Below are 1,153,433 nucleotides of genomic sequence, written 5' to 3'. Positions count from 1 at the left end.
CGTAATTTAAATTTTAACTGCATTTGTCTCATGTCATTGTTATTTTTACATAAAAAAATGAAACGTTCACTATTTTGTTGTTTCTATAATTACACACTAATGTTGTCTAATTTTCTCGTATTTGTATGGAATAAAGTGGATCAACCGTTTATTAAAATATCTTCTGATTAAATGACTCATATATATATTAAATATATCTAAAGAATACAACAAACAACATATGAGCTGATTAATTAAATATTAATACAATTCGCATTGTAGATGATTATGCAGGGATATATTACCGGTTACAAAATATTGGTCCAGCAAATTAGTTCATTGACACAGCAACATAGATTACATGTACTTTTAATCTAGGAAATAAAGTAAAAGTACTTACGATTTCAAATTTGGAACGTTGATTTATCTAAATATCGTTATTTGCAGTACTATCTTGAGAAAAAAAAGTAAAACATTTATGTGTTAGTGTCAAATTCATTGTAAATTAATGACACACAAAACTAATATTCCATAGTAACTTAATAATAACTTTGTATCACTGTTTCCAAAACAACAGCTTCGAAGTTAAAATAAGGTGGGATTACTACTTCTACAGAATTTGGTTATGCATCAGGGGTTCGTGATATCGCTTTGAAATATAGAAATATAAATATGAGATATGATTAATAAAGGAAACTGCCAAACTATCTAAAAAGGTGGCGCTACAATAATGACTAAAGGTCTACTTGACCAACATATACAAATATAACGACCTTTGGCCAAAACATCTTTTATTATATGCGTAAGTACAATTTAAGTTTTAAACTTTAACTACAACTAATCTATTTAAATACATTATTTCTGAAAACAATTATTTCCACACACCCGCATGTAACATAAAAATACTTTTCAACGTTGATGAATATTAGGCTTGAAAAGTGAAAGCAGTTCGTTCGATGTAGGTTACAAATTAGACTTTTGTACAGTGCGAACAAAAGCTTGAAAATGCAAGTAAATACCTTCCAAGTTTTATAACACAACAACAAAAAAAAAACATTTCTCTGTAAGTGTCATTTATATAATTAGAATTGATCACATTGTATTTTGCACAAAGACGAAAAGTGTATGCAGGTTTATATTCAAGTAGTATTTGTTTATTTAATACTTTAACTTGAATGGCTATAAATTAGCAGAGTATATAAGGAGTTAAATTCGAAATCTATGATTATCTTCCTATAATTAATACTACTTTTGGTTTAATCAATTGATATTCTCTTTATTATGTGAGATGGTGGAATACATTTTGTGAACTCAACACGTTAGTAAGAAAAACAAAATATATTTTGAGTCTGATCACGCTTAAGATACTTTAACTACTTCATGGAATAACAATTGACTCCTGTTTCCGATGACCAAATTATTGCTTCAGTCTTAAACCTGTACAATGGGCATCGATTACATCAGAATTTACTAAATAACAACTTGAATTTCCCATTCTTTCTTTCTTAATATAAGCCTGGGTTACCAAAGTTTTAAGTCAAGTTCAACTTTGCACTCCTTCTTCAATGTGCTACGTAAATTTAGTTTCAGTGTGCATGAAATGGTTTTAGTATGCACATTAAATATATATATATATATATATATATATATATATATATATATATATATATATATATATATATATATATATATATATATATATATATATATATATATATATATATATATATATATATATATATATATATATATATATATATTGGTTTGGAAACCATGGCTATGTCAATACTGAGTTATATTTCCGAGATAAAAATATGTACGTTATTCACTTATAAAACAACTAAGCACAGCCTAGTAATGGTATATTCTATTAGAAGAATCCCAAAATTATATTTTGATTAATGGATATATGAACAGAACAAATACAATGGTTAGAATATATCTATTTACAAGATAAAGAGCCCATCCTTCGAAACGTTATAAAAAATAATGATAATAATTAAAGTAGTATGCAGTTTAAAATAAGAAGAATAAATACATGAAAATGTATATACCTATTCCTCCAGCTGTTGCGTCATGAATAAATCAATTCCACACGCAGAGCGGCTTAAATCAGTTTACATCACCAGTAGTGACATTATAAACAATCGTCCGATTGGATATAACTTCTTCTTATCAGATTGATTACGTTGCCTTCGAATTCAAATGTTCCTTTCATATATCAAATGGGTTTCTATCAGAGAGAAAATATAATCTAATATATCATTCGATAGTGTCATTAGGATGTAATTGCATTTTCATCTTTGACAAAACTAAAATTTCGCATATGCAGTATCAGATCTTACAAGTGATTTCAAAGGACTAACTGTATCCTCATAAATTAATGATGCCTGTAAACTGGAAAACACATAAGGTTCAATGATATTACTAAATTACATTTATTCGACATGAGTCATTATTAAATATAAACTGTATGCAACACAGAACATGAGCTGTTACTTGTAGTGTAAAGGAAAATCTTAACAATTGTAAACTAATGATGTATGTCGTCTAGGAAATTCATGAATATGTACAGATTTACAGAGCAAAAAATATATGCCTAATACTTTATGTGTGAATATTACAGCAGAATGCATTAAAAACAATATATGCTGCACAGAACATGAATTGTTCGTTTTATTAAATACCTTATGGCAAAACAATATAGTTCATAAATATTTAATATTTGTTTCATTCTTTTTAGGTAGTAAGTCTTATACATGATCAAATAAAATTGATACATATCAAACGTCAAAGTGGAATTGTTGTAACTTCATAATATCATAGCTGTCAAATAGATTTGTGTTCGATTAAGTGAGTGTGTGTGACTTTAAACGTAGCTTTAAATTTGTTTTAGTTATATCTATGTAGCAACATGTGCCACCGAGTCAAATTATCCTGAATCAAGGTCAACCTGTACTGACACTACCCTTTCAATGATGATCTCCTAGCGAGGCAGCTGTTAGAACCATTTTTATAAGTCTGTGGTATGACTTGGGCTTGGTTCGAATCTGCTACCTTCCACAGAGGTCAACGCACCGGATCAATCTTTATGTTAATGTCGAAAAAGGTTGCTCAAGCTAAAATAATGCTGAACCTAGGCCAACCCGAAAATATTGCAACTCAGAAAAAATCAGCTTGTAAGGTAAACCTCTTAATTAATATATAAATGCCTGAGTTAAGAAACATAATGATTAAATGTTCCTTGCTTAGTCCTGACTTGGGTTGTATTCGGATGTTGTATCATCGATGAAAACAACTGGCTTTGTTTAAATTAAAATGTGTACGTTATTTTAACCTGGCATGTGGTCTCCATGCGGATTTTGTTTTGCGGACGAAGACAAACAAAACATTATTTACAAGAAACTCGTGTTGCTCATCTTGGTTTTTATATAATTCTTTAAAAGCGAGCATGCTTCTTAAATGCTTGTAAAAGTGTACAAGCAGAGACGTCTTTTCATAGTAACATTATATCTCTTACTCTCCTGTCACGTAATCGCATTCCTTATTTATGATACACACGCATGCAAGCACACATTATCTCACAACGTCTCACAAGTCAAGGGAAATACAGAAAGCATTATTTAGTTGTAAAACGTTTGCTGTTCTTTGATCTTACTATTTAGAGCTGATGCGCTTTGAACATAAACTTCTATATAAAGTGATGCATCATCCCTAGTCATCGATACCCACAATAAAGCAAACATGAGCAAATATTTAACTCTTAAGATGTATTGATACCATTACAGTTGTATAACAAATGTTTCAATAATATCATCACCTGTAAAAACTGGATAATTTTTATATTATAAATGCAGAATATATGAACAATGTAAATGATGTAATTAAAACTGAATTGATCTTAACATAAGTTGAGGAAATTCTAGAATCGAATCATTTTAACACCATTAGACTGAACGAATTTTCATTCTCCTATATTATATAGACTGAAGTGCTTTGTCAGGAATTTGGTTGTTTTCTATTGTGATCGGGATTTTGTTGTTACAAATTGTTTTATTTTCTGGCAATTTATTTGCAAAAGTGGCGTGATCTTCACAGTACAAATTTCAGCTACAGATTCTTAATTTTTAAAAATTGACTAATCAACATCTTTGTGCTAGTCTACCATATAATACTAAATTTACTGACCAAATATTAAAATTAATTTCCAATCTCGATTCAGCAAATCCACAACGTGAAGCAAAATCTTGATTTAGCATAACATGTTGAGAATCAGCCGAATTACAGGAAATATTGTTATAATATGGACGTTGTGTAACAGTCATGGAGTTTTGTTTCCGTCCGTTAATATGAGACCAAGACCATGTGTTTGTAGCTTTAAAACTGCTCATTTAGATATATCTAGCCAGGTATAAGGCGTTTTACCAATATTATATAAATGCTCAGCGCATATCAGAACCACATTATAGGATCAAACGATTGCATGATAAAATTATAAATTAATACCGAAATGTTCATAATATTTTTCATGTTATTAATGTACTTACTAAAGCCCTCATCTTCATTTCTTTAACCCTAACCACGCCGAAAATTCCTTTTACAGACAAGAATCTGATCTTTCAAGTCTGTCTGTGGGAATCAAATGTCCGCTATCAATAGCTCTAAGTAGGAAAGAAAGCGCATGAAACATATGAGATCATTGGCAATTTAATTCCAATTTAAAAACTAATAAGTAAAAACAAACGCGCGTTGTTTAATTATGAGACCAAAAACGTTTTTACTGATTTACTTGGCATCAGATAATTCCCAAATGTATAAAAGTGTTTTCGAGTAGGTTGTATGTTTATGTTCTATTAAGATGGAACCATGTCTAAAATGCTGTCGATAATTATTATGAAGAAAACATGCTACAGATAATTTTGTATTAAAGTACGATTGCTTTTATCATTCCTTTTTCTAGTAGGAATGTGTTTTAAAAATGTTTTGTCTGAACAGATATTCAAACACATATATGGAGTTTAGAAACGATGACACAGCCGATATTTAATAAGATTAATATTGTTTACTTGACAATAGTAGTAACCTGGGTGTTTGTCATGCTGAAACAGCAATGATTTATTAAGTAGATATATATTACCTTTTCTAGAAATAAAAACAGGACAAGAACGAATGACACAATTTCGATCAGACGTAGTACCCTCGATGAAATATAACGCGATGCTCGAGCTTACATGAGTAACGTCCAACGAGAACACGCCCTGCTGTTTTCCTAAATAATCGGATAAATCCTCAGTAATTATACTGTAGCAGACACTTGCATTCTAATTTATTTAACTTGTGCCGCCAAGTGCATGTCGCAAAAAATCATGATGTTATGGCGGCGTATCCATTGCAATGGCTTATTCTTAACCGATCAACTCGTTTTTTAAAGCACGAACATATTAGGGAACTTTCCATTACTGAATTTGTAAGAAAAACTACATAAAGGCATCAAGCTACCTCTGTTACATTGTTTCAATTTCCCTCGCGTACGTAAGCATTTTACTGAGTTAGCAACTATTAGTATGTTCCCTACTGCACTGTCTGACTTCACCTAGCAGCTGGATCTGTAACCTTCTTCAATTTACTACAGTAATCCACCTGCCAATATGAGCAAGCACCGGTTTCACCACATCAAATATTGCTCTGAGAGTGTTTGCTAGCATTATTGTGATGTTACATATATTTGATCTAATTATATCTTGGTGTAATATATATTCATTTCAATTTAATTGTTTGTTTGACAGTTTTAAATATTTGTTTTTCGTTACATGCTGTTGTAATGTCAATTTATTGACTGAAGATGATACCTTTCCAGAAAATAGTTTGACCTTGACCTGGATCTTAACCTTCATTCAAAATATAGTAAACAAGGCACGTAAACAAGCTCGTTTTGATTTATTTTATTGTATGTCTCATAAGAGTTGGATCGAGGCTGTATTGAATACCTGACCGTAGACTAGTAAATAGTATGTAGTGAAGTAAACAACTTTTTGTTCAAGGAGTCAACTGATTGCATCTTATCAAGGACATATGGGGGCTACTTAATTATTTAATATGTAAACATGACCACGTGTCCCTTATCCAGGTTGTAAAAATTAAAGTTTAAATCATCGTATTAGAGAAGTAAACACAGTTAGGCTTTTGTACTTTACACTGGAAAAAAATTGTGTCGTTTGGAGTTATTTCATATTACCTGGATTCAAAAGGATTATTTCGTTTTCACTGGAACATACGTGTGCTCAGATAAGATTCTTCAACAAGGACAGCTCTTGTAAAAGATTTATTCGGATTTCCTAAAACGTAGTGATCTTTCTTGTTTCTAGGAGGAACTGTAGACTTCAGCACTACAGGCTGCAACATACGTCATCGTCGTCCATCTCTGAGACTTCGTCGGGACTCGAACTTGAAATCATTAGAGCATTTAATTTTTAGGGTTTCTAAAATATTATCGTGGATTATTCTTGGATTTTTTATTTGGATTTCATTCTTAAAAACGTAAGTTAAAGTTTTATCATTTTTAAAGAATGTTTACAGGGAAATACATTAGTATATTTTTCAAAGCTTGTTGTTTGCACTCTTTCTTGTCTTACTGTTTATTTGAGCCTAAACACGTAAATATAAGAGTGAAAACAAGTTTGTGTTAGGACCATTTGCTTCTTAAGGATACTGTTACTTTCTTGCCCCTGAGAGAATCTACTCCCGACGACTGAGGAATATATGCAATGCACTTTTTGTTATTACACGAAATAATTTTTCTTTCTAAGGTGTCAGACATTTTACCTTTGAGATAGACGAATAAGTATATTTGTCACAGAGTTTTGTTAAGATGAAAAGAAAGAGAAAAACAGCTCGACATTTTAGTCATTTCATTCTGGCAATCACAATACATAATTCGATTCTTGCCCGTAGCGAAATGGCCAAGTATTTGGCAGGTTTGTATCACACAACAATTAGAGGTATGTTTTAACAAAGACCAATTAAAGGAGCAATCTTTTAATCAGTAGAACATTTGTCATGTATATGATAAGTTTTGAAACGTGGACCCAAGCTAGAAATTCGTCTATATTTTTACTTGGTTAGGTTAGTTATAAAGATTAACTGAAACGTCATTTTCACCAATTTATCTGTGGTGGTTAGCATGTTGCGACCATGTATATCCACCACAGATGAAGAACAAAATAATTTCAGGAGCTGTATGTTTCTCGGAGTCGGGTATTACTGGATAAAGCAAATGTCTTAGAAGTACTGCTTAAAACTGAGGACATATGCGGGTACATGTGTCATCCACATGGCTGACGTTATCAACTGACTCGATGTTTTTCTTATTAGTACTCTATTGGCTATCTATATTAGTTGATGCTTAAAAATGGTTATTTAATTTTCTGATGTGTGTCGACATTCTCATGAAACCGAGTAGAGTTAACTTTTGTTCCTTATAAAACAAAATTTAATCGAATGAGGTGAGTGTTACAGCTTTCGACAACACCTCCCTATCTCCAACCTGTATCAGTTGACTAATATTCACAATTTAATTTTAACTAGTGTTTGTCGGTTAAATTGACCATATGCAGAAAGACATATCGTTTTCTTCCCATCGCCCCTTTGGCAATCTATTGAAAAGATGTTCGCAAGTTGTTGGTTATAATACTAAACTATAAGTTCTCGAAAGCGCGGTATGGGGTATTTTGCAACCAATCAGTTATGGATAAACTCTATGAATGACATAATTTTGATCAATCAAATTCACTTAAAGAGACGTGCTGACGTGTTACTGTGTCAAACATATTACACGCACACGTTGTTTGTAAAGTGGGCCTACCAGATATGTTATAAATACATATCTCAATCTCGAGGCGATGATAGTTGGTGAGAATACTATATTCTGTCAACTGTAGTGACCAAAGTCCCTACTTTGTACCCATATTTTGGTCACGTGGCTACATTGTGAAATGTGGATATCCTATTAGGTATAATCTACTAATGCGGTATCACATTATTGATTGATAAATGCATAAGCATAATAACCGATCCCTTTTTAGGTATTGGTTTTCACCATGACAACTGCTGTTAAAGGAATAACATTTCATCAAAAGACGTGTGTAGTAGAGACAAGAAGAACGAGCCTGTAAAGAAATATTGGTGCAGTTGGTAAATATGTATTCGTTGTGTATCTGTTTTTCTTCTTCTTGTTTTGTCTTTTTCTTGTGTTTGTTTGGAAATATTAGCCGCATGACATATTCGTTCATACGTAAAACGAAGGATGTATCATTAGGGTCAGTCCAATACTATTCTTAACCAACCTTGTCTTTTTAACACATATGTACGAATTACTAGTGTAAATCTTATTAATTTTTCATAACTGTATCAACATGTTTACATCGTTCCAGTTAGGTCAAAAAGGAATCATATTGTGCAAAACATGGTACTATTAATATGTATCTGCTTTTCCTCTTAAGATAACTCTTCGCAGTAGTCTTGAAACATGAATATATCATGTATAAATATGGTTACTGCTATAACATACCAAATTCTGGCCAGACCATTGCTTTTGGATTGCATATAATTTAACTGATATAATTTTCGAAGACAAACATTGCATATGATTAGCTGTAATACTTTCTCTGTACAAGAAGATGAAAACAATTCATGACGCTGAAATAGATCTTTATCATTCACATGTGAACCAGACATGAGGAAGTGTAAATATAAATAACAAATTATAACATTGCCATCCAAACTTTATTACTTTGAATATAGCTGCATTAAAATAACTACATCCATATAAATGACGACTACATTAAACTTTCGCTTCAAAACTTATGCTAAATAAAATATCTCTGCTAGTTTTCAAAGTTTTCAGATGAGTGGACTTACGTGACTTAAGTTCGATTTATATCGAATAATCTTTGTGCTAAATTTAGCCGTGTTTTTTAAAGTCTTTGAATTCCTGTACAGGTGTTTAGACGCTGTAATCTTTTTCGAGTTGTTAATATGTCTATCATAAGACGAAAACGTAAAGTCAAGCACAAATGGTAGAAGTCTATATGGAATAGGTACTTTGGATAACGCTGTATATGCCAAATCTCAAATATTTCTTCTGTAGTGATACTGATGAACACACACACACACACACACATACACACGCATGTGTGTGTGGTGGGTTGGCGTGTTTGCGAACGTACAATCTCGTCCCTGGACCGTCACTGTTTCCATATATCGATGAGTCTTTGTATATGGATACACTGCGTCGCATCCCATTGATCTTTATGTTATTGAGAAAGATATACCTTTGGCCATATTTTCCTTTTCTCTAACTGGATTATATTCAACGTGTTAAAGCACTATTCAAAATATATAGAACTAATTAGCACGTCAAGTATTAGTGTAAAGTATTCACTCGAACTTCCGCTGATACATATTTGCATCAATATATTTTTCCTAATAAAGATTAGCTTGGCATTAATATCATTTTTTTTAAAGAGTTATTAGAAAACGACTAACATTGGCAATATATAACACTCGAAAAAAAAATCAAATATGGCCAAAAACTAGAAACCATGAATAACTTAATTTACAACAAATAAAATGAATATTGTATCTGAAATCAAACATTCTTGTAGCCCGCGAATTGTATCCGAATCATAATTTAGCGAACAACAAATAGGAATACAAATCTTGTCTGACTTTCATTCTGCCTAGCAGCTCCTAATTCCTGGGCCAAAAAAGTGCACCCATTTCTCAGCAATAGAAGCTGTAATTTAAAACACAAAAACTAAATTTAATATTTCCATTATCTGTATATATTTCACGAACTCCACAAATGGTCCTAGTACGTTATGCAACATACGAAACATCATTTAAATCCATTCATAAGAAGCCATGTTGTAATGTAAGAATTGTGCATGTGTGTCTGCCTAACTGTTTGTAAGAGATTTGTAACGTAGCTTGATCACTTATTAACTCGTATGGTCATGTCTGCATTGTGGCAGTATATAGTGATGTCCAACACTACTACATCATGCCGCAGACACCACCTGAAATCAGGCCGACCTATCCTAAAAGTAACCTATTTTTACTGCACGCCTATTCCGACAGCTCCTAGTGACATTTTTTTACGTCTTTGAAATGACTCGGATGGAGTTCGAACCCGAAATCACTTGATACCGGTGCAGATGCCCTAACTACTTAGGCCACCGAAGAGGTCGACACTACCATCCATCCATCCATACATGCGTATACACACACACACACACACACACGCGCGCGCGCGCGCGCGCATGCATGCATACATACATACATACATACATACATACATACATACATACACTTGGATCCATAATTATAATTCAAACCCAAACATTCTCAAGACATATAGGAGTCGTGTTCGATTGGCAATTGCAGATCGAATCATAATTTAGATTGCACTGTGAAGGAAACATTCTGTAGCGAAACCATCAAATCAAATCAATAACCTTTGTATTGCTAAATGTTCAAGTAAAACTGACATCTATCAATATATACAAAAATAACAAAATGTGTAAACATATTTTCACATAAACAAATAATTAAAACTTTCACCAAGATCATTTAAGAACTCGTGAGAGATCTTATTATTTAAAGCAGTAAAGAAACATAATTCTTTCGAAGTTCAACATAAATAAATGTTGATTTTCTGACGGTTGTGACATTTAAAGTTTTGGAAGATTAAGCAACATACGCAAAGTTATTTTGATATTTTTAACAGCATCATAATTTAAAAGTGAGCTAATTTATATAAATTGTAAAATTAATGCTTTCAAGAATATTCTCTGACATGACATAATCAAATATCACTAGATATTTTTGAAATATTTTGTTCTCAACGAAAGAACAAGAAGTTTGAAACAGTTATTGTTCTTATCTCCAGAAAGAACAAATGTCTTTTTCTGGACACAAAATGTCAAACTTTCATTTTATCAAGAATACGACCTACATACAATCATTTTCAGTTATAGATGTTTGACTGGAGAAACGATTTTGAAATAACAGAACATGAACTCGCCACATACTCTGTCAAATGACTTTAATTTAATTTTCTAACCTGTCTTGTCAAGAAATAATGATACGTTTGATGTGACTTGTCTTCCGTGAAATAGATGTTTACAGCTCAAAACTACAAAACATTTTGACTTGTTTAATCAGATTTTACTTTTCCTTAGTGCTAACATTGTATTCTTGGTTTTCCAGTTGCACTTTCAAAACTGTAGTGCAACATTAATATAAATAAATGTGCTAACATATTCTTCAGAATATGGATTATGTTTTATCGTTAGATGCAGTTAAGATGCATCAGATCACAAACGGGTTCGCCTCTCTAATGAAAATAGCTTATACAAAATGCACTAACTCCGTATATAACATTTACATTTTACCTCCCTACAAACACAAAATCATACGAAGAGGGGAAATCTCGGTCGACATTTATCGGAAATAATATTGCATTAATTGTAAATAGATTCAAATCCGACTGTTTACTCTTTTAAATATAACTTAGGATATTTTTAGATATCAGGTTAATTTATCACCTTGCAATTTCGAAACCTGAAGTAGAAAGTCAATATTTCCAAGGATAATATTTGAGTCATCTTGTTTACATGTTCAACGCAAATATTGTCAAAGGAGTGCGGCACACATTGTATTGGGACCATAAATAAAAACTAAAATATTGACAGGAAAAGTGCTAATTTTGAACACTTATTCTTTGGAACCCTACTATTGTTGGATTCAAGTTTGTCCTAATGAAATAAACATGTCCAAAACTACACTAGATATCAAGGTCTACATTACACATAGTGGTAGGGGTGGGAACAAACTAAACATCTGACTTGTAAACTATAACGTTGCTCCGTTTAGTTTTGCATATTTCGCTTTAAATGATTTACCGCAAACGTTGGCAGTCTTAAATAATGCATTAAATCAGACGTACGATATTCACATGCCACTAGATACTTGTAAATTCTTAATCTTATTTTAAAAACAAAATACAGCCAAATTTGGAATATTTCCTTGGTCAGCTCTCTTGATATCTATATCTATTTGAAAGCAAATTTGTAATTATAATTTGGTAGAAAAGGAGCCAACATGCATTCATTTTCATTTACAAATATGTTTAGTGGATAATTATATTTAATTTAGATTATTATGCTAAACATAGCAGAAAAAGCAAAGAACGTATGATGATCTGTTAAGATGATCAAAATAGATTTCATTGCTTTAATACGTTTCCTCACAAAACTCATGGAAGGGATTTAGGTTTGAGACCACTTGTATCTCTTGATTATGATATCTTAATCTTTAAACATTGAACTCATTTCGACTCATTCGAATCAAGCACCACTGCTGTTTGGGTGTTATATACATTGTTTATTTCACAGTGTTTTCAAAAATACAGTGTCACCTTAATATGTATAAATGAAAATGTATGTGGGTCATGATTTTGCCCATACAGCAATTATGAAGCATCACATGTATATGCTTCTCTTGAACTATGAATAGCAATTGTTCAGTAAGAATGTATTCATTTGAATATACGTCATACATTTCAGATATATTTTCCGCCAAAACAGAAATTAAAGATAATCACGGGTAATAATAAAGATTGCATTATTGCTTCAAATACTAGTATAAGTAATTATTAAACTATAAACATCTGCCATCTTCCACTTGTGTATCAGATATTCGGAGATGTGATAGTAATGTATCGCCATGCCAGAAATACATGAAGAATAAAATAAACGTTACTATTATATGGTACATTTCATAACATCATGTTAAGATTATTTAAAAAACTACATACACATATATTGTTTGCTTTATTAGGAACATATGTACAGATAATATATAACTTAAAACACGTGCGCTGGAAGGAAATATATATAAAAGGCAGACTTATTGCATCAGCATGCAATTATTTAATCAAGTTTTCTAACTTTAAATGTCGGTGAAAAACAATGTCAAAATAGTTATACGCGTCACATTTGTATACTGACATGAAGAGGCCAGGGACCAATATAATTATAACACTGGTAACATTTATTCAGTTTTCCAATAATGCAGAATGCCAAAACAAATTAAAGAAAATATGCAAAAGTAACATCAGTATAACTACAAACATAAATATAGATCAAAATCAGGAAGACACCATCACATACACAATTGTGCCAGCTCCATTCAAAATTGTTAATAACATCTAATAGTGTTGCCCTCTAAAAGTAATCTGACATATCATCGTTCCATCCCTATAATATTCATGAGTCTGATCATATCGCAGAAACGTTTACTCGTGTATATATAGTTTAAGTGTCTCTTTTAACGCAGTGTATTAGTAATTTATTAACTGACATAAACAATGCTAGCAACGCAACTATAACATTATAAAATGGCGACAGTTTGAAGAATTATTTTCAATGTGACTAAATGCTACCTTATGCGTATAACCAGTAAATTTAAAAAAATCATCTCACTCCTACACCTTAAATAGCCATATACTACAAGTCTATGACTATGATTGTCTGAAGACTTCAAGTGGTAATCGCACATTATCCTGCAGAGTAAAAGACAAATACTACATTAGCATTTCTAAAACGAAACTTAGGGCACTGTCCACGGACATGTAGACGAACTGTATATCAAGCACTAGTCAGATCCGTGTTAGAGTATAGTTATTTGGTCTTCAGTCCGAACTACACTAAAGAAGTTGATATAGTCTAAACAGTCCAGCAACAGTCAACAAGATTATTAGGTGGTGGCCACAAAACAAGTGAAGCAGGATGTATCACCAAACTATTAACTGAACTTAGTCTATCAATACTCCAAGAACGGCGACGTTTGATCCAACTTACATAAAGTAGTCAATGCGTTACTGTCGGCTCTCTCACCAAATGTACTTTTAAAACTATTACGACAAAAACGCCTAATGAAACACAGTTTCATTCCTAATTTGGAAACTATAAATATTGTAGAAAACAAGTAACAAATAACAGTACATGTTCCATAGCTTATCGAAGTAAAACAGAACAATTTAGAAATTCTTTTTTCGTAAAAACAATACTGGACTCCAGTCACTGGACTCCAATCAACCTAGTGAAAGTGTTGTGTTCCAGCACATAGTGGAGAGCTTCAAAAGAACTCTTAAACAAATATACTAGTGGCTCTTTCTTCAGGTGCAATTTTATACCGTAACTGGCCCTACACTATACACATTCAGATTCAGATTCAATTTCCGAATGTTTCGAGTAAAACAAGGTCACCGTTAGAGAAAGGACGAAAACAATGCACATTGCCAAGAACAATTTTTTCTCTCTAATTATGTTTCACATGGCGGAGAAATATTAAGCAAATGAATCAACTAGAAGAAAGAAGGGTAACAAGAAGACTATGCCATCTTTATAAAGGTAATCTACATTTACAAGGTATGCTGGGATCAGCACAGGTAAATTGTATAACAAAGTTTAAGAAACTAGTATCGTGCGACTTATCCAATTACCATAGATTATGTTCTTGATATATGAGAATTTGTATACATTATGCTGAGGCTATAAGCAAGGAAAATAATTCCTAACAGCAATATTGCACTTCAAATACAAGAGCAGGTGACTCTTTAGCTCCTTGTATCATGACATAATTTGCACTCTGTATAACCTATAAACTTATTATATGTACTTAATATTTGTCTTGATAGTGTGATTGGTCTAGTGATAAATGGATCAAATGAAATGATATGTAGTGCTCTCATTTGGTACTAACAATCCCAGATTTTCAAAAATAGATGATAGTATTAACAGTAATAATAAAATTAACCGTAATGGAAATCGCTACCCATACACAATCCTGAAAATTAATTATCCTCTTGGAAAACAGAAATTTATCTGAGCGTTTATCCCTTATGCATATTAGATTTCATCACATAGTATAGTACCAACAGCCTTTGCCACCAGAGTTTACGGTATTCTTACAATTTGCGCTTAATAAGTATTAACAGTCTTGAAAGTATTGCAGCATTGATACTAATGCTCATAAATTGAGATCGGCCCACTGGATATACAGGTTTCGCATTACACTATTTCGCAATTATGGTTTCGACAGGCCAAGATGACCCTATTCATACGTGGTAACAGAAGTAATTTAACTGACATGTCGCACTGAGACTTAAACTTTGAAGAACACATCATTTGTATAGTTATGAGTGCTCCAGCTAACTTCAATCAAGACCTACTTTGTTTCGCAATGGATGCTCAATCTCGCACAATATTTATATGTTTCATATTCAATCGTAGCATCGATGACTGAAATAAATAAATCAGCGGTGTAGATCCATGCAAGCGAATGCTTAGTTTTGTAATCATCTGATTTGTGAGTAAGGTTAAGCCTGGTTCATCGGTTTGTCTGTAGTGTGTAAGGTGGACATAATATGTTTCGATCTGATTACCACTATGTATTTTTGTCTGTGTGTGAAAGAGATATATTTATTAACATATGAAATTTAAATTCAAGGAAATGAAACGTTTATGCTTTCGTAATATGTACGGCGAGTTGATTATAAAGTATATAACAATCTCAGTATCATATGTATAGGGAGGTGCACCATATTGATTGAAATATGCAACAAATTCAAAAGAGTTTAATTCATCCGTCGATAGAATTTAGTATATGATACCGCAAAGGTGATCTAGAAATTTTAGATAAAGCTACAGTTTTAAAAATACGACTTAGGCAAACGCATGGTGACTCCAACGACAAAAACGTGTCAAAGTCTGCTGTTGTTTTGGCAATATAAATTCACAACAGATGTGTATTTTCTTGTTATGTATCTGCACAAGAATACATTCCGGTCCATTGGGGAAACAAAGCGTTTGATGTGGAGAAATGACTATATGAATGATGTCCGTCCAGGACGTTCATTCTCAATATTGAATCAATTCGTTATCCTAACTGGGAACAAAACACGAATGTGGTTTTGTCTTTATTTCAAAGTTCCTTTCTTAACATTCTCTTTTCTGTTTTGTTTTCTCGTTTATGGGTTGTTATTTTCATTTTACTAACTGTAGCGAACCCGAACCCTAAAAATATAATTCGATCCATCTACAAGATTGTGTCTGCTGTTGATAGCACTTAAGTAGTTCAAGATTTAGCATAATGTACATCCGAAAAACGATGTATTATGTCAACAGCCATATAAAAGATATAAGATTATTGGATGGTGTTAGAACAAAGAAACAAATAATCATTAACGTGTTCTTAACAAATGTAGCCATTACAAAATTAAATGACTCTTATCATCTGTATGTGCATGATTACCCTATTATATAAGTAACAATAGCAAAATAATTCAATCCAGTTCAGAAGAAAGGTTTTGAAAATAGACGATGCAATATTCTCAGCGAAATTTAAGAATGAAGATGTTTCCTATAGTCATGGATAAATCACGTCTTCTTTTTATTATAATAGGGAATCAAGTGTTTGTATAAAACTATAGTCATGCCTGAAGATATTCATTGATTAAAAAGAATAATGAGCACTGAACTATATGACCCAGTTTGTTAAATTGTTCATACATTTAGTATTTACTTGTTTATTACAGTTTTAACCCATTAATCAATTAGATAGTATATGTCTATTGAATACTTATATTTATTTTTGAACTGACTAAAAAAATAATAACGCGTTTGGTTATCAAGTTTCAATACTCCACAAAGAATAACCTATGTTGTGATTGCAAGCAAACAACAATTGGATCACGTCACCCTAATCGTATATCAAAGTCATTGACACACAAACGAGTCCTCTATAGATAAAATGCCTAATCTAGACCAGAGTATGTTTAATTTATAGAGATAGAAAACCAAATGTGTGTGGTGTGTGTGGTGTGTGTTATGTGTTTGGTGTGCATGTGTGTGAAACTTCTCTTCCACATATATTATGAAACGTATATTAAGTGACAAAGAATCTTACAGTATAGTTTTAAATCGCTTTAATAATTGCATATGCGAAATTGTTAAGACGTTTATGCATCATTTACTACACACTCAGTGAAAGCTTAAAAAAAAACAGCTTTCCAGTGGTTCAATAGGTACCCAAATGGTGTGCTTATAAGCACAATATCTTTTCTTTTTTAGTCATATTGTCTAATCCAGCAGACGGTGAGGATTATTATTGTTGTTGTAATTAACAAACGCATCGAATTATTAAAAACCATTGCGCAGTATTATCTAGTGAAAAATTAAACTTGTAAAGATAAGCTTGAAAAAAAATTGTTTAATGTATAAGCACATCTTCCTAGCGGCGGCAATTCAGCACTTGAAGTGGCATCTTATAGATGTAAAACTAAAGTGCCCATCGTTTCATGGAATATTTATGTTACTTTCCTCGTCATTTTTGTAAGAACTAAATAAGTTAAAACAAATAGACGAAATTTCTTTTGGACCAGTTTCATCAATTTGAGATAAATGAATCAAGGTCAGAGTGAATATAATATAATTTACAAAAGCTTAAGTGCGTGTCCCTCATTTGACAGTTCTAATTGGATCGCCGTTAAAGAATCTTTGCATATGACGTGTAAGTTTTAGTTAACACTGATCATCTAAGCTTCAGATTTGTAATATTTATTTTGTAGCAAGATGCACGCACGTAACGAAAGAGACAGAGAGACATATGTTTCTACAATGAATGTTTAGTATATCTGGCACAGATGAATGACGCACAGTTATTCTCCCTATGGCAAAAGCAACACAAATAAAAACTGATTTATTAATTACCCTGCAATCAGTGTACTATGCATTTGCATTCAAAGTAAACTTTTAAATATACATAGGACCAATATTTGCGTTCCGATATCTTGGAAAAGTAAAATCATTGTCAATCTCAGCCACCAAGTTTTATGTCAAGACCGGGCTTGCTAATTTACTTCAGAATTGGTGATGAACAAGATTGTTTATACACTTGAGATAATCATTTTATTATTGGACGCACTCTCTTTTATCGCTCTATGCAATACAGTTTGCGTCAATTAGAATTTTAATTTGCGCTTATTGCCGCGTTCTTGTGTAGTTAGGTAGAATCGCATCAATTGTAAACGTGGCATCCTATATCACAGCAGACCATTTGTATTGTAAATTCTCTATTTCCAAGTACATGTGTTTACTTTCGTTTCAATGTATTTTTGTACACAAGTTTACAGCCAATATGCATTGTTTTGCAAAAACGTATTTGTAGCGAAATCCGACAGTTGGTAAACAATTTAATACTATATTAACTGTAAATTGTCTAGATGTTACATGGCGAACGAACTCATTTTGATAGCATAGGTCGCAAGTCATTATGTCTGGCTTCAAATACACTTTTAAACGTTATTGCAAAGCAATAAAAGTGTCGTGGATATATTAATTAAGCCGTCGTTATATTTTTTCTGTTGAACTGAACATTCCTAGCATTGTTAGAAGAGTGGAATCAATGCAATGCATGAGGAAGGACTGTTGAATTTAATCATATAATGTTGCAATTAATATTATTACTTCTGTAGACTCAAAATAGTAGGAAATTTATACTTTTAAATCGTAAGCGACTATATTCCAAATTGGATAACAAGACCTTAATATATCCAGGTACTAATCTATTCCATGAAAGGAAGTTTTTATCCCAACATGATGATTGTTTGATTTATGACTCAAAACTAAATATAATTTCATGGATCACAATTGTAGCTCGAGTATGGTATTTATCAAACCGTCTTAAATCCGTGTAGTATCATTGTTCGGATATCTGGACAATGCATTCTCTTTGACACATTTAAATGAAACGGAAATTGCCATACTTTGACACCGAACCTTAATGATCCGTATGTGTCCCGTTACCTTAAATAAAGGAACCATATTTTGTAGATTTTGTATTATTTCAGTATTAAAACATTTAATTCCCTACATTAAATGATTAATATTATTCTTAAGCCAGATAGTATTAGCCCAGTCAATTGTATCACTCTTCTGGCTTTGGGTAAGTTTAAATTTAAAACGAAAGCTCATGCAATTGCTACGACTCAATAAAGCAAAGTAAATAGTTGGATTGGATAATATTAAATTTTGTCAATGTAATATTTCATTCTCAGATAATAAAAAATGCACATTATGTGACACACGTAGTATGGGCATATTACTGCAGTGCAGACGGAACCCAATCGCAAACATTGGTACATATAATTAGGCTCAAATGAGGTTGTGCCAGTTTAGACCCTTGTCCCCGAATACATGTACTTCATACACACATTAAATATATCGAGGACAATATATTTTTATGGAATGTATAACAACCTTTGTTCAACTTTTTGTCATCTATTATATTTTGCTATGGCACAAATTAAGCATTATGCCTATCTGAAAGAACCAACATGATATGTAATGATAAGCAGGTTGGGAGAAGACTTGGCGAACACTGTTCAGACGAAATTTTAATTGCATTCTATTCACAAGGAATCATCAGACCTTCCAAACAGCATGGAATAAAGTAGTTAAATGACTTTATTCTGCATTGGCCTTAGGTACCTAAGGTTAATCTTCACAGTTTTCAAACACTATACCATTCTGAACGTGTATAGTCTTAGTTTGAGCCTTGAGGTGAAAACCTGCCAACGTCTGAGGTTTTGTCTTCTCATTCGGTTCAAAATAAAATTGTTTTCAGTGAAGTTGGCGATGGTATCGTATATTTAGGTCAGTCATAGTCTGCTCACGTTCGAATGCACTTGCAAAGATACTTGTAAATGTGTCGAACTAGGCGTAATTTATTCTTCCTGTTAATCGGATATAGAATGAATTACCTGGCGAGCTACACATTCTTAATTCCGCCTCAAACATTCGCAACACATTCATGATTCTGACAACATGTGATAATCACACGGAACTAGTTGTATGTAGTTTCTACTATTCAGATATTAGGAGAAAATAAACAGCATACTTTAGTTTTTCTTGAAAAGCTATACCAATTTATGTCGTAGATAGCTATTTAATATCTTTATCATAGTACTGCGTGGAATTGTTTACTCATAATGTATTAGAAGTATTTTGCTTCTGGGATCTGGGATTTGGAGCCGGATGGAGAAGATGGACGTTTACGTCAATTTTTCAGTTAAAAGCACATATAAATCTTAATGAGTTTGCTTTGCTTACAAAAGAAGAATTTTTAAAGGTATTCCAATGCTACATTCAAATTATGTTTAAGTCACAGTACTTGAAGATAGTTCGTACAATAAAGATAAATACATTTCGTCACATTAAAGATCATCACTATTGGCATATGTTCATTCGCATGAAATGCAACAATTCGTCTAGTTTCATATTCAAATACAATTTTCTTACAAAGTAAATTTGAATAGTTCATTAACGACAGCAACGAAATGAATCTAACTCAATTTGACATATATCTCCATATAATATATTGTTCTAGAAAAGTGTACATTAGGCACATGTCTTAAATACCGATGGTCTCAACGAAATTTATAATATTGCCATGTCATAATGATTTAATAGATTTTATTGAAATGTCATTATGTTTTATGCGTCTACAGATTGCGTAAGGTTCGCAATTGCCATTTTTAGTACAGGAAAGGACTATTTGAAATTAAAATTTAACTACTTCTAGAGCCTGAATGAAGCGTCATGAACTGCTTGTATATTAAGCCTTTCCGTTATATTTAGTAAAGGTGGGTTATCCTAATGAATAATAAGACCGAAAAAGTCTTAATAAAAATAATATATAGCGTTGTAGGAGAATTGTATGATATCTTTATTTGCACTTGTCATCAAGCTTCATCAAAGATTATTTCATGATCTTGTCATTCGCTCCTTCAAAGTACACAAGGACAATTTACTTATTAAAACCGACTAAATTACAAATAAATTAAAGCTGTATTTGTCAGAAAACCACATGTACAAGGAAATAATTGCTCTCAAAAATATCTTTCTACATGTTCATTTTTTTATCTTTAAAATGAAGAAAAATCAATCCTCTAAACGATTGACCACTTCTTTCTTTTCCCAGAAGGTATTATTTATCTCGCATTAAGTGCAATACAAAGGGAAAGAATGGCGAAGGTCGCAATCACATTAGATGAAATGACGCCTGTCTCATTTTTGTCACCTCCTACAGTTGTGTTAGTTGACACCGATGCCGTTGTTGAAGTATTTGTTGCGTCCAAGCCTGAAGAAAAATGTTACCAGTATTATAGTATATTGCTATAATGTTTGATATATTGCAAACTTTTAGGCTAAATAACTATAATAGAATTAAGAGATCTTACAAACAAGGCTTTAGGGACGCTACACATTTTATCAGATGTATAATTTCTGATGAACTGTTTGTTAACCGGACATTACAAGATCAAAAGCGTCAAATTATGATCAGTTAATTGAACCCAAATCATAATGGGAATACATACATACATACATACATACATACATACAAACATACATACATATATACATACATGCATGCATGCATGCATGAATACATACATACATACATACATACGCGTGTTTAGTATATCTTCGTTTAAATGTGTAGATGTAGAAATGAGAGCTGATGAAATATCAAGATATTTATCTCTTAAAAGAAAGCATTTTTTCCATTCATTTGGGATCTGTTTATTTAGATTGTAATACCGGCCTGGCAAATATTTCAGTCAAAATGTTATAGTAAGGTGCATGCCCAAAAGAAACAGCACTGTTTTGTCTATTCAATTTGATGAATCGGGATTTGCCGCTATCCTTTTTTGTAGTGAAATGGAACTGCTGACACAGTCTGTTTTATAGATTACATAACTAATGAGGCATTATATTTATCCAGACAAGCAGCTTCAATTATAGTTATATTAAGCTTGTACTATATTTAATTAGTGCTGCTTCAATTGTAAATAAGAGCAGACAGTTTTATTCACCTACCTGTGCCGCACAGTAATACCACAATGCTCAACAGCATTAAAAAAATAGCAAACCGTGTCATCTGCAACATAATACATATGAACATTTCTTAAGTTCTCTCTGACTGCTAAAGCTAATTATAAAGAAAATTAGTACGTTCGTTTTATTTGATCATTTTGCCTTTACAAGTCAGATTATTTTAAACTAAAATTAGAATTCTCTACAATTACTAGACATCCTCGATATTGTATTTGCGATAAGAAATTTAAATATATAATGAAAACAAAGAAAACAATACATCACCTAAGATGTAAACTACTTTATGTCATTTTATATTCAATACACGAAATAACTTGCCGTGCTACATAACAAATAGTGGCTGCGATTCAAGGCATACAAAAATGAAAGGCAACATGCCTATGTATCATTCCAACATTATTTCAATTTAAAAAAAAAAAAACCAATTACATTTAATATTATAAAAGATACAGAAAGACATAGTAGGAGTGCATGGTTTTAATATAATTATATTTCATAAACGCTATGAAGTATGTATTCTTTGTTTTCATATGAAATATCCCATATTAATATCACGGTATATACCTAATGTGTAAGAGAAAGTGTAGTAAATATATTTAAATAAATAGCTATGGCCAAAGTTTGTTTTGACACAGCTGTATCTAACAGAAACAGCATGTACTTCCAAGTGAATGAAGTGTATATTTACAAATGAACTCTACACACCGAGACGATTTATTGCAAACGCCGATAAGTATTATTAACGTTATGTTCATAACTAAAACACATTCGATACGGACAATAATCATCTTCATCCTGTGCGATTTGCTTTATTTTAATTGATCGTGTTAGGAATTGCGCAAGAGGAAAGATTGCAAGTAGATTCTTATTTGATCAGCGTTTCTATTGAATACGCTGAAAACAAAATATATAAATACAGATACAATTGTATCCCTAGAGTACATTGAAATAAATTTAATACGGCAATTTAGTATGTAAGAGAGAAATATGCAATATATTTGGTTTTCAGTAATTGATCAACTTATGCTTATAGGCTTATAAATAATGGCACTGAACACCTTTAAATAGCGTGTTTGACGGTGTTTTCTTTTCTTGTCGTAGTTTTCTCTCTAATCTGATATAGTTAAGATGATCATCGTGTGTTTTCAATATAAACGCTTAATTACATCACCTTGTTCGACCTTTTGCCAACATTTTATTGTTAAGTAGAAGTTTAAAAAATAGATAAACAGATATGATAGTTTTCATAGGTTTACCCCTTTATCACAAGGAAATAATTATGCAGCGTCATGTTACATTTTCTAGACATTAATTGCACTATAATATATATCTGATTACTAGATGATAACCCGAATCAGCATTCCTTCTTTACTGACATATGATCGCAAAGTATAATTTGAAACGATTATGTTTAATTTTGTCGAATACTAAACTAACATAATATATCAGCTTTACATCAGCTGATGTTGTCACATTTTAAAATTAATCCTTAAGCAAATTTTTAATCATAATCACGATCAAACATTTTTCTGAAAATTCAATCTGCACATTTTCATTATGAGTATCATATTACAAAATTAATAAAATATTTTAATTATTGCAACTTTATTGCTGAAAAAGTTAAAATAAATCGTGATAATTGTTCTTGCTTCACACTAAGAGTTACTATTATAGCCTAAGGTTATTATGAAGATCGAATAACTTAAACAATGAAATTAAAAGATAAGTACCTTTTCTTTAGCAGGTTGCGACAGTCCCAGCTTAATTCTACCTACAGCGCGTCTTAAATAAATTAACGTCGTCCATGGTACCGTTATAAACAATGAAATGATTGGAGCAAGCGTGTTTTTGTGATTTATTGTGTTCAGTTCGTCTCAAATGTCCCCTGGATAATAAACATGAAGAAAACAAAAAATGCATACTAATATCGATACTATTAAACAGGGCTATTTTGGCACAATTCACCAGTTACTTTTTTAAATGCAATGCATATGTACTATTTGCTATCCAGGTGAACTTTTCCTAATATGAACATCCACAGCAACGATTCAAAATTAGAGATAAAAAAACGATTTAGAATTAGACTGTAAGCCATTAACTAATCAATTATTAGTTAATCGGAAGCCAAAGGCTTTGTTTACTGAAACGGTTAGTCATCCCAATGGGAAACTGTGTCCTGTATAACCGATTGAAAACTGTATGTTATATATTGTTATATATATAATAGCCAGTTCCTTGTATCATATGCTTAATCTGTGACTGGAGAAGCAAACTGTGGCTTTATTACTGTGTTTGCCTGGCCAAAATCTATACAATACGTAACGACTTTCCAGTTAGTAATGATGTCCACTAATACCCGGGACGAAGTACAATCAAGTCTTCATATAAGCAGTATGGTTGTAACTATATTCTAGCAAGATGGAGCGATACATACAAACAGTCATGCATACATACATACATACATACATACATGCATACATTGTCCACATTTCCCCAGTATATAAATGTCAGGGTTGAATATTCAGGAGCACTCTTTATGAGCCAGGCAGGAATTGAAGAACATAACAAAAACACACGCACATTATATATCTATATCATGACGATTGCTTTCTCTTGTGACTCAGCGTCACGTCTCCCGGAAATGGATTTATCAAAACATGAAATAATTTAACATATTATTCTTACATTGTCGTCAGTATTCCTTTATAGCTTCTTCATTGTTTCCTTTGTATAAGTAGTTGTTCCTACTCTCCAGATAAAACTGATATAATTGATACACTGATATAACTTTCGTACCAGGCAGAGATGCATTGAATTCTAAGCTGCAGTGGACTCTTTTGGGATCATCTACGCATCTTATTTCATGAGTTTTCTTTTAAATTCAGACGCTTGTAAATATGTTAAATAATATTAATATTTCGCTGTGAGTGTCATAACAAACACTACCTATCATTGTCATATCTCCATTAACGAATAATATAAGGCTTATGGGAGGTGCATAACAAGTAAATCCGTGTGAAAAGATGTTTTAGTCGAAACAGACCATAAAATGCCATAATAATCTGTATAAATCTTTGATCGTTGAAAATGCCATCATATTTTCACAGTGATATCACTGCATTGTACATCACAAAGCCTCACATCAACAATTGGGTAACTGTGGTGGAGCTGTACTACCTGTTTTGAAACACAGGGTAGGTAACGTCTGTTGCGTTTCCTGCTATTATAGTCACAAACACCATATGTTGATCAAAGGTCACCCTAAAGATCATCATGCACCAATTAATTCGTTAAATTTATTACACTTTACAGATTGTGATCTTGATGTGCACAAGATGCTTGAAATATTATTCAAAAGACAAATGTATCTGGACATATTGTGCATACCGTGGTTGGGGCTGACAGTTTTATTTATCTTGTCAGATCAAAAAGCGAGCTAGCGCATAGGTCTATTGTTAAAAGTGTTCGAGACAATTGTACATGATCAATAATATATTACATCGACTGTCTCTCTCGCCTAGTATCTTTATGTTTAATATATTATTTTTATCGCGTTATAATGTTTCCTTCATAGAAATTCCATCGTACGTTGTTATGATTTGTTTTTGTGCTATTCCAAATTTAATTAAGTTTCTGAATCGTAAACAAACATAACATTGAAACTAGTCTAAAGTTTTTAGTTAATGACAAATATTCAGCTTGTCACGGACGAAGGTATATCACAAGTTTTCAAATCTTTTGGAATAAACTTTGCATGTTCATTGGTAACATTATTCTGAATACTTTAGTTGCTCGTGTAATTGTAACATTGGGTGCAAAATTTATGACTAAGATTTAATTTTGTTCATTGAGACATTTTCAAACACTGGTATAAAAGAAGCATTATCAAGAAGAACCTCTTATGTGGCGAAAATTTATATATTGATAAGTGATCTGTTTATCTGCTTGAGGATCCTGGATAGGACTGAGCGGAGGAGAGAATACCAATAAGGCGACAAGATAGATAAAGGGGTGGGATATAAAGTTGTGAATGGACCTTTAACATGGGAGGTGGAAATCTTCAGGCCTTCTCTGTCATAAATCGGAAAAGGAGAATCATACAGAATAGTAAAAACTAGATTAGAAGGATATTAAAGTTTCCGCGCTATTCACCATAAAGACCAACAAATGCACTCTTTGACATTTAATTATTGTACAGAAGACAAATTATATTATATATTATGCATGTTGAATACGCTTAGGTAAATATATATTGAATGGTCTGAGTATCATGGAAACTAATTAAATTAGCAGAATCAATGGACTATATTCCACACTATATTAATTTGCATTTCATAGTATATACATATGACTTTAAAATGATTGTTTCGCTTTTTGAGCTGCTCCGTTTCAAATTCAGCTTCCTAAATTTAAATTTTACATAGTGTGATATTGAAACTATCAGCATCACTTTTCTTCTAAGTATTATCCCAAGGGCTTCAGCGTGAAAATTTCCTGTTTGTTTTCCACATAGACCAATACACTTTGAGATCCTAATAATACTATTGCGACAAAAACTCTTCTTGCAAACACAAAAATATGTAAATTGTGTGAAGCTATTGGGCAGCAAGTTCACATCCCAGTTGAGTCTCTCTCTCTCTCTCTCTCTCTCTCTCTCTCTCACACACACAAACTCATACAGACCTTGTTTCATGTATGTTTGTTTGATATGGTTTTTCTGTATATGTTATATTATACCACAAGGTGTATCTTTTATGTTTTAGTTTTCAGTTAGGGACATAACATAATATAAATATATTTTGTCCAATCTTATTGCATTTCATTCTTGGCTTACAAAATAAACGCTTAACACGTATAAACTTTCACCTGCATCTGACGTGATGATATTATATGAACGAGACTCACATAACTCCAACAAAAAGTACCAATGGTCAAAGTAATCAATACTATAACCTGAAAAGCTTTATAATATCGTTGGTTAATTTTGGTTTCTTGATGTTGGATTTACGTTTTCAATCATTGTTCCGTTGTTTCCATATATATATATATATATATATATATATATATATATATATATATATATATATATATATATATATATATACGCTTAAGATTCGTATCTTTCTCTTTATTTTCTCACTGAATATAGCACTTACTCGTCCATTTGCAGGAACTTCTCAATGGTGAAAAAGTTCACTACTTCTACATTTATTTCATAAGGTTCTGGTACAAAGCAAAGAGCGATGTATATTTAGTCGGTGCCTTCCTACTTACTATAGATCTGGTACCTTAGCAGTCAAGATGGTTGGAGAATTCCGGACACATTTGAAATGTTCCCCGACCTTTGTATTGCTTCAGAAACTCACGAAGTACCTAATTATTAATTCGAATGCTAGGACACTTAAAACAAACTATAATGGAGTTGGAATGGTCCCTCAAAATTTAGTGTATCGTCTACGTTATTTATGACTTCCTATTACATATATGTTATAAAAGCCCCTAAAATTAAGAAATATATATAATATTTTAAAACCTTTACGTCCTCATCATAAATATTTGTACTGCAGTCATGAACAAAACTAGGGTGTATTATGCCAATGAAAACTTTTATGCCGTTTGATCAATATTATACTGAATTTGCAATTCATAACTATGCTAAAGAAAGTTTAAAATTAATAGTAAATGTTATTTTCCTTATTTTCTATGAATAAACAATGACTGGTGTACATATGTAACCAAAACTTATAAAATTATGTAGTTTATGCACGCATTGCCATAGCACATGCAATAATGAAAGTTTCATCCTGGCTTGTACTGCATTAGAACATAATTATTTGACTGACATATAAGTAACACTTTATATGCCACTGTCTTCGTTACAAAGGGGACACTTAACAATCTATGCAGTTTTGTAAATTTTGATGGCTACAATTTTATTATCAACATAGCTGATGCCATTTCAAAACAGTCAGCTTTGGAAAATCTAATCAACCTTGCGCACTGTCTTTCTGATTTTTTTCACCTCGAGGGAAACTATACGTGACCTGAGAGTAGGTCTCAAATCCTTTCTATGTAACAATTTTGTTAACGTATCAACCAACGTTTGATCCTTGTTTCCTTGCCTCTTGCACAACTGCATAACTTAATGCTCTGTGCATTATTAAGACATGAATAGGCTGACGCTGTCTGTTTTTTAAGCAACAAGCAGACAATTTATACCAACCAGAAACGGTCAATTTAAAACAAAGAAACTAAAATTTTGCTCTATAAAAGTCACAAAATTAACTGAATTATTATTCCATTTTGAATAAAAGATAAGAATATATTAGGAAATATTCCCCTGAAGATGTGGTAAAGGGATTAAAGGGGACATGCGCAAACAATTTAAATAGAACGTATTTCACCCTTAAAAAATAATATAATCTCAGTCGTTGTTCTGAACCATATTGATGGTTTATTCACTTGTTGAGATAAAAATGTTGTTCATCAAAGTCAATTGTCTTCGGACAAAATTGTCTCTTTCTATTCACCGGTCACATTGTAAATGCCTAGCTTTGAAACTGATGCTTACTAAATAACTCAAGATCTCAACCTAAAAAGCTTCAAACATATGTCAACGATATAATATTTTAAACTATGTAACAGTAAAAGCGAAAAACAACAAGTTTCGTAAATTCAATGAATAATATGTTGCCCTAGAATACAATGGTAATTTTTAAAGAACTTACAATATTGTGAATTAAATTGCAAACTGAATTCTATTGCAAGTTCAAATGTATAATTTTCCAATTGAATTCCAGTGGTGTTGCAAGCACCTTTAAATACTGAATGTGTTTATGTACCCGCAGTATAGAATGTGCTAATGTGTCCCGTGTCACGGGAAGTGGTGATGTGTTAACAGTCTTTTGATGTATCAAAATAATATAACCCAAACTGTTTTTGTCTTAATTCGAATATATTTTCAAATTAATGTTTTATTCCAAGAAAATTATTACCGCTTTGTAATACCAGGAATCAATAATTTGAATAAATAAATCCACCCATATTAAAAACTGAAAATAAAACTAAAAATGATTTTGCTTCGGAAGTTAAGTGAAGAATGAGTAAATCTTCAAGCAAACAACACTTTGTAAAAAACTAAGACACAATAATACAGCCGGGATGTAGGTTAGTGACTTCTTTAAAATATTCAAAGATGTCAATACTTTTAGGAATTTACAAATGCAAACTTTATGTCGTAGACTGAGATGCAAGCAAACATGTCTATCATTTTTATGATATTATATGCCTATTGAAAACAAAATGATGAGGATAGGCTTGCTAGACAGGCTCCCAGACACTCTTCTGATGTAATCGTAGTTTAGATGGGCCGACAACGTAACCAGGATGTCAAATAGTGACTACCTAAGGAGATCTTCTACAGACAGCTGAAAGAGGAAACGAGGTCTCACGGCGGTCAGAAGAAACTTCTCAAATATTTCTTCATTTCAGCAATGACACATCAACATTGACTCAAAGTCTTGGGACGATCACACACAGGATCACTCCACCAGCTGGCCAAGTCCCATACTGGAGCTACAGACTTTGAACAGAAGAGAATTCCAGAGTAAGAATTGCAGCACGTCCTCTGTTGAATAAGAAACCCAAACAACATCTCCTGTCAGAACAAATTTGCATGATTAGCCATTCACTTACGCACAGAAACCAAACAAGTAAGCAAAAACATGATCTCTCAAGTTCACAGATTTCTTCTTTGTCGTTACATAAGTGTTCTTGAAATGCTAAATATACATTGGAAAGCCTCCCATTAATTCCAGGGTTCTTTTTGCGGTTTGTTTAATATCCTGTGTGCTTTTAGCCTTCGTTTGAACAGGCGCTTTCTTCTGAACCTGTACTATAACACTTGTTAAGCGGTTGCTCTTGTGTTCTTTTTAATGTTCTTGTCCGTTCAAAGCCCACTGTAAAATTTTGTGCAGTCTGTTTTGACTGTAATGTATATTAGACACTTTCCGGACGGGATCTAACATTACGAATCAGTTTCTGGTATTAGCGAGAGTTTTACGGCGTCGCTTTCAATACACTCAATACACTCACACGAAATCACTGGCATAAAGTGGAGCTTTTTCATTTGATAGTATTTCGAGGCTCATCTTTAATATCAATAGTGAGAAAGCTACTTTCTCTTATGTTTGTTCTCAATGTGCAAACATAAGAGAAAGTACAAAAGAGGCATTTTCTCTACGCGATAACACTAACTGCATATCAACTGATGTGATTTATTTAATAACCTGTAAAAAATGTAGCATGCAATATGTTGGACAAACACTACAACAAGTTTCTAAGAGAATGAATAATCATCGCTTTCATATAAAAAATTATAGAGATCCTCAGTTTTCCTCTAATGTTTCAAGACACTTTAACACCAATAATCACTCTCTACTTGATTTTTCTTTCATGCCAATAGATATTGTGCATGGTGACATGAATAGACTCATAAAAGAAACTCATTGGATTCATAAGTTAGATATTCTGTATCCTAATGGACTTAATGCTTAATGCACTATATAAAATTGTATTGTAAAATTGTTATTATCAAAAGCTGAACAGTGTGTATGGCAATGTTAATTTGATAGAGACTTTGTTAGTTATCTTCTACAGTGCTCGCCAGAGACAGGACGAAGATAGTTTTACATAGAGTCGCAAAAAAAGGCTTAGTGAAGACCAGTGAGACAAATGATATGCTTTGGGTTCTGCTGTGGACAGGACTTAATAATGAATTGAGAGTAGCTCTTCGTCATATTGAATCTCAACACAGGCAACGGGAAGATGAGTCAAAAATCACCAAGAGAACTACCCATCTTAATATGGCATCAACTTCAACCACATCACAAAACAAGGAGCTTAGTGAATTGGGAGACTTTGTTCTGTAGCTGTCACATAAAGTAAAGATGTTTAATGAGCATTCAGCATCCCACGCATCCAACAACCAGCAACACTATAGGAATCGATTTAGGACAGATAATACTGATGAGACGAGAGACCGAATATGCTGGCGCTGCGGAAAAATCGGACATATTCTTGTCGTGTACGACTAGACCATTCGAAACGGTATTTCAGCTTCACGAGGCCTATGGCTGGTAGCAAGCAGTATGCTTTCCATGGGGTTGCTCCAAGAAACATAAAGGAACTAACACTACAGAGCTAGTAGGACAAAGCTAATGATGGTTCTGTTGTCATCAATGGTATTAGTGTAAATTCACTGACTGATACCTAATCGACCGTATCAAAAGTTAGCCAGACATTTATAGAAAGAATCTGAAGACTACTCTAACTGAGCCCATTACAGACCGATTAAGTGTTGAATGTGCGAATGGAGAGAAGTTACCATATAATGGCTACATAGGGGTTGAAATAGAAAGTAACATTCTGCCAAATATGGCAAGACAACGTTGTCTAATGCCAGTCGTGCCAGACAGCAACTACAGTAGACGCGTTCCTGTGATGCTAGGGACAAACTACCTAATGCATGCTCTAGAGGAATGCAAAAGTGAACATGGAGCGAGATTTCTACAGGCAGCTCGATTGCCACCTCCGTTGTATTTGACATTCAGATGTTTGATGTTTGACCTTGCGAGAAAAAGAGCTAGCGAAGAGAAACTTTTGTCTAGGTGTTTTGTAGAGCACAGAGTCGCATGATATTGTGGAAAGCTATGTGAAATTGCGAACCTTCGTTGATAAAGGGGTACCTTATCATTCTACATGTGCTTTACTACAGAATTCGGTCATGTCCGCATTAAATGAAGACTTAGATATTTCACCTGGTCTGGTGCCGTGAAACTACGCGAGAAATGGTCTGATAGAAGTTGATGTGTCAAGCGGGACTGCTGGGACAATTAGTATTCCGCCTATATCTATTTTGTGTGATATGCAACCAGTGTATGTGGCTAATATCCAAGCAGATGTGGTAGGAAGGGGGCGAGTAAATGACCTTCTCAGTCAGATGGACATCATCTCGGATAAAAATTCCAAAGATGATCTACAAAAAAAGAATAAATCTTATCAAGAAATTCGAAGATATGTTTTCCAGACGTTACACTGATTTGCGGTTTACGGCAGCTGTAAAGCATCGCATGAATCTGATCGACGAAACACCTTTTAAACAAAGATACCGTCGGATACCCCCTTTCATGTACAGTGAGGTGAAAGATCACCTTCACAAGTACTCATATAGTCCTTGGGCCAGCAATGTTGATTTAGTGAGGAAAAAGGATGGAAAACGTCGCCTGTGCATTGATTTTCGGCAGTTGAATAAAATGACAACCAAGGATTCCTATGCCTTGCCCATGACTGAAGATATTTCGGACTGTTTTGCTGGATCTAAATATTTTATAGTGCTGGATATGAAGTCCTGGTATCATCAAATTAAATTAGATGAATCTCCGAAGTAGAGGACAGCCTTTACAGTAGGTCAACTAGGTTTCTACGAGTTTGAGAGTGTCACAGGATGAAGCCGGGTTGGGACTGGATTAAGGAAGACACCAAAAGCAACTGCGTTTACAAGATGTTTATTTATAAACACAGTTTAAATATTAACAAATCTGACACCATTATAAACAAAAAGATAAGGAAAATTATAAGTTTCTAACATGGAACTATCAACAACAATTAACTCAACGAGGAGAAAAAAACATGAATTTAACAAATGGAATTTCAAACCAAACGTGAACTCCTATCACCGATCAACAAAATAAAAGTGATCTACACCCCAATATAAAGAAAGTCTTTAATGTATCGTTCATACAACGATATTGAAATCCATGTGAATTTGAATGTATCGTTCAAATAACGATTTAGAAAAGAATGTAAATTTGAATGTATCGTTCATAAAACGATATTGAAAAGCAGGTAAATTTGTATCGTTCAAACAACGATTTAGCAAAGAATGTAAATTTGGATGTATCGTTCATAAAACGATATTGAAAACCAGGTAAATTACGAACCTGTCGATCGTTCACATAACGATAGGAATGAATGAAATCATGAACCGATCGATCGTTCACATAACGATATTGCAATAGGAATGAATGAAATTACGAACCTATCGATCGTTCACATAACGATATAGCCATAGGAATGAATGAAATTATGAAATGACGACAAAGATGTTAACTCCAGTTCCACGCTCTCTAGTCAATGGCCAGAGAAGCACACACGCATGGTCAGCTCCTCTCAGTCTGTTGAAGGATCCCTCGAGAGCCCTCACATCACAGACCCGATGGTCCCTCGCATCGAGAAAAACCAGTCCACTCTTCCGATCCAACGTCACCAAAACACAGCGTATACGTCACACGAAACCCCACAGATTTCGGTGACTCCACATCAAACGATGTATAAGGCATGGCAGGCATGTATAAAGCAGCTCTACAGCTGGTGACTCCACATCAAACCATATACAAGGCATGGCATAAGGCAGCTAAAATTATAACAACTAAACCGTGTAGTACATATGACACGGTTAAGTACTTCTGCATAGATATGTTGCGCCTGCGCACACATGAATTCGTTACCCATTACATTAATTGTTCAATGCATGCAGCGTATAATTAAATATCAATTTGTCTGTTCAGTTACAGCAAATAGCTAACTCGAACCAGACTAAAGTATTTCTAATATGGCGTTGTATAACCTAGGTATTAACTCTGTGTAGAATTTAGAATAAATATATGTTTCCTGCTCGTTAGCTACTGCATTTAATGAATATGTTTGCAGGTACAAGTCTTTTTGAAACATTAATTAAGGTTCTAAAACATCTAAAGTAAGAAAACAATTCTGTCATATAAACGAATAGTAATAAAGAAAATTTCATTACCTCTACAGCTGGAGATTTGCTTCCGTAAAGGGGTAAGCTTCCTGACAAGACTCTGCGTAATGTGATTTGGTTATAGAGAATTTGCTTTATATGTACACTAGCTGTGACAGATATGCACAGCTAGGTACTTAGGTTTCCCGCTGCAGGCAATTTGCACGTACAAGGGTCTGAGTTTCGCTCAGGATTTCGAAATAACTAGAGCCGAAAAAATCTACCAACTTCGGGTAACGCTGTACGCGGCAACGAAACCCGAGTACATTTTTGACAACATATACATATTGATATAACTCATACACAATACCGTGACAGAGAGACTACCCATGGGGCTTTGTAATGCACCAGCTACACACCAGATATTGATAGACGACTGCCTCGTAGATATGCATCTGATCATCTGTTTGATCAATCTAGAAGACATCATCATTTTTGTTAAAACCTATGAAGAACATTAAAAAATTTGGAAAAGTTCCTAACAAGGCTTAGGGAGAGTGATTGGAAGTTGTCCCCAAACAAGTGCCAATTCTTCAAGGAAAGGGTCATATATGTCGGCCATATTGAATCAGAGGCAGGTGTTGAAGCAAATCGAGCCAAGATTGACACAATCATAAACTGGCCAGCTCCACACAGCCATAAGGAAGTCAGACAATTCCTTCAATTTGCTGGCTATAAACGCAAGTTTGTGAAGAACTTCTCGAAGATAGCTAGACCATTGTCAGAATTAATGCCAAGCACTCCGAATAAAGGTGGTAAGCGTCGGACGAAGATGCAACACATGCCATGGAAGTGGGGACCGGAACAGGAGAAAGCCTTTCAACAGCTAAAGGATGCTCTCTCTTCACCACCTAATTTAGGCTACGTCGACATTGGGCAACCATTCCAGCTGCACACAGATGTCAGTCAACATGGCCTTGGTGCGGTTTTGTATCATATTCAAGATGGCATCAAACGAGTAATCAGCTATGCCAGCAGAGGGTTAAGAAAAAGTTTGCAAAATTATTCAGCGCATCTACTTGAATTCCTAGCATTAAAATGGGGAATCACTGAGAAATTCAATGATTACCTTTATGAACAGTACTTTACTGTGTACACTGACAACAATTCGCTCACGTATATTCTTACATCAGTCAAACATGATGCCACTGGGCATCGGTGGTTAGCTGCTCTAGCTGCTTATAACTTTGACATCATTTAAAGAGCCGGATCGAGGAATTCGGACGCGGACGGTCTATCTCGTTTGCCATGCATAGAGAGCAGGATCAACATAAAAAATATGAAGACTATTACCTTACAAGCCCTCTGTAATTTAGCTAGTGCCCAACCATTTGTTGAAAGTGTTTGTCTGTCTGCAGATATAGCTGATGACATTGACTATGGCTCTGGAATTCCCACAATGACAGAAATTGGAGAGTTTCTCAATCCAAGGATCCTGATATAAGGGAATGGGTAAAGCATGTACGAGACAAAGGAAAGCCTAATCGACAGTCCCTACCTACTGGAATAAATCATTTAGAATTATTTCGGACCTTTGGCAATGTATGCCTGCCATGGGGTGTGCTATACAGGATGATAAGTATGATGATCATGATCAATTTCAGCTGATACTTCCCAAGTCTCACCGTAAGGAGGCTATGCACTACTTACGTGATGGTTTCGGTCATTTAGTCGGAGACATGACACTTTCTCTCATGACGGATAGATTATATTAACAGCGCATGGCAAACGATGTAGAAATATGGATCCAAAAAATGTCGTCGTTGCATGCTTGGCAAATCATCATCGGATGTTCGAGCACCACTCGTCAACATTGTACCGATTATCTGACCTTTGATATTTCCAAAGGAGACGAAAAGAATACACTGGTTATTACATATCATTTTACAAGGTTTGCACAGGGCATTCGGACAAGAAACCAGACAGCCATGACTACAGCTGAGGCTCTTTTTTAATATTTTTCTAGTGCAATATGTTATGCTCCAGCGTTTACATTCACATCAAGGCGCAAGCCCTGAAAGTAAGGTTACTAAGGAATTATGTTAAATTACTGGAATAAAAATGTCTCGCACGACACCCTATCATAAAATGGGCAAATGATATACGTAAGCGATGGGATAGGACACTGCTAGATATGTTGGGAACCTTCAACCCAGATCAGAAAAGGAATGGGAAAAGCTATTTAGGATATTTGGTTCATGCATATAATTGCACGCAAATGGTTCTACAAGCCAGACACCATTCTTTCTGAAGTTTGGAAGAGAGCCACGTCTAACTATTCACCTCGCATTTGGATTAGACAAGAATAGTGGACAGGGAAGTTTGTGCATTTGTATTAAATCTCCTCCGTACCGATTGGAAGAATCGTACAAACTAGCCACATGTCTTCTTGAAAAAGCGATATTAAAAAAAAAAACAGAAGAGGGCATATGACAAGAAAGCAATAGCTGTAACTCTTCAGCCTGGGGATATGGTTCTTATGAAGATTGTGGCATTTGATGGAAAACAATATTGGTAATTGCTGGGATACTAATGTTTACATCGTGAAATCCCAACTAAACATGGATATCCCAGTATACGTTGTACGATTGGAAGATGGCGAAGGGCTCAAACCCACTCTTCCGATAAATGTGCTGCATCCTATTGGCGCCTTGCCAATTCAGCGGGAGTATATTAATCGTAAGCAAGAGAAACAATCTTTGAAGTATGCGACATGCTAGACTAGAAGTTCACCCAAAAATAGTTTCAAGGAAACAGATTCCGGCCAGGATGAAAAGAAACCTATATCGCTTTATCTTGCAAGTGATAATGCAATCATTGGTGTATCTGGTGGTACTGAAACGGCAGATATGGGAGATATGTCTGTCAGGTAGAGTGTTGAAGATGATTTAGCCGGCGAAAATTCAATTACAGGCTCTTCCAGTAAGAGTCTTAGAGTGGATGATGAAACCTCTTCAAACCAATTTGACGGTGATCATAGTGTAGGAGGAGAGATGGTTTCAGCTAGTGCAGTTGATAATGAGCAAAGCGGTCATACTGCCGAACAGTCTGGATATATGAATCCAGAATACACTGTGATCAACATCGATAATGACTCTGCAGTACCGTGTCACACCAGGGTTGAAAGCCCCAGTAGTTACTGATCAGTTAAGAACAGAGAAGAGTTCCGTGTCTGTTCCAGCACCACGAAGTTCTAGTCGAGTGACGAAAGCACCTTCATTGATGACATTTGGAGATTATGTGATGTCCTAATCCGATCATGTGCCAGACTGCCTGTGAAAAGTCCGTATCCTCCAGTCATTACACACAAACGGAGTTTTTGACAGTATGCTTGAAACCATTTCCAGTGCTAATTTCCATGATGGTTGATAATCCTAAATATTAAGGATATCGTTTAAATGTGTGGATAGGAAGTGTGTAACATGGTCATATATATTATAATTTTATATATTCGTGTTTTAATTATTCAGAAGTATTTTATTATTTTATGTAATTAATATTTATTGATGAGAGAAATAAAGTTATCAGTTGCAATTATTGTGCTATTCACATTGTACACATATTAAGCTATTTATACATTGTCTATTCTGTGAGTAGAAGGCAAGTGCTGTATCACAAACAACCAACAACAAAGAATAAAACAATTCATATAATAACAAAGAACACATTTTTGACAAGGTTATCAACGTTGTGAAGTCAAGCTAGACTTCCACTGAGAGAGGACGTTTGGCCATTGATTTACAATACGTTTCCGAGACGAAGACAAGACATAGCCATAATGGTCACGAAACCATCGATGTACTGTTTCAGAACAGTGACGATCAAAAAAAGTCACTAAATGTTCTAAGGAACATCCAAGACTGCGTTGATGAAGGAAATACGCACAATATTGTCCACACACCATGGTATCTGTGCCTTGTATTTTCACGTTATTGAAGCGATTCGTCTGGGCATTTCTTCTCCTAAAGACGATAATGTGGTCTTCAAAAGGCGGTAATCCATACGAATCAAAATACTCCACACAATAATCGTGAGAAAACTAGACGGATACCGATTGAGTTCCGTGTTGATGGCATAACCTTGATGGTCTTTAGGTTTGGTATGAGATATGTCTTCTTTAGCGCACCCGACAGGATTCCAAAAAGCGGTGTAAGAACTGCTGTTCAAACGGTATTAAAGTCCTCATTTATTCATTTTGTTCTTGAATTTTCACAAGTAATGATAAGTCATCAATTCAATCCTGACTGTCTGCCTGAACATATCTGACAAGTAATGGTCCCTGAGTCAACATAGATTGCATGCGATGGATCTCTTGAGCAGACAGTGAAGGGGAGGAATGATCACGCAAGTCTTTATACCACTGATGTAACAATGCTTCTACTGAGATGAGACCCCATACGTCCTCCAGATACTCGGCCAAATTTCATTCTTGACTCATCATCAGGCATTTATCGTGTTGATTTTAAATGGAGTGATCAATTTGACATAAATAGCAATGTTTCTTTGTTGACGCTGTCATGTTATCCACCAGATGTGTGGCAAAAGAGGAGATTAAATATTTTTCTTGCTCTAGCCATCTGGACCTGACCACCACATCCTCATTGTCATTGACTTTGGGTTCTGCTTCCACCATATCATCCAATTCCATTTCCAAACAGTCTCTACTCTTCCAATAGACGTGTATTCCATAACTTCTAACAGTCTAGAATGACATCTCTCAAACTGTTGATTTATATCGTATTGTCGAATTAGGCATACAGGATGACTTTCGTCGTCTCCTTGAGCCATTCTGTAAACTGAAGTTCTACATGCAGTTGGCCAGATTGTATAGGGTGGAAATGTTCCTCGTCGCTGCCTTGGTCTGGAGCGAAATCAGGAGAGTAGTCTCATGCATAACACTGGACAACAAATTTTTACAAAAGTCATGTTACTGAAATAAAATTAGTCAATTCTTATCAATTTTTATGTGCTGAACACGAATATGACAGTCAAATTGCAAAATTGGCTCTAGTTTTTTTGTAATCTGCAAGAAATTAATGTTTACATAACGAAATGCATTCCAATAGTAAAAGGTCAACTGTAATAGCCTACCTATAAAAAATCAAGTCATTGACTACATCTTAGATTTCTTCGCCTGTCTCTCGTACAGCTGTTCGGGAGCATCTCTGAGGAGTGTCCAGCAGTAGTCAGCCAGCATTGTAGTGGACCATTTTCCCTGGTATCTTTGTTCCATTGTTGCGATATCTTGATGAAAACGTTCGCCGTGTTCATCACTAACAATACCACAGTTGCTAGGAAAGAAATACAAATGGGAATGAAGGAAGTGAATCTTTAGAGACATATTGCAGCCAAGTTTCTTATACTTCATCAACATGTCTTCTACTAGTTCCTTATAGTTTTCTGCCCTAACATTTCCGAGGAAGTTTGTAGAAACTAGGCGAAAAGCATTCCATGCTTGTTTCGCGTCACCTTCCAGCAAGTTGTTGAACCGGTCATCTTTGAAAAGCTCTCGAATCTGAGGACCCACAAAAACTCCCTCTTTAATCTTTGCTTCGCTGAGTCTAGGGAATTTTTCATATCGGAATGCTGGCAAAGTCCGGTCAATGGCTTTCACGAAGTTCTTCATCAAACCTAGTTTGATGTGAAGGGGTGGTAGCAAGATTTTCTGAGCCTCAACCAGAGCTGGGTGTTGGATATTCTTCTCTCCAATGGCTACATTCTGCCTGTGAGTCCATTCCTTCCTCATGTAGTGCATTTCCCTTGCTCGGCTATCCCACTCGCATAAGAAACACATGTATTTTGTATATCCTTGCTGCAGTCCCATTAAAAGGGCAACTACCTTCAAATCACCACAGAGGTGCCAGCTGTACTTGTTATACTCAATGGAATTCAGTAGCTGCCTTAAGTTATCGTATGTCTCTTTCATGTGGACAGCATACGCTACTGGAATTGATGGAAGAATGTTTCCATTGTGCAAAAGCACAGCCTTGAGACTCACTTTCGAAGAGTCCACAAATAGTCTCCATTCTTGTGGGTCATGAGTGATTTTTAAAGCATTCATGAGGCCCTCAATATCGGAACAGAATATCAGATTACTTTCCTTTCTGAAGAAAGGCTCCAATTGCTGGTGGCGCTTTCGATATGCAGTAATTGTGACATCTTCTTCTAGAAGATTCCATTGTTGGAGTCTTGATCCTAGCAATTCTGCCTTGTTCTTTGATAAGTCCAAATCACGAATCAGGTCATTTAGTTCTTCCTGTGTTATTCTGTGTGGGGTTGATGATGCACCACAGTGAAAATCTGGATCACTGCATGCTGATGGACCAGGAGAAGAACAGGTCGACTCACCTTTGTCTTCGTCAGATGAATCAAGAGAATATTCTGCTGGAGGTTCTGGAATAGGAAGTCCCTCACCATGTGGAACTGGTCTCAATGCAGACGGAATGTTTGGGTAGACTATTCTCGACTTCTTTCGCTTCGTTATTCCGCCGGAAAGAGGAGGAACCAAGCAGAAGTAACAGTCATTTAGGTGGTTGCTTGGCTCTCTCCACACCATTGGGACTGCAAACGGCATTGATGACCTTTTGCAATTCAACCACTGTGAAAGCTGTGTTGTACATGTAGCACAGCATATATGCGGAGCCCAAGGCTTGTCTTGGTCACCAACCTTGCATCCGAAGTAAAGATGATATGCCTTCTTCACTTGAGAATTGATACTTTTCTTCTGGTTGGCAAATGTCACTTCCCCACAAATATAGCAAAAATTGTCCGCGGTATTAACACACTTTCGAGGCATTACTGTTCTTTATTGTACGTAAATGGATAAAATAATAAGTTTTATGTAACAGTAGCTTGAACTGTCTCGCACAACGTCTAAAATATTTTAAATGCTGAACCTATCTGATTGGGCTTTATATAGTACACTGCTTACGTCAGCTTCAGCAGCCGCCTGGCATTAGTATAATAGGCCTACACATGTATAGTACACTGCTGACGTCAACTTACTTCAGCAGCCGCATGGCATTAGTATTGCATTGCATCAGAAGATGATGCAATCAACTGTGGATGATGTGAGCATGATGGTATTATGCAATGTTACATCATTATTCCGGATGTTGCTGCAGTCCTACTGGAGAAATTTACACAGTGAAACATAGAAAATGAGGTATATGAATATCTTCAAAACGAGAGCCAATACAAATTTTTCACGGTTATATTCGTGTTCGGCACACCAAAATACTACAGATTAGGGCCTTTTCAAGTCAGTAATGATTTCACTGTTGACCAGTGTAATCGCCCGAAATGCCGTGGCAGGTGTTGGTCATTAACTATCCAGTGGCGTCGTTCAGGGTACGATATCAAGTTATTTTTTGGGCGAAGTTCGAAGGGTCTGGTACACAATGTTTTGCCAACGCCACTGACTTCGATCTGTAGTGCTTAAGCTCGAAAGTCTTGGTAGTGACGAATCCGTTGAGGGCTTCCTTGCTGACGATGTCAACGATTACAAATTTGGGTTACTGTCCATGGAACAGATGATCTTCGATCTTGGATCGGAGTTCAGCGGCAATGGTGAAAAATTTCACTTCCACTCCTATCGGATAGTTGGCGGTCGTTCTGCTCAAAGTGTGACTGATATCGTTCCCTATTTTAGGTAACACTTCGACGTGTTGCACGTAGAGTCTGGCTTTCTTGGCTGATGGTTTTGTACTCGTTGAGATGAGCCATAATCTGGAAAACGGTACTGATACGATTCAGTCTGCGGTGGATATCCACCGAGTTCAGCAAATACTTTTCTTGCAACCACGTGTCCAAATACAAACGATCCATTATTTCTTATCTACGTCCTTGCAAGAATTTTTTCGACGAAGGTTAACGCCCACGTTTTGAAGATCGTCATCTGCTGTCAGGGCTGTGTCGTTTAGCTTGTTATCGCCTGCTGTGTCAGGTTTCAATGCCACGCAACGATCCAGATTAGTGTTCTTTGCCTCTTTTCCGTAGGTCAAGAGATTTTTCAGGTACGCTGGGTAACAGTAAGTATCCATGCTACTGCTGACTAGTTTGTAATTCAAGTTCAAATCTACTCCGCTGAACAAGGACTGCATGAAATGTTTGACGGGAGCTGCTCTTGCATCGGCTCCAGGAGCGGTGTAATCCGTTTTGATCACTTTGACTTTCAAGTACAAGTAACAGCTTTCCAGATAGATGTAATCTTAGGGCTGTCCTTTGATTTCCAATTCGATGGGGGCTGAGGTTGTCAAAGAGGCATTGGGATGAAATTCTATCCATTGAGATTATCGCATCGTCATCATAGTGGAAGGCATGGCTAACAGATCCAGTTCGGACTTGGAACATTCGCAAAACTCTTGTTGCATCAGTTTTTCTCTCTGTAATTTAATAATCAAAAACGTCTAATTCTGTAACGTGTCTTCTTTTCATGGTATTTCTAGCTCTGGGACTGTAAAGTCCTCTGTAGGGCTGTCTTCGTCGTCTCTTTCTGCTTTGTCCTTGCTGTGGTGTCGGAGAAGCAGGAATGTCTGACTCGGTAACGTACAAGGCATTCATAGGTTTTTCTCGTCGGCCCAAAATGCCTTTGTCCATTTGAAGCAAAGACATTTTAGCTTTCTCTAAAGAAGCTTCTTTTGGGTTTTGTTTGTCGATGGTTACATCTTGGAGGAATTCTTTGCCTTGCATCAAAGCAGCAATGTTCAAGGAGTGCAATCCTCGTGTCACCATTAGTTTCAAAAGGGGGGCCACCGAAAGAAACGCAAACACATCTCCTAAACCTCGTACTCGAGGTCAAGCAATTCCTCGGTACACAGGATACATGACTTACGAGTCGTTAGAGAATCTTTTTCTTTAAATGAAGTTTGACCGTTACGTTTTCTTTGGTGAATGGAATAGTTTGTCCAAGCTCTCTTTTTATAGCAATGTCGACAGTGTCAAAATATGACTTACTGGCGGCAAATAGTGAGGATGTACAAATTCGCGGTTAATGTGATAGGCGTTTCCAACTTCCCGGTCATTGGTCGTGGCAGAATCCACTTTGAAAGGAATAACTCGCATTAACGTACGGAGGTGTGTCCTACCACGTTGTACTTAACCACATCAAAGTACACGAAGATCAATTTCAGTCCTTGGTTCAGTTCTACCGATAATGTAAAGATTTTCGCAATCTTTAAGTTGTCGGCTGTGAGTGGCATGTGATTACCTTTGATGACCTTGAGGTCCAAACCCGAAATTTCAAACATTTCGGGAGAAAAGTGAATGGTCAAGGTTCTGGCATTTGAAATTTGCATCAGTAGGCGACAAGCATTTGTATGGTAGTCGATCGTGACACTTCGTTTGGTTTTGTCCAAGGTTTCGACAAACAGCGCATTGAACATGGCAGCAATCGCGTCCACCAGATAATAGCCTGCAGTAATTTTCAACATATACATGTACCGTGGAGTATCTGGAGAGACTTGTCGTTTCACAGAGGCATCTACAGTTTCGTTTTCTTTCAAGGGTTGTTGCATTTGGTTGTTCAGAACTTCGACCGTAAAATTGTGTTGATCTTCAGTGATGTTTCTTTTTTTATGCAGGGTGAATCATTTCCACCAAAGCCACTTCCGAATGGGCTTCGTAATTCAGTTGGATGGCCTGAGTTACTTTGGACGTGAAACAGCACAAAGTATTGTGGGGAAACACATCAATGGAACTGTCACTTGGTAACGTTAAGTAAAATTGATTGTTCATAATTCCAGAGTTCTACTGTCTGAGGGGTCGAAGACAGATGAGTGTCTAAACGAGAGTTATTGTGTATTTTGTTGTTTAGGTGGTGAATGTTGGGAGAATGACTGACGTTGGCCGCATGACTCCCGTTTTTACCTTTCTGAGTATTTAAGGAAGGATTGGGGAGAGGAGTGCCGAAGTAACTGATGAGCGCAATGGTCCACACTCGTTTGACTCCTTGTTCCAAACTCAAATTGGCAATAGCAGCACCGATGACACAATACACCAACAAGATTTGCGTTTTAGGCACACGTTCTACACACCACACCTACAAGGGTTGCTTTTGTTGATTTTGCACAGTGGTGGTCGATGCTGTGTTAAAGATGGTCACTTCTTTTTATAGTCGATGACTTGCTAAACTTCGATCCAAGAGTCAAAACTCGGCGGATATCCTTTCCAAAGTACTTTGACTTCTTTGACTCGACGTTTTGCCACTTTATGGATTCTTTCATCGATAATGATTTCGATGTCGTTCACTTCCTCTTCTTTTCTGGTCACGCGTTGTAAATCTGGCAGGTAAAACGTTCCTTTTAACACTTCCCAGTTCATGTTTTCAAACTTTTAGATTGAAGGATGATGACCACGCATTCGTACAGTAACAAGAAACAATTCGGTGGTGCATTTGGGTAAATATCTTTTGTCAAAAATGCGTTTGGTTTGCCAATGCGCACCCAATCTCTCGTCCTCAACGCTCCACCATTCTTGGGGACAGTCACAGTCGGGGACGTACCAAACAGGCTATCAAAGACGGTCACTTTGTTATCGAGAGTCACCTCTTGGGGACCACAACCCATGATCCGATGGCAAGATTGATTGTACGCTTGGATCAGGTGCGGTAAGACGTCGATGTACTTGAGAGTGTGTTGATGCGTAAAATATTTCCACATGCTTTCTTTCGAAGTGCATTGAAAACGTTCCACGATGCTGGCTTTGGTTTCGGTATTCTCGTTGGTGAAAAAATGTATTCTCGTTTCTTTAATTCTTTTTGGAAACCTTGTTTCAGAAATGCGGTGCATTTGTCGGTTTGCCATCGAAGAGGGTAACGACCACTTTGTTCTAACACCAGTTTGAGGGCTCGCACTAACTCAGTGCTCGATTTGGAAGTCAATGGTACGACCCAGGAACATTTGGAAAAGATGTCGATGACACAAAACAAATATTTGTAGCCACGATTGTAGGTGGCTAAATGAGAGACATCGGCTAAATCGGCCTGACACTGATGATCGATGACCCAATCCCTTGTCGCTATGTTCAATTCCACTTGTCGCTATACAGTCACAATCCATTTTCGCGATGTTCCATTTTCCATTGTCTCTATACAGTCCCAATCACTCGAAACTAAACAGTCCCACCCATGTTAAAATTCCCCATGTTAAATTCCCCTTGTGGCCAAAGTGCCGGGGCACTTTTCAACATATAAATCGCCTTGACGATAAGTCCCCCAATCCCTTGTCACTATGTTCAATTTCCGATTTACTCCATGTTAAATTTCCCCATGTCAAATTCCCCTTGACGCCAACGTTTTCCACCAACTGTTTAACTGGGATTTCCATTTTCGCTAAAGTGACCCACATTACTACTCATCCACGTTTGAATACGTTTTTTTTTCGTGATATGCTGCATCTCATAATTTTATTGAGAAAAAACTTCAAGGCATCAGAAAGGCTGATATTGATGATCTTTCAATCAAAACCTCAAAAGTAGAAACGTCTAGTTCCTTCTCAAACTGAATTGGTCTGCCATCTAGAAGTGCCTAAATTGATTAATCAACGTCACAATAAACACTAGGTCTGATCAAGTCACACCATATTGCTGTTATTTTTTATTCAATACCTATTAGAACTGACCTTTCGTAAGTCGAATTCAATTTGTGATAATTTCTACATTTACGTTTAGGGCCTCCGGCTCAAGTATGAAAGTTCCCTTTCGCATTGGTAAGCCAGAATAGGGACTTTGCAGAGGATGCGTTTAAACGTTTTAAATGTATTTTGACTCACACTCATGTTATCAACGTATGGTTTTGTTACAAGTGTTAGGAATCTTTTTTAGTCTTTCGCATCTGAAGATATTTTCCAATCAAATACTGTCTTAATAACGTTAACATGTCCAAGGCACAATAACCGACCTTTAAAGAAGTCAAACTTAGGAAGATTACGTTGAGAAAAACGTTATGTAGGTACGAAAAGGTTGATATAACTACTTGAATTATCCATCCAAATTTGTAATATGAACGTGATTTCCATTTTAATCGCAAAATATCAACCACACACTTTTCTGAAAAATACCGGTGACATAAAATCCGATAGGTATATTTCTGCACTGATATAGACCATGAATCGGAGACTTTTTATCAGTAAGGAGTTAGGCTATCGAACATTTACCAAACTCCATGTTAATTATGTCAAATGCGTATACATTCTTCTTGAATACATTCGTCTGGATCTGTCTGGAAATACCTTCCCAGCATTTGGATTCAACTCTCGTCTATGCTATGGTATCTCCTGCTTTTATCCGCAAGCTTCCTACCTGATACCAGAATATCTTATATATTGTCACAAGCCAGCGTTTGTTTAAGGATTCTAAGAAGAAGGAGAATCCTTAATCCTGGCAACTATATTCCATCTGTCAAAATGAGAGGAGGTGGCCTGGAAAAGACATTTTTTGTTGGTATTTTACGCCATATAAACGGGGGACAGATCTCCGATCTAGCGTCAAAAAAGGGATATGTAATAATGGCATGTAATACATTAAAATATACGTCTATGGTTCTAAGTTCTGCGTTGGCTAAAGAATCCTCTTCTACTAGTCTTAATATAATTGGACGATATTCAGATATTATGATCACTTTATAAATATTTACAAATATTAATTCGTACCTTTTACTAGAAAGCGTTGGCTAAGCTTTTGCTGAATAGTGCATCTCACCTAAGTTTACTATAAGCTCAAAAAACAAACACTAACTTTTTTAAAGCCGTAGTTTAGCTGTTCTTTATTACATCGGAGTAATTTTAAGTACTGTCTCACTCCAAATATTAGAAATGACGTCGATGTGCAAACATATTTAGTTTCTTGTGACAGATTTGCATGATAACAGCTATAGCGTAATTCGAATAGCTGTGGAAATATTTAACACATTTTGTAACTATCCAAGATTCATACAGACGAGCCGCAGGCAATGTAACTTATTTGTGTTAATATAATAATGTGTTTTGGCCATACTTTTGACGCAACAGCTCTCACGAAGGTGCAACCTAGAAATAAGCTGTGTGATAATTATGTGTAAACTTTACAGACAGAAACACATTTAGGTAATTGATTGCAAATATCATATCCACATTCAATAGAATTTTAAAAGAAATCAGTAATGAATAATTTTGCTTGACGTCAAAAGGAAAATAAACATTTATTGGAAGAAAAAAATTTTATTATTATTATTATTATTATTATTATTATTATTATATCAAAATAATATTAGCATTTTTCTTCTACAGACTTATGTCAACGCATGCATTATATCTGCGTTGAAATCAAAGTGAATTTTCGCTCATTAATGTGACAGTCGATGGATATAAATGTTTAGATTCGAACTTAAAGATTACATAAATACCGTTGAGACGTATATAATAAGCATTTTCTTTTTTAAATTAAAGTATGCCGTGTAACGTCGTCAAATGTTATTTAAACCATTTGGAGACGGGACATTAATTTATTACACACCACACGAGGATACTTGAATGTGTTTTATAACGCGCGAGGCACAAAGTAAAATTCACAAGTGGTAACTATCCGGACACCCTGTGTAAGTGTCAAGGTGTTTACGAATATGAAGAGGTCTTGGTTACATAGCAAATAGTAAAGGTTTAGTGGAAAAACGTTTAGAATGTTTCAGGCAAATAAGATTGTAAATATTAAAAGAAATGGCATGGATCTGGATGTTCTTGGGATTTGACGATTAGGTCAAGGAGATAAGCACATGTCTGAAGGACAATCGTCAATGCAAACTTAAATAAATACCACTGTATTCGGCATGCTTTTGCAGGGAATATCTTTTACAAATAACATGTTCTGTAATGATAATATATTGTTTGTAACGTATTGCAACTTATGCTTAAAAGTTCATTTTGATAAATAAAAGATACATATATATAATATATTTCCTAATTCAGATGGAAGTCTCAGTGTTAGACAGACAGACAAATAGACAGATAGATAGATAGATACACGAATCCATGCATGCATGCACACATATATACATACATGCAATTCAGTCATTTAGACAGTCAGTCATAGATAAATGCATTCACGCACGCATACGCGCAAACAAGTATATATATACATAAATACATGGGTCATAAGAAAGAACTACATATAGAATTACACTGTTATAAGTTTTCCATTTATTTTTCTTTGCTATCTCGAACTTAATGTTAAGCACATAAGAATATAGATGTATTAACTTTTCAAAATATTATCATCATCAAGCAACTGTTAAAAGATCAGTGCCATGCTCAGCCAAAAGTTTGCAGATTTGCATAATTGCAGGTATTGAGATATTTCGTTTTGTCAATACGGTAGCTGACATTATGAATATATGTATGTATGTATCTATGTATCTATGTATGTATGCATCTATCTATCTATCCACACATACATATACAAATGTAATAATACGTAGATTTATTATATTCAATGAAGCGGTTATGTGTATTTTATTCAGTAACTTATGTAATATTTAACAGATGATCTTAACTCTTTAAAGATCCAATAAATGTTATATTTAGTGAATTGAGTGAGCATGTGGCGAATGACACTTTCTTTTCTGTCACGTTTAGTATATTATTAACAGTAGAATAACATTATCGGAGCATTCGCTTCCATCAAAACAATGTGTACATCTGATCATTGTAGTCCACAAACAAACACTTTTGTTTTTTGTATTACTATTTATATCAATGCCCCAAGATTTAATAGAAGTGACCATTAAGACGGGTTTGACCTTATAATAAATAAAATGAACAAAGATGCTGCATTTCATCCAAAACTGTCATTTGTATACGCTTAACGAACCCGCAGTCCTTTCAACTTGAAATCTATTTCAAGACCAACCTTGAATCTTTTTTTCCAGCATGTACGTGCCAACATAACATTTCTTTTTTCTGCGACCACCTTTTCTCTAATAAATGGTGTAACAATTTATTTAATATGGATAATGAATAAGAAAATCAATAACTCTAATGAACTGTTCCATTTTAACAAATATGTATTCATGTATTTTGCATTGTACCTTAAATAAAGCAAATGCAATTAACGCATTCCGCTTTAAAAGTGGCACATACTTGTTTTATTTAACGGCTTCTATAGTTTAGATATTCAGCATTCCTCTGGACTATAGACCACATGCAGAACAGGCTCTGATTTATTACATGTGGTTGCTAATCTGGTTATGAGATGGTCTATCTGTTGCCTTTTATAACGAAGCTGTATAACATGTTCAAAGTATCACTAATATTGTTACTGTCAACTATTTTACACGAAATTCCCATTGTGAACTAAATATAGATTTGTAATAGAGTGGGTAAATAAAACAAATCTTTCATATTTGACATATTTGTTTGGTACTACGTATAAAAGAGTTAGCTTTCATTAGATTATATATTGATATGATTAATACACCAGTGTCATGATAGCCACGCAGATAGAGATATCGATATACTTAGTACAATTTAAACCGCGTATAAATTACTATATATATATATATATATATATATATATATATATATATATATATATATATATATATATATATATATACAGAGGCAGATAGACAGACATACAGACAGACAGAGACAGAGACATATACAAACAGGGAGAGAGACAGAGAGTGCGAGGAGGACAGAGAGTATATGCTGATACATATCAGCTACTTCATGTGGTCAATGATACTAAATATTATAACAGTTTTATAGATACAGACCTGATCGTTACCTACCTATCAGTGAAATCACTAGCAATGCCATTAGGCAAATATTTAAATCTCGATAATCACTGTATGTCAGCAGTTCAATTATCGATTAGATATCGTTTAATATAACCATATACATTCCTGCCAGAGCTGGGGTAAATAGTTTGAGGTTCCAATGACTTTGAACTGAATAAAAAATCTGAAATGATTCCAAAACTTGTAATACAATACTTATACTTTTACATAAGCCGCCATTATTCTATAAAATCGGTAAATCGGATAAGTAGTGTCATGTAATATACTTTTTGTAAACGCTCCAGTGAGAAGAAACGCTATCTTATATATTATATCGCATAGTCACGTAATTTGATTAGTGCACATGTTTTATGTATTTCTTACATTATTTAAATGTTGAAATAAGTAAGGTTCTGCGTTTTCAGTAACTCTTTCTCAAAGTTTTGTTATTCAGATTCATATCAAAAAGTACAAATTTAAGAGCTTCTCTCTGGTTCGGAATAAAATCCACGTTTTAATACTACTACTACTACTATTACTACTACATGTACCATTGCTACTACTACCAATAATAATAATAATACTATTACTACTGGGGCCCCGAGTGGCCGAGTGGTCTAAAGCGCTCTTCGTTACGGATCACTGCCATCTCACCTCTGTCTGCGGCGGTTCGGGTCTAAGATTCAGCCAATGTGGGCATGTGAGAAAGCCTGCCAGTAGCTTCTCGTGGGTCGGTGGTTCTTTCCGGGGTTTTCCGGGTTCTTCCTCCACCATTAATACTGGCCGCTATGTATAGCCTATCGTGCTGAAAAATGGCGTTAAACCCCACAACATCAACAACTATTACTACTACTACAATTGCCAACAATAAAACACAATAAATGGGTTACGTGAAATTTTTATATTCCCTATGTGTTTGTTCAATCAGTTTTACTTTGTCATACGAAAATGTGTCTTGAAGACTGTGTACAGAGTATTGCACTAAGTAGTTATCTATTCATGTTTGCAAACTGACATGAGATTGATCTGGTTTTAGATCCTTGTGTCATGTTTGCAAACTGACATGACATTGATCTGGTTTTAGATCCTTGTGTCATGTTTGCAAACTGACATGAGACTGATCTGGTTTCAGATCCTTGTGTCATGATCTGGCTGGCAGTTGGAGTTATGGGATAGAGTAGAAGTGTCAGATGCCAGGACGTTAGTCATTAAGATGTCATCTTGACATGTAACTTTTCCAGCTAACGACTATGTTCACTCTGGTTTACTGTTTAAAATATGGGTTGATAAAAGGTCGTGATGATGCCCTACGATGATTTCTTAATTTATTCAAAGTAAACATTGTCTTTATGTTCGTCAAGTTTCTAATAGAAATAGAGAATAGTTGTTACAGTGTAATAAATCAGTTAATCTTGTACTAGGTTTTAGCTCCAGAGATTTTGTTCTCTCTATAAAGGGTTGGCTGCTTGGCTGCATATTTTCAAACACAATAATGTACAATATTATTGTGTTTGAAAACATGCAGCCAAGCAACCAACCCTTTTTATACCTCCTGCTAACAGAACCTGGGACAGGAATGGTATCATAGATTAAGCTCGTGCGACAGACTTGTATTTTCATAAATACCAAAAACCACTGATTCGCTCTTGTATTATGGTTATAAAATTAAACTTGTAAAATAATGACTTTACCTGGTTAGCATTTTAAGAGAAATCTTCATGTAAATTGTCATATACTTTTATTAGATACACATTTAATCGTACACGACTGCTCTAGAGTTCGATATTGATGTTTAATCCGTGCTTCCACATTGCACAAAAATATATATGTGTAACTGGAATTATTCAATAATAGTCAACATATATAATATGGACTTATGAATTGCTTTCATTTTAAACATCACACGTTTTTATGTGACGAAATGCTATCATACTGAGTAAACATGGCCGAATTCGCCGCTGTGGCTAATATTAGATAACTCTACATAGCGACGATGAGTTTATCGGCATTTCACAATAACTAACGCAGCGAAATCTAATTTGACTGAGGTAAAACCTCCTACATTTGACAGAATGCTTGACGAAGAGTTCTCAAATGTGACACCAAACATGACAGAGGGGGAGAAAACTAGTACTTTGCCTTTGAAATGCTATAATTGATATTGTTCCAAATTCAGACACAGTAAGGAAGAAATGGGTAGTCATGTCAAGGTTCAAGTCATAGTACCCGTTGTTTGCGACACCTTTAGCTCTGTTTAATTGGACAATAAACTTGGTGCATACCGGGTTACTTTAATGAAACCGGATGGTTTGTGGCTCAACCCAAATATTCTTAACAGTAATAACAACGCTATAGATAGATAATTAAGAGCACTGATTATTGATACATTATTTGAACTCAAATTGCTAGATTTTCGACGCAAAGACCTTCAGCAAAAAGATGTAAGAAATCGATGAAAAACGTCGTCTGAACCGAGCACATGATCTTCCCAGCTACAACAGTGATGACAAAGAGAAGAGTCGTTCAACAGTGTAAATCAAAGCCAACACCAGCAAAGATCCATGTCAGAATCAGACTGTCAAAATAAGGAACGTTTTCATTTTTATCTAGAACAAAACGTAAATGGAGAAGTTTTCACTTCATCTATTGATATTGATGAGGTTTCGGTGTATTCAGTAAATCTGAAGACATAATTTTGAACGTTTTACTAAATAAAGGTAGATGTGTTGCAAAGAGCAGTGGCTTTGTTGCCCTCGACTGAATATAGAAGAATAGCCTCATGATAAAATCTTGCTGAGCATTTTTTATCACTGGGACATACGCAGAAAAGTATATGTTTGTTTACAATTTAAAGTCGTGTGACTTTTCAAGTAGAAAAGATAGAGAAGAAAACAGAATAATACAGCTAAAAATCTTGTTAAAAAGATAGAAATGCTATGTTTTGGCTTAGCATTGGCTACCGTTATGTTTTGTATATAGCATTTGCCACCTTCATTTTCTAAGATTCTGGTCAGCGAATACCGTTTCTCTACTTAAAATGGAAGTCTAGTAGACATTTGCCGATAAAATTTAGGTGTTTCCTATCAATGCTCATCTAAACAACACATGAAATTTAGAATTAGTATGAATTATAAGACATGCATACACTAATACTATCAATAGATAAATAATTTAATTGATGTGCTTCTCCTGAAACATTCATGCGCCAGTTAGAGCCCTATTCAATATTGTAAACAAATATGCTCTCGGGAGTTATTCCCCTTACTTGATCTAATGGCTTTATGGATCGTCACTTATACAGACAGACATCAAAAGGATTTACATCGCTTGAAATTGTTCATTTACAATTGCTTTCCTTTTTATATTGTTGTACATCTGTGCATGACATTTACTTTGTGACCTGCTACAACATTATTTTGTTTTTATGCCTGCATACGGCATAGGCCGCTTTTCTTTAATAACAAGCTGAATAATGTTTGGTTGTTGCTTGGCGTGTGGCTTTTCTATTTCATGTTCCTTTTTAAGTTCTACATATCTACATAATCTAATTTACGCACACACGCAAATTATATATATATATATATATATATATATATATATATATATATATATATATATATATATATATATATATATATATATATATATATATATATAATTATACGCCTATTAATTACATTGGTTTCTTGGAGAAATAGCTCTTTAAAGTTTAAGGCATTCATCATAGCACACTAAAATAATTTGAAGCTTAGTATTTGTTTTCATTGCCGTGGTACTGTTTTCATAATTGTACGATGTTTTGAGAATTATAAATATAAATTAGTGACTCCGTAAAGATCACATTGTATTAAATTATCAATTAGAAGTTTCATAGCTTTAAAGATCATATATCAGATTTTCTCGTAAGTAGGTACTGTGAGTTAGCGCTCATATTTCATCAGTCCGTGTTTTTCCTTTTTATACTCTCGTTATGTGGAATCATTACATTTAATTGGTGTGTTGCGTAGCATGATTCAGTCCTCCGTTATTTCGGCTAATTCTCGCATTTCCTGATCGGCAGCTTTGCTTTAATAACAGACTAAAATGGTAATTGCTATTGCGGTGCTGTGTGTGTGTGTGTGTGTGTGTGTGTGTGGTTCTGATTTATATAGTGGCAATGCTTTTCGGAATTTCGGTGGGGTTGGCATGAAGTTGGCAGATTAGTAAAAGTTTCAATACTCTTGGATATCATAACCCAAATGTACTTGTATGTTATTTCAGTATGAAGTTATCTCTCTTACTCTGTACGATATTAGTTCACCATATTGTGCATACACATTTAATTCGTGTATTATTTCAACATGATTTATTATGATTTTACCACTGCTTATGCAAACGTTTTAGCACATGCGACTTTGCTTAAATAACAATATAAAGCATTTTGTTTTTGTAGGTCTATTTATACCACCACATAATGTACATCGAAATTTACTCAGTATGTGTCCCCTTATTCAGTAGTTTTACCTTCGCTATGAATATAAGTTGTAATAGATACTTGAACTGCATATTATAATTCCGTGAGCAAAGGTAGCACAGCATTTTAGTCCAAGGGTTGGTGCGTTGAGAAGACAAAGGTTCAGATGTGAAGGGTGAGAAAGGCTGACAACTATTAAGTAATTTTATCTTACACTCCTTCTTGAGAAGTACAGTCTGTTGAGAAGTATCGTCTGAAAATGGCAAGGACAAAGCAGACAGATTAGTGGTTTCGCTGCCTCCACATAACTACCTTTACTGTCCATTACATACTGCCAGCAAAGAAAAGAGGGAATATAAAATCCACATAATTATCTACAAAGAAAACGGTATTTACATACGATGGAAAATCAAGAAATTGAAAGTCAACTAAGTGAAAATAAAGCACGAGGAAACATGGCGACCAGGAGAAAAATGAATCAACTGAGTAAATTTTTCAAGCTAAGATAAATTGACATGCACGACGGGAGTTACATATAATGCGAATACAGAGAAGGGACAAAATAACTAGACATGACAAACATTCCAAGAGAGAAAATACCAACCATAACAAGTGTAATGATCGCAATGAAGATATCAAAGTGCATAATCAGAGTATACTCCATTAACCCCAACGGATATAAAGTTTACATCATACGACCGAAAGTAAAAACACTGATTTTACCATACGGAGAAATGTACGTTGGAAAAGAGAAAGTCATAGTAAAGAAACCAACACCTTTCCTACAGGGAAAAAAACACACAGGAGACCTGCATGTGACGGACATCCCTTTAGAAATTCCTATAGAGGAAATAGTTAAAAAATTTGAAAAAAGATTTCAAATTCCAGTGATATCATCGCGAATGGGAATGATTGAGTCAACAACAATACTTAGCGGGACAAGAATACTAGAGTTTGTAAAAGAGAAATTAAAAGGTATCAAGAGAGCCTTCTACATATTTGGATTTGTTGCCAAAACTTGGTATAAAGGATGCATTTTTATAGAAAATGCAATAGATGTGGAAATAAGGAACACACAGCTTTTAAGTGTCCACAAAATCAAGCAACAGTAACTGAAGATAGAAGAAACCGGCAACAACAACAACAATCATCAGCCACAGAACAACTACAGAAAACAACAACAACAACAACAACAACATCAAAAGTCACAAGTCCAGACTGAAGTAAATAAGCAACAACAACAACAGCAATCGCAAGACAAAAAGCCGCAGATAAACTTAGGAAGCATGGAAGCAGAGAATATACAACAAGAACATAAGCAACAACAACCACAGAACCAACAAAAAAAACAAATCCCACAAGGACAACAAGGACAAATACAACAACAACAGCAACACAAAATTACAAATTCAAAGCAACTAGGAAATTCAGCAACAACGACAAGTCCTAAAGCAACAACATCCGCACCAGATGCAAGTACAGATCCCACTAGAAATCAAACAAGTACAGACCCAAAACGATAACAACATGAACCACCAGGACAACAAAAACAACAACAACAACAACAGCGACAATCACAAGTCCAGACCTAATTAGAAAACAGTAAGATACAACAACAACAACCACAAGATGCACAGAATCGACAAAAACAAAATCCAAAAAGACAAATACAACTACACCAGCAATAAGAAATCGCAAATCCTGAACGACAACAGAAAACTCTACAACAACGACAAGATCCAAAACAATAACAACCACAACAAATGCAAGTACAGATTCCAGTAAGACAATAAATACAGACACAAATAATGAACCAAAAGCAAAAACAACAACAGCCACTAGGGATTAGACAACAGCAACAAGAAGAACCTATACAACTACAACAACAACAGGGCACCAAGCCAATACAGCAATAAAGTACAGATCCAAAATTAAAACAGCAAGACTAATAAGAACCGTCACCGAAACCAGGCGAGATACACCCATATTTGAGGAGAATACGACAAGAAGAGGAAAAATAAAAAATGAGACTGCAACAACAACCAAAACAACAACAACAAAAAAATAGAGAAAAAAGAAGCGCCATCAAATGCGGAGAAAAGTCAAATAAAAACAACAAGCCCAACACGTAAAGCACTCAAAGAAATAGACAATGAAAGAAGGAAGGGAAAAAGAAGAAGTGTAAAAGATAATGAAGAACGAAGGATGGAAGTAGAAAACTGGTTTAACAAACATGAATACTTAGAATGAAAACAAAATAAAATTAAACAAATTTACCCAAAAAAGCACAAATAAAAACAAACAAAAAATAAAGGAAAAAATATTAATTTAAACAATAAAACTATTATTCATGAAAACATTAAAACGATAGCAAAACATACAAAATACAATCCAAAACATGCAGGGCAGGAGGGCCTCCCTAACTAATCTGGAAAGATCAAACAGGAGAGGGACCCACCCACACAGACAAAGCATAGTATAATTTTGCTACAAAATTAACCTGGTTGCTTGAAAAGGTAATTCAATGCAATTTATAACATTCATCATAAGATACTACAATAGCCTGAAACACATGTCGAATATGTTTGTTTGGAACGCATTTAATTTGTCTGTAATTGTAGGAGGTTTGCAAGTAATTAACGTATATAAATGTATTCCTTAAAGAATATACTTTATTTAAGGATCAGTGTAAAGATTTAATACTGTTAAGTATAATACAGGGGAATACACTTGTACACGAGTATTATTGTCAGTTACGTCCTTTACTCCATATGGGTTCTCACTAAGTTGTTACATGGATGGCGGATTAGGAAGACATTAATAGTAGACGACTAGAGATGGTCAGGTACATATTATTAAAAATATTTTTAAGTAGCAAATGTTAGATATTTAGACCTGTAAAATAACTAAATAACATGTCAGGGACTAAATAACGAGAGAATACGTTAACACACTTTTTAAAGCAAACAACTGTTCAATACAGAGGTAAAATATGTACATGTTGCTACGAATTTTGGAATTAAGGATTAAGTTCACATGGTTTTTTGAATGTTTCCTGTTTCACATGTAATAATATTTCAGGTGTTGACGTGGTATTTCAGACAATGCGATATTCAGGACTGATATATATATATATATATATATATATATATATATATATATATATATATATATATATGTGTGTGTGTGTGTGTGTGTGTGTGTGTGTGTGTGTGTGTGTGTGTGCGTGCGTGTGTGTATGTGTTATTCATGTATAATTATTTTAATAACAAGAATCCCAAGGTAAGAAAAGGCCATCGATCTGTGTTATGAATTTTGTATAACATATACATGGAGAGAATTAAACATGGATGTTCACATAAAAATGTTAGAAAAACAAATCGTTTAAACCGAGCCAAATTATATTTTTTATTTTGTACCAGAACATAACTTTTGAAATCATACACAATTGAGGAAAAAAAGGTTCCTTGAAGCTGAATAATTTTTTCTTTAAAGATCGTGAATATGTTGAACTAGTTAAACATACTGTCCATGATGTGATATAATAATAAAATTCACCAAGGATTCCACGTGAACAAAATCGAATACCTTTTTTGATGAATGGCCAGGAATTCTGACATATTGTTACAAGAATTAAGAGTTAAAAATATTAAATTTGCCAAGTTAAAGAAGAAAGAGAACTTTACAAAAATGCACAGTAAGTATATGTAACTACGGAATTAGAGAAAAGTGTGTCAAACATTAGAACAGGCACTAGAACTGAGCAGGAAAATGAAAGATATATTTACAGAAAATGAAAAATGTTACATGTTCTCGAACAAATTTACTTGTCGAAGGCGAACATGTCACAAAGTATTTCTGCACCCGTGAACAAAGATATCATGTTAGTAAAATAAAAAAGATGCGTTTGCCAATAAGCAATCTCATATTATGGTTTGGATGAAAAATGTGCAAGAGACTTTGAAGGATTTTAATTAGTACATGAAAGTATATTCCATCCGTTTAAAGAAACCTTTGAATGATACTAATTTGGCGGATCCAGTACGAAACAACTTGCATACACTAGAAGATCTCTTATCTTAAGAAGAATCATTAAAATGTTTAAAACAGACAATAGACAATAGACATCCAGGTTCAGATGGTCTCACTACTGAGATTTATATATTTATATTAAATAGCATCTTTTTGTATAGGTCATATAACGCATCTTATAAACGATGATCAGAGTGGACTTTAGAATGGTAGACATATTGCAGAAAACTGTCGAACCTACTATAATCTAATGTAAACAACGAAGCAGATAAAATCCGCGTGTGTAGTATTAGTTCTGCTGATTGGAACTATATTAAGAACATGGCAACGTAATGTTTTTCTTTTCTTTTTTTAATTTTCTAAATTATATTATAAACTGGATTATACCAATATGTATTCGTTAGCTATGGTAAATATCTACATCTTTTCTGGCTGAGTTTTAATGCAAAGTGGACGTAGACAATTAGGCCACTTATTTCTGAATATATGTATCCCTTGTGTCGAGATACTGACACGTGTAGTAAGAGGCAGTCGTAATATTAAAAGAATACAAATTAATGCCAGAGAAGATTTGATAACTCAAAATGCAAATGTTATTGTTTTTACTCTGGTTGGGAACATATACCCCATTGATGTTTGTCCTTGATCCTTTTTACCATTCCAACTCTTCTAGACCTTGCCTCAGTATTGAAAATAAACACGAAGGTTATCTTGTTTGGAACTAAACTTGGAAGAGATTATATATTTTGTCGGATTGTCAAAAATGTGGAGAGACAGTGAGATAACATTTTATTGACATTTGGCATGACAGATTGTAATATGTGCTTTTAAGAGCAGTTTCCTGAATTCATCGTCTTCATTCAGTATTATAAATAAGAACTTGTGCGCAGGCTTTGTCACGGATTACTAATAAACGATAGCTTAATACAGCTTAATATAGAGGTAATGGACAAATATAATGGATGGTTGATGTGACATCGAAGAAGAAAATAACGAACACTTTATCTCTACCTTCCCTCCGTCTTAATTTCATCAGCTAAATCTTTGCAAATTGAATTTGGTATGATTATACATGTATTTACATATTGAATCACACAATAATATTTATCTCTTGGTTATTAATATGCACAATGATATTTTACTTTTGTCCACGTAATGTTCATAGGTAATACAGATATCGAAACTCGGTGTATATACACGTGTCCCGAACATTTTTAATGATAATTCCAAAATGTATTCATGCAGTAACAAAACTGTATTTCTAACGGTAATAATAGAGACCGTACCTTCTTGTGTTTTCATCACCGGCATCTCGAACTGGGCGCAGTTTTCTTCTCATGCATTATGTGCCTCCACACAGTCCTCATTGTAATTAGCATATATTAGTTATTAATCACTTTTCATATTATTGTTCTAACCTATAATGAAGGACATGTTCACGTTGAATGTTTTCCGCGACGAATACATTTTTTTCCATCGCAAATTTAAAACACGTCAATAAAGACAGCCACGAAAAAACACCCGACTAATTTTCGAATTTCTATTCAGCAAAGACAAATTTGCATGGAAATGCATTGTGAAGCATGTGGTATGCATATACCTTAAAATATCAGTGTTAGCGTCAAGGGAAGTTATAATGTTCTTTAATCTCTAATACAATTATAAACACAAAATAATTTTATTAAAATCAATTGTTGATGTTGCCGCATTTTAGCATAAGAAATGAGCATTTTCACAGAAAAGTCCTCCCTCGAATTTACTAGAAATGAAATAGCATTAATCATACAGCATTAATGAGGCATCCTTAACTGCATATATATTTTGTTCCATAATGTTATTTAGTAAAGGAAGGTATGACAAAATAACATAAAGAATACGCATAAAGTATGCTTGCCTATCGCAATCAAAAGACAAAATGGAGCATGAAAATATAGCAGCGAATCTATTAATAAAAATATGAAGACAAAGACTGATTGTGGCAGACTTTTATTTGCACTTGTCATCAAGCTTCATCAAAGACGGTTTCGTAATCTTGTCATACGCTCCTTCAAAGTGCAGAAAGAAACTATAATAATAAAAAAGTGATTAAATTAATTTAAAATAAAAGTTGGGTATTACTTAAAGCAAACCAATTCTACGTAGGAACATACATGATGTTTAAACCTCTTTGTAAAAGTTTAAACTAATTTAAAAATAATTTCGTATGAAGACAATTCAAATACCTAAAAGTATTGTTTCTGTTCTTTTACCAGAAGATATTCTTTATATCAGATTAAGTGCAATATGAATGGTAACAGTCATTATCACATTAGTTAAAATAATTCTAACAGCGCCATTGTTGCCTCCTACAGGAGCATCAGATCGATCTCCTACTGTTGTACTGGACTGGTCATCTCCTACAGTCGTATCAGATTGGTCACCTGTATCAGGCTTCGTAACACCTTTAGTTGTATCACTTTGGTCATCTCCAGTATTTTGTATCTCTGTGGTTACTGATGTATCTTCTGCCTGAGTAGCTGAAGAAACATGTATTAGCATTATAGTAAATTAAATTACTGTTTTATGTTTTCCAGTTTATTGATACTATCTAATCCTAACAGATCTTACAAGCGTAACGAACTGGATGCTCCATTATCATATGCATACATTCTTATCTACATTTTGTCCATCTGACTTCATCAAGACGAAAACCCTTAAGCAATGATAGTTCATGAAATACAAGAATTTTAACTTTTAAAAAGACAACAAAATATTTTGTATTGATTTAAATCTCGTAAAACAATATGTGTCGGTTCTTTTAGTTTGTTTTATTGGACTCAGAAATATTTTAGTTTATACACATTCAGAATTTGCCTTGTTCGGGTTGTTTGCTGCATTATCAGATTGGGTTGGTAATGGCAGAAAAATTAAATATCCGATTGGTGTATAACGTTCAAAGTTGTATGGATGCATTTTTGCATTATAACTATATAAAGAACTACAACCGAGTGGTTTGTTGTTAAAACTATAATAACGGATAAAATAATCACGTTTCTGTCAAATAAAACAGTAAAATGAGACGTAGATAACCAGAAAGAGAAACATCTATACCAAAATCAATAATGACAATGTTAGTCTTACAGTGAGAATGTTTGCTGGATGCAAAAACATTTTAAAAGCATTCCTTTTTATTCAACAGGAGAGAATAAATCTTAATATTAGCTTGTTCCACAATGACGAACGACACCATATGTAAGCTCAAAACTCTCGTAAAGCAAATTAAACTAAAAGTGAAGTATTACAACCTTAAAATTGGAAAAGTATTTACATACTGAACGATGTTTTAATTTTGGGGATTGTACGTATTTTTGCAATATATATATATATATATATATATATATATATATATATATATATATATATATCTGATACATTCTGATTACATTCTTTTTTTAATCGGTGTTGGAACGATGCATAATTACATTCTTTTCTAAATCGTTATTTGAACGATACATTATTACATTCTTTTGTAAATCGTTATTTGAACGATACCTTCAAGAATTTCTATATTGAGGTGTAGGTCACTTTAATTTTGTTGATCGGTGACAGGAATTCACGTTTTGTTTTGAAATTCCATTCGTTAAATTAATGTGGAGTTTTGTTTCCTTCGTTGAGTTAATTGTTGATAGTTCCATGTTAGGAACTTTATAAGTTTCCTTATCTTTTGATTATAATGGTCAGATTTATTATATTTAAATTGTGTTTATAAATAAACATCTTGTAAACCATTTGCTTTTGGTGTCTTCCCTAATCCAGTCCCAACCCGGCTTCATCCTGTAACAAATAGTGTCAGAAGTGGGATCATTGGATTAGGAGCAACATTGGATTAGGAGCATTATTGGATGAGTAGGGACGTTGGTTTGCATAGGTCTTGACTCCGGTAAGATTTGTTTCAGTTATGTTTCAGATTGTGACCTTCCTGACAAGAGAGAATACAGGCGGAAGAATGGATACCGCACTCGTATTCCGTTTTTTTTTTTTTTTTTTTTTTTTTTTTTTTTTTTTTTTTTTGCATTTGTTTCTTACATATACATGTATACATATTGCATATATATGAAGGAATATACGGTCGGTTCGTGTAATCATAAAATTGTAGGTGTTAGTATAGTGCACTTAGGATTGGTGTTCTTATCAACAGTATTTATTATGTCGTCACTCAATAGATCTGGTGGAGTTGAGAAATATTTGGATATGAGGGCGAGATCCTTAGATTATTCGTTAAGGAGTAGCAGTCGCTGCTGTCTGTCTTTGTGTCTGTACTTTTAACGTCTGTGATGTGATATGATGGAACTGATAAGAAAGCCAGTGACTGTACGAGTTTGTTGGGCCACTGTAGAGCTGATGGTGTTTGTGTTGTCAGATGTGAAACTTGTGTTAGAGGGGAGGTTTTAGCCATGGTGCTGGTTCGGGTGTCGAGTGGTGCTTCTTTGTGACTTGATATGTACCTAGTGGGCTGCTGTCAGTGGTGACGTTAGGTTCATAGGGAGTTTGGGGTTATCTCGTGTAGAGTAACCAGGGCTCCGGAACCAACGGGCTTGCAAGGTCCAAGGGATGTATAGGTAGGCTGGGATGAGCGGGCCATGCGTGGTGGCTCCTTCACCATTCGACAGTGGTGGGACTGAAGGTACCCTGTGAGTGTCATTTTGGACACCAGTGTATCTCCCACCGTTTGGGTTACATATCATGATCACTACTCGAGCATAAAAACTTACCATCATTGCTATGAAACCAGAAATACAATCATTATAGCTTACAGCTAAGCTCACGTCATTATCGTTATTTGAGCGAACGTTTTTTCTTTATTGTTAAACCTTACTGTCGCTATTTGAGCGAACGTTTTTTCTTTGTTATTGTTAACGTCATTATCGACGTTTTGAGCGAAAGTCTGTTACCTGTGTACGAAAATTGTTGAACGGCATGAATAACGTAAATAGTTTCGTCGACAATACTTTTGTATACACGCATACCTGTGAAGAGCATGTTAGTTTATTAGTCGATCTGTTCGACAATCCACAAGGCAAATCTCATAGCGAGACCCTCCAAGTATGGTTCAGCATATTCTAACTTTGAGTGCTTGGGCCATGTAGCAAGTGGGTCAGGGCAAGTAAAACCACACACTGGCAAAATTGAAGCGATGAAAGACGCTCCTAGGCCAGAAACCAAGAAGCAGATACGATCGTTTCTTGGGTTGATGTTTATATTTTTATAGGAAGTTCGTTCCAAATTTCGCCGCTATAGCTAATCCATTGACGGATTTAACTAGGAAGGGGCAGCCCGATAAAGTTTCTTGTGGTTCCTATCAGGAAAGAGCTTTTAACGCTCTCAAGGGAATATTGATTAGTGCACCGATCCTAAAGTTGCCAAAATTAAATAAATAGTTCATATTGAGAACTGATGCTTCTGATACGGGATTAGGAGCCATTTTGCTACAAGAGCAAGAAGGGGTAACATTACCCATTTCTTATGCTGGTAGGAAATTGCTGCATAAGGTGCAAAATTACTCGGTGATCGAAAAGTGTTTGGCACCGGTGTGGGGTATAGGAAAATTCCACACGTACCTTTTCGAAAGGGAATTTGTCCTTGAAACGGGCCATCAAGCCTCTCGTATATTTGATCAGGGCAAAAGTTGCCAGCGCAAGATTGATGCGTTGGGCATTGACTCTGCAGCCATATCGTTTCCGGACTGAAGCAATCAGAAGGTCGGAAAACGTAGAGACCGATTACTTAAGTAGAGTCAGATTTTGCATTTTTTTTTCTACTTTCAAATCTTAAGTAATGTTTAAAAGTTTTATATTTGACAATTCCGTGGGTTTTTTTAAAAGTGTTTACACTTTTTTTAAGGTGGGAGGTATTGTCACGGAATTGGGTAGGAGTTATATCAATATGTATATGTTATCAAAAATGTACTCTGGTTTCGTTGCCGCGTACAGCGTCACCCGAGGGTGGTATAATTTTTCGGCTTAGTTATTTCGAAATCTTGAGCGAAACTCAGACCATGCTGCACGAACAAATTGTTTGCAGCGGGGAAACTAAGTACCTAGCTGCGCATCTGTCACAGCTAGTGTACTTGTAGGGCAAATTCTCGAAAAACATCATATTACGTCAAGTCTTGTCAGGACGCTCACCCCTTTACAGGAGCAAATCTCCAGCTGTAGAGGTAATGAAATTCTTTATTATTATTCGTCTATATGACATAATTGTTTTTATACTTTAGATGTTTTAGAACCTTAATGTTTCAAAAAGACTTCTATCTGCAAACATATTCATTGAATGCTGTAGCTAATAAGCAGGAAACATATATTTATTCTAAATTCTACGGAGAGTCAATACCTAGGTTATACAACGCTATATTATAACTACTATGGTCTGGTTCGAGTTAGCTATTTGTTGCAACCGAACAGACAACTTGTATTTAATTATACAATGTTTGCATTAAACAATTAATGTATTGGGTAATGAATTCATGTGTGCGCATGCGCTATATATATATGACTGAAGAAGTACTTAACCGTGTCATGTGTACTAAACGGTTTAGATATCATTTTAGCTGCCTAAATACCATGCCGTGTACATCGTTTGATGTGGAGTCACCAGCTGTAGAGCTGCTTTATACATGCCTGCCATGCCTTGTACATCGTTTAATGTGGAGTCACAGAACTCTGTGGGGGTTAATGTGACGTATACGCTGTGTTTGGTGACGTTTGATCGTAAGAGGGGACTAGTTTTCTCGGTGCGAGGGACCAGGTCATAGCGACCAACGGGTCTGTAGTGTCAGGGATCCTTCAGCAGACCGAGAGGAGCGGACCATGCGTAGGTGCTTCTCTGGCCATTTACTAGAGAGCGTGGAACCAGAGTTAATATCTTCGTCGTCAAATGGGCGCCACGATAGTTGTAGTGTTCCATGTTATTTCCACAATTGCATTCATGTCATTCATTCCTATTGTTATATCGTTATATGAACGATCGATAGGTTCATAATGTCATTCATCCCTATTGCGATGTCGTTATATGAACGATCGATAGGTTCATCATTCCATTCATTACTATCGTTATATGAACGATCGATAAGTTCATGTCATTAATCCCTATTAAATTGTTATATGAAAGATCGATACGTTCATAATTACACATATTGTTATATCGTTATATGAACGATCGATAGGCTAATAATTACATGTATTGCTATATCGTTATGTGAACGATCGATAGGCAAATAATTTCATTCATTCATATCGTTACATGAGCAATCGATATTTTTATATTCATTCCTATTGCAATGCCGTTGTGTGAACGATCGAGAGGTTTGTTGTTCATTCCTATTGCAATGCCATTGTGTGAACGATCGATAGGTTTATAATGTTATTCATTCATATTGCAATGCCGTTATGTGAACGATTGATAGGTTCATCATTTCATTCATTCCTATTTCAATATCTGGGTACGATCGATAGGTTCGTAATTTGCACTGCTTTTCAATATCGTTTTATGAACGATAGGTTAGTAATTTACACTGCTTTTCTAAATCGTTATTTGAACGATACATAATTACATTCTTTTGTAAATAGTTATTTGAACGATACCTTCAAGACTTTCTATACTGAGGTGTAGGTCACTTTTATTTTGTTGATCGGTGATAGGAATTCACGTTTTGTTTTGAAATTCCATTCGTTAAATTAATGTGAAGTTTTGTTTTCTTCGTTGAGTTAATTTGTGTTAAGTGTTGATAGTTCCATGTTAGGAACTTTATAATTTTCTTTATCTTTTGATTATAATGGTGTCAGATTTGTTATATTTAAATTGTGTTTATAAATAAACATCTTGTAAACGCAGTTGCTTTTGGTGTCTTCCCTAATCCAGTCCCAACCCGGCTTCATCCTGTGACAAATGATACTTCTCCTTTTTATTATAATTTGTATAGTTATTTATAATAGTTCATCACGTTCACCATTTTATGTTACTCTATAATTTAGAACATTATAAAGTTTTAAGTTTCATAAAACTTGCATAATAGTTTTGATTCATACGTGTTTGTTAATCCTGCTAAAAAAAATCAAACCTTTTCTTAATTTTTAACAATATCCTTGCTATAGTTGACTGGTTTATATTCTGCCTATCTGACTGTCTGTCTCTTTCAGAGCTTACAAGAATGTCTTGAGTGAGGTATGATGTAAACATAGTAATGTTATCACTTAGTCATGCCGAAATTTTCGAACAAGTATTTCTCTCATATGGTATCAACTTGTTGTGTTCTCTACAACTAGAATCTTTTAATCGTTTCTTTTTGCTACTTTGATAAAAACAAATTAAAAATTGACTGTAACTATATTAGAGTGAATACGCGATGTGAAGGACGAGAACAATTCAATATGTGAAAAACAGGATATGTGTCTACTACAATTAAATGCCTCAAAGATGTGCTACATAAAGAAAACACAAGGATGGCATGACCTGTGCACCTACCTGTGTGACACAGTAACACCAGAATACTCCAAAGCGTGAGCAGAAGAGCTGCGCCTTTCATCTGCAACATAATACATATGTGATCATCATAGGTTCAACCCATTCCGACCGCTAAATCTAATTGTACAGAACATTAATGTTATCATTTCATGACAATTATCAGTTTTCAAAATGCGAGAAACATGTCTCGCGCCGGAGGAAAGGAATTTATACTATAAATGTATCTGCAAACCATATTTCTTTAACGATCAACGCGGAAATGTATTACTGGACAAGGTTTAGGTTGTCGTTACCCTTAGCACAGACTTATCGTGGTTGCATTAAATAAAGTTATTATTTTTACTAAATTCAGGAGAGACTTATATGTTAAAAGGTGTTGGCTATATCTCAAAAGCACGACATTACTTTGAAAAATGTACTCCAAAACTTTTGAAATGCATCAAGATGAATTATACAATCAGCTAAATATATATAACACAAGTTGCTGTGATACAAGTTTTCGTACGCAAATGTAATATGAATTTGTAAAAAGTGAAACGTTTTGAAAATTTGCGAATAATCTAGTTTGACATCCATATAAATTAATTAACAGTCGTTTACATATATTGATAAAACGAAATGCTGATTACTTCGTTTATGAACCTAAAGATTAAACATTAAGACTTTCCCCTTCTAAACGGTATGAAATTTATATTGCTTATAAAAGTTGTAAAGATGCTTTTTATATCTTTCTTACCTGTACGCGCTACTCGCAAGAATTGAAGTCAATGAATATGAAGATCAAGGATAAAAAAATAAACAAATGCTACTAATACCTTTTCCTCAGCAGATTGTGCAAGGCACCGAATAATTCCACCTGCGGGCACGTCTTAAATAAAGTAACATCACCAAGGCCACCGTTATCAACTTTGAAACGATTGGATCAAACGTCTAAGATTATATTTATTATGCTTTGTTAAAACAAATGCCCTTTTGATACATCAATTGATTTTCTTTAAAGAGGAAGAACTATTCATGATATCATTGGTAGGAATTTATATGTTCGCCAGTGTGATCTTGTGATCTTTTCTGAACTGATATAAAGACATGTGTCATCAAGGAGGAATTGGACAGTATGGAAGATATATGAAGTTTTAAATTTAATTGGCATGCATCGATTAATCATCTGTAAAGCAATTATGAGTTAAATACAGTATGGAAGATATATGAAGTTTTAAATTTAATTGGCATGCATCGATTAATTATCTGTAAAACAATTATGAGCTAAATACAGTATGGAAGATATATGAAGTTTTAAATTTAATTGGCATGCATCGATTAATCATCTGTAAAGCAATTATGAGTTAAATACAGTATGGAAGATATATGAAGTTTAAAATATAATTGACATGCATCGATTAATCATCTGTAAAGCAATTATGAGTTAAATACAGTATGGAAGATATATGAAGTTTTAAATTTAATTGGCATGCATCGATTAATCATCTGTAAAGCAGTTATGAGTTAAATACAGTATGGAAGATATATGAAGTTTAAAATATAATTGACATGCATCGATTAATCATCTGTAAAGCAATTATGAGTTAAATACAGTATGGAAGATATATGAAGTTTTAAATTTAATTGGCATGCATCGATTAATCATCTGTAAAGCAATTATGTGTTAAATACAGTATGGAAGATATATGAAGTTTTAAATTTAATTGACATGCATCGATTAATCATCTGTAAAGCAATTATGAGTTAAATACAGTATGGAAGATATATGAAGTTTTAAATTTAATTGACATGCATCGATTAATCATCTGTAAAGCAATTATGAGTTAAATACAGTATGGAAGATATATGAAGTTTTAAATTTAATTGACATGCATCGATTAATCATCTATAAAGCAATTATGAGTTAAATACAGTATGGAAGATATATGAAGTTTTAAATTTAATTGGCATGCATCGATTAATTATCTGTAAAGCAATTATGAGTTAAATACAGTATGGAAGATATATGAAGTTTAAAATATAATTGACATGCATCGATTAATCATCTGTAAAGCAATTATGAGTTAAATCGCCTACAAATCGCATGAGAACTCAAAAGTGTCCAAACGGAGCGATTTAGTGTATAAAATGTTCATAACTTAAGTTTTATATAGCTCAGACTCCAATCTATGCGCTGGAAAGGCTCTGTATCATACTTTGAATATGGACCTGTTGAAGCGAGTTTTAAGTGGAACGCATAGGAAATTCAGTTGCGTAATTGTTGCACCTGTATTTTTATGGCCCATACATATATTATCAACTTACCTGGCTGTAATTTATCGTTGTGATGCTGGAAGAAATACAGTTGTCTGCGGTCCAAACAGGATGAGTCTTACTCTCTTTCAGTAAAATCAATGACCTCAAACTAATTTATGTTTTAAATACGTGATGATAATCCGAAACAAAACCATCCCTTAATCAATTCGTTTATACCTTACTCCATCCATCTAATTTTGTATGCATTCAAAAGGTACAGGACTTAAATGATTATCCCCATAGCACACTGGAACATCACGTAAAGGGAGATGCCATATGAAATCAACAACAAATACTTTTTGTTATTCACTGTTCCATTCATCTTTAAGAATTAAACTTGACACAGCAATTCTTTCCATCCGATTTCCATTAAGAATCTCCTTGCGAATTGTTTCCTTTCTTATAAGCAACATCTTACATGACCAATATTTGTATATGATTTAAGATTATATATTAAGATCGTTATTGATTTTAGATAAACGTGTTTACAGAGGTTGAGTTCAAATTCTAACATTGTGACAAATTAGGAATATTCGAGAAGCAGGTTGTTTATGAATTTGATGGGGAAAAACCACCCTCATCTCTGCTCTTTTACTGTGTCCTATGCTTTCATATAGGCCTGAAATTGTAAACAAAATCTTAATTTTTAATCTTAGAATCAATCATTAGAATAGTCAAATTACTGTTGTTTTCGGTTAAGAAGATTCATTTATTTCCTTAAGTTGTTCATTGAAACTTAAATGTGATCTTTGAGTCTGAGATTATCTTGGATTAATCTTGGATTAATTGTGAATTATTTTAAGAATATATTTGATACAGCAATAATGTTTGCACATTAGCACATTCTAGGTTAATAATATAGGTATTCATTCAGATATTTGTTATACTATTTGGGATTTAACACACATTTCTCAAATTTATCTTCATATTTTCATTTGTCTTATAGAGAAATAAATTAATTTTTGAATTTTACAAACTTTGTGGTATTTTTCTCTTTCGTCTTATTTCGTTTAAGACTATATACTTGTAATAGAAAATTGGGGCTACTCCCCCAGGATACGAATTTCTCCCCCAAAAATGTAATGAAATTAATATTGCGTTTCAAATTTAAATTACTTATGTTTCGGAATTTTCTTAGTCCTTGATTTCACAAATTTGATAAATCTTTAGTGAAACGAACAAGCTTTCACAATGTCATCTAAAGTGGAGCATTTTATACGAAAATAAGGCTAGAGTCTTTGAACAATAATGATTCCCTTGAGCTTGCAATATATTGGCTTTTATGAAGCAATTACGTTTCAACAAAGCATGAAATAAAATAATATCTATGTGCAATGTTTGTTTGGAAATAATTTTTAGAATAACATTTATTTTAGTTTGATTAGTATATATAGTAGCAAGGCAAATACAATGCAAATACAAATGAAAAAAGTTATGTAAATGCAGCTGAAGACAAAATAAAAGAGGAAAAGGAAATGCAGCTTAGATTAAAAGAATTAGAAATGGCATTCAAAAAAAATCTTATTTGTATAAAAGAGTTCATGTTATGTTTTGATGTTGCTAGAAACATGAGGTTAGTGCCAAAGTTTAAAGAAAACAAAGTAGATCGATGTCTCCCGCAGGTCGATAGAAATTCCTGAAGCTTGTGTAGACTACAGTTCACTATCCGTACAAAACAAAGTTGCTAAGTGTGATTAAAAAGTATCTTGGAAACGAATCCATCGCTATTACAAGAATTTATAAATGCACTGACAAAATTAGAAATCACCACGTTTGACCTTTCAAAAAGATTCTGTTAAAACCCATTCACAGAAAGAGCAAATGAAATTGTATGACTCTAGATTGACTTCGTAAGTATAAAGTGGTGTCATTAGTATGAAAGGTTTTTCGTCCAGCTCCCATCGTATGCTAAATATTCTATTATCTGCATAAACTACTGTGCTGTTTACTTCTATAACGTCATCATCTACAACGACCGCTTGAAAGATTACTTGGAAACCATTCAGAAATTATTTGATAGTCTCAGTCATGCAAGTTTGATAATTAAAGTAACAGTGACTTTTGCCGTGCTTGAGCTCCTACATTGTAAGACATGTTGTAGGACATGATCAAGTTAAACCTATGGAAGTGAAGGTAAAAACCTATCTCTAAATTATAAGTGCCTATCAGTGAAAAGCAACTGATGCAATTTTGGGGTATGACAGGATATTATCGGAAATTTGGCTTCAGCGTTTCCAAACTTGCTGAATCCTTGAAAGATATAGTGAGTATTAAAACCAAATCGTATTGGTCCAATAAATATCAATAGCATTTTGATACATTAAAGTTCATATTTAAAAGTGCATCAGTTCCTTCAGCTCCATAGTTCAGTCAAGCAGACAAAGTAACTGTTGTGATAGATTAGATGGAGTATTGCCTTGAGAGGACACAAATCGTTTGATTGATCCACTGGTCAGTTTTTGAAATAAAAATTAAGCAAACACCATAGAAAGTATTCGGCGAACGAGATGAATGTTTTGATATTGGCTTTGCTGCACTTTGAAGTGTATAGTATTAGTTCAGGTCCTTCTCCCTTTAATTTATTCAGTGATCACCAGGTCATTACTTTCATTAACAATATTTCTTTTTTTAAATCAGAGATTAATTGGGTGTAGTTTTCATCAGGCACATGAAGGGAGAAGATAATCCTGAAGGTGCACCGTCAAGTGCATAGAAATAGTATATTTTATTTACTTTGCGTATATCATGTGATATTCATAACAATTTGTTCTATACAATTATTAGTACAATAATATCATTAGACTAAGTTTATTTAACTAATACGTAAAAGACACATTTAGTGTAATAATCTTTCTTGTTTATCAGGGGAGGAGCTAAGCCTATTTGATCTGTATTTCCTTTTGTTTCTCCATAACTATGTTATCTAATCTATATTGTGTGACTGACCTTGTGTAGTAATTCATTATAGGGCTTACCCGACTACTCATATGTGTTTGTTTTCTTTTCTTGAAGAGAACATTTTTATAGCTAATAATTCTATGTGATTTAAGATCACTATCAGTTGGAAGTAAACATATTTTCAGATACGAAGTTCAAGGTCAAGATTCTTAAATTGGGATTGATCAAAATGCAAGTTGTTTAAGACATTGACGGGAAAATGATTTTCAGCCTAGCTCTATTATATGTCTTCGATTTGCATATCAGCTTGAAGACGTAAAACAGCTTCATTCCTAATCATAATATTAGTCTTTAGATAACTCAGTTGCAGTCTTGTTCAGTTTAGAGGGTTTAATTAATTGATTCGTATTATTTATTGGAATTACAAAGTGCTCATTGAGTCTTGGACTAAACCACTATCTTTGAATATTTGTAAATTCATTCAAGGATAGTATTGATTGTATCATTGTGAAACATTATGACTGTTGGCATATTACCACATTCCAGGATATTGACATGTCAGCACATTCAATACCGGACTTCATTCTGAACACAACAGGAATTCAGTAAGAATGCCCTACATTTTTGGAGTTCTAAAGAAACCTTTGGACTAGATGGGATTTAAATCACGATACTGAAAGATCTATTTATTTTTTTAAAATGTTCACTTTTTATTATCAAAAAGTAAGTTGTTTGCTGATTTTTATAAAACATGTTGGTTTTCGTTCCTTACTCCAATTTATTTTAAGGCCATAAAGTCGTATGCGTGTTTTACATTCTTAATGTCGCTTGAACACTTTTAAACATATCGCAGCGTGACCCTTTAAAGTGATGTGTTGCACTGGAGCATCATGCCGCATACATGTAGCATCATATCCCACCTAGTCACTATGTTAGGCCGACCAGTCTTATCACTAATATCTAATGCTGAGCGACAAGAGAGGCAGCTATTCGTATATATTACGACTCTATATTGTACATACATACATACATACATACATACATACATGCATACTTACATACATATATGCATACATACCTGAATCGATTCACGGGAAAACCGACTTTATCACATAATTTGTTGCTATTTATCTTCTGCAATTTCTAATATAATGATGTTCAGACAATACAATGATGAATTTTAGCATCACAGTATGTCAATTGTATTTATTCACGTGATTGGGGTGTAATCTATATTGCATTCACAACCCAACATGGTCACGTAATTGTACCGTTACACAAGCTGTAATATAATAGTTATAATGGTTACATAAAAAGAGGCGTTTGTAATTTCTCATTTAAAATTTATTTCATAGCGAGTACTAGTGTATATTTAGTTATTACTAAAACATTCAGTTTAAGTAGGTTCAATATTCATGAAGGATCTTTCATTATCGGCACGTATATCTTTTCACTGTGTTAAGTTTGGTAATATATATGATATTGAAATTGTTATGTATTCAAACGTTAATTTCATTTTTGTTATTCAATTAGCATAATCAAAAGACAACTCAGTCAATTATATATATATATATATATATATATATATATATATATATATATATATATATATATATATATATATGCCAAAACTATATTTCATTATTGTAACATATTCTCACAACAACTAAATCAGTATGCTACAAGAACAGTACAGTTCTTGACTCCACGTATCTTTTTAGACATGTGAAATACGATTGAACCGAGGCAATTGTCATAAAGATGACATAGCCTTTGATAAAGAGAATAGAGTAAACATCGCAAACACTGTCAAGATTTCCTTTACCTCCATGCCATATAATATCATTATCATCTTGGTGATAAAGTACTGTTAAGTTTCATCATTTAGCATTTCTCTAATGTTTAACATATTTTCTAGGCAATTGCAACCCTTTCATATACAATCACCCATTGACATCAGTTATATTCATATTTCAATGAGTACGTTGCAAGATTGATTGGCAAGGACTTCCTCCTCACTTATGGATTCAGTGCACTCGAGGATCACATTATCAAGAATTCATCTTGCTCTTTCATATGGGTTTCATGTTGTGTGGGACAGTTCGTACAGTTATTGTAAGGGAGAATGGATTATCGATTTGTGAGCCATATCAATACATCATCCAATTCATATTTAAGAAGCAATTGCAATTCAAACCTAATATACTAATGATTTAAATAAATAATTAATGCGTAATTTGTTCATTGAAACATAATTTTTAGGGTGATGTTAATGATTTATTTCGCTTCTTGTGAGTTTGTGGACGTGCATATTTTCCCGAAAGTCTCGATGACAATTGGTAATTATGAAAGCGAGATAGTTTCGGCTGCTTATTATTAGTTTAAAAAGGATAATATCGATAAAGATACTATAATGTAGCTCAATTCGCCATCTAATAAAGCCTACTAAAATAAAGTTTTACTAATTTATACACTTTGGTCATAAAATGATATGCACTATCTTTCACAGTTGCTTCGGTTTTCTGAAGCAGTTAATATTCATTTCAAATAACATCTTTATGTTTCTCCAAAACTTAAAACTAAACATATGTGTTTACGTGTGTGTTATTTGAGTTTGTAACGTAGCTTTAACAATTTTTCAATTATCACTACGATGTCTGCAGTGTGACAGTTTTATTGTGGTCTAGCACTGGGGCATCATGCCGCAGACATGTAGCATGATGTCCCACCCAGTCACATTATCCTGACACCGGGTCGGCCTGTCCTAGCACTTACATTTTAATGCTGAGTGTCAATCTTTGGTTTGACTCGACGGTGTTCAAACCCGCGACCACCATCACCTGAGGCGGACGCTGTAACCACTAGGCCAACGAAGCGGTCATAACTAAACTGAAGTATTGTCATAAATAAATGGAATTTAGCAAACTTTCATTGCATACAGTCTTGATTGTAATCGCGATGGTAAACATGTTCATTTAACTATCTTCTATTGTTTGAAAGTATAATGTTCATAAATATAAAATTGGTTAAAGGAGCAAGGAAATATAGTAGAGAAAACGCAACAATGGCATTTAAACGGATTTGATATTATGGTGATGTGATACTACAAAACCAGTTCCAGAATTTGAGCCATGGAATTTATACTGTTCCAATTAATCTGTTTTGTCCTCCATAAGCCTTCTACCAACTTCAACCAACAGTACGCTGTTTTGCGGAAATAAACCTTTAGTTTTCTTGTTAATTTTTTTATTTTACTATATGTTTATCGCTGTTTTGATCTCCAAAGGTCACAGAAGGTATTCGAAATAAAAATGTATTAAATAATTATTATAATTATTATCTTTCATATCTTTAATTTACATTGTGAGGTTGACTTTTGTCTGTGCTTAAAGAGATTTCGCCTACCTAACGTTTTCGTAGTAACAAAGATGTCCACCCAAAATTTCAGATCGAGTGTTAGTTGAATTTTCGACCGGAAATTTTGGTTTCCCAGAAGAATCTGATGCGTCATACTTCAAGTGGAGATGTGTCTATATAAACGTTAGGTCAATAATAATTGGGAATCCAATATCAGATATCTCAATTAAGTTCAGATATAATTTGGGAAGAATTAGTTAATTAAATTACTCATTGAAATTACAAAGTGATCATTGTCACTTTGGACATAATAACTACTTTCGTATTATTGAGAACTCATTTAAAGAGGACCAATCTGGTACACCAGGACATTCAAGACTATTGGATGCCATTCGGAACATAATATTTTTTAAAACTTCTGACAGGATATATGTTATTATTCTGGATTTAGTTCTCAATTCTGGAAGTATTTCATAAAGTTTGACTTTGTAACTGTCGTATTTTTTTTCTCTGACTACCTTCGTTAGTTTCGCGTCTTTATATATATATATATGTGTGTGTGTGTGTGTGTGTGTGTGTGTGTGTGTGTGTCCCCTTAACTGGATTTATGTGACAGGAGAAAAACAAAACGTTAAATAAATATTTTACTTACATACTCCTTATTGCTCTTTCTTTAGTGCTGTGTTAAATATCCTTTAACGTAACTACATTTACGTAGTTTCCCGGGGGTACACAGTTAGAAAGTTCCTCTGTAGCTCCTATCTAGCAAACAGATATTGATTAATAAGTTACAGTGTGAACTTTTACGTCTTTTATCGCGCCAGTATTTAGTTAAACTTCATCATATATTAGATATGTTCAATACTATTAATATATGGCCTATATAAAGGCCATAGCAAGCAGTAAATGTCATCGTTGTTATATTTTGATGACTCTTCAAAGACTGATGGGATGAGCATATGTCATCCTGAATCCGATAACTCCGATTGGTAAAGTGTTTTGTGAGAACTTGGCGCAAAGGCCTATCCAAAAGCTGAATAAACTTATGATATGAGCAAATTGCCATCAGCTGTTAGCAAGGAACATGTTACATAGTACATCCAATAACCCAACACCAACACATATTTCTCCTTGTGGTGAAAAGCATGGTCAGGGTCACGGATGCGTCACATTTGTTGCATTATTAACATCAGTCTCCTCGTGCCAATAAATACTTTAACCAATCCATTTGACAAAGATCATCCAATGGGTCCCTATTTTGCCCAAATATTCACAAAGTTTCACAAAGACAGTTGATCTGATTATACCTTTGCAATATTTAACAACATTTATTTGATATAACATCATATGAGCGTGTTTTTGTCATATTTAGAAGCAAAAGAGCTTTTGTGTTAGAAACGGAGCAATTTTAAAAATTAAGCTAGTCCACATGCGGCAATCAATTTCATATTTTTACAGAATATAAAGGTTTGCGTGAATGGACGTCGCATTTGGACCATAAGAAAAACGAGAAAATTTAAGTCCGTCAGCGTTAATTGATACATTGGATCTCTTTAAAGGTCGTGTATTAACTACACTTAAACTGACATTGCTGGTATTGGCCGCCTAAATATGATTTCGACATATATCACAATGACTGTATGTTCACTGTAACATCCATGTGAGTAGTATAGTAAAATACTGAAACAATACTTCATTTTATTCCTAAGTTAATGGTCTTATGTTCATGGCATTTCTGCTTCTTTCAACACCTCAAAACATACAAGTGCAATTGAGGATCCGTTTTATTTTTCCTGTTATACGCCTTTAAAACACAAGTTAATTAAATTCAAATGTCAAGTGTTATCCTTAAGGTAACGTACAAAGGAGACAAGTCATTTTCTTAACTCGCCCATTATGTCCGTTACAACAAGGGCCAAACAATCATAATTAAAAGAAACACAAAATTGCCTTTTTCTACTCTTTCCTTTAGAACGATACCTAACATTCATGTTTCGCCTGTCATTTTGGCACTTTTTGTCTTTTATTCTTATCCTTTTTGGGACAATTTTATGTTTACGATGAGGATTATTAATATAGAATAGGCGCATAATTGACTTTGACCCAGAACAACAACAACAACACCAAAAAGAAGTCAGCTATAGTATGTTACTAACTGGGTCTAAACTGATACAAAAAATAATCACAGAATATCGTTTCTTTTCCGTGATCATTTTAAGTAGGAATGACTGTTTTACTTTTTTGCAGACTATATTCTACACTTGTATGAATAACTCGATCAAAGACGTATTTATTGAACAAAAGAATTGCATTCTAGTCTAATAAATTGTATTCTAATCGTAGTGCAACGAAAGATATCAATACAAGACTTTTTCATTTCTCTTTTTTTTTACACTTAGAGCTTTGGGTACATGCTGTCGAAATATAATAGTTTGCCTGAGATGATTAAAATGAATCCATGTGGTGCAACATAAATTGCATATATGTTGCTTAGGATTATTAAATATAAACAGCTAGGGCCACATACTGCGCGAATGTTCGTATATATATATATATATATATATATATATATATATATATATATATATATATATATCTGTTTATTTTAATGCATTGAACGGAATGTGTTTATTAGTCCATCCTCTCCTATCCAGCTTCTGGCGATTAAAGTTTTGAGTTTCTCAGCACAGTTGTACATATTGCATATTATTCAAACGAAATATGTGTCATATTTTAATATGCATTATATAAGCATAACTTATTGAACTGAACTGAGAAGTGTGAAACAGATATCCGTAGAAGTAATAAAACCATTATATATGTAGAATAAATGCCTCACACACTGTATAGTTGAAAGTTATTTATCTCTCTCTCTCTCTCTCTCTCATAACATTGACATAACTTTATCAAATATTAGGTTTAATCATCATCATAAATAGTACTGTCTTCGGAATTAATTATGCATGAAGAAAACAGAATTCATCGTTGACGTTTCGAAAATTATTAACTCGTCTCTATACACGCATTCACTATTAGCTTATTATTAATCTACAAAGGCTACCCACCCCTTGGACGAAGAGAAACACACCTAAAATATCTTTAAAAATACAGACTGGTTGGAGTTTCATTTAGCATAGTGGTATTGGCACTGACAGTGTTAAGTCACTTTTGTAATTTACCAGATTCTGTATATATTTTCTATTTTATTTTCACGAACCTGTCGAGCTGAGTTTTTTTTTATCAATTAGACAACTAGTGCATTCCTGGTTATGGTAGAGCGTAAGGATTGTTTCGTCAACTGCCATCCATCATTACGTTATTTCCATTATAAGATATTGCTTTGCCCGCTATCTTTTCAAACAAAGCTATTGACGCTTAACTGAAATTCGTACCGTCGGGATGCATTAACAAATTTACAATGTTATATCATCTGTTTTGAATTTCCCAATTGACCTCCAAACAAAACATTGTACTAACGTTATCTGGATCATTGAGACTTTAAAGGAGAGATGGTCAAAGCCTTAAGGAACGAAATAACAAAAGAGGGTTCTTCTAACGGTTGTATGTTTTCATACGTGATTGTGTGAAAAATTTAGCAATATGGCTGGGAGCCTACAAGAACAGCTCTCTCTCTCTCTCTCTCTTTAAATATGGTCATATAGTAAACGTGGCTTAAAGATCCAATGTTAAGATCACTACAGAGTTCAGGTTGATGAGATCAAAATTATAACAAGACACCACAAAACATTTGGTGAAAATTACCTATTAATTTGCATGATGTGTTTCTAGTTTATTGTAATATTGGATGCAAGATTATACCTATGCTCTAATTTTATTCATGAAGTAATTTCCAGAGGTAAAGCTGAAAGAAGATCCGAATGACTGAAATATTTAATGGAGGAACATGGTAGATTTATGTGTGTCCCGTTGAACTGATTTTGAAGAATGGGTAATATAAATTGTATCGTGATGGAAAGGAGCCAAAATAAATAGATGGATGCCTACCAAGATTACAAGTGATACTTTATATCACAAGTGGAAACCCTCCAGGGCTTCCCTGTCATAAGTCACAAAAGGAACAACGGTCTGAAGACGAAGATAAGAGGCAATTATACATTTCTAGACCCTTGCCCATAAGTTGCAGGAATGCATTCTTGCGGTATGAAATATGTACATGTTTTGGAATTTTTCTTTATTAATGTTATGACAAAAGAACGCTTATTGCGGCTACAGTTATTATATCAACCATTGCAAAGCATTCACTTATTGCACAAAACATCTTTGATTATATGTTCTGTATATCACTTCGTCTAACAAATGCACGCAATATATTGTGCTAACAAAAAGAATACTTAATTGATATATAAATATAATTATAGTCCATTTGTATACACAGTAAATCTAATAGTATAAACATATGATTTTATACTTTTCTTGTACTTTTCGAGCATATACGCATCACCTTGAACTTCCATGAGTTGAAATTAGAACCTCAAATGTGATATGCAAAATATCCAAAGTTATTTTCGGTCTAATCATTCGTCACAGAGGCAACTATATTTTACTTCCAGTTACTACTGTGGAATACATTTTGTGAGATATTAATTATACAGCAGAGACGAAGAATGTTTTACGTACTCGGAAATTTATAAAAGGTTGAAAACAACAATATAATTCATCAGTTTATCTCTTTTTTAAATTCTCTCTCTCTCTCTCTCTCTCTCTCTCTCTCTGGGCCCCGAGTGGCCGAATGGTCTCAAGCGCACTCCGTTACGGATGACTGCCATCTCACCTCTGTCTGCGTGGTTTCGAGTCTCGGATTCAGCCAATGTGGGTATGTGAGAAAGCTTGCCAGCAGCTTCTCGTGGGTCGGTGGTTCTTTCCCGGGTTTTCCCGGGTTCTTCCTCCACCATAAATACTGGCCGCAATGTATTGCATATCGTGTGCTGAAAAGTAGCGTAAAACCCTCAACAAAAGCTCTCTCTCTCTCTCTCTGTTACACACGCTAACAAATAAACCGTTTTACCGTTATAATTTCTTATATTTACCGTGTGTGACTTATAACATCATAATTTTGATTTATGATATATGTTTTCTGTTAAAGGTTGTAAATTGTTTCGTTTATTTCCCAATATTATTGTGCATTATTTTTTGGCATTAGGATGAATAACAATATAAACTGCAGGATTTGAGGACAATCTATAATCGATATAAAGTCAATTCCAACATAATATATATTATAAAGGTCCCCTATCATACAGTCTGCAACGTTTTTCAGCACTTTTGCTTTTTTTATTTAAGTTTGCCACTCAGAAATTATATAGTTTAATACCTCTTCAAATTGTTATGACAGGAATATACTCGAGATCTCAAATGCTCTGATATAAGAGATAAGCTTGACACCACAATTTCAATTGACTTGTCGTCATCATACCGTTGGGATACAGACTTTGAGCGGCAACCATTAGCAGCGTTTGAACCTATTTCTATGGATTTCGTTCGTACAGTCCTGAAGAAAAGTGCACCAATGTCATGTGAACTTGATCCAATTACATCATCACTGCTGCTGGAGTGCTTAGATCCAGTATTGCCTTCACTAACTGATGTTATTAATACCTCTGTCTCATCAGGGAAATTCCTATCATTTTTCAGAACTGCCATTGTAAAGCCTCTGCTGAAGAAACCAACAATAGACCATAACGATTTAAAGAACTACCGCCCAGTTTCTAATCTCCCATTCATATAAAACAATCTTAGAAAAGGTTGTTCTATCCCAGCTTGTATCTCATCTAAAATCAAATAGTCTTTTAAGCAATGTACAATCTGCATATCGCCCTTGCCACAGTACTGAAACTACTCTTCTAAAGGTAGTTAATGACATTCTTTCTGCGTTGGATAGAGTATTGCCTTTCACTGGCAGATATTATTAACACATCTCTCTCTCTCATTCGGGGAATCCCCATCATTTTTCAAAATCTGCCATTGTAAGGCCTCTGCTGAAGAAAGCAACACTAGACCATACATATTTAAAGAACTACCGCCCAGTTTCTAACCTCCCATTCATATAAAATGCTTAGAAAAGGTTGTTCTATCCCAGCTTGTATTTCATCTAAATTTAAACAGTCTTTTTAGCAATGTACAATCTGCATATTGCCCTTGCCACAGTACTGAAACTACTCTTCTAAAAGTAGTAAATGACATTCTCTCTGTTTGGATAGAGGAAAGATTATAGTCCTCACCCTCCTTGATTTGTCTGCAGTATTTGACACAATAGACCATGATATATTACTTCACCGTCTCCAGCATGTATTTGGCATTCATGATACCGCCTTACTGTGGTTCAAGTCATACTTGGTCAACAGGACAACACTTGTGTCTGCAAATGGAATACTCTCCAGCCCAGTTGATCTATGTTGTGGTTTTCCATAGGGGTCTGTTCTTGGACCTGTTCCCTTCATTTTATACACTCAGCCGCTCTCAAGTGTCATAGATCATCATTAACTGTCTCACCAATTGTACGCTGATGACACCCAAATATACAAATGTAGCAACCCATCTGAAGTTGATGCTACCATCCAAGGTGTAGAGAGGTGCATTTCTGATGTGAAATCATAGGCGACATGTAACACGCTGCAGATAAATGATGATAAAACTGAGGCCATTTTGATCACAGTATAAAGACTTTCTCATTCACGTCCTTTATCTCAAACAATAAATATCAGCAACACCAACATTAAATTCACACAATCAGTAAGAAACCTAGGTGTTACTCTGGGCAGTACTCTCACATTGCACCAACATACCATGAACATATGCAAGGCTGCATATCTTGAGCTGAGACGCATCATGTTCATTAGTAATTTCGCGACTGGAATATTGTAACTCACTTCTGACTATTTCATCTCAATAACTACTCCAGAAACTTTAAAAAGTTCAAAACACAGCTGCTCGGATCATACTTAGAGTACTACGATCAGAGCACACCTCTCAGCTACTCCGTACCCTACACTGGATATCCATTCGATCCAGAATCAAACACAAAATTTGTTCTATGTGCTACGTTTCACTGACTCCAGTCCAACATACCTATCTGACCTCACTCATGTGTACAAACCAGCAAGATACTTACGCTCCTCTTCTGAATATTGTGTACTTATTATTCCCACTATGAAATCCAAGTAATATGGACAGCGTTCTTTTGCATACCAGGGCCCAGCAACATGGAATGAATTGCCCACTGAACTTAGACACTAAGACACAGTGTCTAAGTGTGCGTTAAGTGTGCTGTTAAACTCACTTATTTCGACTGCAAGAACAATCATACAGACATAATAATGTTCCTACCTTAAATATTTTCAGCTTGTTTTTCATGTTTTCTAATTTCATGGTGTTTGTTTTTGTAGTCATATCCTTATATATGTTTTCATATTATAGTTTTGTCAAATATTTTAAAGCGCTTAGACCTTCTAAAGATTAGGCGCTACACAAAGTCTTCATTATTATTATTATTATTCTTAACCTCTTTTCGGCATTTCCGTCACTTTCTCAGCTAATGAGGGTTTTGGTTCAATATCGAACACTTAGGTGAGCTTTGAACATTTTCTTTAGTTTTGCTTTTTTAAATGTGCCACTCAAAAGATCACACCTTTCGATACCTTGTTTATAATGAGAGAGCAATGACTGAAAAGTGATGATACACAACATTAAACCGACAATCTAAAATGATCACATGAATTTATTATACTTATAATTTCCTCACAGTACAACGCAATTTAGCTGGAAAGAAATTTTCAAGACAGACATTTACGTTTCGTTGAATCATCTGTTACTAGAAAAACTATTTAGAGGCATATTTAAACTTACATTGAAAATAGCAGTGTATATGTGTATGGCTGTTTTTTTGTCACTAAAACCAACTGAACAAAGCAAAGACAATCAGCAAGCTATTATTAGCAAAAAGGCTAATTGGTCACAATTTATTCGTTTTTATTAATTAACCCATACGTATAATAACATCATGATTAGCCTATTAATATATAAATTGACTGACGTCTTGCCTTTATAAATCGACTTTAAAATCTCAACAAGTTATCAGTTAATGCAGCTTTGCGAAACGTTTCTATGTTACTAGTGTTATGCCAGTCATAAATCGTAACCACTATATATTGCTTTCTTCAAATGATATGACTTGATTCCAAAATTATGACAATTGATATTATTATGAACTAAGAAGAAATTTGATTGCTCTCCTCTCTATCTGATATTATAGTACTTGTGAAAAGGATGACAGTCAGTCCTGAATATTATGAAAACAATGAGTGAAAGATGGGAATTGTTTTATTATGCTGTTAGAAAACAAAAACCAGCTTGCACGTGTTCAAGCAGAGTGTGATCTTTATTCGGATTCTGAACAAATCGTCTACAAAATAGGTGACGCAGAGATTGCATATTGATGCTAAGGGGTCGATATAAAAAGAAAATCAGTAAATCAAACGTAGCTTAAATTGTGGGATCATAATGGATATACTGTAATTTAGTATCAGGCAAATGACAATGTTTTAAAGCCGCTTCATACAATCAAAAATCATAATGGCAAAATTAACCGTAAGAGGATATAATATGATACAAAGAATATTTCTTGTTTAATGACTATAAGAATTTGAAATTGGCCATGCGCAGAACTAGAGGGAACAAACAATAATACGCGCACCAAACTACCCCGTTTTAAACGCAACTTTGATATATCGTTCTGTAATAATAATTTGGATTGAAATGAATTTATAAAGAGTTTAAATAATCATAATGATGCGCTAACTTAAAACGGGCACCAATTACCAGTAATCCTTCAGATGCAGAACATTTTGTGTTGTATGCAAAATTGCACAAATGACCTTTTGTTTATTTTGTGTTATAAACATATTGGGAAATTGTAACTTTTTGCAACCGTCTGTCAGTCAACACACTTGATCTTAAATTACTGGTTAGAAACCCACGAAGGTTTCTAGCTTTGTTGACCTATCAATGGTCAATTCAAAAAATCCTCAGAATTGAAATATACAAATATCTAAATTGCAATAACATGTTTTAAATATTTCCCTACATATATGCAAATGGAAGATAAAATAATAATAGTTTGTTACGAAAGTAATCCCTTTATTGTATTGGCAGTGGGAATAAGTAATTTGATCAGGGTGGCTGAATACTTTGCATTATGTAGTGAAAGGCTTGGTTATATACAACTGAGAACAAGTTTTTGAAGTTTCTTTTATAAACTGAATACAGCTTGTCCGTTAAGAAATTTATATTTATTCAAACAATGTTTATGCATATGTCAATTTATATAATTGAAAAATTGTGATGTAATAGTTAACACTTTCAGAGTATATATTATATTAATCAATTCGTATATTATGTATATAGCTTCTTGCTTTCTCGAGTAGTATATAAATAATAGAGTTAAAAGTTTATTACGGTTCGTGCCGCTCATTTATGTTTCTTCTGAAAATCAAAAGAATAGCATATATACTGAAGTGACTGTGGCACCAGTGATGCAGAAGAGTTACTTAAACAGCAGCGTTAGCGGTAGTCATTCAGCAGACATGTAATAGCAGTAGTAGCAGTATAATATATTGCAATAAAAGAACCTAGCATTTATATCAGCAGCATTTTAGCCTGTATAAAATGGACATACATGTAATGTATAATTTACAAGCACTTAATGCATATTATCCCTTATGTTAGAGCAACGTTGTATCTAACTTGATACTTTGATCCCTAAGTTTATTTTGATAGTAGATCGCAACAAACTCCAGACAGGTATACTACCGGTGGTATTTTACAACTATTTGTTCCCATCCTCCAAGAAGGTATCTATGTTTGATTTTTACAACTCCAGATATATTACTTAAGACGAAATATACACAGATACTTTGTAACTGATTACTAAGGTTGAGTAGATCAACATAGATCAAACAGTTGTCCTTGTTCCTGACAATTATCTTAACATTGTTTATGGTCATTTCATGACCTTGTTGGTATGTAACTAATATAATTTTATTTTTATTATACCAACTATCTAAACTGTACAACTCAAATAATATAACGCAGTATCATATGGTGTGATAAGACATGTAGCTACTTAAATAGGTTACAAAGATAATCTTCCTTCTAGGACTGAATAATTTTGCTTTGATAAGAGAAAACGTGTTGAACTGGCATTGCTCATTATGTTAAATTTACACAAATCGAACCCTTGTCGGGAATATTGGGATGACTCTGGTCTTTTCTAAGGCTACTCTATCTTTCTAAGTCGGTCTATATCTGACTGTATGTTTGTCTTTAATTTTGATTTTAATAGGACATGGATCTCTATATCACGTACGGTATAGTTCATAGTATTGTACTTTTTAGCATTCTTTCCCTTAGACAGATATTACAAGATGTAGATATGTAAATTACGAGCACATTATTTAGGGTTGATATTGACACTATGAAACGTATCAGTGCCAATAATTTATAAATATCGATTCCGTTCAGCTTCAGATACATAGAGCTATCTTCATTTGTAACTCGGATTTCGAGCAACTCAGAGTAGAGAAAAGCAAGGTAGTAGAAGTACTCACTGAAGCAGGAAGCAAATCTATTTCCGCAAAAATCGATGCAAGTACTAGCATGGCACCAATCACACGCCGTGTTCGAAAAAAAGCCAAGCGTATTTTTAATCTGTATCGTGATGAAACGTTACTAAAGGATGGAAAAAGGAACGAAGTTTGCATTATCACTTTGATTTTATTTCACCATAAGTGTTTTCAATTTCATCCAATATTATACGAGTATGATATTTTTGAATTTCTTTGAGGATATATGATGAGACTCGTACGAATAAAAATGTTCGGTCCTAATGTGTCAAAATTTTGTCTAACCAGGCTCCTATAGTGTTTCTGTGAAACGTTTGGCTTGGAGGGTTTGGCGAAATGTCTATGCAAACAGTTGCAACACTGAACATTAAATTGATACAATGAGTGGTAAAGTCGCCGACTGGTTGGAGTTTTAATTAATAACATTATAGAATAAGAGCAACATTTTCTTATGCTGTGTTAATATATTTGGACTATAATGATATAGTGCATATTGATCTTTTGGTTTTGATGTTTAATCTTGGTTTCTTTACGTTTTACATATCTCTGTAATTTGTTTGCAGAAATCATGTTTTCTGTGTGTAGTCAAAATGTAATCTTTATGTGCATATTTGTGTTATATGTGTGTAATCACAAAACTATCTGTATGTGAGAATATGTGTTCTGTATATGTATTGACGAGGTCACCTGTAAATGTACATGAGTATTCTGTTCGTGTAAAGCACGAGCCTATCTTCGTGCGCGGATCTATATTCAGTGTTTGTAATTACAATGCTAACTTCATTTGTGGATGTGCATTTTTATGTCCTGAAGTTAAGATGAGCTATATCACTAGGAAATTGTTATCTCTATCCCAACAATATCATCAAAAAACAGGATTTCAACTTTTGTTTAACTTACGACACAAGACGTAAACGATGTCATCTAGTCGTCTATGGTTAACGTTTTGTTTTCTCAAATGCAAAAATAGTGACCATTAAACTATTTAAAATCTACTTTTATTTCAAACGTATCAGCACATATTTGTAAAGAAAATGTTTACAAATTACACTTGTATTGTTGTATTGATTTTATTGTCGGCATACAAGTATTTGCTCTGGGGACGTAAAATTAATTTTTATTTTTCAACGAACATGCTTACTACCTTGCCTGCCTATACTCTAAGCAGCTCAAAATCCAAGGTACCACTAAACAGAGTTCGAGGAATCTGAAGTTGAACTTGAAAGGAATTTATGTTTCAAGGTTATTTTCACTGGTAGCTTTCATAACGTTGATGTAGTTTGAATCTTTACATCACCAATCATCTAAATTTATTTAACATTCGGGTATATTTAAACCCACGTTTTGCGTTTCATCTATGCTTATAAACGCTGTAAGAAAATCACCAAAATTCATCCAAAATGCAGACATATATCAGTTCAGAAACATGTCTGTCTGGACGTAAAAAATATTTTGATTTCAGTAAATATAAGCAGATGAATTTGTTAATCGTTTTATTTTCAGATTTCGTGACATGACCAGTGAATACAAATATTGTCAATATTTATATATCAAATTTGAATTGATTCAAACAACTTGGCACAATGACATCGTGCAGTAACATTGTGTTTCATTACCAATAAAAGAACTCGTTAATGGTTCGATATTTCACTGATTCGATGCATCTTGAAAAGAACAATGTTTATAATATATCTGTAAGCATGATATATATAACTGAGTAGTTGCTAGGATCCGAATAATTTGTACCGACGCTTTCTGTATTTCCATGAAAGTATGCTAATCGTCACGCCTGGTCAGAGTTCTGCTACTGTGTTATCATTTTATTGATATGTTGTGTCTTTTGCGGATTTCAAAGTCATTGCTTTGAGAAGAAGCGTGCTTAGAGACTGGAATTTATTTCCCAACTTCGACAAAGTACTTTATTTCAATACGTTTCACACTCAGAGATGAAACTATCTAACATGTTATAAATGGCGGCTGTCTGAGGCCAAAAGAGATACATTTTCGGGTAGCGGTTGCTGATATTTCGGTTTCTAATGTTAAAAGCAACCAGGGGGTAACCAAAAAAGATGCACCTACAGAATATACCATGTGGCACTTTATTTTAACCATTTGTGTGCCTCAAAATGCTCAAGTATTCGAATTTCCATGAACAATGTAAATGGCTACCAGTGTAATTTCCATAAATTGGTCTGACTTCCATACCAAATTTGTTTCATGCCTGCTAATTAACGCTTTGCTTGAGGAGCAAATTAGAGGAGAACACTCTTTTCTTATTTTTCGTCCAGTCGCATTTAATAGGACTAAATTGTTATACTGTCCGTCTGTCTGTCCGTTTATGTTTTGCCACAACACCCCATCAACTGTCACGGTAACATTTACAAAAAGGCCTTACTATATTGCTTATGTATCAATTATCTACATCAGTAGGGGTTAAAAGTGAAATGAACAGACATTTCAATTCCGATGATGTCTGATACATTTCAACAAGTGACATCGATTTACCCATCATGATCTTCACTTGGCGAAGGTCATGGATTATCTTTGTTAGTACATCGGCTGTGTGTAACTAAGTATATCAATGACACTTGGCTCGTAAACATACATACATACATACATACATACATACATACGTACGTACGTACGTACGTACGTACATACATACATACATACATGCATGCATCCATCCATACATACATACATACGTTCTTCATTAACATGATCATACGCATTTAGCCGTCTGCTAATGTTAGCCGGATTACTGAGACGGACGTTTCCAAATTGTTCTCGATTGCCCCGGATAATGTTTGCACATGACAAAATATTAATTTGTTTTACCCTCCCATACATAATTGCAAAATGGATACGTGATTTACAAATTTCCTACGAGAAAGAGTTTTGGAGAAATGAAACTTACTGTAAAAATGCTGATGTTTGAATTGTGTTAAAACAGATAGAGTCACACCAATATTGTCAACAGTAAGCATATAACAGTAATCAGTCAAATGAGGTTTATAGATCAACGGTGTCTAAAAGTAATAAATAACTTCAAAAATCCCCAATAGATTAGTAGTGTCCTAAGCCCCATTAGAAGGTTGTACTGTTCCACTGGTTTGCGTCTACTTCATTATTCAATACATGTCATTGAACTCCTGTCAGATCAAAGACAAGAATATTTTTTACAACTCTTTCTAGGGTTTATTACTGATAGGTTCTCAGTTACAGCTATGTACATTTATGAATTGGAATTACTTGTTTCCGGTTTCGATCTGTTATTATTATTTCTATATTGTGTCAAAGACCAGATCAGCTTCTGACCTTTGAAAAAACCCTTTCTGGGTATCTTATCTTGACTTCAAACTTTTTGAATATTCAATAATGGTTGATATAAATTACTGAATAAATATAGTGCCTTGTGTTAATTTATTATAAATTCCACTTGTGCATTAATAGATGTTTAAACAAGTGCTGGGAAATATTTTGTATGCTGCGCCATATCTCTACTCGTCTAAGTTAGCTTGATTTTATGTATTTACACCTCCTTAATTACATCCCAGCATACATAGATTGGCACTTGAGAGGTATCCCCTAGTAAGTTTCATAATACCCGAAGGTTTAGTGATTTAAGTTAATTGTTATCAAGGTTTTTCTGAATTTCCTAAACTACGTGTTTCCGGTTCCGTACTCGTCTCCGTTTAGGCATTTTGCATGTTGACTGGTTTTCCGTTCCCTTCCACCCGTCTTAAGTTACATAATTTTGTTTCCCTTGTCATAGGTCATTTTGGTGTTCTTATCAGTTAATTGTAACACTGTTTTATCTAGTGATGTTTCACATATTACTCTTAATATTACTGTTTGGTTATAAAGTATCTAATAGTTCAGCCGTGTTTTAGATATGTTTAGGCTATATCTGTATGGTTAATTTGCATATATATATCTCTCCTCTCTTTTGATGGTTCCCCTATCTGGCTCCAGGTGTGGTCTATTGATGCTAGAGCACACAAAAGGGGCTCTCATCAAAATATTTTTGTTTTTGCGTTAGGTATAATTTTCCCATTTTTTTGTTTTTAATTTTTATTTGGTTTTTATTTTATACGGTATTCAGGTGCATATGTATTTTCCCTTCTCACTTCTTTCCCGTCAACGACCTTATAAAGGTATTCTTATGCAGTTCTATTTTCCTTCTGACTCTCATTTTCTTCTGTTTCTGTGATACATGGGTCGCTTCACTGGTACTGCCTGTTGCATTTCCTAGAAATAATATTTTTCTCTTTTCTTCTGCCATTTGTATATTGTCTAACTGGTCGGTTATTTCCCACGCGTATTAATATATCGTTGCACTTTTCCAGTTTGTCACTCCTTTTAGTTCTACTGCACCTTGATGTGGCAGTCCATCACTATTTCGGGGCAACGGTGTTAGTGGTGTGTCATTAGTTACCGCCTCGTGTAGATTTCAGAATATTTCTATCTATATCTGCTCTTATTCAATTATGTTTCTGTGGTATATTGGTGCGTTGTCATGGGGTCATGCAAGTTTATCCTTTGTTACTCATTTTCGTTCCGCCGCATATTGGGGTGGTATTTCTATTCTATTACGGGTTGCGGTTTTTATCGTATCTCACCGGTTAGGTATATATCAATGGCTAGTACATTAGCCAACAAAGATCTTTCCTTTTCTTCTTGTATATTCGTAAACTCTAAAACTTGGACTCATTTTGTTACATTTTCCTACGAAATACTTCTTCTAATCTCTTTTCTTCACTACATATGTATCAAATTACTTTCCCAGTTCTCTCCCCGACATTTTTGTATCATATGTCATTGTCTAAGTAGTGAGCTAAAACTTACTGTTTACATTCCTTGATGGTTTTGCCATAATACATGTAATGTTGTTGTTGTTGGGTTTAACGCCATTCTTTACACAAGATAGGCCAGTACTAATGGTGGAGGAAGAACAAGGAAAAAAAAAACAAAGTAACCACCAACCCAAAAAGCTACTGGCAAGCTTTTACACATATCCACATAGACAAAACCCAAGACTCGGACACACGCAGACAGAGGTGAGATGGTAGTGATCCGTAACGATGAGCCACTCGGGGCTCCCAATACATATAATGTGAAAAGTGCAACGAATACAAACTGACATCTTGCGGTTACGTGCGTTATGTTAAACTAATAAAATACAGTCATTTTTATAAGTCATATTTTACACGCACACCCATTTTGATTTCCGGATCAGGAACACGGATTTCTGTATTAACAGAGCAAATTAATGATTAGAATAGAAATTCCTTCCCCGTTTAAATGATCTGGATAGCCAAATAAACGGAATACGGACTAAGAAGGCTCGTCTGTAAGTATATATATACATATATATATATATATATATATATATATATATATATATATATATATATATATATATATATATATATATATATATATATATATACCTGTGTGTGTGTACGATTTTGCGTTGATATTCTGTTAAATAATCACTTATAATTGATGTTGTTGATGTCTTTGTTACGATAATGATGATGATGATAATGATGATAAAATATAACCATCACTATGGTAAGCTTATTTAGATGATGCAAATGTGAGTTCCAGGAGAAATACCAGGCAGTACTACTTGCCGCCATATTGGGTTTTGAGCCAGACACATTACTGGCGACTTCCAGACAGCTAGTTGAAAGCAATATGTGCTGCTTACGTCTCTAACTTTCTATGAATAACGAACTAAAAGGCTGCATGGAGCTGCGTAGTTAACATTTTAACAAATACAGTCTAAATGGCAATTGTTGAGGTCTGTATACGTGGCAGAGAGCTGTACCATGTGCAACGTTCAGTCGGTAACAATAAATTATAGACATACTTTGTTACAAATTCTGATTGGCTCCGTCTAAACACACGCACACGAACACACTTTATGTAACACCAATTCTTATATTAAAGGAAAGTCTTTTCGTTTTCCGTTTTCACATTGAAATAGTTTTAGAGCGAACCTCTGACTTACAAAATCAGTATCTCCAGTATGGAAGAATGTGCAAGTATTAACAATTTAAGAATCTAGCTAGGTGTCATATTAATACCTTTCAAGCATATAGACAATTAAATATTAGTCAAAGGTGTACGTCAAATAATTAGATACTCGATGTAACAAATAAATAGCGAAACACACCAAATGAGAAACGAATAGAGGAGAACATTGAAAGTTTACTTTTCTTTATTTTGTCGGCATATTCGCGTAGTTGCAATGCAGAGTTACTTTGATGAGTTATACTTTCAAACTGAAGGTATCTTTTGGATTACCTTGTTTGACTAATATTAATTAGCGCATTTAATAATGGTAAATCAAAATATATCCCATATAGCGATGCTCCGAATATGTAACACCGACATGTTTACGTCATCCGATCTGAAAGTATTTTGCACATTGCATGTCCAAAACAAATGACAGTATGTCTGGTCCAGGCCGCCTAACACGATTCGTGCCAAATATTTATTAATTCAGTTTTCTTAACCAATTTTTTCCGTTGCGTTCCGATTGTATAAGTAAACATTGCGACCATGGGATAGTTAATAAATTGTCAATATATCTACATACGGGTTACACACTGTGCAAGTTTACTTTTTTGCACAAATAGTAATCGACAATGACTTTCATAATGAAAATTATGATTAATATCGTACTTGTCACCAAATACAATATATTTCCCTACCGCTATCGGAATGTATTAGCGTCAGAATATGTCCTCTCATTGAGGGAAAAGACACAAAAAGCCAGATACGAAGCTACACTTTGATCTATGCAACATGTGAATATTTGCTTACGATTGAAATAGCTGCGTTACTAGGCCGGGGCGTGGTCATCTTTCGATGGGTGAATTCCCTCAGTCAATTAATACATAACAGAAACTCAAAGGAAATGTTTACCTATTGACGAATCTCCAAAATCAACCACCCTAATATTAACTTTCAGTCATGATATGTTTACTCTGCATTCCAATGGATCGTAACCCACTTAAACCGAGCTGATTTATTACATCTTGGTCCCAATCTTGGGGGACTAGGATGCGACCTGGCTGAGTTATGGTCTATCACCTGGATGGCTCAACAGTAAAATATGATCCAATCCACACAGGTATATTGCCACTGTTTTCAAGCAATGGTCCCGCAAATATTCATTGTAAAAACTACTTTGTAATAAAGTTGTCAGCACCTGCAAAGCTTACTTGGTAATTTTTCTTAAAGAGAACATTAATTACGACATCAATGGATCGTGTCAGCATTACTTCTTACTGTATTTTCTTTGTGGACTTTTTGCATTGAGAAGTGGTGCGTGTTTATTGAAACGGGGAATCATCCCAAATGTCCGTAAACAACAAAAGTATGGAAATTAATTCGCGCAAATATACACATACGTTTTTCTATTTAGTTCTTAAGATACTTAAGTTAGTTCTTCAGGCACAAAACACGTAATGTGCCTCATCATTAATATCCGTATGACAGAGATTAAAACACAATCGATAAAATTGTCAGCAATCGGAGATTAGACATATACTGCAAAATCACTAACCGATTAAGACATTTGTTCGCATTTTCAAGGAACACAATTTTAATTTCATCAAAGTCGATATGATGATACTATATATATAGCATATTCTTTAACAAGAGACAAGCACGAAATGAAATTACATGTGTTCCACACACACAAATATTAGAGAAAGAGAGACAGACAGAGACAGAGACAGAGAGACACAGAGAGAGAGATAGATGGGGGGGGGGGAGTGTATGAGCTAAGAGTATATATCTTTTTGAGTACACGATTAAGCTCAAAAAAAGATTTCTGATTTTTTGGTGACATCGATTAATGATGTGAAACAAACTAAAGAGTCCAGTAGTAAAGGAGTTTCATGCTAGGTGTTATATGACTTGTACTTTAACTCTTGCTTAGGCGTTATTTGTTTATTGGAGTTACGTCCCTTGTATCATATCTAATAGGTTTCATGACGACGTCAGACACTCAGACCGATAGATAGATAGATAGATAGATAGTGAGATAGAGAGATAGATAGACGTCATAGCCAAGTGTTTTGGTTGTTGATAACCGTAGCCTTGGTGATGTAAACTTAGATTAGTGGCGCTGCATGTGGAATTAATTATTGACTGATGTAACCTACCGAAGTATAGGTCTTTACGTACTCGTCTACTTGATTTTTCTTTCTTTTCTCTGCATACCACTTAAGATTCACTCTTGTGGGAAGCTCTGCGATTAAAACTAGGTTTGCAAAAATGTTTGTATAACTTACAACAGCATATAAGCCTCTCACGTTCTTAAAATGGAAAAGTCAACACATTCCGAACATAATGTTTTCATGTTCCTATAATTTGATAAGCCTGTATAGTGTTTATGTAGGTTGTCAAGCAAGGGGGAAATGCACACAATTTTATTTCAGAAATACGATTGATCATTGGTACATTTCAAAATTTCCATGTATATATTTTATACAGACTCATAGTAATTACATTTCCTTTTCCACAACATAATACATATTCCGTGAACTACTCATTGATTAGTGCAGGGCCCATAAGTAAAACGCAGTGATATATTAAAAAATCCGGCAACTCATGGTGATATACAGTTGTTGCAAATAAAAGTCTTTAGACATTACCAAAACATTTGTACATGTTACTCTCACTTGAATTTGATATTTAATCTGTTGATTTTGTATTTTATAACAAAACATACTTGGTTTGAGTTAGCGTAGAATATTGTTTGGCTTGTGTAATTACCAGTTAGGGGATATAAATAGTCGAAAATATTTAGGAAAATCGATATACCAAATTGGAATCGTAAGTTTCAAATCTATCATTTGTAGTCTGTATTAAGAATATGATATAACTAGGTTTGGATGAACGATTCTATAACCAGCTTTTTATCGATACATACACATTCACTATTTTAATTAAATTAACACATGCAATTATTTATGTCAAGCATTGCCTATATTAGTTATATAAAATGGGATAGATAGATAGATAGATAGATAGATAGATAGATAGATAGATAGATATGTAGGTAGGTAGAGAGATAGACAGACAGACAGGTAGATACATAGATAGACAGATATATATATATATATATATATATATATATATATATATATATATATATATATATAGAGAGAGAGAGAGAGAGAGAGAGAGAGAGAGAGAGAGAGAGAGAGATACTGTGACAAGGATAATTAGCTCGATTCTTCAATAAATGCTTCAGCACTTTCAAAGCAAGACGTCGAATGCCCATGATACGAATTTATTACATGTATCTTTATTTGTTTTGATGTACCATATCGTAATATTTATAAATAATGATTTGTTTTCAGTTCATTCTCACTGCATACCTGAAAATATTTGCAAAACGTAAAATGAGAGGGTATGTAGAAAACATATTTCGTCCTTGTTATCAGGCTGTGACACGAATTATTCCGGCATCGCAAATCAAGTCTGGTGACGAAACTTTGAGGACGTAGGTGAAACCACAATCAACAACAACCAAGGACGGAAATCACCGCAGTCTACTGTACAGAGCTTGCCGACGAATTTTCATAATGCTAAGTGCTTTTGCTTTTGAAAATCCCTTTCGATTACAACTCTTTAAAAATACAAATTTGCCATTTTGCCCCACCTGCCAAAACCACAAAACTACATCTGCAGCACGAGTTTGGAAAGCAAGTAAAGGTAACTGAATTTATGAAGGTAAGTTATACTCAAGGATTTGTTTATATACTTTGGAAATATTAAGTATGTTATTTATACTAACTTCCGAACTTGAATGAAATAAATTACGTTTTAACAGGAGAGATTGTGTAAATTAAATTATGAGGCTAATACAACTTTGGCCATTACGAACAGTACAGGTAGACAATTGGACACAATTTGACCTAAAACTACATAATTTGCGTTTCAGTCTATTATTCATCTGCCTCTCCGGACATATTGTTTGTTTACTTGGCTCGTGGACATGTAATGTTTGCTTATGAATGTAAAATTGTAGATTTAGAATGTAACTTCTAGCCATGAAGATAGTACGTAGTTAATTATGTACACTCGTAGTTTCTATTCTATCATATTTAGACTGCCTGTAGATTGCGATCAACATATCAATGCTGATATTGAATTACTTACAGTAAACAATAAATTCAAAGCAGCATCCAACTCTCGCGATAAAAAAGAAATAACTTACCTGTTCATGACTGTAGGCTTCTGTACACCTTATCAAAAATCAAGTACACAAAGAGAAAAGAAAAGAAGAAAAATACATAAAAATCATAAATGAATACAATCAACATATATGCCAAAGGATGATATCCACAAGATAGTACACCTTGTAAGTATCTAACTTGTTTACGTATTCAGTTAATATACCTTCTTGTGATGTATTCCTATGGTGCCCGATATTTGTACACCTTGGTTATATTAGTGAATATGATTTAGGAGTAGTTCATTTTATTTCATGTTTCTCTTTTGACCTTTGTGGCCGCAAGCAAATACGAAAATACTTCCACAGTACAAACACACGATATATGATAGCAATTAACAAACACTTTGCAATACGAATATGCCTTCACATATAAGGATTAAAAGAGCACCATAATAATTTGATATTTCATCCCGGAGTAAATAATAAGCATTTAAAGTTATGTTAAAGTGACAAATGCATCAGCAACAATGCAACCAGTACAACATTATTTTAGGCATTTGTCAGCACTTTATATGTCAGGCTTATTTTTGTCGGTCGTTTTAAATTAATTTATTTGAATGTAATCAAACTTGTACTCAACGCCCATAGAAGTCTTCTCAGTGTAAATGTCAAGAAAAACAGCGCAGTACTAGTTACGTTTGAAGTCATGCAACCATTCTCCAGCCCATGTTGCGAACATTTCCAGTGTTCAGTTGGAAGAAACATCTTACCATTAATGTTAAATAATTAACTAAAACATCTGGGAATAATCTGGAGATTTTAGAACATCGACCATTGACAAATATTATGGAGATCTTCTTAGTTTCGTTCTTGTCCATTTTATCACAGTATTTAACTTTACCCGTCACCTCTTTTATTTTCCATTTTATAGAATCTTCAATCCCTACACGTGCCCTCCGGCTTCTGCAAAAATGTATTATTTTTATTTTTCCTTGATAATTTTGCTATCGGATTATTTTTTCATTCCTAGGATGATAGTAGAGAAATTGAAATGTAAAATATGGACACTAATTATAAGAATATGATGATATACATTAAAAACACAAGATGAAATACAATTGTACATTTTTGCTAGAGTTTAGACATTCTAATACGGGATTAATGGGTATAAAGTTTAATGAAGAAAATGAGTAATTGAAGAATCTAATCAGACCATTTGATTATAAAATGAGCTCTGAGAGTTTAAATAAATATTTTAGACTTAAGTATAAAGATAAAAATGGTGATAGAAACCTTCTGCATCATGTCAAATGGCACACCCTAAATAACCTATGAAAACATTATGTTGTTCAAAGATATAAAATACATTCCTTGACGAGATGCATGCTCGAGCGATGCACCATACATAGATGCATGAAGAAAAATAAAAAATTAGACTTTAATTTTCATTATAAGAGAACATAGATTGGAGAGCTTTGCATGGATTCTTTGCATAAGAAATGAGAAGAGAGCAGAGAGAAGAGATTGACATTGAGCTATGATTAAACTTCGACCTATTACAAACGGCGCCATATTTTGAGCGGTAATTACGCAATCTCTGATAGTAGAAACTTGATCTAAAAGTGTGGTTCAGACCTTATTTTGGAATGTTTGAAAAATAGATTTCGTACTTTAAAAATGATTTCATGACGTCTTGCAATACAAAATATTCAGATAATAAGCAGTATCGCAAGAACAGTTTCAAAATGTTGAAAGTAAATAAGCGCAGCTAGTTTGACATTATTGAAAACATTTAAAGAAACTACTGAATTTGAAAAGATATGGTAAAATTCGACATTTTGTAGAAATACGGATGGGTTGGTGGTATTCGCTGACATTGGGCAGTTTTTACATATTTGATTGCAGATCGATATTTTATTGCACTATATTATGCACCACTTTTATCAATTAATGAGATGTGTAATGTACCGAAAGTTAATTATTTATGTAAATAATACATGGACATGTTGAGAATATGAAGGGATGGTTAGATGTTCGGTTTGTGTAACAGATTATTGATTGGTGCTTTGTTTTTACGTGCTGATATTTGCTAAAGAATACGTCAAATATTTGTTGCGTATTTTAGACAAGATGTTCTTTTTAAATGTTTGTAGCATCTATCTAAATATTATTTTGTTGTCAAAAATCAATCTTATAAAGAAACAGGATTGTTTTTATCTGACACAAAGGGTATCACTTTAACTATCACTTTAACTATTACTCATAACTTCATACACATTCATATATCAGTGAAAATGATGTTTTTGTGTCCAGGAAATGTACTACTAATACAGAGTTCTATATATCAGGTCATTAATTTGAATTGGTCAATATTGCAAACAGAAACGCGAAAAGATAAAAAACAAATTGCAGTTTTTGAAAATCATATTTAAATTTCAACCACAAAGACACACATCAGTGCTTATTTACAAAATATTCAAGTGTGACACTATATTCTTTTCTGTGAAAACGCTGTTAACAGTCTCTGTTAGTTGATGCAAATGAGACAGTAAGGTTCACCCACCACCGATGCCGTTTCTTCATCCCGCCATCATTCAAGAAAGTCCAATTTAAATGTCTATCTTAAAATTCTGAAAACATAACAATGATACTGACATTGGTTCACCTTAATGTGTCTGCCCTTAATGCAAAGAGATCCTTCTCAATTCAGTGAGCATGTTGTGTTTTCCTCCTCATGCATTTTAAAGAATGCAAATTACATCAATTTTTCACATTCCTGTGGCATAAGTAGTTTTACTATTGCTAGGCACTATGCAGTTTATATAATCCACCACAGACGTATCGAATCATGCGAATAGGTCATCCATGTTTGTAGCTAATGTTAATAAAATGTTAGTTAATGAGATGTTTAAATCTGATATCCTATCGTCGGAGTTTGCACTTTGAAGATCAGTCACGTATCAAGCACGTTTATTCATTCATGAAGTTATAGTTCATATAAACATCCGACAAGAGCATACGTTATGTGAGAGGCCATGCTAACCTTATTCAGTTTCGGTCGGTATTAAAACTGCTGATCTGGTTACTGTTAGGGTGATTTCAAAATACCAGAAAGATTCATTCAAGTCTCGTAATGCTTTATATCTAACGTGTATTGCTAACCTATATAATACAATTATTACTTAGAACTGAGTATTCTTAGTAGTATTACAAGCCATGGAAGAGTTATATTGAGAGGATTGACTCCTATATTTAATTTAATCATTCTTTGGAATTACAGTGTTCTAAAATTCATTTATAGACTATTTGGATGTGTAATAGTTGTCATGGGATTACTGTGATTTCATTTTATTTAAGAGGAACTTATTGTATTGTGAAGTAAATCTAAAATAATCCTAAACAATTACATCACCAATGCAAACGAACAGGATATCCTGAATGAGATCCATGGCCTCGATGATGTACCAATATCCTTAAATATGCTGAAGTGCCAACAGTCTTGACGTTTGACAATAACAGTGTCCAAACCCCTTTTCAGCGAATTCACAATAATCCCAGAATAATATTTAAGTCCAATGTCAATGAAATATTTGTGACTCCAATGAATAATCCAAACACATTAGTCTGTTTAAATCGTATACATAAACAATATTAAATCCATATGCAGATTGATTTTAAAAAGTAACATAAGAAATATGTAAAATGTAATTGGCAATATATCTGTCCTTGTATAAACACTATGTTTCGCTGTCCTTGTATAAACACTATGTTTCGCTGTCCTTGTATAAACACTATGTTTCCACGTTGCAATATTTTGGTACTCAATCGTTGTCACACTAACTCCCACGAGACATATTTCACAATACTTCTCCATGTCGACAAAACCAATATAATTGACTCACCCATCAAAATGGAAACTACCCCAAACTTGTCAACACCTTCATTAATAAGGTAGATTTTTTTAGATCTTTTAAACAAATATTTACAATTCAGTCTACATCCATGACCCGACGACACAGTGCAGATACGCCTAATAGTATCACTATAAGTTCAAACATACATCGAATCCGACGGGATAAGTCCATATACCAATATAGAAGTAAATCTACCCCTATCTCCACCACCAGATTTTCTGCGTTTCAAACTGTTAAATGTGTTGTGATAAGAAGAAATGGACGGGGAGAAATAAACAGCTAGCCGTCACTATTCACGTGTTTTCTAAGACTATTTTGTTCCTTTCCATTGCAGGTACAACTGAGGCCTAAGTTAATTTGATCGTCAGTCGAACGCACTTTCTTCTTTGGTTAGGGTCCAAATGAAAATAACTCTAGCAAATGTTTATGACATTTTTGACGATGATGATGATTCCTGGATGTTACTTCGACCACCAATTGCTTTTATAAGTACCTCGAAGCAATGTCGATACAATCGTGCGACTATTGGACGCATTCTCACTATTGCTCAGTATTTAGTGTGTCAACTCGTAACCGAATATGGGTGTTTTCGAAAACCTACCAATTGATAAACCCAGTCGGTAACTATATGTATCCATGTGTAAGGCATTACGATCGAATTGCCCCTATGTTTATTGACCCATTTGTGTTGCTGTGCTGTAGAATACCAACCCATGTTATCTCTAACAACTGCTGTAAATATAAAATTTTAAAATTCCCCCTCGCGGTCGTATAGGCATAACCTAACCATATGTATGAGAGACAGATAGAGAAATAGAGACATATAGAGAGAGAGAGAGCGAGTGGTTGGATATGATAGAAAAGCATTCAATAAATCCCCCAGTTAACGAAAGAAACGTTTAAATTGGATTAATGTTCTATTCTTACTAAGGTGAATATAATAAATACTGTAAACGTAAAGAACACATTTGCAATATAGTGTAAATATAAAAAGTAAATTCCATTAAACTGAAAACATTAGGTAATAACACTATCACATTATCAGTCACTGTAAATTTTATCAAAGTCGGCCACAAACGAATCATTCTCCTGTAACTGCTAAAAACTAATAACCAACAGTTGTGTTTCGATGGGCGTATTATATTTTGGTAGATGGCATAGGTCATCCCATTCTATACTCATGACTGTACTCTCAAATCGCAAGCGAGTGTATCATTCGAACAGGTGTATACAGAACCCGTGGTGAGCATTTTCCCTTTGAGCGCGTTAAGTTGCTGTACTATGTGCCACAGTCAGGCCTATAGTATTGGTTATAGCTATCCTAGTACTGGAAAAAGATTATTTTTCTTAACTACACTGTGCAAAATATGCCGATATTTTTTCCCGGTGGCAAAGTTAGCTCGAGAGTATTTTGCACTGGAAGAATTAGTATGGGGATGTGTGGGGAGGAGCCTATTTACCGGCAGCATGGACAAAGAAACTTTGATGCATATATTCAAAGAAGACATATCATCCCAGATACTGTACAAAAAAGAATCTAGATAATTTCCAACAAAGAAAAAGAAGCGTTGAACTTGAATGATACTTGAATGTTTCTCTTTAATATTTAGTAATACATACGTTGACATAGATTAAGTATTTATGTCATCAAAACTTTTATGATCATAATAGCGCAGTGCTAATTAGCTCATTTGGATACTGTAAATATCACAATTGTATAACTTGCCTAAAGTCATATCCTGGTAAGTGCCGTTGTGATTGAATAATACATCTAAGTCTATAGTCCACGTTTGTTTTTAATAATGATCGTTTCATTTCTCGTCACAATTCAATTCATGTTTAATTGTCTTACCTGAACGAAGTTCGGATCTGATTGCGCAATACTCACTCACCTATTGCATAACAAAGAAACCAATCAACCGTTTAGCAAGTTTCAAATTCCGAAACTTAAGATGCATATTGTTAGTTATTAATCAAAACTTGTTACTTGAGGAGGCCTTAGCGTCCTCTTCTTTATATAACTTTTGTTATATTTTTTTCTTTTTATTACATACGTGTATGCTGGTCTGTTTTCATTCCTTAAGGTACGAGTGCTACCATATTTAACTGTGTTTTCTCACTTCAACAAAAAATGTTATATCATAATACTATAGGGGTGTATCAGGAATGTAAGATGTAAATAGGATGGTGTGCCCAAGAATACTGTAATGTTTGTTGCGATTTTATGCACTGCAAAGTAAAGGCATATAGCCGAAAAGGGTAAATGTCTCTCCAAAATCCATTTACATCAGGCACATTTAATTTCATCAATGATATGATGTTTTCATGTCGCTTCCTGTACTTGCAGAATATTAGAAAGTGGTTTGGCGGAAACGTAGAAAGAAACAAATTCAATGCAAAATGCATGCCCTAAATACAAACCAACAACATTTGCGTTCAAGCTGAATGGTATTATGAGCTACATTTTATGGATTGTCAATGTCAAAAGGCATACAATTGCTTTGAACAAAGGGCACGTTTAGACTTTCATAATTATTTCCGCTTATAAAAATAAAATATGACTCCGAGTAATATGGTCACACGAATGTTCAGTGATCAGTGAGTATGGGAATAGAACCTAAGCCTCGACATGATTTTACATTAATTTCTGTAGTTTTAGGAATAAATCACTTTTGATCCCACAATTTTGAAGCTATAGAAAAAGTAGGTTATTTTTTTGTAATTTGCTACTGAGTAAACGTCCATGCTCTATCTCTCTCGTATTGTATGCTGATATATACATTGATTATGGATCACTTATGTGAACACCAATAAAACGGATGTTGTAATGACATACGTGTTTTTGCTTCACTGGCTATGCCATGTTTTTGAAAATGTATACTATATAGACAAAGTGGGCAGCAAGACATTAGTAAACAAAGATTCAAGTTGGTTTGTTCTCAGCACAGACCTTCCAGTTTGTATCCAATTATAAGCGAGAAAGAAAACAAGATATTTCATTTGGTTTGAATATGTTTCATGAAGTATTTCACTCGTGTCCACGTTTGTACTTTTCTTAATTACCAATGCTATTTTTATTCAGGAATCCTACATCTGTCACTTTCAAGTCGGGCTCTACTTCACTGGTTACGTGTGGGTTGATAGTTTAGCAGAATACAGAGCGGCCTTGCTGTGTAATGGTCTGTCACCTTGGCCAGTTTTCCATATGAATGACACGTTAAAGTTCAAACTATTTTATATTTACTGCTTTTCAACGGATTTCTATGATATGTTTTACTTCAAACTAAATCGATTGCGAGAGATTTTAATTTTTTTAAAAACTGAAATGAAAGTGAACAAGTGGGTTATGAAAGAGATTAATCAGAACATCGCTACGGTTAGCCATATTTATGTTGTATAACACATTAGTCCGAAAAGGTACGAGCTTGATCGAAACTGAGAAACAACTACGATAGCCATACAAATATTATTGTATTTAAATTGCACAATTTGTTGATTTTTTTATTTATATATTTTTTGTTGAAACCCTAAGGTCATGTTTTTAGTAACGTTTGTGTATAAAGATAGTATCTACTGTATTGCATAATATCAACACGATATTAAATTTCTTACTGGGCTAAAGAGCGAGAGAGAGAGAGAGAGAGAGAGAGAGAGAGAGATATGACAGAGCCTCTGTTTAAGGCTTTTCTGGTGCAAAATAATATATGCTCGTTCAAATTTACGAAAGTACTTAAATAAGGTTTACTGACGGGGTAAATGTGAACGAAGTTGCAAAATGAAACATTTTGGGATGTTGATAAAATTGGAGTAAACTGTCGTGCCCAGAGACACACTGTGCTGATCTGGTAATACGATGCCAATCCGAACCCTTACAGTCGCGAGGCATCAACAGCGCCAGACGACGAACAGATACTCAGCAAAATAGATCGATTTACGAAAGAGACACAGAGAGATATACAACGGAACAAGTTTAAATCTGAACTGATACAATATGACCGAGAATGTGAGACGTTGCTATCCCAGCTTTCACCGTCGTTTTTATTTAGAATTCATAGGTTCGAAAGTCAATGATATAGATTTATTATATGCCCTTTCAATCGTACAGGCACCAAAATAAACTTCAAAATAAATATCCGTCTGCTTTGACCTCGATTTCGCATTGTATAGCTATAAATACTTACAAAGTGTAACGAGAGGACATAAAACAAATTCGAACCGCCATTTATCATTTGCTCCGAGTTTGTTTTAAAAACACATTCGCTGTACGATTTTGTATCCAACTCGAAAAAAATACATACGTACTATTGCACATTTATTACAAACCGTTTATTTCTATGTTGCTCAAACGGCGTTTGATAGAGACATCAAATCGGTAATATTTATAGCACACTCAGACTGGAACTCTTCAGGTGTTACCGCGGACCTTCGATCAACAAAATATTGTGAATCACTTAATCAAATCTTCCTACTTCAAAATTTGCTAAGACGTTTAATAACCAGCTGTCTGGTTACAATAAACTATATGTGACGAAAGAACACTTGTTAGCCTTCTATAGTCTTAAAATTGTATTCATTTAACATATCAAAATTGATGTTGTATCTTCATGCAGAGCAAAGACATTGAATTATTTTTTTAATTTTATTTTTCAACAGGAGGATATGAATTAATAGTCACTGCCCTTTCTCAAATCGGAAATAGTTTACAGATGAAAGGTAACTGGATGTTTTTCAACATCTCTATTCTTTTTGCCTCCTATGATATCAATAAGTTCAATTCAGAAACGAATTAGTTAAAACTGCACTGCAGAAAAATTACTGCTGATTTTTCTTTAATTCTATTACGTAACAGAAAATGTCCTTAAATATCCTGATGGTAACATTGTTGAAAACCAATATCGTATATCATGCATGATTTTAGTGCATTGTCTTCAACATTGGTTTAAATTCAAAATTCGTGTCATTCGTACATGAGAGCAATCAATGTAAATCAGGAGGAAAGATGGTTATCATAAATGTTCTGTCTGACTAATTAAACATCTAGACGAAGAGTTACGTTTATAAATAGTACAAGTTGTTACTGTCTAATATGCCGTTATTATACACTACATAAAAGGACTCTGGACAAGGTAGATAATAAATATATGCAGAGAAGAATTGTTTTCGTGGGAAGCGTTCTTCACTTTTTTAATGCAGCACTACTTTGTGAATCAAAGATAAGTAGCAATACAAGTCTCAAAATTAGGACTTGATTTTCTTATTTATTGAACCATGTTTATGCAGCTCTCTTTATTACTAATATGGCTTTCCACAGACCAAATATGTTGCTTACAACATGATCAGATGCCTTTCAAAATCACTCAGTAAGAAGGAAAATAGACAAACATTATAAACTGTTTTCAGCTTTGGACGTAACAATGTGCTCGAAAAAGATTTCGACCATTCGATGCAAGAAATAATTTGATTTCAATCCAGCAATAAGTTGCTCAAATTCCCCAATACATTTTATAGTATTCATTCCAAATATATATACATTGTACTATAATTCGAAAATAACAATAAAAGCAAAGTAGTGAATTTTATATATATATATATATATATATATATATATATATATATATATATATATATATATATATATATATATATATATATATAATGTGGTGGAGATTCTACTGGAAACTTCAAAGGCGTTTTGATTTGGGTGAAATTCTAAAAGACAATAATATTTAAAGCAAATACTATAGATTAAATATATTACATTTTTTCCCGCATATCACCAAGCTTTATTAATAGGTTATTTTATACTCTTATCATACTCTCCTTCAATATACATAGCATTGCTTGCTTTTATTTAACGCTTATAAAGTGCATATAAATTCTAAGAGTAATCACTTATCTACATCGAAATCAAGTGCACATGGATGAATACTTTGTCTAAAAGATAATTCAATCATGACAAGGTTCGACTGTTTCTTTTGCAGAACGATACATCTTATCTCTTATGTAATAGATTATAAACTGAAATAAAAGCAAAACTAATAATCATATTAGCTGAACTAAGTCGAACACCGCTTTTGTCGCTTGGATCCTTATGGTCACCATTCACAGTTCCATTCGTCTGGTCAGAACCTTCAGTTGGATCAGGTTGGTTTCCTTCTGCACTTGCTTCCATGTGATTTTCATTTTGTCTGATGAATAGTTTTGTCAGAAACGTATTGTTTCATTGACTGTTTATACTGTGCATGTGCAGATGTGCTAAAGTTGAAGGGTTTTATCGTCTCTTTCATTTTAGCTTATTGGGCCAATTGTGTGCGTGTCCTAGCCACTGAGACCCAGAGATCTTAAATTCAGACACAAAATTCGATTCCGCCAACTGACGATTTTTTCCTTACAAAATCGGGTTTTCAAATTATACGTTTTTCCTCTGTATGCGAGGAGAAAGTTAAAATTGTTTGGTATCACAGTACATTATATATCTTTCTACTTTCCTAAATTGTGACCTACTTTGGTGTATCTTAAATGATCTGGACGCTACATATTTCGAAAATAGAATACTAGATCCCGAGGCTTGTACTAGATGACAGGAGTTAATGAGTTAAGTATATCTTACGTTTAGCATGAGACATATTGTAGAATCCAATGCAGTATTGCACAAGCAGTTTATGTATGCAAGCAAGTAGCAGCGTGCTAAATTGCAACATTCTGGTAGCATGCCATGATTAGTTATACAGTAATAGAAGACAAGAACAGAACTATCCATTCACCTACATCTGTCACAGAGTAACGCTACAATGCTCATGTGAAAAGTAACACATATGTCAACATGGCTCATGTTCCTTTTAACCTCAACATCTAATACAAATGAACGTTAATATGTTATGTGTATGGCACTTATCACGTTTTGAATGGTGAGAATGATTTATCTTGTGGTCGCAATGGTCATTATGCTGGACATTGTCAAATGGGATCTTATTTGTTTAAATCCCAGAGAGGAAATATTTGCGATTGCTATGCATTTCTAATATTGTGTGTATTATTAGTAACTTAAACATAATGATAACAAAGAATATAAAACATGTATTTAGAAGTTAACCTTTCTGTGTCACTGAACAAGCGATACACAAACTGGAACCTATTGTGCTACATGACAGATGCAGAATGTGCTCTTCAGTTCAAACATACATGAGATGTGAACTGTTTATTTCCATTATAATATTATTTCGATACGAAACAAACTATAATCCTTTGTGGTCATATAAGACAATACGGTAGAATTGCATAGTTGTATTGCATTTGCAGTGACTAATGTGCATGTAACGTGTATTTCATCATTTCCTATGAAGAGACATATACAGAGGTCACAGTATATATCTAAAGTTAAAGAAATATTTAAATGATTACCATATGTAAAATCAATTAAAGTAAAGGATTACTATGTATTGATATTTTGATTTTGATACACATTTAGTTCAACAGCTGCAGCCAATTGTACATAAAGTTCATCGATCAAAATGGTTAATAACAGTCGTAATATAGCATATAACATAGACAATTATAAGTAGTTAATGTTTCGAATTTTCAATATTGGTTAAAAATAATATGCAGATCCAATTAAATGTCAAAAGTACGACACGCGGCAACAATATTGTCTTGAAAATGAGTGATCTTTTTAGGTTTAAAAAACAAATGGATGACATTTTGTAATTAAACATTGTAAACTGCGTTGCCTTCCTTGCAATTACAGGCCGTCCAGTTCACTTGGCGGCAAACAATTTGTAGGTAGTCGTAGAATAATTGCTATATTTAAATGGTAAGGTTCCCCATTTTTCTTAATCTGTTTCCTGATATTAAGTTATTCAAGATTATCTAATGTTGTTTCTAAATGACAACTATATTTTTTTTAATTAGATTTTTTTTACCGAGGTTGCATGCAACAGGGATTTACATATGTGCCCTGTCGTTGTGGTGTGGATCATGTACGTATATAATTACAACAAAAACGAGACGAAAGACAAACCATTCAACTGTGTCCCACTCCGTTTAACTTATTTCAGTTGCACCATAAAAAACTAAAGTTACAAACTGCAGATCAATACAGTGTGTTTTACCCAGTTGATCATGTTCTATGTCCTTTCACGTCAGTCTGGGTTACCACATTTCTTAAATAGTCTCTAGTTCATGTATCTCATTAGTGTGTGTTATAACAAGCAATATGAATTTTCACAAAAGATGCATTTTTTGTTTCAACTTCCAATTACATTCAGTTTGTATAATATAGTTAGAAATATATCCGGTATTTGACATCGACAATTTAACACGGTCATTGACTAATCATGCTTTCTAACGGCAATTGACTCCACACACAGCGTGCCTTAAATACATTACATGATCTTTATGAACAATATTCTAACTGGGTCACATATATCCGCAAATGATATTATACGAGGAACAAATACATAATTGATAAATACATAATTTTCCTTAAGTAAGAAATTATATTCATGGTATTGCTGCTACCATCGAATAGGTTCGTGCTAAAAAAAATTTGCACTGTCTTCAGCTTGGCTTTTTTCAGATGAATGTTTTGCTCGATACACAAGTATTAGTGGGTGTCTCGCTAGCTTGAAACTTTGTTGATATTAATATCATGATGACCTTTACATTGTTGCAGGCCTCCGAGAATAAAAATGTTTGTTTCATGGTATGATCTTTGAATAATATAACTTAAAATGAAGATTTTTATTTTACCAAACACTGGCCTCATCTTATTTTTCTTTCTTCATATGAATTTTTGATTGCCAAATATTTCCACAAGCTTACATACTTATTATGCATGTGTTATACTTTAACCAGTGGAGATTTGCATTACATATGCATCCCGTTGATCTAATGCATAATTACGTTCAGTGTGTATGAATGTTTTTGGAACAGTATGATATAATAGTATAACATATTGAACTAAAACAGTGGTCACAAGTATTGCTGAAATACAAATCTGCACATTTTCGACATCCACGTTAACGTAGTTCAAAACAATAACAGCTTATCACAAAGGTTTTCTAACATTATATTCTAATGAATGCATTTATGAACATACGAAATAAACGACAAGAAGATTAATTGATTAGGCAAGTTAGAAATAATATTTTATAAATATTTATTAAACCTAAGCGCTACTCACAGGAATTTATTTTAAGGTTAAATATATATAAAAAATTCGAATGCAAAATAAATACCTTTTTTCTAACTTCTCCTAGGCTACCGAAATCAATAATATAAATATTGGATCATACTTGTTTTTGTGTTATATTTAATATGTTGATTATTTTAAATGTCCTTCTAATAACTGCATTGATTTTCTAGAACGAAGCATGATATTCATGACGTCAGTGACTTGATTGGGCTGGATTGAATTTTGTGATATTTGGAAGTCACCGTTAACTTCATTTGAAGACAAAACATGTGTAATATTTATCATCAAGATGTGCAAGACCTGATAATATGAAATGTTAAGTGCACCATGTGTGCAAAGAGTACGTCGTTCTACAAAGCTACTTTGAATTAATATTTAAATCCATAAAAAACTGTTCAAAAGCGAACAAGTGTCCAAACAACTACGCTTACAGCAATGATCACTTGTATCAAATATATGTTTGCTGTATATGTATTGCCCGCGGTAGAAGTCATATATCGGCTGAAATATTCCTCAAAATATCTATGTTACATATTGTAGTTAGGAAGAAGACAATTCATCATATTTCGAATATGGACATTTTTAAGTGAACGGTGAGAGAATCGTTTGGAATGCGTCTGAAATTGAAATTTTTAATAATTGTATCTGTGTTTTCATGTCCCATGCAAATGTTTAGCTAAGTGCCTCTGTGCAGTGAATTTTATTTTTAAAAAGAGTAAAGAAATAAAACCGTTTCTCATTAGAATGGGTTGAACTTCTTTAAGTAAGACAAATGATCTCAGATTAGCTTTTGTGTTAAATATCTGATCACAAACCGAAAATGCAGTCATTCTTGCATCCATACTTCCATCGGCCCATCGGGTACGCCATCGATCAATCAAGTTACAGGTATATAAGTACATATTACTTTCCTTTATAGTAATTCTATTATATTTAGTGCATATTGGTTTATTTCCAATATTATATTCATCTATACGAATCTAAACTTAACAGAACAAAGCCGCTCTAAAATTTCCATGAAGAGCCCCTTATGAAGAACTTGCATTTCTGTTTCTGCTAATTTTGCATAAACAATATGAAGAATTACTAGCGGCTCTATAGGAATCCCAGTAACCTCGTTGATTTAGTATGCTGAATTTTCACGTACCAGGAAAAAAGAATCGCATGCACGAAGATGTAGAGGATAATACAAGTTGTCATGGGGATTATGTTAAAAAAATTCACAAGTGCCAGCAAACTGCGGTAATGCATAATTTCAGACATGATTGAATTAACAAACATAATTGGTATACTACATATAACATGCATTAATTTTGCTACATACATCCTTAAGAAAAACATAAATTCCAATTTCTTTATTTTATAGCTGCTGTTTTACTCTCTTCTTTCTAAATCTCGTTTTGTCCCAGTACAGAAGTGCCACGGTTGCGGCCCCAAGGTCGCTCTTCTCCAAAACAAACTATGTTCTTGCTCTGGGGGCAGAATTAACATAATGAACTAACACTTACCTAAATAACCATACACAACGTGATATTCTCCTGAAAAGGTTTTGTGTAAATTTATGTAAACGTTAAATTAAATGAAGGATATTGCTTACTTGCTCCCTAATATTTCGCAGTATATTAAATATTCATTAGGATAAGTAACTTTACGTATTCTCCTTGGAATACACTCTTAAAATGTTTGCGACAGAGAGGCATTGACTAACAAGTTACTGTGAGAGTTATTATGTAGTCATCAGCGGATCTTATCTCATAAACATTCCTTTGGATTTCAGATTCATCTAGATATGTTCACTAATATGAATATATGAGCTAAATGTGGGCCATATCAAACAATATATGAGCTGAATGTGGGCCATATCAAACAGTAAACGAGCTAAATGTGGGCCATATCAAACAGTAAATGAGCTGAATGTGGGCCATATCAAACAGTAAATGAGCAAAATGTGGGTCATATCAAACAGTAAATGAGCTAAATGTGGGCCATATCAAACAGTAAATGAGCTAAATGTGGGCCATATCAAACAGTAAATGAGCTAAATGTGGGCCATATCAAACAGTAAATGAGCTGAATGTGGGCCATATCAAACAGTAAATGAGCTGAATGTGGGCCATATCAAACAGTAAATGAGCTAAATGTGGGCCATATCAAACAGTAAATGAGCTGAATGTGGGCCATATTAAACAGTAAATTAACTAAATGTTGGCCATATCAAACAGTAAATGAGCTAATTGTGGGCCATATCAAACAGTAAATGAGCTGAATGTGGGCCATATTAAACAGTAAATTAACTAAATGTTGGCCATATCAAACAGTAAATGAGCTAATTGTGGGCCATATCAAACAGTAAATGAGCTGAATGTGGGCCATATCAAACACTAAATGAGCTGAATGTGGGCCATATCAAACAGTAAATGAGATAAATGTGGGTCACATCAGACAGTAAATGAGCTAAATGTGGTCATATCAAACATTAAATGAGCTGAATGTGGGCCATATCAAACAGTATATGAGCTAAATGTGGGCCATATTAAACAGTAAATGAGCTAAATGTGGGCCATATCAAACAGTAAATGAGCTGAATGTGGGCCATATCAAACAATAAATGAGCTGAATGTGGGCCATATCAAAACAATAAATGAGCTAAATGTGGGCCATATTAAACAGTAAATTAACTAAATGTGGGCTACATCAAACAGTAAATGAACTAAATGTGGGCCATATCAAACAATAAATGAGCTGAATGTGGGCCATATCAAACAGTAAATGAGCTAAATGTGGGCCATATCAAACAGTAAATGAGCTAAATGTGGGCCATATCAAACAGTAAATGAGCTGAATGTGGGCCATATTAAACAGTAAATGAGCTAAATGTGGGCCATATCAAACAATAAATGAGCTAAATGTGGGCCATATTAAACAGTAAATTAACTAAATGTTGGCCATATCAAACAGTAAATGAGCTCATTGTGGGCCATATCAAACAGTAAATGAGCTGAATGTGGGCCATATCAAACACTAAATGAGCTGAATGTGGGCCATATCAAACAGTAAATGAGATAAATGTGGGTCACATCAAACAGTAAATGAGCTAAATGTGGTCATATCAAACATTAAATGAGCTGAATGTGGGCCATATCAAACAGTATATGAGCTAAATGTGGGCCATATTAAACAGTAAATGAGCTAAATGTGGGCCATATCAAACAGTAAATGAGCTGAATGTGGGCCATATCAAACACTAAATTAGCTGAATGTGGGCCATATCAAACAGTAAATGAGCAAAATGTGGGTCATATCAAACAGTAAATGAGTTAAATGTGGGTCATATCAAACAGTAAATGAGCTGAATGTGGGCCATATCAAACAGTAAATGAGCTAAATGTGGGTCATATCAAACAATACATATATATCATTCTATGTCATCAACTATCCAAATTCCATTCTAAATTTCCCTATGCACTAATAAATAAACACAAAATAGACACTCAAAATACAAACGCACGTGGACGGTCTTTGTGCATACTGGCATTGTCACTGACAGAATGTTGCATTGATGTTTTTCACAATTTCAGACCATTGTGCCTTGTTGTTATATAGCAGTATGAGAATCGTATACTTAGATGGCAATTCTTAGTATATTTGTATTAATTCCTTTGTACGATATTGGTTTACTTCCTATATTATCCACCAAAAACAATTTTTGGGATGTTAATATGCACAAGTACATTTACAATAGAATACCATCAGTTATTAATTTCACAATAATTAAGACTGATCTCAAACAAATATGCACAAACATTATTTACAGAATTACAATTGTAGAGAGAGAGAGAGAGAGAGAGAGAGAGAGAGAGAGAGAGAATAAAAAAGGAATGGATTGGAAACGAGGGCCAGCCTCCGGATATTTTTTCTTATAATTTCACATTATACAATATTACAGTCTTAGATAATCTACTGTTAACTGTGTCTCTCACACATTATCTCTGTATTCGTGATATGTTTAGTTCTCCATCATTTGACCTAAGGTACCTATTTGTATTTTGCTTTCAATTAGGGATATTACATTGTATGTTGGTAAAAGTGATTGTGTGCAATCCAATATTTCATCTAAAACTAAATAACCTTCACATATATAGCGTGAATTAACACTAGCCTGTAATAAAATCAAAGTTAACAACAATAAACATCTCAACTAGGTGAGGTCGTATTTAATAACACAATAATTCGAAACATTTGGAATAAAATTCACATATTTATTGTTCTATTTCTATTTTTTTTTTCTTCTTCTATTTTTTTTTTGTTCGTGTATTTACAATACTGGCAGCTCTATATATATGATTAAAACCAAATATTGCACAATCAAGATTTTCCAATAGAAGGGATGAAAGAAGATTCATATTGACTAAACATTTTACTGTAGAAAGATTATATATTGATGCGTGACACACTAAACTGAGCTATAGCTTGGATAGCGTAAATTATATATGTGTGTCAATGAGCGTACACCAATAATGGTGCCAAAAGTAAAGGCTTCTATACCAAAAATCAGAAAAGGAGTAACAAACTGAAGAGCAAAGCCGCGATTGGAAGTAAAATTAACTTTCGTTACCCTGAAAGATAACTTGAATGAGTGCACTCAATGCTAGGAAAATGTGTCTACGCATTTGCGACTTTTTTTCTATCGGAGTCTCGTGACAATGAACGCTTATGGTGGCTAATATTATTAAATCACACTTGATACGTTCGTCTTGAGATATACAAACATTGTAATTATTGTCTCATCATCTTTGATTCTGTATTACGCTTGACACGTAAACCTCAACAAATACATGTCGAGTGTAGTTTATTACTTAAATGCTTTTAAATGATTGTAGTGCATTTCGAGGTCATTTGGATCAAATTCAGCTTACAACGTCTCCTTTATGCATATAGTTAGGAACTGAAAATGCTCAACGTTTTATTTTGTTTCAGCTCATAGGCAAGAGAATGAATCAACATTGTCCTTCCAGCTACTACCGTCAGATATATAGTGTGACATATAAATATTACAACCAAGAACATCTTGTATAAGCAGAAATTTTATAAAAGATACAATAATGTGCAACACCTGTTCTCTCTCTCTCTCTCTCTCTCTCTCTCTCATACACACACACACACAAACACACACACACACACACACAACACTTTTATATCTTTCTGTTTTTAAATATCTTTACAATATCCGCTCTTTGATGTCATAAAGTTACTTGCTGCTACTTTATATCAAGTTATGGTATAACATTATTCATATTTTTTTACTAAGTTGCTCTATCTCATATCACTTTATTATTATGAATGGGATAAAGTAACAAATAAACTTTCACTAAGATTGCATGCTTTGAGGGTAGACAATAATCGAGACAGTCAAATCCATCAGACAGTACAAGACTTGCATATTAGCTATTATAGGTCATGGACTGCCCAACTAATAGTAAAACATGACGTGGTTTTACCACTGTGTGTGATTTAGATTTTTAACATAGCTTTAACAATTTTCCAGTCATATCGCTACGATGTCTGCCGTAAGGCAGTATATGTGATGTCGATCACTGGGGAATTATTCAGCAGGCATGTAGCATGACGTCCCACCCAGTCACATTATCCTGACACTAGGCCGAACAGTCCTAACACTAACCTCTTAATGCTGAGCGCCTAGCGAGGCAGCTGTCAGTACCATTTTTGTAAGCCTTTTGTATGACTCGTCAGGCGGTTTGAACCCACGACCTACCGCAATTTGGGCAGACACTCTAACCACTAGGCCAACGGAGCGGTCTCTTTAGGTTCTAAAAATTGTGTACAGAGAATGTAAGCCCAAAACGAAAAGATGAGATATTATACCGAAGAAAATAATAGCGAATTTTTAAAAAAGGATATACCGACATTTCTGGCCCATAGCTATCACATAGACATTTTAAATTATGGCTACAATCTAGATTACCATTTAGCACTTGTGACATAAGGTATAATGCAAATACAGGAAATTGTATGACACCTGGATAAAAGATCAAGCTTTGTCTCAGCAACGCATATGCCATCTTCGTTTATTTGCCTCTTAAAAGATCGGGATAGTGTAATACTTCGGTTAATTGTAGCTGTCAGTTTGATGTTTTAAGCAGCCTGACTAAAAACTGCTGATTTCGAAATGAATATTTGACGCAAAAGTTGTGGATTGAAATGTGTATTCCTGCATCAGAACACAATAAACGAATGTCATATAAACCCCTTCCGTAGTATGATGCATGGTAAATAAACGGTGACAAATTAAAATAATTTAAGTCTGACGCCTAGCCCTTATCTAAAATAAAATATCCGTCACTTTTCTGAACAATAGTGGTGGTTTCTTCATTTGATATATATTTTTTAAAATTATTTTCATGTCTCCGTGCTATGCTGTATTCAGTCTGAGGTTTCTCAGTGAGTGATTTCGAAACTTCGTATTTTTCCCCACTCTCAGCGCAAATGGCTTTTAACAATGTGAGCAGTAATTTTTCATTCCGCATTGCATTGAGCTCTTGTGTATAACTATCCCTATATCCTTGGCATGTACCTCGGTGTGTGTGTGTGTGTGTGTGTGTGTGTGTGATTTGGATTTTCAACGTAGCTTTAACATTTGTTTCAGTTATATCGCTGCAATGTGGTAGTTTATGGTGACGTCTAGCACTGAAGCAACATGCCGCAGACATGTAGCATGATGTCCCACCCAGTCACATTATCCTGACACCAGGCCGACCAGTCTTAACACTAACCTCATAATGCTGAGCGCCTAGCGAGGCAGTTGTTAGTACCATTTGTATAAGTCTTTGGTATGACTCGGCCGGGAATCGAACCCGTGACCTCCAGCACTCAAGGCAGACGTTATATCCACTAGGCCCTCGGAGCGATCGCCTCGGATTGTTGTCTTGGAAATATTTCATAAACGTTTTGCACAGCATCATTTTCTGCAATTTTTTGTTTCCGTCCTTGACCTCTTAGTATATCGTTTTCATATACAGCATTGCCCAATTCGGTATTCACCATGCTGCATCTGAATTAAGTATTACTATCTCTGCAACACGTTTATACTGTTTACATTGAAGTGCAATTATGCTTTAAATTACACCTCATTAAAGAATCATCAAACAAGAAGCATGGATACATCGTATAGATGGTTATTTTATTCATACAGTTCACGTGTACTTATAAAACAAATCTACCCAACAAACCGTGGTTGCAGGTGGTTTATACATCATACAGTATCAGAAAGCAAGGTTTACCCATATGTCGGTAATATCCCTTTGTGTTATCAATAAATTCTAGCTTTTAGATTTCGATAAAATATTTCCACCAAAAAGCACCTCATAGTCCAATATATTACTCCCAGATACTAGATTGTTTTCATTAAAAGCAAAATGGTATATATTAGTTACTTATGTTGTGTGCCCATGTGGTCATTTCTTGCAATGTCTTTATGTTACCAAACGTTCTGGTTTTGCTGTTCATAGTTTAACAACCATTTGTGTTGCACGTATACAATAAGAAATCCTAATAGACATGGTATCTAAATATAACTGGTAAAAGTTAAACAAATGCAACTGAAATCAGCAGAGAGATATATTAATATGTCAGTAATAGATTTAAAACAACAAAGAAACAATTAATTTTAGAAACATAACGAACGTAATAAAACAAACAAGAGATAAAGGTGATAGCTATACCATCAAACATACAACAGTGTAATCAGATATAGTATTGTTACATGAATATATACCATCGCACATACAACAGTGTAATCAGATATAGTATTGTTACATGAATATATACCATCAAACATACAACAGTGTAATCAGATATAGTATTGTTACATGAATATATACCATCACACATACAACAGTGTAATCAGATATAGTATTGTTACATGAATCTATACCATCAAACATACAACAGTGTAATCAGATATAGTATTGTTACATGAATATATACCATCGCACATACAACAGTGTAATCAGATATAGTATTGTTACATGAATCTATACCATCAAACATACAACAGTGTAATCAGATATATTATTGTTAAATGACTGAGAATCGAAACAAAACATTGCAAGTATACTTGTTTCTAAGGACATACTTTAACAACAGTCCGTGTATTAGATGCAACTTCTAACTAATATGTACCGTTTGAAAGAGTTTATCACAAGATTATGAAACGATCTTTGATAACATTTTATCATACGCGTTAACTAAATAAACCGTTTATTTCCATTAATTATTTTGTTTCTTTCCTACCACCATCGACCTTCAATTTCGATTTACAAGTTCATTTACATTTTGAAGACATTCTCAGTAGCAAACGTTTCACGTTTTCACGTTATAAAATCGATTCCTGTATGTGTAATTATATCTTATAAAATTTAAATGAGATAAGAAGGTAAATCAAATGTTTCATACTGAGTCAAATAAGGCTGAATCTCGTTTTCAAAGATATCAGTTCACATTCGTAATCTTCTTGACCATGCAACTGTATACAAGATTAATGAGCCATTTCTTTCGATAACAATATAATATTTAGTAGCATATAGCGTACTTACCAAGTCAACTATAGTGTAATATTTACAGGAGAATTATTAAATTCTAAAACTTGTACCTATAGCAATATCAAAGGTAAACAGACAGCATTCACGCTGCAAACGATCATGTGAGTTAATTAATGGTAATATATATTTTATGTCGATTTGTCAGAGAATATGTAGTCAACAACATAGTTTATCTCCCTGTTATTGGTGCAATTACAAAATTACATATTATGAACATGCATTTTGTAACATTATGCTTTTAACAGATGCCCGTGTATATTTATGACTTAGCTTATCAAGTGATTTAATGAGTGTTACATGTCTGCGTTTTCCTTCAATAACATATGTAACATCTAGTACATCATTTCGTACATTTCTATAATTAGTACGCATGACATGCTATAACTGGCATCCACATTTAGCGAATGACTATTTTCCGCAACGTTTTCTAATTTAATAATATTTAAAGTACAAGAACAGCTTAGGCTGAGTTGTAGTGGACCTATAACGTCGTGCAGTTTAAGTAACTCCGTCACCCGAGGCCCCTCGTTTTTAGAACACGCATTCATAATATTACTTGTTCACATATTTAACTGTTAGGATTATAACTTAGTTGATCAAGATAATTAACAGCGCATTTATATATTCGTTTGTACTGCGCTATATTGTGATCAATAGGAACTTCAATGCGTCACTTTTATAGTGTACTACGTACATTAAAATTAATTATTAGGTGTATGTGTCTGTAAAGCTGTATCACGTATTCATACATAAAACCGTAGCTTGTTATTCAATGAATTAGGTGATCGTGGATCAAGTAATGGTAACGCAATATATATTCTCTCTGTTTCCTTGGCATATGGATGATCGTTCCTAAATCACTCTATCTCAACACACACATAGACACACATGCGCACATTCACAGATATATATATATATATATATATATATATATATATATATATATATATATATATATATATATATATATATATATATATAACAGTAATATATACAAGTATATATTTATACAAGATATACAAATTATTATTTCTTTTATTGTATAAAATTTTAATTATTGCCTCTGTATTAAGACAATCTGGTTATATCAAGTATCTAACCTATGAATCAAGTCACTTTCTAAAAGCAGTTTATACTTATCTCCCTGCACAATATCGATTGGCATGAAAGACAAATCAGGTAAAGAGTGATTATGTGTATTAACATGATTGAAATATTAAGGGAGAACTGATGTTCCATGCAATAGTTTATGAGACCGATGATTATTCATTGTCTTAGAAACTTGTTGAAGTGTTTGTCCAGTATATTGCATGGTAATTGTTTTACAGCTAATCAAATAAATCAAATCAGTTGATACACAGTTAGTGTAATAACGTCGAGAAAATATTTATTTTGTATTCGAGTACTTTCTCTTATATTTCTACATCAAAAGCATTGTTACCTGTAGATATGCAAAACATCATACTTTATTTTCTGTCGGTTTTAGTTCTAATCAAAGAATTTTGCAAATTATTGGGTCTTTTGTAAGCAAACGTTTTTTAAAAAAAATATTTGTACGCTGTTTGTATTTGATAAATTAAGGAGACCAATATTATTTACAAGGCCTATATTAGGCAATAAAGGATTATATAGTATTTTGAAAGAAATTATATTTTCTCTATCGTGTATTTTGCCTTATTTAAAGCCCTATTTCAGTAAGATTAACCCAGAATCAATTATATATATATATATATATATATATATATATATATATATATATATATATATATATATATATATATATATATATATAATTTGTAATCGTCAATCATCTCAAATAATGCGTCGGTATTTTTTAGACTGTCTATATGTCCTTCTCCACAATAATACGGCACGTTTGGGCCAGGAAGGAAATAAGGCCACAGTCTAACTATTCCTTGAATATTTTTCTTCTTCACCCTCAAATACCTGTAATATTTAGATTTCAATGACTGTCGAACAAGTGTGCAGGTGCCAATCACTCTGTAACAATTGTAAACTAGGCTCGAGCCTAAATCAGTTTTATTAATGTCCAATTAATCTTCATTATTTTCAATACATTCGATAATATTAATATTGATTTGTCATCAGAAATAATCTTACAATATAACTTTCGTAAATGCGCATGAATGTCGTTCTCGTATCCCCAATGTATAACATACACACGTGTCTTTAAAGTAATCTAGTTGGACATGACAGTCAACTTTATGTCAAGATTCTTTGCAGAGGAAAACACATCAATTTAGTTACCTATCGTTGATCTGTTGGCACGTGAAAAATATTTTACAAACTTTAAAGAGGGAAATGCCTAGTTCTAATTGAGTATTCTTCGTGGATTTGAATTCCAGTCACATAGATGTTGTCTTTAATTGTATATGGGTTGTATTCCAGTTAGCTAGCTGCATTAGGAAAAGGATAAAAATATCAACTCCTGTCATTGCACTCGGGAAAGGTTTCACATCCTCAAAAATAGTTTATATCAAGATGAATATTGTGTTATAATATGGTCATTTTTGTAACGTATTTCTGAAATACATCTCATCCCACAAGAAGCTTTCTACAAGAAGAGCAAGATATACATGGCAGGTGAAACGTTGTTCCTCGAGTATAAACGCAAAAATCAGTGATCCCTTCATTGCGTGAATTTTCAATAAATCTTTCTTGATCCTGACTTCCTAAGTCTTGGGCTAGAGACGTAGCCCCTGACGTTGTATGATCCGGATTTAGTTTATATCTTATAACATTAAAAATTCCACATTTCAGCTTTAGTTCTGACAGTATTGAGAACATGCCTGATAGTGTCTATCTTATCTTCTTTTGAACGTGCACAACTACGTGGTTGACATCCCGCCGTTTCATATCGACTTTAAAATCTCAACTAGTTTCCGGTTATAGCGTTTTGTTGAATCGTTCTATACGCAAGATGAATGTGCCAGTCATACATCTTGACATCTCTGTTATTTTCAAATATGAACTGTTTCAAGAGATGTGGCAATAAATAATATTAGGAAAAGTGAAGACAGGGGTATGCTATTTTGTCCGCATTATATTATTGTAATTGTCGTCAATTCTTTTCCTGGTATAAAAACAAAACCACATACACGGATAATTTCTTCTTTATCGGAATTCCTGTTAAAGGTCCCACCAGATGGATCAGGCATGATTGAACTAAACTCTATGCGTCAAGCTAGATATGTTTATACTTGCCTCTAGCAACCATATTTTTCGTTGAATTTCTTATGTTATAATTACCATACATTTCACAGAGGGACTCAAACTGATATTGACATATTATCAATTACAATTGAAAACATACACCGAATTTGGGCTGTTTTCTTGCGTGTATCTTAATGTATGTGCAACATGTTACGTTAAAAGTCTGGGACACCTCTAATACAACCTAGTGCACGTGCTTTTCGTGGAGACTTGCCATGCACTTGCTCCATCATGTATCAAAGACATTCTCGTGTCCCTCAATATTAATTGATGACAAATTGAACTGGTCAGCGGTTGCTATGACAGTGCCTATATAAAGAATCTCGACTCAAAAGTGACGCCAACAACTCATGACAATTGTCTGCTGGACACATTACCTACCTTTTTGATTGGCCCCATGATATTATTAATTAGCCGTTCCGTTGCAATTATACACGCTTCCTTTTCTTATTTGTATGAGGTTATGATAAATTTCAGATATAATCATATCAAAACGGAATAGAGGCCTTTGTACATAAATGACCGGTAATCATGTGTCATCTGTTTTTCTTTAAATTGTTAGATTTTGAAGAAGATATTCACTTGTATGTTTCATGGTGAACATTAGCGCTTGAATTAAGCAAATCTGATGGCGTGACAACTTCTCATTTTGGAAATACACTCATAAAGAACAACGTGTTGCCAATATTGAAATAAAATAATATGTTCTGAACGTGCGTGTATCATTTATTGAAAGACAAAATGATGGCATTTGATTCCAATTGCAACTCAATATGATAGGAGACACTTTCTAAAAGTTGGTTGATACGTTGTTTGTTTCTTGTTTTCTTTTATGTTTTGAAAAGTTTGAAATAATACATCCACCAGACGAATGACGAACGCCAGGTGTAACCCGATTTCTATTGGCGGCACCGCACCATACCTGGACAAAGAGCAAGCGAGAGAGAGGGGGTGGGTAGCATTTCACATTGCTTGTGGCATACCTTTTTCGTTAAACGACACAATTGCTTATATGTCTACTGAAATTGCCAGGGTCCTGTTTTTTCTTTCCTCGGATACTGAACAAAAAGTATTTAGAAATAGGTGAGGCAGAGCATAAATGTGGAGAATGAAAAATAAATACAAACGACGTTTTCGAAAACAAGTGCAGGGGGAAAATGAGGTTTCATAAGCCCACTGTACCTTTGTATCACGGAACCATTTTATTTTTTGCAAACGTCACTCCTTCCAAACAATCATCAATTGCAATGACAAGATTAAAAATATGAAATTAAGGATATGATCCAAGCACAAATTGCTGCTTAAAGGCTATTGACCATAGTAATTTGGCAAGGCAGAAGATTCGAGCAAAATAAAAGCCACACTTGAGCCCCCATACATTGGGACTCAATTTATACGTTTGAAATACAATTATTACATTTACAAATGTTTAAATTCCAATGACATTTCTGAATGTATTCCTTCCGTGCTTTATATATTTAAGCACAACTGGAAGCGAAAGACGCATCATCTAATTGTATGTGTCAGTCTTTACATAATATCCCTTATTCCGTGTTGGCATTGGGCATGCGTTCTTGGGTCGGGGTAGATGATGACTTTGCATTTGGTACTGAAAGGCTTGGTATCTTTACAATTGTTAAATTTAATACAAATAGTCCGAGAAAGAAAGCTGTTTATCCTAAAGTCTAATTATTATTAAAATATTTTGATGCAATGATGTTTATTTTAGGAGTTATAATATATTAATTCATTCTTAAATTAGGTGGTATTCTTAAAAGGAAAGAAAGACGATACCTTTCGTGAATTTCACTCTGGTGTAAATTATGAGCACGTTGTGTCATATCTGGTTCAACGTCATGAAAGATATTAGTGAAAATGACATAAAAATATCAAAAAATATCAAGTCATTTCAAGTTCATATTCACATGCAGCGAGCTGAGTTCAACGTTACCTTTGATTTCAAGTTGTTTAATATTCACTGAAACAAATAGTAATTGTATTTCTGAAACAAATCGGTACGTAAATAATACAAGTCGATCGTCTTGTCCAAACAAAAAGTGTACTTCTCTATCCTGATGACAAGTTCCGAAGAGATATAAAATTGTTTCTTATTGTAATATGGGTAATTATTCAAACCTTATACATTCATGGATAATGTGTCCTAGTGGGACAGACTAGTTTGCTGTTAGGGTTAGAGGTCGGAGGCACAGAACGGACAAAGCGCCGGTTTTTTAGGAACATTTCACTGGCAGGGACATATATTTTGATGTACAACACACATAATTAGGAAGTTTTAAAAACGAATTGATATATCTAATGACATTTCAAATTGTACAAAACCTAAAATTGTGAAAAGTATCTATTTGTTCCGAAAACTAATTATATATATATATATATATATATATATATATATATATATATATATATATATATATATATATATATATATATAACCTCTATTGCGAAAAAGATAAATACTTTGAGTGAGATATTGGAGCGGGGTATATCGAGTGAAGTATCGTGCCAGTGTAAATAACAGTCTTACGAATGAAACTCCGACCCTTCTGGCCACGAGTCCAACGCCTGTCGCAGTGTCAATGCATATGTCAAGGTTTAATAGTGTTCTGTTCAAAAACAAATTGACATACCCATTGTCTGATGTACAATTCCTTCACGAGCATTAATCTTTGTTAAAATGTTAATACTTTATCTAATTTATTCCAGGATACTAATCTTTACTGATATATTGTTCAGCATATCTTCCACTTTGCTAACTTCTGAAATAAACATATCCAACTTTGCTGGACTAATTATCAAAGGAATATTCTTATCCCATAGCAGGATCTGAAGTAGTGATCAATGCATTTGAGCCTCTATATATGATGAATAAGTATTCCATAGCCGATGTAGAACCCATATTTAGGAAACTGACTGATATATATATATATATATATATATATATATATATATATATATATATATATATATATATATATATATATATATATAATGGAATAATGACCACAGTAGGCCTTTTATAACTATCTAGCAAAAAATGCAGGGTTACCCTGACAAGTTTTAAGTTTTAGTATGTGTTATTGTGCTGCTATGGCACCATCACATCTAGCAATCTAGGAAGCCTGGTGTCATTGAAACATCGTTCTGAATTCAGATGGGGAGAAATGCATGTAGGTAATATGTTGTGAAATAGTTGATGGTTTGTCCCGTGGTAACGGACGTTTTACTTGAGAAGCGAGTGAGGGGTGAACATTCTTTGTTCCATTTGTTTTTCTTTTAGCCGCAACGTTACTGGTACTATACTGAGATAATATCTTTCTATTTCTTGCCGCAACTCCCCATAAACTGCATGGTAAATTGGTTTTACCGTATTGCCCATGATCCAATAATCAGCAAATGGCGTCTCATCCTTGACTCCTGCCTGTCAACTTCTTCGGAGCGAGGGTGGAGTAATGGTCAAATGTACAACAATTTAAATTACAAGACATTTGAAACACACATACCTGTGGGATCACTTTTACCAGACACTATCTTCGCTGGGCGGGGGTCATAAACATACTTTGTTATTTGTTCATTGCCAGTATGGAACTATGTATATCAACGATAATTGCTTATGTAAATAGTCTAGCTTGCATATAATCTTAACACAGCAAATTGATAATGATCACATTGTTCATCATTGTGTAAATATACTTTTCGCAATTAGCTTTCACTATTTGCTTTCTATCCATACGACCTTTAGAAAAAATCTTATATATTTTAGTCATTTAAGCATGGGCAAGTATAATCAGTTAGATTTTGCAAACAGTATCGATGCACAATTGCAGTAATATATGAACGTAGACGTTCTGTGAAGCATCCAATATGCTTTGCTTGGATACATAGGTGACTTTTTGTAATAAGAATGAATGTGCGTTGAGAATTTAATCTTCTTATCGGGGGTTGCAAATCTTAATATGATATAAGAGTTGTTACTGGAAGGGGAAGGGGTTCTTGTTTAAAAGAGCTGATACAGATAAAGCTTTGAACGTTAGCCCCCCCCCCCCCCCCCCGAATTAAACAGTTTGCAATAAATCCAATTCACCTTCACTTGGCTGTTTCAGCCTGTCGCAATGCAAACAATGCAGTAAATCTATAACAAATAACGTTTTTGTAGAGCTAAAGGATGAATGACCGCGGTAAACAAATGAAGTCAGAAACAAAAAAGTTGTTGAAAAGATAGCTAAAATACAAAATATAAGCTGGGAATAAACTGATTAAATATCTTTTTTCCGAACATAAGCTTAAACGAATTCACTTTTATTCCAATAAGTTCAATATACAATTTGTATTTCCTCTTGTCATATTATAAATACCGTTGTATAGTTTACGAACATTATCCTTGCTTAACTGAATCTGTCAAAGTAGACAAAACTGGTATATGCAACACACTTTAGTTCACTTACAAAATTTAATATGCTTTAAAGAAGAAGAGGATGATGAAGAGGAATGTCGTAAGGAGTTTTCTTATTAGTGTTGTTATACTTTTAAAATCCATGATATAGAATTAATAATAGTAATAATAATAATAATAATAATAATAATAATAATAAGCATAAGTATAACAGTGATGATAATAACAACGACAAAATCAGGCAATTGTAATAGTATTAGTAACTTTTTATTGCTAACCAGAATATTATTATTATTTTCAATATTATTATTATTAGCATCAGCAGCAGCAACAGCTACACCAGCGTCCAAATATATTTCCTATAACTCAGTTAGTTCACGTAGTAAATTCAAAAACTGCTTTCCAAGAAATTTAAACAGTGCTATATGTATGATCATGGATGTATCGATTTGTATTACAAGAATAACAACCATGAAGAATTGCATATCGCACTCTAAATGTGTAGTTTTTTTAGTCTTGTTGTAATCTTTATCTTTAATTTCAGCGATATCTGCTACTAATTATAATTTGTGAATTGCTGATTTTGTTGATTTGTAAGGGGCTTTGTGTTAAAATGAATAAGTAATGCACTATCAGTTTTGAGTATCTATATATATATATGTATGCATGTGTGTGTGTATGTATGTATGTATGTATGTATGTATGTATGTATGTATGTATGTATGTATGTATGCATGTGTGTGTGTATGTATGTATGTATGTATGTATGTATGTATATGTATGCATGTGTGTGTGTATGTATGTATGTATGTATGTATGTATGTATGTATGTATGTATGTATGTATGTATGCATGTATGTATGTATGTATGTATGTATGTATGCATGTATGTATGTATGCATGTATGTATGTATGTATGCATGTATGTATGTATGCATGTATGTATGTATGTATGTATGTATGTATGTATGCATGCATGTATGTATGTATGCATGCATGTATGTGTGTGTGTGTGCGTGCGTGCGTGCGTGCGAACGTACGTACGTACGTATGTACGTATGCATGTATGTATGTATGTACGTTTTTATGTATGTATGTATGTATGTATGTATGTATGTATGTATGTATGTATGTATGTATGTACGTACGTATGAATGTACGTACGTATGTATGTACGTATGAATGTATGTATGTATGTACGTACGTATGAATGTACGTACGTATGTATGTACGTATGAATGTATGTATGTATGTATGCATGTATGTATAAATGAATGTATGTATGTATGCATGCATGCATGCATGCATGTATGTATGTATGTATGTATGTATGTATGTATGTATGTATGTATGCATGTATGTATAAATGTATGTATGTATGTATGTCTGTATGTCTGTCTGTCTGTGTGTATATGTGTATGTATATATGAATGTATGTATGTATGTGTGTGTATGTATGTATGTATGTATGTAGGTAGGTAGGTAGGTAGGTACATAGGTAGGTAGATAGGTAGGTAGGTATGTATCTATGTGTGTGTGTATGATTGACTGACTGGCTGACTTTCTTTATTTCCTCTTCAAAAGAGATTTCATTTAGTTATTTTTCATTATTACACAATAGAGATAGGAACATAAGTTGGCATCAAATTGATTTACAGCACACTAAACATGTACTATGTAAAAAAAGAGTCATACATTGAACCAAATAGTAACTTTATGATAAATGTAGTCTAAAATATGGCTATGTTTCAGGTCCATAAACGTTTCAGAGAAATGCATCATGTGCAAAGATCCATCAGTAGCAATCAACGTTAGACACAATTTGCTTTGCACGTTCTGCGTGGCAATGTCTGTACATTTGTTGTTTAGTTTAATTATAGTGGCGTGCGCACAATTGTGCCTGGACATAACCCCATCGAACACAATGTAATACTGACACTTGGTATGTCTAAAATTAATATTCTGAGAGCCACGTTAACAAAAAAGAGAAGTGCTTTTTCGGATATAACCCAACGATGCATTATTAAATACATTTAATGTCGTTTACGCATTGATTGGCAAGTACAACGCTATTAGCTTTTGCTAAAGTCGCCAATTTGTGTTTTTTCTTAACCATTTATTTTATAAGACATCTCATGGAGTACACGGTACGTGCAGGCTGAGGATTGTTAATAAATTGCCAAACTTTCACAATAATGATTATGAATTGAGTTTACCTTTATTGCACAAAACTCAAATCATGACCTATAGTGTCTTTTTATTTACGTTTTACTGACCAATCAGTTGTAATACCTCTACCTACCACATTCTGAAAGTACTAGCGTCGGGAGTATCGTAGCATTAAATTGCAAAATTAAAAAATGACAGATCTATGGCCACACTGCTCTATACCACAGCTGAATGTCTGCATGTTGGGGTTCAGACAAAATAGGGTTTGATTATCTCCTGTTTGTCGAAGGGTGAATTCCGTCCAGCACTTATTGCATAATAGAGATTCAAATCAAACTCTTTTCCATTGAAGAATCTCCAAATTCTTCCAACCTAACATTAAATGTCAGTCAGGAGTTGTTTATTCAGCATTTCAGTGGACTATAGCTCACTATTAAACCGCGCTCTGATTAACTACATTTGAGGGCGAATCTTTACAGATTATGAAACAACCTCGATATGTGATGGTCTGTCACCTGGCGAGTTCAACTATGCGACATATTCAAATTCATACGGATATATATTTACTGTCTTTCAAGCTATAATCGCGACATTTTCACTGTGTATGTCAACAGCACTTTGTTTTAAAGTGGTTAAAGGTTTCCAAAAACATACTTGATAATTTGACCAACAGAGGACAATAATAACGACATCAACGAATCGTGGACAGAACTACGTTTAATGAGAAAAGGTGTGAGTTTATAGAAATAGGGAATCATCCCCAATGTCCATGTATCACAAATTATGTGAATTTATTGGACAGCTCACATACATGCATCATTTCTATTTATTTCTTACTTTACTTATTAGTTCAAGCACAGTACGCGTATGTTGTCAGCAACGTTTGTCTTTAAAAGCTGCATAATTCCCATCCATATGACAAAGAGAAATAAATCGATAAAATTGTGAACAATCTGAGATTAAGAATATATTGCAAACAATCTAACCTATTGATGAAAGATGTTGTATATTTTGGTTTTACATGAGAGCAACATGACATAATGCCTACACTGTCACAGAGAGAGAGAGAGAGAGAGAGAGAGAGAGAGAGAGAGGCAGGTAATGACATACAAAATGAGGCAGTTATAAAGATGTTGGGCGTTCTAAGATATGTTCCTTAACTCTTGCTCCAGAGTTCTTTGCTTATTTTGTTTTGGGAGTTATCTCCCCTATATGATTACTACTTATCCTAATGAAAAGAGACGGACATTCAGATCAACGGAAAGATAGATAGATAGATAGATAGATAGATAGATAGATAGATAGATAGATAGATAGATAGATAGATAGATAGATAAACAGCATCCACTTTTACAATCCAATACACGGCGCGTACGTTTGAGGTCATATTGTCTGTGGTATGTAAGCTACAGTGTCTAAGAATGAATAGGCTCAAGCGGTTTTATGGCCTCGAACGGGAATGCTAATTCTATTACTTTTTATCTACAAACCAAAGTACACCACATATACTATCCAGCTTCCGTTTTTCATTGCAGGCGAGGATGTGTGTGTGTGTGTGTGTGTGTGTGTGTGTGTGTGTGATTAGGATTTTAACGTTGCTTTAACAAATTTTCAATCATATCGCTACGATGTCTGCAGTGTGGCAGTTTATAGTGAAGCCTAGCACTGAGGCATCATGCCGCAGACATGTAGCATGATGTCCCACCCAGGCACATTATCCTGAAACCATGCCGACCACTCCTAACACTAACCTCTTAATGCTGAGCGCCTAGCGAGGCAGATGTTAGAACCATTTCTGTAAGTCTTTGGTATGACTCAGCCAGGGTTGGAACCCACGACCTCCCGCTTCCGAGGCGGACGCTCTAACCACTAGACCACCGGAGCGGTGGCAGGCGAGGAAAGCAAGTGTAACACACATGCATATAACGTGTAAGTATTGCAATAAAATAATCTAAGAAGGAAACGATAAATAAACAAATGAATCAAATCAATCAATCGATCAACAATGAGGCATACATACATACATACATACATGCATACATACATACAAGCATACATGCATACATATACATACATACATACATACATACGTGCGTACGTACGTACGTATGTACGTACGTACGTACATACATACATACATACATACATACATACATACATACATACATACATACATATAAAGATATTATCCAACCAAACGGATAGCTGATCACTATTAAAGAGACAAATAATTTTGATTGGTGACCTTTAGTGGTTATTATTGCCTTGATTCCAGCAACACCAATTATTGTTGCCGCAACAATCTATCCAGTATCATCTACAATCATACACACCTATATATATTTTATGGTAAACATGGCTTTATTGGTGATTTCATTTTGCATTTTCGTTCAGTTTCAATAATTTTTTCACGTCGATAACATTGATGATCTATAAACATTCTTATATTAATAACATGATCCTGTAGTTCAACTAAACGATAGGTAGACCTTTTCCGGACGCATCACATCCAGTTGTATTACGAACACCCACTTCTAACAAATTACCATTTTTTTACTGGCACATCTGTCATACAATCATAAAGCATCTCTCCCTGAAGGATATAATTTTCGAGAAATCTGCACTCTTGTGGTAGAGCATCACATTCATTCTTACATATACTGATTAAGGCCGTGCCTGATGAATTAAACGGTGATTTTTGTTGTTACCCAATAACTGTTACACGGATAAGCATATCCTTGTTATATAACAGATGAGGTCTTTCTTTTCTCAGCTGAGTCAATCTTGATTTTGCATATTAGCTGGAAAACGTAACTTGGGAGGGTTCACTGGTGAATTCCAATTCGCCGTTGTAGAAACAAGTGGTTTCGCATTTGGCGGTGAAGTAAAAGAGAATACCAGTGCAATGTTTCCAAGCTGGCTTCGAGTTGGGTTTTATTTTTATTTGGGATGTTTGTTTGTCTTGTTCCCACTACTTTGTTATTTAAAAATTACCAAAGTATATAATGTTTGAATCAATCACAATATCCTTAGACGTCTTCATGTACCAACATGATTAATTAAGAATGTCTTTGAACGAGTTATCAATAATCTGAAAGTAGTGATTTTGTCGAATAATTAAATGAGCACTTTGAAATCATAATGCGTGATTTAAACAAATAATTCCTATAAATCTATAACTGAACACAACTACAAAAGGCTGACATTAAAACAGGAGTGAAAACTTTGTTCACAAAACCTATATTTATAAATCGTGTCACCTGACCTGGGATGCAACAGAATGTTCTGGACAACTAATCATTTCCAATTAAAACATTCACAAACTCATGAGAAAGGACAGGACATGTCAAAAAGAAGGTAGGCGCAACCCGCATTTATGAGAAAACTCAGATAAACAATGTAAGTTAAATATATATAATACATTCTCTCATAAAGACAAAGAAATATTTATAAAATAAAGCCTGTTGAACCACCTTTTAATTGTGTAAATGATGCATGATGCCGACATGACTTTGTTTATAAGATATCACACGATGTCAGAGTACGTTAACAAGCCCATATAGATCTAATTCAGGTTTTCAATGAGATTACTCTGACACTAGGAGAACGAATTCCTAGATGGATGGCCATTGAAGGTAAAATATTTGGTTTAACAAATATGATTCTGAAGTGAATCTTCCTCCAAAATATGCTAAAGTCCTTGCGCTCATTCGAGAAGTTAAGTGACCTTTGAAAACGGTAACAAACACAGCGAAATTCGCACATGGTGCTGCTCTAAAATCGTTCGCATACAAGCATAGTGGTAACGTTACGTGCCTGCACCAAGAAGCAATAACCTCTTAATGCAGAGTGCAATTTTTATAAGTGTTTGGTATGCCTTAGCTGGGGTTCCATCACGCGACCTCCCGAATCATAGGCCGTCACTCTAACCACTTAGCGGTCATCTGAGCAAATAATTTAGCTATGAACTTAAATATAAAACATTTGAATGACATCGTACACGTGATGAAACAATTTATCCACATTATCAGGAATGAAATAAGCGTTTAAATCTTGTTTTGATTAATGTGTTAGGGACAAAATGCAAACGATTTAAACAAGGCTGACTGATATTAGTGATATTTTACTTTATTCCCGAAAACGTGTGCATGCATTGAGACGACCGTAACTTAAAACGCAGAAAAACGTCTTTTTTTTTCAATTGGAAGAGTGCAAGTTACGGAAAAGGAAAACCATGGTGATTTTCTCATATGCGCTATATAATTAACAAAAGTCAACATGAATATTACTGACATTATAAATATAACCAAATTTCAGAGACGAGTAGAACCTATCAATGACACATACATACATACATACATACATACATACATACACACACACACACACGCATGCATGCATGCAAACGTACGTACGTACGTACGTTCGTACATACATACATACATACAGACAGACAGACAGGCAGACAGACAGACAGAAAGACATATATACAGATATACATACATACATACATACACACACACACGCATGCATGCATGCATACGTACGTACGTACGTTCGTACATACATACATACATACATACAGACAGACAGAAAGACATATAGACATACATACATACATACATACATACATAGATACATACATACATACGTACATACATACATACATACATACATACATACATACATACATACATACATACATACATAGATACAATCAATTGTTTCATATATAAATTCAAGTACCTTTGTTGGGGTTCTTTTGGAATCAATGGCACTTATATACATTATTGGCTAACATGCCGACGAAATAGGAGCTAATTGCCTTTCCAAAGGACACACCAAAGCAGCTGGCGTGTTAGGGTACCGACCCCCACTACTCTTGGATTAAGAGTCCGACGATCAGCCAAGTGATCCATCGTAGATTTCTGCCGTTTCCGTCTCTTAAATCCTCAATTGATATTTTTGTGTAGTGATGAAAAAATGTTAATATGCAATAGCAATAAATCTGTAAAGTTGGCATTACTGAATTATTGTAGTATTAAGTATGAAAGTCAAATTATCTGCAGGGATAAAATGTGGCAGTTAGGTTGATACCGTCATAGCCTTTGTCTACATTCGTACTACGCATGTTTCACGCTACAATACTATTTATTCGTAAGATGGCTCTGATCGACTTTCTAGATCCTCATTCCGGGCATGTGTCTTATAAAATTATACCCTAGCATAGTATGCGTAGCTATGATCTGCGTTTGTGATTGTAATGCTATTTTTCAACACATTTTAGGCTATACGTGGCGGCCAGTATAGTGTGTGAAAGAAGGAACCCAAGAAAATCCCTAAAAGAACCATTGACATGTGGAAAGCTACTGGCAAGCTTTCCCACATAACCACGCTGGTCGAGCCGAGGCTAGAACCTACCTGGACAGCGGTGAGATGTGACATCGGTCTGTAAAGTTGAGCGGCTTAGTACACTCGGCCACCGGAATCCCATTGAACCTAGAAATGTTGGTCAATGCTGGCATTTCACCTGGTGCCTTGGGTTATATATATATATATATATATATATATATATATATATATATATATATATATATATATATATATATATATATATATATATATATATATATATATATATATATATCAAGGAAATAAACAAAACGATTAAATGGCTGTGCTCCTTTCTCCAAAAGCAAGAATTATAGAATTATTAAAGCTTGCATTCCAAAAGAAACCTTAAATAGCATGTTATCTACATGATAACTTATATCAGTCTTTATTCAAAGGTTATGGATGTTATCTACATGAATAACAAACGTTATGTGTTTTTGTTTCATGTCTACCATATTTCATGTGCTCTTTATGCATAACAAATGCAATGTGTCTCTACATGTGCATCGCATGTATTGTGTCTACACATATATATAGAATCTATGTTCGGGTTTGGGCCGAGACAAGGAAATCCCAGTCAAGGGTTTATATTATTTGTCTCCCCACGAGGCTTGCCCGAGTAGGGAGACATATAATATAAACCCGCGACTGGGATTTCCTTGTCTCGGTCCAAGCCCCAACGTAGATTATTTTTCTCATCCCACATTTTCCTTTAAAGTAAAAAGAATTTTGCACTAGTGTTCACGTCCAATGTTTACATGCGGCGCATTAATATAAATATGTTAATGAGGGCTGTGGTGTGACCGTTGAGTCCGAAGTACACAGTTTATACGCATAAGCAAAGAAAAATAACAACATAAAACGTCGCATAATAATGAGGTAGTATCACATTTAATATATGGATGTTATATGAAAATGACAATAAATAATTAACATTTATTGCAAGAAACTGTTTTATTTTCATCAGTTCCAATTTTGAAAAGTTATATTGTAAATAAAAAAACAATATTGGCTACTCAGCTCTACTGTAGTTATACTTAGTATAAGCTGTAACAAAGAGTAACATCTTTCTTTAGATTATTCATGGGTAATTAGAGATCTGTGTCACTATCGTATATAACTATTCTTTTCTTTGGAGGAGGTGAAACGAAACTGTGTTTGACATACTTGTGTTGTCCTTAATATTGATTGTAAAATTACCCCCGTGTATAATAGACCCTCCAAAATCGGACTCTAGCGGATAACCATGTGCTAAACTTTCAAGTTCACGGATTCTTTGAACATTTATTTTTCTGTCCTGGAAATATGGCAAGTGCTACAGCGAAATTTACTTATGGATTAATGTGCTGACGGATAAATTATTCCTTCTGGCTGGTAAGTGTATTATTTGTCATTAAATATTGTAGGTATATTTTTTATTCAACCGGGGCACAGTGGAGATGCTTAACAAAATTAGAAAAAAAGCATGTTTTATATAACACTTTTCTGGCAGTTACTAAGTTTTCCGTAGTTGTTAAGAGAGTAGGTAGGCTATGAAGTGTATAGGTCTATAGTATATATGCATGGATAAGTGTTTACTGTTATATTGTTCATTTCACACAGCATTGAGAATTTTATCCTATCTGTAGCACAGTCATTTTCAGGTCAGCGTCATTAAATGTAGCTAACAGTATATAATTTGTTTCACACGAAGTATTTAAAACTAGTTAGGTAGTTTTAGCTACATTTAATGACGCTGATTTGCAAATGTATTGAGCTAGGCCTGTATATAGCATAAAATTGACCATACTGTGTAGAACGAACAAGCATAATACCAAAAATCTAAACATCATATGCGTTTGTCTTTGTCTCTCTCGAATTGTTTTTGTATGGTGTGTTCTCAAAGATGGATTTAACTTAAGTTACTATGTTTTTGTTATGTATTTTGTTGCTTTTGTTGTTGTTTGGTTTTAGTACAACTACGTCAGGCACATACATACATACATACATACATACATACTCCTCCTCCCCCATAAAATTCTAGTTGATCCCTCTCTTTCTGCCCTCTCCATCAGACTCTTCTCTGATCACTAAACTCCTTCAAAAATCTATGTAATGTTCTATTTATTTAACTTATAATTGTATTTGCTTGATGCAAGATAGACTTATATCTTTGCTGTTTTGTCTTTTCCGACACGCAAGCGAATTAACTTAAGTTTGTGCAACATACGATAGGTATATGGCTCGCGACCTGAAAGAAGTTGCACATGTCTGCATTAAATTCTAAATTTCGTTATTGACATCATTTTTGTTCTGCAAAAGAACGCCTTTGCTACAAACAGTGTCCATTCATAACAGACACACACGCGCACACGAAGCCGAGCTACTTGGTATTATGCTAGAAACTAACAGAAAATACTCTTCCAAGCTCACAGGCATGAACATCACTGCCTACAAAAATACAAACTCTTTCGAGATCTGCTGGCAACAACAAGAATTATATTATATCAGACCTGCTTTCTTCAAACTTTGTAAAACACCCCAAATCCGCCCCAGTTGAATTAAACAGAATAATACAATTGCAAATAAAAACTCATATACTTTCCATTCAGAGTTGTGCATATGTTGGTGCTTGTACCAAGACAAGGAAATCTAAGCTGCGGGGTCACAATAATTTTATCCCCACGAGGCTTATACCAAGTGGCAAGACAAATAAAGTAACCACATGGCTCGGATTTCCTTGTCTCTGTGCAAGCCCCGCCATAGATTGTATGAACTGCCTCCAACACCGCACACTGTGCCATCCAACAGCATGAATTTGCAATCCAATCATGCAGTGTGTAGTGACCAAACCCCGCACCTAATAAGGTAGACTATAAAGGACACATACACATACTATCTCACGTAAAATGGCATTAGTACTAATGCACACATAGTCTACCTACAGAAACAAATCGAGATGTACTTACATCAACACAAACTTACACGTCAAGAGGTAGTAGTGTTTATACACACAATATACCAACACGCTTACTTTTATAAACGAGTGAAATTAATAATATTACATTTTAGTTGGTTGTGAACTTTGACATAAACAAACATAAGAAGACACATAGTGGGGATTAGCTGAGTAGTATCACTCTTTTCGAATAAATTTGGTTGGCCCTGAGAAAGGTTTTTGGGTGTTTTCCTGGATCTTTGATATTTATCTACATACAGGACAACCGCATCTCACATCTGATCAAACGTTCCGTGGTTCGTCTGGAGGAGAGAATCATTGTAAAGTCAGGCTTATTTGCAACTATCTTCCAGTCTCTCCCTAGTCATGAATCAGGGTTTTTGGTGCACTGCTCTTTTTCTGTTGAATGTCTTTCGCACCCTCAACAAAGTCTGGTTGATGCTCGAAAAGTCTCTGTCCCTCTTATACCACTTCCGTTCTTCTTTTCAAAATCTTCATCTAAATCTTCTTCGATGAAGTTGTTCGCACCTTTTGCAGTCTTAGTGATACTTTTTGATATGTCAATGCACCTCTTTATACGTTAAAAGCACAGACAGGAAGACAACGATCCATCTGATTAGGGGAGTGGACTTGAACGTAATACTTGTTGAACGTAATACTTGCTTCGTCCTTCAACCTAAGAAGCGATGGCAAAACACGCTTAGAAAGGATAAACATTCAGCAGTGGAGCAGCCGTGTTTCTTAAGGTGTTTCACTAGACGACATCAGCGTACACATATACCAAAGTTTGTCTGTCCTTCACTTCGATCCGACAGTGAAAATACTTGAATTATATATATATATATATATATATATATATATATATATATATATATATATATATATATATATATATATATATATATATATATATATATATATATATATATATATATATATATTTCGTTGATGTTTTGACAGTGGTACTGTAATATTGATTTCCCCTAGAGTAGCCAACGACCTGGAAAAGTGATGGACAGCGTTTTGAATGTCTACAGGATGTTATTCAATGCTCAACATATCGTCAATGACAAATTTCGCAAAAGGATAACGAAGATTAGTCGAAGTACAAAAATCAACTCTTTTGGCTGCCTTTAGTCTTTTTAATGCTAGATTTTGTGACAGTGAAACTACCTCGTTACGAAGAGGTTACATATTCAATTTAAATTTGTACATTCTCGTTATCGTCCTATCAGTAAATCGTATATTTGAAATTATTAGCATTAAAATGAGATATTGGACAAACTATTCAATTCTCCAAAGGAAAGGCCACTGTGAAACCACATTTTTGAAAACGATTCTGCAGCAAACTATAGCAGGTGTATCATATGTACCAAGAAGATGCTCGATAACGAGGCCATAGTTTGAGAGCTATGCTATACGCAGTACACATGTATAGTACCCATCACGAAAATTAAATCGACTTAAAACCGCAAATGATGTCTCTCAAGATTCTCGTGAATGTCCTAAGTCAGAACTCGAAATTATGTCATGCCATCGATGATTATGACGATGTCAATACGATTATCCTAATCTGGCAATGCGTTCAAAGCCAAATCCAATATTCTCTGGGAAAAGACCCTGCTTTCATCGTCAGCGTTGACACACCGTTGTGTTGTTTCGGGGTCAGCCATTTTAGTAATAGCATTTCTTGCAACCCTGACGGCTTCGGCAAGGTTAAAAGATGCACCGACATCGTGCACCAAGAAATTAGCGTGGAAAAAAACATCAGCCTATTATCGTCTATATATGGAAAGATGAAGGTGCATTGACTGAATGCTGATATAGCACAAAAGTTAGCCCTTTACTATACCTGTCAGTGATCATGGAATGAGAGGTTAATGTTATTTTGCCATCATTCATGAAGCTAAGTAATTTCGTCTCAGCTTCCAGAGACGGTGTTAAAACCCAGCATCTATAGGGCAAAGACTGAAAGTGCAAACTAGTCGGGACCGGGCCATTATCACACCAACTGGTGTTTTTGCCTTTTTGCTCGATGGTGTGACTGGCACTAAAGATATTCTTATCCATAGAGGTGTAGCGCAAGCAAAGTTGCTTTTGCGTATACTATCTCCTTTAGCATCGTGAAGTCAAAATGTATCTCGTGAAACTGCATGAGTATAAACGTTTACATGTTCGGTTTTGTCATTATCAACTGTCTGGCGCATTGGGTGTAGTCGTCGGATTAGTGGGCCAGACCAAGGATGTTTGTGACTATGTCAGTGTCGTTCATAGAGGTTTTAATTTCATTACCATGGATGGGCTGTCAAATAGTGCTCTATTATTTCATTGATGACAAGTGCTAACTTGGCGCCAATTGTGTAAGCATTTCAACCACTTTTCAACACCCTCAGTGAAGGCTGCAGCGTTCAGATAGCGTAAAATGCCCTACAGCTGAAGCTCCTCGCAGCCCTTTTGATCGGGTCGCAGGGGCGTTATAGTGTAAGTTGCTGATGCTAAAGTCACATATCACAGAGGCCCCGATATCGAAGATGTGATCTTGTGATTCCTGAAAAGTGTCCCTATTTATTACAGGTTATTTTCCTTGAACCTTTTATCCAATTCTGCGCGTTGCAAAGGAATGCAGACGAGATGCAGGCAGATACACGATGACGTAGGCAATAGGACACAACGTAGTACTGGAGCAAATACTAGTAGTGAGACATCGCATGCCCTAAGTGAGCAAAAATATTCCCATACCGTGTCCACTTCTATCTAGCTATCCGGCTACAGTAATAACTTCTGATCCAGCCATGTCTCCACACAATTTGCCGGAAGATGAAGGAAACCATACGCAGCCAAAGACATGGCAAAGTTTGCAACCAGAGAATCGATAGCTTTGCGTAACTTTTAAGTTTCATTCCCTCACTCACTTTTTCGTCTCGACCTGCACCTGTGATATAACTCGTAAGTGATATCTTCCCGTACATGCTGGTGTGCATCCAGCGCGAATCGAATTTCGTTGCGCGTAGTAGTTATTGATATTTTATTCTTTTGCACTTGCTATGTTTACAATTGTCATGTCTTCAAAGCCTTCGTATTATTCGGAAGGCTTTAATTGATCCACATTTTATCAAGTCTTCCTCGAACCTTTATAGATTAGTTTTGGTATGTAGCTTAAATGTCGCCAATGTGAAGAAACGACGAAATTCATTTCAACTTATAGCGCTGCTCACCATGTGATGTGCAAGTTTTGCAAGCTGTGAACATCAGTCCAAAAAATAGAACGACTATGTTGGCCTTTGAGCAGATCACCATTTTTATGAGGTTGCATGTTTAGGCGAAGTTTAAGATGTCCACGCGTTAGATTAGTTTGCCCTTTAATATCACGTAATCATACTCCATAACTCTGTCTTTGTCTCTGCCCAGGTAGCCAGGGCCTGATGCATTGGGCCTCGTCAAGGTCACGAAATAAACACTTCGGAGTCATCAATGGTATCGTGCGCCTCATCGTTATTGGCTGCAACCGCTAGCTCGACCATAATGTAATGCTCAGTTTCAGCAGGACGTTGTAGTATTGCTTAATGTCGGAGTTTAGAGCAATCACACAGCGGCTGTTTGGTCATAATCAGCGCGTCAGGAGGTTTAAAAGCAGCTTAGTCTTCGACAGCCTGATGGTACCAATAGGAGAGTATGCATGCGGTATATTAAAGCATCAGTGTACTAAGACTCACGCTTGTTAACGGCTGAAAAGTCAATGATTCCGTGCTAAAGGTTATTTATGTTATTCTTTAAATCGTTAATGGACGTACCAATATAATTAATTCGCTTCAGACAGAAGACAGCGACATGCGCTGTAGGTCTACATATTGAAAGTACGTATAATGCAACCATGCTGTCAAGAAAATATGCACGTTCCTTTTCTTTTCCAAACGATCTTCAATCCACACGCGCAAGACCTGCAGTGACATTGCTACTGGTCTTGCAAAGTTGTCTGAGCTACCCTAAACATAACCATCTGCCGACCGCAACAAGTGTGGTGTTTGTCCGGACGCGGCCGGCCTGTACAAGTTCAATAATAGCCTGACAAACTGTGTAGATGATGAGTCTAGGCGGCGCGACAATGTATACTAGGGCATTCAAGATATTGAACTATTGAACTAAACAGCACCAGAATTTCCCAGTTTGATGAACGCAGTGGTCGCTGCCTCGTTATGGGTAGGCAATATACCAGCAGCAGTAGATTTAATAATGTTCACTAGACTACTGATTGACATAGCAGCGATCACAAAAGCTTTCATTTGCCGCCAAAATAGTACAAGATAGCGCCTGAAAATATATGATTTGCCCAAATGCTGACCCAAATTCTCCGACCAATGTCTGGTGTTCCAGGTTCTAACAAGTTCCACATTGCTGACGTGTTATTTACACCACTGTGCAAATATTCATTGGCCGTGGTTGATGTAGCCAGTGGTTGCACCGAAGCTTCAGACGCATTGGAGGTTTGGGCTAATAAACAATGTTGGAGATTGATATCATTTGCGGTTTTGTGGTTCTGTGTCTAATCGTTTCAAGAACATCGTGTATGTAAGGGAACGCGAGGCCAGCGTATAGGGCATTGTGAAGAGATTCAACAATACTCTAGTTGAAAGCTTGTTTGCATATCAGTATGCCCAAGTAATGTTGTTTTCATCCGAAATAGCTAAAAATGTGTAAGGCGCACAAGGTGAGTGCGTATTATACCTGACGTTGAGCCAGTCCTAATCAATACGATAACACAACTCATAGGCACGATTAATAGAAATGAGATGCTGGCCAGCATTACGAAAGCCACCTCTGCAGTGTTGCGTCCAGTACGCCTGGAAGAAAACTGCTTCCCAAAACATACCTTAGTACGGTACCTTTGTGCACCAGGAGAGCTGAAAGTATGTTAGGTTCGTGTTTACGACCCTATATGGTCCTTACAGGTCTATATACTAGAGTGTCCAGCTCGACATACGTTATTATATAATTAAAGACAACGATACAGGGCTTAAGCGGGCATAAAGTACATGTGATTATGTCAGATAAACAATTACGCTAAGCTCAGGACTTCCTTTTCAACTTTTTAATTAATGCTACACTCCTGAAAGGAAAAGCCCAAATTATTTTTCGTGCTCCCTAATGATTGTAGAGTCTGTCTACAGTAAACTGTTCCACGTTTTAGGGTTATAGATGCAGAACGTTTTGACGTTAAACAGAACGTTCATTTCGTTGGTTTTATGGCGGAGAACGTCGCCTCCATTCATGGTGAGGTACATTAATGTCTCTAGCCTCAACCGTCTGCATATATTTAATGAGTTTTCGTTCTTTGGGTGGGGTGCCCTGATCGCAGGTATGTGAGACAGAACGGTAAATGAGGGCGGGATAACTTGCTATATCTGCGATAAATCCAAAACGCGAAATTGGATAATTCAGGCGGATGTCTATGATTCATGCTTGCGTGATCTTCCGACTGTCATTTCCTGAGATCTCTGCATGGTCATGGTTTACCCAAGGCACCAGCATACGTGCTGAAGGCTGCAAACATTGCCTTGACGTTGTCATTCCATCCACACAAGCCTTTGTTTTTCGTCAGTGGCAGCAATTTAGAACTTTACCTACTGACGCATGTGAGTTAAATAAGAGAGGTACAGACGTCTCTGGACATTTTCTTTTGTGATTTTCAAACAAAATATATCGGGTACAATCCGAACCAGTAATGAAAGAAACTAGTCCAGTATACGGCAAATAAAGAGGATATTGTGCATCTCTTAGACCTGAACCCAGATTTAAGGCGTATTTTCATTTTAAGTCTTTTGGTAATCATGTCCTTGGCCCGATAGTTTACTTTCACCTCTTCATAAATGTAAAAAAGCCTTTTTATCCACTCGTGCGGTGCAGTGGGGCTGTCACAGAGCCTTAACACCTTGCAGATCCATCCATTCAAAAATGACTTGGATGCTATAGCGGTGTATGTGAATATCGTATCCGTGATGATGACTCGCATAATAAATTTTGTCCCATGCACTCTGACGACCACTATTGCTCGCTTGTGATAGATTTGTGCGCAAAGTTCGTGACTAATATTTTTGCGAGACGGTTGTTTATGGTGAGAACTAGCAAACTCTGCGCGCCTCAAAAGATGGCTATTGCGCGTGTGATTTTTTCAGAGCCTCCACTGCTGCGGCAATAGGAAACACAGCGGTTTGCTAGGTTGCCACGGGTGACCTTTGAGTCCAAAGCTTCACTGTATTACGCCCAGTATTCGAACCTGGACACGTAAGTGCCAGAGATTTTATTCCAGGGTTGCTACACCGTGTTGTTGGGATTTGGTTCTAGTATTTCGTGGAGACCGTATATAATTGCTGCCTCGGGTTGGGCGTTTCCGTAGTAAGACGCGTCGATGGCCGAAAGACGCCCATGCATTTATCTAAGTGTATTTGTGACCTGTCTACTACAATATTGGTGTATATTATAGGCTACAGAAGCTTCTTTGTTTATTCAGAAAGGGTATCCAGTTACATATGCAAAGCATTCGCGCAGAAAACAATTAGCAAAACTAAAACCTAAAATACCGCGAATTAATGTTGTTCTGTTCTGTTTGAATCCTATTATTTTGTTGCATTAGTGTGGGCTTCATGTTATCATATAGTAGTTAATTTTTATATTTCTGCTCAGCTTTTATAATTTGCGTATAAATAGAAATAGATTTGCTTTTAGACTAAATGAATAAGATATTTCAAACATCTGCATCGCATATGAAGTATTTTATTAGAGTAGTGACAATTTGTTTCGTTTTTTGTGTAGTGCAGTGATGTGCACCGTATTATGTTTTATAATCTTCATATTGCATCTTTAAATGTTCGCGTCTTGCTTCTGTTATTTCCTGTCAACGTTGATCAAGATGCGGCCAAGTTTAAATCTGTTTAGATCTGTTCGCTATTATGCAGTCTCCTGTTCGGGTTTTTCACTAGTCATGTGAATATGTACCATTTTAACATGGTTCCATTTATTTACAAGCAACGTAACTCGTTATGCATCAACTTAGGAACAATATGTTAAGGCATGTACTATCTCACTGCTGATATTTTATTGCTTACACAAAACAATAGAAAAGTAAAAGAAAAAACTGATTTTAACACTTGTCAAAATGATGAACAAACGTATAGACACAGACACGAAGAGAAGAAACCAGAAAAATTTAAAGGAGAGAACCTCAAAATATTGCGCCGAGAAAACGATGGAAATTTATTCGGCATCCAGTGACAACACCGAATCAAATATACGCGTGAATGTCAGTATTTCATCTTTTTACTTCTATGAAAGGAGTCTAGTGGTTCTGATAAGGTGATGGTGTAAGTGTATATGATGCTTTTTTGTTTGATTTTAAAGTTGATTTATTTACCTAAAATACACCTTTAGCTCAAGTGACTTGTATAACGAAAACGCAAAATGAGTATCTTTTTTTGACACAAAGGTAAGCTTTAATTATTACATAAACTCCGGTTCACGATATTGATGTGTTTTGGAGATTTGCAATCAACAGGTCCGTTCAACTAATTAGGATATGAAATGGAATTAGTAAACAATGCAGACACTTTGCATTAGAAGGACGAAAGCTATAATAAATAGGTAATATCACATCGAGGCTATATTTCTGATTCCATAGCAACGATGCATATCATTACTTCTTTTCAATTCATGTACATTACGCAGTGTAATCATTATTTTCCTGTACAAAAAATGTTTTAGTATTTTCGTGCAGAAGTTGCAATTAAGTCAGGAAACTCTCCCAGTCCTCTCTTTTCACCAGTCGTCATAACAATGTTGTTTTTACTCTTTCTAAACTTACAGACAACAGTGATGTGCTTCGATATTACTTAAAACCATCTAGTTTCTAAAATGAAAACAGCACGAATCGTCCTTTTATCTGCTGATCTTAATATTTCTGCTCTTAACTGCACAAAGTTCACCAACAATTCGGGCTGCAAGAGCAGACCTTGCTTGTGATTGCTGCTTACGAAAAATTTCATTTTCGCATTCTCCTAATGGGTTCCTTTGACTCCACATATTCCACCAGGAAAATGGCAAGTATTGCATCGAACAAATGGGACTGCCATATTAACAGTCGTTGTTGTTAAACTGCCGCCTCGCATTAAAATTCGTTATTTTTCCAATAGTATTATCTCTTTTACTGCAATATTGGAAATAATGTTGCGAGTTTGAATTATAATTTTGTATGTAAATTTCGCATTTTCAAATAGTGTGTGCTATTAAAATGCGGCGCAAGACGGCCTGTTCTCATACACGGTTATAAATAAGCATAGTTAACATTATGCTGCTGAAAGCTATTGGTTTTCGATTGGCGAGAACAGTAGACTTATATTCAGTTAAATTGGATACATTATGATATGATTCCATAACCTAGTGTTGATCGCAATATCTCTTGAGACTGCATGGAACAACAAGGAGCTTTATCTCGATCTGTCTTATTTTAAAGCGAATACTTGTAAGTGCGTGTGGCAAAGTTATGTAAAATCTCTCTCTTAATAATCAATGGTACGTTTTATGACGTGAATAAAATAGAATATTTAGTGTCAAGATATCTAGAAAATACGTTTAATGCAATAACGTATACTGAAATTATTCAGGCTGAAGGGCTCATCCTAAACCTTTCTAAGATCAAAAGAGGCAATTGTACCAACCGTTGTGAATATATAGAAGCAATCATATAACATAATAATGCTTGTGAAGCTACACTTCTCCAAACCTGTTTGATCTCTTTGCGGTTCAGTTAAAGAAATGGATGACATAAGACAAGTAACTTAGGATACCTCTTATAAGAATATTGAAAAGGATAACGCATGATCAAATAGTTCTTAAGCTAACAAGCACAGTTAGAGACCATGCTAATTTTATTTTCATTAAGATTTAACATTTTTCCGAAATGTCTAGGTCAAAGATTTCTACAACCTTTTCATATTAGAAAGGACACACTTGTACGTATGTAATTATATAAACCCTTAAAAGTTCATACTGTGGAACATGTAGAAACTCTATGCAATTACTTTTCTCGTGTATTCATTTAAAGAGGGGTTGCAAGAAAATATAAATCAAGTTTGTGAATGAATTTAGCTATTTTCATATTCCTCAAAAGAAATTATTACTAACTGGGAATTCAATATTTTCGTTTTAGAATTAGTCATTTTGGTTCATTCAGTGTGCTTGTTCCCGTGTACGAACATTCATTCACTATATGAAAGCTGTCATGATTAAAACTATCACAAGGACCACGCTGGTTGCAAGTCTCATCCCACCATTTTTACTGTCATTCCCGGTGTTGCCTGCGTCCACACTACTATTACCTACACCACTGCTGAAGCCTTCATTTGTTGTACCACTACTGCTGTCATTTCCACGTGTGGAACCACTAACATTGCTAGTAACATTATTTCCACCTGTGCTACTAACGCTGCTGTTTTTATAAGCGGTAGTACTTTTGTCTATACCACTGTTAGTCCTACTTGCAGGACTGTTGCTACTAAATCTATCATTGGTAGTAACGCTGTATGCACCACTGGTAGTCTTACTACTGCTGGTTCCACTAGTAGTAGTACCGCTACTGCTCCCTCCACCATGAGTAGTTATCATACCACTGCTTGTTTCGCTAGTAGTTCGACTACTACTGCTAAATCCACCACTGGTAGTAACGCTGTATGTACCACTGGTAGTCCTACCACTGCTGGTTCCACTAGTAGAAGTACCACTACTGCTGCCTTCACTATGAGTACCGCTGATACTACCATTGCTGAAAGGTACTCCACTGGTCGTACTGCCACCGGCAAGAACACCAATACTTGTTGCTTGTGTGTTCCCATGTTCTTTAGTTGTTTGGAGGGAAATGATAAACACACGTATAAGTATTTATATCAATCTATATAAAATCAGCACCAAATTTGGTTTTGAATAGTTTATCAGCTGTAACTCATTGCTTCTGCCAAAAAGTCAATGTCAATTTACAATCTTTATTTACTACGAGCATAAAACGACTGGGGAAAAAAACAACAGGCAGATCAGAGTTTAATATTTATAGCAAATGAAAATGTGTTTAGACTGTGGTTTATATAAAATATAGTTCACCGTCTAAAAAAATGTTATTATATCCCGTTCTTAATAGATAGAGAAGTAATGGCTGAAATTAGGTCAAACATTTGTACAGGCACATTGTACTCACCGAAGGCAATGAATACAAATACTGCAAAGCAAAGAAGGAATCCTAGCTTCATCTGAAAGAAAGTGAATAGTCCAGAACATCGAAATTGTGTACGTTATATTTTGATTTTATATACAATGAAATCATCAATATGTAAACGTAACAAGTGTATATACTGAATATGTGACAAGATGAGTATCCAACATTTACTAACGATCCTGGTGACACATTAAGAAATAAAATAATCTTTGCCTATGCAGAGACGCGATGTGCGAGAAAGTTCTTTACTTCAAGTTGCACTGAAATACAATGCCATCACATGATTCACAAAAGTATGAAATATGCTGCGTGAAACACAGGACACGTTCATAATATCAGTTAGAAAACTTTAAATGCACTTTGAAGGTTTTACAACGCTTTGGGTCAAATATAGCTAAAGAAAGCGTTATGCTCAAGTGATCTAATCTAATAAACAATTTACTTTATATCTGAAATTACTAAACATTCTATTACTTTTGTTTCACATTAATAAAATTGTGTCAAGAAATGCAGATCAATACGGAATAGATCTTTGTGAAAGGTGACATTAACATCTATTATTTTCTAGCACCGGGTTTGTGGATGTAGATTATGCTCTATGCGCTATTCAGTAGGTCATACGAACCGACCGATGGAGGCAGGAGCTGCTATGTCTTAGTGATTGGTGTGCTGGATTCTTGACGTAAAGGATCATGGCTTAAATCCTACCATCGTATTAGCCTGTCTTCAACCATCGCGTATCCAAAGGATACACTTTCCTCCTATTGCCTAATACTAATCTAAACCAAACTTTATTTTTTCATGATAAAAAATAATACTATTAAATTCTAATTTTACATTCATTTTATGCGTAATGGTAAATGTTACTCAATGTCTTGGTATAAAATTAAAATTCTCTTCTTTACATTTATATCTTACCTTCAATTTTTCCTAGACAGCTCCTGTGTATTTTGTAACTTCTGACAGCTCATACGTGTTTCGTGACTCCTGACAGCTCTTGTGTGTTTCGTGACTCCTGACAGCTCCTGAGTGTTTCGTGACTCCTTATATTACGAAATGACTAATACGACAGTTAGAAAAACAACAATCTTTACTACCCGATATAAATAATCAAATATAAAAAAATGCAGAAAGGAAAATAGAAAACTATTTGATCCAAATTAAGCGATCTTTAGACAAAAAGTGTCAAAACCAGAACAATGCATTATACACGAAACAATGTAAATATAGTAATAGCTATTGCAATAACATGAACGGCGTTTGGGGGTGGCAAGTTTGGCGAGCGCTCTTGAGGGGACCCCGCGCTTCAAGCCTAAGGTCGTCCTTATGAGTTTGTCAAGCTATATTATCGCCAAATCGCGAAAGTTGATCTAGTCTAGACATAAGCAGTGTTTGCAGTAGCATACCAGTCGAGAAACCAATACTCTGGCCCCACGCGGTCATGGTCGGCCCTAGGCCCCGCGTACTCCTAACACCGCCTCTGTATACTAAAATCATAATCAATTAATGTAATTAAAATATATAATATAAATAAATAGCTAATAAAACTGCCCATTACCCCAGTTTTGTTTGAGTCTACCTCGTGATAAGGAAATCAGAATGAGATTAAACAAGAACATATATAATTAAGCTGAAAGATTATGAAAAATACGTTTTCTTGCATAGGTACTTTAAGACCAAAAAAATCATATTAACAGTTACTCGCAGCAACTACATGTCTACAAGTCAAAGTACGGATGGTTGGTGATATTTTATTTAATTATACAGAGTTAAACATAAAGAAACACAACATAAATAGTTATAATTTTCCTTTATTGTTTTATAAAAAGGTGTTTGCTGTCCACCTTGTATTATAATTTATGTGTATCCCATATCATTAGTTTCCGGCAGTAGAGTAATACAGAAAAAGGACATACAGCCTTCGCTCTTTTTAAGGTCCTTCATTATAACACGGATGGATCAAATTTCATAATCGGGAATAAAATTATAAATATTGTACACTTCATTAAAAAGCTTTATGCTCTCTAATTTCCATTGACATCGTTTTAATGAGTGCTTCGTTTGGCGTTTTTCTTCACTGAAACACAAGTAATTTATTTTGTATCCAGCCAATTGCATTAGAGTGCCTTGACCAAGGACATGCCATCGTAGCAGACATGAGATGATCCTGCTGTCCTGCTGTAAGATTCGAACTCACATGATTTCGTTCGTGAGTTTGACATGTTACCTTTGGGACTACCTAGGTTATTCTTTATAATGAGGGAGTAATGTACAAAGATTGATAATATACGTTCGATGTGATCTTGACCGGGAATCGTCTGCTAGCCAACTTTTGGTCTTTTCTTGAATTCTATTTCAGTGAATTATGTATCAATGCAATTGCCTAATCTAAAAATGGAATCTACAGCGTAGATGCGCCCGATTTCTTTTTAAATCTTATACATTATTCAACGTGTGCGAATAATCCATGCGCGTTCAATTTGTGATAAATCTTGAAGAAATTGCAACTAATAAAAACCAATAAATAATATATAAAAGTCTGTGAAATCGTTTAGCAAATATCCTTTCATTTCTTAATGTAGCTATAAGAAACAAGAAATGATTTCAAAAATTAAGTTACAAAAGAAAAATCTTACATATATATTTCAATTCAAGAGCCACCAACTGGAGGAACATCGGATATTGTAATTCTATTCATCCTATGAACAAGTTTAAATATAGCCTTTGTGTTTTTCATATTGTACTTCTAAAAATGATATTTCAAAATTCTACTGCTAAACAAAATAAATATTAAACACATTGCTAAAATGTCACGACAACAAACCATAACATTGCTTGAGATGAATTGTTTTGTTAAAATGTTGATCTTACAGTGTCTGGATTAGGAACGTTCTCTTGAGTAATTTTCGTTATAATTATAAATGACAGAATTTGTTCAACAATACTGTTAACACATATAAGTTTTCCTTAGTTATTTAAAGCAACAAATCTAGCAGGGCTCTGCTGGTGATATGATGGAAATGATATATTTATATTCCTAATATAAACTGTTGCAACTTTCAATCCGGACCGATCTTATCTATCTAATTTATTGTGTTGATATATAACCTTTATTACCTGGTGTTAAGTATGTTTATTTGGACAATGAATCCATTTTGTCCTTGTTTATATTGTACCTTTTATCGCACTTGGTCGAATGATGGGAAGGTTGAATATTATTATCGTTTGTGCGGACGAACATTGCAATTAATAGTGAGTTCTTTTTTGCACAACTCTTTCCTTGTCTTGCACATGCAAACTTTAATCAGCTTTCACCTGTACATTCAATCGGTGTCTCATGTTGGACTTCATTAAATCTGAGTATACTCACCTAGGCTCCATACCATGATGCAACTTGAATTAAAAACATAGTTATGAGTCTTTACCTTATTAACTGTGGACACATTTTGCACATTTTCAAACAAGGTTGTAGCGTATCGATTTCTAACATAAGTGGGGTTTGTTTAGATTTCTATGCAAGATGTTTATTTGTTAACATTGTCTTTTTTTCGAAACCCAGTGCAATAATCATCATTGGTGTAATATCACACAATTATCAAAGATTATTGTTGAAGCAGAGATTACTTTAATCTGACAAAAACGAAACAACATCGCGTAATCAAATACACGGAATAAGCAAAGTGCAAAACATAGCTTCAAGTCACGAAACACAAAATGAATGTTAGCATGGTGATCACATTTTTGCAATTTACACTGTCGTGGTCAAGAAACTAACTCATTCGTTGACGTTCTGGTGTTGTTCCTACAGGCTATGAATTAGATCTTTATGCAATTTATTTATGGCAATGCGTGCTCACTATTGTGGAACGAGGTATAAAACTGATAGTGTCCATAGATGAATATCCGATTTCACGTGACATTGATGTCTCAGTACGATTTTATACTTATCCTTTTGTCGGGCCTTGCCCGAAACCGATGACTCGGCACGTTCCCGTAGCCTGTGTAGTAGTGTCTGTATTTACGCGAAAACATGAAACCTTGTCGTATTGAAGGGAGCAATTGTCTGAATAGAGTTGACATAAACAATCTCTTGCTCTAATACTTAGTATGTATACAAAAGCGATTGAAATAGCAACGAACGCACTTGAGATTTTTAACTCGTCCCGATCCTTGTGTATTTCCATTTGTGTATAAATTTAAATATGGTTCAGAAAGTGAGTGATGACAAGTAATTGCCTGCCAAAAAGACACTGTATACGAGGATACAGTATTTACGTTATTTCTCAAAATAATATGCTATTTTGAACGTTCCCTAAAGTGGTCATATCCCTATAGATCGGGGGTGCACAACCCACGTGTTCTACTCGGCCCTTAGGACAAATTAAAACAACACAGAAATCTGGCCTGTGAACAGTAATTGTATGAAAGACATTAGTGTTTGCAGCCCTCGAGTGGTCTTAGAAAATGCAATTTGGCCCTTGGCCGGAAAAGGTTGTGCACCCCTGCTTAGATCTTGATAGTCTAGGTGCTCGTTCGCTTTGTATCAGCCGTTCGGGATCGAGTGTTTTTCATTAAAAGAAATGAAAGATTAATAAAAGTCAAAGTACACGGCACGCGCTCTTCACTATACAAACTTTAAATTGCATCCAAATTTTTTTTTTAAAGTCTTCTTTTAAATAAAGGTTGTACGTAAGAATAGTAATCATATACGTTTTTATTCTTCTGGTACCAACATTTTATGAATCGTCAGGTGTTAGGAAACCCTCGCCCGTCGGGCTCGGGATTCAGCGAATGTTCATTCCGAGTAAAAACATGTATGATTCCTACAATAATATAATAATATGCAAATATGATATATCTGCTGTGTCACAAAAGATATTATAATCAAATAAGCTACAGCGGCAAACATTGTAGAGGGCAAGTTGATAGCCAAGAGATATCATAATTGATCCACATACATTTTTAATATGCACTTTCTCGAGAATGCTTATGTTATTAAAGTACCTCAGCTGCAACACATGTTTATAGGAAACTTCGTTCCGTCACATGGTTATTGTACACTGCAAAATTCACAGACTTGGTGACATTAAAATATAATTGGCGTAAAATTTGTGTACCAAAATGAACACCTTTTCAGTTGCTTTTTTATCAAAAGAAAACAGATTGGTCATCCTAACATTTACAATTTATCCTTGTGCAGTTTGGTAATGAAATTCGAATTTGCATTATCCATCCGTCTTCCGATTTCAGAACGTATTAATGAACTTAAAAAAATCGATGATTACTAATTGTGATAAATAAAATAGAAACAAAATAAATGTTGCTCTTTCTGCATTCCATTACGTCTCTTCATTCCAAATTTCCCAGCAAATATTTCATATTCACTAGCTGCGTTGTATATCTTTTAGAGTACCTCGCAAATATGTATCAAAATACAATATGAGCATAAAACGGATAAATACCTTCTCACTCGGCAGTTCTGGCCAGCCAGCGAGATTTTCTATCTCTTGACGCCGCTTAAATAAATTTGTGTCACCACAGCCACCGGTGTCAACAAAGAAGCAAAACGATTAAAATAATTTTTGCACAATTAATCATTCGGTTACTCGTGAAAGAAAATCCCCTAGTGACACAAATTTATAATCTCAATGGATTACCCATATTGATTAATGTCTGTGGCATTATACTATAGATACTGTATATTGCGATTCGCTTTATGTAGTGTGGCTGGGGTAGTGTGACTGAAAAAGTATAACTCCAATTACCATAAATTCGATTGGGCCGCCATATCTTCTTTCTATTCTTTTATAGTTAATTAACTAAACCGTACAGGTTTTAACATTAGCTACAGCGAATATATTTGTTCCCAGTCGCTTAGCTTGCGACGTGGTGTTGTGACTTTGCTTCAAAGCGAAACAATATAAGTTTACCTCAATATAAAAATAAAAAAATAAAGAAAAATAAAAACAGTAATTAATTACAATTTACCCATTTAGCTTCAGCTAATGGAGGAAAAACCAGGGATTGGTACGTTAGAAACATTGGGAGAGAAATGCAGCTACTTAGTGGTATCCAATACAACAATTCAATGCTTTATAACTGTGAGATATGAACAAACACAAGGACTACGACTCTGTTTTTGATCAAAATGCGGTATTTTGTAGCAGATGTTTATGTTGACATGTCAAGTTGGGGTTATCTGTCAACAAATAAATCCGGTTCTTTATTACGTTTGCTGCATAATAATTTCAGACAGAGCCATAATCTTTATCGATAACAAATTATGTTTTCAGTGTTGGTGAGGGTTTATACACCTTACATTTAACACACCTGCTTTAGATACAGGTAAAAATGAAATTTAAGAGAGTGTTCACACACTTTGAACTTTATCAGTTATTAATGAAAAATAATTATTTAAAAAAAAACACATTAATCTGAAATCAGTTCTTATCTTTATCAGGTTTATGAGATTTTTAAAGTTACGTTACAGAACGATTTTATATATTCAAATGTATATTTACACAAGAAAACGTTTGTATGTAAATATATATTAAGAAAATACATTTTTGTCACATCTGCGAAAAAATCAGTAGGTAGTAAAATCTTCAAACCAAACCATCCAGATCCCCCAAAATTTGGCTTTGAAAGGATTTCTTTTCATGTTACTGAGGTTTTATATATACATATACATATATATATATATATATATATATATATATATATATATATATATATATATATATATATATATGAGTGTGTGTGTGATGTGTTTTTGTTATAGGTTTCTAAAGCTTTAATTTATAAACTGAGATGGTAGTTTTATATGATAGAAATTCTAAATATGTAAGGCTCAGAATAGCAATGCAGCTCTAATGTAATGTGTATACGTAAGACAACATCATTATTTCGAATAATGATATACATTTATACTAGCTAACACGGCACACACTTACGCAGAGGTAACGAATATTTCCCTATAACAATGTTAAAACAATCTAAAGTCAACAGAATATTTCTAAAGTAGTCCATGAATGCAGCCGAACTAAAATCAGTATGATAATGACGTTGGCTGCTACTCGACCAAATTTGAATCTTCCTGCTGATCCATCTCCACTCCTTGTTTCTGTTCCAGACCCTGTCTCTATTCCAAACCTTATGTTTGTGCCAGTTTCTGGTTCTGCTCCAGACTCTGTCCACGTTCCAGTCCATGTGTCTCTAACATTACCCTGGCCATGTTCCAGGCGCTGTCCCAGTTTCAGCTCCTGTGTCTGTTCCATCCACTGACCCGGTTCCAGTCCAGTGTTTGTTCTAGTCAGAACCCTGTGTCTGTTATAGTAGCTGTGTCAGTTCCATTCCCTGTATCTGTTCCTTGTGTCTGTTCCAGTCACAGACCATGTTTCACATGATTGCTCAAGAGTACGAGGCTGTTATAGACTTTCTCCCGTACCAGAATATGTGTCTTGTCCAGTCCCTAACCCTGTTTCAGGTCCGAGCTCTGTAACAATTCCTGGACCTGCCCAGGTCCCGTTCCAGGGCATGTCCAAGTTCCGTTCGTTCTTAATGTACCGTATGGTGGACTTTGAGCGTTTTCCTGTTTTAAGCAATATTTATACATTTGTCTCCTTTACAAGGATCCAAGCAAATTTTATGATCGATTTTAATTTGTCCAAATAAGCTTCTTGGAAATTTTCCCATACATATTCCTGAAAAGCTGTCAAAAGTAGTAAAACAGTAAAACATCGTCGAAACCATAATTAATTTTTCCGTCAGTTTTCTTTTAACAACACATTCCAAACCTTAACGTCCGTTACACGTTGTATGATGTACAAAACAAAGCAAGGCCTGCTTCAGTGAAGTTCAAATATTGTTCAAAATGTTTTCTTGACCGTTTGTGTCTAGTTTCTTCTACCTTGAGATTAGAATTCTTTTCTGATGTGAATTTACATTGAATTTGAATTTGATTATAACTTGGAATCGTTAATAAAAATTTTATATCATTCGACAATTGGGGTTCTTAGAACAAATTGTATAATGATAAAATAGTTCATAGACAAAACTGTACAATTCCTTCAATAATATTCTGCCTGAAGTTTGCTTCCTTTATCTCTTTTAATTTGTAAAATGTTAAGGCAAGAGCCACATCACATACTTCATATTTTAATTTCTTTACCCTTATCTCAATTTGTAATTGTACACAAAACTAGCATTTCGATGAAACTTAATATACTATCATTGCACTGTTAGTACTACAGTCAAATACGACTTGATCAAAGTCTAAAAGGAAAGGTATTGAACATAAACGTGCAAGGAGCAGAATACAATAGATTTTCTACATATGCATGGATGGTTGAAAAACAAGCAAACCTTTTTAAACCAAAAAAAAAAAAAATAACCAGTGAAATAAAGTTATGTCATCCAGCGGATGACATTGTTCCACTGTGTCGTTAAATCTTCACTGAGACTGACTTTTTCTTTAAACAATGTGGCATGCATTAAACAAAGCGCAAACTGACATACAGAAGGATAGATAAATGCATGTGTACAGACACATGTACGTGTATGTATGTACATGTTTGCATGCTTGCTGACAAAGATGCCTATAGACATGTGCGTGTCCTATTGTACAGGCGTTACTGCCTACACAATTTATCAATGCTGGCTGCTCTATTAAATACGTACTTTTGGCATCATATTTGCATGCTTTTCCCGGACAGTATATGTATGAATCATACAGAAAATATAATGAAAAGTACGCACTATTTTATTGAAATAGAATTAAATTCATACCTTTGAATTAGGTGAGACTTTCACTACACGTGTTGCAACTGAAAAAAAAAACATAGAAAAAAAAAAAAAAAAAAAAAAAACCAGAGGTATTGGTCAAAGCAATACAAGTAATAACTTCATTCCTCCCTTCCTGATTTTCACCCTGTACTTCATTCCTGCTCAATTTAGTTCTCATACCTTTAACTTGTTCAATTGTTTCCTAAATGTCTGTGTAAAATCTTCAGCAGTTGCATTACATTAACTGTTTTTCAGAACCAGCAATATAGTATTCATTCGAGGGTTGTCTTTTTTATCAGACTGAACATTTATTACAAGATAGCACTGGACAACAAATTTTTACAAAAGTCATGTTACTGAAATAAAATTAGTCAATTCTTATCAATTTGTATGTGCTGAACACGAATATGACAGTCAAATTGCAAAATTGGCTCTAGTTTTTTTGTAATCTGCAAGAAATGAATGTTTACATAACGAAATGCATTCCAATAGTAAAAGGTCAACTGTAATAGCCTACCTATAAAAAATCAAGTCATTGACTACATCTTAGATTTCTTCGCCTGTCTCTTGTACAGCTGTTCGGGAGCATCTCTGAGGAGTGTCCAGCAGTAGTCAGCCAGCATTGTAGTGGACCATTTTCCCTGGTATCTTTGTTCCATTGTTGCGATATCTTGATGAAAACGTTCGCCGTGTTCATCACTAACAATACCACAGTTGCTAGGAAAGAAATCCAAATGGGAATGAAGGAAGTGAATCTTTAGAGACATATTGCAGCCAAGTTTCTTATACTTCATCAACATGTCTTCTACTAGTTCCTTATTGTTTTCTGCCCTAACATTTCCGAGGAAGTTTGTAGAAACTAGGCGAAAAGCATTCCATGCTTGTTTCGCGTCACCTTCCAGCAAGTTGTTGAACCGGTCATCTTTGAAAAGCTCTCGAATCTGAGGACCCACAAAAACTCCCTCTTTAATCTTTGCTTCGCTGAGTCGAGGGAATTTTTCATGCAGGTATCGGAATGCTGGCAAAGTCCGGTCAATGGCTTTCACGAAGTTCTTCATCAAACCTAGTTTGATGTGAAGGGGTGGTAGCAAGATTTTCTGAGCCTCAACCAGAGCTGGGTGTTGGATATTCTTCTCTCCAATGGCTACATTCTGCCTGTGAGTCCATTCCTTCCTCATGTAGTGCATTTCCCTTGCTCGGCTATCCCACTCGCATAAGAAACACATGTATTTTGTATATCCTTGCTGCAGTCCCATTAAAAGGGCAACTAACTTCAAATCACCACAGAGGTGCCAGCTGTACTTGTTATACTCAATGGAATTCAGTAGCTGCCTTAAGTTATCGTATGTCTCTTTCATGTGGACAGCATACGCTACTGGAATAGATGGAAGAATGTTTCCATTGTGCAAAAGCACAGCCTTGAGACTCAGTTTCGAAGAGTCCACAAATAGTCTCCATTCTTGTGGGTCATGAGTGATTTTTAAAGCATTCATGAGGCCCTCAATATCGGAACAGAATATCAGATTACTTTCCTTTCTGAAGAAAGGCTCCAATTGCTGGTGGCGCTTTCGATATGCAGTAATTGTGACATCTTCTTCTAGAAGATTCCATTGTTGGAGTCTTGATCCTAGCAATTCTGCCTTGTTCTTTGATAAGTCCAAATCACGAATCAGGTCATTTAGTTCTTCCTGTGTTATTCTGTGTGGGGTTGATGATGCACCACAGTGAAAATCTGGATCACTGCATGCTGATGGACCAGGAGAAGAACAGGTCGACTCACCTTTGTCTTCGTCAGATGAATCAAGAGAATATTCTGCTGGAGGTTCTGGAATAGGAAGTCCCTCACCATGTGGAACTGGTCTCAATGCAGACGGAATGTTTGGGTAGACTATTCTCGACTTCTTTCGCTTCGTTATTCCGCCGGAAAGAGGAGGAACCAAGCAGAAGTAACAGTCATTTAGGTGGTTGCTTGGCTCTCTCCACACCATTGGGACTGCAAACGGCATTGATGACCTTTTGCAATTCAAGCACTGTGAAAGCTGTGTTGTACATGTAGCACAGCATATATGCGGAGCCCAAGGCTTGTCTTGGTCACCAACCTTGCATCCGAAGTAAAGATGATATGCCTTCTTCACTTGAGAATTGATACTTTTCTTCTGGTTGGCAAATGTCACTTCCCCACAAATATAGCAAAAATTGTCCGCGGTATTAACACACTTTCGAGGTATTACTGTTCTTTATTGTACGTAAATGGATAAAATAATAAGTTTTATGTAACAGTAGCTTGAACTGTCTCGCACAACGTCTAAAATATTTTAAATGCTGAACCTATCTGATTGGGCTTTATATAGTACACTGCTTACGTCAGCTTCAGCAGCCGCCTGGCATTAGTATAATAGGCCCACACATGTATAGTACACTGCTGACGTCAACTTACTTCAGCAGCCGCATGGCATTAGTATTGCATTGCATCAGAAAATGATGCAATCAACTGTGGATGATGTGAGCATGATGGTATTATGCAATGTTACATCATTATTCCGGATGTTGCTGCAGTCCTACTGGAGAAATTTACACAGTGAAACATAGAAAATGAGGTATATGAATATCTTCAAAACGAGAGCCAATACAAATTTTTCACGGTTATATTCGTGTTCGGCACACCAAAATACTACAGATTAGGGCCTTTTCAAGTCAGTAATGATTTCACTGTTGACCAGTGTAGTTATTAGTTATAAAATGAGCGACGTCGCGATAATGAATAAAACAGAACGCGTAGAACTGATGGATTTCTCTGTCACGTGCCGTTACAATCACATAATCAATAGTAACTTTAGCACGATGAAGTTTCCAAAAAGGAATCAAATTTTTTGTTGTAATAGATTTATTTGCTGATTGCCAAGAATTTTAACTGCCTTATAATTAGTGTGTATTAATTCTTTACAAAATCACTGCATTTTCTCCCACCAACTGGTAACTAAACTTAATTTTGCACTGAGAGATCACGCTTGAGAGACAACAAGCTGTTTTATTCCTTTTTCCGTTATCTAATGTGTCCATTAACTCTTTCGACCCTCCACATACGAAATAGACTTGACACATAGACGTGGGGTTAAAGGAGCATGAATAAAGGTTGTTCCAAATGGACATGATAGGAACATTTTCGTTTAAAATATATACACATTGGCAGAAAGTTTGAGAAAAACTGATTAATAAAAATGTCTAGTCTATAGTTAGAACAAGACTTTTAATAATAACAATTTACTTTGTACGTTTATTGAACATGTAATAAATTAGTTTGATTGATGTTGACTGAGTCATCGACAGACAGACCGGCAAGAAATATAGAAATGTTGAATTATGTTGGATGAGTGTGAGCTAAACAAGGAACAGGTGTTTAAAAGACCAGAAAGCAAATTACTGAATTTTATTTGAGCAATTAATTTACGATCTACCTTGATCAAGCAATCAATTTACAATCTACAATCAATGATTACAACAATCTTTCATACTCAATTTCGATTAAGGAAAGAGGAGACCATAATTTGAAGAAGAATAAAATTCTTGTGAAGCATGTCTATTTATAACAGATCTTAAACTAGTGTTCATTTGATATATATCATCTTTGACCGCTATTACCCCACTAGTATTGACCCAGTGTCACTTCATCTCTTTTTGATTGGTCCATTTATATGAACATCACTCCTAGACGTTGCTACAGTTATCAGTTCCTGAACAATTCTAATCTGTTTCCCTACTTGTTATCTGCTCCACTGCTTGATTCATTGTTGCCTGCTCCTCTTCGTGAAACGGTCTTATCTGCTTCATATCAATGACCATTGTTATCTGCTCTGTTTCCAAATCTGTTGTTATCCGCTCCATTTCATAAAGAGTTGTCTGTTCCACTTGTGTGATTTTGAATTTAACTAGTAGTTAGGATATCTTATGTTCGAGTTCTACTGTGCCAGATGCCACACAATGTCGTAAACACGACGCCAGACATCGACGTAGCTACGAGATCATAGAGTGCCGTAACTTCAAAGCCAGTCAGTGTCGTAACTACCATGATGGACACTGTCGTAAACTCGATGCCAGATCATGTCGTGCGTACGATCTCAGATCTGTTCTATTTAATACAGTGAATGATATTAGTAGATAAATAGTGTAAATGATAAGTTGAAATTATTAACGATACTTGGTCCAAACTTATCAAACAAGTTTTATCTACAAGGTAAAATTACAGTCCAAATTACTGTTAGCTAACAAATAAACAAATAAATCTGTCATCACATGGTATGTTCATTTCATCAATTTCTCATATATATATATATATATATATATATATATATATATATATATATATATATATATATATATATATATATATATATATATGTATGTATCAACAAATATTTCGGGCAAAACTTATTACTGAGTGTACGATTCATCAGAATGTTGTCCATATTTTCTCATTGAATATTTTTTGGTTTCACGACTCAGTATTGTTTCAATTTATATGTCGTACGATGACTATATGAAGATGCCGTCTTTTCTTAATTGTCATGTTATTTGCTATAGGAAAAAGAATAAATGATTAATGGTGTTAGTATAAACAAAGCATTGACTTATTTAACAAAACAAACACCGCATGGGACATGATAATCAGAAATGTAATGTGACATTGTCGCGTAACTATTTGTGAAGATGAAGTTGGAAAAATAAGCACTTACATCGGCTTTTCATGCCAAGGTGTGTAACGCTGTACGGAAGAGCTGTATTTAATGCTCATCATCGTAAATTCCAATTACCACTAGTATCATTCCACGAGTCGAATTCATTGAGACCTTTTTATGCTATTAAACACTCAAATTTCGTCACATTTAACCAGGTATGTAAAATGTAACTACATGCAGTTATGCATGAAAATGAATTATTATACAATGACGTAGTTGACATCTTTCCCTCATTTTTTAAATATGGAAAAGCATTGTTGTACGCTATGTATTGCGCTATGTGTGGGGATGAGAGAAAGAGATAGCGAGAGAGAGAGAGAGAGAGATAAAAATGGGTGCTGTTTGCATATTTCCACCAGTCTTTAAATATCACAGTAACGTTGTGTTATTATTTGTTGTGCCTTGCGTGGTCATGCATCTTCTGTTGGAGTCAAGATATGAGAGAGAGAGAGAGAGAGAGAGAGAGAGAGAGAATAAGAAGGAGAATGAAAGAGAGAGATTCCTAGTATTGAACTAAAAATCGAGCACAAGAGGAGTAATTCACGACGTTCCCTCAACCTTTATAATCTTTAAATATATAATATATTCGATAAAACGAGAGAGAGAGAGAGAGAGAGAGAGAAGATTAAGACGAACAAGAAATGATCGAATTTCAATAATGGCAATATACTCTTCCTACGTTTTGACACTCGAACCCATAAACTTTGATGAATTTAAGACATTTGGAGGTTCAAAAGTTTGTAAGGGGCTACATCACAGCTAGTATTTGTAGATCTTTTGTTTTTCAAACTTTACATTTGCAATATATTTTTCTGACAAGTTAAACAAAATACAAATATCATAGCGTGCCTTGGATTACAGTTCCTTTTCACTTCTTGTCTTTCATGCTATGTGCTACAATTGACAGAGAGTATCTTATCATATTTTGGAATACAGGGTACATTTTGGCTTGTTTTTCAGATTGAATTTGGAAGTCGCAATAAGTGTTCGGAGGTTTTCATCGTGAAGACTGGGATTTCTTTTCCAACATTACAGAGTTTGTGAGACCATATGCAGAAGCAATTAGAGGAATGTGTTTTACCCAATGGACGATATATATATATATATATATATATATATATATATATATATATATATATATATATATATATATATATATATATATATATATATATATATATATATATATATATATGTATGCATACATATATAGATGCATGCATACATACATACATACATACATAATTATAAATACATACAGACGTTCGTACGTACATGCACGCACGCACGCACACACACACACACACACACACATACATACATACGTACGTACGTACGTACAGGCAAACACGCACGCACGCACGCACGCACACACACACACACGCATACATACATACATACATATGTACGTAAGCCTTATTATATTAAGCGGGCACATAGTATCAGCCGTAATTTGCCTCTCTATTCGATTCTTGTTGGGTTATAATTTTGCAGATTCTTGTTTGGTTGAAATTTTCCAGCTAGAGCCAAGACGCCTGAAAATATATCTTATTTGGGGTGAACATCCGTTTCATCTAAACATTTTTACGACTAAGATTATGCAGTTTCTATATCAAAGTAACTTGTTATGGTACATTAATGAAATCAGTTGACATTTTCGAAAATTCTATACACGCTATCTCTCTCTCTCTCTCTCTCTCTCTCTCTCTCTCTCTCTCAATATTTACATCATACCCCAAATTCTTGGAGAGTGCGAAATAAAAAATAATTAAAAATTATTTTGTCATTCTGATATACATTTTGTCGCTGGATGCTTACCAACGTTCACGTGTCTCTACAATCATGTAAGAATTCAAAGGTATATAGAGGTTTAATTTCTTGCTCTCGTGTCAAACCCTTTGAGTTTCGGTTCTTATTTCGTAAACAGTTATGTGATGTGACTAGGAGAAGCCTATATAGAGTTTACCTGAATTATAATTTGTATAATTATTGAATGCAAATAAGTATCAATCCATTGGTACAAACGCTACTCTAGCATAAATTACGGGAATTTATACACTTTTTTATGATGGATACATGTTTTTATAAGGGATAGAATTACAGGCAATACTGCAGATCAGTGAAATTAAAATAATGTGGTTTGTAACACTAAGCGTTTGAAGGCCAAAAAAGTCAAATACACAAAGTAAAAATGAAAATATTCTTTGCCATCTTGATCTGTTACAGATATGGGTCAGGATCCATGGAGATATTACCTCTTCCTTTTATTGTAGTCAAATTTGCCTGTCTGTAAAACATCAGTGATAAATCATGGCTTACGCTGAGTCGAAGTCATAAATGCCATATCAATGGTACTAGCCTTATTTGACTTCTTTAATGCTAATCCGTTTATGCAAGTTTTATACGAATATAATATCTTATTTAATGTTTAACTCCCCATTTCCAGTCGAAATAAAATTATTCTGGATACCACGATAACCATACCTGTTAAAATTTGGTTGATTTATCACCAAACCTCAATTCATATGGAATGAATTTCGCAGAATTCAACTGAATCACATGTCTCAAAATATTCTACTCACGTTCTAAATTTGTTGATTTTAAAACAAATTCCAAGAATTTTGCAAAAAGGAAGTGTATTACTCAACAATATTCTTTCAAACAAGCTTATTCGTGATTGCGACACCCCTCTCATGTGTGAAAGCTATTTAACCACAAACCATTTTTATTTGGATAGCGGCATAAATCACGCTTCCAGCACGCTCTGTGTCCATTTTCTTTTTACGTATTCTTCTGTCATCCTTATTTTCCGGTTTCCTTTCCTTCTCCACTCTTTACTTCGTCTTTTTCATATATAACTGCAAGACAACCATATATTATATTCTAAATACAGCCTGGTATAACGAACAGAAGAAAAAGATTTTTTCCGCGCTTTAAGGGACGTTTAGATGCGTTGAATAAATGTATTGCAAACTATATATGTGCATTTATCATGCGCTTGAAACTGGGAAACAACTTTTCTCAGCACTATAAGTGGTTTATTATTGATTTAACGTTTATTTCAGACGAAATGCTCATCAAAGAATGGAAACTTACACAACAAAGGCAAACCGTTGTGCCGTTAGTAAAACAAATTAACATGATAATTATTTTGGAAGCCTTATTTATACACCGTCGTGCCTTTAGTAAAACAAATTAACATGATAATTATTTTGGAAGCCTTGTTTATACACATTAATTCCATGCAAATCATACACTTTAACTCAGAAGAAGCACATCGTTATTGAAATCCCAACTCATTTACCTCCCGGAAACTGAATACGTTTTCTCATTTATTAATAATCCTGAAAAGTTTGCCTGACACGAAGATTAGGTGCCCTATGTCTTGGTGGGGTCTCTGCATAACATTCGGGCTATAGGTGATAGGGATAATATTGGGATCACATATTACATCCGTTGCATTTTAGGTATTTTCTTCTGACCTAGATATTTTAAAAGATGTGTAAAATATAACAAACATGTACCATGGGTGCATATCTTTAACTACAAATAGCGAAAACAGACATATTATTTCTTATTGAAATTGCTATAAAAAAAGTAACAAATGTATTTGACGAACATACTCTAAATATATATTTGGAACATGTATGTCAAACCAACGTTATGCTCGTCCTTAGAAACTGAATTTATTTCACTTGAGATTGTAATGTTTGGATTAATCTAGTAGATTAGGATGTAGTAGGCTATGCTTGGACTGTCGAGGTAGCGTGGAATAACAACGTTTAGAATGTCGAGGTAACGTGGAATAACTACGTTTAGAATGTTGAGGTGACGTGGAAGAACTACGTTTAGAATGTTGAGGTGATGTGGAAGAACTACGAGTAGTGAATAGGGATACCCTAGGGACAATGGGACTTACCATTAAAAACACCCTTGGGTCACTCTGGGGACAATGTAAATTTAACATGGGAAAAAATGATGGGTCAATCTGGGGACAATGTAGATTTAACATGGAAAAAATTGCTGGGTCACTCTAGGGACAAGGGGAATTGAACATGGAACTATAGTTTGGGTCTGTCTAGGGACAAGGGGAATTTAACATGGGATTTTTAAAAAAAAAAAAAAAAAAAAAACAAAAAAAAAAAATGGGGCTAAGCAATTGAAAGTCTATCTCTTTTCGAGAGATTGGAGTGGCCCTGAAAAGGGCCTTTGGGTTTTATGTTAATATTAAGATATATTAACATAAAGGGCACCGCATTGGTCTTCTTCTTGTCCTTAGGCTGCGCCTGACTGCAGGACCGTAAATCAGAACTCTTTTGAGGCATCCTTGACGCTCCACATATACTCTTCGCATCCACAGACTGGTGTCTGTTTTGTGGACAACTTGGATCGGACATACATCGGTATGTCCGTCCTGAACATCATCGAAGATACAAGGGTTGAAGATTGAACGTCGGTCCACATGTTGAGGCCCTGAGAACAGGTGAATCAATGCAGTGAACTGAGCTTATTTATAGGTAGAGGAAGGATTGAAACGGATTGAGTTCTTTGACCAATCCAAACACGCGTTACAAAATTCAGTCAGCCCGCATCCAATCCGAAGAGAGCAGTCTGTGACGTCACGTTGTCTATATAGATTGGCTAGCGCCTGTGCGCAGTCAATTCATGCGAAAGTTTTTTTTCAACATGACGGAAACTCAGAAAACGATCAATTGGGGTGCACCAGCAGTGGATATCACCCAAGGGAACCCGGACTTACTTTCAGAAGAGGTAAATTGGGATTTTGTGGATTTTCTTACCTCGCAAGAATTTGTTCCGGAACCTTCGTCACCTTCTTCATTACCGCACGTGGAGAATTTTAGACAGAGACAGAAAGAAGAATTGGAGAAATTTATACAACAGCAAAAGGAAGCGGAACAAGCTTTTCTCCTACAGCAACAACAGCAAGAAGAAGAGGTAAGAAAAAAATAGCAACAAGAAGCAGCAAAGAAACAAGAGGGTGAAAATCAAACGGTCACGGTACTGTTAGACATTTTAGCGGAGTTAAGAAGTCTGAAACAAATGTATCAGACTTCTTTATTACGACCGAAGAGAATACGACCTTCCCGAGCTAAACACTCCAACCCTGTGACTAAGCCTACCGTGCCACCCTTAGTGATTTCAACCAAATCATCATCATCAACAGTACGCAGTCCAGAAGTAGGCCTTGGCCGTGGCAAAGGCTTAAGGCAGTTAAAGTTGATTGCTTAAACTCACCCCTACACCAAGAAAAAGGCCCTTTTCAGGGCCACCCACGTCTCTTGAAAAGAGATAGACTTTCAATTGCCAATAACTCAAAAAAAAACATTTTACCCCAATAGTACGTGTATGAGTGTGTGAGTGTACGTTCTTATTTTAAAATCAAAACCCAAAGACACTTACCTTTCTATACCTAATTTATTCTTTTATATTTACAATCCAATTCACAATTCACAATTCTCAACAGAACACTTTAAAAAGTTCATACACTTTTTCTGTCTCATTGTTCACTCTCTCTGTTTTTTGAATTTCTTCACAGTCACAGTCTTTACCTCCTCTTCCTCCTCACTTTCTTCCTTCTTCTTTTCTTTTCCTGTTTCTTTTTCTTCACCTGTTTGTTTTCTTCCTCTTCTTCCTCTGAAGAATCCCTCTCTTCTTCTGACTCTCCTTGTTTCTTTCTTGGGCATTCTGGAGACCAATGTCCTTTTTCTTGACAATAATAACAGGTATCTTGACTTTTTTCTTTTCTATCCCCTTTTTTTCTTTTCTGACGGTCTGGACACTCTGAAGACCAATGTCAATTCTTCTGACAGATATAGCAAGTATCTTGACTTTTATCTCGAAAGGAAGGAGAGTAGTCCGTCGGCTGGTCTGAAGAGAATTTTCGAATGACCCCTCGCAAAGCTCTGATGAAACGTTCGATCTGTCTAGTCTCTTCCACCCTTGTGCTCGGTTTGAGACTGAAATAAATAGTGAAAGGACAAGACACACCCCCTTTTATATACGTTGGTCTGCTATGACTATAAATTAGTCCATGGTGTTTAAACTTTAGTCATTTGACGTTTTTGCTATCAAGATGAAACGATCCAATTCATTTGAGAAGAAAGAAGAAGAAAGTAAGAGGCAGAAACGTGATCTATCGTCTCGTAGCAGGGCTGAAGTCTTGGCACAAATTCATGCCAGTGATTTTGAAGAGGACATGAGTGAACCAGAATCCAAACCCTCTAAACAAAGTTCACCACCCTTAGTCAACCCTGAAAAGTACTACGACATTCGAGAGACGGAAAAGCGTCCCTCTAGAAAATTTAGAACTACGGCTTAAAAATATACGGTGAAGTTTAAAGATTTCAAGTCCGAAGTACCGTTAGAGAAAGCAGAAGGGTTCATCACCGACATGTGGGATTCTTTGCTCACCACACTCAAGCGAAAATGTCAACCCAAAGAAGACGATCGTTTGAGACTTTCCATACAACACGACGGTTTGAAATCCCCTGTTTGGATCGAGTTTAGCAGCCCTGCAGAATTGACCGCTTCCAAAGTCATGTACAAAATTCAACACGTACAACAATCCAATGACCAGTTTGACATCACCGATGGAAAAGCCACACTGGACATGACCCACGTCTCTCCTCCTCAAGGGACTGGACGCAAAAAGATGTTATTGGTGGACGAGCTTCGCAGCACCAAAACAAGTCTCGTCCGAATTCACAACCCTCAAGACCAGATGTGATTAGCCAGGGCTATTGTGGTGGGACGAACCTATGCCAACAAAAACGACACGGTAGAATGGAAAAGAGCCTGGGAGAATATTCGAAAATCGGACCGAGCCAAACAACGAAGTGAAGCAGAACTCCTGTTGCAACAAGCCGACTTGCCCAAAGACATTCCTGAAATGCAAAAATTGCAAGATGTCCTAGCTCCACGCTACACCTTGAAAGTGCACCCTCAAGAAATGCGTGGGCCTCTGTTGTTTCGAGGGAAGACTTTAAGGATGGAAAATACATTCACGTCTATCATCACGATGACCATTTTGATACCATTACCAGTATCACCGGATTCCTGGGATACGGTTATTTTTGTGAGAAATGTGACTATGGCTATAACAATCGAGAGCAACACAAGTATTGTGGATCGAAATGCTCAGGATGTTTGGCCTCTCCACCCTGTCTGAGCGAAGGACAAGAACCAGTGCATTGTTTCACTTGTCTGCGCACGTTTGTCAGCCCTGCCTGTTACCAACAGCATTTGAAGACGCAAGGTTCACAGAAGAAATGCGCTTGTCAACTGCTGAGATTGTGCAATTCGTGTGGACAAGGCATACGCACCAATAATGCCAAGACACACGTATGTTCAGGAAAGAAAAAATGTCACATTTGTCATCACATCGCGGACTTGGAACACCATTGCTACGTGCAAAAATACCAACCCCAACCAGAGAAAGAGGATGGACACAAGAAGAAAGGTAATTTCATCTTTTTCGATTTCGAATGCATGCAAGAGACTGGCATTCACATTCCTAATTTCTGCGTGGCTCATCGAGTGTGCGAAAAGTGCATTCAAGAACCTATCGTGAGTCATTGCCCTTACTGCAGTAAGATTCCTGGAGGGCGTGAAAAATTCTTTCGGGGACCGAACACGCTAGCCGATTTTGCTCGATGGGTCTTAGACCCCATCGACAAGACGTGGAGCCAAGAGGACATCGAACGTTACGGAGATTGTCATCGCCATGCCACGGTGATGGCTCACATTTTCTCCGTATACGATGCACAGTTTCTTCTCAGATACTATACGGAACATGGCACAGAACTTTCTAAAGTCACTTTGAACGGAGCCAAAATCATTTTCATGCAAGTGGGACAAGTACAGTTTAAAGATTCGATGAGTTACTTGGCCATGCCTTTGAGTCGAATGCCTAAAACGTTTGGAATGACAGAAATGGCTAAAAGGTACTTTCCACTTTTTTTCAATACGCAAGACAATCAACACGCCGTTCTACCCCATTTACCTGAGGCTCACTATTACGACCCCGACAACATGCGTACCGAACAACGAGAAGCTTTCTACGCTTGGTACCAGGCTCACGCCTCCGACCCTTTTGACTTTCAGGAAGAAATGCTAAAGTATTGTCGTTCTGACGTGGACATTTTACGACGTTGCTGTGGAAAATTTCGAGAACTGTTCATGGAACACGGAGGGGTCGATCCTTTGAAAAAAGCTTGCACCATTGCCAAAGCGTGTTCCTTAGTGTACCGCCAACGATTCATGCCTGAAAACACCGTGACTATCATCAGTCCTCAAACGACCAACTATGTCAAACGTCAATACTCGGTCATAGCCCTACGCTGGTTACATTACTTGTGTGACAAGGAAGACAAGTGGATTCAGCATGCCCGCAACGGAGGAGGAGAAAAGACCATCGGAACGCATTCGGTCGATGGCTGGGACTTAGAAAACCCCAAGATCGTGTACGAGTTTAACGGTTGCTTATTTCACGGATGTCCCGTCTGTTACCCTGACCGTGGCACTAAAAATCAGTTTTTACAACGAACCATGGAAGACTTGTTCCAGGACACTTGTCAGCGACGCCTAAAGTTAGAACAGCAAGGATACCAAGTGGTGGAAATGTGGGAACACGAATACGATCACCGTTTGAAAACCGATCCCGAGTTTAAACGCCTCGTGGAAAGTTACCAGTTCATGGACCCCCTGAACCCGAGGGATAGTTTGTACGGAGGAAGGACCAATGCCACCTGTTTGCTGTACCAAGCCGACGAAGAGAAAGGAGAAGAAATCAAATACTTGGACGTGTGTTCGCTGTATCCCTAAGGATGTCATCCAGCCCTGAGCAAACTCCTGTCCATGTCACCCAACCCTCATCGAAACGAACCTGTGAAAGACGAATATTCGTTCCCTGTGCGTTTGTCTGAATACTGCGACTTTGAAAATCGTCTTCAATCGTTCAAAGGAAAATGGCCTAAGTATCTGGGAGGACCGACCTCCGAAGAATTAGCCAGAGCCAGATTGTTCTACTTGGGCGAAGGGGATAAAGTCAAGTGCTTCAGTTGCCGTGTGTCACTTCACCACTGGGAACCACAAGATTCGGCCTACCTAGAACATGCTCGTTGGTCACCGAATTGTCATTACTTACCTTTAGTGGGACCGAGGCATTTAAGTAACTTACCATGTCGTTGAAGAAGAAGAAACCAGATTGGTTAGGAGTCAAATGTTGGACATCACCGAGACCAGTATTTAAACTCCATTTCAATCATTACCTAAAGAACTGCAAGAGAAGATTTACAAGGAAGTTTGGCAGGGGTTTGCCAGAGTGAAATCTCAATCGGTGACTGTAGAACTTTTGTGCCGAGAAATTCGCAAGAGGAAAGTGAAAAAAGTCAATCAATGTGTTAGATTTCTCTGGGTCAAGGGTGCATTCATCCTATTATATTACTCTAAACCGTTTACATCAAAAGAGTTCAGTGAGATTCTTGGACGTTGCCCTTAGTGGCAATGTCAGAAATTACTCACTATGTGGATTACTTTTGCTCGAGGAGAAGATTGTGAATTGTACGGACTGACCTATTCATGGATACTTTACAAGAGAACATTCGTGCTTTGCCTGTGGAGTTGGGAGAACGCATTTACCAAGAGTTGGTCAAAATACAAGTGAAACGTAAAGAACAGTTGCATCCGTTACGTCACCGGTGTTTGAACCACTGGTACCTGAATGCTATACAAGGACTGATTGAGTTGAAAGTGTTCCATTGGACAGACATTGATCAACGACCCCTGGTTTTAAAAAGGATTGGTTTGCTATTGATGATTCTATCTACTACATTGTAAACTTACTGCATCGAATTCCAGAGGAAGAGTTAAAGACTTGCCAACATCTTTTACGCAATGTCAACTTAGTGAAAGAGGAAACTTCTGAACGAATTGTAATGTGTAAATTAGTGATTAAACGATTTAAATTCGACACTGAAGTAAAACCATGTCTGTGCAAACGGTACATTTCTTGTGTCAGAAAGAGGATTTAGTATGACCTATTCATGGATACTTTACAAGAGAACATTAGTGCTTTGCCTGTGAAGTTGAGAGAACGCATTTACCGAGAGCTGGTCAAAATGCAAGTCAAACGTAAAGAACAGTTGCATCCGTTACGTCACCAGATCTTTAACCACTGGTACCTGAATGGTATAAGAGAACTGATTCGTCAGAAATTGTTTCAGTGGTCAGACCTTGTTCAATACTTCCAGGCCCCCGATGATCCACGTGTTCATCATTTTGGATACTTCGAGATCCACCTAGTGCAACGCATTGAGGAAGACAAGTTAAAGGATTACCAACATATTTTACGTGGAATCTACTTAGAGGAAGAGGAAACTTCTAATCGAACTTTGAAGTTTAGGTTACAGTTTGGAGCATTTAGATTCCCCACTGGAGAACGAAGATCTCTGGCTAGAAAGTACGTGTATTGTTTCCGAAACAAAGAGAGTATAAAAACAGGCTGCCATGCCACGACTTTTATCACATGTAATTGAACAAATTCCGTGACAGGAACTCAATGACCATATTCAAACTGTGGATCATTGCCATCAATTATTACAAGAACTGTATCCAATCAATTTGGGACGACGCATAGTGTGTGTCTTAGTGACTTGTTTTCTGGGATTTCGTTTACCAGCCGATTCCTTGTGGACTCTTTACGAACAGTACCTACCACCCCATTCAACATGAAAGTGGTGCCTTTAAATGTTCACGAAAGACTCCTTTTGCTCAAAGCCTTGCGTTTTCATCTGGATACTTCTCGACCTCTACGGGAAAAAAAAATTCGTCAACTTTTAGCTACCGAAGACGTGTATGACGATGTGTGTGTAGCTTGTGACTTACACCCCCATTGGACAGATGTCCGTGACTGGAAAAATGGGGGTTTTGAGGCTTGGACCCAAGAAGTGGCCCAGTATGCACGAGAGTTGTGATCCTTCCTTTCAACGTCCAAAGAAAAAAGTTACTTTTCAACCTGTGTTAGTGACCGTGCCAGAAGAACCCGTCACCCAGGAAAGGACTGTCGTGGACATGCCTGAAAGACCCTTTCGGGAGGACACTTGTGTGACCTTACCCCCTATAGAACTGGTCAGAACATTACCCAAAACATGTTGTACAGACACTTGTTTTTATTCCACGTTGATGGTTTTTATGTGCCTTTTATCGTTGTACTTAAGCCTTTGGCTTTTATGCATTTTTGTCTTTCGTGTTCATGTTTAAAACATTCAATAAACGTGTCCTGGATAAAGTATATAAACTCTTGTCTTGTCTGTTTTCGTATCACAAGTGACATTCCTAACACTATGGCTACTTCTGCTGTCTCTGCTCCCTCTTCCTCCACTGTCAAAGTCATCGACGAACACTTAGATCGTGCCAGTTGGGAGGCTTTGTATCTTCGCCATCCCTTTAACATGCTCATTGCTGGACCTAACGGTTCAGGCAAAACCGAATTCGTCAAACGTTTGATCGAACATAAACATCATTTGATCGATCGTCCACCTCAACGCATCGTGTGGTGTTACAAAGAGTGGCAATTGGCGTACAGCCTCTTGCGAGAAAGTCAAGGCGATTCCATCGTGTCTGTGGAAGGCATTCCTAAAGAAGACGACGGCATCGTCTCTGACTCCCGTCAAACCCATTTGGTCATTTTTGACGACATGTTAGGAGAAGACGAAGAAATTAAACTGTAGTTCACGTGCAAAGAGCATCATCGTAATGCCAGTGTCGTTTACATCACCCAAAATTTGTTTCAACAAAGTAAAGCCCATCGCACCATCAGTCTCAATGCACATTACGTGGTCTTGTTTAAAAGCCCTCGAGATAAATCGCAAGTGCAAGTCTTAGCCAAACAGTTAGGGACGCCTTGGCTGACGCAGGCGTACGACGATGCGACTCAAACTCCACGCGCCTATTTACTCGTCGATTTGAAACCTACGACCCCCGATGATTTGCGATTTCGTACCCAATTGTTTCACCACTGGGGCTAAGACGGAGGGCCTGTCCTGTACACGTCTCCGTCCTCGACTTAACTTCACTCAACAAAAAAAATCTATAAAAACCTCAGACACTTTTCGTCTGTCTCACACAGCGTCAACATGACGTCCCTTCAATCACATCTCCCCGTCAAATTGATTCGTGCCTTGTATGGCATCAGTCGTGAAAAAAAAACACAAATACGGGCTCGTGTCTTAGAAGCTAGTCTCAAAGAAGTCTTACGATGGTTCACGGTGACAGCACGTCAATTACTGCAAGGGATCATTCAGATTCCTCATCAAACCAAACGCTTTTTTGATCGAAACAAAGTCGCTTTGACCCAACTGGCCTATACCCGCATCGACACTCAAACCAAAAAACAAATCATTTTGAAACCTGGAGGGACCGGCACTTTAGGAGTGGTCATCATTCGCTCTCTCTTAAGATGGGATCCTAATGCCCCCAAAGTTCTCACCAAGAAAAAAGTCAAACGAAGCTCCAAGAAGAAGAAAAAGACCAGGTCCCCAAGGACATCCGTGTCTGCAAGAACTTCTCCAGTGGCGGGACCCTCCTCTTACCAGACACCACCCCGGAAAAAGAAAAGAAGCCCCCAGAAAAAGAAGCAGAGAAAAAGTCCACAGGAAAAGAAAAGTCCACAAAAAACTAGTCGTAAGAAAGGCACTTCGGCCAGGACGTAACCTTACACTCGCAAACCACGACCTGCAACGGCGGTGACCGCGTCTCCGGTAGCCTCAGGTTCATTCACTTCCCCGTTGATGTCACCAAGAACTGAAGAGTACTTGGAGACGTTGATCACACCAAGAACTTCTCCGTTGATAACCCCAAGAACTTCCCCAGTGGCAGGACCCTCCAATTTAGTGGCAGTGGCCGCTGCTCACAAAGTACCTGCTCCCAAAATCAAAGTTCAAGAAAGATCGGGCATGTTACAAAGTTTACTGGATTTGTCCAAGCAAGAACTGGCTCGACATAGTCCGTTACGTGTCATGCCTGTCATGAAGTTAATACGACGCAAAGACAATCAGTGGCGACGCGTTCCAGTATAAAAAAGCTCTGTGACCAAGTAGGGGTATCAATGTTTTGGTGCTCCTGAACATGTCACCCTCCAGAAAACATCCCTCTTCTAAACAGCCCCAAGGAAAGAAAAGGAAAGGACTACCTCCTGGTTTAGTCAAACATGGGGACATGTTATCTGTCCTGTCCAAAGCTTCTCCACCCCTACGAAAAAAACTCATTCAATCAGCTTCCAAAGAGGTCATCGATACCGTGTGCGAATGTTGTTTGAACGTGCTGAAAGGCACGATCATTTTGTCCAAACACCAGAAATAATGCTTAGGCAAACATCGTCACGTTCTTCGCCAAATGGTTCAAAGAAAATCCCCATTCGTCAAAAGAAGAAGATGTTGGTCCAACGTGGAGGAATTTTACCCCTCTTGTTAGGCAAATTGTTGAAAGGAGTCTTGGGAACCATGTTGAGAGTACTGGTGGGAGCAAGATAAAGAGGACCTCTGAAGTCCCAAGATCTCAGAATCGACCCTTAACAGCCCATGGAAGGACGAAAATTAGCTTTAGTGCCTTACAAACGATGGATGGAATACCATCGTTGGCAAGAACAACGCACCCCGCATTTACCTCCCAATCCCAATTTGAGCGAGATGTCCCAGTTACAACACGAATTGCAGTCCTTGATGGATCGCCAAGATTCGTCCGAAACAGAAAAATCGCAAAAGTACGGTCAACTCTTGCAACGACTGCAACTCTTTCACCAGAATGCCTCAGACGAAACAGCTCTTCCCACTTTGAAAGATTTTAAGACCTTGAAGAAAAGTCCAGCACCTTCACTAGTACCACCACCACTACTACCAGTGACCAAGACAGAAAAAGGAGAAGAAGAAGGGTTTCAAACTCCTCCAGAAAAAGTACACAAGTTAACAACACCACCAACCTCCAGAATTGGATGGATTAAAAAGATGATGACCACCCCTTCTTCATCAGAAAAGAAAAAGAAGGTGAAGACAGAAATGAAACATGAACCGATATCCCCTGTTCAGACATCCTCCTCCTTGACACCTATTGCCGGTCGCACACGCAAAGCATTGCAATCCAAGAAAATACCCCAAGAGAAAAAGCCTAGCATCCTCCAAGAGTGGGTGTCTTATTAACAAACAAACAAACAAACAAAAAGAATGGAAAAAGTGTTAGCCAGCATTTACTACGATCCCTCCCATCCTGCAGGTTACGCAGGAGTTCAAAAATTGTATCGTGCTGCCAAAACGCGACTGAAAAGTCTCCGTTTACCTCAAGTGCAATGATGGCTACAAGAACAAGCTACCTACACTTTACACAAACCCATTCGACGCAAGTTTTCCAGAAGTCGCACCCGAGTGGAAGGCTTCGATCATCAATGGCAAGCCGATTTAGCCGATGTCTCTCATTTGGCCAGCTACAATCGTGGCTACAAATATTTGTTTTGTGTCATCGACGTCTTTTCCAAATTTGCCTGGGTCGTACCCTTGACTTCCAAATCGAGCAGTGAGTTAGTGCGAGCCCTGCAACGAGTGTTGAAACAAAGCGGTCGTCACCCTCTTCGATGGCAAACGGACAAAGGCACCGAATTTCTGAACCAAGCGTTCCAAAAAGAATTAAAGAAACGTGACATTCATTTTTTAACCACCGAGAATCCCGAAACAAAAGATAGCATCGTGGAGCGTTTTCAACGCACTTTGAAAGAACGCATGTGGAAATATTTTACGCATCACCACACTCTGAAATACATCGACATCTTACCGCACCTGGTGCAAGCGTACAACCAATCTTACCATCGATGCATTGGACGTGCCCCGCAAAAGGTGACTCCCGACAACGAAGTGCTGGTGTTTGAGCGCCTGTTTGGTACGTCCCCGAAGAGGGCTGCCCCCAAGAAAAGTGGAATGTTGGCCGTAGGAGATTGGGTACGCATTGGCAAAACCAAACGCACTTTCGACAAAGGTTACTTACCTAACTGGACGACCGAATTGTTTCGTGTCACTGGACGAGTGCATGGCCGTGATCCTGCCGTCTATAAATTGGAAGACATGAACGGAGAAGTGCTCAAAGGAACGTTTTATTTTCCCGAGTTACAACGTATCACCAAAAATGAAGACGACGTGTTCGACATCGAAAGCATTCTCGAACGCAGAACCCGTAAAGTGGGCAAAGAAGTCAAAGTGCGTTGGAAAGGATATCAACCCAGTTTTGATTCTTGGATCGACGCTTCGCAAGTCATCGACTATAAAAAGAAGTGACCATCATGCTCTTTCACATAGACGCAGCTACTGCGACCACTCCTTCACCCAGTTCTTCTCTGCAAGATTTACAAAAACAACCTTTGTGGGTGTGGTGTGGAGAACGCGTGCCTAAAACGCAAATCGTCTTTATCTGAAAAATCTTCGTGGCGTATTGTGTCATAGGGGCAGCCATTGTCAATTTGAGTTTTCAACAAGGAGACAAACAATTGTGGACCATTTTATTGAGCAGTTGCATCGGTTACCTGCTTCCTAATCCCTCCCTGAAATTCTCCTCGAACGGGAACAACAGGAACCTTGTGTCCAGTGCCAGTGTCAGTCACCACTCCAACAACAACAATCCTATTTTGGGCGGAGACACGCCTCTGACGTCCAGTAACCCCTCGGACAGTCACAGAACTCTGGAATTATGAGTCACCAAAACCAATTTTACTTAACCCTACCCAATGACAGTTCCATGGAGGTGTTTCCCAACAACACGTTGTGCTGTTACACGGCCGAATTACCTCAGACCATCCAATTAGATCACGAAGCCCATTGGGAAGTGTCTGTAGTAGAAATCATTCACCCGACCCAAGTCCCCAATGTCCTTCCCAATCAAAACTTTTTTGATGTGGAAGTTCATGACCAGCAAATGCAACAGTACTTGGATACCCATGGCAAATATAACATGAAAACCCCTGGCACACAAAATCAAAAGTACACCACCTATCACTTGTTCATTCCCCCAGGCTATTATTTTAGTGGTCAATATTTGGTGAGCACCATAGCCTCCAGGTTTAATGTCGTGTTTCTTAAAGCTTTGGAAAGTGTCAAAAAAAGTGTCACCATGGAATACCACAAAGCAGCTCATCGCTTCTTGATGAAATTTGACGGGAGTAAAATCATTTCTTTTTTATTTTGTCCTGAATTGTTTGACATGTTGGGCGGAGACATGGACATGAGAATGGCCATGATCAAGAAAAACGAATTACCATTCATTTACGACAACGAGTCTTTTAGCAAGTTATTTCGTGCCTCGGTAGAACTGAACCAAGGACTGAATTTGATCTTTGTGTACTCCGATGTGGTGGAGTACAACGTGGTGGGACACACCTCTGTGCCGTTACTGCGTGTCATTCCTTTCAAAGTGGATTCTGCCACGAACGTTGACGAGGAAGGTGGAAACACTTACCACGTTCACCGTGAATTTGTACATCCTCACTATTTGCCTGTCAGTAAGTCTTATTTGGACACGGTCAACATTGCTATAAAAGGAGATCTGGGACAAAATATTCCATTCACCAACGGAAAAGTCACGGTGAAAATCCATTTTCGAAAACGGTTCTCTCACGACTCGTAAGTCATGTATCCAGTGTACCGATGGGTTGCTGGACAGCGAGGACACGGTTTAGGAGATATGCTGAAATCGGCCTTTCGTTCGGTGGCCCCGGTGTTCAAACCGATTGTGACACGAGGATTGCACGCCTTGAAAGATGCGGCATTGACCCAAGGCAAAGAATTTCTCCAAAATGTCATCATCGACAAACAGAACCCTAAAGAAGCCTTCATGAGGGCAGGCAAAAATGTCTTGCTGAAAACAGGCAAAGACCTTTTGGGCCGACGAGAAACACCTATAAATGCCCTGCACGCTACCGAGTCAGGCATTCAGCAAGGACAAGGCAGAAAGAGACGACGAAGAAAACACCCTTTCACCAGACTTCACACGTCTAAAGCTAGAAAGACAAAGAAAAGAAGAACCGTTCGAGACTTAGACGTTTTCGATTATTGAAAAACAGAAAAAAATGATGCACAGAGAGTCTTGCGCCTGTTCCAAGTCGGAAATGGATCTGTTTGCCATGCCCCCCACCATGATGACGATGCAAGAATCCCAGTGGGTGGAATTTCATCCCGTCTCCTCTTTGACGGATTCCGCTCCCATCGTGTTTGAAATTAAAGGACAGCCCGAAGATTACATCGATCTGAATAGGAGTTATCTATACTTGAAAATGAAAGTGATCAAAACGGGCAACACCAATCCAGGAGGCGATGCTAGAGTAGCACCTGTCAACAATTTCATGCATTCCTTGTTCAGCGAAGTGGACTTGTACTTGAATAACAAACTGGTCAGCAGCAGCATGGATACTTACCCATATCGTGCCTACCTGGAAAATCTATTGACGTACGGAAAAGAAGCCAGGACTACTCATCTGGATGCTTGCGTGGTATGGAAACCTGACACGGCAGGTGTAGCCACGTTTAGCGACACAGTCCTGACAGAAAATGACAATCCTCACAATGTGGGGTTTAACGACCGTCGTAAGAAAATTATGCATGGGCGAAGTTTAGAACTGATGGATCGTTTGCATTTGGACATGTGGTTACAAGAAAAGTATTTGCTGAACGGGGTGGATATCCGTCTGACACTGAATCGTAGCAGTGCCGCTTTCCATTTGATGGCCCATGCCAATGAATACAAAACTATCATTCAAGAAGCCCGACTTTACGTGCGTCGTGTGGAAGTGTTACCGAAAGTGGGAAACGACGTCAGTCAGACGTTGAGCAGAACGACCGCCAAGTATCCGATACGACGCGTAGAAGTGAAAACGTTCACCATTTCCGCTGCACAGCGATCTATGATCGAAGATCATCTGTTCCAAGGACAGTTACCCAAGCTTTTGATTGTTGGTATCGTCAGGAATTCAGCCTTCAACGGAACCCACGATCAAAATCCTTTTGAGTTTCAACATTACAATGTGTCCAAGATCGAAGTCAGTCGCTACGGCAAGACCTTGTGTACCCGACCCTTTGAGCCTAACTTTGGTGTCGCGAAGAATTATTTGAGATCGTACTTGTCCCTGTACGAAGCCACGGGACAGTTAGGAACCAACATCAGTCACGGTATTTCGTACGACGATTATGCAGGAAGCTATACTTTGTGGGGTTTTGATTTCACTCCAGACCAAGGCAGCGACGAGGGACATTTCCACCCGATAAAATCATTCTAGACTATTAGAAGCCATGGAAGACTATTATCCCTCTTTACCAAGTGGAGAAACTTTGAAGATGGAATGTGAGGAGACTGTGGAAGAAGAAGTTATCATGATGAAGTCAAGATGGCCAGAACAAGAAGCCCATTTAGTCTCCTGTTTTGCTACAATCCTGGCAGATATAATGAAAGAATTGATCAAGGAAGAGTGCTATGGATGTCACAACGATCATCCCAGTCAAATTCAACACGACAAATGCCTGATGTTAAGTCAAGACGAAAAGTTGGACGAATATCTGGACAAAGCTTGGGGTCACATCGAAATAGAATTCGTGTTGAACGAGTGGTATAAAGACTTGGATAAACATTCTTGTCCTCCATTAACGTCTCTGGAGTGCCGTCGCATCGAATCTCTCTTTGACCAGAGTAAGAAGTCGGATCTAAACGCCTTTTACTTGTCAGACATTTTCAAGCAAAAAGTCAGGATCGAATTGATCACTTATTATTACCTGTGAAGAAGAAGAAAAAAAAACACACAAATCAATGGATGCATGGGAACTTTATTACCTTTTGAACCACAGTTCGTACACTACTTCTTGGAATCCTGTCGTCTGTGCTAAAGATGAACTCCCTCATCGCAAACCTCAAGACCATCAAGCTTATGTGATCAACACGGACGACAGTCATCTCACAGGAACCCACTGGGTAGCCGTTTACTTTCCTCAAGAAGGATGTGTGGAATATTTCGATTCGTACGGATTGCCCCCTTTGCAAGACGATATCATCGACTTTATGAGAAGAAATGCTCAGACCACCCGATTCAATAATGTGAAATTACAAGGTACAGATTCCTTGGTGTGTGGACAATATTGTGTGTATTTTCTGCATCATCGCAGCCTGGAGTATTCCTTAGAACATTTAGTGACTCACTTTGATCCTCGTTCTTCTTCTAGAAACGATGAGAAAGTAGATCGATGGTTTTGTCACCAGTATACTTATCTTTTGTCTCAGCTAGGAAACGTAGTGTCCATCAATGGCCTAATGACTTCCAACAGTGGAAATCACAATTTCATTCACAACGTTGTCAGCCCTGTTTAAAGTAGAGTGTTAATTGAAAAAAATGTTTGTCATTGAAAAAAAATGTTTGATGTTATATTGTTGGATTATTGTTAAAAATGTTAGAGTTGTTTGTTAGTGTTAAGTGATTTTTAATAAACAAATGTTGTGTTTTGAAAAGAAATGCCTTCGTGATTTGTTTGGCTATAGAATCTTGATTCATGCTCTTTGACTTCTTACTATCCCTCTCATGACACTCATTGAACATTCCGGCTCGAAAACCGTATAGGGATGTTTTCCCTCACGTCCGCGCTTTGACTTTAAAAACCGGGGTAGTTTCCAGTCTAACCATCCATTGCCGACTCATCCTCCTACGCAGATGTGCTCCAAACTAGCTAAGCTAAACGAAGCCTACGTGAATTTGCATAGGGTCAGGCACAGTCTGATACCGAAGCCTGAAGAGACAGAGAATGTGAGAATGTCAAAAGTCACTGAAGACCTGATAGAACAGCTCTTCAGAGAAGAAGTGAACAGGGAGAAAGAAGAATGGACAGAGAAGTACAGACTTCAGAAACAGCAGAGAGAGCAGCAACAACAGCAGCAACAGAAACCTGAACCTGACAGAGGCTTTGTCGACTGTCGTATCGACACCAAAGAGTTCTTCTCTTTCCGAAGAAGCAGACCTATCGTCAGAAAGTCTATCGTCAGAGGACGTCGGATTCTTAGAAACTCAAAGATCGCCCTAGCTTCAACTTCGCACACAAAAAACAGCCCTTTTCAGGGCTACCCAATACTCTAGAAAAGAAACAACAATAGATCTGCCAATGTTGAGTAGTGTGAATATAAACACTGACTCTTTTCTGGTGTGATTGTATGTGTTTGTGTTTGTAAGCACTCAAGTACGTTTGTGTGGATAGTAGATAATGATAATGTTTTTTTTTGTTTTGTTTTATTGTTTGAAGTGTGGGAATAGTAAATTTGGATTTCATTTAACTGATTTAAGTATGTGGATAGTATATTATTTGTTTAATAAAATTTTTTAGAATAGTGATGGGTAGTATAAAAAAGTGAGTGAGTGTTTCTTTTAGGTCCGCGCGTTGTTTGGTTATGATCTAGGTAAGATCAATTTTGTTTTAGGGGATGTTTTCCTTCACGTCCGCGCTTTTAGTATAAATTGAAAATCGCTTGGCAGTCTAGCTACCCTGTTCATTCGTTAACAAGACAATGAATACCAGAATAAGCAAACTTCTTGAACTCCAGATGCACCTGGAATATGCCAGGCGCATACTAAATGAACTGGCCGCGGAGACCATAGTAGAAGAGGGAAGGATGAAAGAGGAGGAAAGAAGAAACAAAGAAGAGGAGGAAAAGAAAAGAGGAAATTTCAGAATCCCAGAGACAGAAGATTGGGATTCTGAAGCCACTTATCCCGCCTCTGCACTCCCAACAAAAAAAGTAAAAAGAGACTGGAGTAGAAGATGTGTGTGTGGTGCCAGGCCTGGAAGGTGCCATCATTAACCAGGTGTCCTCGAGTTCAAAACAAACAGCCCTTTTCAGGGCTACCCAAACCTTTAGAAAAGATATAGTAATCTATTTGCCAATGTGTGCATGTAGAGTAGTGTGAATATAAACACTGATTCTTTTTTCCTAGTGTGATTGTATGAGTTTATGTATATGATTGTGTGTTTATAAGCGCTAGCGTAGGTTAGTGTGGATAGTAGATTATTGGGATTTGATTTTAATGCTTTGCGCGTGTGGATGGTAGATTTTGGGTTAGTTTATTGCTGGTTAGCGTATGTGGATAGTAGATAATATGAAATGAGAAAAGTAGGGGATGTTTTCCTTCACGTTCGCGCGTTTTAAGTGATAATCTCGGTAATATAATTTTTGAGCTTTAGGGGAATGTTTTCCATCACGTCCGCGTTTTAACTATAAAGCTAACAGTGTTAGCCATTGGAACCCATTCCACGGAATAAAGACAAAGAAAATGGTGGTAGCAACAGCGTTACTGAATGATTTGATAGGTATTTATTATTGGATAGTAGCTGTTACGTTTGTCATGGAAAAGATAGAGAAAGAATTCAAGTTAGAAAAGTGTCTTGACTGTTTTAATACTCTGAAGGAAGCAAAGGAGATAGTAAAAGGAATGATGGAAGAAGAGGAAAAGAGATTGAGAGGATTGATTGACCCGTCTTATGTAAGAGTGGGAAGTTTAAAGGAAGCACTTGAAAATGTCATCGAAGTCAGGTGTTTCTTAGAAAAGATATTGAATTGAACGGAGTGGCGATACGTAAAATGGGGGTTGGACCAGCTGACAAAAACGGAAGAAGTAATGAGGAAAGTGATGACGGAAGAGGTAAAGAACATCAAAGAAAAGTGGACTAAGGAAAGAAAAGAAGAAGAAAATAGAAAGAGAAAAGAAAGCTTTGAGAAACTCAACAATAACTGGATACGAATACAGAAGAAATTCCGAGCGATAGGTCATTCTGACTGGATGCCTGAATCAGAAATAAAGAAGAAGAAGACAGGAATAATGGCAAAAGTTGGAAGATGGCTACAGAAGTGGAGGAAATAAAAGAAGAAGATGATGATGAAACCAAAAGCCCTTTTCAGGGCCACTCATAGGTCTCGAAAAGACCTTGACTTTCAATTTCCTAGCCCCATTGTTTTATTTTTTTATTACGTTTAGATTGTCAGGGTAAAATGGGATGGATTACGTTTGGAGTATCGAGGTAGCATGGGATGGGCTATGTTTGGATTGTCGAGGTAACATGGGATGGGTTATGTTTGGATTGTCGAGGTAACATTGCATTTAATGTGTAGGTATAAAGCGAATTGATATACCAATACAACTGGTGTATCAAAATGTGATCCACCCATGGCGCAATAACACGAATTTATAAACATTCTTTCAACTGCAGGCCTATACATCAATGATGAGTTTTCACCCATTAATCAGTAATGACGTATGAAAATAACGATAAAAAGTATTAATAGTCCTCCTTTTCTAAATGAATTTAACATAGTACACAATTTCTTCGCAATTCTTTCTTTAATCCGTTCATTTCTCCCGTATCATGCATAAGGGGCAACATACGCATAATTATGGAGTGAGAGAAAAACAATTTGGTTTAGATGAAAACCTAAAACCAAAGTTTGCACCAAGTAATCCACAAGAATATGGTTCATAAGAACTGTTTGTTTACACCTTGCTTGGGATCTATATACAGTGTTCATAGTATCAATGACACATGGTTGCAATAGCATGTCGACAATATGTAAAATTTGTCGGTTACGAGGCACAAATACTGTAACGTATTTAATGCTTTATTATTGTTTTTGAGAGAGAGAGAGAGAGAGAGAGAGAGAGAGAGAGAGAGCTTTATGGTCAGGACTAACTTTAATTAATGCAGAATAATGGCTTAGATTGACTGTAAATAATAAACAAAATAACAAATAAAATAAATAATAAATAATAAAATATTTAAATATATTCATTAGCTTTTTTTATTCGTCATTTGGCTTAGTTTCAATTCCACGATACTTTCTATCCGCTAGTATGTGAATGACTAAGCGTTCGGTGTGTACATGAAGCTAATGTGTTTGTAGTTTTCTGCTTTCTTCACAGAAACAATCTTTCATGTTTAATCAAAAGTGTGTCTTTAATCGATTTGAATAAAAATAGAAACTTAAAAACAAAACAATCAACTTTTCAATTTGCAAATATAATTGTGAACAACAAGAAAAGGTATAGAACTACATTTTTAGAAGACACACTCTTAGGGATATGAGGAGTTCATTCCCTCGGTCAATATACAGTTGCCTGGAGTACATCTTAACTCCATTCAAAGGGCAAACATATGTTTTTGTACGTGATATAAATGAAATATATGTATAGTGTGTACGCTGTATCAGTTATATACGTTTCGTTGTATAACGTTTTCATTAAAAAGAAACAACTCGGCATGCCTTGTTTCCTATTAATATCAACTTTTTTCATATCGGGGTATATCACTGATGCATATATATAGGTACACTGACAACGTGTTGGATATATATTGCCATAGTAACTGACAAACGTTGCTTTCTTACGAGTCTTCTGTGAGTGTCAGAAATAAGAAATAATATCTGTGTTATGCCTCCAGAACTCCAGAGGGTATTGGGAGCCAAAGGGGATAATATGCAGAAGGCGATATGGTGTCATACGGGTGTCGTATGTTAAAAGTGTCCATATATTTAACATGAGGTTGATATTGTATGGTCAATGATGTTATGGAGTGAAAGGTGTTTAAAGGATCAAAAGTGTTTATTTTGTCAAACCGGAATGGTAATGTAAACGGGTTATCTACAATCCATCTACAATCCTGCAACTGCTATTTTGATTCTAATCAAGTACACACCCTTACAATTCAGAAACGGTTTTTAGATTGCTTTGCGAAGACAAACTATCCAACAAAAGCCATATGATCATTTATATACACCCTCTTACACATACCATCACAAGAGAAGGGGTGAATAGTTTTAAGGTTTAGTTTTTAACAACAAAATACATATGCAAACACATAGACAAGACACAAACGTTTTGACTAATATGATTAGTAGCTCCATATTTTAGAGATTCTTTACTTTGTTTCAGAAACGTAATTTCCCTCTTCATGTGTCTGGTGTTGGGGTAGACCTCCAGTTCTTTCAACCGACACAGAAAGTGCAGCACGTTTTCCATCAATCTCAAGTCCTTCATTTGCTTCCCGAACTCCAACGCTCTGACATTCTTTTTACACAGTGCTGATAACGAATGGCAAGACTACTTAACTACTTATATATTATTTCATGTATAAGAGGCAACTGAATACCCATGTATCAATAATAGTTATAACCAATAAAAGAAAATATAAAATAATTTAAAACTAATTATTTCATTTTCCCTTAGTTCAGAATTGCATCACAACAACGCAGAAACGTTTATGATAAAGTCGTTACCACTGGTTAAACAGATGTCAGTGAAAACATATATTCCGAAGTTCTATATCTTTTCTGAGTAGTGTATGATTCAAACTGGCATCCATCATCTTCCAGGATTGAGGCGGCTCTTCTGGATTTGAGTTCATCCTCTCATGTCATATATATATTTGTTGAGTGTGTTCATCTGCATTGGTGGTTTTGTCATGCATTGGCTATTCTGTTGGAGTGTGTTTCTTCATTTGCTTGTATTTTTTCGGGCAGAAGGAGAGAGCTGTCTTATGCTTTTCTCGGTCGGGTTTCCTCAGTTGTACTATAGCCATCTTTTGTTTTGAATATGACATCATCAAATTATACTCACGAGTAGACCCGTTTATGACAAGTCCTTGGCATTCGTAACTACATTGTGAACTAGCCTTAGCAACCCGGCACTACATTCATCTTTACGTAAATCTTAATGTCAGGCGATGAGCCAAAATGTGTGACCTAATACCCTAGTCTATGAAGTCCTTCATACGCCACACTCGCGGAGGTGAAATTGCTGTCATCGCAAAACGAACGCCTTAAATAACCTTCTTAACTACACGTTTACGACTTTCAATTTCGAACACACATCGTCTGAACTGGTCCAAAGTTCATTCACAATGCAAATAAGGTTAGTCCATATTTCGGCCTCTAGATCCCGCCTTGGTAGTCGAAGATAAAAACAAAGTGACTGGATCACTTTTTGGAGCAGTTTCTTAACATCCTTGAGCACGAAATGGAAAAATTCCATAGGAAGTAACCTAATTATTATTGGATATTTCAAATTTCACTTTGACTGTCCTGAAAATAACACACATCAAACTTCTAGATTCTATTTCGTTTGAACCTCAAATAGTCAGTCAACCAACTCACCAATAATTATGGTAGCATTATAGACTGGATTCTTCATAGATCTGATGATAATATACTACAGGCCTTATTTATCCTGCAACACTATTAATATTTGAGACGTAAACGGTAAAGTTCATATTTTTCCAACATTTCTGTGAGTTCTTTATATTTTATATTGTAATATAATGGAATGTTTAATTGTATTTGTGATATATATTATTGTAAAGGAGAAATTCACCACCACCTCCATATTTAGATTTAATTTGGAAATAAAAGAGTATTTATGTAATAATGAGTAACGTTTAGTAACCTATTCCAAATTAGTATTCTATTTTAAATTTAGCAAAATACATTTCTTCAAAATTATTGTTACATTTAAAGCAACTGTTGAATTTTATACACATTGGACATAATGAAGTAATCGAGATTTAATCTATCTGTATTGTATTCTAAAAAGCAGAAATTATAGAATGAAGTTGGTAAGGTCGATAGGAAAGTGTAATTTTATATGTATTTTAAATATAAATGCTTTATACATAAATATTTAGAATGTAACATTATATATATCAATCAAAAGTTCGTTCCTCGAGTTAGAACAGATCTGTTTTTTCCTTACATCGATTCCGTACATCATTCCCAAAGATGTAGCTATGTCAACACGGTTATTGGTGACACTCTTGTTATAGAGCATGAAATCCTTTTCATCTCTCTCTCTCTGTCTCTCTCTCTCTCTGTCTCTGTCTCTGTCTCTCTCTCTCTCCCCCCATGGGCAAAGACATTTCTTAACTTATGAGTAATCCCTTCTCATAGCAAGAGATGAGAAGAAGGGTATGATAAAAATCCGTACCATAGCAATTTTAAACATGTAAAACTTATCAGTTTTCATGGCATGGCTATAAATTTAGTAATTTAGACCGTATACATTTCATTATAATGTAATGGCGTGTTGCATTTCGCATTGATACAAGGTAAATAATGACAAATTTGACAAAATTATAAAGCGTATGAAACAATATTTAACTGATTTCAAGCAAGAGCTAATAACATAACAAAAACATTAAAAACTGAAGCGATTATGCTCTCGCATTCATTGGTCGAATGGTTAAATTAAACACGAGCTTAACAAAAAATAGAGACCAGTCAAAACTGAATTGAAATCGAAAATATGTGAGAACAAATTATGTTGCATCATACAATCAGAACACTGGAAAAGAAAATCGATGATAGCATAAATGAATTTGAGGAGAAAGCCAAATATATTCATGAATGTATGCTGCCATTTTTCCATTATTCTTGAGAATTTTAAACTGATTTGAACATTGGATAACAGGTTGGCATTAATTATGTTGCATACTCATTGGACCTTAATAAAGAATCCGAAACTTTAAGATTTTAAATAAGTTTCCACAAGATCGTTTATTTGAAAAACGTTAGCAGGTTGCACCGAAGTATATCCTCTTTAACTAAACTCGTTCACAAAATCAACAATTGTATCATAATCTTCAATAGTTTTACAGTATTCAAAATTGTTCACACACAGCCGATATCATATTATTTATTTTAATCAACAACTCGTGTTTGGAGTAAAACACAATCAATCAGTAATTAATTACTAGAACTCAAGAATCATTTCTCTTATCGGTTTTAGCGCGGAGGAAAAATATCTTGGCAGACGACACAATATTTAGCTGTATTTTGCCCTAAACATTTTCAATTTCATTTCCAAAATACTCCTAATTAGCAATGCTCCAGTGTCTTTCTTTTCAGTTTTTATTTTTAACGTTCTCTTATTCAGAGTACGAGGAAATTAACTTAATCGTCCCCATAATGGTTACTTAGTAATTGCTACATTGTTTATAGGTTTCTCACAGACTTCAGTTTTCGTTTCGAGCGATGAGTGACGAACGCTATGAGACTTCAAATTGTCCGTAGAATTGCCGTAGAATTGAACTAAATTGTATTTTATTGATTTATCACAACATCTCTTTTATATATTTATTTATTTAATTATCTTCCTCGTTTGTCCATCGTGTCCGATTATGTCCGATGACGACAATAATTGTGCCTCCCATGGAAGCTACTCATGTGGCTTCTGGAACCGAAACTAGATGCACATGCTTTAGAATTAGCATGGGGGTCTTTAGACGTGATGGTTTTGGTTCGCCGTTTTTCTCTCTTAGTTGTCAGGCGTTGGCGGCGGTCATCATGTATTAGTTTGAGATAACTTGTGATGAGACTTTGCCAGATAAACCAGTCCATGGCGGCGACTTGAAGCTTAGTTGATTGGATTACTGAGGCGACATCGTTTCTGCTTTCTCTTCTTGATCTCAATATAAATGAGCTGTCTCAAATTTCTGGTCTCCTGCATCTGAATGACATGGTCCAGACCATCCGAGCTGGGCTTTAATCAGCAGTGCCTCAATGCCAGGAACACCGTCCCTGTGGATGACTTCATAGTTGGACAGTTTGTCTTGTCATCGCATATGCATGATTAACCGAAGGTGGTTCGGACGACAGCTTTGTCGACCTTGAATACTGTGAGCATCCAAATTTCTTCTTGTTGCAGGACTCTAATACCAAGTCTTCCTATTACTTGGCTTGCTTTCCGGATCCAGACTCTGATTTTATTGTCCAGAGACCCATTTGAAGACCTTTTGCTTTGCTTTCCAAGTATGTAAAGATCTCCACTTTCTTACCTGTTTTCCATCAGTTTTGACGGTAGGTTGTGGTGGGTTTGTATAGTGCTGAGTGAAGTAATATCTCTGTTTTATCAATGCTTATTGTCAGATTATACAGCCTATATGCCCCAGAGAACGTATTCATAATAATCTGCATGTGGGTTTCCTTGTCTGCTATAAGGTGACAGTCATCTGGAAATATTGCTTCGAGATGTAGTCTTTCCTGTGTCTTTGTGCTTGCAGAGATCCGACTCAAGTCAAACAAGGATCAACCAATGCGATATGTGATGTAGACTCCAGTGTTCAGGTCCTCCACTGCATGGACTAGGATTTGGGTGAAGAAGAGGTTGAACAGCACAGCTGCAAGCACACAGCCTTGCTTCACTCCCGTCGAGATGCCATAGTGCTCTGAGTACTCTTCATTGGTCAGGAATTCAACTGTCATGTCGTCATGGAACAAGTGGATAAGAGGTGGAGTTTCTGTGGCGGCCAAGTTGTCCAAGGACAAACTACATGGCCTCCCCATTTTCAGAATAGAAATCCTTGGTAAGGTTGATGAACACTGTGCAGAGATCCATATACTGCTTCATACATTTCTCGTGTACTTGCTTTACCGTGAAGACCGTTTCTACTCTGTTGCGGCCTGGATAGAATCCACACTGTGATTCAGGTAGCATTTCTCCTGAGATGATTGTGACCAGTCTCTTTAGGATAGTGCGGTAAGGAATGGTCTCTTCAATGAAGAGAAGATAAATTCCTTTATAAGCGTTGCAGTCAGCTCTAGCGCCTTTTTGTGTACAGTGAGATCATGGTGGGATTTCGTAGATATGCAAGCATCTCCTCCTCGTACCAGATGATGATGAGGATATCATGTGGAAAGCTGCAAATGCTTCTGTGCCAAGAACATTGAAACCCTCTGCGGAGATTCCACCTGTACCTGGTGCTGTGTCACAGCTCATATTGTCAATTGCATACCGCACCTCTTCATCATATGGTGCAAGTCCAACAGTAGATGGGCGATTGATGAGCTGGCTAAAGTGTTATTTCCATCTTATTGCTATCTCTTCTATGTCTCTGATGGTTGTGGTGCCGTCTTATGATATTATTGCAGTGTATCCGGGTCTGGCTAGGCCTAAAACAGTTTTAATATACAACTGAACATTTTGGAGTTTGCCATAGCAGCCATATCAGCAAAGCGCTGTATGTTCTCAGCCTTGTTTTCCCACATCTATCTTGCATTTTGCGGAGTTCCCGTTCACCAATTTTATTAGATTCATTTGCCAATTATGTTTGATCCAAGATCTTTTTAATATATTTTAAAACAATATTGCTGCAAGTAGGTATATTCTGCAAGTCATAACATGTGCATTGATTAGATTACATGAATATACATTATGTTTCGTGTGGTATGCAAAAATAGACAGCAAGTTCATTCTTCGTTTAGATCAAACTTCCTTTTCCAGTTTGTTTTAAACGTGTACACATGATTCAAAGTACTTAAGTTGGTATTTTACATCTGAAACATTGCGTCAACCAATGCCTCGTAAATTATGACACCAATGTCCTTGAACGCATTGTTACGCAAAAGATACAAAAATCTCTTCCTAAGGAATGTACCCCTTGCTGAAAGTGTTCTGATTTATAGCGACAAGGCAAATATCTAGTCCACCCCATCGCGGGAAAGTTATTGTTATCTCAGTAAATCAACTCTCTCTCTCTCTCTCTGACTTTTTCGTAAATATATGTATATGTATATCTTATTCTATTTGAACAATTGTTGCAAGCTATTGATTGATTTTAATGCTTTTCAATTCAACAATAGTGATCTCTTATTTTATTTTTTGAAATGTTACTAAGATGGATTCAGTCGTCGCACGTCCGGTCTCATCTATGTCAGTATTGACAATAAAATATTTGTAAGATAATATATTACTATGGTTTTCAATTTTTTATCAGATGGTGTGTAATAACCAGACTTAACATGACATTTGCTGCAAAATATAACTTTACAATAAATATACAGCTTGATAAATATAAAACGGGTTTGATATTTCTATCAGTGCTGAAATAATCAGTGTCACGTTAGACATTAATAATCACAGTATGATAAATATGTCCATATGCAGCAAATAAATATTAATTCTGCCTGATGTGATAAAGAATTACGCCCGTCTTAATGAATAACACACACACACACACACACACACACACACACACATATATATATATATATATATATATATATATATATATATATATATATATATATATATATATATATATATATATATATATATATATATATATATATATATATATATATATATATATATTGTGTGTGTGTGAATGTACGAACAAACAGACAGACAGACAGACAGATAGATAGATAGATAGATAGATAGATAGATAGATAGATAGATAGATAAACTGAATGTTAGCATAGTACTTGATGTATTGTTACCACTATATGTAAAGTTATGAATAAATATAAAAAATTACAAAAGCTTTTTGAAGATTAAACCCTTCCAAATAAATTTCAATTTATTAGGATAGTGGGAAAAATTTTAAAAGGAGAACATTGCAATTTGCAAATTTATATTTTTGGACAACTGTTCTTAATTTGGTTAATACCATTTAGTTTGTTCTGGCACCAACTGAATGATCACTTTGTGTGAGTAATTGAGGTGAACATATGCGAGTAGTGATTCCTGGATTTTCATTGATATTTTTAAGCTTCATAGCTAATGAGATTGCCCTGGATGTTTCGTTGGAACTGAGAAAAAGTACCAGAACTGAATGAGAAATTAGTGGAATGCATAATACATATGATCATAAAAATACTGAATCTTGGAAATTATATTTTCTTATTTTTACAAACGTAACCTCGCTTTTATTGTTAATCATCAGTTTAATCTTGGACACTCTAAATAATCTGAACTCATTCCCTGAAATTGCTTCGATCTGTCTATATCATATTAAGTTACTGTGTACGTCAACCAGAATTTGGCGGGGAGGGTGTTTGACGTAATTTCTTATCAGCCCTTTTATATTTTCTGTTTCATATTGCTGTTCTTGGTCTTGCTTCCCTTACTTTTTCAGCAGAGCTGTGTTCCCTGACTTGATTCTGAATTGTTGACAATATAACTGCGCATTAGCACGCCATTGGGCTACAAAAAACAAGCTTCAGTGTAACTCTGAGCAGACGACGAAGTGGATATAAATTTTAGTATCATAAATCTGAATGATATCGTAGACACTGGGGTAAAAGTTTGCCAAAATTATCCTGAATGAAAAATAGTCTTGTTTTTTAAGGATGTCCTGAAATGAAGATAGCAAGTAAACGATTTTAAAAAAGAAAGGCCGACATTATTGGTAGTTTTTGTTCCCTTAAGCACGTACACAAATAAAGTGACATTTGCAATTTAAAACGCATAGAAAACGTCTTTGTTAAGTGAAAAAAATGAAACACCAAGGTGATTGTCTATAATGCCATACATACATACATAGAGACAGACAGAAAGGCATGCATATATATGTAGATGGACGCTTATAAACTTAATTATGAAAGTATTTCTCTCATATGTATAAACAGGCACATTTGTTTATGGTTTCTGTTTGTGCTAAAGGCACTTAAAAACGAAACGTTATTGACTATATCATGCCGACGAAATGGGAGCTATGTGCCTTCCTCAAGCACACGCGAAGGCAACTGGTCAGAGTGGGTATCGAACTCGCTACCCGTGGATTATTAGTTTTTGATGCTCTATTAAAACAGTTTCCGCGGATTTATAAAACTAGGTAAATAGACAGAGAGAGGGATAGGCGATTTAAATAGTAAAAGTTACTAGATAAATATTTCGGAAAGGAGCGATATCGAACTAGTTAAAAACGTACATTTAGCATGATGGTATTACAAGCCTGAAAAAGAGATCAATATTTAACATCATTTTGTAAATTTTCGCAATGAAATGAGGAATGTATATATTTCATCACAGCTACGGAATGTTCAATGATATACTATTTTTCTCTACATTAATGGATTATGCGAATTCTACACAAACATCAAATTAAAAGGAGGCTGTACTTGTCTGCTCATTCGGTTGCTTGCGATCAATGGAAGGAAGGGACTAGACCCCTGTAAGTCACTGTAACTGGGAAAAACTACTGTACGTCACATGGACGCAAAAGTCTGTCATCCGACTTTAGACCCATTTCTGGCATGTGACAATATTCTCTTTCCTTAGGTTGTTCGTTGTCACTTAAATACCTAAGTGTTTATTTAGTACAACATTGAGAAAATGTTAAATGTGGTAGCAATAAATCAACGAAGTTAGCAGTACATACTTAATTTAGCTATGAAGTACTATGTTGTCAAAATTCAGTTTACAATCATACTACACATGCGTCAAGATACAACACTGTTTATTCACAAGATGTTTCTGTCTTTTTGTTGAATATCTAGATCCTTTCTTGGGCATGCGTCTTACGGAACAATTATGATTCAATAGCAATGTCATTTCAAAATTTATAAAGCCAATTCTAAATTATGATTCAATAGCAATTTCATTTCAAAATTTATAAAGCCAATTCTAAATTATGTTTCAATAACAATGTCATTTCAAAATTTAAAAAGCCAATTCTAAATTATGATTTCAATAGCAATGTCATTTCCAAATTTATAAAGCCAATTATAAATTATGATTCAATAGTAATGGCATTTCAAAATGTATGAAGCCAATTGTAAATTATGATTCAATAGCAATGTCATTTCCAAATTTATAAAGCCAATTCTAAATTATGATTCAATAGCAATAGCATTTCAGAATTTATAAAGCGAATTCTAAACTATGATTTAATAGCAATGCCATTTCAAAAATTTAAAAAGCCAATTCTAAGTTATGATTCAATAGCAATGTCATTTCAAAATGTATAAAGCCAATTGTAAATTATGATTCAATAGCAATGTCATTTCCAAATTTAAAAAGCCAATTCTAAATTATGATTCAATAGCAATAGCATTTCAGAATTTATAAAGCCAATTCTAAATTATGATTCAATAGCAATGTCATTTCCAAATTTAAAAAGCCAATTCTAAATTATGATTCAATAGCAATGTCATTTCCAAATTTAAAAAGCCAATTCTAAATTATGGTTCAATAGCAATGTCATTTCCAAATTTAAAAAGCCAATTCTAAATTATGATTCAATAGCAATGTCATTTCCAAATTTAAAAAGCCAATTCTAAATTATGATTCAATAGTAATGTCATTTCCAAATTTAAAAAGCCAATTCTAAATTATGATTTAATAGCAATGCCATTTCAAAATTTAAAAAGCCAATTCTAAATTATGATTCAATAGCAATGTCTTTTTACCCAGTTATTATACAATTAACGCAGATTGGATTTCAACCTAATCCTTAATTTTAGTCATGGTTTAATCAAAGGTTATAGATATCAACTGAGGTATATAAATACAAAAATTCAAAGCATAGAAATGAAGATAGTTTTCTAGAGATATAATCTGCAGAAATTTTAAGTGATATCACTTGCATGCAATGTTAATCATTATTATGGACTAATAACGGCAGAAATCATTCATGTGATGCCGAAATGTTAGAAAACTTTGCATGCTTTGGAATAAGTATTTTGCAAAATGTAACCGCCTCCATCGCAAAAGTATCATTATTTTAACTGAATGTTTGAATTTTAGTTTGCTTTATAAATCTGAAAGCACATTTTTGTAGCACTGGCCTAAAAGTTGGTTTGCAACCTTCAGGTATATTTACAGATGTTAAAGTGACATTAATATGCCTTCACAGGTTACATATACCCTGGGTTTTTTTAAAATTAGAATCCCTCAGTCTGGAATATAATGCTTAAATAGTCAAATGCAAAGTGTTCATTCACCTTACTGTGGTTACTTATAAAAATGTTTACACTAGGTGTATCTGTCTGTGAAAACATTAATGATAGCTTATCACGATATGTTTGTTACACATCTAATCCAGATCACTGGATAAATAATTGCTTACTTCTAAAATGGCAAAGTTTGAGTGTCTTTAAAAGCATCAGTGATAACTTAGTTTTTCTTGCTGGTTTTTTATATTTTCGACCGATACAACATGATTCAGGATATGTTCTACAATTATTACACAGGTAGGAAATACTATAAATTAACAAAACGTTCGTGGTATTTCGTTTAACCCCTGTCTACGGTTATTTCATTGGGAATACATTTTGTTGAATTGTTAAAAGGAACGTAATATATGTCTCGAAACAATACCGTGATTTCAAGCAACATTTAGTTTGGTGTATTTATAAAACACAGCGCAATATATTAACGACTTTGTCTTTTTTCATTGTATGCTTTGAAAGCGAAAATATGTTATTGACTCCCATACCCTCTCAAAGTTATGGAAATTCAAAGGGTTCGTATTGGATAGATACCTTATCTAGAGCCGAGCCTGTATAATTTATCTTTGATTTGGTGCGCTTCATAAGATTATAATATGCCTCAGTGTTGAAAATATTATCTAGGAGTACGTTTGAAAAATAACTCCTATCGTAAATTCCGATATGAAGAAGTAAAACAATCATTTGAGGTGTGGCTTTGTTCAAATGAAAACTAACTAAAGAAAGAGTAAGTCTTTTTTAAGAAACCCCTTTTACTGCAATAAAATAATAAAAGCCTTCCCAATATAGGCAATCTTACGGTTTTTGAATTGATAATAGCAGACGATAAGGACACTTTACCCGTCAGAGGCAAAAGCCAGCCTCTGGTATCTATCCAAGCAATCAACGACTTGTGATATTACAGTTCCAGCTTTTCTCACATCCCTGATTGGGAGGAATGCCTCTATAAATATTCCTAGACCAATAATGAAATTATCTTGTTCAAATTTGTAACTTGTTTCATAGATTGAACCACTGAAACCTGTCCGTCTTAATTGTCTTATGTCCTATTTTAGTTCAATCAATAAAATATTACACTGCCTGTTTAAAAAATAAACGCAAACAACAGCAACAACCTTTTGCACAAAATTAAAGGAAATAGAAAACTCCAGCGGTTAATATTGCAATTTAGGCTTTTCTTATGAGGTAACTATGGTATCAGAACAATCACAATAATGGAAACAAGTTAATAACAGTATACAAGTTCCGTTAGCGTGTGGGACGGAACAGAATTTAACTTCGACTAAGTAGATGGAATGAGCGCCTTATTTTCTTAGTTATACTTTTTGCAAATAGACTAATGTCCGTGCGCACAGGATTATGCAAGGAATTGTGTCACCTAAAAGTAATTAGAACTTTATTGAATAATTATTATCATATCACCTTATTCAAGATAATCTGTACTGTCCTGAACATAGATGAATCGAGAATAAATGATGATATTTGAGTGAATAACTAAGGTTGCCTAAATGGTCTTGCCAGATACATTGGTCAAGGTATTGGATGTGGACAAATAGTTGACTGATACGAATGCTGAAAGCATACAAAATAAACCTGATAAACATATTGACAAACTTTTCTGATACATTCACTGATAAGGCGTTCGCTCTCTTTACTGACTGAATGTATTATTAATAAATATAGGTGATATATTTACTTACGACTGTGCTCTCAGAGTAAGGTATACTGTTGCAGATTCATATGCCAAATATACAAGTTTGCATGTGAAAAGGTTTGTAATGTTGGATGGTTTATCTTGAGAAATAAAATCTAACCTGTGCGAGAATGTGTCTTCTGTTGGAGAAATAAAAATAGGAGATGCATATATGTGTGAGTGTGAGAGAGAGATACAGAGAAAGGGTGGCGGATTAAATCAAAATGAGTGTAGTTTACACATTTCTCTCAGTGTTTTAAAGTCGAAACCACATTATATATACAAAAATTTTACCTATGAGGGCGGGACTATTACATTTTCTTTTAGAGCCAAGATTTGTGCGCCCGTGTGGAATGTGTGTGTGAGAGAGGTGGTAGTGATCAAAATGGGTGTAGTTAATAGCTTTATCTCCGTCTTCTAACATCAAAACAACATTGTTTATACTATGTTGAGCCTTTTGTCAGTCAAAGTGTGCGTGTGCGTTTGAGTGCGCGAGTGTGTGTGTGAGCAAGCGAGAGAGAGAGAGAGAGAGAGAGAGAGATAAAGAGGAGGGGGTCAGAATGACTGTCGTTTACATTTTTTGCTCAGTGTCTACATATCTGGACAAAATTGTTTATGATAAGTTGAGCCTTGTGAGTGGTTACATCTTCCATCAGAGTCAAATTGTGTGTGTGTGAGAGAGAGAGAGAGAGAGAGAGAGGATGAGGGAGGTCAAGATGGGTGTACTTTACATTTTTTGCTCAGTGTTTAGATATATAGACAACATTGTTTATAATAAGTTGAACATTGTGCGTTTATTCACTTTCTATCGAAGTCAAACTGAGACTGAGAGGGAGAGAAAGAGACTGAGAGGAAAAGAGAAATTCATAACACTAAACCAGCCATTGGGCTAAAAAGTGTAGTTTGTGCGGTCAGTGTTTGGATCTTGCTTTACTCTATGTTGTGTTTTGCATGATTCATTGGGAAATGTCTGGACAAAAGTATTTTAAAACGCGCATTTAAATGTCAACAGTAATCTTGCTGCAATTTGCATTGTCAGAAGGGTGAAACGACTAATTGGACGGGAAGGGCTGATATATTCCAATTAGTGTAAGATCTAACAAAGTATCTTAGCGAATTTCGTTCATAACAATGTGCCTTCCTCTCTGTTTGCACTAAAACCGTGGACGTTTGACAAATGAATTAACCAATAATTGAGCTTCAAGTGTTTGTAAATCGTTACAAACATTTATCTTGCTATATGTACGGAGATTCGAGCCCAGGTCCGCGGTAACGGTAGAGTACCCAGGTTCGAATCTCCGTAGAGTACGAATAAAAAATTCTCTAACCTGTATGATAGTATTATTTGTATTAAAATATTAATTCTGCCCACTATTATCAAGCAATCATGTATAGGAATCCAGGGATAGAACTTTCCATTCTGTCTTATATATATATATATATATATATATATATATATATATATATATATATATATATATATATATATATATATATATATATATATAACTAATTAGATATACCTTGATTTCTGTCATAGGAATCCAGAGTGACTGTGCATACATGATGATAGTTACTAGGTCGTCATGCGATTGTGTCTGCTACACGCGAGTGCATAAAACACCGAGTGACATCATTTTTGGGTGATGTTTGCTTAGTCGTGATGGAATAAGGACTCATGCGTTCAGGCAAGGCGATGGGTGTTGTTTACCCGAGGACCGATGAGTATGAATTAAAAATTATCTATCCCGTATGATATCTATACTTGTTTAGATAGATAGATAGATAGATAGATAGATAGATAGATAGATAGATAGATAGATAGATAGATGTGTGTGTCTATGTTACCTGGCCTTAACCAGGTTGGATATTAAAACGGTCTATACTTACTGGTATCAAGTCCGAAATGCTACGAATTGTACCAAGTCAACTTCTCGGGTAAAAATGTCATGAATGAAACTTGCGTTATTGCTGACTAACAACCAGAGACGTGACTATGCATACTTTTGAAACATGTTTAAATGAATCTATTGGTGTAGAATATCATGTTGGGATAATCAGCACTCTATTGGAGATTATTTACATAAAGAGAACAAAGTAATGACAAAATATAATATATATGTATTATAACTTTTATTTAAGTAAAGAAGTAGTGACTTATATTTACATAAGACAAATTCAGATAAATATAAATCTACCATCCTTCGAAAATCTACAAAGATAATGTGGCTGATTAATTGGCGACATATATCAAGTTAGTCAACTAATCAAGTTTCAAATATTTATTTGTTTAGTCTCATTGCTGTCATATAATTGCTTTAGACCTTTAGCCTCGCTCTCGAAAAACTACCAGTACTGGATACAAACCAAGCAATAGACTAAGTAAAGGACCTGTTGAAGAGTGCCTTGTTATGCACAAGAAATATATAGTTAGATTAACCTCTTAACCAATATATTCATAACTAAGATGTTTTTAAGGCCTCGTATATTAGTTGTATGTCAAGCCTTGCTAGAGGACTGCCCTGTTCAAATAATGTTGCTTTTATATAAAACATGTCAGATCGAACGAGAAGACAAAATTTAAGAGATCTTTGGACAGTTTAATTTGTAACAAAATAACTGAAGTTGCCAGTTTCGTGGTAATAGGTTAATGATCTTTACATCTCATTTAAGGGTTGAACTAAAACAATTCCCTGATTTCACTGAACCCTTTTTTGGAATTATGTAAAAAGAACATGTTTCGTTTGGACGCATCAGGAGGTAAATGTCAAAGTGTTGCATACTTCACCCAGGAGCTTATACAAACAGTGATGAAAACTATCTCACCTCTCGGGTCATTTCTCTCGGGAACTTACCTAGGCAAACGCGCTATAGGACCTCTTGCGTGCGAATAAATATGCCTGCAGCTGAACTTGAAATTCAATGACATATATTTTACGATTACTACAATCTGCCAGCTTTCAACTAATGACAAATATTGTACTTCTATTTACGGTATTTCAGTTATGTATTATAATATGCAATACTAAATATACCTTAAGTAGAGAACGTTATCATCTTTAACTGAATACCACCATTCAAGTCAAAAATGGATTTTAATTACAATCAAATCAACCATGCCATAAATATCAGTTACGAAGAATCTATAGAGATTATCAATGTAGAATTTTTTAACAAGGAAAGAAAACATATGCTGATTTAAAAATTAGTTAATTCGTCCTTAAACATCAGCATACGTTTTTGGCGCTTTCTGTCCACTGCTTGATGATATAATGTTACGACTTATGGTTTTATACTAAATAACAGAAAAAGCAAAATTCAACAATAAATTAATTTCGTGGTATATCAAGTGAAAACAGAAATCGAACTTACTATATTATGAATTAAATTCCAAATAAGCTTAAAGATTATATTACAAGTCCAAACGTACTATCTTCCGAACGAATTCCAGTATCGAATGTGCTTATATGCCAACATTCTTCTTGTATCACAATATAGTATTCAAGAATATCCTTTAATGAATTGGCCATAACGTCAAACAGTGACTGCGTCTTAAATGTCAATGAGTAATATGTGATTCCAGTGACGATTTCCTCTCCAATTAACTCTGGATACAAATGAGCCTGAAGGAGGTGTGATGAAAACAACCTTATATCAAAACCTAAGACACAAAATGATAATTAGGATGTGTGTCATTTTGCCCCATCAAATTCATAAGTATGTTTGTATTTAGAGCGTTCTAATTTTATATTTAAAATACTAGACCTTGAACTAAAGCATCAGTAGACAACATAGTTATAACTTGCAAACAAGACGAAAAGCACGTGCAGCTACTATAACCTTCTATGGTAAAACTGCCATGTAAACATCTTTAAATTACCTTCAAATACAAGCTGCTTTGCAGACATGGACAAATGTTAATAATGTAATACGTTGTTTACAAATGAAAATTGCAATCCACAATCATGGACAATCGTTAAACAAACACTATAGATATACAAACCACCTACCTAAGTAAAGAATAGAAAGATGGTTAAAATACAATTTCTTTATCATATTAGTCAAACCTGCATATGATACTATTATTAAAATGGCATACGAAAATGTCATATGATTAAGACAAAATAAGCCCAAAATAAAACATCAGTTGAGTACTTCGATGCACGTAAAAGTACATATGCATTGAGATATATTTTCCCTTGATATGCCTAATATCAATATATCCTGCTCAATCAAAGCTTCACATCAATAGCCTTCGATTTCTCTTTTTCATTTTCTGATAAAGAGCTGAACTAATATACACTTCAAATGTTGCAAAACCCCTATCAAAAACAATGTTTGCCGTCTTGAATTAACTATCCACCAACCTTTTTTTGTTATTGGCCTGACTTCGCTTGCGAAGATTAGGAAGGGGTATGTCCATGTCTATTGCACGCGCGCTGGTATCTGACGAGCCCTATACATGACAGGCACGTCCGTCCACAGGGGCTGCAGGGGAATGTCTGGGTTGTGGTGGGTGCTGCCGACGGTTCCCAGTTTTGTCTTCACCATCGTTTTTCCTCCAAGATGGCCCGTCTGTTTTGTTCAAAAGTGTCAGCGGCCTCGTGAACTGTACGTCGCCAGCTTTCACGGTTATCAGCTTGTGATGCCCATTGGCGGTGATCGATGTCACAGGTGGTGAGGGTCTTTTTCAAGGTGTCTGTCTATTTCTTTCGAAGTGCCCCTCTATCACGGTGGCCAGTTGACAGGTCACCATACAGTGCGATCTTTGGCAGCTGATGATCATCCATCCTGGACACGTGCCCTGCCCAGCGAAGCTGTATCTCCATGAGCGTGGCCTCAACGCTGGTGATCCTTGCTTGTTTGAGGACTTCAGTGTTGGTGATGAAGTCACTCCAGTGGATGTTGAGGATGGTGCAGAGGCAGCGCTGATGGAAGCGTTCAAGGAGGCGGAGGTGGCGGCTGTATGTGACCCATGATTCGGCGCCATATAGGAGGGTGGTCAGTACGACAGCTCTGTAGACGCTGATCTTTGTACACATGTACATCACTTGCATCAGCAGACAGTTTCAATAACTGAATTAAATATGGAGCAGAAAGTATTGGTGGACTCTTGACTAACAAATTGGTCAGGGCTTCAGCAATTACGGAAAACACGGAGCTTGATTTCCGATAATATCCAGCCATACTCAAACATCTCATCAGATACGTTTTAATAACAGGCACTGGCAATTCAAAGATAGTCTTGACATAAACTTTCCAGGTTTAACTTGACTATGCCCTACAATATGTCCTACAAATATAACACGATCACGGCAAAGCTCACTTTTCATTAAATTAATTGTCACATTAACATCAATGAGTCGATCGAAGAATTTCCAAGTGGTCTTTCCTGGGGTCGTTGTAGATCATGAAGTCTTTGATGTATGCACTTAGTGATCGAAGAGCGCCACAAGAACATGTCCTGGGCAGTCGTCTCCCACGTGTCATAGCTAATGCCAAAGTTTTTCAATGACGTCTTTAGGGTGTCCTTGAATCTTTTTCTCTGGCCTCCTTGGTTGCGCTTATCTTGTTCAAGCTTGCTATAAAATAGTTGTTTTGGAAGCCACTGATATGGCATGGGAGCTACTTGGCCTGCCTATCGTAACTGTGATTGCATCATGATGATGTAGATTCTGTGAAGGCTTGCTTGGGCAAAGACCTCAGTATCCAGAATCTTATGTTGCCACTTGATGTATAAGAGTCAAAGTGTGATGTGAGATTGTTGAAGAGAATCCTGGCGGGTATCTTGGAAAGCAAAGTGATATCTCGGTAGCTATTACAAGATTGAAGATTTTCTTTGCGCTTATGCAGGTGTATAATAGTAGCATCCTTGGGAATTCATGTGGGATCGTCTCTTCTTGCCACATGAGATGAAACAACTGATGGAACGTTTCAGGCAGGGCTGCACCGCCTTCCTTGTATATCTCTGCTGAGATTGAGTCTGAGCCAGGATCCTTGTCACCAGACAGCAGACTCTAACATACCTGGTGGGTTATCCAGTGTTTCACTGACTGTCACGTGGGGCAACCGATCAATGACTTCATCATTGATAGATGTTGGGACACAGTTGATGTACTGGCACTGTTCATGTGCTCAACCGACTTTTCGAGGATATTCTCTTTGTCTGTGATCAGCGTGTTCCCGTCCGCGCTGAGGAGAGGGTATGACCCTGATGATGATGATCCATATATTTTATTATGCGCATCATAAAACGTTTCATATCATGTTGGGTAGCGTGAGATTGGATTTCGGCAGCTTTGTTACTCAACCAGGAGTCCTGCATCTGCCGAAGTTTCTGTTGAACAGTCCTACGGATGTTATTGAAGGCATTGTTCTTCGAAGTGGACTTTGGATCATTTAGGCATACTTTGGAGAGCCGATGTTTTCATCCAACAGCTGCCTGATCTGTTTGCAATTCTCATAAAACCAGTACTTGTGCTTTCTAAGGGAACAGCTTTGTCTCTAGAATTCACTGAAAATCATTCTCCGGCCAATATTGAATTTCTTTATTCATACATTTCATCTTAGGAGGATACAAACTGTGAGGATTTTGTCTAATATGTTGGAGCAAAATTTCAACGTCAAGGTAGATTTTATTTGTTCGTGTTTGAGCATGTGCTCGTATTACATAATAGCTGTTTCGGTTCACTCATTACCCGTGGCTGTCGAAATGAAAGTGTCTGGTCCAGATTGTTTGATATTTCTGAATTTCGAAGATTGATTAAACTAAAATGGTTAGTCAGACTGCGTGCCATCGTATAAGCCACCCTTATGTAGGACAGGCACAACTAGTTGGTTGAATGAGCTACAATTTTGCCTCTATTGACATATTCCTTTAACGTATTTATATGACACAGTTGTTTCTGTTTCTTCGTCATAGGAGTGTTAGTGATATAATTTAAGTCTCTTAATTTCTTTTCAGTTGTGTAAGAACCATGATATGTATCATCAAGAGGATTTCAAAGAATGGACAAGAGAGTCAGACCTTTATCACCAGGCTGAAAACTCCTTAAACTGTTTTAAACAAAGTATCGTCAGCACCAATAACATAATTGAATTTGAGTTTCGTTCTCCTTGTGGATTATGAAAATCTTTTCATCTCTTTTTTTACCTTCCTTTCAACGTCATTACTGTTATAGGCGTATGACACTAATACAGTGGACGGTTGTTATCTGTCTGTGCATTTAATATGCAGTTTGAATTTGTTCTTATAGCTTCATTCAATATAGTTTTTCCTCTACTCGTATTCCTTTGCAATATTGCATCAAATGTTAGTTCAGGCATTGCTTTTGTTTTCGTGTTATTGCTTTATGATTTGAAACCATTCTCTTCATATTACGGTACTTTTCATTCAGACAGCAACTTTCACACCTGAAAATAAACATTCAGCTTTAACAAGCTCTGGATTATATTTTGTCCATTAAATGCCAATTGAAATCACACAGCTGTTGCCATCAGTTCAGTTTTAATTCATTCTGACCACAAAACTCCCTCATATCACATTTCGATATTTTATTCGGTCTTCATTATCACGTTTTGGACTGTAGGTATCAGATTTGTTTCATATCGTGTATGTTACACACTGTGTTTTGTATGGTAAGCTATTATCTTGATAAATATGTCTGCAATATTAGGCTAACGATTGGCTGTTATGCGAGGTGACATGCAAGAGGATGTTGCAATACTGCTTCCTTTTTTAATCAGAAATGATTATACAGAAACCAACATCAGCTCGTGTGGCTTTTACACAGCTAAAAATATGAAATTCTTTTCTTTTATAAATCTAGTGTGACTATGTTTCCTGTTTGGCAATTCTTTGGTTATAATCTCTCTCCATTTTTTTTATTTCCTCTGGTGTAATACCACTTGAATGTCCGTTCTTTCACGCAATCTTGTTTTCACTTGTTGATAATGTACATTTTCTCCATGGGTCGTAATCTACTGAACCTTCTTTTTAACGGTAATTGTTGTTTCAGTTTTATTAAATATTAGCCCTCTCTTTATAATTCGTTTGGTTTTCATAATGTTTTCAGGTGGTTCCTAACTGTTGAATGAATTATCATGCTATTTGTATTTCTGAGTACATACATACATACATACATACATACATACATACAGATTGTTTCAATTCTATATGTGTTGTCATGGTTGTTGTATATAAATGAACTGATTTCGAAAAATATGTCATTTAAATATTCTTCAAATTCTTCATCCCTTTTAAAATGACTTGTACAGGTAAATTTACTTGCGGCTTTCAAAATTTCTACCATGAAGTTAGGAAGGCACATATTTTTTCTTCCAATCAATATTTTATATGTACAAATTGAAACGTTTCACCCATTGTAAAAGTGTGTTCCGAATGTATCTGTTTTCAAATAGTAGAATAAATTATTACATTATTTATATTTGATTTTATACCTGCTTACTTCAACTGAAGTCGCATATATTTATCTGTGATGAATGTCACTGAATCCGGCAACAATAATACACGTTAAAACTTCAACTTATAGTCTGGTTTGTTTACGAGGAAAGTTATTTCGCTTTGTACTGTTTAAACATTTTATTACACATTCCAAAATTGATGTATTTATTATCCTAGTGAGTTGAACAATAACAAGTACTTTGCTCTTTAAACTAAACATAAATCTTCATGCTGTATAGTTATTTGCCCTCATCTGAAGTATATTCTGAGGTTTTATCACTTTAATGATTTCTGTAAAGGTAGTATGCATATCAGCTCCCATTTTTCTTTCACATGTTAGTGGATAAGTATTTTGCACGAAAACATCCAACGCCGTCCAAATGTATTTTGATTAAGAACTCTATGTTTAATTGCTTGCATGTTAATACTCACAGGTCATTCACGTTACTAACATAAAATGCCTTGTGACGAAATTTTTGTTCTCAACTTTTGTGATGTGCATTAAGGCTCTTCGGTTAGCCACTGCTTTTCTATCCGGCGGTGTTGTTGTTTTTTTGGGATTAAGACCATTTTCAGGCTATAAATTTCGGCCGGTATATTTGGTGCAGAAGCGTTCTAACATACCTACGCTGGCTGAGCATGAGACTCGAACCCACGCGGATATAAGTGAACTGTCAAGTAATTTGTAAAGGCGAGCTCTCTATACAACTCCGCCACCCGGGTATCCTCAAATCGGCGTAATTTATGGATGTGCTGTTTAACTTGTTCCTGTGATTGATTGATATATAAGCAAGCTACTAGCATTTATTCACCACAGATACGTTACTTATTGCTTCCACATATCTCAGTGTTCCACCATCTTTCTATGAGTGTTATTGTTGAGTATATCTATATTGCCTTCAATAAATATAACATGTATTTCAGCATCATTATTTAGTCATTTTAATGCCTGAAACAAAACGATAAGATTCACGTTTACAATACTTTCACGTCAAACCGTACATTTCACCGAATAGAATTTATTTAATAGCATTTATTCGCGTCAAACAATTTACCTATTATTTCCTCGTGCCTCATTGTTTAGCCATCATTCTATCTGTGTTGTTGCTGTTTATCTCGCAGTTGTCTTCATTACATAAAAGGCAATTATGAGTCAGTGGAGTATATCGATTTGTATGCCTGAAATATAAGCAACAAATATGAACATGGATTTCTTGTATGCCATTTTGAAACACACCTTGCTTTGGTCATAATCCTTACCAATATAGCTGCGATGTAAATTAATGAATTATTTCAGTCAACCTATGAAAAGTGTTGAATTAAACACAATGTTGCTCGGTCGCCATTTTCACAAATTTTCATTGGTGTTGAACCTTTTGCAATGTCTTCTTGTTATGAGCTCTCTCGTAGTATTTAATGGTTCCAAATTTTCAAAATACCCTCGAAGTCTTTCCAAGCCAGTGATCTTAAATTTTGATATTGATTTTAAACGTTTTAATGAAAAGGTACGATAACTTTAAACACATAGAATTATTAGAATAGTACATGCTTTATCGTCAATGACAATGAACCATTTATATAAAATATGAATAAGACACACGTGAACGAAACATCTTGCAAATGTGCTACAAGACATGATTTTAGGGCATAGAGTATTTTAATAGAATGAGATATGTGTGTAATTCTAGTCTAACTAATTAAATAACTATTGTATACAATGTATGGTGGTTTTTTTGGAAAGGATTGAAATAAAGGTTTACGATACTGGACACATTTGGGTCTTGATAAAATCATCGTAACAATTGTGCCAGTATAGGAACAATCTCATGTTGTAAAACTGTATTTTGCTCTGCAATTAATTGAGCTTCAACGATGTTTGCTTTAATACCCCACCTTTCCAGAATTGAAGTCCCCTAGTCACTTACATTATATCAAATATTGACACACCATCGAAATTATCTTAATAAATATCATCCTGCGTTTAGACAGGATCAGGCAACATGTACAAATAAGGCATTGTATTAAACTGTTATATCAATATTGTGTTTACTTTAAATAACATATATTACATATGATCCAAAGATGCTTGGAGGTGTGATTTGTATTGAATTGATAAATGCACTGATGATGATGATTTTGACGTTTAGTATATATATATATATATATATATATATATATATATATATATATATATATATATATATATATATATATACTGAACGTCAAAAACTATTTAAGTAAAAAACAAATCATCATACCAAAATTTAATGATTGACTTACATTTGGCACCATGTCAGTGATGGCACTGTGCTTGCAAGTGTTGCAGTGTTACTGCATAATTTAATTGCAATGTTTATTACAAGTGATATATTTGTGTTGGGATTGCACTATGGCTGTGCAGAGTTGAAAATAGCAACAAATCTTAAATAGTTCCTATGACCCTGAGCTATTGTTCACTCCGTCAACCCTTGCGAGGCTCTTGTCCATTTTTAGAATTGTTAGTGCGCACTTTCAATTGCAAACGCTCACAGAGAAACATCTCGAATCGTATACTCATAATAATAAATCGACAAGAGACACTGTTGCATAAATCAAAGTAACTCTATTTTTATATCTTCAACCCATGTTATAATTTGTAGCATTTCTGAACGTATATCAAGCTTTATCATAGGATGGCAAGCGCTTATGGCTCAAGCTTGTTTTCAAGAAAAAAAGTGCATCCAATATGTCATTCCATTTATATGTTTTATCAGAATATTAAACCAAAATTTCCTTCAAATACCACAGTGGGCCTGAACTAATTAGTTTTATGTGAATGCGTTTGAAGTCCGTCCATTGTTTCAGTACGTAACGTGTTTCGTTCGTGGTATCATGAGTGTGGGCGCGACTCACACGAATGGATCAGACCGGAGTGTATGATGTATCAATCTTTAACGTTCTTTCGTTTCTCATACGATTGGGTACCATATCACCTTCATAAGTGTTAATGTGCATAGAACGTGAAAGAGGATAATAGAAAAGAAGTAAAATCATATTTACTTCAGCGAGTCCTTATTGGCAGCTATAATCTAACAAAGATAGTTTTGGCACATATGGTATAAAAATAAATGTGACTCAGTTTCCTTGTGTTTTTGTGAAATAATATTTTAAACTGTACAATGGTAGTGCATGCCATTTGGTGTGATGATATATTGTATATTTTAACACTTTTAACTACTGTGCATTTACCTTCCAAAATGCCCACCCCGTGTTATGTTCGGTATGAACTCGTAATTGTGTATAATGTGGGCCTTAATATAATTGCTATAATATAAACACGTTTTAATTTACTGGACACCCTAACCTGTCTTCATGGTAACGTAAGCACAGAAAATATGTATACATTAATACTCAAAAAAAATAAAGCTACGATTACAAATTATAAATGCTTATATATTTATGTTTAAACATATTTGTATAATAAATTGCACAAATATAATGCAAAATTAAGATGCGTACCCTATATCACTTCTTTTACTATCGTCAACTTCAAATGATGTCTTCCAAATTAAGAGAAAGACAATGCTTTCTCGCGTATCTGAACATAATTCGATGTTAAGCAAATTAAAACAATGAAATGTTTTGAACAGCATTTTATTTTGTTACATAATTGATGTCATTTAAACCCACTTTATTATACTTCCATTGAGGTGTTCTCCATCACCTCTTTATGTTAAATTACCTGCGTCCTTAGAGTTAAACCAAATAGCTCATTGGAAATTGCTTTTGTGATACTCTAATGGCTTGCTATCAGGACCTTTATTAACGGAGTCATATGATGCATCGAAGATTTCAATTGTTTTCAACGTTGTGTATGGATACTAAATATGTTTACAGATAAAATCGTATGCGACGTTTTTGGCACGGCGTGAAAATGGTGCATGTTTCAATGATACGAAACTGAGGATTAAGCGAATAGTAGCTTCGATTTCAATTTCTTTTTTAATTTAATTTTTTGCTATTGATACTCCTGGACAACTAAAAAGGTCATAATATGTATGTGCGTCTTATTATTAACAACCTACCATTTAATCAGTTGTTATTGTAGGGTTTAACGCCATTTTTCAGCACGCGATAGGCTATACATAGCGGCCAGTATTTTATCCTGAAGTTATTTGAAACCTTCAAAGTGAAAATTATTTATAAAATCTAGATACGTCTTTTGTATATGATGTTTAAAGTTTGCGTAAAGTGTATAAGAGCGCGGAAGGATTCAGTTTGTATCATTACGTTAGGTCCAATTTAACAAGACGATGACGACATAAAATAATTGAACATGTACATATATCTCTGAGACCAAAATATGGAAGCAAAACTGCACTTATTTCGTAGGCATAACGAAATGCAGTATTCCACGTAGTTTACTTTCCAGTGGTGAGAAAGCATTGTAAAATCATGAGCATCTGAGAGTCATATACAACGTGACATAGTGTCCCTCATATTTTGCCTGCTGTAAATTTCACATTGCCCATCAATATAGGATAATAAAACGTTCTCATATTATAAACGACTATCGTATTCAGTGTAGAGTGACCAATATCATCTTGTGTCAACACTACAACACATAACATAATATATAAATGGTGATCCTCCATATTGTAGATACCTAGGTGTAAACTGCAACATTTCTGAAAATGATTTGATTTATGGAGGAGATATTGGTGTCTAAGGTAAATAATTGCCTTGAACAAATCTAACATTTATTTTGTTTGTTGATACTGGTAGTAATAGCGATTAGAAGTGATATAAACCGCAACAGACGGAGACGTTTATGGGGAAAAGGTCAAACATTCCACCTGTCTTACAATAGTTTTTTTTTCTTTTGCTGCTGATTTAAAGTTGAAGAGAAATTGTAAAGGTATGTAAGTTTGAAAACACATTAATATGTATACACTACACTAAACCAGCCGATTAAGAAGATGTTTAGATAATAAAAAAATCATTAAAATCTTTATATCTTTCTGAAAATAAGTCTATCTGCTGACTTCGTGTTTTTGTTCTGGCTTGTTTCAGTGGAAACTTATCATGTCGCTTTTCATGCATTTATGTATTGTACGTTCCACAAAGTCTCTGAAAATTAACATATTAAAAACGTTCATATTATGTAGAAGATGAACTGTGTTCATTCAAATGTAAAACACAAAAATAAATAGAAGAAAAACATTGTATTGTTTAATAAAACGAACGATTTCAAAGATTAGTTTAGTCTTCACGAGTACATTTAATGTTAGGCGACTTCTATCAAGACTATTAAAAACATAAAGAATCTGTTTGTAATACACTTGCCAAAAATCACTATGCCATGAAGGCAGGTCGCTCTTAAAAGTTACGTATTTCTTTGAAGCAAGATTTCTTTGTTATCAGAGAGATTTTATTTTGAAAAGAAAGTTAGAATATGTCTAAAACATAACACAATAAGCGATGACAATTAGTAGATTGTGTCATTTTAAACTACATTAATAAATAAATAAATTTAAGTTTATCGTTCGAAATATTTGAGGAGGATGCAAGATCATACGATAGTAACGTGTCATTATTCAAATTATAGAACTGTTGTTTCACACTTGATAAGAAAAGAAACTTATAAAAAAATATATAATTAAAACTACTTTAGATAGATACAAGCAAATAGGATGAGACTTACATGAGTGTAACATATTATTATATTATGCACTTTGACATTCTTTTCCCTCCAGCTAATGACCAACGCATTTAAATGTAACAGTCACATTTATACCCTACCTCCCATGTTCACAGATATAAACAAAGATACAACGAAATGTAAACTTAAAGATTATACAAGAAATAAATGTACTAGTTTGTACTTCAAAAAGGTGCAGGATGTTCAAAAGAGAAAACATTTTATGTTAGGATTATGTCTGAGGCAGGTAAATTACAATATTATCAATTTTACCTCCAAAAAAGTAGACGGGAAATTATGAAAACTGCACACAACAGGAATCTGCAAAACGAAAATCCCCGGAAATATGTTGTCACTACTTGTGAACACACTTAAGTAAAATCTACTATTCACTTAACCAACACTTATTCAAAGTTTGTAACTGATTCACTACTCCAAATCCTCTCATGACCGTGCACCAAAGTGCAATTCAATGCTTCCATTTTTAATATTTATGTTGCAGACGCCGTTCAGACTTTATCGAAACATTCAGGAGATGAACTCTAGACAGCATGTTTGCGTCCATACGCGTGGATGGGCTTAGAATACATTATTATGCTGATACACGATTTAAGTGTCCCATAATCAAAATATTGGATCAATGAGTTTATTGTTAACTGCATTATTCCATCTGTGTTTACACTTGTGTAGATGATGAAAGTTAAAGACGTGTTTGTTTCTATATTTTCCTATTTCTACTTATCGTATATTTAATCAAATTAAGAACTAAATATGTTTAAACTAAACTACAATAGTGAATTATTACTGATACGTTGAGGTCATAATGCGAGCTTTTCAAAGTAGGTGAATTTAACCAGAAAATTATTTCAACAGTATTCAAATCGACGTGAGTGTCCCCAGTGATCATTTCATTATATTAGAGAGTATTACATTTATTTAAGATGATTTCAACCGAATTAAAATTAATGTGATCTGTATGTCCTTCGTTCGACTTGAAATGTGTTTAAATTGCTAGATTTGTATTGCCTAATGACCTTTTCGGCATTCATGCTTTAGAATTGATTGTATTTTATCAGAGATGTCGCTACAGTTTATAAAATTAATTATATTTTGATTTCAAATAAACCTTAATCACAGACTGTATAATGACAATATTATTACATTAATGTTCCAGACCAGTAGGCCCAAATGCAAATCTTAAGACATGTAGAAGAATCTATAAGTATCATCACGCCTATTTGAACGCATAGGCCGTATTGAAATACAATGTGTCTACCCGTCATTGCACCCGTCTCTCTTTATATCGTGCATCCGCGACATCACCTACTCCTGACAGGGTGGATTTCAGAAACAAAACATGTGTTGCTATATTGCCGCTGCGAGACGAATGTCACCTTGATTTCGGACTCGAAGTACCCTGGGAGGGGTTCAAAACTAAAACGTGCGAAAATTATAATTACCTGTATATTTTAAACTATGATATGGAAAACGTTTATGTATACAGTCGTCGCCCATGACAGTGTGAAACGAACGAATATTACTGATAAGTTGAGGTCATAGCCTGAGGTTTTGAGAGTAGGTGAATTTAACCAGAAAATTGCTTCAACATGATTCAAATCGACTTTATAATGACAATGCTATTACACTGATGTTCCTGACCAGTAGGCCCAAATGCAGATCTTAAGACTTCTAGAATAATCTCTAATTATCATCACGCATATTTGAACGCATCGGACGTATTGAAATACAATGTGTCTATCCGTCATTGCACCCGTCTCTCTTTCTATCGTGCATCCACGATATATCACCTACTCATGGCAGGGTGGATTTCATAAATAATAATATGTTGTTATATTGCCCCTCTGGTAATCCACTGCGAGAGGAATGTCACATTGACTGTGGACTCGAAGTACCCTGGGAGGAGTTCAAAATCAAAACGTGCACAAATCATAATCACTTTTATATTTTAAACTATCTTATGACCAACTTGTATGTATACAGTCATCGCCCATGAAAGTCTGAAATGAAAGAATATTGCTGGTATGGATGTACTGAAAAGAGTTAAATGTAGTTTCTGATGACTGTATTTCATTTTCTCAAGACAAAAGTATTTGATTTATGGAGGAGATATTAGTATCGAAGTAAATACTTGTCTTGACCAATCTCCTTATAGTTGATTGTTGATACTGGTAGCAATAGTGATTGAAAGTTATATAAGCCGCATTTCAAGATAAATTCAGAACAGACAGCGACGCTTATCAGACATAAGGTAACTACATGCTCCTGTCTTACTACACTTTCTCTTCTTTTGCTGCTGATTTAAAGTTTAAATAGAGATAGTAAAAGTATTTAAGTGTGAAAAGACAGTAACATCTATACATTACACTAAATACATACACTTGAGAGATGATTATTCTAAACAAAAGAATCTTTGTATAATTTTGTCAGTCAATCAATAAGTATACAGCATGCTTGTTGCGGCTTCCTTGAGCTGAAAACTTATTATGTTTTCTCATGTATTTATATATTATATATTCTATGAAGTCTCTTTTACGTTACCTATTCCGTAGGCGATGATTATTCAAATGTAACTAAATATTTATAAATGGATGAAATATTCAAATTGTTGAACGAAATAATAGATTTCAAATTTAGTTTACTATTTTGCACGTCAAGTAAATATAAATTTCTTGAAATACTGTTCCCGTTAGCTGCCGACTTCTGTCCCGACTAATACAATATAAAAGAAGAATGTGGTTTTAATATACTTACCAAAGATCCCTATGCTCAGTCGGTAAGTCACTCTTTAGTCAAATGATTATTGGAAGAAATATTTGTTTGTTAGCAAAGATATTTGATTTTGAGAAGACATATATCTTGTTGAACACGTCTATAAACATAACACACCATGCGACGTCGTTTAGTGAAATGTTACATTTTATTCGAAATGTAAATACAGATTATGTAATCTATGAAGAAATAATCATTAATTAGGATATCAATAAGATTAAATTCAAACAGAATTATCAGCAGCAGCAGCGTCGTCATCCCTCATCATCATAATCGTCTTCATTGGAGCCAGTAGTGGTATGATTTGGGGTGAACTCCAGGTTTCATGCTAATCTGACGGTTGTTGTGTTGGTTGCATGATCTCCACAGATAAAATGCTGTTCTAGATTAAAACTTTCAAACTGTGTTCCATATCCAGTTCATTAATCGGTTTTCGGATTGATCGATATGAAACTTAATTTTCTTTAATCTTGATAAAATTAAATCAGTCCCGAGTCTAGGTATCCTCTGTAATTCTCTCTTTTTTACCGATCTAGTACTTGTCGGATTTTGGTTTCTGCTTAGTATGCACGGAAGCCCCACGTATTTAATTTTACGTCCGGACTTCATCATTTGGTAATATGTAGTGATAGTTCACAAATATAACCAGACACGCCCGAATATTATTTTGCCAAGATCCAACCCATATTAGTTACAATTGTATCACTACGAGGGAGATCCACAACCGGTTCGCTTGCGAGTTTCAATATCAATTCATTTGCGATATTCATTCCGTTCTCTTAATTTACTCTCCCGTCTCTACTGATTAGTTCAAATTGTCAGTCCCTTGCTTTGGTTCTGGTACCGCATATATTTTAAGCTTTGTGTTACAGTTGCTTTGCTGCCTTCATGATATCGATCTTCACATAAAAAATCCCTTTTATCTGTCAACAGCGACCATCTAACTGATTTGACTATAGGAAGGTCTATTATTGTTTCAATAGAACCTCATAAACGTTTAGAATAAATTCGTCCATGATGGAATCACCTGCATCCATATTTCCTCTAATTGTTAATGATCAAACTAATGCAACTGGGAAAGTACGGTTTGATTGATCGAAAGCTAAAGAAAACTTGCGTCGGAGCTTGCTTATTTTGTCTTACTCGTCGTCCAAGCTGTCCTTCATTTATCATGTTACCTATCCACTGAAATCATCAACCTTTTGGAACTCAATGTTTGTGACGTTCACACTTTGAGGTAGATGTATTTATATCTATTTGTTTGTAGAAGAATGTAAAGATTTTATGAATGCATCATATTCTGATTGCACAAACAGCCTAAACACGCACACATTTTCATGACATTTACTTTGTTTTTGTCTTAGACCAGAAGACCATAACGCAGATCTTGAGGATTGTATTAAACAATCAAGGGTATGTAGCAGAATATGTCTAATTATTACCACATCTATTGAAATGCACACGTATGCTTGTATGTCTTTAGTATGTTTGTAACAACATAGCCCCAGGACTGGGTGGAATTGCAATAAATTGTATTGTTTTATTACTGCTGTGGTAACCATCTGCAAGAGAAATGCCATACTTGTCTTCTGTTTCGATTTTGAACAGTTTTATTAACAACTAAATTGTGTACTAAGATAAATTGTCATTGAGTTGGTGCGAGTACATTTGTAGCGTCTGAATTTTGGAATATACAGTTAAAAGCAGTAACCACCAACCCACGAGACGCTGCTGGCAAGCTTTCTCACATACCCACATTGGCCGAATCCAAGACTCGAACCCACGCAGACAAAGTTGAGATAGCAGTGATTCGTAACGGAGAGCGATTTAGACAACTCGGCCACTTGGGGCCCACATACATACATACATACATACATGCATGCATGCATGCATGTATGCATGCATATATATATATATATATATATATATATATATATATATATATATATATATATATATATATATATATATATATATATGTGTGTGTGTGTGTGTGTGTGTGTTTGTGTGTATGTATGAATGTGTGTGTGAGTGTGTTCTGCATCAAAGGAGCTTTTATAACTTAATGTAAAGAGTTTTTGGAGTGAGTGGTATATAAAAACATAACACGAACCAACGTCGTTCACGAAGGACATAAAGAATTCTATTCTAAAATCATTGAACCTTGGACTTTTCTTATTGTCATATATTTTTGTTGCTGATATTTCATCAGATGAGGTAATTACACTGTTCATCGATTTTGTTAGGAATAACCTGATAGTTGAGAAGAGACTCAAGATAAACCGATCTATTTCACGAAAGAGTTAACGGTTCCTTTGCAATTTTATTACTTTTAAAATTTTCCCTCTTTCTTGGTATTAGTTCCATTGCATTTTGTCTTAAAACAGACATTTCTTCATCTAAAAACTGTAGCTTAGTGGAATCCAATCAAGATGGATAAGTTTTTGAATGGCTGACTGGATCCATAATATGAAAAATTGTAATGAGCAGGTTTGGGATTTAAACACAAATTTCATTAATTAAAGATTTATCACCGAAAGTCATATTTTGTCCAATGTAAGGTAGAAACTAATTCAGTGTTGTAAGATATTGAAAATATGTGTCATTAATACAGTCCCGGTGGCTAAGTGTTTAGCTTGTCGAACGCACAACCGTTTCGAATTCTACCATACGGCGAGCAGTTGTCATCTTCCGTGATGTGTCCTGGGGCAAGGCACCTTGCTCAAATTTCCTCGGCACTGAATACGCTACTACGTGTCTTGATGTGCGGTAAAGTAACGAACCAAACATAAAACAGGACTATGAAATGAGGAAAGTTACAAACCATTGAACATACAAAGAGCTATAAACAGAATATAAATTAGAGAGGGAACAAATGGTTTCGATTATTTACATAACAAAATTATTCCAGCAACCATCACGTCATTCTTGAAATTTTAATAACCAAGTCTCTGATAACAGAATATTCAGGCAATGACTCAGTTGTACAATGGTAGTGCAATTACGAGTTGAGCATCAAACGTTGAACATATCTCATCCAGAGGTGTATCAAGCTAGTTTATGTTCAAGCATGCATATAACTTCACCTATACACCGAATCGTATAAATTCTAAATTTGTGAAGTAGTTTAGGGTTTAATTCACACGCTGTCCAGTACAAATATTCTAATTGTCATTATAATTAAAATCAAAAACATATCCGAGCATTTTGTATTTAAAATATTATAAATGTACTGGACAACACATTTACAAAAGTCTTACGCATTCAAATTATTGTGGTCATGAATATAACGGACGAGTAACATCATCACGGACTAATTCAAAAATGCTTTATGAATCTACCATAATATATATTTCTGGTTTGATTACATGAATTTATATATGCAAAACGCGGGAACGTAAACCTTACGATCGACCAAAGGTTTCAGATTGAGCTATTATACATGCATCTTTCAAGAGGGGTCATGTGCTTTTTCATTGTTAGGATGATATGTTAGGACAAAAATATCGTAAAAACCGAACTAGTCTAATTTCGCTGCCATGGTGTAAGCGTGAGCTAAGTGATTTCCCTTGGCACGATATAGCCTTGAAGTATTTCTGTGTCAAAAGACATACAAATCAAACGAAAACAAGCTGAAGCCAGGCAATTTTTTTTATGATACCCTGTCTTCTCCATAAACGACTTCTGCTATCACATAGATCTGGGTAATATAATTCTTGCGATCTTGAATTACAATAATAAATACAACTTGTAGTCGTCTCATCTTACGACGTTTTCTGCTGTGGATTTGCGATACTCTGCACGGATATCTGTGCAGTACATATTTACTATTATTTTTAACGATACAATTTGATAATTATACTGACTTTCATTGCTTTTCAGTGCTTAACAATTGTTTTAGTCTTTGACCAACAAATAACTTTATTATATTATTACGTGTGCCATTTTTTCATTCATATATTTTTACATGTGAAAAATATATACTAGCTGCAATTGTTTGTGTATGCCAACAATAGTTGTACCTGCAACAACATAAAAGTGTCCTGTGAACAATAACAAATAAATAGAAACTGCCTTACATTTCAGACATAAAACATTAGCGTTGATAAAGAATATTAACCCGACATTTCTCTGAAGCTATTTCCGCTTACTTCCGTTACAACATCAACAAAAACATGTTGTGGTGCGTTGCCTGATTGGACTTACATTGTTTTCAGATAGGGTCAAATAGTTTACAAAATGGCAAAAATGTAATTTACTGTGACAGATTAGGTCAACTCAGTCTTTCCGCTTAATTCCTTACCTGTGTGTGCATGATCAGGCTATGAAAGGGAAGTGGATTTAAAGGGTGAGGGTGAACGTGCTGTGGAGAAAAGCGGACTTCTTCTTCTAAACTTCGATTCTGGGTCAAGTTTTTTTTTAACATAATAATCATAAAAGTTTCTTTTCCTACCTTTATGCTGGCTATATTTCATCATGTGGACCAAAAACTATAAATACGCCACTTTTAAAAATATCATGTTTTTGGTACAGAAGAACGAAAAATATCCGATACTAACGTAGTAAATGAAAATATCCTCTATTTACAAGAAAATGAAAATAATATATAGCTCAACAGATTGTAAATCAGTCATTTATTGAACGGGTAACACATCACATTTCTTTGTTTCTTTTCGTAAATAAATATGATCACAATATAAGAAACTCTTAGTGTTTATGTCACAGTTTTGTATGGTAGGTATGGTATGGAAGGTATGATAATATACACTTATATGTCCTAAATGAAATGCCCGTGTACGTGGCTAGAAAAATTTAGCGGCAGGTATATTTAGATATGATATGACTATAAAGAAGCGTTATTGGAAATTAGTTTGCAAAGACTACGTGAACAAATTGTTTACAAGATATTGAAAGCTACACGTGTTAGGTAAATTTGGTTTCATGTAACAAAAAGTCTTTAGGACACACGGTACTAATGATATGGAAAAATGGGAACAAAGCTATAAATGGTTGAACATAAAATAGAGTATACATGGGTTTGGCTTATCAGGATTGGTTAATAATGTAAGTTATGTTTTAGGAAAAAGAAACTTTTGAGAGCTTATCCTAGTTGTCAGTGAAAAAAAATAGGAACATTGTTTTATTTATGTAATTTCAGTCCTTTACCAGTCTTGAGTTTGGAACACTCATTACTAAAATTAGCACCTGACTCTTTGGTGCGGAATTGAAAGCACATGTTACAAACACATGCAGATCCAGAAAATGCCGAGACCCATCTCCTTTCCTCTACACTGAAGCTGACAACCAGGTTTCATTTACTCCGATAAATATAGGTTTGATCATGGGCACTAAAAAAAATTAAGCTATTGATTTTTTAATATTCAGGTGTTTGCATAGGTTTACTACGGTAACTGAATAAGTACCGCGAGTTCTATAGAGAGCCACAGCAATACAGTGACTCCACATATGCAAGTGCAATTACCTTTACTATAAATGCAATCATGTGGTTTTATTTGTGGAAACCAAGCAAAATATATACCTTTTGTAAACTATAGAGTGACTTTCAGTGCGATATTAAACACATATTCAGATATATCAACTGTTGCCGTGAAGGGGAGAGGGAGAACAGTGTGTAGATTTGACTATGTTAGATGGAATGTTTTGCACTTTGATTTATATCTAAGTAATACATATATACAACGTATACAATTTTCAAAATATAGAGTAATTACAGTAAGCAATATGATATTTTCTAGTTGTGTTTTGAAACATAATGCTTCAGATATGATCACTTAGGTCTTTTCCACCATTCTTAATAGTGATGACCTCTCGTGACTTTGCATCCCGCTAATTTCTTTCAGTCAATGATTTGAAAGTTTATATTTTGCATATTAATGGACTTGTGTCTACCTTTAGTTTTAAATTATACGTCATATTTTTGAGGTTTTTTAGGTAATTTGTGTCATTTAAATCTCTTTTTTCTGTAATAATACCTGTACATATAGAAGGTAACCTTGGCCCTTTACTCACTAATTACATAATATGACAAGGCTGGAATTATCTTTCAACATTAAATTGAAGAGCGACAAATGGTGAATTTAAAAAAGATGATTCTTATTAGATGGCTTTATTTTAATACTTTTTTCTGATTTTCTTAAATAAAGCTCAAATATTTAAATGTTGCCTGAAATGCACCATTGCTTTTTAGGTGAACATGAATTTGCAATAAAATTTAATATTCACTAATGTAATTTTTTACAAGCAGAACTATGCACTTTGCTTCCTTATGTATTGAACTATTCCTAGCACTGTAAAACAATCAAGGGTGTATATAGGGCAAACAGTACTAATGAAATTAGTACCGTTAGTCGTATAGTTGACCATCTAAATGGATGTCTATTTTGTCCATTGGAATCTATGTCTTAATAACAAAGAGAACATATGGAACATATCGTCTCTGTACGATATATTCTCAAAAAACACTAACAATATGCGCTTCAGGTATCTCACATTTAACCCAATAATACTGGTCCTAACTTATCTCCATCGCCATTAATAACGACATAAAAAGTCTTTGCATTTAAATCACTATGGAATGTTAATATCTTACAAGAACTCTTTCAAGTTCCTTCTTGAAGAATGCAGCCAGTATCATAACTCAAAACGAAATTAAATTATTGTTTTAAAGTTAATATAATTATGTCTAAAACGATGTAGGTTTTCCATTCTTAAATTAAAAGAAAACATTAACACCTATATAATAATATAACGTATCTAAATGAAATAACTGGAGACATGCCAATGTAAACAAAGCATTATTCATTGTTCAATTTGTGTTTTAGATGACACAAGAAAAATGGATTCGCTTGGTCTTAACCATTGTGGTGCTGACTTTGGAGAAAGGTACGCAAACTCAGTTTAGATCGAACATTGATATCACAGAATACCAGCATATTTGGTTTTTCAGTACTATCACTTGTATACATTTTATTTAGTGCCTAAAATATAATTACATCCTTCAAACGTATCAGAACAAAATATAAACTACCGTTGAAAGATAAGTCTTCATAATTCCTGTTCATTTTCTTCAATTATTTTCTCTAGCAAAAGTTATGAAACGTCAAGATAAGTGTGATAAAATCCCAAACTACAGTAATTACTCATTCTACATTTACATCTAAGATACATAGTCTACAAAGATGACTGATAAACGAAATACGATCCTAACATACAAACTTAACAAATATTTGCGAAACCATATCATCTACAGAGTATCTTTGTTAAGATGTTGTAAGAACATGTATTTAATGTCAAATTATTATTTCTCTCTAGCAGTATTAACACACACACACACACACACACACACATATATATATATATATATATATATATATATATATATATATATATATATATATATATATATATATATATATATATATATATATATATATATAATACATCGTGAGGGTCTTTGGGTTTATTTTTTATCTCATTAATGTTCTTTGTTAATTATGATTGTGCTCTAGAAAAATCATTCTGATAGGTTCCCCAAAACATGATTCGTATTGTACAATGAGATATAATTAACGATATAATTCAAGACGAAATTACAATCGGTCCTTCTTCATGTCTTCAACATTTCCGTCTAATCCAAGGTTAAATCGAATATGCCAAAAGATTAAAATTAACGTGGTTAGTAACTTTCTTTCTTCCAGATTCTAATACTATTATCACACTCATATTTGTAGCCAAAGCAACAACTGTTTCCGTCGTTGCTACATCCGCTGACTCAAGTTTTGCGTCTGCTACTACAGAGACTGCTACGAGTAGCATCGTCGCTTCCTCTACAGTTTCGGCATTTGCAAGCATTGTCTCTTCATCTGCAGTTCCAGGAAATCCAAATATTGTCTCTTCATCTACAATTCCAGTAGTTTCAAGCATTGTCTCTTCCTCTAGAGTTACAGTCCTTCCAAGTTCGATTAATCCAACTCCAGCACAATCGTCCGAGACCATACAATTATCATCGTCAGTGGCGACAACTACTGATCCACAACAAGGGTCGGATAACAGTACCATGACAAGCAAAAATGGTGGCGTCAATCCTATTTCAGCGAATATACCGATGGTAATTGCATTGTTATCATTATCACTGTATTTCAGAATATAGATAGACAATTTGTTTTTGGTGAGACAAATACTTATTACTACAATTTTGTAATCAAATTATTTTAATATATTTGTTAGCTTTATCATGCGTTGAAGAATATTTATTATTTGGAAAAGGGCCACATTTCAATGACAACAGAAATAACAGACTAGAACAAACATTTTGGAAATATGTTATTTAATGTTTACTTACGTCTCGAATGAAAACAATGTTGTACATGTTACAATAGTTTCAAATGTTCGTTTTAATGGAAATTGGACGTAGAGTTGTTGTCAGTGCGATACTCTAAGAAAATAAGTATTTTTTCTACTTAGATTGTAAAAGATTTCCACTTTGAAAGGCTTTATGACAAGACTTTTAAAGGATCTTTGATGTAGCTTTATGACAAGTGGGAATAAATTAATACATCGTTTTCCTTTGTCACTGTCTTTACTTTCTCAACAAAAATCCACTCTTTAGTATAAAACGTAATTAGCCCAATCGTATCGAACATTTAGCCTTTCATAACTTTGCTCATGGATTAATATTTTAATAAAATTGAGAACTAGTAACCGCAGTTCATAAATCAATCATATTAGTGTAGCAATATCCATTTTAAGAAATTGTTCCTCATAGCATCTTTAGGTGATGGAGTGGGCACATAAGGGACTACTTATTACCTCAATATCAGACATTAACGGGTTGTATCCAGTCTCTAATAAGGACCCCATTGTACATTTTAACAAAATAACGAACTGGTATTTGTTTGTCTTTCATTTTCGCTAATAGCTCCCTATAAGAAACAGATTTGGAGCTTTAGCTCATGTTCGACAATTAGTATTTGTAGTTTGTAGCCCTGATTAAAATAAAGATAATGAGTATTTAAAAGAGACATTGTAATCAACATCGTTTGATGGATCAAGACCAGGAACAAAGGTAACCTCATCAAAAGACTGTTCAATAAAATTGTCATTTAAAGTAATAATTTCCTGATCAACATAGTTCTCAAGAGCTTTTTTTACCATAGCTCCAGTAACAGTAACTGCAGAAGCATATATATACACCAGGCATCTTTTCTCGATTGGATACGTTTTTTGAGCGAAACAAGGGCTCTCAGTTACAAGTTGATTAATCACAAACTTATCTCCAATTAAATCATTGCTTAGTAATAAATGAATTCCCTCAATGGATAAAGAAATCACTGATCTCATTGTCACGAGTCCTGAAACTAAGTATAATAACAACACCATGGAGAGAGACAATTAACAAATCGCACTCTAATCCCAGAATAAGAAGAGTCTCACTTGAAGACAAATTCTCAAAGAAAGGGAAACTATCCGATAAAATATTACCCCGTGACATTCACATGTCCTTTACAATTGTGAAAAGAATAGGCTTAGCAGAATCAGCAGCAAGTGAAACTGAACCTTTCGGCATGAATGGTTCATAATTGTCCATAATAAAATTAGACTTTTCTTCAATGACCAAATGTATCATTTCCAATATATGACCGTGACATTAACCTCGTAGAACTAAGAGCATTTGAAACGGCTCTATCTATATTTTGTTGCTTTTTTATTTTAATTTATATCAATAAGAAAAGACTTGCCGTATTTTCTTGCAATATGTGTAATTATGTAGAGAAAATGATTTCTGATCAGTCTTATTAGACGCTGGATTCCTATGATATGCGGCAGATTTACATTTGAAGTACTCATATAGGACTAAGATGAGTTGTAAAAAAATAACTACTAAGAGAGAAACTCATTCACAATCGAACATTGGCGAGTCAAGGAATAATCATGAGCTGTGCGAGCAGCATCAATATGTGTCAAATTTACTTTGGATATAACTCATTTGCTCCAAAAGTTGTCTAAGGTTATCATAATATTTAACAAACTAATTGGCTGAGCGTAATTCTCTCAAACATTGGTTCTTTTTCACATGTGAGACCAACATGAGTCTGACAAGTTTGTTTTTCAACCATACCTAAGCCTTTGTCGACATGCCTCAGGTATCAACTCATATCCTTTCTAGATACATTCCTGAACCACATCACAATTATCACTTTTTGTAGTAATAGTGAAATGTATGTATCACGAGTTATGTCAATAAGTACATTTTACAATAACAAAGTCAAGTTCTCTCTTGGCCATTCCTATTTTCAGTAATTTTTCAAAGTGAGGAAAAGAAGTATCAGCTTTATTTTTCGAAAAGGGCATATTAACATGATATTTATTATAATATCGAAACATTTATGGAAAAGAGAAAAGCGCTTTCTGCTTGCCAGTTCTAATTACCTTAATTTTAATTCCATTTCTCTAACTTCTTCTTTCTTCGCATTTATCTTTCTTCTTGCTGCATTAACGTTTTTATCCTCTCTCTCTCTCTCTCTCTCTCTCTCTGTCTGCCTTTATATTTCTCTCTTCCCTCTATATCTCTGTATTTGCAATTTTCTATCTGGAACTTGAGTCTTATTAAGTCTAATTCCCTCTTTTTACTGTAATTCCTTTTTCAAAGATTCAAACCCTTCCTGGTTCGGAAGAAATTCCTCGACTTTGTTGTGAAATCTTGTTGGTTTCGATAATGTTTTCTCAATACGTGAAAATCAAATTATCAGGGACTAAGAAACTTGCGAAATTTTAATTTCTAAACCAAGTTTAATTTCTCTAAATATTTTTTACAAATTCGTATCCCAGAAGACCCCTCGATTTCCGGTACGATTGTAAGGTGTTGTTGTATAACAGAGCTAAACCAAGACATTCTTGGAAACTATAGCATTGTTCAGAACTCGTTTGAATAAATTTACATTTATTCCTAAATAATTATTTTAGTCCAAAGCCATTGGGTATTTTGTAACTCCAATACGTAATCCAAGCCAATGATTCCTCTCAAATTACATATAACCACAGCTTTAAATACATCTTCAGACTGATTAAAAAAGATCAAAGAAATTAGGAGTTGGTATTCAGGAATTGTGAATAAATTAATTGTCCATTTCTCCGTGTTGACATACACCCTACGGCTCCACTGTATGTCACAGTACTCATCAATCCAGTCAGAATGTTTTATCAGCTGTAAACATATTTTAGCAGCTTTTAAGGTCATAAAAGACTGAAACCCTTTTATAAGAAAAACTATTGAAAGCTCAACTTAAAAGAGACAATATAGACATATATAAGAACACCCTATTGCCACTGCAACTTCATTAATGTCCAACCTAAGAAAGAAATGTGGTTGGCCTAATGGAAAACCAAAACAGTCACCTGAACCTAGTGTTTCTTTAAATCCTGTGAAATCGAATATCCTTTGCAATCGTTCCATCTCTCTTTTAATAATTTAAATCAATAATAATTTAGTCTAAACACTGATTATATCCAAAATCTAAAGCTCCTAAATTGGACCGGTCAATCTGGGAGGATCTAGGTTTCTAGTTCTGATTATTACTTACTTATTAGCCAAAATTATGCATCATTTTTAAATTGGAACACAATATAAAATGTCTCTCTATCCCAAATATTTAGAATTTGTGACGTTAAATAAGTTAAATACTTCCTAAAACTCAATATAAACATTACCAATCATTTATTAAACAGCACCTTTATCGTTTTATGTATACATATAAATATTATTGAAAACTTGAAAACATCTTGCACCTTAAAAACAATTGTTGGCATCCGTTAGTCTCGAGAGACGATGGAACTGCGCCCATGAAAGATGTCCCGGTTGGTGGTTGTGCAGCGTCTGCTGTGGCTAAGTAGTCCAATGCGGGAGTGGCAGTCCCTGCTACACTTGCTGCACTTGAAGGTTGTGTCAGGTGTTGGCTGAAGCTGCTTCTTCTTCCTCTGCGATCGTCTTTCGTCAGCTAGCAAGCGTTTCTTGTCCTCTCCGGCTTTCAGACCAGTGATCAGAGCATATCGCCAGCCTGATCTGTCTAGAGCGAGCTCTTCCCAGGTGTTGACATCAATATCAAGGGCTTTCATGTCATGCTTACAGACATCCTTGAAGCGGAGATGTGGCCGTCCGATCGACCTTCTGCCAGAGGCGAGTTCCGAATAAAGAATGTCTTTGGGGATCCGTCCGTCAACCATCCGACGTACATGGCCCAGTCATCTAATGCGGCGTTGGCGGAGGAGTGTGATCATGCGGGGAATCTTGGCACGCTCGAGCACCTCGTTGTTTGTTACTCGATCGCTCCAAGTGATCCCGAGTATGCATCGGAGGCATCGCATGTGAAAGGCGCTCAGTTTTTTCTCTTGTGAGGTGTACAGAGTCCAGGTTTCACTGGCATACATGAGAGTGCTTAGCATGCATGCACGGCACACGGTGATCTTAGTGTTCATGGTCAGCATGCTGTTGTTCCACACTCTCTGTGACAACCTGGAGAGAGTTGCTGATGCCTTTCCGATCCGCTTGTTGAGCTCAGCATCGAGCGAGAGGTTGTTGGTAATGGTAGAGCCAAGATACATGAACTGACTCACCACCTCAAGTTCGTAGTTGTTGATGATGATGCCTGGGGGGTCCGCGTCCTGAACAACTATATAGCTCTTTTCTAAATACCTAATTCACAATATATTCTTAAAAATTGCATTACATACAAAATCAAATTGAGACAGCAGTAGTAGTTATATGGAAGAACCGAGAGGGGAACCAAACGGGAAATCCGATGCTAAATGGCCCAATATGTGTATATGTTTGTTTATGTGGAGTATTGGATGGTATTTCGATTTGATGACAACCCTTTATTGTTCGATAGTTGGTGTGGGGACAGTACATAAAGCGTTTGGGGTAGTGCGAATGGGGTGATGGATAGTACAGGTGGTGTGTTAGTATGTGCGATTTCATCTGTTTCCTGTGAACCCTATTCAATTTCGTATGATAATAGGTGTAGGAACTTTGGACCCTACATATGGCATTTGTAATAGTGTGTATGGGGTATTGGATAGTAGAGGTGATGTGTGGGTTTGTATATTGTGCTGGATAGTAAGTTTGTGAGATAACATATCTTTCTATAAAACTCTACAACAAGGCGTTTTGGATAGTGTGTATGGGATGTTGGATGATAGAAGCGATGTGCTGGATAATAAGTTTGGGTGAGATTTCATCGTTTTAACCTTTCCGTTTAGTCTGATGGTGTAGGAACACTACACAAAACGTTGGTTTGGGATGGTATGTACGATGTATTTGATCGCAACGGAAAGGATGTGCAGGATATTATATGTGTGGTTGAATGTATCTAACAATTATCGTTACACCTTCCCTACGGCCTAAAACAGTTACCAAGTCATCATTTCATTTTCTCTTGTCTCTATAAACACGTTTGACCCAATAAATACTTTTGACCCGGCAAACGTTTAGACAATATAAACACTTTTGAGCCAATAAACGCTTTGAGGCTATAAATCCATTCCTATATTAAACTTATGGATGCCCTTTCACACAGGATTTTCCATACGTACATAACGTGGAGTCTATTGAGGTTAATTCGAACACTGTTGCAATGTCACTCAACCACTTGTAACACTGTTACCGTTTTGGGCCATAGAGCCCACCACACGTTAAACCTATCGTTTTAACATAGGATTTCCAGTTTGGGTCCCAAGTGCCCTATTTGTGTCTATAATACCATTCCCCATATTAAACCTATGTACCCAAATATAGAGCCGTTAACATATGATTTCTAGTTTGCATCTGAAGTTCCCCATTAGCATAGCAGTTCCCCAACATAATTACTCTGTAACAGAATGAGGCAAAAATAATTTGGTTTCGCCTTAAAACGATACCTAGGGTGCATAAATTATTTTCTATTTAAGGAACTGAACTAGCGTGTATCTTCTCGTAGATCGCTTGCTGCGAGAGACACTAAAAGCACGGTATGCGCGGCTATCTTAATCTTACTAAAACCCAATCTCCTGTAGATTTAAGACAATTTTTTTCTAACCGACACACTGGTCTTTGGATCTTGTCAAGAAGTGAACGTTCTCCATTTTTGGTCTACAGATATAGGGGTAAAAGTTATATTTGTATTTTATTTGATATGTGAAGCATATTCAGTTTTTAATGTCGTAGCCTGAAATGATGCATAAAACACTATGCGTATTTGAAACGTTGTGAACTTTTGAATCGTTACAAGTTGCTATTAAAAGATTAATTTAGTATTATGTATCTATAGATTTTAATACCGTACCTGTTATTATGAGCAGTTTGGTTATAGTATAGTTGTCTGTACATATGTGTGTGCGGGTATATCAGGCTGTCGGTCTAGCCGTCTGTATGTCTGTATGGGGATGGAAGCTGGTGTGACCATCAAAGCCATACAAGGACGGAACCGCTGATTTGTAAACTTGTGCATATGGTGGATCCATGAACGGTTAGTGTGGCCAATGCAAGTGTGTGCCCACCCAAGAATTCAGTAGAACTGTGTGGTTTGACAAATGGCACGTTTTGGAAGTTTTTATAAGTATTATGAGTCATACGACTGTAAAAATGACTGAGTCATGATTCATATGTTTGTTTCAGTTCATTATGTGGTTTCAATTGTGTACAACTGAGTCATTTACATCATATGAGATTATTTAAATCGTACTTTCATTACATGAGATTATTTGAATCTTACTTTCACTATTTGAATCTTACTTTCATTACGTGAGATTGCTTGAATCTTACCTTTATCACATGAGATTATATGAATCTTTCTTTCATTACGTAAGATTATTTGAATGTTACTTCCATAGCATGAGATGATTTGAACCTTACTTTCATTACATGAGATTATTTGAATCTTACTTTCATTACGTAACATTATTTGAATCTTGTGTTTATTACATGAGATTGCATGAGTTTATTTGAATCTTAGTTACATTACGTGAGATTATATGAATTTTACCTTCATGCATGAGAATATATGAATCACATTTTCCCATTTACGAATGTTTGTGTAAAGCAACTGTGTTTCGAGATTGAAAGAATCATTGTATTTGTAGAGCATATACATATTTTTTATTAATCCATTTCATAAACTTCCATCTTTCATTACATTGTGCTGTGTTGTCATTTAATCCAAGCATCCATTCATGTCAAACCTTGTTACATACTCATAGTGTAATGTGTAATTGTTTATGTATGCCTCAAATTCGTTTATTTAAATCTCTAAATTATACAATGAACATATAAGAGCAACTTAATAAATTATGAATTAAATCCAAAATAGTGCTAAGCAGTTCTACACACGTCCAAATAATAATGCTCCAAATCTATTCCAGATATTAAAATTTGCTGATGTACCAAGAGCTTTGCTGTATTACAATGGCATTCTCAATAACTGCTTTGAATAAAATTATGATATTCCCAGAGTAATATTTTTCAGAGTCAAACAGCACTTTATAATTCCAAAATTAAATTCAAGCAAATGGATTCCTCTCAAATTGCATCTAAGGAAACATTAAGCACATATGCAGACAGACATTAAAACAAGTACATAAGGAATAAGAATATAGGAATAAGGACTTGATCCCCACGTCTCTACTAAGAGGCTAATACGTAACTCAAACCTACCCTACTACCCTACTGGTCACAATATCCCGCGTCGCAATAGAATTCACCTGACTGAATCATCCATTGCGATATCACTCTAAGCTTGCACACATGTCCGTTATGACGATCACATTAAAACTTGCCAACATCTATATATAGTTCATATTCGATTTGCAGAGACGTGACAAACATTTAAATACTTTATATACGTAACATATTTGTAAAAAATAACAGGGTTAGGGTCAGATTTAAAACGAAACACTAATGATGGTTGATACAAATAAAATGTTCATTGATGAATGACTCGAATGAAAAAAATATGATTAATACACGCGTGTATAAGATCCACGTATTATACTAATTGACACAATACTCAAGAACCTAATAATGTATCAAAAATGAGAATACAAGTAAATGACCTTACATAGTACAAGGACAATGGTTAATGACTAACAGTAATCTCACACGACAAAAAGAATGATATGGTTTACTCAAATAGAAAAATGATGTATTCTACTCATGAAGTAAAAATGTGGTATTCAATCAATTAGCGAAAAATTATGTAATTTACTCAAATAGTAAAATGTTGTTAAATGGGACAGATATCATACAATATATGTTTACAGTCCCAAAACACTGGGCATAACAAACCCAAAAATTAGCCCACGGCTAAAAGAATACAGAAGACTCTGTCACTAGAATACTTGGTTACCAGTCACACTGGTCAATCAAGCAGTCAGCTTTACAGGTAATCACCGACCATCATTCAATCACTAGGTCAATCGGTTAATCAGCGCACGCAAAACGGTCAACAACATCCGATCACCTACTACTTAACCAGGAAAACACTGTTCATCAGCTATACGGCTGTTAACGTCAGCTTTCTGTTCAGCTCTACAGCTGCTACCCCGTCAACTCGGATCGCTATGGTCAGCCCTACAGCTGCTAGGGTCAGCTTTATGATAAGCTGAAAATAAAACTAACACAGTGTGCTAAGAAATACACAGGCAAATTCGATATCACGTAATGACGTTATATATGGTAAGCTATACAAACTACATTATCGGCAAAACATTACAAAGCACTGAAAAGGTTCAGAAGTGAACCTATCTGTATCATATAAGAATCCTATGGTACTAAATGTTTCTTCATAAAATAAAATGCAACTTTGTTGCTAATAAAGATCTACTTTTAAGTCACATACAAAAATAGAAGATATTCACTTTATACAACGCATGCTGAAGCTACACATAAAATATACAAAAAATAAACGTGGTAGTACAATAGTTTTAACCTATAATATACATACGAAATTAATGAATAACTCACATGCCTCTGCAGCTAGAGATCTGCAAGTCCTTAAGTAGACTGCTCACAAACAGTAAATTTCCGTATTAGAATGTTATTGTCCTACAATGAGATATGTATACTTAGACAATGTAGCCTTACATCATCTGTGTGCTTGATGAATATCGGTTATTACCATTGAAAGCACTTCGCACGTGTGGCATAGGGTGAACCAAACTCACTATTTCAAAATATTGTACAATATACATGAATCGCTCGCGGGCATAGTTGTACATAAAAAATGAGACCCGAGTACATTTATTTAACAAACAGCAAAGGGATTTATACAATTCCGTGACAAATATGTTCTCGTGTATATGCATTCAATTCTTCCTGCATCGCTGAAGGAAAATTGAAGGTACACAGTTGTGCTCTCTTTTTTAACATTTTGAACATTTGCATCTGTACAGTTTTAATTACGATATTTGTAGACCGACAACATCAGCAATAGGAACATAGCCGATTGTGTTGCATCAAGTGGACTACGAAATACTTTTTATTTTCAGAATATCACATTTCATTTTTATCATCTGTTATAATACAAAATCATGGTTTTAAAGAAGCACGTGTTGCTAATTAGATTATATGAACGATGGCTATGATAAGCAGGTCATTCCTCAGATCTGAAACTATTTGTCTATTTGAAACTATTTTGGATTATATTTTTCTCGCAACAAAATGAAAAGTGCAGCATCAGAGTCAAGATGAACGAAATTATTTATTCTTTTTTCTCTATAAATGCTTTCCATGAAAATAACTATTTGATGCATAATCTCAAATCGGTAATGATTTAATATTAAATTGATGAATCTCTTGGAATAATTCCATCTTTTGCTCGTCTAGGCTCACAAAAGCTGGACGTTACTTCAACTCATTTCTTAAATAAAAAATTTCTAGTTTTGTGAACTTGTTGCGATAAGAACTGAAATAAATCTTCAGCCAGCTATTTGATCCCTATCTGTGCCACCTTTCGTTCTTCTATCATTACATTGTGCACGTAGAATAATTTACAATTTGGTATGGTACAAAGTATTGCCATCGGGCTCGTAAAAAAGACTTGTTAGTAACGATGCGTATTGGCCCTTAAAACGAGGTAAATAATTATGCATAATGACATGAGTTGATGGTGATCCTAAATATAAAATGAAGTTTCCTCAGTTTTTTTCACAATGTTTTAAGCATTAAAGTCCTATGTTGTTCTTAATTTTCACACTAAACGAAAGCAGAAAAGAAAATAACAAAGAAAGGCACAAACTACTAATGTGTACGAACAATCTGACTCGCCGAAAGACAGCCTGATAATCTATTATATTCTTATTGCCCTACGGAACACAAACTGTGTATTCTTAAACTTCGGTTATCAGTACACATCGATGTCTCTGAGATTTTTTAACTTTAATCACTAGTAGTATCAAACTATTTCAGCGTATTCAAAGATTACATCAGAATTAGAAATCTCAATAGAAACAAACATACTTGTAACAAAAAATATTTAGTTCAAAACATGTACGTTAAGTATTTTATTTTTTAGAAAATATTCAAAACCAGAATGAACATAAAATTGATCAAAAATTACAAATGAAACCCTTTAAGGAGGACCGTCATTTAAATGACTAAGAAACTCAATTTATATTAATAATCTATGAGTAAATCAACTCCTTTTGGCCATATCCGTCTTTGTGGGTGGAGATGGGGGTGCGCAACATTCATTTTCAAACAGATGTACCAAAGAATGATGTGCTATAAGATTTATAATGCAAATATACACAACAACATAGGTGAATATGATATGTGTACATTATATTGATTTCTTCAGAGTCTTTATTTTTACTGATTGACATTATTTATTATTAATATTTTTGTGTTATTATTTGTTTTGTATAAGGATCTTTCTTAATGTCTTCATTTGTTGCCGTCGGCTACTTGCATGTTGGTTCTAAGCAACCAAAGACACTTCTATACAAAAATAATACCGAAACACCTTAAATAACATAAGTATGACTAAAACGAAAATCGAAATATATGGAGCAGATGACCTTTGTAAAACATTGATCACGTTTACACACAAACGTAAAATAATGCTAACTATTTTTAGAAACAAGGTAAACCGTTTAAATCTTGTCATAAAAGATATAATAGGATCATAATTAAATATTTTTGTTTGCCCGGAAAGGTAAACTATTGACAGTGATTATCTATTTCTGACCCGTAATTGTAGAAACACCCTTGGGGACGACCACTTAAAATTAAATTTTTGTGCAAGACAAATCTTCCTAACTTTTCTTGGCATGTAGTCGAGAGGAGAAACCAAAACGAACCATAGAGTTAATGACGTAACCATACCATGGTGAAATACATTGGATCCATGCGTTGAACGAAAATCCTTGCTCCAAAAGGTGATACTTTTCCGACGAAACTAAATGATTTTGTATCAGTAATAGCAACATATAATCGGACCTCTTTCGTTCTTATTGAACATGCTGCATTATTGCCTTCATTTAAGTAGATGACTTATTCACGAAGATATACAAGTTGTTGTTGTTGTTGTTGTTGTTGCTTTTCAGCACAAGATAAACTATACGTGGCGGCCATTATTAATGGTGGAGGAAGAACCCAGGAAATCCCTGAAAAGAACCACAGACCCATGAGAAGCTACTGGCAAGCTTGCAGTGATTCGTAACAGTGAGCGCTCGGCCACTCGAGGCCCCCAAGATGTGCAAGTAAAAACTTACCAAAATTTTATTTCAAGTCCTCATTCGTTAGACATATTCTGTGACACCCAAACCAATTATCGAAAGGCATCATGCATTGCATAACTTATTTCAACGATGAAGCTTCCTTCAGTCTGGCTCTTACATTACGTATATGTGGACACATCGTATATATGTATAGGAACAAAATTTCGATATGTCATTCACCACTCTTCATCAGTGAGTACCTTAGGTAGTCTCCAATATCTCGTATCGAAACTATTTTTAACAAAATAACAACTTGAGACTTTAGTGGCTTCGTTTTTTCTATTAACTGTCTGAAATAAATTAAGATCTCAGGACCTTGTTTCTGTTCGAGAGCGAGTGATTGCCGCTTCGGGTTAAAACCAGATGTCCGCTGACTCACCTGAAGATCTGACAGCGACAGCATTGAGGTCATGTTCTGGTGACTTTTGAGTTAGACAATGGAAACGCAGCTATTAAAACTCGGAAAGTGAATCAAATTGCTCGGCACATGCTGACTCTCCTCGTCGACACTGCTCAGATACCAACAAATATTTCTGGTGTCATGAACACTTGAACTTGTGTGTAAATTGGGAGAAGTGTTTCGTCTACCAGTTGTAATGAATTTAATGTCAATTTCATGTCCCATGCTTCTTTTTTCAGCAATTTCTCTCTCTCTCTCTCTCTCTCTCTTAATGCTTATATTTCTCTATCTCACTTTCCTTCTCTCTGAGTTTATATTTCTCTATACCTCCATTGCCTCTCTTACTTCGTTAAAGAATCATTCTCTTCATAAAGATCTCAATGCATTACAAGCTCAGGGAATTTTAGGGTACAGGACGGAGAAAACAATTAGTAGCCAGTCCGTCTTGTCAGCTGGATTTTGAAGCACACCGGCAAATTAAATAATTAAATATTTTATTTTTATGATATTAAAATAAATATTAAAAAGCAAAGTGAATAAGAAGAAAACAGTGTACTGTTTCAGATAAGAAAATGTGAGTCTGGGTGAGATAATACGATAAATAATCTCGTTTTTAATCCTCATTCACTAAATGCTTGTAACTCCGGAAACTCTTCTGCGTCTCTGAGATGTCTGAAAACACATGATGCTTCCAATCTCCATCGTCAACATGTAGACGTATGTTAGCCCTCGATTTATTTAAGATTTTATGTTTGAAACAGGAATAAGCAGTTATAGGAGCCTCACGTACCACAGATAAACAAATATGGTTTACATATTAGACAAATTACATCGCAACCCAATAAGTAAAATATTAACTTAGATTAAAGAAAACTAGATGATGCAGATAGTGTTTTATATAGATAAATTTATTTGCATTTCAAGACACTGAACTAAATGAACTATGACTATTCAGCTACATCCTGATGATGTGGATGCAATTGACCTAATTTTCGTAACGACCTATAACACAGCCACATCCTTGGAAGGTTGGTCTAGTTTTCATACTGTGGTTCATGACATCTCAGTGGTTGCGGATCTTGATTCTTCTTTCAGACTATAATTTAGGCTGGTCTTTCGTGGTACGATTATGTTACCCAGCATCCAGATGAGTTATGTATGAGGCTGGATCAGCTGGATAGTAACAGCATGTTCTTGCTAATTTAATATTATTATGATGAATTAGACTTTTATATAATTAAATATATTATGCTGAATTTTATATAATTTAGTAAAGTGTTCATATACATATAAACATATTAACTTGTGTTTCTCTTTATATTCATCATAAATTACATAAATAAAACACTATAACTACTGATCAATATTAAATATAGGACCAGTTGGTTACGGATAAGACCAGTAAAATTTTCAGGTTACAGGTCCTGTGGGCTTACATGATTTTTGTCATGTTTAACGCACTGCAGGCAACTCGTCCTTTTTCAAGAACTATAACCTTTCCTGAATAGAATTTAAAACAAAGTTTTCTACTTTAGATGAAATTTTGAACGTTTATTAGTTTCGCCAAAGATTTCTCAGATATGAGAAATTAAAAATCCAGGTACTTATGAAATTCCGAAACAATGTGAATTTCAATTTTAAAAGCAGTTTTCTTTTCTCCGAAATATATTACAAAAATGTGTTTCCCATTTTCTGTTACAACTCTACGGTCTTAAACTAAGTAACAGAAAAGCAAAACCGAGAAGGTTAGTAAAATTCAACAAATAAATTATTCCTTTCCTCTCTAATACAAAATAAAAATATAAAAGGAACGTATTGTGTATTTTTTTATTAAATCCCAAAATAACCAAATATTGATATCACAAGTCCAGACGTAAAGAACGTTCCAAATAAATCTGAGTAATGATGTGTCAACAGTTTTGATCTATCACAGTGATATAATCCATAACTTCTTTCAGTGAATTCACAATTCTCCACAAAATAGTGATTTAGTCCTAAATTTAATTTAACACATTGTAATTTCAATGAATAATTTAAATAAAAAATTGCTGTAAAAAAATGACCACAACTGTATTTAAAGATAGGTATAATAAATTTTGATGAAAATAACATTTTATGAAAAAAACAAAACAAGACACAATAAGATAACCAGGATGTTGGTCATTTTTCCATCAAATTCGTTAAGTAGTTTCGCTCCTATAGCATTCTAATTTTTATATAAGAAAACTAGACCTTGAACTCGGACATCAGTAAACAACCTAGTATAACTTATACACAGGTACACCTTCTAGAAGAGTCTAAGATCAAAATTCCACGTCAACATGTTTACATTATTTCAAAGTACAGTCTACTATACAATCCCGAGCAAACTATGTTATTTACAAATGGCTCTTACAATCTACAATTATGCACAAATGTTAAACAGATACTATCGGTACACATAACAATAAGCATGCATTAACTCGTTTGGTGATTGCAATATCGTTTGGTGGTTTTAATTGCCTGTGTGTACAAGCCCCTCTCCCGTATTAACTTGAACAACATTTCATATATATTCACACTTCAAAATTTAGAGTCATATATATTTCTGTTTCTTGCGTAAACTTGTTCTTGCAACTACTTTGATTTGATTAACTGCAATTGCGCACTGCTTATTAGAATCTCTTAACTGCATAGAAGAAACAATGTATTATCGATGTATACAAGACTCTACCCGCTTGTAACTAATAAGATTTCTGGATTTATTAACAAGTCCTATAGGAGGTCTGTCACAAAGATTCACTTCCTCGTTTCTCCGGGGGGGGGGGGGGGGGGGGGGGGCTAGCCATAATATTTTATATAGGGATGTGATATTGATCACGCATTATTTGAGTGCAAAGATTGGAGCTTTCAACCCAGATATAGAAAAAATACAGGATCTTTGTTAAAAACCTGTACCTCGATTGCACAGAAAAGCTTCTAATTGCAGTTTTAGTCCAGCTTGAAAGAATACCTTTAAACATGCTGTCAATTAAAACTTTTTTATAGACTTTTTTAAATTATTGCAAAGTGACAGCTCTGTGTTTTACCAATATTAATTTGACACTGATGTCAAAATCTAAGCATCGTTCGTCTTCTGCAAATTGAATTTGTTCACTTTATATGGGTTATATTTTAATTAATCAGCTAGCTTAAAACGAAACGACATTTCTGTATTCCGCCAAACGAAATACCACTGAGGACTAAAATCAGGATCTTAATTCTGAGTTTTAATCTTCTTTGAAACGTGTTTTATTTAAGCAGATAATAGCTGTTAATGAGACCAGGGACATACATATTAAGAATATCTATTACGAAATGGAGTAATTTTAGAAGAGAAAAACTCGATTGTATGTAAATAATATATCTCTGTACAAATTTACCATCCTCGCAGCCTCTATAGAACTCCGAATCCATTCGCAAGTTAAAGGAACGTGTAAAATATTCCATACTTGAAATTCATATTTTCTGAGTTCGTTTCATTCTCTTGTGTAATCAGTACCACAAGTTGAGAAGGCTTACATTAAGTGATATTACTAAAAAATCCTACTGATATTCAAAATCTGTACAAACGTTTAGAATCATTTAGCATAATTCATGACTGCCCTTCATCGTTCTTATATTGTTCCATTCAAGATCAGTCACGGAAACAGTAATAATTATTTTCTTAAACTTTATTTTTCTTTCTTACTTGTTAATTGTAATACTGTTTACTTTGCAAATGATCAAAAAAAGAATGAAAATACACATATAAATATGCATTCATATACCTCCTCATATACCATTAGAAACCGAGATACCAATATTCCTAACTTACTATTAGCGTATAGTAGGAAATGGCTTGAACAATGTGTGTGTGTGTGTGTGTGTGTGTGTGTGTGTCTGTGTGTACAATTCCATTAAGATCTGTACAGTTACAATTGTGTCTTCAGAGTTTACTTGGAACAAAATGTAAAAATGTGCAGTAATAGTCTTGTCATCAGAGTGTAACTGGACTAAAATACCAACAAAAGTTCAAGTTTTGTCCTCGGGATCTAATTGCAATTGTAAGATCATGGTGTTCTAATGCTATATACAGCAATACTGTGTCCTTCATTTTCGATTGTAGACAAGGGTAATGCCTACCTGATTTTTATCCTGATTCTAAGAAGTAAAGAAGAGTTTACATGGATTTGAGTTCAAGACCTATTTTTGTCACAAGAATATTCATTTGTGTCTTAGGTCGAGTGAAACTGGTATGTGTATGATTTGGTAAACAATTATTCATTCCTGCTTCATTTCAGTTTTATATGAATATATGGTCAATGTTTCTAGTTGTGCTTAGATATAATTTGAGAGGAATTATTTATATAAGTCATCCAGTGGAATCGCAAAGCGACCATTTACATTTTGGAATCCACCTATACATTGGATTATTGAGAAATCTTTCATAAACATTCTGAATTAAATCTGTTTGGTATATCATTATATTTAAATTTACTGATATTATTTGGTAACATTCAATAATCTTGTGATAGGGCATTTAGGATTATTTGAGATTTGATTCACAATGCAGTAAATGTCTATTGAATGTTCACTTTATTACAAACAGTTTGTTGCATTTTACTAGATCGTATGGGTTCGTATATTTTTGTCACAATTTTTAAGACGGTAGAGCAATAACATTAAACTTACTCTCAGTGTTTAATCGTAGTTCAATAGCCAGATGTACAATATTCTAATCTTGCGTCCATGAAAGATGTATCGCAACAATATACTCAGATGCGAAATTTTTCAAATTATGCCCTCAGAGTGTAGTTTGAATCGCGTTTTATTCTTCAACAATGTCTGAAAATTCTAAAAGATTATAGCAATGTTGAGCAAAGAAAAAATAATTGTTTTAAATCTAGTAAATAAATGATCACACTTTTACACAGAGTTCACGTTTTCATGTACACTGGTAAATAATTGTTGTAACCATTAGCAAAGTCAGCGAATCTATCATGATCAGCACGCAGTAATGACATTTTCTTTTAATAGTACCACTAGGGCGCGCTTTACACAACCGAGCTACAATCATTTTGCACCGAATGCACAAGTTATTTTAGGAATGGCCCTTTTATTGGGTAGATACTGCATCATGACGTAAGTAAACGACAAAGATATAGCTCACATTTTCATTTTCTGTCGATCAACTCTTCATTGCCTAGACGTCTCTGAGTTATGTCCCTTGTATTATACGCTCGGTTGTAAGCTCAGATGAAAGACATGCCACAGAGCTGGCCAATTTGTGAATACATTTAATAATTAAGGATTAAATGTATTGTTCTGACTATGAAAATGTAATTCACGCTGAAAAGAAGAACCGATAATGAAACGGCAATTGATCGGAAGCAAAGTTTAACATTTCGCCAATGATTTGTGTTCAGATCTTAGAAATCTACATTTATTTTCATTTTGTTAGAGCGATTTCATTTGTCACGCACAAATACTTTATGGACGTGATATGGTGTCAAGATTGTATACACTGGCAACCTGGAGATCAATCTTGAGGATCGTACATCAAATGTATGCCGATAGCTGTAATTCGGGTCCATTTCGAGTGGTTACTTAACAAGGATTAACCGAGATGTTGCCAATTTACCAAACTGTTTTTTAATTGTAACATTTTGGTCAGACATAAAGTAGATCCCATGATGGAAATAGATGAGATGGTCCAAATAAATTCAGATTTTTTTTATGGCTTAGAAATTTCCGACGAACGAAATGCATGATCTTTTATGTAAATTACGGCACCGACATAAGTATGAGACATAAGCGTGTATCCCAGAAATAGTCGATGTGGTCAAAATGTGTAGCATATGATATTTCGCTGGTGGTTAGGATTTGGGCATTGGTCCTTAATTATCCGTTGGAGATGGGCGTGGTCGGAGAAACTTACAAATTTGGAATTTTCTCGCGTATAAATTCCTAATGATTTCAAATATTTTATATGAAGCATGGCCCCCTTGGAAACCTTAAATATCCCTTTTCTGGAAGAGTTAAAGTGGCTTTAATCGCAAGGTCAGTATAATTATGCAAAGCATGCATTTCTGGGGTACAAAGTGAACCTAATATTTAAACATACAAAAGCTATTATATAAATCAGTCATTTTATAAATGGTTTTCTTTCACTTTCACATTCAACTTCAACTTAACCATTACTACGGTTAAGCTATACAATATACACGATTAAAGGTTGTACACGATTTGACGCTCTTCAGAGTCAAATATACATGATATAAATTTGTACACGATCTAACGTTCTTCACAATGTAAGGTTATACAAAATGTGAAGTTATACAATGCATGTTTTAAGACGCTTTTTTACTTTTTCTTACATGTTGAAATGGTCGTACTGTAATCCACACGGCTCGACTGCTCAAAATTAATAAATAGACGTGTATTTATCCAAAATAAAATAAAAAGTCAGTTTGGAGCAATCTTTTTGAAGCGAACATTCTACATTTTGTTTCAAATTTAACTATATTGACTCATGTTAATGTATAGTTTGTATTTTGCTATCTCATACATTCCCAATTCATAAGGTGTATTTAATGAAAACTGATCCAGCTCGTACAATTTCTAGGTGGAAAGGTCGAGAGTAATATCCATTAAGCACTACAGAATGTAAGCAGAAGTCAGGAAATTCAAATGGCAACACTAAGAACCGATTAACATTTCCAGCTAAAATATAAACCAATCAAAAGGAGTCTTGCGCGATGCTTGCTGATCTTGAAAAGCATTTTCTCTGACCTCCTGCTGTCTTTAGGCACTGTAAAGTTTATCTATCTTGTAGCAATATTAAATGGATCTGTTAGTTTTTACCACCCTTAAAGTATATCGTTTATACTTTTCTTTTCTGGAGTAAGCAAGGGAGATAACCCCAAGAAACGAGAGATCGAGAGAAAATTTGGGATGAAAGATAAATGTACAATGAACATTTTCGATAGTATACAGTTATAAATCATGATCCTCAAGCCCGATATCCTGAATTAATTTAATACAAGTACGAAAGAAAGCCTAACTGACCTCAATAGCTTCGTAGATCAGCACACACTTTGCATCTGAGTGGTATTAGGTTCGATTTTTGTTGTGCAAATCATGCATCTGTCATTTATCTGGCAGTTCTAGCCAAACAATATTAAGATTTTGTATAGAATTGCAAAAACATATTCTACTTTAGGGTTAAAGAAAACCCATTGGAAAGAGCTTATTTGCGATACGTGGATTTTATTTTGATTTACAGGTATCAAGTCTCCAATGTAGCATGACACATCATTAACGCACACCTTGTGGTGGATCTCTATGATGATGCAGTCTCTAATTATTATTTTTCCTTTCTGGAAAATGTGCACTTTGCGAGAATCTCACTGAGTTCCATTCCTACACTAAGGTCCAAGCATTCTATATTTTAAAAATACTTTCTGGGTCACCCATGTTTATTTGTATATATCATTCATTCATAAATACCTAACCGTCATCATCCGAATCAGATTAAAGGAGTCAATCTTCATTAGTATGCCCCTCTTGTTCGTGTATATCAACCTGTATTGACACTTTTTTAAACTTCTCTTTTCTTTAAGTTCCCATTCCATCGTCATCTATAAGTTTCCTCCCCTGACGCAGATAAATTTCTCTTTGATTCCATTTTCTTTCATGGTTCCACATTTTGCTTGTTCAAATTTCCAACTAAAGAAAATTCATCTCGGGTCCATAATATATTTTGTTCTGTGTCAATAACAGACTCCATACTTTTGTCTTTTGTTTACCTCTAATATGATAAATATCCTCCAAATAGGATGGGAATTACCCGTTGTTCTTTTACAGCATCCTGTGTTTAGCCTTCTGGGTATTAGGACTGAGTGTACTCGCCATCAGCATAGTTCGAGGACAGGATGATTATCGTCCTCCGGTTGTTATTTCCAGAGTTTTTGGCATTGTTGACAAATGCTGAAGTATTATTTGTATTATTATTATTATTATTAGTAGTAGTAGTAGTAGTAGTAGTAGTAGTAGATTTGATAATAAAAAGAATAATCAACATAGTCATCTTCAAAATTATCCAATTCTACCTTAGCCTAATTATCTTAGTATGAATTTAAAATTTGTTTTTGTATGTTTAAACAAAGCGGAACCACTTGTCCTGAGAAGCGTTATAACTCAGCAATACATACAACCTTGGCAGGTACATATGATCTGCCTTATAGGATTTATTCCCAGGGTATCCAAGTGAAATAATAGTTTAAAGAAGTTACAATGTATTTCTTCGGCGGAAACAAATGACGCACTTAATAACGTAACTGCTAACAATAGTTACGTATTAGACTTGGTTCAATAACTACACAAGATAACACATTACATGCTATAGGTCTCGAACTAGTGGGTGTACAACAAATGTATCTGCTTTCAAATTAAAGACAACAGATTGGTGATGCTCACGAAATATGCATTTGTTTTGTGTCTGATGGTCAGACAAATATTAGAAACAAATAACCTAATAATGTTTTGGTCGTCAATACCTGTTTTTGAAAGAACTTAATAATAAATGGAAATGACTAAATGTGTAAATATTATGCTCGCACTAAATCAGCAAAACCTTTCTTTTCCGTTATGCTGAAATCATCTGTACAACTTCTGCATCCACAAGACATTTCGATTGGAAGAGATTACTAAACGATAACAAAGCAATCACGATAGGTGCTGCCCGTAAAGTGTATAGGTGGTAAGCTTTATTGATTGATGTGTACCAATTAACCACTACATTATTTCAAACAAATGTGACATAGCTATGGACAACAGCATACCTTACTGCAATATATTTTTAAATGATAGAATGGGCGAAAGTGCAAAAGTGCTATACTCTATTACTTTTTGCTTATTTTCTGTAACAAGGACAAACACAAGAAGAGAAATCGTGAAACGTAAAATGCGGAAATGACTATAGTAATGGGTGTTCAATTGTGAAATTTGTTTGATAATTTTGTCAAAATAATGTATGTGTGTGAGTGTGATTTGGATTGTTAACGTAGCTTTAACAAATGTTCAGTTATGTCGCTACGACGTCTGCAGTGTGACAGTATACAGCGATGTCTAGTACTGAAGCACCATGCCGAAGACATGTAGCATGATGTCCCTCCCAGTCACATTATCGTGACACCTGGCCGACCAGTCTTAACACTATGCTCTTAATGCTGAGCGACAAGCAAGGAAACTATTTGTACCATTTTTGTAACTCTTTGGTATTAATCTAGCTGGCGATCGCGCCCACGAACTCCCGCAACCGAGGCGGACGCTCTAACCACCAAGCCACCGGAGTGGTTAATGTAATTTAGCTTTCTTTGATCTATTTATAATTTTCCAAAAGAAAATAAGTGACTTTTGTGCTCTGTATATTTAAGAAAACGCAATGTGGTCCAGAAACTTACCTGTATTTTTGTCATGAAATTATGAGTTATCAATATCTCAAATGATAGCATGCCCTAGAAAGTGTGGTGTAATTTATTTTAAATACTGTTCTAAACATATATACGCATAAGGATACGACCCATTAGAAATTTGATTTTAAAAGTGTTTAAATGGTCAAGAACTTTTCTTGTATAGAGATATAAGGCTTTGCATATCAATGTAACTTTGAACTTATGCAGATGGCGCTGACTTACATGTGCACCTAATTCAGTGAAACAATTGCTTACATTTAGATGCTATCTCTAAGAGGTAATCAGGGGAGAAAAAAAATCTTTTTCTCTAACGTTTAGTACGTTGAGTGCACCGACGTCTGTTGCATTCAGAAGAAAACAAAAATCTTGTTAATTCCGATGCCATCTATTAGCAAGAATGTTTTTGGTTTTCTTTTCTTTTCTTTTTTTTCTTCTTTTTTTTTTTATATTTTATTTGATAAGTTGTGGTGAATTCTATAGTTATTAATTATAAGATCTATATCTGGTGATGAATGATAATATGGCATTATTAAAAGAAGTATTTGGTTCTCCTTCGTATATTCTGTTGTGTTTTTTCATTTTTTTACGAAATGGGGCTTTATTAAAAACACAGTCTATTGTATGCATATGATGGGGCTTTATTAAAAAGACAGTCTATTATTTATTATATAGGGCTTTATTAAAAACACAGTCTATTGTTTTTATAGGATAGGGCTTTATTAAAAACACAGTCTATTGTATTTATAGGATAGGGCTTTATTAAAAACACAGTCTATTGTATTTATAGGATAGGGCTTTATTAAAAACACAGTCTATTGTATTTATAGGATAGGGCTTTATTAAAAACACAGTCTATTGTATTTATAGGATGGGGCTTTATTAAAGACACAGTCTATTGTATTTATAGGATGGGGCTTTATTAAAAACACAGTCTATTGTATTTATAGGATGGGGCTTTATTAAAAACACAGTCTATTGTAATTACAGGATGGAGCTTTATTAAAAACACAGTCTATTGTATTTATAGGATAGGGCTTTATTAAAAACACAGTCTATTGTATTTATAGGATAGGGCTTTATTAAAAACACAGTCTATTGTATTTATAGGATAGGGCTTTATTAAAAACACAGTCTATTGTATTTATAGGATGGGGCTTTATTAAAGACACAGTCTATTGTATTTATAGGATAGGGCTTTATTAAAAACACAGTCTATTGTATTTATAGGATGGGGCTTTATTAAAGACACAGTCTATTGTATTTATAGGATGGGACTTTATTAAAAACACAGTCTATTGTATTTATAGGATGGAGCTTTATTAAAAACAGTCTATTGTATTTATAGGATAGGGCTTTATTAAAAACACAGTCTATTGTATTTATAGGATAATTTATGTTTATGCAATAAGCTTATGATTCATTCAAACAATTTGTAATTGAAAATCGTCCGAAACGATAGAACGGTATCTTTTCACCTAGATATATGGTATGCTGGTTTTACATGCCTGAGATGCCACGACGAATATTCTACATACCGGTGGATATTCGTTACTCATGCATTAACATTTGTAGATATATTTTATATATGGGGGGCATGGGCAAGAATAACACTGAAGGAATGATAATAACAGTTATCCATGCTGCGGATCGCGATAGAAGCGTGCCTTTTCCCATCGAATGACTCATCCGGTTTTAAGTTGAATTCGACAGTTTCCAATAAATCAGGTTCGTGTAATAAATGTTCTATTGTATTAGTTACATACCAAAGCGTACATAAACTGATCGCAAACTAAGATTGAAAGTAACAGCTTTGCAAAGTTGTCGCGTATAAGAAAAAAAAGTCAGTTGATCTATGATGATCGAAATGCGCTTAGTAGGATACTGTACAAGAATTTTACGTCTATCAGGCTCAGGTCGTATTTTTCCTCAGATTTTAAGAACATAAAACACACGGAAACTGCAGGACACAACTGGTCGTTCAGTAAGAAGGTCAGTACGTTTGTTTGTGATATAAGACAGATGTTCATCGGTTTCTGGTAACTGCTTCTGAATATTCAATTTTACAACTGTATTTTACAAATACAGATTTTAGTCAAGTCAGGAATATTTATTTTAAAAAACATTTATTGATCCTGCTTATTTTTTATCATTTATATGACCACCAATACTACTAATATTACTACTACTACTACTGCTGCTGCTACTGAAAAATGTTACTGCTGGTGCTCCTTCATCTCTTGTCTGTCGCATTTTCTCCTCCTCTAATGCTACCATTTCATTTACAAGGATGTAGAGATATTTAGTATATTTGCGTACATACGTGTACTCAGATGTGTGAAACTGACTTTTCTGTTGCAATATGATTTTAAAACTGAGTGTTCCCGTAATCGTAATATTTGATGTAATATTATTCCCTTTTACCTCAACGTTTGTCTCACGAACTAAAATGAGGAAACTTAATTAAGCGCAATATTAGGTAATGGAGTTGGGGAAAGGGAGGTGAAAGAAATTTCACCACCTTGTTAAATTCTGTCTCTTTTGTAAACCAAATATTGGGAATGTGAATAGGAATGGTAGCGTAGACCATTATTCGTGCGCACACCTGATTCATTTAAAAACAGAGATACGCAGTTCTTCTGGCCTTATATGGAGGTGGGCGTTGAGACAGTTTAATAGATGTAAATTTCAAGGGGCAAAATGTCTTAAACTGTTCCAGATTGTATGCATTTTCAACCAAGTTCTGCATATAATGCTTTGCTCAGGCTCAACTGAAGATGACACAGCGAAAGGTTTTAGACTTTCACTTTGGAGAATCAACAAATAATTGTTATTTCATCTTTAGAACTGCTTTCAAGCTTTCGGCATCTTATTGGTTTTAAAAATATTTCACACTAAATGTCAGGAGCCCTTGATAGATGCAATGCCCGTGGCGACTCACTATAATTACCGCGATGAAATTCCGGCTATTAAAGCAAAGCGATGCCTAGATGGTTGTCGCTGGAAGGGTTTATTCCTTTCCTCTTGTGGACGATGGATGCATCCACGTTGAATCCAAGATTTTAGTCACTCTCTGAACCACGTGAGAGCCTCGGACTTTGTATACATCTTTTGGTATAGCATCTATTCCAGGCGGTTTGACATTTGACAACATTCCAATTGGGTTATCAGTTTTAGTCATAGCTGAAAGATCAGTAATTGATATATTGATTTGCACTTGGAGTAGTAGCTCAATTGACTCCACGGTAATATATGATCGATGATTGAGGATGTTGTTGAGCAGTATGATTCCCTCAGCACACGATGTTCCTGGTGACTGACCGGCAGATTGTCTTCAAAGCATCATAAACGTTATTCGTATCATGTCTGCATAGACCTGAGTCTTATCCGCATTGTTTGCTCCGCTGGGTTTGCATTATCCGGTCATCCTGGTGATGTTCAAGGCTGCCTTCTTAGATGATGACGTGTGTTCTTCTAAGCAGGCGTTTTGGAGCCGACGCATCATTATCATCAAACCAATCTTGGCGGGAATGAGGGAATTTGAAGTAGCCCAGTACTCAGATTCGACGAAGGATGCCCAGTTTTCCACAATGTTCACGGAGCTCTCACGAATTGTTACTTATTGGATGCTGATTTCGTCAACACGCCTGTTTCACATTTTCCCTTTTCAGTTTGGAGCAGACATAAAAGCTCAGTGTTTCTATCTAACTGATATATTCAAACGTAATGAACACACACACATATATATATATGTGTGTGTGTGTGCGTGTGTGTGTGTTTATTTATATAAAAAACACTTTAAAAAAGTGTTGATAGGTTTATATATAAATATGTGTGCATATATATATGTATGAATACATATGTATATATATATATATATATATATATATATATATATATATATATATATATATATATATATATATATATATATATATATATAGATAGATAGATAGATAGATAGATAGATAGATAGATAGATAGATAAACTGAATGTCAGCATAATACTTGATTTATTGTTACCACTAAATATAAAGTTCTGAATAAATGGAAAAAAATGCAAAAGCTTATGAAGATTAAACCCTTCCAAATAAATTTAAATTTATTAGGATAAAGAGGAAATATTTTAAAAGGTGAAAATTGCAGTTTGCAAATTTAATTTTTTGGACAACTGTTCTTAATTTGGTTAATGCCATTTAATTTGTTATGGTATCAAGTGAATGATCACTTTTGTGTGAGTAATTGAGGTGAACATATGCGAGTAGTGATTCCTGAATTTTCATTGGTATTTCTAAGCTTCATAGCGAATGAGGTTGCCCTGGACTTTTCACTGGAAGTGAGAAAAAGTACCAGAACTGAATGAGATATTAGTGGATTGCATAAAACATATGATCAAGACAGAATCTTGGAAATCACATTTTCTTATTTTTACAAATCACGGTGAAATGTAACCTCACTTTTATTGCTAATCATCATTTTAATAGTGGACACTCTAACTAATCCGAACCCTTTTCATTCCCTGAAACTGTTTCGATCGGTGTATCATATTAAGTTACTATGTACGTCAACCACAAGCTGATGGGGATGGTGTTTGACGTAATTTCTGCTCAGTCCTTTGACATTTTCTGTTTCATATTGCTTTTCTTGGTCTTGCTTCCTTTACTTTTTCCAGCAGACATGTGTTCCCCGACTGGATTCAGAACTGTTGATAATTTAAGTGCGCATTATCACGTCATTGGGCTAAAAGCAAGCTTCAGTGTAACTGTATGCAGCATTAACTCTAAGCAGACAACGAAGCGGATATAAATATTAGTATCCTACATTTTAATGATACCGTAGACATGGGGCTAGCCATTTGCCAAAATTATTCTGAATGAAAAAAGTCTTGTTTTTTAAGGATGTGCTGAAATGAAGATAACAAGTAAACGATTTTAAAAAAGAACGGGCGATATTATCGATATTTTTTATTCCCCTAAGCACGTATATAAATAAAGTTACATTTGCAATTTAAAACGCATAGAAAACGTCTTTTTTATGTGAAAAAAGGAACACCAAGGTGGTTTTCTATAATGCCATATATAAATAACAAAATGACCATAACCATTAAAAACATTACAATTGTAACCAAATTTTAGAGACACATAGACCATTGGAATGACAGACTTGTACATACATTCATACATGCATGCATGCATGCATGCATACATACATACATACATACATACAGACAGACAGACAGACAGACAGACGGACAGACATAAGGTCATGCATACATATATAGATGGACGCATATAAACTTAAATATCAAAGCATTTGCCTCATATGTATAAACAGGCACTTTTGCTTGTGGTTTCTGTTTGTGTTAAAGGCACTTAAAACGGAAACGTTATTGGCTATATCATGCCGACGAAATGGGAACTATGTGCCTTCCTCAAGCACACGCGAAGGCAACTGGTCACAGTAGGTATCGAACTCGCTACCCGTGGATTATTAGTTTTGGTGCTCTATTAAAAGTTTCCGCGGATTTCGAAAACAAGGTAAATAGACAGAGAGAGATAGGCTATTGAAAGAGTAACAGGAAGAAGTTATATGTTTCGGAAAGGAGAGATAAGGAACCATTTTAAATACGTACATTTATCATGACGGTATAAGAAGTCTGAAAATGAGATCAAATTTATAACAACATTTTGTAAATTCTCGCAATGAATGTCCAATGATATAATAATTTTATTTTGCTACATTAATGGATAATGCGAGTTCTCCACAAGCATCAAATTAAAGGGAGGTTGTATTTGTCTGCTTATTCGATCGCTTGCGATTAATGGAAGGAAGAGACTAAACCTTTGTAAGGCAAACTTGAGTACATCGCATGGACACATAAGTCCGTCATCCGACTTTTGACCCGTTTCTGGCATGTGACAATATTCGCTTTACTTAGGTTGTTCATTGCATCTTAAATACCTAAGTGTTTATTTAGTAAAAAAAAATGTTAAATGTGATAGCAATAAATCAATGAAGTTAGCAGTGCATACTTAATTTAGCTATTAAGTAGTATGTTGTCATAGTTCAGTTTATAATCGTACCACACATGCGTCAAGATACAACACTGTTTATTCACAAGATGTTTCTGGCTCATTGTCGAATCTCTAGATCTTTTGTTCGGACATGCTTCTTAACAATAACAATAAACTAGCATATTTGATGTAAAAATGCGAATCGCTGCATTTCATTTGGCATCTTCTTTGTTTGGAATAAATTATGCGACTAGCAATGTCATTTCAAAATTTATAAAGCCAATTGTAAATTATGATTCAACAGCAAATATCATTTTAACGCAGTTATTATACTAGTGATGCAGCTTGTATTTCAAACTAAGCCTTAATTTTAGTCACTCTTTAATCAAAGGCTAAAGATATTAACTGAGGTACAAAATACAAAAATTCAAAGCATAAAAATGAAAATAGTTTTCTAGAGATATAATCTGCAGAAACTTTAAGTGATATCGCTTGCATGCAATGTTAATCATCATTATTGATTAATAACGATATAAATCATTCATGTGATGCCGAAGTGTCAGAAAAGTTTACATGCTTGGGAATATGTCTTATGCAAATTGTAACTGTCTCCATCACAAAAAGTATCATTATTTTAACTGAATGTCTGAATTTTAGTTTGCTTTATAAACATGAAAGCATATTTCTGTAGTACTGGCCTAAAAGTTGGCTTGCAACCTTCCGGTATATTTACAGACGTTAAGGTGACATTAATATGCCTTCACACATTACATATATACCCTTGGGTTTTTTTTAATTAGAATCCCTCAGTACAGTCTGTCTGGAATATAATGCTTAAATAGTCAAATGCAAAGTGTTCATACACCTTACTGTGGTTACTTATAAAAATGTTTACATGGTTACTTATAAAAATGTTTACACTAGGTGTATCTGTCTGTGAAAACATTAATGATAACTTATCACGATATGTTTGTTACACATCTAATCCAGATCATTGGATAAATAATTGCTTACTTCTAAAATGGCAATGTTTGAGTGTCTTTAAAAGCATCAGTGATAACTTAGTTTTTGTTGCTGTTATGTTTTATATTTTTGATCGATACAACATGATTCAGGATATGTTCTACAATTATTACACAGGTAGGAAATAAGATAAATTAACAAAACGTTCGTGGTATTTCGTTTAACCCCTGTCAACGCTTATTTCATAGGGAATACATTTTGTTGAATTGTTAAAAGGAACATAATATATGTCTCGAAACAATACCGTGATTTCAAGCAACATTTAATTTGGTGCATTTATAAAACACAGCGCAATATATTAACGACATTGTCTTTTTCCATTGAATGCTTTCAAAGCGAAAATATGTTATTAACTCCCATACCCCTCCCATAGTTATGGAAATTAAAACCGGTCGTATTTGGATAGATACCTTATCTAGAGCCAAGCCTGTATAATTTATCTTTGATTTGGTGCGCTTCATACGATTATAATATGCCTCTGTGTTGAAACTATTAGCTAGGAGTACGTATGAAAAATACCTCCTATCGTAAATTCCAATATGAAGAAGTAAACCAATCATTTTTCCCGTCAGAGGCAAAAAACCAGCCTCCGGTGTCTATCCAAGCAATCAACGATTTGTGATTTTACAGTTCCAGCTTTTCTTACATCCCTGATTGGGAGGAATGGTTCTATAACTATTCCTAGAGGAATAATGAAACTATCTTGTTCAAATTTGTAACTTGTTTCATAGATTTAACCACACTGAAACCTGTCCGTCTTAGTTGTCTTATCTCCTATTTTAGTTCAATCATTAAAACATTACACTGCCTGTTTAAGAAATAAACGCAAACAACAGCAACAACCTTTTGCACAAAATTAAAGGAAATAGAAAACTTCAGCGGTTCCTATTGCAATTTAGGCTTTTCAATAATGGAAACAAGTTAACAACAGTACACAAGTTCCGTCAGCGTGTGCGACGGAATAGAATTAAACTTCCACTAAGTAGATGGAATGAGGGCCCAATTTTCGTAGTTATACTTTTGCAAATAGACTAATGTAAATGCACACAGGAATATGCAGGTAATTATGTCACCTAAAAGTAATCAGACATGCCTTGGAGAACTTTATTAAATAATTAATATCATATCACCTTATTCAAGATAATCAGTACTGGCCTGAACACAGATGAATGGAGAATAAATGATGGTCTCTAAAGAGTGAATGACTAAGGTTGCCTATGTGGTCTTGTCAGATACATTGGTCAAGGTATTGGATGTGGACAAATAGTTGACTGATGCGACTGTTGAAAGCATACAACATATTTAACCCTGATACACGTATTGATAAAGTTTTCTGATACATGCACTGATAAAGCGTTCGCTCTCTTCACTGACTGAAGGTATTACTAATAAATGCAGATGATATAGTTACGACTGTACTCTCTGAGTTAGGTATACTGTTGAAGATTCATATGCCACATATACAACTGTGCATGTAGATAGGTTTGTAATGTTTAATGTTTTATCACATTACATCGATATGGGTTTATCTTGAGAAATAAAATCTAACCTGTGCGAGAATGCATCTTCTATTAGAGTCAAGATGCATATGTGTGTGTGAGAGAGAGATACAGAGAAAGGGTGAACTGACCAAATCAAAATGAGTGTAGTTTACACCTTTCTCTCAGTATTTTAAAGTCTAAACCACATTATGCATACACATTGTACCTTATGTGGGCGGGGTTCTTACATTTTCTTTTAGAGCCAAGATTTGCGCGCCCGTGTTGAATGTGATTGTATGTGAGAGAGAGGTGGTAGTGATCAAAATGGGTGTAGTTAACATCTTTCTCTCCGTCTTCTAATATCAGAACAACATTGTTTATACTATTGTTGAGCCTTGTGTGAGTCAAAGTGTGCGTGTGCGTTTGAGTGTGCGTGTGTGTGTGTGTGTGTGTGTGTGAGCGAGCGAGAGAGAGAGAAAGAAGAGTGGGTCAGAATATCTGTCGTTTATATTTTTTGCTCAGTGTTTACATATCTGGACAAAATTCTTAATACTAAGTTGAGCCTTGTGCCCGTTAGAGTCAAAGTGAGTGTGTGAGAGAGAGAGAGATAGAGAGAAAGAGAGAGAGGTCAAGATGGGTGTAGTTTACATTTTTTGCTCACTGCTTAGATATATAGACAACATTTTTTATATTAAGTTGAACATTGTGCGTTTATTCACTTTCTAACGAAGTCAAACTGCGAGAGAGAGGGAGAGAAAGAGAAACAGAGGCTGAGAGGAAAAGAGAAATTCATAACACTAAACCAGCCTTGTGGCTAAAAAGTGTAGCTTCCGCCGTCAGTGTTTCGAATTTGCTTAACGCTATGTTGCGTTTTCTGTGATTCATTGGGAAATGTCTGGACAAAAGTATTTTAAAACGCACATTGAAATGTCAATAGTGTGTGTCTCTGTTACCTGGCCTTATCCAGGTTGTATTTTAAACCGGACTGGTATCGAGTCCGAAATGCTAAGAATTGTACCAAGTCAACTTCTCGGGTAAAAATGTCATGAACAAAACTTGCATAACGCACTTTTGACTAACTACCTGAGATCGGGACTATGCATAATTTTGAAAAATGTTTAAATGAATCAATTGGTGTAAAATATCATGTTCGGGTAATCAGTACTCTATTTCAGATTATTTACATAAAAGGAACAAAGTTATGACAAAATATAATTTATCTTTATTATAACTTTTATTTAAGTAAAGAAGTAGTGACTTAAATTTACATAAGACAAATTCAAATAAATATAAATCTACCATCCTTCGAAAATCTACAAAGATAATGTGGCTGATTAATTGGCGACATATATCAAGTTAGTCAACTAATCAAGTTTCAAATATTTATTTGTTTAGTCTCATTGCTATCATATAATTGCTTTATACCTTTAGCCTCGCTCTCGAAAAACTACCAGGACTGGATACAAACCAAGTAATAGACTAAGTAAAGGACCTGTTGAAGAGTGCCTTGTTATGCACAAGAAATATATAGTTATTTTAACCTCTTAACCAATATATTCATAACTAAGATGTTTTTAAGGCCTCGTATATTAGTTGTATGTCAAGCCTTACTAGAGGACTGTCCTGTTTAAATAGTGTTGCTTTTATATAAAACATGACAGATCAAAGAAGAAGACACAATTTAAGAGTTCTTTGGACAGTTTAATTTGTAACAAAATAATTGAAGTTGCCAGTTTCGTGGTAATAGTGTATTGATCCTTACATCTCATTCATGGGTTGAAATAAATCAAAATTCCCGATTTCACTCAACCCATTTTTGGAATTATGTCAAAAGATCATGTTTAGTTTGGGCTCATCAGGAGGTAACTGTCCATTGTTGCATACTTTATCCAGGAGCTTATACAAACAGTGATGAAAACTCTCTCACCTCTCGTGTCATATATCTCGGGAACTTACCTAGGCAAACGCGCTATAGGACCTCTTGCATGCGATAGGTTATCTATACCGTCAAATATGCCTGCAGCTGAACTTTAAAATTCAATGACATATATTTTACGATTACTACAATTTGCCAGCTTTCAACTAATGACAAATACCGTACTTCTAGTTACGCTATATCTGTTATGTATTATAATATGCAATACTAAATATACCTTTAGTCGAGAACGTTATCATCTTTAACTGAATACGACCGTTCAAGTCAAAAATGGCTTTTAATTACAATCAAATCAACCATACTATAAATATCAGTTACGAAGAATCTATAGAGATTATCAATGTAGAATTTTCAAACAAGGAACAAAAGCATATGCTGATTTAAAAATTATTACATTCGTCCTTAAACATCAGCATAAGCTCTTGGCGCTTTCAGTCCACTGCTTTGCTTGAACTCATGCTAAATTTCGGGAGATGATATATTGTTACGACTTATGGTTTTAAACTAAATAACAGAACAAGCAAAGCCAACAGGTTTAGTAAAATTCAACAAATAATTTATTTTCATGGAATATCAAGTGAAAACAGATATCGAACTTACTATATTATGAATTAAATTCCAAATAAGCCTAAAGATTATATCACAAATCCAAACGTACTGCCTTCCGAACAAATTCCAGTATCGGATGTGCTCATGTGCCAACAGTCTTCATGTATCATTATAGAATAATCCAGAATATCCTTTAATGGATTGGCCATAACATCAAACAGTGACTGCATCTTAAATGTCAATGAGAAATATGTGATTTCAGTTACGATTTCCTCTCCAATTAACTCTGGATACAAATGAGCCTGAAGATAGCAGGTGTGATGAAAACAACCTGATATGAAAACCTAAGACACAAAATGGTAATTAGGATGTTGGTCATTTTACCCATCAAATTCATAAGCACGTTTGTATTAAGAGCGTTCTAATTTTATATTTAAAATACTAGACCTTGAACTAAAGCATCAGTAGACAACATATTTATAACTTGTAAACAAGACTTAAAGCATGTGCACCTACTATAACCTTCTATGGTAAAACTGCCATGTAAACATCTTTAAATTACCTTCAAGTACAAGCCGCTTTACAGTCATGGACAAATGTTAGTTATGTAATACGTTATTTGCAAATAACAATTGCAATCTACAATCATGGACAATCGTTAAACAAACACTATAGATATACAAACCACCTCCCGTCATAAAGAATTGAAAGATTGTTAAAATACAATTTATTTATCATATTATTCAAACCTGCATATGATACTATAATAACTAAAATGACATATGAAAATGTCATATGATTAAGACAAAATAAGCCCAAAATAAAACAGCAATTTAGTACTTATATACACGTAAAAGTACATACGCATTGAGATATAGTTTCGTTTGATATGCATAATATCAATATATCCTGTACAATCAAGCTTCACATCAATAGCCTTCAATTTCTCTTTTTCATTTTTTGATCAAGAGCTGAACTCATATACACTTCAAATGTTGAAAAATCCCTATCAAAAACTATGTTTGCAGTCTTGAATTAACTTTCCACCATCCTTGTTTTTGTTATTGGCTTTATTTCGCTTGCGAAAATTAGGAAAGGGGTATGTCCATGTATATTGCACGCGCGCTTCTAGCTGACGAGCCCTATACGTGACAGGCACTTCCTTCCACAGGGGCTGCAGGGGCATGTCTGGGTTGTATTGGGTGCTACCGATGGTTCCCGGTTTTGTCTTCACCATCGTCTTTCTTCCAAGATGGCCCCTCTGTTTTGTTCCAAAGTGTCAGCGGCCTGGTGAACTGTACGTCGCCAGCTTTCACGGTTATCAGCTTGTGATGCCCATTGGCGGTAATCGATGTCACAGGTGGTGAGGGTCTTTTTCAAGGTTTTTGTCTATCTCTTTCGATGTGCCCCTCTATCACGGTGGCCAGTTGACAGGTGCGATCTATGGCAGGCGATAATCATCCATCCTGGACACGTGCCCTGCCCAGCGAAGCTGTATCGTCATGGGCGTGGCCTCAACGCTGGTGATCCTTGCTTGCTTGATGACTTCAGTGCTGGTGACGAAGTCACTCCAGTCTATGTTGAGGATGGTGTGGAGGCAGCACTGATTGAAGCGTTCAAGGAGGCGGAGGTAGCGGCTGTAGGTGGAACAGGATTCTGCGCCATGTATGAGGGTGGTCAGTACGACATCTCTGTAGACGCTGATCTTTGTATACATCTAAATCACTTGCATCAGCAGACATTTTCAATAATTGAATTCAATATGGTGCAGAAAGTATTGGATTACTCTTCATTATATTATTTAATATATTAAAAGCCTCCGGACATTTGTCATACTAATGAAACTTGTTTTTGTTACTCAGCAAACTAGTCAGGGCTTCAGCAATTACGTCAAACAAAGAGCTCAATTCCCGATATCAAGCCATACCCAAACATCACATCAGATGCGTCTTAATAGCAGGCGTTGGCGATTCAAAGATAGTCTTGTCATAAACTTTCCAGGTTTAAATTGACCATGCCCTACAATATGTTCTAAAAATGTAACGCAATCACGGCAAAGCTCACTTTTCACTAAGTTAATTGTCACATTAGCATCAATTAGTCGATCGAAGAATTTCCAAGTAATCTTTCCAGGTGTCGTTGTAGATCATGATGTCCTTGATGTATGAACTTAGTAATCGAAGAGCGCCACCCGAACATGTCCTGGGCAGTCGTTTCCCATGTGTCATAGCTAATGCCAAAGTCTTTCTATGACGTCTTCAGGGTGTCCTTGAATCGTTTTCTCTGGCCTCCTTAGTTGCACTTACCTTGCTCAAGCTCGCCATAAAATAGTTGTTTTGGAAGACGCTGATATGTTATGTGAGCTGCATGGCCTGTATATCGCAACTGTGATTGCATCATGATGATGTAGATGATGTGAAGACCTCAGTATCCACAATCTTTTGTTGCCACTTGATGTATAAGAGTCTTCTGAGGCAGGTATTGTGGAAGTGGTTCAACCGTCCAGGTTTCGCAGGAATATTATAGGACAGTTAGTAATATCGCATTGCACACCTTTGTCTGTAGACTAATGACTCTTCTGGTCCAGACAACATGTCAATGATTTCACGCTCATTTCGGAATCCACACAGGCTTTCTGGCTACAGTCCATGGTCAAAGTGTTATGTGAGATTGTTGAAGAGAATCCTAGCTGGTATCTCGGAGCGCAAAGTGATATCCCGGTAGTAATTACAATTTTGAAGATTTCCTTTGCGCTTATGCATCCTTGGGAATTCCTGTGGGATCGTCTCATCTTACCACATGAGATGAAACAACTGATGGAACGTTTCAGGCAGTTCTGCACCGCCTTCCTTGTATATCTCTGCTAAGATTGAGGCTGAGCCAGGAGCCTTGTCACCAAACAGCAGACTATAACATTGTTGGTAGGTCATCCAGTGTTACGCTGACTGTCACGTGGGGCAGCCGATCAATGACTTCACCATTGATGGATGTTGGGACGCAGTTGATGTACGGGCACAGCTGATGTGCTCAACCGAAATTTCGAGGATTTTCTCTTTGTGATCAGCGAGTTATCGTCCGCTCTGAGGAGAAGGAATGACCTTGATGACGATGATCCATATATTTTATTCTGCGCATCATAACACCTTTCATATCATGTTGGGTAGTGTGAGATTGGATCTCGGCAGCTTTGTTACTTAACGGGAGCCCTGCATCTGCCGAAGTTTCTGTTGAACAGTCCTACGGATGTTATTGAAGGCATTGTTCTTCGAAGTGGTCTTTGGATCATTTAGGCATACTTTGTAGAGGGGATGCTTGCATCCAACATCTGCTTGATCGGTTTGCAATTCTCATAAAACCAGTACTTGTGCTTTCTGGGGGAACAGCTTCGTCTCTAGAATTCATTGAAAATCATTCTCCGGCCAATATTGTATTTCTTTGTTCATACATTTAATCTTAGGAGGATACAAACTGTCAAGATTTTGTCTAATATGTTGAAGCCAAATTTCAACGTCATGGTAGATTTTATTTGATCGTGTTTGAGCATCTGGAAGCATGTGCTCGTATTACATAATAGCTGTTTCAGTTCACTCATTTTCCATGGCTATCGAAATGAAAGTGTCTGGTCCATAATGTTTAATATTTCTGAATTTCGAAGATTGATTAGACTAAAATCGCTAGTTAGACTGCGTGGCATTGTATAAGCCACCCTTATTTGGGGCAGGTACAAATAGTAGGTTCAATGAGCTACAATTTTGCCTCTATCGACATATTCCTTTAACGTATTTAAATGACAAAGTTGTTTCTGTTTCTTCCTCCCAGAAGTCTTAGTGGTATAATTTAAGTCTCTTAATTTCTTTTCAGTTCTGTAAGAACCATGTTATTTATCATCAAGATGATTTCGAAGAATGGACAAGAGAGTCAGAACTTTATCACCAGGCTGAAAACTCCTTAAACTGTTTTAATCAAAGTATCGTCAGCACCAATAACATAATCGAATTTGAGTTTCGTTCTTCTCGTATATTGTGAAAACCTTTTCATCTCTTTTTTGATACATTCCTTTCAACCTCATAGCTTCTTATAGCTTCATTCAATATAGTTTTTTCTCTACTCGTATTCCCTTGCAATATTGCATCAAATGTTAGTTCAGACATTGCTTTTGTCTTTGTGTTATTGCTTTATGATTTGAAACCATTCTCTTCATATTACGGTACTTTTCATTCAGACAGCAACTTTCACACCTGAAAATAAACATTCAGCTTACACACAGATTTAACAAGCTCTGGCTTATATTTTGTCCATTAAATGTCAATCGAAATCCCACAGCTGTTGCCATCATTTCAGTTTTAATTCATTCTGACAACAACACTACCTCATATCACATTTCGATATTTATGTTTTTATTCGGTCCTCATTATCAACTTTTGGAATGTAGGTATCAGATTTGTTTCATATCGTGTATGCTACACACTGTGTTTTCTATGGTAAGCTATTATCTTGATAAATATGTCTGCAATATCACGCTTACGATTGGCTGTCATCCGAGGTGTCATGCAAGAGGATATTGCAATACTGCTCCTTTTTCTGAAATCAGAAGTGATTCTACAAAAACCAAAATAAATTCGTGTGGCTTTTACACATCTAAACACTTGAACATGAAATTCTTTTCTTTTATAAATCTGTCTGGCACTATTAAGTGTAATTCCTTTTTTATAATCTCTCTCCATTATTTTTATTTCCTCTGGTGTAATACAACTTAAATTTCCTTTCTGTCATGCAATCTTGTTTTCACTGGTTGTTTAAGTACAATTTCCCCATGGACCTTAATCTACAAAACCTTTTTTAACGGTAATTGTTGTTTCACTTTTATTAAATATTAGCCATCTCTTTATAATTCGTTTTGTTTTCATGATGTTTTCAGCTAGTTCCTAACTGTTGAATGAATTATCATGCAATTTCTATTTCTGAGTACATACATACATACAGATTGTTTCAGTTTTGTATGTGTTGTCATGATTGTTGTATATCAATGTACTGATTTTTAAAAAAAACGCCAACTTATATCCTGGTTTGTTTACGAGGAAAGTTATTTCACATAGTCTGTTTAAACGTTTCATTACACATTCCAAAATTGATTTATTTATTATCCTAGTGAGTGAACAATAATTAATGCTCTTTAAAGTAAACATAAATCTTCATGCTGTATATTTATTTGCCCTCATCTGAAATAAATTCTGAGGTTTTATCACTTTAATGATTTCTGTAAAGGTATTATGCATATCATCTTCCATTTTCCTTTCCCGTGTTAGTGGATACGTATTTTGCACGAAAACATCTAAAGCCATCCAAATGTATTTTCATTAACCACTCTATGTTTAATTGCTCGCATGTCACAGGTCATTCACATTACTAACATAAAATACCTTATGATGAAATATTTGCTTCAACATTTGTGGTGTGTATTTAGGCTCTTCGGTTAACCACTCTTTTCTATCCTGAGGTTTAGTTGTTGTTTTGGGGATTAAGACCATTGTCAGGCTATACATTTCGGCCAGTGTATTTGGTGGAGAAGCTTTCTAACATACCTAAACAGGATGACCCTGAGACTCGAATCCACACGGATATAAGTGAACTGGCAGTGATTTGTAAAGGCGAGCTCTCTATACAACTCCGCCACATGGGGCTCCTCAAATCGGCGTAATTTATGGATGTGTTGCTTAACTTGTTCCCGTGATTGATTGATATCTACGCAATCTACTTGACTTTTTGGATAATAGTAAAGGCATCTTAAAGCTGTTCTTTTTTAGTAGTGTCTGACGTAGAACTATTCAGTACTTTATACTTGATTAAATATGTTATGGTGTTATCAACAAGAGAAATCTCAATATCAATCTACACATTTTCGAGATTTCATATACATCCTTTCCTAATTTATACCTGAATTATTATTTATGTCACAAACTGTCATTTTTGTTATGGCACTTAAACTAGATCTACTTTATCAGGAATCGCCATTGTCTATGTCATATCTTTGCTACCCGTAGTTATGTGTTTTTTTTAAATAGGTATAGACTGACATGATGACCTTTGCAACAACTTCAAATTGTATTGCATATTTCACCAAACTGAAATTGGAGTATTAGCATGTATTTACCTCAGATACGTTACTTATTACTTCCACATACCTCATTGTTTCACCATCATTATATGAATGTTATTGATGCGTCTACCTCTATTGCCTTCAATAAATATAACATGGATTTCAGCATCATTATTTTGTCATTTTAATGCCTGAAACAAAAAATGTATGATTCACATTTACAATAATGTCATGTTGAACCGTATATTTCACCTGATAGAAATTGATTTAATAGCATTTATTTGTGTCATACACGTTACCTATTATTTCCTCATGTCTCATTGTTCAGCCATCATTATATCTGTGTTGCTGCTATTTATGTCGCAGTTGTATTCATTAATAAAAAGAAATATAGTACATATGATCCAAAGATGCTTGAAGTTGTGATTTGTACAAGACGTTAATGATAGATTTACATTTTGCACCATGTCAGTCATGGCACTGTGCTTGCAAGTGTTGAAGTGTTACTGCGTAGTTTAATAGCAATGTTTATTACAAGTGATATATTTGTGTTGGGATTGCACTATGGCTGTGCAGAGTTGAAAATAGCAACAAATATTAAATAGTTCTCTATGACCATGAGATATTGTTCACTACTTCAACCCATGCGAGGCTCTCGTCCATTTTTAGCATTGTTAGTACGCACTTTCAATTGCAAACTCTGACAGAGCAACATCTATAGCCTTGTCCTCATAATAATAAATCGGTAAGAGACATTCTTGCATAAATCAAAGTAACTCTATTTGTATATCTTCCATCGAGGTTATAAATTGTTGCATTTCTGAACGTATGAGTATATCAAATTTTCTCGTAGGATGGCCCGAGCTTATGGCTCAAGTTTGGCTCAGGAAAAATAAGTTTCTCCATCATGTCATTCCATTTCTAGATTTTATCAGAATATTAAACCAAATTTTCTTTCAAATACCACAGTGGTCCTGCACTAGTTAGTTTTGTGTGAATGTGTTTGAAGTCCGACCATTGTTTCGGTAATTAACCTGTTTCGTTCGTAGTATTATGGGTGTGGGCGCGACTCCCACCAATGGATCAGGCCGAATCCACAGCCGGAGGGTATGATGTGTCCATGTAACACGTTCTTTCTTTTCTGATACGACCTGGCACCATATCACCTTCGTAAATGTTAATGTGCATATAACGTGAAAGAGGATAATGGACAAGAAGAGAAACTATATTTACATCAGCGAGTCCTTATTAGCACCCATAATCTAACAAAGATATGGTTGGCACATATGGTATAAAATTAAATGTAACTCAGTTTACGTGAAATCAAAGATGACAAAAACGGGTATGTTTTTTTTAAATAATATTTTAAACAGTGTAAAATGGTAATGAATGACATTTGGTATGCTGATATCTTGTATATTTTAACACTTTGAACCATTGTGCATTTACCTTCAAAAATGCCCACCCGCTGTCATGTTTGGTATGAACTCGTAATTTTGTATAAATGTGGGCCTTAATATAATTGTCATAATGGAAACACGTTTTAAATTACTGGACACCCTAACCTGTCTTCATGGTAACGTAAGCACAGAAAATATGCATACATTAATATTCCAAAACAAATAAAGCTAAGATTACAAATGTAAACATGCTTATATATTTATGTTTATACCTATTTGTATAATGAATTGCACATCTATAATGTAAAATTAAGATGCATACCCTTAGTCACTTCTTTATCTATCGTCAACTTCAAATGATGTCTTCCAAATCGAGAAAAAGACTTGCTTTCTCGCGTATCTAAACATAACTCGGTGTTAAGTAAATTAAAACAATGAAATGTTTTGAACAGCATTTTATTTTGTTACATACTTGATGTCATCTAAAACCACTTGATTATGCTTCCATTGAGGTGTTCTCCATCAAGGCTTTATGTTAAATTACCCGTGTCCTTACAGTTAAACCAAACAGCTCATTGGAAATTGCTTTTGTGATACTCTAATGGCTTGCTATCAGGACCTGTATTAACGGAGTCATGTGATGCATCGATGATTTCAATTGTTTTCAACGTTGTTAATGGAGACTAAATATATTTACAGATAAAATCGTATGCGAAGTTTTTGACAGCGTGAAAATGGTGCATATTTCAATTAAATGAAACTGGAGATTAAGCGAATATTAGCTTCGATTTTCTAATTCTTATTTTCAAGTTTACGTTTTCGCTATTGATACTCCTGAACTACAAAAGGTCACAATATGTATGCATGTCTGATTATTGTGGAATCTCGTTTTTGTACGGTGGGGTATCAGTCGTTAACCTTTAAAAAAGTAAGTTCTGCGTTACTCATCATGTAAACATTTATTCAGAATCTGGGGAAACAAATAGGCGGACGATACTTTGAGTATACGTACTGACTGTTTCATTTGTGACTTGTGATGAGTAAAGTATTCAAGTAAAATTTTACATCATATGCCTAAAATCAGTCGTTGTTACGAAATATCTGATATGAGTTGCTTAGACAACCATAAATTCCAGTATTGTATGTGCTTTGCGCCATAGTATCTTGTAAATATACTTTTTCTTTGCATCGCAGCACGTGCGTAATAAATGTTAACGCGCGCGACTATTTATGTTGCTTAGGGATCTTGACTGACACAGCCATTAGAGGGAAGCTCTTTATGTGTTTAGCTGTCGGGGCGAGATCGTCATTATGTATTACTTAGTTTGAGCCAACGAGTTGGGTGAGTTAGACTATTTTTAATCAACTCTTTATAATTAATGTTCAGTTTCGCAAAACACGTTCAATGTTGTATTATACGTTTGCGTTGTTTTATCGTACTTGTAGTATAATTCATCATAATTTGGTAGCAAGAGATTGTACGATTCGGATTATTAACAGGAATATGAACACATATGCAATAATCCTGTTGGTAGGTTGTCTTGTTGCTAGTATAACTAATATTGAAGACGTATTATGTATGTATTAGAGTTTTAGTATATCATATTTCTATTTTTTGGTATGCCATTCGTACGTCATAGTCGTACATAAGGAATATTTCAAGTGTGTTAGTATTAATCCATTTGAAATGCTCAGATATTTTAATCTAGATACACAGAAAGCAGACTATTTGGAAAGTTGTTTCTTTTCATATTCAGCTAACTAGGTGCTGACAACTAGGCGTGTTAACTAGGCGTGGATGACTAGTTGTGGATAACTAGGTATGAGTGTCTAGGTTTGGATTACTGTGTGCCGATTGACTAAGTGTAGCCAGAGGCCGCAGCGATAGTGATGAAAGACCGCCAGGAAAGTGCCAACGTATATGTGCATGAAAAGTCTGGATGGTTGCAGTGACCGAGCCAGAAACGGGTCAAAAGGCATATGGAATGTCAAGTAAACATTGGACATGCATATAAGAGAGATGTCATTATAGTATTTGACTATAAGAATTTCATTATAGTGTTTGACTATAAGAATTTCATTATAGTGTTTGACTATAAGAATTTCATTATAGTGTTTGACTAAGAGAAATGTCATTATAGTGTTTGACTATTAGAAGGTCATGGTGTTTGACTAAGAGAATTTCATTATAGTGTTTGTCTAAGAGAATTTCGTTATAGTGTTTGACTATAAGAATGCCATTTGTGTTTGACTATATAGGGAAAGGTTAGCATATTGGCTGATCATAGAGATAAAAAAGCATAGTAGTGTTTAATTATCTGAGACAACTTTATAATCATTGAACATTTCAGATATCTGTTCATCATGGTTTTCCATTCGGATCCATATTATGTACCTCTGTATTTATTTTGATGTCATGTTATTTCATCATTAGTGTGAGACAATAATACATCTTTTTATTGTCACTCGCGTATGTGTTTGTTATTTCTTAAATACCAATTCAGACTCAAAAAGTGATACCTCGATATTCAGTTATAATACCATTGACAAAATATAAACCCACATATAGTGACTCAATATTAATTGAATGGTCACCGTCAACTGTCTGTCAGAGATATTCCAGTGTTTCAACCTTATCCAGACAACGCTTCAACAAACTCAATGTTTTGCGTATTTCTGTTTTCGAGGGATTTAATTGTTTGTGCGATCAGAATCAATGTGCTTTCATTGTCTGATTTAATGCCTATAATGTACCCTAATGCTTTAAAAGTGTTTTTCTATTCGACAAAATAATAAGTATGCACCCGGGCCTAATCGCACTTAAGTTAGGTTGATATGGTTCGTAAGGAAATGATAATTGCATACATTATAACTGATAATTATACCATAGATAACAAACCAAAATCCCATTAATCTGTAGATGATACATCGATATGAAACAATTCAATTACTGAGTAGAAAAAAGAACCAACTTATTTCCAGTACTTGTTGTGGACCATTCTATGATGATTCTTTAGTTTAAATAAGAAATCGTAGCAAATTTGCTTTCGATGTAACATCATATAATTCACTTGTTAGATGTCCTAACAAGTCTTATCAAATCTTATAGTTCGTACGCCAAAACATTTAAGACTTCTTAAAATCGAAATGAAGTTAATCGCGTACCAACGTAGCTGACACCTTTAATGACTTTGGTGCCTCGATCGAGGAATAATATACTTTAAACCTTCATTCATAACATTGAGTATGAATAGTATTATTGTATTATTGGCTCTTTTACTATCATCTTTTCGTACAATGATGACAAATGAAATACAAAGGATTGTCAACCAGTTGATGCAGGAAAAATTACTCGGCAAGAGGACGGAGCGTGGGTCAATGAATGTTGACAAAAGTAGGCTTTTAATAGTCATTGAATACAGCTTGATAAAGTACATAGGATTGGCTTGATTATGTGTTTTACGGCACAGCAAAACAAGTAATATAGTAAATGTCCAAGCAATTTGACTACAGAGCTTTGCTCAAGGACGGTAGGCTACCCAGGCTGACTCGATGTTAGGTTTCAATCTTCGGTCGCGGGTCTTGTTCAATAATCACTGAATCAATGGGGTCACCTGCTATGACAAGCCTGCTATGACATGCCTGAAATAAAACAATGAACATTGAGAAACGTAGTTGCTCTTTAAGCCAATACATTCAACTTATTTAAAATTGTTCAATAGGCCTGATACGCCATACAAAATGTCTAAATGGTGACTAATAATAAGAAAGGCTGCCGTGGCTGAGTGTTTGTCAAACGGGAGTAGTGACCGAAAGGCTGCGCATTTACAACCTACCTTTTAATGAGTCAGAGACGGCTAAAATACTGCGTGAAAGTACAAGAAGTTTACTTCATTTGTATTAAAATCATCTTACTTTTTAAGATATAGAATATATTACTAAACTGGCCCTCTATTCACATCTGTACAAAAATATGCTAATATGAAAAATCAAAGAAAGATATATCTCTAAGGTTCGTAATATTTTATATTGAAGTTATCTGAAACCTTCCAAGCGAAAATTATTTATAAAATCGAGATACGTATTTTGTGTATGATGTTTGACGTTTGCGTCAAGTATATAAGAGTGCAGAAGGATTCAGTTTATATCATTCCAGTAGGTCCGATTTAATGTTATTTAGCATTAAACGGCACGTATAACTAACAGGACGATGACGACATAAAATAATTGTGCATGTAAATATTTCTCTGGGATCAAAATATGGAAGCAAAACTGCATATATTGCGTAGGCGTAACGAAATGCAATATTCAACTTAGTTATCGTTACAGTGGTGATATGTAAGAGAGCATCGTAAAATAATGAGCATCTGAGTGTCAAATATAGCGTGACATGTTGTCCCTCATATGTTACCTGCTGTAAACTTCACATTGCCCATCAATATAGGACAACCACACGTTATCCTAGTATAAACGGTTATTGAATTCATTGTAGAGCGACCAATATCAGCTTGTTTCAATACTACAACACATAACATAATCAATAAATGGTGATCCTCCAGATGTTAGGTACCTACGTGTAAACTGCAATATTTCTGAAAATGATTTGATTTATGGAGGATATATTGGTGTCTAAGGTAAATAATGGTCTTGAACAAATCAAACATTTCGGTGTTTCTTGATACTGGTAGCAATAGCGATTAGAAGTGATATGAGCCGCAACAGAGGGGGATGATTATGGGGAAAAAAGTCAAACATTCCACCTGTCTTACAATTGTTTTCTTCTTGTGTTGCTGATTTAAAGTTTCAGAGAGATTGTAAAGGTATGTAATTTTGAAAACGCATTAATATGTATACACCACACTAAACCAGCCAATTATAAAAATGTTTAATTAATTTAAAAAAATCATTAAAATCTTAAATATATCTTAAAATCAGTCTGGCTGCTGACTTCATGTTATTTTATGGTTTGTTTCAGTGCAAACTAATCATGTCGCTTTTCATGCATTTATGTATTGTACGTTCCACAAAGTCTCTGAACCTTAACATATTAACAACGTTCATATTATGTAGAAGATGAACTGTGTTCATTCAAATGTAAAACACAAAAATAAATAGAAGCAAAACATTGCATTGTATTTTTTAATTAAACGAATGATTTCAAAGATTAGTTTACTCTTGACGAGTCAAGTACTTTTAATGTTAGGCGGCTTCTATCAAGCCTATTAAAAACATAAAGAAGAATGTGTTTGTAATACACTTACCAAAAATAATTTTGTCAGGAAGGCATGTCGCTCTTAAAAGTTACGTATTTCTTTGAATCAAGATTTCTCTGTTATAAAAGAGATTTTATTTCGGAAAGAAAGTTATCGTGTTGAATATGTCTAAAACATAACACAATAAGCGATGACAATTGGCAGATTGTGTCCTTTTAAACTACATTAATAAATAAATAAAATTCAAGTTTATCTTTCGAAATAATTTAGGCGGATTGCAAGATCAGACGAAAGTAACGTGTCTTTGACATTATTCAAAATTATAGCACAATGTTGTTTTACACTTGATAAGAAAAGAAGCATGTAAAAATATATAATTAAAACAACTTTAGATAGACACAAGCAAATGGAATGAGACTTACGTGCATGTATCATATTATTATATTATGCATTTTGATATTCTTTTTCCTCCACCTAAAAACCAACGCATTTTAATCTAACAGTCACATTTATACCCATCATCCCATGTTCACAGATACAAGCAAAGATATAACGAAATGTAACCTTAAAGATTATACGAGAAATAAATGTACTAGCTTGTACTTCAAAAAGGTGCAGGATGTTCAAAAGAGAAAGCATTTTGTTAGGATTATGTTTGAGGCAGGTAAATTACAATGTCATTAATTTTACCCGCAAACATGTAGACGGAAATTTATGAAAACTGCACGAAACAGGAATCTGCAAAACGAAAATCCCCCGGAAATATGTTGTCACTACTTGTCAATACACTTAAGTAAAATCTACTATTCACTTACCAACACTTATTCCTAAAAGTTTGTAACTGATTCAAAATCCTAGCATCACAGTGCAGCAAAGTGCAATTCAATACTTTCATTTATATTGGGATGTGTCGCTATCATGTGGCTTTTAATATTAATATTGCAGACGCCGTTCGAAACGTTCAGGAGATGAACTCTAGAACAGCATGTTTGCGTCCATGCGCGTTGATGGGCTTAGAATACATTACTCTGCTGATACACGATTTAAGTATCCCATAATCAAAATATTGGATCAATGAGTTTATTGTTAACTGCGGTATTCCATCCGTGTTTACAATTGTGTAGATGATGAAAGTTAAAACCTGTCTGTTTCCATTTTCTCCTATTTTCTACTTATCGTATATTTATCAAATTAAGAAATAAATATGTTTAAACTAAACTTCACTAGTGAATTATTACTGATACGTTGAGGTCATAATGCGAGCTTTTCAAAGTAGGTGAATTTAACCAGAAAATTATGTCAACAGTATTCAAATCGACGTGAGTGTCCCCAGTGATCATTTCATTATATTAGAGAGTATTACATTTATTCAAGAAGACTTCAACCGAATTAAAATTAATGTGATCTGTATGTCCTTCGTTCGACTTGAAATGTGTTTAAATTGCTAGATTTGTATTGCCTAATGACCTTTTCGGCATTCATGCTTTAGAACTGATTGTATTTTATCAGAGATGTCGCTACAGTTTATAAAATTAATTATATTTTGATTTCAAATAAACAGACTGTATAATGACAATATTATTACATTGATGTTCCAGACCAGTAGGCCCAAATGCAGATCTTAAGACATGCAGAAGAATCTATAAGTATCATCACGCCTATTTGAACGCATAGGCCATATTGAAATACAATGAGTCTATCCGTCATTGCACCCGTCTCTCTTTATATCGTGCATCCGCGACATCACCTACTCCTGGCAGGGTGGATTTCACAAACAAAACATGTGTTGCTATATTGTCCCTGCGAGACGAATGTCACCTTGACTTCGGACTCGAAGTACCCTGGGAGGGGTTCAAAACTAAAACGTGCGAAAATTATAATTACCTGTATATTTTAAACTATGCTATGGAAAACGTTTATGTATACAGTCGTCGCCCATGACAGTGTGAAACGAACGAATATTGCTGGTATGGATGTACTGAAAAGAGTTCAAAATAGTTTCTGATGATTGTATTTCATTTTCTCAAGACAAAATTATTTGATTTATGGAGGAGATAATAGCATCGAAGTAAATATTTGTCGACCAATCTCCTTACAGTTCATTGTTGATACTGGTAGCAATAGTGATTGGAAGTTACATAAGCCACATTTCAAGATAAATTCAGAACAGAGAGCGACGCTTATCCGACACAAGGTAACTACATGCTCCTGTCTTACTACATTTGTTCTTCTTTTTCTGTTGATTTTAAGTTCAAATAGAGATTGTAAAAGTATTTTAGTGTGGAAAAAATAGTAACATATATACATTACACTAAATACATACACTTGAGAGGTGATTATTTTAATTAAAGGAAATCTTTCTTTCATTTTGTCAGTCAATCAATAAGTTTACAGCATGCTTGTTGCGGCTTCCTTGAACTGACAACCTTTCATGTTTTCTCATGCATTTATATATTATATATTCCATGAAGTCTCTTCTACTTTACATATTGACGACGTCACTATTACGTAGGCGATGATTATTCAAATGTAACTAAAAAATTATAAATGGATAAAATATTCAAATTGCTGAGCGAAATAAAAGATTTCAAATTTAGTTTACTTTTTACACGTCAAATAAATATAATTTTCTAGAAATACTCTTCCCGTTGGCTGCCGACTTCTGTTTTGACTAATACAAATATAAAAGAAGAATGTGATTTTAATATATTTACCAAAGGTCACTATGCTCAGTCGATAAGACACTCTTTAGTCAAACGATTCTTGAAAGCAATATTTGTTTGTTAGCAAAGATATTTGATTTTGAGAAGACATATATCTTGTTGAACACGTTTATAAACATAACACACCATGCGACCTCGTTTAGTGAAATGTTATATTTTATTCGAAATGTAACTACAGATTATATCCATTGTAAAATTAACAACAAAATCAAGCTTAAGTTTAACTATTCAATTATGTCAGGACAATTGCGAGAACAGACGAAAGGAAATTGTCTTTGACTTCACAAAAATTATAGTGCAGTATTGTCTCACACTTTCTAAGAAAAATATATGTAAAATTGAAACCACCTACCAGTGATTACGTGTATAGGCAGAAGTAAATATAATGCGTCGTTTCATTAATATGAATATAGATAAATAATATCCCTTTTGTTAGTTTTATTTTCAACGCAATGAAATATAAGTTTAAAAGTAACTGTGACGTATATAAAGCACCGTCTATGTCTACAGAAAGAAACTAAGATACAGACACAGTTTACATAATCAGTGAGTTTATAAAACATTAATATAGTCTCAGGTAATGCTGATGCATAATTTGAGTCTCTCCTATTACATATAAATTAAAGCACAAACAGCCAAAATATAAAAGTAGATAGATTATGTGCAATACAAATATGTACATACAAGATTTTAGTATATATAATAGTAAGAAAAGACGAATAAAGCAGTTGGTGTGATCAGTGTATTTATCTGAAATGTTTTAATATTGCTATTAATGTAAATGAACACTTAAAACTCTGTGGAGAGTTGATTCATCATTCCACCTACTAGCTAGGGTTACAAGAGCTACGCCTGTTTCCGTCTGAAGTGTACACGTATATGACCTCTCTTAATAATGCATGTACCATTTTGTTGACCATGCAGCTCCAAGAAATAAAAACTCACAACGGCAGATATGAAGATATAAATTCTGATGAACTTGTTATAAGTTAAAAGAAAAGAAACATGGCATTCTGCGTTCACTGCATAAAAGATCTATACTTATTTCATATCTGTTAGAAACAACCTAGACCTATGAGAGATAGAATGCTTATTGCTAGATTCTAATAAATCTTTTTATAAGCACGTGCATTAATGTACATATAACTTGTTCAGAGTAATATGTAATATATGAATAGAAAATAATTAATTAGGATATCAATAAGTTTACAATCAAGCAGAATTATCAGCAGCAGCAGTGGCGTCATCACTCATTATCATAATCGTCTTCAGTGGAGCCAGTAGTGGTAGGAGTTGGGTTGAACTCCAGGTTTCATGCTAATCTGACGGGCTTTTGTGTTCGTTGCATGACCTCCACAGATAAAATGGTGTGCTAGATAACAACTTTCAAGCTGTGTCCCATATCCAGTTCATTAATCAGATTCCGGATTGATCCATATTAAACTGACTTAGATCCGTCCCGCGTACAGGTATCATCTGTAATTCTCTCTTTCTTGTCAGATTTGGATTGCATTCTTAGTATGCACGGAAGCCCCACATATTTAACTTTACGTTCCAATATCAATTCATTTGTGATATTCATTCCGTTATATTGATTTACTCTCCCGTCTTTACGGATTAATTCAAATTGTCAGTCCTTTACTTTGGTTCTAGTACCGCATATATTCTTTTATAAATATAAATATTCTTCAATGTTGTACAGTAGAATCTCAAGGAGATGAATGTTCTTATCCTTTTTATTTAAGCTTCGTGTTACAGTTTCTTTGCTGCATTCATGATACTGATCTTCACAGGAAAAATCCTCTTTGTCTGTGTCAACAGCGACCACCTAACTGATTTGACTAGGGGCAGGAATATTATCGTTTCAATAGAACCACATAAAAGTTTAAAACAAATTAGTCCATGATGGAATCACCTACATCCATATTGCCGCTAACTGCCAATGATCAAAGTAATGCAACTGGGAACGTACGGTTTGATTCATCAAAAGCTAGAGAACACTCGACTCGGAGTTTGCTTATTTTGTCTTTCTCATCATCTGAGCTGTGCTTCATATAGCTTGTTACCTAACCACTGAAAGCATGAATTTTTTGGAACTCAATATTTGTGATGGTCACACTTTGAGGTAGATATATTTATAACCTGTTTCTTTACTTTAGAAGAATGTAACAATTTTACGAATGCATCAAATTTGGATGGCACGAACAGCTTAAACACGCATACATTATCATGACATTGGCTTTGTTTGTATGTTTTAGATCAGAAGACCCTAAAGCAGATCTTGAGGATTGTATCACACAATCAAGGGTATATTGCAGAATATCTCTAATTATGACCACGAATATTTAAATGCATAAGTCTGTTTGTCTGTGTGCAGTATGTATGTGCTAACCGTCTGCAAGAGAAATGTCTTACTTCTCTTCTGTTTCGATCTTGAAAACCTTTATTAACAAATGTTTTGTTTTTACTAAATTGAGTCCTAAGGTAAATTGTCAATGAGTTTGTGCGTATACATTTGTTCTGTCTGAATTTTGGGAAAATACAATTCAAATGCCCGAAGATTTTCAATTTCGCACTATTGTAAACGCACACACACATACACACACTCACACACAAAACACATAAATACAGACACACAGACACAGACACAGACACACACACACACACACACACACATATATATATATATATATATATATATATATATATATATATATATATATATATATATATATATATATATATATATGAATGTATGTGTGTGTTTTGCATCATAGGAGCTTTTGTAACGTAATATAAAGAGTTTCTGGATTGACTGGCCTAATAAAACATAACACGAACGAACATCGTACCCGAAGGACATAAAGGATTCTACTCTAATCAAATGAATGTTTGGCTTTTCATGTCGGCATATATTTATGTTGCAGAAATTACATCAGCTGAGCTGATTGCACTGTTCATCGATTGTTTAAGAATATCATGATACTCAAGAAGAGACTCACGATCATTGATCTATTTCAGGAAAGAGTTAAAGGTACCTTTGGGATCTTTGTTCTTGTCAAATTTACCATTTGTTTGGTATAAATTCCATTTCATTTTGTCTTAAAACAGACATGTCGTCATCTAAAGACTGTGGTTTTGTGGAATCCAATTAAGATTTATACGTGTTTGAATGGCTGACTCGATCCATAAAAGTATAAATTGTCATGATCAGGAAATGGGATTTAAATATAAATTTCATTCATCAAAGATTTATCATTGAAATTCATATTATGTCCAGCGTAGGGCAGAAAATCATTCAGTAATGTTGTAATATATTGAAAATATGTGTAATTAAATCAGGATGGGAGGCACGGTGGCTAAGTGCTTAGCTTACCGAATGCACAATAGTTTCGAATTCTACCATAAGACAATCTCGTGTCATCTACCGTGATGTGTCCTTAAGCAAGGCGCCTTACTCAAATTTCATCTGCACTAAATACGCTACTTGTCTTGAACGATGAAAAGTTGCGAACCATTGAACATACAAAGAGGTATGCACAGAACATAAATTACAAAGCTAACAAATGTTTACGATTATTTACACGTACATAACAAAATTATTCCAGCAACCATCACACCATCCTTGAAACCTTAATAACCAAGTCATTGGTAACCGAATATTCAGATAATGACTCAATGGTAGTGCCCTTACCAGTTGCGCATGAAACGTTGAACATATCTCAACCAGAGGTGTATCCAACTAGTTTAAGTTCAAGCATGCAAAGAACTTCACCCATACAACGAATCATATAAATTCTAAATTTGTGAAGTAGTTTAGGCTTTATGTCACATACTGGCCAGTAAATACTTTTTAACTTTTATCACAATTAAAATCAATAGAATGTCAGAGCAATTTTGTAAGAAATTATAAATGTACAGGAAAACACATTTACGAAAGTCTTACGCGTTCAACGTTTTGTGATTATATATATATTACGGCCGAGTAACATCATCACGGACTAATTCAAAAATGCGTTTGAATCTATCGCAATATATATGTATGGTTTGATTACATGATGTTATATATCCAAAACACGGGAACATAAACCTTACGATAAATCAAAGGATGCAGATTGAGCCATTATACATGCATCTTTCAAGATGGGTCACATGCTTTTTCATTGTTAGGATGATATAACAGAGCCGGAAAGATCGTAAATATCGAATTTATCTGATTATGCTGCCGTGGTGTAAGCGTGAGCTGTGTAATTTACTGTGATTTATCTTTGCACGATATAGCCTTGAAGTATTTCTTTGTCAAAACACATAAACATCAAACGAAAACAAGCTGAAGCCAAGCAATATTATTTATGAGACCCAGTCTTCTACACAAACACATTTTGCTATGAAATAGATCTGGGTAATATAATTCTTGCGATCTAGAATCACGACAATAAATACAACTTGCAGCCGTCTCATCTTAACGACGTTTTCTACCGTGGATTTATTATTATCGTAACGGACATATATGCAGTATATATTTACTGTTATATTAAACGATACCATTTGATAATAGAGAGTAACTAAAATCCGCTATCTCATCACACTGACATTTTTATTGTCAGGGCTTAACAATTGTTTTAATCTTACGACCAACAAATAACTTTATTATATTATTAAGGGTGCCACTTTCTCATTCATATATTTTTACTTGTTTGTGCATGCCTACAAAAGGTGTACCTGCAACAACATAACAAATAGAAACTGCCTTACACAAATTCAAACATAGAAAATAAGCTTTGATAAAACTAATTTGACCAGACTTTTCTCTGAAGCTATTTCCGCTTACTTCCGTTACAACATCAACAAAACCATGTTATGATACTTTGCCTAATCGGACTTCCATTGTTTTCCGATAAGGTCAAATAGTTTACAAAAGGAAAAAAAAAGTACCTTACTGTGGCAGATTAGGTCAACTCAATCCTAATGCTTAATTCCTTTACCTGTATTATTCCGTTGCCTTTATTTGTAAGATCAGGCTATGAAAGGGAGGTGAATTTAAGAGGTGAGTGTGAGCGTGCTGTGCCGAAAAGAAGGTTGCATCTTCTAAACATCTATTCTGGAACAAATTATTTTAAGTAATAAAAATAAAATATCCTTTTCCAACCTTACTACCGGATATATTTTATCACGTGACCAAAAACTATATATACACCACTTTTTAAAATATCATGTTTTTGGTACAGCACGAAGAAATATATCCGCTGTTAACGTAAGAAAATAATATAATCTGAGTTTACAAGAAAATGGAAATAGTATATAGCTCAAGAGATTGTAATTCAGTCATTTATTGGAGTGGTAAAATTTGATCAAAAGTTTATTAGGGGTCACATTTCTCTGTTTCTTTTCTTAAATAAATGTGATCACAAGAAAAGAAACTCTTGGTTGATATGGTATGGCAGGTATGGTATGGTATGGTAGGTATGGTATTGTTGGTATGGTAGGTATGGTAGGTATGGTATGCTTGGAATGGTAGGTATGGTATGGTAGCTATGGTATGGTAGGTATGGTATCGTTGGCATGGTATGGTAGGTATGGTATGGTATGGTACGTATGGTATGTTAGGTATGGTATGGCAGGTATGGCATGGTAGGTATGGTATGGTTCATGTGGTAGGTATGGTATGGTAGGTATGGTATGTTAGGTGTGGTATAGTTGGTATGGTAGGCATGGTTTGGTAGGTATGGTATGGTATGTATGGTATGGTAGGTATGGTATGGTTGGCATGGTATGGTAGGTATGGTATGGTATGGTAGTTATGGCATGGTTGGTATGGTATGGCAGTTATGGTATGGTAGGTATGGTATAGTTGGTATGGTATGGTAGGTATGGAATGGTATGGTATGGTATGGTAGGTATGGTATGGTTGGTATGGTATGGTATGGTATGTTATGGTATGGTAGGTATGGTATGGTATGGTATGGTATGGTAGGTATGGTATGGTAGGTATGGTATGGTATGGTTGGTATGGTATGGTTGGTATGGTATGGTAGGTATGGTATGGTAGGTATGGCATGGTAGATATGGTATGGTTGGTATGGCATGGTAGGTATGGTATGGTAGGTATGGTATAGTAGGTATGATATGGTAGGCATGGCATGGTATGGTTGGTATGGTATGGTAGGTATGGTATGGTAGGTATGGTATGGTATGGTATGGTATGGTATAATATGGCATGGTATGGTATGGTATGGTATGGTATGGTTGGTATGGTATTGTAGGTATGGTATGGTTGGTATGGTAGGTATGGTATGGGAGGTATGGTATTGTTGGTATGGTATGTATGGTATGGTAGGCATGGTATGGTAGGTATGTTGGTATGGTATGGTAGGTATGGTATGGTAGGTATGTAGGTATGGTATGGTAGGTATGGTATGGTATGGTAGGTATGGTATGGCAGGTATGCTATGGTAGGTATGGTAGGTATGGTATGGTAGGTATGGTAGGTATGGTATGGTAGGTATGGTATGGTATGTTATGGTATGGTAGGTATGGTATGGTATGGTATGGTATGGTAGGTATGGTATGGTAGGTATGGTATGGTATGGTTGGTATGGTATGGTTGGTATGGTATGGTAGGTATGGTATGGTAGGTATGGCATGGTAGATATGGTATGGTTGGTATGGCATGGTAGGTATGCTATGGTAGGTATGGTATAGTAGGTATGGTATGGTAGGCATGGTATGGTATGGTTGGTATGGTATGGTAGGTATGGTATGGTAGGTATGGTATGGTATGGTATGGTATGGTATGGTATGGTTGGTATGGTAGGTATGGTATGGTAGGTATGGTATGGTAGGCATGGTATGGTTCGTATGGTATGGTTGGTATGGTATGGTAGGTATGGTATGGTAGGTATGGCATGGTAGATATGGTATGGTTGGTATGGCATGGTAGGTATGCTATGGTAGGTATGGTATAGTAGGTATGATATGGTAGGCATGGCATGGTATGGTTGGTATGGTATGGTAGGTATGGTATGGTAGGTATGGTATGGTATGGTATGGTATGGTATAATATGGCATGGTATGGTATAGTATGGTATGGTATGGTATGGTATGGTATGGTATGGTATGGTTGGTATGGTATTGTAGGTATGGTATGGTTGGTATGGTAGGTATGGTATGGGAGGTATGGTATTGTTGGTATGGTATGTATGGTATGGTAGGTATGGTATGGTAGGTATGTTGGTATGGTATGGTAGGTATGGAATGGTAGGTATGTAGGTATGGTATGGTAGGTATGGTATGGTATGGTAGGTATGGTATGGCAGGTATGCTATGGTAGGTATGGTAGGTATAGTATGGTAGGTATGGTAGGTATGGTATGGTAGGTATGGTATGGTATGTTATGGTATGGTAGGTATGGTATGGTATGGTATGGTATGGTAGGTATGGTATGGTAGGTATGGTATGGTATGGTTGGTATGGTATGGTTGGTATGGTATGGTAGGTATGGTATGGTAGGTATGGCATGGTAGATATGGTATGGTTGGTATGGCATGGTAGGTATGCTATGGTAGGCAATGTATAGTAGGTATGGTATGGTAGGCATGGTATGGTATGGTTGGTATGGTATGGTAGGTATGGTATGGTAGGCATGGTATGGTTGGTATGGTATTGTAGGTATGGTATGGTTGGTATGGTAGGTATGGTATGGGAGGTATGGTATTGTTGGTATGGTATGTATGGTATGGTTGGTATGGTAATGTAGGTATGTAGGTATGGTATGGTAGGTATGGCATGGTATAGTAGGTATGGTATGGCAGGTATGGTATGGTAGGTATGGTAGGTATGGTATGGTAGGTATAGTGTGGTATGGTATGGTATGGTAGGTATGGTATGATATGGTAGGTATGGTATGGTAGGTATGGTATGGTTGGTATGTATGGTAGGTATGGTATGGTCGGTATGGTATAGTTGGTATGGTAGGTATGGTAGGTATGGAATGCTTGGTATGGTAGGTATGGTATGGTAGGTGTGGTATGGTAGGTATGGTATGGTTGGTATGGTATGGTTGGTATGATATGGTATGGTAGGTATGGTATGGTAGGTATGGTATGGTTGGTATGGTAGGTATGGTATGGTAGGTATGGTATGGGAGGTATGTTATGGGTGGTATGGTATGACAGGTATGGTATGGTAGGTATGGTATGGTAGGTATGGTATGGTATGGTAGGTATGGTATGGTATGGTTGGTATGGTAAGGTAGGTATGGTATGGTAGATATGTTATGGTTGGTATGGTATGGTATGGTAGGTATGGTATGGTTGGTATGGTATGGTTGGTATGGTAGGTATGGTAGGTATCGTATGGTAGGTATCGTATGGTATGTATGGTACGGTTGGTATGGTAGGTATGGTATGGTAGGCATGGTATGGTAGGTATGGTATGGTTGATATGGTATGGTAGGTATGGTATGTTATGGTAGGTATGGTATTGTATGGTACTGTATGGTTGGTATGGTATGGTAGGTATCGTATGGTTGGTATGGTATGGCAGGTATGGTATGGTAGGTATGGTATGGTTGGTATGGTATGTATGGTATGGGAGGTATGGTATTGTTGGTATGGTATGTATGGTATGGTAGGTATGGTATGGTAGGTATGGTATGCTTGGGTATGGTATGGTAGGTATGGTATGGTTGGTATGGTATGGTAGGTATGGTATGGTAGGTTTGGTATGGTAGGTATGGTTTGTATGGTAGGTATGGTTGGTATGGTAGGTATGGTATGGTAGGTACGGCATGGTAGGTACGGTATAGTTGGTATGGTAGGTATGGTATGGTAGGTATGGTATGGCATGGTAGGTATATTATGGATGGTATGGTAGGTATGGTATGGTAGGTATGGTGTGGTAGGTATGGTATGGTAGGTATGATTGGTATGGTATGGTAGGTATGGTATGGTAGGTATGATAATACGCACTTATATGACCCATAGGAAATGCCCGTGTACGTGGCTAGCAAAATGTAGCAGCATGTATATTTAGATGTGATATGACTCAAATGAAGCGTTATTCACGTTTAGATTGCAAAGACTATATAAACAATTTGTATACAAGAAAGCTACGCGTGTTAGGTAAATTTGTGGATATATACTCATATAACAAAAAGGCTTTAATTGAGCGTCAAAATGGATATTTATTTTGTCTATTGGAATCTATGTTTTCATAACAACGAGAAAATATGCAACATATCGCCTATGTGCTATAAATGTTCACAAAAAACACACTAACAATATGCCCTTCAGGTATCTCACATTCAACTCTGTAATACTCTCCATCGCCATTAATAGCGACATACTGGTAATAAACATTGCATTTAAATCATTATGGAATGTTCTTAACTTACACGACCTCTTAAAAGTTTCTTCTTGACTAAAACAGCCACAATCATAACTCAAAACGAACTTAAATTATTGTTTTAAAGTTAAAATAATTATGTCTAGAAATCTGGTTTTCCATTCTTAAATTAAAGGAAAACCACAACAGATATATGATACTATAATGCATCTGAATGTAGGAACTGCAGACATGAAAATGTAAAAAAAGGCATTTTTCATTATCCAATTTGTGTTTCAGATGACGCAAGTAATATGGATTCCCTTGGTCTTAGCCATTGTGGTGCTGACTTTGGAGAACGGTACGCAAACTAAATTTAAATCGAAAATTGATATCACAGAATAGCAGCATATTTCGTTCTTCCGTATTATCGCTTGTATACATTTTCATTAGTGTCTAAAATATTATCACACCCTTCAAACATATCGGAACAAAATATTAACTGCCATTGAAAGATAAGTCATCATATTTCATCTTCATTTTTGTAATTATTTCTCTAGCAAAAAATGTCAGGATACATGAGATGAAATCCCAAACTATAGTAGTTACTCATTCTACACTTACTAATAACATGCATAGTCTACAATGATGACTGATAAACGAAACACTATCCTTATATACAAACTAATAAATATTTCCGAACCTACATCATCTAGAGAGCAACTATGTTAAGAGGTTGTAGGAACATATATGTGTGTGTGTGTGCGAGAGAGAGAGAGAGAGAGAGAGTGTGTGTGTGTGTGTGTGAATGATGTTGAGAGTCTTTGGGTTAAGAGTATTATCTCATTGATGTTCTTTTTCAGTTACAATTGTGCTGTGAAAAAATTACTCTGATAGGTTCCCCAAAACATGATTATTATTTTACAGTGAGATAAATAATTAACGATATAAATCAAAACGAAATTAAAACCAGTCCTTCTTCATGTCATCAACCTTTCCTTCTAATATAAAATTATATCGAATTTGCTAAACGATTAAAATTAACGTGGCGAGTAGCTTTCTTTTATCCAGATTCTAATACTCTTATCTCACTCATATATTTGCAGCAGTTTCAGGAGCTTCAACCATTGGCTCTTCATCTACAGTTTCAGGAGTTTCAAGCATTGTCTCTTCATCTACTGTTCCAGGAGTTTCAACCATTGGCTCTTCATCTACAGTTTCAGAAGTTTCAACCATTGGCTCTTCATCTACAGTTTCAGGTGTTTCAAGCATTGTCTCTTCATCTACTGTTCCAGGAGTTTCAACCATTGGCTCTTCATCTACAGTTCCAGGAGTTTCAAGCATTGTCCCTTCATCTACAGTTCCAGTAGTTTCAACCATTGGCTCTTCGTCTACAGTTTCAGGAGTTTCAACCGTTGGCTCTTCGTCTACAGTTTCAGGAGTTTCAAGCATTGTCTCTTCATCTGGAGCTCCAGTCCTTCCAAGTTCGATTAATCCAACTCCACCACAATCGTCCGGGACGCAACAATATTCATCGTCAGTGGCGACAACTACTGATCAACAACAAGGATTAGATAACAGTACCATGACAAGCAAGAAAGGTGGCGTCAATCCTATTTCAGCGAATATACCGATTTTTATTGCATTGTTGTCGCTCTATCTCGTAATATAGATACACCATTTGGTTCTAGTGAGAAGAATATTTATTACTACATTTTTGCATGAAATTATTTTAAATACATTTGTTAGTTTTATCATGACTTGAAGAACACATTTATTAGTTGGAAAAGGGCCACATTTCAACGACAACATAAATAACAGACTAGAAAAGACCCACGGAAATATGATTTTAATGTTTACTTACGTCTCGTATGAAAACTAAGTCATACATGTTACAATGGTTTCTGATGTTTGTGTGAATGGAAATTGGACGTATAGTTATTGTCAATGCGACACTAAGGCACAAAATATTTTTTCTACTTACATTTCAAAAGGTTTCCACTTTGAAAGGCTTTATGGCAAGATTTTAAAGGATCTTTGATGTAGCTTGATGACAAGTGAGAATAAAATAATGCATCGTTTTCCTTTATCAATATCTTTCCTTTTTCCACAAACGTCAACCTTTTAGAATCAAATGTCATTAGCCCAATCGTCTCGAACGTTTTACCTTTTATAATTTTGCTCGTTGATTAATATTTCAATAAAATCGAGACATAGTAACGGCAGTTTATAAATCAATCATATTAATGTACCAATATACATTTTAAGAAATTGTTCCTCATAGCATTCTTAGGTGATGGAGAGGACACATAAGGATTTACTTATTACCTTAATATACACACACACACACACACACACATATATATATATATATATATATATATATATATATATATATATATATATATATATATATATATATATATATATATATATAGTTACGTGTAAACACTTTTCAAAAACAGACAGATAAATGGGGTTTTAAGTGTTCGTAATCAACAAAATTCTTAATTTGAGCAAAGAAGGGAGGACATATGTGTATGACTCTCATGAGAAAAACGAATGATATGCGTCTTGAATAAGAGCCAGGAAAAGATGAGTAATCAATGTTCACTACATGTCTCTGGAAGAGATGATAGCATGAGATTTAGGTATTTCGAATACATAACAGTTGGAAACAAAACAAAATCTTTGTATAAAACTGAACAAAATAATTTTTGTAAATGTAGAAGTTCTTTATCAAAGCTTTTACTCTGGGTTTTATTTGAATATTTCTCAACGATTTGCCTTAGCAATTTTGTGGACGCACATATTATAGTCAGCAAGTATTGGTAGCCTGGCTTAGTATTAGGTAAAGGGCCTACGCAGTCTACAATTATTCTGTAAAATCGTTTTTCAAAGGCAAGAATAGGTTGGAGATATGTCTTAGGTATCTTCTGATTTAGTGTTACTACCATTCGACACGCGTAACAAGATCTAAAGAATATTAAAACATTATTTTTAACTATCCGCAAATAAAAATGATCTAAAATCATGTAATAATTCCTATTATTGTCATACATAACCCGCCAAGGTAATTCTATGGACTAAACTAATTACTTCCTGTCAATACGACTTAGAAATAATAATCAGATAGATCACTGACCATTCGTTACCTACTGGTTCCTCCGGTAGTCTCCATTCTCTCATAACGACCCACTATTTTTACAAAATAATGAACAGGTACTTGTGTGTCTTTAATTTTCATTAATAGCTCTCTGTAAGAAACTGGAGATTATGGGGCCATAGCTCATGTTCGACAATTGCTAATTGTATTTTGTGTCCCTGATTAGAATAAAAAGACTGTGTATTACAGCTAAATGCTGTGACCAACACATTTTGATTGATTAAGACCAGGAGCAAATGTAACCTCATCAAAAGACTGACATTTAAAATGCATAATTTCCTGATCCACGTCATTTTCAAGTGCTTTCCTTGACATAGCTCCAGTAACAGTAACTGCACAAGCCGGTTATACATCGGTAATCTTATTTTTAAGTGGATTTTCTTTTTGAGTGAAACACGGGTTATCAGTTACAAGTATATTAACCACAAACTTATCTCAAATTATATATCATTGCCTAGTAATAAACGAATTACCTAATTGGCTAAAAAAGACGTCACTGCTTCGAAAGACACGAGTCCTGAAACTAAGTATAATGACAAATTTAAACAATGAAGATAGACAAGTAACAAATCCGCTCTCTACTCCCACCATAAGAAGAGTCTTGCTTGAAGGCAATTTTTCATAGAAAGAGAAGCTATCCGATAAAAAATGGTTCATAATTCTCCATAATACAATTAGATTGGGTGTTTCTTTGACATATGTATTGTTTCCAACATATGACCGTGACAATAATCCCGTAGAAATAAGGGCATCTGAAATGGCTCTATCTATATTATTTTGCTTATTTACTTTAATGTTTATCAATAAGAAAAGACGTGCAGTATTTTCTTGCAATATGCGTTCTTATGGAGATATGACTATTTCTGATCAGTCTTATCAGATTTTCGATTCCTATCATTTATGTCAGCTTGACATTTGAAGTACTCATATGGTTCTAATATAAATATTTTACACAAATACCTAGTAAGAGTAAAACGTATTCACAAACGAAAATTGTGAATCGAGGAATAATCAGCAGCTGTGCGAGTAATATCTCCTAACCTTTGAACCTTTATCAAAATAGGTATTGAATTTATTATGGATATAATATTTGGACTCTTTTACTTATAAAAGTTGTCTACGGTTATCATAATCTTAATCTTCTATCAAACATTGGTTCTATTTCACATGTGAGACCAACATGAGTCTGACAAGTTTGTTTTATACCTAAACCTTTGTCTACATGCCTCAGGTATCAACTCGTATCCCCTCTAGATACATTCCTTAACCACATCACAATTATCATTTTTTGTAAATGATAGTAAAATGTATATATCGCGAGTTCTTTGAATATGTACATTTTGTACCAACAAGGTTAAGTGCTCTCTTGGTTATTCCTACTTGTCAGGAATTTTTCAGAGTGAGGAAAAGACGTATCAACTTATATTTCTGAAACGGATATAATAACATGATATTACTATAACATCAAAACCTTTTGGGAAAAGAGAAAATCGCTTTCCACTTACCAATTCTAATTACCTTAATTTCAATTATATTTCTCTAACATCTGTTTTCCTTACATTTAAATTTCTTCTTGCTGCATTTACAATTCGCTCTGTCTGTCTGTGTGTGTGTGTGTCTCTTTCTCTCTCTCTCTCTCTGCCTTTGTATTTCTCTCTTTTGTTTCTCTCTATATCTCTGCTTTTCAATTTTCTATCTGAAACTTAAGTCTTATTACCTCTAATTCCATCTTTTGATGTAATCCTTTTACAAAGATTCAAACCCTTCTTGCTTATGATTAGGACCTAATTTCTTCGCTTTATTGTGAAAGCTTGTTGATTTTTATAATGATTTCTCAATATGTGAAACGACATTGGCAGGGACAAAGAAAATGTCAACATTTAAATTGCACTAAGTATATTTTACAAATCATTATCCCGGATAAGCCCTCAATTTCTGTTATGATTCTAAGCACCTACTATAAGTAACAGAAAGAAGCTAAGCCAAGAAGTTCTTTAAACCTGAACAATTAAACGTTTATATTTATCCAACTTTTAAAGGACAAAACAAATGTTTCGAATGAAATCCAAGTCTTGAAGTTGGTCAAGTGCCATTATTATAGATGTATCACTATAGCTTAGACCAGAACTCATTTGAATACATTCACATTAATTCCTAAATAATTATTTTAGTCCAAAGCCAATGAGTACATTGTTATTTCAATAGATAATCCAAGCGGATATTCAACTCAAATTATATCTAACCACAGCTTTAAATACATCTTCAGACTGATTTAAAAAGATCATAGAAATTAGTAGTTGGTAATCAGAAATTGTGAATAAATCATTTGTTCACTTCTTTGTTCTTATACACTCTACGGTTCCATTGTATGTCACGGTATTCGTGTATCCAATCAGAATGTTACCTCAACTGTAAGCATATTTTAGAAGCTTTTAAGGTTACAATTAGACTGAAACCCGGGTAATACATCATTGCAATGTTGCAGTCATGGAGCAAGACTTAAAAGACACAATATAAATATACATCGGAACAACCTACTGTCACTGCAACATTGTTCATACCCAATCTAAAACTGGTTCTATCAAGAAAGAAATGTGGTTGGCCTAATGGGACCCTAGTGTTTCTTTAAATTCTGGTGAAATCGAATCTCCTTTTTGATGGTTCCACCTCACCTTTAATAATTTTAATTATGAATAGTTAGTCTTAACACTGGTTATATCCAAAACCTATAAAACCCACATTGTAATGGACAATCTGGGAGGATCTAGGTTTCAAGTTAGGATTATTACTTACTTATTATCCATACAATATGCACTATTTTTAAATTGGAATACAATATTAAATGTATCTCTGTCCCGTCTATTTAGATTGTATGACGTTGAAAAAGTTAAATGCTTCCTAAATGACTATATAAGTATGGCCACTCATTCATTAAATGAAATTTTATCTTTTTATGCATACATATAAATACTATCGAAATCTTGAAAGCATCTTACACCTTAAAAGCAATTGTATACTTTATCTTAACTACCTAATGCACAATATATTGTTAAACATTACATTACACATTAAAAAAATTGAGACAGCAGTAGTAGTTATACAAGGGAAAGGAGAGGGGAACCAAACGGGAAATCCTATGATAAGTATCCCAATAGGTGTATATGTTTGTTTATATGGGATATTGGATGGTAGAGTTCGTGTGGTGGATAGCATGTTTGTGCGATTTCATCTCTTTCATTTAAACCCAGCTCAGTTTCTTCAGATAATAGGTGTGGAAAGTTTACACATATGCATGGCATTTTTAATAATGTTTATTTGGTATTGGATAGTATAGGTGGTGTGTAGGTTTGTATATTGTGCTAGACAGTATGTGAGATAACATATATTTCTTTAAAACTCTACGATACAAAAAGACGTTTTGTATAGTGTATATGGGATGTTGGATGGCATGTATGATGTATTGGATCGTAAAAGAAAGGATGTGAAGGATATGATATGTGTGGTTGGATTGTAAATAAAATTATTAACGTTACACTTTCAGTACGGCCTATAACAATTACAAAGTCAGCATTTTATTTTCCCTTGTACCATTCCCATATTAAACATATCGAACCATTTAACATTGGATATCTTGTTTGGGTCTCAAGTGCCCCAATCGCGTTTCAGTTCACCCACATAACTACTCTGTCACGCAAAAAAGCAAGAAATAATCTGAGTTCGCCTTATAAAGATTTGATCACTTTTTGTCGTACATGCGTACAAGGTTACCAGGGGTGGATAATTGTTTTTTCTAGTTAGCAACTAAATAAGCATATATCTCGTCTTCGATTCTTACAGAGAAAGCCAATAAAATCGCAATATGCACGGGTGTTTTACCCTTAATAAAAATACTCATAATCCTGTAGATTTAAGGAAATTCTTTTTTATAACTGACACACTTGTCTTTTGCATCATCTAAATGAGTTAAGTTCTCCATTTTTGTTCTACAGCAATAGGGGTAAGTGTTTTATTTTCTTTGATAAGTAAAGGAAATTCAGTGACGCCTTTACTACTACGTGTATTTGAAACGTTGTGAACGCTTGATTTAATACAAGTTGCTATTAGAGTTTAATTTAGTAGCATTGAAATATATATTTGAATTCCGTACCTGTTATTATGACAAGTTTGGTGTTATCGTAGCTATCTGTACGTATGTGTGTGCGGTTAAATCAGGCTGTCAGTATGCCTGTATGGGGATTGAAGCTAGTGTGGCCATCAAGGCTTTACAAGGACGTAACCGCTGATTCGTACACTTGTGCGAACCCATTAATTCAAGAGAATTGTGTGGTTTGACAATGGACACGTTTGCAAGTTTCTACAAGTATTTATGAGTCATACGGCTTTACAAATGAATGAGTCATGAGGCATATGGTTGATTCAATTGATTATGTTGTTTCAGTCGAATACAATTGAGCCATTTTCATTGAATGAGATTATTTGAATCTTACTTTCATTACAGGAGATTGTTTCAATCTTACTTTCATCACATGAGATTGTTTGAATCTGTATTTCTTTACGTGAGATTATTTCAATATTACATTGATTACGTGAGATTATATAAATATTACTTTATTCATGTGAGATTATTTGAATCTTACTTTCATTACGTGAGATTATTTGACTCTTACTTTCAGTACATGAGATTATTTGAGTCTTACTTTCATTACATGAGATTATTTGAGTCTTAATTTCAGTACACGAGATTATTTTAATCTTACTTTCATTACGTGAGATTATACATGAAGATACGTGAATCACATTTTTGTCCCATTTGTGAATGCGTAAAGCAATTGAATGAGTCGTCTGTTTAGAACTTATAAGAATCACTGTATTTGTAGAGTATATACATACTTTTATTATTTCATTTCATAAATTCCCATCTTTCATCACATTGTGTTGTGTTGTCATTTAATCCAAGCATCAATTCATGTCAAATCATATTACATACTCACAGTTTAATATGTGTAAATGTTTATGTATGCCACAATAAGTTTATTTAAATCTCTAAGTTATAAAATAGTATTCCGAATGTATTCTAAGTCCTAGAATTTGCTGATATGCTTTATCACAATGGCATTCTCTGAAACTCCTTTGAATATAAATACAACAATCCCAGAATAATATTTGTGCAGAGTCAAAGAGCACTTTGCAATTCCAAAGATAAATCCAAACAAATGGATTCCTCTCAAATATTATCTAAAGGCAACATTAAACATTTATGCAGGCAGACATTAAAACAAGAACATTAGGAATACAAACATAGGAATAAGGACATTATATATATATATATATATATATATATATATATATATATATATATATATATATATATATATGCATCCATATTACACAGAACACTCCGTCACTAGAATACATGGCTACCTGTCACACTGGTCAATCAGTCAGCTTTACAGGTAATCACCAACCACCATTCCATCACTTGGTCAATCAGGCAATCGGCACCCACCAATCGGTCTGCACCAACCTATCAGCTGCTACTCAACCAGCAAAATATTGCTCGATCAGTTCTACACCAGCTAAGGTCAGCTTTATGGTCAGCTCTACAGCTGATATCCCGTCAACTCTGATCATTATTCTCAGCTCTACAGCTGATATGGTCAGCTTTATGGTCAGCTGAAAATAAATCAAACATGTAATGACGTTTGGTACGGTAAGCTATACCAATTACACTACCGGTACAACAGTTTAAAAAATGAACCAGCCTATGTTTGTTAAAAATGCTATGGTTCTATACGTTTCTTAATGAAATGCAACTGTATTGCTAATATAGATCTCCTGTTAGAGAATATTCGCTTTATACTACGTAGGCCAGAGCTACATGGAAGATATACAAAAATAAATGTGGTAGTACAACAGTTATAACCAATAATATACATACGAAATTAATAACTAACTCCAATACCTCTACAGCTGGAGATCTGCAAGTCCTTAAGTAGACTGCGTATTGACAAGACGTTTCCATATTGTAATGTCTTCGTCCTACGATGAGGTATTTATACACATAAAATATAGCCCTACATCATCTGTGTGCATACATCGAAAAGACTTCGCACGTGCGGATTAGGATGAACCAAACGCGTTATTTCAAAATATTGTACAATATACATACATTATCCTCGGGCATAGCTGTACACAATAAACGAAACCCGAGGTCATGTATTTAATGAATAACAAAGGGATCTATACAATTCCTTGACAATAATGTTCTAATTTATATGCATTCGATTCCTCCGTCAATAAAAATGCATCGCTGAAAGATAAATGAAGGTGCACAGTTGCGTTCTCTTTTTTAATTTAACAGTTGCATCTGTAAGTTTTAATTAAGATATTTGTAGACCGACAGCATGAGCAATAGGAACATCGCCGATTATACTGCATCAAGGGGACATCGAAATACTTCGAATTTTAGAATATCACATTTAATTTTTCTCATAATAAATAATCATGGTTTGAAAGAAGCACGTGTTGGAAATTAGATTATATGGACGATGCCAATGCATAAGCAAGCCATCCCTCAAATCAGACACTATTTCTATGTATAATAGACAATTCTTGACAAATACGTCCCTCTGCTGACAATTAAAAAATAAATAAGTTACATTGTTTTGTATCTAGTAAAAGTCCTCTTATGTCCCGAAATAATCAATAGAACATGACTCCACAGATTGAGAAGTAAAATGAAATTGGATCATTGCAGCCTCGTTTCCTGTAAATGAAAAATGTATACATCCGGTGGTATATTAATGATACAGTGTGCACACTGTGCTATATTCTTTGTTGCTGACACAACTGTAATCGCACAGGTTAGAGTTGTTATTTTTTTCAAACAGAAGCAGAACCCACGTCGCGTGTGTCGGCTGTCATTGCCTATCTGCTTTGCACCATAACGTGCTGGGTTACCTCCTCTGCCAACATCATGTTTTATTTTCTAATATAAGAGTCATAACTCGAAAAGCAGTTTTGTTTATCAAAGCCAAATTTCCAGACAACAGTCTCAGATTTTAAGTTTTAATACAAACGCAATCAATAGGCCATTTCAATAGATGACCTGCACCACCATTACTCTGTCTGAGTTATCTGCAGCTTTTAAATGTAATAAGATGTATTACCATTATAAACAAGTTTTATACCAGTATCATTTGTTGTATACATTATATACACGTGCTTAAATACATTGTGAAACTATTTTAATTTATATGGTACAATGACATAGATGATTTGTGGCTTACGCTTTCCATTAGCCCTAAACCGTAATAACCTTAAACACCTCAACTAGTTATTGCATCGAAGTATTAAAATAAATTCTGAGGAAGGGGTAGGATGTTATCCTAACCAAATCCCCATTGAAAACTGATACTAGGAAAAGCACGTGTCTTAGAAAAGATCAATTTCTTTGGTTGTAAGAAATATAATTTTTCTAATAGTACAAAAAATGAAATGAGGAACTTTTAGAGTTATTTAACAAGGTTAATTTTGTGAAATAAAACATCCTACCAAATTTATAGAACGCAAAAAGTAACACATCCATAGTAGGTTAAGAAAAGCATTTGGAACAATATAAACAGAGATTATTAATTTTTCCAGACCAATGACAAACGGATTGCAAGGAATTTAACAAGAGACTAAAAACGTCCAATTAAATTCCAATTTGAAAAGATCCTATAATTTGAATTTTATTTTCATCAAAATTAACATCAACTGGAGAGTAAAGAGAGATAGAGAGAAAGAGAGAGAGAAAGAGAGAGATTGAGAGAGAGAGAAGGGATAGATGAAATTCCTAAATAAATTTGCACCTAGTCATCTTCCATTTGCATGAATATCCAACAACTTGATTACTAACTACTGAATCGACACACTTTAGGGGTGGCAAATTGGTTAACTAACCTAACCCATTGGATATTCTTGTTGAAAAAGATGATTTATACATCAAATGTTCTAAATATTCAGACAGATAATTTTATATATTACAGTTTGTAATTAGTTATTGATTGGACTAGCTTTTTGGACTATATTTTACTCGGAACACAATGATCAGTGCAGCATCAGAGTCAAGACGAAAGAAATTATTTATTCTTTTTTCTCTCTAAATGCTTCCCATGACAATAACAATTATTTGATAAATAATCGGAAATAGGTAATCATTTAATATTAAATTGATGAATCTCTTAGAATAATGTCTATATTGTGCTCGTCTAGGCTCGCAAAAGCTGGTCATTAATTCAATTCATTTATTTTTTAGATAATATTCAGAAAAAGAATGAACATAAAATTGATCAAAAATTATTTTGGTTTGTCATGAAACCTTTCAAGGAGGACCATCATTTAAATGACTAAGAAACTCATTTTCGAAAATAATTAATGAGTATGTCATCTCATGTTGGCCATATCGATCTTTGAGGATTGAGACGGGGCTGCTTACATTCACTTTCAAATAGATGTACCAAAGAATGATGAACTATAAGATTTATAATAATACAACAAATGCAGATATACACAACAACATAGGTGAATATGATATGTGTACATTATATTGATTTCTTCACAGTCTTTATTTTTACTGATTGACGTTATTTGTTTTTAATATTGTTGTGTTATTATTTGTTTTGTATAAGGATCTTTATGAATGCCTTCATTTGTTGCCGTCTGCTACTTGCATGTTGGTTCTAAGCAACCAAGGATACTTCTATACAAAACTAACTTCGAAACACCTTAAATAGCATAAGTATGACCGTTGTAATAAAACAAAAAGAAAATCGAAATATATGGAGCAGATGACCTTTGTAAAATATTGATCACATTTACACACAAAGGTAAAAAATAATGCTAGCTATTCTTAGGAGCAACGTAAACCGTCTGAATCTTGTCATAAAAGATATAATAGGATCATAGTTAAATAATTTTGCCCGGAAAGGTAAACTATTGACAGTGATTATCTACTTTTGACCCGTAATTGTAAAAACACCCATCGTGACGACCACTTAAAATTAAATTGCGCAAGACAAATCTTCCTAACTTTTCTTGACATGTAGTTGAGACGAGAAACCAAAACGGAACATAGAGTTAATGAAGTAATCATACCATGGTGAAATGCATTGGATCCATGCGTTCAATGAAACTGCTTATTCCAAAAGGTGATACTTTTCCGATGAAACTAAATGATTTTGTATCAGTAATAGCAACATATAATCTGACCGCTTTCAATTTTATTGAACGTGCTGCAATATTGCTTTCATATAAGTAGATGACTCATTCACGAAGATTTGCAAATTGTTGTTGTTGTTGTTATTGTTTTTCAGAACAAGATAATCTATACGTGGCGGCCAGTATTAATGGTGGAGGAAGAACTCTGGAAAACCCCGGAAACTAACACAGACCCATGAGAAGCTACTGGCAAGCTTGCAGTGATCCGTAACGGTGAGCGCTCAGCCACTCGAGACACAGAAGTTATGTAGGTAATAATTTTTTAAAAATTATTTAAATTTTATTTCAAGTTCTCATTTGTCAGACATGTTCTGTGACACGAAAACCAGTTATCGAAAGGCATCAAGTATTGCATAACTTATCTCAACTATAAAACGTCCTTCAGTCTGGATCTTACATTACGTATATGTAGGACACACCCTATAAATGTATAGAAACAACATTTTGATATGTCACTGACCACTCATCATCAGTTAGTACCTTAGGGTAGTCTCCATTTTCTCGTAACTAACGTATTTTTTAACAAAATAACAACTTGAGACTTTTGTGGCTTCCGTTTCACTAATAACCGTCTGAAACTAACATGAGATCTCAGGACTTTGTCCTATTCGACAGCGAGTGATTGACCAGTTGGATTAATATCAAATCTCCGCTGACTCACCTGAACATCTGACAGCGACCACACTGGGGTCATGTTCAGGTCACCCTTGAGTTAGACAATGGAAACGCAGCTTTCAAAACTCGGAAAGTGAATCAAATCGTATGGCACATGCCGACTCTCCTCGTCGACACTGCTCAGATACCAGCCAAATAGTTATGGTGACATGAAAACTTGAACTTGTGTGTAAATTGGTGGAGGTGTTTCGTCTGCCAACTATAATGAATCTAATGTAAATTTCATGTACCATGCTTCTCTTTTCAGCATCTTCTCTCTCTCTCTCTCTCACTCTCTCTCTCTCTCTCTCTCTCTCTCTCTCTCTTAATGCTTATTGTTCTATATCTGTCTTTCCTTCTCTCTGAGTTTATATTTCTCTATATCTCCCTTGCCTCTCTTGCTTCGTTAAAGTACATTCGCTTCAGAAAGATCACAATGCAAGCTCAGGGAATTTTAGCGTACAGGACGTGGAAAAACAATTAGTAGCCAGTCCGTCTAGTCAGCTCTATTTTGAAGCATGCCGTGCAAATTAAATCATTAAATATTTTATTTTGTATGATGTTAAAATAAATATTAAAAAGCAAATTAATAAAAAAACGGTGCAATGTTTTGGATAACAACGTGTAATTATGGATGAGATGATACGATTTTTAAAAAATCTCGCTTTTAATAATCATTCACTAGATGCTTGTAATTCCGAAGATTGTTCTGCGTATTTCAGATATATGATGGCACATGCTACTGCAACATGTGGAGGTATGTTAGCCCTCGACTTATTTAAAATGTTATGTTAGAAACAGGATTAAGCAGTTATAGGAGCCTCACGTACAATAAATAAACAAATATGGTTTAAGTCTTAGACAAATTACATCGCAAAGCTAGATGAAGTTTTATTTACGTAAATTTATATGCATTTCAAGACACTGAACTGAGCAAACTATCACTATTCAGCTACATCCTGATGATGTGGATGCAATTGACCTAATTTTCATAAATACCTATAACACAGCCACATTTTTGGAAGGTTAGTCTAGTTTTGGTACTGTGGTTTATGACATCTCAGTGGATGCGGGTGTTGATTCTTCTTTCAGACTATAATTTAGACTGGTCTTCCGTGGTACGATTATGTTACTCAGAATCCAGATGAGTTCTGTATATGTCTGTATGGGTTTGTACGGGTCTGGATCAGCTGGATAGTAAACAGCATTTTCCGGATAATTAAATAGTGGCCATATTATGCGGAATTTAATATAATTTTGTAAAATGTTCACATACATATAAACATGTTAGCTTGTGTTTTGTCTTTATAGGCCATCTTAAATAATATAAATAACACGCTATTACTACTGATCTATATGAAATATATGACCAATTGGTTAGGGATAATAGCAGTAGAATTTTCAGGTTACAGGACCTGTGGGCTTATATGAATTTTTAGCATGTTTAACTCACTGCAGGCAACTCGTCCTTTTTCAAGAACTATAATCTTTCCTGAATAGAATTTAAAACAAAGTTCGCCACTTTAAATGACATTTTGAACGTTTATTAGTTTCGCCAAAGATTTCTCAGATATGTGAAAATAAAATACCAGGTACTAATGAAATTCCGAAACAATGCGAATTTCAATTTTAAAAGCAGTTTATTTTCTCCGAAATATATTTAAGAAATTATTTTCCCATTTTCTGTTACAACTCTACGGTCTTAAACTAAGTAACAGAAAAGCAAAACCGAAAAGGTTAGTAAAATTCAACAAATAAATTATTCCTTTTCCCTCCAATACAAAATAAAAATATAAAATGAAAGTATTGTGTAATTTGTATTAAATCCCAAAATAACCAAATATTGATATCACAAGTCCAGACGTACAGAATCTGAGTAATGATGTGTCAACAGTCTTGATATATCACAGTGATATAATCCACAATGTCTTTTAGTGAATTCACAATCCTGCACAAAATAGTGATTTAGTCCGAAATTTAATTTAATACATTGTAATTTCAATGAATAATTTAAATAATAGATTACAGTAAAAAAAAAATGAACACAACTGTATTTAAAGATAGGCGTAATAACTTTTGATGAAAATAACATTTTATGAAAAAATAACAAAACACAATAAGATAACCAGGATGTTGGTCATTTTTCCATCAAATTCGTAAGCAGTTTCGCTCCTATAACATTCTAACTTTTATATAAGAAAACTAGACCTTGAACTCGGACATCTGTAAACAACCTAGTATAAAACTTATACACAGGTACACCTTCTAGAACAGTCTAAGATCAAAATTCCACGTCAACATGTTTACATTATTTCAAAGTACAGTCTACTATACAATCCCGAGCAAACTATGTTATTTACAAATGGCTCTTACAATCTACAATCATGCATAAACGTTAAACAGATACTATCGGTACACATAACAATAAGCATGCATTAACTCGTTGGGTGATTGCAATATCGTTTGGTGGTTTTAATTGCCTGTGTGTACAAGCCCCTCTCACGCATTAACTTGAACAACATTTAATCTATATTCACACTTCAAAAATTAGAGTCATATATATTTCTGTTTCTTGCGTAAACTTGTTCTTGCAACTACTTTGATTTGATTAACTGCAATTTCGCACTGCTTATTAGAATCTCTTAACAGTTTTATGTATGTATTGCTGCGAAATATAACATGCTTCATTGTTTCCTTAACCTATAAGTAGTGTTTTCTAGATAAGTGATGCACCTGATGCTTCACTCAAAATTTTGATTTGTGTTTGTTCATCTATTTATAATTTCGTTCCTTTTTTTCTTTCCTCCATGTACTACTAAAAATAATGCATAGTTTTTGATGTGCTGAGTAGAAGTCCGATGGTGTAATATTCTCAAAGAGCACACAAACCTTAAAGTGTGAAAACTCGCACAACAAACACTACATGTCCTGCAATTGTAAAAGAGATTGACACATTTAATGCTCAGAAAGCCACGTTTAATTATATTAACTTAATATAAATTATATTTATCAACTGCATAGAAGAAACACTGTATTATCGATGTATACAAGACTCTACCCGCTTGTAACTAATAAGATTTCTGGATTTATTAACAAGTCCTATAGGCGGTCTGTCACAAAGATTCACTTCCTCGTTTCTCCAGAAGCGGGGTGGGGGCTAGCCATAATATTTTAAATAGGGGTGTGATATAGATCACGCATTATTTGAGTGTAAAGATTGGAGCTTTCAACCCAGATATTGATAAGCTACATGATCTTTGTTAAAAACCTGTACCTCGATTGCATAGAAAAGCTTCTAATTGCACGTTTTACTCCAGCATGACAGAATACCTTTAAATATGCTTTCAGTTAAAAAAAAAATTAAAGACGTGTTTAAATTATTGCAGAGTGACAGCTCTGTGTTTTACCAATATTAATTTGACATTGGTGTCAAAATCTAAGCATCGTTCGTCTTCTGCAAATTGAATTTGTTTACTTTATATAGGTTAAAGTTTAATTAATCAGCTCGCTTAAAACGAAACGACATTTCTGTATTCCGCCAAACGAAATACTCATTGAGGACTACAATCAGGATCTTAATTCTGAATTTAAATCTTCACTGAAACGTGTTTTATTTAAGCAGATAATAGCTGTTAATGAGACCAGGGACATGCATATTAAGAATAGCTATTACGAAATGGAGCAATTGTTTGAAGAGAAAAACTCGATTGCATGTAAATAATATATCTCTGTACAAATTTACCATCCTCGCAGCCTGTATAGAACTCCGAATCCATTCGCAAGTTTAAGGAACGTGTAAAATATTCCATACTTGTAATCCATATTTTCCTGAGTTTTTTTCATTCTCTTGTGTAATCAATACCACAAGCTGAGAAGGCTTACATTAAGTGATATTACTACAATCCTACTGATATTCAAAAACTGTACAAACGTTTGGAATCACTTTGCATAATTCATGACTGCCCTTCATCGTTCTTATATTGTTCCGTTCACAGAGGCGTGATCAATGTCAGTCACGGAAACACTAATAATTATTTTCTTAAACTTTATTTTCTTTCTTACTTGTGAATTGTACCACTTTTTACTTTGCAAATGGTCAAAAAAAAAGAATGAAAATACACACATAAATAAACATTAATATACATCCTCATATATCATTCGAAACCGAGATACCAATATTCATAACTTACTATTAGCGTATAGTAGTAAATGGTTTGAACAATGTGTGTGTGTGTGTGTGTGTGTGTGTGTGTGTGTGTGTGTGTGTACAATTCCATTAAGATGTATACAGTTATAATTGTGTCTTCATAGTTTACTTGGAGCAAAATGTCCAATGTGCAGTAATAGTCTTGTCATCAGAGTGTAACTGGAATAAAATACCAACAAAAGTTCAAAATTTTGTCCTCGGGATCTAATTGCAATTGTAATATCTCGACGTTCTAATGCTATATACAGCAATATTGTGTCCTTCATTTTCGATTGTAGATAAGGGTAATGCCTACCTGATTTTTGTCCTGATTCTAAGAAGTAAAGAAGAGTTTACATGGATTTGAGTTCAAGACCTATTTTTTTCACAAGAATATTCCATTGTGTCTTAGGTCGAGTGAAATTGGTATATGTATGATTTGGTAAACAATTATTCATTCCTGCTTCATATCAGTTTTATATCAATATATTGTCAATGTTTGTAACTGTGCTTAGATATAATTTGAGAGGAATTATTTATATCACTCATCCAGTAGAATTGCAAAGCAACCATTTACATTTTGGAATATCCACTACATTGGATTATTGAGAAATCATTCAGAAACATTCTGAATTAAATCTGTTTGGTATATCATTACATTTAAGTCTACTGATATTATTTGGTAACATTCAATAGTCTTGTACTTGTGATAGGACATTTGGGATTATTTGGGATTTGATTCACAATACAGTAAATGTCTATTGAATGTTCACTTTATTACAAACTATTTGTTGAATTTTACTAGATCTTATGGGTTCGTATAGTTATGTTACAAATTTTAAGACGGTAGAGTAATAACATTAAACTTACTCTCAGTGTTTAATTGTAATATAATACCCAGATGTACAATATTCTAATCTTGCGTCCATGAAAGATTTATTTCAACAATATACTCAGATGTGAAATTTTTCAAGTTATGCCTTCAGAGTGTAGTTTGAATCGCGTTTTATTCTTCAAAAATGTCTGAAAATTCTAAAAGATTATAGCAATGTTGAGTAAAAAGAAAATAATTGTTTTAAATCTAGTAAATAAATGGTCACACTTTTACACAGAGTTCACGTTTTCATGTACACTGGTAAATATTTGTTGTAACCATTAGCAAAGTCAGCGAATCTGTCATGATCAGCACGCAGTAATGACATTTTCTTTTAATAGTGCCACTAGGGCGCGCTGTACACAACCGAGCTACAATCATTTTGCACCGAATGCACAAGTTATTTTAGGAATGGGCCTTTTATTGGGTAGATACTGCATCATGACGTAAGTAAGAGAGAAAGATATAGCTCACAATTTCATTTTCTGTCGATCAACTCTTCATTGCCTAGACGTCTATGAGTTATGTCCCCTGTATGATACGCTCGGTTGTAAGCGCAGATGAAATACATGCCACAGAGCTGACCAATTTGTTAATACCTTTAGTATTAAGAATTAAATGTATTGTTCTGACTATGAAAATGTAATTTACGCTGAAAAGACAAACCGATAATGAAACGGCAATTGATCGGAAGCAAAGTTTAAAATTTCGCCGATGATTTGTGTTCAGATCTTAGAAATCTACATTTCTTTTTATTTTGTTCGAACGATTTCATTCTTCACGCACAGATACTTTATGGACGTGATATGGTGTCAAGATTGTATACACTGGCAACCTGGAGATCAATCTTGAGGATCGTACATCAAATGTATGCCGATAGCTGTAATTCGGGACCATTTCGAGTGGTTACTTAACAAGGATTAACCGAGATGTTGCCAATTTACCAAACTGTTTTTTAATTGTAACATTTTGGTCAGTCATAAAGTAGGTCCCATGATGGAAATAGATGAGATGGTCCAAATGAATTCGGATTTCTTTTATGGTTTAGAAATTTCCGACGAACGAAATGCATGATCTTTTATGTAAATTACGGCACCGACATACATATGAGACATAAGTGTGTATCCCAGAAATAGTCGATGTGGTCAAACTGGTAGCATATGATATTTCGCTGGTGGTTGGGATTTGGGCATTGGTCCTTAATTATCCGTTGGAGATGGGCGTGGTCGGAGAAACGAACAAGTTTGGAATTTTCTCGCGCGTAAATTCCTAATGATTTCAAATATTTATATATGAAGCATGGCCCCCTTGGAAACCTTTAATATCCCTTTTCTGGAAGAGTTAAAGTGGCTTTAATCGCAAGGTTAGTATAATTATGCAAAGCATGCATTTCTGGAGTACAAAGTGAACCTAATATTTAAAAATACAAAAGCTATTATATAAATCAGTCATTTTATAAATGGTTTTCTTTCACTTTCACATTCAACTTCAACTTCAACTTAACCCTTACTACGGTTAAGCTATACAATATACACGATTAAAGGTTGTACACGATTGGACGCTCTTCAGAGTCAAATATACATGATATAAGGTTGTACACGATCTAACGTTCTTCACAATGTAAGGTTATACAAAATGTGAAGTTATACAATGCATGTTTTAAGACGCTTTTTTACTTTTTCTTACATGTTGATATGGTCATACTGTAATCCACACGGCTCGACTGCTCAAAATTCATAAATAGACGTGTATTTATCCAAAATAAAATAAAAAAGTCAGTTTGGAGCAATCTTTTTTAATCGAAAATTCTACGTTTTCTTTCAAATTTAGCTGTATTGACTCATGTTAATGTATAGTTTGTATTTTGCTATCTCATAAATTCGCAGTTCGTAAGGTGCATTTAATGAAAACTGATCCAGCTCGTACAGTTTCTAGGTGGAAAGGTCGAGAGTAATATCCATTAAATACTACAGAATGTTAGCAGGAAATTCAAATAGCAACACTAAGAACCGATTAACATTTCCAGCTAAAATATAAACCAATCCAACGGAGTCTTGACCGATGCTTGCAGATCTTGAAAAGCATTTTCTCTGACCTCCTGCTGTCTTTAGGCACTGTAAAGTTTATCTATCTTGTAGCAATATTAAATGAATCTGTTAGTTTTTACCACCCTTAAAGTATATCGTTTATACTTTTCTTTTCTGGAGTAAGCAAGGGAGATAACCCCAAGAAACGAGAGATCGGGAGAACATTTGGGATGAAAGATAAATGTACAATGAATATTTTCCATAGTATACAGTTAGAAATCATGATCCTCAAGCCCGATATCCTGAATTAATTTAATACAAGTACGAAAGAAAGCCTAACTGACCTCAATAGCTTCGTAGATCAGCACATACTTTGCATCTGAGTGGTATTAGGTTCGACTTTTGTTGTGCAGATCATGCATCTGTCATTTATCTGGTAGTTCTAGCCAAACAATATTAAGATGAACAGTTTAGAAATATTTTGTATAGAAGTGCAAGAACGTATTCTACTGTAGCGTTAAAGGAAACCCATTGGAAAGAGTGTACTTGCGATACGTGGATTTTATTTTGATTTACACGTATCAAGTCTCCAATGTAGCATGACACATCATTAACGCACACCTTAAGGTGGATCTCTATGATGATGCAGTCTCTAATTATTAATTTCTTATCTAGAAAATGTGCACTTTGCGAGAATCTCATTGAGTTCCATTCCTACACTAAGGTATAAGTATTCTATATTTTAAAAATACGTTTTGGGTCACCCATGTTTATTTGTATATATCATTCATTCGTGAATACCTAACCGTCATCATCCGAATCAGATTAAAGGAGTCAATCTTCATTAGTATGCCCCTCTTGTTCCTGTATATCAACCTGTATTGACACTTTTTGAAACTTCTCTTTTCTTTAAGTTCCCATTCCATCGTCATCTATAAGTTTCCTCCCTTGATGAAGATAAATTTCTCTTTGATTCCATTTTCTTTCATGGTTCCACGTTTTGCTTGTTCAAATTTCCAACTAAAGAAAATTCATCTCGGGTCCATAATATATTTTGTTCTGTGTCAATAACAGACTCCATATTTTTGTCTTTTGTTTACCTTTAGTATGATAAATATCCTCCAAATAGGATGGGAATTACCCGTTGTTCTTTTACAGCATCCTGTGTTTAGCCTTCGTGGTATTAGGACTGAGTGTACTCGCGATCAGCATAGTTCCAGGACAGGATGATTATCGTCCTCCGGTTGTTATTTCCAGAGTTTTTGACATTGTTGACAAATGATGAAGTATAATTTGTATTATTATTATTAGTAGTAGTAGTAGTAGTAGTAGTAGTAGTAGATTTGATAATAAAAAGAATAATCAACATAGTCAGCTTCAAAATTATCCACTCGGGGCCCCTGGATGCGGGAGGTCGTGGGCGCAATACCAAAGAGTTACAAAAATGGTACAAACAGTTGCCTTGCTTGTCGCTCAGCATTAAGAGCATAGTGTTAAGACTGGTCGGCCAGGTGTCAGGATAATGTGACTGGGTGGGACATCATGCTACATGCCTTCGGCATGATGCTCCAGTACTAGATATCGCTATAAACTGTCAGACTGCAGACATCGTAGCGACATAACTGAACATTTGTTAAAGCTACGTTAACAATCCAAATCACACTCACACACATACATTATTTTGACAAAATTATCAAACAAAATTTCACAATTGAACACCTATTACTATAGTGGCCGAGTGGTCTAAAGCGCTCTTCGTTACGGATCACTGCCATCTCACCTCTGCGACGGTTCGAGTCTAGGATTCAGCCAATGTGGGTATGTGAGAAAGCTTGCCAGTAGCTTCTCGTGGGTCGGTGGTTCTTTCCGGTGTTTTCCCGGGTTCTTCCTCCACCATTAATACTGGCCGCCATGTATAGCCTATCGTGCGCTGAAAAAAGGAAAACCAAAAACATTCTTGCTAATAGATGACATCGGAATTAACAAGATTTTTGTTTTCTTCTGAAAGCAACAGACGTCGGTGCTCTCAATGTACAAAACGTTAGAGAAAAAGATCCCCCCCCCCATTACCTCGTAGAGATAGCATCTAAATGTAAGCAAAAAGGATAATATGGCTTTATTAAAAGAAGTATTCGGTTCTCTTTCGTATATTATGTTGTGTTTAAAGCATCATTTTTGTGCGAAATGGGGCTTTATTAAAAAGGCAGTCTATTGTATTTATAGGATGGGGCTTTATTGAAAACACAGTATATTGTATTTATAGGATGGAGCTTTATTAAAAACACAGTCTATTGTATTTATAGGAGGGGGCTTTATTAAAAACGCAGTCTATTGTATTCATGGGATAATTTCTGTCTATGAAACATGCTTATGATTCATTCAAGCAATTTTTAACTGAAAATCGTCCGAAACGATAGAACGGTATCTTTTCACCTAGATATATGGTATGCTGGTTTTACATGCCTGAGATGCCACGACGAATATTATACATACCGGTGGATATTCGTTTCTCTTACATTAACATTTGTAGACATATTTTATATATGGGGGCGGGGGGAGGGGGGGGCATGCGCAAGAATAACACTGAAGGAATGATAATAACAGTTATCCATGATGCCGATCGCGATAGAAGCGTACCTTTTTCCATTGAATGACTCATCCGGTTTTAAGTTGAATTTGACAGGTTCCAATAAATCAGGTTTGTGTAATAAATGTTCTATTAGATTAGTTACATACCAAAGCGTACATAAACTGACCGCAAACTAAGACTGGAACTAATATCTTTGCAAAGTTGTCGCGTATAAGAAAAGAAAGTCAGTTGATCTATGATGATCGAAATGCACTTAGTAAGATACTGTACAAGAATTGTACGTCTATTAGGCTCAGGTCGTATTTTTCCTCAGATTTTAAGAACATAAAACACACGGAAACTGCAGGATACAGTTAACTGGTCGTTCAATAAGAACGTCAGTATATTTGTTTGGGATATAAGACATAAGCAAACAAAGAAATAACATTAAATGGTTGAAAAATGTCATCGCGTAATGTTGTATATTAGATGTGATGTTCATCGATTGCTGGTAATTGCTTCTGAATATTCAATTTTACAACTGTATTTTACAACTACAGATTTTAATCAAGTCAGGAATATTTATTTAAAAAAACATGTATTGATCCTGCTTATTTTTTATCATTTATATGACCACCAATACTACTACTACTACTACTACTACTACTGCTGCTGCTGCTGCTACTGAAAAATGTTACTGCTGGTGCTGCTTCATCTCTTGTCTGTCGCATTTTCTCCTCCTCTAATGCTACCATTTCATTTGCATACGTGTACTCAGATGTGTGTAAACTGACTTTTCTGTTGCAATATGATTTTAAAACTGAGTGTTCCCGTAATCGTAATATTTGATGTAGTATTAGTCCCCTTTACCTCAACGTTTGTCTCACGAACTAAAATGAGGAAACTTAATTAAGCTCAATATTAGGTAATGGATGTGGGAAAAGGGAGGTGAAAGAAATTTCACCACTTTGTTAAATTCTGTTGTTTTTTTTTTTCATAAATGAATTATTGGGAATGTGAATATGAATGGTAGTGTAGACCATTATTCGTGCGTAGGCCTGATTCATTGTTTTCAGAATTATCAATTTCTACTTCATTCATTAATTCATTCAGTTATTAATATGTGTACGCATTCATGTATATCTGTATGCAAGCATTTATTTTGTTAGTATGTTTGCTATATAGGTGTTTCTTTGTGTGTCTGATTCCTTAGTTAAGTTGAATGTTTAGTGTCAGCCTTTTGTACATACTTATTATCAGCTATTTTCTCACCTGTTATTCGTTATCTGTCTATCGATATATAAATGCATGTGTGTCTGTCTTTATATATGTGTGTGTGTGTGTGTGCGTGTTTTATAAGTCAAATTGTAGCTTGCTTTATTTGTATTCCTTGTGTTCTTATTATAAAAGACAATTGGGGATGTGCAAAATTATGCTGCATAGAAATTCAACCACGCCTCCAACATCTGAACTTTACAGAGAGCGATTCTAAGCTTAACTGTAACTTAAAATAGATATGGATCAGGAAAGTTTAACCTGCAACCCTTAACTAAAATAACTGACAAGACAGAAAGGTGAATGAATGAACAAAGACTGGAGGTAGAGATAAATCAGTAAAATGAAATGACAGCAGTAGATAGACAGATATGATATTGTAGTGAACACAATACAAAAGGATTCAGTATTCTGAAAGAAAAGCCCCGACAAGAATCGTGATGAATCTCCACCACACCTTATCACACCTTCACCGTTTGCCATATTTCTCAGTTAAAAATTATAACACGATTTAACGATATGTCAAGAAAAGAAAAAGAAAAAGACGACGCGAAGCCGTTAATTTCGATGATGGCATGTATCAATCAATTATCTAGTGATTCCAACCAGATCATGATAAGATCAACATCGTTAGAGATCTTGAAACAGTAGGCTGCAAGAACCTTGATCTATCCAGATGAACGGAAGAAGAAAAAAACAACGTTAGTAAAGAGTGTACATAAATAATTTTATGAATTTATATGGATTTACAAGTATGCACTATCTGATGCATTGTGACCAATCAAACGTCCGCACCTTCCAGGAGATCTATATATTGCCGAAGTCTCTGGTTATCAACGTTTGATTTGAAAAGTGTCCCGTTTGCGAGATTTTCGTTTACTTCCTTTCCTACTCTCTGATCGAAATCATCTATATTCAATACACATGTTTCCTGGTCAATCATATTTACTTCCATATTATCTTGACCAGTTTCATCCTGTATCCTAAATTCTTGAAACTCATTATCCAAGTTAGTTTCCTCGAATAAATCTTCATCCTTATGCATCTCGCGTTCTCGTCTGGCCATCTCTATTAGTTCTTTTTCTAATATCACCTTTTCAGTTAAATCCATTTCAATCGGTTCTATCCTTTCATTTGCTTTCTTGTCATTTTCTTTATCATGTTTAACATCTTCACCTGTCACGTTTTCCTTCTCTTTCTTTTTTAATTTGAGAGCAAAGAAACTTCTCTTAATATTCGTTTTCTTCTTTGGTTTTTCATTTTGTTGCTCCATATTTCCAACTGTCGAGTCTTTCTTTTTCGGTAAAGAAAGTTCCACTCTTTTCCAAAATTTGTCTGCTTTCTTTGCATTCTCTTCTCCAGGCCATTCGATATAGGTTACTGTGTCAATAATAGACTCAAGACTTTTGTCCATTTTGCCCTTAATATGAGAGATGTCGTCCAATAGCACGGGAATTATCCTGTGTTTCTTTTTCAGCATCTCATGTTGCGCCTTTTGGTATTCGAACTGAGTGAACTCGCTTTCCACGTAGCGCGGGGATAGGACGATTATCGTCCTTCGGCTATTCTCTACTGCGTTGATGATATTGTTCACAATGGCTGGAAAATAATAATAATAATAATAATAAAAATAAAAATAATAATAAAGTTTCGACGGCGTATCACGATAATCATCATCACGATAAAAAGTATAATTATTAGTGTCATTATCATCGTCGGCATTATCATCGTCCTGACGACCGTCGTTACATTACCTGCTGTTTTAATTACAATTTAAACATATTCCAAGTTCTAAGCGTAAATTTACAATCGTGAAGAATACTGCGTTGAACATAAACAAAAATAAACCATAGTAAAAGAGTAGGATATCAACCGCTACCTGGCAACATGGACTTAAATAGTACTATGCCACCAAAATAATACTTCCTACTAGCAATGGCTTAAAATAGGAACTCAATTTTTGTCATTTTTATTAATTACGACTACAGCAACAAATTCAGTTAAAAGCTACACAACTTGAAAACATGCACACTCTTACTAATTCTGTTTATTGATTACTCACATTCTCCCGGAATAAAATCACGAAAATGCAGACATAGTTTGAAACCCAGCTCCTTCTCCAGTTTGGGATAAAGGGTCCTCACTACGAAAGCTTCGTCAATCTCGTGAGACTTATAAGAGATGAAAGCGTCCCATCTTTTGTTATCTGAAAAAATTAACCCGTAATAGTATTTGTAGTAGTAGCATTAGTAGTAGTTGTTGTCGTTACAGTAGTAATTAGTAGTAATAGCTTTATTAGTAATAGGTGTGGTAGTAGTAGAAGTAGTTGTTGTGTATGAGAAATAGTAGTAGTAGTAGTAATAGTAATATGAGTAGTAGTAGTAGTAATAGTAGTAGTAGTAGTAGTACTAGTGGTAATAGTAGTAGTAGTAGTGGTAATAGTAGTAGTAGTAGTAATATGAATAGTAGTAGTAGTAGTAGTGGTAATAATACTAGTAGTAGTAGTAGTGGTAATATGAGTAGTAGTAGTAGTAGTAATAGTAATCTATTTCATCCAGATACTGACACTGTTGAAACTCATGAAAGATGTAAAATAGTTATTTACACATTCAAGAGTTGTTTGTAAATGCTTAACGATTTTAAGTCGAAAAAGTTCTTGCCAATATATAGCCAGTATAAATGAACTATATATAACTAATATTAAGCGAGTAAATAAATGGCGTCTTACTAATTACTCAAAAAATTAGTTTCATACACCAGGAGCGAACAAAATATTTTCTTACTTATCACGCTTATTGTGACTCTTTACTCAAGTATAAAATAACGCTTAGTGATGATTTAATGTTGACCAGTTGACCACAAATTACTGACGTGGACATAGATATCGAAACAGAATTGTAGATATAGCTTTTACAGCTTCCAGGACAAGAATCACTTAAACGTGTTATATGTTATATACTGCATTGTAATATGCACGGCTCAAAAGTTTTGTAAATGAACCAAGTTTAATATAAAATTAATTTATCTTAAGTCAGAAACAAATTAAAGACTGTATTCAATTATGAAATGAACTCTTGTTAAAGCGTGCAATTCGCAAAAGGTAGGTAACACTTTTCAATGAAGATGACAATTATGAGCATCACAAGGGCCCATGATCAGTAGCGCTAGCAATGCCTCTCGTGCAAAGAGCGAAGTTATGCAGAGAACCCTGTGATTGGGATCTGCCATGTTGTGAATGAACGAGATCGTAAATGCTAAAGACAGAAAGGATAATATAATTCAAACTAACGTTGCTTTCGTTCAGTATTAAATTTCAAGCGCATAATAACGTAATTCAACCCGTTAATTACTTTTATGTCGTTGCTTTTGAAAATCGTACACACATATCGAGATTTTGCGCTGCTATATCTTGTAAAACAAAGTAATATGATATAACACCGATATCATAATTCACTTTCAATCATTAGATTTATTCTTTCTTCTCATGGTGTAGCAGCATAACTTCTTCTCAAATAGAGATGGCTTAGGAGTAGGGATTGGGTGGCAATATCAAACAAAAATAATTAATTGATAGGTCGTATGACATTCATAGATTTTAAAACAACATGAAAAAGGTAAGAAGGTATTTTTGGATTGGACAGAATACTATGATGTTTGCATTTGTAATCTCTTTGATACAAAACGCGGCATGCCCCATGCATACGATTAAGCACTGCCTCGCGCTTTGCGCGAGATATTAGTGTGTGTTAGTCATAGAAGAGCAAACAATATATTTTGCATTTGGCGTAAGAAGAGTCCAGGCGAGTTTAATAACTGACTGTTTAAACTGGTTCAGATTACAGCAATAAAATCCCTTAACTATAACTGTCGTAAATGTAATACATCCTTAATGTAACAAACAAGCAAACATAGACGTAGCAGCATCGTTAGTAAATGTAATAATTCAAGTCCACCATCAATGTAATTCTTCCTGAAACCGCAAATCTATTAACAATTAACAGTAAAGCTAATAACAACTGTAAAGGTAATAAAAACTACCTGTAAAGCTAATAACAACTAACCGTATAACTACCAATAACTAATTGTAAAGCTAATAAAAACTACATGTAAAGCTAATAACAGCTAACCGTAAAACTACCAATAACTAACTGTAACGCTAATAAGAATTAACTGTAAATGTAATAACATCAAAAAACCGCAATAATAATAATCAAAGTAAATGTAATAACAACTATAAATGTAAGAACGATTAACCGTAAATAATATAATTACAGATAGTATTCACTATAATCAAATTTCAAATTTCAACCTGAAATATTTAATTTAAGTTGTCCCGTAAATCGTAAAACTCAAAACTTTCTTAACGTCTGCGCATAACATGTTCAAAATTAATTGGAATAAAAGAACTTTAGTATGGAGATGAATTTGACCAAGACATTTGGATTTAGGGTAAAAGCATTATGTGGGCTGGGGGGGCGGGGGCTGGAATTGTTTACATACGGGTGACACGTTTTAGATTGACGGTTGATTACGTTTAGTACATTTACTAGTGATGTCATTTAAATATGCGGCAATATACGACACATACTTTTGAAGACCGTAACACATTGCAGAAGTTTATTACACCCGTTTGTTTAATACTAAATGAAACCAAACGTTGCGTAGTAAGAGATAGGTCAAGTTTGAGTTTGATCTTTGGTAGTAGAAATTATACGGAATTACGCTGCCAGTTTTGTTTATAAATTGACCCTTGGTATCAAGAATTTCCTTTGCGGTCAATGATCTTTGAAAATACTTGAAAACTGCTTGGGATTAGCTCAAAGGACTTAGCTCACTTTTGATATTAAACTTATCGTTTCTTGTCAACGTTTCATAGCGTTATGACCTAGCTTGCTTAAAACCTTCCCCCTATATTTTGAACTTAGTTTTATTTTATCTTTTCTTATTGGCGGAGTGAACCCGTCGTCAAGACGCTTTTTATGTCAAGCATTACAGGGTATATACTGAGGATATTCCGTTTGAGAAGCAGCCAAAGAAACCGAATATTATTACATAATTGTACACCATCGAAATGTGTTTAAATTTTACAAAACATTTTCCTTACCATCATCCTCGTAAGGTTGGAAGTAGTGCACAACCTTCATTATCAGTATAACACGGTGACGCCACATCAAGTACGGAATGGCAACTAATAACAGTAGCATGATAAACAACGCCCCTGCGCATGCACCAACGACCCACAAGTACCACGTGGCTTCCTTGAATTGAACACCTGGAAAAAAATAAAAATGAGTATCCACGTTAACTTCTAAATACAAATAATCATTTGAACAGATGTGTATTTTGTGATAATCGTTTCATCTTTACCAATGTAGGACCTATTTGAAACTTTTGAGAAGTTAACAGGCATATCCTTCTTACATACCATATCATACATACATCACTATTTAATTTTTTATCGGAACTTTTCATTATTTTGGACTTTAATGTAACTTATTCAGGATTGTTTTGGATTTGCTTCATAATACTGCAGGATCCTCTAACATTTTCATTTGTAACTTTGATAATTAAATTATTTGTTAGATTTTACAAAACTTGTTTTGTTTTCCTTCTTTTTCTTACTTAGTGTATGAAGAGATTAGTAACACACCAAAATATGCTAAATATTTGTGTCGGGGGGTTCTTGATGTATCCGTATTTGCACGAAATATACGCTCAGCGTCAAAACAAAGTAGTTTTATATCTTACCATGATCGTAATTTGCTCATTAATTTTCAAATGGTAGTTAAGTTTCGTGTTTTTTATTGTTTTTTTTGACAGTCTCTCGCCTTTGTTGATAATCGCAATTTAATTAGCTTATGCTCATGATCCAGGTTCCTGTCTAATTACATTTCTTCATGATCCAGTTAATCACAAAACCGTACGAATTAATCAGGAACCAGTAATCGTCCGGTCTTGTCTAAAACCATCTTGAGACAAATCACGCGACTAGAGTTATCCAACCCTTAAGAAGACCTTTACCCCCTTCAATGATTTTGACATTTATGTTTGTTTATATATATATATATATATATATATATATATATATATATATATATATATATATATATATATATATAATGACATTTTCTTTTGGTTCAAAGCATTGTTTGGCAAATCGAAACGGAAGAAAATGAATAATTTGGGATATATCATGAAAGTTCACTTATCGACACCCCTAAGAATTTGAAAGCGAAGTTCAGTGTACCTTACCCAACACGGAAATAAAGTCCTTCTGGTTTGAAAGAAGTCAGTCTGAGGATGATTATTTTTTCTCTGTTCGAGACGAATAAGTCACTTCAGATAATAAATTCAATCATACTCTCTCTCTCTCTCTCTCTCTCTCTCTCTCTCTCTCTCTCTCATATCATTGTATTTTGGCAGCATACCTAAACGTAAGAGAGGTTTATTTATATTTAATGTCTATCATGTATCTGAAATATAAAGTCTGAACAGCTACGAATGTATGCCGTTTACATGTATGCATTCCGACTGTATTACTCAGACAGGCATTGATTTTTCGTACTATTTCGATGTTATGATATAGTCAAGCATTGGTTGTTTGTACCATTTAGATGTTCTGACTCAGTCAGGCATTGACTGTTTGCATCATTTCGATGTTATGACTCAGTCAGGTTTTTATTGTTCCCACCGTTTTGGCGTTGGCTATAAAACAGCAATTCACGCTCCGCTGTCATGTTCTCGATAAAGGATAAAAATAACTCCAAATTTGGCAAAGTAGACACAGCTACATCATATTACATAATGTTGGTATGCATCCATGTCCCAGATATTATAATCAAATTATGTTTGTTCATGAAATATTGCAACAATGTAAGCCAAATTCAGCTAGAAATCCAATGATACATTAATTCCAAGACAGCGAAAAAGTTTCTACAATGGCACACTAAGGAGCGGGGGGGGGGGGGCAGTTTCTTTTTAGACGCGTGTAAGATCATTATGGTTAGAAGACTTTCGGTCATAATTGCATTCTTCAAAATGTTTGTGAATAAACAAAGTTATGAGCATAGCAAACTGCAACTTAAAACAGCTAACTCTAATCAACCCGATTACCAGCGAGTCCTGAAAATATTGTCAAGTTTAACACATCATAACGAGGTCTTCATTCTCTAATAATACCCATGCCACCGGGTCTTAGAGTGGGTACCTTTCAGAGATAACTAATATCGACAGGGAAATGAAAACAGAGAGAGAGAAAAGAAATGCACGTGTACTGTACGAATAATTATTTTATTGTTTCATCGCAAGTTTGATTGACAAACGTTGAACAGGGAATGGCTTTAAAAGGAGGAAATTAATTTCTGTATCATTGTATGACAGGTATAATTTTCATCTACATCGTGGATTCGACGTAATCAAGAACGATAAAGATGACAGTTCATAACAAACATGTCAGAACCATAGCAGGCTGCATAATATATGAATCACCTATTGTGTGTTATCTCTTTAAAAATAGAATTCATGTCCTACATTATAGACTTATCCCTGGTGCGTAATGACTTTGTTCTGTATAAACCTGCTCTGAGAAGAAAATGAATACCGTAAACATACAATTTTTCAGAGCATATAGTTTTTGTGTGGATGTAGCGCTGAAACAGAGTTTGCAAAAATAATATTTTTAACTCTTAATATTATTTTTAAAAAAGATAGTAAAAACTTTAATGGATAATGCGAAAATGGTCTGCCGCAATCAAACCGTATCTATTAACTTTGAGAAAAAATATTAGCGAAATTATTGTAATGTACGGTACTTCAAAATCGGGTAGGACATTATCTGTCTCCTGTTATTTGAATAATGTATTGTCGATATACTTTAATCGTACATTTTCTGTAAAAAAATTATCAGAATAATTTTCTGACAACTATTTTTGTAATATGGCAGTTTCCGCAACCTCTTTCTTAAATAGAGTTTTTGTATGCGACCTGCTGTTCAAGTGGGCACTTTCTGCAGCCTGTTATTAGAATAAAATAATTTCTGCAAGCTGTTATTTCAATAGGGGACTTTCTGTAACCTATTGCTTACACAGAGAACTTTTTGCAAGCGGTTATTTGAATAGTGTGTGTGTAATTTGGATTTTTAACGTAGCTTTAACAATTTTCCAGTCATATCGCTACGATGTCTGCAGTGTGGCAGTTTAAAGTGATGTCGAGCACTGGGGCAAACATGTAGCATGATGTCCCACCCAGTCACATTATTCTGACACCAGGCCGACCAGTCCTAACACTAACTAATAATGCTGAGCGCCTAGCGAGGTAGCTGTTAGTACCATTCTTGTAAGTCTTTGGTATGACTCGGCCGGGGTTCGAACCCACGACCTCCCGCATCCGGGGCGGACGCTCTAACAACTAGGCCACCGGAGCGGTCTTATTTGGATAGGGTACTTTCTGTTACCTATTGCTTACACAGAACTTTCTGCAAGCTGTTATTTGAATAGGGTACTTTCTGTAGCATATTGCTTACACAGTAGCATATTGCTTACACAGAGAACTTTCTGCAAGCTGTAATTTGAATAGGGTACTTTCTGTAACCTATTGCATACACAGAACTTTCTGCAAGCTGTTATTTGAATAGGGTACTTTCTGTAACTTATTGCATACACAGAACTTTCTGCAAGCTGTTATTTGAATAGGGTACTTTCTGTAACCTATTGCATACACAGAACTTTCTGCAAGCTGTTATTTATTTGAATAGGGTACTTTCTGTAGCCTGTTGCTTACACGGCAAACTTTCTGCAAGCTGTTATTTGAATAGGGTACTTTCTGTAACCTATTGCATACACAGAACTTTCTGCAAGCTGTTATTTGAATAGAGTACTTTCTGTAACTTATTGCATACACAGAACTTTCTGCAAGCTGTTATTTGAATAGGGTACTTTCTGTAACTTATTGCATACACAGAACTTTCTGCAAGCTGTTATTTGAATAGAGTACTTTCTGTAACTTATTGCATACACAGAACTTTCTGCAAGCTGTTATTTGAATAGGGTACTTTCTGTAGCCTGTTGCTTACACGGCAAACTTTCTGCAAGCTGTTATTTGAATAGAGTACTTTCTGTAACTTATTGCATACACAGAACTTTCTGCAAGCTGTTATTTGAATAGGGTACTTTCTGTAACTTATTGCATACACAGAACTTTCTGCAAACTGTTATTTGAATAGGGTACTTTCTGTAGCCTGTTGCTTACACGGCAAACTTTCTGCAAGCTGTTATTTGAATAGGGTACTTTCTGTAACCTATTGCATACACAGAACTTTCTGCAAGCTGTTATTTGAATAGAGTACTTTCTGTAACCTATTGCATACACAGAACTTTCTGCAAGCTGTTATTTGAATAGAGTACTTTCTGTAACTTATTGCATACACAGAACTTTCTGCAAGCTGTTATTTGAATAGGGTACTTTCTGTAACCTATTGCATACACAGAACTTTCTGCAAGCTGTTATTTATTTGAATAGGGTACTTTCTGTAACTTATTGCATACACAGAACTTTCTGCAAGCTGTTATTTATTTGAATAGGGTACTTTCTGTAACCTATTGCATACACAGAACTTTCTGCAAGCTGTTATTTATTTGAATAGGGTACTTTCTGTAACTTATTGCATACACAGAACTTTCTGCAAGCTGTTATTTGAATAGGGTACTTTCTGTAGCCTGTTGCTTACACGGCAAACTTTCTGCTAGCTGTTATTTGAATAATCTTGTCTCTTCAATCTGTTATACTCACTTTATGCAAGACGTTATTTCAATCGGAAATTACACGTATCCTATTCTCTAAATAACTCTTTGTTCAAATGATCATTAAACTTTCATCTGAAAAGGAAAACCTTATTTTACTGTCCGAATACTGATCATCTCAGTACGTGTAAAATAAGACGTTTCCTCACAAAGAATGTGTAAAATAAGATGTTTCATGGCAAAGAATGTGTAAAATAAGATATTTCCTGGCATAGACTGTGTAAAATAATACTTTTCTTGACACATAATGTGTAAAGTAATGTGCGTCCTGGTAAAGAATGTGTAAAATAAGATATATCATGGCAAAATATATGTAAAATAAGGTATTTCCTAGCAAAGAATATATAAAATAAGATGTTTCCAGACAAAGAATGTATGAAATAAGGGGTTTCCTGACAAGCACGTGTTTAACCTGACTCGATCCCAACATTTTGTTCTAAGATGGAGACATCTACATTTTCAATGATATTGTAATCGGTTTTAATTTAGTCTATGTAGTTTATATTAAGATTGAATGGTATGTCAGACAGGAGTTGAATTATAGTAGTTTTTTCTAATACATATGTTTGACGTCTGGCCTTTGATCTTATTCTAATAAATTCGCATTCCTAATATTCACGTGACAATATGTATACTTCTGATCGGTATATAATATTGTGGTGGATGCGTTGGTAGAACACGTGGCTGGTCTCATTTTAAAATGTTAGTACGTCACAAATATCAATTAACAAATATTTTTATTTGTTATGCAGATTTGGTTCAGACCTCGATGACTTGTTCATTGTTTCTTTTTTAGTTGTGATGGCTTATTTTCGGCGTGTAGCATCGATTGTGTTTGGTATGGTCTAGCATATCAACAAATGAAACTTTGTTGCAAACTACATATGATATGCTTACGCAAGGATGTTTATTGGGGAGTTCTTAAATGTCCCAGATCCCGGACCCAAGTATCAGCTGCCATGTTAAACATACATCAAAAGGCCTTAATGGTTTCACAAGATTCATCAAACCATGAGCAGCTATTCAATTGGAGAAATACATATGAATGTTTACAAGAGTCTGTATATCGCTGATTTCCAATTGTTCAAACTCAGTTCGATCCGTATATGTTTTAATGCATCTAAGCTTAAGATTAATTTTAGTATTGAATCAGTACTGGATGCCCCGAGACTAAAAAACACCCCAAAATCTGTACACACACATGTACAGTCACTTGTCAGTTGAAATTTCACCATCGTTTTCTTATTGCGCACGTGTATTGGTATTACGCACACTCTGAGTAAACAGACACGTAGACTTTTGTTTTGAAGCCCACTTGAGGAATGTCGGACCTTTTTTAAATTTAGGACCAAAACCCCCACATCCAACACTTGACCTGCTCTAGCAATGTGAATAGTTCAAGTGACTTTTGGTAGGATATATCAGTTAAGTACATCCTGCTATAGTGTAATTGGATTTATTCTTAATTATATTTTTGGTTTACGAACATCATATCTTGCAGTCCTTTTTGTATCTATATAAACCTGGAACCAGATAATTGACTTTGCAGGACAATATTTTCATGCAACGTCTCTCACTGTTTTCTGTACTCATGCACCAAAGTATAATTTTATGATTTAAACCTAATCACCATTTATCTATGAGTTAGGATTTGGTCTACCAAGTACGAACATGTATATTGTTCATGTAGAATTTACACCAGTTTCAACTTTGATGGCAGACTATTCTGCGCAGTCCTATAGTGGCCATTTATCTCTTTTTATTGAGGTAACGGTCATCTATGTTGAGGGTTCCGCACAGCTAAACAGTGAACTTGTCTCATTCCTTGAGGTAACGATTCTATGCTATGTTGCGTTAGAGGCTTCCGCACCAATCTGCAATGACCCCGACCAGGGTATTCATTCTGTTTTCATTATAGACAGGTTTCAGTTGCAATAGGTATCATAATACATTGTAATATTTCATAAATAATATCTTAAAAATAGCAGTACTGTTAGTAGTGTCACTTAATAATAAAGTGATAACATTGTTAAAATTTGTCCTCAGGACAACCTAATTATCAACCAGCTCCAATCATTTCAGCCCTGGACTGTCTCTACAAACTTGGAGGTGTATTTATCAGTTTGCCAGTTGAATACGTTGATCTATTCATTCCAGTTTTGCACTTCTGGTTTACATGACTATTATTGTATATTTAGTTGTCTGTTATAAAAAAAAAAATTCCTTCTTATAACGATTATATAATATGTAAATGTACTATAATAGTTTAATATCAGTAGTTAATTTCCTACAAAATGCTATCAGATAGTATTCTACCAATGTCAATTTGTATGCAGCTTCCCACCCCTTTAAAGGCTTCCTTCGGTGTAGAGAACACTAAAAAAAGAAACCAAGGCGACGAGTACTCCATGCCCGCCAAGATCCTGCTTCGACTATACCCAATCCGGAGACTTGAACTTCATTTATACAGGTGTACCCAGCCATTCAACGACCTATTACAGCGGTCACAAAGTCCGTAACACAATCCATGAAATAAGAACTCAACAGACAGATACGGTTAATGTCAAAACCAATATGCAGACAACCAGCAGCTCTCAGCAGCAACATCGAATCCTTCCAAGTTACTTTTGATGCTAACTACGGCAAACATTGTAGCTCCTTCGCATATAGATATTTTCTTCCAGACAAAGTGAATATTTGCTCTATTTCTTTCTGTCTGAATAAGTAAGTGCCCACTTGCAATAACATCTACAATTTAAGACAAACTGAAAGTCCAGATATGGTGTTGCTAATATAATGACCTCACGACGACTTTGTATCCGTCTCATGACTCAGTTTACAGGCTTTATATTGAAGTAGGCTCCTTGAACAAAATAAAGTTTTGTTCCAAAATTCTCAAAATTAAATATTCCATAAACCAATGAATTACTTGTTTGGAGTCGGTCAGTGTTCAACGCTAGAAGGAAACAAATAAGAACTAAACTACTCTTCATAATTACATGAAGATTGCAATCAAACTATGACAAGAATTCAAACTGGAATCGTTATGACGATCAGTTCTGCCACCTTGGTGACCGTATCATTTTCTTGGAGCTGAGTATGAATGCTATGTTTGACAGCCGTGGTAGAAGGTCATTTAGGAAATCGGAATCTGCGTCTAATGCTAGATCACCAAATGGCATTTGTTACCTAAAACAAAGGAATTAATATGACCAAGATGATTCGGCCTTCAATCTCCACCAAATTAGCCTGAATTGTATGTGGCTCCATTCCTTCAGACAAGTGTAAGCAATATTTCAGTTTGGGGTTTAAGGTTTTTCTAAGGAACACGAAGACTAAAGCACATGGAACACATCCTTTATCTGCACATTAAAGCTAAATAACTATTCAGGAAGAACAGTTTTACACAACTTCCGAAATGAAACCAACTCTAGTTCATGTTAACAGGTTTGTTCCCAACCTTAACAGTCAATACTACATTGTTTGAGTCACGGTTTAAAAGGGGGATACGTACGTCTCGACTAATCAGAAAAAATCTGAGATCAGAAAACTAACTTACAAAAGCAACGTAAATAACGGTGGCCGGACAAAATGGTAGCGGACAAAATGGTATGGACAAAATGTTAAGTGGACATAATGGTACTGGACAAATTGATATGGATAAAATGGTGCCGACAAAATGGTACGGACAAAATGGTTTGGGACAAAATGGTACTAGGATTAAATTGTACAGACAAAATGGTACGACTACAATTTTATTAATACGAAATGTAAAAAACAGACAAGTTTTTACTAAATAACATTAATAGGCTGATATTGTGAACTGACCATGGATGATTTATAATAATCACCTGTACAAAAAAATTTTAAAATGAAAAAGCAATTCAAGAAAATTAAAGCGCAAACTACAAAGCTACATGACAAAAGACAAGTACAAAACCTCTGACTACTATACAATATAATTTAGAAATAGAACAAAATAACTAAAATATGTCACACTTCCAAGGCATACACTGCAGGAAAAACTTCTCCATTGAAAAAGCCATGTATCGTGTAGAGTTGATCGTATCCACTCGGGCTGACTCGAAATGTGCCATCGGCAAACCAATTTTGGCATCTCGAAAGGAAATCCAGATCATCGTCGGCTGCAAAAATGATCATGTTACCTAGGCTGACACGGATGAATGGGTGGTTGCTCTGTGTCTGAGAAAACCATAATGTCTTATTGAGCATTCGGTCCAGCCATTTGACGATGCCTTCGTACATCTCGTGACAAGGCTGCTCGTTTTGGAAGTAGATGAGCGGCTGCAACTGCAACACTCAGCAATTCATTGTGACAATAAAGTCCTCTTAAAATGATATGCAACTGTTTTCAGCTTAAGATTCAAACTACAAAAATTAAGGCACCCCAGACGTTAGCGCGCAGTTCACTTTGATACTTTGATCGATAAACTCTATATGCCGTACAATACTGTCTGACACCAGATTGGCGATATTTCAGGTTCAACTCGCGCAGTTCGGAAAATGTAACTCGTACGAGTTGTGAAAGTTTTGCACGGCAGACCGTCACCAAATATACGCAATATACACAGGTCTCGTAAGTCTTACCAGGCTTTCTAGTGTGTCACTTTTCCGCTAATCGCAAATGTCACAATTGCTGCAATATATTGTCGGCGCGTTTTTGACATGCGCGCAAACGACGGGACACCAAAAATTAAGGGTAGGTAAAAGAAAAACAGTCATTAAAATTGCATTGAAATACTATTTGGTATCGTTGCATTTTGAAAGATTCGACATAAGTTATTTGCAGTTTCACTTTATTTTTTTAAAATAAAATACAATTAACGTTTCCGAAGTTACACGAATTTAATAAAAAAAATCATTTGTATTGGTATCTTTTTCAGTTAGTTTATGGATGCGTGAATATTCTAATATGTGTAAAAAAAATTAAATTTTATTATGATTTTAGGTAATTATTATTTTCATTAGCATATGTACCATTTTATCCTGTTTTGTCCCATACCATTTTGTCTGCAACATTTTAACCATACCATTTTGTATATACCAATTAATCCTAGTACCATTTTGTCCCATACCATTTTATCCGTACCATTTTGTCCGCACCATTTTATCCATACCAATTTGTCCAATACCATTATGTCCACTTAACATTTTGTCCATTCCATTTTGTCCCTACCATTTTGTCCTAGTACCTAAATAACCATTTGCTGCATGTCAAATAGCTGGTTTTTCGACAATCAAACTTTCCCAATGTTTCAATTTTCCCCATTAGGTCTGTTAGACAATAGTTTTTATTTTTCTAAACAAATCTGGCTTTTCCGTATCATTTATTATCTACCTTACCCACCTAGAACTTCATGTAATGATGAACTTCCTTAACAAGCATATTCCTTTTGGTATCACACGACAGCTACTTTATTGATATAATCAAAAGACTAGGCAGATGATGTTGTTTGCAAAAAGAGGCTTTGCTGGTGTACTATGTACCACGTTATTATCGCCATCGCCGCACCATCTTTATGATCTTAAATAAGAGTGTATATTGTACTATATACGTACCTACAGTCTGATATATCAGCCTGCAAACAGAGAAATGGTTACATTTTGCTACACCAATCATTATCATCGGTGACAGTGCAAGTATTCCATTTAGCCTTAAAAAAAGCAATTACTTCTTGTGACCATCTGGTGCCAGGCGTTTGGGCGCGCCCAAGACTTCTGCCGCATGGGTAACCACCATGTGTATTCCCCTCCCCCCCCCCCCCGCCCCTCCACCACCACCGCTACTGCCACCGTTAGTACGCACCTGTGCGAAACACTAGAGCCAAATCTTAGATGTGGCTAGATCCTTGTGATGTGGCAATTCAGCGAAATTTGGTATTGTAAGTGTATTAGTTAACAGCTGGAAGCATGCTATAAAATGACTCTTAAATTGTGACTCATTGTTTATTCCATATAAACATTTTTATTGGCAGATTTCATCTTGGTTATTTCACGAAATCAGAACAAGAGATATGGATAACTGAGCAGCAAGCTTAAGATCGTTGTTCTTTTTTTCGTTGTCCTCATTAACCGTAATCCACACTTTAATACTGTGACTGACGTAACCAAGCAAAATAGTGTGTGTGTGTGTGTGTGTGTGTGTGTGTGTGTGTGTGATTTTGATTTTTAACGTAGCTGTAACAATATTTCAGTCAAATCGCTACGATGTCTGCAGTGTGGCAGTTCATAGTGATGTCTAGCACTGGGGCATCATGCCGCAGACATGTAGCATGATGTCCCACCCAGTCACATTATCCTGACAGCAGGCCTAACACTAACCTCTTAATGCTGAGCACCAAGCGAGGCAGCTGTTAGTACCATTTTTATAAGTCTTTAGTATGATTCGGCCCGGGTTCGAACCCACGACCTCCCGCATCTGAGGCGGAAGCTCCAACCACTTGGTCATTGTAGGGGTAACAGCAAAATAGACAGAGAATTGTAAACATTGATCGAAACTAATGAGATATTCAATGGTAATTATATATGTAGCATGGTTATTAAAAAGCATTGATACATAAATTTATTCAAAGTATACGAAAATCATTGATAGCATGAACATATTGCCATATACTGAAAACATTTATTGCAGATAGATATTGCCGTATACGAAAAGCATTGATAGCATAAACATATTGCCATATACCAAAAGCATTAATAGCACAAACATATCACCGGATACGACAATCATTGATAACATGAACATATTGCGTATAGTAAAAGCATGGGTGGCATGAACATATTGCCGTATACTAAGAGCATTAGTATCATCAAAATATTGCCATATACGATAATCATTAATAACATAAGCATATTGCCGTAGACATGTAACATCATGTCCCACCCAGTCACATTACCCTTACACCAGACCGACAGTCCAAACGCTAACCTCTTAATGCTGAGCGCCAAGTGAGGCAGCTGCCAGTACAATTTTTATAAGTCTTTTTATGACTCGGTCGTGATTCGAACCCGCAACCTCTAGCATTCGATACAGACACTTTAACCACTTAGGACACCAACATGGATAGGTAGAAGATTAATAAATGAAGGTTAACTGGACAATCGTCTGAACGGTCGGACAGTGATAACAATGTATGACATGACAATGTCGTATTGTGAACAAAACAGTGTAAATAGCTTTTTCTTTTGGTTTTGGGCTAATTGAATACGGTGGGAGAAAGGGTACAGATGACAATCACTCATTTCGTTCCTGTCACAGATACATGATCTCATCTACAACCGCAAATCAGTGGCTACATTAATGATACAGAGTAAAAGTAACTGTATGATTTTATTTTGTGTTCATTAGTCGTTCATCGGCATAAGTCTTCAGCATATCAAATGTTGAGATACCAATGATAAATCGGCATAAGTCTTTTACCTATCAAATGTTGAGATACCAAAAATGTCCTTGACCATATCGAATCTGATAAATTTCCACTTCTGCACATTTCGTAACCCTAAAAGGAGAAGTTTACCTGTCGACAACTGAGAAACTAAAGACTTAAATTGCGTAACCAAAGTCTCCACCTCTCCCTACTCAGCAACACTGTCTTTGTGGAGGGGGACGGGCACCGTAAGGTGTGGTTTGTTATGAGACTGCAACTATAATCAACACTTAGAAAGAAAGATGAAAAGTAATAGTAAAAGAATGAAAACATAATAAAATGGACGATTTAAATTTATCATTGATACAACATTTAATTTCTAGTTTGTACTTGACTTTATACAAAGTTAATATCTGATACATCCTCACGGGTATTTCGTGACTGTATCCAGATCATTTCGACTATCACTTATGAAGCTGTCTGTGTGGGGTTTGGTTTAATTTTGTATTTATAAAGAACCCTTAATAAATATCTAACATCTATTCCAAGTTCCAGTGATCTTAATACAAGCATAAACATCGATGCACTGAATTAGAGAATCGCGTCATTCTTTGAAGGGGGAGGGGCACCTATTACATTTGTTGCGGTAAATATTGTAGACAATAGTGTATTGTTTATTATAATACCTGATAGTTAAAAACGAGCTGTCTGAGATAGAAGTTCCCTAACAACATAAAACAATCCAGTATGTATATGGTGTGGGCAGATTTATTACACAGGATCATGAACAGCTTTTATTCAAGTGCAATCTATTTATCGCGCGTTTTCACTAAAATCTATAGCAAAGTAAGGTAAATTGTTATTCTAAAAGAGGCTTTTACTTACTTGGAGAAACTTTTACACACTTTTGTGAAATTAAATAAAGGCTAAAATATACTTTGTAATGCACTGTCGCATCTGAATGTTTAACTCTCTTTTTAAAATCTTTAAAAAATATCTACATCCTGTAACATTTTTAAATTTTCATTTAAGTCTCTTGGCATCCGCCTTTCTACGGGAGACGATGGTGTAGCTTCAGAGTACGTTGTTGTTTCTCCTTCTTCCTGACTATCTTGTCAGCGTGTTTTATGTTCCTGTCTTCCTCAGCTTTTTGAACACCCGGTCTGACAGCTAGGTGCCAGGTGGAGCGGTCGTTAGCAAAGCTCTTCCAGTCGTTGACGTTGATGTTGGCCATCTTCATGTCCTTTTTGCAGAAATCTTTGTAACGCAGACGTGGCCGTCCAGTCGGTCGTGCCCCTTCTGCTAGCTCCCCGTGTAGCAGGTCCATGGGAATGCCGCCTGGGTCCATTCTCTTGACGTGGCCGAGCCAGCGAAGGCGCCTTCCGCTGAGAATGGAGAACATGTTGTTCGTGGTGATGCATTCCATAACTTCTGTGTTAGATACTTTGTCCTGCCAATGGATGTGCAGAATGCGCCGCAGGCACCTCACGTAGAAGGTGATGAGTTTACTCTCGTGTCTCGCATAGATGGTCCTATGTCTCGCTGCTCTAGAGGAGTGTGCTGGGCACGCAGGCCTGATAGATGTGCATTTTTCTTATTCTCAGTGCGGTTGTGGTTGTTCCAGACCCTCTAGTTTAGTCTGGCCATCACTGCTGTTGCATTGGCAATCCTGCCGTTCACCTCAGAATCAATGGAGAGCGAGCTGGAGACGGTTGACCCAAGGTATGTGAAGTTCTCAATAACTTCCAACTTGTACCCATCGATGGTGACGGAGGGAGGGGAGTCTGCGTTCTGTGCCATGACGTTCGTTTTCTTCAAACTGAGGGTTAGTCCAAACTCCTTACAGGCGTGAGAGAGGTGGCATAGCAGCTGCTGCAGTCCATCGTCCGTGTGTGATGTCAAGGCTGCATCGTCGGCGAAGAGCAGTTAACGGATGAGGACCTCTGTGACCGTAGTTTCAGCACGGAGACTGCTGATGTTGAACAGCTTGCTGTCAGCCCTGGTATGGATGTACACTCCCTTGCTACAGTCCTTGAAGGCATACTACAGAGGCATGGAGAAGATGATGGCAAAGAGCGTCGGCTCAAGGACGCAACTTTACTTCACTCCGCTGAATACTGGGAAGGCCTCCAATGTTGTGGCATTTAATCACACTTTGCTGTGCATGTTCTCTAAATCATATGGTAACAACTACTATGAGGCTCGTCATACAGCAATAATTATCGACATTGCCCCCGAGTCGTGTCATATATTAATTGTCACCACCACTGACCACTGACCCATTGTACAGTAATGCAGTTGTCAGCATAAAGCATGCTATATATAACGAGGTCACTGTAGCGTACTAACTGGGGGTGGGTGGGCGGGGCGGACGGAGCGGTTGCCCCGGGCGACAGTCTTGAGGTGCGGAAACTTTTTTCGGCCATCATCTTCGCCCCGGGCGTCATTTACCCTTAGTATGTCACTGCGAGGCCAAGATACATTCTATACTCTTTACACACCGGTCTGAAATATATATCCAGTAGAGGAATTGACCTATCGTCAATCATGTTGATCAATTAATCAATCAGCGAGCGTAAATTAGACACACCTCCAGGCATTGCTTACGATAAGCAACAAACTCTCACGTGGTCATATGATATCTACGCCTAACGAGAGTAAAAAAAAGTCCTTATGATTGATTACTAGGCACAGGTTCTGCTGCTTTCGTTTTCTTTCTTTCTTTCATTTCCGTAAATAAAATTCACCATGTACTGTCAATATGCCTCTTCTATGCACAAGTGATAAATGCAAATATGTAAATTATTTCCCCAAGGCGTGTTGGAAATTATTGGCCAGTACGTACCATTTCATAATTTCAGTGAGTGAATGCCACAGCGAATTCACTATGTAACTCTCTCTCTCTCTCTCTCTCTCTCTCTCTCTCTCTATACATATATATATATATATATATATATATATATATATATATATATATATATATATATATATATATATATATATATATATATATATGTGTATATATATATATATATATATATATATATATATATATATATATATATATATATATATATATATATGCCAAATAATTATCCACTTTGACCGCTCCTTATGGTTTAGTGGTTAGAGGGTCCGCCTAGGGTTCAAACCCCGGCCGAGTCATACCAAAGACTTATAAAAAATGGTACTAACAACTGCCTCGCCTGGTGCACATCATTAAGAAGTTAGTATTAGGACTGGTCGGCCGGGTGTGAAAATAATGGGTCTGGGTGGGACATTAAGCTTACATGTCTGCGGCATGACGCTCTAGTGATAGGCATAACTGTAATCTGCCACACTGCATATATCGTAGCGATATGACTGGAAAATTGTTAAAGCTACGTAAAAAATCCAAATCACATACTAATTACCTACTTTAACAGTCTCGATAATCTTCATTTTTAAATTTTACAGTCAGCTGTATATATATTTGGTACAAGAAAAAGGTTTTGAAAAATTAGCCAAGGACTAAATGTTTCAGTGAAAAGACATCCATACTTTGTCTGCATATTTCTCACTCATTGTTTGCAATGGCGCCAAGGACTCGTGTTTTTGTATACTATGTACAGACATATGATCATATTGGAGAGAAAAAAATTGTATGGGTAAGCTGGGTTCGGGATTAGGTTTACAAGGCCTATCATGCGCATTGACTGCCGTGTATCCAAGTTTTGTCTCTTCGTATTTAACGAATTGTTCATAGTAAGTTTTTGGGGGTGAATAGGTTCCATTCTTGATCTTATTTTCTTCGTTGTGGTAATATATAGGACACAATTGTTACCATTTTATATCTAAATAATATTAGTATATATTATGTATATGTTTGAAAATCGCGACGTTAAATGATTTTAGTGCCTTGCGCTGCGTTTTTTTTTTATGAATCTAGATAACTGTTTTTACTGATTTGGTTTCTAAATTCCCATAGTTTCTTGGAACGAATAAATGCCTATCGTTATGTGGTTTTATTTTGAAAACTGGTGACATCAAAGGTGATAGAGTACATTCTCCACAGCGGTTGAATGAGAACAGCCGGGGGGAAATCATTTACCTTTGCTGTGTTCTTTTTTTTTTCCTATTTTATATATCCAAATTCAACAAATGCTGAATAATTAAAAATAGAGCTTGAGTTCTAACCTTGTCATGTTTCTTTTCATACCTCTCTTCTTGAGCAAACCAACTTTACTGATTTAGCTTTCTCTTTGAAAATATCAAAATGGAACTATAACGACAACATGTTAGAAAATCAGATTTTTAACTGGAAAAAAAAAACAACAACATAACAGCATCTGATTAGTTATAATAATGATGATGTTGGTATACAATTATGGACAAACCAACTGAAACATATATCTGTATTGTCTTCAACTCATTTATATTTATGCACATTTATGGTTCAAAGTACTTAATGTTCATACTGATATTTACGCCTGACATGTTTGTTGACAACTATTGCGCGAAAGAAAGGATATACGCCCATCCATCCATAACATGTGTTAATACGAGTCATGGTAATTATTTTACTAATAGACATATCAATCAAATTGATCATATTGATTTATGACGCTTGTTACTTCTGTTTACTTCTTTTATTAATGTTGGAAATACTCTGTGAGATAAAAGAAATATAAAAAATGATATTTAGGAACAGAAAGTATTTAGATAGGTTTGTGTTTTTATGACAGAAACAAGAATTATCTTAAGATAATAACAAAATAGATGATGAAAAGGGAATATACTAAAATAGCTGATGAATAGGGAATATACCAAAAAGTTGATGAATAGAGAATATACAAAAATAGTTGATGAATAGGGAGTATATCAAAATAGTTGATAAATAGGGAATATACCATAATAGTTATGAATAGGTAATATACCAAAATAACTGATGAATAGGGAATATATAAAATTAGTTTATGAATAGGGAATATACCAAAATAATTGATGAATAGGGAATATACAAAATTAGTTTATGAATAGGGAATATACCAAAATATTTGATGTACAGGGAATATACCAAATTAGTTTATGAATAGGGAATATACCAAAATAATTGATGAATTATATACTAATTGATGAACTATATACCGAAATAGTTGATGAATTGGGAATCAATCTTGATATATAGATACTATGCAAAAAATATAGGGAATATAACAAAATAGAATATACATATGGACTACAGCAAACAAAGTTACCACATATAGAAGGGTCAACAAACATTGCAAAGAGAAGAGGAAGAGGGAGAGGGAGACAAATATATCGCTGTTTGACGGAACATCAGCATAAAAGATTATTTGTTGCTACGGCATTGGGAGACAAACCATATCACCCTACAAAGGCTGTCCATGAAAGATTCAAACCCGCAACTATTGGCTGTGGGCCTCGAGCACTAACCAACATACCACCAATAATTCCAATAACGACTAACAGTTTGGGGGGGGGGAGGAGAGAGATGATGTTATTCGTACTTCAAAATAATAATTCGGTATGGTAACGAACTATTCAAAATACTTATGAAAAATGTACACATAATACGAAACGCTAAATTTCGTGAATGATTGGAAAAAGATACGGACAAACGGATTATGAATACATACAATTAAAACTGAAAAATGGGTGAAGAAGATAGTCGAATGAAAGATAAGAGTGAATGAATATAAGCAGAAAGAGCAACAGGCCTACTAGGAATCATGACGTACAAAATAGGATGGATAAACGGAAACTTGTGGCTCAACCACAACTGAAATCGATGATGTAAATTAAAAGTAAAATGATTTTATGGGAGTGCGAGATTTAAATTTCTGGCGTATTGTTCAACTGCATACTTAGAACTCATCTTTGACTGACGCAAGACACACTAGGAAGAAAAGGAAATAAAACTTGTTCTCATTTGCAAGAAGAACGATTTACAAAATTGAACCTGCCTCAGTCTAAGCGACCTGAAGCACTCCCTCCACAACATAATTAATAGTTCGTTCTTTGTGGTAAAACAAATGACATTTGACCAACAACATATTTTCATAAGTCTTCCAAACATTTGGCAGCAGTAGGAAATATGAGGGAACAGGCACAGCTATATTTTCGTGTAAGCTTAAACTAATAATATCCCCACCCCACCCCACCCTATTAGTATTGTATATTATTTATTAACACTAACTCACTGACATTAATAAGCGAAAACACTAAAGAAACATTTGGTAAATTCGCAACCCAATTTCTCTTTTCTTTCTGAGTGAAATGCTTCCGTACATTAGTAATTAAACTTGTGTTATGCCCTTTTGCGACAGGTGTTTCTTTCTTTGGGGGGTATTGGGTCTTTGATTAAAATGTCAAGTATTCTGTTTTTCATTATCAAATAAATCCTTAATTTTAACAGAATTCCTTTCTTTCGTCACACTCTAATTTTTAGATGTTATGTATGTTTATTTTGCATTGTTTATTATGTATTTTTAACTGATTATATGTTATGAATATTTGTATTTTGTACGTGTCATTGTCCAAAATCAAGTTTAGTTTCTACCTGACCTGAATCATTAATTTTGGTCTTGTAAGTAACATGTTTTTCTTACAGTCCAGAACATTGGAAATTCCCCATGAAATACCGGGTCGACCTGTCGTTTGCTTCATTTTATGCTGTAATTCTAGTAGCAGACCTTTTAACTATAACTAAGATTTTATCTTGTATACATTTGAAACATTCCAGAATGACATTTTCTAGAACATATTCAGACATGCTGTAAGATCTGAGCAGTATCAGTTGTATTATTGTTGTGTCCAGTATTTCATTTGAGCTGGATTGTAAATTATTCAAAGTACTTAATTCAAGTTACTTGTCTGTGGAAATAAAAAGTGCACAAGAATAACATTCTTGGAAATAGAGACTTGGATTTATAGTGAAAAACAAATAAGGCTTTATTATTTGACTCAACAAAAGACTGTCGACGAATTTGTTGAGTTAACAGATTTATATTGATTCAAGCAACCTGAATGTCAAATTCGTCGCAGACATGTTTGATGATCGCACGCGCGCGCGCGCGCGTGTGTGTGTGTGTGTGTGTGTGTGTGAAATTGGCTAGTATAGTAATATTTAGTTTAGCGGACATATTTGGAGTAGTGGAATTAAAGTATGTGATGTATTCGTTAATTTCCATTTGTTTAATAATATTGAGAAATGTGTTTACTCTGCAATGAAAACTGAGTTATCATTGATGTACGTGACATGCACCTACTTGGATTAATATTTATTTGTAATTATTTTAAAATCACTTCTAGAAAATTCATGTGCTTCCAGAAGCCACAGTTAATTAAGGTAGTATCATCTGCGTGCAGGGAAAATTTATTTGAAATATCAGAATGTATGTTAATTATGTATCCGTGAAATATAAAAACGAATTGTACATCTCTATTTTGTCAACGAACACTTACTAAACATTTAATATTTTTATTTTTGTAAAATAAAATGTCTTAAGTTCGTTTTCAAATAAGTTATATCTGAAGTTCAGAAAGTTAAAATAGTCATACAAAGCTAGAATCTTCTATACGATACACACTAAAGTGTAATCCCCAACATTTACCCCCAGATCGATATCAATTCCCATCATCCTGAAAGGAAAGTTAAGAAATTTATAGGTCTTTTAAATTTACCATATGAGAAAATATGGAGAAAAAGTTTTATAAATCAACACCTTGTGTGAAAAAATGCGAAACTCCAGATCGAAACTTTACACAAAATGAAAAACATATAATACTCTTGTCTTGTCTTGAATAATTTCGCGAGCCATTATATTTGGTGTTACCAAAAACTGTAAAGAAAACTCGTGTCCACGTTTTGAATGATTAAAGTCTACGTGCAAAACAGGGTGAAGAAATTTTATAGTTGACTTCAACAGGGTACAGATAAAACTAAATACATGTTAATTTATGTGGTCTCCCGACTATGATCTACTCCTTGCAGCAATGATCCCAGTTATATTCCTGTTACTGTATATCCTTATATATATATATATATATATATATATATATATATATATATATATATATATATATATATATATATATATATATATATATATATATATGAATTATGTGGTAGCTAATATGGCAGGTAGGTGGGTAAATATATAATTAGTATATAGGGTGCAAATTACTATTCTCTAAAAGCAGACACTAGCAAGACGATTAACTAACAACAAAATAAACTTACCATCTGTGTTACGCCCCACATAAATGAATATAATAAGTGCTCGGTGTATATATTTGTACTTTGTCCTGATAATTCATATCATAATATTTATATCTATTAAGCACTTATATATTGGCCTTGTATACAAAACTTGCTATACAACGATAGTTGTAGTTGTAATAAAGATACAATATGTGTATGTAAAAAGGTAGAAGCTGTGTACAAAAGTATGAGACAGCGATATTTGTAACAAAGATATCAGCTGTGTATACAAAATATTTGATGGAGCGAAATTTTTGAATAAAGATATCCCGTTATATCTACACAGAACTTGTTTAACAGCTAATAGCACTTGTATCGAGTGGATCAAAGAGATATTTCATCGATCTGGTGACAAACTCAAATATTCTCATTCAGACATATAAGCGATCAGACAAAAACTGTGAGTGAAAGGAATGAAAGAATAAATACATATATATACTTACTGATAGGTTCTGGAACGTACACATCGCACTTTTCCCCAGTATAACGACCGTGACAGTCACAATACTGGGTGTAGTTACCCTCGGCATTTGCATCATTCAAACACTCTCCGTGATCACCACAATGTTGGCAACATTTGTACTCGCACAGCAATCCTCGAGCTCCAATATCGCATACACAGTCATATATCAAAGCATTTTTTATTGGAGTTGTCTTGCACATTCCATATTTGCATATCATATTATCAGCACATCGCCTTTCTGAAAGAGTCCTTAGCAACGGATGTTCCGTGCAGACGTTATAACGAGGGTCGGGCGTCGTGGATACCATGTCCAGACTGTAATCGTCGGTGGTATGGGTATTGTTTATATTAGTCTCGCAAAAAATTCCAGTCCACCCTTGGTAGCAATTGCACTGATATTTTCCCTTCAACAGAAGAGATCTGTCACAAATCCCATGTTGGCATATGAAGTTCTGGACACAAGGAGATCCAGAGTCAATAGTGTTGTTCGAGCCGCCTGTCGCGGATATTTCAATTTCACAGCGTTTTCCTTCATAATTCGGTTTACAAATACAGTAATTAATGCATGTATTTTTGTCTTGCATGCATTGTCCATCATTTAAACAATATTTGTTCACAAAGGATTTGCATATATTAAAGGTACAGTTCACGGAACCGTTATTGTTGTTGTTATTATTCATGAACGAGCCGTAAATTGCTTGGATATTAACCATAAAAAGAAACAAATAAGACTTTAAAGAAACTTTGTAAAGCATTTTCTGACTTTAGAACAAGATGACCTGTTTAAAAAAAGATATGACTCCACTTCTCTTTGTCTTTTTGTTGTAGTACATAAAGTGTTTCACTATACATTGTTCTTCATACGCTGTATACAGCCATTAACTTCATGCAACACTGATGTCTGTTCATTTCTCCTCTGAAACAATTTACCGTTTAATGCTAAAGAATATGAACTGTCTTGAATGGAGTTGTGGAAAAGAGGCTTTTGATAAGTAGCTTATATCGTTGAGTGTCATACCTCTTATTGATCTTATGAATCTGAAATATATAAAATATAATATATTACACTGTGTGATGGATTTATATGGTTTGTTACATTTATGGAAGGTATTATCATATGTGATTGATTTGTGTGGTTTGAAAAATGTATTTCTCACCCATGCGACAGAGAAATCTAGCTGTTTCGCTAACATTACTGTTCTTATCTCAGTCTAGTCATCCCAGACCAGTCGTCTCAGTCAAGGTGTCCACGCGCTACGGACTACTTTATCAATCAACGCAACCATTGTTGTCATATGCTTGGCCTGATGGAGTTATTTTCCCATCAAACAAACGCTAACACAGTTTGGGATATTTAACAAATTAATTCGTTGGAGGAGAGAAAAAGTAACTTACAAAAAGAAGATTTAGAAGAAGAAAAAAACGATAAAGATAAGACTAAAATAAAATGGACTACAAGCTAGGAAACATCTTGACTCTTAAAGGTTGGAGAGCAAAAATCGTAAATGTTTACCACTCACTGAGTACCTATTCCATGTATACAGTACGCTTTTTGGACGATGGAAGTTTCACAAATTATGGTAAACATGAACTAGTAATTTCAGAAAATTCCCCAAAGCATGAGTCAGATGATCTTTCTTTTCTGTTTGATGACTGGGAAACAAATGAAATAAATGTGTCTCTGAAAGTTAAACCGAACCAACTTTAGTCAGAGAAAATAACAAAATCAGGAGTGGAAATAAAAAGCACTGGAACGGACAGAGAGAGAGAGTATATTTACAGAAGTGGACGAACAATTTGTCACAATTTTGTTTTAGAGAATGAACATGTGAATACCAAACGCAAGACGTTGGAACACATACAACACATAAAACTACTAGAAGAATATCTTGAGAAAAACAATGAGACACGCCCTTTACATGAAGTGTCGGCACATGCCCTGAACAGCGTTGTCTCAAGATATTTCCTTTCAGTTTGTCAGAATGATGGAAGTGAATACGAGCCGACAACACTGAGGTACAAAAGGGTCTACATATTGATTTATAAAACATAATAGAATTTAAAAAATATATGAGCAAATAAAATGATGCATAGCGCAACTGATATACTTTCAATTTGTTAAAACATAAATTATTTTTTGAATGAATTCAAGAATGATTAATTAATTACCCAAATTGTTATGTAATGAACAATAATTTCATTCAAAGTATTTAAAAGGTAAATTACTTTATGAATTAAAGAACTTGACTGATAAAGAAATTTAGGCCCTCCCCAACATGGATGATTGTTGATAAAAAAACAGAGGGAGAGAGAGATTTATTACCCTAGTTATAAGGCTTTTCATAATCAATTATTATGTATTATAGGCATGAGACGAATCAGATACAATTGCAGCTTGGTTTATGGCCCTGAATTTTATCAAGCAAGAGAGGCCCTAAAAAGTAAATAGAAAGATCTGAAGAAGAGAGGAAAAGGAAACAAACCCAAAGCTGATGATGCCGTAACTTATGATGACATACAAAAATTGCATGAATATTCGCTTTTGGGCCATATCACTCCGTCAAGTTTACTGAACACTTAATGGTTTAATAATAATTTGCACTTTGGGATACGGGGAGGGTTTGAAGAAAACAGAAACATAAAGTGCGGAGACATATCATTAAAACAGGATTGCGAACTTAACCTAGAATATTTAGAGCTTAACGAGAGAGAGATATGAAGACGAGAAATGAAAAAAACCAAGGATGTACGCTAACCCCCTATCTACAAATGTTTTATGAGCAAACATCAAAGTGATTTTTGTAACCCTGACCTTCTATTTTACCTTGCCCCTGTAACCTACGTGCATGTACCAGGGCAAAATGAACAATGGTTTCTACGTGCACCAGTTTGTGACTGAAAGTGTAACTCGTTAATGAAAAAAAAAATGTTTATGAAAGTAAACTTGTCCGATTTGGCTTCTAAACGCATTTCAAACTCTAGTGTGAGAAAATATCTATGTCAGAAATTAATAGAAAATGTTTCAGACACACAGACCATACAGATCACTGGCCACAAAAACCCCAACTCTCTTAACAACTACAGAAATCTTAGTAACAGCCAGAAATGTGTTATGTCCAGCATCCGTTCTTCTAATTTTGTTAAACATATCCATCGTACCCTAGTTGAATCAAGCATGTGCATGCAATCTTTGATGACAAATGATGCACTTACCAGCCAGAGGGAATCATTTAAACGTCCACACGTTATTCCACAGGCAAATTTCCCTGTAGCAGATCTTCCACTACTAACAGCAACTCTTGCCATATTTCCAAGACAGAAAATATAAATTTTCCAAAACATCGTGAATTTGAAACTTCATCACATGGTTATCAGCTAGGGTCTGTATTAGGAGGGTCTTTCATAAAGGGTGGTAATTTTACAATCAACATTAATTACAACACAAATATGTCACAAACAGTTGCACCACCTTCAAAGAGAAGGAGTTATATACGATAGTGACACGCATCTATAATTAAATATTAATAACCCAAACATGGACACTCATGCTACATGCAACTTTTCGTTATAATAATAGCATATAAACTACAATAGAATTGTGGGCCCAGTATTGTTTCATTCTTTACTATATAAATTTCTAAATTGGAACCGATGAAAACTAAACATTTTCTTGCAATAAATATTAACCATTTATTGTTAATTTCATATAATATCCATATGTTAAATCTGGTAATACCTCATTACTATGCAACGTTTTATGTTGTTATTTTTTGGCTTACGCCACAGTCCTCATTAACATATTGTATTAATGCAACGCATGTAAACGTGTGCGCGTGAACTATATTGCACAAGTGAGAAGATTTTTCTTTTCTTAGGTTAAAAGAAATTATTTGGTGAGAAAAAGAATCTACGTTGTGGTTTGTACCGAGACAAGGAAATCCCAGTCGCGGGGTTACAATATATGTCTCACTCCTCAGCAAGCCTCGAGAGGGGACAAATACTGTAACCCCTTGAAGGGGCCCCGATTGGACAAGTGGTCTAAAGCGCTCTCCGTCAGAATCACTGCCATCTCACCTATATCTGCTTGGGTTCGAGTCTCGGGCTCGTTCAATGTGGATACGTGAGAAAGCTTGCCGGTAGCTTCTTCTGGGACGGTGGTTCTTTCCGGGGTTTTCCCGGGTTCTTCCTCCACCATTAATACTGTCCACCATGTATAGCCTATCTTGTCTTGAAAAATGGCGTTAAACCCTATAACAACAACAACAACAACAACAATAACCCCATGATTGGGATTTCTTTGTCTCGGTGCAAACCCCAACATAGATTCTATTAATAACAATTTGGTTCTGATCGGCGCACCGAGCAAAGCGGGACAAATGTAATTAATTCATTTATAAAACAAATAAATTTGAATATCAAGCTCACTGAAGATAGAAACAAGGTTATGACTGAGATCAAGTTGCAGTTCTGTAAGGGATTATTCACCCGCTGCTTCCATGGGTCTCAACAATGTTTCTTTGCTGAATTGTTCATTCAGCATTTAAAAAAAGCTAATCTTACAAGTTCCATAATTTATATCATGGACTGCAAAACATGAACACGTTTAAATGATTTTCCTAACTATAATTTTAGATGAGGACTAATGTAGGTTTAATTACCACGTAACGAAAACAATTACCTTTAATGAATAAAAGCGCAAATAAAGAATATGGTACGGTAAGGTGATTGGACATTGCCCCTCTGGTCTCAGTTATGTCAATTTGACGTCATTTTTCAGTAAGACATGTGTTCGGCAGCACCTCGTCCAATTTAGCTTTTTAACACAACTCCAAAAACAAAAATCCAAAATGTACATATCACTGCATAATATTCGATTAAATATATACATACCTTTAATTGTTATAATGCATGCTGCATATTTCCAAACATCATTTATTATCCATAATCTGCCAAAGCAGAAGCGAATTTGTCACTGCTATTTATAATTAAGTATTTTTTATATGCATATACAAGCTCTTGTAGCATAGTTGTAAAACAATAAAATATGTCAGAAGTTGGATGAAAATTTAGATGAGATGTAAGTACAGCCAAGAAAATTGATACCACTCAAAATTAAAACAAACTGAAAGTTTCTAACCTGAAGATCATCAAGCTGATCAGAATGAGTGTATTTTATTGTTGTTTGTGTTGTCATATTATTATTATTATTATTAGTAGTAGTAGTAGTAGTAGTGGTAGTAGTAGTAGTAGTATCAGCTGTATTAGTATCAGCAGTATTAGTATTAGTATTTGGAATTAGTTCATGTTCTTGCTTTTGTTGCTGCATGGTGGTGTTATTTGTTGTTTCTGCTCTTGTCGCCGTTAGATATCATACTGCTAATACCAAGACGCTAATTACCTCCCTTTTTATCACCTCTCCTGTACTAAGAACATTTAACGATATTTAATGATTAAGGCATATTCATTATGGCATAACGGTTCAAGTTGCCAGAATTGTTATCATTAGTTGGATCAAAGACAAAGGATGAATGAAAAATCTTACCTAATTCCTAAGTATTCTGTATTATTTGTATTTTCATTGTAAAGACATTTATAGATGTTATTCGTTATAGTTGATAGATTTCAGTTGTTTTTGAGTCAAACTTTAAAAAATTATAAAGAGCAATTATAATTTCGCCATCTTTCATATCATATATGTATTTTCCTGCGGGGTGGGTGATATTTACAATAAATAAATAAATATGAAAATCTATTTCCTAAAGAGATTTACAGAACCGAGCTGGCAAAAAGTATTGGTATAGGAAACGCGACAATAGCTATCTCCCGACCATACCATATGGATCTTCAATATTCAATATAGATGCAGTTAAAATAGCAACTTTACCGAGGTATTGAGGAAAGAAGTTCATCCCTTTCCAGCGTGTCCGCAACAAACATATCTCTGAAGGGATTGTAGCTATTCGCAATCCTTTTGAAAAGTGTTAATTTGCTTCCTTTTTTAGCTTCTATTTTCATTCAGATTGATTACATAAGTACAAGAGTCGCTGCATGATATAAATGTGGAAGTTAATTTAATTCCAGAAAGTAGAGCAACACAAACATTGCATGACTAGCGTCCCGAACAGTGAATGTGCGGCCATTCGATCACCGGCGAGTTCATTGAAACGAGTTGGGGAATAATCTAAGCAAGGTGAGGAAACAACAAGAAATGTAAGCATTTAACGTTTCCTTTAATCAAAGGTATATGTATGCTTTCATTAAGATTTTCACCTGACCTTAACACAGTTTTAATTCCACCTCTCATTCTCAGCTGGTTGGATTGGCTCTCAGTTTTACTCTCATGTTGACTGGTCAAACAACAGAGAAAAGAGGCTTACTAAAACAATGCTTTATCATCCATCTCCCTGTCTCGCTGTTGGTCGATTGGTCTGTCAATTGTACCATCATAGATCTTTAGAGAGAGAAAGAGAGAGAGAGAGACAGAGAGAGAGAGAGACAGAGATCAATATCAACTGAGGTAAAATCGATATACAAACAGAGACCGATAGAGAACTAGAGGAAATAGAGGATGGGGGAAACCTCCATACATTTTAATATTTAAAAATGATTGGCTTTAGAACATCACTACTGTTTACAAACACAAAATGCAACACGGAAACCATACCGTATATTACGGCATCTGTATGTCAACGACATTTCCATTCAGCCGGCCTCGTTTCGACTGGATATTGCAACATCATCTGCATCATTAATATCGTGTAACACTGTAGAAAATTCCTATGGTAAGTGTACATTATGAGAGAGAGAGAGAGAGAGAGAGAGAGGGAGGGAGAGAGAGAAGAGGGAGGTGTGATTTTGATAACCATTTGTAACATGTTTAGTTAGTTTCAAAACAGGGACATCTTTTACTTTTATCGTTATTTTCCTTATTTTAATGATCAATAAGTGGAAATTCATCGCTAAGCTGAATATTGTAAAACGTAATAGTCTACTGTTGACAACATACTTAATGTGTATTTATACGTCATAGGCGTTTCACATTTTGATATACCAACAGTATTGGTATACCAAACTTCTTTATACCAACACTTTCGAGCCATGTTATTTTTAAGGTATACATGGCAATGACGTGAAAGTGCTTGAAGGAATAAAGAATGACATATAACAGCTTTCTAGATGAATTAACAAAATTGATATTCATATTTCACTGTGCATTTGTGTTAGCACACTCGTACCAGCACAGCAATAACACAAAACAAAGAAATTCAGCGGATAAATCTATTTGTGGTAAAACGTTAGCCATACGAATTTCAAAATATGATTTTTATCTCGACCTCCTCCTTTTCGTGTACATGGCGATAGGTAGTTTCCAATATGTATAGACCCTATTCAACCTATACATTCGTTGAGAAGAGAAAAGAGTTGGACTTTATATAAATAATCACAGTTTGCCACAATTTATACGTAATTTCTCTCATCAGAACATCTATATATCACAGTGAAAATATTTTCATCGAAAATAGTGAAGCTCGCATCTTTTCCTTCTATCAGTAAGTCGCGGTAGTAACGTAATATACGCGGGTAGATTCTTGCCCATGATCTTGGCTCCTTCGCAAGATATAGCCAGTAAAACGAGATGGGTAGAAGTTATTATATTTTTAGATTATTCCATGTTACTTGCTTACGCTCATTGCACAACATTTGTTATTTACTATAGTTATTTTATTTTATTTTTCTTTACTTGAGAGGGGGTAGGGGTGTAAAACTAACGCTGATCTTTGCCGAAAATCTTAAGGCTTTGAATTTGAACATATTTTGTTGTCAAATATTTGACAATTTGGGATTGGATACAAGTGATTCCAAACCAGGTATATTCATTCCCTATTAGTACAAAACACTCTTATAATAACAAAATGGACAAACTAAAATTACACTGTAACACGAAGAACAACCAGAAAAGATAATAAGCAAATTAAGAAAAGCAAGCAATAAAGATCGAGCGAAAGGAAAGAGAGACAGATAAAATAAGAAATAAACTGTTATTTGTTTCAATACAGTTTACATCATTGTAAATGTAGTACCGTTTTATTAAAGCAGAAAAAAGCAACAATGTTTAAATACACAAGATTCAATTGATCACTTGACTCGATTCACAGTAAACCAGAAATTAGATTATAGATATATAAGCAATAACAAGGAAATAAAATTAAAAAATATATATAATTCTTTAAGTACACTACACAATTCCAGCCATTCAGCTGCATTGTAGTACGAAAATCATGAATGGTTTGCTCCATTTCTTTGATTGGAGAGGTGCTAAGCAATGGAGAATGTTACTTGCATTCATTGGCAAGCAGCATTGAAGCCTAAACAGAAAATGCAATTGTTATTGAGCTCATTTTTCTGGGCACAATGAGGGATTGAGTTAACAGTAACCATATAAAAGTTCACTAAACTGTACATGCATGCCTTAATTTGGTGTGAATATTTGATGTTTCCCGATTCCAAAAGTAAATGCAACGTAATCAACCGTTTGGAAGAATGAAAATAAACAATTTTTTAGTTTTGAATATTGGAACGGATTTATATTTCTTTGGGAAGATTGTTCCATAATCTAATTTGATGTTAATCTGTGTTTGACAACTATTCTTATTATAACAAGATTTATTTATTACGTGTTTTATATATATATATATATATATATATATATATATATATATATATATATATATATATATATATCGTTTTATCCCTTACAATTACTTTCTGTTACTGTGCTATTTAATGTCGCATGTTAAGTGCAGTCAATAATGGAAACACTGTCTACTCTAAAAGCAGCCATCAATATCTTGAAACCTTAACCAGTAAGAAAAGTTATTCGCGCATATGCTGCATATCAGTTATTAATTGCACTACAAGTGTCTGTAATTTTGGGCATCGCACTATACCTTTGCAGTACTGGGATCAATACCCTGTTCAGAGGTAAAGACTCTGTTTCCTTTGGTATTTCCATTCTAAGATACTTCGAAAGACATCCGTCAGATAGCATCTGAGCTATCAAGTTTGTTCTTAAGAATATTCCCAAATTAAATATAATCTAAATCAGATACTAGCACACATTTGAAAACAAAGTTGTATCCCTATCACTAGCACACATTTGAAAACAAAGTTGTATCCCTATCACTAGCACACATTTGAAAACAAAGTTGTATCCCTATCACTAGCACACATTTGAAAACAAAGTTGTATCCCTATCACTAGCACACATTTGAAAACAAAGTTGTATCCCTATCACTAGCACACATTTGAAAACAAAGTTGTATCCCTATCATAAGCACAAAGAACGAATCATATATTGTTCTCATCTGTTCTATAAAAATGCAGCAATATTGTTAAGTTTAGTTCCGATAAACACTACGGCAATATTGTTCTCTTCCTTCCCGATAAACACTGCATTAATATTGTTCTATTCCTTTCTGATAAACACTACATTAATATTATTCTATTCCTTTCTGATAAACACTACATTAATATTGTTCTATTCCTTTATGATAAACACTACAGTAATATTGTTTTATTCATTCCTGATAAACACTACAGTAATATTGTTCTATTCCTTTCTGATAAACACTGCATTAATATTGTTCTATCCCTTTCTGATAAACACTACAGTACTATTGTTCTATTCCTTTCTGATAAACACTGCAGTAATAGTATTATCTTCCTTTCTGATAAACACTACAGTAATATTGTTATATTCCTTTCTGATAAACACTACATTAATATTGTTATATCACTTTCTGATAAACACTAATAGTGTTATCTTACTTTCTGATAAACACTACAGTAGAACCAAAAAAAGGGTTAGCTAAAGCAATCTTTTCTTTGCAAGGAAAATGAGTATGCGTGTACTGTATTGCGTGCTCATGTACTAATGCGTGCGTGCTTATGAAGAAGAAACAGAGTGACATAAGCGTTTTAATTGTAAATCAAGACGAGTAAAAGAGTCCACCTGAAGTTTCAGGCAACAAGTCCTAGTGACGAAACAATTTCTATAGAAGAAAGGCTATCTTACATACCTACACGGTAAGATGGTCCTCTGCATCTATTCGATGCTACTGCAGAATACTCATCCTAGATGTCCAGATATATTCTTTAAATCCAGAAAGCGAATCGGTTATACCTTAATGCCACCGTAAGTCAAATAATGCATAGAAAATGTGAACGAATTTTTGCTAAGTTTTAGAGCTCAATGAGCGAAGTACGAGACATTGTTTTCTGTAACAAGTCTAACATGACAGTCGTATGTAAGTGTTTTATATTGTGGTGTTTCAGTGCATAGATTTCCCCTCAGGGCGTGACGCATTGGTTCTCATCTACCTGCTATGATATGTTTATAACAATGCTTGCTGTCAGTGTATCGAAGTTAATAGTATGTTTGAGCTCGGGGGCCATTGGATTATTACAGTAATAAATTACATGATATACAGCGGTAGGTAATTACAACCACAACTGTACATTCCTTTCCTGTTATAGTCGCTAACCTTTATCGACTAATTGTATAAAAAGAACACACATATCTGCGCAAAATAAAAGTCAAACATCCAAATATACAAATAAATAAAGTTATATTAAATTGATTCTCTGCGGACCACTTACGAAAACGACATGTGTGTAATTTGTGATATTTAGGCAATGGCACTATAAACGTAAAAAATGTCCAGGTATATTTGAAAGAACATCAACTTTGGACTGCACAGAAAAACTTAAAACCCGATTTGGTCGTATAGATAGTGCTTTAGAATATACCAAAGGCATGTGTTACATCAGTAATGGCCTTGATAAACTTATATCTGAGAGTTTTTCATTGAAAATTGTCTTCTGCATTGTTTCTTTCTATTGGGTGAATGACAGCAATGGATTTTGCACTGAATATTTTTAGCAGGTACCAAAATATTTAGAAAGAATCGAAACATTTTGAATTACATGAAAAGACTATTATCCCTAACGAAACTAAGATTATTCTCTAAAACATAAAGAAATCATCGTGTCTTTCATAATAAAAAAGTATTCCTTGATGTACATTTCAAAACATATTAATCTAGTGTCCGTTCTTATTATCACCATGAGAAAGACCCGTTTAAGAGTTTGTATAAGCAAAACCATGCCAACTCGCAGTCTGAGTAACAATTTTGAAAAAATGAGTTCAATATTCCGTCAGAAATTTAATCCAGTCGGGTCCACCTGAAATTTAGTCAAGTCTCGTCCAGGTGAAATTTAGTCAAGTCGGGTCAAGATAAAATGTAGTTGAGTTGGCCCGAGGTAAAATACAGTGAAACCGGACCAAGAAGGGAGTTAGTGAAACCCATTCTAGGAGAGATCCCTGAAGACGGGTCAAAGAGAGCTTTAGTGAAGCTGGATTCATGATATATTTAGTGATGTTTGGACAGGGAGAGATTGAGAAAAAGCTGGGCAAAGGAGAGATTTAGCGAAGCTGGGTCAAGAAGAGATTGAGTAAAGCTGGGTCAAGGAGAAATTTAGCAAAGCCGGGTCAATAAAATCCAGGACAGATTTAGTGAAGATGGATCAAGGCGATATATCAAATACATAGTAAAGTAAAATATGTTTTTGTGTATATTCCTCGCTTACCTGTTGATAAGCACCTAATAGCCACAAATTCCGAATCAATATAGACGATCTATTTCTGTGCCATTTTCTTTTTGGCCTAATTCTGTTGAATAATTTTTTAAAAGCAGTTAAACAATTTTCCAATTTTAGAAGCGGAATTTATATTTAATGACAGATCGGCATCATATGTACAGACCTAAAAGGCCTCGACTCAGCTTTTTTTCTTCAAAATTTGGTAAGCTATTTTGAGCAGTTTTTTTTTTTAGAAGTCGTTTAAGATGTGTTCTATTTATAGTAGTTATGGCCATATTTGACAGTAGATCGGCAACATTTAAAGGAACTTGAAAGACATTCATGGCGGTATGCTTTCCGTCAGATTCGTTTGTTATTAATTAAATTTTAAAAAATCAAAAATCTTCCATCACAAGTCCAAACGATTACAACGTTCCTAATGAATTCCAATAATGTTGAATATGTTTCTCTGATGTACCAATAGTCGTGAATGAGCTGATACACCAATAGTCTTGATCTTGATGTACCTCATGATATAATCCAGAATGTCTCTGAATCAACATTAACATTAAATCAGAGCCTCAGCACTTTGTAATTCCAATGAATAATTTAAATAAATGATTCCCCTCTTGTTCTATTTGAACACAACAGTAAATGATTACACAGACAACAGGAATGAATAATACTTGTCATCTCTTCCTTATATACTAATGTTACTCGATCTAAGACAAAATAAGTTCACATTGATGTGAGTCGGATACTCGTTTCCAGTACATTCTCATTTTGTAAATAAGTTATGCCTTGAACTCAAATTTAAGTAACATATTTACATATAAACGACAAAAGTAATGTAGGCCATAACTAATCTACCCTCAATCAAATAAAGGCCAAGCACACAATATCACAGTTTATTACAGAAATAAAAACAAATCACAGATGGAATTAACAAACTATCTGGTTCCGAATGAAATAATGGGAACTGCATATTTATATAGAGGAAAAGGAAAAGCAAACGCAGAGAGAGAGAGAGATAGAGGGAGGGTGGAGGAATGCAGTGAAGAGGAGAGAGCGAGGAAGAGAGAGAGCGAGAGAGAGAGAGAGAGAGAAACAAAGAGAATTGCGAAATAGATTTGAAGAATTACACAAAAACTAAGGTTTTGATGTTACTACAAATATAAGGTTAGTACCCCCGTTTAAAGACAGAAGTAGATAAATACTTGGCTCACTTTGAGAAAATTGTTGAAAACTTTAAATGGCCAAGACAGCATTGGACTTTTTATTATTAATCCACCGCTCCGGTGGCTTAGTGGTTAAAGCGTCCGCCTAGGATGCGGGAGGTCGCGGGTTCGAACCCCGGCCGAGTCATACCAAATACAAAAATGGTACTAACAGCTGCCTCGCTTGGCACTCAGCATTAACAGGTTAGTGTTAGGACTGGTCGACCTGGTGTCAGGATAATGTGACTGGGTGGGATATCATGCTACATGTCTGCGGCACGATGCCCCAGTGCTAGACATCACGATAAACTGTCACACTGCAGACATCGTAGCGATAAAAATCTAAACCACACATACATTATTATTATTCTTATTCTTATTATTATTATTATTATTGGCAAAGCTCGTGAAGTCTACAATTCACAGTCGATAAAACAAAGTACAGAGTATAACGTGTGGTATAAATATGCATCTTGGCGCGTTATAAGTTCGTACCTTAGGCTTTTTGACAAGGGTTTGGAAATTGTAGAAAAGAAACTTGTTAGACCCATGTCGAATTTTCAGGGGAAAAGAACAATTATTTGATAGTTGATTTCCGGCCAAGAAGGTTGATCAAGATTACGATCACCTTAGACAGCTCATATTGGTTGAAGAATTCAAGAACTGCATTCGTAGTTATGTCAAGCCCTATCTTTATTAGGAAAAGGTGAAACATTTGGAAAATGTTGCTTGCACAGTTGATGATGATTCCTTGACTTACAAACGATACGAGTACTTCCAAATCTCAGTCTGGCATAATGGTTAGAAATCATACATCTGAAGAAACTAATCAGAAATACGTTTCTTTTCCAACGTGCACTTACTATAAGAGGAAAATGCACACCACTTCTACTTTCTACAGGTTGAAAAAAAGCAATACAATAAGAACAGAGTTATTCGAAATGATCTTATTTCAATGAGATCAAGGTCACGGTCCTGTACTGAATGCAATGGGTCAAATAAACCCCAGTCTGATTCTATTTTGGAGAAGTATGAAACATTCATATCATAAGGTCCTGTATCACTTATTGGTGATTCTGCAAAGCTGTTATAAGTATGATGTCATGCTCAATACCTGTATCAGATTATAGCAGATTCTAATTGTTAGTAGTGACAGTTGGCCAGGTCATTAATCCCAGCATTCTTGATATTTGTCACCAGAGACTGTCAACAGGTCTGGTTATGTTGTTCACATGGTTAATTGAGCAAGGACTAGCCATTCTTTTGGATAAGGCACAAATGTTAAAGTAATTAAGATCCAGAATCTCTAACCCTTACTAAAACAAGAGTGGTAGAGCAGGCGGTTATGGACTTGGTACTGTAAGCAGCACTGGTTTTCTAGTTTTTGTGAAGATTTTAGCTTTATTTTACATAAAGTTGTAGGACCCTTACTTGGTGTTTGTGTCCTTCGAATGTAACATTTTGGTGGCAGCGGTACTGATTCCAATAACTCTGTGTGAATTAGTTGGAATTGTTCAATACATTGGAATTGTGTTTGACGATTCTGAAAGCTGTGAATTCGGCGAATCTGAGTGTGATATTAGCAGTGACAGATTGTACTCTATGTATAATGTACAGTTCTTGATTGTTAAGTGCAAAATGTGTATCACTGAAACGAATCTGCACGAATATGCACATAAATTCATAGAAAAGAAATGCTAGTAAAGTGGCTGTGAATACAGTGAAAGAATTTCATAGAGAAGAAAAGCCAGTCTGTGAATACAGCAATAGAACTTAAAGTACGTACATATAGTTTGTCAGTATGTCGGTTGCTGATGACATCGAAGTTGAGGGATCAACGGTTGTTTCAGGACGACCATGAATAAAAGTGACAGCACAGAATTAAATGGAATTTACAGACACAGATTCCGGAATATGAAGAAGAACTTAACCTTGAGCACATGCAACCACGTAAGGAAACAAAGATAAAACCTAGTGAAAAGAAACATGAAAGAGAATTAGAGGTAAGACATGAGTTTGGTAAATGGAACGAGAAATTAAGATTAGAAATGAAGCGTCTGAAAAATGAGTTAGAACAAGTAAAACATCACGAAAACGCGACGGAAAAATAAAACATCTTCAATGCCATTTAAAGTAAATATACAGGCATATGACCATGAACGAGATCTTGTGACTTTCCCAGCAAAGTCTGAATCAATTGCAAAGCATACTAAGTGGTCTGACGAGTTGAACGTATTACAGCTAAGAACTGAGAACTCTTTTGACAGGTGAGGCTAGATATGTTGCAATTCATGCTTGTGACGATTACCTGGAAATCAGGAAAGGACTGATTGATCACTTTGGAAAGAGACCGCGTGAACATTTCACTGCGTTTGTGAGCATGAAGAAGGAAAGCACCGAAACGCATCGTGGTCTGATGGCCATGATTGATCAGCACATAAAGCGTTTCTTGGCTGATCGTGATCGAATTATTTGTCTTCGCGGGGAATTTTTCTTGAAAGCCTTGACACAAGATCTAGCACAGTGGATTAGGAGGAACAAGGGCTCTAGTCCAGTTGTAGAGGATGTAGAAGATCATATTTCCACCAATGTACAACAGCAAGTGCAGAATAATACGTTTCGTCAAAATATAAATGTAAATAGTAACAAGAAGAATGTTCAGAACTTACAGCAGCTAACGAAACTAACATCGATGATTGACCAGTCCAAACATAAGGATAGGCAGTGTTATTGATGCAAGAAATGGGGACATACTGCAAGGTATTGTCCAACAGACAGGAAACATAGTGGCAACCCAGCAACTTCTTTTGTTAAGAAAACAATTGGTGAAAGGCTGATTTAGCAAATAGGGTGTGTAAATGAGCGCGAGATCATATTTGTGAAGGACACTGGCTCTGATATGACCTTGATAAGAAAAGATCCCGTTGATGAGAGTTGCAAGCTGGAAGGGCACAAAGTTACGTTATACACACCAGTTGGTCAGCCATTTACCGCACAGTTGACTGTGGTAAATATCGATATTCCGTATTATAAGGGACCAGCGCAGGTGAGGCTTGTTTCAAACTTAGCCTCTGAAGCCCTGTTGGGATGGATATACATAGCAAGAAAGGGTCTTTTGTTGTTACTAGGTCGATGGTATAAGAACTCGACGATGAGAGGACTGTGAATAATACTGACCAAGGTGAGGATGAGGATAATAATGAAGTTGTCAACAACAGCATCGAAACAGAAGTTACTGATCAGCGTGATGACACTGAAGTTAACAAACTTTCAGCAATGAATGCGGACATGCTGTCGAAACTACAGATTGCGAATATTTCACTGCAAACTATTAGAGAGAAGTCCTTTGCTACTCGTGAAGAGTCTGAGGAGTAGCCAATAACATTCTTCTGGGACATGATATTCTGCGGCGAAAATGGCAATCTGTTGATGGTTCTAGTGGAGGGGAGCAAATTGTTGTACCAGCAAGATTACGAAAACTGGTAATGGAACTGGCACACGACCGATCCCTTGCAGGTCACTTAGGTTTGGAGAAAACAAAAGAGAGGATTCTTAAATCGTTCTTTTGGCCTGGAATGTTTCTCGCTGCTAAAAGTTATTGTACATCGTGTCATGAATGTCAGATGACAGTAAAACGGACTGCAGGTGAGAAAGCACCAATGGTTTGCTCACCGGTGATAACAGAACCATTCTCAAAAATTGCAATGGATATTGTAGAACCGTTATCTAGTACGAAGTCTGGACACAAATACATTCTGGTTGATGATGCAACAAAACACTAATCAACAAGTGTGATGTCATACCAGGAATTGCTGACCATGAAGCAGTTTACATAGAGTCCAGCCTACGACAATGAAAGTGAAGAAAGCAGCTCGTAAAGTCTTCCAATACAGGAATGCAGACTATGGCCAGTTACGTGAAGAATTTAAGTCATTACAAGAATCATTCATACGTGAAACAGATAACCTTTCTGCAAATGACACATGGAAAATATTTGAGGAGAACATCCAACGGTTAATGGATAAATTTATACCATCTAAGACCTTATCTGGAAACAAAACAAACAAACCTTGGATAGACAAATCCATTACAGCCCAACACAGAAGACGGAACAAATTGTTTGCAAAACAGAAAACAACAGGAAAAACAAGAGATCGGAAACTATACAAAGAAGCAAAAGCAAGATCACAACGCTTAGAACGGCAGGCTTACTGGAGATATATTGAAAACTTGATAGAAGTAGGTAACCCACATCAAGAACAACAACCAAACAAGCAGAAGAGATTTTGGAACTACATTAAGTCCTTACGTAGAGACAGCTGTGGTGTGGCACCACTCAAGGAACACGGGAAACTACATTCAGAGGCATCCGACAAGGCTAACATACTGAATCGTCAATACCAGTCAGTCTTCACACAAGAGGATAAGAGTGATCTACCAAGCCTACATGGAGATCGTTACCCACTAATGCCTGACATCCAAGTTGCTGTAGAAGGTGTATACAACTTGTTGCGGAAAATTAACCCACAGAAAGCTACAGGACCAGACATGATTCCAGCAAGGATCCTGAAAGATCTAGCAGAAGAGTGTGCGCCATACTCGAGTTATATTTACCAGAAATGCCTCCCAACAGGTTATGTCCCTGATGTCTGGAAAACAGCAAACGTAACAGCTATCTTCAAAAATGGAGAAAGATTCAAGGCCAGCAATTTTAGACCGGTCTCCCTTACATGTATCTGCTGCAAAATGCTTGAACATATCATAGTCAGCAACATGATGCAACATCTAGATCGCTACAACATTCTAACAGACTGCCAGCATGGTTTCCGTGCCAGACGAAGCTGTGAAACACAGCCCATAACCCTAGTGGATGAGATCGCCAAATCCTTAGACAGAGGGAAGCAGTATGACCAAGCAATCCTTGACTTCAGTAAGGCTTTCAATCGTGTCCCCCATGAAAGACTCCTCAGTAAGTTGGACCACTATGGCATCAGAGGCAACACACAGAAATGGATCAGAGATTTCCTATCAGACAGATCGCAGAGAGTTATAGTACATGGAGCAACATCAGACCCAGCACCAGTTGTTAGTGGGGTACCTCAGGGGAGTGTTTTGGGTCCCATACTCTTCCTGGTGTTCATCAACGATCTACCTGCAAGCGTCAAATCCAACACAAGACTTTTTGCAGATGACTGTATAGTCTACCGGGAAATAAATGTCTCCAAGGACTGTGAGATCCTTCAAGAAGACCTGAACCAACTGGCCCTCTGGGAAAGAACTTGGGGTATGTCGTTCCATCCAGAAAAATGCAGCATCCTAAGAGTTTACAGGAAAAATCACCAATCTTGTCCGAATATATTCTTAAGGGGCAGAAGTTAGCCAATGAGCAGGCAACAAAATATCTCGGGGTGGAATTGTCTAGAGACCTCTCTTGGAAAAGGCACATATACAAGATAGTGAAAAAAGGGAACAGTAACCTTGGTTTCCTGCGCCGCAACCTCCAAATCAACAACGAAGAAGTAAAAAGTGCGGCATATTTCACTCTGGTTCGACCAGGTCTTGAGTATTGCTCGACTGTGTGGAACCCACATAGTAAAGATCTAACAAATAAGATAGAGATGGTTCAGAGGAGAGCGGCTAGGTTTACCACAAATAAATATCGTAACATTAGCAGTGTCAGTGCAGTGCTCAACCATCTCCAGTGGGAATCACTCGAATCCAGGCGAACCAAGGCCCAGCTAACCATGATGTACAAGATTGCGAACAACCTAGTGGACATACCAGCGGACAAATACCTGACCCTGGCATATAGCCAAACTAGGGCAAACCACATGAAAAAGTTCCAATTAAAGTCAGCATTGACAAATTGTTTCAAGTTCAGCTTCTTCCCACACAACAATAGGGACTTGGAACAAATTACCATCAATAATTGCAGAAGCTCCTGACTTGGTATCTCACAAGCAGGAGCTTTCCAAAATCACATTCTAATGAACTAGTCAGCTACAAGTAAGACCTAGTGATTCTCAGGGCTATGCCGGTTGAGGTTCCATATCTCATTGCCGCTACGGTAGGCGTATTGGTCCGAGTATGAAGGGACGAAAACCGACACTGACACACTTTTACTATTTCTGCCTTTCCTATCATTACTCTTCTGACTGTCCTATCACTTCCATCTTTACTTTATCTTTGACCACATACCACCCGCTGCTTAATTGTCAAGTGTGACTGCGTCAACGTATTTATAGATAGATAGATAAATAGGTATCACGAAGCTTTTCCTTTGAAGGATAAGGAGACAATGAGTGTAGCTAGAGCACTGATTGAGCTGTTTGGCCGCGTTTGTTTCCCAAGGGTCATATTAACAGACAAAGGAACCAACTTCTCTAGCACCTTACTGAAACAGTTGTATGAGCTAGTGGGTATCTGTGGAGTTACAACAATGCCTTAGCACCCACAAGAGAATGGAACGGTAGAACTTTTGATAGGGACGTTGAAGTAAATATTGCGGAAGTTCTGTACAGACAACAAGAATGAATGGGACGAGGTGTTACCATTTTTGTAGTTTGCATACCGCGAAGTCCCACATGAGGAAACTAGTCTCGCACCCTTTAAGATGTTGCATGGTTGGCCAGTTGTGGGGCCAATTCAGATTTTATAAGGCTTGTTTATGGGAGAAAATGATGTCAGCAAGAAGTCAGCTGTGGAACATATTTGAATCGCCAAAGGAAAATCAGGGCATTGTAAGATCATCACACGAAAACAAGAGAATTTAGTCCAGGGGATGAAGTCCTTATTCTCTTTCCATCAAGTTCGTCCAAGATGAAGGCACAATGGCAGGGACCTTATCGTGTGGTCCGAAAGGTAACCGATGTTAACTACCAGGTATATGTACTTGGCAGGCACGGTACAGTAACCTATCTTGTAAACTTACTACGTGGAAACAAGTGTGTTGTGCTGCTAACATTGCAGGCAGACGAGAACGATGGTGTGGATATTGATTTTTCTCCAAGAGCAGGTGAAGGCGATGCTGGTGTTAAGCTAGGTGGGTGTCAACTTGTCGAAAGAGCAACGAAAGGATATTATAAATCTTTGCAACGAATTTCAGGATGTTCTAACATCAAGGCCTGGTCGAACAAACATCTTAACTTACAGTATCATGACAACTTCGGAGACACTAATTAAACAACGGCCATATAGAATACCTTACGTGCAAAGGAAAGCAGTGAAAGCAACATTGCATGAAATTCTGCAGCAAGGCCTCATTTGGCCCTCAATCAGTCCATTGAGTTCGTCTTGCAGTTGACAAGAAATATGGAACTCTTCGGCTATGTGTAGATTACAGCAATCTTAATATCACCTTATTTGACGCATTTCCAATCCAACGAATGGACAATCTATTTGAGAAGATTGGTTATGGAAGTTACTTGAGTTAGATCTAACTAAGGGTTACTGGCTGAAGAATCGAGCAAAAGTCTGCATTTGTGACTCCATTTGGGCTCTATGAATTTAACGTTATGCCCATCGGTATGAAAACGGCACCCGCCAGTTTTGCCCGACTCATCAACTGAATGGTGTCTGGACTACATAATGTCACAACATATTTTGACACAATCATTGTGTCAAGCAAAACGTGGTCAGAACATATAGAAAATATGCGTGCCTTGCTGTAATGTATACGGGGAGATGGCCCTACAATAAAACCGTCAAAGTGCGAGTTTGGAGCAGCTGAGATTGAATGCCTCGGGAATATCATTGGAGGAGGAAAAAGTAAGACAGACAACAATAAAATTAAGGCAATGCATGTGTTTCCATTACCCACAACGAAAAAGAGAATACGCTCATTTCTTGGAGTGGTTGGATACTACAGAAAATTCATTACGAACTTTGCCGAAGTAGCAGTACTATTAACCTCCATGACACAGAAAGGAAAACCTAATACACTTGTATGGACTGAAGACGCCGTCCGATCCTTACAATTTTGAAGGATATTATATGCATATGAGCATTTGTTTCCAGATATTAAAACACAAACATAAAATCTACCATGATGCTGAAATTCTAGATTCTACACCAGTCCTATGAAACAGCATCCTTAGTGGTAGATTCCCTCAAGAAAAAAATGTCTGAACAAAGGAGGTTCATTATTTGCTGTAGGATGATTTTAGAGATCAAGGTAAAAGTAACTGCAGTTTACCATGTATTATTGCAATTAAACCAGATAATATATTCCTTATGTGTACTGACTATAGAAAAATCAACACTGTTACGAATGATGATGGAATTTATTTTTAATGGAAAAAATACTGTATTGTATTTTTAATGCAACAGGTTTTATCTATATTCTCCGTTTTGTTTGAGGAGTTGCAACGCACCAGTTTCTGAACATCAATATGGATAAAAGCACTGATAACAACAACAAAAAACAGCCATGTAAAGGATCAAACATATGATGGAATACAATGAGGCATAATTTCCGGTTAAAAACAAATGCTTATCATTAAACATTTAATCCGCATTACCAATTATCCTGATCACCTTCACCAAACCTGCACATGATCATTTTAAAGGCAAAATGAACAAATGCAACATTCACAACATGTAGCAGACTGTATCAAAAGAGAAGGAAAACAGTTTCATTACAATTTTTATAAGTGGATGGAATCCATGAACATTATCTTTTTTTCCAAAGGAGCATTTATTGACATTAATTGCTATATACACTGCATTTCAAACAAGTAAAATGTATAACTGATAATTTGCATAACTATCTTAGAAGCATAATTAGGTTAATGAGTTTTTTCATTATCTGTTGTGAAGCTGAACTCATGAGAGTATACTTAAAATTCATAACATAAATTTAATGGAAACTTGGAGTAACATACACACAGCATCACCTCAGTGACAATTACACAATTATCAACTACTAATAATAGAGCTGTGCTGTATAAACAGTATACTGGTATGTTCAAGTGGTATGAGCCACAGTAATTTTTCACCGCACCATTACTTCAACATTTTCCACCAACAAGGAATGTATGTACATTCCAAAGCAATCTTGTTATAAAGTTATATAATATGTATGGTACATTTTCAGGTTTTATGACATTATTTTTCAAAAATTAATTTTAAATATTACAAATATAATCATATTTATGATTTTTTATTTACATATTTGACATCTGTCACTTATGCCAACATAGTGACCAAATGGGATGTTGTGACAGATATGCCAGTCAATTCCAACTTTTGGAATATTTTTGATTAAAACAAACAAAACAAAAAACACATCTTTAGTTAATTACTATCATATATTAATGTGTTAAATCCATGTATTCTTTTGTAAGTTTGTGAATCACCATTTGATTTTCACAAGAGCAGTTGTTTTCTGTTTTAATGTTTCATAATTTGTCATGTCTACACGTATCTTTTGTTAAATACATATTATTCATGTTAAATGGCCCTCTCTGATAAATATCTTGCCTGTGTGTTGGCATCCCACTCAATGTTTCCATGCCTATTAAATAATTTTCCTGCATATTACATAGAATATCTACCAGCAATAGTGAATGCATAGTCATCCCACTTTAGATACAAATTTTCGCTTACAATTTATATAATAATTAAATACACAATACAAATCCATTTCATTTGGGGGATCTGCAATTTTATTTTAATTTGAGATATTTTATCTGAAGATAAATTGTTTTCTTTCAAATAATATAATGGATATAATATGCTCTTGTTTTGCTATAAATCAAATCAAGATATTTTCCAACTATTGACTCTAAAGTCCAAAATTTACAAAAGAGAAAGTGTCAGAAACTTGCCCTGGAAAATTTAATTCCTGATCCCAAATATAATGGTGGTATGCCATGGTATTATCGCAGCATATTCAGAAACACCATGTATGCAATTCCCAAATATGGAGCCAGCTATAGGTTAAGTTTGCAATCAGGGACAGAAAAATAGTTATAATATCTCTAACAAAGTCAGCTGAAACATGTGAAGTAACAAAATGTCTACATATTTGTTATAATTTATGGAAGCAAAAGTTTATAATACATCTACCTTACAGAATGACAAGACTCTGGCCCAAACAAGTGTCATGTATATTTAATTTGTACTGTTTGTTAGTTTTCTTATTTATTACATGCTATGGATAATTGTATTTTGGACTTGTCCAAAATCATTTTCTACCTGACCGGAATCATTGATTTTGGTCTTATAAGCAACATGTTTTTCTCAATCTGAGTCCAGAACACTGGAAATTCCCCATGATATACTGGGTCTACATGTTTACCACATTTAATAGTATAATTTTAATAACAGACCTTCTAATTACATGCATAACAAAGATTTTATCTTATAGACATTTTGAACCTTCCAGAATGAATTTTTCCATTAGGTAATAGTGTTTTTTAGAAAATGATAATTGTGACCTGAGGTCAAGTAGAGAACTATATAATCATTTTTATCTAGATATTATTCATTCATGCTGTAAGATCTGAGCAGAATCAGTTACATTATTGTTGTGTCCAGTATCTCATCTGGGCTGCAATTTTATTTATTCAAATTATTTAATTCAGGTAATTCTGGAAATATAAAGTGCTCAAACATAACATTCTTGGAAATAGAGACAAGGATTAATAGTGAAATTCAATTAAAACTATATTTGTGGATTGTCTCACTGTGATTCATAAAAAGGCTGTTGGCACATCATTATGACACTGGCCGCTTCAGGCACATCAACTCCTTTAACATTGGAAATTATTTGGAATTCCATTAAAGAACTTTTTATTTAGAACTTAAATCATTATGACTAATGTTAAAAATTCTAGGATTATTTCGGATTTGACTCAAATTACCATAGGTTCTTTTTATATTTTCACTTTGTATTCTAGGGAAATAAATTAATTGTTGAATTTTACAAAATATGTTTCCTATCTCTCTTTTCCATTACTTATTTTAAGTCCATAGAGTCATGATGCAAGGCATACCATCACTTGCCTATCTCGTAAGGCACTGTCTGCAGCTATTGACTAATAATGTTCACTTCCAATTTCAACAAGTTGAATGAAGACTCTTTTCCACAGAAAAGTAGACTTGTAGCAAGTTTATATCAACAATGCTAGGATAATGCATAGGTAAGTACATACATGGCAATAATCTCTATGATAATATGATCTTGCTTCCATGTGCACAGCTTACTGTGCTGATGATTAATTCATAGTACAACAAAGACTGACAACTAGGATGAATTCAGTGCATGCTCAGTCAAAGCTGACAAGAACCAGTTTTCAGTCAAATGCAATATCACATCATCAAGCAAATATGACATATCAGTTATCATCTCAGGACAAATTGTAAATTGGTATTAATGTCAAGTATCTGTGGAAATGAAGAGGCCGGGTATTCTTCCATCACCAATGAGTATCAACCTTACAATTAAATTTTCTACACAATGCCAAAACATAAAGTAAATCAATGTTTCCTTCTTCAAGAAAAAAACTGTGCATCATCAAAGATTTTTTTTTTAATGAGAAGTAAAATTGAACCAATAAAGAACACAAAATGAAAAATGTATTGTTTTCACATTAAAAAGCATATTCATTCCATATGGAGATAATAAATTCACAAACTGCATTTTTCATATTCTTAACTTAAACTAAACAACTAAATAACAATATTCACAAAAAAAAACTTCTATCAGCTTTCCATAGTATTTCATGAATACTGACTGGACTGATGATTTTCTTGCTGATTAATGCAAAATCTTTCATGTGCATATTTCACTCTATAATTAATCTTAAGCTGTCTCAAATCAACATGAATTATATGTCTTTATGATTTATCATTTTAAATGTCAGCTTAAATAAATTATTTCTGTAAACTTCAAACTTCAAAGTATCAAAGAGATATATTACAAATATTTTGCAACACACATTACAAAATTTGAATGTGAATATTTGCCATTTGACTTCAATACAAGCTTAATGTGCAATATTAATTATAATACAATTTATGTTCACTTGCAGACATTATCTCTTAATCAAGTAACAGCAAATCTAACATAATATTTTACATTTACATGTGCTCTAACAAAACTGTAACAGTTTTAGTAAATATCTGACATGCTGGCAGGAAATTGTGAAAGAAAGTCTTTGCTCGAATGTTTATAGTCATGGCAACTAGGTATTTAAAACAAGGTCTAACATTGTCCTCCTAAAAGTACACAAAATATTTTGACCTCATTCTCAGTATAACTATATCATGGAGGGCAAAAGAGACCCATTAAGTATGTCCATATACTTGTCTTATTATTGAGGATGTATGTATTACAGAGTTAAAAATATGCTGCAGATTATTCAATAACACCAATTACACTGTTCCGGTGGCCTAGTGGTTAGAGCTTCCGCCTCGGATGCGGGAGATCGTGGGTATGATCCCCAGCTGAGTCATATCAAAGACTTACAAAAATGGTACTAACAGCTGCCTCGCTTGACGCTCAGCATTAAGAGGTTAGTGTTAGGACTGGTTGGTATGGTGTCAGGATAATGTGACTGGGTGGGACATCATGCTACATGTTTGCGGCATGATGCCCCAGTGCTAGACATCACCATAAGCTGTCACACTACAGACATCGTAGCAATATGACTGAAAAATTCTTAAAGCTACATTAAAAATCCAAATCACTCACACACACACACACACACACACACACACAAATTACAGCATAAAGAAACAATTCCTCAAGTTATTTCAAATCATCTACAATGATCATATAGGCCTGCAAAGATATATTTTCAATTATTTTCAGAATTGTTTAAAACAATTTATAATATATAATTACTGTATTGCAATCCTTTCAGTGTAAGTGATTTAAATTTCTTATGGTACAAAAACAAAACACATAGGGTTGTGTTCCCTTTACATGAAGCTAAAAGAAATGTACATAGGGTTGATCAATGCTAATATAAAACCATAAAAAGCATCATGGAGTTACAGTCAAAACATAATTAATTAATCCTGTCATAATGTAAATAATGTATAATTTTTTTCAAATTAAGGACAGCATGCATATGCATGCAAGCAAAAATGCATGGCAAATATTTTATACCAGTGCTTCAATCAATATACAAATTTCAATTCTGTTAGGGCTGTTCAATTAAAACATACATGGGACCCAAGGAAGGCACCTTTAAAGTGGGGTAATCACCCATAGAAGCAATTTAAAATTGTCTTATAATTTTAATGTGAGCTCTGTGAAATCAAATTACATCAACATATATTTTTGTAAAAACTGCCTTCCCTAGGTACCATGTATGTTTAAATGGAACAGCCCTTACAAAGAACACGTACATCTATCATCAATAACTGATGTGCCAGCCAATGCTATTACAATATGCCAGTTAACGCTATTACAATGTGCCAGTCAATGCTATTACAATGTGCCAGTCAATGTTATTGTATTGTGCCAGTCAATGATATTACAATGTGCCAGTCAATGCTATTACAAAGGACTAGTAACATCTGCCACAAATAACTGCTATCGCAGTCAGTACTATTACAAAGGACTAGTAACATCTGCCACAAATAACTGCTGTGGCAGTCAGTACTATTACAAAGGACTAGTAACATCTGTCACAAATAACTGCTGTGGCAGTCAGTACTATTACAAAGGACTAGTAGCATCTGCCACAAATAACTGCCGTGGTAGTCAATACTATTACAATGGACTAGTAACATTTACTTAGCTACAAATAACTGCTGTGGCAGTCAGTACTATTACAAAGGACTAGTAACATCTGCCACAAATAACTGCTGTGGCAGTCAGTACTATTACAAAGGACTAGTAACATCTGCCACAAATAACTGCTGTGGCAGTCAGTACTATTACAAAAGACTAGTAACATCTACCACAAATAACTGCTGTGGCAGTCAGTACTATTACAAAGGACTAGTAACATCTGCCACAAATAACTGCTGTGGCAGTCAGTACTATTACAAAGGACTAGTAACATCTGCCACAAATAACTGCTGTGGCAGTCAGTACTATTACAAAGAACTAGTAACATCTGTCACAAATAACTGCCGTGGTAGTCAGTATTATTACAATGGACTAGTAACATTAGCTACAAATAACTGCTGTGGCAGTCAGTACTATTACAAAGGACTAGTAACATCTGCCACAAATAACTGCTGTGGCAGTCAGTACTATTACAAAGGACTAGTAACATCTGCCACAAATAACTGCTGTGGCAGTCAGTACTATTACAAAGGACTAGTAACATCTGCCACAAATAACTGCTGTGGCAGCCAGTACTATTATAAATGACAAATAAAGATGTTCATCCTTTGAATAAAATTTGAAGCCTATTCACAATTTTCATTTTCTCATGGCCAAGTTGATGTGCCTGGTAAATTTCAAAGATGATCCAATGCTTGAAGGTTTCAAACTGAAGCCTGATTGCTGATAGCTCTAATGTGTCCATTTCATGGATGAACAGGTACCAAATGAATAAAGATGCCAGCCTCTAAAGATGCTTATCAGGAACCTTAGTGTTAATTTTCCAGAGTCTAGGCAGTACATCCAGGACAGAAAATAGTAAAAACAAGCCTATGCAGTCATATTGCATGTTCCTATGGCCCAGTACATACCTGTGCACAGAACCAACAAAAATCAAATCATAAATGGCCATTCCATTCTTCAAATTCTAGAACTATGAATTCCTTAACTCATTCGGCCCCAGCACTGTTATCAGTATCTCTGCTGCTATGCCTCAGAAGCACAAAGTTGTCTAGCTGATCGTGCCCTAGAGTTTTTACCTGTTTGAAAAATTTTGAAAACATCGTGCACATGCATTCACTCTTACCTTAATTTCTCTTCTTATATCCAATTAAAATTCACGAAATTTTCACCATTTATTCCAAATGAATTTGTCTACACAGTGATATATCTTTTTCCCTATTTGTTGAAGTCGTTCACAACTTATTTATACAGTATTTACAAAATTATGTGCAACATTTATCTGCAAGAACTCCATCATCATCGCTGTCAGCATCCTCATCTTCGTACGACTGAATCTCAGAAACTTCTATATCCGAATCTAAATCTCACAAAATATCCAACTGCTGAACATATCTTTCCTCACTTTGCTCAATATTTTCAAGATCAAACCCGAGAAACTCTTCATTTTTGCTCTCATCAAAAAATCACTCTTACGTCGGCCATCATTTACGATTTTTCATGAAAAAAACACGTGAAGTTAAACCATTCTCAAACAGTAGCCCTTGGTTTCTGAACAATTCAAACTTTCACAAATGAAAGTAAAATCATTTCTGATTGGTTTAATAGTTGTTCAGTTCTTGGAATAAACCCATTTCTAACCAATCAGAGACATTGTATCTAACACACATTCATCACGCCTGGAGATGGGATCGGCCATTGAATGTAGTAAACAATTCACGACTACATTCAGAATCAGCCAATGAATGCAGAAACCGGATCACGCCTACAGATGGGATTGGGGCCGAATGAGTTAAACATATGGACAAAAGGACAACTATAAACATCAGCCCTTCCAAACTTGCAAACTGTCAGCATTTTTCTTTTTTCATCTCTGTCACCATTATTCACCTAATCATAGTCTAATCATTAGGTTTCTTGCTTAGGTATGCGGTAGTTTTATGCTAAGAAACTTCATTTTATGTACCAGTCTACCATATTGGTGCCAACAATGTTCTGTCCCTACCCATGTCCAAAAAGAAAAACTGGAGCTGAAAATTTATGACATCAATTTTTTATTTTCCAGGATTTTGTTTTTGTCGCTGTTGTTGTTGTAGGGTTTAGCACCATTTTTCAGCACAGGATAGGCTATACATGGCAGCCAGTATTAATGGTGGAAGAAGAACCTGTGAAAACCCCAGAAAGAACCACTCACCCAAGAGAAGCTAGTGGCAAGCTTTCTTACATACTTACATTGGCCAAATCCAAGATTCGAATCCACGCAGAAAGAGGTGAGATAGCAGTGATCAGTAACAGTGATAGCTTTAGACCACTCAGCCTTTCAGGGCCCCCCAGGATTTTGTAAACAAATCCATAATTCAGAACTTTCACTAAAAATGCTTAATAATTCCACAAAATCTTGAATAGCAGACATGCATAGTATACTGTCAACATTGATAGCAATAATTAGCCTAAGCATAAATTCACTCTACTTGCAATACAGTTCAAGTCTGTATCCATTAAGAAAGATCATGCTCAGTGAATAAATTTATACTTAAATAGTTTCCAACAAACACAAAAATATACATTTATATCCTTTTTATGATTGTGTTTTGGAAACTTTGAATAAATTATGAAGAAAACATATCAAGATTTTTACTACCTTCAGTAAATCTTGTAGCATTAATACACTGCTTTATATCTACTATTAAGGCCAAATGAAACTTAACTTCAGCTTTCTGCATTGTCCTCGGCCTCTATGAGCCATGTAAAGAACTGAACAACTTGTTTCATAGCCAGACTTTTTCCCTCTTGTTCACGAGGATCCTCACTTTTCTCCCATTGAATAAAGGTATCCTCTGAAATAATGTCTTCATCGTACAGTATATCAAACAGCTCCCGCAGTACACCTGGAAATGATAATATTGATTTATTAATTATTTATCTTAGTAATCTATTATTACTTATTCTTACGTACCTGCCAATTCAATATTTTATTTGACTTGTAAAAAGAATATCTTCATGCAAGAAAACCATGATAACCTGCTAAATTAATGCCACTGTGATCTCATGGTCAAATGAGAATTACTCTTATACCATCTGCTGGAAACATTAATGCCACTATGATCTCATGGTCAAATGAGAATTACTCTTATAGCATCTGCTGGGAACATTAATGCCACTGTGATATCATGGTCAAATGAGAATTACACTTATACCATCTGCTGGAAACATTAATGCCACTATGATCTCATGGTCAAATGAGAATTACTCTTATACCATCTGCTGGAAACATTAATGCCACTGTGATCTCATGGTCAAATGAGCATTACTCTTATACCATCTGCTAGAAACATTAATGCCACTATGATCTCATGGTCAAATGAGAATTACTCTTATACCATCTGCTGGAAACATTAATGCCACTGTGATCTCATGGTCAAATGAGAATTACTCTTATACCATCTGCTGGAAACATTAATGCCACTGTGATCTCATGGTCAAATGAGCATTACTCTTATACCATCTGCTGGAAACATTAATGCCACTGTGATCTCATGGTCAAATGAGAATTACTCTTATACCATCTGCTGGAAATATTGATGCCACTCTGATCTCATGATCAAATGAGAATTACTCTTATACCATCTGCTGGAAACATTAATGCCACTCTGATCTCATGATCAAATGAGCATTACTCTTATACCATCTGCTGGAAACATTAATGTCACTATGATCTCATGGTTATATGAGCATTACTCTTATACCATTTGCTGGAAACATTAATGCCACTATGATCTCATGGTTATATGAGCATTACTCTTATACCATCTGCTGGACTGGAAACATTAATGCCACTATGATCTCATGGTCAAATGAGCTTTGCTATGATACCAGCTATAAAGGGATGTTTCTGATACATGTCAGAATGTAGATGAGACTCTGAGAATTTGACATTATTAATGGTGCTTCTACTATTGCTAAACTTCACTGCAAGAAAATGAAATTGAGATCTTTCATAATAACTATTAATCTGAATTTTAAGATGTTTTACAATTTGATTACTTCAAAACATAATGCCACATAAGAAAATGTGCAAGAACAAAAAGCTGGACATGATGTTTAGAAGATAGAATCATTATCTTGCTCATGTAATAAATTGTCTAAAATGGTTTTAACATCCATTTAAATGACACTATGCTTAGACCTACCATTGTTCATCTGACTTGTGTGTATCAACCTAATGTAACATCAAAATGATAACAACTTTATGCCCTGCACTCATAAAATCATATTGAAATGAAAATTGTGTTTATCTGACATTTGCAATGCAAATGGTTATTACTCAAACAGAAAAACTAAAATGCACAATAAGCTTAACTGCTTTAGCAGGTTTAAGTATGACACCCTGCTATGACTTGGGCCTGTGGTTATTTACCTGGTGGGTGTTCCAGCTTGTGTACAAGTGCCTGCAGTGCGAAAAGAGCTTGTAGTTCAAAATTTGCCTGGTGATCCAGGTATTTCTGCAGTAGGTTATTTCTTCTTTGTATCTGACTTTTATCCACCTTCATCAAATTGTCACTGCTTACTGCAATACAAAGAAATTAGAATTGCATCCCTTTATACACTTATGGTGTAAGAAGAAATGATGGGCAAATTAAGAGAGTTTCACAATGTTGTGATCTCAAGCTAAACTGATAAAAACGAAATGATTTCAAACAGCATGAGAACCAAGTCAAAGTCAAATAAATGAACATGCCTTATCATATCATACTCCCACTACGGACTCCTTGCTGCACAATGGGCCAGATGCATCTAGATGAGGTCTTCAAGGTTTAAATTTTGTTGTTGTAGGGTCTAACGTCATCCCTCAGCACACGATAGGCTATACATGGCGGTCAGTATTAATGGTGGAGGAAGAACCCGGGAAAATCCTGCAAAGAACCACCGACCCATGAGAAGCTACTGGCAAGCTTTCTCGCATATCCACATTGGCCGAATCAGAGAATCGAACCCACGCATACAGAGGTGAGATGGCAGTGATCCATAACGGAGAGCACTTTAGACCACTTGGCCACTTGGGGCCCCTCAAGGTTTAAAAGAGGTGAAGATAAAACAAACCTGCTGATGTAACAGGACCTTCCCAGCAAGAAAGTCTATATTTGTGTGCAAGTTAGATAGATCTTCATACTAGGTCTAACATAATGTCATGTGCTGATATTGTTGACTTTAAGAGAATGTTTTTTAAGAAGTTCACAAGAGGGATTTGATGCAATGAAGACAAACATTATGGCCAACTAAAAGACTTGTCACTTAGTAATGATCTCCAGTTCTGTTTCAGAAACTGCCTTTCCAATCTTCATGGAGCTCAACAATTTCCTGCAAAATCTCTTGAGTTTATATCATTTTTTTATGTTTTGGTCTTTTATTTCTATTTATTTCACATGTCAGGAACAAATGTCTCTCACCCATGAGACATACTTAGACTAACACAACATGATGTCCAATAAATAGAACTGTTGTCTTTTCTGCTTATTTCCCCTAAGAATCTTGATATACATTTCATATTTATGCGCATTTTTAACTTTTTAAGATGATTGGTCATTTCATCTTCAATATGTTTTTGTTTGCTAGACAACATTCCAAAATAATGCTAGGTGAAACAGCTTGAATCTCCACATGATGACAAATATAGGCAGATTAAAGCATCTCTGGTATTCCAATAATATTAATCTTGCTCACTGAATCCAATATGAAAACCCAGATTCAGACCAATAACAGTCAGGCCCACATCAAGAATGGGCTGCACTTATTGTATTTTTCCTTATTATTCATGTCAGTGATTTAAGGGTCAAAGGTCAACAGGAAAGCCTGACAAACAGATGTGGTGATCACCCAAAACTTCCAAGCACATAGAGCAGAATAAGTCAAGAGTTCCTTTCAGTTTATTGTCAATGGGATGTGTCACAGTTAAAATGTGTATTTTTCTGATACAACTGCACAACTGGAAACATCTTCAGTTCAATGGCTTTTCAATATTTTTGATGCTTTTTTACATCAACAATTATATGCAACACAGCTCACTCATATTTTGATTTAATTTCATTTCAATCAATGTTTTATCAGTTACTTATGTCAACTAATACTAAGTACCACTATAGTTTTCAGTTTACTTTGTACTTAAAGAATTATGACATACCTTTGTTCACTTGTTCACCATAATTTGAGACCATTCCACTCAAAAAATTGTTGATATATTTTTCTTTAAATTTCAATCACCACCATCATCAATCCACTTATATCTCTCTCTCTGTCTCTCTCTCCAAAGCTAAAAGACAAGTTGAGATCCTCACCTGTTACAGCACTCTTACAAACAGCCGTCATCAGGGCACGGATGAAATATTCTTGTTTAATTGTGAGTTGATCTACTTCTCCCTCTATCCAATCAAACACCTCTTCATTGGAACAGCCTTTGTTTGTAATCAAGTCATTCAGGTTCTCCTCAATTTTCAGAATGGCTACGCTAGCTGTTGGGCTTGTGGAAGCACTATTTCCAACTCTGGTAAACTCCAGTTTCTAAAAAAGAAACAAGAAGCATTATATAAGAATCTCAAAACTGAGGGATTATGGTGTAATGGCATCTTAGTACATTACTGGCCATGTAGTGAAAGTTAAAAGTTTTTAAAATGTGTGTGTGTGTGTGTGTGTGTGATAAGGATTTTAATGTAGCTTTAACAATTTTTTAGTCATATCACTACAATGTCTGCAGTGTGGCAAATGATAGTGACATCTAGTACTGTGACATCATGCCACATTATGTCCCAACCAGTCATATTTTCCTGACACCATGCTGACCAGTCCTAACACTAACCTCTTAATGCTCAGTGCCTAGTGAGAAAGCTGTAAGTACCATTTTTATGTCTTTGGTATGACTCAGCCAGGGTTTGAACCTGTAACCTCCCGCATACAATGCAGACACTCTAACCACTAGGCTACTGGAGCGGTCTTAAAATGTAAAGATAAGGAAATGAAAAATTAATATGAAGATCAACCATCTGCTAATCCAAGATCAAAGATAAAATGTAGAGATTTAACACAAAATATAAAAGTTATGATATAGGTAATACCTACAAATTCCTTAAACAACAGGGTTAATTTTATCAAATATATAAATCACATTTCCTCAAACAGTAAAAAGTTTTCTTTGGTGATAGATCACAGTAAAGTGTCTCAGCAGGTGAAATTAATGTTTTATAGAATGTTTTCCACTGTCAGTAGAAACTGGCAGGGTATGTAATTGGGTCAAGTTTTGTCCTTATTAGAATGTATAAAGGCAATTTTATTATATGGTAAACTCCTGAGATTACTGACCAGCGTATTACATAAACCTGTACTTTTAGCCACCAAATGATAAACCCAATATGTAGAATCATTATCTTCTCATTAGACTTAACATTATTGTGACCACTGACCTTTAGACTCCAAAATTTATAGTTGTTTTTCATTAGCTTAATTGTAAGCCATCCCTAATGTTAAGCTGAAGAATTTATACCAGAACAAATAGTCTGCACAAATCATATTTTTAAGTGATTGTGCCTTAGACCATTGATCATTTAGATCCCAAAATCAAATGGTCTTTTCTAAAAGCTGTGCAAGTCCTGCATAAATTGTGGTCAGGGTATGTTAAATACAGTGAAGTAATAATGTCAAACCCTATCTTCCATTAGTTAGTGACCTTGACCTTCTATCCAAAGTCGAATGGCTTCTTGGAGAACCACAGTGTAAGTCATTCACAAGCTTTGGTCTAGAGTTGATACATCTGTGCACAATGATTTATCCTCTATCTTGACCTTTGATCAGTAGTTTTCTTGGCGGTAACAAAGAACTAAAATAATTGCAAGGAAAATAAATTTTCCTCTTTTGGTTACAGTTACTTTGACCTTTGCACCAATAATCAGCATGTTTCCTTCTTTACACAGGCACAAGCCATCCACATTGTTCATTCACAGTACATGGTAGAAAACTTAAATTACTGTGCAGAAATGATTTAGGGCTGTTCCATTAAACATACATGGGACTGGGGGAAGGCAGTTTTGAAACTGGGTAGACACCCTAAGATGTTATTAAGGCCTTTCTGGACCCACCAACAGAACTTATGGAACAATAGAATCACCCACTGATAGAATTTATTTGGGATATATATACATACACACACATTAATTTTACAGGGGTCAGTAAGTGTAAACATACATTTACTAGCAGGTGAATAATAAAAATCACTTTTGTGTTGAAATGTCTCTGTTCAATAACAAGTAATTTAGACATTTACTTAATTTATTTGGATGGATCAAAATTGTTAATAGTCATGTTTTCTTGTTATTAATCTGAAATTTGTTTTCTTCAAACGTTTTTGAATAACGTCCAGAAGTTCATAAAGAAAATCAGGTCAGTCAGTATAAGCTGTACTCAGTTATTCAACATGCAGGTAAATTTATAAATTATTGGATCCAAAGTACAAAACAAAAACATTTCTATTATTCCATTGCACTGAATCAGCAACATACAAATATACATTTAATGTTATGAATAAGGTATTATTATTGTGCTTTTGTTATTTAAATGACTGTCCTTGTTTACCTGGCTTCAGCATGTCAGATGATAAAAATAGTATAATTAAGCTAATTTCCTCTGATGGACCACACAAATCAAACTCATAACCAATTAATCCTGGTAAGAAAGAAATATTGTAACAAAAACTTTTGAATTTGACCATGGAAATTAAACTTTGACCTCTTAACAAAAGAACACTTTATCCAAGAATGTAATAAAGTCTTTACCGTTTGAATATCTCAACAAAATTGTATATATTATCCAACTGTCTTGTGCTCTGCTTTCTGTGAACCTGTAAATGTTTACAAAGTTTAAAGCTGCTAACTTTTCCTATTTTACAAAAACATGTACATGAAGTAATCTGATTAAAATCAGATATCAACTGTCCTATGTGAAGATCTGACAGCAACAGATATGGGGTCATGATCTGTTGACCTATGATATTACCATAGCTGCTAATTTTTCAGCCACTCAAATGAAATCTTCGCATTTGGGAGACTGAGCATTACAGCTGAAGAGCATCAATCTGTGCCAAGTGTTTTGATTCACTTTCAAATTTTTGACAGCTGAATCTCCACTGGCAAATTAAAAGGCCACCAAAACATGACCCCTAAGCTGTTGCTGTCAGATCTTCACATAGGACAATATTACATTATGTCAGAAAATCATGGAAAGCCTGATAATATAACTATATTTAAAGTATATAAATTGCACTTATATTACTTTGGTACACATTATGTTCAAGATTATAGTTCTAAATTTGATGTGCATTTTTGTAGGGCTATCTAAAGCAGACCAGCTCCAGTTGGTTCATTATGTTTATGTTAGTCCTAGTGTACAAGGGCTGGGCCCACTGCCAGACTATAGTAATCCAAAGTGTTCCAATATAAAATACAAACCCAAATCTGGCTGTCAGAGTTAATATTTCTTGTCAGCATGTTTTGCAGCAACATTAGGCTTGTGTTAAGTATGAGCATTTCTGGCTCAAAGTCAAAAACTGGCACATTTGAGTGATGACTGGTGCTAATAAAAGTTGTCAGGGCTGCAGAGAAAGAGTATTTAACATGCCTAGGTGTATACTGCAAAACCATGACGTGCATACAGAATTGCTACAATGTATACATTCTTCTTTATACCTTCTCTTTTTCCAAATGATTTAGCACATGAAATGCTATTAGCATGGACAGTCAGTCACTCCTCTGCCTTAAATGCTATTCTATGACCACTCAATAATCCTGTTTGTAGGAGATGAAAAATGTGATAGACAATGTCACCTAATACTAATCTACATTATACGCAATACTTCCATGCAATTATGCATGGTTCTGTACGCCTTATTATTTATTGCTGGGAAGGGGTCTAAATAATACTTCAAAACAGTATTCAAATTAACATCTTTATTGCAAAATATATGACCAAAATGATTTTTTACATCAGTGTTAAAATGCTGTGCTCCAATCTTTAACAGGTTAAAAACAATAAATTGTCTAAACTTCACTTAAAATATTCAAGTTTGTCACTAATATGCATGACCACCTGTAATTTGAGACCCAGTAAAGTTAACCAACAAACTTAGAACTCAATAATATTGTTCATGACAACTCCATCTGAAATGAAGCTAACACAAGTATTGTTGACCCTAACCCTTGTATCTACATCCACATTTGATATCTTACAGATCAAAAATACATGGACATATACCTAGATCATAGCAAAAGACCCATGGCAACAAATGTGATTTTAAAAACTGAATGCTCAGGATAACTGTCATGTTGGGACTTCAATTATATGTATGACATTAACATGTACACAATGACCAATGCTCAATCTGAAATTCCATAAATGGCATCCATAAATGGCAAACTTCTGAAGATGTGCTCTGGTAATTTAGACTGCTAAAACAAAGTTAACAGAAATAACAACAGAACCAGTAAATCTTTCTTCTTTCAACATTTTACATCTTCAAAATTTTAAGGGATTCATTTCTAAATTCAAAGTAAGACATTTTAAAACTGGCAAATTTTTAAGGAAATCCCTTTATGCATCATAATGCCTTGAGCACACAGAGGTAGATACCTGTAAAATAAGAAAAGAACTGATAAGCACTATTAAGAATTGGAACTATATGAGATAACCCCTAACACACATACTTAAATCCTGAACATAATCAGTCAGTGCTCTATACTGGTTACCAGTGTTGTAACTATGTTTCATTTTGTGATACCAAAATGTGACCCCCACATTTCAGCAGATGTAAATGAGATACTAAAATATATGTCAAATAACACACTTCTCATTGTAATTTATCTACATGTGACATAACATGTAAATGTAGAAGCTGCATGACTTTAGTTGAAGGACATTCTGTCAACACCTTTGTACTATCAACATGAATTCCCTCACAAATTGGATTGGTCATGAAATCAGAGTAACACTATACAGACTTTAGTTGAGATGTATACACACACCAACTTTTATGGTAAAATTTTTACCCAGGAAATCCTTCAAAGAAAACGTATGATATTTTGTACAATTTATTAACATCACCTAAATAAAACAACTACTGTTTAACTTTGTACCTGTTGGCTACATTCTGACTACTCCATTCTGCATCAAGTATTGAACTCATTTTGGTGACCATTTTTTTTTGAGAGCAGCACTTGCATCGTTGATGACAGTTTCTTCCTCAGTAACCTCAAGTTCAGCTTCTGTATCTTATATGTCAACATGAATAGAAGTTGTTTTGTACTATAGTCATCAACTGATCCACCACAATGATTCTTGATATAACAGTACTGACACTTTCTTGGATTTCTGTCTGAAAAAAAAGCAATAAAATCTCATCTAGGCTATGACAGAAGGAGCAGCTATAATTTGAAACTTTTAAAAAAGTATTTCAAAGGGAAGCACACTCTAATGACAAATAAGAATTTCTAGGAATCTAAGATAAAACCATTTCTTCTATTACACTGCTGAGTGCTGAAAATATTTGGTTATTTACTGATTTAGCATCAGGGCATTGGAATAAGGTGTCTTGAATATATTGGCATTGATTGGGTGGGGAGGAAAGGACTTTTAACTTAAGCTCAAGTAATATATATATATATATATATATATATATATATATATATATATATATATATATATATATATATATATATATATATATATATATATATGTGTGTGTGTGTGTGTGTAATAATTGTGTAAATTGTGTAAAATTTAAATTTCATGCAGTCATTCCAACCTATCAATTAAAAGAAGAAAAAAACACAAAAAGACAAAAACCATTTTGTCTCATCATCATTGCTGGCCTAATAAGAGTTATTATTCCAGGTGAGGAAAAGGGGCTGTACATATGCAAACAGTTATTCCCCCCTCCACTGCAGGGTATATTTTTTTCCACCCCCTCCCCAGAGCATACATATGCTTTTGCTTATTAACCCCCTTCAAACACGGTCAATTTGTTTGCATTTTCAATCAAATGGGTTCTTGAGTAACATGGTCTCCATATTTGCATGGGCATGTCTCCGTTTTCAACCAAATGATCATTCACTGTGTTTGATAATCTCACTAATTCTGTAAATTTTTGAGTTACATTTTTATTTTTTCATTATATTTTAGAATCATTAAAACTGTACTCTGCAAATATTGGATACAGATGACAGTTTTGACTGCCATGCATCATCTGTTCTGGAAACCAGAAAAGGAAACAGGGGCTCCTCTAGTTGCTTACAATTCACTTAACAGTTATATATGTACTATATACAAAGCTACAAGGGAGGATGCTTCTCTCCCTTTTCACATGACTTGTATGGTCATGATCACATGACTTGTATGGCCATGATTACATGACTTGTATGGCCATGATTACATCCATTTAATATGCAAGCACTGTATGCCGAATAGTTGACTACCCTCTCATTAACAAATCAAAACTGATGTACTGCACAAACTTCCTTCCTTGATGCTTTTCATTTTTAAACTTTATAAGGGGGTACAAACAAATTGGAAGGCATGAAAATACTATAAGTTGTTTGTTGTTGGCTATGGCAAATAGGTTTTATTGTAGCTTTAATAAACTTATGGTCATTAGGTGTGTATGTAGTACTTGGTCTTATCCCCATCCTTATGCACAAATATTCAAACTTCTAACCCAGTCCCCCATGCACATACAAAATGGACATTTCCTAATAAAAAATATTTAATCCAAAGCCAACATAAGATTCACACTGAAACTAACACACTTGAACTCAAAAAGACCCCAAGTGCATTCATCATGAAAATTATTCAAGTGAATAAAAAATAGGCATGGAATGTAAAGCAGCATTTATGTTATATGCTATGTATATTTTGGAGATGATGAACTGTCCAGTAGCTTAGCAACCTGACATGCACATAAACAAAATCTAAACATAAAGTCAACAATGTTTAATTCAAACTGCTACCTAAGGTCTTGCTTTGATTTTAAAACTAGGAGTCCAGGACTAATATTTTGGTAAAAATAAGAGTCCCACCAGCAAACACTGCAGTTCCATAAACATACTGGAGCATACCTGAAGTGCCTAAATATCCAGATGAGAAGAACCAGAGGCTGTCATTGAGTTTAATTTTCCAAATTCTTTACACCACTGACATAAGCTCTTGTCTATCTTTTAGATTAAGACTGAATTTTGTCAATCCCAGGAAACGTCTTATTACAAACACTAAGACAGGCATCACCCACATTCTTCCACATGGCTACTGTTTAATCCAAACTATCAGTTCTAGCAACTTCAGCACTCTTCTGAATGTCATTAAAATCCTCATCAACTTGCCATTTAACCCCAAATACTAACCAAATTTGCAAACTGCAGTTTGTCCAAGTATCAACGTGTCTTAATTTCAAGGTCACACACGCACTACTTATTCTGCTACAGTAGTAAATCAACACAATGAAAGCTAAATTTGTTCATCTGATGTACATATGTACAATGACATGTACATCTCTGGGTCTTTCTGCCTCTGAGCTTATTTTCCCACCACTCAGCCACTAGTCCAATCTTTGAACATGCTGCCCAGTAGACCAAAAAGTAGGTTATGGCTTATTGTTCTGATATTTACCAGTAATGTCAGAAAAAAAAGATTTTAAAAAAAGCAGAGACTTACTTTTTGGTCTGGCACCCTAGCTACTGCATCATGTTCTTTTGATGTACTCTTATAAGCCACCCAGCGATTGCATGCATATGTAGGCAAAAAAAAGAAGAAAGAAAAAGAAAGAAAAATGAAAACCGGTAAACACTCCTTCAACCAATTAACACAAGGTAACTAACATGAAATATGACCCTCTTGCTGATTCTGTGTGTATTGGTCATCTTGGGTTAACTGGCTGAAGAGAAGTACATGTTCTTACAATGGTTTTTGACCTTCAGAAACAAATGTCTATTACATCTATGTTCATAATGATTGAATAAATGGATTTTCACTAGTCTTTTATCACTTTTTGATTAGCTTGCTGAAAAAATAACAGAACTCACCTCTAAGGCAGTCAATTATTTCTATAGGCTGTGCTTGCTCAACCAAATACCGATTTCTTCCATGGTCAAAAACATGTTTCACCACCATTACTGTCACAATCTGGCTACATTCTGTTCTTTTCACAGAGCACATTTTATTGGATCCAAATAATGCAACCCAAGTCTCACAAGACTAAAGTTAATGTGGCTGCAGATTTTATACTTTCATTTTACAAGGAGATTTATTCAAAACTCTGCTAGTTTACATTATGGTTAAGACAATACAGAGAGATTTTCACTTTGTTTATGATTAGTTAAACTACAAATGCAGCATCACATGGTAGGCTGACCAATGAGAATGTTTAATAGTTATATAAATATGGCGTGCATAACATAAATTATGATCAAATAAATTACGAATTTGATGGCGGGATATCTAATGTGGATGTGATGTGATTTGGATTTTTAACATAGCTTTAATAATTTTTCAGTCATATTGCTATGATGTCTGCAATGTGGCAGTTTATAGTGATGTCTAGCACCAGGACATCATGCCACAAACATGTAGCATGATGTCCCACCCAGTCACATTATTCTGACACCAGGCCAACCAGTCCTAACACTAACCTCTTAATGCTGAGCTCCAGTGAGGCAGCTGTTAGTACCATTTTGTAAGTCTTTGGTTTGACTCAGTCAGGGATCAAACCCACGACCTCCCGCATCTGAGGCGGACGCTCTAACCACTAGGCCACTGGAGCGGTTATCTAATGTGGAAGTGTTTGATTACATTTAGCTTGCACTTTTAGACAGATCTCCAGAGCCAATTATTTCAACCACATACAGAAGCAATTTTCATGAATAAACAACCAGGGTCAGAAACAATTTTGAGACTAAACTACCCTGGCATATATGTTTTTAAAAGTGCCCTCACCAGGTCACATGTACGTTTTAATGGAAAAGCCCTTATGGTAGGGGCTGACTAATGGATACATATCATCATACCACAAAACAGTCTGCATTTTTGGCAGGTGTGTGTAAAATTAAATGCATAAAATACAAGCTTAACCCAACCTTGTCTGCAAGAAACTGTTCAATTTGCTTTTCAGGAATGAAATCTGACCAATGCAGTCCTGATTCAGCCCACAACCTGGCAACTTTCTTATGACCCTGAAACACAAAATGATTTGGTTAAATATATTATAACTGAGTATATTACATGCATCTTAAGTCCTGCAATTCAACATATAACATCTGATTTGTCTTTGGTTGAAACATTATATAGATTTATTATTGCCGTACTTTCACGAATTAAGAGAACATGCAATAAGTGTGATAATGTAAGTGCACACATGAAAATAAAGTGTATATGAAATATACATTCATGTGCCTTCTTACATTTTTGCAGCTGAGAAAAACAACAAAACTACCAAACAGATCTGTTGTTATTTATGTCTGGTGTGTTTCACTCTTGGCATGTATATTCTATTTTAGATAGAGTTATAGATAGGTTTCAAGCAATCTTTAATTTCAATATTAATAAATGTGTTTGAAAGTTTGGAGTAATTTTTGGTTGGCTAATTAAGTCAGGTGGTTGAGTACTGTGACACAAGTAACATGGGGATGTATTGTGAAATGTGTGTGTTACTAGTGAAGTTTGTCACGTTGGGCTGAATTGTGTCTCAGCATCATAGTGAAGCCATGGAGATGATATATACAGAGAGAAATGTACAAATGTTTTCATTTTCCAATTTTCATCCAGATTCCTATTTCTTATTTTTCAATAAGTCTGCAAATGTATTTAATGTTGTGATTGGATTGTGTTTGAGAGCAACTATTTATTTAAACTATTGGAACTGCAAAATGCTCACAAGACTGTCTAGACTAGGCAACACTTCGGGATTATTGTGAATTTATTCAAAAGTGTTCTGGGCAATGCCATTGTTATGTATCAAGACTGTTGGTACTTCAACTCATTCAAGGCTGTTGGTAATTCAGCACATTTAAGACTGTTGGTGCTTCTTTCGGACTTGTGGTAGAACTTCAGCTTATTCAAATATAGTGTTACATAAGCACATTCCAGATGTAGAATTCATTTGGAACATTCTATTCTTTTAGACTTGGGAATAAACTTTTGTGATTTTGGTGGATTTAAGTTTCTCTTACATTTTCACTTTTTTTAACTTACAGCATTTATGCTTACAAAACTTGATGGTTTTCCTTCTTCTGTTACTTAGTTAATGACATAGAGGCATAACACTGTGAAGAAAAATGAAACTATAAACAAGATAAATTTAATATTTCTTCCTGAGATGAGGCCTATTAGGTATCAGTAGAAGTAACAGTAGGGTTTAATGGCACATCAGAACACCACTGACCATATATGGTGTTGATATATCAAGTCTTAACACATAAGCACAAAGTCTTGACAACAATAACTCTAAAAATATAAAGAATTCAAAATAAATGCAAACATTAAGCACTACAAGATAATAGTTAAAAACTACAGATTTTAAAAACCTATATAATGAATATCATATAAAAGATAAAAGTTAAAAACTACAGATTTTAAAAACCTATATAATGAATATCATATAAAAGATAATAGTTAAAAACTAGATTTTAAAAACCTATATAATGAATATCATATAAAAGATAAAAGTTAAAAACTACAGATTTTAAAAACCTATATAATGAATATCATATAAAAGATAATAGTTAAAAACTACAGATTTTAAAAACCTATATAATGAATATCATATAAAAGATAATAGTTAAAAACTACAGATTTTAAAAACCTATATAATGAATATCATATAAAAGATACAAGTTAAAAACTACAGATTTTAAAAACCTATATAATGAATATCATATAAAAGATAAAAGTTAAAAACTACAGATTTTAAAAACCTATATAATGAATATCACATAAAAGATAATAGTTAAAAACTACAGATTTTAAAAACCTATATAATGAATATCATATAAAAGATAAAAGTTAAAAACTACAGATTTTAAAAACCTATATAATGAATATCATATAAAAGATAAAAGTTAAAAACTACAGATTTTAAAAACCTATAAAATGAATATCATATAAAAGATAAAAGTTAAAAACTACAGATTTTAAAAACCTATAAAATAAATATCATATAAAAGAGAATAGTTAAAAACTACAGATTTTAAGAACCTATAAAATGAATATCATATAAAAGATAAAAGTTAAAAACTACAGATTTTAAAAACCTATATAATGAATATCATATAAAAGATAAAAGTTAAAAACTACAGATTTTAAAAACCTATAAAATGAATATCATATAAAAGATAATAGTTAAAAACTACAGATTTTAAAAACCTATATAATGAATATCATATAAAAGATAATAGTTAAAAACTACAGATTTTAAAAACCTATATAATGAATATCATATAAAAGATAAAAGTTAAAAACTACAGATTTTAAAAACCTATATAATGAATATCATATAAAAGATAATAGTTAAAAACTACAGATTTTAAAAACCTATATAATGAAAATCATATAAAAGTTAAAAACTACAGATTTTAAAAACCTATATAATGAATATCATATAAAAGATAAAAGTTAAAAACTACAGATTTTAAAAACCTATATAATGAATATCATATAAAAGATAAAAGTTAAAAACTACAGATTTTAAAAACCTATATAATGAGTATCATATAAAAGATAAAAGTTAAAATGTAAAATGCTTACATGGTCGAATGTAATCCACATTCCCTCCAAACATTTTCCCTTGAAGTACCATAGATAAATTTACAGTACAAAGTCTGCATTACCTTTTCTTTCAATGATCAATTTACAGTACTTAAGTCTTGCAATGTTTTTTCTTTCTGTGATAAATTTACAGTACCAAAGTCTTGTATTGCCTTTGTTTTCATTGATCAATTTACAGTACTAAAGTCTTGTATTGCCTTTGCTTTCATTGATCAATTTACAGTACCAAAGTCTAGTATTGCCTTTGCTTTCATTGATAAATTCACAGTACTTAAGTCTTGTATTGCCTTTGCTTTCATTGATCAATTTACAGTACTTAAGTCTTGTAAAGTTTTTTCTTTCCATAATCAATTGACAGTACCAAAGTCTTGTATTGCCTTTTCATTCTGTGATCAGTCAGAAGTTAGAATCGATTATTATGTCATACTCATACTCTGATTCAAAACTGTAACTGAAACTTTTTCAAGCTTGTATTATTATGAATTTCTCCATCGATAATTGAAATTAAAAGTAAGGAGTCCACAGATAGCATTCACTAACTAAAAATATGAGTCCCAGTTACATGCTTATACAAAGACTAATAAAAGTACTCAGTAATAAGCAATGGCAAGAGCAGTAGTGGTTTGGTGGTTAGCATGCTGGATTCATGACCAGAAAGGTGCGAGTTCAAATTCTGTGGTGTTCTTGGGCAGACATGATACTACAACTGCCTTGGCAGGATGCACCAAAAATCAAACATAAACAGAAACATTGGCAAGAAAATAAAGTTTCCAAGAGGTTCTTAAATTTCAAATGAATAAAATAAACTACAATTCAAGATTCTTCTAACTGACAACACCAAACACAGACAACAAGAAACACTGACAACACCAAACACAGTTATGTTCTATTGAACAATTAAATGTTAAAAATAATGACCTCATGAACACTACATATGAAACATATTAATAATAATATTACTAATAAGCTTCACAACCTTCATGAATATTTATCTATTAAATATTTACATTACTGGAATACCAATAATTTGCATGACTTCACGAATACTTATAAATTTAATATTAACGTTACTGGATCACTATAAATTTGCATGACTTCATGAATAATTATCTATTAAATATTTATATTACTGGAATGCTAATAATTTGCATACTTCATGAGTAATTATCTATTAAATATTTACATTACTGGAATACTAATAATTTGCATGACTTCACGAATACTTATAAATTTAATATTAACGTTACTGGATCACTATAAATTTGCATGACTTCATGAATAATTATCTATTAAATATTTATATTACTGGAATGCTAATAATTTGCATACTTCATGAGTAATTATCTATTAAATATTTACATTACTGAATACTAATAATTTGCATGACTTCATGAATAATTATCTATTAAATATTTATATTACTGGAATGCTAATAATTTGCATGACTTCATGAATAATTATCTTTTAAATATTTACATTACTAGAATACTAATAATTTGCATGACTTCATGAATAATCATCTTTCAAATATTTACATTACTGGAATGCTAATATTTCTCATGACTTTATGAGTAATTATCTTTTAAATATTATACCAATAATTTGTATGACTTCATGAATAATTATCTTGCAATTATTTACATTACTGGAATGGTAATAATTTTCATGACCTCATGAATACTCTCTATCAAACACTTCTATCATAGGAACATAAATATCATTCCACAATTCCTGAATAAAAGAAAACCATAACTGGATAGATAGACACACAAGGACAACACCATATGACCAACCATTATCCTGTTTGTCATAAAAATATCAACTGTCTGATATGTCAACACCATCAGAAAAAGTTGATTTGTGGTACACGTCTTGCAGAACTAACCTCTCTATGACTGACATCGTGGAGAATTTCTGCAATGAGAATGCCCGATTTGCTATTGGTTCTGAGGGGTCCACAGACTTGTTTGAGAAAACCAAGCAGCACACTGCCATCCTGTACCATGGGGCCAATAAGTTGACCCAAGTATTCCCAAATCTCTGGAACATCGATCTCCATGTCTTCTGCACACATCATGATCTGATTTAGCCTGCAAGTATGTGGACAATTCAGATTTCACAGTATTAGATACAGTTAGACCTTGTTAATACACACACAGACCATCTGTCCGAATCATCTTTCACAGGCATAAATTAAGATAAAAATGTAGCATTTCTGATATTCTAAACAGTATATTTCCGATGTCATGACAATGGGTTCGGAATAATAAATACATGAAAACAGGTTTGTATGGGTGTATTATCAAAGATTCCCTTGGTAATATTCATCAAAATATTATACAACATGTGTGAGTGTAATTACCATTGGATAAATACAGTAATGTAAATGCTATACAATATGTGTGGGGTGTGCTTATCATTGAATAAATAATTTAAATGTTATACAACATGTGTGGGGTGTGCTTATTATTGAATAAATAATTTAAATGTTATTCAACATGTGTGGGGTGTGCTTATTATTGGATGAATACAGTAATGTAAATATTATACAACATGTTTGGTGTGTGCTTATCATTGGATAAATAGAGTAATGTAAACATTATACAATATATGTGGGGTGGGCTTATAGGATAAATGCAATAAATGTAAATTTGATACAAAATGTACATGGTTTGGTTATCACAAGATAAATACAGCAATGTAAATGGGTCAACTATTCACCCTTTGATATAAGTATCCACCAAGAGGACATTATTTTTGACTAGATCGTGCAGGAGAAGCCCAGTCTGCCTTCGAGCAACCTCTGACCTTTCCAGGACCTGATTCAGGGCATTGTACACAAACAAGTGAAGACTACCTGAAGAGCCCAGCTCCTGGACGCATGATATGGCTTCCTGCAAAATAAACAGTAAGAAATTAAAATAGAACTGAGATTGTTACATTTAGTGTAAACTTGCTTCTCTAATTTTGATCTACCAATCTGAATCGATTACTCAAAGAATTCAACTGTGTTCAAGATAATATTGTTTTAATTTGTTATGTGTGAATGATGCAAAAATACGTGCTTTTTAATGTTAAGTTTATGTGCTGTTGCCTAGTGATAAATATGTGGTGATGTCATGTTAGAACGCAACAAACTTATTAGGTCCTAGGATAGCCAATAAAGACTTTAAGATATATCATTAAAGGAAATATACTGGACCACTCAAACAAACTATTCCATAGGAAACATAGGACAAAACGATAATGACATATCAGTCTGCCTTTGATGCCAAGAACAAAACCATGCTGCAGAATATAAACTGGTTTATGTAGAAAGAAATCTGTAGTTGGCCAATATCCTTTCCCTAACTTAGTAATTTGCCTAACATTTGTTTATGTTTAGACTGATGCAATAACAGTTTCATAGTACCTAAAAGAGGCTATTGCCCAGCAAATTATCCACATAAGTGTACCACTCCACTCCTCCAAACTGCTTTAACATATCAGTTCTGCCATTAAATGCACAATCACAATTTTTGGTAGAAACTGGAATTATATCAAGTTTTGCTCAGTATGGCAATGAATCCTATTGCTTGCTTTTCTTTTTTTCACACCACTATAAGACACCAAACCTGCTTGGCATGACCAACATTAATGTCCATACATATAGTCATACAGACCATTGAAATTAAGTGCCCTTCGTCAATGTCAAACAATCAACTCATGGACTAAATAGGGATAAAGGATGGATAGAACTTGTGCAGACATCATTATTGTGGGTAAAAACAATCTGCCCCTTGAATCTGTACTTTGAAGTAGTCCTTATTCTGGTGCAAACAGCTCCTCTCTAGACAACTCAAATTAAGTAGATGTCTGGCGGCAAATACTCCGTTCAATTATAAACAACTAATTTAGCACTTCAGACCAAACTTAGCCGTGAAGTTTGCAGATATGATGTAAACAGCTTGCACAGATTTTCTTTCTTTAGTCCTTTTTTCAGAAATATCACCAAACAAAATCATTACCCCGACATCTTGTATACGCAGATATTCATCCATGATAGCACGGGTCTTGCATAACATCTGGTCATCTGTGAGCTCTTGGACAGGAGTGGATGGTTTTTCCATGGTCTTGGCACATTTAGATTCAGGCCCACCACTCACTGCTTCAGACAGTCTCTGAGCAACAATAGTTCTGGAAGGATAATTACTTTTATTAGAATCTGTGCTTTTTTTACTTATGACATTCTCAAGACCAAACATAAATTTGATTTGCATTTCTAAACAAAACACACTCAACTATTTCATGTCTGCTAAAACCAAAGAATGCAAACTAATAACAATGACAGAACCAGTATTAAATATACTTCAACGCTGTATTATCGCAGGCTCTATATCGTGGCAAATAGGATTTTCCAATAAATTTTGGACACGTGCCATCTAGCAGTTGTTTACAGATGTAAAGCTGTAGCCAGTAAGGACACAAATATCTTGCAGCACAATTTCCTGTAATATGTCAACATTTTTATAAGTTTACAATGAAAAAGACTGAACATCACCTTTTTGTATAGTGCATGCTATTCTGTTGATCATCATATAAAAAACTCTAGCGAACCTTGCTATACCTGCACTGGCTTTGATTACAATATATATTCAGTGTATCATCTGATGTTTGGTGATTATAGTTCATATACTGATGGTGACATACATGTCCTTACAAGGTTAAGTTTGCAATTTCATTACATGGTAGCCAATATAGACCAAACTTTACAAAATGTTCTTTGGGGCCCCGAGTGGCTGAGTGGTCTAAAGCGCTCACCATTACGGATCACTGCCATCTCACCCCTGTCTGCGTGAGTTCTAGTCTCATGCTCGGCTAACGTTGGTATGTGAGAAAGCCTGCCAGTAGCTTCTTGTGGGTCAGTGGTTCTTCCTGCGGTTTTCCAGGGTTCTTCCTCCATCAATTATACTGGCTGCCATGTATGGCCTATCTTGTGCTGAAAAATGGCGTTAAACCCTACAACGACAACAACAAAATGTTCTTATGATCATACTTCTCGCACGTAAATAAGAATATAATAAAAGTTAAACTTTCTTGAAATCAGTAGTATTTCAATAATAACATTAATAATAGTTGTTATATATTTGCATTTCTTTTGCCCACATTGTATTTAAAATTCATATAAAGTTAAATAATAATCGCTTTCAATTTATAATGTTGTTATTCAAGGATTTACAATTGAATTACATTTGTGTGTTCGATTTTATTATTGGATCCTTTCATATATTGTGGAAATATTATGCCAGTACACGCATGGACATTTCTTCTCATAAGTAAGTTGTATTTTATGTCTATTATAATACCTGTGTGCTACCATACGTAAGTTAAGCACATACCAAAATAATATAGAGTTGTTCCCCCATGGTATGTTAATATGGGTCAGCCACCATATGCTGTTTTAATTACATTTACAAGCTTCGGGTAGATGGGACTCGTAAACCTTGGATGGTAGCTCATCCAGGAGAAGGAAAACTCCGATTCCAAACGTCTGCTACCTTGTGGCTATACCCACTCATGGGAAAGGCTAAGGGAGTAAACCCCGACAGAAAATCCGGAGATGGAGTCCCTAAGGCGGTCTGACATTGACTTCAACATCATTCCGGCAACTCCTGCAATGCCATTGGTGCCAAGCTGTATTGGCATTTGTTGTTCCTTTGGGCCCACAAGCTGCGTGAAGAGGGGGAATCTGCTGCATGGACAACAGCTGATTCTCCATACCACCCTGCCCAGGCTTCATAGCTCCACTGGAGAGGACACTCCAGCGTCGTTGTATGGTGTCGGCACAACACGAGAAGTAGCAGTTTACCGGTTCTAAGTCAAAGCTCGATTGGCATAAAGCTTGGCACCAGGGGTTACTTCTGATGGTGGGAGAGATCACCAGGTCTCACTGGACAGCTACCGCCCGCCTCAAGCTGGGCGGCCCCCAGTCAGTAAGGTGCTGCCCGCCATGGCCTGCCTGCTTCACTGGGAGCGTGGAGCTTAGAGAACCATCTTGACAAGTGGGCCACAAAACTCCGCACCAGGAAAGACTAAAAGAAGAAATAAGAAGACTCCAACTCTTCGTTTTGCAACCTGGAACATCAGGACCATGTGTCCTGGATTGACCTCTGACCTACAGCAGATCAACGATGCACGGAAGACTGCCATCATTGACAGAGAACTCTCCCGACTGAACATCAACATTGCCTGCCTCCAGGAGACCCGACTGGTTGAAGCGGCACCATCAGGGAAGCCAATTACACATTCTTTTGGCAGGGGAAGCCCTCGGATGAACCTAGGCAGCATGGTGTAGGCTTTGCTGTAAAGAACAAGCTAATCGCCTTCATTGAACCTCCATCAACAGGTACTGAGAGAATCCTTGCCCTCCGGCTGTCAACATCCTTAGGCCAGGTCAACATCTTCAGCATGTACGCCCCAAACCTCTGCTCCACCCACGAGGAGAAAGACAGGTTTTATGAGGCTCTGGATCAGGCAATATCCAGTATCCCCAACAAGGAAAGCCTTTACTTACTAGGAGACTTCAATGCTAGAGTGAGGGCTGACCATGAGGCCTGGTCCACCTGTCTCGTCTTTTACGGAAGGGGCAAGATCAACGAGAATGGTCAGCGACTGCTGGAGATGTGCTGCTCCCACAGCCTATGTGTGACCAACACTTTCTTCAAATACAAGGAGATCCACCAGGTGTCATGGAGGCACCCACGTTCACACCACTGGCACCAGCTAGACCTCGTCATCACCAGGCATGCAGAACTGACCAGTGTTCTCCTCACCCGCAGCTACCACAGTGCCGATTGTGACACAGACCATTCCCTCGTAGCCAGCAAGGTGCGAATATTACCCAAGAAGCTGCACCACGCCAAGAAGAAGGGTCACCCATGCATCAACACCTGGTGTGCAAGCAACCCAGAGAAAACACAGCAGTTCATCAGCAAACTGAAGGAAGCCCTCACCAAAGTGACACCTGATGACACCATTGACTCCAAGTGGTCCCATATCCGTGACTCTGTGTACAATTCAGCCATCACAGCTTACGGGAAGAGGGAGCGAAAGAATGTCAACTGGTATGAGGCAAACTGGGAGGAGATGGAGCCCGTGACTGAGGCAAAAAGGAAAGATCTCCTGGCATACAAGGCTGCACCTAGCCCCAGAACACTACAAGCCCTCAGGATTGCAAGGAACAACGCCCAGAAGACTGCCCAACGATGTGCCAACACCTACTGGCTGAACCTTTGCAACAGTATATAGACAGCTGCCGACACCGGGGATACAAGAGGAATGTATGAGGGTATCAAAAAGGTGACAGGCCCCCCCAGCTACAAGACCACCCCCTCCTCAAGTCCAAGACGGGCGAAGTCATCACAGACCAGGGGAAACAACTGCAGCGATGGGTTGAATACTATCTCGAGCTATATGCAACCCAAAACAATGTCACTGGAACTGCCCTGGATGCCATTCCAGACCTGCCTGTCATGGAGGAGCTAGACACACAGCCCACCCTGGAAGAGCTCGGAAAAGCCATCGATTGCCTTGCCTGTGGGAAGGCTCCTGGAAGCAACGGCATTCTGCCTGAAGTCCTCAAGAGCGGAAAACCAGCACTGCTCCAGCCCCTACACATACTCCTCTGCCTTTGCTGGGAACAGGGATACATCCCACAGGACATGCGTGACGCCAACATCGTCACTTTCTACAAAAACAAAGGAGACCATAGCGACTGCAACAACTATCGGGGCATCTCCCTCCTCAGCATCGTCGGAAAGGCTTTCGCCGTGTTGCCTTGGCGCGCTTGCAGATCCTAGCCTCCCGCGTCTACCCAGAGTCCCAGTGTGGATTTCGAGCCAGCAGGTCAACTGTAGACATGATCTTCTCACTACGTCAGCTGCAGGAGAAGTGTCACGAGCAGCAGATGCCCCTCTACATTGCCTTCATAGACCTGACGAAGGTGTTTGACCTGGTTAGTCGGAGTGGACTCTTCAGACTCCTGCAGAAGATCGGCTGCCCCCCACGTCTGTTTGCTGTCATCATGTCGTTCCATGAGAACATGCACAGCACAGTGTGCTTCAATGGCGCAACATCTGAAGCATTTCCAGTCATCAGCGGAGTCAAACAAGGCTGTGTCCTTGCGCCGACGCTCTTTGCCATCTTCTTCTCCATGCTTCTCCAGTAAGCATTCAAGGACTGCAGCGAGGGAGGCAAGCTGTTCAACATCACCCGTCTCCGTGCTAAGACTAAAGTCACAGAGGTACTCATCCGTGAATTGCTCTTCGCCGACGATGCAGCCTTGACATCACACACAGAAGATGGACTTCAGCAGCTGGTATGCCGTCTCTCCCATGCTTGTAAGGAATTTGGACTGACCGTCAGTTTGAAGAAAACGAACGTCATGGCGCAGGACGCAGACTCCCCTCCCTCTGTCACCATCGATGGGTACAACTTGGAAGTTGTCGAGAACTTCACATACCTTGGGTCTAACATCTCCAGCTCACTCTCCATTGATTCTGAGGTGAATGGCAGGATTGCCAAGGCAGCAGCAGTGAAGGCCAGACTTAACCAGAGGGTCTGGAACAACTCCAACCTCACCGAGAAGACCAAACTATGTGTCTACCAAGCCTGCATGCTCAGCTCACTTCTCTACAGCAGCGAAACATGGACCACCTATGCAAGACACGAGAGGAAAATCAACAGCTTCCACCTGAGATGTCTGCGGCACATTCTGCACATCCAGTGGCAGGACAAAGTACCCAACACAGAGGTTCTAGAACGCGCCAACATGAACAGCATGTTCTCCATTCTCAGCGAGAGGCGCCTTCGCTGGCTTGGCCCTGTCAAGAGAATGGCCCCAGGCCGCATTCCCAAGGACCTGTTATAAGGGGAGTTAGCAGAAGGTGCATGACCAACTGGACGACCACATCTGCACTACAAAGATGTCTGCAAGAAGAATATGAAGACGGCAAACATCAATGTCAATGACTGGTAGAGCTGTGCAAACAACCATTCCAGCTGGCGTCTAGCTGTCAGGCAGGGAGTTCAAAACGCAGAGGAAGAGAGAGAAATAAAACAAGCTGAAAAGAGAGCTAGAAAGAAGGATAAACAAAAGCTTACTTTGGAGCTATGCCATTGTCTCCTGTAGACGGACAGATGCCAAGAACAAGCTTTGATTGACAAAGGATATTTTTTATAGGAACAGAAAAAGGAATATCATTGAAACTTTATAAATTATAAATAAGCAGCAACAGCAAAACAGTTTTAACATGTACCTATAAGAACATTAAGTACTACAATAATGCAGCATTCCGAGCTAATAATGTTATAATAAAATCAGGAACATCTTCAAAATTTCTGCAAAAAGGCACCACTTCATTGTCTACAACCCTAATATATATATATATATATATATATATATATATATATATATATATATATATATATATATGTCCTTTTCACCAAGTGCCTGTTGCGTACATGTACTAAAGACAAGAAAAATAGAAACAATCCTTCATGTTTCTGGAACTCTGAACACAATATGTTATTGTGTCAATTTTGAGTCAAAATATACATGCATAATGACTAAACAATACTCAGTTGCTATGGTCTGCTCAACAGAAACTCCAACTCTGGTAACTCTAAATATTGCAGGTGATGGAGTCACCTTTCTGTCAAACTATACAAGAAGATCACAAATGACCTGGTTAGCAAGAATTGCAAATGACCTGGTTAGCATAGTATCTGCAAGATTGTCTTTTGTTTAGAATTCATGTGTCATCTGATACATTGTGTGTAAAATTTTACCTTTAAAGGATATAAATTGTGTTCTCTCTATTGAATCCCTTTATTAGATACATCAAAATCAAAGGTATACACTTGTTTCCATTTAAAGTGGGGGAGGGTGATGCATCTGAATGCACAGATTATGGTACTGCAACCAAGGGTAGGTAGATTAATAATCATTCTATAGAATGGGAAACTGTACTAATACAAACAATATTTGGCTGAAACAAATATTCACTGGAGTAAATGAAACCTTACGTCAGGTGTCTGTCATCTAATACATTATTTCAAGGATTAGTACCTGCTATCTCATTATAATCTCAAATTCTTAGAAATTAAAGAGTGAGTGCAGCAGTTCATTAGGTAGATATTGCAGGCACAAAAAGAGCATGTGGCCTGATATTTTACTTCATTCAAAATGACAAAACAACATGAATATGTTTATTTTTGGATAGCTATTATCAATTAGTTTGTTTCAGTTGAACATTGTTGTTGTTGTAGGGTTTAATGCCATTTTTCAACACAAGATAGGCTATACATGGTGGCCAGTATAAATGGTGGAGGAAGAACCAGGGAAAACCCCAGAAAGAACCACCGACCCATGAGAAGCTACAGGCAAACTATCTCACATACCCATACTGGCCAAGCCCGCAACTCAAACCCATGCAGACAGAGGTGAGATGGCAGCAATCCATAACAGTGAGTGCTTTAGACCACTCAGCCACTCAGGGCGGCCCTCATCTGAACATAGTCCGGAATCTATACTCTGGTATGTATAATGATCTTCTATCACCTGAAGAAATATTCTGAATAATCAGTGATTGTTGTTGTTGTTGTTGTATGGTTTAACGCCATTTTTCAGCACAAGATAGGCTATACATGGCGGCCAGTATTAATGGTGGAGGAAAAACCTGGAAACCCCCCCGGAAAGAACCACCGACTCACGAGAAGCTACTGGCAAGCTTTCTCACATAACCACATTAGCCGAATCCGAGACTCAAACTGACGCAGACAGAGGTGAGACGGCAGTGGTCCGTAACGGTGAGCGCTTTAGACCACTCGGGGAATAATCAGTGATACTAAACTGATTCTACTACATACATTATTCTGCTATCATAGATGGATGCTTATGTGGAACTTCTATTTCAGACTAGAAAGGGAAACAACTCTTAAAGAAGAAGGCAGCCAGGGCCTGCATGTCAAAACCATAACAGAAAGATTGCTGCAAAAATGCATGACCTTGAAACAACTTTAACCAAAAGCTGTAACCAAAACCCTAAGCTTTTTATACTGGAACTGCCACTACTATATCTCATTTCATAATAATGTGGTCAACAAAACAGCGAAAAATCATGGTTTTCAGTTTTCCAGATTGTTATCTTTAGTCTGCAGATGTGTTAACTGTTGTATAGGTTTTAATGACATTTTAGGAGATGCAGCAAGAGACAGTCAACAAGATGTCAATTATAACTGAGGGAAGATGATATAACATTGATTACAATGTTATTAAAATTCACACAACACACTGTACAAATTGTAAAGACAGGTAGAACTAAATTCTTACATCATTTAGGCAAAATGTTTTCATTGAAAGAAAAATGTCTTCTGTGGTAACAGTTTGTAAAGCAGATGTTTTGTATGGGTGAGTAAAATCAGTGCAATGTAATATGGATTTTAAGAGATACCATGATCTCCTGCATCAATACTTAACAATGCCATTTTGCTTTCTTTTATATGTTAATATGGTCACAATGTGTTGAAATATGTTTTGTAGAGTAAAAACACCAATTTCATCTAAAGTTATGCATAAGTAGATTGATATATTGAGCATTCTAACAATTATAATAATTATGTCGATATTTCAATATGGTGGTCATTATTCAAGGACAAGAGAATGTTTATTTTGTAAAGTTACTGACTAAATAATTGTAAAAAGAATAGTTGTTGTTGTTCTAGGGTTTAACAACATTTTTCAGCACAAGATAGGCTATACATGGTGGCCAGTATAAATGGTGGAAGAAGAACCAGGGAAAACCCCGGAAAGAACCACTGACCCATGAGAAGCTACTGGCAAGCTTTCTCACATATCCACATTGGCCGAGCCTGAGACTCGAACTCATGCAGACAGAGGTGAGATGGCAGTGATTCATAATGGTGAGCACTTTAGACCACTTGGCCACTTGGGGCCCCCTACAAAGAATATATTTTTCTTCTTTCTCCTGAAATATCAAATTCATCATTGGTAAAAATAATGTCCATTTGTATAAAAATAGATACCTTTGTAGAATTTTATTTTCAGGTAAATAAGTCAAGTATTAAAGAAACTGACAAATCTTTCTTGCTTTATTCCTTATGGAGAGTAAATCAATGCATCATACCTATTGCCTGGTGTATTAGGTCTTTCTTCCCCCTGAGATATTGCCCTACACACTGTGCTACCCTTGAACCAGCCCAACCGTGCAGCTCCATCCCTTAGGCCAAGCTGAATATACTGACTGTCACTCTGCTGAAACAATAATGAAAAAAGATGAATTGGCAGGGCTATTCAATTTAAACATACATGGTAGGGAAGGTAGTTTTTTTTTAAAATATATATCAGGGTACTTTGACTGCACAGAGTTCATATTAAAATGAAAAGAAAATCCTGAATTGCATCTATGAGTGAGTACCCCACATTAAAAGTGCCTTCCCTGGGTCCCAGATATGTTTTACTGGAACAGCCCTAATGTGTTCCTGCTTGTGTTGAATACTAATCATGCAAAAAATGCATTAAATTAATCATTCTCCAGTAAATACAGAATTTGCCATTACTTTCATTAAGTCATTCGACAGTATCAGTACAAAAGCCTTTAACTGACCACAAATACATGATCTGTATAACCTTAGCTAAAATTTGGTTCTAGTGATGAAAGGAAACTTCCACGGTGAGTGATACCTAATCTGCAAATTGTGACATTCTTGCATCATGATAGGAATTGTTACTTCTCCCCTTTGAAAATTCACTATCAACCAAGGCATAACGCTATCACAGAGAATTATATGGCAACAAAAAGTTTCCAATCCTCTATTTTGCTAATCAAAGACTAGAGGGTACTGAGGTTATTTGAAGGTCGTGTCTATTAGGATGCTAAACTGAAATGGACTCTGGAATCAAAAACTTTTCCTTAAGCAAATTGGAGTATAAATCTATTCCAACTGGTTTGAGTTTTATGTAGGTCAAATTGTAACGAGGCAACTGTAAGAAAGTATCTTACCCAAGGGCACAACATGCTAGGATACTTGGACTAATTTAATGTTCTGATTTTAACACACACACTTTCAGTTGCAAGGATTCGGTATGATGAACACAGATCTACTGTGGCTGCTAAAATCCACTCTCAAATTTATAACAACCTTACAAAAATTTCATGCTGTCATCATCTGTCTGTGTGTGTGTGTGTGTGTGTGTGTGTGTGTGTGTGTGTGTGTGTGTGATTTGGATTTTTAACATAGCTTTAACAATGTTTCAGTCATATTGCTACGATGTCTGCAGTGTGGCAGTTTATGGTGATGTCTAGCACTGAGGAATCATGCCACAGACATGTAGCATGATGTCCCACCCAGTCACATTATCCTGACACCAGGCCGACCAGTCCTAACACTAACCTCTTAATGCTGAGCACCAAGCGAGGCAGTTGTTAGTACCATTTTTGTAAGTCTTTGGTATGACTCGGCCAGGGATCGAACCCACGACCTCCCACATCTGAGGCAGATGCTCTAACCACTAGGCCACCTGAGCAGTATCATCATCTGTAGTTTTTACTTCTTTTCCTCTTTCTGAATCCACTTATGCTTGAAATTTGTTTCATTTTTTTCCTTAGGAGAATTTTTTTTTATCCCAGCTACATTGATTTACTTACCAGCTGAAAACAGGAGAATGAGTATCTATAAACAGTTGAGTGATTACAAGATTATGTGTGGCACAGAATTGCATAAACTCTGAGTCTTACATTCAACGCAATCGTAAACTTGGACTAATTCAATGTTCAGAGTCAAACCTACACCTTTTCATTTGCAAGGAGCCAATACTTTAACCACTAATCCACCATGGCTCCTAAAATTCCCTCTTAAACAGTCCTATTAAAATGTTATGTTGTCTTCAGCTGTCCAGGTTTTCTCTATTCATTCACGCAAGTTACAATTGCATGTGTATCACCTACGGATTTGTTTTTAGCAGCAACTTATTACCTGGAAAATGCCTTTATGCAATCTGCATAGGCATTCTTACAACTAGAAAACAGTGGCATGGGCACTGATAAACACTGAGTGATTACAAGAAGAGGTAAAGTATACAACAGAACAGGACACACGCCTTACATTGTAAAGTATGGTGGGATCAATGGATCGATCAGTTCTGAGTGGGGCCAGAGACACTGTGTTTGAACAATCTGCTCCATCACCAATGGAGCCACTGGGTTGTCTAGAAGAACTGTCATGACCTTCTAGTTTAAAAAGAAAACAAGTACATTCAAGAATACAAAGTATGAAACTCTCCCCCCAACCGAGCTCAAAACATGTTTTAAATCAAAGACTGTGAAATAAACTGTGTTCAGTTCAGAACTTTTTATCCTTGTGTTAAGATACTTCAAGTGAATATTTTCTCTTTCAACCTAACTGAGCCAATCTTTCTTTTACATGGGAATGAAATAGTTTCAAAATTCTCTTACATCAGAATGAATTAGTTTCAAAATATGATGTAGCCAAGTTCATGAAATTGTCTGATTTTAACTTGCATCATAAATGTTAAATACTAACAAGCCAAGCAATAGGCAGGACTCTGATGGCAATAAAACATACTAACTTCCCTTCTGGAGTTTGGCTTGTGGCAAGGTTTGCACAAATATGGCCCGATCTTGCTCTTCTTGTGCCACTTCTCGATGAATCTGATCAATCGTTTTGGGGTTGTTGTCATCCCTTCTTGGAACCCATTTACCCTGTAATTATTGGGATATAATTTCATAATACATGAACTTGTGTCTCATGGTGGTGCTTATGAAAGATAATTCCAAGTAAATTATATAAATTTTCATTAGGTTTAAAAGAACATAACAAAAGAACAAAGAAAATCACCAAATGATTCTTGTAATGAACGATTGACATTTCAAAGTAGATGTGAGAGTAAGCGAGTCTTACAGTATGTCCCCAGCTCAAAACATAATACTCAGACGAAACCCAATCTTAATGTGACATAAACTCATCCTAAAACAAATGCATACAAAGTTTCATGAAGATATCTTAAACAGTTTCGAAGTTATCAACTGACTTGAGGGTGACTGAGCAAGAAATGAAAATAAAAATAAAAATATGGATGAATTCTAACAGACTAATCAGACCAAGCCCATTCTTTCACAAGACACACTGTCCAGTCATAATACAAGAGCATACAAAGTTAGACCCAAACACCTTAAACAGATATGGAAAGCAAATATTTAAGTAAATTATGTTTCCCCAAGAATGATTATCCAATCACATCACGTTAGGAATATTAGCCAGCTACCTCGCCAATCCAGCCCAACTAAAAGATGAAAATCATTTTATCCTATCTATTTTTAGATAGACAAATCCAGCCAAGCTAACAGGCCATGTTGATTGATCTAGTTGGGAATGGTGGCCATCTATGTTGCTGCCACCAGCCTTCCCAGATCCAAGTTTTGTCTCCGCAAGGTAAGACTCAAGAAGGTTAACTATGCATGCCAGCCAATAGCTTCTACAATATCTCTGCATTCGAAAACAAGGTTTGCAGAGATGGCTCAAGACTTCTGAGCTGTAATCTATGTGAGGCTACTCTGATCTGGTGAGACGTCGGAGGACACCAAGCATATGAACCCTTTCAGCCAGGAATAAAAGGCAAGAAGCATGATATCCTGTGTTCTGTCTCACAGAGATTGCTAGAAACTTCTGAGTAGTAAGCTATGTGAGAAGATACGTTTCTAGTTCCATGACTTGTCTCTGTGTGTCTCAAGTAGAGCTTGAGAGTGCAGACAGGATCTTGCATGGCTAACACCATCGACTTGTTTATGGAACAGACAGGATGAATGTTGACTCATAGGTTACCTATGGATGCAACCAATTCTTGGCAATTAGGCCTGGTTGTGTAAGGCAGACTACCAAATGATCCAAATGGAATAGACAATAGTTTGGGTCGACTAAAAGGACATGAAACTCACAGACCCTGCATGTGAAAGCTAAAGCTATCAGGAAGCATGTCTTCTATGACAGCAACTTTAGCAAAGCATGAGCAAGAGGTTCAAACTTGCTTGAGCTAGAACCCAAGACAAATTCCATTTTGGAAACAATGTTATGGATTTTGGTTGCTGGAGATCAAAACTGTCTAACAGATCTGAGAGATTTTTATCATGCCTAATGTCACATCTGCCATAATGTTGGAATGTGTCCAAGATCATAGATCCCTTAGAGTGCGAATAGACTCTTGAACAGCTGCTGTTCTCAACATGGCTATAGAAGAAACCGAACAGGGACGCTGGTTTACTACCAACAGATCATAATCTGTTCTGGGCTATGAAGCCTGATGGTCTCATGAGAACCACCAAACCCTCCGATCTAAAGAGAATTCCGGTGAACATAAAGGGGGATGAAACCCTCTTACCCTGCATGCTGAAGCTAAAGCTATCAGTAAACATTGTCTGTATGATAGTGACTTACCATAATGTAAGCTAGAAGTTTGAAGTGGTTCAAATCTAGCCATGTTAAAAAAACCCGAATTAGATTCCACTGGAGACAAATAAAAAATATTGGTCAAGGGGACTAATATTGTCTAAAGGATCCGATTGGTCTCTATCCTGCCCATATATGTTGCCAATGTGTCCAATATCATAGGGTGGCAGCCTGTGGTAGCAATTGGGGTCTGACTGTTTCTCCTCCAAAAACAGAGCCAGAGAAAGTTGGCCAGTTGAGGGATAGAGGCATTCGTGATATAGATGGTTACTCTAGATATTCTCTCTACAAATGAAAATTTGAATTGTCTGACATGCAAGGCTGTTCTGGAAAAAGCTGAGCATGTAGACGAAGAGGGCAGTATATTGAGGTTGGCCGGAATTTTCCTGGGTGTATTATCATTGCGAAAAATAGATCTGTGATACGGGGCTTGTGCCCTCCATGAGGGGCTATCGATGTCATCTTACCATTCTGACCCCATAATTGCAGCACCGTCGGAAGAATGGTAAAGGCCCAAAACCCGTTCCAGATGGCTGACAGTGAATCTCACTGCCCAAGCTGCTGTGTCTGGAACCGCCAAGCGGTTGATCATCTGATGACCTTGAAGTTTGTGAATCTAAGTGATAACCAAATGATAAAGGGGCCATTTCGTGTGTAGGACAATACCCCTAATGTAATGATTCTCGTCGAAGCCACTGATGCAGCCAGAAGGTACCTGATTTGTATGTTGATATAGGAGATTGTTGCACCTGCCTATAAAATGCCAAATCAAAACACTAGATAAGTGGTCTGGTACCTCCTGTCTGAGGATATAGGTCACCACAACAGTGTTGTTTGAATATAAGAGGACCATTTCACTCCATGATCAATCTTTACAGAAACGAAAGGACAGCCTTCATTTCTAGGATACTGATGCACAGATGCTGTTCATCAGCTGTCACTGACAGTTGTGAAGGTCAGCAACAAGGTGGTACTACCACCATGTGCACTTGCAGCAGTTCTATATGTTATTTCTGCCTGGGGTTCTTCAGCAGGATTCCAATGGTCAGCCATCCTGGATTGCCCCACTGATGTGGGAATGACTGAATTTCAGGTGTAATCATGACTGTTTGATTAAGAGGACGTAAAACATTGCACCAATGTCCTGGTAAGTCCTGCATAATGACAGCCAAGCAGGGTCATCTGCTGCAATATAACAGCCGAGGAGTTGCAAAACCACAATGAGTTTGATGATTTTTGAAGCACGAACACAAAGGGGGACACCAGATCCCAGTTGGTTAAGAAGTCCAAGCCCAAATCGATGAAATTCTGGGATGTACAAAGGACTGACTTTCCCAGTTTGTGAAAAGGCCTAGATGATCTAGAAGAGAAGGGCGATTGTTCCACCTTGGAGTGGGATAGAACATACCATGTGTTTCTTTAAGATGCTGCCCAGGTACGGTGCTGTTGATGTAGATGACATTGCCCTGAACAGATATTATAAATAAAATTGTAACATAGGGATGAATAAACAACCTGACTTCAGCCTATCCCTTGGAACTTTATTTGCAAAGGCTATAATAATCCATGCAAGTCAAGATGGTTAAAGTATGTATATTTATTCACACTTTTAACATTGGCACCATAGTACTAATTTATGCTTTAAATAAGTTTGTTTCATGTAATCAAGTCATAGAAACAACAATCTAAAGACTGTGACATAAACTCATGATCATTATTAGGCAAAACAATGCAGTGTATTTTTGAAAACGTTTTATGATCTACTATAGAATCCACAAAGCAAGAAACTCCCTTTTGGAAGGGGCTTTCATTTTGAAGTTTACCAGGAAGGTTAGATAACCTAGGATTTGTTTCTACAATGGTTGTTCTCTCTCATGACCGTTTCCATTGTTCAAAGGTACATCTTGTGCTCTGCTCCAACAACATTAAATCTGCATCTGAAACCAGACAATTCAAAATCTCCTGTGTTAAAGATATAACTCGACTATAGGGAATTGCAAAATTTGACTAGTAGCAATATTATGCTACATTTTTTAGACATCAAAATAAATCTTGGTTTCAGAGCATGTACTTACCTGTCTGAGTTCTATCACGTCCAACAGCATGAAGCGGACTTTAAACGACAACTTTTTCTCATTGACTATCTTCACCATCTGTGCAAAGTATTGATCCATTCTAGGCTGTAATAGAAATTATGAATACACTAATCATACAATTAGCAGCTTGAAAGGTACGATATATACTTGCTCACAAATCCGTTCCAAATGTATTATGCTCCAGGAAACATGGTCTAGGTTATTTATTCAACTGAATACTACTTTTAAACTGTATAGACCCAGATATGGTAGCATATTAATTATCCACAGGCAGAACATAGGACTATGAAGTTTGCAGTTGGACTGACTTACAACAAGTAAATATTGTATTTCTTATATCACTCTGAAGACGTTAATGCTTTCAATATCAGTTCAAAGTTAAATGTGATGAACACTGTATATCTTTAATGACAGAAAATGGGAATTACCTGGGTATATTATTACACTCTGGAAGTTTGCACAATTTTGAAATCCTTCTCTAAGAGGGCACCTGCATTAATCACTATTAAGATCAAAATAATTGATAGGAATATTTTTCTTAAATGACTTTATTAAAGAGGCACTTATTAGTTTTAGCTTTGTCTGAAACAAAAACAACTAGTTTCTTTCACAATGAAAGTGTCCAACTCAGTCATTACAGAGACATTTCATTCAAAGAACAACTTACTTTGGCCTTGTCTATATCGAGCTCCTTGCCTATAGTTTTGAGTAATGTGCAAAGGCACTCCAAATTTTCTTCATCCTTGGTTCGCAGCAGTTTGAAGACGCAGTCATGCATGATATTTTCTGTGAGCATTTTCGTCTTGAACATTTCACCTATAAACCTGTAAAAAGTGAACAAGCAACTGTACAAAATACACACACTAGTTTAACATGGGAATGGCCTGCACGTCAAATAGGTTCACCCTCAAATGAATATCACTAACCTAAACCTCAGCTTAATACATTTATGTAACACCCCACCCACCCACAACATTGTGCCGCTGTAAAAGTAATAACTTGTGCAGGCATGGACTGTTGGCAATGCAGTGGTAGTCTGAAAATGGTTGGTATAGACTCCGCACAAATCAAATAGAATCAATGTAAACACCAAAACGTTTTTTATCTAAAGCGTATGTTTAGCACTGACCTCAGGCTGTTCCAATCACAGTAAAAATGTGCCCATATACTTTTATAATGTCTAGAAAAAGGAAACATACTGGTCTGTCTCTCCCAAACCAATGAATTATTGTATTATTGCACTCAAATGAGTGTTTAGGACACAATAAAATAGACAACACAGGACTGCTATTAAGATGCAGTGGCTAGTATGTAATAAATGTATATTACATAATGTGCTGCAAAAAGACAAGATAGTCATAAAGGCATTTTGAACTCCATTCCAGTGATAACTGCTTCATTTCATGGACTGCAATGAATGTGGGAGAGAAAGGAGGGGATAGAGCATGAGTGAGTACAACAGAGTGATTATACCTTATATTTCCTAAAGATCTCCTTTTGGCTTTCATTTCTTCATCTTCCAGTTCTTCTTTCATTTGCTGCTTTTCCTTCTCCTAAAACAATGATAATTTTGTGCCTGCAGTAAAGTCAAAACAATTTTGAAGATACACTATCAATAAAACTAGTACTCCCAGCATTTATTGTGTTGGCATCTTATCAGAGCATGGTCAAACTACATTTTAGGCTAGACGAAATAATGGCTCCTGCGTATGAAATGATGGATGTTAAGCTGTTATTCCACCTAACATCTGTCTGGCTTTAAATTACTAGTGATTGTTGAACAGTTTTTAAGACATTACTGAAGATCTGCTAACATTACAAAGTCTTTCTCAGTAAGGCAGTCAGTATTTTTCTGTAAATTTATTGGTCAGGTCTTATGCAGCAAAGGATAAATTAAGTTTAACTAAAATGTTTGTCAAGAACACTTTGGCATTGATGATTTTGTCTTCAGTTTCTGCGACTGCACTTTCATATCCATTGGAGGTCAATGAATTCTTGCTAGATCTCTCAACTTGTTGCAATTTTATGTTACTGCAGACATAATCTCTCATGCCATATGCAATATTTAAGTTCACAGTCAATGCAGTAATGTAAACATCAGATAGTCCAATGCCCACAGCGAATCAATATTTGGCCCTTTCCGTATTCCAAGTGAACTACCAAAAAAAGGTGTTATATACTTTGCCTGAAAAAAGATTTAAGCAAGAGCCCACAAAAAAGGTTATTTCCACTTGCAATGATTTTCAAAGATGCTGGTAAATATTTCATTTCCAATCCTTTTCTATGGCTCCATTTTAAGTCCTTTTTTAAAACACTAAAGACAATCAATCAGAGATTCCAGGAGCAGAGATGTATTCCACAGTTATAAGAATTGCAAGACCCTTTACAGTATAATGTTAATGAGGGTTTCAGTGTGATCAACATTATCTAAGGTACAAAGAGACACCGATACATTTTAAATGTTTATCATCATCATCACTGTTGATTCAATCAGTAAAGTGGATATTATTAGAACTGGACAAACACTGACAACAGGAACTCAACAAAAACTGTGCTTTAAGTGAAAAAGAATCTAAATTTGAGAAAGTAAAGTCAGACATAAATGTTGAAACAATGTAAAGCACAAGCAGTTTTGGACTGGGTAATTGCTTTATACCAAGACATGCAGAAAATATTTGGAAGGAAAATAAACACAGAAGACTGGTCCATAATCATTAAAAAATATGGACCTTTGGGACAAGTTGAATTTGAATTAGGCATGTTTCATTGGGATTTTTCAGTTGTTTTTTCTTTTAATGTATGGCCATATATCTAGATGTCCTTTTCACATGGTTGTGCTATTTTTTTTTACTTTTAATTTAAGAGGATAAGTAGCCTTTCCATTTCAAGGCGACAATTGCAGATGAAAAGCAAGATTATGTAGGAGTTTTGAATCAAAACTATATGCAATATAGAGCACATGAGGTATAGTTAGTCTGGTTCTCTGACCAGATTAATTAAATTTAATGTGAAAACCAGGATCCAACTAAAACCCAGATAAGATAATAACCAGTTTGTACTGCAAATATTTAATTTTGGTTTTTCATTTATTGTTCTACAGTAAAATTGTAAAGTTGATGGGTCTGCAATCAAGTAAAGCAGCTAATGTATCAACTTAAAAAACAAGCATAGAAGTTACTGGGGTCGAGCTACCAGGCCATGTGGGCGACTAAGTCGCATAAAAATTGTAAACTTCACCTTCTTCTGTTAGAAAAGCAAAAATAACTTTGCCTTTCGATTTTTTTAGAGGTACATTGAATGACCATGCTTTCTGAGATGCCCCCTCACCTTAGCCAGGTTAATTCTAGTACTGTATAGCCCATTTCATACCGAATTTAACCGAGCTGCACCGTAATTATCCGAATAACCTCCAGAGTTACTTTATACTCCAGCCAATCAAATGCTGGTGGGTACATGTACATAATGAAATGGCGTCCATTGTTGTTTAGAAATATTTCAGAAATTAAATTAATTAAATGATTGAAATTTATATGTAAATTATCCACAGACTTTCAAAAACAAATCTGATAAACTCATATGAAACATATTTTATTATAGTGACGTTTCGGATGCACAGAAATAATTTGAACAACTTGCTCTTTGATTGTCAGCATTAAATTTTACTTCGACACCGTTTCCTTACTTACATGTACATGTCCAGATGTAAACAGTGCAATGCTACTCTCTCATATGGGTTTGAAATCTGCCTTGATTTCTAGAAAATAAGACAGGATGGTTCCAATATTAAATTTTGTCAATATCTGCAGCAGCATCACTGTTGAATATGCATTTTTCAACTTGATAAACGATCTTGAAGTAGGTACAGACGTTGATGCTGATGCTGAAGCATTAGCCATATTTTGCCCACCACCTATCAAATGGCTATTACGGTCAGCTGACTATCTGCCATGTGATGAAAATTCCGAGCAAATTACGAAGTTCACTGAAGTCTGCATGAAATGGGCTATTGTAGTAAAATGTATTCATCAAGCCATCAGTAGCCAGGCCTAGTTTTGATATCAGTTATGCAGACAAACAAACTCTTGCGCATCCACAGGCATGTGTTTTGATAGCTGATTGACCATTAACCCTATCCCAAGTAAGCTATATAGCAACTATCACTGCCCAATTTCTGCATGTCATCTTTTGATGATAAACACATACAAGCTTGTGTTTCAAAACTTTAAAATAACATTAGTATGTAAATAGCAATTTGTGTGATCTGAATATTTTAACTGCCTCTTGTACACTATTTCATCAAAAACTTAGTTTGAAACTGTACAGTAATTGAACCAGGCTTAACCAGGAAATAATGGCAAACATCGCTTATTAGATTGTTTTTGTAAATCATCGGGCAAATATATTCAGAAAAACATACAATTCATAGAAAGCAAAGCATAGGTTAAATGTTATTTAAGATTTAACTTTATGATGTAATTATGTAGGTCAGAAACGTATGGGACAATGCTAAGTTGTGGAATTTGAGAGAAGTGCTGTAAGGTCAAATTTGTTTTCTGACCCAACTCGTGTTTGTGAAAATATGGGAAAAAAGCAGCAAAGCAGATACTATTTAACCAATGCCTAATATTACTATGAGTACGTAGACAAATAAATAAACCACAAATTTGCAATCCTATCAATGGACAATTGTTACGAAGTTATATAAAGTGAGTGAATACAATACGAAAACACCTCCTTCTAAAACCAGATGTTTTTTGGGTTGGAAAGAAGGGCTTAGTTTATATACCAACTATAAGGGAGCCATGTCTGTAATTTGATGCATTTTTAGTGTGTTATGCATGAATAGTTATGGCAATGTTTTATCTGCAACAAAGAAATAAGGTTGAACAGTACAATATGAAGATGTGTGCATTTGCCTTCACATACCTGGTAAAGGGTTTTTTTCAAACATGGTTAGAAATCTTTAAAAGTGCCATTATTGCAAATTTTTAGAACAAATATATTATGGGAAGTTGATTAAGCATTTTTACTAACATGCAATTACAAAAATGTAATCTTGTTACTCAGTTAAAATTTGTTACAATGTAGTTTCTATTATTCACTTTTAAAGTCATATGGCCAAATGATTTCTAAAATTTTCTAATTTAAATCAAGCATTGCTTAAAATCAAATGCTAAACGCAAATATGAATATTGAGAAATAGAGGGCATAATTCAAATAAGAAAACACACACACACACACACACACACACACACACACACACACATATATATATATATATATATATATATATATATATATATATATATATATATATATATTGCATTTCTTGCTTCCCATCCACTTCTCCCTGTTGAGTTCTCACTTCTCCCTGTTCTGTTCCAAAGGAGATGTCACTTCTCCCTCTATTCAAGTCTAGCTTGACCCCTGAGTTACACTAAAAATGCAATGGTTAAACCTTTTTTCAAATGCTGACTGATTGGTATCTTACTGTAGTAGCCTTCTCTATCTCCTTCCTCTTCAAATCAAATTCTTTCTCTGAAGAATTGGCCTTTTCAAATTCCCGTTGACATCTTGTTAAAAGCAAGGCTCGGAAGTTGACGTCTCCCTGCTTACTTTCTGCTGGGACTTTAAACTAAAAGAGAAAAAACAGCATGGAACTGAGTTAAATGAAAGTTGCAACATCAATAAACTTTTGAATTTATTTTTATTAAAAGAGACACTGATGGCATTTTATTTCTTTTTTTGATGCTTCTTACTGATTTTTGTTTTTATAACAATGAACAAAATATTTAGCAAATATAATATCATGAGAGATTAGTCACTGGTCACTGTTCACCAATATATCTTAAATTGTTATCAAGATAAAAAAAAACACTAAAAGGCTTCAAAGTAAAACCATAAAAATATACATATTTATTTAGATTAAAAAACACTTTAAGGCAAAGAAGATAATATTTGTCTGATATTTTCTCTCAAGTTGCAGAAATATCTGGATTACTATTTTAACATTTGTATGTTAGGATTTTTTTCTTCCCTAGATTTACACTGTATACACTGATAATTTGACCAAAGGTGGCATGTCAACCAGTAGCTGTATTTTAGCATTTTGGCATCACCTTTTGCTAAGTCATGAAGAAGAAACATTTTAACTAAAGCGTAGAAGCATTTGATGTATCGCTTTTTGGAGACTTGTTGTTGTTGTTGTAGTTATAGGGTTTAACGCCATTTTTCAGCACACGATAGGCTATACATGGCGGCCAGTATTAATGGTGGAGGAAGAACCCGGAAAAATCCTGGAAAGAACCACTGACCCACGAGAAGCTACTGGCAAGCTTTCTCACATACCCACGTTGGCTGAATCCGAGACTCGAACCCACACAGACAGAGGTGAGATGGCAGTGATCCGTAACGGAGAGCACTTTAGACCACACGGCCACTCAGGGCCCCCTTTTTGGAGACCATGGTGGGGACAGTTGTTCTTGTTGTTGTGGGGTTTAACGCCATTTTTCAGCACACGATAGGCTATGCATGGCGGCCAGTATTAATGGTGGAGGAAGAACCCGCATGGTGGGGATAGAGAGTTGGGGTGGTCATAGACCATGATTTTTGTATTAATTTAGAGAACAGAAATGTCTATGCTATACCATTAAATATGATGGGGTGGGTCATAGGTGGATAACAAGTTACTACAAACAACACATTCAATTAGAGACTCATTGTCTCTGTGAAATGTAACCCATGACATGGGACAATGAGGAACAACTACTTTATTTGGATGGCGTGGGGACAGACTGAGTCTTGTGGGAAAATAATGCTTTGGTATGCATTGCTCAGTAAAGAGGGTGCATCACAGAACAACAGAGTCAAAGCTACACACTAGCACTCAACATGCATAGCACAGAGTGAATGAACCCCCTGATAAGGGAGGGACAGATTACAGAAAGCAAATATGATGACATGCTGGAAGCAGTAATGGCAGTCAGGACCAATCAACCAACTGCCAGGCCAAACTGCATAAGGTAAAACCGAGGCTGCCTCTGCAAAAATACCAACCCCATTAAAATAATATGCTCTGCCAAGCCGACCAGTGCCACACTTCTTCCACAGAAGGAGGTGAAGCCAGAAAGCTGCCAAAACCAGTACCTTATCCAGAAGCCTCAACAGCCCCATCATTCAAAGCCACCAGACAACTAGCCAGACAAAGCAACCAAGAAGGCAAAAAGGCTCCCCCCAACAGGCCACCTTTCTTCCAGTGTTTTGCAATGCAATATGAGAGACTGTTGTTTTTTAAAGCTCAAAATGCTATATATGACAATCTGAAGCATTAATTGATGTTAAAAGACCAGAAGAGGTAAATAATGTATTTTGTAAATATGCTGATTTAATTTTATTATATGTGGACTACCCTTTTCTGCTCAGATTACTCTTTTTGTCCACTTGGATTACACTTTTTCCTGACCAGGGGTTGGCATGTATGATAATAATAATAATAATAATAATAATAATAATAATGCTTTATTTATAGAGGGTGACTCATTAGGCAAGGACTATTCTCCCTTGAGGCCCTCTTAAGGAGAGTATAACAATGCACATTATATGAAGATGGCAATAATTACTGTTTATTTTAACATGTTTAGTATTAAAATACTAAATTCCATTATCTGTTAGAAACACATACATGCTCATGATATCTTTTCTTAAATACTCTAATATTTTCAGCAGATTTTACTTGTAGTGGAAGCTTATTCCACAGAACTGTACCAGAGTATTGAAAACTCTTTTTAAATTGCTCTGTTCTTGGTTTTGGTATTAGAAGGTTTCCATGTGATATTGATCTCAACTGGTATTGTGTTGAAAAAGGCCTGAATAAGTCTTGAAGATACTCTGGTGCAGTTCCATGTAGACATTTATATAAAAGAAGTGCCTTGTGAAAATCTGTCCTGTCATATATTGTGAACCATTTGAGTTCTGTAAATAATGCTTTTGAGGGATGATCAACAGATGCATCTAAAATTACACGTGCTGCTCGTTTCTGAAGTTTATAAATCCTGTCAAGCTCAGATTTGGCACAGTTTCCCCATACATTAGAACAATAATCCATTGTTGGAAGAATATATGACTTGTAGTACAGATTGTGAGTTTCCATAGGTAAATATTTCTTGATTCTGCTGAGAAGGGCAATTTTGGATGACAGTGTTTTACAAAGCTTATCAATACGGTCATTCCATAATAAATTATTATCTACAGACACACCTACAAGCCTTTCATGTTTGACATTTTCTAATGGATGATTATTTATTGCAAGAGACAGTTTTGGGTTCCCTGACTTGTGTAGATTTTGTGATGTCCCCAAAATCATACATTTTGTTTTACCTTCATTAATTACCATCCTATTTTGTTGTGCCCAGTTTTGGACTCTGATAAGGTCTGAGTTTAATTTCTTTTGGATAACTTCAGTATCAGAACTAGATGTATACAAGGTTGCATCATCTGCAAACAAATCTGTGTTTGTAGATTCATTATTTAATGGTAGATCATTGATATAGATAAGGAAGAGGAGAGGGCCCAAAACTGAGCCTTGAGGGACTCCTGAATGAATAGTGCAAGTCTGAGAGCTAATATTGCCAATACTTACTTGTTGAGACCTTTGGTTTAGGTATGATCTAAACCAGTTTAAAGAAGGATTGTCAAACCTGTAACAGTTCAACTTTTGCAGCAGAATTTCATGATCAACAAGATCAAAGGCTTTCTTGAAGTCAAGGAAAACAATCCCAGTCATATGTCCATTATCCATTTCCTTCAGCCAAAGATCAATTAATTTGGTAAGTTCTGTTTGGCATGAGTGGTACTTTCTAAATCCTGATTGAGCTTTATGAAATAGAGAGTATGTTTCGAAAAATTTATAGACCTGAATGGCTACATGCTTTTCAAATAGTTTTGACAATACAGGTAGAATTGATATTGGTCTGTAATTTCCTGGATCCTCCTTTTCTCCTTTCTTTAAGATGGGTGTAACCTTTGCACATTTCAATGTTTCTGGAAAATTACCACTCATTATACTTAAATTTATGATATGCGTTAGTGACTTTGTTATTACTGGTGCAGCAATTTTAAGAATTCGTGGACCAATACCATCCAATCCAGAGGATTTATTAATATTAACCTTAATTAGCATATCAAAAACATCAGTTTCACTAACATTAGCTATTGAAAAATAATTATCATCAGGAATTTTAGCTCTTATAAATAATAGAAGAGCATCAAGTTCAATTGGGATGTTAGTCTGGTTCTGAATACTCTTACTGGAGATGCTTATGAAGAAATTGTTGAACATTTCCACAATGTCTTGTACAGATGTTGCTATATCATCATTTTGCTTAAGTCTAGGAGGAAGACAACTGTTCTTGCGTGGGTTCAGCTCTTTTAGACACTTCCACAATGTTTTGGTACTCTTACTTTCATTAATAGCTTGTTTATAGTAGTTCTCTTTTGCCTTATCTATCAGGTGCTTAGCTTTATTTCTCCACTTTCTATAGCTTTTCATGTCTTTTTTCTTGTGGAAATTATCTCTTAGGTGCCTAGCCTCATTGATCTCAGTGGTAATCCACTTGGGTGTAATTTGGTGTTTAATGCTTTTTGCTTTAATTGGGGCATGCTTGTCTAAGGCTGCATTGAACATCTGATACCATTTGTCCAAGGCAGTGTTGACATCAGCTATAGTGCAGACTGATTGGAAAGGTTTGCAAACTAAATCATTTAAGAACATTTCCTCATCAAACTGTTTTAAGTCCCTGTATTGTATTTCAATGTGTTGGCCATTTTTAGATGATTTCGGAACATGTCTAGTTATACAGACTGGATAGTGGTCACTCAGTGCATACACTGGTACCTTAATTTCACTTACGTTTTCAGGTTTATTAGTATAGACATGATCAATGATAGTAGCACTTTTATCCGTTACTCTAGTTGGGGTGTTAATTAATTGAGTAAAGTTGTAAGTTTCAAAGCTACTTATCCATGTTAATGGTGGAGTTTTCATGTAGTCAATGTTAAAATCACCTAATATGATAATTTCTAAATCTTCCTTAAGTAATGCTTTTTGAATTTGAACCTCAAATCTATCAATCCAATCAGCTGTGGAACTAGGTGGCCTGTAAACCGAACATAAGAGTATTGGCTTTGATTGGGCAAGGGTTACTTCGATCCAGATACTCTCTACCCCAATAGTCTCTAGATGAACACATCTGTTATAACTAATGGTACTGTCTACATAGAGAAGAATACCCCCACCCCCCATGGATTCCCTATCTTTTCTTTCAAAGTTGAACCCCTGTATTTGGAGAGCCAAATCATCAGTATCATCAGAAAGAAAGGTTTCACACAGACCTAGAATATTGACTGATCGAGTCTGTTGTAATATTAACTTTATCTCATTCAGTTTCGAGATGATGTGTTGAATATTTAGGTTGAATCCTTGCAGACCTCTTTTGAGGAGGCCAAATACATGACAATTTTGATCAGAGGATTGATCTTCAGACAAGGCAGTATGCAATGTATTGTTTTTAGACTTGACAGGTTTCTTTACATTGCCTTGATTATTTACATAAACATATGAAGAAGATAACACACAAGATCCATCTGTTGTACCATGACCACATGTAGTGGATATTTGAGAATGTTCAATATGAGACTGATTTACATACATACAAGAAGACATTGACATATTAGACACTTGGGGGGTCTCAGAGGGAGAAGTAACTTGAACAGTATCACACAGTTGTTTACATATTAACAAGTTGTACTTTGTACACAAATCAGATAGTGCCTGAAACCTGTTTATAGAATTATAATTATTACATTGAAAAGTATACACATATTCTAATGCATTTTGTTGCAGGATATGTGTTGCATAGGCCTGTACATCATAGCCTTCTACCTATTGGTATGTGCACAACTTTTGCTTATGTCCTAGTTCGTTACAAAGATGGCAGTGAATCTGTTTTCCATGCAGACACCGCTGTGTTACATGACCGTGTTCTCCATAACACAAGCAGTTTTCTGACAAGTGCCTAATCCCTTTTATAAGTCTTATGTACTGGTCTATATTCCTAAGGAGCATGGCAGTACCTCTGTTGGACAAATGGATTTGGTCTCGCTGGTATAATTGTTGGTTCACTCGATTGTCTTTGAAGAAGGTCCAGTATTGCAGAACAAAGAGTATTTGGAAATTTTCACACAACATACTTAGGGTGTCATTTAGCTGAGTCATAAGTGCATCCCTTCTTGGCAGTAGACCTGAGATGATTATTTTACACTCTGCATTTTTGGACCTGATGGCATACAACAAACTTTCATAATCATCCTCAATGCCCTTCAAAGATTGGCCATTACTGTAATTATTGCCACCAATGAGAAGAATTACAGTATGATATGGTGACATAACCATTTCCAATATTTTTCCTGTAATAGTGTTAATAGTAGCACCTCTATGAGTTTTTACGTCAGTTTTATATAACCCTCTTGTTCTTACTCCTTTGATTATTGATGATCCTATGAGAAGAGATCTGTCTTTAACTATGTTGTTGATTTTGACAAGTGGGGGGTTCAGATGCATTGTTTGAACTTCTTGTTTTCCATGACTAACTGACTGAGAGTTTGGTGACTGCTGTATTTAGTATTTGTATTTAATTTAGCTTATTGCTGTGGGTGATTGGAGGTTGTCTTTAGAACAGTTTCTTCAGTACCTGGATTTGATGTTGAGTGAGACACATGATGGTCAGTGTTTACAGCATGTGCTTTAGCTAACTTTTGGCTCTGCCCATCTAATACCTGTATAAGAGACTCATCTTGTTTAATTGGTGTGGTTGCATCTGTTTTTGTGTATAATGATTTTTTTCGAATAGCTGGTTTTGGTATGGTCTGAGTGGCCTGACATGCTTTCTGGTCCTTTGACATGTTTGTGTATTGTGTTGTCTGGGTTTTCTGGCACACTTTTTTGGCACCTGGTTTATCCATTTGAACACTATGTAGACTCTTTGATTTTAGTGCAGAGAGTTCCTTTCTACTTGGGCCTGGAGAATACCTATCACTACTAAGCACTGTATGGAGGTACAAGGCTGGTTTTGGGTTCCATGGAACTCAAAGGAATTTGTTGCACCTATCATAAACTGGGGTCCTGGAGTTTCCTCCACATTGATAGCAATCTGGCTTATTTCATGTAAAGCTGTGTTACTGTTGACTGGATTTGGAAATCTGTGGGCTTCAGAAATGGGTGTTGAAGCCCTTGGCTGAGAGGTAATTGATTTCAATCTGGTGTTGTCTACCATTTGCTGACAAGTGTTGATAAAATAATTTACCCATTCTGTGTAGCCTGGCCCTTGTACATGAATTTTACCAGTTGTTATGTATAGAGTTACTGTGGCAGAATCTGTATCCATGGATTTATAGATCAGTCCATTGTGTGAGTGTCCCTGCTGGAAGTGTAGATTCTCATCCAAGAATTTCTTGATTGTTGGAATTTTGTTGGAGTCAGCTGTGATTGTTATGCTCTGCATATTATGTTGGATTTTAAGAAAGCTTGGAACTGAAGAGGAGTCAGAGGAGTCAGCCATGTTGGATTTTGGTGTTACACAATCTTGGTAGGTTGAATCTATTTCAAGTGAATATTTCTCTTCAGTATTGAGTGTGTCAGCTCCTTTGTATCATTTAAGAGATCATCTTGGGTAAATCCTGAAAATGAATCTGATGAATCTGATTTGAAATATGAGTAGATCCACTGAGACAGTGAAGAAGTGGCTATATTTGTTTTACTGTTCTTTTGTCTGAATATGCAAAAATGCAAATCTGCACTTATATCCACAGACTGAGTTTACTAAGTTACCCTGACACTTTTTGCACTGCCTAAATTAGTTGCTGGTAGCACTTAGAGCTAGTATATTTTCTTCTGTACAGCTGTATTTCCGAATGTTTCAGGAGCTGGTTAAGAGTCTCATACCATGGCAGCCATTTTTGTCTAAGTTTGTGATGCCACCTATAAGCAGGAAAGTATATAATGCTGGTTCAGCACCCTCACAATACATTTTGACATATAGGGGTTACCTCTAGAGTAAACAAGATGAGACCTAATCACTGTTGGCATTAAAAAGTTAGTCACTGAATTTAAGATAGCAAAGCTCTTGAGTGTCCGCAGATTCCCCTATATCAACAATTTTATTTGTGTTAATATTTATCAGGGCCTTTATAGCACTAAGTGAGGCTGAGACACCAACTTTGTCAACGTATGTTTTTGTAGCCAATTACTTTAGGCTGACAGGTTCCCCTACACCCATGAATCTCTTCTCCTTAATGTTTAGTGGACCCCACATGGTATTGCTAGCTTTAGCTTTAGCTAGCAATTCATTAGCAAAGGTATCCACATTACCAGCCATATCTCTTTCTTAGTTCCATCACTATGAAGTCAACATATGCCTTTGTTGCCATGTCTTGAGGACTGCCTAATGATCCATTAAGACTATGATTTTATTTTTCTTCATGTTTAGAGAGCTGCCTTTATAAGCCAGGGTTTAACAGACCATGTGCATTGGCAGCAAAAATTTGGAAATCATAGCACTTCAGAATTAAACATCACTTATATCAAAGGAAAGAACAACTTAAATCAAAGCTTTAACTGCATCAAACAAAGTAGTTATACAGCAAAACACAAATATTAATACCAATACAGGTTGTAAGGACTTGCACAAAAATGAAAACAATTATGCAGAAGCAATATACTTGCTAGTAAACACCCATGGTAAACAACAATGATGAACACTTAACTTTGCAGCAGGTAGTATTTAATTGAACCATAATATTTTCACATTATTAAAATTAAAATAACTGTAAACACAAGTACTATGTTGTTGTTGTGGGGTTTAACACCATTTTTCAGCACATGATAGGCTATACATAGCAGCCAGTATTATTGGTGGAGGAAGAACCCGGGAAAACCCTTAAAAGAACCACCGACCCACGAGATGCTACTGGCAAGCTTTCTCACATACCCACATTGGCTGAATCTGAGACTCGAACCGGCGCAGACAGAGGTGAGATGGCAGTGATCCATAACTGAGAGCGCTTTAGACCACTCAGCCACTCTGGGCCCACATGTACTATGTAATGAATACCATCATCAAATGGATCAACATTGTGCATACCATACACATGATTCTCAATGGGAACAGAGGCATGAAAATTTAAAATGTTTTAAATTTTAGTGAACTGCATACATCAAGACTTTCCAACATTATTTCCAGATATATAAACAAAATTGTATGCCATTCTTATAATACAACCTATATTCTGCATGAATAAAATTTTCAGTAAAACAAAGTTAACTTTTAAGCAAGTATATATGGTAAATGTGTACCCAATGGAATATGAGGCTATGAGAAACTAATAGACAGATAAAATTGTTTTCTATCCCTTCTCCTGATTCAGATTAAACATTGTTTACTGGAATGGTAAAGTAAAACCTGACTTGAGACACCACTGCTATGAGATCACCTGTCTTGAGCGACCACGATCTCCATGCACAGATTTATTAATTATATAGTGTTATGATCTGTTATGAGACGACCTGTCTTGAGAGACCATTATTTTTTGACAGAAGAGGTGGTCTTTCAACACAGGTTCCACTGAATAAACCATACAAAACCTAGGTTTCTCATTAACATTAGACCAATTTATTGAAGTTTTCACTTAAACGATTTAAATGTGTCTACCAAATATTAAACCCACTTTTCCTTATGTGAACCTAGATGAAACAAGCACAGCCACCAATGGAAAAAGATCAGAGTTATGAGTTATGAAGGCTCAGCGCAAGGCCAAGATTGAGCAATGATACACACTATGCAAAGTGGGACCAAACAGATATCACTGGAAAAAGATCAGAGTTATGAAGGCTCAGCGCAAGGGCAAGATTGAGCAATGGTACTCACTATGCAAAGTGGGACCAAACAGCTATCAATGGAAAAAGATCAGAGTTATGAAGGCTCAGCACAAGGCCAACATTGAGCAATCATACTCACTATGCAAAGTGGGACCAAACAGCTGTCAATGGAAAAAGATCAGAGTTATGAAGGCTCAGCACAAGGCCAACATTGAGCAATGATTCTCACTATGCATCAGAGTTATGAAGGCTCAGTGCAAGGCCAAGATTGAGCAATGATTCTCACTATGCAAAGTCAGGGACCAAATAACTACTTAACATCTACTCAACCATCTATCATAAATATAGATTCCAAATCACAGCTGGCCAATTAAATCGCTAGCTAGGTGTGAATCATTATGTCATCTGTTGGATGTATAAAAAGCTTGCCCTACAGAATAGTATATCTGAATAGAATTTAACTTACTCAACTAAGAAGGGCACCTGGATAGAACTGAGCTTGCCCAACTGTTAGTAGGATACCTGCATAAACTGTGTTAATCCTACTGAGTGTGGCACCTGGATAGAACTATGTAACCCACCTGTGTAGGACACCTGGATAGAAGTATGTAGCCCACCTGTGTAGGTCACATGGATAGAACTATGTAACCCATCTGTGTAGGGCACATGGTTAGAAATATGTTGCCCACCTGTGTATGGCACATGAATAGAAGTGTGTTGCCCACCTCTGTAGGGCACATGAATAGATGTTGCCCACTTGTGTATGGCACATGAATAGAAGTATGTTGCCCACCTGTGTAGGTCACGTGGATAGAACTATGTAGGCCACCTGTGAAGGGCACACGGATAGAAGTATGTTGCACACCTGTGTAAGGCACATGAATCGAAATGAGCATTATCAACTGAGTGGGGCAGCTGACTATAGTTTACTGCACAAAACAACAAATAACTTCATCTCCTTACAATTTTGTTTTCACTTGAGAAAACTAATTTTCATAGACTTTTCACAAGATAGTTAAAAGTCCTGTTCCAATCATATACATTTTGTTTGAAAAAGCTATGGTTTCAAACAAATAAGTTAGTATGGCAAGGAATATGCAAAGCATTTGGTTCTTTTCCGAGGGATGGATTGAGGTATTCACACTGACCCAGACAATATTATGAACAAACTTCTAAAGATATAGAATCAATAAAAAAGCAAGTTTTTTCCCTTGTGTGAAACTGCAGCAAGATAAAGAACATGTCAATCACCAATTTAATTTATTTTGTATAGAATGATTTACCTCTTTGAAATTACTTACCATAGACAAACATCTGCACATATTGGCATAGGCTATACTATATCTTGGATCACGAATAGCCTGAAATCAGATAATAATAATAAAAATAATAATAATAAAATAATAATAATCATCATAATAATAATAATAATCAGGTTGGTTAATTCTCAAAGATGTCAGTAAATGAATGGCTTCCAGCAAAAGATACGAGACAAACTTATTTCGAAACTCTGGACCATTAACATGACAGAGAAGTTCCATGGGAAGAAGAGACAACTGTAGCAATATTACAATGACACAATGAATTGAAAAATACATAAAGATCAATAACATTCCTGTAAAGTATCAGAGACCATCATACTATTTGTGGCAAAACACATTCAGAGCTTTTATATTAGTTGCTTTCTATTAAATTTCATCAAATTCAGTCAAACAGTATTGAGAAAGAGTCACTTCAAGATGTGGGTTTTTTTACTTATAGAAAAAGTCAGTTATTTTATAATTGCTAGCAATTTGGTGGTATTGACCATTTATATTTCTAAAAAACTGAAAATTCACTATATTGGCCTGAAAATCAGATCAATCAACTTATGACCATAAAAAGTGTGCTACGTCTGTTGGTTCCAAGTTAATATGTAAAAGAAGATGGTTCTAGTTAGGACGACAAACACATTCCACTGGAAGAAGACAGTTCTAATGTTTAATAGCTTTTTTGCTAAAACAGATCTGAGACAGAAATTATGGAAGTACAGACATGGATGGACAGCCACAAAGCAGTAAGACCCCTTCCACCATCACAGTGGGGCCATAAAAAAAAATGAACTATGAAGTCACATATCTTACTTTTTCAAATACAACATCTATCACACTTTTTAGGCGAGATTCAGTGTCGATTTCAAGAGCTTGCATCTTTTTTACCAGTGTCTGGAAATTCCGTGGTGTAAGTTTATTAAGAATACCTTGAACTTTCTTACACAACTCCTGTAGAAAAGAGAAAAGACAAAAGTGCTGTGTTAATATATTTTCTGACAAGACTGCATTTTTCTCTATTAGCTTCTTAAAACCGTTTGACTTTTATTTAAGGTACATGTAAAAATGTATCAAAGTTTCCATGTGTGTCACTTTCATCGATCATGACAGACAAATGTCATCTTTTACGAAAGTACATTTTTTCCTTGGCTTTGATATTTTAGTGTGCTAATTGCACGCACTAAAAATGAATAATTACATAAAATGCATCACCATACATGTACACTTATTTACCAGATAAGCAGGAAGTTTTAATGCAGATTGTTCATTTCTTGTATTAGTAAACTGGACTCCATGTCTTTGAACCACCAAAGTCAATAGCCATAGTGTAACCTAGTAGTAGTATTAGTAACACTACTTTCGGGGGGGCTATGACATTAGAGCTAATATATTACAGGCCATAATTACAGCACACTTAAATAAAAATGTACATTTATTTTTACTATTAACCTGGAACAAAGTTACTGCAGGTTGAAATATTTAGCAAAACTGGGCAAATCTCTGTGAATTAGAACCAGAATAAATATACAAAACATACTGAAAAATTATTTATATTCAACAATTCACTTTAACCAATCCATATGTCTAACTTCTGCTTAACGATCATGAAGTCCACACTTTCTGCATGATGAAGGGCAAAATACAAGTGCTGTATTGCATCACACTCATATTACTCTCTACAAATCTGTAAAGCGGTATTGATTTGTCCTTTTTCTGATTGGACATGTTTCTAAGTATAAGAAAATGCATCTGCTCTAAGAATTTTCATTCACAGGCCAAACCATAAACTCTCACCAAGGGTAACACCTGGTGCCGTTTCCTTTAAAAGATATAAAGATCTGCTAACTAACTAATCAATATGATGAATCTGCAAGGCAAAGTATCAAATTAAAGAAACCCATCTTTTTCTTGGCAATGGGTCATATACAGTTGCTATAAATAAAACATTTGGAAAGGACATGTAGATCTATGATGACAAATTAACTTGTATGTTATTCTTATGCAGCAATCTTTCTTTTGAGAATATTCTTAAAGTTTAATGATGAGAGGAATTAAAGAGATGATAATGTAAATGACAAACAACCTTTGTTGATTTATTTCTATTTTATTTTTTAACGTACAGGATCTATATACAGGCAAGCGTAAGACTTAATTCGGTGAAAAAAACATAATCATGGTAAAAATGTGTATACATGTATCATCACTGATATTTTAAAATTTTCATATGAGAAGTGTCCACGCTTTTAGGTTTTTTTTACAGTACATGTATTACTGATAGGTAAATCGGAAGCAACATTACGAGCCCCTGTAATTTATATCAGTGAGCTTGAGTCTTTTCTTATTTTCTATGGGGTTTTTTTGGTCACCAATCAGAATTTTCAGCAAAAATTTCAAGTAATTTAATCACAACTTGGAGCCGCTGATCATAGAGATTGACCGAATATCTGAATATGCAATGCAAAGTCTATTTGTGTAAATAATATAGGAATATGCAATGCAAAGTCTATTCACGTAAATAATATATGAATATGCAATGCAAAGTCTATTCACGTAAATAATATCTGAATATGCAATGCAAAGTCTATTTGTGTAAATAATATATGAATATGCAGTGCAAAGTCTATTCACGTAAATAGTATCTGAATATGCAATGCAAAGTCTATTCATGTAAATAATATTTGAATATGCAATGCAAAGTCTATTTGTGTAAATAATATATGAATATGCAATGCAAAGTCTATTTGTGTAAATAATATATGAATATGCAATGCAAAGTCTTTTCACATAAATAATATCTGAATATGCAATGCAAAGTCTATTCACGTAAATAATATCTGAATATGCAATGCAAAGTCTATTTGTGTAAATAATATCTGAATATGCAATGCAAGGTCTATTCATGTAAATTATCTTAATATATCATTAGTGTTGCACCGTGGTTGAGGGAGATATTAGGTACATAATTCCACATGTAATTATGAAGATATAGGTGAACACTGGTAGTGTGAGGTAGGTAAATATCACCAAGGCAAATCAAGATACAACACTATGATAAATAAACACATTCATAGGGTTCAGATATAGCCATTTTGTGCGATATAACCCAATGTCCATATCGCCCTTCAGCTTCACCCACAGAAAATAACTTAAAATTCTGCAAGACAGAAAACCGCATTCAATCATATCATGAGGTTCCAAGTCTCTCTCTCTGAAAAGGTGTTTTAGGAGCTATGTTACAAGCAAAACTCTTTACATTACTACATCTAACAAGTACATAATTATACAGATATAAAAGTGTGTTTTATGTAATGCAAGATTCTTGAATATGGTGTATACAATTGGATGAAATTTTGTACATCAGAAAATATGTTAATGCCTTGTAATACAAAACTTTATATTTATGAAGTAAACACAGACAGCTTCCTCAAAAGATATTTAATAATCAAAATGCCATGGAAACAGAATATAACCTTGATACTAACGCAGCCTTGAACTTTGACCTAGGAACCTTAACATATGTTCTAAATGATATACAAGACTATGTGGTTTAATACAAAATCTAAATTGAAACATAGGTCTGTAATTTTAAAACAAAAGTAGAAGAGTCTGACACAGAAAAACAAAATTTTCCACTGTGATGTTATTCTGAAAAATTGATGGAATTACTGAATTTGCACATTATTTACATGGTCATTACCACTCAATTTACATTCTATTTTTCATAGTTCATTTTGGTTGTTGTTGTTGTTGTTGTAGGGTTTAACGCCATTTTTCAGCACACAATAGGCTATACATGGCGGCCAGTATTAATGGTGGAGGAAGAACCCGAGAAAACTCCGGAAAGAACCACCGACCCACGAGAAGCTACTGGCAAGTTCATTTTGGCAAATTGTATATTAAAAAACCTTCAAATATAGTCAAATAAATGAGAAATCTCAATATTCCATGATAATAAATTGGCTGGAAACTTAATGTGACTAAAAACAATCCTTATAAGACCAATTCATGGGAGCCAAATAGAACCTGTAGCCTTCAACCAGTTGTAAATTTATAAAAATACAGAAAATACAGTTTTTGACATCCTGAACCCTAGTTTTCCTCCTTCCCCAATCGCTCTAGTAGAATAAAAATACTAAAATGGTTGTGGACATATGCAGACCAAGGTTTCAAGTCTCAACCATGAGCTGTGTATGTCAGTGATGTGCAAAATGTACACACCACTCAACATCATATCGCAAGTTTTCACATCTCTATCTTGAACATTATAGGAGTGTTCTTGAGATGTTAGGCATACACAGGCAGTATCACATGACACCAAAGTTTCTCTGAAAAGTACTGAAATAAACTATATATTTATCTTGATATTATGGTACTGTAATCTCTGTATCTTGATACATATTGTATCACTACATCATTACCCAGGCACAATTCTATGTCGTGTGATAATGTACACACTCCTATGTATAGAATAATTCTTTTCAAAAATACCCCTTTGGCACCGCAATCATCCAAAAGTAGGGTGCCAAGTAGCAACAGCAGGGTTCACACAGAATTCTGATTGATAAATTCAAAGACTTTTCCAAAACTTTCAAAACACCACAAACATAGATTTCCAAGACCTATTTTCACTGACATTTTGTATACAAGTTAGGTTATATGAGAAAACAACGAATGCAAAATACTACAACATCGTTTAATGATGAAATGAAATCTATAATTAATTTCCTAAAATTTATTTATAATGATCTGGAAGATAGGTTAACATTCATTGTTATTTCAGAAACATGTAACTTATGCATCAGATTTAATACAAAATAAATTGTTCTCTTAACAGACATCGGCACTGCTAAAATGTTGGGTTTATTTCAATTTTTAAAGACCTTCAAAGACCATATGAACCCTGAGCAGTGATGACAATTTGTGTTCCAAGTCCAAGATGATAGTCCTGTGTATGTGAATGACAATTACTGTATAGCATATTTTAATATATTACTGTTTAAAACAGTGTTTATTAATTTGAATTTTACATGATGATGTTCTATTGTCTATTCAGAACAAGAATCAAATCTCTTACATTTTTGTTTTGTGTTTCAAGTGTACAAAATAACGAAGTGCATTTAAAAGAGGCAGAGTAATTATTAAAAGATATGCAGTTAGAGGTTGCAAAAGGTTTACTGACTTCACTCCTGATGTCTTCCTCATCATGATCTATCCTGGCAGCTAGACGTTTAGGTTTCCATGGCTCCTTGGCATGATGCAGCTTGATGTCTTCCTGCACTGAAAGGCTACTGTACTTAGTCTGACTTTTGGTTTCTCCATGGCCACCCATATCTTGCTTACCAAACATCCTGAATGACAAGCTACCTGACTGCATCCACAGCAATTAGTTCAGAAAACACAACAGTTGGACTGAATGACAATTACTGTATAGCATATTATAAAATATGACTGTTCTGAACAGTGTTTATTAATTAGAATTGCACATGAATGATGTTCTATTGTGTATTCAGAACAAGAATCGAATCTCTTACATTTTTGTTTTGTGTTTCAAGTGTACAAAAAATAACGAGGTGCATTTAAAAGAGTCAGAGTAATTATTAAAAGATATGCAGTTAGAGGTTGCAAAAGGTTTACTGACTTCACTCCTGATATCTTCCTCATCATGATCTATCCTGGCAGCTAGACGTTTAGGTTTCCATGGCTCCTTGGCATGATGCAGCTTTATGTCTTCCTGCACTGAAAGGCTAATGTGCTTGGCCCGATTTTTGGTTCTTCCACGGCCACCCATACCTCTCACCCTGTGTGAGGTGCCGCCTGACTGCAAACATAAAGCAATTTAAGATTTAATAACATAACAGTTAGACTATTTAAACTCCTTATTTCAACAGCCAGGAAAAGACAGTTTTCAACAAATTTTCAAAGACGTATAAAACTTTTACAGAAATAAAAAATCCCATTACATGAAAACTACTCAAGGCACAAAATGTCTAAACAATTGTTACAAATTCTGATGTATTTTCAAATTTGACCCATGTACATGTATTTTATGTAACCAATTAAAGGTACACCATTACAAATTGCCAAGGTCATTCAGTCATCTGAATCCGTACAGAAAAATCTCACCAGTTCACATGAGTTGCTCATAAGCTGCACATGAGAACCTTGTTAGAAATGTATGCAAATTGGGTAGATTTTGCAGGCTCATGTGTGCAGTTTGTTAGATCTTGTGAGCCAAGGAAAAACTAACCGGATTCTCACGTGAGCAGATTTTGCTCATGTGAGAATCTAACTTTTCACATGAGAAAGTAGAACTTAGAAAACATTCTTTTCCATTACATACAACCATGTTTGAAAATAAAGCAGAGTTCTAATTTCTCACGTGAGTTATCACGTGAGAAACTTGGACTTTGATTCTGATTAAACACTTAATATTTCAAATTTATTCAAAGTTGGATTTTCTCATGTGAGTTATCACATGAGCAATTTGGACTTAAATATTTTGTGTAAATGTTGAATGTCAAGCATCTCAATTATTGTCAAATAGACATAATTTCTATTTTGCACTTGTTCATTTTGCTTTGTTGTATTTTTTAAATTTTAAAACATCTTCAACTTATTTTCTCACAGTGAGTTTTAATCTTATTTTGTCCCAACAGGCTCCTTGTATTTGAACATATTAAGGTTCATTTCACTGTTCATAAAATGAAACAATTCAGAATTAAGGTCTCGTATAACCAGACTACCCATTAAACTTTAACAGCTGTCAAAGAATAGAGTTAATAACTTGTATACTGATCGTGGTTAATGTTTAATAAAGTAATCCGTAAAAAGGTGAAATGTTTCTCTCCCCAAAATACACAGTTTACAAATATAAAAAGGAAATAAAACTTTTGCCCTAAAATGAATCCTATGTTCCATAAACATATGATGCAGCTCCTTTATTCACAAACTTCTAAAACCCCACTATAAAATTGTAAAACAAATACATAGCCACATATCTGAAGAAAAAAAAACCCACTGATGCACAGTCCTTTTGGCCTAATAAACTCTGAAGTCATTTTCCAGAAAAATTGGAGAATTACATAAACTACGTCGTTTTCTTCCATGCCTAACATTCGCACAAAAAGTCAGTACAATCTTATACTTACTGAATTGTGTAATTCGGCTTATGGGTCATCCATTTAGTACGTACGCAAAAAATCTGGTAAAGCTTGACCCCCCCCCCCCCACGCATGCATACTTTTTTGACCCCCCCCCCCCCGCGTACGTACGCTTGACGCCCCCTTCCCCATATTCTATAAAACGGCCTATGTTTAATCCACGCAGAAACCATAAAGGATTAATAATATTAACGTGTTCAATAAAACATTGTCCACCGACGTTGAATGTCTGGCATCAAAGAAATACGCGGGGTAACATTAAACATTTTGTCTAGTGTCCGCCAAAATTCAAACGCCAACTGAACAGTCGAACAGGTTACGTATTAGGCAAATTATTATCGAGGTTTCACCCCAACCCCATTTCCTATGCATATGTACATTATCAGTATAAAAAAAAACATGTACTGTACATAAAATATTTAATAAATCCGTAAGAAACTGCCTAATCCAGTCGTGTTTGGTTGTGTAGCTGTTTCGCACTGTTTTACACGTGTATATTCTTGGCAATGGAAAATTTTGCTTATTTGCAGCCTTTTAAATGTTCTGATTGTGTCATTTCAAAGTTTATAAAAGAAATTTCCTATTGAAATAATCACAAAACAAATCACTGACGTTTCCGTTAACTTTTCTGTGACCCAGGTTATAAGAGTACACGGTGGAAGAATCGGCTTGTTAGAACCATTAGAGTGTCCTATGGGGCATGGCTGGGCACAAGCTACTGTAAAAACATCAAAATTAACTTGGTCTATATTAATTAACTTATTAATTATATGAATTCACTTATATCTCAGTTTTTATGAAACATCAGATAATAAAATAGCATTTATTTGATAAATAAAATATAACATTAAGAAATACCCGAGTACATGTGTACAAAGGAGTGTAAAACCAGAAGGGCTCGCATCGTTGCTTACAATTTAAATGTCAGTCATACAGCAGTATAAAATAATAAAAGTATTATTTTTATACTAAATGTATGACTGACTTTTATATTGTAATCAATGATACAAGCCCCTAGCGTACAACAACGTGTTTACTAATAATGGCGCCTCAGATAAACTCAACAGATGCTGGATGTTGACCTACAGTGTACATGTAGAATAGCACTTTTAAACCGAACAGAGAAATTTACGCGCGGGTCATGTTCTCTTAGCAAGGGCCACGCTGTTTATGAAGAAAGTTATTTAATATTCTCCTGCAACATGTTTGCTCTTAAAACATTCTGACAGCAAGAGTGTGGACATTATTCAAATATAGAAACCAACACCAACATCTAAAGATGTCCACGTCGGTACTGATGTTAATGTCCAGTACGAAACAGAAGACGTCGACGTGCTGTTAGGGAAGATTCAAGGATTATGAAAGACTGGTTCTTTGCCGAGAAAGAGGTAAGTTACTTTTTCTCATTTCTTTTTACAATTTTCGCATACAGAATGATCAAAGTCGATACCCTGAATCATCGACATTATAAGCATAAGCATAAATTCGCATGGTCGTTTAAAATTGAGCCAAGGGTTTGTTTCAGATTTTACTTAAAGATAATAATTCTGCCTCCTGTTTCCAAAAATGATATCTACACCACACTATCATCGAATATTTAAGCCTTCCACAATTCAACTGTGCAACCATGTCTGGCTCTTACCCCCACCCCCAATAATAATGAGGGCGCCTCAGTGAGGAGCACTTGCGTTACCGATTGAAACAGTATGTACAAACATAAATGTTCTTCGTATTATTTTATTGCTGATTGGGTGGATCAAGATAAGCATACACGATTGAGAACCAAATGCAGTAGCTTAATTCATGATTTTATTCCTAAAAGACATTTGCCCTGTCTGTCAAATATTTTGATTGGTAAATTTAAAATAGAGATTTAATTGGATAAGGATTACAGCTTTTCTTAGTGCTTATATACACTTATAGACTAGGACTCTTTTGCCAACCAAATCGTTTTCTCATTTCAGTTCATTCTTTCTGTTCTGCATAGATTTTAAAAAAAGATCAATTATACTAATTTTTATCTTTTTACAGATTAAATTTCATGAAGGTCACAAAATTTAATGAACACAACAAAGTTAGCAATCATTTGAAAGAAGTGCAAAACATTGACAGCAACAGGAAGAAGTCAGACAAAACTGCATTGCCATGTTAAACCAGACATTCATATTGTGCTTAATTTTATTTGACCCAGATAATGTCACCAGGATCTGAAAACAAGAGTGTTTTAAGTCATGAGAAAATTGGCACATGAACCATGGACAGGCATGAAATTAGGATGGTCAGGCTTGAAATATCAGCGGTGATTCTTAAATAGGTCACTTGAGAAAGGATTGTATTATTATACAGACCACGTATGACAAGTAAATTGTAAGCAACCATATGAGCCCCTGTGAACACTTTTTTTTTTTAACGGGTACCCAATTGTTCGTTTTATTACCCAGGTTATTATCTATGGGAGAATACCCGGGTACACGTTGGCATCTTTATCCAGAAGTAGTCAAATTTGGAATATGCAACATGACTTGCAGGTATCTCATCAACAGTGCAATTTATATGTTTGCTACTGAACTAAGGTAATTCTATTGGTAGAGCAAGTTGACTCATAGTCCAAAGGATGAATTTTCAGACTGGGTTGGCTGAGTAAGTGTGTCCTTGGGAAAACAGTTGGCTCCTATTTTCACATTGTGATAAAGTGCCATCTAATCCAAACTACAATTATGTATTTTGCCTTTACCTTGTAAAACGAATCTTTAAAAATCAACCTTACATAATGTCTCAAATGCTGTGATCAGAAGAAAAAAAAATTCTACCAACTTTTCATTTCCATTTCAGGTTTCATTTTTCAACAGTTAAAACTGAGCCTGCTAACTTAAATTCAGTGGTCAACAGGAAGTGCATTGATTCAAAGAGAACAATCTCCAAGTGAAAATACTGTTGCAGACTGGCAAATAATGAAATTCAGAAGCAGGAATGTCAATTACACGTTTTGTTTGCTTCAAATTTTCTGGAACAGTGAAGAATGGTCCTCATGTGAAGCAAATTTCCAGCAGTATCTTTCATTATGACCTTAAAGTTTGTAGAATAAATGTGATGTATTAATATAACAGGTACATACATACATACATACATACATACATACATACATACATACTCTAGTTGTTTTACCTTATTAAAAGATCACTAATCGAACTCAAATTATATGCTTATGATTACTAGATTTGAATATTGATCTTACTCTGTTTAATTCTTGTATTCAATAAAAACTAAATACTATAGTTGTTTTTTGTTGTTTTTGCTCATGTGAGCAAGATGCTGCTCACGTGAGCAAAATCTTGCTCACATGAGCGAGATGTGGCTCACGTGAGCAGATCTTGCTCATGTGAGTGAGGTGTGGCTCACGTGAGCAAGGTGTGACTCACGTGAGCAAGATATTGCTCTTGTTAACAATTCCTGCACATGTGATTTTCTTATTAGAATCTATTTGCTCACGTGAGTTCTACCTAATTTGCATGTTAAATTGCACATGAGACTAACCTGAGTTAGATCCCACGTGAGAATCTCATGTGCAGAAGGGTAGGCAGTTTTGGTGTGGGAAATGTTAATGCTCAATTTTTTTTTATACATAGGTTTCATTGTCAAGCTTCAATAGGAGTGCCTAGACCAACAAATCTGTCAATAATTTGTATATGCTGATGGTCATTATTGGGACAAATATGGGTATATACTAGGGGTGAAACAATACATCTGTGCCATGTATCAATACATTTAACAATACGCAACCTGTGATATGATACATATCGATACAAATATGAACTTGATGGTCTTTCCATCTTTTGAAGGTAGCTGGTGCCCATTCATGTAAACATTCTGGTCCTATTTCCAGCATGTAGATAACATAATAACATATAGATATGATATATTTATATGCCATTCTCATTGACGAGAAGAAAAAAAAGCAATACTTTCAAACAACCTGTTGGTTGCATCGAGTTTTATCCAATGTTTTTGGCCATTTAGTTGTGGCTCCATTTAACTCCCACTGTTTTGTATAACATGAATGATTTGACAACATCTTTTTACCAATTTCATGTCTCAATTAAACTTGGAAGGCGTTACAATGTTATCTTCAAAACAGAAGAAATAATGCAATTTCCTTGTGCAAATAAAATCTCATCTAGAACAAATTCAGGCATGGGTTCTGATGCAATTAAATATTTGATATTACATGTACTCATTAAAATTGCAAGCATTTAACAGATCTAGGTGCAGAAGAAAATTATCACCGATGATTCAAGGTCATTTGTTTTAGGTGGGTGATTCGTGGGTGAAATGTAAAAATTATTATGATTTATTGTGTAATATAAACTGCAGAAATTGTTTAAATTTGGATATGGTAATGTTTTAACATGTTGTGACTTGGGTACATTTCGGCATTCATATCTACTTTTTGAATGGAGTAAATTTTGACTTGGGTACATTGTTTCAAGGTACATTTTGACTAACCCCTCAAGACAACACTTTTCTCAATGACATCACAACCACAACTGATCAGCATCGAGTCATACTGAAAGAAACTTTGTCTATCATTATCAGATGTGATGTAAAACAAAAACAAATACCATGAAAAAACTGACATACTATTTCTCTTTTTCCAATCAGGAAATCTTGATGGGTTTAAATTGTACTCATGCAATAGGGCAACCAGTCTGCAAATCAAGATTAGCCAATAGACTCACAGCTGCATCAGTAACATTATTTAGAATTGTGTTCCATTATTATCAAGCTGTATGTGGACCTATCATTACTGATGATCAGAGGTGGTTCTATGTTAGAATAATTTGGGAAAATTTAACTGAACATTCAGTAATGATACTTTTCAGAATTAAAACAGCATCCTCTACATTTTTGCTTATTTAATACTGGGATACTGGGATTTTCTATGTATAAAATAATTTTTTTTTACTTTAACAGTACAATTTCAATTGACTGCTCCAGTGGCCTAAGTGTTTGCCTTGGATGCAGGGAGTCATGGTTCGAACCCTAACAGATTCATACCAAAGACTTGTAAAAATGTTACAAGCACACAAACACAATTCAAATAATCTTTTGAAAATCTTGATATTTAACCTATTATTTTTGAAAAATCTGTTTGATAATGGTAAGAATTACAATGAATGAAAAATAGCACCTTCTCATGTAAAATTGTGACTTCTTTCACAAATTAGTTTTATTTCTGGAGAAATACATTATTAAGTATGCAAAACAGTTTTGAAGTTTCAACAACTGTACATTCAAATATTGAAGTTCTGCATATTCACAATGCTAATTAAGTATTGGAAAAAAATCTAAAAAATATTATATCATGATGATCATGCTATGCTAAGTTTAAGTTAAAAAAAAAAAATTCCTCTTCACTTGAGTTTCTATATGTGCTTTTGATGTTCCTTTGCAAATTTTTTTAAAAAAGAGCACGTTTAAAATACAAGTCACACAAGACATGTAGACATTCAACACCGAATATCCACATTCCTTAGCAAGGTCATTATTTAGACGCTCCGAAAAGTGCATGCTGCAACATCAATGTTAATGTACATAGACATTTTTGGACAAAATGAATCTAAAGGTGTGATCCAGTACAATCCGGATTGAATGTCGCACACTGTGATGTCACCATGAAAGCTAAGTATAGTGATAAACAAATTCATACTACCCTATTTTGTGATGATTCCACTCGATGTGCTCTTTTCTTGACCAAAGTTTAGTACATGGCCACCATTGCAAAAGACTATAGAGATCGATAATTTTAATCTGGAAGTTTCTTGATGATAGTTAAGGTGCAGAGGATTCAGTCATCAGAACTGAATAGACTTTGGTTAAAGAAAATTAATTTTGAATTTCAAAAGAACAGTTTGTGATTATTTGAAAATGATTAGATGCGCATATATGCCCCAAGTGACTTTTACTGGAATGGTGTCACTAGACCAACAAGTAGGTCTCCGCTTTTATTCCTGCTGTCAGAAAAAAAAGTGGAGACCTACTTGTTGGTCTATGGTGTCACATGAAGAAATTGACTTCTGTAAAGTGCATCAACTGAATGATGAAATACTCAAATGTTCTGAGACAGCCTCACCGTTCATCTGGTTGAAGAGTATGAGGGAACGAGTCATTTGTTATCCATGCTTTGTTCAATAACAAAAGTTTCTAGAATAATGAGAGGTATCACTATGAAAGGAGTACATTTCTGAAAAGGTGATAGTGCATGCATCAAGAAGGTGGTTTGTTTTTAGGGGAGGTGCACCAAGTCAGGCCAAAGTGTCTGGGGCGATTTCACATGAGCATTGCTCAAACTAGTCCTACAACATAAGACACATCACAAGATATTTTTGTTCTGGGGGGTGATGGCACTAAAACAAAAACATGTGTTATGTCTTACATTGAAAGACTACACTCAGACACACTCATTGTGCACAGTCTTAACGAATAAGAACAAAAATGTTTTTTTCATCCGCTGCATTTTTTAGTAAAAAAGAAAGTTACTTTTTATCCTCTGCGAGATTTATTTATATAACCCTCTATCAGATGAATATGATGGAAACAGGCCCGGCCCTAGGATGTGCAGGGCCCCAAGGCAGCAAGTGATGAGTGGGAACCCAAGCAAAATAACTGCATTGCGAAGTTGATTTCCTGAAAGCGCAGGGCCCAGGGCATTTGCCTTGCCCTAGGGCCAGGCCTGACAGTAAATCCATCTATGTAGGCATTCACTGCAATGCAGAACCAATCAAATTTTATCATGCATGGTGCAGTCTAACAATGGAAGATGCTGGAAAATATACACAGATGCACATGCTTAGATAAGTACCAGATTCATATTACCAGCCATTAGTAGTAAAGTGACCCACAGTCACGCGTTGTTAATGTAAAAGGTGGCTTATAACTGTTCAGTTTGTGGACTTAGCTTCGAAGCACAAAAATGATGTAATAAATTTTCCATAAGAAGGAAGTTTAACAGACAGAATGAGATTGCCTCTGATGTGCAGAAAGAATATGCATCAACATTACACCTGGAAAAACTGTTTTTAATTTGTCATAAATGTTCAGTTTTAATAAATAAGGCATACAACTCCCATACATACAATAATCATCATAATCATCATAACGCTATTGGCGATGGTCCTACCATTAAAGTCACTGATGCATTTAGGCTCGTAAATACCAACAAACCAAAGAAAATAATACTCAGCAGTGACTTCAACTGCCCAGACATAAGTTGGGACTCTCTCACCACTTCTAGTGACTCAAACAATGTCCAAGATTTGAACATCCAACAACACCTAGTAAACACTATAAATGAATTCAACCTTGTACAAATTCACGATGAACCTACTTGAAATCATGAGCTCCTTGACCCTGTATTCACCACTAATCCATCACTGGTCAAATCATCTGTTAGTGCTACTATGACATCAGATCATGAAATGGTTATTGTGTGTGTGTGTGTGTGTGTGTGTGATTTGCATTTTTTAAATGTAGCTTTAACAATTTTTCAGTCATATCACTATGATGTCTGCAGTGTGGCAGTTTATAGTGATGCCTACCATTGGGGCATCATGTTGCAGACATGTAGCATGATGTCCCACCCAGTCACATTGTCCTGACACAAGGCCATCCAGTCCTAACACTGTTAGTACCATTTTTGTAAGTCTTTGGTATGACTCTGCAAGGAATCGAACCCACAACCTCCCACATGTGAGGTGGATGCTCAAACCACTAGGTCACCAGAGTGGTGAAATGGTTATTGTGGACTCCAACTATAAACCTGTCTACAGCAACCAGGCACAAAGAAAAATATTTCATTTCTATAGAGCTAATTTGGAATCAATACGGAGAGACTGCAATAACATTTTCCTGAAATCCATCAAAAGTATACATTAGATAACACCACAATTAATATTCAAGACCAATCATCGAAATTCAAAATGAAATTCAGAAATCCCTGGAATTAATGTACCTTCCAAAATGAGTTGAAATAAACTTTAACAACCATGGGTCAACAGGAAGCTCCAAAGATCACTAAAGAAAAGGGGCACAACTCTACAAACCAGCAAAGAAGCAAAAGATCTGGACAAGGTACAGGCAATTCCAGAAAGAATGCAAAACACAATTCAGAAGAGCTGAAATCAAACATGTCAGCAATGTTATTTGTGAAGGGCTATTGGGAAGAAAAAAACACAATTTATTCTGGAAGTATGTCAAAACAAAGAAACAGGACAACACTGACACAGCACCCCTCAAGCAGAAAAAAGGCAACCTTATTGTAGATTCAAAAGCCAAAGCAGACAACTTTGTCAAGCAATTCCAGTCAGTTTTCACCAAAAATAGTGACAGCTCTTTACCAAAAGCTAAAGGTCAGAAAAACCTCCAACATATCACACTCTTAAACGCCAGTGCCAAAGGAGTCCTCAAACAACTACTCTACACAAATACATCTAAGAAATGCCCACATCTCCCCTGTGATAGACACAGAGCAGAAAATTACAGATTGGTATCCTTACTGTGTGTGTCTTGTAAAATTCTTGCAAAATTCATGAACACATCATTTATTAACCATATGATGAAACACTTTGACACACACAGAACCCTGACTAAACTAAATTCTGGCTTTCGATCAGCCTATTCTACTAAATCACAACTACTAGTCACTTAATACGATCTCCTACAATCCTTTGACTGAAAACAGCAAGTTGATGTTGCATGTCACGTTTGCCTGCCCGCGATTACGTAACTCGGGAACAAAGGAATGGGTTAGCGCCATGAGTATGTCGACCCTACACTGTTGTAGCAATTCATGTTTGTACAAGAACCGCTCCATTAGGTGTTAAAACTCACAAGTAGATGTTAGAAGCTTTGTGCTAGAACAAAGGACCGTTGTTGCTGTTGTAAATCTCCCCGCGTTGACAGCTGGCCTGAGGCTCGTCTGTTAATCTGGACCGACTGGGGTGGAATTGATATCCAATCAGAACTGAGGAAGGGTGGGGCCATCAATTCAAACCAGAATTTAATAGTCATTTGGGCTGGGAACGAATTAGTCATTGTGAAGCATCGTGCTGACAAGTTGTAGCAATAACTCCAGGAGCCACTCGTGATTTGGCAGGAAAAACCTTGGTACATTCAAGGACAGAAAGCTTCGTAAAGGAAGCTTTTGGGGACAGAACTACCGGGTAGTGAAGTCCCGAGTCTCAGAGAGACAGGATAGAACAAGGCAGTAGGCCGAGAACAAGCCTAGTTGCTGGAGAAAGAGAAAAAAGGAGGAGGATGAGAAAAGGAAACAAAAGGGGAAGAGGATAGGAAGTATTGGAGTACGAGAACGCTGGAAGGAGGAATTGAATTGGCAGAGTAAACACAGATGAGTAGAAACCAAGTACAGGGGAAAGCCATCTCACACTATAATCACGTGATGAAATAGGTTGCTACATGGTCAAGAGGAAGAAGATTGGTTGAGAAATTAATATCGTTTAATTTGTATTAAATTGTTATTCTTTGAATTTCACCTTTGTGTTCTTAATAATTTAATTATCGGTACTGCTGACTGGGGGCTCGAAGCTTTACCTCTCTCTATCACTAATTTCACTTCCTACAAAATGAGCCAGGGTGGGAATTCCACAGTAATTCAAATAAATATTGGGAGAATCCAACCCCAACGCATAACAGTGGGTCACATAGAACTACACATTGCAATTTTAGACTTTTTTAAAGCTTTTGACACAGTCCCAGACAACAAACTTCTTCATAAATTACACTGCTATGGAGTGCAGGGACAGATAACAAGTGGCTATCCTCCTTCGTCAGAGACCAGGTCATCGACGTCATCTGTGATGGCGAATACTCGAAAAGCTTTACAGCAGAATCCAGTGTATCAGATGGCATGGTACTTGGTCCCCTATTGTTCCTGTGCCACATAAATGACCTGCCAGAGTGTCTCCTCACAAGTTAGATTCTTCACAGATGATTGTTTACTCTACAGAACTATCAAAACTATCAAAGATTATGAAATTGGTAAAAACTACCTGATCGAACTGGAAAAGTGGGCCTCAGTGTGGGGCATGCAATTTAACGCTAAGATTTTATATATATTCATTAGCATCAGGAACAAATCTTCTAAATATTACCAAATAAACAACACCATTCTACAACAGGTACCAACAAGTCCATACCTAGCAGTTTTCATCTCAGAGGATCTCCAATAGGGTACACATATCAACTTCTGCTGTAATAAAGCAAACTCTGGCATTGGGGTTCTTAAATGGAATTTAAAGAACTGCTCTCACGAGAGTAGAAAGACAGCATATATATCTTTGGTTCTGATCAACACTTGAGAATGGCTCATTTAGATAGGACCCCTACTGCACTAAAGATATACAAACCATCGAAAGGAATCAGTGCCAAGCTGCATGATTTCTTCAAACGGATGATAGATCTCTTGAAGAAGGCTGCGTATCCAGGATGCTACAAGTTCTGGAGCTGCTTAGCCTTCAACAGCGACATGAGTTCAATAGGCTCACTTACCTATGAGGCACTGTAATGGATAAAGGCTGGTCCAATGAGTAAGTTGCAGTTGAAATTTTGATGTCGTATGTCGAGAAATCCAATATCACGTGTTGGATGAAATTCACTGTCCTTAAAGTTTCATTCTCTAAGTCAAGATTTTAGATTTTATTTGCTGAGTTATACAGTGGTGGTTTAAAGTTATACTTCCTATGTCGACGTTTTACAGTGTGTATTTTGAATTACACAGCAATGGTTAAAAATTCAATATCATATGTCGAAAGTCCCAAATTCACATGCTGTATGCCACTGTTTATGATAAAAGTTCCATTTCATTTGGGGAGTATTTAGATTTCATCTGTTGAATTTCACAGCGATTAGAAACAGCCTCCTTGTTTAAGAATAACGAGGTCCGTTCACAAGAGCAAACTCTAGTGATGAAATTCATAGCAATTCTCGACCTGTGAATGGTAACTTTCAAACTGTAAATGCACGAAATGTAATGGCACCTCATAATTGAATACACGAATGATGTATCTTAATACTCAATATTATCTTGAACTGTTAAATGTGGACATTGTGTAATGTTACTTTTAATACCATCACATCATTTCAACATATAAAAATAACTATTCTGACAAGCACAATAAAATGTCCAATCACTACTGTGTAATTCAACAGATGCAATATCAAAACTCAACATACAAAATGGATCTTGCAGCACAATCAATGTGATTCAACATGTTAAAATAAAACTCTCAATGACATTAAAATTTCAACAACCGCAGTGTAATTCAGAAGATACAATCTAAAAACTCGATATTTCAACCAGAACTGTGTATTTTAGCAGATGAAATCTACATACTCTACATATGAAATTGAACTTTCAAAATAAACTCTTTGAACCAATACGTAAATTAGGAATTCTCTACATATCACATTCAAATGTCAACCATCGCCATAAAATTCAAACTACACAATCTAAAACCTCAACACAGAAAATATAACTGTCAACAACTACTGTTTAATTAAACAGATGCAATCTAAAATCTTGACCTTGAAAATGGAATGTTATAGACAAGAATTTTTTATACAACACGTGAAACTGAAATTCTGGACATATGACATTAAAATTTCAATGGCAACATTCTGATTGGACCCGCTTTTGTCCGCTATGATGCCTCATACTTACCTACCTATTCAAGATAGTGATGGGTATGGTACAGTCAATAGACACTTAGTCAAACTCAAACCAAAATGATGCATAAAACCTAAATCCCACAGAGACTTTGAAAATAATAAAAATTGTTGACAATCATGTTATTAACATTTCTAGATGTTTTGTTGTTAAAAGTTCTAATACGGAACAATTTAGAAACTCTTTCTTCATAAAAACTATGTGGTTTGGAACTGACTCGATGAGAGTGTTGTGAGTGCTAAGTCTCTGGAATATTTAAGTCAGTTACTAAGATGTGAACCCCCAAACAAGCAGTTCGAATACACACTGATACAGATGTCATTAGGATTCACGTAGTTAAATACACACTGATACAGATGGTAAAAGGATTCCCGTAGTTAAATACCACTATTGGTTTTTCCTACACACTGATACAGATGTCATTAGGATTCCAATAGTTAAATACTGATACAGATGGTATTAGGATTCCCGTAGTTAAATACACTCTGATACAGATGGTATAAGGATTCCCGTAGTTAAATACACACTGATACAGATGGTATTAGGATTCCCGTAGTTAAATAATGAGTATTGGTTTTTCCTACACACTGATACAGATGTCATTATGATTCCCATAGTTAAATACACACTGATACAGATGATATTAGGATTCCCATAGTTAAATACACACTGATACAGATGGTATAAGGATTCCTGTAGTTAAATACACACTGATACAGATGGTATTAGGATTCCCGTAGTTAAATACCAGTATTGGTTTTTCCTACACACTGATACAGATGTCATTAGGATTCCAATAGTTAAATACACACTGATACAGATGATATTACAATTCCAATAGTTAAATACACTGATACAGATGGCATAAGGATTCCCGTAGTTAAATACCAGTATTGGTTTTTCTTACACACTGATACAGATGTAATTAGGATTCCAGTAGTTAAATACACACTGATACAGATGATATTACAATTCCAATAGTTAAATACCAGTATTGGTTTTTCCTGCACACTGATACAGATGGTATTAGGATTCGCGTACAGATGGTATTAGGATTCCCATAGTTAAATACACACTGATACTGATGGTATTAGGATTCCCATAGTTAAATACACACTGATACAGATGGTATTAGGATTCCCATAGTTAAATACACACTGATACAGATGGTATTAGGATTCCCATAGTTAAATACACACTGATACAGATGGTATAAGGATTCCTGTAGTTAAATACACACTGATACAGATGGTATAAGGATTCCCGTAGTTAAATACCAGTATTGGTTTTTCCTACACACTGATACAGATGTCATTAGGATTCCAATAGTTAAATACACACTGATACAGATGGTATTTGTCATTACTGTAGCCAGAATTCTAAGATGTTGATGATGGCTGGCAATCTGGCATTATTATAATTATTACTTTCCTTTGATGTATTTCATGACTTTATTATTATTATTGTTATTATTATTATTAGTATTGTTATTGTTCGTGGTAGTAGTATAGTAGTATATGATTAAAACTTATGAAATACTAGACTGACAGCTTATTTGGATCTATATTTCGTTGTCAATCAAAATATTTCATTTTATTTAAAGTCTTACAAGTTTTAGATACAATATATTCTACATGGCAAATGAAAATGATATTATTTTGTATTTTTGTAAAATTACCTTAATTTCTATTAGAGTATATATATATATATATATATATATATATATATATATATATATATATATATATATATTAGATATAATATTTACATAATGTATCAAGCATTTACTTTTGTCAATATGTATGCTGATTATGAAGATCTGGATTAATCTCTGAAATTACCTCCTTAACAAGCTGATATCAGGTCAATGATATGGTTTCGTTTGAAAGTGCCTCAAGCAGTCAATTTGCTCCTCATATATTTTCAGATTTAAAGTGAACTTTCTTGTTTCTGTTTTATATTATTATTTTGGGGGTGGGGGAGGGCTGATATACCGTAAGAATTGATATTGATTGGAACGCTATTGCATGACCTTTGGTGTGTAATACGAATCGCGTCCTTGCCTAAACACGTACATTTGTGTACGTTTTCCAGAAAATTTTGTAATTCGATTCCACTATGTGACTATGGATGTGAAAATTTTATTGGTTGTCTGCTGACTTGAACAGCCAAAAACAACGGTTAATCAGGCAGCTCTGAAAACAAATCTCACAGAGCATAAGGAGCAAGTTTCTTCTTGACTTCTATACACAACGGAACAAACAAATACAAAAGTTCTTCTATAAGATTGTGCGTAATGAGCATGATCATCGAGTGATACACATTTGAAATCGCACAAATACTTTGCTGGCAAGATTTAGCCTACCTCCCCATAGACTACCCTATATACCCAGATCTGTACATAAAAATTGGTATCGGGATACATTTATTGGTCTAAGCAGTGCCATAGTTTGATAAAAGTTAAAACTCTTCTGCTTGGAAATAGGAATCATGGTCAAGATATTCGCAACAGAAGAAACAATGCAGAAGAACTGATTTGCAAAAGAAATTAGCATCTGTACATGTTCTGAACAAAGGCTATAACAATGACAGCTCTGGTTGAATATGTGGTTCACTCTACAGCATCGTCACTAAGTAAGTACCTTTGCTCTCTGGCGATTTATTATTCACTTTCGGATATTATCCCTATCAAGATTAACTTGGAGGTAATGTCTCTATATTCAGACTAACAAAACAGTTCCAAACACCTGACCCGATTACTTTTTTTTTCTAATGGCTTGTTAATATCAGTATAATATATCTCTTGATTGCAATTTAAACTAGGTTTAATTCTTCCTAAGCAATAAGTGTTCACATGCGCTTTTTTTAAAGTAAAAGTACCCATGCTTATTGGAGTGCTTCCATTGTCAAGTCTTCAGTTTTAGAGGTACATAGTTTTGCACGTTGATAAGCTCTTCAGTTTTAGAGGTACATAGTTTTGCAAGTTGATAAGCTCTTCAGTTTTAGAGGTACATAGTTTTGCACATTGATAAGCTCTTCAGATTGGGAAGCATGTGGTCCTCAATCCCATAATGCCTAAATAGAAGTGATTTGGGTTTGAAACACATTAGAACTTACTGAAGTTTGATATATGATTCTGTTTTCTGCCTGTCATCTCGATTGCAACACCACATTATCATGATTGTTTTTCAGTTATGTCAAGTAAAGGTAACAATACATACCCGATTTGGATCACCAGACCATACATATCTGGGTGTAAATTCCACAAAATTGCTGCCTTCTGCAACATCTCTGTTCACGGGCTGTAAATTGGGCTGGAACAGATTGCACAAATTTATAGATTGCACAAATTTATACATACACACTGTTTATCTAACCATGACCATTATGGCTCAAGACCTACAATATTTTACCACAGATTTGCCTACCTAGCTACTTCTATTATGTTTGGATGCATGCAAAAGGACGTGGTTGGCCAAATATTGCTTTTGACCCACAAATTAGCGATAAACTAAAGTCTCTGCAAGGTAGTCCGATAAATCAACCATCCAAATCTGTGTTGATTTATGATGGACGATATGTGGTTCTGATGTCACCTGTTCATTAAAATGCGCAATTTTGCTGCATGCAAATCATTCCGGAACAATCATGCGTAAACTTTAGACACACACCAGTAATTGGTAACAGCCATATCTTGTGCAAAATTTAAAATGGCCACAGGACAGATATTGGTTGTGCTATTCCACATGGATTTACAAGTTACCAAACATAGGATTTGCTCTGAAAATATAATGTACATGTCACCAAACAATCCCTTCAGCCAACGGTAGCTCCACAGCCACAAGAAATACCAGCAAGTGTATAAAATGAACACCGATGTGTGCAGACAAAAGTGGCTGCGAATAATTACAGCTTTCAATGAATAGGTGATATCAGTCCCTAACACAAAAGTTAATATCATCTTGGGTAAGAGGCTGATTTATTGGTCTGGGGCATGTGCTGTAGTTATAGCCTAATTACACTCTGTATATTGTAACATATATTAATATGATATAACGAAACATGTCAAACGAGCTATCCTAAATAGGCATGTTCATATAAACCCTCAAATTTTACCATCCTTCTGTTTCTCATGTTATGATTCTATGGTCTTTAAATAAGTGACAGAAAGAAGCAAAACCAATAACTTTAGTCCAATCAATAAATAAGTTAATTCTTTAGGTTATAAAATGAAGGAAAAAAAGATACTTTCAGTAGTGTGAATTATAGAGCGTTTTCAAATGAATCTCAAGTCCTGAATGTGCTAATGTACCAATATCATTCAATGCGCTTACATGCCAGTAGTCTTGATGTATCACAATGATATAATCTAGATTGTCCTTGAATGAATTCACAATAATCCCAAAGCAATATTTTAGTCTAAAATGTCAATGAGCACTTTGTAATTCCAATTAATAATTTAGATAAATAATTCGTCTCAACTTATAAATGAACACAATGGTAATTGATTCTAGGATTATAGTTAAAGGAGGACTGAGTAATCTTCTTGATCTCAACGTTAATTACATCCCATCCTAACCAGTGTCGCAATAACTGCTTCTGACAAATTAAATCATCCTAAAGAAAAATTACCCCAAACTATAAACAAGTTTGTTTTCTGGAACATCCAAGGTCATAATCTATGTTAGGCCTTGAATTCAAACCCCCGTAAACATCATTTATAACTTAAAAACAATACAAAAAGCAGGTACACATACAAACTTTAGCCTCAATCACAGACAAAGGTCAAGCACACTAAATGAACTAAATGTACAAAACACATGAAAGTTTTCAAACTCTAACAGTGAAGTTGAGAACCTATTTGAATTTTTTAACAGAAGACAGTATTGATAACCATCTAACCTGTTATACATGTTCTCATTACTACCAAACAGAATAATAAAAACAAACTGTTCACAGCTCATCCGTTAACATGTTCATCGCCATATATCCCCCAAAAGTATACTCCACAGTATCAGAAAAATGTAATTTTCTTTTTCTGTAAGCAACACTAAGATCAAAATGTCCTTGCCATTTGTAAGAAAGATTCTTTATCTTTTTAAATTGTCTTTGAACAGGTTTTAAGCATCCTTTAGTGCAATCATAATCAGAACATTCAGATGCGAGTAGCAATATATCGAAGAGGCGTGAAGGAAGGCAATGGACAAAACATCAAAAACAACAATCTCCCTATGTTATGTTATTTTTATAAATTCTGAAAAAATTAATGATGACAAGAAATAAACATTCCTGTGTATAATTGTTTTTCTTCATTATATTGCTCATTAAATTCGCATCTGTTTTTTGTTTGATGGCCTATACTCACCGGACGTAATTACGTGCTCCAGGGGGCACCTTATTATGGCCTATCAGAACCCTAGCGTCTCTGCATATGCTTCCCTGGGATGGTAACTGACCAGCGCACTGAGCACTTGCTCTTTTTTCTCTTCAGAAACAATGTCCTAGATTGCTCAATGTCTGTTAGCATGCCTGCCTTGAACATGCACAATAGCAAAGCTAATGCATCCTTCCTGACATTGAGATTTAAATTAAGTTTATCGCGGTTGTCATCCAAACCGGAAGATGCATTGCCAACATGGCAGATCTAGTTATTTACATAATTTTTACGGGCTAGGAAATATGTTACACTGCAAAAGTATGTCAGATTTTGGACTAAAATCTGCACAAAATAAAACTATTTCGTGCCCTTTTAATAACCAGATACGTGATTTTAAAAGAACTGATAGCCAACTTAAGATTTTATAAACTCCCAGGCTGCTCCTTAGTAACTGCTATCACAAATCTATAGAGTGCAAATCACATGTGTACCCTTTCACCATCTTTGCAACGTGTTGCTAAGTACTCTCTCTACTTTTAATTTACTATTCTGTTTTCAGGCACAAGAACTTGTGAAACTGCAGAAATAAATAGTGTTATGTATATTTCATTTAATTGTCTGCTTGTTAGTTTTAATTTTTTTATTTCATTACATGTTACTGTAATGTAACATTGTTTACAGGACTTGACCTTGTCCGAAATTGAGTTCATTTCTGCTTGACCTGATTGACTTTTTTTAAATTTCATTTATGTAAACAACTAATAATAGCTTCATTATTCTATATGTGTATGAGCTCCTAAACTGAATTACTATTCAGGTAAACAAGGAGTGGTAAATATGTTGATTTGAATCTGGGTTTTGGAGATTCCCAAGTGAATTTTATAGGTTATTGTGTTGTAAGTAAACAAGTCTCATTATGATCATTCTAGAAGACTATTTTCAATTATGTAATGGTTGTTTTTAGAAAATGCTAATGTGACCTGAGGTCAAGCAGATAACTATATTGTCTTATGACTGGGAAGATTTTGTCAGTCATGCTTTAACATCAAACTCTTTAGGTTGTATTGTGTTGTGACCAGTTGGGGATTCAATTTATTTTCTTCAAATTATTGAATTCAAGTGATTTTTTTTTTCTCTGGAAATATAAAAGTGCTCTGACAAAATTCTTTGATAAAGACATTCATTGGAATTTATTATACTGACTTCAAACCTGAAATAATTTTACTGTGATCTGACAAGTGATTGTTGACACATCAGCACTTCAATGACCATAACAGACACGTCATCGCCTTCAATTCTGGATTTCACCAGGACTTGAACTCAGTTTCATTCAGGACTTTTAATTACTAGGACTTGTGTTTTTAATTCTCGGATCATATCTGGATTTAATTCGCAATACCGTAAATTCTTTTTTCTCATTTTTTACTTTGTATTCTAGGGAAATAAATTATTTGTTAAATTTTACAAAGCTTGTTGTCTTCACTGACTTTTCTGTTACTTATTTTAAGAGCATAGACTCGTACCAATAGTAACACACATTTCAAATCTTTGATTCACTTGGATTATGCTTTTATTTTGGAGTAAATCAAAACGAGGTGAGTTTTAATATAATTGAGGACAATGTACGATAAATATCCATACATAGTGACAAAATTGGAATAAATGTTTTCAGCATATTTTTGCACTTGTACAAATGTATGAATATGTCAGTATGAATTTAGTTGAAGGCATCGATGGAAATGTTTAGAATTTGTACATGTTTACAAATTCCCATTGTTATCTAGAAAATATCTGATCTCCAAATGTTGGAAATTTAGACTACTTACTAATTTTAGATTTCAACTTTTTGTCGATTCCTAAATGAAATCTGGGGGGTGGTGGGGGCTATAAATTTGTAATAAATGAGACGTGACAGAGCTCCAAAATTTAATATTACTCCTTAAAAATGTATTTTGCAAAGTAATGGGGGGGGGCAGTCATATATGACGTCACACAGTTCTAGCAGGTTTTTAACACAATTTGCAACCCTTTTTTACCCCCTCCCCCCATGCTTGACATTGCATATGGATGACTCCATGAGCATAACTATCATAAACTGCTTGCTGTTGTTGTTGTTGTTGGACTTCTTTCATGCCTTCCATCCATATTTAGCTACTCGCATTCCAACATTCAGATTTGCGCAATGGAATAAAAAAGGGGGGGGGGCATTTTTGTGATACTATGTAGTTCATTTTTTATAGTGAGGGACATAATGGGTGTGCTAAGAACATAATTTGTCTCCATTTTTCTTTTCGTTAAAGATGAGTGCAAACGGGAACACGCAATATTTGTACTGGATGGCTTAAAAGAGTCTTTGCACCCAAATAAAAAAAAAAAGTGTTCTCGATTCCGCAATTTCTGCTGGAATTTCTTGAGATCATTGAAGATGCAGAAATATGGCAACAAATGCGACGCTTTTGATGAACATGCGCTCATTTGGGAAAAACAATTTCCCCACAATTTCGCTACATAGTATGCATATATATATGTTAATGTACACATATTGTCATTGTGGTATAACCATACCATATACTCTTAGAAACACTTAAATTTATTTTTAATTTGGGGCGGTTAGGTCTCACTGGGCAGTTTATCTGGTGAATTTTCATCCGACAATGACCAATTACAGAAACATGAGAATAATTTTACACTGAAGATACAAATAAAAGCTAATGATTTTTGTAGAAAGCATACATGTGAGATTTTGACAGCAGTAATCAGGTTGATTCCTGATGCATCTGGTGGTTTTTATACTGAACCAACACTGCCACCAATCCAGGCTAAATGTTACATTCATTTTTGACAAGAAATAGCTATTTTGAATATTTTTCTGTGACAAGGCAGCTAAAAGAATCAATATGTGCCTTATGCCTGCATAAAGTTCACTAGTACAAAACAATTTAGCATACTTTTCATCAACCCTCAACCATCTAGATTTTTTAGATATTTACCTCTATATCAGACACACATAAATACCTAAGCTCATCTAACTGTGACAGGCAGTCACCAACAAGCCAACCTATTTCCAAACCTAACTCAAAGAAAATCGAAACCGCATTATAGATTTAGCTTATGTGTTTATTTATTTATGCTAGGCTTGTGATAATTAGGTTCATGCCTTCTACCTTAAAAATCAGGGAAGTGTCATAAAACGAAAGTATCCAGTAAGACATTGCTAGAAACACCGAAATACACTGCAAAACCGAAATACACATGTATTTACATGTTCTCTCTGTATATATCGCTTTCCACATACAAATTTTTATTTGTTTTTGTTTGAATAATAATATAAAGCAAAATAAAATATTATTTATGTGATTTTGATAAGAATTATTTACTTTTTCCTAGTTATAGCACGCGTCAATTGGTCGTACTTAATTTGACAGGTCGATCGTTCCGGAACGGAGAAAGTATGATAACGACAGATCGTTCCGGAACTAATTTAATCTCCGGAACGGACGGTGTAATTATAGGTTACTGCATTTTTATGGGAAAATATGAACGAGTTTTGGGATGGAATACTGCACGACCTTGGGAGTGCAGTATATCTTTCCGACAGAACGAGTTCATATTTTCCCATACAAATGCTGTAACCTTTTTATTATATGCTCATTTTTAAAATTCTACCTAAGGTTTAATTATATAAACAAAATACTCTACAAGAAACAACATAAATGAATGTATGCCGTATTCCGAACTAAATTCACAAGCGCAGATTCATCAGTACACAACAACATTATTAATGCGTACATAACTCAGCCCAGATAAATTTGAACATAGTCGCGTGCTCGACATAACTTTCGAAAGAAAATGGCGTGTCTAGTTAAAATTAAAATTTGCAGTCATACTGTGAATGAATGCGCATTGCAAAAACTTTCCATTTGCTCTGGAATGAATATATTTTTGTGTTTTGTTTCGATTCGACTAAAGTTTGTGATTTTGAACTAGATTCGTCTGTGTAAATTATACGTGAAATACGTCGGATTGAAGCGGCGCGGGAGAAGCGACACATCTGCAAATGTGTTTCTGTTTCTGTCATTGAATGTTGGAAATCTTTAATGTGGGGAAAATATCAAGTCTTTCAAATGCAATTATCAGAAAGACGCTATGGAATTTAATGTTTATTTCATTTTGAGTGCAGTAAGCAGGATGCAATTGCACTTATCATCGAAAGTACAGCACAATTTCGAAATGTGTAATCCAGATTGAAAACCTATGACATGGTTGATGTAATTCGTATTTGCAGAATTAAGAGAAAACATTTTGAGGAAATTGAGGATGTAAAACTGTAAGTATATTTTATTTTGCCATTCGTATCCCCATATAAAGAAGACAGTATATGCCTTGTCACTTGTATGTTATTTGTAAGGACATAATCGTCCGTTTTTATATAATGTAGCTAGCCTAAATCCGTAACATTGTATCAACGCGGAATGTGCCAAAACAGCTGGGTTTATTTTGCAGTCCACGAAACATGTTTTAGTTCATTCAGAAACAAATTTAAATAACCACAACGTAAAGAGCCTCTTTCGCGAGTGTATATGATTTTTTTACAAATCAAAAGTGCTGTGTCTGCGTCATTGTTTGTTTACAATAGAAAGTAGTTCCTTTATTAACGTGAATGCTATATGTGTATTGTCGCGCGCGTTCAGTATCGGGGAATAATGAACGATTCTAACACTATAAAGTTAACGGGGAAAGAAATGAGCATATAATAATTATAGGTTACTGCATTTTTATGGGAAAATATGAACGAGTTTTAGGATGGAATACTGCACGACCTTGGGAGTGCAGTATATCCTTCCGACAAAACTGATATTGAATCATATTTACTATGATGAAAAGTCCAACAGTTTTGTAGATTTGATCTGTGATAATCGCATTGTTGTTAGTGACTATTCAAAGCTTGTGAAGACGCTATTGAGGCTGATCCCTCCTCTGAAATGGCGCACATTTATGCACTAAGTGCCAGCATCTCCAAACCCATTCGTTCTTATTATCCGCCACAGTTACAAGCCGAGTTTGCATCAGAACCTTTAAAACGTAAGGTTGTTGGAAGGGCAGTGAACAAATCCGCATCCCCCGCAGCATGCATAATGTGGACTCAAATGTCTGTCCCAGAAAGAACAAATGGGTTTATACCCAATCACTTTGTGCCTCTGTTATATGAAAACAATGAGCATATGGTCATTGTAAATTGTGTCGTTTGCACGCATTGGGGTGGGGTTCTTCCAATATATTTTAATTAAATTATGATGAAAGTTCCACCCTGGCTCGTGAGGTTAGAAAGTTAAATTAGTGACGAGGTAGATTTACAGCTCTGAGCCCCAAGTCAGCAATGCCGACGGCTAAATTATAGAGAACACGAAGATGAAATTCAATCAATAACAATTTAATAAATTCGATAATTTAAAAACGATAACATTCAATCACCCGTCTTTCCCTCGACCAAGTGACAGCCTAATTCATCCCGTGATTTACAGTGTGAGTTCGATTTTTCCCCTGTCCTTGCATCTACTTATCTCTTTCTTCCCGCTAATCCCTTCCTTCTTTCCGTTCCTCTAACACCTCCTTCGACTCCTTTTCCCTCTCTACTATCTCCTCCTCCAATTTCGCTCCCAGACTTCAACTTCTCCTGACTTCTCTCCTTTCTTCTCCTTTCCTCCGTCTCTCTATCTGAGACTACGAGACCAAACTGTAACTGGTCTGTCCCTCAAAGCTTCCTGTGAAAAGCCACAAGGCGTTAACATATGCTTTATCGAATCTCACCTCACACTAGATCAACAATTAATCATCAGGTAAGGCTATCACGGTTTCTGTCACGCATACGTATACATCGAAATTCCCGCACACTTCTTGCAGGGTAAACAATGGCGTAATAACACGGTATCAGCGAATTGTCATACAGACATCAATACATTGCGTCACGTCAGTATATGCACATATATATTTAATCTCATTGTACTACAATCTGACAACAATCAGACGCATGTCTGTACATTACACAAATATTCAACAGTGGCAAAATCTATAATCACATGAACACATGTGTTAGTCTACTATAAAATACCCACATAGCGAATTACAATATTAACTCTTACGACGGCTAGCAAGCTATATCATTCTTTACAAATATCAACTCATTTCTTCAAAATATGCAAACATATTAACAAAGTAATTCTTCGTACTATGATTCTAGTAATAATAAAGTATATATACGACCAACAATTAAAATGCAGTCACATTCCGCAAAGACCGAATAAATAGCTCACTGACCTTATCTGAAGCTCTCTGTACTTAGAATGTCCTGTTCTAAGATTTTCCCGCCAATAACGAATGGCTATTCGGAGTTACGCTAACCTCCTCTGGGTAATTTCTCTTAGCGAACTAATTCTTGCCGGAAGACGCGGAGATGTCATTCTATTCAAATCAGGGTCTCTTCCCTATCTCGATTCTGACTGGGTGGCGCTGTGACCCTGTCCAATCGTCTTAGCGGCCAGTTCAACCTGCCTGTCTGTCTGCAGGGAAAAGAAGTTAAGACACTCCCACTGCTTCAGGCAACTTCTTTTGATCTGGACAAACGTTTCCACAACTAGGTGATAATTGGCTATATGGCGGCTTCGCAACTCCTAGGTCCGGCTCTCCACTTCTCTCCACGGCAATCTTACGTAATGGATTAGTGGTAGCCTACGGCAATGTTTAACATCAAACAATGGCTTGTTAGAATTACTTTGATTATACATGTTTCAAACTGGGGCTACTCTGGGTCGGGGTAAACATGACATAAATGTAGATGACTAATTAGATGACTCAATGGATGTTATTTCTGTTAATTCTGACATGACGGCAAAACACGTTAGTAACGAGTCACATACTGATATAATCGACGACGTAACTGACATACACAACGAGGTAAAAGACGGAAATGACACATACAAACATCCAGCAAAAGGCAAATTAGACCAGTGTCATTTTCTTGACATGGGAAAAGCAGTGGGAATTTTGTTAAATCAGAATCTGGCATATAATGCATTTCGTGTGCTTTGAAAGAAATTGTATATTTCATTGTGAATAATGCGAAAAACCTCGAAAAGAGGTCGAATAATGTCAAAAGTTCATTTTCAGACGACTGTGGTGTATGGGATACATCTGCTGGTGCATCCCCCAAATCCTACTATTTGCTGGTCTGACAACGGTAATCTGACCATGATTTAAAAAAAAGAAAATGGGAAGTATTGTTTAAGAAGACAAGTCCAGCGGAAAAGTATCGACCTTTTGATCCGCAACCTGGCATAGATCAAGTTCTTGTGATCCACAAGTACTATACTCAGTTAAAAAAGGACAATATGTACAAAAAGAGTGTCACATGGCATGGGGAGGGGGATCTGGCAAGTAATTTGTCACTGATTGAATATGTAGGGAAATTCCCTGGGTTAACGCCACATGGAAACTCGCGACAGACGACAGAGTATTTGCAGACTCCTGACCTTGTTTTAGACGAGATTACAGAAATGACTGGAAAAATGAAAGCGCATGAAATATTAAATAAACTTACTTCAAACTATGGCGAACTGTCCCAGTCGTCAGTACTTCAACAAATTTATGACAAACAAAAATATCAAAAATCAAAGGACAGAAAAGCTCTCGGACAATCCAACAATATTGCGGACCAAATCCGACATTTCTAACATTTGGTAACGGAAAATAACCCTTTTGTAAGATCAGTTATCCTGACCAGCGCTAAACCCCATTGTGTCATTTGGTACACAGACGAACGGATAACAGACATTAAGAATCTTTGTTGCTCCGGGCAGACTGTCCTTGGCATTGACAAAACTTGTATGCTGTGTAAAATGCATGTGACGGTAACATGTTACAAGCAACTTACGGTAAAACGAGTCAGAACAGGCGAATCACCTATCTTTCTTGGACCACTCTTCATTCACGACAACAGCGATTTCGAAACTTAGTCATTTTTTCCATCATCTGAAAGTAAAACTTATTGATTCGAATCTTAAAAGCCTTGTAATTGGAAGTGATGATGAGAAGGCTCTAGTCAAAGGCATTACGGCAGTTCTGCCCGAAGCAACACGCGTTCTGTGCACACGCTATTTACAAGAGAACGTTAAACATATATATATAGACAGATGACGCAGTTACCGTGACTGACCGCAACAATATCTTGAAACAAATTTTTGGGAAAGACGGACTAGCTGACGCCAATGACAGTATTTGCTTTGACGATAAATATGAAGTGTTAGAAAATCATTGTGCTGAAATTTCAGGAAAATGTCTTAATTACTTTCGGAAAAAAACTAAAGACAAACATCGAACTAAAAGTCAATAATCCATTAAGAATCTGTCAAATAGACCGCATGTGGAAAAATAATAATTTTGAGTCCATGAACCACGTTCTAAAACAGTTGACAGGAAGACGAAAACGCTGACGCAATTTGTACAACTAACACGTGAATTAGTAACCGGACAATTCAGAAATCTGAGGAGTGGTCTAGTATGCACTGGAGAATTCCGGCAGGCCGACAGTCATAAACAATTTGAGTCGAGAAAAACAGACTGGATAAAAATGACAGAGCAACAACGCACGAACTTGTTCAAACGCTTCTGACGCCACATCGACATAGTCACAAAATACATGATTTCGACGGACAGTCAGACAACTGTTGTTTCACCAAGGACTAATGGACGAAAACCTGGACAAACGAAACGAAAAATTAATGTACTAACTATGATAATTACAGCTAAAAAATCTACACATGAATCAGAGATTTCGTCATAATGTGCTATATTTTATTGTTTTCGGTTAGGTTTATTTTACCTTGTCTTGTGCAACATGACTTGTAGTTCGATTTTCAAGAGGAACATAATCCTGAATACTAATGGATTAATTAATTCATCTGCGTGCTCAAAGTATGCATTCAATGAAACCTGATACATTATATGTGTAATGAAATGTAAATATTAAATTCTGCCAAATAACAAATAATTATGTTTTTTTTTACAAAAATGCTTACCTGAGTTGTCTTTGTCTATCATCATATATCGTGGGTTGTTACGATCACAATATTAATCTCACTCTTGTATATACTATCGAATACACTTTTGGTACTTTGTTACATCTGACTTTCACTTTGTGTATGTATTTCAATTCGCCGTTTATCATATATATGTCAAATCAAGTAAAGCATAAATAATTCATATAAATTTAAATTATTTTGCTTTTTATTATTATTCAAACATGTATGACTATTCCCCGTTTACATATTTCCAAGAAGAAGACTTTTTTAACACACTTACAATCAACTGTCATATAATCATAACCAATATATTATATATATGCCAAATATCTGGAAACCTTTTAAACAAAAATTAAATTAAATCGTATTTATTTGTCAAAAACTGTATCATTAAAAGTTATAGTAAATATATAATATAATGTCGGCAAATACTTTTGATACTTCGATACTCTTCCCTTTCACTCTGTGTGTATTACTACAATTCCTTATGTATCAGGTCTGTTGAATCAAGTACGACCGAGTGACATAATTACATGAATTGTGCCATAAATAGGAAAAAAGTAAAGAATTCATATCATAATCACATCAATCATATTTTGTTCTGCTTTATATTATTATTAAAACAAAAACTAATAATAATTTGAGTGTGGAAACCGATATATACAGAGAGAACATGTAAATACATGTGTATTTCGGTTTTTCAGTGTATTTCGGTGTTTCTCTGACAATACAAACCCGTTTGTTTGTACCCCCCTACCGATTTGAAAAATGGAAACCTTTAATGTGATAAAAAGTGCAACGAATTTAGTCAATTTATTCAGTGAGTTATAGTATCTAACTGACTCTAGTAGAGAGGCCCTAACACCGTCATCTTGTGCGCGTTTCATTCTTAACGGAAGTTTTCAGTATAATAGACGGACATGCTCGGATCCATTTCCAGTTTCTGGACAAGTCCATTTTCAGCAATGGGGTGTATAACGATTACAAATGTACATACATAATTCGTCTGCTTCATATATTTACAATGTCGAATCAAGCAAAGGAAAATAATGACAACTATAAATTTGCTTTTCGTGTCGATTTAACAAGTGGTTTAATTTCTATGTTCATATATGCAAAGGGATATAATTCCAAACTCTCAACGTTATGTAATTTACGCAGTTATTCAGCAGTTGCCGAACAGGATGAACTACGTCATTATGCTTGATGGAAATAAACTAGCCTATAGTGTACGCAATAAAGTCCATTTAGCATGAAGTGGTGCAGGAGATGCCAGCATTAGTGCCATTCTGGTCACAGTCAGGTTAGAAAATATAAATCAATGATTCAATTGACTTAGTTCTGTGCACACTTTATCACATTAAACACTCTCGTGTTTGAAATCGTTAGGAGGTACAAACAAACGGGGATGTCGAGTCAGACTAACGCAATTTAGAGGGCCAACATATGGCCCGTCTCCATCCTTGACCTTTATACACAATACATCGATAACATAATCGTAAATAATGCAAGAGCTGTTGTCTCCATTATATCCTTAAACATATCGGGAAAATTTTTGTCTGTAACAAATTATGTTTATTTCATTAGAATGACTCTTTTAAGCGAAATGTGACTCGACGAGCATATCGTTATATCTAAATATTTTTTTTTAAAACCAATTGAAAGCTTTTCAAAGATTGATCCTTTTTGTGTGTGTGTGTGCTTTTTTTTCTGCCGTGGCATTCCGAGATTAAAAACCATTAAAAAAAAAGAAATAAAATCAACATGTTCATTTTTGGGCCGAAAGAGGTCTTATAGTACCTACCTCTTTATCGGCGTAGTCAGTGTTGATGTAAACGTTTGCTTCGAATCTTGGCACACCTTCAATGGGTAATTCAACATTTGTTCTGCAGATGGGACAATCAAATCGACCGTTGCAAAGGTTAACCCGTACATAATCCTCCAGACACTTGGAACAGAAACTATGGTGACATGATATTACCTTAGGATTCTTAAAACTGTCCATACAAATACCGCACTCATGCTGTCTTGCCGCCATTTTGAGAACACTTTCGTTTTCTTCGACTAATAGAAATGGGGCTATGTCGGTTTAGTCACGTGCATAATCAATTCCATTGAAATTTTATTAACCGATTTTCGCATTACAATTTAGCATAATACACGTTGAGAGCCTTATAAAAGAATTGCTACCAAAACTCCCATTCGTGTTTTCAGTAAATCAACACCTGCTCAAATTAAAACCTTAGGTTTTGTGACTTTGAATGTAGCAGTTCGATAAATTTACCTAGATATCCAAGTCAGAGATAAAATGTGGATAACAATAGCTTTCCTAGGGAAATCACTGTTTAAGGTAGGATATTGATCGAATATTTTATTTTTATCCATATTTATTAACGACATTTGCTTCTTATTTGTAATGAAGGACGTATATCTACATGGCCAATATCTATATATGTAATGCTTTACATACACATGTCATCTGTAGGGGGTACATGTTTATGCATCTATCCATCAGACAAAAGCGTGAAAAAGAAACTTATTACAATAGATAATAGATAACAAGTAGCGAGTTAAGAATACTTATTTTAACTAGTAGTAGTATTAGTCGTAATCATGTAAATGATCGACTCATTTCATATATGGCATGCGACATACTGTCTTCTTCATATTCTTAAAATTATTATTATTATTATTATTATTATTATATGCGCCGAAATGGTAATGGTAAAAGTTAAATATCCCATGAAACTCGAAAAAGGAAGGAGGACGAGAGGGCAAGTGAAAGTTTCAGAATTCAACCTTATTCCAGACAAGATTTTTGTTTCTCAAATTACAGATTTACATATTTTCAAAATGAGCAGTACTATTTTAAACTTTATATACCTTGAGAGAGCAGAAGTGTGCATTCCTTTCAAGAAGGATAGCTAAAAATTACAGAAACCAATATCATAGTAGTGTCAAAAACCTTCAAACAGATTGTTACAATCTCGAAGCAAACTTTTGTAATAGTATCTTCCTCCCCGCCGCCCTTACCCCCTTATCGAAAGCAATAATGCTGCTGATTGGGAAATGATTCGATATTAGGCTAGGGATACAGCAATGTAATTTCTCTCTCTCTCTCTCTCTCTCTCTCTCTCTCTCTCTCTCTCTCATTACCATGTTGATCTTTAATGCAGAAAATGTTTTGCAGCAGTAAAATGTTCTTTATCCTGGTTTATGCATTGTACTGAGGAAAAGTCAAAGTAGTATCCATCTAAACCCAAAAATACAAAAAGCCCGAATTTTTTTGTGAATATGTTTTGGAAATACTGTTTATATTAGAAATGCGATTTTGATATTCTTTTGAAGAATCATCGAGAGAGAATGTAAGTAAACTATCGTGACTCAGATGTGTTCTTGGCTTCGACGTGAATAATAAGTTTCAACGATAAAAAGACAATGACAAATGTACATATTTGGTTTATTATAAAATCTTTAAAATTTTTAACCTGTTATGTTGAAATTAATACAAGCATGTCCATATGTCTATCCTGTTACATGTAATAATTCTGTAGTGTTCAGTTTAAAAGGATTTTACGATTTATATCTACCTTTGTTTGCACTTGCAATTGGTTAAATATCTTGTAGTAGCATACTGATGAAAGTCGTATTTTGACTTGTGGATAACCTCATTTGGAGGTCCATAGATCTCGAATTGTATGCTGGTAAAAGGCAGAGTGTGAATATGTGTGTCCTTGAATTAAAAATACAATTATCAAATATAAAGCACAAAGGAATTGCCGATAAAAAGTGACAGCAAACGTTATCCTTCTTGCTCATATTTAATTATTCACTTTTATGTTTTGCAAATAGTACATAAAATATTTGCGCTGCATGCAATAGCGATCATATCGAAATATTCCTCTTCCATGCCAAGAGTACTTACCATTCCACTGAATTTAGCAATTCTGCCATAGGCAGAGGGCAATAACATTTGACTACCCACCCAGAAAAATGACTACGTGACCGGCATGCTAGAAAAGGGAAAAGAGGATGTGCAATAAGTTCATTAATAAACCAGTCTCAAAGCAGTTTCTTTCCAACCACTTTAGGAGATATTCATTCTGACCATTACTCGCTTTTACGTTGTTTTTTTAATATTGTAGCCCCACTGGCTGCCTAATTGTCAGGTTTCTAATTGTGTTAATATGACTTTTACCCAGATATAAATCTACAAATATTAAATATAGTTTTTAGAACAGCTAATAATACACGAGTGATTTCAGACAGCTTTTTATCTTCTTTGGGGAAGATAATCTCAAAATAGAATAGGTTCTTGCATTGATATTAGCATCTTTATCATTTCAATCCATATAGTTTGTTTTTGCGTTATCACGACAATGTTTACAAAATAATATTCGGTCGTTGATGGTTGTCTTTTACCTGCTGAGTGATGACCATTGGATATTCCATTAACTCTTCTGATGTATGAACAGTAGAGCTGATCAACAACAGATTAGCTACATTTTCACTTAGAACCGACTAGATATCACAAGAAGCATTTTGTGTAAACTTGTCGATTAGGTCAGCCATTCAGAACGAGCAGCTATAAAAAGTCGTCACCATGGGAACTGTATTCGATGTCAGATCGGCATCACTTTCATGTGGGTCTAACCCAACATCACTGAAAGTCTTCTGGTGAAAAATCTGTGTCGATTTGACTCTCCATTTAATAGTAGCAATATCAAGATTTTAAACTGTCTGTCATGACGGCCATAACGGATGTTGCTAGTAAAGAAAACCCTGTCAAAAAGGTCGTGGGCACGATTAGAAACAATGAGAATTTTACGTGGGAAATGCAGTGGGAATTTAACATGGGAAATACAGAACCGGCACTTTGGGGACAATGGGAAATTTCATTACAGAACCCCTTAGGCCTGTATAGGAACAATATTTATAGAGACAAGGGAAAATCCAGTCAAAAAGGTATTGGGCCAGTATAGGGACAATGTGACTTACCATTAATAGACGAACAATAGGAATGGCACAGAGAAAACACCGACAATAGACATTAAACAGACAAACAACTATGCAACCGACTAAAAACATTTTAGCCAAGAAAGCAAATATTTTCGAGGCATATGAGTGGCTCTGAAAAGGGCCTTTGGGTTCTTCTGTTTTCTCCAGTTCTTCCACCATTTCCTCACTTTGTCAATCAGCCATTTCTTCTTCTTTTTCTGACATCCAGTCAGGATGGCCCATCAATCTAAATTTCTCCTGCACCTTCATCCAGTTTTCATTTAGTCTGTCAAACTCCTCTTTCTTCTTTCTGTTTTCTTGGCCCTTTCTTTCCTTAGACTACCTGTCTTTTATCTTCTTCACTTCTTTTTCCAGCACTTTTCTCATTAGTTGTGCTTTCTTTAACTGTTCCAGCCCCCACTTTACGAAAGACCACTCTGTCCAATACATTATGTCTTCCAAAAAAACACATTACTTTCATCACATTATCAAGGGCCTCCTTCAAGCTACCCACTCTTACGTACGGAAGTTGAATGAATCCTCGTAACGTTTTGACTTCCTCTTTGATCATGTCCTGGACCAGATCCCTGGCAACTTTCAGGCTGGTCACTTGACTGCAACAAAGTCTTTGGTAACTGGATACCTCCATTCATGTTGTAGCCTTTCCACCACATAGGTGACATCCACCATCCAGAACCAACTATCCCTTGACTTGTTAAACAACCCCATGGTCATCTTCTTTTAAACTGTGTAGAATGGCGTGAACGATGATGATGATGAGAATTGATTAGCATCGCTTGAGCACATAGTGCATACGCGACGATTTAAATTCCGCAATAACGGACTAATTAATTGTTCAAGGGGAACGGAAAAAGAGCCTCATCCCCCAACGCTTTAATGCACAGAAAGTGTGCTACTTAGTTGACTTGATTATAGACGAGTGGGAATCCGCCCACACACTCGTCTTTAGATGTCCATGCAGGCAGGAGAAGAGGGACACGTAGGAGTGGTCTGAACGCTGCCGTAACGTACCTGAATCGCCTAAATTATTGCCAAATTCAACCCAGTTACTTATATATATATATATATATATATATATATATATATATATATATATATATATATATATATATATATATATATATATATCCCTATTACCAATTCTATGTTAGCCACAATCGCAATTAGAGTCTCGAATTTAAGTATTAAATTTTGCTATCTTAATTAATTCTAAATGCACGAATTGTGCATCAATACTTTAAATCAAAAGAAATTAAGGTCTAAGAGACTAGATGAAAATGTTTGAATGTCAAGTTAGACCTTTTGGTTTTGATTTAGAACGGTGGTCAAAGGAACATATTAGGCATCATAGTATTATCAAGTCGAGATTTCAAGCCAAATTGAAATCTCTTAAATAAAATTACAGTTTTTTGATAGCCCTGAGAAGGGCTGAAGGCTATCCCTTGGAGAATGGATACTGGAATGGCTTGATGTATGATGGAGGGTTGAAGCTTTCCCTTCCACGTACTGCATATCCATACGAACCTCATAGGTCCCCCGGGACTAGGAGTTTCCATTGATGTTCTTTTAATTGGATTGGACTGCACTCCATGGGACTTCAAGCAGCAGGGAGGGCGAACAACCTCCAATTGGTTCACCTATATTTTCGCAAAATACGACTTCCTGGGGGATGGCAAAAATCGTCTAAAAAAATGCGATACTCAGCGTAAGGCAACTCCGTCAACGACAAATTGACTTACCTGTTATCGCTGATAGTTTTTTTTTTCTTCGATGTAACTTAAGAAAATACGCGATATAGAGTCGGTGACGCCTTGAGAGCGTCGCACTCCCTGCTGCTCAATTAATTTTTTTTGTCAAGACCAACTCGATATCGTGTTCGGGGATCATGCAAGTTTATTGTCATAAATCCGTGTGGGGTTATTTTAGCACGACTAAAGAAATTTTTAAATTTATTTATGTCCATATCAAAGCTACACCAGGTCAGATGGATATTTCTCAGTGTATGTGTATCAACTCCGTTAAAGACAGTAAGAATATTACAGTTATCTCTGATCACTTTTGGTATTTGTGTATACCGCTGAGTTACATAAATTACATCTGTGTTTTTGTGCCTGCCTCATGAAAATATCCAAGCAGGGTTTGATTGTTTATCCAGCATTACATCATCGTACACAACTAAATTGTTAATTGACCCGTCAGTGGAATCGATACTTGGTGCTTCATTGAAGTCAGTTATAAATTCAACAACGTCATCTCCGCTTAAAGATTTTGCGCTTTCATTATAATCTTTTATTACATCATAACAACGCTGATCGTCCACAGATGGTGCTACCAAATATAATTTATCCCATTTCATTAATTTCATTATTAAATTAAGTAACAACTGCGTCTTGCCACTTCCACATGGACCTATAATAATCATACGAACAGAATTTGGTAGCGCTGCATGATGCTTAACTGGTTCTCGTCGTTTTGTAGCAGAAAAGTCAGTGATTTCCATTAGAAAATATATAAAAATAATATGGATTTATATTGTGTAAAATGTAGGGCGCGCACACCGACAAGTGATCTAACAATCATTACAACAAAAAATAATAGATCTGCGGTTAAGGGCAAGTGTGAGCGATGCGGTACAAAGAAATTTAAATTTATTTCCACTGGCAAGTCAGGTGAAAAACCAAAGTCAAAGTCAAAACCAAAGTCAAAACCAAGGTCAAAATCGAGTAAAAAAAAAAAGCAACAAGGGGGTGATATTGCAGCAAAAGTAACAAAACTACCCGGTACTCCGTGGGCTAAATACCCAGGAGAAAAACACCTCCCAGGATATAGTTACTGTGGCCATGGAACCCGACTTGATATCAGACTTGATGACCAGGATCAACCAAAACCAGGTGAGTATCCGATAAACGCTATTGATAAGACGTGTCATGCACATGATGTAGCTTATAAAAGTAAAAGTCTACAAGATAGGCATCTAGCGGATGTAAAATTAATTCACGCGTTAAATTCCATCACTGATAAATCTCTCAAGGAAAATGTAGCTAGCTGGTTAATAACTTCCGAGACGAAAGGCAAATTAGCGCTAGGTGCTGGTAATTAATTATAATGGAGTCGATTTATTTTTCCCCAAAAGGTTATTGGAGGGGTAGCGCAGCAATTAGTACACTCGCTGAAGCAGCAAAAGTTACGCGAGTTACTGCTAAAAATTGGTTATCGAAACAGTCAATATGGCAAATTTACCAACCACCGCCTAAACAAATTCACTTTGTGCATTTCAATGTTAGTGTGCCAAATGAAGTTCACCAAGCTGATATATTATTTCTGCCACATGATGCCATTAAAATCTGAAGACGTCAAACACATACAAATACGTGTTAACTGTAGTTGATGTTGCAAGTAGATACAAAGATGCGGAACCGTTAACGACTAAAACAGCATCTGAAGTAGCCAATGCTTTTGAACGAATTTATCAACGAGGTGGTCTACGATGGCCAAATCTATTACAAGTTGATCCTGGCAAAGAATTTCAGGGTGCAGTATCATCACTGATGAAACAACATAAGTTACCATCAGACGAGGGCATACTGCAATTCATCGTGATCAGGCAATTGTTGAGCGATTTAATCGAACACTTGCTGAGCGGTTGTTTGGATATCAATACGCGAAGGAATTCATTCAGGACAAGAGATCACGCGAATAGGTTGCAAGATTACCAAGCGTGATAGCTGTATTAAATAATGAAATAACTCGAACAACCAATATGATACCTATTAATGCAAGTACCAAAAAAAATTTACCACAACGACGTGATTTTTCATCACAATCAATACTGGGTGATGCCACTGTAAGATATTTATATGAACCAGGTGAACTTGAAGGTGGTAAAAAAAGAGCGACTGATCCCATCTGGAGTATTACCACACACAAGATATCTAACATAACTAGATCTACTGGTAGACCAGCAATCTGCAGGCTGGATTCGACTGCTCCTCAACGTGGATTCACACGTGAGCAATTACAAGTAATTCCCAAGGACACACAATTACCGCCTACATCACTTAACTAGCACCAAAGGTGCCAGCACCACGACTTCGATTACACTCAAGACAGGTCAGCATCACATTTTCGCATGTATGACCAAGGCAATTATCTTTTCTATCTACGGTGAATTGTCTTGAATTATTACTCGAATACTGCTATAACATCATACAATTACAGCTCGAACAGTGATTATTTTGCTGTTGCTTCACTGTCATGATAAATTCAACATCAAGGTCAAATTCTCGATTATTTTTTTTGTCACTTTGTAACCGGCTAATTTGTTTCTGATTATGTCACTGTTGTTTTTATTATTAATTTCATCAGCCATTGACTCATCCAAGACAATCCTTCGTAGTTGAGATATTCTTCTGACTCTGGACACAACCAGATAAACTAAGTTTGACCACTCGATTCGATCATCAACGACCCAAACAACTGTATCAGAGATAGTTAAACCTTGAGATGAATGTATCGTCATTGCGTATCCTAGCGTCCACGGGGATTTATCGGCGCGCAGTGCATCTTCAACAATATTGACATCAACAGTAACAACATCATTTAATGCTAAATTCTGGCAGCAGTCTATTTTCGCATTAACACTTCCGCGTTTGATAAAATCAACAATTGTCAGTGCATGTAAATGTTATTTTTACAAAATCAGAACTTAAAATCTAATTCAGAACTTAAAATCTAGTTCAGAACTTAAAATCTAGTTCAGAACAGAATTCAGCTGCAGCTCTGTCAATAGTTACCTATATGATGTTTTTTAAATCTTATATTCTCAGATGCGATCTTGGTGCAGTGCTATGGCGGCCGACTCTCATCCCTGACTTATCACTGTCTTCAGATCGAATCTCGTCACGGACATATGTCGACGGTGCCGATATTATGACATTTTTATAAATTGGGGGGCCCAGCAAAGGCCCTTCATGTACATATCCTCCTCCACGTTAAATCGTGGGGTGACGTTTTATCACCCCGGGATTTAATTCCGGGGGGGGGGTATGTACATGAAAACACAGACAGCCTTCTGAATACTCTAACATTTCGCCTCGCTTTCGCTTAGAGAATTCGCTGGAGGTATGTTTGTGAATACGCCCCCCCCCCCCCAATAAACAGTTGCCTGCAGAAAGCTCTAAGTCACATGGGTCCCACAAAAACAAAACATTCAGAAAGAATGCGGCCAAAAAGAAATGGTCACGAAGAATGCCGAAAATCGACAAGAAACGATCTGTAAGACAAAAGTCTCCAAGGTCTTAAAGTCTGAAAGGATCTTCGTGGAGACACACAGGCCAGTGCAAGACCCATGATTTGATAACCGCTCATCAAAACAACTGTTTATTTTTTGTTTTAAAGATATAATTATATAAATATGAACTACGAAAATATCAATGAAGTAATTATTGCTATTAAAAAATTACAAGAAAACAAAATTAATATATCTGATGAATTAAATCCTGAAAAAATCATGTCTGACTTTGAAGCACTATATGAGGCTAAATTGAAAGTTCGGTATATTTTACCCGCTCAGTATAAATTTATAAAGAGAATGCAGGCAGAGCTGTATAAATCACTAGCTATAATGCAAGAACAGCAACTATATGAATTTGTTCCCCTCTCCCTTGCAATCGAAAAAATCAGGTTATCGTTATCGGGAGAATATGAAGCCAGGAAGGTAATTACTACGCGTGCAAGACAGCTGAGAAAAAATTATATCAGATCGTGAGTTAGATCCCCTGATTACTGGGAAATGAAGTCAAGTACGTGGAAATGAAATCGAAAGTAGAAGTCTCGTACTGACAGAAAAAAAAAAATTATTTTACCCACATTTTTTTACTCATATCAATCTAATCTACATCAATCTGATAAGTTATTTTCACTTGTTTCATCTACATCTGGATCAATTTGATCTGCATCTGGATCTGCAGGGTTAAATAATATTGCCTTAAGTTGACTAAGTGTAATGCAGGAGTGCGCGTAATTTAAAATCTGATCTCTATCACATGTGATCACACAGATACGTTTTTGCTGCAGTTCATCTAACTGTTCCTGCATTAATAAAAAGTCTTCATTACCGAATACATCAATAACCAAATCAACTGTGCTGACTGGGGACTGCATAAACACCTCCCTGATATATTTTTCAAGTGCTTGCTTGTCGTGTATAAAAACTTTCATGTGCTGGTACATATATGATACTCGTTTGATTTAATTAGAAATCAAAGTCTGTCAGGAATAAAATTCTTCACAGGTATATTTTACTGAATTCGTGCAGAATTAACAAATCGGATGATTTTCATGATTCTGAAAGCTTATTAACCCTGCGGAATTAACAAATCGGTTGATTTTTATGATTCTGAAGGCATATTACCCTACGGAATTAGCAAATCGGATGATTTTCATGATTCTGAAGGCATATTAACCCTGCAGAATTGAGAAATTTCACAGTTTTTCAGTACAAAATCCCTGTCAGATAATCAATATTATTGTTATTAAGGAGATTTTTATTGCTGGGAAAATCAGCTTTGTTGTTGATTTTTCAGGTATATTACCCTTTTTTTGCAATAAAATCGGACAATTTTTATTGATTTTGGGAGGGTAAAGTACCCTCTTTTTGCAAAAAAAATCGGACAATTTTCATTGTTAATCCTGCAAATCAGACAAAATCAACAAAAATTCCCTGTCAGATAAAAAATATTTTTGTTATTAATGGATTTTATTGTGCATGGAAAATGCTGATTTTTCGGGTAAATTACCCTTTTTTGCAATAAAATCGGACAATAGTAGTGAATAGGGATACCCTAGGGACAATGGGAATTAGCATTACAGACCCCCCCGGGACACTCTGGGGACTATGTAAATTTAACATGGAAAAAAATCGTGGGACACTCTAGGGACAAGGGGAATTAGCATTACATGGAAATAGAGTTTGGGACTGTCTAGGGACAAGGGGAAATTGAACATGGTCAGTAGAGTTTGGGTCTGTCTAGGGACAAGGGAAATTGAACATGGTCAATAGAGTTTGGGTCTGTCTAGGGAAAAGGGGAATTGAATATGGGATTTTTTTTTTTAAAGTTTTAAAATAAAAATTATTTTAAAAAAGGGGTAGGCAATGGAAAGTCATTCTCTTTTCGAGAAATATGGGTGGCCCTGAAAAGGGCCTTTGGGTTTTTTTCTTCTTCTTCTAACTCCTTAACTTCTTCCACCATCCTCTTATTTTTTCCATCATTCCTTTCTTCTTCTTCTTTTCTGTTTCCGGCATCCAGTCCGGGTGACCCATGGCTCGGAACTTCTCTTGGATTTTCATCCAATTGTTGTTAAGCCGCTCAAACTCTTCCTTTTTCTTTTTGTTTTCCACATCTTTTCTTTCTTCCCTCCATTTCTCTTTAATCTTCTCTACTTCTTCCTCCATTACTTTTCTCATCAGATCTTCCCCTTTCTTCACCTTGTCCAACCCCCATTTTACATTCCTCCACTCTGTCCAGTACAATATTTTTTCTAGGAAGCACCGGACTTTGATGACATGATCCAGTGCTTCCTTCAAACTTCCCACTCTGAAGTAAGGTGGGTTAATGAAGCCTCTTGACCTATTGACTTCTTCTTCAATCATCCCTGCTATGATATCTCTTGCTGTCTTTAGGCCTTGAACTTGACTGGTTACAAAGTCTTTCATATCTCCATGCCTCCATTCCTCTTCTATTCTTCCTACAACATATTCTACATCCATTATCCAAAATTAGATGTCTCTCAATAGATTAAATAGAACTGATACTTGAGTCATTTTGTCTCAGTTATTCCTTAGAATGGTTCCAACATCAAACTTTGTGGGTTCTTATAGTGAAAGCGCGGACGTGAAGGAAAACATCCCCCTAAAACATAAAATTGATCTTACCTAGATCATGACCAAACAACGCGCGGACGTGAAGGAAAACATCCCCACTTTTCTCATTTCATATAATAAAACCCAAACTATACTCTCCACATACGCTAAGAAACAATAAAGAAACCCATAATCTACTATTCACACAAACTTACTTGAGCAGTTACAAACACAATCACTAACACACAAACACATACACTCGCATTATTAAAAAAAGAGTTAGTGTTTATATTCACACTACTCTACCTACACACACATTGGCAAATGTATAGTTATTTCTTTTCTAGAGTATTGGGTAGCCCTGAAAAGGGCTGTTGGTTTTTTTTGAACTCCAGATGCACCTATCTAATGATGGCACCTTCCTGGCCTGGCGCCACACACGCATCTTCTTCCCCAGTCTCCTTTCACCTTTCTTCTTGGGAGTGCAGAGGCGGGATGATTGGCTTCATCACCCCAATCCTCTGTCTCTGGTATCTTGTAAGTCATCCTCTCTCCTATTTTCTTTTCCTCCTCTTCCCTCTCTCTTCTCTCCTCCTCTTCCTTCTTTATTCTTGCCTGTTCTACTATTGCTTCCGCGGATAGTTCATTTACTATGCGCCTGGCATATTCCAGGTGCATTTGGAGTTCAAGCAGTTTCACAATTCTGGTGTTCATTCTTCTGGTGGTGTTGATCAATCAACAAGGGTAGCTAGACTGCCGAGCGAGTTTCAATTTATACTGAAAGCGCGGACGTGATGGAAAACATCCCCCTAAAAACATAAAATTGATCTTACCTAGATCATGACCAAAAAAAAACAACGCGCGGACCTAAAAGAAACACTCACTCACTTTTTATGCTACCCATTCCTATTCTAAAATAATTTTCATTAATTACTTCAATAGACTATTCACATACGCAAAGAAATCCAATCTAACCCCAAATCTACACCTCAAACACCAAAAAAAGACATCATTTTAATCTACTATCCATACCAACGTACGTGAGCACTTACAAACACACAATCTTATACACAAACACATACCCTCACATTTTTTTAAAAAGAGTTGGTGTTTATATTCACACTACTCTACCTACACACACACACATTGGCAAATTGATGGTTATTTCTTTTCTAGAGTATTGGGTAGCCCTGAAAAGGGCTGTTTTTTTGTGGTTTTTTTGTTTGCTATGGCAATCTTTTTTAGTTTCTAAGAATGCGATGTCCTCTGAGGATAGACTTTCTGGCGATAGGTCTGCTTCTTCGGAAAGAGAAGAAGAACTCTTTGGTGTCGATACGACAATCGACAAAGCCTCTGTCAGCTTCAGGTTGCTGCTGCTGCTGCTGCTGTTGTTGTTGTTGTTGCTGCTGTCTCTGAAGTCTGTACTTCTCTGTCCATTCTTCTTTCTCCCTGTTCACTTCTTCTCTGAAGAGCTCTTCTATCAGGTCTTCAGTGACTTTTAACATTCTCACATTCTCTATTTCTTCTGGCTTCGGTATCAGACTGTGTCTGACCCTATGCAAATTCGCGTAGGCTTCGTTGAGCTTAGCTAGTTTGGAGCACATCTTCGTAGGAGGATGAGTCAACAATGGATGGTTAGACTGGAAACAACCCCGGTTCTTAAAGTCAAAGCGCGGACGTGAAGGAAAACATCCCCCACACGGTTTTCGAGTCGCAACGTTCAATGAGTGTCATGAGAGGGATAGTAAGAAATTAAAGAGCATCAATCAAACATTCTTATAGCTAAACAAAAGACAAAGGCATTTTTTTCAAAACACAACATTTTTTATTCAAAAATCACTTAACACTAACCAACAACAACTCTAACATTTTTAACAATAATCCAACACTATAACATCAAACATTTTTTTTCAAATCACAAACATTTTTTTCTTCAATTCACACTCTACTTTAAACAGGGCTGACAACGTTGTGAATGAAATTGTGATTTCCACTGTTGGAAGTCATTAGGCCATTGATGGACACTACGTTTCCTAGCTTGAGACAAAAGATAAGTATAATGGTCACAAAACCATCGATCTACTTTCACATCGTTTCTAGAAGAAGAACGAGGATCAAAATGAGTCACTAAATGTTCTAAGGAATAGCCCAGGCTGCGATGATGCAGAAAATACACACAGTACTGTCCACACACCAAGGAATCTGTGCCTTGTAATTTCACATTATTGAATCGGGTGGTCTGAGCATTTCTTCTCATAAAGTCAATGATATCGTCTTCCAAAGGGGGCAATCCGTACGAATCGAAATATTCCACACATCCTTCTTGAGGAAAGTAGACGGCTACCCAGTGGGTTCCTGGGAGATGACTGTCGTCCGTGTTGATCACATAAGCTTGATGGTCTTGAGGTTTGCGATGAGGGAGTTCATCTTTAGCACAGACGACAGGATTCCAAGAAGCCGTATACGAACTGTGGTTCAAAAGGTAATAAAGTTCCCAGGTATCCATTGTTTTGTGTGTTCTTTTCTTCACAGGTAATAATAAGTCGTCAATTCGATCCTGACTTTTTGCTTGAAAATGTCTGACAAATAACCGTTTCTTCGTTTCGTCTCCTCACTCTGATTCAGGAGAGCTTCGATACGATCGATCTCTTGAGTGGTTAATGGTGGACAAGAATGTTCACGCAAGTCTTTATACCACTGGTGCCACACGTCTTCGTCCGAGATGAGACTCCAAGCTTCGTCCAGATACTCGTCCAATTTTTCTTCTTGGCTCAACATCAGGCATTTATCGTGTTGAATTTGACTGGGATGATCGTTTTGACATCCATAGCAATTTTTCTTGATCAATTCCGTCATTTTTTCCACCAAGTGTTTGGCAAAACAGCAGACTAAATGGGCTTCTTGTTCTGGCCATCTCGACTTCATCATGATCACTTCTTCTTCTTCTTCCACAGTCTCTTCACATTTCATGTCCAAAGTTTCTCCACTAGGTAAAGAGGGATAACAGTCGTCCATGGTTTCTAATAGTCTAGGATGACTTCTCTCAAACTGTTGATTTCTATGGTATTATCGAATTCTGCATACAGGATGACGTTCACCGTTACATCAGGGTCTCGGTTTGCAAACTGAATTTCCACACGAATCTGGCCAGATTATATAGGGTGGAAATGTCCCTCGTCGCTGCCTTGGTCTGGAGTGAAATCGAAAGCCCACAAAGCATAGCCTCCTGCATAATCCTCGTACGTAATACCGTGACTGGTGTTGGTTCCTAACTGTCCGGTGGCTTCGTACAGGAACAAGTACGATCTCAAGTAATTCTTCGTGGCACCAAAGTTAGGTTCGAAAGGTCGGGTACAGAAGGTCTTGCCATCGCGGCTGACTTCGATCTTGGACACGCCAAAGTGTCGAAAGTTGAAAGGATTTTTATCGATAGCTCCGTTGAAGGCTCTATTCTCGACGATACCAAGGATCAAACGTTTGGGTAGCTGTCCTTGGAACAGATGATCTTCGATCATGGATCGCTGTCCAGCGGGAATGGTGAAGGTTTTCACTTCCACTCGTCGGATCGGATACTTGACTTTCGTTCTGCTCAACGTCTGACTGATGTCGTTACCTACTTTAGGTAACACTTCCACACGTCGCACGTAGAGTCTGGCTTCTTGGATGACAGTTTTGTAATCGTTAGCATTAGACAACAGATGGAAAGCGGCACTGCTGCGATTCAGTCTCAGGCGGACATCCACCCCGTTCAGCAAATACTTTTCTTGTAACCACATGTCCAAATGCAAGCGATCCATCAGTTCTAAACTACGACTTCCAGCAATTTTCTTTCTTCGTTCTATAAATCCCGTTGTATTTTGATCATCCCCAGCAATTGTAGTGCTGTCGAACTTTGCACCTAATGCGTCAGGCTTCCATACCACGCAAGCATCCAGATGAGTATTCTTGGCTTCTTTTCCGTACGTCAAGAGATTTTCCAGGTACGCTCGGTAAGGGTAAGTATCCATGCTGCTGCTGACCAGTTTGTTATTAAAATACAAGTCCACTCCACTGAACAAGGAATGCATGAAATTGTTGACGGGAGCTACTCTGGACGTATCAATGAGAGGGTCACCGTCCACTTCGGTTACTTTGACTTTCAGGTACAAGTAACTGCTATTCAGATCGATGTAATCTTCGGGCTGTCCTTTGATTTCAAACTCGATGGGAGCTGAATCTGTCAATGAGGAAACGGGATGAAATTCCACCCACTGGGATTCTTGCATGGTCATCATGGTGGGGGGCATGGCAAACAGATCCAGTTCCGACTTGGAACAAGCACATGACTCTCGGTGCATCATTTTTTTGTCTCTTTCTCAATAATCGAAAACGTCTAAGTCTCGAACGGTTCTTCTTTTCTTGGCCTTTCTAGCTTGAAGTCTGGTGAAAGGGTGTTTTCTTCGTCGTCTCTTTCTGCCTTGTCCTTGCTGAATGCCTGACTCGGTAGCGTGCAGGGCATTTATAGGCGTGTCTCGTCGGCCCAAAATATCTTTGCCCGTTTGCAGCAAGACATTTTTGCCTGCCCTCATGAAGGCTTCTTTAGGGTTTTATTTGTCGATGATGACATTTTGGAGAAATTCTTTGCCTTGTGTCAGTGCCGCATCTTTCAAGGCGTGCAATCCGCGTGTCACCATCGGTTTCAACACCGGAGCCACCGAACGAAAGGCGGATTTTAACATGTCTCCTAAACCGTGTCCTCGCTGTCGTGCAACCCCTCGGTACACTGGATACATGACTTACGAGTCGTGAGAAAACCGTTTTCGAAAATGGAGTTTCACCGTGACTTTTCCTTTGGTGAATGAAATATTTTGTCCCAGATCTCCTTTTATAGCAATGTTGACCGTGTCCAAATACGACTTGCTGACAGGCAAATAGTGAGGATGGACAAATTCGCGGTGGACGTGGTAAGTGTTTCCACCTTCCTCGTCAGTGGCCGTGGCAGAATTTACTTTGAAAGGAATGACACGCAGTAACGGTACGGAGGTGTGTCCCACCACGTTGTACTCCACCACATCGGAGTACACGAAGATCAAATTCAGTCCTTGGTTCAGTTCTACCGGGAAACGAAAATACCTCGCAAAATGCATGTCGTTGTCAATCTCTGCTTTCTCAATCTTTTTGGTCAGCTTATCCGTGACCATATTGAGGTCTCCACCCAAAATGTCATACAATCCAGGGCAAAATTTAATACGTATACTTTTTTCCTCACTTTCGAATTTGATGAGTAGACGATGAGACTGTTTGTGGTACTCAATGGTGACACGTTTACCTACTTTGGTCAGAACTTTGTCAAAGGTTGCATAGAATTTGTCAGCGATGGCTTCCACCAGATATTGACCACTAAAATAATGGCCTGGGCTAATTTTAAAGTGATAAACGAAAAGAGGAGAAGGGTCACTGCTGCTGCGGGGTAATGGGCTCTTTACCAGATGTGAGATATGTTGAGGACCGCCCGTCATGTGTTGCTGCAATGTTGGGTCAAAAATTTCAACGTCAAAAGTGTTTTGAGTTTCAGTGATGTTTTTGATTTGTGTTGGGTGAATCATTTCTACCAAAGCCACTTCCCAATGGGCTTCGTGAGGGGATGGCCTGAGGTAATTTGGCCGTTTAACAGCACAACGTGTTGTTGGGAAACACCTCCATGGAACTGTCACTGGGTAAGGTTAAGTAAAATTGGTTTTGGTGACTCATAATTCCAGAGTTCTGTGGCTGTCCGAGGGGTTATTACTGGACGTCAGAGGAGTGTCTCCGCCCAAAATGGGGTTGTTGTTGTTATTGGAGTGGTGACTGACACTGGCACTGGACACAAGGTTCCCGTGGTTCCCGTTCGAAGAGAATTTCAGGGAGGGATTGGGAAGCAGGTAACCGATACAACTGCTCAATAAAATGGTCCACAATTGTTTGTCTCCTTGTTGCAAACTCAAATTGGCAATGGCCGCCCCGATGACACAATACACCACAAAGATTTGGCAGAAAAAGACGATTTGCGTTTTAGGCACACGTTCTCCACACCACACCCACAAAGGTTGTTTTTGTAAATCTTGCACAGAAGAACTAGGTGAAGGAGTGGTCGACGTAGCTGCGTCTGTGTGAAAGGGCATGATGGTCACTTCTTTTTATAGTCGATGACTTGCGAAGCATCGATCCAAGAATCAAAACTGGGTGGATATCCTTTCCAACGTAGACTTCTTTGACACGTCGTTTGCCCACTTTACGGGTTCTGCGTTCGAGAATGCTTTCGATGTCGTACACGTCGTCTTCTTTTTTGGTGACACGTTGTAACTCGGGCAAATAAAACGTTCCTTTGAGCACTTCTCCGTTCATGTCTTCCAATTTATAGACGGCAGGATGACGGCCATGCACTCGTCCAGTGACGCGAAACAATTCGGTCGTCCAGTTAGGTAAGTAACCTTTGTCGAAAGTGCGTTTGGTTTTACCAATGCGCACCCAATCTCCTACGGCCAACATTCCACTTTTCTTGGGGACAGCCCTCGTCGGGGACGTACCAAACAGGCGCTCAAACACCAACACTTCGTTCTCGGGAGTCACTTCTTGCGGGGCACGTCCGATGCTTCGATGGTAAGATTGGTTGTACGCTTGCACCATGTACGGTAAGATGTCGATGTACTTCAGAGTGTGGTGATGCGTAAAATATTTCCACATGCGTTCTTTCAATGTGCGTTGAAAACGTTCCACGATGCTGGCTTTGGTTTCGGGATTCTCGGTGGTAAAAAAATGAATGTCACGTTTCTTTAATTCTTTTTGGAAAGCTTGGTTCAGAAATTCGGTACCTTTGTCCGCTTGCCATCGAAGAGGGTGACGACCGCTTTGTTTCAACACCCGTTGCAGGGCTCGCACTAACTTGCTGCTCGATTTGGAAGTCAAGGGCACGACCCAGGCAAATTTGGAAAAGACGCCGATGACACAAAACAAATATTTGTAGCCACGATTGTAGCTGGCCAAATGAGAGACATCGGCTAAATCGGCTTGCCATTGATGATCGATGCCTTCCACTCGGGTGCGACTTCTGGCAAACTTGCGTCGAATGGGTTTGTGTAAAGTGTAGGTAGCTTGTTCTTGTAACCATCGTTGCACTTCAGGTAAACGGAGACTTTTCAGTTGACTTTTGGCAGCACGATACAATTTTTGAACTCCTGCGTAACCTGCAGGATGGGAGGGATCGTAGTAAATGCTGGCTAAGACTTTTTCCAATTTTATTTTTTTGTGTTTGTTGGTGTGTTAATAAGTCACCCACTCTTCGGTGATGCTACTTTGGGTGGGACGAAAGGATGGTTTAGAAACGGATTTACGTGGGCTACGGGAGTATAAGTCGAAGGTAGTGGTGATGGTGGTGGAGGTGGCAATGGAATGGCTTTGGTCTTCTTTTCTATTTTCACTTCTGGTTTCCCTTCTTTCTTTTTCACTTCTGTCGAAGGAGGAGTGGACATCATCTTTTTAACCCAAGCTTTCATTTCTTCTCGTTGGGGTGTGCGGGACGGGGTCAACAAGGATGCTGCAATCTTACTCGAAATGGGAGCTGCTGACGGTGTTTGAAACACTTCTCGCATCTCTTCATCCTCAGGTCTTCGTGGGGTAGCATCTCTGGTGACCCCTGGGGATGGTAGTAGTGGTGGTGGTGGTAGTGATGATGGTGCTGGACTTTTCATCAAGGTCTTAAAATCTTTCAGAGTGGGTAGAGCTGTTTCGTCTAAAGCTTTCTGGTGAAAGAGTTGCAGTCGTTGCAAGAGTTGACCGTACTTTTGCGATTTTTCTGTTTCGGACAAATCTTGGCGATCCATTAAGGACTGCAATTCGTGTTGTAACTGGGACATCTCGCTCAAATTGGGATTGGGAGGTAAATGCGGGGTGCGTTGTTCTTGCCACCGATGGTATTCCATCCATCGTTTGTAAGGCACTAAAGCTAGTTTTCGTCCTTCCATGGGGTTGTCAGGGGTCAATTCTGAGATATTGGGACTTCCGAGGGCCTTTTTATCTTGCTCCCACCAGTCCTCCCAACATGGTTCCCAAGACTCCTTTCAGTATGGGACCTAACAAGAGGGGTAAAATGCCTCCACGTTGGACCAACATCTTCTTCTTTTGACGAATGGGAATTTTCTTTTGAACCATTTGGCGAAGAACGTGACGATGTTTGCTTAAGTATTGTTTCTGGTGTTTGGACAAAGGGATCGTGCCTTTCAAAACGTTCAAACAACATTCGCACACGGTATCGATGACCTCTTTGGAGGCCGATTGAATGAGTTTTTTTCGTAGGGTTGGAGAAGCTTTGGACAAGACAGATAACATGTCCCCATGTTTGACTAAACGTGGTGGCAGTCCTTTCCTTTTCTTTCCTTGGGGTTTTCTGGAGGGTGACATCTTTGAGTCTTTAGGAGCACCAAAAAAACACTGATACCCTACTTGGTCACACACCTTTTTTGTACTGGAACGCGTCGCCACTGATTGTCTTTACGTTGTATCAGTTTGAGGACAGGCATAACACGTCGTGCAGGGGTACGTAACGGACTAAGTCGAGCCAGTTCTTGCTTGGACAAATCCAGTAAACTTTGTAACATGCCCGATCTTTCTTGGACTTTGATTTTGGGAGAAGGTACTTTGTGAGCAGCAGCCACTGCCACTAAATTGGAGGGTCCTGCCACTGGGGAAGTTCTTTTTGGGGTCATCAACGGAGAAGTTCTTGGTGTGATCAACGTCTCCAAGTACTCTTCAGCTCTTGGTGTCATCAACGGAGAAGTGGATGAACGTGAGGATGCCGGAGACGCAGTCACCGCCGTGGCAGGTCGTGGTTTGCGAGTGTAAGGTTGCGTCCTGGCCGAAGAAGAAGTGCCTCTCTTGCGACTAGTTTTCTTCTGTGGACTTTTCTTTTTCTGGGGACTTTTTCTCTGTTTCTTTTTCTGGGGGCTTCTTTTCTTTTTCCGGGGTGGTGGTGTCTGATCAGAGGAGGGTCCCGCCACTGGAGAAGTTCTTCTTCTTGGGGACCTGGTCTTTTTCTTCTTGGGGCTTCGTTGGACTTTTTTCTTGGGTATAACTTTGGGGGCATTAGGATCCCATCTTAAAAGAGAGCGAATGATGACCCCTCCTAGAGTACCGCTCCCTCCAGGTTTCAAAATGATTTGTTTTTTGGTTTGAGTGTCGATGCGGGGATCGGCCAGTTGGACCAAAGCGACTTTGTTTCGATCGAAAAAGCGTTTGGTTTGATGAGGAATCTGAATGATTCCTTGGAGTATTTGACGTGCCGTCACCGTGAACCATCGTAAGACTTCTTTGAGACTAGCTTCTAAGACACGAGCTCGTATTTGTGGATTTTTTTCTCGACTGATGCCATACAAGGCACGAATCAATTTGATGGGAAGATGCGACTGAAGGGACGTCATGTTCAAACTGTGTGAGACAGACGAAAAAGGGTCTGAGGTTTTTATAGATTTTTTATGTGGAGTGAAATTAAGTCGAGGACGGAGACGTGTACAGGACAGGCCCTCCGTCTTGGCACCAGTGGTGAAACAAGTGGGTACGAAGTCGCAAATCCTCGGGGGTCGTAGGTTTCAAATCGACGAGTAAATAGGCGTGTGGCGTTTGAGTGGCATCGTCGTACGCCTGAGTCAGCCAAGGCGTTCCTAACTGTTTGGCTAAGACTTGCACTTGCGATTTATCTCGAGGGCTTTTAAACAAGACCACGTAATGCGCATTGAGACTGATGGTGCGATGGGCTTTACTTTGTTGAAACAAATTTTGGGTGATGTAAACGACACTGGCATTACGGTGATGCCCTTTGCGCGTGAACCACAGTTTAATTTCTTCTTCGTCTTCTCCTAACATGTCGTCGAAAATGACCAAATGGGTTTGACGGGAGTCAGAGACGATGCCGTCGTCTTCTTTAGGAATGCCTTCCACAAACACGATGGAATCGCCTTGATTTTCTCGCAAGAGGCTGTACGCCGATTGCCACTCTTTGTAACACCACACGATCCGCTAAGGTGGTCGATCGATCAAATGATGTTTATGTTCGATCAAACGTTTGACGAATTCGGTTTTGCCTGAACCGCTAGGTCCAGCAATGAGCATGTTAAAGGGATGGCGAAGATACAAACCTTCCCAACTGGCACGATCTAAGTGTTCGTCGATGACTTTGACAGTAGAGGAAGAGCGAGCAGAGACAGCAGAGGTAGCCATAGTGTGAGAAATGTCACTTGTCACACGAAAACAAACAAGACAAGAGTTTATATACTTTTTCAGAACACGTTTATTGAATGTTTCTTTTCAAACATGAATACGAAAGACAAAAATACATAAAAGCCAAAGGCTTAAGTACAAGAATAAAAGGCACATGACCATTAACGTGGAATAAACACGTGTCTGTACAACAACATGTTTTGGGTAATGTTCTAACCAGTTCTATAGTAGGGGGTAAGATCACACAAGTGTCCTCCCGAAAGGGTCTTTCAGGCCTGTCCACGACAGTCCTGTCCTGGGTGACGGGTTCTTCTGGCACCGTCACTAACACGGGTTGAAAAGTAACTTTTTTCCTTGAACAACTCTCGTGCATACTGGGCCACTTCTTGGGTCCAAGCCTCAAAATCCCATTCTTTCCAGGCACGGACATCTGTCCAATGGGGATGTAAGTCACAAGCTACACACACATCGTCATACACGTCTTGGGTAGCTAAAAGTTGACGAATCTTTTTTTCCTGTTGAGGTCGAGAAGTATCCAGATGAAAACGCAAGGCTTTGAGCAAAAGGAGTTTTTCGTGACCATTTAAGGCCATTGAGGTGGTAAGTACTGATCGTAAAGAGTCCACAAAGAATCGGCTGGTAAACGAAATCCCAGAAAACAAGTCACTAAGACACACACCACTTGTCGTCCCAAATTGAATGGATACAGTTCTTGTAATAATCGATGGCAATGATCCACGGTTTGAATATGGTCATTGAGTTCCTTCCACGGAATCTGTTCAATGACATGTGACATAATCCGTGGCATGGCAGCCTGTTTTTATATTCTCTTTTTTTCGGATGCAATACACGTACTTTCTAGCCAGAGATCTTCGTTCTCCAGTAGGGAATTTAAATGTTACATACTGTAACCGAAACGTCAGAGTTCGTTTAGAAGTTTCGTCTTCCGCTAAGCAGATTCCACGTAACAAATGTTGGTAATCCTTTAACTCGTCTTCCTCAATACGTTACAGTAAGTGAATGTCGAAGTAACCAAAATTATGAACATGTACATCATTGGCGACCTCAAAGTTTTGAACAATGTCTGACCACTGAAACAATTTCTGACGAATCAGTTTTCTTATACCATTCAGGTACCAGTGGTTAAAGATCTGGTGACGTAACGGATGCAATTGTTCTTTACGTTTGACTTGTATTTTCACCAGCTCTCGGTAAATCCTTTCTCTCAACTCCTCAGGCAAGCCCAAAATGTTCTCTTGTAAAGTATCCATAAGTATATACACTGTTTTTGGAATCGTTGGGTGGTGGCCAATAGCCTCGTTTAACTTTGTGCTTAATGTAATATCCACTCATAATCAGTCTTCTTGTGCTTTGGAACAGAGCATAATTTAAAAACGGTTGAATAACTTTGCGTTTGCGTTTCACTTGTATTTTGATCAGTTCTCGGTAAATGCGTTCTCTCAACTCCACAGGCAAAGCACGAATGTTCTCTTGTAAAGTATCCATGAATAGGTCATACTAAATCCTCTTTGGTCTGACACAAGAAATGTACTGTTTGCACAGACATGGTTTCAATTCATTGTCGAATCTAAATCGTTTAGTTACTAATTTACACGTTACAATTCGTTCAGAAGTTTCCTCTTTCACCAAGTTGACATTGCGTACAAGATGTTGGTAATTCGTTAACTCTTCCTCTGGAATTCGATGCAGTACATTTACAATGTAGTAGATAGAATCGTCCATACCAAACCATTTCTTTTTAAAACCAGGGGGTCGTTGATCAATGTCTGTCCAATGGAACACTTTCAACTCAATCAGTCCTTGTATAGCCTTCAGGTACCAGTGGTTCAAACACCGGTGACGTAACGGATGCAATTGTTCTTTACGTTTCACTTGTATTTTGACCAGCTCTCGGTAAATGCGTTCTCTCAACTCCACAGGCAAAGCACGAATGTTCTATTGTAAAGTATCCATGAACAGATTATGGTAAGTTACTTCAATGTCTCGGTCCCACTAAGGGTAAGTAATGACAATTCGGTGACCATCGAGCATGTTCTACGTAGGCCGAATCTTGCGGTTCCCAGTGGTGAAGTGACACACCGCAACTGAAGCACTTGACTTTATCTCCTTCGCCCAAGTAGAAAAATCCGGCTCTGGCTAATTCTTCGGGGGTCGGTCCTCCCAGATACTTTGGCCATTTTCCTTTGAACGATTGAAGACGATTTTCAAAGTCGCAGTATTCCGACAAACGCACAGGAAACGAATATTCGTCTTTCACAGGTTCGTTTCGATGAGGGTTGGGTGACATGAACAGGAGTTTGCTCAGGGCTGGATGACATCCGTAGGGGGGTAGACGTGAAGGTGAACATTCTCCTTTAAAACGAAACCCAGTAAAATGTCCAAGAGGACGAGCGGCATCGCTTTCGCATCCCTCAGGTTTGACACGCACAGCATCCCTTTCCATGATAGGGGTAGTGACACTAAAGTTCCCATGATGCTTTACGGCATCGCTAAGGTCACAACGTACAGCATCGTACCCATCGCAAGGCTCACAATCGCATTCCACTTCAGAAGCCTCACACTTGAATTGTGCCTTTCTAAACAACTTGTTTTGTGTTTCTCTGAAAGTATTCATCTTGTTCGCTCGGTCTTGGTAGTCCCAATGAACTATCGATCTTGCCTAGGGTTCCTTTTTATATACAGACCAATACCGACGTGTCCATACGGTAAGGTGAAATGATTGGGAAGTTGCACTCGCTTCTGGTACACGATTTGATAGACTTTTTCCAAGGGCTGACTGACGATGTGGTGAATGGGTAAACGTACAATCTTGTTCGGTTGATAGGTGGTCACTTTAAAGTTTCCATCCTCTCCCGATTGCAAGGCTTCTTTCAATACCCCAAAGTTGACCACTCGACTGGTACGATAATTCAGAGTCAGTCCTTTCACTTTGCACGTCGTGTGCACTTCTCCTTGTTTGTCACGGTATTCGTAGCCGTAATTTTTGGGACCACCACTGACGAAACTTAGAATCTTGTCGTCGGGATGCTCGTCTGTCCAGGCTCCTAAACGGTCTCCTTCGATGTCAGGGTGCTGTTGACTCGGGTGATGAATGTAAATGCAACTGTCCGTGTCAAAGTACAGGACGCGTTCCCCTAACAGTTCTAATGCTTCGTACAATTTTAAGCGAGCATGAGCTGTCACGTAAGCCGCAATGATGACATTTCCAAATGGGTCGTCTTGTACAAAGTCCAGATCTTCTTCGTAATTGACCAAGATCAAATCCTCGCGAACGACGTCCACGTGTTTCATGTATTTGGTTTTGTCGTGAATCATCTGGAAGTAGCGGGAAGGTTCTGTCAAATATTCCGTCTTGGGTAAACACGCTCGTTGTGCCATTTTACCCCACAAGCAATTTAACATCACTTTGGCAAACGATCGCCTGCCTTCGTTTTTCACGATGTGGTCTAAAGAGATGACTTCTTGTTCATAGTATTTCTCTTTGAATTGTATTTGGTCTTCGGGAGTGTGACACCAGGAAGGATAGCCGCTGGCTTCTTGTTTCAGTTTCAAAAAGGCATCCACGTAGGCAGCGAAAATGCCTTTCGGACTGGGATCACCCTTGTGGTATTGTTGCGTCCTGGGAAAGTGACAAATTTCGTACACTTCTAACAGTTCGTATCCCATGTCCAGAGCTTTGAACAATTCTACGCTGACCCAGGTTCCCGTCAAGGCCCGTTCTTCCTGGGTGTGCTGACAAGATTGGTCTTGGTTGCACGTTTCGGCACAAGTACGGCACAAAGGAAACATCAGTTTGCCTTGACAATGGTGAGGTAAGACGGGATGGTATAGGTTCGTGGGAGGTAAAACTTTACACTTGATCAAGCCTTCGTATTGTCGAATGTTTTTCAGGTCGATGTGTTCCGTCAGCAATTGCCGGTGCCCTACAGGAAAGCGACAATATTTGCACACGTAGGGATACAGCGAACACACGTCCAAGTATTTAATTTCTTCTCCTTTCTCTTCGTCGGCTTGGTACAGCAAACAGGTGGCATTGGTCCTTCCTCCGTACAAACTATCCCTCGGGTTCAGCGGGTCCATGAACTGGTAACTTTCCACGAGGCATTGAAACTCGGGATCAGTTTTCATACGGTGATCGTACTCGTGTTCCCACATTTCCACCACTTGGTATCCTTGCTGTTCCAACTTTTTTAAGCGCCGCTGACATGTGTCCTGGTACAAGTCTTCCATGGTTCGTTGTAAAAACTGATTTTTAGTGTTACGGTCAGGGTAACAGACGGGACATCCGTGAAATAAGCAACCGTTAAACTCGTACACGATCTTGGGGTTTTCTAAGTCCCAGCCATCGACCGAATACGTTCCGATGGTCTTTTCACCCCCTCCGTTGCAGGCATGCTGAATCCACTTGTCTTCCTTGTCGCACAAGTAATGTAACCAACGTAGGGCTTTGACCGAGTATTGACGTTTGACAAAGTTGGTCGTTTGAGGGCTGATGACAGCCACGGTGTTTTCAGGCATGAATCGTTGTCGATACACTAAGGAACACGCTTTGGCAACGGTGCAAGCTTCTTTCAAAGGATCGACCCCTCCGTGTTCCATGAACAGTTCTCGAAATTTTCCACAGCAACGCCGTAAAATGTCCACGTCGGAACGACAATACTTTAGCATTTCTTCCTGAAAGTCGAAAGGGTCCGACGCGTGAGCCTGGTACCAAGCGTAGAAAGCTTCTCGTTGTTCGGTACGCATGTTGTCGGGGTCGTAATAGTGAGCCTCAGGTAAATGGGGTAGAACGGCGTGTTGATTGGCTTCCGTATTGAAAAAGTGTGGAAAGTACCCTTTAGCCATTTCTGTCATTCCAAACGTTTTAGGCTTTCGACTCAAAGGCATGGCCAAATAGCTCATTGAATCTTTAAACTGTACTTGTCCCACTTGCATGAAAATGATTTTGGCTCCGTTCAAAGTCACCTTAGGACGCTCGGTGCCTTGTTCCGTATAGTATCTCAAAAGAAACTGTCCATCGTATCCGGAGAAATTGTGAGCCATCACCGTGGCATGGCGATGACAATCTCCGTAACGTTCGATGTCCTCTTGGCTCCACGTCTTGTCGATGGGGTCTAAAACCCATTGGGTAAAATCGGCTAACGTGTTTGGTCCCCGAAAGATTTTTTCACGCCCTCCAGGAATCTTGCTGCAGTGAGGGCAATGACTGAAGATAGGTTCTTGAATGCACTTCTCGCACGCTCGATGAGCCACGCAGAAATTAGGAATGTGAATGCCGGTCTCTTGCATGCATTCGAAATCGAAAAAGATGAAATTGCCTTTCTTCTTGTGACCGTCCTCTTTCTCTGGTTGGGGTTGGCATTTTTGCACGTAGCATTGGTGTTCCAAGTCCACGATGTGGTGACAAATGTGACATTTTTTCTTTCCTCGACATACGTGTGCCTTGGCAGTATTGGTACATATGCCTTGTCCACACGTAGGGCACAATCGCAGGAGTTGACAAGCACATTTCTGCTGTGAACCTTGCGTCTTCAAATGTTGTTGGTAACAGGTAGGGCTGACAAACGTGCGCAGACAAGTTGAACAAGGCACTGGTTCTTCGCTCAGACAGGGTGGAGAGGCCAAACATCCTGGGCATTTCAATCCACAATGCTTGTGTTGCTCTCGATTGTTATAACCATGGTCACATTTCTCACAGTAATAACCGTATCCCAGGAATCCAGTGATACTGGTAATGGTATCGAAATGGTCATCGTGATAACAAACATGAATGTATTTTCCGTCCTTAAAATCTTGGCCTCGAAACAACAGAGGCCCTCGCATTTCTTGAGGGTGCACTTTCAAGGTGTATCGTGGAGCTAGGGCATCTTGCAATTTTTGCATCTCAGGAATGCCACAGGGTATGTCTTTGGACAGTCCGGCTTGTTGTAACAGGAGTTCTGCTTCGTTTCGTTGTTTGGCTCGGTTCGATTTTCGAATGTTCTCCCAGGTTCTTTTCCATTCTACCGTGTCGTTCTTGTTGGCATAGGTTCGTCCCACCACGATGGCACGGGCTAAACACATCTGGTCTTGAGGGTTGTTAATTCGGACGAGACTTGTTTTGGTGTTGCAATGGTCGTCCACCAATAACATCTTTTTGCGTCCAGTCCCTTGAGGAGGAGAGACGTGGGTCATGTCCAGTGTGGCTTTACCATCGGTGATGTCAAACTGATCATTAGATTGTTGTACGTGTTGAATCTTGTCCATGACTTTGGAAGCAGTCAATTCTGCAGGGGTGCTAAACTCGATCCAAACAGGGGATTTCAAACCGTCGTGTTGTATGGAAAGTCTCAAGCGATCGTCTTCTTCGGGTTGACATTGTCGCTTGAGTGCGGTGAGCAAAGAATCCCACACCCCAGTGATAAACACTTCTGCTTTCTCTAACGGCACTTCAGCCTTGAAATCTTTAAACTTCACTGTGTATTTGTAAGCCGTGGTTCTAAATTTTCTAGAGGAGCGCTTTTCCGTCTCTCGAATGGAATAGTATTTTTCAGGGTTGACTAAGGGTGGTGAACTTGGTTTAGAGGGTTCGGATTCTGGTTCACTCATGTCCTCTTCAAAATCACTGGCATGAATTTGTGCCAAGATTTCAGCCCTGGTACGAGGCGATAGATCACGTTTCTGCCTCTTACTTTCTTCTTCTTTCTTCTCGAATGAATAGGATCGTTTCATCTTGAGTGCAAAACGTCAAATGACTCAAGTTTAAACACCATAGACTAATTTATAGTCATGGCAGACCAGCGTATATAAAAGGGTGTGTGACTTGTCCTTTCACTATTCATTTCACTCTCAAGCCGAGCACAACGATGGAAGAAACTAGCCAAATCGAACGTTTCGTCAGAGCTTTGCGAGGGGTCATTAGAAAATTCTCTTCAGACCAGCCCACGGACTACTCTCCTTCCTTTCGAAATAAAAGTCAAGATACTTGCTATATCTGTCAGAAGAAAGGGCATTGGTCTTCAGAGTGTCCAGACCGTCAAAAAAGAAAAAAAAACAGGGGCTAAAAATGACAAAAGTAAAGATACCTGTTATTATTGTAAAGAAAAAGGACATTGGTCTCCAGATTGCCCAAAAAAGAAACAAGAGGAATCAGAAGAAAAGAGGAATTCTTCAGAAGAAGAGAGGGATTCTTCAGAGGAAGAGAGGGATTCTTCAGAGGAAGAGAGGGAGTCTTCTGAGGAAGAAAGAAGACAGGTGAAGAAAAAGAAACAGGAGAAGAAAAGAAGAAGGGAAGAAAGCGAGGAAGAAGAGGAAAAGAGTGTGACGGTGAAGAAATTCAAAAAACAGAGAGACTAAACAAGGAGAAAGAAGAAGTCAATGAACTTTTAATTAAAGTGTTATGTTGTGAATTGTGAATTGGATTGTAGCAATGGAAAAAAGAATAAATTAATTATACAAGGTAAGTGTCTTTGAGTTTTGATTTTAAAATAAGAAGCTAAACTCACGCACTCATACACAGACACGTACTATAAGGGTAAAATGGGTGGGGTTTTTTTTTTTGAGTTATTGGCAAATTGAACGGCTATCTCTTTTCGAGAAATGTGGGTGGCCCTGAAAAGGACCTTTTATTGGTGTAGGGGTGAGTTTAACCAATCAACTTTAACTGCCTTAAGCTTTTGCCACGGCCAAGGCCTACTTCTGGACTGCGGGTGGTACGGTAGGCTTAGTCACAGGGTTGACGTGTTTAGCTCGGGAAGGTCGTATTCTCTTCGGTCGTAATAAAGAAGTCTGATACATTTGTTTCAGACTTCTTAACTCCGCTAAAATGTCCAACAGTACCGTGACCGTTTGATTTTCACCCTCTTGTTTCTTTGCTGCTACTTCTTCTTGCTGTTGTTGCTGTTGTTTTTTTCTTACCTCTTCTTCTTGCTGCTGTTGCTGTAGGAGAAAAGCTTGTTCCGCTTCCTTTTGTCGTTGTATAAATTTCTCCAATTCTTCTTTCTGTCTCTGTCTAAAATTCTCCACTTGCGGTAATGAAGAAGGTAACGAAGGTTCCGGAACAAATTCTTGTGAGGTAAGAAAATCCACAAAATCCCAATGTGCCTCTTCTGAAAGTAAGTCCGGGTTCCCTTGGGCGGTCTCCCCTGCTGGTGCACCCCAATGGATCGTTTTCTGAGTTTCCGTCATGTTGAATCACTGTCGCATAGATTGACTTCACACAAGCGCTAGCAAATCTATATAGACCACGCGACGTCAGAGACTGCTCTCTTCGGATTGGATGCGGGCTGACTGAATTTTGTAACGCGTGTTCGGATTGGTGAATGAACTCAATCCGTTTCAATCCTTCCTCTACCTGTAAATAAGCGCAGTTCACTGCATTGATTCACCTGTTCTCGTCGCTTCAAGATGTGGACCACAGTCGAATCATCCACCCTTGTGTCTTCCATGATGTTTAGGACGGACATACTCATGTATGTCCGGTCCAAGTGGACCATTGTCGACAAGTCAGACACCAGTCTGTGGATACGAAGAGTATACGTAGAAAGACAAGGTTGCCTCAAGAGGACACTGATTTATGGCCCTCGAGTAAGATGTAGCTTGAGGACAAGAAGATGCCGCAGATGCCCTTATGTTAATGGAGACATTAACATAAACACAAAGGCCCTTTTCAGGGCCACCCATATTTCTCGAAAAGAGAATGACTTTCCATTGCCTACCCCTTTTTTAAAATAATTTTTATTTTAAAAATTTAAAAAAAAAAAGAAATCCCATATTCAATTCCCCTTGTCCCTAGACAGACCCAAACTCTATTGACCATGTTCAATTTCCCTTGTCCCTAGACAGACCCAAACTCTATTGACCATGTTCAGTTTCCCCTTGTCCCTAGACAGTCCCAAACTCTATTCCCATGTAATGCTAATTCCTCTTGTCCCTAGAGTGTCCCACGATTTTTTTCGATGTTAAATTTACATAGTCCCCAGAGTGTCCCGGGGGGGGGGGGTCTGTAATGCTAATTCCCATTGTCCCTAGGGTATCCCTATTCACTACTGACAATTCTTGTTGATTTCAGGAGGGTAAAGTACCCGCTTTTTGCAATAAAATCGGACAATTTTCATGATTCTGTCAGGCATATTACCCTGCGGAATTGAGAAATTTGACAGTTTTTCAGTAAAAAATTAATTTCTTATAATTCTGAGCACCCTGACTATCTGAAGATTGAAAATCTTTACGATGGAAATCCTTAGGATTTCACGAGTAGATTAATATGTAGAATTTCATGTCTTAAATCAAGAAGGTGGCCAGACTGGTCTGTTAGTTTGAAATTTATTCTTGATAACAGTGGATTATAACAATGCAAATAAACCTGATTGATCGGCTCTTGCACAATCAGATATCCAGGTGGTATATCTTTCGGGGTGAATGAATAAAGAACAAATCGTTGCTGGGCTTGATATGATACTGTATTGTCCGTGCTGTAGCTGCCATCGATTACATCACACACAAGATTGACCGCGACCACTTCGGTTATATTTACGATGACTGGAGATACATGTCTGCCTGTCCCTTCCGAGTCATTGTTGTGCCGGAGAATAGTTGCTGGTGGTAGTGTTTTTCTCCACGCAACGAGTATATCAGGAAAGAACTCATCAATGAGATCGCTGACTGATTTTTTTTTGTTCGAGGACATTATACCCGGGAAATTTAAAATTCGGCAGCGTAGCTTCTGTCAGCGCGTATACAGTTAAAAATTGTCGTTTAGAATTATTTTTATCGCTGTCAACATGATCGATTATCCCCTGGATTAATCGCTGGTTAAAATATTCCACATCGAATATAATATGATTTAATATCTCAATTTGTTTATTGATTTCACTGCGTGAACTTGTTATATCGGAAAGATGCTCCTGAAAACTTTGCCGTAGTCGCCGCTGTTGTGCTTGATGATCCCGATCAGCAACCATAAAGTATCGATCAATCACATTCAGGTTAATATTATATCCCTGTCGATCGTGTTCATTAGCAAAGAACCATTTGGAAACCAGAACCGCGAAGTTCAAATGTACTACCTAACGTTCCTTGTTGTAACTCATATAAAACCTCCTCGTATAATGGTTGAAATCCGTGATATGACTTATTATCCGTGATATAATCAGACTTTTTCGGTTCTGGCGGTATCGGTGGTGTTGGTGGTTGTATTTTAGGCCATCCTAACACTGTTCTGATCGAACTCTGATATATATCCACAGTGTAGTCTGGAGTGCTTATTTCAATCGCAGAAGACAGTGTTGGTTCATGAACAGTTATTTTAATTTTGGATTCTTTTCCTGTGATATTTTTTATTCGCCGTTGTAATTCCTCGTCGATTTCTTCAATTTGGTAAGACCCGGTTGGTAACCAAATGACATTCCAGTAGGGAGTACCATCTTCTTTATTTTTATGTGCAAACACGAACGAATTATTCGCTGGTAATCCACCGAACGATTTTGATCTGATATTGGGCCAACTGTGATATACTCGTAATTGTGCTAGTGCGATTTCCTTTACGGGAATTGCAGTTGGAAAATTAATACTAAATTCAGGGTTAGTTGAACTTACCGTTATCATTGAAATTCTTCTCGGGGTTGTATTTTCGATTATGTCGAGCAGAGCTTGATGAAGTAATTCTGTCATTATCTGTCTTGGTTGTGTTTAAATGGCGAGTGCAGTCTTCGTATATCTTAACCATTAACGCGAATTCGGAATCTGATATTGTTGTATCATCAATGCTTGATGATATCAACGACGATAATTTTGAGTATGCGGCTGTAGCTGTGTTTAGTTGCATGACATAATCGTGGTATTTTGTGCTCGTGCACGATGATATTTTTTTGCGATTATATTAAAAACCCCTGCGATGGCAGTTGATGAAGAGACGATTGTTACTACAATTGTTACTGGTGTTAGTGCTGATAATACTACTCCGGAGGATGCAACTAACGCGGATACCGAGTACACTAACGAATCCAGGATGACCGCTCGTCGTTTATATTTTTTTACTTTAAGTTGCATTTGTTGATGAGGGCTTTTAACTCTGATTGCCATCCGCACACTTGATCGTATCTATATTGTTGCGCATCCAATGTTGTTGTTGATGCTGTTAAGGATGTCATTTATTATCTTACGCAGTAAACAATTTAGGTGTTTCAGCTACAAATTCCAAACACCACCAGTAAGATGTTATCCGGGACAGCTCCAAGAACCCTGCGAACTATGTCATTCCATTTGATATTGCTGGTTTTTAGTTTTCCGTGTCGATCCTGAAAAATAATAACCTCATCTGGATCTATCGCGGTCAGGCTTAAAAGATTATCGATTTCATCTTTGGTCGCATATTTTGATAAATCTATATCGGTGCGCTTCACTTTTCTGTTGAGAAGAGATCTTCCGTAAGTATCAACCATTATTTGATAGGAAACTGTTTAAATTGACCCGCGGTATACTCATGCACGACTTTATGAGGCGGTTTGGTTGATTTTGATATCGCGTCAAGAACATTTAATACCTCACGGCCACATATCGGTGGATCGGTCAGTGTTTGTGTTGGTAGCGCTGAATATCAGACTTTCGTCCCTGTCTCTGACAGGAGGATGTGTTTTGTTTATTTGAGAAATTCAACTGGCGGTGCTAACCCATACGAATCGAAATAGATAATTCCACGTGGATCGATCGCGTAAGCAACCCAGTGAGTTCCTGGACCGTTACTGTTATCGAGATTAATAATTCCGGTTTCTGGATTATTCGATTGTTGTGGTAGCTGATCTCGCATAAAGACGCCTTTGAAATTTTTTATATTTAATTGTTTAGTAGCATCGAGCAAATCAAAAATTTTCATCGGTGAAAACACTTTGTGTTTTATCAGAACCGTTTTGGGTACCATGACGGCGGAGTTCCTGGAAGTCTGAGACCTCGTCCTTTTTTTTGTTATCCTTTTCCAGTTGCTTTCTTTAATGCCATTCCGGCAGCTGTTCCAACAGTTCCCAACGCAGCTGCTTTAGCGACATCTGGGGCAGCAGCAGCTATCAGCGCTGGTATTGCTGCGAGAAGAGGAAATATACCACCGGTTTTAACCATATCCTTAATAGCTTTTGGAGCGAAATCAAGTTGAACTCCGGTTTTTACTTGTTTTGCTTTATTGAAATGTTTTAGTTGGGTTTTAGTGAGCGATAACTTGTTTGGACCGCCACTAGCGATTTGATCGTTTTTTAGTGCTATCGCCGCCCCATATACTTTTGCGTTTTTCGATTGTAATTTCTTTATCTGACTTTAAGTGAAAGTTACATTAATGTGACTATATGACATTTTATGATAAACGCGATTGATCTAATTGTCTACATGTTTTCGACTATATGTTTTCCACTGGTGCATCAATGATTCTCATTCGGCCACTGATACCCTCAAGTAACATTGCTTTGTTACTGAGTATGACTGCGATTGCTCTGTAATCAGTGTCATAAGCTATCGGATCAGAATTGATAATTGGTAGGTGACCAGTCCGAGCTCGAAAGTATATATCAACGACAGATTGCTCGGATAAATCAAGATGCTCCAGCGGGAAGTAATAAACCGGATACAAATTTGTAAAATCAAACTGTGATATCTGCATCCCAGTATCTATATTTGCATTACGCGCCAAGAACGTCAGCCAGCGATGATACGCACGCGCTACATGATTTTGTGCAAAATTTAGTGATATATCTTCAGATGGTTCTTGTTGCCCATTTATTCTCAACGAAACATCAGTAACATCAAGTTTGTCAAATATCATATGAGATCGTTTTTGGTTATTTTCCCGACTTTTACCCTGCAGCACAATAAAAATAAGTCGTGGCGCACAAATACCCTGTTGTGATGCTATATGCCAAGTAAACAAACCAACAGAAGGACTTTGAATGGAATCTGTGGTCAGTGTTAACCACGATAACAATGATTTACCACCCTGATTCATAAAAGAAAGTAATCGCGGTTCTTCCGTGATCGATGGAGTTAATACCGGCATCCACAGTGAAAGTTTTGATATCTCTACTTTGCCAGCAAGAGCAGCATCAGCAGCAGCAGCATCATTAACAACACCAGCTCCTCGCCAGATCGCATCATTATCGCTTTCTTTTCTGTAAAGCACGATTGTGTGTTTAACTCCAAAGATAACCCTTCTAATATTCCTGCAAAATCCAAAGATACTGGTTAGTGGAATTGCACATGAAAAATTCCTACTGCCTCCTGACAACATTGCTCGGCGTGTTGCAAATCCTATATTTTTTGGGGGGTTAGCACCCATAACTACCGGCCCCATATCCGCGTCTTGAGCAGCATTAGAGGTTGCTTTTTTTTGGTGTTCCCATAGCATACTGAATATGGTCAACGTTATCGGTAGTATCCTTAGCAAACATCATCGATGGACCAGCCGATCTTGTGTAGTCGTCAGAGTATCTTGCTAAACCAATTATTGTTGTAGCAATGTCAACATCACTTTGAATCGATTCGATATTTTTTCCATCAACCATGTAAGTGGCGCTACTAAACGATGCCATAATTCCATTATTGACAAAACCAACTCGGTCATTGGCACCGTAGTTAGTACCATCCGTCTTCACAAGTTTACCTTCTACTTCAGTAAAAGCCTCATGAGGTAGAAAATATCTACTTGTATCATGAACTTGAAGTTCGATACGCCCTCGTTGATTTGGGGTTTTTGCATCATAGGAATAAAATTGATAATCACGCACTGACTAATCTTGCTCGACCGGCTCATCTATGTTAAATGCTGTGTCGGATATACGCTTGAACATTTTATACTATTGCGTGTATTTCCAAATGGTGATTATCTTCGTCGAACACGAAGTCCACTTCCTGCTATCAAAATTCGCTGTTATATTTTTTTGTGCGTCAGATTCCTGACTCATTAACGCTGCTAGTTTTTTATTTGAAGCTTGATTTATTACCTCACTGACCTCCGACGGCATAATTTCGGTACTCGGTAATTTCACTGGTGCTGATTTTCGTCTTATTAACCGTGCTAGTCTTTCTTTGATTGCCGAGAGCGCCTTACCAGCAGCACTAACAATTGCACCAGGAGCTTTTTCACTAACAACATTAATGGCTTTCATTGATAATTGTTTTGCAAGAGGACCCAATTTTGGTGCTAACCCTGCAAATAATCGTTGAGTTACATCACCAAGTCCGTCTCCGTAAGCTGCTCTGTAGATTGGTAATCGTGAGTTTACTGCTCTGATCTGCACAGGTGTATGTCTGTTATATATGACCATTTTATAGTATTTACTATTGTTTAATCGCTATAATCATCAACGAGTTCGTCAACGAGTTCTCGGTAAATACCAGCATCCATTACACCACCCTGAAACAATCGCCGACAGATATCAGCTGCTTCATTAATTATTTCTGGTGAGTTATTTCCAGCTCGTTTTTCTTCTATGAGAACTTCCAACCGCGAAACGTCATTGAAGATACTATCAGGGCAGGGAATACTTTCCAGACCTTTGCTAATAATGGGTGGGTTTTTTTTGTAGATTGTCGTTGTCGTTCTTCTTTGACGTCTTCCACAAATTCCAGGTATTTGGGATCGGCTGGGTTAAAAGGTAATCCTTTAGCGGCAAAATATACTGCAGCAGGCCACTGCTCAGGTGTTAATTTCTCAATATACTCAGATTTCACATAAAGCGCATACTTATCTTAGCGCAAAGCAACAGGGATTATCACGTTTTTTGGAACCCCTTGAATACCTCTTAGAGTGAAATCGTAAAACATCTCTGCGGGATTCTTTGGTAATCCGGCCCAGAATTGTTCTTGCTCTGTTTGCTGCAGTGGCCGAGGAAGTCGATAGGAGGAATCTTCCTCCTGTTTTTTCTCCCGTTTTTTTTTTACTTCTTCAGGTGTAGAAGAAACATCAGTGTGCTGAACAACAATATCAGGGGTTTTTTTTCTCTCTTTTTCTTTTCTTTTTTCTCTTGTTTTAATAGTTGTTTTTCTTCCTCTTCCTGTTCCTTTTGTGTCTGTATCGCTTTATCATATTCCTTCACTCCTGATAAATATGTCTGATAAGACAATTCTTTTGTGTTTAATCGATCAATATCTTTTTTATTTTATCCACCCAATCAATCCAATCATCATGACCTACTTTTTTAACGTATTTGGAGTTTAAAAAAAACCCTTTCTTGAATCATAACTAGCAGCAGCAAACGCACCAAACTCGATTAGTTCATCACGACTTTCAACTTCTTGTTTTTCTATTGTTGCTATACCCGATTCAGTAAATTTCTCCCTAAAATCAATTCCCCTTTTCACCCTTTCAGGTTCTCCAACAGCACCTTGAAGTTGAGGCTGGACCGCAGCCATTTTTCAGCAGTTTCTTTTAATACTTGAATAAGACTTTCTTGTTTCTCACCTGGTTCCTTTTTAGGTCCCCTGATAGCAGTTAAAACATCTCCAGTAACCGCTGTAATAGGTTTAAACAACTGTTCCGTTTCCGCTGCGTACTCAACTTGAGCTTCCTGTCGCGATTGCACATTTTTTTTTTGAAATCCTCTTTTACAGGAATATATTTTTAAGTGCTTCTTCTCGCTCTCTGTGTAGGATTCCGAGTGTACCATTATTTGGTATAGCAATTTTTAACTCGGAGCAGCAGGGAGGGCGACGCTCTCAACGCGTCACCGACGATCGCGCATTTTTTTATAACGATTTTTGAGATCCCCCAGGAGGTCTTAATTTGCGAAAATACAGGTGAACCAATTAGAGGTTGTTCGCCCTCCCTGCTGCTCTTCAGAAACGCTCAGGCTAGTAAGATACTAGTTTCGCACTGTTCCTTGTCAGTTTATTGCATTTATCTGAATCACTCCCTGACACACGTGATCCCTTGCTGGATTTAGTGCACTTGCCAAATGATTTACATAATCAACATTAACCTGGGGGATAAGCAGCACTGTGATTAAATTAAAACAAGCTTAAGTAAGATTTGACATGCAACTAATGAGCAACTTTATTAACAGTCCACAACAAATTGGAGAAACCTTTGCATTGCGAGAGTGGATTGTTTTAGTAGTGATAGTCAGCCAAACGATAATACTTCACAGAGGTTATACATTACTGAAGTCCCCAGTCCAAAGGCAATGAAGACCGCTTGCAAAGTTGTTCAAATCTTGTAGACAAGTATGTGGTTTCCAAATAAAAAACAACGAGGGCATACAAAAAGAGGCATGATGAAGTCTGATAAAAAATATATGGTAGCCCTGCTGTTTTCATGTTTTGTTTTCCTTATTTAATGGTGAAGGATGATTGGTTAAATTACAACTGAAAACCTCTATCATTTCATTATAATTATAAATATACTTATTGATGTAACACCCTTTTAAAGTGTATTTAAAATATATATCCACATATTGAATTATGTTTTATGGATGGAGGAAACTCTCTTTAAAATCACTGCAAAAAGATTCCTGTATGGATAAAGATGCTTAAACAATGGTCCAGCGAAAACTAAGTCAAGGCAAAGGCTGTAAAACTGTTTTCTGAGACAATGTATAATGTCTAGAGATCATAAGAGCAGCATTTGTAATTATGTGGGTATGCTTCAATAAACAGAACACAATAAATTTCAGCTGTAATAAATTATTGATTTAGTTATATATAGTGATGACGACTTAAATTTACTTCTCAAAATAAATCTAAATTATATGTGAAGCACCAAAGCAGCCTTATGCACTACACCAGCCTTACCTAGATGTACATTTAGCATATATGACATCATTAAGAAGCAATGATTCAAATTATTTCTGGACTTTCAGCCAAATTTTCAGATGCTCAAAAATTACTGTGATACATGAATAGTGTTGAATATGTTGATAAATGGTTAATACAAAAAAAGCATAAAACTGTGTAAAGATCAATAAATTAGTGGATGGTAAAATAATCATTTGAAGTTTGACAACACAAATTTACACAGTTTTAGTAATCCAAATAGAACAAAAGTGTTGGTTCTGCTTATGAAAGTTTCAAAGTTGATAATGACTGGATTTTTTCAAGAATGCACATTTACATATAGATCCAGATCCACCCTTGTCAATCATTCGCAAGTGACAAGTCTACTATCAATTCTCTGAATAACAATCTTAATCAAGGTTGACATTTTCCCAATTGAACAAATAAGCATAGCGTGTAGAAGAAAATCAGGAAATACCACTACTACAAACAAATGATGTAGTCAAGAGATGAAAATAATGATTCATTTAGTTGCAATTGCATAGAATAATTCTCTTAGACACCCTAAATGTGTCAAGTCCGTAATTTATCATCTGACGTTCCTTACCAACACTTTTCTCACTTTAATAAACTTTCCAGATCGTAACACCTAGTAGTATAGTTAAACATAAGCGTATAACGTACACCTGTTTAAACACTGATGCAGTAAGGGAAATTTACATTCTCAAGATCTTTGTCCAATTGTACGAGTAGCATCTTAAACATATTTAGTATTATATGAAGTGGACGAGTAGCATTTTAAACAGATTTAGTATTATATGTAGTGAACGAGTAGCATTTTAAACAGATTTAGTATTATATGCAGTGGACGAGTAGCATTTTAAACAGATTTAGTATTATATGCAGTGGACGAGTAGCATTTTAAACAGATTTAGTATTATATGCAGTGGACGAGTAGCATTTTAAACAGATTTAGTATTATATTAGTGGACGAGTAACATTTTAAACAGATTTAGTATTATATGCAGTGGATAATTAGCATTTTAAACATATTTAGTATTATATGCAGTCGACGAGGAGAATTTTAAACATATTTAGTATTATATGCAGTGGACGAGTAGCATTTTAAACAGATTTAGTATTATATGCAGTGGACGAGTAGCATTTTAAACAGATTTAGTATTATATGCAGTCGACGAGTAGAATTTTAAATATATTTAGTATTATATGCAGTCGACGAGTAGCATTTTAAACATATTTAGTATTATATGCAGTGTAGGTTGAGTAAAGTTGATGCAGGACAAGTAAAAGTTCCAAGGCATGTGCCTTGCAGGATCAGTAACCTACAGAGGTTTTTAACTCTGATTATTTCATTATCTAAAATCAGAGCAACCACAGTAAAGAGCAGCACAAATAAATCAGAACAAACTTAGTACTAACATCATACATTTTTATTCTTTATTTGCAGTATTTCAATGCATATATACCATTCCTATGTAAGGTATAAAATCAGGGACTATTTAATTAGATAACTAGTTATTTTCTCAATTATGCATATTTTTAAAAAGAAATATCATGTTTCATAACTCTTTATGGTCATAACATTCCACATTCTAACTAATGAATTAAAATTAACGAATCATAAAGTGAGGTACATTTATATAATGTGTATCTATTATACGTGTACCACAAAGATACTTGATCTAACTATTCACAATACATTGTCCTTTTAATTACAGTATTCACATTTTGGTCTTGCAAAAAAACAGAAAATACATCACCCAATAAGATCTGTTTCTACCACATGTGATTATATCTTTAATAAATTAAATGGTTGAGTGAAGATTGACAGAATTAGGGAATTGTACATATTATCACTTGTCATTCATGGATTCTTACTACCTTGAAAACATATTCGAACTAGCTGTGTTTCTGAAATATGATTTTATAAAAATTGATAAAAATTGCTAAACGAAACACAAAACAGAGCAAGCACCATACGTCCTACATGTATATACATAAAATATCCGCTTGATACATGAAAGTGTAATCATTGCCACAATAGAGTCATTGTTTGTGTTTTTAGTAATTATAGAAGGCCCAATACCAATTTTATGATGATTGCAAATATCATAATATTACTCAAGTCAACTGTATCACGGCTGTGTATTACAATAAATGACCGTAAAATTATTGATGATCACAATCACTTCACCAAAATTGTTGATGCAAATAAACTATAAAAAAGGAACTAAAACGCGCCTAGGCAGTTGTTGTTGTTGTTCTAGGGTTTAACGCCATTTTCAGCACAAGATAGGCTATACATGGCGGCCAGTATAACTGGTGGAGGAAGAACCCTGGAAAACCCAGGGAAGAACCACCGACCCACGAGAAGCTACTGGCAGGCTTTCCCACATACCCACGCTAGCCGAGCCTTGGACTCGAACCCACGCAGACAGAGGTGAGATGGCAGTGATCCAGAACGGTGAGCGCTTTAGACCACTCGGCCACTCGGGGCCCCCCGCCTAGGCAGCACAAGGCAAGCTATGTACATCACTAGTTTACACCAATATGATACTAATTTCAAATGTCCCCCTTAGAGAATCCTTCAAATTTCAGTTTTTTTTGGGACCAAATAGTAGTTGTTTCCAAACATTCGTTGGGATTACAAATCCCGGATATCAAGTAATTTCCTGAAGATTCTCATACTTCTTTACAACCTGACCTTCAAACTTTTGTAGCAAGTGAACTTTCCCGAATGTGAATCAATTTCAGATTTTTCTTTGTACATTTACATTTGACAGTTCCTCAAGGTCCATGCTGGATGAAACAAATACTTTCTCCTGCCAGAATAGGGTAACTTTGTACATTTACATTTGACAGTCATTCAAGGTCCATGCTGGACAAAACAAATACTTTCTCCTGCCAGAATAGGGTAACCTTGTACATTTACATTTGACATTTATTCAAGGTCCATGCTGGACAAAACAGATACTTTCTCATGCCAGAATAGGGTAACTTTGGAGGAAATTGGGAGAAGTGAAGCTAGAATATTCAAATTTTTTTCAAATTTAAAACAGCTACATTTAACTCATGTCTTTGCATATTTTCATCTCAGACGTTGAAAACAATAATGAAATGCAATTACATTATTTATAGATAATATATTAGAGCATTTCTGAGTTTGCTTTTCCACGGATGAAAAATAAAATGGTTATTGTATAAAACCATAACTTTAAAAACAGGCCACAGCTAAAACTGGCAACTGTTTCCATCTTAACCGTTCTCGTTTCACATGTATATAGGATGAAATGCTCGCTAAAATGGTTAATTTTATTAGTAATGACCTTGGCTACGCCCACTATCTACAGGTGGTGCATGATTTTCATCCATCTGTACATCACTGTATAGAGTTGGTACATGTAATTGATAAATGTCAAACAAACAATAATTTTATTGTGTTGTATTGCCAGATATTGTATCAACAAGTTCTAACATGTGTAATTTCGGCTGATTGTTCAATACTGTTTTCTATTTTGGTAGTTTCAACATTTGCAGATGTTGGGATTTAATTATTTGTTTTAATTTAATGGTGAGAAAAAGTAATATTTTATGAATGTAATCAATACAATATAGCAACTTACATCTGTATTAGCCACAAAGTATACAACAGGAACCATGTAAAGACACATATCTAAAACCCCACTTGAATTGCCCCATGTGTACTACAGACATTTCATGCCACTGTTGACTGTTGACTGGCAAAAGGGCTAAACCATTTGCACACCACACTCTACGGGTCATACATGAGGCTCAATTGCATTTTCATCAGGAACAAAACTATACACCTGGTGTCACTTAAAGTTTGTCACCGAAAACTACTGGCATCTGTTGTACATTTGCTGCCATGGACTCGGAAGTATTAGTAACAACACTAGGTGGTTTATCCACTCTCACCTGGGGTGAGGGACTCTGCTGAGGAGCTGCCATGACATTAACTGGAGAAGGATGCTGAGGCAGATTACCATCTGACAGTGTCCTTTGCTGGTTTCCTCCTGGACGTGTGCGTAGTGCTACTTGGGCTACTTGAGCTGCAAACTGTGCTGCAATTTCATTTTGTGGCATGTGGGATATCTGAAATGAATAGAAAGTATTTCAACAATGTCAACCAGATTAGACAGTTTTAGTTCAAACTGTGCTGTTATTTCATAGGGTTGTGTATGTGATGTCTGAAATAAGGATGAAAGATCGTGAACCAGAGGTGGGATAACACAGACAGCATGCTAGTAAACCTCATATTCAGCAGTATTTCAAATTAAATGTAAAATATTAGAAGATCAAGCTACATTCCATTCAAGCTATTTTCATATGGATTTATTTCATTTTGGCATAGTTAAAATGAATCTTTATGAAGATCAGAGAGTGAATGGGACTGACTTAATTGACAAAAGACACATAAAGAAATAGAAACCTGTCACGCCTGACATTTTAAACACTTTTTACATTGGTTAATGTGATATCAACACCGTATTTCTGAAAAAATAAAAATGGGCAGGGATATACAGTATTTCTTAATATTCTAAGCCAGAAACACCTAAACAGGTAATTGAATTGACATGTGAATGTAGGCTCACTAGTAAATATGAGACAACAGATATGTTATAGAATATATAACAAGAAAAAAGTGCGAAGTTTTGTGAACATTTATTAGCATCTTTAGGTGTTTTCACCAGAATGGATGTTCATTAGCTGTTGCGTATTCTACATCTGTAATTCTACACCTATAACGTTAAAAACCTGGATACTGTAACACAAACATAAGACTGCAACATTTACTAAAATTTCAAAACAAGTATGAAGTTTACAATTACTAAAACAATACAGGTTAATTAAAACGATAAGAAACATTCCAAAGTAAGTCCAAAGGGTAGACATAGTGGGAGCATACTTTTATATGACAGGATGATAATTTACAAATACCAACATATGAGAAATAAATTCATGGTTAAATTTACATAAAACTAATCCATACATTATTTCAATTTTTGTGAAAATGATTGCTGCATTTATGTCAGACAAACCTATAATTTCTGAAGAAGTAAAATTTAAAGAACAAGTGAAATTTATTGAATCGTTCTATGAAAAATAGGCTAGAATTTTATTACTGTGATATGAGCACTAGAACAGATACAAAATAGATCATGCTGAGTTTTTAGAGTCTGATAAGATTTTAGATGTATGTGATTGACATGATTTTTCCTACATCGAATTTGTCAATCTTGCAAGCTTGTAAATAAACATCACTGCTTGACCTAAATAGGTGATTTGACTTCTGGAAACATTTAGCGTTGTGTATATCTAATAGAAGATAACAACATACTAGTTTAATTTCTGCTCTGAGATGTCACACTGTACTTGACAACATTTGGCTTATGCATAAGGAATTGTTTAAAAAAAAAAGCAATTTTGTGAGTTCTCTGATCACAGCTCTTACATTATCAAATGGCTTAAAGTCAACAAAGGTTGATCACTTTTGAAGAGCCTACCTTTTCATGTGATGAAAACAAGTTTTCCAGGAAAGAAAGCACATGTTTGTATAAACATACGATCCAGAGTTTGAGAATATTGGAAAACCCTTAAATTGCTATGTATTGCAAAGTGTAAGGCATCATTTAAAATTTGCATGTAAATTATTTTTAATAAATTATATGCTGGTGCTTGGTGAGGATAAGAAACAAGGAACAGATTTTAAATATGAAACCCCTGATTTACCTCAGTATGAAAAAATAACTATCCCGATCTCAGATTAATGTGTATGCTGCAGTCTCGGTTGTAAAAATGGTGTAAGACTAATTAACTGTCAATTTATTTAACGACTCAGTCAGCCAAACGATAATACTTCACAGAGGTTATACATTACTGAAGTCCCCAGTCCAAAGGCAATGAAAACTGCCCACAAAGTTGTTCAAATCTTTTCGACAAGTATGTGGTTTCCAAATAAAAAACAACAAGGGCATACAAAAAAAGGTATGATTCAGTCTGATAAAAATACATGGTAGCCCTGCTGTTTTCATGTTTTGATTTCCTTATTGGATGGTGAAGGATGATCGGTTAAATTACCACTGAAAACCCCTATCATTTCAGTATAATTATAAATATACTAATTGAAGCAACACCCTTTTAAAGTGTATTTGAAATATATATCCACATATTGAATTATGTTTCATGGATGGAGGAAAACTATTTTTAAAATCCCTGCAAAAAGATTCCTGTATGGATACAGATGCCCACCAATATACTTAAAAATGGTCCAGCAACAACTTAGACAAGGCAAGGGCTCTAAAACTGTTTTCTGAGACACTTGTCTAATGTCTAGAGATCATAAGACCAGCATTTGTAATTATGTGGGTATGCTTCAATAAACAGAACACAATACATTTCAGCTGTAATAAATTATTGATTTAATTATATATAGTGATGACGACTTAAATTTACTTCTCAAAATAAATCTAAATTATATGTGGAGCACCACACCAGCCTTATGCACTACACCAGCCTTACCTAGATGTACATTTGGCATATATGACATCATTAAGAAGCAATGATTCAAATTTGTGGACTTTCAGCCAAATTTTCAGATGCTCAAAAATTACTCTGATACATGAATGGTGTTGAATATGTTGCTAAACGATTAATACAAATAAAAGCATAAAACTGTGCAAAGATCAATAAATTAGTGGATGGTAAAATCATCACTTGAAGTTTGACAACACAAATTTACACAGTTTTAGTAATCCAATTAGTACAAAAGTGTATGTTCTGCTTATGAAAGTTTCAAAGTTAATATTGACTGGATTTATTGAAGAGTACACATTTACATATAGATCCAAATCCACCCTTGTCAAGCATTCTCAAGTGACAAGTCTACTATCAATTCTGTGAATAACAATCTTAATCAAGGTTGACATTTTTCCAATTGAACAAATAAGCATAGCGTGCAAACAAAAATCAGGAAATACCACCACTACTATGATGTAGTCAAGAGATGAAAATAATGATTCATTTAGTTGCAGTGGATAGAATAATTCTCTAAGACATCCAAAATGTGTCAAGTCTGCAATTTATCATCTGACATTCCTTACCAACATTTTTCTCACTTTAGTCAACTTTCCAGGTTGAAATAAGACACCTAGTAGCATAGGTAAACATAAGCTTAGAATGTAAACCTGTTTAAATACTGATGCAGTAAGCATACACTTGTACACTTTAAAAATTCTGCAAACTTATACCAAAGTAAGAAATACATTTATATAGCCAGGATTGTAATGATGTGTCATTAAACCCTTATATGTACATACATACATATACCACACATAATGTGATACACTCTACAATACCATCAATGTTCACGGGACAGCTCAAATCCTGTTGATAGTTGTTATGTAACCATGGAAATGATATGTATGTCAGTGTGGATGAGTATATTGTTTAATTCAGACTCCTCGTAATTCTAAAATCCAGGAATATTGTGGTCGGGTTAACCTAATTTATTACTGGAAGGGAACCCAAAACCAGCTAGTAACAGCTGTCAAGACAGATTGTCAAACTAAACTTAGTGCTTACCAAACATGAGATGACATTGAAACTGGAGTTCAAGAGAATACAAGTAATATTCTCAATGGACAACACCACATGCTGACCTATTTTAGCCACTTCATACCCTGCCTGGCTCTGCTGTATGTATTACACAATGGGCTACTAAGGTTAGCTTAAGTAGTACTTCAAACCAGCCCAGTGACCCAACATCTGGCATTAATAGAATCATCCTACACTATAGTAGTGGCAGATGAACATGGTCACAGTTCATTTCCACTCTGAATCATTTGTTGTAATTTAGGTTTATGTAATCTACCCAAATACCTGTCAATTGAAGCAGAAAAGTGGCAGTCACTGGATTTTAAGAGTATCTACATGGTATGGTTGAAACTGCAAACTGCACCCTAGCTTAAAAACCTAGCATTAGATAGTTTGTGATATGGAAATATCCACAGTTGTGACAATGTTGAACTAAAAAGCACTTCAGACCAGTTCCACTGGAGGAAACGGTATACTGTAGCCTGCAAGGTGCTTAAAATGTTAACAAGTATTAGTGTTTTCGAGAACAACATGTTACTTAAAGTAAATTATCAAAATGACATTCCAAGCTTCTCTGCATCTACAGGGCTCAACCTTTCCACTCACATTTTCATATATACGATCTAGAACTTGGGAAAGGGAAATTTACATTCTCAAGATGTTTGCCCAATTGGACGAGTAGCATTTTAAACAGAATTAGTATTATATGCAGTGGACGAGTAGCATTTTAAACAGATTTAGTATTATATGCAGTGGACAAGTAGCATTTTAAACAGATTTAGTATTATATGCAGTGGACAAGTAGCATTTTAAACAGTTTTAGTATTATATGCAGTGGACAATTAACATTTTAAACAGATTTAGTATTATATGCAGTGGACGAGTAGCATTTTAAACAGAATTAGTATTATATGCAGTGTAGGCTGAGTAAAATAGATGCAGGACAAGTAAAAGTTCCAAGGCATGTACCTTGTAGGATCAGTAACCTACAGAGCATTTTTAACTTTGATTATTACATTATTTATAATCAAAGCATTTTAAACTCTGATTATTACATTATTTATAATCAAAGCATTTTTAACTCTGATTATTACATGATCTATAATCAGAGCATTTTTAACTCTGATTATTACATGATCTATAATCAGAGCATTTTTAACTCTGATTATTACATTATTTATAATCAAAGCATTTTAAACTCTGATTATTACATTATTTATAATCAAAGCATTTTTAACTCTGATTATTACATTATTTATAATCAAAGAATTTTTAACTCTGATTATTACATGATCTATAATCAAAGCATTTTTAACTCTGATTATTCATCATCATCATCATTGGCGACTCGGTCTCGAAAGACCATGCGAATAGCGCCCTTGGGGTGTTGCCTGTCTCTGTTGGCAACGTCTGCTGTGGCTGTGCAGGCCTATACGTGAGTGACAGTCCCTACTGCATTTGGTGCAGACATACTGGGAAGTCTGCATTACTGTGGTTGCTGTTGCGTTCTTCTTTCTCTTACGTTTCTCTGCCACCAACTGGCCTCTCCTCGCATCAGCGACTGATATGCCATTGTTTACCATCAGTCTCCAGGTGCCTCGGTCCTCAGCCAGCTCTTCCCAGCCATCGGGTGAAATGTTGCATGCCTTCATGTCCCTCTTGCACACATCTTTGAAACGGAGTGAGGGGCGTCCGACTCTTCTCATGCCAGTGGCCAGCTGTCCATATAAGATGTCCTTTGGCAGCCTTCCATCCTCCATGCGTCGGACGTGACCCAGCCATCGAAGGCGGCGTTTAATTAGCAGGGAGTACATGCTGGGGGTACTTGCACGCTGCAGGATCTCGCTGTGTGGAACATGGTCTTGCCAGTTGATTTTCAGGATGCGTTTTAGGCACCGTATATGGAAGGAGTTGAGCCGGCGTTCTTGCCTCATGTAGGTACTCCACGTCTCACTTCCATATAGAAGGGTGCTGAGAACGCAGGCCTGGTAGACTCGGACCTTGGTGTGCTCTGTCAGCGCGTTGTTTTCCCAAACCCTCTTTGTTAATCGAGCCATGATGGTGTTTGCCTTTCCAAGCCTTCTGTCCAGCTCCATATCAATCGAGAGAGTGTTGCTGATGGTTGACCCTAGGTAGGTAAAGTTGTTGACTGCTTCCAGGGTGACACCGTTGATTTTGATTGAAGGGGCAATGGTGGTATCTTGCACGCTGACATTTGTTTTTTCCAAGCTGATTGTGAGACCAAAGTGCGTGCAGGCAACAGCAAAACGGTCTCCCAGTCTCTGGAGGGCTTCCTCGGTGTGGGCCACAAGAGCTGCGTCATCTGCAAAAAGCATCTCCCTGATGAGCACAGCTCTCACTTTGGTCTTTGAGCGCAGTCGTGCCAGGTTGAACAGGCTCCCATCAGACCTGGTGTGTAGATATATGCCATCCGTGGACGTGTCGAAGGCGTAGGACAGGAGCAGGGAGAAGAAGATCCCAAAAAGTGTTGGTGCCAGCACGCAGCCCTGCTTCACACCACTGTTAATTGGGAAGGAAGTTGAGGATGATCCATCATACAGGACTGTTCCCTTCATATCTGCATGGAAAGAGATTATCATGCTGAGGAGTTTTGGGGGGCAACCGATCTTACTCAGAAGTTCAAAAAGGCCCTTCCTGCTGACCAAGTCAAAGGCCTTGGTGAGGTCGATGAACATCATGTAGAGTGGTTGACCTTGCTCTCTGCTCTTCTCTTGGAGTTGTCGTAGGGAGAAGATCATGTCTGTCGTCGACCTGCCTGCTCTGAAGCCGCACTGTGATTCCGGGTACACACGGTCTGCCAGCAACTGCAGCCTGTTGAGTATGATGCGGGCGTACACTTTACCAACAATACTCAAGAGCGAGATCCCTCTGTAATTATTACAGTCACTGCGGTTGCCCTTGTTTTTGTAAAGGGTCACAATTGTGGCATCACGCATATCTTGGGGGACTACTCCTTCCTCCCAGCAGCGGCAAAGTAGCTCGTGCAGTGGTTTAATCAATGCTGGTTTTCCACGTTTGATAGCTTCGGGTGGGATGCTGTCACTACCTGGTGCTTTGTCGTTTGGAAGGCAGTCGATTGCTTTGCTGAGCTCCTCTAAGGTTGGCACTTTGTCGAGCTCTTCCATGGTGGGCAGATTCTTTATGCTGCTGAGGGCTGCATCAGTGACTGACGTTTCTCGGGAGTATAGTTCTGAGTAGTGCTCCACCCATCTGGCCATCTGTTGCCCACGGCCTGTGATCTTCTCTCCCGTCAGGGATTTCAGGGGAGCGACCCCTTTCACTGTAGGGCCTAGAGCCTTCTTGATGCCACTGTACATGCCTTGGATGTGTCCGGACTCGGCACTTCGCTGGATCCCTTCACACAGTTGTTGCCAGTACTCGTTCGCACACTGTCTAGCAATGCGTTGGGTGTTACTTCGGGCACTTCTGAGAGCAGCAAGCGTCCGTTCATTAGGGCATTTTTTGTAAGCTATGAAGGCTTTTCGTTTCTCCTCGATTTGTGGTTCCATCCTTGATAGGTGTGCATTGAACCAGTCCTGGCTGGGTCGTTCCTTCTTGCCAAACGTTGACATAGCTGTACTGTAGATGGCACCCTTCATGGCGTTCCACTTGGCTGTAGCGTCATACTCAGGCAGGTCCTGGAGAGCCTTGTTCAGGGCAGACACATACTCCTCCACCTTGGCAGGGACTGACATCTGTGCAGTGTTTATGCGAGGACATCCTTTTGGTTTTGTGCGGTGTAGCACATGTGGCTGTAGTCGCACTCTGCTGCTCACAAGGGCATGGTCGGAGTCACAGTCTGCACTGTGGTAGGTTCTGGTGGAGAGGACGCTGTTAAGGGCAGAGCGCCTGGTGATGACCAAGTCGAGTTGGTGCCAGTGATGAGATCTGGGGTGTTTCCATGACACTTTGTGTTGTGGCTTACACTTGAAGAAGGTGTTTGTGATGCACAGGCCATGGTAGGTGCATAGCTTCAGCAGTCTCTGGCCGTTTTCGTTGGTCTTTCCAGTGCCATGATATCCGAGGCAGGTAGGCCAGGACTCGTGGTCCGCACCTACTCTGGCATTAAAGTCGCCGAGGAGGAATAGTGGTTCATTTTTGGGGCATCCTTTGATCTGTTCGTCCAGCTGCCCATAGAACTGATCCTTCATGTCTTCTGATGACGTGAGGGTTGGGACGTAGACACTGATGATGTTGACAGGACCTGAAGTAGTGGTGAGGCGGATGGACAAGAGATGCTCAGTGCCCCCTGTTGGAGGTTCAACCGAGGCCAGGAGATTGTTTTTGATGGCAAAGCCCACTCCGTGCTGACGGGGCTCCTCAGGTTCTCGACCCTTCCAGAAGAAGGTGTAGTTTTCCTCTCTGAGGGAGCCACTAGAGGCGAGCCTGGTTTCCTGGAGGGCAGCTATGCTGATATTTAGTCTGGTGAGTTCTCTATCGATGATGGCCGTCTTTCTGGTGTCGTCCACTTCTCTGAGGTCGTCGGAGATGCCTGTACACATGGTGCGCACATTCCAGCTTGCAAATCGAAGAGCTGGAGTCTTCTTTATTGGTTTCTTGTTTCTTTTGTCTGGTGTGGAATTACCGTCTGCTTGTCATGCTGAACAACACACTGAGCTCCAGACACCCACTGGAGCAGGCAGACGATGGCGGGTCAACACCTTATTGACCGGGGGCTGCCCGGCTTGAGGCGGGCGATAGTTGGCCAGTGGGACACGATGATCCCTCCCACCATCAAAGCTGACCCGTGGCGCCCCTTCCCTACGCCAATCGGGTGGGACTTATAACCCGTAAACTGTCAGCTTCCGTGTTGTTTCCTCACTCAGTAGCGAGACTGGAGTGTCCTCTCCAGGGCGCAAGCCTGGGCGTGGAATATGGAGATCCTGGGCTGCCCAGACGTCAGGATCCCCCTCTCGTCCTTGCTGGTGGGGTCCAAAGGAATGCTGAGCATGACATTTGGCACCAGTTTGGATGCAGGAGCTGCCGGAAGGAGGTCGTAGTCGACCCCCAGCCGCCTTAGGGGCTCCACTCCTGATTTTCTGTCTGGGTTTACTCCCGTAGCCTTTCCTTCTCCCGAAGATATCCACAAGGCAGTGGAGCCATAATCCAATGGATGGGACTTGGTTGGTTTTGAATCAGAGTTTCCTTCTCCTAGATGAACTGCCTGACAAGGCTAACGAGCTTCATCTGCCCGGGTTTGGGGTCAGAGTTTCCCTTCTCTTAGACTGGTTGCCTGCCAGGGCTAATGAGCCCAGTCTGCCCACCCAGTTATACCGCCGGGTACTCGGTCGCGCCACACAGCAGGCTCTGTTAAAACAGGGGGCACCGCGTGAAGGTGCTGCTGTGGACACAATAGTGTAGGAGAGGCCATATGCAAGTAACCTCCTGCCCCGCAGAGCGAGACAGTGGTCCTGCGGCGATCACTACACCTGGGAAGGAGAGGCTATGAGAGACGCTTCACTTTCCTTTGGCAAGCGGGACGTCAGGCCCAGGCCACGCACCCCCCACTCTGATTATTACATAATCTATAATCAGAGCATTTTTAACTCTGATTATTACATTATTTATAATCAAAGCATTTTTAACTCTGATTATAACATAATCTATAATCAAAGCATTTTTAACTCTGATTATTACATTATCTACAATCAGAGCAACCAAAGTAAAGAGTATCGCAAAAAAATCAGCACAAATTTAGTACTAAAATTATACATTTTTATTCTTTATTTGCAGTATTTCAATGCACATACACCATTCCTATGTAATGTATAAACTCGGGGACTATTTAATTAGAGAATTAGTTATTTTCTCCATTATGCATATTTTGATAAAGAAATATGTTTCATAACTATTTATAGTCATAACATTCTAAACTCTAACTAATGAATTAAAATTAATGAATCATAAAGTGAGGTACATTTATATAAAGTGCATTTATTATACGTGTACCACAAAGATACTTGATCTAACTATTCACAATACATTGTCCTTTTAATTACAGTATTCACATTTTGGTCTGGCAAAAAAACAGAAAATACATCACCCAATTAGATCTGTTTCTACCACGTGTGATTATATCTTTAATAAATTAAATGGTTGAGTGAAGATTGACAGAATTTGGGAATTGTACATATTATCACTTGTCATTCATGGATTCTTACCATCTTGAAAACATATCCGAACCAGCTGTGTTTCTGAACTATTATCTTATAAAAACTGATAAAGATCGCTAAACGAAATACAAAACAGAGCAAGCACCATACGTCCTACATGTATATACATAAAATATCTGCTTGTTACATGAAATTGTAATCATTGTCACAAGAGAATCATTGTTTGTGTTTTTAGTAATTATAGAAGGCCCAATACAAATTTTATGCTGATTGCAAATGATATCATAATATTACTCAAGTCAACTGTATCACGGCTGTGTATTACAATTAATGACAGTAAAATTATTGATGATCACAATCACTTCACCAAAATTGTTGAAGCAAATAAACTATATAAAAAAGCAACTAAAACGCACCTAGGCAGGACAAGGCAAGCTATGTACATCACTATTTTACACCAATATGATACTAATTTCAAATATCCCCCTCAAAGAATCCTTCAAATTTCAATTTTTTTTTTTTTTTGACCAAATAGTAGTTGTTTCCAAACATTAGTTGGGATTACAAATCCCGGATATCAAGTAATTCCATGAAGATTCTCATAATTGTTTACAACCTGACCTTCAAACGTTTGTAGCAAGTGAACTTTCCCGAATGTGAATCAATTTCAGATTTTTCTTTGTACATTTACATTTGACAGTTCCTCAAGGTCCATGCTGGATGAAACAAATACTTTCTCCTGCCAGAATAGGGTAACTTTGTACATTTACATTTGACAGTCATTCAAGGTCCATGCTGGATGAAACAAATACTTTCTCCTGCCAGAATAGGGTAACCTTGTACATTTACATTTGACAGTCATTCAAGGTCCATGCTGGATGAAACAAATACTTTCTCCTGCCAGAATATGGTAACTTTGTACATTTACATTTGACAGTCATTCAAGGTCCATGCTGGATGAAACAAATACTTTCTCCTGCCAGAATAGGATAACTTTGTACATTTACATTTGACAGTCATTCAAGGTCCATGCTGGATGAAACAAATACTTTCTCCTGCCAGAATAGGGTAACCTTGTACATTTACATTTGACAGTCATTCAAGGTCCATGCTGGATGAAACAAATACTTTCTCCTGCCAGAATAGGGTAACTTTGTACATTTACATTTGACAGTCATTCAAGGTCCATGCTGGATGAAACAAATACTTTCTCCTGCCAGAATAGGGTAACTTTGTACATTTACATTTGACAGTCATTCAAGGTCCATGCTGGATGAAACAAATACTTTCTCCTGCCAGAATAGGGTAACTTTGTACATTTACATTTGACAGTCATTCAAGGTCCATGCTGGATGAAACAAATACTTTCTCCTGCCAGAATAGGGTAACCTTGTACATTTACATTTGACAGTCATTCAAGGTCCATGCTGGATGAAACAAATACTTTCTCCTGCCAGAATAGGGTAACTTTGTACATTTACATTTGACAGTCATTCAAGGTCCATGCTGGATGAAACAAATACTTTCTCCTGCCAGAATAGGGTAACTTTGTACATTTACATTTGACAGTCATTCAAGGTCCATGCTGGATGAAACAAATACTTTCTCCTGCCAGAATAGGGTAACTTTGTACATTTACATTTGACAGTCATTCAAGGTCCATGCTGGATGAAACAAATACTTTCTCCTGCCAGAATAGGGTAACTTTGTACATTTACATTTGACAGTTCTTCAAGGTCCATGCTGGATGAAACAGATACTTTCTCATGCCAGAATAGGGTAACTTTGGAGGAAATTGGGAGAAGTGAAGCTAGAATATTCAAATTTTATCAAAATTTAAAACAGCTACATTTAACTCATGTCTTTGCATATTTTCATCTCAGACGTTGAAAACAATAATGAAATGCTATTATATTATTTATAGATAATATATTAGAGCATTTCTGCGTTTGCTTTTCCACGGATGAAAAATAAAATAGTTATTGTATAAAACCATAACCTTAAAAACAGGCCACAGCTAAAACTGGCAACTGTTTCCATCTTAACAGTTCTCGTTTCACATGTATATAGGATGAAATGCTTGCCAAAATGGTTAATTTTATTAGTAATGACATTGGCTATGCCCACTATCTACAGGTGGTGCATGATTTTCATCCATCTGTACATCACTGTATAGAGTTGGTACATGCAATTGATAAATGTCAAACAAACAATAATTTTATTGTGTTGTATTACCAGATATTGTATCAACAAGTTTTAACATGTGTAATTTCGGCTGATTGTTCAATACTGTTTTCTATTTTGGTAGTTTCAACATTTGCAGATGTTGGGATTTAATTATTTGTTTTAATTTAATGGTGAGAAAAAGTAATATTTTATGAATGTAATCAATACAATATAGCAACTTACATCTGTATTAGCCTCAAAGTATACAACAGGAACCATGTAAAGACAAATATCTAAAACCCCACTCTAATTGCCCCATGTGTACTATAGACATCTCTTGCCACTGTTGGCTGGCAAAAGGGCTGAACCATTTGCACATCACACTCTACAGATCATACATGAGGCTCAACTGCATTTTCATCAGGAACACAACTATACACCTGGTGTCACTTACAGTTTATGTCACCAAAAACTACTGGCATCTGTTGTACATTTGCTGCCATGGACTCGGAAGCATTAGTAACAACACTAAGTGGTTTATCCACTCTCACCTGTGGTTGTGGACTCCGCTGAGGAGCTGGCATGACATTAACTGGAGAAGGATGCTGCGGCAGATTACCATCTGACAGTGTCCTTTGCTGGTGTCCTCCTGGACGCATGCTTAGTGCTACTTGGGCTACTTGAGCTGCAAACTCTGCTGCAATTTCATTTTGTGGTAAGGGGGATATCTGAAATGAATAGAAAGTATTTCAACAATGTCAACCAGATTAGACAGTTTTAGTTCAAACTGTGCTGTTATTTCATAGAATTGTGTATGTGATGTCGGAAATAAGGATGAAAGATCGTGAACCAGAGGTGGGACAACACAGACAGCATGCTAGTAAACCTCATATTCAGCAGTATTTCAAATTAAATGTAAAATATTAGAAGATCAAGCTACATTCCATTCAGGTTATTTTCATATGGATTTATTTCATTTGGCATATATAAAATGAATCTTTATGAAGATCAGAGAGTGAATGGGACTGACTTAATTGACAAAAGACACATAAAGAAATAGAAGCCTGCCACGCCTGACATTTTAAACACTTTTTGCATTCGTTAAGGTGATATCATCACCATGTTTCTGAAAAAATTAAAAATGGGCAGGGATACACAGTATTTCTTAATATTCTAAGCCAGAAACACCTAAACAGGTAATTAAATTGACATGTGACTGTAGGCCCACTAGTAGATATGAGACAACAGATATGTTATAAAATATATAATAAGAAAAAAATGCAAAGTTTTGTGAACATTTATTAGCATCTTTAGGTGGTTTCACCAGAATGGATGTTCATTAGCTGTTGCGTATTCTACATCTGTAATTCTACACCTATAACTTTCAAAACCTGGATACTGTAACACAAACATAAGACTGCAACATTTACTAAAATTTCAAAACAAGTATGAAGTTTACAATTAATGAAACAATACAGTTTAATTGAAACGATAAAAAACATTCCCGCAATCTACCCATTAGACTTACTGAACTGTTAGGTTTACTGAATAGTCAATAGTTATTACAATGTGCTTGCCTTGTCTCACTTACATTTTGATTGTTTCATTTGTTGTTTAAATTTTACCTCTAAGTATGACAGCATTCAGTTTGAAAGACATGTTGTTTATGTGACTGCTTTAGTAAATTATCCTAAGTATTATCATTATATTGATTCCTACCATATGCCCTTGATGGACAATCAATAATGGAACCTGATGTACTGCCAGGACATGCAAATGTTATGCTTTTGTAAGAAATAAAAATACTAAAAATTTCTGTATTGGCTTGTAAACTTGAAATTGTGTTTATTTAAACTAAAATGTTAGTAATGAAAGGTTCTGTTAACCAACATACTGATTAACGTTTAACTGAAGTTATCTGATGTGCAATTTTGTTTAATGAGTGCTATGACCAATTCTTGTCAACTTCAGCTTTTTTAACCAAGCCATACAACCATCGATGCGAAAATCATAGATACATAATTTAACAAGAGAAATAACACACAATCATACGAAACATTGTCTTAAGCATAGATATACCAATATATAATTTAATTGGAATGGTTAATTGCTGTATAAATGACGGACACATGCATGTTCATTAAACGTTTACCAATTTTGTAAACATTTACAGGCAGTGACATATACTAAGCTGTGTACACATGTAAACATTGCTGTCTTACAAAAGAATACAGCAGCTTTTTATTTGAACTTTATCGCAAAGGAGTAACACAGATATAAATGTAAAGACACCGATAATGATTTATGTTCCTGTAAGTGTAAATATGATGAAGTTGCAAATATTACGACTCTAGGTCTTGAACAATGTAGCATAAAGAAGTGAAACCAACAAGTTTAGTAGAATCAACAAGCACAATTTGTTTCCCAAGAATACAAAGTGAACATTCAATGATTCAGTATTGTGAATTAAATTCTAAATAATCCCAAGTCTCTTATCCCAAGTCCAAAGATACATAATATTCTGAATAAATTCCAATAGTAGTGAATGTCCTAAAATACCTATAGTTTTGAATGTTCTAAAATACCAATTAGGACTTGCATAAATCCAGAATGTTTTTTAATGAATTTAAAAAAAATCCAAATTAATATATTAATTCAATGTCAATGAACACTTTAGCAATTCCAATGAAGAATTTCAATAAATAAATTCCTCTCAACTTAGATCCTGAACGCAACTGTAAATCTGATCAATGAATTCCACAGACTGATCTAACACAGGAATAAATTATTTGTTTACCAAGTCCCCTATATATACACCTCTCCACTTGACCTATGACACAAAAGAATGTTCTGAAAAACTAATCATTCTAATGGAAAATTCCACTAACTCATAACAAGGTTCAGCCTTGGATTCAAATTATATTAAACATCTTGTTTACAACTAATAATCATGACAAAAGTCAGGGATTACAAAAACTCCATCCACACCCCTCAATCTGGGACAAAAATTAAGCACATAGGTAAGGATATACATAGCACACATGTCACTTCATGCTTATAATAATATTCAGACTTCAGCAATTACATTTTAGGTATGGTTTTTGTATCCATTATGAACATTAATTAAACTATCAGCAATTTTAAAAGCTGAGCTCAACTTTTTTTCTTCTCCTCAGACAATTCAATACTGAGGGGTCTTTAAATAGGAAAAGGGGAGAATCTGAGGCTGCCAGGATAAGGCACGCTGATATGTTGGTTTTGAAAACAACAAAAAAGACCGACATTCACTTCTGTAGCTCAGCACAGAGTAAGAGTCTTCTATATTCCTTATGGGACTGCCAGACCTAAGAGTAGAAACCTACTCATTAATAACATGCAGTTGTGATCATTTTACCATTATGTTAAACAAGAAAAATTCAACATTAGAGTGCATTGATATCAAAGTGGGGTTATTAGAAACAAAGATCCAGAATGTAGAAAATATGGTCATGGCAGTAGAGGAGAGTTGAAGCTTCTTAAAGCCTTAAGCATATGTCCGATCTACATGTAAATCCAAAGGGTAGACATAGTGGGAGCATACTTTTATATGTGAGAATGACAATTTACAAATACCAACATATGAGAAATAAATTCATGGTTAAATTTGCGTACAACTAATCCATACATTATTTCAATTTTGTGAAACTGATTGCTGCATTTATGTCAGACAAACCGATAATTTCTGAAGAAGTAAAATTTAAAGAACAAGTGAAATTGATTGAATCGTTCTATGAAAAATAGGCTAGAATTGTATTACTGTGATATGAGCACTAGAACAGATACAAAATAGATCATGCTGAGTTTTTAGAGTCTGATAAGATTTTAGATGTATGTGATTGACATGATTTTTCCTACATCGAATTTGTCAATCTTGCAAGCTTGTAAATAAACATCACTGCTTGACCTAAATAGGTGACTTGACTTCTGGAAACATTTAGCGTTGTGTATATCTAATAGAAGATAACAACATACTAGTTTAATTTCTGCTCTGAGATGTCACACTGTACTTGACAACATTTGGCTTATGCATAAGGAATTGTTTAAAAAAAAAAGCAATTTTGTGAGTTCTCTGATCACAGCTCTTACATTCTCAAATGGCTTAAAGTCAACAAAGGTTGATCACTTTTGAAGAGCCTACCATTTCATGTGATGAAAACAAGTTTTCCAGGAAATGAAAGCACATGTTTGCATAAACATACGATCCAGAGTTTGAGAATATTGGAAAACCCTTAAATTGCTATGTATTTTAGTCATCATTTAAAATTTGCATGTAAATTATTTTTAATAAATTATATGCTGGTGCTTGGTGAGGATAACGAACAAGGAACATATTTTCAATATGAAACCCCTGATTTACCTCAGTATGAAAAAGAAACTATCCCGATCTCAGATTAATGTGTATGCTGCAGTCTCGGTTGTAAAAATGGTGTAAGACTAATCACAGTACAGGGCGTGATGAATTAACTGTCAATTTATTTAACGACTCAGTTGACTGGTTCTCATTCTTTATCAAAACTAATAATACCTGTGCCTATAGCGGCTATCCATTGGATTCAGGTGAGGAAATACAAGTCTGTTTACATTAAAAGGAAGTGTAGAGATGTTCATAATTGCAGAAGGGCATTTGTGAATCTGATAGCAGAACCACACTCACAATTAATCCAATACATGTTCATGAAATGTTCAACAAGTAAATGGAACAATGTCACTGAATCAGTTTGTTTTCCATACGATACAATAACAAACAGAATCCATTCAGACTTTGTATGCTATTATTACGTAAGAGTGCAATGCGGATAACAAATTGTATTGCTCAAGTATCAATTTCAAATAGGCTTCCAATACGGTAAAATATAGTTAATGGCATTTAATAGTATCAAACTGATTATGAAAACGAACAATTGCTCAAACAATTAAAGTTAATCAGTTAACACCTTAATTTGGTACCAAAACTCATGCTCAGATTTATTCCATCACACATGGTACATGTGTATTAAAACAATAATCCATTATGTTTTTATTAATCATGTTTTTATTAATTATTTTGCTGCGTGTATAAATACTAATATTATTTCACACATGATATTTATATAATTAAGCCATTATTTGCAGATGGTGCTGTTGATTTCATCTCTCAAAAAACAAAAAAGCTTTGAGAAGTATGTAAAACAACTGCAAGACTTGCGGTTTGAAATTAGGTTCTGCAACAAGTATGGTTGTGGTTTGTGCAAAGGAGCCATAAAATCCGTCTCACATATACTTTGGTGAAATAAAATCGTTGTTTTTTTTAACAATCATTCAAGTATTTAGAAATTAAACTTTATACAAATGATAATTGTTATCCAGCTTTGAATTGTTTTTGTCAAATCATGTAAAATTTCCACTACAGAAATTGTAGTGCCTACCAAAAAAGCTACCTTGCCAGTCGGTGAAATGTGTAGTTTATTTGATACACCACCTAGAACAAATCTGCACCAGTTTGAGATTAAAGTGAAACAAAATATATTGAAGCGCTTCATATTCAATTCTGCTGGAAAATTTTAGGCACGAGAAAGCAACACAATTGATTGGTATGTATTGAGAAATGAGATGAATGTCATTGATTATCAATAAAAATGGATTTGCCTTGAATACTGATCAAAACAGGTAGATAATGAAAACGCTATTCTATCTCAGTTGTATTAATTTTGTTCCTTTCATCATTTAGGTTAGATTATAATCTCAAATGCACAGTTACTTTGTATTTCAAAGGTTACTTGGATACCTGCCTCATAATTATGTTTACAAAATTTACATTTGTCTCACATAAGTTAGCAGCTAAAACAACAAACTAAGATGACACACCAAGATATCTCAGAAGATGTAGTTATTGTAATTTACATGCCACTGGATCAGATAATTGGTTTATTTTAGTTTGTCTAAGATCGTATACTGAACTGTATTTTCAGATTAAAATTTGTTCCCACTGGATAATGTGCAAAATAATATAGGCATTATATCTTATAAATATCAGAAATCATTGCTAGATTTAGTTATATAAGTTTTAGTAGGTCCTATAAGAGCAGATACGGTGGTAAATGATTTCATAATGTCATGGTATTGTTTATATTCTATAGGACATTTTAACTTATCTCTTATGTTCTCTGTTTGCATTTGATCTTTCTATTAAGAAGTTTATGTATTAATACTTCACTGCTGTGATGAACTGGAGTACGTTAATTTTACTCACACAGCCGCTATGTGAGGGTTCCCACACCATAATATGTATATATATGCATGTATGCTGGCTATGAACATTATATTGCATATTATGTCAAATACAATATTGATCATCTTCTATTTTCCTACATTTTGCTGGTCATTTTATTGTCTTTCATATCGCCAATTTGATGATTATGAGGATTGCCTACGACTCCAAACTATTTTGACTATTGTTATATCGTGCAACTGCTAACCCCCTGGCACCAGCACAAACATAACACAAATGTACGTTATAATTGTTGTTAGTGTCAGATACTGATTTTTATACATATTTATATCAACTCTGTCCAAACCAAGATGTTTCTCAGTGAAAATGTTTTATATGTGGCTCAAATTCTCAAAAAAGTCCCATGTTAATAGAATATAAACCTCTGTTGCTAATTAGATGACAAATCGCATATCTGTGACATCGTCACAGTTATAAACAATGTCAACATATACATCGTGTGAAGCATATATGCATTGTAAAGTTATTTGCTACAAAATCTAAGGTCTCGGGGGTAAATCTGTCAAGTTGCAACACGCTGCAGAAATATTTGGAAATTGTAAGTAAAGACTTACAGGGCTCAAAGAAGCGAGCTGAGTCCAATATTCACTGAGAAATGGAGAAATCTAAGCATATTAAGGTATATTCATTTTTTTTCTACTGAAAGAGGAGGAAAATCAGAGGAAGTTTTTTTGAGAAATTTGCAATCTTATATGGGGGGGGGTATATATAAAACGAAAGGTGAAAACATCCATTAATTACTACATAGATTTCTTAAAACAATGTATGGGCATCCCGGATAGTAAAATAAAATAAACTAATGGACATAGTGTTATATGCTTTACTTTGTATACAAAGAGGGAGCCCATCAAGAACACATCCTTTACATTGCAAAATTAACCATATTGGATTAATGAACACTTTGCATTTCAGATTGTGACGATAACAAGAAACTTGCAACAATATGCAAATAAGCATGGAAACGAGGTCTTTGGCCTTTGTTAGTAGTTGATAAATTCTTTATTGATGGTCAACATGAACACCTGGGTGATTCACTGGAAACTATCATCAACAAAACAAATAAACATAGTATGACACAAGTCCCATTCTGCACTCAAACAGTTGGATCAACATATAGGTGTCATGGAAAGAATGTTGCAAGCAACTTACTTTTTGACAAAATGTAATTGTGTGTAACAAGTGGTTTGTATTGGTTTTGTGGAGTTTAGCAACACCCTCAGCACATGATAGGCTAGTACAGCTGATGAAGGAGGAGCCACCACCCCAAAGCAAGCTCCTGTCAAGATTATATATATATATATATATATAGAGAGAGAGAGAGAGAGAGAGAGAGAGGACAAGAAAAAGATCCAGAGCACTTGTTCCTGGCATGAGTGAGGTGCAAGAGTTACTCATCTCTCTCTACTCAGCACAATACACTTCTTTACTACAGTGCTTGCAACTTTTCAAAATAACCACAAGAAACTGATGCAAGCTTGATAGCAAACTGGGCCAAAATCATGACAATGTTATATTGCAATACAGTGACTCCAAGATAAACATTTGATAAGAGACTTAGTTCATAACCAAAACTACTTAGTTCGTAACTAAAACTATTGAGATTGCATACAAATCTCCTAATGTCTCAGTGGTATTCATGTTCACAGTGATACCTTTAGTAATCTAGTCGTCATAACTTTCCTTTCAGTGAGCTATCACAGAACTTAGGAGACAGGCGATGTAAAACTTTTATACAAACTTTTATGCTCAGATATTGGTGGATTTACACCAAATGATCCATTTGGGTCAAACCGTTTGTTTTGAACACAGGTGCCATAAAAAGGAAGATTGCAGATTGGCCACAAGAAGGGGAACAACTCTAGGTCAAAACCCTAACTAGATTTTGACAATCAAATGTTTTATAGACATAATCTGCTTTATAGATAGAATACAACAACATGCATTGTTAGATAGTTGGAGTGATTTGGTTGAGACACTTAAATACGTCTTTTTTTAGTTTAAGTTGATAACATGTATCTTATGAAACGTAATTATTTGTTTATCCAGCATCTTCAGTTTAGCATAACCATGCATTAATAAAGTTTCACTCTAAAAAATATCAGTGACCTGCAACAAATTTAACATTGCATTATACAAATTTTGACATTCACTGTCTATTAAATTCTCATAAGTCTCCCTCATAAATATGTGTGATATCTCATTGAAAGTGCATTTTTTTCCCGACATCAAAATGATGCACAAATTCGTGAAATGTGGCATTATAAATGCAAACACCTTTTGGGCTTTAATATCGAGATAGCGGAACAAAAATAGAAAGTGTATATAGCCATTACCTGCACCAAAGAATAGTTCTTTCAAGTTAAAGCATCGCATATAATGAAATGATGCAGAGTAATGATGATGATACAAATATCTCAATATCTAAATTGACTGCTCCGGTGGACTAGTCGTTAGAGCGTCCATCTTGGATGACAGAGGAAGCAGGTTCAAACCCCGGTCGGGTCAAACGAAAGACTTATAAAAATGGTACAAATAGCTACCTCACTAGGTACTCAGCATTCAGATTTAGTGTTAGGACTGGTCAGCCATGTGTTAGGATAATGTGACTGGGTGGGAAATCATGCTACATGTATGTGGCATGATCCTCAGTGCTAGACATAACTGTAAACTGCTACCCTGCAGACATCATAGTGATAAGACTGAAAGAAATTTAAACTACGTTAAGAATCCAAATCACACACAAACATCCAATTTGAAGAAGAAAAAAACTGATCAAAGACTATAATTCCAGCAGCAAGGAAAATCCACTTCAAAGGGCACAGTTGCGTCAAGTAGTGAACAAATCAACTGAAATCACGGAAAGACATTAATATTCGAAACAATATAGAAAACGTTGTCTATCAGATGTCAAGTAATAAATATTAAAATATTTTAATCTCACCTCCCGACCACTGACAGTGCTGTGTGACCCCAAGGAACCCGATGAGGGGGGCGTACCTCGTGCCTGTTGAACCTCTTCCATGATATCTTTCCCACTATTTGGGTCTATTATTATTAACACTGTGCGCTCTCGTTTCTTTGCTACTGGCTGTCCTTTACCACTCATCCCCAAGGCAGAGGGTGGTTTATTCTGTTGCTGAGCTGCATTGTAGAGAAGAGCTGCAGGGTTACTGTAAGTGTGAGTGTGAGCATGAGGAGTAAAGTTTGTTGTGTTCTGTTGTGGCAGTTGAAATAATCCCTGCTGCATGGTTGGCTTACTCTTTTGATAGGCTGGGGAGGACATTCTTTGAGGGTAGTTGGTAGCAATCTGAAAGCATAGGAACAAATATGCACATTATGCTCGATTGTTATAGTGTTTCAGTAAACACTAATGCGACAAGTATGTCCATCTTTAGAAACAAGAAGACACCTGCCAAAGATATGACACTCTCCTGGCTGAAATGAATTCGCAAAAAGCCCATTTCCACTCAATAATTACTTGGTAAGCCACTATATGCTAGGCCCGGTTTAAAAACATGCAGCATTCCACTCATCTAATTGCTATACTAAGTTGCATGTAAAAGACGCCCGCTGCGATTAACATATCCCATTATACAGAGTTATTAATATCCCTGAATCTGCCTGCGATGTTTAGCAAATCAAAGGTTTTGATTGGCGCATACACTGAGCAACTGGACATTGGTCATGGCAGCTCTCAAAATCATATATCTGCTTGCGTTTGATTTGTTTATCCAGCTAATTGCCAAATAAACACCATAATAAAAAAAAACTAATGGTCAATAGGTCAAGTTTACAGATTATTTCATTGTTGGACAAACAATGACAAAGTTGCTGACTAAGCACTAAAATTTAAAGGCATCTAGTTCTAGTTTGCACAAGTATTTTTTGGGTGGTGGTGGCATAATCAATATATCCAAATGAGTTTGTTTGGTCATTATATTGTGCCAGTTGAGTAAAGTCTCAATAATCGAAGAAGAAAAAAAAAACACAAAGCGAAATTGGTGTGAAAGCTTATTCCCTGGATTTATAAGAATACCCCGTAATTGAACGATTGCCCAAGGATCTATACTATAGACAGCTATTAGTTCCTCATAATCACATGGTTTATGTCACAGTGTGTTAACGTATGATGCGTTTAGAACAAAATATGTAATGATATGGCCAGAACTACGAAGCAGAAACCAAGCACTTCATGTTATACTCTTCTTGAGAAGTACAGTCTAATGTTTTATCGTCTGAAAATGGCAAGGACAAAGCAAACAGTTTAGAAGTTATGGGACCCCGACAGGACTATCTTTTCTGTCCATTACAGACTGCCATTAAGGAAAGAAGGATATAAAATCACAAAATATCTACAAAAACAAACGGTATGGAAAATCAACAAATAGAATGTCAATTCAATCGAACCAGTGCACGGAAAGCATGAGGAAACATAGCGACGAGGGCAGAAATAAATCAACTGAGTAAATTTTTCAAGCTAAGAAGAATCGACACGCAAGACAGGAGCTACCTGCAGCGCACATATAGAAAAGGTGCACAAGAGATGTGTGATGTGATTTTGATTTTTAACGTAGCTTTAACAATTTTTCAGTCATATCGCTACGATGTCTGCAATGTGGCCGTTTATAGTGATGTCTAGCACTGGGGCATCATGCCGCAGACATGTAGCATGATGTCCCACCCAGTCACATTATCCTGACACAAGGCCGACCAGTCCTAACACTAACCTCTTAATGCTGAACGCCAAGCGAGGCAGCTGTTAGTACCACTTTTTAAGTCTCTGGTATGACTCGGCCGGAGATCGAACGCACGACCTCCCGCATCCGAGGCGGACGCTCTAACCACTAGGCCACTGGAGCGGTCAGGTACACAAGAGAAAGATATGAGACACATACAAAAGGAAACAATACCTAGTATTGCTTCGGTAATGATAGCAATGAAGATAGCGCATCCAGAATGTATGAACAGAGTGTACTCCATAAACCCTAACGGATGCAAAGGTTACATCGTAAGACCAAAAGGGAAGACACCGACTTTGCCATATGGAGAAAGAAAAAGTGACAGTAAAAGAACCAGCACCCGTGCTAAGAGAAATTAAAAAACAAATAGGAGAATTACATGTGACCAACATCCCACTCGAAATCCCACTGGACGAAATAGTAAAACGGTTTGAGGAAAAATTTCATATCCCAGTAATCTCAGCGCAGAAATAGAACTATAGAAACAACAACAATACTAGACGGAACACGAATACTGGAAATAAAAAAAAAAAAACGATATGAAGAAAATCAAGAGAGCATTGTACATGTTTGGATTCCTAGCCAAGTCTTGGTACAAAGGATGCATATGCGATCGTATATGCAATAGATGTGGAAAAATAGGCCATACACCTTTTAAATGTCCCAAAAGTCAAGAAACGACAGCTGAAGAAAGAGTACCGACAACGACAACAACAACAACAAACACATCCTGTGGACAAATAACAGAAAAAACGCAGCAGCAACAACAACAAATATCACAAGATGGAAACGGACAAGAACTTTATGAGCAGCAACAACAGCAACAACAGCAACAGCTATAAGTACAGAAACAAGCAGGAGAAGCAGTAAAAGTAGTAGAAAACATACAACAAGGTACCAAACAACAAAACGAATGACAACAAATACAAGAACAGCTAGTACCTATACAAGCAGCAAAACAAACAAACAAAGGATAGATCAAATACAAACTGAACAACAACAGGAAAGTCAAAAGCCAGTACAGAAAGAAACTATAAACACAAAACAAGGGCAGAAAATTCAACAACAACAACAACAGACGCAAGCCCAGACTTCTGTAGAAAATAGACAAAAAGAATATAAACAACAGCAACAACAACAACAAATACAGATACAAGCAGATAATAAAGACTCACAGATGACAATAGACCAAAGGAAACAACTACAACAGAAACAACTAGTCCAAATACAAGAAGAAAAAAGTCAACAACAAAAAAAAACCAGACAGCAACAAAAACAAAGGACGATACAATCAAAATAGCAACAAGGAATAAGGAACCAACAACAACAACAAACCTTACAAAACCAACAAGGAACAGAAATTGGACCAATACAATCACAACAGCAACAGGAAGCCAATTTATTACAGCAAGGTGTAGAAATTGCAGAACAACTGCAAGATGAGCACCCTTATATAAAGAGTCTAAGAGAAGATTCATTGCAGGAAGAGATCACAACCTTCCAAATCCAGAAAACTCAAGTACCCAAAATATCAGATATATCAAAAAGCACCAAGTCACTGCAGAAAGGAAACTTAGATCCACATGAACTTCCATATATGAGGAGAATAAGACAGGAAGAAGAAAGGAAAAAGAGAGTGGAATCGCTACAGACAGAAAGTACAACTACAAAACAAATGCAGGACGAAGAATCACAAATAACAAAAACTACTGAAGATGGGCAACGAACAACAAGCCCAGAAGTACGGAAAGCCCTCAGAGAAATGACGAAAAGAAAAAGAAAAGAAAAAAGAAGACAACAACAAGAGGAGAAGGAAAAAAGAATGGAAGTCGAAAGCTGGCTTAGCAAAGATGAATACATTAAAAAATATGAATACATAAAACCCTAATTATATCATCAACAACAACAACAACAAAATTTAAATTTAAAAAAAGGCAGTTCTTCATTAAACAATAATATAATAGCAAAACATACAAAATAGCAATCCAAATCATGCAGGGCAGGAGGGCCTCCCTAACTGGTCTGGAAAGATCAAAAAAGGGAGAGAACCCTCAAAAAAAATACGAAACAATACTAGGAACAATAATTGATTTCTACTATCATCCACCAATACTTATTTGGTACCCTAATACAAAATTTTGCCATCTGACCTAATCACATTTGACTGTTAATTAGATGTACTAATTTCGATGCAGTAAGTCAGCATGTTGTTAATTAATAATTGATTTTTCACATTGTTACAGTGAAATAATACACTATAGTTAAGAGAAATTCTGTAGCATAGTTTTCTGAACGAAACCAAAGAAGTTCTATAAATAATTAGCTATGATGGAAAATAGTTATTGTAGGCTCCTATGATATCGTGGATTCAATAGTATCATTGTATTAAGAGTTTTCAACATTTTTCTGCATAATGCCACCTATGGTTTATTTACTTTACATACACAGACTGACCTAACTATATATTTCTACTTCGCAAATTGATTTTTTCTTAGGTATACTGTTTTAAAAAATGAATTCATTAATAGCACTCAATTCCAATCATGGTTGTACCCCTTATTAGGAAATTTACTCGATATGTCCTCCAAATCAATAACAGTGTAATCAGTCTATTAATCAGTTTGTCTTCTGATAATGTCAAATGATGTCTTGAAAGAATCAGAACACATGATCACCGTATTTGTCAAAAATCAAGAAATCGAATCTGTGGTGGCAAGGAAGAGTCAAAATGTAAAGTATGGTCTGCTGTTGTTTTCTGATGGATTTGTCAATTGAAGCGTGCTGACTTTGAACAGTTGTTGTACACGATTTATAACTTTTCGTTGGAACACTGGAAGTTGTTTAATGAAGTCTAAGGTCCACATCTAAGTTCATGTTCTTGTTGGTGGTGCATTATCAACAACAATTCCGGCGCTGTTTTCACCATCACATGTGGTTACATGTAGTTATATGTAAATTTCTAAAATGATCTCTGATAAGTTTCTGCTTGACGGCATAAGTAATGGAATGAATGCCATGGAAATAGCATTAATTTTTCAAGTTAATTTACACCTTGTGCAACATATACACCAAATTTGCCAACATTATGACAATCGTAAAAATATTGTTTCGTTTTTACCATGATATCAGAGTAGCTACCCTCTCATAACATGGAATTTACATGTCGTCCGTTTATCAATTTTTTCCCTCAGTCATCTAATTTTAAATTGAAATTAAACGTATTGTACGATAAAGCATGGAGCAACATAAACGAGGCAAATAGATAAAATGCAACAAACAACTGATCAAAGCCAGTAAATTTCAAATAGGTTACATTAGTTTGAGTTGTTGGGGTTTGACGTTACTTTTTAACACATGATGGAGTATATATGGCGACTAGTTTATTTAGTGGACGGAGAACCATGGACCCACGGGAAGTAATCTTAAAGTATAGGTCACGATGAGCCTCTTTTGTTGCACGGGTGCAGTAGTAACAGTGGTGCACACCATCACCAATTTCACAAACCTAGCATGAACGTTGCTCGAGAAAATGAACAAAAACTGTCAAATCTAACCGAATGAAAACAAAACATAACCATAATGATTTGTTACTGAAATGAAGTACAGGTGCTCATGAAGACATACCCTTTCACAAGGTTTAATTTAATGAGTCAGGTATAACAGTAGTATGCAGTATATAGAAAAAACATATTGTGGTCATGAGCTAAATTCAAATTCTTAACACAGTAAAATGTGAAATGTAGATCACAATGAGCTTTAGTTGTAAGGTCAGGCACTAACAGAGATGTATACAGTGCTTGAGATGGAACACTTATGTCATGAAGGGTGTAGTTCCCGTAAAGATGCATTACCTTCAACACTTTCATGAATCGTTGTATAACAGTATGTGTACAGGGTACTGAAGATCAACTGCTTATGAAATAAATGCAAAATCTTAACCTTAAGCCAATGAAATATGGAATAAGTTCATATTGACCTTCTTTTATTTTAAGGGTGCAAAACTAATATAGTATACAATCACCTAGCTTGATATTGAAGAGAACTTAAAAAATAATCTTAGCAGAAAACGTTCATGAAATTCCGTGACCTACATTTGTGATAAGCACTCCTAACTAAGTGTCAGGATTCCAACGGTATTCACGCAAAACTTTAAAACTCTCTAACGTAAACAAAATAAAACCTTGTATAAACAAAAAGTAATGTCAAGAAAGTATCAAGTAGGCTGCTACCCAGGAAGTGGGTACTACTGTATTAAATGCACTCTAAACTGTCGCATAGAAAGAAAGAATAGTTGCGAATCAGTCAAGGTGTGCATATGTATGTGCTTAGATCTGTGTTGATGCTGATGCCAGCTCTAAAGGTAGTGCAATGGCTTACCTCTATGTGCTGAGGTATGTTATAAAGCATATAATAACCATTCCTTTCATATTAAGAAACAATATAAAGATTTGTAAAATAGGTACCAATTTAACCATGTTTCTTATAGGATTGATCGGATTGGCGTTAATGTCATTTAAAATAATCAAAACATGTCATAAGAGGTCATGTTGAAAACATCATGCAAATCTGACCATCCATATAATAGTAGTAGCAAATAAAATGGCCAACATAACGGAGATGCTGGATATCAAACGAGCACTATTGTTATTCGGCGCCTTCTACATGTCACAAAACGTCTTTCAGCTGAACCTACATGCTGATATGAGCTAGCCTCCATTCTTGGGGAACTATCAGAGGAATGTCCAGCATTGCCTATTCAAGAAGCAACATTTTCATTTAGGACCAATTTAGACCACCAAATTAAAATATATGGCATGTTTTTGCAGGGTTGCATCTTGGAATTATTAAATTTGGCCACTGCATCTCCTCAAAGGAGAAAGATAGGGGCTACTCTGGGACAAAGGAGGTCCGGCAAACCTGGTTTTAGTTTGGGTATCTTATCAGGTAATAAGACAGCAGCAGCAACGAAAGCAAAACAAAAGTGAGTTTCTATTGTATCCTTTTCCTTAACTGGTGTTACAGTGAAAATCCATATTGTTTTTCTGTAGCTCTTGTCTTTATATACCTTTCATATCTCTCTTTTTTGTTTTATCTTGGGGTTAGGGGTTTGTTTTACTTTTTCTTTTCGCTTTTCGTTTGTTCACACTTGCTAGTAAAAGGAGCTATAAACTGACTTATTTCCACAAAATAGTTAATAACTCGTGTGACCATCCTTACATTTTCAGATCACATTGAATATTTGAACTTTGATGTAACACGAAAGGATAAATGAATTGAAAAATCTTCACCAACACATCCAGTACAGATTTGTTCTTTGAAAGTATGACAAGGTATTGATAATCAAGAAACAGCTGAATATCATATATGATGCTCTGACATTAATATCAATAAAGTCTGCATCAGTCGTTCAAATTCAGCAATAGAACAGCGTAGATTCAGATCTGCTGGCGCTTTACATTGATAGTTCAACAATATAAGACTTTGATCAGTGATGTGAGCTCTCTTCCAACATCATCTACAGGAGAACTGGAGGCGAAATTTTCTAGAATGTCTATGATAGCTGACGACCCATACTGACTTTGTTTTATAACTTAAAGTCTAAAATTGCGATAATCATACTATGTTTACTCGGATGTCTTTCCCCTATCTACTATAGCCAGGCACAATCTAGTGGTTGCTGTTATCAAACTCTGTTGCTGACCATTTCAGCTCTTTGAAGAGCAATAGTACCCAATTCATAATTCCTATAAAACCAACTAGTTCAAGACCACCATGAATCTGCATGTCAAGTCAAGACATAATAGAAAGCAATCATGTAATGGCTGGATGACAGACAGTGTGCCATGTCATAGGTCTAAAGAGATACAAAAGGACATTAATATTACGTGTCAGTAGAAATGGTCAAATACATTTGTAATGTAAACCTGGTTCCAACTCTTACAATAATTGGTACTCCAAAAAGCACACTTCCACACAATTAGTTCAAGGGAGTATCTTTAACAGACTTCAATATTACTTCATCTCGGAGTCCTTTTTACATTATGCTACTCGGTCTAAAGGTTATCTAACCATCAGCATGATGACACTTGGTGTAGTAGAGCTTTACTGAGGTAGTGGCATGAACATGGTTTGTTGTTAGTGTATAACACTTGACTTGGCTGACATTGACTCATCCGGTAGCCTGACAGCCGCATGCTCCACTGATTGTAATATAATTGTTAAAAACGTAATAACATAATTCCATTAAACATCGGCAGAAATGGTCAAATACATTTGCAAGGTATGTCTCATGCCAAAGCTATCAAAAACTGTCACTTAAAAAGCACATGTTCATTTACAGAAAGGGATATGTTAATGAATAATATTGCTTCATCTCCAAGTCTATTTGATACTGTGCTAGGTTCTCTTACCATTGGCATGATCACATGTGGTGCAGTAGAGCTATACTGAGGTGGTGGCATGAACATGATTTGTTGTTGAGTGTATAACCCCTGGCTTGGCTGAGGTTGACTCATCTTGTAGCCTAACGGCCACATGATGGGTCGATTAAAACTAAGGCTGAATAATTAAAAATAATATCAAGTAAGCAAAGAATTTCTCTAAACATGAAATCAAGAAAATGTTCACTGATATATTTACAACGTTTGAATATGTTACTGAATGGCCACAAAACTATACAGTACCATGAATATACATGAAACCAGACCAGTTTTCCAACTATTTGACTAGGTCCAGACTCTGTATAATCTGTCTCTTCCCTCAACTCAAAAATATTTCAATTTTTCCCATTTTTTATGTTAAGACATTTATAAACAAACTCATTTATAAATTAGTCTTATAATGTTGGTGTGAAATTGTTTCATACTTTAATTAATGGGTTGGTTAAACTGTTTTTCCATTTACTTCCTAAGTTCCTAAACATATTTATGGTTTTGCGTCTATCTGTTGCATATTTGAGGAATGGCCGCACATGGTTTATTCACCAGGTGTGACAACATAATGGCATGATGTGATTTTTTTCCACCCAGGACTAACCTGTTGTGGAATGTATGAAATTGTAATAATTCAGAGAAAAAAGCCATGATGTCTTTTATTTTCAACTGAGACAAGAGAGCAGAAACTTAATATATCCACCCGAATTATGTATATATTTGATAGAGCTGATCTATAAAAAGAAAATAAATATAAAAGAATATATAGTACATGTATATGCAAATGTTGAATATTGACAAATACATAAATTGTTATCCAGTCTCAGCAACAAGGCATTTAGCTGTTCATCATGCTTGTCTGACACGGGTTAGATCAATGAAAGACGGGTAAATTTACTGCACTTAGTTCTCAAGAACACCTTACAACAGGAGTTACAGAAAGCGAGTCTGTAACAGATGGTCATAATGAGTTTACAAACATATATTAAATCAACGATATGGCACTTCTCATATTTTGCAATTGAATTATCAACATGCTTTAAATATTTTCTGCCTGGATGAAGATGAGGAATAGTGATTTAAATACGTACAAACATTCATAGCTATAGGACTAGCTACTTAAAAATATCAGTCGTCATTTCAAGTATAAAAATACCTAATAATTTGGTCGCCATTGACACTGATTGCAGAAGTGAACTTAAGTATGAAATTAATCAATGACACACGGTTAAGGTTTTGCTGAAGGGATACCCTATTATACACCTGGGCGTATCGAGCAGGTATTTATGTGCTTCGGGTCTGAGAATTTCATTGGATGCAGCAGCAAGTCACTGCATCCAATCAAAAAACAAGTTAAGATTCCTAAATGATCAAAACAAAGGAGCACACAACTTGAATGGGCAGATAAATAAGCAATGTTCCACTGCCGGTCCATGTTTGCACTAAGACCTTTCACTCAAGTACACCTGTACTGGCGATTTTTCTGGTACATAGTCATATTTTCGATTTTAAACATACATAGTATCCTTTTGAGGTCAATTGCTTCCACCATTTTCGGCCGCTATACAATGTACTAATGTTGTTTAGTTGGCATTACATACTAAGGGAGGCAACTCATGAGATCCAACAGATGTTGCTAGAACAAAGCAGCGATATATCTGTTCGATCCGCTAATGTGTAGATAGGGTTATCATATCAGAATCTTGGCTTGCGAAGATGTCGAGTCATATACTAATATCATTTAGAAACAAGTTTCTTACGTTGATTCTCACGTCCGAAGTTCATGTTCTGAATAGTTCCATTTACGAACGATATATTTTTTACATCTGTCAGAGAACTCTGTTTGCATGATTCCGTTAAATCCATTGTTGGACTTTGTGTGCATGTGTATTGTGTCACAGGCAGCAATGTAAAAACATTATAAATAACATCTCATTCCCGAAACTATATTGTCACTCGTTAGCAACTCGGCTTCATCCTGTTACAGCCATATCAGATGCGATTGTATCAGATCTATATACTTGTTTGTTTCATTGAAGTACTGCATTAAAGTACAAGCAGATTCATCTGATAAGGGCATTTCAAACTCCAACAATAATGGCAAAATTTTCAAAAAATATGAAACATGTAATTGATCTTGCCAAATCCTGGATTCAATTTGTTTTTGTCGAACATTCCACATCCATACTGCCCATTTCATTAAATGCTATCAAAATTTCAGATCAAAACATCTTTATCTCGTCATAAGCAATGTTTCCTATTTAAATATACACGGTTATTGATCTCTCTATTTTCTTTGTTGTATTCAAGGCTGCAAAATGCTTTCCCATTTTATTATGTAAAAAGTGTGCGTATTGATTTATATGAAGGTTATTTCAGTGTCTGTAATAACTATTCATCTCTAAGAAAACAATGACAACATCTAGTTTAAATGAAATTTTTAAATGAGTTGCAGGACACAGATAAAGTGCTTCGACTAAAGGTTTCTAGTTCAATCCCAGATCCATAATTAATTTAAAAGGATATAAGTTTACTTGTACAAATTATCACCTTCGCAAAAAGTTGAAAACATAGTTGCTATAAAACGCCATATAAAATGTTTATTGATTCTGAAGAAAATTATGTGCATTAGATTTTCCGTACTTTTTATACGAACTTGCTAACGCTAATTAAATTATGCTAATGCATAATTAATTTGCTGGACACTTTAAATGTGTCTTCTTTAATTTTTATATTTCTGCACGAACCAACCGCCATCACAAAATGCAAAATCTGGTCATCTTTTTAAATGTATAATATGCATTTAATTATTTGTTTTTATCATGACAGATTTAAACATTTTCGATTTATTGCTAACCATTTACCTCACTTTTGCTGAAGTTGTAGAATTGAAAAGATAGGGACCAAAATTTTATTTTCAACCTCATTCTTAGACACATGAGGGTCGCTATGTTTATTGAATTCGGTGTTGGATACAATTTGTGCAAAGCCTGAATAACACAACTTAAGGTAGCATGGCCACGAGGTAGCTGAGATTATGATTTGGTCCTTTACCTTATGATAGAGCAAATAAAACTATTTTCAAAGACAAAAATATGACTAAAGTTAAAATCTACTATCTAAGTAGACTTGTGTTTGTCAGGAAGTTTGGCTAATGATAATATTATTAAGCAAACTGAACCATCATGAAAATTATATTGGTATATGTATGCTAACCATACTTTGTCCAAAATGACAGATAGCACGAGATTGTCACGGTAATGTGTTTTCCAAATAAGGCTTGCTATGCTACGTTGGGATACTCTGTGATAACGTTATACATTCCAAATCATATGTTATGATTATGGTCTTAAACTAAGCAACAGATAGACGCAAAACCAACAAGTTGTGTAAAATTTGACAAATAATTTAATTCTCTATGTTATGAAATAAATATATTAGAGTAACTTACAGTATTATAAATTAAATTCAAAATAAACACTAAACGTTATAAACAAGTCTCACAGAAACGAGCGCTCGAATTAATTTCAGAAGTCGAATCTGCTAACGTACCTGAAATCTTGAATGTGCTAAAGTGTCAAAAGTTTTAATGTATGACATTGTCTAATAAACCGTATCATGGAACTCATAATAGTAATAACAATACTTTAATCCAGAGTCAACAAGCACTTTGTAATGAATAATCCAAACAATCGGTTCCCCTAGAATTATACCTAACCACAACGATAAATACATCTGTCGACTGTTATTAAAACCAGAACATAGGAAAATAGTAATGGATTAATTACCCTCTTCACTTTGCATGCACCCTTAGGGTCTACAACACAATGTTTTCCTGCTCGATCTATTTCGCAATACATCCAAAGTCACATGACACAACACAACAGAACACACAGGGCTGAATCACCCCACAATTTTACAGAGGTTCATTATTACGGTTAATTATAAGACATGTAAACATTCATTTATAGCTCTGATGTTATCTACTATCATGTGACAAACGGAAAAGACACAATATAGATATATATAACAGCTCCTTTCATAAATATTCATAACACACCCGCTCATAGAGAACGAGAAAGATTGATGCAAACATATATGAGAATATAACAATAAAATTACCAGGAATATATCTTATTAATGACAAACATTATATTCAAAATAAAGCAATATAGAACTTCCATACAAGTGAAAGTGCACCTGCTATTAAGATATCGTTTCCAGTAATGTGCCAAATATCCTGTATTCCTGCAACAGACTCAATATCAACTGTCGCTGAGTTTTGTTTTTCATTTTGTTGACGAAATTCTTACAAATCGTTAATCAATAGATTGGTTTGGCTAAATGGTCACTGTGAGTTGAAAAGCACACAGTTAATCCATTTTACGGAGCACTGCATCCTGGTGTCTGAGTGCTAAACTGTCCTTGTGATTCTGCCTAATTTCCTTGATGTCAGGGGAAATAACATATTCAGCATGGCTGGTAAATAGTCACCAGACTAGGCCAAGATTTTGCTAAACTTATTCCAAAATGTTGTATTTTTTAGAGAACCAATATAACAGTATTAAATAAATATCAAAACATGTTCAAGTTCATAAATGAAAACGAACACTTCCATAGTTAGCTCTGTAATATCAAAGCAAGTGTGACAAAAATTACTACATCCGTTATGTTTGCCTTTAAGAATAAACGAGGATCAATCAGTGATATAAAAAAAATATAATCAGTACAAAAAAGTCAACTATTCGATACATAACCGCCATGATGTATAGCGACGAATGACAAGACTTATTTAAGGATTGAACTCTGAATATTGCCAGAGAACCAGATCTATTAACAAAATGAACAGAGGCTAAATGAATTATGACACAGAGCATTAAGTTTACATTTTACAGAGTTGGCGGAAATGAGCCAAAGTATAAGATAACTGCTTGAAAGAATGAAATATATAACACTGAACATCGATACATGTCAACTGCTTGGAGAAATCTCAAGACTTGGAGTACATGGATGATTCAAGAGCAAAACACCTAACATTAATGCCAAGAGTACGAGTTTAATAAAGTTCCTGTTAAAAAAACTGTGTGGGATAAAGCCACGAGAGAAATTCTAAAGAAATGAATCAAATTAGATAATACAGTCAATGAGCAGTACAACCATAAAATAATAATGTTGATTGTTTGAGACAAGACCTTTCTGGTTGATAATATAAGCATTATACAATCAGGCACCTTTTGTGCAGTCTTTGCAGTGAGCAACAAAAACAAGTCAAAACATTTGAAAGTTTTTCGATTTCTCTTATCAAAACTTTCTTAAATATCTTCTTTCAATTTACATGGAATTGTATTTCTTCCCAAATGCAATTTCCAGTGCCATTGTACTTGCTGCAAAATTAAATAAACACATATTCTCTTAACTAAGTTAAAACTGAGTCATATACCGATATTTCAAAATGTCCACCATTACGAGTTAGCTTAGTTGCTCTTTTTCATCTTGTATATTGCTACAATCATGAATCAGGGCATTTATGAATTGGTACTCTAACAACTTATCTAATTTTATCCCCGTGACCTATCATAATCACATTTTCATCTTTAAGTAAGTCTATCTCTAATTAAGTCTAGTTATACAGAGCTTTGCTCTTTAGCAAACACAGTCTATGTGCATTTAGGCACTACGGAAATTTGCTTGTTATTGAGTTCATATAAGAATAGGATTGATCATGCATTTTGAAAATACATGTATCATGCTTATTGCTTTTGGATGTGTATTAACATAAAACAAAATAAATTAAAATTTTGAGCATTCAGAATTTTCTTTCCTGTTAATCTCTTGAAGTATGGCTTGCTAAACATTAGACAATTGATGTCCACTTCTATGCAAAATCAGTTAGTTTATGGTAGAAGCTGGCATCTCATCCTTTGTTCCAAGTGATCATATATCCCACTGCTGAGTTTTTCTTTTATCACACCAGTAGATAACTACAGATTTGCTTGCTATGATCAACAGTTAGGTCCAAACTTTGTCATACAGACTAGGTGTCTTGTGACAAGGTCAAACACTGCTTTAAAGAATTGTATGAAGCTGAAAGCTGGATAGAACTTTTGCAGACTCCATCCTTGTAAAACAAGTCTACCCATAAATCCAGTACAGTAGTCCCCCTCTTGAACGCCCCCACCCCCACCATGACTAGCGGCCACCCACTCCTTACAGCCAGAATCCGTTGGCACCGACGAGTTTATGTTCAAAATTACCCCTCACGAAAGGCCACCCGGCTAACGCGACCAGCGGTCAGTATATTAGTGCAATAATATAAAATTTACCCTTACAAGCGGCTGCATTTTATTGTAATATGTATCCAGAACCAGTATTTTATTCATAACGTGTGTTAAATAATCCGACTTCTGTTTCCTGATGTCAGGTTTTCGTTACTGAAAGAAGTGTTGACTAAAATACATGTACCACTACGGTTAATATTATATCATTTACGCCTCACGAGAAACCCCATTTATTCAGTAAAGCCGAGAAAGACTCAAATTTTAATCCATACAAAAGGGTAAGTACATGTAATCCAATTAACCTTACTGTTGTGTTATCATAAGATGTCCGGTTTAGTCACTCTGATAATTGTTAAGATTACAATTATTGAACAGTAGTAACAGCTGAGAAGTGGCAGTATCGATGTACAATACACAAGTCGGCAGGAAAATGGTTTGATAGCCTTTATTTCTCCCCTTAGTAGGATATTGAGCTTGTTCACTTTGATAATTAGTGGCAATTACTACTGACAATAATTGTCAATATTACAAGTCCTAACGGCCACAAGGTTAAATCTGCGTGATGTTAATGGTACATATCGAAGCCGTTTTGGCTTCTCTCACTTAGTGTAAAGAAATGTATAAAAACAATAGGGTACCAGACTGCGACTAACGAATCACGTGACATGATCACTTCCTTTAAAAACACACGGCAATTTGTTTAGTTGGCAACATGAATAACTTACTGCAAAAAGATCAATATGTCATCGAGGAAAAGAAAAATTCTCAGTTTAGAAGAGAAAGTGAAAGTAATTCAACTGACCGAGAGGTGGGTGTGTGTGTCGAGGATCCTTGCAGAAAACTATAATGTCGGAAAGACTCAGATAAACAATATCATGAAAGGTAAGGAATCAATTCTCCTGAAGTGGGAAGGTGAAATGGACGGAAAAAGGAAGATTATTTGAGCCAGGAGATGTTTGTATCTTGATTTGAATGACAAGAAAAAGCAACGATTTTGTCAGCTGAATTGGGATATGATGACTATACTGCACGTAACGGATGGTTACACAGATTTCAAGTGCGACACAATATTAAGTGTTCTGTCCATAGTGGAGAATCAGCTGATGTTAATAATGAAGTTGTCGAAGATTGAAACAAAAGACTAAACGATATATACAGGGGATATGACAGCAAAGGCTATTTTTAACTGTGACGAGACTGGTTTGTCTTTTAGACTGTTACCAACATAGTGACAGATTATGTGATCTGTAACATAATTATAAAGACAGTTTTAAGTCTATATCAAAGGTTATTCATAACATTCTTTTGAAAATGATGAAACAGTTTGTTTTACATTTATTTCAAAACATGAATGTGATTTTTTAATGAACATATTAAATGTTTTAGCATTAAATGTACTTGAGACTTTCTTCATATGTATTTACTATTCACATTTGTCATCCCCCTCTACAAAGGCAACTCTCATTATAAGGCCACTTCCCTGCTGCAATAGAGGTGGCCTTATAAGAGGGGGACTACTGTACTTTGAACTAGTCCTCATCTGGCTGCAATCCTCTGTACAACTATAAACAACCTAATTAACATTTCAGACCAATCTTGGCCTTTAATTTTTTACCATCTTTCCAAATATGATGTAAACAGCTGTTATGATTTTTTTTACACCTATTTGAGAAATATCACCCAAAAGAATCATTACCCCAACATCTTGTATATGCAGATATTCATCCATAACAGCACGGGTCTTGCTTAATATCTGGTCCTCTCTGAGCTCTTGGACAGGAATGGATGGCTTTTCCACAGTCTTGGCACGTTCAGGTTCTCGCCCACCACTCGTCTCTTCAGATGGTCTCTGGGCAACAATAGTCCTGAAAAGGATAACTATTTGCTTTAAAATCCAACTTTTTGACTCGCAATATCCTCAGAACAAAATGTCAACTTGGGTTAACTCTCTTGGAGAGAAACTTTTAAAATAGTTAAACTGATGAATCCAAACTATAACAAGCGCTGAACAATTCTTATCAATGAAAAGCAGTTCTTAAATATTCAACAAAAAGTTAAACGTCCAATTTGAGAAGTTACTGCCCACATTTTCATCTACTATCCTGTTGTTGAGAATTAACCATACATATTTATTATAGTATTGCCTTCACCAAAAGATAAATGTCGTAATGTTGCATTGTTTGGTGGGCTATTTTGCTATACTTGAAGGATTCAATATTGAAAGTGTCCCAGGTTAAATAAATAGTTATGTGTAACAGTACCAATTTAGAACTGGCAAACATTTACACTTAAAGAAGGATGTCAGCAACAAGATCTTATTGCAGTACAAGTCACCAATATTCTGAGATTTGTAAGGTTGTGCCAATCATGTCACATCACAAGTAGTGCAATAATTTTCTTCAATAAAATATTTATCATGATAGTATCGCAATTAAAATAAACTGAAAGTGTACAAAAGAGTTCATGTTTGCAAAAACATCATTAACATCATTACATGAATCCGCTGTAGGTTATGCTAAATTCCTGGAATGAATAAAAACGTCTTCCATTCCTTTTGATCTTTCTTATTAAAGGCTACTTAACACTATCAACTACACAATAATAATTCAAAAACATGTATATTATACTATTCAAGTGAATCCCCTGAATATCACAATAGGGGAGTTACAGAGGGTCTGTAAGAATTTGTTGTGATCCACTCAAAAAATGAAAATCACTCATTCTCTGGAGTTCTGAACACAGTTTATGATGGTGTGTGTGTGTCTCTCACATTATCCTGACACCAGGCCGACCAGTCCTTAACACTGACCTCTTAATGCTGAGCACCAAGCGAGGCAGCTGTTAGTACCATTTTTGTAAGTCTTTAGTATGACTCGGCCAGGGATTGAACCAACGACCTCCCGCATAAGAGGCAGACTCTCTAACCACTAGGCCACCGGAGCAGTTCAGCTTATGATGACATATTCCTGCAAACTATACATGCATAGACCGTAGAAATCATATCAGCCATGCACATGCAAGGTCACGTCTGGTTTTATATTAATGACCAATCTAAGAAACTGTGTAAAACTGGACTGTTAAAGGATGTATATATAAAAAATTGTCACAGTCCCTTAATTTGGACATGTTGCTGTCAATTGCTGGCACTTGCATTTGAATCATCAGGTACAGCAGTAGATTAATAATTAATCTACAGAAAGGAGTTACACGCTGAAATTCAAATACTTAGTTGGAACAAAGGAACCAGTATTTGCCAAACAAACCAAAACATACATAGTGTATTACTTAAACAATTATATCAAGGATTAATAATGGCTACCTCATCAAAGGACTAAAATTCTTCAAAATGTAATTGCGTTTCTTTGGCAGATAATTATGTGGATACAGCAGGTGCAGCATGTTGGAAGTGGCCATGTATTTTACTGTATTAAACCAGACATTTGTCACTTTCGGGGGTTCTTTTAATTTGAGGAAAAATGTCCGTTTTTGTCAAATCATAAAAACTGACCACATGAAAATTCAGGAATTCAGAGTCCTGTATACATAAGAAAACTGTAATAAGTAGTGATTTATTGGAAATGCTAACTTGGCAGCTGCAAGGGCTTTCTCTCTTTCCGATTCCTGAGAGGGACGGTTGGCTGGGGGCCCTGGTCGTCCAAATCCTCCTCGTCCACCTCCTCTGCGACCGCCCTCATCCTCAGACTTGTCCGCTTTGCTCAAAACAGAAAACTTACAAAGACAAACCCTTATCAGAATGTATGATATTCAACGGAAGTAGACATGAATTATCCTTTCAATGCTGTGGTAGTCTCCACTACGATCATCTTTGAGATTTCCCAAACTGGGATGGACAAGGTGAAGTGCTGTCAGATTAAAAGATTGTAATCTCTTTTTGAAACTAAACCCCAACTAAGGATTTTCCTCTCAACTTCAATACCAAAAGCTTTCAAATAATAAATCAAACAAGTGGCATTTTAAAGATGCCTATGACCTGCATTTTGATCCCACAAAGATGTAAAATGCATTAGCTTTAACCAACTTGACCAAAAACTAAAACCTTTAACTGTCGCCACCAGGAAGTTACTGTTCTGTCCCACTTCCCACTAGTTTCTACTGTCTCACTTCTCACTAATACATTACTGGCCAAGACCACTTAAAATCATGTTTATTTTCAAATATTCAACATTGCTATCCTGTAACTACTGACCATGTTTTAAAAGACAGTTCAGGGAGATAAACAAGGTAAAGGCAACAGAATGTGCATAACTGATACACATGATACAACATTTGATTCCGATATCAGAACTCAATCACACTGCACAATGTAAAGACAGGCAGTTATCAATCCCTGCATCACAGAGGCAAAACTTTTCATAAGGAGAAAAAGGTCTTCTAGTGAAATAGCTTGGAAAGTAGATGGTGTTTTGCATGGTGAGTAAAATTACAGAGCAATGTCAGATTTTGTATAGGGTGTCTATGATCCCCTGAATGGATATTTCATCCTTTCCCATCTTGGTTGCTTCCATGTGTTGATTTGGTCATAATGTGTTATTTTTCTTACACAAATGTTATATCCTCATCTAAAATTACACATAAACAAACTGGTACAGTAATCATTCATATCGGCATAACAATCAGAATTTTCACAATGTGATCATTATTCAAGCCATCATTTGATGCTGCAAATTGATAACCAAATACCTGAAAAATGAACGTTTTCCCTCTCAATTGAAATGGCACAATGCCGATAAAAACGGATCATCTAAAACATATCAAAATACAAATGTCACCTTGAAGAATTTTATTTACAAGAAAAAAATATCAGGTATCAATGAAATTGTAAAATCTTTTTTGCTTTATTTCTTATGGAGAATAAATCAATGTGTCATACCATTTGCCCGGTGCATTAGGTCGCTCTCCCTCCTGTGATCTGGCCACTACCCCTGTGCTACCCTTGAACCAGCAGAGCCGCGCAGCTCCACCACCTGGGCCAGGCGGAATGTTTTCGCTGTCACCCAGCTGAAACAATGTTGAAAAAAAAAGTTAAAATGGAGCAACTTTCTGCTTTCTATTTAGACATCTTTGAATTCAATAATCATTCTTCTTTGGTAAATACAGAAAATAGGCTTTATTTTCATAGACATTTGACAGTTGATCATAAAAAGCCTGCAACTGACATAGAGTACAAGATTTGAATAACCTTTGCCAAGTTCTGGCTCTTACTAACGAAAGGAATTCTCCATGCTAAATTATGCTCGATGGGCAAACTCTGACACTGCTGCATCACGAGAAGAACTGTTACCCCTCCATATTGAAAATTCACCATCAACCAAAGCAAAACGCTATCAGAAAGAGTGTAAAATTCATATGGCAACTCAAGTTTCTAAAGAGGTTTCTATTAGAATGCCAAACTGAAACTGACTTTTGATTAAGAAACTTTAAACATGTTAGATAATAAATCCATTCTGACACCTGGTCTAGTGATTTATGTAGATCAATTAGTAGCAACTATACTGCAGCAAAGTGCCTTAGCCAATGGCACACCACGGTAGTAGTCTTGGACTGATTCAATGTTCAGATTCAAACCCACACCCTTTCAGTTGCAAGGAGCCAATACTCTAACTACTAAGCCACCATGGCTCTTAAAATCCTCACTGACAATCCTATTGAAATTTCATGCCGTCTGAATTTGTTAAGGTTTTGTCCATTCCACTCGTGCAAGTGACAATTACATTTGAATTTTCTGCATTATTTTAAAACAGCAACCTATTACCTGGACAATAGCTTTAAGCAATCTGCACAGGCTTCTTTCCAGTTTGAAAATATTGGAATGGGTATTTATTAACATACAAGTCATTACAAGATGAGGTAAATAAAGTATATAACTGCACAAGAAGCGTCTTACCTTTGACAGTTTGAGTTTGGTGGGATCAATGGTTCGATCTGTCCAGAGTGGGGCTCGAGATACCGTGTTCCAACCATCTGCTCCACCACTCATGAAGCCACTGGGCTGTCCAGGTCTGCCACAACCTTCAGATTATAAAAAAAAATGAAAAAGATGTTGAGCATATCCATTCCAGAAGAAAATTTTAAAACCTTTACCGAAATACTGAACTCTAAACAGGTTCTAGAAGTTAAATACATTTTCTTAAGTACACTAGTTATTTATGAATATATTGCAAGTGAACACTACTAAAAACATTGGTCGCTGGCCTCTTTACCAACTTTCCCTTTAGAAAGGGTTGAATTGCTGTCAAAAGATGAAAAATCTTGGTTATTGAAATTAGCCCATTTTAACTTGTGTCTTATGCGGTATGACTTTACAACTGATACCACTAAGCCATATTAAATACCAACTTGCAGAGCAATGTTTACAATTCTGATGTTACTCACTTTCCTTCTGGGGTTTGGCTTGTGGCAAGGTTTGCACAAACATGGTCCAATCTTGCGCTTCTTGTGCTACTTCTCGATGAATCTGATCAATCGTTTTGGGGTTGATGTTGTCCCTTCTTGGCACCCTTCTTGGCACCTTTCTTGGCACCCATTTAGCCTGTAATTATCAGGATACAATATTTCAAAAATGAAATCGTGTCTCCTGATGATGCTTATGAGAATATATTCCATGCATGACACACTGTCAAGTCATGATACAATAGGTTACAAAATTTTAGGAAGACACATTATTCAGTAAGAGAAATGTAAATAGAGCTATTACAAAGTTTTAGGATGATACCTTAATCTCTAACAGTAATGTACTTATAACCTGAATGAAAGGGGACAGCTCTACAGGTACCAATCAATGTTTAACTATGCTATTGTAAAACTGGAATACCATGTTCATGAAGACATCCAAAATATTTTGGGATATATAACCAGATAAAGTGTGGATCGATTTAAACAATATGTAATAAAAATGCGGAAAAGTAAGAAAAGTCAAGACTTTTTTTCCAAGGAAACTATCAAGCTACACTACAAAAAATATACAAGTTTCATGACATGACTGCAAAGGTTTCTGAAACTATGTTAAGAAAACCAAGTGAATGTTCAAATGAATGATCTTTACTCCAGTATACCCCTCCAAACTTAGTTTTCAAGAGGAATAATAATCCTGACAAACGAAGATGGCTCGTATATTTATTCACAATTCACATGTCAGTCTGGCAGTAAATTTTTTCATATTACTAGAGATGAAGTCATAAAACAGCAGAAAATTCTACAGATGGATACAAAATGCCGTTACACATTATTATGCAAAGCTGTGCAGTATCAAAACCTTTTCTTAATTACCACAAATTCAACATAGCGTGAACTGTTTTGGGAGGGGCTTTCATTACATGTTTTAGTGACTATATCAAAATTGTGTCCATGTTTATTATCATACAAAAAATTACAAATGTACATTTTCAAATTTTCTGAAATGATATTTAATCTAAAGCTGAAACCTTGTAATTCAAAATGTCTATTACTATATGTACAAGTTTTACATGCTACAATTATTATGCTACATATTTTATATAACTTCATTTCGGAGCACACATTTACCTCTCTGAGTTCTATCACATCTTGTAGCATGAAGCGGACTCTAGATGACAACTTTTTCTCATTGACTATCTTCTGCATCTGCGCAAAGTATTGATCCATTCTAGGCTGTAACAAAAATTATCAATACATTAATAATACAGTTAACAGCCAAAGTGTAGATCTGCTTATAAATGAGGTCCAGCTGAGGTCACCAGCATTTAGGGTTGTTGATTTAATTACCAACTAAAGAGACCCACATATGCCAATACATTATGCCCTTGCAGATCAAGATCTATGCAGTTTGTAGTTGTACCAGACTTGTAAGCGATTATAAACAATATTTCATATATTAACCTGGAAATGTAAATACTGTCATCATCAGCTCAAGTTGAAACGCGATAAATGATGACATATTGGGATATAACATTTTGAAATTTACATGCTTTTGAAATCCTTTTTCAAGGGAAACTGCGTTAATGCCTGTAAAATGCAAAGGAATACACATCCTTTAATAAACAAGCACTCAAGTTTAGGCCTTGTCTTCAACCAAACATTAAGTGAACTTTTCAAAAAAGTACACAAAACGTGTACTTACTTTGGCCTTGTCTGTTTCAAGTTCCTTGCCTGTGGTTGTGAGCAATCTGCAAAGGCACTCCAAATTTTCCTCATCCTTGGTTCGCAAAAGTTTGAAGACACAGTCGTGCATGATATTTTCTGTGAGCATTTTCAGCTTAAACAATTCACCTATAAACCTGTTGAAAGAGAAGGCACAGCTGTATTAAATACACATCATACCCATCATAAATGAAAACCTTTAACCCAAACCTCACCTTCAAACTTATGTTAAAAAACAAAACTTGCAACAATGCCCTGCCCAAAAAATAGTACCTTCCTCTCACCCTGCTTGTGTAGGCAAAACTGTTGACAATACCACTGTGGTCAAAAAAGGGATGATATGGGCTATGCAAAATTCACTAATGTATGTTTGTCACAAAACCAAAGCTATTCCAAAAACAGCTCAGAAATGTTTCCGATATCTAAAATAAGAACAAATACTAAATCTCTCCACCATTTACATTTCAGGATGGATATGAATATACAAAGTGGGACTCTTACTAGTAAGGTACAATTTGTGCTATAACATGGGTGTCTTGATGTATTAAATGCTTATTAATAACGTGCAGCCAAGAAAACTTTACAAAAAAGCAATTTGGACTCCGCATTCCATGATAGTTTCTGAATCTTAAGAACTGTTTTGTGAGAAACCTTGTGCAGGTTCAAGAGAGCAAGTATACCTTATATTTCCTAAAGATCTCCTTTTGGATTTAGTTTCTTCATCTTCCAGTTCTTCCTTCATCTGCTGCTTTTGTTCCTCCTGAAAGGATAATTTTGAGCCTGTTGTAAAGTCAAAGCGATATCAAACGCTCAAGAAAACCATCATCCCTGCATCTATTGTCATTTTATTGGCACAAGCTGCAACAACAATTTAGGCTCGATGCAAGAAAGGCTCCAGCCTATAAATTTATGTAGTCTGTCTTTAATTTAGTGATTAACACTCAATACAATTGTTTGGAAAACTACTGAGCTGCAAACCCTTCAATAACCTTATCAATATTTGCCACAAGTGGGACCATTGTAGGTCAGATGAAATAAAGCCTGTGCTATTTTCATCTTGGAAAACATGTTTAAGAAGTTGTATACTTTAACAATCAAGTGAAATGGTCCACAAATCAATTCTGATGTTTTAAAAAAAAACAGGATAAAAAAGCATAGCAGCAACATTATAAAGCCAACACTTAATCTTTTTTCAAATCTTGCTCGATTGGTCTCTTACCGTAGTAGCCTTCTCTATTTCCTTCCTCTTGGAATCAAATTCTTTCTCTGAAGAATTGGCCTTTTCATATTCCCGTTGACATCTTGTTAAAAGCAAGGCTCGGAAGTTGACATCTCCCTGCTTACTTTCTGCTGGGACTTTAAACTACAATGAATTGAAGGGCATGAACTGTTGTAAATTGAAGTATCAGGTCTGTAAATATTTGATTGAACTCATTTTTATTTTTTTATTGAAGAAAAAATCTTATGGAATTTCATTTCATGCACATTGTGTTGCCTGCAGTTTTCTTTTTGTTGATGTTTCTCATAGGTTTCTCTCATTTACACAAGACTTGAATATTTTCAAAACGAATTCTCCAGGACCTAAGTCACAAAAATTAAATAATATCTGTAATTATTTCTCTGAAGTTGCAGAAAAAAATATATTACTATTCAACATTTTCATGTTCAGATTTTTTCCTGCCCAAGATTTGTGTTATATATAAGCTGACATGGATAACATGTCAACTATCTAGATAACAAACATTCTAATGGACAGCTAACAAAATGAATCACTAGCTAGGTGGGATCAAATGTATTTTGGTGACCATACAATAGCCCAAAGAAGTAGGGTTATGCACCTAGATAGAACTATCCTTGTTCATCAGATTAGAACCGATATATAGTTCCTTAAAACATTTTTTCACAAATATTCATCTAATTTAATACAATTTTCATAATATTCTTATAGGTAGGGTTATATTCACTCAATGATCTTTTATTTTAAAAGAATTTAAAACTGATTTCAAAGACATAATGGCAAAACATTATCTCTGGGACAGAGGCAAATTTTACTCTTTCATGTGGAGCTGCAACAGGACAAATGCTTCAAATAATATAAATATTACAAGTTAAGGTCTGCATATAATGATTGACCTCCTTTCAAATTACTTACCATAGATAAACATCTGCACATATTGGCATAGACTCCCATAAATCCTGGATCACTAATAGCCTGAAATCAGAAAATAATAATAGTAATAATAATAATAATAAATTTGTGCTTCAGCATACATGATAACACCTCCCAACCCACCACACCCAGGATTGTGGTATTGCTATTATCAGTGGCCAATAAAGCTTAATTTGCATGCCAAAAGTGGATCTATAAAATACGTATCAAAATTATAGCACCTATTGAAAACATCCTTCTTGCTACTAAAGTGGTTCTGTAGCAAGTCAAATTCTTTCAGAGAGGGCAAAATCCATATGGATTATAAGCAGAATACAAACACAAAATCATGAAAATTTATTTATATTCAGCACTCCTTTTAACTAGCATATGTGTAACTTTCGTTGAATGATAGTGAACTGACAATCAAACATAAGCATGATCAGTATTACAATAGTCGCATTAAAAGTTCACAAAGCACTGCTTTGTCCTCTTTTCTGATCTGATATTTTGAAACTTGAAAACATCCATCTGCTCCAACATTGAACATCATATAATATCCACAACTCACCCCGTAAAACATTTTGATTGACATCTGGCACCATTGTCTCTAAAGGTATAGACTGGTCCACTAACTAGCTTATCAAGACAATAAATCTGAGGAAAATTTCAAATTTGAAGAAACATGTCTCTTTGTTCTATTGAAAATTGGTCACATAAAGTTTACAAATATATATATATATATATATATATATATATATATATATATATATATATATATATATATATATATATATATATATATATATATATATATATATCATGAAGTGCTCTTGCCCCATTATAATGCAAGTCATCTTATTCAGAAGTCTCAAATTAATAAGAGCACAATTAAAAAGAAAATAAGAATGACAAAACAATTTGTATTGCTTTGTTTTTATCTTTCTATTTATCAAAAAAAAGCAAAAGCCACATGCAAAAAACCTAATTTGGTGCAGAAAAAAAGTGTCATCATTATCCCGAAAATGTAGTGTTTGGCATGTATGTCACCAGCTGGCTGACTGTCCCCCTTTTTGTTGTTGCAAACCATAGAGTTTTTCCTCCCAAGGCTTAAAAAAAATTCCCAAAGTTGATTTGTACATCTAATTGAGATGGTTTTGCCCAGGACTTGAAGTGCTTAGTAAACTATATATACTACATTATAATATACAAGTTTTAAAAAACATACCTTCCTACCCAGTGCCATAGTACACACATTTTTTACTGCATAATATGGTTGGTTAATATAAAAGTAAAACATGAAAGCAAATGTACATCTTACAGCAAAATAATCGTCTCTGCCGAGATTAAGCTTTGTTGAAAATCTGGACTTTTAACACAAATATTCCATGGGAACGTCATAATTGTAATAATATCCAGAGTACCTGGTTAACTGAAATGTACATTAAATTCAACAACTCTTTCAATGCATTAAAGCTTCAACATACAGTTTAGGTTGAACAAGAGTCTCAAGTGGAACCCGAAAGCACTCACCGGCCATCTGCCTAACAGCCAAATGCAAGAGTAGTTGCCCATGAAATCCATGTCAAGAATATACTTTCTGAAAAAATGTCTTCCAATGATGTCATTGAAACATGTTACGAATACAATTCTCGCACTAATCCCAGAATGCTCCCAGTAAAACTGTCTATAAATTGGTTCAGTGTAACTAGTCTGAATACATTATGCATGATGGATGAAGGACCACATAATAAGCACACTTAGCCACAAGTGACCCAAAAATATAAAACTAATGAAACATCACAAAGTCTCGCACCTCATCAATGCCAATACATTAATTCCCTGACCAGGTATGATCAATATACGTAAACGCATGCGGAAAAAGTATTAACGTCATTTAATAGATCTTGTTACATTACACATTTATTAGTTTTTGAACAGTTGTGGAAAAACGGACTTGGATAAACAAAATACCAACATGGATGGACCGCTGTTAAACAATGTGCCCTATTTGGACTTTGCTGTGTAGCCATAACAAAACATGTCATAAAAGTCACAACTTACTTTTTCAAACACAAGGTCAATCACACTTTTGAGGCGGGCTTCGGTGTCAATTTCAAGTGCTTGCATTTTAGCTACCAGTGTCTGGAACTTCTGTGGTGTAAGATTATTAAGAATAGATCGAAATTTCTTGAACAGCTCCTGTAAAATAAAATAGTTTTGTGTTTATGTATTTCCAACAAGACTGTAGTTTTCTCTATTAGCTTCTTAATGCTGCTTGCCTTATATTTCAGCTTTACATTAAATGCATCTCAGTGTCCATCTGTGTCGTCTTAAACAAGCTCCTAGTCTTCCTGTGTAATGATCATACAATAACTGTCATACTGCTCCATTTCATCAATCATCTTTTAGGAAATTGTTTCTTGGCCCTTGTATTTATAGTGTTATGCACAAATTTAAAATGAATACAATATTTCAAAATGCATTAATATACACTTCCTAAATATAAGTTTGAAAAGAGTTTATTTACTTCGCAGCTTAGCAAACTGGATTCCAAATCCATACATATGAACTTCTGAGATCAAAAATAAGGACTCATACAATGGACTTAGCAGCATAATTTATCAATTGTATTCACACGGTGACTTGGAACTAAAACATTTTCACTAAAATATACCATTTTTATTGAGTGCATCACAATACATTAAAGAACAGCTATATCATAATCAAATAATAGAGTAGAACAAATAATGAAAATATATAACCATTTACCTCTTAATCACGTGCAAACAAAACAATACCAGTGTTGTAATTTTACCTTAAACTAATACATTTTTTATAAGCATAAGGGAAAAAATTTGAACAAATTTCAGCATTTTACCACTTCACATCACTGGATTTATTCTACTGTGATATTATTATCATACATTTATTTAGCAACCTATGACTATGCTCCACATCATAACAACAACAAGCTGCTGCCATCATTGTTCTGGTCTTGATACTACCAAGTGTATCAGTAGCGAGCTTGAATACAATTCCTTATACAACCTGCTGTCTGACTTTCCCATAGTCTGGATGATACAAGTTGATTTGGTTCTGGCAGATCCTTACTTTTTTGCAGTAGTGAGAACAAAGTTTTCCAGCATGATCTGCCTCAGATATTGGAAGTCCACGTTTAAGAATAAATTCTGCACAAAATACTTCAGCATTTATTATGCCATATTTAGCATTAGTCGTAAAAGATGAAGTCATTTTAACACTAGATTCCACAGCTTTTGCCAGTTGTAATAGATTTATTAGTAGAAACATGTTTTTTATGACATTGAGGACTCCACAGTTTATGTTAATGTCTCTCCGACAGCAACAATATCTTTCACCCAAATGCAATTTATTGATTCCATCAGGGTCATGTTCACACATATTCCTCAAAGTATTTCTATTTGATTTTCATCTTGGCTTAACACTTGGCCATATTTAGTTGTCCACATTTTTGTATAGTCAGCTGACATTCTTTCACTTTTAGACTGATGTCACCGCTATGTGGCAATGCTCTCTATAAAGCAATGGAAGCAAATATCGTGATGGGATGCTCGAACAGTTTTGCTCATATTCTTTTGAACACATGATGAGAGAAAAGAAAACGCAAAACAAGTTGGCTTATAGCGTGCAACTTTTAAATCATGAAATAAAAAAAATTGTTAAGAAAACACAAAACATACATACATTTATATAAAGAGTATGAAATTTTGTTTCCGAAATCAGAATGATTCAGGCAAAACCAGAAGAAAGCAAATCTATGAACCACCAATGTCAACAGTCATTTTTCATACGCCAAAGAAATATTGATTTGTTGACAATCTTGTTCAACAAGGAAATGAGCTCTATAGATCACGGGAAATTGGTGTATGAATTTGAATATCAGTTATTTTTTGAAGGGGTCCATAGGGCTAAACAAAATTCATTCATTCATGAACAAAGTAAATTATTCCTAATTCGTGCAGATTTCACAATTTGTCAATTTACAAGCCATTGAAACATTTAGTTTCCACTGAATCAACCCCTTCCCCTGGTCCAGAGCTAAATTTTGTATCACTCTGGCAAGATGCTTGCCCTGCAGCACAGATCAAAGACAGTCATTTCATTTTCACTGCACCCTGAAAACAAACTTTGGGATCATTAAGATCAATTAAGGCAAGTCTAACAGAACACGTAGCCTTCGGTCAGTTGCAAATGTATGATACAACTCTTGCGAGTATAGCATAGTTTAATGTTATTAATCTGAATTGTGTTTTACATATGAATACTGAACAAATTATCTTCACTGACCCATTCAAATCAAGAATGGAATTAGGTAAGCTTTTGCTTTATGCTACTTAACTTAGAAAATACTGAAATGTCTTTAATTGATTTGGGTTAATTATTAAAAGAAATGAAGTATAATCTTCAACAAGTTGAACTTACTTCACTCTTTATGTCAACCTCACCCATATCTATCTTTTCAGCTCGATGCCCAGGTTTCCAGGCCTCTTTGGCACAATGTAGCTCAATGTCTTTTTCTACTGAAAGGCTGATGTGCTCTGCCTTAGTTGCACTTCCTCTAGGACCACCACCACCTCGCTGACCACTCGACCAGCGTGGGACACCACCTGTCTGCAAGTAGAAAGCCATCACATTTTGTCACAACACTATGTGAATAAAAGAATATAAACTCAAGTTTTCACAGCCAGGAATAGACGATTTGTCACAAATGTTCAGACACTTTCAAACTTTTTAAAAAATATACATGTATACCTGTTACTTTGAAAACAATTGATTTTGCAAAAGACATCTATCAAACAGTTACAAATTCTCAAGTATGGTCACATTTAACCGATATATTTGACACAACCAGACAAAGGCACACAAATGTACCTTCTCTTCGGGTATATCAGTCATCTGAAATGTTTTAGTACATTCTTCCCTAGGTTTCCTCACCCAGCTCCCATATCAGTACTTTATGTTAATGATAGTTGAGCCACCTCTGCTTCTAAATGGGAATGATGACCTAAATATTCGTAACAGAGAAACACTACAGAATGGTTTACAACAAATTACCATGAACAAAAACTAGTAGTAACGGGACATTTCTGGCTTTATAGGTATGATTCTGCCAGACACCTAGATCACGACACCAAATTATCATCACTGTTTGTCAATTATATCAAGTAAAGGTAACAATACATACCCGATTTGGACCACCAGACCATACATATCTGGGTGTAAAGTCCACAAAGCTGCTGCCCTCTGCAAAATCTCTGTTCGCAGGTCGTAAACTGGGCTGGAAAAAATATAAAATATTATATACAATATTATGAAAAAATGTGAAATAAATAGTTCATTTTCAACATAAAAAAAATGTTCATCCAAAACCTTAAATTTCTGGGAATCTTCAGCTATCAAAAATATTACATTTAATAACGCGTATCATTTAACAAAATACTTTTTGAAAACATCTAACATGTATGCAGATTTTATAAGTGTTCCATTTTCCACTCATCTCTAACAAAAATAAAAATACAATTTATCCACATCTCATCCATTATAATGTTCATACCAATGGTTGCTCAGAAAAGTTGAATTCACAAGTATCAGAAAAATGCATTTTCTTTCTTTAAAAGCCAAAACCCAAATGTTGATTGCCATTAGTATGAACATTCGGGAGGGGGGTCCTGAACGTGTTTAGGGACATTCTTTAAGAACAAATCATAATCTATTAGAACAGTGTATACAGAAGAAGAGGAGGTATATAAAAGAAGACAATCCATAAACAACAGCAAAAAGTGCTGCCTATATTAACCTTTTTTAAAAACCAAAATCCAAAATCAACCAATGACAATAATTAAACATTCCTGTGCAGTTCTTCATTATCCTGGTTAGTTTCAATTGTATCTATGTTTTGGCTTTGCAGCCTATAATACACCCTTCTGTGAACTCACAATCCTGAACTCTACCAATTATGATCAGAATCACATGCACACAAGCTATGAAAGTAAAGAAATTGGCAATGAAATTCAGAACCATCCGGTAAATTAACAAACAACTTCAAAGATCCTCTGCAGCCAACTGTAAAATGCATAAATAAAATTCAATGTAAAGTTTCTTTAAGAAATATTTAAGAAAAATATTATATTGTACACTTTTTTGTCCACATGGAACATGGGTAACATTATTTCAACAAGAGGAAGCAGAATCACATTTTTCAGATATATTTACTCTTGCCACAAGTTATTTCACAAGGCCATGTGTTCACTATATATAGCAATCTACATACTCAATAGTGTAGAGATGGGATGCTCCTGCAGTTTATCACAAGTAAATACTGATACAGCAGTCAAAACAAGGCATAAAAAGGTTATATATGGTACAAAAACTATGCCCGAGGCTAACATTTTTTGTGTGTTTAAACTTCTGTTTACCTTTTCAATAATGATGTCTGGGATATCTGGAAGATCAAGTGGCTTCAATGTAGACTCTGGGGCATTCTGCAGCTGTAGAAGAAAGTCTCTGTCGTACTGCTTTTTACCTTCATGATTGATCGGAGACCACTGGTCTGAAACCAGATCAAAACAGAATAAAAGCATGTCCACATACCACTTCCCGCCTCCTTCTTTTCAGGTTTTAGAAACATTTTAAACACTGGCAACATCATGCAATGAAAATACCTTTCCCAAAGACACCATGGAGGCAATCCCAGACTGACCTAAGTTACAAGGCGGGTACCAAACCCATTACCCTTGGCTTGTAAGTCCAATGCTCTACTAACTGACCTATTGTTTCTTTTAAATATGGTTGATAACATACATCCTCTTTAAAAAAATCCTACTATTAAAAATAGTTTCAATCCAAGTTACTAAGAGCCTTCAAAATTCGGGAGACTTGCATCTGTGCAAGTGCCTTCAAAATGTACTTAGTGGAAACTTTATGACGGCTGGGCATGGATTAATATGAAAGCTCAATGATAAAAGCACATTTTTAAAATTAAAGCCACATACTGTCAAAATACAAAGGCTTCGAGCCGGGACCAGTTCAAAGGCTCATGGCATCAAAATGTCAACTCTTATCTTGATCAAAGCTATATTTTATTAGGGGCAAAAATGAGACTAGTAGCTAAAGGCTTATTGGTTAGAATTCTCATCATGAACTAGTTAATTATAATTTATTAACTTTAAGCTAAGTATGAGTTTTGTACAGAATAAATATTCAAGAATCCACTGGAAGAATTCACGGCAAGAATAAAATTTACAGCCCTGGCGGTGACTCTTCCTCTCTACCCTTTCCAGCTATGTCAAAGTGTCTACCACATCTTACTTCAACACCGCTTGCATCATATACAGCTGCACTGCCAGCATCAGTCCATCAGATGGAAAAAGTTTATGTCAAACTGTACGTTCTAGCAATGGAAGTCTGTCTTAAAATTGACCAATTTTATTATGTTTATAAATGTGATCTACCTCACGGAGGTGAAGGCATATGAGCATGTGAGTGAGATTATTGTTTTGCACAGAAAGTATCAGGTGCACTCTGGCCATATTAAATTTTCTTTCATTAAAATTTGTAATTCATTTATTAAGTTCATCGTCCTACCTTCCTTGTACTTGTACTTGAGCTTCAGCTTTTCATTCTTCTCATTTTCGACGGCTACGCTCACATCACTACTATCCACATTTTCAATGGTAATATCCACTGTATCCACAACTTCCTCATTCACAATAGGTGGTGATGGGTTCATTTCCGTAGCAACAACCTTGTCTTGGTTTTTGGTACCTTCAGTAGGATCCTTGTTTTGTTTCTCTACCACAGCTGATGCAACTTCCATCTCTGTGGGCTGAAATAATTAAACAGCAAATAAAAATTCAAATTAAAAGAATTTATGGTTTCCCTTGATTAATTTCCAGGGATTTAACTGCAAAAGTCTTGCAGAAATGTTAATAGTATTATTAATAGTACCATTATTATCATCTTTGATGTTATTGTTTTAAAAATTAAACCATATCTTGTAAGAATGACAGCTTTCTTTTTGAATAACTATGTGTGTGTGTATAAACAGTGTCCTACTTTTAAGTTCCATTGGTCTATAATACTCTCAAATTTCAAGTAAAGCTTGGTGGAAAGATCAACTGGGCTTTTTTTTGTCTTCTAAGGCTGAAAAATACACTCCTCCACCCTTAATATCTTAAGTTGTTGGGTGTATAATGCTTGAACATTCAACATTTTTAGAATCATTACTACAATAAATAGGGCCTCGTTTAGGTACAGTATGTTCGAGAATAGTGGAAGTAATCCATCCAGTCCAAAATGTCACTGTTAAGCCAAAAAAACTGGATTCCAATTCTTGCAATCCTTCTAAAGTACCAACTGGGCAGAAACTAAATTCATAATGGACATAACAATAGATGATGTGTTTGCGCATACAGAGATAGGAACACCATATACCCCCTCCACCTGTATGGTGTAGACAGAGTATAAGACAAGATAACGATCTTTCTTACATAACCAGTGAGCGCTCAACCCCAAATCTCAAATTTGAGGCATCCATGAACAGAGTGTGGTTTGGTAGTGTGAACTAGCAGTCAGAACAAAAACTGGTAAAGATCGGCGCAGCAGCTCAAGTGGTGGTGGAAATGTGAGAAATCTGGTCTGTCTGGGGATCCCAGTGCGTTTTCCAGTTCTGTCTACTCTGTCCCACAGCAAACAAAGTAATCTTCAGTTCATAAGGACATTCATCTGCACATATTCAGAAACTTGAGATGGAACAAGCTCAGATTTCTATAGGCTGGTTAAAAGGCCCAGCTAGGTCACTATGGACCAAGAAAGAGACAGATTTTATCAGAGGGACTCCAAAAGGCCATTGTGGGTCAACTGGTCATGGAAATACTGAAGGATATGGATCCCCAGTGACCTCGAGCACTGAGTGCTTAGGCCAGGTTTTGGTAGTAGACTATGACATTGGGAAACCATACAGTCCACTGAAATATTAATGTAACATATTTTCAGTAGTTTTCTTTCTGCATCAGAGAAAATGTAAGCTAGCTATGTCATTATGTACACAAGTATAAAGTTTGCCATATCACGTTTCAAGTCAATTTTACAGGTTTCATCTCTGAATTGTTCCAATAACGTTTCAATGCTATAGCTGGAGTGTTTCTACTCTGGGTGTCTAGACATGATCTTCAAGCACTTCTTCAGACCAAGGAATTTTGATCAAATGAATGTCCCAGTTCTTTAAGTTTTTTAAGATTCTTATTTATTAAATTTATGTTACACGTTTAGAGTCCTAGTTAGTTTTGCTGCACAAGATCCCTCAGTGCTGAATTGTTTGAGAAAAGCTTTTACTTCATTTAATTCCAAATCATAGCTGTCACTGGAGTTGACCGGTATGGAGTCTAATTTTGTCCATCTAGTATGTACATGGGATTCGCATTCAACATCATTTTAGGGTTCAAAATCACTCACTTGTACTTCCAGCAATACTTTTACAGCTACAGCAATATGATATACTTCAAAACTCATTACTATCATTGCTATCATCAGAAAGCATTCCCCCAATTTAAAGTGTTGGAGTCAGCCATGTTTGTTTGATCCACACAATCATACATTCTTCAATATGGAAATGAAATGCAATCAATAAATAATGGACCACAGCAGGAAGGAGTGGCAATACTCGCATGAGGATAGGGTGGGGCTATTTGGCTAACATCGAGCGCTCGCATTTACAGATCACTGCCAAATCATCTCTGTTTGAATATGTTTTAAACTTAGCCAATATGGGTATGGTAGAAAGCTTGCTAATATCTTCCCATGGGTCAGCAGTTCTGCCAAGTTTCACCTCCAAATAGTTATCGCTGCCTTGTATAGCCTACCGTGCGCTACAAATTGCATTCAACCCAAGCAACAATGGTGGGATGAAAACAAAAAAAGAACATCTTCGCAAGCACTTTACAAGTGAGGTGCTAAAAACCATCACAAGGGGCATGAAAGGGACATAAAATGTATGCTATTGAAATATCACCGGGGATTTGGTGTTTTCGGATCTATCCAGAAATAGCTTTCAAAATAGGTTTCATACTTGATTTTTGGGCAAAAATGACAAAAACCTCCAGGGTTTAATGTGTTAAATAAGTAACAGAAAGAAGCAAAACCTATAACTGTGGTATAATTAATAAATAATTTAATTCTTTAAGTTATAAAATGAAAAATAAAAAGATGCTTTCAATACCATGAATTATAGAGCATTTTCGAATGAATCCCAACTTCTGAATGTGCTAATGTACCAACATCATTGAATGTGCTTATGTGCCAGTATTCTTGATGCATCACAATGATATAATCTAGATTGTCCTTGAATGAATTCACAAAAATCTCAAAGCAATATTTTAGTCTAAAATGTCATTTGGCACTTTGTAATTCCAATTAATAATTTAGATAAATAATTCGTCTCAACTTATAAAAAAACACAATGGTAAACGATTCCAGGATTATAGTTAAAGGAGGACTGAGTAATCTTCTTGATCTCAACATTAATTACATCCCATCCTAACCAGTGTCGCAATAACTGCTTCTGACAAATTAAATCATCCTAAAGAAAAATTACCCCAAACTATAAACAAGTTTGTTTTCTGGAACATCCAAGGTCATAATCTATGCTAGGCCTTGAATTCAAACCCCAGTAAACCTCATTTATAACTTAAAAACAATACAAAAAGCAGGTACACATACAAACTTTACCCTCAATCATGGACAAAGGTCAAGCACACTAAATGAATTAAATGTACAAAACACATGGAAGTTTTCAAAATCTAACAGTGAAGTTGAGAACCTATTTGAACTTTTTGACAGCAGATAGTATTTGTAACCATCTAATGTGTTATACATGTTCTCATTGCTAACAAACAGAACAATAAAAACAAACTGTGTTCGCAGCTCCTCCCTTAACATGTTCATCGCTATATGTGCCCAAAAGTATACTCCACAGCATCAGAAAAATGTAATTTTCTTTTCCTGTAAGCAACACTAAGATCTAAATGCCTTTGGAATTTGTAAGAAAGATTCTTTATATTTTTAATTTGTCAGGTTTAAACATGTTTTAGGCATTCTTTAAAGCAAGTCATATTCAGATTATTCAGATGAGAGTAGCAATATACAGAAAAGGCATGAAGGAAGGCAACCGACAACAACATCAAAAACAACAATCTCCCTCTCTTATGTTATTTTAATAAAGCCCAGTGTATCCCCTAGGGGTGTAAAATCGAGGGTAAAAAATACCACTTGGTGTCAGAACTGGGGGTCAAATAAAAAATGTGGGAGTCAAAAATGTACTGACATAGGATACTGCAACTTGCACAACATTATTTCTCTCTTTCTCTCTCAATAAACATAGAGATAAACCAACATGCACAATTAACAAACAAATGCATTGTTCATTCAAAGAATAATTTTATTAGTTCATTTTTCTTTTAAAGTCGTACTTTTAACAGTCTCCTTATAATCAATATGAAGCAATATTATAGCCAAACAGTCATATCTAAATACTTTGTAAAAAAAAAAAATTGCAAGCTTTTCAAACTTTTTTTTTCCCCGTGGTATTCCGAGATTAAAAACCATTTTTAAAAAATAAAATCAACATGTTCATTTTGGGGCCGAAAGAGGCCTTATAGTATCTACCTCTTTATCAGCGTAGTCAGTGTTGATGTAAACGTTTGCTTCGAATCTGGGCACACCTTCAATGGGTAATTCAACATTTGTTCTGCAGATGGGACAATCAAATCGACCGTTGCAAAGGTTAACCCGTACATAATCCTCCAGACACTTGGAACAGAAACTATGTTGACATGATATTACCTTAAGATTCTTAAAACTGTCCATACAAATACCGCACTCAGGTTGTCTTGTCGCCATTTTGAGAGCACTTTCGTTTTCTTCGAAATAGAAATAGGGCTATGTCGTTTTAGTCACGTGCATAATCAAGTCCATTGAAATTTTATTAACCGATTTTTGCATTATAATTTAGCATAAAACAGGTAGAAAGCCTTATAAAAGAATTGCTAGAAAAACTACCATTCGTGTTTTCAGTAAATCAGTAAGTCAGAGATAAATGTGCGATAACAATAACTTTCCTAGGGAAATCACTGTTTAAAGTAGGGTACTGATCCATTATTTTATTTTTATCCATATTTATTTACGACATGTGCTTGTTATTTGTAATGAAGGACGTATATCTACATGGCCAATATCTACATATGTAATGCTTTACATACACATCATCTGTAGGGGGTACATGTTTATGCATCTATCCATCAGACAAAAACGTGAAAAAGAAACTTATTACAATAGATAATAGATAACAAGAAGCGAGTTTTGAATACTTACTTTAAGTAGTTGTAGTAGCAGTTGTAAACAGGTATATGATCTAGTCATTTCATATATGGCATGCGACATACTGTCTTCTTCATAGTCTTAAAATCATCATCATCATCATTATTTGGGCCGAAATGGTAAAAGTTAAACATCCCATGAAACTCAAAAAAGGAAGGAGGACGAGAGGGCAAGTGGAAGTTTCAGAATTCAACCTCATTCCAGACAAGATTTTTGTTTCTCAAATTAAAGACTTACATATTTTCAAAATGATTAGTACTGTTTATTTGAAACTTTATGCACCGTGACAGAGCAGAAGGGTGCATTCCTTTCAAGAAGGAGAGCTAAAAATTACAACAAGCAATATCATAGCAGTGTCAAAAACCTTCAAACAGATTGTTAAATCTCGAAAGCAAACTTTCATAATAGTATCATCTTCTCTGCCGCCCTTACCCCCTTATCGAAAGCAAGAATGCTGCTGATTGGGAAATGATTCGATATTAGGCTAGGGATACAGCAATGTAATTTCTCTCTCTCTCTCTCTCTCTCTCATTACCATGTTGATCTTTAACACAGAAAATATGTTTTGCAGCAGTAGAATGTTCTTTATCCTGGTTTATGCATTGTACTGAGGAAAAGTCAAAGTAGTATGCATCTAAACCCAAAAATACAAAAAAAAAAAATTTTTTGTGAATATGTTTTGGAAATAGTTTATATTAGAAATGCGATTTTGAGATACTTTTGAATAATCATCGAGAGTGCATCTAAATAAAACTATCGTGACTCAAATATGTTCTTGGCTTCGAAATGAATATTAGGTTTCAACGATAAAAAGACAATGACATATATACATATTTGGTTTATTGTAAAATCTTTAAAATTTTTAACCTGTTATGTTGAAATTAATACAAGCATGTCCATATGTCTATCCTGTTACATGTAATAAACCTGTAGTGATCAGTTTAAAAGGATTTTACGATTTATATCAACCTTTGTTTGCAATTGGGTAAATTTCTTGTAGTAGCATACTGATGAAAGTCGAATTTTGACTTGTGGATAACGTCATTTGGCGGTCCATAGATCTCGAGTTGCATGCTGGTAAAAGGCACAGTGTGAATATGTGTGTCCTTGAATTAAAAATAAAATTATCAAATATAAAGCACAAAGGAATTGCCGATAAAAAGTGACAGCAAGTGTTATCCTTCTTGCTCTTATTTAATTATTCACTTTTATGTTTTGCAAATAGTACATAAAATATTTGCGCTGCATGCAATAGCGATCATATCGAAATATTCCTCTTCCATGCCAAGAGTACTTACCATTCCACTGAATTTAGCAATTCTGCCATAGGCAGAGGGCAATAACATTTGACTACCCACCCAGAAAAATGACTAAGTGACCGGCATGCTAGAAAAGGGAAAAGAGGATGTGCAATAAGTTCATTGAAAAAACCAGTCTGAAAGCAGTTTCTTTCCAACCACTTTAGAAGATATTCATTCTGACCATTACTCGCTTTTACAGGTTGTTTTTTTTTAGGTGTAGCCCCACTGGCTGCCTAATTGTCAGATTTCTAATTGTGTTAATATGGCTTTTACCCAAATATAAATCTACAAATATTAAATATAGCTTTTAGAACAGCTAATAATGCACGAGTGATTTCAGACGGCTATTTAACTTCTTTGGGGAAGATAATCTCAAAACAGAATAGGTTCTTGCACTGATTTTAGCATCTTTATCATTTCAATCCATATAGTTTGTTTTTGCATTATCACGACAATGTTTACAAAATAATATTTGGTCGCTGATGGTTGTCTTTTACCTGTTGGGTGATGACCACTGGATATTCCATTAACTCTTCTGATGTATCAAGAGTAGAGCTGATCAACAACAGATTAGCTACATTTTCACTTAGAACCAACTAGACATTGCAAGAAGTATTTTGTGTAAACTTGTCGATTAGGTCAGCCATTCAGAACTAGCAGTATAAAAAGTCGTCACCATGGGAACCGTATTCAATGTCTGATCGGCATCATTTTCATATGGGTCTAACCCTACATCACTGAAAGTCTTCTGGTGAAAAATCTATGTCGATTTGACTCTCCATTTAATAGTAGCAATATCAAGATTTTAAAATGTCTGCCATGACGGCCATAATGGATGTCAGTAGTAATAGTGGGCTGTTTACGGACAATGGAAAACCAGTCAAAAAGGTCGTGGGCACGATTAGGGACAATGGGAATTTAACATGGGAAATGCAATGGGAATTTAACATGGGAAATACAGGACCGGCTCTTTGGGGACAATGAAAAAATGCATTACAGAACCCCTTGGGCCTGTATAGGGACAAGATTTATAGGGACATGGGACAATCCAGTCAAAAAGGTATTGGGCCAGTACAGGGACAATGGGACTTATCATTAATAGAGGAACACTAGGAATGGAACAGACAATATACAGTATACAAGCACAATCAACTATACAACTGACTAAAAATAAATTTAGGCAAGAAAGCAAATATTTTTGAGGCATATGAGTGGCCCTGAAAAGGGCCTTTGGGTTCTTCTGTTTTTTCCAATTATTCCAAAATTTCCTAACTTTGTCAATCTTTCCTTTCTTCTTCTTTTTCTCTTTCTCTGGCATCCAGTAAGGATGGCACATCAATCTAAATTTCTAATGCACCTTCATCCAGTTTTTTTCATTTAGGCTGTCAAACTCCTCTTTTTTCTTTCTGTTTTCTTGGCCCTTTCCTTCCTAAGACCACCTGTCTTTTATCTTCTTCACTTCTTTTTCCATCACTTTCCTCATTAGTTCTTCTGCTTTCTTTAACTGTTCCAGCCCCCACTTCACATAAGACCACTCTGTCCAATACAGTATGTGTTCCAAAAAAACACCTTACTTTCATCACATTATCAAGGACCTCCTTCAAGCTGCCCACTCTTCCAGACGGAAGTTGAATGAAACCTCGTAACTTTCTGACTTCCTTTTTGATCATATCCTGGACCAGATCCCTGACTACTTTCAGGCTGGTCACTTGACTGTCACAAAATCTTTGGTAACTGGATAACTCCATTCACGTTGTAGCCTTTCCACCACATAGGTGCCATCCACCATCCATTACCAACTATCCTTTATCTTGTTAGACAACTCCATGGTCATCTTCTTTTAAACTGTGTAGAATGGCGCGAACGATGATGATGATGAGATTTGATTAGCATCGCATGAGCACATAGTGCACGAGCGACGATTTAAATTTCGCAATAGCGGACTAATTAAATTTTTCAAGGGGGACGAAGAAAGAGCCTCATCCCTCAACGCTTTAATGCACACAAAGTGTGCTACTTAGTTGACCTGATTATGGACGAGTGGGAGTCGGCCCACACTTGCGTCTTTAGACGTCCGTGCAGGTAGGAGAAGAAGGACACGTAGGAGTGGTCCGAAGGCTGCCAGAACGTACCTGAAATGCCCAAATTAATATTGCCATATTCAACCCTGTTACTTATATAATGGGTATTCCTTATTACCAATTACCAAGCCACAATCGCAATTAGAGTCTCGAATGTAAGTATTAAATTTTGCTATCTTAATTAATTCCAAATGCACAAAATGTGCATTAATACTTTAAATCAAAAGAAATTAAAGTCTAAGAGACCAAATGAAAATGTTTGAAGTCAAATTAGGCCTTTTGGTTTTGATTTAGAACGGTGGTCAAAGGAACATATTAGGCATCACAGTATTATCAAGTCGAGATTTCAAGCCAAATTGAAATCTCTTAAATAAAATGGCAAATTTTTCATAGCCTTGAGAAGGGCTGAAGTCTACCCCTTGGAGAATGAATACTGGAATGGCTGGATGTTTGATGGAGGGTTGAAGCTTTCCCTTCCACGTCCTGCATATCCATCTGAACCGCATAGGTCCCCCGGTATCAGGAGTTTCCATTGGTAGTTTTGTAATTGGATTGGACTGCACTCCATGGGACTTCAGAAGCGCTCAGGCTAGTTAGATACTAGTTTCGCACTGTTCGTTGTCAGTTTATTGCATTTATCTGAATCAATCCCTGACACACGTGATCCCTTGCTGGATCCAGTGCACTTGAAAGGACTGTTATTTGCCAAATGATTTACATAATCAACATTAACGTGGGGGATAAGCAGCAATGTGATAAAATTAAAACAAGCTTAAGTAAGATTTGACATGCAACTAATGAGCAACTTTATTAACAGTCCACACAAAATTGGAGAAACCTTTGCATTGCGAGAGTGGATTGTTTTAGTAGTGATAGTCAGCCAAACGATAATACTTCACAGAGGTTATACATTACTGAAGTCCCCAGTCCAAAGGCAATGAAAACTGCCCGCAAAGTTGTTCAAATCTTTTCGACAAGTATGTGGTTTCCAAATAAAAAACAACGAGGGCATACAAAAAAAGGTATGATGCAGTCTGATAAAAATACATGGTAGCCCTGCTGTTTTCATGTTTTGATTTCCTTATTGGATGGTGAAGGATGATCGGTTAAATTACCACTGAAAACCCCTATCATTTCAGTATAATTATAAATATACTAATCGAAGCAACACCCTTTTAAAGTGTATTTGAAATATATATCCACATATTGAATTATGTTTCATGGATGGAGGAAAACTATTTTTAAAATCCCTGCAAAAAGATTCCTGTATGGATACAGATGCCCACCAATATACTTAAAAATGGTCCAGCAACAACTTAGACAAGGCAAGGGCTCTAAAACTGTTTTCTGAGACACTTGTCTAATGTCTAGAGATCATAAGACCAGCATTTGTAATTATGTGGGTATGCTTCAATAAACAGAACACAATACATTTCAGCTGTAATAAATTATTGATTTAATTATATATAGTGATGACGACTTAAATTTACTTCTCAAAATAAATCTAAATTATATGTGGAGCACCACACCAGCCTTATGCACTACACCAGCCTTACCTAGATGTACATTTGGCATATATGACATCATTAAGAAGCAATGATTCAAATTTCTGGACTTTCAGCCAAATTTTCAGATGCTCAAAAATTACTCTGATACATGAATGGTGTTGAATATGTTGCTAAACGATTAATACAAATAAAAGCATAAAACTGTGCAAAGATCAATAAATTAGTGGATGGTAAAATCATCACTTGAAGTTTGACAACACAAATTTACACAGTTTTAGTAATCCAATTAGTACAAAAGTGTATGTTCTGCTTATGAAAGTTTCAAAGTTAATATTGACTGGATATATTGAAGAGTACACATTTACATATAGATCCAAATCCACCCTTGTCAAGCATTCTCAAGTGACAAGTCTACTATCAATTCTCTGAATAACAATCTTAATCAAAGTTGACATTTTTCCAATTGAACAAATAAGCATAGCGTGCAAACAAAAATCAGGAAATACCACCACTACTATGATGTAGTCAAGAGATGAAAATAATGATTCATTTAGTTGCAGTGGATAGAATAATTCTCTAAGACATCCAAAATGTGTCAAGTCTGCAATTTATCATCTGACATTCCTTACCAACATTTTTCTCACTTTAGTCAACTTTCCAGGTTGAAATAAGACACCTAGTAGCATACGTAAACATAAGCTTAGAATGTAAACCTGTTTAAACACTGATGCAGTAAGCATACACTTGTACACTTTAAAAATTCTGCAAACTTATACCAAAGTAAGAAATACATTTATATAGCCAGGATTGTAATGATGTGTCATTAAACCCTTATATGTACATACATACATATACCACACATAATGTGATACACTCTACAATACCATCAATGTTCACGGGACAGCTCAAATCCTGTTGATAGTTGTTATGTAACCATGGAAATGATATGTATGTCAGTGTGGATGAGTATATTGTTTAATTCAGACTCCTCGTAATTCTAAAATCCAGGAATATTGTGGTCGGGTTAACCTAATTTATTACTGGAAGGGAACCCAAAACCAGCTAGTAACAGCTGTCAAGACAGATTGTCAAACTAAACTTAGTGCTTACCAAACATGAGATGACATTGAAACTGGAGTTCAAGAGAATACAAGTAATATTCTCAATGGACAACACCACATGCTGACCTATTTTAGCCACTTCATACCCTGCCTGGCTCTGCTGTATGTATTACACAATGGGCTACTAAGGTTAGCTTAAGTAGTACTTCAAACCAGCCCAGTGACCCAACATCTGGCATTAATAGAATCATCCTACACTATAGTAGTGGCAGATGAACATGGTCACAGTTCATTTCCACTCTGAATCATTTGTTGTAATTTAGGTTTATGTAATCTACCCAAATACCTGTCAATTGAAGCAGAAAAGTGGCAGTCACTGGATTTTAAGAGTATCTACATGGTATGGTTGAAACTGCAAACTGCACCCTAGCTTAAAAACCTAGCATTAGATAGTTTGTGCTATGGAAATATCCACAGTTGTGACAATGTTGAACTAAAAAGCACTTCAGACCAGTTCCACTGGAGGAAACGGTATACTGTAGCCTGCAAGGTGCTTAAAATGTTAACAAGTATTAGTGTTTTCGAGAACAACATGTTACTTAAAGTAAATTATCAAAATGACATTCCAAGCTTCTCTGCATCTACAGGGCTCAACCTTTCCACTCACATTTTCATATATACGATCTAGAACTTGGGAAAGGGAAATTTACATTCTCAAGATGTTTGCCCAATTGGACGAGTAGCATTTTAAACAGAATTAGTATTATATGCAGTGGACGAGTAGCATTTTAAACAGATTTAGTATTATATGCAGTGGACAAGTAGCATTTTAAACAGATTTAGTATTATATGCAGTGGACAAGTAGCATTTTAAACAGTTTTAGTATTATATGCAGTGGACAATTAACATTTTAAACAGATTTAGTATTATATGCAGTGGACGAGTAGCATTTTAAACAGAATTAGTATTATATGCAGTGTAGGCTGAGTAAAATAGATGCAGGACAAGTAAAAGTTCCAAGGCATGTACCTTGTAGGATCAGTAACCTACAGAGCATTTTTAACTTTGATTATTACATTATTTATAATCAAAGCATTTTTAACTCTGATTATTACATTATTTATAATCAAAGCATTTTTAACTCTGATTATTACATTATTTATAATCAAAGCATTTTTAACTCTGATTATGACATGATCTATAATCAGAGCATTTTTAACTCTGATTATTACATGATCTATAATCAGAGCATTTTTAACTCTGATTATTACATTATTTATAATCAAAGCATTTTTAACTCTGATTATTACATAATCTATAATCAAAGCATTTTTAACTCTGATTATTACATTATCTATAATCAGAGCAACCAAAGTAAAGAGTATCGCAAAAAAATCAGCACAAATTTAGTACTAAAATTATACATTTTTATTCTTTATTTGCAGTATTTCAATGCACATACACCATTCCTATGTAATGTATAAACTCGGGGACTATTTAATTAGAGAATTAGTTATTTTCTCCATTATGCATATTTTGATAAAGAAATATGTTTCATAACTATTTATAGTCATAACATTCTAAACTCTAACTAATGAATTAAAATTAATGAATCATAAAGTGAGGTACATTTATATAAAGTGCATTTATTATACGTGTACCACAAAGATACTTGATCTAACTGTTCACAATACATTGTCCTTTTAATTACAGTATTCACATTTTGGTCTGGCAAAAAAACAGAAAATACATCACCCAATTAGATCTGTTTCTACCACGTGTGATTATATCTTTAATAAATTAAATGGTTGAGTGAAGATTGACAGAATTTGGGAATTGTACATATTATCACTTGTCATTCATGGATTCTTACCATCTTGAAAACATATCCGAACCAGCTGTGTTTCTGAACTATTATCTTATAAAAACTGATAAAGATCGCTAAACGAAATACAAAACAGAGCAAGCACCATACGTCCTACATGTATATACATAAAATATCTGCTTGTTACATGAAATTGTAATCATTGTCACAAGAGAATCATTGTTTGTGTTTTTAGTAATTATAGAAGGCCCAATACAAATTTTATGCTGATTGCAAATGATATCATAATATTACTCAAGTCAACTGTATCACGGCTGTGTATTACAATTAATGACAGTAAAATTATTGATGATCACAATCACTTCACCAAAATTGTTGAAGCAAATAAACTATATAAAAAAGCAACTAAAACGCACCTAGGCAGGACAAGGCAAGCTATGTACATCACTATTTTACACCAATATGATACTAATTTCAAATATCCCCCTCAAAGAATCCTTCAAATTTCATTTTTTTTTTTTTTTTTTTGACCAAATAGTAGTTGTTTCCAAACATTAGTTGGGATTACAAATCCCGGATATCAAGTAATTCCATGAAGATTCTCATAATTGTTTACAACCTGACCTTCAAACTTTTGTAGCAAGTGAACTTTCCCGAATGTGAATCAATTTCAGATTTTTCTTTGTACATTTACATTTGACAGTTCCTCAAGGTCCATGCTGGATGAAACAAATACTTTCTCCTGCCAGAATAGGGTAACCTTGTACATTTACATTTGACATTTATTCAAGGTCCATGCTGGACAAAACAGATACTTTCTCCTGCCAGAATAGGGTAACCTTGTACATTTACATTTGACATTTATTCAAGGTCCATGCTGGACAAAACAGATACTTTCTCATGCCAGAATAGGGTAACCTTGGAGGAAAATGGGAGAAGTGAAGCTAGAATATTCAAATTTTATCAAAATTTAAAACAGCTACATTTAACTCATGTCTTTGCATATTTTCATCTCAGACGTTGAAAACAATAATGAAATGCTATTATATTATTTATAGATAATATATTAGAGCATTTCTGCGTTTGCTTTTCCACGGATGAAAAATAAAATAGTTATTGTATAAAACCATAACCTTAAAAACAGGCCACAGCTAAAACTGGCAACTGTTTCCATCTTAACAGTTCTCATTTCACATGTATATAGGATGAAATGCTTGCCAAAATGGTTAATTTTATTAGTAATGACATTGGCTATGCCCACTATCTACAGGTGGTGCATGATTTTCATCCATCTGTACATCACTGTATAGAGTTGGTACATGCAATTGATAAATGTCAAACAAACAATAATTTTATTGTGTTGTATTACCAGATATTGTATCAACAAGTTTTAACATGTGTAATTTCGGCTGATTGTTCAATACTGTTTTCTATTTTGGTAGTTTCAACAATTGCAGATGTTGGGATTTAATTATTTGTTTTAATTTAATGGTGAGAAAAAGTAATATTTTATGAATGTAATCAATACAATATAGCAACTTACATCTGTATTAGCCTCAAAGTATACAACAGGAACCATGTAAAGACAAATATCTAAAACCCCACTCTAATTGCCCCATGTGTACTATAGACATCTCTTGCCACTGTTGGCTGGCAAAAGGGCTGAACCATTTGCACATCACACTCTACAGATCATACATGAGGCTCAACTGCATTTTCATCAGGAACACAACTATACACCTGGTGTCACTTACAGTTTATGTCACCAAAAACTACTGGCATCTGTTGTACATTTGCTGCCATGGACTCGGAAGCATTAGTAACAACACTAAGTGGTTTATCCACTCTCACCTGTGGTTGTGGACTCCGCTGAGGAGCTGGCATGACATTAACTGGAGAAGGATGCTGCGGCAGATTACCATCTGACAGTGTCCTTTGCTGGTGTCCTCCTGGACGCATGCTTAGTGCTACTTGGGCTACTTGAGCTGCAAACTCTGCTGCAATTTCATTTTGTGGTAAGGGGGATATCTGAAATGAATAGAAAGTATTTCAACAATGTCAACCAGATTAGACAGTTTTAGTTCAAACTGTGCTGTTATTTCATAGAATTGTGTATGTGATGTCTGAAATAAGGATGAAAGATCGTGAACCAGAGGTGGGACAACACAGACAGCATGCTAGTAAACCTCATATTCAGCAGTATTTCAAATTAAATGTAAAATATTAGAAGATCAAGCTACATTCCATTCAGGTTATTTTCATATGGATTTATTTCATTTGGCATATATAAAATGAATCTTTATGAAGATCAGAGAGTGAATGGGACTGACTTAATTGACAAAAGACACATAAAGAAATAGAAGCCTGCCACGCCTGACATTTTAAACACTTTTTGCATTCGTTAAGGTGATATCATCACCATGTTTCTGAAAAAATTAAAAATGGGCAGGGATACACAGTATTTCTTAATATTCTAAGCCAGAAACACCTAAACAGGTAATTAAATTGACATGTGACTGTAGGCCCACTAGTAGATATGAGACAACAGATATGTTATAAAATATATAATAAGAAAAAAATGCAAAGTTTTGTGAACATTTATTAGCATCTTTAGGTGGTTTCACCAGAATGGATGTTCATTAGCTGTTGCGTATTCTACATCTGTAATTCTACACCTATAACTTTCAAAACCTGGATACTGTAACACAAACATAAGACTGCAACATTTACTAAAATTTCAAAACAAGTATGAAGTTTACAATTAATGAAACAATACAGTTTAATTGAAACGATAAAAAACATTCCCGCAATCTACCCATTAGACTTACTGAACTGTTAGGTTTACTGAATAGTCAATAGTTATTACAATGTGCTTGCCTTGTCTCACTTACATTTTGATTGTTTCATTTGTTGTTTAAATTTTACCTCTAAGTATGACAGCATTCAGTTTGAAAGACATGTTGTTTATGTGACTGCTTTAGTAAATTATCCTAAGTATTATCATTATATTGATTCCTACCATATGCCCTTGATGGACAATCAATAATGGAACCTGATGTACTGCCAGGACATGCAAATGTTATGCTTTTGTAAGAAATAAAAATACTAAAAATTTCTGTATTGGCTTGTAAACTTGAAATTGTGTTTATTTAAACTAAAATGTTAGTAATGAAAGGTTCTGTTAACCAACATACTGATTAACGTTTAACTGAAGTTATCTGATGTGCAATTTTGTTTAATGAGTGCTATGACCAATTCTTGTCAACTTCAGCTTTTTTAACCAAGCCATACAACCATCGATGCGTAAATCATAGATACATAATTTAACAAGAGAAATAACACACAATCATACGAAACATTGTCTTAAGCATAGATATACCAATATATAATTTAATTGGAATGGTTAATTGCTGTATAAATGACGGACACATGCATGTTCATTAAACGTTTACCAATTTTGTAAACATTTACAGGCAGTGACATATACTAAGCTGTGTACACATGTAAACATTGCTGTCTTACAAAAGAATACAGCAGCTTTTTATTTGAACTTTATCGCAAAGGAGTAACACAGATATAAATGTAAAGACACCGATAATGATTTATGTTCCTGTAAGTGTAAATATGATGAAGTTGCAAATATTACGACTCTAGGTCTTGAAGAATGTAGCATAAAGAAGTGAAACCAACAAGTTTAGTAGAATCAACAAGCACAATTTGTTTCCCAAGAATACAAAGTGAACATTCAATGATTCAGTATTGTGAATTAAATTCTAAATAATCCCAAGTCTCTTATCCCAAGTCCAAAGATACATAATATTCTGAATAAATTCCAATAGTAGTGAATGTCCTAAAATACCTATAGTTTTGAATGTTCTAAAATACCAATTAGGACTTGCATAAATCCAGAATGTTTTTAATGAATTTAAAAAAAATCCAAATTAATATATTAATTCAATGTCAATGAACACTTTAGCAATTCCAATGAAGAATTTCAATAAATAAATTCCTCTCAACTTAGATCCTGAACGCAACTGTAAATCTGATCAATGAATTCCACAGACTGATCTAACACAGGAATAAATTATTTGTTTACCAAGTCCCCTATATATACACCTCTCCACTTGACCTATGACACAAAAGAATGTTCTGAAAAACTAATCATTCTAATGGAAAATTCCACTAACTCATAACAAGGTTCAGCCTTGGATTCAAATTATATTAAACATCTTGTTTACAACTAATAATCATGACAAAAGTCAGGGATTACAAAAACTCCATCCACACCCCTCAATCTGGGACAAAAATTAAGCACATAGGTAAGGATATACATAGCACACATGTCACTTCATGCTTATAATAATATTCAGACTTCAGCAATTACATTTTAGGTATGGTTTTTGTATCCATTATGAACATTAATTAAACTATCAGCAATTTTAAAAGCTGAGCTCAACTTTTTTTCTTCTCCTCAGACAATTCAATACTGAGGGGTCTTTAAATAGGAAAAGGGGAGAATCTGAGGCTGCCAGGATAAGGCACGCTGATATGTTGGTTTTGAAAACAACAAAAAAGACCGACATTCACTTCTGTAGCTCAGCACAGAGTAAGAGTCTTCTATATTCCTTATGGGACTGCCAGACCTAAGAGTAGAAACCTACTCGTTAATAACATGCAGTTGTGATCATTTTACCATTATGTTAAACAAGAAAAATTCAACATTAGAGTGCATTGATATCAAAGTGGGGTTATTAGAAACAAAGATCCAGAATGTAGAAAATATGGTCATGGCAGTAGAGGAGAGTTGAAGCTTCTTAAAGCCTTAAGCATATGTCCGATCTACATGTAAATCCAAAGGGTAGACATAGTGGGAGCATACTTTTATATGTGAGAATGACAATTTACAAATACCAACATATGAGAAATAAATTCATGGTTAAATTTGCGTACAACTAATCCATACATTATTTCAATTTTGTGAAACTGATTGCTGCATTTATGTCAGACAAACCGATAATTTCTGAAGAAGTAAAATTTAAAGAACAAGTGAAATTGATTGAATCGTTCTATGAAAAATAGGCTAGAATTGTATTACTGTGATATGAGCACTAGAACAGATACAAAATAGATCATGCTGAGTTTTTAGAGTCTGATAAGATTTTAGATGTATGTGATTGACATGATTTTTCCTACATCGAATTTGTCAATCTTGCAAGCTTGTAAATAAACATCACTGCTTGACCTAAATAGGTGACTTGACTTCTGGAAACATTTAGCGTTGTGTATATCTAATAGAAGATAACAACATACTAGTTTAATTTCTGCTCTGAGATGTCACACTGTACTTGACAACATTTGGCTTATGCATAAGGAATTGTTTAAAAAAAAAAGCAATTTTGTGAGTTCTCTGATCACAGCTCTTACATTCTCAAATGGCTTAAAGTCAACAAAGGTTGATCACTTTTGAAGAGCCTACCATTTCATGTGATGAAAACAAGTTTTCCAGGAAATGAAAGCACATGTTTGTATAAACATACGATCCAGAGTTTGAGAATATTGGAAAACCCTTAAATTGCTATGTATTTTAGTCATCATTTAAAATTTGCATGTAAATTATTTTTAATAAATTATATGCTGGTGCTTGGTGAGGATAACAAACAAGGAACATATTTTCAATATGAAACCCCTGATTTACCTCAGTATGAAAAAGTAACTATCCCGATCTCAGCTTAATGTGTGTGCTGTAGTCTCGTTTGTAAAAATGGTGTAAGACTAATCACAGTTCAGGGCGTGATGAATTAACTGTCAATTTATTTAACGACTCAGTTGACTGGTTCTCATTCTTTACCAAAACTAATAATAGCTGGGTCTATGGTGGCTATCCATTGGATTCAGGTGAGGGAATACTAGTCCGTTTACATTAAAAGGAAGTGTAGAGATGTTCATAATTGCAGAAGGGCATTTGTGAATCTGATAGCAGAACCACACTCACAATTAATCCAATACATGCTCATGAAATGTTCAACAAGTAAATGGAACAATGTCACTGAATCAGTTTGTTTTTCATACGATACAATAACAAACAGATTCCATTGAGACTTTGTATGCTATTATTACGTAAGTGTGCAATGCAGATAACAAATTGTATTGCTCAAGTATCAATTTCAAATAGGTTTTCAATATGGTAAAATATAGTTAATGGCATTTAATAGTATCAAACTGATTATGAAAACGAAAAATTGCTCAAACAATTAACGTTAATCAGTTAACACCTTAATTTGGTACCAAAACTCATTCTCAAATTTATTCCATCACACATGGTAAATGTGTATAAAACAATAATCCATTATGTTTTTATTAATCATGTTTTTATTGATTATTTTGCTGCGTGTATAAATACTAATATTATTTCACACATGATATTTATATAATTAAGCCATTATTTGTAGATGGTGCTGTTGCTTTCATCTGTCAAAAAACAAAAATCTTTAAGAAGTACGTAAAACAGAACTGCAAGACTTGCGGTTTGAAATTAGGTTCTGCAACAAGTATGGTTGTGGATTGTGCAAAGGAGCCATAACATCCATCTCACATATACTTTGGTGAAAGAAAATCGTAGATTTTTTTTAAACAATCATTCAAGTATATAAAAATTAAACTTTATACAAATTATATTTGTTATCCAACTTTGAATTGTTTTTGTCAAATAATGTAAAATCTCCACTACAGAAATTGTAGTGCCTACCAAAAAAGCTACCTTGACAGTCGGTGAAATGTGTAGTTTATTTGATACACCACCTAGAACAAATCTGCACAAGTTTGAGATTAAAGTGAAACAAAACATATTGAAGCGCTTCATATTCAATTCTGCTGGAAAATTTTAGGCATGAGAAAGCAACACAATTGATTGGTATGTATTGAGAAATGAGATGAATGTCGTTGATTATCAATAAAAATGGATTTGCCTTAAATACTGATCAAAACAGGTAGATAATAAAAACGCTGTTCTATTTCAGTTGTATTAATTTTGTTCCTTTCATCATTTAGGTTAGATTATAATCTCAAATGCACAGTTACTTTGTATTTCAAAGGTTACTTGGATACCTGCCTCATAATTATGTTTACAAAATTTACATTTGTCTCACATAAGTTAGCAGCTAAAACAACAAACTAAGATGACACACCAAGATATCTCAGAAGATGTAGTTATTGTAATTTTCATGCCACTGGATCAGATAATTGGTTTCTTTTAGTTTGTCTAAGATCGTATACTGAACTGTATTTTCTGATTAAAGTTTGTTCCCACTGGATAATGTGCAAAATAATATAGTCATTATATCTCATAAATATCAGAAATAATTGCTAGATTTAGTTATATAATTTTTAGTAGGTCCTGTAAGAGCAGATACAGTGGTAAATGATTTCTTAATATCATGGTACTGTTTATATTCTATAGGACATTTTAACTTCTCTGTTATGTTCTCTGTTTTGCATTTGATCTTTTTATTAAGAAGTTTATGTATTAATACTTCACTGCTGTGATGAACTGGAGTAAGTTAATTTTACTCACACAGCCGCTATGTGAGGGTTCCCACACCATAATATGTATGTATATGCATGTATGTTGGCTATAAACATTATATTGCATATTATGTCAAATACAATATTGATTATCTTCTATTTTCCTACATTTTTGGTGGTCATTTCATTGTCTTTCATATTGCCAATTTGATGATTATGAGGATTGCCTATTACTCCAAACTATTTTGACTATTGTTATATCATGCAACTGCTAACCCCCTGGCACCAGCACAAACATAACACAAATGTATGTTATAATTTTTGTTAGTGTCAGATACTGATTTTTATACATATTTATATCTAATCTGTCCTAAACAAGATGTTTCTTAGTGAAAATGTTTTATATGTGGCTCAAATTCTCAAAAAAGTCTATGATAATAAAATACAAACCTCTGTTGCTAATTAGATGACAAATTGCTTATTTGTAATATTGTCGCAGTTATAAACAATGTCAACACATACATTGTGTGGAGCATATATGCATTGTAAAGTTATTTGCTACAAAATCTAAGGTCTCGGGGGTAAATCTATGTCAAGTTGCAGTACGCTGCAGAAATGTTTGGAAATTTTAAGTAAAGACTTACTGGACTCAAAGACGTTAGCTGAGTCCAATGTTCACTGTGAAATGGAGAAATCTAAGCCTATTAAGGTATATTCATTTTTTTCTACTGAAAGAGGAGGGAAATCAGAGGAAGTTGTTGATGAGAAGTTTACAATCTTATATTTGGGGGTGGTATATATGAAACAAAAGGTGAAAATATCCATTAATTACTACATAGATTTCTTAAAACAATGTATGGGCATCCCGGATAGTAAAATAAAATAAACTAATGGACAAAGTGTTATAAGCTTTACTTTGTATACAAAGAGGGAGCCCATCAAGAACACATCCTTTACATTGCAAAACTTACCATATTGGATTAATGAACACTTTGCATTTCAGATTGTGACGATAACAAGAAACTTGCAACAATATGCAAATAAGCATGGAAACGAGGTCTTTGGCCTTTGTTAGTAGTTGATAAATTCTTTATTGATGGTCAACATGAACACCTGGGTGATTCACTGGAAACTATCATCAACAAAACAAATAAACATAGTATGACACAAGTCCCATTCTGCACTCAAACAGTTGGATCAACATATAGGTGTCATGGAAAGAATGTTGCAAGCAACTTACTTTTTGACAAAATGTAATTGTGTGTAACAAGTGGTTTGTATTGGTTTTGTGGAATTTAGCAACACCCTCAGCACATGATAGGCTAGAACAGCTGACGAAGGAGCAGCCACCACCCCAAAGCAAGCTCCTGTCAAGCTTCTATATATATATATATATATATATATATATATATATATATATATATATATATATATATATGAATATAAAGAGAGAGAGAAGTCAAGAAAAAGATCCACAGCACTTGTTCCTGGGATGAGTGAGGTGCAAGAGTTAAACGTTTCTCTCACTCAACACAATACACTTCTTTACTACAGTGCTTGCAACTTTTCAAAATAACCACAAGAAACTGATGCAAGCTTGATAGCAAACTGGGCCAAAATCATGACAATGTTATATTGCAATACAGTGACTCCAAGATAAACATTTGATAAGAGACTTAGTTCATAACCAAAACTACTTAGTTCATAACCAAAATTATTGAGAATACATACAAATCTCCTAATGTCTCAGTGGTATTCATGTTCACAGTGATACCTTTAGTAATTTAGGCGTCATAACTTTCCTTTCAGTGAGCTATCACAGAACTTAGGAGACATGCGATGTAAAACTTTTATACAAACTTTTATTCTCAGACATTGGTGGATTTACACCAAATCTCCAATTCTGTATGATTCTATGTTCAAGACTGTGCAGATTTATTAATAAATTACTGCGCCAATGTAAAGACACCAGTAGTTATTTATAATAGTATGTACCTACTTTAGATAGGAAAAATGCAAGCAACTTGCATTTAAAAAACTTCCAACCTCTCAATTTCCCCCAATTGTTGTACTAAATGATCCATTTGGGTCAAACCTATGTGTTGGACAGCTACACACAGGTGCCATAAAATCGAAGACTGCAGATTAGTCAAAACACTAAATATATTTTGACAATCATGTTTTACTGACATAATCTGCTTTATTGATAGATTATATCGATAGATTACATCGACATGCATTGTTACATAGTTGGTGTGATTTGGCTGAGTGACCTGGAACAAATTTAATATTGTCTTACACAAATTTAGACATTCTCTGTCTATTAAATTCTCAGAAGTCTGACTCATGAATACGTGTAATGACTCATTGAAGGTGAATTGTTTCCGATATCAAAATGATGCCCAAATTCAAGAAATGTGTCATCATAAATGCAAACATCACTACATAACAGAGGGCTAAGAGTGAAACAGGAAAATAAAATGTTTATAATATAAACCTATATTTTTATCAACCATCAGGTACCTGTGTTACAAAAATGAATTCGTGTTCATTATAACTTGTTCAAGACTGACAACTCGTAAACAAATTAGGCATGTGTTATTTATATCTGACACATGCAAGATGTTATGTGATGTTGAACTTTGTCGACAGTTAAGAGTTGATAATGCACTCATTTGTATTCTCAAGGTTCGAATCTGCTTCTTATCTGTCCAGGGTCAAGTATGAAGTAAAGTTTTACTCATTCCAACCAATATTTACCTGGTCAGGATGAGTGGACATGTGGTTTTCCTGTTCTGAACCTTGTCAAAGGTTCGAGCCAAAAATTTTAACACACGTGGACAGGGTGAAATCAGATTAATCTCCTGATTTTTTGTGGGGGTTTTCGTGGGCATGAAAATAGATGATCTCACAAAATTACAGAAATTTTAATTTCATATATAAACATAGGGAACAAATTGTTACTCAAAAACCTGGCGATACCGCATTCATTTTTCATCACAAATACCTCAATTTTTCTCTGAAGTAGTGACAGCTGGTGTATACATTTCAGTGGTAAAGCTCTCTAAAACGTTATATTTTATATCAGGGGATGCAATAAGTGGTGCTTTCTAGGTACCAAATGAAAGTTCATTTATATGAATAAATGCAAATAGCAAGCATGATGGCAACATAAAATTTGCCTACCCAATGGGTGACTTTAATGTACACAAAGCAAGTATTGAAGAATCTTCAGATATTTAGATTCAAATCACCGAGTAAAATGTTTTTGAACATATGACAGTTTAAAATTCATGTCTATTTTGACCCTGTATAAACTGGAGATATGTCTCCATCAACTTTAACAACGACTGATAAATATGGACATTGATTAACTATAATGTGCAATCCCATGAATCTGTTCATCTTAAACAGATGTATTACAAGTAACAGCGCACATTTATCAGTTATTGATTATATCATCGGCTGATGCCCTGGAGTACATCTCTAATTTCAAAGTAAATGAATTTAAACAATTGTTTCTAATGCACATTCACCAATAAGTTGTTTTCTTCTGTTTTTTAAGAATACTAATTTGAATGAAAAGAGAACAGAAACTGTATCAACATTATCGACAAGATTGGGAAAATGAAAATTAGCAATTGTTAATCATACTGATAAAGAAAAGATCATACTTATTGAAGTCAGTCTATACGGATTAATGTGCGTTGACCAGGAGATGTTTTATAAAAGTGTGTGATTTGTTTCCGGGGTGTTTTATGTATCATCTGAGGAAACCTTTGGTGAAATTAAGAACAAGCACCAAAACTGGTTTGGTAAACAAAGCAAAGATGCTAGGGGTTTATACCACTTTGCAAGATTGTACCAAACAATCTGAACATTTAAGTCAAAAGTGTCAAACAAATACATGAAAAAGTGAAAACCAATGAATAAGTTCAATAGCAATATATGCTATAAACTAAGAAAGTATTAAGCAAAATACAAACAAATATTGGATATAAATGAATGGTACTGTAGAAAGGAAAAAATAGTCCTGATCTAGGTACCAGTATGTTAAGAATACATACATGATTTTAATTAGGATGTTTATTCAAATGACAATGATGATCTTAATTTAACATTATCTACTCTGCATGATATTTTAAATACCCACATTTAGTATATCGTGTTAATAGTACTGCTGACAAGGCCATTCAAAATCTTAAAGCTCAGCTGCAGGAATATGAAACATTATTAATTAGTAGCTTCAACTGAATCTGTATTGACACATTTACAAATTTCCTTTTGAAATCCAGTTTTTGACAGTGGCATTGTCCCAGGCTCTTGGTTTGCAAGATTAATACAGTCGATATTAAAATAAATGTAACACAAATATTCCCTCAAGCCTCCAACCAATTCCAATTCCACTATTGATTGGTTTTCTAAAAATGGTTTAGCTCTATTGTAATATAAGACTGGCATATTATATAAAGAGGACCAGTATTTTAAAACAAATTCATTCTGGTTATAGATTTTAGGACTTTGTAAGGCAAGAAAAAGAACTATTTCATGCATTTCTGTATTTAAAGAATGCATTCAACATTGTATTGAGGGCAAACATTTGCAAAATATCATTCTAAAAGAATGGAAATATGTATGGCATGCTGACGATCATGTTATTCTTACATATAAAAGAACACAATCTACAGAAGACTTTGAATAAATTTTATCTATATTGTAGAGAATAGAGATCAAATGTCAGTGCTGGACAAAACGGATCAGAACAAATCAAGAAAACATAGGACATTTTTATAAATGTTATATCAGCTAAAATATCAAACTAATAATAAAGGCATTGATATTTTAAACAAATTAAAGAAAGAGTTAAAAGAAGCCTACTCGGCAATAAAATGGAATTAGATACTTTACAGGGAATATATCTATTAAGTGGGATTCCCTATGCTTTTGGAAAAATCAACATAAAACTCTCCTTCAGATTATAAAAATATAAGAAAAGTAGGAAATCAAGGAAAACCCTAACATGCACATTTATGTGTGTGTGTGATTTGGATCTGTAACGTAGCTTTAAAGACCTCGTAATGCTGATCGCCAAGCGAGGCTGCTGCTGTTAGTACCATTTTTGTAAGTCTTTGGTATGACTCGGCTGGGGATCAAACCCACGACCTCCCGCATCCAACGCGGACGCTCTAACCACTAGGCCATCGAAGCGGTCGTGCACATTTATCTCTATAAGGATGGTTAGAGGATTACAGTATAATTCAATAAGACTAAAGCCTTTCAGGCTTTAATATCGAAATAGCAGATCAAAAATAAAAAGTGAATATAGCCATTACCTGCACCAAAGAATATTTTCGTTCAAGTTAAAGCATCACATATAATGAAATGATGCAAAGTAATGCTGATGATACAAATATCTAAACATCCCAATTGACTGCTCCGGTGGACTAGTGGTTAGAGCGTCCATCTTGTATGACAGAGGTAGCAGGTTCAAATCCCGGTCGAGTCAAACCAAAGACTTATAAAAATGGTACAAACTGCTACCTCGCTAGGTGCTCAGCATTCAGATTTAGTGTCATGACTGGTCAGCCATGTGTCAGGATAATGTTACTGGGTGGGACATCATGCTACATGTATGTGGCATGATGCCCCAGTGCTAGACATACCTGTAAGCTGTTACACTGCAGACATCGTAGCGATAAGACTGAGAAAAAAATTTAAACTACGTTAAAAATCCAAATCACACACAAACATCCAATTTGAAGAAAAAACCTGATAAAAGACTGTAATTCCAACAGCAAGGAAAATCCACTTCGAAGGGCACAGTTGCATCAAGTAGTGAACAAATCAACTGAAATCACGGAAAGACATTAATATTCGAAGCAATATAGGAAACGTTGTTTATCGGGTGTCAAGTAATAAATATTAAAACATTTCAATCTCACCTCCTGACCACTGACAGTGCCATGTGAACCCAAGGAATCCGATGAGGTGGGTATACATCGTGCCTGTTGAACCTCTTCCATAATATCTTTCCCACTATTTGGGTCTATTATCTGTAACACAGTGCGCTCTAGTTTCTTTGATACTTGCTGTCCTGGACCACCCATGCCCGAGGCAGAGGGTGGTCTATTCTGTTTCTGGGCTGCATTGTAGAAAACAGCTGGAGGGTTAGTGTAAGTGTGAGTGTGAGCATGAGGAGTAACGTTTGTTGTGTTCTGTTGTGGCAGTTGAAATAATCCCTGCTGCGTGGTTGGCATACTGTTTTGATAGGCGGGGGAGGACATTCTTTGAGGGTAGTTGGCAGCAGTCTGAAAGAATAAGAAACAAATATGCACACTTTGCTAAACTGTTATAGTGTTTCAGTAAAATGCAATGGGAAAAAGTATGCACATCTTTAAAAACAAGAAGACCCCCTCCAAAGAAGTGACACTCTACTGGCTGACATGAATTCACCAAAAGTCTATTTTCAATCTCTAATTACTTGGTAAGCTACCTACAGGATAGGCCCATCATGAAAAGCATGCAGCAGCATTCCACTCATCTGATTACTATACTCATTTACATGTAAAAGACCCAGTTCGCCTGTATCATAATATATAATCAGAGGTCCTAATACATGTATCACTGACTTTGTCAGATATGTCTAGCAAATCAAAGGTTTTAATTGGAACATACAGTGAGCAACTGGACATTGGTCACAGAAGCTCTCAAAAGTCAATATATCAACTTGCCTTTGATTTGTTTATCCAGTAAACTGCCAAATAAACACCATAATGAAATAAAACTTAAAGGTCACTAGGTCAAGTTTATAGATTGTTTCTTTGTTGGACAGACAATAACAATGTTGCCGAATAAGCCTAATATTGAAAGGTGTTGAGTTACTTTACACAAGTATTATTTCTCTTTTGGATAATCAATATATCCAACTGAGCATGTCTGGTCATTTTGCCATCCCAATTGTGTAAACACTCAAAACCCAAAACAACACGAGGTAAACAAGGTGTGAAAGGTTATCCCCTAGACATATAAAAATACCCTGTAACTGAACGACTGCCCAAGGGTCTGTACTACATACATGTATTAGTCCCTCATAACCACATATGGCCTGAACTAAAAAAAAATAGTTGGAACAATAACAGATTCTTACTATCATCCATCAGTACATATTTGTAACCTAATAAAATAAATTCACCATCTGACTTTATCAGAAATGCCTGTTAATTTGGTGTATATATTTTGGATGTAGTAAGTCAGCTTGTTAGTTAATAACTAATTTTTCAAATTAGTAAAGTGGAATATTACACTCAGGTTGGGCAAAGTTCTAAAGCATAGATTTTTCAAAGAAGCAAATGACGTTTAATAAATAATAAATTTGAATGAAAACCAATTATGGTAGGTTCCTATGATATTGTGGGTTCTATAATGGTATTGTGGTATTTGGATTTTTTGGGCATTAATCTGAAATAACGCCACCTATTTGTTTCTTTACTTTACAAACACAGGCTAACTTAAATTTCTACTTCTGCTTCGCCATTTGATTTCTGGAAAATGTCCAAATTATTTGCGAAACACTGTTTTAAAAAATGAATCCATAAACATGACTCAATTCCAAACATGGATGTACCCTTATTCTGAAATACAGTCGATATCTTTTCCAAATCAATAACAGTGTAAACAATCTGTTAACTAATTTGTCGCCTGATAATGTCCAATGATGTCTTGCAAGAGACAGATCATATAATTACCGTATTTGTCAAGAACCAAAAGACCGAATCTATGGTTACATAGTCAAAATGTGATGTATAAACATTGGACAGTTGTTGTTTTCTGGTTGCTTTCGGAACTGACAGATGCTGACTTTAAAACTTTGTTGTACACAATTTATTACTTCTCACTGGAATGACACGAACTGTTTAAACAGTCTGAGGTTGACAGGTACTTTCTTATTCATGTTGTTTGTCCATTTCATCAAAAATTCTGGCGCTACTCTCCCAATCACAGGTAGTTACAGATGCATTTCTACAATTATCTCTAATAAGTTTCTGTTGTATGGCATAAGTGGCAGAATGAGTGCCATGGATGTAACATCCATTTTTGAAGCTGATTTACATTCATTGTGCAACATTTACATGAAGTTCCCAATATAAGAACAAGTAAATCTAGTGTTGGGAATCAGTTGAAATTTAACGATCATTCATCAGATACACCAACAGACTGATTAAATATGGCTGCTGCATGACAGAAACGACCAAAGTAATGCACCAATTTTAGCTATGGTCTAACTGGTATATAATAAAGTTAGTTATTTAGGATTGTTGTTGTTGTTGTAGGGTTTAACGCCATTTTTCAGCACAAGATAGGCTATACATGGCGGCCAGAATAATTGGTGGAGGAAGAACCCTGGAAAACCCCGGGAAGAACCACCGACCCACGAGAAGCTACTGGCAGGCTTTCTCACGTACCAACGTTAGCCGAGCCTGAGACTCGAACTCACGCAGACAGAGGTGAGATGGCAGTGATCCGTAACAGTGAGCGCTTTAGACCACTCGGCCACTCGGGGCCCCATTTAGGATTGTTGTTTGTTATATATTTTAAAGCGCCAATGCCACCTTTTATTACAAATTTCACAATTCTTCCAGTCTAATTAAAGTCTGGAAGGAAGGAAGTTAAGCAAGCTCTCTGACAAATCATTCTTTGAAATAATCAGTATGCCAGGTTTAAACGACGCTCAGATAATCAGTTTAGAATTAAGAGGTGCCACCAATTAATCCAGTCAACGAAGTTGCTTGTAATTCCAATCTTTATCCAGAGTGCTCCAAATGAAGTCATGTGATACATTAACAAATCCTGCAAGTGACTAATCCAATAACAACATTCGCACGTGGCACACACTGAATGGAGAGCAAATAAAGACCCACTTTTTTTAATCGGATCTTAGAAGAAAAAGCATGCATTAGACAAAAATAAGACTCATATGAATATTGGTGATCAACTGGGGTGCTGAAATAAACACAGAAGCGTGAACTTTGGCTGAAGACAGTCCCACATAGTGTGGTGTTAACTTCATGTGTTTGCAACAGGGACATAATCTACTCTTGTGTCGCTACTTTAGACTGTAATTGGCTCATTCATGGATGTCACCAATCAACATTGGATAAATTCACTGACATGGTTTTTCAGATCAAGGGAGAAATTATGTGGCTCATATTGTAACTGAACATCGATATTATCTGGTTTTGAGGACCAATATCTTTCAAGCTTTACAATTATTCATATGAGTTTGCCTATACCACTTTTTGCTTATACCACCTTTTGCATTGGGGTTTTAAATACAAAGAAATTATCAAAAAATGCTCATTTATTTAATACAGGAGCAGGTTAATAAAAGCAAATTATCAAAATCGTGTTGATTTGTTTATAGCAAGAACTTAAGAACAGGTGAAGGGGTACAATGATTTGTCACATAAATGATGTAAAGACTAGATAGTGATACATGACTAGAACTACCTAACATTGTTATAATTAGATTATGAACTTAACATTAACAGTAGTCTTTTATGACTAGAAATTCTAGAATTTTCTGAAATGACTATTATTCAACATGTTGACTAAGGTAATATATTTAGGTACAACTGAGTCATTCAATCAACATTGAGAGCGAGACTGGACGATTTCATATTCTTATGGAGAAAAACCATCACGTCCAAGTTTATGGTTTGAGCTGAGACCGCTTTTCATTTATTAGACTGCCTGCTAGGCTGAAAACCTCTCATAAAAAACACTAAATGCTGGCACCGTAATGAATTTATGCAATTTATCTGAATCTCATCTAAAACTACAAATAACATTAAACATGTCAAAACATCCCCTTTACTTTATTTTTTCTGGTTTATTTTGACACAGAACGTTTTGTAAAATTGTTAATAAATGCGGTGTGATTGACCCTATAGGCCTATATTATAATACAAAACAATATCTATGGATGCTTTTTTTTAATAAATAATATGGCAAGATTTGCCATGGTCATAAAATCAAAACAAAAATGTTCTCATTTGAGATCATGTACACGTGTCTTTTACTAACCAATGAACGTGTGTTTTTAGTTGTACAACTTTCAAATCACTTTAGTCAGATTTAGACCATCTTTATTTGCCATCTTCTTTCCCCTGGAACCCAAAATAGGCATTGTTAAAGATGGTTGCTTAAATCACAGCTAAATTATATTTTAATTTAGCATAGTCTATACTATCACTTCTATAACTGTATTATTAAATTTATATATTTTGGGGTTATTCCAACTCAATAGTAATAATAATGTAATAAATTTATCGGCACCATAAAGAAACACGATCATGAAAAGTTGTACTCAAATAATCAATCAAACTGACTGAATGAGTGATGCCCGAGTAACTCAATTAATCGGAACAGCACTAGTATATACCATCGTAAAAAATATTTCAGAGCAACTCCCAATCCAAACCCTTGAATCTACATGGTGCAGGGGTCTCGGAAATGCTTAATCACACGTATTTGGATGCCAATTGTTTTATCTGGGACGCAGAAAATCACTGAGGCAGGAGTCCTCCGTACATATGTAATAGGTGTGAGGCAAAATTCAAAAACTTGTCAGTCCTGCTTCAGCCACCTGCTTTGTGGGAAAATGTGTTGATTAATTAGTTGTGCTGATATTTACAATGACAGAATTCAGTAGCTGAAAGACCCCTTGATGTACATGTTGCAATTGTAAGAGTTCAATACAATAACATGATGAAATAGTTGGGCAGCATGTTCAAAGGCTTTGACTGGTGGCCAGGTGGGAAAATGTACTGATATTTACAGTGACTGAACTCAGAGGCAGAAAGACCTTGAGATGTACATGTGGTCATTTATATGAGTACATCAAATAAACAATTTTAGCTTTCATTATCATGTTCTTTTCCGAATGTAGCGGAATAAGCAGTGCATGTGACCTCGGAATCGAGACATGTTGAGACTTAGACAAAATGGCATTCGCAAATTTGGATAAGTATTTTGGATTTTGGAGCTGAACGGCAAACTTACAAAGATTGTAATGAGATTCAGAAGAGTGCTAAACTTGCTAGAATTGATAGTTCAGATGGAACAGTAGCTAAGTGTAAGAAAGTGTGATGCCTAGCTTAGTGTTTGAAATAAGTCCTTACCTGGATTGACAAAATTCAGTCTCACTCTTATGGACAAACAAGAGCTATGTCGATGTTATAAAGAATGTAGAAATTAAACTCAATGGCAACCAATAGTTTTTCCAATTTATAGTTTTTGGGGAAGGGACTGCAACTTCTGTTGGTGGGACTTCTATTATTACCAAAATGGGAGTCCTGGACTCCAAGTTTTAAAATCCTACCTCTGCTACATGGTGTCTGTTTATCAATCATTTCCCACAGTCAACTGGATATTAAATGTATTTTAATATAGCCCAAAGAACAAGAGACATGTATATCTTGAAGGTCAGTGTTTTTATTTACTTATTCACTGATCGCAAACTTTAAGATCAATGACAAAACAGCACTCCAGTATAACCATGGAAGGGTTATATAACACGAAAGCAACAAGCAAATCTGGAATTGAAAATGACACATTTATGGTTCATTTAACAATTAGTAATGAATATTATCAATAATTCATTTGTTGCCAATTTTGAATGTATTATACTGAATTTATAATTATATGGTCCTGTTAGTTTTCAGAAAAAAATTCTGAAAACAGCCATTAGAATTTCTGGATATACTGTATCTGTATACATGGTACATGCATTGTCATCAATATGAAATGTATCACTGAATAAACATTCCTTTTCACTTCCACTTGTCAGAAAAAGCCTTCACGGTAGGCTAGGATATATATATGTCTACCATAGATGAATATATGATATTGTAAACACATATACTTCACCCATGATAGTGATACATACAATCTAAGTCAATGATAGTGATACATACAATCGGCTCATGGTCTTTCTGTACCCAAGTCATTTCGTACCCAAATGAGTCATTTCGTACCCAAAACAATGGTCGTTTCATACCCATGGTGCTGGTCGTTTCATACCCAAATGAGTCGTTTTGTACCCAAGGTGCTGGTCGTTTCGTACCCAGTGATATAGTCATTTCAAATGTAACTACAAATAGCATAAAAAGATATTTCATGCGTATTTTCTATGTTGCTTTTTTCCTTTGTGATAGATATACATATAGATAATAATAATAATAATAATAATATGACTTTGTATACTTTAACGGGAATCATAATTGAAATGTTATCAAATGCTAAAATCCACGGATATCTAGTAAGTTTAAGCTTTCAAGCTTAATTCAATTTCACATGTTTGATTATTTTTTTGTTTTATTTTGAAATAATTTCAATAGGTCTATAATTTTCAGCAGTATTTAGATTCAGAATTTTTACTAAATTCCCTGTCAATAATTCTTTAACAATAATACTATATTTACCTCACTTGTTTACTGGGGATTAACTTTATCTTCGGAATTTAAAATTGGTTTGCTCAGGCACTTATACTTTAGTATAAAGAGCATATGGCAAACTTGGAGTTATATACAATGAATTCAATTTATCATTAAGCCAAAAAGAATCAATTATCAAATTCATTCATTTGTTCTCATGGACGCATACATTGTTACTAAATGTCCCTGCTCTTACTCTCCTTTGTTGGTTACATTACAATTGACATATGTTCCACTCCTAATTGTTTTGTTGTCAGGTATTGTACAATGTACGTTTGATTTCTATCTCAGTTTATTTTAATGTTTTTCTATCTATTCATATTAAGTAAATGAAGCCAACTTTTATAATGCGATACAGATATAAATAGTTGAGATGGTTTATAAAAAAGTATTATAAGAAATAGTCAGACATCAACACACACAGGCAAATACAAGCAAGAAATGGACAACTGTGTAGTTTGTTTCCAGAGTAAGACCATGACAACATGCTTTACAATGTAACACTTGCCAAAAGTGGCAGCATCGTAACTGTGAGACAGGTATGTATATTATTATTATTAATAGTGTGTGTGTGTGTGTGTGTGTGTGTGTGTGTGTGTGTGTGATTTGGACACTTTAACGTAGCTTTCACAATTTTGCATTCCTATCGCTACGATGTCTGCAGTGTGGCAGCTTATAGTGATGTAGAGCACTGGGGCATAATGCCGCAGATATGTAGCATCATGTCCCACCCAGTCACATTATCCTGACACCAAGCCTACCAGTCGCAACACTAACCTGTTAACCTGTTAATGCTGAGCGCCTAGCAAGGTATCTCTTAGTACCATTTTTATAAGTCTTTGGTAAGACTCGGATGGAGTTCAAACCACCGAACTCCCGCATCCGAGGCAAACACTCTAACCACTAGGACACTGGAGCGGTAATGTTAATAGTAGTAGTAGTAACAGTGGTAAAAATACTGCTGGTGGTTGTTAAAATAATATTAATCTTACTGCTGTAGCTACTATTATGTTGATGTTGTTTCTTTTCTTCAAAGGAATATCACAGACACTGTATCGGCAGTTATGTCATGGTGATGAGACGCTGAGTCAGTGGCATTGCAAGGACTGTTCCCGACTTCCTCCACCACTGATTATGAAAGATGACAGCCTCAAAAATATGTCGAACATTTTGCCAATAGCAGAGAGTACACATCTGACTGCTGCTGAAAGACATGATGTTCACGACCCTATATATGGTGATCTTATAGACGAGGCAATGAATACTGATGTCATTAAGAGTGTCAATGATTCTGACATGCCGATCGACAACTCTTCAGTCCAGTAAGATACATATCCTTCTATTTCATCTTAATTTAACTGATCTAAATGTAAGAAACAAATACATAATAAATGTGCAGCATTTTCACGTTAGGTAACCACTGAAATGTTATTTTTTCCAGATTGCCACCAGATGTTAGTTCTCATACCTGGACAGTGTCCCAAAATACAGAAGTGACACGCACCTTTAACATAGACGCCTCCTTCAAAGTCACGGAAAATCAAGAAGAAGAGTGGGTTTATTATTTTATAATCTTTGAGAATTTTATTATGTTGTGATGTAAATTTCCATTCAATACAATACAATTAAAATGGTATGTAGTTGAGAAATTAATAAGATTACATATTATGATTAGCTAACTAGTGTTCTGGAGAAAATCATAATATATAAGACACTGAATAGCACAGTATCCAAAAAGCACCACATGCTCAATTGAAATATTCTTTATTCACGAAATCGAATTTTAATCTTTTTATACAGGTCCATACAGGAACCGACATTACAGCTCAGACTAAACCATGTACGTCACCCAGACTTTCAGATCGCTCTTACTGGTTTCAACATGTCGCGTCCAAAACTTGTGGAGGCTGATGGATATTCATACACTATCAAGGTTAGTAGTAATATTGGTAATTGCCATAATGTCATCATCGTTATTGGTCATATTTGTAGAGGTGTTGGCGGTGGTAGCATTGATATTCGCAAATTTGAATGTTTAAAAATCTTTCTTCTAGCGTAAAAGGGCAGGCGTAACATACTGGTGGTGCTCTGTCTGCTCTAAAAAGATGCGATGCCCAGCCACCATAATACAACGTGGTGATTGTTACGAGACAGGACTACACCGGCATGTACATAGCATCGATCCAGGGATTGTCGCGAAGGTTAAGGTGTTATCGGAGGTTAGTTGCATGTTGACAAAATCTTGGTAATTTCAAAATGCACAATCGCTCATTACCCTGCACCTGTCAATGTTCATTGTTCTAATAAGAACATCAACATACGTGTAAGTAATATTTGATATACACATCATTAAAAGATAATGTTCCACTATACGCTCATTGTTTATTTATTTATTTATTTATTTATTTGTAACGCTCACATATTCTATAATATATTCCATAGGTGAAGAGTGTAGCGAAGCAGCATAAATATACATCAGCTGCTACGATTATGGATAGAGTTATAAATGAATTAGTGCCAAAGGATGGTCACTTTCTGATAGTGTGCTATTATTAGGAATGTTATCAAGAAAATATTTTCATGCTTCAATACCATCTGCATGCGGAATGTTGGTATATAGTGATGTTACATCTAATGATACCAGGATTGAAATTATCAGATAGATATGGAATAGACTTCGACTTTTTAATGAAAGTAGTTGTATCTTTAATGTATGAAGGAAGTGATTTCATTAAAGGTTGTAAAACACTATCAATAAATTTGGATAGGTTTTTAGTATATGAATTACAACCTAATATAATGGGTCGTCCTGGAAAATTTAAAGGTAAATTGGGTAATATGTAGAATTGAGGTGTATGTATGTTAAGAGGGAAAGTATCAAATTCCTCATATAGAGAATTATTATTTTTGAGGTGTACGTATGTTAAGAGGGAAAGTATCAAATTCCTCACATACAGAATTATTATTTTTAGCGATCTCATTAATGCATGTTGAAATTTTTTATTTAATTTCTAATTGACGTTCAACTTCCTTAACATAATCATCTTGATTCACAATAATAATAGTGTTTGACTTATCATCCTTTTTAATCACTATACTGTCGTCATTCATTAGATTATATACAGACTTAATTTCGTCCTTATAACTATTACTATGATATTGCTTTAATTTAGTTAATATCTCTTTTGTGATCGCGTATATATATATATATATATATATATATATATATATATATATATATATATATATATATATCACGTAAAAGATGACTTAATTGTGTTACAAAAAGGTTATTTGGGTGAAAAGTTTTTGGATGACTTCTCCAACCACTCTGGGGCGAATTCTCCAGATACGTGGGGGCAAGTTCTCCGCATACCAACGTAACTTAGAGAAGTGCAAGCAATGGATAAATGCTCTCACTTTCTGTCTCTGTCTCAATGTTGTTTCATATGGCAAATAATGCTCACCAATATCGTCTGGTATATCTTTTAATGTTATCACGCACGCCATTTTCACAGAATGTTTGTCGGAGGTTAAGACGTTGTCAAGTCATGTGTTCGGTAGGCAGAGCGATCTACCTTCTGGCGTAAGGTCAATTACTAGCCAACTAAATATTTTTTTATTTTTACCGATGAACTATTTTCAAGATTCTGGCTAGCTGTAGCCAATTTATACATTTGTATACCCTCTTTTCATGTTAGCTTTCGGTATTATTTCATTGCACCTTTAAATTTAAAAATAGTTGCAAACAATTATTTATGTATATCAATTAACACACGCACAGACTTCTTCATCATCATCACATTCAATTTTTAATTATTTAGGTATCTGGCTAGCTTTCTGGTGTGTGTATCCAGGAGTGCCTATCCACGGCTGTGCATTTCACCTGGGGCAAGCTATGTGCTGAAAACTTCAAGAATTGGGGTTGAGAACAACCTACATTCAAGAAAAGAGGGTTCATCAGTTTTGCAGGAAGGTAAGAAATAATACCGACACTCGAATAAATTCGCTAGTGTGTTTTTTAAATGATATATTTGTCATTATAATGTGTTATCTTATTAATAAATTGCTTTCATTATGTGTCTCTTTTTCAGGTGATGGCGTTACCATTTTTTCCTGCAGAACATATTGCCCCTGCCTTTGCCCGTCTTAAGGATCAGTCCAAGATGATTCCCTTGTTATACAGTTGGGTTGACTATGTAGAGTCAACCTGGATTAAGAACATCACATTCCCGGTCAACTCATGGTCTGTGTTTCGAAAATCTGTACGAACCAACAACGATATAGAGGGTTGGCATCGTAGGATCAATGCGAAAGCCGGCAAAGCCAATCTTCAAAGCCAATCTTCCATTCTATGTGCTAGTCAGTCTTTTATATGTCGAAGCCACTTCAGTTGTAACACAGATTCAACTGGTATCAGAAAAAAAGCTAAGAAGATACCAGAAAAAAAAATATCAACAAATGCAGGCGAGAATATTCTCGGTGTGGGAAGAGTATCAGGACGGTGTCATCTCCTCCTCAAAATTACTGAAACGTTGCAGCAGTATATATGCCCCGACAACTGAATGACAAGGCAATTTAATTGCATTATTATACCATGCATATTGTAATTGTATTTTCTTCATGTATGCATGTAATAAACTCTAGAATGTACATTTCGGAATAATGTTGTTAGTCTTTTGTTATTTGAGAAACCTTTTCGAGCTATTCTTTCGTCTTACTGAGACATCTCCTTCAGTCATTCTTTGGATGGTAATTTTTGCTGTTCTAATCTGGGAAAAATATATGCCGTATTACATAGGGTGCTGTATTGAATACATTTCAATACTGGCTCAATCAAAGCATGCATACATATCTTCGATTATTTAAATAATTAAATCTGTTTTAAAACAACAAAGTAAATATATGTAAAATGCAGTGCCAAATTAAATCTCTCTCTCTCTATCTCTCTTATTTATGTGGAGGATAACAAAAGTGAGCAAAAATGTGCACAAGTACGCCAATGCGATCGGCTGTCTCCCGCCTCCCCCCCAAAATGGCTTGGTTGCCCGTATAATATACCACGTTCAACACCTTTAAAAGCAGGCGACAAAAATTGAAATTAGCACCAGTATTGGGTCTTGGAGAAGAGAAACTTACACAAACGACACTATTGTATCTGCATTCAGCCCCATTATCAAAAGATGGCAAAATGTATAGTTGTTTTGAGGGGATAACCATTTGTAATTTATCAGACACGTTAGTCATTACTAAATAATACCAAGAAATATGACAAGTAATTGTTAATTGGAACTATACAAAAATAATGGACTTATTCAGTTATTTAAACCTGGCCAACGTTTTTTTTTTCTTCTTACTGGCAATGTGAATATTTTTTTTTAATTCCGTTTTGTACATAGATGCTATTATACAGTGAAAACAATACAATTACTGTAATTATCTGTGTTTGGTAAATTTTTTGATTGGATATGCTTTGTTTAAGTTAGGAAAAGGGAGCTGTAAATATGAAAATACTTGTACACTTGTAAATTAATTGGTGTGAAACGACAAGCATCTTGGGTACGAAACGACCAGCAGCTTGGGTACGAAACGACCAATTTCCACTGGGTACGAAACAACTTGGGTACGGAACGACCAGGTACGCATACAATCTAGGTCACAGTGACCGTTGGTTTTAAGTGATACTGTAACCAACATGCATCTAATTATCAACATTTTATGACCAGAATATAATAGTATTGAACAAAATTGTGACAGTCACTGAATTATGAAAATACAGGTCATCGAGTCTATCTTTTGCAACAGGGATGTAGAACTTGTCAAGTTTCATGATTCTAGATAGGATAGTATGCAACTATGCATATAACAACCTCATGGATATGAGCTAAATGCATAAAATGCATAGAACTATTCAAAGCTAGTAAACTACAAATGGGTCATGATAGTTTGATTACTTCTTGTGGGGTCTGATGTCATTTTTCAGCACATGATGGGGTATACATGGCGGCCAATATGTTTAGTGGAGGAAGAACCATAGACCCACAGGAAGCAAGCTAGAAGTTTAGGTCACAATGAGACTCTTTTGTTGTAAGGGTGCGGTAGTAAGAGGTGCACATCATCATCAATTTCACACATCTAGCATGAATATAAAATGCAAAATTTACTGGTAACTCAGTGAAACAAAATATGGCCCTAATGATTTACTAATGAAATGAGGGAGTTGTGCTCTTCTATATGCATCCTGTCACCAGGTGAAATGATTCCAGGTATATTATGCAGGAGACGAAAAAAAAAAAAAATGTGGTCATTGCTAAATTCAAAACATGTAAAATGTGAAATGCAGATCACAATGACCTTTAGTTGTAAGAATGAGGCACTACAGATTTATATAATGCTCAAGATAGAACCCAAATCATTCATGTACATTTGTGATGTGGATGTACTTCCTGTAAAGATACATCCCCTCATAAACTTTCATGAATCTTTGCATAACAGTATGCATACAGGGTACTAAAGATCAACTGCTTATTAAATAAATGTAAAATCTTAACCTAGGCCAATAAATTGTCAAATGTAGCTCACAATGGCCTGTAAGAGTCTAACAGAAATCAATCATCTAGCTTGTAATCCAGCATGAACAGAACTTAAGATATAAACTTTAAAGAAACATTTTTGAAATTCAGTGAGGCATAAAATATGTCACAGTGACTCACTCTTCTGATATGGATGTAGCAGCACTCATAAGGATGCATCCCCTCATCATGTTTCATGATTCAAACTATAACAGTATTCATACAGCATGTAAAAATCTCTGATGTAAACATACAAACATAAACGAGAATATACAACTATTGTAAATAAATGTTCCTAGTTAGCCCCCTACCCAAGAGATAGAAACAATGGAAACCAACTCTAAACTTTTGCCTAGGACCTAGAAAGAAAGAATGGTTGAGATTCAGTGAGGGTGAATGTATGTATATGCTTATATCTGTGTCCATGCTAATGCCAGCTCTATGGGTACTGTAATAGCTTACCTCAACTCAACGAGGTAAGTTATAAAGTAAGTTATAAAGTATATAATGAACTTTCTCTTCTGGTCAAGAAGCAATATCAAGATTTTTAAGATGGACACCATGTCGACCATGTTATTTTTAATTTTTGTACTTTTTAAAATAAAAAATGCCATAATAGGTCATTTTGAAAATGCCATGTAAATCTGACCATCAATACAATATTAGTAGCAGTGTGTGTGATTTGGATTTTTAATGTAGCTTTAACAATTTTCCAGTCATATTGCTTCAATATCTGCAGTGTGGCAGTTTATAGCGATGTCTAGCACCAGAGTATTATTCCGCAGACATGTAGCATTATTTCCCACCTGTCACATTATCCCGACACCAGGACGATCAGTCCTAACACTAACTGCTTAATGCTGAGAGCCAAGCTAAGTATCTGTTAGTACCATCTTTGTAAGTCTTTGCTACGACTCAGCTGGGGTTTGAACCTGCAACCTCTCACATCCAAGGCGGATGATCTAACCACTTATAACACCGGATTGGTCAATAGTACATGTGTAGCAGATAACATGACCACTACAGCGGTGATGTTGGATGACATATTGGCATTATTGCTATACAGGACCATCTACAGGTCATAAAGAGTTCTTTAGTGAAACCCAATGCAAATATGATCATCCATTCATGGGTAGCAATCAGAAAATTGTCCAACATTAGCTGTTCAAGGGGTGCAATTTTCATTAGGACCAAAATGGACCACCAAATTAAAATCAAGTTTCATCAGTGTTGTATGAAGGTATTAGTAAAATTTGGCAGCTTTAAAGTTGAAAAAAATAGCTACTAATCTGAAAAAAGGGGTGTGGACCAACTTTGTCATATTGTTTGCATCTCAACAGTGAATAAAAAAGTAACAAAAGCAAAAGTGGATCAAGCATGAATGTTATACTGTATCCCTTTCTTTACTTGATTTTAAAATATGAAAAAGAAGATCCATATTCTCTTTTCTTAGCTCATATTTTTATTTACTTCTTTATTTATTTTGATTTTTTTTTCTTGTCAGTACAAAACTGTAAACAGGCTGCCTTTCCACCAAACAGTCAATCACTTGTATGTCCATCCTTACATTTTTAGACAACGCTGAATATTGAATTTGCTGTAACATGAAAGGAAAACTGAAATAAAGAATCTTCAACAAACAATCAGTGTAGACCTGTTGTTTGAGAGTATAAATAAGGAATCAAGAATCAACATATGGCTGAATATCATATTAAGATATGGCATTACTATCATTAGAGTCTGCGTAGATCATTTTCAACTTCATCAACAGAACAAAACAATGTACATTACAGACCTGACAACCCTGATGAGACCATATCAGAAAGGCAGTTTATTTTTTTCCCGTAAGTTTGACCAGTTTTCAGTAAGGTATAATAAAATATCATAAAATGCTACTGTAAAGCTGGAAAACATATTAAAAAGTTCAGTATTTGAAACATGCAGTGACAGGAAAACATTATGTTCAACTGAAAGGTTTGTAAAGTACATGTAGACCTTATTTACCACCAGTACAATTCCACAAATTTCAGTTCCAAAGCCTATGCAGGTCAATGGCTTGTTGCTATCTCTCAACTTGAAGTAATTTTTGGATTATTTTTTTTCTACTCTGCATGGCATCAACAATCATTTCACCCGCCAGGAGACAGACTCAAATTGACACATGATGTCCAATAGACCTAACTGTGTCCTTTCTGCTTTTATTCACAGGAATCTGAAAAATAATATTTATTCTTCTGTGCTGATTATTAGGACTTTTTAAGAGGCTTATTTTCCTTTTCGTCTTCAACATGCATCACTTACTAGATACCATTTTTTAAAAGTATATAATCAACAGTTTGATCATGCAGACGCTTTGCATGACAAAACATGCAGTTTAAAGTGTCTGAGGTACTGCTGTAAAGTTAGTCTGGTTCCCTCACTAATTCCACTAATTCTAATACGAAACCCAGATCCAAATCAAACACGGATAAACCAAGTATCCGGGTTTTTCAGCAACAATCATTTTTCTGTATTATTTGCTTTTATTCCTAAGTCTGTATTTTAAGGGTAATATTTGTAAGACTTATGGCAAAATTATATTGGTTGGCAGGTCTGATATTAAGATCTGCTGGCACATTACATGATAGCTGTCCGACATTATATGTCAATTCTGATACGTATGATGGTGGATGGGTGGGGTTGTATCATACTAAATTAACCCATACTATTGTATAACTCAGTCTAATTGCTTTATTCATACTATGTCTTTCCCCTATCTAATAAATCCAGACAAGCTAGTAGTTGCATTTTTCAAACTCTATTTATCACTATTTCATGCAGTTCTTTGAAGAAAAATGCTACTTCATTCATCATTTGTATCACACCACCTCTATTTATGACCATAACGAATGCACATGTCCAGTTTGAAGTCAGAAATAATAACAAGCAACTGTCTAACGGCTGGACAACAATATACTGTCATAATCTCGAGACACACAAAAAACAGTTTCATTAGTATCAGTAGAAAATGGTCCAACACACATCTTGTAGACATGTGTGATGCCAAATCTAGCAATAATTGTCACCCTAAAATGCACGTGTTCAATGCTTTGTGTTCAACGGGATATCTTAATATACTTCAATATTACATCATTTGACCGGTCCAGTGGCCTAATGGTTAGAGCATCCACCCCGGCTGTACATTTTCCGAGGTTTACTTGAAAATGTTACCAAAAAACCTTGGACGTCCAAGGTTTTGCTGATATTTTGTCCGAGATTTTATAAACAACCTTGGACATGATCTCGTACATTATAAAGACACCTAGGAAATACCTTGGACAAAACCTTGGACACGAGAACATAGCATATTTTTAGCTCGGAAAAACCTAGGAAATAAGAACTTAGTCATTTTTTATCTCGGACATAGCTCAGAAGTGTGGACTTTGAAATTTTTCAGCTCGGACATGGACTTGGTGTGTTTTAACTGTGTACTTAGAGATTTCTGAATATTTATTCAGAATTTTTTTTTTTACAGTTTATTAAAATGAATGATGTTTGTCATCCCAAAAACTAATGAGTCTACAATTTGAATTAAAAAATAAATATGAATTATTGACAATCGATTTATTTTAGAAATAAGAGTTCACCATCTCAGATCAGGCAATATGGAGCCAAACATGAATACAGATTTTGCTTTCACATCTTATTTACAATTTACATTGAGATAACAATATCAGATACAGAACCAAATCGTACACTCATGCTGGAATCCCAAAGTTTGATAAATTCTACCCATTCATAGACTTTTAATCACTTCACTAACAGTTATGTTAGTATAACACAGTGGTCCCAATTCCAATGCCCTGTAACCACACTGGACGATTGTAAAAATATATTTTCTAGCAACTGAATCTAAAGTAAAGTCTTCGATGCTTAAAAGTACATATGTTATTTATCTGACAATTTGCATTTGTATGTTAGTTACATCAGGGATAATTGAAAATACTAGTGGAAATAGATAATAAATTAGGGTATGTCACTGTTTATGTGACACATTAGTTTTAAGAAAAATAATGAAAAATACATAAAATTGCATGGAATTGGCATGACACCATTTTTAATAGTCATTTCTTATATGACAGCTGATAATGTGCACAGCTACAGTGAAATTTAATCCCTTTCAAAATGATTTGGGAAGAATGCACCAAACACTTGATCCTGTGTTCTGACTATCACACACACACTATAATATGTGTGTGTGTGTGTGTGTGTGTCTTTCAGTTAAAACCATGATCAAATGATATTTATATCACTGCAGTATCTTATAATGGTCCAAAAATATTTTGAGTCTGAAAGCTAGAATATGACAGTAGAAATGATGAATGCTCCCAGAAATGGATGGTTTGAGAAAACTAATTTGTGTCACTATCAATATCGGGTTTCTTGGATGAAGTTCAAAAGCAATAACATACTTTAAGTTTAACTAATCAAGTTTTTTTCTAATCCCCTAGTTTGGAGTAAAGTTCATATTTATCAACTTTACTTATTTACTTACATGATTTTCTAATTTATTTCCTCATTTGTAGTTACGTTAGTAGAGTTCGCCAAAACACTGCATTGTGGTAAATATATTTTAAAACACGTAAAATGTCTGTACTCTGTTATAGGTCTCCTTTGCTTACGTGCTCGTGATATGGCACTTCCGGTCTGCAATGATCGGAAGCTGGGAGATAATTTTATTTTAAATTATTAATATTGAGATTATTATAAGGACCCCACTTAATACTCATAGCAGGTTCTTATCTACTTACTGGTTTTAAATTTTTAAAATATTAATAGAAAATCTTACCGAAGTTGTGGAAAGTTCCTGGAAATATTTCTTTCACAGTCTTCGATTGGTTGCAGGGCCTGGAACTATCCAATCGCAGCAGCCGATTCATCGAATCATAAATCTCATTCGCGCCTTCATATAAATTTGAAAGCAATCCATTCAAAGCATACGAGTTATAATTTGCGTTGAAAAGTAGATTTGCCATGAAGTTGTTTGAGTTATTCATATGGAAAAATGACAATCCGATTACCGGAAATGTATTCAGCCTTCAAAATATTGTTGAGCCAAGAAAAGCAATAGAAGAATACAAAATCGGGGATTTGGTGTCAGCGAAGTTGCCGAGTTTTGGAATAATGGAAGGGATCATTGGAAAGATTGGGGTTAAGTTCATTTCTGTTTTATTGTATTACACTAAATTAGAAAAAGACGTACTTTTATTGGCTTTCATATATTGTCTACCATCCTAACGTGGGTGAAAAAGAAAGTGCATTTTAATAAGCAATTTTTTTTAATTATAGAGCTACTGTTATTTTGATCTAGATCTATTTTGCAATCATTAAAAATGATTGAAAGTATGCATTTTAGTATGAATTTTGTTTACAGGTTTTGAGTAATTAACTGTTTCAATATTTAAGGAAAAAAGTAATGAGATGATATTTGGAATGCAGCATGAGAAAGCTCGAAGAAAATGGACTGCTAAAAAAAATGTGTGTATATACCAAATAATTGTTGGTTAAGACACCATATCGTAACATCTTGCATAACCACAGTGTTACAAAGGTGCATCTAAATTTCATGAAGTATGAATATCCCCAAGACTTAAAAAATATGTATATATTTATAACATATGAAGTATTTTTTGGTTGAAAAATTTCCATTTCTGTTAAGTTAAGCTACTATTTTAGGATCAACTCTGGAGCTATGTTGAGGCTGCAGATGACTTTGGGAAAGTAGCCAAACTCCTTTTCCGAAAATTGTATACTGTGGAGGAAATCAATGGAAGGAGTTTGACAGGATCTGCAGCAAACAGAACATCACTTGCTAGGCCAGCTATAGAGGATCAAACAAAACTCCAGGTTATTTATGGTAAGTATTTGTAATTTTGAGATGAACTTGTAAGGCATTTAGCCAGGTACAGAATATAATCTTGAGTATAGTTTTTATCAACAATTTCAAATGATTTTCCCAAATGCCAAAAGTAGACTTTTTAAAAATAGTGTTTTAAGGGTTAATACCTTGTTTTCTTTTTAAAAAAATTAAATTCAAAACTAAAAGATTCCGAACATGATTTATAAATTAAAGGCTACAGCAGTTACAATAATGTTATATGTGTACTAATTGTTTTATCAATTCATCACATTATATATATTTATTATTTTATTTACAGAATTGATCCAAAAGAAATGGCCATATGTAAAGGATGCAATGATTAACAATAAAATCAGCAAAGTACTGAAGCCTTCAAGAAACCGGGATTAAAATGCATAGATGCCAACCATTATGCTTTTTTCCAGCAAATTATGTTTACTGCTAGACTCTTATGGATTACACTTTTTTGCTAAATTAAAAAATAAACTTAACATAAAGCAATAAAAAAATTTTGTCATTTTTATTATCATCTCTTCAATTCCACTGTAAAAAATTGAGAATATTCTTCAAAAGGTGACTGCTGCATAATAATAGCACAAGAGCACCTTCCTTATTAGCTATTAGCAACTGTATACAACCCATTTCCAAGAAAACATGGCTTACTTCCTAACTGAACTTTGCCTTAAGCACTGATTCATTTTATTCATGAGCTAGTCAGTTTGAAAACCAGTCTATATTTTTAAAGAAAAGAGAGTCAGAGAAACACTTTACAGTTTGAGTTGTGGATGTTATATGACGTATTACAGCAAATGGATCCTTTCAAACTTAAAAACATGTCTAATCAGGAGAAAGGACAAATCAACACTGCATTACAAACTTTAAAAGAATATGAGAGTTATGATATACAGCACTCTGAGCTGTAATTCTGGCATTTAATATATAGCTTACACTTTTTTTGCCATTTATAATAGCAATAAGTAATTATACCTCTCGGGGGTTAGTAAGTATGTAAATGGATGAATATTTCAAACTAAAATGTAAAATTTAGCATTTTGAAAAACATAATGGGCATTCTGGATAGTTTTTGAAAATTTCATTTGTGATGAACAAAATTTAAAATATATTAATGTAATCATTTGCTTCATGATATAAATTGTTGATCTGCTGGTTCTTTATGCTAGTGGGTGTCCTAGAAAACCTAAGACACTACATCCTAGGACAAGCTCGGACATCTAAGTATAAAAACCTTGGACCTCAGGTATCAAAAAGTTTTTGTCAGTGGACTTTTACCTCGGACAGTAACCAATACTCTGAGGTTTTTCCTAGGAACATTTGTCCAAGGTTTCCTAGGAAACCTCGGAAAATGTACAGCCGGGACCTTGGATGCAGGAGGTCATGGGTTCAAAGCCCGACTGAGTCATACTAAAGACTTATAAAACTGTTATTAACAGCTGCCTCGCTGGCACTCAGCATTAAGAGTTTGTGTCAGGACTGGTTCAGCTGGTGTCAGGATGGAGTGACTTGGTGGGACATGATGCTACATGCCTGTGGCATGATACCCCAGTACTAGACATCACTATAAACTGCCACACTGCAGACATTGTAGTGATATGACTGAATTTTTTTTAAAGCTATGATAAAATCCAAATCACACACACACACACACACCTCATCTCCAAGTCCATTTCACATTGTGTTATACAGCCTAGAGGTTCTCATACCATTGGCATGATGACTTGTGGTGCACTAGAGCTGAACTGAGGTGGCGGCAAGAACATGATTTGCTGTTGGGTGTATAACCCCTGGCTTGGTTGAGGTTGACTCATCTGGTAGCCTGATGGCCGCATGCTTGACTGATTGAAATATGGCTGCTGAAAAAAAGCAAAAAAAGATCAAGCAAAATTCCTTAAATTATAAATTGAGGAAAATCTTACAATGACTTTTTAAACTGTAAATAAAAAAAATATACAGCATCAGGACTATATATGTGAAACCAAACCAGTATTCCTACTTTTGGACCAGGATCCAACTCTGCGTGGTTATGTTGTTCCTCCAACTCAAATAAGGGTTCATTTTTAACCCCGCCAAATTCGAGGTTACCGGTATGTCAAATATAAATAGAGTTTTAATCATTCTTTTAATGTTCTTGTACAATTCTTCTATTGTTGAAAAAGACTGATTAACATTTTCTCATTTTTTCAATATCTTGCAAACATACACTCTGAAGGAATACATAGAGATGTTACTTCAGTGAGATTCAACAGCAGAAGGATATGATATCTCTTCCAACCAAGATTAACATGTCATGATAAGCATGGAACTGGAAGATTTCAGATATAAAAGCCAAACATCTCACTTTCAAAAAAGAGACAGGAGAGACAAAACCTTACTATATCCACCCTAACTACATTTATGTTTCATTGAGCTTAAACTTCTTTACAAACAAATATTAAAGCCTACATAGTGAATTTGTAAAGTGGGAACAGAAAATATAGAAATTATTATCCAGACTCAGCAAAGAGGAATTCAGATGCTCGTCACGTTTAACATCACCATCAACTGGCAGGAAAAGTCATTCTACTTGATTTTTCAAGAACACATTAAAACAGCAGTTAGTGAAAGCAAGTCTGTAACAGATGGTTAAAATGATATTGTAAAAACTTATCAAATCAGTGAGATTAAACTTCTAAAGTGTTTTGTCAATCTAATAATCACCTCACTTTATATGACTGTTTGTGGTGCAAGTGATCTTAATTGCTTGGATGCATATGTGAAACATGTCTTCAAACTTTCTTAGCCGAACTATTGAAAGTACTAGTGACCATTTGAAACTGTGGCACCAATCCTTATTAATTTGGTCACCATCAACACTGCTTGCACAAAACAAAACAAGGATGACAAACAGTAAAGGTTTTAGTTAAGAAAAATTAAAGACTAATAATTATAACAAGAGTCCATCATAAGGACTTGCGCCCCACTAGGCAAAAAGAATTTCCAGGAATTCAAATTGTTCTTGTTGTGGGGTTTAACGCCATTTTGCAGCACATGATAGGCTATACATGGCGCCCAGTATTAATGGTGGAGGAAGAACCAGAGAAAACCCTGGAAAGAACCACCGACCCACGACAAGCTACTTGCAAGCTTTCTCACATACCCACATTGGCTGAATCTTCAAACTCGAACCGCCGCAGACAGAGGTGAGATGGCAGTGATCCGTAACGAAGAGCGCTTTAGACCACTCGGCCACTCGGGGCCCCCCAGGAATTCAAGACAAGACCATTTCTTCATTGTAATTGCTGAATACCATCTCAGCTATTCCTCAGTAATAAGAAGATTTTCAAATTAGCAGCTGTTGTTGACAGATTGGCAACATTTTCATTTAGGACCAAGAAGACATCAATATAAGTCTTTGGATGGAAACCTCATGTTCATGCAACTTTTTGTTCTCTGGAATAATGACAAGATTTTCAAGATGGGTGCCATGTAGGCCATATTAGATATCAGATCTGCACCATTTTCAATCAAGACCAACTAGACATTATAAGGAGTCTTCTGGTTCAAACCAAATGTCCTTGTGACTTTTTACTGAGGGGTATTGATAACAAGATTTTCAAATGGCTATTATGGTTTCCATGTTAGTCATCTGATCTGCACAATTTTCATTTTTTTTGTGTCCAAGTAAACATTATATTAAGTCTTATTGTGAAAACCATATGTCAATATGACTGACATTGAGGAAGAGCAACAAGATGTTTTCAAGATGGCTGCCATGCTGGCCAAATTGTGTCAGACAGCACTATTTTTGTTTAGGACCACGATAAGAAGCCTGAATATCACCATGTCGATATAATTATCCAAGAAAAGTAGCAATAACAAGATTTTCAAGATGGCTGCTGTAGTGGCCATGTTGGAAGTCTGAGTAGCACCATTTTCATTTAGGGCGAGCCAATTAGACCATAGGATGAAGGCATGTGATAAGTTTCATGGCAATTCTCCAAGTAGCTTAGGAGGGGTAGCAATAACAAAATAGTTCTAACAGATGGCCATATGTCAGATGAAAGACCATCCTATAAACTCTTCTCTGTATAAGCCTGGAAAATTAGATCCTTCATTCATGATAGTAATAACAAGTTCACACGTCATTGCATTACACTGATGTTATCTAAAACCTGATCTGATCTTTAATTGTATGTCCTTCCTCTCTGTGAAACTACTTGGAGCATATGTCATGTGGTCATAAACAGTAAATCTCAGCAATCTTATCAACACCATATCCACCCTATGGTGATCATTGGATGTGAGAAAGAGTGGTGTGCAGAGCTATGCTACCAAGCAAATCCTTCTGGATACACAGAGATGACATAAGGTTTTCTCTTAAGTATCTCCACCCCTGTCATGATGCATGGCGAAAGAAAAAAATCTATGCCATGAATGTCTCATAATAAAACTTGCAATGTCAATGGAGCAAGAAATGTCATTGTAATCTTACTTTTCCATCACGCTGGAAGTTTTCTCAAATAAACCAGTTTCATATCTTATGTTACATGTTTAGGCTCTAATAAACAGTAACAAAAGAAAGAGTGAAAACAACAAGCTTTGAAAAATTTAACAAATAATTTATTTCCCTGGAAAAACTGTAAAAATGAAAAAATAAGAACATCTGGTTTTATGAATCAAATCCAAAAATAATCCAAGAATAATCCACAAATTAAATTTTATAAGTCGTAGTAATGAAATGTTCTAACAAATTCAAATTCGAGTCCAGACGAAAAATCCAAAATGGAAGGCAATGATATATACTGTACTCTTTATATTACGTATGTGTCTACAGTTCTTTGTTGATTCACAAACAATATTCCGGTGTTTGAATTACTGAATAAAATTTAAAGAAATGTCTTTGTCCAAGAATTCTGTATGAGCACTCAAATATTTCCAGGAAAAAGAATTAATCTTTTAGAATCCAAATAATTTGAATAAAATTAAAATACAACTCCAAACCGGTCACAACGAAACTTCTCCAGTGTGCAAGGTAAAAGCCCAAACTGAGATTATTTCAAAATTAGACAATGGTTGTAGAGACAAATAATGTGCAAAACAGATACCCGTATGAGGGTCACGTGATCACATTCCAGAATGGTTTAGAAGGTATCTACACATCTAAGGTCACATATTCCAGTACGGCTTCAATTTCACTATCATTCTTCACGCATAAAAATTTAATTTAAAAAAGTTGTTGTTTACTTGATTCTCAATCAAGGCCAGCATCTAGGTCATCAAAAGAAAGTTTGGTGTTTATGATTAAACAGGTCAAACGAATTTCTGGAAAATGTAAAATTTCTAGTAAACAAAATTACACTACTCTGCCATGTAATGAAATTAAAAATAAAAAGATTTTTAAACTTACAAAAAATTAAATTAAATCAAATATAAATTAAATCAAATATATACATGTATAACAAACAGGTAAACATGCAACTATTTCAGAAACAAAGCTACAATGCAAGAATTTCAAGAAATCACTCTCCTAGAACAAGTGACAGCACAATTTATATTAAACATAAAATCATGCTAAAAAGCATGAAAACTGCACAATATTTTTGATTCCAATGTTTTTATATCTTTAAATACATCACATTTAGAAAGTTATATTAGGCAGAGGGGTGGAGGGAGAAATTATTTTAGAATAGACCCTAAAACAAGCAAAAATTTCACCTCAAATGGTAAAATTCATATAACTGTGTGACTGTGTTTGGATTTTTAATTTAGCTTTAAAATCTACAAATTGTGGCAGTTTATAGTGATGTCTACCACTGAGGCATCATGACCCACCCAGTCACATTATTCTGACACCAGGTTGACTGGTCCTAACACTAGCTTCTTAATGCTCAGAGCCAAGTAAGGCAGCTGCTAACACCATTTGTAAGTCTTTGTTATAACTCAGCCAGGGTTCAAACCCGCAACATAGCTCATCAGAGGTGAATACTCTAACCACTTAGGACAATGGAGTGGTTTCAAAGCTTTATATATTGCCATACTTATCAATAAAAAAATACACACCAAATCTCTTGCCTACCTCTAGTGCTTTTTTTTATCTTCTTGATCACACATACAGGTTTTCATATAGATGTTTGAACTTTCCTGTCACATGAAAGGAGAACCTAAATGAAGAGTACTGTCAATGGCACACTATAAGTTTGACCCATGTTTCAAAGTCTTCTGTATAGGTACCAATATGATAATAGTTTTCTCATGAGATTGCCAACAAATGGGTCTCACTTTTGAGTCCAACTTTTGTTCAAAAAATACAGCCTTAGCTAGGGGCCCTGAGTGGCAGATTGGTCTAAAGTGCTCTCCATTACAGATCACTGCAATCTCACCTCTGTCTGCGTGGGTTTGAGTTTCAGATTCGGCCAATGTGGACATGTGAGAAAGCTTCCCAGTAGCTTCTCATGGGTCGGTGGTTCTTTCAGGGTTTTTCACAGGATCTTCCTCCACCATTAATACTGGCTGCCATGCGAAGCATATCATGTGCCGAAAAATGGCATTAAACCCTACAACAACAAAAGCCTTAGCTAACATGAAGGTGCAATTACCATTAGTTTGCTAATAAAAACTCAACAAATTTCCAAATCAGTCTCCCAATACCACAATATCAGGAATTTATATTTGTCAGATTAACTATCCCCTTTATAACCATTATTCCGAGTCTGGAGTCTGCATTTTACCCTTCCTGTACACTGCTTTTGTGAAACAATTTTTAAGCCAATAAATCTCCATATGCTTCTTTGTACACTCCAGTTGTTATGCCAGCTTGGTATGTGCTCAAGACAATCAACACACACGAGACCAAAGAACCAACAAGAGTCACCTCATGGGACTGATACTTCACTAGCTGAAATATAATTCCAGGTATTCAAGATAAGACTATTTCTTTTGAACTGATAAGCCTTGAAACTGTCTGATATTTTCAGATTAACCACTGGCAGCTGAACTGGATGTAAAACTGGCTCCGTTGTTATGTAAGACAAATTAGACAACAATAGAAGACTTTTGGGAAAACCCGTTGATCTGACAATTAAATCTGATGAATTATGAAAAGATTTTCAACATGTTCACTGTGGCAGCAATATTCAAGGTCAACATTTGCATTGAGAGCCATCTACCATAATTTGCATTCAGGTGAAAACCCCATGTTAGTATGATTTTCCATTTAGAAAAAAAGCAATTTTCAAGATGGCTGCCGTGATGGCCAAACTGGATAACAGCAGATCAGCACCATTTTCATTTAGTACTAAAGAGACATCACAAGTCTTCTGATCAAGTAGTGACAAGATTTTCAAGCCATCTACTGTGGTGGCTGTACTTGATATAAGATCTGCAGAATTTTTATTTAGGACCAACTCGTCACTGTAATAAGTCTTGCAAGAATAACAAGAATTTCAAGATGGCTGCCATGATGACCATATTAGATATAACATGGCTGAAAGAAATATTAAATAATATCAAGCGAACAAAGAATTCCTCTAAAACTGAAATCTATGAATTTTCCCCTCATGCCTTTATCAACTTTTGAATATAAAAATAATGATGACCACAAATCTATATAGTACCATGACTATACATGAAACCAGAATAATTATTCCCACTATTTGATTAGGTTCAACTCTGTATGGTACATTTGTTCCTCAAACTAAAAAAAAATCAGAATTTTTATGTTCAGGCAATTATGACCAGACAAATTTTTTAATTTACTTTGGAATCTAGTTCTGCAATTTCTCATATTTTTTCTTAATGTTCTGGTAAACGTTCTGTCATTTGTTCATTAATAGGTGCTCAACCTCCATATCTGGAGGAAGCCACATACTTGTGTTGTGCTCCACTTCCTTAATGGGACAGAGCAACACACCTGTTCGATGTTCCACCCCCCTCCTGAACATGAACAGTATTCCAGATCTCCCTTAAGTGTGGAAGCAATCTACTCCTCAAAAGTTCAGTCCCCTTTTCCAGTTGGACCATCAAATGCCACAGAAGCAGATGGTCCCATAACCTCCAGGGATCCTGGAATAATACCCCTCTGAGCTGAAGAGCAAACAGAGCCTTGGGGGATCTGTGAATGAAAAACCTGAAAATTCTGATGATGAGAGTGAGGGAACATTTTGATTCTTTCATCAGTAAGTACAGCTGGAATCAGCTTGATTCCATGTTTCTGAGATACATAATCTACAATGTGTACAATTTTTTTTGTTTTGGTGCACTTTGAGCAATGGATACAGTATGGGGTAGGTGTCCCAAGAATCTTTCTTGTGGCGACACTGATTTGACCCACAAACTGTTCTGATATTGCTCTGTTAAAAGGAAAAAGAGATATTGATTATATACATGTATATATGTATATGTATGTATACACAAATTGTATTGTGTACCCACCTTATTTGATAACAGTACCCTTGCGTATATATTAGGTAAATAACTGACCCAGTTTGCCTGTATTTTTCTGTTGTCAGTAAAGATGTTTACTGTTCTTACTTTTTGGAAGAAAGCAAATGTAAACATACATGGAATTACAGTGAGAGTGAGAATGTACTCACCTCATAGATATTATAAATATACAATGAAAAAAATCAACCAAACTATTTTATACTGTCAATCTTATTTCCAACAGATAGAGAGGAATATGTTAGTCTCTCATAAATGCTGTTATTCTTACAATTTTAAACATTCCCGGTGTATCTTAGATGTATGTTTGAGAAACACAAATTTACCAAAACCTGTAAAAAGGTATACACAAGGTCCTTTAATGAATTTAAATTCTATGGTGAGAAAATAATTCACTGGCATGGATATTTAATTATGAATGGATAGTGTAACATTGAGATATTCTGTAAACTGTAGATGGAAGACCTCTATATGCAGCTAAACACTGGTTCTACCGGCAGATTTTCTCTAGCAATTAAAGCTATTAACATACAAAAAGCATGGCATCCATGAAAAATATGGTGGTTTCTACATCTTGTTGGATTGTGTCATACTGACAATTTCCACTCTGTGAGAGGATGTATTCACATCAACAGAACATATAGAATCTATGTTGGGGTTTGGACCGAGACCACAAAATCAGCATGTTGTGTCCATGTACAAGTTCTGAAATTGGTGTTATTGTTCAGTCATAGAATTCTGCTTTTTATGCTTTATGCAGAGACTACACTTCATGACTTTTTGGTCAGAATGACATGCCAACCAAGGAAAATCTTTCAACCATCTATCATAAACTATGATCTTATTTACTCTCACTACTACTCTCATTTAGTTTAGCCTGATTGTCTGGATTGCTATTATTGCTATGGGTTATGTTTTTATCTTCAACTGATTTCATTTCTTAGGTTGTGAGAGCCTAAAAATTATAGAATGTTCCACGACTTTGTATTACCTGACACTGTTACTATGACTGCAATATTACTAATTAAGTGATTCTGAGAAAATAAAAGCTATAAATTGGTTGGTTAACAACATTAGATCCATGGTTTCATCAAATATGTTTATCAGTAACCAAACTCACATGCACAGTTCGAACTCAAAGTTGTTTGCTTTGATTGCTGATTCATTCCTGGACAAATATGTAAGTGCTCCATGACCCAACTATAGGAATTTTAATGTACTATCTATGACATCTATGTGTCAATGGCACATCCTCGGCAGAACACTGCATATGAGTATACTGATGTGTGGAAGGTTAAATAATTACTTCATTCCATATTATATTAGGGACCAACCATCTAACTTTCGGTGGTTGGAAGTGGGTGCATAGGAATTTTTTGAGCCAGGATAGTTCTTTTTATCTCCTTTTGCTCATTAATTTTTTCAAAATATTACCATGAATGTAGTCTAAAAGTTTTTTGCAATGGTCCATAAATCAAAGCAAGAAATATTTTTTTAATATATTTGACAACTTGAAATTTGCTTCAAAAAAATTTCAGGACCTTATCCCCCCAATGACCATTTTTTAAAAATGCAAAATTTATACCATTCATGCAAGGGCACTCGATTAATGGGAAGACAATGATATCATTAGTTTCCACCCCAAGTCAAATGCCTGTGCAATCAAAGGGATGGGTGGGGTGAGATTATGAACTTAAAAACAAAACGTTTATCCAGCAAATACCATGTTGTGATTATAATTTCTGCCCTTTTCCCCTGTATTAAAAGTTTTTCTTATGCTTCATGTGGTGTTAAATGGGTTTTGACAATATCCATCTCAAGAAAAATATTTCAAATTTCACTCTTCTTATGAAATGTCACATTTGGGATGTCGCTTTCATATTTGCAAATGTCTAAGGTTCAGGACCGCTATGAAACATGTACAATATAGCAAGTGAAAAAAATGTACAAAACTATTTTTTTCATATGATCATGATGGAAAATTAACATAATTTTAATTGTTCTAATTTTCTGACTCCTCATAATGTTTAAAGAGCCATCACATGTCTCAGAAATGCTTAATCACATGTATCTGTACGCAAATCTTTTATCTGGGATGCAGAAGATCACTTAGGCAAGAGTCCTCTGTACGCATGCAAAATGTGGGTGGCAAAATTCAAAGACTTGCCACACTTGCTTTAGCCATCTGCTGTGTGGGAAAATGTGTTAATCAATTAGTTATCTGATATTTACAACAAAATTCAGTAGCTGACAAACCCCATGATGAGCATGTTTGCATTATAAGAGTACATCTAAAGAACATGATGCAATAGCTGGGAAGCAAGTTCAAGGACTTTGGTTGCTTGGTGGAAAAATGTGCTGATATTTACAACAATTGAACTCTGAGGCTGAAAGACACACAGATGTACATGTAGTCATTCATAAGAATACATCAAAAGAACATGATGCAATAGCTAGGCGGTAAGTTCAAAGATTCTGACTGGCTGCTGGGTAGAAAATGTATTGATATTTACAGTGACTCAATTTAGAGACAGAAAGACTCAGAGATCAAGATGTGGTTATTTATAAGAGTTGTTACGAGTCTATCCTGTTAAAATAGGTAACAGAAAAAAGTGAAAGACAACAAGCTTTGTAAAATATAACAAATAATTTATTTCCCTAGAATACATAGTGAAAATGAGAAAAAAGAACTTGCGGTATTGCAAATGAAGTCCCCAAATAATCCAAGAATTAAAGGCACAAGTCCTAAAAATTTAAAGTCCTGAATAAAATTCAATTCAAGTCTCGAAGAAATCCAAAACTGAAGGTGATGACGTGTCTGTTATAGCTTATCGAGTACTGATGTGTCAACAGTCTTTTGTTGAATTTCAGAAATATTATTCCAGGTCTGAATTAAGTATAAATTCCAAAGAATGTCTTTATCCAAGAATTTTATCAGAGCACTTTTATATTTCCAGAGAAAATAATCACATAAATTCAATAATTTAAAGAAAAGAAAATTCAGCCCAAACTGATCACAACATAAAACAACTTGAAGGTGCTAGTATGTTAAAGCACAACTGGTAAAATCCTCACAGTCACAAGATCATATAGTTCTAGCTTATCTCAAGTCACAATTAGCATTTTCTATAAACAAACATTACCTAATGGAAAATAACCTTCCAGAATAATCAAATGAGCCTTGTTTATTTACAAAACAATAACCTGTAAAATTGACTTAGGAATCTCCAAAACCCTGGCCCAAAGCAACATATTTACCCCATCTTGTTTACCTTTTATAATACAATATGTGCCCATTAAAAAACATTCTTCTTAATTCTGTTTTTTTTTTTTTTTGTTTTGTTATGAATGTTTCAAGGAATATTTGCAAAGAGCCACGCACTGTAATTGACATAATTTACGTATGGCACAGATCTGAGCAGGTTAGCCAAGTTTAAGAAATCTATACAGGATCTTAAATCAGGATAAGAAGAAAAAGTCTCATTATTTCCATTTGCACTACAAGCACTAAATATTTAATCAAAGGTAAGAATTAAAAAGTTACATTTTTGGAATGTAATTTTCATGAATTGATACTTACGGAGTCTGTAGAATCTTCCAGTTTGCCAATCAAGGAAATCATTTTAATTTGTTCCATTTCAGCTGGCGAAAACAATTTGTTCTTCAGATCCTGTGTATTTGCCATTGGTGTTTGACCAGCCTTTGATATGGCTTCAGAAATTAATTGGTCAAGCTCCGGGCCTTTCTTTATTATCTCAATGTCGGTCCCTTGACCAGTTAACTTTTCTATATTGTCATTTGCGTTAGAACACATTTTTAATACATCCTGCAAATCTCTTTTGAAAACTGCGTTTTGCTGTCGTAAGTTGTGGTAGACATTTTTTATTTTGTCTTTAACTTTTGCCACTTCTTGATCAAGTATGTGGTTCAACTTTAAATACTGATCTTCCACCTCTTTTAATTCCTCCTGCTCAGCATCATCAATACTCCTTTCAAGCTCCTCTACCTTTTCTTTAGAAGCACAAATATTTCTCACTTTATCCGAGCAGGAAGTTATCTTGGTCTGAAGGATCTTTTTTATTTCAGCTGCCGCATCAACTACAGTTTTTGTGGCATGATTCTCATGATTAACCGCTTTGCACAGGACACAAATAAGTATGTTACAGTCTCTGCACATGAGCTTGATTTCCTCTTCTGGATGTTTATCACAAAATATACGTTGCCGAATTTTGCCTTTCATTTCTGAATCTAGAGTTCCTAAATCACATATTTTGTGATGCTTACTAACTTTCAATTTTTCATGGACATAACAGCATGACTGACATAAATTCTCTTCGCAATCCAAACATCTAGTGCATGCAACACATTTTGGCCCACAAAGATCACAAACAAGCTTCTCAACAGAATTAGTGTCTATGTAAAAGTTTGTTTGGAAGCCTGACACACCTTCCTTTGGTAATTTCACATTTTTCCTGCAGATGGGGCAATTAAATCTACCATTGCAAAGGTTAACCCGTACATAATCATCCAGACACTTGAGACAGAAACTATGGTGACATGATATTAGCTTAGGATTTTTGAAACTGTCCATACAAATACTGCACTCCTGTCCTCTTACCGCCATTTTTTAAAGTTTTTTGAACCAACAAAAACTGGGCTATGTCCGTTTTAGTCATGTGTATAATCAATAATATTCAAGTGTATTGCCCTGTTAAAGAATTATATAACACCGAGTGCCTTAGAAAAGAATTCCTACCCGTAAATATCATGTTTTTAGTAAATTATCACGTTATCACATTACAAGCCAAGGTTTGGCTGGTCTGATAAATCTGACCCCCATAACGATTTGTATATTCTGATCTTTTATTGGGCACATATATGTATATACTACAGAATGGGTCGTCTTTGAGAAGGTATTCCAAATCTGAGCTCAAAGTGTTTGGGGCGATTTTACACATGTATCGCACGAAGGACACGCTCTTAGCATCCAGTCTTAAAGAGGAGAGGAGGTTTCGAGTGGAGAAGACAATTACTCTTAGCGCTCCGCGAGTTTATTTCCAGGACCCTTCGATCAATTAACTACGTTAGTAAATCTGCCACATCTACTTCCTCAATTTTAGCAGCCTTGGTACTAGACTGGTCCGATAAAAGGTCTAACCAATATAATTAGCAGTAGCAAAAACTCGCCTGTGAACCATACTTTGTGTTATCTAACAACGGAAGTTGGTGAAAATTTACACAGACGCACGTGAATCGATAAGTACGGATTCGTTTTACACGCCTTAAGAAATCAAGTCGCACGTTATTAAATGTAAAATATGGATCATAACTGTTAAATTTGCCGACGTGGCTCCATTGATGCAAACGTGATTATTTGATGATGAGGATGTTGATTGGCATTCTGGTTATATGCATCAGTGAAATTCTTTTTTCTTTGTATATATTTTATCATCTGAATATTATTATCATAATTATTATGAGTAGTAATGATAATAAGCATTTATATTGTTGTGATTATTATTAATATACAAGTAGATAATTTAATAATTTTAATATTGGAAGTAAAATAAATAGACGATTGTTTTATTTTTTCGGTTTTATGCACTATGATGATCAACATGATTCCTTTAAACAAAAATATTATTATTATTATTATTATTATTATTATTATTATACTCTCTTTCTTTCACCAGTTACAATTGTTAGTATTATTATTCTTACCATTTCATAATTTTCTCTTTCTTTATCCCTCTCTTTGTTCATGGGATCATGTAGATGAATTATTGCTACTAAAAAGAAGAAGAATAGTTCTCATCATCATCGCACATACATCTTTATCATATGTAAAATCATAATACTTCTATGCGAAACTTCAATTCAGCAAACAGTCAATTACATTTTAGCATCGTTGTTGTAGGCCAACAATGAAAGCTGACTGAAGATGTACACAGACATGCTTAGGAAAGTACTAGATTCGTATTAAACGCCATAAGTCATGCAATGGCGTTTGAATCAAAATTAATTCTTACCTTAATTCAGGAGTTGAAAAAGAAAGCCAATTCACATAAAATTGGATATAATATAATACGACCATTGTTGAGTAGCAAGTTTGCTTCATTTAGGAGGTTTTCATGCCTCTTTGAGCTGCCTGTTTCCAGTATTTTTAGAACACTCAGTGAGTCGCTTATTATTAATGTTTTTTTTTAAATTTAATTTTGTTGATATGCTGTCTTCTCTGCTTCAAATATGGCACAAAATTCTGCTCTGTATATTGAACAGTTATCCGAGAATCTGCTTCCTATTTCCTTAGTCAATTCCGTGATAGTGAGTGCTGCAGCAGTTCTGTCTGTGTTGTTTGATTTTGACACATCTGTGTATAATTCTTTAAAAGAATTGTCTAATATAGTCAGGATCTTTGATCTTATTTCAAATGGTTGTTCTTCTTTGGATCCGAAAGTTGTTGGTATGGTGATGATATTAGGTTTTTTTCTTGTCCATGGAGTAGGGTCTGGATATCGTGTTGATTCTGCACGAAGACAGTCGAATTGTAGTTCCTTACATAATGAGTGGATATGGTCAGAGTGGAGACTGCTTCACTTTATATAATTCAAGCGTATACGCGATATACAACATCCCTACAATGTTTAGAGTCAGAATGATATGATAGCTTGATTTGAGGGTGACGGATAGAGAGAAGTCAATGAGTGTATATCATGATAAAAATTGAAGACAAACTACAGACATTTTTTTCTCAAAACACAACATTTTTATTCAAACAACAACCAGCAACGAACAATTTTTCAAACAAATATTGTTCAAATAGCAAACTATTTTTGACAAGGTTGACATAATTTTGAAGTTAAGCTAGACTTCCACTGATGGAAGTCATTGGGCCATTGATTTACACTACGTTTCCTAGCTAAAGACAAAAGATAACCACAATGGTCACCAAATCTTCGATCTACTTTGTCGTCGTTTCTAGAAGAGTGACGATCAACATAGGTCACTAAATGTTCTAAAGAGTATCCAAGACTACGCTGATGAAGAAAATACACACAATATTGTCCACACACGATGGAATCTGTGCCTTGTAATTTCACATTATTGAATCGTGTCATATGGGCTTTTCTTCTCATAAAGTCAATGATATCGTCTTCCAAAGGTATCAATCCATACGAGTCAAAATTCTCCACACAACCTTCTTTAGGAAAGAAGACGGCTACCCATTAGGTTCCTGGGAGATGATTGTCGTCCATGTTGATGATATAAGCTTGATGATCTTGAGGTTTGCAATGAGGTATTTCATCTTTAGCACACACGACAGGATTCCAAGAAGCATCATGCGAACTGTGGTTAGAAAGGTAATAAAGTTCCCAGGTATCCTTTTTTTATTTTGTTGGGTTTTTTTCTTGTTATTTTCACAGGTAATGATAAGTCATCAATTCAATCCGAACTTTTTGTTTGAAAATCTCTGGCAAGTAACCGTTTATTCGCTTCATCTCCGTACTCTGAGCAAAGAGAGCTTCGATGTGATGGATCTCTAGAGAGCCACCAATGGAGGAGAGGAATGATCACGCAAGTCTTTATACCACTGATGCAACACGGCTTCTTCCGAGATGAGACTCAAAGCTTCGTCCAGATACTCGTCCAATGTTTTCTCTTGACTCATCATCATACATTTATCGTGTTGAATTTGACTGGGATGATTGTTTTGACATCTATAGCAATATTTCTCGACCAATTCCGTATTTTTTTCTGCCAGGTGTTTGGCAAAACTGAAGACTCATTGTTGTTCTTGTTCTGGCCATCTGGACTTCATCATTATGGCATTTTCGTCTTTGTCTTGGGGTTCTACTTACACGCTATCCTCCCATTCCATTTCCATAGATTCTCCACCATTGAAAGAGGGATTACAGTTTTCAGAGCTTCTGATAGTTTAGAATGTCTTCTTTCAAACTGTTGATTTATATTGTATTGTCGAATTCGGCATACAGGATGAAGTTCGCCATTACATCAGGCTCTCGGTTTGCAAACTGAAGTTTCACACGAATCTGGCCGGATTTTATAGAGTGGAAATGTCCTTCATCGCTACCTTGGTCTGGTGTGAAATCAAAAGCCCTAAACGCATAGCCTCCTGCATACTCCTCGTACATAATACTATGAGTAGTGTTGGTCCCTAGCTGTCCTGTGGCTTCGCACAGGGACAAGTACGATCTCAAGTAATTCTTCTCTTTAAAGTCAGGTTCAAAGGGTCTGGTACACAAAGTCTTGCCATCGCGACTGACTTATATCTTGAACACGCCAAAGTAATGAAAGTTGAAAGGTTTTAATTGTAAGCTCCGTTGAAGGCTACATTATTCAAGATACCACGGATTAATCTCTTGGGTAACTGTCCTTGGAACAAATCATCTTCGATCATGGATCGAAGACCCTTGGGAATGGTGAAAGTTTTGACTTCAACGCATCGTATCGGATACTTGGCGGTTGTTCTGCTCAAAGTAGGACTTATGTTGTTTATTACTTTAGGCAACACTTCCACGCGGCGCACGTAGAGTCTGGCTTCTTGGATGATGGTTTTGGGATTGACAGTAGCATCAGCCATCAAATGAAAAGCGGTACTGATGCGATTAAGTCTCAAGTAGACATCCACACCATTCAGCAAACACTTCCCTTGCAACCACATGTCCAAATGCAAACGATCAATCAGTTCTAAATTCTTCCTATCGTTCCTTTTGTTTCGTCGCTCTTCAAATTCATCATTCTCGTTCGCTTCTGTGTCAAAGCGACCCGCATCGTCAGGTTCCCATTACACGCAGGCATTCAGATGGGTGTCCTTGGCGTCTATTTTTACGTCAAGAAATTTCCAGGTACGCTCGGTAAGGGTAAGTATCCATGCTGCTGCTGACCAGTTTGTTTTGCAAGTACAACTCCACTCCGCTGAATAAGGAATGCATGACATTGTTGATGGGAGCTACTTTCTCATCGACGTCTATAGGACCTCCATCCTTATTTTGAGCTTTGACTTTCAAGTACAAGTAACTGCTGTTCAGATCGATGTATTCTTTTGGTTGTCCTTTGATTTCAAACTCGATCGGAGGTGAATCTGTCAAAGAGGAGACGGGGCAAAATTCGACCCATTGGAATTCTTGCATCGTCATCATAGTGGGTGGCATGGCAAACAGATCCAGCTCCGACTTCGAACAGGCACAAGACTCTCGGTGCATCATTTTTTATTTCTTTCTCTCTGTGATATTTTTTAGTAATCGAAGACATCTAAGTCTCAGACGGGTCTTCTTTTCTTAGTCGTTCTAGCTTTGAGAGTGTGAAGGCTTCTGAAGTGCCGTCTTCTTCGTCGTCTCTTTCTGCCTTGTCCTTGCTGTGGCGTCATGGAAGCAAGAATGCCTTAATCAGCAAAGTCTAGGGCATTTATAAGCGTTTCTCTTTGACCAAAAATGTTTTCGCCTGTTTTCAGCAAGATATATTTGCCTTATCTCAGGAAAGATTCTTTAGGGTTTTGTTTGTCAATGATGACATTTTGGAGAAATTCTTTGCCTTGCGTCAATGCAGCATCTTTCAAGGTATGCAATCCTCGTGTCACTATCGGTTTCAAAACTGGAGCCACCGAACAAAAGCCCGATTTTAACATATCCCCTAAACCTTGTCCTCGTTGTTGAGCGACGCCTTGGTACACAGGATACATGACTTACCAGTCGTTAGAGAATAGTTTTTCGAAAATGGAGTTTCACCGTGACTTTCCCTTTGCTGAATGGAATATTTTGTCCCAGTTCTCCTTTTATAACAATATTGACAGTGTCAAAATACAACTTACTGACGGGTAAACAATAAGGATGTGCAAATTCGCGGTGAAAGTGATAGGTGTTCCCACCTTCCAGGTCATTTGTCGTGACAGAATCCACTTTGAAAGGAATGACACACAGTAACGATACGGAGGTGTGTCCCACCACGTTGTACTCCCCGACATCGGAATACACAAAGTTCAAATTTAGTCATTGGTTCAGTTCTACAGGGGATTTAAAATACCTCTAAAATTGATCGCTGTTGTTAATATCTATGGAACTGGGTGCCCATATGATATATCCACCCAAAATGTCAAACAATTCAGGACAAACTGTAATGGACAACGTATTTGCATCCTCAAATTTCATCAGTAGGCGACGAGCTATTTTATGGTTCTCAATGGTGGAAGATTTGTTCAGTTTGGTCAGGACTTTGCCAAACTGAGCGTTGAAAATACTGGCAATCATGTCCATCAAATGTTGATCACTAAAATAATAGAGTACCGGAATTTTCACTGTATAGATGCTTAAGGTAGTTTTGGCTAATGATGGTATTTTGTCTTTGCAAATATTTGTATCTTCGGCATCCAACAGTTGTTGCACTTCATCGTTCAGGATTTTGACGTGAAAAGTGTTTTGACTTTTAGTAATGTTTTGGATTTGTGTCTGGTGAGTCATTTCCACCAAAGCCAAATTCCAATTGGATGGCCTGAGGTAATTTGGCCGTGTAGTAGCATAAAGTGTTGTTGGGAAACACCTCCTTGGAAATGTCACTGGGTAGCGTCAAGTAAATTGGTCATTGTTATTCATAATTTCAGAGTTCTGCTGCTGTCCGAGAGAGTCACTCGAAATCAGAGGAGTGTCTAAAAGAGGACTGTTGTTGTGGTTATTGTTGGGGTGGTGACTGGCGTTGGGCACAAGACTCCCGTTGTTTCCATTCCAGGAGTATTTCAGAGAAGGATTGAGGAGAAGGTAACCGATGCAACTGCTCAGGAAAATGGTCCACAATTGTTTTTTTTTTCCTTGCTGTAAACTTAAATTAGCAATAGCCACACTGATGACACAATCCACCACAAAGATTTGGCATTAAAGGACGATTTGCGTTTTAGGCACACATTCTTCACCCGACACCCACAAGGGTTGCTTTTGTAGATCTTGCAAAGAAGAACTCGGTGAAGGAGTGGTCACGTTGGCAGCGGTAGTTGAGGCTGTGCTGAAGGACATGATGGTCACTTCCTTTTATAGTCGATGACTTGCGAAGAGTCGATCCAAGAATCACAACTGGGAGGATATCTTTTCCAACGCACTTTGACTTCTTTGACGCGGCCTTTATCCACTTTATAGGTTCTTCGTTCGAGAATGCTTTATATGTCGTACACTTCGTCTTCTTTGGTCACGCGTTGTAACTTGGGCACGTAAAACGTTCCTTTTAACACTTCCCCGTTCATGTCTTCCAATTTATAGACGGCATGATGACGGCCACGCACTTGTCCAGTGACACGAACCAATTCGGTGATCCAGTTGGGTAAGAAACCTTTGTCGAAAGTGTCTTTGGTTTTGCCGATGCGCACCCAATCTCCTACTGCCAACACTCCATCTTTCTTGGGGACAGCCACCGTCGGGGACGTACCGAATAGACTCTTCAAAACGAGCACTTCGTTGTAGGGAGTCACTTTTTGAGGGCACGTCCGATGCTTTAGTGGTAATATTGGTTGTACGCTTGAATAAAGTGCGGTAAGATGACGTTGAAAGTGTGTTGTGTAAAATATTTCCACATGTATTATTTCAATGTGCATTGAAAACGTTCCACGTTGCTGGCTTTGGTTTCTTTAATTCTTTAATTCTTTTAGGAAAGCTTGGTTCAGACATGGGTCTGGATTCTGGCTCACTCATGTTACTCAAAATCGCATGCATGAATTTGAGCCAAGACTTCAGCTACTGTGTGAGGCGATAAATCACGTTTATGCCTCTTTCTTTCTTCTCATTTCTTCACGACATGATGCGATTGTTTAAACTTGACTGCAAAAAGTCAAATGACTACATTTTAAACACCATGGGTCCCTATATCAACGTCATACCAGTGTTATCCCTTTATAAAGTGTCAGTGTCTTCCTTTCCAGTATTCATTTCACTCTCAAAGTGACCAGAACGATGGAAGAGCTGACACAGATCAGAGCTTTGCGAGGTGTCATTCGAAAGGTTTCTACAGACAAGCCGACAAACTGCTCCCCCTCCTTTCGAGATAAAAGTAAAGATACTTGCTAGACCTGTAAGAAGAAAGGGCATTGGGCCACAGAGTGTCGAGACCTTCACAAAAGCAAGACAGGTGTCAGACGAGATTAAGGTTAGGATCCCTGTTGTCATTGTGAAGAGAGAGGATATTGGTCTTCAGAATGCCCTAAAAACAACAGGAGCAAGAGGAAGAGATGGGTTCAGAGCAAGAAGAAGAGGTACCCTCCCAAAAGGAAGAACCCAGACACATCCAGAAAGAGAAAAAAGAGAAGAAAAGAAAACGAGTAGAAAGTGAGGAAGAAGAGGAAGAAAAACCTGTGAAAGTGAAGAAATTTATTTTTTTTTAAAAACAGAGAGACTGAACAAAGATACAGAAGAACTCTGTGAACGTTTTATAATGTTTTGTGAATTGGATTGTAACATTTGTACCAGAATAGACCAGACTATAAAATGTAAGTGTCTCTTGGTTTTGATTTTTAAGAATATGGACATACACTTACGCATTCACGCAGATGCATCATTGGGATAGAAAAGGGATTTTTGAGCTTAATTGATTTTGGCACAATGAATACTATCTCTTTTCGAGAGAAGTGGGTGGCCCTGAAAAGGATCGTTGGGTATTTGTTTTTTAAAAACGAACCCAGGAATGGGACGTAATCAGCTTTAACGACATTAAGCCTTTGCCACGACCAAGGCTTACTTCTGGACTTGCTCCTGTTGACGATTTGGTAGAAATCTCTAAGGTGGGTATCTCAGGCGTAGCAGGTGTGTGGACGAGGTTAGACTGTTTGGTCTGGAAAGGTCTTTTTCTTTTGGGTCGCATTAAAGAAGACTCCTTAACTCTGCCAAAATGTCTAAGAGTACCGTCACCGTTTGAATTTCACTGTCCTCCTCCTCTCCTAGACCTCTCCTGCTGCTGTAAAACTGTATCCAGTTTTTTCTGTTTCTGGATGGAGAAGGTAGCGAATGTGCTGATACCGAAACTAATTCTTGCGACGAAGAGAGAAAATCAACTAAATCCTAATTAAAATCTGTCTCTTTTGGAAGTAGGAGTGTGTTGACTTTGGTAGCTGCTTCTGTGCCATCGCTTCTCGTCTCCACGGCCGGTGCGTCCAAATTCATCGTCTTCTTAGTTTCCGTCATGTTTGAAAACTCTGTCACATTGATTAACTGCGCACAGACGGTAGCGCAGCTATATAGGAATGTGACGTCACAGTCAGCTCTCTTCGGATTGGAAGACAGACTCCGATCTGTGACTGAATTTTGTAACGCGTTAGGATTGGTGGAAAAAACTGAATCCGTTTCGATCCACTATACATAACCACAATTCACTACATTCCTTTCACCTGTGCTTGTCACAAGATGTGGACTAACGTTGAATCATCTAGACGGATCTATATGTCAAAGCTCCCACGAAAACCAAGACATAATAGAGGAACCAATAAACCAGGAATCACCAGTACAAATACAGAAGGACACTTCAACTCCCATATTACCAATCAAGCGAAGAAAAAAACCTCAGAGTCCGTCATTACAGAGCTTTAAGAGAATCTAGAGACGAGAAGAAGGATCATAAACATGAGAGAAGAGCAATTTCCTTGACCAGAGAGAAGAGAATAATAAACATAGAATAATACCGAGCAAAGAGGGATGCCCACTAAATTTTGACTTCAATTGCTTCTTTATTTTAAAAATTTTGAATATCTATAAATTATTACGCAAAGGAAACTTAACATCTATCTATAGCCAAGATGGAGGAATCAAACCTGTATATCTTGTTGTTATTGTTGTTATAGGGTTTAACGCCATTTTTCAGCACAGGATAGGCTATACATGGCGGCCAGTATTAATGGTGGAGGAAGAACCGGGAAAACCCCGGAAAGAACCACCGACCCACGAGAAGCTACCGGCAAGCTTTCTCACATATCCACATTTGCCGAGCCTTGGACTCGAACCCACGCAGACAGAGGTGAGATGGCAGTGATCTGTGACGAACAGCGCTTTAGACCACTCGGCCACTCGGGGCCCCTGTATATCTTGACTATAAACATAAATTGAATTACAAATAAAGTAGATAATATCATAAAGCAATTAAAACAATTAGTACATTATTATGTTCCAAGAAATGCATAGGATGCCTGGGCATGTGGTAAGGAAACTGGAAGAAGACTTGGACGCTTTAGTCCTCATCAGTAACCATCCGACAGAGAGCAGGTCCGAGGTGACCACGATTGTTCGGCGTTCAGCCAAGGGATTAAACTTTGAAAACTTAAAAACCCCAAATGAGTTACAAGGTCAGTTAGTTCACATTAAACTGAACAAGTCGAATATATTTAATGTATATATGCACCATCTGGAGATACAAAAAGTCCCAAAAAAAAAGTAAATTTCATTATTAATGCAAACCGTGACATTCAAAACTATGTTACAGATCCTTGTATCATCGGAGATTTTTATTGGATCCAAACCAAATTAGATAAAAGTGAACAACTCAATGAATCTGATAACAAAATATTCACAGATGGGTTAAACTATTCACAGAAACTAATAATATAACAGATGCTTATCAATATTTTAACAAAAACAATAGGGAATATACATATAAATATGGAAATGTCAAAGGAAGTAGACTTTACATTTTTTTATATATCGGACAGCTATATTAATGTAATTAAAAAGTGTGTTATATTGGATGAGCAAATCTCAGATCACAAATTGGTTTCACTTGAACTACTAATCAAATATACAATAAAGTGGGGAGCAGACATATGGAATATGAATAATGCTCACCTTCTAAACTATGAGTACGTAAATACCATACGTACTCACCTGAATAGTTTTAAAACTAAATATGTAGGAAATATATGGGGGGGGGGATTGGGAAATAATTAAAACCAAATGAGGTTAGGAGAATAACTAAGTATTTTAGCAAAACTAAAACAATCTATAAACAATGGATTAAAAAGAGATATTCTGAAATTAAGATAAAGAACGAACCTCTAACACAAGAGGATCAGAAAGTTATTAGACAATGGGAGGAAATAGAAAAAGAATCAACTCAAGGTATCAAAGCTAGAGTAGCAAAACATTGGTATCTATATAAGAAAGGAAGTGGACTGCATAAAAGATTAGAAATAAAACAGGGAAACTATAAAAAATAAAACAAATTCGCTTTAACAATATAACTAACAAGGATAAAATGTATTAAAAACTATTACACAAATATATATAAAACTCAATATATTATTGATACTAATATTATAAGTAGCTATTTACAGCAAACTAAAAATAAACAAATATCAACAAATGAATGTGTAAAATGAGATACGTTTATTACCGCAGAGGAAATCTTAAAGCTATAAAAAAAGTCTCCAAAATGGAAAGTTTCCAGGGTCGGATGGCATTACATCGGACTTTTATATTAAATTTCAAAATGAACTAGTAGATTTTTTAGAATTACTCTATAACAATATATTATTAACTGGGGAAATGGCAGAAAGCCTGAGGGAAGGAAACATTACATTCTTATATAAAGGGGAAGGGTATAGTGAAGAAATCAAAAGCTGGAGACCTATAACTTTATTAAATAATGATTATAAAACATTAAATAAGATTATAACCAACAGAATAAGGAATTGCTTAAATTCAATAATAAATATAAATCAAAGTTGTAGAGGGGTAGGAAGGAAAATTTAGATAATGCATTATCAATATCCGCTATAATAGAATATTAAAAATTAAAGATCAAAAGGGATTCATGTTTCTATTCGATAAGGAGAAAGCTTTTGTTCGAATAGAGCATAACTTCATTTTTAAAGCCTTGGAAAAGTGTGGATTTGTTAGAAATATTATAAATTGGATTAAAGCCATGTATGTTAATATTACCTTTAAAATAATTATCAATGGAGCACTTACAGATGAGATATACAAACAATAGTACAATCAGTAAGACAGGGCTGTCCTTTATCTATGTTGCTAGATGTAATAGCAATAGAATCCTTGAATATAAATATCAACCAAAACACTAATATTCAAGGAATCCAAATACAACATTTGAAACATTAAAACTATACAACATGCAGATGACTGTACAAACTTTACCAGAGATGAATATTCCTTCGAACATTTACAGCATGAATTCCAACAATTTGGAAAAGCCTCTGGTTCCGCAGTTTAATCATGATAAAACAGAAATTTTATTAATAGGAAACTAGAGGAGCAACCACCCTGGTTATCCCCCAAACTTGATTAAAGATCATGTAAAAGCACTAGGGATAATTTACGGAATGAACTCTACTCACAAAAGCTACAGTGAGTTACTAATTAGGATAGAAGAGCAGATTGAAACCTGGTCGCACACGAAGATTAACTTAATGGACCATATACAGGTTGCTAAAACCTAATGTATAGCCAGTTAGATTATATAATGAATTCAGTGCAACTCACAGAAGCCATGATTGGCAACATTGAAAGAAAAATATTGAGCTAGATTTGGAAAAATAAAATCCATTACTTGAAGAAAAAACATATATGTAGACCTAAAGAAAAAGGAGGGCTAGCCTGCCCAACCTTATTGTTAAACAAAAAGCCATTATTTGAAAAAGGTTTAGTCTCCCAAGTTACCATGGGAAGGAATAAGTATTTATTTATACGGTTATATATGCAGTTTTAAAAATGAAATTTATAAAAATAATAAACTAACTGAATTATTAAAAAAAACTTGGTCATGTAGAATAGTCAGTGAACTCTTATATATTTATAGTGATAATCCAAGAGTATGGGACAGGATGAGCAATACCTATGCAACCCTGAATGATATAGCTTCCCAAGATAAATGGGAAATTGAACTTCGTTACCCTGATTTAAACTGGATGTCCATTTGGAAAAACTGGATGGTATAGAGTCACCCTCCATACAGGGGAGACTGTTCCTATACCTGCACGACAAATGGCTAACGGGCGAAGTTTCTTTCAATAGACATTTAGTAAATATTTTACCAAAATGTAGATTGTACGGAAAGTTTATAGATTCTAAAACTCATTTAATCACTATATGTTCAAAAAAAAAATCAATAGAAAGACAGGCGTTAAAAGACAAAATTAAGGCTATGTATGGAGTAATAGATAATAAACAACTACTTTACACAAATAATATTATTGATAAAGAAATCTACAAGGATTTAATTCTATACATTAACTCAATCATGAAAACATTAAGAGAAGACTACGAATTTTAATTCATAGATTATTCCAATTATTTATTATTTAATTGCTAACATGTAAACAATGTTGTACCTGATATCCTCGTTTCACTACCACATCAAATTAAGATACACATACAATGAACAGGATTATGGCCTTGCTAAGTAAGGAGAATATGATGGTACGACGCCTATGCTACGTAACTCACGTGTGGTAGTACGGGTCGTACCGGCTCTCCCCAAAGGCAAGGACAGAAATAAGAACATTACGAAGACAGAAATACTGTATATTACGCACGACATACACACACAATAATTCAAATGCACACACGTATGCTCAACATGCTAATCTTACTACTACTCCTATCTATCTATCCTTCTTTCACATAGGACACGCACTAGAAATATACAAGGTTCTATAGACCAGGAAGCATGGTACAGACGACAATCACGTCACAACCGATCTTCCCGAGTTACAACTGAACCAATAAATAATTGACAACTCTTTGAATTTGACCCATATATAGCCAGTCCTAACAACTAAACAAGATAACATGCAAACAAATATCACATACACGTAGCACACATCTGTTCCCTGGCAAAGAACACTGCTTGTTAATAAACTCCAAGACCAGCCACGGTTGATTAGTAATTATACACTAGAATAGGGAAGATGTACAAACCCTAGATCTAAATTAATAAAATTTAAATTCTCACAAAATCAACACAAAAATACACATACACGGAAAGGGAAACAATAACAAATAAAATCCTTTAATCTTTCGGCACTAAGGGGTCCGTCAAATGATGTAAACTCTGAGACGGACCACACCAATAAAACTACGAATCATCTACCTTCGCATCGTCAATGCTGTTCCGTGCGGACTTAGCCATGTATGTCAGATCATCATCGACAATTATCCGGATCACCGATACGAGCGTTTGGAGAAGATGAATTTATGTGGAGAGACAAGGCTGTCTAAAGCGAGTTCTCATCTACGGTCCAAAAGTCAGAAGAAGTTTGAGGAAGAGAAGAAGACCTATGCGATGCCCTCTTTGTTAACGGAATGATGTTAACAAAACACCAAAGGCCCTTTTCAGGGCCACTCATATTCCTCGAAAAGATTTGCTTTCTTGCCTAAAAAATTTTTTGTCAGTTGTATAGTTGTTTGTGTGATAGATTGATGTTCATAAATCTATATCTGTATGTTGTATGTGTTATATATATCTATGTCCTGCCAAACGTTCTAGGGTTTTTTCCCACTCTTAGGTTCTGAATGAGGTCAGCCACTTGCTGCAACATTGTTACCTATCTTCAGTATCGTGACGTCACCTTATCTGTTCCATTCCTATTGTCACTATATTAATGGGAAAGTTCCATTGTCCCTATACAGCCCGAAGACCTTTTCGACTGGGATTTCCTTTGTCCCTATACAGCCACACAGCCTTTTTGACTGAGATTTCCATAGTTCCTATACAGCCCACCATACTACTACAGCGTCTACTAATACAGATCATGGCCTTCTATCTCCCATGACTTTATGATTATAATGCAATAAATCATATTCGTATGCGTGCGATCCTGTGGATTATCATCCATTAATGTTATGAATATGTGACAATTCAACGAGGACAAAGTCATGTAGGATAGAAGGCGGTGACCTATATCAGTAGCCAACAAAACCACCATTCTCGCATTACTGCAAGTAGACATGATTGTATATTATGAAAATGTGCAGCTATAAAAAAGCATAAAGGCGCTAATGTTGAATACAGATTATGAAACTGATGTTGACGACGATATTGAAGATAGTGTTGATCAACAAGGACAAGTCAATTAGAGCGATGTCATCTACAGTCACCAATATTCAGACGATATATAAAGTGTGGTACAAGGACGTCGAAGCAGATCAGCGCTAGCACCGGAAGTAATTCTTGATATCTATTCCTGAAATCAATCAAGTAAACACCTGTTGAGGAAATTTAACAGGGCAAGGCTTTGGATGTTATTGAATAAAAGAAATTAGACCTTATTGGATGTAAACGTACAAAGTTTGGTCGTTGTATTCGAGTTGGTGTAATACTCAAGTAATTAGTCATTTTCCTTCCTTTGGGATATCACAATGTTAAAATATGTTTATTCAGCTTTACAAAGGAATTATATCATGCCAAAAAGAAACAGTCTATTTCTTTGCAAACAGCCGATTTATAATTTCGAACTGCTATAAAACAAACATTCAGATTTTGTGAAATTTTAAGGTATATTTTGGATAATAAACTCATATCCCATGCACAACACTTTTCAGAAGTGGATATACGACAGCGGAGGCGACTGGAAAACGGATGATACACCGAGTAGATAAAATCGTGTAAATAAATAAAGCTGTGTGTAATTAAAAAGTTCATTGCCATTGGGATATAACCAACACAAGTTGCATGCCTTGGAAAACCTGAACTATACGGTACAACATGCCATTACGAATAACATGAAACACATTTACTAGCATTAGTTGTTGGTCTAGGTGTTCGACAATGTATTCAGTGTGATATCAGAGTCAAATCACATAATCAGCTTTGCCGGCAATGCGGATCTGTTTGCGAGTAGTATAGTGTGCGCCGACGAAGATTTGCTGACACTATAATGGCAGAAACACCCGACGTATTTGAGGAGAGAGACACAGAAATAATTAAAATAATAATCAGGACTGAAGCGATTGCAATTTCTGATCCTCATAGTGTAAAATCTTTAAAGCACTTTCCTGACAAAATTAGCATATAGAGAAGGCTTAAGCAAATCGCGCAAATGTGCGGAATACGCATACCAAGCAGTATGCGAAAAGCCGACATACTTGCGCTATTATGACCTATATTAACACCGAATGAACCACAGCTAGCTGTTCTGGATAATTGACAACCTGTTGTAACTGCAACATCATAATATACGAATACCAATAGGTGCGAGAACAAACGATATATTTGCGTTATTAATTCTTACATTTGTACCACGTCAAAATGTGAAATTGCAACACGAAATTCCTACACGAGCTCGGCAAGTCGAAATTGCACGCTTGGTCGCGATGAAAAAACAGTCGTCGTATTGCATGTGGTATTGCTACAGTGGCTGCTGAGTATTTTGTGAACAAGAACGTCGTCGTTGTATCACGCATACCATTTCAACTGAGGCGGCCACTAAATGAACAAGTACAAGCACCCGAATTAAGTTTAACCATCGAGCATTTAATTAGAAAATTACTTGGTAATCATTCCATAACCATGGTGAAATCAACAAAGGTATTGAAAGATTTTTAACACGTTGTAAAAATAAACCAACACAGAATCGAGATGAACTCTTGACAGATGCTTGCGAGTTGAAGTGCGTATTTTCCAGTTTGAACCGAGTTATCTTCCAATGCCAGGATGTTTTCTACTGTGGTCAGTGATAACGTGATAAAAGTCGGCCACCGATGTTTTGAATGGGCTCTTTTATCGACGTCGTGTCCCGCAAGTGATCATACAGATCAACCACAAAAAGTAAACAGTACCTGAATGAACTTAATTTTGGTTACATGGAATTTCCTGTACAGATTACCGATACTAGTAAGTTTGAATGATCCAACCTTTATTATCGCTGTCAATGTGTTTTATTTTTAACAAAGACCTGCAATCGATTAGATTATCCCCACATACACAAAACAAGCGGGTGAATATTGATTTGCTGTGATTTTATGATTCAGAGTCACGGTGACATCATGTGTGGATCAAAAACTTCCCACAAATGGTATACCGCCATAGTAACCACCCGTGTGCAAATTCTATAGGACATTGCGTGCGTATATTTAGCACCCCGCAGATGTTTCCTATGGCTTCTATTGCGTTGGAATAAGTGAAAATGTGCAACGTACAATTATGCCAGAACCTGGTAGAAACATTTTAAAGTTTACTATGGTGCAATGAGAAAAGAAAGAGTCCTACATCATCTATGTGGACACCGAATGTCGGAACATTCTGTGAATGATCAAGACCAAACAGATGCAAATGCAATACAAGTTGATGAAAAGAGCGTCTTTTATTACAGTGTTTTCAGCTGGTGTGAATCCTCTCCTACCGATCGTCAGGTTCATTAGAATCTACAAGGATAACAATACGCCATCCTGATCTATACCTAGAAGGGACATATGATTATCAAATCTGGACACGGAAGACCTATGACTCTTCACGGATACTGCCTAGACTGTCCCTTGCAACTTCCTTTTCTGAGGGATGATAACATTGCTAACCCCTACTCTACTTCTCATGGAATGTGGGTAGAACAATTTCCTTTCATGACATTTTATGAGCAGAAGGTGGGAATCTACATTACTCAACGTCTGTACTGCTGGGGAGTAGGGGTATGTGGCTGCCATCCATGGCTTCAGGATGATTAGGATCCCGCCATCAAAAGAGGAAACTCTGAATTCACTGGGATTAAATAGAAACAAGAGAAAGTGGGGAACGTCAGCCTGATCATCTTTCCTAGTTCCTGTGACTGAAGCATTACGCGCCTGACTTCATACCTAGAGTCTGAAACTTTTGACTGGTAACCAGTATATGCATGAAAATGCTCGTTGACCGGTAATTGATGCCCCTTGCCCAGATAGTGAAAATCCACCATCGATGACTGGCACCTAATGTCTCAGGAGGTTTGACTGATACCTGGTGTCCATATAAGTGACTGGTGATATATTTGTATAGCCCCTCTTGGGGTTGCACGAGCTGCTCATCACCATACAAGTGATCTGCACTTTAGGTACCTGGAGAATATTTACAGGTGATGTCCCTATCTCCTATGGTAGGGAGAGGACATACTTGATCCCCACAACTTGAGAAGCTATTTCTCCCTCACGATTAGTAACAGCTATTCTCTCGAGGAAGGTGTTATCCCCCATCTGTCAATTCATGTACGTTTTGTGCACAAAAGGTGTGGTGTGAGTTTCCAAATGAACCTTTCTGCATCATCACTTACGTACACTTCGTCATATCTGAATTAAATATTCAGAAGAAGAAAAAATTGGATAATAAAAGACGTTTAATACAACGATGGTCTCCATTGGTCATTTTGTCACCTTTGTTACTTACCCACAAGTGAAAAGGTCGTAAATGGGCGTGAACAAACTGCTATCTCACCTTTATCCAGCGAAGTGAGAAAGCTTCCCAGAATCTTCCCATGGCTAGGTGGTTATTACGGGATTCATCTGATTATTTTTCTACCAGTTATAAGGGCCGCCAAGTAGAACATATCTACGAAATTGTATTACCCCCGCCCCCCCCCAAAAAAAAAAATAAACAACCATACAAATGTAAGTGAAATGCCAAAATGCACCATTAAACGCAAAATAGTGCCATTTTTGCACAGTTGGTGTTGTAGTGGGATCAATGCTATTTTTCAATATAGATAATTGCCCATCTAGTTCTTTATATACAGACGGTCATCTGGCCTACGACACAGCTAAATGCCTAGGATGTAAGTCATTTTCGCGTCAAATTCGTAAAAGAGTTCTCTTCCAGAAATTAACAAATTTTTAAAAAAATGTCAGGCCTTGAATTTTAATGACAAAAATCAGGCAGACGATGTAATTTCCAAAGGGAAAACCAAGGCCATGAACTCAGATCCAAGTAAGCATATTTTTTAAAATTACAAAAGTCCTGTAAGCTCAAACTCCTACCCGCAATCACGGACAAAGATCAATCACACAATATAATTAAATGTAAATAACATATAGCCCTGTACAGTTAGTCTGATGCCATAACCAACTGCATTCAATCTAAAATAAAACTCAGTTCCTAACCAAATACAGACAAGCCTGTATCTGGATTTTACCACAACAATCATATTTCAGTCGTTTTTATTCCACAAGTCCGTATCTAAAAGATCACTTTCATAAGACTTATAGTCAAATTGGGTTGGTAGGTCTTCTTTCCCAATGCCACGTTTATTAAGCAAACTCTAACTGGAATGAAATCTGCAATCATTGTGTTACTTGTCTGATATTCGTCGCTTTGAGCTATTAGAACCTATGTTGGGGTTTGGACCGAGACAAGGAAATCTCAGTCAAGGGTTTATTTTATTTGTCTCCCCACGAGCTTGTCAAGTGGGGAGACATATAATATAAATCCGCGACTGGGATTTCCTTTTCTCGGTCTAAACCCCAACGTATATTATTTTTCTCACCCTATTTTTTTTTAAAAGTAAAAAGAATTATTCTCTATTGTTTACGTCCAATGTTTACATGCGGCGCATGAATATAAATATGTTAATGAGGGCTGTGGTGTGACCGTTGCATCCGAAGTACACATTTTATACGCTTGAGGAAAGAAAAATAACATAAAACGTCGCATAAAAATGAGGTATTATCACATTTAATATATGGATGTTATATGAAACTGACAATAAATAATTATCATTTATTACAAGAAACTGTTTTATTTTCAGCAGTTCCAATTTTTAAAAGTTATCTTGTAAATAATAAAACGATACTTAGTACTAGCTGTTACAAAGAGTAACATCTTTCTTTAGATTATTCATGGGTAATTAGAGATCTATGTCACTATCGTATATAGCTATTCTTTTCTTTGGAGGAGGTGAAACTGTGTGTGACATAATTGTGTTGTCCTTAATATTGATTGTAAAATTACCCCGGTGTATAATAGACCCTCCAAAAACGGACACCCATGTGCTAAACTTTCAAGTTCACGGATTCTTTGAACATTTATTTTTCTGTCCTGGAAATATGGCAAGTGTTACCTTGAAATTTGCTTTCGGATTAATGTGCTGACGGATGAATGATTACTTCTGGCTGGTAAGTGTATTATTTGTCATTAAATATTGTAGGTATATTTTTGATTCAACCGGGGCACAATGGAGATGATTAACAAAATTATTAAAAACATGTTTTATATAACACTTTTCTGGCTGTTACTAAGTTTTCTGTAGTTGTTAAGAGAGTTGGGAGGCTATGAAGTGTATAGGTCAATAGCCTATATGCATGGATCAGTTTCCTGTTATATTGTTAATTTTACACACAGCATTGAGAATTTTATATCTGTAGCACAGTCATTTTCAGGTCAGCGTCATTAAATGTAGCTAACAGTATATAAATTTGTTGCACACGAAGTATTTAAAACTAGTTAGGTAGCTTTAGCTACATGTAATGATGCTGATTTAAAAATGTACTGAGCTAGGCCTGCATATAGAATAAAATTGACCATGCTGTGTGGAACGAACAATCATAATACCAAAAGGCTCGACATCTATGTGTTTGTCTTTGTCTCTCTCGAAATGTTTTTGTATGGTGTGTTCTCAAAGATGGATTTAACTTAAGTTACTATGTTTATGTTATATATTTATTGTTGTTGTTGTTGTTGATTAATTTTAGTACAACTACGTCAGGCACAACAGAAGACAACAAAGGGTTCTGTTTTTAAAAGTAGTTCTGAGCGCATGGACACCTTGACTGAGACGACTGGTCTGAGATGGCTAGACTGAGACAGGAAAAGTAAGGTTGGCAAAACAAGTAGATTTCGCTGTCGCATGGGTGAGAAAAATCTACCACAGCGCCTGTTCTAAGGATGATGTGTCCAAACTAATAATAACAACAAAGACAAGTCATTTTTTTTTATTTTCTCAAGATACAAATCCACTTTCTTTTGCGAGTTATTTTTTACCCGCTTGGACTTGAGGGTTGTGTGCAAAAGTGTATTTCCCAAAGTGTTTCTGGATACAAAGGCATGCGAACTTGATACAGATAAGCTATAAATGGTGTTCTTGATTGCTGCTTATGTAAATAATGTAGGTTTATCCAGGAAATTAAACCAAAAAAATCAAGCACTTCACGAATTTGCTAACAAGATTAACAGGTTTTGTCCATAATCCCTGCTCCATTTTGTTGAAAAGGGGGAAATTCAAGATGGAAGGGAAACTAAAATAGTGCTGGACTATACTTTCAATGGAATAAGTACTGGATGCTATTTTTAATGTTTTGTACTTCCTCTCTTACTTTTTCAAAGCATTGCATCTCACCAGGTTTTGAAAATAAATATTGGCAAGAAAACAGTCTATAAAAGGGGACAATAAACCCATCCACATAAAGGACTAAAAATGAACTGAAATAAAAAGGGGGATGCACAATTTATGGTACAAAAGCTACTTAACATGGCGAGAGTTTTGAAAATATTAATCAAATGAAGAACGATCAGTTATTAAATATTCAATTTGCACTACTAATTCTCCTCCTCCCCCTCACCATTTATTTAATATCTGTTTTGAAACTGAAACTTGTGCAAGTATGTTTAACATTCATAACATAAATTTAACGGCAACATTGGGTAGCATACACATGTGCCACACATCCCTGTATAATTATCAACTGCATCTGGAGAAACCAGTTTTTTCCAAGTAAAATGTGTTTTTCTAGCATAGTTAATCAATCATAACACCTTAGGAGAACTGCTACTACCTCGCAAATCTAGCCCTCATATGTTAAAAATTTCTAGCTAAAAGTTATATGCCCATCTAGGTGATGGTCGGACAGAGTGATCTCCCCTTCGTACAGGCATTGGCGCCAAATCCAAAGAATATCTCAGTCACTACTGGAGCGGAAGCAACGCTGTCTATATGGATGTAACTGCTCAGGGGCTGGAGGGTGTATGTGTACTATGATTGGGTAAGTACTTTTGAAGAAGTATATTTTACTAGAAAAGATTTATTTCTTCTTTAAATACGTTACCCAGTCATTATACCTATGATAATAGGTAAAAGGCGGAGGAAGATACATCCCCTTATCCCGGCGATGCCATCTCCAGTCTTCTAAGGTATGTGAGACAGCTTCTAAGTAACCCGACTGGAGGGAATTTCATCTGTCGAGGAGTGACTTCGAATAAGGGAAATGCCCGCCCCCCCCCCCAATCCGGCGGAAGTAGTGAGGCAGTGTCCTAAGTAGTTGTTGAAAGGTGACCTGTTGAGCTGTGGATATAGGTCCTGAATTGAGCCATTTTAGGATAATAGATCTCAGAGATAAAAGTTAGAGAATGTAGATTCCAGGCCCACAGCCAGAATAATGTCAGACAGAGAACAGTTCTGGACAAAAGCTATGCTTGTGGCAACCTTGTGAGCCAAAATGTGCAAAATATTCATTTGAGCTTAGGTTACTTCTTGATATGCTGTGAAAATAACCCACTTAAGCCAAGATGAAAGGGTCTCTGCTGATATATCATCCCGTCCATTGTTTAAATAAAAACAACTGAGATGTCCCTCGACGCGATGGCTCTGTTCTATTAAGACACCACTTCAAACCGCATGCTGTATCTTATGAATGGTTGCCGATTTGCCTATCGACAGCCAAAGTAATAAGGAGGCAGGACTTGTATGGTAGGTGAACTAATTAAGCCCTTTAGAGCAGTTCAATTAGTATCTACTTCAGCCATGTTAATCCCCATGCAAATCCACTTGGGGAAGGGTTTAGTGTCATTCGCCAGGTTAAAGCCAAACGATTAGAAGATCAGACAGGTCTTTGATTATGCGATATCCTTTCTTCTATGACAACACAGTGAGCTGGTGATCGTGAAAGGAAATGTTTAACTGTGAAGGGAGCTGTTTCTCATCAAACATCCTATCGTGATATGGGTGTCTCTATTGTTATAAAGTACTCTTGTGTGAACCACTGATAATATATTCCACTGCCTTCCTAGATTGAATTGGTTGTTCCTGTAATCCCTATTTTAGTAAAGTAATCAGGATGAAGAGATACTCAGATATGTTTTAGTTCCTGCATCACGTTCAGAATCCAAGGTGGTGAAATGTGTATACAATCAGCCTTTCCAATGTATAGCAACCAGCAGTTAGCCAGAACTAAGGGCCCAGGATTGGCGTGACAAAGGCTGGGACTGTTGTCATTCCATCTTGTCACGAGGCGCTATCATAAGTCGATGCCATCATGCAAGTGATAACTGAAACTGAGGGGTGAGAAGGCCATTAGGTTCGTACGACTGCCTGCTTGCAGATTAATGAGTCTGCCCAAACATAAGCCGACCTAGGATATGCCGAGTTGAACTTTGGATTGTTGCTGAGGACACCACGTTTGGAAAATGCCAATCAAGATTATAAAGGTCCGAGTACTTGTTCCATTTTGCTGTTTGAGATTAGTCACCACAGTGAAGTTATCGAGGATAATGAGAACTTTCCTCCCGTGTATGTTCGCTAGCAACAAAGACATGCTTTCCAAAATGGTGTCGATTTTGATGATGTGGACACAAAATGATACTGAGAGTGCAACGGTCCAATGTCAGTCCGAAAAGATAGGAGGCTTGCTACCCCTCCCCAGGTCTATGTTTGCGCATCTGTAGGAATCGTGACTGCCAGAAGATATAATTGCAGAGTTATTGCTGATGCGATTCCTCAGTGCCTTCATTACCTCAAATGGCTGCCGACAACTAATTGGTCCAATTGTCAAAGTTTGGTCTCCATCTGGACCATGTAGTCATGGATAAGGAAGCCCACTAAAGCTATGAAGACTAAGACGTCCGCCGCTGTAATGAGCCAAACTTCAGTCGGCAGATGAATACTGTCGCAGGTGGATTGCTCCAAAAGGGCATAGAGCTTGCCATTGTATAAATACAAATCTCGTTTGATCCACGAAACCGGTTTTTGCATCTGCTGTGCGAAAGGATACCTGGGTGTCTGCTTAGCTCATTCCCTCGCTGTACAGCGACATAAATATAGGTGAACACTGAGGTGGCAACCTATAAAAATTCCAATAGTGAAAGAAATTGAAAATAGAATCTTCATTAGATAGCCTTCACCTGATGCCAGAACTGCAGACCTGGCCGATGCTGTAGAAAAAGAAGGACAGAACTCATCCAAGTAAGATCTAATAATGATGAGTGACCTTGAATGCCGGTTTCATCGTCCATAGATGGAGGTAGTAAAGTCGACGTTTTCTGCAATACCTGTGAAGTAGGTGGAGAAAATGTCGATGATAGTGACCCCACTACACATGCAGCACACATAACTCTAAGTAGACTCTCTTGGGAGGAAAGGCTTGAGGGCGAGTGAAGAGACATTCCTTGAAAACGGAAACCCATATCGTATGCCAGAAGTGTTTTGAGGTCATATTGCATCTAAAATTTATCTATAAGTGTGTCTATATAAACTGTATGTCTTCCACAGGAAGTGTCAAGCATCACTATATGGTAAGACTAATCCATTATAGTGCCTTTATATACTGGGCTTCGTCCGCAGGAAGTGCCTAGCGGTACTATGCGAATTAGACTAATCTGTGTATGACTGATTCCATGATGTGGATTTTGTTGTATAATGGCACTAAACTGGGGTCTTCTCTATTTCATCTTGTAGATTTTGCCCATGGTCAACTCTGCAAGACAAATTAGATAAGACCCTCTATACACGTAGAGTAGTGAATGTCCTGTTGCAAGTGAGCATCCATTCAGAGTTGCTCATGAAGATAACTACCTGTAGAGAGGGTGCATGCGACCTGTAAGGTAGATTAAAGAATAAGCGATGAATATTTATAAAGAAGATGCTAAAGATCAATTATAGCCACACAAATCTGTACGTTTGTGAATTTGACTGTTGTACAGGCAGAATCACTGGTGCGTGACTTATAGTACTTACATGTAGGAACAGTTTTAGTTTTCAATTTTAGTTACAGCATACCCATAGGAAGGCCACTGGATTGCTTATACAAAGATCACTCAAGCATCGCCTATAGTAACATGCATGAGCAGGGCTCGACTGAGTAAACCATGTATAGAGTTTACCTGTACTTGTTTGACCAGAGAGGAAGCTATACAGTAATATACACATGTTTCTATATTAGACAAAACACACCTGCACATAAAAAAGAAAATAAAGCACCATTATTTGATACTTGAAGAGTAGGTGTGACAATATCCATAATGAGACCATTTTACCTTCAGAAAGAGACCCAATGACGTTCCATACAGATAAAATCAAGAAAGTGTCACGTATACGACAATTAATTCGTGCTATCAGACGACCAAATGAGGCAAATGAAGTGGCAATATATTTTTCAAAACAAAATTCACAATATGACCTGCAGGAAGACTCACAGACGGCCTGTACAGGCAAGTTTAGTGCACCTGTTTTTCAACGCGTGTTGGGTGCAGACTTCTCCCATATGTTGTTTTACCTGGAAATAAGAGACAGTAGATGAACCGATGTCGCAGTGAAGTGTCCAGGTATAATATAAGTTACAATATTATCTGTAGGAAGGTTCAAGGGTGGCCTGTACAAGTAAAATCATTAAAGCTTCGCGCTCGGACACTAAGAATGCATTGGCATGGAAAACTCACCTCTATGTACCCGTTCGTAGTGGAATTACACATATATAACAGTATTCTATAAGCACTAGATACTCGTACACACAAAAATAATAACTATAGTCAGAACTTAATGTGAAGTCACATAGGCTAACCATGCAAGTGCAAGTACCTAAATGTGAAATGATGACAAAGTGTTAGAAAACTTACAAGCAGAACTTTGTCAGCATAGGAAGAAAACAAGTCGGAAAAATAGATGGAGTATAGTTTACAATGGAAAAACTCATCCAGCTTGTAGTGGTAAATCTTGCATGTAGAATTGGTTTTTGCGAGCTCTTTTGTGAAGACAGCGTGCTTCTTGACATGAGCAGATGTAGTAAATGAGATATGCTTGGAATGTTTAGTGACAAACCCTGCATCAAGGGGAGATCAGAGTTCTTTTTGCATTATAAAGCAATTATGAACCAAAACTTTCAAATATACAGGTTCATATAAACGGAAGTATTGGCTGTTAAAGTAACAAAATTTAATTCAACATAAAAGCATATTCATTCCACATTGAAATAGCAATTTGCCTCAGCATTGCCCATATTTGTAATTAAACAAAACATGACATTCACATGTCACTCCTATTGGCCTCCCGTACAGAAATTTCTCATGGATTCCGTATGGAATACTTCAGGAATCCGTATGGAAAAGATATGGACCGAAAAACGTATGGAATCAGACAATTTATTCCATATCAGTTCCATAAGTACTTCACAGCAAGGGAAATTCCATATGGAATAAAGTTGCAACTTTAATCCATAAGCACTTTTTTCCATATGTTAATCAGGCTCATATATTATAGCATCATGGAAAATACTCTCTGAAGAATTAATAACCTAAGCTATCTGATTCATATAGAAATATTGGTGGGATTTAGAGTACATGTATATGTCAGTGTAGCTGATGTGGAAGGATGAATATATACTCATATAAATTTGAAGAAACGCATGCATGTCAGTTTTCTTTAATTTATTTCCACAGATGTTTGAAAACAGACAAAGACATGACCAAAAAAGTAGAGAAAATGTAAACATGATCAGAAAGTTAATATCTGGTAGTACAAGCATCGATGAATCTCTGGACTTAGAAAATTTGGCGCAAGGTGGATTTTGGGCTTGATCTGATGTTTCCTCTGAAAAATAATTTTTTGGGTTTCCTCTTAAAATATGCTCTAACAAAATATACCCTAGTAAAATGTGACTGAAATTTCAGCAAAATCACAATGAACATTTTTTGACATTCACTCAAATGTCCTTTTTCACTAAAAGTATGGTATTTTAGGAGATTTTACCAACATTTCTGAAAATATCAGTGAAAGTTTGTTATTGAAATTTCACTGACCCTGCCAACATTTTTGAAAATATCAGTGGGAATTGGTGACTGAAATTTCACTGAGAGTTCGTCAAAAAATTCTGAAAATATAGTGATATTTTGTGATTGTAATATCACTGACATTTCAATAAAAAATATCATTAAGATATAATAAACTTTATTTTTTGTTTCTTGTACAATTTGGATGATTTTCAGCAGCATTTGTATTTCATGTTTATGATAGCTGTAATTTTATTGGTTATTTTGGGCACAATAACTTCTTTCCACATATTTCCTTGCTATATTTCTTTTTCAAATTTTGTTGTTGCTGTTGTTGTATTTTTGTTTAACTTAAACTGGATTTAACTGCCCTCAAATACGTTTTCTTCTTTTCTGTTTTAAATTAGAATTTCGCTTTTCTCCTGACCTAAATCTGATTTTCCTTGATACGGACCCTTCTTTTAATATCATCTACGAAACTTTTTTTAAATAATGCTCTATCTGTTCCCATTCTGCAACGAGCTTTCTAATAAGTATTTGTTCCGTTTATTATTTAAAAGATGATTGCTGTAAAGAGCTTTCTGATTGGTCAAAATTATGTACTTGCCCAATGAATCGTTGCTTTACGGAAACTGATGGGAATGAGCATGCTTGCTAAACATGGCGATGCGAAATTTCGAGCGAGATACGAGATTGAATAACCATTTGAAAAATGTGCGGCAATGAGAATAGCTTGAAAACAAAGTCGATGGGAACGTAATTGGTCAATCTGTATGAAAACTGAACGCCAGGATTAGCATTTTGTTTTTTGTGCCATAAAGAGCTTTACAGTAGCAGCTAACATGCTAAATAGGATAAGGAATTGAACCTGGATGATTTTGAAGTTACATAACTTAAAACTGATTAACTTCCAGAATAAATTTAAGGAGAAACAACGTATAGATCACTGGTGGGAATTGTTGCCAAATACCCATGTCTATCAAAGATAGTCATATCTTTGCAGAATTTTCTTGGCCCACACGTAGAATCATTTTTTAGTATAGTGAGGCATTATTGTGTATATCAGGGGTCTCCAAACTACGGCCCACGGGCCGGATGCGGCGCGTGAGGTCCTCACATCCGGCCGGTGGAGACTTTTTTGTCTACGGAAAAAAATTACGGAAATTTATGTGTATCCTGCCAAGATCAGCCGCCGCTTATGTGGACGTTATGTTTTTACCGAATTAAAATAGAGGCGCGCAGTAGTGCGTTATGTTTTCCAACCGATCACTACATTGCAAAACCTTATTCTCTGCTTCATTTTCTACTTCCGTTCACAGTCAATGAGATGATATAACGCCATCTAGTGGCGGAGTTTTTAAATGGTTTGCTGCTTGTTCAAGACTTGATTATTTTGATCACAGTTTGCCAGTTGCGGTTGACTGCTGCGATGAGGAGGTGTTGGTGTCAGTTAGCGTCTGATTGCGAATATTCTGAAGAGGAAACATTAAAAGCAACAATCTCTCTACCATAAGTGGATATATTTGCACACTATATTCAGGTAAGTTTAACTTAAGAAATCATAAGAATTTTTAAAAATTGTTTCGGGTCATTTGCAGCTATAATTGCGACGAAATTAGTTCGCATAATCAGGTTTTTTGAGCGATATTGTGTGCAAGATACTTTCAGTTTCACTATTTATTCATGTTGAATTCACTTTATTTTAGTGCCCAGCGATGGCCGAGAAGAGGAAAAGAAAAATAGACGATGAGTGTCGGCAATTTCAAGAAGAATGGAATTTGAAATACTTCTTCATCAAATCCAGCGAGAAAGCATTGTGTGTGATTTGCAACGAAACCGTGGCTGTGATGAAAGAACACAACCTGCGCCGTCATCATCAAAGCAAACATCAGGAGAAATATGCACAGTTGGAGGGTAAAGTCCGTGCCAAAAAAATTTCTAAATTACAAAATCAACTCACATCTCAGAGGACATTGTTCAGTAAATCCTCAAATGAAAATGAATCCTTAACTAAGGCCAGTTATAAAGTTGCCTACGTCCTGGCTAAAAGTGGCAGACCGTTTACAGATGGTGAAGTAGTGAAGGAATGTTTGTTGGAGGTGGCTGAGGAACTTTGCCCAGAAAAGTCAAAACAATTTGAAAGTGTAGCTTTGGATGCAAATACCATTGCCCGCCGTGTTGCAGACATGGGTGAAAACATTGTGACTCAAATAGCGAAAAATGCAAGCAAGTTTCTCCATTTTTCAATTGCAATGGATGAATCGCTGGACAGCTGTTCCACCTCTCAACTGCTTGTGTTCATTAGAGGTGTAGATGAAGACATGAACATAACACAAGAGCTGGCTTCCCTACATAGCATGTATGGCACTGTTACGGGAGAGGATATATTCAATGAGTTGAAAAAAACATTTGCTGATTATAACTTAGACTGGACTAACCTCAGTTGCCTGACTGTTGATGGAGGAAAGAACATGAGTGGCATAAAGAAAGGCTTGGTTGGACAAGTGAAGCAGATGTGTAATGAGAAAAACATTCTACAGCCAATGTTCCTGCACTGTATTATATACCAGCAAGCTTTGTGTGCTAAATATGTGGACATTAGCAGTGTACTGAATCCTGTGGTGAAGATGGTGAATTTAATAAGGTCACATGGGCTCAACCACAGACAGTTCAGAGACATGTTGAAAGATACAGACACAGAATCGCAAGATTTACCATATTACACAGCAGTAAGATGGCTAAGTTGTGGGAAAGTTCTGAGCAGAGTATTTAAGTTAAGAAAGGAAATAGGTGACTTCCTGGAAAGTAAAGGCAAGCCACAGCCATTACTGTCTGATGAAGAGTGGGTATGGAAATTGGCCTTTGCTGCAGACATAACTAGTCATTTAAATTTTCTGAACCTAAAACTACAAGGAGAGGAAAATCTAGTTTCTGATCTATACACCCACCTAAAGGCCTTCAGATCCAAACTTGTCTTGTTTTTGGAACAAGTACAGGCCAACAACTTGACGCACTTTCAGCAGTGCAAGGTCTTTATGGCTGAAGCAACAGCTGAGTTTCCCACGTCATTTGCATGCGATATCATCAAAGACCTCCAGCTGCAGTTTCAGCAGCGGTTTTCTGACTTGGATTCAAAGGCAGAAGAAGTGAGACTGTTTCAAAACCCATTTGAAGCAGATGTGGCCAGTTGCCCAAATGAACTGCAGCTGGAGGTCATTGAGTTGCAAGCAAATGACCTCCTTAGGGACAAGTTCAAAGAAAGACTGGTGGGTTTTTACCAGTTTTTGACCAAGGAAGACTTTCCTAATGTCAAAACTTTTGCATCAAGGTACCTTTCAATTTTTGGAACAACATACCTGTGTGAACAAACATTTTCAAGAACGAAATACATGAAGAACAATTTGAGAACAAACTTGTCCGATGATAATCTCAGGTCTCTGTTGATGTTAGGGACATCAAATCTAAAGCCAGAAATGTCTGCTATTTTGGCATCCAGGAAACAATTTCACCATTCCCACTAATACAGGTGTTCATGTGTAGTGTAACAATGTGTTATTAAATAATAACTGAATAAAATAATATTAAATAAATAATTAAAAACAACATCCATGTTTTGATTCTTTTTTATTTGGACCTCGAGTGTGTAGTCAGCCCCCAAGCTGCTGTTTGATAGTTAATGCGGCCCTCGGGGTGAAAAGTTTGGAGACCCCTGGTGTATATTATCAAAATATTCTAGGTGTGTTAGAATTCAGTGTAAAATAAGAGTAATTATATCACGATAAACGTTTGTCATGGCTGCTTATGGAACAAGGACTAATTCAAGAGACCACAACAGCAACATAATTTGTACATTAATAAAAAATCAAGTCTGCATACAAGTGACATAAAGCAGGCTCCTAGCATTTCTTTTTTTCATAATCAATGTCTCAAATGGATGCTTTTCTGTAATTTTGCATTATTTTCACAGTTAAATTTTTCAATGCAGATTAATATTTTATATTTTATATATGTTTATGTGTTCACAGATGCCTGTGCATATGTTCCAGCTTGATACTTTGATTTTGTGAAATCAATTATTTAGTGTCAAGCCAGATTCTTCACATCATGTTATATATATTGTACATAACAGATATAAGGCCTCAAGGTAGATTAGTTCTGTAACTAACTGAGTTGCCTTCTCTAAATAAGGTCATTATTATTATTATTATTATTATTAACTCCCATTTCTCTTGCCTTAGATGTCATATAATTACAACATCTGTATATTTGTTTTCATGTACACTTAATATCACCTTTATTAATAAAGTCCTGTTTAATTCATAGCAATTATTAATTTGTAACCTTTTGAAATGTTTGACAAACTACTGAAACTTCAGTAAAATACTATATGATGATCAAAATTTTAGTGAAATCTCACAAAAGTTTTAGTTAATTTTATTTGAAACCTCACAAATATTTCAGTGAAATTTTAGTGAGATCTGACCACAATTTCAATGCAAGTTTTCGTCGAAATATTTGTGAAATATCACCAAACGTTTCAGTGAAATTAAAAAGACTTAAGTAATGCTATCATGGATTAGGTTTTGTATGCAAGAAAGAAAATGAGGACAAGAAAAACCTAAATCTTATTTGATAATGTCTGTCAAAATAATTCATCTTAAAAATTATTGTGAATATTTGTCATTGATTCCCAATAATGTCTAAGAATCATTCGGCAGTTTAAGAGAAATCTGAAGCAGATTTTTTATGGTTTAGGCAGAAAGCACTTAAAAAACCCGTCTGAAATCAGCTTTAAGTACTCCTGGAAAATTTCATACGGGATGGACTATTACCAAATTCCAAATGAACTATTTACAAATTCCAAATGAACTACTTACTGATTCCATTTGAACTATTTACAAATTCCATATGGACTATTCACAAATTACATATGGACTGTTGCTAAATTCCACATGGATGAATCACCAATTCCATATAGATTATTGCCAAATTCCATATGGAATTTTAATTTTATTCCATATGGACAACTTACAGATCTCATGGACTAATTTGCATATTTCGTGGGATCTTCCATACGGAGTACGTAAGGAATCCATAACATTCCCATATGAATACACTGAAATCCATAAGAGTGGTTCAGCAATAGAACAAAAATATCTGTATGGATATTTCTGTTAAAGTATGTATGGATTCCATATCCTATCCAAGTGGAAAATTTTGTACAGGATGCTATAAACATTTATATGTGACATATTCAACCTGTGTGTGTGTGTGTGAGACTTAGATTTTTTAACGTAGCTTTAACAATTTTTCAGTCATATCGCTTCGATGTCTGCAGTGTGGCAGTTTATAGTGTTGTCTAGCATTGGGGCATCATGCTGCAGACATGTAGCATTATGTCCCACCCAGACACATTATCCTGACACCAGGCTGACCAGTCCTAACACTAACCTCCTAATGCTGAGCGCCAAGTGAGGAAGCTGTTAGTACCATTTTGTAAGTTTTTGGTATGACTTGGCCAGGGATCGAACCCACGACCTCTCTCATCAAAGGCGGACACTCTAACCACTAGGCCACTGGGGCGGTTCAGATTCGACCTAATTTTCTTGCTGATGTTTGCAAAATATGTTTTATTTGTACAGTTTCCTCTACAATTAATTTAAGTAGATTTCTTTGTTATAAAGATTTATGAATGTATTTGCCAGCTTTAAAAATTCTACTCTATAAATTTCAAACTTTAAAAAAACAAATGGGCATATTTTTACAAATATCTTACAAAATGTGAATGGGAATATATATCAACTTACTTCAGTAACAAACTATTCTGCATTAGAAGTAACAGCAAAATTTATGCAAATTTGTAGAAATTATACTACATATTTATATATGCATCTTTACTTTCTACTTAAATAAATATGTAGCAATTTTAACAAATATGTGATAAGCTGAAGAGAAATTATCCAGACTAATCTCTCTCACACACACACACACACACACACATATATATATATATATATATATATATATATATATATATATATATATATATATATATATATATATATATATATATATATATATATATATATATATATATATATATATATATATATATATATATAAATTTCCAAGGAAGCCAATACAAGCATATATGGGTATGGACAAGACAACACTACAAAATCAGCAAAAATTCAGAGCATCATGTAGTTGCAGTGAAAACATAATTAATCTTTGTATAATATGTATAATCATATGTATAATGTACAAACATTTTATTAAATTAATTAGAACATACATGCACAAAGAAGCACAAGTACATGGTAAACATCTTACATCAATGCTATGTTCAATCAACATATTTAAATAAAATTACAATTAACAAGTAAATCAATCATAAATTACTGATTTGGCAGTCAACGATTTTACAATGTACAAGTACATCCATCACAATTAACTGCTTTTTGCTGGACAAGACCAATTCCCTCAGAATTAACTGGACAAGAACATAAGTCTGAAGTAACTGACCTTGCAGTCATGAAGCTGAAGAAAGTCTTGGAGATGTGTGACTGAATCAAAATGAGAACTATTTTCTTCTATGTATAAAAGCTACACCTTCAAAGAAAACTTGCCACATTATTTCTTTTCTTTGCATCTACTAGGAAACTTTGCCTCAACCTTCTTAATCATCTTCATCTTCTTTGAGCCATGTAAAGAACTGAACAACTTGTTTCATAGCCAGACTTTTTCCCTCTTGTTCCCGAGGATCCTCACTTTTCTCCCATTGAATAAAGGCATCCTCTGAAATAATGTCTTTATCGTACAGTATATGAAACAGCTTCCGCAATACACCTGGAAATGATATAGGGTTTTATTAATTATCTTAGTAGATGTATGCATAATAAACTCTAACCCATCTGCTGATGCAACATCCACTCCTATTTGTGAAACATAAATGTCTTCATGCATCAAAAAAAAGATGATAATCTGCTGGAAGCAAAAGTTTCTTCTTGCATAAAAACAACGAAAATCTGCTGGAAACATTAATGCCATCATGACTTCTTGGTCCTAAGAGAGTTACAAATAGAATTACATTCTTATCAAATCTGCAATGAAAAAGTTTCAGATACATATCAGGATGAGCTTGGCATATTCTTTTTGAGAATTTGATGACAGTAACTGTGTTGCAAAAATTCACATACACATTAAAAATGAAATTCACAGGCTTTGTAATAAAGATGATAATGAATTGTAAGAAGTGTTACTATAAATCAGGGGTATCGAATATGCTGCCTGCAGGCTGTATGCAGCCCGCCAAGCCATATCCTGTGCCCGCAAAATGATTGGTGTCACAAGGTGTCATGAGAGATTACAAAGTTCATGTGGCCTTTGGGCCATCGAAAATTACCTCATCTGGCCCTCAGGATGATTTGAGTTTGAGACCCCTGCTATAAACACTACTATGTACATGTAGTAACAAAATATTGTTGGATATTATATTAACATGCTAAACTGTTTGCCTTTCCTTTGTACTAGAGTACCAGAATAGTTTAAACACTCATTTAAATAACAACGTAGTAAGATCTACCTTGCTCATCTGATGTGGTTATCTTTCCAATATAATGCAACCATGATAAGAATAACTTAAGGCTAGGTATTTGTAAAATTATGTTAAATGACAACTGTGTTAATCTGAGTCTTTAATGGAAATTGTTAGCACTGGATCAATTACAAAAACTAAAGTGTACAATGGACCCCTCTTCCGAGCATTCCTCGGAATATGATGGATGACGGTCATTGTTTGAATACCAAAGATGGAAGGCTTCAATTGGCATTTCAGTTCAGACACTGGTTGCACATGCTACTTCAAAGAGAATGAAATAATTAATGCAAAGTTAACAGTTCTGTCCAGGAATTGATATTTTTAATAATGTTAATATTTGGTATAAAACATTTTCTGTTGGTAATTTCATGTCTTCAAAATTCAATACTATCAATGTTGTGCCTTTCTGACCTGTTACTGTTGACATAAGACATGCTAATTTGCATGAAAATCTTTCAATGGCAACTGTTCTTGAGGATACACCTGTGCCAGGTACTTGAAAACAAGGGAAGCAGCCCATGTTTCTGCAAATCTTGGTTTGGGTAGGTTTAAGTAGCATATATCTTTCATGGACCTTGATATGAACTGGTTGTTAATGAAAGAATTACTACCAACCAAAGTTAAAGTTTGAACTAACATCAATTTATGTGTGTGTTGAGAACATTGTACGACTTTCCTGCACCATGTATGTTTGTCAGATACGTAATACTTCAGAGGAATCATTGGAATTTTGAATACCAGACATTATTTTCACCATGCAAGATCGTATTGCTTACATGTAGATTTCTTCCACGAGCCAATGATACATTCTGAAAATCTCTGTTAAAAAGCACTCGATGACTGACAAAAGAAACCCTACTAATCTTATCTTCCCTGTGAGTGGATGTTTCGACAGACATGTCAATTTTGGCAAAGGTATTCGGTTTGGTGTGTCTGCAAACATTAGTAGTAAGAGAGAGAAAACCAAGTTCGATTTCTCCAAAGGGGAACAAGCGTAACAACCTTGTTTACCTGTTTGACTGATTTCTCTAGGATTTGGATGGTCAAGGAGCAAACACTTAAATGGGATAAAATGTGTCCCATTTAATGAAAACAGAGGAGTTTTGAAAACATGGAAATCTGGATGCCAAGAAACATGCTTATCAATTTGCTGTTTTGCCCTAGATGCAAAAAGGTCCATTTATGAAAAGAAAATAGGTCCACTCAGTTTATGAAAAATGTTTGAATTTAATTTCCATTCTGCTATTTCTAATATCCAAAGAACATCTATCATCCCCCCCCCCCTTTCATTCACCTAGACAGCAAGATGTTCTACCCGATGCGACACTAACACTGATTTATTTTTGGATCTGGACTGATCTATATAGGGACACTGCTGCCTTGCACCATAATACCTTCTGTTCTGATCACTCTGGCATCAGTTTACATTTTATCTACCCTGTCTGGCTTTGGTCCACAATTAATTACTCGATTTTAACAGTCCCTGAACATAAAAAATCTTTTGTTATTCAAGTTCTGATAAGATCTCTCAATTGTGTTGTACATGTCCTACAGCTTTCATGCATTCAGGAGGTCATCCCCAAACAAGACACTCCCTGGTATTGGTACAACAGCATTACATAAAGACTGATGAGATGAACTGAGGGCTTTGCACTTGAAATATCGCCTCTGAAGAGGCAACTTTCTAAAAGTACCAGCAAGACTTTTTTTAATTTGCAAGATAGACACCTCTGTTTGAGACAATGAAGAAGATTTATGTTGCAACACTCTGTCAATGTCAAAATTGGTACAAAAACCAAAATGATTATGGATATCTTGAAGAGACTGATTATGCTGCTTCACCACAACAGATAACATTCATCAGCTTCATGATTGGTTCTTGGTGGGATGATACGTTTACAATTTGCAGGGACTAAAAATATATTATCCTGAACATATCTGCACAAACTGGCCTCGTTTCTAACCCCAGTGCAGGTTGTACAGAATCATTCAGGGGGTTAAATACCTCCTAGCTCAAGATTAAGGGAAGTTTCAACTTTGGGGCGCCACGCATTTATTGTTAAATTACAGTGTGTTCGAATCAAACTCAACATAGTGTTCATTGAATTCATACCCAAACATTTTATAATGATCAATTTCTTGGCTTTCAGACATAACAATGGTAAATGTATATGACACTGAAGCTACATTCTGCATTAACTTTGCTCCTAAAATCATTATAGCCCCCTGAAGCTCTGCAAGTTGTTGTTTTGTGGTCATCCCCATTTCTTACCTGGTTTTTGTCATCATCTTTGCATGTTTTGGCAGCTTCTCAAGTACAACCCAATCTCCCATGTGTTGAAAACCCCGCTTACTATTTTAGGACAATGGGAAGCGCATTCCAATTGCAACCTGCATCAATATGGATTCATTGGGAACCACACCACATGCTGACCCCTACTGTGCAGTTTTCTTTGGTCGAATAAACAAATTTTAACCGGTAAACATTTTTGGAGCAAAAAGCCTCCTTTCTGTCGCTCATTTCAGCATCATCTGCCTCAAAATCAAAGGAACTTTATTATCTGAAACACTTTCCAATCTGTTGTCAGCATTCAAGTTGCAAAGACTCAGAGTCAATTTTGATCCATGTGGAAAAAAAGCTGCTGAAGAAATAAAGAAAAATATTTAAATTATATATAGATTTCACATTTAAACATGTGCTCATGTCTATTGTATCACATCAGCTATCTATCTGTCTACACTTGTAGTGCTAAACTGAAAGAGCAATTGGTACAAGTAACACTGGGATTTATATGGGTAAGGACAACAGGCAGGTCAAAGGTAACCTTTTATTTCCTTTTTAAATGTACCTGCAGTCAGTGTCTGAACTGAAATGTCAATCCAAGCCAGAACAGTTTTTGTTGTTATGGGAAAGAATAGGTTTGATTGATTCAGCAGGTTCTGATTACAACGCCCTGCTGATTTTGATTTGGGTCTGGTTATTTACCAGGTGGGTTTTCTAGCTTGTGTACAAGAGCCTGCATTGCAAACAGAGCCTGAAGTTCAAAATCCACCTGGTGATCCAGGTATTTCTGCAGCAAGTTCTTTCTTCTTAGCATCTGACTTTTATCCACCTTCATCAAATTGTTACTCCTGGCTGCAATACAAGCAAAGAAAATTGACTAGCATTCTTTTATACACTGATGAGAAGAAATAATGGGTAATGGTATTTGCATTTAAACATAAATGGTAACCAAGAAAATATATGCCACGGTACTGTGATTACTCAAGATATTCATATGAAAATACAAAATACAAAATTCCAAATAGCCTGTTTATACACCAATTATATGAGAAGACCTCATATGTTAATAAATATTGCCTTCATCATATGATAATCTCAAGCTGAATTAACAAAAGGAGCAATTTCAAATACTAAGAGAACTTGCGAGCAAAGTTAAATAAACAATAACATCCTAATGTAGGCTCCTGGCTGCAAATTAGGCCTGAAACCCCCTCCTATGTGTCATAAGAAGTGAATACCTGAGGCAACAATTTGCTTTGGGATGGTCCCATTATGATGTTCCAGTTTTGGTCTTTGAGTTTCAAAAACAGTAAAGTTAACATAGATCTCTAGCTGCATCAGGTTGTTTCCAGGAAGGTAGTCAATATTTTCCTCAAATTAGACCATTTCTCATTAAGGTGCAAAAAAAAAATTGTATACAGCTTTTGTCGACATGGAAAGAGTCCATTTCAAAAGATTAGAAGTGTTATCTGATACCAGTGAGGCAAATATGATGTCCAAGTACAAGTTATTAAGTACACTCAGAGCACAATGGCCCTCCTTTTCAATTTCTTGCTTGATCTCTCAGCGTGAACTAATTTTTGTTAGTTTGTGTTTTGATTTCAAATGGTGGTAACAGTGATATCTCCCAAGAGGAGACTGTTGATCAAATTGATACAACATCATGTCCAGCAAATGCAACTGTTGCCTCTGATTTCTCCAAGGATATGAATATTTAATATTTTTTGGGCTTTACATTTTATGAGGATAATCATTACTTTTGCCTTCAGCATGAGTTTGTTCACTGGACTGCATTTCTAGATAAATACATAGCCAACAGCTTGATCATCCAGGCATTCTGCATGAAACACATGGAGACTGAAGCATCTGTGGTATTACTGTAAAATTAGTACTGTATCTAATTTGAAAAAAACAATCAAATCGTACTCAGAAGCATCAATATTCATATTTAACTGCAATTATCACACTTTCATGTTTTTCTTGCTAGTATTCATGTCTGTAAATTAAATCATAAAGGCTGGAAGGTCTCTTTACTATTATGTATAACTATATTGTGTGTTTAACATTTGTATATGACTGTAGACTGTAAGAGTCATTTGTAAACAATATATTATATAGCTAACTTTTGTGCATGATTGTAGATTACACTTATAATAATAATAATAATAATAATAATGACCTTATTTAAAGAGGGTAACACAATTAGCTAAGAACTAATCTACCTTGAGGCCCTCATACAAAGGAATTTATTTATTTTAGCTGCATCTCTGAAGCCACTGGATATATTGGATTTACAAGAAGGAAATCGAGTGGGCATTTCTAATCTCAACTGGAATACTATTCCAGAGCAGAGTTCCAGAGTATTGGAAACTTTTTTTTAAATAACCCCTTATTTGGTTTGGGAATTTTATAGTGTTCGGTAGACAATTGGATCGCAGGTGTGGAGTAATACCAGGTACCTATACTGGAAGAGTGATTGTAAATATTCGGGAGCACTATGATGGGATATCCTGTACATTAATTTGGCTTTTCTCAAACAGATTCGGTCTTTAATAGGTAATATTTTTAACTTACCAGCTAAATTTTCCTTGCTTTCTTTCAGGATTGATATGAGCCCAAATGCTCTTTTTAGAAGATGTGCCAGCTTTGCTATGTTTTTATCATTTGAATTACCCCATACTGTATTACAGTAGTCTAAATAGGGTTGTATCTAACTGTTATAAAATAGTTTTCTGATCATTTCAGGGAGAAAATATCTTATCCTACTGAGAAGCCATAAACTTGATTTGACTTTTTTACTGATATGTTTGATATGTTCAGTCCATGATAGATTATTATCTACCAGAACACCAAGTAGTCTATCATGACAGACCATTTGCAAATTTTTATCCTTTCATGTCAGACATAGTTCATCACTATCACGATTTGCCCTTCTTTGCCGTGTTGAGATAAGTAATATTTTAGTTTTACCAGTATTTACCACCATGCCATTGCATGTGCACCAGTTTTCCAGTTTGTTTAGGGCATTATGTAAAGAAATTTCGAGTTCATGCTTTGTGTTTTGGATGTCTGACAATGTTATGTCATCTGCACAGAGATCTGTAGATGATATTGAGTCTCTTATTAAAGGTGGTAGGTCATTAATAAATAAAATGAATAGTAATGGACTTAGAATTGAGCCTTGTGGTACTCCATATCTAATTGTTCCAGGTTCAGACAGAACATTATTTATGCAAACATGTTCTGTTCTCTCACTTAAGTAAGATAAAGTAAACCATCTAATTGTTCTTTCATCACACTGATAGATTTTCAGTTTCTTCAAAAGGATTTCATGAACCACCAATTCAAAAGCTTTCCTGAAATCCACAAATACAGACCCTATTATTCTACCTTGGTCAAGTGCTTGAAGCCATTTATCAGTTAGGGGGATCAAGGCAGTCTCACAGGAATGTTTCTGTCTAAAGCCTGATTGATTAGGGTGTAACAGCAATTGTTTGGTTAAATATGACATGAATGAGTCATGGACATGTTTTTCAATCAATTTTGACAAGTTTGGTAGTATTGAGATTGGTCAGTAGTTATCAGCGTCATCCTCAGAACCAGATTTGTGAATAGGAGTTACTTTTGCAGTTTTCCATATTTTGGGGACAGATGAGGTTGCAATACTTAAATTAATTATGAATTTTATGCTATCTACAATAGCAGAGGCAGAAGATTTAATGAGTCATGGACCAATCTGATCAAGTCCTGTAGCTTTCTTGGTATCAAGTTCACCGAGTCATTTTTTAACAAAGTTTTTTGATACTGGTGGGATAGAGAAACATACCTCCTTAGAGATTTTGCTGCTGCAGAACTTTTTCAGTTTATTAAAGTTGTTTTCTATCACTGGTTCTTTTAACTTTGTGGTAATGTTGGTGAAAAAAATCATTGAAAACATTTGCAATGTCAGTGTCATCAGTGACCATGGTGTCATTTACCAGAAGTGAGTTAATTTTATTCTTCTGATCTTTGTGTGTTCCTCCAGTGAGTTCAATTAGGACTTTCCAAATGGAGTTTGTGTTGCTCTTTTTGTTTTCAAGCAATGATTGATAATACATTTTTTTAACTTGTATAATCGTACTTGTTATTTTATTTCTCCAGACTTTATATTGTGCATGGTTTCCATAGCCTTGAACTGGTCACATGTTTTCATAGCATCTATGATTTCAGTAGTAAGCCAATTAGGTTGAATTTCAGTCTTTACTCGATGTACTTTCAGTGGTGCATGCTTAGAGACTACATCCATGAATAAGTCAGTCCACACCCTCATGGCTTCATCTATGTCATCCCAATTTTGGATCATATTCCATGGGACATTATATAGGTCATTGAGAAATTGTTCTTCATTAAAATTTTGAACGATCTGTAAGTGATTGTCTTGTGTGTCTTTTTCTTATTTTTCTTGCATTTAACTTTGTCAAAAAAGTAGGATAGTGGTCACTAAGACCAACATTTGGTACATTAACACAAGCCACATTGTCTGGTAGGTTAGTATAAATGTGATCAATAAGAGTGCTCAATTTTTCTGTTACCCTTGTAGGCTTATTTACCAGCTGGTCTAGGCCTAATGATTCAATAAATTCCATCCAGTTGTTCCTTATTTCAGTATTGACAAGGTCCTTATTTATATCTCTGAGTATATATGTCTTTTTCTCCTGTGCTAGAACATTTTCCATTTGTTTCAGAAAGTTATCATTCCAAATTGCTTTGGAGGATGGTGGCCTATAAATGAAACCACCTAGGAATGATTTTGCATTATTTGGAAAAATTTCCACCTAGATACTCTCAATTTCAGGTGACTCCAAGTCAAGTCGCCTTTCTACATTTACATCTTCCCTAATGTATACAACAAGACACCCCTTCCTGCTATCTCTCTGTCCCTACGTAATGGTTTATTGTAGCCTTGACAGTTAAATAGATCATCATTGTGGTTAGCATTTAATTTGGTTTCAGTGAGTCCTAAAACATGTATATTATTTTCCTTGGAAGACAACATTAACTTAATCTGGTCTATTTTTCCCACTATACCTTGTACATTTAAGTGACCTATGTTAAAACCTTTTGTATTTAGTTTCATATCAATTATATGTATGTTATCATGTAATGGGGTACTCAGTGAGATTGTCTCCATACTGCTTTTATCATTCTTACATTGTATTTCTATATTTAAATGTTCATATATATTAGCATCTTCAAAGTCACATACAAACCCTAAAAATCCATTTAAGTTTGCATCTACAATAGTGTCAAATCAAGAACAATCAACAAGACTTCCAAAGCTTATGACTCAAAATATAAAGGGTTTTTCTAATTGTTTAATGTACATCGGAAATGCCTGGCAAACAGATTGGATAATTACCTTAAACATTCTAGCATATTGAGCAGGTAAGCTATCAGTTTATTTCATTGTTGTTCAGATGTATTACAGTGAAACGTATCTCGTTTCTGATACAAGCGCTATTTGACTGGCTATGATGCAAATGAAAATACCCCTTCTTAAGTTGAAATAATGTTCAATACAGCTGATGCTTTACCTTAAAGTAAACTACAAGAAAAATTATATGCCACACAGTTCACTCAAAGTTTGATTTAATTTCATTTCAATCAATGTTTTTGATTTAATTTCATTTCAATCAATGTTTTTATTTAATTTCATTTCAATCAGTGTTTTCTCTGTTACCTATACTAAGCACCATTATAGCTTGAATTGTACTCATTAAACATTAATTTACTGAATTCACCTTAACCTTCTGATCAATTAAATTTTGATTCATCCCAATGAAACCAATGTTTTAATTTTTTATCAGTAATTATTTCATTCATAGAAACCAACAGCTTGAAATTTCATTACTAGTTCATGACAGTCAAAATTTATCTACAGCTCCTAGAGATTCAGATGAACCAGATGTAACAGCCACTACCCACCTCTCCCCCCCCCCCGGGCAAGTTAAATGACATGATTTTAGATCCTCACATGTTACAGCACTTTTACAAACAGCTGTCATCAGGGCACGGATGAAATATCCCTGTTTGGTTGTGTGTTTATCCACATGTTCCTTGATCCAATCGAACACTCTTTTATTCGAACAGCCTTTCTTTTTTATCAAATCATTCAGGCTTTCCACAATTTTCGGGATGGCCATGCTAGTAGCTGGGCTATCTGAAGCACTCTTTCCAATTTTAGTGAGCTGAATAGACAAAAATAATAAAAACAAAGAGTTCTTCAAGATTCTAGATCTAACATGCAAGCCACAGTCGTCTATTTTTGTGTGGTGTATATATATATATATATATATATATATATATATATATATATATATATATATATATATATATATATATATATATATATATATATATATATATATATATATATACACACATACAACATTGCTATCATTAATCATTAGTGTCTAAAATTATTTATCAAAAGAATAAAAGTTTAAACCTTAAGCTCTGCTGGTACACTGTATAATGATAGTCTGACACTACAATACATAAACCCCGATATGTATGATGGTGTAGAGGGGGTAGGTTTACTGCCATAACACAATGCTGTGAGCTCTGTTCTGACAAATATTCAACAATATCTTACATAGCTGGCACCTCATACTGACACATTTGCATATTTTATAGTCTTTTGGTATTATATTTACTCTGATACCTTTAACTTATCGAATAAGTACAGGCATAAAGAAGTAGCTATATTCAGTTCATTGAAGAGTGATGGTAGCCAATTCATTGAATATATAAAACAACCTCTCTTCAGGTCCAACATGAATGTGAGTTTGAAGACAGAAATAATAACAATTACACTGATACCTTTTTGTTAACAAGTAAATCCATGCACAATCTAAGAGTTCTGCATTTTTCAAATTGCTTTGTAAAGTTCTTCAGAGAACAATGGTACCAGATTCATAGATTATATTGAACCACCTCTATTCAAGTCTAACATTTGTACTGGTTTTGGATGGAAAGTTTCAAGGCGGAAGTAATATGTCATACTCTTTAGACATATAAAAGATATTTCCATCAAGCATTGGCAGAAATAAGCAAATACTTTTGTAAGGTACATCTGAAGCCAAAGCCAGCAACAACTGTCACCCTAAAATGCATTTATTCCATACCATTTGTTCAAGGGGATATGTCAGTAGACTTCAATATTACTTCATCTCAGAGTCCATTTTACATAATGCTAAAGATTATCATACCATTGGCATGATGACTTGTGGTGCAGTAGAACTGGGTGCCAGGCAATTTACCTGGCTACTTTTACTTTACACCTGGCTACTTTTTTAAAAAAGTCTGTATTCCCTTTAGGGGGAGGATCCCCCAAATCCTCTGCCAACTCAACCTCCAGCTTTAAATTGAATGGAATGAAATGCTTCTGGTAAAGAAAAAAAAACCTGTCAGTATTTTAATGGATTCCATCATTCTCTATCAAATCATAAATATATTGGATAGTTATAAAATTTGACATAAGGGTAGTGAAGCTGTCATAATCAGTGGTTTCCCATTTAATACCCTTTATACAATGGTATAAAAAAAAAACGATGGAGACAACGCACTATCACTATGTCAAGAAAAATTATCATTAATATATGTGCCTGACAACAATGTAATAGTATTTCCAATAATGTAATCCTTTTTACAGTAATTATGTTGTTCTGGTATTTTTCATTTGTTCCTGACAGTATGGTAGATCGTAATGGACCTACTTTTCACACAAGTAATGCAGCTTCTATCATGGATAACACTTTTAGACCCTTTTTACACAAGGTGCAGAATGGCTTTCGCTTGTTGTTTAAACCTTTGAGCCATTTACTGTAGTCAGGATTCGGCAGCCATGAAACATTAAAAAGACAAGTGCCAGGCACTGTGTCACACAGTCATTAACAACAGTGTCAACTTTTGGATAATACAGATGAGAGGAAAACAACTCCTACAAACTTCATTCAGGTTGTGACCTTTTGTTGTCTTCACTGATCGCTAGTCAACCTAGTGTGTTGACTGTGAGTCAAATCATTTTACTCAACAGAAGTCAGACAAATATTATAAGCTTGCAATCAGATTCCCAAAACTTCTTAACTTTTACAAACCTATACCATTTTATTAAAAAAAATTTAAGGACTTAAAACTGCTCCTTCAATTTTTACAAGTTTTTTAAGACCGTGTGAACCTTGCACCATGGTGACCATATTAGATATTAGATTGGTACCACTTTCCTCTAACACCAACGAGACATCATCAAAGTTCTTCTAGTAAAAAGCCCATGCCAGAGATTTCTGTTCAGGAGAAGTAGCGGTAACAAGTTTTTAAGATGGCCGCTCTGGTGGCCATATAGGATGTCAAATCTGCACTATCTTCATTTAGGACCTACCACAAGTCTTTTAATGAAACCCACATGTTCAGATGATTATTAATTCCTAATATATTACCAGTATTAGCTAAAAAAAATAGGTGAATGGTACATAGTATGAACATGGACATCCCATTTTATTTCACTTGTTCAATAGTGCATCCTAGATGCAACCTCAGTACATATAGCAGACTGCTGTATTTCTTGTTTTTTGTGATGGAACAAATGTATAATTCCATACATTTTCTTTCAAGTACAGAAATGTACAATGTGTATAGAAAGCAAACAAAATCAATGAATTGTTAAGTGTTGCAAAGACAGATTTTTTTTTGCAAGGGGTGGGAGACAAGGAAAACCAGTGTCATTATTGGCAACAAACTATACACGACATGATGCAAGTTATTCAATATAATATGGCCAATCCGATATGTATGATGGAGGGGGGACTCTGCCATAGCGGTGTGCTGTGAGCTGTTCCAACAGCGCTGACAGGAAACAGGAGGCCAAACTTTCAATAATATCTTAAAGCTATTAGTCCATAGATACAATGCTATATAGCTTAATGTGTAATTGGTTTTTTTTGTAGAATTTTATTCTAATGCTTTTCCCTCATCAAGCAAATCTAGGCACAATCAAGTGGTTGCATCATGCAATTGTCACCTTAGAAAGGATATATTCCACACCATTTACTCAAGGGGAGATTTGAATAAATAATATTACTTCATCTCCAAGTCCATTTTATGTTACGTTATACAGTCTAGAGGTTTTCATACCACTGGCATCATGACTTGTGGTGGACTAGAGCCGAACTGAGGTGGTGGCATGGACATGATTTGTTGCTGGGTGTATAATCCCTGGCTTGGCTGAGGTTGACCCATTTGGTATCCTGATGGACGCATGCTTGGCTGATTGTAATATTGCTGCTGAAAAAAAAATCAAGCAAAATTCTCTTAAAAATAAATCAAGAAAAATCTACCAATGACTTTTTAATATGTATATAACTGATGGCCAAAAGAAATATACAGTACCAAGACTAAACTACACCAGTATTCCTCCTATTTGACTGGGGTCTTACTCTGTATAGTCTTTTTGTTCCTCCAAGTTCGATTTTTCTACAAATTGTAAAGTACAGACAAATATGAATAGATTAAATTTAAAATTGATTCATTTTTGTATGTTCTTGCAATTTTTCTATTGTTTTAAAATAAGAATACTCTTCTTTCTCCCAAGATTAACAGGTCATGATGAAAATGAGCTGGAAGACTTCAGACAAAAAAGCTGGATGTCTGATTTTCAGTTGAGAAGGGAAAAACAAAAACCTTATAATCTCAACCCTAACTACATTTATTTACATTAGAGCTCATACTGCTTAAATAACAAATATTAAATTGTGTATATATATAACCTACACGAATGTATTTAATTTTACTTCTTGATAACTTTCTTTTGCTTTGTTGCATCTGACTTAACTTTTTCTAACCTTTCCATTTCAGGCTTTTGAGTGGATTAAGAAACTATCCTGAGACATCCTATCCTCATAATGCTTCACAAGCCCAACATTTTGTTCTGAAAATTGTAAAGGAGATACCACAATCTGACTCTATAGACTTTTCTTCCACTGCCGGTAGATTTGGATTTTGTTACAGAAACTTTGTCTCAATTTGGACTAAACATGAAAACCCTTTTGGACCCAAGTCTATTCCAGTCATCTGTTCGTGTAGTGACAAATGCTGTCATTGCTGAGTTGGAACAGTTTCGTTCGAGAAATAAACTACCTTACCAGTTGTTTGAAACATGGTTAAAGTGTTTAAATGTGCCATCATCAAAACTGAATGTGACAGAAGTGTTGGAAATTCACAAGCTCTTGCAAAAACAAAGATCACAATCCAAAGGATTACATATCTTTCCTTAGCACCAAATATCCAAATCTGCCTGCCTTTGAAAAATTGAATGGAACATTAAGTAAACAATCAGATGTTGAATTAGTCGGTGTCAAAAGCATAGCAAAGCCCAAATTTATTTTTTCAGAAGCTGAGTTTGTTGAACTGAAAGATAAAGTGCACAATGTTGAAAAAATAATGAGTGAGAAAAATTTAATCATTTCTGCATTGGAAGACGAAAACCACAAGTTAAAAAGTGAAAATGCTGTGTTGCGCACTCCGATTCAAACTATGAAACTGGAGATGAAAATAGAAAAAGTATTCTGCAAGAAATGAAAGACAAAAAGAAAGTAAAAAAGGGAGAAAAAGTTCAAAACTTGCAGAAGAAAATAAAAAGAAGAGATACTATTATTCAAGACCTGAAATCAAAAATCGACATTTTGAAAGTTTCTGCAGAACAGCAATGACAAGTGTCAAGAAGGAAACTTCAGCTCACATTGCTTCAAAAAAACAAGTTGAGAAATGAAATAATTAAAAAGAATAAGCTAGTGAACAATGTCAGAAACAAACTTGCTGCCAAACCGGAAAAAATATTCAACTTCAGACTCGTACAGAAGACAGTCGCTTTACTGATGACATCCGAAAAACTGTAATTGCCCTTCAAGGTTGTGGAGTGGCGGCATCTAACTGCTCAGATGTCCTAAAGACAGTTTCAAATCATGTGTTTCATGCAAATATTGAAAAAATTTGTTGCCATTTGTTCAGAGTTGTTTAAACATGAGTGATGAAGGTCACTATTTGAGCAAATTCCAGACAACAGAACATATTCTTAAATCTGAAAACTCTACATTCCATCCTGATGGCACGACAAAGATTGGTCAGAAGCTGATTGGTCATCAAATAACCCTTGATGATGGTAACATTCTATCTTGGATTTACTTCAGTTGCAGCTGAAGATGCTGCTACTCTCCTAGCAGTTACTGTGAACATTTTGAATGAATTATCAGAAACACATGATAACAAAGACGTTGTTATTCAAGAAATTTTTAAGAAATTGACAAGCACTATGTCAGATCATGCTAGTGTGATGAAGAAGTTCAATGACAATTTTGATGAATATTGTCAAGCTGAATTGAACAGTGATGAATATTTACACTTTTTATACTGCAATGCCCACTATCTTCTTGGATTAAGCAGGGCAGCTAAGCAAACCCTTCAAGAGATAGAGAAAGAAATTGGTAGTCTTGGCCATGACACAGATAGTAAATTTTCAAGATTCCACAAGGGGGCAGAAAATGCTACCTCCAGGTTTGTCAGAACAGCTTGTGATGTGTTGGGACTACGTGGTGATGAGAAAAATGGCGTTAGATCTGAATGGATTGCATTCTGTTCCCAGCATGGCATCAAAAGCAGGGTGACAAACTATCGCAACAACAGATTTCACAATTATTTTGAAGGGGCAGCTGCATTGATTCACCATAAACCTGATATTGTGTCATTTCTGAAAAATGGCTATCTAGGTCTTTCAAATTTAAAATTGGAAAGTGTGGCTGCTGATGCAGAAGATGATCTTTGTACTTGCTGTTGCTCTGACACTTCATAATGTCACTGGTCCATACTGAGAGTTGTTGCAAAGTAGTATAAAATATGGTGACCTCCATGTCTATATATACAAATGGCCACAGTTTTATAACAGCTCGAAAAAGATCCTTCAGAAATTTTAGACAAAAACTTTCCAGGTATTTTTAATGCCTAGTTTCTTCAGGACAGCCCTACAATAGACTCTGTATACAATTATTTACAAAGTTTAAAAGGGGAGAGCATTGCAACGTTGAAATCAGCTCTGCAGGAACTGTTTGAAAACTACCTTAAAGTCACAGAAAAACAACTGTGTGATTTTCTGGAGAATGGAAAATACACAGAGTCTGATCGATCTGCAGACACCTCGATAGCACACTGTCCTCTAACCAATTTGTTGGGAGAAAGATGTTTTGCTGACTTGGACTTTGATTTCTGTAAGCGGAGCCACTCTTCCCTGCACCACCATACAACCATTAACATACTTAAAATAAACAGGACAGGCAACTGGCTGTCAAGTAAAGAAAGTCAAGAAAGTGCTGAATTGATGAAAAAAAGCACAAAGACACTGTAGACAATTACGAGCAGTGCACAGGAATCAAGAGAGACTGGTTATACTCAAGATCAAGGAAAAATTGTTGGAAAATAAAAAAAGAAATTAGAAAAACAGCAGTTGCATACTGAAAAGAAGTCTACTCTGCTTCAAGCAGTCAGGAACCATGGAGGACCTTGCCATTTTGTCAGAAACCATGGAGGCCCTTGCCATTGTGTCAGGAACCATGGAGGCCCTTGCCATTGTGCCAATGATGTGAAAAAAACTTATTAACAGCGTATCAACAAAATCAAAGTTAAAGGAGCTCTTCAGAATGAGTTACGGCTGCAGAAAACGATTATGGGCTTCAAGACAATCAGGATTAGTGGAAACATTCCTGAGCTAATCAAACAGCTTAGGAAACATCTGTCTCTAGAGTCTGCAGATATTGAGTACAACCCTTGTGATCAGAAAAGAAAGCTTTCCTTGTCACTCCCAGAATCAGAAGACAACAGTTACATTCAACTGGAAAGTGATACTTTTAAATTCAGATGCCAAGGAGTATGGGTAGCTGTCTATTACGATGACCAATATTACATTGGACAAGTGTTGGAAGTACACCAACCTGATCTGGCGCTCTTAGTTTTAATGCCAGATGAAAACCAAAACCGATCTTTTCAAATGGCTAGCCAGTGATGACATTGCTGAGGTTAAGTCGTGTTTTGTGTTTGATTGGAACTTTAATGTAAAACCAGGTTCAAGCGATGGCCGAACTTGGAAAGTTGAAAATATTGGGCACATTGACCAGCATTACAGCAGAATAAAAAGCTCAAGTTAAAACTTTGTTAAAGCTGTAACTTTTCTGAGTATTTTAAACAAAACAGTCCTTTATGACATTTACAATTGTATCTACTGTCTGAAGTGTACGTTATCTTCAAAACATTAGTCGTGTTGAAAGATTTCGATATTTTGTGAATGGTTCTTGCTATATAACCTATCTTTGCTTTATCATAATTATATTTGGTCTATTAGAATGTATGCATTAAGGCTGTAATATGCTCCATTTTGGTGAAAATAACTATCAAAATCAGTTAGTAATTGATGAAGTTGTAAATTTTTTAAAATTGTTGTTTTTGCCATTTTTGATTATTTTCATTTATTGCTTGTGCTTTAAAACCTATTTTCACACTAATGTTGACACTCTTTGTATACTGCATGAATTTTTCACATAATGCCCTGCATTTTGGTACAAGAATTATTAAAATCTGTTAATCAATAAAAAAGTTGTGACCTTTTGAAAATTGTTGTTTTTGCATTTTTTGGGACATTCACATTTTTGCCTTTTTTCCCGATTTCAATCATCTGGTAAAGCAACAGTTTCACACCCATTGGCCCAGAAAAAATTGGTCTTTGATTTCAGAAGGTTTTCTCACAGGAACATACTTTAGTTTGCATTTATATGTCACAGTCTTGTTATAGCAAGGTTGCAAAGTCATGGAAAAGCTCAATTTCTGGCTTTTCCAGTAAGGCCGTCCTCTGTAACTTTACTGTTTTAGAGTACACCTAATAAAAGGGATTTTTTGTTTATGATTGTAGTGCTTGCATTTCTAGAATAACAAGGAACCTGTCTAGCTTTGCAGTAAATGCCAATGTTGTATAGCTTCAAATTATTTTTTTTTTACTCATCCGAAGTTGATGGTAATTGCATTTTCAGAGGGATCGCAAATTTCCCTCAAAAACTTTGAAAGGTCATGTCTTTAAAAGTATTTGACCAATTTACATGATTTTTTTCAACATTTTATTTTCATATTAAGGTCTTAAGGATGGTAACAACAGCTTAGTGCTATTAATTGTATTTGCTGATATCCTAAAAGTGCTTGGAATACCTATAATTAGCCTGACAATTCGGCATATCAACAGCCACGAATCGTAAAAAAAGCATTACACCATATAATCAATAAACTTTTTAGGTGGTAAATATGGATAAAGGGAAACAACTCCTGTACACTTAGTTCAAGTTTTGACCGGTTGTCATCTCCAATGTTCGCTCTCAACTTAGTGTGTTGATTCAATAAAAGTTGTGCAAGTATGATAACTCGCAGTCACATTCCCACAATTTCCAAACTTTTACAAAATTGTGCCATTTCATTTTACAAACTTTTAAGGACTTACAGATGCTCCTTCAAACTTTACAAGTTTGCAATGATTTAAAAACCAAGCAAAACCCTGTGCTCTGGCGCATACATTAAATGTTAGATTGACACTGCTTTTGCCCAACACCAGCCAGACATCATGATATTTCCTTAAAAAATCCATGCCAATGAATTTCCATTCAGGAGAAGTAGTAATAAGAACTTTCTAAGATGGCCACTCTGGTGGTCATGTAGGATGTCAAATCTGCAGTTTTCATTTAGGACCTATCATAAATGTATATGTCTCTCAGGCTGGAATAAAGATGACAAAGATTATTGCACAAACAGATGAAGACCACCACCTCTGTGTAAAACTGAGTACTTACTTTTAGTATGGTTGTACTCTGATACATAGACATGGTTGTTTGCGAGGGGTTACCCCCTGCTGGCATACGAGGAGCAGCGTATGCTTGCTTGTTTAGATCCTGTGCATAACCAAACTGGGGGACCAATTGCTGAAGAAAGAAAAAACAAAAGAAGCATTACTTTCTAATCACAATTGAACAAATATCAACCTCCCCATATCATATCAGGAATTGAATGTGTCTGAACAACTATCCCATTTATAATTCTTTTTCTGAGATGGGAGTTCATGAGCATTTTTTTCCCTTTTCCATATACTGCTTTTGCGAAACATTGTCAGCCAGTGAAAGCCCATATGCATCTTTGAGCATTTGTCATTATACCAACTTGGTATGTGCTCAAGGCAAGCAACATACACCAAAAATCAACAAAAGTCCCTTCAAAGGGACAGACACATTTTAGCTGAATTTAATTTTGGGTATTCATGACCATTTTTTTTTATTTAACAAGCCCTAAAACCATCTGACATTGTAAACCATCAAATAAGCCACTGTAGCACTAATGATGGATGAAGTGGCAGTTTGCCTTTAGGCCCAACTCGACAACAGTATAAGACTTAAGCTGATCTGACAATTGAGTCATGAGAGCTAGTAAATAGATCTACATGTGCTCTGTGGCAGCCAATTGAAACATCAATATTTCATTCAGAACTATAGATCTAATTTGCCTTCTCCAGTATTATCATCCACGGGCCAAATGATTTACCTGGCTACTTTTACTTTACCCATAGCTATTAATATATCCCCATTAGGGGAGGTCAACCAAAACCCCCACCTACCTTGGCAACTCAGACTCCAACTTTAAAGCTAATGGAGGGCCCTACTTCTAGTGAAAACCCCATGATGATATAGTTTTCCATTAGAATCTCTATTATGAACATAGCTGCCATAATGGATGACAGATTAGTACTAAACAGATATCACAGGTCTTCTGATTAAGCAAGGAGTTTTCAAGTTGTTTACTGTGGTGGCCATACTAGATACAAAAGCTGCGTAATCTTTATTTAACATCAACTAGTCATCATAACAAGTTTTCCAGAGGAAGAATTTTGAGATGGCTTCTACTAGGTTCATACAGGAATTTCGCCATTAAACTTTAAAACACTTGCATCCTTTCTGAAACAACACAAGCATTAAAAGAAATTATGGCACTTTTGAAAAGGAGAAACAACCAATAAGCACACATATAATAACAATAACAATTTAATATGCTTAGTATTTTCTACCATTTAATCAACACAAACACACCTGACACAAGCACTCCGAAACATCTGCAAGTCAGATTCTACTTGCCTTTTAAATTACTTATTACTGTCATCTCTATTATAGATTGTATCATACAGTGTTAGATGGTAAACATGTTGAATAGTTATAAAACTTGAACTAAGGAGAGTGAAGTTGTCATACTCGGTCATTTCCCATTTAACTCTTCATACAATGATACAAATGATGATGATTAAGATAATGTCTTCATACAGTGATACAAATGATGATGATTAAGATAATGTAACATCATGCAAAACTATGTCAAGATAAATTATAATTAATACATGTGCCAGAAAACAATGCAATATTGAATAACATACTCCTTTTATTGGTAATTATTTTGTTCTGGCATTTTTTATTAGTTCCAGTAAGTAGCCTGACAATTTTCGGCATATCATAATGGACTTTCGCACAAGTAACAAACGCAGCTCCTCAAATGTATGAAACATAGAGACCCTTTTTACTTAACATGCAAAATGCCTTTCACTTGTTTGAATCTTTAAGGAGCCATTTATTGTACTTGGGATTCGACATCAATGTATCATCAAAAAAAAAGAAGCATCCAGCATAATACAAATAGTCAATCAACTTTTTAGGTGGTAAATATGAAGAAAGGGAAACAATTTCTGCACATTTAGTTCAAGTTTTGACGGGTTGTCGTCTTCGATGTTCACTAGTAAACCTAGTATGTTGATTCAATAAAAGTTGTACAAGTCTTATATATATATAACAACTTGCAGTCACATTCCCACAATCTCCAAACTTTTACAAAATTGTGCCATTTCATTTTACAAACTAGTAAGAGCTTCTTCAAGCTTTACAGGTTTGTAAAGATTTAAAAACTAAGCAAAACCTGTGCTATGGCGAGTACATTAAATGTTAGACTGGCACTGCTTTCGTCAGACACCAACTAGACTTCAAGATAGTTCTGTAAAAAAATTCATGCCAATGACTTTCCATTCAGAAGTAATAAGAAATTTCTAAGATGGCCACTCTGGTGGCCATATATTATGTGATTATCTCCAGTTTTCATTTAGGACATCACAAACATTTTAACTCCCCCATTCATATTATCAACTCCTAGTAATCTATTACCAGAATAGCCAAATATTTAGTCTAATGGTGCATAATAACAACATGGACATTTCATTTCGCTACGAGTGCATCTTAAATGAAAACTCGGTACTTGCACTTACACTTACTGCTGTAGTTCTCATTTTTTTTTAAACGAAAGAACGAATTCACAATTTCATACATTTTCTTTTTAAATACAGAAATGCACAATGTAGAAAGTTAACACAAAAATCAATGAATATTTGATTGTTGCAATAACAGATTTTGTTGAAGCTTTATGACTGAATTTTAAAAAGAGACGGGCACTTTCATTATTGGATCATTTTTTGCAAGGGGTGGGAGACATGCTACATGGGTCTTTTAAAGCTAACTAAAAATTAAATTTTGCGGTACTTACCGACGTAATATTGGAATACTGAAAAGGGGTCTGGAAGGAAATGCCAGTGAATTGTGTGCCTTGAGGATCTGCTTCCTGTGCCCCAACTGGAAAAAAAACGTTCACGTAAATCAGCACATCTAGCAAAAATCCAGCTTTTCATCACTATCTACATCTAATGTGATTTCTATTATTTACATGAATATGCATAAAGCCCCTTAGCCAATCATTGTGAGCCAGAATAAAATTTTTTATGTTCTTCCAAGCAGATCAAGTGACACAAACAGATCATTTCTTCCAAACATTTGTTGATCAACAAGGTCACTTTTGGTTGATGTTTATAAACTAGTTTCTTGACTCGGTGATGAAATATTATTGCTTACTTGCACAGTAAAACTCATCTCAAGAGACCAACCTTTCTGCCTGAAGGTCTGTGCAGGAGGGCCAGTTTTCTACTTTTAAAATTTAACTGGTTTTAACAAAGAAAAATACCCTTTATTACTGCCATATATTTGTTCTTGATTCATAGTTGTAGTAAAAACAAGATATGCTTTCACGTTAAAAAAAATACAGCACAAAAACATGCATAGGTCATAAATATAATATTTTAATTTATATTTCATGTTCACATATAATCTTCTGGTATCATGGCATATGCATAGCAAAGTTATCCTAATGCAAGAATTAGCAAATAACTTGGTAATAACTGAAAAAGATCTCCTTGGCACATCCCAGTACATCTGTAATTTCATATACAATTTAAGGCAGAGCATGTGGAAAGCAGTGTGAAAATTGTTGCTCTTAAAGATACTTACTGTAGTACTGAGGTGGCGTTGGACTTCTTGTATGTGGACTGTTGGTTGTCAAGGATGCAATAGTTAAACATAAAACAGGACTACCTAGAATGAATTTCTATAGCCTGCAGTGTTACACCTGGAACACGGGTTTGCTGCAAGTTTTCTCCTGTCCCAAAATCAAGACTCCTGGGAACTCATTTTCGATGAAAACAATCAAAAACACACCTACTACTATTCTTTACTGCATATCCATCCATGCATATGTTGGCTTTTACACTGCATGCACTGCTAGATTTTTCAATTGTTTTAAAAAAAATTTAAAATTATTTTTGTTTTATTATTTGTTTCATCTAATCACTGACAATGAAATATTGACTTTGAGGTACCGAATGGAGTAAAAAATAAGTATGCATTCAAACAAATACTTTTGGTTTGTGGGAAACCTTTATGAAGTCACATCTATGAACCTCTTTTTTTAAAACAATGCATCTACCATTAACTCCCACTCACCCCAAATCTAATCAAAACTTGAAAATTGAGAACAAAATGTGAAGTTTAAATCAGTAATGGGGGGTGGGGGTGGGGGGAATTGGCCTCTTGACATCATCGATTTATTCCTCCAATTTTATTTCCCTAAAATTAAAGACCTTATTGGATCACGTCAGCCAATCTCATAGCCAAAGGAATCTGCAATCTGAACATATTTGCCTAAATATAACCAATGAAAACAACACGCATGGGAATGCATGAAGTAGTAATATCTTGAAAATATATCACGTGAATCTATGAAGTAATGTAATCTGAGATTAACGTGATAAATCATGAATATGTGAATCCATTTGAAAGTCTGCAAGTAAAGCCATAAAATGATGAAAATCTATCGGGCAAAGCCATGTAATAATACAAGTCTGACAATAACGTAATGCAATCTTAAACATTTGACATTTGGAGTACAAACTACTCTGTTCAAATGGGTTTACACACTGTTTGATATATTGGACCTGTAAAAAGTATATAATATACAAGAAGAGGACACAGTTAGTAGTTCCAACTGGGGTCAACTTAACACAGATTTTTCCATTGGGCAGCAGGACCTAGTAACAGAGAAATCAACTGGCCCTCGCAAACTTCAGAAAATTTAACTGGCACAGCAAACCTTCAGCAGTCAGTGTTAGCTAGCCCTTCTCCCAAAACCACTGGCTGGCCACTAAATCGACCTCAATGCAGAAATTTCGCTTTTCACATAGATTGTCAATATGGTAATGTTCTCCAAGGTATCTGTATTAACATTAAAATCTTGAAAAGCAGTTTCATTCCCCACCCTGAATTATTATATTGATTTACTTTACATTTATGATAACTGAAATCACAGAGGATAAAAACAAAATAAATTAAAATAATTTACCATTTTTCATAGAAATGTATGGGGGAAGGAACTAATTTTAATTTTGCGATACTTACATGCCAGTACTATTGTGTAGCTAATTCATTTTCATGCCAAAAACTCACCGTTCATTTGATATGAATAGTTCCTCCCACACAGTGGAGAAACATCATGTTGTGTGCGTGGAAGGTAGATAATACCTGTCATCTTTTCAATGACAACGATTACGCCATTCATCAGAGCAGGGTTGGAGGAGGGCATGTGGCATAAGCGGCTTTTAAGTATTGCATAAGTAAAATTAGTTTTACCCCTCCCAAAAAACTCACATTTTAAAAGCAGCAATTATTTATCCTACCAGTAATGCCTATCCGAATTTGTCAGCAAGGTGTTTATGCCAATGATCTCATCAAACTGATCAAAAGCAGAACTTGAAATGTACTCGCCATGGAGGGTGAGGTCCATAAATATAAAGGTGGTGTCTCTCTCAACCATGTCCTGTCACATAACATTTAGCATCAGAGCAGAAAGGTAGCATGGGAACAATCCCTTTATGACATCCTCCAAGGAGAAATGATTAATGTCAGCCCATGAGTTAGCAGCGGCTTGATCCTCATGGGCCTTTAATTTCATAAAGGAGAGGTCTCAATCGGTGAGGGACTGCCAAAATGTCTAGAGACCCCTTAAGAGGCAGAATGAAACATTACCAACCATTTCTTTTTCATCTGGAGGCATTAAGTTAGAAGCAGATAGCACACACGGGGCATATAAGTCTGTCTTGATCATCCCCTGCACAGGTTTTGACTGAGACTGGGGATTTTATGGGGAGATGATTTTTAGCGAGAAATCCCGGTTAACAAAGAAGGGAAACAGAAATAAATTTCCCATTAGAACAGAGAGAACCAGTGTCAATAAACCAGGCATGAATCTCACTTCTTTGTCTTGAAGAAGCGAGAGCAAGTATGAACCCAGTTTTGAGAGCGAGGTCATAAAAGGAGGCTTCACTATATGGTTCATACGGGTTGATGACCATAAGTCACAAGAAAGATTCCATTTGAGCTTAAGAAAGCGAGAGACGGGTCTCTGGAGTTCAAACTACTTAACAAGATCAGTCAGGTGCAAATCTTAACTGATGTATGTGCCCTGAGCAAATTTCAGTGTTTTGGAAATGACAGATCGATAACCCTTGATAGTGGATACTGTAAATCTTTTTGGGCCCGAAAAGAAACAAAAGGAAATCTGCAATGGAAGTTACAGAAAGGCGGATAGGATCAGCATGTTTCCTAATGCACGAATCAGGGAAGATTCTCCACCTGGCATCATAGATGTAGAAGTTCTCCTGACCTGAATGATATAACTGGCAACTCTGCCCAAAAACTTGTTCTGGTGGAGAGACTGTTTGAGATGAGGCAAGCATGAAGGTGGAGAACGTGTGGCCTGTTGTGGAGGAGGGATCCCTGGTGGTGCAACAGGAGAGCCCTTCATATGAGTTAGAGAATTGGGTTGATCGATCAACAGATCCAGGAGATTGTTGAATCATGATTGTTGGGGCCACAGTGCTGGGAATGATCTGACCAGTGGAAGTCCTGACTTTTTGCAGAACTTGTCGTAGCAGTCACAACAGTGGGAAAGTATATGGGAATAGGCGATCCCACTGGAAGTTGAATACATCTACTGCCCAAGCTCTCTGGTCCGGAACAGGAGACACGTAAATGGAAAGTTTCTTGTTGAGCAAGGTCAAAAGCAGGTCCGCCATGGGTCTTCCCCAGAGAGAGAACAGGGATTCTGTTACTGAGTGGTGAAATGACCATTCCGTGAGTGCCCTAACCAGAATCTGATATAAAGCCCAACATATATGTTTGATGCATACATGGGGACACCCATTATGAATCTGTCCCAATTCATCGACCAGTGCAAATGGTGGTGAACACATGATGATGAAATTCTGGTCCTAGTGGGATCGTGGTTGATGGAGAATCTCTGCATTCAAGGTTCCCAAAAGGGATAGATAAAGACTAGAAGATAACAAAGTTTTTCCTTGTAGCATCTCTAGGAGAGCCAGGATTCGATCTATCCAATCCAGAGGAAACCAAACTAAGGTCTTGTTCATGATGAAGTTTATCTTCACATAATGAAAGTTATATGATGGATTAAGTTACGACTTCTCGAAGTTGAGTAAAACACCCAAATGAGTTACAGTGGACAAAGAACAGAACATTTCCTGGTGAAGGGACTGAGCCTGGACATTGTGGATCAGCCAGTCATCAAAATACAGAAGAATCGGTGTTCCCAGTAATTGGAAGTAGGCCATCATCACTCCCATAATTCTGGTGAAGACTTTGGGTATGGAAGAGATTCCGAATGGCAGAAATGCAATTGAAAATATTCCTGCCCCAAGCAAAGCTAAAAATATTTTATTTTGTGGAGGAAAAGTCAGGATAGGCAGATAGGCATCCTGAAGGTCAATAGAGACAGCCCAACCGAACAGACCAAGAGCTTTCCGGACTGAGGAGGTTGTCTCCATCTGAAGGGTTCCTCCAAAAGATACTGACTGAGCGGGGAATGGTCATTACAATTCGAAATTTTCCGCTCTTTTTGGTGGTCATGTAGAATAGGGAGTCGAAGGAGGGAGATTGAGCATTCAGAACCCTCTCAACTGCCTCTTTCAACAAAAAGGATGTGCACCTCTTCCCTCAAATCACCAGACTGGAATGGAGAAAATAAGGGTCCTTGATAATGGAGGTTTTTCTTGAAACTTAGTCGATAACCTTTGTTTGACCAAACCCATGAGAAACGGCATAGGTGAGCACCTACTGGGATGTTAACGAGGTGGATGCATTGCAGGAGAGGATAAAATGCTCGTACTGTACCCCTTTCATCAAGTGACAAATGAAAGAGGGTTAGTGAATTTCCTCATATGGGGTCTATGGCCACCTTGGTCCCGTGGACCTGATGAGTGTGAAGAGGAGGTCTGGCTTGAGTTTGTGGATTGGACTGGGGTTGCGCCTACTTAAAAACTTTTGTGGATGGATCCAGGGGACGATTTGCCTGAACACGTTTCCTGACCGATTGTGATGGGCGATGCGTTGGTGATGTGAAGTGCATGGGGTAAAAGGCAGTAAACTTTATTTATGGCCTTATAAAATTACCAGACTTCCTCCTCCAGCTATAGAGGAACAAACATCATCATCATCATAGTCTAGGACACTATGAGTCGGAGAATGACTGGGCATCATTATGTCCCTTGGATTTAGAAGGGGCATAGGAGTACTCTGCGACATGGTCCGTAGTTCAGCATGCATCACAAAGGGGAGACGAGAACGCCTGTCTACCCTGGATGATGTTACACATTTAGCCTTCCGAGTGGAGGCCACCTGGCTAGGAGGTGATGCAGGACACACGCCGCAACATTACCTCAAATGTGAGAGCAAGGTCCAGTTGCTCATGGGGACATAATGGAGCAATGGCCCTAAGGCAGATGGCCCTACACCTCTTAAGGGTTCATTCGTATAATCAGAAGGGGTGGGGCCAGAGGTAATCCCTGTCCCATACCGAATCCCACGGGTAAATTCCAAATCCTGCACATGATGGTGTATGGGAAGAGGGGGAACTGGGTCCATACCATGTCCTTGTACAGTGAGACCGATGAGTGATAGTACGAGAAGATCTAGTCTTATATTTGATTTATCACTCTGTGGAACTCCTTAGCAGGATGGAGCAATACTCTGCCAGAAGCATGAGATTTCTTGCAGTGCTAAACCTCCCTAATGGGAGGGATCAACCAGCTGCCGTGGTGCTCAACCTCCTTGCGGTTGTGGTGCTGTTTCCTTAATTGGAAGGAGCAACCCACTGTCGCAGTGCTCTAACGCTCCAACATGTGGAAGCAGCATGCTACCTAAGGCACACATGCTGTTTTAAATGGTAGAAGTGTTCGTTGTCTCCTCCCTACTTGGAAAAGTTGATCCATATCTTTGAATGTCTAGTCTATCCTTTTGAGACCTGAGAGAGAATCCGGAAAAATATGACGATGAGGGAGAAGGATGGTTCTTCTGACCGATAAATACACATGGATTCCATATGCTAGAAGGATCTAATTCGCAAAAAGTGCATACCAAGGGCCCTTCTTGTGGCAATACTTCCCCACAGACTGCCTTGACATTATCCTGCAATAAAAAAATGAATGTTAAATCACACACTGTCGCATGCAGCCTTGTGTATGCACTATGAACACTGTACATTTTTGCCGTGAAATTCACCTGGTTGTATTTTGTGTCATACTGCGTGCACCCCTGTGTATGTACTAAAAACATTGTATGCATGAAGTAACAAAAGAGATGACCTCGTGGAAATTACATGTAGTGTTTCCTACAGGAAATAAGGTATTTCACCTGTGCACTTTGTTTATTAAAGCAACATGGAAATACATATGCAGTGTCAACGTCAGCTAGGATGAACATAAAAGGTATATGTCAAATTGAAGATAGAGCAAACTATTTCCTCAACGTTATACAGGTCCTTTTATTTTCTTTAGAACACAGGGACTTACCCGTATGGCAGTGTTTATATGTAATGAGCGTGTTACCACCCCAAAAAGATAGACATGAGGTAGCCTCTTAAACCCTTTAAAGAACTAAGTTATAAAGGGGGACAATGTTTCCATACATTTATTTTAAGAAAACAGGATGGACAGTTGTAACACCAACATTAATTAAAACTGCAGAAGGAGGCAGCTTTTATTTGCAGTCAGTTGCAACAGGCACAATCTCAGGTGATGGTTTTGGCAAACGTTTACACAATATGGTGTCCGTGAAAAACAATAACAAGTAGTATCTACCTTCGGAGCATAACCATGTGACATACAGAGTGGTGTGCAAAAGGTCATACTGGCTTTTATAAACTCTGAGGGAGGATGTTTTCTCCATGAACGGACAGCGAGTTTTTTGGCATGAAAATAGAAATGCTATGCAATAATAGCAGGATAAGTAATTGCTGCTATTAAATCTGATGTTACAGGGGTTAGCCTCATCCCCAGTCACTCATACTTATGAGCTAAACACTGACAACAGATCTCAAAGTTAGCTCTCCATACTTGAGAAATACAAGATATTGGGGAAAATGTGACTTGAGATCTTGAGTTTTTCAATATTTTAGGAGCGCTAAATTTTGCAATGATATAACATCTATTTTGTTAAGATTTGTTATTTGCACATTAAAAGATTATACCAATAATTAAGTTATGAAAAATGTATATCTAAACAGGACATTCAGACGGATATACAGATGAGAAAAAAAAGCATATCTGGGGCAACAGAATACATGGTAAGTTAGAATATAGATATACCAGTCTCTTGAACTGTATCAACAATAATTAAAGCTTGTCTTCGAAACTGAAATACTTATTCTTATCCACATATTTATTTACCAATGAACAATTATGCATGGGTCTTCTGCGATTACCATGTAAATATTACATAGCGCCCTTTTAGGGAAAGTCATTTGACTAAACATTTGATACCAATTTCTCACCAAAGACCTGTGACAGATTTTCCCAGTTATGTTATTACTGTAACAACCATCACCAATTCACCTCGAAATTGCTGAATGCATTGAACCAGGCTTTATTGCATCGAACCAATTTGACACAGTCTGTTAAGCTATATCTAGTCCAGAAAATTGGAGAATCCTATTCACCACTACCTGCCCTTACGTAAATAACATATTCTAACTTATAAGTAATATATAAGTGGCTTATAGGTCACATATAAGTTACTTATACTTTGCATATGTAATGAAAGTTTATCTATGCTCAAAATGAGGGTTTGGATTTTCTAAATACTCTCGAACTATATATTAAACACACTCACTGGTAAGTTGTTGTCCGAAATTTCATGACTATGTCAGACTTATATAGTATAATGTTGTGACAGAAAAACAGAAAAGGATACGTATGAGTCCTCTGGTATTGTTGTCCCTGAAACTGAATTGGTGGCGATGATGATGGTTTACTCAGTAGTCCATGCGTTTCAACATTCCCCTAAAGACATGTCCCAAAAAAATCATTATTTTCTTATTAGACCTACCATGACCGTTACTATCTGTTGGATCCCAGATAAGACCTATTCTTCACTTTAACTGCTGAATGTTGAAACCATCTTCAAGATTTCTTAGTGATAAGAAGATATTCAAATTAGCTGAAGTGGCAGATATATTGGATGCCAGATTGGCGTCATTTTCACCTATGTGCAATATCACATCCCAAGACATATTGTGACAGAAACCCTAGTATGCTGATGTGACATTCCGTTTTGTATAAGTAATAATAACAAAATTGCAATGAGTGAAACAGTGGCTATAATGGATATCGGATTTTCTCCATCTCCATTTGTTTGGGACCAACTAGATATCATAAGAAGTCTTTTAATGAAAGTACATCTATATCATCAGCCACCTACAAGTAGCGATAACAAGATTTTCAAGATGGCCACTGTGGTGGCTACATTGGACATCAGATCTGTATTAATTTTATTTTCTACCAATTAGACATCATACAAAATCTTTTAGTGAAAATATTATGTTAATGTGACCATCCAACCACGAGGAGTAGCAACAAGATTTTCTAGATGGCCACTCTGTCAACTATATTGAATGTCCAGGTTGTATCATTTTCATATATGACTGACCATGGGATGAATGGTTGTGCAAAGTTAACTTCATTTCAATCCTCCAAATAGTTTTAAGGGTTTATTTGTAACAAACGTGCTAACAGACAGATAGAGGAACAGACATTGAACGTATGGACTACACACAAGAGACCATCCCATAAGCATTCTGGCCTAAGACCAGCAGAGCAACAAAATTATTACTTTATTTCCTTTTGATGACAGTCTATATTAAATAAGCCTAAGTTATACCTGTACTTATATAATTTCAATATTTGTTTCCATGCCTGAATTTCTTGATCCATTCCATGTAGCTGAGACTGGTTGGTTTTAGTGGCATTTTTAATACATTGGTTATATCAGGGTATGATTTGCTTATAGGCAGTGACTTGTCATATGTCACATGTAATGATGGGAACTGTAGTAACCTGCAGTCATGCAATCAAAAAGGGATTTTGCTTTGAATTGACCTGGCTAAGCCAACTGGCTTTGCTGTAAATTTGGCAAATGCTGGCAATAGGTGCCATCAGTTTCTAACACTTTATGTGCATTCCCATTTTATATAAAAAAGCATGGCACAAGAATTTCAAATCATGATTAGTTGAAGATCATTGACACTTCAAGGTATTTTCATTTTTATTTTATTAAAATACATCTGAACAAACTTGCATGCTGCACACCTTTCGGCTTCACTTCAACTGCATAAATATATCATATTACTTCAAATGAAAGACAGTTCTCCAAGATATGGACAGTTCAATTTTAAATGGCAACCACTGTTATCTAACATACGAAAAGAACAAAAAACACAAAGTTTACACTGAAATGCAAACTACATGCTAGGTCCTTATGAAGTAATTGTGGTACAAACGGACAACTACAGCATAAGGTTGAATAAACACAACCTCCAGCCAGTTAGAATATATAAGCATTTGTGTGGAATTTGTACTGTCTCTTAATTGGTTATTCATATGTTAAATAGGGCATTTAATGTGACAATTTTGAAAAACTTTGACAAAGACCAAATGAGCCATGTGATTTGGCTATTTCTCTGCAACCACATATGCAAATGACAAAGAGCATTTTCTCACAATTGATCCTCATATAGTAGATAATTTTCATTACCTGGTTTCAATGTAGGTAATGTATTATGCTGAACAAATCTAAACGGATGATAACACATGGGCAAACTTCTTTGTTGTGTAAATATCTTTGTCTGCAATTAGGAGTTTCTATCTGATCCAATTTCAGGAGTGTCTGACTTCTAGAAATGCTCAAAACGTACTGTTATGACTTGAAGGTCTTGAAAACAAAAACAAGTTTTGTAAAGTTCAACAAATAATTTATTTGCCTGAAATACAAAGTCCAAATATAAAATTAATTACAGTGTTGTGAAATAAATCGCATACAGTCCAAAAATTTATATCGTAGTCCAAATGTATAGAGTATTCCAAATGAGTTCCAGTGGTGTTAAAATGAATTCCTATCTACTGTGCTTATATGCAAATAGACAATGTTGATATGCTAACAGTCTTGATGTATCACAATGATACAATCCAAAACATCTTGAACAACATTCACAGTAATTCCAAAATAGTTAATTAGTCCTAAGGTTTATGAGTAACTTGTAATTCCAATGAATAATTTGAAATTAAACAATCCTCTCAAATAACTGAACACAGCTAAATGACTGTCTCGACTACAGATGTTTATGACAAGAATAATACTTCTGTTATTCTCTAACTTATATCACAGACTAAGACATAATTTCCGAATCAGGATGAGGGTCAAATATTCATTTCCAAAACGTTCCACATGTCAACAACGTAGGGTCCTTTAACAGCCAACCAATCTGAAATCAGGTGAACCAACATTTCCTAGGGCTAAATCCATAACCTGAACTTTAATCCCATCAATTTGATCAACAAGATTAACTTGTATAACTTGAAAGGTCAAAATGCCATAAAAACATGTTTATACAAACAAAATTAGCTCATCCTTAAGTAAAACCCCCATAGACAAAATTAGCTAGCTAATATGTTATCTACTAAATGACCCTTGAAACCTATAATCACAAAAGTTAATGTCCAATATGGGCATACACAACAGTACTTGGAGCTGGCCATCTTAACATAAACTGTACTTAATATCATTTCCAATTGTGACAGAACTCTTAGGGCTCATATCAAAAGAAAACCCTTGTGCAATTTGAATCCCATATTGATTATGAGTTTGATCCGCAATTCATACTATGGCAGCATGGTAGACTGGGGTCCAATCAGAGACCTGTAATTCCCTTTTGCTGTGCCTGACAGATATATGACAAATATCCTGATGCTTTTGGACAGTACACTGGCTTCATCCCTTCTAGGCCCACATAAACTTTGACACTTTCTTGTGTTTAAAAATGTATATATAAATCAATAAAAGTGACTTCATTCTTTGTTGCAACTGTGCATAATATGACCTCTTTACAACATCATAAAATAATGCTTTCATTCAGAGTTTTTAAACACAAGTCTACTTCTGCCCTGTAAACAATGTGGGCAACAAGGCCAGAAATAATCAATATAGGATGTTTCCAGCAATTGCAAGTTCTGTTATACTTTGTTTTCATATGCTGTTATTTATAGTATTATTTAACGTATAACCTGCCATAGCCTATACAATTTCATACTGTACACAGCTAATGTGAAAATCAAAAGATATTCTTCACCAAAACTTAAGTTGAGTGCAGTTCTTGAGGCACCAGGTCCCTAATAATTCTCTTGGGATCATCCTTCTTGAGTTCCCTCATCCATCTCATACCCTGCTTGTTCCCAAGTAGAGATATAATGTATTTCTGTATAAGTTCCCTATGTGGAGATGTGTTCTCCTTGCAAGGAAAGATGGACCATCTGCCACTTTTCTTCTTATAGCATTGATGATACCTGTTTGAAAGAGAATACTGTTTTCTTGACTTGTGGGTCACATATCCCCATGCTAACCGGTATCAACTCTTCACCCAATATTAGCGCAATGTTCCTTCAATATTCCACATTACTCTGACATTTCAAGTAGATTACTTCTCATAGACTATATACATATACATATAAGATTGGATGATGTATAAACCTGGATAAAATACATGCTAACAGAAATCAGAAGAATAGGATTGTGAAATACAACCTTTTGTCATAAAAAATATATAATTATACAGTTGCAAATGTTTACATTTTATTTATCTGTCCAAAATACAAGTGCAGAAATCTCACCAAATGTTTTTCATAGCTGCTGGCTGTCTTGCATGAAAATCAAGAAAGGCTCATGATGTCTTGGGACCATTGTAACAAAACTACATTTTCCTTTTGCTTGGCAACCTTGAAAAGAAGGCAAATAAAATAAAGTAAAAAGTGCATGAATAGCAATCATCAAAACATAAATAGTCGACTTCCAATTCCAAAAGCTGTATAACAGGAATAACTGCCATTCTGTAAAACTAATCTTTTGCTCAGTATATGCTTACCTTGCATCAGCTGCCAAATATGAAAATAAAGGGGTCAACAAAAGAGTCAGAAAGGCACTTTCTTTCTGCAGAACAGCTGTGCCTGTTCTTGTGATTATTCTCTGGCTAAGTTCACAATTCATAAAGCAAAATGAAAGAAACATAACAGGATTAGAATTTCTTGCTTGTAAAGGCTGAACATATTTTTCTATCGCATGTCCCCCAAAGTTTTACTCCAATATAAGCTGGTCCCAATAATTAACTTCTCCAGTCACATCAAACATGTAGTGCAGTATATATGATGTAAATTAGACATATGGGTCCCAATAAGTAACTGAAGTCATACCAGCCATGTAGTGCAGTATATATGGTACAACATACTTGGAAAATACATTTAAAAGTTAAATTCCACTGTTAATTACACATTGCTCTCTATCTATTAGACTTGGCTTCAATTACAACGTAATTGATGTAATTGAGTAAGTAATTACAATTACACTGCATTTGTAATTGTAATTGAATTTTACCAATACAATGTCAGGGTTTTCAATAGACACGTGGATTTTAAATATGACCCATTTTTGACACACAGAAATTCCAACTTGTGCATCTTTTTGATGCACATAAAATTAAGCTGGAATATCAATCTTAATTACCATTGATTTGCCTCCAGCTTAGTTTCTTAATAAGGGTGCAATATCCATAACAAATTTACTTAGGAGGTACTGATTGACATCTGTTCAAGAACAGGTTACACTTTTACGGCCAATAATATCGCACCAATGGAAGATATATATGAACTGGGTGGAGCTAATGCTTAGGTGCATCTAAATTCAGGTGAATGGTTTTGAGATTATGTTTGAAGTTTAAGACAGTGGAAGAGGAAACAATTATGACATGAATGAACTACCTTTTGATCACATATCAGAATTGGTATGCTTGGACATCCAGGGATCGCTGGGCTTCGCTAATGCCATACATTAGGGGTAGGAAATAAATGTATCATCTATCCCAAAGACTACAATACACCTTTGCTAGAAATAGATGAAATAGAGGTTAAAGGACTCAAGGTATAACGGTACCAATTGCGCAAGTCCAGGCAGGCGGAGCTTAAAGTGTAGGGAAGATTGCATTCAGAAATAAAGAACAACACTAGCTGTGATTGGTGCATTATGCAAGAGTTGTACTTTCTGTTAGGCTTAAAAAAGTTAAACCTCTTAGCAACATGTGAGATCATATTTTGTATTTTTTATGATTTTTTTTAAAATGTGGTAAACATGGCTGAAACTGTGTCTGTTGTGACTAGATAACTCTTACCCCTGTCTAGTTCCAACAGAGATATCTCTCTTAAATGCACCGGATTACCTGGTTTTGTCCTTGTCAAATTGACAATTTAGCATTGTTCTCTATGACAGTGTATGACATGCATGCTGAAGTAGGATAGAAAGTATATTTATTTCACAACACATTAGCATTGAGGTATATGTAAAAACAATTGGTACCATGATACCTCAAGGCGCCAGTGTCTGACGTGCCACCTATCATGAGGGAGTTTGAGCCCAAGCCAAGAGATATTTTTATCTCCGGGCTCCCTTTCAAGGTGGACAATGAGGTCCTCGTAAAAAAAAAATGGAACAAAAGTTTAAAGCAAAAGTTAAAGGACACAATATAGCAACTGTTTGGGGCTTAAAGCAGTTAAAAGGGGAGTGAGAATAGTAACAGTTGTGAAGGAAGATACTACAAAAGTTCCAACTTTCTTTTATGTCCTGGGATTTCTTTGAAGCCCTGGTACAAGGACTGTGAGTTGGAACGTGCCTACCTTAGGTGTAAATTGACAAGGCATGCACACAAGGACTGCAAACATCATGTTGCCCCCCACACATATGCTGACGCTGCAGTGACAGCAACCAAACAAGCAGAAACGGGAACTGGTGCAGCGAAATCTGACCCAGGGGTAGGAGTCTACAAGCAGGAGGAGATCTTAGAAAACCTAATCTCCACTCAAAATCTGGCTGGACAATCAACAATGGAGTCAAATTTAGACATTACAAGTGTAAACAGCGTACAGGTGCAACTCAGTGACATTACATGGATTTTTTTTTTTTGGGGGGGGCAAAGACCTTGAATTTGCCACGCACAAAATAAAACGTGTAAGCCTGAACAGAGTGACTATGGGGGAGACATTCTGAAGTCAAACCCTTTTTTTCTCCTTCACATAGATGAAGATGATAACCCACTAGAAAATGAGGTAGAAATCCAAACAGAAGAGGCATCGGTGGACTTGACTGGGATAAAACCCTTAACATTTAACACCAGCCACCCCCCCCCCAAAAAAAAAAGAGGAAACATACAACTTCCTCACAAAGCTCATCCCTAGATGACTAGTTGAGCACACAAGAAAAGGAAACCAACAAGACACAACAATTATCCCACCATTTAAGACTATGATCGTAATCCTAAAATAAAAAGACAGACTGAGGAAACGGAGAATAAGACAAAAGACAATGACAAAGACAAGGACGAGGACAACGAGTCAGATTCATAAATAGAAAATGACGACAAAATTGTCATGGAAAGAGAAAACACTAAAGACAGAAAGGATGGAAATGACACTGATTTAGAAATAGAAGAAATAACTGAGGAAGAAATGCGAAAATCAAAAGAAGCTCTATACATAGTCCAGAGCTCCACTAGAACACAATAAATAATACAACAAAACATAATTAACTTACAAATATAAATAGTAGACATAGTCCAGAGCCCCACTAATACACAATAAATAATACAACCCAACAGAATTAACTTACAAATATAAATAGTAGACAACTAAGTGATGCGGTATCTGGTGTAGTGTAGGTAAAATGGAAGAAATAAACTTCAGAATTGCTACGATCAACAGTAATGGGATAGATAAAACGAAAGTAGAAAAACTAATCATAGAAACGAACTTTGATGTTATTATACTACAAGAAACAACATAATGGAATCACAATAGAACTTAAATATCTTTTAGATGAAAAACTTAATTCAACTGTCATTTGTAATGACTATATAAATAATGATATAAGAGAAAAGGTGGCTACAATAATAAAAAATAAACGGGGAATGAGCTCGGAAAGAATTGAAGAGGTGGGTTAAAGGAAGATTCCTACATATAACAATACAAAATTGGCATATAATCAACATATGTATTCTGGAAAATAGAGGTAAGAAACAATTATTTATTGAAAATCTGTATACATATTTGAAAAATTACTCAATGAAAAATTTAATTATAGCAGGTGTTATTAACTGGATAGAAGATGAAAAAGATAGAACAACGGAATTATCACCAAACGATAAGCTTTCAAAACAGAAATTATAACTTTAATGCAAAACATAAACTACATGATATATATAGGAAACTTAATTTACTATGATTTGAATATACCTATGAGCATAAACAACGGCAAGCCAGTAGAATAGACCGTTTTTACGGAACTAATTGTAATACACAAATATACAAAAATGTGAAAATAACCGATTTTAAATTATCAGATAAAATGGTTTTTATTGAGTTACAAATAAAGAATAGATGTAAATGGGGACCTGGACAATGGAAACTTAATAACAAAATTTTAAACTACAATAAAGGAAGATTTAGTAACTTTAACCAATGAAGAAAACTTAGACATGATGAAAGAATATGACACCCTAAAGAACAAAATGATGATATATGCCATGTAAGTAAAACATCAACTACACTTTGAACACTGTTGTCATCGTCAACCATGATAACAATGATTTGCCACCTAAATTCATAAAAGCAAGTAATTTTTCGTCTTCAACAATCGATGGGGTTATTACTGGCATCCACAACGAAAGTTTAAATAATATTACTTTACCAGCAGCAACAGCGTTTTGTTGCCAGCTTCTATCATTATCATCACACTTTCTCACTAGTACAATTGCATACTTAGCTCCAAATATAACTTTTCTAGCATTTCTACAAAATTCAAAGATATGTGACAGTGGAAGTGAGCATAAAAATCGTCTACGAACACCTTTTAGCAACAATCGACGAGCTGTAAATCCTAAGTATAAATTTGGAATGGCGATTTGTAACATCGGAAACTTATGAGAATGTCTATCTATCATTCCATCTGGTTGTGGATCAGTCGCAGTAGCTCCTGCTACTTGTACTTCAAGATATTGTCTGTCATCAGGGTGATCAGAATTATCCTTAGCAAACATCACTGAAGGACTAGCTGATCTTTTATAATCATCTGAATATCTTGCTAAACCTATAATCGTTGTGGCAATGTCAACATTATCCTGAATTGATTCAATCTTTTTTCCATCAATCATGTACAAATCACTTCTGAATAACGCCATAATGCCATTATTAACAAACCAACTATGACATTAGCTCAGGCTTAATAATATTGATAATTACGAACAGATTCTTCTTTAAGAACTGGTGCGTCCATATCAAACGCTGGATCGGATATACGCGTAAACATTTATTATAATTGTTATCATCTAAATCAAAGACCACTTCCTGCTATTAAACTTGTATTTATTTCTGACTGAGGTACATTTGCAGCTTGATTGATTAGTTTACTAACATTTGCAGGCATAACTTCATTAGCCAATTTCTCCAATTTTCCATTTGCAGCTTGATTTATTATTTTACTGATATTTGCATGCACAAATTCAGTGCTAGTTAATTTTACTGGTTGTGGTTTTCTTCGTACTAATCGAGATAATGTTTCACTGATTGCTGAAAATGCTTTACCGGCAATAGCGTAAATAGCTTTCATTCCTAATTGTTTTGCTTTTGGAGCTATTCTCTTAAATAAACTTTGAACAACATCACCGAGTCCATCTCCGTGAATCGCTTTGTACGTTGGTAATCATGAATTTATTATTCTGACCATTACAGGTCCACATTGAGCATTATGTCCGATCATTTTATTAAATTACAAGTTGATTAAGTACAAGTTTCAATCGCTGTAATAATCATCGGCGATTTCATTAATGAAAGACTGATAAACATTACTATCCATAATACCGCCTGTAACAATACTCGACAAATATCAGATAGTTCATTAATTATTTCTGGAGAATTATTTTCTGCTCGTTTTCCCCCGATCAGAATTTCTAATTTTTCAACATTAGAAAGAACACTGTAAGGACAAGTTCCTAAACCACTTCCAAGAAAACTAGTGTGTGTGTGTGTCAAATTCTTCTTATTGTAATTGTTGTTCTCTTTCTTTTAAACGACGTTGAAATGTTTTAAAATATGTTTTATTAGCATCATCTTTAAGATCATCAAATCTAAAACCACTATTGATGAAAACTACATTTTTACTCCAATCATCTTCTGTCCAGGATCCAACATATTCAACTTGTGTTTCCTGGCGTTCTTTGCAGTTTTTGTTTAAGAGCATCACGAACAGGAAGATATCTTCCGATTGCTTCTAATCTTTCTCTAGCTAATTTACTAGTGTCAGATTTAATTATTGATATAATAAAGATTTAATTACTCACACATTACAGCAGCAGAGAGGGTGCGACAACAAATGAGTGTCACGGTGGGTAAACAAAAACACACAAATTTTGAAAAACACAAATGACAAAGATAGAGTAACAAAATAAACTAACCCAATTAGAGAAACTCTCGGTTTAGTTAGAGGCTTCGGTTTGACGTTGTTGGAGTTTTATTTTCATTTTCGTGAAAAGCTTTAATTTTCAAAAATGGTCCTTCAAACAAATGGTCTTTTCACCCTCTCTGCTGCTGCATCAGGTGGCAAAGTTGAGTTCCCCTACCCCACTTCTGAGAATGCAAACTTCATGGTATCTTTTTCCTTCTTATAAAGCATATCGTGGGGACTCAACACACTTGCACATTTTGTAATATAAACCTTATCAGTGCTGCATTTGTTACATCATTGTTGTCAGTGGAATGACAGTTGTAGCACTGACAATAAAATAAAAAGTTACAAGAAAAGTGTAATTATTACCTTCCTCATTCAATAGCTGACTCTTTGGATACTTAAGGTATCTTCTTTCTCTCTCTCTCTCTATCACAAAACGACTGGTATACGTGTAGATGTGAAGCATGCTGATGTAGTGGCCATTGGTCCTGCATGCTTGGGTACATCTTTTGCTATAAAAAAAGTTAACTCTGTAACTGACAAAATGTTGTCATTTCAATGTTCCATAATGAAGTTACTATAGTAGTTGAAAAATGTAAAGAAAGATGAAACATTTACAGAATCTGTTTTACAATCAAATCTAAAAAATATAAACAGTTCAACATCACACATGTATTATTTGTTCTACACATTTACATGCACCTAGGACTAGGTTATTAAGCTTCTGATCAAGTGATGTGCTTGTCCAGCTACTACAAGGTGTGTGTGTGTGTGTGAGAGAGAGAGAGAGAGAGAGTATCCATATTGAGAACACTTTTATATGTATCTAAGTCTTCTAAAGAACCAGTCTCTTGTAGGTAATGTACATGTATACAAATGACCTTTCTGATCATGCTGTTAGATACCCCTCGCCACCCCTCACACAATCACTGAGTGAAATATCGATCAGCAGATCATATAAGATTTTTGGAAATTACAACGGAAATCAAATAATTGCCTAATAATAATAATAATAATAATACAACTGTGTTTGCAAAGACAGCAACAAGACATATAAACAATTAGAGAACACTTTCTATGTAGACATTGGCCTACCTACCTACAACTTCAGCATTTCAGTTTCGAATGACAGTTCTAACTCCTCCGTCGATGATCTTCATCGAAGAAACTGGTCTCCATGACTAAAATTGACAGGCTCCGTTCGGTTTAACTGACAACCCAAAGGAACGCGAGCAAGGCACGCGGTCCTGACGTTTTTACCCTTCGTGCGTACGCCATTTTTGATTACTGTAAATATTTACATTACAACCACGTGTCACATTACCCGCCCACTATACGAAGATGACGTTGCTGTTTATGCGGTCACCAGAGATGCTTTCAGGATTTCATCATAAGGAGGGATTTCCCCACTTGTCCCAAAACTAGGAGGGGAGTAGAACAAAACTGAGGGGGAGGAGGAAATGGATATACTTCATTATTTACATAACACTTCAATATCCATCTCTCTTTCTTCCTTATCCACTCTGCAAGACCCTTATCAAAATCAAAATCTTTAAAAGATGTTGCCTCTACTTGTATAAACATTAATATGTTCATTATTTCTCAGCTTAATCGGTTTCATATGTGTACAATATTGTTCTATACTGAGAACACCCTTTCACAGCTCACAGGGATTTTTCACTAACGTAAGCTCTGCCAAAGTCTAACTTTCTTGAATTAGCACTCAACTGACTGATATGCTAGGTTTACTATTCCGTAATGCTGTATTGGGATTGTAAGTAAATTAATGTTATAATCTACTTGTTGAAACAGATGTATTTTAATCAAATAAATATCTTTACTTTTCAATTTAATTTTTAGGTTCTTATTTATTAGATTTCTCGTAACCTTTATATTAAGGCTATATAGTTTTGTAGCACATGATCTCGCTGGGCTAAATTGTGACTAGAAAAGAAACGAAAACTGCGCTCTAATTTTAAATTGTTTGTATTTTAATTTTGGCTTGTTTATCTGCCTTTTCTACATTTAATCTCAAAATACCAATGACATGATGGGTTGACCGCCATGCCGTCCGTTTTGGTCCATCCAGCATGTACATCGAATTTGAATTTAACGCCATTTTTGTTCAAAATCAGTCCTTTAAAATTTTTCCAGCTCCTATAATCTGATATACTTCCTGACTTTAAAAATAAATTGCCTTCATTACTGTGATCAGCCAGTACTTGCCGAACTAAATTATCATCTATAGAGGAACAATGCTGGAAATCGTCCATTTTGGGTCTTCTCAATAGCCCGTATTATAAAGACGCATTTGTAAAATTTCCTTTATACAAGGATCAAACTTCCACACAATGCATATTATGGGGCCCAATGTGCCAATCAAATTTTGATTAACAACCATTCATGTTAAGCCGAAATACACGTCGCGACAAGCGCTTCAATATTTTTACCATTTATACAAATACTTTAAGGGCGAACGGCTGAATAAAGTTGTATGATGCGCAGAGTGTATTTTTCACATGCGCAACTTGAAATTAATTTGCGGGAGTTCTCGCTCATGGCCGGTTTCAAAGTGCGCGAGTTCGCACACATTTTGCGCGAATCATGCGATCGCGCGCCCTGGAAGCATCTCTGCAGTCACCTGTGCCGTAGCAGTTCAAGACCTGTAAAATTGTAAACTTTCAATTAAAGCGTCCCCACCCCCACCCTTCCTCTAGAAGGGTCTCACTAAAATCAGTAATGGGTAGTAATGTACAGTAATGGAGACGAAAATACAGTAATGTAAAAGCAACTGCAGTAACGGGTCAAGAAAATTAATCATTTTACAAATAGAGTATTGATGATGGGTTTTGACATATTATAGGAATAAAGTTTGTATACTGTTTGTTGTTTGCCATCCACTGACATTAGTATTATATGTGATGGCGCTGTTGCGGTTCATTAATGGAACGCCAATTGAATATGCATTAAATATATCTAAAGTATTTGGCACCCGCGGTGGATCCTTCCTTTGGCACATCCACAAATAATTTTGAAATCTAAATCCACAGAAAAGTATATTGTTATATTATGTTTACAAGTAGATTTTTAAACAGTGCAGTGCTGTCATAAGCAAGTAACTTTTACTTTGGAGAGTTTTTCATAAAACTCACCCGATGGCACCCACCCCACTTCTGGCTGTCACCCGGGGGGTCACACCAGACCCTCTCCCCCTTTGTTCGCCGCTGGTCATGTGATACCAATCAAGTAATCTCATTTTGCATCCTATCGAATGACACTGACGACAGATGTATCCCACATCAATAGAATACCAAGCTCTTAAAGTCTTGCTTGTTATACCTTTGCATGTAGAGTGGAACCAAGAATCACATACCTGAATCGAAATCTATACAGTATGCATTTCTTATGAGATGAAAACTGCCGGCAGTCACACATTAAAATTGGTGAACTATTATCATTTTATCCAGTTAAATATCTCAAATTGTTTTAGATAAGACATAAACAGAAATGAGAAATTTGCGAAGTGGGCTCTTAAAAGACTCGAGATGGTTCAAAATTATATATATATGTGTGTGTGTGTGTGTGTGTGCATATATATAACGTAGATATGCATAAAAGAATAAATGAAACGATCGATAGCCCTTTCTTGTAATATTTCCAGCGGATCAATTTTGGAGTTTGAAAATAAGATAATATAAGAGATAAGATGTGATATGTTTAACGTAGATATGATTAAAACAACAAATCAACATTAGTTCTAGGAAGCCTCTTACCGACTTTATAAAAAGAATTAGTCTTTACAACATGTATGATTTGCAAGAAATACAGACACAGCATAATACATTAATACAAAAATAATACCTAATATATCACTTAATTTTATGCAAATTAGGAATCATCTGACAATCAGTTTGCTAAGCTCATTGAATACCATCAATATCAAGATCGAGAGAGAGATAATGGATTATCGAGGTAATGAAATTCTTCACCCAAAATGTTATTTATTACATTCGGTACATTTTTCGTCCTTTATATTGATTTTTATTACATTACATTGACCATTTTCAACATGTATTTGATATATTAGAGTCCCACATTGTAAGATAGGTAAGAATAATTTTTATTCAGTTTCCTTCATATTTGAATAAATGTTTTACAAAATTTGACAATCTTGTCCTTTGGATGTTTTTTATTTTTTTTATTTTTAAACAGCCATTCTAACAGGATGGTTTTAATATAAATCCTAGTACATCCCATTCTAATACAGATATGAGAAAACCTTTTATAAATGTTTTGCAATTATACCTTTACAAATAAACACGAATTGTTTCATTAAAATAAAATGAAAAACTATAACAAGTTTATTTTATAAAATAATGATTTACCTCTTAAATACGAACAGTGCGAGAGGTGTAAATGTGGTAATTGACGAAAGCACACTCGACTATTTTTAGTTATGCAATTGAAATGTTTTAGCCCTTGGTCCTAAAATAGAATTCAGTTAGCCATTTTGGAGAAAAAAAAGTTAGAAAAAACGAACACTCATAAAGTCTCTTAAATGGAAGCAGAACTAAAATAATAAATACATTAAGTTCCATAGCTATGCAAATATACATTATTTGCTAACATAGATTAGTTCATACCGTTCACAAGCGCCAAAATGTATGTTAACGTCAATAGCGGAACAAAAACAATAACAAGAAGAAAATAAAGCTGATTTTTTTAAAAATACAATTCAGCAAAATCTATAACAGATATATTCGAAGTCAATAATACCTGTTACATTATTGTAATATTCTTGGTCCATTACTGCATTTCCTCTCCATTACTGTAACTAAATATTTTAAATAAAAACTTAGAGAAATCAAATTAATTAATAAACAGTCAATAAACTGTAGACATAAATAAGTATAATTATAGCTAGTTTAGTTACATGCCTATACATTTATAAAAAGATATATTTATTGTCATTGTTTGTGTGTGTGTATATATATATATATATATATATATATATATATATATACACACACAATGCCTGGTTATGGGCCAAACGCTTAACTGGATGATGAACATGATTCTGCACTGGACATTCAAGCTGGCGTTCCGTTATAATACACCAATACCATAAATTTCAATTTCATATAAATGGGTAAACAACATCAACAACAAAATGTACCATAAATGTATTTTTAATTTACTTCTTCCCTGGAATTTCTTTTTTATTACAGTATTTTCATCTCCATTACTGTCACTACAGCCCATTACTGTCCATTACTGCCCATTACGTACATTACTGTGTTTATGGAGACCGCTCTTAAATGCAGTTTGTCTCGTTTATTTAACAATTAACTGATCGAATCTTCAAAAACTCTAGGTTTTGTACATTATTTAAGCTTATAAGTTGATACATTAAATAAGTTTCATGATCTTTACAATGCATAAAATTACATGCACTCCATTGTGCCTTTAACTAAACGTTTCTTCATATATACGTTGGGACTACAAACACTACTTACTTAATCAACGTAAAAAATTAACGACTTAGATTTAAATTATAATTCAAGTTTGCACTTTACGAGAATTGATACGTACGAAGTCAGTAGAATCTTGCATTTTGCCAATCAAGGCAATCAGTTCACTTCGCTCGATTTCAGCTGGCGAAAACAGTTTGTTCTTCAGGCGTATATTAGGTATTTGATCAGTCTTTGATATCGCTTCAGAAATTAACTGGTCAAGAGCTGGACCCTTCTTTATTATTTCGATGTCTGACCCTTGCTGTGTTAACGTTTGCGCATTTTCATATACGTTTGAACACGTTCTGAATTCATCCTGTCCATCTCTTTTGAGAATTGCATTTTGCTGTCTGAGGCTGAGGTAAACATTTTGTATTTTGGTTTTCACTTTTGCCACTTCTTGTACAAGTAATTGGTTCAACTGTGAACGCTGATCTTCAACTGATTTTAATTCCTCCCGCTCAGCATCATCAATATTTCTTTCAAACTCCTCTACCTTTTCTTTAGAAGCACAAATATTTCTCACTTTATCCGAACAGGAAGTCATCTTGGTCTGAAGGGTCTTTTTCATTTCAGCTGCCGCATCAACTACAGTTTTTGTGGCATGATTTTCATGATTAACCGCTTTGCACAGGACACAAATAAGTATGTTACAGTCTCTGCACATGAGCTTTATTTCCTCTTCTGGATGTTGATCACAAAATATACGTTGTCGAATTTTGCCTTTCATTTCAGATTCCATGGTTCCCAAATCACTTACTTTGTGATGCCTACTAATTTTTAGATTTTCGTGGACATAACAGCATGACTGACATAAATTCTCTTCGCAGTCCAAACATCTACTGCATGCCACACTTTTCGGGCCACAAAGATCACAGACAAATTTCTCATCGGTGGAACTTTCTGTTTCGAAACATCCCACACCTCCCTTGGGTAACTCCACATTTGTCCTGCAGATCGGGCAATCAAATCGGCCATTGCGAAGGTTAACCCGTACATAATCCTCCAGACACTTGCAACAGAAACTATGGCGACATGATATTAGCTTAGGATTCTTAAAACTGTCCATACAAACACCGCACACCTGTTGTCTTGCCGCCATTTTGAGAGTACTTTCTTTTCTTCGAGCAATAGAAATAGGGCTATATCGGTTTCAGTCAACTGATTAACAACGCCTTTGACCTTTGCGAGTTATGTTTTGCATTATAAAATAACATAATGCATCATAAAGACTTGGAAAAGAATATCTACCTGCGCACATCCACGTGTTTACTCGATATTATCACCTACGTTATCACATTATAAGCTAAGGAATGGCGGCTTTGAAATGGTGTAGTTTGACATACTGATCTAGATACCCATATATGCGATAAAAATAGCTTTTAAAGGGAAATCACTGTTTGTGGAAGAGTATTGATCCAATGATTTATTTTTATCCATTATATTCAAAATAAATACTTGTTATACGCTTGACATCTGTATGTGGTACATGTCCACGTGTCAGTCTGACGAAAGATAGCAAGTAGTGATGAATATGTCTTTGTTATTATTATTATTATTGTTATTAGTAGTAGTAGTAGTTGTAGTAGTCACAATGACACCTAAAATATGAAAATTATTGATCTCATTTCATAAATGCCATGCAACATAATGCTTTATTCTTCCTAATAATCATATTGTTCTTCTTCTTAGTAGCACTAGTAGTGGTAGCAGTAATAATAATAATAATAATAATAATAATAATAAATGTGAGCTCAAATGGCAGGGGTAAAAGTTAAACGTCAAATGAAACTTCAATTTCAAAGTAAGAAGGACGATGGGGCAAGAGCAATTTTAGACACCTACCTCGCTTTAGAGAAGATTTGTTTTCCTCGTACTACAGAATATGTTTTTAAAATGAATAGCTCTAGAAGTATAACATTTCAACTGAAAGAAAATAAGAAATTAAATTAATATATGTTATATGTTAGTATTAGTAACATTCTTGTAGTAAAACGAATAGATTTTCATTGTTGGCATTATGGATGTCACATCCGCACCAAGTAAATTTAGGTCAAGGTAGACATCATAAGAAGTCTTTCAGTAAAACTCCAATATTGGTATGACCATTAATGATGTTATGTATATTTGATTTAATTTATATTTGATTTAATTTAATTGCTTGTAAGTTTTAAGATCTTTTTATTTTTAATTTCATTACATGTCAAAATACTGCAGTTTTGTTTATTTGGAACTCGATATTTTTTCAGAAAATAGATTGACCTTGACTCTTCAGTTCTAAACACCTAAAGCTGACTTAGTTCCCGACCTTGATTTAGAAATCAGTGAGAGAAGTAAACAACTTTTTATTTTATTTTTTAATCTCGGAGTAAAATGATGGGTTTTTATCAAGGTCGTACTGGGGCTACGTAATGGTTTATATGTAACAGCCCCCATTACGCAATTCTGGGCTTTCCGAGATTGTGCATTAGTTATTAGTTTTAATAGTGATGCTTAGAGAGAGAGAGATCTCAGTTTGGGCTTTTAAACACTTGATGTCAAATTATTTTCTCCTTTTTGTGACTAGTTTGAGAACAACATTTTAATTTTTAATTCGAATTATTAGGATTCTAAAAGAATAATTCTTTTTCCTGGAAATATTTGAGTGCTCATACAGAATTATTGAACAAAGACATTCTTTTAAATTTTATTCTGAAATTCAAACACCGGAAATATTATTGACTGTGGAATTACAAAGGACTGTATACATCAGCTCTATACAGTATACGCCATTGCCTTCCATTTTTGGATTCTTCGTCGGGACTCAAACTTGAATTCAGTAGAACATTTCATTATTAGGACTTCCAAAATTTGATTCATGGATTATTCTTGGATTATTTTTGGATCTGATTCTTAAAACTGTAAGTTCTTATTTTTTCATTTTACAGAGTGTTTCGAGGGAAATAAATTATTTGTTAAATTTTTGAAAGCTTGTTGTTTTCACTCTTTCATTTGTTACTGTTTATTCGAGTCTAAACAAGTAACATAAGAAGTGGGCGCTCGTCCTCGATTTTTGAATTAAGGCTAGAACATTTCAGAAAACTTTGTGTTTTGAAATTTGAATTCCCCAAGTTTTTTTTTAAATCTTTAGTGAAATTGGCAAGCTTTTCGTAATATGTCATCAAAAGTGAAAACCTTTCTTTCAAGTCCTACCAACGACCAATTAGACCTTCTAAAAAAAAGATGAATTAATTCAACTTGCCAGAAAATATGATCTTTCTGATGCAAGGCTTCCTTAACGAAACAAGAAATGAAAAATATTGTGGTCCAGTACTTGGTAGAAAAGAATACTTTGGATAAAAGTACTTTAGTTTCGATCAGTAAGTCTGAATCAGGAGTTCAGGAAGATAGAATTTCAGAAAGAAAAAGAAGAAAAACAAATGCAAATGCGGTTGCAATAAGAAAAATAAACAGAACAAATGAAATTGAAAAAAGAGAAAGAGCAAATGCATTTACAATGGCAAGAAAGAGAGAAAGAAAGACAAATGCAGTTACAAAAAGAAAAAAGACAGTTACAGACAGAGCAAATGCATTTACAATCGGAGAAGGAGAAAAAACAAATACAAAAGGAAGAAAGGGAGAAGGAGAGAGATGCAAATGCAAAGAGAGAAGGAGGAGATGGAATATCAACGTAGAATGAAAGAAATGGAGCTGGCAAGTGAAAAGCACATTCCCACTTCAAATACAAATTTAAGTTTTGCTGTCGCAAAGAATATTAGGTTAGTGCATCCTTTTAGAGAAAAAGATGTAGACAAATTTTCCTTATTTTGAAAAAGTTGCTGAAATTTTGAAATGGCCAAGGGAGCATCGGACTCAATTATTATAATGTGTACTTATTGGTAAAACTAGTGATATTCACCGTTCCCTGTCAGTACAACAAAGTGATGACTATCATCCGGTTAAAGAATGCATCTTAAGGGGTTATGAGTTAGTCCCTGAAGCTTGTCGGGAAAGATTCAGAACTGTAAAAAGCTGGACAAATTTATGTCGAATTTGCTAGAAAAAAGAGCAGTTATTTGATAAATGGTGCTTAGCCAGGAACGTTGAACAAGATTATGAAAGTCTCAAACAACTTGTATTACTTGACGAGTTCAAGAACTGTGTCCATGATGATATTAAGACTTATCTTGACCAGCATCAGATCGAAATCTTGGAAAATGCTGCTCGTGCTGCTGATGAGTATTCTTTAACTCATAAAGTTTCTTTTGTAAATAAGATTTCCACTCAACAGTCATCTGACAGAAAAGTATTTGAGCCTAATACAAGCCCTTCTAAATTTCAAACTGGCACAACAACTAAAATCAAGCTTCAGATAAGCTTGACCAAAGATCATTGTCTCTTCCTACGTGTACCTATTGCAAGAAAGGATACGTTATTGCCAATTGCTATAAATTAAAAAATAGGCATCAGAATCAAGAGACTTATTCCAAATGTTCTTATTTCTAGGAGCTCAAGGTTACGGTCATGTATTGAAATCAATACATTTATTGGGTCTAATAAACCCCAGTCTGCTTTTGTTATGGAGAATTATAAACCATTCATATCGAAGGGTTCAATATCACTCTTTGGTGATGTGGCCAATCATATTAAAATTTTAAGGGACACATGAGCTTCTCAGAGTCTTTTATTGTCAGGTACTTTGCCTTTATGAGAAGTCTTCTTCTAATAAGAGTGTTCTTATTCAGGGTGTTGAGTGCGGCTTTGGTAATGTTCATCTCCATTGTGTAAATCTGTCATCAGACTAGTCTCAGGACCCGTGACAGTCGGTACAAGTGTCTGTTTTAACCGTTGAGGGCATTCATTTATAACTAGGCAACGACCTATATGGAGACAAGGTTGTGGTTAATCCACTTGTAACTGACAAGCCTTGCTTGGATCAGAAAGTTGATCCAATTGAAAAAGAATTCCCTGATTTATTCCCAGCTTGTGCAGTTACCAAAGCTATGGCAAGGAAAGTTCTTGAGGATGATGTTGATGAGGAAAGTATTTCTTTAGCTGACACATGTATTGGTCAGGCTTTTGATGAGGTCACTCTCACTCCTTGTTTGGATCAATTAAAGGGTATTGATCACAGTGATCCTCTTTCAAGGACTCATTCTCTTTATTCTAATCAGTGTGACAAACGGCATTTACTTGTCGTCGAACAGGAAACAGATCATGTGATCTCATATTTGTTTCAAAGGGCCATTTGTGAAACTAAAGCCACTGAAGTACCTGTCTGTTATTTCATTAAAAATGGAATTCATATGAGAAAATGGAGACCTCCCGAGGTACCTGTCGTCTGATGAGTTGTCAGCGAATTATCAAATTGTAGATCCAAAACCTTACAGCCAGGAAATACTTAGTCTGGTCCATGAAACCCCTTTGGATGGTCATTGTGGGATTAATAAGACTTATCAAAAGATCTTGACTCACTTCTATTGGCCAAAAATCAAAAATGATGTTGGTAAATACTGTAGATCTTGTCATACTTGTCAAATGATATGAAAACTCAATCAGAAGATACCTAAGGCTCATCTACAAGCTATTGCTGCCTTTGATGAACCATTTTGTAGACTTATGGTAGACTGTGTTGGTCCCTGACGTTTCACAGAACTGCAATGGAGAGAACTTTTGAGTCTGGTAATAATGGAGTTCTGTCTCTCTTGCTCATTCTTCAAAATTTTCTTCAATTAGATATTACAGCCATTACAAGATTAAAAAGAAAATAAATGAGTTAAATTATAATATTAGTGCTCCTGGGATCTAAATACATTATAGGAGAACCAGTATACTGAAAGAGACAGCCATGTCAAACATGTTGTACCTGTCCCACTCAGTGAAGAGTTAAGTTACAAAATATCATCGGATTCTACTGATATTCGAGAAGCAAATTTCGGAATTCAGAAAGTGTGAAAGATCTGGAACAGAAACTTTCACATTTGCAAGTGCAAGAAAGAAATAATCGTAAACAGTTATTATCTTAATATGAGCACTTATTTCCAGATGTTCCTACAAGAACATACAACAAATTTCATGACGCTAAAATTGTAAATTCCAAACCTATGAAACAGCACCCGTATATGACGAACCCTCTCAAACAGGAATACTTGAAAAAAGAAATTCAGTATTTGCTGGAGAATGATTTTATAGAGCCCACTAAAAGTGACTGGAGTTCACCATGCATACTTGTTCCAAAACCAGATAAAACCTTCCGTATGTGCACTGATTATAGGAAGGTGAATAGAGTGACAAAAACATATTAATTTCGTTATCTAGAATGATAACTGTATTGATAAGATCGGAAATGCCAAGTATGTCACCAAATTTGACCTTCTGAAAGGATTTTGGCAAATTCCAATAACGGAAAGAGCAAAAGAAATTTCTGCATTCGTGACTCCAGATGGACTATAAAGTAATACTGTTTGGGATGAAAGGGTCGCCAAGTACTTTTCAACGTCTCATGAATATGATTACCTCTGGTCTAGACAATTGTGATGCTTACATCGATGATGTCATCATCTACAACTACACATGGAAAGAACATTTAGCAACAATTCGAAAATTCTTTGACAGACTCACAGATGTAAGTTTGACATTTATCCAAAAGTGAGTTCTGCCGTGCTAGTGTGACTTTTCTAGAACATATCGTGGGAGATGGACAAGTTAAACATATGGATGCTAAGGTCAAGGCTATCTCTAAATTTCCTGTGCCTGTAAAATAAAAGCAACTGATGTGATTTTTAGGCATGGCTGGATACTATCGGAAATTTTGTTCCAATTTTTCAATAAGTGCTGAACCCCTGACAAATTTATTGGGTAAGAAAAACAAGTTCCTTTGGACTGAAAAATGGCAAGAGGATGTTGACAAGTTAAAAGCCATACTTAAAAGCGCGCTAGTTCTTACAGCTCCAAATTTCAGCCAATCATTTAAATTTTCTGTTGATGCAAGTGATGTTGGGGTTGGAGCAGTATTGATTGGAGAAGACGAAAATGGTATTGGTCATCCAGTGTGCTATTTTTCTAAGAAATTAAATAAGCACCAAAGAAATTATTCAGTAATCAAGAAGGAATGTTTGGCTTTGATATTGACATTACAACATTTTGAAGTTTACATTAGTACAGCTCCTTCTTCGATTATTGTATTAAGTGAACACAACTCCCTTATTTTCATCAGCAAGATAAAAAATAAAAATCAAAGACTATTAAGGTGGAGTATGTTGTTACAAGAGTATGATATTGACATCAGACACATCAAGTGGAAAGATAATTTAATAGCAGATGCACTTCCCCGTGTATAACAATGTATTATTTCATGTACACTATGTAATTTATAAGACTTTCTTTAACCTCATGTATAATCAATCTATCCTAAAAAGAAAGCTTTATCATATAAATCTTTCTTTTTCTTTATGTGGGGAAGTGTTATGTATATTTGATTAAATTTATCTTTGATTTAGTTTAATTGTTTTTATATGTAAACAGCCTCCATCTCGCAATTCTGGGCTTTCCGAAAATTGTTAGTTTTAATAATGATGCTGAGAGAGAGAGAGAGAGAGAGAGAGAGAGAGAGAGAGAGAGAGATCAGCTCGGGCTTTAAAACACGATGTCAAATTGTTTTCTTCTGTTTGTGACCAGTTTGAGAATTACAATTTAATTTTTTATTTGAATTATTAGGATTCTAAAAGATTAATTCTTTTTCATGGAAATATTTGATTGTTCATACAGAATTAATGGACAAAGAAATTTATTTATATTTTATTCTGAAATTCTAACACCGAAAATATTATTGACTATGGAACAACAAAGGACTGTATACATCAACTCTATACTGACTATAGTATACGTCATCACCTTCCATTTTGGATTCTTCGTCGGGACTCACGCTTGAATTTATTAGAACATTTCATTATTTGGACTTTTAAAATTTGATTATTCTTGGATTATTTTGGATTTGATTCTTAAAACCGTAAGTTCTTATTTTTTTTTTCATTTTTACAGAGTTTTTCCAGGAAAATAAATTATTTATGAAATTTTTCAAAGCTTGTTGTTTTTAGTCTTTCATTTGTTACCGTTTATTCAAAACTGCCTAAACAAGTAACATGAGAATGGGAGTAGCAATATGACAGCTTCCTAGGTCACCAATGTAGCAAACCTTATTGGACGTCCATGTGGAAAAATTTTCATTTAAGATGAACTATACTCTCATTAATTTAACACATTCAAATGATTTCTAATATGATACGATCATGTTATTACCTTTTTTTGCCTGGGTACAAATAGTCTACATCGTGAAACGGTTCTCTGATGCATGTATATTATTTAAGTATAACCTTTTGAGCCATTCACATTTCTCGGTTGAAGTGTGTGTCCCATAGTGTACATGTTTTGAAAATGAGAGTCGCTTGTACACGATGTGAGCAGTAAAGAAGACAATGTCTAATTCGTCCATGGAACAGAATTCCTAAAGATGAATCGAGTTAATGGTAAGTTAAAACTTACCTTTGCATCTACCACTGCTCTGTAACTAAAGAAGGGATGTATACCAAATATGGTATATGTAGTTCTTTTCACGGGTTGTCACATGAGCTCGGACTTATCCTGGCAGGCAAACTTCGAGAAAATCTCACGTTTCGGACACCGTAACTTCAGTTTTATACAAGGCAGAAAAGTCAATGATGACTTGATGAATAGAAAAATATCTCAGGAGTAAAACAAGCCATAGAGTATGGTCGTGTTCCTTTAAAGATGGAAATAGCAGAAGGAAATCGAAGGTCATGGGTGGAACCAAGTATTTGGAAGTTACGTACCTTCTCTCTTATATAGTATGATAGAGAGGGACCTATGTCATAATGGGTCATGGGGTAATCAAAGATATTTGTGTCACTCTATGTTTTTTTCCCTTCAGATTATTGTTTTTTCTCAACATGAAGCTCGCGTCGAGCACCTGTGACTCGAGTCAGACTCTTCAATAGGAAGTATGTCTACTTTTTCAGTCTGTTTATCATTTGACACTTGAAGTGATCGTGTCAGACTTTCTAAGAACTGACACTCAAATCGATGCGCGCTGCATCAGTCAGCCTCTGCAACAAAATACTCTTCAGTGAAAGAAGATTCTAACATTCGTCCTTTTTTCAGTCAAATTCGTAACATCACAAGATACCAATGGTAAGTAGATACACATTTAAAGGTAATGATTTCTTTCATTTTTACAGTGAAAGCATAAGATCAATGCTTGTTCAGTTGTAAGATTTATATGATGAAACTGTATTATAATAATAACATGTTAGCCCCTTAATTAATGGTCATGCAAAACATGATGCAGATTTTAAATAAAACGGATGATGATGATGGTCAGTCAGGGTTTCTTTTCTTCAAAAAAGCACGAGAACTGCAGTAGCCATAGACACACAAAAAGATGCTTGTGGCATGGTCAGGTGTTCATAGTTCTTCGTCCGTCTATGAGCAAACGTTTCGTAATACTTCTACTACGAATTACTTGCAGGATTGCCATAAAACTCGTCGTACGTCCGATTATTCCTACCGCATTACTACTTAGAAAACATTCCCGAAAAGCCAAAAAGTTTCATTGTACTTACTTTTTCAATTTCTATCATACTCCAGCAGTAATCAACGTGTGGTGCACCTGTTTGTCACCGCGAATGACCTCGTGTTCCGATTAATGAGACCACCAAACAAAAAATGGCAGGCGTGGGCTTCATGTTGAGAAAAAAAAAGAAGCAAAACCCTGAAGGAAAAAATTCATACCGAGTTACAAAATTACCTCAAATTACCCTCATGACCAGTTTTGACATAGGACCCTATTTATGGTTAGGCGTTTGTTTATAGCCAGAGGGACAGCAAGACTGCGGAGACAGATAATTGAATCAGGAATGATAATGCAAGGTGAGCGTTTTTAGAGTTAGGCATCAGGGAAGAAATAATAACATACTCCATGATTGTTGCTGCAGGCCAATTTTAGTGACTTCATTATAGATGATATATAGAAATAAAACATAATTCAAGTAAAAAGATATACAAATGCATATCAAAGTTACTGCTATGATGGCATATCTTCTCAATGCACACTTCATACATTCTTTAGCCTTACCTTAAACACATAATGAAGCTCAAGTGCTTGAAATTTTGGGCTCCGACCGCCACACAATATAAATATCCCTAGGAAATATCAATAATGAAATACACAATTAGGAAGAATGTTTGACTATTAAGCCAGGAGATTACGTTAATCAACAGTAACAAAGTTCATTATTTTTCATGAAACTTGATGCATACAATATCACCGTGTATCTCTCTCTCTCTCTCTCTCTCTCTCTCTCTCTCTCTCTCTCTCTCTCTATATATATATATATATATATATACACACACATATACATATATATATATATATATATATATATATATATATATATATATATATATATATATATATATACATATTCACATCATAAAAATTGAATGCATATATATATATATATATTGTGTGTGTGTGTGTTTGTGTGTAGTGTTCATATCCATATGCACACAAACATAGAAATACATGTAATTATTTTTTAATGGAAAAAAGAGGGGGGAGGCTGTGTAGGGGTGGAGGTGGGACTTAAAATTCCCACAAAATACGTTACTGAAACCGGGATCGAGTCTCTGCACCTCTGTAGTTCAGTTGAAAGCGACGCTAATTACAATTCAAGTAACTGTGCGCAGTTGCAAGCCCTGCCAAATGATTGGCCAGTGAAACCCATGTGACCACTATGGGTCAGTTCAGTTGGCCCTTCCGGGCTGTGCTCATTAACATTACAGACTCAGTATTACAGAGTAAGATGAAAAGGAGACCCAACCTCATTACACCACCCATAAATGTACTTACGCAGGCATAAGTAGTTTTATGATACTATCTCTTTTATAGCACGAATCTGATATTAAGTATTACCACCATGGCAGCCATCTGGAAAAACTTGTCACTACTCCTCGTAAAAGAACATTCAGATATACATGGCGTTTTCAGCAGAAGACTTCTTACAATATTGAGTTGGTACTAAATGAAAATGGTACCATTCTTACATCCATTATGGTTGCCACATTCATTTCCCAGCATTTCAAGCATGTGCAGAGCAAAACCTACCATGAAAGCCCAGTGTGTGTGAGAAGTTTTAACATAGCTTTAACAATTTTTCAGTCATATTGCTACAATATCCGCAGTGTGGCAGTTTATAGTGATGTCTAGCACTGGGGCATCATGCTGCAGATATGTAGCATCATGTCCCACCCATTCACATTATCCAGGCTGGCCAGCCCTAACACTAACCTCTTAATGCTGAGCACCTAGTGAGGCAGCTGTTAGTACTGTTTTAATGTCTTTTGTATGACTCAGCTGAGGTTTGAACTTGTGACCTGCTGCATCCAAGACAGATGCTCTAACCACCAGACCACAGGAGCGGTCGCAGTTTGAATTGATGTAAGCATGAAACAGGGACCGTTCATTCAGCAGGAAGAAATATGATTGAATTGATTTGAAAACCTTGTTATCAGTCAAGATTATCAGATTCAACACTCAGCAGGCAGAAACAAGAAATGGCTTTATCATAAATTCATGGAAATTCTTTTGGTCCAGGAATGTCAGCTCCTTGGAAGGACTCTTTCATTGTTGTTGTTGTGTTTTTTTTGTTCCTGCTGTTGCTTTTAAATTAAATAGAAATCCAGTTTTCAAACAGTCTGAGAAAGTTTTAACTATCAGAAGAAGCAGTAGGAGAATGGGGTTGTTGAAGCTGCATGCTGGGTAGTTTGATTCTACACCTTATAACTTTAAATTATGTACATTAGTTGTACCTTATAACTTTAAATGCCATATATTGGCTGTTTATTAGTGTATACAGGCTTATTATTACATTAGACTAGTTTTGAAAAAAGAAACACATGGCAGGCATAATTCCATATATATAAATGAAGTTTCTTTTTATTGTAGATCAAAGCAGTTTTTTGATTTAATAATGGATCATTTTGCAATGCAAACCTTGCTACTGTTACATCTCAAAGAACAATTGTTCCTGTGTGCCAGGAAACTAAAATTCTTGATCACCTGAACCACAAGTTTTACTAAAGTTTGTATTTTTTTTTTTTGTATTTTGCAAAAATGCCCAAATTTATAAACAAATGGAGTCACAATTGTTTAGAAACTTATAATGATTTGTTCAAGGAGTAAGTTCTTAAATGATCAATAATTTCAAAGTGACAGGCTATGTGGATCCATTATGCATGTAGAATTATGACTTTTGTGTATTATAATTATTATTCCTAACCCAGATTCTGTTATTATTATTATCATTATTAGCATTATTATATTTTGATTTGTTGATATTATTTTTATTATTCAACAGAGAGCAGACAGCAATTTCAACAGAACAGCTTGTCATCCTTGAATCCCTATGGCATAGGGGGATGACAAGCAAGGGAAAAAAAATGTAGCCCTTTGATATTGGAGGCTGTGTCAAAATCTGGATTGAATGAAAAGGTGGTGAAGGTAAAATTATTTGGCATTATTGTGGTGATAGCTCATTATAACAAAGCATTTATTTCATTTTTTCCAAACTTTAACATTTTGAATTTTCTATCAAAAGTGTAGTTGATGTTTATATTTCTTATAAATTAATGAGTATCACATGCATTAATTTGATCACTGTTACTACAAACCTTAAAAATTTAAGTGAAAATGAAGTTGCCTCTTACAACCATATTGATTAATAATATCAATCTCAAAGTACTTACATGTGATCATGAGGCATTCAAATGCTGTAAAGTGTATAAACATTTTAGATTGTCTTGCTTAATATAACTCAATTATTGAACATCACATGATTACCTCTCGTTTAAAGTGATGTAAGAGATGGGAAACATTTATAAAGAAAAGAGTGTATTTTTTGTTTTTGTAGTTTAACACCATTTTTTCAGAACATGATTGACTATATATAGTGGCTAGTATATTTGGTGGAGGAAGAACCCCTGACCCATGGGATACAAGTGACAAGATTTCTCACATGCCCATTTTGACTGTGGCATGAATCAAACTCACAATGACAGAGGTGAAATATTAACAATCTTAGACCAATCAGCAACCCAGGACCCACTATAAGGGAAATAAATTGTCACTTTTCTCAATTTGATCAATGCATAGAATAATATATATTTTATCATACCTTGTTAAAAGCTACAAATGGTTATTGTTTCTTTTGAAATAAATTTTGCGATTCCCATATTTACCAAAATTAAGTCATGTTGCTAGTTGATATCTAAGTACTTAAGTTTGTAATTGCCAATATATCATAAGTTTTCTCCTTGGAATGCATAAGCATACAAATCAAAATATTTTATAATTCAGGACTGGAAGCAGAATAACAGACATTACTCTTACTCAAATGGTTTCTATAGCAAAGGTGTCTCTGGATATAATCTGTTTGTTAAAAAAAAAACAGAGGTACAGTTGTATTTGTTTCTTTACCTTGTTAATTGTAAACACTTTAATTGCCTAAAATGAAATGGTTTTGTGTACATTTTTATTCATTTTTAAAATTGTTATGCATTTTTGGTCCATTTGTTTGTATAAAACATAACTGAAGCTCTGATTAAATTTTGAGCACATTAGTAAGGGGCTAGAATATAAAGTTTTGATTTTTTTTTTCTTCATAAACACTGATCAGATGAAATGTGTTCACTTTATTCTGACAAAAGGGCTTAATTCACACTTAGTGAAACAAAATAGAAATGTTTGCCAAAAGTGAAAAATATTGTGATAAATTGACACATGTAACATTAGTCAGCAGTAATTCATTTTAAAATGGGAAATACTTTTGCAGGGGTTACTGACTGGCATATATAAGGCCACACTCACTATAACAGAAGAAAATATGTAGGTTTTCCCTTCCCCTTTCCTATCAGAATAATGCTCTGAATCTTCTAATCTGATAATTCTTAATTGTTTTCTCTATCTCTATTTTATTGTCATTATCAAGCTATTACATTTTTCCAATGAATGATACAACTGTTAATAGTGTTAGACTCCTCCAGTCATGCACTGCATTTTTTCACAAATCATTTTAGTATGTATGTTGACATCTGTTAATCCAATACCTTTTTATCTTTAACACTTTAATAATGTTCTCCAATTATATTTTCAGTCACTTGTGTGTTTGGTATTTAACTTGTTCTGAATCAGCACTACTTTTGGTAGAAATTATTTCATGCTAAAGCAACCATAAAGTAGATTGTTCTATCAGCACAAATAGTCAAACATAGCTCCTTGATTGAAGACATTTGACAGTATACAAAAACTTGTGTTTTCTTTTCTCATGAAATCACAGAGATCTTACTTTATATACACAACTTTTTCATACACACATATGCACTAACATGCTTGCACAACCAAATATATTTCTTAACTTTACATCTTTTAGTAACATATTCAATATTTATAGATACATTTTCAAGTATTGCTGACTGGGCAGCTGGGTGGAAAGAAGAAGAAAAAAATGTTATGTTCATGAGGCATGCAAGGTACCTAAAGGAACTGTTTATGAAGATCCCAAGTAAGCTAGGTCCTTTCTGCTTAAAAAGTTGCCCTGATCTTTTAAGTACAATGCAAGTAAGTACATTTTTCATTGTTTAATTTTGATTGTTTAATTTTTCTTCAAACTTTATAATTTTGTGCATAGATTGCCAGTGCGGTAACTGTTTGCATGATGGGTAGTTTTTAGGCCCCTTACTTGGGGGTATCTAAGAGGTGGTCAGAGTTGTGATATACCCAGGTTTCATTTACAACGACATTTTCATTTTATTGGAAAAAATTGTAACCATGCACTAATAGCCTGAAGAACTACTACATATGTAGTATTGTCAGAGTGGGCTTAATAAAAAAAGCATGGGGATTGCCATGCCGTACCATGATAGTTTTACTATTAAAAATAAAACAAGTAAACCTGCAACCCTTTAATACCAGATATACAGTATATTGAACCTTTTACTATGTTATGGTAAGGGCTATTTTTAAGAATTAAACAATGGGAAGAGGAAGGGGCACATCAGACATAATCCAGACTGTAGTGTGTATTTTTAAGTTGACATTGAAATACAATTTCATCTTTTGGATGATGTTAATTGCCACTCCAAAGTCCCATTCTTCTCCTAATGTTTTCTATTCTTGAATAGCTAATCATATTTATCAATTTAGTTGAAATATTCACATTTATATATCAATGCTTTTGAAAAAATTAAAAATTATGAGTGAAGATAGGATCAGATGCGATGAAAAAAATCAGTGAGTGACAACTGACATTACAATTAATCACACAAATAAATCTCTCATATGAAGGCAAACTGCATAAACCTTTATATTATATTTGCATCCTATTTCATGATATTACATTTAAATCTGGGCTGTAAAAATCAAATTCATTTAAATTATAGGTTCAAGAGCTGCACAGAGTTGGTGTCTCACTTTTCTGCCTAGGTTATGTTGATACTGAAGAAAATGAACTTGGTAAGTTTAACTGTCACACTAAAAATTTATTCCATCAAGTAATTTTATTTATTTTATGGGTAGCAAATCTTCCATTGTGATGTTATTGGGTTTGTGTGTGTGTGAAAAAAATTTAGTTCAAGCATGACATTCCATTTTGTTTTCCTTCTGCATGATGTAAGACCCACACCAACCTGTATTAAGGAGTAGATACATGATTTACTTAATTTGAGACAGGGTGGTGTAATTTGTTTAATGTTGAGTATTTTAATTTTTATTTGTTACTAAAAAGTCTTACTATTCTAATTGGAGTGGGTGAGGTGTCAGATGAAGCTCCCAAATCTCCATTTCTGATATATTAGTGTGTGTGTGATATATATATATATATATATATATATATATATATATATATATATATATATATATATATATATACTGAAATTCAAATGGCTCTTGCCAGAAACTTCTTCTGAAAGGCAACATGGTCACTACGTATTTGTGTGAAATTTCATATAAAAGCATTAAAATGAGGTCTAAAAAGTTGTGATGCCAATGAAGACAATAATATAATGGTACTTTATTATTAAATGATATGAAAACATGTCTTGTTTAGTTCTAGATTTGCTGCTGTGTTAGTATTAGTAGTGTCCTTCCATAATTCATTGGTTCCCTCTAAAACTAATTAGTGTTACAAGTCATTTTTTCCATTAAAAAAATACAGTATGCTATTTCACCTAGCAACAGTAATTTATTGCACTCTATTATTTCTGAAAGTTAATAATTAATTAATAAACTGACTTACTCCACAGTAATATGGAAAACTTTATCGATTGCCATTTCTGCTAGTTAAATTTTATTTGATCAGGTCCCCATCAACTTTTGTAGGATGAAAAAGTTAGTTGTTTCTATTATAATGTTCTTTTTATGACCTAGGTGCACATATTTTCTTTGATGGTCAGATGTACTGATTCTGTGATGTGAGGAAATAATGTAATGTCTGTTGTACATATATAGGGCATTTGTTCACTTATATTGTTTTTTATAAGAACAAGAGGTAAAACTTTCATACCTGTTTTGTCTTGTGCTTTGTGGCTATTGAGCATCTAAACAGTTTGGAAAATATAATGACTAAACAGATGCAGTAGGATTAGTATGTGTTTTGGTAACTTAGCTTCACAAAGTAAGCTGTCTTATTGCATCCTATTTTTATGTCTGTATTATAAATGTTGTATTTTCTAAAACAAACTCGATTATTTATATATTTAATTTTATAGACACTGACAACAAGATGGATGTGAAGGAATTGTGTGGACAGGTGCAAGACCACTTGAATAATTTATATTGTAAGTAATTGCTTACTGAGCTTTCATATTTTCTTTTGGCTAATAAAGTAATCTCATTGATCAGTGAATATTTGTCCACAACAGATATTCCTGATACAATGTGGCATTTTAGAAACTATAGTTATATATTATAATTAAAATAATAATATTTCATACAAGGTTTGTTGAAAATTTAAATAATGATAATTTTCAGTGTGTTATATTTGGATGATATTAGGGGTTCTAATGCTATTTAACACACTTTGATGTGTAATTCATATGTGTAAGTACAAATATTTCCCATACTATAGAAGCAGTGTTTGATCCCAATGTGTAATGTGTGCCATATTTGTTTTAGAGTATATAGCCTTTTCAGGGCTCTCAGCAGAATATTAGAATGATAGGTCCTGGGCTCTTAACTTGTGGAACTCAGTAGTCTGTGAGCTATATCTGAGAATCCGTGACATAAATTTGGGTGTTTCTCTCTTTCAAATGGATGAAAGGAAAATGAAAAGTAAATGGTCATTATTTTGATAATATCAGGATTAAATTCTTAGCTATTTATAATATCACACACAAAGAAAATATTTCTCAGTAAATAGAATTTTCTGTTTAAATTATATTTTGTCTTAAAATTTTATCCCTACAACATTATTTAAAAACACACCCAAAACCCCAATACACATAATAAAATTGTTCACATTTACTTTCCATCACCAGGAGTGCTGTATAGTTATCTCAGCAACTTAAATAGAATCTCCATTTCCACCAATGAAGCTTACAAGAACAAACACCTGCCATTACACTATACCATATATATGAACGTGAAGTACCGTCATTAAATTAAACAGAAGGAATGGAAACAATATTAGCATGAAGCATATTAGCTATAATGTCATAGCCCAGCATCCTTGAAGTAGGGTTACTAATATTATTTAGTACTAGCAGCATATGTGAAAACAAACCACTGATTCAGATTAAATATGTAAATTAGTAAACAGTGTTCAATACCGTACAAGTTGACCTTAAGGAAATAAGTGATGTAACATGTGCTCTGTCAAAAAAACAAACAGTTGGCACATGTACTGTTCCTAAATACATGTAGCTTAAGACTGTGGATTGAATGGTTGTAGCAATAAATTATCAAACACTTTAGGTACTTGTACTCAGATATCACTAATCCAGTGGAGTCTCACCTTTTGTTATTTTTGTTTTTCTTCCTTTTATTGGTTCATTTTCATAAGTCCATCTCCAGAAAAATGAAAACAGATTTTGCTGACTTATTTGGCAAGTCTACATACTTACTTTTGTGACACTTCGAAAAGTTTATTCTGACTGTAGTGCCCTGTAGAATAAACAAGTACTTAAATAAAAGTAAATATTATTTTTATTGGCATATCGATGATTTTACAATATTGTCAAAGTCAGACCATGGGAAAGCTTTGATTACGTTAATGATTTATATTTGTGTCACCACCAGTTAATTTAAACACAACCAAATAGGCATACTTTATTTGCTAATCAATTCCAGGTGCTGGAATACACACTCAAAAGAACATAGTTTCTTTGAACTATGTAGGTGGGTCAGTCCCTTTCACAAGATAATTACAATGATAAGTATTAACTGTTAATTAGTCACACTAACTTCATACCTGTTTATTTAAATCTAACCTTTGGCTATTATGTTGATTGTCCATGGCTGACCAGAATATGAAAAGAGGACATCCTGGAGGAAAATGAGGCATATCATGGGGATACATCATTTGGATAAAGGGCGCATCCTTTGAGAATTTCACATGTATTTCACCCGAAAGTTCAGGTCCCATAGAATCCTGCATTTGTATCTGTAGAGGTCTGTGTTATGAGCAAATCAGACATTTCAGGTGGAGAAGCAAGTAGCTAAGATGTACAGATAATGTACTCTTGCTTCTCTGATTAATGATTAGAAAACTTTAATTATAGCCAGATGACTTGCACTGCCAACAAATGAAAGTCATTATGACTCCTGAAGTTACATATTTAAATCAGGTCATGTAGTCAGTCATGTAGATAGTTCTAAATGGAAATTTGAATTTAGAAGGGCACACAAAAGTGAAGGTTTTAGTTTATGGAAATTAAAAAGTAATTGTAAAAAACCTTAAGGTTCATTTAAATAGCATTATGTATAGGTCTGTTAGAAAAAAAAACTGAAGAGTTGTTATCTGCTTTGTTTCTGAGCTAGATATTGCAATTTACTATTTCGAGTTTGCAAACTTGTGCCACATATTGTGTGGCTCAGATTTACTGATGAAGGGTCAATGCCTTTATTTTCCTTAGATGCTAGTTTATATTAATAAAGATTTTGGACCAGTTTGGTGGCCTGAGTGGTTAGAGCATCTGCCTCAGATGTAGGAGGTTGCGGGTTAGAAACCTGGCCAAGTCATACCAAACACTTCTAAAAATGGTACTATCACATGCCTCAATTGGTGTTCTTCATTAAGAGGTTACCGTTAGGACTGGTTGGCCCGGTGCCAGGATAATGAGACTGGGTTTAGACATGATGCTTTATTGATAGACATCACTATAAACTGTCACATTGCAGACATAGTGATATACCGGTAACTAAAATTGTAAAAGTCACATTAAAAATAAAAAAAACACACACACAATAAAGGTTTTGCTCTGTCCATATGTGTTTATGATAGTTCAGTGAGAGTTATTTAATGCTCTTTAAATATTCTTAATGTGTTTCCATATATGCATTGTTCTGGGTTCATACTGTTAGCTGAAGTTGACTGCACAGGTAGTGTTTTAGACTAAGTACCTATAGGCTGTGAGAAGGACTATTCACAAAGTTCCATATATTTAGAAAGGAAGTGGAAGTGATGTATAAGTGAACTCTACAGGTTTATATAAAATTGACTAAATGGGGTTCACTTTCATTAAGACAAGTGTGGCAAAATCTTGCACCAAAGTAGACCACATTAAGATAACTCTTTGTCCCCATGAATGACCAACTGCTGTTATGAGGATACCTTATGATCAAAATTGGGTGGCTTTCAATAGCAGGAGGACCATGCACATGTATGTACAATACATCTATAGATGTAAATAAACATGTATAGATGTAAATTAACAGTTATGTTTTTATGTCAGTATGGATCACAAGTCTGTTATGTTTTACTTGCAGCTAAAGCAGTGGGGAAGTACCAGAAATTTCCCCATAAGAAGGTAGCTGATGGACAGATAAGGATTCCCGTACAAAATCATACACCTGTATCATAGGCATACTACAGGCGTATTCTGCACCTAAGATATGGGTTCTCTTTGGTTGATGAGAATATAAGAAAAGTGTAATACTAGCGTATCTCAGGCGTAATACTAGTGTATCTCTGACGTGATACTAGTGTATCTCTGGCATAATACTAACGTACTCTAGGCGTACACAGAGGCAAATTATTTAAATTAGTACGCCTGAATTCAAATACATAAATGTAATAAGGTGTATTACAGGCGTAAATCACAGGCATAAAACATAGTCAAGTACAGGCGTAAATTACAGGCGTAAAACATATCAGAGTAATATTACAAACGTAAACCATACAAAAGTACAGGCGTATATTACAGGCGTAAAGCAAACCCACAATTACAGGTGTAAAACATTGGCATAAACCAGACCTTGAGTATGGGCATATTTTATATTCATTTCAAACAAAGTGTATTATGCAAGAGGCATATTATTTGAAAAGTGTACATCCAGCTAATTTACTGATGAAGCAATGAAAACAGACAAAATAGATGAACAGTGTAGTTGATTTTAATAACATCATAACACAACTACAGTTGTTGGCAGAATCATTCGTAGCAATACAGCCATGTTATTTGTCTGCTGAACAAAGATGTTTTATTGTGATTCTGCACTCGTCAAGTTTTGTCTACATTTTCTTCTTGAATAACTAACAGTTTCATCATTCAAATCAGTCATTGATGGGTTTGGTAGTCCACGTTTACTATGCCATGCATTCACATATTCTAAAATAAAGATATATATGGTAAGAACATGAATTTATTTCATTTAATGAAGAAAGTAGAAATATTAATTTTTAATTTATGTATTTGATATTAATTTGTAGGGAATATGTTATGAAAACGGATGGTTGATTTTGTTGTTTAATGGCACATATTACACATGTTATTGACTATATTATGTCAAGGAAATGGGAGCTAAGTACTTTTCCCCAAGGATACACCAAGACAGCTGAGTCAGACCTAGTTGAGTACCAAACCTGTGACTACAGGATTACAAGGATGACACTCAACCACCGAGCTACAGTGGCTCATGTTTCAAAACTAAGTCATATTTTAGCATATCAATTCTGACAAATTTTAATTAAGAAGGTTTTGGGGTTTGGTGGTTTTACAGCACAGCAGCATGTTTAATGCTATATTGTGCTGAGGGAAAAGAAAGTGCCAAGGACACGTACATGTGAATCAAACTCCCACCCTAATGTCACGAGTCCAGCACCTTAACCAATAAGCCACCATGGTTCAAAATGAAGGAATATAATCAGATAAATCAATTATTACAATATTATTAACATATGCAATGAAAACATATATTATTGAAATATCAGTTTCGTGCATTAATTATATTTGCTGCCAACTTGAAATATCATTCTTGGAATATGATATATTTCTAATAAAACCAAATGCAAATTATACAAATAGAACTTGAGAAAGAAACTTTTACAAATTGTGGATAAAGATGCTCAACAGTAATGCATCTTACCTTTACATGCTAATATGTGTGTTTTGGCTAAGGGAGACCTTAGATCTCCTTCCTTAGATTTGAGCAGTCCTTGACCTCGGGAAAGGGCCATTTCCTTGTCAGTAAACACCAACGGTAGCAATTTTCTCATGAGGGCATATCCTGGACGGCTTGCTTTCTTGGCATGGTTCAGTGCATTCCTCAGTCTGATACCGTCCAATATGACTTCGTAAGAATTGTATGAAAATATTATTAACAAACCTTTTGGAAATAACTGATCAAACTTACAAAGTATGTTATATTGTTTAACAACTATTTATACATAGGATAGATATATTATAATTTAGGTGGCAAATGATATCAAGATATTTTACATTTTTATACTATTCTAGCATTCTTTTTAATATAAAATGTTGGAAGTCAGAGGACAAAGTGACCAAGGTTTGGTGAGTTATAAATTTTTCATCTAATGATGCTCCCAATTGTATTAATATGCTTTAACTTAAGGCAGTTAGCGTTACTGGCTACATTTTAAGAGTTTTCCATGAAATTCTTAAAAGTACATGAAAGGGCTTGATCGGGCTGTGATGTGTACGTCGATGTGACATCAGCATATTTAAATAGTGGAAATTTGTGTGCTTCATGGGAGCAATATTCTTGTGCTTAAAATGGATCATTTGATAGTGTTTTGCATACAATTTATGTAAAAATGGTGGCCCCTGGTGGCTGAGTGGTCTAAAGCACTTGCCTTTACCAATCACTGCCATCGTACCTCTGTCTTGATAGGTCTTAGTCTTGGGCTCAGTCAATGTGGTTACGTGAGAAAGCTTGCCAGTAGCTACCCATGGGTCAGTGGTTCTTACTGGACTTTTCCTTGGTTCTTTGTCCACCAGTTATACTGGCTACCATTTTTAGCCTGTCTTGCGCAGACAAACACAAAACAACAGCAACATGTACCTAATAATTAATTATTTAAGAATAACAATATTATTACAAAAAGTTTGTTGGTCCTACTTCGTTTACATGTTACATCCCACAGGCTTTTATACTTCCTGCAGGCTCCTGCAAACATTAACGCTATGATAAATATGTTTATCCCATTGTTTAATCAAAACAATTGGACAAGAATGAGAGAAAACTGACCACATACATATGCTCTTTTAGATGGACAAACATTGTGTATCCCTGCCCACATCGCAAAGTGGATAAAAAAATACTAGATATTTGCTGCCATCTGACTTATCATTATCGTTCTACTTACTGAGGAAGACGAAGTCCCCAAAGCTGGTGATTCCTGTGCAGCCAGCTTTCGTGGTGACCTCCTTGGTGATGAAAGGGTGGCATTTGATGTTGTCGACACTATCGGTGTTGGTGGTGGCAGCAGAGGTTGCTGCTTCTCCTGGCTGCTGATGGCTGTGTGAGTTGTCATTTGACAACTGTTCATTTGCTCATAATTGCAGAGTCCTGATAAAGGCTGATATCTTCAAAGTTCCTTTCCATTGCTGCATTCATGGGTTTTCTTTGCTTGTGTTACAGCAGATGAGACATATGCACTTGCAATGTTTTGGGTGTTTTGTATAGGATTATGAAGTGATGAGAGAGCTTCTAGTGTGTAGTATGTTGGCTCTTCTGACACAAACAAATTATTTTCCCATGGAGTTGACTGCTGTGTATGGTTCTCTTGAGTATTAAGTACCTTGAAATAAAAAATGGAATAAGTAGGTTTATTCCACCAAATAATCAAACTTATATGGAAATCTTTTTGAAAAACAAATTTTAAAAAGTTCTTAAGAAGAACTGTCTCATCCATGTAATTTTCTGTTTACATGATTAATGCCCTATTTGTTGGCTGTATTTGTTACTTCCCTTTCTGGCAAGGTAAGTAATTCTTATAATAGGTATCTTACTATGCAAATATAGGTGAAAGAACATTTTTTCAAGTTTGAAGATGATCTTAAAGAAAGTGTTAATCAGTCTATATGAAATAGTGAATTTGCTCAAAATGCACAAGAATTTATAGCTGTATAAACCATTTTACTGTTACATGCATCCATTTAAAATGGATATCTGCACATAAAAATACCAGTAACCTTGCAGAGAAAAGGAAAAATTTGTATCATACCAAAAGAAGGAAATGCTTAATGTCTAATATGATCTTGCTATGTACACGTTATTTGACTTATAAATGGGTAAGTTGCATCATCTATGATAGCTGATATGGTACAGCACTTGTTTCAGAGTAGAGGGGTCCAAGGTTTGAAACCCTGAACATGTGACTTGATGACCTCAGAATATAAATTTTTTGAAACTGTGAATAAATGTGTACAAGTATGGAATCCTGTCCATGTATTTAACTAAACAAAATATAGTCATTTCATTAGTATTTAGGCAGAGCAGTATTATCTACATATCTAGTAGTGAAATCATTATATTTTTTAGGTCACTTAGTACTTGTTTGTATCTACAGATCGCATGTATTCTCAGCTGCTGCCTGTAGATCACTGCATTATATACTATTTTATTATAAAATCAGAAGTCTAAGCATGACATGAAAAACTTCAGGAAGACCTGTGCTACTCACAATGGGCCTGCTTCTAATATCAGTATAACTGAAAATCCTTCCATTTCTATATATCTTAAAAAGAAAAAAGTCATTTTGCATCATCTGTCATTTGCAAAAGAATAATTACCTCAAATCACTCTAAGTTTTCATGTTCACAGTTCCCATCAACATCAAAATGATTGCACATGGCAGAAAGGTAGGACTGAACCTTTGGATTTATTAAAAGGCAGAACATCTACAGGACATTTTTTGGTGGAACTGGAATAAATATGAACTAAATGTCAAGCAAAACCTACACACACATGCATATATATATATATATATATATATATATATATATATATATATATATATATATATATATATATATATATATATATATATATATATATATATTCATCAATGTTATTTGTTGACTCTTTTTACATAATATGGCATTGATATATACAAATTACAGGATATATAGTTATATTTATTTTGTATGGAGTGATTATATATATTATTCATTTAATTGAAAAAAGATTTTTGAAAATGCTTTTAATTACATAAAATAGGAGTGATTACTATATTTTTTAAGAGACAAAGCAAGCCTGGTAACTTTGTTCTCTCCAGATATGTAGTTTTATTACTGACCTGTTGTATGACCCTCCATGTTTTTGTGAATGGTATATTCTCTAGTGAATCACTGCTGACTGTAGAAGGGATGGAAAACTGGTTCATGAGAACTGTCCGGAGCATTTCTTGGCTAGTTTTACAGGCTGCAAAAAGCCTCTATTTTCTGCTTCTCAGCCTTATTTCATGATGGTGTCACCCTTTCTTTTTTCTTCCTTACAGCCTCTTTCTGTGTTTTACTTTCTCTTAATTTTTCTGTCTCTTTTCTCTTCCTCTTTCCAGAAGCAGGAAGATCATCAGAGTTGTTTTTTGACATGTCAAGCTCAAACATATCACCTGGAATTTCTCCTTCATACTTTGGCTTGAAGGACTTGACAACAGATTCATAAGCTCCCTTGGCAAATTTCTTGAGCACAGCTTCATTATCTAAAACAGTTTTTCTTTTATAAATGTCTTTTTTTATCATGTTTGGTTTTTCCTTATTTTTTCTTCTTTTACCAAGAAATGATTTTAATGATTTTTTTCTATAAATATGACTCATTTAAAGAAAAGTGGCAAAATTATGTACATGCAGAAATAGTAATAATTGTCTCTGCACCTGTGCAGCAGTGGCAAATTATGACTGTTCTGGTAAAGCACCATTGCACTGGACTGACTATAATCTGATATTTAACAAGCACCACAAGGGTTTTTTGATTAAAATTTCTCTTAATTGGTTCTTAAAATTCTTAAAATTCTAAGCTTCTCAGTCAACTATTTCCCACAATGGAATTTATTTTAATCAGCTTAAAATGGCTGTTAACCTAAGTGCTGATGGTCAGACAGGTGTTATATAAATTCTCATAATGTACAATACTTAAGAATGTATTTACTTGCATATCAGCAAAGTACACAGTTGTTTTATCTTCATGTCATAATTAATGTTCATGATAATTAGGCACAAAAAGAAACCTAAGGTGTAACTAGAAGTCAATGACATCCACTGAATAGATTGATTATATGCAAAGTGTACATAGGGTTTTACTTACCACCTATTTTTACTCTAACTCCACTGAAGAACTTGCAACCCCATTTCATCTCCACTTCTCCTTTTATAGTGAAATCAATCTTCATTTTCAGAGAAGGATTGCTGTTTGATACAACACTAAAGGTTTTATCTTCAAAGTCCTATTTACACTTCATCAACAGCATGCAGGTTTTCAAAGTTCAAAATTACATCTCATCTACCATACTGTAATTTTCTATGTTCCAAACTACGCCTTAACTAGCGAATTACAGTTTCAAAATAAACTTTTCTTGCCAGTACGCCAGCATTGTTTTTGGAATACGCTGTAATTTTCAAACCTCTTAGACAAAGGACGCTTGTATCTCATACTAGTATTACGCTTCTGTGTCTTGTACGCCTGTAAAAGTTGCTTTACGCCTTTAAATTGAGCTTATTGTGCCTCTTATACTGCTCCTGTACAGGCGCAATACACCCATACTTTTTGTACGGGTTGAGGGGCTGCCAGAGGGTGTGTTGCCACTTCAGCTTCCCTCCCATTATGGAAAAAGGAGACTGAAAGCCTTTCTTAAATGTCAGGAAATTAAAGTGCAAAAGTAAGAAATCTTTTCTTTGAAACAACCCCCAGAGTTATTTTTGGGCTAGAAATATTGTCTTGTCTGATAATGTCAGCTTATTTGCACATTTTACCAAGGTCAGATTGTTATAATTTTCTTCATATCTTTTGTCCGGTATAAATTTATCATATACCTTTTTAGAAACCAAACTTACAGAAATAATTGCAATTTAAGATTCACCTTTATGTTAGATTGGTTATCTATCTATCTATCTATCTATCTATCTGTCTGTCTGTCTGTTTATTATAATAAAGGGAAAGCATTTTCGCTGTAGAGTGATCAACCATAATTGCAATTTAGAATTTATTATCATTTTCATATGAACTCTCTGATAAACCAGAGTATCCTAGAATCAATTACTTCAAAATGTACCTTTCCTTGCTACCCTTGTACATTTAGTTTGCTTTGGTTTTTGGGACTTAACACAATTTTTTGCACTTGATAGGCTGTACATGACGGCCAGTATATATTGTGTGGGGAGAACCCCAGAACAACCCTGAGAAGAACCAATGACCCCAACAGAAAGTTAATGGCCAAATTTCTCACATACTTTTCCCTTACCAAGACTCAAATATGTGAGATGTCATCATGTCAGTGATATATAAATGCAAGCCCATTAGACCATTTGCCCCGACCCCATGTATGCTTGAATTGAACAGCCCTGATAAATGAATGATGTAAATATGACAAGATATAATCTGGGTCATGAAACCTCAAACGTTGCAATGGTTATACCATTCATGTAAGATGTTGCTTCATACATACGTTTTCTATGGCTAGTCAGGCTTCATACTGGTACACCCTAGCAATCAAGCTTGCCAACTGTCTGATGCAACATTGTGAACCCATCACAAATTCAGAATCTATGAAATGGATAGATACACAGCTTTTTTTCCAATTTTTCATGCTGAAAGTGTTTTGGAACAAATTAACATAAATGTTAATGACTTGACTCTGAAACAATTTTTGATTTGATTTACTGTGTATAATTTGTGGCCAGGTAATGAAATTGGCATAAAACATAATGGATACAGAACAATATATCAGTGTATGATAGTCTTTTTTCTTATATTGCTATTTCCTTTTGTATCAAATATACAGATTCAAAATAAATTTATGATTTTTTTAAAATAGAAAATAGTGATTTTTTTTCTCCCAAAAGCATTGTCTATGTGAAACATTCTTAAAACTTCACATTTTATGGAAAAGTCATGGCTGACACTTGCTTCTTCTCACTATCTGTGACAAGTCTTACTTGACTTACTGCAAAGAATGGCATTTGTGAACTGTTATCTAGGGTGGTAGCAATACAATATCTAATTCACTACTTCTCATCTCACCTTTCAGTATGGTATCCATACTGAAAGGTGAGATGAGAAGTAGTAAATCAGCTGTACCCACAAACAGTGAATATACATGCATGATCCAAAACCTTACAGTCTGGTTTTGACTGAATTTCAAACCACTGCTGTTTCATGTACAATTTTACCAGCAGTGAACAACATTTCACCAACCACACACAACTTCATACAGTCAGTACCCATTGAAATTCCACCAGTATCACATACCATATCACCAACAGTGCAAACCACTTCACAGTTCACTTCCCCAGCGCCACAGTCCATACACAAATCTACCATTATGTAAGGAACATATATAGAAACCATCAAAAGACTTACAGATAACCAAGTAGAACAGACAGGAAGTCATTCACAATGGACAAAATCAAAAGCAAATCCTGGACCTTCTGATGTGTGTTTGAAAAGAAAATTGGAGCATACAAATTTGGGTAAGGATGGAATTAATAATCTCTCCAGAGTGTTACACTTTAACTAAATCTGTCTCATTATTAATAACATCAGTGATAAGGACTATTCAAGTCATGAATATTGACCATGTTTCCCCTAATACAGTCAAGTTAAATTCAATAATATTGTTTTCAGCTATATGTAATATACTAAATATCCTTTGCTATCCAATATCACTCTACTTGAGTGGCGGTGTTATTAGTATTACCGAGGGTTTTTTGAAAATTCAATTTACAAAGCGTACAGAAAGCTTAAGCTCTGCAAACATTAGGAAATGTTTAACACATGTCCTAACAAGGGGCCAGGAGGCTGAAACCTTGGATCAGAAGAGAAAATATGTGTGTTTCCAGCCAACCAACTATCCCTGTTTTTCATTGCCAACCCTAGCTCTTTTTTCCCCAGGATAAAAAATAAAAAATATTTTTTTTAAATTCAGAAATTATTTTGTACATCTAATTGAGTGGGTTGAGCCCAGTAATTGAACAGCTTAGTATATTATATATTTACTAATCATTATAATATAGATAATGTTTAAATTTTAAAAAATATCTAACTACCCTAATTTTAAAACAAATGCAATACCAGGTCATATATATATATATATATATATATATATATATATATATATATATATATATATTAGTACAAATAAGCATTCGAAATGTCTTTTCTCTGCTGCTAGTAACTTTTTTTAAAGCAAGCTTACATTATTTTAAGAGTGCAAATTAAAACTAATAATTGAAAAATCAGACCACAGTCACCAGATCTTAATCTGGTATTGGAAACCACACAGGGTATATAAATATCAAATTTGGTCTGATTTAGAACTTCAGTTTCTGAGTTATGTACTTGAATGTGAAACACTGATGGACAGCAGAAAACCAGTAATTGTCTTCTCAGTGGGATGAGGGTACATGGAAGAAGACATAAAAATACTAGCAACTTGTTGTCCAGAAGAGCCAAAAAACATTATGGTACTAAAGTTATAACTCATCAGAATAGGTGTATATGGTGAATTATGTAATTTATTCTACTTTTCAGAAGCCTACAGTATGAAAGCAATCCATGCACAGAGAAAGAGAAAAGGCATTCAGCAGTATCTAGTTGAATGGGAGGGATATACTATGAAGAAGGCTACATGGAAGCCTAAGAGGAATATTCCAGAAGAAATCATAGTCTGTGGAAAAAATCACACAACATCAACAAGGAATAAAATTTTCTATTCAATATTTCTCACAACTTTGCCTTCTTAGAGAATTTACTGAATAAAAAGTTCTAGTGCTTTTGTTCATCCCATGATAGTGCAGAATTGAGACTCTTTCAGTGCCACAATCTTTATTATAACCTTTGTTCTTGTTTCAGTTTCACATCTGCAATGGTTTAACAAGCAGACTGTAGTCTTGTTATTGTCTCATATTTAGCTGTACTGGTCAGAGTGATGCAGTGGTTGTTTGATCCATAATGCATCTGTCCATTAGCATAAGTTTGTTATCACTGTACTCCTAAGATACTTGGAGGATTGCTATGAAACTTTACACGCATATCTATCCCAAATTAGTCTTGGTCCTACATGTTGCTCAGATATCCGATACAGCCACCATAGCAGTCATCTTGAAAAAATTGTATCGCTACTTGCACGTTGATATAAGGGTTTCTACCATATGGCTTATGATATTTATTCAGTCCTAAGTTAAAAAGTTCCTGATTGGATGTCAGTTAGTTATGGTTTCCACTGCAACCATCTTGAAACTATCACTAGTCCTCCTGAATAAATGGTCATTTCAACATAGGGTTTTCATGTAAAGCCTTCTTACGATGTCTTCTTGTCCTAAATGAAAATGGTAGCAATCTATGTCCAGTATGGCTGCCTCAGTATGCATCTTTAAAATATTGTTCATGCCACATCTCCTGAACAAAAAGTCAAGAGGTTTCCACCAGAAGACCTATTATGATGTATAATTAAAAACATCGTTTTAGCCACTGCTCTTAAATAGAATATCATTTTAACATAGCATTTTCATCCACAGAGTTTTTAAGGTGTCTACTTAGGTACCAAATCAAAATAGTGAATAAATTTTGACATCCAATATAACCACCACAACAGTTAATTTGAAACTCTTTTCATCACTGAAAAATATCAGATATGGTTTCAATTCTCAGCAGTTAAAGGAAAAACTTGTCTAAAATTGAATTCCTGGAAATTCTTTTCACCCAGTAGAACATCAGCCACACTGAAGGTCTTTAGTTTCTATTCATTTCATTTGTATTGTAACACTACATATTCTGGAACATCTACATTCTGTATGGTGCAAGAATATGCACATGCCATGACCAAAGAATACATTTAGCTAGCTGCTGTGTTAAATTTATATTTGACTAAAATAGTTTCATGATACTAATCTCAGTCCATAAGCACAGATATGGCAAACTTTGTAGCACTCTTTTACTGCTAACAAACCTGAACATGCCTATTCAAATGGGGGGAGAGGTAATATTCCTCTCACAACGCTTTTCATTTACAGTATAAACCTTACAATAAAACTTTACAAATATATTGAAATTTTGCTGCTTTTATTCAACTTCATGTAATTTAATTGTCAACATAATCCAGAACTTGTTAAAATTATCTAACCCTGAAAATTAAGAACGTATTTGCTGTCACAAGATGATTATATGAACACGTTTCAATTGAGACTCCCTTATCTAATGCCTATCATAAAATAGAGCATGTTATGTTATGAAATCTCTTCAACCATCTGTTGCCAGTTTAAAAAGCTCCCCACCATCTACCTTGTTCATACAATTTTGAAAAATCCTTGAACTTGAGGGGTTGTCCAGAAAGCTCATTGAAGTTTGAAAACTTGGGGTCTTAATCTATTTTTCGGGGGTTGAAAAGGTCATGGTCATTGTGAAAAAGAATGGCTTTTGCAGAATAAATTTTGTTCTAGAGTATATTCCAGGACAAAACTTAGCAGATGGCTTGTACAGAAACCTGTATATTCCTTGGTGTAACACTATGAGGTCATGGTCAGTCTAATAAATAAACAATAATGGTTTCTGCAGAATAAGTTTACTTCAAGACCACATACATTGGCCAAGAGTCCAAGTTATTAAGACCAACTGGTCACTAGTTTTAAAGAGTCAACCATGGCCTACTACAGTGCCCATACATGTGGGTGGGGATATAATGTGCTGTTTATGGTACTTGTGTTCAGTATTCTCTGTCCAAGAAAGACCAAACATTCCAGTTGCATGAAGTTTGAAACTAACGACATTCTTCATAAACAAAAACTATCTTAAGATAAAAGAAAAAAAATCTGGTTTGAAAGAAAACTGCAATATGTATGGTCAAAATCAATGTTAAAGTGCCTGGACATTTTTAGACGATATCAATCTAAAGTTGTGATCCTGTACAATCAGGATTGAATGTAGCATGTGATGATGTCACAATGAAAACTTCACATGTTGATAAATGAAGTCATACCAACCTATACTGTGATGATTACACTCAACATCTGGGGAACCGAGTGGCCGAAAGCACTCACCGTTCCAGATCACTGCCATCTCACCTCTGTCTGTGTGGGTTTGAGTCCAAGGCTCGGCTTGCGTGGGTACGTGGGAAAGCCTGCCAGTAGCTTCTTGTGGGTCAGTGGTTCTTCCCTGGGTTTTCCAGGTTTCTTCCTCCACCAGTTATACTTGCTCCCATGTATATCCTATCTTGTGCTGAAAAATTGCGTTAAACCGTAGAACAAAAACAACAACACTCAACGTCACAGGCATTTGATTCCAGGGTAAACTATTGTGTACACTCACCAGTTAACAGGTGAGGTTACACATTTGTTTACCCTGGAGTCAAGTGCCTGTGACTTGAAGTGCCCTTTTCTTGATCCAGTTTTTAGTACATGTCCAACATTGTAAAAGTTCATAGTGTGCAATAATGTTAGTCAGGAAGATTCTTGATAACAGTTATTGTGCAGTTCATTCAAGCAACATTTTATAAACTTTCGTTAAGCAAAATTAGTGCTATATTTTAAAGCAACAAGTTATATTTGATATCAGTAAATGCGTATACATGACTTGACTTTGGGACAATATATTTTTAAAATATGACCTGAAAGACACATTGATTGTTATTGGATTATTTTGCATAACTTATTTAAACTGAATAATTCATTATATTTATTCTTGTCAATATAACTACAACTTTTATGCCTGGAAAATCTGTTCTGGTCTATTTTTAGACCGTTATATGGAGCTATTGGTACCTACTAAGACTCGATTCAGGTGGCAGCATAGAGTTTTGTAAATTGGCCTCTGACAAATTTCTTAACTTAAGGCTATCGTGTGATTTTTTCAGCTATTCTTGTTTACCAATTAAAGATATAGATATATTTCTGAAATAGGTGTTCCGGGCTTGTGCTGTTCTTGAAACTGGTGTCAGGCATGTACACCTTACATAGTTAGGGGGCAGGGGCCAGTTTTTATAAAAGCTGCACCATGTCAGAATGAACGAAATTATTCATTTTTCTTTCCATCTAAATAATTTCCACTGAAATAAAAACTGTGATAAATAGAGGATCTCAAAAGGGTAATGATATAATATTAAATTTATGAAACTCGTTGAATAATGTCCAGCTTTTGCTCGCCAAGGCTCGCAAAAGTTGGAGATTATTCAAATTGTTTCATAAATTCAGTATTACATCATTACCCATTTGAGATCCTCTATTTATCACATAGTAGGTATAGATTTTCTATAGTATGTGCAGTTTCATATTTTTGATATAACCACATGTTAAAATATAACATTATGTGATTCTGATTGGTCCAAATAAGCCCAGGAAATTATTGTGCAGTATCGTCTTTAATGATTGGCTGGGATCGTGGGAAAACATTTTTAACCTGGCCTTCTGGAATGTTTTTTCAATGTACTGATTTAATTGTACAACAAAGGAACACATACATCTATCAACATACTGCAGAGTAAGGTGGCAGGGTTCAGTTTTGTAAATTGGTCCCTGGCAAATTTCTTAACTTAAGGCTATGGTGTGTCTTTTTCAGCTATTATTGTTTACTAATGAAAGACACGGATATATTTGTGAACTAGGTGTTTTGGGCTTGTGTTATTCTTGAATTGATGTCAGGCATGTACACCTTCCATAGCTACTCCGCAGTATGTTGATACTGAAATACCAATAGTCGACTAGGAAGAAGAGCTAGCCTCCCAAAACAGTAAACATATGAGTTTGGGGGAAGTAGAATATCTCAAAAACGGCTTGAATGACAACTATTTTCAATTTGCATCAGCCTGTTTAGTACATACTGTTTTGCAGAAAAGTCATCTAGGAAAAGGGATCGTGTTTGCACTGTGAGCATCACATGGTGTCAAAAATGACCTTTGGACATGAAAATTGTAGGTATAAATTTGGGATTGGAGTGCATAAATTTCTGCTATGAACTGCCATTGACTTCTCTGGTCAAGTGGATAATATTTGTGTGCTTTGTTTTAATATAGGTATCTAAAAATATGGACTTTTTTGACCACATTTGTGTATTTGATTTTTTATCACTGATTGCGGCATTAAATTGGTACATAATCCTTTTATATTCTTTATTTCAATGCATTGATTTAATTGTACAACAAAGGACCACATACATCTTCCCTTGCATTACAAAAACAAGAACATATGTCAAAACAATGCATACCGATGTATCATAAATATCAAAGTAATAACTAGCCAGTATAGCTAATATTTTTTTGTTTCTTTCATGTTTTATTGATAAACATCAGACTCCTGTGCTTACAACCAAATTACTAACCTTACAACAAAACGTCCAAATGTTTTTTTTCGAGGCATTGGTTATTGGTTGGTTTACCAGCATTTAATAAACATTTCAAAATGTTCATTAAGACCTTGGCAAATGTACTGGTTGTAACCCAGTTCTAGCTACCGATAAGTATACCTCTTGAACTATAAGAGGCTCAATTAGGGGACAGTATAAGTATACCTCTTGAACTACTAGAGGCTCAATTAGGGGGCAGTATAAACATGTGGCTCTCATGTACATTATGTATTTATTGTTTTATGCCAATTTAATTATATTATTTCAGAGATATATTTTTCCACTTGGATTATCATAAAAATGAATTTTTGTATGTAATAAAAGGTTATCATTAATAGTTTACACTGTAGACTGTTTTTACAATTTCCCAGACAATTTCATACATTTCTTTAAAAAAATAGTTTTTGCAATTTCAAAGACAATTTCATCCAGTTCTTAAAAAATTAAAATTAAATATCAGTTTTTGTGTCCTTTAATGTGCATCTTCTGTAGATGTAATATAATATTTTCTTTAAAAATGCCCCCCCAACCCAAACTTATTGATGAACTTAAGTGAGATGGCAAGATAGCATAATATAAATAAAACATACATAGATAAATACAGGCAGAAATACTGATAAGTAAATCTGTCAGTATATCTATTTCTTTCTGACGATTCTAAGTGTGAGGGTCGGATAGGGAGATGTTTTTTTTTTTTTAAATAAGGTACAACTTCTGTCATTACACTTTTGAAATCAATCAACTTGCTTTAACCCTGCCCTATTGTCAATGTGTAGCATAGGGCAAATGTATAGTCAGCATATCACAATGGCCCACTAACCACTCAAATCTACACCAGGCTTGGTTACCCCATCTCTATTGCATGTCCCTTAGAGGGGCTAATGTCAATCATATAGCATGACCACTACAATTAACACCATGCAGGATTTTCCCAGATATGTGTTTCATGAAAATATTGTTATGACTCTATGGTCTTACATTAAGCAACAGAAAAGAGCAAAAACAAACAGGTTTTGTAAAATTCAACAAATAATTTATTTCCCTCAGATGCAAAGTGAAAATTTAAAAAGAACTTTCAGTATTGTGAACTATATCACAAACAGTCATAAAAGTCATATCACAAGTCCAAACATATAAAGTTCCAATCGAATTTCAGTGTTGTTCCAGATAAGTTCCAATATTGAATGTGTTGATGACATTGCCTGTAGTCCCTATAATTCCAAATTAATGTTTTAGTCTAATAATAATATTGAGCAGAGTGAATAATAATGTCAGCAAAATTAAAAACTCAGTACACCAAAAAGTCTGATTCTGCTTCAGATGCTAAGGCAACAATGAGTAATTTTTTCAAGTAAACAACATAATATAAAATGCCAAGACACAATAATAGAGCCAGGATGCAGGTCAGTCTCCTCTCTAAAACATTCATTAATACTGTATTAATAATCTTAACAATCAATGAATATGACAATATTCAGGTGATGTCTACAATATTATCAAAATTTCATTAAAATCTGTGACAAGATGCATGACTTTAGTTGCACTCAAAAAATGGTGTCAATTTATTTAATACTGGATTAATCTTCAAAGTTAAGAACTACGATTTATGGTTTTTGTAGCAAGAAGTTATTTGTTTCTTTTCGTATCTTAAGATGATGAACATAACATTTACCAATTATCATGGTGATGCATTAAGAAAAATGTGAAACTAGTTGCATTCACAAGATTTGGTAATATGCTTAAGTCAATAACTCTTATAAAATTTGCAGGAGGCAACTGACACATGGACATTACTGACATAAGCTGCCTTGGTTGGGTATTTATATCACATATTGTTTTGAGGTATGTTTGACATATGAATTTTGTTTTAAACAACATACCAATATTGCAATACATGAATAAACTTTTACCTGGATGCATGTGCAGTATAATTCATGAGACAGTATTAAATATCATATATTGTAACTAAAGAAACCTTTTTAGTTATTAATTATTTATATGGAAATATTAATTTCATCATTTCGTCTTTAAAAAAAAGTTAAAATATACATGTTAAATCACAATGATGAATTACCTCATTACAAAGAGCATCTTCTCAGTACCTATTATATATATATATATATATATATATATATATATATATATATATATATATATATATATATATATATATATATATATATATATATATATGTACATACATACAAGTAGATACTTATAATTTGTAATCTACAGAGACTTGAACCAAGGTGCACCAGTAAACAGCACCCTTCACCTTGACTGCATACACCAGTCCATATTCCATGTACTTTCGGTTCTGTCTGGTGTGTGTGTGTGTGTGTGTGTGTGTGTGTGTGTGCATATATATATATATATATATATATATATATATATATATATATATATATATATATATATATATATATATATATATATATTGTTTAACTTCTGGTACATGATTGTATATAATTTGTATAATTATAATTCCTGACTGTAATGTGTACAGAATATCTTTAGATAAGTCTGGCCTACAAGACTTGAGCATAATACTGCCTAGGATTTATAAATCGATGTTTGTGTTGATGATTAGTAATAATAATCTTAATAATATGACTTCAAATCGTGCCTATGGCATATTTTCTCAGTGACTGATGGGATTTTGACATTTCTAGAAAAAAATATGTGGTTTCAATTGATTGTGCTAGGTCACTTTATTCATTTATAACTTTGAAAATTAAATTGTTTGTTAAGTTTTAGAGAACTCGTTGGTTTTGCTTCTTTTCTGTTACTGTGTATTGTTACACTCTCCTTAAGAGGGCGTCAAGGGAGAATAGTCCTTGACTAATGAGTCACCCTCTATAAATAAAGCATTATTATTATTATTATTATTATTATTATTATTATTACATCACTTTGTGACCATAGAGTCATATATATATATATATATATATATATATATATATATATATATATATATATATATATATATATGCTTCAGATTTGTCAACTTAGTTTGAAGATGGCCTGGATCTGTGCATGATTTATTTTTTGATGATACAGAATTCTGGTTTGAGTGAACACATGGAGAACCATGGAAATGAGTGGCTTGTTGGGGATTCATAATACGCACAATGACCTTGGCTAATTATTCCCATATTCAAACCAAGGTCAGTGGTAGAACAGAGGTATACTGATCTCCACTCAAAAACTAGAGTTGATGTGGAGTGGGCATCTGGAGCATGCAAATTAAGATTTAGGAACAGATTACTGTATAACCTATATTAGCAACTGATGTTATAAAATACATGAAATAATACACCTCAATGTCAAAAAGAAATCACTGAATTCTATTTCAGTCATTACCAGTCTTGTCATATTATGCAATGAATAAGTAAAAGGACAAGACCATCGACATGTGCATGCGTTATAACATAATTAAATTAACACTTCACCCCCTGTCCTTTCATGGCAATAGTTGTCACATCTGAAAGTGAATTTATATCCCACTGAAATAACTCACAAGTTTACAAAATGTATTCATCTTGGTTGTTATCCACAAATAGAACCATACTTTTGCATTAATGATAATATTAATTGTACATGTTTATGTGGAACCACTGTATGGCTCATTTTCTCTATAGGACTCGGTACTAATTCAGTTCCCATATTAAAGCTATGCAAACACCATGATATTAAAAATTCAGTAACTTAGTTATTTTAGCATCCATCAGCAAACCTATATTTATTAGTATAGACACAATCTTGATGACAGCTTCAGTGTAGAGGAAACCATATGAGCTGCAACATTTTATCTGCATGTGTTTGAAACGTTGCAATTTTGTGTTACAGAGTCAGATAATGCACTTTCCAAACTCAAGTCTGTTAAAGCACTGAAATTGCATAAATAAATCATTATCTCCATTTCTTTTAATTAAAGCTATGATTAGCTCGAAAAAGATTTTATTTACTCAGCGTTTCCCTAGGGATACACAGTTACTACATTCTAACTTTCCTTATAAACCAATCCTGGACTGCCAAACCTATATATACTCTATTTTATCATCACCCTTTCTAGACTGGTTTCCATTTTTTCATATCATTAGTAACGCGAGTCCTACAATTCCACATAATGATATTATTAAAGGTTTATGTCAGGAGATAAATTTTAAAATAATTGTGTCTAAATTGCAAATAAATATTTTATTATTTCTGCAACAATATTTCATGCATATTCTAATTACAAGCTATAAGATTATCAAGTACAACTGTAACTCATTTTGTTTGAACAATGTCAAGTGAAATTTTGTTTTATCTTTTTTCATATAAATTTGTTTCTTGTATTTATAGGTGTATCCATAAAACACGAGGGCACCTACCCATTCAAGCCCCCCAGACTGTGTGAAGAATATCACAGCTGTCCTCAAACTGCACAACAAGGCTATTGATGAAAAGTTTTCTTAGAGAATATGATAGTGATGAAAATGAAGACAATGATAAAGTGGTATTTAATAGCCTTGTCAATGAAAGTGGAAAGATTATCAGACTTATGCTATTGAGATGATTTTGAAACACAGTTTATAATTTGTAAACTACTTGCAAGGCAGTGTTAAGAATTAAAGTGATAACAGATTAATAGTGATCATAGAAAAATAAAATATATAAATTCTACACATAAATACACTTTATAATACACATGATTTAGAGAAAGTAAGCACTAAATTCCATTTGACTAATCATATCTTACACAAAATATTTGGGGGGGGGGACATAGAAAAGTATTATGTCATCATGCTATCCTTTTTTCAGTTGGTACACTTTTTCAAGAATTTACAAATGTCTTCTTTGTAAGAGCAATTTCTCCACTTCAGTCTCCATTAAGATGAGATGATATGTACAAGTTGTCTGGGTATGTACACATGGCACTAAATAATTTTTATTTATTGATACAGTAATATTGAAGTGAAATAATTTCAAAAGAAAACTAATTACAAGATAATAATTCAAAATTATATTATTCTAAATAAATCAAAGCACAATTTAAAATATTATGTTTATATTTGATATTTGCATAAATGATCCTAATTACAATGCTTATAACCTGGATGTTGATATAGAAAAGGTGCACACATTTTCTTTTCAAGCTATATATAGAACAAATTGTCTTTCATTTTGCTATTATTAATACATTGCTAACTGCAATTACTTTCTACTGTTGTTAGTAACCTATTATATTTCTATGTCCGCTGTAAGAATATCTTTCTACTTGTGTATATTTTGTCTGTAGTTTTCTCTGTAATTGTAGTAGTGTGGCTAGAAAAGAGCTTCTGATAGTTTGTCATAGTTTTGTCTTTTAGGCACTAAATTTTCCCCTAAGACCATTTACTAGACCATGAATCTACCTCCGTTATTGCTATTGTCAGATAAAATGGTTTTGTCGTCTGAGAAGCTGTCATTTGCGTCGGAAGTTCACATTACTAAGGACACCATTCTTGTCTCCTATCCCTAAATAGTCACATGATTAAACACTGCGGCAGGTGCACAAGTTGCGACGATGTATCAGATTTGTGTACACATTGGAGAAACACTCACTTTGTGTAAATTACAGCATGCATAACTTCCTACTTGACCTGTGTGCATAACTTCCTACTTTGTACATAAGTTACGCCAGTGTTAGTGAAATGATCCCCTGAGTCATAAAACTAAACTGATTGTGAGTTAAATTTATAGAGTTCTAACCAGAATATTTGGAATGTGTAGTATGTATCATTTGGGTACATGCAATAAACATACATGCCGAGTCAATCCAAATGCTTGGTGCATTAGATTCATATAGTAGACTTTTATTTTCAAAGTCAGCCTGATATCCGTATCTTTCCTTACACAGAAGGTATGAAAACCAGTCTAGCATCACAAGAGGCCAACATGGTCATGGCAAAGTGTAGCCGCTTACCAGATGGCCTAGCAAACTTAAACAAGTGGTACATGCATTGAAATCAATATGAAAATTACTTATTTTCTCAGAAATTGTGAGTATTAAAAATTGTTATGTCTTTAATCTGCTGAAAGACAAGATAAAACTATGGTGTTGATGAAATGTTACCTAGAACTTGCAATGCAATTTGCATTGCTAGTTGCATGAGTACACAAATCTAACAAACCACATTTTTAAATGTTGTAGAGAGAATTTTTTTAACAAATATTAAAGAAAGTCATATCTGGTTGTAATAAAAATACAAAAACGAAAGAACACAAAATTCTCCATATTTACATATTCTGAGAACAACTTCTGGAGTTATATCATGTGACTACCATGTTGACGTGCTCTCTGCTTGATAAATCAGACTGGTCAGATTGCTGGTTTTTACAAAAAGTATCTGATTTTCATTTAATATAATTGAATTTCTGAACAACATTAAAAAGGAGTTTGTTGTTGATATCACGTGACTATTGGACTTCCAATGTCGTCGTTTGAGATTTGTGAAGTCATGTGACTAGTAATGCAAATGGCGAATACAAGGTCAGGTTACATCTATGCCATAGTTTCGTCTAGTCTGACTGCTCCAGCGGACTAGTGTTTAGAGTGTCTGCCTCGGAAGCAGGAGGTCATGGGTTCAAGCCCAAGCCGAATCATACCGAAGACTTACAAAAATGGTACTAACAGCTGCTTTGCTAGGCGTTTAGTCTGAGTTTCCTCTGACCCTTGCCACCCCATTTTTGATATTTGGTTTTTTATGTTTGATGTAGGGTCAGAGTCAATTCCCTATCGAAATAGGGTACATGCCTACTAAAAGGGCTAGAAAACTTTAATGACTTACATTGAGTCATACTTACATTAAATCAATAGGGAAATCATTTATCTTCTCAGAAATTACAAGTATAACACCGATTTTGGCTTTAATCCGTGTGGGACGAGACGAAACTAGAGTGTTGATGAAATTTGACCTCGTTCACACCATTTGCATTGCTAGTCACATGACTAACCAAATCTAGCATATCGTCTAGTCTATCTGTGGATTAAAGCTGTAACGTTTATAATATTTGCCATTTCTAAGAAAATAAATCATTTTCCTATCGATTTCATGCAGGTATGAGTCGATATAACATAAGTTTAAATTTGCTAGGCCCACTGGTAAGTGACTCCTATATGTCGCTATGCACTGTGGCAGATAATTCCAAATTTTTTATATGCAATTGCAATCACCCAACACCCCATCCTAAATGTCCAAATATGAAAAATGGGGTGCAAATATTCAGAGGAAACCTGGATTAGAAAATGGACTGCCATCTGTTTTAAGCCAGATTTGTAGTCCAAATTGTTGAATCTCAGAGCTGAAATGAGAAATTGTCGTCCCTTGTAATATATGTTAAAAAACTATTCGAGCCCCTGTATCAATACAGCCTTGGGGACTGGTTTAGCAAATTACAAGACAAGTTGATTCTACAGAAAATCCAGTCCTTGTTTATACAACAGTATATAATTTTGAAGGTCTTTTGTCAAAATTTAAATCAACCCTTTTGAAAATGTTTTTTAAATGATGGATTTTTAACCAGATTGTCTTGAGATTATGTTGTTTGAAAAATCTAGTTTAGGATTTTATTGGCACAGATAAATTTAGGGTTAAATTCTTTTCAGTACAAGATTTTAATTATTTGCATTCATTGCTTTTTTATATACTGTAATAGGAAATGTTTACTTTCTATAAGTTGTTTTGTTGTTTTAGGGTTTAACACCATTTTTCAGCACAAGATAGGATATATATGGCGGCCAGTATAACTGGTGGAGGAAGAACCCTGGAAAACCCAGTGAAGAACCACCGACCTACGAGAAGCTACTGGCAGGCTTTCCCACGTACCCACGCTAGCCGAGCCTTGGACTCGAACACACGCAGACAGAGGTGAGATGGCAGTGATCTGGAACGGTGAGCGCTTTAGACCACTCGGGGCCCCCGTTTACTTTCTATAAAAAGTGTATATATATATATATATATATATATATATATATATATATATATATATATATATATATATATATATATATATAACAAAAGTAATTTATTTTCATTGTGTTGTTCCCACTTGGCAACATAATGCAGGTCAGCAAAATAATGTTAGAATTTTTATTTTGTACACTGAATAACTTTACATGCCAATTTATAGGAATATAATCAAACTTGTTTTGTTATACATTTTGTGGTTTTGTAAATGATCATCTTTTCTGACTTAGATGTTTTGGAGAGTCTTGAAAGTTGTTGTTGTTGTTGTGGGGTTTAACGCCATTTTTCAGCACACGATAGGTTATACATGGCGGCCATTATTAATGGTGGAGGAAGAACCTGGGAAAACCCCGGAAAGAACCACCGACCCTCGAGAAGCTACTGGCAAGCTTTCTCACATACCCACATTGGCTGAATCTTAGCCTCGAACCGCCGCAGACAGAGGTGAGAGAGTCTTGAAAGAGAAACATCTTTAGATTTAGAAAATGCATGTTTTACAGTCTAAAATATTCTTTAATTCCGTTCAGTAATCCTCATATGTGAACCTTGAAAAAATTAATTTCATCCTAGAAAAACCCTGGAAATGACCGGGCAATTTATATTTAGAAAAGCGTGGGATCATGTAAATCTTATCAAATGTCATATTTCATGCATGATTCTGTAAACAACCATTATTTCTATGATAATTAGTGTTCTAAGTTTGATCAGTCAACGAACAAGCTGTTACTCATGTGCCATGAAATGCAGCCGAAAATAAAATAAAGCATGTCTCTTGGTTTGTCAGCGTTGTCAGGTTTATCTATGTACCGTGTAAAGGCCCTGACTCTCGATTGTTTAAAATAAAGTTATTGACTTTTTCCAATACTCAAAATGTCGTAGCCAGAAACATTTCTTGAAATGTCAATTCGGTACAAATTATAATGAACTAAGTAAACACGACAAGAACAAAATCAATCAAGGTTTAATTCAAAACAATGAATTCTAATAGTAAAAACAATACATTCCAATTATCCTTACATAAGCATTAATCATCGGAGGTTACATTAGCAACTATTAAAAGGGTGATTAAGAGTATAATTCGAACATAGATGTATAAATGAATTTAATTGAACTAATAAAAAAGGCAAGAACAAAATCAATACCATGTAAAACTTAATTTAAATTTAATATACTGTTCTTAAAATGTTGAAAATCTTAGCAGTAACGGCAATTCTTTTTAAATGGGTATTTTTTTATATGGTACGCTTTTGAAATGGGGCAATCTTGTGAAAAGTGGGGGTATTTTTTGACAGTGCGATTTTGAAATGTGAGTGATCTTGTGAAAAATGGGGGCATTTTAGACAGGGGCTAGTTTGCAATGGGGTGAGTTAGTGTGTGTGTGTGTGTGTGTCTGTGAATATATATATATATATATATATATATATATATATATATATATATATATATATATATATATATATATATATATATATATATATATATGAACACAGCATAGTGCTCTGTCAGAACTGAAAAATAAATCGGTAAATTATGGAGTATAAATTTGGAGTTCTGAGCTTTGTCAATGCTGGCAAACAAGTCCATAACGTTTAGGGTATGCTAATCAAGTCTTGTACTTTTTTTTTGCTTTTTTCATTCTTTGTTACCTTGACCTTTCATTTTTGAAATTTTAAATCAGTTTCATCCTAGCCGACAAGTTCCTTGCAAAAGTTTGCAATGGTCGATGGTGTAGAATTTAAATTTATTGTGGAAATGGAATGGGAATGGACACATGGTCATACATGTTATGGCCCATGTGAAGGAATATGTAGTGTAACTATGAGAATTGTAATATGTAGGAAACGGTCAAAACTAACTGAACGATATCTGTATGCAGTGAAATTAAGTTTTGGTGTCCATAGCTGAATATCCTTTGCTCATCAGAAGAGAACAAACTTCTACAATGCTGGAATATTTATGTTCCAGTACAAATATGTGTATTAATGACTGCACAGTCATGCTGTGTGCAACACCAAAATAATCAAGTTGGTCTACAAATTGTGCTTGATGTCCATACCTGTTCCAAGTTATTAAAGCTTTCGGTTTTCAGGTAATTTGATTTTAAGAGATTTTAATGTATTTGATACAAAACAGAAAGTTCTGTCAAAATACGATGGTCACTATATAGTTTGGGCAGATCATATTAATAGCCAAGACTTTGATAAAATGGTGAAGAGAGATTTCACATGACAGTAATTATAGCTATCAGGGCTTAAAAGTTGGAATCATTAATGTTACTTCAAGAAAACAATAGTAATAAAAACAGAGTATTACTATCATGTATTCAAAGTAATAAAATGGCCTACCATAAATGCATATCATGTTAAATAGGTTTGTGTTGAAAAATGTAACCAGTTATGCTTGAACAATTTATTTTTCTGGATTTTGCTTCATTATGCAAACAAGGTTTTGGTCCATAAAGTCTCCAGTCCCAAAAAAATCAAAATGTGAGAAAAAAAATGAAAAACTAATGCAACTACACAAAAAATCAAACTGTGTCATCTATAAACAAATACAGATACATCTACCATATTTTAACGGACCCCAAGTGGTCTAAAGCGCTCACCGTTGCAGATCACTGCCATCTCACTTCTGTGTGGGTTCGAGTCAAAGGCTCGACTAGTGTGGGTACATGGGAAAGCCTGCCAGTAGCTTCTTGTGGGTCAGTGGTTCTTCCCTGGGTTTTCCAGGTTTCTTCCTCCACCAGTTATACTTGCCGCCATGTATAGCCTATCTTGTGCTGAAAAATGGCATTAAACCCTAGAACAACAACAACAACCATATTTTAACTGTCCACCTCAGCTGGCCTTTGCTTAATCCTGCTAATAAGATCTGTGCCTAAAATTTAATAAGTTATGCATACAAAATATAATTTGTCTAGGTTTTGCTTCATCGTGTTAACAAGGTTTTGTCAACAAGGTCTCAAACCCAAAAAATTTTAAAAGTGCATTAAAAAGAATATGAAAGACTTGTCACAGCATTGAAATCTAATCAAATCCTCTACATCAGCAAGCAAATATGCTAGCCAAACTTTATTTGAATTACAGCAAAAATGAAACATAAGCTTTCTGGAGTTTCCTAGCTGTCATGGTCTGATTCAGCATCTCTGTCATCGACAATATTAGCATCAATTTCAACTTCCTCTACCTTAGCATCATATACTTCAAGAAGCTGATAAATATCTTGCAGTTCATCATCTGATACACTACTCTGAAATGAGGAAATATTCATGCACTGTGTAACATGTTGCATCACTGGCATTTTATTGTGCTGGATTTTTTTATTAGGGCTGAATTTTTGGGAAGCATTTTCTATGAGTTTCTCATACTGAAGTTTGAGCAACAACAAGCAGTTGATTTTTCCAAGTATAACTCTGCCTTTTTTCCACATCCTGAAGACTAGATATTTCCTCCATTATGATTTTCTCCTGTCTATATGCCCAAGCTAGATAAGCCTTCATTTCGACAGAGGACGATGCTATTTCTTCCTCTGCTCTCATGTATGATGTATAACAATCAATAGCCTGTAATTTTAATGGGCTGTTTGTGACCTCAACTAGTTGATATATCTGACTCAATGGTGTACTAACATCAGCACAATTAAGTTTACTCCCATCTAGATCCTTCAGCCTCTGGTTGATATTTTGATTTGTCTACTGAAACTTTCTTCCAACCCTTATAGCAATATCCTGCCTATTTGGAAGAAAGACAGTTAAAAGAAAATTAATAGAGGAATATCATGTGCAGATCTATGGGTTTGAATCAGTTTAATGTGTACTCTGCTGTAGCAATTTTAAATTTATTCAACTCACTGTTTATAAATGTTACCTTGCTTTGATACTACCCTTAGTGTGAACTGATGAAAGCTTTTGTGGATTCCTCAGAACAGTTCACAAAGCAAATACATTATCAAGTATACATTTGCAGCTATTACCCATACAAAATTTTCCACATGGACTGGATATGGAATCCATGCATACTTTTTAGTTTCCATTACGCAACGATTCATTGGGCAAGTACAAAGTTTTGACCAATCAGAAAGCTCTTCACAGCGATATATTATCATCCTTTAAATAATAAATGGAACAAATACTTATTAGAAAGCTCGTTGTGAAATGGGACCGGATAGAGCATTATTTTAACAAAGTTTCAGAGACGATATTATAAAAAGGGTCTGTATCGAGGAAAATCAGATTCAGGTCAAGAGAAAAGCCAAATTCAGATTTAAAACAGAAAACATGAAAACTTGTTTGAGGGCAGTTAAATCCAGTTTTAGCTAAACAAAAATACAACAACAAAATTTGGTAAAGAAATGTAACAAGGAAAAATGTGGAAAGAAGTTATTGTGCCAAAAATAAACAATACAATTACTGCTATCAGAAACAGGAAATATAAATGCTGCTGAAAATCATCCAAATTGTACAAAAAACAAAAAATAAATTTTAGTATATCTTATTGATATTTTTATTATAATGTCAGTGATATTACAATCACAAAATATCACTATATTTTTAGAATTTTTGACAAACTCTCAGTGAAATTTCAATCACAAATTCCCACTGATATTTTCAGAAATGTTGGCAGAGTCAGTGAAATTTCAATCACAAAATTTCACTGATATTTTCAGAAATTTTGGTAAAATCTCCTAAATTACCATAATTTTAGTGAAAAAGGACATTTGAGTTAATGTCAAAAAATGTTCACTGTGATTTTGCTGAAATTTCAGTCACATTTTCACTAGGGTATGATTTTTGTAGAGCATATTTAAAAAGGAAGCCAAAAAATTGCTTTTCAGAGTAAACATCTGATCAACCCCAAAATCCACATTGCATCAAAATTTTCCAAAGATTCATCTATGCTTGTACTACCAGATTTTAATTTTCTGATCACGTTTACATTTTCTCTACTTGTTTGGTCATGTCTTTGTCTGTTTCTAAACATCTGTGGAAATAAATTAAAGAAAACTGACATGCATGTGTTTCTTCAAATTCATATGAGTATATATTCATCCTTCCACATCAGCTACATTGACATATACATGTACTCTAACTCCCACCAATATTTCTATTTGAATCAGATAGTTTAGGTTGTTAATTCTTCAAAGAGTATTTTCCATGATGCTATAATACATGAGCCTGATTTCCATATGGAAAAAAGTGCTTATGGATTAAAGTTGCAACTTTATTCCATATGGAATTTTCACTTGCTGTGAATTACTTATGGAACTGATTTGGAATAAATTGTCTGATTCCATAAGTTTTTCAGTCCATATCTCTTCCATACGGATTCCTGAAGTATTCCATGCGGAATCCATTAGAAATTTCTGTACGGGTAAAACAAATTTGGTTTTCCACTGGAAACCTTTCCAGCAAAAAAGTATAAATGTATCAGGAAAGCAATCCCACCCACCCCCCGCCCCCCATGATGCATCAAAAGTATTTCTTGAATAGCCACAATATCCTCAACCAGGTTTGTGTACCTGCATATTTTTTTCATCAATGACAAGAGAAAAGTTCTCTCAGTGGCAGTCTTTCAGGATGTTAATTAAACTTGGCTTTTGAGATACAATTGGTGACTGTCCATCTCTCTGTTAACTTCATCTTTTTTTCTCAGCCAAAACCAGTTTTTTCTCCAATATAAAATGGCAAGAAAGTTCCAATTGCGATGTATATTTTTACTATATGTCCATAATTTTATTGCAGTTTACAGAATGAACCAAATAACGGATGTCATTGCAAAGTTATACATCCATTTTATATACAAATATTTGTCTGAATTAGAAGAGTTATTGATTTAAATTTCTTATTATGACGAAACATGAATATTTAGCTGTTATTTAAAACTGAATGAAAATAAGGTGTCTAACAGTATTTTGCTGAACTGAAGATGATTCCATTTTAAGAAGTCCAATCCTTACCTGAAACCGATATGAAGATTAAGTAAATAAACAAAATCAAACCTTTCCAGTTCACTTTTCAGCATGCTTTCATCTTATTGAGCATTTTCAGGCAAGGCATTAATCTTGTCTCTGAAATTAATCATACTCTATTCAAGTGAAAACGTTCTTGCTGAATTTAGGACAAAAATTAACTTGTGTCTGCTGTTTTGATATATTTTAAAAACCATTCTAAAGCACTGGTGCTTAATACTGGAAATATTACATTTAATTTTGTTTTGAAAGACAACAAAATATATTTCATAAAAAGATACTTGGTCCAACTTAATGACACTGAAATACACCTGTTGTTTACTTCATGATAGGGGGCCCCGAGTGGCCGTGTGGTCTAAAGCGCTCTCTGTTATGGATCACTGCCATCTCAGCTCTGTCTGCGTGGGTTCGAGTCTCGGATTCAGCCGATGTAGGTATGTGAGAAAGCTTGCCAGTAGCTTCTCGAGGGTTGGTGGTTCTTTCTGGGGATTTCCCGGGTTCTTCCTCCACCATTAATACTGGCCGCCATGTATAGCCTATCGTGCGCTGAAAAATGGCGTTAAACCCTACAACAACAACAACAACAACTACTTCATATATGAATCCTTAGTAACATGGATTGGGGTTTTAGTAGTAAAATGACTCTAATAGTCAAAAGGATTCTTTAATTTAAGTCAGTCTTCATTCTCAAAATAAAGTTGTAAATATTAGCTTGTAAGAGTTACTAAACAATCAAAATAAAACAGACCCAAAACGAGAACATGTATGTACCGGGATTGATGGGCCGTTGGCACAATCCTTTCAATATAGTAAAAACCCATATAAAACAAAGATCATGCAAAACGGGTAAAATTCTTAAAATGCCAACTTAAATTATTGCTATAAATGTAACTAATATAAAAAATGCAAGACCTTCTGTGCATGCGAGAACTGGATTAGTAGTCAAGTTATGGCATCAAAATGTTGTACTATTTGATGTGTACAAGACAGGGCTAAGAAAAGAAGCCAAGAGTTAAGATACATCATACATATAGCGATCTTATGATGTACTAAAAGGGCTGTAACTTTGTAAGGAGAAGGGTCCCTCCTATTCATGCAAGCAGGGTGCAAGTCTGTGTACCTAGCAATGTGTCAGCAAAAAAATTATATAAGTACTTTATCTGATAGAAATGAAACAAAATGAATTACAGTACTTTTCAAGAGAAGTAAGTTCGCCACCTATAAAAAAGTGAATGTTATAATGTAGCCTTAAAGATACCAAATTAATGGATTTTATTCCCATTTATTCTCATGTCTGGGAGTAACTCTGACATTTATAATATCCATAATAATGGATGTAAAGTGGAAAATATCTCATTAGCAAGAGATATTTTTTATTATACTCATGTTTGGACATTCATCATTTAGTATAACTTACAAATTCACACTATTGTCAGCATTCAGGTATATTAAGAATTTCTTGCATTAAATTTCCTTTTCTTTTTATTAAAAATGATAGTTGATTTCAAAATTATTCAATCAGTAATCAAGCTGCATATCAAATACTTAGTTTTAATTACACAAAAAGAAGATCACAAAAACAAGACAGGAACTTTAACAAAGTCTACAAAATAGTCATATGCATCTCTACCTTTCACATTTATTGTTTTATGTTTGTGAAGTATAATTGGATTTCAAAGTACTTGCCCAATGACTGATCTCTTCCATGGAGGTTTGCATGATAATAAGATAAAACTAGTAAATTAACAACATATATATATATATATATATATATATATATATATATATATATATATATATATATATATATATATATATATATATATATATATATATATATATATATATATAAAGGTATGATAGCAAATTTACAAATTGGCATCAGAATGTGGTGGAAATGAAACCAACGAAAAGCAGATCCAGGTCTACAAGACAACATACACACCAAGCAAATCAAAGTACGCTGAATTCATTAACCCCTGGCGACGAGTTTATGTGGCAGAAGGTAGTAGCCTACTGCCGCGCTCTGTAACGTCAAGGTCATGTACAATACACTAAAGTGGGTGGTATTATAGAAAGGTAGACAGATGTAGCTCTACAATGATGCCAAATAATCTGGAGGTTCTAGTTGCACTACAAAATACAGAGGGAAAAACCTCATTTTTTGGACCTGATTTTTTCCACCCAAAATTCGAGAATGGTCGAAATCGATTTTGTGTCTGGGTTTTATACTTTTTGGTCTCAGATCTAAGGCAGACTGGTATGAACCGCAAACAGACAGATGAACCTTTGCAAAACGTAGGATAAGATGGGCATTTGGAATAAAGAGTGGTCTCGATATGAAAATTATGGGTCCGTTGAGCAAAAAAAATAAAAAAAATTAAGAACTCCAGCTTTTACCCTTCTGCTCATGCACAAATGAAATAGCCTATGGAAAACTATGTTTCTAACACAACTAGACATTAGGTTATTGGAAAATTCACCTGAAGTTGATGTATTAGGATGTATTCAGAAATAGCTTTCAAAATGTGTTTCCCAACTCGAATTTCAGGCGAAAATGACATAAACCTCCAGGGGTTAATGTTTTAATGGTTCCTGATCTATGCTAGTTACAAGGACTTGCAAAAACAATGATTTAAATGAGTCAAAAAGGGTAATAACTCTTTCAAAATGGTATTAATTAAGATGAAACTTTTACAAGGTATGTCTATATATATCACAAGCAAATTAACATCTGTTAAGTACAAGCAGCTTTGGTGGTTGCCATAACATCCATGTTTATATCAATAATAGCAGAAAATCAGACTTGTTATAGTATATAAAAAATGTTGCAGTTAATATTTGAAAGTTTTCATACCATATGTTAACGTTTTCAATGACTTGAGTGAAGAAGTCTTCTGTTCAATGGCACGCAAGTGCTTCTGTTCTAGTCAGGAGCTGAAAATTAAACCGATGTTTTAACAGCACAATAAAGGTGTAAAATCTGCAGTGACACAATTTTGCATTAATCGACAATAATCACAATAAGTACAAGTCCTAGTGGAGGCAAAAGCTCTGATAAAGATTAGGATTCTTTTTAAGTTCCAACAAGTTTTGCAAGATATATACTAACCCTTACTTCGCATAAAAATCACAAAAGAAAACGAACAGTGTATCAAGAAAGCATCATATGAATTGACTTCCACTTATGTAGCATAATTTGGAATGAATATTTTTGGGACAAACTGTTTAAATATATCTGGAAGGAGGCTGGGGATCATATTTGTATTATTTCTTGTATTGGTGTTTGTGAATCAGCTTTTGTATGTTTTTAAAATTCGTAATTTCATTTGGTATTTCCTATTAAAAACAAAACACTAGCTAGGGTTTGCATGTCATGCCAACCATAATCTTTTGGTAAATTACATTTTACACATCAATATGTAAATAAATAACTTCAACATTGAAGTTAATCTGAAAGACCAATTCAGATATGGATGTACTAAAGTAAAAATAAATGGACAAGCACAAGGTCATGAAAGTGATTGGTATGAGCAACTTCCACCAGAGTGGACTAAACAAAATGCACCAGTCTTACTCAACAAAATGCACCAGTCTCAACAAAATGCACCATTTGCCACTCAATTGTTAAAATTAATATCCCTTGTTACAAAGAAAGTCATCGGTAGAATGAAGTCTGAAGTTTGGTATGTAAAGACTAATACCTAAAGAAACCAAATCATTGATACTTAAGCTGGCTTGTGTAGAAAATATTATTTTCTCTTATGCTCAAATTTCCAGCATAAGCATATACCTACATAGCTTCAGTTTCAGATTCTCACTGTAATGGAGCAAGGCATCCACCAGAAGATCCTGTCTTTTGTCCAAGTTCATCTCTTTTGTGATTTTGGAAAATCTACAAAGATAGGACCAAAGCCGTTCTATGCCTTCTCCATCTGTTAGGCCAGTCCCTGTCACATTTCTCTGTCCATATTGTAACTGTTTAATAATAATAATAATAACAATAATTACTATCAAAGACATTTTTTTCATTTATTTAATGCAAAGCAGACAATTTTCTGGCAGCTCAATTTGTGACTGTTCCAAGAAAGTAAGGAAATTCATGTCGGAATGCATTTCCTTAATGAAATATCATTGGTTTGGGTTAATTTAGACTGTTCTAAAAGTTAAATGTTAATAGTAAAATAAACATAGGATATGTGGTGAGATCTGTGAAAGCCGTTCTGAGGAACCCAGTGTCTATCATACATCCAGATGCCTGTCAGTATAACCAGTTTCCAAATTTAAAAAAAAAAATTGAATGTTGTTGACAACAATGCAGTTTCCAGAATGGTTACCAATATTTCTCACCACCCTTGCAGTGGTAATACAAGATGCTGGGCCTTCACACCACATTGCAATGAAAGAAGATGACAAATACGAATTAGCTGCATAACTCAAATGAAAAGGGTCTAATGCAATGGGCTAAAAATTGAGGGTTTTTCTCCTCGAGAGGGAAATAACAAATTATTCACCTAACTTAACATTTTAACTGGTCTGTAAAATTTGATAAAATATTGCCTAATTATTCTAGCATGAATTTCCAAGCCCACAGACCAATGTGATGAGATCAATGCATCAAAAACACTGAAATCTCATTAATAAAACGTAAGTGTCAATGTAACACAAAATGTATCATCACACTGCCTGAGAAAATGTACAACTTTACCTGCTTGATTTACAGATTTATGGAATAAGTAATACAATATGCTTCATAATAACATATATGGCAGAGCATAAAAACCCACAAAATATTTACCTAACATGAATATTATGTGCAAAACTATGAAAAACTGGAACACAAAAACTGACCCAGTCTAAGATGTCATTCTTCCAATTTTACATATATATATATATATATATATATATATATATATATATATATATATATATATATATATATATATATATATATATATATATATATATATATATATATATATTATCACCTACACAGAATATGGCCTTGATTAGTCCAATGAGTTTATTCCCAGAATAAAAATAATAATAAACTTCTTAACCCACACAGTCTCATCATGACCTTGACAACAACCAATCAGTGTTTACTAATTTTGAATCAAGGTCAGCTTCCAGGCCATCACCTGGAGTTTATGAAAAGAATGATTCAGGTCAACCAGTTTTCTGAAAAAATATCATCTCCACTAAATAAATTTACAATAGCATGTAAGAAAAATATAGAAAAAATTAAAACTTGACAAACAAACAAATTAAAATATATATTAAATCAGATATATGTAACATTATTGAATCCAATTAAAGATCCTGATTATATGTTATCAAACCATACAAGTATAAATATAAATATGGTTAGAACAAAAATGAATACAGCACAACTTTGCCAAAAGTACAAAGTTAACTTGCCCTGCAGTTAAAGAGTAATGTGTACATAATGATCTGTAAACAAGTTAATTGTTAGGTATCCCATGTGGTTCATTATAAACAAGTTATAATGTACTAGTATAAACAAGTCAAACTGTACTAGCATGATGCATACACTATTAATATGATTAAAAAATTATACACATTTTAATGCCAATTTCATAAATCCAAATACTTGCTGTAGTACAGGTATATTTGATTCATGTTCCTACAGATTTTGTTTACAATTCTTTATCATTACATTTCTAGGAACTTACCTTTAAACTAGTGCTGTATGCCAGTGCTCTGCTGAAGAGCCCTTAAATCCTATATATACATACATACAAAGCCAACACCTGTGCTAACATATAATTTTAGCTGATTGAATCAAATAAGCCCTTATTCAAAAATAAGAGGCCGAAATTATTTCCAACTGAAGGACTGATATAAATGAAATCATAAAAGAAATATGAACAACAATAATTACTTCCTGTATTGCTAACATACCATGAGATGTTTGTGAAGTATGCATGCAATATCATACATTGCGATGATCTTTTCCTCTTTTTGTCCCTTGCAGATGAAATTCTCCAACAGGTTTACTGCATAACTCACCTAAATAGAAAGCAATATATAAAATGAATACATAGCTGTTAAATTTTAAGATCCAAACTAAATCTGCTGCTCAACATTTTGCTATGTGGAAGGTTTAATTGACTCATTATCCAACACAAACAATAACTAAAAAAGGCATAATTATAAATGTATTTGATACAGGCCACCATATGATTTCCTCACCTTGAAACTCCATGTCATAATGAAGGAAAGTGAATAAAAAACAAAGGTTTTGTGGAAAATGATGCTCGTAAGGTTTTTATCCCAGAATACAAAGTATATTTACTAATCATTAAACACAATGGAAAACTTGTTGACATTTGATAATACTGACACAAGTTCAATCATTCTGGATCATTTAATTTGGAAAACATACAACTTACAAGACAGACATAAACACAGCCAGTGTAAGAGAAAGAAACACAAACTAGTGTCTTGCATAATACTTTCAACAAACAAGCACACTGCAACTCTATGAATGAGTTTTGCATCATTCAGATACCAAAAAGAGTCTCAAACTTTATGACAAAATTAGACAATATTTATACAAGTTCCATTAACCTATTCACAAATCCATTAGAATTAAAAGAAATATCATATATTACCTTTCACCATGTCACATGTTACAGAAACATAGAGGGAACTCATGCTTGCATACAGATCCAAAATTACCAGTCACATCAAGCTTTGAATTTATTTTTGATCTAACAATGTTTCCAGCCTGGAAACTGTAACAACCCTGAAAAATATCAGAACATTTTAGTCCTGAATATCAGCGATAGTACTTGGTATGCTGTACTGATAGTACATGTACTTAGTATGCTGTACTGATGCTACTTGGTATACTGTACCGATACTACATGTACTTGGTATACTGTACTGATAGTACTTGCTAATACTATACAGTACTGATAGTACTTGGTATGCTGTACTGATACTACTTCGTATACTGTACTGATACTACTTCGTATACTGCACTGATAGTACTTGGCATACTGTACTGTCTATAATTTTGTTATGCCCCTTTTTTATGCATCATCAATTCATAAAAATACTGATTATAGTTTTTCATTTAATTCTGCAACTTTCATAAAAGTAAAAAAGATAAAGATGAAATATGTAGTCCTTACTTATTTAATACATGTATGTAATATTGTTATCATAATTATTTGGAAACCCCAAATAAATGAAAGTTCTCTTTCACTTGGTTTATAAAATCTTTCAATCTACCAAGTACAAAAAACAATTTATTCCTCCCTCCCTGCACCCCTCCTCTCTCTCTCAAGAGAGAGAAAGAGAGAGAGAGAGAACTAAATGGTCTGTTTTACTTAATTGATAAGATCTTCCCCTTTCTCTTTCTCAGTTAGATTTGATTTTTAAAAATAAAGCTGATTAATATGACCATTTATTCAGGTGTTGCGATAACAAGATTGCCAAGACTGTAACTCTGGCAGCTATACCGGCTGTCAGAATAGCACCATTTCATCAAGACCTTATTAGACAGCTATTCTGGCTGTCAGAATAGCACCATTTCATCAAGTCCTTATTAGACAGCTATACTGGCTGTCATAATAGCACCATTTCATCAAGTTCTTATTAGAAAGCTATACTGGCTGTCAGAATAGCACCATTTCATCAAGGCCTTATTACACAGATATACTGGCTGTCAGAATAGCACCATTTCATCAAGGCCTTATTAGACAGTTATACTGGCTATCAAAATAGCATCATTTCATCAAGGCGTCATTAGACATCATTATGAATTAGCAAAAAAAAAATGTCAATATGACTTTCTGTTCAGGAAGCATAATCATAGGAAGTTACATATGGCCACTGAAGTGGCCATATTGGCTGTACAAGTGGCAACATTTTCATTTATGACCACCTAGACGTTACAAGTCCTTCAGTGAAAACCCCATTACAATAAGATTTTCCAGTCATGATGAGTAATGATATCAAGATTTTCAAGATGGCTACTGTGGCAGCCATATTATAGGAGTAGCAACATCTTGTTTTAGAACCAGGTCAAAAATTGGGAAAAATTTCATGTCAAGTAGTTTAGGAGGAGTTGCAGAAATAGACATTGCTGACGACAGATGACAAACAGGCCTTCCCATAAACTCATCAGGCATATGACCAGTAGAGCAAAAAAAATAATATTTTTAAAAATTACATGAACTAGTAAGATATAATATCTGTATAAATAACTAGCACTAGTATTTTTACAAGTTTTCAATACACTGCACAGAATGTATAGACTGTAATAAATCCCAACACATGGTTAAGACTTAATAATCCTTGTAATATTTAATTTATGTAACTGAAAAAAATGAATACTATTATACCTAATAGTTGGCTTCATTGGAGTATCTCCATTCTACACACAGAACATAGTCACTTCCATTTTCATCTTCTATCATTGATAATCTAACAAAATGAGCTGGTACCATATCACTGTATATTTATAATTGAAATTGGTCAATCAAATAATATAACCAACATAAGCAGCTTCAAAAAATTATCACTGAGAAAAATGATTATATTATGCTGAAAAAGTGTGTCATCTGCATAATGATCTTTTATTGGTGGTAAACATGTACCTATATGAGTCATTATGTTTCATAAATGACAGGTTCTCAATAAACTTTAAAGTTTTTAACTGCTTTCACAACACTGATACATACTTCTAATTTTTTAGGATCACTATAGGTATCCATAAAACTGTCAACGTGGTTATTTTTTAATAAATATTAGAAGAAAACTTCTGAGAATTACTCTTTTTATTTATCCATTTTCGTTCATAAAATGGTTTTCTTTTTGAACGAGGAAATAATTACTACAGTATCATAATTTTTAACAGGGATTTAGAAAAGTATTTGCATGGATGCGAGCCTTGTTCACAAGGAGTCTTCTAGGCTTGGATAAGGTCTAGGGAAAGCAAGAAATGAAAATAGCTATTTCATGAACCAGGACCACGTTCACAGTTTTATGGATACCTACAGTGATCCTAACTCCACACCATAAAGTTTAGATTTGATAGCTTAAAAGGTATTATATACACTAAATTTTGTCCATATGCCATTTTGGATATTTAATTTGGAAAACTCCCATGAAGTATATCAAACAAGACATACAATTATTTTAATCCTATGTATATTATAAATAAGGGTCAAATAAAATCATCAAAATCGTCTGAAAATTAGAAATTTCCCATACATTCTCCAAACCACTTGACAAAATTACTAGATTATTTTACTATTTAAAAAAAAATATAAAATTGTTACATCTGCAAATTTTCTTTTAGAAATCTACCTGGCTACATGGTAGGTATTTTCCAAAATCTAACTAGCCTGTGAGGTTCCTAGCACTATTGAAAATTGTGGCGTGATAACGATACTCATTAGAACAGTCACCAATAATCAGCCAGTCTATTCTCTACTTGAACACTGAAAGTGAATGGGCGAGTACTATAAGTAATGACGAGCATTTCACAGTACCTACCTCCAAGAAATTAGACTTAGCTGAGACTGACAGCAATACTATAAACATAATGTTTGACTATGAGTACTCAGATGAAGTTGGTGTGTAAAGTGAAACCAAGCATGACCGAGAGGGAGAGATCGAAATCTTATTTTAAAAAGTTTAAAAACTGTAGCACAGTAGAAAAAACTCTTAAGTCATATCAAGATTCAAGCATGGTTAGAAATGGACCATCGTTTACCACTGTTTAATTAGACACATATTGGTGTCTACCTGGTCACTTTAATGAAACCACAATACAGAGAGGTTTAACAGTTACAACGGAGATATAGACATATAATTAGTGGTTAATAACTATGGTTACATCATTTGATCCTGAAATGAGTTTGCTACCCATGGCAAAGTACTGAATTCATGGCGTAAGGACTGGAAATAAAATTATTTACGAAACTGAATACCAAACACTCCTGAACTGTGCGTATGTTGATCTTGTTCCCAGCTGCATCAATGATGACACTGAGCAGTGTCGTTTGTCTAAAATACCAACACCAGTCAAAAACCATTTCAGCCCCCGGCTTCAGACATCTTCGTTTATTCTTATTTTATTTTTTTGATCAAATATAAGTGGAGGAACTTTTAATCTGTCCATTAATATTACCAGGATTCAAATTCTTCCAGTAAATATGATGATAAAATGGATAAAAATTTCCAATATAAAGGTAGATGTATAAAAATGTGCAGCACTCTTTTGATTGTGACTGAGATATAGAGAATCTCAAATGGGTAATGATATAATACTGAATTTATGAAACGAGTTGAATAATGTCCAACTTTTGCAAGCCTTGGTGAGCAAAAGCTGAACATTATTCAATGAGTTTCATAAATTTAATATTATATCATTACCCATTTGAGATTCTTTTTATCAGTTTTAATTTCAGTGGAAATTATTTAGATAGAAAGAAGAACGAATAATTTTGTTCATTCTGGCATAGGGTGCACCTTTCATTTGTTGTGCATAAAATATAGTCCCAAACAAAGTTGAACTAGTAAAAGTCGATTGTATCTTTCTATAAACTATAAATCAAAGGAAAAGCTTCGATCCGAATAAACAAAACATTTTATAACGGCAGAATCATTTTTTTCAAAACAGAATGATCAATGCGATGTGATGCCACATTGTTAGATACGGTACACAGCACAGGGGTTTATTACAAAGAAAATTTTGAGTATCCATCCTTGAATCAAGGGATGGGGGTTCTGACCTGTAACAATATACTGTAATGTTATACTGTTACAGGTTAGAACCCGCCATCCCTTGATTCAAGGATGGATACTCCAAATTTGCTTTGTAACAAGAACAAAACATTACACTGTTGAGATTTTCATGTGAAATAGGATTACTGGATACAGATATTTCCACATTTACTGAAATGCATTTGTGACCATATATTTGCAGTATTTGACTGGAACAATAGACTGCACAGAAGACGTAAACAAATTTCTTTTTGAGTCGGATTTGCATATCCCAAATACACTGCGTAAAGATCAGTTGTGGTTGGATAAAGTTCTGTCAGTTAAGAGACCCATTTATGTCCAAATTCTTCTGTGAACAGAGGTGAGTTTATTTACTTCTGTAAGTTAACATTTTAACCACGCTTGTATATTACAGTGGATTCTATTTCTGTTACAGATATACTGTCCCTCCCCCACCCGCCATCAATAAGCAATAATAATAATATAATAATAATGAGGACTTTGTATAGCGCCTAATCTTTAGAAGCTCTAAGCCCTTTACAACATTAGACAACCTCTATAAGATAAGAACATAATAATATTATTACAAAAACAAACAACATGGAATTAGAAAAACATTAAAAAATAATTTTAAAAAAAACATGCTGAGAATATTTCAGGTAAGAAACATTATTAGGTCTTTAAGTTTGTTCTTCCTGTCGAAATAAGTGAGTTTTGAGAGCTCTCTTGAATGTGATCACTGTGTCTTTGTGTCTAAGTTCAATTGGCAATTCATTCCACGTTGCTGGGCCCTGGTATGCAAAAGAACGCTGTCTATATGACTTTGTTTTCATAGTGGGAATAATGAGTATATAATTGTCAGAAGAGGAGCGTAAGTATCTTGCTGGTGTGTACACATGGGTGAGGTCAGATAGGTATGTTGGACTATTGTCCGGCAGTGAAATGTAGCACAGAGAACAAATTTTGTGTTTGATTCTGGATCGAATGGATAGACAGTGTAGGGTACAGAGCAGCGGGGAGGTGTGTTCTGTTCATGGTACTGTAAGTATGATCCGAGCAGCTGTGTTTTGAACTTTTTGAAGTTTCTGAAGTAGATATTGAGATGAACCAGACAGAATTGAGTTACAATAGTCCAGTCTTGAAAGTACTAATGAACGCACAAGTGTTTTAGTGGCATCAACTGAAAGATATTTGCGAATTGAGCTGATGCGTCTCAGCTCAAGATACGCAGCCTTGCATATGTTCATGACATGTTGGTGCAATGTGAATGTACTGTCCTGAGTAACACCTAGGTTTCGTACTGATTGAGAGAATTTAATGTTGGCGTTGCTCATATTTATTGTTTGAGGTAAAGGATGTAAATGAGAAAGTCTTTGTGTTGTGATCAGAATGGCCTCCGTTTTATCATCATTCATCTGCAGCTTGTTACAAGTCATCCATGATTTCACATCAGAAATGCACCTCTCTACACCTTGGATGGTAGCATCAACTTCAGTTGGGTGGCTAGATTTAAATATGTGGGTGTCATCAGCGTACAATTGGTGAGACACTTAATGATGATCTATGACATGTGAGAGCGACTGAGTGTACAGAATGAAGAGAACAGGTCCAAGAACAGACCCCTGTGGAACACCACAACATAGATCAACTGGACTGGTGTGTATTCCATTTGCAGATACAATTTGTGTCCTGTTAACCAAGTAGGACTTGAACCACAGTAAGGCTGTATCATGAATGCCAAATACATGCTGGAGACAGTGAAGTAATATATCATGGTCTATTGTGTCAAATGCTGCAGACAAATCAAGGAGGGTGAGGACTGTAATCTTTCCGCTATCCAACACAGAGACAATGTTATTAACTACTTTTATAAGAGTAGTTTCAGTACCGTGGCAAGGGCGATATGCAGATTGTACACTGCTAAAAAGACTGTTTGAATAGATGAGATACAAGCTGGGATAGAACAACCTTTTCTGAGATTTTTTATATGAATGGGAGATTAGAAACTGGGCAGTAGTTTTTTAAATCGTTATGGTCTAGTGTTGGTTTCTTCAGCAGAGGCTTTACAATGGCAGTTTTGAAAAATGATGGGAATTCCCCAGATGAGAGAGAGGTATTAATAACATCAGTTAGTGAAGGCAATACTGCACCTAAGCACTCAAGCAGCAGTGATGTTGGAATTGGATCAAGCTCACATGACTTTGGTGCACTCTTCATCACGATTGTACGTAAAAAAATCCATAGAGACAGGTTCAAATGCTGCTAATGGTTGCCGCTCAAATTCTGTATCCCAACTGTATGGTGACGACGAGTCAATTGAAATTGTGGTGTCAAGCTTATCTCTAATGGTTTATACTTTGTCACGGAAGAAATTTGCAAACATGTCCGGAAGGTCTACTGGAGAGAAGGTACTTGAAGTGGTGTTGATTTGTTCCTTGACATTAGCTTGTTAGTAATATCGAAGAGCTCTTTGCAGCTGGAACTTTCCATGATATTAGTAGCGTAGTGGGCTGATTTCGCTGCATGGACTATATTTGTGACATTCTTCTTAGCGACTTCATAGATTTTCTTATGAATAGTGAGTCTGGTGGAAAGCCAGAGCCTCTCAGCTTTACGGTGGTCTCCTTTAGCAGTGCGAAGCTGGTCCCTAACACTGTTATACCATGGAGAACACTTTTGAAGTTATACTCTGCACTTGGTAGCTGGGGCATGTTTGTCAAGTAATGAATGCAGACAGTTATCGAGTTGTCCTGCGGTAGGAGGTAAGCAAGTTGTTAGGTTAGCTTGGATGTTGTGCATTAATTTAGTTCTATTTATCATACGGAGGTTTCTCTTAGTAGCAGATAAAGGTGGAGGGTTAGGGACTGATACGTCAAGATGGCATATAATGCAGTGGTGATTTGATGCAAGGTCATGGGACACCAGGGAGGACCGTAGAATGTTATCATCAGGTCTATGAAGAATCCATTCTAAAATGTGACCCTGTTTATGGGTGGGTTGGTTAACTGACTGTTTGAGGCTGAAAACATTAATGGAATCTATGAGTTTTGATGTATTTGAGTTTCCGGGACAGTCAAAGTGAAAGCTGAAATCTCCAAGAATAATCAGATTGCCACCTGTCGAATTTCCATAGGCCAGGTGATTCGGAAACTGCTCCAGAAAGAGAGAGTCAGCCAGCTTGTTTTTTCTACTAGGAGGAGGGCGGTATAGGCAGAAAAAATGGACTGACCTTTGCTCCAGTGTGAGTGTGGTTTGGACTAGTTCAAACGATGTGTGGTTGAAATTGAATGTTGTGGTGTAGTTAAGACGTTTTATCATGGTGTTCTTTGTGATGACAGCAATTTCACCTCCGCGAAAATTACGGGGGAACGACTTGATGGAGTAACCAGTGGGTGTAAGATCCGCACACTTGGGCTGATCGCCTGATGTTTTTAGCCATGTTTCTGTCAAGAAAAATATGTCAACATTTTGGTCATTGATAAAATTAACTATTTATGTGCGCTTTTCCGGTGGTCCTACTGACTGGGCATTGAATAATGCAATACGCAGAGGTATTTCTTGGATAGTTGACACAAAGGTTCACGAATTAATTGGGATTTGAATTATGTTATCTAAATTAACGGTGGAAATTTTTTTAAATGGTTGTGCCGGAAAAAGGGAGATAACTGGAATTCTTCTTCCTGTTCTACGCTGGCCAGCTTTGAAACGTTTCTATTTTTCGCTTCTGTTTACATTTAGATAATGATGAATGTAGTCCCAGTTCATTTAGTCTAGAGCACAATGTAGTGTGGAGAGCCAAGGAGTGAACATTTAAAGCAATTAATGAGGGTCCATCGTAGCATAAACGGGTTGACAGGCGAGTATCACGTGATGGCGGTTTGTTTAAAAACAGTGGAGCTAAACAGCTGAGAAAAAGTCTATTTATTCTCATTTCCAAAATAAGGAGATGAAGAAACACATACAAATTTAACAGCCAATACATAATGAACACAATAACGAAGATGAAAACAGGCAACAAGCACAAATATCATGAAAACGGCACTAAAAAACAGAACAGCTGCTTCAAGCCGGTTAAGCGATAGCGGCCATCTTGTCATCAATACTCTTAGTTTTACTTATTTATTTTCTTGTTTTGTAGTTTTACGCCTTTTTCTCATTATGATATTGTTATACATTACATAACAAACCCCTGTGAGTGTAATATCCATATTGAGACAGCCGAAATAATTTTTCTTCAATTTCCTTTCGCGAGTCGAGTTCAAAAATGGCCGCCAAAATTGTTTATTCAAAACAAAACATTCCAGAAGGCGGGGTTTAAAAATGTTTTCCCACGATCCCAGCTAATCATTAAAGAGGGCATATTTGGACCAATCAGAATCACATAAAGTGATATCCTAACATGTGGTAATATCAAAAATATGAAACTGCACATACTATAGGAAAACTATACCTACTATGTGATAATTAGAAGTATTACATCTTGTTACAATGTCGAAACCTTTTCATCACTGCACACAGGGATGGAATTGTATATTTGCTAGAATTTTCAAGAAGGAAATAAAGAGCAATATCGTTTAGAATTTGCCTGTTACATAATATCAAAATGATGGTGAAGAATCTAGCCAAATGTTAGAATGAGATTGAATCTTCCGTTTGTTTAAACATTATATATACTGTATTATCACCTTTAATTTACATGCATCAACTATTTCTTAAAGTAACAACATAAAAAACGGAGATTTAAAATACTGTAAATTAATGAGATTTATTGATAAAATGGGATGTATATTAATATGGTCTATAAAATTTGCCCTGACATTTGCTTGTAATTAAAGTATTTGTATTCTGTAAGAAGGGTGTAAGATAAAGGTTCGAATACTTGTAAAAAGGCTATGTTCCGTTTGAGAAAAACCCTCTCACTTGATTGTGAATGCAGTTTAAATCTGTTCATATATTCCATTACATACTTGTAAAAAGTCTAAGTTCCGTTTGAGAAGAAACAAAAAATACATTTGCTTGTGAATTCAGTCTCTAAATCTATTCATATATTCCATACAATACTTTTTCAAAATTCAAATTGACATGCTAAATCGATATATCAGCAATGCAGATAAACCGATGACTTAACAGTAGTAAGGTGGGGTACATTAGCGTCAATGGGAATTAGCATTACAGAGACCCCTGGATCAGATTAGCGTCAAGGGAAATTTAACATGGAGAAAAATCGTGGGTCAGATTAGCGTCAAGGGAAATTAACATGGAGAAAAATCGTGAGACAATCTAGCGTCAAGGGGAATTTAACATGGGAATAAATCGTGGGACTGTCTAGCGTCAAGGGGAATTGAACATGGAGAAAAATCGTGGGACTGTCTAGCGTCAAGGGGAATTTAACATATGGAAATTGAACATGGTGGGTCTGTATAGCGTCAAGGGGAATTGAACATGGTGGGATTGTCTAGGGACAATGATGGTAGAGGGTCAAACACAACAGAGACAGAAACATACATACACTAGTACAAGCGTGAGATTTATATATAAAGCATTACCAAGACCTGAAATCTTGCTGGGGTGTTCAAAAATTTGCATAATTGTAATGATGCTATAAATAGCTATAATCAAGAAAATGCTCAACGACAAAATGGATGTGACTAAAAGTAACGCTAAAATGACGAAATTGTCCCAGAATTTAAAGGAAAATAAACATATCCCCGAAAATTAAGTTACAATGGTTTAGACTAAAATGGATAAAATTAGTAACTACTTACAATATCAACTTCTGTGACGATCGTGGATAAATACGTATGTATCTATAATCAGCTGAAATTCCTATGAAATCCCACTATCTATTTATAGCTCCAACTTGTGGGTTTTTCCTTTGGAAAATCCCACTATCTTTTTATAGCCTCAGCTTGAGTGACGTTCCTGTTTATGAATTCTAGTATATATGTATAGCTACAAAATGTGGAAATCCCCAAGTCGATATTTATAGTCTCAAAATTTCCAGCGTCACTGACGTCACTGTACTGAACACTAGGGGATAAATGGCAACAGTGTTCCAAGTGGCTGACCTGAATACGCGCTACTGTAGGTAGGTAGGTAGAGTGTATCTGATAGGGATAAAGTGAGTTTTATAGGGACAAACAGAGACCAATACACACGCACACACACAACATACGCACGCAGACTCACACACACACACACACACACAGAGGGAAGAGGAAAAAACAAACCCCAAAATATACTATCCACACTCGGGAGGAAGAAAAAAAAACAACCAAATATACGATCTACACAACGTACCCGAACAAACACACACACACACACACACACACACACAACATACGCGCGCAGACTCACACACACACACACACACACACACACACACAGAGGGAAGAGGAAAAAACAAACCCCAAATACACTATCCACACTCGGGAGGAAGAAAAAAAACAACCAAATATACGATCTACACAACGTACGCGAACAAACACACACACACACACACACACACACACACACACAACATACGCGCGCAGACTCACACACACACACACAGAGGGAAGAGGAAAAAACAAACCCCAAATATACTATCCACACTCGGGAGGAAGAGAAAAAAAACAACCAAATATACGATCTACACAACGTACGCGAACACACACACATACACACACACACACACACACACACAGAGGGAAGAGGAAAAAACAAACCCCAAATATACTATCAACACAGAAGGGAGATAATACAAACCCCAAATAAACTATCCACACAAACGTACGCGAACGCATACAAACCCCAAATACACTATCAACACAGAAGGGAGATAACACAAACCCCAAATAAACTATCCACACAAACGTACGCGAACGCATACAAACCCCAACTATACTATCCACACAACGTCGCTAACGCATACAAACCGCAAATATACTATCCACATTCGGGAGGAAGAAGAAGAAAAACAACCAAATATGCGATTTACACAACGTACGCGAACACACACACACATACACACACACACACACGCACACCACAGAGGGAAGAAGAAGAAAACCATTATACACTATCCACACGCAGTGAAGAAATAACCCTTTATATATATACTATCAACAGAGAGTGAAGAAAATAACCCATTATATTCCATCAACACAGAGTGAAGAAGAAAAAGTTTTTTGAAAGCACCTAAGCCCTCACCTGCAATGACCAACTCTGCCAAACACCTACACCCCACCCACCCCCACTCCCAACACTACAAAACCCATTTAACCCGTTATTTTATGGCATCAGTGTGTGATTTAGGAAACATCAAGACACAAAATGATGGACGAATAGACTGACTATTGTTTACGGACTTGCATGCCTAAAGAGAGGGCGTGAAGGAAAACATCCTTCCATTTCAATTCTAACTAAAACATGATCCAGAGGGATAGAGAGAGGTGAAAGAGCACAATTTCATAAAGTGTGAGTAAAAACAAAACACGCCATCCTTATTATACAATGTCAAGACCAAGAGACACTTACGTTTTCTTTCTGGTCTATCCTCTTTTAGAAGGTAGTATGAAATTTCACATCAGGGCCAACGCATCGGCTCACATTGTCAATTTTTCCATTTCCATGTTTTTACTGGCACAAGTTCTTCATCATCTTCAATTTCTTCTTCTTCTGAATCCCTCTTCTCTGTTTCGTCTTGTTTTTGTTTCTTCTCTTTTCTCGTAGGGCACTCTGAATTCCACTGTCCTTTCTCCTGACAACGATATTAGGTATCTTGACTTTTGTCTCTCTTTCTTAGACGAAGCAGGTATTCTGGAGACAAATACCCATTTACCTTTGCAGACATAGCAAACTTCATTAGCACTTACACACTTTCGTATGACTCTCATCAAATCAACGACCAAAAGAGTAAGTTTTGTTGCCACTTTCGCATGTGAATTATGCTTTCGTATGACTTTTAGCAAATATTTGACCAGCAGGTCGATCTGTGCTGACTCTTCCATCTTCTTGATCGTTTGAGAGCGGAATGAATACTCTGACGCTAAGACACTCTCCTTATATACATGGACCTGCTGCGTATGAAACCTAGTCAAATGTAATTTTGCAATAAGATGAAACGATTTCATTGAGGAAGTAAAAAGCAATGATGTACCGTATCGCCTCACACAAAACCTGAAGTTTTAGTTCAAATCCGTGTCAGCGATTTCGAAGACGACATAACTGAGCTTTAATCAATGCTCTCCAATTATGACACAAAACCACGAGTCCTGATTCACGCCAAAAGAAATTTCGTTCGGTCCATAAAAAATAGTATCACATCTGAGAAACGCAAAAACAAACTTCCAGAAAACTGAGAACGACGGCTTACACCTACAACGTAAATGTGTGAGTTCAAGTAGTGCGTAAAACTTAGTCAAATTAGATTTTTATAGTCAAGACGAAACGATCTCTTTTCGAACAAGAAAGCAGACACCAAGCGACAATGGCGATCCGTGTCACACAACACTTTTCAAAATGTATATTATCAGAGGTTTGTTCTAGCGATCTGCACGGTTAAATTAAATGTTGATGTATTTTGCAATAAGACGGACACAATTTCCATGGGATCGCCCATGGTACGATTGTTCGTGCATTAGTTTAATTTTTAAAAATATTTTTTTATATAAATCGCCTATAGGATAGACCCAGTAAAGCATGGCCATTCTCGTCACTGTCTGAATAGCTACTTAAGTCAATTCGAAGCGAACGCGGTAAGAAAATAAGTATAGCCAATGAAATGGCTTACAACGGGTGATGCATTGTTTTGTTCTAGGGCTGTGTGGCATAATAATCCCTATGTTCTTGCGTTGTTACCATTACAGTGCAGACAGACTGAAATGTGAACTTACAAGCCCTCTTTGTGTGTGTTGTACCATTTCCTCTTACCACATCAAAATACTGAGCGTCACAGTATTGGTTCGCGTTTTCAAGCTAACCATTTTTTTATATCTCACTTAAACATTTCGACATAAACACTCACATCGGTAGAGTCAGAACAGACGTGTTACAGTATTGAGGGGCATGTTATCTTTTCTTTTTCAAACTAATACATTTGGGGTTTGTATGAAGTAAAGAACCGAAAGTACAGTGAAACTCAAGGATGATGACCCAATCTGTCTGTCTATTGATGCGTGTATTTACTTAAGAAGAAATATGACCTCTAAAACACAAAGAGATACGGCAAGCATGATTAGATTAAACACAACGATGTTTTCCTTCACGCCCGTGTAATTTAGAGTTTCAATCGTCTTTGAAGACAAACTTGGTCTCCTTTTGTAGGGCTTGAAATAATAAAAAAAAACTGAAAAATCTTAAGCATTTTGCTATAGATAATTTCATCAACAGACCAAACAACATAAATACCGTTACAACAATAGAAAGCCTTAAATCTTCTATCAAAAAGAAATGCATGAAAAAAATTAAAGATTAACGATAACTAACCAATGAAACCGAATTTAACAAAGGCAATGACATGTGAAGAAATGCCTCTCACTTTGGAAAGGTAGGCGAATGTACTCTGTCATGCACCGTCAACTTGAAAAAAATTATAAACAGAGAGAAACCTGAATTCAAAATTCAGTTGTTTCTTTTTCTTCAAAATTATTTCGTTTCTTTTTTCTTTTTTTTTTTTGGAACAAATCTAAGCACTAATATAGAGTGGAAAAGGGAAAATGCACATACAAGCTTTGATATTTCTGAAAAAAGGAGGGGATATTCCTAACGTTCATAACCACCTATATATGCTTGGATTTGTCTGTGACTTATCCACAAAACAAGATATACATATTTCTGGTCAAGCTGCAAGTGTGTGCGTGTTTTTGAAAATGGTAAAAATTGGATATACAATTTTCTCGTGACACTTATAAAGTGAAGAGTCTGTGCAAGTGTCAAAAGCCAAAGTCATATAAGTTTTGTATTTTGTACGGCTTGTAAAGATTTCTACTTTAGAAAATGTGAAGTATCACAAGTTATTATCACAAACAGAAGTGGAACATAGGGGCTTGCAAGAAAGAAAATAACCCAGACAGTTGGTGTCATCAAGAGTGCTAGAGACGGTACCCGAACTTGCTTGCCTGCTTACTTGAATTAAAGTGATTTTCGCTCTAATGGAGCATGTATCACTGGTTTAATAACGCACCGCGTGATTTTTAATTACTCCTGGGGAAGGAAAGAGAGCCTCATCCCCCAGGCTTTTATGTACTCACAGACTATTTTTAAATTTAGCCACTCAGGTGTAGGACTAACTAGTCCTTAACAACCTGACTGAAAGACTTTAAACATGAGTGGGAATTGTCTCACCACACACTCATTTTTATGTCCGAGCGTGGTAAAGGAGGAAAAAGGTGCTCAGCAAGACAGCCATGGATGTTAAGTACTCACCAAAACGCTAGCCCGTACTTATTTCAAATCAAGTCCCGTTTTTGCTAATGGACAATAAAAGGTACCAATAATGTGTTAACCACCTGTGCAATTAGTTCAAATCTAACGAGTCTGTTAAATTTCCTACTTCCTAACATATCTGTCTAATGTTAGTACTTAGTGTACATAAAAATAGCCATACTGATCTTATTTTAAATTATTATGTCTAAGCGACATATACCAGTTTGGTCACTGTTAGGTTTAAAAAATTAAGTTTGTTGTGGTGTTCCAATGGGTCAAGTTTGTTTCGAGAATAGTTTAGTCAAGGAGGGATACCAAGCCAAATATGGTTCCCTATTTAATAAAAAGCAATCTTTTGGAGCCCTAAAAAAAAGTCTGTTTTTTCTGTTAGAAGGTAACACGTCTCTCTTTTGCTTTCACGTTCTTTCCCGCACTCCTAGTCTCATGATTCTTGATATCAGGAAATGCGTAACCATGATGGGCGGTAATGTAAGCAGCGGTTTCTACCAGTTGACTGAGGGGGTATCCAGTGTAGGCTTGTCTGTAGAATTGGGGAAGAACTCTGATCCCTAATCCCCATTGAGAAGGTCTTGGTTTAAAGGTGTCTAGAGATTTGTAGGCAACGTATTGTATGGCTGTAATAAACTGCCCTGCTATGTTGACGTCATACAATGCTTGATCTAGCCCCATTTCGGTGTACTTCTCAACGAGGGTCAGCGTCCCCCTCCTCCTCAACCGCCTCAATTTCCTCTTCTGGTTCTGATACTAATTCTTCAGTTGAGGTAGATAGTTTCAAATCCGCTGCTATGGTGTCTGTCGCTGTTATTGTTGTTGTGGTTGTTCTTTCAGCTGAGATTGCCTGTAGTATCGGAGTGAGAAAAGAACGTAGTGCCTCCGATAATTACATTTGAGTTTGCCATACCGTTTGTGTAACATAATTGGACCTTTGTTTTGCCACCACTCTTTCCGGGACGGGTTGTTTGTTAGGTATAGTCGGCTGTTGACTAGCTGTTATTTGTGTTCTCGAGGTGGGTGGAGTGCTAACTGGCTAGGTCTGCATTTCTTGCTCCCGCTGCTGTTGCGTATATTTCTTCCCTCCACACCGAGTTCTGGACCTAATTCTTTAAATTTCGTTGTACCCGAACTTACATTATCCATATTATCACCAACAAAAGAAAACAAAACGCACAGACCTAAAAGAAACACTCATTCACTTTTTACAGAACATTACTATTTTTAAAATTTTGATAAGCGACGGAAACGAACAACTTAGAGTCACACTTTCTAACCAAGATAAAGAAATCATGTGCTGATAGACTCACTTCTGTATTTTTTCTTCTAACTGACTAACGTATCATAGGCAATGGAATGTGATTTCTTTTCGAGAGTATGGGGTAGCCCTGAATTTTTTTTTTGGGAAGTTGAAGCTATGGCGATCGCTTAGGTTATAAGATGACGGCCTCCTGTGACGACAGGCTTTCTCACAGGATAAGGTCTGCTTCTTCGGAAAGAGAAGAAGAACTCTTTGGTGTCGATAAAACTGTTAACAAAGCCTCTGCCAGGTTCATGCTGCTGCTGCTGTTGCTGCTCTCTCTTCTGTTTATGAAGTCTGTACTTCTCCGTCCATTCTTCTTTCTCCTTCTTGAATTCCTCCTTGAAGAGCTCTTCTTTCAGGTCTTCAGTGACTTTCAACATTATGATATTGTCTATCTCTTCAGGTCTCGGTATCAGACTTGTCATGACCCTATGCAAATTCACATAGGCTTCGTTTAACTTGGCTTATCTTGAGCACATCTTCGTAGGAAGATGAGTCGACAATGGATGGACAGACTGGAGACACAACACAACACAACATTTTTGAATTCAAAATTGTTGTGTTGTGTTGTGTCTCCAGTCTGTCCATCCATTGTCGACTCATCTTCCTACGAAGATGTGCTCAAGATAAGCCAAGTTAAACGAAGCCTATGTGAATTTGCATAGGGTCATGACAAGTCTGATACCGAGACCTGAAGAGATAGACAATATCATAATGTTGAAAGTCACTGAAGACCTGAAAGAAGAGCTCTTCAAGGAGGAATTCAAGAAGGAGAAAGAAGAATGGACGGAGAAGTACAGACTTCATAAACAGAAGAGAGAGCAGCAACAGCAGCAGCAGCATGAACCTGGCAGAGGCTTTGTTAACAGTTTTATCGACACCAAAGAGTTCTTCTTCTCTTTCCGAAGAAGCAGACCTTATCCTGTCAGAAAGCCTGTCGTCACAGGAGGCCGTCATCTTATAACCTAAGCGATCGCCATAGCTTCAACTTCCCAAAAAAAAAAATTCAGGGCTACCCCATACTCTCGAAAAGAAATCACATTCCATTGCCTATGATACGTTAGTCAGTTAGAAGAAAAAATACAGAAGTGAGTCTATCAGCACATGATTTCTTTATCTTGGTTAGAAAGTGTGACTCTAAGTTGTTCGTTTCCGTCGCTTATCAAAATTTTAAAAATAGTAATGTTCTGTAAAAAGTGAATGAGTGTTTCTTTTAGGTCTGTGCGTTTTGTTTTCTTTTGTTGGTGATAATATGGATAATGTAAGTTCGGGTACAACGAAATTTAAAGAATTAGGTCCAGAACTCGGTGTGGAGGGAAGAAATATACGCAACAGCAGCGGGAGCAAGAAATGCAGACCTAGCCAGTTAGCACTCCACCCACCTCGAGAACACAAATAACAGCTAGTCAACAGCCGACTATACCTAACAAACAACCCGTCCCGGAAAGAGTGGTGGCAAAACAAAGGTCCAATTATGTTACACAAACGGTATGGCAAACTCAAATGTAATTATCGGAGGCACTACGTTCTTTTCTCACTCCGATACTACAGGCAATCTCAGCTGAAAGAACAACCACAACAACAATAACAGCGACAGACACCATAGCAGCGGATTTGAAACTATCTACCTCAACTGAAGAATTAGTATCAGAACCAGAAGAGGAAATTGAGGCGGTTGAGGAGGAGGGGGACGCTGACCCTCGTTGAGAAGTACACCGAAATGGGGCTAGATCAAGCATTGTATGACGTCAACATAGCAGGGCAGTTTATTACAGCCATACAATACGTTGCCTACAAATCTCTAGACACCTTTAAACCAAGACCTTCTCAATGGGGATTAGGGGTCAGAGTTCTTCCCCAATTCTACAGACAAGCCTACACTGGATACCCCCTCAGTCAACTGGTAGAAACCGCTGCTTACATTACCGCCCATCATGGTTACGCATTTCCTGATATCAAGAATCATGAGACTAGGAGTGCGGGAAAGAACGTGAAAGCAAAAGAGAGACGTGTTACCTTCTAACAGAAAAAACAGACTTTTTTTTAGGGCTCCAAAAGATTGCTTTTTATTAAATAGGGAACCATATTTGGCTTGGTATCCCTCCTTGACTAAACTATTCTCGAAACAAACTTGACCCATTGGAACACCACAACAAACTTAATTTTTTAAACCTAACAGTGACCAAACTGGTATATGTCGCTTAGACATAATAATTTAAAATAAGATCAGTATGGCTATTTTTATGTACACTAAGTACTAACATTAGACAGATATGTTAGGAAGTAGGAAATTTAACAGACTCGTTAGATTTGAACTAATTGCACAGGTGGTTAACACATTATTGGTACCTTTTATTGTCCATTAGCAAAAACGGGACTTGATTTGAAATAAGTACGGGCTAGCGTTTTGGTGAGTACTTAACATCCATGGCTGTCTTGCTGAGCACCTTTTTCCTCCTTTACCACGCTCGGACATAAAAATGAGTGTGTGGTGAGACAATTCCCACTCATGTTTAAAGTCTTTCAGTCAGGTTGTTAAGGACTAGTTAGTCCTACACCTGAGTGGCTAAATTTAAAAATAGTCTGTGAGTACATAAAAGCCTGGGGGATGAGGCTCTCTTTCCTTCCCCAGGAGTAATTAAAAATCACGCGGTGCGTTATTAAACCAGTGATACATGCTCCATTAGAGCGAAAATCACTTTAATTCAAGTAAGCAGGCAAGCAAGTTCGGGTACCGTCTCTAGCACTCTTGATGACACCAACTGTCTGGGTTATTTTCTTTCTTGCAAGCCCCTATGTTCCACTTCTGTTTGTGATAATAACTTGTGATACTTCACATTTTCTAAAGTAGAAATCTTTACAAGCCGTACAAAATACAAAACTTATATGACTTTGGCTTTTGACACTTGCACAGACTCTTCACTTTATAAGTGTCACGAGAAAATTGTATATCCAATTTTTACCATTTTCAAAAACACGCACACACTTGCAGCTTGACCAGAAATATGTATATCTTGTTTTGTGGATAAGTCACAGACAAATCCAAGCATATATAGGTGGTTATGAACGTTAGGAATATCCCCTCCTTTTTCAGAAATATCAAAGCTTGTATGTGCATTTTCCCTTTTCTACTCTATATTAGTGCTTAGATTTGTTCCAAAAAAAAAAAAGAAAAAAGAAACGAAATAATTTTGAAGAAAAAGAAACAACTGAATTTTGAATTCAGGTTTCTCTCTGTTTATAATTTTTTTCAAGTTGACGGTGCATGACAGAGTACATTCGCCTACCTTTCCAAAGTGAGAGGCATTTCTTCACATGTCATTGCCTTTGTTAAATTCGGTTTCATTGGTTAGTTATCGTTAATCTTTAATTTTTTTCATGCATTTCTTTTTGATAGAAGATTTAAGGCTTTCTATTGTTGTAACGGTATTTATGTTGTTTGGTCTGTTGATGAAATTATCTATAGCAAAATGCTTAAGATTTTTCAGTTTTTTTTTATTATTTCAAGCCCTACAAAAGGAGACCAAGTTTGTCTTCAAAGACGATTGAAACTCTAAATTACACGGGCGTGAAGGAAAACATCGTTGTGTTTAATCTAATCATGCTTGCCGTATCTCTTTGTGTTTTAGAGGTCATATTTCTTCTTAAGTAAATACACGCATCAATAGACAGACAGATTGGGTCATCATCCTTGAGTTTCACTGTACTTTCGGTTCTTTACTTCATACAAACCCCAAATGTATTAGTTTGAAAAAGAAAAGATAACATGCCCCTCAATACTGTAACACGTCTGTTCTGACTCTACCGATGTGAGTGTTTATGTCGAAATGTTTAAGTGAGATATAAAAAAATGGTTAGCTTGAAAACGCGAACCAATACTGTGACGCTCAGTATTTTGATGTGGTAAGAGGAAATGGTACAACACACACAAAGAGGGCTTGTAAGTTCACATTTCAGTCTGTCTGCACTGTAATGGTAACAACGCAAGAACATAGGGATTATTATGCCACACAGCCCTAGAACAAAACAATGCATCACCCGTTGTAAGCCATTTCATTGGCTATACTTATTTTCTTACCGCGTTCGCTTCGAATTGACTTAAGTAGCTATTCAGACAGTGACGAGAATGGCCATGCTTTACTGGGTCTATCCTATAGGCGATTTATATAAAAAAATATTTTTAAAAATTAAACTAATGCACGAACAATCGTACCATGGGCGATCCCATGGAAATTGTGTCCGTCTTATTGCAAAATACATCAACATTTAATTTAACCGTGCAGATCGCTAGAACAAACCTCTGATAATATACATTTTGAAAAGTGTTGTGTGACACGGATCGCCATTGTCGCTTGGTGTCTGCTTTCTTGTTCGAAAAGAGATCGTTTCGTCTTGACTATAAAAATCTAATTTGACTAAGTTTTACGCACTACTTGAACTCACACATTTACGTTGTAGGTGTAAGCCGTCGTTCTCAGTTTTCTGGAAGTTTGTTTTTGCGTTTCTCAGATGTGATACTATTTTTTATGGACCGAACGAAATTTCTTTTGGCGTGAATCAGGACTCGTGGTTTTGTGTCATAATTGGAGAGCATTGATTAAAGCTCAGTTATGTCGTCTTCGAAATCGCTGACACGGATTTGAACTAAAACTTCAGGTTTTGTGTGAGGCGATACGGTACATCATTGCTTTTTACTTCCTCAATGAAATCGTTTCATCATATTGCAAAATTACATTTGACTAGGTTTCATACGCAGCAGGTCCATGTATATAAGGAGAGTGTCTTAGCGTCAGAGTATTCATTCCGCTCTCAAACGATCAAGAAGATGGAAGAGTCAGCACAGATCGACCTGCTGGTCAAATATTTGCTAAAAGTCATACGAAAGCATAATTCACATGCGAAAGTGGCAACAAAACTTACTCTTTTGGTCGTTGATTTGATGAGAGTCATACGAAAGTGTGTAAGTGCTAATGAAGTTTGCTATATCTGCAAAGGTAAATGGGTATTTGTCTCCAGAATACCTGCTTCGTCTAAGAAAGAGAGACAAAAGTCAAGATACCTAATATCGTTGTCAGGAGAAAGGACAGTGGAATTCAGAGTGCCCTACGAGAAAAGAGAAGAAACAAAAACAAGACGAAACAGAGAAGAGGGATTCAGAAGAAGAAGAAATTGAAGATGATGAAGAACTTGTGCCAGTAAAAACATGGAAATGGAAAAATTGACAATGTGAGCCGATGCGTTGGCCCTGATGTGAAATTTCATACTACCTTCTAAAAGAGGATAGACCAGAAAGAAAACGTAAGTGTCTCTTGGTCTTGACATTGTATAATAAGGATGGCGTGTTTTGTTTTTACTCACACTTTATGAAATTGTGCTCTTTCACCTCTCTCTATCCCTCTGGATCATGTTTTAGTTAGAATTGAAATGGAAGGATGTTTTCCTTCACGCCCTCTCTTTAGGCATGCAAGTCCGTAAACAATAGTCAGTCTATTCGTCCATCATTTTGTGTCTTGATGTTTCCTAAATCACACACTGATGCCATAAAATAACGGGTTAAATGGGTTTTGTAGTGTTGGGAGTGGGGGTGGGTGGGGTGTAGGTGTTTGGCAGAGTTGGTCATTGCAGGTGAGGGCTTAGGTGCTTTCAAAAAACTTTTTCTTCTTCACTCTGTGTTGATGGAATATAATGGGTTATTTTCTTCACTCTCTGTTGATAGTATATATATAAAGGGTTATTTCTTCACTGCGTGTGGATAGTGTATAATGGTTTTCTTCTTCTTCCCTCTGTGGTGTGCGTGTGTGTGTGTGTGTGTGTGTGTGTGTGTGTGTGTGTGTGTGTGTGTGTTCGCGTACGTTGTGTAGATCGCATATTTGGTTGTTTTTCTTCTTCTTCCTCCCGAGTGTGGATAGTATATTTGCGGTTTGTATGCGTTAGCGACGTTGTGTGGATAGTATAGTTGGGGTTTGTATGCGTTCGCGTACGTTTGTGTGGATAGTTTATTTGGGGTTTGCATCATCTCCCTTCTGTGTTGATAGTGTATTTGGGGTTTGTATGCGTTCGCGTACGTTTGTGTGGATAGTTTATTTGGGGTTTGTATTATCTCCCTTCTGTGTTGATAGTATATTTGGGGTTTGTTTTTTCCTCTTCCCTCTGTGTGTGTGTGTGTGTGTGTGTGTGTGTGTGTGTGTATGTGTGTGTGTTCGCGTACGTTGTGTAAATCGTATATTTGGTTGTTTTTTATTCTTCCTCCCGAGTGTGGATAGTATATTTGGGGTTTGTTTTTTCCTCTTCCCTCTGTGTGTGTGTGTGTGTGTGTGAGTCTGCGCGCGTATGTTGTGTGTGTGTGTGTGTGTGTGTGTGTGTGTGTGTGTGTTTGTTCGCGTACGTTGTGTAGATCGTATATTTGGTTGTTTTTTTTTCTTCCTCCCGAGTGTGGATAGTATATTTGGGGTTTGTTTTTTCCTCTTCCCTCTGTGTGTGTGTGTGTGTGTGTGTGTGTGTGTGTGTGTGTGTGTGTGAGTCTGCGCGCGTATATTGTGTGTGTGTGTGTGTGTGTGTGTTTGTTCGGGTACGTTGTGTAGATCGTATATTTGGTTGTTTTTTTTTCTTCCTCCCGAGTGTGGATAGTATATTTTGGGGTTTGTTTTTTCCTCTTCCCTCTGTGTGTGTGTGTGTGTGTGTGTGTGTGTGTGTGTGTGTGTGTGTGTGTGTGTGAGTCTGCGCGCGTATGTTGTGTGTGTGTGTGTGTGTGTGTGTGTGTGTGTGTGTATTGGTCTCTGTTTGTCCCTATAAAACTCACTTTATCCCTATCAGATACACTCTACCTACCTACCTACAGTAGCGCGTATTCAGGTCAGCCACTTGCAACACTGTTGCCATTTATCCCCTAGTGTTCAGTACAGTGACGTCACTGACGCTGGAAATTTTGAGACTATAAATATCGACTTGGGGATTTCCACATTTTGTAGCTATACATATATACTAGAATTCATAAACAGGAACGTCACTCAAGCTGAGGCTATAAAAAGATAGTGGGATTTTCCAAAGGAAAAACCCACAAGTTGGAGCTATAAATAGATAGTGGGATTTCATAGGAATTTCAGCTGATTATAGATACATACGTATTTATCCACGATCGTCACAGAAGTTGATATTGTAAGTAGTTACTAATTTTATCCATTTTAGTCTAAACCATTGTAACTTAATTTTCGGGGATATGTTTATTTTCCTTTAAATTCTGGGACAATTTCGTCATTTTAGCGTTACTTTTAGTCACATCCATTTTGTCGTTGAGCATTTCCTTGATTATAGCTATTTATAGCATCATTACAATTATGCAAATTTTTGAACACCCCAGCAAGATTTCAGGTCTTGGTAATGCTTTATATATAAATCTCACGCTTGTACTAGTGTATGTATGTTTCTGTCTCTGTTGTGTTTGACCCTCTACCATCATTGTCCCTAGACAATCCCACCATGTTCAATTCCCCTTGACGCTATACAGACCCACCATGTTCAATTTCCATATGTTAAATTCCCCTTGACGCTAGACAGTCCCACGATTTTTCTCCATGTTCAATTCCCCTTGACGCTAGACAGTCCCACGATTTATTCCCATGTTAAATTCCCCTTGACGCTAGATTGTCCCACGATTTTTCTCCATGTTAATTTCCCTTGACGCTAATCTGACCCACGATTTTTCTCCATGTTAAATTTCCCTTGACGCTAATCTGACCCAGGGGTCTCTGTAATGCTAATTCCCATTGACGCTAATGTACCCCACCTTACTACTCTTAACTGCGTAGTACATATTTAGGCCTGGTCACGGTTATGAACATCACGAGCATTTTTTAGCGGATTGTACATTGTAAGATAAACACCACATGCCTTAATTCTACTTTCGTTGTAATATACATTAAAAAAATTAAAAAGGAACTTAAAGTGTAGAAACAAATGGGGATATGTAATAAATATAAAACCACACAAGTCCTTTGCTCCGAATTGTGGAAAAGAACTTGTTTGATACGGTGTAGGATATATGTCTCGACAGCCTCAGCATATTCTTTCGCCGTCTAATGGGTATTCATGTGTAAAAACTGAATTTTGTTTCATATGACTTTGTGAAAACAGGTTTTACACGATCCAAATATGAGGTAACAAATTAGAAAAACATATACTGTACGCACCATACATTTCTAAACCACTTCCCTCTCTCCTCACCGCCACACCGAATATAGTGACCCATGAGTCAACATTTGTTTTAAAACCTTTTTATGAATTGATAAATTGGTAGGTTGCGGTGAATGCCCTACAAATTCGCATTGCTTCAGCTTAAATTTAAACAAACACAGAGCTCTTGTTATGTCAATTTGTGTAAACATGCAGAGTGAAATGTTTGTTGTTTAACTTTGCATGCTTTTATTCAATACCCAAAGATATCATGTGCAAGAATTTAACTTGCCCATATAGACCCAAAGTGATCTGTGATTAACTCTGGAATCTGGCATGTAATAGTTTCAACAGATAAATGAGGTATACATAATAAAAGCATGACGGAAAACAAAGGTATCACATAGTCACTAGACTTTGCCTACAGTGTGTACAGTTTCATAATTTTGATGTTGTAACATGTGAACATACCACTTTATGTGATTCTGATTGGTCCAAATAAGCCCATACAAATATTGTGCAGTATTCTCTTTACTGACTGGCTGCGATCGTGGGAAAACCTTTTTAATCCCACCTTCTGGAATTCTTTGTTTTCAATGAACTTTTTTGGCGCCATTTTTCGAATCGACTCGTGAAAGAATGTTGGGGGAAATGGTCTCGCCTGTTTCAGTATGGCTAATTTACCCCCAAGGAATTTGTTATGCCATGTATAACATATCTTAACATGAAAAATGGCTTACACCACAAGATAAAAACAATAACAAGAAGCAAAATTACAGGTATTGCTTTTGTGGGGTTGGGGTTGAGGAAGGCGGTATATCTGTAGCATGGAATCCACCGTATATGCAAGCATGGTTTAAATGGTAACTTACAGAAGTAAATAAACACCTTTGCTCACAGAAGAATGTGGACATATAAACCGGTCTCCAAACTGACAGAAGTTTATCTAACCACAGATTATTTACGCTGTAAATATCTGATGCAATTCCGAATCTAAATGAAATTTGTTTGCGTATTCTGTAGTTCCAAGTCAAATACTGCAAATATCCGGTCACAAATACATTACAGTAAATATGTGAATTTATGCATCCAGTAAACCTTCTTTCACATGAATATTGCAACAAGGTAATGTTTAGTTCTGAAAGTGGCATGTTAGGTAAATATCGATCGTCTTCTGCAGTCTAGTGGGGGACTGCATCAAACAATGCGACATCACGCACATTGGAAGTTCGTTGTTGAAAAATGATTTTGTCTGTGCAAAATGTTCTGTTTATTAGGAAGGATGCTTGTTCTTTGAGTTACAGATTGTAAAAAAAGTACAATCTACGTTTAAACGTTAATATTAGTTCTACTTTGTTTGGGACTATTATTTAGACACAAAGGTGCAACATCTGTCAGAATGAACGAAATTATTCGTTCTTCTTTCCATCTAAATAATTTCCACTGAAAGAAAAACTGTGATAAAAAGAATCTCAAATGGGTAATGATTTAATATTAAATTTATAAAACATGTTGAATACCGGTAATGTCCAGTTTTTGCTCGCCAAGGCTCGCAAAAGCTGGACATTATCCAACTCCATTAATAAATTTAATATTAAATCATTACCCATTTGAGATCGTCAATATATGCCCAGCCAATACACAACGTTTTCACAACGTCGCTATATGGGCCATTTTCAAAAAAACGCGAAATTTCAGACTAGGCCGTGGACAAAAATAAATTATTTGATAAAGACTTTTTATTTTTTTCAATCAAACAAACCAACATCAAATACCACTAATAAAAAATATGCAACCTTAACTCAAACAGTAAATATATTTTTTTTCAAAATATTCAAATACAGGTTACAAAAAATGTCAATTGCATAACGATAACAAAAATCTTTATATTTTTTTTCTGAGTTAATATAGTAATCAAAACCATAAACCAAATAATGTGTTATACGATTACAAACATATCCCACCTATTTTATCCTCCATTTTTTCAACTAACTTATTATATTGTTGAAACATGTAGTTATTGTTAAAAAATGTTTAAAAAACAATCGAAAAAAATTATTTTACATGAACAACAAATAAACAATCCCCATTTGAAGAGATTGATGTTATACACATGATGAAAACAACATTAAATAATTAGATAACAAGCATTGAATGGTGTTAGAATTTGCAAAAAATGTTATATTAAGCATGTTATGCAATTGACATTACCGTTATACAATTGACACTCTCGTTATGCAGTTGACAATATCCTGTCAAGAATTAATATAAACTTTAAATTAAAAAGTCAAAACAGAAGAAACATATTTACTAAAAAAACATATTGGTATGGTCAATTAATATAAAGGCAAAAGTCTCTAAGTATCTTACTTGATGACCATTGAAACAAAATTTAAAATATGCAAATTTTAACTATCATAACTAACTTTTATCAAACTACACTAACATTTTACCCTAATTTTATCACGTCAAAAATCTTAACTACACAGAAATACAAATTCAAACAGTGTTTCTTTTCATCTTTACATCTTGATACACAGTTAAAATGTAAGTGCAGGTTTAGGGTCTTTTAGCATCTTCCCACTCAGACTGTTTTACCGCAAAGTGGTTTGTACCCTCAATAGGTTCTGGTTCAGAAATCATGCATCTAATCTCATCAAGTTCATACCAGTTCTTGTCGTGAATTTTCTTTGGCCAGAAAAAGCAGTTTTCGTTTTTGGATCCAATTCTGACCATACATTCGATAAACACCATTTGAGATTCAAAATCAATGTCATTAACCAATCCAGGATAATACTGGTCATTGTATGTTATTAAAACATACTTTCCTAGGTAACCATCTATACTCACTTCAGTAGATTTGGTTTGTTCGCAAAATTTATGATATAGTTCTTTGATTTCTGCATTAGTGTTTCTTTCTGTTTTTTTCTCAATCTCATTGACACTGGTGTTGCAGGTTTCTGGTAAAATGGGGACAAAATGGTTCGGTATCCAGTTTTGATTTTGCATGTCTGATCTAGTAGTTGTCCAAAAAATTTGTCCAACACATGACCTTTTCTCATTAATTCTTGGTTCAACTGTTCTATTCAAATGTCGTCTAACTACTGGATTTCCAAGTTCAGGGTAAATAGATCGAAGTGACATTCCTAGAACCGATGAAAGGGCATGGATTTGCCAGATTCCCATGTAAACTTTTTCTTTAGTTATCTTCAGAACTTCTCTTTCATAAATATCTCTGATTTTATCTGATGTTAGTTTCCCATCATGCATGTATTCTTCGGAATACATTGCATATGCTTTTATCAGTGATCCAACCTTTTCAGTGTTTGCTACCTCGCCTTTGATAAGATTAGTTTCATTTAGATAGTATTCCTCATTTAATGTCAGTTCTGCTACTATTCGTGTTCTCATCTCAAATACATGTAAGTCGTTCCCATATGCAAAAACACTTCCACACGCAGGAAGACAATCTCCGTCTGCTTTGACCTTCACTGCCGTGTCACCATTAACAGAAATGTTGTTTGGTAGAATTGATTGTGAAATAGGCTCAGCTTGAAAGTTATGATAAGACCTTGGTGTTCCATGTGTATACCCAATCTGATTTTTTATTATGGCACATTGCTTTTTCAGATTAATGAATGTGTCTCTAGCCTGTAATGACTTTAGAATTCTTCTAAATGTTCCTTCTTTTCTTCTGACTTCCTGTAGATCCTCATTCGTTCGACCGTTCAAGGTAGTCTGTTTCTTTTTCTCATCTGTAATCGGTATATCCTTGAAGCTGTTATCTTGTTTCTGATTTGTTTCACTTTTGCCTTTGCTGAACACCCTTTTTGATTCTTCTGCTTTTGTACCTGGTAACAATGAGAACGTTTGAAGTTGATGGTCCTTGCAACATTGTTTATAACATACACAACTAACATCTCTATATTTGATAACATCTGGTTTATCAATAAAAATCTGATGGAGTTTTGTTGTCCCTGGAACTGTTAACAGTGGGTTCTTGTATTTTGCCTCCATACTGTGAATATCAACATCTCTGACAAGATACACCTGTATCAAAGTGTTTGTAGTCTTCATTTCTTTTAAGAAGCTGTCAGCATTAAGAATATCTGCTCCATGTTTTACTTTCTGATCTGCAGATCTCTTAAGAGCTGCCCCTATTCCGTCTGGTATCCCTTTGCCATGCCCTGCAGCATGAAAATTCCATTGAGCTTGTGTAAAGCCGTAACTAAAAATTTCATTACTAAGAATGTGAAAGTTCAACTTCTGCTTATATTGTGTCGTTGGACCATCACTGTAAAAGTGTACAGTGTCTACCTCTGGATATTTCTCTCTAATTTCACTCAACACTGGATTCAAGTGAGCCCAAATAGAATATGGATCATGTTGGAGGCTATCTGAAATTCCACAAAAAGATTGAAGCTTGTTCATTGTTCCAGTGATATAATAACCTGTGTGTAGTGTTATTTGATTCTGTGAAGCTCCAAAGTGAACACTTTGAATCTCTTTTTCCATCTTTCCTACATAATTCTCTGCAAAATCCACGTGGAGAAGACATTCATTTGGGCCTAGTGATTCCTTAAGTTTTCTGTAGTGATTCATTTGGTTTTTAACAATGAAAAGGTGCTTTCTTCCTTTTATCCATAGGTCATCGTGAAATCTGTCCATAAGATGTCCAAGTGATCCATTTTCCTGGGTTTTTTTCGTGACAGTTACTTCTTTTATTTCTCCGTTTTTAAATGTTCTCTTTTCCTTCTCTGTTTTCCACTGATTCCAACTGATCTCAGTGTTGAAATCTTCGATGTTTGTTTCTACTTGTTTTTCCTTGCAACTACTACAATTCCCAAACATGCAGTCTTTGTTATTAGGATTGCAAACCACTTGTGTTACTAGGACTTCAATATTAAATGTTTTTATTGCCTTGTGTTTGTACAGGGCAGTGGCCATAAAAGTAAGATTTTCGCAAGTCTTACACAGACATGTCTCCCTCTCTTTTTCTGTCTTTTGTTTCACCCAAAATGGTTTGAGACGCCAAAATGTGGTAAAACTTATGGCTTCCTTAGCTTCCCTTCGATACTTTTCATAAAGATTCTCAATCGTATCTAGCAATAAACGTTTCTGCCTTTTATCCTTGAGTTTAGTTACAGTTTGACGAACTCCTGTTGTAATTCGGGAATTGTCATCTCTTTCAAAAAACTGCTGAACATCAACACGCAGACGCTTGATTTTAGTTCCTTTCTTCTTCTTCCTGTCATCTTTTGATGGATTCCTTATTCCAATTTCTGATCGAATATAGCTTAGGGCTTTATATTTTCGAATCACACTACCAATTACAGCATGACTAACCTTTTTCTTATTCTCTTTTAACTTGTATTTAAGTCTAAGTTGTTTGATTAAAGCATAGTGAAACTCTAGGGACCTTCTTACTTTATTGATCGATGAGTTGTTGCCTGCCAGATGTCTCAGTAATTTCTTTGTTTTAGTTTTTGGTGAATCCTTACTTAGTGCATCTTTCATTCTTTGTATTCTCTTCCTGTACATAGCCAGCTTTTTGTTGGCACTATCAAGTTTCATTTGTAGGGAGTTCTTGTCTCTGTAGCACTTTGCATCCTTTCTTTTTCTTTCACGTTTACTTTGTTCCTTTTGTCTAGATGGTTGTGGTCTTGACGGTGCTGGAGGTTCTTGATCTTTACTTGCGGGTGTAGATGGCGAAGATGGCGGTGTAAGTTCTTTTTCCAAGTCTTTCTGTCTTGATCTCTGTTTCCTCTTCTGTTGTCTCCAATATTTTCTCTGACTTCTTTTATTTCTTTCGGATTTGGTGTCAATTAAGGTAATTTTGCCAGCTGCTTTCTGGTCATGATACCGTTGTCTCATTTTCTGTTTAAATTCTTCATATCTTTCTGGATCTTGTTTTAATCTTTCACGAAACCTCCTTTGTCTTTCTTTTGTTGTCAAAACCATGATATTTTAGGTTTATCTGTGGATAATAAAAAGAAGATATTTTTCAAATGGACATGTCGCCAAATATAGCCTTAAATTCACTTTTTTGTCATGTCTTGTTACAGGAATTAGTCAGATTTTTAACTAATGCACAGACTATTTTATCGTTGTTTTTTTCAATATAAAATCTACCACATTCTTAGATAAATGATGTGCCACTTTACTGCCATACTAAAATAAGCAATATATTTTTGTCCACTTCATCACGAGGACGTTTTGTATGATGCTGTGAGTCTACATGAACCTTGAAGGGCTTTGAATAAATGCAATAAAAACTGGTTTAATTCGCAAACACTTTAAAAATGTTTGTGAGGGTAGTGTATTATTTTGCTGAATGTTTTTATTTCATTGTTGCATGTTTTGTCAATTGCATAACGAATCATGTCCATCAGCTAACGGCATTTGTCAATTGCATAACGGACTATGTCCATTGCATAACGATATTCGGCGTTATATCATGGACTGTTATGCAATGGACATATTCACATGCTTTTCTATTTTTACTCGTCACTACTTAAAGGTCAATGATAATTTTCTGTTAATAACATCTGCACAGGAAATGCAATTATTAGAATAATTTCTTGTTTTCCAAAGATTGCAGCAAATGCTATTTGTATGAGTTACTTACTGGACATGTTTAAAATATATGCCACTAATCGGACTTACCTTATCAATGTTTTCTTTGTAAAATGTCTTTTGTTGTCTCAATCACCCCGCCATTTTAACTTTATGAAAGTAGAGTTAGTGACAAGTAGTACAAGGGGAAATAACACATAAAGGGGGGTAATGCAAAATAAAAAAAATGTGTATGCGTTATGCAATGGACATTTTTTCTGTGACAAAAGTGAAATTGAAAAAAAAAAAAAAATACTATAATATTTGAATGTTAGTGACAAAGAAGTAAAGAAATCATGTTAAAGTTTATAGTTGAGCTATAAAAAGTTAAAAATTGTATGTTTTAAGTAACATAGTTTTATCACAAATATTAAAATTTGTTTTTGTGACATGCAAAAATGTCAATTTTGAGGATATAAATCATGATCACGAGACAATAAGATATGTAGGTGTATAGTTTTTTTGTGTGCTCCTATTTAGAATATGTATTAACATACCTTGTAAACTATTTTTTTAATGCTCTAATTGTGTATCTTGAAAAAAAAATGAGTGTGACATAAATTTCGAGTTTTTTTGAAAATGTCCCATATATGGTTGAGTTGGAAAATAACGTGTCGGCAACGTTGTTAAAACGTTACACATGAACATGATTTTACCTGGTCTTCTGATCTAAAATACATAGTAAATTACAAATGGTATGTATATGCATTGATCCTAACAGTATGGACAAGAAATAATATAATTTTTACAAAGATAATATATAACGTTTTTACAACGTTGTACCAATGTTGTGGTTAACTTCAGATTATCAGGGGGAATAATCATAGCTTCGTAGTTTATTCATTTTTATTTTCAAAACCAATAACTAAAAGAAGGTTGCAACTTTTGTAGGAAAATATTTCACTCGTCAGCTTCTTTGATTACAAAATGACATACTGTCACTGCCTTGACAATAGCTTACGTATCTACGAACCGAAATCTAGCTCATCCTGTACCGACCGAATCACGTTTGTGTCGGAGACCTACCTCCTGTTTCCCGCTATTTTGACCCACCAAAGTATGAACATTAAATAGTTAATGTAAATTCGCATTTTTAGTTGCAGAAAATAACGTTTATTTTTTGGTTGATGTCTGTTTATGCAACCATGCACAGGTAAACTGCTACGAGCGAGGCGATGCTGCAATCACATTTTCAAGCAAAGAAAATCGGAATATCTGCCAACATGTTTAACTCATAAACTGAACTAACTGTTTGACATATTTGTAATTTTTATCCGTCTCGTATTAAGAATTATATTGTTACACTGGTATATTTTTGGAAAGAAAAATACTGAGGGGTATGATAGGTCACCGTCGTAAAATGCCTTCCGTTAGGCTGACATTTCGAATCACGCGCGCTTAGTTCAAGAGCGTAAGATTTGTCGTTCTTGACCAAAATATTTTTTTTATTATATAAAATACCAAGTAATGTAAATTAAAATCAATCACAAGTGAAATTTAAATGAATTTATGTTGAGACATATGTATTCATATGCTGATATACATAGATGTGAAAAAAGAAAATGCATATTAAAGATAATAAAAGTTTGATAATTTAGATATGAATTATAGTTGGTTGTACATAATCTAATACTGGCATACAAATTCCTATTGTTTTAATTAATGCTTGCTGCAATTACTGATTTTAAAAATATTTATCCAAGCCAAATATATGAAGATTACTCTGTAATGCATTTATTAGAGGAGAGACTAAATCCATGACTTGATACTTGTGTTTAGCATTAATTGGAAAGCTGAAGATTAGTAATCTTTTGATATACATATCTTGATTCTACCATCTAATTTACAAACTTCAATATAATTTGCATTGTTAAAATGTGTAGCACAAGAAATGTAATTACCAAACCATGCTACAGTTGGGAATGCGTTATCAAACGTACGTACAAATTTTATCTATTTGTTTTTTTAATATGATGTGTTTAGGAGTACTTTATTCATGCTGTATATATGAGATTAGATGTTTCATTCAAAATGAATACATTTTGTAATATATTGTATCACTTCCTAATATACAATGCTCTTTGTGACCAGTATGCAATTTAGTTTACTTGCCAAAAATCCAGGCTCATTTCTTAGTAATTGTTTCTATTTTACTGCAGACTAATGATTTTTTTTATATATTTAGCTGCATCCAGAAGGACAACACTATTGCCATCCCCATCCACTCTGGAGCAGAGAATAGAACAATTTCTCTCTGCCAGCTCCTCTACAAGTAGTAAGTATTGAGGATGGGAAAAAAATGTACATGAAAATAATGAAACAAGTAATACGGATGTTAACTTGTATATAATCTCTTATTTAATTTGCTACTCTCTAAATATGAGTCAATTATACACTACTCATGAATTTAATTCTAATCTAAGGTAATAGAACTGTTTTGCGTTACAAAATGTTGGGCAATTTGCAGCAGTAAAATAAAAATGTGTTTGCAGCATCTAAAAACATTTGTTTCAATGCACATCAGACTCACTGGTGTGTTGTCACTTCAGTTGATATTAGTCTTGTCATCTTGTAGACATTATAAATGTTAGTCTTCAATACTAAGGCCATATACATTGAGTCAACATCAAAATTTGTTTGGAAATGGACATTGTGAGATATGTAATTAGTTAAATTATAGGTAATAAAACATACTGTACAAGACTTAATTATACATATAAACAATATTTACAATGGAATCTTTTTCACTGATGTGTCCACTCTGTTCATCATTATACTGGGTTATTTTTATTTTCCTTTCTTAGGTACACCATTGTCATCTCTAAGTCTGACGCTAAAACCATATACATCGAATGCAAACTTTACACAGGCACCAGTAGTGAAACAACATGTCCAGGGAGTAAAAAAAAAATACAGGATTCCATTGACAGTAAGTTTTATTTCTTTTCAAATAAATGGTACAAAAAGCATGCATTTCATTTCATAAATATTTTTCATTGTCAAACCCATGTTCACTGTACAAATCTTTACAAGGAGTTAATAGTAATGATTACGGTTACTAGAAACACCGAAATACACATATAGTTTAAATCATTTATTTTAAGAAACTTTGTCAATAGCAATTACAAACAGGGATTTAGTAAAAAGCATGAGCATATTAGAGTACTCTCTCCCCAAATAGCAACAGCAAATATAAACAAAGAATAGGAACTACATAAATATCTGACTTAAATCAATGCATTCAATATTTGTGTTGTCCTCGCGAAGTTTTGTTCAGACAATAATAACAATGATTTTTTTTTCTCGACTGAAGTACCCTTTGAAATAAGTAAGTCAATCAATTCAAAAGAATATAGCATTAATAATGTGTTGATGGACAGAATATATAGATGGATACATAGAGAGATACAGGAAAAGTATGTAATTGTTGCAAACATGTACATTCGTTTCAACGAGAAAAGCGGCACGAATATAATCTTATTTAATTCTTTGAATATCAAGATCAAACTATTTATTTGAAGAATAATAACGACAAACAATATGTCATTCTTCAAGGTATATATTTATCTATCTGTAGAGAGAACATAGATTTGTATTACCTTTGTAAGGCTTGTCCAGCATAATATACATCTCCATTGAAAGAACACGTCGTGCAAAAAAACTCCAAGTAATCGCGAGACCATGATCTCGAGTCTTTTGCACTCATGGAAATACAATCACTGTGGACCCATTGTCGGCAATTTGTCACTGCAAAGCGTTAGTTTTACATTCACTGGAACAAATAACACATGGATATTGATCCATCCTTGTTGCGTATGTTTGTGTATGTGATAATATCAATATTGTATAGCGCTTTTATATCAAAACATTTACTTCTCAGTTATGAAATGTGTGCATAATCAAAGTCAGTCATGATTTCTTTAAGTGCGCAATTAGTGAATAATGACAACGTTGAGCAAAAGGGTGCCTTTTCTTTAATGTGCGCGACATTTGGCTTTAACTTGAGTAAAAAATGGGTTCAAAGGGATGACAGTAAAGTGTGTGCAGTCAATTCGAAAATGAATTAAGCGACTTAAAAGATGAATTAAGCTGACTTTTACTGTCCATTCTGAATTAAGCGACTTACAAAAAAAGATTGTTTTCTTAACTTGAACAAGAAATGAGATCAAAGGGAGAACAATAAATATGTGTGCAGTGCAGTCAATTAGAAAATTAATTAAGCGACTTGAAACAATATGAATTAAGCCGAATTACACCGTCCGTTCCGGAGACTAAATTCGTTCCGGAACGATCAGTTATTATCATACCACCTCCGTTCCGGAACGATCAACCTGTCCAATAAAGTACGACCACTTGATGCGTGCTATAACTAGGAAAAAGTAAATAATTCGTATCAAAATCACATAAATAATATTTCATTTTGCTTTATATTATTATTCACACAAAAACAAACAATACTTTGTGTCTGGAAACCGCTATATACAGAGAGAACATGTAAATACATGTGTATTTCGGTTTTTCAGTGTATTTCGGTGTTTCTATAGTCTGACTCTATATCCCCGTTTGTTTGTACCCCCCAACCGATTTCAAAAATGAGAACGTTTAATGTGATAAAAAGTGCACAGAACTAAGTCAATTGAATCACTGATTTATAATTTCTAACCTGACTGTGACCAGAATGGCACTAATGCTGGCATCTCCTGCACCATTTCTAGTACTAATATTAGTACCCTTACTCCTACCTCAACCACAACAAATCAAGTTGAGGCTACGACATCGTAGCTACACCATTTCATGCTTAACGGACTTTCCATACTAACTGTCGTAACACGGCGCCATATTGCGTAAATTATAGGCTAGTTTATTTCCACCAGACAACATAATGCCGTAGTTCATCATGTTCGGTAACTGCTGAATAATTGCGTAAATTACATAACATTGAGAATTTGTAATTATATCCCTCTGCATATATGAACATAGAAATTAAACCGCCTGTTAAATTCACATGAAAAGCAAATTTGTAGTTGTCATTATTTTCCTTTGCTTGATTCGACACTGTAAATATCGGAAGCAGATGACATATGTATGTACATCTATAGTCGTTATACACCCCTTTGCTGAAATTGGACTTGTTCAGAAACTGGAAATGGATCCGAGCATGTCCGTCTATTACACTGAAAACTTCCGTTAAGCGTGAAACGTGCATAATATGGCGGTGTTAGGGCGTCTCTACTAGTCAGAGTCAGGTTAAAAACTATAAATCAGTGAATGAATTGACTAAGCTCCTTGCACTTTTTATCACATTAAAGGTTTCCATTATTTAAATCAGCAGGGGGTACAAACAAACGGGTTTGTATTATCAGACTATAGTAACCCTAATGATTATGATCTTTCAAAACAGATGCTTATTATGGTAATGTAATGAACATTACCTCCATTTCGAATTTACAATGTAATTACTATGCATCATTTCCTAGATGAGAGGTGTGCTTTATGTATGGTAATAGGTATAATGTGCTTTTCTAGGACACGTCTTTCTGCGTTTAGTAAGTGAATTTTGTTACCTGCATTGTGTATTGGAACACACTGACTCAAGATGTTTTGACACGATGTGATAAACAGATTCGGTATGTATTGTAACCTTGTATGAATATTTTGTGCATATTTTGCATGTTAGTCACAGCAGTTTAATGAAATTACCTTGTATCATGTATAATTCCACCAGGACATTGTCAAATTATTCCATAATTCCAATGTTTTGATGTGCACTTGCCGTCAAAATACGTACTAATCTGCCATTTGCACTCTTTTGGTCAGTGAGCGCTATGGAATCTGATTGGCTATTGGACACATGACCTTTTCCTATAAATAGCACCACATACATGTAATGTAGGGATTCACTGTTATCTTGTCCAGCGTTCCGACAAGACGGAAGTAAAGCATAGGGTGACGTTGTACCCATTTCAGCTATTATGTAATGTCTCAAGCTATGTTGGATAAACATAGTCAAGTTGCAGTGGTTAGTTCTAATGAAATTTGATATGCTTGCTTGACATTACGGGGAATTCCAGAAGTTATTTATTATTCATGAGGTGACATCTGCTACTGTGTTGGTTGATATGATTTCACCTTTTGGTGAATTATCACCGCGATTAACCTATGTAAGTGAAGGCAAGAGATCATTACGATATATATAATCCTGGGAAACCTACAAATTGTTCCCTCAGGAACTGATATATAAGTATATTAACGCTACTAAACCGTCACTCTTCACCTTCATTAGAAGGCGAACTCACGTTGCATCTTCACCTTACGATACTCATCACCTTCAACACCTGAAGGTTAATACTTCACCTTCTTCACCGCCCCGACTTAAGCAACTCTTTCTTGTACTTCCATAACATGAATTCTGTGTGATATAAATCATCACAAATATACTGTTAAAGAGGTGGAGAAGGTGCAATTATATTTGAAGCTCAATTGCACCTTCCTCCACGGGAGTCGATCACCTTTGTCTCCCGGGATTCCCTGGTTTACATAAGTCTGGTATTAAGTCTTAAATGTCTATGTATATGTAACTGTATTGACATTCAATAATTGCATTTACACCGGCTCTTGTACTTAAGGTAATTTACAAATAAATACTTTCGATGTTGATTCTATACGGTCTTGTATTATTCTTTCTAATCAAAAGCAAGACAGGAGGACCCAAAACTATTGTAGCCTGAAACGGCGTTACAGTATCATAAATCTCTTACAGATTTCCAGCTCATTGTACTTATGAAACTGGACACAAGTATTGAGAATCATCAGGAGCAGCTGTCCCTCCTAAGGAAAGTTTTAGTTAATACACAAGGCCCAGACACAGAATATACAGAAGAAATTCTTGCAATGCCATGTGATTCAGTGGAGGAACTAGAGGGCCTTTGCCAGAGGTTGGAGGAGAATCCCGAACTCTCCAAGATGATGGTAATTTGTGGCCTTATTTTATCAAATAAAACTGTTACCATGTTTATAACCTTTATTTTCTGTTGTGAACCTCAATTAGCATCATACAAGTGCTGTAACGCCTTCATAATTATTGGGGTGGGGTGGGGCATGTAGTGGTCAGCTATTAGGTTTTACGGATGTAGGCTTGAACATGTACAGGTGTTTTACTACATATACACTGTTACATATTTTTTGGCTATTTTAATTCAATCTTAGAGTGAACGTCATTTATGAAGTTAAGTGATTTACGGTAGTTAATTTATTTTATAATTGCTGTTAGTACGTTATGTTGCCCAGATGGTGTTAGCAAATTGTTTCAAGTTTGAGCAAACAAATTTGCATGCAAAACCAGGGCAAAAAAGAACTATATTAAAACATATTTTGTCATATTATTATTATTTTATTATTATTATTATTTTCAGATATACTACATGAGCTTCCTTGGCGGGTATTGGTGATAGTGTCTGCAGTATGATGAAAAAAGCTAGGAACAAAAAGACTCTGATCAGAGTATAGCCTAAAGGGACATAAAGGGAAAAAAGCATTTCATGAGCATGTGATATGCCGGGGTTTGACAAGTAAGTATGACATGATTTCAATTGTTTGTTTTTCATGCAACTCGCCAGAGATTTTTAAATAAATGGATATAGTATTACAAGTTTCTACATACACGTAGTGCAATACATGTATATGAAAGAACTTGAGACCACCTTTCAAAGTACGTGTTTTATAAATACTCCATTGATTATTACTGGCATTTAGAACAATGCAGTGCACCCTTTGTTGTGAAACTTATTTTAAAATATTGTGTTACTTTTGCAGAAGCCTGCTTGAAAAATAATGGCAAAGCGAAAGCAAATGAAATTGAGGAGGCCATATCGGAGATGCACCCAACCAACATGGAGGGATAAAATACAATGTTAGCAATTTGACTCTTATTTCATCAATACTGGATTCAATTTTGTCTTTCAAAGCATGGTATTTACAAAGTGGAGGCATTTCTAAATCGAAAACAAAATCAGCATATCATAGTTCCCAGGACTATCAAACCTTGAGTACAGCTAACAATTTACATCCATCTTGTCTGATCTGGCAAGTGCTTCCACTTGGAATTTTTATTCACATGAAATATTTGGACAAAATAAATTCATCTTTGCGTAAAATGATTTCACCATCCACTTGCCTGAAATGACAAGAAAATGCAAAGTTACCTTGTGACTTGGCTTAACACTATTAAGGGAAGCACAAGTGCAGTGAAAAACTTTCATAAAGTTTCATAATGCTAGTTAAATGTGACTTCTGAATATGAAAGCAGTGCTTAGATGATATGTAATTTTGTTTAAGCAAATTATTATTTAATTTGCAGGTGCCAGAGCAGAGGAAGAAACAGATACACTTTAGGGTGGAGAAGACTGATTCTGATTCGTAATCTTAATTAAATCTAGAAAATAAACAAAAAGTGATATTAAAATAGATGTTGTATTATTTCCTTTTTCATTTATGTCTGACCACTCCGGTGGCCTAGTGGTTAGAGCGTCTGCCTCAGAAGCAGGAGGTCATGGGTTCGAACCCTGGCCGAGTCATACCAAAGACTTACAAAAATGGTACTAACAGCTGCCTCACTAGTTGCTCAGCATTAAGAGGTTAGTGTTAGTACTAGTCAGCCTGCTGTCAAGATAATGTGACTGGGTGGGACATCATGCTACATGTCTGTGGCATGATGCCCCAGTGCTAGACGTCACTATAAACTGCCACACTGCAGACATCGTAGCGATATGACTGAAAAATTGTTAAAGCTACATTACAAAAATCCAAATCCAAATCATTTTTGTCTCTTAAAAACAAATGTCTCAACCTTCAGTCTGTAAATTCAGGGGATTCCTTATCAGGCAAAAGCCATGTGATTTACCCATCTACTTTTACTTTACACCTTGTTACTTTAAAAAAAAAAAAAAATTTTTTTATCCCCATTGGGGTAGGTCTTCCCAAACCCCCGCCTACTTTGTCAACTTACCTACATTTAAATCTAATGGATGGCCCTACTGTAATGTCTGTTAGTATAATAACCCAATAAGAGGATTCGATACTATGAACAGAAAGCAACGTTTGCATATAAACTATGTTAGAACACCTGCACTGAAACTGATTGCATACTTCAGAATGAACGTATGTATTTTTATTAAATAAGTATCCTTACTATTTTATCTGAGGCCCCGAGTGGTTTAAAGCGCTCTTCGTTACTGATCACTGCCATTTCACCTCTGTCTGCGGCGGTTCGAGTCTCGGATTCAGACAATGTGGGTATGTGAGAAAGCTTGCCACTAGCTTCTCGTGGGTTGGTGGTTCTTTCCGGGATTTTCCCGGGTTCTTCCTCCATCATTAATAATGGCCGTCATGTATAGCCTATCTTGTGCTGAAAAATGGCGTTAAACCCAACAACAACTATTTTATCGAAGATTCTTTTTCAGTGTATGAACAGATAGTTAAGAATTTCTATATTGCGCAGAGTGCATTTTTATATATGACTTTGAAATAATTTGTGAGAGTTGTCTTGCATCATTGCATGCAGAGTGCGTTTGTAGAATGTTGGAACAATTAGTGTACCCTGGCATATTATCGCTGCTATTATTATTATGGTCAAATAACTGGTGATGTTTGGTTTGTCATAAATGAAAATGGTGCAGAACTGACACCCAATATGGTGACAATGGCAGTCTTGAAATTCCTGCTCTTGCAACCCCTTGATGGATGGTAATGTTGACATTTTTGCAATGTTGGTGGTTTTGACATTCTTGCCAGCAGTAGGGAATGTGTGTTTCAGAAACAAAAGCAGCTTTCATCAGATTTCCATATAGGTTTTGAATGTTGTAGGAAGGTTATTTTACAACGTTACACAACAACGTTGTAGCAATATTCCAACAAGTTCACCAAATCACGTTGCCACAATGTTATATGACTATGTTGCCACAACCTTACTGCAACGTTGCTGCAATGTGGAATTGTTAGCTGGGTGCATCCTTCCCTATTAAACAGCATGCATAAAAACTCTTAGCTGCTGGAAACAATCAGACACTGGCTGAAGATAAGATGTAACTGTTGCTGAGAAGTATGCGTGTGTCTGGTGGGAAAGTATGTGCTAAAACTAAATTCCGTCACAAAAGACTTCACAAAGACTGGTTTCAAATGATCCAAGCATGAAGTAAGAACTGAAACTAGAAAAACACAGGCAGCTCAATCGCTACTCACACTCACCCCAAAAAACACCCAGGAATCAAAATGCAAAATTTGTCATATATATGGTGCAACTTCTTACTATGGTACCTATATAAGCCTTAAGTAAAACATTTTATTTTTTACAGTCATCCATGTTAATCCCATTCATTAATTACCCACATTCATGCCCAAGGATCAAACTTAATGAAATTTATGAGATGGCCAATCTTTTGATTTTTTTATTTGTCTCTAAGTAACCATCTTTAAAAGCTTTTAAAGTATGTTTGCACGGCAGAATTACCTGATTACCTACTAATGTGCTATTGTTGCAACAATAGCAATGATATGGAAGATCAATTATGGAACGCGATGGATATGGTTTGGGCAATATATTTTTTTTTCTTTCCAATTTCAGTCACAAAATGGTTCTTGCTTTCAAATACGTAAGTACTATAACTTTTATTGAGATTTTTTCTGCCTGACTGGAAATAAATTGTTGTTACTTGACATAAAGAAAGTCTTGTTGCCTGAATGGGAAAAAAAATTGTCAGCCAAGTTTTTTTTATAGCTTGCCCAGTCTATCTGGCAATTAATTTTTATGTACAAAGACAAATGATTATAATAATATTGTTTAATTGGATTACTAGTTGGATTTGTTTACATACCTTTTGCATCTTGTATTAGATATTATACAGTTATGCTACCTCTATATACCTATAGAAATGTGTGTGTGTGTGTGTGTGATTTTGGACTTTTATCGTAGCTTTAACAATTTTCCAGTCATATTACTACAAGGTCTGCAGTGTGGCAGTTCATTGTGACGTCTAGCACTTGGGCATCATGACGCAGGCATATAGTATCATGTCCCACCCAGTCATATTGTCATGACACCAAGCCGACCAGTCCTAATACACTGTACTAACTTCCTAATGCTCAGCGCTAGTTCTATTTTGATAAGTGTTTGGTATACCTCGGTCGTGGCTAGAAATCGCCACCACTCCCATCCAAGGCGGACGCTCTTGACACTGGACAGAAATATGAGTTCACTGGAACATTTTAAAAGTCTTTAGTCCTCCGTCTTCAAAGTTCATTCAATTTTGTGGATACATTTGATTATTTTTCACTACAAGCATGTATTCCTCACCTCTCTGACTTATGAACAGCATCAATAAGTATTAAGATACAACCACAATTGATCAATTCTTCGTGGACTGGTAAATCTGTCCCCATAGGAATTTTTTTAATTATTTTTTGGGGATGATAACTAGTATTTGAATAAAATACATTTATGGGGACAATGTTTTCGGTCTAATATATACAGTAGACCAAGAAACATACCACTATAATCTCTGGTTAAAATCAATGGATTGATTTTTTTATCCATTTTTAATATATACCAAAACTTTCACAGTAATGCAGTTTTAACAAAAGGGTCTTTACATTTTTTAAATTTATATTTAAGCAGTATTAAAACGGTCAGTGCCTCCATTTGAAAAAAATAATGAAGATATTATTATTATTATTAGGGAGCACAACGTTGTTTAGTCTGAACTATGGGAATCACTCAAAGGTTTTTAACCGTTGAAAGGTATGGCAAGATACTAATAAGAACAGAGACATCAGTTTCGTTCTATTTTCTAACGTCATAGCTGCGTCACGACGCTGGATGGATTGTTATCTAGTGATTGAGGCGACTTGTTAACACCGTGCAACTGTGACTGATAAAACGCGTTATAACGCTGAAAAACTTAGAACAAGTTAATAATTCTTTTCAGCTAAATGTCGCGTCTTAAACAAGCCTGTAATGTGGACGTAGCCGAACTGTTGCGTCTGTCTATGTATGCACCCACGAGTTTCTTTCAGCTGTACCAAGGCTCAAAAAGTAGACCTAAAACGGCGGGGTCGAAAAGAAGATCGAAGTTGGCGCTGATAGTTTGTTGTTCCTACGTACAAACTCATCATAACACATCAATACAAAATTGGAGAAAACACACCCTGCATGATTTTGTGTGTATATGTGTATTGGGTTTTGAACGTAGCTTTAACAATTTGTTTTCTCAGTCATATCGCTACGATGTTTGCAGTGTGACAGTTTATTGTGATGTCTTCCAGTGAGACATCATGCCTGCCACACACATGTGGCGCCATGTCCCACCCAGTCACATTATCCTGACACTAGGCCGTCCAGTCCTAACACTAGCCTCTAATGCTGAGCACCTAGTGAAGCAACTGCTAGTACCATTTTTATAAGTTTTTTGTATGACTCGGCCGTGGATTGAATCCGTGACCTGATGCATGTGAGGCGGAAGCTCTAGCCACTAGGCCATGGTCCAACGCTTGATTTATGACACGAGCAAACAATGAATTTTAAAAGTCAGTGAATAAAAGTGAATTTAGTAATTAGGATATTTTTAAAAAATTATTAGAATATAAATTAAAAATAAATGCAGAAGCAGCAGATAAGGACTTAAAAACGCATGCTGCAATGCAGCTTACGCTTTACTTATAAAGACAGTAGCTAACAGTAGGGCACTTGATTTTCACATAGGACATGGGCAGATAAACAAACAAAACATAAACTCAAATTTTCTGTCATCATTTCTGGGAGGGGGAGTATTATTTACAGATATTACATTTAGAGTATTTGCACTTCCAGGACATAAATAAAGATCTAAATGAATTAAAGTTCAACTGCTCTCTAACGTGGCTTGGTACCCAATTTCACGAAATGGCAGCTGCATTTCTAAAAGATTTTTTTGCCAAATGTTGAGATTTTTATTCTTTGGACATCTATTTTATTTTATTTTGAATATCTAATATTATATTTATTGTGTTTAAAACTTATTAAATTGTCGAAACATTTGGGGAACATGCTTATTGAGAACTTTGAAAGTCTCTAGAGCCATAACCCGAAGTCTGTGCACCTGCAGAGTTGGCATGTTTGCCATAAGTAAAAGTCTGTGATAGCTGCTTGTAAAGTCATCATACACCAAACTGGGTACGCTCTTGTATTTTGTTTTTCAAGTTTAGTAGTGTTCATGTTGCTGAAGATTTACCTCGTTAAGGGGCAAATTGAAATTGGAGATGATAACTGTCTGTATGATTGTTAGTTTGTTGAGTCTAGTTAGCTTATGACAAATATGTTTCAAGACAGTTGCCTGTAAGCTTTCCTACTGAGATTTTTATCATGTAAATCAAATTGCAGTTGATAGTCAATGTCAATTACAGGGAGTTTCAAAATTGTATGACAGCACCAACTATGTTAACTACAGGTTTTATACTGAATGGCTTTTAACCGCAGCTATAAACGTTTTTGGATTGGTTTGCATTTATTAGCAGCGACAGAGTCAATCTGAATATTCCATTCTAATTCAAGTGTGTTTATCAGCGTTAAAATCGTATGAGGAAAAAGACAAAGTATTCTCCTCTTTATTGTCACATAAAGAGCCATATCTAATAAACTAGATAAAAGCATTAAAAAGAAATGGTCATGGGATCGATCCCTGAGGAACGCCTTTTGAATTTCAGACCAACTACTCAGGACACTATGCAACTTGATTTGCTGCCCCTGATTTGACAGATAGCTCAGTAAGACTCCCATGGAGTCATTTGACAAACCATCAGTCCTTATCTTGCAAATCAGAATATCATGAGGAGGCAGTTGCAACTACATTGTTTTCATCACGTGCCTTCCTTCAGTCTTCGAGCAAGCGTAACAGTGTACTGGCATCCATGACCTTTACGATCAAAGATCGTTCAAGATTGCTAGGCCGGTTAGTATGCGGCGAATTCCAACTTTTCGATAGGCAGTGGACTCTGAACCTACACCCCAAAATAAATGTCCAAATATCAAAAATGGGGTGGCAAGGGTCAGAAGAAACTCGGACTACACTAATACTGGTACATGTAGTTACATTTAAGGTATTAATGCACAGGCTACGTTTATTTGTAAAAATGAGAACAACCCTAGATTACATCCATTCTTAAAGCAGCGGCTTCTTTAAGTAGGCAACATGTAGCGATCAGGATTTGGAAAGGTCCTGCATATAAAATTTTTGGTCACCAATGATAATAAGGTTTTCTCATTTTCCTAGAATGTTGTCAAGCAATTTTACAAGATTATCCGAAAAATGATTTTCATTTATTGATGGGGGCCTATACATGCCATGGATTAACATTTAGAATCCTTTAAATACAGTTCACAAGTAATCTTCTCAAGGTGCTCGGATTCTAGTTCTTTCATCCTGCTTGCAGGGATATCTCATCAAATACATGTCATTATCCCACCACCATCGGCAGTATGATCCTTCCTCTCGAGGTTTTACTCATAGACAAGAAGAAAAGAAAAAAGTTTCGATATAACAAGGAAATCAACAGTGTTATCGTCTATAACCTCACGAATTTCAACAAACTTGTATATTTCACTATTGTTTAGATGAGCAGTACTAAAATTATTGTAGTGTTTCTTCTTGGTATCACGAATACTCATGAACGTATCTTACTTGGTGGGAACTGCATCCGGGATATGGTATGTTGCATCTGACTAAGAAGTCAGACTGGGATCGTATTCTTTACGATTTTGACCTTCCAATTCTACTTGGATAATGGACTAATTATACTGGACAAGTTATTGCATTGCAACAATAGCTGCTGATATAATACTATTTTAATAGAGTTTCATCCTTAGATCCTAAATGGCTTAAACGTTGTAGCGCAGGAGGGAAAGTTTGAAGGGCAACTAAAATATTGATTAATGACCTCATTCTTGAGGATGGCACTTCAAATATGGCTCTTTTGTGTAAATGCAGAGTTTAGTCCATTAATCTCACGTACTTTTGAAGTAACGGTGCTGTACAGAAATTGTTATGGAAAAACCAATGTGAATTAGAGATCTTGACCTTGATGGCATTCTAAATGTGGCACGAAACGGATCTTATGATGATTAATGTAAACTTAATTATCCTTTAACTTCAAATGGCTTTAAAACTACAAAGTGGAAAGAGAATACTAAAATAATGGTCCTTGACATTTCTTTTTGATGATAGGATCTCCAATATGGTATGTAACGCATCCATTTAGGTCGTAAATGTATACAAAAATGTATCAGAGAATTTAAGTAATAGAAACTTAAAAATATTGAATCGTGGTTATGACTTTTAAACACAGCAAACCTTACCCATCATACAATATTGTATGTGACACCTTCTAACTATGACATCAGACGTTCCGGTATCCCATCTGTTCAACGGTCATTGTAGTTCACATTTTGAGTATTTCACTGTGACCATCCTCAGTGTCTTTCGTGATCATAGAACTGTAAAATAATTTTATTCCTCTACATTCTAGTCCTTTTTATTTCTGAGACTACACATCGCTGAAAATGGTGTTAAAAAACTTTTGTTTCATTGCATATTCTGTTTCCCTAACTGCAGGTATAGTCACCCACACCCATTTCCAGTTGTAGGACAACCTGTTGACCTTCACAAAACGAGATACTGAATAAAGTAGGAAACAACACCATCAAACACTGTAGATAGAGGCAAGTCATTAAAACGTCTATGAAATTAAGTAATAAAAACATGTAGCCATAACTATGAACAAATATTTCTCATACTGGTATGGGCTATTTAAATAAATTTAAACATAAACAAAAAGTTTCTATTGGTGCCTTTATAACGGCATTTTCCAGTCTGTTTTTGTGATAGAAAATGTACTTTTTAAGTACTAATACCAAACCGTATTGAATTTAGGTTTGCCCAAATAAATTTGATTTAAGCTCGTTTTAAATACATAAAATAAGATCAGATCAGCTATTAAAACACCACTATTTAAAAGTATAATATCTTAACCTAATGCTGGAAGTAGACCCCCATACCACTATTTATATTTTCTAGTTTTAATTTTTTTTTAAATCATTCTAAGACATGTTCAATCGATATCGCAATAAAAGTTTAATTTTTATACCATTTGTCCCTAGGCAAGGCACCTTACTTGCCCCAGCACAATATAAACTACAAAATAATGTTGTGATACACCTTTCAAAATATACAAGGCTGGCTGCTAGATTGGAATCATTTGCACTCAACACATAGTTGGCTGCATCATGATGACAAAATGGAAGCTAAGAACCTTTCCCAGATCTACCAACCTTAACAAGACCAGTTTCCGGTGAAGAGTAACAAAATATAATGAACTGATTTGTAAAGTTGGAAAACATGCATTAAAACATTTCAGAAGTAAAATTTATGACTCATGCCACAACAGTCAACCTTATTCTCTTTCTAAGATCTACCAACCTTAACAAGACCAGTTTTTGGTAAGGTGTAACTAAATATAATGAACTGAATTTATTTTTAAAGTTAGAAAACATGCATTAAAGCATTTCAGAAGTAAAATTTATGACTAAGGCAACAAAAATCAACATTATTCTCAACTAAAAAATTTGTAAAGTACATCATGGCCTTCATTACCTCCAGTAGTTTCACAAATTGCAGTTCCAAACCCTATGATGCAATTCTTGGATTTTTTCCTATTTCACATAACAGCGATCACATCTAGCAACTTGAGACATACTAAATTCAACACATCCAATAAACACAATTGTTGCTCTTTCTACTTTTCTTCCCCAAGATTCTTAATATTCATTTTTGTTCTTCTGTACTAACTGCTTATTTTCCCTTTTATCAAACTGCATCACTTGTTTTTTGTTATAAATTATATAAGCAACAGCTTTATAAAGGATAATTTTTGCATAAAATATATGTGCAATTTAAAGTTTCAGAGGTACACTTGTTTACCAGACCAACTACACTAAATCTAAAATAAAACCTGGATCCAAACCAAACGATGACAAGCCAGTATCCAGATTTTACTGCAACAATCTAATTTCCTGAATTATTGTTTTTAATCCACAAGTCCCTATTTTAAGGATCATTTTAGTTAAAACCTGCAGTCCACTCATCATAGCTGGCAGATATGTTTTCCTAAGGCCATATTGACTAGCATGGGTGGGTATTAAACCTACAACCCTTGCATTGCTTGTCTAATTTTCTACCATTTTGGCTGCCACAGCCCCTGTTCCAAGGATGAAGTGTCAAAACAATATCAACAACAAAGTCAAGTCATATTCGTTTATTTTCTCAAGATACAAATCCACTTTCATCTGAATTTAATTTTTTCAGCAACTGGGCCTTGACGGTTTTTAAATCTAATTTTCAGTATTTCTGGATACAAAGGCATGTGAACTTGATACAGATACGCAATAAATCACATTTTTCTTTCTTTCTTACGAAAAATTTAGGGTTTTCCAGGATATTAAACTGAAAATCAAATCACGAATGTGCTCACAAGATTAACAGGTCTGTCCATAAAAACTACTCTTTTTCAACACAAAAAGGGGTGGTGGTGGTGGGATGAGATGTAGTAGGAAATAAAATGGTGCTGGGTTAAACTTTCAATTGAACAAGTGCTAGATTGTACTCTTAATGCTTTGTCCTTCCTTTCTTACTTTTTCAAGAAGAAGCACCTCACCAGATTCCGAAAAGTTAATATGGGTGAAATGCAGTTGACAAAAAAGGGGGAAAAACCCACCAACAGAAAGGACTAAAAATATAATGAAATTATTTTTATTAAGCAGGGGTGAAGGGGTACATAATTTGTGGCAAAGAAACAAGTTCTTCATGTGATGAGAGCTCTGAAAGTTTTAATCGAATGAACAATGATCAGTTATCATAATATTTAATTTGCATTACTAATTATCATTATCACCCTCATCAAACTTGCACATGATCATTTTAAAGGCAAACGGAACAGATGCAACATTCACAACATAAAGCAGACGGTATAAAAAGACGAGGGAAAACTATTTCATTACAATTATACTGTGATGGAATCCCCCAACGTCATCTTTTTTTCTTCATAGAAGCATTTATTAATATGAATTACTATATATACAGCATTTCAAACAGGCAAAGTTTTTTTAGTATCTGTTGTGAAGCTGAACCCATGCAAGTATACTTAACATTTATAACATAAATATAACGGAAGCTTGTTGCATATAGCATTATCCCACACACTCTTGTATAATTATCAATTGCATATAGAACAATACTATAGCACCAACCCTGTTGGTTCAGTTTAGAATCAAGGACTGATACATAGTTCCAATTATCTCTAGCAAAACCAGCTGAGGCATGTGAGTTAACTAAATGTCCACATGCTTTTACATTTCATGGAAGTAAAAGTTAATAGGTAATGAATCTATTTGATAAAGTGGCAGAACGTTTGCCCACACAGCGTATATAATCGTTTGGCTTTCCATCAATGGCAATCCATGCATATATTAACCAACAATGTTCACTTGAGATTTCAGCACATAGATCTGTGAAGATTCGAAACAGCAGAACTTGTGACAAGACTATATCTATTAGGTTTATGCATAGTCCCATTAACAAGTATATATATATATATATATATATATATATATATATATATATATATATATATATATATATGGCATTAATCTCTGTGAATTTACAGTTTAATTTCATCCTGCAAAGTTAGTGCTGATGATAAATTAGCAATAAAAAAGCTAAATCATTACACTAATGATTATGAAGCAACCCATAATTATCTACTGAGTAAATGCCAATTTAAATTTGCCAAACATGACTGAAAATTTGTATGAAATCAGTGCCTTGCAGCCAAATGCAATATCGCATGTGCTTTCATTAAGTGAATACGATACAACTGTTGTCACCTCAGGAAAAATCTTACGTTGGTGCTAATGTCACGATTCTTTGGAAATGAAACGTCGGGGTATTCTTGCATCACAAAAAAGTACCAACCTACCAAATATATTTTCTACATAAATGTCAAACATTAATTAAATCAGATACAATTTATACTTGAAGAAACAATTAAACATAACAGATATTTTTTCATTGTAATGCAATCATGAACACAAAATTTCAAGTATACAGGTTCACATAAACAACAATACTAGCTATTAAAGAAAAAATATTTACTTAAACATAGAAAGCATATTCATTCCACATTGAAATAGAAATTTTGGCTACAGCATTGTTCATATTTTTAATTAGATATGACGTTCACATCACCCCTAACTGTTTGCCATTGAATTTCTTGTGAAACAGATCCGACCAATTTTTTCCTCCTGATAAACGCAAAATCTGTTTATGTATATAGTTACCACTATAATTTTAAGCTTTATCAAAACAAATATTCTTTATTCCAAAGATTTATGAATGTTACTGTCAGCTTTGAAAACCAGATTCTGTAAATCTCACTCTTTATAGTAACAGACTAGCATATTTTTATGAATATTTTGCAGCAGAAATTGGAAAGTGATTATATGCCAATTTACTTTATTCAAAGATGATTGTGCATTGAAATTTATGCAGAATTTATGCAAACTTGGACAACTTCTCTTATAATCAGTTACAGCCAATCCAACAGTATCCTGTATATTTACACATTAATATTTACATCAATAGTTTCTACCCTAACAATTCTGTAGCAATTTATGCAAATGATAAGAGGACAAGAAATTGAGTCCAATCTTTGACAAATATATCGTTTTTCATGACAAAGTAGATAGATTAACATTTACCGTTAACTAATAACCTTTGACCTCATCCAAAATATAACGATATGGAGGGCAACAAAAAAAGTCTCATTAGGTTAAGACATCACATATATTTATCCCATAACATAGCATATATTTTGTTGCAGTGTTAAAATATGTTGCAGATCTTCAAGTATAGACAATATAGCATTAAAAAAGATTCATTGACTTGTGGGATAATTCCATTTAACAACATCTATAAGGATGATATAATCCTGCAAAAATCTATTTTTATATATTTCCCAAAAAATCTCTGCAGAAGATAACAATATAAAATCACAGTATTGCAATCCTTCCAGATTATGGGATTTAAATTTCCAAGGAAATTCATGGAATTACAAAGACATAATACACAGGGTTGAGTTCCCTTTAAAGTAAGCCAATACAAATGTACATGGGTATGGATGGACAACACTAAATAAAAAAGTAAAAAAAAGTATTATGTAGTTGCAGTGAAAACAATCTTATGTGTACAATGTACAAATATTTTTAATAAGTTATAATAAATTAAGGAGAAGATGCATACACAAGCAAGCCCATGTACATGGTAAATATATCAGTGCTTGGTACAATAAACATATTTAAATGCTATTCCAACTGACAAGCAAATCCATCATAAATAACTGTAGTTGCAGTCAACACATTTACAATGGACAAGTTCATGCCTCACAAATAACTGTCGTGTCCCCCACTGGTGGACAAGAACATGTCCCAAGTAACTGCTGTAGCAGTTGCTGAGCTTAATAAAATCTTGAAGACTCTTGGAGAACTGACTGAAGCAACAGAATTGTTTTTCTTCTACATGAAACAGTTCCACTTGTTCAAGAATAAAAATGTTCATCCTTTTAACATCTAAGGCTTATCCAAAGTTCTCACTTTTTCAGGAACGTGATCTACTGTATGAATTTCCATGAGGATCCACTGCTTGAATGTTTCAACCTGAAGTCCCGTTTTGACGATAGCTCTAACGTGTCCATTTTCATGGATGAAAGGGGTAACCAAATGAACAGAGTTGCCAATCTGATTGGATGCTTATCAGGAATCCAAGTGTTCATTTTGCAGAAGCAGCCATTCCAGAAGAAAAAGTATATTCATTAAAAGTAACAAACCTATGCATCAGCCTACATATATTTATACAAAGAAACAACACAAGTCCAATAGCAGTAAATGGTCTGTCCATTTCCTCCCATTCCAGAACTCGAATTCTTCGAACATGTGGCCAGAACCAAGACCATCAGCATTGGTCCTCATGAACCATCTGAATCCATCTCATCTGTGTCATTATTCACTTACTTGAAATTTGTCTGGATTTTTGATAGGTATTGTTTTCACATTTGGAAACTAAATTTTATGTACCAGCGTTTCATATTCATGCCAACAAACTCTAGTCCATTCCCATGTCCACACATAAATCTGTTTAAAGTGTATCCCATCAACATTTTGATTTTCCCCAAATTCCATAAATATATTTCCAAATGCAAAATTGGCACTAAAACTTTGTAACAATTCCACAAAATCATGAATGGTTGGCGTGTACAGTATACTGCCAGGATTGGTGGCAAAAGTTGGTACAAGCATAATAAACTATACATGCAATCAGATACTAGTTCAAGACTGTTGCACATATCCATGAATAAAAAATAATGATCAGCAAGCAAATGGGTACTCAAATCCAGTTTGCAGAAAACAAAAACAATTTCAGAAAAGTAACAAAAAATACAGTGTATATATATATATATATATATATATATATATATATATATATATATATATATATATCCATTTTGGTTGATTTCTAGTAACTTTTAATAAATTATGTAGAAAACAAAGCAGGAGTTTTACTGTATTCAATAAAAACTTGTAACATTAATACATTGCTCTGCATATACTGTTATGGCCTAAATGAAACTTAACCTCAGCTTTCTCCATCGTCCTCTGCCTCTCTGAGCCATGTAAAGAACTGAGCAACTTGTTTCATAGCCACACCTTTGCCCTCTTGTTCCCGAGGGTCCTCACTTTTCTTCCATTTATTAAAGGCATCCTCTGAAATAATGTCTTCATCGTACAGTATATCAAACAGCTCCCGCAATACACCTGGAAATCATAACAGTGATTTATTAATTATTTGCCCAAGTAAATGTATAGATACCTTATTCTAGCACACCTGCCTGCGCAACACACTGTCCAATTTGTGCAACATAAGTATGTTCATAAAACCACAGTAATATACTGGAAACAAATGTTCTCTAAGGCCAACAAAATAAATGGGTGTTTCAAGTTGGCCAACCGTCTGTTGTTCACTGCTGACTCTAGCACTTCCCCACCAATGACACCATGGGATTAAAAAACATTTAAAAAAGAAAGAATTCCCTAAATGATTTGTGCGTCTAATTGAGCAGGTTTAGCCCAGTACTTGAAGTGCTTAGTACTTTTTATATAATAACAATGTAATGTTTTGAGAAGAAACAAAATTGCCAAAATAAAAAAATAATTAAGCACAGTGCTTAAAATGCTCACTTCATAGTTTTTACCAATAATTGTAATGTTTTTTAAAAAAAATCCCAAAAATCAAATAATTGAGCCGGTTTAGCCCAGTACATGAAATGCCTAGTACATTATTAATATTAATCATTATTATTCTTATATATATATATATATAGAGAGAGAGAGAGAGAGAGAGAGAGAGAGAGAGAGAGAGAGAGAGAGAGAACTACTGGTCTAAACATGATTTGCGGTATTTTTAAGGTCCTGCTACTATACTATACCAATAAATAAAGCCACAGGTAGTAACATAAATACTGTTAAATATGGTATTAACACCGTGAAGTCTTTGCCTCAATGATGCAGCACATTGTCCAGAATGGTATAACAGTCACATAAATGATGACATATTACATTACAATCTACCTTGCTCATCTGACATGTTATTATCTTTCTAATGTAAAGCAAATATATTGGGTATTTATACAGTCATCTGTTAAATGACAATGGTGTTAATTTTCAAATGGAAATGGTTAGCACCCGATCAGCTAAAGTGTCTCATGACAGGGTTCATACAGAATTCTGAATGATAAATTCAGGACTTTTCCCAAACTTTCAAAGATACAAACATAGATTTCCAAGACCTATTTTCGCTAACATTTTGTATACAAGTAATGTTATATGAGAAAAAAACGAATGCAAAATACAGTACTACAATATTGTTTAATTATGAAATTCAAATTATAATTAATCAAGAGAAAGAAACCAGAAAACTCAACTACATCCGAATCTAACAACCTTGGACAATTTTATTTGTGATTATCGGAAGAAATTAAAATGTTTGGGTTTATTTCAATTTTCAAAGATTTAAAGGACATCAGGGTAATCTGCTCTATTTTACCAAACGTTCAAGGCCTTGAAAATGCTACCGCATTTTTCCCAAACTGTCAAAGACCATCAAAGACTGTAAGAACCCTGCATGAGTTTGAGTGAAGTGGCATGTTTGGGCCCATTTTTATTTACCTGGTGGGTGTTCTAGCTTGTGTACAAGTGTCTGCAGTGCGAAAAGAGCTTGTAGTTCAAAATTTGCCTGGTGATCCAGGTATTTCTGCAGCAGGTTATTTCTTCTTTGTATCTGACTTTTGTCCACCTTCATCAGATTGTTACTGCTTACTGCAGTACAAAGAAATTAGAATTGCATCCCTTTATATACTGATGGTATGAGAAAAAATTAACAGTAAATTAATAGTTTTACCATAATGTAATATCAATTGTTTTGCCCTGGGATGGTCACATGACAATGTATCAAAAAGGACTAATACAGATGACCTGCCAGTCACAACAGCATACATGCCAAAACCCACCCACCCAGGCGATATAAGCATAACTATTGCTATTTTATGTGGCAGAAAAGCTAATTTGCTTGTATGTAATCTAAATATTACTTGCAACAACTAAAGAACATATGAAAAAGATACTTTTACTGCTAAGATGGTTCTGCAGCTGGGCAAAATCCATTCAAACCAGAATACAAAAACAAAATATACTGAATAATTATTTATATTCAGCACTCACTTTAACTACATATTTAAATTTCGCAGAGTGATCATGAACTGGAATTCTGTATTATCATGATCAGGTGTTTCGAGTGCTGTATTTCATTAATCTCGTATTCTTCTTTGTAAAGCCTTGCTGATTTGTGCTTTTTTCTGATCTGACATATTTTGAAGTGTGAAAACATCCATCTGCTCCATTTTCCATTATATCACATCTACAACTCGCACCATACAGTTTTCACTTAACATCTGGCACCATTTGCTTTTAAAGTATGGACTTGCTCATGAATATAAAGAATCTAAGGTCAAGTTCATATCTGAAGAAACCTGTCATTTATTTGGTAAATATGTCATATGCAGTTGCTATAAATAGCAAATAAGGAAAGTACTATTAAGCTATTATTACGCTGCAGTCATTTTTTAAAATATTTTTAAATTTAAGTGGAATTAAAAGGATAATATTTTATTGCTTTTTTTAACCAAAAAAGCGCAATCCATACAGTCTAGCATAAAACGTAATTTGGTGACAAAAAAGGTTATCATCATGCAAAAAGCGTAATTGTTGGCATTTACGCAACAGGTCCATCCCTGTATGATAGTCTATTCTAAAGCTGTAATATATATTTGTGTACTGCAATTGTTGGCTTCAAGAGAATTTATTGAAAAGTTCATACATGTGACCAGATCAAAAGCAAACAATTTGTACAACTCATTAGACCGTAACGACTTGTTTCAGCTTCCGAAATTGCAGTTCCAAACCCAGTGGATCTCAACGACTTCTTGTTAATCATATTTTGGTTGATAGTAGATTTCCAAGGTAAGATTACTGTACTTCTCGCAAATTTGTGCATCACATGTACTCTCTGTCTGCTAAGCTATTGTGAATCAAAAGGAATTTTTTTTTTAAATTTTGGCATCTGTAAAACTCAGGAATTTGGAATTTTTAAAAACAAAATCTCTCGATCACTCCAAGGAAATTGAGATTAATGGCTGGGCAGTATTTGCTGTAGGGGTCTTTTTTTACCATAACATCATTGGCACTCTCTACATATATACCATACATAAAGATAAATATGGTCAAATCAAGAAAGGAATTCCCTCTAAACAAATTAGACTTCTATTTGCAACAAAGCAATTAAAGTGTTCAGCCTAATTATTTTCATGGTCAGATACAAGATCCTGACACTGATCTGGTAATTACCTGTTGATAAACCATAAAAAGTCAATAAAGTTGCTTTCATTCTGTTGTTGTTGTTGGGATGGACCAGTTAAAATAGACCTTGTTTCTGATAAAAGTGCATAACTGGAGATACAGCATATATGAAAATTACTTCCAAGTTTCAACTGCTGTTCAATGGAGCTGATTCTTGAGTTTACTTACTTTTAAGTGTCAAACACCAATTATATGCAATAATGTCCATTCATTGTTTAATTTCTTTTCGATCAATGTGTTTTTTAATTTAATTTCAATTTAATGACTTTTATCAGTTACAAGTGTTAAATAATTCAAGGTACCTCTCCCTCTCTCTCCCTCTCTCCAGGGCAAAGTAAAGGACAAGTCGTGATCCTCACCTGTTACAGCACTCTTACAAACAGCTGTCATCAGGGCACGGATGAAATATTCTTGTTTAATTGTGAGTTCATCTACTTCTCCCTCTATCCAATCAAACACCTCTTCATTTGAACAGCCTTTGTTTGTAATCAAGTCACTCAGGCTCTCCTCCATTTTTGGAATGGCTATGCTAGCTGTTGGGCTTGTGGGAGCACTAGTTCCACCTTTGGTAAACTCCAGGTTCTAAGACAAAATGATATATTGTATATGTATTCCATATTGCCACGAGTGAATACATGCCAACCCCAAAGTAGGTACCAGCATAATCAATTTTATTTTGTGGCAAACAGCATAATTTTGGGCGTCAAAAATGTAATACATGTATATCGTTATGTATATATAATTTAATTTTTGTTAATTTTTAAAAAAACATCATTCCATTTCAGGCTATTGTAATGTAACTTTGTTCACTGAATTCGATATTGTCCAGAATTGAGTTTAGTTCTGTTTGACTTAAGTTTTTTTGTATTTCATTGATAAACGCCTAATAATAGAAACACTATCTAGTTTCTGACCTTGATTCAGAACCAGTAAAATGTTTTGGTAAACAACATTTTTTAATAATTCTTTCTCAGAGTAAGAATTATTAAGTCAAGGTGATAATTATCATGTAACAAACTTCTATTCCTTCTGGAAAGATGAACTCTTGACCCCCATCCATGGATCTGTTTTGCGTTTTAGTTATAACTCATGTTATGATAAAGGACTGAGTGACCAGTTTGAGTTGAAATTTTATGTTATTCAATTCCAAGTGATTCTTTTCCCTTGAAATACATAAGTGCTCCTACAAAATTCTTGGATAAAAACATTTATTGGAAGTTATACTGATTTCAAAACTGGAAGAATATTTTATATGATTTAACAAGAAACTGTTGACATAACAGCACTTCGTCTTCCATTTTGGATTTTATCTGGATTTGATTACCATAACTTTTTTTTTTACTTTTTGATTTGATTTGTAAAACTGCAAGTTATTTTTTCTCATTTTCCACGTGATATTCTAAGGAAATAAATTATCACTCTTCTGTTACTTTATGTAAGAGCCTAGACTCGTAACACTATATTACATGCCAGAATTGCAACACACATAAAAAGATATACATTTTTGCTATTAGAACTAACCTGGTTCTGCAGCTGGTCAAAATTTTTGTGACAAAGTTCAAAATCCATATGAATTAGGATCAGAATACAAACTATACTGAAAAAAATCTATCTGCACTAACATTTTTCTTCGTATCACATCAACAATTCACATGATATAGCATTTCGCATAACAACTGGTGCCATTTCCTATAAAAATGTTCGTGTCTAGTACCTAAATGACTTAATATAATGAATATGAAGAAAATTCTTATCTGAATAATCCTGTGTGAATTTTAAGAGATGATAATAAAACGTTTTATTGCTCTACTTTTGTTTTTGTATTAATGTTTATGGTTGGCATGTATGCTAATGATAGCCAAAATTGTAAAAGGCAATCCAAATTTCAAAAGTTGTTTTTTTGGTGCTTAATGCTCTTTTGGCAGCACAAGACAGGTCATACATGGTCTGGTGGACGAAGAACATGGAAAAAACATAAGAAAGAACCACCAACACACACGAAGCTACTGGCAAGCTTTTGTATGTACCCACTATGATAGAGCCCGCGACTTGAACCCTCACACACAGGTGAGATGGCAATGATCCCTAATGGACAGCGCTTCAGACTACTTGGCCACTTGGATCCCCAAAATTTCAAAAGTAAACTTCTTCATATTAAAGCAAGAAATATTGCTGAAAGGTCTACTGAAATTTCCATCAAAGAAATAATGCAGAGCCTCTCAAGTGCAACACTTTTATGACAAAGTGAAATCTGCATTTATTTATCCGCATTTATTTATCTGGATATGTATGATTATTTCTGAAGCTTTCCAACAATTTAAAAAAGTCTGGTTCTATGATTTTCACATTATAGACCTGATTATTATTACACGACCCTCTATGCATGGCATGGTTGATACATTGTAAAATACTGGCCAAATGGTGCCAATTAGAAGTTTCAAAATTAGAAACAAAGAAATCAGATATAAATATACTTTGGAAGATCAACCATTCACCACTAAAAGATAAAAAGGTTTAATATTTACAATCATGTAAATATTTTTAGGTTTCTTTATCATTCAAGTGCAAGCAAACCACTACACCAAGCAAAGAAGTTGTTTAAGAACAGTTATTCAGGAAGACCCATTTTTCTTGGAGTCATACTGACTTTGTCCATTGATCTTGATAGGCCTCTTCCAAACCTACCATGTATGGTGTGTGGTCTGCAATTAAAACCATTATGCAAAACCAGTTTTATTGCAAACTGCGACCTTGGCCTTTAATTCCAAATCAAATGGCTTCCTTCTTATTGAAATTACGTCATTCACACCCTCTAGAGAACAGACACTTTACAAGCAGCAAAAAATTTTCATTTTGATCCAGTTACCAAACTTAACACCAAAATTGGCAGTCTTCTACTGTACCTTAAACAATGCCATCCACAAACTTTACTTTAGGTCTCTTATGCAGAACTATACTAATTTTAATGATCAACAGACTTCTTTCATAAAGCACTAGTTATCCACAATTTGTGGTCAACATTACATGATGGTAAATTCTAGTCACTGTACAGTATGATACAGATGGGGTGGGAACAAACATCATACTATAGTACATTTCACCTTTATTGCACTGTATACAAGAAGCAATTTGCATAAAATGAAAGGTTAAACCTACCTTTTCAATAAGGAACTGATCAATTTTGTTCTCTGGAACAAAATCTGACCAATGCAGCCCGGATTCAGCCCACAACCTTCCGACTTTCTTATGACCCTGAAACAAAACCAAAAAAAGCTTTGGTTAAATATATTAAAACTGGATATATTACATGCTTCTCAGGCACTGCACTCAGAAATATCAGATTCTGTCCCACTTTATTGTTTGGGGGATGGAGGTACAACATTCTACACCTTTATTATTTTGCTATAATTTTCAGACACTAAGAGAATATGCCAAAACTTTCAATAATGTCATATCTGGATGGAGCCTGGGGTGGTTTTGTTGTCTAAGGTGTTCATGACATCTCACCTGTTACTGTCTGTGGGTTCAGGTCTCAGGCTTAGTCAACAAGGGTATGTGAAAAAGCTTGCCAGTTGCTTCCAGACCTACCAACCATAACAAGGCCTTCTCAGCAAGGCGGTATAATGTTTCTTTAAGTTGGAGCAGTTTTCAGTAAGTGGTAACACAAAAATTGTCCTTCCCAATATTTTCCTTTCAAGAACGTGCATATTCATTCCATTTCTTTTATTTATTGCCCCTTTCATCCTAACATGTCGCTTGTTTGTTGCCATTAAATACAATTAACAGCTTGATCATGCAAATGCTTTGAATCACAAGATATGTAGTCTAAAATGTCTAAGATAGTCCGGTCAAGTTAGGCTGCTTCCCTGACCAATTCAACTGAACCTAACAGGAAACTTGGATAAGAATTAAACATTGACATGTCAGAATGTGGATACTGCAAATGATCACTTTTCCTTTATTTCTAATTTTATTCCTTAGATCTGTATTTTAAGTGGAATTTGTCTTAGACTTCAAGCAAAACTGTAACCATGTATAGCCTATTTGTGCCAAAAAAGGACACTTAACCCACACAACAAAACCTGGCAAGTTGGCATATATATCAAAATGAAGTGTACATGAAACATTAACACATGCATTCATTCCTCAATCAGCAAAAGAAACCCTAATTAATATATACATGAATACCTATCTATGAAATATTTTTAATACTGAAATAAACTTCATCAATTAAACATTATTATTACTTAACTACTTCTAACCGTCATGACCGCGTGAATACTTTTCTAGTAAACACTTCTTTCAAAGGAATAATATATGACCAGCTGCTTTCCTGGCAAAGAATTATCAAATGTCTGACAATGTCATTAGGACTGTTCCAGTAAAGTTAACATGGGACCCTGGGAAGGCATTTTTAATGTAGAATAGTCAACCATACATGCATTTTAGAACTTCATATTGTTTTCATATGAACTAGTTGGGCAATCTGGGTACCCTAGCATATATTTTTAAAAAGTGCCTTCCCTAGGCTCAATGTAAATGGAATAGCCCTCAGAAAAAGTTGGTCTGTGGTACATACACATCCTGCAGGACTGACCTCTCTATGACTGGCATCGTGGAGGATTTCCGCAACAAGAATGCCTGACTTGCCATTGGCTTTGAGGGGTTCACAGACCTGTTTGAGGAAACAAAGAGGCACACTGCCATCCTGTACCATGGGGCCAATAAGCTGACCCAAGTATTCCCAAATCTTTGGAATATCAATCTCCATGTCTTCAGCAAACATCAGGATCTCATTTAACCTGCAAGAATATGGACCATTCAGATTTCAAGGCATTAGATACAGAAAGACCCTGTGAAATATTTAGTACATTTAAACAGTATCCAAAAGGAAATGCAGAGAATGAGACATGCAGGTCTATGACATCTCATTTATCTCCTCGTACTGCAGTAAAATTTACAAGTTTCAATAGCATCCAAACTTTGCCAGTGTAAGATAAAATCTTCACAAGTAATTAAAAGATTTAAAGTATTTACAAATTTAAATTTATAAGTTCCCATGTGAATTTACTGAATGAATAGAGTAACCTTATTACATCTTCTACTACAGATATTCTAAACAATCAATGTCAAGACCATGGAGCAAGTCTAGTGAAAACAACAATAAAGGAGTGGATTTATTATCAAAGATATCGTAAGTAAATACTAATTTTAAAAATATGCATGTTGAGTGTGCTTATCATTGGATAAATACATTAATGTACAGGATATATAACGTGTGGAATGTGTGTATCAGTGGATAAATACGGTAAGGTAAATACTGAACACCACATGTGGTCGTCTGCTTATCATTGGCTAAAATCAATAATGTAAATCTTGTACTTGTGCAGAGTGTAATAATCATTAGATAAATACCATAATGTAAGTGGGTCAACTATCCCTGCAAGTCATCTCTACATGATAAACCAGATTTGAGACCTACTCACCCTTTGACATAAGTATCCACCAAGAGAACATTATTTTTGACTAGATCATGCAGAAGAACCCCGGTCTGTCTCCGAGCAACCTCTGACCTTTCCAGGACCTGATTCAGGGCATTGTACACAAACAAGTGAAGACTACCTGAAGAGCTCAGCTCCTGGACGCACAATATGGCTTCCTGCAAAACCAATAGTAAGATATTAAAATAGAACTGAGATCTTTCTATTTAGTGTGAACTCGCTTCTCTATTTGCTTGCAACCGATGTGTATGAAAGAGGTCAACTGTTCTCATTTTTATGACTGAATTGTTTTAAAGTTCGTGTTGTTGCCTCTGGACAAACCTGTGGTGATGTCACATTAGGCAGCAATAAACTTGTTAGGTCCCAGGTGTGCACAAAGTGCCCAAATAAGTACTTAACAGCATCTAATATGAGGAAATATAATGTACTCAATCATACAATTCATTTTCATAAGAAACTTCATAAGGGAATAAAATAATCATATCAATTTGCCACTGCTACCAAGAAAAACCATGCTGCAGCATATAATCTGGTTCACCTAGAAAGTTGTAGTTGGCCAAAAGTTAAAGGTTTACTTGTGCTTTAATGGATCTGATATCAAAACATTCGCAATACATACTTTATGTGGCTACTGCTCAGCATATCATCCACTTCATCATACCCACCCACCCCCTGCATATCGTTTTTGCTATTAAATGCAAAATCAGTTTATGGTAGGAACTGGCATCTCATCCTTTGCTCCAAGTGATCATATATCGGACTGCCAAGTTTTTCTTTTTTCACACCACTAGATAACTACACATTTGCTTGCTATGAACAACAGTTAGATCCAAACTCTGTTATACAGACTAGGTGTCTTGTAACAAGGTCAAACACTGCTTTAAACAAAAGGATGAAGCCAAAAGCTGGCTAGACCTTTTGCAGACTCCATCCTTGTAAAACAAGTCTACCCATAAAACCAGTACATGTACTTTGAACTAGTCCTCATCTGGCTGCAATCCTTTGTACAACGATAAACAACCTAATTAACATTTCAGACCAATCTTGGCCTTGAATTTTGTTTACCATCTTTCCAAATATTATGTAAACAGCTTTCACGATTTTTTTTACTCCTATTTGAGAAATATCACCCAAAAGAATCGTTACCCCGACATCATGCATAAGCAGATATTCATCCATAATAGCACGGGTCTTGCTTAAAATCTGTTCCTCTGTGAGCTCTTGGACGGCAGTGGATGGCTTTTCAACAGTCTTGGCACGTCCAGGTTCTCGCCCATCCTTGAACCAGCCCAACCGTGCAGCTCCACCACCTTGGCCAAGCTGAATGTTTTCACTGTCACCCAGCTGAAACAATGTTGAAAAAAAGTTAAAATGGAGCAACGTTCTGCTTTCTATTTAGACAACTATGAATTGAATAATCATTCTTCTTCGGTAAATACAGAAAATGAGCTTTATTTTCAGAGACATTTGACAGTTGATTATAAAAGAATGCAACTGACCTAGAGTACAGTATTTGAGTAACCATTGCCAAGTTCTGGCTCTTACTAATGAAAGGAATTTTCCATGCTACATTATGCTCGATGGGCAAATTCTGACATTCCTGCAAAACGAGAAGAACTGTTACTCCTCCATATTATAAATTCACCATCAACCAAAGCAAAATGCTATCACAAAGGAGTGTAAAATCCATATGGCAACTCAAGTTTCTAAAGAGGTTTCTATTAGAATACCAAACTGAAACTGACTTTTGATTAAGAAACTTTAAACATGTTAGATAATAAATCCATTCTGACACCTGTTCTAGTGATTGATGTAGATCAATTAGTAGCAACTATACTGCAGCAAAGTGCCTCAGCCAATGGCACACCACGGTAGTAGTCTTGGACTGATTCAATGTTCAGATTCAAACCCATACCCTTTCGGTTGCAAGGAGCCAATACTCTAACCACTAAGCCACCATGACTCTTAAAATCCACACTGACAATCCTATTGGAATTGCATGCCATCTTAAATTGTCAAGGTTTTGCCCATCCCACTCGTGCAAGTTACAATTACATCTGAATCTTCTGCATTTTTTTAAAACAGCAACCTATTACCTGGGCAATAGCTTTATGCAATCTGCACAGGCTTTTTCCAGTTGGAAAATATTGGAATGGGTATATTATTAACATACGAGTCATTACGAGATGAGGTAAATAAAGTATATAGCTGCACAAGACGCATCTTACCGTTGACAGTTTGAGTTTGGTGGGATCAGTGGTTCGATCTATCGTGAGTGGGGCTCGAGATACCGTGTTCCAACCATCTGCTCCACCACCCATGGGGCAACTGGGCTGTCCAGGTCTGCCACGACCTTCAGGTTAAAAAAAGAAAAAGATGTTGAGCATTCCAGAAGAAAATTTTAAAACCTTTACCCAAACATTGAACTCTAAACAGGTTCTAGAAGTTAAATACATTTTCTTTAGTACACTAGTTATTATGAATATATTGCAAGTGAACACTACTAAATCATTGGTCGCTTGCCTCTTTACCAACTTTCCCTTTAGAAAGGGTTGAATTACTGTCAAAAGATGACAAATTTCGGTTACTGAGATTGGCCCATTTTAACTTGTGTCTTATGTGGTATGACTTGACACTTGATACCACTAAGCCATATTATATACAAACTTGCTGAGCAATGTTTACAATTCTGATGTTACTCACTTCCCTTCTGGGGTTTGGCTTGTGGCAAGGTTTGCACAAATATGACCCGATCTTGCGCTTCTTGTGCCACTTCTCGATGAATCTGATCAATCGGTTTGGGGTTGTTGTCATCCCTTCTTGGCACCCATTTACCCTGTAATTATTGGGATACAATTTTTAAAACAAAATCGCGAGAATATATGCCAAGCATGATATACTGTCCAGTCATGATACAATATATTACAAAGTTTTAGGAAGACACATTAATCAGTAAGAGAAATGTAAATACAACTATTACAAAGTTTTAGGAAGATACCTGAATCTCTAACAGTAATGTTAATTATAACTTGAAAATAAGGAGACAGCTCTACAGGTACCAATCAAAGTTTAACTATGCCATTGTAAAACTGGATACCAAGTTCATGACGACATAAAAAATATTTTGGGATATATAACCAGATAAAGTATGGATCGATTTAAACAATATGTAATAAAAATGAGGACAAATCAGAAAAAGTCAAGACTTTTTCCACGGAAACTATCAAGTTATACTACAGAAAGTATACAAGTTGTATGACATAACTACAAAGGTTTCTGAAACTACATTAAGAAAAACAAGTAAATATTCAAATGAATGATTTTTACTCCAGTATACCCCTTCAAACTTAGTTTTGAAGAGGAATAATAATCCTCGCAAATGAAGATGGTTCATATATATTTATTCACAATTTTAACATGCCAGTCTGGCAGTAAATGGTTTCACATTACAAGAGATAAAGTCATAAAAACAGCAGAAAATTCTACAGATGGACACAAGATTCCGTTACACATTATTATGCAAAGCTGTGCAGTATCAAAACATTTTTTATCAATAAATTACAAACGCACATTTTCAAATTTGCTGAGATGATATTTAATCTAAAGCTGAAACCTTGTAATTCAAAATGTCTATTACTATATGGACAAGTTTTACATGCTACAATTATTATGCTACATATTTTATATAACTTCATTTCGGAGCACACATTTACCTGTCTGAGTTCTATCACATCTTGCAGCATGAAGCGGACTCTAGATGACAACCTTTTCTCATTGACTATCTTCTGCATCTGCGCAAAGTATTGGTCCATTCTAGGCTGTAACAAAAATTATCAATAAATTAATAATACGGTTAACAGCCAAGGTGTAGATCTGCTTATAAATGAGGTCCAACTGAGGTCACCAGCATTTAGGGTTGTTGATTCTATTACCAACTAAAGAGACCCACATATGCCAATACATTATGTCCTTGCAGATCAAGATCTATGCAGTTTGTAGTTGTACCAGACTTGTAAGCGATTATAAACAATATCACATATATTAACCTGGACATGTAAATACTGTCATCATCAGCTCAAGTTGAATATATCCCAATATGTCATTATTTATCACACCATTTTAAAATTTACATGATTTAGAAATCCTTTTTCAAGGGAAATTGCATTAATGCCTGTACAATGCATAGGAATACACATTCTTTAATAAACAAGCACTCAAGTTTACGCCTAGTCTTCAACCAGAAATCAAGTGAATTTTTGAAAAAAGTACACAAATCGTGTAATTACTTTGGCCTTGTCTGTTTCAAGTTCCTTGCCTATGGTTTTGAGCAATCTGCAAAGGCACTCCATGTAAAGGACATGTAAATACTGTCATCATCAGCTCAAGTTGAATGTGATAAATGATGACATATTGGGATATAACATTTTGAAATTTACATGGTTTTGAAATATATTTTCAAGGGAAACTGCGTTAATGCCTATGAAATGCATATGAATACACCTTCTTTAATATACAAGCACTCAAGTTTAGGCCTTGTCTTCAACCAAAAATTAAGTGAACATTTTTAAAAAAATACACAAAAAATGTACTTACTTTGGCCTTGTCTGTATCGAGTTCCTTGCCTATGGTTTTGAGCAATCTGCAAAGGCACTCCAAATTTTCCTCATCCTTGGTTCGCAAAAGTTTGAAGACACAGTCGTGCATGATATTTTCTGTGAGCATTTTCAGCTTAAACAATTCACCTATAAACCTGTTCAAACAGAAGGCACAGCTGCATTAAATACACATCATACCCTTCATAAATGAAAACCTTTAACCCAAACCTCACCTTAAAACTTATGTTAAAAAAGAAAACTTACAGCAATGCCCTGCCCTAAAAATAGTACCTTCCTCTCACCCTGCTTGTGTAGGCAAAACTGTTGACAATGCCACTGTGGTAAAATAAATACGGGCTGATATGGACTATACAAAATTCACTAAAACATGTTTGTTACCGAGTCAAAGCTATTCCAAAAACATCTCAGAAATGTTTCTAATATGTAGAATAAGAACAAATACTGGATGCTGTCCATCAAACCTGCCAATTACATTTCAGGATGGATATGAATCATACAAAGTGGGACTCTTACTATTAAGGAACAATTTGTGCAATAACATGGGTGTCTTGGTGTATTAAATGTTTATTAATAACATGCAGCCAAGAAACCTTTAAACAAAAACAATCTGGACTCCACATTCCATGATAATTTGAGAATCTATTGAACTGTATTGTGAGAAAGCTTGACCAGGTTCAAGCGAGCAAGTATACCTTATATTTCCTAAAGATCTTCTTTTGGCTTTCGTTTCTTCATCTTCCAGTTCTTCCTTCATCTGCTGCTTTTGTTCCTCCTGAAAGGATAATTTTGAGCCTGTTGTAAAGTCAAAGCGATATCAAACGCTCAAGAAAACCAGCATCCCTGCATCTATTGTCATTTTATTGGCATATGCTGCAAGAACAATTTAGGCTTGATGCAAGACAAGCTCCTGCCTATAAATTTATGCATTCTGTCTTTAATTTAGTGACTCACGCTCAACACAAGTTTTAAGAAAACTGCTGACCTGCAAACCCTTCAATAACCTTATCAATATTTTGCCACAAGTCGGACCATTTTCGGGCATATGAAATAAAACCTGTGCTATTTACATGTTTGAGAAGTTGTGTACTTTAACAGTCAAGTGAAATGGTCCACATATCAACTTTGATGTAAACGTAGCATAGCAGCAACATTATAAAGCTCGATTGGTCTCTTACCGTAGTAGCCTTCTCTATCTCCTTCCTCTTGGAATCAAATTCTTTCTCTGAAGAATTTGCCTTTTCAAATTCCTGCTGACATCTTGTTAAAAGCAAGGCTCGGAAGTTGACATCTCCCTGGTTACTTTCGGCTGGAACTTTAAACTACAATGAATAGAAGGGCATGAACTGTAGTAAATTAAAGTTTCAGGTCTGTAAATGTTTGATTGAACAACTCATTTTCCATTTTCTTATTTAAAAAAAAGAAGACATATGGAATGTCATTCTGTGCACATTTTGTTGGCTGCAGTTTGCTTTTCTGATGTTTCTCATCGATTTTTCTCATTGACACGACACTTGAATATTTTCAAAAAGAATTCTCCAGGACCTTAGTCACAGAAAGCGTATAATATCTGTAATTATATCTCTTAAGTTGTAGAAAAAAGCTGATTACTATTCAACATTTTCATGTTCAGATTTTGTTTCCTTCCCAAGATTTGTGCTATGTATAAACTGACATGGATCACATGTCAACTATCAAGCTAACAAGCATTCTAATGGACAGCTAACAAATTGAATCACCAGCTAGGTGGGATCAAATGTCTTTTGGTGGCCATACAATAGCTTGCCCAAAGGAGTATGGTATTGCACCTGGATAGAACTGACCTTGTTCATCAGATTATGGCTAATGAATATATCTCATAGAAGAGAATATCAACTCCTTACAAATTGTTTAAAAATAATCAGATAATTTCTTAAACGTTTCGTAATATACGTAATAGTCTGGTTGTATTCATTCAATGATATTTTATTTTAAAACAATTAAATTTCTGATTTCAAAGAAATAATGGAAAAGCATAATCAGTTTTGCCAAGGGTTTAATGAAGTCATCCACGCTGATTACTCAAATTTTGCGATTGAACCTCTGAACATTTAGAATCTCAGACAAGGCAAATTTGTATCCCTCATGTGGAGTTGTAACAAGACAAATGATACAAATAATTAAATACTAAAATATGCTTTGCATAAAATAATTTACCTCCTTTTAAATTACCTACCACAGATAAACATCTGCACATATTGGCATATGCTACACTAAATCCTGGCTCACTAATAGCCTGAAATCAAACAAATAATAATAATAATAATAATAATAATAATAAATGTGTGATTCAGCATACATGATAACACCTCCCAACTCACGCAGTATTGCTATTATCAGTGGCCAATAAAGCGTAATGTGGGCGCTAAATATATAATCTATATAATACGTGCCAAAATTATAGCACATATGAAAAAGATCATTCTTGCCATAGTAGTGGTTACGCAGCTGGTCAAAACTCTTCTCAAAGAGGGCAAAATCCATATGAATCAGAACCAAAATGCAAACACAAAATCATGAAAATTATTTATATTCAGCACTCTTTTTAACTAGCTTATGTGTAACTTTTGCTGAATGATTTAGAAGTGACTGACAATCGGACTTAAAGCATGATATGTGTTCAGCGAGCTGTATTACATTACTCACATTAAAACTTCACAAAGCACTGTTGATTTGTCCTTTCTCTAATTTGATGTTTTGATACTTAAAACCATCCATCCGCTCTAAAATTGAACATCATATAATATCCATAACTGACCCCGTAAAACGTTTCGACGAACATCTGGAACCAATTTCTCTAAACATTTAGACTAGTCCACAAACTAGCTCATTAGTACAATAAATCTGTGAGGAAAAGTTCGAATTTGAAGACACTTGTCTGTTTTTTTGGAAATGGGTCATATAAAATTGCAAAACTAGTTTTACTGCTTTTTCTAAAAAAAATTCAATGTATCCAAAAAAGCAAAAGCCGCAGGCATAGAACATAATTTGGTGAAAAAGCGTCATCATTATGCCAAAAACTAGGTAACTGTTGGCATGTATATTACCGATTGGCTGATGTTCACTTCTTTTTGTTACCAACCCTACCATTTTTTCCTCCCAGGTTAAAAAATTTCCCAAGATTGATTTGTACATCTAATTCAGATGGATATGCCCAATATTGTTATGGAAATTCAACCTACCTCCCTAGTGCAATATTAAACACATATGTATACTGTCTAATATGGTTGCTTAATATAAAAATAAAACACGACAGCATATGTACGTCTTATAGCAAAATATTCATATCTGCCAAGATTAAGCTTTGTTGAAAATCTGGACTTTCAACACAAGATATTCCATGGAAATGCCATAATTTTAATATTATCAAAAGTACCTGAAATGTGCAATAAATTCAACAACTCTTTCAATGCATCAAAGACAATCAAAATGTTCATGACACTTTTGTCATAGCTACAACATGCAGTTTCATTTGAACATGCGGCTCAACGGGAACCTGAAAGCACTCACCGGACATCTATCTAACAGCCAAATGCAAGAACAGTTGCCCATGAAATCCATGTCAAGAATATGCTTTCTAAAAGAATGTCTTTGATGCTGTCAGTGAAAAATGTTATGAAAACAATTATTCTAGCAATAATCCCAGAATACAACAGTAAAACTGTCTACAGTTTGGTCAGATTAACTAGTCTGAATACATTACGCATGATGGATAAAGGACCACATAATAAGCACACTTTGCCACAAGTGTCCTAAATATATAAAATTAATGAAACATCACAAAAGTCCCACAGCTCATCAATGGGAATACATTAATTCCCTGACCAGGTATGATCGATAGATATACAGAAACACACATGCAGGATAAGGAACGCATTAACATAATTTTATAGATCTTGCTGCATTACACATTTATTAGATTAGTTTTTAACAGATTTGCACCTACAAATTACCAACATGGATGGACAGCTGTTACACAATGTGCCCGATGTAGCCTTTACAGTGTAGCCATAACAAATCATGTCATAAAGTTCAAACAACTTACTTTTTCGAACACAAGGTCAACCACACTTTTGAGACGGGCTTCAGTGTCTATTTCAAGTGCTTGCATCTTAGGTACCAGTTTCTGGAACATCTGTGGTGTAAATTTATTTAGAATATATTCAACCTTCTTGAACAGCTCCTGTAAAATAAAGTAAGTTTGTGTTTATGTATTTCCAACATGACTAGTTTTCTCTATTAGCTTCTTAAAACTGCTCACCTTATATTTCAGCTTTACATTAAATGCATCTCAGTGTCCATCTGTATCATCTTAAATAACCTCCTCGGTTTTCTGTGTAATGATCATACCGTAACTGTCGTACAGGTCCATTTCGTCAATCATCTTTTAGGAAATTGTTCCTTGGCCCTTGTACTTATAGTATTATGCACAAATTTAAAATGAATACAATATTACAAATTGCATTAATATACACTTCCTAAATATCATTTAAGATTGAAAAGAGGTTATTTACTTCGCACCATAGCAAACTGGATTCCGAATCCATATCTGCCAATATATGAGATCTAAAATAAGGCATCATACAATGGACTCTCACAACAGTTAATCAGTTTTATTCGCATGGTGACTAATCATTAAAACTTTTTCACTAAATATAGACTGATTTTATTTAGTACATCATAGTACATTAATTAAGGAACAGCTGTAGCATAATCAGATAATAGTGTAACAAATAATTAAAATAAATAACCAGTTACCTCTTAATCACATGCAAATAAAATAATGTCAATGTTAAAATTTTACTTTACAGTAATACAATATGTATAAGCACTGGGGAAAAAACCTGAACCTATCTTGACTTGTCAATCATACTGATCAATTAAACAATTAGCAAGCATAAATTAAACACACCTCTAGGCATTGCTTATATCCACCATTTTCCTTCGACAAGCTGCTTGTGGCAATACTGAATTGACTCTGATAAGTATTTACAATTTTTGCAATGATTTGTTTATGTCTTAATAAATAAGGATGCAAAGAAGGTATTGGGAGCATAGTTACTCTGACTGTCTATATCCTCATCGTCTAAATGGAGGAATTAGATTTCTTTCTTTCCCTAAATAAAGAAAAACTTCGATGGATAATGACTTTTGTGCTTGCGCGTACAATCAACTAAATATAGAAACAATTGATGACAATTACAGCAAGTTTATTTGCTTAATAGTATGTAGAACAGCATGTCCCGTCAATGCAAAAAAAAAACAAAACAACTGAAACTGAAAAATGCATGCAAAAATAAATATTTCTAGAATATTGTTGGAGACCACACACACACACACACTTTTGGGCTTTGGTGCATATTATTTTTCTTGTATAGGAAGCACTGCACCCCATACTGTATTATTTGAAAGTTTGAAAATTTACACTTTAATGATTGCTTATCCCCAAAACAGTGATGTATTGTCTCCGTCTTTCAGACACTTCAGTGGAGCTTTACTTTCTTATTGACGGAGGGGTGGGTAATATAAAAATGTAATAATAGAGAAATACAAAAACAATTGTTTCAGATGAGTATCGTCCAATATTAAGCATGCATTTACATGTTTACATCGACAGAAATTATTGATCAAAATTCCATCTGATGAATATAGTAGAACTTTAAATTATTATGTACAACATTATACTTCTAAACAGTAATTAGTTTGGAGATTGTTATTAAGTTTTAAGTCATTTACTTCCAAGGCAACCTGAACATAAGCCAGAAAAAGTTAATAAGGATAAGATTATATACTAAAGACCTTAGCATCTTGTACATGACTAGGTTCTCGAGCAGCTTCAAAATTCAGTTTTATTTTTTACGGAAATAAAACACTTATATTATTGTTATAAGAACTTGAACTAGAAATATAAATATTGTCTACCGCGATATAATTTATGCATATTTGAAATTTCACATTTTTACGAATAATACAAATCATTTTCAATAAACATATCACTTATGCTGAAACGCATTTCTTAGCCGAATTCTACATCTTTGTCAGAGGTTAGCAGGGTGTCATATCACGTGATTTTATTAGGCAGTGCGAACTGTCATCTCACGTAAGGTCCATTATTATATTGTGACAATATTATCATGCAGATTGTCTCTCGTTGCACTTTTACATCTATTTAGCAACTCATGTCAATGCTCTAGATCATAACTACCAGCTGCTGCCAACATTTTTCTGGTATTAATACCAGTAAATGTATCAGTGGATAGGTTTCAATAGTATAATCCCTATACAATCTGATATCTGACAAGCACTGTTATTTCCCAGAGTGTGGATAACGCCAGTTAGTTTGGTTCTGGAAGCGTTTTCCAGCATCATCTGCCTCAGATATTGGAAGTCCATATTAGACAATAAATTATTCACAACATACTTCAGCGTTTATTACACCGTATTGTGCTGATGTCGTAAAGGATGAAGTCATTTTAACACTATATTCCACTGCTTTTGCCATAGTAATGTACTTCTTAGTAGAAACATGTCTCTTATGACATTAAGACCTCCACAATTTATGATAATGTCTATCCGAAGGCAACATACTCTTTCACCCAAATGCAATTTACTGATTCCATCAGGGTAAGGTTGACGCATATTCCTCAAAGTATTTGTATTTGATTTTCATCTTGGCTTTACACTTAGCCATATATAGTTGTCCATATTTTGTTTTATAGTCATCTGACATTCTTTCACTTTTATCTGAATGCCACCACTATGTGGCAATGCTCTCTATGAAACAATGGAAACAAATATGGTGATGGTATGCTTTAACAGTTTGGCTCATATTCTTGTGAACACATGATGTGAGAAAAAGAAAGCACAAAACAAGCTGGTTTAGCATGCAGCATTTACATCATGAAATCAATTTATTGTTAAAGACATCAAAGGATATTCAGAGTGTGAAATACTGTTTCCAACGTCGGAATGATTCCAGCAAAACCAGAATTAAAGATATCAATATTTCTCTGCCACAGCTCAGACTACACTAATATTAAATACCACGTTTGCAAGTATAGCATATTTTAAATGTTACTGATTTGAACCATGTTTTACATATGCATACTGAACAAATTTTCACCGACCCATTCAAATCAAGAATGGAATTAGGTAAGCTTTTGCTTTATGCTACTTAACTTAGAAAATACTGAAATGTCTTTAATTGATTTGGGTTAATTATTAAAAGAAATGAAGTATAATCTTCAATAAGTTGAACTTACTTCACTCTTTATGTCCGCCTCACCCTGGTCTATCTTTACAACTCGATGCCCAGGTTTCCGGGCCTCTTTGGCATGATGTAGCTCAATGTATTTTTGTACTGAAAGGTTTATGTGCTTTGTCTGAATTGCACTTCCTCCAGGACCACCCCTACCTCGCTGACCACTCGACCTGCGTGGAACTCCACCTGACTGCAAGCAGAAAGCCATCAAACTTTATCACAACACGATGTGAATATAAACTCTGAATATAAACACAAGTTTTCACAGTCAGGAATGGACAATTATCCACAAATGTTCAGTCACTTTCAAATTTTTTTAAATAGCTATAATCCCGTTACCTTGAAAACTACTTGTGGTGCAAAAGACATCTATCAAACCGTTACAAATTCTCAAGTTTTGTCACATCTAACCAACATATTTGACACAAGCAATCAAAGGCACACAAATGCAACTTCCAGTGTTCGGGTCTATCAGTCATCTTAAATGTTTTAATGCATTCGTCCCTAATTTTCCTCACCCAGCTTCCTAGGCAGTACCGTACTTTAATCATAGTTCAGCCACCTCTGCTTCTAAATGGGAATGATGACCTAGATATTCGTAACAGAGAAATACTACAGAATGATTTACAACAAATTACCATGAACGAAACTAGTAGTAACGGGATATTCCTGGCTATATAATTTATCGGTATCATTCTGCCAGACACCTATCTATTACACCAAATTATCATCAATGTTTGTCAATTATGTCAGGTAAAGGTAACAATACATACCCGATTTGGACCACCAGACCATACATATCTGGGTGTAAAGTCCACAAAGCTGCTGCCCTCTGCAAAATCTCTGTTCGCAATTCGTAAAGTGGGCTGGAAAAATATCCCAAATTATATACAATATTATGAAATAATGTGAAATGAATAGTTGATTTTCAACCTAAACCAGAATGTTCATCCAAAACCTCAAAGTTTTGGTCATCTTCAGTCTTCAGACAAATTACATTTAATAACGCATATCATTAAATAAAAGATACTTTCTGAAACCATCTGACATTTATGCAGATTTTATAAGTGTTCCATTTTTCACTCATCTCTAACAAAAATAAAAATTGTCCACATCTCATCCGTTATAATGGTCATACCTATGTTTGACAGAAAAGTCGATTTCACAAGTATCAGAAAAGGCCACAATCCAATTGTTGATTATATATATATTAATCATAGTTGAACCACCTCTGCTTCTAAATGGGAATGACCTAGCTATTCGTAACAGAGAAACACTACAGACTGGTTTACAACAAAATTACCATCAGCAACACTAGTAGTAACGGGACATTGCTGGCTTTATAGGTATGATTCTGCCAGACGCCTAGATCATAACACCAAATTATCATCACTGTTTGTCAATTATGTCAAGTAAAGATAACAATACATACCCTATTTGGACCACCAGACCATACATATCCGGGTGTAAAGTCCACAAAGTTGATCCCTTCAGCAAAATCTCTGTTCGCAAGTCGTAAAGTGGGCTGGAAAAAATATCACAAATTATATACAATATCATGAAACAATGTGAAATGAATAGTTCATTTTCAACCTAATCATAAGTGTTCATCCAAAACCACAAATTTCTGGGCATCTTCATTTCTCAAAAATATTACATTTAATAACGCGTATCACAAAATACTTTTTGAAAACATCTAACATGTATGCAGATTTTATAAGTGTTCCATTTTCACTCATCTCTAACACAAATAAAAATACAATTTGTCCACATCTCATCCATTATAATGTTTATACCTAAGTTTCCTCAGAAAAGTTGAATTCACAAGTATCAGAAAAATGCCATTTTCTTTCTTTAAAAACCAAAATCTAAATGTTGATTGCCATTAGTATCAACATTCGGAAGGGGGGTCTAAAGATGTTTCGGGACATTCTTTTAGAACAAATCATAATCTATTAGAACCGTGTAGCAAAATACAGATGAGATATATAGAAGAAAACAATCCACAAACAACTGCAAAGTGCTGCATATATTATAACCCTTTTTAACCAATATCCAAAATCAACCAATGAAAGAATTACAAATTCCTGCGCAATTCTTCATCATCTTGGTCAGTTTTAATTGCATTTACGTTTTGGCTTTGCAGCCCATACTCTACCCTTCTGTGTACTCACAATCCTGAACTCTGCCAATTATGATCAGAATCACGTGCACAAAAGCAATGGAAGTAAAGAAATTGGCATTGAAATTCAGAACCATCTAGTAAATTAACAAACAACTTCAAAGATCCTCTGCAGCCAACTGTAAAATGCAGAAATAAAATTCAATGCAAAGTTTCTTTAAGAAATATTTAAGAAATTTTTTATATTGTACACTTTTTTGTCCACTTTTAATGGAACATGTGTAACATTATTTCAACGAGAGAAAGAAAGCAGAATCAAATGTTTCAGATATATATACTCTAACCATATGTTATTTCAAAAGACCATTTGTTTACCATATACAATAATCTACATACTCATTTGTCACAATAGTGTAGAGATGGCATGGTCCTGCAGTTTATCACAAGTAAAAAATGATGCAGCAGTCAAAACAAGGCGTGCAAAGGTTATATATGGTACAAAAACTAAGCCCGAGGGTAACATTTTTTTGTTCAAACTTCTGTTTACCTTTTCAGTAATGATGTATGTGATATCTGGAAGATCAAGCGGCTTCAGCATAGACTCTGGGGCATTCTGCAGCTGTAGAAGAAAGTCTCTGTCATACTGCTTATTACCTTTATGATTAATTGGAGACAATTGGTCTGAAACCAGATCAAGACAGAATACAAGCATGTCAACATATCTTTTTCCTCAATTATTTTTCAGGTTTTAGAAACATTTTTAACACTCTGACAACAGCATGCAATGAAAATGCCTTTCCCAATCCCAGACTGACCTAAGTTGCAAGGCAGGTACCAAACCATTACCCTTGGGTTGTAAGTCCTGTGCTGTACGCTACAAACTGACCTACTGTTTCTTTTAAAGTATGGTTCATAACATATATCCCCATTAAAAAAATATCCTCATATTAAAAATGGTTCAAATCCAAGTTACTAAGTGCCTTCAAAATGTACTTAGTGGAAAATCAAAATGACTCCCGGGCAATTCGGGAGACTTGGCATGTATGCAAGTGCCTTCAAAATGTACTTAGTGGAAACTTTATGATGGCTGGCCATGGATTAATATGAAAGCCCAATGATACAAGCACTTTTTTTAAAACTTAAAGCCACTTACTGTCAAAATACAAAGGCTTCGAGCCGGGACCAGTTCTAAGGCTCATGGCATCAAAAGGTGAACTCTTATTTTGATAAAGTTGTATTTTATTAGGGGGGAAAATGGAGACTAGTAGCTGAAGGCTTATCGGTTAGAATTCTCCTCGTTAACTACTTAATTGTAATTTAGTCACTATAAGCTAAGTATGCGTTTTGTACTGAACAAATACTAAAGAATCCAATGAAAGACTTCATGGAAAGTACAAAATGTACAGCCCTTCCTCTCCACCCTTTTCAACCAAGTCTAAGTTTTTACATCTTACTTAAACACTGCCTACATAATGTACAAATGACAAAGCTGATGCCAAACTGTACGTTCTAGCAATGGAAATAAAAACTGACTAATTTTATTAAGTTTATAAACTTGATATTTCTCACAGAGGTGAAGGCATGCGAGTGAAATGATTATTTTGAACAGAAAGGTGAACTCTGGTCATATTAAATTTTCTTCCATTAAAATTTGTATTTCATTTATTAAGTTCAGCGTCCTACCTTCCTTGTACTTGTACTTCAGCTTCAGCTTTTCATTCTTCTCATTTTCGACGGCTACACTCACATCACTACTGTCCACATTCGCAATGGTAATATCCACTGTATCCACAACGTCTTCATTCACAATAAGTAGTGGTGGGGTCGTTTCCGTAGCAACTACCTTGTCTTGGTTTTTGGTACCTTCAGTAGGATCCTTGTTTTGTTTCTCTACCACAGGTGACTCAGCTTCCGTCTCTGTGGGCTGAAATAATCAAACAGCAAATCAAAATTCAAATAGAAACATTTATGGTTTTCCTTGATTAATTTCAAGGGATCTGAATGCAAAAGCCTTGCAGAAATTATAATAGTATTATTAATAGTAACATTATTATCATCTCTGCTGTTATTTTTTTTATGGAATCAGATCTTGTAAGAATGACAGCTTTCTTTTTTAATAACTGTGTGTATATACAAACAGTGTGCTACTTTTAAGTCCCATTGGTCTATAATAATCCTATTACGTTCCAAATAAAACTTGGTTTAAAGGTCAACTGTTTACTTTGTCTTCCAAGGCTGAAAAATACACTCCTCCACCCTTAACATCTAAAATTGTTGGATTAATATGCCTGAACATTCAACATTTTTAGAAAAATGACTTCATGCAATAGGGCCTTGCTTAGGTACAATTCGTACAGCGGAATCCACCCATCCAGTCCAAATTGTCACTGTAAAGCCCAAAACAAATTGGATTCCAATCATACCAACTGGGCAGTAACTAAATTCATGATGGACATAACACTACATGATGTGATGGCACAGACAGACATGGGGAACACCATATGCTCCCTCTACTTGTACGGTGGGGACAGAGAAAAAGACAAGATATCAATCTTTCTTAGATAAACATGATATCTATCGAGGTTATGGCAACAGTAAAATAATAATTCTACTTAACTGGTTGTACGTTTACTGCTGTTCTTCGCAATCTACTATTGCTGCGCCTCCTTTTCTACCTCATGGTTGAGCAACAATATTTCAGAATTCCAAAACTCTACCAGTCCCATATATTAAAAGTAAAGTAGGATCACATAATCCAAATCTTGCAAAATCAGGAAAACACCAAGTCATCATTCACAACAATATTTCCACAAAAAAGCATGGAGATGAAGAAACTTCAAAGTAGGTTTTTGGTCAAGTGTCCCATCACTATGCTGATTCCCTACTAATGCTGAAAACCCCACAGTCAGGTGTATGTACATGGCAGGAGTCCAACTTGCATGCTTTCTCAGTGTGCAAGCCCTCTTATGAAATGCCACATCGCCCCATCACCAGTGACTAATACAAGACAGCTGATAATATTTGGCATAGGAACAATTTATACTGCCTTGTAGTCAGATGAGAAAAATCATGCATATCCATTACCCAAAATATCCACACTTTGCACACCCAAATCTGATCTCGACAAGATTTTCTATATTTACTAATTCTAGCAACAGTACCTCATCTTTTGGATCTAAAAGTGTTCGTTCAGTTTCAGGAACTCTGATAATTCACTTTCCAGTTCACAAGAATATGATCAAACTTCAGACTGTATACAAAACATATCATACATTCTTTCTCAATGCATAAAACTTGCTTGCCAAATATGAGTCGCCCAAATTTGCACATACAGCACCTACTGTGTACCAGATTATTCTCATATCACAGGCAAGATCTAAGTTTCCCAACAAAGGACTGGCAAGAATGTGAAATATCATCTTCACTGCTCTGTCTCACTCTACATTCATGCAAGCATTGTGCTGCATATAATCAACAATACTGACAAGAATAAAGAGCCACAGTGTGATTGAACTAAAACAGTTCTCTATGACCCAGCATAAAAAAGGTCAATCTAACAATATATAAAAAAAAGTTTACATACCACTAATGAGCAACCTTATTAACAAGACCTGCATTTAAAATGCAAAAATATTCACAAAATTAGAGAAACCTGAACATTCTAACTGATTTTTACAGTGATAATCATACATAAAATAATACTTCATAGATGGGAATCATTTCCCAAGTTCCAGTACTAAGCCAGTGAAAACTAAAAGCAAAGTTGTTTACCAGTCGTGTCATTAGAGTCATTAGACGACAGGGTCCAGGGATTTACCCTGGCAACTCAGCTGCATGCACCCACCTATATTCAGCAAATCAACGTTTCTGAAGTTTTTAATGATCTTGTTTATTCCACAATAATACAAAACAGCACCATTTTTGAAGGTACTTCCATGTCCATTCGCTATTGTTATTTCGGTATCAAAGATCGCACGCATTTCAGATTCACTCAAATCTATGCAAGAAAATGCTTATGGAATAATAATTTATTTATCACCATGTTGAAATCCATAAGTTAATTAAAAAGCCTTATCTCAAATTGAAAGAAGCAAAGCAAATATGCCTCCAAAACATAATTTAGAGACCATCAATGTCATTAGAACTTGGAGTTTTTCTTTCCATAGCAGTAAAGTTTATAAAACGTCATCAGCTGAGCTTAGAAGAAGCCTTAAGATGCATTCGTATGTTTACCCGACCAATTCTTTTGTTTTTCTGAAATGGTCTGAACACGTTTTCTTATGTTGGCTCATCACGATATGAGGAAAATTTTAATTTTGAACAAATGATCTTGGAAAAATGTTACAAGTTCATCTAGCATGTACAAGAGATAAACTAGCTCAATTTATTAACGATGAAATTCATGCCTTCTCAAAGGCTTTTGACCTTCCTTCTGAAGATTACATTGATGGTTGTTTTTCTAAACATGGACCCTAGTCAGGACAAGGTTTTGAAAGAAAATTGAAAACAAATTGTAATTGTTAAAAACTCTGTTACCTTGGAATCGTTGATGTTTTAAAACTGTTAAACCCTTTGTAGACCCAATATTCATGTAAAATTCTTTTTAAAAAAATTGTTATTTGCTTTGAGGATACATTGATTTTACCCACTATAACTTTCTTAAAAACATTTTTGGCCAAGGTCTTTGCCCTCAACCCTTGATAGTGGAGGTACCACAGCACTCCCCTCTCGCTCAAATTGTTGGGGAAAACCCCTGTACCTGTAAAAATTAATGCACACGATGCTTCACATCTAGAAATGACCATGGGTGTTGCAAATAAATAAACATTGACAAAAATACCTACCCACAAATGTATAAAGACTGATAAAAGTGGTACTATTGTCTTATCTGCTGAGAGTGGGGGGAGCTTGAGGTGGGGAGAGGCAATACTTAACATTGCCAGTGAAAACAACTATTGTTAGATATTTCAGCATGATTAAGTATAAATAAAAAGAATGATGCAAAATTATTTGCAGACTGAGTGGAAATATATATATCCAAAGCTCAAGCCTTGTGTTTGGCTGAATGTCTTTTTGCTTTATCCCTCTTAAATTATTCCGAGTAAAGTAAAATTATATTCAGTGGCCCATCACTGTTCTTAAACATGGATGCAAACACTTTAAAAGACAGTGCTGTCCAAAAAATTTCAGTCAGCTGTCTGATGTCTAAATGTCAAGGGTTACATTTGCAATTATGTGCAAAAGGTTATTATTAAGTACCAAGTTATGTAAGCTGTATACTGTAGCTATGTATGTCATGTGTGATGCAAAGCCATAAGTAGATATTTGCCTATTTTGTTTCTTAGAAAGATTAACCTATATATTTGCATTGTTTTACTTGCCTGTTTCTTAGTACAGTTATTATTGCTGAACAATTGATTCTGCTCCTCTTAGCAAGTTCCACCCAAAAAGGCAAAAGGTAAATTACCTTTCAAAATTATGTTCAAGTTTGCTTCAATAAACAGGACACAAAACAAATTAGTTATAAATATTTTCTAAAAATCAAGATGACAAATTGACTTCTCATAATGTCTACAACTATAATGGCCAATACTTTTTTCCATACATATTATGATTAATGTATGGTTCACATCCCTCACAATGTGTAAAGTGACATCTTCAAAGCTCCACAAAAAATTGAACACAATATGGCAATTCCAATTAATTTGAAAAATTCTGTCTTGTTCATGCTAGTTTGCATTTTGACATCATCTGATTTTAATGATTGCAACAGTTATAGCCATAAACAAATTCAATGATATTAAGCATTATATATCAAGTCTACAAATCATTTCTCTGAATAAGGTTGACAAATTAGCATGCAGAAAAAAGATCAGAAAACAACAGCATTGTCAAGATGTAATCAAATGACGAAAGTAATGATCCTTTCAGTTGTATCTGCATACACATATTCTCCAACAGTTACTCTAAAAGCATCAAATCAATGATCAAACTACTTTTCTCATTTAGCACTTCAAAGCAGCTGAGTGACCAAACAACTGTTATTAATCCAGTGTATGGTCATAGCACAGTAATGTACACTAATGAATCAATATCAATAAAGCATGAAGGGAGCAATAAATATTTAGCATCCCTTTATAAGCTTATCTACAGGACACTTAATTTGCCCTTGCAATATACATGTACCTGTAATCTACACTTCCTGGTCTTGCAACAAAATGGGAAAAATCAACCAACAGGATGTATTGCTAACAGGCATTATTAGGAATAAAGGAAGGGACGAGGATAGACACAAGTGTGCATTTATAAAGGTTATTACCTGTCATCAATAGATTCTTTCAAAAGAAAACCTGGTAAAATAGTTCAATGAAATACAACATAGAGCAAACATTGTCCACCCCACTCTCCCTCTGTATGTACATGTTTGAAACAGATTAATAACAGAAATGTTTAGCAAATATCACCCATATGATGGATCTTCTATTCCTTGGTGAAGCCAAGAATCATGCCTTTATAGCAACTTACACAATACATCTTTTTAGAATACCACAGAAGATATAAAATGAGTGTGCATACACACACACATATATATAAACACACATACATGTACACACATCCATAGATGCACACAAACATGCTTGCCATGAGTCAAGCTGGTAAAGTGGGCAATGAAGTCACCAAAAAAATATCATTTTTGCCTAGAAGTGAAAACGACTTAGCCCTGTGACCTTTTAGACATACAATGAAAGACAGCAGTTTACGTTTGAGACACTCCCTCACTGAACCCAGGTACTGAGGCTAATTCTAACAATGTTCTGTTGTAGCCCAAGGCAAAATGCATGTTCTGTTTACACCAACTGTACAGACAAACAAACTCTTGCTGATTCACAGGCCCATTTTTTAATAGCTGACTGACCATGAACCTTTTCCCAATAGAGTTATTTATCAACACAGGTCTACCATTTTTTAATGATGAAATTATACTAAGTGATGTTTCCAAACTTAAACATCAATATGTCAGTTATTTTTGTTATAAGAAAATAATCGTTATTAAGCCTATTTAATTTAAAAAATTAAGATTTTAACTCACTTTTGCATTAATTTCTTAATTAATCAATTCGAACCCAAAGTCAACCTGTAAATTGTAATGGCAGACATACCCGCATATTGGAAATACCACCGCATTAGATCGTACGATTTCGTAAACAATTGGGCAAAGTGATCTAGGTACATATACAATTCATAGAAAGCACGTTCCGAACTTTATGTGACAGATTTAGCTTGAAAATTAATTGTGTAAGTCAGAAAGGTATGGAACAATGCTATATACTGTGAAATTGGAAAAGTGCCTAAACTTGTAAGCACAGTCCCTGTGGGTTTTTTAAAGGAAAAATTTCCATGTCTTTTCCAAATTTCTTTCTCTAAAATGAAATTCATTATTTTCAAGGTTCACATATGATCATTAATGAATGGAAATAAAGAGCATTTATCTTAGAAAACCCGTCTTTTGCAAATCTAAAGATGATTCTATTTGATAGCTCTCCCATAACATCAAAATCAGACTGATGACATGCAATAACAAAATTAATCACAAGAAACAAGTATGACTAATGACAAATACGCAGTACTCCATTTGTTCCCATTCGTTTTAAAGAAATATTTCTAGGTTTTTACCTTGATTTTGTCCAGGACGATATTCGTTTTGGGTTTTGTTTCCAAGGTTAACAGATGATCATTAAATAAATGGAATTAAAGAACATTTTAGAAAATTTGCATTACTCTAAATAAAAGATGTTTCTATTTCATGACTCCCACATCTGAATCAGACGTATCACCATGTAATAAAACATAAAATGTATCATAACAAACCAGTTTTGACTACTGAAAATTCATACAAAATTTGCAGATTTCTATTTAATATGGATTATGTTGGTATGAGGAAACAATAGTATAAATTAGCTGCATTTCCTTCAACCCCTTAGTTCTAAAGAAATCAGAATAATCAGAAGTAAATCAAGATAACAATCTATATATATGTTCTACAAAGTAAACATTTCCTATTACAATAAAAAGCAAATATAAAGTGCTAGAATCTTGTAAAGTTGTAAAAAGAAAAATTAATGCTGAATTAATCTATGCCAATCAAAACTTGAAAAACAATTTTCAAACAACTAAATGCTTTAAGACAATTTCCTTAGAATCCATCATTTAAAAATACATAATTATAAAAAAGGTAAATTTAAATTTGATAAGATTATCAAAATTATATACTAACGTATAATAAAGGATTGAATTTTCTGTAAAATCAATTGTAATCCAGTCCCCAAACATCTAATGATGCTCACAGGAGACAAGAGTAATTGTAATATAATCAAAGGAGCAAGGATGAAGTGATGTTGTTTACTTTATATGAAGAGTAAATGCGGAAACACGAAGTGCACAGCATTAATTCATTCATTCATGGATGCAAACGTTTTATAAATCTTCGCTGGAATCATGCCTCTAAACTCACAAAGCGTGATGGCTTAAAATAACTCAAGCGATGACATCAAAAAGAGACATGCAGCAAGACCAAGAAACAATATGCCAGACTATGTCTTGTGTACCTAGATCCCATCAAACTGGCACGCTGCTAGACCAAGAAACAATATGCCAGACTATGTCTTGTGTACCTAGATCCCATCAATCTGGCATGCTGCTAGACCAAGAAACAAAAGGCCCCAACCCTGTGGACCTAGAGCTGAGGATATATCAGCTACAGAAAATTAATATGAACTTTCAACAACAAGTCCTTGTTATTTCAAATTAATGTTAATAAATACTAAATCCTAGAGTATGCACCTTCTAACACCAGTTTCTATTTCTTATGAATTGGAAATTAACTAATCTAGAAGAAAAAGGCTGGTTAAAAGGAACAAAGTTTTCCTGCATCAAACTATCAGCATAAAACACGGTAACGAGAACTAATAGCGATAAGTACATCGCAAAGAGCTACTCTGTACATTTCTTGAGAAGACCATGACAACATTTTTTAAGGGTTGTAAATTGAAAGTTTGAAGGAAATGGTCTTCAGGGCTAGAGTGTGTGTGTGATTTGGAGCTTTAACGTAGCTTTAACAATTTTTTAGTCATATCGCTACGATGTCTGCAGTGTGGCAGTTTATAGTGATGTCTAGCACTGGGGCATCATGCCGCGGACATGTAGCATGATGTCCCACCCAGTCACATTATCCTGATACCAGGCCGACCAGTCCTAACACTAACCTCATAATGCTGAGCGCCTAGCGAGGCAGCTGTTAGTACCATTTTTATATGTCTTTGGTATGTCTCGGCCGGGATTGGAACCCACAACCTCCCGCTTCCGAAGCGGACGTTCTCACCACTAGGCCACCGGAACGGTATCTCTGGGCCATAACTCGTCAAACTAACCCAAGGTCTCATCATATATAAAGGTGCACACTATTGACAGAAATGCAATATTCCCTGATACAATTATGCTAGAGATAGGAGAGTTGGGATGATTGGAAATAAAGTACCTCAACTTGTCTAAATCATCTGTGAAATATGGAGAAAAAAAATCAAACGTAACATCAGATCAATATGACGTCACATGCCAAATCCAATAAAGTGCAAGCAAACAAGGAGATACAAGTCTTCCATTTGTTAATTAGCCCACAGAAAATAAAAGTAGGTGATAGTTTATGAGACAATATTCAAACCAACTTGCATTAGAGTATCTTGAATGGTTCGGGAACAGTTTTTCTTATAAGCTTTCTAATGATACAAGTTTACTGGCACGAATTATAAGCTCCATACATAAGATCTGCCCCATAACACATACGATTTTGGTATTCCACTAAAAAAAGCTGAAAATTTAAAGGGGGTGGGGTGGAGGTCCTCCACCAACCGGGTCTGGTGGGGCAGCGCCCCTGATCTGAGGGACCAGAGGGCCAAATGCTCTCAGCTGAAAATGCATTTTACAATCATAAAAAACTGCTCCTGATGCAACTTATGATCATAATATATAACAAAATAATCATTTGAATAACGAACAAACTTACCAAAAAATTTCACCTTGACTTCAATAATTTCACAATATTTAATGTCACATGAATTTGTTCTACAATGATATTGGTGCTTAAGTTATTTTATGTGCATGTCCGTGTTCATATCGTAACTTAGTCAGAATAATTTCTCAATTTTTTGCAGCAAATAGATTACACTTCTATCTTTGCATAACAAATCTATAAAATAAATACCCAAGTACATCAACTATATAAATATATATATATATATATATATATATATATATATATATATATATATATATATATATATATATATATATATATATATATATATAATCCCAATCATTCACTCGTCTTTTTCATTTTATCCTGACATCAGGCAGACCAGTCCTAACACTAACCTCTTAATGCTGAGCGCCTTGCGAAGCAGCTGTTAACATCGTTTTTGTAAGTCTTTGGTATGACTCGGCCGGGGATCGAACCCACGACCTCCCGCTTCCGAGGCGGACGCTCTAATCACTAGGCCACCGGAACGGTCCTATCACAGTATATAAAAAACCAATCCATGCAAAGTATTAGAATCTTATCTTGTAACGAAAAAAAGTTCAACCCTGAGTTTATGTGTGCCAAAAAATCTCAAACCAGATTTGTCAACCAACGAAAGCTCCTTAAGACGATTTGGTTACAACTTCATCATTGAAAGATATTTACAAAAGGGTTGATTCAAATTTTGACAAAAGACTGTCAAAATTGTGTATTGCTGCATAAGCAAGGACTGAATTTGCTGTAAAATCAACTTGTCTTCTATTCCCCAAACCTATATTGATACAAGGGCTATTATCATTTCATAATATATAGTAAAAGGGATGACAATTCCCCATTTCTCATGCGTTCCATTTAAGTTTGGAAACCAATACTTCAAGCTATATGTCACTGTGTAATAGTTTCGCACCAAAGTTCAGCTCAGCGGGTCTAGCAAATTTAAACAATGTTATATCGATATGAAAATTATTTATTTTCTCAAAAATGGCAAGTATTATAATCGCTATGTCTTTAATCCGCTGAGAGGCTAGACGAAACTCAGCATAGATGAAACCTGGCCTGGTACTCGCCATCTGCGGTAATAGTCACATGACTTCACAAATCTCATAGTACGATATCGGAAGTCCTATAGTCACGTGATATCAACAACAAACTCCTTTTTAATGTTGTTGTACAAAATTTCAATTAAAAATAAATGAAAGTCTGATCCCTTTTGTAAAAACCAGAAAGAACATATAATTTCGAGAACTACAAGAAACTTGGCCAGCTTGATTCATCAAGCAGAGTATTCTGGTTCCTTGCTTCATATGCTCCCTGCATGAGAGAGCACATGTCAGCTAGTAGACACGTGATACAAGACTCCTGAAGTTGGTCTCGGAATAAATATAGAGAGTTTTGTGCTCTTTCGCGTTTGTACCTTTTTATTACAACCTGTATACGAATTTCATTAAAAAAAATCTACATTATTTGAAAATGACGGTTGTGAGATTCTGTGTTATCATGCGACTAGCTATTGAAATTGCTAATACCAGCTCAGATTTCATCAACGCATTAGTTGTATTGTCTTTCAGCATATTAAAGACATAACGATTTTAATACTCGCAATTTCTGAAAAAAACAAATTTTATATCGATATCATGCAGGTATAACTCGATTTAACAACGTTTAAGTTTGCTAGCCCATTCGCTAAGCGGCCATGCTTTAATGCCACTATGTTGGCCTCTTGTGATGCTAGACTGGTTTTCATACCGTCCATTAAAAATAATATGGATATCAACCTGTCTGTGAAACAAAAAGTCTATTAAATGAATCTAATCCACAGAGCGTTTGCATTGTCTCAAAAAATATATGTATGGCAAGCACCCAAATGATGCATACTGCAACCTCCTAATATTCTGGTTAGAACTCCATAACTTTAAATCACGATCAGTTCAGTTACGACTCAATTATGTAACTGTTTCGGACGTCAAGTTGTTGAGGCAAATTCCCAGGGTTTTCCCAACTTTCGTCAATATTTGCAAAATTCAAGGACTTTTCACGGTCGGGTAACAAAATTATAATTTCTCCCGACTTTGTCCCGATTTCACGGTAGAATAGGAACCCTCAATCTAGAGACAATGCACAAACCAAAATACATCAAAATATTTTAAATGGTTCCCAAGCTATGCTGTTTATACATCTGATTATTAGAGATGTAGTACTGATGGTAAAAGGGGAATAACTCCATTGTAATTGGATCTTAGAAGATCAAACCTATAAAGGTCATCTGTTAGTATTGCGCACATCACTTACAGAGGTCTTGCAAGGATTTTATAACTAGGGGTCCAGGACTCCTATTTTGGAAAAAACGAGAGTCCCACCAGCAAATCTTGCAGTCCATTCCAAGTGTATAAATCTCCATTGTAATGCCAGGAATAAAGCGACAAAAACCCTTCACGTTTTATTTATTTGTAGCTATTTGTAACTTTTTAAATATTTATAAATTAAAATTGGTATCATGCACTCAACAGCAAGTAGGTGAACATGTGGAACTTTGCAGATAAGAAAGAGCTAGTGGTTGACATGCAGTTCAATTTTCTATACATTCTTTACACCACTGACATAACGCTAGCTTGTCCATCAAAGTCTGACTGAATTTCGACAATTCAAGTAAAGGTCTTATTCCAAACACTGAGCTAGGCACGATGCACTTTCTTACATCCATGCTATAGTTCCAGCAACTTTAGCACTCTTCTGAATATCATTACAACAGGGATCATACATAATTCTGAATGATAAATTCAAAGACTTTTCTCAGACTTTCAAAGACCACAAATACAGATTTCCAAGACCTATTTTCGCTAACATTGTATACACAAGTTATTTTATATGAAGAAAAAAAACAAATACAAAATACTACAATATTGTTTATTGATGAAGCTTAATGGATCATCGAAAGATAGAAACCAGGAATATTCGGCTACATCCGAATCTAACAGACTTGGACAATTGTATTTGTGATTATGGAAAAGATTTTAAATGTTTGCATTTATTTAAATTTTCAGAGACTTTTAAAGACCTCAGGATAATCTGCTCGAATTTCCCAAACTTTCAGGGTCTTAAAAAGGCTAAGTCATTTGACCCAACAAGGCAAAAAACAGTGGGTCAAATTCCAAACGTACGAGTCTTATTCAAACCAATGATCACTTTTCAGTAGTTTTAAAAAACAAAATCATATTGTTTAAATACATAATGAAAATATTAGTTATATAATGTGACTAAAGATAATAAGGCAATTCCCTTTCTCAGAAGCATCTGAACATTCAATATTTGTTAAAAATCTTGTTGATGGTTTCATGTCATCAGACATAATCAGAGCATATATGATAAGGCATTTATTGTTGGCTATGTCAGTGCTTTCATGTGCCATTTGTGTCACAAATGACGAATTTTGCAGGTCACGTAGAAGATTATCCTCAACAACATCTGATAGGCTCTCCAGTAACTCAGAACAGGCAGTAGCCGAGTCATACTGATTGGCAGAATTCTTCAAAATACCAATGGCATCAATTTCTTCAACTGTTAAGGCTTGTATTAAATTAAGAAGATAGTTGTATTTTAAAAAAAGGGATATCTTCTACACTCAGCCAGTGTACACACTTAAGTAGCACTTTCACTGCTCTGTCTTGTTTAAAAGAATGTTTTGAAAACCTACATTCAAATCTGCCTGGTGTTGTGGACCTTCAATCAGCAGTTTGAGCTTTGGCAACCAAGCATGCCTTGCAAGTGTACTGTTCTGAAAGTTGTTGTTGTTTGCACATTTGGTCATGGAGATTTTTGTAGCTCTGTGCGTATATGGCAAAACATAAAGGTGTCTTCACTCGACTTAACTTCATTTGTTAAAACGTAGCCAGCTGTGTTTTCGACCATTGATGCATAAAATATGTTTTATCTTACAAGTAACCGTTATGTAATCTTTGGATGATGAAGGCTCCACTGGTTCAATAACAATACTAGTTATCATCATTCAGTACTAAACGCGGTCCAAAATATAATTTCGTTTGTTTCGGATCTATTGTAATTTTTTTGTGGCTTGGATGCCATTTTCAGTCGAACGCTGACAGTAACATGGAACAGCTCAAGGCGTCCAATTGAGCCAATGGAAATTGTTCCTTCGATGCGTCAAAAGTGCGCATAAAATAATAGTTTCTCGTGAGAATCACTTTAAATCACGTGTTTATTTTCTGCCTCTTTCTTGAATATGGTGATTATGTGGTTCTAACATTATGTTGCTACAAATGATGTGACAGTTGCAGGTCACATAAGGTCAGCTCCAGACTCAGTTGAAACCCCATGTATTATGATATAATTAGCGTAAGAAACTGATGTGCGCGTGTTTTCCCTGCTTGGTAAAGTTGTAATCTAGCCATTAAAGTAATTAGACCAGACCTTAATTTTGTGTAAATCAGCAAAACATAATATTGGGTGCATCAATGTATGTACCAACGACAACTTTTAGACCGAACCTTTGTTTTTTGTTCATCAGAAAACAATAACATATGGGTGTGTCAATTTACGTACCGGCAAAGATGTTTGTGCGTCAAATTAGAAAAGTCTGACGCATGACGCATGGGTAGATAAAACACTGTCTTGAGGTCACATGCACTACTTATTCGACAATACTTGGAAACGGAACAATGAATCTCAAATTATTCATTGAATATACTCTTAAAGTGACCACATGTACAATCTCTGGGTCTTGCTCTACCTCTAAATTCAGTCACTGTGAATAAAAGCATATTTTCTCACTCAGTCTTTGAACTTGCTGCCAAGCTATTGCATGTTCTTTCCCTGTACACTTATAATAACAGCATGCACAAATGGGGTTCTTTCAGCCAATAAATTATATCACTGTAAATAAATAGTACAGCTAAAATGAGCAATTTATCAACACATTTTGCCATGCAGCAAGTGTTTATAGCAGGATCGGCAAGCCTCTGAATCTGCTGACCAGCTGTTGCTTGCATACGGAGGGCTCCCATGCAACTGATTTTCTGATCCCATATAATAAAATTGCATCCAGACACGTGTGATAAGCATTTTCAACACCTATGACTTGTCAAATGGCATCAGTTATGTGCAAGACTTGCACAGCTATGCTGATCACAAGTGCTATTTGACGCAAAATGGACAGACAGAAAATGGGACTACAGCAGGGTTTGTGCATTCTGATGTGATGCCCTGGTTAAGTTCCAACAAGAATAAATGGTGCATCCATTCCTCCAATTCCAGAAGCTTGAATCACTTCATCACTGTTGGCCAAATAACCATACACACTAAATGTTATAAATTGTCTGTTTTTCATAGCATTTCTATCTGTGCAAATTCTACCCATTTACAGTGTCACAGCTGTTTCTTGTGCAATACATGCTATATTTTCCAAAGAGCTAGGTTCTACATCTTAATCTTATAGCTGCATAAGTATTTTTGTACTGTGGCCATATCCCAAAGTCTTGTTCAGCAGCCCAGAGTGGCCGAGTGGTCTAGAGCGCTCTCCGTTACGGATCACTGCCATCTCACCTCTGTCGGCGTAGGTTCAAGTCTCGGATTCGGCCAATGTGGGTATGTGAGAAAGCTTGCCAGTAGCTACTCGAGGGTCGGTGGTTCTTTCCGGGGATATCCCGGGTTCTTCCTCCATCATTAATACAGGCCGCCATGTATTGCATATCGTGTGCTGAAAATGGCGTTATACCCTACAACAACAACAACAAGACTTGTTCAACACATGGTTTTCGCAAATTTGTTTATGCAATTTCAGACCTGACAGCCAACAATAAAGACTTCTGTAAGGCAGTTATTTATTTTCAGATAGGACTGGTATTGTTGACATGGGAGAACATACATTTGTTAGGTTCAGAGATGTGATTTGATGCAGCAATGGCAACATTATGGTCATCTTAAAAGTTCATGAAGTACACCTTGACCTTCAGTTGAATTACAGAAACAGCAGTTCCAAACCTTACCAAGGCCAATGGCTCTCTGCGAGAACTGTCAAGACGACTTTTTCTTTTTTTTAAAACATCACATGGCTGAATCACTAATCTCACCATGTGCAAATTTCACTTTGACATCAGTATGTGCAGCAAGAATAATTCTTGCCATTCCTGCTGCTTGGATAGTTCGTTTAGCCACAGCCAATAATCTTAATGGCTTTTACAATTGTGCCTAGTGTTGGAACTTTTTATGCTGCTGATTGTCCCTTTAGCCTCTAAGACTTCTTGATGCGATAAGCAACAGTTTAATCATGTAAGCGTTCTGCATTAAAGACACAGGTACTCCCGTAAAGTCTATTTCCTAGATAAAACCCCTTTGAATCTTGTGTAAAAATCAGAATCATGTCTAAACACTGATGGGCAATTACCTCGATCTCGAAGCAACAAATGTATTTTCTTTATTTTTTATCATACATGTATGCCATGTAAGGGCCATTTGCATTAGAGTTTTGGTCAAAACAGAAGCGTTCACGTCACAAGTCTGAAGTTCGGAATGCTAAATTTTGAATATGCATTCACCAAATTACAAAATCAGGAACGAGTGGCATTTCTTCAGTTAAGTGGTACTAGGGAGATGCTTAGACAATTTTGAAGAAACAACTTCCATTCAGAAGGTATTTAGTGAACAAAATTAGCAACATTCCTGACAAAACTTCCTTTTCCTTAAAAATAAGCATCCATCCGCCAAAAGAAATGACCGTGGTTCAAAAAAGCATTAAGACTGTCTGAAATATTCAGTAGCCATTTTCAGCACTATTGACTTGTTCACAGAAGTTTTAGTAGTGGCTGATTTGTCTAGGTCATAGTACTGACACTTCCACACCATCAAATGTCTCCTAGCTCAAAATCTTATAATGATCCCTACCATTTAAATACACATTCACTTACTAGGCACAAGAAGACAAATAATAAATGCATGCAAACACTGGCCCAAGGGTCAATCTCTATCACCCTAAGACGTAACCCCAGAAACATAAAAGATAAATGTATACATGCAACTGACGTTGGTTCCTTGTTACAGTTAGTCTCATTTAGTTTACGGTTTGTGGATTTGACAACCACCAAGGCATACCTATATCAGCTGCCTCAACATGTCAAACGATCTAGGTCCCATTTGACCGACAATGTGTAGATAACACAAGTGCTGAAAACGTCATTAAAAACAAAACAAAACAACCACATCATCATCCTTATGACCCATGGGACTTAGCCAGAATTCCCATCATCTGAAGGTATGTGCACATGCACTCCCTAACGGTCAACATTTCAGTTAACTGGATATATTAGATATTAGTGTTTTGAAATATTCGTTAAACTATGGTGTAGTATGTGTCAACCATCATGTAGTAAATATAGTTTAAGGTGCAGTACATATTCATTAAACTCCAGGTCAGAGGTTTTTGTTTTCCTAGTCAATTCCTCAGCATATCCTTGACAATGTATTGAGCTGAACCACCGATCAGATACCACAAACATTCCCATTTTAAAGATGCCAAAAATGGACTATTCTAGAATGCACAATTCATTAGATAACGTACATCTTCTCTTCTATATAGCTGCCAAGAACGAACATGTATTATTCGATGCACAATTGTATGTTTCTCAATAATTTCTAAACAATCGCGCTATAAAAAAACAAGCCCCATGTTTATTTCCTCATTAAAACCCTCCTTGGTTCAGAATGTTCCCCCTTTTCTAAACTGGGATAGGGTTTTGTAGTATGGGTTTAACACCATTTATTTGCACAAGATGGACTATACATTGTGACCAGTATATCTGGTGGAGGAGGAACCCATAAATAACCACCAACCCATGGTTAGCCATGGCAAGCTTTCACACAGAACCACATCGGCAAAACTGAATGGAACTGATGCAGAGGTGATAACAGAACAGAAATACTACCACCATTAAGCGAACAGTGTGTTTTTTCTGCTCAGAAGACCATCCCCATTTTTGTGTTGATCCTATCACTTTTTTCCACCCAGGTATAACAAAAACTCCTGATACTGATTTGTGCATCTAATTGAGCCAGTTCAGCCCAGTACTTGAAGCACATACATTATATATACTAATCATTACAATTTATATAACATTTTTTAAGAAACAAATAATACATACCTACCCTAATTTTAAAACCAGTGCAACATGAAACGTTTTTTCCCTTCGGGTGCAGCATTAAAAGAGGATTCTTAGAAGAGCGATAGGCTAAAAGTTACAAGATTTATCTCTTTTTGTTTCAACCATGGCTGGACAACATCTAGCTGACCGAATTTGCCTTTATTCATATACGACATTGTAGACAGCATAATCTTGGATCCGCAATTGCAAGATATAGTGGTACAGGACTCAAAGATAGCGCGAGACTAATAGCTATAAAAAGGTCAACAGTATAGTTTCAGTTGTAACAAGTACACATTTATGGGAAGAACTAGTCAAGATTCAGCAGGACTAGTACAATGATAAATTTACTAGTCCTGAAACCTTTAGGCTACAAAATGTTAAATACGTCTATAAATCAGTATCTACAAAGTAAAATAACAGATCTGCTATCACATAAATTGATCAAACGATCAGGGTCTGAAGTGTTAATATAACGTAAACTTTCACACACGGCATACAATCTGATTAAACTGCATAAAACATTAGTAGTTCATTGTCTAAGCTTTTAATTCCTCACACCTGCCATTGCACCATACTCACTGGTAGATCAGTGTCTATACATTTAATTCCACACTTGATTTCAGATGAAAAGCATACCTGTTTACCATTGCATAATACACTGGAAGGTGAGTATCTGAACTGCTAATTCCATGTATGATTTTAAGTGTGCGACATAAACTCTGATGTGCCATACAATAATTGGTTGTCTAAACTTTTCAATTTCACATATGATTTCAAGTGAATGGCATTTACTCTGATGTGCCATTGCACAATACAATGATAGACTGGTTGTGTAAACTTTTCAATTTTACACATGATTTCATGTAAATGGTATTTACACTGATCTGCCATTGTATGATTTTAAGAGAATAGCATACACTCTGATTTATCATTGCATCATACATTGTTAAAGCAGTGTCTAAACAGTTCATTCTTCACATGATTTCAAGCAAATACGATTCATTTTGATATGTCATTGCATGATACATTGGCTGGCTAGTCACTACACTTAATTCCATGCATGGTTTCAAGTGAATAGCATACACTGATCTGCCAAACTTGTGCAACAGCAAAATCTGAGTATAAATTGATTATAGCCATGTGTCTGTTATTTATGAATGAATTTAGCATGTGAATATTAAGGTCTACCAAATCCATGAAAGCATCCATCTCTGATCCATGTCTCGTCTCCCCTTTCCTGTTTATATCTTTTGCTTTCTTCTTGCCTCGAATGTCTTTCTTAATATCTTTAGCTAAAATGGAATAATTCTGACATTAATTGATGTGAATGACATTTTAAAAACCTGCACATCAATTATCATAGTTGAATGTTCATCAAAATGGCTTTCATTTCTTCTATAAAAATAAACATACTTTCAGCTATGATGCAATAACTGATTTCCTCCAAGCTGTTATGGTAAAGCCTGTACAAATTTGATTCCTTTAAATGATAAAGCAAAGAAAATTGAGAAATAATATTTTGTTGGCATTTCTGAAAGGTGGATAATATTTGTCAGCTACAGCATTTGCAATACTGTTCTATAAATATTAATTATATAGGACAGATCTCATTAACCTAATGTGGCCTTCTGAAGCTGAGAATGAGTCGAAGTCAATGATAATATAAAGTAACATTGACTACAATGCATCAGTTGGACAGTACCGATGACAATCACTAGTTCATCAGTTCATAACTTCTGACTGGACAACAACATGGATTTTTTAAAGATAGTATGCATTTGCCATAAGGACCAGAATATTTTACGCTGTAATGGTCATTCAACCAGTTCCTCTGGACAATGCTGCCATGCACCTATTTCACAAGACAATAACCTTGAACAGACTTTTAAAACCCCAAAATAAAAAAGCTTCTTCCTTAAAGTGTAAGCCATCAGCTAAGTTTTGGACAGGATTATGATTGCAGAACTAATGCGATTCTGGACAAATCAAGCAGTCATCTTTCATTATGTGACCTTTGACCACTTGATCACAAAATTCGCTGCCTTCTTCCTTAACCCAGGTACAAGTCATGCATCATGTTTGGTCGAGAAAAGTGATACAGAACTGATGTAACTGTGCAAAACCATTTTTAGTCTTTTGGCCACGTAATTTTTTCACTCCTTAATCAATTGGGTTCTTTTTTATCCGTGTGCATGCCATCCACAATGTATGGCATCCATAGATAATAAAGAAGTGAACTGATTACATGAAGTCTGTTGTCTTCTTTATCAGTGACCTCGACATTAGACCTTTCGAGCTCAGAATCAACGGGGTTCTTTCATGTTCACCAAGTGCAAATCAACTAAGTCTGGAAATCAGCTGGTAGAAAAATGGTGTTAAGCCCCAAACTGATATATTTCTTTTTAATACATGTGCAAGCCAAGTCACAATATATGGAAACTGTAGATGGTGGAGAAGTTGTTATATAGAGACCTTTTTTAAGCCGTTACCCTGTATTACCTGAACAAATGTATCAACCACACCAATTCCCTCTGAGAAATTACAATAGTAACAAAACCAGTTAGGGACCGGGTGTGACTAAACCCCACAACTGATCGGATGATAACCTCCACATCTTTTCAGTCCTCGCTTTCTAACAATTAGTATTTTACCGCAAGTGACGGTGACCCTCTGCAGGTAACCAATCTAACAAGTCCCAAAACTACAGAGAGCCCAATGAATCTCCAGCAAGTGCATCAGCACATCTTTCCAACTCCTCTATGACTAAGTGATCAGAGGAGATGTGAATGCTAACATAAAGAGAAAACTAGACATTCCAGTTTCAGAACTCCAACAAGCCAAGAGTTTGCTACTATCTAATGTCTATACACTTGAACCGATCTGAACACAATAAAAACTGTATTTTTTGTCCGATAATATAAATCTCCTAATGTGATACAAAGCTCTCTAGTACCAATATTACTTGAAAAGATTTTGATTGGATCTACCAGTTAAATACTTTACAGCTGGTATGGCACAACATCTCTGTTTAAATGCAAGTCAAAGCATGTTTTTACCTCAAATGCAAGCTATCAAAGATTCAATTGTCCATTGGGAACACGCTATTATGCAGAAACCATTTTACTCCGTTCATCCAGTGAGCTTGACCATCTAGCTTTTGAGCTTAAAATCAACAGTTAGTCCTTATTCCAATTGCATGCCAGAAGTGCCGTTTATCATCTACTGTTTGCACAATTATTACAAAAGACCAATACATGCTTACTTGTTTGACAAATAGTTAAAAGGACAAATACATTTGTCCTCAAATTTTCAAAAGTACACTTGTCTAAGATTATTTACATGTTGCCGACATCCAATATTAAGATGATAGCAATATAGAAGCAGAAGCAGATATGCAACTGCAAATGGCTGAAAATTTGAGACAGTCAACTAGCCCAAGTCTATTACGTTTCTCGTCATATTTTCAATAGTCTAATGGATAGTCCTGTTTCAGTTCTGGTTAATGACACATTAAATATGACTAATGAAAATTCACCATGACCAGTAAAGTGCTCAAGCAGCTATTCCTTCTGGCTACAAGTTCTGTTTTATAATTCTAGGTACAGGAGACAACAATCCTTAAAAAAGAGTGAATTTACTGATATTGCTACACTTTAGATAACAAAATTATATTCTGGAGTCTGTCTTTGCTCATCTATGTATCATCATTCTAGCCATTCCCTCTTTTCCTCATCTACATCTCTACACATACTATTTGGAGAAATCTCTTAACAGCTATAATTATGTCAATATATGTGGTTTTGAAGTACAAATATGTGTTCTACATTTGTAAAAGAAACAAAACATGCTTTCCTTGAAACATCCTATATTTTTTATTTATATTTTCCACTTTGGCTATTATACTGTGTTGTTATCTTTTGTGGCAAGTCCATAAATTCATATTCCATAGTTAAGGTGAGTGTACAAAACAGAGAGCATCAAATCATACTGACAAGACTTAATACTTTCTTTCTATTACAAATCATTTAAGTGTGTGGTTGGATTGGAAAATGACGATGGTGATAGTAGAAAAATTAGAACTAGTCCCCATTCCATCATGATGTTCGGGATGGGCAAGATGATAACATTTTACCTGTTCATGATAACATATTACATGTTCATATATATATATATATATATATATATATATATATATATATATATATATATATATATATATATATATATATATATATATATATATATATATATATATATATATATATATATATATATGTAATAATGTTGTAATATTCTTAGTTTTAAAACGTCAGGAGCTAATTTAGTGAACTTACCTGAAGACTCTGTAATATATGGAGTGCAGGCAGTATGAACTGCTAGAGGTTCAAGGGCCACCTTCGATGATAAATCTGGGCGAGATTCCTTTGGTACCACTTCACTCAAAACTGGCTGGTCATCGGCTGTTTTGGGCTTGACAGGTTGGGGCTGTTTTTCTGGTTTCTTTTCAAGAGTTTCCTCCCTTGGCATAGAGCTGGTGTCCTTTTGCCTAGCTGCAGCAGGGGTATTCTCAGCAGCTGTTGGCTTGGCTTGCTGTGTCTGCTTATCTAGTTTCCATTCAAGACTTTCGTCCCTTTGACAACTGCTAATATTTGACTGCTCTGCAACAGCAGGGATTTTAATTTCACATACAGGTTCCTCACTAGTCCTTGTTTTCTGACTACTTTTTAAACTGACTGTGATAGACACCGCTTTAGATTCAACAGATGACAGTCCTGTTTTGATACTTGAATCCACTATTTTAGGCTTCTGTTGCAGCCCTACATGTTCTGTAGAGCCTTCTCGCAGCATATCCTGAGGTACAGAAACATGACAAGAGAAGTCTGATTTCACATTTGGCTCCAAAGTTGAGTAGCTTGGTGGTTGAGAGTTTAAATTAGTATGTGCAGTTGGCAATTGATGATCATCCACTTGTATAGCATTGCTGGATGGCAGTAACAAATCAACCACTTGTACATCACTCTCTACAGGTGGAAAAGGAGTCTCAACTGAATATAGCTCAGGACCACAACTATCCTCTTGATATTCATGAAAGTTCATGTCACCGTAAACTAGTGGCATCTGTTGTACATTTGCCGCCATGGACTCGGAAGCATTATTAGCAACACTAGTTGGTTTATCCACTGTCACCTGGGATGGGGGACTCTGCTGAGGAACTGCCAAGACATTAACTGGAGAAGGATGCTGAGGCAGATTACCATCTGACAGTGTCCTTTTCTGGTTTCCTCCTGGACGTGTGCTTAGTGCTACTTGGGCTAACAACTGTGCCGCAATTTCATTATGTGGTATGTGGAATATCTGAAATGAATAAGAAATAAACTACGTGAACCAGACTAGACATATTTCTTTCGGGTTTTTTGTTTTCATTTGCGCAACTTTAAAATGTCTGCAAATTACCGCTGTCGAGAGCTTTACAATTAATAAACAATTTTATTAAATCATATCATCGATTAAATTATCAAACCATTAAAACGAATTAGAACTGAATAACTATTTGGCCAGTTCTGGTTATCGTTATTTACTTTGGTAGACTGAGAATTTCCACATGACTAAATCTGACTATTTGTTTCCATTTAACCATTAAAGTGTTTGTCACAGCACAAATCAGGTTGTTGGTGGAGATCCTAAAGTGCCTGTTACATCATATGCCTTCTCTGGCTACTTTAACGTTATATGGACATGACGTGAATCTAATGGCAATTTGGGCTACATAAAAGACAGAGTTTGAACGTGAAAAAAAATGTTGAATAAGAGTCTGAACAAAGTTAGTAGGTATGTAATGTTGTTAGTGGTATTTCAAACGAAATTTTGAAATGAGAATGCCAAGCCGATATATCATTCAAGACTTTTGTTAAGAGGATTTTTTGTATAGCGTAATAGATAAAACAAATCGGTATGCAAATTAGAGCAAATGGGACGGACGGCTGCATAAGAAAATAGAAGTCTGTCAAACCTGACAGTTTGAAACTTTCTTATTGAATTGGTTATGACCATGTCTTAGGTGCATACATCTTGGGCAGTTGAATATGACATTAACCCCAAACTTCAGCAAAAGATTTCCAGGCAATCAATTTAAGAACATTTCTTCCTTTTAACTACCAAGTGTTGACTCTATCTCCTATATTCTTCTTTGTAGCAAGATTTTCAATATTCTTTTGAAAATATGAAAATGTTAAGATTGAAAGAACTAAGTTCTGTCTATCTTCAGAAAGATAGGAAAACATCAGACACTTTGCTATAGAAGGACTGCTTCGATAAACGTTTCTCCTGCTGTACCAATTACAAAAGTTGCATCACTTTGCATCTTAGACCCAGAGTATGGAGCGTCTCCTGAACTGAGCAATTCACTTGGCATCTTTGCCAACTTTGCTCAAAAACTTGCTTTGGTAGATATATGTTAACGAGTCAGGCATGAAGGTGGATGTTGCGAAATTTGTTACATCCTTGAAGAGCGACAGGGCAAATAAAACAGAAGATCCCATTTCAACGTGAATATGTCTTCTGCCTAAGATTTCTGGTTGTGATTCATGGGATTAACTCGATTTTTGCAGCATATGATAGATAACACAGTCTCGGCAGCCAGCATATTTGGTGGAGAAAGAATCCAGGAAGATCTTCCGACCCATAACAAGATACTGACAAAGCTTTCTCACATACTCATGTTGGTCAAGCCAAGCAGGCAGGTGCGGGAAGAGCAAGTGATCTACATTTGACAGTGTCTAAGACCACCTGCGGCAACCAAGGGCTTCCTGATCTAATACCGGAAAATAGTAAAGGGGAGCATGTTTAGTCTCATCACAAGCGACTCCATCAAGGTTTTCTTCCTGTCTACTACAGATTCCTTGAGGACTCCCTCGCCTCTCCTAGATTGACTCTCTGCCCTTGTATTCTTCTTCTCCGAGATGTGATGAACTTAGTGACGGGTGGTCTAGATTTTCACACACACAGAAGTGGAACGTGCATGTCCTTGACGACCAAACTATGCTAAGACCACCGTGTTGTTGGAGGAGACCATCACACAATGGACGCCTTCTGTCGACACCTCTCTATACTAAAAATACTGCTCTCATATCCAAAAAGTTTGGATGGAGGGTAGTTTCTTCCTGTTATCGTGAACCTTGAAGAACTAACCTTTCTGGCTCCAAGTGAGCGCTCAACCCCAAATCTCAAATTTGAGGCATCCATGAATAAAGTCTGGTTTGGGAGCGTTCACTGGCACTCAGATCAGAAACTGGTAATGATCAGCTCAGCAGCTCAAGTGGTGGTGAAAATCGGGTTCCAGATAAATCTGGTCTGTCTAGGAATCCTAGTGCATTTTCCAGTTCTGTCTACTCTCTCTGACAGCACACAAGTAATCTTCAGTTCATAAGGACATTCATCTCCACATATTCAGAATCTTCAGATGGAACAAGCTCAGATTTCTCTAGGCTGGTTTAAAGGCCCCGCAAGGTCACTATGGAACAGGAAAGAGACCGATTCTATCAGAGGGATTCCAAAAGCCCATTGTGGATCAACTGGTCATGGAAATACTGAAGGATATGATCCCCAGCGACCTCGAGCACTGGGTGCGGAGACCAGTTTGTGTAGTAGAGCATGTCATTGGGAAACTTTACTGTCCACTGAAATATTACTGTGACGTATTTTCATTAGTTTTCTTTCTGCATCAGAGAAAATGTAAGCTAGCTATGACATTATGTGCACAAGTATAAACTTTGCCATATCATGTTTCAAGTCGGCTTTACATGTTTCATCGCTGAATTGTTGCAATAACGTTTCAATGCAGTAAGTAGAGTGTTTCTACTTTGGATGTTTAGACATCATCTACATGCACTTGTTCAAGCCAAGGAATTTTGGTTAAATGACTATCCTAGTTCTTGAATTTCTTTTTAGATTCTTATTTATTAAATTTATGTTAAACCCTTAGAGTGCTAGTAAGTTTTGCTGCACAAGATCCATCAGTGCTGAATTGTTTGAGAAAAGAAATGAAATTGTTTACTTCACATTTAACTTTAATTAATTGGAAATGGTGTTCTGTCTTTTCTACATTTAATTTCAAAACATAGCTGTCAAGCGAGTTCTTCGGTATGGAGTCTAATTTTGTCCATCTAGCATGTATATGGGACTCGCATACAACATCATTTTAGGGTTCAAAATTACTCACTTGTATTTCCAGCAATGCTTTTACAGCTACAACAATATGATATACTTCAAAACTTTAAGAATCATCACTATCATTGCTATCATCAGAAAGCATTCCCATAATTTAAAGTGTTGGGAGTCAGCGATGTTTATTTGACCCACACAATCATACATTTTTCAATGTTAAAAGGAAATGCAAGAAATAAATAATGGACTACAACAGGAAGGGGTGGCAATACACACATGAGCACCAATGAATAATAATGATAGGGTGCGGCTTTTTTAGCTAACATCAAGCGCTCGCATTTACAGATCACTGTCATATCACCTCTATTTGCGTGGGTGTTGAACTTGAACTTAGCCAATATGTTTATGGGAGAAAGCTTGCTTAGATCTTCCCATGGGTCAGCGGTTCTTTCCAGTTTTGCCAGGTTTCACCTCCAATAGTAATACTCGCTGCCTTGTATAGCCTATCATGCGCTACAAATTGCATTGAACCCAATCAACAATAGTAGAATGAAAATAGACAAGCACTCCTTCACAAGCACTTCTAAAGTGAGGTGCTAAAAAGCATAAAAAGGGACATAAAAAGTTATAATTACACAAATACCGGGGAGAAAATATCTTTATAAAAAAAAACAAGGATACGATTGAAAGATGAAAGGACAAATAACAACTTGATGCTGACAATTTTGATCGAACAAGGGAAGTGAGCACTGTCCTAAGTCTAAGGGGAAAAAGGATGACATTAATCTGCCCCACGTCTCAAGGGAAAAAGCGGATGAAATTCTAGGGATCAGGGTTTTTTTATTCTGTACTTACAACTAGTAACATATAGTGGGAATAACCATCATGCTCAAACGCAATAATAGCAGGTTTGGTATTACTGTTTTTAAAATTTCAATTTGTTCATTGAAACAACAAAAACATTTTCCTAATAGTAGTTGGTTTCACATTTGCTTTTTTATTTGACAATAAACATCAAAATGGCTTATTAACGTGAACGTTACATTTCTGTGTTTTGTGACAGTTGTAGACATAATTTAAAAAAAAAACGTTTTTTAAATCAAATTTTCATGTACTTTCCAGGTTTCTTCCTGAGTGAAATTGACCCTTTGTGAGCAGAATAAATGTTTTGGTTTAAAAACTGCATTTTTTTAAACAATGGATAACATTTACTATTTTGAAACAAGTAGCAGCTGAAAATTCAAAATCTGTGGTCAATATTTGCAAACTTATGGGTTTTTCCAGATCGAGAAGTAAACCTATAATAACTTTAGCCATTTTGCCACCGATTTAACAGATACACAGTACTCCTAGATATAGGCTACTCATTAATAATACTGTTTAAGGATCGTGTCCAAATTGCAATGGCAACTGTTAATGAACAGCAATATATACTGTTAGGCCAAACAATCATATGCATCACTTGCTTTTCATTCTCACAATGATTTCGTAATCTCCAATTTCATATGTCCAAAATGTACTGTCCATATTTTGTTACTACTCTCTATTATACTGTCACAATTCTGAGTCATCTCCAAAGTTGTAGGGAATAACTCCAATTCGGCCCAAAATATGGATGAAGCCAGTCTCAGCAACGAAGAATTTGCAAATTCTTCAGCTATATCATAGAAAGATAATATCATCACTGACTGGACTTTTCACTTATATAAAGATCAATTATAACTGGAAAGCATTACAAACTCAACGGGCCCAAAAGTATCCCTCCCTCAACTGCCTCAAATCTACCTCGACGCTAAATGTCATAACAGTTAGCAAAATAAAAATCTGTTAGTAAGATTCTTTCAAAATTATCACACTGGGGTTGGAGCCTTTTTGTACCTTTTTCCTATGGAAGGGTATGTGTGAGACCTATTTTAACTTTCATGGTTGTGTATATATTTTAATGAAATAATTGTGGTTGCAGGTATTATGTTAAATGATTTATATCATCTCATGAATAAAACTTTCTTAATCGCAGCTGCAAAGCTTAGATATCAAAAGAGAAAAACTGAACATATGCTAAATCAATCATTTTAAGAGTTCATTTCTATCTATCTGACCTGAAATATTTGACTCATAAGGAAATAAAAAATGAGATTCAAACCAGTTCTGCCAGTTCTGTAAAACTAAATATGGATGATCAGAAATAAAACTGATCCCGATAGACACACAAGTGAAATGTTTGCTAAGTGGCAAACAAAGGCATAATCTGAGCATAAATTGTGTAATTTATATAGTATATGCCAAAATTACATAGACTGTAGAAAAAATGTAAATTTATTTTGCTACTAACTTAGATCTGCAGCTGGTCAACTTTTTTCGTACAAATGGGCAAAAAGCTATATGTATTAGAACCAGACTACAAACATTAAACATATTGACAAAATTATTTATATTCAGCACTCGATTAATCTACATTATAACCTTTGCTACATAGGAAACACTGAATACCTACAGCGTTTCTTTGGGGATTTTTTTGGCGGTAAATGTTCACAATCTTGACATTTAATAATTATGTATATAATTATTTATAGCATCATGCCCTCTTTATACAAAGACTGATGAAATGTATTTGCATATGGTACATAATTCGATGTCATAAAATAAGTATTATATCTGAGAGAAATGTATGTGTTTCGAGAAATAATAAACACAACTTAAAGTTTGAGCTTGTGTAATTTACAGTCAATAATAGAAAGACTGTATTGAGATATATTTAACTGATCACAGGTTGCAAACAAAAAATTAAGGACGTTTCCCGATTTTATCGTGCCTGCAGTGGGAGGTGTTCTGATAAATCTAAATCAGAGTGCCGAGTTTTTCATTAGAATACCAGTCATTATCCTTCAAATTACTGAGGAATCATATTATACAAATTCTAAATCTTGCGGAGATCCTCCGATTGAAATTAAAAATAAATTATCCAACTATTTTCAATATGTATGGGATGTAACATTCATGTTGTAAGTGTTATATTCCAGTCTCGTTAGTTCCTAACAGTACTTGACCCTGCAAGAAAAGTACATTTGTAGCTTTAATTCATGTCGTAAAAGGAATTTCTGAGGAAATTTCCGAATTGTGTAGATTGCTCTGGTGCCACAATTATACGTACCGTAGTCATGTGAAATATTCAGATCAGATGTAACTGACATTGTCTACACCAATTAGTAATTATTTTATAGCATCCATACACTACTCAATTGCAAAAGCCTGACATCTTGTTAAACAGCTATCCTTACTGATTGTCTACTTTCTCACAACACGTTTTGCGCATTAAAAATGTCATTAATCTCTTGTTGAGTCTAATACTCTACTGGCTGAAAAGGGGTTCCCGGAATATAAGATAATACCATGGTTTCCTTTTTAACTGCTGAGTGCTCAAACCATCTCAAACCATTCTACGGCGATCCAATCATTTTGAAATAAGCTACTATGGTAGATATGTTTGATATTAGACCGATACCATTTTCATCTAGAACCAACAGTACATCATGAGAAGGCTTCTGGTGTAAATCCCAATTTGATAGGACTTTCCGGTTTGTAGTATGACTTTCAGTCTCTTTAGTATTAACATAACAAGATTTTCTAGATCAGTGCTATATTGGATGTTAGATTGGCACCAATACCATTTAGTACTAACTGGACATGATCAGAAGTCTTTTGGTGAAAGCTCGTTGTCAATACGATCAATCATCCAGGAGAATTAGTGACAATACAAATTTTAAGATGATCATAGCACCCATACTAAGTCTGATCGGTATTGTTTTCATCCACTACTAACTAGACATTATAAAAAAAATCTTTCAGTAGAAATCCAATGCTGATAAAGACATTCATTCGAAAGAAATAGTGCTAACAAATGTTTCAAAATGGCTGCCTTGGCATTCATATTGAACATTTGAAAGGTACTATTTTAATTTTGGAGCAGCTCGACATTGTCAAAATTTGTTTAACAAAAGCTCGGTCCGATATTCACACGACCATCCATTCAGGGGGAGTAGCGGTACCACTATTTTCAAGATGGACACTCTGGCGGCCATACTGAAAAGCAGATAGGCATCATTTTCATTTAGTATCAAGTAGACATTACAAATAGGTTTCAGCGAAAGCCTTATGATAATATGACCATACCTTCTGGTTGAGCGGCAAAAACAACATTTTCAAGACTGACATCAGTTTGATCTAGAACCAAGTGGACATTGTAATAAATCTTTGGTAAGAACACATGTCACTATTTATATTGGTTCGGGAGAAGTATCCATAACAATATTTTCAACATGGCAACTTTGACAGCCATTTTGGTGAACGGTTTCAATTCAAACTGTATTTTTCTTCAAATTAATGCAGAAACAGATGTTTTGGGTCAGATTAACAGATGATTGAAATTGGTTATGGTATGAATATCTAATTGAGTGCTTAATATTTGTCCGTGATTGATGGTTGTGGAATTAATACCTGTCTGATTTTTGTTTGGTTTCTAGGAAGTAAACCAAACGTTTTTTACAACTTAAACTAACTTTTGTTTCAGCTGGAAATCTATTGCTTCGTAGATAACGTAAATTGGTGATCAATAGAGGTTTGATCAGCAAATTTTCCATTAGTCTTTCATGACCAGGCTGCCGAATCACTTAGAGTTGCGTTCAGATACAATTTCAATGGAATTATTTGTTTAATCATTCATTTGACTTACAAAATTGCTCATTGAGATTTTGGACTAAAGAACTACTTCGAAACTTTTCAGGACCCATTCAATGACGTTGTGGATGATATGATTCTGAAACATCAAGACATGCAAGTTTAATGGAATTCAGGCAAAAATTCTATAATTTGGACTTTGACTTATAAGACGTGTTACAAGATTCTGAAATATTTTTGTTGGCCGAAAATTAAAAGTGATATTTATAAAGACTAGATTTTGTTACACTTCTCTAAAGGCAGGAAACCCCAATTCATAAGGTACCTAAAGCTCATCTGCAACCTATTCTTGCGAGTGAAGAACCATTTAGCAGAATAATGGTATTATGTGTCGGTCCCTTACCAAAGACTAAGTCAGGCAGCCAACACTTGCTGACCATAATATGTTCCTCTACATGATTTCTATAGATAATTCCATTGCGAAATATTAAACCGAAAACCACAGCAAAACTTTGGTAAGGTTTTGCTCATTTGTTAGTCTTCACTATTCTCGATAATCTGATCAAAGGTCAAATTTTATGTGAAGAATTTTCTAACAAGTTCTGCATGAATTAGGCATCCGACACTAAAATTCTTCTGCCTATCACCCTGAAAGTCAAAGGGATTTGTAAAGTTCTGAACAAGCATTGAAGAATAAATTTCGATTATATTGTCCCACTGCTTTTATACAGGAAATAATGGGACAAGGTTGTTCGTTTGTTGTTGCTTGCTATTAGGGAATCAGATTAAGAATCACTGGGTTTAAGTCATTTTGAACTGGTTGACTGGAAGACATCTCCCTCTGAAACGTTAATTATTATGGTATCATATCTATATTTGATTAATTGCAGGAATTGCAGATTAGGAATCACTGGGTTTTAGTCATTCTGAAATGTTTGACTGGAAGACGTCTCCCTCTGAAACGTTAATTATTACGCTATGACTAATTGCAGAAATTTCTTTTTCTTTATGACGGGAAGTGCTGTCAATATCTATATTATGTGCTTAACTCTAGTCCGTGAATGAGGCCTGTGGTGTTATTGCCTGCTTGATTTTTGCCATGATTCAAACTAGTAAACACTGTGTTTATTTTAGTTGCAACCCTGGCCTTATTTACAAGTTAAACTTTCTTTCTCCACTGGATATCTATTGCATCACAGGTCAAGTGCAATTTATATATAGAGAGGTTTGGTTACCACATTTTTTCATTCCTGTTTTCTGATCAGACTCTGTAATCACTTACAGTTGTTTTCAGATATAATTTCAGAGGACTTATTTAATTAAATTATTCGTTGGAATTACAAAATGCTCATTGACGGTTATGACTTAAACATTACTTTGGGATTGTTGAAGACGCATTCAGAGACACTCTGGATTAATACATAATAATACATTTAAACATTCAAGACTTTTGGTACATCAAGACATTCAAGATTATTGCACTTCTTGAATGAGAATGCATTACTGTGATTTTCCACTCTCCCTCTTGTCACCCTGTTCATCTTGATATTACCAGTTATTTTGGAAGCATTGTTCATCTTGCAAGAATATGGAGATTACAAGTTAGAGAGTTCAGCACAACTTAAGTCCACAATAGAATTCAGAGATAAGGAAATAAATACAAAGCCTTAATTAACGTTTAGGTATATGACTGAAGCCCCGAGGATGTCGAACTGCCCATTTTGTCGTTACTACCTTGACAATGTTTAGCACGTCAAAGGCAGAGTGCATTTAAGTCAAAAGGAGTTCGATTACTAATTAATAATAAGTGTACTTGTCATTATTGTGGTGCATATTTAATTTGCATTTTGTAATTGACCTTTGTGCATAACTGAGGGTAGGGGTTTAGCCTCCCTGGCTATATTATACCTTTTGTCATGTTGGTAAGTCATAAATGTTGTTTACTGATAACTGAATTCAAAGTCTAGCCGTATTTATATACATAGAATGTTCTGGAAGGGAACTTGTGACCCACATCCTGGACATTAATGGAATAACAAAGTGTTCATTGAAATTATGGATTATATCACTGTGATACATTAAAACTGTTCGTACATCAACCTATTGAACACTTTTGGTACTTTAGAAAATTCAGTATCATAATTCATTCAAAAGACTTTTGGAATGATGGTGGGCATTAGGATTATACAGGATTTAAGTCACAATACTGCAAGTTCCTCTTAACATTTCACTTCGTCACTTTGAGAAAGAAATGGTTTGTTCAATTTCACTTAAATTGCTGGTTTCACTTCATTTGTATTTTTATCTTACGACCTTGAGTAGCAACAGTTCACTGGATTGTTTCTTATCTTAACTGATACCTACCAATATCCTGCAACTGAAGAGGTACAATCAAGACCCACGGTAGAAATGGTCAAATTTTATTCAAGGCATTCACGTTATTTATCGTGATTATTGTCAGACGTCTTTAGACACGTCGAAATAGTCTGGTGCGCTGGCCCGCACATTACTTTTTAATACGATGATAATAAAATAGGGTATCAGTGCAGTTTTGATCAATCAGAAAATGTCGCGTTGGATAACTTAGTGAATAATCTATGACTACAATGAATGACGTGTTTTATATATATATATATATATATATATATATATATATATATATATATATATATATATATATATATATATATATATATATATATATATATATATATATATCACTTATGAATAATACATTTAGTGCCAAGGAGACTTTGAACTTAAAAACATGGCTCATTTTTCGGTACGCACTGTTGACAAATAAAATGGATTCTATTCACACGTGGACAAACTTGACACTAGTTCCTGATCAAAGGAAAGAAGTTCTATATTAGCCAGAAGCAGCATCTTATATCTAAGGCAGTAGAACAATTTACCATGTATTTGGTATTAATAATTATAACACAAATTTTAGTACCAAACATTATGATGATCCCGAAAATAAACAGTCTGCAACATTTTCATTTTCTCTGCTCATATGTGTGTCTGAGCATGACGTACATCTTTCTATTCTATTGATAATTAAATTATCTATACCTTATTAATTAGTGAGTCTCAAGTTTAAATCTCTAACCAGTTTCTTGATATCCCTGTAATCGGTTCAAGCTAAACATCATATGTTAACGAGTGGCGAGGAGACGAGGTAAAATACATAGCTTTTGGGAAAGTAGAATTAAACATATTCGGTATAATGTAAGAAAAGAAAATTTTAGTTTTTATTAAATAGCAAACTTGCTGCAGAATCGTAGTTTCAAACGTTAAACTCAGCCCTTCGCACAACACGGGTTTTTTTTGTTTTTGTCAAGGAAGCAAGGAAAAGAACTTCATTGATACACGAACAGTGTCAAGTCAAATTACTTTCACAAAGATTAATGTCCATGTTTGAAAGGTTACCCAGTCTCTTTACATTTGTTCTAGCTCACAAGGTACTCGTTTTGTTGATGCAGGTAAAGATTTTGGTGGAACACATAAACAATCGTCGCATGGCATGATGGGAAATCTTATAATTTCACATGTGAAAATATAAGAATGTAAAAATATGACAAATATCTCGCCAGTAATTCTCCATATTTCACACTTAAGTATATATGTATATGTGTGTGTGTCTGTGTGTTTTTCTTCTCGTCTGTGTCTATGGCTATGTATGACTGTGTATGGCATAGATCAGAGCTCATCGGTGAATTCAAAGAATATATATATATATATATATATATATATATATATATATATATATATATATATATATATATATATATATATATATATATATATATATCGATCGATTCAGCAACTTAGCACACTGTAAGAAGAAAAGGATCTCATTATTTCTATTGGGACTACAAACACTGCTTACTAAATCAAAGTTAAGAATTAAAGAAAGTTACAGAACAAATTAAGGCTGAGGTTTAGGAGAAATGATACTTACGGAGTCAGTAGAATCTTGAATTATACCAATCATAGAAATTAATTCAGTTTTCTTGATTATAGCAGGTATAAACAGTTTGTTCTTCAGATTTGTATCAGGTGTCGTTCAGTCGTTGACATTGCTTCCGAAATTAATTGCAAAAGATCTGGGCCTTTCCTTATAATCTCAATATCTGTCCCTTGACCCGTTAACATTTTCGCATTTTCATGCGTCTTAGAACACGTTTCGATTTCATTCTGCATATCTCTTATGAAAGCTGCATTTTGTAGTCTGCGTTTGTAGTAAACAGTTTTTGTCTTGACCTTCACTTCTGCCACTTCTTGATCAAGCACTTGGTTCAACTGTGAACGCTGATCTTCAACTGCTTTTAAATCTTCCAGCTCCGCATCGTCAATACGCCTAGCAAGCTCCTCTCCCTTTTCTTTAGAAGTAAGAATACGTCTCATCTTGTCCGAGCAAAAACCCATCTTGGTCTTTAGGATCTGTTTCACTTCAGCTGCAGCATCAGCTAAAGTTTTTGTGACATGATTTTGGTGATTTACCGCTTTGCACAGGACACAAATGAGCACATTACAGACTCTGCAAAAGAGTTTGATTTCCTCCTCTTGATGTTGATCACAAAATATACGTTGTCGAATTTTGCCTTTCATTACAGAATCTAAAGTTCCCAAATCACTTACTTTGTGATGCTTACTAACTTTCAGCTTTTCGTGGACATAACAGCATGACTGACACAAATTCTCCTCACAATCTAAGCATCTAGCACATGCCACACTTTTTGGGCCACAAAGATCACAGGCAAAGTTTTCACCGGAGTTAGTGTTGAGGTAAACGTCTGTTTTGAAATCTTTCGGTAACTCCACGTTTGTCTTGCAGATAGGGCAATCAAATCGATGATTGCGAACGTTAATCCGTACATAATCCTCCAGACACTTGTAACAGAAACTGTGGTGACATGATATTAGCTTAGGATTTTTAAAGCTACTCCAACAAATAGCGCACTCGTCTTGTCTTGCCGCCATTTTGAGAATACTTTCGGTTTCCTCGAACAATTGAAATATGGTGACTTTCAATATTAAAGTTTGATATACTGACGTCGACTCCCATGTGACTTATAACATGTGAGATAAAACTATATAGAACCGTTTAAGGTAGGATTTTGATAGATTAATTTTTCTATATCCATATGAATTAACGATATGTTTTGGTTTGAAATGCAGGACGTGCCCAATATATACATATCGTGACATCTGACTGTTGTACTGTCAAAGTAACATCCATACACCAAAAGCTTTAAACATAATGGTGCTGTTGTAGTTGTTGTTGTGGGGTTTAACGCCATTTTTTAGCACACGATAGGCTATACATAGCGTCCAGTATTAATGGTGGAGGAAGAACCCGGGAAAACCCCGAAAAGAACCACCGACCCACGAAAAGCTACTGGTAAACATAATGTATTACAATAGATCATAGAAATTTTGAATATTTCTATAGTAGTAGTAGTAATAGTAGCCACAACAAGTCGAAAAACATGGAAATCATTCAACCCATTCCATAGATGCCATGCTATCTTCTACTTTGCATTATTATTATTATTATTATTATTATTATTATTATTATTATTAAACCCGAACCAAAATGGCAATTGTAATAGTTAAACATCGCATGCATGACATTAATCTTTTGGATATAGCAGACCAATAGCACCTCTCTCTCTCTCTCTCATGTTGAAAATAAATTGCCTTTAATAAATATAAATTAGAATTAAATCGTTCAGACCTTTAAAAATTCAGATACCATTTGAATAAAGCAGGCACGATTAAGGGGTGCTCTTAATTTGAATTTGAAAACACAGTCCTAAATGATAAACAAAAAAAGACTTTTTTAATATAGACAAACGGAGAGAACAGTGAAGGAGGCATTATTATCCACAGAACATCAATGTTGACCTGCATATAATATTGATCATCTCTAAATATGCATCCAGTCAGTCAAGAATATGTATCATTACACTGACTTCATCAATTCTATCGTAGATAGAGGGCAACGTTATTTCACTGGCCATCCGTGTGAATATGTGTCATCTAAATGTCCTTTCTGGCTAGCTGGACGAATCGTTACATATTATATAAACGGCTTGTTGAAAAATGAATGTGTAACAAGCAAAATGATGCACCAAAGTTTCAGGATGGGTGCAGTTGTAATCCGAACGCTTTAGGGAATATTTGATTCTGAAAATCACTATGTTTACCGTGGTTGTTTTTCTTTGTTTTTTTTTTCTTGTTTGGGTTTTTTGGGGTGGAGGTGGTGAGGGGAGGGGCAATTGTTTTATCGTGCCTCTTTTGTGCCTGACCAAGAGGTTACTTTTCCTTAGTTGGCCAATCTGCCATTTAGCCAGTGTGGGGGTGGGGTGGGGTGGTGTTTTAGTATACTTGCGAGGACCTGAGTTTAAATGCAGACCAACATCTTGAGGACTGGACTACATTGTGAGGACTTACACACCAGTCCTCGAAATGTTTCGTCGGCAAACGATTGAGAATGATCATAAGAGATGATTTACGCGTTATTGTTAAAGTCCTCACAAAGTAGGTAATGTCTGACAGACACTTACACTCAGTGTGTATTTTTCACACAATTTGCGACTCTCTTTGGGCTGTAGACTGGTGTGCACACGCTTAGCCAATCAGAAGGCGCGTGACTTCTAATTGTTTGTCATCCAATAAGAACAGCGCTAGTGTGCAGTGTCACTGTTAGTCCGAGTTTCCTCTGACCCTTGCCACCCCATTTTTGATATTTGTTTTTTTTTTTTTTATGTTGGGGTGTATGGTCAGAGCGAATTCCCTATCGAAAAGTTGGAATTCGCCGACACCACTTGGTGTCGGCATAGGGTACATGCCTACTAAAAGGGCTAGAAAACTTTAATGACCTTACATTGAGCCATACTTACATTAAATCGATAGGGAAATCATTTATCTTCTCAGAAATTACAAGTATAACACCGATTTTGACTTTAATCCGTGTGGGACGAGACGAAACTACAGCGTTGATGAATTTTGACCTCGTTCGCACAATTTGCATTGCTAGTCACATGACTAGCCAACTCTTGCGGCCGGTATGAATACCAAGTCACAGGTCACATAGTCACGTGATAACAACACTGCTTCAGCGTGATCAATCTGCCTCTTTCCAGGATGATGCGACAGCGACATGTTTCTGGCTGGAGTCATCTCAATTAATATGTTGAAAACTATGTGTTATTGTAGACATTGCGTGACTTTCATCCACTGTTTTCGAGCTGTTGTTTTTCATTATGCAGTACTGGAAAGGAAGTTTGGTGTGTAAACCTATATTGCAACATGGCAGGTAAAGACGGAAACATGGAAGCTCTTGCCAATGAGGTACTTCAAGAAAATGGATATTATTTTAATATTAAAGAAAAACAGTATGAGATAATAAAATCAGTTATTGATGGAAGTGACATATTTGCCCTCCTTCCCACGGGATATGGGAAAAGTGTAGGCTACATTCTCCCACCAATGATGTTGGACAAGGTAAAGAGAGGGAGAGAGAGTTAACTCACATTAGTGTGACTTACACTGAATAAATGCTGCTGAGTTATGTTGATTTCATATACACTATAATTTTTGTGCTATGAAAATATATGAAAAGATTATCTTTATGTAATAGCAGGTATGAATGAATAATGCTATAAATATAAAATTATGTAATATAAGAGTAATGTATAGACATAATTGCTAATGTTTTGAATGTCCACATTAAAGTCGAGCAGAGTGATATGCATCAATGCATATAGGTTTAATATGAATAGATCAATTGCTGTCATATGTTAATCGCAATAAGATGATTTTTTAATAAGACAAATTATATTTTCTTAAAAACAAAGTTTAGCAAACCAATTTTATTGCAGATGCACTGTCCTGAACAACACACAAGTTTGTTATATCACCTTTGAAATCATTGATAACTGATCAGGTGAAAACATTGAAAGCCATAACATTAAAGCATATGGAATCCATGAAGGAATTGAGAAAGAAGACATAGATGGTAACTATCTATCTATCTATCTATCTATCTATAGAGAGAGAGAGTGTGTCATTTATGCATGAACGACTTTACTATCAGTTTGAAAAGTTTTAGTCAGTTCACACAAATATGTGAAACATAATTATCACCATGATACATAGCACATGTCTATGATACTTTGATATTAATTTTTCACTTTAATGCTACAAACTTACTCATGCCACTAATTATTCTTTGCAGCCATAAAAGGTGGATGTGCAACAGTGTTAATAGCCTCCGAAGAAGCTATCGTTATCAGGCACTGGAAAGGTGCACTGGACAAAGCATACAGAGAAAAGTTGTGTGTGGTTGCATATGATGAAGACCACTGCATATCTGAATGGTATGAAGTTTTTTAATAACTCTGTTTTATAACAAAGGTGTATAAGATTTTACTCTAGCAAGATAGAAGCTTAACTTTGAAATAAATCAAACATCAAGGAGGAAAAATAGGCATGTACATACTAACTGGTAAAATGTATTTGATGGCCTTATAAATATTTATGTTTATTTTAAATTATGTAATTGGATCATAAATAGATATTACTATAAATTTAAATAAACTTCTTTTAGAATATTCTGGTTGTGATTTGTTTCATGGGGCTGGACTTCAGAAAAGAGTACCTAAAGGTTCGAGTACTCCAAAGTTTTACTGAATGTCCTGTGATAACACTGACTGCAACTGCAACAACTGAAATAAAGAATGATATTGCACGAACCCTAGGGCTGACAAGTGGCAAATTAAATGTTGTTTCTGTATTGCCAAATAGGTATGTAATCTATAAATATTGCTACAAATATAATTATTTCAGTATATACTAATAGGCAGTCATCGCTAAAGAAAGTAACTGTGTACATTTCATAGATATTTTAACATAATACATAAGTGGATAAAAAATATTAGTACATATATCTTCAATCTGTTTTTATTATTTGTAATATTTCTTTTGTCAAATCATGCTCTTACAATATTACTAGAACATATGCATTAAACCTGATATAGTAATTCTCCATAAGTTAAAATTGGTGAGACTGAATTATTAACATTGGATAAGACCTGTACGGGCCAGGCAAGGAATCAAACTGGTCAAAATATTACAACAAAACATTTTTAAGAAGCTGTATGTCATAATCAGAGGGCTTGTAATTTTAATGCATTATATAAAACTCATCTTTCAGAAATTAGATTAATGTACATGACTGTCTATAAAATTGCATAAATTTGATACTTTTGCAGGCCAAATATTCAGCTTTATGCCCTCAAAAGTTCTGAAAAATATGAAGAGGAACTTGAATGGGTAAAAACTGAAATTATTTTGAATGGACGTATGAAGAAAAAAGTCATAATCTATGTAAACTCTATAAGCATGTGTGAACGATTATATTTATGGTTTCATTCCACACTTAATGATAAAGCTTATGATGGGGAAAAGGCAGTATTGAATCGTTTGATTGAAATGGTTCATGCATACACAGATACATCATCCAAGGAGCGTATTATGAATATTTTCCATAAAAGTGACAGTACCATCAGAATTCTGATTGCTACTGTAGTAGGTATGGGAATAGATATTCCAGATGTGTCCATAGTAGTAATATGGGGTTTGCCCCCAACATTGCTCCAGTTGTGGCAGAAGTTGGACGATATGGACGAGATGGCCGACTTTGCCTTACATTATGTTATGCATTCCCCAGAAGTATTGTCATCCCTTGTGGTAACTGCAGGAAACAGGCCAAAAGAACATGCTCTTGTCTCCAAGTCGAGCCTGTTTGAGAAGTTTGGCAAATAGAACTGAATGCCAGATGATTTATTGTTTGAAATATTTTTCACTAAGCTCCAAAACTGATACAGAATTAGACAAAATGAAAAACTTTAAATCTTGTTCAAAAGACTGTGTAGATACATGTCAATGTCAAATGTGCATCTGTTGCATAAACTGCATGTCCAAGTGTGTCAAATGTCCAAACAGAAATAAGTCTAAGAATAAACCACATATCCAAGTGTGAATGTCCAAACAGAAATAAGTCTAAGCATAAACTGCATGTCTAAGTGTGAATGTCCAAACAGAAATGAGTCTAAGCATAAACTGCATGTCTAAGTGTGAATGTCCAAACAGAAATAAGTCTAAGCATGACATGATTCATTCTTATTTGCATTGAATTTATTCATTACATACCTCAGGCTCAGTTGTTTAAATGTTGCATATAGGAGAAAGACGTACATTTCATTTCTTCACGCATTCAGTTTTACTGAATAAAGGATAACTATGATGGCTAATTGTTTATTTCATGTAACTTTGCCATATTGTCAACATGTCTCAACAGTCTCCTTGAATTGTTTAGGAAATCTTACTCCACTGACCACTTTCAAATCTTCAAAACCTTTGAATGCTCTTTCACTTTGATACTTGACCAAATTCTGAGACTTCAGTGTTTGAACCATTCTAAGTATGTCTTTCTTTCTATGAATCTTTCCAGTTTTTCAAGTGTTGAATGGCCTATAGATGACCTTCTCCTCAAACATATGATTAACAGCCTTTCCTACCCCTAACATCTGGCTATGTCTGTTGATTGTGTCAGTGGTGAATTGGCCTCCAGCATTGCTACTACTATCATTATACTCTCTGTTTAGATGTTCACTATGTAGGTCCTTGGGAATGTTTTTTCTTTTTCCTCCCTTCAAATTGACTGTCCTTTCCCATATTAGGGCATGTTTTAGTCTTTCTGATGTTGCTCCAGCAATGTTTGCAATCAGCCTTAGGCCATATATCAAGTACTTGGGGTGGTTCTTTTCATAAAATTCAAACAGGTCAAATTTCCAGTACCTTATCATTCTAGGACCATCATTTTCTTTTACAGCATCATGCTGAGCTATATCATTTAAACCCCTCCAAATTAATATCTTTACATATTGTCACGTCGCCCCTCATGGACAGGCGACGGATTCAGAAAGGGTCCGTCTTGTCATCAGCTTTTGGTTCACTTGAGGATATACATGTACTATCATATTCTATGGGAACGATCTTATTCTAAGGGTGCAATTAATGAACAGAGGCGTCAAATGAAGGTAACATTATTTAATGACAGAAAGATGATCCAATCAGCTCAGGTGACTGATGGGAAATGATTGTGAAATTATAGCGTAAACAACCTTGAAATGCAATATATTATGATCTAAAGTAATGTTAGTGTAAACTGAATCTGTTAGTAAAACACAATTTGTTCATAAAGCTTGTTAACATATGACTAACAGGCAGTAGCAAGTAATTACATGTTTTTTTCTAACTTAAAGTATTTCTAAATACAGAGCTGAAGCATGCAAGTGCACAAGAATATAGTGTGTCAAGCAACTAATTAGCAATAAAGACTAAAATACTCGTGTATATCTTGTTATTTCTTATATGCACTGTGAACATGTTTAGTACTGAGTCACGCAAGCTATTGGTGTTCAATACATTCTAATATATTCTTTATTCATTCATAAAGTGGGGGGGGGGAGGATAACAGAAATAAAAGAACCTAATCTGGGTTCAAGGTTTACCATTGTTGGTGCACCATAGTCTTTGGTGCTCAATGTGTCTAAGGTTTGGGTGCAGATGTACCCAAAACATATGGTTCTGGTTCACAGTTTCAGGTTTGGGTGCAAGAGTGCACCAAGAATGTCTGGTTCACTGCCTTTCTGATTTATACCCATCTTGGTACAATAGTTTGCTCACAAGCAGACGACAAAGTTCTATTGATTGAATTTCACACCAAAAGTGTAAATTCTATAAAAGGAATAAATTATCAATATAATGTTTGTAAATTTGGAATAATAAATAATAGGCACACTGCTATATGCAGATGTAGGTTATTTACCTTATACTTAAATGACAAAATAAGTAAGTTCAAAACACGTCATTTTACTAAATCACAAAATAACACTCTGCTAGTGTTATTTTATGCAATGGAATTAGTTAAACAGCTTTAAAATGTGTTTTACCATAGCCACATCAGATTTTAAAGCTGGTTGAGCCATTTTTGTATTTAGCGCCTTGGAGAAAGACTGGAAAGTGACAAAGTTCGTAAACGCTGACCTCCTTTTATACTATTATTATTGACCAATCAGAATTTAGCACTTGCGATCATCGGGCAAGAAAGATTTACTGACTAATCAAAATCAAGCATCAAATATTCTATGCTGAAAGTGACGTAATCGTATAAACACGAAGACCCAACAACACGGGAAACACTCAAGAATTAATTCTACAGATTTTCACACGAATGATTGAAATAAAGTGTAACTACACAAGGCATCATATATTTAAGATGTAAGTAGACAAGCCGTGTGATCAAAATGTCAAATCAGTTCAAAATACGTTTATTCCATCATCCGTCGACAACACATCGTAGCAGTAATACACAGCATGTGCTTCGCATGAATGAACGTTCAAATCACGTCTGCCGAAATAAGTCTACATATCTGTGAATTAAAACTGGGACATTTTAAGCATAAAAAGTACATATAACTAATATGGTCATTCCTAGTTGCATGAAATAGCTCATTTCATGAACAAGATACATATTACGATGGTGCAGTGAACGAGAAATGCCATGCTGTAAACATGCTAAAGATGCCGCTGTTGACTTAAACCAGATATACCGGCATAACAATATTCATTTTTGGCTTCTTTAAGTCTATCAGTTGTCATCTTCTTTCTCTTGCTTAAACTTAACTCAAGCTCCCTCCTGCATTCCTCTGAACAGAACCATTCACCTTCTGGTACATCATCTTCCTGCATATCTAAACACTCCAGATGGAACCAGGAACCCCTCAGACAATATTGGTTGTTACAATAAATCATAGGTCCACCAGCATATACAATAATCCCCACCATCAGTCACTGGTTCTGCTGCAACATTAATGACTTCCTCGGTGTTCACCTTCTCATGTACTTTTCCACAATTCTTTTTGAGATCTCATCTCTATATTTTCTTTCTTCTGGTGAGTCCGGAAAGCCTTTAGGTGTATCATCTATTTCTGTCATGCCTGATAGTTCCATTGCATACAATATGATATAATCTTCCATCACAAACTCTAACAGTGCCTAGCGCGAGGCCGACCAGTCCTAACACTAACCTCTTAATGCTGAGCACCAAGCGAGGCAGCTGTTAGTACCATTTTTGTAAGTCTTTGGTATGACTCGGCCAGGGATCGAACCCATGACCTCCCACATCCGAGGCAGATGCTCTAACCACTAGGCCACCTGAGCGGTATCATCATCTGTAGTTTTTACTTCTTTTCCTCTTTCTGAATCCACTTATGCTTGAAATTTGTTTCATTTTTTTCCTTAGGAGAATTTTTTTTATCCCAGCTACATTGATTTACTTACCAGCTGAAAACAGGAGAATGAGTATCTATAAACAGTTGAGTGATTACAAGATTATGTGTGGCACAGAATTGCATAAACTCTGAGTCTTACATTCAACGCAATCGCAAACTTGGACTAATTCAATGTTCAGAGTCAAACCTACACCTTTTCATTTGCAAGGAGCCAATACTTTAACCACTAATCCACCATGGCTCCTAAAATTCCCTCTTAAACAGTCCTATTAAAATGTTATGTTGTCTTCAGCTGTCCAGGTTTTCTCTATTCATTCACACAAGTTACAATTGCATGTGTATCACCTATGGATTTGTTTTTAGCAGCAACTTATTACCTGGAAAATGCCTTTATGCAATCTGCATAGGCATTCTTACAACTAGAAAACAGTGGCATGGGCACTAATAAACACTGAATGATTACAAAAAGAGGTAAAGTATACAACAGAACAGGACACATGCCTTACATTGTAAAGTTTGGTGGGATCAATGGATCGATCAGTTCTGAGTGGGGCCAGAGACACTATGTTTGAACAATCCGCTCCATCACCAATGGGGCCACTGGGTTGTCTAGAAGAACTGTCATGACCTTCAAGTTTAAAAAGAAAACAAGTACATTCAAGAATACAAAGTATGAAACTCTCCCCCCAACCGAGCTCAAAACATGTTTTAAATTAAAGACTGTGAAATAAACTGTGTTCAGTTCAGAACTTTTTATCCTTGTGTTAAGATACTTCAAGTGAATATTTTCTCTTTCAACCTAACTGAGCCAATCTTTCTTTTACATGGGAATGAAATAGTTTCAAAATTCTCTTACATCAGAATGAATTAGTTTCAAAATATGATGTAGCCAAGTTCATGAAATTGTCTGATTTTAACTTGCAGCATAAATGTTAAATACTAACAAGCCAAGCAATATGCGGGACTCTGATGGCAATAAAACATACTAACTTCCCTTCTGGAGTTTGGCTTGTGGCAAGGTTTGCACAAATATGGCCCGATCTTGCTCTTCTTGTGCCACTTCTCGATGAATCTGATCAATCGTTTTGGGGTTGTTGTCATCCCTTCTTGGAACCCATTTACCCTGTAATTATTGGGATATAATTTCATAATACATGAACTTGTGTCTCATGGTGGTGCTTATGAAAGATAATTCCAAGTAAATTATGTAAATTTTCATTAGGTTTAAAAGAACATAAAAAAAGAACAAAGAAAATCACCAAATGATTCTTGTAATGAATGATTGACATTTCAAAGTAGATGTGAGAGTAAGCGAGTCTTACAGTATGTCCCCAGCTCAAAACATAATACTCAGACAAAACCCAATCTTAATGTGACATAAACTCATCCTAAAACAAATGCATACAAAGTTTCATGAAGATATCTTAAACAGTTTCGAAGTTATCAACTGACTTGAGGGTGACTGAGCAAGAAATGAAAATAAAAATAAAAATATGGATGAATTCTAACAGACTAATCAGACCAAGCCCATTCTTTCACAAGACACACTGTCCAGTCATAATACAAGAGCATACAAAGTTAGACCCAAACACCTTAAACAGATATGGAAAGCAAATATTTAAGTAAAGTATGTTTCCCCAAGTATGATTATCCAATCACATCGCGTTAGGAATATTAGCCAGCTACCTCGCCAATCCAGCCCAACTAAAAGATGAAAATCATTTTATCCTGTCTATTTTTAGATAGACAAATCCAGCCAAGCTAACAAGCCATGTTGATTGATCTAGTTGGGAGTGGTGGCCATCTATGTTGCTGCCACCAGCCTTCCCAGATCCAAGTTTTGTCTCTGCAAGGTAAGACTCAAGAAGGTTAACTATGCATGCCAGCCAATAGCTTCTACAATATCTCTGCATTCGAAAACAAGGTTTGCAGAGATGGCTCAAGACTTCTGAGCTGTAATCTATGTGAGGCTACTCTGATCTGGTGAGACGTCGGAGGACACCAAGCATATGACCCCTTTCAGCCAGGAATAAAAGGCAAGAAGCATGATATCCTGTGTTCTGTCTCACAGAGATTGCTAGAAACTTCTGAGTAGTAAGCTATGTGAGAAGATACGTTTCTAGTGCCATGACTTGTCTCTGTGTGTCTCAAGTAGAGCTTGAGAGTGCAGACAGGATCTTGCATGGCTAACACCATCGACTTGTTTATGGAACAGACAGGATGAATGTTGACTCATAGGTTACCTATGGATGCAACCAATTCTTGGCAATTAAGCCTGGTTGTGTAAGGCAGACTACCAAATGATCCAAATGGAATAGACAATAGTTTGGGTCGACTAAAAGGACATGAAACTCACAGACCCTGCATGTGAAAGCTAAAGCTATCAGGAAGCATGTCTTCTATGACAGCAACTTTAGCGAAGCATGAGCAAGAGGTTCAAACTTGCTTGAGCTAGAACCCAAGACAAATTCCATTTTGGAAACAATGTTATGGATTTTGGTTGCTGGAGATCAAAATTGTCTAACAGATCTGAGAGATTTTTATCATGCCTAATGTCACATCTGCCACAATGTTGGAATGTGTCCAAGATCATAGATCCCTTAGAGTGCGAATAGACTCTTGCACGGCTGCTGTTCTCAACCTGGCTATAGAAGAAACCGAACAGGGACGCTGGTTTACTACCAACAGATCATAATCTGTTCTGGGCTACGAAGCCTGATAGTCTCATGAGAACCACCAAATCTTCCGATCTAAAGAGAATTCCGGTGAACATAAAGGGGGATGAAACCTTCTTACCCTGCATGCTGAAGCTAAAACTATCAGTAAACATTGTCTGTATGATAGTGACTTACCATAATGTAAGCTAGAAGTTTGAAGTGGTTCAAATCTAGCCATGTTAAAAAAAACCGAATTAGATTCCACTGGAGACAAATAAAAAATATTGGTCAAGGGGACTAATATTGTCTAAAGGATCCGATTGGTCTCTATCCTGCTCATATATGTTGCCAATGTGTCCAATATCATAGGGTGGTAGCCTGTGGTAGCAATTGGGATCTGACTGTTTCTCCTCCAAAAACAGAGCCAGAGAAAGTTGGCCAGTTGAGGGATAGAGGCATTCGATGGGTGATATAGATGGTTACTCTAGATATTCTCTCTACAAATGAAAATTTGAATTGTCTGACATGCAAGGCTGTCCTGGAAAAAGCCGAGCATGTAGAAGAAGAGGGCAGTATATTGAGGTTGGCCGGAATCTTCCTGGGTGTATTATCATTGCGAAAAATAGATCTGTGATACAGGGCTTGTGCCCTCCATGAAGGGCTATCGATGTCATCTTACCATTCTGACCCCATAATTGCAGCACCGTCGGAAGAATGGTAAAGGCCCAAAACCCCTTCCAGATGGCTGACAGTGAATCTCACTGCCCAAGCTGCTGTGTCTGGAACCGCCAAGCGGTTGATCATCTGATGACCTTGAAGTTTGTGAATCTGAGTGATAACCAGTTGATGAAGGGGCCATTTCATGTGTAGGACAATACCCCTAATGTAATGATTCTCAGCAAAGCCACTGATGCAGCCACAAGGTACCTGATTTGTATGTTGATATAAGAGATTGTTGCACCTGCCTATAAAATGCCAAATCAAAACACTAGATAAGTGGTCTGGTACCTCCTGTCTGAGGATATAGGTCACCACAACAGTGTTGTTTGAATATAAGAGGACCATTTCACTCCATGATCAATCTTTACAGAAACGAAAGGACAGCCTTCATTTCTAGGATACTGATGCACAGATGCTGTTCATCAGCTGTCACTGACAGTTGTGAAGGTCAGCAACAAGTTGGTACTACCACCATGTGCACTTACAGCAGTTCTATGTTATTTCTGCCTGGGGTTCTTCAGCGGGATTCCAATGGTCAGCCATCCTGGATTGCCCAACCGATGTGGGAATGACTGAATTTCAGGTGTAATCATGACTGTTTGATTAAGAGGACGTAAAACATTGCACCAATGTCCTGGCAAGTCCTGCATAATGACAGCCAAGCAGGGTCATCTGCTGCAATATAACAGCCGAGGAGTTGCAAAAACACAATGAGTTTGATGATTTTTGAAGCACGAACACAAAGGGCGGACACCAGATCCCAGTTGGTTAAGAAGTCCAAGCCCAAATCGATGAAATTCTGGGATGTACAAAGGACTGACTTTCCCAGTTTGTGAAAAGGCCTATATGATCTAGAAGAGAAGGGCGATTGTTCCGCCTTGGAGTGGGATAGAACATACCATGTGTTTCTTTAAGATGCTGCCCAGGTACGGTGCTGTTGATGTAGATGACGTTGCCCTGAACAGATATTATAAATAAAATTGTAACATAGGGATAAATAAACAACCTGACTTCAGCTTATCCCTTGGAACTTTATTTGCAAAGGCTATAATAATCCATGCAAGTCAAGATGGTTAAAGTATGTATATTTATTCACACTTTTAACATGACACCATAGTACTAATTTATGCTTTAAATAAGTTTGTTTCATGTAATCAAGTCATAGAAACAACAATCTAAAGACTGTGACATAAACTCATGATCATTATTAGGCAAAACAATGCAGTGTATTTTTGAAAACGTTTTATGATCTACTATAGAATCCACAAAGCAAGAAACTCCCTTTTGGAAGGGGCTTTCATTTTGATGTTTACCAGGAAGGTTTGATAACCTAGAATTTGTTTCTACAATGGTTGTTCTCTCTCATGACCGTTTCTATTGTTCAAAGGTACATCTTGTGCTCTGCTGCAACAACATTAAATCTGCATCTGAAACCAGACAATTCAAAATCTCCTGTGTTAAAGATATAACTAGACTATAGGGAATTGCAAAATTTGACTTGTAGCAATATTATGCTACATTTTTTAGACATCAAAATAAATCTTGGTTTCAGAGCATGTACTTACCTGTCTGAGTTCTATCACGTCCAACAGCATGAAGCGGACTTTAAACGACAACTTTTTCTCATTGACTATCTTCACCATCTGTGCAAAGTTTTGATCCATTCTACGCTGTAATAGAAATTATGAACACACTAATCATACAATTAGCAGCTTGAAAGGTACGATATATACTTGCTCACAAATCCGTTCCAAATGTATTATGCTCCAGGAAACATGGTCTAGGCTATTTATTCAACTGAATACTACTTTTAAACTGTACAGACCCAGATATGGTAGCATATTAATTATCCACAGGCAGAACATAGGACTATGAAGTTTGCAGTTGGACTGGACTTACAACAAGTAGATATTGTATTTCATATATCACTCTGAAGACGTCAATATTTTCAATATCAGTTCAAAGTTAAATGTGATGAACACTGTATATCTTTAATGACAGCAAATGGGAATTACATGGGTATATTATTACACTCTGGAAGTTTGCACAATTTTGAAATCCTTCTCTAAGAGGGCACCTGCATTAATCACTATTAAGATCAAAATAATTGATAGGAATATTTTTCTTAAATGACTTTATTAAAGAGGCACTTATTAGTTTTAGCTTTCTCTGAAACAAAAACAACTAGTTTCTTTCACAATGAAAGTGTCCGACTCAGTCATTACAGAGACATTTCATTCAAAGAACAACTTACTTTGGCCTTGTCTGTATCGAGCTCCTTGCCTATAGTTTTGAGTAATGTGCAAAGGCACTCCAAATTTTCTTCATCCTTGGTTCTCAGCAGTTTGAAGACGCAGTCATGCATGATATTTTCTGTGAGCATTTTCGTCTTGAACATTTCACCTATAAACCTGTAAAAAGTGAACAAGCAACTGTACAACAGACACACACTAGTTTAACATGGGAATGGCCTGCATGTCAAATAGGTTCACCCTCAAATGAATATCACTAACCTAAACCTCAGCTTAATACATTTATGTAACACCCCACCCACCCACAACATTGTGCCGCTGTAAAAGTAATAACTTGTGCAGGCATGGACTGTTGGCAATGCAGTGGTAGTCTGAAAACGGTTGGTATAGACTCCGCACAAATCAAATAGAATCAATGTAAACACCAAAACGTTTTTTATCTAAAGCATATGTTTAGCACTGACCTCAGGCTGTTCCAATCACAGTAAAAATGTGCCCATATACTTTTATAATGTCTAGAAAAAGGAAACATACTGGTCTGTCTCTCCCAAACCAATGAATTATTGTATTACTGCACTCAAATGAGTGTTTAGGACACAATAAAATAGACAACACAGGACTGCTATTAAGATGCAGTGGCTAGTATGTAATAAATGTATATTACATAATGTGCTGCAAAAAGACAAGATAGTCATAAAGGCATTTTGAACTCCATTCCAGTGATAACTGCTTTATTTCATGGACTGCAATGAATGTGGGAGAGAAAGGAGGGGATAGAGCATGAGTGAGTACAACAGAGTGATTATACCTTATATTTCCTAAAGATCTCCTTCTGGCTTTCATTTCTTCATCTTCCAGTTCTTCTTTCATTTGCTGCTTTTCCTTCTCCTAAAACAATGATAATTTTGTGCCTGCAGTAAAGTCAAAACAATTTTGAAGATACACTATCAATAAAACCAGTACTCCCTGCATTTATTGTGTTGGCATCTTATCAGAGCATGGTCAAACTACATTTTAGGCTAGACAAAATAATGGCTCCTGCGTATGAAATGATGGATGTTAAGCTGTTATTCCACCTAACATCTGTCTGGCTTTAAATTACTAGTGATTGTTGAACAGTTTTTAAGACATTACTGCAGATCTGCTAACATTACAAAGTCTTTCTGAGTAAGGCAGTCAGTATTTTTCTGTAAATTTATTGGTCAGGTCTTATGCAGCAAAGGATAAATTAAGTTTAACTAAAATGTTTGTCAAGAACACTTTGGCATTGATGATTTTGTCTTCAGTTTCTGCGACTGCACTTTCATATCCATTGGAGGTCAATGAATTCTTGCTAGATCTCTCAACTTGTTGCAATTTTATGTTACTGCAGACATAATCTCTCATGCCATATGCAATATTTAAGTTCACAGTCAATGCAGTAATGTAAACATCAGATAGTCCAATGCCCACAGCGAATCGATATTTGGCCCTTTCCGTATTCCAAGTGAACTACCAAAAAAAGGTGTTATATATTTTGCCTGAAAAAAGATTTAAGCAAGAGCCCACAAAAAAGGTATTTCCACTTGCAATGATTTTCAAAGATGCTGGTAAATTTTTCATTTTCAATCCTTTTCTATGTCTCCATTTTAAGTCCTTTTTTGAAACACTAAAGACAATCGATCAGAGATTCCAGGAGCAGAGATGTATTCCAGTTATAAGAATTCTGCAGAAGAATATGCAGAATACAGTGAACTTGCTGGAAATATTGTTAATAGCAAGACCCTTTACAGTATAATGTTAATGAGGGTTTCAGTGTGATCAACATTATCTAAGGTACAAAGAGACACTGATACATTTTAAATGTTTATCATCATCATCACTGTTGATTCAATCAGTAAAGTGGATATTATTAGAACTGGACACACACTGACAACAGGAACTCAACGAAAACTGTGCTTTAAGTGAAAAAGAATCTAAATTTGAGAAAGTAAAGTCAGACATAAATGTTGAAACAATGTAAAGCACAAGCAGTTTTGGACTGGGTAATTGCTTTATATCAAGACATGCAGAAAATATTTGGAAGGAAAATAAACACAGAAGACTGGTCCATAATCATTAAAAAATATGGACCTTTGGGACAAGTTGAATTTGTGCTAGGCATGTTTCATTTGGATTTTTCAGTTGTTTTTTCTTTTAATGTATGGCCATATATCTAGATGTCCTTTTCACATGGTTGTGCTATTTTATTTTTACTTTTAATTTAAGAGGATAACTAGCCTTTCCATTTCAAGGCGACAATTCCAGATGAAAAGCAAGATTATGTAGGAGTTTTGAATCAAAACCATATGCAACATAGAGCACATGAGGTATAGTTAGTCTGGTTCTCTGACCAGATTAATTAAATTTAATGTGAAAACCAGGATCCAACTAAAACCCAGACAAGATAATATCCAGTTTTTACTGCAAATATTTGATTTTGGTTTTTCATTTATTGTTTTACAGTAAAATTGTAAAGTTGATGGGTCTGCAATCAAGTAAAGCAGCTAATGTATCAACTTAAAAAAACAAGCATAGAAGTTACTGAGGTCAAGCTACCAGGCCATGTGGGTGACTAAGTCGCATAAAAATTGTAAACTTCACCTTCTTCTGTTAGAAAAGCAAAAATAACTTTGCCTTTTGACTTTTTTAGAGGTACATTGAATGACCATGCTTTCTGAGATGCCCCCTCACCTTAGCCAGGTTAATTCTAGTACTGTATAGCCCATTTCATACCGAATTTAACCGAGCTGCACCGTAATTATCCGAATAACCTCCCAAGTTACTTTATACGCCAGCCAATCAAATGCTGGTGGGTACATGTACATAATGAAATGGCGTCCATTGTTGTTTAGAAATATTTCAGAAATTAAATTAATTAAATGATTGAAATTTATATGTAAATTATCCACAGACTTTCAAAAACAAATCTGATAAACTCATATGAAACATATTTTATTATAGTGACGTTTCGGATGCACAGAAATAATTTGAACAACTTGCTCTTTGATTGTCAGCATTAAATTTTACTTCGACACCATTTCCTTACTTACATGTACATGTCCAGATGTAAACAGTGCAAAGCTACTCTCTCATATGGGTTTGAAATCTGCCTTGATTTCTAGAAAATAAGACAGGATGGTTCCAATATTAAATTTTGTCAATATCTGCAGCAGCATCACTGTTGAATATGCATTTTTCAACTCGATAAACGATCTTGAAGTAGGTACAGACATTGATGCTGATGTTGAAGCATTAGCCATATTTTGCCCACCACCTATCAAATGGCTATTACGGTCAGCTGACCATCTGCCACGTGATGAAAATTCCGAGCAAATTACGAAGTTCACTGAAGTCTGCATGAAATGGGCTATTGTAGTAAAATGTATTCATCAAGCCATCAGTAGCCAGGCCTAGTTTTGATATCAGTTATGCAGACAAACAAACTCTTGCGCATCCACAGGCATGTGTTTTGATAGCTGATTGACCATTAACCCTATCCCAAGTAAGCTATATAGCAACTATCACTGCCCAATTTCTGCATGTCATCTTTTGATGATAAACACATACAAGCTTGTGTTTCAAAACTTTAAAATAACATTAGTATGTAAATAGCAATTTGTGTGATCTGAATATTTTAACTGCCTCTTGTACACTATTTCATCAAAAACTTAGTTTGAAACTGTACAGTAATTGAACCAGGCTTAACCAGGAAATAATGGCAAACATCGCTTATTAGATTGTTTTTGTAAATCATCGGGCAAATATATTCAGAAAAACATACAATTCATAGAAAGCAAAGCATAGGTTAAATGTTATTTACGATTTAACTTTATGATGTAATTATGTAGGTCAGAAACGTATGGGACAATGCTAAGTTGTGGAATTTGAGAGAAGTGCTGTAAGGTCAAATTTGTTTTCTGACCCAACTCGTGTTTGTGAAAATATGGGAAAAAAGCAGCAAAGCAGATACTATTTAACCAATGCCTAATATTACTATGAGTACGTAGACAAATAAATAAACCACGAATTTGCAATCCTATCAATGGACAATTGTTACGAAGTTATATAAAGTGAGTGAATACAATACGAAAACACCTCCTTCTAAAACCAGATGTTTTTTGGGTTGGAAAGAAGGGCTTAGTTTATATACCAACTATAAGGGAGCCATGTCTGTAATTTGATGCATTTTTAGTGTGTTATGCATGAATAGTTATGGCAATGTTTTATCTGCAACAAAGAAATAAGGTTGAACAGTACAATATGAAGATGTGTGCACTTGCCTTCACATACCTGGTAAAGGGTTTTTTTCAAACATGGTTAGAAATCTTTAAAAGTGCCATTATTGCAAATTTTTAGAACAAATATATTATGGGAAGTTGATTAAGCATTTTTACTAACATGCAATTACAAAAATGTAATCTTGTTACTCAGTTAAAATTTGTTACAATGTAGTTTCTATTATTCACTTTTAAAGTCATATGGCCAAATGATTTCTAAAATTTTCTAATTGAAATCAAGCATTGCTTAAAATCAAATGCTAAACGCAAATATGATTATTGAGAAATAGAGGGCATAATTCAAATAAGAAAACACACACACACACACACATGTATATATATATATATATATATATATATATATATATATATATATATATATATATATATATATATATATATATATATATATATATATATATATATATATATATATATATATATTGCATTTCTTGCTTCCCATCCACTTCTCCCTGTTGAGCTCTCACTTCTCCCTGTTCTGTTCCAAAGGAGATGTCACTTCTCCCTCTATTCAAGTCTAGCTTGACCCCTGAGTTACACTAAAAATGCAATGGTTAAACCTTTTTTCAAATGCAGACTGATTGGTATCTTACTGTAGTAGCCTTCTCTATCTCCTTCCTCTTCAAATCAAATTCTTTCTCTGAAGAATTGGCCTTTTCAAATTCCCGTTGACATCTTGTTAAAAGCAAGGCTCGGAAGTTGACGTCTCCCTGCTTACTTTCTGCTGGGACTTTAAACTAAAAGAGAAAAAACAGCATGGAACTGAGTTAAATGAAAGTTGCAACATCAATAAACTTTTGAATTTATTTTTATTAAAAGAGACACTGATGGCATTTTATTTCTTTTTTTGATGCTTCTTACTGATTTTTGTTTTTATAACAATGAACAAAATATTTAGCAAATATAATATCATGAGAGATTAGTCACTGGTCACTGTTCACCAATATATCTTAAATTGTTATCAAGATAAAAAAAACACTAAAAGGCTTCAAAGTAAAACCATAAAAATGTACATATTTATTTAGATTAAAAAACACTTTAAGGCAAAGAAGATAATATTTGTCTGATATTTTCTCTCAAGTTGCAGAAATATCTGGATTACTATTTTAACATTTGTATGTTAGGATTTTTTTCTTCCCTAGATTTACACTGTATACACTGATAATTTGACCAAAGGTGGCATGTCAACCAGTAGCTGTATTTTAGCATTTTGGCATCACCTTTTGCTAAGTCATGAAGAAGAAACATTTTAACTAAAGCCTAGAAGCATTTGATGTATCGCTTTTTGGAGACTTGTTGTTGTTGTTGTAGTTATAGGGTTTAACGCCATTTTTCAGCACACGATAGGCTATACATGGCGGCCAGTATTAATGGTGGAGGAAGAACCCGGAAAAATCCTGGAAAGAACCACTGACCCACGAGAAGCTACTGGCAAGCTTTCTCACATACCCACGTTGGCTGAATCCGAGACTCGAACCCACACAGACAGAGGTGAGATGGCAGTGATCCGTAACGGAGAGCACTTTAGACCACATGGCCACTCAGGGCCCCCTTTTTGGAGACCATGGTGGGGACAGTTGTTCTTGTTGTGGGGTTTAACGCCATTTTTCAGCACACGATAGGCTATGCATGCCGGCCAGTATTAATGGTGGAGGAAGAACCCGCATGGTGGGGATAGAGAGTTGGGGTGGTCATAGACCACGATTTTTGTATTAATTTAGAGAACAGAAATGTCTATGCTATACCATTAAATATGATGGGGTGGGTCATAGGTGGATAACAAGTTACTACAAACAACACATTCAATTAGAGACTCATTGTCTCTGTGAAATGTAACCCATGACATGGGACAATGAGGAACAACTACTTTATCTGGATGGCGTGGGGACAGACTGAGTCTTGTGGGAAAATAATGCTTTGGTATGCATTGCTCAGTAAAGAGGGTGCATCACAGAACAACAGAGTCAAAGCTACACACTAGCACTCAACATGCATAGCACAGAGTGAATGAACCCCCTGATAAGGGAGGGACAGATTACAGAAAGCAAATATGATGACATGCTGGAAGCAGTAATGACAGTCAGGACCAATCAACCAACTGCCAGGCCAAACTGCATAAGGTAAAACCGAGGCTGCCTCTGCAAAAATACCAACCCCATTAAAATAATATGCTCTGCCAAGCCGACCAGTGCCACACTTCTTCCACAGAAGGAGGTGAAGCCAGAAAGCTGCCAAAACCAGTACCTTATCCAGAAGCCTCAACAGCCCCATCATTCAAAGCCACCAGACAACTAGCCAGACAAAGCAATCAAGAAGGCAAAAAGGCTCCCCCCAACAGGCCACCTTTCTTCCAGTGTTTTGCAATGCAATATGAGAGACTGTTGTTTTTTAAAGCTCAAAATGCTATATATGACAATCTGAAGCATTAATTGATGTTAAAAGACCAGAAGGGGTAAATAATGTATTTTGTAAATATGCTGATTGAATTTTATTATATGTGGACTGCCATTTTCTGCTCAGATTACTCTTTTTGTCCACTTGGATTACACTTTTTCCTGACCAGGGGTTGGCATGTATGATAATAATAATAATAATAATAATAATGCTTTATTTATAGAGGGTGACTCATTAGTCAAGGACTATTCTCCCTTGAGGCCCTCTTAAGGAGAGTATAACAATGCACATTATATGAAGATGGCAATAATTACTGTTTATTTTAACATGTTTAATATTAAAATACTAAATTCCATTATCTGGTAGAAACACATACATGCTCATGATATCTTTTCTTAAATACTCTAATATTTTCAGCAGATTTTACTTGTAGTGGAAGCTTATTCCACAGAACTGTACCAGAGTATTGAAAACTCTTTTTAAATTGCTCTGTTCTTGGTTTTGGTATTAGAAGGTTTCCATGTGATATTGATCTCAACTGGTATTGTGTTGAAAAAGGCCTGAATAAGTCTTGAAGATACTCTGGTGCAGTTCCATGTAGACATTTATATAAAAGAAGTGCCTTGTGAAAATCTATCCTGTCATATATTGTGAACCATTTGAGTTCTGTAAATAATACTTTTGAGGGATGATCAACAGATGCATCTAAAATTACATGTGCTGCTCGTTTCTGAAGTTTATAAATCCTGTCAAGCTCAGATTTGGCACAGTTTCCCCATACATTAGAACAATAATCCATTGTTGGAAGAATATATGACTTGTAGTATAGATTGTGAGTTTCCATAGGTAAATATTTCTTGATTCTGCTGAGAAGGGCAATTTTGGATGACAGTGTTTTACAAAGCTTATCAATACGGTCATTCCATAATAAATTATTATCTACAGACACACCTACAAGCCTTTCATGTTTGACATTTTCTAATGGATGATTATTTATTGCAAGAGACAGTTTTGGGTTCCCTGACTTGTGTAGATTTTGTAATGTCCCCAAAATCATACATTTTGTTTTACCTTCATTAATTACCATCCTATTTTGTTGTGCCCAGTTTTGGACTCTGATAAGGTCTGAGTTTAATTTCTTTTGGATAACTTCAGTATCAGAACTAGATGTATACAAGGTTGCATCATCTGCAAACAAATCTGTGTTTGTAGATTCATTATTTAATGGTAGATCATTGATATAGATAAGGAAGAGGAGAGGGCCCAAAACTGAGCCTTGAGGGACTCCTGAATGAATAGTGCAAGTCTGGGAGCTAATATTGCCAATGCTTACTTGTTGAGACCTTTGGTTTAGGTATGATCTAAACCAGTTTAAAGAAGGATTGTCAAACCTGTAACAGTTCAACGTTTGCAGCAGAATTTCATGATCAACAAGATCAAAGGCTTTCTTGAAGTCAAGGAAAACAATCCCAGTCATATGTCCATTATCCATTTCCTTCAGCCAAAGATCAATTAATTTGGTAAGTTCTGTTTGGCATGAGTGGTACTTTCTAAATCCTGATTGAGCTTTATGAAATAGAGAGTATGTTTCGAAAAATTTATAGACCTGAATGGCTACATGCTTTTCAAATAGTTTTGACAATACAGGTAGAATTGATATTGGTCTGTAATTTCCTGGATCCTCCTTTTCTCCTTTCTTTAAGATGGGTGTAACCTTTGCACATTTCAATGTTTCTGGAAAATTACCACTCATTATACTTAAATTTATGATATGCGTTAGTGACTTTGTTATTACTGGTGCAGCAATTCTAAGAATTCGTGGACCAATACCATCCAATCCAGAGGATTTATTAATATTAACCTTAATTAGCATATCAAAAACATCAGTTTCACTAACATTAGCTATTGAAAAATAATTATCATCAGGAATTTTAGCTCTTATAAATAATAGAAGAGCATCAAGTTCAATTGGGATGTTAGTCTGGTTCTGAATACTCTTACTGGAGATGCTTATGAAGAAATTGTTGAACATTTCCACAATGTCTTGTACAGATGTTGCTATATCATCATTTTGCTTAAGTCTAGGAGGAAGACAACTGTTCTTGCGTGGGTTCAGCTCTTTTAGACACTTCCACAATGTTTTGGTACTCTTACTTTCATTAATAGCTTGTTTATAGTAGTTCTCTTTTGCCTTATCTATCAGGTGCTTAGCTTTATTTCTCCACTTTCTATAGCTTTTCATGTCTTTTTTCTTGTGGAAACTATCTCTTAGGTGCCTAGCCTCATTGATCTCAGTGGTAATCCACTTGGGTGTAATTTGGTGTTTAATGCTTTTTGCTTTAATTGGGGCATGCTTGTCTAAGGCTGCATTGAACATCTGATACCATTTATCCAAGGCAGTGTTGACATCAGCTATAGTGCAGACTGATTGGAAAGGTTTGCAAACTAAATCATTTAAGAACATTTCCTCATCAAACTGTTTTAAGTCCCTGTATTGTATTTCAATGTGTTGGCCATTTTTAGATGATTTCGGAACATGTCTAGTTATACAGACTGGATAGTGGTCACTCAGTGCATACACTGGTACCTTAATTTCACTTACGTTTTCAGGTTTATTAGTATAGACATGATCAATGATAGTAGCACTTTTATCCGTTACTCTAGTTGGGGTGTTAATTAATTGAGTAAAGTTGTAAGTTTCAAAGCTACTTATCCATGTTAATGGTGGAGTTTTCATGTAGTCAATGTTAAAATCACCTAATATGATAATTTCTAAATCTTCCTTAAGTAATGCTTTTTGAATTTGAACCTCAAATCTATCAATCCAATCAGCTGTGGAACTAGGTGGCCTGTAAACCGAACATAAGAGTATTGGCTTTGATTGGGCAAGGGTTACTTCGATCCAGATACTCTCTACCCCAATAGTCTCTAGATGAACACATCTGTTATAACTAATGGTACTGTCTACATAGAGAAGAATACCCCCACCCCCCATGGATTCCCTATCTTTTCTTTCAAAGTTGAACCCCTGTATTTGGAGAGCCAAATCATCAGTATCATCAGAAAGAAAGGTTTCACACAGACCTAGAATATTGACTGATCGAGTCTGTTGTAATATTAACTTTATCTCATTCAGTTTCGGGATGATGTGTTGAATATTTAGGTTGATTACTTGCAGACCTCTTTTGAGGAGGCCAAATACATGACAATTTTGATCAGAGGATTGATCTTCAGACAAGGCAGTATGCAATGTATTGTTTTTAGACTTGACAGGTTTCTTTACAATGCCTTGATTATTTACATAAACATATGAAGAAGATAACACACAAGATCCATCTGTTGTACCATGACCACATGTAGTGGATATTTGAGAATGTTCAATATGAGACTGATTTACATATATACAAGAAGACATTGACATATTAGACACTTGGGGGGCCTCAGAGGGAGAAGTAACTTGAACAGTATCACACAGTTGTTTACATATTAACAAGTTGTACTTTGTACACAAATCAGATAGTGCCTGAAACCTGTTTATAGAATTATAATTATTACATTGAAAAGTATACACATATTCTAATGCATTTTGTTGCAGGATATGTGTTGCATAGGCCTGTACATCATAGCCTTCTACCTATTGGTATGTGCACAACTTTTGCTTATGTCCTAGTTCATTACAAAGATGGCAGTGAATCTGTTTTCCATGCAGACACCGCTGTGTTACATGACCGTGTTCTCCATAACACAAGCAGTTTTCTGACTCGTGCCTAATCCCTTTTATAAGTCTTATGTACTGGTCTATATTCCTAAGGAGCATGGCAGTACTTCTGTTGGACAAATGGATTTGGTCTCGCTGGTATAATTGTTGGTTCACTCGATTGTCTTTGAAGAAGGTCCAGTATTGCAGAACAAAGAGTATTTGGAAATTTTCACACAACATACTTAGGGTGTCATTTAGTTGAGTCATAAGTGCATCCCTTCTTGGCGGTAGACCTGAGATGATTATTTTACACTCTGCATTTTTGGACCTGATGGCATACAACAAACTTTCATAATCATCCTCAATGCCCTTCAAAGATTGGCCATTACTGTAATTATTGCCACCAATGAGAAGAATTACAGTATGATATGGTGACATAACCATTTCCAATATTTTTCCTGTAATAGTGTTAATAGTAGCACCTCTATGAGTTTTTACGTCAGTTTTATATAACCCTCTTGTTCTTACTCCTTTGATTATTGATGATCCTATGAGAAGAGATCTGTCTTTAACTATGTTGTTGATTTTGACAAGTGGGGGGTTCAGATGCATTGTTTGAACTTCTTGTTTTCCATGACTAGACTGACTGAGAGTTTGGTGACTGCTGTATTTAGTATTTGTATTTAATTTAGCTTATTGCTGTGGGTGATTGGAGGTTGTCTTTAGAACAGTTTCTTCAGTACCTGGATTTGATGTTGAGTGAGACACATGATGGTCAGTGTTTACAGCATGTGCTTTAGCTAACTTTTGGCTCTGCCCATCTAATACCTGTATAAGAGACTCATCTTGTTTAATTGGTGTGGTTGCATCTGTTTTTGTGTATAATGATTTTTTTCTAATAGCTGGTTTTGGTATGGTCTGAGTGGCCTGACATGCTTTCTGGTCCTTTGACATGTTTGTGTATTGTGTTGTCTGGGTTTTCTGGCACACTTTTTTGGCACCTGGTTTATCCATTTGAACACTATGTAGACTCTTTGATTTTAGTGCAGAGAGTTCCTTTCTACTTGGGCCTGGAGAATATCTATCACTACTAAGCACTGTATGGAGGTACAAGGCTGGTTTTGGGTTCCATGGAACTCAAAGGAATTTGTTGCACCTATCATAAACTGGGGTCCTGGAGTTTCCTCCACATTGATAGCAATCTGGCTTATTTCATGTAAAGCTGTGTTACTGTTGACTGGATCTGGAAATCTGTGGGCTTCAGGAATGGGTGTTGAAGCCCTTGGCTGAGAGGTAATTGATTTCAATCTGGTGTTGTCTACCATTTGCTGACAAGTGTTGATAAAATAATTTACCCATTCTGTGTAGCCTGGCCCTTGTACATGAATTTTACCAGTTGTTATGTATAGAGTTACTGTGGCAGAATCTGTATCCATGGATTTATAGATCAGTCCATTGTGTGAGTGTCCCTGCTGGAAGTGTAGATTCTCATCCAAGAATTTCTTGATTGTTGGAATTTTGTTGGAGTCAGCTGTGATTGTTATACTCTGCATATTATGTTGGATTTTAAGAAAGCTTGGAACTGAAGAGGAGTCAGAGGAGTCAGCCATGTTGGATTTTGGTGTTACACAATCTTGGTAGGTTGAATCTATTTCAAGTGAATATTTCTCTTCAGTATTGAGTGTGTCTATATCCTTTGTATCATTTAAGAGATCATCTTGGGTAAATCCTGAAAATGAATCTGATGAATCTGATTTGAAATATGAGTAGATCCACTGAGACAGTGAAGAAGTGGCCATATTTGTTTTACTGTTCTTTTGTCTGAATATGCAAAAAAACAAATCTGTACTTATATCCACAGATTGAGTTTACTAAGTTACCCTGACACTTTTTGCACTGCCTAAATTAGTTGCTGGTAGCACTTAAGAGCTAGTATATTTTCTTCTGTACAGCTGTATTTCCGAATGTTTCAGGAGCTGGTTAAGAGTCTCATACCATGGTGGCCATTTTTGTCTAAGTTTGTGATGCCACCTACAAGCAGGAAAATATATACTGCTGGTTCAGCACCCTCACAATACATTTTGACATATAGGGGTTACTTCTAGAGTAAACAAGATGAGACCTAATCACTGTTGGCATTAAAAAGTTAGTCACTGAATTTAAGATAGCAAAGCTCTTGAGTGTCCGCAGATTCCCCTATATCAACAATTTTATTTGTGTTAATATTTATCAGGGCCTTTATAGCATTAAGTGAGGCTGAGACACCAACCTTGTCAACGTATGTTTTTGTAGCCAATTAATTTAGGCTGACAGGTTCCCCTACACCCATGAATCTCTTCTCCTAAATGTTTAGTGGACCCCACATGGTATTGCTAGCTTTAGCTTTAGCTAGCAATTCATTAGCAAAGGTATCCACATTACCAGCCATATCTCTTTCTGAGTTCCATCACTATGAAGTCAACATATGCCTTTGTTGCCATGTCTTGAGGATTGCCTTGATCCATTAAGACTATGATTTTATTTTTCTTCATGTTTAGAGAGCTGCCTTTATAAGCCAGGGTTTAACGGACCATGTGCATTGGCAGCAAAAATTTGGAAATAGCACTTCAGAATTAAACATCACTTATATCAAAGGAAAGAACAACTTAAATCAAAGCTTTAACTGCATCAAACAAAGTAGTTATACAGCAAAACACAAATATTAATACCAATACAGGTTGTAAGGACTTGCAAAAAAATGAAAACAATTATGTAGAAGCAATATACTTGCTAGTAAACACCCATGGTAAACAACAATGATGAACACTTAACTTTGCAGCAGGTAGTATTTAATTGAACCATAATATTTTCACATTATTAAAATTAAAATAACTGTAAACACAAGTACTATGTTGTTGTTGTGGGGTTTAACACCATTTTTCAGCACATGATAGGCTATACATAGCGGCCAGTATTATTGTTGGAGGAAGAACCCGGGAAAACCCTTGAAAGAACCACCGACCCACGAGATGCTACTGGCAAGCTTTCTCACATACCCACATTGGCTGAATCTGAGACTCGAACCGGCGCAGACAGAGGTGAGATGGCAGTGATCCATAACTGAGAGCGCTTTAGACCACTCGGCCACTCTGGGCCCACATGTACTATGTAATGAATACCATCATCAAATGGATCAACATTGTGCATACCATACACATGATTCTCAATAGGAATAGAGGCATGAAAATTTAAAATGTTTTAAATTTTAGTGAACTGCATACATCAAGACTTTCCAACATTATTTCCAGATATATAAACAAAATTGTATGCCATTCTTATAATACAACCTATATTCTGCATGAATAAAATTTTCAGTAAAACAAAGTTAACTTTTAAGCAAGTATATATGGTAAATGTGTACCCAATGGAATATGAGGCTATGAGAAACTAATAGACAGATAAAATTGTTTTCTATCCCTTCTCCTGATTCAGATTAAACATTGTTTACTGGAATGGTAAAGTAAAACCTGACTTGAGACACCACTGCTATGAGATCACCTGTCTTGAGCGACCACGATCTCCATGCACAGATTTATTAATTATATAGTGTTATGATCTGTTATGAGAGACGACCTGTCTTGAGAGACCATTATTTTTTGACAGAAGAGGTGGTCTTTCAACACAGGTTCCACTGAATAAACCATACAAAACCTAGGTTTCTCATTAACATTAGACCAATTTATTGAAGTTTTCACTTAAACGATTTAAATGTGTCTACCAAATATTAAACCCACTTTTCCTTATGTGAACCTAGATGAAACAAGCACAGCCACCAATGGAAAAAGATCAGAGTTATGAGTTATGAAGGCTCAGCGCAAGGGCAAGATTGAGCAATGGTACTCACTATGCAAAGTGGGACCAAACAGCTATCAATGGAAAAAGATCAGAGTTATGAAGGCTCAGCACAAGGCCAACATTGAGCAATCATACTCACTATGCAAAGTGGGACCAAACAGCTATCAATGGAAAAAGATCAGAGTTATGAAGGCTCAACGCAAGGCCAAGATTGAGCAATGATTCTCACTATGCATCAGAGTTATGAAGGCTCAGTGCAAGGCCAAGATTGAGCAATGATTCTCACTATGCAAAGTCAGGGACCAAATAACTACTTAACATCTACTCAACCATCTATCATAAATATAGATTCCAATTCACAGCTGGCCAATTAAATCGCTAGCTAGGTGTGAATCATTATGTCATCTGTTGGATGTATAAAAAGCTTGCCCTACAGAATAGTATATCTGAATAGAATTTAACTTACTCAACTAAGAAGGGCACCTGGATAGAACTGAGCTTGCCCAACTGTTAGTAGGATACCTGCATAAACTGTGTTAATCCTACTGAGTGTGGCACCTGGATAGAACTATGTAACCCACCTGTGTAGGACACCTGGATAGAAGTATGTAGCCCACCTGTGTAGGTCACATGGATAGAACTATGTAACCCATCTGTGTAGGGCACATGGTTAGAAATATGTTGCCCACCTGTGTATGGCACATGAATAGAAGTGTGTTGCCCACCTCTGTAGGGCACATGAATAGATGTTGCCCACTTGTGTATGGCACATGAATAGAAGTATGTTGCCCACCTGTGTAGGTCACGTGGATAGAACTATGTAGGCCACCTGTGAAGGGCACACGGATAGAAGTATGTTGCACACCTGTGTAAGGCACATGAATCGAAATGAGCATTATCAACTGAGTGGGGCAGCTGACTATAGTTTACTGCACAAAACAACAAATAACTTCATCTCCTTACAATTTTGTTTTCACTTGAGAAAACTAATTTTCATAGACTTTTCACAAGATAGTTAAAAGTCCTGTTCCAATCATATACATTTTGTTTGAAAAAGCTATGGTTTCAAACAAATAAGTTAGTATGGCAAGGAATATGCAAAGCATTTGGTTCTTTTCCGAGGGATGGATTGAGGTATTCACACTGACCCAGACAATATTATGAACAAACTTCTAAAGATATAGAATCAATAAAAAAGCAAGTTTTTTCCCTTGTGTGAAACTGCAGCAAGATAAAGAACATGTCTATCACCAATTTAATTTATTTTGTATAGAATGATTTACCTCTTTGAAATTACTTACCATAGACAAACATCTGCACATATTGGCATAGGCTATACTATATCTTGGATCACGAATAGCCTGAAATCAGATAATAATAATAAAAATAATAATAATAAAATAATAATAATCATCATAATAATAATAATAATCAGGTTGGTTAATTCTCAAAGATGTCAGTAAATGAATGGCTTCCAGCAAAAGATACGAGACAAACTTATTTCGAAACTCTGGACCATTAACATGACAGAGAAGTTCCATGGGAAGAAGAGACAACTGTAGCAATATTACAATGACACAATGAATTGAAAAATACATAAAGATCAATAACATTCCTGTAAAGTATCAGAGACCATCATACTATTTGTGGCAAAGCACATTCAGAGCTTTTATATTAGTTGCTTTCTATTAAATTTCATCAAATTCAGTCAAACAGTATTGAGAAAGAGTCACTTCAAGATGTGGGTTTTTTTACTTTTAGAAAAAGTCAGTTATTTTATAATTGCTAGCAATTTGGTGGTATTGACCATTTATATTTCTAAAAAACTGAAAATTCACTATTATTGGCCTGAAAATCAGATCAATCAACTTTTGACCATAAAAAGTGTGCTACGTCTGTTGGTTCCAAGTTAATATGTAAAAGAAGATGGTTCTAGTTAGGACGACAAACACATTCCATTGGAAGAAGACAGTTCTAATGTTTAATAGCTTTTTTGCTAAAACAGATCTGAGACAGAAATTATGGAAATACAGACATGGATGGACAGCCACAAAGCAATAAGACCCCTTCCACCATCGCAGTGGGGCCATAAATAAAAATGAACTATGAAGTCACATATCTTACTTTTTCAAATACAACATCTATCACATTTTTCAGGCGAGATTCAGTGTCGATTTCAAGAGCTTGCATCTTTTTTACCAGTGTCTGGAAATTCTGTGGTGTAAGTTTATTAAGAATACCTTGAACTTTCTTACACAACTCCTGTAGAAAAGAGAAAAGACAAAAGTGCTGTGTTAATATATTTTCTGACAAGACTGCATTTTTCTCTATTAGCTTCTTAAAACCGCTTGACTTTTATTTAAGGTACATGTAAAAATGTATCAAAGTTTCCATGTGTGTCACTTTCATCGATCATGACAGACAAATGTCATCTTTTAGGAAAGTAAAAATGAATAATTACATAAAATGCATCACCATACATGTACACTTATTTACCAGATAAGCAGGAAGTTTTAATGCAGATTGTTCATTTCTTGTATTAGTAAACTGGACTCCATGTCTTTGAACCACCAAAGTCAATAGCCATAGTGTAACCTAGTAGTAGTATTAGTAACACTACTTTCAGGGGTGGCTATGACATTAGAGCTAATATATTACAGGCCATAATTACAGCACACTTAAATAAAAATGTACATTTATTTTTACTATTAACCTGGAACAAAGTTACTGCAGGTTGAAATATTTAGCAAAACTGGGCAAATCTCTGTGAATTAGAACCAGAATAAATATACAAAACATACTGAAAAATTATTTATATTCAACAATTCACTTTAACCAATCCATATGTCTAACTTCTGCTGAACGGTCATGAAGTCCACACTTTCTGCATGATGAAGGGCAAAATACAAGTGCTGTATTGCATCACACTCATATTACTCCCTACAAATCTGTAAAGCGGTATTGATTTGTCCTTTTTCTGATTGGACATGTTTCTAAGTATAAGAAAATGCATCTGCTCTAAGAATTTTCATTCACAGGCCAAACCATAAACTCTCACCAAGGGTAACACCTGGTGCCGTTTCCTTTAAATTAAGATATAAAGATCTGCTAACTAACTAATCAGTATGATTAATCTGCAAGGCAAAGTATCAAATTAAAGAAACCCATATGTTTTCTTGGAAATGGGTCATATACAGTTGCTATAAATAAAACATTTGGAAAGGACATGTAGATCTATGATGACAAATTAACTTGTATGTTATTCTTATGCAGCAGTCTTTCTTTTGAGAATATTCTTAAAGTTTAATGATGAGAGGAATTAAAGAGATGATAATGTAAATGACAAACAACCTTTGTTGATTTATTTTTATTTTATTTTTTAACATACAGGATCTACATACAGGTAAGCGTAAGACTTAATTCGGTGAAAAAAACATAATCATGGTAAAAATGTGTATACATGTATCATCACTGATTTTTTAAAATTTTCATATGAGAAGTGTCCACGCTTTTAGGTTTTTTTACAGTACATGTATTACTGATAGGTAAATCGGAAGCAACATTACGAGCCTCTGTAATTGATATCAGTGAGCTTGAGCCTTTTCTTATTTTCTATGGGTTTTTTTTGGTCACCAATCAGAATTTTCAGCAAAAATTTCAAGTAATTTAATCACAACTTGGAGCCGCTGATCATAGAGATTGACCGAATATCTGAATATGCAATGCAAAGTCTATTTGTGTAAATAATATAGGAATATGCAATGCAAAGTCTATTCACGTAAATAATATATGAATATGCAATGCAAAGTCTATTCACATAAATAATATCTGAATATGCAATGCAAAGTCTATTTGTGTAAATAATATATGAATATGCTGCAGCGCAAAGTCTATCCACGTAAATAGTATCTGAATATGCAATGCAAAGTCTATTCATGTAAATAATATTTGAATATGCAATGCAAAGTCTATTTGTGTAAATAATATATGAATATGCAATGCAAAGTCTATTCACGTAAATAGTATCTGAATATGCAATGCAAAGTCTATTTGTGTAAATAATATATGAATATGCAATGCAAAGTCTATTTGTGTAAATAATATATGAATATGCAATGCAAAGTCTATTTGTGTAAATAATATAGGAATATGCAATGCAAAGTCTATTCACGTAAATAATATATGAATATGCAATGCAAAGTCTATTCACATAAATAATATCTGAATATGCAATGCAAAGTCTATTTGAGTAAATAATATATGAATATGCAATGCAAAGTCTATTCACGTAAATAGTATCTGAATATGCAATGCAAAGTCTATTCATGTAAATAATATTTGAATATGCAATGCAAAGTCTATTTGTGTAAATAATATATGAATATGCAATGCAAAGTCTATTTGTGTAAATAATATATGAATATGCAATGCAAAGTCTATTCACATAAATAATATCTGAATATGCAATGCAAAGTCTATTTGTGAAAATAATATCTGAATATGCAATGCAAAGTGTATTCACGTAAATAATATCTGAATATGCAATGCAAAGTCTATTCACGTAAATAATATCTGAATATGCAATGCAAGGTCTATTCATGTAAATTATCTTAATATATCATTAGTGTTGCACCGTGGTTGAGGGAGATATTAGGTACATAATTCCACCTGTAATTATGAAGATATAGGTGAACACTGGTAGTGTGAGGTAGGTAAATATCACCAAGGCAAATCAAGATACAACACTATGATAAATAAACACATTCATAGGGTTCAGATATAGTCATTTTGTACGATATAACCCAATGTCTCTCTCTGAAGAGGTGTTTTAGGAGCTATGTTACAAGCAAAACTCTTTACGTTACTACATCTAACAAGTACATAATTATACAGATATAAAAGTGTGTTTTATGTAATGCAAGATTCTTGAATATGGTGTATACAATTGGATGAAATTTTGTACATCAGAAAATATGTTAATGCCTTGCAATACAAAACTTTATATTTATGAAGTAAACACAGACAGCTTCCTCAAAAGATATTTAATAATCAAAATGCCATGGAAACAGAATATAACCTTGATACTAACGCAGCCTTGAACTTTGACCTAGGAACCTTAACATATGTTCTAAATGATATACAAGACTATGTGGTTTAATACAAAATCTAAATTGAAACATAGGTCTGTAATTTTAAAACAAAAGTAGAAGAGTCTGACACAGAAAAACAAACTTTTCCAATGTGATGTTATTCTGAAAAATTGATGAAATTACTGAATTTGCACATTATTTACATGGTCATTACCACTCAATTTACGTTCTAGTTTTCATAGTTCATTTTGGTTGTTGTTGTTGTTGTTGTAGGGTTTAACGCCATTTTTCAGCACACAATAGGCTATACATGGCGGCCAGTATTAATGGTGGAGGAAGAACCCGAGAAAACTCCGGAAAGAACCACCGACCCACGAGAAGCTACTGGCAAGTTCATTTTGGCAAATTGTATATTAAAAAACCTTCAAATATAGTCAAATAAATGAGAAATCTCATATTCCATGATAATAAATCGGCTGGAAACTTAATGTGACTAAAAACAATCTTTATAAGACCAATTCATGGGAGCCAAATAGAACCTGTAGCCTAGACTAAATAATATATGAATATGCAGCGCAAAGTCTATCCACGTAAATAGTATCTGAATATGCAATGCAAAGTCTATTCATGTAAATAATATTTGAATATGCAATGCAAAGTCTATTTGTGTAAATAACATATGAATATGTAATGCAAAGTCTATTTGTGTAAATAATATATGAATATGCAATGCAAAGTCTATTCACATAAATAATATCTGAATATGCAATGCAAAGTCTATTTGTGAAAATAATATCTGAATATGCAATGCAAAGTCTATTCACGTAAATAATATCTGAATATGCAATGCAAAGTTCAACCAGTTGTAAATTTATAAAAATACAGAAAATACAGTTTTTGACATCCTGAACCCTAGTTTTCCTCCTTCCCCAATCGCTCAAGTAGAATAAAAATACTAAAATGGTTGTGGACATATGCAGACCAAGGTTTCAAGTCTCAACCATGAGCTGTATATGTCAGTGATGTGCAAAATGTACACACCACTCAACATCATATCGCAAGTTTTCACATCTCTATCTTGAACATTATAGGAGTGTTCTTGAGATGTTAGGCATACACAGGCAGTATCACATGACACCAAAGTTTCTCTGAAAAGTACTGAAATAAACTATATATTTATCTTGATATTATGGTACTGTAATCTCTGTATCTTGATACATATTGTATCACTACATCATTACCCAGGCACAATTCTATGTCGTGTGATAATGCACACACTCCTATGCATAGAATAATTCTTTTCAAAAATACCCCTTTGGCACCGCAATCATCCAAAAGTAGGGGTGCCAAGTAGCAACAGCAGGGTTCACACAGAATTCTCATTGATAAATTCAAAGACTTTTCCAAAACTTTCAAAACACCACAAACATAGATTTCCAAGACCTATTTTCACTGACATTTTGTATACAAGTTAGGTTATATGAGAAAACAACGAATGCAAAATACTACAACATCGTTTAATGATGAAATGAAATCTATAATTAATTTCCTAAAATTGATTTATAATGATCTGGAAGATAGGTTAACATTCATTGTTATTTCAGAAACATGTAACTTATGCATCAGATTTAATACAAAATAAATTGTTCTCTTAACAGACATTGGCACTGCTAAAATGTTGGGTTTATTTCAATTTTTAAAGACCTTCAAAGACCATATGAACCCTGAACAGTGATGACAATTTGTGTTCCAAGTCCGAGATGATAGTCCTGTGTATGTGAATGACAATTACTGTATAGCATATTTTAATATATTACTGTTTAAAACAGTGTTTATTAATTTGAATTTTACATGAATGATGTTCTATTGTGTATTCAGAACAAGAATCAAATCTCTTACATTTTTGTTTTGTGTTTCAAGTGTACAAAATAACGAAGTGCATTTAAAAGAGTCAGAGTAATTATTAAAAGATATGCAGCTAGAGGTTGCAAAAGGTTTACTGACTTCACTCCTGATATCTTCCTCATCATGATCTATCCTGGCAGCTAGACGTTTAGGTTTCCATGGCTCCTTGGCATGATGCAGCTTGATGTCTTCCTGCACTGAAAGGCTACTGTACTTAGTCTGACTTTTGGTTTCTCCATGGCCACCCATATCTTGCTTACCAAACATCCTGAATGACAAGCTACCTGACTGCAAACACAAAGCAATTAGATTAGAAAACACAACAGTCGGACTGAATGACAATTACTGTATAGCATATTATAAAATATGACTGTTCTGAACAGTGTTTATTAATTAGAATTGCACATGAATGATGTTCTATTGTGTATTCAGAACAAGAATCGAATCTCTTACATTTTTGTTTTGTGTTTCAAGTGTACAAAAAATAACGAGGTGCATTTAAAAGAGTCAGAGTAATTATTAAAAGATATGCAGTTAGAGGTTGCAAAAGGTTTACTGACTTCACTCCTGATATCTTCCTCATCATGATCTATCCTGGCAGCTAGACGTTTAGGTTTCCATGGCTCCTTGGCATGATGCAGCTTTATGTCTTCCTGCACTGAAAGGCTAATGTGCTTGGCCCGATTTTTGGTTCTTCCACGGCCACCCATACCTCTCACCCTGTGTGAGGTGCCACCTGACTGCAAACATAAAGCAATTTAAGATTTAATAACATAACAGTTAGACTATTTAAACTCCTTATTTCAACAGCCAGGAAAAGACAGTTTTCAACAAATTTTCAAAGACGTATAAAACTTTTACAGAAATAAAAAACCCATTACATGGAAACTACTCAAGGCACAAAATGTCTAAACAATTGTTACAAATTCTGATGTACATCTATTTTCAAATTTGACCCATGTACATGTATTTTATGTAACCAATTAAAGGTACACCATTACAAATTGCCAAGGTCATTCAGTCATCTGAAATGTTAATGCTCAATTTTTTTTTTTACATAGGTTTCATTGTCAAGCTTCAATAGGAGTGCCTAGACCAACAAATCTGTCAATAATTTGTATATGCTGATGGTCATTATTGGGACAAATATGGGTATATACTAGGGGTGAAACAATACATCTGTGCCATGTATCAATACATTTCACAATACGCAACCTGTGATATGATACATATCGATACAAATATGAACTTGATGGTCTTTCCATCTTTTGAAGGTAGCTGGTGCCCATTCATGTAAACATTCTTGTCCTATTTCCAGCATGTAGATGACATAATAACATATAGATATGATATATTTATATGCCATTCTCATTGATGAGAAGAAAGAAAACAATACTTTCAAACAACCTGTTGGTTGCATCGAGTTTTATCCAATGTTTTTGGCCATTTAGTTGTGGCTCCATTTAACTCCCATTGTTTTGTATAACATGAATGATTTGACAACATCTTTTTACCAATTTCATGTATCAATTAAACTTGGAAGGCGTTACAATGTTATCTTCAAAACAGAAGAAATAATGCAATTTCCTTGTGCAAATAAAATCTCATCTAGAACAAATTCAGGCATGGGTTCTGATGCAATTAAATATTTGATATTACATGTACTCATTAAAATTGTGAGCATTTAACAGATCTAGGTGCAGAAGAAAATTATCACCGATGATTCAAGGTCATTTGTTTTAGGTGGGTGATTCGTGGGTGAAATGTAAAAATTATTATTATTTATTGTGTAATATAAACTGCAGAAATTGTTTAAATTTGGATATGGTAATGTTTTAACATGTTGTGACTTGGGTACATTTCGGCATTCATATGTACTTTTTGAATGGAGTAAATTTTGACTTGGGTACGTTGTTTCAAGGTACATTTTGACTAACCCCTCAAGAGAACACTTTTCTCAATGACATCACAACCACAACTGATCAGCATCGAGTCATACTGAAAGAAACTTTGTCTATCATTATCAGATGTGATGTAAAACAAAAACAAATACCATGAAAAAACTGACATACTATTTCTCTTTTTCCAATCAGGAAATCTTGATGGGTTTAAATTGTACTCATGCAATAGGGCAACCAGTCTGCAAATCAAGATTAGCCAATAGACTCACAGCTGATAACTGCATCAGTAACATTATTTAGAATTGTGTTACATTATTATCATTGATCAGCTGTATGTGGACCTATCATTACTGATGATCAGAGGTCGTTATATGTTAGTATAATTTGGGAACATTTATTTGAACATTCGGTAATGATACTTTTCAGAATTAAAACAGCATCCTCTACATTTTTGCTTATTTAAATACTGGGATACTGGGATTTTCTATGTATAAAATATTTTTTTTTTTACTTTAACAGTACAAGTTCAATTGACTGCTCCAGTGGCCTAAGTGTTTCGAGTGTCTGCCTTAGATGTACTGGAGTCATGGACGAACCCTAACAGAGTCATACCAAAGACTTGTAAAAATGATACAAGCACACAAACACAATTCAAATAATCTTTTGAAAATCTTGATATTTAACCTATTTTTTTTAAAAATCTGTTTGATAATGTTAAGAATTACAATGAATGAAAAACAGCACCTTCTCATGTAAAATTGTGACTTCTTTCACAAATTAGTTTAATTTCTGGAGAAATACGTTATTAAATATGCAAAACAGTTTTGAAGTTCCAACAACTGTACATTCAAATATTGAAGTTCTGCATAGTCACAATGCTAACTAAGTATCGGAAAAAATCTAAAAAATATTATATCATCATGATGATTGCAAATTTGATTATTTCAGCTTTTGTGACAAAATCTGTTCCTTAACCCAAATTATGATAAATATAAAAAAATGCTTTAAAATGCTATGCTAAGTTTAAGTAAAAAAAATTTTCCTCTTGAGTTTCTATATGTGCTTTTGATGTTCCTTTGCAATTTTTTTTTTAAAAAGAGCATGTTTAAAATACAAGTCACACAAGACATGTAGACATTCAACAAGCAGCAGGGGGGGCGAATCCGACATTTTGTCCAAACGTCATTTGGCTTAATTAATACTTTCTGCACTCAGCGGATCCTGTGTCGTCAGCGCCTGGTAAAAAAAAAAACGACGTCGTCGTCGTTGTCATCGTCGAGGGGCCAAATCGACAATTGTCCGGACGTCATTTGGTTTAATTAATACCTTCTGCGCGCCGATCCCAGCGTCGTCAGCATCCGGTAAGCACATCGACGACCGCGTCGATGTCATCGCCCCCCCCGCTGCTTACAATTTAACCGAATATTTGGTCAAGTCCGATACGATATCGTGTCCGAGGATCATGTAAATTTATCGTTATGAATCCATGTGGGGTCGACTGAGCATGACTAAAAAAGTTTTTAAAAACATTAAAGTCCATGTCACCGCCGCACCATGTCTGCCAAATATTTCGTAGCGTGTGTGTATCGACGCCGTTGAACACAGCAAGAATATTACAGTTGTCTCTGATTACTTTTGGAATCTGAGAGTATCGTTGAGTGACATATATCACGTCAGTGTTTTTATGCCTGCCTCTGGAAAATATCCTAGCTGGGTTTTTTTGATTGTCTAACATAACATCATCGTACACGACTAGATTGTTAACGTCGCCATCAATATCATCGATACCTGGTGCATCATTGATATCTGTAACAAACTCGATGACATTTTTTTTAGCGATCGCTGATGCATTCTCGTTGAAATCTTTCAACACCTCGTAGCATCGTTGATCATCTACGCTAGGAGCAACCAAATACAACTTATCCCACTTCATCCATCTCATTATTAAATTGAGTAACAATTGCGTCTTGCCGGATCCAGATGGTCCGATGATAATCATCCGGATCGAGTTTGGTAGCGCTGCAACATGCTTAACTGGTTCTCTTGTTTTAGTCGCTGAAAAGTCAATTATATTCATGTCTCTATACATAAATTATGGATCTATATTGTGTAAAGTGTAGAGTGCGTACTGGCACAAATGATATGACAACAGTTACAACAAGAAATAACAGATCGGCGCTTACTGGTAAGTGTGTACAATGCGGTACAAAGAAATTTAGATTTATTTCTATTAGACCCGGGGATGTTTTAAAAAAAAGCGAGGAGGTGATATTGCAGCCAAGTTATCAAAACTCCCCGGAACCCCGTGGGCAAAGTATCCAGGAGAAAAGCACCTTCCAGGATATAGCTACTGTGGCCCCGGAACACGATTAGATATCAGACTCGATGATCAAAATCAGCCCAAACCCGGTGAGTATCCAATAAATGCTATCGATAAGGCGTGTCATGCTCATGATGTTGCTTACAAAAGTAGCGATCTGCAACAGCGTCATATCGCGGACGTAAAATTAATTCACGCGCTAAATGCTATTCCTGATAAATCCTTCAAAGAAAAATTGGCCTCATGGTTAGTAAAATCGGCTATGAAAGGTAAATTAATGGTGGGCGCTGGTAATTAATAACAACATGGAATCCATCTATTATTCTCCGAGAGGATACTGGAAGGGGAAGGCCGCAATTGGTAAGCTTGCAAGCGCTGCAAAGGTAACAAAGGCCACTGCGGCTAATTGGTTATCCAAACAGGCTATATGGCAAATCTATCTACCACCGCCTAAACAAATCAACTTTTCGCGCTTTGATGTCAGCGTACCTAATGAAGTTCATCAGGCTGATATACTATTTCTGCCGCATGACAACGGTTACAAATACGCGCTAACCGTAGTTGATGTTGCGAGTCGATACAAACAAGCGGAGCCGTTAAAAACAAAGTCAGCAACTGAAGTAGCAGCTGCGTTTGAGCGGATTTATCGAAGAGGTCCTCTGCGCTGGCCAAATCTATTACAAGTTGATCCTGGCAGTGAATTTCGCGGCGCTGTTTTATCAACGCTGAAACATCATAGCGTCGCGGTACGACGAGGTCATACTGCGCTACATCGTGATCAGGCAATTGTTGAACGATTCAATCGGACTGTCGCTGAACGGTTATTTGGATATCAATACGCGAAGGAATTTATCCAAGAAAAACGATCTCGTGAATGGGTCAAAAGGTTGCCAGGCGTAATTGCAGCGTTAAATAACGAGATTACCCGAGCAATCAACATGAAGCCCAGCGACGCGATTAAATACGAGTACATACCCGGAAGATCAAAAATAGATAGCGTTTCCAAGCCGATTCTCGGCGACGTCACTGTTAGATATCTATATGAACCAGGAGAGCTTGAAGGCGGTAAAAAAAGAGCTACTGATCCTATTTGGAGTGTTACCACACATAACATATCAACGATAACACGATCAACTGGTAGACCACCGATCTATAGACTAGATTCAACTGCCCCACAGCGCGGATTTACACGCGAGCAACTACAAGTGATACCTGACGATACTCAATTGCCCCCGCGTGGTCTTAACTAGCGCCGTTGCGTCTATTGCACTCAAGACAGGTCAACCTCACATTGTTTTTGACATGACCGAGACTGTTATCGATCCTGTCCACGGTAAATTGGCGGGCGTCTTTATCCGAATAACGCCAGCGCATTACACAATTACAACTCGCGCAGTGATTATTCTGTTGTTGTCGTAACGCAATTATTAATTCGGCATCAATATCAAAACGCCGCTGTTTTTTTTTTATCCTGTTGGCGGTAACCCGAGAGTTTTCTATCAATGACGCTTGCATCGATGGTGACTCCGTCACTGACTTCGTCAATAACAATTCTTCGAAGCTGATTTATCCTCCGTACTCGGGACACTGCAAGATAGACTAGATTCGACCATTCGATGCGATTATCAACTATCCAAACAATTGTGTCCGTGATAGTCAGTCCCTGCGAGGAATGTATTGTTGTTGCGTATCCTAGCGTCCACGGGGATTTATTAGCACGTAGCGCGTCCTCGACGACGCTGATATCAACGAGCACAATATCATTCAGCACGAGAATTTGTTTTTCTGTCCGGCCTGGAATCTCAACTTCAATGTTCTGCCGCCGTGTATCCGCGGGTCTATAGCATAACGGCACTGGACGCGTTGGAAACTTTTCCTTATGCAACGTAAACAACTTCCGCTGAAGTGTGTCTCTGACTATCTTTCTACTCGCTACAATCAAATCGTTTGGTCTCCATGTTTCCCAAAATTTATTTAACGGCGTTTCCGGAATCACCTCGCGAATTATTTCACATTGAATTCTATCCGGCTGTAATCTGATTAATTTTTTAACCTCGCGCAGTTGTTCATCAAGTGCCCGGTAATCAGTATCGGTTTCTTCATAATAGTCCACAAAACCCTTTAACCAATCATGCGGACCCTCGCCGACAAATGGTGGTGGTTGGCCATGGTCGCCACACATGATCACCGCTGTATTCGCGAGCAACAACCAATCAAGAAACATTTGTAAAACATCTAACGAAACAGTACATATTTCGTCCCAGATGATAACCTCAGGAATAAATTTTTCACCCATTCGATCAGGAGTCCACTCACCGCCGCTGTATCGAAAAAAGCTGTGATAAGTAACGGCGTCGACATTTCGTTGTTTTATCTCTCGCGCTAGTCTATGGGTCGGTGTAAGCACGATTATACTTGCCCGCGTTCGAAATAATTCAATTGCCCGAGTCGTTTTTCCTGACCCGCCACAGCCGCTTAAATAAACCGTCTTGTGTCTACAAATTGGATCAGAACACGGTGGTGCATTAGACCATTCTGACAATTTATCACCGCGTAGGTAATTGTTCTCAACGGTGACATCTGCTGACGGGGAATAATCGCGTCGTATTTCATTTTTAATTCTCCATGTACCCCAACTCTCGTCCGGACTAGTAAACTCGGCTACGTTTTCCTTATACGCTACGTCAACATAAAACGAATCAACGGCTACTCTAACCGCGGTGTCGGGGAATCTATTTATCATCGAGAATAAATTGATAGCGGCGTAACCCAGCATAGACGCCCTCAAATGCGGGTATGCCGGGCTGTCTCCATCGCTGTAGGTAACAACTGTACCCAACCTTGTTCCATTGGACAAGAAAGCTGTTTCGCAGTTCACGTATCTATTTTTTGCCACTGCGTCCTTGATTACAAAATCATATTCTGCGTCATCTATAATCAGCCGTGAGCAATATCGTTTGTAGTCGTAGTTTTTTCCACCTTGTGTGAACTTACCGATTATTCTTCTACCGAGATCTTTTGCCTCGTGGTTTCGTTGGTTGAATATCCTCCTGGACCATTCGACGATATATTCCTCGTCGGCATCGATGTTTTTTCTGGACTCGTCAATTATGCTATCTAGACGCTCCGGTTTTGGTAACCAGACTTCAGTCTGTGCCCGGTATGATATAATCGCGTCACTGACAATCAACGAAATTAGCATGCTACAATCAATCATATACCGTAGCAGCGCTATTGGCAACCACTTCTTTTCAGCCATGTGTCTACCGATCCAAATATAGCAACAGCGATGAAGTCCTGCCGCGAACTCAAATGATACTATGCGAGCGAATCCGGTTAAATCAAAATCAGGCAGTGGTCCATTAATAGCAACACGAGTCATTTCATGTCTGGGGTGTCCAAATCGTTTGAAGTACTCAGCGGCGGATCCATACCCGAGAAAACTCGCTGGATAACAGGCAACCATATCAACCGAGATCATAGCGTCGCGGTTGTATTCAGTGTTCCATAGTCCACCGTGATAGTATTCCAAACAACTGGATTGTACATCCGGTAGAAATTCCTTGCGCGTTGCACTCCACGCATTTTTCCTCGCTGCAACATGAGCCGCAACCGATGGAATCGTAAAACAATTTGTTAGCAGTTGTTCATCATGCTCTTCAAATTCCATGGCGGTTTTTTTCATCCTGTTGTGAAATGCTTCAGTGCGATATAATTCGCCGTTTGGTCTTACAAACTGATCAAAGGTATCAGCGCTGCGAAGTAACCACACTGATACAGGGTCGTTTTTACACAAACAAGCAATAGCATCAAATAGTTTCCTCTCCGCGAGAAAACCGTTCTGTATAAATTCCCCCGGGATATACTTTACTGTTCTATCCCGTGGAAACACTGTGATCGCGGGCGTCCATGCGTGTTCGTTATGATCAATAATTTTGATTGGGGCTCCATTTGATTTATACTTCGATTCGTGTAATACTTCACCGGTTATCGTTGTAACGGTTATTGGAAATCTCAGCGACGTTTCTAATCTCGCTATGTCGCTGATGGTTGCTCCTCGCTCGCGCACTGTCTCCTCCCACTGGTTGATTTTGCTACGTCGTAAATCGGTCAATTTGTTTCCTCGACATGCATTTGTAAAATGCTCTATTATTCGTTCTGCTACACAATTTATCCCCGTTGACTGTTTCATCGGCGCTAGTTTTCCGATATCAGGTTTCTTATTTAACGGGTATATTCCATAAACAACTGCTGTTTCAGGATACGCTCGTTCATAGTATGGTCTGTCAATTCCGGTTAATAGCCCCGGCTTGGAGTCGCGGCTGACAATGACTGTTTTCTTGTCGCTGAGAACTGGTTCAAATTTATCACGTATGATCCAATCACCTTATTCCACCCGGACAATGAATTTTACTCTGAAGAAATACTTTTTACCGTCAAGTTGTGATATTATCGTTGCTGCGCGGTTGTCGTTCATGGTAGCATCAACAACGCCATCAATTCGAAATGTTGACCAACTATGAGATGCACCATCACGCTTGAATTCATTGATACAATCGCGTATTTTATTTAACAGGGTTTTATCGTTTATTAACGCTTTTGGTACGTCCTTGAGGACTCTATCGAGATTGAACTTAATATTTTTCCAGGGCTTAATTGCTGCTAATCTCTCGAACTCATCCATATAATTAAAACAAGTATTTAAATAAAAGAATATAGTATAATGAATAAATGCAAATGGTTGATGATTGGGTCGATAACCCCGTGCAATAAATCATGTAGAGGTGAATTCTGCGGGTATCATTTACAAAGCGTTCGTAATGGTTCTCTTGGCCCCCTCCCGTGCTTGGTTTGCCACGTTGGTGTAAGAGGAAAATCGCAGTTGTGTATTAATTGTGGCGGAAAGCGATACAGGGAACTAAAACGCTATTATGACAAACGAATTAAAAACGCCGTCATTGACCCCACCGCTGACTCCGTCATCAAAACCCCCCAAGACTATGTTGAAAGATTTATAATTAAACCAAATAATAAATTAGACAAGTAGTATTATTATATAAATGGACCAAGAATTTCAGCCGCATCCCCTGCTCGTCAATTACGAGGCATCTCGCGACGGCATTGTTAGAAACCGCAGACTAAAAAAACCAGTTGGATGGAAAAACAATCACGGGTATTTAATGTTTACAGCTGGAGGGAAAAAATATCTCTGTCACAGAATCATCTATGAATGTTTCCACGGATTGATCAAAGATAGTCTCGTTATTGATCACATTAATTCTAATTATCAAAATAACAGACTGTGTAATCTGCAAGCTATCTCTCAGAGTGAAAATATTAAAAAAGGCCAGACTGGTAAGTACTCAAAAGCAGCAAGGGGCGTCAAATCATTTGATACGTCAACGCACGAGGAAAAAATATTTCAGTCAATGAATGAGGCAGGAAAATATTTTGACATTTGTAGCGCCTCAGTACGATTTGTTGCAGAACGAGTATATCAAACAGCTTTCTCAAGTAAAAACGGACATAGAATTCGATTTTCATATCTGAAGGGGGATAACTCGTGAGGGTATGACGAAGTCGCCATGATAGAGTTATGCTGTCACGTGATTGCAAATAGTCGTCTGTTTCAATGTAAATGAGTTACCTATGCGCGCTCACCTGGAACGCACTACGTGCTTATATTTTTTAAAAACTCGTTATTTGTTAGGTGCGTCCGTAGTCCGATGCAAACATGTTTGACTATGAAACTCGAGTCAACAATTTACGGGTTCGCGCCTCGCAGCGGGCAATTGCCTGGCGGGAAACGGTTAGATGTTTTTTTTTCTATATAATTGGGGGGAGGGGATAAAGCCCCCTTCGTTGAAGTTCAAAACGAACCAAAACGCAACCCACACTATCATTCATAGTGTGCGCGGTTGGTTTTTTCCAACTACGCAACCATGATTCATTTTTATGGGTTGCGTTTTGGTTCGGTTGAGTGCAAACCACGCCCCCGTCATTGTTTGTACTGTCCATAATTAAGTATATGTATGCCTGTGTAATCTGCCACAAACACTTCTGCAACATCGAGTGGAGATTTACGGCATTGTACTGTCCATAATTAAGTATATGTATGCCTGCAATCTGCCACAACACTCGAGTGGAGATTTACGGCATTGTACTGTCCATAATTAAGCATATGTATGCCTGCAATCTGCCACAACACTCGAGTGGAGATTTACGGCATTGTACTGTCCATACAAAAAACGGGGTCAAAAATGACCCCCAATAATTTTATTAAAATTTTTGATATTAGAAATAAGATGTTTATAAGAATATGGATCCCCAAGACATCAATAATATATTAACTGAGATTTCAAAATTAAAAAATCAAGGAATTGTATTATCTGATAGGCTCAACAGCGAGGAAATATTATCCGATTATGAGGTTATAAACGAGCAATCGAAGCGGGGGCGTTTTACGCTAGCCCGCGAGTATTCTTTTATAAAACGATTACAACATACAATTAATGAGAACCTGTATGGCAATGACGTAAGCGTATTCATTGGGTTATTCACTGCCGTTGAAACAATACGAAAAAAACTCGGGCAGCTTTATGAAAAACGCCGCGAGATCTCTAGTAAGATTAAAAACATTAGGAGGATTATAGACGAAACCCCTGTGGGGAGCCTCAGCTTGAAGTTACCTGTGCCCACGTCGCGTGACGAAGTCGGCATACCAATGTAACATTATATACATGTGATGTGAAAAAGTAATGGTTTATTTTTTTTTCGATAAAGTCGTACTATAACGTTTTTAATTACCTATCCATATACACACAATGACACAACTTTCGCTTCGATATATTTCTGCCACCATGGAAGGACTCGGCGGAAAATTAGAAAATTTTATTTGAAATTGCGGATCAATTTACAATAATGGTAGGTGAATCACTTACTACTCGGCTAGCCAGAGAGCGGCTAGCAGCGCTTAAAAAGTTTATACCGTTACGAGACAGAGTGAGAGAGAAACTTCAAACGCGGCAACAAATGCAAACTGATTTTGCTGTTGGAAGTAAACAGTTATTTGCCCCGGTAACTAAAGCGACTAAGGATGTTACAGCGGCAACAGAACGAGCAATATATGGAGATATTCCTAAGGAGGGCGAGCGACGAGAAGTGCCTCTTCTTCCTGTACTTGAAAAGATAGCAGCAGAGACCGAACAAACAAAAAAGTCTCTGGAAACACTTCCCGTGGATATAACAACTACTGGACAGCAACAACGACAAAAAGAACGAGTACTAGAAGAACTACGATGACAAGGTGATACTAAAGAAGAGGAAGGAGACGTTACTATAGAAAAAATGTATTCACCACAAAGTATATTTACACACGATGTATACAATAAAATTAAAAGTTTAGATGTCACTGAATTAGCTAGATTCACCGCGCTGAATTTTTCACCTGATCTAAGAGAAAACGCTGTAAACAAAATGTATAAAGAGTACATAAAAAATGACAAGAATTGGATAAAAAAAGTATACCTGGCAAAACGCGGCAAATTTAAAATCACAAAAAATATTCGCAATGATTTCGAGGATTTTAAAAAGATGGTATTGAGTAGAGTGGATAAAGAAAAGTCAACTGGATTTCTTGGTAAATGGGACACAACTAAAGAAACAACTGGAAATGGATATTTAGGCAGCGGCTTAGTTGGAAACGCTAGTGTTACTTGTCCTGGTAATGTTCTCAGTGATATATCACGGTTAGAAGTACTTATCGGAGGGAAACGAGCCGGAAATAATTCCAGAGAAATTATTAATGAAGCCGCTGATATTTGCAGGCGGCTATTTGCCGGCGGTGTAATGGGTATTAATACATATCGAATGCTCATAAACGAACTCGTGGATGGTTTTGATGACCACGGTCATCACAGCGATTGATCAATCACTGGTGATCACAATTACTAATTGGAAAACATTAACATAATAATAAGATGATCATACATTACAACCATGATAAACCAGTACTCGTCTACGTGGTAAACTCGCGATTGCCTGTTTACCGCGCGTACTATGGAGATGGTCTCGGTAATACCATTGCGGGGTTATTTACAAGAATGGCTCCAAAAGTAGCGCCGTTAGCCAAACAATTAGGAATGAAGGCTATTGATGTTATTCGTGATAGGGGTATTAGTGCTATTGGAGATGTTGCCGGAAAGGCGTTTTCTGCCGCACGAGATAAACTAATGTCATTGGTGAGAAAAAGAAAACAGAAACCACCGGTGATGCCATCAACGACAGTGATGCCTGCAAATGTCAGTAAAGTAATAAATAACGCCGTGGAAGAAAAACTAGAGTCGTTGGCGGCTCAGTCATCCACCAACCCGCTCATGAACGCAATAGCGGGGGAGTGGTCTTAAACAGAATTCAAAGAATTTACGACGAAAAAATTGCAATTGAAAACATCAACATGATAAATAATAAAATGTTTGCGCGAACCGCTGATCCCGCGTTTGATATGGATGCCCCAGTGCGCAGGGATGATTCTGTCCGTGATTATCAATATTATTCTTATTATGCAGCACAACCCGACCTACGATCGCGAATTGAACTTCAAGTCCAAGATACCAGTAAATATTTTTTGCCGTGTGAAGCGTTTATCGAAATCGAGGGAGAACTCGTGACAAATGCTGCCGATAATGCACCATACGCAGATGACAATCGTGTTCGAGTTGGCTTTGTCAACAACGGTATCATGGCGTTATTTGAGAGCGCCAGATATCTTATTGACGGGCGAGAAATTGAATCAATAGAAAGCGAGGTTGATGTTGCAACGACGATAATTGGGTTAGCGAGATACTCGGATGATTATACAAGATCGGCGGGCCCATCTATGATGTTCGCAAAGGACTCCGCCGATAACGCTGATCATCTTCAGTACGTCAACGTGCTGGTGGAAAGAGATACCGCATTTGCTAATCAAGCTGAAGCAACCAATCCAGACCGCAGGGCAAGACCGGGCGCTGAGTTCAATATTATGAAAAGTCTTAACGATAATTACAATACGGGATTCGCAGCACGAGTAACAATGTTGCAAAGACCACGCTGAAAGTTTTCATGCGCGATTCCACTCCATCACATATTTGGGTTTTGCAGAAATGTCAGAAAAGTTATCTATGGGGCTAAGCATACAATCGCGCTAACGCGAAGGGGCGATGATAACAATGCAATATGGCGTGCTGCTGGTGTCGCTGACGGTAAAGTCGTTTTAACTAAAATAGCATTGTGGATGCCGGTGTTGACTCCATCAGTTACCACGGAAGCACGATTGTTAGCATTTATGGAACAGGGAGGGAAATCGTTGTTGAGTTGGCTAGCGGTAACAACTGATGCTAAAGAGGATAACGTCGCCGATACGTTTACATGGCACTTGGCATCAAAACAGGGTGTTTCAGCCCCGCGTCATATATTCATAGCGCTACAGAATAGGGAACGATTGGGCAGTCAAGAACGCAGCCATATGATATTTGATCAATTAGGAGTCAGGGATGTTTCGCTGAGAATAAACGGACAACAGGAACCATCCGAGGATATACAGCTTAATTACGGCGACAACCATATCGCACGTGTGTACCATCGATTGCTGTCATATATGGGTCGTGATCAAAACGTCGACACTGGTTTGCAAATATCACAATTTGATTTTAAAAACCTGTATCCGATTTATTATTTTTCGCTGGAACATCTTGATTTAACGAGACAATCCGTCGTTGATATACACTTTAGAGCTCGTATAGCCCCGGGTGGTGCCAATTATAGAGCGGTTGCTGTCATTCTCAGCGATAAATCAATGCTGTTGGAAGGTGTTGGTGGACGAATGAGAATCGTTGATGCGCCAGTGGAAAACATGTAATTGAAAGCACAAACGCGTTTACAATAAATGTCGTATAGTGTCGTCAGTGTAGAGTTGACTGATGGTCAAGTCAAGAAATTACGATCAAAGTCGGCTAAACAATGCGGGACCACAATAACGCTGAAGCCGTCGCAGATGGCGGGTGGTAATCATAAGATATCGTTGACGGCGCGTCAAATAAAACATTTCAATGATGCGATGAAGAATAAAAAGGGTATTCAAATAGATTTTTCGGCCGCAGCGATTAAAAACATGGAAAAGACCGGTGGGATATTTCCGCTGTTAGCTGCGATTCCAGCGTTGATTGCCGCGGCGGCCCCAGCAGTGGCGAAGGCGGCGGCGTTAGGAGCCGTTGGTACCGCGGCGGGGATGGCATTGAAAAAGGCAACCGGGAAAGGCTATAAAAAAAAACGATCCGTGGCCGGAAAGGGTCTAAGACTACCGGGAACCCCGTATTCATGGTATTCGGGAAAGGGTCTAAGACTACCGGGAACCGTTTATTAACGCAAGAGTCAATGACTCCTATGTCTAATTTTGATTTAATAGACGCCGCAAACGCGCTAGCGATAAAAAACTTTAGAGGTGTTTTTATGAGGAATCAATTACCGGCGGCACCAAGGAATATTGAAACCGGCATAATTAACCTCGATAAATCCTCCGGAGCGGGAACTCATTGGGTTGCATACGCGATTGATCCGCACGCGATCGTCTATTTTGATTCATACGGGTTAGCTCCGCCGAAAGAGTTCATGCGGTATATCCGGGCGTGTTCAGCCCGGGTTTTTTATTCCACGCTGCCAACACAGCAATTAAGTGACCCACCGATATGCGGCCGTGAGGTATTGAACGTACTCGCGACGATTTCATCATCGCGGAAACCACCTCATGTGGTTGTAAACGAATACACTAGTGGGGTCGTAGAGGCCCGGCGGGTTAATTAGAAACGCTGTTTTTTTTTACAATAACGATGATTGATATTTGGGGACGACCGGTTTCGGCGCTGAAGGAATCCACGGAAACGCTCGCCGCCGATGACATAAAAATACTAATCGAGAATGAAATCGCTGATACGTTGAATCTGACAAGTGTTGACCCGGGCGAAATAGTTGTATTTCAGGACCGCCAGGGTAAATTGAAATCCAGTAATGTGTCGCTGGATGACGTTTTAACACGACGGCGTGATGCCGCCGAGAACACTATCGCGCTGTATACCAGCGACGGACGACTCAAACCAGGTGAACATCTGTCGACGGTGACGGATAGGGTAACATTAGTCCAAGACGGTTTTATAAGGTTGAATGGATTGGTGACCGAACTCGACGCGCAGGTGAAAAAATCTGTCACCGAGGTGAAAAAATCTGTCACCGATATACAACTCACTACCGCTAGTTTTTTCGGGACCCCGACGGTAACCGAACCGAATATTACAACAATAAGGAATACTATTTTGGATTTTGCAACGCTGTCGGGCCAATTTTACACGTTACGAAAAAATGTTAACAGGATCGATGACAACTTTGATAAATTCTTTGGTAAAAAAAATACCAAGCTGGATGAAATCACAACAACTATAAATGATATCACTGCGTATAGACAGGAAATGGAAACAATCAAAACTGATGTTGCAGCGAACAAAATGAGTGTAGACGTGCATGAACGGGAAATAGAAATAATCGGCGCTAATGTTGCAACGATCATAAATAATGTAGACTCGCATGGACGGAAAATAGAAACAATTAAAACTGATGTTACAACGATCATAAATAATGTAGACGCGCATGCACAGGAAATAAGAACAATCGAAACTAGTGTTACAACGATCATAAGTAATATGAACACGCATACACGGGAAATAGGAACAATCGAAACTGATGTTACAACGATCATAAGTAATATGAACACGCATACACAGGAAATAGGAACAATCAAAACTGATATTGAAGCGAACAAAAAAAATATAGACGCGTATTGGCGGGGAATAGGAATAATCAAAACTGATGTTGCAGCGAACAAAAAAGGTATAGACGTGCATACATATGAAATAGGAACAATCAAACTTGATGTTGCAGCGAACAAAAAAAGTATGACCGAGAATACACGGGAAATAGAAACAATCAAAACTAATGTTGCAGCGAACAAAAAAAATATAGACGCGAATTCGCTGAGAATAGAAATAATCAGAACTGATGTTGAAGCGATTAAAGACGGACTACCGAGAGTAGAAGAGCAATTCGAAAAAATAAAAACCCCGCATGAGAACATCATCAACACAGTATACACAATTCGGCATGGATCATTCGATTGGACTCCTACACAGAATACAGTAAATATCACCGCAACTGTTAAGGGCATTTATAGATTGACACTGGTTTCAATGATGCAGTTTAATATATTATCGTCGAGTTCATCCGGGTTTAACAATACAATATCAACAATTATAGACAAGGACGCAACCGAACAGTTTACAATTTATGCCGTTGATGGAAATTTAGCCGTGGCAAACATCACATGGTATGTGGAATTTGTAGCGAATCTAATTAATTAAAAACACTAGCTCTTTTAAAATAAAAATGACCACCAGGGTAATTGAATCAGAGGTATCACCGACGTCACATCAATATCGATTCGATACCGCAAAAGAATTCTCCGCGAATTTGAAAACGCTTTCCGAACAATACCGTATAAAAATAAAAAAATACCGCCGAAAAATAACCGCCATCGACGCGGTCGTGTACTCGGTGTCGGGTATAGTAGCCGGTACCGGTGTTATTTTATCCACGGTGACCACGATAGCCCCGATCGCTGTTCCAATCGCTATCTCCGCAATGACAACAGTTGCTGGAGTTGCCAACGCAATCACTAGGAAGATATCATCGTGTTTTCAGAAAAAACTCAACGAATATACAGTAAAACATCAAATAGTATCCGACGCGTACTCGAAATTATCCGGGTTGATCTCGTTGTCGATTGATAATTTGTTCATATCCGATGTTGAATTCTCCACGATGGTCCAGTTGTATAGCTCCGCGATGTCAAAAATCGAGGATTTTTAACTGGAAGCCGGAACCACCTGGTTGTTGAAATTAGACACTAAAAACAACGAATAATAATAATGTCGCTGAACCCCGAAGGGTTTCAATTACTTCAGCGGATCGCGGAGAACACCACTCCGGTACAAACAAATATGATATCGATAACGTCAACGAAACCCGAATTCAGTGTGAACTTCCCATCGCCGGTTCCAGTGAAGGAAATAGCGCTGGCAAAATTGCGAGTATATCACAGTTGGCCTAATATCCGAGCGGACGCATTTAACGGACAACAACCTAATAACTCGCTGGTTTTTGCGTGGACAAATAAGCCCGATGGGACCCCAGACTGGAATGAGGTTACAATACCAACTGGGTCATACCAAATAGAACAAATCAATGGAGAATTTCAGCGCAGGATAAAATCGATCACAGGAAAGGAATCAAAAATCGCTATTACGGTTCATGAACCGACGTTATCGTCGACGATTGAAATAAGCACACCGGGGTATATGGCTGATATTTATAACAGTTCAATAAGAACCATACTAGGATGGCCTAAGAATCCACCCGCGAACTTGCACACGAATGATCAATCGTATCATGAGATTAATCCCAATTATCTAGATAAATTATCTATTATAAAAAGCACGTTATCACCCAGTTGGTTTTTATTTCAACACAGGAATATCATGCAGTGGTATTTTCAGCATAAGGAAACTACTGAATCGGTCGCCATATTAATATTTATTTTAAGTAATATCACTGATATGTTTGCCGAGATTAATCATTATTACCAATTACAACTAGAACAGCTACGGGAAACAAAAGAACGAAAACACGTTGAGGTGTTAAATCAACTTATATCAGACATGGAATATATCAATGAACGAGTCGTTAAAATGATATCCGATAACAGCGATGGTAGTAAACAAAAATTCCTAACCGAGTATAATATCACAGAAGCCGATTTACCCGATTTCAAGTTTCCAGGATACAACGCGCCAGAACTAAGAAAGTCTCTTAATGATTTTCTCGGTCCATCAACTTATATCCTCAGACACAATAACGGAGATGATGGTAGGCATATTGCCCCGTACAACGTAAATATCGCATCGGTGATAGCAATCAATCTAGTGTGCGATGTTATCGAAGGGAGTTACCAGGTAGATACCAAGCAATCAAATCAGGCTCAACAGGGGTATATCCTTTATTCGTTTTCACCAACAGCCCCTCCGGGATTTTTGATCATTGAGAGTCCGATTAATCCGGTCTATATGCGATGCCATGATCGGTTTTTAACGAGAATTAATTTTAGAATTACCGATCAGTCAAATAACCTAATTGACCTACAAGAGGAGGAGTTAGTGATCACTCTGTTTGTAAGATCATAGCAGCAGGGGGGGGGGCGATGACATCGACGCGGTCGTCGATGTGCTTACCGGATGCTGACGACGCTGGGATCGGCGCGCAGAAGGTATTAATTAAACCAAATGACGTCCGGACAATTGTCGATTTGGCCCCTCGACAATGACAACGACGACGACGTCGTTTTTTTTTTACCAGGCGCTGACGACACCGGATCCGCTGAGTGCAGAAAGTATTAATTAAGCCAAATGACGTTTGGACAAAATGTCGGATTCGCCCCCCCCCCCCTGCTGCTCAACACCAAATATCCACATTCCTTAGGAAGGTCACTATTTAGACGCCCCGAAAAGTGCATGCTGCAACATCAATGTTAATGTACATAGACATTTTTGGACAAAATGAATCTAAAGGTGATTCAGTACAATCCGGATTGAATGTCGCACACCGTGATGTCACAATGAAAGCTAAGTATAGTGGTAAACAAATTCATACTACCCTATACTGTGATGATTCCACTCGACGTGCTCTTTTCTTGACCAAAGTTTAGTACATGGCCACCATTGCAAAAGACTATAGAGATCGATAATTTTTATCTGGAAGTTTCTTGATGATAGTTAAGGTGCAGAGCATTCAGTCATCAGAACTGAATAGACTTTGGTTAAAGAAAATTAATTTTGAATTTCAAAAGAACAGTTTGTGTCGATTATTTGAAAATAATTAAATGCGCATATATGCCCCATGTGACTTTTACTGGAATGGTGTCACTAGACTAACAAGTAGGTCTCCGCTTTTATTCCTGCTGTCAGAAAAAAAAAGTGGAGACCTACTTGTTGGTCTATGGTGTCACATGAAGAAATTGACTTTTGTAAAGTGCATCAACTGAATGATGAAATACTCAAATGTTCTGAGACAGGTTCATCTGGTTGAAGAGTATGAGGGAATGAGTCATTTGTTATCCATACTTTGTTCAATAACAAAAGTTTCTAGAATAATGAGAGGTATCACTATGAAAGAAGTACATTTCTGAAAAGGTGAAAGTGCATGCATCAAGAAGGAGGTTTGTTTTTAGGAGAGGTGCACCAAGTCAGGCCAAAGTGTCTGGGGCGATTTCCCATGAGCATTGCTCAAACTAGGCCTACAACATAAGACACATCACCCAATATTTTTGTTCTGGGGGGTGATGGCACTAAAACAAAAACATGTGTTATGTCTTACATTGAAGGACTACACTCAGACACACTCAATGTGCACAGTCTTAACGAATAAGAACAAAAATGTTTTTTTCATCCGCTGCATTTTTTAGTAAAAAAGAAAGTTACTTTTTATCCTCTGCAAGATTTATTTATATAACCCTCTATCAAATGACTATGATGGAAACAGGCCCGGCCCTAGGATGTGTGGGGCCCCAAGGCAGCAAGTGATGAGTGGGAACCCAAGCAAAATAATTGCATTGCGAAGTTGATTTCCTGAAAGCGCAGGGCCCAGGGCATTTGCCTTGCCCTAGGGCCAGGCCTGACAGTAAACCCATCTATGTAGGCATTCATTGCAATGCAGAACCAATCAAATTTTATCATGCATGGTGCAGTCTAACAATGGAAGATGCTGGAAAATATACACAGATGCACATGCTTAGATAAGTACCAGATTCGTATTACCAGCCATTAGTAGCAAAGTCACCCATAGTCACGTGTTGTTTAAATGTAAAAGGTGGCTATTAACTGTTCAGTTTGTGGACTTAGCTTCGAAGCACAAAAATGATGTAATAAATTTTCCATAAGAAGGAAGTTTAACTGACAGAATGAGATTGCCTACGATGTGCAGAAAGAATATGCATCAACATTACACCTGGAAAAACTGTTTTTAATTTGTCATAAATGTTCAGTCTTAATAAATAAGGCATACAACTCCCATACATACAATAATCATCATAATCATCATAACGCTATTGGCGATGGTGATATATTCCTAAAGTCACTGATGCATTTAGGCTCTTAAATACCAACAAACCAAAGAAAGTAATACTCAGCAGTGACTTCAACTGCCCAGATATAAGTTGGGACTCTCTCACCACTTCTAGTGACCCAAACAATGTCCAAGATTTGAACATCCAACAACACCTAGTAAACACTTTAAATGAATTCAACTTTGAATCTGGAACCTACTTGAAATCATAAGCTCCTTGACCCTGTATTCACCACTAATCCATCACTGGTCAAATCATCTGGTAGTGCTACTCTGACATCAGATCATGAAATGGTTATTGTGTGTGTGTGTGTGTATGTGTGTTCGTGATTTGTATTTCTAATGTAGCTTTAACACTTTTTTCAGTCATATCACTATGATGTCTGCAGTGTGGCAGTTTATAGTGATGCCTACCATTGGGAAATCATGTTGCAGACATGTAGCATGATGTCCCACCAAGTCATATTGTCCTGACATAAGGCCAACCAGTCCTAAAACTGTTAGTACCATTTTTGTAAGTCTTTGGTATGATTCCACAAGGAATCGAACCCACAACCTCCCACATCTGAGATGGATGTTCTAACCACTAGGCCACCAGAGTGCTGAAATGGTTATTGTGGACTCCAACTATAAACCTGTCTACAGCAACCAGGCACAAAGAAAAATATTTCCTTTCTATAGAGCTAATTTGGAATCAATACGGATAGATTGCAATAACATTTTCCTGAAATCCATAAAAATTATACATTAGATAACACCACAATTAATATTCAAGACCAATCGTCAAAATTCAAAATGAAATTCAGAAATCCCTGGAATTAATGTACCTTCCAAAATGAGTTGAAATAAACTTTAACAACCATGGGTCAACAGGAAGCTCCAAAGATCACTAAAGAAAAGGGGCACAACTCTACAAGCCAGCAAAGAAGCAAAAGATCTGGACACGGTACAGGCAATTCCAGAAAGAATGCAAAACACAATTCAGAAGAGCAAAAATCGAACATGTCAGCAATGTTATTTGTGAAGGGCTATGGGGAAGAAAAAAAACAATTTATTCTGGAAGTATGTCAAAACAAAGAAACAGGACAACATTGACACAGCACCCCTCAAGCAGAAAAAAGGCAACCTTATTGTAGATTCAAAAGCCAAAGCAGACAACTTCGTCAAGCAATTCCAGTCAGTTTTCACCAAAAATAGTGACAGCTCTTTACCAAAAGCTAAAGGTCAGAAAAATGCCAATGCCAAAGGAGTCCTCAAACAACTACTCTACAGAAATACATCAAAGAAATGCCCACATCTCCCCTGTGATAGACACATAGCAGAAAATTACAGATCGGTATTCTTAATGTGTGTGTCTTGTAAAATTCATGAACACATCATTTATTAACCATATGATGAGACACTTTGACACACACAGAACCCCGACTAAACTAAATTCTGGCTTTCGATCAGCCTCTTCTACTAAATCACAACTACTAGTCACTTAATATGACCTCGTACAATCCTTTGACTGAAAACAGCAAGTTGATGTTGCATGTCACGTTTGCCTGCCCGCGATTACGTAACTCAGGAACAAAGGAATGGGTTAGGGCCATGAGTATGTCGACCCTACACTGTTGTGGCGATTCATGTTTGTACAAGAGCAACGCCGTTAGGTGTTAAAACTCACATGTAGATGTTAGAAGCTTTGTACTAGAACAAAGGACCCTTGTTGCTGTTGTAAATCTTCCCACATTGACAGATGGCCTGAGGCTCGTCTGTTAATATGAACCGACTGGGGTAGAATTGATATCCAATCAGAACTGAGGAAGGGTGGGGCCATCAATTCTAACCAGAATTTAACAGTCATTTGGGCTGGGAACAAATTAGTCATTGTGAAGCATTGTGCTGACAAGTTGTAGCAATAACTCCGGGAGCCACTTGTAATTTGGCAGGAAAAACCTTGGTACATTCAAGGACAGAAAGCTTCGTAAAGGAAGCTTTTGGGGACAGAAATACCGGGTAGTCAAGTCCCAAATCTCAGAGAGACAGGATAGAACAAGGCAGTAGGCCGAGAACAAGCCTAGTTGCTGGAGAAAGAGAGAGAGAAGGAGGAGGAGAAAAGGAGACAAAAGGGGCAGAGGATAGAAGAATCGGAGTACGGAGAATGCCGGAAGGAGGAAAGGAATTGGTGGAGTAAACACAGATGAGTAGAAACGAAGTACAGGGGAAAGCCATCTCACACCATAATCACGTGATGAAATAGGTTGTTACATGGTCGAGAAGAAGAAGATTGGTTGAGAAATTAATATCGTTTAATTTGTATTAAACTGTTATTCTTTGAATTTCACCTTTGTGTTCTTAATAATTTAATTGTTGGTATTGCTGACTGGGGGCTCGGAGCTTTACCTCTCTCTATCACTAATTTCACTTCCTACAAAATGAGCCAGGGTGGGAATTCCACAGTAATTCAAATAAATATTGGGAGCATCCCACCCCAACGCATAACAGTGGGTCACATAGAACTTCACATTGCAATTTTAGACTTTTTTTAAAGCTTTTGACACAGTCCCAGACAACAATTTCTTCATAAATTACACTGCTATGGAGTGCAGGGACAGATAACAAGTGGCTATCCTCCTACGTCAGAGACCAGGTCATCGACGTCATCTGTGATGGCAAATAGTCGAAGAGCTTTACAGCAGAATCCAGTGTACCAGAGGGCATGGTACTTGGTCCCTTATTGTTCCTGTGCCACATAAATGACCTGCCAGAGTGTGTCTCCTCATAAGTTAGATACTTCACAGATGATTGTTTACTCTACAGAACCATCAAAACTATCAAAGATCATGAAATTGGTAAAAACTACCTGATCGAACTGGAAAAGTGGGCCTCAGTGTGGGGCATGCAATTTAACGCTAAGATTTTATAATTATTCATTAGCATCAGGAACAAATCTTCGAAATATTACCAAATAAACAACACCATTCTACAACAGGTACCAACATTAGTCCAGACCTAGCAGTTTTCATCTCAGAGGATCTCCAGTAGGGCACACATATCAACAACATCTGCCATAATAAAGCAAACTCTGTCATTGGGGTTCTTAAACGGAATTTAAAGAACTGCTCTCACGAGAGTAGAAAGATAACATATACATCTTTGGTCTGATCAATGCTCGAGAATGGCTCATTTAGATAGGACCCCTTCTGCACTAAAGATATACAATCCATCGAAAGGAATCAGTGCCAAGCTGCATGATTTCTTCAAACGGATGATAGATTTCTTGAAGATTAGGCTGTGTATCCAGGATGCTACAAGTTCTGGAACTCCTTAGCCTTCAACAACGACATGAGTTCAATAGGCTCACTTCCCTAAGAGGCACTGTAGTGGACAAAGGCTGGTCCAATGAGAAAGTTGCAGTTGAAATTTTGATGTTGTATGTCGAGAAATTCAATATCACGTTTTGGATGAAATTCACTGTCCTTAAAGTTTCATTCTCTAAATCAAGATTTTAGATTTTATATGTTGAGTTATACACTGGTGGTTTAAAGTTATATTTCCTATGTCAATGCTTTACAGTGTGTATTTGGAATTACACAGCAGTGGTTAAAAATTCAATATCATATGTCGAGAGTCCCAAATTCACATGTTGTATGCCACTGTTTATGATAAAAGTTCCATTTCAAATGGGGAGTATTTAGATTTCGTCTGTTGAATTTCACAGCACTGAGAAACAGCCTCCTTGTTTAAGAATAACGAGATCCGTTCACGAGAGCAAATTCTAGCGATGATATTCATAGTAATTCTCAACATGTGAATGGTAACTTTCAAACTGTAAATGTATGAAATGTAATGGCACCTCATAATTGAATACACAAATGATGTATCTTAATACTCAATATTATCTTGAATGTTTAAAGTGGACATTGTGAAATGTTACTTTTAACACTAACACATCATTTCACCATATAAAAATAACAATTCTGACAAGCACAATAAAATGTCCAATCACTGGTGTAATTCAACAGATGCAATATCAAAACTCAACATACAAAATGGATCTTGCAACATAATCTACGTGATTCAACATGTTAAAATAAAACTTGACTCAATATGACATTAAAATTTCAACAACTGCCGTGTAATTCAGAAGATACAATCTAAAAACTCAATATTTCAACCAGAACTGTGTATTTCAGCAGATGAAATCTAAATACATGTACTCTACATATGAAATGGAACTTTCAAAATAAACTCTTTGAACCAATACGTAAATTAGGAATTCTCTACATATCACACTCAAATGTCAACCATCGCCATAAAATTCAAACTACATAATCTAAAACCTCGACAAAGAAAATATAACTGTCAACAACTACCGTTTAATTAAACAGATGCAATCTAAAATCTTGACCTAGAAAATGGAATGTTATAGACAAGAATTTTTTATACAACACGTGAAATTAAAATTCTGGACATATGACATTAAAATTTCAATGGCAACGTTCTGATTGGACCAGCTTTTGTCCGCTATGATGCCTCATACCTACCTACCTATTCAAGATAGTGATGGGTATGGTACAGTTAATAGACACTTACTTAGCCAAACTCAAACCAAAATGATGCATAGAACCTAAATCCCACAGAGACTTTGAAAATAAAAAAAAATTGTTGACAATCATGTTACAAACATTTCTAGATGTTTTGTTGTTAAAAGTTTTAATAAAGAACAATTTAGAAACTCTTTCTTCATAAAAACTATGTGGTTATGAACTGCCTCCATGAGAGTGTTGTGAGCGCTATGTCTGTGGAATCTTTAAGTCAGTTACGAAGATGTGTTGACAATCATGTTACTAACATTTCTACATGTTTTGTTGTTAAAAGTTCTAATACGGAACAATTTAGAAACTCTTTCTTCATAAAAACTATGTGGTTTGGAACTGCCTCGACGAGAGTGTTGTGAGCACTAAGACTCTGGAATCTTTAAGTCAGTTACTAAGATGTGAACCCCCAAACACGTAGTTAAATACACACTGATACAGATGTCATTAGGATTCCCGTAGTTAAATACACACTGATACAGATGTCATTAGGATTCCCGTAGTTAAATACACACTGATACAGATGTCATTAGGATTCCCGTAGTTAAATACACACTGATACAGATGTCATTAGGATTCCCGTAGTTAAATACACACTGATACAGATGTCATTAGGATTCCCGTAGTTAAATACACACTGATACAGATGGTATTAGGATTCCCGTAGTTAAATACACACTGATACAGGTGTCATTAGGATTCCCGTAGTTAAATACACACTGATACAGATGGTATTAGGATTCCCATAGTTAAATGCACACTGATATAGATGTCATTAGGATTCCCATAGTTAAATACACACTGATATAAATGTCATTAGGATTCCCGTAGTTGAATACACACTGATACAGATGTCATTAGGATTCCCGTAGTTAAATACACACTGATACAGATGTCATTAGGATTCCCGTAGTTAAATACACACTGATACAGATGGTATTAGGATTCCCATAGTCAAATGCACACTGATATAGATGTCATTAGGATTCCCATAGTTAAATACACACTGATATAAATGTCATTAGGATTCCCGTAGTTAAATACACACTGATACAGATGTCATTAGGATTCCCGTGGTTAAATACACACTGATACAGATGTCATTAGGATTCCTGTGGTTAAATACACACTGATATAGATGTCATTAGGATTCCCATAGTTATATACACACTGATATAGATGTCATTAGGATTCACGTAGTTAAATACACACTGATATAGATGTCATTAGGATTCCCGTAGTTAAAGACACACCGATACAGATGTCATTAGGATTCCCATAGTTAAATACACACTGAGACAGATGGTATTAGGATTCCCATAGTTAAATACACACTGATATAGATGTCATTAGGATTCCTGTAGTTAAATACACACTGATACAGATGTCATTAGGATTCCCATAGTTAAATACATACTGATACAGATGTCATTAGGATTCCCATAGTTAAATACACACTGATACAGATGTCATTAGGATTCCCGTAGTTAAATACCAGTATTGGTTTTTCCTACACAATGATACAGATGGTATTTGTCATTACTGCAGCCAGGATTCTAAGATGATAATGATGGCTGGCAATCTGGCATTATTATAATTATTACTTTCCTTTGATGTATTTCATGACTTTATTATTATTATTGTTATTATTATTATTATTGTTATTGTTCATGGTAGTACTATAGTAGTATATGATTAAAACTTATGAAATACTAGTTTCTGAGAGAGAGAGAGAGAGAGAGAGAGAGAGAGAGAGAGAGAGAGAGAGAGAGAGAGAGACTGACAGAGCTTATTTTGATATATATTTCGTTGTCTATCAAAATATTTCATTTTCTTTAAAGTCTTACAAGTTTTAGATACAATATATTCTACACAGCAAATGAAAATGCTATTATTTTGTATTTTGGCAAAATTACTTTAATTTCTATTACAGTATATATATATATATATATATATATATATATATATATATATATATATATATATATATATATATATATATATATATATATATATATTAGATATAATATTTACATAATGTATCAAGCATTTACTTTAGTCAATATGTATGCTGATTATTAAGATGTGGATTAATCTCTGAAATTCCCTCCTTCTTAATGAGGGAATATTAATAGCAGCTGTTTTTCAAAACCAGTTGATAGCAGGTCAGTGTTTTCATTTGAAAGTACCTCAAGCAGTCACTTCGCTCCTCGTTTATTTCAACGTTTATGTGAAGTTTCTTGTTTCTGTTTTTTATTCTTATTTTGGGGGGGGGAGGCGGAGGGGGGAGGCTGAAATACCGTAAGAATTGATATTGATTGGAACGCTATTGCATGACCTTACCTAAACAAGTGCATTTGTGTACGTTTTCCAGAAACTTTTGTAATTCAATTCCACTATGGATGTGAACATTTTATTGGTTGTCCGCTGACTAGAACAGCCAAAAACAACGGTTTTATCATCATAGTCAGTTAATCGGGCAGCTCTGAAAACAAATCTCGTAGAGCATAAGGAGTAAGTTTCTTCTTGACTTCTATACACAACGGAACAAACAAATACAAAAGTTCTTCTATAAGATTGTGCGTAATGAGCATGATCATCGAGTGAATTACACATTTGAAATCACCCCAAATACTTGGCTGGCAAGATTTAGCCTTACCTCCCCATAGATAACCATATATACCCAGATTGGTATCGGGATACATTTATCAGTCTAAGCAGTGCCAATAGTTCAATAAAAGTTAAAACTCTTCTGCTTGGAAATAGGAATCATGGTCAAGATATTCGCAACAGAAGAAACATTGCAGAAAAGAACTGATTTTCAAAAGAAATTAGCATCTGTACATGTTCTGAACAAAGGCTATAACAATGACAGCTCTGGTTGAATATGTGATTCACTCTACAGCATCGTCACTAAGTACCTTTGCTTTCTGGCGAGTTATTATTCACTTTTGGATATTATCCCTATCCAGATTAATTTGGAGGCCATGTCTCTATTCAGGCTAACAAAACAGTTCCAAACATCTAATGACTTGTTAATATCAGTATAATATATCTCTTGATTGCAATTTAAACTAATTTTAATTCTTCCTAAACAATAAGTGTTAACATGCGCTTTTTTTAAAGTAAAAGTACCCATGGTTATTGGAGTGCTTTCATTGTCAAGTCTTCAGGTTTAGAGGTACATAGTTTTGCACGTTGATAAGCTCTTCAGTTTTAGAGGTAAATAGTTTTGCATGTTGATAAGCTCTTCAGTTTTAGAGGTACATAGTTTTGCACGTTGATAAGCTCTTCAGTTTTAAAGGTACATAGTTTTGCATGTTGATAAGCTCTTCAGTTTTAGAGATACATAGTTTTGCACGTCGATAAGCTCTTCAGATTGAGAAGCATGTGGTCCTCAATCCCATAATGCCTAAATAGAAGTGATTTGGGTTTGAAACACATTAGAACTTACTTAAGTTTGATATACGATTCTGTTTTCTGCCTGTCACCTCAATTGCAACACCACATTATCATGATTGTTTTTCAGTTATGTCAAGTAAAGGTAACAATACATACCCGATTTGGACCACCAGACCATACATATCTGGGTGTAAATTCCACAAAATTGCTGCCTTCTGCAACATCTCTGTTCACAGGCTGTAAATTGGGCTGGAACAGATTGCACAAATTTATAGATTGCACAAATTTATACATACACACTGTTTATCTAACCATGACCATTATGGCTCAAGACCTACAATATTTTACCACAGATTTGCCTACCTAGCTACTTCTGTTATGATTGGATGCATGCAAAAGGACGTGGTTGGCCAAATATTGCTTTTGACCCACAAATTAGCGATAAACTAAAGTCTCTGCAAGGTAGTCCGATAAATCAACCATCCAAATCTGTGTTGATTCATGATGGACGATATGTGGTTCTGATGTCACCTGTTCATTAAAATGCGCAATTTTGCTGCATGCAAATCATTCCGGAACAATCATGCGTAAACTTTAGACACACACCAGTAACTGGTAACAGCCATATCTTGTGCGAAATTTAAAATGGCCACAGGACAGATATTGGTTGTGCTATTCCACATGGATTTACAAGTTAAAAAAATAGGATTTGCTCTGAAAATATAATGTACATGTCACCAAACAAACCCTTCAGCCAACGGTAGCTCCACAGCCACAAGAAATACCGGTAAGTGTATTAAATGAACACCGATGTGTGCAGACAAAAGTGGCTGAGAATACTTACAGCTTTCAATGAATAGGTGATATCAGTCCCTAACATGAAAGTTAATACCATCTTGGGTAAGAGGCTGATTTATTGGTCTGGGGCATGTGCTGTAGTTATAGCCCAATTATACTGTGTATATTGTAACATATATTAATATGATATAATGAAACATGTCAAACGAGCTATCCTAAATAGGCATGTTCATATAAACCCTCAAATTTTACCATCCTTCTGTTTCTCATGTTATGATTCTATGGTCTTTAAATAAGTGACAGAAAGAAGCAAAACCAATAACTTTAGTCAAATCAATAAATAAGTTAATTCTTTAAGTTATAAAATGAAGGAAAAAAAGATGCTTTCAGTAGTGTGAATTATAGAGCGTTTTCAAATGAATCTCAAGTCCTGAATGTGCTAATGTACCAATATCATTCAATGCGCTTATGTGCCAGTAGTCTTGATGTATCACAATGATATAATCTAGATTGTCCTTGAATGAATTCACAATAATCCCAAAGCAATATTTTAGTCTAAAATGTCAATGAGCACTTTGTAATTCCAATTAATAATTTAGATAAATAATTCATCTCAAGTTATAAATGAACACAATGGTAAACGATTCTAGGATTATAGTTAAAGGAGGACTGAGTAATCTTCTTGATCTCAACGTTAATTACATCCCATCCTAACCAGTGTCGCAATAACTGCTTCTGACAAATTAAATCATCCTAAAGAAAAATTACCCCAAACTATAAACAAGTTTGTTTTCTGGAACATCCAAGGTCATATCTATGCTAGGCCTTGAATTCAAAATGAACTAAATATACAAAACACATGAAAGTTATCAAAATCTAACAGTGAAGTTGAGGACCTATTTGAATTTTTTAACAGAAGACAGTATTTGTAACCATCTAACCTGTTATACATGTTCTCACTGCTACCAAACAGAATAATAAAAACAAACTGTTCGCAGCTCATTCGTTAACATGTTCATCGCCATATATCCCCCAAAAGTATACTCCACAGTATCAGAAAAATGTAATTTTCTTTTTCTGTAAGCAACACTAAGATCGAAATGTCCTTGCCATTTGTAAGAAAGATTCTTTATCTTTTTAAATTGTCTTTGAACAGGTTTTAAGCATCCTTTAGTGCAATCATAATCAGAACATTCAGATGCGAGTAGCAATATATCGAAGAGGCGTGAAGGAAGGCAATGGACAAAACATCAAAAACAACAATCTCCCTATGTTATGTTATTTTAATAAATTCTGAAAAAATGAATGATGACAAGAAATAAACATTCCTGTGTATAATTGTTTTTCTTCATTATATTGCTCGTTAAACTCGCATCTGTTTTTTGTTTGATGGCCTATACTCACCGGACGTAATTACGTGCTCCAGGGGGCACCTTATTATGGCCTATCAGAACCCTAGCGTCCCTGCATATGCTTCCCTGGGATGGTAACTGACCAGCGCACTGAGCACTTGCTCTTTTTTCTCTTCAGAAACAATGTCCTAGATTGCTCAATGTCTGTTAACATGCCTGCCTTGAACATGCACAATAGCAAAGCTAATGCATCCTTCCTGACATTGAGATTTAAATTAAGTTTATCGCGGTTGTCATCCAAACCGGAAGATGCATTGCCAACATGGCAGATCTAGTTATTTACATAATTTTTACGGGCTAGGAAATATGTTACACTGCAAAAGTATGTCAGATTTTGGACTAAAATCTGCACAAAATAAAACTATTTCATGCCCTTTTAATAACCAGATACGTGATTTTAAAAGAACTGATAGCCAACTTAAGATTTTATAAACTCCCAGGCTGCTCCTTAGTAATTGCTATCACAAATCTATAGAGTGCAAATCACATGTGTACCCTTTCACCATCTTTGCAACGTGTTGCTAAGTACTCTCTCTACTTTTAATTTACTATTCTGTTTTCAGGCACAAGAACTTGTGAAACTGCAGAAATAAATAGTGTTATGTATATTTCATTTAATTGTCTGCTTGTTAGTTTTAATTTTTTTATTTCATTACATGTTACTGTAATGTAACATTGTTTACAGGACTTGACCTTGTCCGAAATTGAGTTCATTTCTGCTTGACCTGATTGACTTTTTTTAAATTTCATTTATGTAAACAACTAATAATAGCTTCATTATTCTATATGTGTATGAGCTCCTAAACTGAATTACTATTCAGGTAAACAAGGAGTGGTAAATATGTTGATTTGAATCTGGGTTTTGGAGATTCCCAAGTGAATTTTATAGGTTATTGTGTTGTAAGTAAACAAGTCTCATTATGATCATTCTAGAAGACTATTTTCAATTATGTAATGGTTGTTTTTAGAAAATGCTAATGTGACCTGAGGTCAAGCAGATAACTATATTGTCTTATGACTGGGAAGATTTTGTCAGTCATGCTTTAACATCAAACTCTTTAGGTTGTATTGTGTTGTGACCAGTTAGGGATTCAATTTATTTTCTTCAAATTATTGAATTCAAGTGATTTTTTTTTTCTCTGGAAATATAAAAGTGCTCTGATAAAATTCTTTGATAAAGACATTCATTGGAATTTATTATACTGACTTCAAACCTGAAATAATTTTACTGTGATCTGACAAGTGATTGTTGACACATCAGCACTTCAATGACCATAACAGACACGTCATCGCTTCAATTCTGGATTTCACCAGGACTTGAACTCAGTTTCATTCAGGACTTTTAATTACTAGGACTTGTGTTTTTAATTCTCGGATCATATCTGGATTTAATTCGCAATACCGTAAATTCTTTTTTCTCATTTTTTACTTTGTATTCTAGGGAAATAAATTATTTGTTAAATTTTACAAAGCTTGTTGTCTTCACTCTTTTCTGTTACTTATTTTAAGAGCATAGACTCGTACCAATAGTAACACACATTTCAAATCTTTGATTCACTTGGATTATGCTTTTATTTTGGAGTAAATCAAAACGAGGTGAGTTTTAATATAATTGAGGACAATGTACCATAAACATCCATACATAGTGACAAAATTGGAATAAATGTTTTCAGCATATTTTTGCACTTGTACAAATGTATGAATATGTCAGTATGAATTTAGTTGAAGGCATCGATGGAAATGTTTAGAATTTGTACATGTTTACAAATTCCCATTGTTATCTAGAAAATATCTGATCTCCAAATGTTGGAAATTTAGACTACTTACTAATTTTAGATTTCAACTTTTTGTCGATTCCTAAATGAAATCTGGGGGGTGGTGGGGGCTATAAATTTGTAATAAATGAGACGTGACAGAGCTCCAAAATTTAATATTACTCCTTAAAAATGTATTTTGCAAAGTAATGGGGGGGGGGCAGTCATATATGACGTCACACAGTTCTAGCAGGTTTTTAACACAATTTGCAACCCTTTTTTACCCCCTCCCCCCGTGCTTGACATCGCATATGGATGACTCCATGAGCATAACTATCATAAACTGCTTGCTGTTGTTGTTGTTGTTGGACTTCTTTCATGCCTTCCATCCGTATTTAGCTACTCGCATTCCAACATTCAGATTTGCGCAATGGAATAAAAAAGGGGAAGGGGGGGGGCATTTTTGTGATACTATGTAGTTCATTTTTTATAGTGAGGGACATAATGGGTGTGCTAAGAACATAATTTATCTCCATTTTTCTTTTCGTTAAAGATGAGTGCAAACGGGAACACGCGATATTTGTATTGGATGGCTTAAAAGAGTCTTTGCACCCAAATAAAAAAAAAAAGTGTTCTCGATTCCGCAATTTCTGCTGGAATTTCTTGAGATCATTGAAGATGCAGAAATATGGCAACAAATGCGACGCTGTTGATGAACATGCGCTCATTTGGGAAAAACAATTTCCCCACAATTTTGCTACATAGTATGCATATATATATGTTAATGTACACATATTGTCATTGTGGTATAACCATACCATATACTCTTAGAAACACTTAAATTTATTTTTAATTTGGGGCGGTTAGGTCTCACTGGGCAGTTTATCTGGTGAATTTTCATCCGACAATGACCAATTACAGAAACATGAGAATAATTTTACACTGAAGATACAAATAAAAGCTAATGATTTTTGTAGAAAGCATACATGTGAGATTTTGACAGCAGTAATCAGGTTAATTCCTGATGCATCTGGTGGTTTTTATACTGAACCAACACTGCCACCAATCCAGGCTAAATGTTACATTCATTTTTGACAAGAAATAGCTATTTTGAATATTTTTCTGTGACAAGGCAGCTAAAAGAATCAGTATGTGCCTTATGCATGAATAAAGTTCACTAGTACTATAACAAATTAGCATACTTTTCATCACCCCTCAACCATCTAGATTTTTAGATATTTACCTCTGTAGCAGACACACATAAATATGTAAGCTCATCTGTGACAGGCAGTCACCAACAAGCCAACCTATTTCCAAACCTAACTCAAAGAAAATCGAAACCGCATTATAGATTTAGCTTATGTGTGAATTTATTTATGCTAGGCTTGTGATAATTAGGTTCATGCCTTCTACCTTAAAAATCAGGGAAGTGTCATAAAACGAAAGTATCCAGTAAGACCTTGCTAGAAACACCGAAATACACTGCAAAACCGAAATACACATGTATTTACATGTTCTCTCTGTATATATCGCTTTCCACATACAAATTTTTATTTGTTTTTGTTTGAATAATAATATAAAGCAAAATAAAATATTATTTATGTGATTTTGATAAGAATTATTTACTTTTTCCTAGTTATAGCACGCGTCAATTGGTCGTACTTTATTTGACAGGTTGATCGTTCCGGAACGGAGAAAGTATGATAACGACAGATCGTTCCGGAACTAATTTAATCTCCGGAACGGACGTTGCAATTATAGGTTACTCCATTTTTATGGGAAAATATGAACGAGTTTTGGGATGGAATACTGCACGACCTTGGGAGTACAGTATATCTTTCCGACAGAACGAGTTCATATTTTCCCATACAAATGCAGTAACCTTTTAATTATATGCTCATTTTTAAAATTCTATCTAAGGTTTAATTATATAAACAAAATACTCTACAAGAAAAAACATAAATGAATGTATGCCGTATTCCGAACTAAATTCACAAGCGCAGATTCATCAGTACACAACAACATTATTAATGCGTACATAACTCAGCCCAGATAAATTTGAACTCAATGGATGTTATTTCTGTTAATTCTGACATGACGGCAAAACACGTTAGTAACGAGTCACATACTGATATAATCGACGACGTAACTGACATACACAACGAGGTAAAAGACGGAAATGACACATACAAACATCCAGCAAAAGGCAAATTAGACCAGTGTCATTTTCTTGACATTGGAAAAGCAGTGGGAATTTTGTTAAATCAGAATCTGGCATATAATGCATTTCGTGTGCTTTGAAAGAAATTGTATATTTCATTGTGAATAATGCGAAAAACCTCGAAAAGAGGTCGAATAATGTCAAAAGTTCTTTTTCAGACGACTGTGGTGTATGGGATACATCTGCTGGTGCATCCCCCAAATCCTACTATTTGCTGGTCTGACAACGGTAATCTGACCATGATTTAAAAAAAAAAGAAAATGGGAAGTATTGTTTAAGAAGACAAGTCCAGCGGAAAAGTATCGACCTTTTGATCCGCAACCTGGCATAGATCAAGTTCTTGTGATCCACAAGTACTATACTCAGTTAAAAAAGGACAATATGTACAAAAGGAGTGTCACATGGCATGGGGAGGGGGATCTGGCAAGTAATTTGTCACTGATTGAATATGTAGGGAAATTCCCTGGGTTAACGCCACATGGAAACTCGCGACAGACGACAGAGTGTTTGCAGACTCCTGACCTTGTTTTAGACGAGATTACAGAAATGACTGGAAAAATGAAAGCGCATGAAATATTAAATAAACTTACTTCAAACTATGGCGAACTGTCCCAGTCGTCAGTACTTCAACAAATTTATGACAAACAAAAATATCAAAAATCAAAGGACAGAAAAGCTCTCGGACAATCCAACAATATTGCGGACCAAATCCGACATTTCTAACATTTGGTAACGGAAAATAACCCTTTTGTAAGATCAGTTATCCGGACCAGCGCTAAACCCCATTGTGTCATTTTGTACACAGACGAACGGATAACAGACATTAAGAATCTTTGTTGCTCCGGGCAGACTGTCCTTGGCATTGACAAAACTTGTATGCTGTGTAAAATGCATGTGACGGTAACATGTTACAAGCAACTTACGGTAAAACGAGTCAGAACAGGCGAATCACCTATCTTTCTTGGACCACTCTTCATTCACGACAACAGCGATTTCGAAACTTAGTCATTTTTGCCATCATCTGAAAGTAAAACTTATTGATTCGAATCTTAAAAGCCTTGTAATTGGAAGTGATGATGGGAAGGCTCTAGTCAAAGGCATGACGGCAGTTCTGCCCGAAGCAACACGCGTTCTGTGCACACGCTATTTACAAGAGAACGTTAAACATATATATATAGACAGATGACGCAGTTACCGTGACTGACCGCAACAATATCTTGAAACAAATTTTTGGGAAAGACGGACTAGCTGACGCCAATGACAGTATTTGCTTTGACGATAAATATGAAGTGTTAGAAAATCATTGTGCTGAAATTTCAGGAAAATGTCTTAATTACTTTCGGAAAAAAACTAAAGACAAACATCGAACTAAAAGTCAATAATCCATTAAGAATCTGTCAAATAGACCGCATGTGGAAAAATAATAATTTTGAGTCCATGAACCACGTTCTAAAACAGTTGACAGGAAGACGAAAACGCTGACGGAATTTGTACAACTAACACGTGAATTAGTAACCGGACAATTCAGAAATCTGAGGAGTGCTCTAGTATGCACTGGAGAATTCCGGCAGGCCGACAGTCATAAACAATTTGAGTCGAGAAAAACAGACTGGATAAAAATGACAGAGCAACAACGCACGAACTTGTTCAAACGCTTCTGACGCCACATCGACATAGTCACAAAATACATGATTTCGACGGACGGTCAGACAACTGTTGTTTCACGAAGGACTAATGGACGAAAACCTGGACAAACGAAACGAAAAATTAATGTACTAACTATGATAATTACAGCTAAAAAATCTACACATGAATCAGAGATTTCGTCATAATGTGCTATATTTTATTGTTTTCGGTTAGGTTTATTTTACCTTGTCTTGTGCAACATGACTTGTAGTTCGATTTTCAAGAGGAACATAATCCTGAATACTAATGGATTAATTAATTCATCTGCGTGCTCAAAGTATGCATTCAATGAAACCTGATACATTATATGTGTAATGAAATGTAAATATTAAATTCTGCCAAATAACGAATAATAATGTTTTTTTTTACAAAAATGCTTACCTGACTTGTCTTTGTCTATCATCATATATCGTGGGTTGTTACGATTACAATATTAATCTCACTCTTGTATATACTATCGAATACACTTTTGGTACTTTGTTACATCTGACTTTCACTTTGTGCATGTATTTCAATTCGCCGTTTATCATATATATGTCAAATCAAGTAAAGCATAAATAATTCATATAAATTTAAATTATTTTGCTTTTTATTATTATTCAAACATGTATGACTATTCCCCGTTTACATATTTCCAAGGAGAAGACTTTTTTAACACACTTACAATCAACTGTCATATAATCATAACCAATATATTATATATATGCCAAATATCTGGAAACCTTTTAAACAAAACTTAAATTAAACCGTATTTATTTGTCAAAAACTGTATCATTAAAAGTTATAGTAAATATATAATATAATGTCGGCAAATACTTTTGATACTTCGATACTCTTCCCTTTCACTCTGTGTGTATTACTACAATTCGTTATGTATCAGGTCTGTCGAATCAAGTACGACCGAGTGACATAATTACGTGAATTGTGCCATAAATAGGAAAAAAGTAAAGAATTCATATCATAATCGCATCAATCATATTTTGTTCTGCTTTATATTATTATTAAAACAAAAACTAATAATAATTTGAGTGTGGAAACCGATATATACAGAGAGAACATGTAAATACATGTGTATTTCGGTTTTTCAGTGTATTTCGGTATTTCTCTGACAATACAAACCCGTTTGTTTGTACACCCCTACCGATTTGAAAAATGGAAACCTTTAATGTGATAAAAAGTGCAAGGAACTTAGTCGATTTATTCATTGAGTTATAGTATCTAACTGACTCTAGTAGAGAGGCCCTAACACCGTCATCTTGTGCGCGTTTCAAGCTTAACGGAAGTTTTCAGTGTAATAGACGGACATGCTCGGATCCATTTCCAGTTTCTGGACAAGTCCATTTTCAGCAATGGGGTGTATAGCTACTACACATGTACATACATAATTCGTCTGCTTCCGATATTTACAATGTCGAATCAAGCAAAGGAAAATAATGGCAACTATAAATTTGCTTTTCATGTCGATTTAACAAGTGGTTTAATTTTTATGTTCATATATGCAAAGGGATATAATTCCAAACTCTCAACGTTATGTAATTTACGCAATTATTCAGCAGTTGCCGAACAGGATGAACTACGTCATTATGTTTGATGGAAATAAACTAGCCTATAGTGTACGCAATAAAGTCCGTTTAGCATGAAGTGGTGCAGGAGATGCCAGCATTAGTGCCATTCTGGTCACAGTCAGGTTAGAAAATATAAATCAATGATTCAATTGACTTAGTTCTGTGCACACTTTATCACATTAAACACTCTCGTGTTTGAAATCGTTAGGAGGTACAAACAAACGGGGATGTCGAGTCAGACTAACGCAATTTAGAGGGCCAACATATGGCCCGTCTCCATCCTTGACCTTTATACATAATACATCGATCACATAATCGTAAATAATGCATGAACTGTTGTCTCCATTATATCCTTAAACATATCGGGAAAATTTTTTTCTGTAACAAATTATGTTTATTTCATTAGAATGACTCTTTTAAGCGAAATGTGACTCGACGAGCATATCGTTATATCTAAATATTTTTTTTTAAAAACCAATTGCAAGTTTTTCAAAGATTGATCCTTTTTGTGTGTGTGTGCTTTTTTTTTCTGCCGTGGCATTCCGAGATTAAAAACCATTAAAAAAAAAAGAAATAAAATCAACATGTTCATTTTTGGGCCGAAAGAGGCCTTATAGTACCTACCTCTTTATCGGCGTAGTCAGTGTTGATGTAAACGTTTGCTTCGAATCTGGGCACACCTTCAATGGGTAATTCAACATTTGTTCTGCAGATGGGACAATCAAATCGACCGTTGCGAAGGTTAACCCGTACATAATCCTCCAGACACTTGGAACAGAAACTATGGTGACATGATATTACCTTAGGATTCTTAAAACTGTCCATACAAATACCGCACTCATGCTGTCTTGCCGCCATTTTGAGAGCACTTTCGTTTTCTTCGACTAATAGAAATGGGGCTATGTCGGTTTAGTCACGTGCATAATCAATTCCATTGAAATTTTATTAATCGATTTTTGCATTACAATTTAGCATAATACACGTTGAGAGCCTTATAAAAGAATTGCTACCAAAACTCCCATTCGTGTTTTCAGTAAATCAACACCTGCTCAAATTAAAACCTTAGGTTTTGTGACTTTGAATGTAGCAGTTCGATAAATTTACCTAGATATCCAAGTCAGAGATAAAATGTGGATAACAATAGCTTTCCTAGGAAAATCACTGTTTAAGGCAGGATATTGATCGAATATTTTATTTTTATCCATATTTATTAACGACATTTGCTTGTTATTTGTAATGAAGGACGTATATCTACATGGCCAATATCTATATATGTAATGCTTTACATACACATGTCATCTGTAGGGGGTACATGTTTATGCATCTATCCATCAGACAAAAGCGTGAAAAAGAAACTTATTACAATAGATAATAGATAACAAGTAGCGAGTTAAGAATACTTATTTTAACTAGTAGTAGTAGTAGTCGTAAACATGTAAATGATCGACTTATTTCATATATGGCATGCGACATATTGTCTTCTTCATATTCTTAAAATTATTATTATTATTATTATTATTATTATTATTATTATATGCGCCGAAATGGTAATGGTAAAAGTTAAATATCTCATGAAACTCGAAAAAGGAAGGAGGACGAGAGGGCAAGTGGAAGTTTCAGAATTCAACCTTATTCCAACAAGATTTTTGTTTCTCAAATTACAGATTTACATATTTTCAAAATGATCAATACTATTTTAAACTTTATATACCGTGAGAGAGCAGAAGTGTGCATTCCTTTCAAGAAGGATAGCTAAAAATTACAGCAACCAATATCATAGTAGTGTCAAAAACCTTCAAACAGATTGTTACAATCTCGAAGCAAACTTTTATAATTCTCCCCGCCGCCCTTACCCCCTTATCGAAAGCAATAATGCTGCTGATTGGGAAATGATTCGATATTAGGCTAGGGATACAGCAATGTAATTTCTCTCTCTCTCTCTCTCTCTCTCTCTCTCATTACAATGTTGATCTTTAATGCAGAAAATGTTTTGCAGCAGTAAAATGTTCTTTATCCTGGTTTATGCATTGTACTGAGGAAAAGTCAAAGTAGCATCCATCTAAACCCAAAAATACAAAACGCCCGAATTTTTTGTGAATATGTTTTGGAAATACTGTTTATATTAGAAATGCGATTTTGATATTCTTTTGAAGAATCATCGAGAGAGAATGTAAGTAAAACTATCGTGACTCAGATGTGTTCTTGGCTTCGACGTGAATAATAAGTTCAACGATAAAAAGACAATGACAAATGTACATATTTGGTTTATTATAAAATCTTTAAAATTTTTAACCTGTTATGTTGAAATTAATACAAGCATGTCCATATGTCTATCCTGTTACATGTAATAATTCTGTAGTGTTCAGTTTAAAAGGATTTTACGATTTATATCTACCTTTGTTTGCACTTGCAATTGGTTAAATATCTTGTAGTAGCATACTGATGAAAATCGTATTTTGACTTGTGGATAACCTCATTTGGAGGTCCATAGATCTCGAGTTGTATGCTGGTAAAAGGCAGAGTGTGAATATGTGTGTCCTTGAATTAAAAATACAATTATCAAATATAAAGCACAAAGGAATTGCCGATAAAAAGTGACAGCAAACGTTATACTTCTTGCTCTTATTTAATTATTCACTTTTATGTTTTGCAAATAGTACATAAAATATTTGCGCTGCATGCAATAGCGATCATATCAAAATATTCCTCTTGCATGCCAAGAGTACCTACCATTCCACTGAATTTAGCAATTCTGCCATAGGCAGAGGGCAATAACATCTGACTACCCAGCCAGAAAAATGACTAAGTGACCGGCATGCTAGAAAAGGGAAAAGAGGATATGCAATAAGTTCATTAATAAACCAGTCTGAAAGCAGTTTCTTTCCAACCACTTTAGGAGATATTCATTCTGACCATTACTCGCTTTTACGTTGTTTTTTTAATATTGTAGCCCCACTGGCTGCCTAATTGTCAGATTTCTAATTGTGTTAATATGACTTTTACCCAGATATAAATCTACAAATATTAAATATAGTTTTTAGAACAGCTAATAATGCACGAGTGATTTCAGACAGCTTTTTATCTTCTTTGGGGAAGATAATCTCAAAATAGAATAGGTTCTTGCATTGATTTTAGCATCTTTATCATTTCAATCCATATAGTTTGTTTTTGCGTTATCACGATAAAGTTTACAAAATAATATTCGGTCGTTGATGGTTGTCTTTTACCTGCTGAGTGATGACCACTGGATATTCCATTAACTCTTCTGATGTATGAACAGTAGAGCTGATCAACAACAGATTAGCTACATTTTCACTTAGAACCGACTAGACATCACAAGAAGCATTTTGTGTAAACTTGTCGATTAAGTCAGCCATTCAGAACTAGCAGCTATAAAAAGTCGTCACCATGGGAACTGTATTCGATGTCAGATCAGCATCACTTTCATGTGGGTCTAACCCAACATTACTGAAAGTCTTCTGGTCAAAAATCTGTGTCGATTTGACTCTCCATTTAATAGTAGCAATATCAAGATTTTAAAATGTCTATCATGACGGCCATAATGGATGTTGGTAGTAATAGGGGGCTGGTTAGGGACAGTGGAAAACCCTGTCAAAAAAGGTCGTGGGCACGATTAGAAACAATGAGAATTTTACATGAGAAATGCAGTGGGAATTTAACATGGGAAATACAGGACCGGCACTTTGGGGACAATGGGAAATTTCATTACAGAACCCCTTAGGCCTGTATAGGAACAATATTTATAGAGACAAGGGAAAATCCAGTCAAAAAGGTATTGGGCCAGTATAGGGACAATGTGACTTACCATTAATAGACGAACACTAGGAATGGCACAGAGAAAACACCGACAATAGACATTAAACAGACAAACAACTATGCAACCGATTAAAATATTTTAGCCAAGAAAGCAAATATTTTCGAGGCATATGAGTGGCTCTGAAAAGGGCCTTTGGGTTCTTCCATTTTCTCCAGTTCTTTCACCATTTCCTCACTTTGTCAATCATTCATTTCTTCTTCTTTTTCTCTGACATCCAGTCAGGATGGCCCATCAATCTAAATTTCTCCTACACCTTCATCCAGTTTTCATTTAGTCTGTCAAACTCCTCTTTCTTCTTTCTTTTTTCTTGGCCCTTTCTTTCCTTAGACTACCTGTCTTTTATCTTCTTCACTTCTTTTTCCAGCACTTTTCTCATTAGTTGTGCTTTCTTTAACTGTTCCAGGCCCCACTTCACGAAAGACCACGCTGTCCAATACATTATGTCTTCCAAAAAACACGTTACTTTCATCACATTATCAAGGGCCTCCTTCAAGCTACCCACTCTTACGTATGGAAGTTGAATGAATCCTCGTAACTTTTGACTTCCTCTTTAATCATGTCCATGACCAGATCCCTGGCAACTTTCAGGCTGGTCACTTGACTGTCACAAAGTCTTTGGTAACTGGATACCTCCATTCATGTTGTAGCCTTTCCACCACATAGGTGCCATCCACCATCCAGTACCAACTATCCTTTGATTTATTAAACAACCCCATGGTCATCTTCTTTTAAACTGTGTGGAATGGCGTGAACAATGATGATGATGATGAGAATTGATTAGCATCGCTTGAGCACATGGTGCATACGCGACGGTTTAAATTCCGCAATAACGGACTAATTAATTGTTCAAGGGGAACGGAAAAAGAGCCTCATCACCCAACGCTTTAATGCACAGAAAGTGTACTACGTAGTTAACCTGATTATAGACAAGTGGAATCGGTCCACACACTCGTCTTAGATGTCCATGCAGGCAGGAGAAGAGGGACACGTAGGAGTGGTCCGAACGCTGCCGTAACGTACCTGAATCGCCTAAATTAACATTGCCAAATTCAACCCAGTTATATATATATATATATATATATATATATATATATATATATATATATATATATATATATCCCTATTACCATTCTATGTTAGCCACAATCGCAATTAGAGTCTCTAATTTAAGTATTAAATTTTGCTATCTTAATTAATTCTAAATGCACAAAATGTGCATTAATACTTTAAATCAAAAGAAATTAAGGTCTAAGAGCTAAATGAAATGTTTGATTATTACATTATCTATAATCAAAGTATTTTTAACTCGGATTATTACATTATCTATAATCAAAGCAACCAAAGTAATGAGTAGCACAAATAAATCAGCACAACCTTAGTACTACAATCATACATTTTTATTCTTTATTTGCATTATTTCAATGTATATATACCATTCCTATGTAAGGTATAAACTCGGTGACTTTTAAATTAGACAACTAGTTATTTTCTCCATTATGCATATTTTAAAAAAGAAATATCATGTTTCATAACTCTTTATGGTCATAACCTTCTACTTTCTAACTAATGAATTAAAATTAACGAATCATACAGTGAGGTACATTTATATAAAGTGCATTTATTATGCGTATACCACAAAGATACTTGATCTAACTATTCACAATACATTGTCCTTTTAATTACAGTATTCACATTTTGGTCTGCCAAAAAACTGAAAATACATCACCCAGTAAGATCTGTTTCTACCACGTGTGATTATATCTTTAATAAATTAAATGGTTGAGTGAAGATTGACAGAATTAGGGAATGGTACATATTATCACTTGTCATTCATGGATTCTTACCATCTTGAAAACATATCCGAACTAGCTGTGTTTCTGAACTATTATCTTATAAAAACTGATAAAAATTGCTAAACGAAACACAAAACAGAGCAAGCACCATACGTCTTACATGTATATACATAAAATATCCGCTTGATACATGAAGGTGTAATCATTGTCACAATAGAATCATTGTTTGTGTTTTTAGTAATTATAGAAGGCCCAATACCAATTTTATGATGATTGCAAATGATATTATAATATTACTCAAGTCAACTGTATCACGGCTGTGTATTACAATAAATACAGTAAAATTATTGATGATCACAATCACTTCACCAAAATTGTTGAAGCAAATAAACTATAAAAAAGCAACTAAAACGCGCCTGGACAGTACAAGGCAAGCTATGTACATCACTATTTTACACCAATATGATACTAATTTCAAATATCTCCCTTAGAGAATCCTTCGAATTTCATTTTTTTTTGGACCAAATAGCAGTTGTTTCCAAACATTAGTTGGGGTTACAAATCCCGGATATCAAGTAATTAGATGAAGATTCTCATAATTGAAACAGATACTTTCTCCTGCCAGAATAGGGTAACCTTGGAGGAAATTGGGCGAAGTGAAGCTAGAATATTCAAATTTTTTTCAAATTTAAAACAGCTACATTTAACTCATGTCTTTGCATATTTTCATTTCAGACGTTGAAAACAATAATGAAGTGCTATTACATTATTTATAGATAATATATCAACGAATTTCTGAGTTCGCTTTTCCACGGATGAAAAATAAAATAGTTATTGTATAAAACCATAACCGTAAACCTTAAAAACAGACCACAGCTAAAACTGGCAACTGTTTGCATCTTAAAAGTTCTCGTTTCACATGTATAAAGGATGAAATGCTCGCTAAAATGGGTAATTTTATTAGTAATGACCTTGGATACACCCACTATCTACAAGTGGTGCATGATTTTCATCCATGTGTACATCATTGTATAGAGTTGGTACATGTAACTGATAAATGTCAAACAAACAATAATTGTATTATGTTGTATTACCAGATATTGTATCAACAAGTTTTAAAATGTGTAATTTCGGCTGATTGTTCAATACTGTTTTATATATTGGTAGTTTCAACATTTGCAGATGTTGGGATTTAATTATTTGTTTTAATTTAATTGGTGAGAAAAAAAGTAATATTTTATGAACGTAATCAATACAATATAGCAAATTACATCTGTATTAGCCACAAAGTATACAACAGGAACCATGTGAAAACACATATCTAAAACCCCACTTGAATTGCCCCATGTGTACTACAGACATCTCTTGCCACTGTTGGCTGGCAAAAGGGCTGAACCATTTGCACACCACACTCTACGGGTCATACATGAGGCTCAATTGCATTTTGATCAGGAACACAACTATACACCTGGTGTCACTTAAAGTTTATGTCACCGAAAACTACTGGCATATGTTGTACATTTGCTGCCATGGACTCGGAAGCATTAGTAACAACACTAGGTGGTTTATCCACTCTCAACTGGGGCGGGGGACTCTGCTGAGGAGCTGCCAAGACATTGACAGGAGAAGGATGCTGAGGCAGATTTCCATCTGACAGTGTCCTTTGCTGGTTTCCTCCTGGACGAGTGCTTATTGCTATTTGGGCTACTTGAGCTGCAAACTGTGCTGCAATTTCATTTTGTGGCAAGTGGGATATCTGAAATGAATAGAAAGTATTTCAACAATGTCAACCAGATTAGACAGTTTATGTTCAAACTGTGTTGTTATTTCATAGGGTTGTGTATGTGATGTCTGAAATACGGATGAAAGATCATGAACCAGAGGTGGGACAACACAGACAGCATGCTAGTAAACCTCATATTCAGCAGTATTTCAAATTAAATGTAAAATATTAGAAGATCAAGCTACATTCCATTCAGGCTATTTTCATATGGATTTATTTCATTTTGGCATAGATCAAATGAATCTTTATGAAGATCAGAGAGTGAATGGGACTGACTTAATTGACAAAAGACACATAAAGAAATAGAAGCCTGTCACACCTGACATTTTAAACACTTTTTGAGTTGGTTAATGTGATATCAACACCATATTTCTGAACAAAATAAAAATGGGCAGGGATATACACTATTTCTTAATATTCTAAGCCAGAAACACCTAAACAGGTAATTAAATTGACATGTGACTGTAGGCCCACTAGTAGATATGAGACAACAGATATGTTATAGAATATATAAGAAGAAAAAAATGCGAAGTTTTGTGAATATTTATTAGCATCTTTAGGTGGTTTCACCAGAATGGATGTTCATTAGCTGTTGCGTATTCTACATCTGTAATTCTACACCTATAACTTTCAAAACCTGGATACTGTAACACAAACATAAGACTGCAACATTTACTAAAATTTCAAAACATGTATGAAATTTACATTTAATGAAACAATACAGTTTAATTGAAACGATAACAAACATTCCCGCAATCTACCCATTAGACTTACTGAACTGTTAGGTTTACTGAATAGTCAATAGTTATTATAATGTGCTTGCCTTGTCTCACTCACATTTTGATTGTTTCATTTGTTGTTTATATTTTACCTCTAAGTATGACAGCATTCAGTTTGAAAGACATGTTGTTCATGTGACTGCTTTAGTAAATTATCCTAAGTATTATCATTATACTGATTCCTACCATATGCCCGTGATGGACAATCAATAATGGAACCTGATGTACTGCCAGGACATGCAAATGTGATGCTTTTGTAAAATCTAAAAATACTAAAAATTTCTGTATTGGCTTATAAACTTGAAATTGTGTTTATTTAAACTAAAATGTTAGTGATGAAAGGTTATGTTAACCAACATGTTGCTTAACGTTTAACTGAAGTTAGCTGATGTGCAATTTTGTTTAATAAGCGCTATGAACAATTCTTGTCAACTTCAGCTATTTTAACCAAGCCATACAACCATCGATGAGAAAATCATAGATACATACTTTAACAAGAGAAATAACACACAATCATTACAAACATTGTCTTAAGCATAGATATAGCAATATATAATTTAATTGGAATGGTTAATAGCTGTATAAATGACGGCCACATGCATGTTCATTTAAACGTTTACCAATTTTGTAAACATTTACAGCAGTGACATACACTAAGCTGTGTACACATGTAAACATTTCAGCCTTACAAAAGAATACAGCAGCTTTTTATCTGAACTTTATCGCAGAGGAGTGACACAGATATAAATGTAAAGACATAGATAATTATTTATGTTCCTGTAAGTGTAAATATGATGAAGTTACAAATGTTACGACTCTAGGTCTTGAACAATGTAGCATAAAGAAGTGAAATCAGCAAGTTTAGTAGAATCAATAAACACAATTTGTTTCCCAAGAATCAATCATTCATTATTGTGAATTAAATTCTAAATAATCCCAAGTCTCTTATCCCAAGTCCAAAGATACATCATATGCTGAATAAATTCCAATAGTACTGAATGTCCTAAAATACCAATAGTTTTGAATGTTCTAATATACCAAGTAGGACTTGCATAAATCCAGAATGTCTTTTAATGAATTTTAACAAAAATCCAAATTAATATATTAAATCAATGTCAATGAGCAATTTAGGAATTCCAATGAAGAATTTCAATAAATAAATTCCTCTCAACTTATATCCTGAACGCAACTGTAAATCTGATCAATGAATTCCACAGACTGATCTAACACAGGAATAAATTATTAGTTTACCAAGTCCCTTATATATACACCTCTCCAATTGACCTACGACACAATAGAATGTTCTGAAAAAATAATCATTCAAATGGAAAATTCCACTAACTCGTAACAAGGTTCAGCCTTGGATTCAAATTATATTAAACATCTTGTTTACAACTAATAATCATGACAAAAGTCAGGGATTACAAAAACTCCATCCACACCCCTCAATTTGGGACAAAATTTAAGCACATAGTCAAGGATATACATAGCACACATGTCACTTCATGCTTATAATAATATTCAGACTTCAGCAATTACATTTTAAGTTTGGTTTTTGTATCCATTATGAACATCAATTATACTATCAGCAATTATAAAAGCTGAGCTAAACTTCTTTTTTCTCCTCAGACAATTCAATACTGAGGGGTCTTTAAATAGGAAAAGGGGAGAATCTGAGGCTGCCAGGATAAGGAACGCTGATATGTTGGTTTTGAAAACAACAAAAAAGACCGACATTCACTCCTGTAGCTCAGCACAGAGTAAGAATCTTCTATATTCCTTATGGGACTGCCAGACCTAAGAGTAGAAACCTGCTCGTTAATAACATGCAGTTGTGATCATTTTACCATTATGTTAAACAAGAAAAATTCAACATTAGAATGCATTGATATCAAAGTGGGGTTATTAGAAACAAAGATCCAGAATGTAGAAAATATGGTCATGGCAATAGAGGAGAGTTGAAGCTCCTTAAAGCCTTAAGCATATGTCCGATCTACATGTAAGTCCAGAGGGTAGACATAGTGGGAGCATACTTTGATATGCCAGGATGATAATTTACAAATACCAACATATGAGAAATAAATTCATGGTTAAATTTGCATAAAACTAAACCATGCATTATTTCAATTTTTTGAAACTGATTGCTGCGTTTATGTCAGACAAACCGATAATTTCTGAAGACGTAAAATTTAAAGAACATGTGAAATAGATTGTATCCATCTGTGAAACATAGGCTAGAATTTTATTACTGTGATATGAGCACTAGAATAGATACAAAATAGATCATGCTGAGTTTTTAGAGTCTGATAAGATTTTAGATGTTTGTGATTGACATGATTTTCCTACATCAAATTTGTCAATCTTGCAAGCTTGCAAATAAACATCACTGCTTGACCTCAATAGGTGGCTTGACTTCTGAAAACATTCAGCGTTGTGTATATCTAATAGAAGATAACAACATACTAGTTTACTTTCTGAGATGTCACAATGTACTTGACAACATTTGGCTTATGCATAAGGAATTGTTTTTTTTTATTAAAAAAAAGCAATTTTGTGAGTTCTCTGATCACATCTCTTACATTCTCAAATGGCTTCAAGTCAACAAAGGTTGATCACTTTTGAAGAGCCTACCATTCCATGTGATGAAAACAAGTTTTCCAGGAAATGAAATTACATGTTTGTATAAACATACGATCCAGAGTTTGAGAATATTGGAAAACCCTTAAATTGCTATGTATTGCAAAGTGTAAGGCATCATTTAAAATTTGCATGTAAATTATTTTTAATAAATTATATGCTGGTGTTTGGTGAGGATAACAAACAAGGAACAGATTTTAAATATGAAACCTCTCATTTACCTCAGTATGAAAAAATAACTATCCCGATCTCAGCTTAATGTGTATGCTGTAGTCTCGGTTGTAACAATGGTGTAAGACTAATCACAGTTCAGGGCGTGATGAATTAACTGTCAATTTATTTAACGACTCAGTTGACTGGGTCTCATTCTTTACCAAAACTAATAATACCTGTGCCTATAGCGGCTATCCATTGGATTCAGGTGAGGAAATACAAGTCTGTTTACATTAAAAGGAAGTGTAGAGATGTTCATAATTGCAGAAAGGCATTAGTGAATGTGATAGCAGGACCACACTCACAATTAATCCAATACATGCTCATGAAATGTTCAACAAGTAAATGGAACAATGTCACTGAATCAGTTTGTTTTCCATATGATACAATAACAAACAGATTCCATTGAGACTTTGTATGTTATTATTACGTAAGTGTACAATGCGGATAAAAAATTGTATTGCTCAAGTATCAATTTCAAATAGGCTTTCAATACGGTAAAATATAGTTAATGGCATTTAATAGTATCAAACTGATTATGAAAACGAACAATTGCTCAAACAATTAAAGTTAATCAGTTAACACCTTAATTTGATACCAAAACTCATGCTCAAATTTATTCCATCACACATGGTACATGTGTATAAAACAATAATCCATTATGTTTTTATTAATCATGTTTTTATTAATTATTTTGCTGCGTGTATAAATACTAATATTATTTCACACATGATATTTATATAATTAAGCCATTATTTGCAGATGGTGCTGTTGCTTTCATCTGTCAAAAAACAAAAAAGCTTTGAGAAGTATGTAAAACAACTGCAAGACTTGCGGTTTGAAATTAGGTTCTGCAATAAGTATGGTTGTGGTTTGTGCAAAGGAGCCATAAAATCCGTCTCACATATACTTTGGTGAAATAAAATCGTTGTTTTTTTTAACAGTCATTCAAGTATTTAGAAATTAAACTTTATACAAATGATAATTGTTATCCAGCTTTGAATTGTTTTTGTCAAATCATGTAAAATTTCCACTACAGAAATTGTACTGCCTACCAAAAACGCTACCTTGCCAGTAGGTGAAATGTGTAGTTTATTTGATACACCACCTAGAACAAATCTGCACAAGTTTGAGATTAAAGTGAAACAAAATATATTGAAGCGCTTCATATTCAATTCTGCTGGAAAATTTTAGGCACGAGAAAGCAACACAATTGATTGGTATGTATTGAGAAATGAGATGAATGTCATTGATTATCAATAAAAATGGATTTGCCTTGAATACTGATCAAAACAGGTAGATAATGCAAATGCTATTCTATCTCAGTTGTATTAATTTTGTTCCTTTCATCATTTAGGTTAGATTATAATCTCAAATGCACAGTTACTTTGTATTTCAAAGGTTACTTGGATACCTGCCTCATAATTATGTTTACAAAATTTACATTTGTCTCACATAAGTTAGCAGCTAAAACAACAAACTAAGATGACACACCAAGATATCTCAGAAGATGTAGTTATTGTAATTTACATGCCACTGGATCAGATAATTGGTTTATTTTAGTTTGTCTAAGATCGTATACTGAACTGTATTTTCAGATTAAAGTTTGTTCCCACTGGATAATGTACAAAATAATATAGGCATTATATCTTATAAATATCATAAATCATTGCTAGATTTAGTTATATAATTTTTAGTAGGTCCTGTAAGAGCAGATACGGTGGTAAATGATTTCATAATGTCATGGTATTGTTTATATTCTATAGGACATTTTAACTTCTCTCTTATGTTCTCTGTTTGCATTTGATCTTTTTATTAAGAAGTTGATGTATTAATACTTCACTGCTGTGATGAACTGGAGTACGTTAATTTTACTCACACAGCCGCTATGTGAGGGTTCCCATACCATAATATGTATGTATATGCATGTATGCTGGCTATGAACATTATATTGCATATTATGTCAAATACAATATTGATCATCTTCTATTTTCCTACATTTTGCTGGTCATTTTATTGTCTTTCATATCGCCAATTTGATGATTATGAGGATTGCCTACGACTCCAAACTATTCTGACTATTGTTATATCGTGCAACTGCTAACCCCCTGGCACCAGCACAAACATAACACAAATGTACGTTATAATTGTTGTTAGTGTCAGATACTGATTTTTATACATATTTATATCAACTCTGTCCAAACCAAGATGTTTCTCAGTGAAAATGTTTTATATGTGGCTCAAATTCTCAAAAAAGTCCCATGTTAATAGAACATAAACCTCTGTTGCTAATTAGATGACAAATAGCATATCTGTGACATTGTCACAGTTATAAACAATGTCAACATATACATCGTGTGAAGCATATATGCATTGTAAAGTTATTTGCTACAAAATCTAAGGTCTCGGGGGTAAATCTGTCAAGTTGCAGCACGCTGCAGAAATGTTTGGAAATTGTAAGTAAAGACTTACAGGGCTCAAAGAAGCGAGCTGAGTCCAATATTCACTGAGAAATGGAGAAATCTAAGCCTATTAAGGTATACTCATTTTTTTTTCTACTGAAAGAGGAGGAAAATCAGAGGAAGTTGTTGATGAGAAATTTGCAATCTTATATGGGGGGGGGGTATATATGAAACGAAAGGTGAAAACATCCATTAATTACTACATAGATTTCTTAAAACAATGTATGGGCATCCAGGATAGTAAAATAAAATAAACTAATGGACATAGTGTAATATGCTTTACTTTGTATACAAAGAGGGAGCCCATCAAGAACACATCCTTTACATTGCAAAATTAACCATATTGGATTAATGAACACTTTGCATTTCAGATTGTGACGATAACAAGAAGCTTGCAACAATATGCAAATAAGCATGGAAATGAGGTCTTTGGCCTTTGTTAGTAGTTGATAAATTCTTTATTGATGGTCAACATGAACACCTGGGTGATTCACTGGAAACTATCATCAACAAAACAAATAAACATAGTATGACACAAGTCCCATTCTGCACTCAAACAGTTGGATCAACATATAGGTGTCATGGAAAGAATGTTGCAAGCAACTTACTTTTTGACAAAATGTAATTGTGTGTAACAAGTGGTTTGTATTGGTTTTGTGGAGTTTAGCAACACCCTCAGCACATGATAGGCTAGTACAGCTGATGAAGGAGGAGCCACCACCCCAAAGCAAGCTCCTGTCAAGATTATATATATATATATATATATATATATATATATATATATATATATATATATATATATATATATAGAGAGAGAGAGAGAGAGAGAGAGAGAGAGAGAGAGAGAGAGAGAGAGAGAGGACAAGAAAAAGATCCAGAGCACTTGTTCCTGGGATGAGTGAGGTGCAAGAGTTACTCATCTCTCTCTACTCAACACAATACACTTCTTTACTACAGTGCTTGCAACTTTTCAAAATAACCACAAGAAACTGATGCAAGCTTGATAGCAAACTGGGCCAAAATCATGACAATGTTATATTGCAATACAGTGACTCCAAGATAAACATTTGATAAGAGACTTAGTTCATAACCAAAACTACTTAGTTCATAACTAAAACTATTGAGATTGCATACAAATCTCCTAATGTCTCAGTGGTATTCATGTTCACAGTGATACCTTTAGTAATCTAGTCGTCATAACTTTCCTTTCAGTGAGCTATCACAGAACTTAGGAGACAGGCGATGTAAAACTTTTATACAAACTTTTATGCTCAGATATTGGTGGATTTACACCAAATGATCCATTTGGGTCAAACCGTTTGTTTTGAACACAGGTGCCATAAAAAGGAAGATTGCAGATTGGCCACAAGAAGGGGAACAACTCTAGGTCAAAACCCTAACTAGATTTTGACAATCAAATGTTTTATAGACATAATCTGCTTTATAGATAGAATACAACAACATGCATTGTTAGATAGTTGGAGTGATTTGGTTGAGACACTTAAATACGTCTTTTTTTAGTTTAAGTTGATAACATGTATCTTATGAAACGTAATTATTTGTTTATCCAGCATCTTCAGTTTAGCATAACCATGCATTAATAAAGTTTCACTCTAAAAAATGTCAGTGACCTGCAACAAATTTAACATTGCATTATACAAATTTTGACATTCACTGTCTATTAAATTCTCATAAGTCTCCCTCATAAATATGTGTGATATCTCATTGAAAGTGCATTTTTTTCCCGACATCAAAATGATGCACAAATTCGTGAAATGTGGCATTATAAATGCAAACACCTTTTGGGCTTTAATATCGAGATAGCGGAACAAAAATAGAAAGTGTATATAGCCATTACCTGCACCAAAGAATAGTTCTTTCAAGTTAAAGCATCGCATATAATGAAATGATGCAGAGTAATGATGATGATACAAATATCTCAATATCTAAATTGACTGCTCCGGTGGACTAGTCGTTAGAGCGTCCATCTTGGATGACAGAGGAAGCAGGTTCAAACCCCGGTCGGGTCAAACGAAAGACTTATAAAAATGGTACAAATAGCTACCTCACTAGGTACTCAGCATTCAGATTTAGTGTTAGGACTGGTCAGCCATGTGTTAGGATAATGTGACTGGGTGGGAAATCATGCTACATGTATGTGGCATGATCCCCAGTACTAGACATAACTGTAAACTGCTACCCTGCAGACATCATAGTGATAAGACTGAAAGAAATTTAAACTACGTTAAGAATCCAAATCACACACAAACATCCAATTTGAAGAAGAAAAAAACTGATCAAAGACTATAATTCCAGCAGCAAGGAAAATCCACTTCAAAGGGCACAGTTGCGTCAAGTAGTGAACAAATCAACTGAAATCACGGAAAGACATTAATATTCGAAACAATATAGAAAACGTTGTCTATCAGATGTCAAGTAATAAATATTAAAATATTTTAATCTCACCTCCCGACCACTGACAGTGCTGTGTGACCCCAAGGAACCCGATGAGGGGGGCGTACCTCGTGCCTGTTGAACCTCTTCCATGATATCTTTCCCACTATTTGGGTCTATTATTATTAACACTGTGCGCTCTCGTTTCTTTGCTACTGGCTGTCCTTTACCACTCATCCCCAAGGCAGAGGGTGGTTTATTCTGTTGCTGAGCTGCATTGTAGAGAAGAGCTGCAGGGTTATTGTAAGTGTGAGTGTGAGCATGAGGAGTAAAGTTTGTTGTGTTCTGTTGTGGCAGTTGAAATAATCCCTGCTGCATGGTTGGCTTACTCTTTTGATAGGCTGGGGAGGACATTCTTTGAGGGTAGTTGGTAGCAATCTGAAAGCATAGGAACAAATATGCACATTATGCTCGATTGTTATAGTGTTTCAGTAAACACTAATGCGACAAGTATGTTCATCTTTAGAAACAAGAAGACACCTGCCAAAGATATGACACTCTCCTGGCTGAAATGAATTCGCAAAAAGTCCATTTCCACTCAATAATTACTTGGTAAGCCACTATATGCTAGGCCCGGTTTAAAAACATGCAGCATTCCACTCATCTAATTGCTATACTAAGTTGCATGTAAAAGACGCCCGCTGCGATTAACATATCCCATTATACAGAGTTATTAATATCCCTGAATCTGCCTGCGATGTTTAGCAAATCAAAGGTTTTGATTGGCGCATACACTGAGCAACTGGACATTGGTCATGGCAGCTCTCAAAATCATATATCTGCTTGCGTTTGATTTGTTTATCCAGCTAATTGCCAAATAAACACCATAATAAAAAAAAATCTAATGGTCAATAGGTCAAGTTTACAGATTATTTCATTGTTGGACAAACAATGACAAAGTTGCTGACTAAGCACTAAAATTTAAAGGCATCTAGTTCTAGTTTGCACAAGTATTTTTTGGGTGGTAGTGGCATAATCAATATATCCAAATGAGTTTGTTTGGTCATTATATTGTGCCAGTTGAGTAAAGTCTCAATAATCGAAGAAGAAAAATAAAACACAAAGCGAAATTGGTGTGAAAGCTTATTCCCTGGATTTATAAGAATACCCCGTAATTGAACGATTGCCCAAGGGTCTATACTATAGACAGCTATTAGTTCCTCATAATCACATGGTTTATGTCACAGTGTGTTAACGTATGATGCGTTTAGAACAAAATATGTAATGATATGGCCAGAACTACGAAGCAGAAACCAAGCACTTCATGTTATACTCTTCTTGAGAAGTACAGTCTAATGTTTTATCGTCTGAAAATGGCAAGGACAAAGCAAACAGTTTAGAAGTTATGGGACCCCGACAGGACTATCTTTTCTGTCCATTACAGACTGCCATTAAGGAAAGAAGGATATAAAATCACAAAATATCTACAAAAACAAACGGTATGGAAAATTAACAAATAGAATGTCAATTCAATCGAACCAGTGCACGGAAAGCATGAGGAAACATGGCGACGAGGGCAGAAATAAATCAACTGAGTAAATTTTTCAAGCTAAGAAGAATCGACACGCAAGACAGGAGCTACCTGCAGCGCACATATAGAAAAGGGGCACAAGAGATGTGTGATGTGATTTTGATTTTTAACGTAGCTTTAACAATTTTTCAGTCATATCGCTACGATGTCTGCAATGTGGCAGTTTATAGTGATGTCTAGCACTGGGGCATCATGCCGCAGACATGTAGCATGATGTCCCACCCAGTCACATTATCCTGACACAAGGCCGACCAGTCCTAACACTAACCTCTTAATGCTGAACGCCAAGCGAGGCAGCTGTTAGTACCACTTTTTAAGTCTCTGGTATGACTCGGCCGGAGATCGAACGCACGACCTCCCGCATCCGAGGCGGACGCTCTAACCACTAGGCCACTGGAGCGGTCAGGTACACAAGAGAAAGATATGAGACACATACAAAAGGAAACAATACCTAGTATTGCTTCGGTAATGATAGCAATGAAGATAGCGCATCCAGAATGTATGAACAGAGTGTACTCCATAAACCCTAACGGATGCAAAGGTTACATCGTAAGACCAAAAGGGAAGACACCGACTTTGCCATATGGAGAAAGAAAAAGTGACAGTAAAAGAACCAGCACCCGTGCTAAGAGAAATTAAAAAACAAATAGGAGAATTACATGTGACCAACATCCCACTCGAAATCCCACTGGACGAAATAGTAAAACGGTTTGAGGAAAAATTTCATATCCCAGTAATCTCAGCGCAGAAATAGAACTATAGAAACAACAACAATACTAGACGGAACACGAATACTGGAAATAAAAAAAAAAAAAACGATATGAAGAAAATCAAGAGAGCATTGTACGTGTTTGGATTCCTAGCCAAGTCTTGGTACAAAGGATGCATATGCGATCGTATATGCAATAGATGTGGAAAAATAGGCCATACACCTTTTAAATGTCCCAAAAGTCAAGAAACGACAGCTGAAGAAAGAGTACCGACAACGACAACAACAACAACAAACACATCCTGTGGACAAATAACAGAAAAAACGCAGCAGCAACAACAACAAATATCACAAGATGGAAACGGACAAGAACTTTATGAGCAGCAACAACAGCAACAACAGCAACAGCTATAAGTACAGAAACAAGCAGGAGAAGCAGTAAAAGTAGTAGAAAACATACAACAAGGTACCAAACAACAAAACGAATGACAACAAATACAAGAACAGCTAGTACCTATACAAGCAGCAAAAAAAACAAACAAAGGATAGATCAAATACAAACTGAACAACAACAGGAAAGTCAAAAGCCAGTACAGAAAGAAACTATAAACACAAAACAAGGGCAGAAAATTCAACAACAACAACAACAGACGCAAGCCCAGACTTCTGTAGAAAATAGACAAAAAGAATATAAACAACAGCAACAACAACAACAAATACAGATACAAGCAGATAATAAAGACTCACAGATGACAATAGACCAAAGGAAACAACTACAACAGAAACAACTAGTCCAAATACAAGAAGAAAAAAGTCAACAACAAAAAAAAAAAACAGACAGCAACAAAAACAAAGGACGATGCAATCAAAATAGCAACAAGGAATAAGGAACCAACAACAACAACAAACCTTACAAAACCAACAAGGAACAGAAATTGGACCAATACAATCACAACAGCAACAGGAAGCCAATTTATTACAGCAAGGTGTAGAAATTGCAGAACAACTGCAAGATGAGCACCCTTATATAAAGAGTCTAAGAGAAGATTCATTGCAGGAAGAGATCACAACCTTCCAAATCCAGAAAACTCAAGTACCCAAAATATCAGATATATCAAAAAGCACCAAGTCACTGCAGAAAGGAAACTTAGATCCACATGAACTTCCATATATGAGGAGAATAAGACAGGAAGAAGAAAGGAAAAAGAGAGTGGAATCGCTACAGACAGAAAGTACAACTACAAAACAAATGCAGGACGAAGAATCACAAATAACAAAAACTACTGAAGATGGGCAACGAACAACAAGCCCAGAAGTACGGAAAGCCCTCAGAGAAATGACGAAAAGAAAAAGAAAAGAAAAAAGAAGACAACAACAAGAGGAGAAGGAAAAAAGAATGGAAGTCGAAAGCTGGCTTAGCAAAGATGAATACATTAAAAAATATGAATACATAAAACCCTAATTATATCATCAACAACAACAACAACAAAATTTAAATTTAAAAAAAGGCAGTTCTTCATTAAACAATAATATAATAGCAAAACATACAAAATAGCAATCCAAATCATGCAGGGCAGGAGGGCCTCCCTAACTGGTCTGGAAAGATCAAAAAAGGGAGAGAACCCTCAAAAAAAATACGAAACAATACTAGGAACAATAATTGATTTCTACTATCATCCACCAATACTTATTTGGTACCCTAATACAAAATTTTGCCATCTGACCTAATCACAAATGACTGTTAATTAGATGTACTAATTTCGATGCAGTAAGTCAGCATGTTGTTAATTAATAATTGATTTTTCACATTGTTACAGTGAAATAATACACTATAGTTGGGAGAAATTCTGTAGCATAGTTTTCTGAACGAAACCAAAGAAGTTCTATAAATAATTAGCTATGATGGAAAATAGTTATTGTAGGCTCCTATGATATCGTGGATTCAATAGTATCATTGTATTAAGAGTTTTCAACATTTTTCTGCATAATGCCACCTATGGTTTATTTACTTTACATACACAGACTGACCTAACTATATATTTCTACTTCGCAAATTGATTTTTTCTTAGGTATACTGTTTTAAAAAATGAATTCATTAATAGCACTCAATTCCAATCATGGTTGTACCCCTTATTAGGAAATTTACTCGATATGTCCTCCAAATCAATAACAGTGTAATCAGTCTATTAATCAGTTTGTCTTCTGATAATGTCAAATGATGTCTTGAAAGAATCAGAACACATGATCACCGTATTTGTCAAAAATCAAGAAATCGAATCTGTGGTGGCAAGGAAGAGTCAAAATGTAAAGTATGGTCTGCTGTTGTTTTCTGATGGATTTGTCAACTGAAGCGTGCTGACTTTGAACAGTTGTTGTACACGATTTATAACTTTTCGTTGGAACACTGGAAGTTGTTTAATGAAGTCTAAGGTCCACATCTAAGTTCATGTTCTTGTTGGTGGTGCATTATCAACAACAATTCCGGCGCTGTTTTCACCATCACATGTGGTTACATGTAGTTATATGTAAATTTCTAAAATGATCTCTGATAAGTTTCTGCTTGACGGCATAAGTAATGGAATGAATGCCATGGAAATAGCATTAATTTTTCAAGTTAATTTACACCTTGTGCAACATATACACCAAATTTGCCAACATTATGACAATCGTAAAAATATTGTTTCGTTTTTACCATGATATCAGAGTAGCTACCCTCTCATAACATGGAATTTACATGTCGTCCGTTTATCAATTTTTTCCCTCAGTCATCTAATTTTAAATTGAAATTAAACATATTGTACGATAAAGCATGGAGCAACATAAACGAGGCAAATAGATAAAATGCAACAAACAACTGATCAAAGCCAGTAAATTTCAAATAGGTTACATTAGTTTGAGTTGTTGGGGTTTGACGTTACTTTTTAACACATGATGGAGTATATATGGCGACTAGTTTATTTAGTGGACGGAGAACCATGGACCCACGGGAAGTAATCTTAAAGTATAGGTCACGATGAGCCTCTTTTGTTGCACGGGTGCAGTAGTAACAGTGGTGCACACCATCACCAATTTCACAAACCTAGCATGAACGTTGCTCGAGAAAATGAACAAAAACTGTCAAATCTAACCGAATGAAAACAAAACATAACCATAATGATTTGTTACTGAAATGAAGTACAGGTGCTCATGAAGACATACCCTTTCACAAGGTTTAATTTAATGAGTCAGGTATAACAGTAGTATGCAGTATATAGAAAAAACATATTGTGGTCATGAGCTAAATTCAAATTCTTAACACAGTAAAATGTGAAATGTAGATCACAATGAGCTTTAGTTGTAAGGTCAGGCACTAACAGAGATGTATACAATTCTTGAGATGGAACACTTATGTCATGAAGGGTGTAGTTCCCGTAAAGATGTATTACCTCCAACACTTTCATGAATCGTTGTATAACAGTATGTGTACAGGGTACTGAAGATCAACAGCTTATGAAATAAATGCAAAATCTTAACCTTAAGCCAATGAAATATGGAATAAGTTCATATTGACCTTCTTTTATTTTAAGGGTGCAAAACTAATATAGTATACAATCACCTAGCTTGATATTTGAAGAGAACTTAAAAAATAATCTTAGCAGAAAATGTTCATGAAATTCCGTGACCTACATTTGTGATAAGCACTCCTAACGATGTATACTATAACTAAGTGTCAGGATTCCAACTATAACGGTATTCATGCAAAACTTTAAAACTCTCTAACGTAAACAAAATAAAACCTTGTAAAAAATAGTAATGTCAAGAAAGTATCAAGTAGGCTGCTACCCAGGAAGTAGGTACTACTGTATTAAATGCACTCTAAACTGTCGCATAGAAAGAAAGAATAGTTGCGAATCAGTCAAGGTGTGCATATGTATGTGCTTAGATCTGTGTTGATGCTGATGCCAGCTCTAAAGGTAGTGCAATAGCTTGCCTCTATGTGCTGAGGTATGTTATAAAGCATATAATAACCATTCCTTTCATATTAAGAAACAATATAAAGATTTGTAAAATAGGTACCAATTTAACCATGTTTCTTATAGGATTGATCGGATTGGCGTTAATGTCATTTAAAATAATCAAAACATGTCATAAGAGGTCATGTTGAAAACATCATGCAAATCTGACCATCCATATAATAGTAGTAGCAAATAAAATGGCCAACATAACGGAGATGCTGGATATCAAACCAGCACTATTGTTATTCGGCGCCTTCTACATGTCACAAAACGTCTTTCAGCTGAACCTACATGCTGATATGAGCTAGCCTCCATTCTTGGGGAACTATCAGAGGAATGTCCAGCATTGCCTATTCAAGAAGCAACATTTTCATTTAGGACCAATTTAGACCACCAAATTAAAATATATGGCATGTTTTTGCAGGGTTGCATCTTGGAATTATTAAATTTGGCCACTGCATCTCCTCAAAGGAGAAAGATAGGGGCTACTCTGGGACAAAGGAGGTCCGGCAAACCTGGTTTTAGTTTGGGTATCTTATCAGGTAATAAGACAGCAGCAGCAACGAAAGCAAAACAAAAGTGAGTTTCTATTGTATCCTTTTCCTTAACTGGTGTTACAGTGAAAATCCATATTGTTTTTCTGTAGCTCTTGTCTTTGTATACCTTTCATATCTCTCTTTTTTGTTTTATCTTGGGGTTAGGGGTTTGTTTTACTTTTTCTTTTCGCTTTTCGTTTGTTCACACTTGCTAGTAAAAGGAGCTATAAACTGACTTATTTCCACAAAATAGTTAATAACTCGTGTGACCATCCTTACATTTTCAGATCACATTGAATATTTGAACTTTGATATAACACGAAAGGATAAATGAATTGAAAAATCTTCACCAACACATCCAGTACAGATTTGTTCTTTGAAAGTATGACAAGGTATTGATAATCAAGAAACAGCTGAATATCATATATGATGCTCTGTCATTAATATCAATAAAGTCTGCATCAGTCGTTCAAATTCAGCAATAGAACAGCGTAGATTCAGATCTGCTGGCGCTTTACATTGATAGTTCAACAATATAAGACTTTGATCAGTGATGTGAGCTCTCTTCCAACATCATCTACAGGAGAACTGGAGGCGAAATTTTCTAGAATGTCTATGATAGCTGACGACCCATACTGACTTTGTTTTATAACTTAAAGTCTAAAATTGCGATAATCATACTATGTTTACTCGGATGTCTTTCCCCTATCTACTATAGCCAGGCACAATCTAGTGGTTGCTGTTATCAAACTCTGTTGCTGACCATTTCAGCTCTTTGAAGAGCAATAGTACCCAATTCATAATTCCTATAAAACCAACTAGTTCAAGACCACCATGAATCTGCATGTCAAGTCAAGACATAATAGAAAGCAATCATATAATGGCTGGATGACAGACAGTGTGCCATGTCATAGGTCTAAAGAGATACAAAAGGACATTAATATTACGTGTCAGTAGAAATGGTCAAATACATTTGTAATGTAAACCTGGTTCCAACTCTTACAATAATTGGTACTCCAAAAAGCACACTTCCACACAATTAGTTCAAGGGAGTATCTTTAATAGACTTCAATATTACTTCATCTCGGAGTCCTTTTTACATTATGCTACTCGGTCTAAAGGTTATCTAACCATCAGCATGATGACACTTGGTGTAGTAGAGCATTACTGAGGTAGTGGCATGAACATGGTTTGTTGTTAGTGTATAACACTTGACTTGGCTGACATTGACTCATCCGGTAGCCTGACAGCCGCATGCTCCACTGATTGTAATATAATTGTTAAAAACGTAATAACATAATTCCATTAAACATCGGCGGAAATGGTCAAATACATTTGTAAGGTATGTCTCATGCCAAAGCTATCAAAAACTGTCACTTAAAAAGCACATGTTCATTTACAGAAAGGGATATGTTAATGAATAATATTGCTTCATCTCCAAGTCTATTTGATACTGTGCTAGGTTCTCTTACCATTGGCATGATCACATGTGGTGCAGTAGAGCTATACTGAGGTGGTGGCATGAACATGATTTGTTGTTGAGTGTATAACCCCTGGCTTGGCTGAGGTTGACTCATCTTGTAGCCTAACGGCCACATGATGGGTCGATTAAAACTAAGGCTGAATAATTAAAAATAATATCAAGTAAGCAACGAATTTCTTTAAACATGAAATCAAGAAAATGTTCACTGATATATTTACAACGTTTGAATATGTTACTGAATGGCCACAAAACTATACAGTACCATGAATATACATGAAACCAGACCAGTTTTCCAACTATTTGACTAGGTCCAGACTCTGTATAATCTGTCTCTTCCCTCAACTCAAAAATATTTCAATTTTTCCCATTTTTTATGTTAAGACATTTATAAACAAACTCATTTATAAATTAGTCTTATAATGTTGGTGTGAAATTGTTTCATACTTTAATTAATGGGTTGGTTAAACTGTTTTTCCATTTACTTCCTAAGTTCCTAAACAAGCATATTTGAGGAATGGCCGCACATGGTTTATTCACCAGGTGTGACAACATAATGGCATGATGTGATTTTTTTCCACCCAGGACTAACCTGTTGTGGAATGTATGAAATTGTAATAATTCAGAGAAAAAAGCCATGATGTCTTTTATTTTCAACTGAGACAAGAGAGCAGAAACTTAATATATCCACCCGAATTACGTATATATTTGATAGAGCTGATCTATAAAAAGAAAATAAATATAAAAGAATATATAGTACATGTATATGCAAATGTTGAATATTGACAAATACATAAATTGTTATCCAGTCTCAGCAACAAGGCATTTAGCTGTTCATCATGCTTGTCTGACACGGGTTAGATCAATGAAAGACGGGTAAATTTACTGCACTTAGTTCTCAAGAACACCTTACAACAGGAGTTACAGAAAGCGAGTCTGTAACAGATGGTCATAATGAGTTTACAAACATATATTAAATCAACGATATGGCACTTCTCATATTTTGCAATTGAATTATCAACATGCTTTAAATATTTTCTGCCTGGATGAAGATGAGGAATAGTGATTTAAATACGTACAAACATTCATAGCTATAGGACTAGCTACTTAAAAATATCAGTCGTCATTTCAAGTATAAAAATACCTAATAATTTGGTCGCCATTGACACTGATTGCAGAAGTGAACTTAAGTATGAAATTAATCAATGACACACGGTTAAGGTTTTGCTGAAGGGATACCCTATTATACACCTGGGCGTATCGAGCAGGTATTTATGTGCTTCGGATCTGAGAATTTCATTGGATGCAGCAGCAAGTCACTGCATCCAATCAAAAAACAAGTTAAGATTCCTAAATGATCAAAACAAAGGAGCACACAACTTGAATGGGCAGATAAATAAGCAATGTTCCACTGCCGGTCCATGTTTGCACTAAGACCTTTCACTCAAGTACACCTGTACTGGCGATTTTTCTGGTACATAGTCATATTTTCGATTTTAAACATACATAGTATCCTTTTGAGGTCAATTGCTTCCACCATTTTCGGCCGCTATACAATGTACTAATGTTGTTTAGTTGGCATTACATACTAAGGGAGGCAACTCATGAGATCCAACAGATGTTGCTAGAACAAAGCAGCGATATATCTGTTCGATCCGCTAATGTGTAGATAGGGTTATCATATCAGAATCTTGGCTTGCGAAGATGTCGAGTCATATACTAATATCATTTAGAAACAAGTTTCTTACGTTGATTCTCACGTCCGAAGTTCATGTTCTGAATAGTTCCATTTACGAACGATATATTTTTTACATCTGTCAGAGAACTCTGTTTGCATGATTCCGTTAAATCCATTGTTGGACTTTGTGTGCATGTGTATTGTGTCACAGGCAGCAATGTAAAAACATTATAAATAACATCTCATTCCCGAAACTATATTGTCACTCGTTAGCAACTCGGCTTCATCATGTTACAGCCATATCAGATGCGATTGTATCAGATCTATATACTTGTTTGTTTCATTGAAGTACTGCATTAAAGTACAAGCAGATTCATCTGATAAGGGCATTTCAAACTCCAACAATAATGGCAAAATTTTCAAAAAATATGAAACATGTAATTGATCTTGCCAAATCCTGGATTCAATTTGTTTTTGTCGAACATTCCACATCCATACTGCCCATTTCATTAAATGCTATCAAAATTTCAGATCAAAACATCTTTATCTCGTCATAAGCAATGTTTCCTATTTAAATATACACGGTTATTGATCTCTCTATTTTCTTTGTTGTATTCAAGGCTGCAAAATGCTTTCCCATTTTATTATGTAAAAAGTGTGCGTATTGATTTATATGAAGGTTATTTCAGTGTCTGTAATAACTATTCATCTCTAAGAAAACAATGACAACATCTAGTTTAAATGAAATTTTTAAATGAGTTGCAGGACACAGATAAAGTGCTTCGACTAAAGGTTTCTAGTTCAATCCCAGATCCATAATTAATTTAAAAGGATATAAGTTTACTTGTACAAATTATCACCTTCGCAAAAAGTTGAAAACATAGTTGCTATAAAACGCCATATAAAATGTTTATTGATTCTGAAGAAAATTATGTGCATTAGATTTTCCGTACTTTTTATACGAACTTGCTAACGCTAATTAAATTATGCTAATGCATAATTAATTTGCTGGACACTTTAAATGTGTCTTCTTTAATTTTTATATTTCTGCACGAACCAACCGCCATCACAAAATGCAAAATCTGGTCATCTTTTTAAATGTATAATATGCTTTTAATTATTTGTTTTTATCATGACAGATTTAAACATTTTCGATTTATTGCTAACCATTTACCTCACTTTTGCTGAAGTTGTAGAATTGAAAAGATAGGGACCAAAATTTTATTTTCAACCTCATTCTTAGACACATGAGGGTCGCTATGTTTATTGAATTCGGTGTTGGATACAATTTGTGCAAAGCCTGAATAACACAACTTAAGGTAGCATGGCCACGAGGTAGCTGAGATTATGATTTGGTCCTTTACCTTATGATAGAGCAAATAAAACTATTTTCAAAGACAAAAATATGACTAAAGTTAAAATCTACTATCTAAGTAGACTTGTGTTTGTCAGGAAGTTTGGCTAATGATAATATTATTAAGCAAACTGAACCATCATGAAAATTATATTGGTATATGTATGCTAACCATACTTTGTCCAAAATGACAGATAGCACGAGATTGTCACGGTAATGTGTTTTCCAAATAAGGCTTGCTATGCTACGTTGGGATACTCTGTGATAAGGTTATACATTCCAAATCATATGTTATGATTATGGTCTTAAACTAAGCAACAGATAGACGCAAAACCAACAAGTTGTGTAAAATTTGACAAATAATTTAATTCTCTATGTTATGAAATAAATATATTAGAGTAACTTACAGTATTATAAATTAAATTCAAAATAAACACTAAACGTTATAAACAAGTCTCACAGAAACGAGCGTTCGAATTAATTTCAGAAGTCGAATCTGCTAACGTACCTGAAATCTTGAATGTGCTAAAGTGTCAAAAGTTTTAATGTATGACATTGTCTAATAAACCGTATCATGGAACTCATAATAGTAATAACAATACTTTAATCCAGAGTCAACAAGCACTTTGTAATGAATAATCCAAACAATCGGTTCCCCTAGAATTATACCTAACCACAACGATAAATACATCTGTCGACTGTTATTAAAACCAGAACATAGGAAAATAGTAATGGATTAATTACCCTCTTCACTTTGCATGCACCCTTAGGGTCTACAACGCAATGTTTTCCTGCTCGATCTATTTCGCAATACATCCAAAGTCACATGACACAACACAACAGAACACACAGGGCTGAATCACCCCACAATTTTACAGAGGTTCATTATTACGGTTAATTATAAGACATGTAAACATTCATTTATAGCTCTGATGTTATCTACTATCATGTGACAAACGGAAAAGACACAATATAGATATATATAACAGCTCCTTTCATAAATATTCATAACACACCCGCTCATAGAGAACGAGAAAGATTGATGCAAACATATATGAGAATATAACAATAAAATTACCAGGAATATATCTTATTAATGACAAACATTATATTCAAAATAAAGCAATATAGAACTTCCATACAAGTGAAAGTGCACCTGCTATTAAGATATCGTTTCCAGTAATGTGCCAAATATCCTGTATTCCTGCAACAGACTCAATATCAACTGTCGCTGAGTTTTGTTTTTCATTTTGTTGACGAAATTCTTACAAATCGTTAATCAATAGATTGGTTTGGCTAAATGGTCACTGTGAGTTGAAAAGCACACAGTTAATCCATTTTACGGAGCACTGCATCCTGGTGTCTGAGTGCTAAACTGTCCTTGTGATTCTGCCTAATTTCCTTGATGTCAGGGGAAATAACATATTCAGCATGGCTGGTAAATAGTCACCAGACTAGGCCAAGATTTTGCTAAACTTATTCCAAAATGTTGTATTTTTTAGAGAACCAATATAACAGTATTAAATAAATATCAAAACATGTTCAAGTTCATAAATGAAAACGAACACTTCCATAGTTAGCTCTGTAATATCAAAGCAAGTGTGACAAAAATTACTACATCCGTTATGTTCGCCTTTAAGAATAAACGAGGATCAATCAGTGATATAAAAAAAATATAATCAGTACAAAAAAAGTCAACTATTCGATACATAACCGCCATGATGTATAGCGACGAATGACAAGACTTATTTAAGGATTGAACTCTGAATATTGCCAGAGAACCAGATCTATTAACAAAATGAACAGAGGCTAAATGAATTATGACACAGAGCATTAAGTTTACATTTTACAGAGTTGGCGGAAATGAGCCAAAGTATAAGATAACTGCTTGAAAGAATGAAATATATAACACTGAACATCGATACATGTCAACTGCTTGGAGAAATCTCAAGACTTGGAGTACATGGATGATTCAAGAGCAAAACACCTAACATTAATGCCAAGAGTACGAGTTTAATAAAGTTCCTGTTAAAAAACTGTGTGGGATAAAGCCACGAGAGAAATTCTAAAGAAATGAATCAAATTAGATAATACAGTCAATGAGCAGTACAACCATAAAATAATAATGTTGATTGTTTGAGACAAGACCTTTCTGGTTGATAATATAAGCATTATACAATCAGGCACCTTTTGTGCAGTCTTTGCAGTGAGCAACAAAAACAAGTCAAAACATTTGAAAGTTTTTCGATTTCTCTTATCAAAACTTTCTTAAATATCTTCTTTCAATTTACATGGAATTGTATTTCTTTCCAAATGCAATTTCCAGTGCCATTGTACTTGCTGCAAAATTAAATAAACACATATTCTCTTAACTAAGTTAAAACTGAGTCATATACCGATATTTCAAAATGTCCACCATTACGAGTTAGCTTAGTTGCTCTTTTTCATCTTGTATATTGCTACAATCATGAATCAGGGCATTTATGAATTGGTACTCTAACAACTTATCTAATTTTATCCCCGTGACCTATCATAATCACATTTTCATCTTTAAGTAAGTCTATCTCTAATTAAGTCTAGTTATACAGAGCTTTGCTCTTTAGCAAACACAGTCTATGTGCATTTAGGCACTATGGAAATTTGCATGTTATTGAGTTCATATAAGAATAGGATTGATCATGCATTTTGAAAATACATGTATCATGCTTATTGCTTTTGGATGTGTATTAACATAAAACAAAATAAATTAAAATTTTGAGCATTCAGAATTTTCTTTCCTGTTAATCTCTTGAAGTATGGCTTGCTAAACATTAGACAATTGATGTCCACTTCTATGCAAAATCAGTTAGTTTATGGTAGAAGCTGGCATCTCATCCTTTGTTCCAAGTGATCATATATCCCACTGCTGAGTTTTTCTTTTATCACACCAGTAGATAACTACAGATTTGCTTGCTATGATCAACAGTTAGGTCCAAACTTTGTCATACAGACTAGGTGTCTTGTGACAAGGTCAAACACTGCTTTAAAGAATTGTATGAAGCTGAAAGCTGGATAGAACTTTTGCAGACTCCATCCTTGTAAAACAAGTCTACCCATAAATCCAGTACAGTAGTCCCCCTCTTGAACGCCCCCACCCCCACCATGACTAGCGGCCACCCACTCCTTACAGCCAGAATCCGTTGGCACCGACGAGTTTATGTTCAAAATTACCCCTCACGAAAGGCCACCCGGCTAACGCGACCAGCGGTCAGTATATTAGTGCAATAATATAAAATTTACCCTCACAAGCGGCTGCATTTTATTGTAATATGTATCCAGAACCAGTATTTTATTCATAACGTGTGTTAAATAATCCGACTTCTGTTTCCTGATGTCAGGTTTTCATTACTGAAAGAAGTGTTGACTAAAATACATGTACCACTACGGTTAATATTATATCATTTACGCCTCACGAGAAACCCCATTTATTCGGTAAAGCCGAGAAAGACTCAAATTTTAATCCATACAAAAGGGTAAGTACATGTAATCCAATTAACCTTACTGTTGTGTTATCATAAGATGTCCGGTTTAGTCACTCTGATAATTGTTAAGATTACAATTATTGAACAGTAGTAACAGCTGAGAAGTGGCAGTATCGATGTACAATACACAAGTCGGCAGGAAAATGGTTTGATAGCCTTTATTTCTCCCCTTAGTAGGATATTGAGCTTGTTCACTTTGATAATTAGTGGCAATTACTACTGACAATAATTGTCAATATTACAAGTCCTAACGGCCACAAGGTTAAATCTGCGTGATGTTAATGGTACATATCGAAGCCGTTTTGGCTTCTCTCACTTAGTGTAAAGAAATGTATAAAAACAATAGGGTACCAGACTGCGACTAACGAATCACGTGACATGATCACTTCCTTTAAAAACACACGGCAATTTGTTTAGTTGGCAACATGAATAACTTACTGCAAAAAGATCAATATGTCATCGAGGAAAAGAAAAATTCTCAGTTTAGAAGAGAAAGTGAAAGTAATTCAACTGACCGAGAGGTGGGTGTGTGTGTCGAGGATCCTTGCAGAAAACTATAATGTCGGAAAGACTCAGATAAACAATATCATGAAAGGTAAGGAATCAATTCTCCAGAAGTGGGAAGGTGAAATGGACGGAGAAAGGAAGATTATTTGAGCCAGGAGATGTTTGTATCTTGATTTGAATGACAAGAAAAAGCAACGATTTTGTCAGCTGAATTGGGATATGATGACTATACCGCACGTAACGGATGGTTACACAGATTTCAAGTGCGACACAATATTAAGTGTTCTGTCCATAGTGGAGAATCAGCTGATGTTAATAATGAAGTTGTCGAAGATTGAAACAAAAGACTAAACGATATATACAGGGGATATGACAGCAAAGGCTATTTTTAACTGTGACGAGACTGGTTTGTCTTTTAGACTGTTACCAACATAGTGACAGATTATGTGATCTGTAACATAATTATAAAGACAGTTTTAAGTCTATATCAAAGGTTATTCATAACATTCTTTTGAAAATGATGAAACAGTTTGTTTTACATTTATTTCAAAACATGAATGTGATTTTTTAATGAACATATTAAATGTTTTAGCATTAAATGTACTTGAGACTTTCTTCATATGTATTTACTATTCACATTTGTCATCCCCCTCTACAAAGGCAACTCTCATTATAAGGCCACTTCCCTGCTGCAATAGAGGTGGCCTTATAAGAGGGGGACTACTGTACTTTGAACTAGTCCTCATCTGGCTGCAATCCTTTGTAAAACTATAAACAACCTAATTAACATTTCAGACCAATCTTGGCCTTGAATTTTTTTTACCATCTTTCCAAATATGATGTGAACAGCTTTTATGATCTTTTTTATACCTATTTGAGAAATATCACCCAAAAGAATCAATACCCCAACATCTTGTATATGCAGATATTCATCCATAATAGCACGGGTCTTGCTTAATATCTGGTCCTCTCTGAGCTCTTTGACAGGAATGGATGGCTTTTCCACAGTCTTGGCACGTTCAGGTTCTCGCCCACCACTCCTCTCTTTAGATGGTCTCTGGGCAACAATAGTCCTGAAAAGGATAACTATTTGCTTTAAAATCCAACTTTTTGACTCGCAATATCCTCAGAACAAAATGTCAACTTGGGTTAACTCTCCTAGAGAGAAACTTTTAAAATAGTTAAATTGATGAATCCAAACTATAACAAGCGCTGAACAATTCTTATCAATGAAAAGCAGTTCTTAAATATTCAACAAAAAGTTAAACGTCCAATTTGAGAAGTTACTGCCCACATTTTCATCTACTATCCTGTTGTTGAGAATTAACCATACATATTTATTATCCCCAAAAGATAAATGTCGTAATGTTGCATTGTTTGGTGGGCTATTTTGCTATACTTGAAGGATTCAATACTGAAAGTGTCCCAGGTTAAATAAATAGTTATGTGTAACAGTACCAATTTAAAACTGGCAAACATTTACACTTAAACAAGGATGTCAGCAACAAGATCTTATTGCAGTACAAGTCACCAATATTCTGAGATTTGTAAGGTTGTGCCAATCATGTCACATCACAAGTAGTACAATAATTTTCTTCAATAAAATATGTATCATGACAGTATCGCAATTAAAATAAACTGAAAGTGTACAAAAGAGTTCATGTTTGCAAAAACATCATTAACATCATTACATGAATCCACTGTAGCTTATGCTAAATTCCTGGAATGAATAAAAACGTCTTCCATTCCTTTTGATCTTTCTTATTAAAGGCTACTTAACACTATCAACTACACAATAATAATTCAAAAACATGTATATTATACTATTCAAGTGAATCCTCTGAATATCACAATAGGGGAGTTACAGAGGGTCTGTAAGAATTTGTTGTGATCCACTCAAAAAATGAAAATCACTCATTCTCTGGAGTTCCAAACACAGCTTATGATGGTGTGTGTGTGTGTCTCTCACATTATCCTGACACCAGGCCGACCAGTCCTTAACACTAACCTCTCAATGCTGAGCACCAAGCGAGGCAGCTGTTAGTACCATTTTTGTAAGTCTTTAGTATGACTCGGCCGGGGATTGAACCCAAGACCTCCCGCATAAGAGGCAGGCCTTCTAACCACTAGGCCACCGGAGCAGTTCAGCTTATGATAGCATATTCCTGCAAACTATACATGCATATACCATAGAAATCATATCAGCCATGCACCTGCAAGGTCACGTCTGGTTTTACATTAATGACCAATCTAAGAAACTATGTAAAACTGGACTGTTAAAGAATGTATATATAAACAATTGTCACAATCCATTAATTTGGACATGTTACAGTAAATTGCTGGCACTTGCATTTGAATCAGGAGGTGCAGCAGTAGATTAATAATTAATCTACAGAAAGGTGTTACACGCTGAAATTCAAATACTTAGATGGAACAAAGGAACCAATATTTGCCAAACAAACCAAAACATACATAGGGTATTACTTAAACAATTATATCAAGGATTAATAATGGCTACCTCATCAAAGGACTAAAATTCTTCAAAATTTAATCGCGTTTCTTTGGCAGATAATTATGTGGATACAGCAGGTACAGCATGTTGGAAGTGGCCATGTATTGTACTGTATTAAACCGGACATTTGTCACTTTCGGGGGTTCTTTTAATTTGAAGAAAATTGTCCGTTTTTGTCAAATCATAAAAACTGACCACTTGAAAATTCATGACTTCACAGTCCTGTATAAATATGAAAACTGCAATAAGTAGTGTTCTATTGAAAAAGCTTACTTGGCAGCTGCAAGGGCTTTCTCTCTTTCCAATTCCTGAGAGGGACGGTTGGTTGGGGGCCCTGGTTGTCCCAATCTATCTCGTGCACCCCCTCTGCGACCGCCATCTTCCTCAGACTTGTCTGCTTTACTCAAAGCAGAAAACCTACAGAGACAAACCCCATATCAGAATGTATGATATTCAACGGAAGTAGACATGAATTATCCCTTCAATGCTGTGGTAGTTTCCATTACGATTATGTCTGAGATCTCCAAAAATGGGATGGAAAGGTGAAATGCTGTCGGATTAAAAGATTGTAATCTCTTTTTAGACTAAACCTCGTCTAAGGGTTTTCCTCTCAACTTCAATACCAAGACTTCATGGTTTCAAATAATAACTCATACAAAGTGACATTTTAAAGATGACTATGGCCTTTGATCCCATCAAGATGTAAAATGCATTAGCTTTAACCAACTTGACCAAAAACTAAAACCTTTAACTGTCGATACCAGGAAGTTACCGTTCTGTCCCACTTCTCACCAGTTACTACTGTCTCACTTCCCACTAATGCAGGCTTGGCTAAGACCACTTAAAATCATGTTTATTTTCAAATATTCAACATTGCTATCCTGTAACTATTGTCTATGTTTTAAAAGACAGTTCAGGGAGATAAACAAGGTAAAGGCAACAGAATGTGCATAACTGATACACATGATACAACATTTGATTCCGATATCAGAACTCAATGACACTGCACAATGTAAAGACAGGCAGTAATCAATCCCTGCATCACAGAGGCAAAACTTTTCATAAGGAGAAAAAGGTCTTCTAGTGAAATGGTTTGGCAAGCAGATGGTTCTTTGTAAGGAGGGTAAAATTACAGTGCAATGTGAGGTTTATTTATATGGAGCCTGCAACTGACCAAGAGTACAAGATTTGTATAACCTTTACCAAGTTCTGGCTCTTACTAACGAAAGAGATATTCCATGCTAACTTACGTTCGATGGGCCAATTCTGACATTCCTGCATCACGAGAAGAACTGTTACTCCTCTATATTGAAAAATCACTATCAAACAAAGAATCTTTAAACATCTTCGAGAATAAATCCATTCTGACTGACTTGGTCCAGAGATATGCGCATATCAATTATTACCAACTACACTGCAGCAAAGTGCCTTACCCAAAGGCACACCACGGTAGCAGACTTCTACTGATTTAATGTTCAGATTCCAACCAACACCTTTTCGATTGCAAGATACCAATTATTTAACCACTAAGCCACCATGCCTCTTAAAATCCACACTTACATAATCCATTGAAATTTCATGCTGTCTCAATCTGTCAAGGTTTCACTCTTTCCACTTGTGTAATTTACAATTACATCTCAATCTTCTGTTTTTTTGTAAAAACAGGAACCTACTACCTGGATAATGGACTTAATCAATCTGCACAGCCTTCTTTACAGTTGGAAAATATTGGAATGGCTATTTATTAACAAATGAGCTATTACAAATTGAGGTAAATAAAGTATATAACTGCACAAGACACGTCTTACCTTTGAGAGTTTGAGTTTGGAGGGATCAGCGGTTCGATCTGTCCTGAATGGACAACTCGAGACACTGTGTTCCAACTATCTGCTCCACCTACATAAGTCCAGTGGGCTGTCCAGGTCTGCCACGAACTTCAGGTTAAAAAAATATATTGAGCATTTGCATTCAAGAAAGCAAAGTCTAAAAGCTTTACCCAAACACTGAACTCTAAACATTTTAACTTGTGTCTTTTGTGGTGCGACTTGATACTTCATCCCACTGAACTATGTTAAATACCAACTTGCCAATGTGTACAATTCTGATGATACTCACTTCCCTCCTTGGGTTTGCAGAAACATGGTCCAATCTTGCGCTTCTTGTGCCACTTCTCGATGAATCTGATCAATCGTTTTGGGGTTGATGTCGTCCCTTCTTGGCACCATTCTTGGCACCCATTTACCCTGTAATTATCGGGACATAATTTTTCAAAAATGAAATCTTGTCTCCTGATGATGCTTGCGAGAATATATTCCATGCAAGACACACTGTCAAGTCATGACACAAGAGGTTATAAAGTTTCAGGACGACACATTAATCAGTAAGAGAAATGTAAATACAACTATCGAAAATAAGGGGACAGCTCCACAGGTACAAATCAAAGTTTAACAAATCATGTCATTGCACAATTGTATAAAGTTCATGAAGACATCTAAAACGTTTCGGGATATATAAGCATATTAAGTATGAATCGATTTAAACAACATGTAATAAAAATGTGGACAAGTCAAAAAGAGACTGATCTTTTTTCTCACAGTAAACATTCAAGCTATAGTAAAACAAAGTATACAAGTTTGATGACAAGACTGCAAAGTTTTCTCAAACTACATTAAAAAAAAAAGTGAATGTTCAATTGAATGATTTTTACTCCAGTATACCCTTCAAACTTAGTTTTCAAGAGGAATAATAATCCCGGCAAACGAAGATGGTTCGTGTATATTTATTCACATGCCGCAGTAAATTATGTTTCACATTACAGGAGATCAAGTCATAAAACAGCAGAAAATTCTACAGATGGACACAAGATTCCATTACACATAATTAAGAAAAGCTCTGCAGTTTCAAAACATTTTTATCTACCACAGATTCAACATAGCCTGAACTTTGTTTTGGGAGGGGATTTCATTTATTTGTTTTAGTGACAGGATTTAACTACATCAAAATTGTGTCTATGCTTGTTACCATACAAAAAATTACAAACGTACATTTTCAAATTAGCTGAAATGATATTTAATCTACAGTTGAAACCTTGCAATTCAAAATGTCAATTATTATATGGAGAATTTGTACATGCTACAAATATGATGCTACATATTTTAAACTGCAAGATAAAACTTCATTTCTAAGCACTCATTTACCTGTCTGAGTTCTATCACATCTTGCAGCATGAAGCGGACTCTAGATGACAACTTTTTCTCATTCACTATCGTTTGCATCAGCGCAAAGTATTGATCCATTCTAGGCTGTAACAAAAATTATCAATACATTAATAATACAGTCAACAGCCAAGGTCTAGACTCACCTATAAATGAGGTCCAACTGCAAATAACAGAGATCCAAATGCACCAGCATTTAGGGTTGATTGTTTTATTACCAACTAAAGAGACCCATATTTGCCAATACATTATGCCCTTATATATCAAGATCTATGCATTTTGTAGTTGTACCAGACGTGTAAGCGATTATAAACAATATTTCATATATTGACATGGACATGTAAAAACTGTCATCATCAGCTCATAGTTTATTGTGGTCAATAATGACATATTGGGATATAATAACATTTTGAAATTTACATACTTTTTCAAGGGAAACTGCATTAATGCCAGTAAAATGCATAGGAATACACATTCTGTAATAAACAAGCACTCAAGTTTAGGCCTTGTCTTCAACCAAAATTTAAGTGAACTTTTCAACAAAATACACAGAACATGTACTTACTTTGGCCTTGTCTGTTTCGAGTTCCTTGCCTATGGTTTTGAGCAATCTGCAAAGGCAATCCAAAGTTTCCTCATCCTTGGTTCGCAAAAGTTTGAAGACACAGTCGTGCATGATATTTTCTGTGATCATTTTCAGCTTAAACAATTCACCTATAAACCTGTTGAAAGAGAAGGCACAGCTGTATTAAATACACATCATACCCATCATAAATGAAAACCTTTAACCCAAACCTCACCTTCAAACTTATGTTAAAAAACAAAACTTGCAACAATGCCCTGCCCAAAAAATAGTACCTTCCTCTCACCCTGCTTGTGTAGGCAAAACTGTTGACAATACCACTGTAGTCAAAAACGGGATGATATGGGCTATGCAAAATTCACTAACGCATGTTTGTCACAAAACCAAAGCTATTCCAAAAACAGCTCAGAAATGTTTCCGATATCTAAAATAAGAACAAATACTAAATGCTCTCCACCATTTACATTCCAGGATGGATATGAATCATACAAAGTGGGACTCTTACTAGTAAGGTACAATTTGTGCTATAACATGGGTGTCTTGATGTATTAAATGCTTATTAATAACGTGCAGCCAAGAAAACTTTACAAAAAATCAATTTGGACTCCGCATTCCATGATAATTTCTGAATCTCATGAACTGTTTTGTGAGAAAGCTTGAGCTGGTTCAAGAGAGCAAGTATACCTTATATTTCCTAAAGATCTCCTTTTGGATTTCCTTTCTTCATCTTCCAGTTCTTCCTTCATCTGCTGCTTTTGTTCCTCCTGAAAGGATAATTTTGAGCCTGTTGTAAAGTCAAAGCGATATCAAATACTCAAGAAAACCAGCATCCCTGCATCTATTGTCATTTTATTGGCACATGCTGCAACAACAATTTAGAGTTGATGCAAGACAAGCTCCTGCCTATAAATTTATGCATTCTGTCTTCAATTTAGTGATTAATACTCAATACAATTGTTTGGAAAACTACTGAGCTGCAAACCCTTCAATAACTTTATCAATATTTGCCACAAGTGGGACCATTTTAGGTCAGATGAAATAAAACCTGTGCTATTTTCATCTTGGAAAACATGTTTAAGAAGTTGTATACTTTAACAATCAAGTGAAATGGTCCACATATCAATTCTGATGTTTAAAAAAAAACAGGGAAAAAAAAGCATAGCAGCAACATTATAAAGCCAACACTTAATCTTGTTTCAAATCTTGCTCGATTGGTCTCTTACCGTAGTAGCCTTCTCTATCTCCTTCCTCTTGGAATCAAATTCTTTCTCTGAAGAATTGGCCTTTTCAAATTCCCGTTGACATCTTGTTAAAAGCAAGGCTCGGAAGTTGACATCTCCCTGCTTACTTTCTGCTGGGACTTTAAACTACAATGAATAGAAGGGCATGAACTGTTGTAAATTAAAGTTCCAGGTCTGTAAATGTTTGATTGAACTCATTTTTATTTTTTATTGAAGAAAAAAACTTATGGAATTTCATTTCATGCACATTGTGTTGCCTGCAATTTTCTTTTTGTTGATGTTTCTCATAGGTTTCTCTCACTTACACAAGACTTGAATATTTTCAAAATGAATTCTCCAGGACCTTAGTCACAAAAATTAAATAATATCTGTAATTATTTTTCTGAAGTTGTAGAAAAAAATACATTACTATTCAACATTTTCATGTTCAGATTTTTTCCTGCCCAAGATTTGTGTTATATATAAGCTGACATGGATAACATGTCAACTATCTAGATAATAAACATTCTAATGGACAGCTAGCAAAATGAATCACTAGCTAGGTGGGATCAAATGTATTTTGGTGACCATACAATAGCCCAAAGAAGTAGGGTTATGCACCTAGATAGAACTGTCCTTGTTCATCAGATTAGAACCGATATATAGTTCCTTAAAACATTTTTTACAAATATTCATCTAATTTAATACAATTTTCATAATATTCTTATAGGTAGGGTTATATTCACTCAATGATCTTTTATTTTAAAAGAATTTAAAACTGATTTCAAAGATATAATGGCAAAACATTATCTCTCGGACAGAGGCAAATTTTACTCTTTCATGTGGAGCTGCAACAGGACAAATGCTTCAAATAATATAAATATTACAAGTTAAGGTCTGCATATAATGATTGACCTCCTTTCAAATTACTTACCATAGATAAACATCTGCACATATTGGCATAGACTCCCATAAATCCTGGATTACTAATAGCCTGAAATCAGAAAATAATAATAGTAATAATAATAATAATAAATTTGTGCTTCAGCATACATGATAACACCTCCCAACCCACCACACCCAGGATTGTGGTATTGCTATTATCAGTGGCCAATAAAGCTTAATTTGCACGCCAAAAGTGGATCTATAAAATACGTATCAAAATTATAGCACCTATTGAAAACATCCTTCTTGCTACTAAAGTGGTTCTGTAGCAAGTCAAATTCTTTCAGAGAGGGCAAAATCCATATGGATTATAAGCAGAATACAAACACAAAATCGTGAAAATTTATTTATATTCAGCACTCCTTTTAACTAGTATATGTGTAACTTTCGTTGAATGATAGTGAACTGACAATCAAACATAAGCATGATCAGTATTACAATAGTCGCATTAAAAGTTCACAAAGCACTGCTTTGTCCTCTTTTCTGATCTGATATTTTGAAACTTGAAAACATCCATCTGCTCCAACATTGAACATCATATAATATCCACAACTCACCCCGTAAAACATTTTGATTGACATCTGGCACCATTGTCTCTAAAGGTATAGACTGGTCCACTAACTAGCTTATCAAGACAATAAATCTGAGGAAAATTTCAAATTTGAAGAAACATGTCTCTTTGTTCTATTGAAAATTGGTCACATAAAGTTTACAAATATATATATATATATATATATATATATATATATATATATATATATATATATATATATATATATATATATATATATATATATATATATATATCATGAAGTGCTCTTGCCCCATTATAATGCAAGTCATCTTATTCAGAAGTCTCAAATTAATAAGAGCACAATTAAAAAGAAAATAAGAATGACAAAACAATTTGTATTGCTTTGTTTTTATCTTTCTATTTATCAAAAAAAAGCAAAAGCCACATGCAAAAAACCTAATTTGGTGCAGAAAAAAAGTGTCATCATTATCCCGAAAATGTAGTGTTTGGCATGTATGTCACCAGCTGGCTGACTGTCCCCCTTTTTTGTTGTTGCAAACCATAGAGTTTTTCCTCCCAAGGCTTAAAAAAAATTCCCAAAGTTGATTTGTACATCTAACTGAGATGGTTTTGCCCAGGACTTGAAGTGCTTAGTAAATTATATATACTACATTATAATATACAAGTTTTAAAAAACATACCTTCCTACCCAGTGTCATAGTACACACATTTTTTACTGCATAATATGGTTGGTTAATATAAAAGTAAAACATGAAAGCAAATGTACATCTTACAGCAAAATAATCGTCTCTGCCGAGATTAAGCTTTGTTGAAAATCTGGACTTTTAACACAAATATTCCATGGGAACGTCATAATTGTAATAATATCCAGAGTACCTGGTTAACTGAAATGTACATTAAATTCAACAACTATTTCAATGCATCAAAGTTTCAACATACAGTTTAGGTTGAACATGAGTCTCAAGTGGAACCTGAAAGCACTCACCGGACATCTATCTAACAGCCAAATGCAAGAGTAGTTGCCCATGAAATCCATGTCAAGAATATGCTTTCTAAAAGAATGTTTTTGATGCTGTCAGTGAAACATGTTACGAAAACAATTATGCTAGCAATAATCCCAGAATACAACAGTAAAACTGTCTACAAATTGGTCAGATTAACTAGTCTGAATACATTATGCATGATGGATGAAGGACCACATAATAAGCACACTTTGCCAGAAGTGTCCTAAATATATAAAATTAATGACACATCACAAAAGTCCCACAGCTCATCAGTGGGAATACATTAATTCCCTGACCAGGTATGATCGATAGATATACAGAAACACACATGCAGGATAAGGAACGCATTAACATAATTGTATAGATCTTGCTGCATTACACATTTATTAGATTGGTTTTTAACAGATTTGCACAAACAAATTATCAACATGGATGGACAGCTGTTACACAATGTGTCCGATGTAGCCTTTACAGTGTAGCCATAACAAATCATGTCATAAAGTTCAAACAACTTACATTTTCGAACACAAGGTCAACCACACTTTTGAGACGGGCTTCAGTGTCTATTTCAAGTGCTTGCATCTTAGGTACCAGTTTCTGGAACGTCTGTGGTGTAACTTTATTTAGAATATATTGAACCTTCTTGAACAGCTCCTGTAAAATAAAATAAGTTTGTGTTTATGTATTTCCAACATGACTAGTTTTCTCTATTAACTTCTTAAAACTGCTCACCTTATATTTCAGCGTTACATTAAATGCATCTCAGTGTCCATCTGTGTCATCTTAAATAACCTCCTCGGTTTTCTGTGTAATTATCATACCATAACTGTAGTACAGGTCCATTTCGTCAATCATCTTTTGGGAAATTGTTCCTTGGCCCTTGTACTTATAGTATTATGCACAAATTTAAAATGAATACAATATTACAAATTGCATTAATATACACTTCCTAAATATCATTTAAGATTGAAAAGAGTTTATTTACTTCGCACCATAGCAAACTGGATTCCGAATCCATACCTGCCAACTTTTGAGATCTAAAATAAGGCATCATACAATGGACTCTCACAACAGTTAATCAGTTTTATTCGCATGGTGACTAATCATTAAAACTTTTTCACTAAATATAGGCTAATTTTATTTAGTACATCATAATGCATTAATTAAGGAACAGCTGTAGCATAATCAGATAATAGTGTAACAAATAATTAAAATATATAACCAGTTACCTCTTAATCACATGCAAATAAAATAATATCAATGTTAATATTTTACTTTACAGTAATACAATATGTATGAGCACTGGGGAAAAAACCTGAACCTATCTTGACTTGTCAATCATACTGATCAATTAAACAATCAGCAAGCATAAATTAAACACACCTCTAGGCATTGCTTATATCCACCATTTTCCTTCGACAAGCTGCTTGTGGCAATACTGAATTGACTGATAAGTATTTACAATTTTTGCAATGATTTGTTTATGTCTTAATAAATAAGGGTGCAAAGAAGGTACTGGGAGCATAGTTATTCCGACTGTCTATATCCTCATCGTCTAAATGGAGGAATTAGATTTCTTCCTTTCCCTAAATAAAGAAAAACGTCGATGGAGAATGACTTTTGTGGTTGCGCGTACAATCAGCTGAATATAGAAACAATTGATGACAATTACAGCAAGTTTGTTTGCTTAATAGTATGTAGAACAGCATGTCCCGTCAATGCCAAAAAACCCAACTGAAACTGAAAAATGGTTGTAAAAATAAACATTTCTAAAATATTGTTGGAGACCACACACACACACACTTTCGGGCTTTGGTGCATATTATTTTTCTTGTATAGGAAGCACTGCACCCCATACTGTATTATTTGAAAGTTTGAAAATTTACACTTCAATGATTGCTTATCCCCAAAACAGTGATGTATTGTCTCTGTCTTTCAGACACTTTAGTGGAGCTTTACTTTCTTATTGACAGAGGGGTGGGGAATACAAAAATGTAATAATAGAGAAATACAAAAACAATGGTTTCAGATGATTATCGTCCTATATTAAGCATGCATTTCCATGTTTACATCGACAAACATTATTGATCAAAATTCCATCTGATGAATATAGTAGAACTTTAAATTATTATGTACAACAGTATGCTTCTAAACAGTAATTATTTTGGAGTTTGTTATTAAGTTTTAAGTCATTTACTTCCAAGGCAACCTGAACATAAGCCAGAAAAAGTTAATAAGGATAAGATTATATACTAAAGACCTTAGCATCTTGTACATGACTAGGTTCTCGAGCAGCTTCAAAATTCAGTTTTATTTTTTACGGAAATAAAACACTTAGATTATTGCTATAAGAACTTGAGCTACAAATATAAATATTGTCTACCGCGGTATAATTTATGCAAATTTGAAATGTCACATTTTTAAGAATAATACAAATCATTTTCAATAAACATATCACTTATGCTGAAACGCATTTCTTAGCCGAATTCTACATCTTTGTCAGAGGTTAGCAGGGTGTCATATCACGTGATTTGGTAGGCAGTGCGAACTGTCATCTCACGTAAGGTCCATTATTATATTGTGACAATATTATCATGCAGATTGTCTCTAGTTGCACTTTTACATTTATTTAGCAACTCATGCCAATGCTCTAGATCATAACTACCAGCTGCTGCCAACATTTTTCTGGTATTAATACCAGTAAATGTATCAGTGGATAGGTTTCAATAGTATAATCCCTATACAATCTGATATCTGACAAGCACTGTTATTTCCCAGAGTGTGGATAACGCCAGTTCGTTTGGTTCTGGAAGCGTTTTCCAGCACCATCTGCCTCAGATATTGGAAGTCCATATTAGACAATAAATTATTCACAACATACTTCAGCGTTTGTTACACCGTATTGTGCTGATGTCGTAAAGGATGAAGTCATTTTAACACTATATTCCACTGCTTTTGCCATAGTAATGTACTTCTTAGTAGAAACATGTCTCTTATGACATTAAGACCTCCACAATTTATGATAATGTCTATCCGAAGGCAACATACTCTTTCACCCAAATGCAATTTACTGATTTCATCAGGGTAAGGTTGACGCATATTCCTCAAAGTATTTGTATTTGATTTTCATCTTGGCTTTACACTTAGCCATATATAGTTGTCCATATTTTGTTTTATAGTCATCTGACATTCTTTCACTTTTATCTGAATGCCACCACTATGTGGCAATGCTCTCTATGAAACAATGGAAACAAATATGGTGATGGTATGCTTTAACAGTTTGGCTCATATTCTTGTGAACACATGATGTGAGAAAAAGAAAGCACAAAACAAGCTGGTTTAGCATGCAGCATTTACATCATGAAATCAATTTATTGTTAAAGACATCAAAGGATATTCAGAGTGTGAAATACTGTTTCCAACGTCGGAATGATTCCAGCAAAACCAGAATTAAAGATATCAATATTTCTCTGCCACAGCTCAGACTACACTAATATTAAATACCACGTTTGCAAGTATAGCATATTTTAAATGTTACTGATTTGAACCATGTTTTACATATGCATACTGAACAAATTTTCACCGACCCATTCAAATCAAGAATGGAATTAGGTAAGCTTTTGCTTTATGCTACTTAACTTAGAAAATACTGAAATGTCTTTAATTGATTTGGGTTAATTATTAAAAGAAATGAAGTATAATCTTCAATAAGTTGAACTTACTTCACTCTTTATGTCCGCCTCACCCTGGTCTATCTTTTCAACTCGATGCCCAGGTTTCCGGGCCTCTTTGGCATGATGTAGCTCAATGTATTTTTGTACTGAAAGGTTTATGTGCTTTGTCTGAATTGCACTTCCTCCAGGACCACCCCTACCTCGCTGACCACTCGACCTGCGTGGAACTCCACCTGACTGCAAGCAGAAAGCCATCAAACTTTATCACAACACGATGTGAATATAAACTCTGAATATAAACACAAGTTTTCACAGTCAGGAATGGACAATTATCCACAAATGTTCAGTCACTTTCAAATTTTTTTAAATAACTATAATCCCGTTACCTTGAAAACTACTTGTGGTGCAAAAGACATCTATCAAACCGTTACAAATTCTCAAGTTTTGTCACATCTAACGAACATATTTGACACAAGCAATCAAAGGCACACAAATGCAACTTCCAGTGTTCGGGTCTATCAGTCATCTTAAATGTTTTAATGCATTCGTCCCTAATTTTCCTCACCCAGCTTCCTAGGCAGTACCGTACTTTAATCATAGTTCAGCCACCTCTGCTTCTAAATGGGAATGATGACCTAGATATTCGTAACAGAGAAATACTACAGAATGATTTACAACAAATTACCATGAACGAAACTAGTAGTAACGGGATATTCCTGGCTATATAATTTATTGGTATCATTCTGCCAGACACCTATCTATTACACCAAATTATCATCAATGTTTGTCAATTATGTCAGGTAAAGGTAACAATACATATCCGATTTGGACCACCAGACCATACATATCTGGGTGTAAAGTCCACAAAGCTGCTGCCCTCTGCAAAATCTCTGTTCGCAATTCGTAAAGTGGGCTGGAAAAATATCCCAAATTATATACAATATTATGAAATAATGTGAAATGAATAGTTGATTTTCAACCTAAACCAGAATGTTCATCCAAAACCTCAAAGTTTTGGTCATCTTCAGTCTTCAGACAAATTACATTTAATAACGCATATCATTAAATAAAAGATACTTTCTGAAACCATCTGACATTTATGCAGATTTTATAAGTGTTCCATTTTTCACTCATCTCTAACAAAAATAAAAATTGTCCACATCTCATCCGTTATAATGGTCATACCTATGTTTGACAGAAAAGTCGATTTCACAAGTATCAGAAAAGGCCACAATCCAATTGTTGATTATATATATATTAATCATAGTTGAACCACCTCTGCTTCTAAATGGGAATGACCTAGTTATTCGTAACAGAGAAACACTACAGACTGGTTTACAACAAAATTACCATCAGCAACACTAGTAGTAACGGGACATTGCTGGCTTTATAGGTATGATTCTGCCAGACGCCTAGATCATAACACCAAATTATCATCACTGTTTGTCAATTATGTCAAGTAAAGATAACAATACATACCCTATCTGGACCACCAGACCATACATATCCGTGTGTAAAGTCCACAAAGTTGATCCCTTCAGCAAAATCTCTGTTCGCAAGTCGTAAAGTGGGCTGGAAAAAATATCACAAATTATATACAATATCATGAAACATTGTGAAATGAATAGTTCATTTTCAACCTAATCATAAGTGTTCATCCAAAACCACAAATTTCTGGGCATCTTCATTTCTCAAAAATATTACATTTAATAACGCGTATCACAAAATACTTTTTGAAAACATCTAACATGTATGCAGATTTTATAAGTGTTCCATTTTCACTCATCTCTAACACAAATAAAAATACAATTTGTCCACATCTCATCCATTATAATGTTTATACCTAAGTTTCCTCAGAAAAGTTGAATTCACAAGTATCAGAAAAATGCCATTTTCTTTCTTTAAAAACCAAAATCTAAATGTTGATTGCCATTAGTATCAACATTCGGAAGGGGGGTCTAAAGATGTTTCGGGACATTCTTTTAGAACAAATCATAATCTATTAGAACCGTGTAGCAAAATACAGATGAGATATATAGAAGAAAACAATCCACAAACAACTGCAAAGTGCTGCATATATTATAACCCTTTTTAACCAATATCCAAAATCAACCAATGAAAGAATTAAAAATTCCTGCGCAATTCTTCATCATCTTGGTCAGTTTTAATTGCATTTACGTTTTGGCTTTGCAGCCCATACTCTACCCTTCTGTGTACTCACAATCCTGAACTCTGCCAATTATGATCAGAATCACGTGCACAAAAGCAATGGAAGTAAAGAAATTGGCATTGAAATTCAGAACCATCTAGTAAATTAACAAACAACTTCAAAGATCCTCTGCAGCCAACTGTAAAATGCAGAAATAAAATTCAATGCAAAGTTTCTTTAAGAAATATTTAAGAAATTTTTTATATTGTACACTTTTTTGTCCACTTTTAATGGAACATGTGTAACATTATTTCAACGAGAGAAAGAAAGCAGAATCAAATGTTTCAGATATATATACTCTAACCATATGTTATTTCAAAAGACCATTTGTATTACCATATACAATAATCTACATACTCATTTGTCACAATAGTGTAGAGATGGCATGGTCCTGCAGTTTATCACAAGTAAAAAATGATGCAGCAGTCAAAACAAGGCGTGCAAAGGTTATATATGGTACAAAAACTAAGCCCGAGGGTAACATTTTTTTGTTCAAACTTCTGTTTACCTTTTCAGTAATGATGTATGTGATATCTGGAAGATCAAGCGGCTTCAGCGTAGACTCTGGGGCATTCTGCAGCTGTAGAAGAAAGTCTCTGTCATACTGCTTATTACCTTTATGATTAATTGGAGACCATTGGTCTGAAACCAGATCAAAACAGAATACAAGCATGTCAACATATCTTTTTCCTCCCTTATTTTTCAGGTTTTAGAAACATTTTTAACACTCTGACAACAGCATGCAATGAAAATGCCTTTCCCAATCCCAGACTGACCTAAGTTGCAAGGCAGGTACCAAACCATTACCCTTGGGTTGTAAGTCCTGTGCTGTACGCTACAAACTGACCTACTGTTTCTTTTAAAGTATGGTTCATAACATATATCCCCATTAAAAAAATATCCTCATATTAAAAATGGTTCAAATCCAAGTTACTAAGTGCCTTCAAAATGTACTTAGTGGAAAATCAAAATGACTCCCGGGCAATTCGGGAGACTTGGCATGTATGCAAGTGCCTTCAAAATGTACTTAGTGGAAACTTTATGATGGCTGGCCATGGATTAATATGAAAGCCCAATGATACATGCACTTTTTTTAAAACTTAAAGCCACTTACTGTCAAAATACAAAGGCTTCGAGCCGGGACCAGTTCTAAGGCTCATGGCATCAAAAGGTGAACTCTTATTTTGATAAAGTTGTATTTTATTAGGGGGGAAAATGGAGACTAGTAGCTGAAGGCTTATCGGTTAGAATTCTCCTCGTTAACTACTTAATTGTAATTTAGTCACTATAAGCTAAGTATGCGTTTTGTACTGAACAAATACTAAAGAATCCAATGAAAGACTTCATGGAAAGTACAAAATGTACAGCCCTTCCTCTCCACCCTTTTCAACCAAGTCTAAGTTTTTACATCTTACTTAAACACTGCCTACATAATGTACAAATGACAAAGCTGATGCCAAACTGTACGTTCTAGCAATGGAAATAAAAACTGACTAATTTTATTAAGTTTATAAACTTGATATTTCTCACAGAGGTGAAGGCATGCGAGTGAAATGATTATTTTGCACAGAAAGGTGAACTCTGGTCATATTAAATTTTCTTCCATTAAAATTTGTATTTCATTTATTAAGTTCAGCGTCCTACCTTCCTTGTACTTGTACTTCAGCTTCAGCTTTTCATTCTTCTCATTTTCGACGGCTACACTCACATCACTACTGTCCACATTCGCAATGGTAATATCCACTGTATCCACAACGTCTTCATTCACAATAAGTAGTGGTGGGGTCGTTTCCGTAGCAACTACCTTGTCTTGGTTTTTGGTACCTTCAGTAGGATCCTTGTTTTGTTTCTCTACCACAGGTGACTCAGCTTCCGTCTCTGTGGGCTGAAATAATCAAACAGCAAATCAAAATTCAAATAGAAACATTTATGGTTTTCCTTGATTAATTTCAAGGGATCTGAATGCAAAAGCCTTGCAGAAATTATAATAGTATTATTAATAGTAACATTATTATCATCTCTGCTGTTATTTTTTTTTATGGAATCAGATCTTGTAAGAATGACAGCTTTCTTTTTTAATAACTGTGTGTATATACAAACAGTGTGCTACTTTTAAGTCCCATTGGTCTATAATAATCCTATTACGTTCCAAATAAAACTTGGTTTAAAGGTCAACTGTTTACTTTGTCTTCCAAGGCTGAAAAATACACTCCTCCACCCTTAACATCTAAAATTGTTGGATTAATATGCCTGAACATTCAACATTTTTAGAAAAATGACTTCATGCAATAGGGCCTTGCTTAGGTACAATTCGTACAGCGGAATCCACCCATCCAGTCCAAATTGTCACTGTAAAGCCCAAAACAAATTGGATTCCAATCATACCAACTGGGCAGTAACTAAATTCATGATGGACATAACACTACATGATGTGATGGCACAGACAGACATGGGGAACACCATATGCTCCCTCTACTTGTACGGTGGGGACAGAGAAAAAGACAAGATATCAATCTTTCTTAGATAAACATGATATCTATCGAGGTTATGGCAACAGTAAAATAATAATTCTACTTAACTGGTTGTACGTTTACTGCTGTTCTTCGCAATCTACTATTGCTGCGCCTCCTTTTCTTCCTCATGGTTGAGCAACAATATTTCAGAATTCCAAAACTCTACCAGTCCCATATATTAAAAGTAAAGTAGGATCACATAATCCAAATCTTGCAAAATCAGGAAAACATCAAGTCATCATTCACAACAATATTTCCACAAAAAAGCATGGAGATGAAGAAACTTCAAAGTAGGTTTTTGGTCAAGTGTCCCATCACTATGCTGATTCCCTACTAATGCTGAAAACACCACAGTCAGGTGTATGTACATGGGAGGAGTCCAACTTGTATGCTTTCTCAGTGTGCAAGCCCTCTTATGAAATGCCACATCGCCCCATCACCAGTGACTAATACAAGACAGCTGATAATATTTGGCATAGGAACAATTTCTACTGCCTTGTAGTCAGATGAGAAAAATCATGCATATCCATTACCCAAAATATCCACACTTTGCACACCCAAATCTGATCTCGACAAGATTTTCTATATTTACTAATTCTAGCAACAGTACCTCATCTTTTGGATCTAAAAGTGTTCGTTCAGTTTCAGGAACTGTGATAATTCTCTTTCCAGTTCACAAGAATATGCTCAAACTTCAGACTGTATACAAAACATATCATACATTCTTTCTCAATGCATAAAACTTGCTTGCCAAATATGAGTCGCCCAAATTTGCACATACAGCACCTACTGTGTACCAGATTATTCTCATATCACAGGCAAGATCTAAGTTTCCCAACAAAGGACTGGCAAGAATGAGAAATATCATCTTCACTGCTCTGTCTCACTCTACATACATGCAAGCATTATGATGCATATAATCAACAATACTGACAAGAATAAAGAGCCACAGTGTGATTGAACTAAAACAGTTCTCTATGACCCAGCATAAAAAAGGTCAATCTAACAATATATAAAAAAAGTTTACATGCCACTAATGAGCAACCTTATTAACAAGACCTGCATTTAAAATGCAAAAATATTCACAAAATTAGAGAAACCTGAACATTCTAACTGATTTTTACAGTGATAATCATACATAAAATAATACTTCATAGATGGGAATCATTTCCCAAGTTCCAGTACTAAGCCAGTGAAAACTAAAAGCAAAGTTGTTTACCAGTCGTGTCATTAGAGTCATTAGACGACAGGGTCCAGGGATTTACCCTGGCAACTCAGCTGCATGCACCCACCTATATTCAGCAAATCAACGTTTCTGAAGTTTTTAATGATCTTGTTTATTCCACAATAATACAAAACAGCACCATTTTTGAAGGTACTTCCATGTCCATTCGCTATTGTTATTTCGGTATCAAAGATCGCACGCATTTCAGATTCACTCAAATCTATGCAAGAAAATGCTTATGGAATAATAATTTATTTATCACCATGTTGAAATCCATAAGTTAATTAAAAAGCCTTATCTCAAATTGAAAGAAGCAAAGCAAATATGCCTCCAAAACATAATTTAGAGACCATCAATGTCATTAGAACTTGGAGTTTTTCTTTCCATAGCAGTAAAGTTTATAAAAAGTCATCAGCTGAGCTTAGAAGAAGCCTTAAGATGCATTCGTATGTTTACCCGACCAATTCTTTTGTTTTTCTGAAATGGTCTGAACACGTTTTCTTATGCTGGCTCATCACGATATGAAGAAAATTTTAATTTTGAACAAATGATCTTGGAAAAATGTTACAAGTTCATCTAGCATGTACAAGAGATAAACTAGCTCAATTTATTAACGATGAAATTCATGCCTTCTCAAAGGCTTTTGACCTTCCTTCTGAATATTACATTGATGGTTGTTTTTCTAAACATGGACCCTAGTCAGGACAAGGTTTTGAAAGAAAATTGAAAACAAATTGTAATTGTTAAAAACTCTGTTACCTTGGAATCGTTGATGTTTTAAAACTGTTAAACCCTTTGTAGACCCAATATTCATGTAAAATTCTTTTTAAAAAAATTGTTATTTGCTTTGAGGATACATTGATTTTACCCACTATAACTTTCTTAAAAACATTTTTGGCCAAGGTCTTTGCCCCCAACCCCTGATAGTGGAGGTACCACAGCACTCCCCTCTCACTCAAATTGTTTGGGAAAACCCCTGTACCTGTAAAAATTAATGCACACGATGCTTCACATCTAGAAATGACCATGGGTGTTGCAAATAAATAAACATTGACAAAAATACCTACCCACAAATGTATAAAGACTGATAAAAGTGGTACTATTGTCTTATCTGCTGAGAGTGGGGGGAGCTTGAGGTGGGGAGAGGCAATACTTAACATTGCCAGTGAAAACAACTATTGTTAGATATTTCAGCATGATTAAGTATAAATAAAAAGAATGATGCAAAATTATTTGCAGACTGAGTGGAAATATATATATCCAAAGCTCAAGCCTTGTGTTTGGCTGAATGTCTTTTTGCTTTATCCCTCTTAAATTATTCCGAGTAAAGTAAAATTATATTCAGTGGCCCATCACTGTTCTTAAACATGGATGCAAACACTTTAAAAGACAGTGCTGTCCAAAAAGTTTCAGTCAGCTGTCTGATGTCTAAATGTCAAGGGTTACATTTGCAATTATGTGCAAAAGGTTATTATTAGGTACCAAGTTATGTAAGCTGTATACTGTAGCTATGTATGTCATGTGTGATGCAAAGCCATAAGTAGATATTTGCCTATTTTGTTTCTTAGAAAGATTAACCTATATATTTGCATTGTTTTACTTGCCTGTTTCTTAGTACAGTTATTATTGCTGAACAATTGATGCTGCTCCTCTTAGCAAGTTCCACCCAAAAAGGCAAAAGGTAAATTACCTTTCAAAATTATGTTCAAGTTTGCTTCAATAAACAGGACACAAAACAAATTAGTTATAAATATTTTCTAAAAATCAAGATGACAAATTAACTTCTCATAATGTCTACAACTATAATGGCCAATACTTTTTTCCATACATATTATGATTAATATATGGTTCACATCCCTCACAATGTGTAAAGTGACATCTTCAAAGCTCCACAAAAAATTGAACACAATATGGCAATTCCAATTAATTTGAAAAATTCTGTCTTGTTCATACTAGTTTGCATTTTGACATCATCTGATTTTAATGATTGCAACAGTTATAGCCATAAACAAATTCAATGATATTAAGCATTATATATCAAGTCTACAAATCATTTCTCTGAATAAGGTTGACAAATTAGCATGCAGAAAAAAGATCAGAAAACAACAGCATTGTCAAGATGTAATCAAATGACGAAAGTAATGATCCTTTCAGTTGTATCTGCATACACATATTCTCCAACAGTTACTCTAAAAGCATCAAATCAATGATCAAACTACTTTTCTCATTTAGCACTTCAAAGCAGCTGAGTGACCAAACAACTGTTATTAATCCAGTGTATGGTCATAGCACAGTAATGTACACTAATGAATCAATATCAATCAAGCATGAAGGGAGCAATAAATATTTAGCATCCCTTTATAAGCTTATCTACAGGACACTTAATTTGCCCTTGCAATATACATGTACCTGTAATCTACACTTCCTGGTCTTGCAACAAAATGGGAAAAATCAACCAACAGGATGTATTGCTAACAGGCGTTATTAGGAATAAAGGAAGGGACGAGGATAGACACAAGTGTGCATTTATAAAGGTTATTACCTGTCATCAATAGATTCTTTCAAAAGAAAACCTGGTAAAATAGTTCAATGAAATACAACATAGAGCAAACATTGTCCACCCCACTCTCCCTCTGTATGTACATGTTTGAAACAGATTAATAACAGAAATATTTAGCAAATATCACCCATATGATGGATTTTCTATTCCTTGGTGAAGCCAAGAATCATGCCTTTATAGCAACTTACACAAAACATGTTTTTAGAATACCACAGAAGATATAAAATGAGTGTGCATACACACGCACATATATATAAACACACATACATGTACACACATCCATAGATGCACACAAACATGCTTGCCATGAGTCAAGCTGGTAAAGTGGGCAATGAAGTCATCAAAAAAATATCATTTTTGCCTAGAAGTGAAAACGACTTAGCCCTGTGACTTTTTAGACATACAATGAAAGACAGCAGTTTACGTTTGAGACACTCCCTCACTGAACCCAGGTACTGAGGCTAATTATAACAATGTTCTGTTGTAGTCCAAGGCAAAATGCATGTTCTGTTTACACCAACTGTACAGACAAACAAACTCTTGCTGATTCACAGGCCCATTTTTTAATAGCTGACTGACCATGAACCTTTTCTTTATAGAGTTATTTATCAACACAGGTCTACCATTTTTTAATGATGAAATTATACTAAGTGATGTTTCCAAACTTAAACATCAATATGTCAGTTATTTTTGTTATAAGAAAATAATCGTTATTAAGCCTATTTAATTTAAAAAATTAAGATTTTAACTCACTTTTGCATTAATTTCTTAATTAATCAATTCGAACCCAAAGTCAACCTGTAAATTGTAATGGCAGACATACCCGCATATTGGAAATACCACCGCATTAGATCGTACGATTTCGTAAACACTTGGGCAAAGTGATCTAGGTATATATACAATTCATAGAAAGCACATTCCGAACTTTATGTGACAGATTTAGCTTGAAAATTAATTGTGTAGGTCAGAAAGGTATGGAACAATGCTATATACTGTGAAATTGGAAAAGTGCTTAAACTTGTAAGCACAGTCCCTGTGGGTTTTTTAAGGAAAAATTTCCATGTCTTTTCCAAATTTCTTTCTCTAAAATGAAATTCATTATTTTCAAGGTTCACATATGATCATTAATGAATGGAAATAAAGAGCATTTATCTTAGAAAACCCGTGTTTTGCAAATCTAAAGATGATTCTATTTGATAGCTCTCCCATAACATCAAAATCAGACTGATGACATGCAATAACAAAATTAATCACAAGAAACAAGTATGACTAATGACAAATAAGCAGTACTTGATTTGTTCCCATTCGTTTTAAAGAAACATTTCCAGGTTTTTACCTTGATTTTGTCCAGGACGATATTCGTTTTGGGTTTTTTTCCAAGGTTAACAGATGACCATTAAATAAATGGAATTAAAGAACATTTTAGAAAATTTGCATTACTCTAAATAAAAGATGTTTCTATTTCATGACTCCCACATCTGAATCAGACGTATCACCATGTAATAAAACATAAAATGTATCATAACAAACCAGTTTTGACTACTGAAAATTCATACAAAATTTGCAGATTTCTATTTAATATGGATTATGTTGGTATGAGGAAACAATAGTATAAATTAGCTGCATTTCCTTCAACCCTTTAGTTCTAAAGAAATCAGAATAATCAGAAGTAAATCAAGATAACAATCTATATATATGTTCTACAAAGTAAACATTTCCTATTACAATAAAAAGCAAATATAAAGTGCTAGAATCTTGTAAAGTTGTAAAAAGAAAAATTAATGCTGAATTAATCTATGCCAATCAAAACTTGAAAAACAATTTTCAAACAACCTAAATGCTTTAAGACAATTTCCTTAGAATCCATCATTTAAAAATACATAATTAGAAAAAGGTAAATTTAAATTTGATAAGATTATCAAAATTATATACTAACGTATAATAAAGGATTGAATTTTCTGTAAAATCAATTGTAATCCAGTCCCCAAACATCTAATGATGCTCACAGGAGACAAGAGTAATTGTAATATAATCAAAGGAGCAAGGATGAAGTGATGTTGTTTACTTTATATGAAGAGTAAATGCAGAAACACGAAGTGCACAGCATTAATTCATTCATTCATGGATGCAAACGTTTTTATAAATCTTCGCAGGAATCATGCCTCTAAACTCACAAAGCGTGATGGCTTAAAATAACTCAAGCGATGACATCAAAAAGAGACATGCAGCAAAACCAAGAAACAATATGCCAGACTATGTCTTGTGTACCTAGATCCCATCAAACTAGCACGCTGCTAGACCAAGAAACAATATGCCAGACTATGTCTTGTGTACCTAGATCCCATCAATCTGGCATGCTGCTAGACCAAGAAACAAAAGGCCCCAACCCTGTGGACCTAGAGCTGATGATATATCAGCTACAGAAAATTAATATGAACTTTCAACAACAAGTCCTTGTTATTTCAAATTAATGTTAATAAATACTAAATCCTAGAGTATGCACCTTCTAACACCAGTTTCTATTTCTTATGATTTGGAACTTAACTAATCTAGAAGAAAAAGGCTGGTTAAAAGGAACAAAGTTTTCCTGCATCAAACTATCAGCATAAAACAGTAACGAGAACTAATAGCGATAAGTACATCGCAAAGAGCCCCTCTGTACATTTCTTGAGAATACCATGACAACATTTTTTAAGGGTTGTAAATAGAAAGTTTGAAGGAAATGGTCTTCAGGGCTAGAGTGTGTGTGTGATTTGGAGCTTTAACGTAGATTTAACAATTTTTCAGTCATATCGCTACGATGTCTGCAGTGTGGCAGTTTATAGTGATGTCTAGCACTGGGGCATCATGCCGCGGACATGTAGCATGATGTCCGACCCAGTCACATTATCCTGATACCAGGCCGACCAGTCCTAACACTAACCTCATAATGCTGAGCGCCTAGCGAGGCAGCTGTTAGTACCATTTTTATATGTCTTTGGTATGTCTCGGCCGGGATTGGAACCCACAACCTCCCGCTTCCGAAGCGGACGTTCTCACCACTAGGCCACCGGAACGGTATCTCAGGGCCATAACTCGTCAAACTAACCCAAGGTCTCATCATATATAAAGGTGCACACTATTGACAGAAATGCAATATTCCCTGATACAATTATGCTAGAGATAGGAGAGTTGGGATGATTGGAAATAAAGTACCTCAACTCGTCTAAATCATCTGTGAAATATGGAGAAAAAAAAATCAAACGTAACATCAGATCAATATGACGTCACATGCCAAATCCAATAAAGTGCAAGCAAACAAGGAGATACAAGTCTCCCATTTGTTAATTAGACCACAGAAAATAAAAGTAGGTGATAGTTTATGAAACAATATTCAAACCAACTTGCATCAGAGTAACTTGAATGGTTCGGGAACAGTTTTTCTTACAAGCTTTCTAATGATACAAGTTTACTGGCACGAATTATAAGCTCCATACATAAGAACTGCCCCATAATACATACGATTTTGGTATTCCACTAAACAAAAGCTGAAAATTTAAAAGGGGGGGGGGTTGGAGGTCCTCCACCAACCGGGTATGGTGGGGCAGCGCCCCTGATCTGGGGGACCAGAGGGCCAAATGCTCTCAGCTGAAAATGCATTTTACAATCATAAAAAACTGCTCCTGATGCAACTTATGATCATAATATATAACAAAATAATCATTTGAATAACGAACAAACTTACCAAAAAATTTCACCTTGACTTCAATAATTTCACAATATTTAATGTCACATGAATTTGTTCTCCAATGATATTGGTGCTTAAGTTATTTTATGTGCATGTCCGTGTTCATATCGTAACTTAGTCACAATAATTTCTCAATTTTTTGCAGCAAATAGATTACACTTCTATCTTTGCATAACAAATCTATAAAATAAATACCCAAGTACATCAACTATATATATATATATATATATATATATATATATATATATATATATATATATATATATATATACAATCCCAATCATTCACTCGTCTTTTTCATTTTATCCTGACATCAGGCAGACCAGTCCTAACACTAACCTCTTAATGCTGAGCGCCTTGCGAAGCAGCTGTTAACATCGTTTTTGTAAGTCTTTGGTATGACTCGGCCGGGGATCGAACCCACGACCTCCCGCTTCCGAGGCGGACGCTCTAATCACTAGGCCACCGGAACGGTCCTATCACAGTATATAAAAAACCAATCCATGCAAAGTATTAGAATCTTATCTTGTAACGAAAAAAAGTTCAACCCTGAGTTTATGTATGCCAAAAAATCTCAAACCAGATTTGTCAACCAACGAAAGCTCCTTAAGACGATTTGGTTACAACTTCATCATTGAAAGATATTTACAAAAGGGTTGATTCAAATTTTGACAAAAGACTGTCAAAATTGTGTATTGCTGCATAAACAAGGACTGAATTTGCTGTAAAATCAACTTGTCTTCTATTCCCCAAACCTATATTGATACAAGGGCTATTATCATTTCATAATATATAGTAAAAGGGATGACAATTCCCCATTTCTCATGCGTTCCATTTAAGTTTTGAAACCAATACTTCAAGCTACATGTCACTGTGTAATAGTTTCGCACCAAAGTTCAGCTCAGCGGGTCTAGCAAATTTAAACTATGTTATATCGATATGAAAATTATTTATTTTCTCAAAAATGGCAAGTATTATAATAGCTATGTCTTTAATCCGCTGAGAGGCTAGACGAAACTCAGCATAGATGAAACCTGGCCTGGTACTCGCCATCTGCGGTAATAGTCACATGACTTCACAAATCTCATACTACGATATCGGAAGTCCTATAGTCACGTGATATCAACAACAAACTCATTTTTAATGTTGTTGTACAAAATTTCAATTAAAAATAAATGAAAGTCTGATCCCTTTTGTAAAAACCAGAAAGAACATATAATTTCGAGAACTACAAGAAACTTGGCCAGCTTGATTCATCAAGCAGAGTATTCTGGTTCCTTGCTTCATATGCTCCCTGCATGATAGAGCACATGTCAGCTAGTAGACACGTGATACAAGACTCCTGAAGTTGGTCTCGGAATAAATATAGAGAGTTTTGTGCTCTTTCGCGTTTGTACCTTTTTATTACAACCAGTATACGAATTTCATTTAAAAAAATCTACATTATTTGAAAATGATGGTTGTGAGATTCTGTGTTATCATGCGACTAGCTATTGAAATTGCTAATACCAGCTCAGATTTCATCAACGCATTAGTTGTATTGTCTTTCAGCATATTAAAGACATAACGATTTTAATACTCGCAATTTCTGAAAAAAATAATTTTTGTATCGATTTCATGCAGGTATAACTCGATTTAACAACGTTTAAGTTTGCTAGCCCATTCGCTAAGCGGCCATGCTTTAATGCCACTATGTTGGCCTCTTGTGATGCTAGACTGGTTTTCATACCGTCCATTAAAAATAATATGGATATCAACCTGTCTGTGAAACAGAAAGTCTATTAAATGAATCTAATCCACAGAGCGTTTGCATTGTCTCAAAAAATATATGTATGGCAAGCACCCAAATGATGCATACTGCAACCTCCTAATATTCTGGTTAGAACTCCATAACTTTAAATCACGATCAGTTCAGTTACGACTCAATTACGTAACTGTTTCGGACGTCAAGTTGTTGAGGCAAATTCCCAGGGTTTTCCCAACTTTCGTCAATATTTGCAAAATTCAAGCACTTTTCACGGTCGGGGAACAAAATTATAATTTCTCCCGACTTTGTCCCGATTTCACGGTAGAATAGGAACCCTCAATCTAGAGACAATGCACAAACCAAAATACATCAAAATATTTTAAATGGTTCCCAAGCTATGCTGTTTATACATCTGATTATTAGAGATGTAGTACTGATGGTAAAAGGGGAATAACTCCATTGTAATTGGATCTTAGAAGATCAAACCTATAAAGGTCATCTGTTAGTATTGCGCACATCACTTACAGAGGTCTTGCAAGGATTTTAAAACTAGGGGTCCAGGACTCCTATTTTGGAAAAAACGAGAGTCCCACCAGCAAATCTTGCAGTCAATTCCAAGAAGCATGTTAGCACACATGAAGTGTATAAATCTCCATTGTAATGCCAGGAATAAAGCGACAAAAACCCTTCACGTTTTATTTATTTGTAGCTATTTGTAATTTCTTAAATATTCATAAATTAAAATTGGTATCATGCACTCAGCAGCAAGTAGGTGAACATGTGGAACTTTGCAGATAAGAAAGAGCTAGTGGTTGCCATGCAGTTCATTTTTCTATACATTCTTTACACCACTGACATATCGCTAGCTTGTCCATCAAAGTCTGACTGAATTTCGACAATTCAAGTAAAGGTCTTATTCCAAACACTGAGCTAGGCACGATGCACTTTCTTACAGCCATACTATAGTTCCAGCAACTTTAGCACTCTTCTGAATATCATTACAACAGGGATCATACATAATTCTGAATGATAAATTCAAAGACTTTTCTCAGACTTTCAAAGACAACAAATACAGATTTCCAAGACCTATTTTCGCTAACATTGTGTACACAAGTTATTTTATATGAAGAAAAAAAAACAAATACAAAATACTACAATATTGTTTATTGATGAAGCTTAATGGATCATCGAAAGATAGAAACCAGGAATATTCGGCTACATCCGAATCTAACAGACTTGGACAATTGTATTTGTGATTATGGAAAAGATTTAAAATGATTTAAATTTTCAGAGACTTTTAAAGACCTCAGGATAATCTGCTTGAATTTCCCAAACTTTCAGGGTCTTAAAAATGCTAAGTCATTTGACCCAACAAGGCAAAAAACAGTGGGTCAAATTCCAAACGTACGAGTCTTATTCAAGCCAATGATCACTTTTCAGTAGTTTTAAAAAAAAAAATCATATTGTTTAAATACATAATGAAAATATTAGTTATATAATGTGATTAAAGCCAATAAGGCAATTCCCTTGCCAGAAGCATCTGAACATTTAATATTTGTTAAAAATCTTGTTGATGGTTTCATGTCATCAGACATAATCTGAGCATATATGACAAGGCATTTATTGTTGGCCATATCCCAAAGTCTTGTTCAGTAGCCCAGAGTGGCCGAGTGGTCTAGAGCGCTCTCCGTTACGGATCACTGCCATCTCACCTCTGTCGGCGTAGGTTCAAGTCTCGGATTCGGCCAATGTGGGTATGTGAGAAAGCTTGCCAGTAGCTACTTGAGGGTCGGTGGTTCTTTCCGGGGATATCCCGGGTTCTTCCTCCATCATTAATACAGGCCGCCATGTATTGCATATCGTGTGCTGAAAATGGCGTTATACCCTACAACAACAACAACAAGACTTGTTCAACACATGGTTTTCGCAAATTTGTTTATGCAATTTCAGACCTGACAGCCAACAATAAAGACTTCTGTAAGGCAGTTATTTATTTTCAGATAGGACTGGTATTGTTGACATGGGAGAACATACATTTGTTAGGTTCAGAGATGTGATTTGATGCAGCAATGGCAACATTATGGTCAGCTTAAAAGTTCATGAAGTACACCTTGACCTTCAGTTGAATTACAGAAACAGCAGTTCCAAACCTTACCAAGGCCAATGGCTCTCTGCGAGAACTGTCAAGACGACTTTTTCTTTTTTATAAAACATCACATGGCTGAATCACTAATCTCACCATGTGCAAATTTCACTTTGACATCAGTATGTGCAGCAAGAATAATTCTTGCCATTCCTGCTGCTTGGGTGGTTCGTTTAGCCACAGCCAATAATCTTAATGGCTTTTACAATTGTGCCTAGTGTTGGAACTTTTTATGCTGCTGATTGTCCCTTTAGCCTCTAAGACTTCTTGATGCGATAAGCAACAGTTTAATCATGCAAGCGTTCTGCATTAAAGACACAGGTACTCCCGTAAAGTCTATTTCCTAGATAAAACGACTTTGAATCTTGTGTAAAAATCAGAATCATGTCTAAATACTGATGAGCAATTACCTCGATCTCGAAGCAACAAATGTATTTTCTTTATTTTTTATCATATATGTATGCCATGTAAGGGCCATTTGCATTAGAGTTTTGGTCAAAACAGAAGCGTTCACGTCACAAGTCTGAAGTTCGGAATGCTAAATTTTGAATATGCATTCACCAAATTACAAAATCAGGAACGAGTGGCATTTCTTCAGTTAAGTGGTAATAGGGAGATGCTTAGACAATTTTGAAGAAACAACTTCCATTCAGAAGGTATTTAGTGAACAAAATTAGCAACATTCCTGACAAAACTTCCTTTTCCTTAAAAATAAGCATCCATCCGCCAAAAGAAATGACCGTGGTTCAAAAAAGCATTAAGACTGTCTGAAATATTCAGTAGCCATTTTCAGCACTATTGACTTGTTCACAGAAGTTTTAGTAGTGGCTGATTTGTCTAGGTCATAGTACTGACACTTCCACACCATCACATGTCTCCTAGCTCAAAATCGTATAATGATCCCTACCATTTAAATACACATTCACTTACTAGGCACAAGAAGACAAATAATAAATGCATGCAAACACTGGCCCAAGGGTCCATCTCTATCACCCTAAGACGTAACCCCAGAAACATAAAAGATAAATGTATACATGCAACTGACGTTGGTTCCTTGTTACAGTTAGTCTCATTTAGTTTACGGTTTGTGGATTTGACAACCACCAAGGCATACCTATATCAGCTGCCTCAACACGTCAAACGATCTAGGTCCCATTTGACCGACAATGTGTAGATAACACAAGTGCTGAAAACGTCATTAAAAACAAAACAAAACAACCACATCACCATCCTTATGACCCATGGGACTTAGCCAGAATTCCCATCATCTGAAGGTATGTGCACATGCACTCCCTAACGGTCAACATTTCAGTTAACTGAATATATTAGATATTAGTGTTTTGAAATATTCGTTAAACTATGGTGTAGTATGTGTCAACCATCATGTAGTAAATATAGTTTAAGGTGCAGTACATATTCATTAAACTCCAGGTCAGAGGTTTTTGTTTTCCTAGTCAATTCCTCAGCATATCCTTGACAATGTATTGAGCTGAACCACCGATCAGATACCACAAACATTCCCATTTTAAAGATGCCAAACATGGACTATTCTAGAATGCACAATTCATTAGATAACGTACATCTTCTCTTCTATATAGCTGCCAAGAACGAACATGTATTATTCGATGCACAATTGTATGTTTCTCAATAATTTCTAAACAATCGCGCTATAAAAAAACAAGCCCCATGTTTATTTCCTCATTAAAACCCTCCTTGGTTCAGAATGTTCTCCCTTTTCTAAACTGGGATAGGGTTTTGTAGTATGGGTTTAACACCATTTATTTGCACAAGATGGACTATACATTGTGACCAGTATATCTGGTGGAGGAGGAACCCATAAATAACCACCAACCCATGGTTAGCCATGGCAAGCTTTCACACAGAACCACATCGGCAAAACTGAATGGAACTGATGCAGAGGTGATAACAGAACAGAAATACTACCACCATTAAGCGAACAGTGTGTTTTTTCTGCTCAGAAGACCATCCCCATTTTTGTGTTGATCCTATCACTTTTTTCCACCCAGGTATAACAAAAACTCCTGATACTGATTTGTGCATCTAATTGAGCCAGTTCAGCCCAGTACTTGAAGCACATACATTATCTATACTAATCATTACAATTTATATAACATTTTTTAAGAAACAAATAATACATACCTACCCTAGTTTTAAAACCAGTGCAACATGAAACGTTTTTTCCCTTCGGGTGCAGCATTAAAAGAGGATTCTTAGAAGAGCGATAGGCTAAAAGTTACAAGATTTATCTCTTTTTGTTTCAACCATGGCTGGACAACATCTAGCTGACCGAATTTGCCTTTATTCATATACGACATTGTAGACAGCATAATCTTGGATCCGCAATTGCAAGATATAGTGGTACAGGACTCAAAGATAGCGCGAGACTAATAGCTATAAAAAGGTCAGCAGTATAGTTTCAGTTGTAACAAGTACACATTTATGGGAAGAACTAGTCAAGATTCAGTAGGACAAGTACAATGATAAATTTACTAGTCCTGAAACCTTTAGGCTACAAAATGTTAAATACGTCTATAAATCAGTATCTACAAAGTAAAATAGCAGATCTGCTATCACATAAATTGATCAAACGATCAGGGTCTGAACTGTTAATATAACTTAAACTTTCACACACGGCATACAATCTGATTAAACTGCATAAAACATTAGTAGTTCATTGTCTAAGCTTTTAATTCCTCACACCTGCCATTGCACTATACTCACTGGTAGATCAGTGTCTATACATTTAATTCCACACTTGATTTCAGATGAAAAGCATACCTGTTTACCATTGCATAATACACTGGAAGGTGAGTATCTGGACTGCTAATTCCATGTATGATTTTAAGTGTGCGACATAAACTCTGATGTGCCATACAATAATTGGTTGTGTAAACTTTTCAATTTCACATATGATTTCAAGTGAATGGCATTTACTCTGATGTGCCATTGCACAATACAATGATAGACTGGTTGTGTAAACTTTTCAATTTTACACATGATTTCATGTAAATGGTATTTACACTGATCTGCCATTGTATGATTTTAAGAGAATAGCATACACTCTGATTTATCATTGCATCATACATTGTTAAAGCAGTGTCTAAACAGTTCATTCTTCACATGATTTCAAGCAAATACGATTCATTTTGATATGCCATTGCATGATACATTGGCTGGCTAGTCACTACACTTAATTCCATGCATGGTTTCAAGTGAATAGCATACACTGATCTGCCAAACTTGTGCAACAGCAAAATCTGAGTATAAATTGATTATAGCCATGTGTCTGTTATTTACAAATGAATTTAGCATATGAATATTAAGGTCTACCAAATCCATGAAAGCATCCATCTCTGATCCATGTCTCGTCTCCCCTTTCCTGTTTATATCTTTTGCTTTCTTCTTGCCTCGAATGTCTTTCTTAATATCTTTAGCTAAAATGGAATAATTCTGACATTAATTGATGTGAATGACATTTTAAAAACCTGCACATCAATTATCATAGTTGAATGTTCATCAAAATGGCTTTCATTTCTTCTATAAAAATAAACATACTTTCAGCTATGATGCAATAACTGATTTCCTCCAAGCTGTTATGGTAAAGCCTGTACAAATTTGATTCCTTTAAATGATAAAGCAAAGAAAATTGAGAAATAATATTTTGTTGGCATTTCTGAAAGGTGGATAATACTTGTCAGCTACAGCATTTGCAATACTATTCTATAAATATTAATTATATAGGACAGATCTCATCCACCAAATATGGCCTTCTGAAGCTGAGAATGAGTCGAAGTCAATGATAATATAAAGTAACATTGACAACAATGCATCAGTTGGACAGTACCGATGAAAATCACTAGTTCATCAGTTCATAACTTCTGACTGGACAACAACATGGATTTTTTAAAGATAGTATGCATTTGCCATAAGGACCAGAATATTTTACGCTGTAATGGTCATTCAACCAGTTCCTCTGGACAATGCTGCCATGCACCTATTTCACAAGACAATAACCTTGAACAGACTTTTAAAACCCCAAAATAAAAAAGCTTCTTCCTTAAAGTGTAAGCCATCAACTAAGTTTTGGACAGGATTATGATTGCAGAACTAATGCGATTCTGGACAAATCAAGCAGTCATCTTTCATTATGTGACCTTTGACCACTTGATCACAAAATTCGCTGCCTTCTTCCTTAACCCAGGTACAAGTCATGCATCATGTTTGGTCGAGAAAAGTGATATAGAACTGATGTAACTGTGCAAAACCATTTTTAGTCTTTTGGCCACGTAATTTTTTCACTCCTTAATCAATTGGGTTCTTTCTTATCCGTGTGCATGCCATCCACAATGTATGGCATCCATAGATAATAAAGAAGTGAACTGATTACATGAAGTTTGTTGTCTTCTTTATCAGTGACCTCGACATTAGACCTTTCGAGCTCAGAATCAACGGGGTTCTTTCATGTTCACCAAGTGCAAATCAACTAAGTCTGGAAATCAGCTGGTAGAAAAATGGTGTTAAGCCCCAAACTGATATATTTCTTTTTAATACATGTGCAAGCCAAGGCACAATATATGGAAACTGTAGATGGTGGAGAAGTTGTTATATAGAGACCTTTTTTTAAGCCGTTACCCTGTATTACCTGAACAAATGTATCAACCACACCAATTCCCTCTGAGAAATTACAATAGTAACAAAACCAGTTAGGGACCGGGTGTGACTAGACCCCACAACTGATAGGATGATAGCCTCCACATCTTTTCAGTCCTCGCTTTCTAACAATTAGTATTTTACCGCAAGTGACGCTGACCCTCTGCAGGTAACCAATCTAACAAGTCCCAAAACTACAGAGAGCCCAATGAATCTCCAGCAAGTGCATCATCACATCTTTCCAACTCCTCCATGACTAAGTGATCAGAGGAGATGTGAATGCTAACATAAAGAGAAAACTAAACATTCCAGTTTCAGAACTCCAACAAGCCAAGAGTTTGCTACTATCTAATGTCTATACACTTGAACCGATCTGAACACAATAAAAACTCTATTTTTTGTCCGATAATATAAATCTCCTAATGTGATACAAAGCTCTCTAGTACCAATATTACTTGAAAAGATTTTGATTGAATCTACCAGTTAAATACTTTACAGCTGGTATGGCACAACATCTCTGTTTAAATGCAAGTCCAAGCATGTTTTTACCTCAAATGCAAGCTATCAAAGATTCAATTGTCCATTGGGAACACGCTATTATGCAGAAACCATTTTACTCCGTTCAGCCAGTGAGCTTGACCATCTAGCTTTTGAGCTTAAAATCAACAGTTAGTCCTTATTCCAACTGCATGCCAGAAGTGCCGTTTATCATCTACTGTTTGCACAATTATTACAAAAGACCAATACATGCTTACTTGTTTGACAAATAGTTAAAAGGACAAATACATTTGTCCTCAAATCATTTTCAAAAGTACACTTGTCTAAGATTATTTACATGTTGCCGACATCCAATATCAAGATGATAGCAATATAGAAGCAGAAACAGATATGCAACTGCAAATGGCTGAAAATTTGAGACAGTCAACTAGCCCAAGTCTATTACGTTTCTCGTCATATTTTCAATAGTCTAATGGATAGTCCTGTTTCAGTTCTGGTTAATGACATATTAAATATGACTAATGAAAATTCACCATGACCAGTAAAGTGCTCAAGCAGTTATTCCTTCTGGCTACAATTTCTGTTTTATAATTCTAGGTACAGGAGACAACAATCCTTAAAAAAGAGTGAATTTACTGATATTGCTACACTTTAGATAACAAAATTATATTCTGGCGTCTGTCTTTGCTCATCTATGTATCATCATTCTAGCCATTCCCTCTTTTCCTCATCTACATCTCTACACATACTATTTGGAGAAATCTCTCGACAGCTATAATTATGTCAATATATATGGTTTTGAAGTACAAATATGTGTTCTACATTTGTAAAAGAAACAAAACATGCTTTCCTTGAAACATCCTATATTTTTTATTTATATTTTCCACTTTGGCTATTATACTGTGTTGTTATCTTTTGTGGCAAGTCCATAAATTCATATTCCATAGTTAAGGTGAGTGTACAAAACAGAGAGCATCAAATCATACTGACAAGACTTAATACTTTCTTTCTATTACAAATCATTTAAGTGTGTGGTTGGATTGGAAAATGACGATGGTGATAGTAGAAAAATTAGAACTAGTCCCCATTCCATCATGATGTTCGGGATGGGCAAGATGATAACATTTTACCTGTTCATGATAACATATTACATGTTCATATATATATATATATATATATATATATATATATATATATATATATATATATATATATATATATATATATATATATATATATATATATATATATTAGTAATAATGTTGTAATATTCTTATTTCTAAAACGTCAGGAGCTAACTTAGTAAACTTACCTGAAGACTCTGTAATATATGGAGTGCAGGTAGTATGAACTGCTAGAGGTTCAAGGGCCACCTTCGATGATAAATCTGGGCGAGATTCCTTTGGTACCACTTCACTCAAAACTGGCTGGTCATCGGCTGTTTTGGGCTTGACAGGTTGGGGCTGTTTTTCTGGTTTCTTTTCAAGAGTTACCTCCCTTGGCATAGAGCTGGTGTCCTTTTGCCTAGCTGCAGCAGGGGTATTCTCAGCAGCTGTTGGTTTGGCTTGCTGTGTCTGTTTATCTAGTTTCCATTCAAGACTTTCGTCCCTTTGACAACTGCTAATATTTGACTGCTCTGCAACAGCAGGGATTTTAATTTCACATACAGGTTCCTCACTAGCCCTTGTTTTCTGACTACTTTTTAAACTGACTGTGATAGACACCGCTTTAGATTCAACAGATGACAGTCCTGTTTTGATACTTGAATCCACTATTTTAGGCTTCTGTTGCAGCCCTACATGTTCTGTAGAGCCTTCTCGCAGCATATCCTGAGGTATAGAAACATGACAAGAGAAGTCTGATTTCACATTTGGCTCCAAGGTTGAGTAGCTTGGTGGTTGAGAGTTTAAATTAGTATGTGCAGTTGGCAATTGATGATCATCCACTTGTACAGCATTGCTGGATGGCAGTAACAAATCAACCACTTGTACATCACTCTCTACAGGTGGAAAAGGAGTCTCAACTGAATATAGCTCAGGACCACAACTATCCTCTTGATATTCATGAAAGTTCATGTCACCGTAAACTAGTGACATCTGTTGTATATTTGCCGCCATGGACTCGGAAGCATTATTAGCAACACTAGTTGGTTTATCCACTGTCACCTGGGATGGGGGACTCTGCTGAGGAACTGCCAAGACATTAACTGGAGAAGGATGCTGAGGCAGATTACCATCTGACAGTGTCCTTTTCTGGTTTCCTCCTGGACGTGTGCTTAGTGCTACTTGGGCTAACAACTGTGCCGGTTTCATTATGTGGTATGTGGAATATCTGAAGTGAATAAGAAATAAACTACGTGAACCAGACTAGACATATTTCTTTCGGGTGTTTTGTTTTCATTTGCGCAACTTTAAAATGTCTGCAAATTACCGCTGTCGAGAGCTTTACAATTAATAAACAATTTTACTAAATCATATCATCGATTAAATTATCAAACCATTAAAAGGAATTAGAACTGAATAACTATTTGGCCAGTTCTGGTTATCGTTATTTACTTTGGTAGACTGAGAATTTCCACACGTCTGAATCTGACTATTTGTTTCCATTTAACCATTAAAGTGTTTGTCACAGCACAAGTCAGGTTGATGGTGGAGATCCTAAAGTGCCTGTTACATCATATGCCTTCTCTGGCTACTTTAACGTTATATGGACATGACGTGAATCTAATGGTAATTTGGGCTACACAAAAGACTGAGTTTGAACGTGAAAATAATGTTGAATAAGAGTCTGAACAAAGTTAGATGGTATGTAATGTTGTTAGTGGTATTTCAAACGAAATGTTGAAATGAGAATGCCAAGCCGATATATCATTCAAGACTTTTGTTAAGAGGATTTTTTGTATAGCGTAATAGATAAAACAAATCGGTATGCAAATTAGAGCAAATGGGACGGACGGCTGCATAAGAAAATAGAAGTCTGTCAAACCTGACAGTTTGAAACTTTCTTATTGAATTGGTTATGACCATGTCTTAGGTGCATACATCTTGGGCAGTTGAATATGACATTAACCCCAAACTTCAGCAAAAGATTTCCAGGCAATCAATTTAAGAACATTTCTTCCTTTTAACTACCAAGTGTTGACTCTATCTCCTATATTCTTCTTTGCTAGCAAGATTTTCAATATTCTTTTGAAAATATGAGAATGTTAAGATTGAAAGAACTAAGTTCTGTCTATCTTCAGAAAGATAGGAAAACATCAGACACTGTGCTATAGAAGGACTGCTTCGATAAACGTTTCTCCTGCTGTACCAATTACAAAAGTTGCGTCACTTTGCATCTTAGACCCAGAGTATGGAGCGTCCCCTGAACTGAGCAATGCACTTGGCATCTTTGCCAACTTTGCTCAAAAACTTGCTTTGGTAGATATATGTTAACGAGTCAGGCATGAAGGTGGATGTTGCGAAATTTTTTACATCCTTGAAGGGCGACAGGGCAAATAAAACAAAAGATCCCATTTCAACGTGAATATGTCTTCTGCCTAAGATTTCTGGTTGTGATTCATGGGATTAATTCGATTTTTGCAGCATATGATAGATAACACAGTCACGGCAGCCAGCATATTTGGTGGAGAAAGAATCCAGGAAGATATTCCGACCCATAACAAGATACTGACAAAGCTTTCTCACATACTCATGTTGGTCAAGTCAAGCAGGCAGGTGCGGGAAGAGCAAGTGATCTACATTTGACAGTGTCTAAGACCACCTGAGGCAACCAAGGGCTTCCTGATCTAATACCGGAAAATAGTAAAGGGGAGCATGTTTAGTCTCATCACAAGCGACTCCATCAAGGTTTTCTTCCTGTCTACTACAGATTCCTTGAGGACTCCCTCGCCTCTCCTAGATTGACTCTCTGCCCTTGTATTCTTCTTCTCCGAGATGTGATGAACTTAGTGACGGGTGGTCTAGATTTTCACACACACAGAAGTGGAACGTGCATGTCCTTGACGACCAAACTATGCTAAGACCACCGTGTTGTTGGAGGAGACCATCACACAATGGACGCCTACTGTCGACACCTCTCTATACTAAAAATACTGCTCTCATATCCAAAAAGTTTGGATGCAGGGTAGTTTCTTCCTGTTATCGTGAACCTTGAAGAACTAACCCTTCTGGCTCCAAGTGAGCGCTCAACCCCAAATCTCAAATTTGAGGCATCCATGAATAAAGTCTGGTTTGGGAGCGTTCACTGGCACTCAGATCAGAAACTGGTAATGATCAGCTCAGCAGCTCAATTGGTGGTGAAAATCGGGTTCCAGATAAATCTGGTCTGTCTAGGTATCCTAGTGCATTTTCCAGTTCTGTCTACTCTCTCTGACAGCACACAAGTAATCTTCAGTTCATAAGGACATTCATCTCCACATATTCAGAATCTTCAGATGGAACAAGCTCAGATTTCTCTAGGCTGGTTTAAAGGCCCCGCAAGGTCACTATGGAACAGGAAAGAGACCAATTCTGTCAGAGGGATTCCAAAAGCCCATTGTGGATCAACTGGTCATGGAAATACTGAAGGATATGATCCCCAGCGACCTCGAGCACTGGGTGCGGAGACCAGTTTGTGTAGTAGAGCATATCATTGGCAAACTTTACTGTCCACTGAAATATTACTGTGACGTATTTTCATTAGTTTTCTTTCTGCATCAGAGAAAATGTAAGCTAGCTATGACATTATGTGCACAAGTATAAACTTTGCCATATCATGTTTCAAGTCGACTTTACATGTTTCATCGCTGAATTGTTGCAATAACGTTTCAATGCAGTAAGTAGAGTGTTTCTACTTTGGATGTTTAGACATCATCTTCATGCACTTGTTCAAGCCAAGGAATTTTGGTTAAATGACTATCCTAGTTCTTGAATTTCTTTTTAGATTCTTATTTATTAAATTTATGTTAAACCCTTTGAGTGCTAGTAAGTTTTGCTGCACAAGATTCCTCAGTGCTGAATTGTTTAAGAAAAGAAATGAAATTGTTTACTTCACATTTAACTTTAATTAATTGGAAATGGTGTTCTGTCTTTTCTACATTTAATTTCAAAACATAGCTGTCAAGCGAGTTCTTCGGTATGGAGTCTAATTTTGTCCATCTAGCATGTATATGGGGCTCGCATACAACATCATTTTAGGGTTCAAAATTACTCACTTGTATTTCCAGCAAAGCTTTTACAGCTACAACAATATGATATACTTCAAAACTTTAAGAATCATCACTATCATTGCTATCATCAGAAAGCATTCCCATAATTTAAAGTGTTGGGAGTCAGCGATGTTTATTTGACCCACACAATCATAAATTTTTCAATGTTAAAAGGAAATGCAAGAAATAAATAATGGACTACAACAGGAAGGGGTGGCAATACACACATGAGCACCAATGAATAATAATTATAGGGTGGGGCTTTTTTAGCTAACATCAAGCGCTCGCATTTACAGATCACTGTCATATCACCTCTATTTGCGTGGGTGTTGAACTTGAACTTAGCCAATATGTTTATGGGAGAAAGCTTGCTTAGATCTTCCCATGGGTCAGCGGTTCTTTCCAGTTTTGCCAGGTTTCACCTCCAGTAGTAATACTCGCTGCCTTGTATAGCCTATCATGCGCTACAAATTGCATTGAACCCAATCAACAATAGTGGGATGAAAATAGATAAGCACTCCTTCACAAGCACTTCTAAAGTGAGGTGCTAAAAAGCATAAAAAGGGATATAAAAAGTTATAATTACACAAATACCGGGGAGAAAATATCTTCATAAAAAAAACCAAGGATACGATTGAAAGACGAAAGGACAAATAACAACTTGATGCTGACAATTTTGATCGAACAAGGGAAGTGAGCACTGTCCTAAGTCTAAGGGGAAAAAGGATGACATTAATCTGCCCCACGTCTCAAGGGAAAAAAACGGATGAAATTCTAGGGATCAGGATTTTTTTATTCTGTACTTACAACTAGTAACAGATAGTGGGAATAACCATCATGCTCAAACGCAATAATAGCAGGTTTGGTATTACTGTTTTTAAAATTTCAATTTGTTCATTGAAACAACAAAAACATTTTCCTAATAGTAGTTGGTTTCACATTTGCTTTTTAATTTGACAATAAACATCAAAATGGCTTATTAACGTGAACGTTACATTTCTGTGTTTTGTGACAGTTGTAGACATAATTTTAAAAAAAAACGTTTTTTAAATCAAATTTTCATGTACTTTCCAGGTTTCTTCCTGAGTGAAATTGACCCTTTGTGAGCAGAATAAATGTTTTGGTTTAAAAACTGTGCATTTTTTTAAACAATGGATAACATTTACTATTTTGAAACAAGTAGCAGCTGAAAATTCAAAATCTGTGGTCAATATTTGCAAACTTATGGGTTTTTCCAGATCAAGAAGTAAACCTATAACAACTTTAGCCATTTTGCCACCGATTTAACAGTTACACAGTACTCCTAGATATAGGCTACTCATTAATAATACTGTTTAAGGATCGTGTCCAAATTGCAATGGCAACTGTTAATGAACAGCAATATATACTGTTAGGCCAAACAATCATATGCATCACTTGCTTTTCATTCTCACAATGATTTCGTAATCTCCAATTTCATATGTCCAAAATGTACTGTCCATATTTTGTCACTACTCTCTATTATACTGTCACAATTCTGAGTCATCTCCAAAGTTGTAGGGAATAACTCCAATTCGGCCCAACATATGGATGAAGCCAGTCTCAGCAACGAAGAATTTGCAATCTCTTCAGCTATATCATAGAAAGATAATATCATCACTGACTGGACTTTTCACTTATATAAAGATCAATTATAACTGGAAAGCATTACAAACTCAACGGGCCCAAAAGTATCCCTCCCTCAACTGCCTCAAATCTACCTCGACGCTAAATGTCATAACAGTTGGCAAAATAAAAATCTGTTAGTAAGATTCTTTCAAAATTATCACACTGGGGTTGGAGCCTTTTTGTACCTTTTTCCTATGGGAGGGTATGTGTGAGACCTATTTTAACTTTCATGGTTGTGTATATATTTTAATGAAATAATTGTGGTTGCAGGTATTATGTTAAATGATTTATGTCATCTCATGAATAAAACTTTCTTAATCGCAGCTGCAAAGCTTAGATATCAAAAGAGAAAAACTGAACATATGCTAAATCAATCATTTTAAGAGTTCATTTCTATCTATCTGAAATATTTAACTCATAAGGAAATAAAAAATGAGATTCAAACCAGTTCTGCCAGTTCTGTAAAACTAAATATGGATGATCAGAAATAAAACTGATCCCGATAGACACACAAGTGAAATGTTTGCTAAGTGGCAAACAAAGGCATAATCTGAGCATAAATTGTGTAATTTATATAGTATATGCCAAAATTACATAGACTGTAGAAAAAATGTAAATTTATTTTGCTACTAACTTAGATCTGCAGCTGGTCAACATTTTTCGTACAAATGGGCAAAAAGCTATATGTATTAGAACCAGACTACAAACATTAAACATATTGACAAAATTATTTATATTCAGCACTCGATTAATCTACATTATAACCTTTGCTACATAGGAAATACTGAATACCTACAGCGTTTCTTTGGGGATTTTTCTGGAGGTAAATGTTCACAATCTTGACATTTAATAATTATGTATATAATTATTTATAGCATCATGCCCTCTTTATACAAAGACTGATGAAATGTATTTGCATATGGTACATAATTCGATGTCATAAAATAAGTATTATATCTGAGAGAAATGTATGTGTTTCGAGAAATAATAAACACAACTTAAAGTTTGAGCTTGTGTAATTTACAGTCAATAATAGAAAGATTGTATTGAGATATATTTAACTGATCACAGGTTGCAAACAAAAAATTAAGGACGTTTCCCGATTTTATCGTGCCTGCAGTGGGAGGTGTTCTGATAAATCTAAATCAGAGTGCCGAGTTTTTCATTAGAATACCAGTCATTATCCTTCAAATTACTGAGGAATCATATTATACAAATTCTAAATCTTGCGGAGATCCTCCGATTGAAATTAAAAATAAACTATCCAACTATTTTCAATATGTATGGGATGTAACATTCATGTTGTAAGTGTTATATTCCAGTCTCGTTAGTTCCTAACAGTATTTGACCCTGCAAGAAAAGTACATTTGTAGCTTTAATTCATGTCGTAAAAGGAATTTCTGAGGAAATTTCCGAATTGTGTAGATTGCTCTGGTGCCACAATTATACGTACCGTAGTCATGTGAAATATTCAGATCAGATGTAATTGACATTGTCTACACCAATTAGTAATTATTTTATAGCATCCATACACTACTCAATTACAAAAGCCTGACATCTTGTTAAACAGCTATCCTTACTGATTGTCTACTTTCTCACAACACGTTTTGCGCATTAAAAATGTCATTAATCTCTTGTTGAGTCTAATACTCTACTGGCTGAAAAGGGGTTCCCGGAATATAAGATAATACCATGGTTTCCTTTTTAACTGCTGAGTGCTCAAACCATCTCAAACCATTCTACGGCGATCCAATCATTTTGAAATAAGCTACTATGGTAGATATGTTTGATATTAGACCGATACCATTTTCATCTAGAACCAACAGTACATCATGAGAAGGCTTCTGGTGTAAATCCCAATTTGATAGGACTTTACGGTTTGTAGTATGACTTTCAGTCTCTTTAGTATTAACATAACAAGATTTTCTAGATCAGTGCTATATTGGATGTTAGATTGGCACCAATACCATTTAGTACTAACTGGACATGATCAGAAGTCTTTTGGTGAAAGCTCGTTGTCAATACGATCAGCCATCCAGGAGAATTAGTGACAATACAAATTTTAAGATGATCATAGCACCCATACTAAGTCTGATCGGTATTGTTTTCATCCACTACTAACTAGACATTATAAAAAAAATCTTTCAGTAGAAATCCAATGCTGATAAAGACATTCATTCGAAAGAAATAGTGCTAACAAATGTTTCAAAATGGCTGCCTTGGCATTCATATTGAACATTTGAAAGGTACTATTTTAATTTTGGAGCAGCTCGACATTGTCAAAATTTGTTTAACAAAAGCTCGGTTCGATATTCACACGACCATCCATTCAGGGGGAGTAGCGGTACCACTATTTTCAAGATGGACACTCTGGCGGCCATATTGAAAAGCAGATAGGCATCATTTTCATTTAGTATCAAGTAGACATTACAAATAGGTTTCAGCGAAAGCCTTATGATAATATGACCATACCTTCTGGTTGAGCGGCAAAAACAACATTTTCAAGACTGACATCAGTTTGATCTAGAACCAAGTGGACATTGTAATAAATCTTTGGTAAGAACACATGGTTCGGGAGAAGTATCCATAACACTATTTTCAACATGGCAACTTTGACAGCCATTTTGGTGGACGGTTTCATTTCAAACTGTATTTTTCTTCAAATTAATGCAGAAACAGATGTTTTGGGTCAGATTAACAGATGATTGAAATTGGTTATGGTATGAATATCTAACTGAGTGCTTAATATTTGTCCGTGATTGATGGTTGTGGAATTAATACCTGTCTGATTTTTGTTTGGTTTCTAGGAAGTAAACCAAACGTTTTTTACAACTTAAACTAACTTTTGTTTCAGCTGGAAATCTATTGCTTCGCAGATAAAGTAAATTGGTGATCAACAGAGGTTTGATCAGCAAATTTTCCATTAGTCTTTCATGACCAGATTGCCGAATCACTTAGAGTTGCGTTCAGATACAATTTCAATGGAATTATTTGTTTAATCATTCATTTGACTTACAAAATTGCTCATTGAGATTTTGGACTAAAGAACTACTTCGAAACTTTTCAGGACCCATTCAATGACATTGTGGATGATATGATTCTGAAACATCAAGACATGCAAGTTTAATGGAATTCAGTCAAAAATTCTATAATTTGGACTTTGACTTATAAGACGTGTTACAAGATTCTGAAATATTTTTGTTGGCCGAAAATTAAAAGTGATATTTATAAAGACTAGATTTTGTTACACTTCTCTAAAGGCAGGAAACCCCAATTCATAAGGTACCTAAAGCTCATCTGCAACCTATTCTTGCGAGTGAAGAACCATTTAGCAGAATAATGGTATTTTGTGTCGGTCCCTTACCAAAGACTAAGTCAGGCAACCAACACTTGTTGACCATAATATGTTCCTCTACATGATTTCTATAGATAATTCCATTGCGAAATATTAAACCGAAAACCACAGCAAAACTTTGGTAAGGTTTTTCTCATTTGTTAGTCTTCACTATTCTCGATAATCTGATCAAAGGTCAAATTTTATGTCAAGAATTTTCTAAAAAGGTTCTGCATGAATTAGGCATCCGACACTAAAATTCTTCTGCCTATCACCCTGAAAGTCAAAGGGATTTGTAAAGTTCTGAACAAGCTTTGAAGAATAAGTTTCGATTATATTGTCCCACTGCTTTTATACAGGAAATAATGGGACAAGGTTGTTCGTTTGTTGTTGCTTGCTATTAGGGAATCAGATTAAGAATCACTGGGTTTAAGTCATTTTGAACTGGTTGACTGGAAGACATCTCCCTCTGAAACGTTAATTATTATGGTATCATATCTATATTTGATTAATTGCAGGAATTGCAGATTAGGAATCACTGGGTTTTAGTCATTCTGAAATGGTTTACTGGAAGACGTCTCCCTCTGAAACGTTAATTATTACGCTATGACTAATTGCAGAAATTTCTTTTTCTTTATGACGGGAAGTGCTGTCAATATCTATATTATGTGCTTAACTCTTGTCCGTGAATGAGGCCTGTGGTGTTATTGCCTGCTTGATTTTTTCCATGATTCAAACTAGTAAACACTGTGTTTATTTTAGTTGCAACCCTGGCCTTATTTACAAGTTAAACTTTCTTTCTCCACTGGATATCTATTGCATCACAGGTCAAGTGCAATTTATATATAGAGAGGTTTGGTTACCACATTTTTTCATTCCTGTTTTCTGATCAGACTCTGTAATCACTTACAGTTGTTTTCAGATATAATTTCAGATGACTTATTTAATTAAATTATTCATTGGAATTACAAAATGCTCATTGACGGTTATGACTTAAACATTACTTTGGGATTGTTGAAGACGCATTCAGAGACACTCTGGATTAATACATAATAATACATTTAAACATTCAAGACTTTTGGTACATCAAGACATTCAAGATTATTGCACTTCTTTAATGAGAATGCATTACTGTGATTTTCCACTCTCCTTCTTGTCACCCTGTTCATCTTGGTATTACCAGTTATTTTGGAAGCATTGTTCATCTTGCAAGAATATGGAGATTACAAGTTAGAGAGTTCAGCACAACTTAAGTCCACAATAGAATTCAGAGATAAGGAAATAAATACAAAGCCTTAATTAACGTTTAGGTATATGACTGAAGCCCCGAGGATGTCGAACTGCCCATTTTGTCGTTACTACCTTGACAATGTTTAGCACGTCAAAGGCAGAGTGCATTTAAGTCAAAAGGAGTTCGATTACTAATTAATAATAAGTGTACTTGTCATTATTGTGGTGTATATTTAATTTGCATTGTGTAATTGACCTTTGTGCATAACTGAGGGTAAGGGTTTAGCCTCCCTGGCTATATTATACCTTTTGACATGTTGGTAAGTCATAAATGTTGTTTACTGATAACTGAATTCAATGTCTAGCCGTATTTATATACATAGAATGTTCTGGAAGGGAACTTGTGACCCACATCCTGGACATTAATGGAATAACAAAGTGTTCATTGAAATTATGGATTATGTCATTGTGATACATTAAAACTGTTCGTACATCAACCTATTGAACACTTTTGGTACTTTAGAAAATTCAATATCATAATTCATTCAAAAGACTTTTGGAATGATGGTGGGCATTAGGATTATACAGGATTTAAGTCACAATACTGCAAGTTCCTCTTAACATTTCACTTCGTCACTTTGAGAAAGAAATGGTTTGTTCAATTTCACTTAAATTGCTGGTTTCACTTCATTTGTATTTTTATCTTACGACCTTGAGTAGCAACAGTTCACTGGATTGTTTCTTATCTTATCTGATACCTACCAATATCCTGCAACTGAAGAGGTACAATCAAGACCCACGGTAGAAATGGTCAAATTTTATTCAAGGCATTCACGTTATTTATCGTGATTATTGTCAGACGTCTTTAGACACGTCGAAATAGTCTGGTGCGCTGGCACATTACTTTTTAATACGATGATAATAAAATAGGGTATCAGTGCAGTGTTGATCAATCAGAAAATGTCGCGTTGGATAACTTAGTGAATAATCCATAACTACAATGAATGACGTGTTTTATATATATATATATATATATATATATATATATATATATATATATATATATATATGAATAATACATTTAGTGCCAAGGAGACTTTGAACTTAAAAACATGGCTCATTTTCGGTACGCACTGTTGACAAATAAAATGGATTCTATTCACACGTGGACAAACTTGACACTAGTTCCTGATCAAAGGAAAGAAGTTCTATATTAGCCAGAAGCAGCATCTTATGTCTAAGGCAGTAGCACAATTTACCATGTATTTGGTATTAATAATTATAACACAAATTTTAGTACCAAACATTATGATGATCCCGAAAATAAACAGTCTGCAACATTTTCATTTTCTCTGCTCATATGTGTGTCTGAGCATGACGTACATCTTTCTATTCTATTGATAATTAAATTATCTATACCTTATTAATTAGTGAGTCTCAAATTTAAATCTCTAACCAGTTTCTTGATATCCCTGTAATCGGTTCAAGCTAAACATCATATGTTAACGAGTGGCGAGGAGACGAGGTAAAATACATAGCTTTTGGGAAAGTAGAATTAAACATATTCGGTATAATGTAAGAAAAGAAAATTTTAGTTTTTATTAAATAGCAAACTTGCTGCAGAATCGTAGTTTCAAACGTTAAACTCAGCCCTTCGCACAACACGGGTTTTTTTGTTTTTGTCAAGGAAGCAAGGAAAAGAACTTCATTGATACAAAAACAGTGTCAAGTCAAATTACTTTCACAAAGATTAATGTCCATGTTTGAAAGGTTACCCAGTCTCTTTACATTTGTTCTAGCTCACAAGGTACTCGTTTTGTTGATGCAGGTAAAGATTTTGGTGGAACACATAAACAATCGTCGCATGGCATGATGGGAAATCTTATAATTTCACATGTGAAAATATAAGAATGTAAAAATATAACAAATATCTCGCCAGTAATTCTCCATATTTCACACTTAAGTATATATGTATATGTGTGTGTGTCTGTGTGTCTTTCTTCTCGTCTGTGTCTATGGCTATGTATGACTGTGTATGGCATAGATCAGAGCTCATCGGTGAATTCAAAGAATATATATATATATATATATATATATATATATATATATATATATATATATATATATATATATATCGATCGATTCAGCAACTTAGCACACTGTAAGAAGAAAAGGATCTCATTATTTCTATTGGGACTACAAACACTGCTTACTAAATCAAAGTTAAGAATTAAAGAAAGTTACAGAACAAATTAAGGCTGAGGTTTAGGAGAAATGATACTTACGGAGTCAGTAGAATCTTGAATTATACCAATCATAGAAATTAATTCAGTTTTCTTGATTATAGCAGGTATAAACAGTTTGTTCTTCAGATTTGTATCAGGTGATCGTTCAGTCGTTGACATTGCTTCCGAAATTAATTGCAAAAGATCTGGGCCTTTCCTTATAATCTCAATATCTGTCCCTTGACCCGTTAACATTTTCGCATTTTCATGCGTCTTAGAACACGTTTCGATTTCATTCTGCATATCTCTTATGAAAGCTGCATTTTGTAGTCTGCGTTTGTAGTAAACAGTTTTTGTCTTGACCTTCACTTCTGCCACTTCTTGATCAAGCACTTGGTTCAACTGTGAACGCTGATCTTCAACTGCTTTTAAATCTTCCAGCTCCGCATCGTCAATACGCCTAGCAAGCTCCTCTCCCTTTTCTTTAGAAGTAAGAATACGTCTCATCTTGTCCGAGCAAAAACTCATTTTGGTCTGCAGGATCTGTTTCACTTCAGCTGCAGCATCAGCTAAAGTTTTTGTGACATGATTTTGGTGATTTACCGCTTTGCACAGGACACAAATGAGCACATTACAGACTCTGCAAAAGAGTTTGATTTCCTCCTCTTGATGTTGATCACAAAATATACGTTGTCGAATTTTGCCTTTCATTACAGAATCTAAAGTTCCCAAATCACTTACTTTGTGATGCTTACTAACTTTCAGCTTTTCGTGGACATAACAGCATGACTGACACAAATTCTCCTCACAATCTAAGCATCTAGCACATGCCACACTTTTTGGGCCACAAAGATCACAGGCAAAGTTTTCACCGGAGTTAGTGTTGAGGTAAACGTCTGTTTTGAAATCTTTCGGTAACTCCACGTTTGTCTTGCAGATAGGGCAATCAAATCGATGATTGCGAACGTTAATCCGTACATAATCCTCCAGACACTTGTAACAGAAACTGTGGTGACATGATATTAGCTTAGGATTTTTAAAGCTACTCCAACAAATAGCGCACTCGTCTTGTCTTGCCGCCATTTTGAGAATACTTTCGGTTTCCTCGAACAATTTAAATATGGTGACTTTCAATATTAAAATTTGATATACTGACGTCGACTCCCATGTGACTTATAACATGTGAGATAAAACTATATAGAACCGTTTAAGGTAGGATTTTGATAGATTAATTTTTCTATATCCATATGAATTAACGATATGTTTTGGTTTGAAATGCAGGACGTGCCCAATATATACATATCGTGACATCTGACTGTTGTACTGTCAAAGTAACATCCATACACCAAAAGCTTTAAACATAATGGTGTTGTTGTAGTTGTTGTTGTGGGGTTTAACGCCATTTTTTAGCACACGATAGGCTATACATAGCGTCCAGTATTAATGGTGGAGGAAGAACCCGGGAAAACCCCGGAAAGAACCACCGACCCACGAAAAGCTACTGGTAAACATAATGTATTACAATAGATCATAGAAATTTTGAATATTTCTATAGTAGTAGTAGTAGCCACAACAAGTCGAAAAACATGGAAATCATTCAACCCATTCCATAGATGCCATGCTATCTTCTACTTTGCATTATTATTATTATTATTATTATTATTAAACCCGAACCAAAATGGCAATTGTAATAGTTAAACATCGCATGCATGACATTAATCTTTTGGATATAGCCGACCAATAGCACCTCTCTCTCTCTCTCTCTCATGTTGAAAATAAATTGCCTTTAATAAATATAAATTAGAATTAAATCGTTCAGACCTTTAAAAATTCAGATACCATTTGAATAAAGCAGGCACGATTAAGGGGTGCTCTTAATTTGAATTTGAAAACACAGTCCTAAATGATAAACAAAAAAAGACTTTTTTAATATAGACAAACGGAGAGAACAGTGAAGGAGGCATTATTATCCGCAGAACATCAATGTTGACCTGCATATAATATTGATCATCTCTAAATATGCATCCAGTCAGTCAAGAATATGTATCATTACACTGACTTCATCAATTCTAGATAGAGGGCAACGTTATTTCACTGGCCATCCGTGTGAATATGTGTCATCTAAATGTCCTTTCTGGCTAGCTGGACGAATCGGTACATATTATATAAACGGCTTGTTGAAAAATGAATGTGTAACAAGCACAATGATGCACCAAAGTTTCAGGATGGGTGCAGTTGTAATCCGAACGCTTTAGGGAATATTTGATTCTGAAAATCACTATGTTTACCGTGGTTGTTTTTCTTTGTTTTTTTTTTTTGTTTGGGTTTTTTGGGGTGGAGGGGGTGGAGGGGAGGGGCAATTGTTTTATCGTGCCTCTTTTGTGCCTGACCAAGAGGTTACTTTTCCTTAGTTGGCCAATCTGCCATTTAGCCGGTGTGGGGGTGGGGTGGGGTGGTGTTTTAGTATACTTGCGAGGACCTGAGTTTAAATGCAGACCAACATCTTGAGGACTGGACTACATTGTGAGGACTTACACACCAGTCCTCGAAATGTTTCGTCGGCAAACGATTGAGAATGGTCATGAGAGATGATTTACGCGTTATTGTTAAAGTCCTCACAAAGTAGGTAATGTCTGACAGACACTTACACTCAGTGTGTATTTTTCACACAATTTGCGACTCTCTTTGGGCTGTAGACTGGTGTGCACACGCTTGTCCAATCAGAAGGCGCGTGACTTCTAATTGTTTGTCATCCAATAAGAACAGCGCTAGTGTGCAGTGTCACTGTTAGTCCGAGTTTCCTCTGACCCTTGCCACCCCATTTTTGATATTTGTTCTTTTTTATGTTGGGGTGTATGGAATTCCCTATCGAAAAGTTGGAATTCGCCGACACCACTTGGTGTCGGCATAGGGTACATGCCTACTAAAAGGGCTAGAAAACTTTAATGACCTTACATTGAGCCATACTTACATTAAATCGATAAGGAAATCATTTATCTTCTCAGAAATTACAAGTATAACACCGATTTTGACTTTAATCCGTGTGGGACGAGACGAAACTATAGCGTTGATGAATTTTGACCTCGTTCGCACAATTTGCATTGCTAGTCACATGACTAGCCAACTCTTGCGGCCGGTATGAATACCAAGTCACAGGTCACATAGTCACGTGATAACAACACTGCTTCAGCGTGATCAATCTGCCTCTTTCCAGGATGATGCGACAGCGACATGTTTCTGGCTGGAGTCATCTCAATTAATATGTTGAAAACTATGTGTTATTGTAGACATTGCGTGACTTTCATTCACTGTTTTCGAGCTGTTGTTTTTCATTCTGCAGTACTGGAAAGGAAGTTTGGTGCGTAAACCTATATTGCAACATGGCAGGTAAAGACGGAAACATGGAAGCTCTTGCCAATGAGGTACTTCAAGAAAATGGATATTATTTTAACATTAAAGAAAAACAGTATGAGATAATAAAATCAGTTATTGATGGAAGTGACATATTTGCCCTCCTTCCCACGGGATATGGGAAAAGTGTAGGCTACATTCTCCCACCAATGATGTTGGACAAGGTAAAGAGAGGGAGAGAGAGTTAACTCACATTAGTGTGACTTACACTGAATAAATGCTGCTGAGTTATGTTGATTTCATATACACTATAATTTTTGTGCTATGAAAATATATGAAAAGATTGTCTTTATGTAATAGCAGGTATGCATGTATAATGCTATAAATATAAAATTATGTAATATAAGAGTAATGTATAGACATAATTGCTAATGTTTTGAATGTCCACATTAAAGTCGAGCAGAGTGATATGCATCAATGCATATAGGTTTAATATGAATAGATCAATTGCTGTCATATGTTAATCGCAATAAGATGATTTTTTAATAAGACAAATTATATTTTCTTAAAAACAAAGTTTAGCAAACCAATTTTATTGCAGATGCACTGTCCTGAACAACACACAAGTTTGTTATATCACCTTTGAAATCATTGATAACTGATCAGGTGAAAACATTGAAAGCCATAACATTAAAGCATATGGAATCCATGAAGGAATTGAGAAAGAAGACATAGATGGTAACTATCTATCTATCTATCTATCTATCTATATATATATCTATCTATCTATCTATCTATAGAGAGAGAGAGAGAGTGTGTCATTTATGCATAAACGATTTTACTATCAGTTAATTTGAAAAGTTTTAGTCAATTCACACAAATATGTGAAACAATTATCACCATGATACATAGCACATGTCTATGATACTTTGATATTAATTTTTCACTTTAATGCTACAAACTTACTCATGCCACTAATTATTCTTTGCAGCCATAAAAGGTGGAGGTGCAACAGTGTTAATAGCCTCTGAAAAGGCACTGGAAAGGTGCACTGGACAAAGCATACAGAGAAAAGTTGTGTGTGGTTGCATATGATGAAGACCACTGCATATCTGAATGGTATGAAGTTTTTTAATAACTCTGTTTTATAACGAAGGTGTATAAGATTTTACTCTAGCAAGATAGAAGCTTAACTTTGAAATAAATCAAACATCAAGGAGGAAAAATAGGCATATACATACTAACTGGTAAAATGTATTTGATGGCCATATAAATATTTATGTTTATTTTAAATTATGTAATTGGATCATAAATAGCTATTACTATAAATTTAAATAAACTTCTTTTAGAATATTCTGGTTGTGATTTGTTTCATGGGGCTGGACTTCAGAAAAGAGTACCTAAAGGTTCGAGTACTCCAAAGTATTACTGAATGTCCTGTGATAACACTGACTGCAACTGCAACAACTGAAATAAAGAATGATATTGCACGAACCCTAGGGCTGACAAGTGGCAAATTAAATGTTGTTTCTGTATTGCCAAATAGGTATGTAATCTATAAATATTGCTACAAATATAATTATTTCAGTATATACTAATAGGCAGTCATCGCTAAAGAAAGTAACTGTGTACATTTCATAGATATTTTAACATAATACATAAGTGGATAAAAAATATTAGTACATATATCTTCAATCTGTTTTTATTATTTGTAATATTTCTTTTGTCAAATCATGCTCTTACAGTATTACTAGAACATATGCATTAAACCTGATATAGTAATTCTCCATAAGTTAAAATTGGTGAGACTGAATTATTAACATTGGATAAGACCTGTACGGGCCAGGCAAGGAATCAAACTGGTCAAAATATTACACCAAAACATTTTTAAAAAGCTGTATGTCATAATCAGAGGGCTTGTAATTTTAATGCATTATATAAAACTCATCTTTCAGAAATTAGATTAATGTACATGACTGTCTATAAAATTGCATAAATTTGATACTTTTGCAGGCCAAATATTCAGCTTTATGCCACCAAAAGTTCTGAAAAATATGAAGAGGAACTTGAATGGGTAAAAACTGAAATTATTTTGAATGGACGTATGAAGAAAAAAGTCATAATCTATATAAACTCTATAAGCATGTGTGAACGATTGTAGATATGGTTTCATTCCACACTTAATGATAAAGCTTATGATGGGGAAAAGGCAGTATTGAATCGTTTGATTGAAATGGTTCATGCATACACAGATACATCATCCAAGGAGCGTATTATGAATATTTTCCATAAAAGCGACAGTACCATCAGAATTCTGATTGCTACTGTAGTAGGTATGGGAATAGATATTCCAGATGTGTCCATAGTAGTAATATGGGGTTTGCCCCCAACATTGCTCCAGTTGTGGCAGAAGTTGGACGATATGGACGAGATGGCCGACTTTGCCTTACATTATGTTATGCATTCCCCAGAAGTATTGTCATCCCTTGTGGTAACTGCAGGAAACAGGCCAAAAGAACATGCTCTTGTCTCCAAGTCGAGCCTGTTTGAGAAGTTTGGCAAATAGAACTGAATGCCAGATGATTTATTGTTTGAAATATTTTTCACTAAGCTCCAAAACTGATACAGAATTAGACAAAATGAAAAACTTTAAATCTTGTTCAAAAGACTGTGTAGATACATGTCAATGTCAAATGTGCATCTGTTGCATAAACTGCATGTCCAAGTGTGTCAAATGTCCAAACAGGAATAAGTCTAAGAATAAACCACATATCCAAGTGTGAATGTCCAAACAGAAATAAGTCTAAGCATAAACTGCATGTCTAAGTGTTAATGTCCAAACAGAAATAAGTCTAAGCATAAACTGCATGTCTAAGTGTGACTGTCCAAACAGAAATGAGTCTAAGCATAAACTGCATGTCTAAGTGTGAATGTCCAAACAGAAATAAGTCTAAGCATGACATGATTCATTCTTATTTACATTGAATTTATTCATTACATACCTCAGGCTCAGTTGTTTAAATGTTGCATATAGGAGAAAGACGTACATTTCATTTCTTCACGCATTCAGTTTTACTGAATAAAGGATAACTATGATGGCTAATTGTTTATTTCATGTAACTTTGCCATATTGTCAACATGTCTCAACAGTCTCCTTGAATTGTTTAGGAAATCTTACTCCACTGACCACTTTCAAATCTTCAAAACCTTTGAATGCTCTTTCACTTTGATACTTGACCAAATTCTGAGACTTCAGTGTTTGAACCATTCTAAGTATGTCTTTCTTTCTATGAATCTTTCCAGTTTTTCAAGTGTTGAATGGCCTATAGATGACCTTCTCCTCAAACATATGATTAACAGCCTTTCCTACCCCTAACATCTGGCTATGTCTGTTGATTGTGTCAGTGGTGAATTGGCCTCCAGCATTGCTACTACTATCATTATACTCTCTGTTTAGATGTTCACTATGTAGGTCCTTGGGAATGTTTTTTCTTTTTCCTCCCTTCAAATTGACTGTCCTTTCCCATATTAGGGCATGTTTTAGTCTTTCTGATGTTGCTCCAGCAATGTTTGCAATCAGCCTTAGGCCATATATCAAGTACTTGGGGTGGTTCTTTTCATAAAATTCAAACAGGTCAAATTTCCAGTACCTTATCATTCTAGGACCATCATTTTCTTTTACAGCATCATGCTGAGCTATATCATTTAAACCCCTCCAAATTAATATCTTTACATATTGTCACGTCACCCCTCATGGACAGGCGACGGATTCAGAAAGGGTCCGTCTTGTCATCAGCTTTTGGTTCACTTGAGGATATACATGTACTATCATATTCTATGGGAACGATCTTATTCTAAGGGTGCAATTAATGAACAGAGGCGTCAAATGAAGGTAACATTATTTAATGACAGAAAGATGATCCACAATCAGCTCAGGTGACTGATGGGAAATGATTGTGAAATTATAGCGTAAACAACCTTGAAATGCAATATATTATGATCTAAAGTAATGTTAGTGTAAACTGAATCTGTTAGTAAAACACAATTTGTTCATAAAGCTTGTTAACATATGACTAACAGGCAGTAGCAAGTAATTACATGTTTTTTTCTAACTTAAAGTATTTCTAAATACAGAGCTGAAGCATGCAAGTGCACAAGAATATAGTGCGTCAAGCAACTAATTAGCAATAAAGACTAAAATACTCATGTATATCTTGTTATTTCTTATATGCACTGTGAACATGTTTAGTACTGAGTCACGCAAGCTATTGGTGTTCAATACATTCTAATATATTCTTTATTCATTCATAAAGTGGGGGGGGGAGGATAACAGAAATAAAAGAACCTAATCTGGGTTCAAGGTTTACCATTGTTGGTGCACCATAGTCTTTGGTGCTCAATGTGTCTAAGGTTTGGGTGCAGATGTACCCAAAACATATGGTTCTGGTTCACAGTTTCAGGTTTGGGTGCAAGAGTGCACCAAGAATGTCTGGTTCACTGCCTTTATGATTTATACCCATCTTGGTACAATGGTTTGCTCACAAGCAGACGACAAAGTTCTATTTATTGAATTTCACACCAAAAGTGTAAATTCTATAAAAGGAATAAATTATCAATATAATGTTTGTAAATTTGGAATAATAAATAATAGGCACACTGCTGTATGCAGATGTAGGTTATTTACCTTATACTTAAATGACAAAATAAGTAAGTTCAAAACACATCATTTTACTAAATCACAAAATAACACTCTGCTAGTGTTATTTTATGCAATGGAATTAGTTAAACAGCTTTAAAATGTGTTTTACCATAGCCACATCAGATTTTAAAGCTGGTTGAGCCATTTTTGTATTTAGCGCCTTGGAGAAAGACTGGAAAGTGACAAAGTTCGTAAACGCTGACCTCCTTTTATACTATTATTATTGACCAATCAGAATTTAGCACTTGCAATCATCGGGCAAGAAAGATTTACTGACTAATCAAAATCAAGCATCAAATATTCTATGCTGAAAGTGACGTAATCGTATAAACGCAAAGACCCAACAACACGGGAAACACTCAAGAATTAATTCTACAGATTTTCACACGAATGATTGAAATAAAGTGTAACTACACAAGGCATCATACATTTAAGATGTAAGGAGACAAGCCGTGTGATCAAAATGTCAAATGAGTTCAAAATACGTTTATTCCATCATCCGTCGACAACACATCGTAGCAGTAATACACAGCATGTGCTTCGCATGAATGAACGTTCAAATCACGTCTGCCGAAATAAGTCTACATATCTGTGAATTAAAACTGGGACATTTTAAGCATAAAAAGTACATATAACTAATATGGTCATTCCTAGTTGCATGAAATAGCTGATTTCATGAACAAGATACATATTACGATGGTGCAGTGAACGAGAAATGCCATGCTGTAAACATGCTAAAGATGCCGCTGTTGACTTAAACCAGATATACCGGCATAACAATATTCATTTTTGGCTTCTTTAAGTCTATCAGTTGTCATCTTCTTTCTCTTGCTTAAACTTAACTCAAGCTCCCTCCTGCATTCCTCTGAACAGAACCATTCACCTTCTGGTACATCATCTTCCTCCATATCTAAACACTCCAGATGGAACCAGGAACCCCTCAGACAATATTGGTTGTTACAATAAATCATAGGTCCACCAGCATATACAATAATCCCCACCATCAGTCACTGGTTCTGCTGCAGCATTAATGACTTCCTCGGTGTTCACCTTCTCATATACTTTTCCACAATTCTTTTTGAGATCTCATCTCTATACTTTCTTTCTTCTGGTGAGTCCGGAAAGCCTTTAGGTGTATCATCTATTTCTGTCATACCTGATAGTTCCATTGCATACAATATGATATAATCTTCCATCACAAACTCTAACAGTGCCTCCGCTTTGTCAAAACAATCCATAATATTTTTTGTAACACCTTTATGGTCATATAATTGCTTCAGGTTGTACAATGTTCCCTTCTCTCTGTGACTTTCAAACTTGAAGAGTTCATCATATGTGTCCTGATGAAGAAACAATATTGTCATAAATTTAGTAATTTGTCTTTGATTATAATGTCTGCTGACTCTTGCAATAGTAATCTTGGTTCTGAATATAATGTAGTGACTAAGCTGTGCCTGAAGGGATAAATTCAAAAGTCAGCATTAGGCAGAATTAAATGATACACATCCAGATTTTATTTTTAAAAATCTTGTACCCTTCTTGGTTACCCTTGGGACTTTTCATAATATTACTCCATCTCTTTAAAATAACAAAATTGTTGATCTTTTTTCAAGTGGTACACAGTTATAGGCTGATGAAAATCTTTTGAACTTGCAAAATAAGCTATGATGCTAGTTGCACAGCAAAGTGTGATATATAATCGGATAGAGCATGTTTTCTGTAGTACACCTTAATAGCTTATGTTAAAGATGATAAAATGTAGTAAAAATGTAATACCATAAAACCTGTATATAAAAGACACTGAAAGGAACCTACCAATTTATTATTAATTGACTGGTGTCATATATAGAAAGGGGTTATTTTATCTTAAATGTGACAGGATATACCGCTAAATGGTTTTCTTTCTGAACAAAGAGGTGTCTTTATATTCTACCTCTCTACAACTGTTACAGCAGTTTTTACTGCAATTATCACTCAGTATAAATGATATGTTGTGAAATTTTTACTTTCTTCCAGTTCACACCTGGAGAAACATGCGTCATCTCTGCCACTCCTATATGGCAGGCTCAGACAGGTCAAGTCTCGCCCACCTGTTATCTCCAGTTATTTGAGCCCATTCGACCCTCTCACAACTCGAGCCATCATAGTAAAGTAAAAGTGGAAGTGGATCCCCATCCTCAGGGATATACTCCTTGTAACTCTCCAGTATCTCAATCATGCCTGCTGTAGTAGATTCATCTTTGTTTAGGATTCCCAATGGAATCTATAATAGAAATAGAAATTTATATGAAGAAGCAATGTTGCATTGGATATTTTTGTTTATTGTCATTTGATCTTTGAAAAGGGGCTAACACAATACAAAACATGGGCATAAATTAGCCAACAACTTAATTCTGCATTGAACTAAAGTGTATATACGAGCAATCGGATTGACTGAAATTATAGTCTAACTTAAAATGAACAATTAAACCTGTCTAAGTGTATTATTTTTTAAATTCTTTAAATTTATTTACATTGACATAGAACTACAGTTAGCAAATAGTTAATATCTTAATGAAGCATATGCAGTTGGTCATTACATGTGTCCCTTTTACATGTGTGTTCATAATACAGAGGTTAACAATAATCATGAATATATGATACAGGGCTCATTAATTGTACCATGTTTATGTGATATATATATATATATATATATATATATATATATATATATATATATATATATATATATATTTATATATATATATATATATATTGCAATTCTTATAATATAATTTTTATTTGTTATTGCGTATAAAATGTAACAGTAGGTAAATGATACCTAAAAGAAAAGCATTTATTATTTATTACCTATAATTTGCAGAATATTGCATAGAAAATGTATGGTGTCTCAAATGTGAAAATATATAACTATAATTGTGATAGGTCCATGGTGCATGAAAATGACAGTATGTGGGCAAATGTGTATGTATATATATAAAGAGAGTGAGAAAGAGCGAGTATGTACTACTGTCAGTTTCACTCCTGAATACTAATTCTGTTAAATATTAATGAGGAATGGACCACACAGTGTCCAGTCCAGCATAGGCAGGAACATATGTTGTCAGAATCCTTGAGAACATAACTGCTAGCTCCTCTTTAAAGCCATCTCATCTTCACTGGATGGTAAGATATATGAAATTTTTTAATTCCATATGGCCTCTGGTGAGGGGAATACATTTAACATCCTATAACTACCAATTCTTTCCAGCGTGGCAAATCCCTGTACCATGTTCAGCATGGCATTTCTCTTTCCCCTCACATGATGCCAGACACCAATCTTCTGGCTCATGTTATCAAAAGTAATACCAAAGTATAATTTTTAGTTAGTGTTAAAAGTAGGCAACATAACTGACTCGATTGTTACTTCAGTTGAAACTGAAATTTTAAATGAGAGTTCTTTGTATGATAATAATCATTCTTTCCACTGTATGATTGTTTGACAATAACATTAAACAATAAGCTGAATAAAAATGACAGGAAAGAGTTGTATGTTTAGTGGACATGGTGACCATTCATGACAAAACATAGTAAAGAGTTGTTAGACAACTAGGCTTTTATATATACCAGTGTTTCTGTGAATGGAAATAACAATTATACAGCACAGGAACAACTTTCAATAAGAAATAAATTACCTACTGACCACATGGAATGACATGATTATGCAAGGAGCTCTCTTATCAAATTCTCTACAAATGCCTTGCCTAAAGATTAAAATTTACCTGGATGACTAAAGTTTGACAATGTGATTATCAATATGAAAAAAGTCATTAGTGTTATAACAATTGGTCACTGTGACCTACTCTTCCTTGTTGAATGCTGCAAAACAGTCAAACTAATTAATATTTAAAGATCTAAATCCTAAATTAAGTTAGCATTGTGTTTAATTGTGATCTTAAAATAAAACTGACATGCATAGGTTTCAACCTGTGGTCTTCAGAAAGTGTAAGTTGTTGAAGTTCCAATATATCAAATATGTTATTTAGTGTCAATTTCAAATTTTGTAATATTATAAAAGGCTTTAATGACATAAGTGATTTAAAATCTGTCGCAATGATTTTTGCAAGTTAATTATTGGCATATCTGGCATCATTTTTTTCCCATTAAACCTAACCTTTATGGGTGGATATTAATGACTCGGGTCCATCCACTATCACCTTGTAATATCTCAGATAACTGCAGTATATTATTGATAACTTTCCCCTAGTCATAGAATTTCCATGCTGGTACTGAAACTTAAAGCTATTTGATTTTTAAACTTTATGGTTTATGTATGAAATTTTTCAGAAAAAAATATTCTTACTATTAATTTAATGATGATAACAATGATGAAAAATATTATCATTATTATTATTATTATTATTTTAAAAACAGTAAATTTCAAATGTGCATATATATGAATCAAATGACTATATTATTCATCTGAATATACCTTCTACACTAGTCAACTCATCACTTTCTTGGACTGAACTAGATTCCTCTTCTTCTTCCACAGTCTCCTCTTCATCTTCCTCCACCGCCTGCTCTTCTTCCTCCATCAAATCCTCCTCTCTTCATCTTCCTAAACAGACTCTAACATGGGCAGCTTATCCAAAGTTTCATCTGCATTTTCTAAAAAAGGAAAGAATATGTATAATTTTATCATCATGCCTGTACTATTTAATAAAACTTATAGTTGCGTGTACCTCGAACAAAAAATTGTTATGCCTTATTTTTTAAAGTGTCTCACTTTTATGCTCAAATGGAGACAGTATATAGCCAGGAGTTGGATGATGTGTTATTGTATCTTATATACTTAGGTAACCTCAAAAATAAGTATCATGAAGTAAATGTTTTAACAAATAAACAAATATAGGTATAAGAACTGACACATAATTTTTATGAATGACGTGCAACAATTTTAATTCTTTTCACAGTAACTCTTTTAAATTATTAAAACTGAAAACCAAAATAAGGAAACAGTATGATTCTCATTTTCTAAGTTGGTATGGATACCAAATATAATATACTACAATATATCATGGACATTACATATATAAATTGGAAAGTTTACCATGGTTTATACCTCTTTCCTTTCCTGACAATTTATTTCTCCACAGCTTAACCTTACTGTCGAAATCTTGCCGCATACCATCTATTCTTCATCTTGTGGCATCAATACTTTGGCACCATCTAAGTCTGTTGAAACTACCAAAAAAGGGTTTATAACAAAAGTACAGGTTGATCATCTGCAAAAGTGTACATGGCAATACAGCAGAAAGCTTGTCTATTGATGAGAACCCTTTAAGCAAAAGAAATCAAATTTTTAACACAATCTGCTTTGTTGAATACAATAACTATTCACCCATGATAAACTAATGCCTGATGATAGGCACATCCCAAATATTAGAATATGATGTTAAAACTTTTACACACAGAGGTTGATTTTTGAAAATGAAATCCTAAGTCTTCATATTCAGATTTTCCCATCTGATGCTTCACCCCAGTTTATTATGGAGTTAATACAGTGATCATCAAGACAATTTTGCTTATTTTATTGTTGTTCAAATATTACAAATATACATTTACTAAGAAATGTTAGAATCATCTGTATATTATTTATGTTTGATAAGTAATGACATTTAAAGAATTTGTCATTCTGCATAAATACAGCTATTTGTTATACCTAACCTGAGAATTATCTCTTACTTTTCATGCTTATGCAGTGAAAGGTATGTCAATAGGTATTATGAGAAAGGTATGTCAATAGGTATCATGAGAAAGGTATGTCAATAGGTATCATGAGAAAGGCCAGGAAATATATCAGTATAGTATGCTTAATGTTTAAAGTAAATCAACATTAAGTTTTATCATTGGCTGTTAATTGCCCAAGTACTCAATAAATGTTTTTAAAATCACTAGAATATATGTTCATAAATAACCATAATTACAATAAACATTACAGACATATTTATGGTAAATAAAATCTACAAATATGGTAATTAATTTGCACAGTATGTAGGCTGCATTTGCTATTTATTTTAAAAGACTGGGTATAAAAAACTGTAGCCTTTCTTTGTAGTTTTTTTTTACTAACGCTGAAACCATACAATTTAGATAACTACTATATATATATATATATATATATATATATATATATATATATATATATATATATATATATAATTGAATTATTGTGTTACCTTTCTCTTACAACCAAATTATAATGGAAACCAGCTGTTGCAGGATAGTACTGTGCCTGGTTCTGATAAAGCTGATTATACATAGGAGGGAGCCAATGACAGGTACTAAGGAGACAACGTTTCTTCCGAGCCTTTTTGTGGCAGAGTTGTGGTAATGCTTCCTGGTTAAGCTGGCTTTGACAAGCTCAAGCAAACTAGGGCAACATTTATTGGCATCATACATCATTGTGTCCCATTCAAAATCCAAAATTGATGACAGTCCACCATTGAAACCACTTTTGGAAACCATTTTCGTAAAGCTGCAGATCTCCTGCCTCGCTACATCACAAAACTACTTACGCCTGCGTAAGTACATTTATGGGTGGTGTGATGAACTTGGGTCTCTTTTTTACCTTACTCTGTAATGACAATGAGCAAAGCCCGGAAAGACCAATTGAACTGCCCGATGGTGGTCACATGGGTGTCATTGGCCAATCATTTGGCAGGGCTTGCAACTGCGCACAGTTATCTGAATTGTAATTAGCGTCGCTTTCAATTGAACTGCAGAGGAGCAGAGACTCGATCCATATTTTGTGGGGAATTTTAAGTCCCACCTCCGGTCATACTAGTTTGCACTGTGCTTTGAAGCTTTTGGTGATATTCTTAACGTGAGTACAAATATGTTTTACTCATTTGATTTTCACTACTATTTTCAATATGCCACTTGCTCTAATTACGGGCCGTTCTATTTGTAAATGGCTATCACAATATCTTAACTCTGGCACAGACGATCTCTCGCCTTAGATTTTAATTTGAGAAACGTCGCTTAGGTGAAGTTGCACGGGGTTGGAGGAAGAACAGTGGAGAAATGGATGAAGTTCAACATATCCTCACTTTGTTCTCTTTGTTCCAATATTGTTGTTTTGCTTTTGGGCGACAATGACATACAAGCTGATACTGACCCCCACCCATTAGCCTTCAACCTGATATCGCTTGCCTCACAATTACATCGTGATTACCATGTCAAATAAATTGTATTATGCCAGATGCTTCCACTTTTCCTACTTAGTGGTCATATACCTTATAATTAATACGACGTTGCATGGTCGGTAAATGGAATTCTGCGGGCGGAAGTCACTTCCTATCCATACATGACATTCTGGGAATACAGTGGTAAATTTCCTTTTCCTGTCGAAAGCAATGATTGCAGGGATAAATTCCGGGCAGACGGCTTGCACTTGTCAAACAAAAGGCCATGGTATTTATACAAATCACTTACGGGTGCAATCATGGCTGCTTACACACACATACAAAACAAAAAAACCAAGATTAAAAGACTTAAGCCAGGGAGTTCTCAATACATATATATTTATTTATTTGTTTCTCTTCCTTAAATATCCTTGCATTTTTATTCCGTTTCCCACATTAGTTTACTCTATATTAACACATTACATATAAATACGACGTTAGAGTACGTTTTCCAGCTTGTCCTTAACAGAGTCTAATTCAGGTATAAATTTCTGTAGCATCATTCCTTTAGTTTGGAAAGATAACAATCAATATCGTTACACGATTGGCTCCTCAGTTCAACAGTACATATATTAGCTACATTCTGCATACTGGAATTAAAAGTCGACAAGTTTATCTAACTATTGATTGATTCTTTATATTTTCGACTTTGTCTGCAAATTCAATTCTGCTTGCTGTTCGTTAGAGTTATCAGGTCAGTCCGGATGACTCCAGCAGTTTTCAAGTTCATTGGATATCACTTGCCTATTCCTTTCTTGAGTTTGTGCTCTACATCAACTCTACGTGCTATTATTACAGGTTATCAAGTGGATACTTCCACTTGACTCTACCAGTTATCAAGTGAATCATAGATCACCTGTCTATTATTCCAAGTTATCAAGTGGATACTTATACTTTACTCTGCCAGTTATCAAGGCGATCATATTTCACTTGTCTGTATTATTACAAGTTATCAAGTGGATACTTCCACTTGACTCTACCTATTATTGCAAGTTATCAAATTTATACTTCCACTTGACTCTTCTTATTATGACACGTTATCAAGTGGTTATTTCCACTTGACTCTACCTATTATTACAAGTTATCAAGCGGATACTTCCACTTGACTCTACCTATTATTCCATGTTATCAAGTGGATACTTCCACTTGACTCTACCAGTTATCAAATGAATCATACATAGATCACCTGTCTATTATTCCAAGTTATCAAGTGGATTCTTCCACTTGATTCTACCTATTATTACAAGTTATCAAGTGGATACTTCCACTTGATTCTACCTATTATTACAAGTTATCAAGTGGATACTTCCACCTCACTCTACCTATTATTACAAGTTATCAAGGGATCATAGATCATTTGACTCTATTATTACCAGTTATGAAGTAGATATTTCCGATTCACTCTCTCAGGTATCAAGTTAATCAGAGATCACTTGAGTCAACCACCTCAACTATACATGCTAAGGTTACTTGTTATTAAGAGGGTCCTTCTCCTTGACTCTGTCAGTTATCAAGTCACTTCTGACCACATGACTCGTTCCATCTGCATCGTTTCAGTATTCATCTCTTTCCACTTGCATCTACTGGGTGGTTCAGTTCTCGATTTTGGCAACTGGCTTCAGTCTCAGTACTACAAAGTCTACGTATATGGTGTGTCTCCTAACTCGTATCTAGCTGGTCGTGTTGACAGCAGTTATTTAGGGTGTTAGTTACCATGACTTACGTCATTTGTACACCATGTAACAATTTCTTTCCTACTCAAACAATACAGAGATACTGCTTGCTGTTTCCCTTTTTATTTTCAGAATAGCTTCACAGATAAAAGCCTCCAAGGGGTACAGATGGTGGTAGACTATGACTAATGCACGCAAAAGAGCACCTCCGCGACGAAAAGCTTCAAAGGGAATACAACGGGTGGTGGACACCGGGAATGTCAATCATAGAAGAACTTCCTCAGCTCCAGCTCTAGGCACTTCTTCATCCCTTGATGCTAAGGCGATAAAAACAACAAGACAACATTTTTAGCAACCTGCAACCGATACATCAACCAGCTGCTAATCCATCACCTGCGGTATCTGTCACGGCAGCGGAATCATGAGGTGGTGGACCAGGGCTTAGAGATGGTAACGTCAGCATTGGTGGTAGATACTCAGATATGTGCACAGATTTCTGCAGCTGTCACCTTGTACAGAGGAAATCCCAGAACCGGTCCCGGAACTACCGACATTAACAGACTGATACATATGTCTCGGCTATTGACTGTGTGCACAAACTAAGAAATATCCCTGATCCAACCAATTCCTTTCTTATTCAAAAACTACTGCAAGCGCTTCATAATCATTTACCGCACACAGATGCCAGACTACCAATTGATAAATGCATGCTACATAAACTCGTTCTATTCCTGCCGACATTTACCCACAACGTTTTTCGTGCGGCTTTGTTAAGTCTGTCTCTTCTTGCATTTCATTATTTTCTGCGGAGAAATGACCATTAGACAGCCTTGTTGCAGCATTCCAAACTTGCTTCATTTCTCTCAGGTTCGGATCAATGACGATGTTTTAGTTGTCCAGTTTACACGTTACAAACACTCCAATGGTACCCTTTTTCGCTTAAGTGTCGTGCCCCAAAATGTACAAGACCAGTGCCATGTCCACGCGCTGCGCCCTTATTTACATCTGCGAAGTTGTCAGGCAGGACCACTCTTCCTTACCTCTCGGGGGTTGCCCTATGCACAGCGCTTCTGAAATGCGGCTTTAACCCTCAATTATTCAAAGCTCATAGATTTAGGATAGGGGCAGCCACAGAGGGTGCTAAGCAGGGTCTCTCAGACAGTCATATTCGGGTCTTGGGTCGGTGGAGATCCGATGCCTTTACACGTTATCATATCACTTCCTCCTGCCTTGCTCTGCTTTCCTGTTCTCCTTGGTCTCGTGGTAGCTACCATGTCGTAACCTCAACTTGATTGGTTGTGGTAGAGGCTACGAACTGATCCCATATCATGTAATGAAGCAACAAAACAAAATCATCACTAAAGTCAGAAAAACAAATAGTGTAGAAATCTACTACATAAGTATAATCATGTTGTGAAAGACGTTTGGCTTATTTTGAATTTATTAAGTCCTTGCACGATAAAATAAATTGGCATGGTTACACTAACCTCACCGAGTCTGCCATGACAGATAACGCGAGAATCTCGCCATGACCCCTTTTCTAGATAAGGCTTACCAGACCATTTTTAGATATTCTGCACTATGATATTATCAATCAAGTGGAGAAAAAATGGCTTGGTGGACTTTAAAAGTTGCCGATAAACCGTATTTACCCTTAATGTGCAAAATTTCTGACTCAAACCGCGCCATATTTTTACTGTGATTTGTTAAGTTTTTTATATTAGGCTAAAAGAGGCTCCATTGACTCATATATGTTCATGTTAGTACCCCGTCCACGAGGTAGGAGTAGGGGTACAAATATTAGTACTATATCTCGTGGGTGCACAGACCGATACAGCCGTCCACATCATATGGGCACTGCTCTTCATATGGATTCATTGAAGAGCATTTCACTTCACATGGGTTCATTGAAGGTTTGACCATCTTGCAAAAATATTCTTTCAGTGGCGTTATGCGACATGTAATACACCCTTTTCGCGATATGGGGTGCACAATTCGGCATAATCTATATACTTGTACATTTTATATATGTTCTTTTATGTTTGCAATGTTTTTATTTTATATCTTAATTTAGATGTACGGACTATGTTGTCTGAATGTTAGAATTCTTATCTTAATCTTATAATGCTTTTATTTTCCTTCCATGGTTGATTGCTGTAGGTATTACCCTCCCCCCTCTTTTTTTCCATTTTGGGCTACAGAGAGCGCTAGATGTGGCGGGCCCTCTCTGTGTGGTGGCGGTCGGAGCCTACAATTTCAAGCACTTGAGCTTCATTATGTATGTAAAGTACATTTATAGGTGGTGTGATGATGTTGGGTCTCCTTTTTACCTTACTCTGTAATGACAATGAGCAAAGCCCGGAAGGGCCAATTGAATTGCCCCATAGTGGTCACATGGGTTTCATTGGCCAATCATTTGGCAGGGCTTGCAACTGCGCACAGTTACTTGAATTGTAACACTGGTCAACAGTGAAATCATTACTGACTTGAAAAGGCCCTAATCTGTAGTATTTTGGTGTGCCGAACACGAATATAACCGTGAAAAATTTGTATTGGCTCTCGTTTTGAAGATATTCATATACCTCATTTTCTATGTTTCACTGTGTAAATTTCTCCAGTAGGACTGCAGCAACATCCGGAATAATGATGTAACATTGCATAATACCATCATGCTCACATCATCCACAGTTGATTGCATCATTTTCTGATGCAATGCAATACTAATGCCATGTGGCTGCTGAAGTAAGTTGACGTCAGCAGTGTACTATACATGTGTAGGCCTATTATACTAATGCCAGGCGGCTGCTGAAGCTGACGTAAGCAGTGTACTATATAAAGCCCAATCAGATAGGTTCAGCATTTAAAATATTTTAGACGTTGTGCGAGACAGTTCAAGCTACTGTTACATAAAACTTATTATTTTATCCATTTACGTACAATAAAGAACAGTAATGCCTCGAAAGTGTGTTAATACCGCGGACAATTTTTGCTATATTTGTGGGGAAGTGACATTTGCCAACCAGAAGAAAAGTATCAATTCTCAAGTGAAGAAGGCATATCATCTTTACTTCGGATGCAAGGTTGGTGACCAAGACAAGCCTTGGGCTCCGCATATATGCTGTGCTACATGTACAACACAGCTTTCACAGTGGTTGAATTGCAAAAGGTCATCAATGCCGTTTGCAGTCCCAATGGTGTGGAGAGAGCCAAGCAACCACCTAAATGACTGTTACTTCTGCTTGGTTCCTCCTCTTTCCGGCGGAATAACGAAGCGAAAGAAGTCGAGAATAGTCTACCCAAACATTCCGTCTGCATTGAGACCAGTTCCACATGGTGAGGGACTTCCTATTCCAGAACCTCCAGCAGAATATTCTCTTGATTCATCTGACGAAGACAAAGGTGAGTCGACCTGTTCTTCTCCTGGTCCATCAGCATGCAGTGATCCAGATTTTCACTGTGGTGCATCATCAACCCCACACAGAATAACACAGGAAGAACTAAATGACCTGATTCGTGATTTGGACTTATCAAAGAACAAGGCAGAATTGCTAGGATCAAGACTCCAACAATGGAATCTTCTAGAAGAAGATGTCACAATTACTGCATATCGAAAGCGCCACCAGCAATTGGAGCCTTTCTTCAGAAAGGAAAGTAATCTGATATTCTGTTCCGATATTGAGGGCCTCATGAATGCTTTAAAAATCACTCATGACCCACAAGAATGGAGACTATTTGTGGACTCTTCGAAACTGAGTCTCAAGGCTGTGCTTTTGCACAATGGAAACATTCTTCCATCTATTCCAGTAGCGTATGCTGTCCACATGAAAGAGACATATGATAACTTAAGGCAGCTACTGAATTCCATTGAGTATAACAAGTACAGCTGGCACCTTTGTGGTGATTTGAAGGTAGTTGCCCTTTTAATGGGACTGCAGCAAGGATATACAAAATACATGTGTTTCTTATGCAAGTGGGATAGCCAAGCAAGGGAAATGCACTACATGAGGAAGGAATGGACTCACAGGCAGAATGTAGCCATTGGAGAGAAGAATATCCAACACCCAGCTCTGGTTGAGGCTCAGAAAATCTTGCTACCACCCCTTCACATCAAACTAGGTTTGATGAAGAACTTCGTGAAAGCCATTGACTGGACTTTGCCAGCATTCCGATACCTGCATGAAAAATTCCCTCGACTCAGCGAAGCAAAGATTAAAGAGGGAGTTTTTGTGGGTCCTCAGATTCGAGAGCTTTTCAAAGATGACCGGTTCAACAACTTGCTGGAAGGTGACGCGAAACAAGCATGGAATGCTTTTCGCCTAGTTTCTACAAGCTTCCTCGGAAATGTTAGGGCAGAAAACTATAAGGAACTAGTAGAAGACATGTTGATGAAGTATAAGAAACTTGGCTGCAATATGTCTCTAAAGATTCACTTCCTTCATTCCCATTTGGATTTCTTTCCTAGCAACTGTGGTATTGTTAGTGATGAACACAGCGAACGTTTTCATCAAGATATCGCAACAATGGAACAAAGATACCAGGGAAAATGGTCCACTACAATGCTGGCTGACTACTGCTGGACACTCCTCAGAGATGCTCCCGAACAGCTGTACAAGAGACAGGCGAAGAAATCTAAGATGTAGTCAATGACTTGATTTTTTATAGGTAGGCTATTACAGTTGACCTTTTACTATTGGAATGCATTTCGTTATGTAAACATTAATTTCTTGCAGATTACAAAAAAACTAGAGCCAATTTTGCAATTTGACTGTCATATTCGTGTTCAGCACATAAAAATTGATAAGAATTGACTAATTTTATTTCAGTAACATGACTTTTGTAAAAATTTGTTGTCCAGTGTAATTAGCGTCGCTTTCAACTGAACTGCAGAGGAGCAGAGACTCGATCCCGGTTTCAGTAACACATTTTGTGGGGAATTTTAAGTCCCACCTCCGCCCCTACACAGCCTCCTTCTTTTGTATATTTCTTGTTCATAAAAAAAATAATTACATGTATTTCTATGTTTGTGTGCATATAGATATGAATAATACACACACACACACACACACACACACACACATATATATATATATATATATATATTGCATTCAATTTTTATGATGTGAATATGTATATAAATGTATATATATAGAGAGAGAGAGATACTGTGATGTTGTATGCATGAAGTTTCATGAAAAATAATGAATCTTTTTACTGTTAATTAATGCATTCTCCTGGCTTAATAGTCAATCGTTCTTCCTAATTGTGTATTTCATTATTGATATTTCCTAGGGATACTTATATTGTTTGGCGTTCGTCGCCCAAAATTTCAAGCACTTGAGCTTATGTATGTAAAGTACATTATGTATGTAAAGTAACGCTAAAGAATGTATGAAGTGTGCATAGAGAAACTATACCATCATAGCAGTAACTTTGATATGCAGTTGTATATCTTTTTACTTGAATTATGTTTTATTTCTTTATATAATCCATACTGAAGTCATTAAAAGTGGCCTTCAACAACAATCATGGAGTATGTTATTATTTCTTCCCTGATGCCTAACTCTAAAAACGCTCACCTTGCATTATCATTCCTGATTCAATTATCTGTCTCCTCAGTCTTGCTGCCCCTCGGGCTATAAACAAGCGCCTAACCATAAACTACATAAACTGCAGCTTTCTTGGCAGATTTGGTATCTTTAAAGAGTTGTCGCAGACCATTTCTGTATCTTGAGTGTGCCAAAAGTTGTATTGCCTTCCCAATGGAAGTGTTATTCATAGGAAGTGATACCTATTTTATGAAAAAAGAAAGTCACAATTATTCCTAGATATGGATGGATGGCCTGTTTACAGGTTAGTTTAATCTTTTATCATTACAGACATGGAATTATCAGCTTCAAAATTTTATTTTACATATAATATCGTTACATGTACAATAACGAACTTATGCTGAATTATAATAAGAAATGGTTATCCAGGATGTTGATAGATGTTATAGTTATCTATGTACTTACCTTTTCTTCCGTCAAAGATTTTCTTGACATCAACCTTGGATGGTATACTTTTCTTGGTGTTGAGATAACCTTGGCTTTCTTAGCAATTCTGCGGTATGTTGGAGTGGTTTGAATCTTACTTCCTATATACGACTCTGGTTTTCGAATTTTTCTGAATTTCTCTTTTACTTCATCAAGGTTAGTTTTGTTTACATCCAGGGATTTTATTGTTAAGCTGCATTCAGTACAAATGAATCCATGTTTTTCATGTGTGAATGTCACATAATAGGTTTTTTCTAGTGATTCAGCCGCACGAGGTCCACCTTTAAATTTAGAATGAATGGCTATTCTTTTAAATCCTTTTTTTCTTCTGAAACTCTGTGCCGCAGCATGTACACTCCATCATAGTACAATTATTTTCCAATGTTGTTGAAGCAAACACTCGAAAAGATTGAATGAAAGTCACGTAATGTCTACAATAACAAGAAGAAGAACACACGCTTTTCAACATATTAATTGAGATGGCACCAGCCGGAAACATGTCGCATCATCCTGGAAAGAGGCAGATTGGTCAAGCTGAGGCCACACGTCAACGCGGTTTTGTTATCACGTGACTATTTGACCTGTGACGTGGTCTGCATATCGGCCGCGAGATTTGGCTAGTCATGTGACTAGCAATGCAAATGGTGCGAACGAGGTCAAAATTCGTCTCGTCCGACAACGGATTAAAGACCAAATCGGTGTTATACTTGTAAATTCTGAGAAGATAAATGATTTCCCTATCGATTTAATGTAAGTATGGCTCAATGTAAGATCATTAAAGTGTTCTAGCCAACTTTTCGATAGGGAATGCGCTCTGACCCTACACACCAACATAAAAAGCAATTATTAAAAATGGGGTGGCAAGGGTCAGAGGAAACTCGGACTATGTCACTGTAAATTTCGTATACCTATAAATACGATACATAAAATAATTACTAGTATTTATTAGTGATTTTTAAAAAGAAATATTTTTTTAAAATGATAAACTGGTCATGCCAAAAGAAAGTACGCGTGATTTGGTTGTACATGGATTTTACTGCATCGAGACTTAATATACCTAACCTTTGAAAGATGGCAAGACGTACTGGATCAAACTGGAAAGAAACGAATAGATTTTTTATAATATTGTTTTTTATATTCGTCCAAAAGAGCTGTTCGTTCTTTCATCAGTTATCATCTGTGAAACATGTTCTATATACATGTACTACCGCCATGTCGGCCAATTCTGCGCAATCATACGTCATTTCTGTAAACATCGGATCACGTGTTATTTTTGTAAAACATTCCATGTTGTATCAAAAAAGAATGATCATACTTTAATTAAGGAAAGTGATATTCATAAAGTGTACAAAACTATCCCACATTTAGACTCGAAATGCACATAAAAATGTGATTTCTAAATGGCAACGTTTAGACCCATTCCATGAACTTCTTGAACCTGTAACCCAGAACATTCGATTTAGTATGCATCTTTTTGAATCATACAAATAAATACATTATATAAAAGATGGAAATGTGTACCTTAAAACAAAACTGCATTTTAATCCAAGTTTCCAATTTTGCAAGAAGTTGTCCCACACGTACAAAATCGTCTGCTACCCCACGTATCTACTTGCCGCTCGAACATAAATTCTCAACAAATTCACCGGCGTATAGTCTGTTTCTAAATTCTGTAGTAATTTGTCCCATCAACAAGACGTAAACACATTACATCCTATTCATTGTTGTTTCTCTTCCACGTAATTGCTTATTTTTCATAAAATGTTGAACCTTCCAAGCATTTTTACAAGATCGGTTTAGTTGCCTTAATATATCTTGCCATTTATTGGCATTTGTACGTCGAATTTTGTAAAACTAACTATAAACCTGACCTAATTACTCGACTGAATTGCTGACAAAGACAGGCCAAAGTAATACATTTCATTTCTTTAGCACGATATATAAATATTGCATCTTTTCATAGATGTGCGCAGAATAGGCTGACATATCGCGAGTTAGGAAAACAGGGGGTGGGGTGGTATCCTCTGTATCCAAAATTAATATTTTTTTGAACAGAATATTCTGGTGACAATTGCATCTTTTCAAATGGTAAGCATTGTTGTATTTTATTTTTGTCAATCGCTCGAATTCGGTATGCGTTTTGCTTCAGTATTGGAAACGAAAACCTTAGGTGCGCAGAAATGCCCGACAGCAGTGTATATAATACATGTACTATATAATAACTAAGATCTTGATTATTATATTCCCATGTCAAAACAGTTCACAGTTCACATTGATGTCATAAGAGTTGGTAAACGAAGAACCGGTTCTCTCTCTCTCTCTCTCTCCAATTCCTTTTCAACTTGATTGTCGAGAGAGAATATGAGCTTCATAGAACAAGAAGAATATTGTACAATTTCTTGTTTTTGTATTCCGAAAAAGAAAAAGAATTTTTTTTAAAAAACGTCATAAAGGCAAGGAAAGGAAAATGAAATACCCCTGTGTCACTACCTGATACCCTTGAAAATAAAATGGTTGGTCCCTTTCAAACTAGTACAGTTCTCACTCTTGATGACACAATATAAACCCCTACAGAAAATAAGGCTCTGTACATGACAGGCTCGTTGATAAACAAACTTGGTTACTATAGTCTGATTCCTGACATGGTATCTCATTAGAAGGAGTGTTCCAAGATCACGTTCTAATGAACTAGCAGCTACAAGTAAGACCTAGTGATTCTCAGGACTGTGCCGGTTGGAGGTCCTTATCCCATTGCTGCTTTTGTAGCCGGATTGGTCTGAATATTAAGGGACGAAAACATACACTGACACTATTTTACTTATTTCTGTCCTTCCTATCATTACTCTTCTGACTGTCCTATCACTTGTGTCTTTACTTTATCTTTGACCACACAGCATCCGTTGCTTAATAGCCAAGCCCAAGTGTGACTGTGTCAGCATATGTATAGATAGATAAAGCTACCCGTTTGTTTGTACCCCGTCAATAGCAAAACTTTAATGTGATTAAAAGTGCACAGAACTTAGTCATTTTATTCATTGAATTTCTAACCTGATTGTGACACGAGTGGCAATAACAGTAGCATCCTCCGCACCTTTCAAGCTTAACGGTCTTTCCATACTATCACGTCAGCATAGTGCATACACTATGGTAGAGTCTCTTTTCCTCAGAAAATGCCGTAAATTACCATTATGTTGAGAGTTTAGTTTTATATCTCTTTCCACTCATGAAGATGAAAATTACACCGCTTGTTAAATCCACGGGAAAGGCAAATGTGTATTTGTCATCTTCTGTGTGTGTGCTTGATTTGACATTGTAAATATCAGAAGCAGACAACATAGTATTTTCCTTCTATGTACATACATGTGTAGTCCTGCATTTACCACTTCACTGAAAAGGGACTTGTCCAGGAACGAGAAATGTCTGATAAGCATGGTCCTCTGTTACACTGAAAACTTCGTTTGAAGTGAAATGCTCAGACGATAACTGTGTTAGGGCCACCCTTAGCATAATCAGTTTGAAATTATAAATCAATACATGAACTGATTAAGTTCTGAACATCTTTGATCTCATTTGTGCCTTTTGCTTTATAAATTGGAGGGGGGTTACAAACAAATGGGGAAGTAAATTTAGACAATAGTTTAAGCTCGATTTAGTCGAACTTGATGTTGTTCTTGAATGGGATGGCCATGTCAGCACTTTCACATCAACACGAATATTCCTGCAGAAAATTAATTCTCAAATTTGAAAACTCTGCATATTTCTATTTATACTTCTACACTTCCACACTAAGTCCTAAAGAACTTTATTCGACTTAGGACCATCCCATTCATATATACAGTAGTCAGCATCATCGCCATTGCTTACATCAACGTACATTGTTGACAACAGCTTTCTTTGGCAAATAAGTCTGTTTCACTGATGTTCTGTTACAGTGATACAGAGTTATGGACTATGACATGTGCTATCTACCTGCTATTATTAGCACATGATTAATAGTTGGCCTAGATTGGACATCAGAAGACGTCACTCTCCTGTGCCATAAACATATACAAGTATTATCCATACACAGAGCTAGCTGATATTTGACCATAAATATATAGTTCCCACATACAAATCTTGGTGATGTCATCCATAAATATATGGCTCCCAAGCCTGACTTTACATCCTGAATAAGAACACTCTGACCAGATTTGTTCTCAGATACAGGCAATGTACCTGATAATAATAGACTATGAGAAGCTCCTGTGTCCATTAATATTTTAATCGGGATAGGTTTGGTAGAATTGCCCACTGGTGATATAGAACCTTTCAACATAAATGGCTTATAATTCTCAATAATAAAATCAGACTGATTTGTTTGATCCAACAAATTTATTGCCTTCAGTACAGGACTGTGACCATGGCCTCTTAAAATAGGAGCCATTGGAAAGTCAGTCTTTATTATCTTGCTTATTTTTTTCAATAATTAGCAATCAGAAATAGCATGCACTTTCCTGTTGTAATATAGGTCTATCCAGTTTCCATTTTGAAATTCCTAACCTGTGTTGATATATCTCAGGTACCAACTCATCACCTCTTCAAGATACATTTCTTAACCACATCAAAATTAATACTTTGTTGCAATGACAATGAAGTGTAGATTTTATTAGTTCTGCCCATAGGTACACTTCCTCTTCTCTAACAATTGATACTAACCTTTTATTTATGATAGCATCAAAACATAAACGTGCATGTAAAAGGAGGGTCGCATTTCACTTTTCAGTTCTAATTTTTCCTTTTCTCTCTGTATTTTCATCTCGTCTTTTTTATTTTCATTTGCTTATAGACCACTCCGTTGGCGTAGTGGCTAGAGCATCAGTCCTGGATGGGGGAGGTTGCTGGTTCGAACACTGGCCGAGTCATACCAGAGACATGAAAATGGTACAGCTTCCGCGCTAGGTGCTCAGCATTAAGAGTTTAATGTTGGCACTTATTATCCTGGTGTTAGGATAATGTAACTTAGTAGGACAGCAGACATCGCTATATACTGTCACGCTGCAGACATTTTAGTGATATGACTGAACAAATGTTAAGGCTATGATAAATATCCAAATCGCACACACACACACACACACACACACTCCATTTGCATCTCTCTCTCTCTCTCTCTCTCTCTCTCTCTCTCTCTCTCTCTCTCTGAAATTGTTGTTTTCTTTCTCTTCTTCAAGCGAATTCCAGTAGTGATGAAAACAAATTTAAGATTGAACTTGATATGTTTCGTTGTAACGGTATGTGTGCACTTGCTTGGGATTTATATAATCAAAGATAGAAAGTTACAAACCCTGTCGATATTATATCGTAGATTTCTTGGTTACGTGGTACTTATAAATGTACTATGATGTGTGTTTGTGATCTGAAATCTTAACGTAGCCTTAGCAAGTTTTCAGTCATATTCCTACGATATCTGCAGCATGGCAGTTTATAGTGATATCTTGCACTGGCGAACCATGCCGCAGACATGTAGCATGGTGTCCCACCAGTCACATTATCCTGACACCAGGCCGACCAGTCCTAACACTAACCTCTTAATGATGAGGCAGCAGTACCATTTTTATAAGTCTTTGCTATGATTCGGCCGGGAATCAAACCCGCGACCTCCCGCATCTGACGCGGACGCACTAACCACTAGTCCACCGGAGCGGTCCATACTGTTGTGTATATAATGTTTAGTTGTTGTTCCTTAAACTTATTATAATGTTCTAAAATCAATTTTTATTCATTAAATATGAAAATGTCTACCCCCTCCCCCCCCCCCCTCCCTGGACCATATTAGCAAGACACGGGCGAAAATCTATAAAAGGACGAGCTAACAGGAGGATTTTGTATGTGTCATCCCAAGATGCCTCTGGATTTATTAATGATGATTAAAGTTAATTCAAGCCGACCAAAGGGAGATATAGACAGAGAGAGTTTTTGGTCGTTAGTACTGTTATTAAGCAGAATAATGATTTAGATCAACTGTAAATATATTAAAATATTTTAATTACTTCTTGTTTGTTCATTTATTCGCTTGGTTTCTACTCCACACTAATTTCCATACTCTGGTCCGTGAAGGGGTGATCGTTCATGTCAATGATTGAGCTAATCATGTGTTTGTAGTGCTCTACTTTCTTCATTAATACAATCTTTCAATTTAAAATCATAAATGTGTCTTATATTGATTTTATCAATGTAAAATGTAGAAACTCAAAAAGAAAACAATCAGCTTATCAAATTGCGAAGATGATTTTAAATAACAACAAAAGGCACATACTACATTTTGTAGTGGATACACTTGGTAGGGATGCGAGTAGTTCATTCGCTCGCTCAATACACATTTGCTTGTAGTCAATCTTAAATTCCATTCAAAGTGCAAACACATGTATTTGCATGTGATATAAATATAACATATGTACAGTATGTACGCTGTATCAATTATAAACAACTTGTATACATTTTTCCTTAAAAGGATGTTCGACAAGCCTCTTTTTCTTTTAATGAAAAATGTGTACATCTTGTCGTACGCGGACTTCAAGCCCTAACACAACCATGGTAAGATTGCGGGCTGCATTATATGCCGAGATTCTCGACCCTAAACAACCGCCTTCTCAAAGATTATTTTGATGCATGTCGCCTATTTTATAGTAATTAGGTAATACTTGTACATGTTAATAATGTAATTCGTGTGAGATTTGTTTTACAGGCATGCTTAATAAAGCGCTTATCCATAATTAATATAGCCATTTATATTTCTTTAAATGCCTACTCAATCAACCTAAACACTATCATCTATTGTATGATTGTTTACGTGAAAATTACAGAAGGCTGATAACTCTTTATTGTTTGAAAAAGTAGTAAACGAGTTAAAATAAGGGTACATAACTCCTTCTCGAACGTCTGCTTATCAGAGAGAGTTTAAATGCATGTCGCCCACTTCATGATGACTAGATGATTATTGTTAAGCAAATGGATAAGTCAGTGTTCTCAAATCATTTAGTTTTAAGAAAAAAATAATATTCCATAAAGTCTAGCTTTCATTACTGTACATGTTGATCTGGTAGCATTTCTAGGCGTAGAAAAGTGAACTTAATAACGGTTCCAAAAGCAAATTACTCCCCCTTCTATCTATACTCTTAATTCTAAATATTTCAAAACCATTATATATATATATATATATATATATATATATATATATATATATATATATGCATTCTAGTCCTTCATTTCCTTCTAGCGTACATCTTTATCTTCATTTATTATTTACTCACATCTGTTCAATAACTTTATGGGGATATGATTTTAAGGCATAAATAAAATAAAACTTAACTGTAAAACGAATGGAATGCAATTTCCTTAACTTCCCGTTTGATTCTGCATAATATTTAAACTTTAGTTGTGATATATTGTCACATAATGAGTCAAGCGCAGATTTCCCAAAGTCAACTTCAGTTCCAGTGAATTTGCAATGGTCAAACTGACTTATTACATTTTTTTAAATAAATTTTTTATTTTACTAGATGAATTTACAATTTAGATATGTTTTATATTCTTAAGAATTTACAATTTAGATATGTTTTATATTCTTAAGTTTTATTTTGCACTGTCTAGACTTGATGCATATTTTTGCTATAATGCTATTTCATATTTAACAACTGGATGGTAACACTGGACAACAAATTTTTACAAAAGTCATGTTACTGAAATAAAATTAGTCAATTCTTATCAATTTTTATGTGCTGAACACGAATATGACAGTCAAATTGCAAAATTGGCTCTAGTTTTTTTTGTAATCTGCAAGAAATTAATGTTTACATAACGAAATGCATTCCAATAGTAAAAGGTCAACTGTAATAGCCTACCTATAAAAAATCAAGTCATTGACTACATCTTAGATTTCTTCGCCTGTCTCTTGTACAGCTGTTCGGGAGCATCTCTGAGGAGTGTCCAGCAGTAGTCAGCCAGCATTGTAGTGGACCATTTTCCCTGGTATCTTTGTTCCATTGTTGCGATATCTTGATGAAAACGTTCGCCGTGTTCATCACTAACAATACCACAGTTGCTAGGAAAGAAATCCAAATGGGAATGAAGGAAGTGAATCTTTAGAGACATATTGCAGCCAAGTTTCTTATACTTCATCAACATGTCTTCTACTAGTTCCTTATAGTTTTCTGCCCTAACATTTCCGAGGAAGTTTGTAGAAACTAGGCGAAAAGCATTCCATGCTTGTTTCGCGTCACCTTCCAGCAAGTTGTTGAACCGGTCATCTTTGAAAAGCTCTCGAATCTGAGGACCCACAAAAACTCCCTCTTTAATCTTTGCTTCGCTGAGTCGAGGGAATTTTTCATGCAGGTATCGGAATGCTGGCAAAGTCCGGTCAATGGCTTTCACGAAGTTCTTCATCAAACCTAATTTGATGTGAAGGGGTGGTAGCAAGATTTTCTGAGCCTCAACCAGAGCTGGGTGTTGGATATTCTTCTCTCCAATGGCTACATTCTGCCTGTGAGTCCATTCCTTCCTCATGTAGTGCATTTCCCTTGCTCGGCTATCCCACTCGCATAAGAAACACATGTATTTTGTATATCCTTGCTGCAGTCCCATTAAAAGGGCAACTACCTTCAAATCACCACAGAGGTGCCAGCTGTACTTGTTATACTCAATGGAATTCAGTAGCTGCCTTAAGTTATCGTATGTCTCTTTCATGTGGACAGCATACGCTACTGGAATAGATGGAAGAATGTTTCCATTGTGCAAAGGCACAGCCTTGAGACTCAGTTTCGAAGAGTCCACAAATAGTCTCCATTCTTGTGGGTCATGAGTGATTTTTAAAGCATTCATGAGGCCCTCAATATCGGAACAGAATATCAGATTACTTTCCTTTCTGAAGAAAGGCTCCAATTGCTGGTGGCGCTTTCGATATGCAGTAATTGTGACATCTTCTAGAAGATTCCATTGTTGGAGTCTTGATCCTAGCAATTCTGCCTTGTTCTTTGATAAGTCCAAATCACGAATCAGGTCATTTAGTTCTTCCTGTGTTATTCTGTGTGGGGTTGATGATGCACCACAGTGAAAATCTGGATCACTGCATGCTGATGGACCAGGAGAAGAACAGGTCGACTCACCTTTGTCTTCGTCAGATGAATCAAGAGAATATTCTGCTGGAGGTTCTGGAATAGGAAGTCCCTCACCATGTGGAACTGGTCTCAATGCAGACGGAATGTTTGGGTAGACTATTCTCGACTTCTTTCGCTTCGTTATTCCGCCGGAAAGAGGAGGAACCAAGCAGAAGTAACAGTCATTTAGGTGGTTGCTTGGCTCTCTCCACACCATTGGGACTGCAAACGGCATTGATGACCTTTTGCAATTCAACCACTGTGAAAGCTGTGTTGTACATGTAGCACAGCATATATGCGGAGCCCAAGGCTTGTCTTGGTCACCAACCTTGCATCCGAAGTAAAGATGATATGCCTTCTTCACTTGAGAATTGATACTTTTCTTCTGGTTGGCAAATGTCACTTCCCCACAAATATAGCAAAAATTGTCCGCGGTATTAACACACTTTCGAGGCATTACTGTTCTTTATTGTACGTAAATGAATAAAATAATAAGTTTTATGTAACAGTAGCTTGAACTGTCTCGCACAACGTCTAAAATATTTTAAATGCTGAACCTATCTGATTGGGCTTTATATAGTACACTGCTTACGCCAGCTTCAGCAGCCGCCTGGCATTAGTATAATAGGCCTACACATGTATAGTACACTGCTGACGTCAACTTACTTCAGCAGCCGCATGGCATTAGTATTGCATTGCATCAGAAAATGATGCAATCAACTGTGGATGATGTGAGCATGATGGTATTATGCAATGTTACATCATTATTCCGGATGTTGCTGCAGTCCTACTGGAGAAATTTACACAGTGAAACATAGAAAATGAGGTATATGAATATCTTCAAAACGAGAGCCAATACAAATTTTTCACGGTTATATTCGTGTTCGGCACACCAAAATACTACAGATTAGGGCCTTTTCAAGTCAGTAATGATTTCACTGTTGACCAGTGTAATTTGTGATTGTGTCAATAAAAGAGGTTACAAAGTTGCAAAACAGTGTATGAGGATTTGCTCTTTGGCAAAATAACCTAAACTTATATTTTAATACGATCTGAATATTTAAGCTTGTGTATATGTCTGTATATAGTTTTAATTGCAGATAAATTAGTTGCTAAGCTTTTAAATAAATATCTTATGCTTTTGCAGGACAGGTGCAATAAAAAAAATATTTAGGTTCTCAGGTTGATGGTAGTCTTTGATTGTGTGTAATTAGTCCTCACAATGATGGTAAAGTAAGAGTAGTCCTCATAATGTTTAAATAAGTATACGGCAACATTGAAATGATACAGATATTGCCTGGCTTATAGTTAAGCTTACTTTCAAATTTCTAACATATACTTTTATTCTTTCTTATGGTCCTCGAAATGTAGTCTTATGTCAAGGTCCTCACAAGTACACGATGTCCCACCCAGCCATATTATCCTGACACCAGGCCGACCAGTCCTAAGACTAGCCTCTTAATGCTGAGCGCGAAGCTAGACAGCAGTTTGAAAGTTTTCGGTATTACTCGGCCTGGGTTAGATCCCGCGACCTCCCGCATCTGAGGCGGACTCCAGAGAAGAACCTAAAAGTTGCATCAAAAGCTGAAGATCATTGTATGATCTGAAAAAGGTACTTGCCCATCAACATTACCTTTCTTTAATTCTAGAAAACTTAATGAAGCACGAGTGACTTGAAAGCTATGTAACCCTTTGTTTAAAATAATGTCAAAATAGTATAGTTTGATGCACTGATATTTTAGCATCACAGTTTTAATTCTTTATCATTTTAATTCAAATTCGCTTACACGAATAAAATCAAGTAAACAGGATGCTCAAATCAGATGATTATTTCAACGAAACGCTCAACTCATATATGTTATGTATATGTATATTTTTAGCAACTCCTGGTAAATGATTTTATTTAATTTTTATGATTTTTGTTTATGGCTGTAAATTGTACATAATGATTTTAGTTTAATGTTGCCTCGTGACGTGAGCCTGTTAACAGTGAAGTTAGTTACATTGTATCTACAAATATATGCTTACGTATGTGTTGACAATTATTAATAATAATCTTTAAAATAAAACTTACTGGCGCCGTTGGCTTAATTTCTCATTAGCTAATGGGATTTCGCGTTTCTGGAATTCAGTAACTTCCCATTCGTTGGGCTGAGTGACAGGAGTAGGAACGTTTTACACAAAAACTTAGCCCCACCGGCAAATATTCTCAGACATAACAATGATCCGTACGATGGCGGCAGACATATTTCACCAGGAATTGTAAATATAACTTCAACGATTACAGTCAATCTTGTATGTGATGCAATTGATGGCAGCTATCAAATAGATCTTGAAACATCTAGTCAAGCTCAACAAGGATATATTTTATATACATTTACCTAGCAAGTACCTCCTGGATATTTAATCGTACATGAGTTTATTAATCCGGTATATCTACGATGTCATAATAATTTATCATCAAGAATACATTTCAAACCTACTGACCAATCCGAAAACTTAATTGACTTAAGAAATAAAAATTTGAAGATAAACCTATACGTAAAATCTTAAGAATTTTTAATCATGTAGAGTGTTTTACTATTAATTATTTAAACAAGAGGTATTATATCATGTATCAACATGTGAGAGTTTTCATACACGACAAAGAGGTACTTGAAAACGTCATCAGAAATTGAATGACCCTCCAGTCAATATAGAACAATTTAGTGTTAATATAATTATTGACGAATACGGCAATGAAAATGTTTTGTTGACGCAGGAACAATTAAATGAACTGCAGCGAAAACATATTATTATGATTATGTGTGATAGAGTCCAGGATATGAATTATGTAAATTCTTGTATTTATTTATATCAGCTTATCAAAATATTGTCTAATTCTTCAGACTGATGGGTATATTACCATTAAAACAATTCAAGTCAAGTCAAATTATTTTTTGTTTGTTTCTCAGGTAGAATACAAGTCAGAGGATAATTGACCACGACATTGCCACAACTTTCGTTTTCAACAGCAACGTTGTCAATACTTTCCAAATTCTCTTTACTATATGCACATTCGTCACTACATTCACTTTCCAAATCCCCCATTTTCATTTTCACGATTTGACATAATCTTTCTTAATTATATCACTCGCGTGTTAATAAATTTTTTTCGTTTCGTATTCGTGAGTTCATTCTGATCTAACTTTTTCGATCAGGAGAAAGATACGAATTTTTTAACTTTCGTATATTTTACAGTAGCTAAAGATTGGAACATAGATTGCTGGATGAATTTATAAATCTGTACTCTTCTGGCAGAGTATATCTATCTTCAAATTTACGCGTTTGGAGTGATTTAAAATCATAAATACTTTTTACTGGATAGGTTGAATTTCTATGCCGTCATTTTTACTTTTTAATTGCAGAAATAATATCATTAATATTTTTGTAATTCATTATAGTGTATATAATATATATATATATATATATATATATATATATATATATATATATATATATATATATATATATATATAACATATATATAACATTACACTAAACAACCCCATGTGAACTCCTAGATTGCCAAACAACAATCTAGCAGGTTCAGGGGATACATGTATAATGTTAATTCTCAACCAGCATGTGAAGTCCTAGATTGCCAAACGACATTCTAGCAGGTTCAGGGAGGCACCAATATTTACAATCTTAATTCTAAGGACGGCACAAAACCCATGTGAAGACCTAGATTGCTACACGACATTCTAGCAGGTTCAGGGGGCAAAAATATTTACACAACACAACCCCCATGTGAATCCCTAGATTCCAAAACTACATTCTAGCAGGTTTTCTACGAATGAAAGTATTAATCGAAAGGAGCTTCGATTTGAAATTATTGATCATAATGCACATGCGTGGACTAATGCAGTAACACTATTTCTACGAAATTGAACTGTTAAATTTTATGAAGGCGATATATTTGATTTTATTAACGAAATAAGTAAGAATGATCCTGTATCAGTATGGTTATTTCAAAGTTCACATAATGGAAATTATGATTTGTTTGTACTGCCTAATGGAGATATTTATCGTACAGAATCTCTCCATGAAGAAATGAAACATCTTGCATTGAAATATACCCATGACGATTCTGAACAATTATTAAATAATTGTTTTACCGTTCCATCAGTTTCTGCTCATTTTGCTACAGAGAAAAATTCGTGGAAAACAACACGATTCGATTTTTTTTTGAAGAAACACAACAAAGTTGTGTCGAATATGGACACGGTGGATTATGGAATACTAAATACGATTATAGAGATCTTATTTCAGTCGATATGGCTGCGTGTTACGCGGTACGTTTTCTTGGAATGGGAGAGTGTTCTAAGTATTTTGAGCGATTTGGACATCCCACACATGAAATGACCAGAGTATCGATAAATGGACCATAACCGGATTTCGATTTCACTGGATTCGCTTTTATCGAGTCCTCCGATTTGTTATGTCTGGTTTGGCAAACATTTTTCAGAAGAAATATGGCACCGTAATTATTATTGCGGTATATGCTCGATGCAAAGATATTATTGTTAACAGTAATTGAAGCAATTATATCATACCGTCCACAAAAAAAAGGTTTGGTTACCACAACAAAAGAAAAATTCCTGATATCGATGATTTTGAGAACAAAATTGCAAAAGATCTTGGCAGAAATATAATCGGTAAATTCAATAATGAACTAGATTTTATAATTGCTGATACAACGAATAGACATAAGTTTATAAGTCCAAGTCATGTTAATGTATCAGACGGAACTAAATTAGGTACAATTGGGAGTTATATTGATGGTGAGTCACCGCAGTTTACTCATTTAAGATCTTCAATGCTCGCGTACGTTTCGATACATTTATTATGAATGATAAATATAGCTTCTGATACCGCGGTTATAGAGTTGCTACGAATTCATTTTATACCAGTAAAACAAATGCAGGATTGCTAGAACAACTATATATCGGCACTTATCCTTCATGGGGCGAATGGAGAATAAATCAAGAAAATATACTTAATTATTCTGAATCCGCCGACATTGGAATTAAGGGTTTTAATTACCAAAAAAAATCAAATATCAAAATTATCATCTGCACCATCGTTATATGATCCTGTAGCTAGACATAAAACAGTTTATCTCAATGGGCCTGGTAGTTGTGGTAAACCAACTCGTGTGATTGAATTATTCTTGCACAGTTGTTCAGAAATAGTTGTATTAACACCTACACAAGGACTCGCAAGAGAAATGAGAGAAAAAACATTAAATCATGTACTTATCATACATTCTTTCGAAGGAAGGGAGATAAATGGATCCTGAACGAATGGGAGAGAAATATATTCCAATGATTTTTGTTTGGGATGAAATATGCACCGTTTCATTAGAAACGTTAAAAATATTTCTTTATTGGTAAATGACAAAAAATGCTGCTGTAATAATGTGTGGTGACCATGGTCAACCACCACCTTTTGTTGGATTATCTCCACATGGATGGCTGAGGAATTTTGTAGATTATTATGAAGAAATAAATGATGATCATAAAGCACTTGATATAGAATTAAGAGAGTTTAAGAAATTAATCAGACTACAACCGAATGAAATAATGCGTGAAATAATTTCAGAAACTCGTATTAACAATTTTTTGAAATTTATGGAGACTATATGATTTGATAGTTTAAAGTATAAAGATATTTCGTGATACACTTCAACAACAATTATTTATGTTACATAAAAATAAATTCAAATCTACCCGTACCATTGTGTTATCAACTAGCAGATACGGGATGACAGAATATCGACTTTGATATAACAGGATCATCAGAAAATCAAAATCTTGTATTAAATGATATTGTCTTAGTTCCTGTCAGTGTTGTTGAGAGCACATTAATTATGGAGAGACAAAAAATCCATGGAAACTAGGATACAAATGTTTGGATAGTCAATGATCGTATCGAATGGTCAAACATAATTTATCTCACAGTACCTCGAGACAGAAGAATATCTCAGCTGCGGAGAATGTTCATGGACTTCATAGAAACTACTGGTAATAGCGATGTTATCGACAATGATATAGCAAGAAAAAATAGCTATAAACAGTGTGACAAAAAAGTAAGCACGACTTTTGATATAGTTGCTGAATTTATGACATTAAAGCAACAACAGAATAAACATTGTGCAAGCTGTAACAGTAATGTTGTGGCAGTATTAAAATAATAATCCAAGACAATTTACTGTAGACATAATTAATATTAATTTTGGTCATACAAGCGAAAATGTAATGCTGACCTGTCTTGAATGTAATCGACATTGAGGTGCTAGTTTACAAAAGTGAATGCGGTGGTAATTGAGTGTCTTCAGAAATTACTTGTAATTGCTTGCGTACAAATCCACGTTGAGGAACAGTTGAATCTAGTGTGTAAATTGCAGGTCTACCCGTGGATCTTACAAAGCTTGAAACTGTATGTGTCGTAATACTCCAAAATAGCATCATTCGCTCTTTTTTAACACTTTCAAGTTCACCGGGTTCATATAAGTACCTGACGATAACATTACCTAACACTGGTTGTTTTGAAAATTCATGTCTTTGTATTGGTATGTGGGTTTTTTTTCTTCTTGTAATTGCATTAATGGGTTTCATAAAAGCTGTAAGTTCATTATTTAACAAATATATCAAACTTGGTAACACTGCAACCCATTTGCGAGATCTCGATTCTTTCTGAATTATTTCAATTGCATATTGGTATCCAAATAACCGTTCAGCAAGTGTTCGATTAAATTGCTCAACAACTGTCTGATCGCGATGAATTGCGTTATGACTAAGTCTGATTTTGACTTTGTGTTTTGTTTTTTTTTTAATCAGACATGAGACCAAGACATTCTTTGCCAGGATCAACCTGTAATAGTTGTGGCCATTGTAAGGGTCTTCGTTGATAAATTCGTTCAAAAGCAGACGAAACTTCAGTTGCTGTTTCAGTTGATAATAGCTCTACTTCCTTATATCTGCTTGCAATGTTAGCGACAGTCAACGCGTGTTTGTATGTTAATTGACGTCTTCCAATTCTAATAGTATCATGTGGTAAAAATAAAATATATGTTTGATGAACTTCAATAGGAATGCTGACATCAAAATGTGCATGCTGAATTTGTTTACGGTGGTGGTAGTTAAATTTGCCATATTGCCTGTCGTGCTAACCATTTTGCAGCAAAAGAACGTGTAACGTTTGCTGCATCAGCAAGTTTACCAATCACTGTTCTACCTTTCCAATATCCTCTTGGGCTATAATAAATCGATTCCATTATTTTATAATAATCGGTTGATTAATTACCAGCTCCGAATAATAATTTACCTTTCATCGCTGATATTACCAACCAATTAGCTAATGATTCTCTGAAATATTTATTTTTTATGGAATTTAATGCATGAATCAGTTTTATGTCTGCAATATGTAGTTCTTGCATATCTTTACTTTTATAAGCTACATCCTGAGCGTGACATGCTTGATCAATATCATTAATAGGATAATCTCCAGGTCTTGGTTGATCTTGTTTATCAAGTCGGATATCAAGTCGCATACAAGAACCACAATAGTTATATCCCGGAAGATGTTTTTTCTCCTGGGTATTTGGCCTATGGAGTTCCTGGTAATTTTCCAAATTAAGTAGCGATATCACCACCAATTTTATTATCAGAAATTTTTTACTTATTTTTACCACATTTTACACATTAATCTGTAAGTGTACGCTTTTTTTTTTTTTTTTTTTTTTTTGGTTATTATTGTTGTTAATCCACTTGTGGGGGTGAATGCTCTACATCGAACACAAAATATATTCATATTATTATATTTCTACAACATGGATGTCATTCATTTCTCAGCTTCACAAAAACAAGATCCATTAAAACATATTTCAGCATTACCGAATTCATTCAGAATGATAATAACAGGTCCATCTGGGTCTGGTAAAATGCAAGTACTTCTTAATTTGATAAGAAGGCTCAAGTGGGACAATTTATATTTAGTACCTCCGTCAGTTGATCAGAGATGTTATGACGTACCTAAAGATTTTAGTGAAGATGCAAAATTGTTAAATGAAGACGGCGATGACATTATTAATTCTATAACTGACATTAATGATGCACCATCCGTAGACAACCTTGATGGATTTATTAATAATCTCGTAGTATACGACGACGTAATGCTGGACAAACAAACAAATCCGGCTCGGATATTTTCAAAAGGTAGGCATCAAAATACATAGTTGATTTATGTTACTCAACAAAAAACACAAATACGTAAAGTGATCAGAGATAATTGTAATATTTTAGTTGGGTTTAATGGAGTTGATACACATACTCTGCAAAATATTCATCAGACTTAGTGTAGTGGGGATATGGACATGATTAAGTTCAAAAATTTCTTTTCAAAAGCACAATCTACTCCACACGGATTTAAAACAATAAATTTACATGACACCCGAGCACATTATCATAAAGGTTCTGATAAAATCTTTGGATAAAAGACTGATAATTATAGCAGCAGAGAGGGTGCGACCTCAATAAAACTTCCGGTGGGTAAACGAAAACAAGCATACAAATTTAGAAAAATACTAACGACAAAGATAACGTAACAAAAAATCTAACCCAGTTAGAGAAACTCTCGGTAAAGTTAGAGGCTTCGTTTTAGCATTATTATCCTTATATTTTCATTTTCGCAAGAAGCTTTATATTTCAAAAATGACATTTGAGCGAAAGGACTCTTCACCCTCTCCGCTGATAAATCACAAACTGGAAAGAGATCCACGACCTTTTTCTTGAAAATAAGACCTCCAACATGGTATGCGGGTGTTCCGGAGTGGCCAAGTGTCTAAAGTGCTCACTATTACTGATCACTGCCATCTCTACCTGTCTACGTGGGTTCGACTCTCAGGATCGGCTAATGTGGGTATGTAAGAAAACTTGTCGGTAGCTTCTCGTGGGCCGGTGTTCTTTCCAGGGTTTTCCTACACCATTAATACTGGCTGCCATTTATAGCTTATGTTGTGGTATGCAATGCATCCATTTATGTCATAAAATGTATACAATAGTGTATCCAATATTTCAAGTAATAAAAACATTGAATAGTGATTCAGACTTTTCAACACAACAAACCATCACCCTCATACAATATCATATGTGATACCTAATGACGACGTCAGTCATTCTGGCACTCTTGTTATTCCTACTTTTTTGTTAGTCACCCCTCTTTTCAAAATTACCCTAATGACCTACATTTTGTAATTTCCATGTTCAACACCAATTACACACTGCATGAATGGTTGAAGACAATGGCAAACTAGATTAAAGTGACATCATCTTAGTGCAAGCTTTTTGTTCATGTCGAATATAAGCTGTTTTTCATTCATTTTGTCTTGTAAAATACCACTATTTTACCTTACATGTTATAAAATGTATCCCTAGAGGTACTACAGAACCAATTGTGTGCTGAGAGAGATTTTTGTGTAAAACAAACCACCTACCTATACATATATGCAATCGTAACTAGTAACTAAAATGCCCAAATACATTTCGAAATGCAAAACAAAGCCACATTTTCACAGTTGATCATGTAGGTTTAATGCCATTTTCAGCACATGAAAATGGTAGGGGAAGAACCCAGTGAAAACCCCAATAAAAACCACTGACCCATGAGAAGTTACTGGCAAGCTATCTCACATACCAACATTGGCAGAGCCCAAGACTTGAACACACGTCCACAGAGGTGAGATGGCAATCAGTAAAGGTGAGCATTTTAGACCTTGGCTTCGGTCATCACAGCACATTCTGGCTCGTTTCTTAAATATTTGTAATGCTATACTCACCACACTGATTAAACTTTTCATATAATTGGGGTGGCAAGAGAGGGAACACATTATTGCAATGACAATATGTAAATGTTGCAGGGGAGCAAATTATTTTAACTTCTGTATGTAAATGTGACCAATATGTACTTCATATGTTCAAATGTCAATGTAGTTCACGTTGTCAGCATTTCACTGTAACCATCCTTATTTCTGCTGTGATTAAAGAACTGCAAAACAATTTTACTCCTGTACATTTAAAAAAAAAATATTCATGAGACTACTCATCCCTCTAGATGATGTTAAAGATTTTCTTTTATTGCATATTCTCTGTTTCCCTAACTGCAGGAATAATCACCCACACCTACTTTCCAGTTGCATTACAACTTGCTGACCTTCACAAAATTAGTAACTGAATAAAATAGGAAACAGCTCCACCAAACACTGGAGAGATGGAGGCAAGTCATTAAACGTTCTATCAACTTCAGTAATAATATAAATTTAGACATAACTATGAACAAATATTGGTCATACTCGTATGGGCAATTGAAATCCATTTAAACATAAAGTTTCTATTGGTGCCTTTATAACGGCATTTTCCGGTCTGGTTTTGCAATATGAAATGTACTTTTCAAATATATACTAACACCAAACCTTACTGAATTTAGGTATGACTCCAATATATTTGATTTAAGCTCATTTTAAATGCATAAAATGCGATCACATCAGTTATTAAAACACCACTATTAAACAGTATATTATTATTACCTAATGCTGAAGTAGACCCCACCCTACTACTTATATTTCTAGTTGTAATTTCTTTTTGGTATCATTCTATAACATGTTCAATCAATATCGCGACAAGTTTAATTTTTTACCATTTGTCCCTAAGCAAGGCACTTTACTTGCCTCAGCACAATATCAGCTACAAAATAATGTCGTGACACACCTTTGAAAATATACAATGTTTGCAGACAGATTGGTTTTGTTTGCACTTAACACATAGTTGCCAACATCATGATGACAAAATGGAAGCTAAGCAACTTTTCCAGAGCTACCAACCTTAACAAGACCAATTTTTTGAAAGGTGTAACAAAATATAATGAACTGATTTGTAAAGTTAGAAAGCATGCATTAAAACATTTCAAAAGTAAAATTTATGACTGATGCCGCAACAATCAAAACTATTCTCAACTAAAAAGTTTGTCAAGTGCATCCAAGCCTTCATTACCTCCAGTAGTTTCACAAACTGCAGTTCCAAACCCTATGATGCAATTCTTGGAGTTTTTCCTATTTCACATATCAGTAATCATATCTACCACCATGAGACATACTAAAATTAATACATCCAATAAACACAATTGGTGCCCATTCTACTTTTCTTCCTCAAGATTCTCAATATTCATTTCTGTTCTTCTGTACTAACTGCTTATTTTCCCTTTTATCAAACTGCATCACTTGTTTTTTGTTATAAATTCAATAAGCAACTCCTATTTACCAGACCAACTCCACTAAATCGTAAACAATACATGGATCCAAACCAAAAGCTGACAAGCCAGCATCCAGATTTTACTGAAACAATCTAATTTCCAGAATTTATGTTTTAATCCACAAGTCCCTATTTTAAGGATCATTTTAGTTAAAACTATCAGAGTTGATAGGTATGTTTTCCCAAGGCCATATTGACCAGTATAGCTGGGGTATCAGAGCTACAACCCTTCAATTGCTTGTCTGATTTTCTACCATTTTGGCTGCCACAGCCCCTGTTCCAAGGATGAAGTGTCAAAACAATAACAACAAAGTCAAGTCATATTCTTTTATTTTCTCAAGATACAAATCCACTTTCATCTGAATTTTATTTCTTCAACCACTGGGACTTTTTCAGGACTGTGATCTAATTTATGAATTTCCATGAGGATCAATCGCTTGAATGTTTCAACCTGAAGTCCTGTTTTGCGCATAGCTCTAATGTGTCCATTTCATGGATGAATGGGTACCGAATGAACAGAGTTGCCAATCTCATTCGATGCTTATCAGGAATCCAAGTGTTCATTTTGCAGAAGCAGCCATTCCAGAAGAAAAAGTATATTCATTAAAGGTAAAAAACCTATGCATGAGCCTACATATATTCATACAAAGAAACAACACAAGCCCAACCGCATTAAATGGTCACTCCATTTCCTCCTATTCCAGAGCTTGAATTCTTTGAACATGTGGCCAGAACCAGGACCATCAGCATTAGTCCTCACGAACCATCTGAATCCTTCTCATCTGTCTCATTATGCCCTTACTTGCAGACTGTCTGGATTCTTGATAGGTATTGTTTTCACATTTGGAAACTAAATTTTATGTACCAGCGTATCATATTCATGCCAACAAACTCTAGTCCATAATCATATGTCCACACAGAAAACTGTTGAATATGTATCCAATCAACATTTTGATTTTACCCAAAATTTCATAAAGATATTTCCAAATGCAAAATTGGCACTAAAACTTTGCAACGATTCCACAAGATCCTGTGGCATGTACTGTATACTGTCAGGATTGGTGGCAAAAATTGGTACAAGCATAATACACTATACATGCAGTCAGATACTAGTTCAAGCAAGTCTGTTGCACATATCCATGAATAAAAAATAATTACCAGCAAGAAAATGGTTACTCAGATCCAGTTTGCAGAAAACAAAAACTATTTCAGAAAAGTAACACACAATATATATATATACATATATATATATATATATATATATATATATATATATATATCCTTTTTGGCTGATTTCTAGTAACTTTCAATAAATTATAGCAAGGGTTTTACTGCCTTCAATAAAAACTTGTAGCATTAAGACACTGCTTTGCATCTACTGTTATGGCCTAAATGAAACTTAACCTCAGCTTTCTCCATCATCCTCTGCCTCTTTGAGCCATGTAAAGAACTGAACAACTTGTTTCATAGCCACACTTTTGCCCTCTTGTTCCTGAGGGTCCTCACTTTTCTCCCATTGAATAAAGGCATCCTCTGAAATTATGTCTTCATCGTACAGTATACCAAACAGCTCCCGCAATACACCTGGAAATGATAATAGTGCTTTATTAAATATTTGCCCTAGTAAATGTATAGATACTTTATTCTAGCACACCTGCCTGCACAACACAATGTCCAAGTTGTGCAACATAAGCATGTTCATAAAACCACAATATATAATGAAAACAAATGTCCTCTAAGGCCAACAAAATAAATGAGTGTTCCAAGTTGGCCAACTGTCTGTTTTTCACTGCTCACTCTAGCACTTCCCCACCAATGCCACCATGGGATTAAAACAAATTGAAAAAGAAAGAATTCCCTAAATGATATGTGCGTCTAATTGAGCTGGTTTAGCCCAGTACTTGAAGTGCTTAGTACTTTCTATAAACTAACAATGTAATGTTTTGAGAGACAAAAATAATCAAAGTAAAAGAAATAACTGAGCCGGTTTAGCCAAGTGCTTGAAATGCTTAGTTCCTTGTATATAATAATAATTGAAATGTTTTTTTAAACAATTCCTTAAAGTCAAAGAAAAAATTGAGCCGGTATTAATCAATATATATATATATATATATATATATATATATATATATACATATAGACAGAGAGAGAGAGAGAGAGAAGAGAGAGCTAGAGGACACATAAAAATTTTAAAACTAGTGTACTAGGAAACATTTTTACAGTGGCCTAAACATGATTTTCGGTCTTGCTACAGTACTATACTATGCCAATAAATAAAACCACAGGTAGTAACATAAATACTGTTGGATATGATATTAACACTCTACAGTCTTTGCCTCAATCATGCAGTACATTGTCCAGAATGGTATAATAGTCACATAAATGATAACACATTACATTACAATCTACCCTGCTCATCTGACATGTTATTATCTTTCTAATGTATTGCAACTATATTGGGTATTTTATACAACAATCATCTGTTTAATGACAACGGTGTTCATTTCAAATGGAAATGGTTAGCACCCGATCAACTAAAGTGTGCCATGACAGGGTTCATACATAATTCTGAATGATAAACGCAAAGACTTTTCCCAAACTTTCAAAGGCTAAACATACATTTCCAAGACAGATTATCGCTAACATTTTGTATACAAGTTATGTCATATGAGAAAATAATGAATGCAAAATACTACAATACTACTTAATTATGAAATTCAAACTTTAATTAATCAAAAGAAAGAGACCAGGAAAACTCGACTACATCTGAATCTAACTACTGTGGACAATTTTATTTGTGATTATGGAAAGAAATTAAAATGTATGGGTTTATTTCAATTTTCAAAGATTTTTTAAAGACCTCATGGTAATATGCTCGATTTTCCCAAACTTTCAAGGCCTTGAAAATGCTACTGCATTTTCCCCAAACTTTCAAAAACCTTCAAAGACCGCAAGAACCCAACACGAGCTTGATTGAACTGGCATGTTTGGGCCCATTTTTATTTACCTGGTGGGTGTTCCAGCTTGTGTACAAGTGCCTGCAGTGCGAAAAGAGCTTGCAGTTCAAAATTTGCCTGGTGATCCAGGTATCTCTGCAGTAGATTATTTCTTCTTTGTATCTGACTTTTGTCCACCTTCATGAAATTGTTACTGCTTACTGCAATACAAAATAATTAGAAGTGCATTCCTTTATGCACTGATGGTATGAGAAGAAATCAACAGTAAATTAATAGTTTCATCATAATGTAATATCGAGCTAAGTTGACAAAATGAATTAATTTTGAACACTAATAGAACAGAAATTAAAGTCAAATAAATAAACATGCAAGCAACTATGGGCTTCTCGATGCACAAGTCTTCTGCATGTCAAAAGAGGCAACAAAGTTGGAGGCAATTGTTTTGCCCTGGGATGGTCCCATGATAATGTATCAAAAAGATACTAATACAGATGACCTGCCAGCCACAACAGCATACATGACAAAACCCACCCACCCAGGTGACATAAGCATAACTATTGCTATTTTAAGTGGCAAAAAGGCTAATTGGGTTGTATGTAATCTAAACATTACTTGCAAGAACTAAAGAACATATGAAAAAGATACTTTTACTGCTAAGATGGTTCTGCAGCTGGGCAAAATCTATTAGAACCAGAATACAAACACAAAATATACTGAATAATTATTTATATTCAGCACTCACTTTAACTAGCCTACATATTTAAATAGAGTGATCATGAACGGGTATTCTGTATTGTCATGATCAGGTGTTTTGAGTGTTGTATTACATTAATCTCATTCTTGTTTGTAAAACCTTGCTGATTTGTGCTTTTTCTGATCTGACATATTTTGAAATGTGAAAATATACATCTGCCCCATTTTCCATTCTATAACGTCTACAACTCACACCATACAATTTTCAGTTAACATCTGGCACCATTTGCTTTTAAAGTAATGGACTTGCTCATCAATATAAAGAATCTGAGGTCAAGTTCATATTTGAAGAAACCAGTCAGTGTCATTTATTTGGGAAATATGTCATATGCAGTTACTATAAATAGCAAATAAGGAAAGTACTATTAAGCTATTCTTACACAGTAGTCATTTTGTTAAAATATTTTTAAATTTAAGTGGAATTAAGGAGATAATAATAAAATTTTATTGCTTTAATTTTTTTTAATGCACCAAAAAATCACAAGCCATACAGTCTAACATAAAACAATTTGCTGACAAAAAAGTTATCATCATGCAAAAAGCGTAATTGTTGGCATTTATGCAACATGTCCATCCCTGTATGATAGTCTATTCTAAAGATGTAATATATTTTTGTGTACTTCTATTGTTGGCTTCATGAGAATGTATTTGAAAAGTTCTTGTGAATCATATTTTGGTTGATAGTTTGTTTGATAGATTTCCTAGGTATGACATTTGTACTTCTGGCAAATTTGTGCATCATATTTGCTCTCTTTGCACAGCTATTGTGAATGAAAAGGAATTTTTTAAAAACATTTTGGCACCTATAAAACTCAGGAATTTGGAATTTTTAAAAATAAAAACTCTGGACGATTCCAAAGAAATTAGGATTAATGGCAGGTCAGTATTTGCTGCAGGGGTCTTTTTTTTTTTTACCTCAACATCATTCGATGTACCATATATAAAGACAAATATGGTCAAATCGAGAACTGAATTCCCTCTAAACAAATCAGACTTCTATCTGCAACAAAAATAATAAAGTGTTCAGCCTAATAATTTTAATGGTCAGCTTAAATAGCCTAACACTGATTTGGTAATTACTAATTCATAAACTACAAAAAGTCAAAACAGTTACATTCATTTTGTCCTTGTTGTTGGGATGGACCAGTTAAAATGGACCATGTTTCTGATCCAAGTGCATAACTGGAGATACAGCATAGATGAAAATTACTTCCAAATTTCAACTGCTGTTGAATGCAACTGATGCATTACTTTATTTAATTTTAAGTGTCCAACAACAATTATATGCGATGATGTCCACTCATCATTTGATTTAATTTCATTTTGATGAACGTGTTTTTTTTATATATTTAATTTGAATTGAATAGCTTTTATGAGTTACAAGTGTCAACTAATTCAAGGTACCTCTTCCCCTCTCTCTCTCTCTCTCTCTCTCCAGGGCAAAGTAAAGGACAAGTCGAGATCCTCACCTGTTACAGCACTCTTACAAACAGCCGTCATCAGGGCACGGATGAAATATTCTTGTTTAATTGTGTGTTCATCTACTTCTCCCTCTATCCAATCAAGCACCTCTCCATTGCAACAGCCTTTGTTTGTAATCAAGTCATTCAGGCTCTCCTCAATGTTTGGAATGGCTTTGATAGATGTTGGGCTTGTGGGAGCACTATTTCCACCTTTGGTAAACTCCAGGTTCTAAAGACAAAATGGTATGTTGTATATGTATTCCATATTGCCACGAGTGAATACATGCCAACCCCAAAGTAGGTATCAGTATAACTAGTTCTATTAAAGTGGCAATACAGCATAATTTGTGCAACAAAAATGTAATATATGTATATTGTTATGTATAAATAATTTAATTGTTAATTTTAAAACAATTGTTCAATTTCATGCAGTTGTAATGTAACTTTGTTTACTGAATTGGATATTGTCCACAACTGAGTTTAGTTCTGTTTGACCTAACTTTTTTATTTCATTCATGAACAACTAATAACAGAATCACTGTATCTAGTTTCTGACCTTGATTCCGAACCCGTAAATGTTTTGGTAAACAACTTTAAAAAACAATTCTTTCTCAGAGTAAGAATTATGAAGTCAAGGTCATACCTTGACGATGTGATAATTATCATGTAACAAACTTCTATTCCTTCTGGAAAGATGAACTGTTGACCACCATCCACGGATCTGTTTTGCATTTCAGTTTGTCATATAAATCATGTTGTGATAAAGGACTGTCAGGCTCCAAATATGTTGTGACCAGTTTGAGTTGAAATTTTATGTTATTGAATTTCAAGTGATACTTTTCCCTGGAAATACACAAGTGTTCCTACAACATTCTTGGATAACAACATTTATTAGAAGTTATTTCAAAACTGGAATAATATTTTCTGTCATTCAACAAGAAACTGTTGACATAACAGCACCTTGCAGGTTACAATAGATGTCATCGTCTTCCATTTTGGATTTCATCGGGATTCAATTACTAGGATATTTTTAATTCTTGGATTAATTTTGGATTTAATTTGTAAAACTGCAAATTCTTTTTTCTCATTTTTTGCCTGAGATTCTAGGGAAATAAATTATTTGTTAAATTTGACAAAAGCTTAATGTCTTCACTCTTCTGTTACTTTTTGTTAGAGCCTAGACTCGTAACAATATATTACATGCCAGAATTGCAGCACATAAAAATATATTTTCTTTTGCTGTTATTACTAACCTGGTTCTGCAACTAGTCAAAATCTTTGTGACAAAGGGCAAGGTTCATATGAATTGGATCAGAATACGAACATGAAATATCCTGAAAGAATCTAAATGCTCTAACATTTTCCTTCATATAACATCAACAACTCACACGATATAGCATTTCGCATAACAACTGGTGCTATTTTCTATACACATGACCTGCTCTGCTACCTAAATGACTTAATATAAAGAATATGAAGACAATTCTTATCTGAATAAACCCGTCTGTTTTCTTGAAAATGGATCATATACAGTTGCGGAAAATAGCAAAAAAGGAAAGTACTCTTGTGCCATTCTAAAGCGGCAATCGTCATTTTAAGAATATTGTCAAATTTATACGCGTGAATTTTAAGAGATGATAATAAAAATGACAAAAACAACTTTTTATTGCTCTACTTTTATTTTTTAATAATGATTATGCCAAAAGCAAAATGGTTGGTATGTATGCTAATGATAGCCAAAATTGTAAAAGGCAATCCAAATTACAAAAGTTGTTTTGTTATGGTGTTTAATGCTATTGTGGCAGCACAAGACAGGTCATACATGGTCTGTTGAAGGAAGAACATGGTAAAAACACCAAAAAGAACCAAAAACCCACACTAAGCTACTGGCAAGCTTTCTCATGTACCCACCATGACTAAGCCCGAGACTTGAACACACACACACACGTGAGATGGCAGTAATACCTAACGGACAGCGCTTCAGACTACTTGGCCACTTGGATCCGCAAAATTTCAAAAGTAAACTTTTCAATATTAAAGCAAGAAATATTGCTGAAATGTCTACATAAAATTCCAAATAAATAAAAAAATGCAGAGCCTCTCAAGTGCAACAAGTTTTTGACCAAGTGAAATCCACATTTATGTATCAGCATTTATTTATCTGGATATGTATGATTATTTCTGAAGCTTTCCAACAATTTAAAAAAGTAGAAAGATGGGTGCTTTGGTTTTCACATTATAGACCCGACTATTATTTGTGGCCCTGTAAGCATCGCATGGTTGATACATTATGGTTTAATGATATCATTGCAAAATAATCGCCAAATGGTGCCAATTAAAAGTTTCAAAACTAGAAACGAAGAAATCAGATATAAATACATTTTGGAAGATCAACCATTCACCACTAAAACATAAAAAGGTTTAATATTTACAATCGTGTAAATATCTTTAGGTTTCTTTATCATTCAAGTGCAAGCAAACCACCACACCTGGCTAAGGAACTTGTCTAAGAAGAGTTATTCAGGAAGACCCATTTTTCTTGGATTCGTACTGACTTTGTCCATTGATCTTGGTCATCCCAAAACCAATAGGCCTCTTCCAAACCTACCACGTAAGCCCACTACAAATTATGTTCAAGGTATGTGGTCTGCAACTAAAACAATTATGCAAAACCAGTTTTATTGCACACTGTGACCTTGGCCTTCAATTCCAAATCAAATGGCTTCCTTCTTATTGAAATTATGTCATTCACACCCTCTGGTCGAGAACAGACACTTACAGACAGCAAAATGTTTTCATTTTGATCCAGTTACCAAACTCAACACCAAAATTTGAAGTCTTCTACTGTACCTTAAACAATGCCATCCACAAACTTTACTTTAGGTCTCTTATGCAGAACTATAATAAGTTTAATGATCAACAGGCTTCTTTCATAAAGCACTAGTTATGCACAATTTGTGGTGAATTCCAGTTACTATACAGTATGAAATAGATGGGAGGAGGGACAAACATCATAATACAGTACACTTCACCTTTATGACACGGTATACAAGAAGCAATTTGCATAAAATGGAAGGTTAAACCTACCTTGTCAGTAAGGAACTGATCAATTTGGTTCTTTGGAACAAAATCTGACCAGTGCAGTCCGGATGCAGCCCACAACCTTCCGACTTTCTTATGACCCTGAAACAAAACAAAAAGACTTTGGTTAAATATATTAAAACTGGATGTATTACATGCTTCTCAGGCGCTGCACTCAGAAACATCAGATTCTGTCCCACTTTATTGTTTGGAAGGGGGGATGGAGTTACAACGTTCTACACCTTTATTATTTTGCTATTATTTTCAGACACAAAGAGAATATGCCAAAACTTTCAATAATGTCATATCTGGATGAAGTCCGGGGTGGTTTTGTGGTCTAAGGTGTTCATGACATCTCACCTGTTACTGTCTGTTGGTTCAAACCTCAGGCTTAGTCAACAAGGGTATGTGAAAAAGCTTGCCAGTTGCTTCCAGACCTACCAACCTTAACAAGGCCTTCTCAGCAAGGTGGTAGAATGTTTCCTTAAGTTGGAACAGTTTTCAGTAAGAGATAACAAAATAGTGTTGTCCTTCTCGATATTTTCCTCTCAAGAACCTGTATATTCCATTTATTTTATGTATTGCCCCTTTCATCCGTTCATGTTGCTTATTGGATGCCATTAAATAAAAATATCAACAGCTTGATCATGCAGATGCTTTGAATCACAAAATATGCAGTTTAAAGTGTCTGAGAAACTCCGGTCAAGTTAGGCTGCTTGCCTGACCAATTGAACTGAACCTAATAGGAAACCTGGATCAGAATCAAACACTGACATGTCAGAATGTGGATACTGCAAACGATCACTTTTCCTTTATTTGTGCTTTTATTCCTTAGATCTGTATTTTAAGGGTCATTTATGTTAGACTCCAAGCAAAACTGTAACCATGTGTAGCCAATCTGAAACAAAAACTGACACTTAACCCACACAACAAAAACTGGCAAGTCAGCACATATATCAAAATGAAGTGTACATGAACCATAAGCACATGCATTCGTTCCGCAATTAATCAGCCAAAGATACCCTAATTAATATATACACGAATACCTATCTATGAAACATTCCTCATACTAAAATAACAAACTTCGTCAATTAAGCATTATTATTACTTAACTACTTCTATTCTTCATGACATCGTGAATACTTTTCTATTAAACACTTCTTTCAAAGGAACAATATATGCCCAGCCACTTTCCTGGCACAGAATTGTCAAATATCTGACAATGTCATTAGGACTGTTCCAGTGAAATAAACATGGGACACTGGGAAGACACTTTTAATGTAGAATAGTCAACCATACATGCATTTTAGAATTTCACATTGTTTTCATATGAACTATTTGGGCAATCTAAGTACCTTAGCATATATTTTATAAAGTGCCTTCCCTAGGCTCAATGTAAATGGAATAGCCCTCAGAAAAAGTTGGTCTGTGGTACACATCCTGCAGAACTGACCTCTCTATGACTGGCATCGTGGAGAATTTCCGCAACAAGAATGCCTGACTTGCCATTGGCTTTGAGGGGTTCACAGACCTGTTTGAGGAAACCAAGAGGCACACTGCCATCCTGTACCATGGGGCCAATAAGCTGACCCAAGTATTCCCAAATCTTTGGAATATCAATCTCCATGTCTTCAGCAAACATCAGGATCTCATTTAACCTGCAAGGATACGAACAATTTCAAGGCATTAGATAGAGAAAGACCCTGTGAAATATTTAGTACATTTAAACAATATCCAAAAGGAAATGCAGAGAATGAGACATGCAGGTCTATGACATCTCATCTATCTCCTCCATACTGCAGTAAAATTTACAAGTTTCAACAGCATCCACACTTTGCCAGTGTAAGATAAAATCTTCACAAGTAATTAAAAGATTTCAAGTATTTACAAATTTAAATCTACAAGTCCCCATGTGAATTTACTGGCTAAATACAGTAACCTTTCTTCATCTTCTACTACAGATATTCCAAATAATCAATGTCAAGACAAGCAAGCAAGTCTAGTGAATACAACAATAAAGTAGTGGATTTATTATCAAAGATATCGTAAGTAAATACTAATTTTAAAAAATATGCATGTTGAGTGTGCTTATCATTGGATAAATACAGTAATGTGCAGGATATATAACGTGTGGGATGTGTGTATCAGTGGATAAATGCAGTAAGTTAAATACTGTACACCACATGTGGTCGTCTGCTTATCATTGGTCATTGGCTAAAATCTTATTCTTGTGCAGAGTGTAATAATTGTTAGATAACTCCCTGCAAGTCATCTTTACATAATAAACGAGATTTGAGACCTACTCACCCTTTGACGTAAGCATCCACCAAGAGAATATTATTTTTGACTAGATCATGCAGGAGAATCCCGGTCTGCCTCCGAGCGACCTCTGACCTTTCCAGGACCTGATTCAGGGCATTGTACACAAACAAGTGAAGACTACCTGAAGAGCTCAGCTCCTGGACGCATGATATGGCTTCCTGCAAAACCAATAGTAAGATATTAAAATAGAATTGAGCACCTTACATTTAATATGAACTCGCTTCTGTATTTGCTTGCAACCAATGTGTATGAAAGAGGTCAAATGTTCTCATTTTTTATGACTGAATTGTTTTAAAGTTTGTGTTGTTACCTCTGTCACCTCTGGACAGACCTGTTGTGATGTCACATTAGGCAGCAATAAACTTGTTAGGTCTCAGATGTGCACAAAGTGCCCAATAAGTACTTTACAGCATCTAATAGGAGGAAATATAATGTACTCAATCATACAATTCATTTTCATAACAAACATCATAAGGGAATAAAATAATCATATCAATTTGCCATTGCTGCCAAGAAAAACCCATGCTGCAGCATATAATCTGGTTCACCTAGAAAGAAAGCTGTAGTTAGCCAAAATGTTAGCACTACGCCAAAAGGTTTACTTGTGCTTTAACGGATCTGATATCAAAACATCCGCAATATATATTATATGTGGCTACTGCTCAGCATATTATCCACTTTATCATACCCACCCACCCCCTCCATATTGTTTTTGCTATTAAATGCAAAATCAGTTAGTTTATGGTAGAAGCTGGCATCTCATCCTTTGTTCCAAGTGATCAAATATCCCACTGCTGAGTTTTTTTCTTCACACCACTAAATAACCATAGATTTGCTTGATATGATCAACAGTTAGGTCCAAACTTTGTCATACAGACTAGGTGTATTGTAACAAGGTCAAACACTGCTTTAAAGAATCGGATGAAGCCAAAAGCCGGATAGAACTTTTGCAGACTCCATCCTTGTAAAACAAGTCTACCCATAAAACCAGTACAGTAGTGTAGTCCCCCTCTTGAACGGCACCCCTCATGACCAACGGCCACCGCTCCTTACGGCTAGAATCCGTTGGCACCGATGAGTTTATGTTCAAAATTACCCCTCACGAAAGGCCACCCGGCTAACGCGACCAGCGGCCAGCATAATAGTGCAATAATATAAAATTTACCCCTCACAAGCGGCCGCATTTTATTTTAATATGTATCCAGAACCAGTATTTTATTTATAACGTGTGTTAAGTAATCCGATTTCTGTTTCCTGATGTCAGGTTTTCGTTACTTAAAGAAGTGTTGACTAAAATACATGTACCACTACAGTTAATATTATATCATTTACACCTCACGAGAAGCCCCATTTATTCGGTAAAGCCGAGAAAGACTCAAATTTTAATCCATACAAAAGGGTAAGTACATGTAATCCAATTAGCATTACTGCTGTGTTATCATAAGATGTCCGGTTTAGTCACTCTGATAATTGTTAAGATTACAATTATTGAACAGTAGTAACAGCTGAGAAGTGGCAGTATCGATGTACAATACACAAGTCGGCAGGAAAATGGTTTGATAGCCTTTATGGCTTCCCTTAGTAGGATGTTGAGCTTGTTCACTTTGATAATTAGTGGCAATTACTACTGACAATTATTGTCAAAATTACAAGTTCTAACGGCCACAAGGTCAAATCTGCGTGATGTTAATGGTACATATCGAAGCCGTTTTGGCTTCTCTCACTTAGTGTAAAGAAATGTATAAAAACAATAGGGTACCAGACTGCGACTAACGAATCACGTGATATGATCACTTCCTTTAAAAACACACGGGAATTTGTTTAGTTGGCAACATGAATAACTTACTGCAAAAAGATCAACATGTCATCGAGGAAAAGAAAAATTCTCAGTTTAGAAGAGGAAGTGAAAGTAATTCAACTGACCGAGAGGTGGTGGGGGTTCGAGAATCCTTGCAGAAAACTATAATGTCGGAAAGACTCAGATAAACAATATCGTGAAAGGTAAGGAAACAATTCTCCAGAAGTGGGAAAGTGAAATGGACGGAGAAAGGAAGATTATTTGAGCCAGGAGATGTTTGTATCTTGATTTGGATGACAAGAAAAAGCAACAATTTTGTCAGCTGAATTGGGATATGATGACTATACCACAAGTAACGGATGGTTGCACAAATTTCAAGTGCGACACAATATTAAATGTTCTGTCTTTAGTGGAGAATCAGCTGATGTTAATAATGAAGTTGTCAAAGATTGGAACAAAAGACTAAACTATATATGCAGGGGATATGACAGTAAAGGCTATTTTTTATTCTGACGAGACTGGTTCGTTTTTTAGACTGTTACCAACATAGTGACAGATTATGTGATCTGTAACATAATTATAAAGACAGTTTTAAATCTATATCAAAGGTTATTCATAACATTCTTTTGAAAATGATGAAACAGTTTGTTTTACATTTATTTCAAAACATGAATGTGATTTTTTAATGAACATATTAAATGTTTTAGCATTAAATGTACTTGAGGCTTTCTTCATATGTATTTACTATTCACATTTGTCATCCCCCTCTACAAAGGCCACCCTCATTATAAGGCTACATCCCTGCTGCAATAGAGGTGGCCTTATAAGAGGGGGACTACTGTACTTTGAACTAGTCCTCATCTGGCTGCAATCCTCTGTACAACTATAAACAACCTAATTAACATTTCAGACCAATCTTGGCCTTTAATTTTTTTACCATCTTTCCAAATATGATATAAAAAGCTTTTAAGATTTTTTATACTCCTATTTGAGAAATATCCCCCAAAAGAATCATTACCCCAACATCTTGTATATGCAGATATTCATCCATAATAGCACGGGTCTTGCTTAAAATCTGGTCCTCTGTGAGCTCTTGGACAGGAGTGGATGGCTTTTCCACAGTCTTGGCACCTTCAGGTTCTCGGCCACCCCTCCTCTCTTCAGATGATCTCTGGGCAACAATAGTCCTGAAAAGGATAACTATTTGCATTAAAATCCAACTTTTTGACTCGCAATATCCTCAGAACAAAATGTCATCTTGGGTTAACACTCCTAGAGAGAAACACTGGACACTTTTAAAATAGTTAAATTGATGAATCCAAACTATAACAAGTACTGAACAATTCTTATCAATGAAAAGCAGTTCTTAAATATTCAACAAAACGTTCAACGTCCATTTCGAGAAGTTACAGCCCACATTTTCATCTACCATCCTGTTGTTGAGAATTAACCATACATATTTATTTATTATACCATTGCCTTTCCCAAAAGATAAATGTCCTAATGTAGCACTATGTGGTGGGCTATTTTGCTCAACCCAAAAGGTAAATGTCCTAATGTAGCACTGTGCGGTGGGCTATTTTGCTCAACCCAAAAGGTAAATGTCCTAATGTAGCACTGTGTGGTGGGCTATTTTGCTCAACCCAAAAGGTAAATGTCCTAATGCAGCACTGTGCTCAACCCAAAAGGTAAATGTCCTAATGTAGCACTGTGTGGTGGGCTATTTTGCTCAACCCAAAAGGTAAGTGTCCTAATGTAGCACTGTGTGGTGGGCTATTTTGCTCAACCCAAAAGGTAAATGTCCTAATGTTGCATTGTGTGGTGGGCTATTTTGCTCAACCCAAAAGGTAAATGTCCTAATGTTGCATTGTGTGGTGGGCTATTTTGCTCACCTTGAAGGATTCAATACTGAAAGTATCCCAGATTAAATAAATAGTTATTTGTTACAGTACCAATTTAGGACTGGCAAACATTTACACTTAAACAAGGATGTCAGCAACAAGATCTTTTAGGAGTGAAAGTTGCCGATATTCTGAGGATTTGTGAAGTGGTGCCAATCATGTCACATCACAAGTACTGCAATAATTTTCTTCAATAAAATGTGTATCATGATAGTATCTCAAACACAATAAACTGAAAGTGTACAAAAGAGTTAATGTTTGCAAAAACACCATTCACATAATTACATAAATCCACTGTAGGAAATGCTAAATTCCTGGAATGAATAAAAACGTCTTCCATTCCTTTTGATCTTTCTTATTAAAGCCTACTCAACACTATCAACTACACAATAATAATTCAAAAACATGTATATTATACTATTCAAGTGAATCCTCTGAATATCACAATAGGGGAGTTACAGAGGGTCTGTAAGAATTTGTTGTGATCCACTAAAAAAATGAAAATCACTCATTCTCTGGAGTTCTGAACACAGCTTATGATGGTGTGTGTGTTTCTCACATTATCCTGACACCAGGCCGACCAGTCCTTAATACTAACCTCTTAATGCTGAGCACCAAGCGAGGCAGCTGTTAGTATCATTTTTGTAAGCCTTTAGTATGACTCGGCCGGGGATTGAACCCACGACCTCCCGCATCCGAGGCAGACGCTCTAACCACTAGGCCACCGGAGCGGTTCAGCTTATGATGGCATATTCCTGCAAACTATACATGCATATACAGTAGAAATCATATCAGCCATGCACCTGCAAGGTCAGGCCTAGGTTTACATTAATGACCCTCTAAGAAACTATGTAAAACTGGACTGTTAAAGAATGTATATATAAAAAATTGTCACAATCCCTTAATTTGGACATGTTGCAATCAATTGCTGGCACTTGCATTTGAATCAGGAGGTGCAGCAGTAGATTAATAATTAATCTACAGAAAGGAGTTACATGCTGAAATTCAAATACTTAGTTGGAACAAAGGAACCAATATTTGCCAAACAAACCAAAACATACATAGGGTATTATTTAAACAATTCTATCAAGGATTAATAGTGGCTACCTCATCAAAGGACTAAATTCTTTAAAATTTAATCGTGTTTCCTTGGCAGATAATTATGTGGATACAGCAGGTACAGCATGTTGGAAGTGTCCATGTATTGTACTGTATTAAACCGGACATTTGTCACTTTCGGGGCTTCTTTTAATTTGAAGAAAAATGTCCATTTTTGTCAAATCATAAATACTGACCCCAAAAAAATTCATGACTTCAGAGTCCTGTATAAATATGAAAACTGCAATAAGTAGTTCCATTGAAAAAGCTTGCTTGGCAGCTGCAACGGCTTTCTCTCTTTCCAATTCCTGAGAGGGACGGTTGGCTGGGGGCCCTGGTCGTCCAAATCTACCTCGTGCACCCCCTCTGCGACCGCCATCATCTTCAGACTTGTCCGCTTTGCTCAAAGCAAAAAACCTACAGAGACAACCCCCATATCAGAATGTATGATATTCAACGGAAGTAGACATGAATTATCCCTTCAATGTTGTGGTAGTCTCCATTACGATTATGTCCGAGATCTCCAAAAATGGGATGGACAAGGTGAAATGCTGTCGGATTAAAAGATTGTAATCTCTTTTTAGACTAAACCTTGCCTAAGGGTTTTCCTCTCAACTTCAATACCAGGACTTCATGGTTTCAATTAATAAACCATACAAAGTGACATTTTAAAGATGCCTATGGCCTGCATTTTAATCCCCAAAGATGTAAAATACATTAGCTTTAACCAACTTGACCAAAAACTAAAACCTTTAACTGTCGACACCAGGAAGTTACCGTTCTGTCCCACTTCTCACCAGTTACTACTGTCTCACTTCTCACTAATGCAGGCTTGGCTAAGACCACTTAAAACCATGTTTATTTTCAAATATTCAACATTGCTATCCTGTAACTACCGTATTTACCATATGTTTTCAGACTGCAACAAATAATTACTTTTTTTGTCGTCCGAATACATATCAAATTCTTTAATTATGTGTCCGAAAACATATATTTGAAGATAGATTTATCCCCCCCCCATGTCTGTAACGAAGTTACCGTTAGCTCACATGACGAAGTGCTGCCATGAAGTAAAACAAATATTTTGTCAAGCACCACGGAAAGGATAATGAATGAAAAACAGGCATTACTTGCCTAATTTGTCTATGTGATACATGTCCATCCACCAGAAAACACAGCCATACATGTATTAGAGCCACGATTCTGTGCGTGTTTTCCAAAAGAACCGCCATATTACTATATAATCTTGCAATCCACAGTTTAACCCTCTGCTAATCGGTGATCATTAAAATCTACATTACCAATGCGCGCAAGCTTAATTTCTGTGTAATTAAGATATTAATGCAAACTAAATAAAAAGATTTTGGAATTATAATTTTTAAAATATTTATGACAGAAATATTAGTATCGAGAGTAGAAATACCGGTACATGTATGATGGCTAATCTCAGAGCACCAAAGGTGAGAGGCTGCATATGGGGTGAGTGTTGTATGCACGCATAGGAAGGGTAAAAATAACAAGCAAGTTGCAATATAAAAGTCGGCGTGTTTAATATGTTGGTATTTTAAAAAAAAAAATAAAGGTGGTCTATTTGTTGTGGTTCTCTCTTTTTTTTTTCTCCCCACCTAGCCGAGGGTAGCTTCAAAATGAGCAGAGCTTGCTGACTCGAAACAATCGACTGCTCAAAGATTGTTTTGATGTACCGGTATGTCGGAGATTTCAAGGTGTCTAGGTGATAATTGTTAATAATAAAACTTGTGAGATTTCGTTGACATGTGGGTTCGGAAATAAAATGCAGTCATCTGGATTTCATTAAAAGAGCACACGATGTACCGAACATTTAGCACCCACAATCAATATTTATCGTCTACAAAGAGGTTTACTACCAATAGAACAATAACTATGTTTAAACCTTGGTATATAATGCCTCAAGGATAAGGGGTTTGTTTTGTTGCACAATGCCAGTGAATTTTACTAATCCATACCGACTCTCCGATGTATTGTTTAATGATATAAAGCAGGGGTCATGGTTTCTAATCAAAGCCATAACTGTCACACCTGTTTGAAGTAGTTTCGTGTGTAATAATGTCTACACTGACAACCAATCATATTTTTGTTAGCTAATCAAGCTATTAAAATATAAAGTATAAATAAAATACCCACCACTATCAAACGTTATGTACTGGATAGCTGTCATTGTGAAACATAATATTGTTAGTACTGTAATAATTTTGATGGATAAGTTTATCATACGTTATGCAACAAGCGAGGAGGCACTGCCTAGTTTGTGGAGGGACTCTCCCTTGCCAAAATCATCTCCAAAGAGGCCAGTAGGCCGTCCACAGAAGTGACCTCGAATTAATGATTCTCAGGATGCATCACAAAAAGAACCGCCTATGAAGAAAACTGCTCTAGATGACGAGTCTGATTATCTTGAACCCGAGAGTGCTCCACCCAGTTCCGTACGTGGTCACTATAAACATTAGACATTAAAGCAAAAGCAGGATATCGTTAACAATGCAAAGTGTCTGGGAATTAGACCTACAGCAGAAAAATTAAAGATTCAGAAATCCACGGTGAGTACCTGGATGAAAATTGACTTTTCTGCCGATCTGAACTTGAACGGACATTTGCCTAAGTGTGGACAACCCATTTCATATGGACAAGCTATGGATGATAAGATAGCTCAATGGGTGCTCACTCAACGTGTCTTACAAATTCCCGTCAGTGTTGAGGGAATATGTATATATGCCAAGGAGCCTGTCTCAACAGAATTTCTGGAGAGCAAATTCCATGCCAGTCGTTCATGGGGAGAGAGTTTCATGAAAAGACATGACTTTGTGCTCAGAAGCAGGGCCTCTCTTGCCCAATGTTTACTAAAGGATTTGGAAGAAAAGATTGCTTCGTTCCACAAGTTTGTGATGGATAGACGTGAGGAGGACGAGTTTGACAATAAGTTTATTATTAACATGGACAAGACACCGATGTACTTTGATCTTGTGCCAGGGAAAACAGTGGATAAAGAAGGAATGAAAAGCTTTCTGATTCGTACAACTGGCGCGGAGAAGAGACACATTACTGTCGTTTTAGCCGTTGCAGGTTCTGGCGACGAATTACCTCCAATGATTATTTTCAACAGAAAGAGACAGCTAGATCTGAAGGCTCCAAAAGGGTGGATTATCGCAGTTCAAGAGAAAGCATGGATGGACGAAATGCTAATGCTGCGATAGATTGAAGAAATTTATTTGTCATTCACCAGAAGAGAGCGATCACTATTAGTTATGGACTCGTTACGGGCTCACATCACTGATGACGTGAAGAAACAGTTGCGGTGCGGAAACGTTGTGTCAGCAATAATACCTGGAGGCTGCACATCCAAATTGCAACCTCTTGATGTGAGCATCAATAAACCTGTTAAGAGCTACCTCCGCCGCAGCTGGACGGAATACATCAGGGATGCTACGAATGCATTAATATCATCTAATGAAAGCAGCAACGGACGGATCAAGACAGCCAGCAAAAAGACTGTATTGGACTGGGTTGTAAATGCCATGGACATATTGAAGGAAAAGCGCACAATGATAATTAAATCTTTCAAGGTGTGCGGCATCAGTGCCAATCTGAGCGGAAGTGAAAACACGCTGATCAAAAATGACAAACAATTAAACAATATGGATGATGATAGTGATACAGAATTTGAGGGCTTTTCCCCCGAGGACTTACAAAAGGCTATGGACAAGCTACTTGATATTGAATAATATATTTAAATATATTACAGCATTAAATCATATTTCTTTTCATTCTTTGATATTGCTACTTATTTTGCATGGCTTAATATAACAATGTTTATCTATCTATCTGAATACATGCATACATAAATATATACATACAATTAAAAAATTTAAATTATATTAGTTCATGGAAGTTCATGATCACAATAAATAATGATATGAAGCGAATTTTGTATCAGTTAAATTAACGGTAAACACGCTGTGAATTTTACAACAAAACGAAGCAGCAGATCTTCCTAGATTGTGTCCGAAAACATAAATTGTAGAAAAAATTATAGCAGAGCAATGTCCAAAAACTTACAAGGCATTTAAACATTATATTTTCCACAAAAAAACGGTGTCCGAAAACATACGGTAAATACGGTATTGACCATGTTATAAAAGACAGTTCAGGGAGATGAGCAAAGTATAGGCAACAGAATGTGCATAACTGATACACATGATACAGCATTCGATTCAGATATCAGGACTCAGTCACACTGCACAAGGTAAAGACCGGCAGTAATCAATCCCTGCATTACAGAGGCAAATTTTTTCATAAGGATAAAAGGGTCTTCTAGTGAAATAGTTTGGCAAGTAGATTGTTTTTTGCAGGGTGGGTAAAATTACAGTGCAATGTGAGATTTATTTATAGGGTGTCTATGATCCCCTGAATGGATACTTCATCCTTTGCCATCGCGGTTGCTTCCATGTGTTGATTTGGTCATAACATGTTATTTGTCTTAAACAAATGTTATATCTTCATCAAAAATTACACATAAACAAACTGGTATAGTAATCATTCCGATGGTAATAGCAATCAGAATTTTCACAATGTAATCATTATTCAAGCCATCATTTGAGGTTGCAAACTGATAACCAAATAACTGAAAAATGAACATGTTCCCTCCCAACTGAAATGGTACAATGCCGATAAAAAAGGATCATCTAAAACATATCAAAATACAGATGTCACCTTGAAGAATTTTATTTACAAGTTATCAAGTATCAATGAAATTGTAAAATCTTTTTCGCTTTATTTCTTATGGAGAATAAATCAATGTATCATACCTATTGCCCGGCGCATTAGGTCGCTCTCCCTCCTGTGATCTAGCCCCTACACCTGTGCTACCCCTGAGCCAGCCCAACCGTGCAGCTCCACCACCTGGGCCAAGCTGAATGTTTTCACTGTCACCCAGCTGAAACAATGTTGAAAAAAAAGTTAAAATGGAGCAACTTTCTGCTTTCTATTTAGACAACTATAAATTCAATAATCATTCTTCTTCGGTAAATACAGAAAATGAGCCTTATTTTCAGAGATGTTTGACAGTTTGATCATAAAAAGCCTGCAACGGACCTAGAGTACAAGATTTGAATAACATTTACCAAGTTATGGCTCTTTCAAATGAAAGGAATTTTCCATGCTAAATTATGCTCGATGGGCAAATTCTGACATTCCTGCATCACGAGTAGAACGATTACTCCTCCATATTGAAAATTCATCATCAACCAAAGCAAAATGCTATCACAGAAGAGTGTAAAATTCATATGGCAACTCAAGTTTCTAAAGAGGCTTATATTAGAAGACCAAACTGAAATTGACTTTTGATTAAGAAACTTTAAACATGTTAGATAATAAATCCATTCTGACTGACCTGGTCTATTGATTTATGTAGATCAATTAGTAGCAACTATACTGCAGCAAAGTGCCTTAGCCAATGGCACACCACGGTAGCAGACTTGGACTGATTCAATGTTCAGATTCAAACCCACCCCTTTCGGTTGCAAGGAGCCAATTCTCTAACCACTAAGCCACCATGACTCTTAAAATCCACACTGACAATCCTATTGAAATTTCATGCCGTCTGAATCTGTCAAGGTTTTGCCCATTCCACTCGTGCAAGTGACAATTACATCTGAATCTTCTGCATTTTTTAAAAACAGCAACCTATTAAGATGGACATTAGCTTCATGCAATCTGCACAGGCTTTTTTGCAGTTGGAAAATATTGGAATGGGTATTTATTAACATACAAGTCATTACAAGATGAGGTAAATAGAGTATATAACTGCACAAGACACGTCTTACCTTTGACAGTTTGAGTTTGGTGGGATCAATGGTTCGATCTGTCCTCAGTGGGGCTCGAGATACCGTGTTCCTACCATCTGCTCCACCACCCATGGGGCCACTCAGTGGTTCAGGTCTGCCACAACCTTCAGCTTAAAAAAAAACGAAAAAGATGTTGAGCATATGCATTCCAGAAGAAAAGTTTAAAACCTTTACCCAAACACTGAACTCTAAACAGGTTCTAGAAGTTAAATACATTTTCTTTAATACACTATTCATTATGAATATACTGCAAGTTAACACTACTAAAAACATTGGTTGCTTGCCTCTTTACCAACTTTCCCTTTAGAAAGGGTTGAATTATTGTCAAACGATGACCAATCTGTGTTACTGAAATTGGCCCATTTTAACTTGTGTCTTATGTGGTGTGACTTGACACCTGATACCACTAAGCCATATTAAATACCAACTTGCTGAGCAATGTGTACAACTCTAATGTTACTCACTTCCCTTCTGGAGTTTGGCTTGTGGCAAGGTTTGCACAAATATGGCCCGATCTTGCGCTTCTTGTGTCACATCTGGATGAATCTGATCAATCGTTTTGGGGTTGTTGTCATCCCTTCTTGGCACCCATTTACCCTGTAATTATTGGGATACAATTTTTAAAACATGAAATCGTGTAGGCCAATAATGTCTGCAAGAATATATTCCATGCATGACACACTGTCAAGTCATGATACAATAGGTTACAAAGTTTTAGGAAGACACATTAATCACTAAGACAACTGTAAATACAACTATTACAAACTTTTAGGAAGATACCTGAATCTCTAACAGTAATGTAATTATAATTTGAAAATAAGAGGACAGCTGTACAGGTACCAGTCAAAGTTTAACTATGCCATTGTAAAACTAGATACCACGTTCATGAAGACATCTAAAATATTTTGGGATATATAACCAGATAAAGTGTGGATCGATTTAAACAATATTTAATAAAAATGCAGACAAATCAGAAGAAGAAAAAAATTCCAAGGAAACTAACCAGCTATGTACAAAAAATATACAAGTTTCACGACATGACTGCAAAAGTTTCTGACACTACATTAAGACAAATAAGTGAATGTTCAAATGAATGATCTTTACTCCAGTATACCCCTTCAAATTTAGTTTTCAAGAGGAATAATAATCCTGGCAAATGAAGATGGTTAATGTATATTTATTCACAATTTTAACATGCCAGTGAGGAAGTAAATTTTTTCACATTACTAGAGATGAAGTCATAAAAACAGCAGAAAATTCTACAGATGGACACAAGATGCCGTTACACATTATTAGGCAAAGCTGTGCAGTATCAAAACCTTTTTTTAATTACCACAAATTCAACATAACGTGAACTTTGTTTTGGGAGGGGCTTTCATTACATGTTTTAGTGACTACATCAAAATTGTGTCCATGCTTGTTATCATACAATAAATTACAATCGCACATTTTCAAATTTGCTGAAATGATATTTAATTTAAAGCTGAAGCCTTGTGATTCAAAACGTCTTGTACTAAATGGAGAATTTTTCCATGCTACAATTATGCTACATATTTTCTATATAACTTGATTTTTTCTGAGCACACATTTACCTGTCTGAGTTCTATCACATCTTGCAGCATGAAGCGGACTCTAGATGACAACTTTTTCTTATTGACTATCTTCTGCATCTGCGCAAAGTACTGGTCCATTCTAGGCTGTAACAAAAATTATCTATACATTAATAATACAGTTAACAGCCAAGGTGCAGATCTGCTTATAAATGAGGTCCAACTGAGGTCACCAGCATTTAGGGTTGTTGATTCAATTACCAACTAAAGAGACCCACATATGCCAATACATTATGCCCTTGCAGATCAAGATCTATGCAGTTTGTAGTTGTACCAGACTTGTAAGCGATTATAAACAATATTTCATATATTAACCTGGACATGTAAATACTGTCATCATCAGCGCAAGTTGAAATGCGATAAATAATGACATATTGGGATATAACATTTTGAAATTTACATGGTTTTGAAATACATTTTCAAGGGAAACTGCATTAATGCCTATAAAATGCATAGGAATACACCTTCTTTAATAAACAAGCACTCAAGTTTAGGCCTTGTCTTCAACCAAAAATTAAGTGAACATTTAAAACAAAATACACAAAAATGTACTTACTTTGGCCTTGTCTGTATCGAGTTCCTTTCCTATGGTTTTGAGCAATATACAAAGGCCCTCCAAATTTTCCTCATCCTTGCTTCGCAAAAGTTTGAAAACACAGTCGTGCATGATATTTGCTGTGATCATTTTCAGCTTAAACAATTCACCAATAAACCTGTTGAAAGCAAAGGCACAACTGCATCAAATACACATAACACACATCATACCCTTCGTAAACAAAAACCTTTAACCCAAACCTCACCTTATAACTTATGTTTAAAAAAAAATTGCAACAATGCCCTGCCCAAAAAATAGTACCTTCCTCTCACCCTACTTGTGTAGGCAAAACTGTTGACAATACCACTGTGGTCAAAAAATGGGCTGATATGGGCTATACAAAATTCAATAAAACATGTTGGACAGCTATTCCAAAAACAGCTCAGGAATGTTTCTGATATCTAAAATAAGAACAAATACTAGATGCTCTCCAACAAACCCGCCAATTACATTTCAGGATGGATATGAATCATACAAAGTGGGACTCTTACTATTAAGGTACAATTTGTGCTATAACATGGATGTCTTGATGTATTAGATGTTTATTAATAACGTACAGCCAAGAAAACGGTTTTTTTTAAAAATCAATTAGGACTCCACATTCCATGACAATTTCTGAATATGAAATGTATTGCGAGAAAGCTTGAGCAGGTTCAAGAGAGAAAGTATACCTCAGATTTCCTAAAATTCTCCTTTTGGCTTTCGTTTCTTCATCTTCCAGTTCTTTCTTCATCTGCTGCTTTTGTTCCTCCTGAAAGGATAATTTTGAGCCTGTTGTAACGTCAAACCAATTTTGAAGAGATGTCAAACGCTCAAGAAAACCAGCATCTATTGTCATTTTATTGGCGCATGCTGCAACAACAATTTAGGCTCTATGCAATAAAAGCTCCAGTCTATAAATTTATGTAGTCTATCTTCAATTTAGTGATTAACACTCAACACAATTTTTATGAAAACTACTGACCTGCAAACCCTTCAATAACCGTATCAATATTTTGACACAAGTCGAAACATTTTAGGTCAGATGAAATAAAACCTGTGCTATTTTCATCTTGGAAAACATGTTTAAGAAGTTGTATACTTTAACAATCAATTGAAATGGTCCACATCTCAATTTTTATGTTAAAATAAACAACAACAAAAACAGCATAGCAGCAACATTATAAAGCCAACACTTAATCTTTTTTCAACTCTTGCTCAACTCGTCTCTTACCGTAGTAGCCTTCTCTATCTCCTTCCTCTTGGAATCAAATTCTTTCTCTGAAGAATTGGCCTTTTCAAATTCCCGTTGACATCTTGTTAAAAGCAAGGCTCGGAAGTTGACATCTCCATGCTTACTTTCTGCTGGGACTTTAAACTACAATGAATAGAAGGGCATGAACTGTTGTAAATTAAAGTTTCAGGTCTGTAAATACTTGATTGAACAACTCATTTTCATTTTTTATATAAAAAAGACTTACGGAATTTCATTCTATGCACATTTTGTTGCCTGCAATTTTCTTGCTGTTTATGTTTCTCATATGTTTTTCTCATTTACACAAGACTTGAATATTTTCAAAAAGAATTCCCCACGACCATAGTCACAAAAAGGAAAATAATATCTAATTATTTCTCTGAACTTGTAGAAAACATTTTCATGTCCCGATTTTTTTCCCTTTCCAAGATTCGTGCTATGTATAAACTGACATGGATCACATGTCAACTATCAAGCTAACAAGCATTCTAATGGACAGCAAACAAAATGAATCACCAGCTAGGTGGGATCAAATGTCTTTTGGTGGCCATACAATAGCATGCCCAAATGAGTAGGGTTATGCATCTGGATAGAACTGTCCTTGTTCATCAGATTAGAGCCGATATATAGTTCCTTAAAATTTTTTTACAAATATTCAGCTAAATTGATAAAAAAAAATTCATAATATTCTTAAAGGTCGGGTTATATTCACTCAATGATCTTTTATTTTAAATAAATTTAAAACTCTGATTTCAAAGACATTATGGCAAAACATTATCACTCGGACAAAAGTTTACTCTTTGATGTGGATATAATGATTTACCTCCTTTCAAATTACTTACCATAGATAAACATCTGCACATATTGGCATAGGCTACACTAAATCCTGGTTCATTAATAGCCTGAAATCAGAAAATAATTATAATAATAATAATAATAATAATAATGTGCTTCAGCATACATGATAACACCTCCCAACCCACCACCCCCGGGAGGTATTTGTGGTATTGCTATTATCAGTGGCCAATAAAGCGTAATGTACATGCTAAATGTAGATCTGTAAAATACATGAAAAAATTATAGCACCTATTGAAAAGATCCTTCTTGATACTAAAGTGGTTCCGTAGCTAGTCAAATTCTTTCACAAAGGACAAAATCCATATGAATTACAAACAGAATATAAACACAAAATCATGAAAATTTATTTATATTCAGCACTCTTTTTAACTAGCATATGTGTAACTTTCGTTGAATGATAGTGAACTGACAATCAGACGTAAGCATGATCAGTATTATAATAATCGCATTCAAAGTTCATAAAGCAATGCTTTGTCCTTTTAACTGATCTGATATTTTGAAACTTGAAAAATCCATCTCCTCCAACATTGAACATCATATAATATCCACAACTCACCCCGTAAAACATTTTGATTGACATCTGGCACCACTGTCTCTAAAAGTATAGACTGGTCCTCTAACTAGCTTATCAAGAAAATAAATCTGAAGAAAAGTTCAAATTTGAAGAAACTTGTCTGTCTGTTTTATTGGAAATGGGTCAGATAAAGTTGATACATAATGCAAGTCATCTTTTTCAGAAGTCTCAAATTAATAAGAGCACAATTAAAAAGATAATAAAAATGACAAAACAATTTTTCTTGCTTTCTTTTTATTTTTCTAAACCCTTTACCTCATACAAGCGTCTTTGGACGCCTCTACTCCATTCGCATGGAAGCGCCTTTTGACGCCTCTACAAGATTCGCATAGAAGCGCCTTTTGACGCCTGCGGTAAACATCAGCCATTTTGAGCTAGTTTTCGTAGCGCCACCTTCGGGGAAAACCCCCCTATTACATACTACATTCATTTCTGCGAATGACAATTACGTCAGATCACGTGGTCACTATTCATGCACTGGTCGATATCTGCTATTTAAAGTAACTGGGTTGTAATCTCCACTCTCCAAAATGGCAGCCGCGGATTTCATTCAGTACGTACGAAGTTTTCACGATTAGAATAACAACCACGAAAGATTCAATAAGTAAGGTAAAGTCTCTGATATTGATGTAGGCAGCAATTAGTTTTTATAAATTATCAAATTCAGATGACTTAGTGATATAGACGCACACGAAAACCTTGTAAATTTCGAGTATCGGAAATAGCAGCTACGGTTGGTCACGCGGCCTCACGGACATGACGGTGAACGAGTTCTCTCAAGATTTTGAAGCACATAAAAAAATTCTTCTGTGGAAAATAATTACACAGCTATAACAGTCAGACATTACTCTTAAATTTTTCCACATATAATATATGTGTACCAAAAATGTAAAATGGTTAAAATTGTTGTTAAATGTAGCATACACTAAATTGCTTAACAGTTCACAGGCAGGATTTCATTCAGTACTTACGAAGTTTTCATGAGTAGAATCACAAACACGAAAGATTCAATAACCTTGGTAGAGGCTATGATATTTATGCAAGCAGCAATTAGTTTTTTATTGATTATCAAATTCAGATGACTTAGTGATGTAGACGCAGACGAAAAACGTGTAAATTTCGAGTATGGGAAATGGCAGCTACGGTCGGTCACGCGGCCTCACTGACATGACAGTGAACGAGTTCTCTCTCGATTTTATAGCACATAAAATATTCTTCTGTGAAAAATAATTACACAGCTATAACAATCGGACTTTACTCTTCAACATATAATAAATGTCTGCTTAAAACGTAAAATGGTTCAAACTGCTGTTAAACGTAACACCACTACATTGCTTAACAATTCACAGGCATGCCTATGCGGATGCGGTCTGCTAGGTAACAGGTGTTCTGTTTATAGCGTGCTGCACTTTGTCACTAAGCTCTATGAGGTAAAGGGTTAATCCAAAAAAGCAAAAGCCGCAAGCTTAAAACATAATTTGCTGAAGCAAAAAGCGTCATCATTATCCCAAAAATATAATGGTTGGCATGTATGTCACCAGTTGGCTGACTGTCCCCTTTTTTTTGTTGCAAACCGTAGACTTTTTCCTCCCAAGGCTTAAAAAAATTCCCAAAGTTGATTTGTACATCTGAGATGGTTTTTGCCCAGGACTTGAAGTGCTTAGTAAACTATATATACTACATTATAATATACAAGTTTTAAAAAAAAAACTACCTACCTACCTACTCAGTGCAATAGTACACAAGTTCTTTTATTGCATAATATGGTTGGTTAATATAAAAATAAAACATGACAGCAAATGTACATCTTACAGCAAAATAATCGTCTCTACCGAGATTAAGCTTTGTTGAAAATCTGGACTTTGAACACAATATCTTCCATGCGAACATCATAATTTTAATAATATCCAAAGTACCTGCTAATCTGAAATGTACATTAAATTCAACAACTCTTTCAATGCATTAAAGCTTCAACATACAGTTTAGGTTGAACAAGAGTCTCAAGTGGAACCTGAAAGCACTCACCGGACATCTATCTAACAGCCAAATGCAAGAGTAGTTGCCCATGAAATCCATGTCAAGAATATGCTTTCTGAAAAAATGTGTTCCAATGATGTCATTGAAACATGTTAAGAATACGATTCTGGCCATATACACAGAATGCTCCCAGTAAAACTGTCTACAAATTGGTTAGTTTAACTAGTCTGAATACATTATGCATGATGGATGAAGGACCACATAATAATCACACTTAGCCACAAGTGACCCAAAAATATAAAACTAATGAAACGTCACAAAGTCTCGCACCTCATTAATGCCAATACATTAATTCCCTGACCAGGTATGATCAATATACGTAAACGCATGCAGTAAAAGTATTAACGTCATTTAATAGATTTTGTTGCATTACACATTTATTAGATCAGTTTTTGAACAGTTGTGGAAAAACGGACTTGGATAAACAAAATACCAACGTGGATCGACCGCTGTTAAACAATGTGCCCCATTTGGACTTTGCAGTGTAGCCATAACAAAACATGTCATAAAGTTCAAACATCTTACTTTTTCAAACACAAGGTCAATTACACTTTTGAGGCGGGCTTCAGTGTCAATTTCAAGTGCTTGCATTTTAGCTACCAGTGTTTGGAACTTCTGTGGTATAAGCTTATTAAGAATAGATCGAACCTTCTTGAACAGCTCCTGTAAAATAAAATAGTTTTGTGTTAATGTATTTCCAACATGACTGTAGTTTTCTCTATTAGCTTCTTAATGCTGCTCGCCTTATATTTCAGCTTTACATTAAATGCATCTCAGTGTCCATCTGTGTCATCTTAAACAAGCTCCTAGTTTTCCAGTGTAATGATCATACAAAACCTGTCGTACTGCTCCATTTCATCAATCATCTTTTAGGAAATTGTTTCTTGGCCCTTGTATTTATAGTGTTATGCACAAATTTAAAATGAATACAATATTTCAAAATGCATTAATATGCACTTCCTAAATATAAGTCTGAAAAGATTTTATTTACTTCGTAGCGTAGCAAACTGGATTCCAAATCCATACCTACCAACTTTTGAGATCAAAAATAAGGAATTATACAATGGACTAGCAGCACAATTTATCAGTTCTATTCACACGGTGACTTGGCGCTTAAACTGTTTCACTAAAATATACCAATTGTATTGCGTACATGACAATACATTAAATAACAGCTATCAAATAATAGAGTAGCACAAATAATGAAAATGTATAACCATTTACCTCTTAATCCCATGCAAGTAAAACAATACCAATGTTGTAATTTTACCTTACACTAATACAATTTGTACAGGCATTAGGGGAAAAAACTCTAACTAATTTGAGCATTTTGCCACTTCACATCACTTGAATTATTCTACTGTGATATTATTATCATACATTTATTTAGCAACCCATGACTATGCTCCACATCATAGCAACAACTAGCTGGTGCCATCATTGTTCTGGTCTTGATACTACCAAGTGTATCAGTAGAGAGACTTGAATGTGTATTCCTTATACAATTCCTTACACAATCTGATGTCTGACTAGCAGTTTATTTCCCAGAGTCTGGATGATGCTAGTTCATTTGGTTCTGGCAGATCCATACTTTTTTGTAGTAATGAGAAGAGAGTTGTCCAGCATGATCTGCCTCAGATATTGGAAGTCCACGTTTAAGAATACATTCTGCACAAAATACTTCAGCATTTATTATACCATATTTAGCAATACTCGTAAAAGATGGTCATTTTAACACTAGATTCCACAGCTTTTGCCATTGTAATAGATTTATTAGTAGAAACATGTTTCTTTATGAATTGAGAACTCCACAGTTTATGTTAATGTCTATCCGACAGCAACGATATTTTTCACCCAAATGCAATTTATTGATTCCATCAGGATCATGTTGATGCATATTCCTCAAAGTATTTCTATTTGATTTCCATCTTGGCTTAACACTTGGCCATATCTAGTTGTCCACATTTTTTTATAGTCATCTGACATTCTTTCCCTTTTAGACTGATGTCACCGCTATGTGGCAATGCCCTCTATAAAACAATGGAAGCAAATATTGTGATGGTATGCTCGAACAGTTTTGCTCTTATTCTTTTGAACACATGATGAGAGAAAAAGAAAACGCAAAACAAGTTGGCTTATAGCGCGCAACTTTTAAATCATGAAATAAAAAAAATTCTTAAGAAAACACAAAATATACATACATTTATATAAACAATATGAAATTTTGTTTCCGAAATCAGAATGATTCAGGCAAAGCCAGAAGAAAACAAATCTATGAACCACCAATGTCAACAGTCATTTTTCATACGCCAAATAAATATTGATTGTTGACAATCTTGTTCAACAAGCAAACGAGCTCTATAGATCACGGGAAATTGGTGTATGAATTTGAATATCAGTCATTGTTTGAAGGGGTCCATACGGCAAAACAAAATTCATTCATTCATGAACAAAGTAAAATATTCCTAATTCGTGCAGATTTCACAATTTGTCAATTTACAAGCCATTGAAACATTTAGTTTCCACTGAATCAACCCCTTCCCCTGGTCCAGAGCTAAATTTTGTATCACTCTGGCAAGACGCTTGCCCTGCAGCACAGATCAAAGACAGCTACTGTCATTTTATTTTCACTGCACTCTGAAAACAAACTTTGGGATCATTAAGATCAATTAAGGCAAGTCTAACAGAACACGTAGCCTTCGGTCAGTTGCGAATGTATGATACAACTCTTGCGAGTATAGCATAGTTTAATGTTATTAATTTGAATTGTGTTTTACATATGAATACTGAACAAATTATCTTCACTGACCCATTCAAATCAAGAATGGAATTAGGTAAGCTTTTGATTTATGCTTCTTAACTTAGAAAATACTGAAATGTCTTTAACTGGTTTGGCTTAATTATTACAAGAAATAAGTATAATCTTCAACTTACTTCACTCTTTATGTCCGCCTCACCCTGATCTATCTTTTCAGCTTGATGCCCAGGTTTCCAGGCCTTTTTGGCATGATATAGCTCAATGTCTTTTTGTACTGAAAGGTTTATGTGCTTTGCCTGAGTTGCACTTCCTCCAGGACCACCCCTACCCTGCTGACCACTCGACCTGCGTGGAATTCCACCTGACTGCAAGCAGAAAGCCATCAAATTTTATCATAACACGATGTGAATATAACCCCTGAATATAAACTCAAGTTTTCACAGTCAGGAATTAACAATTATCCACAAATGTTAAGACACTTTAAAAAAATTTAAAATAACTATAACCCCATTACTTGAAAACTACTTCTGATGCAAAAGACATCTATCAAACGGTTACAAATTCTCAAGTTTTGTCACATTTAACCAACATATTTGACACAACCAATCAAAGGCACACAAATGCAACTTCTAGTGTTCGGGTCTATCAGTCATCTTAAATGTTTTAATGCATTCGTCCCTAATTTTCCTCACCCAGCTTGCTAGGCAGTACCGTACTTTAATCATAGTTCAGCCACCTCTGCTTCTAAATGGGAATGATGACCTAGATATTCGTAACAGAGAAATACTACAGAATGATTTACAACAAATTACCATGAACAAAACTAGTAGTAACGGGACATTCCTGGCTATATAATTTATTGGTATCATCTTGCCAGACACCTAGATATTACACTAAGTTATCATCGCTGTTTGTCAATTATGTCAAGTAAAGGTAACAATACATACCCGATTTGGACCACCAGACCATACATATCTGGGTGTAAAGTCCACAAAGCTGCTGCCTTCTGCAAAATATCTGTTTGCAGGTCGTAAACTGGGCTGGAAAAAATATCACAATTTATATACAATATTATGAAATAATGTGAAATGAATAGTTCATTTTCAACCTAAACCAGAATGTTCATCCAAAACCTCAACGTTTTGGTCACCTTCAGTCTTCAGACAAATTACATTTAATAACGCATATCATTAAATAAAAGATACTTTCTGAAACCATCTGACATTTATGCAGATTTTATAAGTGTTCCATTTTTTTACTCATCTCTAACAAAAAGTAAAAATTGTCCACATCTCATCCGTTATAATGGTCATACCTATGTTTGACAGAAAAGTCGATTTCACAAGTATCAGAAAAGGCCACAATCCAATTGTTGATTACCGTTAGTATAAACATCCCAGGAAGGGATTTCTGAACATGTTTAGGGACTTTGTTTAGAACAAATCATAATCTATTAGAGCAATAAGGCCATATATATATATATATATATATATATATGAGGCATATGGAAGAAGACAATCCACAAACAACATTAAAGTTATGCCTATATTATTTTTTTAAAACCAAAGTCCAAAATCAACCAATGGCAAAAATTAATAATCCCTGTGCAATTCCTGATTATCTTGGTCAATTTTAAGTGTATTTATGTTTTGGCTTTGCAGCCTATACTCTATCCTTCTGTGAACTCACAATCCTGAACTCTGTCAATTATGATCAGAATCAAACGCACACAAGCAATGAAATTGGCATTGAAATTCAGAACCATTTGGTGAACTATTAAAATTCAACTTCAAAGTATCCTCTGCAGCCAACTGTAAAATGCATTGAAAAGATTCAAAGCAAACATTCTCAAAGAAATATTTATTTAAGAAATATATTATATTGTACACTTTTTGTCTACTTTTAATAGCAGATACGTAACATTATTTCAACGAGAGAAAGAAAGCAGAATCAAATTTTTCACATATATATACTCTCACCATAAGTTACTTCACAAGACCATGTATTAACAATATACAGCAATCTGCTCATTCATTCGTCACAATGGTGTAGAGATAGGATAGTCCTACAGTTCATATTAACAAGTAAATACTGATGCAGCAGTCAAAACAAGGCATGAAAAGGTTCTATATGGTACAACAACTATGCCCGAGGGTAAAATTTTTTGTGTTCAAACTTTTGTTTACCTTTTCAATAATGATGTCTGGGATATCTGGAAGATCAGGCGCCTTCAACATTGACTCCGGGGCATTCTGCAGCTGTAGAAGAAAGTCTCTGTCATACTGCTTTTTACCTTCATGATTGATCGGAGACCACTGGTCTGAAACCAGATCAAAACAGAATACAAGCATGTCCACATATCACTTCCCCCTCCGCCTTCTTTTTCAGGTTTTAGAAACATTTTCAACACTCTGGCAACATCATGCAGTGAAAATACCTTTCCCAAAGACACCATGGAGGCAATCCCAGACTGACCTAAGTTACAAAGCAGGTACCAAACCCATTACCCTTGGCTTGCAAGTCCAGTGCTCTACTAACTGACCTACTGTTTCTTTTAAAGTATGTTTCATAACATACATCCTCTTTAAAGGAGACCAGAAACCAATGGAAATATAGAATAATAATAAAAGTACTATAGCAGAAAACCTTATTCTGAAGTATCATCTGCGACTGTAATGCCAATATTTAAATATTGGCCTATCTTCTAGGAGCTGAATTTCCGTGACCTCGTATGCAAAATTTCCGCGCCTATTCGGTTACTTTCGGGATGTGACGTCATAGTAGCGACTCCAGCAACCCAAGTGGGAGTTGCCAGAGTAAAAGACAATACCGTTTTGCGTTGCTTACGGGTGTAATAGAACATTAAGAAAAGCCTGTGAACATATTTTTTTTTCTTTTCCGAAAGATAAAGGCATCATGAAAGAATGGGTACATTATTACAAACGAGTCGATTTCAAAGCAACACCATACAGCACTATGTGCACGTTACATTTCTCAAAGGAATGTTACGAGAAGGATCATGAAAAAATAGCAGCTCAAAGATACGCAAATGCTAGGCCTAGACTAAAAGTTGGCGCTGTTCCAGACATACCTTTGAACATTTTAAATCCTGGGAAAAGCGTTAAACGTGTGAGTTACGAAAATGGGCAGAAGGACGAGTAAGTGACCACAAAATGCAACAATCAATCCACATATCTTCTATCTAAAACAGCAGTGCTAAAAACAAATCTGATAGCCCGACACCCTGGGCCCCTTCTGGTTTTAGTTCCGGCCCATCCTGTATTCAAAGTGAGGTGCCCGTCAGGCTTGTCGAAACAAAAAGTGTTTGCCTGAGGAAACTTTGATCGCGCTGGTGAAATGAGTAAATGTATTTTCAAGATGTTGACATACATGCCTTAACACGGCACAATCTAAATCAAATCACCACTGTCGTAGGTGAAATTTAGATTTGATTTTAATCAAATCGAAGCTTTGCTAAAAATAAGATTCTAAACCTGTCGTGTTTCAAGAAAACACAATTTTCAGTAATCTTATAAAAATTAAATTTTAAAAAAATGCATTGTATACATGTAGTATGCATAAACGGTAATCTGTATTAATTGGAACTGATATAAAACTATTCCTTGGGCAGTTTAAAAAGGAGCGATTAAAAAAAAAGGTCAAAGTTTCACATTAACTGTCTGACAATAGAACGGGGGAGGGACTATTGACCCCCCCCCCCTTGCCCCAATGTGCGACCGCCCATTTGACGTGCCTTTTCTCGCTGTGATACGCCTTATTATTCCCCCATGACAAGCCCCTTTTGCATACTCTGGTCAGTTCTGGCTAAATTGCAAAATAGCTAAAGTTTTGATTTAAGTACGCAAACAATAAAGCCTGTGTGACTAATGAACAGAATCCTTATCCTTACATTGATCTTGTGAAAAGGACTGCCCTTCGGACATACTTCAAAGAAACCATGTTCGACAGTGTGTGTATGTATAAGCACCAGCAATTGATTACCAAATAAACGATGCCTATTTTGTTGTTACTTACGATGCCATGGACTTCATTTTAACAGTTCAAATCTGCAGTCACAAGTTACCGTACATCTGGCAACTGTTTTTCTCAAGTTTTATGCCCCACCTTATTTTCTTAGGTTTAAGTCTTAATGCATGTAACACTGTTTGCTGATTAAAATATTTATTTAGAATTAGTTCTTTAGGGCCACATATACTGCATGGTATATTTTGTTTTATTCCTTGTAATTTAATCATGGTAATTAAACTTTTCATATACGGTGGAGGAATGTCAGGTGTTAACTGGCCGAGTTTCTTTGGCGGAAATGGAGATGCGATTCTGTTTGCAGAGAAAATTTCAACGTGATCCTTCATTTAAGCTAATTGGTGACAATTTTATTCTTTTAATTATTTTTTTTTTACTATAGTACTGTTGTAGTTGTTTAAAAAATCTGAAATTTACTTGAATAATGTTTAATCTTCATGTTCTATTTACTGAAGAAGAAAAAAAAAAGAAAAAAACTGTTGTATGATATTAATTATTTCGTCCAGTGCAGGGTTTAGACGTGTGTGCGTGTGATTTGAATTTTTAACGTAGCTTTAACAATTTTTCAGTCATATTGCTACGATGTCAGCAGTGTGGCAGTTTAGACTGTGGATGGCATACGTTATATTTAAAAATGGTTTGGGGTTGGTTTTTTTCTTCTGACAAATGAAAATTGACAGACATAATGTAATAATCGGGACTTCGCTGCACAAAATTGAGAGATATTACGAGATCGGGATGTAGATGAGGAAATACCCACAAAATCGGGAGGTTTTTCTCCCGGCTTGAGAGTTGACAGGTATGAACTGTCCGGGCTTGTGGAATTTCATTCAGGACTTTAGTTTATTTAAGTCACCAGCCCGGGGCCTGTGCCTAACAAATTTCTTTTAGTACTTATCAGTACATAAACTATTATATCAACTTTTGAATGTGCAACCCAAATGTGGTCTCCTGTCTGCCTCGCTCGCCAATGTTTATGTTTGTATTCGAGGACTCGCTAGTATAGCGTCACGGTACCACGTGATCTGTCGTCTCATTAAAACTCGGAAAAACTCGGCAATTTACGGAATCGTGGTATCTTCCACGCAATATAATCACTACCCGCTTACGATATTTCATTTATAAACATTGCAGTGGAATTAAAATCTGTAGAGAATTACATACGTAAAAGGAAAATTTTGATTTCTAGTCTCCTTTAAAACAAATCCTAATATTAAAAATAGTTTCAATCCAAGTTACTAAGAGCCTTCAAAATTCGGGAGACTTGCATGTATGCAAGTGCCTTCACAATGTACTTAGTGGAAACTTTATGATGGCTGGGCATGGATTAATATGAAAGCTCAATGATGCAAGCACATTTTTTAAATTAAAGCCACATACTGTCAAAATACAAAGGCTTCGAGCTGGGACCAGTTCTAAGGCTCATGGCATCAAAATGTCAACTCTTATCTTGATCAAAGTTAGATTTTATTAGTGGCAAAAAATGAGACTAGTAGCTAAAGGCTTATTGGTTAGAATTCTCATCATGAACTAGTTAATTATAATTTATTAACTTTAAGCTAAGCATGAGTTTTGTACAGAATAAATATTCAAGAATCCAATGGAAGACTTCACGGCAAGAATAAAATATACAGCCCTGGCGGTGACTCTTCCTCTCCACCCTTTCCAGCTATGTCAAAGTGTCTACCACATTTTACTTCAACACCGCTTGCATCATATGCAACTGTACTGGCAACATCAGTCCATCAGATGGAAAAAGTTTATGCCAAACTGTACGTTCTAGCAATGGAAGTCTGTCTTAAAATTGACCAATTTTATTACATTTATAAATGTGATCTACCTCACGGAGGTGAAGGCATATGAGCATGTGAGTGAGATGATTGTTTTGCACAGAAAGTATCAGATGCACTCTGGCCATATTAAATTTTCTTTCATTAAAATTTGTAATTCATTTATTAAGTTCATCGTCCTACCTTCCTTGTACTTGTACTTGAGCTTCAGCTTTTCATTCTTCTCATTTTCGACGGCTACGCTCACATCACTACTGTCAAATTTCTCAGTGGTAATATCCACTCTACCCACAACTTCCTCATTCGCAATAGGTGGTAATGGGTTCATTTCCATAGCAATGACCTTGTCTTGGTTTATGATGCCTTCAGTAGGATCCTTGTTTTCTTTCTCTACCACAGGTGATGCAACTTCCATCTCTGTGGACTGAAATAATGAAACAGCAAATAAAAATTCAAATTAAAAGAATTTATGGTTTCCCTTGATTAATTTCCAGGGATTTAACTGCAAAAGTCTTGCAGAAATGTTAATAGTATTATTAATAGTACCATTATTATCATCTTTGATGTTATTGTTTAAAAAATTGAACCATATCTTGTAAGAATGGCAGCTTTCTTTTTGAATAATTATGTATGTGCGTGTATAAACAGAGTGTGCTACTTTTAAGTGCCATTGGTCTATAATACTCTCAAATTTCAAGTAAAGCTTGGTGGAAAGATCAACTGTTTTTTTTTTTTTTGTCTCCCAAGGCTGAAAAATACACTCCTCCACCCTTAATATCTGAAGTTGTTGGATTTATAATGCTTGAACATTCAACATTTTTAGAATCATTACTACAAGAAATAGGGCCTCGTTTAGGTACAATATGTTCGAGAATAGGAGAAGTAATCCATCCAGTCCAAATTGTCACTGTTAAGCCCCAAAAAGCTGGATTCCAATCCTTGCAATCCTTCTAAAGTACAAATTGGGTAGAAACTAAATTCATAATGGACATAACAATAGAAGATGTGTTTGCGCATACAGAGATAGGGAACACCATATACCCCTTCCACTTGTATGGTGGAGACAGAATATAAGACAAGATATCAATCTTTCTTACATAACCAGTGAGTGCTCAACCCCAAATCTCAAATTTGAGGCATGCATTAACAGAGTGTGGTTTGGTAGTGTGAACTAGCAGTCAGAACATAAACTGGTAAAGATCGGCGCAGCAGCTCAAGTGGTGGTGAAAATCGGGCTGCAGAGACATCTGGTCTATCTGGGGATCATAGTGCATTTTCCAGTTCTGTCTACTCTGTCCCACAGCAAACAAAGTAATCTTCAGTTCAGAAAGAAATTCATCTGCACATATTCAGAATCTTGAGATGGAACAAGCTCAGGTTTCTCTAGGCTGGTATAAGACCCAGCCAGGTCACTATGGACCAGGAAAGAGACAGATTTTATCAGAGGAACTCCAGACGACCATTGTGGGTCAACTGATCATGGAAATACTGAAGGATATGGATCCCCAGTGACCTCGAGCACTGAGCGCTTAGGCCAGGATTTTGTAGCAGACCAAATCACCTCTGTTTGAATGGGTTTTAAACTTAGCCAATATGAGTATGGTAGAAAGCTTGCTAATATCTTCCCAAGGGTCGGCGGTTCTTACCAGTTTTGCCAAGTTTCACCTCCAAATAGTTATCGCTGCCTTGTATAGCCCTTCGTGTGCTACAAATTGCATTCAACCCAAGCAACAATGGTGGGATGAAAACGAAAAAAGAACATCTTCGCAAGCACTTTACAAGTAAGGTGCTAAAAACCATCACAAGGGACATGAAAGGGACTTAAAATATATGCTATTGAAATATCACCGGGGATTTGGTGTTTTCGGATCTATCCAGATATAGCTTTCAAAATGTGTTTCCTACTTAATTTTCGGGCAAAAATGATAAACACCTCCAGGGGTTAATGCGTTAAATAAGTAACAGAAAGAAGCAAAACCAATAACTGTATTATAATTAATAAATAATTTAATTCTTTAAGTTAAAATGAAAAATAAAGAGATGCTTTCAATACTGTGAATTATACAGTGTTTTCGAATGAATCCCAACTTCTGAATGTGCTAATGTACCAATATCATTGAATGTGCTTATGTGCCAGTATTCTTGATGTATCACAATGATATAATCTAGATTGTCCTTGAATGAATTCACAAAAATCACATAGCAATATTTTAGTCTAAAATGTCAATTGGCACTTTGTAATTCCAATTAATAATTTAGATAAATAATTCGTCTCAATTTATAAATGAACACAATGGTAAACGATTCCAGGATTATAGTTAAAGGAGGACTGAGTAATCTTCTTGATCTCAACATTAATTACATCCCATCCTAACCAGTGTCGCAATAACTGCTTCTGACAAATTAAATCATCCTAAAGAAAAATTACCCCAAACTAGAAACAAGTTTGTTTTCTGGAACATCCAAGGTCATAATCTATGCTAGGCCTTGAATTCAAATCCCAGTAAACCTCATTTATAACTTAACAACAATACAAAAAGCAGGTACACATGCATACTTTACCCTCAATCACGGATAAAGGTCAACCACACTAAATGAATTAAATGTACAAAACATATGAAAGTTTTCAAAATCTAACAGTGAAGTTGAGAACCTATTTGAACTTTTGACAGCAGACAGTATTTGTAACCATCTAACGTGTTATACATGTTCTCATTGCTAACAAACAGAACAATAGAAACAAACTGTTCGCAGCTCCTCCCTTAACATGTTCATCACCATATGTGCCCCAAAAGTATACTCCACAGCATCAGAAAAAATGTAATTTTCTTTTTCTGTAAGCAACACTAAGATCTAAATGCCTTTGGAATTTGTAAGAAAGATTCCTTCTTTTTAATTTGTCATGTTTTAACATTTTTGGCATTCTTTAGGGCAAGTCATATTCAGATTATTCAGATGAGAGTAGCAATATACAGAAAAGGCATGAAGGAAGGCAACCGACAACAACATCAAAAACAACAATCTCCCTATCTTATGTTATTTTAATAAAGTCTGATAAAATGAATAATGATAAGAAATAAACATTCCTGTGTATAATTGTTTTTTTTTTTCATTATATTGCTCGTTAAATTTGCATCTGTTTTTGTTTTGTGGCCTATACTCACAGGACGTAATTACGTGCTCCAGGGGGCACCTTATTGTGGCCTTTCAGAACCCTAGCGTCTCTGCATATGCTTCCCTGGGATGGTAACTGACCAGCGCACTGAGCACTCGCAGTCATTAACACTACTGGTTGTGAACTTGCCAATGCTAATTTGTTTGATTTCCATACCCTCTAACAGCCATAATTTGGTCTTTTTTCTTCTTTTTTTCTTCAGAAACAATGTCCTAGATTGCTCAATGTATGTTAGCAAGCCTGCCTTGAACATATACAAAAGCAACGCTAATGCACCTGCCTGACGTTGTTTAGATATGAATAAAGTTTGTCGGGGTTGTCATCCAAACCGGAAAATGCATTGCCAACATGGCAGATCTAGTCATTTACATCATTTTTATGGGCTAGGAAATATGTTACACTGCAAAAGTTTGTCAAATTTTGGACTGAAATTGGCACAAAATATAACCATTTAATGCTCTTTTAATAGCCAGATACATGATTTTAATAGTACTGATAGCCAACTTAACATTTTATAAACTCCCAGGCTGCTTCTTTAGCGATTGCTAGCACAAATCTATAGAGTGCAAATCACGTGTGTACCCTTTCACCATTTTTTAGACGTGTTGCTAAGTACTGTCTCTACTTTTCATTTACTATTCTGTTTTCAGGCACAACAACTTGTGAAACTCTAGAAATGAATAGTGTAATGTATATTATATTTAATTGTCTGCTTGTTATTTTTAATTATTTTGGTTTCATTACATGTTATTGTAATGTAACTTTGTTTACTGTACTTGACTTTGTCCTAAATTGAGTTCATTTCTGCTTGATCTGATTGACTTTTTTTAAATTTCATTTATGTAAACAACTAATAATAGCTTCATTATTCTGTATGTGTATGACCTCATTAACTGTATTACTATTCAGGTAAAGAAAGTGTGGTAAATATGTTGATCAGGGTCAGGAGTTTGGAGATTCCCAAGTGAATTTTATAGGTTATTGTGTTGTGAGTAAACAAGTCTCATTATGATCATTCTAGAAAACTATTTTCCATTAGCTATGGTTGTTTTTGGAAAATGCTAATGTGACCTGAGGTCAAGCAGATAACTATATTATCTTGTGACTGTGAAGATTTCACCAGTCATGCTTTAACATCAAGCATTTTAGGTTGAATTGTGTTGTGACCAGTTGGGGCTTAAATTTATTTTCTTCAAATTATTGAATTCAAATGATTTGTTTTCTCTGGAAATTCAAAAGTGCTCTGGTACAATTCTTGGATAAAGACATTCATTGGAATTTATACTGAGTTCAAACCTGGAATAATATTTCTGTGATTCAACAAGAGATTGTTGAAAACATCAGCACTTCGATCACCATAACAGACACGTCATCGCCTTCAATTCTGGATCTCATCGGGACTTATGACAAGATGAACGCTATCGCTTAACCGGCTTGAAGCAGCTGTTCCATTTTTGTGCCGTTTTCATGATATGTTTGCTTGTTGCCTGTCTTCGCCTATGTTATTGTGTTCATTGTGTATTGGCTGTTCAGTTCGTATGTTTCTCTTCATCTCCTTCTTTTGGAAACGATAACAATTCGACTGTTTTTCACCTGTCTTGTTCCACTCCTACAACTTATGAACAAACCGCCATCACGTGATACTCGCCAGTCAACCTGTTTATGCTATGATGGACCCTCATTAATTGCTTTAAATGACCAATCTTTGGTTCTCCAGACTACATTGTGCTCTAGACTAAACGAACTGGGACTACACTCATCATTGCCTAAATGTAAATACAAGCGGAAAAAGAAACGTTGTTTCAAAGCTGCCCGGCGTAGAACAGGAAGAAGAATTCCAGTTATCTCCCTTATGCCATTTCGGGCTCAACAATTGAAAAATTCGACCGTTAATTTAGATAACCTAATTCAAATCCCTATCATTCGTTAAGCTTTGTGTGAACTATCCAAGAGATACCTCTGCGTATTGCATTATTCAATGCCCAATCAGTAGAACCACCGGAAAAGTGCACAGAAATAGTTAATTTTATCAACGATCAGAATATCGACGTCATTGCGGATCTAACACCCACTGGTTACTCCATCAAGTCGTTCCCCCGTAAATCTCGCGGAGGTGGAATTTCAATTGACTCATCGTCACCATACAGTTGGGATACTGAATTTGAGCGGCAACCATTAGCAGCATTTGAACATGTCTCTATGGATTTCGTACGTACAATCCTGATGAAGAGTGCACCAAAGTCATATGAACTTGATCCAATTCCAACATCACTGCTACTTGAGTGCTTAGATCCACTCCCTTCACTGACTGATGTTATTAATACCTCTCTCTCATCTGGCGAATTCCCATCATTTTTCAAAACTGCCATTGTAAAGCCTTTGCTCAAGAAACCAACACGAGACTATAACGATATAAAGAACTACCGCCCAGTATCTAATCTCCTATTCATATCAAAAATCTTAGAAAAGGTTGTTCTATCCCAGCTTGTATCTCATCTGAATTCAGACAGTCTTTTTAGCAATGTACAATATGCATATCGCCCTTGTCACAGTACTGAAACTACTCTTCTAAAAGTAGTTAACGACATTCTCTCTGTGTCGGATAGCGGCAAGATTACTGTTCTCACCCTCCTTGATTTGTCTGCAGCATTTGACACAATAGACCATGATATATTACTTCACCGTCTCCAGCATGTATTTGGCATTCATGATACAACCTTACTGGGGTTAAAGTCCTACTTCGTCAACAGGACAAAAATTGTATCTGCAAATGGAATACACTCCAGCCCAGTTGATCTATGTTGTGGTGTTCCACAGGAGTCTGTTCTTGGACCTGTTCTCTTCATTCTATGCACTCAGCCGCTCTCATGTGTCATAGATCATCATCCAGTGTCTCAACAATTGTACTCTGATGACACCCAAATATACAAATCGAGCCACCCAACTTATGTTTATGCTACCATCCAAGGTGTAGAGAGGTGCATTTCTGATGTGAAATCATAAATCACATGTAACAAACTGTAGATGAATGATGATAAAACTGAGGCCATTCTGATCACAGCACAAAGACTTTCTCATTTACATCCTTTACCTCAAACAATAAGTATCAGCAACACCAACATTAAATTCACACAATCAATACGAAGCCTAGGTGTTACTCTGGACAGTACTATTACATTGCACCAACATGTAATGAACATATGCAAGGCTGCATATTTTGAGCTGAGACGCAACAACTCCATTCGCAAATATATTTCAGTTGATGCCACTAAAACACTTGTGTTCATTATTACTTTCACGACTGGACTATTGTAACTCAATTCTGTCTGCTTCATCTCAGTATCTACTCCAGAAACTTCAAAAAGTTCAAAAACTACCATAAGCTGCTTACTGTTGTTGTTGGTGTTGTTCGACTTCTTTCATGCCTTTCATCTATATTTAGCAATCGCATTCCAACATCCTGATTTCCGCAAGTGAATAAAACGTGGGGGGGGGGGGCGCATTTTGTGATACTATGTAGTTATTGTTTAGGCCCATATATTGTAGTACATAATGGGTGTGCTAAGAACATAATTTGTCTTCATTTTTCTTTTCGTTAAAGATGAGTGCAAACGGGAACACGTGATATTTGCATATGTATTAGATGGCTTTAAACAGTCTACTGTGAACAACAAAAAAATAACATGTTGTCGATTCCGCAATTTTCGCTGGAATTTCTTGAGATCATTGAAGATGCAGAAAAACGACAAAGAATTCGACGCTTTTTACGAACATACGCTCATCTGGGAAAATTAATTTTTTTTCCTCAGTTTCGCTACATAGTGTGCATATATGTACACATATGGTCATTGTGGTATAACCATAACATATGCTCTTACAAACAGTTACATTTGTTTTTAATTGGGGGGGGGTCAACATTTGGCCCGTGTCCATCCTTGTCCTTTATACATAATATATCGATAACCTAATCGTAAATAATGCAAGAGCTGTTGTCTCAATTCTATCCTTAAACATATCGGGAAAATTCTTGTCCGTAACAAATTATGTGTATTTCATTAGAATCACGCTTTTAAGCGGAGGTCGTGTGTTTGATCCCTGGCCGAGTCATCTATCAAAGACTTACAAAAATGGTACTAACATCTGCCTCGCTTGACGCTCAGCATTAAGAGGTTAGTGCTAGGACTGGTCGGCCTGGTGTCAGGATAATGTGACTGAGTGGGACATCATGCTACATGTCTGCGGCATGATGTTCCAGTGCTAGACATCACTATACATTGCCACACCGCAGACATCGTAGCGAAATGACTGAAAAATTATCAAAGCTACGTTAATAATCCAAATTCACACACACACACACACACACACACACACTTTTAAGCGAAACGTGAAGCGACGAGCATGTCGTCATATCTAAATACTATTTTAAAAAACCAATTGCAAGCTTTTCAAACAATGATTTTTTTTATTTATTTTTTGTTGTGCTTCTTTTTTTTTTTTTTTTTTTTTTTGCTTTTTTTTCCGTGGTATTCTGAGATTAAAAACCATTTTTAAAAAATAAAAACAACATGTTCATTTTAGGACCGAAAGAGGCCCTATAGTACCTACCTCTTCTTCGGCGTAGTAAGTGTTGATGTAAATGTTTGCTTCGAATCCGAGCACACCTTCAATGGGTAATTCAACATTTGTTCGGCAGATGGGACAGTCAAATCGACCGTTGCGAAGGTTAACCCGTATATAATCCTCCAGACACTTGGAACAGAAACTATGTTGACATGATATTACCTTAAGATTCTTAAAACTGTCCATACAAATACCGCACTCATGTTGTCTTGTCGCCATTTTGAGAGCACTTTCGTTTTCTTCGACTAATAGAAATAGGGCTGTTTCGTTTTAGTCACGTGCATAATCAGGTCCATTTAAATATTATTAACCGATTTTTGCATTATAGTTTAACATAATACAGGTAGAGAGCTTTATAAAAGAATTACTACAAAAACTCCCATTCGTGTTTTCAGTAAATCAGTAAGTCAGAGATAAAATGTGCGATAACAATAACTTTCATAGGGAAATCACTGTTTAAGGTAGGGTATTGATCCATTATTTTATTTTTATCCATATTTATTTACGACATGTGCTTGTTATTTGTAATGAAGGACGTATATCTACATGGCCAATATCTACATATGTAATGCTTTACATACACATCATCTGTAGGGGGTACATGTTTATGCATCTATCCATCAGACAAAAGCGTGAAAAAGAAACTTATTACAATAGATAATAGATAACAAGTAGCGAGTTTTGAATACATTAACTAGTAGTAGTAGCAGTTGTAAACAGGTATACGATCTACTCATTTCATATATGGCATGCGACATACTGTCTTCTTCATAGTCTTAAAATCATCATCATCATCATCATCATCATTATCATCATTATTTGCGCCGAAATGGTAATTTTTAAAGTTAAACATCCCATGAAACTCGAAAAAGGAAGGAGGACGAGAGGGCAAGTGAAAGTTTCAGAATTCAAAATCATTCCAGACAAGATTTTTGTTTCTCAAAGTACAGACTACATATTTTCAAAATGATCAGTACTGTTTATTTGAAACTTTATACACCGTGACAGAGCAGAAGGGTGCATTCCTTTCAAGAAGGAGAGCTAAAAATTACAACAACCAATATCATAGTAGTGTCAAAAACCTTCGGGCAGATTGTTAAATCTCGAAAGCAAACTTTCATAATAGTATCATCCTCTCTGCCGCCCTTACCCCCTTATCGAAAGCAATAATGCTGCTGATTGGGAAATGATTCGATATTAGGCTAGGAATACAGCAATGTAATTTCTCTCTCTCTCTCTCTCTCTCTCTCTCTCTCATTACCATGTTGATCTTTAAGGCAGCATATATGTTTAAAGTGTTCTTTATCCTGTTTTATGCATTGTACTGAGGAAAAGTCAACGTAGTATCCATCTAAACCCAAATTTAGAAAAAACCTGAATTTTTTGTGAATATCTTTTGGAAATACTGTTTATATTAGAAATGCGATTTTGAGATTCTTTTGAAGAATCATCGAGAGCGCTTGTAAATAAAACTATCGTGACTCAGATATGTTCTTGGCTTCGAAATGAATATTAGGTTTCAACGATAAAAAGACAATGACATATATAAATATTTGGTTTATTGTAAAATCTTTAAATTTTGTAACCTGTTATGTTGAAATTAATCCAAGCATGTCCATATGTCTATCTTGTTAAATGTAATAAATCTGTAGTGCTCAGTTTGAAAGGATGTTACGATTTATATCAACCTTTGTTTGCATTTGGGTAAGTTTCTTGTAGTAGCGTACTGATGAAAGTCGAATTTCGACTTGTGGATAACGTCATTTAGAGGTCCATAGATCTCGAGTTGTATGCTGGTAAAAGGCAGAGTGTGAATATGTGTGTCCTTGAATTAAAAATATAATTATCAAATATAAAGCACAAAGGAATTGCCGATAAAAAGTGACAGCAAACGTTATCCTTCTTGCTCTTATTTAATTATTCACTTTTATGTTTTGCAAATAGTACATAAAATATTTGCGCTGCATGCAATAGCGATCATATCGAAATATTCCTCTTCTAAGCCAAGAGTACCTACCATTCCACTGAATTTAGCAATTCTGCCATAGATAGAGGGCAATAACATTTGACTACCCAGCCAGAAAAATGACTAAGTGACCAGCATGCTAGAAAAGGGAAAAGAGGATGTGCAATAAGTTCATTGAAAAAAAAAACAGTCTGAAAGCAGTTTCTTTCCAACCACTTTAGGAGATATTCATTCTGACCATTACTCGCTTTTACAGGGTTTTTTAGGTGTAGCCCCACTGGGTGCCTAATTGTCAGATTTCTAATTGTGTTAATATGGCTTTTACCCAAATATAAATCTACAAATATTAAATATAGCTTTTATAACAGCTCATAATGCACGAGTGATTTCAGACAGCTTTTTAACTTCCTTGGGGAATATAATCTCAAAATAGAATAGGTTCTTGCATTGATATTAACATATTTATCATTTCAATCCATATAGTTTGTTTTTGCGTTATCATGACAATGTTTACAAAATAATATTTGGTCGTTGATGTTTGTATTTTACCTGTTGGGTGATGACCACTGGATATTCCATTAACTCTTCTGATGTATCAAGAGTAGAGCTGATCAACAACAGATTAGCTACATTTTCACTTAGAACCAACTAGACAGTACAAGAAGTATTTTGTGTAAACTTATCGATTAGGTCAGCCATTCAGAACTAGCAGTTATAAAAAGTCGTCACCATGGGAACCGTATTCGATGTCAGATCGGCATCACTTTCATATGGGTCTAACCCTACATCACTGAAAGTCTTCTGGTGAAAAATCTATGTCGATTTGACTCTCCATTTAATAGTAGCAATATCAAGATTTTAAAATGTCTGCCATGACGGCCATAAATGGATGTCAGTAGTAATAGTGGGCTGTTTAGGGACAATGGAAAACCCAGTCAAAAAGGTCGTGGGCACGATTAGGGACAATGGGAATTTAACATGGGAAATGCAGTGGGAGTTTAACATGGGAAATACAGGACCGGGACTTTGGGGACAATGGAGAAAAGCATTACATAAGCCCTTGAGCCTGTATATCGACAAGATTTATAGGGACATGGGAAACTCCAGTCAGAAAGGTATTGTGCCACTATAGGGACAATGGGACTTATCATTAATAGAGGAACAATAGGAATAGAACAGGCAATATACAGTATACAAACACAATCAAATATACAACCGACTAAAAATAAATTTAGGCAAGAAAGCAAATATTTTCGAGGCATATGAGTGGCCCTGAAAAGGGCCTTTGGGTTCTTTTATTTTCTCCAATTCTTTCAAAATTTCCTAACTTTGTCAATCTTCCCTTTCTTCTTCTTTTTCTCTTTCTCTGGCATCCAGTAAGGATGGCACATCAATCTAAATTTCTAATGCACCTTCATCCAGATTTCATTTAGGCTGTCAAACTCCTCTGTCAAAATGAGTAGCAAGATCCGACAGGGGTGGGGTCTATTACAAAATATAGTCGCAGTAGACAATATATATAAAGAGGGAACTGAGCAATCCGTTTAATTCCGATTATTGAGTGATCCTCATTTCTAGTGTTCCTGCTGTAAGTCTGCAGACTTGTTTCATGTTGTACTTCGATATTAATCGAGAGGAAAAACATTTGATGGACTGTTCAGTGGAAATAGAAAGCGTTCATTTTTTAACTATAATATTATTCTGGTACTTTTGTAAAATATTCGAAGGAATTCTGGAAGACGCCATCTTTAAAACATCACAACTCTTTCGGGTTTTGAAATTTATACAGATGTTTTCATTCATTTAGGACTTTCATGGAACTTTATCAGTATTATTCCAGATTCAAATCATAATACTGTAAGTTCTTCTCAAATTTTTATCTATAAATTTGATAATTAAATTATTTGTTTTGTTTTACATATGTTTTGGTTTCGTTTCTTTCTGTTACTTAGTTTGTGAGTATAGAGTCGTAACATATCATTTTTCTGTCGATCTGTCAAAATTTGAATACGTTTCTTCATGTTAACGGCACACCAACATAGGAAAGATTGCATGACTCAGGATGTTTTAACTTCCACATTGGCTGTAGACTGGCATATATTTTGATTAAAGACCGGTTAGACGTCATAATAAGTCTCTTGGTGAAAACCCCATGTCAGCCATCTTGGACAAGCAGCGATAGCAATATGTTTGAGACAAAATATAAACCAGACTGGCAGTGAAATTTGCGCCATTTCTATTTCGCAATCAATTATTTTTTAAACTGCTGATTGCTGAAGCCACCTTTGTATTAATCATGAAACCATGTGCAAACGTATGGGCGGGCAGACGTCTTTCAACTGCTTAGCGCTGACAACAGGCCAACGCCTTCGCCCTTCCGATTTATGACCAGTATACCTAACCAATGGTCAGATTGGGACAATTTTCAAATCAAACAAACTAGACTCATTGGAAGTATACGTTAAGACAAGGAGCTAAAATTTGTAATAAGACTGATTCTTTAAAACTGTTGACTGCTGACGCCATCTCTGATCTTCATAAGGTATACAAATTATTTCAAACTTCAACATGATCGCCAATGCGGTCTGTTTAGCTGAAAAAGCAGTATCATTTTCACTGGGAACCAACAAAACATCATTTGGTAATCTTTTGTCAAATCACCATTTTCATCCATTGATACATTTAGTATGAGTAATAGTAGTGAATGGGGATACTATACGTACAATGGGAATTAGCATTACAGACCCCCCTGGGTCAATATACGTACAAGGGAAATTTAACATGGCGAAAAATCGTGGGTCAATATACGTACAAGGGAAATTTAACATGGGAATAAATCGTGGGTCAATATACGTACAAGGGAAATTTAACATGGGAATAAATCGTGGGTCAATATACGTACAAGGGGAATTTAACATGGGATTTTTTGTTAAATATGGGATTTTTTTAAAAAAAAATTTAAATTTAAATTTAAAAAAGGGGTAGGCAATTGAAAAGTCATTCTCTTTTCGAGAAATATGGGTGGCCCTGAAAAGGGCCTTTGGGTTTATGTTAATGTATCCATTAACATAAAGGAGTAGTGAAGGGGGGTAGTTTACGGACAATGGGAATTAGCATTAAAAACACCCTTGGGTCAGATTACGGACAATGGAAATTTAACATGGCGAAAAATCGTGGGTCAGATTACGGACAAGGGGAATTAACATGGCAAAAAATCGTGGGTCACTTTACGGACAAGGGGAATTTAACATGGCGATAAATCGTGGGTCACTCTACGGACAAGGGGAATTTAACATGGGATTTTTTTTTTTAAATTTTTTTTTTAAAAAAGGGGTAGGCAATTCAAAGACTATCTCTTTTCGAGAAATATGGCTGGCCCTGAAAAGGGCCTTTGGTTTATGTTAATATGCCCTTAACATAAAGGGCATTTGCGACATCTTCTTTTCCTCAAACTTCGTCTTACAGCAGGGCCATACATCAGAGTCCTCTTGAGGCAACCTTGTCTCTCTATATAGACTCTTCTTATCCACAGGCTGCTGTTGGTCCTGTGGACAACGGTCCACTTGGATCGGACATACATGAGCATGTCCGTCCTGAACATCATGGAAGACACAAGGGTTGAAGATTCAACGTCGGTCCACATGTTGAGGCTCCGAGAATAGGTGAATCAATGCAGTGAACGGCGCTTATTTATAGGGACAGGAAGGATTGAAACGGATTGAGTTCATTCACCAATCCGAACACGCGTTACAGAATTCAGTCAGCCCGCATCCAATCCGAAGAGAGCAGTCTGTGACGTCACGTAGTCTATATAGATTCGCTAGCGCTTGTGTGCAGTCAATCTATGCGACAGTGATTCAACATGACGGAAACTCAGAAAACGATCCATTGGGGTGCACAAGCAGGGGAGACTGCCCAAGGGAACTCGGACTTACTTTCAGAAGAGGTGAATTGGGATTTTGTGGATTTTCTCTCCTCGCAAGAATTTGTTCCGGAACCTTCGTTACCTTCTTCATTACCGCAAGTGGAAAATTTTAGACAGAGACAAAAAGAAGAATTGGAGAAATTTATACAACGACAAAAGGAAGCGGAACAGGCTTTTCTCCTACAGCAACAGCAACAAGAAGAAGAGGTAAGAAAAAAACAACAGCAGCAACAGCAAGAAGAAGTAGCAGCAAAGAAACAAGAGGGTGAAAATCAAACGGTCACGGTACTGTTGGACATTTTAGCAGAGTTAAGAAGTCTGAAACAAATGTATCAGACTTCTTTATCACGACCGAAGAGAATACGACCTTCCCGAGCTAAACACGTCAACCCTGTGACTAAGCCTACCGTACCACCCTTAGTGATTTCAACCCAATCATTATCAACATTACGCAGTCCAGAAGTAGGCCTTGGCCGTGGCAAAGGCATAAGGCAGTTAAAGTTGATTGCTTAAACTCACCCTTTCACCATGAAGAAAAAAGGCCCTTTTCAGGGCCACCCACATTTCTCGAAAAGAAATACAATTTCAATTTGCCAATAACTCAAAAAAAAAAAATAAACCCCACCCATTTTACCCTTATAGTACGTGTCTGTGTATGAGTGCGTGAGTGTACGTTCTTATTTTAAAATCACAACTCAAAGACACTTACCTTATATCATTCATTTATTCTTTTCTCCATTTTTTACAATCCAATTGACAATTCACAACACTTTAATAAAAAGTTCATTGACTTCTTCTTTCTCCTTGTTTAGTCTCTCTGTTTTTTGAACTTCTTCACTGTCACACTCTTTTCCTCTTCTTCCTCCTCACTTTCTTCCCTTCTTCTTTTCTTCTCCTGTTTCTTTTTCTTCACCTGTCTGCTTTCTTCCTCTGAAGAATCCCTCTCTTCTTTTGAAGAATCCCTCTCTTCTTCTGAAGAATCCTTCTTTTCTTCTGACTCCTCTTGTTTCTTTTTTGGGCAATCTGGAGACCAATGTCCTTTTTCTTTACAATAATAACAGGTATCTTGACTTTTGTCTTTTTTAGCCCCTGTTTTTGTTCTTTTTTGACGGTCTGGACACTCTGAAGACCAATGCCCTTTCTTCTGACAGATATAGCAAGTATCTTGACTTTTATCTCTAAAGGAAGGAGAGTAGTTCGTAGGCTGGTCTGAAGAGAATTTTCTAATGACCCCTCGCAAAGCTCTGACGAAACGTTCCATCTGGTTAGTCTCTTCCATCGTTGTGCTCGGCTTGAGAGTGAAATGAATAGTGAAAGGACAAGACACACACCCTTTTATATACGCTGGTCTGCTATGACTATAAAGTAGCTTATGGTGTTTGAACTTGAGTCATTTGACTTTTTGCTTTCAAGATGAAACGATCCCATTCATTCGAGAAGAAAGAAGAAGAAAGAAGTAAGAGGCAGAAACGTGATCTATCGCCTCGTACCAGGGCTGAAATCTTGGCACAAATTCATGCCAGTGATTTTGAAGAGGACATGAGTGAACCAGAATCCAAACCCTCTAAACCAAGTTCACCACCCTTTGTCAACCCTGAAAAGTACTATTCCATTCGAGAGACGGAAAAGCGCTCCTCTAGAAAATTTAGAACCACGGCTTACAAATACACGGTGAAGTTTAAAGATTTCAAAGCTGAAGTACCGTTAGAGAAAGCAGAAGTGTTCATCACCGAGGTGTGGGATTCTTTGCTCACCTCACTCAAGCGACAATGTCAACCCAAAGAAGACGATCGCTTGAGACTTTCCATACAACACGACGGTTTGAAATCCCCTGTTTGGATCGAGTTTAGCACCCCTGCAGAATTGACTGCTTCCAAAGTCATGGACAAGATTCAACACGTACAACAATCTAATGATCAGTTTGACATCACCGATGGTAAAGCCACACTGGACATGACCCACGTCTCTCCTCCTCAAGGGACAGGACACAAAAAGATGTTATTGGTGGACGACCTTCGCAACACCAAAAAGAGCCTCGTCCGAATTGACAACCCTCATGACCAGATGTGCTTAGCCCGTGCCATCGTGGTGGGACGAACCTATGCCAACAAGAACGACACGGTAGAATGGAAAAGAACCTGGGACACTATTCAACGTTCCGACCGAGCCAAACAACGAAATGAAGCAGAACTCCTGTTACAACAAGCCGGACTGTCCAAAGACACACCCTGTGGCATTCCTGAGATGCAAAAATTGCAAGATGTCCTAGCTCCACGATACACCTTGAAAGTGCACCCTCAAGAAGTGCGCGGACCTCTATTGTTTCGAGGGCAAGACTTTAAGGATGGAAAATACATTCATGTCTATTATCACGATGACCATTTCGATACGATTACCACTATCACTGGATTCCTGGGATACAGTTATTACTGTGAGAAATGTGACCATGGTTATAACAATCGAGAGCAACACAAGCATTGCGGATCGAAATGCACAGGATGTTTGGCCTCTTCACCCTGTCTGAGCGAAGAACCAGTGCCTTGTTCAACTTGTCTGCGCACGTTTGTCAGCCCTGCCTGTTACCAACAACATTTGAAGACGCAAGGTTCACAGAAGAAATGCGCTTGTCAACTGCTGAGATTGTGCTCTACGTGTGAACAAGTCATACGTACCAATAATACCAAGGCACACGTATGTTCAGGAAAGAAAAAATGTCACATTTGTCACCACATCGTAGACTTGGAACACCAATGTTACGTGCAAAAATACCAACCCCCACCAGAGAAAGAGGACGGTCACAAGAAGAAAGGCAATTTCATCTTTTTCGATTTCGAATGCATGCAAGAGACCGGCATTCACATTCCTAATTTCTGCGTGGCTCATCGAGCGTGCGAGAAGTGCATTCAAGAACCTATCTTCAGTCATTGCCCTCACTGCAGCAAGATTCCTGGAGGGCGTGAAAAAATCTTTCGGGGGCCAAACACGTTAGCCGATTTTGCCCAATGGGTCTTAGACCCCGTCGACAAGACGTGGAGCCAAGAGGACATCGAACGTTACGGAGATTGTCATCGTCATGCCACGGTGATGGCTCACAATTTCTCCGGATACGATGGACAGTTTCTTTTGAGGTACTATACGGAACAAGGCACCGAGCGTCCTAAAGTGACTTTGAACGGAGCCAAAATCATTTTCATGCAAGTGGGACAAGTACAGTTTAAAGATTCGATGAGCTATTTGGCCATGCCTTTGAGTCGAATGCCTAAAACGTTTGGAATGACAGAAATGGCTAAAGGGTACTTTCCACACTTTTTCAATACGGAAGCCAATCAACATGTCGTTCTACCCCATTTACCAGAGGCTCACTATTACGACCCCGACGACATGCGTACCGAACAACGAGAAGCTTTCTACGCTTGGTACCAGATTCACGCCTCGGACCCTTTCGACTTTCAGGAAGAAATGCTAAAGTATTGTCGTTCCGACGTGGACATTTTACGGCGTTGCTGTGGAAAATTTCGAGAACTGTTCATGGAACACGGAGGGGTCGATCCTTTGAAAGAAGCTTGCACCATTGCCAAAGCGTGTTCCTTAGTGTATCGACAACGATTCATGCCTGAAAAGACCGTGGCTGTCATCAGTCCTCAAACGACCCACTTTGTCAAACGTCAATACTCGGTCAAAGCCCTACGTTGGTTACATTACTTGTGCGACAAGGAAGACAAGTGGATTCAGCATGCCCGCAACGGAGGTGGCGAAAAGACCATCGGAACGTATTCGGTCGATGGCTGGGACTTAGAAAACCCCAAGATCGTGTACGAGTTTAACGGTTGCTTATTTCACGGATGTCCCGTCTGTTACCCTGACCGTGGTACTAAAAATCAGTTTTTGCAACGAACCATGGAAGACTTGTACCAGGACACTTGTCAGCGACGCCTAAAGTTAGAACAGCAAGGATACCAAGTGGTGGAAATGTGGGAACACGAGTACGATCACCGTTTGAAAACCGATCCCGAGTTTAAACGCCTCGTGGAAAGTTACCAGTTCATGGACCCGCTGAACCCGAGGGATAGTTTGTATGGAGGAAGGACCAATGCCACCTGTTTGCTGTACCAAGCCGACGAAGAGAAAGGAGAAGAAATCAAATACTTGGATGTGTGTTCGCTGTATCCCTACGTGTGTAAATATTGTCGCTTTCCTGTAGGGCACCCGCAATTGCTGACGGAACACATCGACCTGGTCAACATTCGACAATACGAAGGCTTGATCAAGTGCAAAGTTTTGCCTCCCACGAACCTATACCATCCCGTCTTACCTCACCATTGTCAAGGCAAACTGATGTTTCCCTTGTGCCGTACTTGTGCCGAAACGTGCAACCAAGACCAACCTTGCCATCACAGCCAGGAAGAACGGGCCTTGACGGGAACTTGGGTCAGCGTAGAATTGTTCAAAGCTCTGGACATGGGATACCAACTGTTAGAAGTGTACGAAATTTGCCACTTTCCCAAGACACAACAGTACTGCAAGGGTGACCCCAGTCAGAAAGGCATTTTCGCCGACTACGTGGATGCCTTTTTGAAACTGAAACAAGAAGCTAGCGGCTATCCTTCCTGGTGTCACACTCCCGAAGACCAAATACAATTCAAAGAGAAATACTACGAACAAGAAGGCATCACTTTAGACCACATCGAGAAAAACGAAGGCAGGCGATCGTTTGCCAAAGTGATGTTAAATTGCTTGTGGGGTAAAATGGCACAACGACCGTGTTTACCCAAGACGGAATATTTGACAGAACCTTCCCGCTACTTCCAGATGATTCACGACAAAACCAAATACATGAAACACGTGGACGTCGTTCGAGAGAATTTGATCTTGGTCAATTACGAAGAAGATCTGGACTTTGTACAAGACGACCCTTTTGGAAATGTCATCATTGCGGCTTACGTGACAGCCCATGCTCGCTTAAAATTGTACGAAGCTTTAGAACTGTTAGAAGAACGCGTCCTGTACTTTGACACGGACAGTTGCATTTACATCCATCACCCGATTCAACATCACCCTGACATCGAAGGAGACCGTTTAGGAGCCTGGACAGACGAGCATCCCGACGACAAGATTCTAAGTTTCGTCAGTGGCGGTCCCAAAAATTACGGCTACGAATACCGGGACAAACAAGGAGAAGTGCACACGACGTGCAAAGTGAAAGGACTGACTCTGAATTATCGTACCAGTCGAGTGGTCAACTTTGGGGTATTGAAAGAAGCCTTGCAATCGGAAGAGGATGGAAACTTTAAAGTGACCACTTACCAACCGAACAAGATTGTACGTTTACCCACTCACCACATCGTCAGTCGACCTTTGGAAAAAGTTTATCAAATCGTGTACCAGAAGCGAGTGCGACTTCCCAATCATTTCACCTTACCGTATGGACACATTGGTATAAAACATTGGTTGTAAGAGAATAGCCACCCACCAGAAAGATGACTTCGCCACAGCAAGAATCGAGTGAGAAACCCGATGAGAACTCCAAGTTCAAACCCTACCATTTTCCAGTCTTCTTACCTGACTATTGTGATTGTGCCCGTCGATTGGACACGTTTCAGAAATGGCCTACGGATAGGGAAGGATTACCTTCTTCGCATGTTTTAGCTAGAACAGGATTTGTCTACTTGGGACCTGAGTCAGGATTGGGATACGAGGTACAGTGTTTCGCTTGCGGACTGAAGTTACGAATGGATCTATGTATCTATAAAGATTCAGCTATTCTGGAACATACTCGATGGTCTCCGCACTGCCCTTACCTTTCTATCTCCTTTCCACCCATCACACTACGGTACAATGTTGACGGTACCTTAGAGACGGTACCTTCCGAAACAAGACATAAAAAACGTAAAAAAGGAAAGATGTACAAGCTGGAGACTGCATTGCGACTAGTATAAAAAGGGGGCTATGGTCAAGATCGATAGTTCATTGTGACTACCAAGACCGAGCGAACAAGATGAATACTTTGAAAGAGACATCGTTCCAGTTTGGGGATTGTAAAAAAGTTGTATCTTCCTCTAGTGTGACTAATACTGGATGGATAAGACCCAGGCATTGCGACGGAAAATGTCCGGAAGGAAACTGCGATTGTCCATGTGGTTACCACTGTAATTGCGTAACGGAGTTTGCAGACGAGTGCGATTGTGAGCCTTGCGATGGATACGATGCTGTACCTTGTGACCTGAGCGATGCCGTAAAGCATCATGGGAACTTTGTTCTCACTGCCCCTATCATGGAAAGTGATGCTGTGCGTGTCAAACCTGAGGGATGCGAAAGCGATGCCGCTCGTCCTCTTAGACATTTTACCGGGTTTAAAGGGGAATGTTCACCTTCACGTCTACCCCCCTACGGATGTCATCCAGCCTTGAGCAAACTCCTACCCATGTCACTCAACCCTCATCGAAACGAACCTGTGAAAAACGAATATTCGTTTCCTGTGCGTTTGTCGGAATACTGCGACTTTGAAAATCGTCTTCAATCGTTCAAAGGAAAATGGCCAAAGTATCTGGGAGGACCGACCCCCGAAGAATTAGCCAGAGCCGGATTTTTCTACTTGGGCGAAGGAGATAAAGTCAGGTGCTTCAGTTGCGATGTGACACTTCACCACTGGGAACCGCAAGATTCGGCCTACGTAGAACATGCTCGATGGTCACCGAATTGTCATTACTTACCCTTAGTGGGACCGAGACATTGAAGTAACTTCTTACCATAATAATAATCTGTTCATGGATACTTTACAAGAGAACATTCGTGCTTTGCCTGTGGAGTTGAGAGAACGCATTTACCGAGAGCTGGTCAAAATACAAGTGAAACGTAAAGAACAATTGCATCCGTTACGTCACCGGTGTTTGAACCACTGGTACCTGAAGGCTATACAAGGATTGATTCAATTGAAAGTGTTCCATCGGACAGACATTGATCAACGATCCTCTAGTTTTAAAAAGGATTGGTTTGGTATGGACGATTCTACCTACATCATTGTAAACGTACTGCATCGAATTCCAGAGGAAGAGTTAACGAATTACCAACATCTTGAACACAATGTCAACTTAGTGAAAGAGGAAACTTCTGAACGAATTGTAATGTGTAGATTAGTGACTCAACGATTTAAATTTGACACTGAAGTGAAACCATGTTTGTGCAAAGAGTACATTTCTTGTGTCAGACCAAAGAGGATTTAGTATGACCTATTCATGGATACTTTGCTAGAGAACATTCGTGCTTTGCCTGTGGAGTTGAGAGAACGCATTTACCGAGAGCTGGTGAAAATACAAGTGAAACGTAAAGAACAATTGCATCCGTTACGTCACCAGATCTTTAACCACTGGTACCTGAATGGTATAAGAGAACTGATTCGTCAGAAATTGTTTCAGTGGTCAGACCTTGTTCAACACTTTGAGTTAGTGAATGATCGAAATGTTCATTATTTTGGTTACTTCGAGATTCACCTACAGCAATACATTGAGGAAAACAAGTTAAAGGATTATCAACATATTTTACGTGGAATCTACTTAGAGGAAGAGGAAACTTCTAAACGAACTCTGAAGTTTCGGTTACAGTATGCAAGATTTAGATTCCCTACTGGAGAACGAAGATCTCTGGCTAGAAAGTACGTGTATTGTTTCCGAAACAAAGAGACTATAAAAACAGGCTGCCATGCCACGACTTATGTCACATGTCATCCAACAGATTCCGTGGAAGGAACTCAATGACCATATTCAAACCGTGGATCATTACCATCGATTATTACAAGAACTGTATCCATTCAATTTGGGACGACAAATGGTGTGTGTCTTAGTGACTTGTTTTTTGGGATTTCGTTTACCAGCCGATTCTTTGTGGACTCTTTACGATCAGTACTTGCCACCTCCATGGCCTTAAATGGTCACGAAAAACTCCTTTTGCTCAAAGCCTTGCGTTTTCATCTGGATACTTCTCGACCTCTACGGGAAAAAAAGATTCGTCAACTTTTAGCTACCCAAGACGTGTATGACGATGTGTGTGTAGCTTGTGACTTACATCCCCACTGGACAGATGTCCGTGCCTGGAAAGAATGGGATTTTGAGGCTTGGACCCAAGAAGTGGCCCAGTATGCACGAGAGTTGTTCAAGGAAAAAAGTTACTTTTCAACCCGTGTTAGTGACGGTGCCAGAAGAAACCGTCACCCAGGACAGGACTGTCGTGGACAGGCCTGAAAGACCCTTTCGGGAGGACACTTGTGTGACCTTACCCCCTGTTGAACTGGTTAGAACATTACCCAAAAGATGTGATTGTTGTACAGACACTTGTGTTTATTCCACGTTCATCGTTATCATGTGCCTTTTATCCTTGTACTTAAGCCTTTGGCTTTTATGTATTTTTGTCTTTCGTATTCATGTTTGAAAAAAAAAAAAAAACATTCAATAAACGTGTTCTGAAAAAGTATATAAACTCTTGTCTTGTTTGTTTTTTCGTGTCACAAGTGACATTTCTCACACCATGGCTACCTCTGCTGTCTCTGCTCCCTCTTCCTCTACTGTCAAAGTCATCGACGAACACTTAGATCGTGCCAGTTGGGAGGCTTTGTATCTTCGCCATCCCTTTAACATGCTCATTGCTGGACCTAGCGGTTCAGGCAAAACCGAATTCGTCAAACGTTTGATCGAACATAAACATCATTTGATCGATCGGCCCCCTCAACGGATCGTGTGGTGTTACAAAGAGTGGCAATCGGCGTACAGCCTCTTGCGAGAAAGTCAAGGCGATTCCATCGTGTTTGTGGAAGGCATTCCTAAAGAAGACGACGGCATCGTCTCTGACTCCCGTCTAACCCATTTGGTCATTTTCGACGACATGTTAGGAGAAGACGAAGAAGAAATTAAATTGTGGTTCACGCGCAAAGGGCATCACCGTAATGCCAGTGTCGTTTACATCACCCAAAATTTGTTTCAACAAAGTAAAGCCCATCGCACCATCAGTCTCAATGCGCATTACGTGGTCTTGTTTAAAAGCCCTCGAGATAAATCGCAAGTGCAAGTCTTAGCCAAACAGTTAGGAACGCCTTGGCTGACTCAGGCGTACGACGATGCCACTCAAACGCCACACGCCTATTTACTCGTCGATTTGAAACCTACGACCCCCGAGGATTTGCGATTTCGTACCCACTTGTTTCACCACTGGTGCCAAGACGGAGGGCCTGTCCTGTACACGTCTCCGTCCTCGACTTCATTTCACTCCTCCCATGAAAAAAATCTATAAAAACCTCAGACCCTTTTTCGTCTGTCTCACACAGTGTGAACATGACGTCCCTTCAGTCGCATCTTCCCGTCAAATTGATTCGTGCCTTGTATGGCATCAGTCGAGAAAAAGATCCACAAACACGAGCTCGTGTCTTAGAAGCTAGTCTCAAAGAAGTCTTACGATGGTTCACGGTGACGGCACGTCAAATACTCCAAGGAATCATTCAGATTCCTCATCAAACCCAACGCTTTTTCGATCGAAACAAAGTCGCTTTGGTCCAACTGGCCGATCCCCGCATCGACACTCAAACCAAAAAACAAATCATTTTGAAACCTGGAGGGAGCGGTACTCTAGGAGGGGTCATCATTCGCTCACTCTTAAGATGGGATCCTAATGCCCCCAAAGTTATCCCCAAGACAAAAGTTCAACGAAGCCCCAAGAAGAAAAAGAAAAAGACCAGGTCCCCAAGAAGAATAACTTCTCCAGTGGCAGGGCCGTCCTCTTACCAGACACCACCACCCCGGAAAAAGAAAAGAAGCCCCCAGAAAAAGAAACAGAGAAAAAGTCCTCAGAAAAAGAAAAGTCCACAGAAGAAAACTAGTCGCAAGAGAGGCACTTCGGCCAGGACGCAACCTTACACTCGCAAACCACGACCTGCCACAGCGGTGACTGCGTCTCCGGCAGCCTCACGTTTGTCCACTTCTCCGTTGATGTCACCAGGAACTGAAGAGTACTTGGAGACGTTGATTACACCAAGAACTTCTCCGTTGATGACCCCCAAAAGACCTTCCCCAGTGGCAGGACCTTCCAATTTAGCGGTAGTGGCTGCTGCTCACAAAGTACCTTCTCCCAAAATCAAAGTCCATGAAAGATCGGGCATGTTACAAAGTTTACTGGATTTGTCCAAGCAAGAACTGGCTCGATTTAGTCCGTTACGTACCCCTGCACGACGTGTCATGCCTGTCCTCAAACTGATACGCCGTAAAGACAATCAGTGGCGACGCGTTCCAGTATAAAAAAGGCTTGTGACCGAATAGAGTATCAGTGTTTTTAGGTGCTCCTAAAGACTCAAAGATGTCACCCTCCAGAAAACCCCAAGGAAAGAAAAGGAAAGGACTGCCACCACGTTTAGCCAAACATGGGGACCTGTTATCTGTCCTGTCCAAAGCTTCTCCACCCCTACGAAAAAAACTCATTCAAACGGCCTCCAAAGAGGTCATCGATACCGTGTGCGAATGTTGTTTGAACGTTTTGAAAGGCACGATCCCTTTGTCCAAACACCAGAAACAATGCTTAAGCAAACATCGTCACGTTCTTCGCCAAATGGTTCGAAAGAAAATTCCCATTCGTCAAAAAAAGAAGATGTTAGTGCAACGTGGAGGCATTTTGCCCCTCTTGTTAGGCCCCATACTGAAAGGAGTCTTGGGAACCATGTTGGGAGGACTGATGGGAGCAAGATAAAAAGGCCCTCGGAAGTCCCAAAATCTCAGAATTGACCCCTGACAACCCCATGGAAGGACGAAAACTAGCTTTAGTGCCTTACAAACGATGGATGGAATACCATCGTTGGCAAGAACAACGCACCCCGCATTTACCTCCCAATCCCAATTTGAGCGAGATGTCCCAGTTACAACACGAACTGCAGTCCTTGATGGATCGCCAAGATTTGTCCGAAACAGAAAAATCGCAAAAGTACGGTCAACTCTTGCAACGACTGCAACTCTTTCACCAGAAAGCTTTAGACGAAACAGCTCTACCCACTTTGAAAGATTTTAAGACCTTGATGAAAAGTCCAGCACCATCACCAGTACCAGTACCGGTACCAGTGGTCAAGACAGAAAAAGGAAAAGAAGAAGAAGAGGAAGGGTTTCAAACTCCACCAGAAAAAGTACGCAAGTTAACAACACCACCTACCTCCAGAATTGGATGGATTAAAAAGATGATGGCCACCCCTTCTTCCTCACAAGAGAAAAAGAAAGTGAAGACAGAAGTGAAGACAGAAGTGAAACAAGAACCGATATCCCCCGCTCAGACATCCTTCTCCTCTTCGACACCTATTGCCGGTCGCACACGCAAAGCCTTGCAATCCAAGAAAATACCCCAAGAGAAAAAGAGTAGCCTCTTCCAAGAGTGGGTGCCTTATTAACACACAAACACAAAAAATGGAAAAAGTCTTAGCCAGCATTTACTACGATCCCTCCCATCCTGCAGGTTACGCAGGAGTTCAAAAATTGTATCGTGCTGCCAAAACTCGACTGAAAAGTCTCCGTTTACCTCAAGTGCAACGATGGTTACAAGAACAAGCTACCTACACTTTACACAAACCCATTCGACGTAAGTTTGCCAGAAGTCGCACCCAAGTGGAAGGCATCGATCATCAATGGCAAGCCGATTTAGCCGATGTCTCTCATTTGGCCAGCTACAATCGCGGCTACAAATATTTGTTTTGTGTCATCGACGTCTTTTCCAAATTTGCCTGGGTTGTGCCCTTGACTTCCAAATCGAGCAGCGAGTTAGTGCGAGCCCTGCAACGGGTGCTGAAACAAAGCGGTCGTCACCCTCTTCGATGGCAAACGGACAAAGGCACCGAATTTCTGAACCAAGCTTTCCAAAAAGAATTAAAGAAACGTGACATTCATTTTTTTACCACCGAGAATCCCGAAACCAAAGCCAGCATCGTGGAACGTTTTCAACGCACTTTGAAAGAACGCATGTGGAAATATTTTACGCATCACCACACTCTGAAGTACATCGACATCTTACCGCACCTGGTGCAAGCGTACAACCAATCTTACCATCGAAGCATCGGACGTGCCCCGCAAGACGTGACTCCCGACAACGAAGTGTTGATGTTTGAGCGCCTGTTCGGTACGTCCCCGACGAGGGCTGTCCCCAAGAAAAGTGGAGAGTTGGCCGTAGGAGATTGGGTGCGCATTGGCAAAACCAAACGCACTTTCGACAAAGGTTACTTACCTAACTGGACGACCGAACTGTTTCGCGTTACTGGACGAGTGCATGGCCGTCATCCTACCGTCTATAAATTGGAAGACATGAACGGAGAAGTACTCAAAGGAACGTTTTATTTGCCCGAGTTACAACGTGTGACCAAAAAAGAAGACGACGTGTACGACATCGAAAGCATTCTCGAACGCAGAACCCGTAAAGTGGGCAAACGACGTGTCAAAGAAGTCAAAGTACGTTGGAAAGGATATCCACCCAGTTTCGATTCTTGGATCGACGCTTCGCAAGTCATCGACTATAAAAAGAAGAAGTGACCATCATGCCCTTTCACACATCAGACGCAGCTACGTCGACCACTCCTTCTTCAGCCAGTTCTTCTGTGCAAGATTTACAAAAACAACCCTTGTGGGTGTGGTGTGGAGAACGTGTGCCTAAAACGCAAATCGTCTTTTTCTGCCAAATCTTCGTGGTGTATTGTGTCATCGGGGCAGCCATTGCCAATTTGAGTTTGCAACAAGGAGACAAACAATTGTGGACCATTTTATTGAGCAGTTGCATCGGTTACCTGCTTCCCAATCCCTCCCTGAAATTCTCCTCGAACGGGAACCCCGGGAACCTTGTGTCCAGTGCCAGTGTCAGTCACCACTCCAACAACTACAACCAGAACCCCATTTTGGACGGAGACACGCCTCTGACGTCCAGTAACCCCTCGGACAGCCACAGAACTCTGGAATTATGAGTCACCAAAACCAATTTTACTTAACCTTACCCAGTGACAGTTCCATGGAGGTGTTTCCCCACAACACGTTGTGCTGTTACACGGCCAAATTACCTCAGGCCATCCCCTTAGATCACGAAGCCCATTGGGAAGTGGCTTTAGTGGAAATCATTCACCCGACCCAAGTCCTCAATGTCCTTCCCAATCAAAATTTTTTTCATGTGGAAGTTCATGACGAGTCATTGCAACAGGAGTTGAATAAGAAAGTCATATATGACAATAAAACCTATAATGAGAAAACTCAAAAGTGGACCTACCACTTTTTCATTCCCCCAGGTTATTATTTCAGTGGTCAACATTTGGTCAACATCATAGCTGCCAAGTTTAATGGCGTGTTTGGGAAAGCTTTGGAGCATGTCAACAAAAGTGTCACCATGGAGTACCACAAAGTAGCTCGTCGCTTCTTGATGAAATTTGAGCGGAGTAAAATCATGTCCATTTTATTTTGTCCTGAATTGTTTGACATGTTGGGCGGAGACATGAATCTGAGAATGAGCATACTCAAGAACAACGAATTACCCATCGTTTACGACAACGAGTCTTTTAGCAAGTTATTTCGTACCCCAGTAGAACTGAACCAAGGACTGAATTTGATGTTCGTGTACTCCGATGTGGTGGAGTATAACGTGGTGGGACACACCTCCGTACCGTTACTGCGTGTCATTCCTTTCAAAGTGGATTCTGCCGCGAACGCTGACGAGGAAGGTGGAAACACTTACCACGTCCACCGCGAATTTGTCCATCCTCACTATTTGCCAGTCAGCAAGTCGTATTTGGACACGGTCAACATTACTATAAAAGGAGATCTGGGACAAAATATTCCATTTACCAAAGGAAAAGTCACGGTGAAACTCCATTTTCGAAAACGGTTCTCTCACGATTCGTAAGTAAGTCATGTATCCAGTGTACCAAGGGGTTGCACGACAGCGTGGACACGGTTTAGGAGACATGTTAAAATCGGCCTTTCGTTCGGTGGCCCCGGTGTTGAAACCGATGGTGACACGCGGATTGCACGCCTTGAAAGATGCGGCACTGACGCAAGGCAAAGAATTTCTCCAAAATGTCATCATCGACAAACAAAACCCTAAAGAAGCCTTCATGAGGGCAGGCAAAAATGTCCTGCTGCAAACGGGTAAAGACATTTTAGGCCGACGAGACACACCTATAAATGCCCTGCACGCTACCGAGTCAGGCATTCAGCAAGGACAAGGCAGAAAGAGACGACGAAGAAAACACCCTTTCACCAGACTTCAAGCTAGAAAAGCCAAGAAAAGAAGAACCGTTCGAGACTTAGACGTTTTCGATTATTGAGACACAGAAAAAATGATGCACCGAGAGTCATGTGCTTGTTCCAAGACGGAACTGGATATGTTTGCCATGCCCCCCACCATGATGACGATGCAAGAATCCCAGTGGGTGGAATTTCATCCCGTCTCCTCTTTGACGGATTCCGCTCCCATCGAGTTCGAAATCAAAGGACAACCCGAAGATTGCATCGATCTGAATAGCAGTTACCTGTATTTGAAAGTCAAAGTGATCAAAACTGACAACACCAATCCTGGAGCCAATGATAGGGTAGCGCCCGTCAACAATTTCATGCATTCCTTGTTCAGCGAAGTGGACTTGTACTTGAATAACAAACTGGTCAGCAGCAGCATGGATACTTACCCATATCGTGCCTACTTGGAAAATCTCTTGACGTACGGAAAAGAAGCCAAGAATACTCATCTGGATGCTTGCGTGGTATGGAAACCTGACACGGCAGGTGCAGGCACGTTTAGCGACACAGCCCTGACAGAAGATGACAATCCTCACAATGTGGGGTTTAACACACGTAGAACTAAAATTCTGCAAGGACGTAGTTTAGAACTGATGGATCGTTTGCATTTGGACATGTGGTTACAAGAAAAGTATTTACTGAACGGAGTTGATATTCGCCTGAGACTGAATCGTAGCACTGCCGCTTTCCATTTGATGGCCCATGCCAACGAATACAAAACTGTTATCCAAGAAGCCAGACTTTACGTACGCCGTGTGGAAGTGTTACCTAAAGTGGGAAACGACATCAGTCAGACGTTGAGCAGAACGACTGCCAAGTATCCCATACGACGTGTGGAAGTGAAAACGTTCACCATTCCTGTTGGACAGCGATCCATGATCGAAGATCATCTGTTCCAAGGACAGTTACCCAAGCGTTTGATCGTTGGTATCGTCAGGAATTCAGCTTTCAATGGACTTCACAACGAAAATCCTTTTGAGTTTCGACACTCTAGCGTGTCCAAAATCGAAGTCAGTCGCGACGGCAAGACCTTGTGTACACGACCCTTTGAGCCTAACTTTGCCCAGAACAATTACTTGAGATCGTACTTGTCCCTGTACGAAGCCACCGGACAGTTAGGAACCAATACCAGTCACGGTATTACGTACGAGGATTATGCAGGAGGCTACGCTTTGTGGGCTTTCGATTTCACTCCAGACCAAGGCAGCGACGAGGGACATTTCCACCCTATAAAATCTGGCCAGATTCGTGTGGAAATTCAGTTTGCAAATCGAGACCCTGCTGATCCAACGTTGAACGTCATCCTGTATGCAGAATTTGACAATACGATAGAAATCAACAGTTTGAGAGAAGTCATTCTAGATTACTAGAAGCCATGGAAGACTGTTATCCCTCTTTACCTAGTGAAGAAACTTTGGACATGGAATGTGAGGAGACCGTGGAAGGAGAATCCCAAGACAAAGACGAAGAAATTGTCATGATGAAGTCGAGATGGCCAGAACAAGAAGCCCATTTAGTCTCCTGTTTTGCCAAACACTTGGTCGACAAAATGACGGAATTGATCAAGAAAAATTGTTATGGATGTCAAAACGATCATCCCAGTCAAATTCAACACGATAAATGCCTGATGTTGAGTCAAGAAGAAAAATTGGACGAGTATCTGGACGAAGCTTGGAGTCTCATCTCAAACAAAGACGTGTTGCACCAGTGGTATAAAGACTTGCGTGAATATTCTTGTCCACCATTAACCACTCAAGAGATCCATCATATCGAAGCTCTCCTGAATCAGAGTGAGGAAACAGAACAAATAACCGTTTATTCGTCAGACATTTTCAAGCAAAAAGTCAGGATCGAATTGACGACTTATTATTACCTGTGAAGAAGAAAAAAAACATGGATACCTGGGAACTTCATTACCTTTTGAACCACAGTTCGTATACGGCTTCTTGGAATCCTGTCGTCTGTGCTAAAGATGAACTCCCTCATCGCAAACCTAAAGACCATCAAGCTTACGTGATCAACACGGACGACAGTCATCTCCCAGGAACCCACTGGGTAGCCGTCTACTTTCCTCAAGAAGGATGTGTGGAATATTTCGATTCGTATGGATTGCCCCCTTTGGAAGACGATATCATCGACTTTATGAAAAGAAATGCTCAAACCACCCGATTCAATAATGTGAAATTACAAGGCACAGATTCCTTGGTGTGCGGACAGTACTGTGTGTATTTTCTGCATCATCGCAGCCTGGGCTATTCCTTAGAACATTTAGTGACTCATTTCGATCCTCGTTCTTCTGCTAGAAACGATGTGAAAGTAGATCGATGGTTTTGTGACCATTATGCTTATCTTTTGTCTCAAGCTAGGAAACGTAGTGTCCATCAATGGCCTAATGATTTCCAACAGTGGAAATCACGATTTCATTCACAACGTTGTCAGCCTTGCTTAAAGTAGATTGTCTATTGAGAAGAAAATGTTAGTGATTTAAAAAAAATTTTTTGATGTTATAGTGTTGGATTATTGTTAAAAAATGTTAGAGTTGTTGTTTAGTGTTAAGTGATTTTTGAATAAAAAATGTTGTGTTTTGAAAAAATGCTTTTGTCTTTTGTTTAGCTATAAGAATGTTGGATTGATGCTCTTTCATTTCTTACTATCCCTCTCATGAACGTTGCGGCTCGAAAAACCGTGTGGGGGATGTTTTCCTTCACGTCCGCGCTTTGACTTTAAGAACCGGTTTGTTCCCAGTCTAACCATCCATTGTCGACTCATCCTCCTACGAAGATGTGCTCCAAACTAGCTAAGCTCAACGAAGCCTACGTGAATTTGCATAGGGTCAGACACAGTCTGATACCAAAGCCAGAAGAAATAGAGAACGTTAGAATGTTAAAAATCACTGAAGACCTAATAGAAGAGCTCTTCAGAGAAGAAGTGAACAGGGAAAAAGAAGAATGGACAGAGAAGTACAGACTTCAGAGACAGCAGCAACAGCAGCAACAACAGCAACAACAACAACAGCAGCAGCAACCTGAAGCTGACAGAGGCTTTGTCGATTGCCGTATCGACACCAAAGAGTTCTTCTTCTCTTTCCGAAGAAGCAGACCTATCGCCAGAAAGTCTATCCTCAGAGGACATCGCATTCTTAGAAACTAAAAAAGAATGCCATAGCAAACAAAAAAACAGCCCTTTTCAGGGCTACCCAATACTCTAGAAAAGAAATAACTATTAATTTGCCAATGTGTGTAAGTAGAGTAGTGTGAAAATAAACACTAACTCTTGCTATTATTAAAAAAGTGAGGGTATGTGTTAGTGTGTTTGTGTTTGTAAGAGCTAACGTAAGTTGGTGAGGATAATAGATTAAAATTATGTCTTTTTAGGTGTTTGAGGTGTATATTTGGGGTTAGATTGGATTGCTTTGCTTATGTGGATAGTCTATTAAAGTGATTTATAAAAAATTTTACAATAGTGATGGGTAGCATAAAAAAGTGAGTGAGTGTTTCTTTTAGGTCCGCGCGTTGTTGTTGTTTTTTGGTCATGATCTAGGTAAGATCAATTTTATGTTATTAGGGGGATGTTTTCCATCACGTCCGCGCTTTCACTATAAATTGAAACTCGTTCGGCAGTCCAGCTACCCTTGTTGATTGATCAACACAGCCAGAAGAATGAATAGCAGAATAGTGAAACTGTTAGAACTCCAGATGCACCTGGAATATGCCAGGCGCATAGTAAACGAACTATCAGCGGAGGCTATAGTAGAAGAAGCAAGAGTAAAGAAGGAAGAGGAGGAGAGAAGAGAGAGGGAAGAAGAGGAAAAGAAAAGAGAAGAGAGGATGTCGTTCAATATTCCCGAGACAGAGGATTGGGGTGTTGAAGCGAATCATCCTCCCTCTGCGCTCCCCAGAAGAAAGGTGAAAGAAGACTGGGGAAGAAGATGCGTGTGTGGCGCCAGGCCAGGACGGTGCAACCATTAGATAGGTGCATCAGGAGTTCAAAAAACAGCCCTTTTCAGGGCTACCCAATACTCTAGAAAAGAAATAACGATCAATTTGCCAGTGTGTGTAGGTAGAGTAGTGTGTATATAAACACTAACTCTTTTAAGATAGTGTGAGGGTATGCGTTTGTGTGTTTGTGTGTTTGTGTTTGTAAGAGCTAAGGTATGTTTGTGTGAATAGTAGATTATGGGTTTCTTAGCGTATCTGAAGAGTATAGTTAGGGTTTGATTATATGAAATGAGAAAAGTGGGGATGTTTTCCTTTACGTCCGCGCGTTGTTGGGTCATGATCTAGGTAAGATCAATTTTATGTTTTAGGGGGATGTTTTCCTTCACGTCTGCGCTTTTCGTATAAGAACCCACAGTATTCTTCGTTCAAACCATTCTACGGAATAACAGATACAAGATGGAAGTGTCGGCGTTGTTCAATGACTTAAGAAATGTTTATTTTTGGATGATGGATGGAGAGTACACTATTGAAAGGATAGAAAGAGAATGGAGGTTGAGAAAAAGTCTTGACTATGTCAATGAACTACAATTAGCGAGGAAGATGATAGAGGAGATGATAGAGGAAGAAGTTAAGAGATTGAGAGGATTGATTAAACCAGAGTATGTAAGAGTGGGGACTATAAAAGAGTCTATGGACAAAGTAAAAGCAGTGAGATGCTATTTAGAAGAACTAGAGAAATGGTCAGAGTGGAAGTTCGTGAAAAGGGGCATTGAACAACTAAAGAAAGCGGAAGAAAAGATGAAAAAGATAATAGAGGAAGAAGTGCAGAAAATTAAGGACAGGTGGGAAAAAGATAGAAAAGAACAAGAGAATAGAAAGAAAAAAGAAGAATATGAGAGACTGAACAATAACTGGATAAAAATCCAACAGAAGTTCCGAGCCATGGGTCACCCGGACTGGATACCGGAAAATGAAAAGAAGAAGAAAAAAGGAATTTGGGGAAAGATTAGGGGCTGGATGAGAAGATGGAGGAAATAAAAGAAGAAAGCCAAAGGCCCTTTTCAGGGCCAGTCATATTTCTCGAAAAGAGATAGCCTTTCTATTGCCTACCCCTTTTTTTTAAAAAATTTAAAAAAAATCCCATGTTAAATTCCCCTTGTCCGTAGAGTGACCCACGATTTATCGCCATGTTAAATTCCCCTTGTCCGTAAAGTGACCCACGATTTTTTGCCATGTTAATTCCCCTTGTCCGTAATCTGACCCACGATTTTTCGCCATGTTAAATTTCCATTGTCCGTAATCTGACCCAAGGGTGTTTTTAATGCTAATTCCCATTGTCCGTAAACTACCCCCCTTCACTACTTAAAGGGCATCGAATTGGTCTTCTTCTTGTCCTTAGGCTGCGTCTCACTGTTGGCCCGTAAATCAGCACTCTTTTGAGGCATCCTTGTCTTTCTACGTAGATCCTACGTATCCACAGACTGGTGTTTGTCCTGTGGACAACGGTCCACTTCGATCGGACATACATGAGCATGTCCGTCCGGAACATCATGGAAGACACAAGGGTGGATGACTCAACTGTGGTCCACATCTTGAAGCGACGAGAACAGGTGAATCAATGCAGTGAACTGCGCTTATTTATAGGTAGAGGAAGGATTGAAACGGATTGAGTTCATTCACCAATCCAAACACGCGTTACAAAATTCAGTCAGCTCGCATCCAGTCCGAAGAGAACAGTCTGTGACGTCACGCGGTCTATATAGATTCGCTAGCGCTTGTGTGCAGTCAATCTATGCGACAGTGATTCAACATGACGGAAATTCAGAAAACGATCCATTGGGGTGCACCAACAGGGGAGACCGCCCAAGGGAACCCGGACTTACTTTCAGAAGAGGTGAATTGGGATTTTGTGGATTTTCTTACCTCGCAAGAATTTGTTCCGGAACCTTCGTTACCTTCTTCATTACCGCAAGTGGAGAATTTTAGACAGAGACAGAAAGAAGAATTGGAGACATTTATACAACGACAAAAGGAAGCGGAACAAGCTTTTCTCCTACAGCAACAGCAGCAAGAAGAAGAGGTAAGAAAAAAACAACAGTAACAACAGCAAGAAGAAGTAGCAGCAACAGCAAAGAAACAAGAGGGTGAAAATCAAACGGTCACGGTACTGTTGGACATTTTAGCGGAGTTAAGGAGTCTGAAACAAATGTATCAGACTTCTTTATTACGACCGAAGAGAATACGACCTTACCGTGCTAAACAGTTCAACCCTGTGACTAAGCCTACCGTACCACCCTTAGTGATTTCAACCCAATCATCATCAACATTACGCAGTCCAGAAGTAGGCCTTGGCCGTGGCAAAGGCTTAAGGCAGTTAAAGTTGATTGCTTGAACTCACCCCTACACCATAAAGAAGAAAAGGCCCTTTTCAGGGCCACCCACATTTCTCGAAAAGAGATAGCCTTTCAATTTGCCAATAACTCAAAAAAAAAAACATTTTACCCCCTGTAGTACGTGTCTTTGTATGAGTGCGTGAGTGTAGCTTCTTATTTTAAAATTAAAACTCAAAGACACTTACCTTATATCATTAACTTATTCTTTTATAAATATTTACAATCCAATTCACAATTCACAACACAACACTTTGATAAAAAGTTCATTGACTTCTTCTGTCTCCTTGTTTAGTCTCTCTGTTTTTTGAATTTCTTCACCGTCTTTTCCTCATTTTCTTCCCTTCTTCTTTTCTTCTCCTGTTTCTTTGCCTCTTGTAAATAAAATTGTCTTCTTTCTTCCTCTTCTTCCTCTAAAGAATCCCTCTCTTCTTCCGAAGAATTCCTCTCTTCTTCTGAAGAATCCTTTTCTTCTGACTCCTCTTGTTTCTTTTTTGGGCAATCTGGAGACCAATGTCCTTTTTCTTTACAATAATAACAGGTATCTTGACTTTTGTCTTTTTTAGTCCCTGTTTTTTGTTCTTTTTTGACGTCTGGGCACTCTGAAGACCAATGCCCTTTCTTCTGACAGATATAGCAAGTATCTTGACTTTTATCTCGAAAGGAAGGAGAGTAGTCCGTGGGCTGGTCTGAAGAGAATTTTTTAATGACCCCTCGCAAAGCTCTGATGAAACGTTCGATTTGGTTAGTCTCTTCCATCGTTGTGCTCGGCTTGAGAGTGAAATGAATAGTGAAAGGACAAGACGCACACCCTTTTATATACGCTGGTTTGCCATGACTATAAATTAGTCTATGGTGTTTAAACTTGAGTCATTTGACGTTTTGCACTCAAGATGAAACGATCCTATTCATTCGAGAAGAAAGAAGGAGAAGAAGAAGAAAGTAAGAGGCAGAAACGTGATCTATCGCCTCGTACCAGGGCTGAAATCTTGGCACAAATTCATGCCAGTGATTTTGAAGAGGACATGAGTGAACCAGAATTTGAATCCTCTAAACCAAGTTCACCACCCTTAGTCAACCCTGAAAAATACTATTCCATTCGAGAGACGGAAAAGCGCTCCTCTAGAAAATTTAGAACCACGGCTTACAAATACACGGTGAAGTTTAAAGATTTCAAGGCTGAAGTGCCGTTAGAGAAAGCAGAAGTGTTTATCACTGGGGTGTGGGATTCTCTGCTCACTGCACTCAAGCGACAATGTGAACCCAAAGAAGACGATCGCTGAAGACTTTCCATACAACACGACGGTTTGAAATCCCCTGTTTGGATCGAGTTTAGCACCCCTGCAGAATTGACCGCTTCCAAAGTCATGGACAAGATTCAACACGTGCAACAATCTAATGACCAGTTTGACATCACCGATGGAAAAGCCACATTGGACATGACCCACGTCTCTCCTCCTCAAGGGACCGGACGCAAAAAGATGTTATTGGTGAACGAGCTTTGCAGCATTAAGCGTAGCCTTGTCCAAATTCACAATCCTCATGACCAGATGTGTTTAGCCCGTGCCATCGTGGTGGGACGAACCTATGCCAACAAGAACGACACGGTAGAATGGAAAAGAACCTGGAACACTATTCAACGTTCCTATCGAGTCAAACAACGAAACGAATCAGAACTCCTGTTGCAACAAGCTGGCCTGTCCAAAGACACACCCTGTGGCATTCCTGAGATGCAAAAATTGCAAGATGTCCTAGCTCCACGCTACACCTTGAAAGTGTACCCTCAAGAAATGCGCGGGCCTCTGTTGTTTCGAGGCCAAGATTTTAAGGACGGAAAATACATTCATGTTTATTATCACGATGACCACTTCGATACCATTACCACCATCACCGGATTCCTGGGATACGGTTATTATTGTGAGAAATGTGATTATGGTTATAACAATCGAGAGCAACACAAGCATTGTGGAATGAAATGTCCAGGATGTTTGGCCTCTCCACCCTGTCTGAGCGAAGAACCAGTGCCTTGTTCAACTTGTCTGCGCACGTTTGTCAGCCCTGCCTGTTACCAACAACATTTGAAAACACAAGGTCCACAGAAGAAATGTGCTTGTCAACTCCTGAAATTGTGCCCTACCTGTGGACAAGGCATACGTACCAATAGTACCAAGGCACACGTATGTTCAGGGAAAAAAAATGTAACATTTGTCATCACATCGTGGACTTGGAACACCAATGCTACGTGCAAAAATACCAACCCCAACCAGAGAAAGAGGACAGTTACAAGAAGAAAGGCAATTTCATCTTTTTCGATTTCGAATGCATGCAAGAGACCGGCATTCACATTCCTAATTTCTGCGTGGCTCATCGAGCGTGCGAGAAGTGCATTCAAGAACCTATCTTCAGTCATTGCCCTCACTGCAGCAAGATTCCTGGAGGGCGTGAAAAAATCTTTCGGGGACCGAACACGTTAGCCGATTTTGCCCAATGGGTCTTAGACCCCATCGACAAGACGTGGAGCCAAGAGGACATCGAACGTTACGGAGATTGTCATCGTCATGCCACAGTGATGGCTCACAATTTCTCCGGATACGATGGGCAGTTTCTTCTCAGATACTATACGGAACATGGCACCGAACGTCCTAAAGTCACTTTGAACGGAGCCAGAATCATTTTCATGCAAGTGGGACAAGTACAGTTTAAAGATTCGATGAGCTATTTGGCCATGCCTTTGAGTCGAATGCCTAAAACGTTTGGAATGACAGAAATGGCTAAAGGGTACTTTCCACACTTTTTCAATACGGAAGCCAATCAACACGCCCTTCTACCCCATTTACCTGAGGCTCACTATTACGACCCTGACAACATGCGTACCGAACAACGAGAAGCTTTCTACGCTTGGTACAAGACTCACGCCTCCGACCCTTTCGACTTTCAGGAAGAAATGCTAAAGTATTGTCGTTCCGACGTGGACATTTTGCGGCGTTGCTGTGGAAAATTTCGAGAACTGTTCATGGAACACGGAGGGGTCGATCCTTTGAAAGAAGTTTGCACCATTGCCAAAGCGTGTTCCTTAGTGTATCGACAACGATTCATGCCTGAAAACACCGTGGCTGTCATCAGTCCTCAAACGACCAACTATGTCAAGCGTCAATACTCGGTCAAAGCCCTACGCTGGTTACATTATTTGTGCGACAAGGAAGACAAGTGGATTCAGCATGCTCGCAACGGAGGGGGCGAAAAGACCATCGGAACGTATTCGGTCGATGGCTGGGACTGTTACCCTGACCGTGGCACCAAAAATCAGTTTTTGCAACGAACCATGGAAGACTTGTACCAGGACACTTGTCAGCGACGCCTAAAGTTAGAACAGCAAGGATACCAAGTGGTGGAAATGTGGGAACACGAGTACGATCACCGTATGAAAACCGATCCCGAGTTTAAACGCCTCGTGGAAAGTTACCAGTTCATGGACCCGCTGAACCCGAGGGATAGTTTGTACGGAGGAAGGACCAATGCCACCTGTTTGCTGTACCAAGCCGACGAAGAGAAAGGAGAAGAAATCAAATACTTGGATGTGTGTTCGCTGTATCCCTACGTGTGCAAATGTTGTCGCTTTCCTGTAGGGCACCCGCAATTGCTGACGAAACACATCGACCTGAAAAACATTCGACAATACGAAGGCTTGATCAAGTGTAAAGTTTTGCCTCCCACGAACCTATACCATCCCGTCTTACCTCACCATTGTCAAGGCAAACTGATGTTTCCATTGTACCGTACTTGTGCCGAAACGTGCAACCAAGACCAACCTTGTCATCACACCCAGGAAGAACGTGCCTTGACGGGAACCTGGGTCAGCGTAGAATTGTTCAAAGCTCTGGACATGGGATACCAACTGTTAGAAGTGTACGAAATTTGCCACTTTCCCAAGACACAACAATACCACAAGGGTGATCCCAGTCAGAAAGGCATTTTCGCTGACTACGTGGATGCCTTTTTGAAACTGAAACAAGAAGCCAGCGGCTATCCTTCCTGGTGTCACACTCCCGAAGACCAAATACAATTCAAAGAGAAATACTATGAACAAGAAGGCATCTCTTTAGACCACATCGAAAAAAATGAAGGCAGGCGATCGTTTGCCAAAGTGATGTTAAATTGCTTGTGGGGTAAAGTGGCACAACGACCGTGTTTACCCAAGACGGAATATTTGACAGAACCTTCCCGCTACTTCCAGATGATTCACGACAAAACCAAATACATGAAATACGTGGACGTCGTTCGAGAGAATTTGATCTTGGTCAATTACGAAGAAGATTTGGACTTTGTACAAGACGACCCTTTTGGAAATGTCATCATTGCGGCTTACGTGACAGCTCATGCTCGCTTAAAATTGTACGAAGCTTTAGAACTGTTAGGGGAACGCGTCCTGTACTTTGACACGGACAGTTGCATTTACATCCATCACCCGATTCAACATCACCCTGACATCGAAGGAGACCGTTTAGGAGCCTGGATAGACGAGCATCCCGACGACAAGATTCTAAGTTTCGTCAGTGGCGGCCCCAAAAATTACGGCTACGAATACCGGGACAAACAAGGAGAAGTGCACACGACGTGCAAAGTAATAGGACTGACTCTGAATTATCGTACCAGTCGTGTGGTCAACTTTGGGGTATTGAAAGAAGCCTTGCAATCGGGAGAGGATGGACACTTTAAAGTGACCACCTACCAACCGAACAAGATTGTACGTTTACCCACTCACCACATCGTCAGTCGACCCTTGGAAAAAGTCTATCAAATCGTGAACCAGAAGCGAGTGCGACTACCCAACCACTTTACTTTGCCGTATGGACACGTTGGTATAAAACATTGGTTGTAAGAGGATAGTCACCCACCAGAAAGATGACTTCGCCACAAGCAAGAATCGAGTGAGAAACCCGATGAGAACTCCAAGTTCAAACCCTACCATTTTCCAGTCTTCTTACCTGACTATTGTGATTGTGCCCGTCGATTGGACACGTTTCAGAAATGGCCTACGGATAGGGAAGGATTACCTTCTTCGCATGTTTTAGCTAGAACAGGATTTGTCTACTTGGGACCTGAGCCAGGATTGGGATACGAAGTACAGTGTTTCGCTTGCGGACTGAAGTTACGAATGGATCTATGTATCTATAAAGATTCAGCTATTCTGGAACATACTCGATGGTCTCCGCACTGCCCTTACCTTTCTATGGCCTTTCCACCCATCACTCTACGGTACAATGTTGACGGTACCTTAGAGACGGTACCTTCCAAAACAAGACATAAAAAACGTAAAAAAGGAAAGATGTACAAGCTTGAGACTGCATTGCGACTAGTATAAAAAGGGGGCTATGGTCAAGATCGATAGTTCATTGTGACTACCAAGACCGAGCAAACAAGATGAATACTTTCAGAGAAACACAGAACAAGTTGTTTAGAAAGGCACAATTCAAGTGTGAGGCTTCTGAAGTGGAACGCGATTGTGAGCCTTGCGATGGGTACGATGCTGTACGTTGTGACCTTAGCGATGCCGTAAAGCATCATGGGAACTTTAGTGTCACTACCCCTATCATGGAAAGGGATGCTGTGCGTGTCAAACCTGAGGGATGCGAAAGTGCTGCCGCTCGTCCTCTTGGACATTTTACTGGGTTTCGTTTTAAAGGGGAATGTTCACCTTCACGTCTACCCCCCTACGGATGTCATCCAGCCCTGAGCAAACTCCTGCCCATGTCACTCAACCCTCATCGAAACGAACCTGTGAAAGACGAATATTCGTTTCCTGTGCGTTTGTCGGAATACTGCGACTTTGAAAATCGTCTTCAATCGTTCAAAGGAAAATGGCCAAAGTATCTGGGAGGACCGACCCCCGAAGAATTAGCCAGAGCCGGATTTTTCTACTTGGGCGAAGGAGATAAAGTCAAGTGCTTCAGTTGCGGTGTGTCTCTTCACCACTGGGAACCGCAAGATTCGGCCTACGTAGAACATGCTCGATGGTCACCGAATTGTCATTACTTACCCTTAGTGGGACCGAGACATTGAAGTAACTTACCATAATCTGTTCATGGATACTTTACAAGAGAACATTCGTGCTTTGCCTGTTGAGTTGAGAGAACGCATTTACCGAGAGCTGGTCAAAATACAAGTGAAACGTAAAGAACAATTGCATCCGTTACGTCACCGGTGTTTGAACCACTGGTACCTGAAGGCTATACAAGGATTGATTCAATTGAAAGTGTTCCATCGGACAGACATTGATCAACGATCCTCTAGTTTTAAAAAGGATTGGTTTGTTATGGACGATTCTACCTACATCATTGTAAACTTACTGCATCGAATTCCAGAGGAAGAGTTAACGAATTACCAACATCTTGAACACAATGTCAACTTAGTGAAACAGGAAACTTCTGAACGAATTGTAATGTGCAAATTAGTGACTAAACGATTTAAATTCGACACTGAAGTAAAACCATGTTTGTGCAAAGAGTACATTTCTTGTGTCAGACCAAAGAGGATTTAGTATGACCTATTCATGGATACTTTGCTAGAGAACATTCGTGCTTTGCCTGTGGAGTTGAGAGAACGCATTTACCGAGAACTGATCAAAATACAAGTGAAACGCAAACTCAAAGTGATTCATCCGTTTTTAAATTATGCTCTGTTCCAAAGTACAAGAAGACTGATTATGAGTGGATATTACATCAGGCACAAAGTTAAACGAGGCTATTGGCCACCACTCAACGATTCCAAAAACAGTGTATATACTTATGGATACTTTACAAGAGAACATTTTGGGCTTGCCTGAGGAGTTGAGAGAAACGATTTACCGAGAACTGGTGAAAATACAAGTCAAACGTAAAGAACAATTGCATCCGTTACGTCACCAGATCTTTAACCACTGGTACCTGAATGGCATAAGAGGACTGATTCGTCAGAAATTTTTTCAGTGGTCAGACCTTGTTGAACACTTTCAGTTTGGGATGATGATGGACTAGACGTTCGTAATTTTGGTTACTTCGAGATTCACTTACTGCAACGTATTGAGGAAGACGAGTTAAAGGATTACCAACATTTGTTACATGGAATCTGCTTAGAAAAAGACGAAACATCTAGACAAACTCTGACGTTTCAGTTACAGTATGTAACATTTAAATTCCCTACTGGAGAACGAACATGTTTAGTTAGAAATTACCTTTATTGCTTCCGAAACAAAGACACTATAAAATCAAGTTGCCATGCCACGGATTATGTCACATATTATTGAACAGATTCCGTGGAAGGAACTCAATGACCATATTCAAACCGTGGATCATTGCCATCGATTATTACAAGAACTGTATCCATTCAATTTGGGTCGACAAGTGGTGTGTGTCTTAGTGACTTGTTTTCTGGGATTTCGTTTACCAGCCGATTCTTTGTGGACTCTTTACGATCAGTACTTACCACCTCAATGGCCTTAAATGGTCACGAAAAACTCCTTTTGCTCAAAGCCTTGCGGTTTCATCTGGATACTTCTCGACCTCAACAGGAAAAAAAGATTCGTCAACTTTTAGCTACCCAAGACGTGTATGACGATGTGTGTGTAGCTTGTGATTTACATCCCCATTGGACAGATGTCCGTGCCTGGAAAGAATGGGGTTTTGAGGCTTGGACCCAAGAAGTGGCCCAGTATGCACGAGAGTTGTTCAAGGAAAAAAGTTACTTTTCAACCCGTGTTAGTGACGGTGCCAGAAGAATCCGTCACCCAGGACAGGACTGTCGTGGACAGGCCTGAAAGACCCTTTCGGGAGGACACTTGTGTGACCTTACCCCCTACTATAGAACTGGTTAGAACATTACCCAAAACATGTTGTTGTACAGACATTTGTTTTTATTCCACGTTAATGGTTATCATGTGCCTTTTATTCTTGTACTTAAGCCTTTGGCTTTTATGTATTTTTGTCTTTCGTATTCATGTTTGAAAAAAAACATTCAATAAACGTGTTCTGAAAAAGTATATAAACTCTTGTCTTGTTTGTTTTCGTGTCACAAGTGACATTTCTCACACAATGGCTACCTCTGCTGTCTCTGCTCCCTCTTCCTCTACTGTCAAAGTCATCGACGAACACTTAGATCGTGCCAGTTGGGAGGCTTTGTATCTTCGCCATCCCTTTAACATGCTCATTGCTGGACCTAGCGGTTCAGGCAAAACCGAATTCGTCAAACGTTTGATCGAACATAAACATCATTTGATCGATCGGCCACCTCAGCGGATCGTGTGGTGTTACAAAGAGTGGCAATCGGCATACAGCCTCTTGCGAGAAAGTCAAGGCGATTCCATCGTGTTTGTGGAAGGCATTCCTAAAGAAGACGACGGCATCGTCTCTGACTCCCGCCAAACCCATTTGGTCATTTTCGACGACATGTTAGGAGAAGACGAAGAAGAAATTAAACTGTGGTTCACGCGCAAAGGGCATCACCGTAATGCCAGTGTCGTTTACATCACCCAAAATTTGTTTCAACAAAGTAAACTCCATCGCACCATCAGTCTCAATGCGCATTACGTGGTCTTGTTTAAAAGCCCTCGAGATAAATCGCAAGTGCAAGTCTTAGCCAAACAGTTAGGAACGCCTTGGCTGACTCAGGCGTACGACGATGCCACTCAAACTCCACACGCCTATTTACTCGTCGATTTGAAACCTACGACCCCCGAGGATTTGCGATTTCGTACCCACTTGTTTCACCACTGGTGCCAAGACGGAGGGCCTGTCCTGTACACGTCTCCGTCCTCGACTTCATTTCACTCCACATAAAAAAATCTATAAAAACCTCAGACCCTTTTTCGTCTGTCTCACACAGTGTGAACATGACGTCCCTTCAGTCGCATCTTCCCGTCAAATTGATTCGTGCCTTGTATGGCATCAGTCGAGAAAAAAATCCACAAACACGAGCCCGTGTCTTAGAAGCTAGTCTCAAAGAAGTCTTGCGATGGTTCACGGTGACGGCACGTCAAATACTCCAAGGAATCATTCAGATTCCTCATCAAACCAAACGCTTTTTCGATCGAAACAAAGTCGCTTTGGTCCAACTGGCCGATCCCCGCATCGACACTCAAACCAAAAAACAAATCATTTTGAAACCTGGAGGGAGCGGTACTCTAGGAGGGGTCATCATTCGCTCTCTCTTAAGATGGGATCCTAATGCCCCCAAAGTTATACCCAAGAAAAAAGTCCAACGAAGCCCCAAGAAGAAAAAGAAAAAGACCAGGTCCCCAAGAAGAAAAACTTCTCCAGTGGCGGGACCCTCCTCTTCTCAGACACCACCCCGGAAAAAGAAAAGAAGCCCCCAGAAAAAGAAACAGAAAAAAAGTCCCCAGAAAAAGAAAAGTCCACAGAAGAAAACTAGTCGCAAGAGAGGCACTTCGGCCAGGACGCAACCTTACACTCGCAAACCACGACCTGCCACAGCGGTGACTGCGTCTCCGGCAGCCTCACGTTTATCCACTTCTCCGTTAATGACACCCAGAACTGAAGAGTACTTGGAGACGTTGATCACACCAAGAACTTCTCCGTTGATGACCCCCAAAAGAACTTCCCCAGTGGCAGGACCCTCCAATTTAGTGGCAGTGGCTGCTGCTCACAAAGTACCTTCTCCCAAAATCAAAGTCCAAGAAAGATCGGGCATGTTACAAAGTTTACTGGATTTGTCCAAGCAAGAACTGGCTCGATTTAGTCCGTTACGTACCCCTGCACGACGTGTCATGCCTGTCCTCAAACTGATACGACGTAAAGACAATCAGTGGCGACGCGTTCCAGTATAAAAAAGGCCTGTGACTAAGTAGGGTATCAGTGTTTTTTTGGTGCTCCTGAAGACTCAAAGATGTCACCCTCCAGAACACCCCAAGGAAAGAAAAGGAAAGGACTGCCACCACGTTTAGCCAAACATGGGGACATGTTATCTGTCCTGTCCAAAGCTTCTCCACCTCTACGAAAAAAACTCATTCAATCGGCCTCCAAAGAGGTCATCGATACCGTGTGCGAATGTTGTTTGAACGTCTTGAAAGGCACGATCCCTTTGTCCAAACACCAGAAACAATGCTTAAGCAAACATCGTCACGTTCTTCGCCAAATGGTTCGAAAGAAAATTCCCATTCGTCAAAAGAAGAAGATGTTGGTCCAACGTGGAGGCATTTTGCCTCTCTTGTTAGGTCCCATACTGAAAGGAGTCTTGGGAACCATGTTGGGAGGACTGGTGGGAGCAAGATAAAAAGGCCCTCGGAAGTCCCAAGATCTCAGAATTGACCCCTGACAACCCCATGGAAGGACGAAAACTAGCTTTAGTGCCTTACAAACGATGGATGGAATACCATCGGTGGCAAGAACAACGTACCCCGCATTTACCTCCCAATCCCAATTTGAGCGAGATGTACCAGTTACAACACGAATTGCAGTCCTTAATGGATCGCCAAGATTTGTCCGAAACAGAAAAATCGCAAAAGTACGGTCAACTCTTGCAACGACTGCAACTCTTTCACCAGAAAGCTTTAGACGAAACAGCTCTACCCACTCTGAAAGATTTTAAGACCTTGATGAAAAGTCCAGCACCATCACCAGTACCAGTACCAGTACCACCACTACCCGTGACCAAGACAGAAAAAGGAGAAGAAGAAGAAGAAGAAGAAGAAGGGTTTCAAACTCCACCAGAAAAAGTACGCAAGTTAACAACACCACCTACCTCCAGAATTGGATGGATTAAAAAGATGATGGCCACCCCTTCTTCATCACAAGAGAAAAAGAAAGTGAAGACAGAAGTGAAGACAGAAGTGAAACAAGAACCGATATCCCCCGCTCAGATATCCTCCTCTTCAACACCTATTGCCGGTCGCACACGCAAAGCATTGCAATCCAAGAAAGTACCCCAAGAGAAAAAGAGTAGCATCCTCCAAGAGTGGGTGCCTTATTAGCACACCAACCAACACAAAAAAAATGGAAAAAGTCTTAGCCAGCATTTACTACGATCCCTCCCATCCTGCAGGTTACGCAGGAGTTCAAAAATTGTATCGTGCTGCCAAAACGCGACTGAAAAGTCTCCGTTTACCTCAAGTGCAACGATGGCTACAAGAACAAGCTACCTACACTTTACACAAACCCATTCGACGCAAGTTTGCCAGAAGTCGCACCCGAGTGGAAGGTATCGATCATCAATGGCAAGCCGATTTAGCCGATGTCTCTCATTTGGACAGCTACAATCGTGGCTACAAATATTTGTTTTGTGTCATCGACGTCTTTTCTAAATTTGCCTGGGTCGTGCCCTTGACTTCCAAATCGAGCAGCGAGTTAGTGCGAGCCCTGCAACGGGTGTTGAAACAAAGCGGTCGTCACCCTCTTCGATGGCAAACGGACAAAGGCACCGAATTTCTGAACCAAGCTTTCCAAAAAGAATTAAAGAAACGTGACATTCATTTTTTTACCACCGAGAATCCCGAAACCAAAGCCAGCATCGTGGAACGTTTTCAACGCACATTGAAAGAACGCATGTGGAAATCTTTTACGCATCACCACACTCTGAAGTACATCGATATCTTACCGCACCTGGTGCAAGCTTACAACCAATCTTACCATCGAAGCATCGGACGTGCCCCGCAAGACGTGACTTCCGACAACGAAGTGTTGATGTTTGAGCGCCTGTTTGGTACGTCCCCGACGAGGGCTGTCCCCAAGAAAAGTGGAGAGTTGGCCGTAGGAGATTGGGTGCGCATTGGCAAAACCAAACGCACTTTCGACAAAGGTTACTTACCTAACTGGACCACCGAATTGTTTCGCGTCACTGGACGAGTGCATGGCCGTCATCCTGCCGTCTATAAATTGGAAGACATGAACGGAGAAGTGCTCAAAGGAACGTTTTATTTGCCCGAGTTACAACGTGTGACCAAAAAAGAAGACGACGTGTACGACATCGAAAGCATTCTCGAACGCAGAACCCGTAAAGTGGGCAAACGACGTGTCAAAGAAGTCAAAGTACGTTGGAAAGGATATCCACCCAGTTTTGTTTCTTGGATCGACGCTTCGCAAGTCATCGACTATAAAAAGAAGTGACCATCATGCCCTTTCACACAGCAGACGCAGCTACGTCGACCACTCTTCCTTCACCCAGTTCTTCTGTGCAAGATTTACAAAAACAACCCTTGTGGGTGTGGTGTGGAGAACGTGTGCCTAAAACGCAAATCGTCTTTTTCTGCCAAATCTTCGTGGTGTATTGTGTCATCGGGGCAGCCATTGCCAATTTGAGTTTGCAACAAGGAGACAAACGATTGTGGACCATTTTATTGAGCAGTTGCATCGGTTACCTGCTTCCAAATCCCTCCCTGAAATTCTCTTCCAACGGGAACCACGGGAACCTTGTGTCCAGTGCCAGTGTCAGTCACCACTCCAATAACAATCAGAACCCCATTTTGAGCGGAGACACGCCTCTGACGTCCACTAACCCCTCGGACAGCCACAGAACTCTGGAATTATGAGTCACGAAAACCAATTTTACTTAACCTTACCCAGTGACAGTTCCATGGAAGTGTTTCCCAACAACACGTTGTGCTGTTACACGGCCAAATTACCTCAGGCCATCCCCTTAGATCACGAAGCCCATTGGGAAGTGGCTTTAGTAGAAATGATTCACCCAACCCAAGTCCTCAATGTCCTTCCCAATCAAAATAAATTTGAAGTGGAAGTTTATGACGAGCTAGTGCAAAAGTGGATGGATGACAATAGCAAATATGACAAGAAAACCCTTCCCACAAAAACTCAAAAGTACACCATCTATCACTTGTTCATCCCCCAGGCTATTACTTTAGTGGTCAACATCTGGTCAGCACCATAGCTACCAGGTTTAATGGCGTGTTTCTGAAAGCTTTGGAAAGTGTCAATAGAGGTATCGTCACCCTGGAGTACCACAAAACAGCTCGTCGCTTTCTGATAAAATTTCCTGAGGGACGTAAAATGATGTCTTTCTTATTTTGTCCTGAATTGTTTGACATGTTGGGCGGAGACATGGAGCTGAGGAAGAAAGTAGAACAAAAACCCGAATTACCAATCATTGCCGACAACGAGACTTTTGCCAAATATTTTCGTACCCCGGTAGAACTGAACCAAGGACTGAATTTGATGTTTGTGTACTCCGATGTGGTGGAGTACAACGTGGTGGGACACACCTCCATGCCGTTACTGCGTGTCATTCCTTTCAAAGTGGATTCTGCCGCGAACGCTGACGAGGAAGGTGGAAACACTTACCACGTCCACCGCGAATTTGTCCATCCTCACTATTTGCGGGTCAGCAAGTCGTATTTGGACACGGTCAACATTACTATAAAAGGAGATTTGGGACAAAATATTCCATTCACCAAAGGAAAAGTCACGGTGAAACTCCATTTTCGAAAACGGTTCTCTCACGACTCGTAAGTAAGTCATGTATCCAGTGTACCGAGGGGTTGCACGACAGCGAGGACACGGTTTAGGAGATATGTTAAAATCGGCCTTTCGTTCGGTGGCCCCGGTGTTGAAACCGATGGTGACACGCGGATTGCACGCCTTAAAAGATGCGGCACTGACGCAAGGCAAAGAATTTCTCCAAAATGTCATCATCGACAAACAAAACCCTAAAGAAGCCTTCATGAGGGCAGGCAAAAATGTCTTGCTACAAACGGGCAAAGACATTTTAGGCCGACGAGACACACCTATAAATGCCCTGCACGCTACCGAGTCAGGCATTCAGCAAGGACAAGGCAGAAAGAGAGGACGAAGAAAACACCCTTTCACCAGACTTCAAGCTAGAAAGGCCAAGAAAAGAAGAACCGTTCGAGACTTAGACGTTTTCGATTATTGAGAAAAGAGACAAAAAAATGATGCACCGAGAGTCTTGCGCTTGTTCCAAGACGGAACTGGATCTGTTTGCCATGCCCCCCACCATGATGACGATGCAAGAATCCCAATGGGTGGAATTTCACCCCGTCTCCTCATTGACCGATTCCGCTCCCATCGAGTTTGAAATCAAAGGACAGCCCGAAGATTACATCGATCTGAACAGCAGTTACTTGTACTTGAAAGTCAAAGTTCAAGATAAGGGTGGAAATGCTATAGACACTGAGCCAGTAGCTCCCGTCAACAATTTCATGCATTCCTTGTTTAGCGGAGTGGACTTGTACTTGAACAACAAACTGGTCAGTAGCAGCATGGATACTTACCCTTATCGAGCGTACCTGGAAAATCTCTTGACGTACGGAATAGACGCCAAGAACACTCACCTCAATGCCTGTGTGCTATGGGAAGCTGAGAAGCAGGCCAGTTTGAAACATTCGAAACTGATGTAACCAAAACAAACAATGATGGATTTGTAGAACGAAGAAACAGAATCATGGGACTCAACAAAAGTTTAGAACTGATGGATCGTTTGCATTTGGACATGTGGTTGCAAGAGAAATATTTGCTCAACGGGGTGAATGTCCGCCTGAGACTGAATCGGAGCAGTACCGATTTCCATTTATTGGCTGATACTGACGATAATTACAAAACCAGAATCGAAGAAGCCAGACTCTACGTATGCCGCGTGGAAGTGTTACCTAAAGTGGGTAACGACATCAGTCAAACATTGAGCAGAACGACCGCCAAGTATCCCATACGACGCGTGGAAGTGAAAACCTTCACCATTCCCAAGGGACAGCGATCCATGATCGAAGATCATCTGTTCCAAGGACAGCTACCCAAACGTTTGATCGTTGGTATCGTCGAAAATACAGCCTTCAACGGAGCTATCGCTAAAAATCCTTTCTACTTTCAACACTTTGGCGTGTCCAAGATCGAAGTCAGTCGCGATGGCAAGACCTTGTGTACCTGACCTTTCGAACCTGACTTTGAGAAGAAGAATTACTTGAGATCGTACTTGTCCCTGTACGAAGCCACTGGACAATTAGGGACCAACACCAGTCACGGCATTACGTACGAAGATTACGCAGGAGGTTATGCTTTGTGGGCTTTCGATTTCACTCCTGACCAAGGCAGCGACGAGGGACATTTCCACCCTATAAAATCCGGCCAGATTCGTGTGGAAATTCAGTTTGCAAACCGAGACCCTGATGAAACGGTGAACGTCATCCTGTATGCAGAATTCGATAATACCATAGAAATCAACAGTTTGAGAGAAGTCATCCTAGACTATTAGAAACCATGGAAGACTGTTATCCCTCTTTACCTAGTGGAGAAACTTTGGACATGAAATGTGAGGAGACTGTGGAAGAAGAAGTAATCATGATGAAGTCGAGATGGCCAGAACAAGAAGCCCATTTAGTCTGCTGTTTTGCCAAACACTTGGTCGAAAAAATGACGGAATTGATCAAGAAAAATTGCTATGGATGTCAAATCGCTCATCCCAGTCAAATTCAACACGATAAATGCCTGATGTTAAGTCAAGAAGAAAAATTGGACGAATATCTGGACGAAGCTTGGAGTCTCATCTCGGACAAAGACGTGTTGCATCAGTGGTATAAAGACTTGCGTGAACATTCTTGTCCACCATTAACCACTCAAGAGATCCATCGTATCGAAGCTCTCCTGAATCAGAGTGAAGAGACGAAACGAAGAAACGGCTATTTGTCAGACATTTTCAAGCAAAAAGTCAGGATAGAATTGACGACGTATTATTACCTGTGAAGAAGAAGAAAAAACACAAAACAATGGACACCTGGGAACTTTATTACCTTTTGAACCACAGTTCGTACACGGCTTCTTGGAATCCTGTTGTCTGTGCTAAAGATGAACTCCCTCATCGCAAACCTAAAAACCATCTAGCTTACGTGATCAACACGGACGACAGTCATCTCCCAGGAACCCACTGGGTAGCCGTCTACTTTCCTCAAGAAGGATGTGTGGAATATTTCGATTCGTACGGATTGCCCCCTTTGGAAGACGATATCATTGACTTTATGAGAAGAAATGCTCAGACCACCCGATTCAATAATGTGAAATTACAAGGCACAGATTCCTTGGTGTGCGGACAGTACTGTGTGTACTGCCTGGGCTATTCCTTAGAACATTTAGTAACTCATTTTGATCCTCGTTCTTCTTCAAGAAACGATGTGAAAGTAGATCGATGGTTTTGTGACCATTATGCTTATATTTTGTCTCAAGCTAGGAAACGTAGTGTCCATCAATGGCCTAATGATTTCCAACAGTGGAAATCACAATTTCATTCACAACGTTGTCAGCCCTGTTTAAAGTAGACTGTTAATTGAGAAAAAATGTTTGTCAATTTGAAAAAAATGTTTGATGTTATAATGTTCGATTATTGTAAAAAAATGTTAGAGTTGTTGTTTAGTGTTAAGTGATTTTTGAATAAAAAATGTTGTGTTTTGAAAAAAATGCCTTTGTCTTTTGTTTGGCTATAAGAATGTTTGATTCGTGCTCTTTGACTTCTCTCTATCCCTCTCATGACACTCATTGAACGTTGCGGCTCGAAAACCGTGTGGGGGATGTTTTCCTTCACGTCCGCGCTTTGACTTTAAAAACCGGGGTTGTTTCAAGTCTAACCATCCATTGTCGACTCATCCTCCTAAGAAGATGTGCTCCAAACTAGCTAAGCTCAACGAAGCCTACGTGAATTTGCATAGGGTCAGACACAGTCTGATACCGAAGCCAGAAGAAATAGAGAATGTGAGAATGTTAAAAGTCACTGAAGACCTGATAGAAGAGCTCTTCAGAGAAGAAGTGAACAGGAAGAAAGAAGAATGGACAGAGAAGTACAGACTTCAGAGACAGCAGCAACAGCAGCAACAACAACAACAGCAGCAGCAGCAACCTGAACCTGACAGAGGCTTTGTCGATTGTTGTATCGACACCAAAGAGTTCTTCTTGTCTTTCCGAAGAAGCAGACCTATCGCCAGAAAGTCTATCCTCAGAGGACATCGCATTCTTAGAAACTAAAAAAGATTGCCATAGCAAACAAAAAAACAGCCCTTTTCAGGGCTACCCAATACTCTAGAAAAGAAATAACGATCCATTTGCCAATGTGTGTAGGTAGAGTAGTGTGAATATAAACACTAACTCTTTTTTAAAAAAATGTGAGGGTATGAGTTTGTGTTTGTAAGTGCTCAAGTAAGTTGGTATGGATAGTAAATTAAAATGATGTCTTTTTTTGGCGTTTGAGGTGTATATTTGGGGTTAGATTGGATTGCTTTGCGTATGTGGATAGTCTATTGAAGTGATTTATGAAAAAAATTTTAAAATAGTGATGGGTAGCATAAAAAGTGAGTGTTTCTTTTAGGTCCGCGCGTTGTTTTTTTTTTGGTCATGATCTAGGTAAGATCAATTTTATGTTTTTAGGGGATGTTTTCCTTCACGTCCGCGCTTTCACTATATATTGAAACTCGTTCGGCAGTCTAGCTACCCTTGTTGATTGATCAACACAAGAATGAATAGCAGAATAAGCAAACTTCTTGAACTCCAGATACATCTGGAATATGTCAGGCGCCTGTTAAATGAACTGTCCGCGGAGGCTATAGTAGAAGAGGAAAGAATAAAGAAGGAAGAGGAGGAGAGAAGACAGAGGGAAGAGGAGGAAAATAAAATAGGAGAGAGGATGTCGTACAATATTCCCGAGACAGAGGATTGGGGTGCTGAAGCGAATCATCCTCCCTCTGCGCTCCCCAGAAGAAAGGTGAAAGGAGACTGGGGAAGAAGATGCGTGTGTGGCGCCAGGCCAGGAAGGTGCCATCATTAGATAGGTGCATCTGGAGTTCAAAAAAAAACACAGCCCTTTTAAGGGCTACCCAATACTCAAGAAAAGAAATAACCATCAATTTGCCAATGTGTGTAGGTAGAGTAGTGTGAATATAAACACTAACTCTTTTTTAAATAATGAAAGTGTATGTGTTTGTGTGTTAGTGATTGTGTTTGTAACTGCTCACATAAGTTTGTGTGAATAGTAGATTATGGGTTTCTTTATTGTTTCTTAGCGTATGTGGAGAGTATAGTTAGGGTTTTATTATATGAAATGAGAAAGTAGGGGGATGTTTTCCTTCACGTCCGCGCGTTGTTTGGTCATGATCTAGGTAAGATCAATTTTATGTTTTAGGGGGATGTTTTCCTTCACGTACGCGCTTTAAGTATAAGAACCCACAGTATTCGTCGTTCAAACCATTCTACAGAGAAGATGGCTTTGAACCACCTAGATAAATTTCAAACATTACAAGACGTCCTTGACAATTTGGGTTGATAGAACAAATGCTAGTACGACTCAATGAAGACCACTATTCTTATTGTCCGCATAGAGTGAAAATGGAAATTAACAATTTAAGAAAAGCAAAGGATATGATAAGTGGTGTAATGAAGGAAATAAAGGAGGAGAAGGAGGATGAAGAGGAAAGGATAAGAATAAGAAAATGGAATGAAAAAATTGAAAAAGAAGAAGAAAATGAGAAGAGGAAGAAAGAAGAGGAGGAAGAGAAGAAAGAAGAGGAGGAGAAAAAAAAGAAGAGAAAGAGTGTAGGAGAGAAAATAAGAAGTTGGTTGAGAAAAAGAAGAAATTAGAAGCAGAAGAAGAAAAACCAAAGGCCCTTTTCAGGGCCACCCATATTTCTCGAAAAGAGAATGACTTTTCAATTGCCTACCCCTTTTTTAAATTTAAATTAAAATTTTTTTTTTAAAAAATCCCATATTTAACAAAAAATCCCATGTTAAATTCCCCTTGTACGTATATTGACCCACGATTTATTCCCATGTTAAATTTCCCTTGTACGTATATTGACCCACGATTTTTCGCCATGTTAAATTTCCCTTGTACGTATATTGACCCAGGGGGGTCTGTAATGCTAATTCCCATTGTACGTATAGTATCCCCATTCACTACTAGTAATGATAACAAACGTTTGACATGGGCCATCTCAAAGGCCGTACTGGATGTTAAAATTGGGTCATGAAGGCCATCTGGGGTGCCATACTAAAACAGGATCCAATTTTGTTCAGGACCAACTAGACCAATGTCTTTCAACTGCTTAGTGCTGACCATTGGCCACAACATACGCCCTTCTGAGCTATGACCAGTATAACTAACCAATGGTCAAATCGGCACAATTTTCAAATAAAACAAAAACCAGACATGAATGGAAGTCTTTGTTAAAACCCAGCTTGAGTGTGAGTATACAATCAGGAATATAATAACAAATTTGTTTTAGATTGTAGAACCAGTGTTGTCTGAATGAACGGTAGAATTTTCGCTTTTGCCTAACTAGATATCATAAGAAGCCATTTCGCGAGAAGGTTTTTCCATGGAGAAGTAACAATAATAAAAATATTTACAAAATAGCCTCCACGGCGGCCGTATTGGATATCAGATCATCATCATTTGTATTTACATTTGAAATCTTCTGATGAATGACCAACGTCAGATATGATTTTCGATTGAGAAATAGTGATAAGATTTCAAAATGACTGCCATGTTAGTCACAACGGATCTCTGATCGGTACCATTATCATGTTGGACCAACTAGATTTGACAAGAAGTCTTGGGTGAAAAACCCTTTACTATCTGAATCAGGAGTATTATTACAATCTCTTCAACATGACCACAATGGCGGCAATATTAAATGTCAGATCAGCACCATTTTCATTTTTAGGACCAACTAAGCATCTTAAGAAGTCTTTTGGTGAAAACCGCATCCCAATATGAAATCCATTTTATGAGTAGTGATAAACAGATTTTAAAAATGCAAGACTTTCCGACGCAATTAATGCAAATTATCTTAAAAAGTTAGTCACAGCTTGCGCCATAGAACACAATTTCGTTATTGGATTCCTTTTTACTTCTTGATGTTCCTTCATCTTCATTTTTTACCGTTTAATCCACAAAGCAATAAGTTATTTTCTACACTCAAAAAAAATAAAAATTGATGCTATAGTTTTGCCTGATAATGTCTGTTAAACCGACCTTTTTTACCCGAAGTAAATTCATGTGTTTTTATAATTTTCAAATCTAAGTCATTTGCAAACTTTGGTCAATATATTAAAATCATGGCAATGTTTGATTCTTTCTCTATATAACTGTGACCTTTACCTTTCACCTTTGTGATCTCAAAATCAACGGTTTTTCTTTCTTGCCCTAAAAGCAAGATACTTACCAAGTTGGGAACAGCATAATGAGAAGAAATCGAGTTATTGTGTGGACATAAAATAAGACTACAGACAACATACACCACGCCTTATGGTACCCATATACAAATTACCTACCCAAGAACAAAGACTCATATATACTTGTTAATTTGTTTGTACAAAATTGATTCAAATTTTATCTTAATACGTAACATGATCATTTATCCCCCGCAAGTAAGTACAGCTAACTGGCCTCCATTCAGCCCAAACAATACTATTCTCATCATCATTCTTCACATTAAGGATATGTTGATGGAATAATTTACGGTACGGTTTTACAGCAAAGGCTGGTAAACATTAAACCCTAATTAAAATGTATCAATCATATAGAAAATATAACTTTATAGTTTCGGACATCGTTGAAAACAAGTATATTCTCTTTGCTTATTACTGTCTTAAGATAAATGCTGTCGTAGTCATATTGGATGCTACTTAGGCACCAATCTCATTTAAGACCAACTGGACATTACATTAATATTTCTAGTGAAAACCCTATGCCAATGTGACTTCCAAGAAGGAACAACACAATTTTCAATATGACTGCCAAGGCGGCAATACTGTTTCTCAGATTGGCACAACTTCGTTATTATCTACCAAAGCAGATTAGGAGTCTTTCAGTGGAATCCTCATATTTATATGACCATCCATTCAAGAGGCGTAACGATAACAAGATTTTCAAGATGGCCTCTGTGGTGGCCATATAGGATGTCTGAGCGAAACCATTTATATTTATGAGTAAAAAGATCCTATCAAATGTCTTCTGGTGAGAACACGATGTCGACATGAATTTGCATTCACGAGGAGTAGCGATAACAATATTTTGAAGATGTCCAATATCGCCTTATTGAACATTATTATCACACCTGCACTATTTTTATTTAAGATCAACCTGATATCACTTAAGTGTTTAATGAAAACGCCATGTTAATATCAACATCCAATCAGCAGGAATGTAATAACAGAATTGTCATGTGCTTAAAGACGGAAGACATCAGACAATTTATCATCCCATAAGCTCTTCTGGTCAATAATCGGTAAACATAACAATGAAAACAAAATGTGATAACCAAACACTAGATGTTTAAACAAATGAAGAAAAAGAATCATGGAAACAATATAGTGTGTACTCATAAAGATGAATCACTTCAACAGGAAGTGTACATTTGGAGTAGCTGACATGGCAAAGACTTAGATATATTGAAGTAGCAGACTGACACAGGACTAATATTTGAGTCCCAATGACCATTAGTTTGTATGGTGTGTCACTCACTTTACGATACATCCATGCTCATAAAATTAGTGTAGATGTTGTTGTTGATGTTGTTGTTGTAGTAGGGTTTAACGCCATTTTTCAACACACGATAGGCTATACATGGCGGACAGTAAAAGAACCCAGGAAATCCCCGGAAAGGACCACCGACCATCGAGAAGCCACTGGCAAGCTTTCTCACATACTCACATTGGCCGAATCCAAGACAGATGTGAGATGGCAGTGATCCATAACGGAGAGCGCTTTACACCACTCGGCCACTCGGTGCCCCTAGTGTAGATGAATCTGGGTCCAATATATTGAACGTATATCAAACGGGTGAAAATACAAACTCATTCCAGTGTCCAAAATAGGCAAGAGTGACTTAGATTTGATATAGTCCATTTCCCCTGAGATGCATCCACACATTTCATGAAAACAGAAAAGTTTCTTTGTCTTGAAATATAGGTCAAATGAGATATTAATGACCTAATGTCAACATAGCTTGGTTAATTCGCCTTTATATGCATCAAAATTACAACTTTCGTGAATCTAGGTCAGATAGTTATAACATAGTATACATGTAATGAAAACATGTTTCTTAAAGTCCCTCAAACATGAATACAAGACATGCCAAATCCGCCTACCCAAAGCCCCTTGACAAGCTCAACTTTGGTTCAAGTCTTCAAGCAAGAACCAGAAAAATTCACTTTCAGTTCCAATTTATTGATGTTCTGCAAGTTTTATAATCTGCGATCTCCAAATTTGTGAATCGATGTTTGCTCTATCAGTTCCCCGTTTCACACGTTGCACTGTCAAAATGTATCACCTTCATCTAGTAATCAGTGACAAACTCCGGCTTTGATGTCACTAGTAGTATTTGAAGCAAGGAATAATAAATATGAAATACCTATTTTTACTTGAAGTTACCAATATGATAGACACATCTTAATTGTCACTTTTGAGTACACATTAATCGCCAACTTTCAACTCCTAGTCTAGCCACCGGAAGTTTGTCAATAGGCTCTGAAATGTGCTGATGCTTAAAAGTTGGCTTGATAAAAAATGTTATGCATCTCACCTATTTCAAGGCTACTATGAGATTCTTAGTTAGCTTCTTTTGCGGTTGTTTGGATATTTAAAGAACTAGTCTCTAATTATTAGGCAGGCAACCTGAATCATCAAAGCGCAGTCAATGTAGCAAAACTTAGCACCACAAGCAGTGTTTGCCAGCTATTGTTTATTTAAGTATTACAGAAGACATATATATATATGTACTATCTGGAAAATAGCTAAATGGATAGATAAAGAAATGCGTATTCCCAAATCATTCAGTTGTGAGTATAAACAAATCATTTAAAAAGGTATATCTTTCATTATTGCAGATGTGGTTGAAGAGATGAGTCTGTTCGATGATCTAGGCAGGAAGAAAAAAAAAACTGATGTTTAAAAACATTAAGATTATGTTAACAGTTCTGTTCCTGAATATGTTTAATTTTCAGTTCCGTATCTTTAATCTTAACATCTCTTTCTCAACAGTTCTAGATATTTCCAACGCCACAATCGTATCAATAATGTACTGCTAGATAGATCTTGAAATATTTTTTTTTATAATGGTATATGGTTTTAATGTGCATATTTTGTAAAACGTTCTCAAGCATGGAATATACGGTCACATTGACCTAGTTTTGATGTTGATGAGTTACTTTTGTCAACAGTGCGACGGTGAATTATGGCACAATATATCGAGAGAGTAATGAAGGGATTGCTGAAAATTTAAAAATCACTCTAGCATGAAAATTAGGTCACTGACCTATGTATTGTTATGCATGAGTTACATTTCTTTTCATGCAATCACATACTAATTCACATGAGCGTAAGTGCAATAGAGTGCAAGGTACTGCAGGTGGAACAAGCGGAAAGCTACAGATGTAAAAGACACTCAAAAATAAACGTTGGATCGCAATCACTTAGTTTTGGTATGGCTACGATTTTTCATCAATATACATCCACATCTCAAAAATGTATAATAATCAAACAGCTGAGAATACAAACATCATTAATGAATACAAATTTGGCCATATTGATCTAGTTGTGGTACAGTTCAATTCCTTTCGTCCAAATTGATATACACATCCTTTTTAATAAGTATCTTAGATAGGGTGCGAGGTGATCAAGGTGTAAGAAATGCACATCTGTAAATAAAAAATATTACTCTACAGTGCAAAGTATGCCACAGTGCCCAGATATTTATATGGATGAGTAACTCTTCCTGAGATGCATACACATACAAATTCCATAAGTGTACATATAGGTCAAATACAGTCTGAAATATTGAGGCCATAACAACAAATGTTTGAACGAAGAAACAAACTAAAACATGCACTAACGAAAATGTAACATGCTATATCCCTTTCAACGATACAATAAATATAAACACACAGTCATTGTATCAAAGTGTTATTGCCAAAGTAGTAACCCCGAAGATTTAGAACAAGAAAAAGTCATTTGTGCAGCGTATGATCTCAGTTTTGAATATTACCTTTTGGACGCATTTTTTAGTTAGACTTGACAAATATATATTGGAGATCGTATATAAACGCTCCCATTTTATAGAGTCATTGACAAGTAAAATCTTGGTGATTCACAGTAACGATGCTTGCTGGTAGGCAACATTATAAATATATATGCCTGCAATTAATTATTCTTCTTTCTTCGTCTTTTCTCTTATAAACAAATCTCCGCCTATAGTGAAATCATTGGCTGAAAGTGTATATGCGTACGAAATCTCATGTATATTTTAAGCCATGCTCCAACGATTTGAGGGAGAGTTTCTAACATCTACATATGGGACACAGTGTGGTAACAATCATTTTCAGTTGGACCATATACTGTAATTAAAAAGTGTGCCAACACGTGATGTTCCATTCAGTCTGTAAGCTAAATTTATTCTTAAAAGCTATACAATTAAATTATAAGAAAGTGATTTTGTTATACACCTGTCTGACTTTTGACTGTGTTCTTTCAGGCACGTTTTTCTTTTATAAGAAGATATATATTTAAGGATTTGAAGCTGATGTGAATCCCTAATATAGAATATTTCACAATGCCTAAGAGGAAAATAAAAGTTGTTTGTTGTTTTAAAGGTGGGGGTTTAACACCATTTTGTTGTTGTTTTGGGTTTAACGCCAATTTACAGCACGTAATAGCTTGTACATGGCGGCCAGTATAACTGGTGGAGGAAGAACCTGGGAAAAACATAATACATACATACATACATATTGAACTAGATCTAGAACCTATATCTATTATTAGCAATGACATCTGATATGCAATATTTGTGAGGACATATAATAATAGATACAATTACATTCTCAGAAAGAATTTAGCTTTGTCTCGTCGCCTTATTAATACCTATGCTATCGAGACATCATGTCAAGACGATGGCAGCCTAATAGTGCTAGCTTATATTTTGTCGCCAAAAATGAACGCAGACTTTATTTACACAACAACACAAACGAGTCTAACCATAGAGTCAGATATACCATGCTGGTTCTGTATTGGCGGTAAATGTGAGTTTGTATCCATTCTAAAGAACTGCATTATTGCTTTTCGCGTTTTACTAGACAAATCTGTGTTTTTACCATACTGGTTTTGGTTGTATTTTAAGAGAAATGTAACAAGTTTGAGTCTCTCTAACAGGGTTTGGAATGCCTTACAAACAGAACTCTGCTTCCTCTTATAAATGAAGTTAAAATATGTAACCTCATTTATACCACCCCTACCCTCCATATCTCATTTATTTATTTACAAAAAGCAAATTTCATCTACACAAAATAGGATGTAATAGAAAAGTATAAAATAATCCCTATGAATATAACATCTTTACAACTTTCCTATGATCCTCGTTATTAGTAGGGTACAATTCTTCAAGCCTTTTTACAATGATCCTACCCTCCTTGTTTTAAGACACAACTTCATCGTTATTATTCAATCATCCCTAGAATGTTATATGTGAAGTGTAAGAAAAAATAAAAGTAGACCACTAATTGTTTTATTAATCATAAGGATAGATAGAAGATAGGTTTCTTTTTTCATGAGTTTCTGGGTACGAGCTGGCCATTCTCATTAGTCTACACATCTTACAAACTATTATTATTATTATTATTATTATTATTATTATTATTATTATTATTTTAAAAAACTTTCAATGGTGTGTGAGAAACTAAAATAGAGGAATTAGTGTGTTTCTTCAGGAGGAACAGTTGCAATTTTGATTTCAATTTAAATCATTTTTTAAGAAGCTTCAGAAGTGGGTGTTTGAAGTTTTAGACAGTGGGCCTGTAATAAACATTTACAATTCTCAATTCCAGCCACGTATTTATCATACGGATATAAACATTAATTAATTGATCAGTTTCAGAAAACCAGAGCAATTTTTAAATATTAGTTAATGAACAAAATACTATGTGGAGTATGTGCTACGATATTTCCTTACTAAAATTCCTAATGCCAGTATTGTCTGTAAATTTTGACTTCCGTAAGATATGGGTAAAATAATTACAATGTTACAGTTCTTAAGCCATGCATGATACATTTCAGTTTTATGCAAAGCCTGGAGTAAATATCATGTCATAAATTATTATATTTTTCTAGTCGTTTTCAATTTATTTCTTCCAAAATTTGTATATTCAAGACAGGCAGTATAAAATATGACGGCCGATTCACAAAGTCAAGATTGATTGTTATTTAACATATTTTGGTATGTATGTTTTGTAAAAGCTGCAAAATTAAATCAACATTGCATTCCATTTAAGGAAATCACATGATTCAACTGGTTACATACCATAATTACATTATTATCACCATCATCAACCACATTATTATTATCACTATTATTATTATTATTGTTAATGATGTATGTGAGAGATAGTATAATGTGTGTGTGTGTGTGTGTGTGTGTGTGTGTGTGTGTGTCTACGTCTGTATGTGTGTGAAACACTGAGTGAGAGAGTGAAGCACAGAGAAAAAATTAGAGAGATTGGTAATTGATACAATTATGATATAAATATAAATGAAGATTCATGTGTACATGTGTGAGTGCATGTTTTGGGTTGGGGCTGCGTGAAACTCGGAGGCGCGAGAGTGAGAGAAAGATTTTGAAAGTGTCTTAGTCAATATCTCATCTATACATATAAAATTAAATCGAAACACTATATGTTGTATATTTTCCCTTTGAATGAAAATGCATAGAAATTTCAAGATCACATCACAAAACCTAATATCTTACAAAGAATAGATTTGTGTGCAAGTAATTCTCTGCTAAGTATACTGTATCGTCGCTCATTGCTGATACATTTTGCTAAAATAATAGACACATCTTTCTTTCTCATCTTATGCTGTCTAATACAAAGAAGATTAATGTGTCATATTCAGTGACAAAGTACAAATATACCTTTGCTGAATGTTGCTTTTAAGGATCAAAGAACTTTTAATATTCATCAGGCCATTCAAACGCTTTATTCTTTTCTAAAGCCTATATCAAATCTCTGGAAACAGCATCAATAATATGCCGAAGAATTGATCTCTTTGGTTTGTTGTGCCATTTCTTGTTACTGGTCACTCAATAATAGCTTCAACCCTCTTCAAGCGATAACCTTACTTGGTTCTCAAAAGGCTGAACAAAATATTTTGGACTGAGCTTCAGGTTTTCTTATCCCGGCTTGTACAAAGATAAGAAAAGGGTTTTAAGGTGATCCTCGACATCTTAGAACTACAACTCAGGTCATCTGGATACAATATAAAACTTTTAACAACTCATATAAAATATTTGAATTTGGTGTATGTTATAGCGATATTACAAAGACGAAAAGCCATTTTGCATTAGCATTCGCTGTTGACCATCACGTTAATATAAACGATTTGGTCTGTTTTCTTCCTTTATTTCAAATTGGGCAATAAACTTATTCCATGTCAGGGTCATACGCCCGTTTGGAGCCAGAAAGTGTGTCAAGACCATACGAGGTATACACGTGTTCCTCTCTATATTAAGGACAAACAATATACTTTCTCCCTTTTACAAAGGATATCATTCTCATGATGGCAGCAATCCATTGCATTTGTTCCAATACGGCTCAAACGAAATATGTGTTAATCTCTATATCAAGCATTTATCAAATCAATTTGATGTACCGTTACTACGTGCACGTATATGGGACTCATTTGTTAAAATGTTGCTTTTCTTTTCACTTTGCAACAAGTCAAATACAAATATTCTCTACTGCACGAGACGTTATTAAAGCTTTTTACTTACCTGCACAAGATTATATAGATTGCGCAATGAAACTGATGTATCATTAGTACGTTAACGTACCTGTGAGTCATTTGTAGAAATTTTGCATTCCTTCTCACCTCGAGAAGTGGAAAGGAATGACAGTCAACAACATCGACCGCACTAGAATTATTCAAGGGTGGGGATTATTTCGAAACTCATTTGCTTTCATCCGTTTGCTTCCCGAGTCTAAAAAAACTTGTTCACAGAGGAGAAACATTTTTCTATGGCATTGAGGGAAATATCGCATCGTGGTAGCATCTATTATTTGCGGATGAACAATTGGACAGATAAACACTGTGTTCATATGTGACAATGGCCACAGTGAATATATCTTACATCAGGTCTTTGCGCCATGAATTCAGCACTTTGACGCAGATAGAAAACATATTTGAAGATCAAATCTTTAGCTATAGTTATTTTCCCTTAATTATATGTATATACTCTGTTATTTGCTATAAAAAGTATGGGTCATTTCTAACAATGCTTGAATCTTGACATGATTACAGTATTTAACCTTTCAGTATGAAATCTCAGGAGACTAAATTCAGCTTGCTCTGTCATACTTCTTTTCACTTTGCACACCAGATAGTATTCAAGTTTAAATAAAATGAAGTTTTCAATCACAATGCGATATCGATATTAGGACATAATTTATTAGTACAAGTAATAAGATTGAAATTTTCTCTATGGTGTATTAAAAGTAACTTTTGATTAAATTATATTGAAAGTAATTTTCTATTAAAATATACTAAGATTAAATCCATTTATTTCGGTAGTATAATTATATACTATTTAATAAAGATTGTGCCCTTATGAGCAAAGGCAAAATTTTCTATACATTTCCCTTGTATCATAAGTCAGCACCAAAAAAAACTAAACTCGGAAAGTTGTGAGACTGTCAGACAGACGAACTAGTCAAAGAATAAGGATTCCTTCTAAAAAGATAAATGAGCTGATCTAGCAGAATTGTTAGTCTAATGACGTGCATAGACCCAGACGATAGTCTGTAAGAAACTATGAAGCCTCACTTTGAGATTCTGACGTAACACAGAAACTACACCTATCTCCATACTTGGCCATGTCCTAAGAGACTGGTATAAGAAGCGTCAATCCACGGACACACAAGTTCACTCGTCAGAAACTCAAAGAAGCTTGTTTCGTTACAAGTAAGATTACAGTCTCTGTACAATTTTTCATATAGTACAATGATTTTTAGTGTTAGTTTGTTAATCTACCATCAATACGTTACAAATCAGATTATTGTAATATTTCTTTACTATTCTTTAATAAAATTTATTGGAAAGTTTAATTGTTTTAAAAACTTACATTTATTTGCAATTGTATTATTGATTATGATTGAAGACCACTTTCGTTAGCAACTTCATGTTCAGTAACAGGTAATTTAGAAATAAAATACTCTTTAAATAATAGAGTTTAATATGTTGACATATTATATTAAAGTCAGTAAAATATATTTCTACTAAATGATTGCGGTATTAGTCTGAAATACTGAATTTTAGATTACTTATCTATCGTGATTTTTTCGAGATTTAAGTATCTGTATAATATTCGAAAAGGCAGAAGCTATAAAAATGTATTTTGTTGGTAAGTGAGGAAATATCCTAGTTTTATAAGACTTCACAAGAACAGGTGTTATACAATACAAACATGAAGTAACATCTGAACTTAGAAAAACATACACCCACACTTTTTACTGCATATTTCTAAACCATCTCTCTTGTCCCTCACCCCCACAACCCAGATAGTGACACAGGATTAAAAAGGTCTTTGTTCCTTTTTCATCATCATTGGCGACTCGGTCTCGAAAGACCATGCGAATAGCGCCCTTGGGGTGTTGTCTGTCTCTGTTGGCATCGTCTGCTGTGGCTGTGCAGGCCTATACGTGAGTGACAGTCCCTATTGCAGTTGGTGCAGACATACTGGGAAGTCTGCGTTACTGTGGTTGCTGATGCGTTCTTCTTTCTCTTACGTTTCTCTGCCGCCAACTGGTCTCTCCTCGCATCAGCGACTGATATGCCATTGTTTACCATCAGTCTCCAGGTGCCTCGGTCCTCGGCCAGCTCTTCCAGCCATCGGGTGAAATGTTGCATGCCTTCATGTCCCTCTTGTACACATCTTTGAAACGGAGTGAGGGGCGTCCGACTCTTCTCATGCCAGTGGCCAGCTGTCTATATAGGATGTCCTTTGGCAGCCTTCCATCCTCCATGCGTCGGACGTGACCCAGCCATCGAAGGCGGCGTTTAATTAGCAGGGAGTACATGCTGGGGGTACTTACACGCTGCAGGATCTCGCTGTGTGGAACACGATCTTGCCAGCTGATTTTCAGGATGCGTTTTAGGCACCGTATATGGAAGGAGTTGAGCCGGCGTTCTCGCCTCATGTAGGTACTCCAGGTCTCACTTCCATATAGAAGGGTGCTGAGAACGCAGGCCTGGTAGACTCGGACCTTGGTGTGCTCTGTCAGCGCGTTGTTTTCCCACACCCTCTTCGTTAATCGAGCCATGATGGTGTTTGCCTTTCCAAGCCTTCTGTCCAGCTCCATATCAATCGAGAGAGTGTTGCTGATGGTTGACCCTAGGTAGGTAAAGTTGTTGACTGCTTCCAGGGTGACACCGTTGATTTTGATTGAAGGGGCTATGGTGGTATCTTGCACGCTGACATTTGTTTTTTCCAAGCTGATGGTGAGACCAAACTTCGTGCAGGCAACAGCAAAACGGTCTCCCAGTCTCTGGAGGGCTTCCTCGGTGTGGGCCACAAGAGCTGCGTCATCTGCAAAAGGCATCTCCCTCATGAGCACAGCTCTCACTTTGGTCTTTGAGCGCAGTCGTACCAGGTTGAACAGCCTCCCGTCGGACCTGGTGTGTAGATATATGCCATCCGTGGTAGACGTGTCGAAGGCGTAGGACAGGAGCAGGGAGAAGAAGATCCCAAAAAGTGTTGGTGGCAGCACGCAGCTCTGCTTCACGCCACTGTTAATTGGGAAGGAGGCTGAGGAGGATCCATCATACAGGACTGTTCCCTTCATATCTGCATGGAAAGAGATTATCATGCTGAGGAGTTTTTGGGGGCAACCGATCTTACTCAGAAGTTCAAAAAGGCCTTTCCTGCTGACCAAGTCAAAGGCCTTGGTGAGGTCGATGAACATCATGTAGAGTGATTGACCTTGCTCTCTGCTCTTCTCTTGGAGTTGTCGTAGGCAGAAGATCATGTCTGTCGTCGACCTGCCTGCTCTGAAGCCGCACTGTGATTCCGGGTACACACGGTCTGCCAGCAACTGCAGCCTGTTGAGTATGATGCGGGCGTACACTTTACCAACAATATTCAAGAGCGAGATCCCTCTGTAATTATTACAGTCACTGCGGTCGCCCTTGTTTTTGTAAAGGGTCACAATTGTGGCATCAAGCATGTCTTGGGGGACTACTCCTTCCTCCCATCAGCGGCAAAGTAGCTCGTGCAGTGGTTTAATCAATGCTGGTTTTCCATGTTTGATAGCTTCGGGCGGGATGCTGTCACAACCTGGTGCTTTGTCGTTTGGAAGGCAGTCGATTGCTTTGCTGAGCTCCTCTAAGGTTGGCACTTTGTCGAGCTCTTCCATGGTGGGCAGATTCTTTATGCTGCTGAGGGCTGCATCAGTGACTGACGTTTCTCGGGAGTATAGTTCTGAGTAGTGCTCCACCCATCTGGCCATCTGTTGCCCACAGTCTGTGATCTTCTCTCCCATCAGGGATTTCAGGGGAGCGATCCCTTTCACTGTAGGGCCTAGAGCCTTCTTGATGCCACTGTACATACCTTGGATGTGTCCGGACTCGGCATTGCGCTGGATCCCTTCACACAGTTGTTGCCAGTACTCGTTCGCACACTGTCTAGCAATGCGTTGGGTGTTACTTCGGGCACTTCTGAGAGCAGCAAGCGTCCGTTCATTAGAGCATTTTTTGTAAGCTATGAAGGCTTTTCGTTTCTCCTCGATTTGTGGTTCCATCCTTGATAGGTGTGCATTGAACCAGTCCTGCCTGGGTCGTTCCTTCTTGCCAAACGTTGACATAGCTGTACTGTAGATGGCACCCTTCATGGCGTTCCACTTGGCTGTAGCGTCGTACTCAGGCAGGTCCTGGAGAGCCTTGTTCAGGGCAGACACATACTCCTCCACCTTGGCAGGGACTGACATCTGCGCAGTGTTTATACGAGGACGTCCTTTTGGTTTTGAGCGGTGTAGCGTGTGTGGCTGTAGTCGCACTCTGCTGCTCACAAGGGCATGGTCGGACTCACAGTCTGCACTGTGGTAGGTTCTGGTGGAGAGGACGCTGTTAAGGGCAGAGCGCCTGGTGATGACCAAGTCGAGTTGGTGCCAGAGATGAGATCTGGGGTGTTTCCATGACACTTTGTGTTGTGGCTTACACTTGAAGAAGGTGTTTGTGATGCACAGGCCATGGTAGGTGCATAGCTTCAGCAGTCTCTGGCCGTTTTCGTTGGTCTTTCCAGTGCCATGATATCCGAGGCAGGTAGGCCATGACTCGTGGTCCGCACCTAATCTGGCATTAAAGTCGCCGAGGAGGAATAGTGGTTCATTTTTGGGGCATCCTTTGATCTGTTCGTCCAGCTGCTCATAGAACTGATCCTTCACTTCTTCTGATGACGTGAGGGTTGGGGCGTAGACACTGATGATGTTGACAGGACCTGAAGCAGTGGTGAGGCGGATGGACAAGAGACGCTCAGTGCCCCCTGTGGGAGGTTCAACCGAGGCCAGGAGATTGTTTTTGATGGCAAAGCCCACTCCGTGCTGACGGGGCTCCTCAGGTTCTCGACCCTTCCAGAAGAAGGTGTAGTTTTCCTCTCTGAGGGAGCCAGTAGAGGCGAGCCTGGTTTCCTGGAGGGCAGCTATGCTGATATTTAGTCTGGTGAGTTCTCTATCGATGATGGCCGTCTTTCTGGTGTCGTCCACTTCTCTGAGGTCGTCGGAGATGCCTGTACACATGGTGAGCACATTCCAGCTTGCAAATCGAAGAGCCGGAGTCTTCTTTATTGGTTTCTTGTTTCTTTTGTCTGGTGTGGAATTACCGTCTGCTTGTCATGCTGAACAACACACTGAGCTCCAGATACCCACTGGAGCAGGCAGACGATGGCGGGTCAACACCTTATTGACCGGGGGCTGCCCGGCTTGAGGCGGGCGATAGTTGGCCAGTGGGACACGATGATCCCTCCCACCGTCAAAGCTGACCCGTGGCGCCCCTTCCCTACGCCAATCGGGTGGGACTTATAACCCGTAAACTGTCAGCTTCCGTGTTGTTTCCTCACTCAGTAGCGAGACTGCAGTACCCTCTCCAGGGCGCAAGCCTGGGCGTGGAGTATGGAGATCCTGGGCTGCCCAGACGTCAGGATCCCCCTCTCGTCCTTGCTTGTGGGGTCCAAAGGAATGCTGAACATGACATTTGGCACCAGTTTGGATGCAGGAGCTGCCGGAAGGAGGTCGTAGTCGATCCCCAGCCGCCTTAGGGGTTCCACTCCTGATTTTCTGTCTGGGTTTACTCCCGTAGCCTTTCCTTCTCCCGAAGATATCCACAAGGCAGTGGAGCCATAATCCAATGGATGGGACTTGGTTGGTTTTGAATCAGAGTTTCCTTCTCCTAGATGAACTGCCTGACAAGGCTAACGAGCTTCATCTGCCCGGGTTTGGGGTCAGAGTTTCCCTTCTCTTAGACTGGTTGCCTGCCAAGGCTAATGAGCCCAGTCTGCCCACCCAGTTATACCGCCGGGTACTCGGTCGCGCCACACAGCAGGCTCTGTTAAAACAGGGGGCACCGCCTGAAGGTGCTGCTGTGGACACAATAGTGTAGGAGAGGCCATATGCAAGTAACCTCCTGCCCCGCAGAGCGAGACAGTGGTCCTGCGGCGATCACTACACCTGGGAAGGAGAGGCTATGAGAGACGCTTCACTTTCCTTTGGCAAGCGGGACGTCAGGCCCAGGCCTCGCACCCCCTGTTCCTTTTTATAAATTGATAAATAATAAGGTTTTGAAGATGATGTTCCTCGGCTTAAAATTATAACAATACAGAGATCTAGTTGATTATTTGAACAGACATGCAGACTGAAATGTTTGCTGTTTACCTTTGCAGACCTTTGTTCAATATCCAGAGTTAGCATGCGCAAGAATGTAACTTTCTCGTATAGAACCATCTTATTCTGTGATTAGCTCTGGAATCTGATATAGAACATTGTGGAAGATTACATCATGTACACATTATGATCTTAGCTGTTGGAAACAATCAGACACTGGTTGCAGATAAGAGGTAACTTTTGCTGAGAAGTATGTTGTGTCTGCTGGGTACGTATGTGTGAAAACTGAACTTTGTAGCATAACTCTTCACGAGGAAGGGTTCTACGTGATCCAAACATGAAGTAAGAAATGATACTAGAAACACACAGACATCTCCCGCGCCCTTCATCCTACCACCCAAACAATGACCCACGACAGAAAAAAAAACTTGAAAATGTCATTGTAATTGACATCTGTGTACATTTCACCTCTCCTGGAGATTACAAATGCAGACAGAAACGGACTTATGTAGATTGGACCGATTTGACTCAATCTATGATATATCTTATGCATTTTAATGTGTAAAGTTTGGTCAAACGTATCTTAAATAGATCACTGTAATCGCATTTAAGTATAATTGCCATTTGAACCCCTCTCACAGATCCCTAGTTCAGATGCCCAAAATCAAATCATGTGGGCTACCTACATACACAGTGTGTTGAATTTTTCCCAGCCTTAATAAGAAAAGTTACAGACTAACAGCTGAAAAGACAAATGGGTAGCAACATTATTCGTCTTCTTTATTATGTTTTTGTTCTTTTTAGATTGATTGATCGGGGTGTTGTTGCCTTTGTGTGTGTGTGTGTGTGTGTGTGTGTGTGTGTGTGTGTGTGTGTGTGTTTTAGATTTTTGTTTGTTTTTGTTTTGTTAACATGAAATAAACATAAAACTACATAATGAAAATAATAATTTTACCAATTAACATTTATAAAGGTGCATAATCAGCTGATCCAGGCCTTAAAATTAAAACACCTTATCTTTACAGTCGTCCTTGTTAATCCCATCCATTAATTACACACATCAGTATCCATGAGTCTAACCTTGTGATTTCTTATTTGTCCTTGAGTAACCATCTTTCAAAGCTTTTAAACAGGGCTGCACGGTTGATTTACCTGATTACCTACTAAAGTACTGTTGTTGCTCCCAAAGCGATGATCCAAAATATATTTTATGGAACACAATGCACATGGATTGGGCAATATATTGTTTTATGTGTTTCCAAATTCAATGATAATATTGTTCGTGCTTCGAAATACATGTTCGTAAGTACTTTAACTGTTATTGAGAGTTTTATTGCCTGACTTGGAAAGAAATTATTGTTGCCTGACTGGAAAGAATCACCAGCCAACTTTATGTTTTAGCTAGCCCAGTCTACCTGGCAATGAATTTTTTTATATTAATTTTTATACCCAAAGACAAATAATTATAATAATGTTGTTTGATTGGATTCTTAGAGTGTTTTACATAACATTTTGTATCCTGTATTAGATATTATACAGTTCTGATAGATATGCCTATATAAATGTGTGTGTGTGTGTGTGTGTTTGTAGTGTGCGCGGAGTGTGTGTATGTGTGCGTGTGTGTGTGTACTTAGGATTTTAACGTAGCTTTACAAATTGTCCAGTCATATTGCTACGATGTCTGCACTGTGACAGTTTATAATGATGTCTAGCAGTCAGGCATCATGTCACAGACAAGTAGCATCATATCCTCCCAGTTACATTATCCTGACACCAGGCCGACTAGTCCTAACACTAACCTCTTAATGCTGAGCAGCTATGCGGCGCTGCTAGATTCATTTTATAAGTCTTTGGCAAGACTCGGCCAGGGTTCGAACTCGCGACATCCCGCATGCGAGACGGACGCTCTAACGACTAAGGCCACCGGAGCGGTCCTTATAGAAATACTAGTTAACTTGAACTTTCTTAAAGTCTTTAGTCTTCAGTCATTAACGTTTATTCCATTCCGTGGATACATTTGATTATTTTGCACTACTAGCATGCATCCCCCCCACACACACACACACATACACACACTTACTCTGACTCAAGAGCAGCACCAATAATAATTATTAAAGATACAACTACAAATGGTCTATTCTTCCTGGACTGATAAAATTGTCCCAACAAATATTTTTTCAAAATTATTTTTTTCGGCTCTTATCGACCATGAAATTAAAATATATTTATGGGGAAACATTGTCGGTATAGTATATACAGTTGACCAAGATACATATCACTATACCCTCTATAGTTAAAGCAAATCGATTGAATGTTGTATCCATTTTTAATCTTTTTATCTTGACCAACCGAATCTTTATGAGGAAATTATGGTTTAACAGTTGATCAGAAGTTCCTAAATTTAGTACCCCCTGCGCATCGCTCTAAAAAGTAAGCTCTCAGAGGCTTATATAATTTGTTAACTACATTTGTCTGCTTCCTAGAGTCTTCCAAGTCTTTGCATAATCTGTGCAAAGTGTATTTTGTAAACAGTATATGTTTAGCATATGTATCTTTCCTTTGTTCTCTATACATAAAAGGTAATGCTCTTTGACGTGGGCATGTGATTTTTGGAGCATATTTGTTTACAACATTAAGCAGAACTTTTTCAAAATTAACATAGAATTCACAGATTCAGAGTCATTCCTGGAACACATTGCATTAAAAGGAGCATTTTGTAAATCATTAGCAAAATCAATCACATCAAAAGCTTTGAAACTACTATACGATGGTTTTAATGGTTGCAGAATGCACAGTCTCTTAACTGAGTAAAACCCAAATTATGAAAATCACTAGTACCGGCAGTTACAATTAAGTATTAATGCATTAGCTATGGATTATCTTTGTAAGAATGAGAACAAGACAAGATTACATCCATTCAGATCTCAAATATTACATATATCATGTATTGACTGACATTTGGAAAGGTCCTGAGTGTCAAAATTTAGGAAACCAATGATAAAAAGGTTTTAACACTTTACTAAAATTTTGTCAAGCGATTTTACAAGATTGTCTAAAAAATACTTTTCATTTATCGATCAAGGCCAATACATGCTATGGATTATCAATTCTGAATTCTTTAAATACAGTTCATAAGTAATCTGCTCAAGGTGAGCCCTTAATCCCAAATGTCTTTAACACCAGCAGCATAGAGGGTGAACAGACATTTTGCTGAAACGTCATTTTTTAAAATAAAAACAAAGCTTCCTACGAAAATGAAAAATATAAGCATAATAACGCTAAACCGAAGCCTCTAACTTTACCGAGAATTTCTCTAATTGGGTTAGGTTTTTTTCTTGTTACTTTATCTTTGTAGTTAGTGTTTGTCTAAATTTATATGCGTGTTTTCGTTTACCCATCGGGCATTTCATTGAGGTCGCACCCTCTCTGCTGCTATAATTAAATCATTATTATATCAATAATGGCACCAGCTATGGAATCTTATACTGCTAGATTAGCTTGAGAAAAATTAGAAGCAATTAAGAAATTTCTTCCTGTTCGTGATTCTGTTAGAAGAAAACTACAAGAACGTCAAGAATCTCAAGTTGAATTTGCAGAAGGTTCAGAATAATTATTTAAACCAATTATCAAACCAGCAAAGAAAATTGTTATAGCAACTGAGGGAACTCAAAAAGCAACTAAAACATTACCTGTTGATATTCCTGGCCGTCTTCAAGGAGCTCAACCACCACTCCAGCAACCTTCTCAACCACAACCGAATGTTCAACCTGAACCTTTGCCAAGATTCAAAACTAAAATTATAGATACATTTAGTAATGATGGTGCATCTCATGTGAGGTCGACCTTCAGAATCATACGCAACACCGATGGTGTCGCCAAAATCGTCGATGCTAAAATGAACGACAATACGAGCGGCAAAGATTTTTAATTATTTCGACGATCAAAGATATTTTTCAGTGTAAAGTTTATTCTATTAGCAGAAACAACAATATTTAGATTATCAGTGACAAACCTGACCCTGTCCTTCATAATGAACAAATTACCGTATTAAGTAAAAATTCAAAACCACGAATGTTGACTGGTATTGACAAGCCTTATTATGAAAGAACTTATCCTGTAACCGCGATATTTTATGGAATTTACCCAGCGTCAATAATCTAAAACCGACGAAATTTTCGAAAATGAATTATGTAGCCGAACGAGTAACGGAACATTTTACAAACGCGATGCTAGGAAATGGTTTAACGGATAAAAGACGTAAGATACTAAACGAGTGGGGGGGAAAATAGTTAAAGATACCTGAGCATCTGTCAAAGACGTCGCTGAATTAGGAACGAAATTAAAATTTTCATTAACAATAAGAACGATAACCGGGAAGATTCGATTAAAATTATTGACCATAATGCACATGCTTGGACTAATGTAGTACAATATTTCCACGAAACTGTTAAATATTACAAAGGCGATATTTTTGATATTTTAACGAAATAAGTAAGAATGATCCTGTATCAGTATGGTTATTTCAAAGTTCAGATAATAGAAATCATGATCAGTTTGTACGGCCTAATGGAGATGTGTATCGTACAGAATCTCTTCATGATGAAATAAAAAATCTTGCGTTGAAATATACCCATGACGATACTGAATAATTACTGAGGAATAATTGTACAGTTCCTTCAGTTGCTGCTCATTTTACTAGTGATGAAAATTCGTGAAAATAAACACGATTCGATTTCCTTGAAGAAATGCAAAATAGTTGTGTCGAATACGGACACGGTGCATTATAGAATACTTAATACGATTATATAGAAGTTTTTACAGTTGATATGATTGAATATTATCCGGAAAGTTTATTTATGGAATGGGAGAGTGTTCTAAGTATTTCGAGCGATTTGGACATCCCACTCACAAAATGACTAGAGCATCATTAAATGGACCATTACCAGATTTTGATTTTACTGGATTCGCTTGTATCGAGTCATTTAAGTTTGCCGAAAGTATTATTGCGGTATATGCTCAATGTAAAAAATAGTATTATTGCTAACAGTAAGTACAGCAATTATATCATATCGTCCAAACGATGTTTGTTTAACACAGGAAAAGAAATATTCCGATGATGAAAATCCTGATATCGCTAATATTGAGAATAAAATTGCAAAAGATCTTGGCAGACAAATAATTAGTAATTTCACCCAAGGAGGTTCATATGATCATAAACGACATCGTACAAGACTGATTATAGACAATGCTGAACTAGATTTTATAATTGCTGATACAATGAATAGAAATACGTCTATAAGTCGAACGTATTGTTAATTTATCACACTGAAATAAATTAGGTAAAACTGTGAGTTATACTGATAGTAATTCACTGCAGTTGACTCATTTAAAATCATCAATGTTCGCGTACATTTCGATAATTTTTTATCAATGATATATAGAGTTTATGATACCGCGGTTATAGGGGGTTTCACTGTTGCAACGGATATACTGATCGTAGCGCCTAAAATTACCTCCCTTAGCTCCAATGCGCATGCCCACAAAAAATTCCAGTCCTGGATAGTTCACCGTTTTACACATGGTTAGCGAAACATAGTCAACAAAGGAAGGTATCTTAGCTGTACTACAGATCATTATGGTTAAACCAATCAAACAATTATATATGCCAAACATCTTTTGTTTATACTAGGAGAATAATTATAGACATTAAATCAGATAATAAGATTCAGTGTCCATCCTTACATTATATCAGATAATTAAATAATATTTACTTTCCATACTTAAATAATATCAAATAATTAAATTAAATACACTGTCCATATCTGATAATAAAAAATTCATTATCTATAATTTCAAATACACTTGTAGGAACATTTCACTCTGCTGTCCGATTTTAAACATTTATTGCATACTTTTGGTTATATAACTTTAACGAAAACAATCTCAACAATTTGCATTTTCCATATGTTGATATATATATCCTTCTTTCTCAGTTATTTTCGCAAGAGTAATAGTTCGTTTATAGCACGTGTTAAGAAAGTTATAACACAAGTTCGATAAGAAAATTATAACAAGAATTCGATACGTCAGCTGATTTGTAATGCTGAATATTTTAAATCAGAAAAGTTTCTTTTTTAAAAATGGAACACATGTAAAAATGTAATCAGAGGAACTTAACAAAGCAATAATTACATTAGCTATCATAACGATTAATGAGTGTAATTAATGCATACGGAATATTTATTCATATTTGGGTGTAAATATCGTACAATATTCAGATTAAATAAAGTGCCTAATGACTTTTTTGGTGTTTCATTTTCTTATTGACTTTTGAAACATCAAATATCGGACGTTACACGCAATAACTTTCAGCATAATTTCTATGCTTATGCAGACACGTAATAAATCTCAAATTTCTGATTGCCACCTGCAAATTCATCAAGAACAACCCTTCATAAAATTAATTTAATTCTGTTTAACTTCCCTTGCATCAAATATGTATGTTTTAAAGATCCAATTATTTCACAGATTCTGCCATATTACTTTGGTTCGCCTTTTAAATCAATATTGATTCACGTGACCGGATGTAAAATTGCAAACGGTATGATTTTAAAAAACAGACTGCTTGTAAAAACATACTCTACAAGTCAATAATAAATGGATACTCACAAACATTTATATTTGTTGTCTTTATCTATCAGTCACTCTTTCTAACTTAGCATCATTTTATACTCGTTTTTTTAACCAGAAGTAATATACGTACGCGAATACACATTCATTCGAGGATATACATACCCATTTTCCAGATTAAAGAAGACAGACATACAGACAGATAGATGAGAATCACAAATGTCCTGTACACGCATAGTGTGTCTAACATCAATATTAATTCAAGGAAATAAAATTAAAATAATCATAACGGAGACTCGTACTTGCGCCTGTCTGTTCAAGCGTGGTTGGCCTTTGTGCATTTTGAAAAATATAATAAACATTAATAAAAAAGCAAGTCTAAATCAAAAATTATTTTTAAAAAACTTAAGACGTTAAAAAAAATTCTCGTCGTTCAATCTCCATTAAGTGCTATGGTTGAATCTGTACAAAATAAACATTTTCAATATTCTTCAAGCGAGATTAATTGCAATAACTTTTTACGCAGCGATACACTTTCGCACAATAAAATAATACAAACTAGAGCGTAAGGTAGTAATGGAAAGATAATAAAGTTCTGAAATGGGCAGATAATATTTATTTGAAAGCTGGAAGCATCTCAAGGTAATGGAAAAAAAAGCTGTATAAAAAAAATAATCAAATATTGATTGAATTTCTTTGTAAGATGGTGGAATATCGATCCTGCTTGCATAATGTGAGCGGTCTGTCACATTTTATTGATCTACATCTGCCATCTTAATTGATTGAACTATCCAGAAGTGAGTTGCACCAATATGCCCTCTGGTGTTTTCATGGGGAGATACTAACCGTGAAACCCCCTGTAGAGTCGCTACGGATTCATTTTCATATCAAGAAAAAAATACAGGATTGCTAGAACTATATATAGGCACTTGTGCTTCATGGAGAATAAAACAAGACAAATATACTTAATTATTCTTAATCCGCCGACATCGAAATTAAGGGTGTTAATTTAAAAAAAAATCATATATCAAAATTATCATCATGTAACTAGACATTAAACAGTTTATCTCAATGGGCCTAATGGTTGTGGTAAAACAACTCGTGTGATTGAATTATTCTTGAACAGTTTGTTAAGAAACAGTTGTATTAACACCTACACACGGACTCGCAAGAGAAATGAGAAAAAAAATATTAAATCATGTACTTATCACAAATTTTTTCGAAGGAAGGGAGATAAATGGACCCTGAACGAACAGGAGAGAAATATATTCCAAGGATTATTGTTTGGGATGAAACATGCACCGTTTCTTTAGAAACGTTAAAAATATTTCTTGATTGGTTATTGACACAATTGCTGCTGCACTTAAAGTGTGGCGACCATGGTTAACCACTACCTTTTATTGAATTATCTCCACATGGATGGCTGTGGGATATTGTAGGTTATTATGAATAAATGATGATCACAGAGCACTTGATCCAGAATTAAGAGAGTTTAAGAAATTAATTAGACTACAACCGAATACAATTCAATATGAAATAATGCGTGAAATTTCAGAAATTCATATTAACAATTTTTCGAATTTATGAGACCAGATGATTTGATAGTTGCAAGTAGAAAGATAGTTCGTGATACACTTCAACAGCAATTATTTATGCTACATGAAGAAAACATTTCAAATCTATCCGTACCATTGTTATCGACCAGCAATGCATGAATTAGTGTTACGTCTGCAATATGTCATTGTTGCTGATCTTTACTTTTATAATATACATCCTGAGCGTGACATGCTCTATCAGTATCATTTACAGGATACTCTACAAGTCTTGGTTGATCTTATCAAGTCTGATATCAACCAGGACCGCAATAATAATATCCCGGAAGATGTTAAACTCCTGGGTTTTTAGCCAATGGAGTTCTTGGTAATTTTCCTAATGAAGTAGCGATATCACCACCATTTTTATTATTAGAAATTTTATTTTATTTCTTTGCTCCACAGTTTACACATTTACCTGTAAGTGCACGCTTTTAATTTTTTGTTATTATTGTTGTTAATCCATTTGTGTTCATGGATGCTCTACATCGAACACAATATAGATTCATGTTATTTATTATATTTCTACAACATGGATGTCATTGATTTCTCAGCTTCAAGAGCCAGTAAAACATATTTCAGCATTACCGAATTAATTCAGAATGATAATAATAGGTCCATCTCGGTCTGGTAAAACGCAAATACTGCTCAGTTTGATAATGAGATGGCTCAAGTAGGACAAGTTATATTTAGTAGCTCGGTCAGTTGATCACAGATGTTATGACGTACTTAAAAATTTTAAAGAAAATTCAAAATCGTTAAATGAAGATAGCGATGACATTAATTTAAAAGCTGATATTGATGAAGTGTCATCCTAGACGACCTTGATGGATTTGTTAATAATATCGTAATATACGACGACGTAATGCTGGACAAACAAATCCAGCTCGGATATTTTCCAGAGGTAGGCATAAAAATACAGACGTGATTTATGTTACTCAACGATACACAAATACCTAAAGTGTTAATTGTAATATTTTAGTTGTGTTTAATGTAGTTGATAGACACACGCTGCGAAATATTCAGCATACTTGGTGTAGTGGGATATGAACATGATTAAGTTCAAACATTTATTTTCAAAAGCACAATCTACTCCACACGGATTTATAACAATAAATTTACATGACCCCCGAACACGATATCGTACAGGTCTTGATCAAATATTTGCATGAAAGACTGCTAATTATAGCAGCAGATAGGGTGCGACCTCGAGAAAACGTCCGGTGTATAAACGAAAACACGCATACAAATTTAGAAACACATTAACGACAAAGATAAAGTAACACAAAAAAAACCCTAACCCAATTAGAGAACTTACGGTAAAGTTAGAGGCTTCGGTTTAGCGTTATTATGCTCATATTTTTCATTTTCGTAAGAAGCTTTATATTTCAAAAACGACGTTTCAGCAAAAGGTCTATTCACCCTCACTTCTACTAAACCACAAAGTGGAAAGATAACTGTAATAGAATATTAGAATACTGATTCACGACCTTTTTCTTGAAGATAGGACCTGCAACATGATATGTAAGGGTTCCAGAGTGGCCGAGTGGTCTAAAGCGCTCACCCCTGTCTACGTAGGTTTGAGTCTCGGGATAGGCTCATGTGGGTATGCGAGAGAGCTTGTCTGTAGCTTCTCGTGGGTCGGTTCTTTCCGGGGTTTACCTCCACCATTAATACTGGCCGCGATTTATAGCCTATTTTGTGGCATGCAATGCATCCATTCATGTAATAAATGTATACAATAGTGTATCCGATAATTAAAAACATTGAATAGTGATTCAGACTTTTCAACACAGCAAACCTTACAATATCGTAAGTGACACCTGAAGATGACGTCAGTCATTACGGCACCCTTGTTTTCCCTACATTTTGTTCGACACCCCCTTTCCAAAATTAACTTAATGCCCCACATTTTTGTACTTTCCATGTTGAACACCAATTACACACTGTATTAATGGTTGCAGTGCAACAGGTTCAGAGTAGTGTCTGTTGTGTATTTTGGTGTTGAAGACAATGGCAAACTAGATTAAGTTATTGTTGTAATGTTTAACGCCATTTTCCAGCACACGATAGACTAATATACATGGACAGTATTAATGGAGGAGGAAGAACCCCGGAAAACCCCTGAAAGAACCACCAACCCACGAGAAGCTACTGACAAGCGTTCTCACATACACACATTGGCTGCATCCGAGACTCGAACCCGCGCGGACAGGTGAGATGGCAGTGAACAGTAATGGAGAACGCTTTAGACCAGTCAGGGGCCCCTAGACAACCCCTATCCAAATTTACCCTAATGCTCTACATTTGTGTACTTTCCATGTTGAACACAAATTACACACTGCATTAATGGTTGCATTGCAACAGGTTCAGATTAGTGTCCGTGATGTGGAGTTGGGTGTTGGAGACAAAGTGACAGCATCTCAGGGCAAGTTTTTTGGTCAAGTCGAGTAAAAGCGGTTTTTCATTAGGTTTCTTTCACTTCTAAAATACCATTTTAAAAATGTATCCCTACTACAGAACCAATTTTGTGCAGATATAATTTTATAAATATAAAACTATATACCTATACATACATGCAAACGTCACTGAAATTCCCAAATACATTTCGAAATGCTGAACAAAGCCACATTTTCACAGTTGATCTTCCATGTTTAATGCAAGTTTCAGCACATGAAAATGGTGGGGGAGAACACTGAAAACCCCAATAAGAACCACTGACCCATGCGAAGCTACTGGCAAGCTTTCTCACATACCAACATTGGCAGAACCCAAGACTTGAACACATGTACGAGGTGAGATGACAATCAGTAAAGGTGAGCACCTTAGATCTTGGCTACCCATTTGTTTCACAGGGCTAATTGCACACAACCATTACATAAGTGTGCAAGAGAAAGAGATTAGGCCTAATGGTTTCTAGTCGGAATAGGAATGCATTCCTTCTGTTCAAGTATTCTAGAACATTTGGTACTAATTGGAAGGCAATGTTTTGCTTGGAGGAGGTGATTCACGTCTCTAAAAAGGTAAGCAATGCAATAGTGGCAGGTCATGTATTCTGTATTAATGCTATTAAAATATAAAATTTCATCCCTTGGTCTCAAATGGCTTTGAAATTATAGTATGGAAAGTATGAAGGAAACGTGTCAGCCTTGACCATTATGAAAGCACACACAATATCGGACAGATCACTCGTTTTAATAAAGTATAATAAATGTAATCCCTTAATTTCACATGGCTTTGAAGTTCAAGAAGAAATACCCACATCTCCAACTTTACATCAAAAAGGTGGAAATAGTCCTATTGAGATCTGTTACACTTTCAGATCCATCAAAGTCCATTTCAGTTGTAATGCACTTTTAAATGTCATTAAATTAATCAAATGTGAAATTTACTGGTCTTGATTTCATGTTTATTAATGGCATTTGAAGTGCGAGTAACCTCGTTGGTATGATTCAGATACTTCAGTTCTCACAGCAGCACATTCTGGCTCGTTACTTAAGTATTTGTAAAGCTATACTCACTACTTTACTTTTCATGTAACTGGGGTGGCAAGAGAGGGAACACACTGCAACAACAATATGTAAATGTGACATGGGGAACAAATTATTGTAACTTCAGTACGTAAATGTGATCAACATGTACTTCATCTGTTCAACTGTCATTGTAGTTCAGTTAGTATTTCACTGTAACCATCCTCATTTCTCCTGTGATCAAACTGCAAAACAATTTTACTCCTGTATATTTTAGTTCTTTTTATTTATGAGAGATTACACATCCCTCAAAATGGTGTTCAAATTTTTGCTTTATTTTGCACACACCCTTTCCAGTTGCAGTACATCCTGCTGACCTTCACAAAATGAGATACTGATTAAAGTAGGAAACAACTCCATCAAACACTGTACATGGAGGCAAGTCATTAAAACGTCTATGAACTTCAGTAATATTATAAATTTAGACACAACGATGAACAAGTATTAGTCGTACTGGTTTGGGCAATTTAAATCCATTTAACAAAGTCTATTGGTGCCTTTATAATGGCATTTTCCAGTTTGGTTTTGCGACAGAAAATGTACTTTTCAAGTATATTCTAACACCAAACCTTACTGACTTTAGGTGCGACTCAAATAGGTTTGACTTAAGCTCATTTTAAATGCATAAAATGAGATCAGAGCAGCTATTTAACTGCAAATGATTTTCAAATAATGCTGGAAGTAGACCCCACCCTATTTATATTTCCAGTTTTAATATTTTACTTTTTGTATCATTCTATGGCATGTTCAATCAATATCGCAACAAGTTACAAGTTCAATTGTTTACCATTTGTTCCTAGGGAAAGCACATTACTTGCCTCAGCACAATATCAACTACAAAATAATGTCGTGACACACCTTTGAAAATATACAATGTTTGCTGACAGATTGGATTCATTGGCACTCAACACAGTTGGCTACATCATGACAAAATGGAAGCTAAGCAACTTTTCTAATCTTACCAACCTTAAGAATTTTTTGAAAGGTGTAACAAAATATAATGAACTGATTTGTAAAGTTGGAAAGCATGCATTAAGACATTTCAGAAGTAAAATTTATGACTGATGCCGCAACAATCAAAACTATTCTCAACTAAAAAGTTTGTCAAGTACATCTTGGCCTTCATTACCTCCAGTAGTTTCACGAATTGCAGTTCCAAACCCTATGATGCATTTCTTGGACTTATTCCTATTTCACATAACAGCGATCACATCTAGCACCATGAGACATACTAAATTCAACACATCCAATAAACACAATTGTTGCCCTTTGTACTTTTCTTCCCCAAGATTCTGAATATTCATTTTTGTTCTTCTGTACTAACAGCTTATTTTCCCTTTTATTAAACTGCATCACATTTTTTTGGTTATGTTTTTTTGTTATAAATTCTAAAAGCAAATTTTATAAAGAAGTTTTGCATAAAATATATGTGCAATTTAAAA

The 1,153,433-nt window shown here is 35.8% G+C and overlaps 13 protein-coding genes, 5 long non-coding RNA genes, 1 other non-coding gene and 1 pseudogene across 32 annotated transcripts in view; 8 read left to right on the top strand and 12 right to left on the bottom strand.

Moving 5' to 3' along the window:
* LOC149774533 (uncharacterized) overlaps positions 1-2,074 on the bottom strand; it is a 7,995-nt gene extending 5,921 nt beyond the window's left edge. The window contains exons 1-2 of the long non-coding RNA XR_016416819.1: positions 2,034-2,074; positions 380-432 (exon numbers count right to left, since the gene is read on the bottom strand). This is a non-coding gene — a long non-coding RNA (uncharacterized LOC149774533). The remainder of the gene's footprint in view (positions 1-379; positions 433-2,033) is intronic.
* An 18,485-nt stretch (positions 2,075-20,559) lies between these two features.
* Positions 20,560-22,418, bottom strand: LOC149774532 (uncharacterized). The gene is made up of 2 exons (XR_016416825.1): positions 21,984-22,418; positions 20,560-21,243 (listed from the first exon to the last, which is right to left on the bottom strand). It is a non-coding gene; the product is annotated as an uncharacterized LOC149774532 (long non-coding RNA).
* A 37,646-nt stretch (positions 22,419-60,064) lies between these two features.
* On the bottom strand, positions 60,065-67,433 carry LOC149774531 (uncharacterized). The gene is made up of 3 exons (XM_089945200.1): positions 67,330-67,433; positions 66,594-66,654; positions 60,065-60,610 (listed from the first exon to the last, which is right to left on the bottom strand). The coding sequence occupies exons 2-3, from the start codon at positions 66,652-66,654 to the stop codon at positions 60,357-60,359; spliced, it is 315 nt and encodes a 104-aa protein (XP_089801326.1). The 5' UTR covers positions 67,330-67,433; the 3' UTR covers positions 60,065-60,356.
* A 77,301-nt stretch (positions 67,434-144,734) lies between these two features.
* On the bottom strand, positions 144,735-149,503 carry LOC149774530 (uncharacterized). 2 transcript variants are annotated; one of them, XM_089945204.1, is made up of 4 exons: positions 149,481-149,503; positions 147,029-147,170; positions 146,093-146,144; positions 144,735-145,739 (listed from the first exon to the last, which is right to left on the bottom strand). In XM_089945204.1, exons 3-4 carry the CDS (start codon positions 146,142-146,144, stop codon positions 145,111-145,113), a joined length of 681 nt encoding a protein of 226 aa, XP_089801330.1. In that variant the 5' UTR covers positions 147,029-147,170; positions 149,481-149,503; the 3' UTR covers positions 144,735-145,110. The 2 variants fall into 2 exon arrangements, with proteins under 2 accessions (XP_089801330.1, XP_089801329.1); XM_089945203.1 differs by lacking the exon at positions 149,481-149,503 and having other exon boundaries at positions 147,029-149,437.
* A 63,899-nt stretch (positions 149,504-213,402) lies between these two features.
* LOC149774529 (uncharacterized) lies at positions 213,403-220,608 on the top strand. The gene is made up of 3 exons (XR_016416845.1): positions 213,403-213,453; positions 218,883-218,943; positions 219,792-220,608. It is a non-coding gene; the product is annotated as an uncharacterized LOC149774529 (long non-coding RNA).
* A 40,844-nt stretch (positions 220,609-261,452) lies between these two features.
* Positions 261,453-278,669, top strand: LOC149774528 (uncharacterized). The gene is made up of 3 exons (XR_016416842.1): positions 261,453-261,522; positions 277,741-277,801; positions 278,547-278,669. It is a non-coding gene; the product is annotated as an uncharacterized LOC149774528 (long non-coding RNA).
* A 23,489-nt stretch (positions 278,670-302,158) lies between these two features.
* LOC149774526 (uncharacterized) lies at positions 302,159-344,674 on the bottom strand. Of its 4 annotated transcripts, none has more exons than XM_089945225.1 (5): positions 337,446-344,674; positions 327,347-328,404; positions 306,557-306,724; positions 303,515-303,658; positions 302,159-303,051 (listed from the first exon to the last, which is right to left on the bottom strand). In XM_089945225.1, the coding sequence occupies exons 2-5, from the start codon at positions 328,119-328,121 to the stop codon at positions 302,234-302,236; spliced, it is 1,905 nt and encodes a 634-aa protein (XP_089801351.1). In that variant the 5' UTR covers positions 328,122-328,404; positions 337,446-344,674; the 3' UTR covers positions 302,159-302,233. The 4 variants fall into 4 exon arrangements, with proteins under 4 accessions (XP_089801351.1, XP_089801352.1, XP_089801353.1 ...); XM_089945226.1 differs by having other exon boundaries at positions 337,450-344,674; XM_089945227.1 differs by lacking the exon at positions 337,446-344,674 and adding an exon at positions 330,580-332,030.
* Trnap-agg (transfer RNA proline (anticodon AGG)) lies at positions 340,299-340,371 on the top strand. Its single transcript has one exon. It is a non-coding gene; the product is annotated as a tRNA-Pro (tRNA).
* Positions 344,675-345,400: 726 nt separating the features above from the next.
* Positions 345,401-346,211, top strand: LOC149774525 (uncharacterized; annotated as a pseudogene).
* A 2,275-nt stretch (positions 346,212-348,486) lies between these two features.
* Positions 348,487-992,095, bottom strand: LOC149774518 (uncharacterized). Of its 5 annotated transcripts, none has more exons than XM_089945254.1 (39): positions 991,959-992,095; positions 979,587-980,605; positions 976,457-976,560; positions 960,835-961,075; positions 959,699-959,832; positions 958,461-958,553; positions 957,030-957,218; positions 953,824-953,961; positions 951,758-951,817; positions 950,827-950,970; positions 950,288-950,367; positions 949,586-949,742; positions 949,003-949,107; positions 947,921-948,048; positions 946,079-946,222; positions 944,198-944,366; positions 927,995-928,360; positions 551,892-552,068; positions 537,476-537,716; positions 536,308-536,441; positions 535,077-535,169; positions 412,306-412,485; positions 411,847-412,035; positions 407,481-407,618; positions 406,659-406,718; positions 395,920-396,063; positions 391,902-391,981; positions 391,096-391,252; positions 390,408-390,512; positions 386,459-386,591; positions 385,975-386,099; positions 383,997-384,124; positions 375,819-375,987; positions 374,533-374,705; positions 373,697-373,901; positions 369,126-369,221; positions 360,303-360,525; positions 358,388-358,537; positions 348,487-356,858 (listed from the first exon to the last, which is right to left on the bottom strand). In XM_089945254.1, the coding sequence occupies exons 2-39, from the start codon at positions 980,584-980,586 to the stop codon at positions 356,680-356,682; spliced, it is 6,531 nt and encodes a 2,176-aa protein (XP_089801380.1). In that variant the 5' UTR covers positions 980,587-980,605; positions 991,959-992,095; the 3' UTR covers positions 348,487-356,679. The 5 variants fall into 5 exon arrangements, 4 of the variants coding, with proteins under 4 accessions (XP_089801380.1, XP_089801381.1, XP_089801382.1 ...); XM_089945255.1 differs by having other exon boundaries at positions 383,997-384,121; XM_089945256.1 differs by having other exon boundaries at positions 385,975-386,096.
* On the bottom strand, positions 481,414-534,520 carry LOC149774524 (eukaryotic translation initiation factor 4 gamma 1-like). The gene is made up of 14 exons (XM_089945284.1): positions 534,314-534,520; positions 531,914-532,051; positions 529,853-529,912; positions 528,920-529,063; positions 528,381-528,460; positions 527,681-527,837; positions 527,107-527,211; positions 525,958-526,114; positions 525,470-525,594; positions 524,456-524,583; positions 521,261-521,429; positions 505,058-505,423; positions 496,361-496,537; positions 481,414-484,008 (listed from the first exon to the last, which is right to left on the bottom strand). The coding sequence occupies exons 1-14, from the start codon at positions 534,518-534,520 to the stop codon at positions 483,733-483,735; spliced, it is 2,289 nt and encodes a 762-aa protein (XP_089801410.1). The 3' UTR covers positions 481,414-483,732.
* Positions 576,405-582,977, top strand: LOC149774523 (uncharacterized). The gene is made up of 3 exons (XM_089945283.1): positions 576,405-576,503; positions 582,343-582,523; positions 582,825-582,977. The coding sequence occupies exons 1-3, from the start codon at positions 576,405-576,407 to the stop codon at positions 582,914-582,916; spliced, it is 372 nt and encodes a 123-aa protein (XP_089801409.1). The 3' UTR covers positions 582,917-582,977.
* LOC149774522 (eukaryotic translation initiation factor 4 gamma 3-like) lies at positions 776,002-837,975 on the bottom strand. The gene is made up of 22 exons (XM_089945282.1): positions 837,848-837,975; positions 825,381-826,401; positions 822,235-822,338; positions 804,508-804,748; positions 803,372-803,505; positions 802,135-802,227; positions 800,704-800,892; positions 797,487-797,624; positions 795,618-795,677; positions 794,581-794,724; positions 794,098-794,177; positions 793,383-793,539; positions 792,503-792,607; positions 791,493-791,625; positions 791,018-791,142; positions 789,936-790,133; positions 788,775-788,947; positions 787,886-788,090; positions 786,445-786,540; positions 783,648-783,870; positions 781,543-781,692; positions 776,002-780,132 (listed from the first exon to the last, which is right to left on the bottom strand). The coding sequence occupies exons 1-22, from the start codon at positions 837,878-837,880 to the stop codon at positions 779,954-779,956; spliced, it is 3,981 nt and encodes a 1,326-aa protein (XP_089801408.1). The 5' UTR covers positions 837,881-837,975; the 3' UTR covers positions 776,002-779,953.
* On the top strand, positions 840,349-844,874 carry LOC149774521 (uncharacterized). 3 transcript variants are annotated; one of them, XR_016416847.1, is made up of 4 exons: positions 840,349-841,245; positions 841,776-841,912; positions 842,132-842,273; positions 842,504-843,155. XR_016416847.1 is itself a non-coding variant. In XM_089945269.1 (4 exons), exon 4 carries the CDS (start codon positions 843,259-843,261, stop codon positions 843,718-843,720), a length of 462 nt encoding a protein of 153 aa, XP_089801395.1. In that variant the 5' UTR covers positions 840,978-841,245; positions 841,776-841,912; positions 842,132-842,273; positions 843,168-843,258; the 3' UTR covers positions 843,721-844,874. The 3 variants fall into 3 exon arrangements, 2 of the variants coding, with proteins under 2 accessions (XP_089801395.1, XP_089801396.1); XM_089945269.1 differs by lacking the exon at positions 842,504-843,155 and adding an exon at positions 843,168-844,874 and having other exon boundaries at positions 840,978-841,245; XM_089945270.1 differs by lacking the exons at positions 841,776-841,912; positions 842,504-843,155 and adding an exon at positions 843,168-844,874 and having other exon boundaries at positions 840,978-841,245.
* On the bottom strand, positions 844,993-912,879 carry LOC149774520 (eukaryotic translation initiation factor 4 gamma 1-like). 2 transcript variants are annotated; one of them, XM_089945266.1, is made up of 12 exons: positions 912,648-912,879; positions 902,744-902,836; positions 874,685-874,864; positions 874,224-874,412; positions 869,254-869,391; positions 868,431-868,490; positions 857,795-857,938; positions 853,691-853,770; positions 852,885-853,041; positions 852,196-852,300; positions 848,244-848,376; positions 844,993-847,881 (listed from the first exon to the last, which is right to left on the bottom strand). In XM_089945266.1, exons 1-12 carry the CDS (start codon positions 912,846-912,848, stop codon positions 847,673-847,675), a joined length of 1,689 nt encoding a protein of 562 aa, XP_089801392.1. In that variant the 5' UTR covers positions 912,849-912,879; the 3' UTR covers positions 844,993-847,672. The 2 variants fall into 2 exon arrangements, with proteins under 2 accessions (XP_089801392.1, XP_089801393.1); XM_089945267.1 differs by lacking the exon at positions 902,744-902,836.
* On the top strand, positions 912,057-927,149 carry LOC149774519 (uncharacterized). The gene is made up of 3 exons (XR_016416848.1): positions 912,057-912,145; positions 921,846-921,976; positions 925,900-927,149. It is a non-coding gene; the product is annotated as an uncharacterized LOC149774519 (long non-coding RNA).
* On the bottom strand, positions 991,926-992,981 carry LOC149774517 (E3 ubiquitin-protein ligase TRIM45-like). Its single transcript, XM_089945298.1, has one exon. It carries the CDS (start codon positions 992,979-992,981, stop codon positions 991,926-991,928), a length of 1,056 nt encoding a protein of 351 aa, XP_089801424.1.
* Positions 992,982-994,958: 1,977 nt separating this feature from the next.
* LOC149774515 (uncharacterized) lies at positions 994,959-1,011,307 on the top strand. Of its 2 annotated transcripts, none has more exons than XR_016416838.1 (6): positions 994,959-995,320; positions 995,851-995,987; positions 996,241-996,368; positions 996,640-996,795; positions 997,263-997,323; positions 1,001,965-1,002,100. XR_016416838.1 is itself a non-coding variant. In XM_089945220.1 (6 exons), exons 3-6 carry the CDS (start codon positions 996,366-996,368, stop codon positions 1,009,037-1,009,039), a joined length of 318 nt encoding a protein of 105 aa, XP_089801346.1. In that variant the 5' UTR covers positions 994,961-995,320; positions 995,851-995,987; positions 996,241-996,365; the 3' UTR covers positions 1,009,040-1,011,307. The 2 variants fall into 2 exon arrangements, 1 of the variants encoding a protein (XP_089801346.1); XM_089945220.1 differs by lacking the exon at positions 1,001,965-1,002,100 and adding an exon at positions 1,008,983-1,011,307 and having other exon boundaries at positions 994,961-995,320; positions 996,599-996,795.
* Positions 999,137-1,002,166, bottom strand: LOC149774516 (uncharacterized). 2 transcript variants are annotated; one of them, XM_089945222.1, is made up of 2 exons: positions 1,002,039-1,002,166; positions 999,137-1,001,288 (listed from the first exon to the last, which is right to left on the bottom strand). In XM_089945222.1, exons 1-2 carry the CDS (start codon positions 1,002,164-1,002,166, stop codon positions 1,001,225-1,001,227), a joined length of 192 nt encoding a protein of 63 aa, XP_089801348.1. In that variant the 3' UTR covers positions 999,137-1,001,224. The 2 variants fall into 2 exon arrangements, with proteins under 2 accessions (XP_089801348.1, XP_089801347.1); XM_089945221.1 differs by having other exon boundaries at positions 1,001,972-1,002,109.
* A 24,364-nt stretch (positions 1,011,308-1,035,671) lies between the features above and the next one.
* LOC149774514 (eukaryotic translation initiation factor 4 gamma 1-like) lies at positions 1,035,672-1,080,135 on the bottom strand. The gene is made up of 21 exons (XM_089945265.1): positions 1,079,891-1,080,135; positions 1,072,294-1,072,534; positions 1,068,463-1,068,596; positions 1,067,224-1,067,316; positions 1,066,453-1,066,641; positions 1,064,044-1,064,181; positions 1,060,892-1,060,951; positions 1,060,029-1,060,172; positions 1,059,487-1,059,566; positions 1,058,777-1,058,933; positions 1,058,203-1,058,307; positions 1,057,075-1,057,207; positions 1,056,590-1,056,720; positions 1,055,573-1,055,700; positions 1,048,751-1,048,919; positions 1,045,920-1,046,092; positions 1,045,066-1,045,270; positions 1,043,619-1,043,714; positions 1,040,538-1,040,760; positions 1,038,366-1,038,515; positions 1,035,672-1,036,942 (listed from the first exon to the last, which is right to left on the bottom strand). Exons 1-21 carry the CDS (start codon positions 1,080,122-1,080,124, stop codon positions 1,036,764-1,036,766), a joined length of 3,162 nt encoding a protein of 1,053 aa, XP_089801391.1. The 5' UTR covers positions 1,080,125-1,080,135; the 3' UTR covers positions 1,035,672-1,036,763.
* Between the last annotated feature and the right edge of the window lie 73,298 nt (positions 1,080,136-1,153,433).

This window comes from Sinohyriopsis cumingii, unplaced genomic scaffold (assembly GCF_028554795.1).
Source record: "Sinohyriopsis cumingii isolate HCF-2022 unplaced genomic scaffold, ASM2855479v2 utg000229l, whole genome shotgun sequence".
Lineage (NCBI taxonomy): Eukaryota > Metazoa > Mollusca > Bivalvia > Unionida > Unionidae > Sinohyriopsis > Sinohyriopsis cumingii.
Note: the sequence above shows the minus strand (reverse complement) of the source record. Positions and strands in the feature narration are given on the sequence as shown.

What these genes read in the sequence shown, in the direction of transcription:
- LOC149774531 (XM_089945200.1), bottom strand. Translation starts at nt 66,654, where the DNA reads ATGAAAGGCGCAGCTCTTCTGCTCACGCTTTGGAGTATTCTGGTGTTA. An exon ending in GGTGTTACTGTGTCACACAG is followed by an intron (nt 60,611 to 66,593) that starts GTAGGTGCACAG and finishes ATGTTTCTTCAG; the next exon opens with CTACTCAGGCAGAAGATACA.
- LOC149774530 (XM_089945204.1), bottom strand. Translation starts at nt 146,144, where the DNA reads ATGAAGCTAGGATTCCTTCTTTGCTTTGCAGTATTTGTATTCATTGCC. An exon ending in ATTTGTATTCATTGCCTTCG is followed by an intron (nt 145,740 to 146,092) that starts GTGAGTACAATG and finishes AAACAACTAAAG; the next exon opens with AACATGGGAACACACAAGCA.
- LOC149774526 (XM_089945225.1), bottom strand. Translation starts at nt 328,121, where the DNA reads ATGCTTTACAAAGTTTCTTTAAAGTCTTATTTGTTTCTTTTTATGGTT. An exon ending in GTACGTTCCAGAACCTATCA is followed by an intron (nt 306,725 to 327,346) that starts GTAAGTATATAT and finishes ATTTTTTTCCAG; the next exon opens with GTGTTCAATTCAAGGAAGCC. An exon ending in CCAACCTTACGAGGATGATG is followed by an intron (nt 303,659 to 306,556) that starts GTAAGGAAAATG and finishes TAATTTTTTCAG; the next exon opens with ATAACAAAAGATGGGACGCT.
- LOC149774524 (XM_089945284.1), bottom strand. Translation starts at nt 534,520, where the DNA reads ATGGCTTTCTACTTGCAGACAGGTGGTGTCCCACGCTGGTCGAGTGGT. An exon ending in TGCATATACAAGATGTTGGG is followed by an intron (nt 505,424 to 521,260) that starts GTAATGATTCTT and finishes CTATGCTTTCAG; the next exon opens with ATTGCTACCAACTACCCTCA. An exon ending in GCACTGTCAGTGGTCGGGAG is followed by an intron (nt 496,538 to 505,057) that starts GTGAGATTAAAA and finishes TATTCATTTCAG; the next exon opens with ATATCCCCCTTACCACAAAA.
- LOC149774523 (XM_089945283.1), top strand. Translation starts at nt 576,405, where the DNA reads ATGACCTTTAGTTGTAAGAATGAGGCACTACAGATTTATATAATGCTC. An exon ending in GTGATGTGGATGTACTTCCT is followed by an intron (nt 576,504 to 582,342) that starts GTAAAGATACAT and finishes CTACTATTTTAG; the next exon opens with GATCAACTCTGGAGCTATGT. An exon ending in AAAACTCCAGGTTATTTATG is followed by an intron (nt 582,524 to 582,824) that starts GTAAGTATTTGT and finishes TTTTATTTACAG; the next exon opens with AATTGATCCAAAAGAAATGG.
- LOC149774522 (XM_089945282.1), bottom strand. Translation starts at nt 837,880, where the DNA reads ATGATTGGTATAATTCAAGATTCTACTGACTCC. An exon ending in ATGTGATAGAACTCAGACAG is followed by an intron (nt 791,626 to 792,502) that starts GTAAATGTGTGC and finishes CAATAATTACAG; the next exon opens with GGTAAATGGGTGCCAAGAAG. An exon ending in TGCTTATGCATGATGTCGGG is followed by an intron (nt 788,948 to 789,935) that starts GTAACGATTCTT and finishes TTGGTTTTGCAG; the next exon opens with GAAGCCATATTGTGCGTCCA.
- LOC149774521 (XM_089945270.1), top strand. Translation starts at nt 843,259, where the DNA reads ATGAAGAAAAAAGTCATAATCTATGTAAACTCTATAAGCATGTGTGAA.
- LOC149774520 (XM_089945266.1), bottom strand. Translation starts at nt 912,848, where the DNA reads ATGGACAGTTTTAAGAATCCTAAGGTAATATCATGTCACCATAGTTTC. An exon ending in GGTCTGGTGGTCCAAATCGG is followed by an intron (nt 874,865 to 902,743) that starts GTATGTATTGTT and finishes TTATGTTTGCAG; the next exon opens with TCAGGTGGCACCTCACACAG. An exon ending in TCGATACAGACAAGGCCAAA is followed by an intron (nt 852,301 to 852,884) that starts GTAAGTTGTTCT and finishes TTTCTATTACAG; the next exon opens with CGTAGAATGGATCAAAACTT.
- LOC149774518 (XM_089945254.1), bottom strand. Translation starts at nt 980,586, where the DNA reads ATGAAACCGGCACAGTTGTTAGCCCAAGTAGCACTAAGCACACGTCCA. An exon ending in ATATATTACAGAGTCTTCAG is followed by an intron (nt 976,561 to 979,586) that starts GTAAGTTTACTA and finishes ATTCCATTTTAG; the next exon opens with CTAAAGATATTAAGAAAGAC. An exon ending in AGCCAAACTCCAGAAGGGAA is followed by an intron (nt 386,100 to 386,458) that starts GTTAGTATGTTT and finishes TTTTTAAACTAG; the next exon opens with AAGGTCATGACAGTTCTTCT.
- LOC149774517 (XM_089945298.1), bottom strand. Translation starts at nt 992,981, where the DNA reads ATGGCGGCAAGACAAGACGAGTGCGCTATTTGTTGGAGTAGCTTTAAA.
- LOC149774515 (XM_089945220.1), top strand. An exon ending in GTTTCTGTATTGCCAAATAG is followed by an intron (nt 996,796 to 997,262) that starts GTATGTAATCTA and finishes ATACTTTTGCAG; the next exon opens with GCCAAATATTCAGCTTTATG. An exon ending in ATGAAGAGGAACTTGAATGG is followed by an intron (nt 997,324 to 1,008,982) that starts GTAAAAACTGAA and finishes TTTTATTTTCAG; the next exon opens with AATAGCTTCACAGATAAAAG.
- LOC149774514 (XM_089945265.1), bottom strand. Translation starts at nt 1,080,124, where the DNA reads ATGGCGACAAGACAACATGAGTGCGGTATTTGTATGGACAGTTTTAAG. An exon ending in ACGATGCCAGTCATAGAGAG is followed by an intron (nt 1,043,715 to 1,045,065) that starts GTCAGTTCTGCA and finishes GTTTTGTTTCAG; the next exon opens with GGTCATAAGAAAGTCGGAAG. An exon ending in ATCAGTTCCTTACTGACAAG is followed by an intron (nt 1,040,761 to 1,043,618) that starts GTAGGTTTAACC and finishes TTTTGTCTTTAG; the next exon opens with AACCTGGAGTTTACCAAAGG.